At 41.6% G+C, this 1,147,673-nt stretch overlaps 3 protein-coding genes and 1 pseudogene across 3 annotated transcripts; 2 read left to right on the top strand and 2 right to left on the bottom strand.

Annotated features, from left to right (window-relative positions):
- The first annotated feature begins 185,336 nt into the window (after nucleotides 1-185,336).
- On the top strand, nucleotides 185,337-967,220 carry CACNA2D3 (calcium voltage-gated channel auxiliary subunit alpha2delta 3). Its single transcript, XM_057705866.1, has 38 exons — nucleotides 185,337-185,458; nucleotides 186,137-186,218; nucleotides 340,479-340,595; nucleotides 414,560-414,619; nucleotides 488,770-488,932; nucleotides 538,516-538,647; nucleotides 544,275-544,335; nucleotides 544,430-544,580; nucleotides 555,965-556,039; nucleotides 580,416-580,505; nucleotides 588,418-588,531; nucleotides 673,504-673,582; nucleotides 689,457-689,590; nucleotides 737,200-737,217; nucleotides 756,761-756,832; nucleotides 758,145-758,225; nucleotides 767,184-767,258; nucleotides 794,882-794,965; nucleotides 799,440-799,511; nucleotides 799,766-799,827; nucleotides 801,201-801,268; nucleotides 805,360-805,405; nucleotides 805,565-805,662; nucleotides 807,722-807,815; nucleotides 810,713-810,808; nucleotides 813,744-813,865; nucleotides 816,531-816,611; nucleotides 876,069-876,130; nucleotides 877,224-877,268; nucleotides 883,582-883,644; nucleotides 886,711-886,781; nucleotides 899,766-899,841; nucleotides 902,452-902,504; nucleotides 903,971-904,026; nucleotides 911,287-911,398; nucleotides 962,351-962,463; nucleotides 962,684-962,766; nucleotides 966,815-967,220. The coding sequence occupies exons 1-38, from the start codon at nucleotides 185,337-185,339 to the stop codon at nucleotides 966,905-966,907; spliced, it is 3,276 nt and encodes a 1,091-aa protein (XP_057561849.1). The 3' UTR covers nucleotides 966,908-967,220.
- LRTM1 (leucine rich repeats and transmembrane domains 1) lies at nucleotides 830,240-836,663 on the bottom strand (the record flags this gene model as incomplete). Its single annotated transcript, XM_057705867.1, has 2 exons — nucleotides 830,240-830,673; nucleotides 836,066-836,663. Coding segments are annotated over 2 exons (1,032 nt in total), but the record flags the coding sequence as incomplete, so codon positions are not given.
- A 123,390-nt stretch (nucleotides 967,221-1,090,610) lies between the features above and the next one.
- LOC130834415 (H/ACA ribonucleoprotein complex subunit 2-like) lies at nucleotides 1,090,611-1,137,605 on the top strand (annotated as a pseudogene).
- Nucleotides 1,137,606-1,139,246: 1,641 nt separating this feature from the next.
- On the bottom strand, nucleotides 1,139,247-1,141,133 carry LOC130834414 (E3 ubiquitin-protein transferase RMND5B-like). Its single transcript, XM_057704587.1, has 4 exons — nucleotides 1,141,105-1,141,133; nucleotides 1,139,654-1,139,744; nucleotides 1,139,397-1,139,551; nucleotides 1,139,247-1,139,310 (listed from the first exon to the last, which is right to left on the bottom strand). Exons 1-4 carry the CDS (start codon nucleotides 1,141,131-1,141,133, stop codon nucleotides 1,139,247-1,139,249), a joined length of 339 nt encoding a protein of 112 aa, XP_057560570.1.
- Between the last annotated feature and the right edge of the window lie 6,540 nt (nucleotides 1,141,134-1,147,673).

Genomic DNA, 1,147,673 nt, shown 5'->3' with positions numbered 1-1,147,673 from the left:
CTGGAGATCTTTCTCTGCTTTTTTTTTTTAAGAACTTTTATTGAGGTACAGTTAACATACAATAAACTGCACGTCTTTAGAGTGTACAATTTGGTGTTTTTTTTCTTATTAGTAATGTATATATGGCAAGCCCAATCTCCCAATTCATTCCCTGCCAATCCTCCCTGCTTTCCGCACTTGGTGTCCCATATGCTTGTTCTCTACATTTGTGTCTCTATCTCTGCCTTGCTCTCTGCTTGTTTTTTATTCCTGGCTACTGCGTGATATGCCAGCACTGTGGAGGTGACAGATGAATGAGAAGCTGTCTCGTGGTCATTGATTAAATATGGCCCACATACCTTGTTCTGATGGGTACTTACTCTGCTCCAGCCGCTGGGCTACTTTCTGGTCCTTGACCATGCAATCTTATTCCTGCCCCTTTGCTTTTGTACTTAGCTGTCCTTTCTGCCTGGAGTCCTAATTTTTTCAATTCTCAAGTCATGTCTCCACAGAAAGATCCTAATTACCTTAAGTAAAATGAAATTGAAAATTCCATTTTGGGGCTTTCCTGGTGCTGCAGTGGTTAAGAATCCACCTGCCAATACAAGGAACACAGGTTTGAGCTCTGGTCTGGGAAGAGCCCACATGCTGCAGAGCTGCTAAGCCCCTGTGCTGCAATTACTGAGCCTGCGCTCTAGAGCCCGGGAGCCACAACTATTGAGCCCATGTGCCACAACTACTGAAGCCTTACGCGCCTAGAGCCTGTGCTCTGCAACAAGAGAAGCCACTGCAATGAGAAGCCCTTGCACTGCAGTGAAGAGTAGCCTCTGCTCTCTGCAACTAGATAAAGCCCACACACAGCAACCCAGAAATGAAGACCCAATGCAACCAATAATAACTTTAAATAAACTCAAATATAGAATTTTTTATTTATTTTAAATAAAAAATAAAATTTTTTAAAAATTTTAAATAAATAATTTTTTAAAAGAAAATTCTGTTTTGGAAATATTATTTTGTATTTAACAATGTGTGTTAAGACTGTATGTTCCAACACCTAGAATAAACCTTTATTTTCACGTTGACTTTTTCAGTAGCAGTTTTCCCCCAAAGTGCGTAATAGGACAAGACAACACCCTTCACTTGAAATTTTTGCAGTGCAATCATAGAGAGTTATTTCTGCACAAATATTGGAGTGGGGGCATTAATTTTCCCAATTAATTTTCCTTTTCTTAACATAAGCCATGCCACCATCATTTCTTACCTGCTTTTTCTAGTTTTCTACCTGAAATCCCAGCTACCACCCTTACCAGCCTCAAGCAGTTTCTCACAGTGTAGCAAGAGTGATCTTAAAATGGAAGTCATTGCCTGCAACATTTTAGATACTAAAATTTAGTGATTTCCTATTGTTCTTAAGATCCAGTTCCCTGTCATGGTCTGTAGGCCCTTCATGACCTGTCCATTTGCTTGCCCTCTTCGCTGCACGTCCTGCCACAATCTCCACCCAAATTTTGCTCTAGCAAAATTGGTCGATTAAGTCTTAAGCACCCATGTTCTTTCATGCCTGCAGGACCCTGCACATGCTTTTCCTTCTACCTGGGACAATCCCCTGACTTCTTGGACATCCAGTTCCTTTCATCTTTTAGATCTCAGCTTAAGTGTCACCACTTCTGAATTCCTTCTGGCCAATCATCTCCATGATTATTTTCTTCATAGTACTTACCACAATGTGAAAATATTTTACATCATGATTGGTTTGTTTCTTTCCAGAAAATTTAAGATGAAAGAGGTCAGGAATCTTACATGCTTTGTTCCCTCTTATATCTTAAAGGTCTATCATAGTCCTTGGCATGTAGTGGGTACTCAGATATTTGTTGGTAGAGAGGGAGGGAGAGAAACAGACTGAGAGAGAAAAAGAGAGAGAGATATCTATCTAAAAGGTCCCTAAAAAATATCCCCAATCACCAAAGGAGGAAGGGAACTAACGTTGGGATCTCCTGAGTACCAGACACTGCTAGGCCCTCTCTTCCTCTTCATCCCTGTATGTAGATTGTGTCTTTCTGAGATGTTAATGCAGTGATTACCTAATGAACTACCTCTAGTCTCTCCCACTTCATTTCATGCTACATTTAGCCACTTGTATAATCCAATTTTGCCTTTTTCCTGCTCATACCATTGGTTTCTCCCTACCCTGACAACACCCCAGCCTCCATTGTCTGGCATTGAGGGCTTCCTTAATATATTTTCTTAGGTTTATCTCCATGACCAATTTCCTAATAGACCCCTTGTTTTCCTTCCTTGTCATTTCTGCTCATTTGTTTGCTCTTGATGGGAATTTTCCCCTCCTCTTAAAATCTAATCCATCCTTCAAGGTGAGGCATGTTCTTATTAAGTGAAATAACAAATAGCAAATGTGAAAGGACTTTGCAAACTGAAAAAATATGTATATTATATATATAACTATATGTACATTATTATATATATATTTCAAATAGATATATGGGTACTTAGTAGCAAGATGGGCTGGAGGACAAGGAACATTTCCCCCCTTTCCCTAACCTTCTTTCATGTAAAGAACTGCATGTTAGTTACCAGCCACGTGTGGCTGTTGAGCAGTTGAAATATGGCTTTAGTCTGAAATGAGATGTGCTTGTATGTGCAAAATGCACCCTAGATGAGAGATCTAGAATGAAATAATGTCCAATATCTCAATTTTTAATATTGATTGCATGTTTAAAAAATATTTTGGATATTGGATTAAAATATTTTATTAAAATAATTTTGCCTGTTTCTTTCTACTCTTGTAATGTGAATGCTAGAAAATTTTAAATTACGTACTTGGCTAACATTTATGTTTCACATTATATTCCTTTTGGACACCACTGGTCTGGAGTGAAGACATTATTGGCCTGGCACAGAAAAGGTACTCAGTAAATTTTTGTTGAATTGCTGAGTGAATGATCTTAATAATAGATAATATTTATGCAAGGTTTACTATGTGTCAGTCACTGTTCTAAGCACGTTTTACTTAGTTCATTTAATCCTTACAGCAACAATAATAGCTAATATTTAATGCAATGTTCTAAGTGCTTTTGATGTATTAATTCGTTTAAACCTTAACCTTATTAAGTGGGCTCTACTATTATTCCCATTTTACAGATGAGTCATAAAGAGCTCAAATGACTTGCCCACGGTCACAAAGCTAGTAAAAAGCAGAGCTGAGATTAAGACCAAGAGTTTGGCTCTATAGTTTGTGCTCTTAATTCCTGTGCTCGGGAATTCCCTGGCAGACCAGTGGCTGGAACTCTGTGCTCTCACTGCCAAGGGCCCGGGTTCAATCCCTAGTTGTGGAACTAAGTAAGATCCCACAAGCCATGCGGCATGGCCAGAAAAGACCAAAAAACAAAAAACTCCTGTGGTATACTGTCTCTATACAAATAAGTAGAGGTATTGAAATAGGATATAATCCAATGTGGTATTCATAATACAGAATAGGAGGTGGTTTCTGGAGACAGTTTAAATGTTTCTCAGTTTTCTCAGACTTACAAAATAGCTTCTCACGGTTTTTCTTTTCTAGATACCCTAAGCGTAAAATTCCCCTAAGCATCCCTAAATTGATTATCTAGCCATCTCAGTTCCAATCCAAGCCCAGAGGGATGGGCTACTATGAATGACTGCTACCTCTGGAGCTGGGACTGGAGTCAATCCCACTTAAACCGCATGGGTGGAGGCAGGGGGTGTTTACCACAATATAGTGAAGGGATGCTGGGTTACATCAGAACAATAAGATGCCTTCAATACTGCCTTTAAGGAACATGGAAAACAGATGGCATAGTCTTCATTAATCTTTTATGTGTTTGTTCTTACAGTTACTGCCTCTGTTATTCTTTATTTCATCTAGGCTCAGATATCTTAGCTCTTTGTCTCATTTTTCTACCTTATATTCTTTGTTGATGTTTTTCACAGTAACTTTTTTTTTTATTATTATTCCTTTTAGAAAATTACGTAGTCTCAGGCTGGACATGCTGTGCAAAGCAGGGGCTTACTTTTTTGAACCGATAAGTACTTCATCCCTTCAGTTGAACTGATGGTTTTACTGCTCTACAAGTCACTTTCTTAAACTACTTGAACTTGTTTTCTTCATCAAAATGGAAAAATGTTACTAGAAATTCACAGTGCTATCTTCCTGGGAGAATCTGGTGGATTAAAAAGTTTGGGTTTTCATCTGTAGTCTCTAAAGTATATCACAAAGTTAATTATCTTATCAGTTTCATTACTGCACCTGTGAGGTTATATATAAACAGTCTATCTTGTATGGCATGCAGGAGCTTAGCTCCCTGACTAGGGATTGAACCCATGCCCCCTGCAGTGGAAGCACAGAGTCTTAACCACTGGACCATCAGGAAAGTCCCTAAACAGTCTATCTTTAAATGAATAAGGAATATCTAGATTCTACCTGTGATTCTGTTACAGGAAGACAAATACTATTCCAATTATAATGTCTAACCTTTTAAACTCATGATCTGATTTTAGTAACATGGTAACTGTAATGGAAATTGTTACAGTGCTAAATGGAAAGAAATAATTATACAGATTTGTAAAGTAAAACCATCAGAGAATTAGGTGTTGGTTGCCTTCCATCCTAGGGGCATTAACTGATTATTAAAAACAAGTTTTTATTACTTTTAAAATTACATTCCATAGAACGAAAGAAGTATTGCTTTCCAAGCCTTATGTCTAGATTCCTAAAAGTGGAGTAAAGAAATATAACAGGACTTCCTGGGTGGCGCAGTGGTTAAGAATCTACCTGCCAATGCAGGGGACACAGGTTCGATTCCTGCCCCACGAAGATACCACATGCCATGGAGCAACTAAGCCTGTGTGCCACAGCTATTGAGCCCATGTGCCACAACTACTGAAGCCCATGTGCCTAGAGCCCATACTCCGCAACAAGAGAAGCTACCACAATGAGGAGTCCGCGCACCACAACTAGGGAAAGCCCGTGGGCAGCAACAGAGACCCAACACAGCCAATAAATAAATAAATAAATAAATTTTTTAAGAAAGGAATATAACAGAATGTACATTCTATCACTATGTTCATAAGTCTCAAGATAACATTTTTATATTTTGAAAAGTTGGAATATAGATATATGCCTGTTGACTTTAAGAAACATGATTTATTATTCTTATTCTCTAAATAAGAGCATTTGATAGTCCTTAGATCTTTTTGTTTTGTTTTAATGTGATACCCGTATATAATATAAAAGTCAAAAGATACAAACGAATATTCCATGAAGAACAAGTCTCCTATCTTACCCTGTAAACCAGGATTCTAAATTTCCATCCCCTAGCTTAGTGAAGCTGTCAATAACACTGCTTGGCAAATTCCTCTTGGGCAATAGCAGTCTCAGTGACAGATTCATCTCTCTGAAGTTCCATCTTCTCTGGGATCTTGGCTAAGCAATTCTTCACTTACTGTCATCTTTAATGTTTTAAAAATGTTTTCCCCTCCTTTTTCAATACAGGTTTTTAAAGTGGTGCTGAGAGCAAGAGTTAATACAAATTACTTCACCCTTCTCAATGAAGTGGAAGTTGATGCACTTATCTAACCGAATCAACATGCCATTTACATTATGTCTTAGATTAAAGCATTATTTTGCCTTTGACTTCAAAAATCTGCTATTTGGGTATAAATAAAATTTCCAGAACAATTGCTATTTTTTGGAATATAGTCAAAACAATTTATTACTTATGAACAGAAAGAATTATTATAAATAGTAAATTAAAATGTGTGAGTGATTTAAAAATATATTTATTTTGCCAATAAACATTCCACTTTTAATCTTTCCACAACCAAATAGATGAATAATACCTTTCTTCGGTCTGCTGGTCTTGGTCCTTTTAATTAAAGGCTCATTGAAAATAGATTCATTTTGTGGTCTCCTAGGGAAAAGTTCTTTTTGGCCCAGTGATGACTGTTCCTTGGAAAGATTGTTAGTGAGGCTCCAAAGGATTCTGTTCGGGAGATTGCTGTTTCCTCAACGAGGTGAGTCGGGCTGTTGCTGATGCCTCAACATCACCTTATTTGCAGCTTGGTTAATATCACCTAAGGTCAAGTACGGTTCTTAACCTCAGAAAATCATCTTTCATAATTATCAGTAATCCGCCTCTTTTGCTCTGGAACTCTAACTTGGCTTTGATGAGAAGTACAAAGCAGAGAGTCTGAAAATGGAATCTGGCAACTGCCGAAGTGTTGCTTGATGTTATTTTCTCGTTTCATTTTGAATGTATTTAGCTACTCCTTAGTGGTACCCAGTCTTTCACATTCAGACAGAGACATTTCACAAGTGTGTTGGAGACCATATGTGCAGAAAAATGGAGAAGAGAGTGGAAATGGCTAGAGTCACCTTGGGTTGCTGACCTGTTTGGTCTCTCTAGTTCCTATGCCGTAGTCAGCTGGCTGGCAAGGGAGGGGAGCGGGTGTAAAGGCTGCCAAAAGGGCTGGCACATGAGACAGGTTTAGGCTTACTGCTTGCAGTGGTGGTGGCAGCATAAACAGTTCACACTGGCATTTAATAAGCTAACTGGGTACCAAGGAGCTCAGCTTTGGGACACTTCCTGCATGAGGAAGCCACCCAGAATATGACTGTAGCCATTTCAATTGAGTACTGTTTTTAGAAATGTAAAATTAAAAAAAAAAAAAACCCGCTAAAGTATATTTTCTATCATAAGCCTTGAAAATGTTCATATCCTTAATCCAACATTTCCATTTCTAGAATTCATTCTAAAGAAACAACAAGAGGTGTTCAAACAGATTTATGTATGAGGGTGAGTCAAAAATTATTCTCACTCCAGTTATATTAAAACTTGTCAGCCACACTGTCTTTTGAGTGCTTTCTGTTCAAGGCTACTGTCTCCCCAGTCACTGCTGTGCAGATGTGAACGTGTTACATCAGTTCTTTTGTAACTGGGGTGTGAACACAAATGGATGCCCCACTGTGATTTGCACAAAAGAAGAGCAGCAAGCAGTGATTCGTTTTTTGTGGTCTGAGGGTGTGCAAGTCCACACACCTCTGCCCACACTGTCAACACTCTTGCAAAAACTTCATTTTGAGGTGTTAAAGCATCCTCCCTATAGTCCTGATCTTGCTCCATCAGACTTTCACCTCTTTCATCCCCTGAAAGCAGCGCTACGAGGATAAAGATTCACTTCTGATGAAGAAGTTAAGACAGCAGTGCATTTGTGGCTTACAGCTCAGCCTAAAACATTTTTTAATGAGGGAATACGAAAGCTTGTTGACAGGTGGACAAAGTGTATTGAAAAGCAAGGAGGGACTTCCCTGGTGGTGCAGTGGTTAAGAATCCACCTGCCAGTGCAGGGGACATGGGTTCGATCCCTGATTGGGGAATATCCCACTTGCTGCAGAGCAACTAAGCCTAGGCGCCACAACTACTGAACCTGTGCTCTAGAGCTGGCATGCCACAAGTATTGAGCCCACTTGCCACAATTACTGAAGCCTGCGAGTCTAGAGCCTGTGCTTCACAACAAGAGATGCCGCCACAATGAGAAACCCTTGCACCGCAAAGAAGAGTAGGCCCCGCTCTCCACAACTAGCGAAAGCCTGCATGCATCAACGAAGACTCAACGCAGCCAATAAATAAATTTATTTTAAAAAAAGAAAAAGAAAAGCAAGGAGATTATGTCTAAAAATGATGTATTTGTCTTTTCTAAAAGTTAATTAATAAAATTCTACAGCCAGAGTGTGGATAATTTTTGACTTACCCTCGTATAAGATTGGCTAAATTTTGGAATACATAGCATAGTGTACATTAAAATAGTGGGAAATTATTTATGATATATCTAGTGAAAAGACCATATTATGAAAATAGTAGGTTAAGTATGATATCAATGCAAAAGAAAAAGAAAGATGTTGAATATGGAAATACACTAAAAATTATGGGAGCTGTAGTTTTCTTCTTTGTGTTTTTCTACAGTTTCCAAATTTTCCACAATAAACATGTATTCCTTTTTTAATTTGAAATAAACATCAATACTTTTTTAATTGAAGAATAGTTGATTTACAGTGTTATGTTAATTTCTGCCGTATAGCAAAGTGACTGAGTTACACATATATATACATTCTTTTTTATATTATTTTCCATATGGTTTATCCCCGGACATCAAATATAGTTCCCTGTGCTATACAGTAGGACCTTGTTGTCCATCCATCTATATGCAACAGTTTGCATTTACTAACCCCAAACTCCCAGTCCATCCTTCCCCCACCCTAAAGATGCATTTGTTAGAAACTGAGGGTTTATCTCATTTTAATGGCTTGGATAATTCTTTAAAAAAATTTTTTTTCTACCAGAAGTGATAGAAAATTAATAACCAAAGAGTTTACTCAGGTAGTTGTTAGCTTTCAGAGTACATTTTAAAGTCATTTTATCTAATAGGTTTTATTTAATAGATCTTTGCTTTGCTTCATTGCTCTAGTACACACAGCATACACGTGGGCACCCCACTCAAGTGAGTTAGTCAGTGCTTTTGGTTTTCCCTTAGGATGAATAGAGAGAGAGTCTTGTAAGAATCAAGTAAACATAGTTTCAAATTCCTTGCTATTAGCTCAAAATAATTCTCACTGCTTATCAAAATGAAGACGTCTGTATTCAGATTTTGTGAATGGTCTATTGGCAAGGTTACTGAATCAAAACGTTAATTTTATTTTTTTTAAATTTATTTTAATTAATATTTATTTATTTATTTATTTTTGGCTGCATTGGGTCTTTGTTGCTGTGCACCAGCTTCCTCTAGTTGCCGCTAGTGGGGGCTACTAGGGCTTCAGTAGTTGTGGTGCACAGGCTCTAGAGCACAGGCTCAGTAGTTGTGGCGCATGGGCTTAGTTGCTCCTTGGCATGTGGGATCTTCCCAGACCACGGCTCGAACCCATGACCCCTGCAATGGTAGGTGGATTCTTAACCACAGCACCACCAGGGAAGTGCCTAAATAAAATTCTTTTAAAAAGAGTTCAGATAGAGATATGGACCTTTATAGATTTTTTAGACCTTCTTTTGGGCAGTTGACAGACTGTCAATAGATAGTAGAATCATCTTACCAGTATTTTGCACATGCTGAAAAAAAAAGGCTCATGAATCAAGAAAATGTATGGTATTTGATATGATAGCAAAACACTTAAATTCTCAAAATATACAAACAAAAACAAATTCAAAATGTTCCCATATAAGTGTTTCATTTAATGCCTCTTCCTTTAAAGTAGAATTCAGAGGGTGTAAAAAAATACATTGTGGCAACTGAGCCTTATTTTCAGGGGATGAAATTAGAGTCCAACTCAATGACTTTTGCCTCCCTGCTGGAAGGCACTCTCTGGAAATAGCAAGCAGGCAATCAATGCTGAAAATAAGTTATTTCTTTTCAATATGGATACAGTGAAATGTAAACTTGAGCTGCCTTTTATAATAGAGTGAGAAAGGGCTACAGAGACCCTGGCTTATACCCAGGCTCTACAAGGGCCAGGGAGATTTGAGGGGGTCTGGGGTAGGGAGGGTAAGGAGGGGATCTGTCCATATAGTGCCCACCAGTATGTTCTAGACTATCCTCCACAGGCAAATTGTTTCCTTTAGCTCTCACTCCCAAATTAGCAGGATCTCAGCTTTAGGGATAAAGAAATTATTTTTGAAATCTACGACTGGTAAAGGAAATGGCTTCCTTTGATCCTTCAGGTGATATGACACCTGTTTAAGAGCTTGCCTTATTTTTATGGCCTAAGCCAGGAAAAAATAAAAGACCTCTGGATGCTTTCGGGTGTTCCATTTTCTTCTTAATGAGCTGTGGATTTCAGGAGAGAGCTTCAGAAAAGTTCTGGGCACTTTACTTTTTGCTATGGATCTTAAAGATCCATTAAGGTATTCAATCACCCCTTGAATACATGAATTGAATTCAGTTTAACTTGACAAACATTTATCAGGCTTTTCCTGTGTACAAGACATCATGGTAGGCAATGGCACAGATAGTATTAATAGCTAATATTCATTTAGCATTTTGTGTTCAGTACTGTTCTAAGCCTTTCCATATGTAAACATTGTATTGAATAAGCAAAACTTACGGGTTGTAAACATATGAACACGAAGTGGGGAAAGCAGGGCGGGGGGGGGATGCATTGGGAGATTATGATTGCCATATATACATTACTAATAAAAAATATCGAATTGTACGCTTTATATATATGCAGTTTATTGTACATCAATTGTATCTCAATAAAAGTTCTAAAACAAACAAACAAAAAAACTTACGGGTTGTGATCAATAATTTTTTTGTCTTCCATCACTCCTTTCATTTTGTTCGTTGGCAGTAGTTCTTCTATGTTCCAAAGTGAAAACTTGGGCAAGCCCCACGACTTCTCACACTTGGTCTTCAATTAGTAATAAGAATGTCCAGTGCTAAGTAAAAGTAAAACTGCTGATCTTGATTAAAAATTAAGATTTTTTTTCCTTTCCCATATGAATGAAAAATGTTGCCTACCATATCAGTAAACAAAGGATGTTGCAGCTGTCAAAGCCACTATGGCCACCCCTGACAGTGAGCCCTGAGAAGACTCAGGATGGGAAAGAATAGGATACTAGCCCTAGATAGTTAAGGTGCATATCAAAGGAATGATTTCAATGAGCCCAGACTCTTGCATCTTCCCATACAAAGAAAAGTGCTAAATTCATTAACTTGAGATATCTAGTTTTCTTTAATTTACAGTAATCATTTGATGTTCTGACTACTTGGTCTTTTTGCAAAACTCCTATATATCCTGGCTCCTCCCTTACCCCTTGGGAGCAGTCTTTTAGCACTATCTGAGAGGCTGCCTCCTAGGCTTGAAGTCCTCAGAAAGTTTGCCGAATAAAACATAATTCTCTACTTTTAGGTTGTGCATTTTTTTCAGTCGACAGTGCTTAGGGACAACATGCTTCCTCTGTCAGAGAGACACAGGGGTCTGGCCATTATCTATAGCTTTCCAATTAGCTTGTTGAGCAGCAATGGAGTTTATGTGCGTCTCTTGGGAAGAGCACAGTGCGTTCATAACAGGACCATAACGCACATCACAGGCGATGAACGATTCAGGGGTAACATACCTGTCACTCTGGAGGTGGCAGGACCCACTACCTTATGACCTGGTCTTTCCATCCTTTTCTACCCATAAAACATACTCTTGTTCCATTTTTTAAGAATCATATAATCCACTTATTATCTTTAACACGTCTTAGATGTTACTAATATGCTATCTTTTTAAACACCATCCTATTCATTTTTCTTGTCTTCTGTAACAGAATTGCACAGTCTTAAACAATGTAATAAGCACATTACAGTCCTTCCAAAATTTAGGGATGCATATTCACCTGTCCAGGTGGTTTCCTCATGACTTGAGATGAAAGTAGGGAGGGCATTTTCCTTAGAGTGGGTGACATTCACAGAATAGCTTTTTCCACAGAAGTCTTCTTTTAAAACTTCTCCTCAGTCCCTACTTTTGAACATTTTTGTATCCCCATATGAAGGGCTTAAGAGTTAAGAAACTGGTTTTCAGATGGCTACTTTGAGAGGATACGGCTATTTTTTAATTTAATTTATTTATTTTGGCTACATAGGGTCTTCATTGCTGCATGCTTGCTTTCTCTAGTTTCGGTGAGCAGGGGGCTACTCTTCATTGCGGTGCACAGGCTTCTCGTTGCTGTTGCTTCTCTTGTTGCAGTGCGTGGACTTCAGTAGTTGTGGCACACAGACTCAGTAGTTGTGGCTCGAGGGCTTAGTTGCTCCACGGCATGTGGGATCTTCCTGGACAAGGGATCGAACCTGTGTTGCCTGCATTGGCAGGTGGATTCTTAACTACTGTGCCATAAAGTCTCTCCTCTTTTAAAATATCAGATCTGGGGATTCCCTGGCAGTCCAGTGGTTAAGACTCTGTGCTTCCACTGCAGCGGAAATCAGTAGGATCCTTGGTCAGGGAACTAAGATCCTGCATGCTGTGCGGGGTGGCCAAAATAAACAAACAAATTTCTTATTCTATATAAAATAAAACATCTGATCTGTTTTACACAGATACCTCAGTAAAGCCTTCCATTTTAGCATCCTGATACACATGTATATTTTCCATTGAACCCTCACAAGGACCCTAGGAAGTTGGTATATTCTTATCTCCATTTTACAGATGAGGAAATTGAGGCTTAGAGAGATTTAGTAACTCATTCACCCTTAATAAATGGTAGAACTGGGATCATAGCCCAGGCAGTCTGGGTGCAGAGTGCCTGCCATTAAAGAGTCCCTTTCATTCTCCACAAGAAGGAGGGGAATTGATGAAAGCACAAATAATTAATATAAGATTGAAGAAGGTCAATTACCCTAAGAGAATCGCACGCTAAGTGCCTATGGGGTGAGGAGGAGGGACAGCATGCACTACCTGGAGGGAATCAGCAAAGGATTCCTGAGACGTGATAGTTGAAGGGTACCCTGTGCGATAAGGAGTATGTTGACAGGAGCAGTAAGGAGCTAGAAATGAAATGAAGGATGCATGAAGGTAGCATCTGTCATCCAGAAATGCTTTCACTTCAGCTGAATCTCCAAATGATCACATACCTTAAACCTAGTAAGATTTTTGATGGAATTAACTTGAATTGGCTGATTTCTTTAAGCATGCTGTTTCATAGTTTATCTTATGAAAGACAATTGTTTTGTCACGGACTCAGATTTGTTGTCTCCCTGTAAAACCCAGCCAGTAGACTCACATTAGAAATGTTCTAACTGGCATCAAGTTGCATAGGATATTTTCCTGCCTCTTTTGAATGCTTTGTATATGGGCAACATGTTATATCTGAAGTCCTTTTTGTTCTCCAGAACCGAATGGATAGCTGCACTATACACTCACGGAAGTCAAGTACACTTTTGGATTACTCTTCATTGCTATCTCCTACCGACAAGCCCTTGAAGCCCAGTAAAGCACGAGTGGCACGCTTGGGTGGGACCTGTGGCAGATAGAGGGTCCCTTTCCTCTCGAAACGGGGCAGAAACTTTTCAGCTCCAGCCAGTTGTCACCATGCGGAAGGGGGGTCCAGTGTAGCCAGAGTTTCTGATGATTTCCAGAGAAGCTTGAAATCTGGATCATTATTCAAAATATCCCTGTTTTAAAATGTTAAAATATTAGTAGCTAATTCATACTTTTTAAAACACATGATACTGGGAGGTGTGGGGGCCCGGAGGGGGGCGGGGTTTGGTTCCTCGTGGCCCAGTGATTAGGATTCCTGGCTTTCATTACTATGGCCTGGGTTCAACTCCTGGTCAGGGAACTGAGATCTTGCAAGTTGTGTGGTGAAAACAGAAAAGAAAAAACCTCCACAAAATCAAACAAACAGAAACAAACAAACAAACAAAACCCCATGATACTGGCCAAACAAAACATGCCTATGGGCCAAATACAGCCCAAGAATCACCCCTTTGAAAGCTTTGCTTAAGACATATCCACTAGAAGTTGCTAAAATTCCTCACAGATCAAGGCTTGAAGAAGCATACATTAAAAACAAAAGAAAAAAAACACCAACCCTTTTATTATGGAAAATCTCAAACACTGAAAAGTAGAATAGTATAATGAACCCCTTTGTACCCATTATGCAGTTTAGACAGTTATCAGCTCATAACTAGTCTTGTATCATCCATACTCCCACCCACTTTCCCCCATTTTCACAGGCTATTTTGAAGCAAATCCTAGACATCATATAGTTTCACCTGTAAATATTTCAGTATGCATCTTTAAAAGACGAAAACTCTCTAAAAATATATAATCTTAACCCCATTTTCTCATCAATAAAAATTACCAATAATTCCTTAATATCATTGTGTCCAGTGTTCAAAGAAATCCCCTTCTAATTGTCACAAATATTTTTACAGCTTTTATTTTTCAAATCAGGATTGAAATACACTGCAGCTGGTTGATATGCCTTGATAAATCTCTTCTAATCTATAGAGGAACACAACATTTTAATAAAAATAAAACTTTTGAATAAAGAAGAGAAAACCAACAAAATTTGTGTCCATGGGATAAAAATTCACTGTTCTAGTGATGTGATGAATAATAATGTGATATATTTTCTGGTAACTAGGAAAGTACCAAATCATTTGTGTGAAGTGCCCCTGCCATCACCTTATTACCAGAGTACTTTTCAAAAAAATTAATTCTTTTAGGTTAAAAAAAAATCATAAAAATCATACATTAGGAAAACATCAGCAAAAATGGTGAAGTAAGGATCTCCAAAAATTCTTTCCTCCAGAAAAGCAATAAGAATACTGCCAAAAATTGTCAGAATCAACTTTCTCAAAACTGTGGAAATTAACCAAAACTTAACAGCAATCTAGATAGCCTTCATTCAAAAATGGCTGAATCTCAGTAAGAATAGCAATCCTTCTGGCATGGTAACTTGCCCTATTCTCAGTCCTACCTCTCCAGTTCTACAGTATCCTTGAGAACCAACAGCCTGGCAGAATGGTGTTGGAATACCCTTAAAGCCTCAGTCACAGACAACTGTCATTATTTGACCTGCCTGGAGGTTCCCTAGAAGACATCACTTGCAAGGCTGGCAGAACTCAAGAAGTGTCGAAACATTTTTCCCAGGGGCATTTGTTGAAAACAGTTGAAAGCAACTGATTAACTTTGTGACTGCCTAAGGCAGTGGCTACCAGTTGAGGCCAACAATAGGGTAACCAAAAAGCTTAAAAGGAAAAACTGAGCCATAAGCCTATAGGTACTTTGAAAAGCTCTAAGTTTCTGGGAATCTAGAAGACTCCCTGTAGGGGTAAGGGTTGTGCACATGCCTAGGGCTGTCTGCATGCTCAAGAAAGACCTTAGAAGGCCCTAAGTTCTCAACCTGGAGACCGTGCACAAGCGGTGAGAGAAGGGTGAGGGACAATTGCTAACTCATGACTGAATACCGAAGGTGTGCCCCGAGACACACAGAGGGCTGCAGCAAAGAGCGGGCAATTAATTGATTCCAGACATTTAAAGAAATCTCTGAGTTGACCACTAAGCTAACTGGGCAGACACTTCAGTGGCTACAGATGACAAAGGATACAGCCTCTACAGAATTAGTTTAAAAAAGTCACTAAACAAACAATAAACAGCAACAATAACAAATTGGAGGAGGAAGAATCTTTTTTTTTTTTTAAAGCAAGGAAGAGGGTCTTTTATTTCTATTTTTTATTTATTTGTTGGCTCCATTGGGTCTTCTTTGCTGTGTTCAGGCTTTCTCTAGTTGCAGAGAGTAGGGCCTACTCTTCTTTGCAGTATGCAGGCTTCTCATTGCAGTGGCTTCTCTTGTTGCAGAGCACAAGCTCTAGGCTTGCAGGCTTCAGTAGTTGTGGCACTTGGGCTCAGTAGTTGTGGTGCATGAGCTTAATTGCTCCACAGCATGTGGGATCTTCCCAGACCAGGGCTCGAACCTGTGTCCCTGCATTGGCAGGCAGATTCATAACCACTGCATCACCAGGGAAGTCCCTGGAGGAGGAAGAATCTTATTTGTGGAATTTCAACATTATATTCTTTACAATGTCCAATTTTCAACAAAAAATTATAAGACATACAAAGAAAAAAGAAAGTATGACCTACAGATGGGGAAAAAGAAAGAAAAGAAAAGAAAGAAAGAAAGAAAGAAAGAAAGAAAGAAAGAAAGAAAGAAAGAAAGAAAGAAAGAAACTGATCCTGACAAAACCCAAATGTTGCACTTACTAGACAAAGACTTTAATCAGCTATTTTAAATATGTTCAAAAAGCTAAAAGTAGCAATGTCAAAAGGGCTATATGAAAGTATAATATCTCAACAAATAGAAATATTAATAAAGAGATAGAAGTTATTTTTAAATGAGAACAGAGTAGAAATCTGGAGGTGAAAATTATGGTCACTGAAATAATTCACTAGAATGAGTGACTCAACAGCAGAACTGAGCACGTAGAAGAAAGAATCAATGATAGATCAATTGAGATTATCCCATCTGAGGAACATAAAGAAAAGAGAATGAAGAGCAGTGAACAGATTTTCAGAGACCTGTGGAACACCATCAATCATACTAACTTATGGATAACGAGAGTTCCAGAAGGAGAGGAGAGAAAGAAGCAGAAAGAGCATTCAAAAAAATAAAAATAAAAATAATGGCCCTTTAACACAGCATTGTAAATCAACTATACTTGAATAAAATAAATTAAAAAAATATATAGCTGTTCAAGGAAAAAAAATGGCCCCAAACTCCCTAAACTTGGTGAAAATATTAATCTATATATCCAAGAATTAAAATAACTCCAAGTAAGATAAAATCAAAGAGATCCCACACCTAGATATAGAATAATAAGTCCTGGTGTCAAAGGCCAAGGTCAAAGAGAGAATATTAAAACTAGCAAGAGATAAGTGACTTATGCATGAAGAATCCTCAATAAGATTAACACTTGGCTTCTTCTTAGAAACCATGGGAGAAGGTAATGGGATGACATGTTCAACATGCTGAAAGAAAAGGACTGTCAACCAAGAGTTGTATACACAGCAAAACTGATACCAAGCAGGGCCCTGTGGGGCTCCTGGGCACAAAGCCTTTCTGTGTCCCCTATTTCTTTGATTATAGGAAAACAGCCTTCATTCAGCCTCCATGACCTTCCCTGAGTCCCAGTGGGCAGATTCAAGCAGTTGTTAATTCATGAAGGGTGAGGTTGCGCTGGAGACCTGGGAGAAACAGTCAAGAGCAGCCTCGGGGCAGGTCCTGTTTCCCCAGCAACAATACACACAACAATATCTTTGAGCTATTTTGCAGAAGTTGAAACCCCCTCCGGGTGCGAGAAGCTAATGATTAACAATGGTATGCTGCCCACAAGCATGTGGACCCCATCGCCTACTCCTGACCATGAGCCCCGACTATAAGCCCTCTCCCTATTCCCCAGAGAGGGGGACACAGTTCTTGAGGCGCTAGCCCCTGAGTTCCCCCTTTGCCTGGCAAAGTAATAAAGCTATTCCTTTCTACTCCTTCAAAGCTCTGTCTCCGTATTTCTATTAGGCATCAGTGAACAGAGGCCAGGTTTTTCTCGGCAGCAAAACTATATTTAAAAAATAAAGGAGAAATTAAGATAACATTTTTAGATAAACAAAACTGAATTCACTGCTATAAAAGCTGCCTGACAAGAAATAATGAACATTGTCATTTAGACTGAAAAAAGAGAATACGAGAGAGTAACTCAAATCCATATAAAGAAATAAAGAGCTCCGGTATATTAGTTCCTAGGACTGCTGTAACAAATGACCACAAACTGGGTAGAATAAACAATAGAAATTTGTTCTCTCACATTTATGGAGTCTAGAAAGTCAGAATCTGGAAGGGCTACCTTCCCTCCAGAAGTCCTAGGGGAGAACCATTCCTTGCCTCTTCCTGTTTCTGACAGTGACAGGCAGCAAAACTTTCCACCCCAAAATGTCTCTTTGGCAGATTCTTTTGCACTGAAAAAAATCAAGACCCAAAGGGCTCAGTAAGAAACTCTGACCTTCCCCCTAACTGCACAAAGAAGGCAGACAGAGGGCCTGAGCCAGGAAGGGAACTATCACCATGGATAACTATAGAGTGAACTAGGTTTGTAAACAGGGAGGAACCCAGTAAAGTCTATCTGTTAAAATTCCTCTCTGTGTCCCATTGTCTCTGCCTGTCCCTGCAAACGTTTATTTATCAAACGTTACCAAATATCTCCATGTCGACTGCCTACCTCCCCTTTGAAATCCCAAACAGCAAACCCCAACATCCTCTTTTGTCTTGAACTGAGAATAGTAATTAAGGTGAGGGTTTCAGCCATTTGGGGAGTTACTCAGTTTTCCTGGGTCTCTCCCATGTACGTATGTTATCGAGCATTTGATTTTCTCCTGGTAATGTGTCTCGTGTCAATTTAATTCTTAGACCAGCCAGAGGAACCTGGAAGGGTAGGGGAAATTTTCTTCCTCCCCCATGTTAGAGATAACCCCTGGTGATTCATTTCCAAGGAAGGTAGTAGAAGTAGTAAAAGTTTGTGGATGTGACCAAAGGCTCGTACCAGAAAGTAACGGGCAAAGGTTCCCGCCAAAGGTAACAGAACAAAGGGAGGCATGGTAACAGTCATGTCATCTTGAGGGAAGTCTAAGCCCTTCAATCAAATAGCAACAAAGTACATTGTAACCTCATTGTAGGCGACATCTGGGAAAGCGTGTGACCCCTGTAGTACTCAGCCAATGAGGAACCAGGGGAGGGGATCTGCGAACTAGGGGATAAAATGCTTGCCATGGCCGTCCTGGGGTGCGCCTGTCCCAGACACGACACCCGCTCTTGCAAGACCATTATTAAAGTCTCACCTTGCTGTTCTCTGGGCTTCCATGTCCTTTCTTTGGTAATCAGACAAGTGAGCTTTTGTTCCTCACACCCGACAGCTCGGTGTCGTGATAATCTACCTGCCAGAGAGACATTTTCGGGTAGCAAATTTTGCTCCCCTGCAATGGCTGCCCAGTGTTCCTGGGCTTGTAGCCACATCACTTCAATCTCTGCCTCTGTCTTCACACTGCCTTCTCCTCTTTGTCCCCTCCTCTGTGTACATCATATAAGAACACTTGTCATTAGATTCAGGGCCCACCTGGACAATCAAAGATGATCTTGCAATGGGGGGGCGGGGCTCCTGGGCACAGAAGCCTTTTTTTGTCCCCCATTTCTTGTAGGCAAGACTCCAGCATCCATGACCTTCTCTGAGTTCCAAAAGACAGATTCAAACAATTGCTGATCAAGGGAGGAGCAGCCAGGAAACCACCTGAGGCAAGATTTAAAACACTCTTGCCCAGACCAGGTGGCTTTTCGGGTGAACTCTGCCAAACATTTAAAGAATTAATACCAATTCTTCACAAACTCTTCCGTAAAACAGAAGAGTGAGAAACACTTCCCAGCTCATTCTATGAGATCAGTACTACCCTTGTACCAAAATCAGATCAAGGCATCAGAAGAAAAGTACAGACCAATATCCTTGATGTACAGAGATTAAAAAATCCTCAGCAAATATATTAACAAACTGAACCAGCCACATGTTAAAGGACTATACCCTATGACCAATTGGAATTTATCCCAGGAATTCAAGTTTGGTTTAACATCTAAAAGTAATCAATGTAATACACCATATTAATGGAATAAAGGCAGAAACCACATATCTTAATAATTGCAGAACATGCATTTCACAAAATCTAAAACCTTCCATGATAAAAAGTCAATAAACGAGGAATAGATGTGAACTCCCTCAATCTGATAAAGGGCTCTACAAAGCAAAACAGCAGAGCCAAGATAATATTTAATGGGTAAAAGAATAAATGCTTTCCTCATAAGATCAAGAACAAGACAAAAATGTTTACTCTCACCATTTCTATTAACATTATACTGGAAGATCTAGCCAGGGCAATTAGGCAAGAAAAAGAAAATAAAAGGCGTTCTGATTGAAAAATAAAAAAATAAAACTCTTAATTTGCAAATGACCTGTTCCTGTATGTAGAAAATCCTAAGGAATACACACATGCACATACATGTGTACACACACACACACATACACACACACTTAGAGATAAGTTCATAGATTGCAAGATTCAAGATTAATATACAAAAATCCACTGTATTTCTATACACTAGCAATGAATGATCCAAAAATGAAGTTATGAAAACAATTTCATTTATCATAGCATCAAAACTAATAAAATAGGAATAAACTTAACAAAAGAAGGGCAAGACGTGTACACTGACGACTCTAAGACATTGTCAGAAGAAACTAAAGGAAACCAAAATTAGTGTAAAGATATCTCGTTCATGGATAGTAAGAGTAAATATTAAGATGACAGTACTTCCCAAATTGATCTATACATTCAACAAAACCTCTATCACAATTCCAAATGAGTTTTTATAGAAATTGGTAACTTAATCCCAAAATTCGTATGGAAATTCAAGGGACCCAAAATAGACTTTATTCTAGAAAAAGAACAAGGTTGGAGGATGCATACTTCCTGATTTCAAAACTTATTATAAAACAACAGCAATCAAGACAACGCAGCACTGGCACAAAGATAAGCATAGAGGTCAGTGGAACAGAGCTCAGAGTCCAAAAATAAGCCCATTTATTTCTGGTCAATTGATTTGGACAAGAGTGTCAAAACAATTAAATGCGGAGCAAGAATAGTCTTTCCAATAACGGTGCTAGATATTCACATGTAAAAGAATGATGCTGGACCTATAACTTACACCACATATAGAAATTACCTCAAAATGAATTAAAGGTCTACTACATGTAAGGCCAGACACCTATAAAACTCCTAGAGGAAAACATAGGAAGAACACTCTCCGACATAAATCACAGCAAGATCTTTTTTGATCCACCCCCTAGAGTAATGGAAATAAAAACAAAAATAAATAAGTGGGACCTAATGAAACTTCAAAGCTTCTACACAGCAAAGGTAACTATAAGAAAGATGAAAAGACAACCCTCAGAATGGGAGAAAATATTTGCAAACGAATCAACAAAGGATTAATCTCCAAAATATATAAACAGTTCATCCAGCTCAACATCAAAAAAACAAACAACCCAATCAAAAAATAGGCAGAAGACCTAAATAGGCATTTCTCCAAAGAAGACATACGGATGGCCAAGAGGCACATGAAAAGCTGCTCAACATCACTAATACTAGAGAAATGCAAATCAAAACTACAATGAGGTATCACCTCACACTGGTTAGAATGGGCATCATCAGAAAATCTACAAACAGTAAATGCTGGAGAGGGTGTGGAGAAAAGGGAATCCTGCTGCACTGTTGGTGAGAATGTAAATTGATACAACCACTATGGAGAATAGTATGGAGGTTCCTTGCAAAACTAAAAATAGAGTTACCACATGACCCAGCAATCCCACTACTGGGCATATACCCAGAGAACACCATCATTCAAAAAGACACGTGCACTCCAATGTTCATTGCAGCACTATTTACAATAGCCAGGACATAGAAGCAACCTAAATGTCCATCAACAGATGAATGGGTGAAGAAGATGTGGTACATATATACAATGGAATATTACTCATCTGTAAAAAGGAATGAAACTGGGACATTTGTAGAGACATGGATGGACCTAGAGACTGTTATACAGAGTGAAGTGAGTCAGAAAGAGAAAAACAAATATCGTAGATTAACACATGTATGCGGAATATAGAAAAATGGTAAAAACCAACCGGTTTGCAAGGCAGAAATAGAGACACAGATGTAGAGAACAAACATATGAACACCAAGTGGGGAAAGCGGGGAGGGTTGGGGGGGAATGAATTGGGGGAGATTGGGATTGCCATATATACATTACTAATAAGAAAAAAAAACCAAATTGTACACTCTAAATATAGGCAGTTTATTGTCTGTTAACTGTATCTCAAAATTCTTTAAAAAATGAGTTAAAGGTCTAAATATCTAAGAGATAAAACTATAAAATTATCAGAAAAAAACAGAGGTGTAAATCTTTGTGATTTTGGTTTTGGCAATGATGTCTTTAGATATGACATCTGAGGCACAGGCAACCAAACAAAAAACAAGTAAATGGATTTCATTAAAATTAAACGCTTTTGTGCATCAAAGGACACTATCAAGAAAATGAAAAGACACAGAATGGGGAAATTTTTTATAACTCATATATCTGATAAGAGTATTCAGAATATATAAAGAACTCAACAATAAAAATGACAAATAACCTAATTTTAAAATGGGCAAATTATCTGAACAGGCATTTCTTCAAAGAAAATATAAAAATGGCCAATAATCATATGAAAAGATGCTCGACATCATCTAATAATCAGGGAAATGCAAACCAAAGCCACGTGAAATATCTCACATATTAGGTGAGATATCACACACTAGGATGGCTGTAATAAAAAAAAAAAAGATGGACAATAACAAGTGTTTATGAGGATGTGGAGAAATTGGAACACATCATTGCTGATGAGAATGTAGAATGGTGTAGCCACTCTGTAAAACACTTTTCAGTTTCCCAAAGAGTTAAACACAGATTTACCATATGACCCAGCAATTTCACTCTTAGGTATATACCCAAGAGAACTGAAAATGTATGTCCATACAAAACTTGCACACAAATGTGTACAGCAGCATTACTCCTAATAATCAAAAAGGTAAAACAACTCAAATGTTCATCAACTAATGAACGGATACACAAAATGTGGTATATACATACAATGGAGTGGACACCCTCAGATTTTATCTAAAAATGTCTTAGTTTCTCCCTCACTCTTGAAGGGCAGATTATACAGGTAATTCTGTATCTGAAGAATCCTGTCTTGGTTAACAGTTTATTCTTCTAATGTGTTAGTCCACTGCCTATGGACTCCAAATTTTCCTATGAGAAATCTGCTGATAATCTTTTTTGAGGATTCTTTGTGTATGACAAGTCACTTCTCTTTTGCTGTTTTCAAAATTCTTTGTCTTTGCCTTTCAACAATTAGAATTATAATTTTCTTGGTGTGGTTCTCCAAGTAGGGTCCTACTTTGAGCTTCTTAGATTCTTCTAGACTTCTTTTATCAAGTTTGGGAGGCTGTTGGCCACTACGAAAACGTTCATGGCTCAACTAATTAGTACCCTCCCCTTCTTCTCCCCTTCCCCGCCCCCTTTCCTTTCTGATGATCAGAAACTCCTTTGTGACCAATTGCAGATGCACTGCAATTTTACTGCAGGCTGTTTCTTTTGGTAGACTCAACTTAAGTTTCATGGTTTAAGTGGCACCATGCATCTTCAATGGCAATTAAAAGAACAAAATTTCTCTCTCATCTGGTCTCATTCAGTTATCTTGGCAGAAAAAGAATTGGTGATTTATGGCCATATTTAACCTTCAAGCTCTACAGATTAAAGGCTCACAGGCCAATGCATTCAGATAATTCATGTTGTGTCCAAACAGCTGGAGATATACAGTGTTTTGTAGTCACTGGAACCTGCTTGATTCCATGGGATACAATCACTATTTGGCAGATTCATTATTATTATTTTTTGCATTATTTTATTGAAGTAGAGTTGCTTTATAATGTATTTCTGCTGTACAGCAAACTGATTCAGTTATACATATTAATGTATTCTTTTGGTATTCTGTTCCATTATGGTTTATTACAAGATATTGAATATAGTTCCTTTACAATGTATTTCTTGATCACATATTTGGTACCTGGTGTTTTGCAATTATTTTGTGTCACTTAATCTTATACTAGCTCTAGAGGATTGATACTGTTCTGGCAGATTCATTATTAAGGTTCTGATAGAATCATATTCAAATCAGGGCATTTATTATACATCTGCTCTATGTGGGGCACTACTATCTAGCTTGAAACTGTGATTTTGCTGAATCTAATTATGTTTATAAATAGATACCAAAGGAAAATTTAGACTGTCTTATCATATTCTATAACTAAAGATGAAATGCATTATATCACTAAATGATATGTGTGTTATATCACAAAAGACAGTTTCAGAATTTTAAGTTACTTGTTATGGGTTTAACTGTGTAGCCCCCTCAAATTCACATGTTTAAGTCCTAACCCCTAGTATCTCAGAATGTGACCTTATTTGGAGATAGGGTCTTTACAGAGGTAATCAAGTTAAAGTGAGTCATTAGGGTGCCTTAATCAAATATGACAGGTATCTAAATAAAAAGGGAAAATTTGGGCACAGAGATACACACAGAAGGAAGATGACATGAAGAGATGTAGAAAGAAGACTGCCATCTACAAGCCCAGGAGGAAGGCATGGGGCACATCCTTCTCTCACAGCCCTCGGAAGGAACCAACCCTGCTGACACCTTGATTTTGGGCTTTTAGCTTCCAGAATTGTGAGACAATAAATTTTTATTGCTTAAGCCCCCCAGTTTGTGTTACTTTGTTTTGGTGGCCCCAGCAAATGAATACATTACTTGCATGATTTTTTTTAAGATAACCAACTCTTTAAAGAAGCTATAGAAGGCTATAGAAATGGGACTATTTTGTGACTTTTATTTTGCAATTTTTAAAGTTTGCAAGAATTTACAGATCATTTCTATGTCATGCATCTTTTCTTAGTGGAGATCTAATTTCATGCAATGAGGAAATAAATATCGCCCTGGCCTCATTTCTTCTTATTATTTAAAAAGAATCCTGTGACGTGATGCTGTCAGCTAAGTTTTTGCTTTCATGTATCTTGCTCACAGGGCAGCTCACTTTTGATGTTGTTCTCATCAAAGGTTTCAGAGCATCTGTACTTCATGGTTCTTGGCAGAATCACCTACAAGATAGCTGAGGTCTGAAAGCTGTCTTCCTTACAGTGCCTTGCAGACTGATTTCTAGGTTGCTGAACGTAGCGAAATTGAAAACTGCCCTATTTGAAAGGAAACGGATGTCGTCAATCCTTCCAGAATATCAAAAGCTACAGGACAGATAGCCCACAAAATATAATGACTGCCTAGAAAACCACCTGGAGAATGGCAGCAAGTGTAACCTGCTGCATTTTAATCATCTACGTGGCATATTGGCTATGGAATCATTTAATTTTGAAAGCTTCATTCTGCATTTCAGTGGCCTGTGTAATAACTTGCATTGACAAAGAAAGAGAGGCCTCCCAGCCTTGAGGAATCCCTCTAGGATACTTTTATTATGAAGAAGAAAGTTAGAACTTACACTCAGCTAAAAATAACTCCATGCTTGTTTTGCTTTTGTGAAATATGCTTGCTACACCAAGAAAAACAGAAAAACAGGATGACCTAACAATCCAATGTAACTCTAAGATGTTTTGCTAAAATATGGAATGTTCTGCACCTGCTCTTGTAAGTTTCTGTTTGGAAACTTCCATGCTCTGTAAACATGTGCACTATAAAAGTAAAGCTCACCCTGAGTTCGGATCCCAAAACTTTGGAGTGTTAGTTAATCTGGGGCCATTGGCTTAATAAACCTGAGTTCTCCAATCCTCCAAGTGTAGTGCTTGGTTTCTCGACGGACCGATTTCTGCAACAATTAAACTGTGGTCCTCCTTTTACTGGATCCCGCAGAGCAGAACACACAGAGGGACAGCAGGTCTCAAGAAATTAACTGGTTCCAACTGATTACATGACTCACCTGGTTGGCTATGGCAGTGAGCTCTCAAGTCTCCTGTATCCAGGCTCTTTGATGGAATTGGGCCTCCAGAATCTTTTGGTATATCTGAGCCTGCTGAATCCCTAAATTAATCCAGAGATATGAGTATTTATGAGGATGAAGGTTGGTGGGCTTGTCAAATCCTTTCAAATGCATTGAGATGATTACCAAAGCTCCAGAGGGAACTTTACTTGTGGGAGGACTTGAAGTTGTTATGCAATGACTAAGACAACTAAACCTTACGTTGAAATGCCCACGATGGGGTGGTGGATGTGAATACCGTTTCATAGTTAGCCAAATGACTGGAGGGATACAGATATAGGTTGACATCTTTGGGGGGGACATGGAGCAGGAGTAGGAGGCAATTAGGGGAACTTTCACATGGTATCTTACATGCTTCAATTTAGTTTGTGTTTTTTGAAAATGAGAATATTTGTATTATGTATTCATTTTATCAATGAAGATAAAAATAAAAATCTTGAACTAAACTGAAAGCAAAACCTAAAATACTTGGGTAATTAACACCAAATGTTTTGGATGCTTTTTTGAGAAGATGGTAAGTGGGAGTGGACTGATTAACAGAAACATAATTTTCTTGTTTTCTTCTTCCTGCCTCTCATGTAGCACTTTTTAAAATGCTGTCCCCACAATCCATAAAAACATAACAGTAGCCTGCACTTCCCGAGCATTTTCCTAATGTGTTGGGCCCTGTGTTAAGTGTATCACAAATGTCTTCACCTTCAACCCTTACCAGAATCCTAGGGATGAAAAAGAATGTTAGTTAATCACGTAGGTATCATCTACAGCTACTGCATCAAGTGCATTATTCTGAGGAATACATTGCAAATACCAAACCCCACAGAACATCATTTGGAAATACTGTCTTTTCATTGGATTTACTATCAATTTGATGAGTTGTTCAAGCAGAAATAAATAGAACTGTTTTTTTCTCTGTGAGTCATCCTGTTGCCGCTGGAAAATAAATCTCTGATGATCACATTGTGATGCCTCTGAATACATCTGTAGAGATAGCTGATGTTCTGGAGTTTTGGCTTGAAGATCATATCCCAAGCTAGAAGAAACAAACTGTCAAGATGTATCCAGAAATGAATTTAGTAATATATGATATTCTGAGATAGACTGAGTTATCCCACAGTAGTAAATTCTTCAGAGAACTGATATACAAGCCTCAGAGCTTTTAACAACTTATTCATTCATTCATTCTTTTTCTTTCTTTTTGTTTCATAGCTGGTGTATTTTTTAAAAATTTTTATTTGAGTATAGTTGATTTAGCTCGTGTTAGCTTCTACTGCACAGCAAAGTGAACCAGTTACACATATACTTATACCCACTCCTTTCTATTGAATAGATTATTTTCCCATACAGAGTATTGAGTAGACTTGCCAGTGCTATACAGTAGGTCTTTACTAGTTTATTTTATATATAGTCGTGGGTATATGTCAATCCCAATCTCCCAATTTTTCCCCCATTTTCACCCCTGATAACCATAAATTTGTTTTTTACATCTGTGACTCTATTTCTGTTTTGTAAATAAGTTCATTTTTGCCTTTTTTTTTAGATTCCACATATAAGCTATATATGACATTCTGTCTATTGGAAATCTTTCAAAATTGTGTTTGATAGAATTCGCCTGTGAATCCATCTGGCCCTGGGCTTTTGTTTGTTGGGAGATTTTTAATCACTGCCTCAATTTCCGTACTTGTGATTGGTCTGTTCATCGCTTCTATTTCTTCCTGGTTCAGTCTTGGAAAATTGTATTTTTCTAAGAATTTATCCATTTCTTCCAGGTTATCCAATTTATTGGCATATAGTTGCTTGTAGTAGTCTCTCACAATCTTTTGTATTTCTGTGGTGTCTGTTACTTCTTTTTCATTTCTAATTCTGTTGATTTGCATCTTCTCCCTTATTTTCTTGATGAGTCTGGCTAATGGTTTATCAATTTTGTTAAACTTCTCAAAGAACCAGCTTTTAGTTTTATTAATTTATTATGTATCATGCCTGTGGTAAACAGTATATTACTTGTAATTTAATCTTAATAACATAAGCTTATTATATCCTTTATTGTTCTGTGCTAGAATATAAAATAATGCAATTCATTTAGAAGGCTATTTTTTAAATATTAATTAATTAATTAATTAATTAATTTGGCTGCATTGGGTCTTCGTTGCTATGCGCAGGCTTTTTCTAGTTGTGGTGAGCCGGGCCTACTCTTTGTTGTGGTGCGCAGACTTCTCAGTGCGGTGGTTTCTCTTGTTGCAGAGCACGGACTCTAGGCACGCAGGCTTCAGTAGTTGCAGCATGCAGCCTCAGTAGTTGTGGCATTTGGGCCCTAGAGTGTGCAGGCTTTAGTAGTTGTGACTTGTTTGCTCTGTAGTTGTAGCATGCGGGCTTTAGAGTGCAGGCTCAGTAGTTGTGGAGTGCAGGCTTAGTTGCTCCACAACATGTAAGTCTTCCCAGACCAGGGCTTAAACCCGTGTCCCCTACATTGGCAGGCTGATTCTTAACCCCTGCACCACCAGGGAAGTCCTTAGAAGGCTCTTTTGATGTATACCTCCAATTGGATACAGTCCTTTCCAAATAGTTATCTCACGAGGTTATTATACTATTGTAACAATGCTGTTACTGTATACAACATGCTTGAAATGTTTCCTTATGAATGAATGTTGTACTTAGCCTTAGTTATATTAGTTGAGATATCCTTAGTGGTGAAATGATCCCACCTTTTGAAGGTAAATTTGATTATTGGAAATACCTTGTAGTCACTTGGAACCAAGTTTAAATTACTGTCTGGGGTCAGAAACAACCTGTTATTATCAAGTAAGGAATATAATTTGTCATTTGCCTTGAGTATTTTCACTTGCCTCTACCTTTGATCTCTGCATTTGAGATCTGAGATCTCCTTTTTATTGAAAAAAGTAGACACATTTCCTTACATCCTAGAATAGATGTATAATGTATATTTATAATGATAAGCTAGATATGAGACTTTGAGGAAATGAGTAGATAATTTTTAGGTTTTGCTATGTGCTGTGTGACATAAGCTGTCCTTTTCAAAAGACCTTCAAAAGAAAGACTTATACAAGTTTTCCCCAACATTTTATGATGGAATTTTAAAAATGTGCAGAAAAGTTGGAGAATTTTATAGTGAACACTCATATATCTACTTCCTAGTTTCACCTGTTAACATTTTATTATATTTGCTTTATCCTCCCATCCATCAGTATTTCTTTTTTTTTTTGGATTAATTTCAAACTTCTAAGTTCGTTCTTTTTAAATATATTTTTTGGATATTCTGGGTCCTTTCCATTTCTACATACATTTTAGAACCAGCTTGTCAATCTCTACAAAAAAGCTGCTGGAATTATGACAGGAATTGTGTTGAATCTACAGATCAACGTAGGGGAGAGAATTCACATGCTAATACTGAGTCATCCATTCCATGAATATGGTATATGTCTCCATTTAATTAGGTTTTCTTTAAATTCTCTCAGAATGTTTCATGGTTTCACAGAGGCCTTACATATCTTTTGTTAAATTTATCCTAAGTATCTTTTTTTTTAACCCATAGTATTGCTAATGGAATTGATTTAAACATTTATTTTCCAATTATTTGCACTTACATATAAAAATATAATTAACTTTTATATCTTAACCTTGTATCCTGCCATCTTGCTAAATTCACTTATTCATTCTAGTGGTTGTTTTGTAGATTCCGTTGGATTTCCTATGTAAATGTGGGGGGAAAATAACATTTCTTCCACTGTCTTAGGTTCTGTGCTGGACTTAAGAATTAAACTGACATAAGACAAATTAACACAAGAAAAACATATACATTTTACTTACTGTTCTTCATGTACATAGGAGTCTTCAGGAGGAAAATTAAGACCTGAAGAAACCATTAGGTCACAAAGCTTATATATATATTTAAACAAAAACAATATATTGTGGGGATGTAACAAGACAAAGAGGCTTAATCAAGAGGTGGTAAACTGTGGGAAGTGACTAGGGAATATTTTCAGAAAACTAACAGAAGATAAGGATTATTTTAGTAGTTTTTTGGTACAGGTCCTCTCTGCCATCAACTCCTAGTGTCTGGGGATGAGAACATTCTCTTCCTGGTGCAGGGAGGGCACCTTTCTCATGGGAAATTTTATGACTTGCTTTGAGGTAGAAAAGGGGGAGGCCAGAGAGCCCTTTCTGTATCTGCAATTTCTCAAGTGCTTTTAGCCCCAAATAGTCAAGCAGAATATTTTGGGGTGGCATGTTCTGAACTCCTTCATAAACAAACATGTCATCTGTAAATAGAGATAATTTTACTTTTTCCTTCTCAATCTATGCCTTTTAATTTCTTTTTCCTTGCCACTGCACTGGCTAGGACACGAATAGTTGTGGTGAGAGGGGATTTTGTTCACAATTTTAGCATTCAGTATTTCACTGTTAAGATGAAGATGTGGTGTATATATACAACAGACTACTACTCAGCCATATAAAATGAAATATTGTCATTTGCAAGCAACATGGATGGACCTAGAGAATATCATACTAAGTGAAATGAGTCAGAGAAGACAAATATCATATGACATCACTTATATGTGGAACCTTAAAAAAAAGGCTACAAACAACTTATTTACAAAACAGAAATGGAGTCACAGATGTAGAAAACAAACTTATGGTTACCAGGGGCTAAGGGTGCGGGGGAGGGATAAATTGGGACGTTGGGATTGATGTATACATACTATTATATATAAAATGGAGGGCTTCTCTGGTGATGCAGTGGTTAAGAATCTGCCTGCCAATGCAGGGGACACAGGTTTGATCCCTGGTCCTGTAAGAGTCCACATGCCTCGGAGCAACTAAGCCCATGCGCCACAACTACTGAGTCTGCACTCTAGAGCCTGAGAGCCACAACTACTGAGTCCACATGCCACAACTACTGAAGCCCATGCACCTAGAGCCCGTGCTCCGCAACAAGAGAAGTCACAGCAATTAGAAGCCCGAGCACGGCAACGAAGAGTAGACCCTGCTCCCAGCAACTAGAGAAAGCCTGCGCACAGCAACGAAGACCGAACACAGCCAATAAATCAATAAATAAATACACAAAATTTAAAAAAAATAAAATAAAATAGATAACTAACAAGGACCTACTGTATAGCACAGGGAACTCTACTCAATACTCTATAATGTCCTATACGGGAAAAGAATCTGAAAAAAGAGTGGATATATGTATACGTATAACTGATTCATTTTCTGTACACCTGAGACTAACACAACATTGTAAATCAACTCTACTCCAATAAAAATTAAAAAAAGAAAAGGAAGAAAAAAAATGAAACAAAGCAACTTATTTACAAAACAGACAGACATGGAAAACAAACTTATGGTTACCAAAGGGGAAAGGGAGGGTGAGGAGAGATAAATTAGGAGTATGGGATTAACAGATATACTACTATATATAAAATAGATAAGCAACAAGGATTTACTATATAACAAAGAGAACTATATTCAGTATCTTGTAATAACCTATAATGGAAAATAATCTGAAAAAAATGTATAACTGAATCACTTTGCTCTACACCTGAAACTTATCATACAATATTGTAAATCAACTCTACTTCAATAAAAAAAAGAAAGAAAAGATGAAAAAATATTTTTAAGAATAATGTTAGCTGTAGGTTTTTCATACTCTTATTAGATTGAGAAAGTTTCCTTCTATTCCCAATTTTCTGAAAGTTTAAAAAAAAATCATGAATTGGATTTTGCCAAGTGCTTTTTTCTATGTATATTCAAATGATTGTATGGATTTTATTCTTTATTACCTTGATATTGTGAATTACATTGATTAATTTTTGTATGGTAAGACAACCTTGCATCTTAAGAGAAGCCACCCTTGATCATGGTGTCTTATTCTTTTATGTATTTTTTTATTCAAACGTGTCATACAATTCACAAGTCTATTCAGATTCAGAGGGCAGATTTTTCTATTTTTATAAAAAATGAAAAGGCTCAGTTGAGTAGTTCGGTCCTGACAAAATTTATTGAGGAAGCTTTTTGTTTTGTTTTGTTTTTGTTTTTTTTAAATAACACAAACAAAAAACTACCCTGGAGTGCTTAAAGTCAGAACCTTAGCAAGATGTAAGGGTATCTGATATGATAAAAAATAACTATTTGATCTTAGTCCCCAATTCCTGGCACACAGATCCTAAAGCCCTGCAAATCTCAGGAGTGATGTGAGTCTTTTGTATGCTAATGAGATGGTTGGTGGCTGGGGGCCCCTAGATAGTTTCAGAATGGGGGCAGAACCACAGCTGAGGGACCAGGGCATGATTAGAGGGTTGGAGCTTTCAATTTTACCCCCTGACCTCTGGGCAGGCAAGAGGGGCTGGAGATAGAGTTCAGTAAATAATGGCCGATGATTTAATCAATCACGCCTCTGTAATGCAACCTTCATAAAACTCCCTAAACGGTACAGTTCAGTGAGCCTCTGGATTGGTGAATACATCCATATGACAGGAGGGTGACCCACCCCAATTCCATGAGACAGAAGCTCCTGTGCTCCAGACCAGTCTTGTAGATGGAGCCCTTAATTTGTGGAATCTGATGCTAACTCCAGGTAGAAGGTGTTAGGATTAAACTGAATTATAGAAAAATAAATGAAGTGAATTATAGGACACAGCTGGTTTTGAAGAGTTGGAGAAGTGTTGGAAAAGACACCATGCATTTGATGTGTTAAAAAAAAAAAAAAACCCAAAACAAAAACAAAATTCAACCAAGTAAATTTGAAGAGCTAATTGGCTTGATTCACAAATCCCTTAATCAAGCAGCATCCTTTCCAGTGACTAGAAGGGTGGTCTGTGGGGGTTGTACAAAATGGACTGCTTGTATAGGCAGAAGGAGGGTGGGGCAAGGAAGGTATTAGCAAAAGAAAAGACAGGATTGTTTCGGGCCAGGTCACCTTATTTGGGGGGATGGCCTAGGGTCTTATCATGCTGGTTACCTCACTGATGCCAACCAGAAAATCCCAGGCTAGCTGATTAAGATTACATTCCTGGGCAAGGTTAAAACTGCAATTAGGGGACTTCCCAGGTGGTGCAGTGCTTAAGAATCCACCTACCAGTGCAGGGGACATAGGTTCAATCCCTGGTCCGGGAAGATCCCACATGCCACGGAACAACTAAGCCTGTGCACCACAACTACTGAGCTTGCACTCTAGAGCCCAGGAACCACAACTGTTGAGCCCATGTGTCACAACTACTGAAGCCTGAGAGCCTAGAGCCTGTGCTCTGCAACAAGAGAAGCCACCACAATGAGAAGCCCGTGCACCATAATGAAGAGTAGTCTCCGCTCTCCACAACTAGAGAAAGCCCGCTCGCAGCAATGAAGGCCCAGCACAGCCAAAAATAAAAATGAATTAATAAAACAAAACAAAAAAACAAAATGGCAATTAGGTCAAGTATTAAACCTAAGTTCAGAATCGTGTGCTTTAGCACAAGTGACCCCACTTGGGGCCTGTGGCTTTCATCTTTATCAGAAGTATTATGTGTAAAAATGGTTTGGAGGTGACAAAACCATCACAAGTTTCTCCTTCCTTTCCTCTCCTTCCCATCTCTTCCTTCCCAGGCTCTATCCTCTTCCCACAACAGTGTCTGCTCCATTTTCCTCAAGGTCTAGATCCCAGCTAGTTGCCGTAACCTACAAGAAACTCTCAGGGTCATCTTGTTTGATCCAATATATAACGATCAATGCTTGGGTTTCCATCACTTTGGGTTTGATCCTTCTCATACCTGTTACCGAACCCGGTCCCTTTGCCCAACGAGCAGCCCACCAAAATGCTGAGATGCTGAGGCTTGCAGCCAAGTGAAGAAATGGGAAAACAAGCCTTGGATCCACATCCCTGAAGACAAGACGGCTTGGGTACTTATGGATAAAGAGGCGGGGTGGTCTGAGGCATGGGGCCGTGTGGGGAGAGGTGATTGGAGATGAGAAAAATGTCAGGTGATCATTGTTCTATGCAGGCGTAACTAAGCTATAGGCTTCTTCATGGGACACATGTTCAGAAAATGTGGGTTCACATGTTCTGAGGGTAGAGTGTTTGGTCCTGTGATGTCAAAACATCACCAAGTGGACACTTGCACACGCCCAGCCGGAGGGTCAGCGGTCTTAACCAGTCTTAACCAACTCACGCTCGAACTAGACACAGCTGACTCCAAATTCCTGGAAAACAACTTGGGCAAACATCTGGTTGTTTAAGCGTCCGTGCTGCTTGGAGGACATGCAAGTTTTTTGGTAGCAACAATGAAAGCCAGCTGGATCAGCGAAGGAAGGTTGCAGGTGTAATGGATCTAGTTGGTGATTACCCACGGTTTCACCCCTTTAATAGATAGTCAGTTGATCCCACCTTTAATTTACCTTCCTTCCTCAGAATGTTAGCAAAGCTTGAACGATGACCCACGTCAGGATTATTAGCTCTTAGTATGTGTAACTAAGCGCTGCAGAAGGTTTTCCAGCATCAGAGGAATGAGCTGCGAAGTGATGGAAACGCAGGAGTTGCTACAGGTGAGGAAGGAAGCATTTGGGAGGCAGAGAAGTCTTTTCAGCTTCCCTAGTATCAGGCTAACTAGGCTGTTTCCTAGTCTGTCCATCCTTAAAAGCACTCTGGCCAGCCGTGGGGCTACTTGCTTTAAGTGACAGTTATTTCCGGGCTTTGAACTGCTATCTTCAGGCTTTTCTCAGGGCTAAAGTAAGAGTCATTTCTGTAGGAGGAGTGTTTTGGACAGCAGTGTTTATTAACTTCTCACCTCTCTGCCTTATCAGGTCACAAAGGTTTTAAAAGGATATAAAGCTACACTTGTTATTAGCAATGGAGGGAACACACAAGAACCTCTAAATTACAACTGGTGGCCCTGCCCATCTCAAGGTGCACTTCTATAACTTCACAGAAATAGAGTCATCAAAAATACAGTTTTTTTCAGGCTCCTTCTTGGATGTGCCCCTTCTTTCTCCCACTAGATGTCACCACACTACACAGTAATGAAGAGAAATAGTGGTAGGCTTCTAGACTTTAGAGAAATGGTTAGCAGCGAACTGGGCCTAATGAGTTTACTTAATAAACTGTATATGTAAGATATGAAAATCACATATAATCAAGCCAGAAAGTAAGTTACTTCGTTCATTCACTCTTTTTTGTTTTTAAATTTATTTATTTATTTTATTTTATTGGCTGCATTGGGTCTTTGTTGCTGCACACGGGTTTTCCCTAGTTGCTGCGAGCAGGGGCTACTCTTCATTGCGGTGCGCGGGCTCCTCATTGTAGTGGCATCTCTTGTTGTGGAGCACGGGCCCTAGGTGCGTGGGCTTCAATAGTTGTGGCACACGGGCTCTAGAGCCCAGGCTCAATAGTTGTGGTGCGTAGGCTTAGTTGCTCCGTGGCATGTGGAATCTTCCCAGAGCAGGGCTTGAACCCGTGTCCCCTGCATTGGAAGGTGGATTCTTAACCATTGTGCCACCTAGGAAGTCCCCACTCTTAAAATGCTATCAGTCCTGGAAACCCAAGCAGAGAGGCGCTTACAGTCACTCTATCTGTAAAAACCTGGGTGGATTAAATCAGCTGATGACCCTGCAAAGGCTGAGTGGATCTCACCCCACAGGACATTAAATCCCTTTGTTGAGAGGCTGGATTACTGCTAGATCCCTTTATCACCCGAGCTGAGCTCCTGCGGCTGCTGGGGATTAGACATGATCCTTCTCTATCCACAGCACTTTCACATCCTTCCTCCCCCCTGTGCCTCCTTTGTGGTCACTCTTCTGTGAAGGCAAAGATAAGATGCCACAGATAAAGGGGGAGTGAACGTGGCAGCCTCTGCAACATTTCATTCCCGACACCCCAGTTGCCAAGCTGTCCTCCTGGTAGTATAAAGATTCTTCCTGGTTCTGAACATCCAACAGCCTCTGCAGGCCAGGCCCGTGATTATCAGCTTGATCTCATATCTAATTTAGGCTATCAGGATGCTCGGTGGAAAGCAAAGCCCAGCTAGTTCTACGTATCTCACAGGATGAGTGATAAACACTAGTGAATGTATCTGAATCTAATGAAGCTTAGCTCCATGACGCTGACCGCTTCCATCTCCCAGACAGGCTCCCTGTGCACCACCATCTAACTTCCTATGGATAGTAATTTAACATCCAGGGGTCAGGAAGCTGGGGGGTCAGTGATTACTCTGTGTTCTGGTCTTTGACCAAGACAAGATGCCACTGACATCTGGCCTTCCTTTTGATGCAAGGTTTAAAGTTTCATTTCAGCTTGGTCATCTGAGATGGCTGTTAAATTGTCCTGGGAGTGTGCAAGCTCTCAGAAGGAAAACTGAGATGCGGCTGCCATCATTAACTTCAAGAAGCATTTATAAACTATCTTTGTCAAATTTCGCATGGGGAGAGGGGCCTCAAATGTGTTTGCTTGAAGTAGAACACCTTCCCCTCCCCACTTCTCCTAAATGAAATAGGCAAAGCCAGGGCCGCCACATACAGTTGTGTACAGCTCTACAGGCTGCCATTTGCGATGTCTTCTCTGTAACCACAGGTGGGGCCTGGGCAGCACCCCAAAATATAAAGCAAATAAAATCAGTGTTTGATGGATATAAAAGTTGTATATTATAATTTTGGATTTTTATTTAAAAGCCAATCAGTGGGAAATACCCTTTCAATGAAAATTAAAATTCGCAGTTGTGAGTTGTGATTGAAAGTTGCCCTCAGTGGCAGACAAGCAGTTGAAATCTTAGAAACATTTTAAATCACACCGATCCAGACACGCATAAATAAGAGTGGCAGGAATCACAGAGTTTGAAATTTGGGTAATCTCTGTGGAAGAGGAGAAGGGACTATCTATCAAATGGAGGTAACTGCTTAACCCAGCAATTCCACTTCTAGGATGTTATCAGATGTACTTTCAAATATGAAAAATGATCTGTAGACAAGAGTTATTCATTGCTGCATTGTTGGTAACAGCAAAAAAAAAAAAAAAAAAAAAAAACTGGAAACAACCTAAATGTCCAATAGAGGACAAATCACACAATGGAACACTTGGCAGCTCTCACACGCTACGAGGAAGCTCTCTGTGCACAGATGGAATGGTCTGCAGATATAGGGTCGCAGGAAAAGAGCAAGGTGCAGAAAAGCATGAATAATATGTTTACCTTGAGTGTGTGTGTGTGTGTGTTTATCTGCTTGTGTGTGCATAAGAAATTTCTGGAGGGATACCCAAGAAACTAATAACACTGTTTGCCTCCAGGACAAGGTACTGACCACATGGGCAGGGATAGAGGGCACTTGCTGGATACCCTTTGTACCTTCTGAATTGTGAACTACATGAATGTATTACCTAACCTAATAACAACAAAAATAGTAATATTAATAATAGCCAGATTCCCACTCCCCACCCCACCCCCAAAAAACCCCACCCCAAACATATGCTAATCACTGTAGCAGTCTAAAATACAATATTCTCACAGCGTAGCCTAACCCATTGCTAATTCACTTTGGTGGTGCAGCTTCACCCCAGGATCAGCTCTGCTACTGACAAGACAGGGTAATTTAGCGCTGAGGTTTATATCCTGCTTCTATTATTTACCAGTTGTGTGACCTATGGCAGATCTACTTAGCTTCTCTGTGCCTCAGTTCCCTTTTAAATAAGTGATGGTAAATCCTACCTTGAAGGGTTATTGAGAGGACTGGACGAGTTGGTATCTGCTAAGCTTTCAACGAAATGTTTAAAAAGAACACAGCAGAACAAAGAACCCCACTGTGCCTGGCATCCATTCTGGTGGTGTGCAGAGGCTGCAGTGGTGTAACTGATAAGAGGGAGCCTATGAGTGTAGCCCTTGACACATAGTAGATACTTAATAAACATTAATTCCTTCCTCATTCATACTTAATTGGGCTGCCAGGGGCTTTACAGACTCTCTTTCTGAGCAGGCTGAGCAGTAATTTTCTACTGGACATATTTGCGATCTCTTGATTTTAGTCTGCAGATGGACCCTTTGAGCTGTCTTAGACTGGGTTAAGGTGCTTTTAAAATGAAAACAACTATTTGGATGTATTATTTCCATGTCAATTTCTTAGGTTTATCTAAGTAAACACTTCCCTTTTTTTTTGTCTAAGTTTTATGTGGATTAAATTGTTGCAGTGGAAATGTGCCTTGCTGTAAAATGCAAAATCTGTGGCTCAGACTTCAAGCGTAAATTGACGAAAGGTATGAGGCAATTATGTGAATAATTCTTAGAGAAGGAGAAATAAAAACAAAAATAAGTAGCCAAGATTTTTAGACTATTAGGGGCTGTGCCCAGCACTTTACAAACTTTATCCTTGACCCCTTTGAGTTAGTTTTATGATCGGTCCCTTTTTAGACTTGAAGAAACGGAGGCAGCTTATTCAAGCTTACAAGGTAGTAAATGGCAGAGACAGAATTTAAGCTCGAGTCTGGATAATTTCCATAGGACTCAGACTTACAGCTCTGAAGAACTTCTAGTCATCTTCAGCCTTGTCTTGTGTCCCCTCAAATCCCCTGCTGGCGCACAGGGTGAAAGGAAGTTCTATGCAAGGTCCTTGAAATCTGTCTCATAGAGTTGGTCAAATACCTATGCAACTGAAAGTAAAAAACAAACTTTCACATTAAGATAAGTCTCTGTCTCACTGTATCTGGATTCCATCTACCCTCTACCTAATATAATATTTCTCATTAGAACATACATTTGTGACGTGATTCTTATAACAATGCAATAGTTTCTGCAATTCTTTATAGTCTGAATTGTCAGTGCCTTAAATTAGGTGGAACAGAATTTCTTTCAGACGATGGGACTCTGACAGGGTTTGTTTGGATTCCCTTGACACAACCGTTTACAGCCAAAGTTTCCCTGAGAGCCCAGAACCTGAGGGGATGGACAAGTGATAACGGGGAGACCTCATGCAGCAAATGCTCTGGGGAGAAGTCCCTGAAGGGAGGGAGAGAGGCTGGAATGGTGGCTGGAGCCCTGGGTTCCAGACGGAGCTTTGCCATTGCCACCTTTGGGATTCCATATCTGTAGAAAGAGGTCGGCTCAGGTGGTCTCAGAAGTGGGTGTGAAACCAGGAGCTGGATGAAGACCTCTGGCAGAAGGTGGACTTACTTTCCACATACGAGAACTAGTGCTTACCATGTGCCAAACAATATGCTGAGCACAGTTGAGGGGATGATTTAATATAATCCTCACAACAGCCCTGTGAGGGAGGTTCTGCTAGTGCCCTTATTGCACAGATGAAAAGTCTGACTCTGAGAGTTTCACTCATTTTACCCAAGGTCCCATAGGCAGTAAGTGTCAGAGCAGGGATTTGAACCCAGGTCACTAGGCTCAGGAACTTGCCCCTTAACCACTTAGCTCTCCAGCCCTGAAGCTAATAGAATTACCCCTCATTCTGCTGCCCAGAAAGAGCTCATTCTCTGTGCAAATGTATGCACGTGCATACTGTAGTCAAAACGGGATCCTACTGTGTGTACTGTCTGGGCATTTCTTGTTCTCTTAGCAACACACTTGGAAGTTTATCTTCCTTCTTAAAATAATCCCTCACTTCCCTCTTGCAGGGGTTTCCCTGTAGAGCCAGGCAGGTTGAGGGGTGTGGGGCTAAGAAGAGCACATGAGCGGTGTGGAAGGAACTCACAGTTAAAGGAACAGGCCAGGGCCTTTAAATGACCCCCAAACAGCCAGATCCTATTCAGCAAAAGGAGAAAAAAAAGAATTTTCTTGGCTGTGTTTTGTAGCTTCCATTAGCTCAACTGTCGTCAAGAACAATGCTGAGTCAGGGCCTGAATGATCTTTTTCTCTGCTTGGGTTCTTGTCGTTGGCTTGCTGCCATTCTCTGCGTGCTGCAAGACATGAGGACAGGTCTCCACCTCATCCATCTCTCAAGAAAGGTGGTAGATGTTATGCATATTTTAACAGGCAGCAATATAGCGTGCGGGTTAGGAGGCTGCATTCAAGGCCTGGCTCCAACCCTGCTGAGCCGTGTGTCCTTGAGCATGTGATGTAATTCAGAGCCTTGGTTTCTCCATTTGTAAAGCACAGATTCTGAGACTGCCTTCCTCTTAGGGCTGTTGTCAGCTGGAATCCGATAGGCACGAGGGTACTCAACACAGAGCCGACACTACGGGGGCAATTCCACTCTGTGCCCTTCACGGCTGCCTGGCATCATGCGGCTGTTCCCAAGGTGTTTGGTGAGGCTCCCTGGGACCTCTTTGACTAGACAGACCTCACCACCCTGGGTCTGGGGAACTCTGGGTCTTGCTACCTACCAGGCGCACGGGGGACAAGGGCAGAGCTCTCCTTTTCTCAAATGTCTAGATGTATCCTTTTCACCAGGTATTTGTCCCAGAGAGAAAGGGTACAGGGTACGTTCTCAGGGATGCGTTAACATTAAGGTTTTCTTTCTTTCTCCCCCCCACCCCCCCGGCCCCGCCCCAGCTTCTTTCCCACTTGCTCCTTCCTACCAAGCTGAGGGATGTTGATCTAGCCTGGGGCAGGGGAGGGGGAGCTTTGGACGGAAACCTGTCTTCTGCCACACTTTCTTGCAAATCTTTTCGCTAATTTAAAGAGAGACTTTTAAAACTCAAAAGCCGAGCAATGACCCCTATATTTGTTATGTTCTGCTATTTCCAAAGGGTATCTTGCCATGAGAGCATGGCTTTATTTTATGAAGAATGCTAAGCAGCTCAATCCTTTTGGTTGCCTGGCTAATACCTGGAAAGGTTGCTGTTTCAGGATGCTCTGAGCACCACCACAAAGAGCCTATGAGCTCCTCAGTCTTTGGCACCCAGCATGGTGTCTGTCTGGTACAGCAGGCGTTTCATACATGCCTGTCTGATGACATCCAGCCTTCCCCAAGAGATATTCTGCTCTTAAATGTGATTTTTAAGGTCCTCAGTGGTAGTTTTTGTCCACAACAGTTTATTCATAAGTATGAATTTTTATGATTTTTAAATGAGTCCTTGATTTACCAAAATTAAAAATTTTAAAAAGCCTTGCATTTCTTAAAGCTTTTAAGTTTAAATTACAAATCTCATTATTTTGTTTATAAGCCCAGAAACTTCTAACAGTCACTTTTCCTTTGATTAATGTTTGATCCCATTTACAAACTTGATTGAACTCCTTTTAAACTTCTTTTATAAATTTAATATATTCAATTTCCATTTAAGTACTATAATAGTCTGATTTAACAAAACCTTCCTGAATATTTAAGCAACTCTTGTAAATCTAATACATTAAACTTACAAATATGGTAAAACTTTAGTTCTATTAAATTATTCAGTTCTGTAATATACTTATTAAGATTGGAACTTAAACATCACAAGTCTAAATCAAGTACATATTTAAAATTAGAATCACAAAGATGTCTTCTTTCTTCATAAGGCCAATTCTCTTAAATGTGAGTAGAACATCAAGTACATAAAAGCCAAAAACGCACCAACTCCTTAACCTGAAAATATTAATACTACACATTTGAGATTCTTAAATAATTCCATGATTATTTTTAAATCATTCCAGAGGTGAAAGATACTGAAGCACCAAGAAAATAACTATGTCATCCCAAACAAGCTTCCTTTTCTTTTATTTTTCTCCTCTATACATTTGTTCCCCAATGAACCTGGCTACATGTCAATGAAGGCCTTGCCATCAACTGCCTTCGTGATCTTGGCAAAAGCTATTGCCCTCACGGGGTTTCTGTTTCTCTACCTGTAAGAAAATGGATGGGGTTAGCTTAGATGATCTCTAAGGTCTTAACCATATAATTCTGGAATTCATATTCACAAGTATGTTTTTCCACATAGGCTAATAGGAAAGGACAAAATTACTAAATCAGAGCACCTACTGCTCATGGAAAGCTACCATCACAGAGAATACCCACCACTGCACATATTATGTTTGCAGTCTCTTCCTACGCATGGTCACCCATTTGGTTGTATGGACCCTAATGATTTTAGGCTTTTGACCTCAGAGCACAGCAGTCAAGAAGTCACATCTGGGAACATCTAGGAAGAGTTTTAAAACTAGAAGCATTCATTTGCAAAGTATATGTTCCAGTTTATTTTGAAAATCATGCCCCTCATTGATGGCTCAGGTCATTGTTACTGCTTCTGAGTACAGTTCAGGGGCTTGAATGAGACATCCTTTTGTTTAAATCCCAGACCCATTCTTTAAAATCGTGTGACTTTGGTGACCAATGTTACGCAAAGAAATTTGCTAATTTAAGATGAAATGAAAAATACAAATCACTGAAAGATACAAATCACTAAAGTGGTAGAAGAAGTAAAATATCTAGATAGACCTTTAAGAAGTAAAGAAATAATACCAGGACTGCACGAACCCTTGCAAAAAATAGAGAATAAAGCATTCCCAACTCATTCTATGAGGCCAGTATGACTCAGACATTAAAGCCGGAAAAAGACATCATAAGAAAGGAGAACTAAAGACCATTACCCCACATGAACACCGATGTGAAAATCCTCAACTAAATATTAGCAAACCTATCCAAATTCAACAATATATCAAAAAGATTATACACCATGATCAAATAAGATTTATCCCAGGAATGCAAAGTTGGTTTAACACCCAGAGTCAACTAATATGAAACACCAAAAACAACATGATCGTCTCAATAGATACAGCTATTTGCCAATATCTAACAACTCTTCACAAACTTTGAATGAAAAGGAACTTCCTCAATCTGGTAAAGGGCGATATATAAAAAACCTACATTGAACATCATACCTAATGGTGAAAGACTAAATGCTTTTCTCCTAACATTAGGACCAAGGCAAGGATATCTGCTGTCACCTCTTTTATTCAACATTGTATGGTAGGTTCTAGACTGTGAAATCAGGCAAGAAAAAGAAATAAAAGGCATAAAGGCTAGAAAGGAAAGAGTAAAACTGTTTTTATTCACAGATGATATGATCCCTTATATAGAATATTCTAAGGCATACAAAACACACACACATATGCACAAAACTGTTAGAACTAACATATAAGAGAATCTTCAGGACCATGAGTTAGGCAAAGATTTCATAGGTATAATACAAAAAAATCAAAATTCAAAACTTTGAATTTCAAAAGATACCATTAAAAAAATGAAAAGACAAGGGACAGATCTGGGGAAAATATTTGTAAAACACATATCCAATTAAGGACTCATATTAAGAACTTACAAACATGTAAGTATAGTTGAATTATAAGATAAATAACCAAAAAATGGGGAAAAGACACAAACAGACATTACATACAAACAAAAAAAGAGGCTAAGAGGTACATGAAAAAATGCTCAACATTATTAATCATTAGGGAAATGCAAATTAAAACCATAATAAGTTACCATTTCATACTCACTAGAATGGCTATAAGAAGTAACACAGATAATAAGTGTTGGTGAGAGCTTGGAGAAACGGGAACTCTCATACACTGCTGAGGGGAAAGTAAAACAGTACAGTTATTTGGGAAACATTTTGGCAGTTTCTCAAAAAGATAAGCATAAATACTATATAATATGAAATTACATTCTTAGAGAGACATGAAAGAAAAATGAAAACACGAGTCCACCAAAAGATCTGTACACAAATGTTCATAACAGTGTAATCATAACAGACCCAAACTGGAATAGCCTAAATGTCTATCAGCTGGTGAATGGATAGACAAAATATGGTATATTTATACAATGGAATACTATTCAACAGTAAAAAAGAATGAACTACTGATTCATGTTAATCATGAGTGAACATCAAAAACATTATGCTAAGTGAAAGAAGCCAGACACAAGAGACCACATATAGTATGATTTCATTTACATGAAATGCCCCGGATATAGAGACAGAAAGTAGATTAGTATTTGACTGAAACTCATAATATGAACAGGGATTAACCTTAAATGGGCATAAGGAAACTTATTGGAGGGATGAAAATGTTCTGGAACTGATTTATGTTGATGGATGTACCATTTGGAAAAGTTATTTAAAACTATTGAATTGTATACTTGAGTTAATTTTATGATATGTGAACTATACCTCAATAAAGTTGTTGAAGAAAAAAGGCGTGGGACTAGGCAGGTGACTAACTTCTCTATGCTTTAGCTTTCCAACTGTAATATGGGGATAATGAAGGTATTTACTTCATAGGGTCATTGGACAAATCAAGGGAGAAAATAAATATATAAAGTTTAAAGTTAGAGTGCCTATCACATGATAAATACTCAATGAAATATTAGTTTCTATGATTATTTGAAATATCAGAAAAGAAGTCTGAAGGAATAAGAGAAGCTTGTTTCATTTATAAAAGATACTGATATATTAAAAACCACTTGAAAAGACGTGAATATTTGTTAAATATATGGTACTAAGTGAAAGAAGCCAATCTGAAAAGGCTACATACTATATGATTCCAAGTATACAACATTCTGGAAAAGGCAAAACTTTGGAGACAGTAAAAAGATCAGTGGTTGTCAGGGCCCAGGTGTGGGGGGTGGGGTAGGACGAATAGGTGGGGCACAGAGGATTTTTAGGGGAGGAAAAATACTCTGAATGATACCATAATGATGCACACGTCATTATACATTTGTCCAAATCCATAAAAACATTAAACATCAAGGGTGAACTGTAATGTGAAGTGTGGATTTTGTTTTTTGTGTGTGTTTTTTTTAAATTTATTTATTTATGTATTTATTTACTGGCTGTGTTGGGTCTTCATTGCTGTACACGGGCTTTCTCTAGTTGCAGCGAGAGGGGACTTCTCTTCGTTGTGGTGTGCAGGCTACTCATTGCCGTGGCTTCTTTTGTTGCGGAGCATGGCCTCTAGGCACGTGGGCTTTAGTAGTTGCAGCCCACGGGCTCTAGAGCTCAGGCTTAATAGTTGTGGTGCATGGACTTAGTTGCTCCACAGCATGCGGGATCTTCCTGGAGCAGGGTTCGAACCCATGTCTCCTGCATTAGCAGGCGGATTCTTAACAACTGCGCCACCTGGGAAGTCCCTAAACTATAGATTTTGGTTGATGATGTGTCAATGTAAGTTCATCATTTGTAACAAATGTACCACTTTGATGGGGATGTTGATAATGGAGGAGGCTAAGTATCAGTGAGGGCAAGGTGTGTATATGGGAACTCTCTACACCTTCCTTTCAATTTTGCTGTGAACCTAAATTATTCTAAAAAAGCAAAGTTTTAACAATAATTTAAAAAATCCACTTATCTCTTTTCCAACCCTACATTCTCTATCTGTAGCATGGAAAAACTGATAGGAAAGGGGAAAAAAACTTGTGGAAAACAGAAAATTTGGCTTAACAGGTCAAATAGGCAAAAAATTCATTTTAAGGGATAATAAAACTAGAAATATTTGTCATTTCTTTTTATGAAATTCCAGCTTGGTAGAAGTGTAAGATTTTGTTAGCCAAAGTAAACTCCAATCAAAACCCAGTAAATGTTTTTCTTTTTTATTTAAGATATTTAAGTATGTGAAACATTTTTATGGTTCCAAAGTCAAAATTACACCATAAAGTACATCAGGAAGTCTAGCATCTATACTCATTCCCTCTACCCTGTTCCTTCTTCCCTCTATAGGTAATCTTTTTTTTTTTTTTGGTTTTGCAACTAACCTTCAATTTTTTTCTTTTTTTAAAATATAAGGAAATCCCCTTTCTTACCAAAAGATATCACAATATAAACCTTGTCCTCCTGCTTCTTGTTTTCACTTAACAATACGTCCCTGTGATTATGCCATGTGGTAGATATCCCTCGGTTTCAGTGGCATCGTTCTCCACTGTGCGATGCACCATGGTTTACTCAGCCACTTTCTCCGTGATGATCATTTAGATTGTTTTCAGATTTTTACTATTACACATAATGCTGCAGTGCATAGCCTTGAAGGTGCAGTGAATTTAAGGTGCAAACTATAAACATTTGGCATCTGAATGAGTTGGTCCTTTGGCAAACCAAGCTAGCTATGGCTTATATAACTGATCCAATACTGTTTGTGATGAAATTCCATTTGGACTACCTGTTGCTTTGAATCACTTTGAAATTATTTATTTTTCTAAGCTAAAATGTTTTGGAAACAAATCCTTGATGCAGATGCCATTTCTTATTGACCATCTTATGCAAATATTGGATTACTTAATGCCTACAACCAAATTGTTTGACTATCTTTAATTAGTATTTCTGGGACTTTCCATTTCATTGTATTAACATTTTCATTATTAAAGTGAGCAAAGTTGGGGTCTAAAAAATTTATTGAGTCAAATGTCAGATATTTGGAATTTGATAGAGCCCTAGATATATTTTGCAAAGACTTTTAAATGTCTTGAGTCTTTAGAAACATTTCTATTTTAAACTTTTATTGATTTTTTTATACAAGTCATCTGTATTCACTGGAGAAAAATTAGAAAATTCAGACAAGCAGAATGAACAAAAAGACAACCTATAAACCCAACCCCAGAGATAACCAATATTAGCATTTGTCTTTCTAGACTTTTTCAATGAATATAAACAACCTCTAACCCCAACACATATGCTTATGTAACTTTCCATCCCTTGCCCTATATGTAGTTTAAAGGAAATTTCATCTTTTCTATTTATTAGGTTTTTTCCTTTAACTTTGCTGTTTACTTTGCATATGATATAGATTTTTTTTTGTTTCCCCGTCATAGTTAGCTCTTTGTATTTCTCTCTTTAGTGTTTACCTTAGAGATAGAAAATCAGGTTTTCTTTTTTTCTGGATAAATAAATGGAAAGCCCCTAATATTTGTTTCCCATGGTCTTCTAAGTCCTTGAATTGCCCTCTGTATTTGCACAAGGGCCATTTACTGATTCCTAAAAGGGAATAAGTATATGAGACCCAGCAGAGACCTGTTCTTGGAGAGATCCGTTACGCAGAAATGCAAGTCAAGCAGATTCTCCATGACCATTATTCTTCTATTCAAAAGAATCATTGGAAAAGAATAATTCATGCAAGTGCTTTCTGTGGTCACGATCGCCTATATCTTGTTCTAACCACTAATACTGAATATCTAATTAAAACCTGAGAATTTTTTTTTACCAAAAATAATCCCTGATAATGAACTGAAGCTTAACATTTTCTATTTGGATGGATTTTCACATTTTGCACACTAGAGTTGTGTACCTAGGGCAGAGGTGGGGCACTTTTCCCTGCTGTGGGTCACTGGAATCAGGGGTCACATGAAAGTACTTTAATTATTGTGTTTTATTACCTTCTTTTTTAAGGAAGAGATATATATGAAAGATAAAACTACCTGATAGTTTATTTAACAAGTGTGAAGTGAAAACATCATTCATCATAAGTTAAAATTTTAAATATGCTTTTATGTCATTTTATAGTCAGTTAAACGGGGTGGTAAAAACAATGGTGGGGTACAAGTAGACAGAAGCAGAGAGTAGACCAGCAAAAGTGAAAAAGACAGGCAAGAGGGGTAAAGGGTGGGGAGATGACTATATACCATTTCCCAAAGCAAGAGAGGAACACATGCAGAGAGAAAGAAGTTGGTTAAGAAAGTCACTGAGAGAAATTTGACAGTATCTATCAAATAGTTACGTTCCTCACTGTTTAACCCAGCAGTAGTACTTCTGAAAAGCACTACTACAGAAATACTCATGTAGGTATGTGGGGATGTTTAGTGGAACATGTTAGTAACAGCAAAAAACTATGCACAATTTAAAAGTTGAACAGTAAGAAAATGGTTAAATAGATGAAAGTACATTCATTCAATGGAATTCTAGGCAGTCATTGAAAAGAATAAGGTAGAGTTATGTATACTGATGTGAAAAGATATGCACATATGTGATAAAGTAAAAAAAGTACATTGCCACAGATTATGTGTAGTACGATTCCAGTTTTGTAAAAGCATAGTGTGTATATATATATATATTTATTTATTTAAAAGTGTATATATATCATATGTGCATACCTCAAAAAATAGTCTAGGTGGATAAACTTAACTGTTGATAGTTTTGGATGGGAAAGTTTAAATTGTTACAATGGTATTTATTAGTCTTTGAGAAGATGAACATAAGAGAATAACTCACGTATCCAAATGCATTGAGAAGAAATTTGACAACTGGAATTGAGTTGCTCTCTGAGTCCAAGCAGAAGCTCAAACAAATTCACTTTAGGGCTGAGCCAGACCTGCAGCTCTTTCTCATTTCTAGTGTACATCATTGAGCCCATACCGATGTAATTCTGTTCTTGGATATTAATACACAATTTTTATTACAATTGTGGGATTTGGGGGAAAAGCCACTGAAGGGAAGGGGATTTTCTCATCTATAATTTGGGGATAATGATAATCCTTGCTTTAAGAGATTATTTTGAGTGTTAAATGTAGTAATATATATAAAATGCCTAGCTCAGTGCCTGGCACATGGTCAGAATTCATAAATGCAAGCCACTATTGTTAATATTTTGGAGAGGTTCAGGATCAAATTCCCATTTTTCTAGGTCCTCATTTTCTTTATGATTACTTGTAGCATTGAAAGCAATTTGAAATATGGAATTAGAAGTAGACAAAATTACCTAAGATTTTCTTCTAGGCCATCACAGCTTATGTTCTATGCCTGTATGAGGAAGAATCTTTTGTTCATTTTGACTCCTATCTCATCACAACTCAATTATCTGATAATTTGTATTAGTCATTAAAGCAGTCTCCAAAACGTATCTGTTCATTTCCTAAGTATAGACTTTTTAACTTTAATAATTTATATAATCACATATAATTTTGGACATTTTTATTATTTTTAAATGAAGCAGCTTTCAACATATTAAATTTATTCCAAGAGATGACATTAGGCTGTGTTCTTGTCTGTTTTCTTGAGTAGATTTAATGTATTTCCACAGTCTTAAAATGTTTTTATAATAGCTTCATAATTACAAGTGATGCTTTTTAAATGTGTTGTCTTCTCAAAAAAGAGTGACTCTGACTTGTAGTTTTTATGAATTTTGCTGTTTCCTTAATGCTTCAACTTCACTAGCTTGTAGGAAGAAAAGGTCAAGTTAGACAAATAGCCAGTTCAGCTGTAGATGCTAGGAAAGCCAGGCAGGACTCATGGTCATCACGCATGGTGGGAACGAGCCTGTTGTGTTCCTGGTCATATTTATTTAATAATTTAATTAAATAGTTGAGAAAGCTGTGTGCTTAGGAAAAAAATCTGCCCTTCAGTGGAAACATGTAAATAAGACATTTGTATTTTTTATTTTTATTTATTTTTAAAATTTTTATTTTTTTTAATTTTTTGGGCCATGCCATGGGGCATGTGGGATCTTAGTTCCCCAACCAGAGATCTTAACTGTAATAATAATTCGGCACCTTCTCTCCAATACACAATATCATGGTTCGATGCCCGTAACAGGGCAATATGACACCATATATGGCGCAAGTGCTGCTCCTCACCCCCTCCAATCCTACTCCCACCCACTCTCTATCCCGCATCACCCCCACCCCTGTGCCACACATCCCTTATGGGCGTTACTAATCATTTAGCACATGTTTTTCCACTGAGTCTGCGTGTGATCTCAGAATCCCCTGAAATACTGAGCCCCAGGGAACTGCCTCCAGTCAACTGCCACAAAGGAGGAAACCTATCAAAATTCCAAGATGTATCAAATACTGACAACATATCTAGCCAGTTTCGGCAGTTCAGCTCCCAAAGCTGTTAGTTCAATTTTTTAAAAGCTAGCCACATTATTTTTGGACATAATGTAAATAAAAATAGTTCATTTCTGGCAGAGACTCTTATTTTTCAAACCACTGTTTCAACACAACACTAGTAAAGTTTGAACAACTAACTCTGTAATTAACTACAATGTATAAATAGCATACATTATACAATGCACAATGTATAAGGTGATTGTGAAACAGCTGACACTTGGGCAGGATCTTATCAACTAAGTGTGAATGTGCCCCAAGCTTCTCCTGCTTTGAAACAGATTTCTCACTGACCTTCCTTCTTTGCTGTCCTCCCAGCATATAGTATAGATGCTGTTTTCCGCTCCATGAAAATTCATCACCATGTCCCTACGTTGTGGCAGATGGAGAGATGTGTGGCCCAGCATCTTTTTTGGAGATCTTCCCTGCCTATTCACTACTGCTGAGTAGTTTTATGACTAGGGTTCATTTAGTACAGAAGAGGAAATAAATCTGACCCTCATGCCATATACCAAATCAGAGGCATAAAAAGACCTTAGATCCCTCTCTAAATGGCACTTGGGCACTGTGGAGTGTGTTTTCTCCTTTCCCCCTATACTCTGCTGACATTAGATGGGATTTGCAACAACTGGCAACCCCCTAGACTGAACACCCAGGGATATAGGACTGCCTCTGTCTTCCCTTTGCTGTGCCCTTCTCAGTCTCCTTTGATACCTACAGAAACTGAGCTGAGAAAAAGCAGAGGTGAGACTCTGTCCCCCCAAGCACAGTCTCTGAGCCGTTAGACTATGGGGAAAAGGCATGAGAAAAAAGTGTGAAATTAACGCATGAAATGGAAAGAAGATGTTCAAAAAGTGGTTCCACTTTTAGATGCTTGCTGCCTTACCAACCACCAGGGCCCTGTCCCCGTCCCTGAGGGACCCCACCCTGGGCTTAGTCACCTTAGTCTTAGTCCCTGGCTATAGGCCTCAGGTTGGCCTCTCTGTGTGAATGTTCCTGCTCTGTCCACTCGTGAACTTGGGACAAGCTGCAGGTGTGGCCCAGAAGTGTGCACGGGTGCACTCAGTATGCTGTCTGTGTTCTGCAAGAGCTACCAGCTCCTTCTCTCTTGTTCCTTGCCCTCTAAGGTGACCTGGCAGCCTGAGGCACTCCAGCTTTCAGTTTTCAGGACAGCTCAATTCTTTGGGCCATAAAGGTAATGTAATGACTGACAAATTCATTCTCTTTTATTTTGAAAATTAGAGAAGTTTTCATTAAAGTGAATTCCTTACAACAGGACTTTTGATCTGAACTGTCTCAATATTGTGTTTGGTAAATAATTAACGGCTCACTGCTCACACTAGTCAATAATTACTAATGCCTCATTTGCATGGGAAACTCATATTCCATATGGTTGGTCAGATCATTTAAGCCTAAGCCAATAGAAGGAGGCATGTTGATTTGAGCAAAAGTTTGGATTGTGATGGAATGATTGGGTTGGTATCCGTACTCTGATGCTCTCATGGCCAGTGCTGGAGGCAGTTAACAAGGGCACAGTTTTCATTTTTTGGTGACACTTTTGTAATGACAGACTTGTTCTGAATCCCAGGTGCCATGAAGATCATTCTATCATGCCACAAATATTTGTTAGATTCCTACAGGGCACTTACCGCCGTGCCCAGAGCACCTGTGTTAGATGCTTCTAATGGTTGTTAGGAAGGTAGAAAGAAAACAAAAAATTTGAACTCTGCTTTAATATGGAATTGGTTTCCAGACCCCAAGCACAGACTACTGTCAATGCTTTGAAACCCCTAGTTGCTTGACATTTGTCAGAATTTGATAATGAGACATCTAACCAAGAGGTCTTTCCCCTGAACCTTTGGTTCATCATGAATTATGGTTATCAATTATGATTAGTTCATCCTCAATATTCTATTAATAAGCAAAGAATATTTTCTTATATAATGGGAGTACCAAAGCTCGTTTCTATCAAGGCAAGAATATAAAGATTAATATTTGTTCCTTACCATATTGTAGTAGACTTTCATAAGTATATGAAGAATAGAATCTGGTGACTTAGGAAGTGCATCAGATAAACTCCTACTTGGGTGTTATGCCAGGGATGTCCTTAAATGACATTCCCTTCTTTCGGCGATGGTATTTAAGGAGGATACTTCTATTTCATAGATGGGCCATGTACCAACCTAGGTAGGCAATATTATGTTATCGTAAGGGAGGAGAAATAATTTTCCCTCCACTCTTGTGAGTTCTTGGCTGAGACCCCTGTAATAAAAGACAAATAAACAAAAGAAAAACAAACAGAAGTTAATAAATATGTACACTTCATATATACATGGGAGATACCAAGAGAAAATGAGGAACTCAGAGGTGGCTTAGAATTCAGGATAAAATGCACGACTCTACAGGCTCTCTCTCTGTATATGTGAATGTATACATATATATGAATATATATAGCGTGTATTTCACTCCCTTGAAGAGATTCCCAAAGAATGTAAAATACAACATAGTTGTTATTTAGAATAACTGGCAGCTGGAACACATACAGAGAGACAAGCATCTGGCTCAGAATAAAAAACTGTTGAAGACTGTTCAATGATGGCCCCAAAGATTACCCATGGTAGACACCCAACTCAACAGGTTTTTAGCAATCATTATCGTTTACCAAAGCCCAATAGACAAGCATCCTTTTCTAATCTGTTTCCTAAAATTCTGCACTGATCAGAATTAGAAGTACTCCTAAGCTCCTTTCTGTCTCTACTAAGCTATGCCACTTACCATTATTCGCCTCCCCGCTTCCTCTCCTAACTACCAGGAGCTGTGTTCTACTCGAGAGTGTTACACTTCGATCATTAGTAGCTGCTTTACAGTAACGATGGCAAGAGATCGCTAATAGTTCTATTACTTATTTATTTCACTCCCACCTTGTTCCAAAATGAATTTAAGGTGGACTGCAAAAGTGCATGCAATACAGCAAGATGAAACAAAGATTAGTATGGTGAGGAAATTAAGGCAAAAGGAAGCTAAAGGTGGGAAGAATAAGAAACTGGAAGTACATAATGTGCTCTGTGAGGCTCTGAGCCCTTGCCAGGGGTGGACCCCAATTTCGGCCCTGGCTTTGCAGCAGTCAGCTCAAGAAGGGGAAGGTGATCAGTGACGTGAGTCGCACGTCAGTTGGTCAGAAGCAGCACAGTAATTCCTGGAATTTAGACAGGAGAGAAATTTCTCTCTTAGTGCTCTGAAAAGAGGACCTTTGTGGAATTCCCCGCCTGGAAGAAATGACAAATTCCTCAGGGCTATGTCATGTCACATCCTTCGGTATTGGCCTGTGATGTCATCCCCCAGCAGAATTCATCAAAAACTCTCTCCAGGGGATCAAAGGGAGGTATTTCAGGTACTCTATGCATCACTGGTTTAACCAAGGCATAGATTAAAAATGTCTAGAGGAACAGGGTGAGCATTCTCCGTAAACACTGTCTCTTCTCAGCTGGACCCTGAAGGAGGTAAAAGTGTGTGCTGTTCTTCCCTGTGCTTCAGTGAAAGGGGGAACAGTCAAAGCATTTGCAGAGAACTTCGAGGTTTGGGAAAGAGCTTCGATCTCCCTTTCTTGTATTTGGGAGATCTAAGAGGGAAACCCCTTAGGACCAGCAGAGACACCAGGAGGAAGAAAGGGTGTGTGGGTATGTGTGATGTGTGACAAAATGTTGGAGGCCGAGTGGTGTGGTGTTGGGTCTCAGGCTTCTCTGGGGTGGAGACAGTCCCCTCCCAGAAGCAGAAGCAGTTCAGCTCTGGGACGTCCCTGGTGATCCGGTGGTTAAGACGCTGCACTTCCACTGCAGGGGACATGGCTTTGATCCCTGGTCAGGGAACTAAGATCCCACGTGCCTCTTTATGCGGTTGCCTTCAAGGGTGCCTGCGTCCAGGAGTCACTGGGCAGAGGGACCTACCCTCCACGTGCTGGGGACCCTGACGGTGCCCCACGAGCTCAAGCTCGGTGGCTGGGGCCCCTCAGCCATCAGTGAGGATCCGTCTTCAGCGCAGGCTCCCTCCCACATGCAGGCCTCCTCCGGGGCTCTGGGTGTTCATCTGGCGCCCTGACACGTTGTAAACAAAGATCGCTGATGCCGTCCCCCGGCAGCCCAGCACCTGCCTCTCAAAAACTCCTGAGGCCTCAGTGGGGTTTGGGAACCCCTCCAGGCTCCAGCAGTGGGCCACTCACATTCCTCTAGCGGCATTGTCCTTGTACATTTTTGGCAGGAAGAAGAAATAATGAACATGTGTTCTTCCAAAAATACTCCAATTCATTCTCCACTCTACAGTCACCGTGATCTTTCTAAAACATAAATCTCATCATGTCACTTCCCTGATGAAAACCTGCCCATTCTTTCCACACCCCTCAGGATAAAGCTGCAGGTTAACCAGACCCTCAGCTATCTCTGCAGCCTCGACCCTCCCCATTTCTCCTTTCCACTCGTCACCACTGGTTCTCTACAGCTGTCCACACTTCCATCCTTTCAGCTGACTTACTCCTACTTCTGTTTCAGGTGACAGCCCAGAAATTAATTCCTGCAGGGAGTGGTCCTGGAGGTGCCTCTGCTGGGTGCTCCAGGGGCATCCTTTGCTTTCTCCAACATAGCATTGTGTTAGGAAAATACCAGCTGCAGAGACAAACCCCAACATTTCAGTGGCTTGAGGCAATAGAATTTTATTTCTCCCTCATCTAACCATCCAGTGTAGGTGCTCCTGGCCGTTGGGTGGTTCTCTTCAGGGTTTTTCAAGGCTCTAAGCTCTTTCTATATTGTTGCTTTGCCATCTTCTAGGGCATTCGAGTCCTCAACATGCATCTGGGGCTGGAGAGACAGGGCCTGGAAGGCACACGTGCCTTTAACTGCTTCAGTGTGAGAGTGTTCCTTCTCCCTCCCGCTGACAGGAACATGGTGTCATGTCGTTGCTAGGGTGAGCTGCTGTCCACAGACAGAGTTATAATATGGAAGGAAGAGTACGAAGTTTGGTGGGCACACTGGTTCCTCAAGAGCCTTATTTTAATTGCCCGTGGTTTGACTAGATTCTGAACTCAGGGAGGGGAAAGAAGGTGACACTCACTGTTAGATCCCTTTGCCAGCACTGTCCCTGGCAGTTTGGGGCAGAGAGTGGCTGATGAGGGCTTGGCTGGAGGAGGGAGTGGGTCGCTAGACAAGTCCTCCTCTTGAATACCCTCCCCCATTCTGTGAGCCCTGGGGAGAGAGAGCCAGCACGCAGACAGGTGTTCTTTGCTGTGGCTGCCAGGCAAGCCCCTCTAAAAAGAGCCAGTTCCCTTCACAGAAAGGCATCCATTGTGAGCAGAGAGGTTCTATAATCACAGGTGCCCGTCAAGGCACGAGCCTCCTCTTGGATGATGGGGCCTTCTGATTAAAGACTTGTTATTGGTACTTTACGGGGCAGAGAAAAGATGCACTGCTGTTGGTGCTGGCATTGCAGCTCCACAGCACATCTGGCACCTGCCTCTGAGTCCAAGGAGATGGGTGGTGAATGCTCCTCCCCGCCTGCTTTATAAGCCGGCTACATCTTTAAAGTGTCTCTTCACAAGCCATTTTTTGTGTGTATGTTGTTACAAGCATATAATAGGAAGAAGGCAATCACCTATCATATTGTCTGGTAGAAAAGAAAGAATCAATAGACGTGATGTCTAATTGATGTATGAAATGGGAAAAGTAGAATTCACTATCTTGAGCAGTGGCATTTTTCTATTTCTGAAAATCCTCAGGTAGGACAGTAGTGCCTCAACTTGTGAAATTGGGACCTTCTGCTTTAAAATTTGAGGCCCAAATAGTGACCTGAGGTTATGTCACAGATGAAAACCCTGCAGGGCCCTATCCCCACAGTCCCGTATGGGGAGGAAGTCTGGTACTCCACTCTGCAATGTTCCCTTCTTCTAAGTCAAGAACCCCAGGGCTGACTTAGTCCAAAGTGCTCAGTATTCATTGCCTTTGGTGTTGCTGCAGAAAGTCCAGCGGTCTTGGTGATATAGTTCAAGACGTGCTACCCCAAATCTGACGTGTTGGTATACTGAATATTTCAAGCATGAAGGTCACTCCAACCTTCTCCCCTCATTTCCCTTCTTCCCTGAAATAGATCATAAAAGCTTCCTGTGAGAGGTGCCCTCCCTATACCTGGAGGAAAGGAGCATCCTCATCTCCGAAGACAAAGGGATGCCAAGAAGAACCTGAACAAACAAGCCTTGCTAAGTTCCCCCCAGTTTACTGTACTTACACTCCTTAAGCTATTCTATTTCTCCACGACTGTACACTTGTTATCAAACTTGGCATAAAAATACGCAGGTCGAGCTGTATTGGGGTGTTTTTATTTCACTGTGAAGGCTCCTGTGTCATGTAAAATTTATATTTGATAAATCTGTTTGCTTTTCTCCTGTTAACCTGCCTTTGTCAGTTGGTTTTTCAGGCCCAGTCAGGCACCCTAAAAGGGCGGAGGGAAACTTTGTCCTCCCCAACACCAGGCAGTCCCCATTCAGTGCAGGGAGCATGGTGGAGGTCCAGCAGCACGTTGCTGTCTCTGCGCTCTTTCCAGTTTTCTCAGGGTTTGGGGGAGGGAGGAAGCCTCCCTCCTCCTTTGCCAGTGGTCCCTTCAGCCGTGGGCACTTCAGGCCAAGGGGGCAGTAGGGAGCCAGGTTACAGCTCTCCGGGGAGATTGTCCTATTTGGGGCAGTGATGTCTTCATCTCCAGGAGAGCCAGGGCAGAGCAGCAGGGCCTCGTCTGATACCTCTCTGCTAATGGCTGAAGAGCCAGCCCCCAGACCTGGTTCTGTGGACCCCAAGGGTCAAACTGACATTAATCTTGCTGTCCTCCCTAGTGGTCAGTTTTGGCTACAGCCATTCCAGGCCTTAACAGGTGCCTGTTACGCTGAACCTCAGAGACGCTCTTGGTTCTTTTCCTCCAGGAAGGCCCAGGATATCTGACTCATTCCAGGGACCATTCTTCTTCAAACAGTGAATTCCTACATCCCTACCGCTAATAAAAATCACTAATATTTATGAGCACTACTACATGCAGGCATTGTCTTTTACATGAACTAGTTTCACACACACACACACATACCAAGTAGGCCTTAAGTTCATCCTCATATTAAGTAGGAGGAAATTAAGGCACAAAGGAAGTAACTGCCCTAAATTAGGCAGTGTCTGGTTTCAACCCACACTCCACAGGCTGGTTTCTTCGCCTGCTCCCTGCTCCCTCATTCACATAACAAAAGTCAATTCTTCTCAGAACAGAGATGGGCCCAAGGCCACTGGACCTTCCTGCTATTGTCACCCGCAAAGGCCACTGGGGTCCCCAGGAAAAGTCAGATGGAAGCTAGGTGATGAGGTCTAACCTTTTGGGCTTAGTCTAGTTTCACTTGCCTATAGGGGGTTGTGTGCAGAGGTCTTGCACCTAGTACATTGGATTAGCATTCCCAGCACAGAAACCCTGCTCCTGACACCCCACGTTGGTCTACCACGTGCATAAGAACTGCGCGGGGATACCTCCATTCAAGGTGGTGTCAACGTCAGCAGAGACGCTGCCCGCACGCTGAGATCTGGAGCCGTGAGCAATGCGCCTGCGCCTCCCCACCACCAGACGCCATGAAGCAGCCCCACCCATGGCCTGTTGGGCAGAGTGTGTGCTCTATACTGGGAGCTCACACCTCTTCAGTCTTTGGTCAAAGAATAAAACTTGCCTTTGTTCCTGAACTGAACTCAGTCTCATTCTATTGGCACAAGCGATGCCTTCTTGTGACCCAAACTCAAAAGGGTCAGTAACATTATCATTATTAAAAATGCACACAACGAAGAAGTTTAAAAAACACAGAGTAAATCCCTCAGTGCCCACTTAACCATCCCTCACCAGAGGTGAGCACTGAGAACAGCTGGGTATGTGTCCTTCCAAAACTCCCAGCCTTTGAGAACATGCCCATGTGTTTCTACAAAGCCAGAATCATTTCTACAAAACAAAGAGTGGACTAGCTGGTGGTGTCCTTTGCAGAAAACTCTTTTGCAAGAAAGTTCAATCTCTGGGCACTTTGCTGTGTTTATAATTCAGAGAGGTCTTCCTGACCACCTTTGCGAAAGTAGCACCCGTGATACAGACCAAATGCTTGTGTCCTTCCCAAATTCATATGTAGAAATCTAATCCCCGAGGTGATAGTATTAGGAGTTGAGGCCTTTTGGAGGCTATTAGGTCACTAGGTATTAGGGTGGAGCCCTCATGAATGGGATTAGTACCCTTTTATTTATTTTTTATTTTTTTATAAATTTATTTATTGGCTGTGTTAGGTCTTCATTGCTGCACACGGGCTTTCTCTAGTTGCGGTGAGCGGGGGCTACTCTTCATTGTGGTGCGTGGGCTCCTCATTGCCGTGGCTTCTCTTGTTGCAGAGCTTGGGCTCTAGGCGTGTGGGCTTCGGTAGTTGCAGCACATGGGCTCTATAGTTGTGGCTCACGGGCTCTAAAGCGCAGGCTCAATAGTTGTGGCACATGGGCTTAGTTGCTCCGCGGCCTATGGGATCTTCCTGGAGCAGGGATCAAACCCATGTCCCCTGCGTTGGCAGGTGGATTCTTAATGACTGTGCCATCTAGGAAGCCCTGGATTAGTATGCTTTTAAAAGAGACCCCAGAGAGCTTCTTACCCCTTCCACCGTGGGAGGTTACAGTCAGAAGATGTATGAAGCAGGAAGCAAGTTCTCATCAGACAGCAAATCCACTAGTGCTTTGATCTTAGACTTCCCAGCCTCCAGAACTCTGAGGAATAAATGTCTGTTGTATAAACCACCCAGTCTCTAGAGTGCTGTGATAGCAGCCCGAACAAGACAGAACCAGGCACAGTACACACACACAACGAGATTCCGCATGAGCCCCTGAGTTTATTGCATACTAGAGAAAGGATGTGCTTTGCTTCACATCTTGTGCTCTGTGTGCCAGTGGAATGAAGCACGTGTTCTCTAAGGCGCTGCATCAAACCGAGATACCTGAGCCATTCTCTTCCCTTTGTCCAGTCATTCCATCTGAAGCAGGGCAGCACCTCCTTGCTTGCGTCTGGCCAGTCATGCTCTTTCTCCTGGAAGATGCTCCAGCCAGACCTAAAATGCTTGAAGGCTGGAGACTGACCATCTGCTTCCCAATTACTGGACTTTAAGACCCTAGGAAGGGTTCCTTCAGCCTTGGTAGACAGATTTTTGGATTTCAGTTTTCCCAGGGAGGTGTACTGTGGGAGCTGCCTTGTGCTTTTTGGAGCGGTTTTGAGCGCTTTTTGAGCTTTTGACAGCGTTCTTTCGCAGGCCTCCAGGTGTTCACTGCAGCCCCTGGAGAGAGGGAGGGCGGGAGGGAGTCAGTATCAGGGGTGCACACGCTTTGCTGAAGGTGACTGAACAAGTCAGGGGACAGAGCTGGCACTGAGAGCCTTCAGACCCTGAACTGTCTCTCCCTCCTCACGTCCATTCAACAGCCTCTTTTAAGTGGTTCTTTTAAGTATAGATAAGGAAGCCCCCGAGGGAAAATTCCTCCCGTAAAGCTTGTTGTACACCGCCCCTCCCCAATTAGTGGTCATTCTGGCTCCTTAGACTGTAATGTAATTGTGATCTGCTTTGTGGAAAAAAGATTATTCTATTTACATGTCAAACTTACAAAAGAATTAAATTAGGAATTGATTTTAAAAAGACTCACCAAAAGCTTTCTTTAAACAGAGAGGTACCTTGGAGGCATTTCAAATTACTTGATTTACAAACACTGAATCTGCACACAACCTTTCAAGGAAAATACAATGTGTATAGAGGAAAGTACATAAGTGTGATTTGCATGGGCACAACGGGTGTGCTGCTTCCAAACTTTGTACATATCCTATGATGTGATCTATTGTACTTTATATGTTGTGATCACCTGTTTTCCTGTCCGTTATTGCCATTATAGTGTGAGTCCTTTGCTGGCAGGGAGCACGTCTTAATCATCTGTGTATCTCCGATATCCAGCAGGTTGTTCACAGCTGGGTTCCTGTCTTATTTTCTTTCTATCCTTGGCACTTGATTTTGGGACTGGCATTCAGGGGCACTCAGAAAATGTTTATTGAATTGAGATACAATTCAAGTTTCCCTCTTTGGAAGTAGTATGGATTTTGTACTTGTAAAATTCCTCTTATCATTATAGCCCATTAAAACAATTATTTAATGTTCCTGGCCACAGGCTATCTGTAGGAACTCTGGTTTCCCACTGATGAATTCATTTATGGAATGTCTATCATGTACCAGGCACTGAGCTAGTAGGTGGGGTGCAGTGAGCAAGGCAGATGGGGTTTCCGCCCCTGTGGAGCTTATGATCAAGGGGACAAGGCAGAGGAGGCAGAAATAACAACAGTGTGGTAAGTTCTGGTAAGAGCACAGGGCAGGAGCAGAAGTGATGTTTGCGCTAAGACCAGAGGACGGGGAGGAGTTAGGCAGGCAGTGCAGGTGGGGAAGCGGTTCTAGGTAAAAGGAACTGACACTTGGCAGGGCCGGAGAGGGAAAAGACGGTGGGGAGTTTGGCCAGGGTGGGTTGGCAGAGACCCGAAGGTGAGAAGAGGAGTGAGAAGGCTTTATAGCTCAACAAAGGAGAAACCTTGAGTCTCTTATTATCAATAGGAAGAACTACAGTATTTACAGTTGCAGGTATTTAAATTAGAGTTGCAAATAAGAGCAGTCACTTTCATTAATGTGTATTAAACTCCCCTAAATATTTATCCCTAATCATATAATTAGTCAATTAATTGTAATGGTCTAAAACACATTATACTACACTTTTAGAGGTTTATTTAATTTATCTGACCTCTTTAAAGTACTCCACATACCTGATTAGGAGGACTTACACCTTTAAAAACTAAAAAAAAAAAAAAAAATCCCAAATCTGAAATAAATTACATAGATTCACCAACATGCCATATTAACCATTCCATCTTTCTAATTTTTATTTATTTATGTATTTATTTATTTATTTATTTATTTATTTATTTATTATTTTTTGGCCTCACAATGTGGCTTGGGGGATCTCAGTTCCCTGACCAAGGACTGAACCCGTGCCCTTGACTGTGAAAGCTGAGAGTCCAAACCACTGGACCACCAGGGAATTCCCTAACCACTCCATTTAAAAATAACAAATGTACACAGATTGTCCTAAAGTTTACAAAATTTAGTTCTCTAATGAACAGGATTGAATTTAGGCTAAACTTTGGAGAAGAGTATGGAGGTTCCTTAAAAAATTAAAAATAGAACTACCAGATGACCCAGCAATCCCGCTACTGAGCAAATACCCTGAGAAAAACATAATTCGAAAAGATACATGCACCCCAATGTTCATTGCAGCACTATTTACAACAGCCAGAACATGGAAGCAATGTAAATGTCCATCGACAGATGAATGGATAAAGAAGATGTGGTACATATATACAATGGAATATTACTCAGCCATAAAAAGGAACGAATTTGTAATGAGGTGGATGAACCTAGAGTCTGTCATACAGAGTGAAGTAAGTCAGAAAGAGAAAAACAAATATCATATATTAACACATGTATGTGGAATCTGGAAAAATGGTACTGATGAACCTATTTGCAAGGCGGGAAAAGAGACACAGACATAGAGAACGGACTTGTGGACACAGAGGGGGAAGGGGAGGCTGGGATGAATCGAGAGAATAGTATTGACATATATACACTACTATGTGTAAAACAGATAGCTAGTGGGAAGCTGCTCTATAGCACAGGGCACTCAGTTCTTGGTGCTCTGTGATGACCTAGAGGGGTGGGATAGGGAGTGTGGGAGGGAGGCTCAAGACAGAGGGGATATGGGGATATATGTATACATACAGCTGATTCCCTTTGTTGTACAGCAGAAACTAATGCAGCATTGTAAAGCAGTTATACTCCAATAAAAAAAGGTAAATTTAGGCTGAGGTACTTATCTGTAAACTATCTCAGTTTGTAAAGTCACTTGGCCAAGTAAGAAGAGCAGTTTACCACCTCAGGCTAGGCCAAGGGTACTAGGTCCAAAAAAATGTGGACTGCAATATTGTTACTTACCAATTATATGAGACTGTGACCTGGGACCTGATACTCCATCCTCCTGGATAATTCCACCCGTGCCACCGGAAAACATGCCAGGCCCTTGGTTAGCATCAGTTTCTGTCTTCTGTTGTTGGCAGATGCCTCCTGGCCATTCCTTCCACTGGGATTTATTGCAACTCAGTGCATTCTATTTCTCTTGGGAATCTTTCAGCATTGCTGACGATTTCCCTTAACTTCCTTCAACTCTTGTCACCACTTGATTGCATTAATCTCTTTACCATCCCAGCGGATTCCTTATGTATTTTGCTTGACAACCTCTCCAGGGACTCAGGTTAAGAGGCTGTCCTGGCCAGAGGCAGAGGGGGTGGTGGCCTGAATGTAGGGATGGAGTTTTCAGAGCTACTTAGAGCAGAAGACAGGTAAGATTTAATGACTGATTAGATGTTGGGCAGAGGGTGTTGAGGGGAGAGAAGGGAGTCAGAAAGACTGCCCAGGTTTTTGGTTTGGACAACATATTTCTATATGGTTTATGAAAAATCATTGACTGATATTGAAAATTAACTCCTTATGTGTGACTGATTTAATCAGCTAAACACGTGGTAATCTGTAAACAGGCAGATACAGCATGCTAGGGGCAGTGAGACGGGGCAAAGAGACCCAGGACTAGGAATCAGGTTCTTTCCCCAGCTCTGCCACTGACTTTCTAGTTGCCAGCTGGACAGAGCCTGTCTCTTCCCCAGGCCTCCTTTCTCTCGTAAATAAAAACATACACTAAAAGTCTGAGTCCTATTAGCTCTAAAATGCATAAATCTGTCAAATAAGAGGGTTGGTTTAGACAAAGGTTCATAAGCTTCTTTGATAATTTGATGAACACCAAGGACCCTCTCCCCAGGAAAATGCACGGAACATTTACATATCCTTTCACGGGGCTCCTCCTTCCTCCCACCTTCCAAACTCACAGATTAGATGGTCTCTGAAGCTCTTTCATGCTCTTAAGTTCTCCGATTTCATAATTCTTTGAACAAAGACATGCCCTCTTCAGCATTTTAAATCATCTTATCTCTTCCAGAGAAACAGGGATAAAAACGGTGCTGGCTTTCTTAGCTGCCATGTTCTTTCTTTTCCCTTGGAATTACCTGGCCGTTTATTTAGAGTGGACTCCCTGGGGCAAAGGCTGTCTCAGTCTTTGCATTTGTTCTATTGGTTAGACTGCAGTTGGATGCTTAAAAATGCCTAATTATTATAAAATGGGTTATGCTATAATGTCATCTGTAAACCTTGAGAAGTCTAGGACACATTCATAAAATTTTAAAAATCTGTACAAAATAGATGGACAACATTTAAGGGAACATAAAACAGAAATTGTACTTTCATGTTACAATAGTGGGTTAATTAAATACCCCCAGGAATTTATCTCTAAGAAACCATGTCTCACAGATTATCGGAATATATATATATATATATATATATATATATATATATAAAATACATATATTATGTATGACATATGTAGTCTTGAATATATAACTATATATAGTATGTAATATATATTTAATATATGTTATGTACATTCAAGAATTATTTGAACCCTTAATGATAATAATAATCTTTAGGCCTAGGTAATCTTATTGCCTATTGAAGTATATGCAGAATTCTTTGCCCCTGGACTACAGATTTTTGGTTTTATTAGAGTTATACAGGCACGTAGTTCAAAGAGCCAAGTTCTTCAAGTCTGATTAAGAAAAAGAGTAGCCCACAGTCTGCCTTGCACCTTTTTTCCCTTCTCCAGAGGGAATTTCTTTTACATTTTCTAAGTGACTTAAAAAAATTTCCTTCCATATCTATGAGTAACATCATCATGTTACTCTTTGTTTATTTTTCTCCTTTTTGGCTTTATCTATGACTTCCCACTATGCCAGATGAGGATTCCACGCCTGCCTTTTCCTGTCCCTGTCACACATTCTCACTTTCCATAGTCCCAAGATGATTTATCATAATTTCAGTTAAATCACCATTCAGTGTTTATATATTACGACCTGATATGCTATTTGGAGCTTACCATGTAGAAAACAAGAATTTTCTTTTCCTGCATAATTTCATTTTCTCTTAAGTTAATAATTGTCTTTTTCTTTAAAAAAAAAAGTTTCAGTCTTCTATGTATTTATTTCTGCTTCAACCCATTAGTGTTTCTCAAGCTTTCTGTGATGAAGGACCAGCTTTTACAAAAAAAATTTCTAATCTGTTACAGATAGATGCTTTTATAAAATATTTTATAAAATGTGATAAAAAATATATTTCTCAAATGGTTCATGGATAGCCCCAGGCAACCAATCATACTCCGTGTGGCTTTGTCAGATTGCCTGTTGAACATCTAAAGTGTTGAGTATTCTGTCAGTTTTGTCCTCTTGAAGAAGCCTCTTTAGCACTTGCTGGCGTGCCACTATGAATTGGTCACCTTCTGTATACTGGGTATACAGTGGTTTATTGGGTCTGGATTCTCCCCTTTAAACCTCAGGCTTCTCTTTGCCCTCCTTTTTCTCTGGTTCCTATGCCCCGCCTCATTCTTTTTTTTTTTTTAAGTGTACAGTTTGGTATTTATTTTCTTATTAGTAATGTAAACATGGCAAATCCAATCTCCCAATTCATCCCACCCCAACCCCCCCGCCTCATTCTTGATTTACTCCCATATCCTGCAATAGCTTCCTGGAAAAGGGTGTGTGGAAAAGAAATTTTTTGAGACCCCAATGTCAAAAAATGAAAACGTTTTCATGTCACTCTTGACTGCTTGTTTGGCTGAGTGTAGGATTCTTGGTTGGAACTCATTTTTCTTCAGAAAGCCTTCTTGTCTTCCAGCTTCCAGTGTTGTTAATAAGAAGTCGAAGATCATTCTGGTTCCAGACCCTTTATATGGGAGCTGTTTTTATTTCTGGAAGCTTGTAAGGTATTTTACACATTATGGATTGACTTGCATCCATTAGACTGGGCACTCGTAAGCCATTTCAGTTCTAGGAAATGTTGAATGATTTCTTTTAGTCTCCATCCTTTTTATCTCTGCTTTTTCTTTTTGGAAACATTATTTGGACATTGGACCCACTAGATGGGTCTCTCAGGTGAGGATTTTTCATGTAAATGGACTTGGTTCTCTGCTTTCCCCTCTACTGACTTAGGAATCAGCATTCTCTAGGTTGCTAAGTTACCTGCCTCCTCTCTCCTTCTCCAGACCCCAGTCGTTTTTCTTTTCTTTTCTTTCCTTTTCTTTTATGTATTTATTTTTTTAAGGGTTTTTTTTTTTTTTTTTGGCTACATTGGGTCTTTGTTGCTGCGCATGGGCTTTCTCTAGTTGTGGGGAGCAGGGGCTACTCTTCACTGTGGTGCGCGGGCTTCCCAGTGCAGTGGCTTCTCTTGTTGTGGAGCACAGGCTCTAGGCTTGAGGGCTTCAGTAGTTGCAGCATGTGGGCTCAGAAGTTGTGGCACGTGGGCTCTAGGGCTCACAGGCCTCAGTAGTTGTGGTGCTCAGGCTCAGTAGTTGTGACTTGCAGGCTCTAGACCACAGGCTCAGTAGTTGCGGCGCAAGGGCCTAGTTGCTCCACGGCATGTGGGATCTTCCTGCACCAGGGCTCGAACCCGTGTTGCCTGAATTGGCAGGCAAATTCTTAAGCACTGCGACACCAGGGAAGTCCCTAATTTAATTTAATTTAATTTAATTTTATTTTATTTTATTTTATTTTATTTTATTTTTTGGCCACACAGCACAGCATGTGGGAATCTTAGTTCCCCCACCAGGGGTGGAACCTGTGCCCCCTGCAGTGGAAGCGCAGAGTCTCAACCACAGGACCACCAGGGACACCCAGGTAGTAATTTTTTAATAGTAATTTTAATAGGGTCTCAGGAGAGAGCAAAACTGGTGGTGTTCATTCTGCCGTCTTCACCCAGTGTCTGGTGTGTGCTTTCTAAATACTGCTCTCTGCCTTCCATTGTGTTCTGGCTTCCAGCTCTCTCTTCCCTTCCATTGAGTAACAACATATTTGGTGAGGATGTAGCTGCTGGTTTCCAAAGGCCTTGGTGCCAACCCCATGGACATCATTTACCAGCCGCATGACTTTGGATAAATGACTTCACCTCTCAGAAATTTAGTTTCTTCATGTGTCTGATGGAAGGAATAACAATATCTATCCTAAGTGATTGTGGAGAGGTGGCACTCAGCACACAAGTCGCTGTTCCATAAAAGGCACCTGGTGTCGCTGCTACTGCTCAGGCTTGACCCTGCCGACCCTGCCCCCTTCCTCCCCTCTCTCTCACCGTCTGTGAACTAGAAAGTTGAATTACCATGCATGCTAGGCTGAAGTAAGACTCCCAAGGGGGCTGTCCTAAGGTGTAGGGGGAAACGTTATTTCAGGGATTTGGTGGCATCTAATTTGGCTTCCCGGAGACTCATCTATTGGTTTTAGCTATTCTCCCAGCTAAAAGGATCTCTCAGGATTCTCTCTCCCAAATGCAGATCTTATCCCTGAATCTCCTGAGCCTTCATGATGCAGACGTAGTCTTTGCATGATGTCCAGGTGTCCTCCTGCATGTCCAGCCACAGTGCCACCTCCCCCCACCCCATACTTGTGGCTCCCAGACCCCACGCACTTGCTTCCATCCTTGTCCCTCAAGTTCTGGTCTCCCTGCCGGGCAGACCCCAGAGCCAAGTCTACTTTTCCTGCGGGAATTAGGTCAGTTTTCACCCTTCTCTGGAAGCTTTTCCTGACCTCCCACTCCCTGACCCCTGTCTCAGGTGCCTAATCACATCCTGTGTGTGCACACCTCTGTCCCAGCACTTGTGCCTCTACTGTAGCGGGTTACTTATCTCTCTCATCCGCAGAACTGTAAGTGCTCTGGGGATAGAGGATGTGACCTTCTTATTATCTTATTCTTAGCATCCAATATGGTGCCTGGCACATCTTAAGTGTGTGCAATTTTTGAAGTAAAACAAAATTTTTGAGTGAACGAAGGAAAAGATCTCAAACCATAGTTTGGTTTGTACATACTTAAAGAATGAAACCCCCCTTTTACCTCTGTTCTCTAAAGTCTTGGATTTCTTATTTTGATCAAGTGGTTTGTATTAAGTTTGGACCTGTCATATACTGACCATGTTTGCAAAGAAGAAGTGACAGTCTTTAAAATCTGAACTTGTTCCTGCTCTCCTTTTGGGAAAAGAAACATGTTGCCGTTCATCACGTCCATGTGATGATTTGTAAATACGCTTCCAGTTCTTCCTCACCCCGCCCCCCCAAAAAGAATGACATCCTTAAATCAAGGAACTGAAAAATGTAATTCTCTTTGCAAAGCTTCAGAGTTCAAAACCTTCCCCCAAATAACAATATTTACCTGGCATTGCCCTACCAGTTTGGGTAGGGAAACTATGATGGAGGTGTTGTAAATGCTCTGTTCCTCTTCTTCATGCTGGCCAGCTGCTCGGCGCATGAGGGCAAGAGCAATCGCTGTATTACAATTGTCCAAAGCACACCCAGGCAGCTTTGTAACTTCTCTAATCAGCCCAGCAATAATATTTCAGTCACATTTCTGGGTGCTCATTGCCCCTCTTAAAATACAAGCTAATTGTCCAAAGCACACCCAGGCAGCTTTGTAACTTCTCTAATCAGCCCAGCAATAATATTTCAGTCACATTTCTGGGTGCTCATTGCCCCTCTTAAAATACAAGCTATCTGCGTGCTGTTTCCAGCTAAATGAAGACAGGGTAAGCTTTATACATCTAATGAATGAACTCACAAGCTTAGGAAAAAAGGATTTCGGTCACACCAACAGGCACTGCAGACGTCTGAGGGCAGGGACTGCTCACCCACCAACAGGTTCTGTGGGCCCCAGCCTTTCTCCAGGTCACTCCTGAGGGAATCTAACCTAACGAGGGTGCTCGGAACCAGCTCGTCATCATTTTACAGAACTTCAGGGCCGAATAAAACACCAGACTTTATGTTCAAGCTGTACTACCGACAGACATTTATTTAATGAACTATTTTCTGCTTACAGATGGAGGTTGAAGTTGTAGGCACATGCTCTAAATGTCAGCCTGCATCTTTAGACTTAGAGAGGGGAAGAAAAGACAAAACATGAGGCGCTGAACCTTGTTATCCCAAGCTTGGGCGTCTAGCTTCTGGGGGATACTTTCATTCCTCTCTTGGCCTCATTGATGGTGGAGTAGCCAAGTTGGGGATCCTGTATACGGAAGAAGTTACTGAAGCAATTCACCAAGCAGTGTCTGATTAGTGCTATAATTTCAAATGTAAATAAACAGCCGTCTAGATTTCAGGTGAGAACTGGACTCCTCAAAGATGGTTTCTCTCTGTGGCTGTAATGAGTGAATTGGACACTCTTTGAGTTGCAGTCAGTTTTATATACTGAGTATATTTTTCATCTCTCAATATGCATTCATGTTTTACCAAAAGCAAGTGAAGACCCATCCATAGCAATCTTTTAGGGAAGTCAGAGGAAATTGACAAGGCAAGATCAAATTTGCAAAATTGACATTGAGGAACGGTGACAGCATTAACAGCCTTATTATTATTAAACAGGATAAAAAGTCATTAAATGAATGTGAACTCAAAGCAAAATTGATCACAAGAGTTAATCACCCTCATCAAGTCACATTTCTGTACCTCTGGGTACAAGTTATCTCTGCTCTTGGACGCAGGCTGTTCATCCCTTCAAGGGCAACAGACTCGGAGCTGGAAGCAGCCCTGGTTTTTGGTTGGGGCTGAGAGAGAGGAGAGAGAGGAGAGTCCTTGATCACATGGATTCCATTTATGTTGCTCAAGACATCAGTGGTTCTACTGACTCCAACCAATTTGGATTCATCGATATATTAAAAAATAATCTCTGGACGTAAAGGGCTTTCATCTCATCTGGGGAGATGTAACATGTCTTGTATTCCAGGTAAATTGGATTTAGTTGTTTAGTGCTTTGAGCCATGTGTAGTCATGGAGCTTTATTGAATAACTACATTGATTGATTCACAATCCCTTGGCTACGAGAAAGGCACAAGGGAGAGCTAATAAAGGCCAGCCAAGTGTGTCCATCCCACTCATGGCCTCCCCGGGCAGGAACTGTGGACTATGGGTCTCCTTGAGGCGTCTAATGTCCCCAGACTTGTCCTGATGTGGCTTTACTTTTGCTTATCACCTGTAAATTGGACCTAAAGAGGAATTACATTTTACACATAAGAAATACGGGCTGCTTCTGCTGGTTCATAAAACTAAGGAAAACAGTAACCATCCACTGTCTATTCTGTCCAGGCACATGCTAGTCATTTTGTCCATTTGAAATCAAATCTTCATTTCCTCAAGACACATTTTATCATTCTCATTTTACAGATGAGGAACCTGAAGCTCAGAGAGGTGAAGTGACTTGCCCAAGATCTAATAAGTGGTGCAGCCATGGTTTAAACCTAGGTCTATCTGACTCAAAGGGCATCTTCTTTCTACTCTGAATCAACAAAAGATTGTGTGTCAGTGGTATATCTGTATTTATCAATATATCTATATAAAATTGGTACAATAATCTATAAATGGAGAAAGTCTTAATTTCTAAAAAAAGTTAAATTTGAAATTATCATAAACCCAGCAATTCCAGTCCTATGTATGTACTCAAATGATTGAAAATAAGAACTCAGATATTGGTATACCAGTGTTCATTGTAGCAGTATCCACAGTGGCCAAAAGGTGAAAACAACACAAGTGTACATTAGCAGATGAACAGGTAAACAAAATGTGAGATTTATATATCAATATCTCTAACTCTATCGGATATCATTCAGCCATAAAAAGGAATGAAGTTCTGACACACGGTACTACATGGATGAACCTTGAAGACATGCTAAGTGAAAGAAGCCAGTCATAAAAGGACAAATATTGTATGATTCCACTTATATGAGGTACCCAGACAGACAAATTTACACAGACACAAAGCTTACCAGGGCCTGGGGAAGGGGGAATGTAGAGTTACTGGGTTACAGAATTTCTGTTTTGAAAAATGAAAAAATTTTAGAAATAGTTGTGGTGGTTATACAACATTGTGAATACACTCCACACCCACCCTTTAAAAAAATTTTTTTGGCTGCACTCTGTAGCATGTGGGATCTTAGTTTCATGACCAGGGATCAAACCCATGCCCCCTGCATTGGAAGGCAGAGTCTTAACCACTGGACCACCAGGGAAGTCTCTGTGAATATACCTAATGACACAAAATTGTACACTTATAAGTGCTGAAAATGGAAAACTTCATGTTATGTATATTTTACCATAATTTTAAAAAAAAGTTTGGCATGATGAGAAGAGTCAAGCAGATGTAGGTGTGAATCCCAGACCTGCCTCCTCCCTGTGTGAAATGGGCAAATGACTTAAAGTCTCTGAATCTCCATTTTCTCACTGTAAAAGTGAAGGCGATAATGCCTAACTCACTTGGTAGGTAGGATGTAAATCATCAAGGCTGTACTTAGCACCGAGTGTAAGCACTCAATAGATGTGGAGGTGACAGCGTGGTAGGAAGTCATTCCTCTCGTTGGCTCTCAAGTTCCACACCAGAAACATAAACACATGAAGAGTATTTCTCACCACACACAGTGAGGGACGGTTAAACGATAACTGAGATTTTGTTCTTGTTTTGGAGGAATTTTTTTCAACAGAATGCCAATGAAGAACCAGGTGTTTGAAAAATGTGTCTGTGTGAAGTTAAATGAGCCTTTTTTGGATGCCAGATGGGAACATAAAGCTGTGTGAAACCCCAACGGTCTTTTCTGGTTGATTTTCATGTGACTGGAAAATGATTTGACCACAGGACAAAGGAGCTGCCCAAGTGTTCTTGCTGCCAGTTCTTTGGCTGCCGCTTAAGGAAAAGAGGAGGTGTTTTAGAGCAAAAACGTGTAACCCTTGAAAATAGGAGGCATTGGGACTTCTCTGGTGGTGCAGTGGTTAAGAATCCACCTGCCAATGCAGGGGACACGGGTTTGATCCCTGGTCCGGGATGATCCCACATGCTGCAGAGCAACTAAGCCCATGTGCCACAACTACTGAGCCCGCATGCCACAACTTCTGAAGCCAATGTGCCTAGAGCCTGTGCTCTGCAACAAAAGAAGCCACTGCAATGAGAAGCTAGTTCACTGCAACAACGAATAGCTCCCGCTCACCACAACTAGAAAAAGCCCACATGCAGCAGTGAAGATCCAACATAGCCAAAAAAAAAAGAAAAGAAGAAACTAAGAGGCTTGCGTTGGCAGCTTCTGAGGAGGCCTTTAATTGTGACACTGCAGAGGTCACGTGCTTGTTACAGGTTTCCCAGACAATTCCCTTCAGCCGGGTGTCCTTGTCTGTTGTGTCACGTATGGAAAAATTGAGTTCCATGGTGAGAGCAGTGGAAGAAACCTACCAAGTTGAAAAAGACCTACAGAAAGCATTTAAACACATCTACACTGTTTGATTTGTGCCTCTCATGAAGTGGATGACCAGTTCCTGTTCCCCATATACATGAAATCTGCTTTCAATGCACATTAACATTTTCTAGAATAAGTTTATGCCAAATTCTTATGAATATTGACGGTAGCTCCCTAATAAAACACAGCTATAGACCTGGAAACGTGTCCTTTGAACATTTGGAAGCAACTCTGCAGGCCCCTTTCTTTGCTTGAGACACATATGGCCACTGAAAAACAATGTGTCTTTGTATTTAACCCTTTGTCTTTCAAGGAACTTTCTTGTGGAGTTGAATTTAATGTAATTAGTGGTTCCCTAATGATCTGCAAGACTGAACATGCCTCCTAACAGTCAACCTTAGCTCCTTCCATGTCCCCTGTGCATGGTTTCTGGTCGCCTGGAAGTAAACAGATTTTCATGTGATAGTTGGTGTCTCCTCCAGGGCTTATGCCTAATACCTGTCCCTTTTATGAAATTAATTACTTTGTATAGGAAACACAGACTAATCACCACAGTCCAACTACTCATAAATAACTATTGTTACATTTAGGCATATAACTCCCCAGACTTTTCAATACTTGAACATCAATTTTTATCTTTTGCAAAAATAAGATTATACAGCACAGTTTTAAAAACTCTGCCTTTGTCAGATATCAATATATTGTGAATATCTGTTCACATAGTATATTTTAAATGGCTGCTTAACTTTCGTCATGTGGATTCCACATATTTTATGTAACTAGCCTTCAACTGTTGGGTTTTTAGGTTACTAATTCTATGTATTACCTAAAATTAGGTTCAGTTTTATTTAGAGAAAACTCCAAAGAACAGTGGCTTAAATAAGATGGATGTTTATTTCTTCTTAACATAAAACAACCCAGAGGTGGGCAGTTCAGGGTTGGTATAGCAGTCATCAAGGACTTAGGCGTCTTCTACCTTTTAGCTCCAGCATTTTCCTGGATATCTTTCATCCTTAGGGTCATTTGTTGGCTCAAAATGGCTATAGGACCTCTGGACATCACATTGAAATTCTAGGTGATGTACAAGGGCTTAATTTCCAAAATATGCAAATAGCTCATACAACTCAACAACAAAAAAAACAACTTAATCGAAAAATGGGCAGAAGACCTAAATGGGCATTTCTCCAAAGACATACAGATAGCCAATAGGCACATGAAAAGATGTTCAACATTGCTAATTATTAGAGAAATTCAAAACAAAACCACAATGAGGTATCACCTCACACCAGTCAGAATAGCCATTATTAAAAAGTCTACAAATAACAAATGCTGGAGAGGGTGTGGAGAAAAGGAAACCCTCTTACACCGTTGGTGGGAATGTAAATTGGTATAGCCACTATGGAAAACAGTATGCAGGTTCCTTAAAAACCTAAAAGTAGAGTTACCATGTGATCCAGCAATCCCACTCCTGGGCATATACTCTGACAAAACTCTTATTTGAAAAGACACGTGCACCCCTGTGTTGATAGCAGCACTATTTTCAATAGCTAAGATATGTCAACAACCTAAATGTCCATCGACAGAGGATGGGTGAAGAAGATGTGGTATACATGAGGCTGAGTGAAAAATTATCCACACTCTAGCTATAGAATTTATTTAAATTATCTTTTAGAAAAAACAAATACATCATTTTTCGACATAATCTCCTTGCTTTGTCAATACACTTTGTCCATCTGTCAACAAGCTTTCATATTCCCTCATGAAAAAATGTTTTAGGCTGAGCTGCAAGCCACAAATGCACCCCATCTTCACATCTTCACGTGGACCGGCATCCTGCTCCTTCTTGATGGCTAACACTTGTGCGACATTCTCTGAAATTCTCTATCCATTCATACACACTTCTTCACCACAAAATACTTTTCCCATACTACACACAAAGTCTTTAATAAATAACGGCACCAGGTACACCCTCAGACCACAAAAAACGAATCACTGCACGCTGCTCTTCTTTCGTGCAAATCACAAGTGGGGCATCCATTTTTGCTTGCACCGCAGTTACAAATGAACTGATGTAACATGTTCACACCTGCACAGCAGTGACTGGGGAGACAGTAGCCTTGAACAAAAAGCGCTGATAAAACAGTGCGTCCAACAAAAATTTTAATACAACTGGAGTGCAGATAATTTTTGACTCACCCTCATATATGTATTCCTCAGGCATCAAACAGAAGGAGATAATGCCATTTGCAGCGTTATCATACTAAGTAAGTCAGAAAGAGAAAGACAAATACCATATGATATGACTTATATGTGGAATCTAAAATACAATACAAATCAACATATCTATGAAACAGAAACAGACTCACAGACATAGAGAACAAACTTGTGGTTGTCAAGGTGGGGATGGGAGGGAAGGAGTGGGAGTTTGGGATTAGCACAGGCAAACTATTATACATAGGATGGATAAACAACAAGGTCCTACTGTATATCACAGGGAACTATATTCAATATCCTGTGACAAGACAAACCATAATGGAAAAGAATATGAAAAAGAATGTATGTATATATATATAGTGACTCAGTTTTATATATATATAAATATATATATAAATATATATATAAATGAGTCACTATATATATATATGAGTCACTTTGCTGTACAGAAGAAATTAACACAACACTGTAAACCAAATATACTTCAATAAAATAAAACAACCCCACCCACCCCCCAAAACCCCAAAGTTCTAGGTAATGCAGAAGAGAAAGGAAGGAAGAGTTCAGAAGGCTCCTTCCCAGCCAAACTGGCTGCCTTTAAACAGCCTCCCTGGAAGTCCTATACAACACTTGTGTTTTCTTGTAGCTGGACATACTCAGCTGCAAGGGATGCTTTAGCGGGAACTCAAAAGAGTTCTATTGCTAAGAAAAAGGGGAAGAATGGCTATTGTGTACCTACTAGTGGTATCTGCCACACCGATTTTTGCACTTATAATCAATGCTGGCATGCACCTCTTCTAGCTAAATCCTTTTACACATCCATGATTGTTTTCTTAGAATTTATGTTGTGGAAATAATTGTGCCAGGTGAACACATTTAAAAATATTATTACTATTTTTTGTTATTGCAAAGCAATGTGTGTTGAAAAAAATTCAAAATAGTAGAAATATAAACTGTTTGAATACATATTGCCACTCTGTAATGTTGTGCCAATCCACATTAATCAGCAGTGAACAAAGGGGTCAATTTGCCTATATTCTACCAGTTCCCTCTGGCCCTGTTGTCTTATCAACTAATCTAATAAGTAAGAAATATATTAATTTGTACTTTGATTACTTACCAATTGCCTTTTGAGATCCTTTGCTTATTTTTCTAAAAGGGTGCTCATTAAAAATAACTTAAAAGGGCTCATCTATTTAATAGTTACTTGATAATTATTACATGTTCTAATACTTTTTCAAGTCTCACTTTCTTTTAAGTTGATTTAGTGTTTTTGTCATGTAAAACTTTTAAACTTTACACACTCAAGTCTGCTTATCTTTTCCCTTAAGGCTTCCCCTTTGGAGTAAGTGCTAACACTTAACAGAAATGAACTGTTTTTTATTTTCTCGAATTAAAAAGTTACATGTTGGATTTGGAGTTAAAATCTAAGTGCCAAGAGGTGGCCATTAAAATATGCAGTCAGTGAAGAAGTAGCCTTCTTTCTTTCTCTTTCTCTCTTTTTTTTTTTGTAACTTCCTTTCTTTTCTTCTGGCACAGAGTCTTATGCCAATTATCCAGGGGAAAAATCTGAGTATGTTTCAACAATAAAGCAGTATAGGTGAATCTCACCTGCAGTGGTTAGGTTTCCGATGACTGAAATGTAAAGGACATATTTGTTTCACTAGAATTCTTTTTTTCCTTTTACTTACATTATGCCTAATCTTAGGGAAATATTTCACAAACTAGACACCTAATTAATTAATTAATTCAAATGGAGACTCCCTGTGCCTGAGAAAAAGTATAGACTTGTGGGAAAAACATGAGCCTTGAAGTCAAACGACCTGAGTTGAAATCCTACTGACATTTACCACTTCTGGAATTTTAGGCAGGTTACGTCACCTGGATGGGTCTCAGTGTATCGGGGCATTGAAAGGATTCGAGGAGATAATGATTGAGAAAGCACCTAGCACCATAACTAGTTCATGGTGACAGAGACCATCAACAGATGTTTCCCCAATCTGCTGAAAATCTGAAGACTTTAAGTGCATCCATGCTTGATAGACTCCTTGGTACTAAGAATTCCTTTACAAGGCAAATAATAACCTCTCACTTTTTCTGTTTGGTGGTTCCTATTTTCAAGTATTAGGGTAGACAAAATATAACAGGACCTCTGTGGCCTTCCCTACTCCTATCTTTCTACGGTGAAGCTAGTCTCAGAATACCCTTCCCTTCTCTTTTTGCCCCCAAATCAACTCCAGTTAATGGGAAGTTAGGGAGGGGCAGGGGAAATTGGTGAATAGCTGTCACCCAAGGCCACAGAGCCAGCAGGTCAGTGAGCGAGCAATCAGCCCCACCTCTGATTCCTTCTCTTGACTTTTAAGAATTCAAATTGTTCAGATCCTTTTTTTTGTTGTTGTTGTTATATTTTCTTCAGCAGGAATTTTTAGGACATCAAGCCCAGGAGGTAGCATCTCAAGTAACCCTGAGACAACTGCTCCGAGGAGGTGAGGGGAGAGCTAAGATATATAGAAGTTTTGCCACAAAGGGCAGGTAGTCGGAACATCAGATTGTTCAGATGTCTTAGACCGAGTGGGATCTTAATATCCTTGAGGAGAGGAGGGCCAAGGGTTTTTGTTTATGCTCTGGCTGGACCTGGAGAAACTAAGGCCCAGAGAAAGAACAGACTTGTGTAAAATGCACAGTCAGTGGTGGAGCTGAAACCAGGGCTGCAGTTCCAGGTCCCCTGCCCTCCTTCCGAGCCCTTCGCCATCCGAGCCCTTCGGTGCTGATGACTGGACACAATGAGTCACTCACAAATTTGAGCGGCAGAGGTCAAGACATCATTAGTTGCAGGCTGGAGAAGAGCCATTTTGTATCCAAGGGGAATAATATGCCAGATGAATAGGAACATTAGTGATTTTCATTTGCTATGCACTAATTTCTCTTGAGAAAGGTGAGCGGACTTTTTAAAGCCATATGCTGGCAGATTTCATTCTGTGCTATTTCTGAGGTCTTGGCAGCAGAGCTGACTCTCCATCCCAGATCTCCGAGAACTCCAAAGAATCCGGTGCAGGGTGTTCCTGTGAATTCAGATTTTGAAGCATCAACAGAATCTGGGTGCTGCGGAGTGGAGCAGGGATGCATGGTGAGCTGCTCAGGCCCCAAAGTCCACAGCGGCTTTCAGGAAAAGGGCTGATCACCAGTCTGAGGACTCAGGAAAACCATTCACAGGGCTCTTACTGCCGAGATGGGTGTGGAGGGAGCGTGGAAGTGAGGTTTGCTGGGGGCGAGTGGGCAGCCAGCCAGGTTCCCCCAGCTATGGGCAATATTGTTCGTAAACATCAATTATCAATTATCCATCTGGGCCTGCCAGGGTCCATGAGTTTACAAGCCAAATACCCTTAATAATTTCATCGCTGGAATTCACTGATCTGGAGCTTTTGTTTACTCTCCAGGAAGTTCATATAATGCACATTTGTGTGATAAGTGGGTGGGCTGTGGTGCATGCTGGGAAAATAGTTTGACTCACATTTATTAATAAATTTAGAATTGAAAAAAACTATGCTAGCACTAGCAAAATATGCTCTGGCTCCTTTATCCTTTTGGAACACTTAAGCAGTTTAATTCGTTCAATTCATCCTGACTCTAACACCACCCGCTCACCTCCACCAGCCCTAGCCCCTACTTGGGGACGTATATGGTAAAAAGCTCTTGGTAACAGTCTGGAGTCCATGTTCACTCTCTGTGTTGCAGAAAGGGACCTTCAGAACCACTCTCCCCTCGCATCCCTGTCTTCTACATTTTATCGAAGTGCCTGGCTTCACAGTGATGGTTGTTAAAAGAGGAGCAGGAGTCCCAGGCGGGGCCTGGGGTTGGAATTTTGACAGTTCAGGATGTGTCCGCTGAGTTAGCCGGGGCAGGTGGCCAGCCTGCGTCTCTCTGCAGGAATGAATTTATATGGACAAGAAAGACTTGCTCAGAGAGGAAGTTGTGTACCCGGGAAGAGATGGGAATGCAGCAGACAGGAAGAGCATGTTGTATGTTTCAGGCATGAGTTCTTCTACCAGGACCCTGACTTCACCTGAGCCCTTTGCAGGCATAAGCTGAGCAGTAGTTTTCACTGGGATGGTGGCTTGTGGCAGCCCAGCAGTGCAGTGGCACTTCAGGGCCTAGGAGACTCAGAACTGCACAGAGAGGGACAGAGGAGAACCTCAGAGAGTTGTTTCGTTGTAGTGAAAACTCCAGTGAATCTGGCTCAGCCTTGGTACCCAGAGTGGTATCCCTCTGGGGCTGTCTTCAGACACGAGTGTTACCAGGGAGAGTGGCCAGCAGCAATGGCAGGGGTGAGTCTAGCCCTCACTTGGCCTTGTAGGGAGTTGGCATCAACTTGGGGCTCAAGTAGAACACCAAAGGGATGTCTGTGACTGAAACAAGATTCCTCAGTTTCTCTCAGAAGTAACTAGATAGGACTTTGCGTGGGACAATACCCAATGAACTTGGGCTCTTCATGACTGGCGCCATGCCTGGGGAGGCTCAGACTGTTCTCAATTCTCTTCCTTCATCAAGAAGAAGAGTGACCATTACATTTAGAAGAGATAAACAACAAGGTCCTAATATACAGCACAGGGAACTATGCTGAATATCTTGTGATAAACTGTAATGGAAAAAGTATATAAAAAGAGAATGTATATATGTGTATAACTGAGTCACTTTGCTGTACAGCAGAAATTAACATAGCATTGTAAATCAACTATACTTCAATAAAAAAATATATAAAAAAAGAAGAGTAACCAAGGAGGATGGGGTATGTGGCAAAGACAACAGTCTTTGGTTTTGAGTCCCTATCCACTGTCCTTTTTGGAATCCAATACCCACTCTGGAATTCTCTTCCAGTTTTCATTAAAGTGTCCCACCTGCCTCTTTAGGGCTGCTCCCTCTTTCTCACTGTTCTTCCTTTTTCCTATACACTGGCTGTTTCACCTAACTGTTCTTTCCCTTTGCACCAACTCCAGTTTCTCACATCTGTATTGGTGCTTCTACCATTGTAGACCCTGATGACAAACCCTTCCCTGCCAAGGTAGGGAGCCATCTCTCCATCAGAGTTGAACTTTTGTTTGGCTGTTCAAAATAGTATCTTTTACTCCCTAATGTTCTCATAGCCTCCCCATTCAATGAACTTAAGAACAAGTTACTGCCAAGCATGGTTGCAGGACACGTGAACAATTTTGCAAAGTGTCTCATGGAAAAGTTCTCTGTCCACCCATAGTCAAAGAGGGTCAAAGAGGGTCATCTCACATGACACCACAAAACTCCTAGAAGAGAACATAGGCAAAATTCTCTGACATAAATTGTAGCAATATTTTCTTAGGTCAGTCTCCCAAGGCAATAGAAATAAAAGCAGAAATAAACAAATGGGACCTAATCAAACTTATAAGCCCATGCACAGCAAAGGAAACCATAAAATGAAAAGGAAACCATAAAATGAAAAGGCAACCTACAGACTGGAAGAAAATACCGGCAAATGATCCAACCGACAAGGGCTTAATTTCCAAAATATACAAACAACTCACACAATTCAAAAACAAAAACAAAAAACAACCCAATCAAAAAATGGCCAGAAGACCTACATAGAGTTTTCTCTAAAGAAGAATATAAATGGCCAATAGGCACATGAAGAGATGCTCAACATCGCTATTAGAGAAATTCAAATCAAAACTACAATGAGGTACTACCTCACACCAGTTAGAATGGCCATCATCAAAAAATCTGTAAATAATAAATGCTAGAGAGAGTGTGGAGAAAAGCGAACCATCCTACACTGTTGGTGGGAATGTAAATTGGTCCAGCCACTATGGAGAACAGTATAGAAGTTCCTTAAAAAACTAAAAATAGAGTTTGCCATATGATCCTGCAATCTCACTCTTGGGCATATATCCAGAGAAAACTCTAATTCGAAAAGCTCCATGCACCCCTATGTTCCTAGCAGCACTATTTATAATAGCCAAGACATGGAAACAACCTAAATGTCCATCAATAGATGAATGGATAAAGAAGATGTGATATATACATATATATATAAAATTGAATATTAGACATAAAAAAGAATGAAATAATACCATTTGCAGCAACATGGATTGAACTTAGACTATCATACTAAGTAAAGTAAGTCAGACAGAGACAAAAGCCATGTGATATCACTTATATGTAAAATCTCAAAAATGATACAAATGAACTTATATACAAAATGGAAACAGACTTCACACACACAGAAACAAATTTATGGTTACATAAGGAGAAAGAGGGTGGGGAACAGATAAATTAAGAGTTTGGGATTATCAGATGCAAACTATCATATATAAAATAAACAACAAGGTCCCACTACTGTAAAGCACAGGGAACTATATTCAATATCTTATAATAAACCACAATAGAAAACAATATGAAAAAGAATCTGTATAAGATACAGATATATAGATAACTGAATCACTTTGCTGTACACCAGAAAATAACACAACATTGTAAATCTACACTTCAATTAAAAAAAAAACCCAAAGAGGGTCACTTCAAATTTCCTCTGTTATAGGAGAATTCTTTTCTCCATATCCCTCTGTTCATTGATCATTTTTCACACATTTAAAAATTTTACATTCCTCACTCTTTAGCATTTGTCCTTCTAGAATGGAATGCCATGAAACACTAATACTCTTTCAGAAGACTTTCTGTAAGAAATATCTGGCAGTTGCCTCTGTTTGTTTAAACTTGGAAAAATCAATAATTTCAAATCACAAATTCAGTTAAAATTTACTTTGCGATAATGTTGTAGGATAATATTGCCAGAGTTTGGAAGCAGAAAGCAAATGAGGCAGGAAAACAAGATAATCGAGAGGATGATAGAACAGGATCTCTGATTAGTGAAGCGCAATTACACGGAATAAATACAATATCAACTTTTCTGTAAAAATCACCCACAGGAGGGTAAAAAAAGGAGGGTGCTTTGTCATCTTTCCTTTTCGTTTCTATTTTTCAAGGTATTTTGAAGTTCTGTGAACCGTATTAGTTGTTGTTGTTTTGTTTTGTTTTTAAATACAATTCTGGCTTAGATGATTGATACAGCTTTAAATGCCCCTGGTATTCCCTCTTTGGAAATGTTTCTTCTGAACCTCCGTAGCTCTGTGTCACGTCCACTCTTTGGTCATTCCTCATTTTCTACATGGTGTTATCAGTATTTGTGTCCACGTCCTCACTCCCTTGTTTCATTGTAAATATATTGAGAGTAGACCCATACTTGTATATGCGTTATTAACAGTGAATTCCCTAGTGTCATGAGTAGGTGGAGTTCTTATTTCAAGGATATGTTTTAAAAATTTGAGTTATCAAATATATTATAATGAGAATTTTTCACATGGAATGTATGTTTTGGTGACCCCAAGATGGAGAATACATTTACATCTCTAATAATATGTAGGCGGCAAAGGGTATTTCAGCTGTAAAACAGTTTTTTTTTTAAGTTATTTGTATTTGTTTATGTTTCCCAGGGCACATGTAAAATTGAAAGATACACACATACATGCACAAACCCTTGAAAGAAGTGGGGATCCCACGGAGCCCTTGTGGGTGGGGAACAGATGTGTTCCCAGTACCAGCACCGAGTAGAAACTTTGATATTCCCAGAAGGTTGGGGATTGAGCTCTCAAGGGATGAATTTGGTGACAGGGCCCTGCTGGTACTTAGAGGCAGGAACCACCCGGGAGAAGGGAGTCCGGCTGTGGCCCTGTTGACCAGCAAACCCTCCCAACTGTACTTCTCCAAAGGAGAGCACAAGGGAACACAGAGATGGTTCCTATTTCCTTTCTGAATTTATTTTTTGGTGTTTAATAAACTTGAATTTGTCTGAGGACTCTTTATCTGGTTTTTAGCGTAACCCTTTGGAACTCAAGGATTCTCTGGAAATTTTATTGTGTATGTGAGCCTAGTGAAAGAATCTTAGATATTCCTTTGGCACTTCATGGAAGACCACTGCTAGACAAGGAATGCTGAATCGGACTTGCATACTCTGTTTTGTGAACTTCTTAGATAGCATGTAGAGCAGAGGTCAGGTGCTGACGGCCTGGAGCCAGAACAACTTTGGATCTGGGTTCCATCACGTAACCGTGCAGAGGCCAGTTTACCATGAAGCTGGTGACAATTAAATTTCAGATTTGCTTCCTTCCTAGAGGGACCCTAGCCACGTGACCAACATAGTCAATCAGTTAAGACCACTGTCTCTTTCCACTCTGATTTCCTCTTGGTCTCTGTTCACCTTGTGTAGAGTGGCACAGGAATGGACAAGAGCATCTTGGGGACCTGAGCAAGGGGAAGCTGAGTGGAGAATATGCCATTCCAACTACAGTTTGGACAGTCATTTTGGAATGTGTCAATAAAATATGTGAGAAATTACGGACTCCTGATTTGAATACAGGTGAATGGTACTTTTTTTGTGGCTATCTTTAAACTCACTAAAGAACTGAAAGAAGGACTTTCCAGGTGGCACAGTGGTTAATATCCCCTGGCCAGTGCAGGGGACATGGGTTCAATCCCTGGGAAGATTACACATAGGTTCAATCCTGGGAAGATTACACAAGCTGCAGAGCAACTAAGCCTGTGTGCCACAACTACTGAGCCCTAGAGCCCACGAGCCACAGTTACTGAGCCTGTGTACCACAACTACTGAAGCCTGCGTGCCTAGAGCCCCTGCTCTGCAACAAGAGAAGCCACCACCCTGAGAAGCCCATGCACCACAATGAAGAGCAGCCCCCGCTCTCTGCAACTAGAGAAAGTCCACAAGCAGCAATGAAGACCCAATGCAGCTAAAAATAAAAATAAATGTATTTTAAAAAAAAGAACTGAAAGAAAATTCATTTAAAGATAAAAACATGAAATAGAACTGACAAAGATGAGCCATAAAATCAGTAGACGCTGAGAAGCAAATTATAACAAAAATTTTCAGATCATATCAAACTCACTCAATTAACAGAAAGAAAAAAGTTTTTCATTCATTTAGCAGGAAGGAAATATGGACGAGAAATAACGAAGAAGCACTTGGAGCTTTGATAATTCAGTTTACAAAGGGGAGTGAATCACATGAGCACACTGGGAAAAGATTTAAATTACGTGCTAATTTGACTCAGAACAAAGATAACATGAAATTCATAAGTTACTGTAGTGAAGATGTCTGTTGACAGCAAACAGGTTAATGAGTGTTGTCTAATGTGATGTTAATTCAAGACTAATCATTGACAAGAAAACATGAAATGCCCTGAAGTCTTAAGTCTCAGATATGAAAGAAACTTCATAGAGCTTTCCCCCACATTTGACAACAACTCTGACTTATCTGCTACGATCTGTATTGAGTCGTGAAGCTGAAAGATATTTCCTTAACTAACAATTTTGATCAACCACAATAAGGAAAGATAAATTATTTTTCTGTTCTCTTTATTGAAAAATAATGCAGCCAACAAAGATAAGAAAAAATATAATAGAAGTATGTCAGACAGATGATAAAAATTACTATTTTTCCAGATTTTATGATATTTGTAACACTTTTGCATTTGAATTTGTTGCATTTTCTTTTCTTATTCTAAATAAATATTTACTTACCTACATAAATTTATATTTGGAGTTATGTATTCTTTTCCTTAAAGCAAGAATCCTCAAGTTGTATACGTTTCAAGCTCCACAAAACTGGATTTGCCCCAGAGCTAGGATGACCCTGAAGAGGTGAAGTGCATGTTCTAAATCTCAGCTTTCTCACAACAGACTGGGGATCCTACAGGTTCCTGGTGATTAGGTCAAGAGGTTTAAATGAGATCATGAGGCTGAAATATTTGGCACAGAATCTGGGACATGGTAAACACTCCTATGAGTATCATCCATCCATTCATTCAGTAGATGTGTATGAAGTAGATCTGTATGACCAGGCACTGTAGATTCAGCAGGGAAGAGGATGGAAAAAAGTCTCTGTTCTGAAGAAGCTTATATTCTAGGTTATTCTAATTATTATCATTATTTATTACTCTCATTATCAGGTCTCTTTATACTCATAGTCCTCCTAAAAGGTTGCTGGCTCCTTACCTTTTCAAAGGAAATGAATGAAAGGTCATTTGTTTTAAAAATTATGTGCCATCCTTTTGATACGTGGTTCCCCCCGTGGTGGTGCAAAACCAGAGCTGGAAACTGATGACTTGACATCCATTCGAATCCTGCAGTGGGATGAGGTTGGCTTTCACAGCCTGCGACTTGGCATTTTGCGTGGTGAGTGATGGAGATGGGGCAGGTCAGCAGGGAGCTCATCATAGTGTCTTGAAAAAGCCCTGTCTAGAGGCTTTCACTCCTAACTGTCCTTGGAACATCAGGGTAGAAGAGACCTCCTGGAACTAGGACACAGAGCTCACTCACTTCTTTTTGGAGCTACCTATTTTTGTAGGGTTTTCTGGGGTAACTCTTCATTTTGGAAATACTGTTTTCTGCACTAATAGCTTCCCAAAACACAGCTTTCTAAAGCTGGAGAGGGGTCAGGAAAGGAGGCAGCTTGCATGTTTCTGAGGACCCGAGGGTTGGCTCTCCACTTGGACTCTTTGAGTCCAAGCATCTGCTGAAATGTATTTATAGGTTTACAGACAGGGTCTTGGTTATTCTACAGCAGAAGCCCAGGGTACTGGCTTTGGCCCAGTTTTGAAAAGCTGAAATGTTTGACTCTTTTTGTTTTATTTTAGGAGTGTGCTGTACTGGTGGAATCAAATGAGGAAGCAGTGATTTGTGAGCACAATACTTTTTTTTTTTTTTTTTTAATATGAATGACTTGGTTAGAGATCTGATAATATTTGGTCACTTAGTGGCAGCTACATTCGGTTATTAAGATCCCAGATCTAGAGAATCAACTTATTTTCTTCTTGCACTGTGAATCTGTTCTTGACACCTAAAATCCTACTAATAGTCCATGAGTTCTGGATGCCTCATTTAGAACAATCCCAGGTACAGACTGTGAGCTCCTTCAGGGCAGTAACCTCACCAGCTAAGTTCTAGGAATCAGCAGAGTATCTGGTACTTAGTAGGTGCTTAATAAATGTTTCTTGAATGAATGAATGATGAATGAAGGATAATATAAGTTAACAGCATTTCCAAAATGGAGAAGGCGGCTTCCTCTATTAAAATAAGTTCAGCCGGTATTCATCTAGGACATGCTAAGGAAGACTCTGTTAAATACAATCTACTTGAAAAACGCATATTGTGTTTTGAGAATAAACTAGTTCCTGTGTTGATACAGAATAAAGTGCTTTACAGCTGTAAATGCATTTCTCTAAACAGGAAACATTTAAATAGTGTTAAGGTAATTGAGCTATTTTGTTAAGAGTCAGATTAGGCCCATGACTTAGCCAATGGAATTTAAATCAAAAAGCCTGGGCTCTAAACCCAGCTGGGACACATACTGGTGCAGTGGTCTTGGCTAAGTTACCTAAGCTCTCTGAATGTTCTCATCTATATGATGGGAATAACAATAATAATGGATTTTGTCGGCCTGTGAGGAAGATGGAATGAGATAATGCTTGACACACACTTAAGTGCTCAATAAAAGTTTCTCCTCCTCCTCCTTCCCCTCTTTACCCTCCTTTGCCCCCTGCGAACCAACCTGGGCATTGCTGATGTCTCCTGCTCACTTTCTCAGTTGATCTCCCCTGGAAGCAAGTTAGAATCCAGGGAAACTTTCCGGAGGCCACTGTTCAGCCCCACTTGGCAGTAACAATTTTGCACCACCTTTGAATATTCAGAGAGGAAACAAATCTATCCCTCGATTTCACAAGAGTCCAGCACTCACATTTTTTGCTCATTTGATTGGTAACTATTCCCGGTCTACACCTCCCCTCTCCCCAGGTTGGGTATCAGAAGCATTCCAAATCCTCTGCGCCGCGCCCCACCCCCCCTTTTTTGGTTGTGCCTTTCCCCGCCCCCAGGCAGCAGTAGAAGCGCGGAGCCCTAACCACTGGACAGCCAGGGAATTCCCTCTGAGCTCCTTTTCCTTCTTGGAATGCACACCTACTTTTATTTTCCCTTTCAGAGATTTTACTGGGTGAGAAACTGGCATTGAAGACAGTTTCCTAAGGGCTTGGGCCTTGAAGGTGACTGACTTTTTAAAAAGCTATTAGTGACATAGAGAAGCCAAGCAAAACTCGTCCTTCTGGAGGGAGCCCACACACAACTCTCTAAAGCAGCCCTTTCTCCTAACTCCTCCATGGCGACCCAAGTTCAAGCTCGTCCGTGCCGGTGGCTGGATGTTGCTCATTTTGTATATTATTTATGTAACATGCGGGTTGTGAGGGAGTGTGGATGTAGATGATTCATAGGCACAAGCAGTTGGAAACAGATTGCAGAAGCCCGGCTCCGTTACTTGGGTGTCCCCCACGCCCCGCCCCCCAAGCTGCTTCATATGCTCCTTCCTGCCTGCCCTGCAGCGCTGCTCCAGCTCAATGCAGCCCTAGGTCCCCCACATCCCTGTAGAGCAGGGGGCCCGCGGGCGCTTCAGAGGCTCTAAACCTGTAACAGATTCTGGAGACACACCCGCCTCCCAAGATGTAATTCTCATTAAAAAAAAAAACCGGAACCATAAAATAACATAAGGAATTCTGAAAAAGTTATGATGATGACTTCAATGCTTATTTTTTGAAATATCAAGGTCTTAAAAAAAAAGTTTCTCGTTTTTGTGTTGCTGCCCTGCTTTTCTAGGCTCTGCCTGGCACCTGTGCTTAGCTTGCCTAGTGGGCAGCCCGGTGTCTGGTGGACATGCCAACCTCGCATGGCTAAGTTGCAAAGGAACCTCTTTTCCACTTTTTAAAAGTTGTGTCCCACCCGGGAGACCTGCATTCAGGTGACATCCACCACTGTGGGATGCACTGGGCAGAGTACAGACTGTGGAGGGAGACAGGCTTGGGCAGGTGACTCATCAGTCATCTACTGTGAAAATAATTCAGTGGAACCAAACCCCCCGAAATCTCTGTGGCCTGCAAAGCATTTATGCTCATGATTCAGGGTGACCAGCTAGGCAACTTTGTTGCTCTTAATGAGCTTATTTACATATCTGGGAGTGAGCTGACTCCTGACCTAGGATGACCTAGGCTGTGGTAATGGTGTCTCGAATCTGAGCCCCATGTCTCCCATCCTCCAGCACGCTAGCCTGCACATGGTCTCTTGGCAATGGCAGACCAAGAGTGAGAATATCCCCAGTTTGTGTTAATCTCATCCAAAAAAACACCCTCACAGAAACATCCAGAATAATGTTTGACAATATATCTGGGCACCATGGCCCAGCCATGTTGGCACATTAAATTAACCATTAGAGGATGGGTCTATAATGAATTATGAATTCAACAAATTCAACAAATATTTAATGAACATTAAATAGAGGCCTACTGCATGCCTGGAACTATATCCACTGGAAAACAGCAGTCAATAAGTCATTAACCCTGCCTTCAAAGAACTGACCATCTAGTAAGTGTAATTACTGTGGTGACCTAAATGGGAGGGAAGTCCAGAAGGGAGGGCATAGCTGTATGTGTACGGCTGATTCATTTTGTTATGCAGTGGAAGCGAACACAACATTGTAAAGCAACTGTACTCTGATAAAAATTAATAAAAAATAAAAGTAAAATAGTAAGTGTAATTAAACAGGTAAGAAAACCAAGCACAGCAAATGCTGCGAGTTAGCATTTGTGCAGTGTGCTTACATACTGAAAAGAGGGTTTTGCATGTGCATTATCTTTCAATCCCTGCAACAAACCTGGTAGGCAGGCATTGCTGTCTCTGTTGTACAGATGAGGGAAAATGAGGTTTGGAGAGATAACATGAGCTGTGTGGAGGTCACAAAGCTAGTAAGTACAGAGCTCAAACTGAGTTCATCTCTGTCTGATACCCAAGCCCAGGCCATTGGTGGCTTCACTGTCTAACTTATGTCCTCATCCTGTGACTTCTCACAGAAGAGAATGCAGAGGAGGAGACAGAGCAGAGGAGGAGCAGGACAGTGTGAGCCTGAGGTCAGCCTGGAAGGTTGGTGGAGGGGGAGCTCTGCTGCCCTCTGAGACACATGTGTCCTCTCATCCCTGTGGTCTGGTTGGCGTTGCCACTTCCAGAGCCTCTGGGATGTAGGTGGCAAACAGGCCACCAGTGTTATCGTTATCCTGGAGTTTGCAAGTCCATCTGTATCCTCATCCTTTAAAGGCACAAATGAGTGTGTCTGTGTGTAGGTAGAGGGATGGAAGATTTGAGCCCTTTCCAGGGAAGCCACCTCTCATCCATTCTGCTCAGGGACGTGCTCTGGGTGAGTGTGTGTACAGACATACATATGTAATATTTTCAGACTTTATCTACTTCCAAACTGCTCGCAGCAGGGGTGCAGATGGACCTATATGCTAACGGACATCAGGCCGGGGGGCATGCTCCCCACATAAGGATTGCTTATGTGTGCGTTTAGAGCAAGCTATCCGCTAAGGGGCTTGTCGCTCTAGCAGTTAGCTCTGGGCCGTGCATGGCTGTGCACATGTTAGCCATTGGCCTGGTGTAGCTGGCCAAAAGCCTGACCTGGCCCACAGATGAAGAACCGGCGGAGGCGAGGGAGAAGGGGGTGCTTTATGTAAGTGGTTTTTAGACAGATGGAGGGTTTATTTTAATTGCATAAGAAGCAGTCTTTCTTGAGTAGAGATGTAGGTCCTTTTGCAAACCTGTGTTAGACAAAATTTGCTGCTGCCCCTGATGCTTTCCTAAATGGCCCTCTCCTTCCATGATAACTGCTCATTGGAGCGTCAAGTTGCATCTGGGCCATTTGCTGCTTATACAGACGCTCAACAATTCTCAGTATACCCCCAACTCAGTGCAAGTTTACCCAGCCCTACTACTGCCGCCTGTAGCGCCTTGAGCCAGTGTTGTAACTGATCCAATGGCTTTGAAAATGGACAAGTGGACAGTGACAACATGGGGCAGTGAGGAGACTGAACAAAACAAGTTCAAGTCCTGCCCCCAAGGATGGTCCAGCTTCAGGGAAAACACATTGACCGCTATATCTTTGCCCAGTTAGAGTTCACCCTTGAGAGAACCTCCAAGTTCTCCCAGAATAAGCACCCTCGCGACTTAGAGGAAACTTGGGTTCCAGCACCTCCATCTTCAGAGCTCATGCTGGGAACCATCTTTAGTGGCCTTTCCCTCGGGGCCCTGGAGGAAGGAGAGGCTGGCTTCCTGGATATGCTTTGGGCGAAAGAATTCTAACAAGGAAAACATCAGCTTGGATCATCTGGCTCTTACGCAGCTATAATCAGGATGAAATCACTTCTGCCAGCTGTTTATTTTATCAGTGACAAGCGAGTAAAACCTGATCTCTCCAGCAGGAAGCAGCTATTTTTCCAGCTCACAGCTCTGTAGGATGAGATTTTCACAAGAAAGAACAAAGAGGTTTGAGGTATTACATGGCGAGATCCTTTGTCCTAACTAGTCACGTGCTGGGCGGAAGGAAGTTCACCTCGGGTATGGGTTTGGGTAGGCACTGTGCCAATTTTGCTAATCTTTGTAAAGCCAGCACCCTTCATTGAGAGGCACACAATACATGTTTGTAGATAGATGAATACTGAGACCAGCTAGAATGGAGGCAGCCTCAACCGAAATAATCCTAACCAATGTGTAAACAATACAATGTGTGAAACCAAGTTCTCGTGCAAGTTGCTGGGAACAACATGGCAGGGGACAAGGAGGGGCACAGAGCTTCTCAGCCTCTGTCACTGGCCCTTCCACACTGCCAGTCACAGAAATTCCAAGAATTTCTTCTCTGGTCTGTCCACCATCTGTATCTTGGAATTTTTGCCTTCCTCCACAAGTAGCACATTGTTTTTCATCTCTGTGGCTTTGTGTGTGTTGTCTACCTGGAGTGCTTTCCCCACTCTCCTGGTGGCCTCTCTCCAGCACCAGCCTGCTTGGATTTCTGTGCTGGGGCTGCCATTACTACTTGCTACCTTGGCAGCTTGCCCAAATCACCTAGCAATTTTCATATGGAGAACAGGAATTACAATACTAGTGCCCATATCAGAGGGTTGCTGTAAGGATTGAATTGGTGAGTACGCGCAAAGCACCCAGAACAGAGCCTGGAACACGGCACTTAGGGCCCATCAGCTGTCATCTCTCTTGTGAGTCCTTCCTCCTCTGCACCCCTGTCAGAGTGGTTTTCTGTTTTGTCTACTCACACGACTTTATTCTCTTCTCTCTCCCACTCAGCACCTTGGCTGGCCCACTTCCTTATTCAGTGACTCTCAGGGGTGCACCAATACCCACCCAAATACATGCAAAGCTCCTTAGCAGAATGCAAGGGTTTCCATTTTCTAGGTCAGCCATGTAGACAACACATTTCCCCACTGTTTCCTGATCCACACCTGATCGTCCTGCCTAAATATCTTTGTCCCTAAGCAAGTTCTGTACCCTCTCACCTCCTTGCTCTGGCTGGCCCTGTCCTTCCCCACCTCCTCCTGCCCAGACTTCAGCCCGTGGGGGAGGAAAAGCAGCAGCCTGCTTGCCAGGGCTTCCCTTCCTTGATCTTCAGGCTTCAAGTACTCTGGGCTTGGTTCCGGAGGTCAGATCCTGCACTCACATTCAGAAAGGCAGTGCATCCTCAGATCCTATTTGGAGGTACATTTGTACATTGTAGCCAACTGAAACTCATCAGCTTTCAAGCTTCTAAAAGGTTAATGCTGCCTCCTCACCCCAAGCTCCCTGATGTGCTTGCCTGCTTGTGACATTGGCTTTATTACACCGAATTCGGTTACTTCAAGGGCCAGCATCGGTCATCTTGAGGGATTTTAACTTAGAAAATATGAAGGAGACTGCTTGTACTATAGAGGGTCACTGCATCTTATTGTCCCTGAATACGTATGGTTTTTAAAATCACCATTTAATGATTCATGTGTGGCAGAAAGGGCTTATCGTATAATGTTAGCTGAAAGAAATCAGAATACAAAATTGCACTTACGATATGATTATAACTATGTATGAATCACGTGGGTCAGGACTAGAAGAGGCCGGGGACAAATGATAACAGCTTGATTTGTTGGGGTGATGGAATTAGAGACAACTTTTTTCTTCTTTTTTTTTTTTTTTTTACTATTGTGTAAATGTTTTGCTATTATGCAAAATAAAAACATCAATTAGTAATGTTAATAGCCACCATTTTTAATATTATATTCACAACGTGCTAATAAACACATGCTCAGTCTGAAACACTGAGCTCTGCATTATCTCATTTAATCCTCACTGCATGTCTGTGAGGTGGGGATATTTACCCCTGATATATGCATGAGAGAGGGAAGGATTCTGCCCAACTGACACAGCCACTGAGGAAGACAGATGAGTGGCCTTCTTCACCATGGCTCCTGTCACTTTAAACCTGTTCTCTTATCCACTGCTTCTTTCTTATCAAAAGCAAATAACCCAATCCACAAATGGGCGGAAGACCTAAATAGACATTTCTCCAAAGGAGACATACAGATGGCCAACAAACACATGAAAAGATGCTCAACATCACTAATCATCAGAGAAATGCAAGTCAAAGCCACAATGAGATATTGCCTCACACCGGTCAGAATGGCCATCATCAAAACATCTAGAAACAATAAATGCTGGAGAGGATGTGGAGAAAAGGGAACCCTCCTGCACTGTTGGTGCGAATATAAGTTGGTACAGCCACTATGGAAAACAGTTTGGAGGGTCCTTAAAAAACTAAATATAGAACTACCATATGATCCAGTAATCCCAGTACTGGCATATACCCAGAGAAAACCGTAATCCAAAAAGACAAATGTACCATAATGTTCAGTGCAGCACTATTTACAGTAGCCAGGACGTGGAAGCCACCTAAATGCCCATCAACAGATGAATGGATAAAGAAGATGTGGCACATATATACAATGGAATATTACTCAGCCATAAAAAGGAATGAAATGGAGCTATATGTAATGAGGTGGATAGACCTAGAGACTGTTATACAGAGTAAAGTAAGCCAGAAAGAGAAAAACAAATACTGTATGCTAACTTATATGTACGGAATCTAAAAAAAAGAAATGGTACTGATGAACGCAGTGACAGGGCAAGAATAAGGATGCAGATGCAGAGAATGGACTGGAGGACACAGGGTTGGGGGGAGGGGGCGAAGGCGAAGCTGCGATGAAGTGAGAGAGTAGCATAGACATATATACACTACCAACTGTAAAATAGCCAGTGGGAAGTTGCTATATAACAAAGGGAGATCAACTTGATGATGGGTGATGTCTTAGAGGGCCAGGACAGGGAGAGCGGGAGGGAGTCGCGGGAGGGAGGAGATATGGGGATATATGTATAAATACAGCTGATTCACTTTGGTGTACCTCAAAAGCTGGTACAAGAGTGTAAAGCAATTATATTCCAATAAAGAGCTTAAACAAAAAACAAAAAAAACACCAAACCAGGGGCTTCCTAGGTGCCACAGTGGTTAAGAATACGCCTGCCAATCCAGGGGACACAGGTTCGATCCCTGCTCCAGGAAGATCCCACATGCCATGGAGCAACTAAGCCCGTGTGCCACAACTATTGAGGCTGTGCTTTAGAGCCTGTGAGCCACAACTGCTGAGCCCAGGTGCCACAACTACCGAAGCCCACGCACCTAAAGCCCGTGCTCTGCAACAAGAGAAGCCGCAGCAATGAAAAGCCTGTGCACCACAACAAAGAGTAGCCCCCACTTGCCACAGCTAGAGAAAACCCGTGTACAGCAAAGACCCAACGCAGCCAATAAATAAATTAAAAAAAAAAAAAAAAAAACCAAACCAAATTTTCATGAATCAATCATATATCTAATTATTGTAGAACAATAAGAAAATACTGGAAAGAAAAAAAAAACTTTTAGAACAAAACTTAGTCTGAATGTCAAAGCCTGGGAAATTCATTGTTGATCTCTGAACGTACCTTCCAGGTCATTTCCTTTCATGGCCGCCACTGTGATTCTCCTGAGAATGGCTCACTAGGACCTTTGGTATGTTTTCCCCATCTGGGAGGTAGAGAAGGAAGAGAAATATTAGCTCTTAAACCACAGTCTTTTTTTTTTGTTTTTGATGGCTTTTTAAAAATTGAAGTGTAGTTGTGTACAATATTATTTAAGTTACAGGTGTACAATATAGTGATTCACAATTTTTAAAGGTTATACTCCATGTATAGTTATAAAATGTTTGCTATATTCTCCATGTTGTGCAATATATCCTTGTAGCTTATTTTATACCTAAATAGTTTGTACCTCTTAATCCCTTGTCCCTATGTTGCCCTTCCCCCCACAACTAGTAACCACTAGTTTGTTCTTTATGTCTATGAGTCTGCTTCTTTTTTGTTATATTCACTATTTTGTTGTATGTTTTAGGTTCCACATATGAGTGACATCATACAGTATTTGTCTTTCTCTGAGTAATTTCACTTAGCATAATGCCCTCTAAGTCCATCCATATTGTTGCAAATGACAAAGTTTCATTCTTTTTTATGGCTGAGTAGTATATGTATACACACACACACACACACACACACACACACACACACACACCCCACGTCTTCTTTACCCATTCATCCATCAGTGGACATTTAGGTTGTTTCTATATCTTGGCAATTGCAAATATGCTGCTGTGAACATAGGGTGTACGTCTTAAGCCTTAGCCTTGATGCTAGAGCCTAGAAAACTCATGAAACTACTACTGGGTGGCAGAATTTCCTCTCCTGAAATCTAAGATAGGAATGACAGAGGAATTGGAGTTTATTTATTTATTGGCTGTGTTGGCTCTTCATTGCTGCATGTGGGCTTTCTCCAATTGCAGAGAGGGGAGGCTACTCTTCACTGTGGTGCATGGGCTTCTCATTGCAGTGGCCTCTCTTGTTGCGGAGCATGGGCTCTAGGTGCATAGGTTTCAGCAGTTGTGGCACACAGGCTCTATTGTTGTGGCTTGCAGGCTCTAGAGCACAGGCTCAGTAGTTGCGGCACACAAGTTTAGTTGCTCTGTGGCGTGTGGGATCTTTGCAGACCAGGGATCGAACCTGTGTCCTCTAGGTTGGCAGGCAGATTCTTAACCACTGTACCACCAGGGAAGTCCCAGAATTGAAGTTTAGATGGAGTGAGTCTAGCCCATTGGCAGAATTAGGCAGGTGAAGGGCAATACTGTGCTCACGTGACTGTTCTCTCATACTTTCATAATCTGGGAAGTAGATAGATTCCAGGAACTCTTGAAAATCTTTAAATTTTGATCTTTAAACATCTTATGCATATCTGTAATGAAGAATGGAGACCACTTTATCCTAAAAATCTCTGTAAAATTATAAAGCAATTAGATAGTGCCTAAAGCCTTATGGTTTTCCGTTATTAGTGATGTCAGAAGATAATCCAGAGTTTCCTAATATTTTCATTTGATTAAAATAGTTAATAGCTTCCATACAGTTTAGGGTTTTTTTTGAAAAAATAATTTCTTTATTAATTTAGCAATGATTTCAATCTTTGGCATTTAGTTCTATCGTACTGACAAGTTTATGAAGGATTTGTGGGTTAATGCAACTGAACTGATTTATCTTTTATTCAATTATTTATTTACTTATTAATAACCTAGCAAATATTTATTGAAAAACAACTATAGAAAAATTCTTCCTTGTGCATTTGCTATAAAATTATAGTCAAAGACATTGCCTATTATATGTAATAATGTTCTATATATGAAATCCACATGAAGTTTCTTTTAGAATTATGTTCCAGAAAAACATTTCAGTTCATTTGAGTCATACCAAGCTTTCTCTTTTCTGATAACAGCCATTTATCGTTGTGTTTCCCATTTTGCCCTGGCAGCCAGGAAGGTCAGAGATACTTTTGATACCTAATCACAAGCATCCTATTAACCTCATGGGTGGTTTATCCCTTTCTCCTTTTTAAGGCCCTGATTTTCTGCTTTATTAATGATACTATGTATCTATTCCTTTGACAGCCCACCTCAGTTCTTGTAGACATCCTCATCAGATGCCTATCAGCTGGAACTGGATAGAGGTGATGGTTGCACAACCTTGTGAAGGAACTAAATGCCACTTTAAAATGATATATTTTGTTAGGTGAATTTTACCTCAATAAAAAATTTTTTTTAAAAGACAAGCATATCTGTGACCAAATGACTTTGATGATGATAATGGTGAAGGTGATGACTAGGCTCTGTGTGAAAACAGAGCATTTTCCATGAAAGCCAATGGGAACGGTGGGAAAGTCATCCAGGGAACCTGCCTCATTGCTCTAGAAGAGCAATAATTAACACTGGCCTGTGTACAAGGCAGTCACACAGCTGGCTTTGAGAATGAGAACTCTCTCCCCCATCTCCATCCCTTCTCAGCCATCTTTTAAAAATGAAGCAATTACAAAACAACTTTGTCATTTAAATATTACAAAACAGAAATGTTTATTGTGGGAAAAATCACCAAATAAAAGCCACCCATATCTGGCTATTATCTATAGCCAGATAGAATCACTGTTAACGTTTCATGTGTACCTTCTAGACTTCTATATTGATTCATTAATTCACACTTTCAATGATCCATCTGCCCATCTTTCCAAAGTGTGGCCCTCAGGACACCAGTGATTAAGTTATAGGAAATGTCTCCCAATAGCACCTCCTCACGGAGATTCACGATGTGTACTGGCATATTCAAAGACTGGAGAAATTTAGTAGCAAAGTTCATTTTACTGTGATTAATCTGGAGTTTTTCCAACCTACTTGGGCATGGAATCCTTAATTTCTATAATTCAAGGAATTAATACAGGTTTTCGTGGAAGACAAGGAAGATGAGGAATGCTCGATCTTAAGTCCTAGAGAATATTCGGTCTATGCAGTTGTACTAGAGAGACTGCCTAAATTGATTCTATGGTGTGAATATCTCTCCATGTCAATGACATACTCCTAAAACATAATTTTTAATGACTGCTTAGAATTCTATTGTATGAGTGTCCCATGACTTTCAGAACCAATACCTTATTGCTGAGGGTTTGGCTTTTTCCCATTTTCGTCTCTCATAACGAAGCAACATTGCTAACCTGTGGTCCACCCCCTAAAACATCCCATCACATGAAGGTCAGTTTTCCTAAAGAGTAGTATTTGCACAGATTCTCCTTGAGTGGTTTTTGTTTTTTCACCTCCAGCGAAAGAGACCTGTTACTCAGGAATACTCTAGAAAGAGAGAAAGGATAAGCAGTAAGAGTAGAAGGGTAGAAAGAAGGGATGGTTTTGCAGCTGAATTGGATTTTTTTTTTTAATTGGATTTTTAAAAATAAAAAAAAAATTTTTTTTTAAATCTTGTGTGTCTATGGCCAGAATTCTGGCCAAGCTCCTGAGCACTCCAAGAGGAACCTGATGTTCCAGGACTGCTGAGCTTAGATTTTCTGGCGTTTGTGGGTCTGGAGCCTCAGGCAAGGGTTAGGAAACCCATGGAATGTGGGAGCAAGTTGTGAGTAGTGTGGAATCAACCTCTCTATGAGCATGTAACCTCATCCTTAAACTGTGGGATAAGCCCCTCTGGTGGGTGGAGGGATTTGAGATAGTGCAGGAGATGATTTTTAGGTGGGGTTCTACGAGCACAGATCAGGTGAAGAGAAAGTCATTACCTTTTCAATCCTTATTCAGTCCTCCTGATGTTTTTTAAGGAGCTATTCTCAGCCTGGTGCTAGGATACCTTCTAATTTCCCCTGTTGACAGGAGAGAGCTGACCTCAGGGTCAGAGCCTTGGCAGGGCCATTGTTCCCTTTTCACTGTATTCATTAAAAAAAGATCTAGTTATCTCCTGGTTATGCCAAGAGATCTTGATAAGATTTCCCTTAAAATAAATGTCAGTAAAGACAGCAGGAAAAACAAGTGGATATCATGGGAAATTATAAGTAAATAGTGATACTCAGGTATGGCCAAAAAAATCATCACCTGATATACAAGGAACTGAAATTTGGGGGAAAAGTGAGTTAACTGAGGTCTCCTGGTCCCTGGCCAGTGTGAGCTATTTACAACTACATCTTTGTATGATTACCATTCATGGATCCATTTTGGGTCCTCAGTCTGGCTTGCTTTCTTCCTTCTCATCTGCTTGCAACTGCCTGGAGAAGCCAAGAAAAACTTCACATGGTAGGGCCATTCAGCTGGGTCTTGAAAGGTGTAAGCATTTGCCACATAATAGAGAGTGAGTACAGAGACCCCTTAAAGGGGCTGACCTTCCTCATAGGTCACAGTCAGCTCTTCCTTTATCATAAGGGAAATTGCTTATAATGGGAATAAATAACACTTGGGGCAGTAAATATAAAAGAATTCACTGAAAAACAGTTTGGACAATAACACTATCTGGGAATTGGAGAAATATTTCTCCTTTCCCCTTTGGTACCTGGGAGAGCAAACAGCCCTAACAGAGACCAGCAAATAACAGCAATAAAAACTAAAGCCCAGGCACAAGACTGAGGGCAGATGTGGGTTGTGAGCAGGGCAAGGACTAGAAGTGGAGCAAAGAAAGGCAAGTAGAAGCCTATGAGGCACAGGTGGGATTTTTTAGATTAAGTAAACAGGGGGGAATGTAGGCCGCCTTTATTTTTTATGACAGAATCAATAGAATCTAATCAAGTTTTGAATGCAATCAGAGTAAGATGAGAAATACCAAGGAGGTCCTAGTAGGCAGTAACGAGAACATACTTGTGTCCAGAAGGGATTGCCAGAGTGATGGTCCACATTTCTCTCCAAGCCCCTCAGGGAGGGGGACTCTGAAATTTAGAAAGGGTGACACGGTCTGGGTCCACATCCCGAGTTTTGATGCCCTGTTTTGTGTTGATTTTTTTCTTCTCTGTAGGAGCTCCTGTGAGACCAGGTTTTCAGCTAAGAAGGAAATGAAAGAAAGTTGTTCTTCTGGAGGGAGGGAGGGAGGGAGGGAGGGGTGTCACAGGTCACTTTCTGGGGTGCATCGACTCAGAAAAGAGACGCTCGGCTGGAAAGTGTTGGGGACCGGGGGCCCCAAAGGTGGTGGGTGAGGGTCAAGCGCCTTCATAACCTTCATGCACACTCTGCCCAAGTCACCTTGTATACAAAAAAATCCAAGCAAAACCAGAGTGTTTACCGTGCTGATGCAACTTCAAGCTCCCTGGGCGGCCATGCTGGTGAAATCCACTTAAAACAAGATGGCAGCTCTTCACCTGTTGCTCGAGCCCTCAGCCAGGTGCCTCTCGTAAGCACCTCCCCAGAGCGTGCTCCTGGAGCCCCGACTGAAAGATGATTGTGGTTTGAATTCATTGATTCTACAAGAAACACGAGAAAAAGCAAAACCACTTACCGACACAGGCTCTAACATCTTTAATTATACAGGTCCTGGGGAGACAGGGCTGGGTTGGAAGCCGGTCCTCACCCTTGAGGAGCCCTCTCCACCCAAGTGGGTGACACAGACACATAGTCAATAACGTAACCCCATCAAACTGGGCTGTGATGGGGGACCCAGCCTGGAGCTGTGGAAGTCAGAGGAAGCTGTTACTAACTTTGGTTGGGGCACGGGGCAGGGAAGAGAACCAAAGGTAACCAGTGATTATGATTTTGACATTGATTTTAACCCTTCAGAGTGGTCTAAAGCCACACAATCCCCTGGGGTGGGGGTGGGGGCAGTATTATTCCTTCAGGCACATAATCCGTGTTGAAGAAACGTTTGTGAACATTTGCATGAAGGAATAAATGAATGTCTCCAGTGGAGAAACTGGGCCTCAGAAAAGAAATAAGGTGCCTGAGGTCACACAGCTCATACACAGCAAAGCTGGAAATCAGACCTAGGAAACTCATCCTCTTTCTTACACACACACACAGCATTTGCTGGATGGAGGAGTGGAAAGAGCTAGAAATCCTAGACAGTCAATAGGAGAAAACGATAGGAACCAACCAAGGGTGAGATTTTTAGAAGAGAGAGAATCAGCCCTTGCTTGTAGATGTCTGTTTCCTTCTCATTCCAGCAAGATCACAGCAGTCAGAAAGCACGTTGCTAATCTGTAATCATATTTGTGTTTAAAAACATAAAATTAAAAGAAGCTGTGGTGCTCACTCTTCACTCTCTGATATCTCAACGGATAGCTCTGGGGCTACGATCTGAATGAGCCCTCTAAGAACAATCTCTTTTCAGCCCACCTGGTTTGGACATTTGATTTAGAAACAACTGATGCGGTCCATTTGCCATATGGGTAAGGGAACTTTTTAAAGTAGGTGTTCTGCATCCCTGCAGCTCCAGGAGCTGTTGTCATAGTAACATTTCCCCCTTCGACTTGCAGACTGCACAGTCCATAGAACCAATGGCAATGTAGGTCACGAGTGAAAGGGGGTTTGGTGGCATCGCATCGGTGCCCAGTTTGGCATAGCTGGGGGCTCAGAGTGTTCTCTACTAGGACTGACTGCAGAGGAGGGGGTGGGTGGAACAGGAGGTACGGAAACTGTGAGGGGAGGCTGGCAGGAGCTGGACCCCTGCATGGAGATTCAGAACATCCCGGAACCCAGGGTGACCTGTCCCTGGTCACAGCTGATGGAGAAGGAAGTGGAGTGTTGGGGGCCCATTGTCTCAGCTGCCTGGTGGGAATCGGTGCCCCCTGCAATTCAGAATCCCTTCCGAGTTGGTTCATGAAGGCCCACGCCAATTATCTATAAAAATTTGCCTGCTGGAGACTTCAGTTTCATATACATACAAAATGTATACATTTTATACACATCCTGACCCATCTCTCTCTCTCTCTCTCTCATTCTATCCATCCATCCACCCACCCTTTTTCAAAAGGAAATTCAAAGAGCATTACTAGATATGCATATTTTGTTGAGTGAGAAACAAAATGTTCACAAACAAGGAGATGTTAAACCCAAAGACTGTAAGAAGTCAGAGGCTCGTTACAAGATGGTTTACAAAATGAAAATGAGGTCATTGCTTAACCTTAGAATGATTGGTTGTTTCAGTGGGGTTTTCCAGATGGCAGGGGATTGGTTAAAAGTGATCATCTTATATCATTTTGGAAGATGACGAGTTTTGTTTATGATTATCAGAAGCATTTACGGGAAATAAGTGAAGCTTTTATTTATGCTCATGAAATAAGCTAGAATAAGTTTTGCTTAACTGGTTTCATCTACTTGAGGGATACTCAAGCCTGGTCTCCATCTTGTTTTCTTTTAATGCCATCCATCCATCCATCCATCCATCCATCCATCCATCCATCCATCTATCTATCCATCTGTCCGTCCAGTCTTTCTATCTATTGTTTGATCTTAAGTTGTACACATGACATAATGCCCTTTTGCTGCTAAATACTAAAGAGTCTATTTCTTAAAAACAAGATAATTCTCTTATATCACCACAGTATAGTTATCAAAATCAGGAAATTAACATTTACACACTATTATTGTCTATGTACAAATCTTATTCAGATATTTCCCATTATCCCAATAATGTTCTTGATAACAAAAGGAAATTCTATATTACATGTTGCATTCACTTGTTTTGTCTATTGTCTCCTATAATCTGGACTAGTTCCTAGTCTTTTTTCCCTGACATTGATAGTTTTAAAGAGTGCAGGTCAGTTATATTTTAAAAATCAAGTATATTGAAGTATAATCTTCATAAAGTAAAATTTGCCCTTTTTCAACGTACAATTCTCAGGCCAGTGATCTTATGAAATGGCCCTTACTTTGGATGTACCTGATGTTTCCCCATGATTAGATCCAGACTCTGATTCTTTAGCAGAAATACCACAGAAGGAATGCTGCATTTTCCTCAATGCATCATATCAGAAAAGCACATGGTATTGATTTCCCACATTATTTGATGCTTTTGGAGACTGTGGAAATATTCTGTTACTCCCCAAACTTCTGCCCACTAGCATTTTCATGGCTGATGAGTCTTTCCTGAAAGGTCTTAATATGGTAGTTGCCAAGTGGTGACCTTCTAATTCCATCATTCCTTTTGTATTTGTTTGTATTTATTCTGTCAGGAGGACAACTTCTCCTCCAACTAATTAATCAATAATTGGTTTATTATCAGCCCTTCCAGCTGGGCCATATTTTGACGTGTCCCCCACCACTCTGGGCACTTCCTTACTTTCTGTCACAACAAGATATTCCAAGTTCCTATTGCACTTTCTGTGCCCCAGCTCTGGAGTCCACTGTTTCTTCAAAGAAGGGTGCAGTTTTCTGAAGGTGCACATGTTTCTTAAAGTCATTTGTCTTGAGTCTTCCCAAATTCATGTGGTAGAACCAGTAAGTGGAGATTTTCTAGGTAAAATTTTATTCAGGATATGTATCTTGCTCTTTTCCCTCCTTAATTGAATTTGAAGCAACTTACCAAAAAATTTCATACAACAAAATGTATGAACTAACAATTTGCAAAGGGAAAAAATGGTGACAAAGAGGAGGAAAACAGATGGGCTAGCCACAAAAGTTGCTGGGCTTGCCCAGAAGAACTTGACGGTCAACATTCTGGAAGCCAAATTGAAGACAGAACTGCATGGGAAGAAGATGCCCAGAGCTCACCGACACCTTCTGGGACTCTGTCCTGCTGACAAGGGCAGGTGTGGCAGCAAAGGGACAGGCTCACACTGCACTGTGGGGATGAAGAGACTTTCTGGACAGTGTTCCAACCATGCAGACGTGGAATAAGCCACAGTGAGAAAGCAGAAGGGCCAGGATTTTCTTTTTCTTAAAAGCACTTGGGGTGTGTTCTAGCTTTTGGACCAGCACTCAGGGCAACCCCACCGTTAGAAGAGAATTGGTACTTAGGGTCCCATAATCACTCCATTTCTCACTCAGTGATGTTCTTTTGAATATTTACTAGGAGATGTGCAGCTATTATGATAGCTCCTCCCCAGGGGAGATAGAGACTACGAAGATTCTGACCCTCACCACTGGCTCCAATAGCAAAGGAGGTATGGCCATGAATGGTCGTACACCAGATTCAATGCTAACTGTGCTCTGAGAGGTGCTGTAGAAATTGAGAGGAAACTGCAAGGCATCTCTTCCAGCCAGAGGAGTGTTTCACAAAGGAGCCGTTGTTAAAACATGGAACTTCAGATCTGCAAAGTGGCCTTGAAGGGAATCCTGGCCAGTGGTCCCATTAGATGCTTGAATCTCTTCTACCATTGGACCTTATGGATGAACTGTCATTTGACAGAAGTAGGGGTCCGGGGTCAAGTGAAAAAAATGAAGGGAATTGTTTATGTGTGACCAGGCATCCTATAGTCCCTTCACTTATTTTTTTTTTAAGAACTTTTATTGAGATACAGTTAACATACGATAAACTGCATATATTTAGAGTGTACAATTTGGTATCCCAATCTCCCCATTCATTCCCCCCCAACCCTCCCCACTTTCCCCACTTGGTGTCTATATGCTTGTTCTCTACCTCTGTGTCTCTATTTCTGCCTTGCAAACCGGTAGATTTGCACCATTTTTCTATATTCTGCATATATGTGTTAATATACAATATTTGTTTTTCTCTTTCTGACTCACTTCACTCCGTATGAGTCTCTAGGTCCATCCATGTCTCTACAAATGTCCCAGTTTCATTGCTTTTTACAGCTGAGTAATCCCTTCACTTATTAATTCATTTACTCGACAACTATTTATTGAAGCCCTATTACATTCTTGGCACTGGGGCAGATGCTAGGTGTGCAGTGGTAAGCAAAAATGCACTCAATTTCTGCCCTCACAGTTCTTGAGATCTAATAGGAAAGACGGACATTAATCAGATTAAAAAATACATGTATTATTAAAAATTGCTCCAAGTGCTATACTGAAAGGTTATCCAGCACTTCTAGAGCAGAAGATGGCTTTCTTGAGAAAATGACCATTAGATCTCATCACTATGGGGCAGGACAGGGGCATCCCAGGCAGAAGAAAGGGTGTGTATAAACCTCGAAGGGCTCAGAGAACATTTAAAGAGGGACAGACCCATGTGGCTGGAGGGTAGAGAGCAGGGGAGATGTGGGCAACACACGGTGAGGGGCAGAGGGTGCAGGTCCATGGCAAGGGGTCTTCCAGAGGAAGGGAGGAGAGGCGTGGGGGTGGGAGAGAGCCAGGCTGATTGGATTGCAAAGCGAGGAGTAGAGTGTGAGCCTAGAGCAATAATTCTAAGAGACAAAAGAGGTAGGAGGTGAGCTGAGGACAAAATTATAAAATAATAGGTAAACTGGTAATAACCAAAAAATAGCATCTCCTATTAGTGACTGCCCCATTTGACTAAGGAGGAAACAAGGCTCTGAGACTTTAGTGATAGAAAACAGGGTACGGGGAAGGCAGGGTCTGTATCTATTAACACAGAGCTGAAAACAACTTAGGACTTAATTCCATTTCTCACTATCTACCCTATGGGAACAGTCTCTCATGCATGAGGAGATACATCTAAGGATGTTCACTGCAGCGATGATTGCAATCACAAAAGTACTGGAAACATAAATTCCCATCATCGTGGGAACGGGTAAATGATCTCCGGTACACCCTTACCATTCTATGCTGTGCAGCAGTGGAAGGACAGAACAAATCTCTGTGTGCTTCGCGGAAACTCTCCAAGACATACGGCAGGGAGAAAGCACGAGGCAGGATGTTAAGTCATTGGTGTAAATGGAAAAAAAATACTATCCCTCCACCCCTTGTGTGTATATACACAGTTCTAAATGCCCAGAAAAATGTATGGAAGGGTCCAGAGCACACTAAAAACTGTGGTTACATGAGGAGCGTCCTAGGATTAAGATTAGGACCCCAGGTGGGCTCAAGGGGGATTTCAGCTTTATCTGTAATGTCATAATTTTATTGTGGAAATTTTCAAACATATACAAAAATAGGAAACTATAATAAGCTCCCAAGTATCTGTCAACTCCACATCCCTTCCTCCAGAATTACTTTAAAGCACACTCCAGACATTGTATTCCATTCATAAGTATTTCTAACAGATATGGACCCTTTAAGAAAAACATAACCATGATATGATGATCACACCTAAAAGTACTAGTAATAATTCCTTAGAATTTATCAAATACCCAACCAGTGTTCACATTTCCTTTTCTTGTTATTACAATTTGTTGTTTAAATCTGGACCCAAAGGATCCCCATACATTACAGCTGGTGGATATGTCTCATGACTTTTTGTGTGCTTTTGACAGCCTATCTCCAGGATAGACTGCTAGAAGTGACTTTGTTGGGTCAAAGGTCAAGGACGTGTGCAATTTTGCTAGAGTTGTAGTCATTTACATTCCCACTGGCGGTGGCTGAGGGTGGCCACTTCCCCTGGAGCCTCACCAACAGACTATTCTGTCATACTTTTGGATTTTCGCCAATCTGATAGATGAGAAGTCGTATCTCATTGTAGTTTTCATTTCTGTAAAGTAGGTTTCAAAAGAAAATGAGCTCAGGGAGAATTCTGAGTCTGTAGAGGAAAAGAAGCAATTTGCATAGAAATAATGCTATTGCTAACGACCATTCAGCACATATATGATTTTACTGTACTTAATCCTCCCAACCGTACAAGGAAGGTAGAGCCCAGAAACAAGAACCTGGCAAATTCAGACTTCCAAGTGAGCATCCTTCTGTCAAATACCTTCTGATTACTGAAATATTGCTTTGCACAATTCACTATGAGCAGAGGCTATCTGGTTTCAGCCTTTCAATATTACTCCAATGAGTTAGGATGGTTGCTTACATTCTAGCCACTCCCTGGAAGAGGAGACCGAGTGACAGGTCATCTCAGGGACCCTCCAAGGCTGTGGAAGAAGCCAGGATCAAGACTGCCGTTCCTGCAGGGAATGTTAGCCAGGATCCTCTACAAAACGGATTTTGGTCCGAGTCTGAACTTTAGGAAGAAAGGTCCTCGCTTGCTTCGCTTAGCACCCTGAGGGCTGAGACCCCAATGTCTCCATCTCCTGTCCTCTTCACTCCTCAGCATCAGGCTGGATTTGGGGGACGCGGTGGGGATCGATGTGCAGGGCCCTCAGGAGCTGAGAGAGGAGGAAAGGGAGGCATACAACTAGGTGACTGGAAAAGAAAGGCGCAAACCAACCTCTCTCCCCTTAACACACACGCGTGCACACACGCATGTTTGCCCAGCACAGTTCACAAATCCGGGACGGAGCCTCGGAAGAGACGGATTTCAGCTCTGGTGCTGTCATCTCATGGCTGGGTGGTTTGGGGCAAGTCATTTTCCCTCCTTAAGTCTCAGTCTCCCCCTCTGAAAAATGGGGCCAATGATCCTTCTGTCATGGAGATGCTATAAAGATAAAATGAAATGCATAGAGCAGGGCCAGATGGCATGGTTAGGGCAGTGCCTGGCACAGAGTAGGTATTCAGGGAACCCTGACAGAATCTGATCCAGTAAGCCTCAGGACTGCAAGAAGTGAGAGGATCTTGGAGGGACAGCAGTCGTTCTTCTCATTATCCCAGGGAGCTGTGGGTGGTAAGGAGCCCTGTGCCTTGCCTTGCTCTGATTAGGGGCCAGCCTTGCCCTGGGACCCAGCCTTCTGACACCTGGCTCAGCCTCGTTGCCACCCTGGACCAGGCCAGCCCTGGACCCTTCCAACACATGTGTATGTTCACGGTTCACTCCCATTTCCTTTCCACTAGTGCTTACGCCCCCAGCCCCACCACACGCACCTTTTAGAAAACAGAACAAAGAGCTGCATCTGTGCCTTTGTCTTCGAAATGTGTTTTGAATCATTTGCTTTTCTTTACTAGGTGGATTTTTGGTGTTTTGTCCACCTCCCACTTCCTATCAATCATGAGTGCCTGCAACGATGCATTTCAGGGAAGTAAAGAGGGGAGTCGGTTTAGTAGAAGATCCTCACCTCCTCCACGCACCACCTTCCCCACAAAAACTCAACAACAACAACAACAATGACCCTCCCTCCTTCCCCCAAATCCAAAGACCTGGCCTCTTCCCTTTCTGAGGGCTCTGGGAGAAAGAGCTGGAGAATTACTCTGGGCTCTGGCAGGACTTCAAATTCTTTTTTTTCTCCAGTAGAAGCTCAATAATTCTCAAGATCCAAATTTAGAAGCTTGTATGGAGAGCCCCGAGAAATCAGTAGTAAGACAGCCAGGCTTTCTAACTTTTTTTTCCCCCCAAGAAATCTAATAAAGCTATTGCACAGTCATTTCCCAAGGTCAATTTTCAGCTTTTAATAGTTTTAATGAGCTGTTTAAAAGGCTCCTCAACTTGTGCTCATCCAAGCTTGCGCATGTTTGGGAGTAGAGAGGAAAGAAAAGGAAGGAGGAAGGGGGATGAGCAGTAGATGGGACAGGGGGTTTAGTCCTGCTAACCTGGGGACAGGAAGGGGACCAGCTCAAGCGTTCGTGGGTTAGCGCCTCTACAGGACATCCCAGGGATGCTAATGGGACCACTGTTGCACCCTCATGATCAGATCTAAATAATTCAGGGACCTGAAAGGCAGCCACTTCTATCTCCAAGCAGGACCCATGAGTGCCCCCCTAGCCCTTGGCTATCTGCAGGGAGGTGGAAGAGGAAGCAGAGTTAGAGAGTGATCATGAAGGCAGTGGCAGAGATGGGAGAGAGGAGCCTCAAGTGTTGAATGGACAGGTGAAGGGGCTGAGGAGGAGGAGGGAGAAGAAAAAAGAGGGCAGGAGCTCATGGGGAGTGGTGCTCCAAACATAATCAGGGCCTGTGTATTAGATGGTCTGATGCTAATCATCGCCGTCATGATTACGGTCAGGTAGTGATGCTCAGTACTACTCACGCGCAGTTACCGTGCTCCAGGCTGGAGGCAAAGCACGCGGCAGGCCTTCACTCCTTCAACACTCACAGCTACTCAGGAAGCAGGTTCTACTCCTGTTCCCTTGATACAGAGGAGAAGTCATTGGTCAGAGATTATCCAGTTAGTAAGGCTGATTTGCATCCAGTGTGACGCCAGAACCCAACATTGTAACCATGACTGTTTGTCCTGCGAGCCATATGAAAATTTCAGACAAATCCAGATACCTACACAAAAAAGGAAAATAAAAGTACGCCTAAGCCCACTTCATAGTCACCAAAGCCATTCTTTCTTTTCCCACGGGGATGGAGTTATAGCCAGGCCTTGGCTGCCCAGCCGGATGGCCTTTCCCGGCCTGCCTGGCAGTGAGATGTGAACAGGCGATGGGGCTGTCATTGGGGAACGTGGGCAGAGCCGCTAGGGACCATCCACAGGCCTGTGGTGACGGTGGGGCCGAGGCCTCCGTCCTCTTTCCCCTTCCTGATGGCTGCAACTTGCATATGCAGACACCCGGTGTCAACCAGTGTTCGTGGTGACAGTGCCAGGAGGTGGCAGGCACATAATGCCAGGAGAGGGAATCCCCTTTTGCACCACCCAGCTTGACACTGTTGCATGAGAGAGAAATACAACTCTTTGTTTTTCGGGTCATTGTGTTGTTGCATCTCTCTGCTACAGCAGCTTTCCCTGACTATTGCAGTATGCTTCTTTCTAATTTTCCTCCCTATGAATATGTGTGCAGTCATTTTTCACACCCTGGCCCTCTGAGGTGTTTGTTCTTTCCCTCATGTTTCATGGTCCTCTCTCAGGATCAGTGAGGCCAGACTCGCCATCTAATTCCACAACAATATTTGCTAAAAAGGATGATCCAAATACAAACCACCCATTCCCTACCTCTCCTGTGATTTGAGAAGAACTTCTGTGTCAGGTACTCAGTAGGGCAAAATCCAGTTCCCACAATATCATCAAATATGTCCAAGGTTTTTAAGACTGCAGGGCAGACATCTCTCTACTTTGTGCCAGCATGAAACCTTATCCTTGTATCTTGTGCTATGACATGCAAAGACCAAGCATCCTAGTTTCCTCATTTTGAGACTTCCATCAGCACTATGTCCTAATTAGGGCCCAGTAAGTCTGTTTTATAGATTGAGATACTGCAGTTCAGAGAGGATCTGGTTTTCTGGACAGCAGCCCTGGTCAAGGATGGACTTTGAGGGCCAGAACATGTACTCAACTCTTTTGATTTCAAAACTAGAAACTTAAAAAAAAATTTTTTTGGAATTTTTTTACATTTTCAAAAGTAATTTGTGTTCTTTGTACACACTATCTCAACAGTGGTCAGAATAAGCCTTTCATAAGTCATAAAAAGACAACCACATTTTTTAAACGGGCAGGGATTTGAGTAAACATTTCTTCAAAGATATACAAATGGCTAGCAAGCACTTGAAAAGATGCTTAGCAGTGTTAGTATGTAGAGAAATGCAAATCAAAACCACAATGAGATGTCACTTTACACCCACTGGGATGGCTAAAATAAAAAAAAACAAACAGGAAATAGCAAGCATTGGTGAGGATATGAAGAAATCGGAACGCTCATACACTGTTGATGGGAATGTAAAATGGTGCAGCCACCTTGGAAAAGAGTCTGGCAGTTCCTCAGAATGAATTGAAAACATATGTCTACATAAAATCTTACAAATGTTCACCGTAGCATTATTCATAATAGCCCCAAAGTGGAAACAACCCAAATATCTATCAACTAGTGAACAGATAAACAAAATGTGGCATATCCATACAATGGAATATGATTTGACAACAAAAAGGAATGAAGTACTCATATTTGCTACAACATGTATGAAGCTTGAAAACAGTATGCTAAATGAAAGAGGGTAGTCACACAAAAGAGGCTAGCCCCGTATGAGTCCACCTGTATGAAATGTCCAAAATAGGCAAATCCATGGAGACAGAAGAGAGTGTGATTGCCTAGGGTTGGAGGAAGGGGGACTAGAGAGTGACTGCTAATGGGTATGTGATTTTTTGGGAAGAGGGGGCATGAAAATGTTCAGAAATTGGATAATGGTGATGGTTGCACAATCCTGTTAATATACTAAAAATCACTGAATTACATGATTTAAATGGGCGAATTATACTCTTTGTAAATTATATCTCAATAAGGCCATACAAAAAAATGTAAATTAAATTCTGTCACTTCTTTGTTCTGACCCTCCAGAAGGCTCTCCAATTTCCTTAAGACCCACATACATCCTCATGACCCACGTTGCGCTGCAAAGCCCCTGGTAATCTGGTCTTCAGTTTCTTCTCTGGCTGTACCTGCACTGTGCTCAAGATGTGCTAGGAACACACCTGCCACAAGGCCTTTGCCCAGGCTGTTCCCTCACCTGGAGAAGCCCCTTCCCCATGTGGCCTCCTAAAGAGCTCCCATTTGTCTGTCAAATCACCTGTCCTGGAGGCTCTCCCTGGTCAGTCTGTTTAGAATTACAATCCCACCCCACCTGGCATTCTTTATGTTTCTGCTTTATTGCTTTATCTAACATACTATATAATTTATTATTTTATCAATATTGTATTTATTGCCTGGCTCTCTCCACTAGAATGTAAGCTCTGTGAGATCCAGGATTTTATCTGTCTTAGTCACTGCTGTAGCTCATCACCCAGAACAATGCCTGGCACATAACAGGTACTCAATGGATATTTGTTGAATAAATGACTGGGAATACATGGGGCAAACATTGCTGATTGTTCCTAGCTCCCTTCTTCCGCACCCACCTCCTGTGATGGAGGCTAAAGGACCTAGGTCTTCACTTTGCCAGTTTACCTTCAGCTGTGGATGCCCAGAGGACCAGGCTGCCAGGGAGTTTCTAGGTAAAATGTTTGTTCCTCAATAAAAGGAAACAGGCGTCTTAGGAGAGGAAACCCGTGTCTTGTCTGCATCTACTCTCAGCTTCTCACCTTTAAATGTTGACATAAAGGCATCTTTTCAGAATTTTTTTCTTTTCACTTACACACTTTATATAAAATTAAAAATAGGATCATCCTCTCTACACACCGTTTGAAAATCTGCTTTTTCCCACATACTGTGTCATGGACATCTTGACTTGTGTGTCATCCTGCGCCCCAGAGGGGAGCTCACTTTGTCCGTGTTTATTCATCCACTCATCCAGCACTTACTTAGGGAGCACCTACTGTAATGAGAGTTGGGCAGCACAGATCAAAAACAATGGTGTGTCCGGGTCCAGAGGGGCTGGGGTGGAATGACGAAAGGCAGGATCTGGCATTGAGAAAAGCCAGGATCTGACTGGGGAAGGCAGCAGGAAGGGATTCAGGGCCCAGCCCCAGGAAGGAAGCACAGCTCATCAGTAAAGGTTGGTCATGAGTCTGCAGAGGCTACAGGGGCTTTCTGATCAGACTCTCACTGCTCTCATTGCAGACACGCTCTAGGTGCGCCTCCACAGGGAGCTGTCTTGCTGGAAACAATACATATACCTCCATCTCTGGGAGGAGCAAGCCGTGGGGTGGTCTCATTCCTGTGCTTTTTGCATAAAACAAGTGTAATTAATCATGTCTACAATGGTTTATAGTTCAGCATTTTTTTTTTCACTTTGAACAGTCTAATTAAATTCGTTTAAACTTCATAAGTAGTTATTTTAGAATTTTTCTTTGTACCTCTACTGGTGCAGTGCTGAAAACTCACAATGAATATGTCTCAAGGTAGCTACTGCTGTTTTCAAAATGAATCTTAAAGGCTATTCAAGTGAAAAGTATTATTGTGTTACTACAACTTAAATTAGCCATAGAAAAAACTGGAGAACTGTCTCTTGTTTCTTTATCTTAAAAACGACTGGGCTTTAAACAATTAGGATGGGAACTGCCATAAGATGGGGAAGAGCCACTTGGCAAGGTCCTTACCCTGGATGGGTGGGGACATGGAGGTGGTGTGTGCCTCTAGGACACAGCTCTGCAGGCAAAGCTCTCAGCTGTCTGATTTGGAAAAGAAACCACATACATCTTCTCTGTTCCTCAGACAAAAGCCCACTTGCAGATATGCTGCGCAGAGCTCATTTTAATGGTGTGGTAATGAAGTTAGAAATATGTGGTTCTTATCCCTTTTATGAATGTTCAACTCACCGAGTTTACAAATTCTCTGTGAATGTCAGAGAAAAATTATTTAAAATAAGGATTAAGAAAACACTGTATTAATAATGAAAGAAATACAAAGGAAGGCAACAACAAGATGCCTTTTTCTCCCACCAAATTGTCAAAGATTTGTATCAATGATTAATATTCTGGAGCTGGCAGTGGTGCTGGCAGAAGTTTGCATAGGTACAATCTTTGTGGGAATAATTTGAACAGTTAGCAATAAGAATCTGTATTTTGGATAACTTTTTGTTTTTGAGGGCAATTTTCATGTGAGTTTGAACGAAAAATCCCACCCCTCAGATCGCACCTTAAGGCAGTACAGAGTTTAAGCAGACATGCAGATAAGAGGATTTATATTCATCCAGTCATTATTGTGTACAGTCGGCTGTCCATATCTATGGATTCTGCATCTGCAGATTCAACCAAACCCAGATGGAAAATATTTTTTAAAAATTCCAAAAAGCAAAAATCAGAGTTCAGGAAATGCAAAACCAGTTATTCTGGTTATTTACCCAGAATTTATTTTTTCTTTTCCTTGTTTTTTTTTCTTTTTCTTTTTTTTCTTCTCCTATCCCCCACCTTCTTGGTATTACAGATACCTGCTTACATCTGGGAGTTTGCTTTACTTCAGATCTGCTTATTATGTCTAGAATAAAAAAATATATTATTTGGCTGGCAGACCATATATCTTTGCTTTGCTTTGTAAATCACGACTGTGTTCTATTGTTATGGAACAAATGCCTGCGTTCTATAAAATGCAGTTTTTTTAGAGCAAGGCTCTTACATCTCTGGGACTTTTTTCAACGTGTGTTTTGCTGCACATGACCTAACAAGCTGCCATTGTGGGACACCCAGAATAGCGAGGCTGTAACTGCCATGATAATGACCATGGAATATGTTGACCTCCCATCACCATTCCTTCCTCAGCACTTTTAGCTCCTGTGGGATGAATCAAGCCTTCTCCTCCTTCTGCTGTATTAATATACCAGAAAAGGTTCAATCTAAATGGGTATCAAGTTGGTATATTTTTGGAGACGCTGGTATGTCTGTTATTGTCAGACCAACTGCTAGTATTGTGTCGCATTTAGTCTCTGGTTGCTGTCTTATTCAGTGGATGTTTTTAGAGCTTTGTGGGTGAGCACACGGATGGCATGCTGGTCAGATTTCCGGGCTGCCATGGCTCTGTGAGCAGAGCTAATAAACTGGATGAAAGAATAACGAGCCAAAGCAGTGTTGACCATGTGGGAAACAACCTGGACCATCACAGAGACCAGTGCAACGTCCAGCCCTCGGGTATGAATGACAATTTGCAGGAGGACAGCAGGTGAGGGACTCAGCCTCAGCATGTGGAAACGCGTCATGCACTGTAGGAAACAGCAGCCTCAAGGTGTGAGATGGCTGCCAAGAAAGGGTAACTGGGGATGTTGGGAAGGAAAGGGAGCATCTCTGTCCTGGGCCGCTGTCACCGGGGGCTCATGTTAAGTTTTCTTCCCCACACCAGGGGTCGTATTGAGGAGACAGGTGAGGATGGTAGGGCTGAGGCTGGGGCTTGAAATATCATATGACTCTCCGCAGAGGGAGCCTACAGACCTGAGGCTCTGGCAAGCGGTTATGGTTGGAAACACGTTCCCTTACAACTTAGGGAAAGCTCAGCTAGCAGTGGTTAGGTGATGAAGTGTGACTATCTCCCAGAATGAGACGTCTGGAGGAAGGCCACTCCAGGGTGAGCAGCCGTGGCTTAATGACACCACCCGAGGCCCAGGCTCCTTCTAGGTGTATGTTTTGCATCCCTGGCATGGTGGCTTCTTAGGCTTGTTGCCTCATGGTACCAAGATGATCATGACTCCAAGCATCAGGCTTTACACAACCACATTGAAGGCAAGGAGAAGTGGGGAGAGGCAGAGCCAGGGAGCTCTTCTCAAACATCTTACACCTCTATCAGAAAGCAAAAACTTTTCCAGAAGTTCCTTAGCAGGCTTCCCTTATATCTCATTGGCCAGATTGTGTCATGTTGCCGTCCCTTTGGCTTTGTAGTTTCAAAAACTAACTAGACCAACTAGTTAGTTAGAGCTGGGGAAGAGAGATCTTTCTTCGACCATATTTCTGCCTATCTCACAACCAAACAAAATTGGTATTCTTTTAGCTCAGAAGAAGGAGGCATTGGAATGGTTATTGGGTAGGCAAGTATATTTGCCACTTAGCGTAGCTTCCTTTTCAAATCGCAGAAGATATTTCTTCTTGGTATGCAGAAAAAGGTTTATGAGGCTCCAGACACAAAATCTGGGCAAATGTTGTGCTAATTGGTAGAAGTTATAAGAAAGCCAATTTTCAGTCCTACCAGTGTCAAGATTTTCCGATAACAATATTTAACCAGAAGTAGAAGGTTCTGCTTCTATGACGATAGGAAGCAGAATTAGCAAATACCTGGTAGGGACGTGGTAAGGGGGATTCTCGTACCAGTTGAGGGCTGTGGGAGGTGGGGAGAGAGGGCAGGCGTTTACACTGACCTGTGAGATTCCTTCCAACTCAGAGAGTCTATGATTCTAGTAATCAGCTTTTCCCCTTTGAATGTTCATTAGATAGTTATGCTCATTGGAGATAACGTTTCTACTAAATGAGACACGATTTCAAGTTGAATGATATTTTTTCTCTTTAGCATCATTTTTTGAGACACAGAGTTTACCTTGGACTTACAACTGTACTTTGTAACTGTTACTTTTACAAGGACAGAGCAAGGAAGGACACATTCCCTTTGAGTTAAATTATGAATAACTTGTACCCTGGCCTACTAACTGGCATTGTAAGTACCAACTCCTGTGGTCCACAAATATTGTTGGAGTTGCCACACTGAGGCACAGTATCAACCAGGCAGAGCCACCCTCTTACACCTTTGATATTTTATGCCAGAGAGAGAAGCAGCAACCTCATATGGATCAGGGTATCAAGGAGAAAAGGTGGATCCAACCAACCAAAAGAACTTGCTAAGTTTCTCTCCAAATGAGAGATTTCTAGTGACTTCTAGTATCTGAGGCAAACACTATCTCTTGTCTAAAGAGATGACTGGTCATATAAACAGTGTGGGTCACTACCTCCTACCATGAAGAGAGACCACATGGAGAATGAGAGAGGCTGAGGCCTTGTCTGCTGTGGCTGGTCATGCCATCTGGCTCTGGCTGTGCTTTCTCCAAGGCCCCTGGACATTTCTTAACCTCCTATTCTGTGCCACAATCCGAGTCCATCCTGTAATTCCTTCTTCATTTAAGCTGGTTTGCATGGATTTTTGTTATTTATAGGAACCCCAGGGAAATCTGATCCTTAGAAAGTCCTAACAGAAAACTAATTTGAATTTTAAAAAGAATTTCTTCTTGAAATACAAAATTATAAATGTTCATTGTGAAAAATAATATATATGTATAGAGAGAGAAAAATGTATATCTCCAAATGTGAAAATTCTAATACTCCTCCTTAGAGATAACTGCTCTCCATAGTTTAGAGGCTAGGGTATGAGCAGGTACAAGCCACCAAGTACTAACTTTTATTGACTCTTTTCAAACACATATAGCTTTAACTCACTGACTCCTTTTCACAAGGCCATGGGGTAGGATTACCTCCACCCTCATTCTAAAGATGGTGGAACTTAGACACAGAGAGGTTAAATGGGGAGGCAGGATTTGAAGCTACGTAGTCAAGCTCCATACCCTGGGCCCTTAATGAAGTTGTTGGGCAGGGACTATTCGGAGCCTTGATTGGGATGGGATCCACTTCCAAACTCACGTGGTGGTTTGGCAGGTCCTTGTGGGCTCTTAGACTGAGGGCCTCAGATCCTTCCTGGCTGTTGGCCAGAGGCCACCCTTCAGCTCCTCACCGTGTGTGTCCCACCATAGGACAGTGCTCAGCAGGGTAGCTGGCTTCATCAAAGTCAGCACAGGAGGGAGTCTGCCAGAATGACGGAGGTTAATATCTGATGTAACCTCAACCTCTCACCACGCTTGCTATATTCTGTTGGTTGGAAAAGTCTCCGGACTAGCCTACGTCAAGGAGAGGGGTTACCCAAGTGTGTGGATTCCAGGAGCCGGAGATCATTGAGGGTCAGTCTTAGAATCTGCCACATTACTCTTATTTTGAACTTTCACATTTTTGACACATCTCTGGTAACGGCTGGATGGGAGCAGTTGGCTTCGGGTGAGGCCAAGACAGCATCTGGAATTGGAGACAGCCAGGCTCACAGCTCAGGACAGGGATGGTCTGATCTCCATTCCCTGATGCAGGAGGAGGACCCGGACCAGAGAGGGCAGCCTGGGTCTGGTCACCTCTCTTTGCCCCTCTGCCGTTTATTTCCCATCTTGGCACAGGAAGCCCAGGGAAGGGCCTGAGACACAGCACGAGCATCTGCCACACCCGGAAGCAGGCAATTCAAGGTCTAGGAGGCCTTGGGTTCTTCCTTGCTTGCCTGCCTTCTAGAAAACGTGGCACAAGGCATGGCCCTCCTGGGGAGGTGTGAGTCAGGGACAGAGAGAGAGATGGGAGGGGTTGGCTGCGGGTCTCCTCCACTCATGTGCATAGCGGAGGGAAGGGGAAGAGGTAAGGTTCTCCCTGATCCATGTCCAGAGACAGTTTTCCAGCTTGCTTTTGTTGCTAGACGTGTATTTGGACGTCTTTCTGTGTCAGAACACAGGGATCCAATTCATCCTTTTATTCTGGCTGATTAGGATTCTACTGCATGGATGGCCTGAGAGAACTTGAGCTCTAGGTCTTTGGAGGCCATCCCACCTTTCTCTGAAGTGCCTCATTTGTGGAGTACCCTCAGGGTGGGCCCCTTGGGCTGTGCTGTCTTGGAAGTGTGTGCTCTAAATATAAGCCTCTTCAAAAATAGTCTTTCTGAGTTTGGTGTATGTGTATCCCCCACGGAATCCCAATGGGGCCTCTGAGGCCTTCCATTAGCAAGGATGGCTCCCAGCTGTCTTTGTGGAGGTCCTGGGGCCACTGAAGAAAACACAGCCAAGCCCCTGCCACTCCTCAGGGGAAGGAGGACCTCTCTGCATTAGAAGAGGCAGGTGTGTGAAACCCTGGCTGACATCCCTGTATTAGCTCAACTCCTACCAAATGAAAGGAGGTGTTATTTCCTTTCAAGCAGCCTCACCTTTTGCCCCCACACTTGCTTCTGTTTCATGTTCAGCTGGCTCTTTCACTGTGCACACTGCAATTAGTGATGTCTGTTTCATGCGTGCCACACCAACGACAGGCTGCAGATATTCGTTGTTTCCCCTGCGCTTTATTCAGAGTTTTAATAAATAACATTTTTGCCCATCTTTTTCCCCCCTACAAAATCCAGATTCATATGATGTGATTTCTGCATACAGTTCAGTTCCCTTTCATGGCTCTCCTGTTTATTTCAACAGGTTATAGCTTTAGCTTAATAATTAATAATAATAGTCATTATTTACTGAGGTTTATAGTGTGCACCAGGCCCTGTGCTCGATGCTTTGTAGGATAAAGTGCCTGGAAGCTTCATCACAGACAGCCCTATAAGATATATTTGTCATCCCTGTTTTACAGAGGAGGAAACCCAGGCTGAGAGAGGCCTCACTCAAGGTCATCTAAAAAGTGCGTGGATCTGAAGTCACCCCGGCTTAGAAATCCCAAACTCATGCAGAATTATTGCCCTAAGTCCTCTGAAGGTTCACAATGGGTCCCGCTAAGAATAAGGTTATTCAGCTTCTCAGGAGGACAAGGAGAAATTGGAGAGCCTCCAGGGAAGATCCTGGAAAGTGATTCAGAGGATGAGAGTAAGACTGGTGAGACAGCTCAGAGGAATAAAAGTAATTTAATCTGGAGAAATAAATTCTAGGGGCTAAATTAATGGCATACCACTGGTGTCTTCATAAGAATCAATTAAAATATGTTAAAAACAGGGACCAGTCTGCTAGTTGTATTACACAATGTCAAAGGAAGGATTTAACTATTATTTTATTTAATGAACTCGACAAATATACAGTAACCAGCCGCAATGGCCCAGATACAGAGTGAACAGGACCAGCAAGGATCCTCTTCTGGTAGGACTCACATTTTGGTGGCAGGGATGGGGAGGGAGGGAGGAGGGACGAGCTGGGAACAAGGAAGCTGCACACAAACAGAATCATTCTAGTCAATGATAAACACCGTGAAGACACCAGGGCAGGAGGATGGGGAAGCCAGTGTCTGCAAAGGGGCTCCTCTGAGGAGGGGACATTTGAGCTGAGACCTTAAAGCCATGTGAAGCTCAGGCAACAGCGTGGAGGAGGATGAGGTTGGTGGTAGAGAATGGTGGGTCATCCCCTGGGAGGTCATGTAAGAGCCTCATCACGCGGGGCCACGGGAAGCAGGTGAGCAGAGAAGTCACGTGTGTGAAGGAGGCTTCCCTGACAGACAGTATGGAATTGTAGGAGGTCAGTAAGAGATGCTGTGTCAGCTCGAGCCAGGGTGAAGTTCGGGGAGGTGGAGAGAAATGGAACTTTTGGATCCATCTTGCATTGTTAGCACTGAAAGGAAATCATGGTGTATGAGATGTGGGGAGAGGACAGAGGTAAGAGGGAGAAAAGACTCAGGCATGACCATCAGATTTGGGGAAAGAGGAACCAACTATTTATTTTGTTGTCAGTTTACTAGGAGGAGGACGTTTTGAGGGTAGCTTCCTTGGGAGCTGATACTCCTGGGCCATCATTCTAGGTACCATTTTGGATCTCTGTATATTTTCTAGGGAGAAGATCCACACCTCTCATCTCTTTCTTGGCAGGGAAAACCTCGCCCTCCCCACCTCCCAGCAATAAAATGGTTGCATCTGACCCAGGCCAAGCTCTCCCCACCCCATTTCACTTCACAAGCAGGGAATCTGAAGCTCGGAGCCATTTGTACAAAGTCACACCCCATCAGGTCCTTGGTGGAGTCCGAGGTCTCCTGACGCCTCAGACAGGGTTTTCTCTGCTGCATGAGTTGTCTCAAGGCACAGGGGGGCAGAGGTTTGCACAAGCAATGATTCTATCCCTCCTATCCTGGACTAACACAAGGTCCTTGCTATTTAGAGGTCAGTTCTCAGAACTGGCTGCCTCAGCTCCAGCCACATCAGTGCCGTCCTTCCGGCCAGCCTAACAGAAATTTAAGCAGGTCTGTTTCCAAGAAACGTCCCCAGTATTCAAACAAGCGTGTATGAAATGCAAGATCCAGGTGTGACTGGAACATAAGTCAGGCAGCAGTGAGGTATGTGTGTCGATCTATTTTGAGGTGCAAATCACTAAGCTTTTGGGCCCGTGGGAGGGTGGTAAGCTCCTGCAGGAAGTGTTCCCTAAATATTTTTTCAGTGAAGTCCTGAATTACAGTCTATCCGACAGGATCTCGAACAGAAATCTCAGTCATAGTAATACTGCTATATATTTTTTAAAAGAGGGAGTTAGAGTAACCCAAGCTGAAATGAATTCATGTTTCTTTTCAGTTTTGGCTTTCTGAAATTCAGGCACCCTTTACAGGTCAGTCTCTGAAGGTCAGCTAAAAGAAACAAAAGAGAAAAAAGATGTTCCTAAAAAAAAAAAAAAAAAAAAAGCCTGTACTAGGAAGACAAAACTATGATGTTTCTAAAAGTGTGAATTGATAAAATGGAGATTTCCTCTGGGAAATTTTCAAGTGAAATTTTCAAAATCTTTATAATGACCTTTTCTGTAGCCTGGAGAGCAAATGCACAAAGTAATGAAAGTATTACAATTATAATGCTACTTACCCAGAAGCTTAATGCAATGTGGTGAGAACTTAGACAGAATCTGCAGCCACATTTCTTATGGCATCATAACTGTCTCAAGACCTTTGGCTGAGTTTTATGGCATGATCCACTTTTAGGCAAACCGAAACTGATAAGAATTTTTCTAGGACAGAGAAATGTCTTCCCAACGAAACTTACTTCCCTAGAATTTCTAGATGTACTTTTTGTGTTGAGGCAGGTAGTCTGTCTCAAAGGGGCCTCTCCTTAAAGGAACACATGTTATTTGGGAAATGCTATCACGGTTAACCATGAACTATATGATCAAGTTTGGTTGATGAGTGGCTTTGGCAGAGATCTGGGGGAATGAGACTTACAACAAGTTAAGGAAGGGAACAAAAATCCTGGGTTGAGGGGCTGCCTGGGGTGAGGAAGCTCTGCAGTGAGGAATATGGAAGGGGCTATTTGGGGTACAGAAAACCAAGCGAGTCTCCTGGTTTGGCCCTACTGGGACTCATAAAAGCTCTCTTTGCAAACAGCTTAGTTTCCTTCGAAAGTACACAGGAGGGACTTCCCTGGTGGCGCAGTGGTTAAGAATCTGCCTGCCATTGCAGGGGACACGGGTTCAATCCCTGGTCCAGGAAGATCCCACATGCCGCAGAGCAACTAAGCCCGTGCGCCACAACTATTGAGCCTGCGCTTTATAGCCTGTGAGCCACAACTACTGAGCCTGCGTGCCCCAGCTAGTGAAGCCTAGAGCCCGTGCTCGCAGCAAGAGAAGCCACCACAATGAGAAGCCCTCGCACTGCAATGAGGAGTAGCCCTGACTCACTGCAACTAGAGAGAAAGCCCTCACACAGCAACAAAGATCCCAATGCAGCTGAAACATAATAAAGTTCTCTTAAAAAAAACAAAAGTACACAGAAGCTTGAAGTTATGTAGTCTGCTTAAGCTTCAGGCATGATGTTTATGACCCAAGGACTGTGAGTTAGGCTCTTACTGTCCAAATGGCGAAGTTTGGATCTCCAGGTAGGTGGCATTCTACCAGGCAGGGGCTTGCAAAGCACCTAGAATTCAGTCACCTCCAAAAATGGAGCCACATCCTCCCAGGAAGCTGTGTTATCCTCATTCAAGTGCTGGAGAGGAGCTAGTCTATCTCCACTTCTCCATTTTTAGCTTAGCTAGCCAAGCTGTAGAACTGTGATGATTGAATCAGCAAAGCACATTCTGGGAGTAAAATGTTTACTATATGAAAGTGAATTCACCTCTAAAAAGGGATAGTTTCTCTCACTCTCAGAGCTTGTACAGTTTCCCTGGAGGTATATTTAGTTTTAGTGCCCTAGCCATAAAACATTGGGAAAAATATACTCTTAAAATCCTCAGATAATGCTTGTTGCATATTAGTTTAGGCTGAACAGATGAGTAACCTGCTGCTCAGGGAGCTTAAGTGTTTGCCCAAACTATAAACAAGTGAAACTAGGGTTTGAACTCAGGTCCGTCTGGCTATAAAACCAACCACATTTCTACTATCCCATGCTTGATAAGAACAAATTTCGGCAAGTTGGTAGCTATGGTGGGGGCAGGACAGGAAGATGTTTCTGGCATCTGGGGAGGGAGGAATTCCTTTTCATTCTTATTCTTTCAAAAATCCATGGTTCACTACATCAGTTTTAAGTGGTCTGGGGAAAGCACTTTCTTTCTTACTGACCCCATCTGTCCAAGTAGGTGGCAGAACCAGATCACCTCTCAGGTCCCTGGTGGCCCTGACTTAATATTTATCTGACCAGAGAAGAGCCAGTGGGCCGTTCTGGCTGTGTGTCAGATACAGGTTGGGTTTGCCTTTGTATCACAGATTGGCCAGGTGGCCACCAAATCTGTTTCCTCTTCTTAGGCACTTAGCTGAATTGTATTTCCCAGCCCCCTTGCATCTGTGTGGGGTCATGTGACTAAGTTCTCACCAATGAATGCAAGGACAGATTGATGTGTCGTTCTGAGGCCAAGGCAGCTGAGAGCACTTGTGCCTTGTCCAGCTCGCCTTTCCCCTTCCACAACAACTTTGGAGACAATGTGATGTGGATAGCAACATTCCCAAGATGGAAGAAGTCTGAAAACCTTAGTCAGTGCTTGGTGGAGAGCGGCCAAGGGAGCTGTCCAACCAGAACATCTCTGCATCAGGCTTTGTATGAGTGAAAAATACAACTTAATGTTAAGTCACATACAACTGTAGATATCTTAATATTAAGATATTTGGGATTGCTTGTCATAGCAGCTATTGTTAATCACTTTGACTAATGTAGCCATCCAGTGTCCAATTCCCTTTCTGAGGGACATAGTATCACTGTCTGTCCATATGCTCCAGAGGATATATAAGTAATGCAGTCCTGGCCAATCAGAGCATTGCATCCCCCTAGCCATAGTGATCGGTTTTAAAATGGGCATTTGAGCCAAGCAGAGCCTTTCTGCTAGATCTGAAGCTGTGATTAGAATGCAAGCTGCCAAGGCCTCCACATGAGGAGAGAGTGGCCTCAGAAGAGAGCAGAGCCAAGAGACAAGGAGAGTGAGAGTGGGATGACCTGCTGGCACTGCCTAAGTCCCTGGGTTCAGTTTCTTAAGCCGATAAATTCTCTCCCTCTTTTGATTAAGTTATCTTGTTTTTTTGTTGGTCTGTTTATTTTTTGTTTTTGTCACCTGTGACCAAAGGAATATTGACTTATGCAGGCAATAAAGACGAGGAATGTCATTTTCTAAGTCATCCATCTTTATCCACCCAATTTCAGAAAGAGTGAATGAATGAATGGCCAAAGAGCCTGGAGTCATGGGGAGAGTAAAGTACGATTCAGCCAAAACACTAGCTAGGGCAGTTGGTGAAAGGTCTTAAAGTTATATTACCTGAGTTGTTTGTGATATAACGTTTGAGAATGTGATGTGTTAGAGCAAATGATTATAACTTTAAGTTACATAATGAGTATGTATTACAATACAGGATGTACAAATAAAGGCAAAACCTGTAAATTATTGGATGGGTTTCTTTGACAATTAGCGGTGGTCTAGCTTGAAATCTTTCTGAATGCTGAGGCTCAATTATCATTGCAGGAGTAATTGTACCATTATAGTTAGGCTTGGCTTGGAAGCTTTAGTAATTGTGAGAGAAGGAAAAATGGTCTTTATAAGACAGCAAATAATATACACATTTCAGTAAGTATTTTCAGTATTAAGTTTTTCTTGGTTCATTTTCAAATTCGTATGAATTGTGATACTTCCTTACTCAGCCAAATTCAGAATGAATGAATGAATGAATGAATGAATAGCAAAGTTGCATAACTTAGGACTGAAAACTCAAACTGGTTACTAGGAGAGAGTAATAGCCCTACGAAACTGAGAAGTCCAGAAGACCAGAGGTGAGGTGAGTATTGATCCGGATAGTAAGATGCAATTCTCCAAGACCCATTTCTCCCAATTCCTCCAATTTTCCTCATAGAGCAGCTTCTGCATCTGCAGGCTTCACACAGCAGTCCTGGAAGGCCAGCTTTCTCTTGGGCAGCAGCAAGATGGCTAGAAGAACACCTCACCAAAAAAGACAGATGGCCACTAAGCAAAAAAAAAGATGTTCCACATCATATATCATCAGGGATATGCAAATTAAAATAATGATATACAAATACACACCTATTAGAATGGCCAGAAGCTGGAACACTGACAACACCAAATGCTGGCCAGGATGCAGTAAAACTACTCTGTGTGACACTATAATAGTAGATACACGTCATTGTACACTTGGCCAAACCTATAGAATGTACAACACCAAGAGTGAACCCTCATGTAAACTATGGACCTTGTGTGACGATGATGTGTCAGTGTGGGTTCACTGATTGTGTGGGATGTTGACAGTGGGGGCAGCTGTGCATGTACGGAGCAAGGGGTATATGAGAAATGTCCATTTCTTCGTTTCAGGTTTGCTGTGAACTGAAAACTGCTCTGAAAAAAATAGTCTTAGAAAAAAGATAGCTACAGAGTTCCAGACTTTAATTTCATTGCAATGTACTCTCAAGCCTGAAAGAGAGGGTCTCTTGGACCAGCCTTTGCAGAGGAAGAAATCTTTTCTTTGGTGGAAAGACTCAGAGATTCCTGCCTATGCGTTTGTGTTTCACTGGCTAAGCGCTGTAGCCAGAGGGTCAGGAGTACTGGTTGGCCTAAGCCAGTCTGGGGTTTCAGCATCACCTAAATCACATGGCTGGGCAGGAAGGAAGATGGTTTCCCGGGAAGAGGGTGAATGAGTGCTAGGTAGTAGATGACCAATGTTCTCTATAAACAGGAAGTTTATTTTCTTCCCTGAACCTGAATATCCCCATTTTTCAAAGTTCTGCAGCATTTCTCTGAAGAGCCATTTAATTTTGGTCCATTGAACTGGTCCCTAAGGGACACAGAGAATCCACAATAGATATTAATGAAAGAAAGACTACTGGTAAAAGTAACACTAGTTGTAATGTTAAGTCCCCATATTTCAGTGGCTGAACACAAGAGAAGTTAGTTCTTGCTCTTCTGAAGGTGCTGGATTGGCAGGTGGTTTATCACACTCTGATTCAGAGTCCCAGGTTTCTTCTGTCTTGCGCCTCAGCCAGAGACCTCAGAATTCTTCACTTCCAGATAATAGATGGGAAAAAGAGTGGAGCATTGCCTGTAGGAGGTTTTTATATAGCAATACATCACTTCTGCTCACATTCTGTTGGGCAGAACTCAGTTCAGGGCTATGCCTTAACTGCAAAGGAGGCTGGGAAATGTAGTCCAGCTGAGTGTCCAGGAAAAAAAAAAAGCCATAAAAAAGTACAGGAAGAGAATGAAAGAAATTCCAGTCACCTAGTGCATTTGCTGATAAGGAAAATCTTTATCTAAATTAAAATATATTACTAAAACAATAGGTGAGAACAGTTGCAGGTTACATGCTAACATTATTTAAAATCTGTTAAAAGTTGATCCAGGGACTTCCCTGATAGTCCAGTGGTAAAGAATCCGCCTTCCAATGCAGGGGTCGCGAGTTCAATCCCTGATCAGGGAACTAAGATCCCACATGCCGTGGCGCAACTATGTCTGCATGCCACAACTACTGAACTCATGCACCTCAACTAGAGAGCCCGTGTGCCACAAACTACAGAGCCCATGTGCTACAGACCCACACACCCTGGAGACTGCGCACCACAACTACAAAAGAGAAATCCCATGCACCACAACTGGAGAGAAGCCTGCACGCCGCAACAAAAGATCCCACATGCTTCCATGGAGATTCCGCGTGCCGCAACTAAGACACAATGCAGCCAAAAATAAAAAAATAAAAAATAAATAATTTTTAAAAATTAAAAACCAAGTTGATCCAAAAATAGATAACTAGTAAGGACCTACTGTATATCACAGGGAACTCTACTCAATACTCTGTAATGGCCTGTATGGGAATAGAATCTAATAAGAGTGGATATATGTATATATATAACCGATTCACTTTGCTGTATGCCTGAAACTAACACAGCATTGTAAATCAACTATATTCCAATAAAAATTTTAAAAATAAAAAAATTTAAAGAAAGAGTTGATCCATATGGAGCTGACATGCGTAAATTGCAATTTCACATAGTTCGACTTAATGACAATTCAACATGAAATCTAAGAAATGGTGAAGCTGAAAACACGTTGGGAGTACCTCCCACTGAGCATTCAGGGATCCTTATTTTTGAAACAACTTTTCTGAGATATGATTTACATGTGATAAAATGATGGTATTTCAGGTGTATAGTTTGATGGGTTTTAGCAAACTTATCACATTTTTGTTGAGGAATATGTCCAGGGAAGTAGGTCTATACTACCATTATACAAAGGAGCATATTGAGGGAATGTCTGGAAACTTCTGTAAAGCAACTTCTTTGTCTTTGAGTTAATGAAGTATGAAGAAGGAATTTTGTCCAAAACTGTTAGATCAGTGCTTCAGTTTGCTTAACCAGAACAGGGGTGACTTTGGGCTTAGAGTAGCAAGAGTACCTCTAGGCTCCAGGATGGACATAAGTACCACATTCTTGAGAAACCACATACACCATTGTTAAGAGCTTGGGCTTTGGTGCCAAATAGATCTAGAGTTGAATTCTGGCTCTGCCACTTTCATTCAATCCATGTTGACCTTGGGTATTCTGAGCCTCAGTTTACTTTTCTGCAAAATGGGACTAATAACAGCACCTACTTGATAGGACTAGTATGAAAATTAAAAGATATAATGCATGAAAGCACTTATTACAATGACCAGCACCTAGTAAGTGCTTAATTCCCATTAGCTGCTATTATTAGTTATTTATCACCCATTAAAAAAATACCCATTTTTGGAGAACCATTAGTTTTATACACTATATGCCACCGAAAGGCTGCTGAAGAAATCATGCTCAGCTTGACTTCTGCAGCCTTTTTTATTCACCATCCCATTATTTTTTATATTTTGAATTCCCAGTGGAAGCAAGAACCATAGTAACAAGCTTTCAGCTTCGTTTTCTTTCTGAGATGATCATTAATGGAGTTATTTTGATACTTATTTTTTTTTTTTTACAAGACAGCCTTAAGCTGTAACTACAAATGCTTTTTCAAAATTCCCTGATTTATTTTTCTGTTCGGCTGAACTCTTGTGTCTTTGTCTTCATATGTTTTTGATGAATGGATGATGTTGTCTTTAGATGTTCTCCACCATCCTGGGCACATTAAAGTCCACCTGATGGCTTTCATCAAATGGAACGCAAGAAGGGGGAATCCAAGAAAGGCTGTGCTTCCTGAGACACACATGCACCTGCTAAGGGATTAGTGTTGGGGAAATTTACACAGTCAGCCTCTGATTATAAAAATTCTTCCTTAAGGAGAAAAGAAAAAAAGAGCAAAAGAGAAATACACATTTACTTCAAAGAACTCCTGTCTGATTGAGTGAAGAAAAAGTAGCCTCATTGCTTTGATCCTTTCACTGAGAGAAACAACATGAAAAGAGAAAACAAGACTCAAAATATGGGCTTTTGTTGAGAGCATCATTAGGAGTGTTTATTGGCTGCAGCAAACACACATCACAGCTCTGGAGCGTTCAGTGAGGCCTTGCCAGCTTCCACCTGGAAGGCCAGGCTGTTGATTCCGGACCACAGTCTTTTTCCAAATGAGGAAGCAGGTCTCAAACCTCCTTGACCTCTGGTGAGTTCAGGCTTTAGAAAGAAACTTGGGTTTTTTTTTCAAGGCTTTGGTTTGTTTACCTTTGGTAAACACTGTCTGATCCTTTTTTCCCCTTGAAGAGAAAAGCTCTTCAGAAAGCTGATGAAAAGCCTTTTTGCACATCAGCTTCTTCAAAACAACATTGTGATGAATTAAGTGCAAACAAATCAGGATCAGATGAATTACATTTTCCCTTTAAAATACAGAGTTGAACAGATTTAAGGTGGTGGGGGAACTGTTTTGTAAAAGTGCTCTTCAAATCCAAAATACTGAGTGGCAGTCAGTATGGAGAGAATTTGCCTCTCTATATTTCTAGGACAGTATGTCTCAACTCGTGTACACGGCCTCAGTTCCTTCCAGGTAAGCTCTCAAATTTTGATGACTGTGTGCCGTTCATTTGTCCTGCAAGGAGGAAATTCCCAACACAGTGACACTAAATAGAAAAGGAAGCCGAGTGCACAGCTACTGCTTGCTGCAAGGAGGTGAAAGTTACCATTTAACAGGAAACTGGCACCAAAGAAAGATGGAGTAATTTGAGGACTGTGTGAGATTTTTGCTTGGTGAGCATATAAAAGAGCGTGGTCAGGGCAAGACACAGCTCTCCTCAAACAGCACTGCTGTAATTTCCATGAAGGCTGAAACTCAAGGGCTCCTCTAGAACTGGGTGCACATTGCCAGCACAGAGTTAGCCCAACAACAAATCATTAACTGTCACAGGAAAGAAAGAAAGATCGAATAAACCGGTCATATGGCAGCAAAGGGTGATTATATTAGTCAGGGTCCTCCAAAATATATATTCTATTATATATAATATTATTACAAAAGCAGATTTATTATGATGAGTTGGCTCATGCAATTATGAAGGCAGAGAAGTCCTACCATCTGCCTCCTGCAAGCTGAAGACCCAGGAAAGCTGCTGGCATAATTCAGTCTGAAACTGAAGGCTTGAGAACCAGGGGAGCTGCGGGCGTAAATTTCAGCTCAAGGGCAGGAGGTTAGATGAGCTGTCCCAGCTCAAGCAGTGAGGCAGAATAAAAGCAGGGGAGAGGAATTCCTCTTTCCTCTGTCTTTTTTCTATTCAGGTCCTCAACAGATTAGATGATGCCCACCCACACTAGGGAGGGACATCTAGTTACTGAGTCCACCAATTCAAATGCTCATCTCATCCAGAAACACCCTCACAGACACACTCAGGTATAATGTTTAATCCGGACACCCCATGGCCACTCAAGGTGAAATATAAAATTAACCATCACAGTGACCAAGAGACCAAGCTCTGTCAAGAAGCCTACTTTCAAATAGGACAGAAAACCAAGAGGCTAAGAAGCTTTGTTCTGAGCAAGAGCCATCCCTGTCTTTTCTACAGTCTTCTCCTGTGATGTATGTATCTTCTTGCTTTACTTCCTCTCCTGGCCTAGAAGTGTGTTGAGGACAAAGTACACACCTAACTTGGGTTTTTCCTCCCCTAGAGTGACTGGTGTGTGGCAGGTGACACTGAATGATTCTGAAACCATGAAGGAATCTAGGCCATCATCATCTTCATCACGTTCATCTCCTTTATTGCTCTCATTTTATGTCAGGGTAGCATTGTGGCGATTTCTACGTCCTGTCATGGGCATGATCCCATCGGAGGTACATGTTTGTGCCGTCTGTCTGCTCTGGTCAGGATTTCCAGAGTGGTCTGCATTGGCCCTCCTTTTCTTGCCGCTCTTCAGTTCTTGCCAATGGCTCTGTCACTGCTCCAGGCACGTCTTCAGGCATGGGCAGTTTTAGATGTAGCGAGGAGACAAGTCTCAGGAAACGAGCTCTTATTTATTAGTTAAGTCACTTAGTAAAAATAAATAATTCAAACAAAAGCCAATTTTTTGACTAAAGTAACATTGTACTTGGTTGGAATACTGTGTGTCGACCCTATTGTAGTCAGTGTTTTCAGTGGAGATATGCCCCAAATGTTAAATATCACGTTCATCGCTTATCGCTCTTAACATGGTAACACAGAACGGAGGGTGAGAGCAACATTCCCATCCCACTGAGGTCACTGCAAAGAAAGACATATTTTGCTGCAACAGGTCTTGCCTTTGAAAAGAGCCACGCATGCATTTATTTCATCATTTCTGATTCTTTCCTCGTTTTCAGAGCTCCTATCTCTCTTCTTTCTCTTTGGCTTCTTCTATCAAAAGCGTAAAGCAGAGATTCATGGAGTCCTGAAGCTAGCTCTTTTCAGCTAACTCTTTTGGATAAACTTGAGTGAGGAAATTCAAATAACTCAATAGCTTATTCCAAGGGAGAGAGCTGCTTTGAGCTTCTTCTGAAATGAACAATGTTCGTGGCCTTTTCCTTTTAAATACTGAAAAATTATTATTAAATTTAATTCTTATATCTCTGTTGTTTTTATTTATGGGGACTTTTAAAGGAAAAGTGATCCAAGAACCACACTCTTACCACTACCAAAGTGTGGAGTTTTACTATTTGTATTACAATATTACTTAAATGTATATTGCAGAAAAATAGATATAAATTTTTGTTGGTAGTTCTTATAAACTATAAAAGAAAAAACAAATTTATAGGCTAAAGCTAATCAATCAAGCCAATAAAACTCAAATTAACAACATTAACGTGAAAGACAATATAGTTTTTCTGGAACTAAATCACTGCTCAAAACAAGATGCTGACCAGCTTGGCTTTTTGGGAGCCTTTTTGACACCAATGCGGCCCTTCAGTGTTATGTCCAACTTAGTTCTTTACTGCCTAGCCCTTGACAAAGTAGTGCTATCGGGTGCCAAGATAAAGGTAACTACACATGCAAATTTGGGCTTTGGCATTTCCTTGTATAGGCTGGCCGTCCAGGTGGTACAGAATATGCTCATATTAATATTTTTTATCGTCAACCTGAAAACCACAAATTAAAAACTCCCCTTTACAAAGGGAGTCCAACTCGAAGATGGAAGATGCCTTAGAGGACTGGGGCAGGGAGGGTAGGGGGGACTCGAGGTGGGGGAGTCAAGGAAGGGAGGGAATACGGGGATATGTGTATAAAAACAGATGATTGAACCTGGTGTACCCCCAAAAAAATAAAAAATAAAAATTAAAAAAAAAAATGAAGGAAATAAATTAAGATATTCTAAGAAAAAAAAAAACAAAAAACTCCCCTTTAGAAAGTTCACGGGTACCCATAAATTCATTCCAGTAATCCAGTAAATATGGGTTGAGAGTTAAACTATTTAACTCACACTTAGAATGAAAAGGTTTTGACTATAACACAACAAACACTTTTAGGATGATTTTGTATATTTTTAAGGACTTCATTGAGCTTACTTACAATTTACCAAATGGGGAATAAGTGTTTCAACAGGAGCTTACAGCTCGGTGCCCTGTGAAGACCTAGGTGGGCAGGATGGGGGTGGGAGGGAGGTCCAAGAAGGAGGAGATATATGTATACATATAGTCAACTCACTTCACTGTAGAGCAGAAACTAACACAACATTGTGAAGCAATTACACGCCAATAGAAAAAAAGAAAATAATAATAAAAACAAATGGAAGCATCAAGAGGGAACGTGCTATAGACACAGAGAACAGACGTGTGGTTGCCAAGGGGGTGGGAGTGGGGGAGTGTGGGATTAGCAGATGAAAACTATTATATATAGGATGGATAGACAACAAGGTCCTACTGTATAGCACAGGGAACTGTATTCAATACCCTGTGGTAAACGTAATGGAAAAGAATATTGAAAAAAGAATATATGTATATAACTGAGTCACTTTGCTGTACAGCAGAGATTGGAACAACATTGTAAATCAACTACACTTCAATTAAAAACAAACAAACAACAGCAAGCAAAAAACAGGAGCATAAAAGGCCTTTGAAGGAATTCAAGCTCTGTTTTTTTTTTCCTTTTCCTTTTTTTTTCTTCTATACAATCAGTATAATCTTGGTTATGCTGCACTAACAAATAACTCCCAAAGTGCAGTGGCTTAACTTAACAAAATGTATTTCTCTAGTGCAGGTTAGCAGTACACCTCTGCTCATTGTTGGTTTAGGGGCTCAGGCTGATGGAGGTTTGACCTTGACATGTGCTTCCGCCATCTCCCTGGCTCTCTAAACTTCAACCTAGAAGTGACACAATTACTTGTATCCGTACACCGTTGGCCACAGAAAGTTACATGGTCATCCTAATTTTAAAGAAGAAGTGTAGTCCTATCATGAGCTCACAGAGGGGAGAACCAGAATGTTTGTGGCCAACCAACCCCAGTGCCCACTACCTCTTCCTTTATCATCTCTCACTCATTACAGAGGCAGGACCTGCAGGAGGAGGTATTGCCTCTGATGTATCTGTTAGCTTGTCTGGCTTTGTTGTCCAAAAATGCCTCTGCCCTCTTAGAAAGCAATGTGGTTACTGTGAAATAATAAGGTCTATTTATTACTTTGGGGGGGTTGGTGGGTGGGAAAGAAGTACACAGTTGAGGAAAGATTGAACAAAAATGCAAATTTTACATTTGTAGGGAATTAATAAAAATTATACTCCCTTTCTGGAATAAAGCTTATCTCAAATGACTCTGATAGCAGGAAGGTAAGCTTTGGAATTTGAATCCTGTAGTAGATACTGGTCAAGAAACAGGGCTCCCAAATCCTTTGAGGTACATGGATCATTTAGGGGTGCTTGGTAATGATGAACTTTTTGATAACTATAGTTATGGAGGAAAAAAATCTCCACGAGTATTTAGTATTTTCACTTTTGTATTTTATTTTTAAGTGGCAGTGGGGATCAAGGATAATTATGCATGTAGTTTGTATTTAAATAAGGCATGTGAGTGGAAATATCATTTAATTTTCCTCTCAGAAATCAGTTTCAATCGCAATGTTGAAATGTGCCATTAAGAGTACCTCATGCTATGATAATTAAATATTATGTTTTCCAAAGATGCTAAATGATATCTCCTGAGGGTCTCAAAATTTGCAAGTGTCTCTATTTTATATAATGGGACTTTGAAATGAGCAAGAGTAACTATTTTATAAATTGAGGATTTAAAATGAAAATTGGACATACTCATGCTCTCAAGATATTTTATTCTATTATAAGACCAATGATAAATCCACAACTGTCTGGATATAGTACATAAAGACTAGAAATGTTTCTCTTTTCCAATAGACTATGTTAGATGTGCTACTTTTTAGTTTTATTTTGGCCATTACATTTTAAACAATGAAAGTAGCCTCTTTTGTGATAGGTGATATGAATTTAGGTGGAAAACATTGTTCTATTACCTTTGATGTCTAATTATAAAGTATATTCATTGCAGAAAAATCAGGAAGTACTGAAGAACATAAAGAGCCCAGCCGAACAGAATTAAAAACCTAGTAGTAATTTCCCTACCTAGGAGCAAGCATTTAACATAGTATTTTTCTTACCAATCTTTCCTTTAGTGTGTGTGTGTGGGTGTCTGTGTGTGTGTGTGTGTGTTTGTGGGCTTATATGCGCTTAACTTCTTTGGGAAGATGTGTGAGGTATTCTATTTTCTACGTTTTTCATTTAACATTAGAATATTTTAGGTGTTGTTGGTAATGAGGAATGTATCAGATTCTGTTTCCAAAACTTTTTCTGAGTTATGAACTCTGCACCCAAATTGCAGAACTCTGTTCTTCTTGGGGTAAAGGCGACAATATATCCAGCAAGATGCTTTTGGGAGCAAGTGTTAGAAAACGTGGCTCGGGCATCCTCGGTGGTGCAGTGGTTGAGAATCTGCCTAAAAATGCAGGGGACACGGGTTCGATCCCTGCTCCAGGAAGATCCCACATGCCGTGGAGCAACTAAGCCCACAAGCCACAACTATTGAGCCTGTGCTTTAGAGCCCATGAGCCACAACTATTGAGCCCATGAGCTGCAACCACTGAAGCCCACGTGCCTAGAGCCCGTGCTCTGCAACAAAAGAAGCCACGGCAATAAGGTGCCCATGCACCCCAATGAAGAGTAGCCCCCACTCACCGCAACTAAAAAGAAAGCCCGCGCACAGCAAAAGACCCAACACAGCCAATAAAATAAATAAATTTTAAAAAAGAAAAAAAAAAGAAAACATGGCTCAAGTTGGCTTGAAAAACAAGAACATTTATTATCTCACATTATAAGAAGTCTAGAGGTAATTCATGCTTCAGGGTTGCTTGATTTAGTGACACAACAATATGGTCAAAGACCAAGGTTCTCCCCATCTCTCCTCTTCACTCTCCACCCAATTGGCTTTATCCCATGGCTGACAACAGCAATTAGGTCAACAGGCTTCCTGCTTTATGCCTAGAGGGAGAGAGAAAGGCCTCTTCCCCATCAAGGAATAAAATCCCTCCCATCATTTTGGGGTCCAGTTGGTCCAGCTTAAGTTACTTGGCACCATTAGCAGTTGTCTCATGCAGGGATTAAACCTGGCATTGGGAAGGAATGACTTAGAGCTGTTGGAATCCATCCTTGGAGCGGAGGGTGCATCATTTAATCTATATGGAGGAGGTTGAATACCTAAAGAAATTTGAATTCTACTGGGAAAGGTAGGATAGATGCTGGATAGGCATCTGATATTATCCAGCAAAAAGGCCCCTTACAATGTCTGCCTACCCTAGTCATGTTCTAGTCTTACTTTGCACCATGTTTTCCCACCTCTTTCTTGATTCAAGTTTCTAATGAAGTGGTCATCGTCTCTACCTCAGGGCCTTTGCATATGCTATTTCCTCTTCCTGGGCCACTCTTCACTTCTATTCTTTTTTTTCTTACTCCTCTTTTCCTCCTACTCATTCTTCAAGGGTCAGCTCAGCACTCACCCTGATCAGGTCAAACCCTTTATTCTTCTCCATTCTAGCACTTGTGTTTGGTCTCTAGTGAATAGTCTCTCTCTCTCTCTCTCTCTTTTTTTGGCTAGCAATTGTTTTTTTCCCCACTAACTCTAGGTTCCCTCAGGGCAGAGATTAACTCACCACTTTATTTCCTGGGCCTAACACAGTTCCTGAAATGTGTAAGGTGCTCAATAAATAATTTCTAGATTAAAAATGAGCAACTGAAGCTAATTTTAAACAGAGCTTAGATGCCAGAATATCAAGATGAAATTTAATGTTCAGAATATAAAGTAAGCGCTCATTCACCTTTATTTCAAGTATTTTCTTAGAGAGTAATAGAGATGGTACTACAGGAAGTATTCAGGATGTGGAGGCTGGGGGTTGGAGAGGATGTACCAACTGTTCGCAATAGCAGGTGGTTAAATGAAAACATTACTGTGGCAGATCTCATGGGATTGTTTAGGACAAAAGATAGTCCCATATCCCCTTTTCCCTTGGTTGCTTTGTCACCTGAGGAATCTCCTTTTTTCTGTGAGAAAAGAGATAATCCTGGATATAGATTATGATGAGAAATAATACAGTCACCACATGGAGTTTCTTATGGGTACTATTCTTCTGTTTCATCTAACGAAAAAATATAGGTATTGTGTTAAGAAATTAAAGAGTTTGTTTCAAATGTTTAATATACATAAAGAATATTGTTTACTAGAATGCTAATAACACACTAGGTTTCAAAGAATATCAAATGTCTATCAATAAAAATACTAACACAAATGGTCACAGAGAGAATATATAGAAGAAACCCATTTTGTACCAAAAAACCATTGGTTAATATTTTCCTATATATTGAAACACTATTCGTTTACATTATTTCAATGTCTGCCTACTCTCTCAGGTCTGAACATATATCTAACCTTTAATTAAGACATTTCATTTTTTCCCCGTCTCTTGCTTTGTAAGTAATGCTCAGATGATCATTTCAGCATAAATCCACATTCCAGGTTACATCCTCCAGACAGATCCTCAGAAATAGCATTACTGGGATCTCCACTTTTAATGTCCAGCTTTGAAAGCCTTCTGTGAATTCAGTGTTCTAAAAGTGAGTTGGCTTACCGTGGGTCTGAAATTGGAGAAGATTAAGCAGGGGAGGTGAGGTGTCTAGCTCAGGACATTGTACTGATTCACGGGCAACATTCAATAAAGGAGGACTCTGCAAATGTGCCTGGGGCAGGGACACCGGGATCTGCCCAGATGTGCCGATTGACAGAGACATGGCTGTGTCCAAAAAGGTAGAAGGAAATTTCTCACCCAGGCCCCAGTGTGTGAGAACCCTGAGGGAAACTCAGGTGAAGCCCATGTCAGCATCTCACCTTTAAATATTGGACTTGGAATGTGATCACTCAGCAAGCCACAAGGGAGGAAGTATAAATAAAACATGTCCCTTGCAAAGAGGGCAAAGCTGCAGTTTGCCAAGTGCACTGTAATTGCTTCTGGTTAATTATCTCAGTGGTGAGCTGGGAGCACCAAAGGCACACATTTACATTCATATTGTGGATAAAAATAATGCTACTCTTTGGATGATCCTGATTTTGTTGTTGGGATGTGGACAATGTATTCCCATTTCCCTTGGAGGGTAAGTGATGGATGGGGACCTCACACAGCTCCACTTTTGGGGGCAGCAATTTTTATCATCATTGTAAGCATTTATGATAATTATGTTACTACAATTATTATATACTTAATATGTAATATAATTATATTGCTATAATTAATAATAAGTACTAATAATTATAAAACTACTAGATGCAGTCACTAGACTAAGTCCTTTGGCACATGCATTAGCTTACTGAATGCTCAAAACAATCCTAAGAGAGAAGATTTTTTTCCCTAATTTTCAGATTTAGCACCTGAAGCTTAGAGAGGTTCAGTGACTTGCTCAAGGTCACACAGCTCACACTGAATCGTATTTGTTATGCTGGGATCCAGAGAATTTTCTCTTAAAATTCTGTAGCAGACACCTTGGTGTCTCACCTAGGTCTCCTGGGACACTTTTTACCATTCACATTCCCCAGCTGCTGGAGGTGCTTTTGTTAATAGTGCTCACCTGATGCCTTTTTGGGAGCATTGCCCTTCAGAGACAAGAGCCAATTTTCCTGGAAGTACCTGAGAATAACAGCCCCTACGTTGGACCAGTCCATAGCTAATAACTAGCTGGTGCAGAAGCATAAAAGCCCAGCAACCTTGTTTTAAGGTGGTTCAAGTTCTGTAATGCAGTTTGTGGTCTAGAGCTCTCTGCAGGATCAAGCTATGATTAGACATCATCTGAAACTACAGTCTTGCTTAATTTCTTCTCCTTACCTATCCTACTTCCTTCCCTCCCATACAGGTTCTTTGGAGATCACTCTCTTAATAAATGCCTTTTACACAAATCCATTCTCAGGCTCTGCTTTTTGGAAGCCTGACCAAAGATAGCCACTACACAAAGTTGCCTCCTGATAAGTCTGCTGATTTGCTGATGGCATCCTTCCTACTGAAGCAGTATCAGCTTGTCTGTATGACCTTGGATAAGTCCCTTACATTTCAGGTCCTCATGTCCCTTCTCTGAAAGATGAGAGGAATAAATTGGATGGTCCCCAGAGCCTCTTCTAGCCCTGAGAGCCACTGATGTTTCCACTTTCTAAAAATCCATTTGTCTGTAGATAGCTTTATGGCTGTGCCTGAAGAGGGACTTTGGTTTGGAAGCTTGTGCCTGGTGGGAAGGCTCCCAGAGAGTGTGAACTTCTTTCCCCACTGTCTCCACTCCTGAAGAGACTGGCACCCACTAGGTGCTTCTGCATGTGATCCTATGGGCAGAAGTATCCAGTTAAATCGGGAATGTCTTTAGGAAGAAGTGGTATTCCTAAGGTTAGGCAAGAAGGGTGGCATCCCCCAGGGCAGGCAAGTTCCTATTTGGGGTAGGGGCAGGGTGAGGGGAATATCCCACACCTGGAATTGTAAGATGAGCGTAGGGAACAGATCATGGGATTTGCCAAGATGGAGGTCACCAGCGACTTTGACAAGAGTAGATTCGATGTGATTCACCCTGACTGAAGTGATTTAGACAATAATAGGGGGTGAGGAAGGGGGATGAGGGGGACAGGCCATCCCCTGGCAGGAGGAATGCAGTGCACATGGTCCAGCTAGGTTTGGTGGACTAGATGGAGGAATGACAGGGTCCCACTCTTCTAAGTGTTCTTCCAAACAGTCACAAGTTGAGAGGGAGAAAGGGTAGAAAACGCGATGATTTAAAGGAGGAGAAGTTCTGAAAATATTGTCTAGGGCTAGGAAGCAGATTTCCTAGGGAAATTGCCAGGCAGTGTGAAGATAGAGTTATGTAGTTGAACTGAGACTTGTTAGCATGATATATTTCCCTGCAGCCAAATTCAGCTGCTCATGTGTGGGGTTGGGATGGTTTGGGTTTAACTAGAATTGGGATTTCACTAAAGTGATTTGATAAAAGGGATGGAGAGGTGGGAATCTGAGGATACAGTGAAGAAATTAGTGTGGTGATGGGCTGTGGTATCTAAGCAGAGTAGTAAATATAGAAAGGATATGATGAGTAATAAAAACAGCAAAAAGGTAAATGGACTTCAGTGTCAGGTGGGTTCAAATAATGTGGGTATCATTCAGTAAGTGATGTAGAAACACAGGGAGTGACGTTTAGCAGGGCGGATGTTAGGATGTTCAGCAGCTGAGGTGTTGAGGTGGTCCAGATATTGGAAATGACAAGGTCTAGGGTGCACTGAGAGATGGTGCCTGAGGAGGGGTGGAGGAAGAGATCATTGTAAGGAAAGATCAAGGAACAGTGCTAGGGTGCTACAGGATCATCTGTGTAGGCGTTGAAGTCAAAAAGAATGATAGAAAGAATAGAGGTAGAGAGGAGGACAATGAACAAGGTGCTAAAATCTTTAATGAAGAGTCATAATGGTCTAAAATGTCAAACAATTATTTAAAAAGTGCCTAAAAGTGGAAGGAGAGGGTGGTCTGGGCACCACAGGAGTTGGGGTTTTTGAGAGAGAAAGGAGAAGTGGTCTGGATGTGGCAATGAGGAGCAAAGAGGACACCTACCCCACCTTTGGGACATAAAGCAGTTTCCACCTGAGAGACCTGCAGGAAACCTGCCCTCTCAGTGACAGCCAGCTTTCAGCAGTACTCAGAGATTCCTAAAGATCCCAGACCAGGCAGTGTAGTCACTGGGGAACAAGCAAGTGAACAGTGAGCCATACCACAGGATTTCTACCTGGAGATCATTTGTCAGGCTTTTGTGAAAATGGAAGACTGGTGCTTGGCATTAGTTCTGGTCTCCTTCTAAAATGCCTTCCTGTCCTGCAAAGGCTGAAAAGAGGAAGATGGAATTTCTCAGACTCCTTTGCAGCTAGATTTCCAGATGTGCTCCAACTTCAGCCAAGCACATGTGCTCAGGTAGGATTCAGGAGATAGAAAATGAGGCAGAGGCCATGTTGCCACAGCTTCTGCTGACACTAACAGTAATGGGGCTGAGGGTGGGGTGGGGTAAGCAGTGTATAAGGCACCCATTTTGGTGCTGCAGATTGCAGCAGGTAGTGAGGTTGTGGAGTTGGCAGCAATACTGGAGATTTCCTGACTTTGGTGGCTCTCTGACCATGGTAGTAACTGCACGGGTGTGGGGCCAAAAGTTGTAATAGAAGTTTCTGGATCAGACAGTGCTTCCTTGTTATAGAAGGGGCAGGAGTCTTTTGGAAGGTCCAATTCTGCCATTCTAGAAAACTTAAGCTAGAGTCCTTTTCTTCAAGTCTCTAATGATTCTGTAAGGCACAGGATACTTTGAAACAAGTTCCTTCTGCTTATAATTGCTAGAGTATATTCTATGCTGTACAACCAAACCTTGATGGGTATATGGGCCTAAGTCAGATAGTAGAAGTGAAGATGCCCAAAAAAAAATAAAGTACATAGTGCCCTCAACATAAACCACTGGTTCACTAGGGAATAAGAATGTAGCCAGAGCAGCTCTTCTTAAGAACCCACTCTGTGGGCTTCCTAGGTGGCACAGTGGTTAAGAATCCGCCTGCCAATGCAGGGGACACGAGTTCCATCCCTGCTCCGGGAAGATCCCACATGTCGCGGAGCAACTAAACCTGTGTGCCACAACTATTGAGCCTGCGTTTTAGAGCCCGTGAGCCACAACTGTTGAGCCCATGCACTGCAACTACTGAAGCCCACGCACCTAGAGCCCGTGCTCTGCAACAAGAGAAGCCACAGCAATGAGGAAACTGCGCACCAAAATGAAGAGTAGCCCCCACTCACAGCAACTAAAAGAAAGCCCGTGCACAACAAAAAAGACCCAACACAGCCAATAAAATAAAGTTAATTAATTAATTAATTAATTTTAAAAAAAAAGAACCCACTCTATGTGGCCATCACCCCTGCAAAGCAGATATGATCATCCCATTGTGTAAATGAGAGAATTACAGCACAGAGAAGCTGTTTCTTTTCTAAGGTTACACAGCCAGGAGGTGGCAGGACCAGGTTTGCTAAACTGTCAGCAAACCATACTGCCTCATTGGGTAGGAGCTGGACAGCTCTATCTCAGACACAAGGACCTGGCAAAGCTCTTAAGTACAGAAAAGTGATTTTTGCGCTAAGAAATATCTCTGGGAGTATTTTCCCTCTTAAAAACTTTAATAAAGTTTGAGTAACTTTATTTTATGCAAGGCTGGACATGCTTCTGTTTTGGTCATCATACTAACAGACAAAAATTCCTAAATGGTAAGGATTTGAAGATGAGATAAGAGAGGAGTTGGAATCCTGTGCTCCCAATGATAGGGCTGAAAAGAGAGGGTCATTTCAGCAAAAGAAAGAAGGGCCTGGGAATTGCCATCAAAGGTGCTGAGCCAGGCTACATGGAGGGGCAACGTGATGGATGCTCAAATTAGGATTTAAGTTCGAAACAGAACAAAGGAGTCACAGGCTGAGCAAAGAAGTGAGGGATGGAAAGGGAAAAGAGCCAACCTCCCTAGAAGGTGCTCTGCACAAGAGGCCACCATCCCAGCTCAGAAATGAGGAGAGTCCTGCAGTGTTGGGGGAAGGGCAGGAGAGAAGCCAACAGAAGGTAGGAAAGTGAAATAATCAAGAAGAAAGGCAGGCAAGATGTGGCCGAGCTTTAATGGGCTCGTCTCAGCTTTTTTTCTGTCAGAGAGCAATGTGATTCTGACCCGTCTGGCTTGGCAGCACAGCCTCCTGTTCCCCAGCCATCCCTGGATCTGACTCATTAACCTAATCTGAACACAGCCGGGGTTGCCCTGTGCCTGCCTTGAAGGTAGCGCTTCCATGTTATCCAGCTCTTGCTTTTCCGTTTCTGGAGCTGTTAATAGTGTAGGGGCTTGGACCCAGGCTAGGTTAGGCTGGACCAGCCATGCAACCTTAGTAAAGTTACCCAATCTCTCTGGACCTCGGTCTTCCCATCAGCAAAATGAGAATGATAATCATGCTTGTTGTAGAGCTTAAATGAGATCATTCATGAGAAAGGTCCAACCAAGGGCTTGGCACGCAGGAAGTTCCCAATAAATGCAAATTTTTGTTATCTTTATCTATAGCCTCCTGTTCTTTCTCTCTATACTCCTAGCTGGTGCTGGGCTGCACCCTGCAGGCCTGGAAGCCCTGTACTTGCCCAGCTTCAAGACCAAAGAGAGCCCAGCGTCAGAGACAGAGACATCAATGGCTTAACGGACAGGGAGAGTTTACATGTCTGAAGCAAAGATCTGGAGCGACATCCCACCATGTGTGGCAGATGGTAGGCAGCACATGGTGGCAGTCTTTACTCCTGGGGGGAGGGGGAGGTTACCAGTTATATGGGGACCTGATGTCACACTGGCTTATCAGTTATCAGGGAAACCAGGAGAGGGCATGCCCCTCACCATCCCTTTGACAAGCTGTCTCAGTGGAGATGTTCTGATCTAAAGCTAGAACAACCACTAGCTGGGGCAGAGCAAGTGTGTAGGAAGGTCCGTCCTGTGAGTAGGGGGTAGGTGAAGCAGGCACTGGTGGAGCAGGGGATGCACAGAGAGCAAGAGAACAGCCATCGTGAGTGGCCTGACCGTACCCTCCACCCCTACATACCATGCACGACCCTTACAATCTTTGTTCGCTACTCTTCTGCCATGTCCCTGGGGGCAGGTATGTGGAGGGGCACCGCAACCAGACACCACAAACACAATCCAGACACCAGCAGCTAGAGAGTATCAAGAGTAAGACACCTGGCGTGCTAAGAACAGTCATTTGCCAAGATGTGGGCAAATTTTGGAACGAAGCACTTACCAGGTCAATGGAGAGGGCGTCAGTAGCAGCAGTATCCTGTCCAGTTATAAGGACGGGAAGGCCACCCCTGGCTTTCACAGACCCGGAGCCACCCCACGAGGAGGGGGAAGGCCCCAGCTCCAAAAGAAACATTCTGATGGCCTAGCCGGGAGTCAGAAGTCAATACAGGCCTGCCACCCCACATTCTGTTGAGTGCCATTAGGGGTGAACCCATTAGGTCTCTCCTAACAATTAATCCCAGTAGTTGGACTTGTGCGTCCAGAAGTCAGCTCTTCCGGTCCACACAGCACAGCGCAGGGGTGCTCATGGGCAGTCAGCTGTACAGCAGCATTTACTACCGGGGCTCCTTCTGATGTACTGGCATGTGGGGCAGGAGGATGGTGAGCGCCTTTTTCTCCCATTGTCAGTTGTCCCCCATTGTTAGTTGCGTCTATTTCTCATGGAAATCTAGAGGAGGATGACAACGGCATCTCACTGTAGGTCCAACAATTAGACTCATTTCACAGTGAGGCCATTGTTGCTTCCCACTCCTCGGATAGATTTCCTTCACTCGGGCTAGAGGTGAGATGTAAGACATCTCACAGGTACAACACAGAGAAGATCACGGCCAGTAAGCAAAATACAAGCAGTGCCTGCGCTCTGAGAGAACACCACCCCTACCTGTGGTTTTCGTCCTGTCTGCAATACAGTTCCCTTAAGTTTTCAGTAATACAGGAATGTGTCTAAAATCACATTTACAATGATCACCTAGTTTTGCCTTAGATTCTGAACCACAGCTACTCCATTTTGACTTTCAAATGCATTCCCCTCCTCAACAGCCAAAGCAGATGTACAATGCATGTCCAATAGGCCACAAAACAGGCCACTCTGTCATATGGTTTAAATTAAACCATGTATAGGCCACAAACCTCCACATGTGAAGACTTTTCCATCATTTGCCCTTCTGATTGCAAATCTTTCAAAAGACCAAAGTATTTGTCCCTCAAAGTCAGGGCCCTGCCCAGGGTCTGGACCATGTCCCTCTGTGCTGGGCCTTCTTTGTATTTGCCTAGTTATCCACATTGGGGGAAAACTGATCAGATAAGCTCAGAAGTATGTCAGTGTGGAAATAGTTTCGAGGCTATACCTTTTACCAGTTATACTGGATTTTTACAAATATGTTGTGTCAATACATGTGCTTTCAGTAATAGACTTAAAACAAGTAGGGTTACATATCATGAGTAGTTATACTCTATGACAACTTCACTAGAGAACTTTCTGTTCCTCCTGAATGTCAGGGCAAAATTGTGACCTACCTAATAACTTTCATAAGTCTAGACTTCAGTTAACAGGACCAGAATTTAATATCCACTGAAACATAACCTTTTTCTCTCTAAAGTTACCCTCACCTCTACCAAACATAGTCAAATCAAGACTAATTTGTTTGCAAAATAAGTCTGGTCAATTGGCCACATTAGCTTCTCCAAACTGGCTGTGGTGGAACTCCTAAGAAGAAATCTCAGACTGAATTATCAAAAAGCCTCTCAAGGCCAGGCAAGCCATGCCATCAAGCTCTACCTCGATGGATTTCTCTCTTCCAGACGTCACCAAAATATTGAGAGCCCTGCACATGCCAGGAGAAGGTCTTTCCCATTCACCTCATAAGGATACTCGGAACCCAAGAGTCTCCAATTTCTGGAGGCACCAGGGAGCAAGAAAAGAAAAACATTTCAATTCTACCCACAGGTAAAGTTTACCAAATTGCTATACGTCATAACTAACTTGAGGGGAAGAGCTTCCCTATATCTGGAAAACACAAATCAAATCCAGTAAAAATCCATAAAAATTATAACCATATTCACCAGTTCACTCCGTAACCAATCCTTTTGTTAACTTTTTATGAAGTCATCAGATTTTCCATTATGATTCTTTAATTTCTTACCCAGTTCAGCAGTATGATCTGAAATTTACCAGAGACCCATATTTGTCACAAGTCTTTCCTATGAATCTTCTTGAAAATGAAGAACTTTTGCAAAAGTATCAGAGTACAACAATAACTGTCTATAAATGACAAGACTTAAACTGATGCATTAAACACCTGATTACAATGCAATCAATAAACTTGGTTACAATAACTAGAATTATGACTGATTGTAATCTTAACCCTTGAAAACCTTAATCTCTGGCAAAAACCAAGAAGCAAGTAATTGTACACTGTTTGTCATACCAGCATCTCCTGATTGGAAAACTTGTGCTTTAGTCTTCCTCTCCTAAGAAGGAAAAGGTAGGTAAACATAGATCTGTCCAGCAATTAATGTTCCAATATTTTACCCTATTTGAAATGACCCAAATAGTCAATGAATTTTCTTCATTTAACATAGTTTAGTTTCAAGTTATCAAAATCTGGAGAGACTCTTCTAGATACACATTCCCAAAATGTAATTATCCCTATGGAGTTTACCTAAAAGCTCTTATCTCATTTACATTTACTTAAAGTTCCATCCTATCAAGTTATTTTCCTTGCTGACAAATTTGCAACAGATGTAATGAGGTCTTATTTGATCTCTAGTAAACCTAGATACAACAGCAATATTACACTTAATACTGATGACTCTAAAGACATGTATACGTTAATCAAACCAACAAGCTTAAGCAAGCTTCAATACCAGATATCAATTCAGTACTAAATATTTTCCAGAGCAAGTGAATCTGAAATTCATTCTGACCAGTTTCTTTTATATTTCTGAGAATTCACACAAGTAGGTAATTTCTTTTATGCCAATTAAACCAAGCTCATTCACAAACCAATCTTGGCAATGCCATTTGGAAGCAGAGTACCCTCATATTTATAAGGTACACATAGACATACATATATCTCTATACACACAGAGATCTCACAGTTTTCCTGCTAGAGTTTAAAAGCCCTCTTTTTTCTTCACTCTCAGGGATTAAAGTTCCTGAGATGCCAGGTAGATCATTTATATCATATCTCAAAGGCACAGAAAGAGAAATACCAATTACATCCAGGAGGCTAACTTCCTCTAGTGGTACATGCAAAAACCAGTTTTAGAATGTCAAAAGATTCCCATCTTGGCCATTTTCAGCAATTTTTTTCAGTTTCTACATAGCAATTCAGTTTAAACAAATAATAGTAATAGACAATAATACATACCATTCACTCATATGCACATGCCTCCCTTTCAGAGGAACATGAATCAACATTCAACTGAACCTTCACCTCAGCTGTTAGCTCAGCCTCTGTGGCCTTTCTCAACATAAAAAGCAATGTTTCAATGTCAAAAAAAATCAAACAACCCAATCAAAAAATCATGGCCAGCAGGCACATGAGAAGATGCTCAACATTGCTAATTATTAGAGAAATGCAAATCAAAACCACAGTGAGGTACCACCTCACGCTGCTCAGAATGACCATCATCAAAAACTCTGCAAATAAATGCTGGAGAGGGTCTGGAGAGAAAGGAACCCTCCTATACTGTTGGTGGAAATGTAAATTGGTGCAGCCACTATGGAAAACAGTATGCAGTTTTCTTAAAAACCTAAAAATACAGTTACCATATGATCCAGCAATCCCACTCCAGGGCATATATCCAGAGAAAATTCTAATTCAGAAAGATACATGTACCTCAATGTTCATAGTACCATTATTTACAATAGCCAAGACATGGAAACAACCTAAATGTCCATTGACAGATAAATGGATAAAGATTGGTATAATATACAACTCAGCCATTAAAAAAATGAAATAATGCCATTTGCAGCAACATGGATGGACCTAGAAATGATCATACTAAGTGAAGTCAAACAGAGAAAGACAAATATATAATATCACTTATATGTGGAATCTAAAATATGATACAAATGAACAGAAATTTCATTTATATAAAATTTACAAAACAAACAAATTTACAAAACAGACACAGACTTACATAGAAAACAAACTTGGGACTTCCCTAATGGCCGTGGTTAAGAATCCGCCTGCCAATGCAGGGGACATGGGTTCAATCATTGGCCCTGGAAGATCCCACATGCTGCAGAGCAACAACCCCTTGTGCCACAATTACTGAGCCTGTGCTCTAGAGTCCACAAGCCTCAACTACTGAGCCTGCGCACCGCAGCTACTGAAGCCCTGAAGCCTGTGCTCCACGACAAAAGAAGCCACCGCAACAAGAAGCTGGCGCACTGCAGCAAAGAGAAGCCCCCACTCCCCACAACTGGAGAAAGCCCATGTGCAGCAACGAAGACCCATTGCAGCCAAGAAGGAAAAGAAGGAAAGAAGGAAAAAGAGAGAGAGAAAGAGGGAGAGAGAAAAAGAGAGAAAACTTAAGCTTAACAAAGGGGAAAGAGGGTTGGGGAGGGATAAATTAGGAGTTTGGGACTAGCAGATACAAACTACTATATATAAAATTGATAAACAACAAGGTCCTACTATATAGCACAGGGAACTATTTTCAATATCTTATGATAACCGATAATGGAAAAGAATATGAAAAAGAATACATATGTATATATATATATAAAACTGAATTGCTTTACTGTATGTCTGAAACATTTACAAATCAATAATTTAAAAAAATGTTTAAAAATTCTGAAAAAAAAGATGTTTAAAAGTACTCTCAAATTTAAGAAAAAGGGAAAAATAAAGATACTAAAATTGTTGCATTTTTATTTTCTACCTCAAAAAGAAAAAAAAAAAAAAAAGCGATGGCCAGCCCACAGCTGTGGCTGCTGCCTTATTGTCTAACTTCTTTTTTCCATTGTAATTGCGGCCAATATCTCCACAACAGCCTTGGGGTGTCTATGAGCTCCCCGTACTCTCTTGGCAGCCCCTATTCATCAAGGGCAGCCACCACAGGGGCCCCAATACTACTGGACAGCCACCCCAGGATTTCCCCCACAACTTTAGGGCTCAACCCGGTAACTTTCGGGCCCCACATGCTAGTGTATGGCCCCCATAACTTCCCCATCCTTATTTCCCAACATCTCGACACTCTTGAAAGTCTCCTTGGTCTCCTGGCTGGCTCTGCCAATTGTTTGGCTACACCCTGCAAGCCTACAAGCCCCGTAGGTGCCCAGCTTCAAGGCCAAAGAAACAGCCCGGAGTCGGTGACAGAGACATCAGTGGTTTAACGGATGGGAGAGCTTACTTGTGTGAAGCAAGGGCCTGGAGCGACACCTCACTGCGTGCAGTGGACAGCAGGCAGGAGACGGAGGACGTCTTCGCCCTGGGGGTAGGGGGCAGGTTACTAGTTAAAGGCAAAATTGAAGTCTTGACTTCGGGCTGGCTCATTGGTTGCCAGGGAAACCCGCAGAGGTGCATGCCCCACTACAGGCCCCTTTGATAAGCCATCAAGGTACAGGTGTTTTGACTTAAAGTTTAGAACAATCACCAGCTGGGGCAGAGCAAGTGTGTAGGAAGGTCCGTCCTGTGAGTCGGGTGTAGGTGAAGCAGGCACTGGTGGAGCAGGGGATGCACAGAGAGCAAGAGAACAGCCATCGTGAGTGGCCTGACTGTACAGCTGGTGAGATAGAAAATAGTAAGACTTAATCTGGATTCTTACTAGGCTCTCCCACTTACGATGTGATTTGGGGAAGTCTCTAGACCCTCTGGGCCTCAGTTTTTCCATCTCTGAAATGATGGCATAGATGAAAAATTTCAGACGAGTGAGATCTGTCTTTGACATGATCATATAATTTCTATTCTGGCAGAGACACTCTTGGAAAGTCAGAGCTGATTCATCCCGTCTTTGTGGCGTGAAGCAGTCTTTGTCTTGGACTGTGCACTGCTCCAGTGCTGTTCCACAACCATTCACTGAGGACTTTTTTTTTATGCTAATCCCCCATCTCTAGGATAATCCACTTCTGACTCGTCCCTGAAATCTCTACAACTCAAATACAACTGCCTTTCCTGACCTGTTAGTGGGGTGCTGGGCTGCCTCACACGGCCTTGCCAGAACTGATTTGTTAGATTTTCAGGAATTCTGTGAGACAGTTATTAAGCACAGCCATTATTAAACATTAAATTATAGGTACTTGCAATTAAATGTTGTTAAAAACAAAGATGATAAATACAACTCATCGCTTCCTAGTTTTCGTATACATTTTACCCACAGCCATGCTCTCGAGGTTACTTGTGTCTATTTTAGTTATATACTGGTGTGCACAGCTCTTCCCAACTCTATGTTCAGTGACTTTATGTTGGCAGCTTGAAATTAAGCATGACGAGAGTATTTACACCTCGGAGATCAGCAGATGTTACAAATCAAGGCTTTCCGCCCGAGAGCTGGTTGTTAAACATTTGCCAGCACCCCACTGCCCTTGGGCACTGGGAGAAGGGAGGCTTCCCCAAGGTGCATTATCAGCGAACATGTAAGCCATCCTCAGTTCCACCAGCAAGTCAGCATGGCCTGCAGGCTGGAAGTTGTTCTGTATTTGTCACCCATTTATTAATATTATTTCCTCCCAGCAAAGTTTTCCCAGCCTGTTCCTAAGAGGCAGATACACTTGATTCACCCACAGGCCTATTATCATTACTGCATTCCTGTTTGACTCTTTACAATGTAATTAATATGGAGCAGCCAAGATACTCCTTTTCTCTCTCTCTTCTCATTCGTCTGAGGCACGGTCTAAGCAAAAACTAGAGAAGTCCTCGGTGCTTGGGCCACTCGCTGCTAAGTGCAGATGGCATGAAAACGATCTGGGCTTCTTGGGAAACAATTCCACACTTCCTCTCACCCCTACCAAGAAGACTTCGCTGAGACCCCATCTCTGCCCCAACAACCGTGAACTGGAGGGATGCCAGGCCTTCCACCTGCCGGCCCCTCTACCCAGAGGGATAGGATAGAATTAGTCGTGATATCTTGGAGAATATTAATCAACTGGCCTAGTCCGATCTCCCACATCCACACCCAGGCTGCCGGAGTGGGTGAAGATAGCAAAGTGGAAGGCAGCTTTAAAATAAGACCCCGGTTATCACTGCAGACCAATATCTTCCCCGGAGCAGTGGACAGGAAAGCCTCCGAATGCCGCTGTGTGTCCCCTGCGCTGGCTGCCATGGGCTGAGGGAGGGCACGGACCTGGCTTGTACTAAGGAGCTGGGAGTGGCAAGGGATACTTCTCTGGTGCACTGGGAAGCAATCTGCTTTTATACCTGAAATAAACCCATGGAAGCCAAGTGACTTTGAGGCTTGGGGGTACCTTTGCAAACAGAATCTGCAGTGGAAGAATCCTGGCCAAAGTGGAAGGGACCTCAGTGTGCAGATGAGGTCGAAGGGATGGGCTTTGGAGGCCAACAGGTAGCCATCTAAGCCTCCATTTCATCATCTTAAATGGAAATAAGAATAATACCCTTACCACTTAGAGTTCTTTTGAGGATTAAATGGAGAATGTAAAAAACATAGCAGAGGGCCTGACACCTTGAAAGGACTCAATAAATATTGAGGCTGGGGCCAGGGATGGAAGAGGGATGTTTCACACTAAGGTCTTTTGCATTGGTTCCATTTTTTTAGATTATGTGTTTATAATACCTAGTTGCTGTTTTTTTTTTATTTTGTCTGTTTTTGGTTTTTTTGGCTGTGCTGCATGTCTTGTGGGGTCTTAGTTCCCTGACCAGGGATTGAACCTAGGCTCTCAGCAGTGAAAGCACCGAGTCCTAACCACTGGACTGCCTGGGAATTCCCCTATAGCACCTATTTTTTTAAGGTGAAAAAAATAATGTTACATAATCAGAGTTTTAAGGGATTGGGAAAAGGGTGAGAAAGGTCCACAAACCTCCCTCCTCTCTAAGTATCATTTTACCTCATCTGTAAAATGGGGTAGTAATAGCACTGACATCACAAGGTGATGTGAGGGGATGAGGGCTCAGCCCCATGCCTGGCAGGTGGTTGTTGCTCTATAAATGTGCACCACTCCCCCCTCCCCACCCCATTAGTGAAAAACCTACGGCCTGAGACCATTCATACAGCCTACTCTTCCAGCCCCACGTCTGCCATCCTCATGGCCAGCACTGAGGGCAGTCTCTAAGGAAGGAAGAGGACCCCTGCAGCTAGTCCCAGCAGGAACCTCAGGGCTCAGTGCTGAGTCAGAGCCCCTTCCACAGGATGGCTAAATTCTAGTGTTATCAGTTCCTGGAAGGTGGTTGGCAGGCAGGTTCCAGAGGTGCTCCTGGCTTGTCCTGATGCTGATTACTTGCAGGCTAGGATGCAGGATTTAGGAAGACAAATGGAGCTCTGGCACCTTTTTGTTTGGCAGGGATGAGAGGTTTGGTGGGAAAATTAGGAGACACAGAATAAATGTAGGAGGAAAGGCTGAACAGGTGAAAACTTTCCACTGCAAGTTATAGAAAACCCACCACAACGTGCCTGAGGTAACTGAAAATCCAGGGGCACATCAGTTTCAGGCTCCGTTGGATCCAGTGGTTCAAAAAAAGTTACTGTTTCTTAGTTCTGTTTTCTTTACTGGCTTGCCCCTCAGACAAGCCCATTGCCCATGGCTCCAGGTCTGCACCCTGGTGGGTTCCAGCCCAGTGGGAAAGGAGAGCCCACTTCTCTCTCAGTCCCTGCAGAAGTCCCCCCACATCCCTCCAACTTGATTAGGTCCCAAGCCCGTTCCTGAGCCTATGATTCCTGCCAGCAGAATTTGATCAGAGACTGATTGAACTCCATGCAAAACACATGGGCTGCAGCTGGAGCGAGGCGAGTTCACCAGAAGGATCTCGAGGCACCATTAGCAGAGGAAGGATAAAGTGGTGGGAACACAGCAGCGTCCGCTACACTTGCCAGCTCAGAGAGTCCGGAGGTAAAGGTGGGGTGTCCTGAATCAAGTCCCAGTGCCTCCTGGACTTTCCCTCTGTGGGACTCTTTGATCAGTGGTTTTGGCCTGGCTTCTAGCTTCAGGATCAGCTCCAGGCCATAGCACCACCCTTCTCCACCAGGTCAAGGCAGCTGGGAAGCTCATCTGCCTTCCAGCCACTGAGGAGTAGTGTCCTCGCTATCCTCCTAATGTGTCAGTGGGAAGCTTGTGCCCGACACCAGTGGAGATGACAGAACTGCAGAGGGGAATGATTGCGCGGTGGTCCTGGAAGACTGAACACCGCCCCCCCTCGGAACCAGGCACTGTGACTGATTCCCCAGGCTGGACAGAGGAGCAGAAGAGCCTCTGCCCCCACGGACCACGCTGGCCTGGCCCTCAGTAGCAGCCGTGACCATGGTGATCGAAGGCCAGAGGCCTCCCCGAATGTTCCAGACCTCCGATATGACCTGATCCTTCAAACAGCACTGGCTGGGGGAGAGGAGCGCTGGGAGGAAGACTCATCCTGGTGAGTGGGAACTTGGAGTAAGATTTAATTTGACTGAGAAAGATAAAGTAGAATGAAATTTACTTCAGACTCAGCCCTCTCTGACCAGTATTGATTCAGCACCTCCGTTACACCCAGCACTGGGTCGGATACTTTTGCATAAAGGATCCCACGTAAGGGTCTTGCATCCTTTACACTCCCTGTAGCTGGGGGTCTGTGAGGCTCATGTAAGTTGAGGGCCTTGGGCGCCTCTAGGTCTTGAGCTCCTTGAGGGCCCTGCCTCATGACCTGCTGTGATTCCAGGGCCCAGGCCAAGCACCTGTCCGTGTTTGTGCAATGAGCAAATAGGTGCAGCCTGTAACGCTGAGGGGTGTCCAAGAGCGTGTTTAAGCTGGTTTCCTTGCAGGGGAGAGTGCTCTAAAGTATTCTTCTTAATCTCCTGCTGTACAGAAATTAACAGAATGACTATGCGTGCGCTCAGCTGGCTGGTCGGCACTTCCTCTTTGAGCAGAAACTTCTTTTATGTATAATCTGCGGCAAATGTCTTCCCAGCTTTGTCCCCCGCCACCATCCGAGACACGTTCCCACACCGCGGCTCTCTTGCCAATAACACCGCCAAAGCTACCACTGAAAATCAAAGAACATTTTTAATGAAAAAGGCCCTTTACATCCCTTTTGCTGCAAATCCACTGCAACAATTTTGAGACTGTGAGTGACATTTAAACCCTTCTAGATATTCCTGTGCTAGAGAGAGGCTGTTCTTGAAACACAGTCTCAAATAGTAAAAAAGTCTCTTTACATTTCACCTGTGACCTTTCCTTTCATACAATGTCAACAATATACAAAATAAATGTTTGAAGTTTTCAAGACAGATTTTGGTACTTGGGTAAGCCAACATTCTCGCCATTATTCACATTCATTATTCAGAAAGTGTCTTTGGAGTACCTCTTTTATAAGGTTAATTTACATATGCATGTCTCTTTTGTACTTCACGCTGTGTGGCACACTCTCACTTTTTTTTAAAAAAATCCCTTCACATTATGATACTACTAAGAGGGATTTCTTAAATGAAGCATCCTGACAGACCGATCTTCCTTGATGAGGCAAAGAATGAGTGGCTGGCATTTGAAAAACAAGTTAGTTGGGAGCAGAGCAAGATTTGCTTCTGCACACATGAGTAATAGATGCCCCTTGGCAATCTTGTTTGGAACCTACATCTAAGAAATTTTAAGCACGTATTAGTGCCAGAATTTTGTCTGCCTTATCTTATTTAATCCTCACAGCATCCCTGTAAACTAGGGGTTATCATTCTGTTAAAAAAAAAAGTCAGGCCCAAAATGGAGTCACTTGTACTAAGTGCCACAACAGCAAACCAAGACGTAACCCCCCACCTAATTGTAGTTACATCCTCCTCCAGGAATGTAGTCTTAACCCTTCAGTCTGGAACATTCTTGTCGGCATCAAGAAGGTAATCTGCCACATACCACCCTTCTGTCCCCCATAGGTAGGGTCCCTAAGCCTGAAACAATCCACTCTTTTCCTCCTTCTGCCTTTAAAAGCTTTTCATTTTGTATCGCTCCTCTGAGTGTGTCTTTACTTGCTAGATGGGATGCTGCCTGATTCATGAATCATTCAATAAAGGCAATTAGATCTTTAAAATGTACTTGATTGAAAAATATTTTAACAGTTTTCACAGATAAGGAAAATGAGGCTCAGAGAGATGGGTTAACTTGTCCACATATGACTTGGGTCACACGTGGCAGAGCAGTGTCCTGTTCTCAGAGCTGTCTGAATGCAAAACCGAGGCTGTCTCTCCTTGGTTGTTCTACAGTTCACAGTAGAGGTGGTGACTGGATGACATTAAGAGCTCCACCCAGTCCACCTGAATCAGAATTGGGGCGGGGGGCACCTGCTTTTTTTTTTAATTTTAGAGCTTTTATTGAGATGTAATTGACATACAATGAGCTGCATATATTTAAAGTATACAATTTGATATTTTTTCTCTTATTAGTAATGTATATATGGGAATCCCAATTTCCCAATTCATCCCACTCCATCCCCCCCACCCCGGCCCAGCTTTCCCCTCTTGAAGGGGGCACCTGCTTTCAAAAGCCCTCCTCACCCTGGGTGATCCCATGTGCTGCTGGGGTTGGTGGATCACGACCACCCTGGGAGATGCAAACTCAAATCCATGCACAGCACCTGCCTAAAGCAAGGAGGTTTATCTAACCCACATAGTCTTGGGTGTAGTTCTGCTGCTTAGGCAGGGAGAGAAAACAAAGATGCTCATGCTGAAAATGGAGTGGGTTGATTTGGGCTCAAGAAACAGGCAAGATGTGCTTTCTTCTGGGAAGGGAAGCTTAATAGACATTTTTTTTTTAATTCCCCGAATTCACCCTCCCTTCTTCTGGTAACAGCACACTGTTTGGGGGAGACAGACAACCCCCTCCCCCCCCCGCCCCCCCGCTGCCATCACTATGGTACATGAGCTGCTGCAGACACAGACACGTGACCCAGGCCCAGCAATCAGAACATGGTATCCTCCCACTCAGGGATTGGTCCAGGATGGAGACATGACCCAAGCCAACCAGTCAAGTCCCATCATCCAATCTGGAGATTTTTGCCTGGGTTTCAAAAGAGATGCACTCTTTCTTTTTTCCTCTTAGACTTGAATCTGTGAGAGCCTGAAGCTTCTAGGAGCCATCTTGGTTTCACAAGAGAAGGGTTTATCTGAGAATGGAGCCAAGGATAAGACAGGGCCGAGAAGTAGAGGGAGACCAAGTCTTTGAGCTTCGGGCCCAGCAGAAGCTATGCTTAGAAACTTCATAGTTACAGGAGACAATAAACCCCTCTTTTTGCTTAAGATGATTTGGATTGCATTTTTTGGTCACTAACATCTGAGAAGAGTTCTAACTGACCCAGGATATCAGACACCAGACTCACATAAATCTAAATAAAGGAAATATGCTTTTCTGGTAGTAATTACATCGAGTCTTTCGTTCCATAAATATTTATTGAGCTTCTGCTATGTGCCATTCACTCTCCTACGTGCTGCAGGAGATTCAGAAGCAGCCCTCGAGGGACAGATGGCCTGATTGAAAGAGGATTTGAAGCAGAAGACAAGGGTAAAACAAGGTGGGAAGGGAAGATGCCCCAAGAGATGTAGATCATATGGTAGAGGGAGCCGGGGGGAACGCTCACACCGAGGGAAGCCTTCTCTTCTGATCACGGGACTATATCTTCCTGTCCTCTGAATCCCAGATGCTCAGCTCAGCTCCTGGCACAGAATGAGTGCTCAGTAAATCCTTAAAGGATGGATGGCTTTGTGGAGGGTGTAACACCAAGAAATAGGGTAGCTGAACCCTTGAGCCAGGCCTCAAGGCAGAAAGGTGGGAAATCACAGACCCCTGCCCATAATTCATGCTGGCTGGCTGGTCTGGTGGAAAGGGGGATGCTTCACTGTTTAAGAGCAGTGGTGTGAACTCAGTTCAAACTGCATGTTCAGCAGCCAACTGATTTCTATCCTTTAGGTCATATGGGGACTTCCTAGATTGGTTTTTGTCCTTAGGTTTCTCGGTAAATTGTCCTTTTTAAAGAAATAAAAAAAAATCATTATTGAGTCTTTTCCTGATTATAATTTTTCTGTGCTTACAAAATTTATATGGGATACGTAAGCATATAAAGAAGCTAACTCTCATAATCCTACTAAGAAATAATCACTGCTGACACACACACAGAACCATACTTAGTCCACTTTAAAAATTGTGTCATATCTTTCCTTGTCAACAGAGCTGTACATTATTGTTTTAATGGCTGCTGAGTATTCCATTGCAGTGATGAACAAAAATTAATTGAACTAATTTTCTGTTGGATATTTCAGTTGATTTGAGTTTTATGCTATTACAGAATCACTGAGTGAATGAATCTCCTTATAGTTAAAATATTGCACATTCAAAATTATTTCTTTTGGATAAATTCCTAGAAGTGGAACTGCTGGGTCCAATGAAATGCATGCTTTTGCTTTTAAAGCTCTGTGACACACATTGCCAGTCTGACTTCTGGCATTTGCCCCCCAAAGGGCCCAGTCCTCTACTCTATCTTCAGTACTGGGTGTTATTTTTCCCTCTCTTTTGCCCATCTGAAGGGCAGGGAGGTGTAGCCTTGGCAACAGTGTGGGGCAAGGGGTCATGTTGGTCTCTCCCATCCCTTTGCATAAAGCTCCCTGACAAGTACACCTTTCTCCTGGACATGGGTCTGACCAGAACAGCAAGTTCCCTCTAGGAACCTGGCTCCTAGGATTAGAGAGGCCAGCAACCTCTTTTTCCGGCCTCAGATTCCAGGAGAATTACCTCCTTCTTCCTTAGTCCCAGGCCAGTACTCCTCTGACCACTTCGGATGCTATGTTCCTGGCACAGCGTGGAGACAGAGGACGAGTGAAAGGGCAGGTCCTGTTCGCAGACTGGAGGGAACTGGGCGATCCCATGTCTCTCAGTGGCAGCTCAGGCTTTCATCATGCCACCTCCAACCTGCCTTCAAAAGATCCAAGGAAATCAGGGATGATTACAGCATGAGTTTTGTTGGAAAAAAGCCTAGTTTATTCTTGCCGCAATTACTATTTTTCCCTCTTCCTCCTCATGAAAATTTAATGCTGCACTCTCAGCATGAAGGCTTCTTCTTAATTGACGGGCACTCCCTCCGCTGAACCATCTCAGGGGAAACCAAATGATAACCAGGAAAAGACCCAGCCCCCTTAACCAGGAGCCGTGCTCAGTCTCTACAGCCTGAATCCAGAACAAATCTCCCTCCTTCATTGGACAACTAATTACTGAAGACCTGCTCTGAGACACACCCTGGACTCAGGAAGATCATTGCTCATGGTCTTCAAAGGGATTTTCCTCTTAACTCCTGGAGCTCAGTCAGACTGAAGCCCTAGGGTGTAGTAAAAAAGTCACAGGCCTTGGGGTCATGGGGACCTGGGTTGCAGTCTTGTTTGGATGCTGCTGACACCCATCATTTCTCCTCCCTGAGCCTCAGTTTCCCCATCTGTGAAATGGGGATGGTAATGATCCTAACTTGGTAGAGTTGTGAGGATTCAGCAAGGTGATCCATGCAAAGTGCTTAGCACAGAGCTGGAGGCATAGCAGGCACTCAGTAAATCTTACCTCCGTTATGATTATCATCTGTAAAATGGAAAGAATGAGCCAATCATATAAAGATGAAATTAAATAAGGCTTGTTAAGCACTTGGTACCTAGAAGGTTTTCATAAAATAGTTTTAGGGCCATTTCTCTGTATTAGAAATATCATTCTCGAGGGGTAAGAGATGTGGAGGGGCAGGAAGACTCAGGTCTAAGGGAGACATTGAATTTTGAAACAGAAGTTGTAGGTTTTGGCTTTTAAAGGCAGACTCCTCTTTTTGAAGGGTCTCCAGTAAACATACAACAGGGAGGAAATAATTGTTATTTGAGAAGATAAAACGTCTATAGCTGTTTTTTGAATGATAGGGTAATAATGGAATTCATCTGGAGCAAAAGAGAGGGAGAAAAGTTCTTGGGAGATGAGAGGAAAGGGGCCAGTGACCCAAGGGCCCAAAGAGACTACAACAAGTAATAGACCGTCTTGGCCAGGGGACAGTCGGTGGGTTTTTGGGGACTGTCCATGCCCAGTGTTCAGCCCCTGTCCTGTGCTGTAATTACTTTCTGTTGACTCCAGATTTTATACCGGTCAGTCACACACAGAGCCTTGACTGGTGGCACTTGGGGAATGAAAAGGAGGTGGCTTTGCTCATGCTTGAGCAGAAAGGGCTGGAGGTGAGCTCTGAGCAGGAACTCAAGAGCAAGAGGGGACAGAAACATGTATCCTTGAGCTGTTGAGGAAGGCTTTGGACCTGTCACCAACAGTGGGATGACAATGTAAGTCATCTTAGTCAGGTATTAAAGCCAAGGGCGACTGTCCCAGAAGGCTGAGGAACTCAAATAAACAAATTCAAATAAAACTTCAGGATGGATTGCTTATTAAGTAGATTTCTAGGAAGGTCTCCTGGAGTCCAAAGTACTTGAAAACAAAACAAAACAAAATGCAACATATGTGTGAGTGTCTGGAGAGTACATTGTGCCAACTTTTTTGAGAAGCCAAGGTTATTGGCGATTTCTGCCACAGTAGAGAGATGAGCTTTGACAGCTCAAAACTGTGTGTTACAGCAGCCTTGAACATGGTTTCCAAAATGCTGTCCCAGTCCCAGAGGGACCAATTTGGCACATGGGGCACACAACATTCTCCATGTGCCACCTCAAAGCCTTGGCATGGAAATCAAGGAAGAGGAGCTTAATGATGAATTAGAATATTCCCTTCGGTTATAAATTACCTGTCACTTAAAGCCCAAGCCAGAAAGTCCTCCTTATTTTGCCAGTTCATTGTATAAATATCCACTAGCCCTGCCCAGTCGCCCTTGGCTTTAACACCTGACTAAGACGACTTACATTGTCATCCCACTGTTGGTGGCAGGTCCAAAGTCTTCCCCAATAGCTCAAGGACACACGTTTCTGTCCCCTCTTGCTCTTGAGTTCCTGCTCACAGCTCACGCCTCCAGCCCCTTCTGCTCAAGGGGATATTTACAGTGAAAGGATATTTGTTTAAGAGGCAAGCGTGTCCTGGATTTTTTCCCCTTTGTAATCTAGCTGGATGATTTCCCTCTTCCGTTTGGCACTGCAAGGAATTGTTAAATACCATACATTATACGACAAAATGAGAAGAAAGAAGAGGGAAGAATATGGAAGCTAGCATCCATGACCTTCAAATCAGGAAGAGGAAAATGGGAGAAAGAGGAGCAACATTTAGTTTGAAGGGGGGGAAAGAAATAGAAAGGGGATGGCTATGCATGAAGATTTGTGACAATCATGTAGAAATAGATGCTGTTTCATGAGAACCTATTATGTGCTAATCCTGGGCTAGCAGGTATGGCAAGCTAAAGCAGGTTTGGTCCCTGTTCTCATGGCTTTTACCCTCTGTGCTCTACAGCACTGGGGTAGATTCCCTGGTAAAGGTCATGTCCAGTAATAGGCTAGGACTTCTCCTATGCCGCCTGGCACCACTCTCTTCCTTATCGTTCCCCCACATTCATTCTGGAATCGTCTCAGTTTTTCCATCCCACCATGCTCTCCTGTTTTCTGATCCTCACACATGCTCTGCAGGACTTGGAGTGCTCTTTGCCCGGTTCTCTCCTTTTCAACTCAGCGGAGATTATTCCTTCCTGGAGAAACTTTCTTGACCCCAAATTAGATTTGATTCTCCTGCTATATGTTCCCATGTTCCCCTGGATGATTTAATTAGTAACTATTGGCCTCAGGTCTGTCTGCCTCACTAGTCTGCGAGTCCAGCAAGGCTAGGACTGCATCTGTTTTGTCTGCAGTGCCTAGCCCTGGGCCTGGCACATGATAGATACTCCATAAACAGGGGGAGGTGAGAGCTTTATTTTTCACAGCCTAGAAGGTGTGGCTCTTAATTTAACTTTTAAACCTTAGATTGTTGGTCCTTTTTTGTCCTGCTTCTATGCGATCTAGGTATTTCTTCATTAGTATGTTTAGTTTTTGCCCACATCGTTAATGAAAAAAAAAAAAAGGAGAAATGCAGCTGAAGAAATAGGCAAATTTTCTTCTGACATAACAAACAAGTCTTAAGAGAATGGAAATTTTTCTTCAAGGAGAAAACTGGAGAATTGGTAAAGATGTTGCTCTAAATCTCAGACTTGGACGGATACTCCATTTTAAACTTTATAGTATTAATCTATGATTATGGCTTTTCTTATTTCTCACATTTGAAAAGGAAATACACATTGTCGTTGTGAATTAAGATTACAGTGCTTTATGAAGGCTTTAAGCCCAAGGACACTGAAAAAGAGAAAAATCTGCACCAGAAAATGTAAGCAAGAAAATATGCTTTCTTGGTGCTAAATCTTCTGTGATTCTGACATCAGTGTGGGCAGACACACTTCTATGTAACGTGTACACACGTGAGTGCCAGATTGCACCTAGATTTACTAGTCTGCAGGAAAACTGACAAGTGTGGTAGCCTCTACTGCCTAGTCAACTAAATGAAATACAGTCTTCTTTAGCGTGGACTTCCAGAAGCTGCAACTGTCTACAAAGGGTTAACACAGCCACAACTGAAAACCACAGTCTCTCTGTTTACAGCTGATTTTATTCAGTGGTGGCTAAAATCGCTGATAACAAGTGAGAATCCTATGGGGCGTGAGAAGAGGTTTGAGAGCATTTAAAGAATCACAGACCAGGGTTCTTGACTGAAATCTACAGCTTACAAAGGAGGGCACCTCGGGCAAGTCACTCATGCCCAAGCCTCACCTTCCTCTCTGTAAAATGGGTTTAATAACAGCTCCTAGGCTTTAGGATGCCCAGTCAGACCTGGGCCTAGTAGGTACTCAACAGGCAGAAGCTGGTTTGCCTCTTCCTTCCCTCATTGCCAGGTTTTGAGGGTCCCAGATCCCAGGCCTGCAGGCACAGTTTGGAGCCAGTCAGTCCAAGCCCGGCCCTCTAGTTGAGTCTCAGTTTTAAAGACGATTGACAGGGTTGGAAAACTGTTTTCTTCCACTTCAGAGGTTTGGTTTATTAGAAGCAGGGCCCTGAGGGGATTCCAGTACTGTCTTGCATACAATGCAAAGAGACTTCTAGGGGTCAATTTTTCCTTCAACTAAATGTACTTAAGGGAGCGTTGGGGCAGGGGTAAAGGAGACTACGACGAGAAAAACAATGAAAACAAAGGGGGAGAAAAGCAGTATGCCAAGCTGACTGGCTCTTCCAAAAAAAAAAAAAGCCGGACCCCCAACGGCTTTCCTCGTTAATGCCAGGGGTTCAGCAAGGAAGCGCGTCCACACCCGCGGCTCCGAGTCCATCACGGCGCACGGGGGTTCCGGGATGGCCAGGTGCGCGTCGAGGGGGTGCCCGGCACAGCCTCTAGATGTCCCCTCGGGGCTCCTCGAGCGGCGCTAATTGACCTGCTGTTTCCTTTATTTCCTTGTTAATAGCTTCTTTTCCCTATGCCATCTGGGACCCCAGGAGAAGCTTCGCGTCTCCTCCCTGCAGGGCACGTTCCGACTCTCTCCGCTTCTCCCGCATGCGGTCCGGGACCTGGCTTCCGAGACCCGTGCCTAGCGTCGCAACACGTGGAGCGGTGGCTACCCTGCAGGCCTGCCTGCCGTGGGAGCCCGGAGACGGGGTGCATGGGGCGCCTCCCGATGGCAGCAGCGAGCCTTCCTGGGAGCGCCCCTAGGCCCATCCCTCGCCCCCGGGTCTGGCGCTCCCGCAGTGGGTGTGTGTGAAGTCTCCTCGCAGTTCCAGAGATTTGGAAGCGCCATCCCTGGTCTGAGCAGAAGAAGGAAGCAGAGCTGTCAACACCCCATAAAACGCAAAGACCGGCTGCAGGACGACTTCCGCCAGCCCTGAACTATTCCTGCTTTCTCTGATGGATGGAACGCGTTCTTCCTGAGCACTTAATGGGTGACAGGCTCTGACCAGCTCCGAATTGCTGAGCTATCACTCTGTCTTGGCCATGGGAGTGTGACTTGCCTGTGTCCGCCCCACCCCCCGCCCCGCCACTCCTATACGGTGGGTGCATCACACCCTGGGGTCAGAGCGAAATGGCTCAGGAAAGTCAGGAGTCGCTCCAGGCTTCCCCGGAGACCATTCCTCGAATTTTTCGCTTCCCTTACTCCCAGTAGGTTTGCATGGGGGTGAACACGTCCTGAAGAGGGGGTGGAGGTGGGGGCTCAGTTGATCTAAATCCATCAATACATCCTGCCCCTGGCCAGAAGGATTGGGTCAAGGAAGGAGTGTGACCAGCATAGGCCAATCAGGGCCAGGTCCAGGGCAATGGCCCCACTGTTGGAGGAGAAAAGATTCCTTTGACTCAACTGCCAGAAGTGATTAGGAAATATTGAGAGTGGAGGCTGAGGGAGGTGGGGAGAAAGCCAGCCCTGGGTGACAGACTCAAGGCTTAATCATTTTATTTAAAGCTACCCACTTTTTTAAATGGCGGGAAACTTAATATCCTTATCATAAATGACAAAACAGTATTGTTTGCCATAAATGAGTATATTGAAAGTAAAGCCATATTATTAAATTCTGGTTTGATCCTGTTGCTTGCTACAGCTGTTGAGGAGCTGAGCCTAAGGCTCCTTCTCTCTTCCTTAAAATCAGATTCTAGCAAGTTATTAGAGAGATGTCAAATGAGCCTTTCTCCTGGAGTAATATGAAGAACTGAAAGACAATAACATGTCCACCTTCCACTAAAATCACCTCACAGGCTGCCCTTAGTGTTTCCCGCATGTTAAGCAGTGTTATTGGTACTCAGTAGAGGTGATAGAAACACATTAAACCTGGGAGATTCTAGAAAGATTGCTTTATGAAGGATCCATTGGAGATAAGGATTTTCCTACCTAAGGCTCAGAGAGGTTAAGTGACTTGTTCAAGGCCACAGAGCTAGTGCAGAAGCAGGAACAGAATCATGATCCTTAATGCTCTTTTCATTAAATTCTCTCCTCCAGGGAAAGAGAGACTCATTGGAATAACAATTGAGTGCCTGGCAGTGTGCCTGATATTTAGGGGCATTCAATAAATATTTGAATATACAGTTATTGAGTTTTTTTTTAATGTGCCTGGCACTAAGTCCTAGTGCACAAAACAGATAGGCCCTGCCCTGCTGGAACTTAAGAGTTTATTGGGAAAGTGATATTAATCAAATATTACATAAATACTGAAAGTAATAAAAATATACATATTTAACTATATTGTATACAATCTAGATAGATCTTTGTATATAATCTAAACTTATTTTTTTCATTTATTAAAACTTAACTAACATCTGCCAGGTGCTAGACAGAAATACAGCCCTATCGTTAAGTTTTTTAGGAAAGTGATTTAGCCTCTTTGTCATAGATCCCTCTTCTGTATATTATAAGTTATGGACTAGCAGCCTCTGCTACACATGGGCTTTATGGGGAAACTTTTTTTTTTTGGCTGCACGTGGGCTTTGTCTAGTTGCCGTGAGCGGGGGCTACTCTTTGTCATGGTGCATGGGCTTCTCATTGCAGTGGCTTCTCCGTGGGCTTTAGTAGTTGCAGAACACGGGGTCAGTAGTTGTGGCCTGTGGGCTCTAGAGCGCGTGGGCTTCAGTAGTTGTGGCTTGCAGGCTTAGTTGCTTTGTAGCATGTGGGATCCTCCCAGACCAGGGATTGAACCTGTGTCCCCTGCATTGGCAGGTGGATTCTCAACCACCGAGCCACCAAGGAAGTCCCTGCAGGGAAATTTTGTCCAAACCTGTATCTTACACATTTTTGGTGCTCAGAAGTTAAATAAGTAATTCTTTAAAATGGGAATGTACATTTGCACAAAGGCCAATTACACTTACATTTTAGATGAATGAACCCGTAATCCAGCCATGCCCATATGGTGGATGTGGAAAGAGAGACAACAAAGGGACAACTAACCTTCCTAGGATCTCTCAGCTTGTTGGCTGTGCAGGGGGCTTGGGTGGTCTCCCTATCAAGGGCTCTGCTCTGTCCCCTGGCTGGGACAGGGATAGGTGGAGAGAATGAAGGGTGACAAGTAGGGAGATGTGTGGCCTAGGACAAGGACTTCACTTTGGGTTTAGATACTTTCATTCAAGGATAAGACACTGAAGGACAGTTCATTCTTCTGAAATGCAATTGGCTAAAGGGGTCTGTATGCAGGCTAAGAGCATACAATTCTCGAATGATGCTTAATTCCCTGCTGTGCCTGCTTGCTGGGCAAGGAATTAACCCCTCAGGACCTCTGCTTCTTCTAACACTACTTGTCTCTACCCAACAGAGTTGTCCCTAGGACTTGGTGAAGTCACCCAGAAGAAGCAGGCAGCACAGTGGCCAGTACGAAGCAGTAAGAGCTCAGTGAACATTAGCTATTACTATTGTTTTTCTAAAACTCATTTGCTCTTGAATACAAGTAGACTTTTGTGCATGGTACTTTGGAGGCTGGAAGCATGGGTCCTTCAGAACTCCTACCTGACAGGTGCAGAAGGACACAGTGGAGTGGACACTGCTGTTCTGTACTCTGTGTAATTAAGTACCTGGTTGTTGTGTGGTGAAATCCTCCCAGGCTTTCCTTAGTTTTGGCCTTTTAATTGTGGATGATGATTGCATGGTAATTGTTGGGATGAACTGAGCTTGCATAAATCTCTCCAGGAGCTGGTAGGGGTTCAGGCCCCAGTTGGTTGCTCTGTCTTTCAGTGTAAGAATTGTCATTGGCTGCGGCTGCCAGACCCAGCTCCCTGGGGAGCTGTACTGATTGTTCCCCATCCTTAGTTGGGCCAGTCTAGACACAGCTCAAGATTCCAGCCTGGCTTCAACTGCCCCAGCCTATCAGTGTTCCCACTCAGGTGCACAGGGTAAAGGGCTGGCCCTGGAATACAGAGCAAACTCCCTCAGTCTCCTGGGAAGAGGACTATGTGGATGGGGAATGGGGGAGCTCTCAGTGAGAACATGCACCTTGCTGTGCGTGTAGCTTGGTTATAACTTTCAAATATGTAAACATTTAGTATATGGGCTTCCATTTGTACTCTTGGTTCACACCCATACATTTAGAGCCAGGCTGCCGACCACTGCCCCCTTATCCCCTGCCCTCAATAAATCTAGCAGGCCTTTTGAACTGCCAGGGGAATATGATCTGAAGGTAGAGGAGACAAAGAGGTGGCATTTGCATCGTATATCTAATGTGATCTGGACCATGGCCTCCTTCCCTACCAGCTCCTGGATTTATCACCATGGTACCAACTGCCTAGACAGTTGACTGGATTAGCACATGTATTTTAGCAATGAGATCGTATCATCTGAAACAGTTCGGAGCCATCTGCTAGGCTGAGCCCTGCATTACAGTATGAATGTATCCATGAAGAGATGCTCTGCCAAGCATGACTTTATTAGTGTATGTTATCAATTACTGTGTAATAAATTACCCCACAATTAGTGACAAAAAGACATTTATCGTCTCATCTCATTGTTTCTGTAGGTCACGAATCTGGACACAGCTTAGGTCTCTCACGAGTTGCAATCAAGGTATTGGCTGGGGCCATGGTCATCTTAAGGCTTGACTTCGGAAGGACCCTCTTTCCAAGCTCAGTTGCGTGGTGGTTGGGAGGATTCAGTTTCTTGTGGGCTAATGGATGGAGTCTCAGTTCCTCGCTGGCCATTGACTGGAGGACATCCTTATTTTCTTGTTGTGTGGGCCTCTCCATAGGACAGCTCAAAACAACTTGTTTTATCAGAGTATCAACTGAAAAAAATATACAACCGAAAAGTTGAGAATTATGTTTTACTTGGTGGATAAAACTGAGAACTTAAGCCCAGAAGACAGCCTCTCAGATTGCTCTGAGGAACTGCCCTGAAGAAGTAAGGGAGGAGCCAGGGTATATAGGAGTTTTGCAACAAAAACCAGGTAGTTAAAACATCAAAAGATGACTGTTAATTAAAGAAAACCAGACTTCTCAAGTGAATGAATTGAGGTTTTCTTTGTATGGGAAGATGCAAGAGTCTGGGTTCATTGAATTCCTTTGATATGCACCTTAACTGTGTAGGGCCAGTATCCTGCTTTTTCCATCCTGAATCTCCTCAGGGGGCACTGTTGGAGGCAGCTGCAGGGGCTGCTGTTTGATGGCTGCAACATCCTTTGTTCACTGATGCCGTAGGCGACATTCTTATCCCACAGGAGGGAGAGAAGAGGAGTATGAGGGAAATATAAGTTGTAGTCTTTTGTAGGCTGGTCTTGGCAGTAACGTGCCATCACTTTTACCATATTCTATGCCTTAGAAGTAAGTCACTAGGTCCAGCTCATGTCCTAGGGAAGGAGATTACGTAAGAGTATGAATTCCAGAAAGCAGAGATCCCTGGAAACAATGTGAGGAGGCTGCCTGTCACAGTTAGTTAGTTCTTGTGTCCATTCATTCATTCAACCTAGAGCTTTCTAGGCACTGGACATTGGCCTTCTTCAACTCAAAACAGTAAACTAGTTCATCTCAGTTACTCAGAAAAAAATTTTATCTTACATGAGAAATTTTTAAGGATTAGAAATTCAGATTAGTATTATTTCCACTTTCACAACTTATAAATTCCCACTCTCTCTGAGGGAAGTCACAATAATTGATTTTCCTTTTCATGTATATAGAAAATTCTCTAACTGAATGAAAACAAAAAATGTTTCTGATTCATTCTGTGAAGCTAAGACATTTACTAAAGGAATAAAAAACACAACTGTATACACAACAGGTGAAGAAGGAGAGAAATCTTTAAATAAATAAGATGATGTAGGTTGATTCCCCTAATCAAATTATGGTTATTTCATTAACTCTTCAATTGAATTCTAAATCCTCATTCTATTTGCTGAGGTAAATTTGTTTAATGTGAAGCCTTGACATCCTTTAAAATAATTATGCTTCCAAATGAGAGTTTAATTTTTAATCATTTGCTTAGCTAAAATAGAAGCAAATGAGAGGATAATATGACAATTTAAAGGATTCGCAGTTGATCCCTTGGAGCTGGAAGAGACCTGAATTTTTCCTGAGTGCTGCTGACCGGCAGAGGAATTTTAAATATGGTAATAGAACTATTTCCTCACAATGTTTGCTTCTTTGATGGAAGTAAAACCAGAGGGAATTAGAAGCCCACAGAGGTGAGGGAGGTCCATGCTTCCTGATCAGTCTCTGACCTTAATGGGCACTGCCTTCTTCTCCACTATCACAGGTCCTCCCCTCCAGTGGACCTCCACATTCGAGATTCAGGGCTCCGCAGTGCAAGTCCCAATATGAAAAAGAGCCAATCCCCAGCAAAACAGAATGAAAACCAATTTCATCTTAGAAGGGAAGAGGTAGGCGAGACTGTGTATTTGCAAATAATGAAGTCTATACCATAGGTGCAGCAGGTTAGTTTGTTTTAACTTTTGGCTAAATACCATGATTTGGGGTTGATTTGCTTTTTAAGTCACTAGCCAGCAGTTGAATAGAAAGGCCTGCCCAGTTCAGGTTAGGGATGCAAATTCATTTAAGAGATGTTTTTAACCAGAATTCCCAAAGGATAAATGAAAAACAAAGCATCTCAATTAATAACTCTCTAGACGATGGGTCTTCTGTAAAACAGCTTTGCAAAGAACCAAGTTTTTTCCCTCTCTCCAGGAATTGTGAAATGTACTGATTCTCTTTACCTCCTCACATTCTTCATTGCTTCCCATGGCAGAGGACACAATTTTCAATACCACAGGTGCTATTTTTTTTTCCTTGAAATAAAATCAAAAAGGGGTAGAAGGGAAACGTACCTGTGTTTCCGTGTTGTCGGGCTGCTTCAAAACATTGAGCTCAGAGGTGAGGGCTCATTTTGCAATGGCCCTGACTTGTAATCTATATTTTGTGTGTTTGATTAACTGTCTCTGGTCCTTTTAAAACCAGTGAGAGTGCAGTGACATTCACGGTAGTCAGAGTCGTTAGGAGTTCATATATGATTTTTTTCTAAAAGCTTACTATCGTTATTTATTGCACAAACAACCTTATAGCACTGTTAATATAAATCAAAATGGAAAAAATAGCAAACTTACTCAAATTTTTCTCATTTTCCAGGTTCCCTCCCAAATCCTGTTTATGCCCAGAAGTATTTTTCACAGAGTTATAAATAGTAGGATAGATAAGGCTTTGCATTTTACTTTTAAACAAAAGGTGTCATACACATTTTATTTTACTCTTCACAGTTAAAAATACTAATATCTGCATAATATTCCTTTGAATGTTGTGAGACCAAAATTCACCTAATCATTTTTCAATTCTGAACATTTAGATAAAATTATTATAGTATATAGATATTGCTACAAAAAATACTTTGCTACAACATATTTTTATTGCATAATTTAAAAAATTCTTTTAGGAAATTTCCCTGAAGGCACAGTGGTTATGACTCCACACTCCCAATGCAGGGGGCCAGGGTTCGAGCCCTGGTCAGGGAACAAGATCCCACATGCATGCTGCAGCTAAGAGTTTGCATGCCACAACTAAGGAGCCCACATGCAGCAGCTAAGACCCGGTACAACCAAATAAATAAATAAATAATTTTTTTAAAATTCTTTGAGATCATTTTCTTGGTATAAAGTCCCCAAAGTGAGGTCAAAGGGTATGAATATTTCTATCTTTTTTAGTATAGTCCCAGTTTATATCCTTAATGAGTTGTACTTGGAATTCCCTGGTGGTTCAGTGGTTAGGACTCTGAGCTTTCACAGCTGGGGACACAGGTTTGATCCCTGGTCAGGGAATTAAGATTCCGCAAGCCGCGAGGTGCAGCCAAAAAGAAAAAAGAAAAAAAAATTAAAATACTTAATGAGTCGTACTCATTTACACTGCAATTTTTGACCATATATCAGTTTTGCCAGTTAGCACTGGGAATTCTCATTCAAATCTTTTCCTTCTTGAATGGCTGGAAAGTGCATTTTGATGTCATTATATCATTCTTTGTCAATAGATAAACGGAAGTCTTTGCTCTCTGGGGAAAGAACAACCCAAGGAAATATTATTTAGACATCTCAGCCTAATTTAATTTTTCATGTTCCCTCACTTTCTTTTGTCCAGTTTTAGCTGGGGTGTTAGAAGTGGAGGAGGCCGCAGCTGGGGCTGAAGTGGGTTTCAGAGTGGCTGTTCCCCCACCACTTGGTGCCCTGTAACTCCTGTGTCTCTGCTTATGCTCTTCATGCAGCCTGGAATGTTCTTTACTTCTGTCCCCACTTTAATGACTGCGGTAAGAAGAATTCTAAAAATGGCTCCCAAGATTCCACTGCTCTAATCCCTGGAATCCACTGGTATGATGAGATTTCACTCCTATGACTGTGCTTTGTTACCTGGCACTGTTGACTTTGGTAGGTTAATAGAATGGGTCTGACCTAATCACATGAGCTCTTTGAAAAGCAGAGCATTTTCTGCTTTTCAAAACAGAAGGCAAAGTCATAGATTTGCAGCATGAAGGGAATTTTTTTTTTCTTTAAGAACTTTTATTGGGATACAATTGACATACAATAAACTGCATATATTTAAAGTGTACAATTCGATATTTTTTCTCATTAGTAATGTATATATGGCAATCCCAGTCTCCCAATTCTTTTCCCCTCAACTCCCCGACCCCCGCTTCCCCCACTTGGTGTCCATATGTTTGTTCTCTACATCTGTGTCTATTTCTGCCTCTATTTCTGGTTGATTTGTACCATTTTTCTGTATTCCTCATATATGTGTTAATATACGATATTTGTTTTTCTCTTTCTGACTCACTTCACTCTGTATGACAGTCTCTAGGTCCATCCATGTCGCTACAAATGTCCCAATTTTGTTCTTTTTTACAGCTGAGTAATATTTCATTGTATATATGTACCACATCTTCTTTATCCATTCATCTGTTGATGGACATTTAGGTTGCTTCTTTGTTCTGGCTATTGTAAATAGTGCTGCAATGAACATTGGAGTCCATGTGTCTTTTTGAATTATGGTGTTCTCTGGGTTATATGCCCAATATTGGGACTGCTGGGTCATATGGTAACTCTATTTTTAGTTTTGCAAGGAACCTAGATACTGCTCTCCATAGTGGCTGTATCAATTTACATCCCCACCAACAGTGTAAGAGGGTTCCCTTTACTCCACACCCTCTCCAAAATTTACTGTTTGTATATTTTCTGACGTTGCCCATTCTAACTGGTGTGAGGTGATACCTCATTGTAGTTTTGATTTGCCTTTCTCTAATAATTAGTGGTGTTGAGCAGCTTTTCATGTGCCTCTGGGCCATCGATATGTTTTCTTTGGAGAAATGCCTATTCAGGTCTTCCGCCCATTTTTTGATTGGGTTGTTTGCTTTTTTGATATTGAGCTGAATGAACTGTTTATATATTTTGGAGATCAATCCTTTGTCTGTTGATTTGTTTGCAAATATTTTCTCCCATTCTGAGGGTTGTCTTTTTGTCCTGCTTATAGTTTCCTTTGCTGTGCAGAAGCTTTGAAGTTTCATTAGGTCCCGCTTATTTATTTTCATTTTTATTTCCATTCCTCTAGGAGGCAGCATGAGGGGAATTTGACACACTATTGCTGGCCTGAAGCTGGAGGAGGCCACATGTCAAAGAATGTGGACAGCCTGTAATTGCTAAACGTAGTCCCCAGCTGAGAGCCAGCAAGGAAATGGGGACCTCAGACCTTCAACGGCCAGGAACTGCATCTAGTCAAAAACTGGAATGAGTGTGGAAGTGGATTCTTCCCTAGAGCTTCCAGATCATAGCCTAGCTGGCCAATACTTGGATTTTGGCCTTGGGAGATCCCAAGCGGAGAACCCAGTTGAGCCCAGCTGGCTTTCTGACCTATAGAACTGTGGGATAAATGAGGGTGTTGTTTTAAGCTAATAAATTAGTGGTGATTTGTTATAGCAACAATAGAAAACTAGTGCAGGGACATAGAAAGAGGGTTGTTAGACAGAGTAGAAATTACTTTTAACCAACTTGCTGGACTTGTTGATTAAAAGATTCCATTTGTAAGAATTGCTGAATAAGAACCTACGATAGCCTGAACTGGAAAGTACTCCTGTCTTCTGCTGGTTGAGTCATTTGCTCACAAACCTGCTGATGGCTAGTTGTGCTGTTTACTATAATTACATATTTATATGTGTTTAAAAGCATTATGTCAACTGGGAACGTAAGAGAGTGAACACGAAGAGGGTCCACCTTTCTATGAAGATAGCATTGAACACTTTGGAATGATAAATAGTAGTTGCTAAGTCCTTCCCTGGTGGTCCAGTGGTTAAGACGCTGTGCTTCCACTGCAGGGGGTGCAAGCTTGGTCGGGGAACTAGGATGCCGCATGGTATGACCAAAAAAAAATAAAGTTAGATAAACAGTAGTCGATAACAAATGCTATGGAATTAGGTGGATGAAGCAACTAGAAGCCCAGAAAAGAATAATAAAGGTCTAGAAGGTTTTTGCAGTGAGCTTGCTCTGCAAGTATCTCTAAATTATTCCTCCATGGTAAAGAGTTTGGAATTAGAAATTGTATGTAATGCATTAGGAGGATAGCTTACATAAGAGTGGTGACACGGCCCTGCCCTCAGCGGGGTCACACCCAAAGAAAAGGCCTTGGCCCTGCATCAGGGAGTGGCACATGAAGGCACAGGACTGTTTTAAGTTAAAATAAGACATTTCAGGCATTGGTCTTTATTTATATTTGATGATTCTTCTCATTAATTGATTTTTTTAAACTGACCACCTATCTAGTACTTCTAATTATGTCAGAGAAGAGAAACTGTTCTAATATTACAACACATAACACATGCACGCACATATGGCAGGTTCATCGAGTTACAAGTCAAATCATGAGGTATGATCACATTTTTGTGAAAAAAACATATTCCTGGGGGAAAAATGGGAATACCAATGATAGTTATATTTGAGTGGTAGAATTATGGGGCTTCTGCTTATACATATTTTCTACAGTACAAACATATTACTTACGAAATAAGACAATAAAATAAAACTAATAAATAATAACTCATAGCTGACCTTCAAAGTCAAGGTCCAAGGTCCCTGAAGTTTTTCTGGATTCATATGAAGCTTCATAAATCACTTATTTCTATATGCTCCCATAGATCCTTTTTTTTAAATATATAAATTTATTTATTTATTTTATTTATTGGCTGCATTGGGTCTTCATTGCTGCACACAGGCTTTCTCTAGTTGCTGAGAGCAGGGGCTACTCTTCGTCGTGGTGTGCAGGCTCCTCATTGCAGTGGCTTCTCTTGTTGTGGAGCGCGGGCTCTAAGTGCATAGGCTTCATTAGTGGTGCCACACAGGCTCCATAGTTGTGGCTCATGGGCTTTGTTGCTCCGTGGCACGTGGGATCTTCCCCGAGCAGGGCTTGAACCTGTGTCCCCTGCATTGGCTGGCAGATTCTCAAATACTGTGCTACCTGGGAAGTCCATTCCCATAGATCCTTGCTTGTACATCTGGTTTCCCACTTGGTTCTGATATTTAGCATGGTCAATTGTGCCTTTCCCTCTCACCTGAGAGCAGGGACCATGACTTATGAATATCCATATTCCATAACTCCCACCACTGAGAAGCTACTCATCAAATGAGTGAATGATTGAATTGTGTGCTGGTGTAGTCACAAATATATCAGAAACAAACATACAAAAAGGCTCTCTTTCTTAGTGTCCACTGGTAAGCAGTTTTAAAATCATACTCTGGCCTACATGATCCAGATCATCTTATATAATCTGAAAGCTAAGGCCGTCTACTCAGGCCTCGAGCAGAACATTTCTGGGCAAAATGAGAACAGTTTGATGAAAAACCTGGCACTGGGTGTTCAGGCAGCACACAGATGCTAGCCAGGCTCTGGAAGAATCCACCAACATTGGATGTTCCCTTGACGTTCCCCTCCTGTCCGACATCTAGACTACCCATGAGAAAGCCCTCTGTGTGTGTACACAGAGGGACATCTGTCAAGCGTTCTTGAGTTTGCATCTCCTGCGAGCAGACCGGCCTGTGTCCTGATATTGTTAGTGTGATGGGTGGAAATGGAGTGGTCTATTAAAAAGTAATGGTCGCCACTGCCTGACAGTTCTGCAACTTGCAACATTAGTGTCATGGTGATGTATTAGCAGAATCTCCAAAGTGGAAACGCATGTTTCCACAGATATTTTGTGTAAACATACATTCACTTGCAAACGTTACTCATTTTCCTTTTGTTTTTTATTTACTATCCTTTAATATTTGCCATTCATCTTTCAGCACACGTGTGGTCCTCACTGGAAGGCCCTGATAAGAGACTCTGGGAGAGAGCCAGAGGAACCTTGGTGCTGTCTTATGCCCATGTTTAGAGTTTTCCCTCTGCTTCTGAGCTGCTTGCAGGAGGGGAAGAGAAAAAAGAAAAAGGCAGGATCAAGCATCCTCATTGGGCTAGGAAAGCTCTGAGGGGAATCTCTTTTTACTAGAAAGGTAAGTCTGTGTAGTGATTTGAAAACGTCCTGTCATTGGGGAGTTGGAGTAGGGGAGGTAGGAGAGATGAATAAGCAGAGCACAGAGAAATTTTAGAGCAGTTAAAGTACTCTTATGACGTTATAATGTTGGATATACATCACCATGCTTTTGTTCAAACGCATAGAATATAAACACCAAGAGTGAATCCTAAGGTAAACTATGGACTTTGGGTTATAAACATTGTTCTTGGTAAAAAATGTACCATTCTGGCGAGTGATGTTGGTAACGGAGGAGGCTATGCCTGTGTGGGTACAGGGTTTATAGGGGAAATCTCTGTATCTTCCTTTCAATTTTGTCGTAAAACTAAAACTGCTCTTAAAAACAAAGTCTTTACAAACAAAACAAAACAAAACAAAACAAAAAAACCAACAACAAAAAACAAGCCCGCTGCCTTCATTTCATCTTCCACTGAAAAACTGAATGACTGTTTCTTTTGTTGCCTCCATCTAGAAGAACCAAATCAAGAAATGGATGATTTCTCCCACTGAGGCTGGATTCAGAAGCCTAGATAGCTGGACTCTGATGTGTTTCCAGGGATTGGGACCAAAATACTCTTTCCCTTAAGGCCATTCCATTAAGGACTTTACAAAATGCATTTAGCTGGAGATAAGGTTTGTATGCTTGGGAGAGAAGATTAGGAAGCTTGTTCAATAGGCCAACAAGCCTGGTGGATCCAGAGTCCTAAAAGAATGGGATGCCATTGGCAGAAGGGCCAAGGCTGGTTAGTTCAGAAGTATCAGGGACCTGGACATTTGAATGAAAGAAGGAACATACACCAGTGAGGATCCATTCTCTATGTTTGTGGAGCCCTGTTTTCATTTAGTCCTGAGTCTACGGATGCCCATCTGCTGGTTTTGCCTGCCTGGGATCCATTCCATCTTCTGCTGGTAGCTGCTCTCTGATTTTCCTTGTGGGAAGCTCTGTTCACCACTCTCCGATTTAGGTTTGGATGAAGCTGACTTCACCTGTGACCTCAAGTCTGGACATGTGACCCAGATGTGTCAGGAAAGCAGAGCACTCTTCCAGGCAAGCATAGAGGCGGGTACATGACCCAGTCAGCAGATGTTCAATTATTATATTTTGGATGAATTAAGAATTCTTGGACTTCCCTGATGACACAGTGGTTAAGAATCCACCTGCCAATGCAGGGGACACAGGCTCGATCCTTGATCCAGGAAGATTCCACATGCCATGGAGCAACTAAGCCTGTGTGCCACAACTACTGAGCCTGCGTGCTACAACTACTGAAGCCCACACACCTAGAGCCTGTGCTCTGCAACAAGAGAAGCCACCACAATGAGAAGCCTGTGCACCACAACAAAGAGTAGCCCCAACTCGCCACAGCTAGAGAAAGCCCTGTGTGCAGCAATGAAGACCCAACAAAGCCAATAAATAAATAAATAAATAAATAAAATAAATTTGATAAAGTGCCTAAAAAAAAATTCTTCCATCTACACATGGAGGACAAAAATCTGCCTAACAACATTTCTTTCATTATGCTTAATATTTGTCTCTTTCGTTGTTGTTTTCAATATTAGAGAATTTGTAACACACACAATACTGTAGCAGCCTGGGGGGTTAAAGATAGTTAACCAGCTGGGAGAAGAATTTGTTGTCTAGCTTAATATTCAGAGAAATGTGAAGGCAGGGTACTTTTGGTGGCTGAGCATTCGAAGATAAATGAACCTTATAAGAAATGAGACTTGCAGACTGGTGTCCATTGGGTTGCTTCAACCAAATCTGGTTAGCTGTAAACATCATTAGCTTAAAATGTTTTCTCTTACCCCTGTTGTCTGTGATAAGATGGGCCTCCTAAAAGGGAAAGTGCTGTTCTTTCACATTTTAACTCCTTCTGGGGGTGTTAAAGCTAGCTGAAATCAGGCTTCCTGCAAGCTACATTAAGCTTGCGTTCCTCCAGGCCAGAAGGGAAATTGTAATGTCTCTTCCGGCTTTAGAGGTTCCAATGGCAAGGCAGCTTTCTTTCTAAAATCAGGGCTTTAATAACAAAGAATAAGATCTACATCAATTGACTTGTATGCTAGTTTTAAAGCATTTTTCCTATATTCCCTCTCCCCACTTCCCTCCTCAATGAACGCATTACGTTCTTGATGTCCAAGATCAAGATTTGCAAAATTTAGATGTTAAAATATGAATCTGATGTGTTTAGAGACAATAATTTTTGCAACGAGTTCTTTGGTGATTTTCTCAAATCATTCTTTAAGTTGTCAGAAAACACTTTATGGAACAGCTGACCAAGTTTCTTTAAGCAATAACATTATTTTAACAATTAAAAAGAAAAAAGTGCTGGTGATGATGGAAACTGCTCTGGATTTAAAAAAGACTAGATTTTAGAAAAGAAATGGTCAGTTGGACCTTATGTGGATCCTAGTTCAAACAAATAACTGCAAAAATACATTTGGGGGATCAATAGGGGAAATTTGAATATGGTCTAAATATTACATGATATTAAGAAATTATAGTTAATCTTGTTAGATGTGAAAATGGTTTTGTGGTTATGTAGGATGTCTTTATATTTTAGAAATGCTTGCTGAAGTATTTAGGGATGAAATGTCACACTGTCTAAATTTATTTTTAAAAAGATGAAGTGAATATGACAAAGATATTTGTTCAATCTAGGTTATGGTTATACAAGGTTTACTAAATAATTCTCTATTTTATGCATATCTGAAATATAATACAAAGGCTTTTTTAAAGGACAAATAACTTGTCAGCAGATTCCTTTTCTACATCTATTTTAAGGCACCATCTCTGATGGAAACTATAGAAAACTCCAAATATGTTAGGTAGATTTAAATGAGCTTTAAAAAATATTCTCTGCTGTTGGAATATAAAATTATGCAGCATTTATAAGTAAAAGTTCATGAAGCTTTCTTAATTCATCTATATTCTGTGGGTGGGTGGGGATAAATGAATAATAAAAGCATTGCCTGTTGAAGGAAAAAAATTTCAACTCATAAATTGAGCTCCATGAAAATTATTTAAAGTACTTCTAAGTATAATAGGTTTACCAGAAATAGTTCTCATTTGCATGATAACATTTCCTATAAATGAACAGAAAGTAATGTATGGTCATTGTAAAAAACGTAAATAATCCATAACAAGAAAAAATCTCCCATAGTTTCATAGCTTGTTATTAATACATCGATCTATTTCTATCTAGTATATTTTCTGAGCATATGTGTGTACCTATCCTCTTCTTTCTTTCCATCCTTCCCTCCTACCTTTCCTCCTCTCTTGCTGATCTCTTTCTCACTCCTTCCCTCCCTTTTTCCAAACCACCCATTAGACATGGAAATAAAACCAGAAACAAGAAAAGTGGCTACCCCCAAGTGTGGAAACTTTTTGTGATGAAAGTACTTCACTCCTAGAATAAAGCCATCTTTACTTTGGTAACTTGCAGTGTTTTTCAAAAAAGTTTTTAAGAATTCTTATATATATGGGTGATTAGCCCTTTATCTGAGAGATGAGTTGCAAATATTTCCCTCTGCCTGTTGTCATTTTAAAGTGTTTCATAACTTTATTATTGCAATTGATCATATTTATGAAGATTTCATAAAGTTACAAATAGTTGTAATACAGAAAGGCAGTTATTACAATGCAAGGTAGTCCATCAATATCTCTTGATAACAACAGTGTAATTGCTGGGCAACAATATTGCACAGAGAAATCTAATAACCATACGTTTTTCTAAAAATTGAGGCATAATTTACGCGCAATAAGAGGTACAGATCTTAAGTGCTCAGTTTTATGAGTTTTGGCAATAGTATTCACCTGTGCAAACACCACCCAAAACAAAATGTGAACCATTTACCTTACCCCAGAAAGTGTCTTTGTACCCTTTCTAGACAGTTACCCAATGCCTCCCAGCTGGGCAAGCATTTTCTGATTTGTCCCCATAGATTAGTTTTGTTTTTTTTTCATAGATTAGTTTTGTTTGTTTGTCTTTTCCATGTTTTATTTTGGGATTATTATCATATACACTTTTTTGTATACTGTACAAGCATAATGCTTTTGAGGTTCATTCGTGTTGTTTGTTGCATGCATTAGTAATTCATTTTCAGTGCTGAGTAGCATTCCATTATACGAATAATCTATCTGCTTACTCACTGACCTGTTGACGGACACTTGGCTTGTTTTCAGTTTGGGGCTAGAAGCACTTGTGTATAACTCGTAACCATGTTTTTTCATTTTTCTTGAGTAAATACCTAGAAATTTCTGGGTAACAGGGAGGTCTATGTGTATAAAATATTGCCCAAGTTTTCCAAAATGAGTGTATTTTTTTATTCTCCCTCCTATCAGTAATATATGAGAGTTCCAGTTGTTCCACAGCCTCATCAACACTTAGTCTTGTCTTGCCTTTAAATTTTAATCGTTCTAGTGGGTGTGTAGTGGTATCTCATTGTGGATTTAAATTTGCATTACCCTTTTGATGATGAGCATCCTTTCATGTGTTTTTTTTGCCATCCACAAATCTTCATTTGTGAAGTGTCTATTCAAATATTTTGTCCAGTTATAAACTGCGTATCTTCTTTTTATTTTTGTTTTTGTTTTATATCGGCTGTGTTGGGTCCCCATTGCTGCATGCAGGCTTTCTCTAGTTGTGGCCAGCAGGGGCTACTCTTTGTTGCATTGAGTGGGCTTTTCAGTGTGGTGGCTTCTCATGTTGTGGAGCATGGGCTCTAGGCATGTGGGCTTCAGTAGTTGCAGCACATGAGCTCAGAAGTTGTGGTTCGTGGGCTTTAGGGTGCACCAGCTTCAGTAGTTCTGGTGCATGGGCTCAGTAGTTGTGGCACAGCATGTGGGGTCTTCCTGGACCAGGGATTGAACCTTTGTCCCCTGCATTGGCAGGCAGATTCTTAACCACTGCACCACCAGGGAAGTCCAAAGTTGTGTATCTTCTTAATATTGAGTTGTAGAAATTCCTTATATATTCTAGATATGTCTTTTGTCCCATATAGTCTTTTTATTTTTTTAAGGTTTTTTTCAAAGAGCAGGTTTTTGATTTTGATAAAGTCCAAGCTATCATTTTCTTCTTTTTCAGTTTACTGTTTATTGTGAGCATAAAGTAATCTTTGCTTACACCAGGATAATCAATGTTTTTCTCTTATATTTTCTTCTAGAAGTTTTATTGTTTTAGCTTTTAGGCTCATATCTATAATCCATTTGAGTTAATTTTTGTGTACAGTGGATGCAAGGGCTGTGGGTCATCTTTTTCCACATGGATTTCAATTGTACAAAACACTATTCTTTCCCCCATTGAATTAACTTGGAATCTTTGTTGAAAATCAAATGACCTTATAAGTATGGGTCTGTGTCTGGGCACACTATCCATTCTATTTATCTTTTTGTCTATACCTACACTGATAGAACATTGTCTAATACTGTACCTTTATAATAAGTTTTAAAGTTGGATTGTGTAAGTCTTCCAACTTTGTTTTTCTTTTTCAAGATCATTTTGTCTATTCTAGGTAATTTTTATTTGCATTTTTAGAATCAGTTTTTCAACTTTTATAAAAATGTCTTCTGGGATTATTTGGCCTATGTTAAGAGATCAGTTTTGGGAAAATGGACATCTTAATAATATTAGTGGTTTAATTCTATTTATTAAAACTTCTTTAATTTCTCACAAAAATGTTTTGTTGTTTTTGGTATAGAAGTTTTACATATCTTTTCTTAGACTTATTCCTATGTGTCTGTGTCATTTTTTAACTTTCATTTTGTTTGTTACTAATATATATAAATGCAGTTGCTTTTTATATATTGACTTTGTATCTATGACCTTGCTAAGTTTATTTATTAGTTTTAGTAGTTTTTATTTTTTAAGATGTTTTTAAAAATAGATTCTATGGGGTCTTTTACATGTACAACTATGTCATATGAAAATCATGAAAATTTTACTTTTTCCTTTCTAATATTTCTCTTTCCTTATTGCACTGGTTAAAAATTACAGTACAGGGACTTCCCTGGTGGCACAGTGGTTAAGAATCTGCCTGCCAACGCAGGGGACATGGGTTTGATCCCTGGTCTGGGAAGAGCCCACATGCCGCAGAGCAACCCAAGTGCCTAGAGCCCGTGCTCCGCAACAAGAGAAGCCATTGCAGTGAGAAGCCTGTGCACTGCAGTGAAGAGTAGCCCCCACTCGCCACAACTAGAGAAAGCCCACGCACAGCAACAAAGACCCAACACACCAAAAATAAATAAATAAAACAAATAAATTTTAAAAAATTATGGCACAATGTTAAATAGAAGTAAAAGTGGACAACTTGCCTTATTTCAATTATAGGGGGAAAATGTTCAATGTTGTCAAACTAATTTTAATTATTCAAGTTTGCCTGAGATTAGGTCTCATGCTTCTTAACTTCAAATATTTCTCCTTAAGTATGTGATTTCTAAAAATCTACTACAGAAAAAATGACCATGTTTATTTGAACACTAGAATATTTGACTAATTAGGCTACTATATGATGAGGATCCACTCCTCACCTGTCCATGTCATTGGAAATGTGCAGATGCAAAATCATGATTGAATGAAATGGTCATCCAACGAAGGGACCTCTACACTTTCTAAATGAGTTGAGGATCTAGGGTCCTCTTTTCCCAGCAGGAAGTTATGCTCAGTGTTTACTGCCAACTCTAGTCCATGGTGAGAGAGAGACAGACAGAGAACTGTTGACAGCGAACACAAAACAGTGGCTAGTCTCATCCACACTTACATGTGCCTTTGGAATGTATGTGTGTTTAAATATATCATGTACCAACCTAAATGATTTTTATGTATCTTATTTAAAAGTTAGTTTATTTTCCAAAGTGTAGCCTTATTGAATAGTGTGACGAGTTACTGACTGGCACTGGGGAAGCTGACCTGGGATGAGAAGTTGAGGGTGGATTGTCCAAAAATTGGCATCAAACAGAGGGTTTACCATTTATATTTGAAACAATTATTCATGGAAAATTATAAATATTATGTTTATCTTTATTATAAAAGTAATAGTATACATGTGGCTGGTTCACTTTGTTGTATAGCAGAAACTGACACAATACTGTAAAGCAATTATACTCCAATAAAGATAAAAAAAAGTAATATACCAAAAAACAGTTTCCTTTTTGATTATTGATATTCCTGGAGTTTACATACCTTTTGTCCCCAAAACACAGTCATGAAAACAAGTGTTTTGGGCTTCCCTGGTAGCACAGTGGTTAAGAATCCGCCTGCCAATGCAGGGGACGTGGGTTCGAGCCCTGGTCTGAGAAGATTCCACATGCTGGGGAGCAACTCAGGGAGCAACTAAGCCCACGAGCCACAACTACTGAGCCTATGTGCTGCAACTACTGAAGCCCACGTGCCTAGAGCCCGTGCTCAGCAACAAGGGAAGCCACCGCAACGAGAAACCCTGGCACCACAAGGAAGAGTAGCCCCTGCTTGCTGCAACTGCAGAAAGCCCTCGCATAGCAACAAAGACCCAATGCAGCCAAAATAAAAAAAATAAAATAAATAAATAAAAATTAAAAAAAAAAGAAAAAAAAAAGAAAAGAAATGTTTTAATGTGTGATAGATATTTGCACAACTGCAATTCAATGTTTCAAAAACAGTTGTCATCAGTGAAAACAACCCAGTGAGGGGAAAGCCACAAATGCATGCACTGTAAGGATGTCAGGGGCCACTATCCAGGCCACACTGCCATCTGGTCCTGCTGACGTGGTCATTTTCTCAACTCAGAAAACATGTATCAGTTCCTCCTGATTTGACATCCTTTCCAGCTCTGAGGAGTGACCTCCCTACGCCACCTGCCCCCACCAGCCGCTCATTCATCACCACTGATGGATCTTCCTTTCCTCCTGTGTCATGATTTTGAAAAGAGATGATGACACACATCATCTTTTTGGAAGATCTGTGTTGTTCGGATGCTGCCTGTGCTAACATCCATACTCCATTTACTCTTTATACACTCCATACTCATACTTCTACTCTCCATGCTTTTCATAGGGATTCAAACAATGCCAAAATGCTGAAAGTAAACAGTGAAATGTTTCACTTCAACTTTCCAATCCTGTCTTCTAGAGGTGACCAGCATTGACAGTTTAGCATGTGACTCTCCGGTTTGTTCCATGCTTACACACTCAGAAGATATACAGTATGATAGAGCCATACCTATACTTACACCTATACCTATACCTGTAGCTACATTAAAAAAAATACAGGGCTTCTAGGTGGTGCAGTGGTTGAGAATCCGCCTGCCAATGCAGGGGACACAGGTTCAATCCCTGCTCCAGGAAGATCCCACATGCGGCAGAGCAACTAAGCCCGTGAGCCACAACTATTGAGCCCATGTGCTGCAACTACTGAAGCCCATGCATCTAGAGCCCATGCTGCGCAACAAGAGAAGCCATGGCAATGAGGAGCCTGCGCACCACAACGAAGAGTAGCCCCCACTTACCACAACTAAAAAGAAAGCTCGCACACAGCAAAAATAAAGACCCAACACAGCCAATAAAATAAATAAATAAACTTACTAAAAAAATACAGAAATGGGTTTATACTGCAGCTATTATTCTACAACCTCTTGGGTTTTTCCACTTAACACTTTCACTTGTTATGGACCACTTGGCATGTGGGCATGTCAGTACACAGAAGTCACCTTATCCTTTTTAATGGCTTAATGAAATTCCATTATGAGATAAAATGTGGATTAATTTAACCACCTCTCTTTGATGGTCACTTAGTAACCTTGTTTTTAAGATATTTCCAAAGAAATGGATTGAATCCTGGAAAGACGTTTTCTTATGTCTCTAACATCCAGAAGGCAGTTTGCCCTCTATGAAAACAGGCAAGTTTAGATTCAGATAATTAGAAGGTGTGCTATGTGTGAGCACTTGCTTCTCTTTCTCCACTTGGCTTAATGTTTTGAATGTGAAACAAAACCAGAATAGTAGGCTTAGCATATGTTGCAACTGTTCATTTAAGGGCTCCTCATTTCACACAAGCACTCTTCTCTTGCCCGGAGAGTGGTTGCTGAGAAGCTGTGTCACCATGTGTGTGAGTGTGGGTGTGAGGCTACTGTTCTCCAAGGACCAAGGTGGAGCTGATTTAAAGGAATCCCCTCAGTTGAGCACCAGACCTGCCTTGCCCTAGGACGGATTGCCTTTTGCAGACAAGATAACTGTGATGTTATGATTGTTGCACTCACATGTACAATATGCAGTCACAGACATGCACAGAACATCACATCTGTATACTCAGGCATACAATCACATACCCATGCAGACACTCATGTAGTCACATACACAGACTCGCACACCCATCCGCTCATAAACACTCATCCACTCATATCAAGATAGTCTGTACACATATACATATACATGTGTGTATGTGTATAATATACATATGTGTATATATATGGTCATAATGTATCATGTATATATGTATACATGTGCAGACTGTCTCAATATGAGTATATAATTATATATATATTCCCAACATATATAATGTATACACACATACACGGAGAATCACTTAGGCAATGAAAAGTTGTGGGGTAACACAACATTGAAAATCAACTATACTTCAATTAAAAAAATCACTGAATCATTTAAATAAACGTTTACCCTGCTTTCCATGAAAAAAAATTGTGGGGGTTCACAGCATGCTAGAGCGTGGGACTGGGGCTGGGCGGGGAGGGGCTGGGGAAGCACGCTCAGTTCCTTCCCCTAACATATGTGGGCCAGCACACTGCTAGGCTTAGGTGAGCTGCTCCACGGCCGGCTGGTCATTCCAGGTCTTTCCCCTGGGATAGGCCTGTGCCACTGACCAAGAACAACCTTCTCAGAGTTGGGGGACAGCTCTTAGATAGAAGGGGCACATCTAGCACAAAGTACCCACATGCCCACCCATTGCCTTTTCCTGCATTGGGAGTTCAAGAGCTCTTTTCCGTTCAGTGGAAGATTTAGAAATGTTTGAAAGAGTCATCTAGTTTGGTGGAATTCAGCGGAAGCTGCCTTAATCCCTGCTCCATGCAAGGTTTGGCACAGTGAACCTGACCCTGTCTTCAGGGCTATCTTTTCCAAGGGCTGCATTTTAGACATCTTCAAAGGGCAGAATATATCTTCTAAGAGCAGAACACGTCCGGCTCACAGGGGTCTCCTTGACACGTCTGCACCCTGAACACCATCGTGGGGCTGGAAATAATGTCACCATGGTATAGTTAATAGAATTTTGAGAATGACAAGTAAATTTCTTTCCTCTGATAGCTTAAAAAACAGCATCTAGTAAGGCATTCCTCATAGTGTTTTTAAACTTTTGAGTAGCCTTCCTTGTCTCTCTTTTCTTCCTCCAACCAGCATCCTCCCACAGAGATGTGACTGAACACTTCTCCCCAGAGAAACAGTTTCCCTGATTCTTTCCTTCGTGGCAAATCTAGTGCTTTTTTTTTTTTTTTTATTTAGTGGGATCTTCCTGGAGCAGGGATCGAACCCATGTCCCCTGCATTGGCAGTGGATTCTCAACCACTGCGCCACCTAGGAAGCCCAAATCTAGTGCTTTTTAAAAGGCACTGTCTTGGGTAAGGAGGATGCTAGAGCTTGAGGAAGAAGGAAGCAGGCAGGAACTTGGGAGAAAGGAATTCCAAGCTGACACCTATTCTAGCCATTCGGTTGATGGTTATTGAGCCCCCATAATACCAAAGGCCTTGCTGAAGTCATTATAGTCCCAGTGATGAAGATGGGCACATCCCATGCAATGGGGGAGACACGGTGTAAACAAATAAATCACTCTATCAGTAGTGGTAACTGCTAGGAAGAAAACTGAAGCAAGGTAAGAGCACAGAGCTGTATGAGTGTGTGTGTATGGGGGTATGTGTGTGGATGGGTGTGTGTATGTGTGTTTCTGCTTTACTGGAGTGATTAGGTGAGGGAAGTTCTCCCCATGAAGGAGACATTTGAGCAGAGACCTGAATACAGTGAGAAACAGTCATCCAGGCAGCGGGCACAGCATATGCAAAGGCCCGAGGTGAGAAGGAGTTCAGTGTACGCATTTGCTAGGAACTCTAAGGAGACATGCTGGAGCGCAGTGAGCAATGGGGAGAGAGGTGGAAGTGAGGCTGGGGGGAGGGGCTGGGAGTCAAAGGCCTTGGGTGCCTTGGTAAGAAGCCTGTATTTTAATTGAAAACAGAAACCACTGGAGGATTTTGAGCAGGGGAATGACTATGGTCTGATTTTTGTTTCTGAAAAGATGGCTCTGGCTACCGTAGGAAGAAGGAACGTATTTGAGAGGGGCGAGGGGAAAGGATGTCTTTATAGAGGATGGGGTAGAGCAGTGTGGGCTGGGCAGTGTGGTGGGGTTGGAGAGGTGGGTTCTTTGTGTGCGTGTGTGTGTGAGTGTGTAATGATGGGCTCAGAAAGGCTGGGTAACTTGCCCAATTCTCCCGGCTGATGTGAGGGTGAGCCATGACTTGAACGTAGGTTTGCTTAAACCCAAGGTCCATGGTGCCACCGGGCTCTACACTACATTTCATGTAAAAGAAACCGCATGCTTGTCAACAGTGGTCCATGGCCACCAGCATCAGGATCCTTTGAGGGGCTTATTAGAAACACAAATCCCCCTCCATCTCCCAACCCAATTTGAACCTATGGAAGCAGAACCTCTGAGGGCTTGAGAATCACCTCTGCAGGATATCAAGGACTCACACGTTTCATCCCAAGGACCACTCCCTCCACTCCAGCCCTGGCCGCAGTGTCTGAACTGTTCCAAGAATTATGAACATTTGTCTTCTTATTGTTTTGAATAAGTAATACATTCATGAGGCTCAAAAATCAAAATGATTTAAAGTGATAAACATTGTGAAGTATCACTCTCAGTCCTGTCCCCATCTACTCTGTTCCTCCTAATCTCCCAACAGGGAGTAACTATTAGTAGTTTCCTGTGTATCTTCCATTCTTTACTTAAGAAAATAAAAATATGTATTCTTATTTTCCCCCTTTCTTATAGAAAGACAACGTGCCATTTACCCTACTATATACCTTGCTTTTTGAAAAACTTCTTTAAATATACACTAGAGATCTTTTCACATCCATATATAGAAGGCGTCCTCATTTTTTAAATAGCTGCATAATATTCCATTGTGGGGATGCACCAGTTTCTTTAACCAATTATGTACTGATAGCCAGTTGGGTCGTTCCCAGTTTTCTGCTCTTAGAGATAATATGGTAATGAATAACTGCATATGTATGTCGTTTAGCAACTGTAACATAAATTCCCAGAAGGGGGATTGCTGGGTCAAAGGTTAAAGCATTTGTTATTTTGCTCCTTCAGGGTGAACCATTTTGTATCCCCACCAACAACATCACAGCCTTTCACTGGTGTTTCTAATAAGAGCAGTAGATCTTCACCAGCACCGTGCCCACCCCCCCCCCGCCCCCCCCCCCGCCTTTACATTCTGGTTTGAAATTCTGAGACAATATAAGTTACTCAAAGTCAGAATTAAAACCGAAAAATCAATATGATGCTTCATCTGGTAATATCAAAATAAATAAAATGAAAGTAATTTAAAATTAAATAAGAAGCATTTCACTATGTGAAGAGCTTGTGTACTTGCACCTTTAAGCAGACTAACTAGGAATGCCACACCCCAAATGCAGATTGATACAAGGTGCTCTATTGGTGACTCAGGATCTGTGAGCACAGCTGCAGTTGGAGAAGCGATTTTCCAAAAATGGTAAAACACCAAACAAGCTAACTAAACCTTCTTGGTAAGGTTCTGAACAAAACAGAAGACAACGTTCTCTTTATTACACTGCAGTTGCATTCCTGGAAAATTCACTGTTTATTAAAACCATGCAAAAACTCCTTTGTATTTGCACATAAAATGGGTTTAAGTTCTAGATTCAGATTATTATAAGCAGATTTTTCTCCTATCTGAATGTCCAGTGGGTCCTTTAAAAGTCCAGTGTGACACAGGACAATTCTTCCTTGTGTGGGACTGTCCTGCTCCCATCCTTGAAATACCAGTAGAATTCCAAGTCATTGTGACAAATAGAGAAGTCCCCACTATTCATTATGCCCTCAGGGGCAATGAATGTCCTCTCCTGCTCTTAGAATGGCTGCTTTGGGGTCTCCTCTAGAATCCATGCCTTAGACCAGGACCAGGTGAGCATTTCTAAAACATTCACCTCTGTTTCATCGTTTCACTTCTGCACAAATCCCTCCAGCAGCTCTTCACTGTGGTAGAACAAGTGCAACATCCTCAGCTGATGGGACAGAGTCTCACACAGGTCTGCCAATGAAAAGTTCATTGGCTGGATTCAATGCTTCATTGTGAGTTGGGTGTTGAAACACAGGCTTTTGGGTGATAAGGGCAAGTAGGACCCAACGTCTGGGGCTGCACTTGGCTAATCAAAGGCTTTCTTGGTCCCTGTCTTAATGTGGCCATACCAACCCCTGCTTTGGTTTAGAGATCCTCCTTTAAGTGGTTGGGTGTCTTGGGACAACCAGCTAAACCTTTCTGGCCCTCCTCTGTTAAGGAAGAGTACGGGACTAGACAGCTGAGAGATCCCTTTCAGCACTGATTTTTGTGATTCTGGAAAGGATGATAGTATTAGTAACTGATAGGACTTCAAATCTGTGACACCGTGAGCTCTGATTTCATTAATATCAGAGAGTTTAAATATTTTTTTATTTTTGAGAGAGTAGGCAGTGTTTAGTGAGATCTATCTTAAATGTATTGTGCATAATGCTGTGTTTAAGATGGTCCATGTGTGAGTTATAAATGCTCAAGATGCTGTGATTCTCTGGGGAGGTGATTCCCTGTGCCAGGGCTCCTCTCCTGGTTCCCCTCCAGTTGCCCCAAAATGCCTGCAGTATTCACCTGCATAAGTCTGGCAGAGAATAACGATTTCATCATAAAATGTCATCATGACCTTGGTGCCCAAGTGGCCCTCAGTATAGTCCAGCAGTCAAGTGGTTGTTTATATATGACTAAGCTGTATCATTTTGCTGTGCCTCAATTTTCTCATCCGTTGTAGCAATAAAAATAACATGGACAAGTATGTTTTCTTCATACATACTACAGTTGACCTCTTGTCGAAGTTTATAATTATGTATTTATCATTTTGGATATAAAGCCTATCTCCCTTGATAGTGTATAAACTCCTTGAGGGCGGATGTCTGATTTGTTCAGCTGTGGGTCTCCCGCACATCCTATGGTCCCATCACAGAGATGCTTGACAGTTATTCACTGGATGAATGAGGGAATGCGTGCAGGCCATTCATGTGGATATTACATTGGTAGTGGATTTTAGGCTTACAAATAAGGGCTAGTATGCTTTCACCCACTCACACTTATTCATTCATTTAGAAAGAAGACTCCTGGGGTCTGACAGGAAAATTCATTTTTCTCCCAGCCCCCAATTTGAGCGGCAAAGCCATCGGGACCCTTTGCCCTGGGGTCAGGACGCTCAAGTCTCGGTTTGGAACTGCTAGCACACTTACGTAGACGGGAGGTGTGCACACAAGCGGAGAATTCATTATAACCAGTTAGTCATCCGTGGAGATTGTAGACACTGCCCGTGGGCGGGAAGCACCTGGCGCTTCCCGGGTGGGGCCTGTTTCCCTGAGCTGGGCCCCGAGGTGGGAGCACGGCCCGCCCACGGGAGCCCAGGCTCTCCCCGCACTCAACACAAACACCAAGGGCCCCTGGGCGGTCCTTCTCCCCGCGCAGCCAACCCTGAGATCCAGCGCCACATCTGCTAGGGTAACTTTCTTGCAGGGATGCTGGGCAGGAGAGCTGGCCTGGATTCTAGCCCGACACCACCAGGCGGAAGCTGGAGCCCACCCTCGCTCTCTCCCCTGAAAGCTGAGGGCGCTGAGGCTGAAGGCGGGTGACAGGGAAGAGCCCAAAGCCCTTGTAGGGGGAGTCATGCAAACCAGACAAACCCAGGCGGCAGACGCCCCGGGAGACCCCCGGCATCAGGAGCGCGCGGCTTGCCGGGGGTCAGTCGAGTTGCGCTCGGCAGGTCAAGGATGACTCAGCCTTGCTCGGGTCGGTCTTTACTGCCGGTCGGCGCGAGGGCCCCACAAAGTTCCTAGTCACACCCAGACCTCTCGCGGGGGCCGGGGCTCCGAAAGCCGGGTCCCCGGCTGCGTACGGCTGCGAGAGACGCCGCGGGGAAGCCTGGTTCCCCTGGTACCCAGGGCTTCCCCGACTTCCTTCCTCCTCGCCCCCGCCTAGGCTGGCCGCCCAACCGCGCCTCATGTCCAACGGGTGGGGGTCCGAATGGGGAGCGGGTGAACCCCCGAGCCTCAAAAGACTCTCTTATTCCCGAAATCCAGGGAGTCCTCCAGTCAGGATGGACTTGGAGCCGCAGTGCTTTCCCTCCCGGCCCCGCCACTCGCCGCAGTCGCGCGGACCCCGGGCCTCAGCGGGCAAGAGCGCGAGCTGCTCGGCAGCCCGGCCCCGGTTCGGGCGCGCCAGGGCAGCCCCGCTGCGGCCCGAAACCGGGAGCCCCGCGCCGGCAGTGCCGCCCTCCGCGCCTTCCCCGGTCGGCGCCGCGGCCGGAGGAGCAGCGGCGGGCGGCCACGCAGCAGTGCCCGCGCCAGACCGCCGAGCCCCGCTCCCATCCCCACCGCACTCCTCCCCGCGCGACCCAGTCCGCCGCCGCGAGCGCGGCGCCTTCCTCAGACTTTGGCCTCTACCCCGCACCCCTTGCCCTCCGGAAAACTGCGCGGCGGGCCCGGGGGTCGCGCCACCTCTGCGCCCCGCGGCACCCAACCCGCCGCCGCCTGTGACCCGGCCGGGCCCCGGCCTCCCGCCTGCGCCCCCAACCCCAACCAGCTCGGGGCTCGGGGTGGCGGGGTCCGGCCCGGGGCCAGCCCGAGAGTGGCGCCCGCGGCGGCGAACTGCGGAGTTGTAAAGAACTCGGCGGCCGCAGTGGGCCGGGCGGGGCAGGGCGCGCTCCGCCGCGGCCAAGGACACTGGAGTTTGCAAGTCCCCGCCCGCGCGGCGCCTCCCGTCCTCCCGCCGCTGCCCGCCGGACTCCCGGGGCCGCCGAGGCGGGGCCGGGCGGCCTCCGCTGCGAGAGGCGCGTCTCCCTGCCTCCTCCCCCGCCTGCCTCCCTCTCCACCTCTCTCCCCTCCCTCCTCCTCCCCGCCCTCCCCGCCCCGCTCCTTTTTCTGCTCCCCAAGTGCGCCCGGCGCGCGAGAGGCAGGCGGGGCGGCGCGGAGCAGGCAGCCCAGCGCGCTCGCCCACCGCCCGCTCCGCGCAGCTCCCCGCGGCCGCTCTCGTCGCCGCCGCCGGCGCGTCGGAGGGAGCCCAGCATGGCCGGGCCGGGCTGGCCGTGCCGCGCGTCCCGCGGGGCCTCGGCGCTCCTGACCGCCGCGCTTCTCTACGCCGCGCTGGGGGACGTGGTACGCTCGCAGCAGCAGATCCCGCTCTCCGTGTAAGTGCCGGGTCCTGCGCCGCCCGGGGAGGGGACCCGGCCGCCCGCGACCCGCTGTGCCCAAGTTTGGGCTCCTGCAGGTGCGGCCGGGCAGGACCTGCCGCGGGCGCCGGCCTCGCCTCTCACACCTGCCGGCGGGGACCCTCGTGGTGCGGCGAGGCTGGGGTGGGATCCCCTCGCCCCCTCCCCGGGCTGGCGAGTGAGACCTGGAGAGGCTCACTGCCTGTGACAGCACCAACTTTGAAGCCTGTTTACTGCATCCAACTTCCATGGGCCGTTTATTTACCCCCCTGTTTGCTATCTTGCTATCTCACTTCTTTTTTTTGGGTGGGGAGGGGGGGATGTCGATTTCCTCTGATTAGTCTTTGCCAGGTGATGCCCAATTTGGGTGGTCAAGTTCTCAGGCAATTATTCAAATAAAATTCAGTGATCTTTCTGGAGAGCCTGGGACACTTTGCGCATTTTGAACTATGTGACCCCCTCGGGCCCCCTCCCGCGCTGCGCTCTGCAGTTTAGTGCTGGCAGTTTCTACCAAGGCGCTTTTACTATCTTTTTTTTTTTTTTTTCCTTCAGTGTTATACCGCCCGGCTACTTCAGCCACAGCCCCGTGTGTGCGTGTGCGTGCGTGTTGACTGTGACACGGTGTTACATTTGTTCCTGTGCCCTTTCTCCCTGTAGGGTGAAGCTCTGGGCCTCTGCTTTTGGTGGAGAGATAAAATCTATTGCCGCTAAGTACTCCGGCTCCCAGCTTCTGCAAAAGGTAAGGTTTCTGTGGTGGCAGGAAGCGATGATTTTTCCAGCACAGAAAATGGAGGCAGATTTAGTTTTCCAAACAAACGTGAACCCCGAGCAGCATCAGTTATCAGAGGTGTCTCTGATCCCCTGGTTTCTTGGCAATGTACTGTGCAGTGACTTCTCCCTACCAACCGGTTATTTTTAGATGACACTTGATTCTAAACACAAAGAAAAGCAGGATACTCACTGGTACTGTCCTGGCTGGGGCTCGGAAACTGAGTGTTTTTGCATGGCTCTCCTCTCAGTGTCGGTATTGCAGTTTCAGTGTGAGAACAGATGCTCCTCTGGCCAAAAAATGCTAACTTCATCCAAGAAGCAGAATCAGTGCCTATATTATGATGTCTTTCACCTTGCCTGCGGTGGAGGCTGAGGTTCAGTATATCAGAGAAAGACGCTGCACTATTGTTTGTCATCCCCGCAGTTGTACAATCCCATTATTCCCCAATCATCTAGACCCAGGGCTGGGATGCATTACATCATTACAGATAAGCAGAATGAATGTGGTTATCTTTCCACTCAGCTGCACTGCTGGATAATAACCTATGAGAGTAGTCCACAAACTTAAGAAATTGGTCTGCGTCCATATATTCTGGAGAGTAATGAGAATGGAGAATTGATTATTAGGCATTTATCACAAGCTGCATCAATTTTAATTCAAACAGGCAGCATTATGCTTAAAATTACATTGTGAGATATATGGTCCTTTGCCCTCCCCCCCAAGAAAAAAGGAAAAAATGGGCTGGGGAGGAGAGATTAGAGGGGTTAAAAGAATTTCAAGCTAACAAATCAACAGGATTAATCCAAGAATTCTCTCAAAGATAGAAAATAAAATTGGCCTTTAGGGGATAATTCTCTGAAAATGGGTACAAACAGCTTAAATTGTTAAGTTAACTTTTAAGCATTTTAAAATGTGCTTTTTGGGCCAATGTAACATATGTGTCATGCATGCTGCCTGGTAACCAAGTACGTATTTTATTTATGGCATTCTGCTGTAGAGAGTAGCGTTTTTGGGGACATTATATGAAACAGTTTGTCACATGAATTCCAAATATCGTAATGAGGCATCAGCCCACAAGAGAATGACAGAGGTTAGCCTGGCTTAAAAATTGCCAATAACCATATTCTCTGAAACCATGGAAAGATGGTTTTCTCAACTCTGTTGCTTGGGGACAGAGTTCATTGAATTGTAGGCAGTTGATAAAAACTTGAGGTTACAATGTGCCTTTAAGGATGATGATAATTTATATACCTGTGACCTGCCTCTCAGTTTATAGGAGTTGCCTCTTTTGCTAGTGTTCTTTTAATCTAAACCAGTCTGTACCCTGCTTTGGCATTTTGCCTGCATGTCAGATGTTTTATGTGAAGAGTTCTGGCCTATTGCATTGCCTGTGTATTTTGCTTATGCTTTTAAAGAAGAAAACATTTTGTATAACTTTAAAGAAATATTTCTTATCTGCACCGTTGTAGTTTAGTTGTAGCAGCTCTGAAAGTATCCCCTCAGAGCCTGTGAATGTTTTTTTTTTTTTTGGTTATGCTTACATATCTTATATCTCACATTTTGTAGGAGCACATGAAATATATTTTTTCCTTCTCTCCGAAATTGACACACACACACACACACACACACTGCACAAAACCCCATCAACCATAATATTGGCTACTTTATAATAGCAAATTGGAAAAAGCTAAAATGCTTCTCTTACCTTCTCATCAGCATCCTTTCTGATACTGAATTCACAAGCCTTGCTTTGCTTTTGTCATGTTTGAAGCTTGACAATTGGGTAATTATTTTCAGCTGTTTGTGGCTTTGTTGTCATTTCTTCCTGTTGCTTGGCATTTCCTAGTCTGATTCGAGGGGAAGGTGAGGTGTTGCTGGGCATTAGGTTCTGGGGTAGGCATTTGCTATTGCATTTGGATCCAGTCACTGGCCATGGAGTCCTGCGATACCCATGGCGTTGGCTTGCTAGGCAAGGACTTCCATGAATGATGGGGCAGGGCATGTTAGGCAACTTGGGGAGGTATCTTTTGGCTGTCTTGGCCCATTGCCACCAAATATGATTGTATTTTTATGATCAGCAAAGAAAATTGATTTAGAGAGCTTAGAGTATGAATGAGAAAAGATGTGAGGTGCTCAGAGTGTGGGGAGGCACAATGTCGTTTGGGAAAGCAAGGAGACAGTTGCCTTTCTCTTGCTTATTTACAAGTTTCTGGCCATTTGTATGAGGAATTACTCCTCTGAGTCAAAACTCTATGCACCCTTCCATCACATCACCACATCCTTGACATTTAAGATACTCTCAAGATGAGTCAGAAAACTTGGTTGAAAAATGGATTAACACTGTAGTAAGGGGACTCAAAGGTGTTGCATAGTAGACTGTAATTATACTTTTAAGGCATGGACATTTAAACTTGATTTTCAGTTAAGTAAGATATATTGTATATCACTGTACAATTTTATGTACTCTGGTTTTTCTAATTGACACTTTATGTTGTGAAACGATGTAGGATGTTCATTTTTAGAATGGGAGTTTAGTAATTTTTGCACTAAGGCAAAAACTTTAGAATAGTTATGTGAATATAAGTTAAATAATAGTTGGCCACCTGTTTTAAGGTGTTTGGAGACTGGGAAAACTGCTATTTTGGTAACAGGTTTTTATTAGGTAATATAATTTGAGGTAGCAGTATTATCACTGATTTCATCAACATAAATAATAGCTATTCAACAATGTACCTCACTGCCATGGCTTTAGAAAGGAGAAGATTTCATCAGTTGTTTCTTTGTTTAATACCATGGCTTTCATTGCTTTAGCTTATGATAATATATTTGGTATCCACTGCCAGACTTTTCCTATTTTTTCTTTTTTTTTCCTTTGTTGAGCACAGGAATAGCAATCTACTGGTTCCTTATAAAGAGGATATATTTGATTGTGTAAAATGCCGTAGTCCATGTTTTAGCAAGTTTTATGTTTCCGGTACAGAGTGGAAGAATGTGGGACTTGTGTGTTGGAGTTGGAGTTGAAAGTGAGAGGTTTTAGTTGTTATAGGACAGCGGGCCCCTGAAAGCAAAGCGCTGGTGTGCGGCTGTCTGCCTGCGTCCTGCCTTCCTTAGCTGGCAGATACTGCAGCGGTTTCCATTCACTTCAACTTTTAATTAACTTTCCTATTTGACTTATTCATGCTAGTATTCAGCTGCCTCTATCTTGCTTCATTTTCCCCAAAGAAAGCGCTTTGTGTGGGTTCTTTGGGGAGGCACAGTTTCATTACCTCTCTATTTTGGGATTCAGTGAGAAGCATTCTCGTAGGTCCCGTAACCTAGGCTGTTAAACTAATGGGCTCACACCCCTAACATTCACAATAAAAGGTATTAAACTGGCATGATTCTCATTTCATCCTTCTTAGGGAGAATATGGTAGGAGCTGGGTTTGTCATTCTGTTTTGTTCTACATTCAGGGAATGCATGTTCATGGGAATGAAGGGTTCCAATTACATTTTCCAGAATCGTGATGATAAATCCACAGCGGAAATACAGGTACTGTGTATCTCTGTCATTAATGCTAGAAAAGAATTGACATTTACCTTGGGTGCCTCATGCAGCACTTATCAAATGTGCTCTCCTTGGAATGCATAACCAGGTTTTTGCGTTATCAACTATTTATTGAGAGGGCGGCTTTAACACATGAATGTGATGTCTCTTTCCACAGGACAGAGTCAGCATAGTAAAAGGTTGGTTCTTTAAGCCATTTTGATAATTATGACTTTTCATCAATGTGGAAATCGATGGTCTTTTAAATAATTAAATAGGAGTATTCACTTATTAGGAATTGGGTAGCAGTGCTGTGCTGCCTGTTGGAAGCCTGACACTCTACGGATTGCTTTTATTGGGGAGGCGCTACTTGGCTGAACATTTTTGTTGAATAAACATGGTTATTTGTCATCCTGCGAGATTAATGCATTGAACCCATGCTGCCCATGTTTTAATTCATGGCATCACTTCAATTACTGGACTTTCCCCTGGCAGATTATTTTTCAAAGTCTTGAAATCTCAGAAATGACAGTTTTCAATCTTTCAGGGCAGTTTATTGGTCTCATTATCATTAGCCCAATCACCAGGACATCATCAGAATAGGCTAAACCAGTTAGAATTCATTTCGCGCATCTTACCCACACATGTGTCTTACTGCACGTGCACACTCGCACTTGGTCACTTGCTGACCAGATGAAGTTCTTCTTGTATGTCTTTGCTAAGTTTTTGTCTGAGCCTCTTTTATTCATTTCTTTTTCTTTCCTTCTTTTTCTCAAAGTTTCTTCTCTGCTAGAAATATTTCTGCTTTGCTTTTTCTCTCATTAGGAACTGCTTCAGCCTGTGTTGCTTCAATTTACAAATGCTAGTCAAAATTAAGGGAGATGAAAACATAGACATGGTTTTTCTTGATGGAGGCTAACTTCAGATTTTTAATTCCAGTGTGGTTATTAATTTTCATCAATTACTCTGGTGATCTCAGGCTGGTTTCATTTTATTTTGTCTTATTTATTCTAATACCAGTGTGCTTTTAGGCAAACACATGAGTACCAAACCATCTAATAATTATAAAGTCTGTCGGGTGGGGCAAGCACAAATAACGTTTGCAGTTGTGATGAAGACATAGCCGTGTATCAGGATGAACAAAAGTAAAAGCAATGTGAAACCATTACCCCGAGCACCTGTGGCCCTGCCAGACGTCTCATTGTCCTACAGTTTGGAGCACATGTTCGTAGAAGTCAAGTTTGGGGTTTCAGGCTTTTCAGTCTTTGATCGATCCTTGCTAGGTGTTTAGTGGTCCCACGTATGTGGAGCAATAAATGACTTGGTGTGTTGGGCTTACTGAAAGAGGTGTACATTCTCACAAGGATCCTTTGTTTCCGGTCTGTCATTAATCCAGACCTATCATTATAGATACCGACAAAGGGGCTTTTTCTTTATTCAAGTACACATCCTCTGTCAGAAGTGAGTGGCATTTATTTCGGGAGTCCCCCATCTTTTGCAGTCACAGAGCTTGTTGAAACAGCCTCCCGAGTTGAGACCCACAGCGTCTTCTAGATAGAGACTTTTTGCAGATTGCGTGTTCCTGGGACACTCTGATTGGACTTAGAGCTTTGCTGTGGCTGAGACTGAGAAAAAAGGAAATAGGTGTAGTAAATGCCAGCCTATGAATTAGCATATGAGATTCCCCCTCCCCGCCGACTCCTCCTTTATTGTAATTTTTATGCAAGAGACATAATGGCCTATGCTTCATCTCCAGTGACTGCAGTGATGCTTTTGTGTATCATGGAACGAGAGGAAAAGTTCCTTATGTCAGGCTCCTGGCAACATCAATAGAATCTTCATCACCCTCTTTGGTCCATTAAACAAAAGGGAGCTTCTCCCTTCAAGAGAAGAAAATGGTGTAGAGGAAGAGGAAGATGCTTGATTTCCCTGACTGTTTACTGACCAGCAAACTGAGGTGATTGTTCCTGAAATGCAAAGTCAGCCTCAGAGACCCCTCTCTGACGCAGTCCAGCCTGGACCACAACTCACCCTCGGCTGATGAGACATCTGCATAGCTGATGTGTTTTAGGGGATTTCTCTTTGTGTAGCCAGCATATCTGCTTTTCAGAAGAAAGTTATTTTACAGGCACAACTTTGAAAAGGGTCCAGGATGTCTTCAATAAATGGTAAACATTTTAATTTCCATTTGCTTTGAACAACACTCATTGGGTGCTTGTTCCAAGGCTGTTTAAATAAGGCATTACATTTATAAGGTGTATTACGGTTATATGTTGCTGAGCTTCTTGGTTACCCCAAATCAAGATTATGGAAATAAACAACTCAGTAGTCAAACTATGAATGGGCATTTCAAGACCATATTGGGAAGGAGAGCATTATCTCTTGACAAGAAATAGATGGCTCTTTCTTCACTTTATGCACTTCCAAGTATTTATCTTGGTACCCGATATTGGACAACAGTACCCTCCCAAGGTTGAAAGAGCTGTTATTCATGTAAACGATCTGGACAGGCAAGTTGGGCAGGGCCGCAGATGGCTGTGGGTTCACAGACCGGACCTCTGGTTATCCATTTTAGGTGAAGCAACTGCCAGTCGATACTTGGGGCTTGCACATGTCGTTACCATTATCCTTATGAAGTTTGTGCGTGTGTGTGTGTGTGTATGCAACAGAAGTGAGTGTTGCTCATCACACAGTGTACCAGATGCTGTCTGCTGATGGGGGAGATTGTTCTGGTCCTCTTGGGCTGTGAGCGAGAGTGACTTGAGGGAGTGAACCAGGGTGCTAGGGCAGAACCGAATGACCCAGTCCACCAGGCTCGGATTTGTCCAGCATCTGAGATTTTATAGGCAGCTGCAGCGGATGATCTGCTGAGACCGGGACCAGCTACATAATTTGTTGGGCCCAGTGCGAAAGCAAAATGGGGTACCCTTTTAAAAAAAATTATGATGAATTTCAAGATGATGATAGCAGAGCGTCACAGGGAGCATGGGGCCCATTGGGCCTGGGTGAAGTGCCCTGAAGGATGGGCCGTGCTTATTTTGGCTTTCACTTTTCTGTGCTGGGTAGCTCATCCCCTCATTCTATTTTAATATTCTGGCCACCGTCAGTTGGGGAGGCGTTCTTTGCCCATTGTTCTTCATCATCATAATAGGTGCAGAGCTTGGAGCATTTTCAGAGACACACATCTTGGAAGATGCAGTGTTGTTAAAGTAAAGAAAAAGGTCACTGGTCTAGGAGCCTAGGAGCCCTGGTGTTTGTCTTCTTGTCTTTTCTGTTGGCGTTTCCTGAGTGGCCTTGGGCAAACAGTCTGATCTAATAGTAGAAACAGGTAGCACTCCTGTGGAGTTTCCACGTTCCAGGTACCATGGTAAGTACTTTACATGTCATCCCACTGAATTCTCTCAACTACCTAATGAGTCAGGAATTACCATTCATCCCATTTATCAGATTTAGAAGCTGAGGATCACAGAAGTTAAGCAGCTTTCCTCAGGTGACCAAGCCTGGCTTTTGGATTCTGCTTGCCTGGCCATGATGCTGCTATATTCCCTTGTCTTTGTGTGACCTTTTTCCATCTCAGTTCCAGTTTGAAAACAATGTGAATAATACCTGCGTTTCCCTACCTCACGGGTGTTTGGGAGGATTAAATGATATAACATCTGGGAAATTACTTTCAAAACAATTAAAGCCTGGGAAAACAGCTGAGAGGACAGGGTCTGAAGTCAGATGGACTTGGCGTTGTGTTCCAGATCTGTTGTTTCCTAGCTGGGTCACCTTGCAGTGTGACACTTCTGAACCTGCACCCACCAATGTGAGACGAGACCAGTGCCTTCTCCCTTACAGGCTGTGGTGAAGATTAAATGAAATAAAGTATGCAAAGCATGTAGCACAGTGCCTGGCATGTAGAAGCTTCCCACCATCGAGCTGTGGAGGTCATTATTGGTGGTGTGAGACGAAGACAAGCTCTTCAGATAAGCTTCATTGAGCATCTGTGGGGCTGGCTCTACAGACATGAGTGAGCGAGTGTGTGAATGGGGAAGTGGGCTCCAGGTGCTGGCAGATACGAAGATAGTCCCACCTGGCCCCTGAGGGGGAGCAGCCTGGGGAACCAGGTACTTTGGAGCAGGAGGAGGCCACAGTGGACCCAGCCTCTGCCCAGACCTTCAGTCTTCTCCTTGAGGTTAGCTCCCTTCCTCCAAGAGTCTGGGTGATGCCTGCACAAGGAATCAGGGTTGAAGAACCACCTTGGGGTCTTCCTGTTACCCGTCCCTGGCTCACCCTGCTGTGCAGGTGGTGGGTCAGTTGAGGAAGGGCCGAGGGTCCCCACTGCTTGGAGTGAGGCCCAAAGCTACAGGAGAGACAGCGGACCGAGTGATTCCCCCACTGTGGGAGTGCATCCAGAAGCCAGCCGCGGACACCAGGTGCTCTTCAGGCCTTTCCTCCATAAGAATTCTTCCCTCTCGGCCTTGGAGGACTCTAGACTTCTAACAGCTTCCTGGGGGAGTGGTGCTAGAGACCAACCAGGGGGTGAGGCACCTTACTTGGCTGGGTGGTCTTTCCTCCAGTCAGGTGGCCGGGAGATACAGCAGCACATGGGGACCGCCATCGGCCACCAAGTCATGGGAGGCACTGAAGGGCATCCTGGGTTCTTTGGCCCTTCCCACGGGCCCCGCCTGCCTCTGCTGCAGAGCTTCCTTGGCACGGTCTGTTGTGTTTTGGCCTTTGAGCATCTGCAGTCCTCTATGATCTCCTTAAAGATGTTGAATAAGTGATATGTGCCGCCCCTCTTTGTGTAAACATAGGTACTGACACTTGGGGGGATGATGCTATTGTAGTTGCATAACTTTTAACCGTTGTGCACAAACCATATAGTCAGCAGTGAAAGTCAGTGCGCAAAAGCTTTGGTCATTCCCCTTGGGCCAAATGGTTCAGAAAATCACTCAGGACTGTTTGTACCGAGGACTGTTACGGAACTACAGAGTCTGACTGTACTGGGGGCTTCTCAGATTCCACAAAGATCATAACCAGCTCGGGTGAACAGACTGCTCACTGGGACTGGACAGGAAGGAAATGGTCTTTTTTTTGGGGGGGGTGCGAGTTAATGAGCTGAGCAGTCTTCATATTAAAGTAGATAATGCAAGGCATCTGCTGTGGTTCTTGGTTGCACTAGGAGGTGGTCCATGTTATCCACCTCTCACAGGTAGGGCCTGCAGCTCAGGGAGGTGGAGCACTTGTCACGTGGCGGGGCTGGACTCAGACTGGAGTGTCTTGACCCCCAAGCCTTCGACTTCTCTCTGCAGCGTGTCACCTGTGTGGGCTGCTCCCACCTGAGCACCAGCTTCTGTCAATCTCAGCAGAATTAGAAGGGCCAGGTGGGTGGGATGCCGGCACCCTCTCTGGTTTCTTTCCCTCAGATGTGCTGTCCTCAGGTGGGGTTTCAAGAGGTGATCTCTTGGCAGGGAAGACAGACTTTTGTGAGTGTTGGGCCCTCATGAGGTGGGGGCCTGCTTCATGGGCGCTTGTGCCATGATGGGACAGAAATGCTTCCTAAGGGAGAGTGGGCAGGTGGACTGGAGGGGCCCTGGCTGGCCAGGGAGAGGTGGGAGTGTTGGGTACCTTATACTTCTGCTCAGCCTGGAAGGCAGGGCTGCCAAGGAAGAGAACAACCTTGCGAAACTCTCAAGCAGGATCCAAACTCGGCTAAGACGTGAGGATTCAGCTGTTCTGCAAAAAGTAGGGAGCATTTCCCCTCACGTTTTCCTGCAAAAGTCAAACCTGCTCTTCATCTGTTTGCTTGGGTCCCTAAGTTTGGCTCGTGAGGGTGTGCCTCTTACACTTGAAGGTTTGATGCATTTTCCTGAGACTTTAGTGTTTTGTATTAAAATGGAATCAAAGGTATAACTGGCCATTGCAATGCCCCCAAGTCTAGACCCTCCCTTGCTAAAAGCTTGACCCTGCATTTTCTCTGTAACTTGGCTCCCAAGAAAGAACCTGTCTGGTTTCAGAAGGATCTAGACTTCTATTACATGGAGCCATGCACAGCTGAAAAGAGATTTTTAAAAAGAGCATGAGCTTTGGAGTTGAATTCCACTCTGCCCATCACAAATTTTACCTCCCTAGGTCTTGGTTTACCTATTGATAGAACAGACCTAATAATGAAATCTTCTGTGTCATAGGGCTTTGGGGAGGGCTAGATGATAGAACACAGATGAAGCAATTTAGAATAATATGTGGCACATGGGAAGACTTAGTTCTCTGGTTACTCTCTCGTTTATAGTGTCCACTTCATTATTAATGAAGAGCAAGACAGACTCCTGGAATTTTAGTCACTTTGATCCTACAATGAGTTCATAAGATTAAGGCAGTATATGTCACACACATTTAATGTGACATGGGCACAATGGCAAACAGAAGCATTTATTATGTCCCCATGGAGGTGGATACTTTTTTTTTTTTGCTTTCTTTCCCTAATTCTTTCCATCCTGTCCCTTGTACAGTATAGGTGGGCAGTTGTGGGATTCGCTTTTGTTCTTTCTATCACGTTGTACTGTAATTTGCAAAGCAAGGTGAGAGAAACACCGGGCAGGCATTTGGCTTTTTGTACCTGCACCATCCGAAATGCCTGTTCTATTGTGCTTTGTTGAGGCAGAGGCGGAAAGATAGTGTAAAAAGAACAATAGGTGTGGGAGGCAGTAAATCCATTGGAGGTAGGTAGTCTTTGGCCACGCGTCGTAACATATGGCTTTACTCCTAGCCTCCTACTAGTTTCCATTATCAGTGAAATTTCTATTAACACAATATGCCGCATCACGTACAAACAGCTCAACGTGCATAGGTTTTTGCCCCACTGACATAAATGATGATCGTTTGGCTTCCGGGATGGTAAAGCTCAAGTTTGAATGTTCTTTCTTCTTGGTTTTGGCCTGGGCCCCTGTCGGAAAGCTATGCTTTTGAGGGCACACCTTGAGGGAATCATTGTCAGGCAACCAATAAAAGGGGTGTGTGTGTGGGCGTGCACGCGTACCTTTTGATATACACAGGCTATTTCCCTTTGTTAAAAACTAGTAACTACCTTAAAATCCCAGGGTCTCTAGCCAAGTTCCAGTATTTCAGAACATCAGGAGTCATCTGGTCACCCTGAAGTAAGATGTAATCCTCTCAGGAGAAGTCTCACAGCTCACTAATCTTTTGAAAAAAGGCAACAATACACATTTCCCAGAATAGGAATTTGAGAATTATGGAACCATGGTGGGATTTCCTACTTAAACAGCAAGATTTTCAGTTTTTTTGCATGAAACAAATGCACAAATGCTCTATGAGTGATATGAAAAATATATAAACTGAGAAAGAAACTAGAGGATCATCGATTTTTAAAATTTTACTTTAAAGAGAGGCTGCTGGTCTTGGGAAGGTAGAACCATGTAGAGGTAAGAGTCTGGATCTGAGACAGGCCTCTCCAGGGTCGAATCCAGTGCTACTGCTGACTGGTCTCAAGACCCTGACAAGTCAGTTGCTGAACCTCAGTGTAGTGTTCTTATCTGTCAAATGGGCACAATGGTACTAACTTCTAGGGTGTAGCTTTTTTTTTTTTAAAACTAATTAATTAATTAAATTGGCTGTGCCAGGTCTTAGTTGTGGCATGTGGAATCTTTGTTGCCGCACGAGGGATCTTTAGCATGGCATGAGGAATCTTTTAGTTGTGGCATGCAGGCTCTTAGTGAGGCATGAGGGATCTAGTTCCCTGACCAGAGATGGAACCCGGCCCCCCTGCATTGGGGGTCTTAACCACTGGACCACCAAAGAAGTCCCTGTGGTGTAGTTTAGAGATGCAAATGAGAAGATGCACACAGGATGCTTGGTAATAAGTGGCTCAGAGGAAGTGTTTAGAAAAGGTGGGCTGCTGGGCCTGTTGCTGTTATTACTGTTATTACCCAGGAGCTGCTCCCACATATCAGGGAAGGTTGGCTGCTGAAGATGATAAGCGTGTCCACTGGGGGGAGAGTTAATATCAGGCCACCCGGAGGCTTTGTTTGCAGCCCTCCACTAGAGCTGCCTATCGCACAAGGTCTTCTTAGGAAGTACTCATAGCAGTGACGCAGGTACTGTATTTGCATGTTGTGCCACGTGCTTTACTTGCATTGTTTCATTTAATGCCTCACAGCCACTCCTGAGTTTGGTTCTGTCTTCATCTCTGTTTTAGAGATGCAGAATCCAAGACAGAATATCCCTTGGCCCAAGGCTACCCAGCTCCAAGTGACAAAGGCAGGCTTGGAACCTGGATCTTGTGAATCCTGTGCAGCTGCCTGGGCTGGGGTGGGGTCTGAGGAGGGACACGTGGGTATTCCCTGGGCCAGCATGTTCGCCTTGCTTTGGTCTTAGCCTGCTATTGGCTCATCAGGAGGGTTGGTGGAAACTTCCTCCTTGCCCTTAATCCTTTCCCCAACAGAATTCTTAGCTTTTGGTGCATTGTCTTTTGCTTTCGTAATACAGAAATAAAAAGGAGCAAGAGCTGGAATGAGGAGAGGGCCCCGTATACCTCTAGATTTCTATAATTTTCCCTTTTATTATAATAAAACGATGCTGCTTGTCTTTTGATTTCCTTTGAGGGTCAGCCAGCCCTCCCCTCATTAGGTCTGACTCTTAAGAAGCCTTTGTGAGAATCTCATTGAATTTGGGTAAATTTCCCTTTGTGTATTTCCCATGATGGTCATGGGTGATTGTGTGAAAGATCCAGCTTGGCTCTACTTAGTTTCACTTCTAGGCCTCAGGTTCCTTATCTGTAAAATGGGGTCATGGTGAGGATTAGCTTTTTCAATATGTGGTAACAGTCTCAGCACAGAACTGGACGTCTGGACGTCTAGAAAGTGCCCAGTAAATTTTAGCTCTTCGTTTTTTGTTATCCCCACGCTTTGTCTGTCTTTCCTGGATATTTGTTGATGCTTCCTTTTCTTTTGTTTTCCCTCAGGGAAGCCGCAGTTTGTTTTTCTGCATGATTGACAGCTAGCTTGAAGGCTACAGCCCTTGGACCCACAGGGTCAGTTTTATTTTGCATGGAATGAGTCTGGCACATCTGTCAGTGCCCAGGCAGTTCTGCGGAAGTGTGATATCCTGAGGACCCTTATCTCTTTCACTGGGGGTGCGGGGTGTGGAGAAGGAGGCAGGTGAGCTAGACCTGAAATTCCCTGAGGGCAGGCCTGCTCTTTCTGATGGGAGAGGGTCCTCCCAGCTTTGGCACTTAGTGCAGAGCTACCTTAGGGATGGGCTTCAAGGGCTGTTTGTGGAATGCATGACTGTATAGATAAACAAAGGAGCCTTTTCCTGGTGCTCACGCGCTGGCCATGGGAATAACGCTCTTGAGCACAGGCCATAACTAGGTCCTTCACATTCCTTTCCCCATCTACCCTCTTGCTGGGTTTTATGAGCCCTTATCATCAGGTGTAGATGCTGCAAAAAGTCAGGGCTGCCTCCCAGCTCTGAAGCCCTGCGGGCGAGTCCCTTGCCCACAGCCTGCTTGGTGCCAGGAGGGACTGCCAGACATCCAAGCCAGCTGGTCCTCGCTTCTCCCAGCCCACGACCCCTCTCCTTGCCCTTGGGGGGCGTCCCAGCCGATCTCATCAGCACCCTGAAAACATGGCCAAGTCTCCTCACTCTGAAGCCTCCCAGCCTGGCAGAGGGGTCCCGGCACCCCCGCAGCGCCAAGCTGAGCAGCTGCGGCGGGAGCACCGCAGTGCTGGGCGGGTGCTCGAGGAGCACCAGGCGAGACTGATGGGGCCGCCGCAGCCGCCACCATCAACCTGGGGGCGGCAACTCGGCAAAGGCAATTAGGAAGCTGCTGCAGCTAATTCCGTGAAGCGCTCGAACACCACATTCCCAGTGACATTAGGGAGAAATGTGAATTTTAATTTCTATCCCTTTCACCTTCACGTGGGGTCATTACCTGGCCTTCTGGGAGGCCCTGCTGCTGTCAAGATGCTGCAAGGTGTTTGCTGAACATGATGTCACCTTCTCCGTGTGGCTTCCTCTGATTTTATAATTGTTTGTTTATTTGGTTAGTTATTTTGTACATCCCTGGGAGTGGGTTTCTACGTCTGTGCATTGCAGGCGTTCGGGAGCTGCGTCTTCGTCTGCTGCAGCATCCACGGAGCAGCGATCCCCACTCCTGGGCGGCATCCCAGCTGCACCCTGCGTTGGCTGTTTGCAGCACCTCCACGCAGGAGGAAACCCTGTGAGAGGCCATAAAGCAAGTTTGGGTGATTTGCATTTGTATCCCCGCGAGTGCAATTGTCCACTCCCCGCCCCCGGCCTCCGCCCTGCCGTGGCCCCTCCCATGGATACGCTGAACGCCTGCACCAAGCACAGCCCCTCTGAGATGCGGGGGAGCAGCTGGCTGGGAAGTGGGAACTCAATTATATGGATTTAATGGGGGGCAGTTTTGCCAAAAGATGTTTAGCTCCAGCCCCTCCCCTCCCCCCAGAATCGGGCCCAACAGAGTGTGGCGGTTTGAGGTTTCGGGAGAATCTCGAGTCTGGCTCCTCTCTGGCACGTTTTTCTGTGGAGGCTGTGAAGAGTCCTGCGTGAGTATTGCTCTGTGGGGCACTCTGTGTCTTCTCATACCCGGAATTTGCTGTGTGGTTCCACAGTCCCCAGAATCTGGCGCCCACCTTTTACCTTCCTCCTGAGCCTGATGACACCTAGAAGGGAATGAGAAGATTTCCCAGTTGGGGCAGATCTTGGGGAACCAGCCCTTCCAGCCTGGGGGTGGGTGCTCAGGGGCCTGGTGGCATGCCCCAGGGGTCACAGTGAATGAGGAATGGGCCATGTATGGCGCACTGGCAGTCACCCTCCCAGCCCCCGGCGTGTGCATTGATCAGGGCATTGAGGCTGCAGAGGGGAGGAAGGCTCCTCGTCCCCCAGGAGGCTTTTCCCAGGACAGAGGGAGGAACCTCTAGCCCCATGTTCCTCTCCTCCCTGCCCCATGCCTTTCAAAGCTCCCTTGCCGCACTCCACGGGAAATCTTCTCTACTCTCCAGGCAAAAGGGCCTTTGCAACATTTCCTTGATTAAATCGCATTGAAGCCTGACTTTCACCTAGGGAAAATGTTCCCCCAATGTCTCTCTTTTTTAGCAGTCAAAATATTTTGTCCCAGTGCATCGTCGGGGAGCATCCTGCTTAGTAACATGGTCTACATTAGTGAAGTGAGTAGGAGACAGAACAATTAGTCAAGTGTTTATTCATTGCTAATAAACCCATCTGAAAACCTGAGGCCTCAAATTCTCCTTTTCCACAATAGACGTTCAAAGGACCAAATGCTTCTTTTTGGGGAGAACATCATGGTTTGGCGGAAATCTTTAGCTGTCTTAACAGACTTATAAGAACATGTTGGCTTTTGACTAAATGTTGGAGGTGTTTTTTTCCTTCCTTCCTTCCCTCACTCCCTTCCTTCCTGCTTCAACAAACACTCGTTGAATACTCAATGAGGCGTGCAGAGCTGTGTTGGGTGCCAAAATCCCTTTGCTGCTGTGGCCACCTTTTGCATCCTCACCCTGAATCCTTCAGTGACAGCACACTGCTCAGTCCCAAACATCAGGCTGTGTCACGCCTCTGTGCTCAGCCCAGGCCATGCCGGCTGTCTACACTGCTAACCCTGCTGCCCTCGTCTGCCTGCTGAGCCCTGACTCTAGAGGATGGCAGACTTCAGCGTGCAGAAATATCACCTGGCGAGCTGGCTAAAATTCGTAATTCCAGGGACCCATCCCAAGAGATTTGGACTCAGTAAGCTTGACGCAGGGCCTAGGAATCTGCATTCTAACAAACATCTTAGGTAATTCTGATGTGGTCCAAGGACCATGCTTTGAGAAATGCTATTATATGCCACCTCCGGGAAGGCTGCTAGCTTCCCCTAAAGAGACCCAGTCATTCCCTCTCTTTCCTGCTTGGAGGAAATGTGCACATCCTCCTGCCGTGGTTTGCTTCCCTATCTTTGTGCATGAAGTCTGTTCCATCCTGGGCCGGGGGCAGTGGCTACTCAGCCTCTGAACCCAGCCTGAAGGTGGCACTGGGTACAGCCTTCCTCAGCATGCATGGCGTGACTGGAGATTTTCTCTGCAGTAGAAATGGGGGCTTTGGAGCAAGTCAGGCATTTTATCTTTTAAGTCAGAAGGTACCCAGGAGCATGCCTGATTGTTGAAGCAGTTTATTTATAAATCACTGAGCAGAGTTGAAATGGCCATTCTCCAATTTATAAGATGGAGAGAAATTTGTTGACCTGTCACCAATGGTTTTTCGTCTTACCAAATAGATTACCAGGACCTGTGGTTACCAGCCCTTTAACAGAAAATTGTTCGGTGAACATCAATATGAAAGACGCCATCTGCTTCCCATAAAGGCTGCTCCTAATCTTGCTGGTACAAGAATTGTTCCCCCAGGGGCCTGTTGGGCATAAAACTGCATTTTTTCTAAGTCAGTGGCTTTCAAACTTTTTTTGACTGTGGTCCACAGTGAGGAAGGCTTGGTTCAATGAACCCATTCCACACAACTTCACATGGGAAACACAAGTTTTATGAAACCACTTAACTTTATTCCCTGCAGTGCGATCTAGTCTATTTGATTCAACAGGACTCTGTCCTACTGTATATTCTATCTTATTCTATTCTATTCTATTCTATTCTATTCTATTCTATTCTATTCTATTCTATTCTATTCTATTCTATTATTTTAGAAGGCTGGCTGTGAGCAATAACTTGATTTCACAACCTAATACATGTGTTAAGAAAAAAAAACCGTGCTCTAAATTATCAGAGCTCTAAATAACAGGGTAAATTGTTGGCTAGATTAATTTTATTCTGGAAGGTGTAGCATTGATCTTTGAGACTAAAGTTGTGTTTTTCCCAATGAAAATGATAGATGGTGATAGCTGATGTCTTTCAGCCAGTTGCAGCGCTAAGCTCTCTGTGTAAATTTCATTTCACCTCAACAACCCCATGCAACAGATGCTCTGATAGCCCCATTTTCTCCGTGGGGACACTTAGGCTCAGGGAGGTGAAGTGACTTACCCAAGGTCACAAAGCTAATACAAGTGGTGGCATTGGTTCTTGAACTCAGGACTGTCTGACTTGACACCTGTACTCTTACCTATGTTTACATTTGCCTCTTCCTATTGCCAGCAGCCACCTTAATTGGTCCCAAGTGTTACCAATGGGTTGCTGTGTGGGAAACCCAGTTAGAGGCAATATGGGGGTGGCATGATGGGGGCGATGGGGAGAAAATGTGAGGGAAAGGGAGGAGAGTGGGAGAGGGAAGTTTGGGAAGCACAGGTGAGCAATGGTCTTCAAAACACCTGATATCTTGCTTAGCACTTAGAGAATTTACGAAGAGTTTTTGTATCCGTGTTATATTGGCTTCCTCCTCTTTGAGCATCCACTGCATCTTGTGTTTGTTATTGTACCTGATGGTCAGATATTTGTTTTCTCATCTCGTCTCTGACCAGGCGTCATCTTTCAGAGGCCAGGAGTGATGCCTTGTCCTTCTTGGCATGCCTAGCACCTGGTCCGAGGAAATGCTGCTTGAGCGTTTGGTGAAGGAGCAAGTGTATGAAGAGATCCTTTAATTTCATCCTCACAACTAGCCCTGAGTAATTTTCCATCCTCGTATTGCCTCTGAGGAAACTGGGCCCAAGATCACAAAGCTAGTGCTGGAAGAGCCAGGTGGAGGACCACCTTCCCCCCACCCCCTAAGGTGCAGAAGTGACTATTGTTCGTATTTATTTTTTTGAAGATTAATTTGGTTATCCCACTTCCTCCCAAGAGTTCATCTTCCTACCATCTGGATCTGGGTCTGCTGAATTTGTTTTCTATCTTTTTCTGGTTGTTTGGGTATGATGTGCTGGACCAGAGGGTCACAGGCTAGAGAGGGCGGGGCCCTGGCTGGGAGTCTGAGGTCTAAGTTTCAGCTCTGGCTCTGACACTGCTGAGCTCTCGGACCTGGGTCAGCTCACTACTTCTCCCTGAGCCTGCACTCTATAGAGCTCCAAGGATCCTCGGTGCTGAGACTCAGCTTGGTTCCAAAGGATGGCAGATTCTACATTATTTCCCATCAGCTCCACCATGAGATGGGTGGTACCCCTACCATTTTGCCAATGTCCATCCATCCTACCAATATCTGTTGCCCTGCTTCTGTCTGAACCAGGCACCTGCTGGAGTAGAGGGAGGTAGGGAGATGCTGCTGCCTCTACCTCCAGGTGCTTAGAATCTCTTAGGGGCAGTGGCTCACACCAATGTAAACTCTTTAGAAGATGAAGCAGACTTAGCCAAATGGCCAGGAGAAGACAGAGTAGCATCCTTGTTGGAGGAGGCAGGAAAGACATCCCATCTTGTTAAATTCTCCTCTACATTTTTGCTAATGTTATTTCCCAGGAGTCTTTGTACCACAAACTTGTTCTCAGAATTGTGTCAGGGAATGGAGTCATCTTTTGAATGTAAAAGGCAAAAATAAAAGGGACTAAAATATTTGACATATGATGAAGTTCTGTGATATTTTAGACAGTGAGTAAATTGATATTTATATAACCTGGTATATTCATTTCCCCTGATCCACCCTCCCTTGAATGTTGACTTAATAACACGCCTGCCTAAATGACGTTAATTACTTTAAACTGCCAAATTAAAAAAAAAAGCCAGCATTCATTCAACAAGTGTGCTGTGATCATTTCTAGCTGGAGCCAGGAAAGAACAGCTGAAGTCTTTTGGAGGAGAGAAGGTTGAGATGTAACGTGAGCAGCTCAGGAAAGGGACTTGTACGTCCTGGGAGCACCAGCTACTTGGGCCAGACATAAGCAGTGGAACTTAGGGTTGAATTCATGGCACTGGAAGCTGGCTGTGGGTTCGAATCCTGGCTCCACCTGTGACTAGTATATGGCCTTGAGAGCTGCTTAGCTTCTTATTTTACATTTTCCTCTTCTTTAAGTAATCTCTATCTCACTGGACTGTTGTGAAGATTACATTAGATCATGAATCTAAAATTTAGCTCAGGGTCTGGCAGTTGTAGGAACCCAATGAATGGCAGCTACCATTATTTTAATTCTTACTGTCTTGGAGTCTTGCACCCACCCTCTGAGGTCATTGGCATTGACTGATTCAGAGGCTGTCAGCTCCTCAGAGCAAGACCTTTGGCTTGTTCATGGCTCTACTTTTGGTTTCCACAACAGTCTCCATCAGTAAATATTTGTGGAATAAATTAGTGAGTGCGGGGAATGAATGAACTTTGCAGGCTGAAAAAAACTGAGGCTCAGAGAGGTTGGCCAGATCATAAAGGACAGAACAGCGATTCCCACCAGGTCTGCTCTGTCCTCGGCCACGACCACCAGCTACTGGGGGCTTGATGGCGCCTCTCTTTCGTGCTACCTGAATGGGAGCAATACCATTTGTCCCTTGTGATCTGAAGGTGATGTGTGTGTGCGTGTGTGTGCGTGTGTGTGTGTGTGTGTGTATATGTTTGTACTTTCCAGGATGGCATCCAAGAAGATAGGTCATATTAGATGTAGCCTTCTGGTTGTTTAGAAACTACTTGTTTGGTCAGTTTTCATTCTGGGACAAAGTAACAGACTGGTAACCCTTCTCTCTTTTGGGAGAAACTCCTTAAAAGCTCTTATGTTCTGAAATACTGCAGTCCCACTAGGATGTTGAAATAGTTCATACCCATCAAGGCCACATTTGAGGTGCTTTTTCTGGGTCTTGGTAAGGAGAAGCTTGTCCCTTTGCGCTCCATGGGTAGGTGTCATCTTTCTCTTATATGTTGCAATGGTGATTTTAAAACTCCCAGCTCACCCCCAAGCCTCTAAGATTCCCATTGCAATGGGCTATGAAGCTTCACTGTTTATCTTCTTTCTCTAATCCATTTTGTGGGCAAGATTTCTAGGTTAAGAGAAGAAGAGAAGGAGAGGCAGAGGGGCTGAAGTATGAAGAGGAGTATTTGCTGTTCTTTTTAAAAAGTCCTTGAATTTAGCCCTTGAGTGGTGCAGTATAAATTTGAGAGATGATGGCTATTAATACTTTGCTTCTTGTGTAGCAGCTTTTAGTCCCGGATGTCAGAAGACATCAATAACACAATAAGACATCTTTCTCCATTTCTCCATTTCAAGTGTAGGGAGGAGTTAGAGAGCATCTCCAGAGAGAACATCACTGCCTCGGACCATGGCTGGTCCCTAGCAGAAGCACGAGAAAATCTGAATTTGATGGTTTCTTTTGTTTATTCATTCATTCATTTATTCACCAAATGTTTTTACCTCTTGCTGCTCTGTCCCAGGTATTGTGTTGGGCTTGGGGTAGAGGACAAGGGAAATAAGACACAGTCTGCACCCTCATGGAGATTACAGACATTACTCAAAGAATTAGACTAATGTGTGCAAGTGTCCCTGGAGTGCTCTGAAAGCACACTGACAGCACGTGACCAGAGGACCCGCTTTGGTCCAGAGTCAGAGGAGGCTTTGCTAAAGGGATGAGCTTCAGCAGAAAGCTGAGGGATGGCAGGAATTAATGTGACAGAGAGATAGAAGAAGTGACCCTGGATCCTGGCCCAGCCTCACCACCTGGCCTGGGCCCATGCTTCAGGTCCTTGCATGGGTTCTGGGTCCCAAAAGTCGTTCCCTACTTTCTTCTCAACCTTTGCCTCTTCTTGCTCCCACTGCCCTTAACTCCTGCCCTTGTCCCTAGAGCTGCCTGTTGAGTTTTCAATCTTCACGGCCTCCTTTTAAATTCAGCCAGCAGCTGTTGAGCTCTTGCTATGCCAGGGGTTCAGTCCTGGGCCCTCAGTTGCTACTGCCTTTGGGAAACCTTTTCCCATCTCTACCTCTTTCCCCTTTAATACCTCCCTGTGGTTATCATAGTTGACCTTGGTTTCTAATTCCTGTTGTACCATCAGTAGGCTCTTCCCCTCAGCTCCACAAGCTGTTGGAAGCCCTCTGTCTTTATCGTCTTTGTTTTCTTTGTGGCTCCCTTGGGCAAAGCCTTGTGATGATGATGGTGATGATGGTGATGACATACAGATACTTGTTGAACATTTACCAAGAGATGGACAGATTGAAAACCCCTAATACATATTAACTCATTTAATCCTCACCACGACCCTGAGAGCAAGTTATTCTTTTATTATCCATATTTAATCAATGATGAAACCGAGGCACAGAGGCTATTCATGACTTTCACAGAGTCACTTGGCTAGGAAGTGACATAGCCAGGATTCCAGCTCAGGCATTTTGACTCCTGTGTCTGTGCCTATAACCATTGCACTACACTTCCTTCCTAGCACAGCCCGCATTAGTCAAGTTGTACATGGGAAATGGTGACAGGTACAACACGTCGCTCTCCCAGAGTGTGCATGAGTACAGCAGCCCTGAGTGATGGAGTAAGTAGCTAATGCTGGTCCTTCATGTGCCAGGAGAGGCGAGGTCATGACTAGATTTCTGTGCCTTAGAATTTGTTCCCATCACAGGACGTAGGGAGCAAGGTTTATGTGCACATTGGTCATGCCAGTAGCCCTACTGGGCTCTGAGCAGATTCTTGTTCCCTAGTTGCTTTTCTTCCCAGGATTGAAGCAGTCCCTAGACCAGTCCAAATTGTGTGAATGACTTCCCCTCAACAGAAATGCCAATTCATTATTACAGGCACGGGTTTGCTTTGCGACCACATGGGCTTCAAAAGGTGCCAGAGACAAGAATGTCCATGCACTGCAGTGTTTAAATATAGATGTTTGGATGACCACCTGGGAAGAAATAATAGCTGTGAGGAAACTATAGCTTTTTAAATTACAGTGTTGTCTATACCATTTTAGAAAAATTTGGAAATGGAGAGAAATAAAAAGCAAATGAAGACAAACTGCTATCCCATTATCTTGGCCTGATTACTGTTAATATTTTGGCGTATTTCTTCCTTTGAATATGTGTATGTTTATAAGCACATCTGTATATTTATCTTACATAAATGGGATCATATTGTACAAACTATTTTATAATAGCCAGACATCTCAGAATGGATCCCAGCAGGGTAGGGATAATCCTTTTTCCTATGAAAAATAAAATTTATCCTCTTCTTTGAAAAACTGAAAAGTGTTGAATGATATGATAAGAAGAAAATTATTCCTGGTCTTATGATGCAGGAATAACCACATCAAACTTTTGTAGCGTTTCCTTTGGGCTGCTTGAAATTGGAATCAAACTGTCAATATAAAGTTATTTTTTTCCCCCTAACTTTATCTCATGAATGTGTCCCTTTTCATTTCGTATTCTTCAAAATGATTTGTTTTCTGGCTGCAAAACGTTTCACCACGTGGGTGTGGTGTGATTTCTGTCACCTCTCTCCTACTGATGGACACGAAGGTTGAAGCCCAGGTTTTCCCACGGGGTAAACAATGCTTTGATGAACATTCCTGTCTGTCTCTGTTCCATTCCTGATCATGCCCCTCAGAGCCAGTCTTCTGGGCCAGTCTCAGTGCCAGAGGATGGGAGCTTTGTAAGCACTCTTCCTTCTTGCTGCTGCTGCTACGTGTGTGTACGTGTGTGTGCACACCTGCATGTTCACTTCCCCTCCTTGTTTCTCCCGTAGCTTCCAGCTCTGTTCCATGGCTCAGGCTTGCCTGGGAGACCAGACAGCATTGGTTGGACTAAACAGCCTTGACTTTTCCTTACATGTGCAAGACAATTGACATGGAGCTCAAAGCAAGGCTCTGGGGTCAAGAGCACGTGGGTTCAATCCAGGCTCTGCTGCTTACTAGAGGTGTGCACTGAGTTTCAGTTGGCTAAGGGGAAAATAATATCCACTTATTGGGGTTATTAGGAGTATTAAATCAAATAGTATATGTCCAAGTGCTTAGTACAGAATTGAACATGTAGTAAGGGCTCAGTAATGGCAAATGCTTTTGTTATTATTGTTACTGTTTGTTCCAGCTTTCATTCCTTAGGACTATAGGAATTTGATTCATTTTTAAAACACTGCTGTCCACACCAATAGAGCTTTAAAATATTCTAGAGATCAGCTGTGTGTGTGTGTTAACTACTCTCTGTGTAGTGTAGAGCGAGGTCTCAGGGTGTCAGATGTCACTTTAAAAGACTTTGAGATTTTGGATTGGCTCCTGCTCTAGGAGACTGGCTTTAAAAAGACAGGCCAGGATCTGAGTGTTCGCTGGGGAACACAAGCTGCCTCCTTAGTCTCCCCAGTGCAGTTGTTTTTGCAGTCAAATAAATTAAGGGTAACGGTAATAATAGCAATTACCTACGACTAATTATAAAATGGGGTATGTTGCCAATTATGTAGCGGTATCTCAACCCCAGAGTAAATGGAGATATTTGCAGATACGACTTGTGCTGCACACAATGCCAGGAGGCCAGGGGCTTGCATTTTGAAAATGACGGAGCCTGGGGTGCGTATATGTGGCCTTTCACAGCCTGGGCGCCAACCTAGATGCTGTTTACTGCTAGCTTGGGAAACTGGTGGGATTCTAGATACTGTTAAGAATTGTGTTTTTTCTTTTGGGGAAGTGTCCCCCTGTCCATTTAATATTGCTAAAACGTATAAGAAAGAAGAGGAACAATTCCAGGTGCTTTCTGAGTGCAGGTGGTCCTAAACAACAGACCTCGTCCTGCCACTGAATGTCCCTGTGTCTCAGGGGACTCTCCAGGGACGAGATTGATGTAACAGAGCAAGACAATGTCAGTAGGAAGAGAGACTAGACTTCTTTGTGAGGAGGAGGGGATGAGGCTCCTGGGAGAGGGAGAGTGGCCGGGTGTGGCCAGGTGATGATGGTGTCTGTTCAAATGGTCCCTTTTCATGGTGAGCTCCATGCACCACAGGCCCTCTGTGCATCCGCAGGACCCAGGAACAATCCACGATCCTGGAGGATGGGGTCTGTCTTTAGACCAGTTGTCGAATCTCTCAGACTTGTTACCCTGATCTCAGGGAATAAGATACTGGTTGCACCTGCCTGGAAGGGGGTTGCTACAAGGATGAAGCGACTCACAGTGGTGCTTTGTAAGCTGCCCTGGGGGCTGGGACCTTAGTGGTGGTGGTGAAGATCTGCAGCCACACTGTCTCTTAGGGACATGAGTGGCCATACTGTCCTGGGGAGAGGCTCGGATGTGGCCCCAGGTTCCCCAGAACGTGCTCAGAGCCCTTGCCTTTTCTGTAAGCTGGACCTGGCAACGCCCACTGTTCAGAGCGCGTGGCTCTGCCGTGGATGAAGCAGCAGAGCCCAGGAGAGCAGGAGACCAACTATGCAAAGCCAAACTGGGCCCTTTCTCTTTGGATTCCTGCCCCCTGGTCCCTCCAGGTGACTGATGCCCTTTGCTGCCTGGATCAGCGCGCGACTTGTCTCTCTTCCCACTGATGTTCAGCTGCTCTGTTATGTAAATCTCTCCTCTGGAAGGAAATCTGACTGAGACAGTTTCTAGCCTGGCAGGGAGACTGTTCTCCTTTTTCCTGCTGAGGACAAGTTGAGGACCCCATTGTCAGCTTGGTGGGAGCCCCTTTGGAGCCAACATGAAGCTGGAGCCCCACTTTCTCTGCAGAGGAATTCTGGCCTGAGGCCCTCCTCCACCACTGGCAGGGGCTGCACCCCCCTCCCTGGCCCCCTCTCCAGCACCCTGCATGTCAGAGTGGGCAGCATTCTGCATCAGAGGAAGCATTTGTTGATCTTTTTCTCTGGGCAGGGCAGCGTGCTCTGCTCTGAACTTGCATTGTTTAAGGTCATCCTCACCACTTTCCTCTGTGGGAGCTGTGCGCCTGTGTTGCCGCTCTTACAGATGGGGAAACTGAGGCACACGCAGCCAGGTAACTTGCTCGAGGTGCTACAGTCGGTAAGTGAGTGACTCTGGTCAGGTGGAGGCAGGAAGGTAACATAATCAGCTCGAACCTGGAGCTTGAAGATTTGAGGGAGACACAGTAAACATGGTAACAGCAAATGGTTTGGAGCCCATAACTGCGCACCACTGTGTAGAAGGACCCATACTCTTCTCACGGAATCCTCTTGAGGACCCCAGGAAGCAGGTGTGATAATCCCCACTGTACAGACCAGGAGCTGTGCTTAGGGAGGGCCGGCTCGGGTCACACAGGGCACGATCCATCTTGGGACATGACCCCTCGGAGGGCACTTCAGCCTGGGCGCCCCAGCAGGGGAGGCGAGGGCTTCCTGGGGCCTGTCATCCTCTCATCTTCCTGGGTCACCACACTAGCCACGTGGCTTGTTTACCCACAGCTGGGATCTGCTTCCCTGTGGGCTGGGGACACGTCCCGCCCCCCAGTCTTTTTGAGCAGCCTGAGCCTCTGAATCTCTCAGGGGGCAAGGCCAGGGGATTCTCCCAGGGAATCAGTGTTGGGGGCCCCCTCTGCCCTCAAGCCGGCTGATGGGCCCCATGTTCCCTGCTTGTGATTGCAGCAATTCGTCACAGGGTGGCAGCAAGAGTCAGACGCGCGGCTGCAGCCGGGCTCCGTCGTTGCCGGCGACAGAGCCGCTGGCCATCGGCTCCTCCTCACTGTGGGGACCGACCATCCTAGCCACGGCCATGGACGAATCTCCGCACCACTCATGGCCTTTTCTTGCCTGTGTTGCAAGTTCAGCGAGGAATGAAAATTTCCCCTCTTTAGTGAATAATGCTAATAAAATACTTTGATTTCTAATAGTTCTTTCTGCATTCAAAACCCACACTTTTCCAGGAGAACCAGTACACAGCTACCCAAAAAGATGAAAAATAAATGTCAGGGGATGAGGGCGCAGCTGTGAATCCCCTCTGCATTATTTACTGGCACTGTCGCTTGAGCATTGTGGCTTTACTCTTCAGGGGCACAGTGTCTCCATCTGTAAAATGGGGAAATGATAGCGTCAACGTCCTGAGGCTGTTGTGAGGGACAAGGTATGCATGCATTTAAGGCAATCACCATGGTGTGTGGCACAGAGGAACCATGAGCTCCTCTAATTCTTTAAAAACCAGTGTTTGGTGTACAGAGCATTAGCAGGTGAAGGGAAGTCCTTACTTGGAGAATTTCCCACTAGGTTCTGGTAAAAGAGAGACCAAAACAGATCCTTCCTTTTTATCCTTTTCTGCTACTGTCAGTGGTGTTATATAGAAGAAAAGACAACAGACTTTGGAGCCAAACTGGGGCAGATCCTGACTCTTCCATACTCTGTGTGATCTTGGGCAAGTTACATAACCTCTCTGTGCCTCTGTTTCCTTATCTGTGAAGTGGAGGTAATTGTAAGATTTTGGTGAGGATTACAGTGTTAAGACAGGTACCTTCTGGCACATGGTGAGCACTGTATTAATGTTTGCTTTTTTGGGGAGAGGGATCTAGTTGATGACTTAGTATTGTTTTAATTTTTTTTTTTAACTGGAGTATAGTTGTTTTACAATGTTGTGTTAGTTTCTGCTGTACAACAAAGTGAGTCAGCTAAATGTATACATATATCCCCTCCCTCTTGGACCTCCCTCCACCCCCACCCCCACCCCACCCATTTAGGCCATCATAGAGCCCCGAGCTGGGCTCCCTGTGCTATACAGCAGGTTCCCACTATCTGTTTTACACTTGAGTGTCTATATGTCTATCCTAATCTCCCAATTCATCCCACCCTCCCCTCCTCCCACAATGTCCACACATCCGTTCTCTAGGTCTGCTTCTCTATTCCTGCCCTGCAAAAAATGTTTGTTTTTGTTGTCTTGCTTGACTGTCTGCTTGACTGAGGGCCAAGGTGAGCTTTTCCAAAGGTTTCGCAGGAAGAGTTATGATTAGGTGGTTCTTATCGGACTGACTCCCATGATGCTTCGGATATGCTCCTTGAGGTGTCCGGGGCTCTCAGCCTCAGGTGTCTCCTCCATTCTCTCTGCCTCTCCACGTGCCATGCACAGTGCTGGTATGCAGAGACCACACTGCGGTGGGACAGGTAGACACAGGACGAGACTGCAGAGCGAGGAGGGAGCCGACGTCCCTCCTAGTACAGACTGCAGCCCAAGAGAGAGAACAGCCACCTGGTTCAAGCTCTTGGGCTGCAGAGGACCTCAAAAAAGGAGGGAACTGTCGGGCTTCCTAGGTGGCGCAGTGGTTAAGAATCCGCCTGCCAATGTAGAGGTCACAGGTTCGATCCCAGCTCCAGGAAGATCCCACATGCTGCGGAGCAACTAAGCCCGTGTGCCAAAAAGAAAAAAAAAAAAGGAGGGAACTGTCGAATCAACCAAGACTTGGCAGCTGGAATAGGCTTGTCAAGTAGAGGTTGTATCCCAGGCTGAGGGGCAGCCTGGGTACCATCATGTTCAGCGGGGAGGGCAAGGAGTCTGCTGTGGTCTGAGCCCTGCATATAGGTGCCCAGGAAGAGGCAATGGAGCTGCTGAGGTGGGCAGGAACCTGAGGACCGGTAGCCTTGTTTCCAAGTGAAGTAGGAGGCTTTAATCATGGGGGGAGTGGAGGGTGAGGGCAGGGTCTGACCAGTTTTGTGTTTTAGGATGACTCAAACACCAATCAGTATAGGTCACAGGAAGGAATGGGGATCCTGGGTGGAGGCAGGACGTCTAGTGATGAAGGTTTTATACCAGGGCAGTGACAACCGGGAGAATGCACACCCAGGAGATGTTTCAGAGGCAGGATCCAGGCCTGTTGCTAACATTTGTGGGCTCAAGGAAGGAGTGAAATTGAGACTCCTGGCCTGTGGTCCAGCTTCTTTCTCTCCCCACCCACCTGGCTCTAACTGGGACTGTGAGGGGGTCCCACACACGTGTGGACAGTCCAGCTTGCACATCTGTGCCACCTGCACCGCTCCCTTTCTGCACCCAGCCACCTGCACACGCTGGCGGTGCTGTCTGCCCTCAGGGGGAGCCCCTGGGGAAGGGGCCCACACAGGTCCTGGAAGCAGGCTTGGGACAGGCATTGAGCAGGCAACTTCAAGATTCCAGGTGCTGGAGCAACGTGTGGATGGGGAAGAGTGTTGTTCCCTTGTGCCTGCAGACCCTCTTCCCCTTTGGGAGGAAGGCTAGGGGGGCCTTCTGATGCTTGGGGCCCAGGGCAGGGCCTTCAGTGATTGGATGGTCTCCAGAGCCAAACAAGGAAAATGGGAAGCGGAGTTTGTAGAGCGAGGGTGACCATTTTGGTTCCAGATATGCCCAGCTTTGGGTGCCCACAGGACATCCTAGGGTACCTGCGCATGCTCTGGGGTTTACCACAAGTCCAGATAAGGGGAAGATTGATTTGGTGTCTGGCTCTTGAATGGGTAATGCACTACATATTATTTTAGTAACAGAGGGGCTCTCCTGAAGAAACTTCTGTCTGTCTGTTTGTCCGTATGTCTTATATGGAGACACATACAAACACACAAAGAATAGAAGCAGATTTGACTTTCTCTGAGAAAGTTCAGTTTTGAAGTCCTGCTTTTGTATGTGGAAAAAATAAGATTTGTGCTTGTTCCTGGGGAGAAAAAACAAAAACACAAACACAAAAAGCCCTTAAAACTCCAGTGAGTTAAGATGCAGCTTGCCTACCAGGAACTGAATTTGTCATTTTGTAGTTTCCTCCTTTCAGTTTTTACTTTAGGTGTTAAAGGTCTCAGCTTTGAGAAATGCTCTGAGGATTTTAAAGGAAAAATATAATGAAAATGAAAGACAGATGGGATAGTCTTATTCCAGGGGCAGATGGAGAATGGGAATGAATGAAACCCAGACATCACTTCCCGGCCTCCTTCCCTCTCCTGAGAACATGGACAGGGTCTGCACAGGCCTGGGCGTCCCATTCTGGTCTTGCATCTGTAACACAATGTGCCCATGGCGTCTAAGCTGGGGATGATTCTGGTGTCTCTGGGAGCCATTATGAGGGTTCATTGAATAATCTGGACGTAGTAAATTCTCAATAAATGGTAACATCGTTATTATTTCTATTATTATAATTACTGTAACTAAATTCTCTTATATGGTAGAGCTATGGTCACATTTCACAGGGAGAGGCATGAGTCATCTATTAAAATAAAACTATTATGGAGGAATAAACAAAGTGATAATTATAATTCAGCCAGGATTGGGGAGTATTCTGAGAGGAGATAGCTCTTGAAGTAGCTGAAGAATTGGTGCTTAATACATGATGGGTTGATAGATAAATGGATGGCAAGAGGAAGAGAGAGAGTGATGGGTGAATGAATGGATTGGATGAGTGGATGGATGGATGGGTGAATGGATGGATGGAAGGATGGGTGAATGGACTGGATCAGTGGTTGGATGAATGGAGGGAGTATGGAAGGAAGGGAGGGCTGGATAAAGGGGTGGATGGTTAGTTGGTTGAAGGACTAGATAGATGGATGGGTAGATGGATGATTGGGTAGGTAGACTGATGGATGGAGAAATGGGTGAATGGATGGGTGATTGGGTGGATGAATGGATGGATTGTTGAATAAATGATGAATGGATGAAGGAATGGGTAGAGGGAAGGATGGCAGTGGTTCATATTCCATACTTGAAGCAAATGATGTTAAATGAAGCATTCTCATCTCAGAAGAGGGGACATTGTTCTGAAGCTGACTTTGTACTAAATGCCATTCCTGGGCTGTTTTGGCCACTGAGCTTGTGCCTGCCTGTTTCTTTAGAAGCTGCATTTCTATTGATAGATCCTCTTATCCTTCCGTCCACCCATCCATCCAGTTGTTCCTTTGATTAAAAAAAGAATTCCTGAGAGAGTTTGGCTTCTTTTCAAAACCTTCTCTGATTAAATGCACGTGACTCTAAGTCTCACACAGTCTAGCGCATAGTAGGTGCCTCAAATATCTTTTAAGGAATAAATACCTGTTTCTCAGAAGTCGGTCACCTGTCCACACCATGGCCCAAGGAACTGTGGGATGGGAGATGGACAAAATGAGAAGCAAGTGAATCACTCAAGGCCCCAGAAAGGGGAGAGGCAAAGGCAAAATGAAACCTCAGAATGCAATTGTCCCATTTTTCCTTCCTAATTTTATTTATTTATTTATTTTTTGGCTCATGGGCTTAGTTGCTCCGCGGCATGAGGGATCTTCCTGGAGCAGGGATCAAACCCGTGTCCTCTGCATTGGCAGGCAGATTCTTAACCGCTGAACCACCTAGGAAGTCCTCCTTCTTAATTTTTAATAGTGTTTATAGAACAAAAACACATGGGTAAAATACTTTAAAGAGACATTTATAGATATTTTTAAGTGCAACCTATGATTGATCTTTTTGATACTGAAAGAATTTTTATCTCAGTGTGAGAAAAAATGTGGGACTCCATGCTTATTTATTGTGATCTGATTGCTGAGACAGCCCCTCCTGTTTTACAGACTTGCTAGAGAAGCAAAGAGGTCCCCTCGAAAGGAGCTTTATCTAAATTGGACCTGTATAGGTGACACTGGTGATGAGGCCAGGAATTGAGGGTTGTGGGAGAGCTTCACCACACTCAGTTTCCTAATGAGCTCATTGTATTGTGTAAATGGGCCACAGGTCCACTGTGACCGCAGTCTCCATATGGAGGAGAATGCAGGCAAGTTCCTCTGTACTGAGTACCCATAGACTGTGCAGGGCAGGGGGTATCAGGCTACAGTGAGACATGGTAGCTCTGTGACCTTGGGCAGGTTAAGTCACTACTGTGTGCTTCAGTGTCCATATTTGTAAAAAGAGGACGGTATTCTTCTGGGGAAGGTTAGGATCACATATGTAAGCACTGTCCACTGACCACACTTGATAGAGTCAATGCCAGCAGTCAATGCCAGCAGTGTACCCGCATCCCTTAGTTCAAGACAGTGAAAGGAAATGGGAAAGGAGAATAAATAAAAGGAAAATTTATTTTGGAGTCAAAATCAATATACTTAACTGAGAAATGAGTGGACTCGAGGTTTGTGGGGCTTGTGGAAAAACTTAAATCTCATTTATTCAATCAGCATTATTGAATATGTGCTGTGTGTCAGGCACTGTGCTCGTGTTAACGTTCATGAACAATGAGGAAGACAAACGTGGTCTCAAAGAATATGCCTGGGGGGTGCTGGTTGGGTAGATGCTAAAGAAAGGAATGTATATAATGACTAATGAAGAGAAACCTTAAAGGGGCTATAGTCCATCTTTTGAACTTTTTAACATGACTCACAGTAAGAAATATATTTACATGGAAAAGTGGTGTGTCTGTGTGTGTGTGTATGTCAGTTGTTTTTTCTTATGTGTGCATTGTACTGACCTTTTTATTCTATTTATTTAAAAAATGGTAGTTCCAACCCACTAAATTAATTACATTACCTTTTACTATTGGATTGCTACTTGCAGCCTGAGAAAATTCTGTAGAACGACATTTAACTTTTTCTGCTGGGATTTGGTTGGTGCACGTCCTCACGGTAAAGCGAAATGTGATCTAACACCCTTTCAGAACCTCTATTTGGGGCAGCACAGGCACTCAGCCAACGAAGAACTAGAGGCGGAGTCATGTGGTGGAAGACGGTCAAATACTGAATTCTAAACCTAGTCATAGCCTTTTAGCTGCAAACTATGGGGATTTGTATCAGAATATGATTGGAAGGGCATATGTATATATTTTTTAAATCTCCAGAATAGATGAACGAAATGTCTCTTTCAGTCCAACTAGCTAATTTGAATGCTATTCTCCACATAAATCATTATTTTCTTTCATTCAAATTCAAACAATTTTACTAAGGTTCTACTATGTACCACGTTTAAAAAAGAGACAGCTAATACTTCTGTAACATTTGTCATATACATGGCACTAATCTAAGCACTTACGTGTAATAACTCACTTAATATTCTTTTTTTTTTAAATTTTATTTATTATTTTTTTGGGGGTACACCAAGTTCAATCATCTGTTTTTATACACATATCCCCGTATTCCCTCCCTCTCTTGACTCCCCCCCACCCTCCCTCGAGTCCCCCCCACATAACTCACTTAATATTCTTGATAACCTGATTAGGGATATACTCTTATTATCTCCATTTTACAAATGAGCTGCAAGACCAGGGAGGTAAAGTAACTTGACCAAGATCAAGGACTGGAGTCGGATTCAAATCCAGAGCTCTTGGGCTTAGGAACCTGTATCCTTTAAGCACTGTGTTATTTTGCTAACACATTGCAAGTCATATAGTCTATGCCTCGAATGGCTCTTACTATTTCTCCCCCCAAATTATTATTGTTCCCCCAACTGCAGCCAATATGCCTGTTTAATTGTTCCCTCCTAGGAACCTGTCCCAAAGACAGCCATCAATCTCCAAGCACCTCTGCTTTGATCCTTCCTCTGGCCTTGTTTACCCAGCATCTTCTGTAATGTCCAGACAAATGAGGTTTTGTCCAACCCGATTTTGAGGTAATGTGGCGTTATATTGTACAGCCACTTTAAAAAAAGCCATGATCTTGTTGCAGATGGACAGTCCAGTGCCGTCAACAAAAACACACACCACTGTGATTTCCTCTTCCTCTATGAGGTCGATGCCATGTTTCCTACATTTCAGGCATTTGGTTTTACCTTCATGGCTTTACTGTTTTTCTATAAACAGACTTTTTTTTTTTTTTAAAGCTTCACTAAAATTATTTAAATGGAATCTTGTATCAGTGCTATAAATAAATCATAAACCATTATCACCTGCTACAGTGGAAGTAACTGCTATGAAAACAAAACAATTGTATTAAATTCTAGCTAGATAGTTTTGCCTTCTGAAGGCTCTTTGCTTGAAACCTTAGAAAAAGACTTTGGGGAGGTGGTTTTATTGGCCAGGGCTGTGCTAGGCTGTGTTGCAATAATAAATACACCTTGGCATCTCTTGGCTTCCCTCAACAAAGGAACTTGCACAGAGCCTGCTGAGGGAGGACAACATTCTGGGGCCGTGTGTGTCCTGAATCGCCATTCAGGGCTGCAGGCCACGTCCGTCCTGGCTCCACCATCACATCACATGCCCACTGGTTGCTGTGGAAATGGAAGAGAGGGTGAGGAGGCACCCTGGCTCTACCTGCCTCAAGTTAGAAGGGAGACATCACTTCTTCTCAGTTCCATCGGCCAGAACCAGTTCATGGCCTCAGTCTAAGGGCAAGGGATGCTGGGAGATAGAGAGGATCACTTTGGTATTTTTGTTGGCCGCACTGCTTGGCTTGTGGGATCTTAGTTCCCTGACCAGGAATTGAACCCAGGCCCTCAGTGGTGAAAGCGAGGAGTCCTAACCCCTGGACCACCAAGGAATTCCTGTGGGTATTTTGTTAAAGATAACCTTGAACACGGCATTGAGGTTTCTTTTTTTCTTTCTTAACATGATCAAAAGAATGAAAAGCAAGTTGTAGAGAGGAAAACTCCCCCATGGCGTGGATGAATGATATGGCATGTGGGACTGTCTCTCGCACGCAGTCTGCAGAAAAACCTGTATTAGCAGGTCCCAGCACCACAGCCATGACTATGGGGCAAATGAGGAAGGTCACTCAGGAGCAGGGCTGCTTCCTGGAGCAAATCTTCAACCTGAATACATTTTGTTTGTTTTGGAAATCGATACCTTCCAGAACTTCTACTTACTGTAGTTTAAAAATACATAGAATGTCACTTTTATTGTTACCCCACTAATCCTCTGTTTTTCGTGTGATCTTGCCAACTGAGGTTTTGCCAAACATAGTATTTTCTTTAGGAACATAATTGCTGATATTAGCTTATAGCTTGTTTTTTGAGGCTGTGAAGCCTGATTATAGGCATTTGTTATGCCTCCCAACTCAAAGAAAGCTCCATGAATACAGGAAACTTTCCAGTGCCCTCTGTGCCTTGGGTTGGGTCCCAGAGACAGAAGCTGAGTTAGTGCTCTAAGTGCATATAGTTTATTTGTAAGAGGAACCTAGGACACACCAGCTGGGGTGTGGGGAAGAGGGAAAGGGTACTTTGTTAAGGCAGTCACCACTGTGCAACTGGAGTGTAATTTACTGGGGGTTCCCACTCAGGCTGAGGGAGCTGGTGCATGTATACGCGGACACCCGTCTGCCACTGACTGAGGGCTGCTCCTGGGAGGTGGTCAATCCTCAGAACTTTCTGCCCCGTTGGAAGTTGGGTGGTTGTGGGTAGGGCATCAATTGCATCTGCTACACCCATAGTACCTAATGATCAGTCTCTTTGACTCCCTGGGAGTCAGACTCCAAGATGGTTCCTGGTCTTCATGTTCTTGTACGGTCTTCTCCTTCACTGAATCAGGGCTGGTCCTTCCTGGCAGAACTGACGATTTGTGACTTCCGAGGCTTGGTCTCTGCCCTGGTCTCCAGGACCCCTTGCTCTGCAGGAGCTAGCCACCATGCCATGAGGGGCCCACGTGGACAGGAGCTAGGGCCCTTGGCCAACAGCCAACACTGACTTGCTGCTAGGTGAATGAGCCACTTTGAAAATGGATCCTCTAACCTGGTCTCATCTTCAAGTGACACCATCCCCAGCTGAGATCTGACAGCAGTCACTTGTGAGACCCCATATAGGAACTGCTCAGCTGAGCCTTTCCCCAATTCCTGCCCCACAGAAACCATAAGAAATAAGAAATGACCATTATTGTTTTAAGCCACTAGGTTTTGGGGGTGACTTGTTATGCAGCAGTGGATAACTAACACACTCATCAAAGTCTTTGAGTGCTTCGCAAGTCAGCAGAGGCCCCCAGCCCCTTTGCTGGAGTGATTTCCTTTTCAAGTGAGGAATGATGGGTGTGTTGAACAAAGATGGTGACTCGAGTGGGAACAGTCAGAAGAAAGAGGAGAGATTCTCTGTGCAAAGGCTCTTTTCAGTTAGCGACTTCCTTGTAATCATTACATTCAGAAGTTCTTTGAGGTGGGGAGAAGCAACATATAATTTTAAAAGGAGCTGCACAATTTCAGAACGAAATTGCTAGTCAGGGTGGGAGGCATAGCAGCTCCGTGGTGCTGCACCAAGGTTGTCCCCTCTGCTGTGTTGTCTGTAATCTCTGCTTCCTGCAGTCTGGCTTCTTGGAGCTTTGTGATTCTTTGGCAGGGGCTGGGATGTTGTTAGGAGCCCCCTGGCGCGCTATTTCTGTGGGCTTTTATTTGGCTCTCTAGGGGGTGTATCTTCCAGTGGCAGCTATGAGGTTGCGCTGGGTGCAGCTACAAAAATCCCCCTACCTGTTAATTTAGCTCCTTTTGTGAGCTGTTTTATTTCAGATGCCTTCTGTGGAAATTTTATTCCAGACCAACTTGAAAGTGTTTTCAGTATCGATTCTGTCTTTGAACAATATACTGGAGTTCACTGCTTGCCAGGAAAAAAGGAGCCCATCTCGGGCTTCCAGAGCAGCGTGTGGTGGGCCTCCTGCATCCGACCCCTCCCAGGCAGATCATATGGTACCTCTTCTCTCCAGGATAAACTGACTTTTCCTTTTGACATCAAATCTTCTTAAAAAATATTTTTATACAATTTTAAAAGGTTACTTTCCATTTATAGTTATTACAAAATATTGGCGACATGCCCTGTGTTGTACAATACATCCCTGAGCCTATCTTACATTCAATAGTTTGTACCTCCACTTCCCCACCTCTACCTTGCCCCTCCCCACCTTCCCTCTCCCCACTGGTAACCAGTTAGTTCTATATCTGTGAATCTGCTGCTTTTTTGTTATATTCACTAGTTTGTTGTATTTTTAGATTTCACGTATAAGTGATATCATGTATTTTTGTCTTTCTCTGTCTGACTTATTTCACTTAGCATAATGCCCCCCCTCCGTCCATCCATGCTGCTGCAAATGGCAAAATTTTGTTCTTTTTTATGACTGAGTAGTATTCCATTATATATATGTACCACATCTTTTTTATCCATTCATCTTACATCATCTTGAATAACAAGAGTGTAGATGCAGAACTAGCTTCTTGGAATCAGATGGCCATGCTCAGTTTTCAAGGGCTGGTAGTGTTTTTTTCTGTCTTTCCTTTCAAGGATTTGATCAAGACCCCACAAGATATCACCCACTGTGCTATTCCTGTGTTGAGGCAATGGAGATAGGGCACTTCCTCTTGGGGCAATGATTTTCATTTGTTCACACAGCAAGCACTTCTGGAACTTGTGCTGCTTGGAGCTTTGGGTCAGACACACTCATTTGCAGAAATGCAAAGGAAATAGGCTTTCTGGATCTTTCCCCTGTGATGGTCACTAGTGACGTTCACAGATATTTCTTTGTCCTCCCTCTGGGTGTGTGTTAAATCACACTTCCCATCCTGTTGAAGTGTGGTCATATAGCTTGCTTTTGGCTGGTGGAATACGAATGGAGGTGATGTATGTCACTTCTGGGAAGAAGCTTCTAAGGGTCAAGTGTCTGATCACCCTGCATAGCAGCTGCGGTGTTTCCGATGGTAAGAGCTCAATCTCTCTGTTTTAAATCATCCCTCTTAACCAAACACTCTTCAGATGATCGCAGTTTGCCTTTGTCATTTATTCCCTACTGGGGCCCTGGTTGATTCAGTCCTCATTAAACTAGTACATGATCATTCATGAAATTTGGAAAATGGGGACCTATAGAAAGAAGGAAAAAAAAATCCATAATTTTATATGCAAGTGTTACTGCTATTAACATGTTGTCATTTTTTTCTTCCAGACTTTTTTTCTCTCTCAGTGCGGATTTTTTAAACTTGATTTCGGTGATTTGGGATGTACAGTTTTATGTCTTTTATCATTCTTGGTGTTAATACACACTCTTCATAAGAGTCCCTTTTAATTACTGTGTAAGAGGGAATGCAGTTTAAATAAAAATCTTTTAGACTTCAAAATCATAAAAAATTGTATTCTGCATAGCTGCAATATATCCAGTAGACAAGGAGGGAATAAGTGAAAAGAAAAAAATCTAACAAATTCTCACTAGTACCTCCCATGTACCAGGCTTATGCTGACTACGGAGGCAAATACGACAGAATTTTCAAATTCTAATGGGCCTGGTGCTGATGAACATTGACTCTGTATTTAATCTTCTTGGATTTGTTACCCACCGAGTTCTTTGCCTTTCTTGGTGAATGGAATCTACCTATTTTGAAAAACAATACAGAAAATTTGCTGTCTTCCCAGGGGAGAACTCAAGCTTATACAATTTGGGGAGTACAGTTTATGAAACAGAACATAAGTTATGAATAGAAAAGAAATCACAGCACATTATTTTTTTTTAAGATTTATTTATTTATTTATTGGCTGTGTTGGGCCTTTGTTGATGCACATGGGCTTTCTCTACTTGCGGCAAACGGGGGGCTACTCTTCATTGTGGTGCATGGACTTTTTATTGCGGTGGCTTCTCTTGTTGCCGAGCACAGGCTCTAGATGAGTGGGCGTCAGTAGTTGTGGCATGTGGGCTCAGTAGTTGTGGCTCACAGGCTCTAGAGCACAGGCTCAGTTGTTGTGGTGCACAGGCTTAGTTGCTCTGTGGCATGTGGGATCTTCCCAGACCAGGGTTCAAACCTGTGTCCCCTGCTTTGGCAGGCTGGTTTTTAACCACTGTGCCACCAGGGAAGTCCCACAGCACATTATTTAATTTAAAAGTTGTGTCATTTATGTAACAAACATACCACAAATATTGCAACATCCACAAAATAGCATAAAGTTATTATTACTATTATTATTATTATTTTAATTAATTGCCTGACATGTTCCAAAATCTCTTGTTTTTTCCCTACAGTTTTTGGCTGAGTGGTCATTGATCTGCTCTCCATATGATGATGATTTTGTAATATCGTTTTCTATGGAGAAAATAGAAAGATGATTCATTCTTTTTTGGCAGTGGTTCTGTGCATGGGATGACCAATAGAATAATCTGGGGGCTATTAAGAATCCTGAAGCCCAGGATGCTCCTGAGACCAATTAAATCAGAATCCCTGGGACCCAGGCATTAGTCTTCTGTAAAAGCACTGGGTGAGAACCATAGCTCTGGAATGGATGATGGACATTTGACTTTTATTATTGATGATTTAGAAAACTTCCAGCTTCGCTACTTGTTACTGGTATTGTCATATATATTTTTAGGTGTGTCAAATTTGGGAAAACTCCTATCAAACTTCTTTCATACATGAGCTGTGAGACTTTAGGGCATTTCAGTTTTTCCGTGCAGTGACTAATCTTAAATGTCCTTTGAATTGAAGACACTCATTAACCCGTCTGTCATGGGTGTCCTCATTTTCTAGGCATTTTAATGAGATTTATGCTGGTTTTCATTGAGATCAATATTTTGTGTCAAAGGAGTAAGAAATTAAATGGCCTCAAGAAATGTGATTGGATGAGACCAGTTTAGCTGAAGGAAGTATGTGAGCAAAGGCGAGGTCCAGCAGGCCAGGCCAGTGCAGACAGAAGGCAGTGGCAGGTGGGGCAGCTGTGGGCCAGGAGGCTGGAGAGGGAACCTGGTGCAGGCGGGAGACTGCCACCTACCGGCAAGTGCTGGAGGGTGGACACCTGCTATTAAGGTAAGGGATTAGTGAGCATATGAGACACAATATCACGCAGTGCTGGGATTATTCCCTTCAGGGGCACCCAAAGCTTTGTGTGAATCCCAAATACTTCTAATTACTAACTAGCATCGACGATACAGGGAAATAAGACATCCATAGAGCCCTCTATACCCCAACTGAATGGACCCCCCAATTCCTCTTCACTACATCCATACAAACCCCCAGCCACACTAGTGTCCCCCAACGGGGAGAGAAGTGTCACAGAGGGCAAGTTGGAGCAAAAGAGACAGTGGTCTTTTCCAATTGAGATTAAAATAGTTCACTTTTGTTAATCTGACAAAAACATATGCATGTGAACACAATGCTGGGTCCCCTGGGAGGGGCCCCTAGGAGATGCCCTGAAGCTTGGGTCTCTTTTGCATCACAGCTCATCAACCTCTGCTTTAGCACAGGAATTAGTAACTGAATGTCTTGTGTACTGGGCAAATGGAAGCTTAAAAGGGAATAAAAGAGCTCCCGATGACAAAGTTTTAGCCCCAGGACCTTAACAGTTCAAATTTTGTGCCTTTCCTTCTGTTCGCATTATGTGAGAAATGACTGTTTGAGGCAGCAGCCTCACAGCCTGTAGGATGTCATGATATGAAAATCATCATTCTTAGGCTGCCGTCCCATTTCCATTGTGTACCTTGACAAGAGGCTCCTTTAGGAAATAAGCAAAGGCTGAACCAAAGCCAGCCCAGTGAGGGTTTCTAAGTCTCATCATTCCTGACATTAAGACAGTGACGATCGCTCCTTGGGGAGTAGCCACTCTGTGTTTTTATACCTTCCCAGCCATGGGCACAGAGGTTCATTGGCTCGTAATCTGGGTTCACCTTCACGGTCATGGCCATTTCTGAGGTGTATGGAACCCCAGGAATCCTGGAGAGGCTCAGGTCACAGACAGTGCCCTTCCCCAAGACTTCTTGGAGACAAGACAAAAGATGGAATTTGGTCTCAAAGACAAGGACACTGGGCCAGACCCAGTCTTTCACTCAGGATAGTTACTGAGTGCCTGCTTTGTGCTGGGTGTGGGTCATGTGCTGGGTGGGTATAGAGATGTTTCAGGCACTGTTGCTGAGTAACAAGATGCCCAATGCTTCATGGTGAAGAACAACCATTTTGTCCTGTTCATGGATTCTGGGATCTGGGATCTGAACACAGCAGGGCTTGTTTCTGCTGGGACCTCACCTAAGAAGACTTGGAACCTGGAGAAGACCTGGCAGCTGGGGGTTGAAATTGTCTGGAGGCAGCTTCACTCATGTGTATATACCTGGATCTCAGCTGGACTGTGGTCTCTGTGGTCATCCTCATAATGTGAGAGTTGAGTTCCAAGATTGTGATAAGTACTGTGAAGGAAAATCTCAGGAAAGCACTAACCAAGTAACAAAGACCCACATAGTTACTTGACCTTCATGGGTCGACTATGTCTCTGTTCCACATCCTCTGCATCCCAGGATCCAAGCTGAAGCTTTTTAAATCAGTCTTTTTAAACAGAAACTTTAATGGCGTTTGGGGAGGAGGGATGGTTCCTTATTGTGTGGGACAGTTTCTGGTGTGTGTCCACAGTCAATGCCAGGTGCTTCCCCTGTATTCTTACAACACAAAACAGCACCCACCACCAAATATTCCTAAATGTCCTTGGGAGTTGGTGATGGTACTGCCCCTGCTTGAGTACCACTGAACCAGCTCATCCTGAACTTCGAGCAGAGTGAGGATCCAGCAGGCTGGTTAGACAAGGAACAGTTCACTGGGTCCCTCTGCCCTTGTGATTCTAAGACGGCTTCATTTCCTCTGATGCAGAAGCTTCTTGGCTCCCATATGTATGGAAGAAGGAAAGGGTTTCCAACAAATAAAAACCCAAACCTGATTTTGTTCTAAGGATCCCTCTTTGTCTCCTAGTCACATTCTTGCAGTTGATCTATGATGCTCTCCTGGGATGGTGGAGAGGTGACCATGTGATCACTAAAAATACATTCAACTTCCGGTGGTTTAACTTGAAGTCTGCGACCCAGAAAAAGGAACCACAAAGAGAGGTGCCTTGAGTGCCCCAAGAGAGGATTTGGGGCATGCAGTGACTGCAGCCGAGCTCCTGAAATTCTTGTCTCTCTGTTTGCCAAGAACTATCCAGAGGGGCAGGGGCTTTGTTTAAACCCTTGAAATTTGCAGTGTGGATCCCTGTGGAAAGGGCTACATTTCCTTTCAGTCTGTCTCCACATTTCAGAGAGGAAGTCCGAGGCTGGATATTTGACCCTGGTGGACTTTTCTTTCCAGCTGGTGCTTTGTGGTCCTGAGGACAATTGGCAGCTCGAGTCCAACATGTCCCTTTGCCCATTTATTCTCTGGAGGCTGACAGCCCTAAATTGTAATGCTCCGTGCTGAATACCATTAATCTTAAGCAAGCAACTTACTGCAAGTTATTAGCTGCTCACCTTGAAATCCCGTGAATAGAGAAGAAAATTACCCTCCTGTCTGAGAGCCCCTTATTAATTGAATATGTGGTAGAAGAATACAGAGAGTACCATTAATTTAGAGATATGGGAGTTTGTTGACCCCCTTTTATTTTTATTTTATCCCTGGATGTTCATTTAATTAAATTATTTAAATCTGGTAATTTGGGGGAAGGCTTTCCTTTCTTCTCCTGTACCTTTAATTATAAGCATCTTAGTTAAAAAGCTGTTAGTGATGCTTCTGAGGCTGTGGCGCTCAGTTTATAGAAGATGAATTTTGAAGAGTTCGTTGCCTTTATCAGATAATTTTATGAACCTTTTGGAACATTTTTAATGATTTTTTATGAGACTTTCTGTGACAATATTCTGTGCATCTCTTTAGTGCAGAGAGATGAAGATTGCTGACTTAATGGTCTGAAAAGTTCTGACATCTTTATTTACATTTGACTGATGATAGATTTTAGGTCATTTCTCCTATGAAAGATATCCTGATGAAAATGAACACTTTGGGGAAGATTTTAGGAGTTGTAATATTACTTGGATTACAGTTTTCTCAAAGTAAAAAAAAAAAAAAATAGTCTGGTGAGATTGTTTTGGGGAAAGGAATTGTGATTCAGCCTTTGGGTCTTGGAAAGTTTCTCTCATTCCCTATGTATAGAATGAGAATTTCTACTGACACAGTGTGTGCCAGTTCCTCTTTTGCACTTAATTCCCTCTGCCTTGTGTTCTTATTGAGTTATTCCATTGTCTCTTTGAGTTATTGAGACAGCTGTGTTCCCCATTAGGTTGTAAGCTCTCCATTGGGTATTTAGATGTCTCCAAATGGGACACATAGTTGGCCCACAGTAGAATGTTTTTAGTAAAGATTTGTCAAATGGAAAAATGTATGATTTCCTCAGCCCTGCAAAGGCACTGCTGTGCACCAGCCATCAGAGTGGACCTGATACCCTCCAACTCTGATTATTCACCCCCAGATTTCTGCCTTTCTCTCTTTAAGACATAGCATCTTCCAGTGGGTTCCTTACACCACTGTGCCATTTGTTGTTGGAATACACAGCAGCATCTGTAGAGATGTGCAATGACAGCTCAAGCTTGGGAGAGAGTAAGTTCAAGATGGTGGGCTCCAGTAGTCTTGGTGAGGTTAAGGAGGACCATGTTCAAATCTGGGGGTTTTCAATTGAGTGCGGACCCGACTTTTAGAACTAGAGAGTGTGGGAGGCAGGGGATGGGGCCTCCAGCTCATTCTGTCCACCACCTTCATTTGGTGTTGGGGAATGGATGCCCAGTGTGGTTAAGGTGGACAGGGCTGCCTTGTGGGAGACTTCCTTCGCTTGAGTGGCTCAGGCAGAGAAGCCCATTTGGTTGGGACTGTTGTGGGAGGCTTCACATCCTGGGGAGAGAGAGTCTGGGGGAGCGGGGTTGGAGCAGAGGACCTTAAAGGGCTCCTTTTAGATTCTGAGTGATTTGCTCAAGTCTTGCCTACTTGAGTGCGGGGTTTATACATTCTCCATTGCTTTCACTTTTTCCCTCCCTAAATGGCAGTCTCTTTTTTGTCTTCCTTTTTTCCTAGGTCCATCTTCTTCAGTCCTTTCTTTCTCCTCATTTTTGCCCTAAGCCCTTTCTTTCATTACTTTATTCTTCTTTTTTTAATTTTATTTATTAATTTATTATTTTTTGGGGGGTACACCAAGTTCAATCATCTGTTTTTTTTTTTTTTTTTGGCACACGGGCTTAGTTGCTCCACGGTATTTGGGATCTTCCTGGAGCTGGGATCGAACCCATGACCTCTGCATTGAGCAGGCGGATTCTTAACCACTGCGCCACCTAGGAAGCCCAATCATCTGTTTTTATACACGTATCCCTGTATTCCCTCCCTCCCTCGACTCCCCCCTCCCCCCCCCCTCGTCCCACTCATCTAAGGCATCTTCCATCCTCGCATTCCTTTCTTCTTTATTTATCTATGTTTCTCTTCCTTTCTCTCTTTTCTTATATTTTGCTTGTTAGTGAGCCCTACAATAGAGTAAATGCAGGACTGCTATATTTGACTCTTTGTGATTGAAGGAATAGATCTTGAGAAGAGGAAGAGTTAAAGCGAGTGGTGAAAATGAGGCCAGTGGGAGCCTCCTGCACATAATCTGGGACACTGGAGGCTCTCCATAAATGCATGTGGAATGAATGAGTTTGTAACTTTCATTCACTGGTGCTAGCCTTATTTCACATTTGCATAATGGTGAGTAGGTTTTGTTTTGTTAATTCATGCAAAAATCTTTTGAATTTTATCCCTGATTGAGGTGCTTATCTTTTAAAATGTAAAGATGAATGAACAACCTAAGGGTAATGTTGAATAAGTCAGGATGATTTTGGGGTGGGAGTTGTTTGCAATTTTAAGTGGAGAGCCCAGGTTTGGAATACAAGGATGCTCACCTCCCACGTTGCTGTGGGTGCTGAGGAGCTGCTTTAGGAAGCCTGGTTTAATTCTATGTACAATCCAGATGAGATTCTGTTAGCGCAAGTTTGTGTGCCTGATGCACAGTGAGGCCAAACTAACCAAAACGTCGGAGTTTGGAGCAGAGAAAGGTTTATTGCAGGGCCGTGCACGGAGACAGGTGGCTCCTGCCCTAAAAAGACCCGAGCTCCTCGAAGGGTTTCAGCAAAGCATTTTTAAAAGCCAGCTGGGGGAGGGAGGGTCACGGGGTAAGTGATCCAATTTTCTGATTGGCTGATGGTGAGGTAACAGGACATTGTTACAGGGATTAACCTCATCAGTCCTTTGGCTCCAGGAGGCTTGAGGGCTGTGTGTTCATGGTCATCAAGTAGTTAACATCTTCCATTTGGTGGGGGGTTTTCACATCTGTAAAACAACTCAGGAAATGTGCATCGAGTACTGCTATTTAGGTACTTCAGAGAGGAGCTAAAGCAGAGGATACGGGGAAGGCCCCGTAGGGTCCTGCTTGGTTACAATTCCAGGCGTATTTGCAGAGATCTGCAGCCTTCTCAGCACTCTTGTCCATGTTACTGTGGCTGGCCTGGGAGCATTTGGCCCAGGCCTTACTTTAGAGTGTTATTGTTGACTCTCTGGAGTTCATGTATGCAAATGAATACATGAATTGATGCAAATCAGAGGCAAAAGGAAGGCCCCTTCAGGTGGCCTAGGCCAGAGCCCCATGAAGTCCTAAGGCTCAGGAGAGCACCCTCTGGGGCCTTACCTACTTTACTCAGTGCCAGGAAATCTGATGTAAATACTGCAGCCCAAGGCCTCGATTCTGAACACTCACTGTCCTGCCAGGAGGTTCTTCTGTTCACTGGCCTGAAATTCCCTGCCAGTTTGGGTTTGCACTGCATCATGCCCAAGACCGTGAGATTGAAATGGATGTTTCAGGGTGGCCAGGAATATGATCAGGAATAGACTTCCAAACCGGCAGAGGGGGTGTTGCTTACTATAGGAGACTGGCAGTGAGCTGTTGGTGAGTTGTGGAAAGAGACACCCCGAGGCAGGGTCTCAAAAACATAAAACTGAAAAGCTGCAAAATAAAACAAACCAAAACACAGTTCTTCAAATTTCAGCCTATATATCCAGGCTGAAAAATAATCGGTGTCTGAACCTGAACCTGTAAAGAAAATAACAGTGCCCTCTGGGTAGCAAGGCCAGACATATCCTGCTCAAGGATAGGGTGTTTATTTTTAGCACATAGAACTTTTTCTAGACTCCAAATGTTACTAAACCAGGTCCATTTGTGAGGCTGAGAATAATGCCTCATGGTCCCTGGAAAGGGATGGGGAACTGAGTTACACTGTGTTGAGTGGGCCATAGCCTCTCATCTCTGATTCCCTTTCCTGCACTTATTTTACAGTTTATTATTGCAGATTTACCTTTGTGTGCCAGACACTTGCCCTCAAGGAGCTTCCAGTCTACTGGGAGAAGCCAAAAAGAAAGAATAATTAAACAAATAAATTTAAAAAGTGAAATTGTGAGAAATGCAATAAAGAAAACAGGGAGCAGTGATAGAGAATAGTGTGTCTGTCTGTGTGTTGTGTGTGTGTGGTGGGTGGGGGAAATATTTCTTAAATTTTTTTTAAATTAAAAATTTTTTATTGACGTATAGCTGATTTACAATGTTGTGTTGGTTTTAGGTATACAGCAATGTGACTCAGTTATATATATATATGTATATATATTCTTTTTCAGATTCTTTCCATTATAGATTATTACAAGATGTTGAATATAGTTCCCTGTGCTATACAGTTTGTTCCTTTTGTTAATCTATTTTATATATAGTAGTATATATCTATTAATCCCAAACTCCTAATTTATCCTTCTGCCCCTTTCCCCTTTGCTAACCATAAGTTTGCTTTCTATGTCTGTGAGTCTTTTTCAGTTTTGTAAATAAATTCACTTGTATCATTTTTTTTTTAGATTCCACATATGTGATATCATATATTTGTCTTTCTCTGACTTACTTCACTTAACATGATAGTCTCCTAGGTTCATTCATGTTGCTGCAAATGGCATTATTTCATTCTTTTTTATGGCTGAGTAGTATTCTATATATTCTATAGATATATAGAATACACCCCATATCTTCTTTATCTGTTCTTCTGTTGAGGGACATTTAGGTTATTTCCATGTCTTGGCTATTGTAAATAATGCCGCTATGAACATTGGGCTGCATGTATCTTTTCAAATTAGGGTTTCCTCCAGATATATGCCCAGGAGTGGGACTACTGGATTATATGGCAATTCTGTTTTTAGTTTCTTAAGGAATATCTATACTGTTTTCCATAGTGGCTGCACCAATTTACAATTTACACCAGCAGTGTAGGAAGGTTCCCTTTTCTCCACACCCTCCCCAGCATTTATTATTTGTAGACTTTTTGATGATGGCCGTTAGGACAAGTGTGAGGTGGTACCTCATTGTGGTTTTGATTTGCATTGCTCTAATAATTAGTGATGTTAGCCTGGAAATATTTCTTATATAAGGCAATGAAGGAAGACCTTTGTCTGAGGAAGTGACATTTCAGCCAAGAAGTGAATGTTGAGAATGAGCTATTCAGATAAAGAGTCCCAGGAGAAGGTGGCCTGGGAATAAATCCGCTCAGCAACAGGCTTTGCCATGAGACCCAGTGAGAAGGGGACCAGGACAATTCACCCTTTAGATAGAGCTTTCCACATTAGGCCCATTAGAAGCAGAAGTTTGCTGGTTCCTAGTACAAAATAGATTGAGTAAAATTCAAAGCACAATTAAAAATTAAACAATGTATATGATAAACATTCCTTATTCAGGTAAGTCTTAATGGCCAGATTTTTCTGTTGTGTGTTTTCTGTTGAGTCTTTGACATGTAGTCTTTGGCAAGCCCTGGTCCTACATGCAGCATTGCTCTGCATGGCTTGGATGTAGCAGAATGGTGGGGCTTTCCCCTTTGGACTCTTGAGTGTAGAGCTCCTGGCCATACTCTGTACATGAAAGTGTTGTAGGAAAATGGAGTACAGGAGGATGGTCATGCCCTAGGTCTCAGGCCAGTCCCTTGGGATGGGCATCCAAATGAGGGTCCTTGACTTGGAGCAGGAAAATTCAAGAGTGAGCCACAGTAAAGTGAAAGCTGGTTTGTTTAGAGAGATACACGTCCATAGACAGAATAAGGGTCACCTCAGAAGGCTAGAGCGGCCCTGAGAGAAACACATTCCATAGAGTGTGGACCGTCTCAGAGGGCAAGAGCGGCTGAGTGAAACCTGCTCCATAGAGTGTGGACGTCTCTGAAGGCTAGAGGGGCCCCGTGAGAAAGACGTTCCTTAGAGGGTGGACCGTCTCCGAGGGCGAGGGCGAGAGCGAGAGAAACGTGTTCCACAGAGTGTGGACCGTCTCAGAGGGCGACAGCGGCCCTGAGAGAAACACTCTCCGCGGACTGTGGACTGTCTCCGAAGGTGAGAGAGGCCCCTAGGTGTGGGGGTGGTTAGTTTTTATGGGCTGGGTACTTTCATAGACTAATAAGGGGGAAGATTTTTGCAACCATTTTGGGGAAGGGGAAGGAATTTCCTGAAATTGGGTCACTGCCCTCTTTTCGGCCTTTTATGTTTGGCTGCAGAACTGGCCTGGCGCCCATGGGTGTGTCATGGAGCTAATGTATTATTACCCTGAGCATATAATGAGGCTTGAGGTACTGGAAGTGACTCTCCTGCCATCTTGGGCCTAGTTGGTTCTAACCAGTTTATGATATCCTCAAGGGCTATGTCGTTCTTTTAAAGGTTGTGCCTTGCCCCGCTCCCTCCTGTCTCAAAAGATTGGTCTCACTGTCTGAATGACCCTTTACATGTTGGTTAAGGTGATGTAAACACAGTTGGGCAAGGCTTTGGGTATCTAATGCTGACCAAGTGGAGAAGGTAGCTACCAACTCTGTATTTTACATGTGAAAACCTCACTTGTAGAATAAAAGTCTGTAAATTAGGTTGAAACATGAAATTCCCCATAGTTGACCATTTTTGACCTAAAAAATGGCAATTTCATAGTAGTATTGAATGAATAAGAGAAGTGGACCTTGTTTAAAAGGACTCTCCACTTTCTATTTCATTAATTCGTTTATTCAGGACACACCTATGGAGCATTTTGGTGGGTGCTAGGGTTACAAAGAGAAATCGAGTCTGTTCTCTGCCCTCTAGCCAGGAAGACAACAATCAACCAACTCTAATATAAGTGGCAGGTGATCTAAGGAAAATTAGCATGCAGAGAGCTCCGTGGGGTGACCGACTGATTGTCTTGGTTTGTCCCAGTTTTAACACTGAAAGTCCTGAGCAAACCGGGACCAGATTACTGTAAGGCACAGGGGTGGGGGTGGGGAGTGGCAGTTCTGCCTCCGTGGGGAAAAAAGAAAAAAGAAGGAAACTCTGTTACTAAAGAAGTTTAGGACTGGAAGTGAAGCCCATCCCTTCATCCTGGGAGAGGCAAGAAGCACATTAGAAAAATAAAGGCTCTGGGAAGTCTTAGCAGAGAAAGCTGTTTAATTTGTGCAACCAGGATTTTTCTAATTTATTTGATCTGGGAACTCTTTGCACGTAACATCCTGTGAACATCTTTGGGTTCTCTCCTCTTTGTCCTTTGGGGGAAAATTGCATCATTCTCTATCCTAAAATGCACATTATTCCCTTATATTATTAGTCTTACCCATAATTTGAGCAATAATTAGTATCAAAATAGCCCATCACAAGAAAATTTAATAATAATGCAACCCTGGGATTAAAAGGTTTTTCAGAAGGGTTGCTAATGTGCTGTGGAGGGTTGCGAGTACCACAGGGCTATTTTTTCTGGCTAATGCATGCAGAACTAGGCTGGGCACTCACCTCTTTCTGCAAATGCTTTTTTTTTTTTTTTTGCACTGAAGGCTTAACTAAGTTGTTATGGAAACGGAAATGGTCTCCCCTGCCTGAGAACAGTGCCTTGCTAATAATTAGAGAGCATGGCTGAGTAAACTTCACTGGTAATGATTAATCTTTGCAAAGCACAGGTAAGCCGAAAAGATTGAACAGGTGTTTTTTGGCCTTTGCACTTTCCAGCCCAAGAAAATTTTAATTTGGTTAGAGCTGAGCAGGCTCACACTTGGAGTCTTTCCTTACTTCAAAAAGGAAAGTCATCCTTTAATATTACTGTAATTGGCATTTTACATTTAAATGTTTAAAGATGTCTCTTAAGCCTGTAGAATTTCTGAGTGTGGTTTGCGACCCTCTTTGAGCTTGTTAAAATGCAGATTTCACCCTCTCTACAGATCCAGTGAGACAGACTACCTTGGGCTGGTCTTGAAATTTGATTCTGTAATAAGCACTCCAGCTGAGTTTGGTTTTTGCTCACTGGAATTAGCTTTGCGCTAGGACAGGGCAAACTTTTTAAAAGGCCAAGTAATACATAGTTTAGACTTTTCAACTCTGTCATAGTGTGAAAGCTGTCATAAGCAATATGTAAAAAAAACGACCATGGCTTTGTTCCAGTAGACTCTCTTTAGGGTCAGATTAGTCCCTTGGGTTGTAATTTGCTGAACCTTGCCCTAGGATCTGCAAAGTGGTGCCCATTTAATGGAATTCCAGCTTTCAAAGATGTTTGTGCTAAAAGTCACCCATGCTTCCAGATACCTCCTTCAGTCTGGCTTAAATATAGGCAAAAGGAGATTATGCCTTTGCTGGGGGGCAGGAAGGGAGTGAGTTTTGAGTGATTTAATGGTAAATGGTTCTCCTGACAACCATACTTGCTGAGATGGGTTTTAAAGTGGGTTGGAATCTCCTTCTTTGATTGTGGCTAAGGTGCTTTCCTAGTTTGGGAGCTAGAACAGAAGTGAATTGATGGACTTGAATCCGTTTTGAGGAAAAGCCTCAGGTTTTTCTTGAAGGAGGAGATGGAAGTTTGGTGGTGGGGGGGGGTTTGGTTTGAGAGGTGCCATTTCCCATCTTTTTTTCTGCCCCACTTGTTGTTTAGGCCCTTTCTGAAGAGTTCCTGCTGTGTCTCTTTGGGCTGGCCTTTGGAGTCAGGCAAACCTGCTCCCATCCTCAGAGCTGGATTTGCCTCTATGCCCTGACTTCATAGAACATTGAACTCTTCTTTGGGAGTCCAAATAAGTTCAGCAACTTGAGTTTATCTTGCCGTTTTCAAATGCCACATTCCGTGTTGCATTCTTTGTAGCTAATTTTTCATCGCTTTTAAAAGGCTTTTGAAGTGAAAAGGAGCCCAGTTCTTTCTCTAAGTATTGGTGCTAAGCATTAGAGAATGTATGCTTCCCTGCTTTGTTGTGTTCCACTGGGTGCAGGGTTTCCTAACTGCATACATCCAACCAGATTATGAGTGTTTCTGCTTCCCTTGTTCCAATATTCTGTTTTTCCAAATGGTTTGCTCAGTTTGAAATTTTCTTTTTATGTGTTTAAGGAAGACATAGTTCCTCTGGACCACAGCCATGAATGCACTGACTAATGCTGCTTTCAGAGTGCATTTCTGTTCACAGTCTTGAAGCTTTTCTTCTTTGTGTCACAGCAGTTCCTTGCTATTATCTTATTTTCTGATTTCTTTTGAAGGGATAATGATGGTGGCCAATTTGTGCATTTTATAATGTTTTAATTCAGTTACGCTCATACTGCAGCTTATGTTGCAAACATAATGGCACACACACCTGAGCTGTTCTCTTTGATTCAGCCTTAAAATCTGTTTCCCACATGGTTCATGTCTCTATATTGTGGTATCATTAGCTCCTGTAGCTTTGCAATGTCATTGTCATCTCACTGTTATCAAATACAAGAACATTTTCTTTTGACATATTTATATCCACTTCCCAAACTACTTTGCTGTCATTTATCACAAGGCAATTTAAAGCCATCTCTTGTTCATTGTTGTTTATTTTTTTAAAAATCTTGGCTTTTATGTATTTTTAAAATATGAAAATTTATGCTTTTCTTGTCTTGTATGCCATTTTCACTCTTGATTTTTCTTTTTTAATTTCTTCTTTCCAATGTATTTTTACTTTCATCCAGAAAACATTTACCTAGTGCTTTCTAGGGGCAACAAATGTCCTTCCACATATTTACATGGACTTTGCTTATTAACCTGCTCCATAGAGGTTGTGCTTTCTCCTCTGGTCTGAGGTGTTTTCGGGGATCATTTCGGGCAGCCTAGTGAGGGCTTAGGAAGCTTGGAGGTGGGAGTCAGAAGGGCCTGGATATCCAGAGCAGCCCAGACTTTGGGCTGGGTGACCTGGAGCCTCAGGCCCCTTCTCTGCAACATGGGGATGATAGTACCTCCCTGGCACAGGGTTGTATCCCATGCATGTAAAATGTCTTGCAAATGCCTGCAGGAGAGCCAGTCCCCTGTTAACCATGATAAGGAGGAGAAGGTGGATGAATCTGTTCTCTCTACTCCACAGCATTAATCCCTTCCCATCTACTTAAGAAGACATACCATCTATCTGAATACCATTTATTTCCAACCTGAAATGCTGTGATTCGTTATATTTTCATCCTGTAAATTCAGGTTCTTTATTGTGGCTGGTTATTTTGGGTATTGAACCCACTGTTATTTCACAAGAAGGATTTGATAGCATGTCTTCAGTTTCCTCAGTTTTACTTCTTGTAACAGAAATGGCAGTTGGAACAGTCACATTTCACAATGAGGTTGCTGCCCTGGTCACCTCGGAGGTGTTGTTTCAATTCTGTTGGACAGTGGAGGCTCTTTTTGCTTTTTATGTGATAGTTAGCTTTGGAGAATTCTTGGTTTCGGAAAATAATCCTGTTCCTACACTTAATTCTTCTTGTTTTAAAGCTTCCATGAGAGTTTAGTTTTCAGGAAACATCTTCACTTAGTGAAAACCATCATCACATGGTGGTAATGCTATTACAGAAGTTGATGAAGGGCCTGAGACAAAGCTTGTACGCCGGGTATGGAATCTTCTACTTTGGGTTTTTATGATTGCTGCCGAGATGATGTCATCTTTTTAATTTTTTTTCTATTTTTATATTTTATTTTATTTTATTTTATTTTATTTTATTATTTTATTTTATGCCCTTTATTGGAATATAATTGCTTTACACCCTTGTATCAGTTTTTGAGGTACACCAAAGTGAATCAGCTGTATTTATACATATACCCCCATAGCCCCTTCCTCCCACGCCTCTCTCCCACCCTCCCTGTCCTGGCCCTCTAAAGCATCACCCATCATCGAGTTGATCTCCCTTTGTTATACAGCAACTTCCCACAAGCTATCTATTTTACATTTAGTAGTGTATCTAACTCTGTGCTACTCTCTCACTTCATCCCAGCTTCCCCTTTGTCCCCACCCCCCACCCCAGCCCTGTGTTCTCAAGTCCATTCTCTACATCTGCATCTCCACTCTTGCACTATCACTGGGTTCAACAGTACCATTTCTTCAGATTCCATATATATGAGTTAGCATACAGTATTAGTTTTTCTCTTTATGGCTTATGTCGCTCTGTATGACAGTCTCTAGGTCTATCCACCTCATTACATATAGTTCCATTTCATTCCTTTTTATGGCTGAGTAATATTCCATTATATATATGTGCCACATCTTCTTTATCCATTCATCCATTGATGGGCATTTAGATTGCTTCCATGTCCTGCCTATTGTAAATAGTGCTGCAGTGAACATTATGGTACACGTTTCTTTTTGGATTATGGTTTTCTCTGGGTATATGCCCAGTAGTGGGATTGCTGGGTCATATGGTAGTTCCATTTTTAGTTTTTTAAGGAACCTCAAACTGTTTTCCATAGGGCTGTACCAGCTTACATGCCCACCAACAGTGCAGGAGAGTTCCCTTTTCTCCACACCCTCTCCAACATTTGTTGTTTCTAGATTTTTCGATGATGGCCATTCTGACCAGAGTGAGGTGATACCTCATTGTGGCTTTGACTTGCATTTCTCTAATGATTAGTGATGTTGAGCATCCTTTCATGTGTTTGTTAGCCATATGCATGTCTTCTTTGGAGAAATGTCTATTTAGGTCTTCCGCCCATTTGTGGATTGGGTTATTTGCTTTCTGGTATTAAGCTGCATGAGCTGCTTATATATTTTGGAGATTAATCCTTTGTCAGTTGCTTTGTCGGCAAGTATTTTCTTCCATTTTGAGGGTTGCCTTCTTGTCTTGTTTATGGTTTCTTTCACTGCGCAAAAGCTTTTAAATTTCATGAGGTCCCATTTGTTTATTCTTGATTTTCTTTCCATGATTCTAGGAGGTGGGTCCAAAAGGATCTTGCTTTGATGGATGTCATAGTGTTCTGCCTGTGTTTTCCTGGAGGAGTTTTATAGTGTCTGGCCTTACATTTAGGTCTTTAATCGATTTTGAGTTTATTTTTGTGTATGGTGTTAGGAAGTGTTCTAATTTCATTCTTTTACATGTTGCTGTCCAATTTTCCCAGCACCACTTATTGAAGAGGCTATCTTTTTTCCATTGTATATTCTTGCCTGCTTTGCGAAAGATAAGGTGCCCATATGTGCTTGGGTTTACCTCTGAGTTCTCTATCCTATTCCATTGATCTTCCTTTCTATCTTTGTGCCAGTACCATACTGTCTTGATCACTATGGCCTTGTAGTATAGTTTGAAGTCAGGAAGCCTAATTCCACCAACTGCCATCTTTCCTTCTCAAGATTGCTTTGGCTATTCGGGGTCTTTTGCATTTCCATACAAATCGTAAGATTTCTTGTTCTAGTTCTGTGAAAAGTGCCATTGGTAATTTGATAGGGATTGCGTTGAATCTAAATTGCTTTGGGGTAAGATAGTCGTTTTCACAATATTGATTCTTCCAATCCAAGAACATGGTATGTCCCTCCCTCTGTGTGTATCGTCTTTGATTTCTGTCATCAGTGTCTTATAGTTTTCTGCATACAGGTCTTTTGCCTCCTTAGGCAGGTTTATTCCTAGGTCTTTTGTCCTTTTTGTTGCAATGGTAAATGGGAGAGTTTCCTTAATTTCTCTTTCTGCTCTTTTGTTGTTAGTGTATAGGAATGCAAGAGGTTTCTGTGCATTAATTTTATATCCTGCTACTTTACTAAATTCATCAGTTAGTGCTAGCAGTTTTCTGGTGGAATCTTTAGGGTTTTCTATGTATAATATCATGTCATCTGCAAAGAGTGACAATTTTAGTTCTTTTCCAGTTTGGATTCCTTTTATTTCATTTTCTTCTCTGATTGCTGTGGCTAAAACTTCCAAAACTATGTTGAATAATAATGATGAGAGTGGACATCCTTGTCTTGTTCCTGTTCTTAGAGGGAATTCTTTCAGTTTTTCACCATTGAGAACAATGTTGGCTGTGGGTTTGTCATATATGGCTTTTATTATGTTGAGGTAATTTCCTTCTGTGCCCATTTTCTGGAGAGTTTTTATCATAAATGAATGTTGAATTTTGTCAAAAGCTTTTTCTGCATCTATTGAGATGATCCTATGGTTTTTATCCTTCAATTTGTTACTATGGTGTATCACATTGATTGATTTGCATATATTGAAGAATCCTTGCATTCCAGGGATAAACCCCACTTGATCATGGTGTATGATCTTTTTAATGTGCTGTTGGATTTTGTTAGCTAGTATTTTTTTTTTCTTTCTTTATTTGGTGGGATCTTCCTGGAGCAGGGATCGAACCCGTGTCCCCTGCATTGGCAGGCGGATTCTCAACTGCTGCGCCACCTAGGAAGCCCCTTGTTAGCTAGTATTTTGTTGAGGATTTTTGCATCTATATTCACCAGTGATATTGGTCTGTAATTTTCCTTTTTTGTGACATCTTTGCCTGGTTTTGGTATCAGGGTGATGGTGGCCTTTTAGAATGAGTTTGGGAGTGTTCCTCCTTCTGCTATAATTTGGAAGAGTTTGAGAAGGATAGATGTTAGCTCTTCTCCAAATGTTTGATAGAATTCGCCTGTGAATCCATCTGTCCCTGGGCTTTTGTTTGTTGGGAGATTTTAAATCACAGTCTCAATTTTCATACTTGTGAATGGTCTGTTCATATTTTCTGTTTCTTCCTGGTTCAGTCTTTGAGGATTGTACTTTTCTAAGAATTTATCCATTTCTTCTAGGTTATCCAATTTATTGGCATATAGTTGCTTGTAGTATTCTCTCATGATCTTTTGTATTTCTCTGGTGTCCATTGTTGCTTCTCCTTTTTCATTTCTAATTCTGTTGATTTGCATCTTCTCCCTTTTTTTCCTGATAAGTTTGGCTAATGGTTTATCAATTTGCTTTATCTTCTCAAAGAACCAGCTTTTATTTTTATTGATCTTTGCTATTGTTTCCTTCTTTTCTTTTTCATTTATTTCTGCTCTGATCTTTATGATTTCTTTCTTTCTGCTCACTTTGGGGTTTCTTTGTTCTTCTTTCTCTAATTGTTTTAGGTGTAAGGTTAGGTTGTTTATTTGATATTTTTCTTGTTTCTTAAGGTAGGACTGTATAGCTATAAACTTCCCTCTTAGAACTGCTTTTGCTGCATCCCATAGGTTTTGGGTTGTTGTGTTTTCATTGTCATTTGTTTCTAAGTATTTTTTGATTTCCTCTTTGATTTCTTCAGTGACTTCTTGGTTGGTTAATAGCATATTGTTTAGTCTCCATGTGGTTGTATTTTTTACATTTTTTTTCCTGTAATTGATATCTAGTTTCATGGCATTGTGGTCAGAGAAAATGCTTGATACGATTTCAATTTTTTTGAATTTACCGAGGCTTGATTTATGACCCAAGATGTGATCTATCCTGGAAAATGTCCCATGTGCACTTGAGAAGAAAGTGTATTCTGTAGTTTTGGGTGGAATGTCCTATAAATATCAATTAAATTGAGATGGTCTAGTGTGTCATTTAAAGCTTGTGTGTCCTTATTTATTTTCTGTTTGGATGATCTGTCCGTTGATGTAAGTGGGGTGTTCAAGTCTCCTACTATTATTGTGTTACTGTCGATGTCCCCTTTTATGGCTGTTAGCATTTGCCTTATGTATTGAGGTGCTCCTGTGTTGGGGGCATAGATATTTACAATTGTTATATCTTCTTCTTGGACTGATCTCTTGATCATTATGTAGTGTCCTTCCTTGTCTCTTGTAATAGTCTTTGCTTTAAAGTCTAATTTGTCTGATATGAGTATTGCTATGCCAGCTTTCTTTTGACTTCCATTTGCATGGAATATCTTTTTCCATCCCTTTACTTTCAGTCTATGTGTGTCCCTTGGTCTGAAGTGGGTTTCTTGTAGGCAGCATATAGAAGGGTCTTGTTTTTGTATCCATTCAGCCAGTCTGTGTCTTTTGTTTGGAGCATTTAATCCATTTACATTTAAGGTGATTATTGACATGTATGTTCCTATTACCATTTTCTTAATTGTTTTGGGTTTGTTTTTGTAGGTCTTTTCCTTCTCTTGTGTTTCCTGCTTAGAAAAGTTCCTTTAGCAATTTTTGTGAGGCTGGTTTGGTGGTGCTGAATTCTCTTAACTTTTGCTTGTCTGTAAAGTTTTTGATTTCTCCATCAAATCTGAATGAGATTTTTGCTGGGTAGAGTATTCTTGGCTGTAGGTTTTTCTCTTTCAGGACTTTCAGTATATCCTGCCACTCCCTTCTGGCCTGCAGAGTTTCTGCAGAAAGATCAGCTGTTATCCTTATGGGTTTTCCCTTATATGTTATTTGTTACTTTTTTCTTGCTGCTTTTAATATTTTTTCTTTGTGTTTAATTGTCATTAGTTTGATTAATACGTGCCTTGGTGTATTTCTCCTTGGGTTTATTCTGTACAGGACTCTCTGTGCTTCTTGGACCTGATGAATTATTTCCTTTTCCATATTGGGGAAGTTTTCCACTATAACCTCTTGAAATATTTTCTCAGACCCTTTTTTTTTTCTTCTTCTTCTGGGATGCCTATGATTCAAATGTTGGTGGGCTTGATGTTGTCACCAAGGTCTCTGAGACTGTCTTCCATTCTTTTTATTCTTTTTTCTTTTTCCTGCTCTGTGGCAGTTATTTCTCCCATTCTATCTTCCAACTCACTTATTCGTTCTTCTGCCTCAGTTATTCTGCTGTTTATAGCATCTAGAGTAATTTTAACTTCGGTTATTTTGTTATCTATTACTGTTTGTTTGCTCTTTAGTTCTTCTGAGTCCTTATTAACTATTTCTTGTCTTTTCTCTATTTTGTTACTGAGATTTTGGATCATTTTTACTATCATTACTCTGAACTCTTTTTCAGGCACTTTTCCCATTTCCTCTTCATTTATTTGGTCTTGTGTATTTTTACCTTGTTCCTTCCTCTGTGACATATATTTTTGTCATCTCATTTCCCCCCCCTTTGGATGGGTGGGATTGTGTTCCTGTCCCACTGGGTGTTTGGGCTGAGGTTTCAAGCACTGGAGTTTGTAGTTTGTTGAGCATAGCTGGGTCTTGGTGTTGAGGTGAGAACCTCTGGGAGACCTCACTCTGAAGAATATTCCATGGGAACTGGGTTTCCCTGTTAGTCCAATGTTTTGCACTTAGAGCTCCCACCTCAGGAGCTCAGTCCTGACCCTCGGCTTGTGAATCAAGATCCCACAAGCTGTGTGGAGCAGGAAAACAAAAACAAAAAAAAAAAAAAAAAAAGTAGGAGAACAGCAGAACAATAGCAAGATAAAAAAATATGATAATAGGAAATGAACACATGTGTTAGAAAAAATTTTAAAAAATAGATGGAGCAACAACTGGAAGGTAAAACAACTGCAATAGCCTACATGAGGAGGTGGGAAGAAAAGAAAAGAAAAAGAAAAAAACGAAAGCCAGAAAAGGCCTTGGCTGTGGGGGCTGGGCTTAGGCAAAGGTGGGCTGGGGGTGAGGGTAGGGGGTTAGGCAATGGGCAGGGCCTACGCTTAGAAAAGGCCCTGGGGGTGGTGGGGAATGGGGCTTAGGCCCAATGAGGCAGAGGGGCCCAGCAATGCCTTTGGTCCTCGATGTCATCTTAATTTCACTGGTTTCTTGTGTGGTTGGATTCTTGCTTCTTTGTCTCCAACATTTATCTGTAACCTTAAGAGAATGTTGCTGCTTTTGTAGCTTGTGAGCAGTGTACGCTCAAATTTCAGCTCTGTGAAATTGGTGGAAAATTAGGTAAGGAGAATTTTTTAAAAGGATTACCTTATTTAAAAATATTACCTTATTTCCACTGATCTGTCATCTGTTTCCATGGAAATAGGATTAGGAGATAGTTTCTGATGAGCATTTTCAGGGCTGGCTCCTGATTGCCACTCCAGTTTCCATAGAGATGGACGCACACTGGTTAAGACAAGGTAAAAAGGATTCCTTAAAGTAGTGAGCTGCCATGTGGACTGTGGTCCAGACTCTGCTCTGGTGGTTACCATATTGTCAGATTGGTCATGAACCCTCTGTGATGCTAGTACTTACTGGAAGCTCAGAGGTTAATACTCAGAAAATGACCTTGGACCTAAGATGGGAGGCGCTCTTGTTTTCCACACTTAATTTTGTCTTCTAGAATTGGCTTCAGAGGCAGCTTCAGCCCTCCTGGATACTTACCCCTGCTGCCTTCTTAGCATCACTTCTAAAGCAGTTGAGACAATTAGGTATTGATTGCCTGGCGATTTTGGTAGCTTTAGTCTCCCAAGGTGGGCAGGAAGAGAGAAGCTGGCTTTTGTCTGCCAGGAGTTCAGTCTCCCTGAGTCCATACGCTGGCAGAAGCTTTCAGATTTTATATTTGCTTTTAGTAAGCAGACACAGGAACAAAAAGGCAAGGTTGAGTGGCATTGTCACGAACCACGCTTTGCTATTTCTGAGAGCTGTCTTGGTTATTTGCCAGGAAATTATGAAATTGGCTTTCTGCTTTTACTTAAATCCAGTTTGCAGTTTTACCAGAAAAGTTGGTCCGGAGCCGACTGATACCATTAACAGAAATAACCTGTCCAAAAAAAAAAGAAAAAAAGGTGTCTTTTGAAGAAAGCAGTTTTAAAGTAAATGAGAACGAAATGGGATGTTTGAATGGGTTTCTACTCTTTTGTATCCAGAGCTTTTGGTGCTAGGCTCTGGAAGGGCAGTGTGGGACCATAAGGGTTGAGGCCACCTGGTGAGGGGTTGGTTTACAGAATCTTCAGATTCCTCTGTTTGGAAGGTACTTTAGGTGCCAGTCTTGAAGCTCCATTGGCATAACAAACATGTCTCTTAAAGTTTAGCACCAGATTGCTTTGAGTTGGTGATACCTCGGAGAACCTGAAGCTCTCCCCTGAGAGGCTGTATGTAGCTCATCCTGGGAAGGTCACTTGATGCTCCTCAGAGGTCCAGCACTTTTTTGATTTCAAAAGAATAAAAAAGGGAATGAGAAATAGCCAGGGATTTACTAAGTATTCCACTGTTTGGCCCAAAGTGGGAATGTGACCTCTTGCATCTCTGCCAGCATCTCAGTAATTGGGTGTGCATTACTGATGTGTAGAAAGATCTGAAAGCCAGGTCTTCAGGCAGCCTTGCTCCCTGGGGAAACCCCTTGTAGGGGCATCCTGCTGCTGCTCTTGGGATTCCTGCCCCCTGTTTTTCACTTCTGACCTAGGTTGATCTTGACTCTTCAGGATGCTTGGCTGAGCTGTCTGTACCTCCACCCCTCCTGCCTGATGGTGGAGGCACCTCACCTTGGTGGAGTTTTGCTGCGATCTTCCAAAATTCTTCAGCAGGGTGTGCAGGCTGGCCTTCTTTATGTCTGGGCCTATGTCTCTCTGTGCCTTGGATGTTACTACCTTTAGTTTCTGCAAGATATTTTTTCTTCTTTTTTCCTGACTCTATGTTTTTACTAATGTTCTTTTTTTTTCTCTTTTGCTTTTTTTTTTTTTTTTTTTTTTTTTTTTTTTTTTTTTGGTTAAGCCATATTTGGGAAAGGAAAAGAAAGATCTTCCAGAAATGAATGTAACATGAAGAATAGCCTTAGCTTGATATAGTGATTGCTTTTCTGAGACCCTCACGCAACCATGCGGGGAGGTGGATGGAGTGCATGAGGCTCTCAGTTGATCAGGTGGGATCATGCACAGCCCATTTGCCACACACTGGCTTTGTGCCTGGTGGGACACCAAGTGACCTTGCTCAGTGGCCATGACCCTGAGTGAGCTTGAGGCAAAGATCTGTCCTGTGAGTGAATAATGTAGTTACAATCTGCATTTCATAGACAGGGAAACTGAGGCTCATGACTGGTGTCAGCCAGCGATATAAACCTCACAGCTCCACAGCCACTGAAATACTTCAACTCATCGCTGGACTGAAACCTCACCCCACTCTTACGTCAGTTCAAGGAGGTCTGAGCCACAGATCTGGGGTTAGGAGCCAGGCCTTCTGACCACCAGCTGCTGCTCCCTTTGTTCGTAGCTCTCTATGTAGTTCCTGTCTTGTCCTTGGAGGCCTAGTTTATGTGTTGCTACCTCTGCGTGTGCTTTCTCCACAGAGGAATCATGTCTGCCTTGTTGCCTCAGCAGCCCTGGCTGTTCCCCTGCTGATGTTCTGGGAGGTACTCAGTCAGTGACCCAGAGCTGGGTGTATCGCAGGCACTAAGCCTGTACTGTGTGTTCGACCTGCCAGCCTGGGAGGTCCTCAAGGGCAAGGGCTGCATCTTCCACCCTAATATCCAGCAGGGTCTCATTAGATGTTTGTGGAAGAAGGATACCCTCTAAACTCTGGGTAGATTCTGTGACCTAGCAGACCATCTGGTTTACCCTGTAGTGATGAATAACAAAGGCTTCCTAGGATCCCCAGGATCCTAGAGGGTGTATAGCTGGAATCTGCTCTCTTCTCTGTGACCAGAGGATGGTTCTAACCTGAGTGGAAATAGTAGAACAGCTGACACTTACAGTATTCACTCTTCACTTACTGTGTAACAGGGTTTTATTGTAGGGTTGTTAATCAAGCTGTCAGGTAAAACATGAAGGTCTTATTTATTATATAAGGAAGTACTTTATAAAGAAATTGAGCTGTGGTGATGAATAGATATTGGACACCAATTACATTGCTGCTATCAATCAAGAAATTCATATTTAGCAATACACGAGGGATTGTAAAAATAAATAAACTCTCCCAAGGATGAATTATACCACTTGATGATTAACTTCCCATTAAGAGCACTGGCTATTTACAATTAGATTTTTAAAAAAGTTAGTGATAACCCTGCTTTTAAACAATAGTTATGGTTAGGCATACCAAAAGAAGGAGACAATGCAAATTACTGTCAATTAATTCTAAATAAATTATTGGGTTTAAAATGTATACTCCTATTAAAATCTGTCCCAATCTAGACTTCTGTTAAATAAAGAATGCTTTATTTAATGAGATCAGAGAGTCTTGTAACTTGCTCCAGGGTCATAGCTGTTGCGGCAGGATTAGGATTTGAACTTATCACCTATACTTCAAAATGCTTTTCAGGTGTTTTGCCATGAACTGTCATTTACTTTTTAGACAGTTCTTGTGAGCTGGGCCAAGTCCCACATATGTTTTATAGAAGAGGAAAGGGGTTGTCTGTGGACACAAGTTTTGGAGTGAATTCTCTCTTCTGTCCCAGTCTTCTTGTGATGGGGGCCCCTCTTGACATAATTGTGGGGGGAAATGAAACTGTGGATGTCCTGGGTGCAGAGGCTGGCACATACTATGCTAACCTATGGGCTATTTTTAAAATGATATTTTTAGTGGTTTGAAGCAAATATCTAAATTTGGAAGCTGGTTTTGATATCTTAAATAATCTGGTGGGCTTGAAAGGTCAGTAAATATACCCTTTTGGAAATGTGTTTACAGGCAATAATATTTATCAAAGTTAAGCTTTATTTTGCCCCAAAGTTGAAGTTATAAAGTAATTTTAATGCAAATACTTGTGTTTTCTATGCCAGGACTTGTGACAAATGAGGGTGGTTTGGGTAAGCCACCTTTGGATAAGCAGTGCTACCTTTTCCAGCACTCACCAGGAACTCATCAGCATTCAACAACCTTGTCAGAGTAGAAAAGTCTATTTGCTTTAAATGAGGTTTTGCTTGTTTGCTATTTTTATTTTGAAAATCCAATTTTAGCCTTTTGTCTCACATAATAATGAGATTTCTGATAAATATTGTCACCCTTTATTAAAAGTGTAAAGGAGAGGTAAGAAACAGCTTTCTGCAATGAAATGGTGTAATAAATAAAATCAGATGCTAGAAGTCTGCTTGTCATTGGCATAAATAAGTGCATCCCTTCTTATTAGAGAGGAGGAGGTTGTTGATGATAACTTTGGAGAAATTTGATGCTGCCTTTGAAAATCCAGAGACTAAATTTTGAAATGAATGTTACTACCTGATTTGATTTAGAGTGGCTACGATTAGATGACTTTGACAATTAATTCTAGTTGGGTTTTACTGTGCTACAGCTGAGTGCTTTAATCGTGCAGTGATGATCACTGGGAGAGTGGATCCTTGGTGATCACTTCCTCACTGTGGGTTTCCTTTGGGATGGCAAAATCTGCTTATCGTGGCACAGGACAGAAAATAAATCCTGGAAGTACCATATAGCTTGAATGACAATTTGAAAATAACAATCAGAGCAGTGACTAGAAGCTGAGGCATAAATTCGGTTAACCAGCAGAAGAGCTCATCTGTCAGGCATTGGATGGGAAGGCTATTTCTGAGTTTATTTCACAGCATATTATGACAACATTTCTTTAAATTACAATTCATCTCCATTTAAAAGATATATAATCTGCATGTTCTCCTGGGAAATAATCAGACACAAAGCTTGACTATCTTTCTCCACCCTGAAGTTGACCTTGTCTCCTCAAAGAACATTTTTCACACTGTGAAATGTAATTTACTTGACCCCAACAAAATTGGAGTAAAACCTGCTACAGTTGCTAGTGAGCAAGGAAGTGAATTTGGGTTTGGGAGAATCAGGGATAAAAAATGAAATTTATTTATTTATTTTTTGCTATTCAAAAAATAAATATACTGAAGGAGATGCCCGGGTACCCCACAATTTCATAGTAGTTTGCACCCATTTCTATTTCATAGCTCACTGTGTGTTTGAGAGTGGTGCATGGTTGTGGGGTTTACGGTGGGCCCACCCCCTGGTTTGGCTGAGAGGAGCCTGGAGCCTGGGAAGGAGAGGCAAGCTGTTGAGAGTCACAGGGCTGGTTGAGGGCAGGGTGGGACCTGCATCCTGGTCCATGTACTCCAGGGGGCTATTTGCCAAGGTGCCCTTTGCCTCTCTTAAACTTTTCTTTCATGAAACCTGTAGATTTTTTTTTTTATACTTCAGTATATTGTGTTTTCTCAGTTTCAGGATTCATATTTGCTTGAGTTTAAGAGGAGTCACAAAATAAATAACTCTCCAACAGAGACTTGAGCAGTGACTGATGGAACACTTTTCTCATCTTGGACTCACTTCCTTTCAATTTAGGGAATGTGGAATTGCCTTGACGGTCACCTGCTTTTTCCAGGGCATCTGTCCCCATGCCCTGTGCGTTTGTGACGGTCTTTTTAGATGAGACTCAGCCATCAGAGGTCATTTCAAAGGCAGTGTTGTTGCCATGAGAACAAAAACATGTAGTTGTTGGTCTCTTTGAGTGCAGGAAACAAGTGCTCTTATGGAGCTGGGGAAATAAAATGATCAGAGATTCAGGCTGGTAGGGGAAAGCCAGGGCCCTAAAAGTTTCTGTCTGAACGTTTGCTGCACACTTGACCAATCCTTGACCTGTCAAATCCATGGCACCGCCCTGGTCTTCGCTGCATCCCCAGGATATGATTGACTTTCGTGACCTATTTGAGTGAATACCATCTACTTCTGTGATTGCTGACTGTGCTAAGGCCTCATGACCTCCCTTCTGCCATATAGAGGCATAGAAATGAGGTCTAAGAGCGTGTGTCACTTGCCCAATCTACATGCAAATCACCCTAAGTCTGGTTTCCATCCCAGGCTGTGTCCCACACCAGCAATAGGAGCCTAGGATGTTTGAGCCCTGGTTGCAGTATCCTTATCCCCCCTCCCCCCCTCCCCCCGCCTCACCTTTCCTTTGCCCTCATGGCTGTTGAGCCATCACATGTGGAAGCCCTTTATGGTTTACAGAGGTTATTATTATACCTAATCAACTTGAACTCATTTTGGGAGATGGCTTCCTTTCTTAACCATGCTGCATGTTCTCATCTCTTCTTGGCTCACATTTCTGTTTTTTCTTTGATTCAGAGTAGTGAATGTGGACAAAATGAAGGTTTTCTCTGGAACTGGGATTCTGGAGTTTTCCAGAGCTAATAGCGGAAGGCTGCAGAGTTTGTCTCTGTCTGCAACATTCTGAGGTGAGAATCCCAACCATAACTGATTCCAGTGAGGAGAATGACTTCTTTTTTTCTTTTTCTTTGAAAATAATTTTTTTATTAGTTATCTGTTTTATACATATTAGCGTATATATGTCAACCCCAATCTCCCAATTCACCCCCCCCCCCCCCCCCCCCCCCAGAGAATGACTTCTAAGTTACTGGTGACTGAGGCAGAGAATCCCTAACACAACTCAGTGGCATTGTGTTACTACCCAAAGGGCCTGAGCAGAGGCCTTTGGAAGCAGGAGCGGTTTGTCTGCACTTCCCATAGATTCTATTCATAAGTGTTGGACTTCTGATGACAGAGCAGTGATGAACCCATTGGTTTGGAAGGTAAAATCATGGAAAAACCTATTTCAGTACCACAAAGTTGGGATTCTTGTACTTTTCAGATTATAGTTCTTCTAAACAGCTCACAGAGTCCAGAGGTTTCCAAGCTCTGCTTTGTCCTGACCTTTTTAGGATACAAAAAGAAATACTTACCTTAGCATTAAATGACTTTCTTGCAGAAGAGAGATTCCTCACAAAAACAGTCTTTTGAACAAATAACCTTGAGAAATTCTACTTTCTCCATCCCCCACCAGGCTTTGGCAGCTGCTCATTTGCATATTAAAGGCTCTGAGAAGTCCTGAGAAAGAAGCCTGTTTAATTTTACCAACCTTATTGGCATTTCTCAACCTTATTTAGCACCCCAAATTTTAATTTGCCTGAAGCAAACTTCTAAAAATGGAGTTTTAGATACTTAGAGATCAGTCACACAACATCTAAAGGTTAAATTATATTTATTCATGAACAGTCTACAGATTCAAGGCCAAATCTTTTACACCAGGAATCAGTAAACTTTTTCTTTAAAGGGCCAGATAGTAGATATTTTGGGCTTTGTAGGCTATGAGGTCTCTGTTGCAACTACTGTACTTTGCCAATGTAGCGTGAAAGCAGAGACAATACATAAGTGAATGGACACAGTTGTGTTCCAATAAAACTTTATTTATTGAAACAGATGGAAGACTGGATTTGGGCTGTGAGTCATAGTTTGCCCATCCTGTGTTAGATCCCTGGTCCCCAGATCACTCTGCTGCACATTCTGTGCTGTTGCCTTTGGCTGCAATACATGTCTTGATTCAACAACTCCTACTCATGCCTCCCCTAGAGACCTTGGACTCCTGGGACAGCTTGAGTACCTGCTTCTCTGTCCTCCCATAGCTCTTCTCCTCTGTCGTATCCCTAAGCAATGTGCTGTCATCACTCACTTCCTTTCCAACCCCTACCCCCACTGCAAGCTCTGCGGTCAGAGACCTTATTACTAGTGTATATCTCCAGCTCCTACAGTGAGGATGGACAGTGTACCAGACACACTGCAGGCACTCCCTGGGAGCTTGTTGGATGAATATGACTTGATACAGTGTTTTATCTTGTTTTGTTTGGATGAACTCTTAGAGTCAGTACTAAATACAGCAGGAGGAAATGCTCTTTCTGAATAAAAATTTCAAACATCCCCAAAGACATGGATAATTTGGATGAATCTGGGGATGAATTCTATATCCTCCTAGAATATATGCTTCCCGGGTAGAGGAAGAAATGAGGCTACTGTGAACTGTGGTAAATTATGCATGTGGAACAGAAAAGCTGAGTGAAAATGATAATTTAGGGGGCAATGGGGAAGTATTTGAAAGGTCTGAAGGCGTATTTTTCTCCGTCTTTCTCCATGTATTAGAGATTAAATGATACAGACCTTTTTCTCTTTTCACCCAGGCCTTTAAAATATTTTTTCTGGTAATTTCTCTTCATATTACATGACTGCTCTAATTACATCTCTAGTTTTAAGATAATAGAACTGCATTTTTAATGTGCTCTCTGCTCTATCTGGATTTATGACATCTCTCCTTCCTTACTCCTGAAAAAAAATATAACTGAGTTAATATTAAAATAAAGTAAGTGAATTAAAAGGTAGTGAGCCTTTGAAATCTCAGATCCAACCCAAATGCACTTTCAGTGGCTGGGCTGCTCATCTCTGAAGCAAAGAGAGCCCTGCTCTCACCTACCTTTCCTCATGGGAAGCCTTACTGACCTCCAGGGGTGGCCATGATCCTGAGATGGCCTGATGAGGATGAAAAGAAAGGCTGGCCTGATGTTTCCTAGGGACTGAAAAAGACCCTAGAAGAGGGCCTTTTCATCTGGAAGAGATGTTATGACTGTCCCAGAGTCCACTGTTGGGCATCCAAGAATCTCTCAGCAATTTGTCCTCCTCTGCTGCTGTCCTGGAGACCATGGCAGGGTTTAGTGACTTTCAGTCTTGGCAGGCAGAGTAGTCCTATCTCAGTGCTATTGCTGATGAATGGGGTAATCTTGGGAGAGTCACTTGACATCTTGACCTTCAGTCTTCGGATGACTCCATATGTGTCGGGAGTGATCGGCTGGCTTCCTGGGTTGTCTTCGACGTTAGCAAATAAAACTCCATATACTCAGTTGAATATTAAATACCACCATGCCTGTTTCTCATTTTAATCTTATAGGGATTGGGTAGAAGGAAATGACAGAGATGTCAAAGCCTTGACAATTGAGATAATTGGATACCATATTAGTGTTCCTGATTTTATTAAAACACAGGTCCTTTCTTCTAGGAACTCATATTTAAATAAAGAAAGTGGACACACAAACCCAGAACCGCAGGGTTAGAGGATAATGGCATGAATAAGGCACTGTGGCGGTGTGGAAGACGGCATCACTAGTTGTCTGGAATGGGCACTAGGCAGTCAGGAAGGGTTTCCCAAGTAGGGTCATGGTGGATTTAGGTGTTTAAGGATGACCCGGTGTTCACCATATAGAGAGGCAGGGTGCTGGGCATTCCTCATAAAGAGAGAAGAACTCCCCAATAATTCTCAGGTCCACAGATACAGCATCAGGGGAATAACAGGGAGTTGTGTTTCTGCAGCCAGCTGCTCAGAACATTTATAGCTGTGGGATATATGTACATGGAACTCGCGATATATATTGCTAAACATAGATCTTGGTTGTGCTTGTTCCATCTTTTCCATTGTCACACTTGCTTTAGCAAGTATGAAAGATGAATCAGGAAAAACTGAGTAGCAGGAGAAGCTGTGCAGGAATCACCCTAACGGATGACGCTGCTGAGGAGAGCAGTGATGATTCAGCACCAAGGACAGTGACATGCAGCCTGCCTAGCTCTGGGATCTGCTAACTCCTCTGTTGATCATTCGCTGGTGTTGGATGTGGTAAGGAATGGCGTTGTTCGCAGAGAGTTTGTGTTCACTGTGCCCTCAGGACTGCACCCAAGCTGAGCTTGACTGGCTATCATAGGTCGGACTATGATACCCCTCTGTTAGAGGCCAAGTGCCTAGCCCACATTCCCTTGGTGTAGACCCCTTGGAGTTGGGATCAGATCTTGAGGGTTCTGCTCCTGAAACAAGTGGAAGGCCATGGTTGCTGTATTTTCTGCCGATTTGCCCAAGGTTACAGTTTTGCTCTCAATTCCTTTATGCTTGAGGAATTTCCGTGCCTTTTCCAGGTCATAGGTTATGAACACAAGGCCACTTCTCTAACAGACCCACAGATCCCACATTTCCAAAATGGCTTATTTCTCTGTTTATTAGTAGAGTGACATTAGTGGTGATATAAGCTGCCAAGTTATGTAGCATAGAAAGCATCACTGATTTAGAACTTGGCAGGCCACTCCAGTATCATTTATGGTGTTTGTCCCACAGTAACTCAGGATAATGAATTTGGCCTTTGACTGACTTTAACAACTTGATAGAATTTTCTCCACCCCTCCTCCAATACTCCAGCCTCAGCCAGAAGTGAAGGTGAGGTGTCTGAGCCTCCAGCATGACTCTGTATATTTAATTGGAAACATTAGCTAAAATAACCCCTTTATATTTACTTTGGAAATGATGGCTCAACTTTGTTGAAGGAACTCTTGGGTTTTGTGATCCTAAGTCCTGATTTTTCCACTCCCTCTTAGTCAGGTTGTTGACTGGGAAGCCTTTGTGTGTGGACTTGGCTCCCTGAAGACATCCAGTGGAGAGTCATATTTGTTTGTATAGTCATAGCTAGAAGGATTAAGAAGAGACTTTCCATGGAACTGGCCTAGTGATTGTGTGTGTGGTATCTCTAGTCTGAAAGGGCTGGTGTCTTTTAAAAAAATTTTCATATGACTATTTCCAAACAAACTCCCTGTAGTTAACTGTGCTCATGGACCTTTGTGGTTTGGCATAATCAAGGCTGGCGTCATGAGTGTGTATCCGGTTCAGTCACACAGGGCTCTGTGCTTAGAAGGCTCCACATTTGGTTTAATGACCTGTTGCCACCCTCTTGAAATTCTTTATAATTTTTGAACAAACGGTCCCACATTTTCATTTTGGACTCAATTCCATAAATTACATAGCTGGTCCTGGGTATAATCTGGTATGGAAAGAGAATAACAGCTAGAGTACAAGGACCTTGTAGAGACTGGAGGAGTTTTGAGTCCATAGAGGATAGAAGGGATTTTAATAAATGTTCTATTCATTAATAAAGATTGCATAACTGTCCTCTGCTGTAGATAGTTTTAGCATAAGGCCAGTGAGGGACAGAACCAAAGTCAAGGGCAGTAAGTGGCCTTGTGTCTCTCCAAGCAGTCTTACCCCTTACTCCCCCAGCCCTCAACCTATCCTTTAAGATCGAGGCCAGGAGGCAATGGGGAGGGGTCCTAGCCCTGCTGTGGGTGGCGCCAGATTAATGTCCTGGTGAAATGGAGCAGCTGGCAGGCTGGGCACCTCTGGGCGCAGGGTTGGTGAGTCACTGAGATGTGGGTTGCTTCTTGCCCAGCTTCAGGAGGAAGTTGCCTGGAGCTGTGAGAGTTTTAAGAGATCTGATGGAAGGCCTTTCTCACCCCCTCAGGCATGGAGGAGAGGCAGGATCACCTAGAGGACCCCACTGGCAGGCCTGTCTGCCCTATCAGCTGATTCTAGGCCCTCTGTGCTTTCACCTTAGATGGTTTAAAAGGGAACTTTTAATTCTTATGTCATTAAGGTTAATGAATACACATAATTTTCTCCTTTTTCGTCTTCACGTGTAACAACCCATTCTCATAAATGCTTTCCCCATTATTCCTCATTGGAGGCAGGGTTATGACAGAGTGTTAGCAGCAGGGACAGGGAGGTACCCAGAAAGGGCAAATGTTTCTTAAAACCTCTTTCCTGAATAGAAGGCAAAGAGATAATGGGAGAATACAGGGTTTAGGGCCTGCTGCTGATGGTTGAAAGGTTATGTTATAGGCGAGTGACACTTCTCCCTGCCCTGCCATCAGTGCATACACCACTTTCCCCCTTCATGAAATCTAGAGATTTAAAACCTCACATCCCTGTAACCTTTGATTTTTAGCTCCGGCTTAAATCTGTAAGCATGTCACTATCAGAGTTTCTGTCTGTAGAAACCTTTGAATGTGAACCTCAAAGCAGTCCCCCTGGTGTGCTTTCTCATCTTCTCTTTCACAATGACGACATTGGCAATAAGCCATTTTTCTTCCAGGGAAAGCACATCTCTTCTGATTCTCCTTGTAAGACTATATAGGATTGTAAGTTCAATATTCTAGACACATTTTCTAACCATCCTGTTGCAACTGCAGAGCTGTTAAGGTGTCATGGACAGAACACAGGTTTGGGACCAGTAGAGCTGGATTTCAATCCTAACCCTGCCACTTAGTGGTCATGTAATCTTGGGCAAAACACTTAACCTCCTGGCACCTCAGTTTTCTCATCTGTAAAATGAGAATCTCTGTCTAAAAAGCCAAGAAGAAAAAACCCTCCAAGGACTGTCACTGGGACCCCGAGGGGGTAAATATCAGAGCCTGGCATGGTGTCTGGTGTGGTTGCTGCTTGATCAACGTTGGTGGAAGCTGAAAAAAACCTTCCCTTTGTTGAGTTGGGTTTGTTTTAATTAGTCTGGGTGAATTCACTTAAAGACAGTTGTGAAGAACTCATATGGAGCCAAAACACATCCTGCTCTGGGGAAATGGAGGATAACCCTGAGGCTTAGATGCAGCAGCCTTTTACATCCACTAAAACAGAAGCAGAACTCAGGCAGTCTCAAGGAGCAAGGGCAGTGTTTGAGGACAAATATGTAATCTTCAGTGTCTTTTTGTAATGGGAGATCACATTGGATTGATGATTTTAAAATGAGCATTTTCCTGCCTTCTGGCTGTATTTAATGTTCTAACGCCTTAAAAAAATCATCAGTAGCATCGTCATCATAATACTACTCAGTTTAATATTTTTGGTTTTATAACCATGCCGAGCAGTCTAAAGTGTTAAATGGACTTCGTTATCTGGTATCCAGGGAGCTCCTTAGAAGGAGAAAGGCAGTTTTTTTGTCTGTGTTTCCACACTGAGCTGATCGAGCACATGGAACTTGGTGATACGGTCTGCTCCTGGGGTGGGTGGGAAGTTGGCGTGTTCAGCCACTCTGTGGACAGTTTGCCTTGGAAGAGCTCAGCTTCGGTGTCAGGCAGAGCTGAATTTGAGTGTCAGGGCCGTGTAGTTGGGGTAAGTTGTGTAACTTCTCTGGGCTTCTGTTTTCTGATACTTGAGGATGATAGCTAATGATATATCCCTCCATAGGGCTGAAGATTGAGAGTGTATGAAGAGCAGAGCTGGCAGGCGAGGAAAGGCTCCACAAATGTTAGCTGCTGCTGTTGCTGATGCTATTACACAGAAATATCTAATCCTCCATTGCTGTCCTGAACTTGGAAGTGGAGGGTCCTAGGATGCATTGACATTAAAGGGTTTGTCTGGAGGAGGTTTGGATGTTTGGGATCTGCCAGCTGCCTTCTAGAGCATTCATGCACTCCCTGCGAGTTTTCTTTAGAATGTCTCTCGTGCCATCTACAATGACAGAACCTGGGATGCAGTGTTTTTTATATTCCCTGTCAGTCAGCAGTGCCAAGTGACTCGAGAGTGGGTGGCCCTTCATCCTCCCACTTCCAGAAAGTTCTTTTAAAGACTGCTTGGGGGTGGAGGGGAAGACTTTTCTTTTTAACACAAATGATGTGTTTTGACAAAAATATATAACCGTGGTGAGTTTATGCTGAAGGGGAAATGCTTGCTCTCACAAACAGTGCTTATTTTTCCTTCTGCGAACAGGGCGTTGACACTTGAGTCCCCCATGCAACCTGTGGAGACAACTCCCGACTGAGGCAGGGCTGGTGTGATATGTCCATTAATCATTGGTAAAAACATCGGAACCACAGCAATGCCCCAGAAGACTCCTGGGGGCATTTAAAAACCAGAGACCTAAAGGAGGGTGCAGCAGCCCACAGAGAGCACATGCTTTTGATTGTCCGAACATCAGGTTCAAGTGCTGTCACTGCTGTGGGGTCTGGGGTGAATGGTTCTTTTCTGAGTGTGTTTCTAACCTAGTAAAGTCACACAAGAGACATGAGGCCACCTCACCTCCCCACATGCTTGTCCCCACACTCGAGGGCTGTGTGTGCATGTGCGCGCACACACTATGCTTGCTACAGTTTGTTCTGTGGGGACCATCAGTGCTGCCCTCCAGGTAACTTAATGGGAGTAAAGGTGTGACAACAAATGCACACTAATGGCTCTGCCGCTGATGCCGGGGAAAGCAACTTTTAATTGAGGGAGTATTATGGACCCTCAGAAAGACTCAGAGACTCAGAGAGTCCGTCATTGTAGGAGAAGCACAATGGGGAGGAGGAATCTAAGAATTATCGGTGTGAATTAGTATTGGTTGTAGCCCTGGTGGATTGGGTAGACTGTCCTTCAAATGTCCTTTCTCCTGTTACTGCGCTGAGGAGGCTATTTGTGATTCTAGTTAACATTTATTCCACACATGACCTTGGCAGGCACGGTGCTAAATGATTCACATTGAATCCTCACAACAACCTTCTGAGGAAGGGGCTGTTATTATGGAATCTGTTTTTCAGGTGAGGGCATGAGGCTTGGAGGGGTGAAGTGCCACTCCCTGTCATGAGGTAAGCTGGGGAGGCTGGTTCCAGCCTAGGTGGTAGGACTTTGTGATCCTTGTCTTTGGCCTCGTGACTGGTACTGTGGCTGTGGCACCAGTGAGGCTGCTCTGAATGAGTGTTGCGCTGTCCACAATCACACATCCGAAAGAGCAGCCAGGAGGGCTTTTGCACACCTTCTTACAAATTGCCTGTTGTAGCCCATGCCTTTTCCAAGGTCCAGGTTTTCTGGGATTAACTAGGGCTTCTCCTCTGTCCCTGAAGGTGGTGTCAGATGGCCTAATGATAATAAACATCTGAACCCTAGTTTCCAACATTATCTCATTTGATCTATTAGATGGATACTATGATTAGTCCCATTTTCCAGATGGGGAAACCGAGTCACTTGCCTTGGGACCAGTGGGTGACCATCTAACCTGCACAGTCTGTCTCTAGAGCTCCCATCCATAACCACTGGGCTGTGTGCTCTCAAGAGGGACCCCCAACCTGAAAGATTTTGTTGCAGGAAGAATGTTCATCAGGGCTGATTTAGGGTGTGTTGTTGGGAGCATCAGCTCCATGGCCTGAGAGACCTGGGTTCAAATTTGGGCTCCCCTACTTACAGACCATGTGGCCAGGGGCAAGTCATTGTTTTCCTGTGCCTTATTCCTTTTATTTAAGACAGGAGAAGAGTATCTACCTCACTGGAATGTCGAGAGCCCAGGGTCTGCCCCATAGTCAGCTCACAGTATTTAGGAGCTAGCATTAAATTCACAATTGAGAAGCAAGGATGTGACGTGGGAACATCCCCCATTTGCTGAACGCAGAAACCCACACCAGTTCTCACTCCTGCCTCTCTTCTACTTCCCCATCTTTCTAACAGTTTGTCTGCAGTATTCCTCCTGGCTGTCCTTCCTCTCTACTTGATTACCCCATGATCTCCTTTGAGACGGCTGCCTCCTGGCTGGCCTCCTTGTCTCTGTCTGTGCCTCTTCGAATCCATTTGCCACACAGCCACCAGGTTGCTCTGCACACCTGACCTGGTCACTTCCGTGCTAAAAAGTCCTGAGTGGTACCTGGTCACTTACAGTCAGCTGTTGAATCTCACAGGGCATTAGAATCACTTGGGGAAGGTGCTTAATATGCACATTCTGGGGTCCCATGCCCCAGAAGTCTAGTTCATTGGGTCTAGGAATCTGCTTTCTGGCTGTTATCCCAGGCAATTCTGGCACATGAGATCTGCACTGAAACACTGATCTGTGAGAATCAGTCCAAGTTCCTCTACCTGCCTCCTCAGCCTGGCTTATTTCTGCCTCTGTGTCTCTGCCAGGCTGCCCACTCTGCCTGCTGCCTCTGCTTCCCTTTTGACCTGGCTTTTCTGTGTTTTAAGATTTAGCTTTGGGACTTCCCTTGTGGTGCAGTGGTTAAGAATCCGCCTGCCAATGTAGGGGACACAGGTTTGAGCCCTGGTCTGGGAAGATTCCACATGCTGCGGAGCAACTAAGCTTGTGCACCACAACTATTGAGCCTGTGCACTAGAGCCCGCGAGCCACAGCTGTTGAGCCTGTGCCACAACTGCTGAAGCCTGTGCACCTAGAGCCCATGCTCCGCAATAAGAGAAGCCACCGCAATGAGGAGCCTGCCTACTGCAAGGAAGAGTAGCCCCCACTCGCTGCAACTAGGGAAAGCTCACGCGCAGCAACGAAGACCCAACACAGCCAATAAATAAATAAATAAGTAAATAAATAAAATAAAATAAAAAATAAAGACCATCAAGGAAAACACTTAGCTTTGAGAGGGACTGACATGAAGAAGCAATGGCAGAGATAATCATCATAATATCTAGTATTCACTGAAGGCTTCTCATATGCTGGGGGAAGCTGTTACAAGTATTAAACCATTTACTCCTCAGAGCCCTGTGAGGTCAGTACTGATGTTGTCCCCACTTTTGTCACTGTGGACAGTGAGGTATGGGAAGGTTGAGTAATTTGCTGTGGGGTCGGTGGCCAGTGAGCAGGAGAGGAGCCCAGGTCTTGGCGGGGTGTGTGGGTGGGGGCACCTTCCCTAGGACTTCTGTGGCACCGGTTTGGGCTGTCCCAACATCACAGTGATTGGAGGAAGCTGCTGGTGTTTGGTGTGTAGGGCTCAAGGGCGCCAGACGTGCTTTACTGTGTAGGTCGGCAGCAGATACTTTGCTGGGCTTTCCTGCAGGTAAAAAAACCTGACAGTAATGATTTGAGCCTAGAATGTAATCTAAACACATGGTTTTTAAAATTTCATGATTTTAATAAACACTGAATTTTCCTGGAGCATGACCACGGTAAATCATCAAGAGTTATTCAGTATTTTGGAGGAGTCACATTACCAAGGGCAATGTTAATAGGCATTAAGACATACCTGTGTGTATTTGTATTTGTAGTTGTTGAATTTTCGGTGATTCTATATCAGGGTACAAACGTCTGGCTCTTTATGTTTTTAGTGTATATAGTTGTGCCTAAGTGTTTACCTACTGAAATACATATTACTTTATTATAAACCATTTGCCTTTTTATAAAAAAATATTTATTTATTTATTGGCTGTGTTGGGTCTTCGTTGCTGTACCTGGGCTTTCTCTAGTTGCAGCAAGCAGGGGCTACTCTTCATTGTGATGCGCGGACTCCTCACTGTGGTGGCTTCTTTTATTGAGGAGCATGGGCTGTAGGTGAGCAGGCTTCAGTAGTTGCGGCACATGGGCTCAATAGTTGTGGCTCACAGGCTCTAGTGAACAGGTTCAATAGTTGTGGCTCATGGGCTTAGTTTTTCCGCGGCATGTGGGATCTTCCTGGAGCAGGGATCAAACCTGTGTCCCCAGCATTGGCAGGTGGATTCTTAACCACTGCGCCACCTAGGAAGTCCACACTTGCCTTTGATTCTCTTTTATATTATAGGTCAGGCGTACTGATTTTTTTTTAATGTTATATGTTGATATTACCTGAGTTTCATTTCAGGGTAATAAAGGAGACTTTGCAAAATGATTGCTTAAAAAGGAGTCTTTGGTCTCATCAGATGAAGAACCACTGCTCTACAAAATCAAGCCTCTTAAGGGGTGGGAGGGCAGTGAGTTCTCAGGAGGGAAATCAAATGGATGGATCCTCACAGGAAGGTTTTTAAAAGGAAACTTGAGTCTGGAAAGCCTTTGCTAGACCTCAGCTTGCCTCCTGCCCACACATCACAGCCCTCCCCGTTCTCTTTGAGATGTTAATTTGTTGCTAGGAAAATTATCTTGTCACTGACAAACGAAATCTGGAAGAATCAGCTCTTCTTATAGAGTGGTTCCTATGGTATCTGCAAGGCTTTGTCGGTTGGCAAGTTATGAATATTTATGTCTCAGGGAAAAAAATTCCTCATTTAAATTGCATTTTCAGTAATTTCCCTCTTACTTTCCCACAGAAAATAATGACATTTCCAGCCTTTGCCTAGGTGAGTATCTTCAGAGATGGCAGTTTTCACATGTGGACTCAAGGGGCATTTGGAATTTATCCGATTCCAAACACAGAGGCAGGCTTAGTGCCCCACGATTGCTTCCTTATAAAATAACGACTGTGTCCGATACGTTATTGACTGAAGATAAAATGCCAGACGTGCTTATGGTAAATTAGACCTTTTGCATTATTTATGGGATCCAGTGTAAACTGTGTTTCACTTTTCCCCACTTATGTTTACATAAAAGCCATTGTAGGACTTGTTAGTAAACAATTTTAAAATTTATTATACAAAAAGCCAAGTTTGAAAGGCAGTTCTAGCCCAGGTTTCCTCATCTTTATCCATGAGCTTTTCAGGCAGCAAAGCAGATCTGTTCAAAATGTTATTGCACATGTGTCGCGTGGGCCTGAGCAAAGTCCAGGAGAAGCTGAGCTTGGGGATGGCAGGAAGTGTCTTCTCTTTGGCCTCACTTCTGCTAGTCCTCGCCATGGTTATTTGAGCATCTATAGGAAGGAGCTGCCATCTACAGCATGTCCTCATCCCTTCTCATTTCTCAGGACAGTATGTAATGCCTACTCCCGTGTGGATCCACCTCCAGCATTTTCTCCTGATCAAAACTTATAAGAAGTGGGTTTGGTTTTTTTTTGGTACCATTTTTTTCCTCCCTCTGGTCTTACACTGATCTCTTGAGGGTGAGCCCACAGGTAAAATTCCTTCCTTGAGCTGTATGTATTGCTTTTTCGAGGCAGGTAGGTCATCATGATTACATCTTTTTTTTTTTAATTAATTAATTAATTTATTGGCTGAGTTGGGTCTCCATTACTGCGCATGGGCTTTTTCTAGTTGCGGTGCACAGAGGCTACTCTTCGTTGCGGTGCTTGGGCTTCTCATTGCAGTGGCTTTTCTTGTTGTGGAGCACAGGCTCTAGGTGAGTTGGCTTCAGTAGTTGCAGCACGTGGGCTCAGTAGTTGTGGCTCGCGGGCTCTAGAGCACAGGCTCAGTAGTTGTGGTGCATGGGCTTAGTTGCTCCACGGCATGTGGGATCTTCCAGGACCAGGGCTCGAACCCGTGTTCCCTGCATTGGCAGGAAGATTCTTACCCACTGTGCCACCAAAGAAGTCCCACGATTACATCTTAAACTTGTTTGGAATCTTACAGTTTCTGAACTGCTTCTCTGTGTGAGTGTCTTTGATCTGCAGGCTGCTGTGAGGAGCTGTCCTTTGGGTGGGTACGGGCCCTGGAGGGAACAGAGCTGAACAGAAGCAGGCTACTGAGCCATCCTTTCCGCATTCATTTCTCCATTTCTTGGCATATTCTTTGATGAGCCCCATCTGCAATCCCTCCTTCTCCATTTCCTCATTATTTCCAACCTGAAGTTAAAAGTTTCTGGCCTTTGGGTGATGGAGGTGCGCTTGGGAACTGCTTTTTCTATGAGGAGAGAAATCTTGGGCTTGGGCTTTGATTGGTGAAGTGATGCTGTATGTATCTTTGGACATAGGATAAAAGTCAGAACAGCATGTGTGAAGTTCCAAGGAAAGAAAGATGTCAGAAGCTAAACCAATGCCTCTTTCTTATCAGACTTTTCTTTTTTTAACCTAAAAGAGCTAAAAGGCTGGTTCTGTTCTTTACCTGTGCATAACAAAGAAGAGGGCAAACTGCTCTCTTTGTATTTCTTTGTGTGTCTTTGTCTTTGTAATGTCTAAAAGAGCCTCCATTGTAATAGGCTCCTTGTGGCTCTGCCAGTCTGACCAGGAGAGGTCTGCGGCAGTGAACCCACCATTGCCGGAAAGGCCTGACTTCTGTGTGCCAGCTCAGCCTCTCCAAGGGCATTTTAATGTGTCTTGAACTCTCTTCATGTGAACCATCTAGGGCTAGCAGCCAGGTGTGAGGCCAGAGCCTCTGGCTTCCGTGGCCCAGGGCATTTCTGTAAACCAGCTGGAAGTTGCTGGCCAGGCTCCCTCTGTAGAGTACTGATGGGCCAGACACTCTGTGGGGCTTTGCTGATGTATACCATTTGCCCACTTTTTTATGCTTTAGTTCCAGTACATTTGGACAATGAAATTAAACTAGCCCATTTCTAGCACATTAAATGGCTTTGTTCTTCTGCTTTGTCCCTGAGCCTCATGTGGAATTGTGTAAGGGGAAGACTTTCAGCTTGGGAGCCCAGTGGAATTCAGGGTTTCATAGCTAGCTGTTAGTAAAAGGCCATGGATTTGCCCGTCAGGCCCCGGGTGGTGATGGGCTCTGTGGGTTTACCTCGTGGTATCATCTGCAGCCACAAGCTTGGTGAGGCCTCCCTGCAGCTGGACCCTGAGTCCATTGGTCTGGTTGGCACAGGTAATTCACCAAAGCTTTTGTTCTTCAGCTGGTTTTCCTGTGCTGAGTGATGGCTACTTGTTATAAGCTTCTTCGTGCCTGGCTCTTTACATTTGCTATGGAATAGAAAGCTGTTGGCTTCAAGAAATTTAGTCCATTTCTTTTATTCATGGCATCCTACTTTTTTGTTTTCCCCTCTCTTCTTCCCTGTTAAGCCCTTATTTCTGATCTCCTTATTTTCCTTCCTCACCCTGTCCTTGACCCCCTCCCTCTTAGGCTAAGGATTATATTCCCTCTTTTGATACATTTTTTTTAAACTGTAAAAAATGGACATTTTAAAATATTTGAGTATGTTTTAAACATAGAATATTAAGATCATCCAGGTTCTGCAGTTACCAGCTCTTGGCCCAATCTGATTTCATCTGTACTTCCACTGTTCTGCTCTGCTACTCCCTGGGTTGTCTTGAAGCAGTTCTCATATGTCATATCATCTTATCTCTCAGTATTTCAGTGTGTGTCTCTAAGAGAAGGACTCTTTCTTGTTTCTGCTTTTCTTTAGAGGAAAGAAACTTAAAGGAGAACATCATAGAAACTTGGTTACTCAGAGGCTGTTAATGGTCATTAAAAGCAGCATTTCTCAAAGTGCAGTATACAATGGTGATAGAGGTAGCATGCAATAGTAAAAATATTACTACATTTTTGTTTTCCTGAATACACTCTGTTTTATGGCAAGTGATACTGTTATTTCGTTTATTACACTACCATTCATACAGTGAATCAATTTTAAAATAAAAATATTAGTATAGGACGGTGGTCAGAAAACTAAGACTTGAGGGCAAAATCTGGCCTACTGCCTGTTTTTGTAAATAAAGTCTTGTTGGACCACAGTCTTTTTCACTTGTTTACATATTATTTATGGCTGCTTTCATGTTACAATAGCTGGGTTGAATAGTTGTGACAGAGATTTTCTGGCCTACAAAGTTGAAGACATTTACTATCTGGCCCTTCACGGGAACATGTTTGCTGACCTATGGAATACGTAGTGTGTGGATGGAGCATATATCTTGGCACATGAATGGCCAAGCTTGGGAAATACCAGTCAGACCCAGCCTCTTGCTTAGTAGCTGACGGAGCTGAGATCCAGGGAGGGGAGGTTTGTCCTGGGCCACACAGCTGGAAGGTGGGAAATCCTTCCTACAGCCAATTCTGCCAGCTTCCTTCCCTGGGCTTTTCCTACCATAACACACTGCCCTCGGCCTTGTTCTAATGTCTCTAAGCATTTCACGTTGGTTTCAGGCCTCACATTGGGCACTTGTTCATTCTAGAGCAGAAATAATTTCTAGTTTTTAGTAATTTAGCACAAAATGCTTCATATTAAGTTCCTTTTGCTGTGTGCCCCTCAAAATATTACTCACTAGGAGACAAACAATTTCAAAGCCGCAAGTAGGGTATTTTTGAAATTGAGTAATTTACCACCAAATAAAATAGACTGAAGGTCTCCTAACATAGAATTGTGGGCTGACTTTACTCAGGGATGTCAGTTTCATCTCTAGCTTTAGTGGCAAATATCTAGCTGGGAGAAAAACATCAAGGTGAAATAAAAGGTAGAGATCTCAAGCAGATACTTGTGATTTTCTCATTTCAGGATCCATTCCTGCCAGAGTTGGGACAGTGCTTCAGGCACAAATGTTATTTATTATTATTATAGCCTGTGGTACAGGCAACTTTCTAAAATGATTCTGTGGTTTACTTAGAACTTCATTGTCTAATTTGATAGCCGTTGGGCCACATCTGGTTGTTGAGTACTTGAAATATGGCTGCTATCCATGGAGATGCTGTGTTACTGTGAGATAAACATTGGATTTTGAAAATATAGTACAAGAAAGAGAATGTAAAACATCTCATCATTTAAAAGTATTTAAAACATGTTGAAATGATAATATTTTAGATATATTGGATTAAGCCAACTATATTATTGAAGTTAATTTAACTTGTTTCTTTTTCTTTTTTAATATGGATACCAGAAAATTTAAAATTACATGTGTACTTGCATATTTATTTTGGAAAGTGCTGCATATTAGGATGAGAATAATTAAGGAAATTTTGAGCAATTAGAGCAATGGTGCAGAAGCTTGATTTATTTGATACTGGAGACTTGCTGTAATGTTTGAAGCTACAGTAACAGAAGGAGTGAGCATTGGCTTAAGAATCATAGACTGAGGGAACAAAACATCTAGCTTAGAAACCAGCTCTAGGGTTTGTATTGAGTAAATGTAAAGGTGGCCTCAGATCTCTAGGGACATGTAAGATTACTTCATAAACAGTCTACAACTCGTTCACTATTTGGTAAAATATTTGAGTTTGAGCCTTATGTTATATTATACCCCTCAAATAAATTCCAGACAGATTAAGAAAATAAATGTAGGAAATGAAAGTATTGAAAAGAATTAGAGCATCATCTAGTCAAATGTGAATTTGATCTCAGAATAAAAGTAGTAGAAGAAATTGTAAAGGAAGAGATTGACAACAGAGAAATAAGGTTATATTCCTTGAAAGAAATCTGATAAAATTAAAAAGTTGAACAAACCAGGTGTAAAAAAGGGAACTCTTCTTAACTTCTGATTCCTTGAAGATACAGTGTTCAGAAGACCACATTTAATGGACACTAGAGCTCTGTGAATTTAACTGGCCTTATCCCTGCCAGCTTTCTGTTCATTAATAGGATTGTCAGGTTTAACAAATACAAATATGGAACATCCAGTTAAATTTGAATTTCAGATAAACAACAGATAATTTTTTAGTGTAATCATGTCCCAAACACTATTTGGAACATACTTTTACTAAAATAAATTTGTTGTTTATCTGAAATTCTAATTTAATTGGGCATCCTGTGTTTTACTTGGCAAACCTAGGCTTGGGAATCCTAACCCCCAGTATGCAGAAGGAGAAGGAAGGGGTAGGAGTTAAGTAGTCACATGGCTGGGCTTGGTGGAGAAGGAACCTGGGGTCCAATTGCCCTACAAAAAGGATTTCAAGCAGTTGTTCCCTTTGAACCCTGCACCTCCTCTCTGCCTCCTAGAATATGGGGCACCTTTGTGTTCCTAAGGCTCTGTTGTGCTGCAGGCAGTTAACAGAGTGGAGGGATCCAGCCCTAAGTCCCAATTATGATACTGTCTTCATACCATCTTCTAAAATGCATGAATCTTGTTTCTATCATTAATAGAAAGGCAGCCTTAATCAGAACACATATTTTAATTATCCAGTTAATGCACAGATTCATTTTTGTTGAGAGAAAAATGATATGTACACAGTGAGAGTTCTCATTCCTCAGTTCCTGGCAGGCAACCAGGAAAGTTGGGGAAAATAGATGTAGGTAAGAAGAATGTATATCCCAGGACAGTCCCAACTTATGCCTGATGTCTCAATAGTTATTAATTGTAGTTATTAATAATGTCTCTCTTCTCCCACCAAACTTTACTCTCCAAAGTGTTTTGGTTCTGATAAGAGATTACTTGGTCAAGCTCGGCCTAGGGGAGGGTGCGTATTAAGTGCAGAGAGTGAGCACATAGATAGGAGGTGGGAGAATTGTTCTTTGGAGAAAATGACTGGCTCTGGGAAAACCTGGCAGTGACACACACATAGAGGTTCTAGTCAGCTTTAGGGGCCCAGTCCTATGGAACAGATATCCAAGAACAACCAGACATAAAGCAAGTTGCTAACATGAAAGAGAGAGGCCAACTAATCAGAAAAAAGGAATCCCAGGGAAATACAGAAATGGAAGACCAGAAAACACTTAAGAAACTTACAGTATCTTCAAAGATAAAAGAATATATTGCAGATAAAAAAACAAGAGTAGGAAGCTATAAAAGAATATGGAAAATAAGGGAAAAGTACCTGGAAATGAAAAGTCATAGTGGAAATAAAAAATTCAATAGATGGTTTGGAAGATAAAGTTAAAGACATTCCCCGTAAGTAGACTAAAATACCAAAGACAGAAGATCAGGTAAGAGAAGAAGAGAAAGCCAAGAGATTGATCTAGGTGGTCAGACATCTGACTAATCACAGCCCCAAAATGAAATGTATAGAAGGGAGGAAATTGCCACAGACCTAAAAGACAGTTTTCCTGAACTGCACACTGGAGTCGTAAGATGGAAAAGTCTCACCTAGCATCGTGGGGGATAGCAATAGATGGGGAGAACCCACACCTAGGCATGTAGGAGTGAGGTTTGGAATACCAGGCACAAGACATTCCTAAAGCATTCAGAGAAAGAATGAGGAATCCAATTGGTATCAAAGTTCTCAACAGTGATGGTGACAGCTAGGAGACAATCTAGATGGAAATATAACTTCTGGTGTAGACTTTGGTACCCTGACAAACTGTTAGTCAAGAGCAAGGGTAGAGTAATGATGTTCCGAACTAACTGGAGCATGGGCTCCTCCTTTTTCTTCTTCAGCAAGTGGAGGATACCCTATGTAGGACACAGATAATCCAGTGTGGACCCCAGGAAGGTCCCAGCATGATAACTGGTCAGGATGCTCGATTTTAACTGGAGCAGGAGAAAGGAGGGAACCAGAGTGAGGTCTCCAATGAAAAAGGAAACAGGGCTAGTATATCATCAGGGATGATAGGAGTATAAACAGTCAGCTAATGAAAATATAAGGCAGCTCTTAACACTAGGAAAAACAATCTTCCACAAGAGAGGAAATGCGATAATGGCATCCTTGGCTTGGCAATGAACAGTATCCTCTTGGTCAGTGTTTACATTGTTGACTGTTTTAAAAATTATGATGACTCTATTAGGAAGATGGAGGGAGGGAGGGAAAGCAGGAGATTGTGATGAGAGCCAAATCTTTGTTTGCCACAACAGGACATCAACTGATAATGTCTATAATTCATCATATGCCTATATTGCTACGTCTTGATATTTAGCAACATGGAGGAAGATACCAGAGTAAAAAGCTAAAAGAGTTGAAAGTAGTTGCTTCTGGGGCTGGAATGGGGCTGGAGTGGGGCAGAGAATGGGGCAGGAGACAGAAAGGGAGGTAAGGAGAATTGGGGTGGAGGATATCTTTTTTATTAAACAGGCAACATCGTTATGTTAGGGTTCTCAGATAAAATACAGGATGTTCAATTGAATTTGAATTTCAAATAAACAGTGAATATTTTTAAAGTATAAGTATGCCCATGTAATATTTGGGATGGGCTTATTCTAAAAATGTGTTCATTGTTTATCTGAAATTCAAATGTATCTAGACAGCCTGTATTCTTTGTTGCTTAATCAGGCAACCCTAGGTTATGTGTATGTATTACCTTGATAAAAATAAATAGAATCTATAATTATATATAGATTATGAAAAGTTCGAAGATGATGCAACTAACTTTGTTGTAGGTATCTCTAGGGTTTGTCTTTGGGAAAGGGGAATGATGTCAATGTCTTCTTTTGATTTTCCATATTTGAATTACTGCAAGCATATATTAATTTTGGGAGTAAAGACGGAGTCATAGAAACTAAAAACAATGACAGTGCTAACTGGCGTGTACATGCCTTGAGGCATGCTCTGAGAGCTACAGGGCATGAGAAGGGGCGGCTCTCTGTGTGCTGGGAGGTGAGGTCAAGGAGGCTTAACTGTGGGGAAGGTTTCAGCTCAGCTCAAGGTTCTTATGAGGTCACCACAAGGAAGATGAAACTGTATCTGTATTAAGACTGTGTTTGGAAGAGCGTTAGAGACTTTATGTCCTGTGAGGAAGGTCTTGTGCCTACTGGCATTTCCAAATTGTGATGGCTCTCCTCTCCCTCATTCTCATTCTCCTGAGTTTTATTGATTGGCCTTGAAAGCAAAACAGTGAAACCCTGCCATTACCCAGCACAGAGAGAGTATAGAACTAATGCTGAACTTTGCAGCAACCATGTTGGATGGCGCTATACCAGTTAGGTATGGGGGCTTGATTGATTCTGAAAAGAGGAGATCCATATAACAGCTGAATTAGTCAGGGCTACTGAAGCAGGTAACCGGGAAATTTCAGGACCTTCACTTAAAACAAATTTGTTTCTTATTCTTAACAATCTGGTGCCATTCTCTTCCATGGAGTGACTGGGAGACACAGGCCCCTCTAATGTGGAGGCTCCCCTGCTCCCTCAGGACTCATAGAGCCCTTGGCAGGACTCACTTTGCCTGCCAGCCATGAGCAAACAGTGACTTGACACAGAGTAGGAGAGCGTGTTTTAGGGGCCAGACCAGATGTGATATGCATGACTTCTGCTCCCATTCACTGGCCAGAATCCCATCATGTGATCCCAATGTCACTGCAAAGGAGGCTGGGAAATGTAGTCTCCTTGAAGTCCCAGGAATAAGAATGGGCTTAGGTGAGCCTGAAGGCAGTGTCTGCCACAAGAGCTATTGTGTGCTGAGCTCACTGTAAGTGTGTCAACATATTAAGCCATTCACACACATACACTGTCTCACAAATCCTGGGAAGTGTGTTCTGAGGTCCCCATCTTCTTCACCAGGAGAGTGACATTCAGAGACATTGCCATTTGCCAAGGTCACACAGCTGGCAAGTGGGAGAGTTGGGCTTGCCAACTCTATCCTGAATGGTCCTCTATTTGCATTTAAATCATTTACTTAAAAAGGAGCATCAGGAGCAAATTTAAGATCACATTTACAATCTCTCTTGAATCTTTTCTTTAGTTCTTTTCCATATTGTGTCTGAGGCTTAGAGCTATGCATTTCTCTCCCTTGCACAAACCCGCCACTAACCTTCCTGGATAAATGGAAATTGGTGTAAGATTCCTGGTGTCAGTCTTCCAGGCCAGCAGAGAAGGGAGACTTGCATTTGTCTGCCTTACCTCTAGAATATCAGGGACCACGCTCTGTGCACATTGCGCTGTATGGGGAGTGGGCCATGGACCGTGGTTACTAGACAGTGAGGACAGTGCTGATGGCATGAGGGAAAGTGACAAATCTCTTCTGTCTGTAACTTCATCACAGGAGTCTTGAGACGGAGCCACTTGACAGAAAGCATTTCCACAAGATTACTTTGGATTAGCTTCCCTGGGAGCATCTGTTCTCACAACGCTTATCCATTATCCAGGAAAGTGATCTATAGCCCAGCTGGCCAAATGACTGCCTAGGTGTGAATGCTGATTCTCACATCACCTGTCAGTCCAGTCCAGTGATTCACAGCCCCTTTTGAAGTTGGAGTAACTTAGTGTTAATGACTTGATTTGGTGATGCATTTCCTCTACTTTTTTCTAAAAAGTCTGAGAATTTAGTGTGTTCTGGATCTTTTTGATTGGTTGATCTTGTTTGTCAACTGCCCTTCAACATGTTGGTCTGCCCCAGGGGCCTCCTGGGGAAAGCTGGGTCCCCAGCAAGCCCAGTTACTATCTTGGGAAGGCTCTCATTGTGTGGGGGGTGTTGGGCTCTGAGTGCCCTCTGCCTAGGTGCTGGGTAGCTTGCAGTTCTACCCAGGGACTGGGTGCCACCTCCACCTCCTCTCACCCCCACTCTTTCCATGTTGGGACTATCTGGTCCTAGTCCCAGTGTGGCCTTGTGGGTGCCAGGCCCCTGTCACTCACCAGTGTCTCCTCTCTTGGCAATTTTGGCCCTTCTTATCAGCTTGCTGCTTCTTACATTTTGGACAGGGGTATCCAGTTCTGGCCTCTACAGGTTTCCTTTCCTTGATTTAGAGCATCAGTGCATGGGTAGTAACAAAAAAAAACAAACAAACTTTCTTTTTAATTATCCCAAGATATTTGAACCAAGGGTTCACACAAATTTTAGAGGATTTCAAGATATGCAATGAAATAATTGGAGACCCCGGTGGAAGTAACAAAATAAGATTGGGACATAATTTTGGCCCTTGGAAAAACCCTTTAACAAGGCCAATTGTCCATTACACCTCACCCTCCCGTCCCTTTGTTTGCACCTGGTGATCTTGCTGCAGACTACAGCTGTAACTGGGGTTGTGACTCAAGGGATATGAGAGAACTTTATACAGAGCTTTAGCTAATGAAAATAGAGGTCAAAAATAATTATTCTTGTATCCATTCTGTACTGAGTGATGCTGAAAAGAGTTCACCCATTAAATTACATTTTCAGTGTTCTGTTCCAATGTATGCTCCTTTACAATTTTATTTAAAGAAAGCATAATGTGAAAGGCTTTTAACTCTGATGGAAGAAAGACAGGAGCCTTAGTCAGTAATGGTAAAATCTCTCATCTCATCGTCTGCTCCAAGAACAAAGATTTTTTTTAAATTGGGACTCAAGCAGTCTCTTGGATTATATTGATGGGACATAACCTTAATAGACCTCTCCAGAGGATAGTCTAAAGTGTATCTTAATTCTAAGTATCTTTGATCTGAAACTTTTTATTATTTTACTGTGTTTTCTGCGCTCTTGTCTCCATCACTTTACTGAATATCTAAGCAGTTTGATTAAAAAAATCAAACTTTAGAGATGAATGTTGCATGTATATCACTTTTACTCTATGGGGGTTTTTAATTACTGAATTAGAGATGTATTTAGCAAGTATTTATTGAGCATCTACTATGCAGCATGTACTTTCTAGGTCTTTAGGATCCATCAGTCAACAGAAGAGGATCCATGCCGTGTTGCGGCTTATACTCTAGTGAGGGGAAGACAGACATTAAAGATAAACATAATAAGTAAGAAAAACACAAAGTTTGTTAGCAGACGATATGGGAAAAAAAAAAAGGCAGAGAGGTAAGGAAGACTAGGAGCACCTGGGGATGCAGGGGTGGTGGAGATAGAAGTGTACTATCCAGAGGTGGCACCTGTAGCCTAGCTTGTCAACCCATGATTTTCTGCCATGTAAAATTAGGATGTTGAGAAATAACTTCTAAGGTTTTTGAATAATGAGGTTGAATTTTTTTTTTAATTGTCCTGTAAGCTTAACTAAACAGCTGTTGTTTCTTAGGTAATAAGACTGTCTAGTGTATTTATTTGTAGGAAAATGAACAAATATAGTTTAAAAAGCTACAAACTATGCAAAACTATATATCTCACAGCGTAAGGAAGCTCATATTAGCTTAAAAAAAGATCTGTGTTTTTTATATAACATTATATGTCAACTTGGTAAGGGCATTGTATGCTCATAGACTTTGTTTCCTCCTCTGTCAGACATGGATTGGGTGTTGGAGGAGTAAATGGACTTGAAAAGACTTTGTGAAATGTGGTTCATCCCATCCTGAAGTGAGTCCATGTGGGATTCACAGTAATTCACATTAGGACTTAGTAAACTCATCAGGCTCCTGTCTCCAGGGCCTCCTGCTGTCCATAGTTTCCTTCATGTGCCTTCCTCCCAGGTCTGCTTGCCCCCTGAAGCATCTCCCATCCATATTTGCTCTCTTGTCTCCATTCTGTGCCGAGGCTATGAGTCAGGCAGAGGAGGGAGGTAGTGAATTCCACTAGTTCTTGATAGCGTGTAAATGACTGATAGACTGCATCCTGAGAAAGGGGGCTGCGTACTAATGATATAGTGGAGGGTTATGTTAATAGAACTAGATAGATGTTTATGTTATATGTCACTCCAAATATATATTCTTGTTTCCCTCTTTTTTATATGTGATAGCATGTTATATATATATATATTATTGGAGTATAGTTGATTTACAATGTTGTGTTAGTTTCTGCTGTACAGCAAAGTGAGTCAGTCATATATATACATATATCCGCTCTTTTTTAGATTCTGTTCCCATGTAGGTCATTACAGAGTATTGAATAGCATTTCCTCTGCTATACAGTAGGTTCTTATTAGTTATCCGTTTTATATATAGTAGTGTATATATGTCAGTTCCAGTCTCATAGTTTATCCCTCCTCCCACCCTTTCCCCCATGGTAACCACAGGTTTGTTTTCTATATCTGTGATTCAACTTATATTTTGTAAGTAGGTTTATTTGTCCCAGCATATTTATATATATATATTTTATATATATATATATGTTGCTACAAGCCCTGCTTTTTTCCATTTAAGAATACATTTCAGAAGTCTTCCCGTATTAGAGCACAAACACTTCCTTGATTCCTTTTACAGCTGCACAGTAGGGAATTTTATGACTGGATCATTATAATTTTAACCAAGTCCCTTTCATAGACGATTCTTTTTGCTGTTCTTCCCACATGCCATCATAAAAACCTTGCACAGACATCATTTCACGTGTGGGCACCTTTCTTTCAGGATAAATCACTAGAAGTGGAAATGTAGGGATAAAAGCTGTATGTATAGGTAATGTTGACAGATGTTGCTAAATTAACCCTCAGAATGGTTGTACCAATTTATACCCCCACCAGCCATGAATGATAATCCTATGTTTCCCCACAGTTTTGCCAGGATGGTGTGCTGGTGAACTTTTGGAGTTTTGCTCACCTGATAGATAAAAGGGATGCAGTTTTGAGAAGAAGGGATTTCTTGAGTCCCCTTGCACTCCCTGGCTGCCAGCTCTTCTCTGTTCTGCATCCTCCCAGGACAGCAGGTTACTAGTACCTGCGAACCTCACCCCTGGACAGCACCATAATCTTGTGGAGCCTCCAGATCTCTTGCTTCGGTGGCCGGGATGAGGGCCCAGAGATAACAAATGCTTCCATAAACTGCTTGTGGTCACTGAAACTGGATCACATTTCCTTCCTATAGGAAAGTGTTCTGGTCATTTGCTTCCTGAAAACCTGATCTTTCACCCTTCTGAAAGGTTGTTCATGGGATAGTTTAAATAGAAATAATAAAACCTCTTTTCTTCTGTTCCTCTCTGGCTGTATTAATTAGTATATTGCTATTATGTTAATGCAGTTATTTACCAGTGTGGGTTTGAATCATTAAAGGCCCCCCTCCTGTCCCAAACCCCTGGGCACATGGATAATACAGGAACAATTGCTGCCTCAGTCTTTTTCCTGCGTCGTAGTTCATTCTTCTTTACTGGATGCCTCCGTCAGAGTCTGCTTGTGGAAGATCACAGCACTCTCTCTTCTGTGGTCCTCACCCCAAGGATGGTTCGTTTCCTTGCACTGCTCAGAGGATGGAGGCTGGATTAAGGAATTCCGTGTGACCTGCTGCTAACTCTAACGCGTGACCTGCTGCCTTTAGGCTGCTGAATACAGGGACTGGATGTGGAACCCCCAGACTTGTTTTACACTGCCAACAGAGTCAGTAGCAGGTAGAGTCGAATAGCATGTTCTCCTCTAATAATGGGGACATGTAATAATGGCAGGAAGACATTAGGATAGAAGTAAAAAATGGTATCAGATGGGGAGATTTACTCATTTTGCTATTGACTGGATTGGTGGGTTTGAATAGGGATAGAGGGCAAAAGAAAGCTTAAAGCTTTGATGCCTCTGGCCTTGAGTCCCCCTCCAGCACCTGCTGTTGATAGAACTCTTTTAGTACAAGATTCTGATAAGCAGCTGGTCCACCACTGGGGCAACCCTGCCACACTGGGGATGCTCAGAGCCTTGGCATTTCAGTGGAAATACTGAGGTGAAGGCATTTTCTGAGATCCCTTGGACACTGGAGTTCAAGCCTTGTTGGAACGGGGCCTTCATGATGACTCATAAAGACTCGAGATGCCTCTGGCAGGGATGAAACTGGCATTCAATAAGTCTCATGGGGCAACTCTCATATTCCAGAAGATGCTGGCTGAGTTAATCAATTTGTTAGACCCGTCACTCACCATGCTTCAAGCATCCAGTATTAACATCTTGTCTAGCAAGTATTTCCAAGTGCCACTACATTAATATCTTCCAGGGCTTTCTTTTGATGACTAAACACATAGAGGAGATCTAAAATTCACCTTTATATCACAGCAACTGAGAGAGACAAGTGGGAAGCCTGTCTTCCCTGGTCTCTAAGGAACCAGATCTGGAGCTGAGGGGCAGGACTGGTCAGTGCCCAGCATGCTGCCACTAAAGGTGGGCTGGAGATGTGAATGGATTTTGTGATATGGCTGTCATCGTGGAAGAGGCAGTGCTTGCACTGCAGGTCTTGTGTGGAACCATGCAAGCCTGCATTAGAGTCAGAAGTTAGGGTTGGTGTTCTCGTTCTCAATGGTTCATGGTTCTGTGGTCATGAAGCATCCTAGGGTGAGGGAAGCCTAACCTAGCATCATCAGGAAGAAGCAGCTCTGACAGATTTATGTCCCATTCCAGAGGTGACAAGACCAGACCAAAATGGCAGCACTGGTGTTTTTGTGTCTCATAATACCTAAATATCAGTGTCAGTGACTGTGTGAGAAGTGGTCATCGTGCTTCTCATCACGTAATACTCAGATGCTGACACCAATGAGGACTGGGCTATAGGACCCAGAACCTCTGTCCTTTGGCTGGAGTCTTTCCAAGTCTGGTGGGAGCATATCATCCTGCGTTAAACACAGTGCCCTGGAGGAGGGATCCTCAGATGTGGCCTCTTGCCAAGCATCCATCAGCTGACACGGATGTTACCTCATCCCATCCCTTCAGGTCCCCTCCCAAGCATGCTGTATCCTCTCTCTTAGCTGAGGTCAGCTCCTCAGAGCAGCCATGGAGTGCAGAGGCCTTGGGTTGATGGGATAGCAAAAGGTTCTGCCCCACCTCATCTCCCTTCAAATTTTCTTCTCTCCACGTGAACTTGAACTTTTGATTTTAGAAGGTAAGGTTCATCTTGTCTTTGTTTGCTGGGTATGCCATGCTGTGCCTGGGGGACTTCCTCTTTTCCAAGTGAATAAAGCTGGTGAGAGTGAGAGTTGGGCCAACACATGCTTTTACTTTTCATCTGTCACTTGACCTTTCCCGTGTAATTTCCAAACTTGAGGCCACAGCTGAGTGCCTGTGGGTATTAAATTTATTGCCTCTGATCTCAGTTGACCAAAGAGAAAGAAGAATAATGCAGGGAGGTGTTCATACGTGTAAACGTATTCTGTTCAAGGGCTATGCTTTTTTATTCTGAGCTTGCTCTTCTTTTTGATTTAAAATATCCTTTATGAAATGACCATGGTAATAGATGGTGGGGGCGGGGGTGTGTGTGTGGATGGGGGTGTGTGTGTGGATGGGTGTGTGTGTGTGCGCACAGTTGCACATGTGTGGTTTATTCCCTCTTTAATTTCCTTACTTTGTTAAACAAAAACCCGACAGTATTGTGCTGGTCCCTCAAATTAGGTGGTCCTCCCCTTTTTCGGGTTATGGAGCACTTTGGGAGCTGTGTCCTCTGTTCTTAAGCTCCTACTTTGAGTTTCAGGGAGATGGGGGGTGGCACAATTTAAGAAGCCAACACCCACCCTTTGAAGAAGATATTTTAAAACTGATGAAGCAGAGGCTTTGAAAGATGGAATCTTTCTATTCTGAACTAATAGTCTTTTTAATATCAATCTTCTTGTAATATGTTTCTTCACAATTCAGTGATTTTGAAACATTTATGTTTTGGAAATGTTTAAATATTCCAAATATATATACTTTATATAGTAAAAAACAAAAGCTAATATTTGTATAATTATTGAAATATCCTTTAAAGTTTTCATGAACAGGTTGCTATCCAGGTTTTCCCTCAAGTGTGTGGGGGGTGTGCTTGGAGCATCAAAGTGCTGGGTCTACAATTAAACTTCTGGATTACTATCAACATTTTAAACTAATTAGGTGAGGAAAAAGCATTTCAAAGAAAATGTAATGGCTTCTTGCACTCCAGCTGGAAGGCAGCACAATATAATTGGTTAGAAATTGTTTTTAACATCAGTGATTTAACAGAACACATTTGAAGGCAGGAAAAATGCCTTAACTATTTTTTGTTTGTCAAAAATAAGCCCAGGTGGAAGACACCAGTGCCCAGCCAGAACTTAAAATCATCCTTGGCACAAAATGGGGCAAGTGTTCATTTAGCTTCGGTTTTTCTGAGCACCTGCCCTGTGGGCTTTTGAGGATGTTCTGGGCTTTGAGGATGCTCTGGGGGAAAAGTTCAGCAAAGCTCCCTGGTTTCCTGGTGCTTCTGTTTGGTGGAATGAGATGAAGGAGAATGAAGTGGAATGAGATGAGTAATTCAGGAAGTAACAAGGCCAGGATAAAGGGAAGGTGAGCCAGTGATTGTGTTGGGTCGGGCAGTAGAGAAGGCCTTTTCAAGGAGGTCCCATCTGAGCTGGGAGTGGGAGGAGCCTGCCCTGCTAGGGAGTCAGAGGGGGCTGACTGGCTGCAGGGAGTGGGGCACGGGGGGAGGGTGGCCCTGGAGTGAGAGGGAGGTGGGGGTTTTATTTCTGGAGTGATGGGGAAGCAACCAGATGATTGTTCAGTGGGTCAGTGGCTAAGAGGGCAGGTGGGGTCTCAGGGCACAGAAAGTGTGGATACTCTGAGTGTCCCCCACCCCTTGTTCCCATAGCCCCAGTCAGTGGCAGGGTCCCTTCTCCTGGCTCTGCCTTGGCCGCCCCAAACAGTGCCCTGGGCTAGAGAGGTTGGTGATGGACATCTAAGTCGATTGAATATTGGCTAACCCAAGAGACCAAGTGCTAATCCGTGGAATTTGTAAATGTCACCTTGTTGAGAAAAATGGTCTTTGTAAGCATAGGGAAGGATTTTAAGATGAAGAGATTACTCTGGATTATTCGGGTGGGACCTAAGTGCCATCACAGTTGTCCTTATCAAAGAGAGGTCAAGGGAGGTACAGATACTCAGAGGAGAAGAGGAGGTGAAGACAGAGCCAAGGAACACAAAGGAATACCCAGGGCCACCAGAAGCTGGAAGAGGCAAGGAACGGATTCTTCTCAAGAGCCATCTTAATTTCAGACTTCTGGCCTCTTGAACTGTGACAGAATGAATTTCTGTTGTTTAAAGCCACCAGTTTGTGGTAATTTGCTGTGGCAGCCACAGGAGACTAGTACAGGCCCTCAGGAGAAAGGGAGGGTTGGAGGGGCGTCAGGGCCTCCCTTCTTTGGACCTCCCAAAGCCCTGGCGTGATGGGGGGTGATGGACGGGGAAGAAGGGTGAGGGGGATGAGAGCCCACCCTCCCTCCTACCTTGCGAGATTCTCCGCTCACATCCCCCTTCTTTACACTATGACCAAGCTCAGTCTAGAGCAGGGCTTGTCCACTCTCATACGTCCAGCAGCCAGACTGGCCATACGTTGTGGATGAGGATGGTGGTGGGGAGCGTGGCAGCCTAGACTGGCATATGCCCGGGGTAGCTGCACCACTCCTCAGCTGATGTTGCCCCATGTGATGTGGGGCAGTCGAGTCAAATGTCCTAGTTTCCCAGACAAACCTGAAATAAATCTGAATATTTTAAAAAATACATGGACTTTCCTAGTGTTGAAATCTGGCTCAAGCATTTTATCCTGCAGGTCTGGTTTGACTCTAGGGTGAGGTGACGGGCTCTGTTTTGTAACTTCTGTCTTACAGTTTTTATTTGTCCCAGAGGTTAGCATTTTAACCTCCACCCTTATTTTTAAGGGTCTGATTTGGGTTTTAGTCAGTGTATTAGTTTTTTATTGCTGCTATGATAAATGACCACAAACCTATTGCTTAAAACAATACATATTATTTTATAGTTCTAGAGATCAGAGGTCCAAAATAGACCTTATAGGGCTAAAATCAAGGTATTTGCAGAGCTGTGTTCCTGCTGGAGGCTCTAGGGGAGAATCTGTTCCTTGCCCTTTCCAGCTTTCAGAGGCCGTCCTCCGCTCACAGCTCCTCTCCATGGTGTGTTCCTACCTCTGCTTCTATCATTGTATCTCTTTCTCTGACTGTCATCTCTTCTCTCCCTTATAAGGACCCTTGCGACTACCAGATAATCCAGGATAATCTCTCCATCTTAAGGTCCTTAACTTAATCACATCTGCAAAGTCTCTTTTTCCATGTAAGCAAAGGCATTCACATGTCCTTGGGATTAGGATGTGGACATCTTTGAGGGGCCATTACAGTGCCTTCCGTATGTAGTCATTAACAGTGTTTACCTGTAGATCTCTATGCCCTGCATATAAGAACCACCGCACCTCCCCCCCCACCGCATCTGCCTTGTCTCTCTCGCCCATTCTAGTTTGTGTTGGAGCTGGCTGAAACCAGCTCTCAAGAGCCAATATCTCTTCCTAGTTTCATGTTCAGTGACTTTACTTGGTAGCTTGAAATTGGCCAGGGTAGAGTTTATGTGATTATACCATGGAAATCAGCAACTGCTACAATTCAGGGCTTCCTACCCTTCCCCCTGCCCCGTTCTTTTTCCCTCTTTCATTTGGGCTGAGATTCCTGCTTCCTGGGATACCCTCTCCATTGTTCTGTAGATTGTCATTGTACATTTGGGGAGATGGATGTGGATGAATAGGAAGAATTACGGAGATCTTGGTATGGAGACCATTATTAACACCTGTTTGAACTTTATAGGTTTGATTAATAAACATGTGCCCTTTGTTTTTTCCTTCTTTCAAAGAAATCTGGGTTTTTTTGTTTGTTTGCTCGTTTGTTTTTCCTCATTTCCAGCTGGCATTACAGTTCTTCTTTTCTTGAACACGGGAAATAATAAGTAATTGCTAGCTTTAAATAGATGACCCCCTCCTTCCATAAGCACTTAGGGCTTATTTCCTGTGAATTCCACTGTTGGGGGACCATATGTATCCCTCCCAGTGTTTTGACTTTTGGTGGATGTGTGCGGTCCCACTAAAAGCTTGGTGATTATGCTTCTTGGTAATCCCCAGACCCGGGTAGAATACGGCACATCTTGAAGCATGCTGACAAGGTGGTGGCAATTAATTAAGGAATTTGCTTAATAAAGATGTTTCCTTACTAACTGAAAGGTTCTCACAGAGTAAATATTCTAACAAATCCTCAAGCCTGTTTTTGCACTTGGCATTTTATCATGCTAACTGTGTCTTTTGAATCTCTGAAATTGTTTGCTATTCTCTTTTCTAATGGAATTTCAAACAGCTTTTTGACCAAGAACTTTCATACAATGAGCTATCTAAAATATTAAAAAATTACAATGTTCCCCTTTGATGTCCACATTTAGTTAATTGTTTCCTGGTGATGCTATGAATGTTTCCTGCAACTTTGTTTTCAGTCCATCTACTCTGATAGGAATAGTATTTTCATTGCACAGATTGCAAGTGTGTTTGAGACATAATTGCTCTTATCAGTTAGGTTTTCAGTAAAGCCTCATTAATTAGGCATGTGATTATTGTCTAATATGCCTTTTATAGAGGAGGTTTTTAAATATACTTTTTAAAAATGAAGATTGACCAAAATATTGCTAAATGTACAAAAGCTCTGATACTCTTATAGCCTAAAAAGAATGGCTGATGATTAGCTTAGAAAATCAAGCCTTCTCAGATGTGACGACTGGTTCCAAAAGGGCTCTTTCACTGGTTTGAGTCAATCCCATACACGCATTATTCAGGCTGGAGTTTTGCATGGGGGCAAGGCAAAGCCAAACAATTCAGCTATTGCCCAGGACTCTTTTGGTCATCTCCTGTAGTCCTTTTCACCAATCTTGAGAGAAGTTATTTTTCTGAACCAGTGAAGCTTAGATGAAGTGGAACTGACTTGCGAGTTCTTGGTCCTTGTTCTAGGAACTCTTTGTGGCTGCTTTTTTATTTCAATTTAAAATTTCTGTGATCAGAGGATGTCATGTGGACAAGACCCAATTTCTACCTTGTAGCTTAGACACTAGGGACAAATGGTGGACTTTCAGAATTTCCATGGTGCAAAGAGACTTGGTTCATTCTCCTAACTTTATAAGTTAGAAAACTGAGACCTGTTCAAAAGTCAACATCTTTTTTTATTTATTTTCACTTTTTTTCGATCTTTATTGGAGTATAATAGCTTTACACTGTTGTGCCAGTTTCTGCTGTACAACAAAGCGAATCAGCTGTATTTATACATATATCCCCATATCCCCTCCCTCTTGAGCCTCCCTCCTACCCTCCCTATCCCTCCCCTCTAGGTCATCAGCAATCATCGGGTTGATCTCCCTGTGTTAGGCATTTGCTTCTCACTAGCTATCTATTTTACATTTGGTAGTGCATAAATGTCAATGCTACTGTTTCACTTTGTCCCAGCTTCTCCTTCTCCCCCTCCCCTTGTCCTCATGTCTCTTCTCTACATGTGTGTCTTTAGCCTTAATTGATTCCCAGTTTGGTTTCCTTAGCAGGATGGGATGGTAGAAACTTGGGTTCAAAACCTAGCTCTGGTCCTTAACTTGACGTTATCTTACGGAGAGATCTGACCTCTTTGAGTTTTGATTTCATCACCTGTGCAATGGGAATAACACTTGCCTTGCACTGAAAATTAGACTTATTGTATATAAGTGTTAAAACAATTGAACTAATATTTGTTGACTCTGTCCAGACCCCTTGATGGAGTGTGGACCCTGTCTTTGAGGAGGTGTCTACAATCCAGCAGTGATCTCTTTAGCAAGTTCATAGGGATCCTAGTCTTTCATTTCAAATCCATTTATTTTACACATGGAGTTCAGACTTTGAAGTCAGAATCCTGAGAAAAAGGACCTGTGACCTATTTTACCTGCAACTTTATTCTGCCCTCATTATTGCTCTCAGTAGGTCCCTACCAATCTTTAAGATGTTCATTGTGGTGACCATATATTACCCTCACAGTCTGACTTGAGAGATGGCAGAATCACTGTGTCACAGATAAGGGATGGAGGTGCTGGATTATTGCCTATATTTTCATGAGTGGTGTTTGGGTTTTCAGTTTGAATTTTCGTGTATGGGTTTCAGACATACCAGGAGTGTGTTGATTTAGTTACACGTGCTCTGATTCTGTTCTCTGCGCTGGGAGCTCATGTTCGTTTTCATGGAGGACCCTGAGATCTTTCTGGAGGCCAGGTGCACCTGCAGACTTGTGTGTCTGGGACACGTCCAAGGTGTTGCTCCCGCTGTGTTAAAGCTTCCTTTGTGTTGTGTTGAAGCATTAGGAACGAATCAGACATTTCTTAAACTAGCAACACTGCTGGCATCCAGTCTGGGGAGACTTGCTAATGTCTTGTTTGGGGTTTTTGTTCCGTGACAGATGATTCTGTTTTATCTGATCTTTGTAAGACCTGAAGGGCTAGTGATATCTGTTCAAGATTTGAAAGTTAGTGATAAGTTAAGGAAGTTTGAAGCCTTCATGGAGTTTGCCACATCCCTTTCTGCTTTTTTCCTTCTTATGCTCTGTTTTGTTCATGTGGCATTTACCCAGTTATAAAAACTCCTATTTTTCCCCTGAGTATCAGTTGCCTTGGCAAGCTTTTCATATAGTGCACCAACTTTACTGTTCTGGGATCCATATTATTATATCTTATTCAGAGCAGTCATTTCAAGAGAGAGGGAAATTTTAATCTTTTGGATGGCTACAGATTACAGAGCCCTTGCTTCCCTTGTCATCTTGATGTAACTTCTTGTCATCTATTCTTTGCCACTTCAACTTGTGATGCTTCTGAATAACCTGGGATAGAAGAAGCCTCAATCATGGCAAAGTATTATGTAAGTTGGAAACTTTGCCAAAGGTAGGTTTAATTTTAAGCAAAAGAGGTAAAAATAAATAAGTAAAGTCAGGCCCATTCACAGTGTTGACTATAAGAATTTCTAATTGTTTTGCCTTGTGGTTTAAAGCATTTTCAACTTATTAATGATTGTAGTTTCTGGTCCTAAAAACAGACATGAATTTAAAAAGTAGTATAGTTTTATTGTAGGGAAACATGCCAGATTTCTTTTTTTTTTCCTCCATTCTTCTCAGTGGAGTATTTTCTGGCCTCTCTGGGCACCACAAAAGATGAAGATCCAAGAGTTTATAAAATTCTCCTTTCTGACTGCTATGGCCTGAACTGTGTGTTCCCTGGAAATTCATATGTCAAAGTTCTAACCCCCAGTGTGATAGATCTTTGGGAGATAAATAGGTTTAGATGAGGTGAAGAGGGTGGAGTTCTCATGATGGGATTTACGCCCTTATAAAAAGAGACCAGAGACCTAGTCAGTCTCTCCCCCACTCTGTCTCTCTGCTGTGTGAGGATACGGTAAGAAGGTGCTGCCTGCAGACTAGGAAGAGGGCCTTTACTACACACTGACTGTGCTGGCACTTTGATCTTGGACTCGCCAATACCTAGAACTGTCAGAAATAAATATCTGTTTAAGCCACCCAGTTTATGCTGGATTTTGTTATAGCAGCCTAAACTGACTGAGACTTACTGTACTCATATTCAAGAAAATGTTTCTCAAACCCTCATAAGAATTATCTAAGCCAACATATGTTTAAATTAGTAAATTGTGAGGGTTATTAATTTCTGAAAAGGCATAATAGTTTTTGTAGGTAATTCCAAAGAGTATGTCCAACCATCTATGAATGAACTCATCTTAGCTTGTAAATGGTCTCTGAGCCACAGTTAGACACAGGAGATTCTAAAGGAAAACTCTGCTGGTCTCTGTGGGAGACAGGTTGCAAACGTTGAGCTTCATTAAACATATTATACTTACAGCTTAAGAAATTCAGTAAATTTGTATGAGAGATTATTCAGGCCACATGTCACCCCCACAGTCTTATAAAATTCCTTCTATCTTGCCAAAGAATCTAGATTTGACATTTTTATTTCAACAATATTTTATATAGATAGATATAGATAAATAAATCTCTCTGCAAAAAGAAGAATTATAAACACTAATTGATTCAATTGAGCTGTAAACATTTTCTCTGCTGCTTAATAGGACAAAATACATAAAGATTAATTAAATGATCTAAAATTTTCAAGCGTCTTTTTAATTGTGTAAATTGAATCTGTTGCCAAAAGATATCCAGCTCTGGTAAACATGATAGATGGTGATGGGGACACATGGTGGCTTGGATAGGCTCCATCTCTGGGTTCTGCCTGAGTGTGTTGGCCACAGACTGTGGCTTACAGAAAATATCCACTCTGCCAACATTATAAGCCTGGGCTCAGTGGTCAGTGGTTTTGCGTGATATCTTTAGGGTGCCACCACATTGAGATGACAAAGGGGAATGCTTAGTGGTTGGGGTTTTGGCTTTTTAGGAAATGGGTGGCTCAAATGTCATAGCTGCCAAATATCTGGGTTTCTGTTTGTTGAAATCCAGCGTTGTACCTTGGTTGAGTAGACGAAGTTCTTAAGCAGGAATTAGAAAGCCTACCTTCTGACAGCTAACCACCTGGAATTATAGATCCACCGTCTGTAAGATAGGGGCAATATTTCTTGTTTCTACCTTATAGGATAAATATAGGGAGCCCTTATAAGTGATGATTGTCAAGGTTTCTTGAAAAATCGAAAGCAGTATATTAGTTAATAAGTTAGTTGATTCATCAAATACTCTGTGAGCATCTGCTAGAGAAGCAGGCCCTGTCCTGTCCTTGGCCAGTCTTGTGAGCAGGAGGCTCACACATTCATGCAACTAGCATGTAGTTGTGTTGTAAGAATGCTTTTAGATGCTGCTAGAAAGCCATCTTGGAGCTGAAAGGGATTTTTGTCCAGTTTAGTCACCCTGTATATTTCCAATGTGTAAGAAAGTACCTGGCATGTGCTCGTGGTTCCATAAAATTGGTTGAATAAATGAATGAATGGATAGTTTGCACAGGCATTATAGTTAGTAGTATATGGTTTTGTCAAGGTCAAGGTTATAGGTTTCACAGTTGTAGAGGCATATTTGTTGTATTCTATTCCACAGAGACAGGCAGCTGCCTAAAGTGAAGCAGCTACATGACGAATGAAAGCGGTGGTCCTGGGGCAGGGTGGGAGGGGAGTTTACAAGAACTCAGGTAGTAGTGCCAAGGCTGTGCGCTGGATGTGACCCCTTGCCCTTGGTATACCTGGCGTTGCTTGTTCCCATGTGGCATGATTTGGTGCAGCCTCCAGCTTTTGGGTACACTGCTTCATTATCTAAGCACAGGCTTGTTTCACTGAAATGATCTCCTCTGTACCAGGGTGGAGGTGGCCTCCACTGTGTAGACACATGTATGTGTATATATACCAGATATACTAGGTGTGCTGTGTGTGTCTGTCTGACATGAAGAGCTTAGCTGCAGAGTCAAAGAGTTCAAAGTTTCCAATCCTGGGTCAGCCATGGGGTTTTCAGCTACAGGGAGGGGGTGATAGCTTCTGGTTCATAGGGTTCCTATGAGCAGTAAATGAGTTAGTGCCCGCAAGCTTTTAGCGAATTGAGTGGTTGAATGTGTTAAGAGAGTGACTGTTGCTTGTTGCTGCTCTCGTATCAATATCATTGACTATGGGATTACTGGGAGCTAGGTCCTGGGCTAAGACGCTCATGCACATAATCTTTCTTAATTTTCATAACAATGTTATGAGGTGGGTTTTTCAGTCCAAAAGGAGATGTGTCACAAGTGGTGATTTGTATGAGGATTTGTGTTTCTTTGTTTTGATCAAAAGAGCTGCCTTTTAAGAAATCTTATCTTTAGTCTCTGATCCGCGCCTCCATATTGTACATATTCCATCTCCCCACCATGCTTTCCTGTTACATCTGTTCTTTGGATTTTCCCCTGCTTAACTCTTCATAAGTCTTTTCCTAATACTGAATAGTTTATTCCTTGAAATGCAGATGTAGAACACATGGGCACTTTTATTTATTTTATTTATTTATTTTTAATACATTTATTTATTTTTTGTCTGCATTGGGTCTTCATTGCTGCTTTCTCTAGCTGCTGTGAGTGGGGGCTACTCTTTCATTATGGTGCTTGGGCTCCTCATTGTAGTGGCTTCTCTTGTTGCGGAGCACCAGCTCCAGGTGCGTGGGGTTCAATAGTTGTGGAACACAGGCTCAATAGTTGTGGCTCACGGGCTCTAGAGCCCAGGCTCAATAGTTGTGGTGCACGGGCTTTGGTGCTCTGTGGCATGTGGAATCTTCCCAGAGCAGGGCCCGAACCCATGTCCCCTGCATTGGCAGGTGGATTCTCAACCACTGCGCCACCTAGGAAGTCCCCACTTTGATTTATGATAGCACAAGAGGCGGACTTAAAATTTTTTAATTACGGTACAAAGCCATGTTGCAATCCATGCCTCTGTTGTTTGCAGGGTCTCAGGGTAATCAGTTGCCTTGGAGTTTGATCGATCCTCTCTGGGTGCTGGCTCTCTGTAAAATGCTGTACTGATGAGATAAACCTAACCTATCCCTGCTCCCAAGGAGTTGTCAGTCTACTGAGGGAGACAGACAGACAGACAAACAGTTATATTGAATGTAGTGAATGATCTGATAGTTCTAGGAAGATGTATATCGTGGCTCAGGTAGGGGAGAGTGGTGCTGGTGTGCTCAGGAAGATCCCTCTGATAAGGAGACATTTACATAGAGACTAGACCCCCTCCTTATTTATTCCACTTTTCTTCTCAGCACTTGCCACCATCTGACATTTTTCCGTCCCCCTTGCACTCCCCTGGAATATTCACTCTGTGAGAACAGAGCCTTAGGCTTTTAGTGTTCACTCCTGTATCCCGGGTCCTGGGGCCTGGACTAGCCTGGCGCGTCGTGGTGTGGATGGATGAGAGATGGAGGCACAGGGCAGTCATCCACAGGCTGTGCACAGTACATGAGGTCACTGGTTAGACAGGGGCGAGCCCCACACAGCAGTGGGGAGAGGCATTGTCAGGCCACAGGAGCGGCACAGTGTCTCAGGATAACACAGGTGGGTGTATTCTGAGTGTGTATATTTAAAGAGACTACTCTGCCTTCTTGGCCTCTGTGGCCTTCTGTACCTTTGGAAACACATCCAGGAACACAGCACTGGTAAAGCGGGTCAGTGGCTCTTTGTGCTCCATTTTCTGAAAGAGTGTAGGAACATTCAGTTTGGGGACAAAATTCTTGTAACATTGGGAAAATGAGCAACTGGACATGGTGAACTACTTGACAGTCTAATCTGAGGAGGGTTCGTCTGCCAGCAGGAGATCTGGATTCCTTCTCAGGTCAAAGGGAAGTTGGGAATCATTAGGCACGGAAGACTTAAATTCTGTTTGATCATCATAAAGTTTGTTTTCAGTTGTCTTGTATGGCCACATTGGATGGGAATTGATTCTATTTAAAAGACTAAGGATGGGTTGACTGTTGGTAAAAATAGAACCAAACAGGTTTCTATGAACATTAAAAAAAGAAAAAAACCTACTCTCCTGGATCTTGGTTTCTAATACCATTTTCCAATGAAAGGAACCAAGGCTCCTTGGAGAAATGGCAGATTTTAGGACTGGGGCAGGGAATTTATAAGATGAGCCTAGAGCATTTGTAGTGTCAGGTCATTCGGGTTTCTCTAACTTTTTGGCTAACCCAATAATAAACAAGTGCTCCAAAAAACAAACAATAAAAACACAGTGGTGAGTATATGCCAGAGAGACACAGGAATCAACTGGCTATTGGCTCCCAGTGGTCAAACAGGAATAATTTCAGTAATGAAATAAAGTAGTATTGGATTGCAACACAAAGTATAAAGTAAATATCATGATATATGTAAATGGCGTAGGGGGGCGGGGGAGTAGAAAAATCTCCCTGGAGAAGAATTCCAAATAATCTACGTAGCTACTGTGCCCTAAAGGAGGTGGAGCAAAACTCCCACTGCTTAGCTGTGGGCTGTGGGCTGTGTGACTTCCTTTCGAAGAATACAGTGTGGAAAGGAAGGAAAAAAAAAGAGTAACTTTACAGTGGGGAAATTTGACAATTGTCACCTCAGCCAGCTGATCAAGGTTAACATCAACAGTGATTAAGTCATGTGATGTGATGAGAATGCCACTTCCTCCTCAAAACCCATAAACCCCACTCTAATCATGAGAAAATATCTGTTGTCAACACCTCTGTTTCCCCTCGGGAGAATTAATTGTGTTAAATAATTTATGGTAAACATTACCACATCTCTTTCAAGCTGCTCATGTCCCTAGGAGGAATAACACATCTGGTGTGAAAGGGCTTACCAGGTTTGCTGTGCAGCAGAAACAGAGCACCCCAGAGCCTTGGAACCTTGGCGGCAGAGGTTTGGAGAGGGAGAAAAAGTGTTCATAGAGGGGAGCGAAGCCCTACAGCTTACTTCCCAAATCCAACTATATCTACCAAGGGATGAACCCTGTTGCCGTTTATCGAAGGAGTTAGTATTTTATATCCCCTGCTAGTCTAAGTATCCATGCAGTTTGGATTTATTTAAGTTGTACAAATGAAATGTAGGTCAAAAGCATTTTTACAGATTTTCATGGTACTGATTAATCTTTACCCCAACAGCTAGATCTCTGGAACTTGACTTTTATGAGGAGGAACGCTAGCGGACCTACCAAGACTTCATTTAATGTATTTAACTTTTTCATTCCTTTTTTTTTTTCTGCCTTTCAGGAATTATTACCTCAACATCTTTTACACCGACTGAAAACAGCTGGCATGTGCTGCAGCAAAGTAGGAGGGCTTTGGCTCAATTCCCCCTCCTCTGCATTTCCGTTTTTACCCCTTTCCAGTTCAGGATTTCCCCAAAGCTCCATGAATTCATCTAATTCTCATAGATGTTAAGTGGGAAAAAAATGGCTTCATTCACAGATGGGTTTAGGAAATAAACCTTCAGTATCTGCGGGTTCCACATCTGTGGATTCAACCAACTTCGGATCAGAAATATTCAAAAAAAATTCCAGAAAGTTTAGAAAAGCAAAACTTGAATTTGATGCGCACTGACAACTATTTATATAGCATTTACATTGTTTTAGGTATTGTAAGTAATCTAGAGATGACTTGAAGTATATAGGAAATGTAGTGTAGGTTATATGCAAATACTATGCTGTTTTGTGTGAGGGACTTGAGCATCTATGGATTTTGGTATCCACACGAGTCCTGGAACCAATCCTTTCTGGATACTAAGGGACAACTGTACAGAGTTAAGCCAAGTTAAGCAAGTTTCTTTACTGAGCCTTGATTTCCCTGTTGTGCACTGTGAATCTCTGAGACTGTGTGGTATGGCTCATCTCCAAACCCCCATGAAACCTGCCTCCTTGTAGTGTTTCTGGAGCCTGATGCTGAGGGATCAGTGCTTGGAGGTTGCATAATTGAAAAACACTGTTTTATACTGGTTTTTTTTTTGCAATTGCTTTGCCTTCATCAGACTTGTCTTTCTTATGTCTATAAGTCATCTGTAGCATAATTTACACACTATTAAATTTTTCTTCCATATCATTCCCGCCTCCCAATGTATATGTTTGTAATTCTTAAATAGCATAGTTGAACCTCTGTAGAACTCTGGGTTTTATTTTAGTCACATAATCTCCTGTATTGGCATTAGTAAGTTGTCACTCACCTATGCATATTAAGGAGGCATAAGCAAATTGCTGCTGAACCCAGAGGTAGAGCAAATCACCTCAAATGATTATGCAAAAAATACAATTTGGGTCTTATAATTGCTTTTTTGTGGCAGTCCCACTATGTGGACTTACATTAATAGGAAAAAAAAACACCTCCGAACGATTAATACACTCGCTAAGATATTTTCTTTCTATCATCATAGAGCTTCTTACAGTTGAGTAAAATTTCAAGTCACCTAGTTTTTATGGTGTCAGGTTTTATATGTGACAGTACCTGGTAGAGAAATAGATACAATTAAACAAATATATCCTGCTTTTCCTAAGAAGGAAAAACACTAAAGATCATTTCTGATTTAAGTCTAAATAATGTAAAAAGAGGTTTTGCAAGAGCTGCTGAGAAAAGGACCCTGAAACACATGGCAGTTACCTCCCTACTGCGCTCTAAACTGCCCGTGATAGGGTCAACTGGGACGTGGTACAAGTCAGCGCTCCTTCTTCCTGTGGTTCAGGGATATTAATTTTCTTATGCCTTCAAAATGTTGTTTACCAGAAATGTAAGCCACAGAACTAATAAACTCATTTGAGGTCTTTAGATTGTTTTGAATATTTTATTTATTAGCCACATATAAACCAACAGATGTGTTTACTGTTGTAAAGTGTAAACATGTTGGGGATGTGATGCTCATAAATGCATTGTCAGTCATTCTTTCTAATGTTCATCAGAATGTTATTGTTTGTTATGCAAAAAGGCGTGGGCGTCTGGCCCTGCGGCTGATGTACAGGACACAAGGCAGTTTTGGACAATAACTATTAAGTCCGTTAAGTAAATAATGTGTAAAATTGCCTTACACTTTGGCTCTAGGGGAGGCGCCTGGCTTGGAGTGAGATCAAGATCTTTCAAAGACTCTTAAAGAACAGGAAAATGTAGGGATTGAATTTTTGAGATGCTTTGCTTTCAACCCTGTAAGCCAGAATGCAGTTATTGTATTAGTTAAATGTGGAAATAAATCAGTAGGCATTTATAGGGTAACTACTATGCCAAAGGAAAGATGCAGAGCAATAAACCCAACTCTTCTAGTCTTCAGTGATTTTACAATTTATTTAGAGAGACGAGATGTAAACGCAGTGACAAAGTTCATTGTCAATGCTAGAAGCAAAGGTTTTCAAGGTTTTCTTTCAGTAACTGCATTTGAAAAGCATTATTGTGTCCTTTTGTGATCCCAGTTGTCAAATGAGTAGTCCAAGCCAAAGGGCTGGGTCAGAGGAAGAAAGATCATCTTGTGTGAAAGAGTTTTGGGGAGGACAAATGTGATTCTACTAGCTGCCGTGGTTTAGAATCATAATGTAACTTCCTGCAAAAGCAGAAAATTTGAGTCTTCCTCAAAATATCAGCATAGGAGGTAATAAAGTATAGTGGGTGAATATCAGGGCTTCAGGTCTAACTGAGGCGGCATTTGGGGCAGATTATTTGAGTCTCTGATCCTCACTTTATTCATCATTAAAATAGAGATAGTGAAAATGTAACACAACTATAATAACTACCAACAGAGTTTCCATAAAAATAAAATCAGATAAGACTTTAAAATAAAACCACTTTACACTACGCTAGGCACTTGGTAAAGTCTCACTAAACATCACTTGCTATAAGAATTACTGTAACACCACCTGTGGAATCTTATTTGGGGCCAGGAATAGCGGATAGAAATACAGAATAGGGAATAGAAACATATTGTTAAAGAACTTAATTTCTAATTTTTAAATATGAAATATTCTTTTGGCATCTATGCTAAACTATCCACAACTACCTGGAGTGTTCCAAGATGTTAGAGGAGCTCTCTAAGTAAGAGGGAATTTAGAATATTCAGCACGTCAAGATGTGAGAGGAATTAACTGGTGATGGTCTTATTAGGTAGCCCCACACAGGGGCCACAGAGGGGACCGGCAGATCCTGTTGGTTGGTTGGTTGTTGCAGGTCAAAAGCCCAGCAGCTTGGGTTGAAAGATCAGCGATGATAAGCAAGTCTGTTTTGTTCCAACCTACGCACGAGAACAGTCATTACCAGATATAATCATGCTTGTCAAAAGCAGTTACTGAAAACCCTCTGCTGCTTCAGCATAATCAGAACGACAGAAGTTGCAGGATGGTTTTCCTTGTGAGAGGCGTCCATGCAGAATGCTAATTAGGTGAAGTAAAAGGAACAGGGATCAGTAGCTGAGAGATGCGTTTCTCTCTAGTGAGTGAACGTGAGAAAGGAAGTAGGAGGAGGAAGAATGTGACTTACCTGTGTTATGGTTCATGATGCGATTCTCTACATTGATTTCAGGCTTTTAATTCTTCTCTTCTGCTGGTTTTGTAAAGAGATGCTGGGAAGAACCATAGCAGAGAGAAAGCTGGGTTTTCCCTCTGAGACTTTGAAAGTGCTGTCATTTGGAAATATTTTCGTACAAAGAAAAAATGACCTGAGAACCCAGTGCCACTTGTTATCATCCAACTCCCTTGAAAGAAAGCTATCTAAAGATAAAATTTGGACTTTTCATTTTTTTGCCCATTTCCACTTTCTTTTGGGTGACCTCACATGGAACTTGAATCCAGTGGCGAATGGGCCCAACAACTAAGATCCATCCCCCTTGGAGTCACTCTGTATCTTTGCTTTTATTTCCTTCCAAACATTCAGTTTGTAAGAGAAATCTAAATGTTTATCCAGAAAATCTCAGCCTGCCTATTGTCTAGGTGACCATGACAGAGGGCTTCCTGCCTGTAAGGCACTCATATACACTCTTCACAAGCAGAACTTCATATAATTCTCATAGCATACTGGGAGGTTGGTCTTACTACTCTCATGAGCGCCTACGTGAGAGATGAGAAAAAGTAGCACGGTGAGGCTGTGTGTGTGGCCTGAGACCACACAGCTCCTAAGTGGTGGAGCCAGGTTTCAACCCCCAGCCATGAGGCTCCAGAGTCTACAGTCTAAGAAAGCATATGAACCACAGGGGGCGCTTTGGGTCAACTTTGAGATGAAGACATGATCTGCAGGACAAGGTCTGAGCCAACTGGCCATTATGGAGACCCAACTGGGCATGCCCAGCTCTTAATTACTTGTGAGGTACTGTAGGCTGGTGTACCACCTGTGCGCTGCTCAAATGGCTGTTTTGGAGGTGGGAGGTGAATGGAGTGGTTGGCAGGTGGCAATATCTAGGAAGCTCCTGTGTGGGCCAGTGATTAAGAGGTTGGCCTTCTGGGGATCACGCAGCCAACTTCTAATGTTGAGTGTTGATAGTGGTAGCTGGTCAATAATTCTAACACTTGCTTCCAGTGTGACCTTGGGAAGTTACATCAACTTCTTAAGCCTCAGTTTCTCCATCTAAAATATGATGATGATAAGACTACATGATACCTATAAATGGGAATTCCCTGACAGTGCAGTGGTTAGGACTCTGTGCTCTCACTGCTAAGGGCCAGGTTCAGTCCATGGTGGAGGAACTAAAATTCCACAAGCTGCACAGCACAGGAAGAAAACAAGCAAACAAACAAAACCCCCCAAAACTATGAAATAGGGCTGCTGTGAAGATTAGTGAGAGAAAAATAAGTAAAAGCTTTAGCATAGGGCCCAAAATACGGAAATGCTCTGTGGAGAACATTTTTCCTAATATCAGAGATACTGGAGGAGATTGGGGTCCAGGAATTGCAGTCAAAAGTTAGCCAGAACCCAATTTCAGATTGTAAACCAGGTGCCCTCTGGTTTAAAATCTCCAAGACTGTGTCTTCTGCCTCCAGTTCCTCTGCTCTGTAGTTCAGCAGTGCTTTTCCCTTCATCCCGTGTCCTTCTGGACACCTGGAAATCCAAGGCTGCTGAGAGCGTGGGTTCACTACCTGGGAAGACAGGGGGTGGTGTGGGAAGACTTGAGACCTATGGGCCATCAGGTGCTTGGCAAATGCCAGGTGATGCCAGAAGAATCTGTCCAAAAATTGAATGGGTTCTCTTGATTATATTCAGTGTTTAGTCTTTTATTGTAAGTTCACATGGTTCCCCATTATTTTTAAGCACTCTTTTTTGTTTTTTATCCTTGATTTTTCGTTGCTTTCCTGTTCCTAAAGCCAAGGTGTTGACCCATCTGCACAGCCTGGAAACCATGTTGGGTTAGGACAAAAACAAGGCTTGGGGATTGTTTGTATTGCACGAGGAACTGTGTACCTTTTTTTAAAAAAAAATTTTTAATATTGAAGTGTAATTTTACAATGTTGTGTTAGTTTCTGCTGTACAGTGAAGTGAATTAGCTGTATGTATACATATATCCCCTCCCTCTTGGACCTCCCTCCCATCCCCTCAATCCCACCAATCTAGGTCATCACAGGGCACCAAGCTGAGCTCCCTGTGCTATACCGCAGGTTCCCCACTAGCTATCTATTTTACACATGGTAGTGTATTTATGTCAAACCAGGTCTCCCAATTCATCCCATCCTCTCCTTCCCTCCCTGTGTCCACACGTCCACACTCTGCGTCTGCATCTCTGTTTCTGTCCTGGAAAGAGATTCATCTGTACTAGTTTTGGTGTATATATACAATAATATTACTCAGCCATAAAAAGGAACAAAATTGGGACATTTGTAGAGATGTGGATGGACTTAGAGTCTGTCATACAGAGTGAAGTAAGTCAGAAAGAGAAAAGCAAGTATCATATATTAATGCATGTATGTGGAATCTGGAACTGTGTATCTTTTATGTTGCAGTGCAGATGACTGTTTTCTTCACCACATTCATGCTTCAGGTCAGGCAAGCAATTGATAGTTCTGCCTAAAAATGATTAATTAATTAGAATCAAAAAGGGAAAAACAAGCAAAACCAAAGCAAAACATCCCCTCCCACACACACATAAAGCACCCCTCAGGAAGGTGGGGCCTCTGAAATTGTAGATTACCTGGGTCCAGACCCTAGACTTCTAACAGCTTACCAGAAAGTTCGTGAGCTCTGACTTGGCTTTGCCACTTTTTAGCAGTTGTGACTATGGATGTCACTGATTCCTCTGAGCCTCATTTTCCTCAGCTCTAAGGATGGATAATGCCTGCCCAGCCTTCCTCACTGCATTCATAAAGAGACTGAAATAGACATGTGTCTGGAGGCCCACTTATGCATGTAACATACATGTATATAAATATGGTATCTTATGATTTCATATTGATACTTTTAATTCACATATGGGACCATAGAGTTTTTAGCCTTTTATGCATTGTATCTGTATCTCTATCTTTCATATCAAGATACTTATTTCTAAAGACTCAGGGATGATAGAATATTTCATAACTCAAAATAAGTTATTTGCTTGGTCTCACATTATATATAAACCATCTCAGGCTAATATTATCACCATGCATATGATTATTCAAAATACTTAAAACACATTTTGCATTTGTTTTTCCCATTCTCCCTATTAAAAAATGATTGTATCGTATCTACATTTTAAAGCATATAGTCATTACATACTATATTCTTACTTTTAACCTTCATTTAGTCTTAATTTTCAAAAATTCTATATATTTAATCTTCACCACCAGTCTTAATCTCTGCTCAATAGCCATTTTGATTGTTGGAAGCTTGTCCTGTAGTATATGCCTCAGAAATGCCTCAAGGGAACCATATTCCCTGAGTTCCTATGTATTGCCTATGTCCTTTATACTTGAAAATAATTTTGCTGAGTATAAAATCCTTAGCTCATATTTTATTTCTTTGAGTAGTTTAAATATGTTACTCTGTTTTCTTTTGCAAAAATTGTCACTTTCAAAGTCTGGTTATAATATATATTTTTTTCCCTTATAAGTTGCTGTTTTTTCATCAGCTGCTCAGAGAATTTTTTTTTCTCCTTAAGGTTTAGTAATAAAAGTGGATGCTGGGTAGAAATAGAGCCCGAATATCTCAGAAAGCAACCAATATATTATATTTTTTAACAGTACATGAGAGCAACAGAAGAGGGAGCTCTGAAGTTAGAAAAACTATTGTGAACCATACTTTTCTCTAAAAGTTTAGGAAAATTAATTTCATATAAATATAAGCCATAGAAAAGGATGGAGGTAAAATCCTGTACAGAGATAAAATAAAATAAAAAGCATAAGCATAATAACGCTTCTACACACAACACACCAAATAGATATGCTCACAAAACAGATTAGAACTCTATCCTATTATTGTTAAAATGGACCAAAATTCATTAAGAAAGAGGTAAAAGATATGAAAGAACAACATAAACCAAAATAGAAAAATCTAAGAAATGAGGTGCCAGAGTGAGGAAAGCATTAGAAATAAAAAAAGAAATATATTAGAAATAAAGATTAAACTAGAAGGAACACAAGAGCAAACACTCACAACTGATAATGCCTTAAAATAAATAGAAGGTGAAAATTAGGAACATTTAAAACAGAAAAAATAGAAAAAAGAATTCAAGAGAAAGGGACAAATATTGAAGAGAAGCAAAGGAGATCTAACATATAACTAATAGGAGCCCCTGAAAAAGAAAACTAGTTCAAGGAACAGAACTAACACTGAATCTATAATTCAAGAAAATTTACCTGAAATGAAAAGGATTTGAAATTCCACACCAGGACCTCATATCTTGGAAGAGTGGCCTGCAGTGACCGACACCCAAGACATACTGTGTGGTGTCTTGTTTGATCATTGCTTATATCTGCAATGCCCAGAACAGTGCCTGGTGCATAGTTGGTGCTCAGACTGTTGTTCAAATGCATTCATGTTTGATGAATAAATAAAAGATTCTCTAAAATGCCTAGAAAATGTAATAATCTTATTTTCCTTAACTATTGCTTGCTGTATATTACCCTGGATGAGGCTGAGAATATTATCACAAGCTGTTATGCACTGAATTGTGTCCCCCCCCTCCTGCCTCCCCCCCACAATTCATAGATTGAACCCCTAACTCCCAATGTGACTGTATTTGGAGATAGGGCCTTTAAGGAAGTAATTAAGATTAAATGTGGGCAGCAGTCCTAATCCAATAGGATATCCTTATAAGGAGAGGAAAAGATACCAGGGATGTACAGGCACAGAGAAAAGGCCATGTGAGGACACAGTGAGAAGTGGCCATAGGTAAGCCAAAGAGAGAGCCTCACTGGAAACCCACTCTGCTGGCACCTTGATCTTGGACTTCCAGCCTCCAGAACTGTTGGAAAATAAATTCCTATTGTTTAAGCCACCCAGTCTGTGGTATTTTTTTTTTTTTAGGACAACCCTTAGCTGAGTAATACAGATGTTAAGGTTTGTATCACCCTGTCAAAGAAAGAACCACCACCAGCTAAGGTGTTTGCTGAAGGTGAAAGGGCTATAGAATAGGTAGTGGAGGAAGGTAGTTAGAAATACCAACTATGACAGTGTGACTGGTTACAGAAACGAGGACCATAGTTGTTCTGAGGATTTCCTCCTTATTTTGTTATGAATGTGTATGTACAGCAACTATCTTTGTTTTCTTCCCTCTGTTATCCCCTTGTCATGTTGCGTAAGATGTGTTGGCATTTATAGCATAGTATTTTAGTCTTGTTAACTACACATCATGGTACAACTCTTCAGCGCAAGTTAGTATTCTTGTATTTTGGAGGTAAGTGATAACAAGGATATCTGCATAACCAACTTGATTTGAAATCATAGATTATTTGGGATGGAATAAGGTGACCAAAGCAGGATTTTTTGTGGAAGCGTCGTTACTGCCATCTGCCACAGTTTATTTAGAATCTGTAGACCGTGGCGTTGTAGTGAGTGAGAATGAGTGTAAATCTGAAGTGTTATCCTGTTTTGTTCCCTTCTATACCGGTGCCATCTCATCCAGCTCTTATGCCAGTTTCAGAAATGGAGTAGCATTATTGGCTCCCTGAACAGTGCTTGCCTTGCGTCTGCTCTGGCCCTTGAAATCTCTCTCTCTCTTAAATCCAAGTGAATACTGTTTCTTTGGGACATAGTATAGCACTGATATGGAGCAGAATTAGTATTAAGTGACCTGGCTCCAAGGAGCTAAATATCAAATATCAGATTTGATAAATAGATAAATATCTATTTAGATAAATATCAAAATAATATTGTTATAATTTCATTTATAAGGCAGAACAATAGTGTGAAATTTGAGGACCCACTGAGTTATAGTGAGGCCCTGGTGTTTTACTGTTTGAACTCTCCTGTTGAACTGTGCTTGGTTCCAGTATTTATGTACTTTCTGTTAGCAGCTTTTGAAATTTTTATTCATGCAGTAATCACTCCAGAAGTTCTCCTTAATTGGGATCCCAAGATACATCTATGTAAAGTGCCTGGATCCCAATATTTCGATTTCTGTTTTTGCAAAGCTGCCTTTGGAGCATGGACATTTCATTTCTTAAAAAGAATTCCCTTTTGCTGAAGGACAAACAGATCCTTGCAGGAAAATTCTCTGCTTTTTTGCTGGATGATCTGGTGATGAGATTGTCAGAAAACTAGCCTTGGGTTTAGGTTAAGCCTCTGGTATTGGATGTCACACTAAAAATTATTTAAGAGTAACTTAATCATAATATGGCTATATGTAGACTTACTAGTAGATAATGTCAGCCCTGCCTATTACAGAAATGTGATGGGAGCATGGGACCATCACATTTCTTGACCTTGTGTGGTCAAGGATGGTGGGCTGACATCTTGGCTGTCTCACGTGCGTTAGGTTTTATTTTTACTCTTTCTTTCGTCTTAGAAGTGTTTCAGGGTCTTCTGTAAAGATTTAACTGGCTAGAGACTGTATCATTAGGACTTGGCTGTAATTCCTGAAAGTTAAACATTTTTCTCTCTGGGAGTCCTACACACTCTGCACCATGAGTTTTATTGTCTCTCCACTCTTTCTGGCATTTTCTGTGCAGTCTGCCCAGCCTGGGTTCTCTGCTCTCTGCTCTGTTCTCATGGGACCAGGTGTTTGCTGCCTGTCGCCTGCTGGATGTCAATGGCACCTTAGCTCATTTATGGCAGGGATGTGAGTGACACTTCTTCTGTCTACCATCCCAGAGCCTGCAGTTGACCAAGGGCTCCTTGAGAGGGTTGTTGAGTTGGAGCAATCCAGGGGTATCCGGGAGAGCAGAGCCAACAAGAGGACCAGGACCCAAGAAAACGCAGCGGATTAACTTCCAGGCATCCGGGTTCTTATGTTAAATCCTTTCTGGGCCTTAGCAACCTGTCCACACTTCCTGAGACTTGGGTGGCCGTCCTAGAGTCACATAACTTTTGCCTTTTCTATGATCCTGTGGTTTAGGCTGGTTTTTTAAGGTCAGGATTTGATTCTTACTGAATCATTTTGTGCCCCTCTTGTCTACACGTGGCTCTGATATTGGACCTTTAATATGAAAGATTCAGACTGCCCTGAGTTTGACCAGCTCTCTCAGGCACTCTTGCACAGAGCATTTTCATGTTGGTGTGACTTTTTTTTTTCTTCAAATGTTTATTGGAGTATAGTTGCTTTACAATGTTGTGCCAGTTTCTGCTATGCAGCAAAGTGAATCAGCTGTATTTATTTTGAAATACAATAACAATGCTGTGTTCTTAAGATGTTTCTTTGCTCAGTTCAATAAGCCTTGTGAGTTAATTCTTTTGAGAGTGAGAGGTTATGACTGGGTATCTTTATTCCTGTTATCCCATGTTTTGATTTGGAGGAAATATTAGTGAGTTTGTGTATGTGTGTGTGGCCTTTGGGAGGATTCCATGGGTAAGAAGATGGGGATAACTTTAGTCTCTAATCCAGGGATTCTACATAAAATCACACAGGGATCTTGTTTAAATGCACTTTCTCGTGTTTCCTCACAGTGAGTCACTGGGCTAGGTCTGGGATGGGCTCAGAAATACGAATTTTTCCATTTTCCTAGACAATGCTGGTGGAGTCACTTGAGAAGTATTTCCCCGAGGATGGGTGCTCACCCATTAACTGACAGACTTGGGTTTCCCAGGGTTGTGTCCAATCTCTTGAGGGTCATTTTCCACTTCCAGAGAGGAAGCTGGGGTTAATGGCATCTTTATCTCACAGTTCACTGCTTCTTGCCATCTATCCATTTGCCCTTCTAGGGGTTGACTTAAGGACCACTGAGAACGGTCAGTCAGCTTCTAATAAACTAGTGTTGCTTTTTGGAACAATACAGTGTATTTATAGGAGTGCAGTGATATATCCACCAAATACAATCTTCTGGTAGCTTCTTGGTAGTGATGTGTGTGTGTGCCTGTGTGTTAAAGGCAGAAGATAAGACTCGGGCAAATTACTTGACCTCTCTGACCCTTAGTTCCCCTCTGTGAAAATGGAGATGATAATGGTATCTAATGCACAAGTTGAATAGAGCCTAGTATATGTAATAAGTGCTACATAAGAGTTAGTTGCTGTTAGTATTATTGTTTTTGTTACTATCTTATTTGAAGTAAAGTGAAAAGTCTTCTTTGTCAGAAATTCATAGGTGTTAACAAGAAAGATTTTGGAGAACTGTAAACATGCGGCTTGCATGCTCTAAGGGAGTCAGTGCCATATCTGGGATGATAGTGGTCCTTATCTGTAATGTGGAGGCTTTATCAGTGCATCTACTGTGTAGAGCATTACTGGGACATTTTCCTGTGCTCCAGACCTAGCTCAAAGGTGCTGCCAATTGCAGATAAAAGCACCAGAGTGATCTCAGCTGGCCACGGTCTGCCTCCTTAATCTCATCATCAGTGAAATTAGTATTTGGTTGCTGAAGGAAGACAAACATCTGTACCTTTTTCCTTCTGGAATAGCTCTTTGGTTTCTATTGCCATTTTTCTCTCAGGTTAAAAATGGTCTAAACCCAATTTTCCCCTTTAAAAATGGAATCATGTTTGATTTAATGGTAGTGTTTATAGCGCTAAGGAGAGTTAAGAGTCATTCTGGCGTTAAAACCTTCTAAGCCTTTAAATAAATGTGTTTTTATCTTGAAACTTTCCAAACTGAACTCGGAATTCACTCAGGCGTCTTACAGAGCTTTGATATATAAAAGAAGGACAACCAGTGACCCTGTAAGTTCCTAGTAACGTTGTGGCCACTGTTGCAGCCTGCAAGTAACAAAACGAAATGCGGTATAAGGACGCACATCAACAAATGCCCACGCGGGTATTAATTGACCTGCTATTTGAAATAATGTTCCAATTACAGAAGACTTATTTGGGAAGAATTTGGTGTTTTATCATCATCTTTCCTCTGAATGATTATGGCAACCTCCTAAATGGGCTCCATGCTGCTTTTCCCTTTTTACTTCAGTTCATCTTGTATGATTCCTGGGATACCTTTTCTAAAACCGTGTTTCCATCAGCTCACTCCCTTGCTTAGGAGTCCAGGGTAGCTCCCACTGCCTCTAGCTGAAGTATAGTCCTTGGAGCTCTGTGTTCCATGCCCTTCCCTATCCGCTTTCCACCTTACTTGGTCATCTCTCCCAACACTCCTGTGCTGTAGATAACACTGTATACCCCCTGTTCATCCCTCAGAGCCTTTGCTGAGGTTGTTTATTCTGCCCAAGGACCCCTTTCCCACCTCCACTGCCAAGCACTCTGGCACTTGAGGAATCCCTCAGGTGCCCTCAAATGTCTTTCCGTAAAGCCTTTACCAGACACTCTACCCTCAGAATTAATCATTTCCTCTTCCTTTACTGGGGTGGAAAGGGATGTGTGGAGGCACAAAGAGGTTAAGTAACTTACCCAGGGTTACACATCTCTTAAGTGTCAGAGCAAGGGTGGGAAATGAACTACTTCCTAAAAAAAATTAAAATGCAAAAGCAGAGTTGGGAAGAGAAGCTCAGTGTCAAATATAGGGATAAAAAATAGGACTTGTGAGGCCTCATCAGTGGACTATACCCTGAAAGAAGGTTGTATTGCTGATTCCTAGAAAGGGAAGTCTCTAAGCCTGAGGTTTGGTGTCACTGGGAGGTGTGCATTCCCTGCTGTGTGTGGTAGGGAGAGCTCTGCTAAGTCCTTGGGATTGAACAGCCACCCTTTCTCTAATCAAAGGACCATCTGATGAGGTGTGTGGCAGCTTCTGAAGTTTTCCTAAGTCCATGTAGGGGCTGCCCTAAATATAGAGCCTGATTGTGAATCAATAGGCATTTGAATGAGGGAAAAGAGAGTAGGTTTATTAGGCTTATGTGCTATTATGTGGGTCTTCTCAAGTTTCTGCTTCCCAGAGAGTCCACGTTTCCCCATATAAGCTAGAATATGGTGAATGACACATACATGAGAATTTCAAATTAATGACAGTGTACTCTGTTACTGATGCCATCAACATTGAAATGCCGAATTTTCTTCTCTTGTCAGGCATCCCTGTAAGAGTAGCATCTATTGAAAAAGCTGTTTTCTTCTCAGTGCACTTTCTCACCTGGAAACTCTGTTAAAAAAAAAAAAAGAAAGAGCTTCTCTGATTAACAGGACAAAATAAAATTATCAAAGATAGTTGGGGACTTGCCTGGTGGTTCAGGGGTTAAGATTATACAATCCCAATGCAGGAGGCACAGGTTGGATCCCTGGTCGGGCAAGGAACTAAGATCCTGCTTGCTGCTAGGTGAGGACAAAAAAAAAAAAAAGGTAGCTTTCCACATTATTTACTCTACCCTTTTTGGCCTATGCTGGCACTTTATAAATCTGTGTTTGGCCCTTCCTTCATCCACTTGGACCGACTTTCAGGCTACAGTAAGCAGGGACTAGTTTTGACCACTGAAGCAGAAATGCAGATTCAATGAGTAATTATTAAGAACTTTCCAGAATATTAGCTGTTTCAGTTGCACAGTGACTAGTGATGGAATAGTCCATTAGACATTTCTGTTCCCAGCAACTCCTGAGAATTGATTCCAATCTGAAGCAGCCAACCGCTTTGATCAATACCATAATTACTCTTATTGATGGATTGTTTTACAATGGTAGGCATCAAGGCAGTCCGTCAGCTCAGGAGGCACCAGAACTGTCCCCTGCAAGCTGTAATGTACCGCAAATATCTGATTCAAATCAACTTACTATTGAGGCCAGGATGACAAGCGTGAAATTAATTGTTCCACTTCATGTAAGACCTGCATTCTTCTTTTGAGAGAGTAATTGGTTGCCGCATGTAGCATGAGAGCTGGGGGAGCCTTGCCTCTCTGCAATGTTTATGGACTTAGTTTTTTCCCCCACCAGCTATCTTTTTCCCCTGCTCTTTTAGATGTCAGCAACGTTCTATAGCTGCTGTTCCTGCTGTTGTTGTTTTTTAGTGGGTCTTGTCATGTCATAGAGAATGGTTTCCTTCTAGAAAGGTTGATTGCATCTAGAGTAAATGTCTTATATGAAAAACTTGTTTACAGAAAGAGGGGGTTTCTTGACCAACATAAAAGCAAGGAGACCTCAAAAACATTTCAATGACTCTATAAAAATAATTAGGCAAATGACAGAGGGTCCCTTGTTCTTCCATTGTTTGCAATAGGCTAATTAAAACAGCAGGACCATTTTGCTGAGATTCTTCTGAATACAGTTGATTTCAAAAGCTTGTAACTGGAGAAATGACTAGAGCACTTTAGATAGGAAGCCAAGGACAACTGAGCAAATGAGAAGAGGGTAGTCCCAACAGTGACTGGTCGTTCAGTCCTTATCAACCAGCTGACCAGTAGTTGGATAAAAGCAAGATCTCAGTAGAACTTGAGAGAAATGTTATAAAATATTTTTATGAGAAGATCAAGTGCATAAGTTTGTAACGGGTGCAGGAAGATAAAAGGGCTGTAGAAACATGAGCATCAAAGTACAGTAACCTTCATGGCCTCAAGGGCTTTCTGAAACCCTGGTTAGTTGGATATCCTACTAGAAGTGGGAATCTCTTAGATTCTAGAGATAAATCAGAAGCTAGCACTTCTAGGCAAGGCAATGATTTTTAATTTAATAGTTTTTTTAATTAATTAATTAATTGGCTGCATTGGGTCTTCATTGCTGTGTGCAGGTTTTCTCTAATTGAGGTGAGCAGGGACTACTCTTCATTGTAGTGCACGGGCTTCTCATTGTGGTGGCTTCTCTTGTTGCAGAGCACAGGCTCTAGGAATGTGAGCTTCAGTAGTTGTGGCATGCAGGCTCAATAGTTGTGGCTCGAGGGCTCTAGAGCACAGGCTCAGTGGTTGTGGTGCACGGGCTTATGCTCTGTGGCATGTGGGATCTTTCCGGGCCAGGGCTTGAACCTGTGTCCCCTGCATTGGCAGGCGGATTCTCAACCACTGCACCACCAGGGAAGTCCCTTTAATAGTTGTTTATTATAACATTCCAATATGGACCCTATGGGAATTGATTATAGAAAAAGGAAGGCTATAGGCAACTAATCCTGTAGCCAAACCATATGTATTGAGTGCTTGCCATGTGGAAGGGTTACCCATGTACCTGAGACCCTGGACCCCTGAAGCTTATACTCTCTTGGGAAGCTTGGGAAAACAGACAGTAATGTACACTCAAACATGTCGGGTGATGTCAGACAGTGTTTGGGGTGGCGAATGACAGAGGCAGCAGCTCTGGTGTTGGGTAACAGAGGTCAAGAAAGAGTGAGTATGGTAGGTTTGCCTCTAGCCCAGGTCATGACTTGAATCCACTTTCACCATTAAACATGGTTTGCCTTTGAGATAGTCTAGTAGCAGAGCTTTCCTTTTGCACTTCAGAAGGAGGAGGTTATATGCTATCAGCATTCAGTGCAGGGGAAAGAGCCAATATAAAATACCTGATTGAGAATGTTGGAGATGGCTTTAGAGGTAAGTGATTCTATTTCTGCTCAGTCATGTAAGGGTTTGAAAGTATTGATTGAACACTTTCCTAACACCTGAAGGGACCAGGAGTGATTAATAATAAATAACCTATGAAAGCAAAACTCAGAGAGTTGCAGAGCTCCAGGCAAGGCTGGCTAGGGAGGAGGATTCCACAGTGCTCAGAAGCATATGGTTAGATACAGCGTGTAACCTTGTTAACTCACATCTCCACCATACTGGACTGAAGTGGCTAAAGTGTTAAGCTGATTATTATGTTTTACTGCCTCCTAGTTTTGTGTTTCTTTGAGAATCTTCTCCTTCCTTTTGAAGCTGGAGCCCTGTAAGCTCCAGCCATAAGGTGGGAAGAATGCCCAGGCTCAATCTACCAAGGTCCTGGATCTCCTCGCACACAGGAATTGCCTCAAAAAAGAGCTTGTGACTCAGACTAGGCCAATCAGAGCCTTCCCTGGGCTTCTGTCCAGGAAACAGTGAGAAAGACGTCCTTTCTCCCATGTGGCTAAGCTAATGGAATAGAATCTGGCATGGTAACATGGACCTAACAGGCCACTGGAATGGCCTGCTTACATGGAAGGAGGTCAGGCAGAGCTGAAAGCTCTAATGGAGAGGGAAACACAGCAGATGTAGACACAATCCATAGTTGTAAGTTCTTGATTCCTTAGGTTATCTGGTTTAAACCAGTGTTCATATTTAACGGGGGAAAAAGTCACCCAAAAACAAAAAAATTGAAATGTGCTTCCACTTAATTAAGCCACATCATTAATTAGTTAATTCATCTCTGCTGTATGGAGAGCTGGCTGTAGAAGTGCTTTTACTGTGTAGTGGGATTGCAAGACCTCTTCCAGGAGGGAACAGCTGAACTGAAACCTGTGTTGTTGCCTCTGGAAGCAGTTACGGTAACTGCAAGAGTCCTCTCAACTAACTTTTATATAATGCCAGCATCATGAATATATATCATAAAGCCTTTCTGTGGAGGAAACATACAAAATTATAAGTCCATTTAGTAAAACAGAAGCCTGCCAATACACTGATGTAGTGGCAAAATAGGGTCTTCTGAGAAGAGACAAAATTTGCAGCTGCTTAAGCAAAGCACTACTTTCTAGCCACTCAGCTTTTGCAATGCTCAGGAATTTTCAGTTGTGTTTATGGACCAGCTGCTCTGCTAAGATTCAGTAATATATGGGCAGAGGGATCTCAAATAAGTATGTTTCCTCCTTCTCCTCCTTGGGGGAATCCTGGGTCTTTAGCCCTAACTTCTTCCGAGAATTGAATCCAGTAGTGTTTGATGTTTGTAAACGATGCGTTAGCTTTTAGTTACTTGAGCCATTTCTTACATGGAACCAGCAGGTGACAACCTTGTGTGTCTTCTAACAGAAACTGTTATCGTATCTGTGCTGAGATGTCACTCCTTGGAACCTCTCATACTGATCTCTTTTTCCTCTGGGGATCAGACCCCTGGAATTGAGTGCCTTAAATTCCTCCCTTGGCTTACAAAGCCCGCTGGATGTGTCTCCTTCCCCAGTACGTCTCTTGCATACTCTCCCCCCTGCTCGACAAGGCTTCAGCCATACTAGCCTTTTTCTTCCTTAAACACATCAACCTCTTTCTACTCAGGACCTTGACTCTCACATTCCCTCCGTCTTGAACACTCTTCTCCCCAACCTGGCTCATACTCAGGTCTTAGCTCATACGTCATTGCTGTAAAGGAGCTCACACTGACCAGGCAATCTACTGTCCTTTGCCTAGCGACTAACGCTGTATCATGCAGCCTTGCCTCCTTTTCTTCATAGTAGCTTTGTCTGAAATCTGAACTCATTTCCTGTGTGTTCTTTCTCCCCACTAGAACATAAGCATCATGAGAGTGAGTGTGTAGTCTTTTTTATTCCCTGTGGTATTTTTGGCACCTGTGTCCTGGCACATAGTGGATGCTTAGTTCTATTTCTAGAAAGAATAAATGACTGAGTAGTTTACCCATTCCCCTGAGCAGTGAGCTCATTCAAGTAAGTTAGGCAGTTTATTTCAGCATCTCTCTCCAGCTCGCTGATATAGAGTGGGAGGTGGAAGGAGATATTCAAGTTTGAGACTCCACATTAAGCTGGATGCTTTAATGATTTCATTTGATTTTTAAAAAGGTCTTAGGAACCAAGAAGACTCAAGATTATCTTCTTACCATTTCTGGAGTCTGGTTTCATTTTTTGGCACCTAGATTTCTTCCAGGCACTTGCTACCATGGGGATTAGCTGAACTTTAAATTTTATGTATACTATCTTCTTCCCCTGCTGGACCCTTAAGCCCATCCTAGGATGGCTGTATTCGCTGCTGAACCCTCTGAGTCTTGCAGAGGTCTTGGCACAAAGTGGGTGCTCAAGGCACATGGTGGGGTTAATGATAGGAGTGGAGGAAATTTCCTGGCTGAACCCTTCTCTCTGCCTGGTCTGAACACAGGTTTTTTCAACCACAGAACTCCTTCTGAACAACTTCTGTTTCCTTATGGCTGGAAGAACATTTAAAAACTCCTTGTTCACCTGTTTTTCTGCAGGAGTTGAAAGAAATGTAAAGTCTTTCTCACCAGCACGGGCAGCCTGTGTTCAGAAGGCTTCGCGACCTTGTGTGTTTAATGGTGCTGGGTCTTAGATTCTGCCCAGCACTACCCTGGGTTGAAGGAGGGAGAAAGTTGGGTACATGGTCCAGAATGTGCACATGTGCTTTAAGGGGCAACATGCTGGCATGTTTGCTATGTCCTCTTCTTCCCCCATAGGAATTGCACAAATCCCTTATGGTGCTTGAATATGACTCTCCCCGATAAGCCAGTTAAGGTGGGTGGCTCTTTGCAGCCCCAGAAGGGTCTCCTTGGGGGCTGTGACCTTAGTCCAGGAGAGGGGGTTGGGGTAAGCGAGAAGGAGTTTTGATTTTTTGCTGCTACTCTCTAAGGAATTCTTCTGTATTTCACTTTAGCGTGTTCCCAGAACCCGTGACAGTCTGTATAATTGCTGGACCGACATAAATCTATAGCAACGATGGGTAGATTTTGCTGACGTGTTTGCTTCAGCCTGCAAGACTCGGTAGACCATGTCTGCATATCATATCACAATCTCAGGCCTCGGCGGGAAGGGGGAGGGAAGGCTATTTATTGTGCCTCCAAGGTCACGATATGAGATGGGGTGGGGAGGGGAGTGCATAATAAAAGGAGCCCTGTTGTGGCAGGGAGAGGTCCCAAATATCTGTGATTTAAGTGCGCTTGTTAAACCCCCCACTAATCAGAAGTCCTTCCTCATAGTTTGAAAGTTAAATAATTAAGTGTGCGTAGGCTTTCAAAAAAGATACTGAAAAGTGAAAGACCTTATCTAATTGCTGGAAGGATTTTGGAATCTTGTTCTTAAACGCATTCATTCAGTCTACAGACACATGCCGAGCACCTACTGTATACCTTGCTCTGTGATCAGTGCTGGGGACACAGAGTAATGACAAGGCAGGCGGATTCTTTGCCAGACTGAGCCTGTGCTCCAGCCAAGAAGAAGCCATTATCCAAGTAATTACAGCTCCCTCCTCCAGCAACCACATGGAGAGCTCCCTCATAGTGGTGTTGCCAGAGGAAACAATTTTTCTTATTTTGTTTCATTTTTATTTTTGGTATACATTTTAAAAGTTTGTTTTAACTTTTTAATGGTAATTTAAGAAAATAATTCAGGAATTCGCTTGCTTTATACTTAGAATATCACAGTTCCTTTAAACCTCCCCTGCCCCAGTAACCACTGTGATTGATTTGACTTTGCAGGGGCTTTTTCTCATACTTCCACGTGTGTGCACTCATGTGTATGTGCTGCTACATTGTTCTGACATGAATGCAGCACATGCTGTGCGTGTATCTTTGTGCAACTTGCTTATTTTATCCCATAGACTATTTCTGCATTTGTTCATGTTAATACCTGGAGTGTGGTTGGTTAATTTTAATTACTGAGAGTTGTGCTTCTTCTTGGAAGCTTGTACATTGGTGACTGTCTACTGACCCAGAGTAGTAAAAGAAATAGAAATAGTTTGCTTGTATTGAGAGCTTAATGTTTGCCAGACTGTTCTAAGTCTCTCTCATGGATTATCTCATTTATTCATGAGAGCATCTCAGTGGGCTAAGTGCTGTTTTTATCATCATTTCACAGGAGAGGGAAGTTGAGACATGGAGAGAGAAGGTAATTTGTCTAAGGTCATACAGCTAGGAAGTGATGCCGAAATTTGAAGCCAGATAGTGCAGTGCCAAAGCCTGGGATTTCTTGGTTCTCTTGAGCACCTATGGTTTCTGGGACTTTAGATGTTGCTTCACCCAGTGAAGCAGGGTGTGACAGGACTCACTCAGGAGCTGAGTGGCTTCACCTTTATCAGTTCATAGATTGAGCAAACACCTGTTGAGTATTTCTATGTGAGTCCCCAGCAACACAGTGCAAAGAGGACACAGTCCTGTGCCGTGAAGCTCACAGAGATCTAGGATGATGCTGCATGACCTCCTGTGTAAGGCATGTAGGATGTCTGTACCTGGTAGAGCAGGAATCTTCTCTCCTCTGGGATTACGTGCTCTGTGCCCTGTGTTTTGTTTTGTTTAATTTTCTTGTATTTTAGATGGCGTTTGTTAAACAGTGGTATTAACGTGGATCCATCGGCGTATTTGGAGACTAGCCTTTCTGTAGTGACATCACTGCCTTCCTTCTCTGTTACATCTGTACAGGCAGAAGGAAAGGACCCAGCAGTGTATCTTGCATGCTGGTGTTTCTTCCCCATTTGTTGCCCAGCCACAATATGACAGATTTGCTATTCATCCAGCTCAATCATAATTAGCATAATCGGCTCTGGTGCCTACCCAGATGTGGTGAGTGGTGTCCTCAGCTGATTACAAAGATTGCAGCCCAGGCTTTTCGGGAAACTGATCTTAGTTCCTGTCCTCCTATCCCTTCTGGGGGTAGCTTTTTTTGCTCTTGTGTTGCAAAACAAAGTAAGGGAAAGGTTCTCTTATTTAATATGTCATGTAATGATGAAAGATAATCACAGTGCCCATGATTTTTTTCTTTGATAATTAGAAGAACAGTTAAGGACAGAAGGAAGAGCAAGCCACTTGGCTTTGAACTCTAAGATGCATTAATTTTTCTGAAGGCTCAGATGAAGGGGGCATGCTCATCTTTTTCTCTTTATTTGGACCTAGAACTAATCTTTCAGTTTAGGAGTGGAAAAGGTTTACTGTCTAATCCTTTTCTTTTTCTTAATTTTTTTTTTTCCTGTCAACAGTGAAATGGAAGAAGAGCCTGTAGGTGATGCTGACCAGAGTTTTTATCCAGTATTTTAGTTTGTAATGGGCTCAACGTGCTGGTGGATTTATACCAGCTGCTGAGAGAGATACATGACTCTTATTTATATCTTTATTTATTTATTTGGGAACACTTGGGCAAATTAAATTACCACCTTCTACTTTTTAGTCTGTTGAAGCTATCATTGCTTAAAAGCACATTTTTTTAAGAGCTGCATCATCTTTCTCAATAACATCTTTCTCATTTTTACATGCATATGAGGGACAAATGGAAAAAATATAGAGAATATAGAGAAGAAAGCATAGTTTTTCTCTTGGGTTAGAACCCACTTGTACTCTGAGGAGGTTTAAATTTCAGACTGACCTAAAGCCTTTTGAGGTTCAAGTTTGGTTTGCTCTTAGCAAAAAAGTCAGCTTTCTAGTTCAAAGAGAGGGGAAATTTTAAAGACTCATAAAATACTCAAAAGCCTTCTTGGATATCAGATAGCTCTCAGAGAAAGCATTTGATGAATGAAGGACACAGGAATGAGAAAAATATGTCATTTTTTTCTTATATATAATCATGTTTAAAAACAGTGGAAAAAGTTCTTAGGTCTAGAGAATTGGGGCTTGAGTCAGTGACTCTTGGAAAATTTTGGTTGTTGCCAAACCCAGAAAATGGTTCGGTTTGGCCTGAGCCTTGTAGAAGTGGAAAGTTCTTCAGCCATCCCTATGATATATGAAATGAATATGAGAGATGTTGGAACATGAGATCTCAGTAATACTTCTTATAATTGGAATTGGATAACCTGCTAGCTGCTGTCAATAATGTATTTAATGTTATTTTTCTGGCTGTTATTTCAGATAACTGAAATGGAAAATAAGATTAAGAGAGAGGAGATGGGACATCAAGGAGGCCTCTAACCTTCCCCAAGAGCACCAGTTTCCTGTATTCACATGTTTTGGATTTTGGGGTTTAATGTTGCCTGGCGTTACTCTGCCTTCTGGCTGAAGGTGTTGGATTATAGTTGTGGGGAACACAGGGCTCTGTTGTTGCGTTGCTGGCTCTACGTGGGCTATCTCTTCAGGAACCCAGACACGAGGGCCCAATGAAGTGTCTCACTCGTGCACCTCACAGGGCATTATGGCCAGTTCGTTTGTCATCAGAGTCTCCTTTCTCACACAACGGCCTTTTATGTAATAATGATATTTGCTGAATAACTGAGTGGGTGACTGACTGAGTGATTGCAGTAGCTCCTAGTCCATGCGTAAGGAACAGAATTCAAGATTGGAGGGAGTGACATTGGCAGAGTCAGTGCATGCCCTTCTTACCTTAGATTCCAATTTGGGAAGGGCCACCGCTGGCAAAAGGGCAAGTTGGTGACACAGATGACATGCAGCCTGACCAGGCCTCCTGCTAGCTCTCAGTTACCATGGGTCTGTGCCTGGCTTGTTCCACTGTCATGTCAGTGGCCGTTGGCACCAAGTGACCGAATCAGCAGACACTTGGGCACATTTCAGTGGTTTACAAGAGCAGGCAGAACAGCCCTTGTAAGAGAAGCATGGAGGGGGTCCACAGCTTCATTTTCGGCAGCTCTGCCTGGTCCTTTAAACCCTTCATCTCAGCCTTGCCCTGGGCATGGACCACAGACGGCTTACATTTCAGTTGTTTGTATTTATCTTAATGTGAAATGGGGGAAACTTAACTAGCACAACCACCATGTCGTTGTCATTTGGGCTTAAGGGTGTGGCTAAAGTAGCCAGTAAGAAGAAAATATGAATTTATTAAGAGACAAATATTGCAGGTGGTGTTCAGACATTCCAGTTGTGACAGTGCAACTCAAATAGTGGAAGGTGGGAAGCACTGTCTTTGCATACTCACTCATAATCAGTTGTGTATTTTTACCTCTCACAGCTTGGGTCTTGCAAAGCGATATTTTTGGTGTGAAATGTGTACTCAGCCTCCTTAAATAACCCTCCCTGAATACTATTTAATGACTGTGGTTTATTGGAGTTACAATGGAGGCAATGACAAGCCAGGACCTCCTGTTCTGGGTTACTCAGGGCAATTTAAATATGTGGTTTTAAGGCATTCATAAGGTTTAGGGTCCATTGGAGGTGCAGGGTGGACCCTCTCCCGTAGTCACTGAGTTGAGAGCTTGTCAAGTTTCAGAAACAAGGTTAGCATATAGCAGATACTCAGTACTGTATCTTTTAGAAGAGAATTGAAATAATCCCTTCTGAACCAGACAGAATTTAGTCAGTTTTCAGGAGCTCATAGTTGGATGTGAGTCTAAAATTATTTGATGCTTTTTACACTGAAGGCTGACGTTCAGGGAAAAGAACACCCAATTCCTGACTGTTTCACGCTTTTCTTAAACCTGAGAAAGTATATCCTAAATGAAATATAGAAGATGAGGTAACATGTAATGTTTTGGTGTCAGTGGGACAAGGTATTCTCAGTGATCATTGCAGAGCCCAGGGCTCTGAGTTATTTTTTCCATCCCAAACAGGTATGCTTTTCAGGGGTTTGCAAATGATTCATATAATGATTTTTCTGGGCTTAAGCTAATGGCACAAAGAGGTTTCAGCCTGGGAGAAGGATGTTTTGGGGATGTTTTTATAATGTTTAAAATATAAATCTCTTTGATTGCTCCAAGTTAGAAATGATAGCATTAAAAAGAAGGAAAAGGAAGGAAGCTAACGGTCTGAAACCTGGGGTTGGTATTTGTTTATGTTTAGAATCGGAACAGGGTGCTGGCTTTGGCAGTTGGGAGATATTCATATTCTGATGTTCTGAGTTGTGGCATGGGGATTTGGAAAAGAATTTTAAAGAAAGAGCTCATAGGGCAGATTTTTAGTAGGAAAGAAGCTGCTGCCCGTGGATAAGAAAAATTGCTCATCTGTTCTGAGTGGCACAGCCTTCATACAGTGGCCACTCAAGGGGTCTTGCCACCTTGGACGATGTCGCGGCCAACAGCTGCCGTTACTGCCCTGTGGCTACCTGCTGGTCACTGCGCTGTGGCTACCTGCTGGTCGCTGCACTGAGACGTGTGCCTGATCTCACTTTGCACTCAGAACAGCCCCATGAATGAGTGACAATTACTGTCAGCATTTTAGAGATGAGAAAACTGAGGTTTGAAGAAGGGAAAAAGAACTTGTCTAAGGTCACTCCGCTGGTGAGCATCAAACCTGGGACTTGAACCCAGGCCTCTCTTTGTGTTCTAACCATTACATGAATAGGATAAAAGACACAAAGCACGTGGGAACGGTAATCTTGGAGGCACCGGTTCTGAAATCATTTTAGGTTTCATGAGTTTGATTGATGAAAGACACTTAAAACTACGTCAGATATTTAGGAAAGTACCTGGCACATGAGGAAAGACCTCAATACACGGTATCTGTTGTGTTGTCTTTGTTTGGTAATAATAATATAAGTATTGGTTAGATTTTGGCCCCAGGGAACAGACAAGTAAAAGCTTTCCTCTGCTTGTTATACCAGAACTGGAAGCAGCTTTTCTGAGTTGGAGGGTGGATAAAGTCATAGGTGGACACCGTTTAATTCAGACTGTGTGATCATGAGCTTGGAAGCACCTTATCTCCCTGTATCTAGCATTCTCCTCAAGCATACTGCAGATTTAGTTTTTAAAGCAGCCTTTAACAAACTTTCCTATGCTGAACTTGCAAATATGTATGAGAAGAATTTCTTTTCTCTGCCTTGTTTAGCCTCCACTTTGGAGATGATTTTGTTTTCACTGTTGTTGTTACCGTACAAACCTTGTTTTATTTAAATATAAAACATAGAAATATTGTATAGTGAGTGTTACAGGAATTCACTGACCTGGTCCAGCCATTATTACCTTGATGCTTTTCTTGAGTTTATTATGTAAGTCTCTTTCCACCATTGCCACGACTCCACACGATGTTGACAGTCCTCATTCTTCAGACGTGCCTTTGCCAGTCATCCATAGGAGATGTGTTTCAGCTGCCAGCTCTACTGGCTTTCCATTCCTGATGACAATTTACCCCGAACCTGGCAACTTAAACCACTCCCATTGACGATCTGACGGTTCCTAGGTCAGCAGTCCAGATGTGCCTCTGAGTTCTGCTCTCAGTGTTTCACTGACCAAAATCAAGGTGCCTTCTTGGTTAGGCTGCGATCTGGAGGCTCGGGGGAGAATACTCTTCCGTGCTCAATCAGGTTGTTCACTTGACTCCGTACCTCACAGTGGTAGGACTGAGGTCCCTATTTCTTGGCCGGCTCTGAGTCGCGGCTTTTTTTCAGCAAGCTAAGGCTGCTCATCTTCAAAGATAGCAACAGTCCCTCGAGGCCCTCTCAGGCTTCCAGTCTCTGACTTTCCCTTTTGTTTCCAGTTGGAGAAAGTTCTCTGCCTTTAAGAAGTTACTTAGTTTTGTGTATCATTTTTATGTAAGATCAGGAACAGTAAGCTCCCAGGAGACACTGGAAAAAGGCAGGAGGGCTGCATCTCATTTGCATTTTTAGAAGCAATTCTTTCTAAGCCCCAGCTGCTGGTAATAGAATGACAATAGATAGGAACTGAGAGATGAGAATTCAAGTCTTGGTTCTGGGATCATGTGTCCAGAGAGTTTCAGGCCTTGATTTCCTATCTGTAAAATGAGATAGCTGGGTTCTTAGGGTCAGCTCAGTTTTCTTTTTCCTTTTTTTTTTTTTCCCCTGCTCACATGTTCTCATTCTGCCTTCCCCTGGCAGCCCTCACTAATCATCCATCCTTACTCTTTCCCACTGAGCCTGGATGCAGTCCTAGAATCCTTTTGACATGGCCCTCCAGGAAGTAACCAGCAATCCACTGGAGCTGGCACTAGAGGTGAAACATGTGTGTCATCCCAGCACATGGAGGTCCCATTTCATCCTGAAATGCTGCGATTCTCTGAAATGAGAAATTATCAACTCCCTTGGCCAAACTGCAGACAGCCAGAGAAGAGCCAGTTGGCCTTGGCTTTGCTTGTCCATACAGACATCTGGGGAGCGGGTTCAGTTTTCAAACCACAAATTGAGGTGTGCAGGAAAAGGCACTTTCTTTCCCTCTAATTGAACTTCATTGCTGGTTTGAGCCCCTGTTCTGCAAAGTTGTTGAAATAAAATCTTAGTCAACTCATGGCACTCCCTCTGGTTCTCCTTGGCGTTGTGTCCAGGTTCCGTGGACCCATGTAGAGCCCAGGCATGGAGGTGGAGGGCTGCTGGTACTTTGCTGTCACCTGTTTGTGGTGGCATCTGTGGAGACATCCTTGCTAATGGTTGTCTTTAATTTTGTTCAAGAGAGGTTGGGTTAAGAAATAAACCTCCAAGGCTCAGGCCTGCATAAGTTATTTTCTTGGTCAGACAAAGTCCTCCATGACTTGGGCAATTATCCAGGGCATCTTTCATCCATACAGTGGTCGAGGAACTAGCTGTTTCTGTTTTGTTTCAGTGAGAAGCTTCTAGTCACCCAGGCAGGGAGGAGAGAGCTGGAAGGTCATTGGGTGGTTCTTAAATGCATTGGTCAGGAGGTGACGCATGCTTTCCCATATCCATTGGCCAGGGCTGGACACGTGAACCCATCCAACCGTAGGGAGGCTGGATAATGTGCATGTGTGTGGGCTGACATGTGGATGTCAGGCAAGCATTACCAGTAGCTACCACAGTTGCTGATTCCTTTCGAGTCGCTTCTACATTTTCTCGTCCTACTTGCAAGTCCTGACCAGGTTGCCAGCTCTCTGTGCTCCGCTCAAGGTGCTCTCAGCCAGTGAGGAAAGCTTTCTGTTCTCCCCATCCCTCCCTGGGGTTGGGGCTGTCTTTGTTCTTCTACCCACCTGTGCCACACACCTATGCCTTTTGCCCACTTTCTTGACAATAGGGGTGTCCAGTACTTTAGGCCAAGCTGTTTTTGAGGCCTATAACATTCTCAGGGAGCCCAGGCATGCTGGGAAAATAAGCCAGATGCCGGTGATTTTAAAATCATTACATTTTGTTGGAGACCCACTGCAAAAGCAGCCTTCATGCCAGAGATCTTGGGTATTTGAACTTTTCCTACTAATGATGTCATGACTGTTCTACCTGCAGCACCTGTCAATGAGATCCCTGTAGAGGTGGTGTCAAAGATGGCCACTGAGATTAGGAGGATTCCTGCTATTTCATGAGTTACTTATGACTTAACATCAAAGCCCCCAAGGACTCCTGAGTGGGGCTAATAAACTTCTTGTTCTACTAAAAAAAGTGCTGGTTGTAGGAGCACCAGGGAACCCTGCTGGCTTCCTACACTGCTGTGAGAGCAGAAGGTACAAGGGCCCTCTTTTCAGGTTCCCTAAACCTACATGGGGGCCTCTTTTGTTCCCATCCTACATCCCTGATTTGACCAAGGTGGGGTGGGGTGGAAGACACTCAGGCCTCCTTCCCACACACCCTTCTTCAGGGCACTCCCTGGTTTCTCCTGCGGACTCGCCAGCATTTCCAGTCTAGGTGGACTGGCCCTTGCCATGGTGAGCATGGGTGAGCAGGATGATGGGGAAGAATTGGCTCCAGCTGCCTGTGACCCTGTTGTTCCCAGGCTTTGTTTTTCCCAGGCTTTGTTTTTCCCAAGCTCTGTGCTTGAGAAGTTAAAGCCAGGCCTTGGACTCCCTTGTTCTGAGTCCTGCTGTGGCTGTGAGCAGAGCCAGCCTCTCCTCCTGGTTAATACATTAGCATATGACTCTCTTCATCATGTGTTTGGTTCTTATCCTGTCTTGTTCATTGTAAACATGTCACCAGAGAAGGGAGAGCAGATTTTCGTGGTTGCACATGCTCAACACAAGGATATCTTTTGCTGAGGAAACTTGTGGAGTTTGTGAAGGTCTCAGGTTTGTTCTTTGCTCTCATCCAGCTGTGCTTGTTGGCTGGAAAGAAGAGTTTGGATCCGTCTCATTACTCTTGGCTGCTGGGCCCTTCTTCCTCCTTTCTCAACTGTTCATAAGTTGAAAAAGATTTCTCTCTCTCTCACACACCCCCCCCACACATATACACACACACGCCCCTCTCTCCTCTGATCCCATTCTGGCCTCCTTGATTTATTTCCCACTGCTTTCTTTAACCTACCTATCATCCACATAAATTATTTCACTTTCTGTGCCTTCTGTGTTCCTCTCTTTGTGGTATTTAGTCTACTGGAAAAGATCTTCTTTTACAACATCTGAGTCTAAAATCTTGCCCATTCTTTAAAAAACATCTTGTATAAAGCAGTATGTATAAATTCTAGAAAGTCTGGAAAATATACAAAGATATATTTCTATATTTACAGAATTATTTCTATCTCTATAGAAACATCTAGGAAATATAGAAAAGTATAAGGTAGAAAGCAAAAACCCATAAGTTTATCTCCTGCCTATAACTATTTTGATTCATTTTCTTTTGACCTTTTTTTTTTTTAAACTCTGATGAATTTGAGTGTCTGTGTGATATCCTCATTTTTGAGGCCACTTCAAGTGCAAGTATCCTTAGGTACTGTTTTGTACAGTCTCTATCAGCTGAAAGAGATGATGTTTTCCTCAGCATCCCTAGCATGGTAGTGTTCCTGCTCATCACTGGGCGTGGCCTGGGTCACCATATAATAGATTACCCCAAAACATGGTGGCTTAAAACAGCAAACATTGGCTATCTCCCTGTGGGTCAGGAATCGGAGCACAGCTTAACTGATTCCTCTGTCTCAGGATCTTGTACAAGCTTCAGTCAAATATCAGCCTGGCCGTAGTCTCATGTGAAGGCTCGACTGGGGGAGGACCCACTTCCAAGTTCACTTCCATGGTTGTTGGACTGAGGGCTTTAGTTCCTTGCTGGCTGTTGGCCAAAGGCTTCCCTTGGGCCTCTGCCAGGTGGTGAGCCTCTCTGTAGAGCAGCTCACCACATGGCAAATAAGAGAGGAGCCAGAGCCTTTTTATGATCTAATTTTGGAAGTGGCATCACATCACTTTTGTCATATTCTATTAATAGAAAGACGTCACCTGGTCCAGCTGCACTCATGGAAAGGGGATTACACAAAGACATACATACCAGGAAGCAGGATGGGACCCCTGGAGGGCCATCCCGGAAGACACCTACCAGAGACGGGTTTATTTATGAGCCTGCTGTCTCCTGCACACTAGACTCAGTAGCATCCTGCACGCTGGCAGAGTCCCACCCAATCGCCTTCATATCTCTGATCGCCACAGTTTAGTCAGATAATGCATCTTGCACTTGAGGCAGGCACGCATAAACCTGCTTTGCTGTGCAATAAAATAAGATCTGTACTGTGGTTATGTATGTGGGCCAGTGCTGATGTACAATGGCCAGCGGGCCAAAGCTGGTCTGCCACCTGTTTCTGTACAGCTCCAGTGTTCAGAGTTGGGGCACAGTTCTTTTCTACATGCTCTGTTGCTCCAGCTCTGCTGCATGGCTTGGAGGCGGTGCTTAAAGACAAAGACCAAAGTGGGTGTCCCCAGGGAACTTCCTGCACCCGCTGTCTTCCAGGTCCTCATGCCCTGGCACAAATCCACCCTGCAGGGCTGTGTCACTGCCATTTTAACAAACGTTGGCACTTTCCTTACCTCTTTCAAATGTGCTGTTATCGGTAGCGCAGCTACAGAGCTGACAGAATCAAATTAGCATTCTTTAATGTACACGGATCCTGCAAAGATATCTAATTTACTACCATAAATGAACTTGTTTCCTCATTCCCCAAAGCTTTGTCCCCTCCCTGGAGAGGCTCCAGCGATGAAGAGATTGGCTGTGTCACCTTGATAACTCAATTTCCAGGGACATGAGCGGAATGCAAAAGTCCAAGGCAAGGGCGAGGTGTTGATTCTGACTAAAGGATTGAAACATCACAGTCCGTTTCAGCAGCTCCTCTCAGCCAAGGCTGCAGGCAGGTAGCAATGACCTTCCCTGTGCGTGCACAAGGGTGGACCAAATGGGACAGCTGATTATTATGGGTATCCCAGGGACACTGGATTTCTTAAATAATGGAATCCCGACAAGCTATGTCCCCACCTCTCACTGGTAGTGTGCCCTGCCCAGAGATTACCTGGGCTGTGCAGAGGGACCATGTCTGCATGTGGCATAAGGATGTTTGATTTTCTAGAACTTTCCTTGTCCGTCCCACTGCCCTAGCTACTGGAGAGCACTATGTATTGCAAACAACACTACACCTACAGGCACGAAACTCTGGGTTAGTTCTAATAATTGAAACTCTTCTGAGCTCTAGCATCTTGTGCATACAACTGTCTCTGCCTTCAAATCGAGGACTGAGGACCCTGGCTGGTGCTCACACTGCCTTGACTACTCACAGTGGTCAGGAGGCTGTGATCAGCATATGACTGAGTTATTTGTTTAGTTTTTGTATTTGGTACAGCCTGCACTGTTAGTTTTACAAGAAGCAAAGGTCCCCCACATTCCATTTTATATCCTGAGTTTTCAGTAGTAGATGCAATGAAAGATTGCCTGGGCCTGCAGAGGATTTCAACAATGATTTTCTTAATAGAACAACTAGGCATAAATAAAACCAACAAAGCTGACTTGCGTGTTCATTTAACACGTTTGTTGAGCACCTAGACCTCTTGGGGCCCAGGCTTGGTGCTGATGTATAGTGTGGAGAAACACAAACATGAAAGTTCTAATCTAGTGGGGGGGGGGGGCACCAGGAAATAGGTAAATACCAAGTGTGGGGTGCTCTGAAGTCCACAGACATTGCACTAAGAGAGCGAAGAAGGGGGGTAGTCAGGGTGGGCCTCAGAGAGGAGGCGACAAAGAATAACTGTTTATGAGTTTATGTTTATGAGTCCCCTTCTGGGCTGTGCCTGCCTTGCAACTTCACACTGCCTGTTTCCCCCTTGAGCTCAGAGATAACTGTCCTCCCAGACTTTCTCTTCCGTGCCCTTCAATCTCTGGCCTCATAGCCTTTGCACTGCTGTTCCCTGTGCATCTTTCTTTCATTGCCTCTCACCCTCATCTTTCTTAACCAACTGCTGCTCAGTCTCTGGGCCTCAGCCTTAGGGCCCCTTCCTCCGGACTGCCCTTTGTGACCCTGTAGTGTGCAGTGGGTGCCGCTGCCAGAGATTGTACGTCGCATACTTCCCTTATCATGGTGCCGAGCTCACTGCTTTCTTGTTTTCCTCCTTGATGAGGCTGTGAGCTCCCAGAGGGTGAGGATCATGGGTATCTCATTCATTCCTGTATCTCCAACAGCCACCCTGAGTGTCTGGCGCGCTCAGACTGTGGCTCTTGAAATATGTGGAGTTGAAAGGAGAAAGGTAGCTTCCCCGGGGGTGGCAGGAAGTCTGACAGGGACGGCACATAGCTCCCCAATCTCAATTAGGATGGGAAAGGCACTGTAGAATGAAACAGCATCAAAACAGTGCCCTTCTTGCTGGCTTGGAGCTTGTAGGAATGTTTCATGATTTCTGAAACAGGAAGTCATCACCCTTTTTGTGTAGATTCTCATGCATTTTGTGTCTCCTCATCTTTTCCATTGTGCATGCAGGTAGCCAAAAAGCACTCAGCACCCTAAGTGTGTGTGTCTAGGCAGGGACGCGTAGGGAGACCTGGCCAACCTGCCCCTCTCCCCACCCCTAGTTGTGATGGACCCCGAGGGGAGGGGACGGCCAAGCTCTGAGACAGGAAGGCAGACCCCGACCCGGAGCTCACTCAAACATGGCAGCTGTGTAATGAGGTGATTCTTCATTCCTAAAACTGCTGAGTGAGAACAACACAGATGTGTGCCCATGGCGGTCACGTGGCGTCTCACACACTCCGAGAGCCCACAGAATGTCCAGTTGGTGAGGTTGTGTTTTATTGATGTCTTCCTTCCTCTGCAGATTCTTGCTGGGAATACATGAATTCTCTTTTGTTGTGTAGAATAAAGCTCCAAGTGAAGAGTTTAAACTCTGTGTTAGCTCAGGTATTAGGAGGTGAAGCAGCTCTGAATCAACCTCCTAGCACTTAGGAATGGATATTTGCCTCTGGAGGGCATTCAGTCCCAGTGGGTCTGATATGACCACTTGAGAGGAGGTTTTCACCACGTCATCCTGACCGGAGTTAACCCTGCTCACCAAATAGTACCAGGTGGAGTCTCGCTTACATTTGTTAACGTAAACTGATTACTCTCTCTTTCTACATTTATACTATTAAACAGAAGGGGTTGATTCCTTAGGTGGTCTCAGCAAATCAGAGTATGGTTAACAATAACAATGGTGACAACAAAAGTGCTTATTGACATAGAAAGCTTTTCATCACATAATACCTAAAGAAACTTCCATAAAATGGCATTTATGGTACAATTCCAATTTGTTAAAATGTATATTCAGCATAGAGAAATATTAAGGCCACACATCAAAATATTAATATTAAGGTTTTTTAGTTTTTGGTGGGGTGGGTAGCAAGTTGATGGAATTATCACTGGATTTTCTATTTTGATTAACTGTAATTTTTTTCAATAAACATTTATTAGTTTAGTAGTAAACTAACAAAGCTATAGAGAAGTCGATTTTGGAATTAAGTATGAGCCCTTTAGGTCACCTTCTAAAACTAGGTTCACATGCTAATCGCCCTTCTGGAGAGCAGCCGTTAGCTAAGTAACAAACCTTTAGGTGTGAAGAACAGAAATAGCTAAGGGACATAGAGGTACTGCATGGGGCATTCTGGGGCTCCAGTACCCTCACGGAAAGTGGCCATACCTGCTTGTGGAGCTGAGGAATAGAAGCTTCACCATCTTCATGTTAACATCATGTGCATTTCTAGATGTCTGCACTGATCTAGGAAAAGAGTGACTGTGTGGAGGATGTACTGCCCTTATGACTCTGAAGTCACCAACCTATGCCCTGGGCTCTGAGGATGCAGTGGTCATTTATACCTTCATGAGCATACAGTGTTATGATTTAAAAGACATGAAACATAAATACAGAAACATTACAAATTGTGGAAAAAGAAAACAGGTTGCAGGGTGATAGAATAAGAGTTATCACTTCCTCTAGGAATTAGCCCTCTAAGATGAGTGCAGATTTTCAGTTTTGGCTTTCTGCAATCAAACACAGTTATTATTAGCTGGATCACAAACCGGATCATGATAGTTAGCGTTGTTTGTGCTTGTAGATTAAAGTCTGTTATCAGACAGGGAGCAGTGTACATGAGAAATGGGTCCTTATTTCTGAAGGCAAATTTACCTTGTGATGAAGTAGTTTTGTGCTGAAGGATGTGGCTTTATGTGACACTAAGGTGGTCTCAGCAAATCAAAGTATTTTTACCCTAAAAAATAGAGAGTGATTTGGACTTAGAAATGTGATTATAATTATAGGATACAAGTTGAACAGTTTTAGTGAGAAGAAATCTTGTCCAAAGAGAATTAATAGGGAAGGCAGAATTGTGTAGTTGAAAAGGTAATAGTCCAACTGTTCCCCGTTCTGTGTTCTAGTTCTAGCAGGAAAGCAGCTATTGACCTCCCTGGAGCAAATCCTTCCTTTTCTGGGGTTAGAATTCTTCTTTTGAATAGGAAGAGATAGACCCTAAAGTTCATTGTACCAATGTTAATTTTTTAGTTTTGGTAAATGTGCCACAGTTTGATATTATGTTCTGTTAGGGGAAGTTGGGCGAAGGGTATATGGGAACTCTACTTCCTTTGCAACTTTTCTGTAAATCTAGAACTATTTCAAAATAAACCTACTTCAGTAAAAATTTTTATTAAAATGTTTTGATTGTAGTGATGATATCTAATATATTCTGAGCACTAAACATGTCAGTCTTGATAAGTTCAGTGTAACAATAAAGTGTAAAATATCAATTTGGTTGGAAGAAAGCTCCTTCAATACCAGAACTTATTAGTAAAAACAATCATCAGATTGCCTGCCTCAGCAGTTTTCCTAAATTCAGGATCAGAGGAGGATGTTCGTTGCAGCATTATTTATACAAGTAAAAGATGTTCCCAAATAAGGGATTGGTTAAATAAATAAAGGCCCTACAATATCCTGGAATGCTTTACAGCAATAACAATGATAGTGTTAAATGTATTTGACATTCCTAATGTTCTTGATATGTGGAAAAAAGGAGGTCATAAAGGAGTATGTGAATAAAACATGTACCTACATACACAGGAGATAGAAAATATTCTGGCAAGCTGTGTGCCAAATACAAACTGTTGTTTATAATTAGCTTGTTGGGAAGGTAGCTGGGGCATCAAGGTAGTGAGATGGGTGTGAATTGGACTTGGTTGTTGGGATGATTAGAAGTGAACAGCAAAATCTAGGGGGAAGATGCAGCCAGATCTTTTTCAGGGGATTTCTTTTGCTTTCTTTTGTCCCCTCTTCTTCCTTTTTCCTCATTCCCCACCACAGCAGTTTCACAGGAACGTCTGATCTGGCTTGCTGCTTTCTCATTTCTTGCCCTTGGCTCCCATCGCCGGGACCCAGGTCTGCTGGAGAGGGAATCTTACTAACATAAGATGGATGGGTTTGGCCACAGGGAGGTCTGCATTTCCCAGGATAACATTTGTCTTTATTTTAAATCATCAAAACAGCATTTAAGCGAGAACAGGGATCCGTGCGTGCTTTTATTTGGCATGTTTTCCAATCACTGGCATTACCCTCTAATAACGGGATGTGTACACGATATGATATAGAGGCCACTGGGCTGCAGAGCAGTCATTAGCTTTCCCTCAAAAACAAAAAGAGAGGCTGCCGTTTGAATAATGATCCCTGCCTGTTTTCTTTGTACATGGGCCATTTCCTTAATTAGGTTTCAAGCTTCATCTCTCTTGTTTTTAACTAAAAAGCCGAGTGAGAGAGAGACAAATTGTATTGTGGGGAAAAGGGAGAGGAATGTGTTCCATGCAGAATAAAGGGCAAATGAGTAAAATGGGAGATCAGCGGGTGCCTGATGATCAGGCCAACATCGGCAGAGCCGAGCTTGTATCTGGGCTGAGTTCATCATCTTTCGAGGTCATGGCGACCTTTCTGCACACCCCAAGCAATCTCTCTCTTGATTCCTCCCTAGCGTTTGTGATCCAGGTCTCAGAATTTGCCTTTAGGGTCACCTTTTCCTTCACTGTACCTGGAAATGACTTTGGCAGCATATCTCTCAGACACCAGGCTTAGGAGTCAGCCCAGGTTCGAATCCTACCCTGCTGTGAACTGGCTCTGTGACCCTAAGGAAACCATGTCATTCCTTATAACCCAAGGTTGTTCTTTGGTAGAATGGAGGGGATAATAGTAGCTACCTGTCGTGGGGTTAAACTGCTTACTTTGTATATGAAGCACTTAGTGCATGGGACAGGGTGAGTGCTCAGTTAAGCCTGGGGCTGCTGCAGCTGCTGTGGTTATTATTGTCATTATTATTAGTCTCTGAGGAAGAGTCCTAGCAGAGGGTTTAGGACAGATATAGTTTTGTTATTTCATAACCCAGTCCGTAGTGAGGGAAAGGGAGCCGGCATGTTGGAGTTGTAAATTACAAGGAACATTGACAACCTCATTTATTTTCCCTCAGAATGTTGTGTTTTCTCACCTGTTGTTTTTAACTTCTGAACTCCCTGAGATGCTGAAGATGATGTCATATTTTGAATCTACTGAATATGGTAGAAAATAACTTTGAAGTTCAACTGAAGCCTTGGTTTATAAGTTCCATCTTCTCAAATCAGGGTACTTTGTGTATTAATGCTGAATGTTTCAAAAAGAAAAAAAAAAAAGAAAAAGCTGGGCCAGTGGAGCAACACAGCTTTTCTGACCTACCCATGTAGGAATTCTCCTTTATTCCCTCAGTAAGCCTCCTTCCTCATCTCCTCTCCTTCAGCTCTATGCACAGAGAATGTGGAGATGAAATCCAGAGTCTCTTTCTTTTAGACCTCAGTTTGTGGTCCAGGGACTAATAGCATCAGCATCATCTGGAGACTTGTTAGAAATGCACACTCTCAGAATCTGCATTTTAATAACCCCCCTTGGGAGATTCCTATGTATATTTAACTATGTCAAGTGCTGTGGTATCTTACTCTCATTTGGAGGAGGGATGAATAAGCCAGTTGGACCAAAGTCTTACCCTGGTCACTTCTTACAGGTGGTGATGCTTGATCAGGGTATTGACTGTGGAGCAGGAGTTGGCCGGGGAGAGGGAAGGGTGGGAGCAAATAGAGGGAGGAGTTTCTAAAAAAAAAAATTGGATGTACAGAGCCCATGATGGAAATATCATTTGACCTGTCGTCGTTACTTTTCATTTCCTGGATCCTTTTTAGCACTCACGCAGGGCATGTGCTTGGGTCATGTGAAATAATTTTTGAACAACGCAGAAGCGCTTTGCTTCCCAAATTCTGATATATGAAATGGGAATTCATAAAACAGACAGATGGAGAGGTATTACCACTTTGCAAGGAGGTGACTCAACTTTCAGATTGATTCTTTGGGAATAAAAAGTGTATGGATAGGCTTTGAAGTCTTCCATCTGGGACTGGATCCAGACTCTGCCACTTGTGGGAAGAAACTTGGGCCAGTTGGTAGCCTCTGTGAGTCTTGGAGTCTTCATTTGTGACATGTACATTGTGATACTTCACTGGGAAGTTCATGCTTCTTGACCTTCAGATATGTGGTTCCATATTTTTTTTTAAGTCCGTGCTTTATAGCCTAACTGAAACATCATAACACTGAGGACAAGGCTAAAGGGACATGTACCCCACTCCTGGTCCAGGGCAGTGGGATAACTGCCTCCCATTCTGTTTGCAAGGAGAATGTTGGCCCAAGTAAGTGCCTTCATTGGGTGCTTCTTCAACTGTGTACATCGTGTTTTTAAAGTTAATTCTTACTTTCGGTTTTTGGTTGATGTTCCAATTTTTTCCTTTTCCTTTCCTTATTCTGGTTAACTTTTTGTAGCCTACCACTGTATTTAATGAAAGATGAATGAATTAAAGGAAACACAGTGATAACAAGGAAATGGAACAGGTGAAAAAGCATTTCGATCAATGAGAGACTGTGGAACACAAAATGAAGGCAAGAAAAGGCACGTAAATTCAGGGCTTGTTTATTAAGTACAATTCACTTTGAATTCAGAAAAGGAAAATTTTTCAGTAAATGATAAGTGACAAGATTTGAAAAGAGCTCCCCCCCGGGGAAAGAGGATTAACAAAAGGAGACATTATAGGATGAAATAGAAGTGAATTAACAAATTGATTTTCTGGAAGGGTTAGAAGACACAAGATTTATTTGGAAGATAAATATTTGGTGATCGAAACCTGTAAGTGTTTTGTTGCTGGTTTTTACCCAGTGAAGCTATGCCCACAGTGAAACTCTTATGGTTGATGAACGTGGAATGGTACAGGTCCTATAAAAAGACTGCCGGACCTCTTTCTTCTCTCAGCATTTATTTTGGCGGTCTCAGGATGAACTGTTCTGTACTTAACGCTTCCTGGGGACATAATTTGAAAATATATCCCATTGACATGTATAGGATTATCTCACTTTGATTGTAAAGAAACAATTACACTTATGATCTTACATTTCAAAAATGGAAAATATCTGTACGGATCTTAATCACAGGGTAGCCCCTCGTATTTTGGGGAAGTAGCACTGGGGTTTTTTTTTTTTTCTTCTATTTGCTTATATCTACCTTCTGGTTGCTCTTTCTACAGTGAGAACATTTTGCTTTTAGAATAAGAAAAAAATCTCATTTTACCTTCAACTATTTTAGGAGAGTTTTTGGGGGAAGTCAGAGCATGGGCTCTGGAGCCAGCCTGCCTGGACTTGACTTTCACGCTTACTGTTCTATTTTTCTCCATCTTAGACGTTTTACTTTTCCCACTTGAAAAGCAATATTGCAGAACACCTTTAGAAAACTGAAAAAAATTCACCCAAAATTCTGCCACCCTAACCCATCCATGGTTAGAATTTTGTTGTGGTCCCTCCTAGTGTCTTTTGCTTTGTGTTTTTACATGGCTTTAATTATAGATGTAATGTACTTCACTTAGCAGTGTTTCCCGAGCAGAGTTCTATGATGGTACGCAGTTGCACATGCCTTGGGGGAAATATTTTTTGACACAGTCATCTAGTAGCTGTGGACAAAGGTCAGGCTTGCTCAATGGGTTGTTTCATTCATATCTCAAGTGTAAGCCTTCTGAGTCAGTCACATTCCTCTTTTCAGGTTATGAGGCATTTATTATATTTTTATACCAGTGATTACTAGATTTCTCTAACCTTGACACTTTATATACTTTTAATCACACAAATAGTACATGAATGTATGCTCTTTGCAAAGAAGTCTAATAACCCACTTGTTACATAAGGAAAAAATTATAGTTCTTTTCAGCTCTGCTTGAAGACCCTGGCCTGAGATAAATACTGTTTCCAGTTTGGTGTTTACCCTTCCCTGATCCATTTGAGAAATCATTTATTGACAGAGCGCCCAGGGAAACTCGTAGCTGTAATCTACACTTACATCGACAGCAAAGCCATCTGCCAGAATTAATTGTTACAGGAAATGTCCATAGTTTGGTGTGTATGTTTAATACACATAAATCTTAAACTGTATTGTAAATATATGCCGTGTGTGTGACATATATCAGTGGTCAAAAACAGACATTGTACATCCTGATGCAGCATGTGAATCAGGGGCAGATGCTCTGTCACTATTCACACATTGGGTGACCTTTTCTGGGACTTCTTGCTGTTCTCGGGGAGTGCATAGGGGTGCTTAACCTGTGTCCTCGCCATGGAGAGAATTCACGGGGCTATGAACTTAGGTGGGAAAAAACGACACCTTTTATTTTCACTAAACTCTACCTGAAATTTATTACTTTAGCTTACAAATGGAGGTAACAAGCCACAGCAGTTCCTATGACTTTGTCACCAACAGAAATCACAGATCTTCTCATGTCATACCGTAGCTGATGCAGATATCTCTCTGCTGTTGATGCTTAACTTCGACACTGATGGCTGTGGTAGCTGTAGTCTTACCATTAGTTCTTGTTATTTAATGCACTGATGAAGAAACATCTACATTACTGCATCACAAATTGATGCTTTAAACATTTTGAAAACTGAATTTTGATATAATTGGTTTTCTTCCTATGTGTTTCCTTTTTTGCCTTTGAAAATATTCTTAGAAGGCATTCATGAGCTTCATCAGTTGCCAGAGCAGCCACTCCTCCAACTCCCCCAGCCACAGATTCCCATCTGAAAGGCATACCATAGTGTGATAATAAGAATAAGGTAGATATATTGATTAATTTCCCTCTATTTTCCTAAATACATTCTAGGAGAAAAAATATTGGTAGCATAATGATTGTGTGTGTGTGTGTGTGAGAGAGAGAGACACATTAGTTAACATTTCCTGGGATTCTAGAATTCTTCAAAGTGCTGTAGAAAAGTCCCTATTTCAAGAGTAATGTGTGGGCTTCTCTCAACATGCCTATAGATTCCTCAACTTCAGGGTCTCATGCCCATGCCTAGCAACCCCAAAAGCATGAGGAATCACAGTGCTTTTGGTCATACGTGGGGGTCTCTAGGGGAGGGCAGCCTCAGGTCCTGAGCCCCTACATGGCCAGGGAACCCCAAATGGTGAAAAAGACCCGGGCTGTTTCCCCACTGATGAGCTGGGGGATGGGGGGATCTGTCCCTTATTGGCCTGGGCTGGCTGCTGCCCTCTCGATGCCTTAGACTTATATGACGGTGGTGCTCATAGCAGTGCCTGCTTCAAGGATTAGCGGTTGATGCCAGAAGCTGTCCGCACACTGTCCAGCACATCACTGCCCTGTGGGAGATGTGAGCCCGTGTTATTCTGTCTCGGCCTCCTCATGTGAAGATGAATAAGGAGGAAGATGTTTAGAGCCATTTTGTATCTGGGCCCCAGAGTGTTCAAAGAAATGGACTCAGTGGGAGATTTCACAGAAAAACATAGGTTTCTGGCTTCTCTTAACTAATGGAAGATTGGGTAACCACAGTGTGCCCCTCCCCCTGCAGAGATCAGCAGAAGCTAAAAAGTGGCCACCATTTAGGATGAGACAGAAGCTCTGCTGTTGGCTGCAGGCTCCAGACTGGCCTGAGTCCTTCGCCTGATATGACCTGTCTGGCCTCTGGAGGTGTTTGAATTATGGCTTCTGAAATGGTTTATTCTTAAGTTCCTTTTGGATTATAACTTTAAAATTCCTTTTGACTTTAAAGATATTGGGGGAAAGTCCTGTGTGCTGGGCTTGGTGAAGGATGTCAGAAAAACATTTGATTCTAAAGTTGTTGACATCTCAATTTTTAGAGGGCTCTGATTGTGTTTTTGCATCTCAGCATAGGGGAGGCCCTGAATAATGTCTTCACTTATGTTGATGATGGGTGAAATGAGAGGGCGTCACCTGCTGCAAACTCCTCAAGCACCTGTGGACAGTGTTTCCCTGAGGAATGCTGATGCTACGGATCGTTTTTCTTAGTCTCTGATATCAGCAGCAGGGAATTCTATGCCAGAATCTTTTTACAAAAGAAGCTTTAAACACGAGAAGGGAGACCTAGTTCCTCTCTTCCTTTCAGCAGGAGGGAAGGGGAGTTGATAACTATTAAGTACCATCTCACCATGGTTCTCTACACTCACCAAAGAAAAGCTAGGGTTCAGCTGTGCCATAAATTGGCATCTACGCATTGTTTATAGTTGATGGAGTTAAAGATTCATTCAGATGCAGGGTCCTAACTCTCATTTCCAGCTTTTGGCTCTGTAAGTACAGAAACCACTTGAGCAGCTGCAAATAGTATTAGCTCTAAGCTTGTTACGGGTCTTGCAGACTTATTCATTGATTGCTTTCGATTTCCAGGACATCTCTGATATAGAATTAAAAAGACTTTAGTTAAGCCAATTAACTGTCGTGAGGCCCGGGCAGCGAATACCCTATGCTAGAGAAGGTCATTGATGTTATTCAAATAGCAGTTTTATTTGAACTGGGATTAAGGAAATCAGACAAAAGGTCTAAGAATTGTTTATCACGTGTTCCTTTCTGTGTTGCAAGATCTTGGCCTTTACTGTCGGCGCCTGACCATTATTACACATACAAGTGGTTGGGTCATATTATCCTTTCCGTAGATTGTGACTTGACTGCACCAGCTCTAAAGTATCCATCTTGCAGATGGTTCCCAGCCAAGTTTTAATCTGAGATTCCATCTGGTGACAGTTTATATCAAGTGTTCAAAGTGTGGTGTGGGACTTCCCAGATAGCGCAGTGGTTAAGAATCTGCCTGTCAATGCAGGGGACACGGGTTCAATCCCTGGTTTGGGAAGATCCCACATGCAGTGGAGTAACTAAGCCTGTGTGCCACAACTACTGAGCCTGCATGCTGCAACTACTGAAGCCCATGTGCCTAGAGCCAGTTCTCCGGGACAAGAGAAGCCACCACATTGAGAAGCCTGAGCACCGCAATGAAGCGTAGCCCCCGCTCATCACAACTAGAGAAAGCCCCCACACAGGAACAAAGACCCAACACAGCCAAAAAAAAAAAAAAAAGGTGTGGTGGTTACATGGACTCCGGGGGCCATGCTGCCTGGGTTCAAATCCAGACAGCTAACACACCACTGCTGATTTGAGTTCCCGTTTCCACGGTGCTGACTTAGAACCTGGATGTGGCTCCCTAGCCACCCGTTCTATTTCCAGGGATGGTACCACCAGTGGAATGTGAGTGGAGCTGATGCATGTCACTTTCAGGCTAAGGGGTTCAAGAAGCAGGTGCATCTTCTCCATCCCTTGCCCCTGCATCTCTGGGCTGAATGCAAAAGACTCCAAAGCCTGAGGGAAGAGACACCTGATGGAAGGATCCTGGGTCCCTGAATCACTTTGTGAAACGCTGTCTGGTGACAGGAACCCCCTCATGGAAGGGTTCCATGAACAAGAAATAAACCTCTATTGTGTTAAGCCACTGAGGTTTTGGAATATTTTTATTATAGTAGCTAGTGTCTCCTGAATTAATACCACAACTTACTAGTGGTCCAACCTTAGCTAAGTTACCTTATTTCTCTGTGCCTCAGTTCCCTAACTTGTAAAATGGGGGGAAATAATATCTTTCTGACCCAAAGTAAGTACTCAATAAATGCTGGTTGCTATTATTAATAGTAAATTATTATTGTTGTTGTTATTGTTCCCGCTGTTCCTTGGGGAGTAGGAAGGATGAAAATTGGAACATCAGAAAAATGTGTTTAAAAATGTAAGGTGCAGGAAATAATCTATACAAGTAGTCCAGGCTTTGTAAAGTAATGACTTATTATTTGCAATTTGGCTGTAGTTAAATTTGTTGGCATACATAAAACACACTCATAAATGCATACAATGAGATTTTTCTTTTCTAACACACGTGAACCTGTAATCATTATTTTGGCTTTTCGTGTTGTGAGGATGTATGTACAGCATAAATAATCATATTTCAGAGCCTCAGATCCCCATGCAGTAATCCAGAAGATACACAGGAATTGGAGTTTTTTTTTTTTTTTAATAAGCATTGAGACCATTTGATTTTGTTCAGTAGACAGATGAATTTCCCAATTTTGAAGCAGTATATTACACTGCCATGCTAGGGCAAAGATGGTTGTATCAACAGCAGGTTTAGTAGTTTGCCGCTGACTTAATTTCCCTTGTATAAAACAGGAATCTAATGCCGCATTCACACTCAGTTTTATCACCACAGAGCTAAAATTTATCAGTGGCATTTGTCCCATTGACTGTGTGTAACAATAAAAGCTTATGAGACTTATCAGGATTTAAAAAAAAAGAGTATAGACAGTAAAACAGAGAGAGGAGAGATATCCATCTTTTAATTCAGGACCTGACAATCTGAAAGTAGTAGAAATCTGTCAGAGACCACCCACGGCAGAGCCAGCTGCTCTGAAGAGCAGTCTCTCTGGAACTCTTGATTTAGTAGGGCATTCCAAACAGCTAGCTGGGAACAAGGGCTCCAGGGGCACTGGGGCTGGGACCCCAGTAATTCTTGTGACAGTGCTTTCTTGAGGTGAGTATTAGAAAGCACCTTGAGAAGTAATTTAGACCACACCATTCCTTCCCCCAGTAGTCCCCTCACCCCCCCACAAGCTGGAAGTTCTTAAAATCGTGCTGAGGAAAACTACTGCCTTCAGTGGTGGTTCATTTCCATGCTTCTCACCCCATAAACCAAGAACTGCCTGTAGGTGATATTCCAGATTCCTCAAGTCCTCATTTGCCATAGCCCTGCAGAAGTCAGAGTCCAGCTGCTCTCTGCCTCCTCTCTGCTTATTCTTGGTTGTAATTTAGTGCCCTGTCCTCCTCTCTCTTCTGTCATTTCTAAACAGAGTCTCTAATTCTTATGCAAATTATCTCTTGTTCTGATGACTTTGACAGAGAAAAACTGCATTTGTCAAGGATGTTCCTCAAAACTTAACTAGATCTGGAAGAGTACTGCATTAATAATGGTTTTTTTGTGGTTTTTTTTTGACCTTGGAGACACTTGGTAGGAATACCTGTGTGAAACAGAATGATTTGTACAAAATGGCATTTTCCATTTTCAAATAGAAAAATATTCTCCTGTGACCTAGAGTTCCATGAATTCAGCTAGCTTTGTTGTTGTTATGGTTAAGAAGAAGTGTTTCTAATATCAGCTTAAAGGATTTAGAAATATATTTGCTGGGAAACATAATTGCTTTGGAGTGTTGTATTTTGAAGTGACACTTCCACATGCAATAATTGATTCGAGAGGAATACTAAGTACATTTATGTCATAATAAGAAAATGACACTGCCTATAAGCAAAGAATACAGAAATTGTAGATGATTAGTTTTTACTGCAACATTTTTAGTAACATATCTAAAAACTGTCATTCCCCCCTTACACAAATATAGACTTCTAGCTCTAATTTCTGCCAGAAGGGAGCCATCCCTGAAGAGTTACTGTTGAAGACCCCCTCAGTGCCTTGGGAATGTATTTGAAAAATACGATTGCCCACAGCAACATTCAGAGGTAGTTCATCTGTTAGGTTATGACCTTGGTTGAGAGTTGCTTCTTGTTGAGGCAAGACGATTTCCTTTTTCAGAACTTATGGAACAAATGCTGGCATTTATTACCACTTCTGCCATCATCATCAACATTATTTGAGTGCTTTACTCTGTGCCCAGCATTCTGCTAGGGACTTTACCCACTCGACTTCATTTGATCATCCTGAGAACAGTAGGAGATCTGGTATAACCAGCTTTACTATTGAAGGAAAGGAGGCTGAGCAACTTGTCACATTGCTGAGACTTGAATTTAGTACATTTGAATGGAGAGTCCTTGGTCTTAGCACCACGCCAAATGGCCTAGCAAGTGGGTTGCACGTTGTTGATTTTCCTCTGACTTGAATTCTGGCCAGTGATTCTAAGCCAAGCAGGATGCTGCTACCAGGCTCCCAATCAATAGCGTGCCGGCAGAATTCATGCAGATTCTTCCCACTCATCCGATCATTGTTCCTTTGCTACAAATAAGACAGAGGAGACAGAACAGGAACTGCTTCGTTTTCTCCCCACTGGAGGGACATATGATGAGCTTACATGCAGTCTAAAGAGACTACCTCTCTCAGTCTCCCCCTGCCCCACCTCCCCTGTTCCCACTGTCCATCAAGCACTGGCCATAGATATCCTGCCCCTGTTGACCAACTCCCTTGTGATGGCTCATGACTGTCTCATTACACTAATCGGGTACTTTTCAGTTTCATCTCCCAGGAGGCAGGGAATTATATATGCTGCACAGTCCTCTCCTTTTCTACAGCCTTGGCCAATTCATTGTTTTACATTTCTCCCTGGGACCCTCTGCCTACCTGCTGACCATCCTGTCATTCTCGTTCCTGGTCAGTTTTTCATTGTTTACAAATCAGTTTTGGGTTGCCCACATTTCCTGCTACTCACCCCTCCCTACGCAGGGAGAAAAACATGTCTGTGCTTTATGACTGTTCTGCACTTTGGAGAAGACACACAGCACTCTCCCACATCTGGCAGAAGGGGCATACCTGCACTGCAGACAGGTGTGACCCTGGGAGGAGATGCACACAGAGTGGCTGTGTGGGATATCAGGGCTCAGGTTTCAACTGAAATAACCCACGTGGCTCTGCTCCAACGTATTTATTATTTATTTTTTAATAAGAAGAACCAAAAAATTAGCCTCCTTATATCCCAAGGGAACATGTGTATTTGCCAGTGTTTCTGCTCCCGCCCCGGCCTGCGCATGGTAGGCAATTTGTAAATATTTGTTAAATGAATGAAAATAGTAGTGATTTCAGTTTAGGTTCCTTTTTTGTATTGGTGTGATCCTTACTTCGATAGCTGGTTTAATGATTTTTATCTCCTCTACTGTGGCTATTTTCAGAGCTTGAAGGAATGAGAATAAGACCAAAAATTGAATCTTAAGGTAGGACATGAGGCATCTTCTGCTTTTATGTAACAAGCCACCCTCAAGGGTTCTGGGCTTAGCCTGTGTAGGTTGCTTTCCCAGTAACAGTGTTTACTGGGAAACTGGGTCATGGGCTTTTAAGGGAAGTGCTGGAGGCTTAGGGTGGGATGGAGAAGCAGGCCAGTTTCTCTCAAGTCGTGGGCTTTGAGGCAAGCTCTCCAGATTCTCACTTGGGGACAAGCAGGTCTTTGCTTTATCATCTCCTCCCCTGGACCTTCTGTCAATCCTCATCTAGTGACTTAATTATACTGACTCTAGAGATGTAATTTCAGTTTGTGATGAGAAAATTTGCCAAGAGAACCATGTTCAGATGTTCCAGCTTTTTGGCTAATGGTACTCCTGCATCCATCCTCTGCAAGAGGGTATTTTTTGCTGGTGCCGAGCACACTCAGAGCATCTCTTCTGTGTTTGGCTTCTATACTAATTAATTGCGATTGGTCAGAAGCCTCCTGACTGGAGCCCCCTCTCTGGGGACTGTTCCAGGTGACTCACTCCTAGATATGCAGTTATCACGTAAAAAAAAATGACCCAAAGGTATGAACAACATTAAGTGTTCTGACAGTGAAGTAGTGCTTTTCTCTTCCTGGTGTTTGTGTGAAATGATCTGGCAAAATAGATGCTACAGAAATAATGCATTTCTCTGTCTCCCTTCTCAAATGATAAATGTTCCTGGCTCATCACAAGATTTCTTGCCAAATGCTGATTCTGCTAACAGAAGGAATGGAAGCTTCAGAAGTTCTCCTGTGACAGAGGGAATAAAAAGTTTCTAAGGCTGCCTTCCTTCTGTGTTATGAATGCAGAGAGGTGCTCTTGAGAAGGGCTGTGTTCTGCCTTGACGCTGGTCTTGGCCAGAGCCACAGGCTGTGGTACGCAGGTGTCTCCAGCTACTGCCCCCATCCTGGGGGAGGCCCAGAGGATGGACGGGGGTGGCAGAGTGAAGAGAATCAGCACCATCAACCACCTTGTTAGAATCTGTCTCCTACATTAAAAGCTTCAGTTCAGGAAGGCATTGGTATGGAAATACAATATGTACTAGAATCCTCTGTAGCAGAAATTCCAAGAGGGAAAAACAGGGGAGCATGAAGATTTAAAGTGGCCCATTGTGTGCAGGTACTGTGCTGGGAACTTTCACAGACTTCCTCCCAGTAACCCTCCAGAGCAGCCCTGGAAGATGGACATCATTATCTCTGATGTTCTGATCGAGGACACTGAGCAATTTCCTTAAGTGGCATGGCCAACCAGCCCAAACAGCTGCTGTGTCTGACCATCAGACCTGTTGATGTCTCCCAGGGAGCCCACCTCTCATTCTCTGACTCTTCTGACGTCTTTTTCTGATTCTGTCTCCCGAGTCCTGGCTACCCCAGCCTCCCAATTCCTTGTCTCCATCCAGTTTCATGTCCCTCCTTCCCATTCTGCACACCGAGATTTTTCAAAACCATGAATCTGATCATTGGGTCCCTCCTACCCTTAATTCCTTCAGTGACTCTGGTTGTTGTCTGTCTCCATGCCCTAAGCCTCCTACCCAACTCAGGATACGGTCCAAACTCTTCATCCTAGCACACTACCCTTGATGGCTTGGCCTTGCTCACTTCTTTGGCCTCGTGTCTTCCCAGAGTTCCCTGTCCTGGCCATCTGTGCCCCAGTGAAGTGCACAGCCTCTTGTTCTGAACCTGCATGCCTCCTGCTCCCTCTGCTCATCCCCTGCTGCATCTCCCCTCTTCCCAGCCTAGTCATTCTTGAGGGGTCCCACAAGATGGAGTGACTGCGTGGACCACACATCAGGGTACTTACCTCGATGTGAAATCTTCTTTGCTGGTTTACTCATCAGATCATTAGACCACGAGCTTTCTTCAGCTCTGCTTTACTTCACCATGTTGTGCTCAGTGCCTTGTCCCCTGCCTGGCATACCAGAGACACAAAAGAGACATTTGTGGAACAAATAAATGGAGGGCTGGAGACAGAGGTCTATCCAGACTGGCCTGAATCTTTAATCAGGTGGCACAGTGTCTCTTCCATGCTGGTCTTCCCCTCCACCTTCATTTTGTGTGTTAACAGAGACCTGCTGGTACTTTCCGAATTCCTTTTCCCAGTTGAAGGATGCCTGTTTTTACTGTTTTTACACAAAGCAAAGTAATTGCCAGAGCAGCACTTGAGGCTGTAGAAAATAGAGTGTTACTGCCGTCATAGCTGTATGGGGAGGCAAACCCCAGAGGAGGAGGAGTTTGGGGTATTTTGCCTCCAGTTTGTTCTTGGTACCTTGGAGAACATGACGATTTGCAGCCCAAACACAGCCATGGGTAATGTATTAATATAATTAAGGCTCCTGGACCGCTTTCAAAGGTCAAGAGCTGCACCTGCTCCTCTGGGATCAGGCTCCAAGCTCAGCCCCTCAGAGGCCCAGTGGAGGGATAGCGTCCCCTCCTGTGACATCCAGCGTACCCTGCCAAGTGACTTTTGCTCACTTGGAGCAACATTGTAAGCAGCTGCCGCCCTTGTTAACTGACAATGTCTCTGGTTTTAGGTATTTGATTCTCTTGCTGAGTCCAAGCCACTATTGGCTACAAGATCAATGAAATAGGCATTGTGAGGGCAGTGAAATGGGCCCTCTGAAACAAGTTCACAAATATATAATCTATATTTTAGTCTATAGTCTATATATATAGACTATATTCCCTACACTCTAAGTTCAAAAGACCAAACAATTTGAAGTCAGACCTTGATAGGTTTAAAACTCACTCTCTAACCATTTGACTCTCAGCAATTGACTAAACCTCTCTGTGCCTCAGTTCCCCATCTGCAACAGGGGGATGACAACTGCCCCTCCCAGGGTAGCTGTGAGGATTAAAGTTAACATGTGAAAGGCTTCCAGCACTGTGCTGGGCCTGTGACACAGAAAGGCGAATTTTGCTGACTTCCTAAGCTCTGCTAATGAAGACATGCTGCCTAACTACACAGATCCTAAATGGGGCCACATCCCCCAACTGAACGTTGTTATTAAGTGCCCATATTCTATTCTACATACAACTGCAACTCTCATATTTTCTAATTTCCAAAAAAGTATGTTTATTATAAAAATTAGAAAATACAGGTAAGCAAAAAGAGGAAAGTAAAAAAATCATTTGCAGTAGCACAGCCAGCTGTGAGCATTTGGCATCTGTCCTCACAGTGTGTTTGTATGTTTGTGTGTGTGTGTGTGTGTATGTATGTGTAGGCAGATTAGTAATTTAAAACAAAGTTACCGATTACTGTCTGAAACCTATTGTAACACTCTGTATGCTAGTTTCCTACATTCTTTTGCACAATTTGGGATGGCTGTGTGGAATTTGTTGTACTGTTGTAGCTTATTCTATCCAGTTGCTGGAGGTCACATTGCTTGGTTTTGTACTGTAGGTACATCTTTGATGCTTTTGATGTATATCACCATTCTAAGCTGCTAAGGGTTTGCAATTGATTAATGACTATTACTTGGTTACTCTCTCTGTTCTTCAAAATCCTTTAATTCCAGCAAAGAGTAATGTTTCCTGGTAAGAGTAAGACATTACGTTGTTCTGACCTGATTCCAACAGCCATTAACACATCTTGAAAAGCAGAGTGTTTTTTGCGTATGGGATAATTTCCCCAGGGTGGTGGGAAAGCAGTATGAAGCTTGGCTTACTGTCAAAGAGGACCCATTGTCCTAAAGGCAGAGGGCTGAGGCTGGAAGAGGAGTAGAACCAGTGAACTGCTAAGTTTGTCCCAGGTCTGGAATCCTTGGCTTGGCACAGAGCTTCGTGTTGAGCTTATTTAGTTAACTAGGTCACCAGGCACAAGGCATCCTGGGAGATGCACAGCCCTCCATAAAGTCAGCAGCTTCTTTTCACAGAGCAGACTCAGAAGAGAGGATGCAGGAAGGTCTCATTGAGAACTTGGTGGATACTCAGAGTAAAATAAATTGATTCCCTTCTAGAAGTCTGTTGCGAGAAAAAAGCTTGTAAATAACAGATATGGCTAGAATAATGGGGCCCAATATAAAACCCAAAAGATTTAGGTAAAGGATAATTGTAAAATCCATTTTCTTTTTCTTTACCTTAAGCCTCTATATCACCTTTAGTTTCAGAATTACCTAAGACAGAGATTTATTTTGCTCGCTGTAAATATTAGACTATTAGCTTTGTTTTGTTTTGTTTTACTCACTTCTTGAACTTTGTATTTTTGGTAGTGAATCAACCTTGCCTGTAAGCTGGCCTTGGCTCTTGGCTTTTGGAGCACATCTGGCAGGCAGCAAAGAACCCCCCAAATTTTTGGCTCCAAAGATATCATTGGCTTGCATTTGAACTTAGGGAAAGTTTCCAGTGATTGCTGTTGAAGTTTTATTCATACACCAGAGGACACTGTTAGCCTGAGCCAGGCTTGGGCTGGCTGGAGTCCCCACATCCTGGGCCAAGCCAGTCAACCTCCCAAGGAGTGGGGCAGGACCATCAGACAGTGCAGCTGCATCCTTACTTGCATCTTCCTTGTATTATAGCATTGCAGTTGTTCCGCAGCAGGCTTCATCCAGAGAAGTTCTGTGAATGTCTGCTGTGGGCTGGGGGATGAACATGAGGACCTGTCCTCACCTCCTGGTCCATGCAAGCTATGATGCCAGCAGAGGCGAGCACAGAATGCTTTTGGAGGAAGGGTGCAGCCTCCTCATCTTGGGGAACCAGGACAGCCTTGTTAAAGAGGAGGGGAAGGCTAGAAGAAGGAAAAGAAGGAGTTGCAACACAAACACATAAGGTTTTTATGGACATTTTCATGGAGCAGAGAGAAGCATGTCACTTACAACTCATGGTCCATTATAAGACCATGTAGAGCCTCTCAGAACATCTTTTAAATCATGTAGCAGTTGTCTGTCTTGGTCCAGACTCAGGTACTCCAGGATAGCACTTTTTAAAATTTCTTCAGGATCACCTTAATTCTGAGAAACTCCAAGTCCTGGGCCTGCCATCTAGGTTTGAGGCCCCAATGCCCAGTCCAAGGGTCTCTTCCTCCCTTTCTGACCTCCTGCTCTGTCAGTGCCCAATGGGCACTGGGAGCTCCCTATGGCCAGATGCTCTAGGGATTTCATTTTAGTCTTAGGGATTGAAAGAATCCTCTCTCTACATTTGTTTCCTTAGAGTCACTCTTTCTGTCCTTAAACGCTAATCTTGTCCTTTTAGGACACCCAGTATTATTGCCTCAGAGGACTTGGGAATCTAAACTAGGAAGGGAAGTGTTTTATGTCACACACACGCGTGCGTGCGCACACATACACACTCACACACTCCCTTCCTTGGAGCAAGGAAAGACTGAGCCTCCTCCCAGTTTATATTTTTGAAGGAGAAGTAGAGGAAATGGGGAGGAAATATCAATTTATATCTTAAAAATTATCCTGCCATTAAAAAGTTGTTATATCTTCCATGTTAGAAATTGCTCTCAAGGCCTCTAGAGCCCAGATAACATGTGGAGCCTTTTGTTTTTAAGTAGGAGCTTGGGGTAAGGAGTTAGTAATGGATTCAGGTTTTCCCTCCAAATGAGGGTAAATAGAAGGCCCTCAATATTTTTAGTTCTCCAGACTTTTGATAGCTATATAAACATTTCAATGTCAATGTTCCTCTTGACATTGAAAGTATTTTGAGCTCCATTTGGAAAGGTTTTTTTAAAATTAATAAGCAATATTTCTTTCTGGTGGGAGCAAAATTAAATGTTTAGTTATATCAAACTTTTTGGCCACAGGACCCATGTACACAGAAAATATTGAGGACTCCTAAAAGCTTCTACTTATGTGAGTTGTATGTATAAATATTTGCCACATTAGAAATTAAAACCAAGAATTCATTAATTTAAAAATTAATAAAAAATTAATAAATTCAAAATATAAAAACTCATTGCATGTTAACATATTATACATAACATTTTATTAAAAATTACTGTATTTAAAAAAATTAAAGGAGTTTTTTTCTGTTTTTGCAAATCTTTTTCAAGGTTTGGTTTAAGAGAAGATAGGTAATTCTTATATCTGCTTTTGTGTTCAATCTGTTGTGATTTGCTAAAATCAAGTAAGAAGATATGACTTCATATAAATAAGCTGTTGGAAAAAAGGAGGACTTCATGGGCCCTTGAAAGGGTCTCAGGGACCCTGAAGGATTCTTGGGCCACTCTGAGAACTGCTGGTTTAGACAGATATATTACCAGGGCATATGATGGGTTTTGAATGAAAAGCTGTCTTTGAGAATTTGAGTATACTGTGGGTCAAATTAGTCGCTTATGAACAGACTAACAAATTATGCAATCTTATATAAAGATTATCTTTATATGTGATGTGTTGCTGTTTTAATGTTGTTTGTACTTAGTGTACATGCTTCTTTTTGCAAGGTCCTTGAGGATATATAGGATGTCCTCAATAATTGAATTGAATTGAAATACTAAAATTGATAGCAAGGACTCTAACATTATAAAATGTCTATAAGATACTCTGTTTTGATTGCTTTAGGGTTTATTTTTTTCCTGTGTGCTAGCTTAAAGAGAGCCAGAGCCAGTTTTCACATTTCTCTCTAGTTGGCTTAATAATTTTGAAATACATTCCAATCTCCCCAAATTCAACAGAAGCAGCCATATTATAACTTTATTTTTACTTATTCCTTTTCGGTAAATGTGCTCTGACATTGTAGGCATGATGTTTTATGGTATCATGTGCCTTTAATGTTGTCCTCTCTCCTTACAGAAATATAAAGAGTATGAGAAAGATGTTGCCATAGAAGAAATCGATGGTCTCCAACTGGTGAAAAAGCTGGCAAAGAACATGGAAGAGATGTTTCACAAGAAGTCTGAAGCAGTGCGGGTAAGTGCCTCTGGTTTCTGCTCTGTAATCCTGGAAGACAGAAAGGAAGCTGCAGGCAACTGGCATTGATGGACCCAACTCTCAGGGATCAGAGTTGACTCAGCCGTTATGTACACACTTTCTTAAGTCTGGCTAACTAGGATAAGCAGTTACCAGGGGCACAATTACCCTTTCTCCATATAGGGTTTAGGTTCCAGTTTTTGTCTTATGATTGTATGCCTTCAGTGGAGGTGTCCCTAATTGTACAGTCATAGAGGATGGCCTATGGCTCTGTAATGTATTTATTAATTGCTAAAGTACATTCAAGGGTACGTTGTGGTTGAACTAAGCAATTGTAAAACAATTTAAGCAATGTTTGCCAAAATATGGAATTGAAAATCTCCATGGGGTAAATGAGTCTAGATGAAGTTGGAACCTCGTTTTACCTCTATTGGAATATTACTGTAATTATAATGTTTATCTTGACTGGCAGGAGCTCCCTGATAATTTTTTAAAAATTTTTATTGGAGTATAGTTGATTTACAGTGTGGTGTTAGTGTCAGGTGTGCAGCAAAGTGAACCAGTTATATGCATACATGTATCTGCTCTTTTTTAGATTCTTTTCCCATATAGGTCATTATTCCTGAAATTTTATAGTAGCAGGAAGAATGGAGCTTCAGTGCACATGTGTACCATTTTGGATTCCCGAGGTGGCCTCTGACATTATTACTTGTTGTCAACAAAGCAAAGGCATCTGAATTCTTGATTTAGGGCATGTGAATGTTGCAATATCCTATGGTAATACCATACTGGCACAGGGTTATGGGAAAGAACTGCAATAGGAAGAGTTCTTTATTTCTAAAGTACAGTTTACTTACCTTTCAGTTTTATTATCTCCAGAATGACTTTGTTATAAAAGTCCATTTCCTGTTTCAGTTTTTCTCATCCTTAATTGGCCAAACCAAATTTCCACAAGCTATTTCTGCTGTAGACCTTATAATCCTACATGTTTTCTTGTTTCTAAAACATTTTTGTACTATTTTGATTTAGGGAAGGAGGGACTGTAGTTTAGGTAAGAGCATGAGCTTGACCTGGGTTCAGTGTCTGCCTTTGTCACTTACTAAACTTCAACATTCTATAAAATAGCCTTCATGAGGAAAACTCTCACAGGGACTGTGAAGATCAAACGCAACTGTGGTTTTGAGCCGTTTAGTACAGAACCTGGCACATGAACAGTGCTCAGTGAATAGTAACTTCTGCTGCTACTGTGATTATTAATTTAAATAAGATGAGACTTGGGACTTCTCTGGTGGCACAGCGGTTAAGAATCCGAAGTGGTTAAGTATCTGACTGCCAATGCAGGGGATACAGGTTCAAGCCCTGGTCCGGAAAGATCCCACATGCCAGGGAGCAACTAAGCCCAAGAGCCACAACCACTGAGCCTGCGCTCTAGAGCCCGCGAGCCACAACTATTGAGCCTGCGTGCCACAACTACTGAAGCCTGTGAGCCTAGGGCCCATGCTCTGCAACAAGAGAAGCCACCACAATGAGGAGCCCATGCACCACAATGAAGAGTAGCCCCTGCTCACCGAACTAGAGAAAACCTGTGTGCAGCAACAAAGACCCAACGCAGCCAATAAATAAACACACAAATAAATAAATAAATTTATATAAAAAAAGATTAGTGGTAGTTCTTTGTACCAGTTTTGCACCTTTTCTGTAAATTCAATATATTACTAGAAGAAAAAGTAACAAAAAAACTAAAAACTAAAAAAAGAGAAACTGCCTGCCGATGCAGGGGACACAGGTTTGATCGTTGGGCTCGGAAGATCCCACATGCTGTGGAGCAACTAGCCCGTGTGCCATAACTACTGAGCCTGTGTGCCACAGCTACTGAAGCCCATGTACCTAGAGCCTGTGCTCCACAACAAGAGAAACCACTGCAATGAGAAGCCCGTCCACTGCAACGAAGAGTAGCCCCTGCTTGTCATAAGTAGAGAAAGCCTGCTTGCAGCAACAAAGACCCAGTGCAGCCAATAAATAAATAAATAAATAAATAAATAAATAAAGGCGAGACTTCTTGGTCAAATCTCTGAAATGCCTTAGAAGAAAAAAAGTGCTTTTATCTGCCACAGAAATATTGTAGTGACAGCCATTCCTGGGAGCTGCATGGTGGCCTCTGGTGTGTCTCTATATCACTAACTTGAAGCAAGTGGTATTCTTCACAGACATGGCAGCATGGTAGGCATTTGAATCTAACAGTCAGAGAACCCTGAGATAAAAATTTTAAAAATACCCACAATTACTATTTTCTATTTATAAAATGAACACTCCCTTTGTTGGAACTTTTAGAATATATTGAAAAGTGTCAAACAGAGAAAAAAATCACCTAAAAATCCTGCCACCCAGCAGGAAACCAGCGCTTATTTTGTTGGGTTTTCTTCCTTCTAGTCTTTTTTCTTTACACATCTATGCATGTCCTTGTGAGTGTTTTTCTTTGATCAAATTAGCAATTGTATTGCCTATTTGCATTTGTTGTATCCAGCTTTTTTTCACTTCTTTATCCCATTATAGTGTGAGCATTTTCTTGTGTCACTGTTTTGAGATTTTCTTAAATGGCTACATAACATTCCAATCTATGGGTGTGTGTGTCATAATTGATTTGACTGTTCCTCTGTATATTGATATTTAAGTTGTTTGTAAGCTTTGATATAAATAATGCTGCAGTAAATTTTCTTGTATGTTAACAGTAGATCAACGGACACAGCACCCACTAAGTGTTGGGTGCTTCTCTAAGGACTTTACATATGCTCACTTATCCTGATAACAGCCTTGTGACGGAAGTTACTATTATTAACCTCATTTTACAAAAGAGGAGACTCAGAGCAGAAGTTAAGTCACTTCCCCGAGGTCACACGGGGAGTGGGGGATGGGCCCCAGGCACAGGGACCCCAGAGTCCATTTCCTTCATCGCTTCCATGCCCTTAGCCTCCTTCAGTGTATGCTGATTTCCTTAAGATGAATTCCCAAACACAGAGACAGTTCTGAGGCTTTGAACCGATCTTTAAGGCTCTTTATGCACGTGAAAAGATTTCTGTCCAGATAAGGTCATGCCAATCCACAGTCCTTCCAGGAGTGGTGTGTGAATGCACATTTTCCTGAATCCTCAAAAAATGAATACAAATGTTTTATTTTTATTTTTTAAAATTATTTTTCTCTGCATTGGGTCTTTGTTGTTACATGTGGGGTTTCTCTAGTTGTGGTGAGCAGGGGCTATTCTTCATTGTGGTGCTCGAGCTTTTCATTGTGGTGGCTTCTCTTGTTGCAGAGCACAGGCTCTAGGCTCTTGGGCTTCAGTAGTTGTGGCACATGGGCACAGTAGTTGTGGCACGTGGGCTCTAGGGCTTCAGTAGTTGTGGTTCTTGGGCTCCAGAGCACAGGCTCAGTAGTTGTGGTGCACAGGCTTAGATGCTCCTCGGCATGTGGGATCTTCCTGGATCAGGGATTGAACCCGTGTCCCCTGCATTGTCAGGTGGATTCTTAACCACTGCGCTGCCAGGGAAGTCCCTGTTTTATTTTTTTTTTAAAGCTCTTTATTGAAATATAATTGCTTTACACTGTTGTGCCAGTTTTTTTCTGTACGCCAAAGTGAATCAGCTGTATTTATACATATATCCCCATATGCCCTCCCTCCCTGGTTTGTTTTAAATACTAGTAACATCATCATCAATTGAGAGAGGGAAATGCTATTATTGTCCCAAATTGAATTTCTTCGTGAATCACAGAATTTTGGAGTAGAAAGGGGCATAAATATCCTTAGGTTCTGTCTCTGCAATTGACAGACCAGGAAGGTCTGGTGTCTGGAATTCGGGGGGGCTTGTGCATCATGCTACCGTGATACAGAGTTCCAGTCAGTACCAGACCCTGGCCCTGGGTGCTCAGAGGCCGAGGCCCAAGTGGTGGGTGAGACATGGGCTCTGGAATAGAGAGAACTGTTCCGAATCTCAGTTCTGCCCACAAGGGTGTGAGGCTGGTGAGAAAAGCTGAATTTGCCCAGTGGACCTCTTCTCCTCACTCACCTCCCTGGACATGTTAGGACTTGATGACTTACTAATCCTTGCTTACTTTTATTGAGTTCACTATGCACCAGGTCCTGTGCTAAGTACTTTGCACATGCCATCTTGTTTCATTCTTGCATCATGCCTGGGAATGAGACACGTTACTATCATTGGTTTAGAGATGCGCAGTCTCAGCCCCAGTAACTTGGGCAGACTCAGTGGAGTTCCGTTGGCAGCCAGGCAGTAGGATTGCCGTGCCTCTGTGTGTATCTGTGTCAAGTGTTTAGCACGGATCTGGCAAACAGTAAAGGTTCAGTAAATGTTTGCTGTTATTGCTGGTTATGGGACCTCCCAGTTTGTGAACATTTAGTAGTGAGAGAGTCTTGAAGCCTCAGGAAGTCCCTGGGTGATGACAGGAGGGAACCTAATTTTGAAACCTTTTTTGTTTTAAATTAGTGAGGTGAAAATAAAAAAGACTGATATGGTTGATGTGGTTCCTTGGAGAAGGAAAACAATTTTTTTGCTCTATTTGAATTGAAATGTTCCAAGAGTAAAGCTATCCAGGATTCTCAGAACTATGTATTTTATGTATCTTAAAAGAGAGTACAAGGCCCTTTGTAAGCACATTTGATGCCATAAAATTTAGGGTAACTCGTCCAACAATATGTGTGGTTCGCCCCTGCTTCCAGTCTTTAAACAGGAAAGCGGGCTTGTATGTCAAGTTGGGGTTTTGTTTCCTCATTGAGATCCGCCTGGTCCCTGTTATGAACTGTGTGTCTCTATTGGCAACAGTCACGGACCGTGTGGCATTTGGAGTGAGACGAGGTGGCCACTGACTGGCCTCCCGGATGTTGGTTTATGTTAAAGCCAGAGGAGCAATTGGTGTCACTGTTTTTCATACTACAATCATACCTCACTGCTCCAATAGAAAAGGTGCTGTTGCCCAAAGGACTTGTGATCTTTTGAAGTGCAAGGACCTCAAATTCCAATTTGCGTTTACAGTGGAGTCTTTCACTTTCCACGTTGTAGCAGAACACACCGTTGTGCACCAGGGCCCTGCAGCGACCCCCTTCTCAAATGTCCCAGAAAGACACTGGATCTTAGAATTTGTTCCATCCCTGTGATGCACTACGCCTAGTAACCTTTCCTTTCCGAGCCCTCATCCCCATCCCCAGCAATCCCAGTCAGGTCAGAGGCCCTAGTGCCTCCTCTAATGCCTGCCTGCCAATAACTGACTTAGCACCGAGTACTCATTGATGGTGGATGGCTGGGAGGACTCAAGAACACAGAAGAAAAAACTAGCTCACAAACAATGCTGATTATTAAAATTTCCATTGATGTATATAAAATATTTATGAGACTGGCAGTAGCAATTTAGAAAACTGCAGTAACACCTTTAATCTGGCGGAGGGAGGTTCAGTTAGTGCTAGGGATAAAAAAAAAAGGAGTATCAGAATAACCTAGTCCTTTAACATGTCTGTCACCTCTTGGCTGTTAAACAGTGTTGATCTTTTTCTCTGTCTCTTCAGGCTTGATTTCATCATTTCCCCCCAACACTTTTCTCAGTGATTAGTTGAATCAGGGTGATTTTATCATACTCATCCCGTATTAGAATTACTCTCCACTATGCAATTATCCTATCACAGAAAATCCTGTTTTTGTCCCCTTCAGATGTCTGAAGTAAATGTGAAACCCAGAATGGCCTGCCCATTACATAACCTCTGTCATCTGGTGGGTAATGGACTATATGCAACTTTTATTTTTCAGGCTAGCAAATTACAAATAACCTTAGCTTCAGTAATTGCCATTAACATAATGGTGCTATCATTATGGTAGCATTTCTTAACTAATATTTTCTAACACTTTTTAATGCCATTGGTTTAAATAATTTTTTCAGTTCCACTTGGAGACTTGATGTGGGTTGTTTTAACATAAAGCCACATCAGATTAGATGCAGCAATGCTGCTCTTTGTTTTTGTGTATAAAGATTGCACCCAAAGCATCATCTCCCAACTTCTTTGTTCAAATATATTCATGCTACCAAGCCCTCGATTAATGTTGCTGAGCAGTTTATCAAGTACTAAGTCCCTATGAATGGACAGGAAATGGAATCAATTTGTTTTCAGTTCATTAACATTTCAAGGGAGATATTTCATGTGCTGGACATGGAGGAAATGATATGTCTTCTGCCCACTGTGCACTCCCTTTGGGCCATGCCATAGTGACACCTGGAAATGCTCGGCTGTGTTACAAGTCAGAGCTCATCTGAAATATTGATGGGAGGCAAATTTGACATAGTTCCCCTTTTTCCTGCTGATGGTGACAAACTTTTCCCTGATTGAGGGAAGGGAGAAGGAAAAGGATGTGCATTCCGTGGTGTTGGTGATACGGCAGGCTGCCCCCGCCTTTCCTTTGTCTTTAAAATCTGAGCCTCCAGTAGGAGTAGCGCAAACCATCACACAGCTGGAAGGATCATCTGAGGCTCCAGGGAATTCTGAGCGGGCACAGCTAAACATGCAGTTGGAGGAGAATCTGTAGGAAGTAGATCTGAGTAACTGTGGGCATCTCTGATTATAGAGACAGACTTTTAGGATAGATTCCAGCATAGCCAGGGGGAAATAATGATCCCCTGATTTCTGTATGGCTCATAAACCCAGATGAGCAGCACACCCTGAAAAAAGCAGATAAATCAAGGAAATGAAAAAAGAATGACTTCTTGGAGAATTTATGAATTTATACTAGTGTTCTCCAGAATGGTTTTCTAAGGGTGAATTCCTCAGCGTGGTTTTTTGCCTTTTGATTGTGTGGAGCAACTCTGAGGTTATCACACTGATTTGCACCAGAATTGTAACATCCTTCTGGCTTCCCTGGTGTTCCTTGGGTTTGGGCCAGGTGCCAATGCACTTGGCTTTCTCTGCTGGGCTATATTGAGTTCAGCTCTCCACAAACTTAAACACTTTTCAAAGAGACAGAAAGAATTCTAGGATGGTATCTATTTTGGTAGCATGTTAGTCAAAACATTAAGTATTTTATTTGCTGTTCAAATTTATTTTCTCCCCCAAACAATTAATTAGAAGTGTCTAAATGACGAAACTTCACTGGGATCTGTGTAAAGACATAGCAAGCAAGTTGTGGCTAAACTCACTACGTGAAGAGTCTGTTGTGTCCAAACTTTGGGTAAGATATTTCATAAATTTTAAAAGCACTGTGAAGCTCATACATGCAAAAAAACTTAATCCTGTTTCACTTATTTTCTGATTTATATTGATAAAACGATAAATTGAGCCCTTGAAAAAGACTGTTTTGCTTAAAAATAAACACCTGTGCTTCTTGGGAAACGCTAAAAGAGACTAGATTATATATTAAGGTTTTTCCCCTTCCTATAGCTACGTGCTGTTCATTGCGGAACTGATTCCCATTATAGCTGTACTGTGGAAAGTAATTGCTGTTGTACAGTAATTCAATTTCAGTGCATTCACGCATCAGTTCACCGATAGGGGCTTATCTGGGGAAACCTGGGACTTGAAAGCTTTTTATCGAGAAATTCCACATGCAGCAAGACATTTTTCCTAGGTAACGAATATCAGTATTTGCATTTAATAAACATTTACCTTCTCAGAAAAATGGATTTTTTTTCCCCTGCAGAAGAGATTTACGCCAATCTTCCAAAAAGCCAGAGGGTACTATTAAAGTGACTTCCTCTAGCTGTTTTTTTGACTGGTACGTGTCTACATATGTATGACTATAAAACACATCTATGTTTTTATGTAAATATATACACTGGGGCATGAAAAGCAGGATGCACCCAAGGAAGGCCTGCTCTGTTCCAAAAATATATACTGCAGAAGCGTTTCATATCTGTAGGGACTGTGCAAACACTTGTGGTATAAAAACTCATCTACATCAGTAGGCTTTGTGAAACTTGTTGGTGAGGATGCTTTCAAAGGCGTACCCATTAAGTTGGAAATGAAATCAACCATTTTGTTTACAGATTTCTAAATTAAGGAAAGATTCTTAAGACAGAACTGATTCTCCCTGTATAAAGTGACTCTTAGATCATAAGGACTCTTTAGATACTAAGTCCAAAATTAGCTGAGGTCTTAGGGGTTGAATATACTGAATATTGCTAGGATGGACTTCTGTTGTCAACCAATGGAGGTAGCTGTACTTATCTAAAAAGATTTTTCTGCCTTGTGTTCATTTCTGATTTCATCTCAAAATTTCAAAACTTGTTCCTTAAAAAAGGAGTGAATTTATTTCAGAAAAAAAATGTTTTGAGTCACAAATGGAGAAGGAAAAGACTATTATTTTTTTGTTTCTGTATTTTGTGACCTATTTCCCCACCCTCTCTCCCTCCCTTCTTTCATTCTTTCATTCTTTCTTTTGTTTGGCAAACTGGGTTGCAAAATTCCATACATATGTGTAAGGAAATTTAGAGCAGAAACCTCAAACCAGAATAAACTTAAAAAATAGCTACAATCTGGATTCACCAGTTTTGATGAGGTCAGTGAACCATCCTTGGTTAATGGTTGAGGGCAAAACCACATGGATCCTCGTGGTCTTGGTGGGTTTCACCCCAAATGAGGTTGGGGTTTCCTCTAACATACTTCAGAATGTATCAACCTGAGTCTCACAGAGAGGCACAGAAGGCTGCTTTCCTGCCCACATTGAGAGTAAGCAACCAGCCTGATCCTGAGGGAGATGCGCTTCATGTAAAGAGATGGAAGGAGAACAGCTGGGCATTTTGTATCCACTCCATCTCCAGTCTCCTCAAGCCCTTCATTTTCCATCAGGCCTGTAGAGGGAGTTGGGTTGGCTTGGTGAACTGCATCCTAGCTTTCCTGCCTATCCTGGAGCTGTTGGTCTGTAGAAAGAGTTCTTTGTGGGTAGAACCACTGTGCCAAACCCTTCCCAACTTCATGGTTATTTGTTCCATTCCCAAATATTTGACTTAAAACCTCCTTTTTTACAGCTTTATGGAAGACTTTGTTTTGGGTTTTCTATGTAGCTCACCTCACCCATGTTGGTTTTCTAATGTTTTTTGCTTTGTTTTTCCTAATTATATTATACATGCTCACTGTAAAAGTAGAAAGAATGTGCAGAAAAATATAAAGGAGAAATTAGATACCACAGCCCCAGGAGGTATTGAAAGGCACTTGACATCTTTCAATGCCTTTTGTTTTTAAATATCTTAATTTTTATGGTTCCAGATGTTTTCTTTCTATTTGTGTATGTGTATATGTATATATGTGTATATATATATAAACTTCCAAAACATTGGCTTATTCTTTCTTGTAACCAGGTTTTAAAAAATTTTTACATGTTGTGGACATCTTTCCACATTAATGAATATATATTTCTATTCCTTTTCATTACTGTATAATAATCTGCTTTCTAGATGTTTCAGTCAAGGAGTTCTCTCTTGGTGAACATTGATGTCATTTAGTGTTTCAGTATTATAAGCAATAATGTGATAAACTCTCTTGCAGGGAAACTTTTTTCCATTTATTTGATGCATGTATTAGGATGTATGCCTAGAAATAAAATCAAGGCTTTTGGTATTCCTTGCCAGCTTGTCCTCCAGATACCACCCACCTGCTTGTGCTCCCACCTATGCGGTTGGAGAGGTACTATTTCTCCACTTTCTCTTCTAACATTTCACTATTATTAGTCTTTTGGTCTTGGTCAATCTTAGAAGCAAAAAGCAGCATCTCATTTTATTTATTTTCTTTAACTACTCACTGTTTGGCACGGTGGTCCTTTCTGGCTCCCTACCTGCTCTGCACCAGGGTTTGAGGCAAATCACACAATGTCACAGAGCATGGATGCAGTGTCACAACATAGAGAAGGCCTAGGTGCTGGTCGCCCATCATCTTACAGAGAGGTGTGTCCAGGCACTCGCTTGGTATATCTTCCTATTTGTCTATGTTGTCTTCAATTTCTTCCATCAATGTCTTATGGTTTTCAGAGTATAGAGGAAATACTTTTCACCATTGGATATGATGTTGCCTGCATGTTTGTTATATATAGCCTTTGTTATGCTGAGATATGTCTCCTCTATACCCACTTTGTTTTTATCATAAATGAACATTGAGTTTTGTAAGATGCTTTTTCTGCATCTGTTGAGATGATCACATGATTTTTATTCTTCAGTTTGCTAATATGGTATATCACATTGATTGATTTGTAGATATTGAATCAAGTGGTTCTGACCCAGGCTTCTTTCAAACTACTGCCTCTGTGTTGAGACTCAGAGCATGTGAGATTTTGCATGTGTCCCTTCAGAGCAGCGTCTCTGTTTCCTAAAGCCCTCCGACTCTCCTGTACAGAAGTCCCACTGGGCTTCAAAGCCAGTTGTTCTGAGGGGTCATCTTCCTGGTGCGGGACTCCCTGCTTGGGGAGTCCAACATGGGGTTCAGACATCACTGCTTTGGAAGAACCTCTGCAGTTATGCTTATCCTCCTGTCCGTGGGTATCCTATCTGGGAGTGTGAGTCTGAACTATACTGTGTCTCTACCTCTCCTACCCATCTCTTCGTGTTTCCTTCTTTGTATCTTTAGTTGTGGAAAATCTTTTCTGCTAGTCTTCAGGTCATTGTAGATAGTTGCTCTGTAGACAGTTGGAATTTTGGTGTGCCCATAGGAGGAGGTGAGCTCAGGGCCTTCCTACTCTGCCATCTTGGCCACACACCTCTCCCTTCCTCCCTCCCTCCCTTCCTTCCTATTTGGTTGGATCTGAAGAAGGCAGACTTGATTTCTGGACAGAGCAAGGAGGAAATGAGAGTTGTGAGACCATAACTTAGCAGAAAAACTGTGACTTTCCCTGGTGTTCTCTGTGCCTAGCTGAAGGAGCTTTTGGTTGTAATACACAGGCTCAATGCTAGAACTGGGGGGTGTGCCTCCAGGCCTGGCACATGTTTCTCTTCATGTGGCAGATGGTAAACATGGGCAGCTCACTACCCTCAAGAAATGGAACAAACTGATATTACGAGCAAGTTCAAGAGGCTTTTCATAAATCAGAGAGTGTTGTCGTAAAGGAGAATTTGGAGTGATGCTGAGAGCAGTTGCCAAACTCTTTCCCCCAGTTTGGGTTTGGTGTTGTGCCAGCTGCAGTCTGTCTGGGTCAAGGCACCCATCTAGAGCCCTGCCCCGCCCCTGCCAGCATTAGCTGTCACAGCATCCTGCTTACTCCTTTATACATGTTTTGAAAGTTGTGCTTTATCTCAGTTTTGACTTGCATGTTGTCAGTCTCCACCCTAGAATTCCGCTGTCATAAGGGCAGGGGCCTTGATGTTCATGCTTCTTTTTATATCTTCAGGAGCCAGACAGGGCACTTGGGTGTCTGAATGAATGAACTGGCCACACTGGTAATGATGCTGTCATCGGGGTCATCTCCTCCTGCTTGGGATGAGTGTCTGGTCACCAGCACACGTGGCTGTTTAAGGTCTTGAGCATTTCCTGTGTGTTTGTGCCCGCCCTGCTCGCTGCTCCCCACCAAATGATCCATTTCTCCTCTGCCTCACATGTGAAGTTTGGATTTGGTTTATGTTGTGCATGGTTTATGTTTCTTTACAACAACCAAAAAAAAAAAAAAAAAAAAAAGAAAGAAAAAAAAATTTCCTTTCGCGTCCAAAGTGACATGTCATTTAAAATCATAGTTCCTGTTTTCATTGCCTATTTTTATTCTCCATTTATCAGTTTGGAAAGATTTCCTGTCACTTAGGTCAAGACCCAGTGGACCAAGTAGCCTAGAGAAGAGGGGCTCGTGGCCATGGAGACCCTGTGTGAAATTACAGTGCTGGCCCCTTCTGTTAGCCAAGTAGCAATTACACCCCATCATGGATCCCATGTGGAGATGCTGGGCTCACCCTGTGATGCTCTGACTGCCTTGCTCACTACAACTAGAAGAACAAGTTGTTGTGTGCAGGTGGATGACATGCATGATGCTTTGAAGCTAAGTGGATGGGTGAGGGAGAGCTGAACACAGCAGAATTGCATCGAAAATATTCTGATTTTCCAGATTATTACATGGTTGTTCCAACAAAACAGGCCAGGTAGAAAATAATGCCACTTAATTTATACCCAGACAAGGTGAAAGAAACCTTAAAAGGTTTGTGGGTGGGAGGAAATTATGGCAAATCACTGAAGTGTCACCATCAGTATATCCTAATGACAGACTAAAGCAATGATGATAATAATATTAATAATAATAATAGCAGACCACTAGCTATAATTGTATAAATTATTGGCAATGAATGAAAGGTTTTCAGAAATGTTTTGAATGTGTATTTAGGATGTTTAACTGAGGATGTGTTGCCAGCATCCGTTGTCTTTTTTTGGTCTTTGCTCTTTTTCCCATACGGAGGTAAGGAGCAGCTGGTCCTGCAAACACAGCAAGGTTATTTACGTTTTCTAAATTAGGTTATGAGGGGAAAATGAAAAGGTAGTTAGGAATTCAATGGCATTTCATTTATACTGCATTCAGGGATGGGTTGACAGCCATTTCGAATAATCAGAGTCTTTGTTAAAAATCAGCTGGGATATCCTTGATTGCCCATCCCAAACTGTATAGGCTGTTTGAACAGACAAACAGTGCTTTGTACAATTGAGGGCAAATGGGGATTTTTTTTGTGTGTGGTTTTTAATTGATATTTTTGCATGTCTGTTGGGGAGGAAAATCACATCCTTGGGAATATACTTAGAAGGCCTCCCTCACTGTGCACCTGGTGATTCCCGAGTATCATCTCCTAAGGGTGTTTGATGGTTTTGTAGAGAGGAACTTCTTCAGGGGCCCTAGAAGTCTGTGGTGGCATCAGCAAGCAGACCGTCATCTAGGTCATGGTGCGAAGTTATTTATCAGCATGCCAACACCAGCCGTCTCCTTCCCTCAAGTGAGTATCTCTGGGCTGGGCAAAGGTACTGGCAGTGCTTTTACCAAGAAGGGAGCAGACAGGTGCCAGCTGCAGAGGGGTGATGGAAGCAGCCCCAGGTAGGTGCACAGACAGACTTGCAGGGGGCAAAGCCTGTAGGCAGCTGTTTGGCCGGCTACATGGTGGCCTCTGTTACGGGGCTTCTGCAGCCAAGCAGCCTATCTTCTTGAAAACTTTCCCCAAAGGGCTCAGTGAACCTTTTTCTTTGCTGTGCTGGGAGTCTGTCACTGTGGTCTCAGTGGCCATGGTCTGTGGTCCACATGGGGAAATCAAACATGGTAAAGATGAACTGACCCTAGGGAAGTGTGTTTAGCCTTCTTCTTTTGGCAAAATGAGCATAGAGTGGAGTGGGTAGCTGTTAACACTCACAGGAATTGCTTCAATGGTGATGGGGAAGGTCACAGACAGGTTTTACTTGATCTTCGTGGGCTTTGAGGAAAGAAATGAAATCATGTATACAAATATGAAGTGATATTGAAATGTTCAGATTTATATAAAGCTTGAAAAATTGAGAGGTGTAGGCACCCGAGGCCCCCATTACCACATAGCGACAGTCCAAGTGAACTGCCCAGTTGGTTAATTTCCATGCTGCTTCCCTGTCATTTATGTTGCCACTCTGTCTCCCCAAAGCGTTGAGTTTGTGATCCCTGGGTTAGTCAGATCAGAGCCACAGCCTCTTTTAGGGAACATAGCAGAGTGTTTGAGTGTATGAGGTCTGGAAGCTCATAGGCAGGGTATTTGCAGCATTTACAATTTACTCTGCAGAAAAGAAGCAGGAATCATCGTTATTGTCAGAGTATGGAGGGCTTCTCTTTTGCTAAGCCACTCTGCTATGCTCTACATCTGTTACCTCATTTAAATGTTACAATCCTGTTTTGGATTAAAAAACTTCTCGGCTGGAGGTGAGGATTGTTCACAGGACACAGGATAAGAAAGCATTATAAGGAGACAGGGATTTCTTTTTCTTTCAAGTTTGTGATCCATTGGATGGGACTGTTTCTGAGATTTTCTTCATCTGTAGCATTTTAGAATTTTAGCCTTTGTTTTGGTCTCTTACCCATAAGTCCTATTTGTTTCATTGTGCCTTTTCTCCCATCTCAAAGAAGACCTGAGCTACGTAAATAATTCCAGATCTGGTATCATTCACAGAATCAGGAAACAAAAATCAGAGTGATATGCTCTTTCCCTAAATCCACCATCCCCCAGCACACACTTTACTACTAGAATGATGACTAGGACAATACCTCACATGAAGAACGGGGTGAAAAATGTTCTAAGTGTTTACATTTGAATATGGGGCACTTATCTCCCTGTGCAGGCACCTTATAGAAAAAAATAATTCATCAAACTTTGGTCAAGAAAAAAGAGCATTAAGCCTTCGTCAACAACAACATCAAGAGCTCACCATGGCAGGAATGGGACAATAAAGGAGTTATTTTAGCAGAGTTAACAGGAAGAAATTAGCCCCATGTATCCTTCCTTTTTATCACGGTGTGGTGCATTTGCATATTTTGAAATTTCACATTTGCATATTCAATGATTTTAAATTAGATTCTCACATTTCCTCTCTGATGTTTGTCATGTGTATAACTTGTCTTAATAACTGAGTTGTTAGCATTTCAAAAACAGTTATCTAATCATTGGCTTAACCCTGAAAACAGAGCTCCCAGTTACCTTTGCAATTTTTTAACAGCTTTACTGAGATATAACTCACATATGATACAATTCACTCAAAGTGTGCAATTCAATGTTTTTTAGTGTATCCACTGAATTTGTACACCCACCACCCCAAGATTTTCATCAACCCAAAGAGAAAACCCTGTACCTGTTATCAGTCCTCTTTCTTCCTCCAAAACACTATTCTCCTTTCTGTTTCTATAGATTTGCCTTTTCTGGACATTTCATATAAATGGGATCATACAGTGTGTGGTCTTTTGTGACTGGTTTCTTTTCACTGAGCATGATGTTTTCAAGGTTTACCCACATTGTAACAAGTAGCAGTACTTCATTCTTTGTTATGGTCAAATATTATCCCACCATATGGATATACCACATCCATTCCTCAATTGATAGTCATTTGAGTTAATTCTGCTTTTTTAGCCATAATGACTAGTACTGCTATGAACATTTGTGTCCACATTTTTACATGGACATATGTTTTCATTTCTTTTGGGTATAGATAGGAATGGGATTGCTGGGTGACATGGTAATTCTGTGTTTTACCTTTTGAGGAACTGTCAGACTTTTTCTAAAGTGGCCATATAATTTTACATTGATACCAGCAGTGTGTGAGAGTTCTGACTTCCCCATATCCTTGCCAACACTTGTTATTTGTCATTTTGATTATAGTCATCCTGGAGAGTGTAAAGTGGTATCTCATTGTGTTTTTGACTTGCAGTTCCCTAATGACTAATAATGTTGAGCATCTTTTCATGTGCTTATTGTACATCTTATTTGTGTTTTTTCCATGGAGAAATTTCTATTCAGATCCTTTTCCCATTTAAAAATTGTGTTATTTGCCTTTTTATGAGTTATTTATGTATTTTTGATACGAGTCCCTTATAAGATATACGATTTGAACATATTTTTTTCCCCATTTTGTGGGTTGTCTTTTTCACTTTCATGATGATAGTCCTTTGTAGCACAAAAGTTTTTAACTTTGCCAAAGTCTATTATTTGTCAGTTTATTTATTTTTCCTTTTTTGTTGCTTGTGCTGTTGATATCATATTTAAGAAACCAATGCCGAGTTCAAGGTCTGTCTCTGTTATTTTCTAAGAGTTTTATAGTTTAAGCTCTTACATTTAGGTCTTTGATCCATTCTGAGTTAACTTTTGGACTTGGTGTTAGGTGATGGTACAGCTTCATTTCTTCCATGTGAATATCAGTTATCCCAGCATCATTTGTTGAAAAGTACCCTTGCAATTTTTAAAATTAAAAAAAATTTTTTTAAGAACTTTTATTGAGATACAGTTAACAGACAATAAACAGCATATATTTAGAGTGTACAGTTTGGTACCCCAATATCCCAATTCATTCCCCCTCAACGCTCCCTGCTTTCCCCACTTGGTGTCCATATGTTTGTTCTCTACATCTTTGTCTCTATTTCTGCCTTGCATTTCCTCTTTCATGGTTGTTAGCATTTGCCTTATGTATTGAGGTGCTCCTATATTGGGTGCATATATATTTATAATTGTTATCGCCTCTTCTTGGATGGATCCCTTGATCTTTATGTAATGTCCTTTCTTGTCGCTTGTAACACTTTTTATTTTAAAGTCTGTTTTATCTGATATGAGTATTGCTACTCCAGTTTTCTTTTGATTTCCATTTGCATGGAATATCTTTTTCCATCCCCTCACTTTCAGTCTGTATGTGTCCCTAGGTCTGAAGTGGGTCTCTTGGAGACAGCATATATATGGGCCTTATTTTTCTATCCATTCAGCCAGTCTGTGTCTTTTGGTTGGTGCATCTAGTCCACTTACATTCAAGGTAATTATCAATATGTATGTTCCTATTACCATTTTCTTAATTGTTTTGTTGTTGTTTTTGTAGGTCTTTTTCTTCTCTTATGTTTCCCGCTTAGAGAAGTTCCTTTAGCATTTGTTGTAGGGCTGGTTTGGTGGTGCTGAATTCTCTTAGCTCTTGCTTGTCTGTAAAGCTTTTGATTTCTCCATCAAATCTGAATGAGATCCTTGCTGGGTAGAGTATTCTTGGTTGTAGGTTCTTCCCTTTCATCACTTGAAATATATCATGCCACTCCCTTCTGACTTGCAGAGTTTCTGCTGAGAGATCAGCTGTTACCCTGATGGGAGTTCCCTTGTATGTTATTTGTCATTTTTCCTTTGTTGCTTTTAATAACATTTCTCTGTCTTTAATTTTTGTCAATTTGACTACTACATGTCTTGGCATGTTTCGCCTTCGGTATATCCTGCCTGGGACTCCGTGCGCTTCCTGGACTTGAGTAGCTATTTCCTTTCCCATGTTAGGGAAGTTTTCAACTATAATCTCTTCCAGTATTTTCTCGGGTCCTTTCTCTCTCTCGTCTCCTTCTGGGACCCCTATAATGTGAATGTTGGTGCGTTTAACATTGTCCCAGAGGTCTCTTAGGCTGCCTTCAGTTCTTTTCATTCTTTTTTCTTTATTCTTTTCTGCATCAGTGATGATCACCATTCTGTCATCCAGGTCACTTATTCGCCCTTCTGTCTCAGTTAATCTGCTATTGGTTCCTTCTAGTGTATTTTTCATTTCAGTTATTGTGTTGCATATCTCTGTTTGTATGCTCTTTAATTCTTCTAGGTCTTTGGTAAACTTTTCGATCTTTGCATCCAGTCTTTTTTCAAAGTCCTGGGTCATGCTCACTGTCATTATTCTGATTTCTTTTTCTGGAAGAGTCCCTATCTCATCTTCATTTAGTTGTTTTTTTGGTGTTTTATCTTGTCCCTTCATCTGGTACAAAATCCTCTGCTTTTTCATTTTCTCTATCTTTCTGTGGCTGTGGTTTTCAGTTCCACAAGACGAAATACTGCTGATACTGCTTGATACTGCTGTCTGCCCTCTTGTGGAGGAAGCTATCTAGGAGGCTCGTGCATGCTTCCTGATGGGAGGGACTGATGGTGGGTAGGGCTGGGTGGGCAGAGCTCAGTAAAACTTTAATCCGATTTGGTGGGCAGAGCTCAGTAAAACTTTAATCTGCTTGTCTGCCAATGGGCGGGGCTGTGTTCCCACCTTGTTGGATGTTTGGCCTGAGGCTACCTAGCACTGGAGATTACAGGCTCTTTGGTGGGGCTAATGGCGGACTCTGGGATGGCTCACGCCAATGAGCACTTCCCAGAACCCCTGCCACCACTGCCCGTCTCCTCGGTGAGCCACAGCTGGCCCCACCTCTGCAGGCAACCCTCCAACACCAGCAGGTAGATCTGGTTCAGTCTCCTATGGGGTCACTGCTCCCTCCCCCTGGGTCCTGGTGAGTACACTTTTTTGTGTGCCCTCCAAGAGTGGAGTCTCTGTTTCCCCCAGTCCTGTGGAGGTCCTGCAATCAAATCCCACTGGCTTTCAAATTGTGATTCTCTGGGGATTCCTCCTCCTGTTGCTGGACCCCCAGGTTAGGAAGCCTGACGTGGGACTCAGAACCCTCACTTTAGTGGGTGGACTTCTGCAGTGTAACTGTTCTCCAGTTTGTGAGTCACCCACCCAGCATTTATGGGATTTGATTTTAACGCGATTGCACCCCTCCTACTGCCTCACTGCGGCTTCTCCCTTGTCTCTGGATATGGGGTGTCTGTTTTGGTGAGCTCCAGTGTCCCTCTGTCCATGATTGTTCAGCAGTCATTTGTTACTCCAGTGCTCCTGCAAGAGGGAGTGAGTGCACGTCCTCCTACTCCGCCATCTCGATCCTATCTCCTACCCTTGCAATTTAAGGTGAGTTCCTTTCAGCTCTGACATTTAATCGACGCGGTACTATCACCTAAAGAGCTGGATCCCTATAGCTGTAATCACAACAGCGCTGTTGTGCTGATTCTGACAAGCAGGTATTAAGCTCTTTACTCACAGACCCCTCTGACTTAGGTAGAGTTATTACCAGTTATTACCCCACGTGTCAGGTGAAGCAGTTGAGGCCCAGTTTCTTAGTAGTATAAGAAAACTATTATCCTATAGGTTGTAGGTAGTTGAGATTTCAACCCAGGCAGCCTTCTTTCAACCTCTGTGCAGTACTGCCTGTCCTTAGGTTCTTAATAAGATCCCATAAACAGTGGCTGCCAGGGGCCAGCAGGTACACTAAGTACTTAAGGTAAATGATCTCAGCGCTTTTCAGAGGATGAAGTTCATCAGAATAGCCCAGGAATGTTGTTATAAAGAAGATGCTATCTCAGCCATCGAAGAGTTTGCAGTTCCTGTGAACTTGTAGTTGATGCTGCTGCTGTTGCTGCTGGACAGGGGACTGCATTCTAGGCAGAAAGGCATTTGCCCATTGGTTCTCAGACTTGGCTGCACATTGGAATCACTTGCAGGCTTAAAAAATACTTATACCTGACCCCTCTGTCAGGGATTCTGATTGACTTGGTCTGGGGTGTAGCCTTGGCAGGGAGAATTTTCAAAAACTCCCCAGGAGGTTCCAATGTGTAGCCAGGCCTGAGCAGTGCCATCTCATCCTGCAGTGAGTTCCAGGGGTAGCCACTTGAGTCTACTTTTAAAGGTGATTTCAGGAGGCTAACTGACTTGTGCAAGGTCACACGGATGCTAAATGAAAGAGCGGGGATTCCAGTCTAGGCCTGTCTGATTCCAAGTCCAGCTCCTACCCCTTGTATCACACCCTACAGTGGCTTTCTTTCTGAAGGCAATTTGAAAGGGAGCCTGAATGAAGTGGGTGATATCCCTTGGCCTGAGTGAGCTCTTGGAGAGGGTCATCTGACACCTGTGCCCTTGGACTGCTGAGCCCCTCCCACACTCTCCCTGTGCAGGGGCTCTCTTCTCATGTGTGGTGCCTGTGGGACCTGGGTACAGGTATTCACTTCGTGCCACTTTAACAGGATTTGGATGTGGGGTCCCAGTCTCTCGAAATCAAGTTCATGTTCTCTCATTTATCAAATTACTTCGTGAGAGAACTGGGCAGGGTGAGCAGTGCCTGTTGGGAGTACAATGAAATGCTCATTTCTTTGAGAATCCTTATGATTTCAAGGAGGAGAAAATAAAGGTTTGAGAGTAGGCGTGCAATTTGTCTTCTCTTCCTGCCCTAAGCTACCTCCATCCCTATAATGCCTGTGTGTGGGTGAGAGTACTCACCTCGTCTGCCCTGTCTGTCCTTGGCCCTGGATGCTTTACCATCCTACTCCTTTTGTGGACTGTGAGCTGAGAAGTGGACAGCCTGAGACCTCGGGTTGGCTACTGGGAACTAGATTTATAGCCTAAGGAAGAAATGACAGCTCCCTTCCTACAAGGAGTCGACGCTTATTGGGGGAGACAGATACTGAGTCAGAAGTTGGAGGAGTGAAGAAGGCTTGGCGGTGAGAGGTCCAGGCTGCTCAGGTGGTGCCTGCCCAGGGAGCTGAGGAGTGATGAGCAAGATACCCCAGGACCTAAGAGATGGCAAAGGGAAGGGGCTCCGGGCAGGAGGAACAGCACGTGTGAAGCTAGAGAAGGAGCAGAGCACAGGACAAGTTGAAGAAGTTGAAAGGAGGATGGAATGGGGAGAGCAAGACAAGGGAGCACTGGGAAGTCTGTGAGGTGATGGGAGCTGCAGGGGGCCTGTTGCAGTAGGATAAATGTGATCTTTTTGTGTGGTTCTTTGAATGCTGCTCTTGACACCCCCCCCCCCCCCCCCAGGCAGTGGCTGTGTCCATCTTGCTCCCTGTATCACCCCAGCACCTTACCACCTGGCTTGGGGAGCCAGTAGGTGTTCACTGAAGAGATGGGGTGTCCTGCTGAGAACGTGGGGAACTGCGGGAGGGTTTGCGCTCCTGTCTCTGCATCACTCAATGGCTGTGTACCTTTCTCTTTGTGGGAAGGGCAGCACTGCTATCTTCCCCACTTTTCTCTCTGTTTTTGATTTATGTTCACCCACCCCTTCTCTCAAAAAAGTATTCTGCCCTTTCAGTAATTGGAAGCAGTGCTGTGAGGAGGTCCTCCGAATCTCCCAAATGGGAGGCTTGGCTTCCTTGTCCTCTGTCCCACTCCTCTGGCTGAGTGAGCTTTGGTGGCTGGAAAGAACGAAGCCAAGAGCCCAGCTTTATTTTCAGTTACACTCAGAAGATGGATCAGTTCAGGACTGTCTGACTTTGGGGAGTCTGACCTGCCCCGCTGACAGCGCCTTGCAGTAGAAAGGTAGTGTGGATCTACCTGGCATTGCAGTGTTTTCCCAGGGGCCAGGGGGTGATGCTCCAAAGCTTTGCTTGGTCCTCCTGCAGCCCTGGCTTGTCTGAGGGAAGGCAAAGATGTAGATTAGAGAGAACATTCAGGGAAGAAAACTCTGTTGGTAACCTGAGCTCATCAGCCCTAGACTTTCAGCAGAGTGTAGGCTGGTCTCCAGTGTGGGCAGTCTTAGGCCAGCCTCTAATGAAGTGATGTGGGTGGGGAGCCCAGGGGTCACACAGACATAGCTGTCCGAGAATTTTCATCTTTATATTTTAATCCTTCATAGAACAGATATAACTGCCCTTTAAAACAAATTTTTCTAAGCTATGTGAGTTGATTTAAAGAAATGTAGTCAGGAAAGGAGAGATGAGACAGGTTTTGGGGGTGGTTGTAGACTCCCTAGGACCCTGTCATTAGGGAAGGGGACAGGTCAGATGTACTGGATGTAAACAAAGCAACCCATGCTGATCTGGAGTGAAACAACGAGTAAGAAATAGAACAAGACTTATAACTTAATAGTATATATAAATTAAAAGCATGTAAAACAACATGCGTATTGCATAAACACACACAGGTAAGGATGTCTATCATATGCATTAGAGTAGGTGTCTATGGAGCCAGGGGATAAGAGTGTGGATCAGGGCTGGAGGGAGAAGTATAAATCAGGAGGGGGCCTTGTATGATGATAACATGCTAGGAATATGAGTAACTCAACCTTCAGTATGAGTTGTAGGTACACACACACACACACACACACACACACACACACACACACACACTGTGTGAACTATAGATATACATCTGTCCGCAGGGTGGTAGACTGAGAAGGTGAATAGTATGGTGGTATGCTAACCTATGAAGTTTGAGTGATAGTGCAAAGGTAGAATGATAACCTTTATAGTGAACGTTTCTCTTTTTGTATCTGGCCCCCACCTTGTGCTTTACACATTATTGCATTCCATTTTCTCAATAACCTTATGAAGTAGGTGCTTTTACCGTTTTTACAGATGAGTAAACTGAGGGGGATCCAGGGTCATGGAGGGAAGGCATGGCAGAGCAGACACAGACCTAGTCCATCTGACTCCAAAGCCCCTGTCCGTCATCTTTGTTAAGAATTCCTTTTAAATGGGCGCACCTTTAACAGCCTGGCTACTTAATGCCTGCGTTGCTCGACTTCTGCTATCTCTACATTAGCTAAAAACGGAGTCATCCCACAGTAGTTGAAGGCCCTGTGGGGAATACTAGGTTGGCTCTTTTGAGTGGAGGAAGATTTGTTGCTGCAGCCCTTTTGCTACTCCTGATTTCGTGCCTCTGAAGTCCGAAGTCTTATTGTTTTATCTTTTTTCCTTTTTTTGTCATTCGCAGTATAGCCCCGATGTCATTCCCTGCATCACCAGCCCCTCCCTCTGCCCCATGAGTCAGCCAGGCAAATAATTATATAACATTGAGCATCTGTATGTGTGTCTTCAAAGTGATTTCCCAGGAAGATGCATGACTCTACAGTGGATAGCTGAATCACCCAGAATGCTTTATAGTTATCTCACTGCCCATATGAGTAGATCAAGCCATGAAGCCCTTCCTGGTCATTAAGATGTAGTCTGGCTGTTGCATCCAAAGTGTTTGGGTGCCTTAAGTGAGAGCCTTGTCTGACCTGGTGGCTGTTGGCAGGGCTCTGGGAGTGCACCCTGAGGGCAGACAACGCCAGTAAATCGTAATCACAATGGAGCACGATTGAAGAAGTAAACAGTTCTGAAACTGTGCTATAAATTGTCATCCAGTGATGATTCTGTTTTATTATGGAGGTTAAATTACAGCAATCACCAGCGCACAAAGAGGCTGCAGTAAGAAAGCATTTGGGAACAATGTTTTTCTTCCAAGGCTCTGGTGATGGGTGTGCAGGAATAAAACATCATAACCTGTTTACCGTGGGCCAGAAAGGAAAATATGAACTGTAGCCCACAGTGAGGGAGCACTCTCTTTTTCTTTTATGTACTAAGTAAGCTATGAGTATGTTGTTATTGCCACAGGGAAAGATGATAAACTTGACTGGAAGACAACTTCCAGCTATGTTTTTCTTCTTTCTATATCGTCTGTCTCCCTTCCTCTCACCACGTGTGTGTGTGTGTGTGTGTGTGTGTGTGTGTGTGTGTGTGTGTTTGTGTGTGTGTTTATATCTACTTGGGCTAGGATGGGCTAGGATAAAATGAACTGGAGAGCAGTGCCATCTGAGTGATGACCAGCTTACAGATGCTGTCTTTCTCAAGTTCCCCAGAAAGCCATCAAAAGGGCTTGTATATGATGGGTCACTTGATTCAGGGGTGAAGAAGAGGGACTTTGGAGCCCCCTGAATATAGGTTGAAATGCTGACTGTCTCTTGACAGCTGTGTGATCTAGGGAAGACCATTTCTGTCTCTGAGCCTCAGGATGGTCAACTGCAAAATGAGAGCATGTGTTCCAATTTTGGAGACACAGGAAGTGCCTAGTAATTGTTTCTTCTCATTATTGTCTAGTAGCAGCAGCGATTAGCAGCATCACCACAGATCTTTGGGCATCCCTTTGTAGCAGCTGTGCAGTTTTCCCTAACCTTGGCATTATGTTCTAGTCTTTAGAATTTATACATAAAAGCAACTGTGTTAACTCTGGAAGTTCATTTTGTTGTTGCAGAGAGCTTATTGCCCTCCAATATTTCTCATTTCATTTACAATGAAATCAAAACCCATTCATTGGCAAGGCTATTGCAAGATTCTGGCCCTGCCCCCCATCGCAGTCCCTCTCCTGCCGAGTTCACACATGGACCTTCTGCTTGTTCCTTGAACTCGATGAACCCGGTACTCTCTGCAGTGCCTTTGCACGTGGGGTTCTCTGTGAGTGAAATCTTCCTTGCCAGATCTGATTCCTTGTTATTCAGTGTTCAGCTCAGATTCACCATCTTAAGGCAGCCTTCCTTGGAGAGTGTGCCTTAGAACCTCCTCCTATTCTACCCAAAACATCACCCTCACTCTCCTTCTCCCTTACCCATTGTCCTCTCATTTTCCTCTCATTGCTTGTTTATGCCTCTTCTTATGAAACTCATCAGTATCTGAAGTTATCTTTTAATGTATCTGGCTTTTATTTCCTTCCCCACTAGAATTTAAGCTCCAAGAGGAAGACTGTGTCACCTGTTCACATAGGACAGTGCAGATACCCCAAAAGTATTCCTTGAATGAGGAATGAGTATTTTGCTGATGTGCAGAAGATCAGATGAGAATATTTTACCTATGAAAATATTGGAAACTCAGTTTAAATAAGTCTTCACTAATAGCCTTTTAAAGCAGTAGAAACAACACTGGTTTTTGTTTTGTTTTGTTTTGGGGTTTGTTTTTTTTTTGGCAAGTGAGTTGTAAGATGCACTCTAGTGGGTAGAATTAAAACTGCTAATGACACCACTGGTTCCTGGTAATTACAGGGTGGAAAGTCATATGCGATTTAATCATCAAACCCTAATTTTCTCACAGCTTTAAAGAGTATAATTTGTGATGACCTGTAAATATTTATTGAGTAATTAATTATGAATTTTACATGCATGTATCTAATGATATTGTAGGGTTATTTTACGGAGGAAAGATTTCCCCAAGGGTGATGAGTAACAGTGCTTAACTCGCTTTTGAGTGTGACAGAGGACAAAGAAAAGGGACAGTGTTGCAAGGGAAATGATGTTAGAAAAGTTAGGTTATAGGCAAGTAAAATCCAATTGACTTTTAAAAAAAATTTATTTATTTAGGCTGCACCAGGTCTTAGTTGCAGCACTCGAGATCTTTTAGTTGAAGCATGAGCACTCTTAGTTGCGGCACAAACATGGGATCTAGTTCCCCAACCAGGGATCGAACCTAGGCCCCCTGCATTGGGAGCACAGAGTCTTACCCACTGGACCACCAAGGAAGTCCCTTCAATTGACTTTTAAAAAACACTTAGAAATATTAATTCCACCAATGTTATTCTCTAGATGTGAGCTGACAGTGTACCCCCCCCCCCCCCGAACCTTTTACTAGGAAAAGTTTAAACATACAGCAAAATTGAAATAGTTTTACCACGAACATCTGTATACTCATTACCCATATCTGTCCATCTATCCATCCCTTTGACCATCTATTAACATGTCTTATTTTTGGTGCATTTCAAAGCAAATTGCAGATTCCTTGGTAGTATTTTTAACAATCCATTTTTCATTGGAAAAGAAACATGTTTGTGGAAGTTGGGTTGATAAATAAGTGTAACATATTGCATGCAAAAGTTTGAAGTGGAGTTAGTGAAATTTTCAGCCTAATTGTACAGGACCCAAAGTCTTCCCAGGCTCTCTTCTTAGGTTTGAGATGATATGTTATTATTGTGAGCACTATCTTAGGCAGATTCACTGCTGACAGTTTTTAAACTTTTGAAAGTGTAAGGAAAGACATAGAAATCCCTCCAGGTAATTCAGACAGGAATAGCCTGAACACAGAGAATTCAAGGCTGAGGGAACAAACATCAGAGAAAGCCAACTCTGATTTTTAGGAAACCAGGAAGTGTGGGGATCCCAGGGGATGTGCTACCTATGATTGCAGCTGCCTGCAGTACCGAGGTGGATGATTTGCTGGAACATGCTGGAAGCTACTGGTAAAGCCTTCTGCTGCCCTCACCTGAAGCCCAGATACCTGTGGCTCATTGCTTTAGGGGTAGTATGCATGCTGTGATTCTCCTGCTCTCACATGTCTCCCAGGAGGCCTCTCACTGGCTGAATCTAACCTGGACCCTGCCTGGAGGATTCTGGGAAATGTCCTTCCTGGGCTACAAGCCCCTGCTGTACAGGGGCAAGGGTGTTACCGACAATAGGTGCACGTGTATTTACCAGTAGGAAATTTTATACATATAATTCTATACCTAGCATGTTGAGAAAGGTAGTTAGCCACTTCAGTAGTTTTTCATGGAATATGTACAGTATTATAGTGTCATTTGATGATACAAATGATAGTATTTTGCTGTTGCAAATGTTCAGAATTAAAATCTGTGACTTGTATCCTGTCATATTGAACTTCAATAAATTCACACTGACTGAACAAATGTGTTTGGGTGATGGACAAATGGCTGGCGAAAAAAGAGCTTATATAATGGATGCATCCCCAAAGTATATGTTTTCAAATGGTCTCTTAAGGGGCCAGGGATGGGAATCTTTCCAAAGTGCAAAGGAGAAGGGGGAAATGACGGACTGACACAACATGGAGTCGTGTTTACTGGGAAGGACTATCTGGCCTGGAGCCCTGTGGAATCATTTATGGCCCTGTTGCTGCCCCCTTGGGCTCTCTAGGATTCCATGTTAGAACTGCATAATCAGGTTAATGCACGTTTTGGACAGATTTGAGTTCAAAGAACACCTGCCCCTTCTGGCTTGGATGTCTGCTGTGTTCTGCCTTCTAAGTATCTGCCCCCCTGGCTCAGGCAGCTACACCCTGACTTTCTTTCCTCATTCTAGACCATGGTGGGGGTGGGGTGATGGGTGACACATGGCCCAGGCCTGGACAGTCTGTGTATTTCTCTCTCCGACAGTCATTTATGTTAGGATGGGTGCTTGAAGGGTCAGCCGAAAGAAACCCTACTGGGGACGTTTTTCAGAAAGTTGAGGACAGAGACACTGTGTTTTCACTAGTGTGGCTCAGCTGCCGGGATATACTGTGGAGGTGCCACAGCAATGTTCTCTTAGTCCCATAAGGGGAGTGTTTGCTGAGAACAAAGCCCGGCAGTGATACAGGCCCTGTGTGCAGGCTCACACACGCAGACGTGGAGGTATATGCTAACAGAGTTGGTCCTGTGAATCCAGCTGTGGCTACAGCTGGCATTAGGCTGGGCATTTTACTTTTATGAGCCAATTAGTACCCCCCCCAACCTTTTTTTTTTTTCAGTTGAGTCAGTTTGCTATATCTGTCACTTGCAACTAAATGTGTCTTAGACACGACTCATTAAAAAAACCAAAAACCTTAGCCCATTCTATAATTTTCCCATCGGGCACCATTTTTGGACTTAGATGTTTCTGCATCGAGACACCTCACCTCCCTTTTTGGTGTCCACCTGGGCTGTAACCTCCTGAAAGCAGACTTAGCATCCTTTTCTTCAGAACCGTAAGCTCTCCATAGCAGGAACTGAGTCTACTTTGAATGAATAAATAGCTCCTCCCTCTGCTTTCCGGATTTGCATCTGGGCTGTGACCGATTGAAGCTCTGTAACAGTCAGGGGTCCCCTGACCCTCACCTGCGCGATGTCCTTGGCACAGGCCACCTTGGCCTCAGAGCTTGCTTAAGGTTCCTGTATCTCCTGACTACATTGTGAACACCAAGCTAATGTGACTCTTGACCAACCTACTTCTGTTTGATGCCTCTGGCTCAGATCGCGCACAAACAAAATCACTTTTTAATTTCCACCCTCTAGTGTGAAGCCTGGCCATGATCAGATCATGTAATAACAGAGCCCAAATTGAAACAGACATAAATATGTGTTGCTTCCAGTCCTTTATGAGGGGGTTGCAAAGTAATTACAAGCATGCAAGAACGAAGCTGTGAGAGAATCGCTTTGTGGTCTTATTAATGTCTCTTTCATCAAGTCATTTTTGTCAGACTTAGTGTGTTTGTGTGTGTGTGTGTGTTTTCCATTTTGGGCACTGGATTTGGTTCATTCAGATTCGCATTACATAGAGGGAGAGCTGTGTTAGCGTTATGATTCCAAGATCCTCAAATCATCACCATGCTGTGCAATTGTAAAATGTGATGTGATTGGGAAAGTGAGGCTTGTCCCAGCTGAAGTTGGCTTTGGATTTCTGTGATTTTCTGGTAATAGATGCTGTGCTTCCCCCTATCTTTCTTTTCTATGCAACATCCATTACTCTACTTCCTGGTACTCTACTTTCTGATTTTCTGTGGAATCTGCCCCTTCCTAACTCCCAGCCCACAAGATTTGGATGGAGCAGATACCAGGCATGAGCATGAGGACACGGTTTGTCTATTCAGTAGGTGGCACAGTCCTTACCACGGGGTACGAAGTCCGAGCTGCTCTGGCCTCATCACCTCTCCAGCCTTACTTCTTGCCATTTTCTCCTTCACTCACTGAACTCCGCTTCTCACCTCTGAGGCTTTGTGTCTGTTGTCCCCTTTACCTGGTCTGCTCTTTCCTCAGACAGCCACATGGTTTGTCCTGTGCTTCATTCTGGTCTCTGTTCAGATGTCAGTTCTCAAAGAGATATTCCCTGTCACCCTCACTAAGATAGCATCTCTGGCCCTTTTAGTCACATGAGCTAATACATCTTACCTTGTGCAGGCACCTTTGAGTTAGGTTTCTGTTCCTCACTGGTAAAGAAGTCCAGGTGGGGAATGCTGCTTTTGTTCAAGCTCGTTCAGTGTTTGTTCTCGCTCAGCTCAAAGGTCCTAGTACTCCAGACTCACCAGGGGCTGGTCCAGCACCCCCACAGTAGAACCCTGGGGTAGATCCCTGACCTAGGCCTGAGTCGGAGCTACAGTGCCTGTCTGTCCCCAGCCAGGTAACTCAATGGAGATTTAGTGGCAGGCTATGCAGAGAGATAATGTGCCTAGAAGTGTAATGTAGAGACAAATTCAGAGTAGGGGTACTCAACTTTCCCTGTGACCTGAAGGGGCCAGGAAGATTGGTTCACCCTGTCATTTGGTATATACACATGGGACGATGTGTCAGGGATATAAAGTCTGGGAAAGGGGGCCTGGTGTTATTGCCCCTAGCATCCCCTTCTCCAGGAGCTCAAAGCCCCTGAGAGGCTGGAAGTGTTAGGAGCCTCTCCAGCAATTGATAGCTGATAGGTACTGAGAACTTTCTCCATCCAGCTGCCAATCCTTCTGATAGATGCAGATCTTTACATTGTCTTAGCTCTTGAAATGGCACTTGGGTAGTATATTTAATTATCTGTATTACCTCTGTTTTCCAAGCCACCAGTGAGGCCTTTTTTGTTTTGTTTTTTATTTTTCTGTTTTTTATAGTCTAAGTATGTGGCATAGGGCCTCAATCAATAATAATAGTTGATAATTGTCAAGTTAATAGAATAATAAGTAACAATTATTGACTGTTTACAATGCCCAGTCATGGTTCTAATCCCATTACATATATAAATTTATTTAATCTTCATAACAATATTTAGGGGGTAGTTAGTACTATTTCTTTGTCTTGTAGATGAAGAAACTGGCTCACAGAACTAAGTGACTTGCCAGAACTCATACAGCTGGCAAGTGGAAGAGTTTGGACTTGGGCATATCCATGTCCATGTAATATTCACTTTAATGTGCAAAAATAATACAGTAGTAGTATATTGTTACTATGTCACTTAAACATATATTAGAATGTTTGTAACAGAGTGTCATAGGCTGCTTATCCACTGCATGTTTACTGAACCATGCTTATGTGTAAATGATAGTTATTAGAGAGATTTAAAGATGGGTAAGGTAGTTTCAGGATCTGAGAAGCTTACAGTCTAGAGTTATCAATAGAAATCTATTCACAAAGAGGTCCTATGAGGCGATGGGACTGAGTATTATAATAGAGACATACAATCCTGTTGAAATGTATAGGAGGTGGTGGTTGATGCTGGTCTCTGCCAGGAGAGGCCCCTGGGAAGGGTGGAAAAGACAGGAGAGTGAGAGGAAGAACCATGTGATCAGTGACCTAGGAGTAGGGCATCTTCCTGTGTGAAGCTGAGGCTTCACAACCTGAAGCCTTGTGTTCCCTCCAAACTAGTAGATTAGATGACAGATCATTGATAAGAACAGCACTGAACAAATTACTGACCAGTTTAAACTTTGAAAACAAAGTTTACCCAGGTACCCAGGAGGTAAAACTGACATCAATAAAGAGAGTGTCTAAGGTGGATGGCCAGGACTGGTTTGAGGTTGACCAGGTGAATATCTGGCTCCCGGCAAAAATGGAGAGGTGCTTCCGAAGCCTATTCTGGGCTGGAGCTGCCTGGAAGGGGAGCCACCAGGCCTTGCCTCTCTGGTTGTCTGGGGTTCTGAGCAGGAAGCCATGGGGCCCAGAGGGGAGTGGGTCTGGGGATGCTACCCACCACGTAGCTGTGTGTGCAAAGACACCCCTGCACATCAAAGCAATTTGCTGTCCATGCTGTTTGGAGTGAACATTCTTGAATAGTGAGCACTTGAAACAGATTTATTGCATTAAAGAAGTTCTTAAACTGTTTTTATTCTCTTGGGAAAGTGCGTTTAATCCAGAGAAGTACTTCTGTATCTTCAGTGAATTTAAGGCTCCCCTGAGAAGCTTTTTAAATGCGGATTCTTGGGCCCCACTCAGAGGGTTGATTCAGTAAATTTGGAGGAGCACTGGGGTGCTGGAATTTTAAAACTATCCCCAGCTCTCCTCCCCATCTCCACCTGCCAGACAGATTCCAGCTAGAGAGGTTGTGGAATCTCACTTTGAGAAGCCTTGAGCCAGAGCAGAAACTTCTGAAGGAAGGTATATAAGATACACCTCTGTGGTACAGGAAGAAAATATTAGAATGTGTCTTTTAAAATATCTATTTTTGTGTATGTTTTATAATATATCAATACATAGTAGAGGAATAGAACATCAAGATAATGTACACAATAATGATATTTATGTAATTCATATATAAATGTACCTATTTGCAGGCATAATGCTAACTTTTTTTGCTGATAAGAATGTGCATTTAAAAGAATTCAGGCAGTTTAAAGGAAATTTGGGGGATTTATCTTGCTGAAATAGGCCAAGCATACCGTGTCACAGATAATTAGAGGAAGTAGTAGCAGAGTATTACACTTCACTTATAATTAGAGAATAATAAGCATTATTATTAAGGTGCACTGCTGAGTTATGCTCCCACTACCCTTCTCTCCCACCTCTCTGTTTCCAGGAGCTCATCTCCCTGTGGTTACAGCAGGGAGTGCTTCATTACCTGGTAGCTGGACCACTGATTAGACTGTGAGTTCCTCCAAGGCAGAGACAGTGTGTCCTTATTCAGTTTTGTGTCTCTGTCCCCACCACAGTGTCTGGGTCCTCCAGTGTTGGATAACTGAGGGAGAGAGGAAGGGAAGAAGGGAAGGACTCTATCCTTTGCTTTCTGTCATTGTCCTTGACATAACGGGAGCTGTAAACAGGAGCAAATTGTGTTTTGGCAAAGATGCGTGATTTTTCCCTATACAGTTCTTTTCACTCTAATGTGCCATCTGACCAGGACGTCTCTATTCCCTAGGGAACTTCTCTTTGGATGGAGACATAGACTCACAGGACCTGGTTTGGGTTCCAGCTTGGCTGTGACCTTCATATAAAATGCTCCTCCTCTGGGGTGGGGGTGGGGTCTCAGTTTCCCCATCAGTGAAATAAGGGAGCTGGAGTGACCCAAACTCCAGGGTTGCTGTTTTGCCTTCATAATTTTGCCTAATCTGAGTATCACCTATAGCAATGTTGAACAGGATTTTTTCTTTAATACACTAAATTCCTTAAATTTATTTTAAAAGCAGCCTTTAAATCACTAATGTTGGAGGAAAACCAGCTCTCCATAAAAGAAAGCAGTAGAATGAAACTGGAACAGCCTTGCTCAGTTCTAGCTTACTACCATGGCCCGCAGGGCTTGGAGCCAGGAGCCTGTGGGGAGAAGAGGATAAATCCAGATTGGAAAGGCCTTAGAAGTTCAGAACACTGGACTGAGACTTGGCTTCTCCTTGTCTCAATCGTGAGACTGGAAGGAGAGCTAGAAAAGAAATGCTTTTCTCTCTCTGAGGTTCAGTGTTATTTAATACCATGTCTAGTGACTACCTACTGTCACTTCCCAAAGTACCTGAATCCCTGCATGGTCCCCACTGGCCTTAGCCTCTGATCCTGGAGGATTCCAGGATTCCAGGCCTTTCTTATCTTAGCTAGGACATGATTAATTACTGGGTCTCTCATGTTGCTTCCCCCCCCCCCCCCCCCCCCAAATTGCATGCTTAGTGTTTGAATCACAGCTTCCCAGGAAATCAGGTGTCTCTTACAGCTGTTTTCAGTTTAAATATAGGGGTTTGGAAAGATCCCACTTGTATCATGACATCTGTCCTCCCATGCCAGGATTTATAGGATGCTGCCCTGTATCTATGGACTGAGCATACCTCCTTCCTTAGACCCTTGCTGGGGGCTAAGGAGGGTTAAAATAAATGGTCCCATCCTGGAGGAGGGGGAAGCCATATCCTGGCTCAAGAGGTTTGATGGCCCTGCCTTGAAGATGGGCTGTTGTTAGTTTAGCCCTGGTTTATAGTGATCCCTTTGTGTCACTTCTTGAGATGATAATAAAATGCATGGCAGTGGGGATAGATGACATGACACAGGGGCTCCTGAGTAACAGGTATCACATCTCATCCAGTGTTTGGTCCAGCCTAACACCAGGGAGGACAGCAGTCTGAAAAGATCCTTTGAGGCTGTCAGAATAGCCTGCATCAAGGAGCCTTACATGGAATTGATTTCTCCTTTAGAATACTAAATGGCCTTTGCCATAGTTTTGTTCATAGTATTTAGTGGTGGATTGTACTTGGGATCTCTGTGAACTGGTTTGCCATCACATAATTGTTACCTGCTGTTCTTCTCATGCATCTTTTTAAATTAAGAAGCTTTATTTTTTAGAACAGTTTTATATTTACAGAAAAATTGAGCAGAAAATACTGATCATTCTCATATGCCTCTTCCCTACCCCCACTCTATCCAGTATCTCCTTTTATTAACATTTTGCATTACTGTGGTACATTTGTTAAAATCAATGAATGAATATTGATACGTTATTATTAACTAAAGTCCATAGTTTACATTGGGGTGCACTATTTGTGTTGTACAGAGTCTTAGTCAGTTTGGACTGCTCTAACAAGGTACTATAGACTAGCAGGCGTAAACAACGGAAGTTTATTTCTCCCAGTTCTGGAGGCTGGACATCCACGATCAGGGTGCCAGCATGGTCAGGTTCTGGTGAGTGCCCTCTTCCTGGCTGCAGGCGGCTGATGTCTCACTGCATCCTCACACGACTGAAAGGGAGAAAGCTAGCCCTTGGTCCTCTTCTTGTAAAGGCACTGATCCCATTCATGAGGGCTCCACCCTCATGACCTAATCACTCCCCAAAGCTCTACCTCTAAATGCCATCATAATGGGGATTAGATTTCAACATATAAATTTTGTAGATACAGATATTCGGTTCATAACATGCAGTTCTTTGGGCTTTAACAAATGTAGAATGTCATGTATCTGCCATTTCAGTATCATACGGAGTAGTTTCACTGCTCTCAAAATCTGCTATGCTCCTGGCAACCAGGGATCTTTTACTGTGTCTAGTTTTGCCTTTTCGTGTGTGTGTGTGTGTGTGTGTGTGTGTGTGTGTGTGTATTTATTGCTTTGGAACTGTGGTTAAATCAATTTAATTTTGTGTTTCTGAAGTCCTGTGCCTTCTTGTCTTATGTGGAGTGTTGGTGGAGCCTTGATCACACATGGAGAGCCCTGCTGTGTATTTTCCATGCGGGGTCACTTTGGAACCATCCCCACCCCCACCCCTACCCCAGCACACACATAAGGAAGGAGAGGCAAGGAGGCCAGTAGCTGAGCGTGAAAATGGCAAAGATCAGATTAAATCCCCATGTGCTCAACCCCAAAGCTCCCTCTCTTCATCAATGCACTTTCCTGCTGGCATGGGCTCTTGATGAAGAAGTGATTTAAATGCTTTTTTTGAGGGTTGTAATACTTACTCCCTTTCATTTTGGAGATCAGCTGAAATAGAGATCTTTATGCTGCGTTATTAATAAGTCCTTTAGATGATAACTTACGATGCTGCTTCAGTTTTTCTGCTGCTCATGTTTCTATCAGATTTGATAGATGCCTTGTAATAAACACCCTTTAACACAGAACCTGCTTATTTCTATGTTAAACATCAGAAGTTTGGGGGCCACAGATAAAGAATCAGAAATAGCTTGTTTTGGCTGAGTTTTAAAAATCATCAACTCCTTCTCATAGAAGGGTCTTTTGGGGTCTGTTTACCAGGTGACCCATAGATCTGGTAAGATGACTCAAGGCTTCCCTCTGCCCTATCCATCCAAGACGGAACCTCTGCGTCCTTGCCTGGGGACCACTGTGCAGACACAGACGGCCTCCAAGCTCTTTGGTGCACTGAGCAGTCTGTGGGCCCACCTTACTCTCCCAGGTTTTTGGCCCCTAGAAAGCAGGAACCTCTCTCAGGGACTGGTACACTGTGGGCACTTAGTAAATGTATACTTGATAAATAATTACATAGGGCTGTATGCTTTTCAAAGCAGGCCTGTATATAGAAAGTCACATCTTACATTTATTCAACTCTCATATGTCAATACAAAGCAGTTAATGTTTCTTGAAAGAAAATTCCCAGACTGTTCTGCTCTTGGGTTCATTGGAGTGATAAGTTGACTGCAGCACAAGGCTTGATTGATCGAGAGCACCCAACGTGCCAGCCAGGGTCTGCATCTTGACTGTAGCTCAGTTTTCTAACCATAGACGCCTTTGCTGCCTGTGAATGGGTTCCACATAGCCAATTATTGTTCTTTTTGGAATTTGGCCTTCCCTGTTCTCAGCCTGAGTAAGTATTGACACACCTTGGTGCAGTTCTTTTTTATTTGACTGGCTGGCATTGTGTCTGAAAGAACTGTGATCGTAATTCATTGAAACATTTTAACTGCAGGATAAAATATTTTTTAATTGACAGAATCTCCATATTCAAGCCCAAATGGGTAATTTTCTGGTCATTTTATTGCCAGTGTTCTGATATCTACAATATTATGTTTAGTTAGAAAATGCTTGATCCTCTAAACTCACAGACATTTATTTCCTTTTAAATGGAAATTCAAGGCACATTATCAGGAGTCTCTTGTTCACAGAAGAAACACTGCTATTTCTTTAACCATAACTTAAGTTTTTCTCATTCTGTGGATATTGCAAACAGCATGAAAATTACTTGCTCATTCTTTTTTTTCTGTCAAGAAGAGAGATTTTTGTGTTAGAAACACACCTAATTGTCACTATGGCTTTTTCGATTAGCATCCCGCAGTAGGAAGTAAGAGGCTCTTGGCTCTGTCCCAGGGCGGGAGAGAGAAAATGGATCTGGGGTGGTGTTGAGGATGGTGGTGATGGAGTGGGGAGGGCAAAAGAAAGGCATTTCAGGGAGCAGGGGGAGTTTCTGAGCTGTTTCGCAGTTGGCACTCTCATTTCCACAATCACACTGCAGGACTAAAGAAGAGGGACTTAGGAGGATGGTATGAAGCAGCGCAAGAAGTGCTCACACCCTGGGCCCACTGAGCCTGTGGACTGAATCTGTCCAGGACTGGCCTCCTGCAACCATTTGTTCTGAACGTTGAGCTTTCTCATTAGGAATCTCTCATTAAGAAACATTCCTAAGAAGCAGCTCCTTTTAGGAATTCTGAAGCAAAGACTTCCTGGAGCCCATCAGCAGCACCAGCCCATCTGTCACTCCTCCTCCCCACTACCCCTAATGGCTCCCCTGACTCTGCACCAAGCTGTTTGCTCCTTATCTTTCCAGAGCATTGCTGTGTTTATCTTTATTTCACTATGCTCCTTTAATTTTCGTCTGTCTAACTTCTCATTATTCGCTTCCTTATCTTTAAAATCACCAATGAGCTTCTTTTTTCTTTTTAATTAGGTTTAAGCCTCTTTTGTCCACAAAGCTGCCTGGAAAATCATACCACCTAAGCGTCCATCATGGCAGCCTTTAGCCTGGCTTTGTTAGGGACGTTCTGTTCTGTCCCAGAGTCTCTTCTTTGTTAGGATGGATGTCCCTCTCTGTTTAACCATGGCTTCCTTAAATTCTTACCTCCGTTTCCAACTTCAGTACTCCTTCCTGCATCTGAGCATCAGGAACCTCTATTCTTTACCCTGCTGTTCAAGTATTTGCTTTCCGAGACGTGTCTGTGAGTGCTGGCCACCGTGATGTACTGTATAAAGAGCTCTTGGGTTTGGAAATTGCCTGTGCAGTTGTCTTGTGTTTTGACTTTTGATGCAGTTTTTGATGTCTTATGACCAAAGTAGCTGAATTCAGTTGTATCTTCAGCTCTGACTGCTCATCGGTTCTGCCCAGTGAGCAGGGTTCCTCCCCCATGCCTGTTCAATCTTCACAACTTTATAGTGAGAGAGTAAAGAGTAAAGCCTTTGAAAGGGAAGTGGACTGCCCTTCTTGCCCCCTTTAAAAAATGGTGTTCAAATAACTGTACTCTTGCTAGAAACTCCAACTGGGTTTCCAGGTGCACAATTTAACTTTACTTCTTATTTTATTTGTTTAAATGGATAGTTTCAATGAGTGTAGTGTTTTCCTGATTGAGGTTAATCACTTTTCTGTTCATTTTTTTACTAATCCAACCTTTATTAAGCATCTATTATACTTCAGGTCCTGTGCCAGACCCTGAGATAGAGAACTGAACATGCTAGACAAGTTCTTTCCCTCACTGAGCTTAAGCTCTGGGTATCTGGGGACTCAATGAATGTAATTTATGACATTTGGATAAGTGCACAGAGGCTCTACCACAGATGGGTAGAGCATTTTATTGTTTTTTTTTTAATTATTAATTTTTACTGGAGTATAGTTGCTTTAAAACATTGTGTTGATTTCTGCTGTACAGCAGAGTGAATCAGTTATATGTATACATATATCCCTTCTTTTTTAGATTTCCTTTCCCTTTAGGTCACCACAGAGCATTGAGTAGAGTTCCCTGTGCTATATAGTAGGTTCTCATTAATTATCTTTTTTTATTTTTTTATTTTCTGGCTATGTCAGGTCTTAGTTGCGGCATGTGGAATCTTTCACTGTGGCACCCGGGCTTCTCATCTTTCATTGTGGTGCGCAGGCTTCTCTCTAGTTGTGGCACAGGCTCCAGAGTGCATGGACTCTGTAGTTGCAGCACATGGGCTCTCTGGTTGTGGTGTGTGGCTTAGTTGTCCCGCAGCATGTGGGGTCTTAGTTCCCTGACCAGGGATCAGACCAGCGTCCCCGGCATTGCAAGATGGATTCTTAACCACTGGACCACCATTTAAGCCCCTCATTAGTTATCTATTTTATACATAGTAGTGTATATACGAGGGTGAGTCAAAAATCATCTGTACTCTGGCCTTAGAATTTATTTTAATTAACTTTTAGAAAAGACAAATACATCATTTTTCAACATAATCTCCTTGCTTTTCAATACACTTTGTCTATCTGTCAACAAGTTTTCGTATTCCCTCGTTAAAAAATGTTTTAGGCTGAGCTGTGAGCCACGAATGCCCCACTGTCTCCACTTCTTCATCAGAAGTGAATCTTCGTCCTCATAGGGCTGCTTTCAGGGGACCAAACAGGTGAAAGTCTGATGGAACAAGATCAGGACTATAGGGAGGATGCTTTAGCACCTCAAAACGAAATAGTCCATGACAGACTTAGGTTTTGAAAAATTTGTGCGAGGTGGGTACTGAAACAACTCACGAAAGAGTGTAAACAGAAGCATTTGGGTATCTGCAAACAAAATTTGGACCGATACTCTACGGAAGGTGAAAGTTTCTTAAAGAGAATCATTGCTGGTGACGAGACATGGATTCATCACTACGAGCCTGAGAGTAAACAGCAGAGTATGGAATGGAAACATCCTCAATCACCGACCACGAAGAAGTTCAGAAGTCAACCATAAGCTGGAAAATTGATGCTTACAGTTTTCTGAGATTCTCAAGGGCCAGTATTGTAACATTATCGGGAAAAAGGTTCAACAATAAACAGTGCTCATTGCAGTGAGATGCTTATTGAAGAGCTGAAACCTAAGCTTTGGACTAAACGCAGAGGACTGCTATCCAAGGGTGTTGTGATCTTTCATGACAATATACATCTACATACTTCTGTCCATACTATCGACACTCTGCAAAAACTTCATTTTGAGGTATTAAAGCATCCTCCCTATAGTCCTGATCTTGCTCCATCGGATTTTCATCAGTTTGGTCCCCTGAAAGCAGCCCTATGAGGACGAAGATTCACTTCTGATGAAGAGGTGAAGACAGCGGTGCATTCGTTCTAAAAGTTAGTTAAAGTAAATTCTACAGCCAGAGTGCGGATAATTTTTGACTCACTCTCATATGTTAATCCCAATCTCCCAATTCATTCCATTCTTCCTTACCCCCTTGGTATCCATAAGTTTGTTCTCTGCATCTGTGTCTCTATTTCTGCTTTGCAAATAACTTCATCTGTACCATTTTTCTAGATTCTGCATATAAGCATTAATATATGATATTTGTTTTTCTCTTTTCTGACTTACTTTGCTCTGTATGACAATCTCTAGGTGTATCCAAGTCTCTGCAAATGGCACTATTTCGTTCCTCTCTATGGCTGAGTAATATTCCATTGTATATATGTATGACATCTTCTTCATCCAGTCTTCTGTTGATGGACATTTAGGTTGCTTCCATGTCCTGGCTATTGTAAATAGTGCTGCAATGAACATTGGGATGCACCTATCTTTTTGAATTATGGTTTTCTCCGGGTATATGCTCAAGAATGGGATTGCTGGGTCATGTGGTAGTTCTATTTTTAGTTTTTTGAGGAACCTCCATACTGTTCTCCATAGTGGCTGTACCAGTTTACATTCCCACCAACAGTGTAGGAAGGTTTCTTTTTCTCCACACCCTCTCCAGCATTTATTGATTGTAGATTTTTTGATGATGGCCATTCTGACCGGTGTGAGGTGATACCTCATTGTAGTTTTGATCTGCATTTCTCTAATAATTAGTGATGTTGAGCATCTTTTCATGTGTTTGTTGGCCATCTGTATGTCTTCTTTGGAGAAATGTCTGTTTAGATTTTCCCAAGGGGTAGAGCATTTTAGGTTCTTGGAATCTAAGCTGCAAAATAATTCACACTTTCACAATTTGTGCATGCTTTCCTGGAGCACAGTCAGAAACATCTAGAAGTTTCAGAATGACTGACTCAACACTTCTGTTTTTAGCCTAGCCTGTTGTATCCTTTTGCTGAGGTGTATGATCCGCAAGAGAGAGCTTTACAGTTACTTGAAGCATCAAGCTTTGTAGAATGTTGTGAATTTTGTGGGACCTCTGTCTCAAATGTATTCTCTACCTGTCTCCCCACCTGCATGGTATTGTAATTTAACATTTCTTTTGTGGTCTCATCAGTGACTTTTAATATCCATTGATTGTGACACAATCATTTAGTGGTGGTTTGCTTCTGGGTCAAAGGTTTCCAGACTGGTGTGGATTTTGAGTTCTTGAGTTTGATTTTTAAACATGTTCTGTCTCCTTTTTCTTGTCATAGAGTCATTGGTGGCTTCTTGCTGCTGCTTGCAGCCATTTTCTATTTTGTTAGAATGATGTTCAAACCAAAAGTCAAAAGACCTTGACACATTTGTGTTCCCTGCTGTGTACAACCCTTTGGTTCTCAGCTTTGTCTCCATGTTTGAATATTCTAGGTAACAACCAAGGGTTGTTGGGATGTAATAACTTTGAAGAGTGAGAAATCTCAATAGTTTGTGTGGTTCTACCTTGTGTTATAAGGTAAGAAACTCTTTCAGCAAGCCACTTTGTAGCCTCTTTTTAGTCTCACTCTCACCACCAAGCACATTATTTTTTGTGGAGACAGTTCTTGGAAACTGAGCACTGGCCCCCCTGCCTGCCACCCCATAATCAAAGCCATGCCTGTTGCCAGGTGACTTTCCTAAAGCACATCACAGTTACATCATCCTGTGCTCAACCCGCTCTGGGCTTCCCATCCTATTCACCTTAACTCATGCTGAGTAGTTGTCTTCACCTACTTATCCTACTCTCATTAACTCATGCTGGATCTCTCCTCTTCAAAGTCTGATTTTCCCTTTGTTGCACTTCTCTTGGAGCCTGGAACCAAGTCTCCTTCCTCCTGGTCCTCATGGCTCTTGTCACTTTGCTGTTGATGACCTTTACTGCATCAATACGTAGATACATATGCTGTTCTTGTTTCCCTAGTTGAGGACAGGCCCTTTATGAACCCAGGGCAGTCTCCTTTATTCTTGTAATGCCCTTGCACTTGGTGTAATGAAGGTCATGCAACACAGGGTTTAAAGCCTATCAGGGGCACCTGATTTCTAGTTCTGCCTCTGCCTCTTTGTCCCTCACTGTGATTATTCATTTCATAGCTATTTCATTTCCATGAGCTGCTATTGAGCCATTTGCAAGATAGAGGTGATGGTATCACCCACCTGATAGGATGGTTGTGAGGGTAGAGTCCAGGGTCCAGTACAATTAAAGACAGTGTTGTGGTGTTGGTGTTGTATGATTATTACTACTCCTAGTATTAGTATTACTATTACTTATACAAGATATTCAGTCAGTACTTGTTAAAGTGATTAGAACCTGAACAAATTGGTCTGTGCCAATCATAGACATAAACCTGGGGAATGTTGATTTTAACTCATGGGGTCACCAACACATAAGCCAACATGCAGAAATGTCACAAACAAAAAATTGGTAAGTGCTGAGGTTTTTAAAGGTTCCTCCCAACCAGATCAGGCATCTCCTTGTCCCTGGGGCAACAGTGGAGCCCACCTTGTATGGGATGACACACAGGTCCAGAAATTTGGTTATTATTTTAGAAATTACCATATATCTCCTGAATATGTCCTTTCAAATATGAATGGGTAGAAAGGCAGTAGCACCTTACTCACATGTGTCCATAAATATTAGAAATAGCCAGTTCCAGAAGCTTTGGAATACAGCTGTGGTAGTAAATCCTAATAAGTTCTGGCCAATAAATCTGGTGGTTTTCTAGTCACCTCATTTAAGTCATGTGGTTAACTTATTGATATAGCTGCTTCCTCAAACTCTGAAACAGCAGGACAATGAGGGCAGCAGAATTTCTGTGTAGCTCTGAAAAAAATCCAAAGATGGAAATTTGAAATTGTTGGACAAGGTAGCTGTCCCCTCCTGGCCGGTGACTAGCAGCTGAGTGCAGAGTCTTGGGCCAGTCTGACATAGGTTTGATTCCCACCTCTGCCCCTACCAGTGGTGGGGCCCTGGTTCAGCAGGTGTGGGTATGGGGAGGTCCAGGAATGGTGTTTTTATAAAGCCACCACCCTGCCCCCACTTTCCAGGTGGTTTTCATTATCAGCTAAGTTTAGGAAACACAGCTCTAAACAAAGGTGATCTAAGTGGCAGGGCATTTTGCTGAGTAACCTAGCACACTCTCTCCCCCAGCAACGCAGTAGACCAAAGTGATGTCTGAAGATGCCAGCCTAAGCTCCGGAACCTGAAATGACCCCTTGGAAACATTCCCCTCTCCATGGTAGGCTTCAGGGAGGGCAGTGGAGTGGGGTGATGAGATGCTGAAGCCATTGGCTAAGCCACCTCCCCACAGACTTGGGCTTTTTGCCATCTGGTTCTGGTAGAAAAGTCAGGCCAACTAGCCCTGCTCCAGGCAAGGTGGGGGAAGCCCCAGATAAGGCCCCTCCAAGTAGTGCTCCATCCTGGAATAAGAAGAACTATTCTTCCATCTAGAAGTCTTCCTGCCAGGATGCTTTTTATCATGTTGGCCCAAGGTTCCCATTACCCCTAATTGCTTCCTTTGTCTAGCTTGGGCCATTATTTTCTTTCCCCTTTGGTGTTTACTATGTCAGATATTTAAGGGCAGTTATCATGTCTCTCTAGCCAAGCTATCCAGGGTCTTTTCACCTAGCCAGGGTCTTTTCATCTTTGCACATAAATCTCACCCTTCCAGCCCCTCAGCACCTACCCATACGTGCTGTGCAGTGTTTGCTTTGGATTGGATCGTAGAAATAGAGGAATTTTTCTCTTCAGAATTATTTGCATTGTGTGCACTTTATAAGTCTGCCACAGACACACTCACACAGGGAATTAAGGAGACATGATCCAGTTTACTATTGTTTTAAGTACAACACAGGGCCTTTTAGCCCCCTGATGATATCTCTTTAAATTGAATTTGAGACATGGGCAAAAGTCAACAATGACTAGTGTTTCCATTATTTTAAAGCTTATAAGCTATGAAGCATATTTTTTAAGGCCTAAAACTGAAAAAAGAAAAAAATGCAGGTATAATAAAACATAATAAACAGTGCTGTGGTGAGCTGCAAGTTTAATGGGATTCCAGTGGTTTCCCTCCATTGGCCCCTCCTGAGTGTCTTAGAGTCTCTTTATTGTGCATTTGGGGTTTCCATCAATGCTTTTACTTCTCAACAAAGCCAATTTAACTCATGCAAAATCAGCCATAAGGAAAAAACAGGGCAAAAGTATTTAAATATTACATTTAATTCTACTCCTCATTCTCCTCAGCGGCTAGAATGTGAGATTCAAGACCTGTGTCCTCAGGCTACTTGGTTCTCACATGCCTCTCCCTAAACTTGAGTGGGATTCCAGTGTTTAATGATATGTACCTTTGGTACAACATGGTCCACAAATGTAAGCCAATTACTTCATCTTTTACTCAACAATAATAACACAAACAAAAACCTTTTGCAAAAGCAGAGAGGAGAATGACTCTGTTGGACTTACTGAGTGATGCCTTATCAGCTTCCATTTCTTCAACAGAAGAACATTTGAGGACATTGAGGATGTTGAGGACATTATCTGTCCTGGGTATACTTCTGTGCAGTGGAGATACAGTTGTAAACAAAGGTTATACATGTGTGCTCGTGCATGCATGCGTACAAAAATAATGACAAGGACGCTTCGGAGAATGAAAATAACAGGATATGAGAGAGTAATTGGGTGGGGGGGTCTCTTTAGAGTGGAGATCAGGACCAGTCTCTCTGCAGATGTTACACTGTGACACTGAGATCTATATGAAGGATGAGGTTGAGGAGATGGATATGGGTTGGGTTATAAACAGTTTTGCAGGCCAGGGCTAGAAGGATGGATTTTACTTGAAGTACATATGGAGCCCATCGAAAGGTGTGAAGCAGTAATAGATGTGATCTGATTTACATTTCAGTTACTCCAGCTGCTGTGGGGAGACTAGTCTGCAGGGGGTGAGAGTGGAAACTAGACTAGCTGGGGGCTCCTGTGTTCATCAGTTTTCAGTGGGTTGAAAACCTATGTGTACTTCTATCAGTGAAGAGATCTGAGAATGGGGTTGTATCAGTAGAGATAGAGAGAGGTACAGTCAGGGTACATTTGAAATTGGGAGTCATTGGAAATTGCTGACAGATTGGCCCTGGGGGAGTATGCGTAGGAAGGTTGAGGGAAGGAGGGAAACAAATGATAATTCTTAGGCTTTGCTTTACATCCTCTGTTCTGCTCTGGCCACCCAAGTTTGAGATATATTAGACATGTAAGTAGAGATGTGAAAGAAACCATTGGCTCTACGAGACTTAAGCCTAGGACAGGAATCTGGACTGGTGATGGAGGCTTGGTAAAACTGACATATAGGTGGTGTATTAGGTCATGTTACTGGGAAGAGTCTACAGATGGAGGAAAGAAGAAAAGAGCCCAATTGGCCTACATATCCTTTTTACCTGATTCACTCTGGTTAGACTACAAGCTCCATTTTACAAGTATACATATAGCCAAGCTCTTCACTGCTCTGCTCCCACTGAGTGCTCTGAAGGCTGGGGCCAGTGACTGTGGAATTGCTTAGCTCTTGGTCAGTAGGCTAGTTGGAGGTCTACAAGGGCTGGCTGGATCATCCTGGTATGATTTTCTTACAGATTGCAGAGGTCCCTTATGTTGTGCTCTGTGATCATGATCCCCCAGTGTCCAGATCTGGAGGGCAGGTCCCAGAATGAAATTTGGACATCTTGTTCCAAGGTTAGGATCAATACGATGTAGGTTAGTTGTCCCCAGAGAGAGAGCTCATAGAAGGAAGCTGAACTGAGCTGATAGTATTTCCTAAAATGACTTTCATTTTCTTTTCTGGTCATCTGTGTTTAGGCTGCTGTTCCCTACCTTTGTTGCATTGTGTGAGAATGAAAAACTGTCCTTTAGTTTCACTTTTTCTCTTTGCTGAGAACTTCCAGAACTCTGTGCCAACGTGAATGCTCAGGTCACTGCAAAGACACTGCTGATTCAGTTTTTTGAGCCTAATAAATCTTTATTGGCACTGAGGTCTAACCTTGACACAGTGTGGTGAGTTATGCCTTGGCAGCCACTCAGGCACTGTGTTCCTGCCCCTGTGAAAGCCTTTGTAAATAATGTGGGCTGGCTCAGAGATGCTACCAGCACAGCAGACTCTGTGAGTAGTATTAAAGAATCGGGGCTGGATGGGACGGTAGCCTTAAAATATAAGGAGTATTCAGTGTTAAATGTCAGTGAATATCCTCCCAAAAATATTGAACACTTTTTGTTGGTGCAGTTTATTGAAAGTGGACCATATGAATCTAGGAAGTCTGTAACAGTGGTATTAATTTTTTAAAAGTGCATTCCTGCAGCACATGTTAGTCAAAACACTTTCAGGGATGATACACACTCTTGATTCAGAAACCTGCCTGAGTACTTCCTTGTTTTAGCTTTTGCGTCACTTTTCTTCTTGGGTTTTCTGGCAGAGCAAATGCTTCCTGTCAACTTTTCAAAAACATGGTTGCAGGAAGTTTAGGCCCTTTGTTTTGTCATGCTGGAGATGTAGGTAGGACCCTCTCCTGTGGGCCGCCATGACTGAGGGCTCACCATGAAAGTTGAGCACAGTTGCCTCCTCCTTTACTTAAGCTTACTCTCACTATACAATCCAGAAATTATGCTCCTTGGTATTTAGTCAAATGATTTAAAACTTATGTCTACACAAAAACCTGCACATAATTATTTACAGCATCTTTAGTCATAACTGCCAAAACTTGGAATCAATGAAGATTCTTCAATAGCAGAATGGATAAACTGTGGTACATCCATACAATGGAATATTATTTAGTGATGAAAAATGAGATGTCTAGCTGTATAAAGGCATGGAGGAACTTTAAATGTATAATGCTATGTGAAAGAAGCCAGTGTGAAAAGGGTACATATTGCATGATTCCAGTTATATGACACTCTGGAAAAATCCAAACTATAGAGACAATAAAATAGTCATTGGTTACTAGGGCTTTGGAGAGAGGGAGGGATGAGTAGATGGAGTACAGGGAATTTTTGGCATGGTGAAACAGTTCTGTGTGATTCTGTACTGTAGCTGCATGTCTTTACATATTTGTCCAAACCTATAAAATGTACAACACAAAGAATGAATCCTAATGTAAACTATGAACCTTAGCTAATAATAATGAATTGGCCTATTAGCTGTAACATATGTACCACACTAAAGCAAGCTGTTAATAATAGGGGAAAGTGGGGGTGGGGTGTGTGTGTGTGTGAGGTGGTATCTGGGAGTTCCCTGTACTTTTCCCTCAATTTTTCTATAAACCTAAAACTTCTCTAAAAAATAAAATCTATTTTTAAAAAAGTAAAATTCTGTAGAAACGTAAGAGGTTGCAAGGAGAGGAGTGATCATGTCTTTTTGTCATTGGATATTTTTAAAGTATTATTTATGTCTGAGCCAGAATTCATTAAATTATTTCTTTGTGAAGACGAATATGTGGTTTCCTTTAAGTTATGAAAACGTCCTCCCTCTGAGGCCACAGCTGAAAGAAGGACAGATTGTGACACTTTGGCATTAACATTCAGTGTTCAAGTGAGTCGCTTGGGCAGGCCACTTAATTTCTCCTTGCCCTGGTTTTATCATCTGTAAAATTAGGACAATAATGCCTGAGGAAACTTAAAATCAGAGGCCTGTGGAAGCATAAGAGGGGCACCCCAAGGCCCTGGAACAATCTCCTGAAATGTGAGGCATCCGTGGGAGAGCTGCTGGGGCGAGGCGCCTCCCTGCTGGCCCTTGGTTTCCTTATCTGAAAAATGATCGCACCGTTCCCTCCAGCCCTGGTGTTCAGTGATTCCTATGCTGATACTTAGTGTGTGAAATTGCCTAGGAATCAACAATATAGCAAATTGGGTATCAACCAGAAGCAAGTAAGAGGACCAGTGTTTGGTTATTAAAAGTCAAAAGGTAGAGGGAAAAATCTGGGAAGCAAATAAGATAATTAATTTTAATGGTTTATACTTGGTATTTGTGGGATATGTTTTAGGAAACTTTCCTTCCCTCCTGCCCTCTTTTGTGTCCCATAAACATTCCCCATATCCTTCCACTCAGTCATCTCTTTATGTTGTCGGAAGAGTTCCCAGTTAATAATATGGGGTGGAGAAAGAGATAGGGGAGCATATTTACTATATTCATGATTATGCATTATGGGAGTAATAACCTCCTATTAAACTAAATGTATTGCACCAGATTTGAGCAACTAATAGAAAGGAATTCAGGGTCTATCCTCAAATTGTCATCCAAGGTCATGAATTCAAATGTGAAGTCTAGCTTCCTCCAGGATTATGTTGCTTAGCACCAGGTATAGAATAAATCAAACTGTATGGGATGAGTGAGTTATTATTCCAAATATTCTCTTGGCACAAAGCCTGGGGGATAAATTTTATGGGACCAGCTGCTTGAACACTGAGCTGGTCCTGGCAGTATAGAATTTGTCAGGCATGTGTGTGTTTCAGCATGTGATGTGATGTAGAGATATAAAAATCCCTGATGTGCAGCTCAAGGGAGCGGGGTGGAGGATACACTGAAAGGGTCCTGGCAAGTGTGAAATGGGAACTCTGTATAGCTTTGGGCTAGATAACTTATATCGCACTAATGACTGTTCCACATGGGAGTATTGCCCAAGGTAAATCCCCTGGGATCCAAGTTCCAAGTGATACTCTGTAGGAATGAAGTGTTCTGTGGTCAAACATGTTTGGGAAATGATTCTTGCTCCTTGATAGCTGCCTGGTGCCATTAGTGTACAGTCCTCAAAAGTCCTGCAGTAAACGATTCCTTAACTTTGTCAAAGCTAAAGTGGGCATTTCTCCAACAAATAGTATTGAAGATAGTAGTATCCTTTTGTGAGTAACTCACCATGAGTATCTGGGCTAATTCCAGAGTATCCTGGGTGTAGATTTGGGGTGCTGCTCTAGCCAGTGGAGGGCACAGAAGGTTTGACAGGAGGGCACATGCTCCGACCTCTGTGGTAGGGCTATGGAGGCAGGCGGAGGATGGAGTGGGAGGAGGGACATGTGTTGGAATGCTATCCTGAGAACCAAAGGCTGTACCAGTGCAAAAATTATGAGGGCCTGGTTATGTTTTCTGAGACCTAAGTCAGGAATCTGCAAATGACAGCCCATGGGCCCAATCTGGTTGGTCCACCACCTGTTTTTGGAAGTAAGGCTGTGTTGGAACACAGCCACACCCTGCTCCCTCACGTGTTGTCTTTGCATTATAACGACAGAGTTGAGGAGTTGAGCAGAGGCCATGTGGCCTACAAAGCCAAAGATATTTACCATCTGGCCTTTTCTAGAAACATTTGTTGACTCCTAATCTGGGTAGTTGGTAGAACTGGTTTCAGTTTTGCCAGCGTAAGTGAACTATCTGGGCTTTTTCAGTTTCAGTTTCTTCCGACAGATGAGTGAAAAAAACAAAGCAAAACAAGACTCAAAATCCCAAATCCCAAATTCTGGAAATTAGTCCTAACTTGAATGTTGAGTACAAGTGGCAGAGACTAGGATTGTCCTCTGCCTTTTCAGCTCTGAAGGTCCACGAGAACTGAAGATCTGTTTTCATGTCTGATGTGTTCTGTTACCACTCCCATGGTGGGACCCAGGCTGCAGGGGCATCAAGAGGCCACTTGTGTCCTCGAATTTTGAGCCCTGTAAGCTATCACTCATTACCTTTGGCAATGCCTCAGATCATATCACACCTCCCTAGGAATCCAGCTGCAGTTTCTGGTTCCTCTGAGCCCAGTTTCCTCCACACACTGTTGATACTGGCAGACATTGTCTCCTCTGTCCCTTGGAGAGCAACTTTCTACACATATTTCTTGGGGCATATATATTTATACACCATTTATAATGTAAAGTCTCGTGATGATAAAGTATGTGGTTGCTCCAAAAGGTAGAGTGCAGCCATTTAACTCCATTACTCCCGCAGGACAGACTTATGTGGTCCATGCAAGGCCTGGGCTGACCAGCACCCAGTTTATTTTTTATTTTACTTTTGTCTCATCCATACAGCTGTCCAAAAATCTGAAAATGTATTATTTTTAGTGGTGTTGATGCCTTTGAGAGTCTACTAAAGTTACGGGGAGAAAAAAAGCAAGATGTATAAGCATTGCTAATGTGTGTCGCTTTATTTGTGGTAGCAAGTTTTTAACAGAATCCCATATTTTCAGAGAGCTGCACACACAAAAAAAATGTAATATTTCTTAGCTGTGAAATATGCTGGTGAAAATGTTCTCCCCAATCATGATTTGAATATTTGCTTTTATGGAAAGTTAAGTACCAGAAAAGAATTCCACAGCTTGTAAAATAAAATGAAGTGCAGAGGTTGATGTGGACCCTGTGAAGTGGATTGAAAACACTGCATACCTGGCTAGGAGCTCTGAAGTCATGTGCAGGTCAAACAGAATAGGTCTGGCCAGTGTACTGTGTGTCTTCATATCCCTAACACAGTTGGTCTGGTTTTTAGTTCTTATTGCAAAAGGCAATATCTAAAAATTATGAATTTTAGGCCCAATTCAATTTCCAAGATTTTGCTTATGGGAATATCTACTTTTTTTTTTTTTGAGAACCAGAAAATACAGTTTTACTGTGTGATTTTAGGATGGACAGAGACCTCTATTATAATCAGTAACATGATGTTTGCAAAAATTGTTTTGAAACCCTAGGAGGCAGCTTATTGCAGTGAAAGAAATCTTTACATTTAAAAACGGGACTGGTGTAGACTGTTTTGAGAAGATAGGCTTATAGTCTGGTTCTGCTATGAGCCAACTGTCTCTGTGACCTTGGGTGGAGTCTGAACATCAGGTTTTTCTTTGGTGTCATGAAAATGGTAGTGTTGCCTTGCTGACCTGCCAGGCTTATGACAGTTATCAAAAGAGACAGACATGAGAGGCATTCAAGAGATATAAGCCAGCTTTTTAAAATGATAGGCAGATTGTTCTCTGTAGGGAGACTCACGCAGTCTGTTAGAATTTTGTGTGTGTGAGTGTGTGTGTTTGTACATGCATATACTTTCTTCACCATGTAAATAGGCCTATATGGGTTATGAAAACTAATCATCAACGTGGGCATAACAGCTGCTGTGAGCAAAGTGATTTTGGCATATTCAGCACTTCCCGTAAATGATTTGTCTTTGCAGCAATGCCAGCATTAGTAGGTATGGCACTCTGTGTTAGTTTTCTATGGCTGTGTAACAAAGCAACAAGCATTTAGTAGTATTATCTATAGGTCGGAGGTCTGGGCACAGCAGAGCTGAGTTTTCTGCTCAGGATCTACCAGGCTGAAACCAAAGTGCTAGCAGGGGCCACATGCTTATCTGAGGCTCGGGGCTCTATTCCAGGCTCTTCAGGTTGTTGATAGAACTCAGTCCCTTGAGGAGATAGGACTGAGGTCCCTGTTTCTTTCTGGCTGTTGGCCAGGGGCTGTTTTCAGCTTATACAGGCCACCTGCAGGTCCTAGGCACATGGCCTTCTCACAGTGTGACAGCTTACTTCTTCAAAACCAACAGTGAGTCATGTACCCAGAGAAAACTATATTTCAAAAAGACACCTGCATCCCAGTGTTCATTACAGCACTACTTACAATAGCCAGGTCATGGAAGCAACCTAAATGTCCATCAACAGACAAATGGATAAAGATGTGGTACATATATACAATGGAATATTACTCAGCCATAAAAAGGAACAAATTTGTAATGAGGTGGATTAACCTAGAGACTGTCATACAGAGTGAAGTAAGTCAGAAAAAAAAAACCAAATATCATATATTAACGCATATATGTGGAATCTAGAAAAATGGTACAGATTAACTGGTTTGCAAGGCAGAAATAGAGACACAGATGTAGAGAACAAACATATGGACACCAAGGGGGGGAAAGCAGGGGCAGGGTTGGGGTGGGATGAGTTGGGAGATTGGGATTGACATATATATACTAACATGTATAAAATAGATAACTAATAAAAAATATCAAATTGTACACTTTAAATATATGTAGTTCATTGTATGTCAATTATATCTCAATAAAACTCTTTTTAAAAGGAAAAAAAAAACAAAACAGTAGCTGACACATATACACACACACCACACAAACCAACAGTGAATCAGTCTCTCCCATTTCTACTTATAAACCATCTTACGTAATGTAATTTCATCGAGGGAGTGGCTATTCCATCATATTAACAAGTCCTACCCCCACTCAAGGGAAGCAGATTTTGCAGAGTGTATTGCCCAAGAATGGAGACACTTGAGGAACAATCTTAGAATTCTGCCCCCTCTGCCTCCAATTTGCAGTTGGGGAGGAATTCTCAGAGAGATTACATTCCTAGCCCAGAATCGCAAAGCCAGTAATTACAAAGCAGAGAGTTGATTACTATTAGCCTTTGAGGCAGGATGCACCTCCGTTTTGTACCAGGTGGGCTGTCACAATGTCTTCAAGAAGGCCCTGGGTGGGAACAACCGAACAACCATGTATTCTGAGCACTGAGACAGCTGCAGTGTACACCAGAGCTCCTTGAAGTGTGGACCACAGGCTGCTGTGGTTTAGGAACTGTTTATTATTGCAGTGAGATAAGGACAGAAATTGAGAGCAAGTGTTGAGAAATATTTATAACAATATGACATTGGTGTGACATCAAACACGATACTTTTGTGTTTTATAAAAGTATTACACTCCAATGAATTGGAAAACACACACACAACAAAATGAAAACAAAACCAATAAACCAAAAGCTGGCCTTTCACCGTTTGTAGTGTGAGGAGCCCTGGTGTAGAACACAGTTTGTCAATCTTACTGTCCTCGAATGGGGCACAGTGCCTCTTGCTCTAGAGCTAAGAATAGAGTCCACCTGAGGAGTATGACCACATTAGCCTCCTGGGCTAAAATAGTTGCTGAGATCTTTGACAACCATTTCTGGTCAGCTGCTCTTACACATTGTTTCTTGTAAAGCCAAGCCTAAAAATACTACAACTGAATTTCCAAGGATTTTGCAGTGCCTTCTGAATCAGAAAGTTCAGACGCCCCCAGTGGTCATTACTGTGTCATTGTTTTTAGAGTTTATAGAGAAGTTGTCTTGCTGGCCTGCCTAGCAGTCAAGGTTAGTTGACAAGGTTGTCTCAAGGTTCTTTTGGTGGCAAGTCACCAAAACCCACAGAAAACGGAGCTGGTGAAAACAAGGATTTGGTGGTGAGGCAGCAGAGGTGTGTGTTGGAGCCTGACAGAGAGGCTGGGGCCTGGCAGTGAGCAGGAGCTGAGGCAGCGGCCCTGGTCTCTCATCTCTGCTGCTCCACCTCCTGTCCCATTCTCCTTGTCAGCACCTGGCTTTCTCTGGGTCTCTGCGCACTGTGGTTGATGGTGGCTACCACCTCTTTCCCAAGCTCACGTGCCTTACTTCTAATGTCGCATAGACGCTGATGAACGTCTTCAACCTCCAATTCCAAAATCTCAGGGAAGGGTATCCGAGGAGCCCAGTTTGTTCCGATGTCCACTCTTGAGACAGGCTTGATTCGTATGAAGTGGCATCTGGGCCCCCTCTGCTGGGTTTTTGGCAGTTCTCAAAGAGGGGGATTGTGGACTGGGTAGATACTGCAGAATGTCTTTTAAATGGACCCATGTGTAGACCTCAAGTGGATACATTAACATTCTTTACATGTACCCTATGTTGATTAGCTTCCTAAAAAAAAAATAATTAGTGAAGCCCTTTTTGACATTTTGTAGCTCAGTCATTGTCTGAAACATGGCCCTGTGTTCATTAAGACCAAATATCAAAACAATAGGGAAACAAAATTTTATCTTCCTGAACAATCTCTCCCTTCAGAATAGAAAGACCTTGGGCAATGTCTAATTATTCCTGTGCCTCTTAATTTTATAGCTTGAAAAATGTTTGTAGTGTTTAAGAATGTCTATGGAAATTTCCTGTCCCTGCCACAGATCAAATTGTTTAAATGATAGATGGCAATTTTATATTGAACGGTGATAATAGTATCTCATTTGCTGCTACTTAAGTGATTTCTTTTCCTCTTAACACATGTAGGTCAAGTTACTCCTTCAGTTGGAAAAAATTGTGAATAAAAAGTATAGCAAATGGAAGAAAGTCAATTATACAACAATTTCAGACTTCAGACTTTTGAAGTAAGACCATTGCATTTCCCAATATTGATTATTTTTCGCTTGATTACAGTGACTCTCTTCAGCCATTTATTACAATATAGGTCATAATTTGCAGACTGCATTTATTCTAAGCTAAAAGTAAGTATGAGGGAGCGGAATGAGGAAGGAGGTGAATGAAGAGTAGCATTTTTGACATCAGTGAATAAGTATTGAGTAAATAATCATATTTAGCTTTTGTAAGCATTGTATTTGACTAATAACCTATTGAACTCCTCTTGTCAGAGAAACTGAGATTTCTTCATATGCACCATCTCGTGCATCTTCTCTTTATTTTCTATAGGAGGTTGAAGACAAATTTTATGTCATTTCTGCCTGATAGGGGAGAAATGGGGCAATGAAATGGCTGACAGCAATTGCTGAGTTTTGTGGTCTGGAATTAGATAGTAAAACTTGTATTTCTGAAACCTGAACTCAACTCACCAACTTATATTGTTGAAACTTTGATATGGCTCAGAGGAAAGACCTTCTTCTTTGAGTGAAGTAGAGCCACCTCAGATGTCCTGTAATCCCGTGTAATCTTTGCTGACTATTTAGGCAACAGACATTTGAGTGAGTTCTGGGCTCAGTAGGCTCCACTATGTGCACTGAGCAGTTGAGCAAGTTCTGGACCTCAGGGGGATTCCATTCCAGGAGATAAGGTGTGTCTATAAACCTGTAAAATACAAGGTAGAAAGTGTGGAGTGACAGTAGGCATACACAGATAAAGAAGCTCTAAGGAGGGAGCCATTAATTCAACAACTGTGTTGAATGCTTGAAGGGGACTGGGCACTGTTTTATTTTCTTTTGTTCATTCATTCATTCATTCATTCATTTATTCACTCATACATTCAGCCCATATTTACTGAGCAATGACCGTGCTATAGGTTGGAAAAAGCCAGGTAGATAGGACAGTCTACCATCCTCAAGTTCAGCCTAATGGGAGAGGGATGGGCCAGAAAAATATGGGAAGTATCCATACTTGTTCAACAGATGCTGATGGAGCACCACCATGGGAGGGTACTCACCTAAACCCTAAGCATACAGCTTTGGACAAGACTAAGGTATCTAGGAATAGAAAGAGGGAAGGGTCAGTTCTGTGGATGATGTTTACAATAAAGCGAAGCATCCCTCTCTACTTAATACAGGTTTGTCAAATTTTGCAGTGAAAGGGGTCTGGGACCCCTAGAGTAAGGAGTCATTTATTCTGCTTTGGGATGTTCAACAGAGGGAATATTTGATTAGGGTGCTGAAGGAGGAATAGGAGCTTGCTGGGCAGGGATGAGATGAGTCTAGCCAGAGATACCACATATAGAAAAGACACCTACCTGTTGTTAGTTTAAATAATGTGTAATGTTTAATGATTATGGCATGGGAATTATTTTTCCCCCTACTCTGCACTTTATCTAGAAGACTTCTGGAAATAAAAGAGGAGTGAGTCTTTACTTTTGAGAAGAACCCTAGGGCTAGAAAATAGTTTGCTCTAAAACTTGGAAAGCAAATGTTAAATACATTTTTCCCCAGGTCAGAAAATGTTTAAACCCATTGGGATGCAAAGATTAGGGATTTAAATTGGGTTCACAGGAGATATGCCAGCTCCACATATGTACTAGATTATTTTTCTGGAAATGATGTAGACACTTTGCCCGTAAAGTAAGGCTTTTCAATACAGCTAAAAAACTGAGAGACAGATCTGAGAAGGGCCTATGCATTTCACCTTGGAAACCACTAACTTAACTATTCAATAGACATGGTTCCTGCATTTTGGACTCAGCTTTTCTTAACTTTCCTTCTTTTTCCTTCTTTTCCCAGGTGTCTCTTGATGCGAAAAAGGCAGCTGTTTGTTTAACTCCATACATATTAGCATTATTCCATGTAATCTTACAATTATGGTTAAGATTCTTAGAAGAGGCTACAATGCTTAAAAAGAGAAAAGCAACCTCAAAACAGAAGGGTACTACAGATTCAAAGCAGAGAGCAAATAAAACAAGGGCAACAAAGCAAACATATTTTGCAAGTAAATGTTGTGGCAGGAATCCAGGCACCTGCCAGGTGGAAGTTGTTAGGAGTGATAAAATGGTTATTGACTTATAATTCATCCATTCTCTCCTGTTCACATTTGATAAACTGCCAAGTTTAATTCTCTCAGTACCAACTTACCTTTTCTAATAAGTTTCCACTCTAACAGCTGTCCAGTCGTATTGCTTAGAGTTTTTTAAACTATAGGACTAACCAATGTTTCTGTGCACTAAATTTCATTCGGTGGACTCACTTGGTCCTCACTAGGGAAAATGTTTCTTTATAATCAATTATGTTAGAAAAGGCAGACCACTCCTGTGAATGTCAGCTCTGCTCCCAACCCACTGTGGGTCCTGGGATTCTCTGGCCATCAGTACTCAAATGCCCCTATCTTCTTTGAGGTGCTCCTACATTACTATCTCCAAGGATGTTGTTCCCAGCCCTGAGTGGCTTCCCTGAGAGCCAGCATTCAGAGAAAGGGAAGTTGAATAGTTGATTTCTGACCGCTCATAACTTAATTACAAGAAGCAGCTGTCAAATGCTGCTAGTTCAAGAGAAGCAGGGATCATGGGGGATGGTGATAAACAACATCCCAGGGGATTAAGGCAAGCAAGAAGCACAATTTTAGAGGGTTTTTTTTTTTTTATTTTTTTTATTTTTTTGGGGGTACACCAGGTTCAATCAACTGTTTTTATACACATATCCCCATATTCCCTCCCTTCCTTGACGCCCCTCCTCGAGTCCCCCCCACCCTCCCTGCCCCAGTCCTCCAAGGCATCTTCCATCCTCGAGTTGGACTCCCTTTGTTATACAACAACTTCCCACTGACTATTTTACAGTTGGTAGTATATATATGTCTGTGCTACTCTCTCGCTTCGTCTCAGTTTCCCCTTCACCCCCCGCCCCCTCCCATACCTCGAGTTCTCCAGTCCATTCTCTGTATCTGCATCCTTGTTCTTGTCACTGAGTTCATCAGTACCATTTTTAGATTCCGTATATGTGAGTTAGCATACAATATTTGTCCTTCTCTTTCTGACTTACTTCACTCTGTATGACAGATTGTAGTTCTATCCACCTCATTACATATAGCTCCATCTCATCCCTTTTTATAGCTGAGTAATATTCCATTGTCTATATATGCCACATCTTCTGTATCCATTCATTTGTTGATGGGCATTTAGGTTGCTTCCATGTCCTGGCTATTGTTTTGAAAGAGCCCAGACCGCACAATCTGCCCCCTAACTTGGTACCTGGAAGAGCTCATCCCAGTTTTTTAGTAATCTCTTTTTAAGCCTTGCCAACTTGCCTTCCCAATAAACTTCTCTTAATTGAGGCAGGATCTTCATCATGTTTTCCCAGAGTGTCCAGGATCATGTGCCCACTGGCCTGTTTCGTCTTTGTAACACTCTTTTGCTCCTTCCTTGTCCCTGACCCTGTGAAACATTGCCTACCATCTGTGTGGTTTAGATGCCTGCCCACCTTGACCTCTGGTAGTGGTCTGTCCTATGATTCACCACCCATTGTCTGACTGTTGATTATAATATTAATTATCAGCAAAGTGAAAAGTATGGTTGATGGTTTTCATTGAGAACCTGCATGTTAAAAACTATAATGTGTTAACCAGCGTAAACTAAGTGGTTTGTCTTAATGGAATATTGGTAAATGAGGGAAATTATATAAGGAGCAAGATATTAGAATATATGGGCACAAGTTGGTATTCTTGTTTTATTTTATTAACAGTTATTATTTTAGTGCTTATTTTAAAGGTATCACATCTGAGTTACCTACAACGTTCATCATATCAAATAGTAATTATTTGATTACATACTTGTTTCCTTTACTATTTTGTATAGTCTTTAAGAGGAGGACCATGTCTTATTAATTTTTGCTTACTAAATGATAGTTGAACTTCTGAGAGAGACAGACAGAGAGAGAGAGAAAACCCAGGTGAGCCACTGATCTCTTCTGATTCATATAAGCTTTAATTTTTAGCATATAACCAGCATATCTGCTGTAATCAGTTTAATAATCAGCATATGTGTTCTGAAGCTAATATTTGGGGGGTGTGTTCCCCTTTTAACCTGCTTTACTTGCTATGCTAATCACTCTGCTTACTTCACCCTCCACCCCCCAGTGAAAGCTTAATTAACAAAATAGAAATAATCACAGATTCGTGTACATATGATATACCACTACTCAAGGGCTATGGCATATCACTGAAAGGGTTGCCTTTTTTTTTCCCCCAGACGTATGACTTTACAAAGGAATATTTGTCTTTTAAAAAATGTATAAAATAATTTAATGACACAAACCATTTTTTAAAACAGTGGTATAGAATAAGACTAAGTTCTATTGTTAGGTGTGATTAGACGTGACAGTGACTGAGCCATGGCTGTACTGGGGACCATCTGTGTGATGTTCATTGCTATACACACTGCTCCAGGTGTCTGGTGTGGATGAGCCAAGGCCTTGTGCTTTCTCATAATCTCTTTCCCTTTGTCCTGTCACCATCCCCAGTGGACCCCGGCCCCTCATCATTTTGGATCACTTTTCCTCTGGGATCTCTTTGAACTCATTTAGGATGAAGTTCAGTGCTTACACAGAGTAGTCCAGGCTCCTACCCCACACTGGCCCCAGTTCTGGTCAGTGGCTTTGCCTAACTGCCCAGACTGGTGTGCCTTCCATTCCCAAAACTGCACCTTGGCCTTTCGTAGCTTTTCCCACTTGGGATGTCTGCCTTCTTTCCTTGGAACCTGCGTAAATCCTAGGCACCTCTTAAAGTTAGTTCAGAATTCATCTCCATTCTCTTCCTGGCCTCAGTAGTGGGGAGTCATCACTCCATTCATCTCTTATACCTCATATGAACTGGACCCCTTATTTGAAATCCAGCAAATAGCATCAGGGATAGTTATTTATCATTGCAAGATGTGACTACAAATTCCTAGAGGGCAGAGAGTGCCGTAAGTACTTTGTAGCTCCTTTCCATGTCTGGCCATGTTCTTTGTATGTTGTAGATGCTTAATAAAGATTTATTGATGAATTGGTTTCATGTTCCTTAAGGTCAGATGTTCTTAATTAAATAATAGAGGTTTTATTTTATTTTTTCTTCTTGATGTATCGTACAGATGATGGGAAAATCTATCTGAAATGCACTGAGATATAAACAGTAATAAATTAGTATAAGCCTTCCAAAATGTTATTGCTAATCTGTGATCTTTTCCTCCATTTGGTGTTTACTTTCTCAAGAAGCAAGGAAATTTTTAATTAGCACTATTTGTATGTTAGCTCTGGACTGACCTAGAATTCTGCTAGGTACCATCAGTTATAATTCTTACACTCCTGTGGTTGAATGTTCACATTACAACACACTTCCAAGGATCATTTTAATATGCTTAACTTACTTTTATCTTAATAATATTTAGTGTTTCTTGTCACAGTTATTGCAAATGACAGTAATTTAGCTAGTTAGTCTGAAATGTGTTGTTGTGCATCAGAGATCCTAGTTAAGAATTAAGTAAATAAGTAAGTCTTTAAAGGAGACTTAAATCTCTTCACAGACTTGCCCAGTGTCATAGCTGGTGGACAAGAACTTTCCCTCTGTTGGTGGTGATTGGCGTCACAAGATTACTTTCTATGAAGACAGGTTGTACTTGCTAAGCTGGCAGATGTCAAGGAGTCATTTGTGCTTTGAGGAACATCAGACAACAATACATATTTAATTCCTTCCTAACATACCAAAGACACTCTTTATTGGTGACGGTTTTATTGAAATATAATTTACATACCATACAAGTTACCCGTATAAAATGTAAATTTACTCTAAATTTTAGTGTATATATATTTAGTATATATTATGTATATTTAGTATAGGTATTAAATCTTAGTATCTTTTCAGTTGTACAACCATCACCACAATTCAATTTAGCACATTATCATTACCCCAGAAAGAAACCCAATAACTTTAGCTGTCCTTCAATCTTACCATTCTTCCCAGCCCTCCATCTGCTAATCTGCTTTCTGTTTCTGTGACTTTCCCTTTTTATGGACATTTCATATACATGAAATCATATAATACGTGATATTTTGTGACTGACTCTTTTCAGTTAGCATACTGTTTTCAAATTCTATCCATGTTGTAGTGTACTGACGTACTTATTCTTTTTTATTGCCAGCTAATATTCCGTTGTATAGATATACCACATTTGTTTATCCATTCATCAGCTGTTGTTTCCACTTTGGGGCCATTATGAAAAGCATAGTTATGAATCATTTGTGTATAGATTTTTGTGTCAACTTAGTTTTTCATTTTTCTTGAGTGTTTACCTAGGAGTGGAATTCTGGGTCATATGGTAAGTTTGTGTTTAACCCTTTGAGGAACTGCCAGATTGTTTTCCAAAGTGGCTGAATCATTTTACATTACTGGGAACACTTTTACTGTGAGAAAATGGATCACATTTTAGATAAAAGGGTTTTTACATTTGCAGACTTGTGAGTACATTAATTTACATTTCTGAGTTTCTCCCACTGACATTTTTTTCTAACAACTTTATTGAGGTATAATTTACATCCAATACAATTCACCTTTTTTAAGTGTAGACTTCAGTGATTTTCATGGGTTTACCGGGTTGTGAGTGCCTCACAATGATGTGGCAGTTGATGCACATTACATTGTGTGTGCATTTTCATCATTTCAATCAGATCCTGCCTCCCATTCCCAGTTATTTGATCTGTCATGACTCATTTAATTTTGTGATTTGTTGGTCCATGTGGTAGCTGAGCCAAAGGGCTGAGAAAACTTTGTGGCTAATAAACATAAAGTTGAGCAATGTCTATCAACTTAATTTTTTTTCAAGTTTGGGTAGGTTCGCAAACTCATACTACAATTTTGTAATCCAGATAGCCCTGAAAATTGAAACTTTTTTCATAACTCATTTGGTGGAAACTTGATGTGAATTGACAGGTGGATATGAATCATATTTATTTGCTCTACTTAATGTGAATAATCATGTCTTACTACAGAAATATTAATATTTGATTATGGGGTGCTGCTTCAGCCCTCACTGGGGGTGATTTGTAACAAATATGTGATACATGTATCATTTTACCTTTCTAAAATCCAAGTAATCCTGAACTGGCGTAGCACACCTGGCACCAAGGGTTTCAGATATGATTTTATGGACCTGTGTTTGGTTTTTGCATGTGGTGTTCTTCTTTGTGGAAAGTTCTTCCTCCAGATATCCTCTGGGCTCCTTCTTGTTATTCAGATACATGTTGATTTTGCAGGAATTCCTTTCCTGACCACCACAAAGGTTTGTGCCCCTGTCACTTTCTACCATGTACCTTGTTTTATAATCTCCACGGCATTCATTCTTAGTTGATGTGATCTAAAGTATTTGTCCCCTGGCTTGCTGTCTTTGTCTCTTCCAGCATAAGCCTGTGAAGGCTAAGATCCTGGCTGTTGGTTCACCATGGAGATGCTCAGGAGGTGTGAGGGCCATGCCTGCTGGCTGTGGCAGCCTGTCCCTGCTCAGGGTCCTGCTGCGACTGAGCTGATTCTGCTCTTGGGGATTGAGTGGAACTTGACCTAAACGACACTTCTGAGTAGCTGCTATCAGACTACATAAGGCTGCTGCCTCTCCCAGCACATCAAAAACTGGATATTTGGTCTTGACTCTTGTGCTAACCCCTTGTCACCATGGAGACAAGTTCTCTAAAAGATCTCCAGGCTTGAAAGGGAGAATTGCTCAGCTGTGAGAGATATTAGGTAATCGTCAGCCTTCAGATTGTTCTTTTCTTTCTTTAGTGATAGATTTGCATCCATGTTTTTGGGACATGAAGAAAGTTGGGACCAGAACATCAGTCTGCTTTTTTCTTGTCGGATAAATAGATGGCAGGCACGATTTCTGATATAATGCAAAAGATATGAGGGTGTATCATTTCCACCAATCTAGCTCTTATGCCCTTCTCTTTATACCTGGTTTTGAAGCTTAATACTCATGACAGCCAGGATCCAATAAAGACGTCATGTCATCGGTTTATTTGCTTGTGAGATTTAAGTCTTTGCTTGAGGACCAGTTGAGGCAGCTGCTGGTGGCCACTGTTCCAAGGGCCTGTGTCACACCAGAGGGCATCCACGTTGGCATCAATGGTCTGAGTATTTATAGCAGCTTAGCCAAGTGGGAGTGTTGTGAGTTTCATTCTTAACCCCGTAATTCACTCTCTGGGTCACTTTGGGGTGGTCCCTTCACCCCTCCAAGACTGTTTCTCATCTGTGTGATGAGGATGTGATAGCTTCCCAAGGGCTTATTGTAACGCTTAAATGGACACACATTTGTAACGTGCAAGCACAAAGAAGGGCCTTGATCACGTTCATTCCCATCTTCTGTGTCTTCCTTGGGCTCTTCATTTGCTCAAAATAATTTAACTCCTTTAGAATATTAAAGGGGATTTAAAACCCACTAAAGTCCAAATGTATTTTATTTTTAAGTATTTTTATATGTATGTATGTATGTGTGTATGTGTGTATTTCGGCTGCGCCAGGTCTCATTTGCGGCATGTGGGATCCTCGTTGTGGTGTGATTTTAGTTGCAGCATGCGGGATCTTTTTTTCTTCAGTTGTGGCTTGTGGGCTCCCAATTACAGCACATGGGCCTCTTAGTTGCGGCATGTGGACTCTTAGTTGCGGCATGCATGTGGGACCCAGCACCCCCGGACCAGGGATCGGACCCAGGCCCCCTGCATTGGGAGCACGATGTCTTACCCACTGGACCACCATGGAAGTCCACCAAACGTATTTTGTGAATTTGCTGAAACTGCATAGACTTGCCGAGATTCAACTGCCTTTAATTCACAAAGTGGACATTATATGGTTGAACTTACTACTTCTCTGTGTGTCTATTTTACAGTACAAGAAGGGGCTGCATGTTTGGGGAAAAGAAAACAGAGTTATCCATTTCATTTGGTCCTGTAGGAGCATCGGAAAGTTACAAGAGTCCAAACTGCAGGGCACCGCCAATAAGTAGGGAGCATGTGTGAGCAAAGCATGAAGAGTGGCAAAAGCAGGCCTGGTGTACAAATGAATTGCAGAGACATTTGAGAGAATTTGAGTTTTTGGTCTCAGTTTACTTTTATGTAAAATGGATTTAGTCCTTCATTAGCTCTGTCTTTTCTTCATTAAAAAAAATCCTCTTATCTTTTACCACTAGCATGTGTTCATATGTCTGCTTACTTGATTGTCATTTTGAAATAAAGTTATCATTAAAGGTTGACAGGGGAGAAAGAGAGTTGAAATGGAGAGAATAAAGTATATGAATAACTTTCCATAAAATTCAAACCGTCTATGTAATTTCAGTTCATTACCTGGGCATTAAAAAGGGGAGAGCCAGCTTATCCTTTAAGCTGGTTTCTCATCCTTGGAAATTTTAAAATGGTAAGTCTGGTTCCAAAAGGTGAAAATGTCATTCCTTGAATGCAAAAGGAACACATAAGAATTAGAAGGGAAAAATAACAAAAAATGACTTGAAAGCACACATACTTCATTTAGAACCAGCCCCATGATTTACTCAGTTCCCCATGGACTTAAAAGTTCAATATACACAAGATCCTGACCCCAGAGTTTGTACCCAGTGTCTTAAGTTGAAACAGTCATTTTCTTGAAAGTATCGGGCAGGATTTAAAGTGCTGGCTTCAGGATCTTAATTCTACTGCTGGAGGAGGGCCTTTTCTGAGCATATTGAAACAAGGGACTTGCATAAAATGTTTGGGGACCAGGATCATGGGAAGAGTCTTACTTTTCATCATTCATTCTTGATTTCATTTGAAATCAGCTTCAAACATACGTACATGTGGTTGGCTTTACCTTAGAGGAGTAAAAGCCAGCGTGGCCTGAATCCCAAGTTTCTTCAAAAGTCAAGAGGCACCCAGGCCATTTTCATTTTTCAAAGCTCCCAGTCTGTTATGAAATGAAAAAATGACAAAATATAGTTGAAAATGGCAGTATATTTTAAATATTTACATTTAACACATTACTTTTTTTTTAAGCTCTGTATTGGAATATAATTGCTTTACACTCTTGTACCAGCTTATGAGGTACACCAAAGTGAATCAGCTGTATTTATACACATATCCCCATATCCCCTCCCTCCTGCGACTCCCCCCAACCCTCCCCGTCCCCGCCCTCGAAGGCATCACCCATCATCAAGCTGATCTCCCTTTGTTATACAGCAACTTCCCACTAGCTATCTGTTTTACAGTTGGTAGTATATATGTGTCTATGCTACTCTCTCACTTCGTCCCAAATTCCCCTTTGCCCCCCCACCCCCCAACCCCGTGTCCTCCAGTCCATTATCTGCATCCTTATTCTTGACTTGTCACTGGGTTCATCAGTACCATTTTTTTTATAATTCCACATATATGAGTTAGCATACAATATTTATTTTTCTCTTTCTGGCTTTCTTCACTCTGTATGACAGACTCTAGGCCTATCCACCTCATTACATATAGCTCCATTTCATTCCTTTTTATAGCTGAGTAATATTCCATTGTATATATATATATATATATGCCACATCTTTATCCATTCATTTGTTGATGGGCATTTAGGTTGCTTCCATGTCCTGGCTATTGTAAATAGTGCTGCAGTGAACATTATGGTACATGTTTCTTTCTGGATTATGGTTTTCTCTGGGTATGTGCCCAGTAGTGGGATTACTGGATCATATGGTAGCTCTATTTTTAGTTTTTTAAGGAACCTCCAAATTGTTTTCCATAGTGGCTGTACCAGCTTACATTCCCACCAACAGTGCAGGAGAGTTCCCTTTTCTCCACACCCTCTCCAACATTTGTTGTTTCTAGATGTTTTAATGATGGCCATTCTGACCGGTGTGAGGTGATACCTCATTGTGGCTTTGACTTGCATTTCTCTGATGATTAGTGATGTTGAGCATCTTTTCATGTGTTTGTTGGCCATCTGTATGTCTTCTTTGGAGAAATGTCTATTTAGGTCTTCTGCCCATTTGTGGATTGGGTTATTTGCTTTCTGGTATTAAGCTGCATGAGCTGCTTGTATATTTTGGAGATTAATCCTTTGTCTGTTGCTTTGTTGGCAAGTATTTTCTCCCGTTCTCAGGGCTGCCTTCTTGTCTTGTTTATGGTTTCTTTCACTGTGCAAAAGCTTTTAAGTTTCATGAGGTCCCATTTGTTTATTCTTGATTTTCTTTCCATGATTCTAGGAGGTGGGTCCAAAAGGATCTTGCTTTGATGTATGACATAGAGTATTCTGCCTATGTTTTCCTCTAGGAGTTTTATCGTGTCTGGCCTTACATGTAGGTCTTTAATCCATTTGGAGTTTATTTTTGTGTATGGTGTTAGGAAGTGTTCTAATTTCATTCTTTTGCATGTTGCTGTCCAGTTTTCCCAGCACCACTTATTGAAGAGACTGTCTTTTTTCCATTGTATATTCGTGCCTCCTTTGTCAAAGATAAGGTGCCCATATGTGTGTGGGTTTACCTCTGAGTTCTCTATCCTATTCCATTGATCTTCCTTTCTATCTTTGTGCCAGTACCATACTGTCTTGATCGCTGTGGCCTTGTAGTATAGTTTGAAGTCAGGAAGCCTAATTCCACCAACTCCGTCTTTCCTTCTCAAGATTGCTTTGGCTATTCAGGGTCTTTTGCGTTTCTTAAGATTTCTTGTTCTAGTTCTGTGAAAAGTGCCGTTGGTAATTTGATAGGGATTGCGTTGAATCTGTAAATTGTTTTGGGTAGTGCAGTCATTTTCACAATGTTGATTCTTCCAATCCAAGAACATGGTATGTCTCTCCATCTGTTTGTATCATCTTTGATTTCTTTCATTAGTGTCTTATAGTTTTCTGCATGCAGGTCTTTTGCCTCCTTAGGCAGGTTTATTCCTAGTTATTTTATTCTTTTTGTTGCCATGGTAAATGGGAGAGTTTCCTTAATTTCTGTTTCTGCTTTTTTGTTGTTAGTGTATAGGAACGCAAGAGATTTCTGCTCATTGATTTTGTATCCTGCTACTTTACTAAATTCATCGATTAGTGCTAGCAGTTTTCTGGTGGCATCTTTAGGGTTTTCTATGTATAATATCATGTCATCTGCAAAGAGTGACAATTTTACTTCTTTTCCACTTTGGATTCCTTTTATTTCATTTTCTTCTCTGATTGCTGTGGCTAAAACTTCCAAAACTATGTTGAATAATAATGATGAGAGTGGACATCCTTGTCTTGTTCCTGTTCTTAGAGGGAATGCTTTCAGTTTTTCACCATTTAGAATGATGTTGGCTGTGGGTTTGTCATATATGGCTTTTATTATGTTGAGGTAATTTCCTTCTATGCCCATTTTCTGGAGAGTTTTTATCATAAATGGATGTTGAATTTTGTCAAAAGCTTTTTCTGCATCTATTGAGATTATCATATGGTTTTTATCCTTTAATTTGTTGATATGATGTAACACGTTGATTGATTTTTTTTTTTAAACAAAGAGTACTTATACAATGTAATTCAGCTCTTCCCAAGAAGTAAAGGATACAGTAAAGAAAAACTGAAATGCTCCATAGGCTGTGTGGTCCAGTAAAGAGATGCAACTTAAAACAGCTTCTCCTTCCAGTGCTATTGTTTCTCTGTGACTGTACATGCAATCTCTTTAGGATTTTAGTGTAGAAAGTCTAAGTTTAAGGCTTTTTGAATTGGAGGCCTGGGCCCAATGGCTTTCTGGCCCCTGGGAAGTATCCCAAAGCTGTGCTGAGCTGGGTCTGCAGGGAGCTTCCCATGGTGGTTCTTATTACTTATTACTGCTCACATACTGTGAGCATGTTTTCATCTTAAAACCTTCCTTCACCCTGCATTCCCTTCCTGCTATGCCCCAAATCCCTCCCTCCCTTCCTTCCTTCCTCCCTTCTTTCCTTCCAGTCTAGGTATAGGAGTCTAATCTGTTTTTTCAATACTACTACCAGGTTAATTTAAAGGTGACTTAAATTTCAGAACTGATCATATTGCTTTTATGCCCAATCAGACCTCTTCAGCTCCTCACCCCCACTGCAGTGCGCAGAATGTAGTGTTCCTCGGCCTTGCTCATTTGAACCCCACTTGCCTGCCTCTTTGCACCCTTTTCCCCCCACCACTGCCCTTCCCCATCCCAAACCACCTACAGCTCTGTAGACACATGAGGCTTCTTCCTTGGAGCCTTTGCTGCGCCTCCTCCCGTCGTTTCTCTTGGCCACTTGGCTGACTTCCACTCATCCTTTAACTCAGACTTACTGTCACATCATTTATGAAACCTTCCCCACACTGGTACCCCATTCCCTAGCAGAGTTCTCTCTCCCTGCTTTGAGTTGTCATAACACTTTAAACCTCTCTGCTCTTTGGTTTCGCCATGTGTAAAGTTGGGATACTATATGTGCTTTCCTTTATAGGATGGTTGTGAGGATTAACTGATTAAAGCACTTAGAACAGTTTGGCACTGGGATAGGAAGTGTGAAACTAAATAATTTGCTGTTATCACCTTGTGGGGACTCCTATAATAGCCCACATCACACTGTCCAGTTACTTGCTTCTCCTCCCCGCTGAACTATGGACATGTTGGTCATCTTCATGGCCCAAGCCTCTAGCATAATTCTCCTCATGTATGTAATTACCATCAGCATTGTCTTGTCATCATCATCAACAATAATAAGAGCTAACATTAATGGACATTCAGTATGTACCAAGAACTTGTGCCAAGAGTACTCTCATGAAGTAGCTGGAGCCAGGATTCTAAGTCAGGTTGTCTGACCCCAGACCTGCTCATTGACCAGCATGATATATTCCCTTCTAAACTGAAGTTGCCTGGTAAAATCTGGATGGATGGATACAAGGAGAGAATAGAAATGGAATTGAAATAGCTTTTCCCCTATTGAAATAGCATCACATTTACATAAAAATCTGTCTTGAGTAGGTAAAATCTGACTAGACATGGAAATTGTTCCATATTTCTCTGCTTTCAAGGAGAAAGAGAGTTTTCCTTCCCTGGCTACGGTTGGGGCCCAGGGGCTGGGAGCTGCCTGCACACTCACTGTCCTGTTCCATGTCTCACAGGTACCATTCATCAAAGGAGCTTGCTTTGGCAAACAGCTTAATTTCTGTGTTTGTGCCACTTTGAGGACATCAGTCAAACCTTTGATAAAGGCCCTTGCCTCATTCCATTTTCAGCCTCACTGATCACAGATTTTGCTGCTGAAACTAAAAAAGAGAGTGGTAGATTCTGAAAGCCAGTCCTTAAGGAGCAGGTGCACAGCCTTGTGTTTGAGAACATAAGGTTTGGAGTCCTTTCCTTGGCAGCAGAATTAAGTTTCACATAACCTCCATGTAACTGTGAACTTGAGGAGTTGTTCCAAGTTCCCCCATTTGGGAGCCAACTGTGGGAGGAACAGACTCTGTGGTCTTTTCTTCTTCCAGTCAAGCTGTGTTATGCCTCAAAATCTTGTCTCCTCCCCTGCCCCATCATCGTGATATCTTACATTTGTGGGGAATCCTTCAGGAATGTTTTGGGTATACATGCTCATCAAATTCACACATGGAGATATAGACTAAAGATGGTATTACTTCAGTTCATCGGATAAGAAAACCAAGACTCAGAGAAGTTAAGATTTTCCCAGAGCCAGGTAGCTACCGAGTAGGAAGATCTGGACTCAAACCCTTGTTCTTGGACTCTGAGACTGTTCTGATTCTACTGGGCCATAATGTTTAAAAGACCAAAAGCTTCCTGAGAGCCAAGACTAAGTCATCTCCTTCGTAGTATCCCACTCAGTTCTTGTTGCTTAATAGGTTCTCAACAAATACTAGTTAAACTAAACTGAGCAGAAGTGATGGAAACTTGTTGCTACAACTAGGATTGGAAGCTCTCTGTAGGGTAGTCATTCTCTCCAGGATTATCACCTTCTTAACTTGGCTGCAGCTTATCTTTCTTATTTTAGGCAGATGTTCCCATCTTCCTTGGCTAGTTGGACAATACTTTCAGTGCTCTGCCATTGTGCGTTCCAGTCAAAACCTTTGCGTCAGCGCTGGAAAGATGTCATTAAGGGCTAGAACAGAGTTTAACTCACCACTGTCAGAGCCCTCAGTGATAGGTGACTTCCACTGTGTGAAACAAATGTTCCTCCTCAAACTGACAGTTCTTTCCATCCTGGACTTTTCCTCTAAGGAAGTTAATAACAGTTCCACTGCATGCAGAGGGAAGAGTTCAGTTATCTTGGAACTGAAGGGTTCAGAGGGGACTTTACATGGTTTATGGTTAAATAGCCTTGATTTTGATAATTCAACTCTAAACTACTCTCAGGAGGACTACATAAGCTGAAGACCATGTTTTATAATGTTGACTCACTTGGAATACTTTACTTGGGCTGAACTATAGGGTTGTCTTTTCTTCCTGTCTCCTCCCCAGCTGTCTTGGCTGTTGGGTAGCCTTTTGAGCAAAGTTTGGCTGTTTCCACCTTCAGTATCTTTGCAAATGTTACATTTTGGCCAGTGTAGCCTTAGAGGTAGAACTAAATGGCTTTGGTTTGGAAATTGGCCACTCATGTTGATAACAGTTATTAATTTAATCAGCCTCAAATTGATAACAGGTACCTCCTGTGGAAACAAAGATAATTTGTTATTGATTGTGATCAAGTCTTCTGATGTAAATTCTAGGCTTATTTGGTCTGTAGAAGTCTGATGTAGTCTTATGCAATCTGAAGGAGACAGAAAGGGGGGTGGAGGAAGGGAAGAGAACTCTCCCCACATACACAAGATGTGTTTACTCTATTGTTCTGTTACCTGCTTTCTCTGGAATCTTTATAGATTAGCTTTTATAATCCACTTTGAAATGTTTGCTGTTTTTAAAGCAGAAGCAATCTTTGCAGCTTTCAAGCAGAAGGTCATTTTATACAAAATGTTCATTCGTGTGCAACAAAGCTTAGTTCTTCTACAGGAACAAAGAAATAATGAAGGCTCCTTAAAAGTTGTTTTTCTCTAAAGAAATGATCGTCTTGATAGTTGGTGATTTTTACGCGCCTTTTCTATTGGAATTGAAAAGTGAAAACATTTGTATCAATAAGGATTACTGCATATTATTAAGCTCTCAGATATGACTCTAACTGCAGTTTCAGTGTTTCAGAGTGGAGGGAAAGATGTCTTGAATTTCTTCTTGTCTAGTTGATGTCCATCTCTCCAGGTTATTCCTTTTGCCTGGTATATCACCTGATGGTCCTCCAGCCATTGATGTGGTCTCTGTGTAGGTCTCTGAGATCCAGCTGTTTCTAGAACAAAATCCTGGAAGTTTTCTTGTTTCCAAAACTTTGTTTGCAATGTTTCTTTGGGCTGGAACACTCTTTTAGCAATGTCTCCTTTTCCTTTAGGGCTCAGCATAAATGCCCCCTTTTTGGGGAAGGTTCATGGCCTATTGTTACCATGATTTGTCACCTAGCCCTTTATATTGAAATAGCTATTTTCCTTGTGCATGTCCTCCACCCTTCTGTTAAGCCACCTCATGATGTTCTGTGGCTCACTGGTGATACAAGTCCTTCAGTTACTCTATAAAAGCATCAAAGATTAATCTACACTGTTAGGAATAATAAAAACTCTATCCGGATTACAGAAGGGAAGGGATTAAAACACCAGACAGAATGGAAATGTAAATTTAAATCTTACTTTTTTCCCCCTAATGTAATGATTCTTAAACTGTTGGTTTCTGACTCTTCATACAAGAAAGGAGCGTTTGAAATTAGTCTTGGGAACAAATCAATCTCATTTTCTCCAGATTTCTGGACACATCTTTTGATGCACTTTACTGAGAACAGATTTTTCATTTTATTTCTAGGATCAATTGAGTTTGAAATCTGTGACTATAGAGAGGACCTGGGTTTCTTCTGTCCTTATCTCTTCAGATGGTCAGCATGTCAAGTTCAAGTCCTGCCCTGTAACGTGGTGCTAAGATAGTCTTCATTCAGTGTGCACACTGATTGGCAAAAGGTCTAACTCTTACTCCATCAAACTCTAGTCTGTAAAATAAAAGCCACTAACCCTTGTGTAAGGAAAAGATGAACAATGCCACACTGGGTGTGGTTGTGACAGTAATTGTTACTTGTACTTGATCACTCCATTTGGCTGCTTTTCTACATGTTTAGCTCTTGTTGATTTAAAGGAAGACTCATGTGATCTGTTATTCTGGTACTAATGACAATTTGATAACTAGCTCTAAGTTAATCATTGATGCAGCCCAAATCCATGTAATGATTACAGATTTTCCTTAGAATCCCTTCAGTTGAATTTAAGCATTATTTGAGAAAGAATTTTATACTTATTTCAGAAAAAAATGGCAATAAAAGCCCAGTATGAGTATTAAATATGTTCTTGCGAAACACGAAATGAAAATCGCTAAACATATTAAGTGCTTTGAAATCATTATCACATGATCACAGGATTTACAAGCCAAAGCTTCTTAGGTTTACCATAAGAAATAAAAATAACCTTTTTCTTTGCTTTTCATATGGTTTTTATATTTCTGTTTTAAGGATTTTTGGCCGTAATTGCTCCTGCTCCAGTTTTAGGGATTTTTATTAAAATTTTTTTTTCACTTGTACACAGTTTGTTCACTTGATAGAATCAGTAGGAGTCCAGTAGTAAGTTACTTTGGTTGTGGAATTGTATTTTCTATTACCCTTCCCACTTTTCATGGCACATTTCTTTCTATCTTTTCTCCTGTTAAGCGAAAATGATCAGGAACCAAAAATGAAATACAAGTAGAACAAAAAATCATTTTCTTTTTCTAATCCAATTTTTACTTTAACTTGGTGTCCTATTTTCCCCCTCTGGACCATGACAGAAAATGTGACTTCTCCAGTGTCTTTAACCCAGCCTTGATTTAAATGTTTCGGGGGAGGAAATGGGAGACTGTGCATTCTGTACTGTTGCATGGATATACGTGCGGTCATTGTAACAAGAAATAAAATGTGATTTTAAATGAAATGCTTTTATATTCCCACTATTCCCCTTGGCAGTTTTGCCTTCACCACAGCTATAAATACTATCCATGGTCCATGGCTTCTAGCATTTCTTATATATAAAGATAGCTTTTGTTTGTATTTATTCCACATAAAAGCAAGAGTTATTTAGAAATCTTAAACGTCAGTGTAATGTATATCAACTGATGAATTACAACTTTTTGGCTTGTAGGTGCTTTGTTCCAAGGCCAGGATGTATATTCCACTATATTGTTATCATTTTTATTAAATAAAGAATTGTTTGGTCATTAAGGGGGAATGGATATCTGTGGACAAAACTGCAGCTTTCCCTTACCTCAAAGCTCAGTTGTGAATACTAGTCTTCAAAGCCTTTTTTACTTCCAGTGTTCAGTTTTAATTAAAAACCACATTCGCAATTCTATAATACCATCTGCAGATCCAAAAGGGGAATTCATACAAGAGAAAATTAACTTATTATTATTAAAAGAACACTGCCTTTCTAATAGATGTAATAGAGTAACAGTTCTCCTCAGGCTCACTGGCAGTTCCTTATATAATAACTAAAATATTAGCACATTTAAATTGATTTTTCTAATAAAATAAAATAAAATAATAATTAAAAAAAAATTGATTTTTCTTACCTGCAAGTAACAATCAAACTTATTTTAAAAACATACTTAATTTGACTTAGATGATAAGGATATTTGCTCAGAAAGAGTCATTCTGGGCTGTTATTTTCTACTGGAAGCATCAGAGTTGGAAGTTGAGTGGTTTTGATTTTGTTAATGATGATTCAATTTATTTTTATTTTGTTAACAATAGGAACTCTGTCCCCAGGACTACTCTGTTTTAAGTAAATTTATGGCGCATGATTTCCTTCTTAAATAACATTTCTTTTAATTCATTTATCTTTATAAGAGTGTTTCAAAAGAAAGATCAAGTATGCTTTGTTCTTTCCAAAAGATGCATAGTTCTTGATTAGCTGTTGTGCATAGCAGCTGAGCCTGTTCTTGGGCGGCGGGGTTCCCTTGAATTCTCCAATAAAATGTAGGCCTGTCTCCTGTTGGTATCAGGGAGCAGGTTGGGAGCACCCCATGGCAAGAAGCGTATGTCCTTTCAAAGAGCCCTGTTCCAAAGTACTTCCTTGCTTCACATGAGACGGTATTATGTGTGGCTGCCAGCTGACTATCTTTTTCTGAATCATATCCTAAAGCTCTGTGGTGAGCATGATTGGAAAATATCTTTATGGAAACAAGAAATGTGTGAGATAAATTAAGTTAAAAAAAAAAGGCATGCAGCAAATTTAACTTGAAAACAAATGTAAAAAGTGGCCAGCAGGATTCAAATTCTCATGGACTCACTGCTCCACACAAAGAACAGTGTTCTGGCTGATGTCGGTGGTTTATACAATATTATAGAATTGCTTCCAACGTGTTATCTTCTTGTGCCCCATGATTTGTATTGCAATATTTGTAGTTGAGATACATTTCATGTTATACACAAATTTGTTATTGGCATGTATGTGTGATATACATATACATACATATAAATGTAAATAAAATGTTATATATGAAATGCATTTCATGCTGTGTTCTTTCATGATAATTTCTATTTGCCTATTATTTCCATCTTGTTCTCTTTTTTGTTGGTGCTCAACTGCTTTATTATTTTTTTGTATTTCCAGTTCTTTACTTTTTTCAGTTTTGTCTGTCTTCATGATTGAGAAATTTTATTTTGTTCTTATCTTTCAATCATTTGTCCATTTCATTGACATTTCTTTTCTGGGTTCTCAGGGTACTTAAGACACCATGAAAAAACTTCTATGAGTTTAAGTAAATATGCAGTCAAAATGAATGGGGTTTTTTTTTTTTTTTGATATGTAAGTGTTCAGACATGCATAATATTTATTATATATACTCTATAAAGCTCGATGTGTAAATGATTTCATGATACATGCATATAAATTCCAAATCTGTTACATGATTAAGAAAATAAGCTCTCACAAACACATAGATTTGTTAAATCACTGTTAGTCATTTATCTTTCAGGATCCACATTGATACATTTGCAAATTGTGTCAAGTGATCACAGGACGCTAACAACCTTCATTGACTAGGATGGTTCCAAGAAGACAACGACCTATTGAAAGTTTGGGACAAATATGTCCGATCTACATGGATAGTGTCTCTTCTTTTTTTATGTTTTTCATCCTGTTTTATGCCTTTCTTCTATAAAGTATTTTATGTCTTATAGTGAAAATACATACATATATATGTATATTTATATATACACACATACAGATTTTAAAAAGATAAATGAGATTTAAGAAACCTTGGAGGGTTGGTGGTACCCATTAATCAAGGGATGAGTGCTATTTGTAGTCAGTGGCTCTCAAACTTTAGAAGCTTCTGCATCACCCAGAGAGCTCGTTAAAACAGATTGCTGGGCTCAGCCCCAGAGCTTTTGATTTGGTAGAACTGGAACGGAGCTTGAAAATGTCAGTTTCTAACAGGTTCTCAGGTGAAACTGGTGCTGCTGGTGGGGGACTCCACTTTGAGAACCACTGATCTGGGATTGCCTTTTCATGTGGTTGGGATGAGAAAACTGAGAATCAGGGGAAGGGCTTGCCCAAGTTTCACAACCTCAGGGGGTTGCATCTTCACTAGAATTAGAACTGGGTCTTCTGGTTCTGGCCCTTGGGTCTGTTCTTTGACCAGAGAAGGAGAAGCCTCTTTCTGATGATCTGAAGAGAGTGTGGGAAACTAGATTGGCCACCCCTCCCAGATTCCAGTCTGTGGGCAGCACTGTCTCTGGCTGGCCTGTCACTTTCTTTGTATGACCTGTGGAGAGAGAGGGCTTTAGTACTCGTGCTGGTGCCTAACTTACCCAGATATATTTCAGTCTCTTTATTTCCATGTCCAGTTTAATAATTATTCATGGGACATTTATCTGTCGGTTTGTGATCATTTAGGGATTAATACTAATGTCATCATTTTCAAAACATGTCCTGTTAGACTCAGTTCTATAATATGTCAAGAAAAAGCAAGCTAAAGGCAGCATAGGCTACAAGAATAACTGGGGGAAAAATAGAAATGGTTGAATTTTTTACTTGGATCTAAGTTTTTGCTTTTAGTTCAATAAAATTTCAGTGAAATATTATTTCACTAAATGAGTTTTCTGCAATATCCTGTAGCCTACATTTTCATGGTGGGAAATAACTTATTGTGGGAAAGTTCAAATTAAAGAATAAATGATTTACTCCTTGATGTTAAACGGAATTTTATGAAATTATTTTCATAATAATATGAATTGGTTGAATTTAGTTGGCTAAGAAGGATAACAAGTTACGTATTTATAGATGTTGCTTATTGATTTAATTTTAGTGATGTTCTTATTGGGATGCAGATTGTCAAAATGGCATTGATGTACCATTAAATTCAATAACTGTCACCTGATAATTATGTACCAGAGCTGGGTGCAGAAAGAATTGACCTTAAATGATTGAGGGAATTAAAATAAGTACTATTTCCAAACCAATAGGGAAGAAAGTTAGCCCACTTAGAGTTGGACTCAATTCAGTTCAGTAAATCTTGGCTAAGTGCCTTCTATGCTTAAGAAATGTACTTTTCTAGGTAGGTTTTGGAGTCCTCAAGGGCCAGTGTCTGAATTTTTCAAAAGTGGATGCAGAAATATGTGCATTTATATACATATATGATTGGATGATGAGAGCAAAAACTAGATTTTGATACTGATGTTATTTTCAGTTTTGTGGGAGCAAAGGCACCAGGTCACAGTTCACATGCCATTTTTGGGCAGCAGAGAAACTGGAGTCTTTTTATGTTGTTGAGATGGGGTCCAGGCCACACTTCTGATCCTTCACGTTGCTTTCTGTTTTTCCAGCGTCTTGTGGAGGCTGCAGAAGAAGCACACCTGAAACATGAATTTGATGCAGACTTGCAGGTAAGTGATTATAGTTTGAGTGAAATTGTTTTGTGTGTTTACTGTCAAAGGAGAAAACACTAGGTATACTGGGAGCATCAGGGCTCAGAGGTTCGGAGAGAAGGCTTTTGAGAGAATGGCATAGGGTTGAAATAAATGTGCCTATTTCTTGACAAGACAAGACAGGATAGCGATTCTCAACCATTTTCCACTATGCAAGTTATAACAGGTGATAACACACACTTACATGCACGTAACCAGGTTTCCTCTCTAATTCTGGGGGAGTTAATCAGTCAACTGACAATAATCACCAGAGCTTTTAATGGTAAATTGATAAGGTAGATGGCAGAATATATCCAAATCCCTCTTCCATGGCTACATTTTGAGTGACTGAAAGCAATGTTGTTATGTATGGATCTAACCTTGAATTGACTGTTAATAGTATTTAAAAATTAAATCATTCACAGACCTGGGATTTGAACATCTGCATAATAACTTTCTTGTGGCTCTCATATCTAATCATGGCACAGCTGTATCTTGTTGAGAAGGATTTTGATGCTGTCATGTATATAGAAAACAGTAAAAGGCAAGAAGTGAATTGAATAATACTTGGAGGTTCCTTTGGGTCCCTCCAGAAGGAAATTTTATCTGTATTGTCCTTTTGAGTTTGTGACTTTTCCTCACTGCTAGCAAAACAGGGATGAATCTTAATTCCTTACGTCTGTGCCTTGCTAGAACATATCTCTTCTAGTGCCATGTGGTCACAATTAGGAAATAGTGTTTATATTTTGCTATGTTTTCATTTATGTGGAAAAGATAAATCTTCAAGCACAGAAAAAGATGGTGATACCAAAGATAGTTTTTGGCTGTGTCTCTGTCCCATAGATGTACCTCTTGCAAAAGAATGCACACGCAAATGGGATAATGGAGGAAAGTTTAAGAAAGAATATTTACAAATGCATGGTAAGAGAAAGCAACAAGCAATGGTATTGTACCCCTGGGCAAGCCACACTCCTAGCCTGAAGGAGCAAGGGGAAGGAGTGGTTTCTGGAACCCAGGGAGAGTGGCTATATGGAAAGGGTTCTTGATAGAGAGATGGTGAGCTGGTACGAGTGGAATCTGGGAAAAAAGATACACCAATAACTGTCTCTAGCCTTCTGATCTCTTGCTGGTACCCACCATTGGCTGAATCCAACTGTTGGTGTTGTTGATTTCATTCAGATTTCTGAGGCTTTGGGTAGAAAAGGGTAAAGAATGGGTCTGGAGGGGAGACAGAAAATATCAAGCCCACCATTGGGGGGCCATTTTCAGTCAAAGCACCCAATGTATGAAGCAAATAGAACCAAGAATGTAGCCAAGCATGAGAGGCTCCAGGGGGAGGTGGAGAAGCCCTGGGGACTGTCGGTAACACCTGGAGAGGATTGGGGAGCCAACCTTGCTCTTTGAGCAAAGCTACAGAGAAAGGGCAGAGACAGCTGTAAATAGCAAGAAGCACCATGCCTTCTTACAGCCACACCTGCCTGGCAGCTCCAGGACGACCCAAGGACCATTTGTTGGCCACGTTTGTCTTAAGTGTGCCTCTTCATCAGAGGGTTTGGACTTCTTAGAGTGGACCAGAAGGGATTTGATGAAAGCATCAGGAAGTACCTTTGTAAGTGTGAAGATTGTAAGGATCTCTTGAATGCGTTGCCAAGGGAAACTCTCTCTCTCTCTCCTTGGGAGTTCCAAAAGCCTTTTCAGGAATGTTCTGGTTGTAAGTGATAGAAATTCAACTCAGATCACTTTAAATTTGATAAGAATCTGTGGGTCCAATCTGATAATAGACAGACCGATAAATAAATAAAGAGAAGGGAAGGCTCTAAAAGTAGAATGCCAACTACTAAATGTAGAAGAAATGATGGAGTTATAAAATTATGGTAATAATTGATTCAGGCAAGAATCTTCAGTAGATGTTAAAACTAGCAGGTGAAAGTTTGATGAAGAACAGGGCATTGACAATCTCAAAGTATCTGCCCACAAATTGCTTATTAATTACAAAGGGAATAATAGCAGTTTTATTATGGATAAACCTGGCAGACATCATCTTAAACAGGTAATCAAAGTTAGTATCACCAATAATGACACAGAAACAAAGTGCCTTTAGATGTGATGACCAGGAAAAATACAACAAAGATTATTAGAAGTCAGGACTCGTGGAAAATCTGGTGTTTATGGCTCATACAGTCAATTTTATTTTGAGATCAGTTGTCTACGAAAAGCAACTGGGTGAGGGAGGGAATGATTTACTTATTTATAGGATTATTTATCCTTCAGGAGAGAAAAAGTGGTTTAGCTTAACTAACTTAGAGTGCTCTCTTTTTTTGACCATCTAAAGCAACTGTTATTTTGCTCTGACTTCCTTCCTATGATTGAATCTTTACAGTAAAATTCTGGTACAGATTCCTTTGTCATATGTGGTGATGGAAACATGAATGCAACATGAGTATCTCTCTTGGAAAAAGTAGAGACTGAGAGAACATGTCTCTGAAGTCTTATAGTTTTTGTTTTCTTGGGAACAAAGAAGATAGGCCCAGTTTTTCCTCCACCATTATCATCTGTTCTGTATAAGTACAAGATGAATATCAGAGGCTACAGCTGTGGTCTGAGCACAGAGTGGATGTTAAAATAATCTGTCAGTATTACAAAGTGTCATTCACTATCTGGGCCATGATGGAATTTTCTCTGGGTCAGAATAAACCACGTGCATTTTTGTGGAAACCTGAAAAAGAGAAGACTTGGAGAAAATGGATGTGCACTGAAGAATGTGTACCTGCTTAAATGAAGGTTTTGAAGCTGCGAAACACTGATGCTGTGACACGCAAGTCTGTTAACAGCTTGGGTGTCAGCCCCATTGCTCTTCCTGGGGTAGCAGGTCTGTGTACAGGCTCTGAGTTTATTGCTACAACGGTCCATTAGAGCTGATCAATTGTTAATCTGGATTCCGCTGACCTCTCTCCAACCCCTGCCAGTGGATTGTTTTTATCAAAAAAATTTCAGAGTACCATCTGCTCACCATGAAATAATGCTGAGGAGGTTCCTGTGCTATTAGCTCAGGAAGAGCAGAGGGAGCTGGGAGTCTGTTTTCCTACAGAAGAAGAAAAAAAGTGTTTTTGTGAAATTTCCTAAATGGTGCAGCTTCAAGTTATATAGTCTTAGCCCCCACTCCCCCACCCCATTTCCAAAATAAAAAAGAAATGCTGGATCTGCCTCTTCTTTTACCTTAGATTGGAGTCTTTGTGTCTTTGCATCATCATGTGCTTTAAAAGTGAAGAATTTGTTTTTCATTGGTAGAATCATCAAAAATTACCAAAAGAAAACCATGCCTCTTTATTGTTAGGATTTTATTTATCATTTAAATTTCCTCTTACAGTTTCTGCAGAGGTTTAGCCTTTTCCTTCTGGGCTTATAGGCTTGACATCAATAGTCCCTTCTGTAGATCCTTAAATGTGGCACTAGATTGTTAGTTCTTAACCAAAACTATGTTGGGGCAGCAGGCAAAATACAGCCTTTGAAGGGTAGCATATGTGAACAACCCACAATGCACTGTACTCCACACAAACCAGAGCTGCATGGATTCATTGGCTGGAAAACTTTCCTGTGGACATTAGTGTTAGTTTAGCCCTTGGGCTTGTCCCCCTGTATGGTGTCCTATGGGTTCCAGACTGGCCTCTTGGTTTTGTTCTTTGTTCCCTGATGTTTCCATTAGGGAACTTCTCAGTTAGAATTGATGCAAATAGAGGCCTTGATAAAGTGGCGTCTTCCCAAAGGGAAAGCTGGGACGAAGTGAGAGAGTAGCATTGACATATATACACTACCAAATGTAAAATAGATAGCTAGTGGGAAGCTGCTGCATAACACAGGGAGACCAACTCGATGATTGGTAATGACTTGGAGGGGAGGGATAGGGAGGGTGGGAAGGAGTCGTGGGTAGCCCTAATTATCCTAGCTATCTATGAATTTCCAGAAAACTAGGTCTGTGCATGTGGTATAATTCAGAGAGAAGCCTTCTCCTTTTACTTTTACTCTTTCTTTTTGGGTTTTTCCATCAGCAGTGAAGAAGAAGAAAAAAGTCCTTTTGACAGTTTACTAAAAACCTGCTTATCTTTGAACTGCAAACATATTTTCTTTGAAAGCTGTCTTAAATAAGTGCCAGTTGCACAGAACTGGTGCACAGTGGGAAAAAAAAAGAATTGTGGTTTAGAATTGTGTATCCTGCAGAAACCTTTTTGATTACAAAGTTTTCTGTAATAATTTTTCTTTGTTGTTTTGTAAGTAGTAGGGGGAAGAAGCCTGCTGATATTCAGAGGGAAAACAAAGTGTGAGTGGAAAGGAACTGGGGGGATGCAGTGTCCTGAACGTCCCCTCCTGGTCACTGCAAAGCTGCTGTCACTTATTTTGCACACACAATGTCCTGATTTCAGAGTTGGGGTGAGGGGTTTGGATTGGAAGTGATGTAGAGACCACTGATGGGAAATCTTGGGGGTGGGACAGCTTGTGATACTTCCTAAAACATCTTCCTCCACCTCGTTGCCACCGCCTGTTGCATTGGGAGGCTTGTGTTGAAGGAGACCCCAAGGAGGAGAGAGCTTCAGTCTAGAGGTCTGAAAATGTAGGTTCTAGTAGTTCTGGTCCCAGCTGGACCATTTACTTGCTCAAAGAACTGATTGGTCATCCATAAAAAAGACAATTTGTAATATCTAGATAATTTCTAAGATCTCATCCATCTCTCATGTGTCAGGATTCAGTCAACAAATAGTTATCAGTGATGTCCTGTGGACCAGGCACTGGGTTGTGGATTTGGCCAGGAGCTAGACGGATGCTGTCTTTGTTCTCATGGAGGTCACGATCTAATGGAATGACAGATGTTAAAAACATGAGGACAAAATTTTAAAATTTTGATCATGATGAATGACATGAAACATAAGCATAGAGCATTATCACAGTGCAGGACAAGGAGACCTCACCTAGTTTGGGAGTTCAAGAGACCTTGGTGAAAATCCCTGAAGGGTGAGTCTTGATTGAGTGGTGATTCTAGATTCACCTCCTCCACAGCTAGAAGAAATCTGCCCTCAGAGTTACAGTGTTCTAGCCAGGGGAACGAAAGCAATAGCATGTGTATCCCCTGTATATCTATGTGTATGTGTAACAACAGAGAACCCATAACACCTCTATTTTCCATAAGTGCATAATTAAAATTGTTTTATCTGCTTTCCATAGAATAGTCTTTGTCACCTCTGAACTCTCATGGTACTTTATTGTTGCCTCTGTAAGGATGCTTATCATTTCTTATCGTGTTAGTTTTATTCATATGTATCCATTTGTTGCTTACTTTAAATTTATTCAGAACTAAGCACCTGTTAGGCCCTGTTCTAGGTTGTGGGGTTTCCATAAACTGAGATGTGACCCTTATCCTCCAGCAGAGTTCTAATCTCCCTTTTTAAAAATATGTTTTGTTAGTTGTTACTTTAGGGATTATAATAGGTACCTTTACCTTAAGTGCACAGCGTATCTTGAGTTAATTTACTATGCGAAGTACCACTCAACCTGAAATAAGAACAATGTACTACCTACACTGTCTTTCGTGTAGTCACATATTTTACTATTATATGTGTTATAAACACTGTAAGATGTTATTTTTACTTTGTTTTAGTTTTGCTTTAAACAGCTGTCTTCTAGAAAATTAAATAAGAAATAAGGTTGTATAAGATATTTACCTACACATTTACTATTTCTGCCACTCTTCATTTAATTGAGTTTCCTTCTGTTATCGTTTCTCTTCAGCCTGAAGAACCCCTTTTAGCTTTTTTTTTTTTTTTTTTTTTTCCTCTTTGCATTGAAGGTCTGGTAGCAACAGCTTCCCTCAGCTTTTGTTTATCTAAAAACATATTTATTTTGCCCTCATGTTTGAAGGATAATTTTGCTGGATACAGAATTTTTACTTGACAGTTTTTTTTTTTTTTTCTTTTACCACTTTGAAGATATAATCCCATTCTCTTCTGATCTTTAATGTTTCTGATGAAATGTCAGCCATCATTTTTATCTTTGTTCCTCTGGATATAGTGTCATTTTTCTCCGCTGGTTTCAAGATTTTTTCTCCTTGTCTTTGATTTTCAGTATACTATACAGTGTGATTGGTTAAGGATGTTAGTAGATGTGATTTTCTTTATATTAATTCTGCTTGGAGCTTGCTGAGAGTCTTGTATATTCTCACCATATTTGGAAAACTTCTAACAATTACTTCTTCAAAATTTTACCTGCCCCATTCTCTTTACATTTTCTTCTGGAACTTAAGTCACATCTATGTTTGAATCCTTAATATCATCCTACAGGTCACTGTGGCTCTTTTTATTTTTACTTTTTTGGTTTGTTTCCAATCTATGTTTTATTAATTGGTCTCCAAGTTTACTAGCCCCTTTTTTTCCTGTAATCTCCAATCTGCTGTTAAACTCATCCAGGGAATATTTTATTTCATATATTATACTTTAAGTTCTAGAATTTTTAATAAAATTTTCTTAATTTACATATAATTGATTTACAATGTTGTTAGTTTCTAGTGTACTAATTCAGATATATATATATATTCTTTTGTATATTCTTTTCCATGATAGGTTATTACAAGATAATGAATCTAGTTCCTTGTTCTTGACAGTAGAACCTTGTTGTTTATCAAATCTTTTTCAATAGTTTTCATTTCCTGTTGAAATTCCCCATCTATGCACCAATTATGTTCATGATTTAAGTCCTCAAACATATCTACAATAGCTATTTTAAAATCCTTCTCTGCTAATTCCAGCATCTGGGTCATTTCTGTTTCTGTTGAGTGCTGTTTTCTTTTGAAATCTTTTTTTTTTTTTGCTTCATGTCTAGTAATTTTTGTTGTAGGTTGGGCATTGTGATTATGTCTTAAAATGATTTTCATAAATTTCCTCATTGTAGCTTAGTATATAGTTCCATAGGTGTAGTAGATGTCCTAAAAATACCAAATTTATTGAATCCAGTTATGTTGAATTTAGGAAACAGTTATTAAAGTGATGAAGAGATGAGAATGATAAACTATACATATTAGGGAAGACTCTAGTGGTTTAATCTTCTACATTTTAACAATGTAAGTAGTGAGTACAACATAGACTGCTTTGTTAGAAAAATGCCACAAGGCCATCTTCCAGCTGAAAGAGAGAGAAAAATGCATTTTTGTTATAGAATCTTGGACTGCAAACATTGTTTCTCAAAAGTTTATAATCTCTACAGCTTAATTATATTGCTACCATCCCCTGTTCTAAATCCAGATAAAGATATTAATATTAACAAATTTAAAGACAAGAAGTGCAACTTTATGTCAATGGTAATTGATTTGGTTTTATGTGAAGTCACCTTACTTTATGATTCAGAGGGGAAAAATATTATTTGCTCCTCCCAAAGTTATCATTTATTTGTCTGTGCAACATTTTCACATTAGTGACCCTCTGTTTCCTTTGCTCCTTATGTGTTTAGAAACCCTAGGTCTTTTATCTTCAATTTTATAATAATGAATGATCTAATAAAACCCATATGTGTTTTCCCCATTGTCCCAGTCTTTCTTGCTACAACATTCTTTTTTTCTATCATGACCATGTATACCTTAATTTGTAGGTAATAGTGTTTAGAGAAATCTGAAATGTTGCTTTAGAAAGCCCTTTCTTTTCCTATCAAGTCATTGATTCTTTTGTGATTCCTTTTAATCTTGAGTTTTCTCAATTGGGCTTTCTCAAAACTGGGAATATTTATTTAAAATAAATATTTGTTTAAAACACATTCATTTTAAATATATGTTAAACATAGTAAGACACCACCAATTCCGACTGTATTAAACGTTCCAATTAAATAAATACTTTTAAAGTGCAGTTTTATTGTTTCCACATACACAGTATGATTGTGATGTTTCAGATAGCCAGTTTGGAAAGGAGACATTTTGGGACATCAGGGCCCCCTTGGCATATCTATAGTTAACTTAGATAAACACTTAGTGGTTCTGTTAATCATAATATCAGAGTCCCACAGTACATTTCCAGAAACGTTAGTGTCTTTCATTAAGGTGGCTGACTGCAGAGGTCATTGGCAGATCCCAGAAGTTACCTTGGGGTCTTACTCCAGCAAATTCTTTGGCAGCCCTTAGGAATGCCCTTAGGTTGCTGATTTCACCAAGGGTCTTGTGGTCTAGGAATTTGCCAACTGCTATTGAATTTTTAAAGTAAAACTTAAATCTGGTGGCAATGCTGAAAGTAGAAAACTCAACAGAAATTTTCTAATCTCATTTAAGCCTGTTAATAAAGCATCTGATATGTACACAGATGAATTAATTCTCACGTTTCCTACTTTTCAGTTTAGTTTGTGATGTAGGTCTTCATAATGTAGATAACTCCAAGTACATGCCTTTGGTATAGTAATCCTAATTCTTCAAATTAAAAAAATTTCATGACTAACATTTTTAGGATTGTTCTCTTTGCTGGTTAATTAATACTAATAGAATATAGGAACAATGGTAAGAGTAATAGGTGCCATTATTAAAAATGTATAGGTTCAGGCAGTGGCTTAAATGCTTCCCAGGCATTATCTCATTTAATTCTTCTCCCCACAATCATGTGAGAGAGATACTGTTATTATCTCCATTTTACATAAGGAGAAACTAAGATTGAGAGGCCACATGTTGGGCCCAAGGTTATACGACAGCGGGTGGATGAGCCAGAATTCACACCCAAGACTGTCTGGCTTCAAAGACCAATCAGTTATGTTGCCTCATGGAATCACAAATTTTAACACTGACCTTAAATTCCACTGGAGAAAATCTCATAAATACATTTAAGATGAAAGTTAGTGGGTTACTTAAAGGGTCTATCAAAAAAAAAAAAAAGGTCTGTCAAATACATCAAAAAGAAACATTCTGGAATGATGAATTCTGACCCACAAACCTATTTAATAAAAAATCTCTTACGCTATAATGATTTAGTAAAAATGATTAAGCATTGCTTTACTGATGTTATTAGCGATGGACATAAGGGTATCCCTCATTTGGTAATTGGATCTATTCTCTACCCAGTTACCAGTGTGACTTTTTAAAATATAAATTACTTATTGCTTTTACTTACACTCTGCTTATACTACGAACAAAGTCTGGATGACCCACTTACCTCACAGAGCACCACACAATTTTATCAAGGTTACAGGTGGGTTAGTAGCTACTTCCCTTTCCTTCATGTCTGCTGCATTCCTGTCTTACTCCTTTTGCTCTTTGAGCTCTCCAGCAGAATTTGTTTGTGTATTTTCTGTCTCCTCCAGCAAAACATAAGCTCCATGAGAGCAGGCACCTGACATCTAGTCACATGTCCACAAATACTTGCTAGAATTAATTGAAATTCATAATGGTGATACAATCACTAAAATCCACAGCTAATCACCAGAGTTGTTAGTAATTCATGAAGTTGTCATCTGTTTATTTCAATTAGAAAAAGCTGATTCTTTTTTAAAATAAATACTTATGGCTTGACCAGAAATGATTCAATTATTGCTATAATATTCAAAGACATTTTCATATATTAATGGCAGCTTTTATTGAAACAGTTGGCTTTTGTTGTTTCTTATAACAAATTCATGAATTGGCTAATTTTCTTCATCCAAATGAGATTTTTCTGCCATTTAATATGCAGTTACAAATATATGAGTATACTAATTATGAACAAGAGAATTGATTAATTATATTTAATGAATATTATATTAAATGAGTATCAAGTTATTTTATTAAACAGATATGTTCTTATAGAGAAAACATGTTTAAAATTGGAAAGGAGAAAAATTAGAAGGGAAACATGCTCTTACAACTCAGGTTTCCTCTCTTGGGCAGGTCCCCACCCACCTTTCCAGTTCCCGTAATCAGAGCTATAGACACCATATGTCTATGACAGGCATAGCCTCTTACAATGCAAGCAGGAATTCAGAGGAGACATAATCAGTCTCAAAGAATGAGTATTTGACAGAAAAAAATGGGTGTGACTTGAGGTTATTTCTGAATCTTTGTGTTTACCAGAAATTGAACATCTAATATTATCATCTCCTTACAATACCTTTAAAAGCCATAAAAGTTGGCCCCTTACAGAAAATCCTCAATCTGACATTTCAGCTTGTCCATAGCAAAATAAAACAACAACAAAATAAATAAACAGTCTTCAAAACAAAACCGCTTTCTCATGCTGGTAGTCATTAATAGAGTATTGCATTAGTAGCTAGGGGCCTTGAAGTTTTGCTAATCAGTTATGTGACCTTGGGAAAGTCACATTTCCTTGCAGACTTCATGTTACCTCGGGTAAATGTGGGCGTGAGACTGGTTTGATTTTCCTGCTTGGTGTAGAACTGCCTGTGTCTGTGAGGTTGTGATTTTTTACAGGGAGAGGATAGCAATTATTTTTCCGTAGAGTATTCTTTTAGGAAATCCAGCAGCTTCTATAGACAAAGCATTGTCCTAAGGGAAACATCTTTGCGAAGAAAATCTTCTCTCTATTCTTTCCTCCCCGCAAATAGATATAAACTTCCTACTTTAAAGCTGAAACAGGGAAATTTCAAGGAAAAATTGCTTGATTGGATCATTCACAGACATCCCCCACCCCCTGTAAATAATTTTATCATTTTAGATTTAAAGGCATTCTTTTGAATAATATAAAGGACTTTTTTTTTGGTTTCTGTGTGATTTTAAGAACTTAACTCTTGAATGGAAATGGCTTGACTCCAAGCTGTAGTTTCTGTGTAGTTAAAGAAATTCAGAACCAAATTAAACCTTTGCTTTTGCCTTACTTGGTGGTGATTATGTGGTGCATGTGAATGTATTCATAATTGATCCTTCTTCCTAAAAGGTTTCAGGTGGCTGCGAACATGTAAACACCATGAAAAAAAAATTTTTTTTTCCAGGTTTTAAAGTCTTTTGTCCTCTCATTCTGCATGAGATTGGATGAAATGTAGAAGTTGTTCTGATTAAAAGAAGTAAGATTGGAGAGGAGGAGGAGGAATTACAGCTTCTTAGTAACATTTTCTGAAACCCAGGTTAGAAGAACAATGGGCCACAAACAGCTTTTGTCTGGTCAAAATGCCCTTTGATTACAAGGAAATACAAAAGGATTCATTATGTCTGCTTCTATTTGCTGATTAATATTCTGGGTGAGGTCGATATTGGCTATCTTCTGAAGAGAGAAAAACACAGGTTTGAATCCTGGCTTGCTTTTTCTTACTGGTGGTAAGACCCACAGCAAATTTCCTAGCCTGCTGGAGTCTCAGTTTCTTCTTCTGTGTATTTAGGATGATGATACTCTCCCTATCAGGGTGTCAGGTTTCCATGGGCTTATTGATCTACGTGAAGTATTGAGTACACTGTCCAGTATAGAACATGATCCCAGTTCAGGGTAACCATTATCATTATTGTGATCAGTATTTTGACCAATACTCTTGAAATACAAAGGCGTTGATTACATTTGTAGTTGCATATTTAGTCTCTGCCTCCTTTGAGGACTGTGAGTTCTGTGGGCAGGGACCACATCTGTTTCTCAGCATTGTGATCGGAGCTTAGGCACGCAGCTGGCACTCAATAAATATTTGAAGAAGGGCTGAATGGCTGAAGGAAAAAAATGAAGGATCATCTCAAGAGTTAGATCCCCACTAGGATGAAGGTTAAAGGCATCATTTGCTCTAGAGAAAAAAGTGCAGTGCTGCTGGCAGAATTGGTAGTAATTTTGCAGCAGGAAGGCCATGCACTCTCAGAGCCCGAGCCACTTCTAGCCTTTTTGGGACCTTGGTGGGTGACAGGATTGGGTGTTTTGTGTCCACGGAGGGGCTGAACTCAAACTCTCTTTGGCCACACCTGTGCCTTCCTGGGTGTGTGTGGCAGATGGTGGGAGGCACCTACCTGAGTAGTCAGAGAGAGCAAAAGGCCTGTGACAATTTCCCTTCATAATCATCAGCCAGTTTTGGAGAACTGGGCTAGCTAATTGTTCAGTTTTGTTTTCATTGTTGTTTTAAAAAGATTCCTTTATCTGTCAGAAGAGAACGATAAACAAGAGACTGGTGTTAGGACATATTTTATATTCCTCTTCCAATTTCATTAATGGTTTTAAAGGAAATCTGTCTCGTAATTGCCTTAAGCATTCTGTCATTATTAAATACCACCCATTTTTTATATTCCACAGTTCTTTTTGGCTCTGTGTGCCTTTTTTTCTGGGACCTTCTGAATTTAAAATGAACTGTAGGGCCGGTTGTTCTGAGAACACGGCCCTCTCATTTAAATTTCCAGGAGCACTACCATGCTCTTAGAATGTCTTAGCAGAGACAGATGTCTGGAGTCTGGGCCTTTATTTATTTCACTTTCAAAGATAGCATAGCTATCAGACAAAAAAATCAGCAAAATTCTCTTTGGATTGGAGCCACCTATATTCAACTTTGTGGGTCTCATATGCCCCAGCCCCAGCTCTGGGTTCTGATCTTAAATCTCAGTCACATCTCAGCTGAGTCCACATCCAGTCTCAGGTTGTTATTTGAGAGGAGTTAAAAGACCTTGACTCAGAATCACAAGGTGAGCCTTAAACTTTAGACTGTCAGGTGAAGTAGCATTTGGGGGGCTATGACTATTGCATTTAATCCTTACACCATCATGAATGACAAAACTGGCTTTCAGAGAAGTTAAATAGTTATCCAAAGTCACATGGGAGGGCATGGTGAACCCTAGGATCAGAAACTAACTGGTTTTGATTCCATGAACAGTGCTTAAATATTATGCTTTTCAGAAAGTATTTGTTTATGAATATCTGTTTTCCAGGTCTTTCTTTGATCTGGTGCGGATGCGTGATTGGAAGTTGTAAGGAATTTTGAAAGCAGACTACCAAAGGTACAGGTTGAATTTAGTTGAGTCAGGTAGCTGTTGTTTTTATTTTCTTGCCTCATTGTTTTTATTTTCTACAGCCATGTCTTCTTCAGTATTTGATGCTATTGTTCCTATGTTTTCTGAAGTCACCATTTATAAGCCACATAATGCTCTTTCTAGGGTGGGGGCTCTGCTCCCAGATGAAGAAAAAGGCACCTCTGGCAAGATGATCCTGCAGTGAGCTTGGTGGTGATATAGAAACATCCGTCATCCACAGTATTTCTGTAACAGGGGCCCCGAGTGTTCATTTATTCATTCATCCATTCGTTCATTCTTTCATTATTTTCTTGGATCTACCTGCAAAAGAAAAGATTCTAGAATATTTTCCCTGGGACTTGGGGTAGCGGCCGGGGAGCCAGCAACAATTGGAGGTGCCTGATACAGTGAATCAGACATGCTATGCTCTCTTTGCTTCCTCTGCCTTTTTCCTATTCTCTTTAAGTTTAATAGACAAAAGATGGGGAGAAGGCAGAGCAGGTGATACCCCCACTTGAGCAAGGAGGGCCTTAGGGATCCCTTGGGAGTGTCTGCAGATGGGATTTAAGTTATTGATGTATATTCTTCCAACGAGGCAAAAACCACCTCTGGATTTGAAAAGTTCATCTGTACGCCACGGGCAAGAGCTGCTGTTGGGGGTTTGCTTTTCTGAGAGAGGCAACCATTTCCTGCTGCACGGTTATCATGTCGTGGGTTGGGAACCAGGGCACACTGGCGATAAGGGTTTAATGAATACATATGAGAAGTGGAGATTCAAGCCACTGAGCAGTGTATCGCCCTAGGCCACTTCCCATTTCAGGATGGTGAAATATCTAGGGGAGTAAATTTCAGGCGATCATGAAGAAAAAATGAGGGGCTTTGGGATGAGATATGTCCTGACCGTGTTTCCCACAGCAGGTGGGTGGTCCACCTCACCGGGAGCCTTATAATCACCTCTTGCGTTTGTCCATTGTCTTTGTTTTTAAAATTCACTTATAGCTTTAAAAAATACGATTAGGTCTGCCCTTGTGTGCGTTATCCCACGTGGCAGAAAGGACGTGTTTTTAATTTATTCTTTGCTTCTAATTGTGGTGTCAGCATGTCAGGGTTCACTGGTTAGAGAGAGAACGAGCCTGCTTTTGTAAAGCAGTTAATTGGACCTGGTAACGATTACTGTCAGAAATCCCTGGGGGTGCTGGTCCCCGGGTATCGTCCTTCATGGCGGTTTCCAGCATCTAGTGTGCTGGGACACGGAGGATTTTCCAGAAGGAAACAGCAGATTGCAGTTCGTGTTGTGCAGACCCCAGTTGCAGTCCTGTTAGTGACCTTTTCTGAGTCTGTACTGGTTTCTGGTGCTAGGAACTTCTGAAAAGAACGTTTTCAGTTTTGAAGTGTTTAAGAAAATGTTTGCAATACAGGCAACAGACAAAGGACTAAGTATCTAGGCTAGAGACAGAACTCCTCCATAGCCGTCACCAAAATATCACAATAAAAACTCCTCCATATCAATCTACTACAGAGAAGCAGTAGGAAAATGGGCAATGGGTATGAGCAGTTAGTTGACAGGAGTAGAATTATGTGGATGAAGAAAAGATACTCAATCTCACTTATATCAAGGAAAAGTAAATTAAAGCAGTGAAATACCATTTTTACCAAGCAGGTGGCAAGATCATAATAATGATGATGTTGATAATAAATGTTGGTAAGGCCTGGGGAAATGGGACTCCGCTGGTCCAGCCACATTTCAGGTCAGCTTTGCAGAAGCTTGTGAAACTGAAAATGCACAGACCCTGGAAACTATCAACACCACATCTTCCGTCTACTTACAGAAACACTGGCACCTGTGCGCCAGGATACAGCACTGTGTGATTTAGCAAAAATCCACAAACTGTCTAAATGTCTTCCTATGTAGGAAAGGCTCATGAAACTGTGGCGTGCCCATGGAGTGGGATTCTAGGTGGTAGCCAAAAGGAATGAAGCGGATTGACAGGTAATGGCAAGGACAATGCCAAGAGAATATTGTTAACTTTAGATAGCAAAGGCAGGATTTAGATTTAATTGTGCAATGTGAAATTACTTAGGTTAAAAAGAAAGTCCTAAGATATTGAGTGAATTTCTATATATGTCTGTTATTACAGAGGAAAAATCTGTTGGTAGCACCTGGGGAGGGCCCTGGCATTAGCAGAGGTGTCAAAGTAGACGTGAATCTTATCGGAGATGCTTACCTGATTTTTACGTGGAAATTATTTGGGATGATCAAAATTGAATTTCTAAGTTTTTTTTAAGAGAAGAAGAAGAGATGAATTAGTGGGTAAATACCCATTAGGCCTGCTGCCTGCCTTCAGTAGCCTCAGAGGGAAGCAGATATGAGAGCCACCCATAGCAGGGTGCTTGCAACCACTCACTTCCATTCTTTTATCGGGCCCGGAGGGGTTCTGGTGAAGAGTAAGTGAGACCGTGTGGTTTGCTCTCCCTTCCATCCTTCGTCCCAAGCATATTGCCTGGCATGCAGCTGGCAATGAATAAACATTCTTTGAATTGGTATTGAACTTGGAGATCTGGTATGGAGTGCTTTGTTGACTGCCTGCAAGCATATAACTGATGATAGATTATCATTACTTGCCTTATAGTCAGAGATGTCCTGGCTTCTGATTCTAGTGAGTGGATCCTGTACATATGCTCTGGTTTTACTTAAGCTTCTACTTGTCTCCTTGAGCAGAAAGGCCCTCAGCCTGTGTAAGAGAGTGGCATCCAGCCCTCCCCACCTGAGGTTTTAGTCTGACCTGCCTGGAGCATTAGATCCAGGGCCAGCTTCACAGGCCTGTGACCTGGGTGGACACACAAGGTGCTATGCTCAGAAGGGCCTCAAGTTTCATTTAATGCTCTACTGTTGCCTTCTTGCTATTCTTAGTGATTTTTGAACAAGGGGCCCTCCATCTTTCTTTGCACTGGGCCTTGCAAATTATGTAGCCAGCCATGGTTCCAGTGACTTATGGGGCCTGCCCTGGGCCAGGCTGTGAGGAGAGCTAGTGAGAACCCTAGAGGCTGGTTGGAGGAGAAGATTCTGTCCTGTGGTTCCGTAAAAAGTGGATGCCTCTGATGTTGAAGCTACAAAAACAGCCCTTTATAACAGTGTGGACTTTCAAGTTTCTCAGAGGAGGCCACGGAATCTGTTTCTGTTTTTGCCCTGAGGGCAACAACCACTTCCTCCTTTTGTACCTGAATGCACATCAGACCACAGTTCCTGATGGGCCTGCACTCTGTGAAGGAAGCATTACCACTGACTGCTGAAGATGATGAGGCTTTCATCCTACCAGTAGATGACTGTTTTGCATTTCAGTCAGTTAGATCCTGAGCTGCAGATGGAGCCAGGATGGGCTCTGCTTTCTGGGTGATGGAGCAAGTAGCCAGGAGGCAGTCTTCACTCAAATCTCCAGCAGCTTCTGGTCTGCTGTGGTCCACAGCACTTGGATTTCTCCACACTGCTCTCCTCATCATTTTGATCCTCTCCCCACATCCCCGAATCCTCCATACCTTACACATCCCTGCATCTCCACATCTCTGTATCCCTACATCTCTTCATCCCTCACGTCCCTGCATCTCTGCATCCCCACATCCCTACATACCCATATCCCTGCATCCTCCATACCTCACGCATACTTGAATCTCTACATCTCTGTATCCCTGCATCCCTTCATCCCTGCGTCTCTGCAACCCACATCCCTGTATCTGAATCCTCACATGCCTGTATTTCCCACATCCCTGTATTTCTGCATCCCCATACCCTGTATATTTCACATCATCACATCCCTGCATCCCCACATGCCCCACACCCCTGCACTTATGTATCCCATTTGTCATGTTCACAGAGCTGGCCCTGGGGATACAGGAGGAGAAGATGAGAAGTATCCACAGCTGTTTCTTCTCCTCCTTAAAGCAGTTTAGCTAATAAAGGAATATGGATTTAGGAGTAAGATCTAATTTCAAAGCCCAGTGTGGCCATTTAATAGCTGGGTAAGTTCTTGGGCAAGTTACTTAGCTCTTCTGAGCCACAATTTGAGGATTATATCAGAAACAGATCTAAGGCACTAGACTCCGGGTCGTTTAAGCACCTTCACACTCTGCTGCTTGTCTCCTTTTCTGGAACTTTCCACTAGTATCCCTGTTGTCCTCTCTCCTACCCTCAGCTCTACCCCATCTGAACAGCTCTGGGGATACCAGAAATGGCTAAAGAAGAGTGGGCTTGGACTTTCCTCTGAAATGCAGATAAGTAAATGTACTTACATATCTTCCATTATCACTCATGAGGAGGCTCAGTATTCCCTGTGGTTTCAGTGAATGAGCGCTGAGCTGTAAGCACCTCTGAGGTGCCAACCCCATGTCAGGCACTGAGGATGTAGGGAAGGGCTAGTTACCAGTCCTTCAGCATCTCACAGCTCTGCCTTAACTAGCAGAGAGTAAAGCCTTTGGGAGACCTGGTCCATTGAGTGATCTTGATGCCCTTCCACAGATGTAGATTGGAGATGGACACATGGGATCTTTGGGAGCCCAGCTTTCATCCAAGCAGTTCAAACCAGCATATTCCTAGCCTTGGAGACTTCAGCCACCTTAGAGCATATGAAAGTTGGTTGGTTTGAATAAAAGCTGAGTTTCTTTTCCTACTCAGACAATTCAGTTTAATGATTATTAAATTTAATGATTTAAATTTAATGATTATTAGATGTGTATACTGGATAACTTTTCAGACAGATGTTGGTCTCTGGCTTATAGTGAGCAAGAGAAGAGACCAGGAACATGTCTGTATCATAGATTTGATAGTTGGATAGCTGGTAGACACATTTTTATTTGTATTCTAAAGACATAGGATGTGTGCAAATTTTAGTTTGGGCACAAACTCATATAAAATATATTTATGTTTCAAGTATGCCATAAAAGAGCAATACTTTTTATAGCTCCAAATTATTTTGATCTTTTCCAGCCTTCCATCTTTGTTATCAACTGTACTTTACATGTCTGTCATAATATTTGCTTTGCCATTCCTTTTAATGGGTCAGGATATTTTGGAATCAATTACACAGTGCTTTTGTTTCTCACATTAAATGTACTATCAATTCTTTTCTTAAATATTTTGAATATTGAAAATAATTTCTAAGGTGACATTAATTATGATGTACATCTCTGCTGAGCTGTTCTTCCTTAGTGATATTAATGATAGTGTTTCAGCTTCCCTGACTGTCTCTGTTATTAACCCATCATAAATAGCAGCCCCAATTAGTGTGCAGAAGTGAAATCAGTTGAGGAGTGGAATGTATGTGCAGCAAATAGTTGATATTGTGTCTTTCCCTGAAGAACAACTGAATTCTTTCAACTGTCAAATCTGAATTCTTCATAGTTCTTTTTGTGTAAAAATGCATTCTTTGATTTTCCCCCATTTTACAAAATAATTTGTAACCACGGTTGGTGGTAATGTCTGTTTGCAAAATCTTATCCTTTGATTTCTTTCCATTCCGTTAAATCAGAAAATCCTTTTTTGGATTCAAAGATATTATGCTGTGTAGCTCCTTATTAATGTCTGCTTGTACTGTCTCTATTTTTGTGTCTTTCTTTACTCTCGATTTTTTTCCTTTTCTTCTCTCTCTCTCTCTCCGCCCTCCCCCGCCCAGGCTTTATCTTTCCCTCCCTCCCTCCTCCCCTCTCTAACTCCCTTTTTCCTTTCCTCCCTCCCTCCCTCTCTGCTTCCCTATCTCCTTCCTTTCTGTTCTCTTGTCCCTTTCTTTGTTTTGGAATGTGTTACCTAAAGTCAGAACTGAGACTGTTGACTTGTGTATATGCTGTACTCAGCCCAGGATGAACTGGAAGTGCTCTCTGCCTGGTCATTTGTCCTTGTAGAGTGTCAGAAAGTCCTGACACTTTTGGATTATCAATACATATTATAGACTGATAAAATTTTTCATAAAACAGATTGTTCAAAGTGTGTAACAGAGAGCTTTTAAATTAGCAAACATTTTGGATACATGTGCTTCCCTTCTGGGTCTCCTTTCCAGAAAATAGCTGTTCATTTGCTTGTGCATCAGAGGGCGTCTTACATCCATGGCATTGTGCTTAGCATGGGCTTGGAATTAGGGATCCAAATGTAGTTTTCTTCAAATCAGGATACTTTTAAAAGTGAAAGAGGAACTATTGATAATTACTCTTGGACAATAGTTATAAACCAGGATTACCCTAGGCAAAAGGTAGGATTGCCAGATAAAATACAGGACACCCTGTTGAATTTAAAATTTAAATGTAACTGGGAGTCTTGTGTTTTTGTTATCCTGGCAACGCTATTTGTAGTCATAAACACGTGGGATGTGCTCCCTGCCTGCACGGTGCTTCTAGTCCAGTAATCATAACCAGGTTATTAACCTTGGGCATCAGGCTGTTTACTTAACACATCACAAGCCTGCGAGGTGGGTGGTGCTTTCCCACTTCACAGGAGATGATTAAGAGGTTAATAACATCCCCAAGGTCAGACAGCTAGGACCTGCAGCCTTGGGCAGGGACCCGGGACCTCAGATCCTTTTACCTGCAAAGGCTGTGCCCCCTCTGCCCCATGCCCTCCTCCCTTCCAACCAGCATGTGACAGCAATGAGCTCCTTTTGCAGGGTTTGAAAGAGATCCTGCAGGAAAGTGAAGAGCCTTCAAGGCTACTTCTCCACTGCTAGATCTTCCAGGCAGCAGGAGGCAACCAGCTGTTTTCGCTGTATCAAACCCAAAACATGTCACGCAGAAAAACTGTCAAGTCATTTTGAAAAATGTCTGAAGCATAATGTGCTTGACAGGGGTGAAATAGCATTGGCCATAGTCACGTAATTACTACCTCAGTGTTTGTTTACCGTGCAGTCCTCTTTTCTTCTACTCGAATTGAATCAATCTGAGCAACAACGCAGCCTTGTAAAACCCAGGTCTCATCCTGTACAGCAGTCAGATTTTCTCAGGTTCTTTCTAAGTATGATTCTTGCCAGGTTGACGAAGCAACTTAACAGTTTCTTCCATGTTCCTATCTTCAGACTAAACTCAGACAGACTTATTGAATTAGAGCAAATGGAGGTCACCTACATATATATATGTGTGTGTGTGTATATATATATATATTTTTTCCCCCCGCCAATGAAAAATGTTAAGATAGGGTGAGGTACTGAGGTCCGAGATCTGATTTGAATTTAAGCTGCAGCCAGACACTGTAATATTGCCATCCACTAGATGTCGCTGATGATTCACACCAGTGCAACTGTGAGCCCATTTCTGGATGTTAAAAAAAGTCCTTAAAAATGTCAAGCCAGAGCTAAAAATTTGGAACTTCCAAGTATTTGTTTTTTTACCTTTTACTTTTTAATATTTTCTGTGTGTTCATCCAAATGGACCTTCTTTCTCCTTTCAATGATCTCTCTCTACCTTTCTAAATTTAGTAAAAGATGTGTTGAAGAGGTTAAGATAGGCTTTTATTTAAACCATCTCACTCTTTGTGTATGTTGCTTTTTTTGAATTTTTGTGAAATTCCTCAGACTTCATTTCCTTGATGAATTTAGTTAGTGTGTGTTAACACACACACTAGTTACTGTCAATTTCCTACACCCAGTGAAGTTGGTTTGCCTTTTATAGATCTATGCTTGGTTTACTTCGAGAAAGGAGAAACATTTCTTTACCATTGGGGGTTTGCCCCTGACAGTAAGAGGGACCAGATGCTTGTTGTAGTCCAAGGAGGCTGAGTCTTTGGTCAGCCATTCTGGCTTAAAGACTCAGGCTGGAGGGATGCTCCTGGAGGAAGAAGGAGTGCTTGGATGTGGAGGTAATGAAACCAGTCCCTCTGGTTTACAGAGTAAGTTCTAGGCTGGACAGTAACAACAAAGCAGAAAGACTGGCAGCTGCTGTAGATTTCCACTCCTAATGAACTACATTTTCCTCCCAGAGCATGGCTAATAGGGGATGAGATCGTCAAATTTAAAAAAGGAATGTTAAAAGGGAGTAAGGATAGCTTTAATCAAACAACAACAACAAAAAATCGTAAAACTAATTTTCAGAAAAGCTTGGGACTCATGGAAAATTATTTTGTAAGTATTATAATGGCAAGCTGTTCTTTCTTTCTTCTTTCTTTCTTCCTCTCTCTCTCTTTCTTTCTTTCTTTTTTTCTTATTGTTAAAGAGAAAAGAAAATCTTGTATATTTTTTAAACAACAAACCACCTGGTGTGGGTGTGTGTGTTGGGGGTTTGTTAGAGCCCTGTATTAGACTGGGAATTTGGTCTAGACCCTGTCTTCAACACAGAGGAGCCCTGGTGGTGTAGTACATTCTGCAGGATGGTCTTGTGCTTCTCAGTTGAAGTTGAGATTTCTGTAAGACTTGAAAGGGACTAGTAGATTTCTGGGGGCTTATACTATGGTGGTGCTTTATGGGTAACTGTAGAGTGAATGGCCTCTTGCCAAGCTCTCCTGCTCATCTCCTGTGCCTACCATGGTACCTAGCAAGATGAAGCTCAGTAAAATAGGAACTGGTTGGGTTTTTTTGCCATGGACTTTTCTTGGAATGAAGCACTTGCTTGAGTTAGTTTTTTAAATAATCTTCTATGAATTTCATTATGTTGCAGAAAATGTAACATCCATGAAGTAAGAATAATGTAATCATAAGAGGGTTAGATTTCTCAGCCTCTGGAAGAAAAAGGCTAAAGTTCCCTGATTATAATCTGACATTCAGTTTAGAATTTCAAGGAACGAATGCCCTGTAAATGTCTACTTGACTGTATTGTGGATGGAGATGGGGGAAAAAGAAGCCACAATGCAGTATCAAAACACAAAACACTTCCTGAGTTTCCCCACAGTATGAATTAATCATATTTGATACTAATTGTGTCCTTGCTACACAACAACTTCCTGTGTAAATTGTGGGAAAATGTGAAAACATTTCTAAGCCCCAAGCAAGTTTTACAATGAGCTTGTATATATGATTTCTTGTTTGCTACGTATCCCTTTTGATACAGATTATTCTCTGCAGATTTACCGAGAGGCGGTATTGCTATTTTTCACTTTTGGAAAAATTACTGATATTTCCCTTCCCCTTCAATCAAAGTGTTAAAGGTATTGGGGGTTGGGTCAGTAATATAACTCTGATTGAGATGTTGGGCTCATTTAGAATTATTTGTGGGGATATTATTAAGATCCCCAGTGAATTGTTTGACTTTGTAATTTATAACTCTTTGTCCCAGAGCCAACTCCTTTAGAATTTAAACTACCAAGGAACCATTTTTTATATCTTTGATTAAAGCTCCTCTTCCAACTCAGTATACTCGGAAGTTGGCCTAGTCCTGAACATGGTTTGGTTTCCTGATGGGTCTTGGGTATTCTGGGTCCCTCAGATATGTTCAGGGTCTACCCTACAATAAAGTCCAAAACAAGCTAGACTCTTGAGTTTCCTCCAAACCTATAATGACTTCAGCAATCAGCACTTTCAGGCTAGAGTGAATACCTTAAATCTGTGAAGACACTGTCAGTGGAGGGTTTCTCTACATTTATTTGATTATTGTGGAAATTTTCTTGAGAACTAATTCTTTCACACAATAACTTATATATGTATGTATATATATAAATATTGTACTATATGTAATACTATATGTAGTACAATATTTATATATATTTAAATTTATGTCCTTCAAATAAACCTAACCTTGTAGCTTTATCAAAATATGTACTTATAAACTGTATTGATAAAGTTGGTTCTTCAGACCTAATGTCCATCTGTAGGGAGCTGAGATAAATTATATTCATAAAAATTATGATGAAGGTCTATGTTCAATAATGTGAAAAGATGGCCATGCTACATTCTCAGGCAAAACAAAATAAAAAGAGAAACTGCAAAATGCTCTTGGACTGTTGTGGTCCCATTTTTTACAAATGTAGGTGTTCATAGACATACACCTAAAAGATTATTACTAAAATAGTAGAATTATAGCTATTTAAAAATATTCGGTCCTTCTGTGCCTTCTAATTTTTATGATGAAATTATATTACTTTTATTATCAGGAAATAAATAAGGAAGCTCTTTCTTGTTGGGGATAAATAAAGGTTGCGTTCGTTTTGGATCTCTCAATTCATTGTGTGTTTTCAGATGCTGATATCAAAATGTATCTAGAGCAAAAAATGCAGATGCTTTTCTGTAACGGAGTGGATTCTAGAATACAATGACGTTCTTCAAAATATTGGAATTCATTTTAAAGGAGGAAGTAAAAACATGCTCTTTATCTGTGAGTTTGCCCCTGAAAAGCACTGAAATTATTTTTCTCTATGTGTTCAGTGCCAGTAGACCCATTTCATGTCTGTCATCCCACGAGGCTTGGTTAGGATTCTGTTAAGGTTTTATCAAATTTTACAAATATATTAAGATAGTGAGGCTTTCAGCATATGCATATTGCTGTTGCTGTTTATGATGTTTGTTTGTTTTTTTTTTCTAAATCCCTCCAGGTATTAATTTTAAGGAAGCTTGCCTGGATTTAATTTATTTTAATTAAAATATAAAATGAGAATAAATAAATGTTGACACTTTGAAAGTTCCCCATTCATGCTGTCTGCATTATATCTTCTAAGTTCCAATTGCAAATAATGACCAAGAATTACTGGGACTTGCTTGATGCCATGGCCTTTTGTTTATTTTGTTTTTTTTTCTTTACCATGCCTTTTGCTGGGCCTGAATTAATTAAGTGGTTGGAATTCTTAAAAAAAAATCAAGATGTTTTAATTTAGATAGGCTAACACATTTTAATCAGAATATTATAGAGCTGTTTTAATTCAAAGCAAAAAATGAACATGAATCTGCTTGTGAAATGAATAATAAAGTGAGTTGGTGTTGAGTGTGATTTACTTTGGAGGTTGGGAAGAGGAAGAGCGAGTACAGCTCAGTGGGCCAGTTATCGCAGTGTGAGTAGCTGGGTATTTATTTACTTGTTCAATGTCTATCTGTCTTTCAAATTGTAAACTCTGTGGGAATGGAGACAGTGTCTCTTATCTTCTTGGTTGTTGTAACTCCAGGAACTAGCCAGTGCCTGCAGTGTAGTAGATGCTCAGTAGATAAATATCAAATGAATGAATGTGTTCTGGAAATGGTAGAGTTGTCACCTTCAGATATTTCTTCCTGGAGTTAGTTTTCCTTTGGCCAAATATTCTTTAGGCTTCTATAAAATTAAAATTTGAAGTGTACAAAGTAATACCTGAATCATTCCTCTTTAAGAAACATTAGAACATTACTGTTCTATCCAGTTCTAGGAAAGATGGAGTAGCATCATTATACCCAAATCCTCCCACTGACAACTAAAAACCTCTAGACACCACATAAAGAATGAGCATAGGAAGACTTTGAAAAGTAAAAGGAAGAAGACAGATGGCCTAAGGACCTTCAGGCATGAGGAACCACATGGCTGTGGGTCCCCTGGGTTTCCTCATTGCTTCTCATACATCGTGAACAGAGCATGCCAGTAGCCTCCCGCTTGGACTGCCAATAAGCACAGGTTACAAGAAAATCCTGTTCCCCTAGACAGAGGACTGGAAAAAGAATGGCCGAAGAGCAGAAAATCTTTTATATTCACCCCACACTATCCAAATACCAGTGAAAAAAATACTCCCTCACCCCGCTATGGTTTCAGCAGAGCCAGGCAGAGAGCCGATCTTGTAGCCCATGCTCCCAACCTGTACAATCAAGCAGCAGTGCTTCAGTTGCCCCACCTGGTGGTGTGAGCAGGCCTGAGCAAGAGGCTGGTCTCCCATTCCCCGCCGACTGAAGCAGGCAGTGGCAGCTGCTCCCACTGTGTCATATTTGTGTGGCTTGGTGGGAACCTGAGCTTCCAGCCCCTGCTTGGGGGACACAGGCAGCTGCTCCTGTTCCAGGGTGAGCTGAGCCTCCACCACTGCCCTGCGTCAACAAGACTAAATGAGACAGTGCAAGTTGGGGCTCATCAGCGTTCTCCTTTCTCCCACCCCAGTGGGAAGCTGACCCCCTACTTCCCCCTCATGCAGCAGCAGTGAGACTGAATGAGATGGTGTAAAGCAGAGCTAGTTGGCCCTCAGGTTTTGGCCCACCCCGGTACTCCCCCCAGTGTTGGTGGGGTCCCATATGGCATCCGTGAGAATGATGAGGATGGTGTGAGGTGGAGGTATCAGTACTCCAGTCTCCCCAGCCCATCCTGTGAGAGTGTACCAGGTGGGCAGCTGCACCTCCACCTCCACTGATAGCAGCGAAGTGGAAGGAGGGTGTGGGAGGTGGGCTAGTTAGCACTCTGCTGTCCTCTCCCTGGGGGTTAGCAGGACCCAGTGGGGAGCTGGGCTTCCTTGTCCATTCTGCAGCAATGAGATAGTATGTCATATCTCCCATCCCCTGCTCCTCCAGTGGCAGTGGAGTTCAACAGGAAGCTAAGCTTACACATCTACACAGAGCTAAAAAGGGGCTGTGAGTGGGAGCCCCACTTTCACTGGGAGGATATCAGCAGGGCCGAGGGGAGAGTTGAACTGCCGCCCCACCTGAATGCAATAAGATGGTGTGACTCAGTGCGCCACTTTTGCTGAGACAGTGTTGCCCAGTGAGAAGCCACATACACAATCACCCAGCCCTCCAGCTAAAACTCATCAGGGAGAGAGACTGCTAAAGGAGAAGAATGAATAGGGTTTGGAGTCTCATAATATCCAAAATGTCCAGTGATACAATTGAAAATCACTCATCGTACCAAGAACCAAGCAAAATCACAAGTCGAATGAGAAAACAACCAACATGAATCACGAATGAATCAGATGTTGGATTTTATCTAAAATACTAAAAGAGGATTTTAAAGAAGCTATCGTAAAAATACTCCAACAAACAATTATTTATTTTCTGGAAACAAATGAAAATTGGAAAATCTCAACTAAGAAATAGAAGTTATAAAAAAATCAAATGGAAATTATGGGACAGAAAAATACAATCACCAAAATTAAAGAAAAACTCACTGGATGGGCTTAATAGTAGAGTGGAGATGACAGAGGATAGAATCAGTGAACTTGAGGACAGATCAATAGAAATTATCCTAGAATTTACCCAGCCTGAAAAACAGAGAGAAATATATTGGGAAAAAAAGAACAGAGCCAAGGCAGCATCATGGTCTGTGAGGTAATAAAAAAAGAAACTAACATTCGTATCGTCAGAAACCAACAAGGAGAGGAGAAAGTGAGACTGAGAAAGTATTCAAAGAAATAATGGCTGAAAAATTCCTAAATTGGTGAAAGATATAAACCTGCAGATCAAAGAAGCTGAAGCTGAGTAAACTCCAAATAGGATTAAACCCAGAGAAACTTAAATGAAGATACATCAGAATTAAACTTCTGAAAACTAAAAGCAAAAGAAAAAATGGACTTATTACTTATAAGGGAACACCTACTTGAAATACAACAGATTTCTCATCTAAATCCATGGAGGCCAGAGGAAATAGTATAATATTTTTTCAGTACTGAAATTGTAGCAAAATATCCCTCAGGAATAAAGGGAAATAAAGACATTCTCCGGTTAAGGGATGCTAAGAGAATTTTTTGCTACCTTTAAAGAATGGCTAAAGGAAATTCTCTAAGCAGAAGGGAAATGATAGCAGAAGGCTTAGAGCTTCAAAAAGGAAAGAAGAACATTGGAATGGGTGAAAATAGAAGTGAATATAACAGACTATCCTTCTCATAAGTTTCTTAAATCATGTTTTATCATTGAAGCAAAAATTATAAAACCCAATGTGGTGCTCAGTGTATATAGAGAAAACAGTTATAGTTACAAAGTGGGGCTTGTAAAGGGAACTAAATGCATGTACACTTTCTACATGTCACTGGAAACATCTCTATCAGTGGACTGCGATAAATTATGCATCTATATTGTGATACCTAGAACAACCTGTATTTCAAATTGTTGATTCTCCTTCCTGACATTTTTGAAAACATGATTACAAACCTGTACACATACCTTACAAAGTGCAGTGTTGACTTATGAAGATTTTACATAAATGCTTTTTTATTTCACATGATATTCTGTAATTTGCTTTTTATTCAATATGTTTTGTTTTTTTTACAATGATTCCTCATAACCAGTGTGTTAGATATGAATGCGCCACTTTAATTTTCTGTTCCTTTATTGAGATACGTTTTTTTCCTGGCTTTCCCACTAGAAGCAATAATGGGCATGCTTGTTGGAGGCTCCTTGAGTATGTGTGTTTTTGAATTTTTCTAATTGAAATAAACCCCCTTGGGTATTTTCCCCTGTATTGTTTCCTTGACTCCTTCTGGCCCATATGCTAAATTTTGGAGATCCCACTTAGCAGGGGATAGTTTTCTTGGAAATGCAAGCTCTAAGAGAATCAAAAGATGTGCTCCTGTACATCATGGTAGACTTTCAGCCAAGGGGTTCGGGCATTGCTGGTCACTCCTCCCAGACCACAAGGATGTTCAAGAATCTTTCATTATATTCAAGGATCCCTGATTTGCCTACAGATCGATTTCCTCGAGGATTCCTGGGACCACTAGAAAACTTGCTCCATTCTTTGCTCCCTTGATTTTTTACAGTGTGGATGGACATGAATCCTTGAATCTCTCTGATCAGTTAAGATGGTTAAACACAGCTAGTCAGGAAGCAACAGAGGTGCCAACACTGCTGAGGGTGTCTGCACATTGGTATACTGTCACTCATGGGCCAGAAGTGGACAGACAGTATGGGTGCTCGGCAGCACACTGATGGGGTGGGGGGAAGAGACACAGAGATAGATGTACACACACTGTGTATATGAGTTCTGTAGGGGTTGCACTGAGGAACATATTAGAGACAAAATGAATTATGATAAACTAATGATGATCAAAGGGCTAACTAAAATTTCTCTGTGGGCAAGAAAGGCTTTGTTAACTCCATGGGAAGGGTAGTAGGAATAGGGGCAGAGTCACTCCTTTATTGCTCCTAATGCTCTTTGAATATGGAAAATTTGTTGGTTTCTAAGTAAATCTTCTTTTCACCTTAATTTTCTTGTGGGTTACTTCCAAAATATAGTGGAAAAAATAGTTTGGACTCTGACATTTATGTTTTATGATATTCCTTAGGACGGGTGTTTTGTCTTTGTCTCCAAATAAGGGATATGAAGACTTACAAACAATTTTCAGCTGTGAAAATCTTCCTAAATAAATGTTGCTTTAGGAAATCAGGTTGACCTTTTGTTGCTGATTTTCAGAGCAACTCCCTGGGAGATGGAAAAAGTCTTCGAGAAATCAATGTATAATTAATGCATATTTCTTTGCTTAAAAGAAAGATTGAATTGAATTATTACTAAAAGCATTTAAGGTGACCTGTCTTTTGTAGCAAGGACATTTAGATGGCTAAATTATGATAAAGGGAGTATTGTGTTTGTCAGCTATTATCATTCTAAATTTGCATAAAAGTAATCATAATAGTGAGAGACATTAAATGCATTAATTATCCATTAAAGGGGTAATTTAACAATCATTAAGAGAGGCACTAGTAGATTGGTGATCATCTTTACAAATGTGGTACTTGATCTAAGCTTTATATAACATCAAAAAGATTAATCTGCCATTTTTACTTTGGTAAAATATACATTTTGTTTTAGTTTTCTGGTGTTCTCACTAGAGGAGGTGAGCTTAAGGTCTTTTTTTCTCTGCCATCTTGTCTCCAGTCTGTCTGTCGGGAAGCTGTCCTGTCTGGGGCTCCTTGGGGTCGTGGAGTCGCCTGAGGGGCTGCTGTTCTGTCGGGGCTCCTCAGGGTCATGGAGTTGCCTGGGGGGCAGATCTCGAGTCTGAGGCACCCTGGGCGCTTGGGCCCTGGTGACACCATCCCTGCTCCGGAGTGTCGGTGGACTTGACCTGTGTCTAGGGCCGGGGTTACGTCTCTGACATGGGTTTAGGTCTGATTTACTAAATCTTTTGTGCAAGGTGAGGCCCGCTCCTACTAAGAGTTGCTTCCTTCCATTCTCATATCTTGAGCTTTTTAGTGAGGAATTTTGAAGCTGGTCAAATGAGGAGATGTAAGTGGATTGCTGGTTTATTATGAAAGGATATGTTACTCAGGAGCAGTCAGAGGGAACACATGTATAGGCGAGGATGTGGGGAAAGGGCTTGGAGCTTCCATGCTCTCCAGTTTAATTTTCTGGTAGCTTCTGTTAAGAATTGAATACTGGAATGAAGGAGCAAGCATACATCTTGTGCCTGTCCTATACCTTTGCACAGGATACATGGCGATGCCAGTACCCAATCTCTGAGCAGGTATGAGTTGGTCACATTGGCTGGCTGGGTCCATATTTCCATCTGGCATGGGTGAGAAACCTTGCCATTGTTGTATAACTCTCCCCAGTGCCTCCCATCATATTGGTCCTATGGCAGTTGGAGGTGCCCATCTCCCACTTTCTGGACATCACAGCCAGCAGCCTGGAGTCACCTTTGTCCAGCCCATCTTGTGTTTTATTTTGAAATGTCTTTGTCTCATTGGGGTTACTATGCGTATAAGTGAAGGAAACCCACTCAACGTAGCCTGCATAAATGAGCTTGTGTGTGTGTGTGTGTGTGTGTGTGTGTGTGTGTGTGTGTGTGTGTAAATCAGTGTAGCGAGTTAGCTTCTGGAACTCAAGGGCAACAGAATAACCAGGCCTCCTGAAGGCCTGCGGCCAGGAAGGGGAGAGTTCTCAGCAAATAAGGCATTCTCTCTCCCACCCACTGGCATCTGCTGCTCTCTTTTCAGCCTTGTTTGCAGACCTGGTTTCTCTGCTTTGCCAGGGACATGGGCCCCAGCCCTGAATTGATGTGCCTTTCTGAGGCCAGTGCTGGCCGTTAATGGACTAGAGGGTTTCAGTCCTGATCCCAGATTCCTAGAAGGGAAGAACCAAGGCTGTGTTTTCATCATGCGCCCACCCCTGGTTCAACAAGCTGTGATCCGGGAACAGGTTTGTGTCATAAAACATGCCCCAGGGGAGGCAGTTAAAGAAGATTGGTGACTGACAAACTCCCTAAGTCAGTGAGCCTTTACCCCTGGGACATATGCTCTCCTCACTAGGGGAGAGCAAGTCCTCCTCTGGCATCAGGAAGGGTGGAACCAGCTCTCTGGAAATGTTTTCTTCCCTTCCCACCTGCCCCTTTCCCTCTTCCCTGTCACAAAACTGTCCAGTGTGCTTCTCCAATGTAACATTTACATTTCATCACTGCTGCACTTAATAACTAGGGTCTTTCTGCTGCTCTGCTACTGGCAACTCCAGACCTCCTCTTGCACTCAGAGGGCCCTCGGATCTTCCCTGGCCATCCTTTTTTCACTCCCCTGTGAACTTTTCCAGCACTCAGCAGGGCTGGCTTGTGACCCCCCCCTTTTCTTACGCATACCCTGGACACGTGCTCCTGCTGTGCTGCTTGTCTGGGGTGCCCCCCACCTCTCTCCTCTCTAGTTCCAGAGATTCAGCTCAGCTCAGGTGGACCTGGGTTTAAGCGTCTAGGCTGGGAAGGGTCATAGCTGCCTTGAGGGATTGGTGTGAAGGGCAGCCAGCTCTGAGCCCTGTTCCTGGGGCTGACGGTGGTGTTAGGAGTGATGGCAGCAGCAGGAGATGTTTTTCTTTAAGGTCCAGATCAATCCCCATCTTCCCCAGGAAGTTCACCCTAACTGTGCTCCTCCTTCCTGTCTTCAAGCTGCCTCCGTTTCATTGCAACAGTCTGGCAAGTTACTGTTCTGTAGTATGCACTGGTCCCCCTTGCTGGCTTGCAAAGTCCTTAAGGGAATGATGTCTTCTATTTCTTTTGAATCCATGGCACTTAGCACTTAGTACATGCTTTTCTTCTTCCTTAATAGATAAAGGAGATCTAGTTCAGTTCAGTAAACATTTCTAAGTGCCTTTTATGTGCCAGATATCATTTGCTGAAAAAAATTATCCTTGACCCAACAAGAGCCCATGGGGTGAATAAATTATGAAGGATGATATATTTGATTGGCATGGTAGGACACAAACACTTTTATACTTTCAAGTCTCTAATTATACATGATTTTATACTGGCTCTTGAACAAAGAAAGTCACAAAGAACCATTCTTTTTGCTTGAATCTGCTTAAATTATTGATAATGGCTTATGTAATGAACCCATTATGGTAGGCTCTAGAGAATAAGTCACAGAGCCTATTTCAACCCATTTCTCCCTTGCCTTTCTCTCCTTGATCTCCCAGATTCCATTCATCTATGAATGCCCATGTGACGGAGTTCTGGCCAATAGGATATTGGAAGACATTCCTCGAGAAGGTTTCTCCCATCACTTAAAAACATAAAGATAGTAACGAGAAACCTTTTCCCCTTTTGCCTTCTTCCTACTTGGAACACAGATGCTATGCCTGAAGTTGCAGCAGCCATTCTGCTATCATGAAGATGAGATCCATAGGCCAAGGATGGTAGACTAGCAAGATGGGAGACGTTGATACCTCAGAGAACGTTCTTGAACAGCTGCACCTGCCCTTAACTGCCCACTTTTGGACATAAACCTCTTACTTGTTTAAGCTGTCGTTGGGTGGTGTTTTTGTTCTTTGAGTTGAATGCACTATCGTGGACTGACATTCACACGGCAGCGCCAAATCTTTAGCTGAAGAGTGTTAAGAATCATGTCCCTTGGTTGAAATAGCTTAATTCAGTTGCTCCCTAAGTCAACAATTATTCACCCGTGAATCCCTCCTTCATTAATCCAATCAACCATCTCTATGTCCATTTGACGTATATGAACAGGGCAAGGGCCTACTGTATGTGCAGCAATGGACCAGGTCCTCTGAGAAACAGGGTTCCCATCTTACCTGTGGTCAGCCACTTCATGCGTTGCTGAGATGAAGGTCAGAGACAGAACAGGGAAAGAGCTTAGGCTTTTGGTGAATGTGAAACCAGCCCTCTATTTGCTGACTACTTGGGAACATGATCCATTTTTCTCTGACCCTGCCTTGTCTCTAGAAATGGCTATTAATACGTATCTGTAGAGAAGGGCTGCTTAGAACATTTAAAGATGGAATATTTGTCCTGGCACACAGAAGTGCTGAACAAAAGTCCATGGGGAAGGAAGCAAAGGGGAACTGTTGATGAAGAAAAGCGATGAATAAATTCCTCTTATTTTATTGGTGGAAGAGACTACATGCAGTGAGGAGGATAAGGGGCATCTTTACGTGCCAGAACCAGTCTCTGGGGAGTTCAGGCTAGACCAGGAATTCTTCTCTACCACCGCCTGGATTGTTTAGCTTCGTCATCTAAGTGTGTGTGTGTCTGTGTGGTGGGGAGGCGGGGAGGGGCCATGATAATGAGGCACAGCTCCCCTTAGGCAGTGTCTTAGGTTGTGGGTAATTTGTTGCAAAACTCATGACTGGCAGGCTCCAGTTTCCATATACTGGATCCCCATCTACAGCTTTTAATTCTTTGAGGCTTCTTTGCTAGGAAGAATTAGGAAGGTGGGCGGGGAAAGGACCAGCATGGGGGATACTTTCTTCCCCTCACCTGGCATGTCCACCCAGTGTTTACTAGAAGGAGCAAACACATCTTGCACAGACGTCCTGGTACTAGGCTCTGCTCTCCATATACAGCATCCTTTCCTTATAGGCTAGCTAGCATTGTGTTCAGCCTTCATGTTTGTCTCTTGCCACATCCTGTCTTTAACACAGGCAGATAGAAGAGACTGGGAAGGAAGAGGACTTTCACAGGTTTCTACCTTTGATTTAAGTCGTGGGTCAGAGATCAGAGTGGCTACGAAGTCATCTTTGCATTACAGAGTTCTGTTGCAAAACATGCTGCTGTTTTGTTTTGTTGGGGGAAAGCAGGCTGAAGATTTGGTTTTTATGTACTCCGATTCTCTTTGTTTCTGGATGTCCTCGTGTTGTTCCACACTGGCAGTGACGTTGAAACTACCAATTTATCCCAGCAAGGTAAGGAAAGAGTGGAGGCCTGGCCACGTAGAGTGTCACAGAGATGATGAATGTGACACACTGTTTCCCCTCATCATCGGTTCCCATCTTCATTTGGATGCTTCCTTGATGATTGTCCTTGTTTGAGTATATTAATGAAGGTGCCCAGCTTTCCCCCCAGCCAGAGGGAAGCCCCTGTCCCAAACCTGTCCTGTTAGGCTTTCCCAGGATTTCATATTAAGCAGAGTGTCCCAGATGCTCTGTCTTGCATTTTCCTGACCATGATATTGAATAATTCTTGCCACTTGGAACTCCATGGTAGTCTTCATTCCTTCTTTTCCAAGTCTTGCTCTCTAGTCTTGTTGATTCTGTGAGGTCTCCAAGTGCTCTCCAAACATTCCCTCTTGGTGTAAATCCCTCTTGGTGGTGAATGTCTTTTGCTTACAACCAAAGAACCCTGGCTAATGCAGCAGACCTCTTCATAATCCAGCCTGTTCCTTTTCTTGTACGATTCTACCTGACTTTGTCCATGCGCAGCTATCCTGAGATGATAGACAAATCAAAGAGCCCAATTAACATGAGTTAGGGCCTGATGGAGCTGAAGCTCTCTTCCCTGGGGGACACTCAGAGCTGCTGGGACACATAGTTCTCACTTTTGCTGGTTTTTAGCTAATGGTTGAGCTGAATGTTGAGGCTCTCAGAGCTGTGTATTTCTGAATAATGTGACCGTAGAGTCCTTACTCAGAGCCTGGCTTATTACTCAGTACTACTTTTAGGATTTCCTTATTAGAAATAACTGAACTCCTTTTACTAATGCTTTAGAAATAGATATTCTCTTTCTTGGGGAAAAGTCTACCTAAGCCCATTCCTCCATGAAATCATCCTCTCCTCATCCCTCCCCTCCCCCTTGAACAAAGTGAGCCTCTGCTGACCATGAATGGGTTAGAACTAAATGTGCCAAAGGCTGCAACTCCGGAACCCATCTGAGTCAGGCAGGTAGCACGTAGGAGTCTAGTCAGCCAGGTGTCAGATGATAAACAGTAGTGATTCTGGCCTCGGGTCAGGGATATGATGACAGGGGAAGAGAGTGGGACAGGTACAACACACGGCCCCTCCAAGTTAGGTCGCCACTGCTCATCTCTATCTGCTGCTGCCATGTGCAGTGGTAGGTCCACTGTTGTCAGAGCTGGAAATCTGTATTTTGAAGTGAACCATCCCATTTTTAAAAAAATGTGGGCAGAAAATTGAAATTTAAAACATTGTGCAGACCTCACTGCTTGGGCCAAAACAAACATGCCTGCAGACTGATCTTAGCCTGGGGTCTCAAGACTTCTTGACCTCTATACTCTTAAGGAGCCAGACCTGAGCTGTTGTAATTCATGGAGAAAAGCAGCTTGCAGAGGATCATGCACAGAATGTATCTATGTCTGTCTGTACATAGGTACAGACACAGCTACAGCTATAGCTATCTATGTGTGTGTGTGTGGACACATACAGTATATACATGCACACACACACACAGTCACATGTGAATGGGGAGAAAGTGGAGGATCCACATCATTATTACCAGTAATTACCTCTTAGAAGAAGGTGGGGAGTGTTTGGGGCACTTACAACTTTCATGTCCCATTTCTGTAACGTATATGTTTTTAGTGACAAACATCTTACTTTGGTAGTCAGAAAAAAAGGGAACTTTGGTAGTCAGAAAAAAAAGGGAGGGGATTCAACTAAAACGAGAGGAGAGGAATTGGGGCCTGATAGTGCTGTGTTTGTACGGTTACCCCAGCAACTCCCTTGTTTTATAGGGGTGGGTGTTTACAAGTCCTCTTGTCCCTTACCGCAGAGCTCCCTGAGGCAGGAACCACCTTATTTTTGTTGCATCTCCAACGCCTGTCCCGGAAGCTGCCCCAGCATGTAGGTGACCGTTGGTGTGCTTGCCCTGAGTGGACTGAATGAGTGGTGAAGTAGGTTGATAGAAGAAGCTCTGCTAATAAGGAAACTCCAGGGCAGGACTGGACCTCCTGTGTTAACCGTGTAATTGCTTCAGTGCTGGGTTTCATGTACCTATGTTCATGGAAGGGGGACATTTTTATGTCTTGCTTTGCCAATATACAATTTTACAAGCTGCTTCAAGTTTGACATCCTCCATGTCTCCTGGTTAATCTGCTGTCCATCTTCTGACATCCACACATGCTCAGAATCAATGCCCTTACCTGTTCAGCTTCTCAGTTTCTAGACTTTGACCAGTTTGGTCAAAAAGTTTCATGGGGGATAAATCCATAGAGCATAGAGAAGAAAGACCTCTCTGCACAGATGGAACAGTGAGGCCTCAAAAGGGAGCTGCTTTAGGTGAGGCCCCACAGGTGGTGGGGGAGGGGGAAGAGGCGAGAGGCCAGATGTCTGGGCCCACAAGTCAGGCCTCTTCAACACTGTGCTATTGCTTTGACTTTAAAAACTTTCAGAAGAAGACAATGAGTAATACAATAAATGGCAAGATTATCGCTCAGAATTAACAGAGGTTCACCTGTTGTCATTTTTCACATTTTGGGGTGTCCTTTTGTTTCCTGTCCTTAAAAGAGTACTGCTTCTTTTTGATCAAATCAGATTTCCATTTCATTCTAGTGAAGGGATTCCTAAATGATGATATTTTTAGGAAGCATCATGGCAGCGATGTCCAAGCCATCTCAAAATTCAGACTGCAGATAACTTTTCCACCTCTCCTGCAGAGCTGGGTGCCTGCAGTGTGTGGGGTCTGACACGCCTGCTCTGGCATTCCATCCCCAGCCCCCCACGAGGGTTCTCTGCACCTTCCACTCCCCTGAAATGGAGTGTCTCTGAACTGTCTGCTCCACAGATGAGGCTTCTTCCACATTCCAGATTCTTCAAGGTGGAATCTGGGAGGAGGGTACCCCAGGAGGAACGTTTTTCAAGCCCAGTGCTGACATCTCGCTTAATTACACAATAGACACTTTTTTCAGCCAACAAGACTGTCCTTGTTTTCCAATGTTGTGAACCAGACGTTCTGAGCTCATTTTCCTTTGATCAGTGTTACACAACTTTTCTGAGTGCTAATCTGTTCCAATTCAAAATAGATTAAAACCGCCACATGAATGGCAGCTGTAGGTTTTTGTTTTTCTTAAAAATTATCTATCTGAGCGGGGAAGAATCTGAGAAATTGTATTATGCTGGGTGAGAGTATTAACAATGCATTCTTTGCCAAGATGATGAAAATTGGGAAAGTATGAAAAGAAAATAAAAGAGAAATCCTGGAAAAGCAACTTGTCTGAGGAGCACAGCAGTAGCTTCAAAGGCTATTTCAGGAGGGGTCCTGACTGGTTCAAATCTAAGAACCTCAAATGGTTGTAAGAAAAAGTTTCCAGAAAATGAGCTATTTCCAGTGTTTTGTTTTCATGTCAGTCAAATGTAGAATACACAGGGCTCGTAAGCCAGACCACAGAAGTGAAGGCTCTCCATCTCATGTGGTGTGCTGGGGCCTTTGTGGCCGGCGAGCAGTATAGAGCTTTTGTTTGTTTAGATTCTTCTTGGCCTTGAACAGTGACAGGAGGGCACCCATCTGTTGCTTCTGCTGACACCCGGGCAAGAAACTGCTTGATTTTTACTAAGTCACAGTTAGATACCAGGGCCAGTATGGGCCAGAGAGCCCAACTTCCCTATTCTTTTACAAATGGTGCTTTGGCAATGGTGGAAGAAAACTATGAGGATTAGTCTTTCTTATAATGACACATATTTCTGTGAACCAGTCTTTGAGCTATTTTAGATGACATTTCTGGTCATGCCAGGAAGGATCATTCTAACCTTGGAGTCCTTGGTAAATGGATTCAAGTCCTTCAATAATACCTCTGGGAGAGAGTTCTAGAAAGAACCAGCTCACGCTGATTTAGCAATAGAAAAGACTTTATTATATCTATTTTAGTTATGACAGAAAACTCAACCCAAACTAGTATAGCAACAAGGACGTTTACAGAAGGTTCAAGGAGAGATCTGCCTTCAATCAAGGATGAATACAGAGGCTATGATGTTACAAGGACAGCTGAATCCTACTTCCCTGTGTTCATGACTCAGTCCTGTATTCCTAGGCCCTCTGTTCTCAAGTGGGCTGAGGCACCACAGCACCAACTCCGCTCACCAGGCCCAAAGCCAAATGAAAAAGAAATATCTGCTTCCCTGGAAGCTCAACACAAGGATCTCAGAACTGACCCTGACAAGTTTAGCCCAAGTCACATGCCCAGTCTGAGCTGATCACTGAGCACTGGTTGCTGAGACCTGGATTGGGAACCCCTCACCGGAAACAGGAGGAACCATCTCTTCTAGACCCGTAGTCTAGAGCTTGTTCCATCCAGGGATTCAAACAATGTCATCAAGACCTGGGCACTTTTCCTATGTTTCAGTTTCTTCTTCCTGTGTGTTGTCTTCACTCTTAGATAAGTTATGACCCCACCAGGTCCCCAACAGAAAGTAGGAGAGGTCTGGTTTCACCACAAAACTGGAGGGTGAAGCAAGAGGTAGGACCAGGGCTACTGAAAGGCCCACACCTCCCAACGTCTCTTACAGAGAAGTGCCAATGAACTAACAAGTCCTCAAGCTTTTCCCTTCTGTGGTCACTACTGAACCATGTATCAAACCACCCCAGACTTCTAGTATGTCTGTGAACCAGATGGGCTCAGCTGTTTCTCTTGCCCAGAACTCAGGTCTTCACTTCTGCATTATTTCATCAGTACAGTGCCTTTTAGTTTTCCAACTGCAAGGTGACCTATGTCCTTCTATTTGTCAGAGGAGCCATACATCATATCTGCAGAGATTGATTTCAGTTATTTTGTGTCTGTTAATGTCTCAGTTCGACTTGAATTTAATAATGGGTTCTTTGGAACCATATGAGACTATCTTGTATTTATTTTAGAGTGGTCAACATCACTCAATCAACCCTTCAGTGAAAAACAAGAAAAAGAAAACTACTTTTTAATGTCATAGTTGAATTGTATTTTTGAGTCCTTAAGTTCCGTGTGCTACGTTGGAATAATGTGAGCAGAGGAGCTGGATCCAAGAATCAGTACATGTTCTGTTATTAATCATACTCAGTGAATATTTCTTATAAAGTGGATTGTGCAAAACAGAAGAGAGAACTCTGGCTTCATTTGATATAAACAGTATGAAAGGAAAGAATTGCTCTTAGTTGGCTAATATTGAAGAGTTGGCTAAATATAGGAATTTGTCTCTCTGTGTAGTTGAATATATAGGGCAAGTCAGATTCACTCCATTTAATGAATATAGCATGTTCATGTTTTCAATGAAAAAGATTTGCTAATTTTGCATTTAAAGTTTTGTTTCAAATTTGCTTTTCTTTGTATTAAGGAAAAGCAATAACCTCAGTGCCAATTTTATGTCACTCTGTATCTAAATAAATATACCCCCACAAGCTCTACCATTTGTCCTCTCTCTTGGGCATTTTATCTATAAATGAGATAATTGGAACTATCACTTGTTTGTGGAAGAAATAGTTATTAAATTATTTACTTATATAATTTCTGTTTTTTTTTTCCTTTGTTAGCTAAATCAATCTATAAATCAGGTTCGCAGTTCACAGTTTTGCCATTGCTTGGCTCTGCGGAGCTGGATGAGTCTTTACCTGTAGTAATTTTTGAGGACTGCTATAACCAAGTACCACCAACTGACTTAAAATAACAGGGATTTATTATCTCATGGTACAGGAGGATGGAAGTCACATTCACAGGTGCCTGGCATTAGGACTTCAACATACCTTTCGAGGGGACACAATTCAACCCACAAAAGTCTGCATTCCCTTACCCCACCAAATTCATATCCTCCTCATATACAAAATGTATTCAACTCCATGTCAACATCTCCCAAATCTTAACCCATTCCAGCATCAACTCAAGTCAGAAATCTCACCTAAATATAATCAGCTCAAAAGGCCCCAAATCTCATCCTCTAAACCATCTAAATCAGGTATGCGTGAGAGTCTAGGTATGTTTCACCCTGGGGCAAAATTCCTCTCCACCTGTGGACCTATAAAACAAGGTCCCGGCTTCCAACAATACAATGTTGGGGCATAGGATAATATATTCTCATTCCATATGGGAGAGCAAGTTTGCAACCCAGCAGGGCAAGTTCCATAGATTTCAAGGACTAAGAACAATGAATTCGAGAGGGTGGCTTGAGGCACCACTCTCTGGGCCCCATGTAGCAACCCCACCTGATTGGTCATACCTTTGGCCTCTGAAGCTGTGGCTCAGGCTCATTTTTCTTCATTTCATTCCATCTGTCTCTTTTCATCTGAAAACAGCTGACAGTGTGTCTACTGATAAAGCAGTCTTCAAAACCTTGTCAGTCTTATGTGAATGTCAGGAGGATCCACAGCAATAGACAGGATGGTTCTCCACAGATTCCTCCCGCGTAATCTCATCTTTATGCCTGCTTCTGTTTAGATGGTTGATTGGATCCATGAGTCACACACCTAATCTCTCCAGCGACAGTATGTCCAGCCCACACTCTTGGTGTTCCCTCTAGAGCCTGCTTTCTCAGATTTTGTTATCTGGATAGCTTAAAATTTTCCCAGATCACCAAGTGCTAGTTCCTTTTTGTTTAACTATTCTGCTCCCATTGTATCTCTTTCCTCTTGAATTTTACTATTAGCGAGGAGAAACCAGGTCACACCCTCCACACTTTGCTTTGAAGTCTCCTCAGATAAATATCCAAGCTCATCATTTACAAATTCTGCTTTCCACCCCATGGTAGAACATAGCTCAGCCAAGTTTTTTGCTGCTTTATAACAAGGATCACCTTTACTCCAGTATCCGTAGTACGTTCGTAATTTCCTTTTAAGCCCTCACCAAGAGTCCCTTTAATGTTTCTATTTCTAGCCACATTCTGCTGATGATATATGTAGTCTCTAAGATGATGGGAGCTTTTTCTATAATTCTTTCTTCTTTCTGAGCCCACTCACTGGGATTCCTTTTCATGTTTCCACTCTCAGTCACCTCAAGGCAATCTAGGCTTTTTCTGTCATGGAACCTGAATTCTTCCACCCTCAACACATTACCCAATAACAAAGCCACTTCCACCGTTCTGGGTATTTGTTACAGCTGTACTGCTCTTCCTGGTACCGGAATCTGTGTTAGTTTCCCAGGGCTGCCACAACAAAGTGCCACCAAATGGTTGCTTAAAACAATAGGAACTTATCTCACGGTCGGGGGCTAGGTGTCTGAAATCAAGATGTTGGCACAGCTTTACTCCCTCTGAAGACAGGGGTTTTTCCTTGCCTCCTCTGGCTCTGGTGGTTGCCAGCAATCCTTGGCATTCCTTGGCTTGCAGCTACATTATTCCAGTTTTGGCCTCTAATTTCACACGGCCCCTTTTCCTCTGTGTTGATCCGCATCTCTGTGTCTTCTCTTCTACTTGTAAGGATACAAATCACGTTGGATTTAGGGCTCACCCTAATCCATCATAACCTCATCTTATTACATCTGCAAAGACCCTATTTTCAAATAAGGCATGTTCACAGGTACATGAGGTTAGAACTTCAACATGTCTTTTGAGGGGACACGGTACAACTCACAAAGCTGTCCTTCAGAGACTTTTCAGTTTCCATATTTATACAAACAGGACCTTTTTAATTGCAAATGACAAAAAACACAAATCAAACTGGCTTAGGCAAAATGAGCCCGTTTGGCTCTCATAACTGACGTATAGTTACGGCTACTTCAGATTTCAGGCATGGCCTCATCCAGGGATTCAAACAGCATCATCAGAACCTGCGCCCTCTTCCTCTCTCTCAATTCCTTATTCCTCTGTGTTGTCTTCACTCTCAGGTAGATGTTGCTGGATTTGTGTCCACTGGGTTCCCAACTGCTTGTATCTCAGAGAAAAGGACATCTCTTATCATAACACTAGGGCTGAAATCACTGAAATCCATCTGTTGTTACCAAAAGGTAGTAGGGAGGGGGTGGGGAGTGCCTGCCCGGCTAATGCAAATAGATGTCCATCTCAGTCAGTACACGAAGGGGCTTAACTAACGTGTCTCTTAAGTGCCCTTCAGCTCTAACTTTGCTATGAATCTCATTACACACCCTCCACTGATTCTTGGCCAAATAGTTATACAGGATGGCTTTAGTTTCTTTATCAGTAAAACATGACTTCATAAGGTGTTTTTTTTTTTTAATGTAATTTTTTGGACCATCAGCTTTGGTGAAGTATAAATTATATACAATAAAGACCACCGATTTTGAGTGCACAATTTGATGAATTTTGACAAATGCAGTCGGTTGTGTAATGACCACCATAATCACTGTAAAGGACATTTCTTTCATCCCCAGAGTTCACTTGTACCCCTTGATACTTTCCTCACCCTAGTCCCTCACCTTGTTAATCACTGATATGTTTTCCAATATTATATTATAGCTCTGCATAGGAATTTAAAAAAAAATAATTCATTAAAGTATTTATAGGGCTAGAGTTAAAGGCACAATTCTAGGTAAACATTAGCTTTTGTTAATATGGATGGGCTTGGTGAAATTAGGCATAAGCCGTTCTTCGTTTTAGGATGAACCATTTCATAGGTTAAAATGTTCAATAGTTTTTAATGTATGAAAAATGGCAACTTTTCAAGGTTCAGTCTGCTAAGACTAGGATAAACAAACAAACAAAAAACCCTCAAACTACTCCTAATGATTGATGCGTAGGGAATTTGGTGTGGAACCTTTTTGTCCCTGTCTTTTACTCATTTGATACATGTCGCCTCGTGCTTGGTGATGGCACTTTGGGTTGCCATCCAGGCTGCCATCAACCCACTGTGATGAGGGGTGTGTTGTCACTATAGGAAGCAAACTCTCATATTGTGGGTGGTTTACTTGCCCAGCCTGCATTCCTTTAGTAATACCCTCCTGATCTTCCTTGGGGACCCACTGGTCCCCAGCTCAGCCCACAGGGTTTACATGCTTTGCTCTGTTTGGTCAAAGTGTGATACGTGCAACCCTGTTAGAACCAATCAGTGCCTAACTGACTGGGCTGGGACTTTGTTGGAGCTATCGGGGAGGACATGCTGTCTTCTATAGCAAAGGTGTCAGCCCAGGGCTGTGAGAGACATCTTCTGCTCCGTGGAGAAAGCCTGACAAAGCCTCACATAGAAGGAAGTAGAGCTGAAAGATAGAGTGAGGCAGAATCCAGATGACATTGTATGAGTCTCTGTCCTGTCCGGTGGTGCCTCGGGTTAGACCTATATCTGGACTCCTCAGTTACATGAGCCAGTGCATTCTTGTTCTTTGCTTAAACCATTGGACATTTTTTTTTTCTTCTGTCACTTAAAACTGCAGCATTCCTGTCTGTTACAGCATGCCATCCCAAGGAGACGTGTATGATCCTGTCTCCGGAAGTTAGTTATTTAAAATATGTACCCAACAGACATCAAAACCAAAAATGTAAGAATGCGTTCCTTTTAATCCAAACAAAAAGAAAATCTTCTATCTTGGTTGAACCTGATAATGAAGAGAAAATCTAGCACTTTCTTTTTCTCTTTCTAAGATAAGACACAAGCATTTTAAAGAAAAAAAATCCTTTTGCTTCAGTCTGTAGTTTAAGTTATAATAATGCTTTGAAGAAACACTGAAACATTGGTGGTGGAAGAAAAACATCTGGTACTATGGACTTTGCATCTCCTATTTTACAAGGGCAAGATGGGGTCAAGGAAGTAGTCTAAGGAAGCCCTTGGGTTCCACCTGGGAGTGATTTGTGCCCACAAAGGTTGACTTTTCCCCTTTCAGTCTGTTTGAGTACTCTCTTCTCCTGATGAAGCTGGGTATATGTTATGGGTTCCCAGGAGTGTCCTGTCGCCACTTGGTAGTCCTAATTCTCATTCGGATTTATGTCACAGTCACCCAACCTCGTTGAAAGAGACTAGACAAATTTACACTAGACTCTTGGAAGTATAGTTTTTCATCAGAGCAAACACTTAGTGTCCGTTGGACCTGGATCTGAATCCTGGTTCTGCTACGTATTTGGAGTGTTTTCTTAAATGAGTAACTTCATCTCTTTGAACCTTGGTTTATTTATCGTTAATATTTTCAATAATAATAAATAACAATATAACAGCAACTCTCTTTTAAAATCATTGTGAGGATTAAGTGAGATAAGGCATAAATAGTAAACATTATAGCCAACATCTGAGTGCGTATTTTGTGCTGGACCCGGAGCTTCTACATAAGATACTCGCTTGCCCAGCCACAATTCTTACCACTCTTTTCCATCCTGAAGGAACTGTGATTTGTCTCAGGAATCTATTCCTTCTCCAGGAAGCCCTGCCTGCATTCCCAGGTGTCTCTTCCTTTCGGTAGAAGCTTATCTTTCCTTTCCCTCCTTCTCACTTGTGGTCCTGGCTTGAGCATGAGATCAGACCTAGCCAATGAAATTTGAGAGGAAGTCAACTAGGAGGTATCTGGGAAAATATCCCCTTGATTTTAATCTTCTTCCTCTGGACAGCATCATTTCTGAATGCAAAGACCAAAATAGCTGTAGCTATCCTACTACCAACTAGAGAACAAAATCAACACAAATTGGCAGAGCAGAGAGATGGAGAGAATCTGGGTCTTCAAGGTCATTATTGACTGAACCAGCTTGGCCTGCCCTAACTTGGGACATCCTGTTATGTCACATAATACATTTTTCTGTTGTTTAAGCCAATTAGACCCAGGAGTTCTGACTCTAATTACTTATACAGCTTTATTTATTTTCATTTAATCCTTAAAATGTATCTGTAAGGTTAATTCTTAGCCCAGTGCCTGACTACTTCTGGTTGTTCAATCAGCATTCACTCTTCCACCATACTCTGTCATCCTCCAATCTGCAGAGTCCTAGAGGGATTTCAATATGCTTCTTGTGATTTAAATGAACCCTTTCATGTTGTCCATTTGCTTTTGGCCTCTCTTATAACATTTCACTAAAGGAATTTATGCCACACGTCTCTTTGGATTTGTAGAAAGAAGGGATGCTCTTTACTTATGTTCTGGGAGGAAAACTGCTTAGCTACTAACCATGTCAAAGTGTGTACATTTCATCTTGGAACCCTCTAGCACAGAGCCATGCACGTGGTAGGTGCGTTACTCTTCTATTGCTGCATAATAAATTGTCACAAATCTAACAGCTTAGAATAATTTCAATTTATTATCTCACAGTTCTGTAGGTCAGAAGTCTGGGTAGGCTTGGCTGGTTTTCTAGGTCTCACAAGGCTGAAATCAAGGTGCTAGCTGAGTTGAGTTCTCATCTAGAGCCTCTGGGAAATCCACTTACCAATTCATTCAAGTTGTTGGCAGAATTCAGTTCCATATGGTTATAGGACTGCAGTCCCCACTGCCTAGCTGGCTGTCCCTGGGGGATCTCAGCTTCTAGAGGCCGCTCTCTGGCCCTTACACGTGGCCCCTCGTTTTTCAGAGCCATCAAGGGCCTGCCTCCGTTTTGTGCTTTGAATGTGTCTGACTTCCCCTCCTGCCAAGAGCTGGAAAAAACTCTGCTTTTAAAGAGCTTGTGTGTCTGGGTCAGGCTCCCATCTCATATTTTAAGGTCATCTGACTTGAGACTTCAATTCAACCTGCAAAATAGCCCCAGATTAATGTTTGATTGAATAATGAGGGGACAGGAATTTTGGTTGGGGCTATCTTTAGAATTCTGATTACCATAGTAGGTGTTGTGTACATATAATAATTATTATTATTATTGTTATTTTGGTATTGATCAAGGAAAGAATAGTAAGAAGTTTTTAAATAAAGTATTAAATTAGTTGAGTTTTACTCTGCTAATTGCAGGATTCCTTCAATATTCTACCAGTGTTACTCTGGTTAAACTGCCCATTGTTGTAAATAAGAAAATCAGAATCTAACAGAGAAAAAAAACAACTAGTAATTATGCTGATGTTGTTGCCTTTTTTATTTTTGGAAGGAAGAGAAATTTGCTGATCTGGGCCAACTCTTTCCCCTCAATGGCTGGCACTGCTCAGTAACATTACAAGTGTTATTCATATATAGTGTTTATTTCTTTTGGGGTCCTGGGCAACAAAGTTACTTTTAAAAAAATGGATTTAAACATGTGGAAAAGTTTAAAAGAAGAAGGGAAGTACAATCTATATAAAATAGTTGTAAAAAGTGACCCACTTCATTATAATGTTGTGATTCTGAACCGTGTTGAATTTCATTACTTGCCCAACACTATAATTATAACTAGAAAAGTGGGTGCTCTTGAAAAGTTTGGGAGAGCTGCTTGAGATTTTGTAGGCAATCCAGTGTTGAAAGGTTTGCTTCATCATTTTGTGGTGTTATCTTTGGGTTAAGAAGCAGGATTATCTAAAAAGAAAAGTTCGGAGAGTCCTGGTGGATTTTGCCACACTGTGGCTTGTAACCTGTTTGCTGGAAGCACCATAAAGTTCTCAGTAGTAAAAATCAACCTTAATTAGCTTTTACATTGAAAAGCAAATATTTTTTTGTGTATGTTGTCTTAGAATGAGAGGTCTAGGGCACAGTTTTCCCCATATCAAATAAATAACAATAGGATTCCTGGCTGACTAAAGGACATAGACCACTGCCTCAGTTGATCTGTCTCCAGGAAAATAACTTCGAAACAAAGCACCAAATGGCATCCGAATGGGGATCTAACCAATTGGAACTGGCAAGAGGCACCAACTCTGTGGGCTGACAACCCGTGTGGGCTCCCTTCTGTGCTGTTAACTGTAAACCTGGGAGGAGGCTTGGAAATACATCATTGCTGCCTGAACCCACTTAGGCTTGTGAAAGGGAAGAAGGAGGAGGTAAAGAAGAGAGAGGTCAGTGGTTGAGAATAATAGTTATCCAGTCAGCTACACTAGGCTTTAAGTCTCAGCTTGAAAAAGACTTCGGCAAGTTGTTGTGAGACTTTGGGCAAGTTGCCTTATCTCTTAAACTCTAGTGTCCTCATCTGCAAAATAGAGATAATAACAATAACAACAACAACAACAATAATAATAATCTCTGATATGGACGGAATATTTGTGACCAATGCAGATTCATTTGTTGGAACCTAATTCCCACTGTGATGGTATTTGGAGGTGGGGCCTTTGGGAGGTGATTAGATCATGAGGGTGGTGCTCTCATGAATTGGATTAATGCCCTTATAAAAGAGACTGCAGAGAGCTCCCTTGCCCCTTCCACCACATGAGGGTACAGCAGAAAGAGAGTAACCTAGCAAGTGGGTTCTCACCAGACATTGAATCTTCTGCCACCTTGACCTTGCACTTCCTAGCCTTCAGAAGAGTGAGAAATAAATTTCTATTGTTTGTAAGCAACTCAGTCTTATAACAGGTATTTTGTTACAGCAGCCCAAATGGACCAAGACAATACCTCTTATCTTTGGATGATTATATCAAGTGATGCAAAAAAGGCATTTAGCAGAGTACCCTGCATGCAAGTACTTAGCAAATGTTGGCTATAATTGAAAAAAGCAGGAAAGAGAGAAAGGGAGAGAGAGAGACAGAAATAAGAGAAGGATGAAAGAGAAGAGGGGAAGAGGAGACTACTAGAGGCAGACAGAAGCAGGAGGGTGGTCTAGGTCACCAGGATTCAGTGCACTTAGAAGAATAATTTGAATAATTTGAATTATTTCATTGTCTGAGTGAAACTGAATTCTGGATGAACACTGCCTATTGCTTACATCCGTTTGATATGCTAGGTTTCTCCATCCTTTGATTGAAGGTTTAAGGGACTGGTTAATGTAGCCCACAGGATGTCTCTGTAATCCAGTGTTAATACTAGTAGAGCCTAGGAAATACTTTGTAACCACCAGTCTTTTTGTTTGCAAAGTTACTTGACACTGAAGATGTTGGCATGAAACTTTTCACTCCCACTCTGAGCACAGGCTTTTGGGAGAGCTGCATGGCAAGTTGGGAATGAATGAAGCAACTCACAGGATAGAGAGTGTCCCACTGGTGCCTGAGACCCAAGGGTTGGTGTGTGCTGCTCTCCCAGTGGCTGAGCTTTGCTCCTGGATTCAGGAGCAACTATCCCCTTTGTCATTTACAAAGAAAAGAACACATTTTCATGATCAACAGAATCCTGAGTTAATCTGGGGCAGAATATCTCAATGTTTGCCAGTGATTCTGCTTTTTGGAAAATAAAATAACTGAATTACTTTCCTCTGTGAAATTACAAATGGTGTGGAAAATCTCAGTTGCAGCAAGGTAAAAAAAACAGGAATAAAGGACTTTTTGCTTTGTTTTGTTTTGAGATTTTAGTACTAAAATCATTTTAGAACAAAGAAGAAATCTCCTTTCAAGAAAGTTGGGGGCTTCCTAGGTGGCGCAGTGGTTAAGAATCTGCCTGCCAATGCAGGGGACACGGGTTTGATCCCTGGTCCAGGAAGATCCCACATGCCACAGAGCAACTAAGTCTGTGTGCCACAACTATTGAGCCTGCGCTTTAGAGCCCGTGAGCCACAACTATTGAGCCCATGTGCTGCAACTACTGAAGCCCACATGCCTAGAGCCCGAGCTCCACAACAAGAGAAGCCACAGCAATGAGGAGCCCATGCACCACAATGAAGAGTAGTCCCCACTCACCGGAACTAAAGAAAGCCCGTGCAGAGCAAAAAAGACCCAACACAGGCAATAAAATAAATAAATAAATAAATATAATTAATTAAAAAAAAGAAGAAATACATTAAAAAAAAAGAAAGAAAGTTGGTCAACATGTGGGGGTGGTCTCATCAGTTTCCTTGGGCTCTTCTTGGGATCATGGGGGAGGTGCAGAGGCCCCAGCCCCACCAAGATCAACTATTATTCTCTACCTCTAGCTTGTCTCCAGTTCAACCCTGTTTTGAGAATCAAACCAAAAAAACACAACACAACAAAACAAAACAAAACAAAAAAACCCCGAGAGTTTTCTAGTTTATAACTGTGCCTTGATGTGAAGCAGTTTCATAATTGTTTAAGGCTTCAACAACTTCTTTCCCTTTCACTCTTCCAGATGTGAGTGGGTAGTAAATGGGAACATGACCACCTCTCAAGTCTGCTGTAAAGAAGCAGTAGGTAGGAAGGCGATTTAGTGCCTGGATATGCTCATCTGAGAGTATGAGCATATCCGAGCGTACAGAGGGCAGGATGGGCCTGTTGGGTGAGATTGGCAGAGACCAGCCCAGGGCCTGGCTCATGTTGATCACTCTAGGGATGGTTGTTGACCAGCAAGTATTATCAGGGTAAATTTGGCTTCTCAGAATGAGACTGACAGCTAATACTCATAGGGTATTATTGGTTCATGTGTAAGGTGATTTGATAGGTACCTGACATGCAGTACCAATTATCCTCCATTTTTTGAGTTGGGGAAACTGAGGCACAAATTGATTAGTAGCTTGACAAAAGCCATCACAAAACTACGTACAAAGTGGCAAAGCAAGAATTTGAGGCCATGCACCCAGACTCTTGGGCCTAAATGGTTATCCACCATGCCAGACTGTCTCTCATTATACTGTATTTAATACTGAACATCGGTCCTTTCCTCTACCCCAACCTGCTTCTCTTCTTGTGTTTCATCTCTAAGAACAGCTCCTCCATCCATTCATTTACATAAACCAGAAATCTGAGGCTCATCCTTGACTTGCCTCCTCCCATGATCCCCACATCAGCCAGTCATAAAATCTCGTCAGACTTCACACCCCTACTGTCTCCCTCACCGGTCTCCTTTCCTCCATCCCCTTTCTTGGTCTCAGTCATCATTGTCTCTTGCCTGGATTTCTGACTCAGTCTTCTAGCTGGTCTTGTAGTTGTGTCTCTTCCAATCTGATCTCCACGTAGTCCCCTGCGATTTTTTTGACTTCAGATCCGACCCTTTCTGAGGTTAAAATTTCTCAGTGGATTCTCCATCCCATGACACAGAATGGTCTTCCCCATAGTGTCCCCTCTTATGTGTGATCACTTAATGGGTGGGACCCGAGAGGAGTTTGGGTAGACTTTCACAGGGAGGGACATTGGCCCAACAGTCATAGAGTTATTGATTTTCAGTTAATCCCCCGACAACCTCAGGAAGGAAGTCTCAATTTAGTATTAATATATGTTCAACATCTTTCTAATTCTTGATTATCTCAATTTTTAACCGAGAGGGAGCAAGCAGTTATCGTTAGGTAGAATTTAATACCCCTGCTTGTTTTTATTGTATTTTTATGGTTTATTTCTACCCTATGGCTTGTGATATGTTTTCCCAGTTATAGTAGTGTTACACAGAGTTACCTTTTAAAAGGAGTGTATTTAAATTTTAAAATAACAACATAATACAAATTATTAATTAGTGAACATAAGGTGATATAGTATAGCAAAAATTGATCATGGCACAAAAAAGACTGGAATTTGGGAAACCTTAATTATAGAATTTTCCAGAACCTACTCCCTACCTGTGTTGCCAGCCTCAGTTCTCCCGTGTTTCCCCCATTTTGGATTTTGTTTCTTGAAGTTGGCAGAGTCCTGAGCTGTGCAGTGGCTCCCACCTCTCTCTCCCTCCATTCTTAGAGATGTTATAATTCAACAGCAGAAAAGGCTTCCTATTACTTCATGAGTCCTGCAGCCACAGAACTATCATTAACAGACATTATTTTACTAAAGAATTTCTTTAAAAGAAGAAATTGTTTGAGCAGTGTTATGAAACATGTGGCCAGACACTTAAAAGCAAATAATTAGATGATGTTTTTAAAAAAATATTTATTTTATTATTTATTTTGGCTGCACCAGGTCTTAGTAGCGGCATGTGGGCTCTGTAGTTGCAGTGTGCTGGCTTTTAGTTGCGGCATGCACGCAGGATCCAGTTCGCCGACCAGGGATCGAACCTGAGCCCCCTGCATTGGGAGTGCAGAGTCTTAGCCACTGGACCACCAGGGAAGTCCCTAGATGACGTATATTAAGATCTTAATACATGCTTAGTGGGCAAACTGTTAAGGTTTTTATAGTTATTTATTCATTGGAACATCATACCATCTTTAGAAGCTGGAAAATCCACCACTGCTTAGCAGGCTCTCTTATCCTTTTGGGGTTAATTCTGTAAAAATCCAGGAGAATTTTTTTCTCCTCTCAATTGTTTGTCAGAATCTGAGAATCACAGGAAACTGTCTTTCCCAAACTTTGTGTACCTGCACAGATTCACACAGTAGAGTCTATAATAGGGCTTAGAGCTTCCTGCTGAATCCTGAAGTTATAATACTGGTGCTCCTCCTGAAACAGTTGCACTGAGAATTTCTGAATCTGAACATGCATTTTTTAAAAATTTCTCATCCTTCCTCTTCTTGGAGTTTTGAAGATAAAATGCTTTTTCTGAGATTGTTGCTCAATACAGAGCCATGTGGATTTGCAGTCATGGAGCCTGCATCTCATAATCAAAAACGTTTTTCTATTCCTTGGGCCACTGCAATGCTCTCTCCTCCTGTTTTACTGCCTTGGCCCACTACTAACGTTGTTTTCAGTTCCTAGGTGGTAGTAAATCCATGTTCCTGTTGCTGAAATGGGGGTCTTATAGTGTGAAAAAATCATAAAAGAGGGTCACAAATAAATAAGTTATATAAAATGTGCCTGAAAAATAAGCCTAAACATGGAACTTTCAGTAATTTTATGATTATGGCTGGTCAACTTGGGCTGCCTCCTGATTTCCAGGGATATTTTAATTTCTTCTCTATTTGGGACCCTTTAGTGCAAAACATGGACTTGTGCTCCCATATCCAGTGTGTTGGCTGGTATTGGATGCCTGAAAAGCCTGGGAACAACCTCCAGAATCTGAAGCTCATGGAAGCTTGTTGGGAACCCCTTAGGTCATCTGGTGGAAATGCCTTGACCGATGGCGAGACAGAGGCTCCGAAAGTAGGAGACTTGTCCAGGTGAAAAAACAATCCAGAGAAGAGAATCCAAGCTTTGTGACTCATAGGCCTGAGGTCATTCCTCTCTGTGATGACCACAGGAGTCCCCGGGTCCTGGGACACTGTCGGATCCTGTGTGTTGCTTTGTTGTGGAGAACCAGCAAGGTCTGGGGATGCTTGTTTCCTGATGGCCTCCTGGAATCCAGGTTCCCTGGAGATGGACAGCACTTCTGCCATTGCTTCTAAGAAAAGAAAGTAGAGGTCAAACATGAAAGGGTGGTCTCTGGCTAGGCTGCCCTTAAGTAAGGAAACAGGAAAGACGTTTGATGAGAAGTCACATGTATTTTTTCTTCCAAAGCTTTGGGATAATCCTCAACTTCCCCCAAACTTTCACTCCCTTCTGGTGTTTTAGATGCACAGCCAAAGTGGAGTTGTGTTTTCATTGTGTTCCTAGGATGCCTGCAGGATTTCTCAGAAACCTCAAGCAGATGGATAAGTGGTGTGATCTCCATTACTACCCTCTGGAAAACCTGGGGCTGATATTTCATGATGACCCTGGAATTTGGGGTGGCTTCTTGGTGACCTGGCTTCTGTGGCTTCTCTGGGGGAGATCAAAGACTTCAAAACAGCCTGAGCATGTTAAATGATTGGTAATTGTGCTTGGTTCTTCCACAGTGATTTGTTCTTGCAAGCCCAGCCTTACATCTTTTTCCAAAAATCGTACACAGCATTCATTCTCTGGAGCGGTTGAAAAGCTAATAGACATTCTCATTTTATTCCACCCCCGACTACAGGCAACTCTATCACTAGATGAGTTTATCTGAATTCCATTTGCCTAGACCTTATGAAGTGAATAAATTTGAATTAATGTGTAGCTTTCTGAGGAGAGAGAAGTTACGCTTTGAGGGGTTAAGCAATGTCTGTGTTAGTTTATATAAGTGAATCTTTATGGGTGCAAACATACTCACAGCACGTTACCATATAGCCTCTATCAGTTGATACAAAATTTTCATTAAGTGATGCTAAAATATACACATGGGGATTTCTCAAACGAGTTTTCCCTTTGAACAGTCAGATATTTATGTTTCTTTGGGTTGTGTTGGCAGATAAATATATTTTCCCTTTTAAGGGTAACACTTGGGAGAAATTTATATCAATAGCATGTAGTTACAATTCCAGTTCCCAACAAATTGCTTTTGCTGTGTTTGGTAACCCTCTAATAGTATTTCTTCCCATAATAATTAGAGCAGAATAGAGATGTCATAAAAGAAACTGATATTCCAGACTTAGTTGTCCTTTGGGGGCCGGGTGGCGAGGGGAAGGGGGGGAAGCACTTGGCTTCTTTGTAAGTTAAAATTTTTATTATTGTATTTGTATTTCTAAGTTGACTGAATGGAACTGTGGTGGGTAAACTCATGAATGTTAATATGGCTATAGCTTCCGCTTACATAACACTTAGTTATTCTGTCCTTTATTACACTCTTATAGACGTTGATGGTTCAACAATTGGAGCTTTTAAACTAATGGAAGGCTTTCAACCAAATAGAATGCCTTCATTACTAGTGAGCAGGGAGATCTGAATGTGAATTGAGGTGGTTTAAACTAATCTAAGAAAACATTTTTTAAAAGACTAATACCCATAATTTATATGTTTATTTTCAGTTTTCTTTGATTTCAATAAATTAGGGTAGGGATTTATGTTAATTCTCTTCTTTTCACATGCCTAGCCTAGTGCCCAACTGCATTAGTCAGTATAACAAACAAACCTTGAAACTTCAGGGAATTACCACATAGTTTATTTCTTGCTTATATAAATGCCATTGTAGGACCAGGAGCTTTCTTGGTGTTTCTCTTTCAATGGGTGACTCTGGGACCCAGGCATCTTCCGTTCTGTCATCTGGAATATGACAAAGGGGAAATTGGAATTGTTTCTGGAATTGCCACAAGGGGGAAAGACAGTGCAAGGTATTCATAACCACCTCTCAAAGACTTTAGATAGAAAGTGACACATATCACATCTGCTCACATCCCATTGACCAAACCATTTACTCGCCCCACACCAGCTATAAGGGATGCTAAAAAATGTAGAAGGTTACGTGGACACTTGGTGAGCACGACTGCTTCGACCAGCCAACACATGACAGGAGCCTAGCAAATACTGAGAGAGTGAATGAATGAATGAATGAATGATGAATCCTGTTAAACAGCCTGGCACTCAGAGACTGCTATTACTATTTAAAATTGATAGAAGAGGGATTGAAAATGGTTCTAAAATATTAACCTTAGAGGGTTTTGTGTGTATATTTATGGCATTGACAGTTATAAGAGCTTGTTGCTGGTTTAAGTCTAAATATCTCTGCAGTGCCACGCAATGGTTTTTTTTCAAGGTCCTGACACATGGAGCCTAAAAAATTCCATTTTCTGATCTGAAAGGCCTCTAAAGCAAATAGCATCTTGCAGTTGATTAGGTGAAGTGTTGCAGAGCCTTCACGATGTGCATGGTGGGAATGGACCTTGTTAAGGTTACAGAGAAGGTTAACCTCCGTTGACAAGACAAAATTGAAGTCATTTCCTCTTGCCACAGAGTAGTTCCCAGTCTGTATTGTCAGCACAGAGGAGTTTATCCATTTTCTCCAGAGCATTATCTCAAATAAGGTGTCAGGGCACTAAATGGATTTACCATCTTGTGCTGTTTTTTATTTTGATGTTTAATTTTTTATACCACTTCCTTATTGTCATATGAAGTCAAAACAATAACACAAAAATAAACAGGGAAAGCTGAATGAGAAAAAGATCACAGTCTCATAATCTTCCATCTTTATTCCTGAGTAGTTGGTGCAGAATCCTTACAGAATATCATTGCATTTAATCTCTAGTTTTTGTTTTCTTGACTCATGACATCTCATTTCTGTACCTTTTATAATTCAGATAATAGGTCAATTCACTCTAACATATTCAGAACACTCACTAAATACAAGAGAATGTATTATATAGGTATGCTGTAATAGATGACTGCTTTTCCATGATATCTTGTAAAGCTTCAGTTCTGGAAAGCAGCCCAGAACAGCCAAAAATGGAGTAGGTGTCGGAGTTGGTCACATCAGGTTTCCCATGTAGATTCTGCCACCTCCTAGCCGTAGGACCTTTAGACAATTCCTTAATCATGCTGAGCTGCAGTGTCCTCATGGAGTAAGATAAGAAGGAGTGTTGGAATAAGACCTTAAGAGATCCTAAGCAAGGAAACAGTATGGTATCTGGGCACATCACCGTCAATGTGCCTTCAAATAACATTTTATGAAATGGCATTTTATGAAATGATACAGAACTTAATGTGTGTTGAAAATTAAATACCATTCTTCTAGATTTTGCAAAATTCTAGATATTCTTGCTATAACTTGAAAAGCTTATGTTTCTTCTCTGTTCCATTCTCTACCCTATCCCTGTCCCATCACCCCTGCATGTAATCCCCACCTCAAGCATATACTAATTTAGCCTTTGGGAAACCCAGCACTGCACAGAAGGCACAATACTGGTAACAACACTTGTTCAGTTATCACTTTTTTTTTTTTCTTTATCAGTGAAGCAGTTCTGTGTTTAAGATGCTAGGTAGTGATGGAAAAGACATTAGTGTAATTTGTTACCTTGGTAACTGGAAATGGATGTCACCTCCTTTTGTGTGGTGAATGCTGTGGCCTTTATGTCTCTTCCCCTAATTAATATCCTGTGAGAAATGCAGAAGTAAATCATCAGAGCAACTGGACCAGTGCAGTATTAAGTGCTAGAACATTCTAAATTGCAGTAATAATCATGATAATGAGTCTGAGTAGCCTGTGTCTATCTTTTAATTGCTTCTTAACTCTTCTAAGTGGGAATAGCAAAGTTATTATGATGTGGAAAGTAGGGGGTGATTTATTTCTTGCTTAAATTGGGCTTTGTGAAGAAACCTTTTTTATTTATTTTTATTTATTTTTTAGTCTGTTGGGAACTGTGAGAGTTCCTTTGGAGAACAACTGGGATAGATTATTTTAAATATGGTTTAATACTACTACTGTGTGGCACCCAGAATCTGGATTTGCCTTAGGGTCAGGGGTATTGTCATGCATAAAGCATTATGCTCTAAAACCCAAGTGCCCAGGTTGAGTCTTGTTCTCTCACATTTTGCTGCTTATTTATGGATTCAGATTCATAGGTGAATTTGCTTACTTGAACCAACAAAGTCTCATTATTAGACACTAAAGGAGCTCATTATATGATGGTTAGTCTAATAAGCTGGCTTTCTGGTTTGAACCTAGAGGGCACATGTTCAGATTCAACTTATAGTTCTTGAGTGTGAACCATGTAACTATTCACTATTTCATTTTGTTGAAAGAACTTTTATTGAGATATAATTGACATACAATAAACTACATATATTTAAAGAGTACAATTTGATATTTTTTTCTTATTAGTAATGTATATATGGCAATCCCAGTCTCTCAATTCACCCCCCACCCTACCATTGGCTTTCCCCCCTTGGTGTCCGTATGTTTGTTCTCTACATCTGTGTCTATTTCTGCCCTGCAAACTGTACCATTTTTCTATATTCCGCATATATGCGTTTATATACAATATTTGTTTTTCTCTTTCTGACTCACTTCACTCTGTATGACAGTCTCTAGGTCATTCCATGTCTCTACAAATGTCCCAATTTCGTTCCTTTTTACAGCTGAGTAATATTCCATTGTATATATGTACCACATCTTCTTTATCCATTCATCTGTTGATGGACATTTAGGTTGCTTCCATGTCCTGGCTATTGTAAATAGTGCTGCAATGAACATTGGGGTGCATGTGTCTTTTTGAATTATGGTATTCTCTGGGTATATGCCCAGTAGTGGGATTGCTGGGCCATATGGTAATTCTATTTTTAGTTTTTCAAGGAACCTCCATACTATTCTCCATAGTGGCTGTATCAATTTACATTCCCACCAACAGTGCAAGAGGGTTCGCTTTTCTCCACACCCTCTCCAGCATTTACTGTTTGTATATTTTCTGATGATGCCCATTCTAACTGGTGTGAGGTGATACCTCATTGTAGTTTTGATTTGCATTTCTCTAATAATTAGTGATGTTGAGCAGCTTTTCATGTGCCTCTTGGCCATCTGTATGCCTTCTGTGGAGAAATGCCTATTTAAGTCTTCTGCCCATTTTTTGATTTTTTTTTTTTTTTTTATAATATTGAGCTGCATGAACTGTCTATATATTTTGGAGATTAATCCTTTGTCTGTTGATTAGTTTGCAAATATTTTCTCCCATTCTGAGGGTTCTCTTTTCGTCTTGCTTATAGTTTCCTTTGCTGTGCAAAAGGTTTTAAGTTTCATTAGGTCCCACTTATTTATTTTTGTTTTTATTTCCATTACTCTAGGAGGTGGGTCAAAAAAGATCTTGCTATGATTTATGTCAAAGAGTGTTCTTCCTATGTTTTCCTCTAATAGTTTTACAGTGTCTGGCCTTACATTTAGGTCTTTAATCCATTTTGAGTTTTTTTTTGTGAATGGTGTTAGAGGGTGTTCTAATTTCATTCTTTTACATGTAGCTGTCCAGTTTTCCCAGCACCACTTATTGAAGAGGCTGTCTTTTCTCCATTGTATATCCTTGCCTCCTTTATCATAGATTAGTTGGCCATAGTTTATCTCTGGCCTTCATGTCCTGTTCATTGATCTATATTTCTGTTTTTGTGCCAGTACCATATTGTCTTGATTACTGCAGCTTTGTAGTATAGTCTGAAGTCAGGCAGTCTGATTCCTCCAGCTCCATTTTTTTCCTGCAATATTGCTTTGGCTATTCAGGGTCTTTTGTGTCTCCATACAAATTTTAGGATTTTTTTGTTCTAGTTCTGTAAAAAAATGCCATTGGTAATTTGATAGGGATTGCACTGAATCTGTAGATTGCTTTGGGTAGTATAGTCATTTTCACAATGTTGATTCTTTCAATCCAAGAACATGGTATATCTCTCCATCTGCTTGTGTCGTCTTTGATTTCTTTCATTACTGTCTTATAGTTTTCTGAGTACAGGTCTTTTACCTCCTTAGTTAGATTTGTTCCTAGGTATTTTATTGTTTTTGTTGCAATGGTGAATGGGATTGTTTCCTTAATTTCTCTTTCTGATGTTTCATTGTTAGTGTATAGAAATGCAAGAGATTTCTGTGTGTTAATTTTATATCCTGCAACTTTACCAAATTCATTGATTAGCTCAAGTAGTTTTCTCGTGGCATCTTTAGGATTTTCTATTCACTATTTCTTACTGATGATTTCATATACAATATGTTAGCCCAGTAGGCCCATATAAAAATGCTCCAAAGCACCTTCATTCACAGGGGTGAGCCCAAGAACAATATCTGTACAACTTGACCCCATCACCCTTCCACCTGCCCCATTACTGTTGTTTGGGTCATCAGTGGTCTTCTCACAAAGGGTGGACCAATTAGATTCCCTCTCCCAAGATTTGGGAATTGGATCAAAAATTTCAATGTATTTTGGCCTAGTCTCTGAATGGAAAGGTATAAACATGGAGAAGCTATGGATATTTCTCTTTGTTTTGTGGGCTAAGAAAGCCAGTCTGTAGAGAGGAGACTGGTGCAAACACCTAGAAAGGAGCAGAAAGAAGTGAGAGAACTTGGCACAGGAGCCTGATGGTTTCTTGATTGTGCTATCAGGCCTTTTGTGAGGCCTGGTTTCCTTTGGTCCTTTGAATTCCATCAGTTCTTCCGTATCTTAGGATAAATTTCATCACTTCTAAAAGAATAACTAACAGCAGTAGAAGTTTTTGTCCTTCTTTCACATGTGAAGAAAACTGAGGTTCAGGGAAGCCAGTCTTATTGCAAATGTTGATTGCAGTGTCTTATCTCTTGGTCAGGGCTTCAGCAACCCAAGACAAATTAGAATAAAAAACAAAGGGAGTGTTTTGACTTACTACCTGGGCATTCCAAGGTGTGACTGTGCCTTTAAACATGACTAGAGTCAAGGATTTGACCAGAATCATTTGATCAAACTTCATTCTTTCTTATCAGCTCTTGGCTCTGTTTATTTCTATGAGGTTTTGTTCTCAGAAGAGTTATCTCTGTGTTGGGAGCAAGATGGCCATTGGCAGCCTAAAGCAGGAACATTGTAACTTGTGATCCTTGACCAAAAGCACAGGAACCTATGTCTCCCAGCATTCACAGCATTCCCTGAAAAAGGACTCTGATTGGCCAGCCTGGGTCACATGCTGGAGTGTGGCTGACAGGGCCACCTTCATGGACAGCCCCCCTTGATTGACAACTTCCCCTGTATGTGAGAGTTGGGGTTCCATTACCAAACGGGGAGAAGAGATGCTGAGCAGACCAAAGCAATCTTTTTCACCAGTATTTGCTGTTTTTTCTCTTGAGTGGAAATGACAGATGATGCTTATATGTGTGACAGACTCCCATATGCAATTTTTCTCTTCCAGCTGTTAGTCACCTCCTCTCCCTCCCACTCAAGAAAATCAGTCTGGTTACAGATGATTGGGTATGAGCTTATTAAGATTATTCAGGTAACCTTAAATCTACTCTAATTAGAAAAGATAGTCCTTTGCAAATGTGAGTACTTCCACTATTAGCTATGACAAGTATGACACATCTCACAACTGCTTCGGGCACAAATGCGAGGTGAAAACCCCTGCTCTTGGATGGATGTTATGAGGATAACTGTATCAACACCTTTTTGGGTACAAGCATACTTATTCAAAGTACATTCGTATGCTTCTCAACAGCCAGCTGCTGTTGTAGGCACTGGGGTTTCAGCTACGAAGACAGAAAAAGTCTGTGTCTTATATGAAGCTCAAATTTCTAATGGAAGAAGATTGGCATAAATTTATGAACAAAAAAAAAAGAATTCAGATATTGAGTACAATAAAGAAAATACAACAGGGTATTGAGCCTGGTGTCCAGTATGGTAGCCACTAGCCATGTGTGGTTATTTAAATTCAAATTTATTAAAATGGAATCAAATTAAAAAGTCAGCTCTTCAGTCACACTTGTGATATTTTTTGTGCTCAGTAATTACAAGTGACTGGTGGCTACTGCATTAGACAGTACAGACATGGAAGATGACTATTATTGCACAAAGTTCTGTTATACTGGGCTTGACAGTAACTGGGAAAGATGGGGGGATGTTTAGGGCAGGCCTTGTGGCAAAGCTGACATTTATGCTCAGACCTAAAGCCACCCATGCAAAGTTCTTGAGCAATAACATCCCAGACAAAGTGAACAGTAAATACAAAGACCCTGAGATGGAAATGAGCTTGGCCTGTTTGACAATCCAGAGATGGCCCATGTGTCTTGATTGAATTGGAGAGGCAAGAAAGAACTAGATCAAGTATGGCCTTGGGGTTTATTCTATGCCAATGGGAAGCCATTGCCTATGCAGGGTAATGACAGCTTTATTTAATTTCCAAACAATCATTTTGGCTGCAGGTGGGGAGGTTGGGTGGCAAGGTTAGAAGTAGCACTTATAAGGCCTTCAGAAATCATTTGATTAATGAAAAGACTGATGGAAGGCCCAGCCAGTCTGTTGTGTCCATATGTCTGGGGATCGCAGAGGGGTTCTCAGCTGCCTTGAGAGGTCCCCTGTCCTATTGGTAGACTGAGCAGTCAACCAGATAAGCCACAGAGGAACTCAGACCACTCTCTCTCTAGGCCACAGCTTGGCTCACTGTTGGCTGCTCTCGGCCCCTCTGAGTTCCCACCATGTCTTGCGAAGCAGTGCCAGGCAGTGCTGCAGTGAGATATTCATCTCTTCATATTCCTTCATTTATCTCTATTGACTACCTGTTGTGTGCTAGGTATTGTATTAGGGATTACAGTGGCACAAGAAGAAACAGCTATGATCCCTGCAAACATGAATGTCACACTGTAGAGTGGAGGCTGCGTCAATCAAATAATCAGATAAGTGTGTGATGACCCCTGCAATAAGTGTTCTACACCAGTGCCCCTTCAGGAGCACCTGATAGGGATGTCCCCAGTCCAGAAGGTCAAAGGTGGCTGCCCCGAGGATGTGATAATCGGGCTGGATTTAAGGAGGGATGAGGATTCTGTAAGTGGCAGGTGGAGAAAGTGTTCTGGTTAGTGGGAGCAACGTGGGTGGAGGCCACATGCACCGAGGATCAGGGAGCAGTGGAGGGACTAACAGAGACCCCTGAAGCTGGGGGGAGGGAACAGAGGTGATGTGGTGCTAGGTGGGGGGGTGGGAAAAATGGGTGCTGAGGAAGCCCCCACTGGTGAGTGGGAGGTGATGGTATTCTTGCCTTTTCTTTTGAAATATTTCCCTCTGCCATCTGTATGCCAGTCAGCTCCACCTCAGTAGGGACCACTACCATTTGTCAAAACCCTGTTAAGTAGAACCATATGAAATTACCAATATATAACCATTTTTGACCTATAAAATGGGCAGCTTTATATAGTTCAACCTAATACTGTGAGTCAGGTACTGAACTGAGTGCTTTTTTCTTACTTTCTTACCGTTCTCTATTTATTCCTCACAATGACTCTGCTGTTACGGGGGTGGTTGTGATCCCATTTTGTAGATTTGAACCCAGCATACTGGAGTTAAACACTGCACTACACGGCTCTTAAAATGAGATGCCAGTGGCCAGCTAGCCCTGCAGGGAGCTGCAGTTCAAAGCCTGCATTAGTAGCTTGTTAAGTAGGCCTTTAATACTCATACTTGAGTATTCTCAAAGGCCAGAGATTCCAGATGACTGGGAGAGGGATATTCATTATCTGTTTTTTTAAAGGAACTGTGACACTTGGGGAATTATAAGTGAGTTAATGTAACATTAATACCTAGAAATATTCTGACATAGATCATTAAAAAATCAATTTTCACGTATGAGGGGAAAATGAGAGTACTAAGTAGTAACCAGACAGCGCTAGACCTTTGGAGAGGGGCATGGATGAGTAGCAATCTATGTCACTTCCCCACAGGATACACATGTATGGGGAGTTTGATATTTGCTTAGCTCATTTGGAACTAATATTCCTATTAATTTTATTTTTTAATCTTAGTTGTAAGAAGCTGGCCATCTTCCCAGAGCAGGGAAGGAGAAAAAATAAGGTTGAGAGGAAAGAACCTGAACATATTAACAGACTGCTCTGGGCACTGTGCCCATTGCTTTTGTATGTTTATCCCATTCAGTTCTCCGAAAGACCTAGAAAGGTAGACATCTCCATCCCCTTTTCACAGAGGAAGAAACTGAGTCACAGAGACATGAGGGTGCCATTAGGAAGCAAGCATAGTTTCCACCCTGGGCATCGGGCTCCAAAGCCCCTCCTCTTGTTGCTATACTGCCTGGTTTCTTGCTTTATGAATGGAACTCTGTACCAGGTGAAATCCAGGCAAAGGGAGGCACTGTGATGGAAATCATGAGGCCCACCCAGATTCCTCCCCTGGCTTGGAACTAACTTCTGGGCAAGGGGTGGGAAGACTCTTCCCAGCTGGTGGTGAAACATGAAAATGTCTCCCTAAATGGTACAGACAAGGAGTGATGTATCCATTCATTCATTCCATCCCCTGACTGAAGACCTCCAGGCACTATGCTTGGTGCCAGGGATGTGGAGATGAGAAAGGCATGATATCTTTGGGATGGACTGATGCTCCCGAAATCCAGGGTGGATGCCTGCTTGTCTTCTTAGAGGGCTCACCATCCAAAACAAACCCTCTAAGGGTTTCCAGGGGAGCGAATATCATGATGGATTGATTTCCTGAGGGGAGAGGTGATCAGAGGAGGTAGAGTAACAGGGAAGGAGAAAGGTTTCTGGGAGATGGGCGAGCCCTGGGCGTTGCAGCTAGGATTGAGCCCTTAACTACGGAGTCCTTACCTGTGCTGGACACAGTGAGGGGAGCTTAACATGCAGCTGTGAAGAGTTCATAGTTGCTTCACTTTATAGGTGAGGAAATTGAGGCACACAAAGGTCGGGGGAAAAATATGGGTTATAATTGGGCCAAAGGACTAGGTTGGTAGAGATTGAAGCCAGTAATAGGGCCAGGTGGGGGTATTCATAAGGACAAGGATCCACCTAGGCTGGAGGCATGCACCCACATGGGACCTGGGATGCTGAAGGCAAGTCTTCCTGAGAGATTCCTGGAGGTCCTTCACCATCAGGATGTGATGAGTGGACTGGTTAGGCCTCAATGCTCCCAAGTGATAGAAACCTACGTAGGCCAATAGCAGAGTTTGTTATAAAGACTGAGGGAGTGACTGCCTCAGGCAATCCCAGGGCACTGGTCCGGCCTCCCTGGAAGGGTTGGAGGCTGGGGCAAAGTAGAAACAAGCTTGTTGTTCAAATAGTAGCAAGAGGGCAGTGAGGCTGGAGTGGGATGCGAGGCTGGTCAGTGGAGGAGACCAGCTGGGCAAAGTGGGCCACTGCTGGACCACAGAGTCTTTCAAATCCTGGGGAAGGGTTTTTTTTTCTGAGGATAGTAGGAAACCACTGGGGAATGACATGGTCTGTTTCATGCTTCTAAACCATCACTCTGGCTGTTGCCTGGATAAATGGCAGGGGATTAAGGAAATGGCCTGAGCCCAACTGACAGGTCATAGTCCACGGAGAGGGGACAGTCACTGTGATGGTCAATTTTATGCGTCAACTTGATGACGCTATGGTGCCCGGTTCTTTGTTTGGTCATACATCAGTTTTGATGTTGCCGTGTGAAGATATTTTTTAGATATGATTAACATTTGCGGGTAGTAGACTTTGAGTAAAGTAGATCATTCTCCGTAATGAGAGGGTGCCTCGTCTGATCAGCTGAAAGCCTTAAGAGCAAAGACAGATTCCCTGAGGAAGAAGCAGTTCTGTCTTGAGATTACAGCATGAAAACTCTGCCTGTGTTTCTAGCCTACCTGGTCTGCCTGTGGAATTGGACTCAAGACTGCCATGTTATCTCTTAGCTGAATTTTCAGTCTCCCAGCTTACCCTACAGATTTGGAATTGGTAGTCCCTGCAATCAAATGAGCTAGTTCCTCTAATCAATAATCAATTGATTATTACTTGATTAATGATCAATACCTCTCTCTTTCCCTTCCTCCCCACTTTGCTTCTCTGGAGAACCCTGACCAATCCAGTTACTTACTGAGTGTGTGTTTGTTTTCTGGGTACAACCCTTGGGCTCTATTTTCCAAGTCAGAGTTGTTTTTGGGTTTTGTGGGTAGTAGATGAGCAGAGAAGCACAGGCCCACCTCCTGTGTATGGTTGGCTACACGCACACACACACACACACACACACACACGGCAAACAATTAGATAATTTTACAGGCAGGATTTCATTAAAGCCAAAATGTGTGGAGCAGATACTTCCCACCCATGAAGCAGGCCTTCTGTGGGGGGGCCTTGGAATTCCGTTATGCAGCTTACCCGGCAGGAAGGGGAAGCAGAAGTCGCCCTTGGAAATCGTGCCTCTGGGCTGGGCTGCATATTGGAGTCACTGCGGGGAGTCTGAAAAATATCACCTTGGGATTCGGATTTAATTGTTCTGAGGTTTGGCTTGGGCACCTGGATGTTGGAAAGCTCCGCAGCCTGAATTGAGAAGTACTGTCTGAAGACATTGTGATTTATGAGATTAGGTGCCTCTCACCTGGAAAGAGTTAAAGAGGGAACAAGGGCAGGGTTCAGGAAACAAAGGTCTACAGGCATTTCCTGCCAGCTGCCTCTTTTTGTAAATAAAGTTTTATTAGAACACAGCCAGAAGACCTGAGCTGTTTGATTCTACCGTTGGTGGAGGGGTGGAGCAATGAATTCTTTTCCTTGATGGCACCCCTATCAGAACTGAAGACCAACATGTTCTGTGACAGTGGCGTCAAAGGAGAGGGAATCCATGGCCAGGGGATGCCCAGGTGGCTCTTGGGGGAGCTGCAGGGTAATGGAGGCATCACAGAGCTCCTGTCTTGTATTCTTCATCTTAAGATAATTAGCACAGACCAGCAATTCCAGCAAATTCTGGAGTCACCTTTACCGCATTACTCTGGATACAGTATTCTGTATGGATTCGTGACAGAGGCCATGCAGCAACATGCCCTTGGTCTCCTACACCTTCCCTTCCCCAGGCCATAGGAGACACTGCTTACAGCATGATCTTCCTGACCTGCTGAGAACTTTCCCTGCTGCCACAGGACCTTGAAGAGTTGACTCTGAATACAGGTCTGTGGAATGTAGCTCAGGTGAGAGACCTGGTAACCACAAGATTCAGACATTGGGCTGGGAATACCACATTGAGTAAAGAGAGACACAGTTCTTGTAGTTGTAGAACTAATCTCATGGGAGCGTTGCATTGATAAAACAATCACATGAGTACTTGTCAAGTGGCCCCCATGGTAGATGCTGAGAAGGACGACTACATGATCAGCTATATTTGAGGAAGGCCACATAAAACACCCCTCCCCTGAGATATTCAAAGTGCACATAGGATACTCTCTAAATGAACTAAAGGCCCTGAGAATTCCTGAAATGAAAAATCTCCTTGCCTTTTTTTTAAACCCCAGCTTTCTTCCCCCCCCCCCCCCAAACTTTGTTCACCATGGCACGCATTCAGAAAAATTATTCCTTGTAAGTATTCCATGGAATGGCTTTCTCTTGCACACATCATACTGTGGAAATGCTGCTTTGGGACACTGCAGAGAAGTGCTGTACCGAGGGGTATACAAGATGAACCACTGGGATGCCCCAGAACACATTGCTTTTATTTCTATTCACTTTTATTTCTATTATAATTTTTATAGTTTGTTTTGTAATATGCACATGTTAGTATAATAGTTGGTAGGTAGTACACATGAGTTATAAATAAATATGTGGGGAGATGCTACTCAAAAACTTTTTTAAAAAAATACTTTATTTGGGACTTTGGTGTACCTCAAAAAAAAAAACTTTATTTGGGGGATGGTTTTAGGTTTACAGCAAAATTCAGAGGAAGATACAGAGATTTCCCATATGCTTCTATACATGCATAGCCTCCCACATTATCCACATCACTCACCAGAATGGTACTTTTCTTCTTTTTAAACCAAGGATGAACCTACATTGACACATAATCACCCAAAGTGCATAATTTACCTTAGGGTTCACTCTTTTTTTTTTTTTTTTTTTTTTGCTGTGCATGGGCTTTCTTTAGTTGTGACGAATGGGGGCTGCTCTTCGTTGTGGTGCATGGGCTCCTCATTGCTGTGGCTTCTCTTGTTGTGGAGCATGGGCTCTAGGTGCGTGGGCTTCAGTAGTTGCAGCACATGGGCTCAATAGTTGTGGCTCACAGGCTCTAAAACACAGGATCAATAGTTGTGGCGCATGGGCTTAGTTGCTCCGCGACATGTGGGATCTTCCTGGAGCAGGGATTGAACCCGTGTTCCCTGCATTGACAGGCGGATTCTTAAACACTGCTCCACCTAGGAAACCCAGGGTTTACTCTTGGTGTTTTATATTCTGTAGGTTTGGACAAATGTATAATGATGTGTATTCATCATTATAATATCATATAGACTATTTTCATGGTTCTAAAAAAAATAATTCCTCTCTGCTCTGCCAATTTATTCCTCTCCCTCCCATCCCTGGAAAATACTGATCTATTTATTGTCTCTGAAGTTTTGCCTTTTCCAGAGTGTCATATAGTTGGAATCATATAATATCCTTCTCAGATTGGCTTCTTTCACTTAGTAAAATGCCTTTAGGTTCTTCTATGTCTTTTCACGGCTTGACAGCTCATTTTTTTTAGCACTGAATAATATTCCATTGTCTGTTTGTACCACAGTTCACCCATTCACCTACTGAAGGACATCTTGGTTGCTTTCAAGTTTTGGTGATTGTGAGTAAAGCTGCTATAAACATCTGTGTGCAGGTTTTTGTGTGGAGACAAGTTTTCAACTCTAAATGCCAAGGAATATGATTGCTGGATCGTATGGTAAAAGTATGTTTAGTTTTATAGAAAACCACCAAACTGTCTTCCAAAGTGACTGTACCGTTTTGTGTACCCAGCAGCAATGAATGAGAATTCCTATTGCTCCAAGTCCTTGTCAGCATTTGGTGTTGTCAGTGTTCCAGATTTTAGCCATTCTAATAGTTGGGTAATGGTATCTCATTGTTGTTTTAATTTACATTTCCCTAATGACATATGATCTGTAGCATCTTTTCATATGCTTGCTTGTCATCTGCATAACTTCTTTGGTGAGATGTCTGTTCAGGTCTTTTTAGCCCTGTTTTTTTTTTTTTTTTTTTTTTTTGTGCATGGGCTTAGTTGCTCTACAGCATGTGGGATCTTCCTGGAGCAGGGATTGAACCTGTGTCCCCTGCATTGGCAGGCAGATTCTTAACCACTGCGCCACCTAGGAAGCCCTAGCCCATTTTTTAATCAAGTTGTTAGTTTTCTTGTTGAGTTTTAAGAGTTCCTTGTATATTCTGGATCAGTCCTTTATCAAATGTGTCTTTTACAAATGGTTCCTCCCAGTCTGTGACTTCTCTTCTAATTCTCTTGATATTATCTTTCACAGAGCAGAAGTTTTTAATTTTAATGAAGTCCAGTTTATCAGTTATTTCTTTCATGAATCATGTCTTTGGTATTGAATCTAAAAAGGCATCACCATACCCGAGGTCATCTAAGTTTTCTCTTATGATATCTTCTAGGAGTTTTATAGTTTCACATTTTATATTTAGGCCTATGATCCATTTTGAGTTAAATTTGAAGGGGTGTAAGGTTTGTGTTTAGATTCTTTTTTTTTTTTTTGCATTTGGATGTCCAGTTGTTCCAGCACCATTTGTTAGAGACTGTCTGCTCCTTTGTCCGAGATAAATTGACCCTATTTATGGGGGTGTGTGTGGTCTATTTCTGGGCTCTCTATTCTGTTCCACTGAATATTTGTTTATTCTTTCACCAGTACAGCACTGTCTTGATTTCTGTAGCTTTACAGGAAGTCTTTTTGAGGTCAGGTAGCATCAGTCCTCCAACTTTGTTCTTGTTTTAATATTGTGTTCAAATACTTTTTAGTGGAAGTAAAGCTAGATTCCTTCCAGCCAGGTTTTTTTTTTTTTCTGTCTCTTGAAAATATCATAGCACCCACCTGAAGGGGTTGCCAAACTACAGCCCACAGGCCAAATCCTTTTTGTAATTTTGTAAACTTTCAGTAAATAAAGTTTGACTGGAGCACAGCCTGCCCATTATTTTCTGTATTGTCTGGCCACTGTCATGCTACAACAGAAGTGTAGAGGAGTTGTGACGAAGACTCTACAGCATGCAAAGCCTAAAGTATGTGCTGTCTGACCCTTTATAGAAAAAAGTGTGCCTGTCCCTGCCCCACTGAATCACTTTTATTAGACACTTGCTCACTGGACCACTGTATCCTGAGTTGGTGCCAAGCCAGGTTTGGGGAAATGACACACCTACCATTTTGTCCCTGGTGGGTTTTTGTTGTTGTTGTTGTTTTTTGTCACATTTCGTCCCCTGGATTAGCTTCTTTTGTGCCCCATCACACTTGGTAGGTGATCAGATATACTCACCAAAGAACTAATTTACTATGACTTCATGGGTGACAGGGACTCAGAAATACTGAGGTGACTTAGACTAAACACATCTTTTTCTCGACGCTATGGACAAAGCCACTGAACCTCATAATTACAGCAATAAATTCCAAGGATGGAGAAGTGATTCTTCTTGTTTGCACTGAGTCAGCCTTTTCAAAATCAATACAGAATGGACAAATGGATTTAGGGAGGAGGAGCAGAATACACAGTTGTCTGCGGTAAAGGATGGGTACAACTGAGCAAAATTCTGCTTATGTTTTCATCCTTCCTTCAGTTGCATTCTGGGTTGTGCAGGTTATTCAATTAATTGGCAGTTTTGAAGCTGTCTTTGAAGAGACAGCTGTGAGTGAACCATGATGGCACTGGCCTTAATCAAGCAGGTCAGGCTTTGTTTGTTAATTTATATGTTTTCATTTCTCTTAAATAAATACCTAGGAGTGGAATTTGCTGGATGATAGGCTAGATCAGCGTTTAACTGTACAAGAAGCTGCAAATGGTTTTCCAAAGTGTTTGAAACATTCTATATTTCCACGAGCAATGTATGGGTTTTCTAATTACTCCACATCTTTGCCAACATTTAGTATTTTCAGAATATTTAACATTAGCTCTTCTAATGGGTGGAAAATTGCATTTTGGAGCAACGACAGAGTTTTATTTTGCACTTCCCTGATGACTAATGATGTTGAACACTTTTTGGTTTACATATTGGCCATTTGTGTACTTTCCTTTTGTAAGGTGTCTGCTCAAATCTTTTGCCTATATTTTAATTGGTGTTTTAAGTTGTGTTACAGGAGTTCTTTACATATTTTGGGTACAAGTAATTTGTCAGATGTCTGTATTATGAATACTTTTCCCTCAGTAATGGCTTTACTGTTTGTTTTATTAATAGTGAATTTGTTGATCAGAAGTTTTCAGTTTTAATAAAGTCCAAATTATCAATTTTGAAAATTGTAAGAGCTTTCTATATCCTAAGAAATCATTGCCTACCTGAAGTCAACAAAAGGTATTCATTATTTTTTTAAGTATTATAGATTTAGCTTTTTCATTTAAGTCTTTCATCCATCTTGAATGAATATGTGTATGTTGTGAATTAGGGACTGAGGATGTTGTTTTCATATGGTTAGTCATATGTTCTGCCACAATTTGTTGAAAATACTTTCCCCATTGAATTACCTAAGCACTTTTATTGAAACTCGCTTGACTGTATATGTGCAGCTTTATTTCCGGACTCTCTTCAGTTCCATTGATATGTTTGTCTGCTCTAATGCCAATACCACACCATTTTGATTAATTAAGTTTAGAGTAAGACTTAAAATCATTAAATGTGAGTCATTGGACCTTTTTCTTCTTTTTAAAAGTTGTTTTTGATATTCTAGATATTTTCCGTTTGTCTAAAATTTAAAATTAACTCAGCAATTCCTACAAACATCCTGTTGAGATTTTGATTGAGATTTCTTTGGAGTTTTAGATCAATTTGGAAAGAATTAACGTTAATACTGAGTTTTCCCATCCTTAAGCACAAGATATCTTTTTATTTATGGCTTAATTTCTCCCAGCAATATTTTGTAGTTCTCAGCATACAGATATTGCACGTTTTAAAAAATTTATTCCTAAGCATATTAAGCATTTTATGCAATTACAAATGCTATTGTTCTTCCAGTTGTTTTTTTGTTAGTACAGCGAAATATAATTGAGTTTGGTATATTGATCTTATATCCTGTGACCTTGCTAAACTCAGTAGTTATAGTAGATTATGTGCATTCCTTAGGGTTTTCTACATAGAAAGCCATGTTGTCTGCAAAAAAAGATAGTTTTTTCCTTTCCAATATGTATGGCATTCATTCACTCATTCATTCATTCATTTTACTGCATTTGCCAGAAGCACCTGTACAATGTTAAATTGAAGTGATAAGGCATCCTTGCCTGGTTGCTGATCTTAGGAGAAAAATATTCAGTGTTTTGTCATGAATATAATGTTAGCAGTAGGTTTTACATAGATGCTTTTTATCAGGTTGAAGACTTTTTATCTTATTTTAAATTTCCTGATAGTTTTTATGATGAACAAAAGTTGGATTCTTTAAAATATTTTTTCTGTATTTATTTGGTCATATAATAAAAAAAAATTCTGTTAATATGATGCACTGTGTTGATTGATTTTTGAAATGTTAAACCAACCTTGAATTCCTGGGTTAAATACAACTTGGTCATGATGGATTGTCCTTTTAACGATAGAGGGATTTGATGTAATATTTTGTTAAGATTTTTCATCTAGGTTAATGAGTGACATTAGCATGTAATTTTTCAAAAAATTTTTCTTGTTTGGTTTTGGTGTCAGTGTTATGCTGTCCTCATAAAATAAGTTGGGACATATGCCTTCCTCTAATTTTTTGTAAGAGTTTATGTAAGATAGTTTGTAGTTTTTCCTTACGTATTTGATAGAATTCATTATTTAAGACCTCTGAACCTGGAGTTGTATGTTTTATGATTGCTGTTAATTGTGAGTTTAATTTCTCTTATATATGTATAGGGCCAGTCATACTTTATATTTCTTTTTGTGTCAATTTTGGTAATTTCAGTTATTCAAGGAATTTGATGTTTAACTCAAATTGTCAAATATTGATATAAAGTTGTTTATAATATTCTCTTATCTTTTCATTATCTGTCAGCTATTTACTAATATTTTCTCTCTCATTCCTGATTCTAGTATTTTGTGCTTTCTTACTTTTTTTATTCATCAGTCTAGCTAGGATTTTATAATTTCATTAATCATTTTAAGGAGCCAACTTTTGATGTCATTGATTTTTTTTCCCTGTTTTTGTTTTGTTTTCTTGGTTTCTGCTTTTATGTTATTTTGTTCCTTCTAACATTGTTTTATTTGTTCTTCTTTTCTGACTTCTTAAGGTAGTATCTTAGACTATTCTTCTTAAAATTTTCTCCTTTTCTATGATAAGCTTTAAAATCTATAAAATTTCCTTCAATTTCTGTTTTAGTTACATATTAAAAATATTAATTTTTTTCATTATCACTTATTTCAAAATATTTTACAATTTTTTTCTGTCATTTTCTTCCATGACACATGTATTGTTAAAGAGTATGTTGTTTAATTTCAAAATCTTTAAGATTCTTCTAGCCATCATCTTGTCTTAGATGTTATTTATATTTTTTTGTATCATTACCATCTATTGAATTCCCATTGTTATGATCTGGAAAAGAATGTTTAGTTTATAGTTGTTAGGTGTGGAATTCCTTAAAATCAATTAGCTTAAGTTGGTAAATAGTGTTGTTGTGTGACCAACACCCAGTAAAAATCCTTCACACTGAGTCTTTATTGAGCCTCTCTGGTAGGCAAAATTTGAAATGTGTTGTCACAGTTCATTGCAGGAAGAATCTGTACATCTTATGTAATTGTGCTGGGAGAGAAATCTTGGAAGCTGCATCTGGATGCCTCTGGACTTTGACACGTGTTTCTTTTCTTTAGATGATTTTGCTTTATATCTTTTCACTGTAATGAATCTTTTCAAAGAAGCAACTTTTAGTGTCATTGATTTTTCTTAATTGGGTTCCTGTTTTCGATTTCATTGATTTTTTTTTATTTCATTGATTTAGATTCAGCAAAATTTAAAAAAAAAAATCTTTTTTTTCCCTTCTGCTTACTTTGGATTTAATTTTCTTTTCTTTTTCTAGTTTCCTAAAGTAGAAGCTTAGATGATTAACTTTAGATTTTTTTTTTTTCTAATACATCCATTGAATGCTGCATCTTGCAAATTTTGATAAGTTGTATTTTGATTTTAATTTAGTTTAAAATTTCTCTTGAGACTTATTCTTTGACCCATGTGTTATTTAGAAATATGTTGTTTAATCTCCAAATATTTGGGATTTGTCCAGCTATCTTTCTGTTACTGATTTCTATTTTAATTTCAATGTGGTCTGAGAGCATATTTTGTGTGATTTCTATTCTTTTAAATTTGTTAAGGTGTTTTTTATGGCCCAGAATGTGGTCTGTCATGGTGATTGTTCCACGTGAGCTTGAGAAAAATGTATACTCTGCTGTTGTTGGATGAATTAGTCTATAGTCCATTAGATTCAACTGCTGTGCTGTTCAGCTCAAACTATATCCTTACCAATATTCTGCCTGATGGATTTATCAGTTACTGATAGAGGGATACTAAAGTCTTCAACTTTAGTGTTGTGTAATCTGTTTCTCCTTATAGTTCTATCATTTTTTTCCCCTCACATACTTTAATATTCTGTTGTTAGGTGCATACACATTAAAGATTATTATGTCTTCTATGTAATGCCAGTCTTTTTTTGCTGATAATTTTCCTTGCTTTGAAGTCTGCTTTGTCTGAAATTAATATGGTCGTTCTGGCTTTCTTTTGATTAATGTTAGCATGGTATATCTTTTTCTATCCTTTTACTTTTAACAGACCTGTTTGTTTTCTTTTTTTTTTTATAAATTTATTTATTATTTAGTTTATTTATGTTTGGTCTTTTTTTTGCTGTGCACAGGCTTTCTTTAGTTGCGGTGAGTGGGGGCTACCCTTTGTTGTAGTGCGTGGGCTCCTCATTGCTGTGGCTTCTCATGTTGTGGAGCACAGGCTCTAGGTGTGTGGGCTTCAGTAGTTGCAGCACATGGGCTCAATAGTTGTGGCTCAAGGACTCTAAAGCGCAGGCTCAATAGTTGTGGCGCACGGGCTTAGTTGCTCTGCGGCATGTGGGATCTTCCTGGAGCAGGGATCAAACCCGTCTCCCCTGGATTGGCTGGTGGATTCTTAACCACTGCGCCACCTAGGAAACCCTAACCGACCTGTTTTGTATATTTAAGGTGAATTTCTTGTAGACAGCATATAGTTGATTCTTCTTCTTTTATCCACTGTGACAGTCTGTATCTTTTAATCTACTTAGACCATTCACATTTAAAGTGATTATTGATATAGTTGGATTAATATGTACCATATTTGTAACTGTTTTCTATTCATTGCCCTTGTTTTCTTGCTTTTTGTTTTTTTTTCTTCTACTCTTTTTATGCCTTCTCTGGTTTTAACTAAGCATATTATATGACAATATTTTCTCCTTCTTTAAAAAATTGTTTTAGTGGTTTTATAGTTTGCAATATACATTTACAACTAATTCAAGTCCACTGTCAAATAACCTTGTACCACTTCATGGGTAGTATAGGTACTTATAACAGAGTATTCCCAATTTCTCCCTCCTGTTTCTTATATCACTGTGGTATGCATTTCATGTATCCATAAACTATAATAACCCAATAATTTGTTGCTGTTATTGTTTTGATCAAACTATTATCTGTCAAGTCAGTTAAGAATAAGAAAAAATATTTTACTTTCATTTATTCCTGCTCTAACACTCTTTTCTTTATGTAGATCAGGGTTTCTGACCTATATAGTTTTCCCTCCCTTTAAAGAACATTTAAGATTTTTTTGCAAGGCAGGGCTATTTGCAACAGATTTCTTTAATTTTTGTTTGTCTGAAGAGGTCTTTACTTTTTTTTCACTTTAGAAGGATAATTTTTCTGGTTCTAGAATTCTAGGTTGGTAGGCCTTTTCTTTGAACACTAAGTATTTCATGCCACTCTTTTCTTGCTTGTATGTTTCCTGAACAGAAGTCTGATGTAATCCTTGTTCTTGTTCTCTATAGGTAAGGTTTTTTCCTCTTTTTGGCTTCAAGATTTTCTCTTTGTCTTTGATTTTTGCAGCTTGGATATGACATGCCTAGGTGTAGTGTTTTTATTTTTTTGTTTTATTTTGCTTTGTTTTGAAATATTCATGTGCTTGATGTTCCCTGGACTTCTTGGATTTGTGGTTTCATGTTTGTCATTAATTTTAGAAATATTTCTTCAAATATTTCTCATGTTCCTTTTTCTCATTCTTCTCTGGTATTCCCATTACACTACACGTTACACTTTTTGTAATTGTCCCATAGTTTTTGAATATTCTTTTCCTTTTTTCCCTTTTTTATTTTTTGCTCTTCAGTTTGGGAAGTTTCTGCTGACATAGTTTCAGGCTCACTGATTATTTCCTCAGCTGTGTCTAGGCGGAGGATGAGCCCTGGTCATTCTTCATTTCTGTTACATTGTTTTTGGTTTCTAGCATTTCCTTTTCATTGTTTCTTAGAATATTTCTCTCTCTACTTATCTATCTGTTCTTACTTGTTTTCTGCTTTTTCCGTTAGTGCCGTTAGCATATTAATTGCAGTTGTTTTAAATTCCTGATCTGATAATTGCAACTATACCTGCCATCTGCCATCCTGCAATACTGCACAGCAGTTAAGTGCACAGGCTCTGGAAATGTCTGTGTTTTAATTCTGGTGCTGCTTATCAGTGGTGTAATCTTTGACAGCATACATAAATTCTCTCTACCTCAATTTCCTCATTTGTGAAGTTAGAATTCTCATAGAACCTACTTCTTAGAGCTGTTAGGAGAACTGAACAAGTTAACATACGGAAAGCACTTGGAACAAGTATGACTATCTAACATATTATATATTTACTTAATTTTTGTTGTTTCTCAATGTCCTTCTAGTTAAAGGTAGGCTGCACAAGGGCAGGGTCTGTCTTCAAACGTTAAAGAATTAAAATGTTTTTGGGCAATTTTCTCTATATTCACATAAGGAAGTACTAAGCAGCTTCTTAAGTTTATGTTTTCCAAGAGTACTTAATGACCTTGGGAAATATTTATATAGTGCTATCACACCTGTGCAAAAGCAGCCGTAGATGGTGTGAAAGACTTAAAGAGATTACATGATTAGAACAGGATCCACAAGTGTAGGGGACAGCCTGCCTGCAGCCATACCCAGGTCTGTCTGAGTTCACACCCTTCTTCCGTAAGCCACATGTCATGTTTTTTGACTTTCTCTTTCAGTATGAATACTTCAATGCCGTGCTGATAAATGAAAGGGATAAAGATGGGAATTTTTTGGAGCTGGGGAAGGAATTCATCTTAGCTCCAAATGACCATTTTAATAATTTGCCTGTGAACATCAGTCTGAGTGATGTCCAAGTGCCAACAAACATGTACAACAAAGGTAAGGCTCACTGCTGCTGCTCTTTTTAGAGGGTGGAGAGGGCAGGATGTAAGGGGCAGGGCTGGCTGATTTGGGATATTGTGCTTTTCTGAAAAACAATTATAAGCTGGGCGTGTGAAGCACCAGCTGGATAGGTGAAGTGTGTGTTTGTTCTGTCTGGAGACTCTGGGCTTGCTGTTTTCCTGGCTCCTGTTTGCATCAGGCCCTCTAACTTATAGTCCAGGGATTGGCAAACTTTTTCTTTAAAGGACTAGATAGTGAATATCTTACTTAGGTTTTGCAGGCCACAAAGTCTCTGTTGCAACTACTCAGCTCTGTTGTTCTGGCACAAAAGCAACCGAGGTAATATGTAAATCAGCAGATAATATGGAAATTGGCTGTGTTCCAAGAAAACATTTAAACTACAAAAACAGATAGCTGCATTGGACCTGTAGGCTCTAGTTTACAGAGGCTTCTCTTTTCTTCCTCCATTCCTTGTGATGGTATTTGAGGGTTCCAGAGCTACCAGGGTTACCATGGAATCAGTTGTGGTCTTAGAGTACAAAGCAGCATGAATCTTAATGAGGCTCCCTGTTTTCAGGTTTGTGTTCCTCAAGTCCAGTCTTCTCATAGATTCTAGAGTTCTTTTCTCCAAGTTCCCATCTACTCCTTTGAGTTGGGATGATAGTAGCCAAGGACTGGGCTCTGGGAGCAGACGACCTTTGGTTAGACCCTGAGTTCCATTTCTTACTAGTTGTGACCTGAAAGGTTGAGACCACCTTGTCTCTTTAGACCTTGGTTTCCTTAGGTCTAGGATGTGGATAATAATTGTGTCTACCTCACAGGGTGGTCGTGAGGATGAAACAGATGACATGTGCAAAGGGTTTAATTGAGGATGTTACCCTCCTTATCCTCACCATTATTGAGTAGGATTTTGCTCTGCTTTGTCATACCTGGGAGGATCCTAAGTGAAAAGCTGTCCCCCCCCCCAAGGAATAAATCAGAAAGCCATGGCATCTGCAAAGTAAAAATCTACCCCATTATATGCTACTGATGTTTCAGAAATATCGGGGGCCAGTTTCAGTATCACAGGCAGGAATGCAGTGGTCACGAGAAGGGCTCTGGGCTTGAAGCCTGCTCTTCCTCTTGCTGGTTCTGTGATCCTAAGCAAGCAACTTTGCCTCTCCTAGCCTCAGTTTCCCTCTTTGTAAAATAGGGATAAGGATACCATCTCCCTCTGGGGGTTATTGTGAGGATATGAAATGATGCCTAAGCAGCCTCAGCACAACTGTCGCTCGTGGTAGCCACCTGGTGCCTCTTAGCTATCATCATCATTATTATCAGGAAATAACGGGAATGTAAATTGCATTTCTAAATTGTTCTAGGTTACTGTTTAAAGAGCTTGGTTAATGATTTAAGAGCTTCCAACTCACCATCTCTGAAGCGTTCTTCTCGTTCCTGTCCTTTGGGACTGGATATCTAACGTCTCCCTTTTCCTGATTGACCTGTTACCCATCCTTAATGTTCTGTGAGGCAGTACCCCGTCCATTAATTATTCTGATGGTTGTTGGGGTCCCTGTGGTGAACCAGATGCAGTCCGTTCTTGGAAAGGTTCATAGTGAACTTAGGGACCAAACAGATCAAGAGAGCGTATACTGTGTGTCACCTGCTGGCCACAGTTACTGAAAGCCCAGGGCAGTGCGAGCTCCAGGGAGGGGACTGGACCGCTTGCTCCTGTGAACATCCACACATTTGTCTTTTCTCTCTCTCAGAGAAAGTGATGTCAGTCCGAGTTGTCCCTAGTGGGCTCTGGATTGGACTGTATCCTGTGACCTGATCTTCACTTTGGAATCTTTCTCAGAGAGCAAATTCCTAAGAACTCAAACCTTAGAGGGCTGTCCAGTGGACTTTAGTCCTCCAGGGGGATCCTGCCAGCTGAGAAGGAAACTCTCTTTTGTGCAGTGTGGCTGCAAGAAGACCATCCTCTTAGCATTAAATACATTCTCAATGGAAGATGAAAAGTTCAGATTTTACAGAGTGATTCCAGACGTAAAACAACTCAGAATGATCTTTTAAAATATGGCAGCTGCTTCAAGGTTGCTTCAACCATTAGCACCATTATAGAGATTTAATTGCACCTTGAGCTTTAAAGGCATAATTGTACCTTTCCATGGTGGCAGCACATAGGGGACCAGCACCACCATTGATCACTCAGACTGCAGGCCTCACTAGGCAGAATCCTAATAGGCAGTCAGATCTCTTGAGCCGTGGAGGTAGATAATTTTATTTAAAGTCATCCTCAGCAGCCCTCATGGGGTCTGCCTACCACCCCTACTCAGACTCAGTGGTCCCCCAGCCAGGCTGTGGGTCATGGACTAAAGTCCCCCAGGCACTGTGTCTTGTTTCTGCCAGGCAGTGAGTAGCTGCCCAAGGAAGAGAGGAGCGGACTTCAGGAAAATTCCTGTCTCATTCTTCGTAATTCAAACCAGCCCCAAATAGTCTTTTTTCTTTTCATGTTGCAGAAATGTATTTCATGTTTAGAGTGCCCTCCAGCTCAGATCTAGTTATTGATGACATGGACTCAAAACACATGCTCAGAGCTTGGTCACTAGCTGAGATGTTCCTGGGTTAGAAGTCTTGTCCCCAACAAAGGAAACCAGTACAAGGGGCCATGCTCTCCTGGCAGCTTGAACCCCCGTGGGCACATCGCAGAGTGGTTGGATACTTGCTTAGGAGCTGCTGTGTGCTGTGCTCTTGGGCATAACTTCTAGGCACAGATAAAACTTGCTGATAAAATCTACCACCTTTATGCAATCTGCTTTCCTTTTACCTCCTTGGCTGGGCCTTGCAACCAGGCTGTTCATCCAGGTCGGCGCTCACCTCTGTGCTTGAAGTGCCTTTCTCAAAGGCACTGACAGAAGCTGCAGGTTCAGAGTTGGTGACATGAGGGCAAACTGACCTACTGGTCACGAGAATTCAAAGAGCCATTTTCCTAGAGTCTTTAGAAATGTGTCTTAGGGTCCTCATGGTGCCTCAGGCAGCAGCTTCTTCCTGAACCTTCTTCAGCAGATGTTTGTTGAGCAGCTGCTCTGGTATCCCCAGCCTGCGAGTCTTACTATCTGTCGAGACCTCTTTGGAGGCTAGCTGCCCATGCCTTTGAAGCTGTGAATAACAACATTTTTTTCTAGGAGTAAAGTGTGGGGCAGGATGCTTTTGTGAGACCTGACAAAAGGATGGTCTGACAGTGGATTCAGATAAAGCTGAGCTCTTTTAAGTAATTTCTAGGCTGAAAGGGTGTAAAGTTTGCACACACACATACATATACACACCTACACACAATATGTGTGTGTGTGTGTGTGCGTTTATCTGGGTATGTGTATGTTTATACATGTGTGTACAAAAGAAATATGCTCTGCTTTCAGCCTAGCCCTTCATCCCCACCTCTCACCTCTGTCTACCCAGGTGAGACCCCCTTCTGTTCACTGAATACGCCTCTTGCCTCTCTCTTTCCTCCATTATATCCTGTTATTCACTCCATTTCTATTATCCCTGCCTCCTTTATTGCTTATCCAAATGCTCATTCCTAAAAACCAGCTCAGTACAACCTCTTTAATTGCTTCACTCTTTTATTTTGTAAGTGTATTTATTTTGTTCCTTTGTTATAGTATTGCTTCATTCCAGAAGTATATTGTGTGCATTCTTTTCCTTCTCCACTTGGAGTTCTCTGAGGGCCGGGGCCCTGGTGATTCAGCCTGCTTGGTGCCCTCCTTTGCCCCAAGTGTCATGCTCTTTACATAATAGGTTTTCCATAGTGGGTGAGATAGGGGACACCACCTGGACTGTCATGTTCCCATGGTGTCTGCAAGCAACAGAAACATACCCTGGCTGATTTAAATGGAGAAGATACTTTTTGAAAGGGCATTTAGTGGCTCAAAGACTCTCCCACAAAGCTAAAGAGTAAGGCTTAGAAAATGGTGGTGAGAGAGTGCAACCAGGGGCCAGAGCCAGCCCGGAGAGGACCACCTGCCACTGTGCCTGGCCCCAGCCATGCATCTGTGACTGCCTAAAATAGCTGTGCCTCATTTTCCTCATTGAGAAACTGGAGATGATAATCCCAGTGACCTTCTCAGGGGGTTGTGGTGAGGATTAAACATTTAGAAGGCCTCCCAGTACACGAGTTTAGGTAAGTTTTTCTTTCCCTCCAATCCTCAGCATCCTTAGCTGTCAAATGGGTATATAAATAGTACTGACCTTATAAGATTATCATGAGCACAGCAAAAATAATGCTTGTGTGGGTTGGGGTGCAGTAGCTAGCCCACTGACCTTGTCTCTTGTCACCTGCTGGAGGGAAAATAAGACCCATGGTCACGGGATTGCAGTTAGATAGCACAGGTAGCCTGTCAGAGAATCTGGTACTTGATGAAGGCCAATACATTCTGCTGTGATTATCACTGTAATATCTTGTTTGGTTCTTATAGGCAATTATGGTTAAGACAGGAAGAACTTGAACTCAGAGGGAGTAACAATAGGTCGCGGGTTCCCCAGCTGGTAGAGGCAAGATTAGAACCTAGCATTTTCATTAATTGTGTCCTCTCTGGACCACATGCCACCTCAGTGCCTGGCTGCTGGTGTGTGAGCCATTTTTCTCAAGGGTGTCTATAAGGGAAAAGGCAATACTTTGGTTCCCAAATATTTTTGTTTTAAAGTGATCGAAATCCAAGAACTGGAAGTAGGCCAGAGTTTGACCCTAAACTTCTGCTGCTGTCTTCTCATGTGGTTGCTGAAGAACACAAATGGGCAATTTCTGTGATTCTGTGTTGTTTTGGGTTTTTCCCCTTTTTCCTTATCCCAATTTGCTTCCCTGCCCTTCTCTTCCCCATCACTTGCGCTATAACCATGATACAGTCAAGACAGAGGAAAGACAGATGGTAAAAGTGGAAGAAAAAAGATGATGGCTTAAAAATGTGCCCATAGATAACATTAAACACAAATGATTTTACAATTTGGCTGTGGGTGAGAAGGGAGGGAAAGAATCCTGTAGCATGTAAGTGTTTTAGATCCAAGCAGCAAAGAGGCAAAGGTGGTAACTTTTCCCAGCAATTTTAGGCCGGATAAAGGAAAATGTGAGTTTTAGAAGTTAATAATTTTAAACTTTGGCATCATTTTACCACCGTGGCCTGATTTTTTTCCTTCTGCAGCCACATGAGGGAGATTATGCAATGTTCTCATCTCTTTTTTTCAGATGAAGAAACTAAAGGTCAGGGAGGCCAAGTCACACAGGTAGGAAGGTCTGTGCCAAGGTGGTGCATTTTCTGATGCGGAATCCAGATTACTTGGCTGCCTCTCTGAGCATAAGCTCTGAGAGGATGGGGACCTATTCCCGCAGGTGTCTGGGGCTCAGTTACTTCTGGGTCACTTTGGGATCTGGAAACTTTTGCCTAGCCTGAGAACCCCTGCCCTGGGCCTATCACCAGCCTTGCTTCTGAAGCTCCAACTCTTCCTGGGCCCTGCTCCCTGTAGTGAGACCCCAAACTCTTCTCTGGCTGTACCTCCTCTTCCCTCCATGATACCCAGTGTCATAACTCCAATAGTTAAGGGTCCCATGTGAGCTGGGGAGAGGTGCTGACTCACGTAACATCTGCACATCACCCTGAAAACATCCTTGAAGTGAGAAATACAAAGGTTCCAACTGCTTGGGACAGAAAGTGGGACATAGCAGGGAGGACAAGCAGAATATTGCCTCTATAAAGTATTCCCTCATCTACTCCTTCCTTCTTTCCTCCCTCCTTTCCTTCCTTCATCAAATGTTGACTGTCCATAGCTCTAGATATGCCCATAACTAAGACAGATGTGGGCCCTGCTCCTTGAGCAGAGGAGGGGCATGTAGCAGGGGGCCGGGTCTGGTCCTGGGGCTTCAAGAAAGGCCTCCCTGAGAGGAGGAGGAGAGGAAGGGGTTAGGCAAGAAGGGAGTGGTTGGGAGGGAAGCGTGTCCAGCAGGAGGACTAAACAATGAGCAGGTGTCAGGGGATGGGCGTTGGGGTGGGACGCTAACAATGAGGGAGTGTGGTGTCCCAGGGGGCTTAGAGTGAGGAGGAGTCAGAGAGGTTAGGCTATGGGGCCTCCGAGGGCTGGCCAGATGGTGAGAGGCTGTGAAGGCCATTAGAAACTCATGGAAACTGTGCAGACGGGTAAAATATGGTTGGGAGCTTTTCTGGGAAGAGGTCTGCAGAGGAACACGGGGCCAGACAGAGGAAAAGGGAAAAAGGGAGAGAAGGAGGAGTCCAGGGCCTGGTGTGGAGAAGGTCCAGGGGAGAGGAATGGTTTGCGGCCTGGGTCCCTGGAGAGTGAGCTTGAGCAAGAACGTCAGCTCCACCAGGGCGGGAACCTTCTCTCTGTTCTTCTCTGATGACTTTCCAACCGCAGTATGGTACCTTGCACCTAGTAGGTGCTCAGTAAATACTTGTTGCCAGGTGAGCAAATGAATGAAGGGAGTGATTTACAAAAACCTCTACCTTGGTTCTCGACTTCCTTTCCTCCACCGGTGATGGAGGGCCTGGGAGATGTTCACTGCCTCGCAGAGGTGGGGTGAGGTGTGAACTGCAGGACATGACCGAGGCCACCCTTTCATCTTCTAGACATCCCAGGAGCGTGCCCAGTCAGACCAGCCTGGGCTGCAAGCTCTCCTGTGTGTGGGGCCCAGCGCCTGAAAATGAACACAGGTCCAGGGAAAGGGAGACCCATAACAAGCACTGCAGAGCCCATGGAACCAACCTGTCCGTTACAGTCCAGTAGGTTCTTCTGAAAAGCCCAGGGAAGGGGACGATCTAGCCTGGCGGACTTGGGTCCTAGGCTGCTGTAGGGATGGGCAGGATTGCTGGGTTTGGATTTGTCAGATGTCTCAAGCTATTTTTCAATTGTTGGGTTTGATAAAATGCAAAATGCATTTTGCCAAGCACTTTTCCCCTTAAGTACATGTGTATATTTTAAGGGAAATGGAATCCATATGTTTCTGATTCATTTACATGGAAATCATTAAGATGTTGTTTTCTAGGAGCCATTTGATGTGCAGGAAGGCTCATGAACCTTTTTAAAAGCTGTGTTTAAAATTTGTTTCTTTTTTGTTTCTCTTTGCTTTGCTTAGGTGTGTGTGTGTGTGTGTGTGTGAGAGAGAGAGAGAGAGAGAGAGAGAGAGTGAGAGCAAGAGCAGGAGAGGTGGAGGGGAGGGAGAGAGAGAGAGAAAGAAAGGAGGGAAGGAGGGAGGCAGGAAGGAAGGAGAGGGAGGGAGGGGCAGAGAAGAAGGAAGGAGGGACAGAAGGGTTGGCTGGGGGCTTGTTCAGGGGCGGGGGCTCTGAGTGTGCGCGTGATGTGCGCGTACCGCCTTGATGCTGACCCTTGCCGCCACCAGGGCTCAGGCTGTGCTGCTCGCGCACCTGTGAAGTACTCATTATGATAGCACCTATCTCATAGAGTTTGTGAGGATTAAAGGAAACAAGGTACATTAAATCTTTAGCCCTGTGGCTAGTGTATGGTAAGAGCTAACTAAGACTCACTTTTGTTAGTACTCTTGTAAGAATGATGACGGTGTAAAGCCCACAGTGGCATGGCCTGCGCCTGGGAGTATCTATGACACCGAACAAGGTAACATTCTTTTTCTTCCTGCACCTTGGAAACCCTTTTATCACTGGAATCGTACATCAAGAAATTCATTGAACAGAAAACAGTGTGGAGCTGGAGTTGCTTGGGGGTGGGAAGCCCATGAGACTCTTCCACATGTGGCCAGTCCCTGATACTTGTGCCCGTCTCCCCTCTGTTCGTCGTGCTTGGATTGAGGTCGGGGCCTGGGGCTCTTTATGTTCATGTCCTGCTGCTCCGCTGCCAGGAACTTTGGTGTCATTTTCAGTTAAATGCCATAAGGTTTGAAATAACACTCTCTGATTTCCTTTTGTAGGGGACCCAGGGCTCTCAGAAGCATCTGGGGGTCTTGGCTATTTGGTGAGCCTCCTCTCGTAGGGGCGAGAGGGAGTAAAGGAAATTGTCCTTTTCACTTCTCACATTCTTTCTCCTCTTCCCAACTCCAAACTTATGGACTCTTCTGTCCAAAACACATTAGCCATTGTCCTTGGAGATGCTCACCTGTGCATTAGTCTGCCTGTGTCCCCCTCTCTGTTTCCTTCCTCTAGGTAACATTTATGTAGTGTTTACAAAGTGCAGGCACAAGCATGATCTAATATAATACAATTCTGCACACAACTCAGTGAAGCAGAAACAATTATTATTCCCATTTTACAGATGAGAATACTGAGGCTTAGAGACTTGCTCAGCATGACTCCGCTAGTAAAATGGACAAATCAGCATGGCATCCCCAACACTGACTTCAGCACTGCCTAGATACCCTGCCTCATTAGACTCTGTCTTGCATGCCACTACATCCACTGCCCTGTGACTGCCTGTATGTTCAATTAGCTGTGTCATACCTATTTATGTGAAAACTTTGCATGTGAGGCAAATGGAAGGCCCTGTTTTTGTCAAATTGTGCTATTTTCTGCCCACCATGTGGAAATCTATCATAAATGAAAACTCATCTTATTTTGCATAAACATTCACAGTCTCTTCCCCTGATCAAAATAAATGTTGCAGCAGAAAGTCTTTTTAAAAATGTAAAGCAAATTCTGCATCAGAATGTCAGTGCCACCCAATGGCTCACGTGTTGAGGATATTTCTGTCAGAGATGAGGCAGTTCCACATTTAATCCTGCAAACCTGCCGTACCAAAATGCATGCAAGACCAGTGAGTAAGGAAGCAGTGATTCAACATGTAAAAAGGCTCTTTGCCTCACCAGAAAGGTCACTGCTGTAGGTTTAAGAGAAGTGAATTCTTCCCCTGTAGGGACTAGAGTGGGATTTGCATGGTTGGGTTCTGGATACACCACTATAATGTATTTTTTTAATAGGTGTTCACAGAGCACCTCTGATGTGGCAGGCATTAGGCATTAGGGGTAGTGATGAATGTGCAGGCACTACCCGTGCTCTCGTGACATTTATAGGCCAGCAGGGAGGCAGATGGGGAGGAATCACACTGCTGAGCATTTAATGCGACCAGAAGGAATGCCATGGAGAGGTCTGTGGTCCAGCGAGAGTGCATCCTAGAGCATCTCAGCCTGGGCCAGGGGTGAACCGGGGTGAGGGATGGCCATGGTCAGAGGACATTTTCCTGAAGAAGATGAACTTGCCTGACATCTGAAGGAAGGGTAGGAAATAATTTAGCCAAGGGCTGGGGCAGAGCTGGGAGTATCCACAAAGCGAGATCACATTGTACAAGATGTCAGAAAGCAGTCCTTGAAAAAATGTTTTGGGATGAAATAAGGGAAGGAGGTGCCATGTAAAGTCTGTCACTCTTGGCAGTCCACTGTGTCCATGAGATATTCAAGGGGCTGGAGTTTCTGTCAGAGAGAAAGCCGTTTAATTGCATGAGGCAGCTTTCCCAAAACGTATTTGATGAGAGCATCCTTTTATCCTGCAACAGCCACTAACATCTCAGAAGGAGTTGGTGTTCCTGGGACTCGAAGACTCAGAACTGTAGCTCCGTGTGTTCAGGTGATAGGGCTCAAGGGTACACCAATAAGTGACCAAGATGTGGAGGAAAAGATAGGGAAGTAGGAGGAAATGCATAGTACAATGCTTGAGTGTGTGTGTGTGTGTGTGTGTTTGAAGGATATACATACATGGTTGAATATACTGACCACTTCTAGAGAGACGTACAGGAAATTAAGGTACCTACTTTCCACTTTCTACCCTTCTGTTTGATTTGAATGTGTTACCAGGGACATGTGTTGTTCTTTTAGGAATTAAAAACAAAAGAACAAAAGAACTTGATTTACAAAAGCTACTCACCTATAATTAACTTTCAGGTACACATCTGTTTGATGAAAGGAAACACATCTGTGTGTACACTGCTAATGGCCTTCCACTTGCTAGTCCTTTCAGCTTGTGGTGGACATGGCTGACAGTGGTTTTGTTGGAGGTAGGAGGACCATGGAGTAAGTTGTTCATGTGCAGATTCCGCCTTTGCTGGAGATGGTATTTAGTGTCATCTTGTATCCTTATGGTGGCAGCAGTTATTTTCATACAAATGACGTTGGCCTGGGAAAAGAGAATTGTTTTCCTTCTAAAGTGATTCCATGATGCTTCAGTCAGCCACTGATGGGTATCACAGACATGGGGAGGCCCTGCCTCAAATATGAACATTCTGCACTTGGGAAGGAATATGTCAGTGCTTCCAAAAGTTATGCTGAAAACCATGATTAGAAGTGAGGTTTTCAAGTCTCCAGCCAAAGGCAGGCGGCCGAGAAGCTTTGCTGTGCTCTCGTCGGCACTGTCTCAGGTACCTTGCAAGAGAGCTTTTTATGAAGCAGCTGTTCCTGAGCCTCATTGAATCCTCTGGAGGTGAGGGGTTGGAGGCCCAGGGCTAAGGTGTCTGGTCTCTTCTGCTCTACGCCCTGTCTCAGGCCTCCTCCTCATGCCTGGCCTGAATCTTCACTACCTGAAGAGTGCCTGGCAGTGCAGGTGGGCTGTGAGGATAGGACGCCAGCTCTCAGGTTTATCTCTGTTCAGGACTTAGCAGTTCCTCCAAATGTCAGCTTGTGAATCCTATGACACCCAAAAGTTCATGCCTCAGATATTTCGAGTAGATTTCTAATAAGAACAGCGTGATTACCTTATTTTCCAAGATGTCATTCTCTGCACAATGTAGGCAGCTCCATTTTGTTATCTCCAAAGGGCCACCATCATGCACTCTCCCTCCATTCTGAAGTGGGAGAGTCACTTTTGAGCATTGCTGATCTTCTCTCTTTTTCCCCCTCTTACTCCATGGCAGTAGGACAGCCCCTGAGCGGTCTCTGCCTCAACAGCTGCTCCTGCACGGTTTCATGCCTATATTGTTGGATGTTCTCCTAGCACCATATGTAGGTAAATGTAGCACACTGTGACTTTATCTTTTGGCAGGTGGATTAATCCACATCTTAGAGAGACTGAAGGCATAGAACTCTACATGGTGGAACTCAGACTGGACTTAAAAGTCTTCTGGATCCAGATCTGTGGTTTTCCCACTAGAGCTTTGAAGCAGAGCCTCTGCAGTTGAGCCCATGTGGCCTCGTCTTCCCTTATGTCTACTTTATTCAAAGCCCAGTGATGGGTGCTGGGAAGTTGGACCATTCTTGTCCTTCAGAGGCTTTTCTGGGCTGGGTTTTCAAGTATTCACTGCCATCAAAGTCAGAGTGAAAGAGGGGAAATAGCAGGACCAGGTGCCTTGCAAGCCCAGATGAAGAGGAACCTGCAATGAGCCAGCAATGGGAAGATAATGGGGTGGTTTCTTCAGCTGGTATGGGAGCCCTGAGAAAAGGCAGGCCTGGCCAAGCCTTCCCTCTTAAGGTGCGCACAGAATTGCGTGGTGGCAGTTTGCTTTTTCCTAAACCAAACTGACTAGAGGGTCTTTGCTCAGTGAGGTTTTAGTGTTCTGAAATATTCTCTTGGATTTCAAGAATCGGTTGTCATACTCTCTACTCTTATCTCTGTAGTTTTCTGTAGTTCGTTGGTCGCACCGGTCTCAGGATCCTTCCCCACCCATCACTCATCAGTGGAACATCTCCCTTTAGAGACAGAATATCCCAATGTCTTAAATGGACCCATTTATGAGGATTTTATTCTCTTCCAATTTGCCATTTTACTCTCCTTCTTTCAAAGAAGATTTGAAGCAGGTGTACTGAAAGTGGCCAGATCAGCTTTGTTCCCATCCCCACACCAGGCCGAATGGTCTTTTCTTCTTTTGTCCTTCTTGCTGTAGCCTCTTGTGAATGGAGCCCAGCAACAGCTGAGTGGTATTCATATTCATTCATCCCAAAGGCACTGTTTCTTAAGTACAGTTTGGGGCTACTATGTTGAATGAAAAGAAGGATGCTAAAGAACAGAACTGTCAGTTTTATGAATAAGAAACACCGAACTCACAGAGAAGCTTCATTCTGTTCATTCTCTTTGAGGGAAAAACCCAGCAGGTATCCACATAAAATCCACCGAGATGCTCCTGTCTCTCAAGGGATAACAATAGATAATTAGGACAGCAGCTTCTGCATGTGCGCTGTGGGGAGGTGCCGTGGTGAATGCTTCATCTACACTGTCTCCCTGGACGCCCCTAGCACCCCCACGAGCAGGAGATAATCAGATATGGTGGGTCAGTGGATCGGCTCTGAGGCCAGACAGCCTGAGTAAATTAAGGCACCACCACTCAGCTGTGTGTGATTTCAGGCAAACTATTTAGCCACTCTGTGTCTCAGGGGAGAATAACTGTACCCAACGTGGAGCGTTTCTGGAGACGAGAGAGAGAGACAGATGGAAAGACAGACACTCTGGCATATCAGAAGGCTCATGAAGTCTTAGCCACCATTATTGCCATTGCTCACCTATTTTATGGATGAGAAGACTGAAACTCAGGGAGGTTAAGGTACTTGTCCAGGTCTGAATTCAGACCCAGGTCTGCCTGACTCCCACATCAGTTGCCTTATCTGCCATGCTTTAATGAGCAACGAGAACCTCCCAGGAGAGAGGGCCTGGGAGAAGCCTGGCATGCAGGCTGTTCCTCACGCATGATGAGGGTCAGCTGGTTATAACCTGTTCAGAGTGTTGCCGTGGCTAGTTCTAAATGACAGTTCCTGCTTCCAGGACCACCCTCCAGCCAGGAAGCATTGTGTAGCTGAGTCAGTGCCTCAGATATTGAAACAATGTGTGTGCTCGGTGAATAGCCACTGCTCCAAGGCCCCCTCCCCAGTGCCCCTTGTCCACCCCAGTAAGTCCTTACAACTAAGTGCTTGGCATCATAGGTGGGCCCTGCTGCAGGGCTGAGGCTGAGACATATTATAGTTGCTCAGCACCTGCCATACAGGTTGCAGACACTGAGTACTGCCCAGATGTAGAGATGCTGCATTCTGTTGGTTACAATTTAACAAGACACATTGGCAGTGAGAGGGCTCTCTGCCCCTGGGGCTCTGACTCTTCTCTGAGCGGAATCCTGAGAACCTCACAGTGGGCCTAGGCCTTCTGCTTCCTCTCCCCTGATGCACTCCATGGCTTCCTGCCCTTGGTCCTGTGTTCCTGCAGCTGTGCCACTCTTCCCGGTCCACATACCTTCCCAGCTGGCTGAGGAGCCCTCTGGGGCTTTCTCATGGCCAGTGGACCAGGACCCCACTCGGCCCAGGAATGCGCCTAGGTTTGCCCGGGGCATCCTAGCAGAGAGCTTGAGGATGGCTGCATACACCCCAGCTTTATGCACACACCTTGCATATACCTGTACACCCTCACAATCCCTGGGGTTCTCGTATGGGGGTTAGAAATTCCTGGCATCCTTCTAACAAAACATAGTAGGCTTCCATAATTGTCCTGGGTGTAATATTTTCAGGAAATGACCGGGTCTGTGGCGACTTCTTTGTTTTAAACCAAGGTGTGTGGGGTGGAGGGTAGACTCTCTCACTGCCCAGTGTAGAGCCAGCACTAAGGCTGCTGTGTATCCCAGGAAGGTTTGAATGAAGGCTTGGGATCCAGTCCCCACTCCTCCACCTGCTGGCTGTCAGGCTGATCAAGTTTGTAACCTCTGTGAGAGTTAGTCATCTGTCAAGCCTGGGATCTCAGTGGCAGGATAGGGGAAGCTATCTGTAAGAATGGGGAGGAACGGAAAATAGTAGGGTGGAGCAAGGAAAAGAGTGATGGAGGGAGAGAGAGGAAGAGAGAGAGAGAGAGTGAATGGGGAAAGAGGAGGGAGGGCAGAGAGGGGAAAAGGGGAGGAGTAGAGGGAGGGGCTCCTCTGGGCCTCAGCCACTGGCTACTTCCTTCTGTGACTGGTACTATTAATAATCTGACCCCAGAAACACTCTCCGCTTATTCTGACACATTTCATTCTAGAGTTTTGGATTTCTTTCCTCCTGTAGCTCATTCTAAGGAGTTCACTGAAGAAGATTTGGCTAGAAGTTGTTTCAAATGTCAAGCTAGGAAATATCTTTTGACACTTTTTCACCTTTTTTTTCCCTCCCAAGTCTCACTTGAGTTAATAAAAAAGGAAGCAGGACGGGGGGTTTGGTGGTTATTTTTTACTTATACAGGAAAAGCCATCTTCATCCTTCAATTTCAGAGTCACATAAAATATTTGAAAATGACATTTATTAGCTGATGTTAGGAGTTAACAAGTACGTTGTCACTTGAGCAAAGAAAAGGATGGGGGGGATGAGGGTGGAAAACTAGTGAAGCTTCCTGGGTGCGGACCTCTAGTGCTGCCTGCACAGAAGACAGGGTGAGAGTGGCTCCCTGCGTGTCTGCGGGCAGGGACCTCTGCATGCTAGCTTGCATGGCGGGACGGGTGGTGAGAAAGGAGACACCAGTACACATCTGCAGTGTCTGTTGTGACAGTGAGTTGTTCCACACTCGCCAGTTTCATCACTAAAGAAAGGTGCTCCTCAGGGACGGGCTAATGAATTAGAGCTCCATCTCCAGGTGCTAACAGCAGTGACTCTTGCCGAGGAGGGAGCACTCTTCACAGAGATGGGACTGGACCTGGACTCCCTGCAGCCCAGACACAGTCGGGTGCACGCTCTCCTCCACCGGCCAGGATCTCACTGCACTTTTGATCATGCATACCAGCATTTGAAAGGCAGGCATGGCCATGGAATCAAAGTCTTCATGGAATCAAAATCGAAAGACCTGCAGACCCACACCAGAGCGAATTCCAGTTGAAGAAGTCAGACCTTTGAACAGTGGGAGTCTGCTCTGAGCTTTGGCCCCTTTTCAGACAACTCGGCAGCAGGGATAATACGCTTTTCCCATTTTAAGCAGCCCCCTTTTCTTAATAAATAGCTTAGTCATAGGAGGCACGCAATACACTTTCAGGTTGTGCCAGAAAGAGCTTTATCTTCCATTTCCAGGCCTGTGGCATATATTTCTGTATAATGGATGGCCAAGCTTGGAGGAATTGTTTCAGAGATTCTCTATCTCTATAGGGATGTGGTTTATATTAGCTCAGCTGACAGAAATCAAAGTCAAATGTTCTATTGACAATGGATGGAGACCAAGATCCGATTTTAAATGGGGAGTGATTATTTACTTGGTTGGTGAGAAGTACAGCCGTGTGCTGGCACCGAAATGGCTTAAGTGAAGGCCACTGGGGGCTTGTCCAGCCTCAGATGGAGGTGGGGAGATACCTGGGGCCAGGGCAATGCCAGCCAAAAAGCAAAGCAAGGAGTTTGAACACATCTGTAATACTTTGGTGTGTCTGAGTTGAAAATAGAAACACTAAGATGGGGGACTACAGTATTGTGGAAGTTGAAATGGTGAAGTGGTGAGGAGGCTGGGTTCTTAAAGTGTAGGTGAAATTCTTAATGGTTCCAGTAACTCTCCATATAGATACTTAGGAGGCCTGAGATTGCTTGTATGTGCAACAGCTGATATTTTACAAGTGCCTTAGTGCAGTCTGCCCACCTTTTCTCACATGGTAACACACTAGGCTACCAAGAACAGGCGTTTCTCCATCCTAAGGGCTGAAAGGTCTAACCCAGCAGTGGAGGGCTGGCCTCAGTGTTTGGTCTTGGAGGCAGATGAGGCAGAGGCTTCACACAGCTAACTTGTCAGTGTATTTGGCCCAAATACAGCAGTTCACAAAATCCAGAACTGATTCAGTTCATAGCCAGCATCATGAAGGTATAGAGGAACCAGAGTAACTTTTTGTGCGTGTAGAGAGAGAACCTGCAGAGAGTCCAGGCAGCAGAGGGTGGGGCAATGGTTTTCATCTCCGTCTACTTACTGATCAAAATCACTCAGAGCTTCTTTTTTTTTTAAACAGCAATGTTAAGATGTAATTCACATACCATACAATTTGCCTAAAGTATATAATTCAGTGGTTTTTAGCATATTCACAGATATGTGCAACCATCCCCACAGTCAATTTTAGGACATTTCATTACCTCAGAAAGAAATCCTGTACCCTTTAGTGATCACCCACCTATCCGCCCTTTCCTTCCAGCCCTAAGCAACCATGAGTCTCTTTCTGGCTCTATAGATTCGCCTTTTTTTAGACATTTCATATAAATGTAATATGTGGTCTTTTGTGACTGGCTTATTTCACTTCGCATAATGTTTTCAAGATTTAACCACCTTTAGCGTAAATCAGTTTCATTCCTTTTATGGCTGAATAATATTCCATTGTAGGCATATACTGCATTTTATTTATCCATTTGTGAGTTGATGGACATTTAGGTTGTTTTCACCTTTTGACTATTATGAACAATACTGATGTAAATATTCATGTACAAGTTTTTTGTGGACATATATTTTGATTTCTCTTGGGTATATACCTAGGAGTGGAATTGCTGGATAATTTGAGAAAGTGCCAGATTATTTTACAAAGTGGTTGCACCATTTTTAATTCCCACAGCAATGTATGAGGGTTCTGATTTGTCCATATTCTTGCTAACATTTGTTATTATTTGTTTGTTTGGTTATAGCCATCCTAGTGTGTGAGAAATGATATCTTATTGTGGTTTTGATGTAAAATTCCCTAATGACTAAGAATTTCAAGCATTTTTTCATCTGCTTATGGGCCATTTGTATATCTCCTTAAGAGAAATGTATACTTAGATACTTTGTCCAGTTTTATTGAGTTATTTGTCTTTTTATTATTTTTTATTGGGGTATAGTTGTTTTGCAATGTTGTATTAATTTCTACTGTACAGTGGAGTTTCCTGTGCTATATAGCAGGTTCTCAGTTATCTATTGTATACATATTAGTGTATATATGTCAATCCCAGTCTCCCAGTTCATCCCATCCCCCTTGGTGTCCATACATTTGTTCTCTAATCTGTGTCTCTATTTCTGCCTTGCAAACTGGTTCATCTGTACCATTTTTCTAGATTACACATATATGTGTTAATATATGATATTTGTTTTTCTCTTTCTGACTTAATTCTCTCTGTATGACAGTCTCTAGGTTCATCTACATCTCTAGAAATGACCCATGTCTTTTTATTATTGAGTTGTAAGAGTTCTTCATATGTTCTAGGTACAGGATACATGATTTGTTTATCATGTATCGGATATATGATTTACAAATATCTTTTTTTCTGTGGGTTGTCTTTTCACTTTTTGGATGGTGTTTTTTGGAGCACATGAGGATTTTTATTTTGTTGAAGTCTAATTTGTCCATTTTAAAAACTTTGTTTATGACAACTTTGTTGTCATAGGTAAGAATTCATTGCTTAACCTAAGTTCATGACGATTTAGCCTTCTGTTTTCTTCTAAGAGTTTTATAGTTTTAGCTCTTAAATTGAGGTCTTTGATCCAGTTTTAGTTCATTTCTTAACATGGTGTGTGGTAAGGGTCCAACTTCATTCTTTTGCATGTGTCTATCCAGTTGTCTCAGCACAATTTGTTTGAAAAGACTATTCTTTCGGCTATTGAATGGTCATGGTATCCTTGTGAAAAACCAGTTCATCATAGACCCACAGGTTTATTTCTTGACTCTCAGTTCTATTCCATTGATCTATGTCTATCCTTATACTAGTCTTGATTACTGTTGCTTTGTATTAAGTTTTGAAGTCGGCAAATGTGAGTCCTCCAACTTTGTCCTTTTTCAAGATTGTTTTGGCTAATCTGGGTTTCTTGAAATTCTAAATGAATTTCAGAATCAGCATATCAGTGTCTACAAAGAAAGCTGAGATTTTTATAGAAATTTTATTGAATCTGTTGATTGCTGTGGAGCATATTACAATTTTGACAACATTAAGTCTTCAATTCTTGAGCATATTTTCCCATTTATTTGGATCTTTAATTTCTTTCAACAAAGTTTTGTAATTTTCACAGTATGTTTTGCATTTCTTTGTTAAATTTATTCTGAAGTATTTATTCTTTTTGATGCTACTGTAAATGAAATTATTTTCCTAATTCATTTTTGGAATGCTTATTGCAAGTATATAGAAATACAATTGATTTTTATATACTGATCTCATATTCTGCAGTATTGCTGAACTTGTTTATTAGTTCTAATAGGTTTTTTTTTTAGTGGATTTTTTAGGATCTGCTGTGTACAAGCTCACGTCATCAACAAAGAGATAATTTTACTTTGACCTTTCCAATCTGGATTCTCTCTCTCTCTCTCTCATCACCCTGGCTAGAAACTTTGGTACAATGTTGAATAAAAGTGGTGAAAGCAGACATTCTTGTCTTGTTCCTGATATTAGGGGAAAGCATCCAGTATTTCACCATTAGGTATGATGTTAGCTACAGGTTTTTGTAGCCGGCCTTCATTAAGTTGTGGTAGTTTTCTTCTGTTCTTATTTATTTAGTGTGATTTTTTTTTTTTTTTTAATCACGGTCAGTCCTTCCTTCCCTTCCTCACCTCCTCACAAGAAGAGTCCAGACCAGGCCTCCTGTGTCTTCAAGGTAAAATAGGAAAGTTGTACACAACTAGTATAATATTAACATTTTAGAAGCACTTATTTCTACAGGCAAAGTGTTTTAAATAAACATCTCCTTTAGTTTTCACAGCAACCCTATGAAGATCAGCTCTGTTTTTATCCCCATTTTATAGATGAAGGATCTGGAGAGGGTGTGGAGAAAAGGGAACCCTTGTACACTGCTGGTGGGACTGTAAATTGGTGCAGCCATTATGGAAAACAGTATGGAGTTTCCTTAAAAGACTAAAAATAGAGTTACCATATGATCCAGCAATCCTACTTCTGGAAAAAATGAAAACTCTAATTGGAAAAGATGCATGCACCCCAATGTTCATAGCAACGCTCTTCACAATAGCCAAGACATGGAAACAACCCAAGTACTCATCAACAGATGACTGGCTTAAGAAGATATATATGTATATACACAATGGGATATTACTCAGCCATAGAAAGAATGATGCAGCAACATGGATGGCCCTAGAAAATATTACGTTTAGTGAACTAAGAGAAAGACAAATATTATATGGTATCACTTTTATGTGGAATCTAAAAATAATACAAATGAATCTATATAGAAAACAGAAACAGACTCACAGACATAGAAGGCAAACTTATGGTTACCAAAGAGGAGAAGGTGGGAGGGAGGGACAAATTAGAAGTATAGGATTGAGAGATACAAACTACTATACATAAAATTTATAAGCAACAAGGATTTACTATATAACACAGGGAATTATATTCAATATCTTGTAATAACCTATAATGGAATATAATTTGAAAAAAACTAAAAACAAAACCCCAAATCACAAAATAAAAAAGAATGAAGCTCAGCAACATTGAACGACTTGCCCAGGGTCATACAACCCCGTTGATATACTCAACCTATGCAATATTGTCTGAATGTGAAATTCTTTGTGGGAAATGGACACCTGGAAGATTGTGCTGTGTTGGCTGGCCTGAGAAAAGAACAGATGTGTCCTTTTGTGGTCCATCCACCAGACGCATACTCTAGCATTGCCTAGATGGGCCCAGGTGGGCTCCACCAGCCAAAGAATACTTTCCTCCTGTGTGTAACCCTGAGGGGATAGATCCCCTTTTGCTTTATATAACACAGAATTGAGGATACCAGAATTAAAGCTCTTTAAAAGCCTATAGAACAGAGGCTGGCAGCTGCAGTGGTTTTCAAGATGTTGTTTGCTCTGCCTTGTGTTCTGGTCGAGGATGGATTATCAAAAGCTGTGGGAACAGGTGACATGCTCTAGTAGTTGGTCTGATTCTGATTTCTGCATTCTGTACCTTCCAGAAGAGGATTTTTACATACCTGCTTATAGTAGATTATCACCTCTGCATGCCCATTGGAGATAAACTTGGACTGGGAGTTCCAGTGCTTCAGAATTACAGGTATACTTGGCTCAGCTGCCTCTTGGATGAAGTTGATAGGGGTGTATGATAGAAGGATGTTCATAGCTCCCTTTAAGTGGCAAATTGAAAAACCCTACTTAATCATAAAAATGGAGGTGGTTCATCAGATTTCAGTCTCATTTTGAGCTACTTCTGTACCCTCAGAAGATTTTTTTCCCCTATGCAAGCAAAACTTTTGATTACTGCCTGCATTTATCAACTTTGAGTGAATAAGCTTGTCTCTGAGCATGGAAGTGAGAGCCAGCCTCTGTAAATATCATTCAGGGGAGGACAGCATTGCTTGCTATGCTGCAGAGTTCAAGAGAAGCAAAGTTAAGTGCATTTCTATGAAGTCAAAGGTGGGAATGTCATATGTCATCATTTAAACGTAGGCAGAAGGGTTGGCTAGTCACTGAGAAACTTGAATTGCTGGGATGGGACCCTGTCCAAGAGGACTTTGAAGCAGGGGAGATAATATTAGAAATTTGCAGCATTGCCAAATGTAGGAAAAGGAATTTTGGTCCACTTGTTTGATGTATTGTCTCCATCAATTTTCCTGTTCAAAACTTAAAATCCTTCCACAGGTAATCAGAATACATGGAACTAGCAGACCCCGGGCTGCCTCCTTTGTCAGTCCGTCCTCAGGCTGTCAGTGCTTCTGCTCTCTGATGTGCCCACCCTGCATCTCTGACCTCATTTTCTACCCCTGCCTTTATGTTCCCCCTAGTACAGGGTGGCCTTGTTCTGTCACTTGTGTGAAGATACCCATTTTCTCCTCACAGTCTGTGCAGATTGCCTTCCCCCACAGCTCCTCCGTGCTTTCTCCTGTCTGTCTACATCCCATCTACTTTCAAAGCCACCTAGCCTCCTGTCAGGCTCTACCATATTCCTGAAAGCCTCTAGCGTCCTGAAGACCTCCTCAGAGCACTTGCACGGCTTGATGGTAGAATCGTGCAATCCAGGGCTTACTGACTTTTTAAAAATTTTTTTTAAAATTGTGGTAAATATAAACATAACATGAAGTATATTATCTGAACTGTTTTAAGTGTACAGTTAAGTGGTTAAGTACATTCATATTTTTGTGCAGCCCTGTCACCACTATCTACCTTCAGAACATTTTTCATCTTGCAAAACTGAAACTCTTTACCCATGAAACAATAACTCCCCAATCTCCTCTTCCAAGACTGGCAACCACATTTTTTTTTAAATTTCTAAAGTTTTGATTACACTAATTACCTCATGTAGGTAGAATTGTACAGTGTTTTTCTTTTAGTAATGGAATATTTCACTTAACGTAACTTCCTCAAGGTTCATCCATGTTGTAGCATAATTCATAATTTCCTCCCTTTTTTAAGGCTGAATAATATTCCCTTGTATGTATAGACCACATTTGCATCATTCTGATGGTGCTGGTTCCTAGCCAGGTTGTGTCATGGGCTGATGCTGTGTTTTCTGTTGAGCTCAGCGTCATGACCACGCAAAGGAGATGCTGCATAAGAACGAGTGGATATATCAGGCTCAGAGCATTATAGTTCTAAGGTATTTAGGGAAGAAGGACCATGGTGTGTGTTGCTTGTCCTCAAGTGGTTTGGAAAGGAAAATTGTATGTGTGTACGTGTGTTGTGGTGTGTGTGTATCTCTCTAGGGACAGTTTGCAAATGTTAAAGCAAATGGAATAAAATGTTAGCAGGAGGAGAATCTAGAAGGGAATCAAGTATTCTTCATGCTGTTTTTATTCCTGCAACTTTTCTGTAGGTTTGACAATGTTTCCAAGCAAATGTTCTACTTGCCACCCCTCTCCCCCTTAAAATAAGACAAAACACTGTGGTCATCCTTGAGCCTTTTTTCCCTGTCACACCATACCCCATCCCACAGGAAGTCTGTGTGCTCCCCTGGAAGGACTTCTTCCATTCCCACCTTCCTTGCAGATCTGCTACCACCACCCTGGTCCAAGCCACCATAGTCTCAAATTGCCTCCTAACTGGTCTTCCTGCTTCCATCTTTGTCATTGGGTACTCTTTTCTCCACCTCTCCAAATTTCCAAGGGGTTCTTTTAAAAACATAAATCAGATCACATCACTTCTCCATTCATCACCTTCCAAAAAAAAAAAAAAATCTCATCAATCTAATCTGCCCTTCTGCCTACTGGGAATTCATCTCCTCCCATGTTTTCTCTGCTCTGTTTAGACTGGTCTGCTGTTCCGGAGCACTGGAAGCTCATTATCACCTGGGGTTCTTCCATGAGATGCTCCCTTTGTCTGGATCCCTTTCTCCTCTGGTTGTGCGTGAATTATTCTCTCTTGATCCACTTCATTTGTTTGAATGTTACCTCCTCTGAGATACCTTCTCTGACCATATTCTTTTAGAAAATGATCCCTACTTCCTCCATCATCCTCACTTCTCTTCTGACTTTATTTTTCATGGGAGAATGATAATTTTGGCACAAATGAAATTATTTTACACTGAATTGTCATCACTGCAATGGAATGTAAGCTCCAGGAGAGAAGGGCATTGATTTATTCTCTGCTGTATTTTCATAGCCTGAACAATGTTTCTCATATTGTGGTCCCAGAACAGTAGCATCAGTATCATTTGGGAACTTGTTAGAAATGCAAATTCTTGGGTCCTTCCCCAGATCTATTGAATCAGTTACTTAGGGTTTGGGGGGAGGGAGGGGAAATTTGTATTTTACAAGTCCTCCAATTGATTCTGATGCATTTTAAAATTTGAGTATCACTGCTTTCAAATAGTGCCTCACATAAGGTAAGTGCTAAGAAATAGTTAAATAAATTAACAAATATCAGTGCCTGTCTGTGTTACAATGTCAATTTTCTGTTTAGTAGACATTCTTGGTTCAGAACCTTAAAATTCTATTCTATAAAAATGTTTTCATTATAACAATGTTAATGTTTTAATTTTGGACTTTATGAGGATTCAGGGTTAAACTATATGACATCTGTTTTTATTCTGTCACAACTGCCTCCTTTGTTTTATGCAGAAGCTAAAAGGCATGTCCCACCTTGATTTACCTTTGTGGTAATGGTTGTTATTGGCGAAACAAAATATTGATAACTCCAAATTATGAATAATTACAGAGGTATCACTTTGTGCTGCTAAAAGTTTGTCGAAAGAATATATGATGGCAGACTGTGTTCTGAGCTGATAAACTGGCCCGAGTCAACATTTATATCAGGCCTCACTGCCCAGCTAATAGTAGACGCTTCCAGGTGGACAGGTCACCTGCCAGGATGTTGAGTGATGTCTGGCGTGACCAGAACCTCTGCTGATCAATTTGTCATTGTCAGCTCTGAACTAATTCTTGTCTGGAGAGCAGATGAAGGGGCCACCAGGCAGAATGGCCACAGCAGAGGAGACTAAAAGGTTATTTGTTGGAAAATTAGAAGTTTCAACTTACAGAGACTCTCTTGGAGATTTCATTGCTAATAGCTTTGTACGCATGAGTATTTATGGTTGTGCTTTATGTATTCCATCTAAAAATGTGGGCTTTCTACTGAAATACCCTAGAGCAGAAAAAAAGTTATTTAAAACATCCATTTTTCAACATCTACTCTAATCATATAGTATAAAGCTAATAAAAACTTGCCAGTCTGAGGCTGGCATGTTGCGTGCGCTGACGGCAGTGCTGAATGTGGTGGGATTGGGGAGGCGATGGGAGAGATGGGCAGCTCCCAGTGTTAGAGATGATCACCGTGGGCCATCGGACTGTGTATGAGTGGCTTTATTTTCTTCTCTGCTCTTTTCTGTACTTTCTGTATTTTCTATAGTGAACACTTTTTAAAGATCATGTGGCTGTGTTTGGGAAGATTATCTGGTTAGGCTGGGCCACTTTCCATTTGTGTGTGAACTGAGATATACAGAGAGTGAGCAGGACAATCTCAAGGACAGTTTGGACTCACCCACCATGGATCATTCAGACTCCCCTGATTGAAACTCCTCCAGAAACCAGCCATGCCAGCAGACTAGCAATGAATGTGTTCTCCACAGGTAGCCCAATGTCCTCATGTCACTTTCGTTTCTATGACTCACTTTGCTACTGCTTCGTGAGCCAGCTTAGGGTGAGTGGTCAGTGTATAGGCTGACCTTGGGCCAGCACAGAATGCCATGTGCATGGGGGTGGGGGTGGGGGCAGAGGAGACCATGGCGGGGGGGGGGGGGGGGGAAACTGAAGGAGATGAGGATCCTGGGCATTTCTGTAAAGGACCTTTGCCTGTCTCTTTTTCTGATTTGCTTTTTTCTTACTCTGATAGAATAACTGAATCCTTTTCTGTTATTGTTACTATTAAGATTACAAGAGCAGTTGCCACGCATTGAGTGTTCACAGATGCCCTGTACCGTGTTAACTCTGGGGAAATACGTAAGCTCTCTCACCTGTGAAATGGGGCTGTCACTGCCACACCGCAGTGAGACCATTTTTAGTTGTTCATCACTGTTCCCCCTAGAGAAGACTGGTTTTATTCTAACACACTTAGCCAGTGTTCTGAGGAATTGGCTGTCATCCTGCACTGCTTTGTGTTCCTTCCCGTTGGCCATCATACAAAGATGCACAGGATTCTCAGGGTCCTCAATCTGGTTCTGTTCAAGGCACACCCACATGTGTACGAGATTTCCAGACCCATCTCTCTTAACGCTGACCCTTTATTTGTGCCATGGGCCCATGTTGTACTTGTATGACTTTTTAAGTTCTGAACTTTTGTAAGTATGACCCCAGTAATTTACATATTCTGTTTTTGAATTGGTTTGTGTCAATAAAATGTGGTCAAGAAGACATACCTAGTGGCTCCACTATTAACAGTGTGAACTTGGGCTCATTAATCGGTAACTTAAGCTCAGTTTCCCCATCTGTAAAATGGAAATTACACTAGCACCCACCCTTAGAGTTGTTTTGAGAATCTAATGTGTTACTATATGTAGATGTCTTAAGAGGAATTCCTGCTGCAACCTGAGTGCTCATTACTTACTGACTGTATTCATGGCCCACTATCTTTTAAAGGTGTTGCTTTAGGCATATTACTTAAGGTCTCTATTGCCCCAGCCTCCTCATTCATAAATGTGCACAGAGGACCTAAGTTATGGAGGATTAAGTGAGCCAAAGCATGAAAAGGTCTTAGTTGGCAAGTGGAAAGAGCAAATATATGGCCAGTGTCATTATTTTTAGGGAAATGTGGTTTTTTTTTTTTTTTTTTTTTAATTTTATGTAGTTATTTATTATTTTTTGGGGGGGTACACCAAGTTCAGTCATCTGTTTTTATACACATATCCCCGTATTCCCTCCCTCCCTTGACTCCCCCCCCCACCCTCCCTCGAGTCCCCCCCACCCTCCCCGCCCCAGTCCTCTAAGGCATCTTCCATCCTTGAGTTGAACTCCCTTTGTTATACAACATCTTCCCACTGGCTATCTACTTTACAGTTGGTAGTATATATATATGTCTGTGCTACTCTCTCGCTTCGTCTCAGCTTCCCCTTCACCCCCCTCCCCCTCCCAAACCTCGAGTTCTCCAGTCCATTCTCTGCACCTGCATCCTTGTTCTTGTCACTGAGTTCATCAGTACCATTTTTAGATTCCGTATATGTGAGTTAGCATACAATATTTGTCCTTCTCTTTCTGACTTACTTCACTCTGTATGACAGATTGTAGTTCTATCCACCTCATGACGTATAGCTCCATCTCATCCCTTTTTATAGCTGAGTAATATTCCATTGTATATATATGCCACATCTTCTTTATCCATTTGTTTGTTGATGGGCATTTAGGTTGCTTCCATGTCCTGGCTATTGTAAATAGTGCTGCAATAAACATTATGGTACAAGTTTCTTTTGGGATTATGGTTTTCTTTGGGTATATGCCCAGGAGTGGGATGACTGGATCATATGGTAGTTCTATTTGTAGTTTTTGAAGGAACCTCCAAATTGTTTTCCATAGTGGCTGTACCAACTTACATTCCCACCTACAGTGCAGGAGAATCCCCTTTTCTCCACACCCTCTCCAACATTTGTTGTTTCCAGAATTTGTGATGATGGCCATTCTGATCTGTGTGAGGTGATACCTCACTGTGGCTTTGACTTGCATTTCTCTGATGATTAGTGATGTTGAGCATCTTTTCATGAGTTTGTTGGCCACCTGTATGTCTTCTTTGGAGAAATGTCTATTTAGGTCTTCTGCCCATTTGTGGATTGGGTTATTTGCTTTTTTGGTATTAAGCTGCATGAGCTGCTTGTATATTTTGGAGGTTAATCCTTTGTCCGTTGTTTCATAGGCAACTATTTTTTCCCATTCTGAGGGTTGCCTTTTAGTCTTGTTTATGGTTTCTTTCACTGTGCAAAAGCTTTTAAGTTTCATGAGGTCCCATTTGTTTATTCTTGATTTTCTTTCCATGATTCTAGGAGGTGGGTCAAAAAGGATCTTACTTTGATGTATGTCATAGAGTGTTCTGCCTGTGTTTTCCTCTAGGAGTTTGATAGTGTCTGGCCTTACATGTAGGTCTTTAATCCATTTGGAGTTTATTTTTGTGTATGGTGTTAGGAAGTGTTCTAATTTCATTCTTTTACAGGTTGCTGTCCAATTTTCCCAGCACCACTTATTGAAGAGGTTGTCTTTTTTCCATTGTATATTCGTGCCTCCTTTGTCAAAGATAAGGTGCCCGTATGCGTTTGGGCTTACTTCTGAGTTCTCTATTCTATTCCATTGATCTTCCTTTCTATTTTTGTTCCAGTACCATACTGTCTTGATCACTATGGCCTTGTAGTATAGTTTGAAGTCAGGAAGCCTGATTCCACCAACTCCATTTTTCCTTCTGAAGATTGCTTTGGCTATTCGGGGTCTTTTGTGTTTCCATACAAATCGTAAGATTTCTTGCTCTAGTTCTGTGAAAAATGCCATTGGTAATTTGATCGGGATTGCATTGAATCTGTAAATTGCTTTGGGTAGTACAGACGTTTTCACGATGTTGATTCTTCCAATCCAGGAACATGGTATGTCCCTCCATCTGTTTGTGTCGTCTTTGATTTCTTTCATCAATGTCTTAAAGTTTTCTGCATACAGATCTTTTGCCTCCTTAGGCAGGTTTATTCCTAGGTATTTTATTCTTTTTGTTGCCATGGTGAATGGGAGAGTTTCCTTAATTTCTCTTTCTGCTCTTCTGTTGTTAGTGTATAGGAATGCAAGAGATTTCTGCTCATTAATTTTGTATCCTGCTACTTTACTAAACTCATCAATTAGTGCTAGCAGTTTTCTGGTAGAGTCTTTAGGGTTTTCTATATATAATATCATGTCATCTGCAAAGAGTGACCATTTTACTTCTTCTTTTCCAATTTGGATTCCTTTTATTTCTTTTTCTTCTCTGATTGCTGTGGCTAAAACTTCCAAAACTATGTTGAATAATAGTGGTGAGAGTGGACACCCTTGTCTTGTTCCTGTTCTTAGAGGGAATTCTTGCAGTTTTTCCCCATTTAGAACAATGTTGGCTTTTGGTTTCTCATATATGGCTTTTATTATGTTGAGGTAATTTCCTTCTATGCCCATTTTCTGAAGAGCTTTTATCATAAATGGATGTTGAATTTTGTCAAAAGCTTTTTCTGCATCTATTGAGATGATCCTATGGTTTTTATCCTTCAATTTGTTGATATGATGTATCACGTTGATTGTTTTACATATATTGAAGAATCCTTGCATCCCAGGGATAAACCCCACTTGATCATGGTGTATGATTTTTCTAATGTGCTGTTGCAGTCTGTTAGCTAGTATTTTGTTGAGGAGTTTTGCATCTATATTCATCAGTGATATTGGTCTGTAATTTTCTTTTTTTGTGACATCTTTGCCTGGTTTTGGTATCAGGGTGATGGTGGCCTCATAGAATGAGTTTGGGAGTGTTCCGCCTTCTGCTATATTTTGGAAGAGTTAGAGAAGGAAAGGTGTTAGTTCTTCTCTAAATGTTTGATAGAATTCACCTGTGAACCCATCTGGTCCTGGGCTTTTGTGTGTTGGGAGATTTTTAATTACTGCCTCAATTTCCATACTTGTGATTGGTCTGTTCATGGTTTCTATTTCTTCCTGGTTCAGTCTTGGAAGATTGTACTTTTCTAAGAACGTATCCATTTCTTCCAGGTTATCCAATTGATTGGCATATAGTTGCTTGTAGTAGTCTCTCATGATGTTTTGTATTTCTGAGGTGTCCGTTGTGACTTCTCCTTTTTCATTTCTAATTCTGTTGATTTGCATCTTCTCCCTTTTTTTCTTGATGAATCTGGCTAATGGTTTATCAATTTTGTTAATCTTCTCAAAGAACCAGCTTTTAGTTTTATTAATTTTTTGCTATGGCTTCCTTCCTTTCTTTTTCATTTATTTCTGCTCTGATCTTTATGATTTCTTTCCTTCTGTTCACTTTGGGGTTTCTTTGTTCTTCTTTTCCTTATTGTTTTAGGTGTAAGGTTAGGTTGTTTATTCAATCATTTTCTTGTTTCTTAAGGTAGGACTGTATTGCTATAAACTTCCCTCTTAGAACTGCTTTTGCTGCGTCCCATAGGTTTTGGGTTGTTGTGTTTTCATTGTCGTTTGTTTCTAGATATTTTTTGATTTCCTCTTTGATTTCTGTAGTGATTCCTTGGTTGTTTAATAGTGAATTGTTTAGCCTCCATGTGTTTGTCTTTTTTGCAGTTTTTTTCCTGTAATTGATATCTAGTCTCATGGCGTTGTGGTCTGAGAAGATGCTTGATATGATTTCAATTTTCTTGAATTTGCTGAGGTTTGATTTGTGACCCAAGATGTGATCTATCCTGGAAAATGTTCCGTGTGCACTTGAGAAGAAAGTGTAGTCTGTCGTTTTTGGATGGAATGTCCTATAAATATCAATGAAGTCGAGATGGTCTAATGTGTCATTTAAAGCTTGTGTGTCTTTATTTATTTTCTGTTTGGATGATCTGTCCATTGATGTAAGTGGGGTGTTCAAGTCTCCCACTATTATTGTGTTGCTGTCGATGTCCCCTTTTATAGCTGTTAGCATTTGCCTTATGTATTGAGGTGCTCCTATGTTGGGGGCATAGATATTTACCATTGTGATATGTTCTTCTTGAATGGATCCCTTGATCATTATGTAGTGTCCTTCCTTGTCTCTTGTAATAGTCTTTACTTTCAAGTCTAATATGTCTGATATGAGTATTGCTACTCCAGCTTTCTTTTGACTTCCATTTGCATGGAATATCTTTTTCCATCCCTTTACTTTCAGTCTATATGTATCCCTTGGTCTGAAGTGGGTTTCTTGTAGGCAGCATATAGAAGGGTCTTGTTTTTGTATCCATTCAGCCAGTCTGTGTCTTTTGATTGGAGCATTTAATCCATTTACATTTAAGGTGATTATTGACATGTGTGTTCCAATTACCATTTGCTTAGTTGTTGTGGGTTTGTATTTGTAGGTGTTTTCCTTTTCTTGTGTTTCCTACTTAGAGAAGTTCCTTTAGCACTTGTTGTAAGGCTGGTTTGGTGGTGCTAAATTCTCTTAACTTTTGCTTGTCTGTAAAGCTTTTGATTTCTCCCTCAAATCTGAATGAGATTCTTGCTGGGTAGAGTATTCTTGGCTGCAGGTTTTTCTCTTTCAGGACTTTCAGTATATCCTGCCATGCCCTTCTGGCCTGCAGAGTTTCTGTAGAGAGGTCAGCTGTTATCCTTATGGTTTTTCCCTTATATGTTGTTTGTTGCTTTTCTCTTGCTTCTTTTAATATTTTTTCTTTGTGTTTAATTGTCGTTAGTTTGATTAATATGTGCCTTGTTGTATTTCTCCTTGGGTTTATTCTGTATGGGACTCTGTGTGCTTCTTGGACTTGGTGAATTATTTCCTTTCCCATGTTGGGGAAGTTTTCCACTATAACCTCTTCAAATATTTTCTCAGACCCTTTCTTGTTTTCTTCTTCTGCGATGCCTATAATTCGAATATTGGTATGCTTAATGTTATCACTGAGGTCTCTGAGACTGTCTTCTATTCTTTTTATTCTTTTTTCTTTTTCCTGCTCTGTGGCGTTTATTTCCCCCATTCTATCTTACAACTCACTTATTCGTTCTTCTGCCTCAGTCATTCTGCTGGTTATAGCATCTAGAGTATTTTTAATTTCAGTTATTTTGTTATCCATTGCTGTTTGTTTTTCTGAGTTCTTATGAACTGTTTCTTGTACTTTCTCTATTTTGTTATTGAGATTTTGTATCATTTTTGCAATCATTACTCTGAATTCTTTTTCAGGCATTTTTCCTATTTCCTCCTCATTTATTTGGTCTTGTGGTTTTTTTTCCTGCTCCTTTGCCTGCATGGTGTTTCTTTGTTTCCTCATGGTTGTCCAGACTTTTGGGGTTGCTTGTCCTGGCGATAGAGGTGTTTATAGAAGACTGTCCAAGCCTCAGACTAATGTCCAAGTATTGGATTAAGCAAATACTAAGTCTAGGAAACACATACATATATAAGACACACAATTACTGAATCCATTAGGACATAAGGCTCTGGACAGACCTGACAGAACCCCAGTATGCTACCAGATATTCAAAGATAAACCCAACAGAAATTGACAGCTGAAACAGAACAAATCAGAGACAAAAGCAAAAGCAAACAAACAAACAAATAACATCTTACACATACAAACACTAATCCAGGGAGATTTTGTAAGCTAGGATCAAATATAGAAAAGAGCTAGAGTACCACCAGACAGAATGGAGAGTCTCAGAATGAAATTAGACAATTGTACTAAGAACTATGATAAAGACAAAAGCCTAATATTAAATACCAAGGTGGTGCGTCATCTGGAGAATAGAGCAAGGAGTCTGAGCAGATCGATAGTGTTGCTTATAAGTATGTTAAGATAAAATAAACTTAAAATGGCTGGAAGAAAGGGGAACAGAAGAGCATAGTGTGGTTGGAAATATGGAAATAAAAAGAAAGGAATAGAAATGTATAAAAGATAGGGATGAAAGGAAAGTATGAGAGATATATTGTCCGTACTACCAAAAAGTTAGCTAGATATAGAAGTATATAAAAAGGCAAAAAAATGAAAATAGAATAAAAAATATCATTAAAAAATTATGTTATAAAACTTGTAGATCCCTTAGGACTAAGATCGTAATTAATAAAGAAAAAAAAGAGAGAGAGAGAGAAAAAAAAATCCAGAACTGATCCCAGAGATGGACCAGTTCAATGGGATCGATACTAATATTTCTGTTTCCTTAGAGTCTCAGCTGTAAGTGTCTTTCTACTCGCCTTGGGTTTTTTTTGCATTATTCTGTTACCAGCAGAGCTTCCTTTATTGTTTGTGTGTAAGCATTGGTGTGTGGGGAGGGAGAGGGTACAATAGTGGCTCCTTCCCCTGCGAGTGAGTGAGCAGTGGCGCACTGTTGTTTCAGTCGGGCTTGGAGGTGCCTGTTGCAGAGGGACGCAGGTGGCTCAGGTGTAAACAGAAAGTCTTAGAGTTGGGCCTTTCTCGGGTTTTTGTTTGTTTGTTTGTTTTCTCGGCAGCCTCCCTGCTGCCGGTGTTCCAAGGGGTTTTAATCCAGCCCCGCCCGAGTGCCTGAGGGTGCTTGTTATCCCTGAGTGCCTTAGGTGGCCCGCAGGGCATCTCTCCACTGCCTGCTGCAGAGGCGCTGAAAGAGAGAGAGAGGCTATGGCCGCGGCTCCTCCCCCTGGCCCGTGAGCCATCATGGCCGGGCAGCTCTCAGGGACGGGCACTCCTCGCCGCGGACCTCTTCCCTCCTGTCCTCTTGGTCCGTCACCTTACTGGCAACAATGTTTCTCACCCTGAACCAGCTCTCCGGTTCCCACGCTCCCGCTCCCGGACCCTCTGTTCAGCTGTGAATCGACGTCTCGGTCCGGGAACGCTGAGCTGTGGTGTGGACCCTCCGTATGTTTCTCACTCCCTCCCGTCTGCCACAGCTCCACCGCTTCACCCTCTTTGAGCTATTGTAGATGCCTCCCTACCGGTTATGTCAGGCTCCTTGCGGTCCTTTCTGGTGTCCAAGGCCGTCTGCTGCTGTTCAGCTGGTTCTCTGTGGGAATTGTTGTGTCCTTCGGTGCATTCCCAATGCTTCTGTGGAGAGGGATGCAGTCCACGTCCCTCTACTTCGCTGCCATCTTTTTCCTCTTCGGGAGATGTGTTTTTGAAGTCAAATTCATTTTTCTCTTTTCCTATATTCTTTTTCAAATAAAGCCTAGTGAACAGTTTATTGTGTCTTTTCCAGGACCATCAGTATTGTTTATATTCTGCTGTATTTGTGTGTGTGTATGTATGATGTGAGCGCGTGCGAAACGGGTTCTTTTGCTACTTGGGTATTTGTGCGATTTGCACCCTGTTTCCATCTGAAGACTGGCATCTGTTTGCCTTCCTCTTCTTTGCCTTCCCTGACCAAAGACATCTCAATCCAAGTTAACTTCCAAGCAGACGTACATGTAGCATGGTGCTTACATGGGTTATGTGTGTTTGCATGGTTTGGATATGTGGCTCTCTTTCCAAAGCTTTGTCTTTTCGAAATTGGTAAACTCGAGGCTGGGGCAGGCAGCTCAATGCTTGTGAGCACGAGGGGTGTCTCCTGTTTTTGATTAAGTACATTGTGAAGAAAGAAATACGGTAAACTGTGAGACCGGTGAGATGAGATGTGTTAGGGAGCGTTCTCAGAGCCCACCTGTGTGTGGCTGGGCTTCTCAGGATCGGGCATGACCACCTAATGGGAGCAGGCTCTGCTGCTGGACTGGAAGAGATGAACCCGCAGCAGTTTTACTCAGAAGAGGAAACAGAGGTGAGCCTGGAAACCCTGTGGGTAGCAGTGAAATTACCCCTGATTCAATTTGCAGTCATCTGGAAGACGACAAGCTACGGCTGCCCCCCTAAGTCAGTTTCTTCAGTGCACAGATCCTGCAGGTGAACCTCATCTCTGTCGCTAATCAAGTGGCGGCCGGGCTGTTGAACATGGTGATTGTCCCAATTGTCCTTTTCGCTTGGCTTGTGAGGCAGAGCTGGAGTCTTGGCAGTTCTTGGAAATAATGACCTCATACAAGAATATCCAATTTAGTAGCAGCTTCAAGCTCCTGGTGCCTTCATGGACAGAAGTGTTTGCCTCTCTCCCCTAGTCAACAGATTGTTTACAGGTACATTTTCACCTAGAGTAACAAACAATAGTGAACTGTGACGCTGCTGCTTAATTTTATCTATAATTGAAATACCAAAGGTAAGATTAAATACAATATGCTGTTATCTCCCCCAAGATACCAAGGGGGTTTTGAGTTTGATGCTATTTTAAGATATTAAATGATCCTAGGCATTCCGTGGTTGCCTAGTGGTTAGGATTCTGGGCATTCACTGCTGTGACCTGGGTTCAATCCCTGGTTGAGGAACTGAGATCCTGCAAGCTGCGTGGTGTGTACCGCCCCCCCCGCCCCCCGCAAAAAAAGAAAAAGAAATTAAATGATCCTTTTCACCCACTCATGGTATCTCAGAAAAAGATGATGTGAAAAATTATCTAACAGGACTCCTAACCTAGTCATTGTCCAAAAAGATACATTTTAGAACAACTGAATTGAAGAACATTTTAGTGGGTTGAATAATGTTCCCCTCAACAATTCATGTCCATTCAAAACCTCAGACCATGACTTCATTTCGAGATAGCGTCTTTGCAGGTGTCAACAGTTAAGGATCTGGAGATGAAATTGTACTGGATTTTAGGGTGGGCCCTACATCCAGTGACCGGTATCCTTAAGAAGTGAAGAAGGCACGCAGAGACAAACATAGAGAAGGGCCATGTAAATGTTGAAGTAGAGATTGGAGTTGTACATAGACAAGCCAAGGAATGCCAGGGATTGCCAACAACCACCAGAAGGTAGAAGAGAGGGCTGGGGCAGTTTCTCCCTCGGAGCCTCCAGAAGAAACCAGCCCTACTGACATCTTGATTTCAGATTTCTGGCCCCCAGAAGTGTGAGAGAAGAGATCTCTGTTGTGTTAAGTCACCCAGTTGGAGGAGTTTGTTATGGCAGCCCTAGGAAGCAACACACTAGCCAGGGCTCCTCTGAGTCCCGATAGATAGTTTCATATAGGACTGCAAGGGGAGGTGGAAGGCATTAAAGTCATGAAAGACAGAGAAGGGCTGAGAAAATGTCCTGATTTAGAGGAGACTCGAGAGACAGGACACTGTTGTAATGTGTGACCCTGGATTGGATCCGGGGCTGTAGATGAAATTTAAATGAGATTTGTAGATTAAGTCCTGGTATTGTATGAGGTGTGGTTTTGATTACTGGACTGTGGTTAACTAAGAGGGTAACGTTTGAAAGTAGAGAAAGTGGGGAGGGTTGGGGGGAAATGAATTGGGAGATTGGGATTGCCATATATACATAACTAATAAGAAAAAAATACCAAATTGCGCACTCTTAATATATGCTGTTTATTGTATGTTAACTGTATCTCAATAAAAGTTCTTAAAAAAAAAGAGGAAAACAAACATTTGGAGAAGCTGGGTGAAGGGTATATGGAATTCTTTTTTTTTTTTTTTACATATTTTGCAAATGTTTTAAAGTCTGAAAGTATTTCATAATTAAAATTTGAAACAGCAGTACTGTTTGTTTATAGGAGAAAGATGAGAGAGGTTTGTGAGGATCATTTTGGACGTATCAAGGACCGCGAGCTAGCGGACTGGCTAACGTGTGTACATTTCTATAGTGAAAACACAGGCTTTGTTTCTCTGTTCACCAACACTTTTCTCCTTACACTTGTGAGGAAGTTATATTCGTTTATTTTAAAGCAGATCCTTCCAAATACTCTGGGTACTGAAAATGTCACTCATGGAAGCAGACTCCTTTACTTCTCCCCATTTTAAAATGGAATGCTATACTGCTATTACAGATGCTGGCGATATATGTCTTGGGAAATTGGTAAATGGAACAAAAAGGAAGGGTTTAAGTTGTAAAGGAATGCATACAGCACAATTCCATTTTATACAAGCAAAACGTATGGAGAAGGGAAGAGCTGGCTTCAACATCAGGGTGTTAACCCTGGCCATCAACAGGATGAGGGTGGTTGTAATTTTCTCCCTGGTCATTTAATGTTTTCAAATATTGAGGCTATTTTTGTTAATGATGAGAAGTTATTTTTTAAGGAAAGAATAAAACTAGTTTTAGAGGTTGATTTCCACTCTCTCCCCCTAGAAAAGAGCTCTCTAGGTTTGGTCTAAAATAAAAAACCCCAGGTGGAATGTTCCTGTAAAATTCGTTCATCATTCCACCCTCCCACCGTGTGCGACCAAGGCTGGGGCTATGTCACTGTTTTCGAAGGTGGCCAGCGTGACAGCAGAGCCTGTTTTGGTGGTCTAGTCAGAGTCTTAAATATCCAACTGAGGAATAGTCCTTGGCTCAAGACTGCAAGATTTTTTTTTTTTTTTGAAACATTGTCTGCATTTTGTTTATCAAAAGGTCTTTCATATGTTTCTCTTTGGCACAATTAAGTAGATTTTAGAATTTGCAGTTGTGGGTCCATAATATATTCATCCCAAGACGCCTTTGTGCATCTGTTATGTATTTTCATATTGTTTTTGCTAATGGTTTTGGAGAGATTTTAAGCACTTGAACCCTTTTTCCCCCTTGCTTTAAAGACAATGTCTGGTTAAAGTTAAGGACTCAGAAAGTTATTAATTTTTTTGTACCCCTAACTGCATTGTAGTCCATGACTTTCAAGACGAAAGGGCCCATTTTTTTCTTGTCTTTCTTCTCTTTCCTTTTCTTCTTATATAGACTGTGTTATTCAAAAGCATTGGATTGACCCTCTGGTATGAATTTGTACTGATCCCATATGCTAATTAACTGTCTTATTCCTAATTCAATTGTAAGAGATAAGATCTCCATATATACATGGTAAATACATAATATGTTTTAGAGAACAAATATTGAACAGCTTAAATATTTGTTTTAAGTAACATGTTTTCTCTTAAATAATTCTACCTTTGATGATGAACAATTGTTTTGAAACAAACTGTATTATCCACTCTTCACATCTTTTCTTATTCTTGTTATAGAGTCCACCAATCTCCTGACCTCACAGTGAGCAAGCTAGCCTTTTTTATTTTGAGCTTGTAAACTTTGACCTGGCTTCATGGATGGTCCTTGCTTTGGGACATTCCATGAGTAACTTAACTTTCAGTTCTTACACACACACTGTTATATTCTAATCATGTAAATGCTGTTCAAAATAGCAGCAACTTTAAATTTATATGCCCTTTAATTCACATACAAAATAGAACCAAGCTATTTAAAAATAATCAAACAGACCAAAGGGTGAAATCATGGCAGATTAAGTAAGAAAGCTGAATTCCATAGTATCTGCATAGATGGCTTGTTTTCTTTCTAGTTAACTGCTGTAATAAAATTAGTCATCAAATGTGTTAGGACTCCAAAATGTTACTGGAGTTTTGATTTACTCTACTCTGGCAGTTTAAAATATGTTTGAAACTATTTAATCAAACTGATTACATAAGCCACCATCACTATATAAAAGTTTTAGCATCTTTATTGCTAGAAGACCTTTCTGAATAAATGTTTCCACAAATAAGAAAATAATAAAGTTTGGAGTATTAAAATTTTTAAGAAAAGACTTGTCAAGCCTTGACTTAAAAGCATGCCCTTATTAAAATGATTCCAGCTAAAATCTGTAAGTAGCTCTGTCCTTGAAAGTTTTGGAGACCAGCTTCCATTTCTGAAGTCCTGTCCTTGTCATACATCATTTTCGTAGCAGCTGGCTCCTTGGTGAAGTTCCTGTTAAATATGTATGGCCTAGTTGGTTTTATTTTAGTAGCAATAACATTTTTTTCTTTTTCATTGTTATTTGTAGCATGTAGTCTTCTGAACTTGCAGCATTATTGTCCACAAAGCACTTCTTTCTCTCTTCTTTGATTTTTTTTCTTTGCATCCCAAGATCTATCTTTTGCATTAAACTTTCCTTGATAAACTTTCATCTATCTGCCATGCACTTTTAGAACACTGAACAAACTTCTTGTACACCGGTGTGGTATGGAAATGCTTCACTTGGGGAATGATCCTTCCAGATTTAAATTATTCAACGGAATTACTGCCTGGTGAAATTCCGAGTTCCATGGGTTTTGTGGCCTCTGAGATCACTCTTTGGGTGTTTGTGACCATATTGGAAACTTGGAGGAGATGTTTCTGGTTTGGCATCCTCTCTTTCCTCTTCCCGCCAGTGCCACCCTGAATTTCTTTCGGAAACCCATCTTTCACGGCTGCTGGGCTTGTAATCAGACCCAAGACTTAGTATGTTTAAGCCGATTGATTAGCACGCCTCATTCCTCTCTTGTTTTGATTAGCTCGGGGATGGGTATACAATGGTCAAAATCAATGAAAGTGAGGAGACATTTGAAGATCTCACATTCTACCCATGAGTAGGGTAAGGAAAAGTTTGATGACTGTAAGTGCTGTAGGGATTCTTTGGCCTCATAAGGGGAAGGGTTGGAGATGGTGGGGCAAGGGTTGTAAGGTGAAAAGCCAGGATGTGTGAGAGGACGGGTCTGAGGATAGAGCTAGCTCAGTCGGATACAGAATAGAAAGACAGAGACCAGAGCTTTGGTGAAACCATTGGCAATCTCTGCACCAATGCACCCTTGAAGCAGTTTCTACCCCTAATCTTTTTAGTTCTATGGGCCAATATTTTTAAAGGTATTTTAATTTAGCTGTTTGGTTCCTTAATTGGAAAGATACCAGCCTGAAGAAGTAGAGGATGTATTGACATAATTACAGTAGAAACAGTCTTAAGTAGCATCCAGTTAAGCAATTTAGTGGATTAATTAATGTTCTCCATTTCTTCTCCCATCAATGAAACACTTTGGCTGATGTCTAGAGCATGCTGAATGTCCACAGCTAGCAAACTGCCCCCAATACTCAAGGCCGTGGGCTTACATACAATGATTGGCTGTTAAAGGAAGGTGCTATGTATGTATAAAAATGATTCCTTTCTTAAATCTTTTTGGTTATAAACATCATCACATCAGAGATCACACACACAAACACACGCACGCGTACACAGAGTCATTCAGGTCCATTCCTTGTGGAATGGGCTGAGTTATAAATGGAATGCCTGTCCATTCTGTTCTGTGGACAATATACCTACTTACACTAGTTATCTCTATATATTAATAAAAATACCCCCCCAAAGTAATCCAGTTTGGATAACAAATTGTATGTGCATCCTACTTACAAATCATGGAATAGAATTAAACCTACACCTTTTGATTTTTCACGAGCTTATGTGACAAAAGGAGGGGACCATCAAGCACTCATCCCTGCCTCCCAGGATCTAGTGTGATTTAGTCTCTGAAGGTCCATAAACTCAATCATTTGGTCTCAATTAATTGGGCCCAAACTGCTATTGTTCAACAAGCCACAAACAACAGTGGATACGAGCATTTGTGGGGTGAGTGGGGTCCGGTGGAAAGATGGCTAAAACATCCTTGTTAATAATTCTTGGCCAACATTATTGGAAGCTGTTATTATTCCTAGTGGATATCATGCTCTTTGTGAACAGTCTGAACTTCCAGTGGTTCGGTGAGGGTGGAGGTGGGGGGAGCTTATGACCTGAGGATTTTCACATGAAATTGAGCATCAAAAGCAAATTCCTGTAATGTTCTAGCCATGTGAACCCAGTCTCCTGGTGCCGTATCCATCAAAACTGCCTTGGCATGAAATTGGCTTCCTCCATGGAGCTCTGTGAGGGGGTGGATCTTCCCTGCAGCATATTTGCAGGGAACATTGTCTGCTTCTTAGAGCATCTTTCTGCCCTTTCTCAGGCCTACTTCTGACTTCTGTTTACATGCTTCTAGCGGTCACATGCCCTTTGTTATGTGACCACAACTACATTTTCTTATTCTTGTGGCTGAATGCCTTCTGGAGTTGGTCAGTTTCAGAGCTGGAAGACATAGAGGATATATCATTTATATTTTATTAAAGAAAAAGCACAGTTTTCTTTATACAAGGAATGTGTTCCCATGTAACCTGCCATCCTGCACACCGGTGTAGATGCTGTTGAGGTGTGAGTTACCTAGGCAGGAAACTACGAGGAAGTGATAAACATGGCAGCTTTGAGCCACTGGAGCTACATTTCCCCGGCTCCAGTCATTCATGGGCCACACTCATGTCTTCCTCTGTTTCTGCTCGATGTCTGTTTGATTATTTAATGCTTTTCTTTAAACTGACTCACTCTTTATTTTTACCTAAGTAAATCTAGCCTGGTTCTGAGCAGTAATCTACGTATCCATGGGTTTGATGTGTTGCTTAAAATTACTCTACCATAATGAAGTACACAAAGGCTAAAGTCATTAAAAGTTCCTTTCTGTTCTACCTGAAAGCATTTACTTAGGATGGCGTGTGTGTGTGTGTGTTTTGAGAAGGGGGTGAGAACAGGGCATAAGCCACTTTCTATCCATGGTTCAAGAAAGAGGAGATTAAAATTTCTTTATTTTGCTATTTCTGTGGCTGTTTGTAGCTCAGATATCTGGTAGTCGCATTCAAAGTTTGGAAAAGTGTGCTTCTCTCCTGGGAATTTAAAAGTAAATTAAGGCACAAAAGACCGTATTACTAGACCTGGTCATTCTGACCCCCAAACCCAGGCCATTCACTAGACATCCCCCTTTCCTCACCCCATCTCACCCAATTACAAAGGCTAAGGCTTCCAGCATCTCAAAGGATGATGAGATCCTGGTACAAAGAGGAGGGTGTGTCTGTACCTCCATCACCATGACCATGCCCATCCCACCACCACTGAGTGGCCTGTTAAATCGATGACAGTGTAGATGTGGGCAGGACTTGCACTGAAACGCAGCTCAGGGGAGTTCTGTGGTCCTCCTCAAGGCTCAACTCAAATCTTCCTTCTGCTGTACCTCTCCTTCCAGCTGCCTCATATTTCCTTCTTCCTCACTCAGAGCTCATCTTTCATCCATATCCACCCCATCTTTCCTACCCACAAACCAGTTTTTCAGGCTGGTACCCTGTGACATCTCTTAAAAGTAGTACAGAATACTAATTCCTTTCCATGCCTCAACCTGGGCCTCTCTCAGAAGCCAGACTCAAGGCTGCATGTCGTCTCTCCATATAAATCTCTGAGCAAATTCAGGAGAGTCAGCTCTCTGCCTCTGGGTGTTAAAAAACAAACAGTGATAATTGCCTATGAAACAACGGACAAAGGATTAACCTCCAAAATATACAAGCAGCTCATGCAGCTTAATACCAAAAAAGCAAATAACCCAATCCACAAATGGGCAGAAGACCTAAATAGACATTTCTCCAAAGAAGACATACAGATGGCCAACAAACACATGAAAAGATGCTCAACATCACTAATCATCAGAGAAATGCAAGTCAAAGCCACAGTGAGGTATCACCTCACACAGATCAGAATGGCCATCATCACAAAATCTGGAAACAACAAATGTTGGAGAGGGTGTGGAGAAAAGGGAACTCTCCTACACTGTTGGTGAGAATGTAAGTTGGTACAGCCACTATGGAAAACAATTTGGAGGTTCCTTCAAAAACTACAAATAGAACTACCATATAATCCAGTCATCCCACTCCTGGGCATATACCCAAAGAAAACCATAATCCCAAAAGAAACGTGTACCATAATGTTTATTGCAGCACTATTTACAGTAGCCAGGACATGGAAGCAACCTAAATGCCCATCAACAAACAAATGGATAAAGAAGATGTGGCATATATACACAATGGAATATTACTCAGCTATAAAAAGGGATGAGATGGAGCTATATGTCATGAGGTGGATAGAACTACAATCTGTCATACAGAGTGAAGTAAGTCAGAAAGAGAAGGACAAATATTGTATGCTAACTCACATATACGGAATCTAAAAATGGTACTGATGAACTCAGTGACAAGAACAAGGAAGCAGATACAGAGAATGGACTGGAGAACTCGAGGTTTGGGAGGGTGCGGGGGGTGAAGGGGAAGCTGAGACGAAGCGAGAGAGTAGCACAGACATATATATACTACCAACTGTAAAATAGATAGTCAGTGGGAAGTTGTTGTATAACAAAGGGAGTCCAACTCGAGGATGGAAGATGCCTTAGAGGACTGGGGCGGGGAGGGTGGGGGTGACTCGAGGAGGGGGGGAGTCAAGGAAGGGAGGGAATACGGGGATATGTGTATAAAAACAGATGATTGAACTTGGTATACCCCCAAAAAATAATAAATAAATTAAAAAAAAACAAAGAAACAAACAGTGAAGTTACACTTGGCTGTGTTTTCTCCTTTTTGAATGTCCACAATCCACTTATCTCCTTGCCTGTGGTTTCTGGGCCCGCTGCATGGTGATATGCTGCCCTCTTTCCTCTGCGGCCCTCTGCTCCCTCAGCCTCCTATTCAGAGCCTTTCTTTGTCCAGCTCGCAGCTCTATGTCTTCACACCAGCAGTATCCCTGACAGCTCCTTAATTGCTACACACATTTGTACAGTTCCCTGGCAATTATATTTCAGACCCTGTCAGGGTACCTGCTAGCCTCAGGGCTGTGTTTATATTAAATATCAATAAAAAGCTGATAGCATCAGTGCAGATGGCAGGCTCACAGAAATCATATTTTACTGGGAGCCACAAGATGGAAGGGAGGAATGTTTAAATTCCTTTCTCTCTTCCAAAAGGTTGGAATGAGAGGAGACTTTCTGAGTGAATATCGGGAATGGGTTCTTACTAAATGATGACAGCTATATATTCTGTTCTGTAGCTGGGATTTGTCTTTTTTTGTGTGTGACTTGTCATAACATCATTTTCTGCAGAATTGTTTCTTCGTGTCACTGTCTCCCCCCCCCACCCCCAACCATGGAACATAGGACAAGCCTTCAGATACCCTAGGTGTTTTTAAATGCTTGATGTCTGAATGCGTAAGTTTATTTGGCTTTACTTTGGTGGGGGGCGGGGGGGCTGTATTTGAGACAGAGGCTCAGGTCTAAGTGTCTCTGAGTGCCACCCACCCTCTACCCATATCTCCCGTACTGCCTCTACCGAGGGAAACTTCAGGTGAAAAGACAGCCTAGCCCATCTCAGGCTGTGGAGCTTTCCCCTGACAGGACCTCAGTTCTCCCGTCCTTCATAAATAGTATGTGCCTTCCCAGGAGCTGTGAGCGTGGTGGAGAATGAGGCATGCAGGGGAGAATGAGGCATGCAGGGCAGCTGGCAGCACGTGAGCCCGTAGCAACACCCAGAAGGAGTCGCGCTGGAGGTTGCCAACACCCCAATGTGTGGTTGAAGATTTCTTTTTCTTATGGTTTCCACTCTTTCATGCTGCTTATGAATAACTTCTGTCAATTAGAAACACACTGCAAGAATGGCTGTCAGGGATGTACATTTTGAGGACTGTTGCAACAGAGAAATTGGTATTAGCAAATCTATGGCAATCCAGCTTTTGGAGGACAGACTCTTCCCTGTTTCCATCAGTAGATTTTTCCATTTTTGTGCCATCTAAGGAGCATGCCGGCTCCCCTTGGGTGAGTTTCCCTGGGATGCAGTTCTCTGGAGCACTGTCCTCCAGGTTTCCTGCTGTAGAGGACTCTGTGCTTGGCTGCTGGGACAGTGCAGAAGAGAGCTTCTACCTCTGGAATAAATTCTTGCCTTCAGAGTGCAAAACTTGTTTGGTGACCTTGTCCTCTCTACACCACTGGTTTCTCTAACTCTGCCACCCTGCCACTCTAGTGCAGGCTCCATCCTGTCCCCCTGAAAGGACAGCAGAAGCCTCTAAACAGTCCCTTCACCCCCACCCTCCTGCTCCTGCTTGGTTGCTCTCCAAATGGCAGGAGTGTGTTCCTGATCTCTCTTCAAACCCTCCAGGGGCCTCCATTGCTCCTGAGATTGCCAACAGCCTGCAGCCCAGGGTCTTCTATGTCCTGCTAGGTTCTCATCCCAGATCCCTCCCACCCCAGCTCTTTGTCCTCTGAATTCCAGCAATTAAAATTACAGTTGGCAATGCCAGGACCACTCTGTCCCCTCCCCCTCAAGCCCATTGGAGAATGAGCCCTAAAGTCTAGCACATCAAGGCAACAGGCTGATAGTCTAGAGTACCCTCTAGGTTTTGCCAGACTGGTTGGTGTGTTCCCCACTCATTTTGCTTCTCAGCTCCATCTAGAGTGGTTCAGCACTGGGCCATGAGTCTTCTTCATTCCTCTCATCCCAGGACTGCCAGAAAATGCCTCCAGATTTGTGAAAAGCCAAGCTGCATTTAATATCTAGCACATCACTAAGTTTAGAGAAAGGGTAAATATCTGGCTAATAAATCTATTTTATAATTCAACACACATTAAGGGCTCTTTTCAAATACATACTAAGTGCTTGATAATTAGCATCAAAGGTGTTCATTATTTAATCTATGATCTATTTAGAATGAATGAGAGAGACGTCATTTGCTTACTGAAATGGGGGACATGAAAACTTTCCAGCCATTCTCCTCTGGTATCTGGTCCAGCATGCGGTGCTGAGGAAAACTGCGTGGACTTAGTGCCCCCAGCAATCCCTGTGCTGGTGTAATTTTATATCGAGGAGACACATACCTTCAAAGATCTTTAGGAAAGCCCAAGATCCTTCCTCCAGCTTGTTCAAGGCAGGAAATATATACCTTCTTTACAAGGGCCAGTTGAACATGAATTCAGTCCTTTCCCTTCAAGCAATAGCTTTTGAGTAACGGTAGTTTGTAATTCTATATTAGTCTATAATTGTTCACGTATGCTCAGATTCTCTAGAAATGGACCCATGTTTTGTGGTAGAAAATGGCAAGTTTAATACAGTGCTGCTAATTCACTGGAGAATAAATGATATTGAGAAAAAAAGATGGAGGGAATATCAGGTAGCTTTGAGGTCTGGAGAGGAAACTCAAATACTAAGGCATCCATAAAGATCCTGATTGTTTGAAGGGTGTGTCCTGGAAAAAGAAGGTAGGCTATGCTGGCTATAGATTTCAGAAAAAAAGAAATTTGATTTTGGAACCATGAATAAAAGTATGATGGGCCTTGGTACTGGTGGAGCACAGATTATGTCTGTTAGAAAATGTATACCTGGTAGGAGACTTTGCCAATCTGCTAAAATCCTCACTGTGGCCTGCCGACCTCTCTAGCCCCATCTTGTAACTCTTTCTTTTGCTCACAGGGCTCCAGCAACACCCGTGGCTTTGTTGTTTTGTTCCCCAAGTCCCGGGCTTCTTCCCAGCTCCGTTCTTTAGAACTTGCTGTTCCCTTTGCCTAGAAAGCTTTTGCTGGCTAAGGGGGTTTTGAGTTGGTGCCTTCTTAGCACCAGCATTCAGGTTGCTCATCAAAGAGGTCATCTTTGACCACCCAATTTGAGTAACTCCCTTCCCCTGACTAATCACACAGGGTAACTCTCAAGCCTACCGTCCCTTTTAATTTTCTTCATCATACCTGTTTCTATTTGGAATTCTCATTTCTTTTCCGTTTCCCCTCCTTAGACTGAAATGCCAGCTTCATGATCTGTCTGGTTCAATGCTGAATGCCTGAGATAGTAGGTACTCGATAAATATTCATTGAATGAACAAATGAAAGAGTCATTGAGAGTGCCTGGCCCTGATAATTTGAGAAAGGGAGGAAGACACATGGTGGAGCCTTACCTGGATGTCCTAGGACAGTTGGGCCATCCTGGGTGGGGAGGCGGGGAGCTCACCACAGAGCTGCAGCTGGTGATATACCCGCTGACAGTTATGGAGACCTCCTGCTGCTGGGCACCTGTGTGCCTTATATCACCAGCTTTCGAGGGAGGGCTGCTCTCATTTGCCTTCTACAGATGGAGACGCTGGGACTCAGGGAAGTTAAGCCACAAGCCCAAGGCCATTAGCTGACAAGAGTCGAGTGAGGTCTCAAACCAGGGATTCCAGCTCTAGAGCCCAAGTTTTAGACTGGTGACTGCACTGTCGGGGTGCTGCCCAGAGGCACACTGCAGAGAACGGGGAGGAAAGTTGGGAATCTTCTTGGAACCTTACGTTTATTTGCTAAGACACGGAGAAAATAATGACCAATATTTATGGAGTGTTTTGTATGTGCTGGTTGCTGTGCGAAGTGCTCTGCATATATTAATTTGCTTGAGGCTGATCATCTCAGGACACAGGAGGATGGACCTTGGGACTAAAATGTGATGGCTACTCATTCACGGAAGTAGAACTAAAAGGAAATGTGTGTGTGCGTGTGTGTAAGGGGGAGTGTGTAGAGAGAATGTCAGCCATCTGCAACATCAGGTGACCTCTATGTAGCAAAGTGCCAACTTGAGAGGAAAGCACAGATGAGAGCAGTTATTTGGGTGGAAATAAAAAAGGAAGCTACAAATGTGATTTTTTGATGGGTTGTATGATATAAAGACAGAGCAGGGATGTGTGAGTGCTTTTCAGATACAACGTGCAAATTGATCAGAAAGGTGGTGTGGGACTCTTACTCTCTAAACATCTGCTAGTAGTCTGTTTTACTAAAAGCTGAACATATGATAAGTTTTTGACTGGCATCGGAGGTAATTTAATCTTTCAGAAGGTAGAGGAAATAGGAGGGAGAACTGCTATTCCTGGACTTGATATTGACCGATATGAATCATAAGTTGATGCAGAATGGACAGGAAAATTGGGGAAAATGACCATGTTATGTGGTTAACTTTATTGAGCAGAGAGATTGGACATTGACACAACAGTAAACATTAAGGGAAATGATTTTAATTTGGTGCACTACAGGTAGGACCTATTGAAAGAGGTCAGGAAGAATTTTAAGCTCGTAAAATTATAATGCTGACATGAAAATCTGAATTGTTCCCATAAAGAAGAAAAGAGAGAAGGCCTTTAAACATCCTTCACTAGGAAAAAGGCCTGCACCTATTAAACTAAGATTTTAAAAATAGTACATTAACAACCATGGAATATGGGTATATTGTATACGATAATTAAGGGAGTATGAGTACCTGTAGTGGGTTGAATAGTGGCCTCTAAAGGATATGTCCAAGTCCTAATCACCAGTACATCCTGCAAATGTGACCTTATTTGGAATAGGTTCTTTGCAGGTGTAATTAAGCTAAAGATTTTGAGATGAGATCATCTTGAATTCAGGGTGGATCCCAAATCCAGTGACTGGTTTTCTTAAAGGAAAAAGAGAAGGAGATTTGACACAGAGACCCACAGAGGCCAAGCGAAGATGGAGGGCAGAAATTGGAGTGATGTGTTTATAAGGCAAAAAACGTCAAGGTTTGCTGTCGACCACCAGAAGCTAGGAGAGAGGCATGGAACAGATTCTTCCTCAGAGGCTCCAGAAGGGATCAGTCCTGCTAACACCTTAATTTTGGACTTTTGGCCTCCAGAAGAAATTTCTGTTATTTTAAGTCCCCCTCCCAACCCAATTTGTGATAATTTCTTATAGCAGCCACAGGAAGCTGATACAGTCCATTATACCCCTCAGATTAGGGGTGGAGGTAAAAGCCAAAACTCGGATTAATCTAACACTCCTAAAGAACCCCAATTGAAGCAAGGGGGGCTTTTAAATAAAATTTGAAACAAAACACAAACAAGGAAAGAGGTAAACCTGCTTACTTAGGAGAATGCTGTCACTTTTACAAGTGGCCATAAGAAAGCAAATCAGCTCGGCAACCATAGCGGGAACATCAGGATATGGTGCTGGCCCATCCCCAGTGTAGTGTTCCCCTCCTCCTCAGCAGACAGTGGAAGGAGCTGGGGACCTGGGTACACGGGGTGCAATGCGCTGCTTCACCTTCGCTTTCTGTCAGTCGGTGCGGTTGGGAAAACCAACTTTACTTGTCTTTTTTTTGTTCTTAACCTAAATATTTAGATGAAGGCCCCATTTAATAGTGTCACCTTTTTCTTCCCCACCCCCCAATCTCTTAGATAACTGTAACAATGGGTAGCAATTCAGGATATTCCCTTCTACTAGAATTACTTGCTAAGCAGTCCTGTGAAATCAATACACTGTGATTATTTCACAAGCCCAAGGAAGTATTATTTAAAATATTTAATCAAACAGGCATGTGTAACACAGCCCCTATTTTAACTAGACTGTATTTTTTAGTAATTCTGCTTCCCTTGTTCACCATAGCCTGGGAAAAATGAAGCCTTCTTTTCTTAAAGAGGCATAATTTCAGAGCAAGATGTGGTGTCCAAATGAATTGGGTGAAATGATCCTTAGGCAGGACAATTCTTTTTGCATTTCTGAAGGTGCTTGCAGTTCCCAGAGAGGGGAGCAATCTTAGGTTACTAGGGCCACCTGGAGAAATGGGCAACCTTTTACTACCCCCAAAGAAACCATGCTCAAGAAGAAAGAATTGTCTAACTGGGAACTGGTGAACTCTTTAATATGTTGAGACAGAGAGCTAGTGAAATGGAATTTTTGCTTCTAATTGTGAAAGGTTTTTATGATTAGGTCATTGATGGAAGAGGCAAGAACTGTGGATTTTTTCACTGTCATTATTGTATTTGCACCTTTGTGGATTAATTAACATGGCTTTCGTAGCAGGGAGTGAGTCACAGTAATTATTGTCAAGCTTGGGCAGGAACAGTAAAGCACTCCATTTTCCAGGATGAAGTCTTACTCAGAATTACTTTGCAGGAAAATGTTAACTTGATCATTTTCACTCTCCCAGTCTAGGATGTGGTTTATTATATTTTACAAGAGTTAGAGCATTTATCTTTAAGATGAGAGTTAGGATCCCAGTGGCCTGTTGAATCTGGGTAAATGGTCTGAAAGATGAGACAGGCTGGAGGTAAGACAGTGAGACAAGGCGCCATGTCTCTGCTGGGTCAGGCGACATATCGCAGGCTCTGTCTCATCCTCCACATCTTGGGGGAAACCAGCTGACAAAGGGCAGGTGACTGGGGAGGAGGAGTGGTGAGCGCCAGTGCCAACAGTGAATTTCCTTGCAGTGTACCTAATTTACATAAGCATCTCTAATTACATAAGCATTTCTTTGCTCCTTGGCTTGCTGTGCAATTTGAAGACTGGTCTGTTAGAATGTGTCCCCATCGTCCCTGTCTGCATAGTATGGAGGGGTCTTTGGAATGAGGACGTCACAGTGGGGTTGCTGTGATTCAGAGTCCCACAGGGAATTCTGGTGAGGATGCTGGACTCCAGGGGAATGAACTAGCTCTCCTGAAGGCTTTGTGAATGCCTATGGCCATCAGTCCCTTTCTGTCAATGTGTTTTAGCTTCCAAACAGCCGAAATAGGTGGATGTTATTATCCCCATTTTACAAATAAGGAAACCACAGATCAGAGGCTTTGCCATGTGTGATTTGGGTGTTTTAGGAAAGAACCTGACCTCCTGGTGCTTCATTTCCACTTGTATAGATAGCATGGAGGACAACAGTGGACCTGCTTTGGAGGGCTGTGGTGGGTGTGATTGGAGCGAAGATGAGTGTAGTGCCTGCCCCACAGGAAGGACTCAGCAAAGCTTTCTCCTCCTCTTCCTCTTCCTAATTATTAAAATGCTCATCCTGTCTTCATCCTTACCCTCATCATACTGGGACTGAACAATCATCTATGCTCTTACAACAAAATTTTGCTGAGTGTTGCATTATTTTGAAACAGGATCTTCTGAAGTTAAAAAAGAAAGTGGACAGTTAAAGAGCATCCTCAGTGATCCACCTTGCTTTGACCAGTATGCAGGAAATATTTATTTCCTGTCTTTGTCTTCACTCTTAATTCTCATCTGTGGACAGAAGGCAAGGGGTTATCTTTGGGCTGTCAAGGGTGAGGAAAAGAGATGTGCTCATGGGATCACAGGGAAAAAGAGTAGATAGTTGTCTGGAATTGGAGAACAACCTTTGTTTTATTCATCCATCCATCCATTTCTTTATCCATCCATACATTTTTGGAGTTTCTGCCATGTGCTGGTCAAAGGTGTGCAGCAGGAGACCAAAGCAAGATCGTTCCTGCCCTTATGGAGCTCATAATCTGCTGAACAAAAGTAGAGAGATTTAGTTATGTAATTCCAATTTACTTATTTATTTGTTTTTAAAGCAAACTTTTACATTAGAGGTGGAGAGAATTGGAATGGTGCTGTGTTGGCTGAGGTGATTGCAGTGACAAAAAACACATTCTTCCTGTGTTTTTTTTTTTCAATTATCCATTGATTGATTGATTGATTGATTGATTGGCTGCATTGGGTCTTAGTTGCGGCACATGGACTCCTTTGTTGCAGTGCACAGGCTTCTCTCTAGTTGTGGTGTGCAGGCTTAATTGCCCTGTGGCATGTAGGATCCTAGCTCCCTGACCAGGGGTTGAACTGGCATCCCTTGCACTGCAAGACAGATTCTCAACCACTGGACCACCAGGGAAGTCCCACATTTTTCCTGTTTTTAATGCTGAGTTCTGACTCAGGAGCGGAAAAGTGGAACAGAATGCTAAGATCTCTCTTCGCTTTCTCAGGAACTGTTTGCTCAGCCAGATTGAAAGTTACCCAAAAAGGGATGTGCCTTTCAAGTAAGGAGTCATCAGTAGAGTTTCCTGGGTGACTTGGAGGGCTCCTGCAATATGGGGAAGTCCTAATGTATGGAATTCCCAGGAGCTAAACATTTCAGGAACTATTAACTTTCTTCACAGCTTTCTGCAGCATGGGCTCCATGTGGATATCTGCCAGCTAGGTGGAATGCCAGTTGGGGTTCTGTTTCACTTCGGTTTGTAACATTCTTCTTCTCCCCCCTCTCCCTTTTCTCCCCAGATCCAGCAATTGTCAATGGGGTTTATTGGTCCGAATCCCTAAACAAAGTTTTTGTAGATAACTTTGATCGTGACCCGAGTCTCATATGGCAGTACTTTGGAAGTGCAAAGGGCTTTTTTAGGCAGTATCCAGGTGAGTATTCCTACATTGGGAATTATAATTCAAGTTACTGATCCTGTGATATTTTCCTTTAGGGTAAAATTTTTTTTCCTTTCCCTTAGGGGAAAATGAAAGATTAAGTTCAAGTCTATTAAAACTACCCTGTTGTCAGGGTACAGGATAGGAATGCAATGTGGCATCTGCATGCCTGTGCACACCCACATAAGGCATCTGGACCTACACGTGGTTTCAGCATCTTTCTCAATAGAGTAGTTCACAGAGCCGCCACCAAAAGTGAGGAATTGGGGTGTGGAATGTACCATATTTAATCTTTCTAGACAAGAGATTGCTTTTATTACTCTTGCTACTATTACTACTATTGTCGTTATCATTACCAGAGAAAGGAGCAAGCCATAATCGGCTGAGTTGAATTCTGACTGAAAAATGTAAGAAATGGAAAAAATTTGAGCTTAGGTGTCCCTGCTTCAAAGCTGACTGCCCCTGGAGAAAGAGGTTGAAATGGCCAAAGCACTACTGATGTCAGTGTCACCAAGGGCACCCTCAAATGAGTGTGTTTGTCAGAGTTTGTCCATCATGACTTTGGAACAAGTGCTTCTTCTAGGGCTTTCTCAGTCCTCTGCTTTGCAGTAGGAATTTAATTCTGGCTTGGTTTGAATTGTAATTAAAAAAGGAAGTTTTAATTTTGCTTACAAGTTGTGAAAACAGGACTCGAGGCTGCAATTGTGCCAACATCACAGCTGTAGAAATTAACAAGCTCAACCTAAAAGAAGGAAAAAACGCCATGCATAATCTTGGAGCAATTAAGCGGAGTCTTTTATGTTTTCATTAAGTAAGACTAGGCACCTGATGTCTTCCCACTTTGAGCACAGAGACTGCCAGCCTCACCTTCAGGAGCTGTTTGCCCTGCACATAGCATCTGTCCCCTGAGACTTGCCTGCCGAGTGCCTGCTTTGCCAAATTATTCAACATTTCCCGAGAGCTGTGTTCAGCAGGGCATGCATGGAGCTCACAGAAATTTAAACAATAAACATCCTATTAAAGATAACATTATAATAAACAGCGGTCTATTAAAGTTCCAGTGTCACCAAATTGCAGTCTGCTTTGATATACTCAACAGAGAGTAAATTTAATGCAGATGTTGTGAAAATAAAGCACGATGGGGGGCTGATCAATCAGGGAAGCCACAAGGACATCTTACCACGTGGCATTTGGATGAAGGTGGAGCAAATAAGAAGAAACCACAGATCATCTGTTGTCTCTACCAGCAGGAAGTCTTCAAACTAAATTGAAAGTTTCAAATTTGAAATTTGATGATAGAGATAATATTAGTCATCTCGAGCAGCCATAACAATCGCCACAGACTAGATGGTTTAAACAACAAACATTTATTTCTCATTGTTCTGGATGCTGGGAAGACCAAGATCCAGGTGCTGGCTTGGTCCTTGGTGAGACCCCTCTTTCTGGCTTGCAGATAGCTGCTTTCTCCCTGTGTCCTCACATGGGAGAGAGAGGAAGCTCTGGCATTTCTTACTCTTCCTGGAAGGACACTAATCCCATCATGGGGGTTCCACTCTCGTGACCTCATTTAAACCTAATTACCTCCAAAGGATAATTACCTCTCAGTACCAGAACATAGGAGTTCTTCAACCTATGGATGTTGGCAGGACACAAACATGCAGTTCATAACAAAAGAAAATCCTCATAAAGGATTTATCTAATAGGAGAGATTAACTTTTGTACAAGGTTTTTGTCAGTCACAATCAGAATAGTTGACTCAGAAATGCTTACACTTCTTTCATGACATTTGTGGCAGAATTTTGACTTTGTAAAATTTCTGCATATTTTCTGTGTGAATAAAGACATGAGTCACAGTCCTCCCAAGGGCTTCACTGCTCTGATACATGTCAGTGCTCACTCACTGCTTGGTTCTGAACAGAGAGTACACCTCTTACTCCTGGACATAAAATTTATGATTGTTAGATGAGGGATCCATGGGCTTCTTTTGCTAGGATGTTTTTTTCTTTTTAGGATGCTTCTTTTCATGTTTAGAGTGGTACAATATTATGAATCAGTGGTAAGTGTAGTTGTCCTTAAGCAGAAGGGATGTTCGTTCTTACATAAGTGTGTGCTGAGTTCTTACTTTGTTCCAAGCCCTGTGTGAGGCCTTGAGGATAAAATGGTGAGCAGAAAGGGTCACTGCCCCCATTGAAGCTCCCTCTCATGGGGAAATGCATTTCTCAGAGATTTTGGTTGCCAGTGACAGAAACTCAGTTTCAGCCTGCTCCAGCAGGGAACACATTTATTGAATCATCTGACCTTCAGATGATACTGAGTTAGGCTCTGCTGTTGGCCCTGTTCTTCATTTTAATGTGCCAAGAAGACTATGCAGACATGTGTTGTCTTAGATGAAATTAATTTCCCTCCAGTATTAGTTTATAATACCTTTGGGAGAGAAACAACAGGATATAGGAATATTGCACAATATTTTACATTTAATCCAATTTGAGCATTTGAATCTGCAGTAGAGATTTCGACGTTATTTTCAGTTTCACCTCTGGATATACTGAATGTTCTGGGGATCTTATCCTATGAAAGCTGAGGAAGGCAGGCTGGGCATCACTGATGCTGATCATGAAGTCTGGAGTAATGCAGAGAGAAGGCTCAATGGCAGTGAAACCTGCTGCTGAACTGCACCGTTCCTTTTATCTCGAGATTCATGCCCCAGCCAGCCTGGGTGGGATCCCATGAGGCCTATTGACACTTCCAGAAATTATATGGCTCCTGGCGGTACTTCTTGGTAAAGTAACAATTCTCTGGATGTCAAAGATTTAAGATGAACCAAGTATTATTTCTCTGGGATTTGATTACTTGAACACTTTCAAAATATCTTTTTGTACAAAATATTATACACTAAAATGTTAAAATATCCTAGGAGAGACAGTACCATCTGGGCCAGGGTTTTCTAAAGTTTGTCTCCTAAATCATTTTGTTGTGTTCTTGGGAACACAACAAATGTTCAGATTAGTTTGGGAAATGCTGCCTTTTTCTGTCCCAGCGGCAGAGGTTCAAGATGAACTTAAGCAGAATAAAGGCCCTCAGATGTCCTCCCATGGCATAGAACCCAGTTGTACTTTTATTCACTTAACTCATGCTAACATCCGGTAAATTCTCATGGAACCTCCTTACATTGCCTGTATAAGGAAGAGAATAGTGGCATGGGATTTGGGAGATCAAGTCCTAGTCCTAACTAGAAATCTCAGGAACATCTGTTGAACTTTGAGTGTCTTGGAGTCCCTGCTATGAAATGAAGATTTGGTCACAAAGATCAGGTGTGGGTAAGATGATCCTCCAGGGCCCATCCAGCCCTGACTTTGAGTCAAGGTGTGATCTTTATTGTTAGATCCAGGGCAGCTGTGCCTAGAACTGTGTTGAGGTACTGTCTTCATCCCCTCAGTGTGTACCTTCTATCCTGACCGGGAAGGGCCTGGGGCTCCTGGTTCCCGCTGTCACCTAGGCTCTTTCCTTTGTGTAGACATCCTCCCTGCACAGCCACACCAGCCTTCCTTCAGCTCCTTGAATTTGTTGTGCTCTTCTCAGACCTTGGCAGACGTGGTTCTCTCTGTCTGGGGTAATCTTCTTCACCCTGTGGCCACCTCTCACTTTTGTTTTATAAGTCCTACATGTTTTACATGTAGTGGGTTGAATAATTGACCTCCAAATTCATGTCCACCTGGAGCCTCAGATGTGACCTTTCATGGAAATAGGATCTTTGCCTATCTAATATAGTTGGGATGTGATCATACTGGATTAGGATTAAATCTCTTATGACTGCTGTCCTTATGAGGACACAGACAACAGAGGGAAGACAGCCATGTGAAGATGGAGGAAGAAATCGGAATGGCACAGCTACAAGTCAGGGAACACCAAGCATTGCTGGGAGCCACCAGAAGCTAAGAAGAGGCAAGGAAGGATTCTTCCCTAGAGGCTTTCTGAAAAGCACCAAGTTTCATCAGTACCTGGGTGGAGTTATAAGCCCAATTGCAAGGAATGGATCTCAGTCCAAAAGGAGAGCATTGAATGTCATTAATTCCTTCCCCCTAGGCCCTGGCCTAAATGCTGGGACAGTAAAACAGAATTTCGTGTTTTCTCCCCCAGTGGAGCACACAGTGATGAGGCTGTGATGGAGGAAGGGTGGCAGAGTAGGGGTGAGGTGGAGGATGATCAGATATGGTTGTGGTCTAAGAACACTGGCCACAATTCAATTCAAGGAATGTCCACTGAATGTCTACCATGGGTCAACACATTAAAAAAAAATTCTCTTTATTTGGGCTCAAACCATTTCTTTGTGGAATTACATATTGGAACATTACCTAGCCTCACTATGGATATAATTTCATTATATGTCAAGACTGTCATCCTAGTTGTTCTTGGCTTTATACAAATGCAGTATGTCAGTTTTTTTTTTAATAAATTGCATTCTTCTCCTTTAGTGTACAATATCATGTCACTTTTATTTTATCTTCATTATCTAATAACTTTCAATTGGCAGTGGCTTCTCATACTTCTGTTTTCTGACTTGTTACAGAGAACCTTTAAATTAGGTCCATTTGCAGGTGGGAAATGTAGGTACAAGGAGGACAGAACAAAATGACTCTTTGGTTTACAAACTGCCATCTCATGGTTACCTCTGGAATAATTTAGTGATGTCATCCTAAGCACATGCCTATTATTAGCCCAGTGTGGTCCGGAGAACCAGCCCTTATTAATTGGAAAGCAGAATCTCAATACTACAATCTCAGTCAAATAATTTTTCTGTTTTTATTTTTTTAATTCCAAAATCTGTGTTTCGAATCCTCCATCCCTGAGCAGCATTGATGGTTGGAAATCAATGATTTTCTATCTTATTTTTAGGCAGCAAACAGTTTTCTTTTTAAATGAAAGTTTATTCTTAAAAACTAAGTTGTAAATAGAGAATGTGAACTTTGGATATATCCTGACCAGTCTGCAAGCCAGGAGATTAAGGATGTTGGATCCCATTTTACGTAAGGGGAAAACCCCGCAGGCTTCAAAGACAAATTCAAACTTTATTATGCAGCATAGTTGGGGCCATTTTATTTCATTTCGGTGTAGAAGGCCAAGCCAAACCAGGACTGAAGAGAGAACAGACTTGTGTATATTCCGACAGGGAAATATATTGAGTACTTTTTACCCCCCATGCTCTAGACGTTACCTGTCAGGTCCAGGGATGGAGCCTGACTCTGCCCAGAGATCCATGAATGATGCAGCCAGGTCCAGCAGCGTGCAGGACGATGAGAAATGACCTTGGCTAACTTTATCATTAACCATGGGAAGCGGCTGGAGTCATGTCCTTTCTTGATGGACAGCAGGTTACTAAAGATGTCACCACTCTCTAGCAGATCTCTGAGCAACTGAGCTAAATAAGGCCGTGTCTGCTATAGCGTTCCAGCCCTAAAGCACCTTCCCAGAGTTGGTGACTGAGCATGTGATGAGCCCCAGGGTTGGTCTTTGCATGTAATTTTTCACCCTGTTCGTTCAATCAGCAAAGCAGAGCAGCCTTGAAATGCTATGAATAAATATTTGAAGTTTCTGGGTTTCTTATAACTCCATTTTTCTTCTAGGGATTAAATGGGAACCAGATGAGAATGGAGTCATTGCTTTTGACTGCAGGAACCGAAAATGGTAGGAAATGGTCAAGGCTCTTAGTTATTTTTTAAAAGAGAAAACTTGCAGAGAGATTCAGGATTCACTTTTATTTAATTTTCCTCTGATCTAGGTACATCCAGGCAGCGACTTCTCCAAAAGACGTGGTCATTTTAGTGGATGTCAGTGGTAGCATGAAAGGGCTCCGTCTGACGATCGCAAAACAAACGGTCTCATCTATTTTGGATACGCTGGGGGATGACGACTTCTTCAACATAATTGCTGTGAGTGCAGCTGTTTCGTGCTTTCTTTGCACTGTGAATTCATCTGATCTTTCAGCAGTAAGCAGTTAACATTCTTATTGCTTTTGTATACATAGCATTAGATGCCCTAGTACGAGAGCCCATTAGTCCCACGTGAGTTCACTGAATCATGGTATTGGAGGCGTTTCGGGGCCTGGGAAAGCAGTTGAGCACATTTCTTCTCACCAGCACTCAGGTACTGTCATCTGGAAGAATAGCAACAGATTTAGTTTTCCTGCAGAACCAACCTTTTCAGAACCTTCGGTAATTAGACCTAGCAAGATTTTCCTTAAACTACTAGATTTTCTCACGTGGAAATTAATTTTAAGCTAGATTAGTCTGATGACAAATATAGTAATAGTAGTCATGATGATAAGACAAAGAAAATGTAGAGAGCAGTTTAAGGCTCAAAGAGTATCTCAGCTTTAGAAACAAAATGGCATTTATTAAGTGCCTGCTGGGTGCCATTTGCTTACTCTTCATATTTATATTATTTTCATTCCTCACAGTAGCTCTTGGGGGTAGGGGGTGATTTGGGCATTTTCTCAAGTGGAGTTGCAGGGATTGAGAGTGTCAGTACCTTGGCGGAGGTCACAGAGCTGGAAAGCGGGAGATCCGGGAACCAAGCCCAGCAGGAACATGTTGCCTGGGCAGGAGCACTGATTCAGGAGTCCACCTCCAGTTCTTTTTCCTCTTCTCCCCAGTTCGCTGGTATGAGTCTCATCATGTCCCTTATTTTCCTCCCACTTTTTTCCAAAAATGATAGCCACAGGGAGCATGGTTCTTTCCCTTGAATACTTAACCGGGTGCTCCTGCATGGTGGTCACCTGCGCTTTGCCACATCACCTCCATTGGGTACCCGGAGGGGCTGTAGCAGGCAGGGGAGGCAGTGTGGTGAAGGGGACAGAGCTTGGCTTCAGGGTTGGGACTTAGTTTTGAATCCTTAGCCACGTACGATAGCGTGTCTTGGGGCGAACCACTTGAGTCTGCGCCTCAGCCTGCAGTTGTGATCCAGGTGCAATCACATCGCGCACAGGGTCCCTGCCAGGATAACCTGAGCTGGTACACAGGAGGCCAGTGGTGGGATATGAAAGAAGGGCTGCTATTTGAAGAGTGAGTGGCATGGACGTGCTCCAAGAATGCTGTTGCTGTATGTACATGGCTTCTCTGGGCCCCTGAGCAGAGTGTGTCATCATGGAACTCTATTTCTGGGCAGCCTTCTGCATGGTCATGACATCTACTTTTATTCGCTGGGCAGAGGGCATGGGTGTTGAAGTGACACTGAGCTTGCAGAGGGGATTGCTTGATTAGTGTCCTGCCTGTTTCTGATGAGACTTGGAGCAAAAAGGCACAACAGTGGAGTACTGTGATTTAATAATTTCAGATTTTAAAAAGCCCTAAGGAAGAAAAGGAAAAGAAAGAGAATAATACTTTCCATGGGATTAGAGGTTAGTCTTATTTATTCATTGAACTATCCCTAGTGCCTAGTCCCCAGGGCAGGCATGTAGTAATTTAAGTCCTTGTTGAATGAGTTGTATCAGTATCTGCCTTCCATGGAGCACAACTACCAAGTGTCCCAATGTAGATGACCTCACTGGATCTTCACCCAGCTCTGTACCACATTGCATGGAGACAGAAGCACCAGGAGGTAGCAGTTACTGACTTTAGGTCACATGCTCAGAGAAAGTGGCACAGTGAGGACTCAGAGACTGTCCAGGTTCCCCTTGTCCTGTTTCCTGAGCAAAAGTGAAGAAAATGTAGTTGAACCACTCAACCATCTTACCCTGAAACTGTATGGCCTCAGGCATAGCTCTTTGAAGGGGATTTTTCAGAGAGAACTTTGGGTTTCCAAATCAAGAAAAGTTACTTTAGTCACCAGTCTCATTGTGAATATGCAAACGTGGCCTGATCCCCATACATCCTGAAGCATTTAGATAAGAAGCAGCTAATTTGGGACTATCTTTCTTATTAATCTTTAATTACTCATTACAGAAGTATCAGAAATTTGCATAATAAGAAGAACTAACTAATTACATTGTGAATCCTTTATCAGTCAGGATTTATTGTTCTGTTAACAAAACCAATCGATTGAAATAATCTCTGTAAGTTCATTAAGATATATAAACAGTGTCAACTCAACAATGAAGAGGGGGTGATTAAGATAATTAGAAGTAGACATGCCAGTTATTATAGAACAGTTAAGGAAAAAATAATTTTTTTACCTCAAATTGGCCCCGTATATAAAGAAACCCATTAGAGGGCCCATTAACCCTCACTGTACATCTGTTTGTTAGTTTTCAACATAAATGATCAGCTTCAAGACTATTTACATAATTATTTTGACAACTAGAAAGATACTCTGAACTTTTTTATTTGAAGCTTCTATAGTAAAATCATGAACTCTGTTCCCTTAATGGGTAAGGGGATGGATCAAATATGTTTGAATTTATATTAAAAGCTTTAGGTCATAAAAGGAACCACTAATTAGCAGTAACTCTAACATACTGATTGCTTTTAATATAAGCAACATATGTAAAAGTTTGAAACAACTCAGAAATGTTCCCATTCCCTTTCCATTTGACACATATTCCAAATTTTTCTATATATATATATGATCACATATTTTTCCCACAAAAATGGAATCCTATTTTACAGAATATTCAGCAACTTGCTTCTATACTTGTATCAAGTGTATCTGAAGAACAGAGCATTCCATCCTCTATAGCTGGCGTTAATTTTTTAACCAGTTCCCCTTTGCTGGACACTATGCTGTTACTAATCTCTTTTCTACTCAAGAGTGCTACAATGAATGGACTCGTGCATATATTTTTGCAGGATTGGGTATGCTTCTGTTGAATAAACTCTAGAATTGAAATTGCTATCTGAAGGAGGGTCTGCACAGAGTTAGGTATTACCAGAATGTCCACCAAGTAGGGTATAATGTTTACATACCTAGAAACTGTATTAATCAGCTCCATCTGCCATAACTAAATACCACAGACTGGGTGGCTTAAGCAACAGAAATTTATTTTCTCCCAGTTCTAGAGAAGGGAAAGTCCAAAATCAAGGTCTGACAGGAGCTGGTTTCTGGTGAGAATTCCCTTCTTTGCTTGTACATAGCCACTTTCTCACTGTCTGCTCACATGGCCTTTTTTCCCTGTGCTTATGCAGAAAGAAAGAGAAAGAGGGCAAGCTCTCTCACATCTCCTCTTATCAGGGCACAATCCCATCACAAGAGCCCTACCTTCATGACCTCATCTAACTGTAATTACCTCCCAAAGGCCCCATCTCCAAATACTACTATACTGGGGGTTAAGGGCTTCAACATATGAATTAAGGGGAGGGCACAAACATTCAGTCCATAACAACACTATTTTGAGGGTCCTAGATAGTAGATTTGTAATTGACAAGTCTTCATTTGCATTCCCTTGAATTGTCTCTTCCAACACTTAGTGTGTTTCACCAGTTTTGCCTTGCCAAATTGTAGTGGTGGTTTTTCTCTCCATCTTCTTTTCCTGTTTCTGCAGTGGCAAAATTGCTCTAGCAATACGGTGTATGTTTTTCTTCCATCTGTCTAAAATGGTCACTTGCCTCTGTCTAGAGGGAGACCCCACTACAGGCTTTTATAAGTGCAGGGGGCTGGGATATTTGAAACTCCATCCAGAATGCCCTGCAAATCTGTTTGAGTGCATTGTTCTTGTTGGCTGGATTCCATTTATGGGAGAGGACATTATCATTTCACCCATCATTACACGTCCGTTTTCTCTGTTTGCTGGGTAGATGTTTGAGGAGACATTTCAGTGTTTTAGAGAGAAAGTAAAAAATACAATCTTTATTTTCAATGTTGTAAGCTCTTGTACATGGTAGGTTTTCTGTTTGTACAAATCTGTTTCATCATTGACATTTGATTTTCAGTGTCCTAATAGGGAAGGGAGGGAAAGAATTTAAATAGAGGAAAAGACTTTCCTTGCCCATTCCAGCTATTTTGGCATGTTTGCATGTTTGTATTAACTTCATTGCTAAGTGTATCTTATATATTATACTGAAAAGCATCCATTCTAGATCCTTCTAGAGAATAAACATGAAAAGATAATGTTAAAACTTGTTTTAGTTTTCCTAAGCAGGATATTGCAAAATCTATCTAAGACCAATGAACTAAATGATTGAATTATGAAAGAATAGTTGAAATATGAGAGTGATTTTGTGCAGCTGAAGTTAAAATTTAAGGTCAAACCACTGGTGCATGAAGAGAGATGTCTCTGACAAGAGAAAAGCCATATATTTCTGATTCACTTTGAAGTCTAACTCCAAGCCATGCATTAAATTAACAATATTATCATAAAAATGAGGGTGCTAATTCAGTTCCATGCTGAAATTTGAAAAATGATTTTTACAGAAGCTTAAGCCATGCATTAAATGAACACAGTATTAACTGGGCTGATATTGTTAAATCAATTTAAATGCCTCCTGTAGCCTGTGTTTGTGCAGAGTTGAATAGAGAAGAGCATCATTTGTTAGTTCATCCCAGAAATTTCTGGTGCCCTGGTTTTAATTTGCAGAATTTTCTTTAGAACCATTTCTCCAGTGCTTTGCCTGCTGTGGATTTGCTTTTTAAAGTAATCGATTCCGTATTAAAAGTATGAGGATGGTATTTTCTTTCGGCATTCATTTGTTCTGTACTGTTAATTACGTACAGTCATGTTTCAAATTACACAAGAAGCTTTTGTAATGCAAAGATCCCTGGGATGCCTTGTGTTGGTGAAAATATTGTGGGTTCATCTGCTTCATTACATAATCTCTACACATTTTCATTCTAAAGGTTATTTAATCAAAAGTGCACCAATAAAACCATAAAAATATTTAATGGAGTTCCAGGAATTCTACATCAGTTTCTTGCATTGTATAAGCATGCTAGTATTTTAATCCTATGTTTTTTGTTTGTTTGTTTTTGTGGAACTTAATTCCCTAAAATGTATACATTTACTTCCTTTAGTTTTTATCTGGTTTTTGAAGAGGCTAGAGATTCTTATATTAGTTTATATTTTTGTCTTTGTGTCAACTTTTTTTTCTTCTTTCGGCTTTGTTTCTAATTTTTTCCATTAATGATCTTTATTTTGCCTTTCATTTCTTTGTTCTGGTTATGTGTTTATTCATCAAATACTATTGAGTGCTAAGAGTTAAGTAATGGGGCTGCTTTTGTAGATAAGGAAGATAGGCTGTCTTCCCACATGGACTTTGAGGTTGTGTGTGTGTTTGTGTGTGTGTGTGTGTGTGTGTGTGTGTTGGATGTGGATGCAACTAGTAAGCAGGTGCTCACAGTTGATTCTCTAAAACATATGCATTTTAGAGCTGGAACATGCAGCCAGCTGAGGGCTCAGTGATGACTTCTTGGAAGAAGTGATGACAAAGTGAACACTTTAAGATAGGTAGGCATTAGCCAAGCATATGCAATGAGGTAGGGCAGGAACAAGGAGAATAAACAATTGAGGAGGAAAGTGCTATTTTCAGGTTGTAGTAAGTCCTCTCCTACCCCCAGGAACTACAGGCCTGGCTGGCTTGACTGAAAGGAGTTCAGTGACTGGACACAGAGGAGTCGGGGTGAATGTGGGAGGCAGAGAGAGTGGGAGGCTGGGGTTACGGGGAAAAGAATGGTGCTGGGTTGAGAGGGTCAGTCCAGATCAAGGACGTCTGGTCAGCCATGTAGAGGAACTGGTACATCTCCTGAAGGCAGTGGAAGATATGGAAAGAGTCTCAGCTGCAGGGTGACGTGTCCACGTGTTCCCTAAAGTTTGTCCCTTCTTCATGAGGTCTTCCCACATTCTCTTTTATAGGCAGCTGATGGTCTTCTTCTGTTAGGCCTGAAAGCTGCATCGCTTTCATTGATCATGTCCATCTTCCAGCGTTAAGCAGGGTTGAGAATCCCCAGGATCACCCAGAGCCCACAGTCAGCTGTCCGTTGCTTTCCAGTCTCTGGACTGAGATTTACAGGACCCAACATGGGAAACAATCCTACAGCAATGCTGAAGCTTGCATCAGTCTTGGTGGGTGAGCCCAGCCCATTTGTTCTTTGTTTTTAGATTCTTTTCCCAAAAGATCTGGCCATTCATTGAATGAAACTTGGCTTTCCTCTTTTAGATCATCATTAAAATTCCCATTGAGGATTTTGCTGTGTCTTTAAAATGCGAGATGTTGGGAGTACTTCCAGAGATTGGGCAAAAGGAAAGAAAAGGCAGATGGTGATGTATTCCTTGCTGTTGGAGTGTAGTTTGGTGGTTGGCCTGAAGCAAGTAGTGAGATATAGCCTAGCATGTGAAGAATGTTAATTTCTTTTGAGCCTTTTTTTTTTTTTTTTTTTTTGAATGGACCATGGCAACATCACAGATAAGCACTTTTTATCATGAAAAGGAAAAGCAGACATTATCGAGCATATTCTTTTACTAATAAAAGTAAGAAAAAGTGGTCCATGATCATGCCACAGTGATGATCATGTGCAAATTTAGCCAGTGTTTGATATCCCTGACACCTGGCAGGTGCTTAGTTACTATTCAGGGAGCAAACGAACAAAGGGTTTCATGGCAGATACCTTCCCAGGAGGGGATTTGGCAGTAGGCCGGCAGCACTATCTTGGCTCCCTGTCTGCCAAAGACCCAGGTTATTGGGAGGGTTCATAGTGGGGCCTGGGGTGGGGCAGTGTACAGCCACGCATTGTGGTGGTTTCTATCTTGGGTACAGTAAGCCCCCCACATACGAACGAGTTCTGTTCTAAGAACACGTTCATAAGTCCAATTTGTTCATAAATCCAACATAGTTAGACTAGGTACCCAACTAACAGAATTGGCTATATAGTAGTGTACTGTAATAGGTTTATAATACTTTTCACACAGATAATACATAAAAACAAACACACAAAAGAAAGCATTTTTAATCTTACAGTATGGTACCTTGAAAAGTACAGTAGTGCAGTACAATAACTGGCGTATAGGGGCTGGCATCGAGTGGACAGTCAAGAAGAGTTACTGACTGGAACTTCCCTGGCGGCTCAGTGGTTAAGATTCCACCTGCCAATTCCGGGGGCACAGGTTCATCCCTGGTCCGGTAAGATCCCACATGCCTCGGAACAACTAAGCCCATGCGCCACAACAACTGAGCCTGCGCTCTAGAGCCCGTGAGCCACAAATACCGAGCCCACATGCTACAACTACTGAAGCCTGTGTGCCTAGATCCCGTGCTCTGCAACAAGAAAAGCCACTGCAGTGAGAAGCCGATGCACCACAATGAAGAGTAGCCCCCGCTTGCCGCAACTAGAGAAATCCCATGCCCAGTGCAGTAAATAAATAAATAAATAAATAAATAAATAGGAAAAAAAGCGTTACTGACTGGAGGAGGGACAGGAGGTGGGAGATGGTGGAGCTGAAGGATTGTCAGCAACAGGAGATAGAGGGCAAGCTGCAGTTTCACTTACGCCTTACGTGATTAGACATGCACACGCATATGTGCATGCTCACATCTTTGAAAGTTCTCAACTTGAAGGTTCGTATGTAGGGGACTTACTGTATTTAGAGAGTCACGTGTACCTGTTGGAGCAGTGCTTCTCTCTAACGAATGCAGGATCTGTGCTTTCTGTGGAGGGCAGGGGCATGTGAGCCCTGTTCCCAAGAGTAGGTCCTGGCCATCGCCCCACCACCCCCTTCCTGCTTATCAAGTACCAGCTCCTGTGCAGTCCGTCTGTCAGTCTTTTATGCAGCACACAGCACACTCACATATATATTTTCTTTCTTTCTTGTGCTCATGCACCCAGGCACTTTCTTTCTTTCTCTTTCTTACATGCTGGTTCTGTGTTGACTCTTTACTGAACCATCTCATTTCATCCTCTCAGTGAGTTCATGAGAGATGCAGTTACAACCCCCAGTCCCCTAATACGAACACTGACACTCAAAGAGTGGAGATACTTGGGCCAAGGTCACCCAGCTAGTGTGTGTCCGAGCCTGGATTTGAACACACCCTGTTTGTCCTGGTTGCTTTAGCTCTACTGCTCCACCCTTGTGTGAATCACCCCTGCTCTCCAGGAGCCAACCAGGCAGGAGAAAGGGAGAAGGAAACTGATAATGACTGCAGCCCTGATTCTATGTGGCAGATTCTGAGCTCTTTAAAGGGTGAAAATTCTTTGTCCATCTCCTTGCCACATGGTTAGTGGGCTGGCTGGATCATCTCTAGGGCTGCCTGGGCTCTCTCCTATCCTCCCATTTTCCAGAAACCTGCAGGAAGGACTAAAACGTTTGAGGAGAGTGGGAGGTGGTTGAGTGCCTCCTGGGGTTCAGTCCTGGTAGTGGGAGGGAGCACAAGCAAATGGCAGAAGAACATTGCATCTGGCTAATGATGATGTGCATTGCATCCTTTTTCAATAAGACCATTCACATCTTGTTTTTTAAGTAGGAATGAAGGAGAGCTGAAGGAGGCCATTGTATCTTAGGACTGGAGGTGACCCGATCTTCAGTTGTAAATTGACTTGGTCATCTCACATCGTTTCACACAGTAGAAATCTAGGAGACATCCATTAAAATGCAGAAATGGAAAGGTTTCCAAAAGAAGAGCTACTGGGAGCCTGGCAGCAGTTTTACATGTAGGGCACCCTTGGTGTCCCCCTCTGGAGCAGCGCTGGGTAGCGTGGTGAGCATGCACAGCCCATAGGCCTCTTTGGGGCAGCTGCCTGGTGTGCACCGTTCCCTCACACAGACGGCTGAGTCCCGCTCCCTTTGGTGATACAGTCCAGATTGCTCAGCATAGTTTTGTCCTGATGCAGTCAAGGGAAATTAGTTAACTGCAAGCTTGGATGATGCCACTAACAAGCTGGCGGGGGTTCAGAAGAGCAGATTCCTCCACTGTGGCCACGGCTTGCACAGTGACGGTGAGCATGGTTTTGATTACTGCACATGTTTCTCCCTGATGAGGGCAAGAACTTCTTGGTCTTATTTACTTGTAAGCCCCCTCTATGGCCCCCTACATATATAGGCCTTTACATACCAAAGCAGTTTCAGGTATTTTACCTCCTTGGATCCTCACAGGGGCCCATGGAGGGTAAACAAAAGATGAATTAGCACCTTATGCATAAGAACTGGTATCAGAGAGGTTTAGTGACTTCCCTAAGGCCACACAGTGAGCGTATGGCAGAGGCAGGACTTGAACCCAAGTGTCCTGACTCCTACCTCAGAGGTAGGAGTCAGAGGAGTGTCTGCTCTAGTCTAGCCACGTTGCATGGCTTGCAGGATCTTAGTTTCCTGACCAGGGTTTGAACCCGGGCCCTCAGTAATGAAATCACGGAGTCCTAACCACTGGACTTCCAGGGAATTCCCTGGACTGAGAATTTTGGAGAAGCTCTTCTTCAGGTTAGACTGTGCAGTTGCTTCCTGGATCCTGAGATGACATTCCAGTGTTGACGGCTGACTTCAGAATTGCATAAATCTGTTTTTTCTCCATGGCTTGTCTTAGCTCTAAACCCACTGAACTATTTATCAGATGCTTTTATATGACTAAAAACAAAGATTAAAGAGGAAACAAAAGTCAGAGTGATAGGCAACATAGGCTGAGGGGTCAGAGAGGAGAAATTGATCCTGGAGTCAGTGGTTGGGAAGTCAAACAGCTTGGGTTTGATTCTGGACTTCACCCCACGTACTCCTCAGTGACTTTGGGCAAGTCTATCATCCTTACTCTGCCTCCGTTTCCCCATCTGTAAAGGGGGAGTGATTGGAAGTACTTACCACATGAGTTTGAGGTATTCTCTGAATGAAATCTAGCCTGTGTCTAGATAAAGGAAATATTCACTAACAGTTGCAAATATTAGTGTCATCACTACTCCTACTTGCTAGTAAGCATCTCGGTGGGTGAAACCTGATACATCTTAGTCACTGTTACAGCAGCTGCCAGTCTGGTCCTCTGCAGTCTGTCCCTGCAGTGTGTCCAGAGTAGTTGTCCCAAGCTAATCTCTTTATTTCACCCACTCCCCTGCTGACAGTCCATGGTTCTCACTGCCCAAAGACTTAAAGCCCAAACTCCTTAGCCAGACTTTGCTCATGGGCTGGGCTTGTGAGAGATGGTTTTGGTCCCTTCCCTCTGGAGCTCTGGGCTGGGCCTTTGGTCCCTAAAGTAGAAATACCATGACGCTCTCACTGAACAAATACAGTAGGTTCTCAGGTACTGTAGGTTCAACTCTGTGCTTGTCACAGGGAATACATTGAGGAACCAGACATGGACCCTACTGGTGTGCTCCACGTTGTGATGAAGTATCCAGGTACCAGGCAATTTAAATTTGGGAGTAGATAGGAGAGGAGCCTCTCTTGTAACAGAGGCTGCTTCCCAGAGGAGGCAGGAGTGAGGTGGCCCAGAGGATGGACACGTGTCAGCTGGGAGATGCCAAAGGAGGGCTTCAGACAGAAGGCCTGAAGGAAAAGATGGGGTATCTTAGAGGACAGGAAGGGAATTAGGGCTGGTCGGTGCCGAGTTTATGGGGAGGGCTAATGAGTGAAGATGCTAGAAAGTCAACAGGGGCGAGTGTCCAGGGCCCTGCCAAGCCATGGAAAGGTTCCTCTGCAGAGCAATGGGGATCTCTGAATGGTATTGACAAGAGGGGTCATGATTAGATTTGTGTTTTGGAAGGTCTCAGTCTAACTACAGTGCAGAGAACCGTGTTTGATGAGAGAAATTAAAATAAGAACGCTCAAGTTTTCTCTTCCTAATTGTGAGCTTTGGACAAAAACAAAGTTTCATAATCTGGGTATTCTGGAGTCAAAAGTGATGGGAAGGCTGGCATTGGCCTGTGTGGATGGTGGTGTTACTGGGCGTGTGCGGTGTTACTGGGCGTGTGCAGTGCTCCGACCAGTACCCGCAAAGCCTTCTATAGGGGAACATCAAAGCCTCTCCTTTCCAACATCTGTCCTCATTCATATGTGACCCACACATGGGTTCCTTGGCTCCATGAAACCAAATGCAGGAGCAGGAGCCATATCCGCCCAAGTTTGATATGCTCTTTCTGTCCCAGCTGGACCATGTGCTGCCAGACATGCTCAGGGAACCCCTGTGTTTGGAGTCACCCCTAAAGGATTATCAGTTAACTGTGTACACACTGAACACTGCCATCCACCAACATGTGCTCTACAAGTTTCCTTCTCAAACAAGAAATGAATGAAGTCTGTGTTTGCACTTAAACACAATTTTTTTCTAGGGGCACTGGTTGAGAAAGTCCCTTTATGTATGAAGATGAATTAAGCCTGTGACTGTGCTGCTTTTTTGTTTGTGTGTGTATATATCCTTAAGTGATTGTGTACCTTTCAAATGCTTAATTGTTTCCTCTTGGCTGTTTCTTCCCTTTACAGTATAACGAGGAGCTTCACTATGTGGAACCTTGCCTGAATGGAACATTGGTGCAAGCAGACAGGACAAACAAGGAGGTAGGGCCTGCTGCTGGGCAGGTGCATCAGGCGTCATGGCACACCCATCTCCCTCACGGTGCTCACTTACAATAATTCTGTCCTAGTTTTTAGAAACTCATCAAATATACTGCCTTTTCCTTGAGGGCCTTGGAACCCCAATGTGTAGAACATTTATGAAGAGGCCCTAATAAAATCATGGCAGTAAAATAATTTTATTGAGTTTAAATGCTCACTAGTTCTGAAACAATTGCATTGATTTTCTTTTTCTTTTCCTCTAAGCACATCCCGTATTGTGCTTTTCACCCATATTGACACCATTGAAAGAAAATTGCTCTTGCTGAATTTTCGAAGAAAATTGAACCCACTTGTTATATCTCTTTTGCACTTAATAAAATTGATTAGGTAACTTTTGCGGTAGATATTGGGATAACTTGACTCCTCAATTAGAAGGTAAGCTTTACAAAGCTAGGGATGATATCACTCTCTGTTGGATCCTTAATGCTCTGAGCATTGCCTGCTCCATAAATATGTTGCCTGGAACAAAAGGAAGATATGTGAATGGAGAACTTAGGAAATGGGATACATTTCCTTTCCAGTTGGAGCATTCTTGGAAAATTCCCAGAATAGATTCCTATAAAATTCTGTTTTTGTTTGGCCATCTTCAAATCTGTCAGTACAACCATCACAGCCACCACCAATCACCCCTACAGGGCCAGGTGACAATTTAGGTTGAAAGTGTATCTGTGACTACAACAATGTCGCACCTCCTGGGACTCATAGCTGTCATTACTTATCTTGTTTTGTTGTATCTGCCATGTGGGTACAATAAAATGATGCTCCTCCCCTGGAGAGCAGATTCCCATGAGCTGCCTGAGGACGATGGCCAAGGTAGCTCTCTATGATGGACTGAACCCCTAGTCCAAATGGCAGAGAGTGCCAGGGGTGCTATCCTAGATGGAGGTGGTAGAAGTTTGGGCATCTCTGAGGGAGTGAACAAGAGAGGATTGGGAGAAGTTCATTACAAGTGGAACACAGAGTGAGAAGGACATATTATACCAGAGTTAATATTCAAGCTTCAGTCTGACGGGGAAGCAGCACTATAACAAGCTTTGCTTTTAGGAGAGAGAAACAAGTGTATTGTAGTTCAGAGAACAAGTGTATCCAGGGAATGTTTATTCATGGTCATTTTTTAGGCTAAGGTGGGAAAAAAAAAACAAAAACTTACAGCCAAGTTTCTCTAGGGACTTTCTCTTTGTTTGGCCATTGCCTGGGTATAGAGTTCATCCCTGTCCCAATTTTGTAGCATTGAAATATCTCCCAGAGCCTTAAATAGGTGTCCAGTGATGGTGCTTACAACATTAAATAGAAAAGATACTTAAAATGCTTCCTTTAGGTGGCTTCCCAGATGAACAAGGGCAGTATGATTTTTGGAGATATGACGTATTATGAGTGAAAAAATTGTTAGAGCAAATGAGCTAAGAATTTATTTAAAATTGCCTTTGAACTTATGGATGTTGAAAATTGAAGTTGCTTTTGTTAAAATTAATACAGAATTTTGATTCTGCCAGTATGGAGTAGCCACATTTTAATCAGATCACTCCCCTTACAACTGAAAAACCCTGGACGTGTAACTCCACAAATGAGAATAGGAAGACCTGCAAGGTAGAAAGAAGGTGAAGTGCTTAGGCTTAAAGACATGGAGGTGAGTTCCCTGGGTTTCTTATTGATTCCCATATATTCCAAACAGAGCACTCCAGAAGCTTCCCATCTGGGCCACAACAGGCACAGACAAAAACAAACAGAAAAACAAACTTCCAAGAAAAGCCTGTTTCCTCTTGCCAACGGACCAGGAAAAGGATGGCTTAATAATAAAAAACCTTTGTGACAGTACCTTTCCTACTCCAGCCAAACACCAGTGGAGCAAACATTAGACCAGGCCTCCACAGTTTCAGCAGGCTTAGACAGGAATTTGATCTTCCACCCCACCCACAACCACTTGGCCCTGGTGCCACACCTCAACAGAGAGATTCACTACTGAGAAAACAGAAAAAATAGGATCCAGAGTCTCATTGTATACAATCCCAAATGCCCCAAATGCAATTAAAAATTCCTTGTCATCCCAAGAACCAGAAAAATTACAACATAAATGAAAAAAGGCAATCAACAGAAGCCAATATTGACATGAATCAGATGTTGAAATCAAAATTAAATTTTGAAAATAATTTTTAAAAATTAAATTGTTTCAAAAGCAATTAGGAATTCTTTTGAAATAAATAAAAAAATATAAAAGCTCAGCAAAGAAATAGAAGTTATAAAAAAGAGCCAAGTGGAAATTATAGAACTGAAAAATACAGTCACCAAAATAAAAAGCTCACAGGATCAGCTCAGTTGTAGAGTGGAGATGATAGCAGATAGAATCAGTAAACTTCAGGACAGATCAATAGAAATTATCCAGCCTGAGCAACAGAGAGAAAATAGGTTGGAACAAAATGAATAGAGTCTCAGGGACACGTGGGAAAGCAAAAGGGCTAGCATTCATGTCATAAAAGTCTCAGGAGTTGAGAGAGTGGGACTGGATAGATATATGAAGATATGTTGACTGAAAACCCGCCAAATTAGCGAAAGGCATAAACATGCATGTTCAAGAGGCTGAGAAAATTCCAAGTAGGATAAATCCAAGTAAATCCGTGGGAAGATAGTATAATTAAATATAATTACATAAGGAAAAAAAAGTAATATCTGCTGGAGAGAAAGGACACATTATTTAAATTACCAATTTGAATAACAGCAGATTTCTCATATGACATCATGGAGACCAGAAGGAAGTGGCATAGCATTTTTCAAGCACTGAAGGAAATGAACTGTCAACCCAGAATTCTATATTCAGTGAAAATATTCTTCATGAATGAAGGAGAAATGAAGACATGCTCAGATGAAGGAAAACTGTGAGAATTTGTTGCCAGCAAACTTGCCTTTAAAGAATGGTTAGAGAATTTCTCCAAACAAAAGGAAATAACAGAAAAAGGCTCGAAACTTCAGAAAGGAAAAATATATAAATAGTTAAATATAGGAGTAAGTATGATATAGTATCTTAATTCTCAGAAGTTTTTAAAAAATTTTATTGAAGTATAGTTGATTTACAATCTTGTGTTAATTTCTGCTGTATAGCAAAGTGACTCAGTTATACATATATTCTTTTTCATATTCTCTTCCATTATGGTTTATCACAGGATATTGAATTATAGTTCCCTGTGCTATACAGTAGGATCTTGCTGATTATCCATCCTATATATAATAGTTTGCATCTATTAATCTTGAACTTCTAATCTTTCCCTCCCTCGTACTCCCTCCCTTTTGGTAACCACAAGTCTGTTCTCTATGTTTGTGAGCCTGTTACTGTTTCATAGATAAGTTCATTTGTGTCGTATTTTAGATTTCCTATATAAGTGATATGATATGGTATTTGTCTTTCTCTTTCTGCCTTACTTGGCTTAGTATCATAATCTCTAGGTCCATTCATGTTGCCGCAAATGCCATTATTTCATTATTTTTAATGGCTGAGTAATATTCCATTGTGTGTGTATGTGCGTGCGTGTGTGTGTGTGTGTGTGTGTGTGTGTGTGTGTGTATCCATTCATCTGGCAGTGGACATGTTGTTTCCATGTCTTGCCTATTGTAAATAGTGCTGCTGTGAACATACAGGTGCATGTATCTTTTCAAATTATAGTTTTGTCTGCGTATATGTCCAGGAGTGGGATTGCTGTATCATACGGCAACTCTATTTTTAGTTTTTTTGAGGAAGCTCCACACTGTTTTCCATAATGGCTGCACAATTTATATTCCCACCAACAGTGTAAGAGGGTTCCCTTTTCTCCACACCTCAGGAGATTCATAAATCATATTTGATAGTTGAAACAAAACTTATAGCATCATCAGATGTGGTGTCCAATGTTTGTTGAGGAAATTCTTAAGATAATTATATTTGAAAGTGTGGAAGGTAAAGGGACCTAATTAGAAGTAAGATTTCTACATTTCCCTGGAAGTGGTAAATGCTAATACCAATAGATTGTTGTAAATTATATATTCATATTATAGTATCTAGAGCAACCATTAGGAAAGCAATAAAAAGAGGAATACTTAAAAAGTAACTCACAGAAATATAAGAAAAGAGAAATAGAAATGAGAAACAGAGGAAATGAACAGGAGAAAGAGGTAAAGTGGCAGACTTAATCCCTAACATATCACTAATTATCTTAAACATAAATGGTTTAGGCACACCAATTAAAAGATAGATATTGGCCAAGTAGCTTTTGAAGAAATGACCCAACCATATGATTACTACAAGAAATTTGCTTCTATTACAGTGACATAGGTATGTTGAAAGTAAAAGGATGGGAAAAGATATACTAAGCAAACATGGAAAGAAAATAAAAGTGGCTATGTTAACATCAGGTAAAGTTTTCTGCAGAGCAAAGAAAAATACTAGAGACAAAGAGGGACAGTATGTAGTGATAAAAGGGTCAGTCTACCAGGAAGAAGTAACAATTCTAAATATGTTTGGACCCAGCTAGAGAGCTTCAAAGCACTTGAAGCAAAAATTAAGAGTTGAGAGTAGAAATAGAAAAACTTACAGTTATAGTTGGAGACTTGTACACCTCATAGTCAGGAATTGCTAGACTGTTAAACTGAAAATCAGCAGGGATATGGAGGAACTGAACAACACCATCAACCAGTTAGATCTAGATACCATTCATAGATTACTACTAAGTAATTCATGGGTCAAAGAGGAAGTCTTGAAGGAAATTTTAAAAATATAAAACCGAATGAAAATGAAAAGACAGTGTATCAAAATATGTGGGACAAAGCTATAACAGTGTCCAGAGGGAAATTTGTAGCACTCAATTCTTATGTTAAAGAGGAAAGCCTCAGACTAATAATCTAACTTCCTACCAAAAGAAACTAGAAAAAGGAGAGCAAAATAAACCAAAAGCAAATAGAAGGAAGAAAATCATAAAGCACAGAAACCAATTATAGGCATACCTCATTTTATTTTGCTTCAGTTCATCATACTTTGCAATAATATTGTGTTTCACAAACTGAAGGTTTGTAGCAACCCTGTGTCAAGAAAGTCTATTGGCACTATTTTCCCAACAGCATGTGCTCACTTCATGTCTCTGTGTCACATTTTGAAAATTTTCACAATATTTCAAACTTTTCATTTTTACTGTATTTGTTATGGTGATCTGTGATCAGTGATCTTTGATGTTTCTATTGTAATTGCTTTGGGGTGCTACAAGCTGGGCCCATGTAAGATGGTGAACTTAATCAATAAATGTTGTGTAATTTAATGCTATTCCTACCAATTCTAGCAAGGTTTTTTTAGACATAGACAAGGGTATTCTAAAGTTTACATAGAAAGGCACAGGACCTAGAATAGTAAACAATCTTGAAAAAGAAGCAAGTAGAAGGAATCAATTTACCCAATGTTAAGGCCTATTACATAGTTACAGTAATTAGGACAATGTGGTATTGAGGGAGGAGTAGACATATAGATCAATGGAGTAGAAGAAAGAACACGGAAATATACCCACACAAATATGCTCAACTGATTTTTTTACAAGAGTGCAAAGACAAATTCAATGGAGAAAAGTATCCTTTTCAACAAATAATGCTAAAGCAATTGAACATCCATAAGGAAAAGCAAACAAACAAACAAAAATTTAACCTTGGCTGAAACACTACAACTTAAACGAACTTAAATTTAACCTTGGCTGAAACACTACAACTTAAATTTAACTCAAATGGATCAAAAACTTAAATGTAAAATGTACAGCTATGACACCCTCTGGAAAAAAACAAGAGAAAATCTTCAGAAAATCTAGGGTTAGACAAAGAGTTCCTTAGACTTGACGCCAAAAGCTCAATCCATAAAAGGAAAATTTGATTAAATGGATCTCATTGAAATTAGAAAATAATCTTTTCTATGTGAAGGACCCTGCTGAAAGGATGAAAAAATATGTGGTTTGCAAATATCTTCTCCCAAGCTATAGTTTGGAACTAGCTATCTATACGAATATACTATCTGTAAGCCACATATAAAGTACAAATATATAAAAAATATATAAATAATGCCAACTCAAGAGTCCAAACAATCTAATTATCAATATAAAATGGGCAAAAGACATAAAGAGACATTTTGTTAAAGAGAATATACAGGTGGTAAGTGCATGAAAAGATACTCAGTATCAGTAGCTCTGAAACACAAATTGAAACCCCAGTGAGATATCACTACACACCTATTGGAATGGCTGGAATAAAATAAATGAATAAATAAAATAATAAAAACATTAAATGCCAGCTAGGATATGGAGGAACTGGATCACTCATACCATAAACTGCTGGAGGGAATCTGAAATGATACAGCCACGTTAGAAAACATTTGGCTGTTTCTTATAAAACTAAACATGCAATTATGACATGACCCAGCCATTGCACTCTTGGGCATTTATCTCAGATAGATGAAAACTTGTGTTCAAACAAAAACCTGCACACAAATGTTCATAGCAGCTTAATTTGTAAAAGCTAAAAACTGGAAAGAACCCAGATATCCTTCAGTAGTTAATAAACTATGATATATCCATACCGTGAAATACTACTTAGCAATTAAAGAAAATAACTTGGACAAATCTTCGAATATTTGGGGAGTTATCCTTAGTGGAAAAAGCCAATCCCAAAATAATATATACTGCACAATTCCATTCATATAACATTCCTTTTTTTTTTTTAGGTTATTTTTAAAGGTTTTTTTTTTTTTTTTTTTTTTTTGATGTGGACCATTTTTAAAGTCTTTTATTGAATTTGTTACAATATTGCTTCAGTCTTGTGTTTTGGTTTTTGGGCCAGGAGGCATGTGGGATCTTAGCTCCCTAACCAGGTGTCGAACATGCACCCCCTGCCTTGAAAAGTGAGTCTTAACCAGTAGACCTCCAGGGATGTCCCATATAACATTCTTGTAATGACAGAATTATGGAAGCGGAGAACAAATTAGTGGTTGCCAGGGGTTCAGGGTGAGAGTGGGGAGAGGTGAGTGGTTATAAAAGGGCAGCCTTGAGGGAGCCTTGCTGTGATGGGATTGTTATGTATCCTGACTATATCAATGTCAATACCCTGGTTGTGATATTATATCACTATAAACTATATATTATATTGATAGTATATATATATATCACTGTATACTATAGTTTTGCATCATGTCATTGGAGAATACTAGGTAAAAGGTATAAGGCATTTCTCTGTGTGATTTCTGACAATTGTATAACTAAAGAGTTTAGTTAAAAATAATTTGAAGTGTACGAGGAAATCTTAAAAAGGGGCTTTATCAAATTAGTGTGAACAGTTAAACAATGTGTGTTAGGTTGCTTTAGTTGCCTTAAAAAAGTGCTAATTTTAGTTCAATTTCTAATGGCAAGGGATTTTGGTGTTCTTACCTTGTTTTTTGGAGAAAATATCAGAAGACAAAGCATTTATTTTTCACTGGAATCTTGGGATATTTTAAGGCAAAGATGAGCTCTTTTGGCTAATTTCAATCAGTTTCCATTTTTATCATCAAATAGATGTTCGGCCATGTACATTCATCATTCACATAGTGGACATGACAGAAACTAGCAAATTCGTAGAAAGCAAGATGATAATTTACATCAGCTCACCTAACTGCAGAATCCTAGGATGGAAAAGTCTGAACCTAAGGCCTTGAACATGGTGTCAGGAGTCATCCCCACTCTCCCCAGTGCCTCGCCTATGTGTCTTCTGTGGACTCTGATTCTGCAAGTTCAGGTGCCCATTCTGGATCCATAATTGCGTCTCCAGTGGGTGGAGCAACCCAGCCAGCAGCCTGGTCCCGGTATCTACAGCTGTGGCAATGAGGCAGGCCTGTGTTGGATAGACCTGCTTACTTTCCCAGAAGGAAGAGACTGGGCAGCTAGGCCAGTACCTATGAGGTTGATGCTCAGTAGAAGCATGAATGAATGAATGGGTGGATGGATGAATGGATGAATAGATAAGCCACCTGGGAGAGGATTCTGGTTGAAAAATTTTTTTTTATTTCAATAGAAGATCCACAAAACATTGAAAACAAAAGCATGAAATGCATTACATTTAAATATAATCAGGATAATCTGAACTCGATTGTGAGTGAAATTATCTGATTCCATGGTTGGCATTCCTCACTGATCTGTCTAGTTCAGTCCAAATCCCCTGAATGGCAGCTTTGAAGGCATTTTCTCATGTTCTTTGTGAAATAGGGATGGGGATTGTGACCTTTTGTGTAAACCTTTGTACAACTGGCAGTGTGCAGGCATGTTGATGCCAGCCTTCCATCCTGTGAGTTCAGTAATTCTGACTGAAATATGCCAAATCCTCTGGGATGTTTCATTCTTCACTCAGAATATCCGTATATATCCTGACAAGGTTCTCATGACAGCCAAATGACTGAGATTCTTTCTTACCTTTTCATCTTATGACGATTTCCCTGGTGGCCACTGAAATGCTACTTGCAGTTAATGAAAGGGTATGAGAGGGCTTCTAGAAGGTGACATCTGGGATTATTATGTCATGTACCTTTATTCCAAGGACAGCTAACTCTGGTTTCCCAATATTTAGGTGACTGGATAATTTTAATTAAAGCAGTATTTGATAAAATTCATTTTAAACATTTGAAAGAGGAGTGAGAAAATCTTGCTGTCTTGAAATAAAAGAAAATGTTAGGGCAAAAACACTGGCCTTGGACAGACTAAATAGTCCTGTTTCACAGATTTCCTGTGATTTTGCTTGACATGGCCCCATGATACATCATCCCTGAACAAGTGATCTTGAGGTTCTGTTAAGTTTTTGTTTTTCTCTTTTAAAGGTATTGTTTATTGTCTAGAGAGAATTTTGCTTTGCTGCTTTATGTAACAAATAACTGAAATATTTTTCTTTAAGGAAAGAGGAACCATGACAAATTGGGTGAGCCTGGAGTTTAAATATAGAATTCAAATGAGTAAACTCTCATCCTAATCTATTTCAGACCTTCTGAACCATTCACCAGACCTTAAAATGAACCTCCTGTGGTCTCTCTCGGGGGAGGGAGGAAGATTAGTGATATGGTTTTTCTCTGGTTTTATAATGAAGATATTCTGAAATCCACAGAATTTCATGGCTCTGTTTAAGATTCATTTGTATTTGTTGCAAAATCAACCGACCTTAGAAACCCATGTCACTCTCATCTTCCTCTGCAGTTTTGATCTTTTTCCATGGGAACAGGAGACACTGAACTTCTGTGAATTAACAGAAATACACATCACAGTTGCTGGGTTTTCCCCAGTGTTGTCTCTTCCAGCCTGAACTTTGTCAAAAGAGGCATCCTGGATTCTAAAACTTCCCACTTCCTACAGCTTTATGGGCATCTTGTGTATAGATGGGTGTACTTGTACAGATTTGCCAATGTTATGGGAGTGAGGGTATATTATTAACTGTAAGCAGAAAGTAGCGCTTCTGCACATTGGTGAATGTTGCCTGCCCAAACACCAAGGGAGGCAAAATTGCAGAAGAACAAACACTAACCCATTTTTATTCAATTCAAAATTAATAAAAGGTAGTAAGAATTGCATTGCTTTAAAAAAGTCACAGTACATTAAAAATAGAGAAAAATTAAAAATAACAAATGTAAATAAATTTTTCTAGATCCAATATAACTTAACACAATGAAGCTCTAAACAAGAATAAGGTTGATTTATGTATATTACCATAAAAGAGTAATGATGGTCTATAGTTAGGTGAACTACAAGCATGAAGTTGTACAGCAGATCTCTACAACTTATCTTGGAATATTGAATTATTGGGCTGCTCCTTATTAAGTCTTCCATCATATGCCTCCTGTTTATCTATCCATTCTCCTTTCTTTCTATTATGACATTTCCCCACCCCTTCTCTCCATCATCTTTTTCTCTCTCCCTCCTTCCTTCCCTCTTTCTTTCTTTTTCCAGCCATATTAAAATTCCTATAGTCTAGAAGTCATTGTGCACCCTCTTGAAACCTTACCTGTGTTCTGTTTTCCCTGCCTGGAACATACAAATTTTTCCTTCCTATTCTCCCACATCTCCTTTGCCCGATTAACTTTTGCATCTTCTGATCTCACATAAAATAACAGTGCCTTCTGTGGTTTCCCCTTGAGGCTGCATGGTGATCTGGTTTCTCTCTGCCCTTCGCACTGGCCAGGGTCTCTTGGATGATGTTGTATTTACCACTGTTTATACTACATGCAGTAGGACCAGGCTGTCCATAAAGAGCACTGAACGGAGGAAGGAAGGGGCACATCAGAGTAAGTCAGTCTCCTAATCAAAGCCTTCCCAAAGTTTCCTGTTCCACCTAGAATGAAACCTAACCTCTTTTTCCGTGAGTGCAATGTCTGCCGACCATTCTATCCTCTTTCTTCATCCACTCTGGGCATGGAGTCTGTTTCTTTGTCATCCTGTTCTGCGCCATGCCCATTCCCACCTCTTCAGGGCCTCAGCACCAACTCCTTCTCTTGAAAGAAGTAGAAGCGTTCCTTTTTGGTTAGATCTCAGCCCAGAGGTCACCTTCCCTTACCCCTCCTCCATGTCACCCTGCTCTTACTCATGTGAGCCCTTATGACAGATGTTCCTTTCTTTTTATTTACTTGTTCATTTGTCTGTCACCTACAACCTGAAATATTCTGCATTTTATCATTGCTGCATCTCTTAGAAGGAGGCCTTGCCTATCAAAAGTGCTCAGATATTACTGACTAAATAGGTGAATGAATGGAGAAAGGAATAATCATTTTCTCATTCTGCTATAGTTTAACATGAAGTCATAGGTCTTGAGAATCAAAGAAAAAGACAGAGGTAGGCAAAATGATAGCTGAAAAATGGGAGCTGATAACCTGACTTCGGGGGGGGAGGAAGATCAAAACCGGTATAGGTAAAATAGCTAGGAATACATAAGCAACAGCTTGGGGGTGTCTAGGATTTTGATAAAAATTACAGCAATATACCTATATCCGCCAGAGTTACTGTTCAGCATGGCAATTTTGAGTTATTGGGGTGAATTTAAGTTCAGATCAATAGTCTTTATTTTGGAGAAAGAAGAGTAATATTAGAGGTGGAAATGCCTAAGGGTTCAGAACCAAGTTAACGTGGCTGTCAGTCACCACAGTGACCAGCTGTGTGGCAGTGTGTATGTTACCTCACCGCTGTAAGCTGCCTTTTCCTTCCCATCCACAGGTAAGCAGTCACTGTCCCCTTCCTTCCTGTACTACCACATAGGACTCTGGGAAGGTTTAAAGGGAGAATGGCATTAAGGGGTTTTTCAGGGCCAGCTTCTTAACAAATTTGAGTAATTGATTATTTACTTAAGTAATAATGATTAGTAGTGATTACTTAAGAAGTTTTTTCTGCCCCAAATGTTAACATATGGAAAGATAGAGTATATAAAGCATAAACTGCGTTTCTCAGTACCAGCCACTTCCCAGAGCATCTCTCCCGGAGAGACCAGGCCTTCTGCATGAAGTTCTCATGTGCATACTTACCACCAAGCTACCCACCTTGTGACATTTTTAATGGAAACATTAAAACCATTACTCTAGAGTGTGCTGTCCATGGTTTCACAAATATTCATGGGAATTATACAGTGTGGCACAGAAACAGGTCAGCACTTGGGAGGCATACACATGTCATGGGCCATCAGTAAATATAACAATCTGTGAGTAAAATGTGATTAACCCAGAGCATCTGGGCCACCCTAGAGATCACTCCAGACACTTGTAAAAAATAACCTGTCTGTGTCTATAGTCTAGGTTTTGGGCCAGCATCTAAAGTGCAAGAAACCCCTGTCTTACACTAAAACCCAAGTTATTTTTGTGGCAAGTGTCACTGATGGGAAGATAGAAAAGAAAGTACAGATGGGAAGAGGTCCTGCAGCACACTGTAAAATCCTGCCTTGTTGAGTGGCAGGTGCAGCCACCTTAGCTATTCTGCTGCAACCTACTAGAACATTGTGGATGTCAGGGTAATGGGAACCCAGTCATGCCTCCTTCACAACTTCCTTGGAAAGTACGGTGAGACTCCTTACTTTCCAAAGCCGTATATTCTTTCTCCTTTCACTGGATCATCACTGACTCTGGGAGAGGAAGTCAGGCTGTGCCATCTCACGTTTTATGTTGGATGAAGTGAATCCCGGGTGACTTGATCACAATAAAAAGCTATTAGGAACAACCTTATTAAATCGCTATTTTTATAGATTAAAAAATTTATTTCTGTAGATTAAAAAAATTCAGCATTTCTCTATTTTTATAGATTAAAAAGTTTATTTCTGTAGATTAAAAAAATTCAGCCTTTCTCTTATGGCCAGTCCCTGTTCATCGGGAGGCAACCTCAGATGTAACCCATTAGCCTGTATGCTTCCAAAAGGTTGTATGGCTGATTCAATTAATCACTATTAATTTTATAAATTAACTGTACAGGAGCTTAGAACCAAATAAAGTAACTAATTAATAAGAAAAAAACAAAAACAATGTGGCCTTCAGAACAATGGACTTTCATATGCAGATTACCCCAGCAGTGTGGGAAAGCAGCCCTTAGGTCTGCCCTCTAACTTCAATTATTTCTGAGGGATTAAACCTGTTACTATTGCCAAACATGGTTAAAAAGAGCTATGAGAAACCCCTGAAGGTTTTAATGCCGCGTGACTTCGCTCTGTGCTTGTTCCTTAGGTCTGAGTCTGGATGCCAGGCCATTCGAGCATTAACTAGCACACTGGCCACAGGGGCAGAGCCTGGGGACAGTAGGGAGCTGCCAGGGTCTCTGCCTCAGCTGCCATCACCGAGCCTGGGGAGGACCATCCAGATGCCAGGCCCAGACCCTCTGCTCTGCCTGCCAAGGCCCTGGCGGTATAAGCCAGCTGGCACAGGCTGCACACGACCCTCGAGTTTGCGGCAGTTAGTTGCCCGAATCAGGGGTTGGCGCTGAAGGCATTCCTCAGGAAGAAGCTGTTGTCTGACCTGAACCTTGCCAGTTCTGCATCCTCAAGCAGTGTCTGATGCAGCATGTCCCCTCCCTGGGGGAGTGAGGTACAATGGCACACTTGAGTAGAAGACCCAAAAACTAAAGGAAGGAAGCTCCTGCATCCTTGCTCCCTCCAGCCTAAGCCCCCTGAGCTCCCTTCACACATTGTTTGTGTCCTGTTGCTAATTCAAGAGCAGTCTCCTCTCCATTAAATGCGTTCAGTGCACAAAGCAGAAGGTATTTTCACTTCTGTAGCTGCCTCTTATCTTTGGAGAGAGAAGATGTTCTTCTATCTGTAATATTAGAAGATTTGCTTTAAGTCTAGCAGCTTTCTAGGGTATTTGCCGCAAACTCTTGCTGGGTTGAGCGGGATTGACCTCATTTAGCAGCGAGCTGGATCTTAGAGGGAAGCATCTAGCACAAATCAGTGTGCCTTGGTTGAAAGTGATATCTCATGATCATTCCACTAAGGGAGTCAGAAAGCTGAACGCGTGTCTTTTCCCCAAGGACTGGTTTGGTTTTGAGAACTACAGACTGCCGAGTACTGAGGATAATGGGGTATGCTGTGGGGCACTGAGGGAGCTGCCTCAGAAATGGAGCCTCCTTCTGTACGTGCTTTTGGCTTTCCTTCCTTGACAGCTGTACGAGCCTCCTATGCCATGGCTTCATTGTGTGTACGTCTAATGAGCCGTGCATGGACGCTGCAGGTCTTAGAAGGGGCAGTTCACTGAGTGCAGCTCTGACTCAATGTCTGGAGCCCTCCCCGTCATTCTGCTCCCTGGATGCTCACTGGACCTCCTTGTCCAGAGGTTTCTGTGCTCATTTTTGTTGATAATCAAGTGTTTATCTATCCATCTATTATTTTTTGATGATGCCCAGATTGTGTGCCCAAGGCCTTGCACTTGGATTTGTGTGACCTAGAGGAGCCGACCAAGACCACTCACTCATGTTTTTATTGTGGGCACATCAAGTTGGATGAGACTGGTCACATTTGGCTAAAAGCATTTTGACTTAATAATTTCTAAATTCTCATTCTTTCTGGTCATCAAGGCAATGGATGATTAAAACTTGGCAGCTGCGCCTAAGAATCTCAAGAACAATATTAAACAATGTGTAGATTCCTGAGCCCACTGGAGATCTACTGGATTAGAATCTGTCGGTCTGGAGTCCCAGGAAGTTTTTTAAGTTTATGGGTACTTTTGTTGAGGTCTGTCCATGAACCTACTATTAGATATCATTGGGATCTAGTATAACCCCTAAACTTTTGCTCCAGTCACCCTACAGAAATGAGTGATTCTGCTTGGATTTGTTTGGATGTGGAAGCTTCGTTAGCATGGATCTTCTGATCTCTCATTACTGTTTCCATTCCAAGCCTTGGGAGCCTGATTTAAATGTATGAGTTATTTTTGGAGTAAAAGTATTAAATATTTTCATGGTTGTGAGATGCCTTCTAAAACTTCATTTTTCCTGATGTTCGACACCAGCTAATTTTAGTAGCTAGCTTATCAAACTCTGTGTACAGTTCCCAGTTAAGGATAAAATGTTGTGTTCTTGTTTTAGCCTTTAGGACACTGGGAAATAAAACCAGGCATTGATGAAAATGAGGAGACATTTATGTAGAGACAAAATCCATGAATGGAGACAGTCTTCTAAGACAATGCCAAGTTCCTGTCCCTATGTCTGCACCAAACCACAGCTGCCGTCAGGACTGGCTAAATTGCAGGGCCTAGTGCGAAAAGAAAATGAGGAACCACTTGTCCAAAAATTAAGAATTTCAGGGTGGTGAGAGCAGATCATTAAACCTGGGCCCTTCTAAACATGGGGTCCTGAGTGAAGCCAGGCCAGGAACTGGTCTCATTTATTAGCTCTGAGAATAAATATTTCCTCTTTTTTACCTCTTTGTAAGATGGCTTCAAAAGAGCATTTACATAATAATAAGAAGGAAACAGTTCTGAGTTATTGCAGAAAATTTTGAGGTAGGTAGACTGAGTTTTAGGGTTCTGTATTTTTTTTAAACCAGTGTTACATTTGTTTCTACTTCACTTGTGATGATGTGAAAGTTTATCTGACCACTAGAGGAGGTATCTCTTCTTTACTATCACCCCAGAAGGAGCTTCCATTGGGACCTTTTAAAAAACACCAGCCCCATAATCTGAGATTTCAAACTGGAGTTGAAGCAGTGCAGTGTCTGCTGTTGTTTAGACATTTCCATTGTCTGAAGTTGAAGGCTTTTGTGGGTGGTCCCCCTCTGTTCGGTGTCACTATCAACAAACGTGTGGAAAGACGAAATAACCACAGATGCGGCCAAGTTTCAATCAGCTCTGCCTTCGCTGGTGAGTCGGTTGCATTTGTAGCACAGGCAGAATCCACTAGGAAGCTGGGCTGGGAGACAGCACTGGCCCTGCCATCCACCCAGCCTGGAGAGTGTAGGTAGGTGATTCCACCGAAGGGGAAGAGGTGCTGTCCCTGGCCTCCTCCTAAACAAGGCTCCAGGACTGCTGAGTTCATCCAACTGTTTTCAGCTCTTTTATTTTCCAAGAATTCCTCCTGCCCACCAGGTTTTCTCTGCCTCATCTATCCACTCTCTTCCTTTCTTTCAACGGCCTGCCCCTCTGAGGTGTCATCGTGTGGGTCTTTCTGGTTCCCTTGACGGCAGGGGCCAGCTCTTCCTCCACTGTCCCCACTGCTCCATGCCCAGAGTCAAGCACCCAACGGGCACTTGATAGCATGTCTGTCTGTTGTGTGGAGCAACTTTGCATTTCTGCAAGTTGAAACGTGGCTTTGAGGCTAAGATTCCAAAATTCGGAATTCTTTCACAAATATGGACATGCTAGGAAGAGGGGGGCTCATCTATAGCAGTGAGGTTTTGTCTGTGTAATGATACTTTCACACTGAAAAAAAGCATTTTTAACATTTATTATTATACAAAATAGTAAAGAATATGGATAGGCAAAAGGAAGAAAATTTTAGAAGTCACATATAATCTTACCAAAATAATAGAGTTGTGTTTATCTTGAAGGCCATTATATCAAATATATGTGCTTTAAAAAAAGGGTAGATTGTAACTTCTTTAAATGTCTTTTAAAGTTAATAGCAACTTGTGATAGGCCTTCTAGTTCCTGAAATATTCTTCCACAATATTTTAGGTGGCTACAGAGCATTTCAACCTCCTTATTGCTGAAAATATAATTGGCTTTCCTTTTTTTTGCTTTTATAAACAATGCTGTGATGAGCATCTGTGTATAAATATTTGAGTATTTGCTTGATTAATTCCCTGTAATAAATTCATAGAATTGAAACTGGGTCAAATCATATTTAACTTTTGCACGCATGTAAGGCTTTTTGTATATTTTAGTTTGTCCATTAATTCAACAAGTATTTGAGTGTCTGCTTTGGGCAAGCTAGACACCATAAGGGTGTTGGGTCATAATGTGAGCAAGACAGATGAAGTCCTTTCTCTCATGGAGATGCTGACTATAAACATACATCTCTTCTTAGCTAAAGTTTCTAGAGCTTGGCACTGTGTTTGGAGTGAACTAAAGCTGTGACTTCTGTCTGCTCTCATATACTGCAGCTGATGAAAGCCTCCCTCCTCCAAGAAACAAACTTGAGTCAAATGAAGGTTTTTATAAAGTTTATGAAGGATGAACTTGGACCTTCACAAATGTCAAAAAGATGTGAAGGGTGAGGCCTGCCTGTTTACACACATGGCATCTCGCCAGGCGAGACACAAAACAGGCACTTCTGTCCAGGTAGCATTTGGACTGTGGACCTCCTCAGTCTCTGGAAGGTTCTCAGAGCTGGCTCCCTCAGAGGCCTCACAAGGAGGGTGATGAACTGCTGAGATAAGGCAGGGAGTCCTCCTGGACCCTGCCTTGCCCTGCTGTGCCCAGCTTCCGTGGAGGCACTGGTTCCACATGAGATATTGACAGATCACAGAGAATCACCAGTTCTGGGCTCACCATCATCATCTTACATGGGATAGTTAGTGCTTCTGCCATTGAAATGAGGTTGTAGCTCAACTGATTACCTGGTATGAATTAATACTCATTGTTCACAACCAGGAGATCTATCTTGTCTCTAATTTGGCACTAGCATTAAACAGCTGCTACCTTCAGACACTTCAATTTGTAACATACAGCATTAAGGAGAAAGGAGGACTGACTCAGACACAGTTCTATCAGGTCTGTACTTTCTCCCCCAAATTGCAAACATCTGGACCAGCCTCTTTAATACCAGCTTTCTTGGACCATTGTGTTTTCACGTTTGAGAAACACCATCTCATGGCCTGCCTTCCCCACTGGAATCTAATGACAGTCTGATTCACTTTGAGGTAGTGGTGTCGTGTCACAAGACGTGTGCAAGTGCTTTTCTGTACAGCACATAGAGGGGGAGCACACATAATAAGGAGATAAGAAACAAATGGTAGCTTTACCCCAGGGGAAAAAAATCACAGTGTGCCCCTAAAGAGTTAGAGAAAAGGATTTCTAGAAAATAGGTGGTCCAGGGTATGGTTTGAGGCCTAGTGGAAAGAGCATGCCCAAGACAGAGGAGAAGGTAATAGTGATGACCACAATATTTATTGGGTGTTTTCTCTACACAAGCCTTGACCTGAGCACTCATGCCCTAGGTCTGTGACATACGTGCCCAAAAGATGGTGTAAAATTCAGCCAGGGGATTTCTCAGACTCTACTGGAGCATGGGAGAATTACCCCAGGGCTGGAGGTGAAGGAGGGTTTGTTACCAGGAGGAATTATATCATGTTGAAGAGTTCATATTTATATGAAATCATCTTGTGGCCTAGTATCGGGTTGGAAGACAGGTATGGAGGCCTTCTGGGTCTCTGACAAACGTGCTCCTGCAGTTTGGGTTTGGAGCTCATTGGTGATAGGACCATTGAGATGTATGAAGGTGAATTTGGAAATTTCCATGAGGAGTTTGACATCAGGATGAGACAGGCATGATCACTGAGACACTGCTCCTCTATTCAGGCTGATTTTATATTGATGTGAGCAGTATCCCTATTTTAGGAGAAGGCAAGTGGTACCATGTCTGTTACCAATAGAGCTGAAGATTGGAGAGCTTCCACAGGGCACTTTTACCTTTAGCTCCTTAACTTTAGTTTGTCACCTGGTGACCACAATACAGAGTAACCTCACAAAGCCAAGCACGTTTGATGAACACCTGCTCTGTAGCTGTCCATCAGAATTCTGCACTCCCTGGGCACTGCCAGATGCTAGGTGTGACCCAGGCCGCAAGGAACAGGGATCTGCACCCTTCCCATATCTCCTTTGCTCACATGCACAATCTTGTTCCATTGGATCTCATCAAAAAACATAGATTCAGCAGTAAAATTAAGAATTTCAAGGCAGTGACGGTGTAGCATTAAATCAAGCACAGGCCCTTTGAGCGTGGGGCCCTGTGTGGCTGTGCATGTCATGTGCCCATGAAAGCAGCCCTGCGTGAGGTCCCTAGGGCTCTGGGTGCTGCCTCTTGTCGGGAATGCCGAGAGCTGCACCCTCTGTGTTGGGAGGGGCCGATTGCATATGGGTTTAGATATGGGACTCTATACTTTGAAACCCACCTTCCTCATACTTGCTCTGCCATCCTGGGCTAGTCTTTCTCCATTCTAAGTCTCCATTTGCCTATGTGTAAAATAGGAACCTAGTAGTACCTTTTAGGGGTGTTTAGGAGGATCAAGTGAGGTGATGGATGAAAAGTACCCAGTGCCCAGCACGCAGTTGTCATCTGACCAGTGCTGGCCGCCATTGGAGGAATTGGGTGAGGCAATTTCTGAAAGCCTTCCCATGGCTGCAGCAACCCTTGTCCAGATGCAATGGGCACAAAATTTGGGTCTGCTAGGCTCAAGTGACCTGAACAGGCATCATTGATAGGTGGCTGTTAGCCTTTCCCGCAAGTAACCCCAGCCAGGACCACCGGCTCTGAACGACTGTGTGGCTGAGGGATTGTTTTGTCTCCTGATGTCCACTTTTTATATTAATCGCCTGCTTTTAATTGGGAGGACTCAAACATTCATTATAATTACATAGGAAGAAACATGATTGCTATTACCACAGAGAGAGTTATCAGTATTGATTCAACTAAATCAAACGCTGGTGGAGGGAGAGGGTTGTTTCACCAGGACCCTCCGCTGGCCTGGATGTTGTGACTGTTTCACAGAGATAAGCGGCCTCGCTGTGCCTGCTGGCATCTGGGCAGAGGCAGCCATGGCACTCGTGCTGGTTCATCTCCCCAGGCGTTAAGCTGCACTAATTGCTTTGGAAGCGAGGCCTTCTCCCAGGCAGCAGCATATGCTGCATGAGTGCCTGAAGCAAAGATAAAAAGCCACCCTCCTCCTCCATTATTGAAGTTTAATAATAAAATAGAACTGTCACCATTCCCAACAAATTGTTTACTTTAGAAAAATAATGGAAACTGGCCACCTTCAGGCACATAGTTGTTGAGGACTGTTTTCCTGGCTCGGCTAATTTTGAACCTATCCTTCGGTAGCTTGCTCTGGAAGACACTCAGGCCTTGGTGTCAGTAAAATCAACCATGCATCTGTCCACTGAATAAAACCTGGCCCTTAAAGGGTGATATCAGTCATTTTTCAAGGTGGGTTAGATTGTAAAGTTGCAAACCAGGAAGTTGGCATAGATGCTTAAGGTGTAAAGTTTTGTAGGATTTTTTTTCAAATATTTCTTTTAGCAAATATGAAATTAAAATAGTGTCACATGTTTCTGTCATCACAGTTATTTCAGATGGCTTCTTTTTTCCTGTAATAGTAGTGAGAGATCAGCTTGATACCTCTTGCATTAGGAGGGAAAAGAAGGCATAGATTAAGGAAGTATCTTACTAAGGCTTATAGAGAGGGCGAGTGGCAGATTGGGAATTGGAATTCAAGCCACCTGGCTCCTGCATGCTGCTCTAAGGCACTGATGTTCTCACTTTTCTACCCAATACACAGAAACTTACCCATCTCCATTTCATAGGGAGCAGAACTGAGGCCTGAGAGCCAAAGCTGCTTGCTTCGGTGTGTCATAGGTGGTAAGTGCTCTAACCAGAACTAGGACTCAGTCTCCTGAATCCTAGTTCAGTTTTATTTTTGCAAAGTCCATGGGGTCTATATACCAGTTGCTAACATACAAGTATAATATGATTGCATTAAATATAAAGTTTTGATCTTTGGTAAGCAGCCACACCTGAGAATAGAAAAAAAAAAATCTGTATTGATAAGGAGTCTGCAGGTTAGTTAGCCAGGCCCCTTCTTTCCCTTTCAAACACTACTTTTGGAGTACACACAATTAGAGTTCATTTTCAGCAGATTATTCCAGGCCATGGGGAGCAAAAGCTATGGCCGTTCTATCTATGTGCACCACGAGTGTGCTGCGTGTGAAGTGCCTGTCTCTGTCTGAGCCTGGACACTCAATGTGCAAACCAGGCAATGCACTAACAGTGATTAAGAAGGGGAGGTGGAGGCATAGATGAGATGAGAAGGAGCATTGTAATGCAGGGGGGTCTCTGGGGAGGTATTGTCTTAGCATGGGTTATTGTGATGGGCGTGGCCATCAAGGTCCTTTGGACTGAGTGGCCCAAATACAGCTAAATCTATTCAGGCAAAAGAAGCAAATTTATTGGCTCACTTACCTGAGAAAACTAAGCATGGCTGGATCTAGGGGCTCAAACCATGCTGTCGTGGCTCTATCTTGCCCCCCTCCATTGTGGGCTCTGTTCTCCTTGGCCGTTACCTTTATTCAGATGAGCTCCTCCTGTACAGTGGCTTCAGGGTTGCTGGCAGCACCAGCTTGCCTCCCTGACCTCTCAGTAATCTCAATGGAGAGAGAGTCTTCTTCCTCCTATTTTAGTAGAAGCCCAACTGTGACCAATGGGATGGAATTTACAGATTAGACAGGGCTGATTGAAGGGCCCACCCCTTGATCTGGGAAGGAAAGAGAGAGGTGTTAGCCTCATTCAATTCATAAAAATTATGGGGTAGTGGGGAAGAAGGAAAGTCAGAAGAAGGGGAAATAATGCTAGACAGGCAAAATCACACATAGCCACTGGCCTTAGAGTTTTCTTTGACTCACCATTAATCGATGGCTTGGTAAGGAGGAAGGGCCAGTCTAGCCCTTGTATCTCCAGGTCAGTATTATCCAGTATAACTTTGTGTGGTGATGGAGATATTCTTTAATATTCATAGTCCAGTGCAGTCACCACTGGTCACATGGGGCTGTTGAGCACTTGAAATGTGGCTTGTGTGATCAGGGAACAGAGTTTTTAATTTTAGGTAATTTTAATTAAATTTAATGTAAATAACTACATGTAGCTCATAGCTACCATAATGGACAGAGCAGCTTTTAGTGGAGGTCATATTGCGGGAGATTGTGCTCTGGAAGGCAAGAGCCCCAGTCCTCAGTTTGGAGGAGAGCTGGGCTGAGGGTTAAATGCAAAGCCTGGAAGACTGGGATGGTGAAATTGAGTTGGTTTAGGTTGTGGGGTAGGAGGAAAGGGAGTTTGGACCTGAGGGAGAGGACAGGGAGGAAGAAATAAAGAAAGAATCCTTCATCTGTGACATCTTTGGAAACCTTTAACTTGAGGAAATGTTTTTTCTATCTCATATATGAACCCAGTTTCTACCAGGAAGAAACAGAATCACAATTGACCTTGTTATAATAGCAAATTGAGGGGAATTCCATGACATGTTATTGCATTTTATTCTAAGTGTCCAACAATAAAAGCAACCATTGCCTGAAGCATTGTTCTGCACATGACATGCAGCTACACATGGATTAAAAGAAAAATTGCTGTGTTATTAAAAAAAATACTGTGTAAACTTGTGTGACTGAGCACAATTAAATGCAGTTGACAGAAATGACATCAGATGAATAGAATGAACTTGTCAAGGCAGAGCCTGGCCACTGCAGTGTGAACCTGGGGTCAGTTAAAGACCAGACTCTCTGCAGGCTGCGTGATGGGCTTGTCATCCTGCTCTGTGTCCTGTAGGATGTGCTGGGGCCACTGTGGGGTGATGCTCACCAAGCCTAAGTCCTCTTGGTAGTCACCACTCACCCACAAGTCAGGTTTCCAAGGGTGGAGGTTCTTGGAGAAGGCATACTGATTAGCTATGATACCCCTTGCCACCTGCAGTGGGACACATGGGCTTCCTCAGATTCAGTCAACTTCTTGGGTTTGCCACTGAGTGCTCATGGAGGGAGGACATGCCGAGTGCTCAGATCGGCATCCTGCGGGGCCTCAGACATCAAGTAGGAAGAACAGAGAAGTAGGAAACTTGGTTCCTGGCTGTGTGGTTTGCCTGGTTCCCTGGCCCTCAGCATGCTACTTGGTAATCACCTGTAGACTCAGCTGTAGCCCAAGTGCAGAGATTAAGAGCAAGCATACTGGAGACAAACTGGCCAGGTCTATGTCAAGTTCATAGCCAGTGCCTGGCATTCAGGTTATCCCCCCACCCCCTGCTTCTGCCCAAAAAAAAAAAGGAGGTGGGGAGCAGTGGAAAGAAGGAGGGCATTAGAGCATCTGAAGCTGACTTGGGTAGAACCTGGGCCAGGCAGCTTGGAGGTATGTGAATTTAGTTATAGTACTGGACCTCAGTCTTACCATCTGCAGAGTGGGATGATGGAAGCTCACAGGGCTGTTGTGAGGACCCAGTTAAATGGTGTTTGTTAAGGACCTAACACAGAGTAGGCTTCCGGAACCAGGGCTGCTCTAGTAAGTGTGAGAGCATGGTTGCTGGGAGGGGCAGACCAGGGAAGATGTCTTGTGGGTGGTATGGGTATCTCCAGGGTGATTTACCAACTTCACATCCAGCCTTGATTCATGTTAGGCTTGGATGTCGTTAAAGCTGATCACCCTAAGGAGCCCACTCAAGCTTTCCAGTCCAGTTTGCCAGTGAACCTGCAGCCCATCCTAATGACCAGAAGCCCCAGGCAAAACAGCATCTTAGAACCATCAGTCATGTCCTAGGATCAGTCTCTATGCTGCTTTGATCACTTTCGGAGTCCTAAGGCAGACACATTATGAGTGGGTGTCACCATATGAATGCTGATGGTGTACTTGGAGTACTGTTGGGTCTCAGGCACCACAGGAGAAAGGAAGCCACTCCTAGACCAGGAAGTCACTGCAAACCTTTACCACTAACCCACCCCTCTTGCCCCTCTCCCTCCTAGTGACTTCTCCAGCCATTTTCCCAGCAGACAAAGGTGTGGATGCCTTTGGGAAGAGAATAATTCATTTCAATAGAAAAGAAATAGTTTTGGAATGGGTCAGTTGGAAAGTGATACCAGGTGCTGTGCTGCTGTGGACATGGGCTTTGGGCCAGTGGTCATCATGTACATTCCCATGTATCTGGATGTGTGCCTGGATCTGCTCTTGCCTCTTTGTTGGGAAGCAGAAATGTTTAGGTTTCACAGTCATTTTCTTTGTCCCCTTTACTTTCCAGCTAATGCTGGGCTTCTGTGGAACTGACACAGCAGGAGGGCCTGGGGCTGCTCCTGAAGAGGCTCCTTCCATCTGCCTGTTCCTCAAAGCCTCTGTATTTGTAGCCTGGATCTCCCTTCCATAGTTACAGTTCTTATGTGATCCAGTCTGTAGCCTCGCTCTTTGGCTCTTTGGAGGTGGCTTTTGAGCACCTTCTGTGTATCGGAAACGAGGTAGTTGTGGGGGACAGTAGACAACCAGACGTGCCCTGTCTTAGGAACATTGGTCTTGAGTGGGGACAGAATCTAATCAGGTAATTACATACCTGGAGTGCTAAGTGCACAGTGGATCTGAGCCTGGTGTGGCAGCCTGGCCTTACAAGGAAGCATTTCAAGCTCTCAGAAGTGGGTGTTCTGGGAAGCCTTCCTGGGGCAGGATATGGTAATATCCAAACCGAGACCCCCAAAGTAGGTAAGAGATACCATCACGATGAGGAAGGGAGGGCAGAAAGTGGATGGAGACTGTGTTCCCAGTGGAGAGAGAGCATGCATGGAGTCTTAAAAATGATCAAGAGTAGGAAAATAGAGAGTGGAAGAGTGGCAGGTCACGGGAGATGAAACAAGAGGAAAGCAGGAACTTTCAACAAATTACATACTTTTCACCAAAATCTGAACTTCTTTTCCCCCAAAATTTAATCAAAGCTAAAAAAAAAAAAAAACATATGGAAGGTAAATTTTATATTGAATAAGTTCTTATGTTTTCAATTTGGAAGGCAAAACCCAAATTGTGACCATTTGGGTCTGAGAATCATTGGTTTTGCCTTGGCATGTACTTGTTCATTCAAGGTTGGTGTTTCATATAACAGGACAGATGCTAATGGATTCTTTGCTTTGTTGTTTCAGCACTTCAGGGAGCATCTGGACAAACTTTTTGCCAAAGGAATAGGAATGCTGGATATAGCTCTGAATGAGGCCTTCAACATTCTCAGTGATGTAAGCTCCTCTTTGATTTGCCTTCCTCTTCTCCAGGAGAATAGATGGGATTTTTTAAAAGTTGTGGGCCAGCATGATTGTTAGACCTGGCTGTCACCCAGCAGTATCCACAGGCATGGAATGGGAGGGTGAGACTGGCCATTTGAGTCATCCGTGAAGGCCAGGTCCAGCCCCCTGCTGGGCAGAACTGGTGGTGCAGTCTGGTCAGGGAACTCCCCTGCCACACTCATTGACTCTGGGGCCATCAGCATCTCAACACTAGAGCACCATCTAATGCAGATTTCTCTTCACCTGGAAAACTCTCAATTTCTTCATGGAGTAGACTCACTTTTTATTGTATGTCACACTGAATCCTTGCCTGTGGTGGTGTTCAAAGGGAGAAGGGCTTCTCTGTGTGGTGTGTTTAGGGAGTGCTACAAGCTCTACCTATCCCTCCCTCTAGCCCCCAGGAGATTCACAAATGCAGTGCACACTCAAGGCTCCAATAGTACTGCAAAAAGGAATCCTGCTTCACCTGCTGCTTCTCCCACTTCTTGGAACAAAGAATCCTTTTTTCACGTAGCACCTGTTAACATCCTGCGAAATATGTTGGGAAAGCTTGAGATGGTGATTCTGGCCCTTTACTGCAATTGTGTTAAGCTAGAACAACATGTGACTTTTGTGTTCTTTTTACTCTGGGAGGGCAGTAGGAAAAGAAATGACCATCTTTACTAATGCAGGTTCTCTGTCATTTATTTAACTACTATGTGTTGCATGCATTTTAGTGTCAAACACTGGGACTAATACACCAGTGAACAGAACAAAGTGGTTGCCTTAATGGACCTAACATCCTAGTGACAAGGTCAGCAAACTATGGCCCATGAGACAAATCAGCCTGCGTCTTGTTTTTGTAAATAATGTCTTATTGGAGCACAGCCATACCCACCTGATTACGTAGTCTATGGCTATTCTTGTACGACAATGGCAGAGTTGATTAGTTTCAATAGATACCGTATGGCCTGTAAAACCTAAAACATTTACTATGTGGCCCTTTACAAAAGAAGTTTGCTGACCCCAGTTCTAATGGGAAGAAACATATGAAGAAACATACTCAGTCTTATGGAGAACAATAGCACCACTGTTTCAGCATGATAAGGACTTGCTCCTTTACATAGTGAGGTCAGGGAAGAGCTCTCTTATTAGGTGCTGTTGGAGTACAGACCTGAAGGAAATGAAGGAGCAGCCATGTGGATATCTTGAGGAAGAAGTTTCCAACAAGAGGAACAGCAAATGCAAAGGCCCTGAGGCAGGGATGTTTGGCATACTTATAATACAGAAAAGAGATCGGTGTGACAAGAGCAAAGTGGGGAAGAAAGAGTGCACTAGGAAATGAGACCATGGAGGTAGCAGGATCATGTGGAGCCTAATAGACACTGGTGAGGACTTTGGCTCTTGCTCTGCGCGGGATGGAAAGTCATTGGAGTCTGGGCAGAGAATAGCACAATCCAACTTGGATTTTAACAGCATCAGCAGGCTGCTGTATTGATAAACAAGGACACTAGCAGGAAGGCCATTATCTGAGTGACATATAATGGTGGCTTTGGACAAGGGAGGTAGCAGTCAAGGTGTTAAAAAGCAGAAAAATGGAAAGCACCCTAGGTATTTCAAACAGCAGGAGTCGAACTCAGCAAATTGGTTTTCCGGGGGATGGAAAAGCTGAGAAATCAGACGGAGAATGCAAAAATCCATGGGTTAACATCAGCAGGAGGCAGCGCCCCTCTAGGGCAGTAAGGACAAGAGGGAGGGATGCCACCAGAGCCTCCTCACTGTGGCTGTCCCGCTGGGAATAAAGCCATGGAGGGGGCTTCCTAACACAAGCTGGAATCCTGGGGGGAAGCGCCTGTCCTGTGGAAGCTAGTGCCTTGGAGGAGAGGCTACCATTGCTGGAAAATGCCCTGGCCCCCAAAGCAGAGAGAAAGGGACAAATGGCTTAGAAATACCTTGGCTTCTCCCTTGAGTCTTTCAGTATTCTCCTTAAGGTGAAACTTATCAAAACTGTTGGAGAGCCTGGGAAATGTGGTTTTCAGTAAAAACACAGGGCGTGGAGCTGAGAGCAAACAAGTACTAAAAAACGGGGTGACAGATATGTTGAGGTGTTGCAAGAGCTGGGAGACCAGCTGGAGTCTCAGAGACCTCTCCTCCAGGTAGCTCTGTGACTGCCTGCCCTCAGTTTCCAGATGGGCATTCACCCAGCACTGTACTTGTTTGGCGGTCAGTTATGCCTGACTCCATAACTTGAGTTTTTCCCATTCAGCTACAGTGGCCTCTCAAGCCAAGGGTAGGTCCTAATTCTAGACTTTTTTTTGCAATAATATCTGCTGGCACACAGAAGGCCATTTACATCTCAGTCCTGAGCCAGTATTGCACACAACTGCAGAGGAGAGAAAAATAAGGAGGGAGGGTATCATTTCAGCTTCCTTCATATAAATCAGAGGCCCTTCCCTCTCACCTCACTCCAAGGGGCTGTTGGTACAGATAATTAGCATTTATGTACAACTTGGTGTTTGGGACAGCATATACCTATTAACACCATATTAATAGTCAATAAACATAACTGACCAGAGCCAAGGACCAAGCTACATCTTTAAATTCTGCTTTGAACCCTGGCTAGGCACGTTCTCAGGCCTGAGAGATGCCGAGCTCTGTATCTCAGCAGGCTTTTTCTAGGGGGTGATATTGAAAAGACCTACCACATTTGGGAGACTGGTTCTCTTTATTTCAAAAACCTGGTGTCTAGTGCAGGGGGAGCCTACTCTTAGCTGGGGAGTCCCTTGCTTGGAAATATGCCCTGCAGATTTCTGTTGTCCTGCTCTTTGGCAGAAGTGGTGAAGGAGTAAAGTGTTAGGAGATGTTTCTTCTGTTTAAGTTTGTGGCTTCTGGAGTCAGGGAGGCTGAGCTGAGAAGCCTGACTCAGTCAGAGCTTGCTGTATGACCTTGAGAAAACTCTGCTCAGTTTTACCTTTATTTTCCTCATCTGTAAAATGGGGATAGGAATAGACCCAGCACTGGCCACTTAATTTGTGAAGCCCAGTGCAAAATGAAAATGCCTGCCCCTTGTTAAAAAGTTAATAAGAATTTTAGGAGAGTGACAGCAGAGTGTTCAACCAAGTGTGGGGCCCTGTACAGCTGTGCACATCACATGTCATGAAGCTGGCCCTGCTGGATGGGGATTGAGGATTCAGCATAAGGAAGTGGCGTCCGGCTCCCTTTCAGCAGTACTGGGTTGGATGGGAAGTGCCATCTCCGTGACCACAGAGACATTAGGCAGCCTCAACTTTTGCCAGGCTGCCTGTGGTTTCTAGAAGCAGCTCACACTCTTGATGCTTTGGTCCTACTCCCTGCTCAAATCCTGAGGAACATCTGCTTCCCTTCATCTTCCTTTCTCTTCTTTTCCTTGCCCTGGTACCTTTTCTCTCTCCATCTCTTTGACTTATCCATTTTGTTTTAAGACACTCCTAAGCCAGCCTGCACAGTGGAGTGCTGGTCTGCCACAAAGCTCTGACATAGGTGTTCTGGTCAAGGTACATGATGCATCCTTCTTTTGGAGACTCATAATACACTTGTGCTACTAGAGGCCTTAGAAGTCCCACAGTGAACCGACCTTTTAAAGTGTATCTATACCAGTACTCAAACTTATTAACCCAGGAAATCTTTACATCATATAACAACCTCAGGTTAGAATCTTATAGAAGTCACAGCTCACCAAGCACACCTTCAGGCATAATATCTTTTTATCCTTTAAGAGGGTGTATTGCACTCCCAACATCTCTAAGAGCCAGAGAAATGACCAACACGTGGTGGTTTTTTTTCCTTGAATCCTACTGAGAGAAGTATTTTTGAACCAGGGAAACCTTCCACACACCTGCTTGCTCTACCTTCACCTGTAAAACGCCATGGGGTCTGGACAGTTAGAAAGTCTGAGGGGTCGAGTGTAAATTCCAGAAAGCAAGAAATGGAAGGAACAAAAATGTTGCAAAATGTCCCTGCTTGAGATTTGTTGACAGTTGGCACCATATTCTTTTGAGTGCACATTTATCCCAGAGAGAGAAACATTTCCATCTCATCTCTTGCCATTGGGCTTTTAAATAGCCAAACACTTTGAAAAACACAGAGATGGTTAATCTCCCATGAAAGTGAAGCTTTAGCTATTTTCCACTTCATCAATATGACCTTTAGTGATATAATTCTCTTCCTGTGTATTATGCCTGCCTTTGCAAGTCAGTATGAAATAAAAAGCTACTTCTTGAATACACAAACACACATTCTCTCTCTCTGTCTCTTTCTCTTACACACACACACACACACACACACACACAATTGAAATGATAATTGTGGTTAGAGCTTAGAATGGTTCAGAGGTTACTATAACTAAATGAAGTTAATTCTGTTTTGCAATTATCTGCATTTCAGTTTCACTTATTTGCTCAGATGACTTAAAGGCTTGCAGTTGTTGTACAAATGGCTTTGAAAGGAGCATTCAAATAAACTTCTAAGACCCTTCTTGCTATTGATCTCTGCTGCATTCATCAGATTCCTTAAGAACACAGAGCTGGTTTGCTACAGTAGTTAGCATCTACCTTGTCATGTGACAACTGCAATTATCTTTTTTGGCGATGAATACGATCTTTGCAGTGATTACCTTTAAAAAATTTTTCTTAGCCAATTAAATAAAATTCGGTGACATTTCAAAGACTGTTAATCACAACCAAATGCTCTAAATGTCAGGATGCATTGAAATTTTCGCTGCTAACTGATGAATCACTGAGCTAATTGTAGTTCATCATCAGGCCCTTGTCATTGTTATTATTATGGAAAACACTTTCATCACTCTCGCTATTCAATAAAAAAAGTTCTAGACAAATATGAAGAGAAGAGATATTACTCATCAAAGCATTTGAATTTAATTGCATTCTTCAAAATTCTCCAACTGCAGATTGCTGTAGAGAAAACCAGGGACTCAGCCACAGAGGAAAGTAATGATTTTAAACCAACAGCACTGGGTAGCCCCTTCTTCCAGTCTGCAGTATTCATATATCTTTATTTCCCTCTCTTTCTTGCCTTTTGTCTGGGAGAGTTTTTCCAGGATGTTTTCAAATGAGTTACATGAACAACAGTCTCAAGTTGTCCTGAATTTTTTCCCTTCTGCAGCCTCTGTGACAAAATGCATACATCACTTGTATTCAGTGGCATGTCACTGGGTTTATCCAATGACATGAAGGCAGTGTTGAATTTCAGGCTCTCCAAAACATCTCCAGAATAACCTGTTGATAAGACAAGGCTGCAAAACTGTTTTTTTCTTATTGCACTATGATGGTAGAATCTTAGTAGCATCTCAGAGTAGAAAGGACAAAGTCATTTATTGAGACTATGCAAGTCTAGTTGAAGGTGGGTCTTCAGGGTAGAGGAGAGGGAAGCAGCTTTATTAAGTCTGGGTATGAATCCTAAATTATAGTTTAGGATTGGTAGATGCAGCAAGGGGAAGATTTTGAGGTCAGGGGTTCAAAGAGTTTTAGGGTATAAATTGTCCTTTGATGTTTTCTGTTGAAGAGTTGGTGGGTCTTTCAGGAAGTTCTTAGAATAAGCAATAAAGTTATTTGCAATTTTCATCTTCCTGAGCAAGAGTTTTCTAGAATAGTAAGTTATATCAATAAAGACAGCAGAATAGGAGTTATGTGGAAAGCTTTGTGGTCCGATGGCCTTAGTTCTCAGGTAGTTCTCAGTTATTTGTACCTAATGATACTGTATCATGGGCCTTGTCTGCTCATTAATTTAAGGGCAACCTGTCCAGTCTGAGTTGCAGGAATGGTTGCCAGGGCCAGGGCTAAAGTGAGGCACATTCCAAGGGCACAGAATTTAAGGGGCACTTACTCTCAGGGTAGTGGCCTTGGTGACTGCCATGTGACCCTGGAACACTGGGAAAGATAGAGGGAGGAAGAGCAGGGGAAGGAAATGAACATTTGTGGAGTCATTTGATTGAGGAATGTTATCTCATTATTGGGAGGCCATAGGTAGAATGTACCGAATCTGGGAGTAGATTCTGGAACTGGACTGCCTAGGTTCAAATCTCAGCTATGATAGATAGTAGCTGTGCGATCTTGAGCAAGTTAGCTAATCTCTCTGTGCCTCTGTTCCTCACTTGTCAAACGGGTTAATGATAGTACTTACCTCAGAGGCTAGTAAAGATTAAGTAGGTTCATACTTGTAGCCCAGCATATAATGGACATATAACCTGTGTTGTAAAAACCATATAAACATGTTATTCCCAGCTTAGAAATAAAGAAAAGGATATTCTGAAAAGAGAACTTATCCTAGGCACCGGTTGTGGGGCTGAGATAGGATTGAGTATTTTCCACTCTACTATGGTATGGCATGCATGTTTTGAGTTGGTTTTGCTTTGTCCTAATATGGCCATGAGGCAATTCATTGTATCCACCCATCCATCCATACATACATCCATTCATCTACCCATCCATCCATCCAGTCTTCTCTCAAGTTACCACAACTTCAGACTCCACATTAGAATTCTAAGTTCCTGGAGACTGGGCGTTACACGTCAGTGTGAGTGCTTTATTAGTTCTGGTTCACCAGGAGCCAGCAGCACATCCACGTGCAGCCTGCATCCTCCCCCCATGTGATGGTCGCTGGATCGAACGTGCCTGTGCATTGTCACTCCATGCCTTTGCACCTGCTCTTTGCCCTCTCTGAAAGGCCCTTGCCCCAGATGCTCACCTCCTTCAGATATTACTCACATGTCACCCTCTCACTGAGGTCTCCCTGGACTATTTTTTCTAAAGTTCCCCTCTGCATTTTCTATCCCCCTTCTTGCTATTTTTTTTAAACTTAGCATCACCATTATCAAACATACAACATAATTTACTTATTTACTTTGGTATCTCATGAAATAGAACATAAAGTACACAAGGGAAGAGATTTTTGTATGTTTCATCCGTAGCGCTGTGTGGGCACTTAGAAAATAATTTTAGAATAAATGAATAGATTTCACAGATTGTAATGGTGGGAGTTTTCACAACTGAAGGCTAAAGTCTTTTTGTGTGTTCCCCATTGTCATGTAATCATAGGGTTTTTAAAGGACATTGCTTTGAATTGTAGCATTACTAGCATTCATTATTCTTCACCCCTGTTTCAAGGGAAGGACAGGAATCTCTGACAACCATAGTCTGGTCACCCAAGCTACCACTCACAAAGGCTGGGTGCTTTTGAAATGCTGTGTAAAACGGAAAGTTGAAATTTAGAGTATTGTACCCCAGTGGGTACAATCTTGGAATTTAAGCATGTTATACATGCTAACATACATAAACAAATATATAATGTTACATGCTAAAAACGAACCCTAAAAAAGGGGTACTTACAGTGTAGTCTGAATTGCCGTGTTCTTGACTTTATTCTCTATGTGTATAAAACCTCCTTGCTTTTATTACATAGCAGAGTCTGTATCCATCAGATTCATTCAAGCTAGATTCATTTAGATTCTTAAAGAGATGTTACCTGTCACATGTTCTGCTGCCCATAGATGTGTTTCTAAAAGGTTGTTGTGCCAATTCCTGTGGGCTTGTATTCTGAAGCAATATCCATGCTTGAAGATGAGAGGTTAACTGTCCTAGAATCTCACTTCCTACCTTGTGTGTGTTTTTAGGAAATCTCTTCTGTGGTTTGTATTTAGTTCCAATTTTTCAGAGCAAATATGGAAATCTGTAAGTGGGGACAGGCTTACCCCATAGGTTCTTTTTGGTGATGCAGAATGAGCTCTCAATTTAAGCGGCTTTCTATGCCCAAGATCTCATACTTCTGAACTCTCGTGGTTATACAGAGCCCTCTGATGTGTTTCTCAGTTTGAACTTATTTCTTTCCACAGTTCAACCACACCGGACAAGGAAGCATCTGCAGCCAGGCCATTATGCTTATCACCGATGGGGCAGTGGACACCTATGATGCTATCTTTGCAAAATACAATTGGCCAGATCGAAAGGTAAGTTGAAGTTGATGGCATTCACAACAGTGCCATCTGTGAAGAATCTATACTGTATTGTAACTTCCAGATTGTCCATGGATAAGTGCCCCATGTAGACCTAATCTCATAATGACTATGGTTTCTTCGCCTTGTGTTTTCTGGTTGACCAAAACCGAATACTATGGCTTTCCTTATTTTCAAAATGAAACGTCTTTGGAAGGGAGAAGAAACCCATGAAGATATGTTCAGTGTGTTCGGTGAAAAGATTCACTGTGATGTGTGCTTTGTCCTTAATGGACAGTGCTTCTCTTTGTTTTTATTTTTCACGGAGCCACAGCTGCTGATGGACCCAGCATGTATAGAATGGTGAAGGCAGCCCTGGTGGCCTTGTAGCCATCTCCTTTATGTTTCCATGTTCCTGTAGTTCCTTCCTGTGCCCCCATTACCATCGAGAATCTGCTGTCCATTCCCTGGGGCTGTTCCTCACTCTTGTCAAAGCTTGTCCGTTCTCTATTTGAATTCTTTCTTTGGTTTCCAGGTTGACATTTATTTATCTGATAAACCCATATGTTAGGGTATCAGTGACAGATATCAATGTTTTTGGTGTCTTTTGAGTGCCTTAACCCAGAGGTCTCTCAAGTTATCAGCCAGTTTGAATTCCCTATGGAGATCTTTTAAATTGTGGATCCCATTGCACACTTACAGAATCAAAATCTCTGAGGACGTGGCCCAGGAGTCCATGTTTTTAATAAGTTCCTTAGGTGGACACCAATCAGCAGATTGGCAGTTGGGTGATCACTATCTCAACTAAATGGTGAAATTTGAGCAAGAAAAAGAGGTGCGTCAGAGAGGGTGATATTCTGGGGGTATCACAGAGGTGCATTCCTATCCTGCGTGCCAGTGGAATTACTCTGACTGTCTCTGTAGGGGCCTGAGACTGTCTAGACCGAGTCAGCTCTGATTCTTCAACTTTGTACTATAAATTTAATTTCTGAAAATTGAACTAACCGCACCCATGGCAAAAAGAAATAGAAGACAAATTACAACTGTGCATTCAGCTGTATCCAAAAAACCATGTACCCTGGAGGCAGTATGAGCTGTCTTTCTACATTCTTTCAGTCATTCTTGGTCCCCACATGTCTCTGATAACACAGGCATCTCACCTCATCAAGCATGATTCTGGTGCTTAAAGATACATATATTTTGTACAACATGGTCCCTAATGGATGCCTCCCCTATTGCTCAACCTTAGAGACAGCCATCATTTCTGAAGCTGGAGGGAGAACTAGCTGTGCTGGGCTTGCTGAGACTAGGTGGGACTTTGGCATGGCCCCTGCCTAAGGGATATCCAGGAATAAGTTTGGCTAAATGAAGCTCCCACAATAGCACTGACTTTAGAATCCAACCCTTGAATAAGGTGGAAGTTCACTGTTGGACAAGGTGATTTTAAATGAGATATTTCAGGTGATGATTTCCAGGGACAGGTAGAGGCCAGAGTTAATTCCTGGTAAATGTACGTGATGCAGAGGGAGGAGCATGCTGGCTACACTTGCAGCCCCCAGAACACAGCGCAGTGCTGGGCACGTGGCTACCTGATGTACAACCCTGAGGGGTGGCTGAGTGACTGCGGGGCCTGTGGGGAGGCCGCAGCACTAGTAAACATGGGTAGGGCCGTGGATGTTTTACGGTCAAATAAGATGTTCACAGAGACCATGACATCTCACAGCGTGTTGAAAGATATTTTACCCTCTTATTTAGGACCATCTTAAATAAAAGAAGGAAGTAAAGGGGACTTTTACTAAGCAGTTCCATTAGCACCAAATGTATTATCATGGAGACTGATGTGCTGAATCACATGAATCCCTCTTGCTCGGTGATACTTGATGGATAGCTGTAGCCCAGGAATATTGGAATTTAAACATCCTGTCCTTACTTGCTGGGAGAGGCATAGGATGAAGGCTGCAAATTCAACACTTCACACGAAACACAAATTTCAACATATCTTTCCAAAGGAACAACATTGACTTCAGGCCAGTGCTTTCTTGGATTAATTGGAACCAGGGTGCTGGAGATTTCAACATTACATGAAGCAGTTTGATCTACTTATAAAATATTATCAAGCAGAAGCAGACTTTCTTTCTGTAGCAAGAGGGCCTTTATCTATGATTAGAAATTAATAGCAGGATCCCTCCCCTCCTGCTCCATTCTGGAGAGTTCCATGACATTCATATGCATATACATTCTCTTCTCCATGACTTCTCTGTGAAGGTGCAGGTCATAAATGTGCATGAAACCCCAATGTGATTTGGCGCTGTGTTAAAGTGAGATACTGTGTCATGTCTAAGCTGTCACCCTTCTGTATTATTTTGAACATTAGATATTTAGCAGAGAGTTGTGTTATACTGTCATTGGCTATCTTCAAGATTATAGAAACAGGAGATGGTTCAGGAGAGAGTAAAATGACCTTAAGGCTAGAACCTGATTCCTGTAAGACAGTGATTCTCAAACTTGAGCAAGGATGAGAATCATCTGGAGGGCTTGTTCCAGCACAGGTTGCTCACCCCACCTCCAGAGATTCTGATTCAGTAGGGCTGGTGGGGCCTGAGAATGCCCATTTCTGACAAGTTCCCAGAGGTTGTGGCTGCTGCTGGTGGGGGAACTGCACTTGGGAACTACTGCCGTAGAAATAGCCCAAGGAATGTGGTTTGGTTACTCAGTAGGCTTTGCCGCTTTTGCTTCCCTCTGTTTATAAGGGCCTGTTCCTTCAGTCAAATTCAGTGCACAGGTATGTGTTTCTTGGCTCATACTTTGTTTAAAAAATTGTCAATTACTGATCATCATTTTAAAATCTGGAGACAGAATATAAAATTTTTAAGTTTTAGTTTTATGAAGGAGTACACATGGCACTTTGGAGTCAACATTCTCATGTGGCAAAAAACAGCTGGAGGTGAGGAATGGCTGCCCCCTTAGATGGCAAATGCCTGCTCCTTTGGGCCATGGCCTCCATCATGCTCCATTATTTCCTCTCAGCCTGCTTCACTTAAACGCTTTACACACCCATAGGTGTAGAGTTCTGGACCACTGCTCTAGATTCACACAGGCATGGTCTAGATTACCCAGCCTCTAGGAATTTGTTCCTTTCTCTTAGGTCTGCTGTAAGCTTTCCCTCTTCTTCTCCAGCCAGATGCCACCTTGTTTTTACCTGAGCCCTACATTTCATGCTTACTCAGAACAATATGAAGGAAGCATACAGCTTCATGTCCAGGACTGTAATCACTTCTAAGCCTATTCTTCCTCTTTTTTGGTTTGGTGAGTCCTGAATCTCTGACCAGTCCCACCACCATGCACTCTGTCCTGTCCCTGCGGAGAGGTGTGGCGTTGAGTCCCTAGAGTAGTCCCGTGATTCCTGCCCACTGGTGTTTACACCCTGTTTAAGCTCCTCACCTTGAGTGTGGGTGGGACCTTGATTTGTTTCTAACCAATAGAATATGGTAAAGGTTAGAGAATCTTGCAGATGTAATCAAGGCTCAAGTCAGTTGATTTTTAGCTAATTAAAGGGATATTATCAGGAGTGGGCTTTACTTAATTGAAAACCCTTAAAAGAGGAATTGGACACTCCTTGAGGGCAGGAGACTCTCCTTGCTGGTTTGATGAAGTAAGCAGCTGCTTGGAGAATGTGGCGAGGAACTGGGGGCAGCCTGCCTCCAGCCAACAACCAGCGAAAAGCTGGGCCCTCAGTCTTATAGCCACAAGGTCAACAGTCTGAATGAGCTTGAAGGCAGATTCTTCCCCAGTTGAGCCTCCAGATGAAAACACAACCCGGTCAACACCTTGATTTTATGAGATGATGAACAGAAGATTCAGCTAAGTCATACCCAGACTTCTGACCTACAGAAACTGTAAGATAACAAATGTGTGCTGTTTTAAGCCACTGCATTTGTGGTCACTTGTTATGCAGCAATAGAAAACTATCAATATCAGAAGAAGCAAGGTGAAGGGAGAAAGGAAAAAGAATCATTTAATGGTAGCAATGCTATGAAATATCCCCAAACTTAGTGATTTAAAATAACAATCTATTATTTCTTACAATTCTGTGAGTTAGCTAGGTGATTGGTTCTGCTCCCCGTGGTGTCAGGTGAGGTCACTGAGGAAGCTGTGTTTATCTGTGAGCTTGGTGGAGCTGCCTTGGTTCTCCTCCACAAGGGCTGTCTCTCCATGCAGTGTCTAATCCTCCACGTGACCCTGTGAGTCCTCTCTCTTCAGTGCTGTAGCCTGGACTTCCTTATAGTATGGCAGTTGGTTTCCAAGAAAGGAAAGCAGAAGGAAATGGGGAGCAGGCCAGGGGAACACTTATGGGTGTCATGTTTTAATGCTACCTAACCAGAGCCTGTGCAAGGCAACTGCTTAATAAAACATTATAGAATGAGTTGGAAGAAGGAAGGCATTACTGGTGATTTAACTATGAGTCTATGAAGGGGACATCATGATGCAATTTGTCCTTGCCAGCATGTTATTTCTGGGAACAGAAATGAAGAGCTATTTATTCATTTATTGGATGCCATTTACTTTTGCCTAATATCCATTGGTTAGTGGCTTAATGGCAGCTTTACACACTTGGGATAAAATATGAACTCCTCAGTGTGAAAGGGACTCATTCCAAGATCTGCTCAAGAAATAAAGCTGCCTATGTTTCTACAGTTAAATTAGAAAAATGGCTATACCTGCCATCTATGTAGTTGCTCTTCCAAGTGAACTACAAAAAAAAAAAAAAAAAGGAAGAAAAAGGTCACGGAATTATTAATCATTACCTCCCCTGATGTGTAAGACCAAGTGGATAGGTAAGAAAGTGATGTTAGTGATTTAAAAAAGAGGTTTGCAAACTATGGCCCACTGCCTGCTTTGGATGGTCCTTGAGCTAGGAATTTTTACATTTTTAATTGGGGAAAAAAAAAACTAAAGGAGAACACTATTTTATGACTTGTGAATATTATATGACATTAAAATTTTACTGTCTGTAAACAAAGTATTATTGTAACACAGTTATACCTATTTGATTACACGTTGTCTGTTGCTGAATAGTTGAATACCTGTGACAGAGACCATCTGGCTCGCAAAGCCTGAAATATTCATTCTCTGACCCTTTAAGAATATGGTTGCCAACCCATAATCTAAAAGAATCTTTGGAGAAATTTAGACCAACCAGTGTATAGTTGAGAGTCATTGCGATGCCCTTAGAAATTTATGCATTGGCTGAATTCAGCAGAAGATGATAGTGGTGATTTCTCCCTGCCTTTCCATCTCTTTTTTTCTACTCAAATAAATGGACAAACCACATAATGGGAGACTTGATGGCAAATACTTATCTTCATGCTATAGGTATCTCTCTCCCAAATGTGGCACGACCTTTTCTTTTCTGTCATGAGTGGTTTCTGTCCTTCCCTGCTCCTGCTTTCTCCTTCATTGCTGCCCAGAGCTGGGGCACAGTGCATGGTGATCTGGTGGTTCAGAAGGAAAGCCAGTGGCAGGTACCTAGCCTGGGGCTGCACCCAGTGCTGGGAATGTCGGATCTTCATAAATGTGAGATGTAACTGCCCCTGGAATCCCGTTTTGGTGGTGACATGGCATGTGGCATAGTGTCACAGCTTTCGGTTCCCTGGAGCAACAGAGGGAGTACCCTGGAGAGAACCAGATTCTCTTTTTGCCAGGACCCAGGAAACCAGAGACTCCCTGAGTCCAAATAAAATGGAATTCCTGGAATCCTTGTCACTGTGGGGTCACAATCCACTCACTCATGGCTTCCTACCTCTTATTTTGATCTGTGTTCTTCTTCAGGGAGAGAGATTTGGCTGCAGCTGTCACAAGACAGACCACATCTTAACTCACTTCTACTGTAGATAAACTGTGAAACCCTGCCTGGGTGTGCAGTGTGGGTAATGACCCTTCTGTACCTGTGAGGTGTCACCGTGCCATCTGTCCTTCATGTGGGTCTGTAATGAGAGACACAGGTTGGATTAGAATGCCCAGTTTACTCCCCCTCCCCAAATCTCCATCAGTAAGAGAATGTTTTAAACTGATTTCCTGCACTTAAATATATAAAGCAAAACTAATGCTTATTGAATGCTGACCGTCAGGCGCCATTCTGAATGCTTCTTGTGTATTTAATTCTCACAGAAACCCCGTAAAGCAGGTACTGTTATTACCTCCTTTTCGCAATTGAGGGAAACTGAGGCAGCAAGAGGCTACATAATGGACTGAGGGTTCCGTAACCAGTGTTTGGTGGAATCGGAATGACAGCCCAGCAGATGGATGCCCAGACTGTGCCCCTAATCAGGATGCACACATCTTTAGGGCAGAAGCAAAACAAAATGGACTTAGGTCAGAGTAAGAGCTGTCCATACTGAGGGCACTGTCATCAGGACAATGAGTTTGTTTCCTTGGGCTTCCCACCCCCAAGTGTGGGAGAACGTGCAGAGCGTCAGAGGTTTGGGGATCTCAGAACTCGTGGGGGCCACAGGCAGGGGTAGGAGGAGGGCCAGTTGTGCAGCCCCAGGATGAGGCTGTCCGGGTGTACCCGCATGATCCTCCTCTTCTAAAAGCACGGGGCAACCTCACAGGTGAGTGCTGCTTCAGCTGAGTGTCATGTGTTTCATTATTCCATCACCTGCAGAACAGAAGTGGAGGTGGTAGCTGTGAGGCCCCTTGAGAGACAGCCAGGACTCAGGATCCTTGGAAGATGCCTGATGGGGCTGCAAGGAGGGGTGGACACAAGAAGCTCTTGGTTTGGGGTAAAGGGAAGTCCTTGATCATAGAATGGTTTGGGGACCTGGCTTTGGAGCACTTTTGGCAACTGTTGGAAATCCGTGTGAGTTGGTGTCCCATTGATCTCTAAGAAGGGCCTCTCTTGGGAGTTTTGCCCCAGACCTCCCTCCCTTGGCATAATTTGGGAGCTAAAGCCTCAGTCCTGCCATGTCCTAATGGCTTTGGAGGGGCCAAAAGACTTAGCTCTGCCTTGGTAGCTCTGGGGTGGTTTTGGAAAGCTCAGGAATCCCTCTCACCTCATCTTTCTGGGGGCAGGGGCCACTCTGGAGAGCAGAATTCCTGAGCTGAGTGAGGAGTGAGGGCTTATGCTTTTAAGAACGCAACCCTTAAGTAATCTGAAGTGATTTGGCAGGAATTTTTTGTTCTTTATTTTTTCCTCAACTGCATTGTTCCCTTTGACTTTCAAATGATTTTACACAGCTTTTTTTTGGCTTTCCTTTTGAGCCAGTTGAGAGGAGAAGGGATTTTCCCAAGACCACAGGCCACTTGGGAAAGGAGTTAAGTCCCACTGCTCATAGAGGAGGGACCTCGACATTCTCTTCCCACCCCACCTGCACTCTGGCTCTGTCATTCCTCATCCCATAGAACCACATCAAGGTGGGGGCTGAGGGTGTCAGGGGCTCTTGAAAGGGGAAATAACAGGGAGTAGACATATGGGGGGGGGGCAGTAATTCATTCATTGTATAGATTTTTAATGAAGGCCCTCTGTGTCCCAGGCTGCTGTACCAGAGCCCAGGAATATGCGGCAGAGGTGGCAGCTCCAAAGAGATCTTAGAGAGCAGATAACAGATCACAGATAACAAGTGAGAAGACCAATAATTAGAAACTATGATAAATCTTCTGAAGGAGACTAACAAGGGCCAGAGACAGAGTAATAGGGTGGCCAAGGGAGCCCTCTCCAAGCAGAGTACATGTAGGGAAAGGAGCTGGGTGGGGAAGGGTGGAGAGAACAGTGTTTTCAAAGGCCCTGATGGGGAGAAGTTGGGTGTGTGTGAGGTGCTGGGTAAAGAGCCGCTGGCTGAGCCTGGTGGGCTGGGGCAGTGTCATGGGTGGCAGGGTAATGGTAGGACAGGCAGGGCCAGCTCCTCCGGCCTTTGATGGACACAGTAGGAGCTGGGATTGTGCTGCCAGGCTAGTGGGGAGCCGTGGCAGGCTCTCGAGCAGAGGAGAGACATGAGCGGTCGTTGTCAGAAGCTTTCTCTGGCTACTGTCTGGGAGTTAGTCTGCGAGGCCTGGGCCTGGGCTGGGCGTGCAGTTTGGGTACTGGCTCTCCTCATCATAAGTAATTTCAGTGGAGGTGTAAATGGCGGTCTAGGTAGTTGACTTTTTAAACTTCCTATGAAAGTTCCCCGATGCTTCTGTCTCTTACTGCTGTTTTTCTTCCGGGCTCAGTCTAGTGGTAACATTTTTCCGTCCCCTTCCTTCCTCCCTCTCTCTCCCTCCCTGACTGAAGTCACCTTCGGTCTGAAAGTTTTGGGTGAGTTTGTGTCCTTGCTGTATTTTCTCAAAGGTGATCAATCCTACAGCCATCTTAGGAAAATAGCAGGAACATTCAATGCTCGTGGTCAGTCAGTGGTGTGACAGGAAAAGACATCTCCAGTCACCGTGTGAGAGCTCATGCAGGCCCTCCTCGCCGGTGGAGGGAGAGTCGAAACGGTTCGCTGTCTCCCAGTTTATTTTTAATTACTTCTGCTGGTATTAGACATCTTGTGACTCCAGCAAGAAGAACGTGGCGAGACAAGTTGGGAACAAAGCCTAGTGATGCATGCCTGCTGCCAGCCATTGAAAAAGCACTTCTTGTCAGGGGCTCAGAACAGCTGTGTGGGCACCTGCCGCGCTGCCACCAGTGCTGTTTTTCTTTGTGGGCTCGGCGTGGGGGCCTCCGCCTCCACCCAGACCCTGCTGTCTTCGGAAAACAGGTGGGGGGACAGTGCACATTCCCAAGTAACCCCCACATCCTCCTGGAAATGACTGTCCAGTAGCTACTCTTCAGGGAGGCCCTTGCTGCTCCCTGTGCTGGTTGCAGAGTCAACACCTTATTTGCTTTCCTTATTTAATTCTCAGCTCTGCCCTATGGGTAGCCACTCTTTATTACCACTCTCATGTCACAGGTGAGGGAACTCAGGCTCAGAGGAATTAAGCCACTGGCCCCCAAGCCCACCAGTCTGAAGCTGGGGATCTTGGACCATCCTCCTCCTCAGACTGTGCTCACCTGTGCTCGAAAAGTGAGGGGTGGGCGGTTGTGGGGACTTGCTAAAAATGTTTCCTGGGTTCCATTCTCTGCAGGCCCAGGCCTAGAATTGGCATTTTGATAGGTGGCTCATAGACCCGCCTCTGCTCAGGGAAGCTGGGGCCACTGAGAAATGCCAGTCGCTTGGGTTATGTTCCCAGTGGGTCAGGCAGGGTCCAATCAGGAACAGAAATCCACCAGTTATTTTAGCAAAAAGAATTTAGTATCAAGAATTATTAAGCATAAAGGGCAAACAGGCTAGAGTATCAAGGCAGTAGCAACTGCAGGAGAAAGCTGCCACCCCTGTGGCTGGTGGGGGAGGGCAGGGGAGGGGAGGGGCAGAGAAAGTCATTATTAAAAGTTAGAAGCTGGGAGGAGAGGACTCAGAGAGCTGGAACACAGACCTCTGAGGAGGACATACTGGCTCAAAGGTGCTGGGGTCTCTGAACCCAGAGAAGGGTCCTGTGGGGCCAGGATTCAGACTTTTGAGGAGGTCGCTGAGGAGGATGCAATGAAATGGATTCTCTGAGTGTTGGGAAAACTGCAAACTGGATTCATTCACTGCTGCTGGAATGAACTGCCCCTGCCGGGGTGAAGAGGCCTGGCTGGAATGATGGCACTGGGGCCAGGAGGCCAACAGGGAGTACTCAGAGGGAGCAAGTCCCTTCTCCTTCCTTCATCCTTGAGCCACATCCGCCGCCATCCCCCTACACACACACTGACTCTTTTGGCAGAGCCTCACCAGAAACAGCGGGCAACGTGGACATGTGACCTGCAGAGCTCCAGCCCCAGTCTCACAGAACCCAGTGAATTTGGTGTGGAGACCCATTAGCCTATTAACTGGCATACAGCAATAACTGCAAGCTTGATGAATAAGTTCAACAGCATTTACAGGCTATTGACGTGTCAAGGTCTTATTGTGTGCATTTTTGTGTCTCTTGGACTATTGAATAGGGCTCTTGGGGAGTAGGCAGGGGTAGGGAAGCAGTGCTGCCTAATGCAAAGAGGGTGGTATCTGGATGCTGACACATCTGTTTCCCCCATCTGTAACATGGAGGTAATGTCATGTATCAATACCTTGTAGTGTTGTTCAGAATTAAAGATGACGTGCTCCCAAGCTCAGTGCTGGGCACACAATGGGAGGACTACCCTATGGGACATCATCATTGTCGCCATGATTGACAACCACTCACATTGTTAAAATCCCTCAAGATGGTGTAGCAATAATTTTTCAAATGTGGAAAATAGAAAGTACTCTTTTATCCTTGAATATGGATTACTCCTATGTGGTGTCTTGGTTGACTTAGAAGAAGATTAACATATTCAGCTGCATTTTGAAAAGCGTTTCCAGGCCTTTCCTTTTACCTGTTTCCTGAATAAATATACATGCAGTATCCTTTTTACCTAAACTTCTGGCACCTATGAGGACATACTGAGATATACGTGAGTGTTTGGTATCATTAATTAATGATATACAATAGCTAATGTTCTTCAGTACAAATGACCAGCCTGTCTTGGTGAAACGTAAAAAGGAGATTTGAAACGTTGTGTTGTTTTATATCATTTGTCCATTTTGTAGAGTGGCAGTCAAGGCCTAGACAGCCTGGGTGAGTGTCCAGGATATACTGTTTCTGAGCTGGGTGACTTTGGGCAAGTGATTGACTCTCCTTGTGCTTAGTTTCCTCATGGAGGAAGTGGGGGCGGGGGGGCGGGAGCAAGAACCATGCCATCCTCACCGGGTTGTTATGGGGGGACAGATGAGTAGTGCCCAGAGGCTAGCAAGTCCTTGGCAGGGAGCAAGTGCTGGGCCAGTGACGGAGAAGAGACTGTGGTCTGCAGGACCCTGGACCTGGCTCAGCAGGTGCATCAGAGTAACCTCCTCCAGCCCACGCTGCTGTGAAGGCAGAAGAGGATGTGGACTTGGCGCGGCAGGTCTGGGAACACACGTGGCTGGTTGAGTGGGTTTGGAAGTACCTAATTTTCTTAAGCAGACTCTTATTATTTTCTTACCTCATTTGCCCTCTTCATAAAACTCTCCCTAGATGGCTTGTTGGTAAGGCTCCTGACAACTAGCCTATGAGGCATTGAGGACTGTGCGCTGATTGGCCAGGTAAACAGAAGTCTCTTCCAACAGAGTCTCCCCGCCTTGGGCAGCCAGAAACTGTCCAGCCTTCTGGGGGAGATGTACTCAGGCTGAGCCCATCTTGCATGTTCAACACCTCTCCAGTGAGCTGTTGCCCCCTATCCTGCATTTCTTTGTAGGATGGGCCAGGGAGGGGGCTTAGCAGGGTCAAGAAGAGGGAAAGATGCCCTGGTGTGCTGGGAATTAGGGTCCCCCAGGCATGGGGGCCAGCATGCTTCTCCACCCTGCTGTTCTCATACATGCGTGTAAATTGCAGTCAAACCACATTTCTTTTTAATTCTCAATGAGATTGGTCACTGGAAGTAGGCCTTGCAGAGCCTGTTATCCACATAGCCGCCAGACACTTCGTAAACTGGAGGCACATTGCGCCAGTGAACCTCCAAACCTCCAGTAGCTCCCCACTCTGTGTTAAGTTTCAGCCAAAGTCCCAAGAGAGTCCCTTAAGGCCTGGTTTGATGGGTGCTCATTCATTCTGACCTCTGCTCCACTCCCTCCTCACACAGCCCTCTGCTCTCAGGCCTTTGGATGTCTGCAGTTCCTGTGCCTTCCTCCTGGGGCGCTCTGCCCCCAGATTTCCACATTGGCTTACTCATCACTTTCATCATGTCCTTACCCAGACACACCTTTTCAATGAAATCCACCCTGACTGCTTGATTTAAAGTTATCCCTGGCCCTGACCTCCAGCAATCTTAGTTACTGCTTTCCTTTCGGCAATAGCTCTTTCATCTTACAACATATTAGATAAACTTCACAAGGAATCACTGTGTTCGCCACTGTCCCATCCATCAGAAGCAGAACATGATCCCAGTGGCCCAGCAGGAGGAAGCCACAATCCCAAATCTGTCCCCGAGCCTTGCACCTCCTGGTCCTTTTTGCTTGTTTCATGTTGATAGGTCTTCATCCCAGAGGAGCCCTTTGCAGTTTTAGCTAACTTTATTGGTAGAGAAATCACCTTTATGCCTCATAAATGAAGCTCCTTCTTCCAGTAGATTTCAGGAAATTCAGTATTCTCCATAGGCTGACCCTTGCATTACCCCTTCAAACACCAGGGGATAAAACCTGAGGCTCCCAATGCCAGATGATTTTGGCCATCGACCTGTTATTCGTCCGACTACCCTTACCTTAATAGTTTCCATAAAAAGTACAATGGGAGGAGTTTTATAGGACTTAGGGAATATGTTCCGTCACTGCAGTCCTGCACTTTAGGGCCTTCTCTCAGCTCAGAGCCTCCCATAGGAGCCTTTCTGCTCCCTCCAAAGTCTTCACATTGAAGTTGCCTTTGGTTCGTTGTTCAGCGTCCCATATGTAATAACAGATTTAGTCCTATCCTCTTCACTCCTTGGAGACTCCCGTCTATAACACAAGACGAAACAGCTGATGGTGATGACCGATGAGGGAGACTTGTATGAACTGCATCTTAACTGTCCAGCAGGAAGCCTCCTGCTGCCTGACGTGCCTTATTAGAAAGCAAAGAGGCCTAAGTGGAAATCGCACTGGAATGCCAACTGAACTGTATATGTACAGGGAAGATTAGTTACATGGCCCCGTAGTCTCCTGGGGCTACATCAGGCCCTGGAACAAATTTCCAAGGTGCCCTCTGATTTGGAGAGGGTTAACCTGACTAGGGGCAGGAGCCTTTTGAGTTGGAGCCTGAAATTTTGGCACTCTGCATCCTCGGTTCTATGAATCTGATCCTCAGAACTCATGGAAATGTTAGAGCTTTTAAGATTTGGATCATTTTAATTTTGCCTTCACATGATTTGTTTCTGTGCCTCAGTGGGACACAGACAAGAAGTGATGGTTTTAGAATTTCGAAGAAGACTTTTCTGGTTTATACTACAAATGGAAGGATGTCTGTGTGAGCCAAAGAGATGCTTACTGAAATGTGTTTTTTCCCCCACAGAATAATTTTCTCAACCTTCCTAAAAATACTGATCCTTTCTCTTCCTCTGGACTTAGGAAATGGCCTGTTATGTGCTTTTATCATTAAAAAAAAAATGGACTGAAAAGGGGAACTAACCCTTCAAAAAAAAAATCCAGCGAGAGTAATTTTAAAGCCAGAGATGGACAGTCGGCCCCCTGACGTCAGGAGAGAGAGGTGGAGCTCTCTGAGCTTCTGATTTCTAGAACAGCCTTGTAGCTGTTGTAGCTTGTAGCTCCTTCTCAGTTTTCTTGCAAGAACCGTTAGGAAATGCATGTGGCAGTACCTTGTGGTCCACAGAGGAAAACGGGACAGACTTCTCCAGGAAGGCAACAGTGTGAATGAAACAGGATCCCTGAAAAGACCTAGATGGGGCCTGAGATGTGAGAATGCAGAAGTGTTTGAGAGGAGTCCTCCACACCTTTCTAGAAGAATCCCTCTCTGCCCTTGCTGTGGCCATTTTCCTCACCGACTTAATTTATAAGCTTGTAGCTGCAACCAACCAATTTCTGTTCTCCCATTGCCTCTGCGACCTGCCAGTTCATGATGGGGAGCTCTGTGAGCCTTGAGATCATGAGCCCGAGAGAGGGGGTTGGCTTGTTTTTAGGGACAGTGCAGGGCCTTCTGTTGTCCTCAGCCCAGCTGTACCTGAGGGGCGAGGGTGAATCATGCACCCCACCTGTCACCCAGCTTCTCTGCATTCCCTGTTTGGTGACTTGGCCGTCGAGGTGCCGGGACTTTGATCAACCTGTGGCAGAAGGTTTGTGTGAAACCCTTCCTGGTTTCCTTTTCTTACAAACACAAACGGGATCTGGAATTGATCCCAGATCATACATCTGCCTCTTCATTTCACTTCAGAGGGGCAGGATGACAAGAAAGGCGATGAAGACAACTAAATGCATTTATGATTTATGCCCCCTGTGATAAATCAATGGGTGATTTCTCCCCAAGATGTGGTCACTGCCCAGCTAACTCATACCAGCTGACACATCTGTGAGATGCATAAGGCAGTGGCGGCTGAGCCCCCTCCTTGCCATGTGCACGCCAGGCCTCGAACTCCGAACCCCGAGGATGGGGATGTGGACGTGTGAGGAAGAGTGTCGTCTATACGCAGTTAGGAAGATGCTGCTTCACTGCCACCTTTTTTCCTCCCTGGGTCTATTTTTCCTTTTCTTGTGGCACTAGTGGTGCAGCTCTGTTCAGTCTGTCCTTGGTTCATCTCCAGCAATCCTTTCTGTGCTTGCCTTTCTCTGTGGTGAGTTAGATTTTTCCACTTCATAAAGGTGATTTGATCAGGCCAGTTCTCACTAGAGTCCCTCAAAATGAGTGGGGAGAGTGGAAAATCGCATTAACTCTTTCACAAACTCCAGCTGCCGGTGCTGAATCCCAGATGGCAAAGAGGTTCTGTGTCAAGGGCTAGCTCCCGGCCTCTGGAGGCGGCTCTCTGGAGTGCTAGCTTGGGGAGGGTTGCAAGCGCCCATCTTGCCGAAAAAGGGGCAGGGCCGTGACCAGTGGGCAGTCTGCTGTGCACAAGCCACCAGTGGTGGCTCCCATGTCCCATGTGTGCCATGCCTTTCCTCTGTAGTTTCTTTGTGTCCCAAATGCCCCACCTTGCCTTTCTGGACTTGGAAAGCCATATCTCCGTGTTCCAAAATAGACTGTCATGAGAAATTTTCAAAAGTCTATTTGAACCATTTTTGGCTGCTTGGCAGTCACATAGCAGCTGGATGACTTACTTCCCCACCTTTTTTTTTTTTTAAAGCATCATCTGAAGCTAATTTATCCAGGAGTAACTTGGGCTTTGGGGGGAAAAGTCACATTCGTTTTATAAGTTACCTGCAAATGAAATGAGAAGTTGTGCCTCTCATTTTCCTCTTGTTGAAAAATGTCTTTGTTACTCCATGTTTGCCTTTCTTGAGAAACACTCAGGATTGCCATTTAAAGAGTTACGCAACATTATTTTCCTTACCTCGCTTTCTGGGGGTAAAAAAAGGGTGCCAAAGCCATTTCCTGGGCCTAAGCTGGGAGATGAGAGCCCTGTAGATGGGAAAAGGCAGAGCAAGAGGGTCCAGAGACTGGCACTTTCTCCCAGAGGCCAGCAAGGTTGCCGATGTTCCTTGCTGGAGTGAAAGTTCAGCATGAAGAGGTGGCTGGAGATGGAGGCGCTGGTTGTGGGCTGGGAATTGTGAGGCTTCAGCTGGAGTCTCTGATGCTGGGACCAGATCTTCCTGCTTCATACAGACTATGTATAGAAAAGGGAAAAAATGAGCCAGCTAGTATAGGTTGTTCATTTGATGTCTCTGCTGATACCTCACATTACCAGTGCCCCAGCCAGAAATAATATACCTGCAGCTGTGTTTCTGTAGGACAACGGGGACATCTAATAATATATCGGGCTAATCTAAGCTGCCTTTTCTCCAGCAGTTCCCCAAGGGGAAGATATATACTCCACCTTTATGTTATCCAGTGGTACTAGTGAGAAACCATTGCTGTGGAAACGGCTTGTCCTGTTTGGTCCCCTTTTAATAGGAAATCATAAATTAAAACAGAGCTTGATAGATTCTGCTTAATGCCAAAATGAAATCCGCACATATTTTGTTGGCTATTGCATAATTAGTTGACTTCTCAAAGGAGTTCTAATTATGCCTATGGAATAAGCTCAAGATAATGAAATGCATTCATCTCTCTGGCAAGCCGTCTGTCGCTTAGTACTGAGCTCTGAGTCCGTCCTCTGGGGTTCTCCTAGCTCAACCAACGAAGCTTTATTTACAGCCACAGAACTTGGAAGTGAAATACAAACTTATTTTATGATGTACTTCTTTTTTATTCCCTCTAAGAAAATCAGCTTTCTTTAGCTTCACATGCTGCGTAAAGAGCCATGTATAAAGTAGCTGTACTAATCCCAAAACATTAAGATTCTCCCCACCTCCCACCCCAGTGCCTTACTAAGGCTCATAATCTCACAAAAACTGCCCGGAGATAGGAAGAAAATAACGACAAGGCCAAAGGGAATGAATTCTTTGGCTCTAAATTTCATTATCTGTAACATTAATACTTAGTAAAAGAGTTGGAGAGATGGATGGATAGGTGGGTGTGTGGGTGAGTGAATGGTTGGATGAGAGGGCAGATGTGTATTTGAATAGATGGATGAATTTTTTAAATTTAATTAATTAATTAATTGGCTGCATTGGGTCTTCGTTGCTGTGCGCGGGCTTTCTCTAGTTGTGGCAAACGGGGGCTACTCTTTGTTGTGGTGTGCAGGTTTCTCATTGCGGTGGCTTCTCTTGCTGTGGAGCATGGGCTCCAGGTGTGTGGGCTTCAGTAGTTGTGGCACATGGGCTTAGTTCCTCTGCAGCATGTGGGATCTTCCTGGACCAGGGCTTGAACCTGTGTCCCCTGTATTGGCAGGTAGATTCTTAACCACTATGCCACCAGGGAAGTCCTAGATGGATGCATTTATAATCAGGAAGGGATGTAGTTGGAAAAGAACTAACTCAAAAAAGTCTACCTTTGTACATATTATTTTTGATTTGATTATTAGAGAAAATTATGAGGAAAAAGAGGGAATTCACTATTAATAATAAATTAGGTCTAATTAAAAAATAAAGTGGGTCAATCAAACATAGAGTATCTTGAATTCCTATGCTTTTTTCATGCTGTCACTAGCATATGATTGAGAGGGAAAAGACCCTAGACTTTATTCTTCCTTCACAGAAAAATATTAATAATAATATTTAATCAAGTGTGAACAGCCTGCAGAGTCGCGGAGGCCAGGATCTACCAGCAGGAATGCTTTTAGGGTGATCAGTCCAGCACTCTGGGGATGGAGAACCATGAAGTCAGGGTGTGGGTGTGGCTCCGCCGTTGTTCAAGGAGGCATCCTTGGCCTTTGGCTGTGTTTGATTACAGTGACAGAATCTCAGTCACTGTTTACACAGGCTTATTCCTCAGGTGTAGACATGTACTCTGAGCTCACTCTTGGCATTTGCTTTGCAGCAAGGGGAATTCTTTGTCTTTTAGATTAAAAACAAAATTATTCTGTTTCTTCTGATGTTACAAAAGTAAATATCTTTCCCAAACCTGCGCAGGTTGCTGTGATGGTAAATCAGTTTGTCACTTAAGCTACTCAACACCGGTGACAAGGACCCTGAATGGGAACCTATACAGTCGATGAGGAACCACTCAACTGTGTGCTTGTTGTTAGTGTTCCTTCAAGACTGCCATCCTCACATGGCCTGCAAGACATCCAGTCTCTCCCAGGCCTCACGGCAAACCTGGTCTTTTTCTGTGCCGAGACGCCTCTCTCCCTACCCCAGAGGGCATTTGCAGGTGCTGCTCCACCCCTGGAGATCCTCCTGTGCATGACTCAATAAAACACACACCTTTCAGAGTGTAACTCCTGCCCTCTGTGCCCCAGCCTAGGTCATATTCTTTTGTCCTGCTTTCACATGGGGCAGTATTCCTTTCCTTCTGAGCATTAATGTCTATTTCTTACATTCTCATCAGTGGAATTGTCTTACTGTTTGACTCCATTAAACCATACGCTCCACGCGGTAGAGCAGGACCATCTTCATGGACATGCTGCTGGCAGTTGCTCCGGGCTCCTTGTTCAGAAGGGCTCTGTGCTTGGCTTTAAGGCTATGCTATTGCCATCTTGAAATCCTTTATACTTTTCTGAACAAGGGCCCTCACAATTTAATTTTGCAAATCATATGGTAGGTTCTGGGTTGGAGCCATGTGTTTCTATGAGATTTCCAGCATGTGGTATACGCTCAAGACATATTTTGTAAAGGAATGTTTGTGGCAAAAGATGGTCTCCTCTCATTAGTGCCTGCAGTATAAAACGCTAATACCTAATATCAAGTCAGGGTGCTGTATATTTCCTTGGCAGCTCACTCCTTAATCTTATTCTTTTCATAAAGTTTGGCAAATGCAACCAAAACTGAATTAAAAAGACATGCATATTATGATCTAAGAAAAGAACTGATTGTATAAAAGGAAGTATAAAAATGGGCTGGTCTGTTGTTAATTTTTTATTCTATATTTAGAACCGAAAGGGTGACGTTTAGAGAGCCAAAATGCTAACGGTGTTGCAAAGAGTGCTGTAATAACCTGGGGCAAACACTGCACTGGAGCAAATATCCTTCAAATGGCAGAGGATGTTGGAACAGTGACTGGGGCTTCTCTGAAGTAAATATAACACTTTCCCCTGGCAAAGCCAAGGAAATCCTGAAATAACAAAATATCCAGTTTTGATCTTCGCATCACGTAGCTGGGGAAACCTTGCTGTCCCATATAGCAAGCTTGGCCAACTATCTGCTGAGGAGTTCATGGAGAAATGTCAGGCGTCACCATTTTATACAGCGTGCCCATAAGTTTTCTGTCACTTGTCTGAGTTGGACACATTTTTCCCATTCTCCCTTGCCCACCCCAAAGGTGACTGCCACGGATTACGGAGTTGGCAGGATCTTTCAGGCTGTGCGGCACAAGCTCTTAATAAATTAGGTGCACAGAAGTGTGGTGGCAAGGCGTTTCCTTCTGGAGTTCATAGGCCTTCCAGAACATTTATGTCTCATTACAGCCCGTACAGCAGTTTATGCCCTAATAAATCAGAGAAGCTTTGCAGAGATGGGCTGGACCATAATGAATCTTTCTGTTGGCATTTTCCCTTTACAGAAGCAAATAATGGCGCAAAACTGCCCCATCTGGCCCCTCTGTAAGAGAGAACTCGCAGCGGGAGCTGTGTGCTCAGGCGTGACGAAGGTCACTGCGGGTAGCAGGAGCGAGGGGTGGCAGCTAGGGCTGTGAGTGACAAGGTGGAATGAAGCCATTTATGAACCTGTATCACTGCGAGCACAGGCATTAGCAGGACTGTCAGGGTCCTGTTCTCCCTTCTTGTGATGGGTCTCAGGTCTTCACTGATGTTTCACATTTAATTTCCAGACCTGTTGGATGTTTTGCAAGCAGTGTAAGTAGACTCACACCCCCAGCATAGCATGTGGGCCCATTCACTTTGATTTGCATTCAGTTATCTTAATAAGGTGTGCTTTCGGCTAACTGGAAATAGTTGCCAAGCAGAGTAAGGGGAGATCCCCTTCTCTCTCTGCCTTCCCTCACCAGTGCAAAGAGATGTGTGATGAAAGCCAAGTAAATATGGAAATTATTATTAATTATGTGGTGATGGACAGAAATGTATTATTCTTGCTAGGAAATCAACTTGTCTCTAGTGGAGGTTTACCAGATGTATTAAAAAACAAAAAGGGTATGAGTCACATTAAAAACAGGGCCTAAAAATAAGTGATGAATTTGTTTGTGATGTTTGTGCACTTTTATAAGGGAACCCATCCTTCCTTTTGGAAATAAACAAAGATTGATCATTTCCTTTGTTATTAGTAACTGGAATCTCTTGTCATTGGAGGAAAATTTATATCTAGTTAAGTCAAAGACTTAACTTGTTTTTCCCTGCTTTTTTCCACCCTAGCCCCTCTGAGCTCCTGCCCTTTGCAGGGCTGTGGAGGAGCTTTAGGTGTGCCTGGGCTGCTTGTTTGTGTTTACAGGGAGGTTTCTGAGGGCCCTTGGAGAGAAGAGTATATCCGGCTGTTTCTGTTCCATAAAGACTTGCCTGGTGCCTCTTCAGTAATCACTTTGCTGCTGGAAAGGCAGAGGAGAAGCAAGTGAGGGAGCACCCGATTTATCAAAAGTGACAAGGAGAACAGAGCTCCTCCATCAGCCTCAGCTCCCCTCATATTTACATAACACCTTCCTTCCAGTGTTTTCCCCAGCAGATGGCCAGGTGAGGTTCTGAGGTTCACAGACTCTGCACCGAAATACAGCTGCAAGGGGCAGGCACAGGGAATATTTTGGGCTCTCTCCCAGCAGAATTATGCAACAGTCCATGGAGGGAGGGAGGAGTAGACAAGCAGGCAAAGTCACTCCCCAGCTAAAGAAGCCCTGGAAATGTAGACTCAATGCCAAGTGCAGCTTGCAAATTGGGAGGTTGCTGAGGCCCAGCACCCCAAGAGTCAGGGAGAGATTCAAATCCTGGAGGAGTCAGTAATTGACCACAAGTGGGTCTGCCCGTCTGCTCCGCTGTATTGGGAAAGTTAGTGAGATGTGATGGGGTCACAGAAGGACGTTAATGCATTGACTGAGATGATTGGATTCTGCCAAGGGCAAAAAGAGCCTACCCTTCAAAGGGAGCCTCCAGGTAAGCTGAAAGTTCTCTCATCGTCCTGCTTTATCAAGATCCCAGAAGCAAATGAGGCACCTGCTCTGTCTGCACCTTGGCTCTGGGGCTGCTGAGCCTGTATCAGGAGACCCCATTTGGTACACGATGTTGAACACACACAGCTGCCTTTTTTTTTTTTTTTTTTGAAGTTTTCATTTGAAACCTGCTGAGCCATAGAAGATAATTAGCACCTTTGCTGTTGGAACAGGTGCCACTTTTATTGGTTAGTTTCTTAATCAGGTTAACCATTTGGTAGTTCTTGGTAGGAGAGTCTGCAGAGAGAGAAGGGGATGCTGTGTATCCCTGGGGATGAGGCCAAGCTGAGAAAACATCCTCAGGGTCTCAGTTCAGTGCCCCATCCCCACTGCCTTATTCTAACCATAACATGCAAGTTCTAACCCCACAAAGGGCTTTTTCTTCCCCAGAGATCTTGGGCACATCCCAAAACTTGTTCATATATCACATTTCTAATTTCTAAAGTGTACTGATGTGGACTCTGGCCTCATTTTAGAATAAAAACAAAAGATAAAAAGGATTTGTGGGAATAGCCTACGCTGTATCAGACCTGAACATGTTGGTTTTGTAACTCAGCATCACATTTACGGCTCGAACGGGACTGCGGAGGTATCCTGGATGTGGCAATTGGCATAGCCAAGATGCCAGCTAAGCCACTTTCAAACTGGGTGACCTTGTGCAAATGCATAAAGCATTTGTGCCTCGGTCTCCTGTGTGTGAATAAGGATGGCTGTGTTAAATCTTGCGGGGTTATTGTGAGGGTTAAAGCAGATGATGCATGTAAAGCCATAGCATGGTGGCCTGCAGGAAGTAACTACTCAATAGATGATAACTGTGATGATGAGGACAGTGATGACATTGTTACTTTGGAAACCTGGAGTCCAAAGACCTGGAAGGTAGTTTAGAGGTGACAAATAGATTTAATTTCAGATGCTGTCTTCTATGGTTTTGAGCAAGATTCCGAGACTTCCTACGGACTCAGTGAGAGAACACTGAAATAAGTTAGGGATATCTGCTAATGAGAGGTAGAATCAAGGGTGATGGTGTTCTCTCTGATGTTTCACTGCTGCTTTAAATAGCTGTTTAATTTGGTAGTAAATTCACCTCTTTTGAATCTACTTTTTTAACCTATAACTTGGGAAGGTTAGGCCAGATCAATTTTCTTGAAAGTGTTCAGCTGAATGTTAGAAGATGTTGGGGAAAGAGGTAGAAAATGTTCTTAGGGTAGATTTTGGAAATGCTGTGTATAATTTAACAGATTGAGGCAGGTTTCTTTATTGCAGGACTTCTCAGAACCCTTAATATGCTTGAAAACTCCAAGGGACGTTCTTCCAAAGCTTACCTGATCATGAATACATTTATTTTCATAGCATCAGTAACTTGTGAGACTAGTGTTACAGAGAATGGACTTTGAGAAATTAGATCATTCCCAAGGTCCAGTCTTTCTCTCCAGAGTCTTGAAATCTGTGTCTCAAAAGCTCAGGTAATTTAATGACTGCCTTTCCCCACCATGAACTTTTCACCTCTCATCGAAATGCAACTCTTTCTGAAGAGCCACATTTAAGTGATGATTCTTCATTGCTTGAAACAACTTTGAAAAATACTGAAGGTAATATTTGGTAAAACATTAATTCTTAACATTTATAAACTCTTCATTCAGAATCTCAGCTTTAGCTGCAAATCATTCTGATAGATTTGGCCTACTCTTTGGCTAAAACACTTCTTTCTCAATATTTGACCTTCCTGTCTGGACTGGTATGCTCTGAGGACCTGTCCACTGAGAGACATTGCACTCTATCCTCTCCACTTTATACTCCATTTGCCTCCTCAACCTGTCTAGTCTGCCTGCGAGGAAAAGGAAAGCCCCAGTCTGTCTTTACACTTGCCAGTCCAGCATCTGTGTCTTCCTTGGTAGGTGAGGAATAGCAAGGGAAGTGGCCAGGATAACACTGGAAATCTAAAGGTTTGTGTTGATTTCTCATTAATAAATAGCTTTCACTTTTGTGTCATCCCCAAAGTTTGTTGAAACAACTTTTTGGTAGCAATAATCCTGTGCAGTGACTTTGGGAAATTGGTCTCTTTTAGCAAGCAAAAGCTTAGAATGTGCTTGGGACATAGATATGGCCCCCAGTGTTCCTTTATTCTGCTGCATTATTTCCCCAAAAAGGTCTCACAGAGCACAGGGCCCTTTATTTATTCATTCCTTTGTTCATGAGTGAGTAAGTAAAAGAGGAGAAAGGAATGTTGGAGGTTAAGTGTGAGAAGGTTAGGGGGGTGGAGGTTTGAGGATAGAAATGCGAGTAACTCTTGTCTCTGGAAAGTTGGGCAAAGAATTGACCAGGGGAAAAGTAGAAGGATGCCCAGCAATGGGGAGGACCCATTTGAGATTTTTAATGATCAACTTAAAGTGGGACTGGTCAACACATTTGTGTGTTTTTCTCCAGATGTATTTAGCTGCTTGCTTAGCAACATAGAGGAGGTAGAAATTTGAATTCAGTCAGGGTTGGGGTGCAAGTTGGATGGAAGGAGAGTTAATGGAATTGAGAGTGGATTCAAAGGGAATGAGCCTTGGAATCTCAGGTGGATAAGGAGGTGAGGGTAAGAGGCAGGTGATAGACAACAGAGGGTCAGCTATTTTGAGATCCCAATGGAGGGAGGTGAGCTGGTGAGCTCGTTTGGCCTTGAGGTGAGCTCATTTGGCCTTGAGCACAGCCCCCTGGTTAAATAGATGTTGTCTCAAGAACAAAACTTACCCAATTTACTTTAGAAGCTTGTGGGTTTTTTTGTACCCCAGAATGTGTAAGTTTACATGTTAAAAACTGTTGAAATATTTAATGCTCTTGAATGGAAAATAGTAACAGTAATTATTATCATGAACCTTATAGCCATTTATTAGAAGATAAACTCAGCTGGCTTATTTTATACAAGGAAGCCTAGTTTTGGTAGTTCTACAAGAGGGGAAAAATAAAAAGGAAAGGCAGACCTGAGCATATGTGATATCTTCCAAGTTTTCTTTTTTTCATGGCCAAGAGCTCTAAATGGCAAGATTGATTTGACATTTGAACTAAGAAAAAAATTAGCTCTCATCACCTGAGCTTACAAATGGTAATCTTCAATAAAAAGAATTGGCCTCTATTTCAAGACAAATGGATGTAAATTCTCTTCAACTAAGCATCAGGATGTAACATAACTTCGAAAGGGATGTGTTAATTATGGATTGTGTATAGTGTGACTAGATGAAAAGTCAATTAATGGTTGAAACAATTATAGTAATGGTATTTGAAGAATTGTCTTTTGTAGCCAAAGTATTTTCTTTTATACTTTTCTGTCCCAGGAATATGTTATAAATGATGTTTTATTATTATGAAATACTGTAGTTTTTATCCCAGTCAGTTCATTATTGGGGTGGGAAAAAAGTCAATCCTCTGAACCAAAGAAAATATTGGAATTGTGTTGTAGTGTCCATAGGGATAGAATTTGATTGATTAAGCCTTGGAAGAGGGGAAGAAGAAAGAGGAATTTTAGTCTTTTTTGTTTTAAAGCTCTTTATTGGAATATAATTGCTTTACACTCTTGTACCAGTTTTTGAGGTACACCAAAGTGAATCAGCTGTATTTATACATAAATCCCCATATCCCCTCCCTCCCGTGACTCCCTCCCACCCTTCCTCCTGCAACTCCCTCCCACTCTCCTTCCTGCGACTCCTTCCCACCCTCCCTGTCCTGGCCCTCTAAGGCATCACCCATCATCAAGTTGATCCCCCTTTGTTATACAGCAACTTCCCCACTAGCTATCTATTTTGCAGTTGGTAGTGTACATATGTCTATGCTACTCTCTCACTTGGTCCCAGCTTCCCCTTCGCCCCCTCCCCCCAACCCCGTGTCCTCCAGTCCATTCTCTGTGTCTGCGTCTTTATTCTTGCCCTGTCACTGGGTTCATCGGTACCATTTTTTTAGATTCCATATATGTGAGTTAGCATACAATATTTGTTTTTCTCTTTCTGGCTTACTTTGCTCTGTATGACAGTCTCTAGGTCTATTCACCTCATTACATATAGCTCAATTTCATTCCTTTTTATGGCTGAGTAATATTCCATTGTATATACGTGCCACATCTTCTTTATCCATTCATCTGTTGATGGGCATTTAGGTTGCTTCCATGTCCTGGCTATTGTAAATAGTGCTGCAGTGAACATTATGGTACATGTTTCTTTTTGGATTATGGTTTTCTCTGGGTATATGCCCAGGGGTGGGATTACCAGATCATATGGTAGTTCCATTTTTAGTTTTTTAAGGAACCTCCAAACTGTTTTCCATAGTGGCTGTACCAACTTACATTCCCACCAAAGGTGCAGGAGAGTTCCGTTTTCTCCACACCCTCTCCAATATTTATTGTTTCTAGATTTTTTGATGATGGGCATTCTCACTGGTGTGAGGTGATACCTCATTGTGGATTTGACTTGCATTTCGCTGATGATTAGTGATGTTGAGCATCTTTTCATGTGTTTTTTAGCTATCTGCATGTCTTCTTTGGAGAAATGTCTATTTAGGTCTTCTGCCCATTTGTGGATTGGGTTATTTGCTTTTTTGGTATTAAGCTGCATGAGCTGCTTGTATATTTTGGAGATTAATCCTTTGTCTGTTGCTTCGTTGGCAAGTATCTTCTCCCATTCTGAGGGTTGTCTTCTTGTCTTGTTTATGGTTTCTTTTGCTGTGCAAAAGCTTTTAAGTTTCATGAGGTCCCATTTGCTTATTCTTGATTTTCTTTCCATTATTCTAGGAGGTGGGTTCAAAAGGATCTTGCTTTGTTGTATGTCATAGAGTGTTCTGCCTATGTTACCCTTTAGGAGTTTTATAGTGTCTGGCCTTACATTTAGGTCTTTAATCGATTTTGAGTTTATTTTTGTATATGGTGTTAGGAAGTGTTCTAATTTCGTTCTTTTACAGCTTGCTGTCCAATTTTCCCAGAACCACTTATTGAAGAGGCTATCTTTTTTCCATTGTATATTCTTGCCTCCTTTTCAAAAATAAGGTGCCCATATGTGCGTGGGTTTACCTCTGGGTTCTTTATTCTGTTCCATTGATCTACCCTTCTGTTTTTGTGCCAGTACCATACTGTCTTGATCACTATGGCCTTGTAGTATAGTTTGAAGTCAGGAAGCCTAATTCCACCAACTCCATCTTTCCTTCTCAAGATTGCTTTGGCTATTCGGGGTCTTTTGTGTTTCCATACAAATCTTAAGATTTCTTGTTCTAGTTCTGTGAAAAATGCTGTTGGTAGTTTGATAGGGATTGTATTGAATCTGTAAATTGCTTTAGGTAGGATACTCATTTTCACAATGTTGATTCTTCCAATCCAAGAACATGGTATGTCTCTCTATCCGATTGTATCGTCTTTGATTTCTTTCATCAGTGTCTAATAGTTTTCTGTGCACAGGTCTTTTGCCTCCTTAGGCAGGTTTATTCCTAGGTATTTCATTCTTTTTGTTGCCATGGTGAATGGGAGAGTTTCCTTAATTTCTCTTTCTGCTCTTTCATTGTTAGTGTATAGGAATACAGGAGATTTCTGTGCATTAATTTTGTATCCTGCTACATTACTAAATTCATCGATTAGTGCTAGCAGTTTTCTGGTAGAATCTTTAGGGTTTTCTGTGTATAATATCATGTCATCTGCAAAGAGGGACAATTTACTTCTTTTCCAATTTGGATTCATTTTTTTTTTTTCTTTTTCTTCTCTGATTGCTGTGGCTAAAACTTCCAAAACTATGTTGAATAATAATGATGAGAGTGGACATCCTTGTCTTGTTCCTGTTCTTAGAGGGAATGCTTTCAGTTTTTCACCATTTAAAATGATGTTGGCTGTTGGTTTCTCATATATGGCTTTTATTATGTTGAGGTAATTTCCTTCTATGCCCATTTCTGGATTGTTTTTATCATAAAAGGATGTTGAATTTTGTCAAAAGCTTTTTCTGCATCCATTGAGATTATCATATGGTTTTTATCCTTCAATTTGTTAATATGATGTATCACAGTGATTAATTTGCATACATTGAAGAATCCTTGCATTCCGGGAATAAAGCCCACTTGGTCATGATGTTTGATCTTTTTTTTTTTTTTTTTTTTTTTTATTATTTTTTTGGGGGTACAGCAAGTTCAATCATCTGTTTTTATACACATATCCCCGTATTCCCTCCCTTCCTTGACTACCCCCCCCCCGAATCCCCCCCACCCTCCCCACCCCAGTCCTCTAAGGCATCTTCCATCCTCGAGTTGGACTCCCTTTGTTATACAACAACTTCCCACTGGCTATCTATTTTACAGTTGGTAGTATATATATGTCTGTGCTACTCTCTCGCTTCATCTCAGTTTCCCCTTCACCCCCCGCCCCCTCCCATACCTCGAGTTCTCCAGTCTATTCTCTGTATCTGCGTCCTTGTTCTTGTCACTGAGTTCATCAGTACCATTTTTAGATTCTGTATATGTGAGTTAGCATACAATATTTGTCCTTCTCTTTCTGACTTACTTCACTCTGTATGACAGATTGTAGTTCTATCCACCTCATGACATATAGCTCCATCTCATCCCTTTTTATAGCTGAGTAATATTCCATTGTGTATATATGCCACATCTTCTTTATCCATTTGTTTGTTGATGGGCATTTAGGTTGCTTCCCTTGATCTTTTTAATGTGCCATTGGATTCTATTAGCTAGTATTTTGTTGAGGATTTTTGCATCTATATTCATCAGTGATATTGGCCTGTAATTTTCCTTTTTTGTGACATCTTTGCCTGGTTTTGGTATCAGGGTGATGGTTAGACTCGTAGAATGAGTTTGGGAGTGTTCCTCCTTCTCCTATATTTTGGAAGAGTTTGAGAAGGATAGATGTTAGCTCTTCTCTAAAGGTTTGATAGAATTCGCCTGTGAAGCCATCTGGCCCTGGGCTTTTTTTTTGTTGGGAGATTTTTAATCACAGTCTCAATTTCTGTACTTGTGATTGGTCTGTTCATATTTTCTATTTCTTCCTGGTTCAGTCTTGGAAGATTGTACTTTTCTAAAAATGTATCCATTTCTTCCAGGTTATCCAATTTATTGGCATATAGTTGCTTGGAGTTTTAGTCTTAAAAATAGATGTTCATCAGAGACAGAGAAAGGGCAGTGGGCCACAGTATTTAGAAGTGAAAGTTGAGTTACCTTCAGAATCTCCAGTGATAAATTTATGATGGGAGAAAGAAATGAAGCATTAGGTGAAAATTTTACAGAATTTTTCAGAAAAATGATTTTTTTTAAAAAAGGAGTAGATTCAGGTAGCTATAGATGGGCCTTGTTTTTAAATATAATTCTATAGCTTATATTGAATTTGATCATCTGAATCTGAGGGATCTGAAAAATAAATTCTAGGGGCTTAGATCAGTGGGGAAAGAGGGGCCTAACGGAGCCCTAGGACAATAGGTTTGCCTCCCATTTTAGACAGGCTTTTCTAATTTGCCTAGAGATTTCCAAGTGTAAAGTGGTCTGGCCGTAGCAGAAGTTAAAGTGCCTTCTCCTCTAAGATTCAGTGACTGTGTGATTTCAAGTTTGCCGTTTGTGTAGAATAAGGAGGCAAGAAGGGAGGCTGCCAGTTGAAGAATTCAAGAGGGAGAGATTTTAATAAGAAAGGAGGGACATAGAGGAAATCCCAGAACTGCAGTCACACGTGGGGGAAAAGAACAAAATTAAAAGAGATGAACAAGTTAATTAACTGCATAGATGCTTCTGCGTGTGGGAAATTTTGCTTTTTCTTCACATTTAAAAATATAAATGCTGTTTTCTGCAGTCTAGAGAAAATTGAAGGCAAAGATGCTGACATTACGATCAGATGGGGAAAACTTATAGTGGCAGCTCAAGTAAGGGGCTGGATTGGAATCCTGAGGAAACTGGTTCTTAAATGTCAGTATTCAAAATTCAAGAATAAGTCTCTTCTTAGTGGACAGTGGCATAAGTCAGGATGAAAGATGCTTACATCTGGCCAGCCAGTAACGCTGTGAGTTGAGAAGATGGGTAAAAAGGCTCAAGACTTACTTGCCAGTCATGCTATGTAGAGAACATCCTCAAGCTATGTAGGGACCAAATCTCGCTGTCTGTGGGGTCCCCTCCCCTTGAGTCCCATAAGTCCTTTTCTTAGCCTCCCTAATGCTTCCTTAAACTCCACATTGGAAGCAGAGGGGCTTTGGGACCCTTAGAATCCTGTGGGTATGAAAACTGCAAAATAAGCAGACCTGCAAGGCTGCCAGGACTGGCCTGCTCTCAGCATATTCCTGGGTATTGTTACATTCAAAGAGGCTTGTCTCTGCCTAGATCTTCTTAAACTGCACTCTTCTTATCCTGCCTTAGATAGATGCCAGGGAGAGAGGCTGAGGGAATAGGAAGTTCAGGGACTACTGAGGCAGAGACTGAGGGCTCCAAATCTGGAATGAGGAGCCTCTTTACGTGCATCAATCCCAAGAGAGTTGGGGCAGCAAAGAGTCCAAGCCATGGTCAAGTCCCGTGTGGTTTCTCAAAACATGGTGTACCTCCAAATATTTGTTCAATGACATACCCTCTGCCTAGGATGACCTCTAATCTCTCTCTCAAACTCCTACTCATCCTACAAGTCCCCTGTTAGAAAACTCTTGTTCCTGGGAATTGCTGAGTTGAGAAACGGATTCAGCAGACCATTTCATTGAAAGTGTGCTTCATGGTGGGTTCAAGGTCAACAAAATGGGAGATCTGCTCAGCATTGAGAATGTAAATTGGGCTCAAAGAAGAAACCATTTCTCATTTTTAAATAAAATGGCAAATCTAATCTAAATACTTCCTGTAGTGAATAAAATAACCTTTTTTGGCAGTTGCCAAATTTGCAAATTATTAGTTTATAGAATAATTGCTTGTCAGTCTGACCCAATTAAATCCTGGCCCGTTTATAGGGATAGTCTTAATTTAAATTTTGAAACTTTAAAAAAGCAGGATCAAATCTTTTATTGCCTGTCTTACCCTGAATCAGTGTGATAGATGTGAGTGAAATTTTTTGTTGCTGTTAATTTAAATTCTAAAATCTGTACTTTATGAATGCTGATAACAGTAGGAAGAGATATTTTAGTTCTTCATCTTTCATGTAGCAACAAAAGATAATTTTATCATGCAAATCACTTTTGTAAAGGTGGATTGTAAGGCGTGATTGGGGGAGGCTGGAATTGTAAAATTCACTTAGAGGCTAAAAAAATTGTTTACCAGGAAAAAAATATCACCAGCTATATCCATGGATCAAATGTGTAGGTATCTTTCACAAAGATATGCCTTCATATAATTGTGGAAAAGGAGAAGCTGATAATCTTGCCCAGCTCAACAATGTTTCTTTTCATTTTTAAGGCTTTGTTCGGTTGGCTGCACAGATGTTTTTAATTTTTCGAGTGTGTTTATATGTTTGCAAGTTTCTGAGGCTGTACTGATGCATGGAATTTTTATTGAATTTATATATAGCTTTCAGATAGTAAATATGTGCTTAAGCTTCTTCAGCTTGCCTGCTAACCCCCAATCTGGGTCTTATCTGAGGAAACTTATTCTACTGTTTTAGTATCCTTAGCATTTCCCTGAACTGTGCCTCTGTATGCTACTATAATTAAAATATCTGAAAAGGAAAAAAATGACGTTGGTGAGTTTAGTGGCAGGACCATGAGATGCTGGATTCACTCTTGGTGGTTTTCTTCTTGGTTGGCAAAAATTGACCCAACAGAAGTGGTCCTCAATGTGCATCTCATTATGCCATTTTCTATAGAAAAGAACATTTACTTCCAAATTGCAGTCAGGACGTTTGACTACTTGAGACATCTGGGGGAGTTACAGCCATTTTGTTAAATCTTAAAAATGGAATTATGACCAACAGGAGGTAGAGATGAGAGAGCCCTTCCTCTGGGTCAATGACTCCCTCAGTGTGTGGTGAGCATTCCCTCCCTGTGTGCCAAAAGCTGTGCTGGCCACGAGGGGCATAGGGCAACAGCCCAGGGGAGGTGTAGGTGCCTCCGAGTGGAGAGCTCTGCTGTCAAGAGAGAGAACATATGTATTTTGTTTGCTTGTTTGATTATTACCTAATGGCTTCCCCCACCCCCCAAACCTTATAGCTATGTGAAGTTCTTATTTTTGAAATTTACCCTTTGTATTCTAGTTTACAAGACTATAGGGTCCTAGAAAATAAGTTACTTGTCCAAGGTTACAGTACTAATACATGGGGACTCAGAATTTGAATCCACGTTGGCATCATTGCAAAGCGTTATGTTTCTACTGTGCTGTGCTGCCTCCTTTTTGTGTCTTTTTTATACAAAACAAACCAAAAAAACAGTGCACATGCACACACCCCCCCCAAACCCTAATCATATAATAATGACAAAGAAGCATATTTCAATATAAGATGAGAAGAAAATTGAGAAGCATAATTATGTGTGTGGACCAAAAGTTCTTCTGTTTTATATTGTTAGAACATTGAGAATGAAATCAATAAGGAATAGAATGAAAGAATTTTAAGTTCAAAAATCAAATGTTATTAATGCACTCAGAATGGGCTTTAAATATGCCCTTTTTCATAAACATGTCTGAAAATATGAAAAGATAAATTTGTTCTCACAAGCCTGTCAGTAGCAATTCCAAAGTAGCAGGATTAGGGAGGAGCCAGAGGTGACCAGCTGAGTTGTGCACTGCTTGGGTAGACCAAGTTGAGACTAAATGTGTACTTACCACCCCAGGACCCACTGCCTTCTGCACAGCTGGGTTAGCCCTGGTGACATCTTTGAAGCTAAGCTATTAATTTTAGCTTCCAAGTTGATTAAATTTATGACAAAAGTGCAGTGAAAACATGAAAAGCGAAAATTGAATCCTGGTTACCTTGCAAAGGCAACTAGATAAAGATTCTTACAAACAAACCAATATAGATTGTATCCTCTTCATTTGCACTCTTTCTAGAAGTTTCTCTTTGACACGAATAGAAATGAAAAAGAGAGAATTGGCAGTTCATTTCTGAAATGGAACACTCAGCTCTAGATTTCTCCATGAGATTGCTAGATGCCACCCTCCTACTCCTGCCTAAAGTTGCTGAACAATAACTTTTATGAGATGGGAGCTCCCTATAGAAGGAGTTCTGAGCCGTTTGTTCCCCTGAGTAAGGGCTCTTAGAAAGAGCTTCTCTGTGTCAACCAGCTTGCTAGGTCCCAAAATAAATAAATAAAAAAAAAAAACCAGAAACAGACACAGAAACCAAAACCCTCCAGGTAGACGTGGACAGCAGTGTGAAGTACTGGTTACGAGCTTGGATTCAGAGTCCAGTGACGAGCATTTGGATCCAGACCTTGCTACTCATTAGCCCTGAGACTGTAGACAAGCTCTCCAGGAGAAATTTCTTCAACTGGAATGTGGAAATAGCCAATACTTATCTCAAAAGTGGTGAGGGTTAAAATAATGCACACAGTGCACCTAGCATGATGTTTGGGACAAGGAAAGCTCTCCCTCAATGATTACTGACATTCTTCCTCTTCTCCCAATTTTATAATTACCACTACCATCAACATTTATTAGTTTCCTAGGCTGCTGTAACAAAATACCACAAACTAGGTGGCCTTAGACAACAGGAATTTATTCTCTCAGTTCTGGAGGCTAGAAGCCCCAAATCAAGGTGTCGGCAAGACCATGCTTTCTCTGAAGGCTCATGAGAAGACTCTGTTCCATACCTCCCTGCTAGCTTCTGGAAATGGCCAGCAATGCTTAGTGTTCTTTGGCTTCTGACAGCCTAACTCCAATCTCCACCTCTCTTTACATGGCTATGTTTCCTGAGTACATGTGTGCCCAAATTTCCCTCTTTGTCCACCAGTCATTGGATTAGGGGCCACCTTACTCCAGTGTGAACTTAACTTGATTACATCTGCAAAGACCCTGTTTCCAGCAAAGGCCAGGATGATAGGTACTGGTGTTTAAGACTTTAACATACCTTTTTGGTTACATAATTCAACATAAATAATTCAATACATAATTCATAATTTCAATTCAGTTCATGAATGGAAATACATAATTCAACATAAAGCAAACAGCATCTTTATTTTAGGCCCAAGGGAGTCTTGACTTCACCCTGGATCTGGCACATCCTCAGAAGTCACCTGCTTTGCCAACTGCTGTACCTTCTTCTCTTTGCCCATGAGTGGACCTTGCTGACGGTGTTAACATTTGCTTAGCAAATCATGAGACTTGTTCTGTCTTGTTTTCCCTTGATACATTTTGTGGTTTGAGGAGATATTGTAGGTATCTGATAAAACAGCAGGAGATACTCTTACCTTCCTCATTTCCTGTGAGGCCCAGGAGACATCATGCAAAATTAAAAACTGCTATTAAATGTTTGACATGTTCAAAAAAAAATTTCCTCTGTGTTGGGAAGCTCTCAGCTGATCACAGAAATGGTGAGAGCAGTCCAGTGAGCCCAGTCTGATAAGGGTGAGCATTAGCTGGATGGCATGAATCTCAGCCAGATAAGAGGGTCTGCAGAGTCACTTCATCCTTCAGTCCCTTGTGTTTGCTGGATGTGATGCATGCTTCTCACCTGCTTGGGGCACAGGGATCTGCAGAAATATCTATTCGCCTTCAAATTCAGCAAGGTGGGAAAACCCTGATTTTGATTAAATGCCACCTTACGATTTATCAGCTCCTGCATGTGTATCTTGGCAGCTGGGCCAAATGTGGAAAATGACAATCTGGAGCACAAAAGCCTGTGGGCCTCTCAGCAGCTGGAAGTGCAGAGGGGTGGACTCCGGGAAGCTGAGAGGTCATGGACTGGCGCCAAAAAATGAGAAAGAACTAAAACAGTGAAAGTGAACAAGCAAGCAAGCAAACAAAATCCTTGAACTGAATGAATGAATGAGAAATCCTCAAAGTTTTTCTGCAAAATGCCAGACGGTAAATGTTTTTTGCTTTCCTGGCCATTACAGTCTCTGCTGCAGCTACTCAACTTTGCTATTGGACCATGAAAGCAGCCATAGATGATAGGTAAAGAAATGGGTATGGCAGTGTTCCAAGGAAACTTTATTTGCAAAAATAGGTAGAGGGCCAGATTTGGCTTATGGGCCATAGTTTGCCAACCCCTGGAATGAGTCAGTCGATCTGATTATTTTCCTTCTGATTTTTAGAAGCTATTTCCTGTATTTTCTTCTTTCACCTAGAAACTTATTTCCATCCTTTTAAGCTTTACAGTATAATGATTAAGAGTTGAATTCTAGAGAAAGAACACCAGGGTTCAAATCCCGCTGTTGCTATTGATTAGAAAAGTAATTGTAAGCTCTGTTTTCTCCTCTGGTAAAATAATATAATACATGTAAAATGCTTAGCATGGTGGCTGACTCATAGTAGCTACCTAATAATTGTCGGCAGTTAACTATGACTACAGTCAATTGCAGAATTGTTTGTCAAGTCCACCTCTTTGGGTCATTTTCTGTTTTGTGGGTTTGTTTCCGTTGCTGTCACCTGATTGTTTCCTCCACCTCCTCAGGTGAAAATCGCCACACTCTTCTGTGCTGTCATGCTATATAATGATCAACTTACCTGGGCGTCCTTGTAGTTTGTGTGATGCTAGAGGACAAGGTGAGCCCTCCTGTCTCTGTGTCCCACTGCAGCACATGCCCCAAGTAGTGGTCAGCAGGTGCTTGCTGAATCACCTGTCTGTTACAGAAGCACTTCTTACACTGTTGTGAGTTGTCCTATTTCTTATATCAGGGCTGTGTTAATTCAAATCAGGAAACAGAGCAATCTCCCTATCTAGCTAGACCAGGGTTTGCCAAAATACAACCTATGGCCCAAATCTGGCCTGCCACCTCTTCTTGTAAATAAAATTTTATTGGAATACAACCATGCTCCTTCATTCACACATTGTCTATGGTTGCTCTTTCACAAAGCAGCTTAGGTAAGTAGTTGGGACAGAGACTATATGCCCCACAGACCTAAAATATTTACAGAGGAAGTTTGTTGACTTCAGGCTAACTCTTCCTTAGTACCCTAACACTTGCCATTAAACTGCAGGTGGTTCAGACCTAGTACTTGAGACTCTGTGCACAGAGATATAAAGCTGTCTGCCTATCTCAAGATTCATGGTCAAGTGTTAAAGTAATAGTCAGATTAAATCTACAGACCAACAGGGAATAAAGGAAAGTTTCAGTTAATGGGTTTAGGTTTAAATGTCTTCCCAATTTGCATTGTATTGAGTTTCAGACACACTAAAATTTAAGCTTAGTACTTGGCTGCAGTTTCCAAACTGTGTGCCAGGGCACCCCAGGGCATGGCAGCAAAGTCCCAGGAGCTCTGCAGGATATTTTAAATTTCCAGGGGAAGCACAGTAACATTCAACACTGACATTGCATGAATTACTAGCTTCAGTGGATCATGCTACTTTCCTTTCAGTGATGTCACATCTTTGTGAGGATGGGTTTTTGGCAGTTACTGTGACTAAAAAAGCAAGTACCATGTGAAAATCAATGTGGAACAAGAAACAAGTGTGTTAATACCAGTCTGATTTCAACACTTGCAAACTTGTGCCTGGCCCATCAGGTGTAAATATATAGTTGTTAAAGAATGATATAAAATATTATTATTTTTTCAAGAGTCTATTGATAGGACATAAAAAATATTAGAAATTGTTTTTGGCCTAGGTTTATTGTGAATAGAGAAGGTTTTGGCACCTCTTATCTATGGTCTTTATAAGTGCCAGGAAGAAACACTCAATATATTCTGATATTCAAGTGGGACTTTTTCTTGGGAAAACAACTTCTAAGTTTTTTCATTTAAGGAAATAAAAACTCTGGTAGATAGAAGGGAAAACAGGAAATGGATCATCTTAAAACTAGCTGGTTAATATATCCAAATTTTTGGAAAGAATTATCTAAGCCAGAAGGAATCACTTGGATTCAGCTTCTTCAATAAATAATAATTTAATGCTTATTATATATCAGAGACATGACACTGAGCAGAAAGGCATGTGTTTACAGGAGTCATTGCAGGAATCATTTTCACAAAGCAACTTGGCTTTCTAAACTCTGTGAGTCTCTCCCATATCATACCCGGCTGAATTTGATTTTCAAGGAGGTATTTAGAGCAGTTCTTTGCAAGCTCCTCCTCCATAGAAATCCATACTGGTGTTAGATACACACAATCACTAGAAAAACTTCATTACTGAGAACGAGTCTTCTGTCTGCAGGCACCCTTTGTCTCTACACTTTGTCCAACAGCTATTTTTTTAACCCATGAGAAAAACTCTGAATTTTTTGTCTTTGCTTTGCCATTAACTAGAATGTTCTCACTTAATGATATGCATTGATTTTCCTCCTAGTTTTATTATCTTTCAAGTTGTATAAGCAACTTCTAATGTTTCATATTTTCTTATTGTTTATAAGAATCACCGTGGCCTTTAAAAACAGAAGACAAGGGCTAGTGGATAAATCCTTAATTAATGGCAGACATGGTTCTTTGTCCCTAAGAGCACAGAGTTCTTATTCCTTACTTTCTATTAATTGGTCAGATATTCATTATAAATATCCTGTGTCTTCCAAATTACCTGCTTAGGTTAGCCCAAATAGAAGCCATTTGTATCCATAAAGAGGCCTTAATTTATTTCCTTCTTTCCTCCCTCTTTTCCATACTCATTTTTTATTTGTTACCTTTTCCACTTTCTCCTTTCCTTCTTCGCTTTTGTCTTCTTTCCTGTGGATGTTGAGGAAGGACAGAAAGGATGGAGGGAGAAGGGAAGGAAAGAAGGATAAAGGAAGGAGGATGGCAGTTTGCATAGCTGTTAAGAGCACCAAGGTTGGATTCAGTGAGGTTTGTATTTGTATCTACTTTCTCCTACTTGGCTGCATACACTGTACTTCTCCAGACCTCAGTTTTCAGCCTGTGGTGACAGTAGAATGGGCTCTAAGGATTGTTGTGAAGACTGGATGAGACAACAGACACAACGCACGTGACATAGCTCCTGACACAGAGAAGGAGCTCAGAAGTCATAGCTGCTCTTAAGCTAATAATTGTACCGATAGTTGCTAAACCGTGCAGTCACTTTGCTGTCATTCTCTTGCTTCTCTTAGCAGCAGCGTTTGACACAGTTGCTCTTTCCCCCTCCTTGAGGTATTTTCTTTACTTGGCTGCCAGGACACTCAGGTCTCTTGGTTTTCCTCCTCTCCTCAGCCTCTCCTTCGCAGCCCCTTTTCTGGTGATTTTTGTATCAGGGCATGATGGAACAATCTTGTGTTGTTTGTTTCACTGTTCTGTTTTGCTTTCTCACTTACACTGTGTCTGGAATAGAAGCCCTGAAAGGATTTGGCTAGTCTTCTGGAGAAAGCTACCTTTTAGGAGTAATACAGCAAATCCCAACTGATTTGAGGACCTATCCTTCTTTCTCATCCTGTGATTGATTCTGTTTCATGGTATTGTATGGCCTACAAATGACAAGAAAGTATAAAGTTTGTCAATTAAGCTTTTCTCTATTTTTTTTTTGATGTGTTTAAAGATAACTTTACAAGTATTGTAACCCTCTACCCTAATGGGTTGGGCTCTGCCAGTTCTTAGGAAGAGAGACTGGGTTGAAACCATGCAAAGCCTTCTGCAGCCCTTTGACAGCTTCCCCCAAAAGAAAGAAAATGAAGCCTCATCACAGAACATTATGAGGCTTTGAAATCATGAATAAACATCAGGCCACAGACATAGCCTCCCTCTCAGGTAAAAGTGTGGTTCCACCTTGAGCTGACTTTTCTGCCCACCTCCCCGGGATATCCTGTCCAGATTTCAGCAGCAGCTGGGCACTATACTGCTAGGTGACTTCCCGAGGGCTTTAAGATGCACACAAGTAGTGCGACTGTATGATCAGCAAAAGAGCATATTTTGGGGGTTCAGTGATTAGCTTCCAGTCACACATGGCAGGATTGTTCAGTTCAGTGAGAAAGGGAAGAAAGAGGGACATGTAGTGGAGGTCTGGCTGTGTTCAGCCTGCCTGGCCAGGAAGAGGTTATCAGAACGCCAAAGGAAGGTGCATTCCCAGCAGAAGGCTTAAAAAGAAAAGTAATTATACTAATCTCTAGCTCAAAGTCCTTACTTTATTAACATGAAAATGAGTGAATGCTGAATTCCTTCAGACCCCTGTGGCATGGAGAGGGGACAGCTCTAAGGGTGTTTTTGAGTGGGGGAAGGGGGTGTTGCTGCCTTGTGTGTAGGACAGTTTTTAATTTATTTACTGTGTGCTTAGTAAGATGTTTATGTGAGCAGGAGCTTTTTTTTTAAGCCTCAAGAGCTGCTTCTTGGGTGAGACTGCAGTAGAGGTCTCCATCAATCTTTATCTTTTCATTTTGACTCTAGCTAGCGCACAAGTTGTCACCATGCCGTTCATCACAAGCAGCTGATAACTAGTTAAATTAGTAATATTAATTTCTATTGATTTTGTGGTCAGATTTGTTTGCCTTCTCCCCCTCTAAGAATTCCTTTTAAACCAGGCCCATCTGGTGAGGAGAGCGTTTCCGGAGAGGACCGCCTCATTGTCTATTCTTCCTTGTCCTGCTGCACCTGCACTGCCAGCACCACCTGCAGAGGGTGGAGGAGGCATGAACAGTTGTGCCAGAGGCAGGCCTGGGTGCGGGGCTGTGAGCTCATAAGCTACCTGCTTTCTTTCTGCCTTGGTCAGCGTCAGGTGACTCTCTAGATCGCAGTTAGAACTGCACTTCCATTTCAGCTGTGCATGATCCCACCGAAATTTCTTATTGACTCCCAGGTCTCAGCTCTCTGAATACAACCCATTAACAAGCAAGATGGGCTTCAGTTGTTACCTGTTTCAAATCACCAACAAGCAGAATAGGCAACAGCCCAGTTACCAGGTTCTTTCATTCTGTAGGCGAAATTTGCCTGTCTTTGGCAGCCTTTCAGGAAGAGTTACTCTTATTCCACAGATGTCTCTGCTTGGCCAAACCTATTCATCGCTAAGGCAGTTATCTGTCATCCTCTGCTGAGAATTTACCCAGCAAGGGCCTGAAGGAAAAAGCCATTGAGGTTTTTCTCTCATAAATGAGATTGCCAACTCTTTTTAATTAGGGCTTATAAGTTGGACAGTTGACTACTAGCTATCTGGATTTCACAGACCAGTAAAATGTCAAAAGAAAAACTGGCAGTGTTTTATTTCGCTTGTTCAGAATGTTAACAAAAACAAAACAGAACAACCATTGTCTATTATCTGTCATCTCACAGAAGATGGATATTTGAGCACTAAAATGTAGGCAGGACGTTATCTCAGGATAGAAGACAGTTCTTTGAATGAAATATATTCAACTTCATGGAAAACTCTGTATGTTCTTGCTGTTTTCCTTACTTCCCTTGGACTGATGAAGATGTCTTGTAGACTGGCTGCCCTGCCTGTTGGCATTTGGTGACTGCAGGACCAGGTAGGAAAGGATTCTGTCAGCCCACTGCTCAGATCCTATGACAAGGCTGCTGAGGGATGCTTTACACTCAAAAATGCCAAAATTCACAGACTCAAGGGGCTACTTTAAGAAAGAATCCAAGGTTCTGCTGGCTGGGTTTGGGGACCTTCCCTCTGAGAGGATCCATTCTGCCCACCTCCTCTTCTGCCTGCTCCCTTATTAACTAGCCAAAATCCTGATGTAGTTTTCCTAGCCTTTTTTCTATGAGTGTCTTCTCATTACCCACTAGCTGTTCCTAGAGATGAAAACTCAGCTTTGAAAAAACCTTAACTGTTGGATTTGTCTATTACCTTGATTGTGGAGATAGTATCATGGGTGTTTGCATATGTCCAGACTTATCAAATGTTACATATTAAATATGTGCAGTTCTTTGTATATCAGTATCTCAATAAAGCTGTTAAAATAAACTGAATAAAATCCCCTAGCCAATCCAACTGCAGAATAAGTGGAACCTCTTGATTTGTAATTCTTTTTATTACTAATACATTTTTATATAGTCACATGTGTTCCCTTCTGTGTGAAAGAGTTATCAAGCCCTTTGCCTCTTTTTGTTTTAAATCAAGGAATTAAATCAGGAAATTCATCTTTTTCCTTATCCGTCTATAAGAGGTCTTTTTATATAATAATATTAACCTTTGTCATCATCCGCAAGTGTTTTTCTCACTTTTTTGTTTGCCTTCTGATTTTTATGGGGGCTGTTGCCATGTCAAAATTTATCTGACTTCATTTTGTGAAGTCAGATAATCAATTATTTCCTTTATGGCTTCTGCTTTGGCTAAAGTTCCCGAAAAGCACTTTGCTTTCTTGTTTCCTTTTCTTTCTGCCTCTCGTTCTGTTTTCTCTCCTCACTTCTGAGGAGAGAGGTGGAAGGCATGGCCAAGTCAAGGAGCAGGTGTGTTTCCTGTTTGTCATTTTTCTCTCAAGTTTGACTCCTCTACTGCTTTGAGATTTGCTCCTTTTCAAATCTCTGTGCTTCTGGCGCAACTAGTGACTCCATCATTAAAACAGATAAAAATCTTCTTAAAAGCTTCAATTATAGCTGCTGACAGCTGTAACTTTACAAATAATTACTAGTGTTGTCTGTGCTTTGGGCCAGTGCCTCCCCAAGTCAGCAGACTGGGGACTCCTTCAGCCTTCACATTTCATCTTGAGTAAAGATCCCCATTCTGAGAGCAGTGGAGTTCTGCATGGTAGGGGAGGAGGCTACTTCCTGCTACACTGACATGCAGAAACAACTTCCAAATTGCCTGTGAGGCTCAATGCTACCTGCAAAGCATAGAAATGCATTTGCATTCCTTCATCAGCTGATTTTATAATTCACATTGTTTGCTTTTCCTTGTCATAGGATGTTTCCTTCAGAGATGGTTTTGTTTCTCTGGTCAAATTTATCCAGCCTGTACCTATCATCACCACGTCACTTGCACACCCAGTCTCTCTGTGGTTCCACTTCATGAAAGACCCTGGTTTTCTGCCCCAGGACTAAACTCTCCAGACAACATTTTAAAGGATGTTAAAATGAGTATGGTCTCTTAAATTAGCCAGCAAGATTATGCTAAAAATCATCCTTTTTTACCTTCCATTGTCTCTTGGGCTAGTTCCCACATGTTCAAGGGTGTCCACAGAGTTCTTCTGCTTGGGAAACCCGCTGGTGAGAAGCAGTATTTCTGAACCTGTGATTTGAAGCCTCCTGGCTTTGGAGTCTTCTGGAGCTCTCTTAAAAAATCAGATTCCCAGCCTCAAAGCTTCTAACTCTGTGCCTGGGGTCAGTCCCAGGTATCTGCATTTTAACGGGCACCCAAGGTGATAATTATCCACAATAAAAGGCCCACTGCTTTAGAGACGCCCCTTCATTTGCATACAGAGCCAGCCAGCCCCTGTCTCCGCAGCCTACCAACTCCAGGGAATGGTTTTCCTCACCATCATTTCCTTCTGAGAATTATGTGGGTAAGAACAGGACCACACCCCCCTCAGAGATCGCCCCACCAGCCCCTTCAGACTCAGGTCCATCCTACCCTGAAGCTGATGTGCGGCTCTACTGCTTTTCCTTTAACAAAGCCCTCTTGGGGAAGATGTATGGGTGATGAGGGTTTGGGCACTTTTGAGGTCATGTGGCTCTTCTCTCATGCCTCCTTTTCAGCATTTATAGGTATGTGGACCCATAAAAGAAGTCGAGGATCCAATTCTTGGGCATGGTGCCTGAGTGGATAAGCTTAATTGGTCAGTGCAGTTCCTTTCTCACACACTCCACCTGGACTGGGTTTGGGACATTGGACTTGGGGCCTCACAGGAGAGAGAAGCTCCAGTTTTAACAAGTGATGGAGGCACCTCCTGTGAGAGCCCGACCCCTGGCATCTTCAGTGAATCCCACCACGAGACTCAAAGAGTCTTCATGCTTCCAGGGAGGCTCCTAACAACCTCAGTTAAATTTCCTCCAAGCAGGATTGGGAAGAACAGCCTTCTCTTCCAAGGTGGACTCTTGGTAGCAGTAGCATCAGCTCTTCCTAATCCCACCAGTTTCAAGGGAGATGTAAAAATTCTGAGTTTTGGGGGGAAAGTCCCTCTCTGACCATTTGTATAGAGACCTTGCTCTCAGTTATTCATGTCCATTACCCTTTCTTAGACTCTTCTCCTCTTTCCTGTTCCTTCCCTCCCCCTGGCTAGAAGGTGCCCCACTCTCCCATGCCCTGGAAGGGAATGGAGCAGTTCGCACACTTAACTTATTTTTCATGCATTCCAGAGAGAGGGAGTTGCAGGAAGAGTGCTGTAGGCAAGATACTTCTAGGTCTTTCCTAACTACCTTCCATGAATTCAAATCACTCATTTCAGTGGATGCCAACACTGCTGCTGAGAGGGACTGAGGGAGGGACAAAGGAAGGATATTGCTAGATATCTTTAAGCTGGAGCAGTTAATTCATTTAGCCTTTTTTCCTTGGCCAGATTTATTTATTTTTTTTCCAGAGTCTCATTTTGCTGGTAGGCATGGTGATCTGCATTGTTGGCTTGTCATTCATTCTTATTTTTTAAATTATGCACAGTCAATATGTTATCTTAGCAACACTTTCCACAAACAGAAAATCATGTTGTTTGCCCCTTTTGACTCTCTACTGTCATGGCCGCTGCTCTCTCCTTACCTTCATTGAAAACAATCAACTGCAAACAATCCAAATAACAATATTTTCAAGCTGTTGTCAGATCATAGTGACAATTGATTACTCATGGTGCTTCCCAGGAAACTGCCTTGTGGACGTAGAATTAAATAGCAACAATAGGAGGTTTGTAACCAAGGAGCAGTCTCAAGAATGCGAATAGCAGATTGGGGGCTAAGTTTAGATATCAGGAGTTGGGGGAAACTTAACTTATTGACATACTGGGATGGTGGTGTTTGTTTAGAAGATGAGTCACAATTCTGTTTTCCTTTGAACTCTTTCAAAAGAACTGGCTTCCAGACAAAGGGAAATAGAATACAGCGAGGGTTGTCCATTTTCATAAACTTTCAACTTGCTTTGTTGCTGGTCCTGTTTTTAAAAGTTGTCTTAGAAAAACATAAGACATGTTTAATATTCTATTCTGAACTATCTGATATTCATTTTGATATGTTTTTGGTCCCTATTGATTTTTAAAATGCTGAGCACAAATACTTGACATTCGGGAGGGCAAGCAAAAGATTAAAACAGAACCTCTGCCTCCTGCTTCCCATCGTCTTCCAAGAGAGGAAAATGTTCAAGTAAGCAGAATTCTTACAGTCAGAATAAAACATGGTTAGAACATTTGGGGAGGGAGATGCGATATGACTGGGAAAAAATGTTAACAGCATAGAAATAATGAAAACATTTGCCTAACACTTTTCATCTCTTATGATGCATTTTATAAATTGATACATGGGCAATGGCCCGCATATATTTTTCTCCCACTCTGCATGTTTTCCACAAAATATAACCATTTATACAGGTACGAGGATGTGTGGGAGAGTGAACAAATCACCAAAAACCACATAAATGCAGGCAGTTCAGCAAGACTGGGATGGAAGATTATTGAGACCATAGAAAGGCATTTAGGGTTAATTACTGTTATCATTTAATGATTACTGAATGTAATGAGAAACATAAAAGATGCTGAACTTGCCCAAAAGACTTAAGATCAGTGTAAGACAGAGGCATCAGGAAATGACAAGATCAAAGGATGTGAAAAAGTAACTCAAGTCATAGGTAGCTGGTGGTATCTAGTTACCAGTTTTACAGTTTTGCTTTTTCCTTTTGACCCCATGACAGCTGGTCTCTGATAGAGCAAGATAGTGATAGGATGCTTGGGAGAAGCAGCAGGCAGGAGAGGACCAGAAGGAGAGGGAAGATTGGGCAGGATGCAAGAGGAGGAGGGAGAAGGGAGCTGACACGGGTTTAATAGGGCAGAAAGCATCTCACTCTTGTCATTATGAACCAGTCATTCCCTCCTTTGGAAAACAACCTGCTTGCTCACTTGGCCCCTTGTTCCACATCCAGATTGCCCAGAAGCCAGCATTTCCTTATGACCTCTTTTTCTCTCCCCTGTGTCTTGTGTTTATCTTACCCTTATTAGACTAGCAGCATTTTATTATATGGGCATACTCCATTTATTATTGTAGTTCTCAGCAGTGGTTCTTTTGAACTGAGACTTTATCAAACTGGACTTTAGTCCCTGCTCTACCGTGTGCATTTGGATAAGCTATTTAACTGCTTCATGCCTCAGTTTATTGTCCACATAAAGTAAAGGTAACAACACTGACTTCATCCTGGGCATGTACTTAGTATGTGCTGAGTAATGTTAGTTGAACTTTTCCTCTATCCCTGAAGGTCCCACCACCGAGCAAGGTGCTTATTAGACAGTTTAGACCAAAAATATGCAAACCATCTTATTAACCATGATGTTACATTGTGTGTTTGCATGGGTGCTTGTGTGTTTGTAACCTGTGTATAACAGGCACACACAAGGTTGCCACTGATGGGTTTCCTGATGTAGCAGAACCCATTTCTAGCCTTTATTTTCTACCCCCAACACCTAATCACAGCCAGGGGCAACCAAAACTCAGGGAAGCTGACAAATCTGACCAGCTCACACAACTTGTAAGTGGTGGGTCCAGAATTTGAACTCCCAGTTCACCCTCACCTGCCCAAACCCATGTGATCCCTCAAATGTTTGCTGGGTGAGTGCTAAGTAATCATTTGCATCTAAATGTGGCTTTTCCCACTGATAGATATTTCTATGTCTATTTATATCCTCAGCCTATTTTCTCTCACTCCAGGAATGAGTGCACTGTCCAATGTGGTGGCCACAAACCATATATGACTACTTAAATTCACATTTAAGTTAATTAAAATTTAAAACATTCAAACTATAGTTTATGAATCTCACTAGCCACATTTCAGGGTTTCAGTAGTTACATTTAATTCGTGGCAACAATATTGGCACAGGTGCATAATATTTTCATCGTGGTAGAAAATTATATCAGACAATGCTGCTCCATGGTCTACCTTCAATAAATAACAGTCAAGATCCTGAGTCTTTTTTTCCTGACATACATGGTTATAGCCTTCGTTTTTATATTTATGAGACATTGGATAAGCTGTTGGTAGAATAATAGTAGTTACACTATAAAAAGATGAAATTTTGATTTAACTTACTTTATACTATGTGTTGGGCTCTAATAAAGGTGTTTTCTAGGAGTGGTCTCACATAATTCTCATAGCATCCCATTGAGATAGAAGCTATCACTGGTCCCTTTTTATAGGGTTGGACCATTACCTGCTCTTAGTCCAGTGGAGAAACACGGACCTACCTAATACCAGTCCATTGTACTGCCTCCCCCAAAAGTCATAGCAAGTTTTCAGAAAGTATGAATTGTCAGTAATTATTCTAAAGTCAGAGGCTGCAGAATTCTCTGTTCTAAATTTAAATGGAACTGGGCCATAGTGGATGAAAGAAGTCAGGTTCTTTTGATAGTGCCTAAGTGCCTCTTAGAGAAGAAACCAACATGGCAACTGAACTGAAATTTTCTTCTAGGCTTTAAAAATCATCTCTGGTCCTTATCGCTACCAATGAAAATGTGGACAGCCCACCAAAAAAGATCATCTGATGTTCAAAAGTGGGTCAGAAACAAATGATAAGAAAAACTGTTTGTATCATCAAGGTTTTTAAAACTACTGATGTTAAAGAAAATAAAATGAGCCCTACTTTGTGCAAGAAGCCTAACAACTGTTTGCAAAGACATTGCAGGAATTCTGCTGGGTTTCCCTCCCCATTCTGTCCACACCCAGTGTACCTAGCTTAAGGATGGGCTTAAAGGATGGGATTATGCATTGTAAACCTTTATTCTCTATAAAAGTCATTTAAAAATTTTAGGTTGGACAAGGTGCCACGAAGTTTGCATTACGCTTGCTAACCTGCATGAGATTCTTGTTAGTCACTTGGGGCTAGAATTTACCTTTAAGAATTTCATAGGCTTAATCCTACTCCAACAAACTAAATGTAAAAATAGTTCCTAGATTCTTGGGTGGCATTAAATTTTCTTCAGAATAACTAGTGTCCCCACGATTGGAATGGTGACCTCTTACTCAGGTGTTTGGTTTTAGACAAAATTATTCCTGAAAGTGTGCAGCTCAGTGCTGGGCACATAGCAGGGATTCAATAAACATTTGTTATCCTCTGACCAGGTTTTGATTGGAATTATCTAGAACTCCTATATAAATTTCCTATCACTGCAAAGGTCTCTTTTTCCTGTCAGTGTTTAGGAAGAGGTGCCACATGAAAAGCACTAGAATTTACACATTGTTCACATCTCTGTAGTTTTGTCCTGAGTGTCACTCACACTCCAAGTCAGAAAATGTTCAATTCAGAGAGCTCAGGGTAGACCCCAAAGGAAAGTGATGTATTGATAAGGAAACACGGGCTTTGGGACGAAGATAGAGATATTAACCAAGAGTCACATTTGTTTGCAGCACTTTTAACTACTCAAGGAATCTTGAAGTGACTTAGTTCCTGGTTCAAACCCCTGCCTCAACCCCCAGGTAATCACAAGAGTGATGAAAAATACGACATGCTGCCTTTCTTTTCCTGAGCTCACTTTAATCTTGATCTTTGAAAAGCAAGTGGTTTTCTTGTGCAAACAGCTTCATAGCAGTGTCAAATCTGGCACCCACCGTCTCTGCTGAAGGGGGAGACTTGGTACAAAAGGCTCAGTGCTCAGGGCCTGGGCTTTGAAACGACTCCAGCTGTATTGCCAATGCAAATGCAGGAGGGGAAAAAATTGCTGGAACAAATTGAAAGGTTATTCAGACTGGAATTCCGAATCTCAGTAAAAAAGGCTTTTATAAGCCAAAGCCCTCAGAGTAACCGGATCATTTAAAAATACATCTTTTCTGCATTAAATGTAGTGTGACAGCCGCATTAGAAATGCTGCAGTCCAAGTATGTTCCTTAAACATTTTTAACTGACTTGTAAGGACATCTAAAATCTTCTATTGGGGGGATGCTGGATCCCCAGTCAATAAATAGTTTCCATTTCTTTTTTTTTTCCCCTACTTTTTGATACCTACAAAACTCACGCAGTGTAAGGCGGTGACCCAGCCGTGGGTCTCCCTTCCCATTGTTTAAAATCTCTTACTTCATTATCTTTAGAAAGAAATGATCCAAGTCTGGTTGTTGTTGATGTGAATGTCAGCCCCCTCCATACCTCACCCCGGAAACTTCTATCTTCTTAAGCCAAGTAGAAGCTTTTTTTTGAGGGAAAACATCTCTGAGAGAGTGGAAAGTGAATTGATGTCAAGGCAACATACATTTCCTGTGGGCTTCTAGTGTTCTTCGTGTTCTGCTGGGCATAGGGCCCTGGCATAGCCCCTGTACCGTCACCTGTACAGCGTACAGGTCTTCCTACCTGTTTCTTTCTAAATATGGATCAGTCTCCAAAAGATGGAGTCAATGTTTTTAATTTGTGAAATATTTCAAAGGTACTGAATACCCATTACCAGGAATTATCAAATATTCACATTTTGTCATATTTATTTTAACTCTTTGACCTTATTTAAGTCCCCACTTTGTTTCTTTTTCTCCAGGGGTCATGTTATTTCCTTTCCCAGGCAAAGTTAGCTCTTAGTGCTGACAAATTTTATTGTTTGTATCAGTGTCTTAGGACTTATATTATTGAACTAGAGTTATAAGGTAACTTCTCTGTAACCCTCTCCAGATTCCACACTCCTTGAGAACAAAAATTTGACATTTTTCAGCTAGTTGTCTCCCCACCCCTTAGTGACATGGCTAGCACTGCAGTTGGTTGTTGTGAGTTTTTTGTTGCTGTTATTGGTTGTTTTGAGTGGATGACTCCACCGTTGAAAAACTCAGTGAATTTATGTTTCAGAGAACACAGTCTCCTCACTGATGACCAATACTTTTAATGAGTGTCTTAGCACAGATCATAGATTTATTTAATTCAACAGTCTGAGCCTCCCAAATAATGTTTCTATAACTAAAACCTTTGAATTAACCCTGTTTGGATTATCTAATATAATTATAAAATAATCAGACATCTCCCTGAGTACAAGTATGTAAGTTGCTTCAAGTAATCTGCTGATCCTAACTTAATGAGCTTGCTATTTTGGTATGAGGATTTGTGTCTGAAGACTGTTGTCTTGCTCAAACCTGAAAATGACGTTGTCCTAAACAAGCACTTCATGATGATGGCGCTCACCCTTAGTAAAGTGATGATGAGAAGATGACCACAGCCCCTTTTCTCATCATCTAGTTCTCATGAAAGAACACGCTGACCTATTCTGGTTTCTCTGCCTCTTTCAAGACAGCATCGCTAGCTCATTCGTATGTTTTAAGCACAATCCTGTTCACACACTATAAAGCCAAATCAACTAGAGCCTCCTTTGCACATTTAAGTCCATTTCTTCCAGGGATCCAGTGTTTCTTTGACTAGTAGCATGCCCTTCAAGACCCAGGACTGCATTGTTTCATTGTATCCAAATTAAGCTGTCTTTTAACACTGGGAGGTCACTCGCCACTCCCCACCCCTCACCCCTGCCTGTTTTCTGCAGCTAACATGGAGGTTGAGTAAAACCATGCACTTGTTCTGTTTCTGGGACTGACATTTCAGCAGAAGGTTGGCATAGAATGCTGCACCCCTGAAGATGGTATTTCTCCTTGAAGGAGTGGCAGTTCTTAACATCTTCAACCATGAAATGAGTAATGCATGATGTTGCCATATTTGACACATGCCAATTCTTGCCTAAAGTTATAAATTGGTCACCTTTTTTCTTCCATTCAGGAACACCCTTTGGAATGCAGGTGGGTGGGCTGACATTATTAGTAGTATGATTAAAACCTGCCGATATTTAAAATGTTATCTGTTCATAAACTTTGGTGCTTAGACTTTTGTTAGTTCCTAATCACCCATGACCCTTGGCAGGTTGCCACTGAGTCCAGCTGCCCTTGAGTGACAATGCCTTTGAAGACTGAACCTTTTCCTGAAATGCTGTGTGTTTGGTTCCCTTAGAAAATATTTTTGTAACTGATTTTCAGAGGCACTTGTGGGAACTGATGCTCTCCAGTTTTAGACCCTTACTCTCAGGATGAGGAGCAGTGGGAGGCTTTGATAAATTTTAAAGCTCACAGGGGGAAACATTTTTGCACTGACTATGCCAGAAACCCATGCTCTGTGGGCAACATAATGGATTTCATTCAGAGCCCTGCATAGGCCAACTGTCATGATATGGTTGGGAAGCTTTCCATCAGCTACTGTGAGCTTCATCACTCTGTTCTCTACCTCTGTTTTTGGCTTCTCCATTCTTGGTCACATTTTATGAAGCAACCAACCATCCAGATTGGGATTTCATGCTCTGCTGCACTATTGCCCGAGTTACTTCTCTCACGAACGCCTCCTTTACAAAGTTCTTAATCTAAGTAATGCATAGAAGTTGTATTATTGGGTAACAAGTGAAAGGAGGCAAAAGCCAGCAACTTCCTGAAAATTGATGTCATTAGAGCATTTCCATGAAGGCCCAATGATTCATTAGGGTGAGTCCAGGCAAAAGCCCCATTCCCAAAACATATAATGAATTCAGACCTAATTGGTCATGGTCCAGTCCAGTTCTACGGGCGACATCCTTGGCACTTTGGAGGTCAGAGGAGAGATTTTGTTTGAAGCTTGTCATGTGTATTTCCCACATATTCTATTTAAATTTGTTTATTATATTCATTGGATATGCCCATTGCCTCTTAACTTCTGGACAAAGGTCAGATAAATTGGTCAACTCAGGCTCACTATACCATCAATCCAATGCCTCCGTGCAAAAGACATCTACACCTTTGTCCCAGTGTATGAAAAGGATTCACAGAGCAGCCTAGGGTTTGAATGGGAAAGAGATCCTGGTTAAGATTGACATTGATTTTTTGGCCAGAAAAGAATCCTGACTCTGTCTTTCAATTGGAGAATTTTCTTTGTAGTCCTAGTATCAGGGTGTGGCTAATGTCTTCAAAGCTTACATGGAAGCTGTATTATAAAAAAGCCTTTGAGTAAAGGCACCTCTCCGTAGGATTCTTGCTGACCTATTGAATTTCCATGGTCCGCTCATCTCAGAATTTCACTGTGTGGTAGCTGGAGTGAGGGGGAAATTCTGGGGCACACTGCTGCCTGAATTTTAACTTGCTTGTCTGACTTCAGCGAGGAAATGAGAAACAGTGAGTAGCATGTTCTATTTGTCTATCAGAGGAACCATTCATCTGATGGAAAGGCTCTTCCAAATCCTGTTTGCATTTCTTTTTTTCTGGTGGAGTCAGATCCTAGTTATAATAATCAAGGCTTGGGTGTGTGACTTAAAGTCCACCTATATACACAGAGGAGACCATAGATATACATTGTTTAAAGCTTTGAAGTATGGTTCATGTTGAACAATGAACAAGGGTTATGGCCTGAAAAGGTAATTGCTTATTTAAAGCCAAAAGTCAGAGATGTGGGAGACATAATTTAAGGAGCTCAGGGGCCTTATATTCCTTGCCTCGATTCAATTGAAGAACACATAAAACCATCAAGTGAAACTTTTCTGGGTTTGCAACTGGATAATCCATTCCAATTCACTGAGCTATTCTCTCTGAGAGCAAGAAGTAATTGTATGATATCTCGTTATATATGCAAAGGTGCAATCTAATTTGATGGCAGGCCACCACTGTTTTGCCAATGTGTTCTAATAAAAAATGGAAATTTCAATTCAGTGAGATAAGTTTTAACGTTTAGATTACTAACAGTCTATAGAGCTACCAAAGACAAAGTGACAGAAAAAAACCAAATAAACACTTCTTCGAGATGGTGGAATTGAATAAGATTCTTTTGCTTGGAAGTGTTGGGAGTACTGCCAAAGTGAACGTGTTGTTTGAGCAGAGACCCATCAAAGCTGAATACCCCCAGTCTTGGCCCAAGCATGTGGGAGGTAGAAGGCTGGGGCAAAAAAGACAGATAACTAAGTTGTTGTTTTAAGAAAAATGCTTTCAAATGAACATTTATAAGTTAGGCCATAATTTAAATGCTCAAATCCCAGGAGACCCTAGAATTTCCTCCAACACCTGAGTTTATGGTGGAAGAATGAGGTCCTAACAAGCTTACATAGGTTTTTCGTTACTCATTTACTTTCCACCAGCCCAGTTTGGTTTTGACTTAAATCTTGGGTCTTAAGTTTCCCTCTTTTTTTTGGTAACTTCATCAATTGAAATGACATGTTGTTTTCCTTTAGTTTTCCACCAATCCTGCTATAATAAGATAAGACTAATTTTAAATAACTATTGTTTACATCTATTTATCAATCTTAAAATCTGACTCTACACGTTTCCTCATTTTTTAAACTCCAGTTGCAGACTGCTTTTTGGATCTCATCTTAAAAATAAAAGTCCAATACCTAGCACCTGGGAGAGGTGCTGTCTTCTGAAAAGAAAATATGCCATGGGTTTTCACTCACAGAAACAATGAGCAGAGGTGTGGGAGCAGAACTCATAGAGTAGATTCATTCATTTACTAAACATCCATTTACTCATGCATTGAACTAGTATTTGTTGAGTATCTGTTGTGTACCAAACACTGAACTAGCACCCAGCCAGTGGATAACACAGGTGAACAGTGGTTACTGAGGAGACAGGAGATAAACAAGCAAACTCCAAAGGGTACATTTCATTGCAAATTGTGGTAAGTAGATGCAGGAAAAGTAAAAGTCTTCATGATAGATTTGTATTAATAAGGTTAGGCTGGACTATGTTGCAATAAAAATAAATAGTAAATTTAAATGGCTTAACAAAAAGATTTATTTCTTTTCACATCCCTATGTGACTATTTCTCTTGGAAAGTGACTGTCAAACTTCCTTCTATCGTTGGTACCACCAATTTCAAAACTTTGTCTCCATTTTCCTGGCAGGAGGGAGAGATATATTGAGGAATATTACATGGTCATGTTTTTGACTAGCTAGGAAGTGGGTATATCATTTCTGCTCGTAGTCCATTTGCCAGAACCTAGCCACATGGACCCAACCTAACTAAAAGTGAAACTGGGAAACAGAGACCTTCTTTTTTTTTATTTTTATATATTTTTTTAGTTAAAAAAATTTTTTTTACATGTTCATGTATTTATTCTTTTTCAAATTCTTTTTCCATAGGTTGTTACATAATATTGAGCAGAGTTCCCTGTGCTATACAGTAGGTCCTTGTTGGTTATCCATTTTAAATATAGCAGTGTGTACATGTCCCTAAGTATCCCTTCCCTCCCAGTAACTGCAAGTTCATTCTCTAAGTTTGTAAGTGTGTTTCTGTTTTGTAAATAAGTTCATTTGTATCTTTTTTTAAAGATTCTGCATGTGAGTGATATCATACGATATTTCACTTTCTCTGTCTGACTGACTTCACCCAGTATGTGACACTCTCTACGTCCATCCATGTTGCTGCAAATGGCATTATTTCATTCTTTTTAATGGCTAATATTCCATTATATATATGTACCACATCTTTATCCATGCCTCTGTTGATGGGCATTTGGGTTGCTTCCATGTCTTGGCTATTGTAAACAGTGCTGCAATGAGCATTGGGGTGCATGTATCCTTTTGGACCATGTTTTCATCCAGATATATGCCCAAGAGTGGGATTGCAGGGTCATCTGGTAGCTCTAGTTTTAGTTTTTTAAGGAATCTCCATACTATTCTGCATAGTGGTTTTACCAATTTACATTCCCACCAACCATGTATGGGAGGGTTCCCTTCTCTCCACACCCTCTCCAGCATTTATTGTTTGTGGATTTTTGTATGACAGCCATTCTGACTGGTGTGAGATGATTTCACAGTCTATTTCTGATTTGCATTTCTCTAATAATTAGTGACGTTGAACATCTTCTCATGTGCTTCTTGGCCATCTGTATGTCTTCTTTGGAGCAACGTCTATTTAGATCTTCTACCCATTTTTTGATTGGGTTGTTTGTTTTGATGATATTAAGCCACATGAGCTGTTTGTAAATTTTGGAGACTAATCCCTTGTTGGTCACATCATTTGCCAATATTGTCTTCCATTCTGTGGGTTGTCTTTGTTTTAATTATGGTTTCCTTTGCTGTGTAAAAGCTTTTGAGTTTAACTAGGTCCCACTTGTTTGTTTTTGTTTTTATTTTTATTACTCTGGGAGACAGATCAAAAAAGATATTGCTGCAATTTATGTTAGAAAATGTTCTGCCTATGTTTTCCTCTAAGAGTTTTAGAGTGTCCAGTCTCACAGTTAGGTCTTTCATCCATTTTGAGCTTATTTTTGTGTATGGTGTTAAAGAATGTTCTAATTTCACTTTTTTACATGTAGCTGTCTGGTTTTCCCATCACCATTTATTGAAGAGACTGTCTTTCCACCATTGTATAGTCTTGCCTCCTTTGTCATAGATTAATTGACCATAGGTGCATAGGTTTATTTCTGGGCTTTCTATCCTGCTCCATTGATCTATATTTCTGTTTTTGTGCCAGTACCATACTGTTTTGATGACTGTAGCTTTGTAGTATAGTCTGAATTCAGGGAGCCTGATTCCTTCAGCTCCATTTTTTTTTTTTTTTTTCTCAAGATAGCTTTGGCTATTCAGGGTCTTTTGTGTCTCCATACACATTTTAAGATTTTTTGTTTTAGTTCTGTGAAAAATGCCATTGGTAATTTGATAGGGATTACATTGAATATGTAGATTGCTTTGGGTAGTATAGTCATTTTGACAATATTGATTCTTCCAATCCAAGAATATGGTGTATCTTTCCATCTGTTTGTGTTGTCTTTGATTTCTTTCATCAGCATCTTATAGTTTTCAGAGTACAGACTTTTTTCTCCTTAGGTAGGTTTATTCCTAGGTATTTTATTCTTTTTGATGCAATGATAAATGGGGTTGTTTCTTGAATTTCTCTTTCTGATATTTCATTGATAGTGTATAAGCAATGCAATCGATTTCTGTGTGTTAATTTTGTAAGCTGCAACTTTATCAAATTTATTGATGAGCTCTAGTAGTTTTCTGGTAGCATCTTTAGGATTTCCTATGTATAGTATCATATCATCTGCAAGCAGTGACAGTTTAGCTTTTTCTTTTCCAATTTGGATTCCTTTTATTTCTTTTTCTTTTCTGATTGCCATAGCTAGTAATTCCAAAACTATGTTGAATAAAAGTGGCGAGAGTGGACATTCCTGTCTTGCTCCTGATCTTAGAGGAAACGCTTTCAAGCTTTTCACTGTTGAGTATTATGTTAGCTGTAGGTTTGTCATATATGGCCTTTATTATGTTGAGGTATGTTTTCTCTGTGCCCACTTTCTGTAGAGTTTTTTTTTTTTTTTATCATAAATGGGTGTTGACTGTTGGTGGGAATGTAAATTGATAAAGCCACTGTGGAGAACAGTATGGAGGTTCCTTGCAAAACTAAAAATAGAGTTACCGTATGACCCAGCAATCCCACTACTGGGCATATACCCAGAGAACACCATCATTCAAAAAGACACATGCACTCCAGTGTTCATTGCAGCACAGTTTACAATAGCCAGGACATGGAAGCAACCTAAATGTCCAAACAATAGCCAGGACATGGAAGCAACCTAAATGTCCACCAGATGTGGTACTTATATACAATGGAATATTACTCAGCTGTAAAAAGCAATGAAACTGGGATATTAGTAGAGACATGGATGGACCCAGAGACTGTCATACAGAGTGAAGTGAGTCAGAAAGAGAAAAACAAATATTGTATATTAACACATATATGTGGACTATAGAAAAATGGTACAAATCAACCAGTTTGCAAGGCAGAAATAGAGACACAGATGTAGAGAACAAACCTATGGACACCAAGTGGGGAAAGCAGGGAGTGTTGGTGGGGAATTGGGAGATTGGGATACCAAATTGTACACTCTAAATATATGCAGTTTATTGTATGTTAACTGTATCTCAATAAAAGTTCTTAAAAAAATGCATAAAAACCAAAACCAAAAAAATTGGTGTTGAATTTTGTCAAAAGCTTTTTCTTCATCTGTTGAGATAATCATATGATTTATATTCTTCAATTTGTTCATGTGGTATCACACTGACTGGTTTGCGAATATTGAAAAATCCTTGCATCCCTGGGATAAATTTGACTTGATCATGGTGTATGATCCTTTTAATGTATTGTTGTATTTGGATTGCTAGCATATTGTTGAGGATTTTTGAGTCTATGTTCATCAGTGATATTGGCCCGTAATTTTCTTTTTTTGTGGTATCTTTGTCTGGTTTTGGTGTCAGGCTGATGGTGGCCTCATAGAATGAGTTTGGGAGTTTTCCTTCCTCTGCAATTTTTTGAAACAGTTTCAGAAGGATAGCTGTTAGGTATTCGCTAATTGTTTAATAGAATTCACCTGGGAAGCCATCTGGTCCTAGAGTTTTGTTCCTTGGGAGTTTTCAAATCACAGTTTCATTTCAGTGCTTGTGAATGGATTGTTTATATTTCCTATTTCTTCCTGGTTCAGTCTTGGGACATTGTACCTTTCTAGGAATTTGTCCATTTCTTTCAGGTTGTCCATTTTTTTGGCATACAATTGCTTGTAGAAATCTCTTATGATCCTTTGTATTTCTGTGGTGTCAGTTATAACTTCTTTTTTATTTCTAATTTTATTGATTTGAGTCCTCTCCCATTTTTTCTTGATGAGACTGGCAAAATGTTCCTCAATTTTGTTTATCTTTTCAAAGAGCCACTTTTTAGTTTCATTGATCTTTGCTATTGTTTTCTTTGTTTCTATTTCATTTATTTCTACTCTGGTCTTTATGATTTTTTCTCTTCTGCTAACTTTAGGTTTTGTTTGTTCTTCTTTCTCTAGTTGCTTTAGCTGTGAGGTTAGGTTTTTTATTTGTGATGTTTCCTGTTTCCTGAGGTCAGATTGTATTGCTATAAACTTCCTACTTAAAACTGCTTTTGCTGCATCCCATAGGTTTTGGATCATTGTGTTTTCATTTTCATTTGTCTCTAGGTATTTTTTTATTTCTTCTTTGATTTCTTCAGTGATCCATTGGTTATTTAGTAGCATATTGTTTAGCTTCCATGTGTTTGTGTTTTTTAAAGTTTTTTTCTTGTAGTTTATTTCTAATTTCATAACATTATGGTCAGAATAGATACTTGATATGATTTCAATTTTCTTTTTTTTTTTAAGCTCTTTATTGGAATATATTTGCTTTACACTCTTGTACCAGTTTTTGAGGTACAACAAAGTGAATCAGCTGTATTTATACATATATCCCCATATCCCCTCCCTCCTGTGATTCCCTCCCCCCCTCCCTCTCCTGGCCCTCTAAGGCATCACCCATCATCAAGTTGATCTCCTTTTGTTATACAGCAACTTCCCACTAGCTATCTGTTTTACCATTGGTAGTGTACATATGTCTATGCTACTCTCTCACTTCATCCCAGCTTCCCCTTCGCCCCCCATCCCAGCCCCGTGTCCTCAAGTCCATTCTCTGGTACTGATTTCAATTTTCTTAAATTTATCGACGCTCACTTTGTGACCCAGCATATGGTCAATCCTGGTTTTCTGTCTCGATGATCTGTCCATTGATGAGAGTAGGGTGTTAAAATCCCCCACTATTATTGTGTTACTCTCTGATTTCTCCCTTTATGGCTGTTAGTATTTGCCTTATATATTGAGGTGCTCTAATGTTGGGTGCATATGTATTTACAATTGTTGTATCTTCTTCTTGGGTTGATCCCTTGATCATTATGTAATGTCCCTCTTTGTCTCTTTATTTTAAAGAGACAGTTTTTATTTTAAAGTCTATTTTGTCTGAAATGAGTAATGCTACTCCAGCTTTCTTTCAGTTTCCATTTGAATGAAATACCTTCTTCCATCCCCTCACTTTCAGTCTGTATGTGTTCCTAGGTCTGAAGGGGGTCTCTTATAGACAGCATATATACAGGTCTTGTTTTTGTATCTATTCAGCCAGTATATGTCTTTTGGTTGGAGCATTTAATCCATTTACATTTAAGGTAATTATCAATATATATTCCTATTGCCATTCTCTTACTTCTTTTGGGTTTCTTTTTGTGGGTCTTTTTTCTTCCCTTCCTCTTGTGTTTTCTTCTCTTGTGGTTTGATGGCCCTCTTTAGTGTTGTGTTTGAGTTGCTTTTTCTTGTGTGTGTGTATGTATTCATTGTAGTTTTGGGGTTTGCTGTTCCCATGAGGTTTTGATATAGCAGTCTGTATATGTAAAAGGTTGTGTTATGTTGCTGGTCTCTTTTCTGCCTAGAGAAATTCCTTTAGCATTTGTTGCAATGCTGATCTGGTGATGCTAAATTCTCTTAGCTTTGGCTTGTCTGTAAAGCTTTTGATTCTTGATCAAATCCGAGCGAGAGCCTTGCTGGGTAGAGTATTCTTGGTTGTAGGTTCTTCCCTTTCATCCCTTTAAATATATCATGCCACTCCCTTCTGGCCTGCAGAGTTTCTGCTGAGAAATCAGCCGACAACCTTATGGGACTTCCCATGTATGTAATTTGTCTTTTTTCCCTTGTTAGTTTTAATATTTTTTCTTTGCCTTTGATTTTTGTCAATTTGATTACTATGTATCTTGGCATGTTCCTCCTTGGGTTTATCCTGCCCTGGACTCTCTGTGCTTCTTGGAATGGGGTGACTGTTTCCTTTCCTACGTTAGGAAAGTTTTCAGCTATTATCTCTTCAAATATTTTCTTAGATCCTTTCTCTCTTTCTTCTCCTTCTGGGATTCTTATAATGCAAATGTTGGTGTATTTAATGTTGTCCCAGAGGTCTCTTAGACAACACAGTCCTTCTGAATGCCCAGAGAAAGGAAATGAGATTGGTGAGCATCTTGATTTAAGTGGGATACCTCATTTAAACTAGATGTTCCAGGGAAATCTCTCTATAGGAGTAATTTTAAACTAGTAATTAGAATATTCAATATAGCCACAATAGCAGAACATACATTCTTCTCAAATATACATGGAATATTCTCCAGGACAGATCACACACTCTGTCTCAAAACAAGTCTTAACAAATTTAAGGAGATTGAAATCATACCAAGTATCTTTTCCAACCACAGTGCAGTGGAACCAGAAATAAACAGCAGAAGGAAAACTGAAAAATTTACAAATATGTGAAAACTAAACAACAAACTTTTGAACAACCAGTGTGTTCAAAGAAAAAAATCAAAAGAAAAATTAGAAAATATCTAGAATCAAACAAAAATGAAAATACAACATGCCAAAACTTATGGAATGCAGTGAAAGCAATACTAAGAGGGAAGTTGATAGTGCTAAATACCTATATTAAAAAAGGAGAAAGATCTCAAATAATTAATTTTACAGCTCAGGAACTAGAGAAATAAAAAAGAAGAAGCTAAGCTCAAAGTTAGCAGAAGAAAGAGCAAAAATAAAAGAACTATAGAATAGAAAAAAAGTCAGTAAAACTGCTTTTTTGGAAACTGGTTTTAAGAGCTGTTTTTTGGAAAAGATAAATGAAATTAACTTTTAGCTAGACTAGGAAGAGAAGAGAGAAGACTTAAATAAGTAAAAGCAGAAATGAAAGTGGAGACCTTACAGCTAATGCCTCACAAATAAAAAGGATTGTAAGAGATTACTATTAACAATGCCATCAAACTGAACAACCTAGAAGAAAATAAATAAAGTCCTGGAAACATACAACCTGCTGGGACTGACTCATGAATAAGAAGTCTAAACAGACTAATAACTAGCAAGGAGATTGAATCAGTAATCAAAAATTTCCCAATAAAAAAGACCAGGATCAGATAGGTTCACTAGTGAATTCTTCCAAATATCTAAAGAGAAATTAATGTCAATCCTTTTCAAACTCTTCCCCCAAAATGAAGAGGAATGTACACTGCCAAACTAATTTTATGAGGCCAGCATTACCCTGATTCCAAAACCAGACAAAGATTCCACAAGGAAATAAAACAGCAGGCCAATATTCTTAAAGAACATTGATGAAAAATCCTTAACAAATTCAACAGCACAGTAAAAGCTAATTATATACCATGATCAAGTAAAATTTATCCCTGGAATGCAAAGATGAGTCAACATATGCAGATCAATTAATGTGATATGCCACATTAACAGGATGAGGATAAAAATCATATGATCATCTCAATAGGTATAGAAAAGGCATTTGTCAAAAGTAATACCCTGTCATGTTAAAAAGCTGTCAACAAATTGGGTATAGAACATACGTCACAATAATAAAATTCTTATATGACAAACCCAAAGCTAACATCCTACTCAGTAGTGAATAAATGAAAGCTTCTCCTGAAAGATCAGGAAACAGGTTAGGATGCACCTTCTCACCAATTCTATTCAAATGAAACTAGATGTCCTAGCCAGCATAATTAAGCAAGGAAAAGAAAAAAAGAATCGTTCAAGTCAGAAAGGAAGAAGTATTATTATCTCTGTTTGCAGATGACATGACCTTATATATAGAAAGCCCTAAAGACTTTGAAAATAAAACTATTAGAAGTAATAAATTCAATAAAGTTGCAGGATATAGAATCAATAAACAAAAATCAATTGCATTTCTACACACTAACAAAGCACTAACAATCTGAAAAGAAAATTGGGAAAATGATCCCATTTATAATAGCATGAAAAAGAATAATATACTTAGAAATATATTTAACTAAAGAGGTGAAAGGCTTTGATTACTTCTCTCTCCTCCTTTCCCTTTCGAATGGTACTCAAGGAATAGTAAACTTGTTAAACAAGAGCCTCTGTTTTAATGAAAGGAGTAATAGGGAAAATTTTGATAGTAAGAGGAGCTGCCTTGGAGGGAAGACATAGTTAATGAGTTAGGGCTCTGGACAGTTTGACTCAAATCCTGACTCTATAACCACAGACAAGATTCTAGAACTCTCAGTGCCTGTTCCTTCATCTGTAAAATAGAGATCATCATCATAATAAAACCTACCTTTATTAGGTTTTTTTTTTCCTATTGTAACACATTACCATTACTGCATATGTAGTGACTTAAAACATCTCAAATTTATTAATATACAGTTCAAGGTCAAAAATCTGACATGGGTCTCACTGGGCTAAATTCAGCGTCAGCAGGGCTATATTCCTTTCTGGAGTCTTTAAGAGATAATTTTCTTGCCTTTTCCAGTTTCTAGAGACTGCGCCATTTCTTGGCTCATGGCCCGTTTTCATCTGCAAAGCCAGCAATGGCCAAATGAGTCTTTTTCAGATCACAGCACTCTGACTCTGACACCCTCTTCCACTTTAAAGTGACTACATTGGCCCAGGGTAATAATACAGGATAGTCTCTCTATTTTGAAATCAGCAGATTAGCAATCTTAATTCTCTCTGCAACTTTAATTCCCCTTTGTCATGTAACAACATAATCACAAATTCCAGGGATTAAAATGTAGACATAATGGGGGAGTGGGCTGGCAGCATTATTCTGCCTCCTACACTATCCCATAGGAATGTTGTGATAATTAAATGAGATGACTATTATAGTGGCTCAAAACAGTGCCAGTGACATAAGCAAATGCTCAATAAATGTCAGACCTGACCCCATTATTTCAGACTGTTTAACGAATTTGTTTTGCAGAGGGGCAGACTGATGGAGCTTTTGTCTTGACGAAGAATCTGATGCTACCTTGTTCACTGCTGGAAGGGATGATAAAAGGATGTAGATAAGAATAAGAGCCAATTCCTCCTTGAGTCCTACACTTTGTTTTCCAAAGCCAAAACTCAAGATCTGAAATCCCTTTGGGATTATGTGACTCTCCACAAGAAAACATGTGGTTCGTACAAAGCCAATTTTATGAGTCACAGGACTGAAACAAACTGGGCAAGATCCAAATAGATAGTGTTATTCTCACAGCAAAGTGGCCAATAGAAAGGTGAAGAGCTGCCCTGCCTGGAATCACATTTTATTAGCCTGTGAAGGACCTGGAGTCCAGAGTGTAGTTAAGATAATGGACACTGGAGATGGAATTTTTTTCTCTTCTATTCTCACTAGTTGGGAGACCTCAAGTCTTTGTTTCCTCATTTGGCAAAATGTGGAGAAAAGTAGTGCCTACCTTAACATGAGATGAGCTAACACAGCTGAAATGCTTGGCACGGGGAAGGCCTGACAGTAAATGCTAGATATGAATAGCTCTGGGATATTTTATATGCACTAAGGACCTCGTTGAAAATAATTAGAGTTGAGACAGCCATTCTCTTCCTTACCTGGGGCCAAACTAGTGGGATTTTGAGTGTTATCTTAAAAATCCTGTTCTCATGTAGTTAAACCTTAGAGTGAATGTTTATTCCATTAAACGTCCCTCCCCAGATTGCATGATATGTAATTAGGGGATGAAAACATTGTCTGGAGAATGAACATAGCCATTGTTCAAGTTTTACACATGCATTGATGGTTTTTGAATCTTCCTTATGGGACGGAGGCTGGATTTGTTGGTTGAGGTGATGACAATTGGGCTAAGGGACAGAAAGCAGAAAACCGTGTTTCTTGGTTGGAAAGAGATATGTTTCAGGACCTGGATGTAGCAAAAGTAATCCCTTGTTTTGGGCTGTTTTCATCCCACAGTGGGAATAACTGAAGATAAAGACAAAGATGCTGAAAGACAAGATGATATTTTAATGTCTCCAGGCCTAGATACAAGAGTGCTATTATTTGCAGACAGCCTTTGTTCATCCATGTGAGATTAGCAGTGGCATTAATTTATTCAAGATTACAGTTCAGAAGGAAAGTCTTCAAAGCTAAAGCTCTTTCATTTATGAAGCACGTTGTACTAACTCTGGGATGGAGGGGGAGTGGTGCTGTGCTCTGTGGCCAAAGCATCTCTCCAAGCGAGCTGTCCGAACAGGATGGCTTAGAAGAGAACAAGCCTTAGAATCCACCCTTTTTCTGCTTCTTAGCCACACTCAGGATTGCTTTCATAGACTTGGTGCACCCCAAGATTTTTTACATTTCTAATGGTGAGAGGCCTTCCCTGGTGGTGCAGTGGTTAAGAATCCGCCTGCCAAAGCAGGGGACATGGGTTTGATCCCTGATCCAGGAAGATCCCACATGTCATGGAGCAACTAAACCCATATGCCGCAACTACTGAGCCTGCACTCTAGAGCCTCACAAGCCACAACTACTGAGCCCGCGTGCTGCAACTGTGGAAGCCCACATGCCTTAGAGCCCTTGTGCTGCAGCTACTGAAGCCCACATACCTAGAGCCCGTGCTCTGCAACGAGAGAAGCCACCGCAGTGAGAAGCCTGCACACTGCAACGTAAACCCAACGCAGCCAAAAAAAAAAAACAACAAAATCTAATGGTGAGAGCAGTGACCATGCTCAGGAGGTGGAAATTGGACAGGTTGGGAGGTTTCACCTAGAGCTACTGTGATTCAGTCCCATTCTTCCAGATACCCAGATATGTTCACACTTTTGGCAAATATTGCAACCATAGCTTCTTTCCTCACTAGGCCAGCTTCCTGCCTGTGGATCATTTATACTTATTGTCATGAGGATGATGGTAGCACTGGGTTATCACAAAGGCTAATTAAAAAAACAAAAAAACCTTCATTTTGAAATAATTTTGGACTCACAAATAATGCAAAAAACAATGTTGAGTGTTCACATGTACCTTTTCCCAACTTCTGCGAGTGATACAATCTTACACAGGCATAGTCAGATAACTTTTTAAAGACCTATTGAAGATTTCAAAATATAAGGTACAAAAACTTTGTGTTCAGTTCTATGATTTTTTACCAAGTGACCACTCCCTTGTGAGCACATAGAGATCAAGTAGAGCCTACCAGCACCTTGAGAGCCTCCCTTGTCATGCCTCTCTCCAGTCACTATTTCCCCCAAACATAATTGCCTTTCAGATTTTCAGCACCATAGATTAGTTTTACCTAGTATTGAACTTTATATTAATGGAACCATCTGGTACATACTCTTTCATGTTTGGCTTCTTTTGCTCTAGGTTATGTCTATGAGATTCATCCAGGCTGTTGTGTGTGCCAATAAGTAGTTTGTTCTTATTGCAATGCTGTATTCTGTGTATGGCTGTATAATAGATTATTTCCAATTTAGGCTGTTACAAGTTATGTTGCTGTAAAAATTATTCCACATGTCTTTTACGGCACACCTGTGTATGCATTTCTGTTGTAGATATACCTAGGAGTTGAGTTACTGCCTTATATGGTATTGATATATGTATGTTAGGCATTAGTAGGTACTGCCAAAGAGTCTTCTAAAGTGATTGCAACAGTGGGAGTTCTAGTTCCTATCAACACTTGATATTCTCAATGTTTTTAATTTTAGCCATTCTAATGTACGTGTGCATGTGTGTGCATGTGTCATTTTTATTTGCATTTATGTGATGACTAATATTGATCAGCTCTTCATATGTTTATTGTCTGTTTGGATATCTTTTTTTGTGAAGTGTCTAAGATTTTTTGCCTATTTAAAAATTAGTCATTTTTTAGTGGTTTATAATAGTTCTTTATATATTCTAGATACTAGTCTTTTATTGGATATATATACTGCAGATATCTTCTCCCACTCTGTGGCTTCCTTTATCTCTTTTTTGATGCTGTCTTTTGATAAAGTTTAATGTATCAATCTTTTCCTCTATGGATAGTACTTTTTAATGTACAATTTAAGATGTATTTTCCTATGAGAAAGGTGGATGATATTCTCCATGTTATCATCTAGAAGCTTTATTATTAAGCTTCATTATTAAACTTTGTTAAGGTTCATCTAGAATTTAATTAAGGTTTATTTTTCCCCACACGGATAGTCAGTTGATCTAGCAACATTTATAAAATAACCCTTTCCTCATTGTATTGTAATGGCACTTTTATTAAAGTTAGGGTCTTTTCTAGATAGTCTAATTTTATGCTCTTGGTCTGTTTGTCTAAGTTTGCACCAGTTCCACTCTGTTTTAATTACTTGTGCTGTATAAGCCTTGATATTTGGTAGTTAAGTCCTCTAATATTATTTTGTTTCTTTAAAATTGTCTTTTCTCTTGTTGGTTGTTTAGATTTCCATAAGGGTTTTGGAATCAGTCTGTTTATGTCTACAAAATAACTTGCTGGGACTTTGATTGGGCTTGAGTTGGGTGTAAAAATCAACCAAAGGAGAACTGACATGTCGTTACAATATTGAGTCTTCCAATCTATGAGCTGGGTCCTTCCCTTCACTTGTTTTCTTTCCTTAATAGTTTTCAGTTTTTTGTGTTGGAAGTCCTACACATATCTTTTTAGATTAACAGGTATTTGAGGGGTTTGCTGCAATTATAAATGATATGATTTATGATATAGTTTTTAATTTTTGTTTGCTAATATATGAAAACAAAATAGTTTCTATATTGCCCTTGTGTTCCAGTGACCTCACTAAGTTCACTTTGGCATTCCAGTTGTATGTCAGACCTTTTGACCAGATTGCTTATTTACTTTTTACTTTTTCTTTATTTTCCATTTTCTTCTTTTCTGTAGTTCAATCTGGACATTTCCTGCTGATTTATTTTCCAGTTCATTAATCTTCTCTTATACAGTGTCTAATCTTCTATTAAACCCATATGTTGAATTCTTAATTTCAGTCACTGTTTTCAGTTTTAGGAACTCCTTTTGATTCTTTTTTTTATGCTTCATCTTTTCAATTCTTGATTGCTTTCATGATGGTGCATATGAAAAATTGTTGAGGCTTTGGGCACTCTTCCTCTTGAGAGGACTAAATTCTTTGGCAGGCAGATAAAATGCAGGCAGAGTACCTGGAAACAATTACAACTTGTTTATTTATGATTTTTCCTTACATTGGGGTCATAGCCCTTTCAGAGGTTTCAGCTGAAAGCTTGTGCTTTCTACCTGTACCCCCTTCTCCTTGGTGAACTCTTAACTTCAATTTTTGATTTCCTAGCATTTTGCAACTGCAAAATTCTCTACTTAATGTTTCAGTCTTTTAGCAGCTGCTCTTTCTTTAGTTTCATGGAGTCTTATCTAACACATTCACAACTTAGGGATTAGCAAATGCCTTAATTAAGGAGAAATGTCCTGCTGAATATGGGATTACTTATGTAAGGTCTCCTTTTCTTTGGGTTGTTTTTTTTTTTTTTTTTTCCATTGTGTTATGGCTTTCTCTGTAGACCTGAATCCATTTTTGCTTCCTTATCTTAGTGAGCCTGCCCCTAACTCTAGGTTTCTATTTTCTGTTTGGTTTGCATGCCCTGCTCCATGAATTAGCAAATGCCACAATGAGGGAAGTGGCAGTGAATATAGAGTTTTGCTCCATGAAATTCTCTTCACTTTTGGATCCAATATATTCAAGTCCTGGTTTCCACAGTTGTTCTCTGATGCCTCCAAATAGCTGTTTGTTTGTAATATATCCTATCTTAATAGATGTTCTTAGGGTTAGGATTCATCTGACAGTAGCTAGTTTATCATAGCTAGAAGTAGAATTTCAATTTAGCTGTAAAAGTTCTTTTCTTCAGGAAGCTGGACTCAATCTGCTGTTGCTCTGTGATTGTATACAGAGTCACCAGGTAGTGGTGGGCATCCAGATGCAGCCTTTTTGATGAAATGCTTAGCACAGAAATGCCAGCTCCTTCAATTTATATGTTATAGTTAGGAGTATTGCCTTTTTCTCAATATAGTCGTGAAGTACTTTTTCCTAAAATATGAAGTTCTATGAATGCTAATTTTAAAGGCGCTCTAAGTTTTCAAAATTAGTGTTCACAGAGCCTTTTTTTTTTACTGACTATGTGTGGGCAGCTTATAAAAGCTTTAAAAGCCCCAGTTTTCATATAAAAAAAGAACAATGCATAGTATTAGCATATTAAAAGTGTAGATCAGCATCTTCTGCACTTATGTGTTCAACTTTGCTGTTCTTGATGTTGAGAGTATAGTAATGAATAAGACAAAAAACATCCTTTTGGGGATATTGAAATTTCCTGTGCAATCCACGCTAGGAGCACCATCACCGTCAAGGAACACATGTTTGTGAAACACTGTGTAAAACAGACTAATCTCTGTGAACATCTGATGGGCCTTATTTTTGCTTTCAGTGGTTACTGACTATTTTCAAAGGCTAGCTGGAGCGTGTAGATATGAAAGAGTATCTCATGAACATGGTCATTTTGGAGTGCTTTTCTTCCTCTAGGTTATATATCAGATTGAAACAGAATATTTAACTTACTACAGTGAGTCTGACTCTTAGCTATGCATTGTCACACTTTCAACAAGCATTGCTGCATTACTGAAATAAAATTAATTTAAATTCTCTTTACACACATCTTTTGGTTTGATTTTCTAAGTTGAAACTCAAGAGGTCAAGTAACAGTGTCATTACATCGAAAGATATGCTTTAAACACTATCAGCCCATTTGATCTACCATATAGAACTAGGTTGGCAATTATCCTAAAAGAGTAAACTCAGCAAAAATTAAAAGAATGTGAAGAGTCAGTTAGTGATTACATGTAAATCTGTCTTGTGGTTTTATGTAGTTATACATCTAAATGACTGCATATATAGACATACATACACCTGTGTATACATACTTTTTTCAGATTCCTAGACTGACTTAGATAATTAGGAAAGGTGTACCTTTGTGCAGTCATACTGCTTTTTGAAATAGACACTTTTGATCTTCTGACACTTAATGCTATCCATGACTCTCTTCCTGTTACCAGCCTGGATAATTGACACTTGATTCTATGTTTCTAATTTAACAGGTTTACCTGGCCCCATATATCAGAGCTATTTATTAAGACTCTGTAATGCCCAAAGTTGTTGAGGACCACTTTTGTGTTCTCAACACTTACACTTTTGTACTGTAAGGTGTCAAAGGCAAGATGAAATGTAAACATGCTTTTCCAAGTCACAGTCATTTACACCTTCTGCTCTTCCTTCAAGGTCACACTGTGTGTGCTGACTTTGCATTTCATCCAGAACTTGTCCAGGGCTCATAGTGGCCCTAGAAGAGTCAAAAATGTCATGATGAGAATTACAGTGAAGGATTTGGGAGAATTCTGTCTTTGGGGAGAGAGTGTGACTCCAATCCTAGGGAAATAACTGCAAAACCCAGATCTCCAAAATTTTTGGTTTTCAGCAGGATCCAGGACCCTGTGACTGTGTAAAAGTGTCTGAGCCCTCAGATGCTAGATGAGGCAGAACTATTCAAAGGCAGATAATGTCTTCTGTGGAGACACTCAGGTATATAGGCAAGCACTTTGGTATAAGCTAAAGTATGTATGGCAATGGCATGGATCAAAACATTGCTGTGTAATTGCAGTTGACTTTGTATTGGGTTCTTTCAGTGTCAAGACTTTTTCTTTTTCTCTCTGAGAGCAACTTTTTCCCTCTTATCTTCACTTAGGTCTATGTAATCATCTTCAAATGTTTTTTGGTTGATGTTAAAATGTCCCCATTCTGTTTTTTAAATCTCACTTGTTGCCATTTTTCTCTTACAGAGAGAGGAAGTACTCTGTTTAGGCTATGTGTTTAAGGGTGAAAAGTGTTTATAGAATCTTCATCTGTTTCCTCTGAGCCTGATCTATTTGATTACATCATTCTATAATTTTACGTGATTTGGACAATGCAAAGTGCATGGGGCAGAATGTTCAAGATGGTAAACAGAACATGTTTTTGTCATTAGCCAGAGAATCCAGGCTATAAATTGTAATTCTTTTCTAAAAAATCCACTTAGAAACCCAACCAGAGAAGGTGGTCCTAGCTGATACGTGTTTTGAGTGGTGTTTGGTTGCTTGAATGCTGTGTGTGGTTGAAACATGGGTCTGGATAGGGGTTCAGCCTTTGAACTCTGTGTTAACAGTTTTGATCTGGACTAGGTCATTGATAATATCAATGATCAGGGATTATGGAGACATTTTAATAAAATCCCTTAGTGTCTGGAATTTTGAGACAGTAATAGATGGTCATATTAATTTCGTATTAATAAGTGATGAATATATACTTGGATCATTTCCCCTCATGCTTTGTTCTTGTTTTTTATTGTTCTCCTATGGTATCACATTCTGTCTAAATTGGTTATTCAGAGGCATCCTTAAGAACCCCTCCAAATGGCTGAGTAGTTCAATTTGAGATACCATTCATTGCTGCAGCTGGGGCATCATTTCCTAAGACTTCCATTGTCTTGGTCATCTAAGCTTTATTGGACCTTTTAAACACTAAAGAGGTCAGAGCAGAGAGAGAATTTTACTGAAGATTTATGAAATGTCAAAATTTAACAAAGGTATAATCTGTTTAATTTTAGTAAGAATAAATGTTTGGATTGGCTTATATGTAGACATCAAAGGAAGTAAAACTGATTAGAAATTCCAAAAGTGGTGACTCACTGGTTCTCCCACTGTAATGCTTAGGGATCCATCCTGGTGGAAAAATGTTATCTGGTAAAAACTTCCTGTTTCTGCCCTATTATGTGGCACACTTGCACCTTAAGGGTCCTGGACCAATAAAAGAGTTAACCCAAGTGCTAAACATTGTTTGGCTGTCTTGGGACATTCGTTCGCAGTTCATAGATTTAGTAATTTTAATGTAAATAGGCATCCCAGCATCTGTGTCCCCTTAAGCATATTTTATTTAGCAGCTGAGTTATCCACGTCACTTGGCAGCTATAGATTTTCAATTTTTCTTTGTGCCAAGAGGGCAGCTAGAATAATTTTGAGTATTCATTAATTTGGGAGAAATATGAGCTGTGTACGGTAGACAACATGAGTCTTCTGTATGGTGTTGTACCAGGATAAGCAGATCAGAGTAGAAGCAATTTGCCCTATCCCAAAGGGGCCCTAGGATTTTAATAAGCTGGTTATGAAAATTCTATTTCTTTGCAATTTGAAGCATCTAATTAGAGCCTGTAATTTCTCTTCTATAACAAGAGTGGATGAAGGTTAACGTTAGGCCTCCCGAGTCCTTTCACTTTCATTTACAGAGAGAAATCAGGTAACAGTTGTAGCTAATTAGAACAGGGTATTAAATATTTAGTCCATCTTGATTTAACTTGGAGAACACATGCGTGTTGTTGGGGTATGGAAAATGATAAAGGGAAGTTAAATTTAATTTTTAATCAAAGATAAACTTAAAGACAGTATAATAATTTTAACACTGATAATCCTAACCCGACAGCCAGAGCGGCACTTGCCTCTAGCCATCTGAACTGTCAAGATAAAGAAAGATGATGTCAATTTAATTTCATCACTGAATATGTTTCCCAAGTTCAAACAGGTGGGATTTATGCAATCTGCGTAAAGTACAAAGAATTCGATGATTTTTATCATAGCAGTGACATAACAAAACCACCTTTTGGATGTTGCAGCATTTGGATTTCAAATTTGGATAACATGAGTGTGTTTTGGGGAACTATCCTAAGGAGATATGTCATTCATGGGAATTTCTTTCAAGAAAAGATTCCTGTCTAATGAAACCACTCCCTGAAAGGAAATCTTCTTCCATGAGGCAGAGTCCCTATGGTAATGGGGTAGCATTGTGTGGAATCAAGTCTGACTTTGCCATAAACTGATACTCAGACTCCTACATGCCGAGGACAATAAGTCATTCTTCTCTTGTCATAACCCAATCCAAATTATCTTCCTAAAGTGAGATTCAATTAAGTCAGGACATGTGTATCAGAAAGAAATCCCTCAGATCCAATCCCATGACTGATCTTTTCTCCAGGGCCTGACACAAGCGCAGAGCATCTTCAGAGTGCAGTCAGTTCATAGGAAAGCTCCCAGGACTCCTGTAATTTACCCAGAAGCAGGCTGTTAGGATGCCAGAATATTGTAAAAGTACAGAGATGAGGGGAAATATGAAAAGTCTTAGAAAAATAGAAAGATTCCAAAGAGTAACTCTAAGGCATGCATTTCTCTAACTTTTCTAGGCAGGTGATTTATCGTGGCCGGTGAATCCCATCACAACTGCAGTTATTTCATTTGGGGGATGCTTGAAACATCTTTGCAGATCTGTACAAAATAAATGGCAACTCTCAAAGACTGTCTTACTTTGCTACATTGGCTTCCAGTTGCTAGTTATTACAGAATGGTTTCTGACGGCAATAATCCTTTGAAAATCGCCTGTTATTGGGGATAATAGCTGATTGTCAGAGCATTAACCACTCTAGACTTCACTTTGGGCTATTACATAACAAAAGAATGAACTGGCGGTGAGTCTGCCAGGTGTATTAAATTATATCATGCATCATAGAAGTTCTGTAATGGGGATTAGCATCCAGAAAAGACCATCAGAGATTGCCAAACTCATTATCTGCTGAGGCAGGAGGCTGGCCTCAGGCCTGGGGATGCAAGGCTTGGGTTGTAACTATTAAGCCACTAAGTCCAATCCTTCTCTGCCCTAGTATGGAGATGGACAGGCAGCCTACCAGTATTTCTTCTCTGTTTTCCACCTCTAAAGAAAATCCAAGTATACTGAATTAACCGATGGTCAGCTACAAAGCTGTATTGACTTATTCATTTGTCTGGTTCCTTAATGCCAGGCCTACCTCTTGGTCAGTCTTCAATAGTCGTAGAATTTGGTGGACCCTCCCAACACCTCTTGGGAGACTAGATTCTTTTTGAAACTTTTTATTTTATATTGGAGTATACTTGATTTAACAATGTTGTGACAGTTTCAGGTATACAGCAAAGTGATTCTGTTATACATTTTCCCATTTAGGTTGTTACATAATATTGATCATAGTTCCCTGTGCTATACAGTAGGTCATTGTTGGTTATCCATGTTAAATATAGTAGTGTGTACATGTCAATCCCAAACTCCCTAAATATCCCTTCCCCCCATATCCACTCCCACCCCCATAACCATAAGTTTGTTCTGTGAGTCTGTTTCTGTTTTGTAAATAAGTATCATTTGTATCATTTGTAAATAAGTATTCATTTGTATCATTTCTTTTTAGATTCCACATATAAGTGATATTTCTCTTTCTCTGTCTGACTTGCATCACTCAGAATGACAATCTCTATGTCCATCCACTCAGAATGACAATCTCTATGGCATTAGGGAGACTAGATTTTGTTCTCTGGTTCACTTAGGACAAGAAATGTATATGGTGAGCCTTCAGAGGGCATGATCTCTGGGAGGCTCTGCTATAGTGTCTCACGCAGTTTCCAAAGAGGAGAAACATAAAATAAAATGATGGTTGAATACCCATGGAAATAAGCTTTCAGCTGCAAATGTAAGATGAATCAGGGCTTGCTTTTTCTCAACAACTCTGGTTAATCTTTCATGTAGCTATCGGCCCAGACTGTTGCGGGATTTCACAGAGTGAAGCAAGACACCAAGGCTGTAAGCAGGAAGCAGCGTTTATTGGTGCTAGCACTGGCTCAGTGGATTCACATCCAAAGGCTGAGCCCCGAACACAGAGGGGCATTGTCTTATATAGTCTTTGTTAAGCTCCTATACATTGGACTTTCTTTGTCCCCCAAATAAGGTAACCAGCAAGGTAACATGTAATTTGATTGGATACTTTTCTTTTTTTGGCCTCTGGGCCGTTACAGAGTTATAGAGTTAGGCAGGGGTTACATGGTAACAGAGTTATGCAGGAAACATGCAAGAGGAGTTACAGAGTAAATAGGCACATATAGATAACAACTGGACCTGACTACATTCCTTTCCAGTTGAGTTATGGCCTCTGGGCCCTAGTATTACTTTGTCCTGGGATAGCTCCCACCACGAGACCATTTCTGATGACCTGTGGAATGGTGCTGCTTCCAGTTTTCAGTGGAACATACTTTTGGGACCTATTTAATAGCATATCATGTCTAATGCGTAAGCCCTAAACTGTGCATTTTCCTACCTGAGTGTCATCGCTATGGTGTCAGGTCTTGTGTCAACATTGAACCCCTAGTGCCTTGCACAAAGCCCGACACATAGTAGATGCTCTTCAAATATCTGCTGAATGGAAATGAATGGAAATTTCTGACTGCCATTTTCTGAAAAACATTTTCCTTATAGCAAAAGTATTATATGTTCAGTGCAGAAAATTTGTAAAAAAGCAGTTAACAGGAAAGAAGTATCACTTGTTACCCACCTGCCAGAGATTATGGCATTAGATACTTTTTGCATATATCTTTCCATTCTTTTTCTATGTATGTGTATTTTTAATTTTTTATAGATTGAAGAAGACTGTCCATTGCATTTTGGAACCTATTTTGTTCGTTTAGTGATGTCTTTCCAAGTCTTTAAGCGATCAACTTTACCATTATTTGTAATGGCCTCATTAAAGTCCATTGAATGAATGCACTAGAATCCTCTTCTGTGGGCACACAGAAAATTACTATTTAGATTGTAATTTTTCTCTAATATGGACAGTGTTGCAACATACATACTTTATGTTAAATCTTTGCTTCCCTCTCAGATGGTGTCCTTGGGCAGCATGGAGAGACAAACAAAGAAAATATCTAGCAAGACTTCTGAAAAGACAAATTAATTTGGTGGATAGAAAGGAAGGCAAATCGGGCTTTCACAGAATATAAGCCATCTGAACTTTTTCTAAAATAGGAAGGACAACATCATCTTACAGAAATCATCAATGGTTAAATTTTTAGAAGCCGTAGAATGTGGACTGTTACATTAATTCTGTTTACACATTTTAGCAAAATAAAAAATTTCAACTTGGTGGTAAAAAAAGAAATTCCAGAAGTGATTTCTAAGAAATAGAATTGCCACGTCAAAGGTTATATGCATTTTACATATTTGAAACATATGGCTGATTTATTTTCAGAAATCCACAATTTATATTCCCATCACTAGAAAGACTACTTCCTAATATTTTTATTGCGATTAACAAATCATTTTCAATTTATTAGCAAAAACAAACCAAAATAATACCTCAAAACTCTTATTTTTATTTTGATTTATTTTTGTATTTATGTTTAAAAGTGAGGTTGAACATTTTGTTCTATGTTTTTTGTTTGTTTTGTTGCCATGAGTGTTTCTTCTTCTGTGATCTGGCAGTTCATGTCCTTTGCTCTTATTGTGTTGCAATTAAGAAAATGAGCTTTGGAGTCCCATATGCCTTAAGAGGGTCCAATAGCTGTCACTTATCTGCTGTGTGACCTCGGACAGGTTCCTACCCTTTCTAGGCCTCAGTTTGCTCATCTGTGAAATGAGAATAATGATAGTGCCCTCTCACTGCACTCCTACTATGTATGGTATCTGGCAAAGGGCCAGTGCTCAACAGCCTCAGTTTTAATGCATCAATACTCATTTAATCCCTTTATTTCTCTTGGCACGTTCCTACTCCGTATGTCATGATGGATTATCCCATTCAACCTGTGTTTATACCTTTTAATTGCCTGCAGTAACCACATTAATTCATTTATCTCACAAATATTTGTGGATATCTGCTATGGGTCAGGTGCTGGATTAGGAGTTCAACAATAGTGAACAAAACATATTATATTTCCATCATGAAGCTTATACTCTTCTATGTGTGGGGGTGGGATGGGCAGAACATAGCTAAGTGACAGACAAATAAAATAACTGTAATTGTACCAAATGCTATGCAGAAAACCAATAGGGGCCAAGACGGAATAAAAGGGGGACTTATTTTAGATAACATTAAGAGAGAAAGACTTTCAGGGGTAGAAAGTTTTATGGTAAGACATCTGTTAGAATGGTTGTTATTAAAAAGACAAGAGATAACAAGTGTTGGCAGGGGTATGGATAAAAGGAACCGTTGTGCACTGTTGGTGGAAATGTAAATTAATGCAGCCACAATGGAAAACAGTATGAAGATTCCTCAAAAAATTAAAAGTACACTACCATGTGATCCAGGATTCTGGCAATATGTACCCACTTCTGAAGGAAGGAGTTTTTCTGAAGGAAATGAAATAACTATCTCAAAGAGATGTCTGCATCACCATGTTCATTTCAACATCATTCACAATAGCCAAGACATAGTAACAACCTAAGTGTCCATCTATAGATGAATGGATAAATGTTTTGGTTAAGATGTTGGGATAGAAATAGTACCAAAAAATTGAGGAGAGTCTTCAACCAGCAACTTTTGAGAAGTCGGCAGTAGTAAATAACAGAACATCAGGCCCATCTCCTCTCTCTCTCTCTCTTTTTTCTTTATATCTCTTTGCCTTCCTCTTTCTATAAAGGGTTTTCAAAACTTACAACTTCAGTGAGGGTGGAGACCGTATGGTTTTTTCCTCCCAATAGTGTCTGCAGCATTGAGCAGGGGGTTAGTACTATCTAATGGGTACCCATCAATACTTGATGGATGGAAGAGTAGTTAGGAGGGTGGGTAGATGGAAACATAAAATAGAAAAGGTAATACAAATTAGAGGTCAGTAGGAAGGAAAAAGGGACACCAAAGTCAGGGCTATAAAAGTAGAGCCCAAAGCACCTAATCTCTGGGGGGTTGGAGCCCTCTTCTTGAGGCAGCCATCGCAGAGCGGGAACCCAGGACAGCTGTAAGACTCACAGTCTGTAAGATTAAAACATAGCAATTGCTTAGGGTAAAATACAACTTTTACTGATTGAAGACAATTAATTTTCCCCTGGAGTTTCTCAAAAAGAAGACAATGGCCCCCCACTCCCTCTGGAACTTTCGTTTACTTTCCTGTCCTGTCCACCTGAGGCCTCTAGTCATATATGTCAATTTAGTGGCTCTCTAGAGTAGGATCTTCAAAGAATCTGGGGGGCTTGCTCTCACAGTGGAAGTTCTAGGTTTGGGGCACAATGGAGCCCCTGGAGGGGGCAGAGGTTGCTCTATCTATAATGAATATGTATAGATTGCCGAAGCCCCACAGGTGATTCTGATATACGCACATACCCTAGCTGTCTGCCTCTTGGAGAATCACAGGTAAAATGGTATGAACACTGTCCTCACCAACGTCCGTGCACTTGTCTGACAAGCCCTTGACTTTTCTTACTGACAGTAAGCCCCAGAAGGCAGTAGGTGAGATGACAGCGGAAGCTGCTATTTTGGACTAATTTTTAGTGACAGGAAGGATTGGTTGGAGAAAAAGAAGTGACAAGAACGTTGGAGCAAGCAACTGTGCTAGCTTAGAATTCACAACAGCTGTTGGTTTTAATGAGTTTGAGAATGATTTGGGAAGAATTCCAAACTCCTAAATCCTGACCTATAACCTGCCACTGTACTGAGTCACCAGGATGGTTTGTGGAGGGGTGCTCTATCCAAATCACGCTACTGCCTCTGTGGGCTTTGGCCACAAATCCCGATGAGAACACACGAGGACCACACTTGTGCCCAAGGCCCCTGATCCGGACCCTCAGAATCTCCCCAGTCCAGAGGTAGAAGGAGGCAAAGAGAGACAAAGCTGTGGGGAGGAACGTTAAGGAAAAAGGAGCTTTTCTCTAAGGTCCAGAGAGGCAGGCCTACGTCATGTCTTCAAGCTTTGCACTCCTAGGCTTCTTCCCAATTGATATTCTCTTTAGAGTCCAGGCAAGAAGCACCACTGGAGGTCTCTTCTTGGAAAGACTCCTCCGCCATGTGCACTCTTGTGCAGTATTCCCTCCCCACCTCAACCCCTACCATTTTACTTTGTTTCATTTAACAGCAGTCCTGCCATGTGGGTCCTGTTATGTCAACCATAGTATCTTACAAATAAGGAAAAGGAGGCTTAGAAGGTCTTCAGTTCCTTCAGAGAAGATCCAGATTCTAAAACTAGGTGTGCCCAATTCCCAATTTTTAACCCTGTCTTGTATCCACTGCATTCTGCTAACCTTCCTACACAGTCATCTCTGTTTTCAATGAAATGATGCCATCTGTCCAAACTGTCACAAAGTATGGGGGAAAAGGAGAGAATTCCACTAAAAGTTGCTTGGAATAGCAAGTGTCACATCACTATTTTAAGATGAAGTCTTTTCCTTGCTAGCAGGCAATTATTTAAAATGCAGTTGGCTTCAGTCCTTGCATGGTTTTCATCTAGAATGAAGGGGCAGAACCTAGGAAGAAACATATTATAAACCTGATCATCCATCCATGGAAGGCCTTAAATAAGATACCATTTTATGGCCCCTGAAGTTGAGACTGTAATAACAAAGACCAGAACTTTTCATTTCTCCATTTCTTCCTGTTTTATCACTGAGTTTCAGTGTAAAAAGAAACCAAGGGAACTGAGCAGAGGAAAAGTAAAACTTCAGCTGATTGATAGCAGACCAGTCTGGAAAAGTAGGCAAGTATTTAAAATGCAGTTAGTAATGAAGGAAAGGGCTCTAACTCTGATAAATTCTAGTATATTCCATGCTGACTTCTTTTGACCTCCAAAATGTGTGAAAAGAAATAGAGAAAAAGTGGATGACTGATATTAATTGAGAATCTATTGTATGCTGGATGCTGAGTTGGACACAGTTGCCTCATTCTACCATCACAACATCTACATTTCTATTTGGAGGGAGAAATAGATGTACACGTAAATAAAGTAAACAAACAAATCGTAAAGGTAACTGCAAAATGTACCAAGCACCATGGAGGAGACAAGTGGAGTGATCCAAAGGAGGGGAACTGGGGTCAGAGAGAGTTAGCCATGCAAAGTGGGAGAAGAGTATCCCAGGCCTTGGGAAAGTTGGAGGCAAAGACTCTAAAAGATCTGTGCTGACAAATCTTCCAGGGCATCTAGCTGTGATAAGGAGTTTGCAGTATCCTAAGTGCAATGGGAAGACATTGGAGGGTTCTAATGCAGGGAGTCACACAATCCCACGATGTTTCATGAGAATAAATACTGCCATCCCAATTTGTGGAACAATTAACTTCTCTTTTCCATAAGCGGATTTCCTGATGTTTTGCTTAATTTAACAGCTTTACACATGTGAGTTTCTGTTTGTTTATGGTACTAAATCTGTAAGCCTTCTTGGAAGAAGAGGCATACTTGTGAACAAGTAACTGGACTACTTGGTCTCTCCAGGTCTGAGAGGTCAAGAGAGGCAGAGAGGGACCTCCCAGCTACACAAATCCATAGGAGATGAGTTTGTTTCAAGAGTCTACCTGTCAGCAGAAGGGGACTTTTATGGCATTGTCAATCAACAGGTGTTTGAGGGCTGGCTTTTGCCAAGCATTGTGCTGGATTCTATGGATTCAAAAATGAATGAGACAGGAGTCATGTCTGTCTGTCCATTCCATCCCTGCTCTTTTAAATGTGCTCCTGCAAAGGCTCCATAACTTGATGTTGTCATACTAACTCAGGGTTTACAGTGATTCCCATTCTGTCTCAGGGCTCCCGATATCTTGCTCCTCCGTGTTGAGGACTTACTCCCCATATGACTCTCCTGGATCCGATCATGGATATCCAGTATCTAGTACACACTAAATCATCATTTGGCAAGCACTTAAGATGAAAGTACCCATCGTGGTTGTCCATTGAACACAATCTGTTTTTGAAAAACTTATAGTAGTGCAGAATACAAGAAGTATATAAGACAGCAATTTTTAACCTGAAATCCAGATGTTCCTAGAGAATCCAAGTTTGGACTTTGGTGGAGGAGATGCCCCAAACCTCATGAATCTTATCTGAAATTGTGAATGTACATCCTTGGGCATTTTTTTTGTGGGGAGAAAGTCCATAGCCCTTGTCAAATTCTTGGTGGATATTATGACTTTGCAAAGGTTAATAGAAGGTTTCATTGTTACATCTCTATTGTTATTCCTATTGTGTTAGGAACTGTCAATCTCATTACGCTTAGCTTGTCAAAACCCTTCCCCAGGAAAAATCCTCTTCTTCACTCATAAAAGTCAGTTTCCTCTTCAACCAGACCTGTGGGTATGGCTAGGAAGGCATCCATGAATAAGAGATTTGGCTTTCCTAGGCTCACCTTGTTTGGTTTTACTGTAACAAATTGTCTGAAACACAAGTGGAATGCAACTCTAGCTGATTGGAACTCATTGCTTCCAACCTGTCTTTTCATTTATTGTCACGTTTACCATTGATCACAGTAAGTGGATGAGTGGATGATCCACATGTAGGTGGAGAAAGCACAGTTCAAACTTAGTCAAGATTGCCAAGACAGTGAGTATGGATTTGGACTCACTTGGAACCCAAGTCTCCTGATTTCCAACTGTTTTAAGGGTACTCAGTATTTGTTTTAATGAAATATAGTAAGACACATAGATATGGAAATGACTGTCATGAAGGGAGAGGTTTATTATATTCATAGGCTCCTGGAAGCAAGAGGCATGTCATACTATGCAGGGCCACATGGGGAAGCACCAATACAAGATGAGTGACCCGAGAGAGAGGGGCAACTGGTGGGCTGAAGACTTGATTGTGATTTTCATGGGAAAAAAGAGGCAAAGCAGGATAAGCAATCTTAGAATTGAATAATTTCAGTGGGCTCTGGAATATAGCTGCTGTCCCTAGTTGTCTGGTACCTACCTAGCCCTGGAGTGAGTAGGGCAGTTGAATAACAGCCCAGGGTGTGCACACCTGATAAAAGGAGTTAGCTGGGGACATGGGGTCTGGATGAGTTGGTTTGCATATCAAAGGTGCACTTGAAGGCAAATTGTTTACTATCTCCAAGCTTGGCTAACCGTGGAATGGGCAGTTTCTCCAGGACAGCAAGGGCCCAGATATCAGAGCATCAAAAATACCCCCGAATGAAGTTAATGGAGCTGGATAGTCTAATAGTCTAATGAACTGTATCACCCACCTTTGAGGATGTTTGTAGCATGACTTCTTACTGCTCCATGAAGTGGTGTGTAATCTCTATTCCTCTGTGCTAACCTAGGTTACAGTCTCTGGGTGACCCAGAGACAGCCGTCTCCTTCATTTGGCAAAATACATGGCCATAAAACTGGACTTCTATCCCTGGCCAGAAGATTACAAATGGCATTTTTTGTTTTGGAATTAGGATATTTTCAATACCACACATGAGATATCAGGCATTATGCTTGAGAGGAGGGAGATTATACAGACTCTTAGAGCATCCCCAAAATGACAGTCCATTTTTCATAATGATCTATGATATTCATTTGTTGAAATTTTATTACTTTTGTAATTTAATTCAATTTATCCCATTTTATTGCTGCTCAGGGCACTGTTACCTTATTTGCCTCTCTTGTCCTTCTGGATAAGGATGTTTCTTCTTTTTATTATGAGCACGATGGCTTCTAGATTAAAGCAGCCTGCTCAATAAAACCGTTTTCATTGGCATCAACCTTCTCTGAGCCCACCTCTACTCTTGCAGAATTTTCATGACGACAAATATTGGCAGTGATTTATGAAGCATTTTTGTGGTTAATCAAGTTCCAGTTCTCATTTTCTGCTTAGAGATTTAAGATTTCATTCAGAAATGCTTCCCTGCATCAGAAATCATAGAAATGAGCAAATAACAATAGAAGCTGGTTATGAATATTTTTTGTGATGATACAGATTAAGAACATAGCAACATCAAATTGACTTTTAAACACAAAGACATCAGAAGACTTCTTTCTAAAGCTGAAGAGAAGTTTCTGAGAAATTCTAGGGATATTTTAGCAAATAATTGAGTTGGGCAGTGAGTCAAAAGGGACAGGAGTAGGTGATGTGAAGGTGAGTCCACATGCTTGTTTACAGAGGCTGCTACTTAGCTGAATTGAAATACGGAACCCATGGGTATTGGCAACCATATGTACTGGATGATTCCTTCAGCAAATTTTATTTATAGTTATAATTCATATAAATTGCATGTTTTTAAAGGTAGAGATACTGAATTTGTAGTTAAATGTTATTTTAAAATAAAAGATTGCCTTCGTTTTTAAAAAGTAAAGACTATATATTTGGAGGCTCCTCAGTGCCCTGTCCCCAGCCCTTTCCTCTGTATCTGAATGCAATAGTGGGGTTATTGTAATTTTGAGAAGCAATGCTTTGGGTGTGAACACCCAGCTCAGCAGCTACAGACATCTGGGTACAGATCTGCCATTTCTCAGGGAAAGAAGACAGTGCAGTTGGCTGAACCTGCTCGCCCAGTCTGGTTGGTGCCTGATATTCCTGCCTTGTTGGATTGACACAGGCTTCTTTAAAAATGTCATCTTGATCCAGCTCCTCTGTTTCTTTTTTTAAGCACTCAGTGGACTATAAACTCCTCGAAGTTTGGCCTCAATCTTTTGCAATCTGTAGAAACATCTTTATTGGAAATGGCTTCAAAGATTTCTTAATTACCTGTCCCACTTCTTTTTGTTCAGGCCTTATCTTCTTGGTGGTATGTTTTTAAAGTATTGGACTCCAGCTACCTGTTTCAGACCCACCATGGGTGCTTCTAAAAACTGTAGATCCCTGGGCCTACTTAATCTGAATCTATGGAGGATTGGTGCTCGGGACTGGTGATTCTGATGCCCAGTGAAGTCTGAGACCTCTCGCCCACTGGGGGACAGAGCCACTGTCATCTCTCACCTGCAGTGTTTCAGTGGCCTCCTACTTAGTGTCTCTGCTTCTATTCTTATCTCCCTATGGCTGTGGTCCTCAAACTTGGATGCACATTGAACTCTCCATGGAGAGATTAAAAGTTGAGCCCTGCCTGCAGAGGTTCTGATTTGATTGTCTTGGGCGAGTCCTGGGCATTCAGAATTGTAAGAACATCACAGGAAAGTTGAATGAGCAACCAGGATGAACACAGCTCTCCGAGGCCTGTTCTCCACACTGCAGACAGAATGATCCTTTCACAGGATTATGTGTCAGTCCACATCAGGCTTCTACTCAGTTCCTCCTGTGGCTTCTGTTCTTGCTACAGAAAAAGCCCAGGCTCTAACAGAGGCTGCAAGGCCCACATGATTAGGCACCTGTTGTCTGTCCAAATTCATCCCCTACAGTCTCTCCTACTTCATCCATACTGGTCTTGTCAATATCCCTTGAGTATCCCTATCTCAAGGCTTTGTACCTTCTGCTCCCTTCACCTGGAACATTCTTCCCCAATAGCCATATGTCTTGCTCCCCTACCTCTATCCATGTTTTGTCCAGATCCGTGCTCAAACATCACCTTATCAGGGAGGCCTTCCCTTCCTCCCTTTCTAAAATAGCAGCCCCCATCACTCTTCATTGACCAAGCCTGCTTTATTTTCTTCATAAGCTTTTAATCCAACCAACACATAAATGTTATATATGAATCTGCCTTTTATCATCTGTTTTACTCTCATGAAAATATAGGCTCCCTGAGGACAAACAGTTTGTTCTCTTTATCCATCATATCACCAACTCCAAGAATGGTCCCTGGCACATGCTTGGCGCTCAGAAGTTGCCTGTGGTGGGTGATGAACACTACTCTTGGACTGTGTCAGAAGCACAGGCATTGGTGATCTCCCCTTCAACACTAAAGGGAGTTGTGAAAGCAGTGACAGCCTGTTTCCTGGCTGTGCCGTTGCCCCATGACAGCTCTACTGGCAGCCACTCTCCTTCCCTGTTTTAATGGCTGTAGAAAGGAAAGAGTTTGATTTATTATCTTTGCAAACTCAAAATACCCCATGTTCACTACAGATTGAGAAGAATAGTGCCCCTCTAAGTTTCTGGAGGGAATTGCATCTATATGGGTGAGAAGCATCATTTGTGTTTTGGAAAAACTGTATTGAGTTCTTTGTGTCATCTGGGAAGTTCTATACTAAGTAGATCAAATTAAGTGGCTTTGAAGTGTCCACATCCTAACATTTTATTAAGCTTAATTGGGCTTGTAGACTATTTAAAGACCATCCACACTCAAATGGGAGATCGAAACGAAGAGGTTGATGCAGACCTCCCCCCCGCCCCGTCCCCGCTGCCTTTGTGCTGCATGAATGAAAGTGATGCCTTCATGCCTGTGGATGATAAGCAGAAAGGCCTGGCTTTCTGGGGAGTTTCAGTGTGTCCTGATGACTGCCATGGTCTGAACTGTGCCATGGCCCCTTCCCATGATTATCTGTGCCGTGCACCTGGATTTCAGAACCACCCCCATCTGCCTCTGCTGAGGAGCCTAGCCGTGTAGTAGAAGTATTGGGGCTCAAGGCAGACTTGTCAACGTTTGTTTGATGGAGCATCTTAGGGAAGAAATCTCCAATTATTGGAAATAAAATCTATCAGTTTACAGAATCTATTAGAGATGGAGATGAGGAACAATTTGACTCTGTTACTCATAGAGGTTCTGCATTCACTTCACTGAGCTGTGGAGTAAGGCAGCCCACCCCGCTAGATGCAAGGCCAGAACTTAATTTCCACATACCATTTCTTCTCCTGTTTGATTTTCACTGATACATTTACTCTTCCTATGTCCTTGGAGAATGGTTCAGGAAGTAGCAGTGTCATTACTTTCTTTTCATTTAAAATGGTCTTTAATTATTAAGCAATATTTGTTCATTTGTAAAAGCATTCAAAGGATGTAGAAGTTTTTTTTTCAAAGGATATAGAAGTTTATGGAGTAAAAAGTATAAGTCGCCTTTTAGAAAAAAATATGATTGTATACTACACAATATCATACAACTTGCTTTCCCCCTTGCTAAGATATAATTGATGTCTTTCTCATGAGTACGTAGCTGCATGGTATTCCACTACATGAATTTCCCTTGATTTTTTTAGCCAATCAGCTATCAAGAGAAACTTGGCATTTAACAGGTTTTAACCATTACAAATAATAAAGGTGAAGATCCTTGTCTTTTACATTTTTGTATATTTGTGAAAATGTCTAAAACCGAATTATAGGGCTTTAAGAAGACAGGCACACTACAATTCTCCATGCATCTTTGACTTCATGTCATCTCTGTTACTTTTATTTGTTATCCTGGCTATAAGATAAATGCCTAGAGGTAGAATTACTGAGCCTGAAAAAATTGCAAGTATAAAATGCTATTGTGAAATTGCTCTCCAAAATATTTATTTTAAAGTCTCTTTATTTTGTTGCCAGTTGAAAGGCATTATTGTGAGAAATCCAGGGCATGAACCCAGTATTGTTTGATTATGTTTATTTTATACGCAGAGAGGCAACGAGTCATTTCCACGCCATTTCTACTCAAATAAGGGGGCCAGTTCACTGGGAGCCAAGGACTGCACATAAATGGAAATATTTAACATGATTCTGATTTTCTTTCATAAGCAATAAAATAAAGTACAAACCAACAAAGCAAGTATAATGCTATAAATCTCTTTGCACATACCTGACCTGGGGGACGATGCTGACAGGAGAAGCCACAGTAGTGTCGGCTGTAGGGGTAGCAGTGCTGGTGGAGGCGGTCGTGGTGCTGGTTTTCATGACTGTGGTTATTGTTAGCACATTAATCTTGAGTAATCATGTCTGGTCTGAAGTTTGGTGCAATCCTACTGGTTTTCCAAATGGGTTGCCATCTTTTAAAATCACAAACTGTGTAAGTTTTCCTGATGGTTCACAGTATTGTTTTGCGGTTTTAACTATGCCTCCAAGAGAGAACTCATTTTATCCTCAGGTTCTTCACCTGGACGGCAGAGGAGGTTTGGCACCTGCAGGTACCTTTGCTCAAAACAAATAGGCAGCTTTGTGTCAGGTCTTTTCCTCTTTGCCTGCAAAGATAGACTCATAGCTTTATTTCCTAAGAGCTATCTCTTACACTTTCTGCTTCGTTAAGAACTTGCTTTCTGCAGGTTTTTATCAGTCTGATGTTTTCCTTTTAAATAACTTGAATTTGAAATGAAAGGTGAAGATTTATGAAAAAAAAACCTGAGGCTGGTCTGGCTCCTGTGGGTGCTAGCTCAGGGCCTTGTAGCTGGTTGGGTTGACAGAATCAGCATCTCCAGGAAATGAGAGGAGACCCCAGTGTTATGCTGAGGTCTTGGAAGACCTCTCTCATTAGATCAGGACTTGATGAAACTAAGCAAATCACTTTACTTAACAGAGCCTTAGTTTCCCAGTAAATCACAAGTCTTCAGCTAAAAGCCCATAGTGGCCAGGCAAGAAAAGGGAACAGGGGACAGCACTGTGTAGGAAGTTAAGTAGTAACTACTTTGGGCCTATGAGGTTATGTCTATTTTTTTTCCCAAGGGAGTCAAAATCTCCCAATTAAAAAAAAAGTATCCTTCCTCCCAATGTGATTCCAGTGGGAATAGTGTGGAAAAGAGCTAGGGGAATGAGAGAAACAAAGGCCTCTGTGTCTGCTCATCTGCCCTGGAAGCCCCCTTGCAGGAGCTGTGATGGATGAAAAGACTGCCTTACTGAAGGCTACACAGTGATAATGTATATTTAAACATTTCTTTAAGTTGGAAATAAACCATCACGTAAGAGCTAGTCTTCGAGTCACATGTCTCAGATAAAAGGATGCTCGTAACTAAGACAAAATCTTCATTTTCAGTCAGCTGTGAGCATTTACATTTTTATCCATTCATTAATTGAGTTGTAATGTTCCAAGCACTGTGCCCCATCACAACACAGCCATCCTTTCCCTTGTCGAGTGAATGGTCTAGTGGAGATTAACCTCACAGATGTAACCACACAAGATACTAATTAACTATTGTCACAATAAAGGCTCTGAAGGAGCCGTAGGGGTGCCTGACCCAGTCTGGCTGAGCGGAGGCAACATTAGCTGGAAAGACTGGGGCCACATGCTGAACATAATTCATCTGATATCATGTCTGCATTTAACTCAGTCACAATCTGGTGGCCAACGGACTGACTTGACCTGCCAGAAGAATTTTGTTTGGACTGTGTGGTGTTGACCCACATACCATTTAAAATATGAACTAAAGGATTTTTTTTTTAAACTTTTTATTTTATATTGGAGTATAGCCAATTAGCAATGTTGTGATAGTTTCAGGTGCACAGCAAAGCGACTCAGCCATACATATACATGTATCCATTCTCCCCCAGACTCCCCTCCCATCCAGGCTGCCACATAACATTGAGCAGAGTTCCCTGTGCTATACAGTAGGTCCTTGTTAGTTATCCTTTTTAAATATCGCAGTGTGTACATGTCAGTCCCAAACTCCCTAACTGTCCCTTCCTTCCACCCTTCCCCCCAGTAACCATAATGAACTAAAGGATTTTAACCCTTTTAATTTCTTGTTTTTCTTCCAAATAACCCTCAAGTACAACTTTGGGAGGTGGGTTGTGCTTTATTTCAAAGAATTCTGGCCTCATGAGAGAGATTTGGGAAGGCAATAGAAAGTGAGAGACTCAGGGTTTTACATATATTCTCTGCTGTTTAGGAGCCAAAGTTTAGGAAGGCTAGCGAGGGTTCCCTTCGGTCTCCTGGCCACAGGCTGTACCTCTCATCCCAATTAATTATCACCACAGACAGTAAAAGAGTGTCTGCAGCCTGTCCTCATTATTGTAGGGGGTGGGGGGGCATGATGAGGGTCTTTCTGTGGCATTTTTATTCCCAAGAAGAGCACACTCTGTACATCCTATGCAATGAGGAAAATAGTTGCCGATTTGGTCCAGACCTGGATGATCTTTGTCCATATGTGTGTAGCAAACCCAGGCCCATGATGCTGCCAGTCTCCCATTTCAAGTTATTCTCCTCTGTCGCAAGCTGCACACCGAAAAACAACCACCACCAGCGCCATATGGTTTAAAAGATCAAAGGCCCCAGCTTTAAATATATTTCTAGCTGACTGTACTTCAAATGTCTTAAATATGTTTCTACAGATGGGAAGCATGGAGCATTAAAGAGGTAAACCGCATGTGTGTGAACCATGCTTGTGGCCTGGACAGGAGGATGAAAAGTGAAAACCACTGATCTCTGTGTTCCTTTTCCCTCAGGTCCGCATCTTCACGTACCTCATTGGACGAGAGGCTGCTTTTGCAGACAATCTCAAGTGGATGGCCTGTGCCAACAAAGGTAGGTACCTCTGAGAGGTTCAGTTCTGAATAACTTCTCCATGAATGTGCAGAAATAGAGATAGTCATGAGAAAGTGGAGAGTTCTACCAGCAGGTTATGAATTCTCAGATGAGGTCTGGATGTTCTGAAATGATTATAATCGACTTGTAACCACCTCTCCCAAAATGTTTTATAAACTCTGAGGACACAGTTAAGTGGGGTGGTTAAGCCTCTCCATTCTATTGCTTGGTAGCTGAATGACCTTGGGAGAATTACTATGGCAGAACCATTTACTCTGAGCCAAATATCCATGTGCTCACTCACCCTTCCCAGACCCCTTGCAGGGGTTCTGGCCAATAGGCTTTAAGCAAAACCAACCTGGGTCATTTATGGGCTAAAGCATTCAAGAGCTGATGTGGTGGTATCTGTAGTCTCTTCTGGTCTTGTGAACTCTGAAGCTACGTGATGGAATAAATGAAGTAGCCTGGGTTCCTGAGTGGCTACATCAAGCAGATGCATTTCCACTAACCCTGCCTTCTGCTATCTGCCAGCGCATGATTGATATATAGTCTGTGTGATAAACCTTTGTGTTAAGCCACTGAGATTTCCAGTTTGATGTGTTCCCATAGCATAACTAATTAAGTTAGTTAACTCTAACCTGCTTCAGTGTTCTAATCTTCAAAATGGAGAGGGTGGTAATAGCTTTTCTTTTTGATTTTTATTGAATATAAGGGTTAAAAATGAAATGGTATAGAGTAAGTGGCTAGTTCAGTGCTGGGACATAGTAAGTGCTCAGTAATTATTGGCTTTTCTACATTCACAGGTTAATTGATGAATGATTCCCTGATGTGTGTTGGAAACAATGTTTTGGGGAAGATGCAGGGAGGGAAGTAGCAGGGCCTCCAGTCTATGAAGGGCTTCTTTTCATTCTACACACAACCAAGAAGGCAAAGCACAGGAGCCACATAGGTGGTAGAATCTAGATTCCTTGAGTCTTTTTTTTTTTTAAGATTCCTTGAGTCTTAACCCAGACTCCTTGAGTTCAAATTCAGCCTCTACCAAATACCAGTCATGGTGGTTGATGTTACCAAACCTGCCTGGGTCTGAGTTATATGACCTACAGCACAGGGATAGTGATGATACCTGTCCCAGACAGGTGATGTGAGCATGAAATGAGGCTGTGCAGGTGGAGCCGGTAGCTCAGTGCCTGGCACAAAAATGCCGCATATGATTTCCTGGTGTTGTATTGATCTGTGGTTATGTCTTGTCTCTGCTCTGAGGCTACACAGTCCCTGAGAGCAGACTGTCATTCTGATTTCCTCTTGAGCACTCTGTCAGAGCCTAGCCTCCTGTTCTACATGGAGTGGCTGCTTCTTTAAGGTTTGAAAAATGAGTAAATTGACTCTAAATACTAATAAAGGAAGATATATACTGTTGCACAGTAAATTGGTCTTGGTGGATTTAGGTAGTCTATTTCTACATTGCCCAATAAGACATTCTTTATAAAAATTCCAATGTTTGTACATTATTGGAGAAAAGAGGACTCAAGGAAGGGTTGGCAGGTCTCAGCTTTAGTTTTGGTGACTTAAGGCAAAGTTATTTTAGTTGTAAGCAACCAAAGTTGCTCCCTGAAATTAAAAAGAAGAGTGTTTTGGAGAGACAGGAGAGTGAGTCAAAACCCAGAGTGGGAAGGGAAGCTTGCGTCTCATGAGGGACCAGGGGGCTGTATTTTTGTTTTTCTTTTCCTTCTTGGTTTCTTTCTACATTCCGTGGCATTCTTCTTCTCTATAGCTAGACCTTCTCTGCTAGGGCATGTGCATGTCAAAAGTGGCTACCCCATCCCGTGCAAACCCATCTATCCACACAACGCCTATTGTGGAGAAAGGAAAGTTTATATCTTCTCCATTTGAGACTGATCAGCAACTCTAAATTCTGATTTCAAGCCCCCTCCTTCCTCCCAAAAAAGATTATGACACCCAGCTTGGGCCAGGTCTTCACCCTGCTGAATTACTTGTAGACAGAGGTAAGCCCACAAAGAAGAATATATGTGCTCTGCAGAGGCTCAGCTTTACGGGTGGATAGATGAAGGAAGTTCTCAGGAAATAGGTGCATAGCCAGGCAAGTAAACCTCTGTCTCACTTTCCCTTTGCTTGGCATTGCCTTTAATTATCTGCTTCTACTTGGAGCAATCTTTGAAACAAGTCTCAATTTCCTCATCTAAAAATTGGAGAACTGCACGAAAGATTTGAACATTTCCTTGAAGCTCTGAAGTAACACGTTCTGCATTTATTTAGTTTATTGGCTGGCTCACCTCACTCAAAGGTATCGGTAATTCCGATTGCCTCAGAGTAATGCATTTGGCTTTATTTGAGGGGGAAATATAGGAGGGAAGTAGGCACATGGAGATGGAGGCTGAATGGATCCTAGATTGCCTCTGAGTAAAGAGACCACTGAAATAATTTTTGGAACTTCGTTGACATTTGAGTGAGCTACACTTTCCCCACTCTTTCCTTGATTCTGTGGTCTTGAAAAAAAGAGTTCCTTTCCATTTTTTAATTTTTCAAGGTTTTCCCGTTATTCCTGCCACATCAAGACTGCAATTCTTCCCATCAGCGAGTATGCATTTAGTCATGGGTTATTCTTTTTACCACTGTCTGTGTCCATCTGATGAAAATTACTCAAATTGAAATCTTGTCTTAATCAACTAATATTACACCATAATTTAGTTTTAGTCATTGTTTATAAGAATCTTTGAAGCATCCTTTTGAAGACAATTTAGTCAACTCAGTATTTCAGGGCCTGGCCATAGAATATATAGCCCTTTAGATTTATAAGTTCTGAGCACAGCAACTTGGAAGATCCAAGGAGGTAATAGTAGCTGCTTAGCTGGCCTGGCCTCTGGATTCCACAGTGATTCTCCTTCTCTTCCTGTCCAAATCCAGTTATTTCCTTCCCAGCCAGAATCTGTCCCTCATAATAGTTTCACCTTCCTCCTCTGCTTCTCTTCTTTTTTTCTTTTTTAAATAAATTTATTTATTTATTTTATTGGCTGTGTTGGGTCTTTTTTGCTGTGCGTGGGCTTTCTTTTTAGTTGTGGTGAGTGGGGGCTACTCTTTGTCGTCGTGCACGGGCTCCTTATTGCCGTGGCTTCTCTTGTTGTGGAGCACGGCTCTAGGCATGTGGGCTTCAGTAGTTACAGCACATGGGCTCAATAGTTGTGGTGCATGGGCTTAGTTGCTCCACAGCATGTGGAATCTTCCTGGAGCAGGGATCGAACCCCTGTCCCCTGCACTGGCAGGCAGATTCTTAACCACTGCGCCACCTAGGAAGCCCTCTGCTTCTCTTCTTCTTTTTTTTTTTTAATGAATTTATTTTATTTGTTTATTGGCTGCGTTGGGTCTTCGTTGCTGCACACAGGCTTTTCTCTAGGTCTCTAGAGCGCAGGCTTAGTAGCTGTGGTGCACGGGCTTTAGTTGCTCCGCAGCATGTGGGAATCTTCCCAGAGCAGGGCTCGAACCCGTGTCCCCTGCACTGGCAGGCGGCCTCCTAACCACTGTGCCACCCAGGAAGTCCCCCTCTGCTTCTCTTCTAAAGGGCCTTGGGAATAAAATGCCATTGTTTGCCACTCTTCAAAGTAGCAGTTGCCATCAAAATGTCAGGTTCCAGTCATCTGTGCCCATATAAACATCGGCTTCATGTTGCGTCAGTTATGGGGTTTAGACCACGTAACGTCGGTGAGCAAGTATTCTTCTATGGTCATTAATTAAATCATTGTTTATACTCTCAGATTGTTATAGTATGGAGACAGCATAACATTTTTCATCTCAAGTGTCATGAGGTCCAGGGAGGGCCCCCCCGACATAGTTTTACCCTGACTCAGCCAAGTTCTTCAGTGAAATGAAGCATTAGCATTTGGGGACCAGAGCAGACCCAGGGAAGCCCAGGGAGAAGGCTGTTCACTGACTGACCAGAGTGACTCTAGGGAGGAGCAGCAGTTGTCAGGGCCAGCACATTGTCCCCGGGTCAGTGGTCAAGGACCTGCTACAGGGGCAAAACTTCTCACTTGGAAGTCTGGTAGCCATGGAGACAGTTCTCAGTCATTGAATGTCTGGCGCTGCCCCCGTGGAAATGGATGTCTGAACATATTCATAGTCCTCGCAGGAGTTCTCTGCCTTCTCCAATCCACTAGCAAAATCCAAAGAGGCCTGGAGCTCATTGGTTTTTCTCATTTTATGCATAACGAGGCCCTATCTTGAGGGAACCAGCCCTAATGAGGCAAAGCGGCAAACCATTTTAAATACATTAAAACAATCATTGCCACTGTAGAATGGCTTATGGAATTTAAAATTCTGCATTCACACTATTGGATAAACAAATGAACTGGGAAAACAGGGGCCAACTAGCCCAGATACTCCATAAAGCCTTGATGACCTTCTGTAATGTTCAGTGTGCCAAGATTTTACATAAGCACTGCCTGATTCTCCTTCAGAAATCACAGTGAATGGAGTGTTTTCCAGCTGTGCAAATAAAGAAGGGTCTCTGTGTTTGGTTCTCAACCTATCCGTCATCGTTAGGTCAAATAGAAACGCCACATGAGTCTCTCTTGGTTGTCTGCTCATCCTGTCCGTTTTTGATAGGCTAATGGTCATTCTCTCCTTGTTTGAAAGAGAACTGGTGGCCTGAGCCCTCCTTGGAAGTTCAGAGCCATAGCCTTTTTCCACTAGAAATCTCTTAACCTTACTATACCTTTCCAAGTGTCACATTTATGAGGACAGAATGGTTGTTTGGAGTAAGGAAAAAGTGGAAATTAAATTTTTTTGCTATTTCAGAAAAGGTGGAAGAAGGCAAAAATGACAATTATTGAGATATCTTTGTATAATTTTTTTTTGTACTTTTTGACCAATAGCTCTCTAGTTCCCTAACCTCAGCCCCTGGTAACCCCCTTTCAACACTGTTGCTATGATTTTCACTTTTTTAGATTCCACATGTAAGTGATACCGTACAGTATTTGTCTTTCTCTATCTGACTTATCTCACTTAGCAAGATATACTCAAGTTCCATTCATGTTGTTGCAAATGGCAAGATTTCCTTGTTTCTCATGCTGAATAAAATTCCTGTGTGTGTGTACAGTGTATCTTTTTAATCCATTTATCCATTAATGGAGACTTAAGTGTACATTCTGTAGAACTTGAGAATTTGAGTGGAAAGGGTAATAGTTGTGAAGATGAAGATGGTGCTACTATTGTTAATAGCAACTAAGGATGACAGACTGCTTACTAAGTGCCAGGTAAGGTGCAGAATACTCTTGTGTATTATCTCTTTTGACCCTCATTAAAGCTGTGTAAGGTGCATGAGAAGGAGACTGAGACTCAGAGAGACTAGCAGCTTCCCTCAGGTTACCAGCTAGCAGGTGGTAGAGCCAGGATTGAGGCCCAGGTAATCTGAAGTCTGAGCCTAACTCTTCACCAGGGTGTGAGGTTGCTTCTCTTTGGGCAGAAGAAAGTTGTGGTTCATAGAGGAATGTTTCCCGTGATTTGAGAGAATCTAGGTAAAAGAATCTAGGTGTTGAGAAAGGACTTTAGTGGTCTGTAGCTAATAAAGACTGGAGCTGGAATTTATACCCAGCCTACATGTCCTGCTTCAGCTTGTGTAGGCACGTGGTCCAGTTTCTGACATTTTACAAGTGGAGACATTAAGGCTAACTGAGGAGACGAGGCAGGGTGGGATGGGGCACAGCGATAGAGCTGCAGGCAAGCCAGCCTCCTAGCTCCACAGTGGGATCCTTTAAATTATTTTTTTCTAATATGAAATTTGAAATTAAAAATGTAGTATTATTCACACACAAAAAGACTTGCTCCTACATCAGAGGTTCTGGCTGATTCTGATAGTTTCACACTTGGGAGCCCCCTTCTCCAGATGGCACATGTCCACTGAGGCCCCAGGGCTCCCTGCCCTAGTGGTCATCCTCTCCTTCGTCTGTTCTTGCCAATTCATTGGACATGTGCCCTTCAGCTCTCAGGGCCCACAGGCCTCTTACTGGTTATTTGTAACAGTCCAAGGAGATGTAGAGGTAGAAAGTTGTTTATAAATTGTGCATTTTCCTACAGGAAAAAAAAGCGCTTTTTCAGCAGTGTGTGATGTTGATGGGGAGGACGAAGATGGGACAGAATATTGTGAGGGTCTTCCAAGAACTCTGTTGTTCTCTAAGGGGGTGCACACCAGGTCACACCAGCAACATCACTGCCCATCTTATTGCCCTGAGAAGACTGGAACCTGATCACTGGCTTTATTGTTTTCAGCTTGCCTTATGCCAGAGGGGAAAAGAGTTTTTGAAAAGACTCAAAGCGAGCAGTGCCCATTTACTTTTACCAAAAGTAAAACGAGGACCTTACCTGGTGAGGCAGACAGCCATGGTCTCCCACCAAGGAGCAGGTTCTGGGGTCCCTCAGATCTGGTGTCATTTGCAAAGCAGAGTGTTGAATGATGTGCAGGTGGAGCATCTCATGCAGACGCACCTCTTAGACAAGGGACTCTTAAGAAATTTCTAATTAAGGGTAGTAAAATATCAGAAATACGAAGCACCAGGCTGCATGTGGTTTATCATACTGAGTAGCTGTAACCCAGAGTTCACAGGAGGCTCTGTAAGGGAATAAGGTAAATAAATTGATGTTGTGGAGAAAAATGAGCAGATCATTTGTAATAGGTAGCTAATTTCAGCATTAATTACTCCTTGGTAATTACCAAAAGATTGCTGATTCTGTTTTCTTACATGATATATGAAGTCCAAAAAGGCACATTAAAGAAGAGAATAAACATTCAAGAGCTAGAATTTAAGAGAAATAAAAAGAGGTGGGGAAGGGGGAAAGTGGCCAGTTCAGAGAATGCAGAGGGGGAATGAGGGAAGCATCTATGGTTACAGCCAAAGAGTCCAGCCCTCAGCGACTTCCTGTTATCCATCAAAAGGTACATTTGTTAACTAAAACTTATATGAAAAACATTTAAAAACGAAAGAGATTCAGAAAAGTTTTACAGTTTAATGGATTGGGTTAGATGATCGGATTTGCATGAAGCTTTGCCGTGTACATTATTAATATTATTTTTGTAATTCTAGCTTTTCTTACCTTTTATACATCTGCATTTCTGGTCTATACATTGAAATATAAGTTAGAACAGTGGCATAGGTTTTGAGTAGACCTTTGGTGCTCGCTACTCTGCATCTGCCAGGAACCACAGAGGGCAGCCATATAGTTCCTCACCCCATCCTCAACCTTTCCCAGCCACAGAGATACAAACAGCCCATTAAGGGTGTCCTTCCAGAGGAGGACCTCTTAGCAGCCATGCTGTTCTTTCCCATGACAGGAAGAGGCAGTGTCTTCAGTGGTTAAGAGCAAAGGTTTTGGAATCAAATGAATCTGGATATGAATTGATCCAGGACAAATTGCTGAACTCTGTTGTTTCTGTTTCCTCCCTATACAGTGAACACACACACATGTTGAAGTGTTGTGTTACCCAAGTGTAGAGAGGCAAGGTGAATCTCAGTAAGGCCTTGGTGAATGTCCTGGCTTCAGTAATGGCTATCACAGACCCGTGTTCTGGTTCTGGGAATATCACTCTGGACAAGGCAGGCACCAGCTTTATGTAACATTTCATGGAGCCAATATTCCACTGAAAGAGAACAAAGTAAACAAGTAAGTCAGAATTCAGCATTGGTGAACCTTCAGAAGAAAGTGAAGGCAAGGTGAAGCGAGAGGAAATACGTTCAGACAGCTAACCCCTGAATGATCAACAGGAACCCTCCGTAGAAAACTGGATAAATGGTGTGCCAGGCAGAGGGCAGAGAAAATACTAGCGCCTGGGGAGGGTCAGGTGTGTGGATGAGGACGGAAGGGAGTGAGGTGATCCAGGTAGGCAGGGGCCTAGAGAAGGAGAGTCTTAGAGGTCAGGTAAGAAATTTGGATTTTATTCTAGCTCTGAAGAGAAGCTGTTTTAGGATTTTAGGCAGGGAGATGATGATTTGCTTTATGCTTTAGATGATTCCTATGATTGCTGTCAGGAGTCTAGATAACAAGGAGAGGGATTTGTGGGGGCTGGGGGGCTGTTGCTGTACCCTGGGGGAGAGAGAATGGAGTCTGGAATAGGGCGGGAGCAGTGCAGATGGGGACCTGGACTTTAGCCATATTTTAGAGATAGGGCCAGAAGAACATGTTGGTGGATTAGCTATGGGGTGGGGTGAGGAAATGTTGGCTGTCAAGGATAATTCTTCGTTTTGGGCCCTGTTGGGCAGTGGCGTCATTTGTTGAGATGGGAAAGACCCAATGGGGGAGGAATGGGTTTGGCCAGGGAAATCAGGAGTTGGCTTTGGATGAGTTCACTCTGAGAATCCTGTTAGTCATCCCTGTGGAGGTGTCAGGTATACAGTTGGCTATGGGTCTGTAGCTCTGGGGAGAAGCCAGCGTTTTGTAACTTTTCAGAACTTTGATTATGATAAGCAAGGCCAAGTGAGGATGATCCCTCAGCTCCATCCCCTTCCAAATGTATGATTGTTTTTCCTTCCCATTCCCCCTCTATGCGGAGACTCTCTCTCTCCCATCCCCCTCCTTCTATTTATTCCCTCTCTTCTCTTAGCCCTATTTTGGAAAACCCAAATCAGGGATTTTTACTCTTGGCTTTCAGGATTAGAATGAAAACACAGACAACCAAGAAGAACTCCTCCCAAGAGAGGCTGTCTTTACTGCACATTTGGTACAGGAACCAAAATAGAAACAGTGCTATACTGTGAATTGAAGACCCTTCATGTAGAGCTGAAGGTTTGCCCACTAAAGAGGAGATGGAATGTTTTCTTTCTTATTCAAACACTGATTGCAGTCGTGGTTTATGGAGGGCTGGTAACTGTGGATGCTTGCTGTCATCCAGTAATCTTCTTTAAAACCTGTCTTTCCCACTGTGCCTCCAAGAGGGGCCACCTGGAAGCCTCACATGAATATTAACGCAGATGGACCTCCCTAACTGTAGTGCCTGACCTCTGAGGGAGTGCCAAGGTGCACATGGGCCCTGTCCCAAAGCCCTGAACTAGAGCAGGGTCTCACAGGACTTTGGGGCTCAGTTTCCACGGGGATGGGTGAGACTGACCCTGGCCAGGAGGGTGGAGTGGACAGGACTGACAATGCATGTTAATTAGCACTGTGCAGAGCTGTCACCAGGAAGCCAGAAGCCACATGGTCCCAACCTGGTTTGGGGTGGGTACACCAAATTCAAACCAGCTGGCCTTTGTTTGGAAATGCCCTGGGAGGGTCCTGGTCCTTTTTGGACAACAAAAGGGCTGGTGTTTCCTTACCCTGAGCCATGTATTAAACACTAAGAAGTTCTATAAACACTATAGCAAGTGGTATGACAGATCTGGCTTCAGAGGCACACATACACTCTCTGATTTGTTGGCAAGTAGGAGCGGGCATAAACTTAGTTATAAGAGTCCTTATTTAGAGGCATGAGGAGGAAACATGAATCTGTCCATCCAGTGTCTCCTTGCTTAAAATGCATCTGTGACTACTTGCCTGTAGGGTAAAACCTAAACTCCTTCCCAAGATCTTATGTGACAGTCCCTCTGCTCATTCCTCTGATCTTATAACACTACTCTCTCTCCCTTAGCTTTCTACTCCAGCCATTCTGAGCCATTTTCAGTTCCTAGAATGGGTCTGACTCTGACCTTGGGCCTTTACTTACATTCCTTGCTTTGCTGGACACAGTCTTTAACCCCTCTTCCTCTAGCTGATTGGTCTCATCTGTCAGATTTCAGCTGTACTGACCCTTCTTCAGTGTAGCCAAGAGATTGGATGTCCCTGCTGTGTGCTTTTCTATAATGTTGATTGTGCTATTTTGTATTTGTCAGCTTACTCAGACCTCCTCTGCCTCCAGGAAGCAGGGGTCATGCTCATCTAGTTAACCCCTGCTCCTCCACAGCTAGGCACCAAGAAAGCCTTCCATAAATGTTTAAATGAAGGGCCCCTTCCTGGGGATCCAGACCTATGCTCAGTTCAGCCCTTCTTTTCTTTCTTTCTTTTTTTTTTTAAGAACTTTTATTGAGATACAGTTAACATACAATAAACTGCATATATTTAGAGTGTACTATTTGGCATACCAATCTCCCAATTCATTCCCCACCAACACTCCCCACTTTCCCCACTTGGTGTCCATAGGTTTGTTCTCTACATCTGTGTCTCTGTTTCTGCATTGCAGACTGGTTGATTTGTACCATTTTTCTAGATTCCACATATATGTGTTAATATACGATATTTGTTTTTCTCTTTCTGACTCACTTCACTCTGTATGACAGTCTCTGGGTCCATCCACGTCTCTACAAATGTCCCAATTTCATTGCTTTTTACAGCCGAGTAATATTCCATTGTATGTATGTACCACATCTTCTTTATCCATTCATCTGTTGTTTGGACATTTAGGTTGCTACCATGTCCTGGCTGTTGTAAATAGTGCTGCAATGAACATTGGGGTGCGTGTGTCTTTTTGAATGATGACATTCTCTGGGTGTATGCCCAGCAGTGGGATTGCTGGGTCATGTAGTAGTTCTGTTTTTAGTTTTGCAAGGAACCTCCATACTGTTCTCCTTAGTGGCTGTATCAGCTTACATTCCCACCAACAGTGCAAAAGGGTTCCCTTTTCTCCACACCCTCTCCAGCATTTACTGTTTGTTGATTTTCTGATGATGCCCATTCTAACTGGTGTGAGGTGATACCTTATTGTCATTTTAATTTGCATTTCTCTAATAATTAGTGATGTTGAGCAGCTTTTCATGTGCCTCTTGGCGATCCATATGTCTTCTTTGGAGAAATGCCTGTTTAGGTCTTCTGCCCATTTTTGGATTGGATTGTTTGTTTTTTTGATATTGAGCTGAATGAACTATTTATATATTTTGGAGATTAATCCTTTGTCTGTTGATTTGTTTGCAAATATTTTCTCCCACCTTCTGGAGAGTTTTTATCATAAATGGGTGTTGAATTTTGTGAAAAGCTTTTTCTGTATCTATGGAGATGCAGAAGGTTGTTATCCTTCACTTTGTTAATATGGTGTATCACATTGATTGATTTGTGTATATTGAAGAATCCTTGCATTCCAGGGATAAACCCCACTTGATCATGGTGTATGATCCTTTTAATGTGTTGTTGGATTCTGTTGGCTAGTGTTTTGTTGAGGATTTTTGCATCTAAATTCATCAGTGATATTGGTCTGTAATTTTATTTTTTTGTAGTATCTTTATCTGATTTTGGTATCAGGGTGATGGTGGCCTCATAAAATGAGTTTGGGAGTGTTCCTTCCTTTGCAATGTTTTGGAAGAGTTTGAGAAGGATGGGTGTTAGCTCTTCTCTAAATGTTTGATAAAATTCACCTGTGAATCCATCTGGTCCTGGACTTTTGTTTGTTGGGAGATTTTTAATCACAGTTTCAATTTCATTACTTGTGATTGGTCTCTTCATATTTTCTATTTCTTTCTGATTCAGTCTTGAAAGGTTATACCTTTCTAAGAATCTGTCCATTTTATCCAGGTTGTCCATTTTATTGGCATGTAGTTGCTTGTAGTAGTCTCTTATGGTGCTTTTTATTTCTGTGGTGTCCATTGTAACTTCTCCTGTTTCTTTTCTAATTTTATTGATTTGAGTCCTCTCTCTCTTTTTCTTAATGAGTCTTGCTAGAGGTTTATCAATTTTATGTATCTTCTCAAAGAGCCAGCTTTTAGTTTTATTGATTTTTGCTATTGTTTTCTTTGTTTCTATTTCATTTATTTCTGCTCTGATCTTTATGATTTCTCTCCATCTACTAACTTTGGGTTTTGTTTGCTCTTCTTTCTCTAGTTTCTTTAGGTGTAAGGTTAGATTGTTTATTTGGGATTTTTCTTGTTTCTTGAGGTAGGATTGTATTGCTATAAAGTTCCCTCTTAGAACTGCCTTTGCTGCATCCCATAGGTTTTGGATCATTGTGTTTTCATTGTCATTTGTCTCTAGGTATTTTTGGATTTCCTCTTTGATTTCTTCAGTGATCTCTTGGTTATTTAGTAGCGTATTGTTTAGCCTCCATGTGTTTGTGTTCTTTACAGTTTTTTTCCTGTAATTGATTTCTAATCTCATAGTGTTGTGGTTGGAAAAGATGCTTGATACAATTTTAATTTTCTTGAAATTACCGAGGCTTGATTTATGACCCAAAATGTGATCTATCCTGGAGAATGTTCCATGTGCACTTGAGAAGAACGTGTAATCTGCTGTTTTTGGATGTAATGTCCTATAGATATCTATTGAATCAAGCTGATTTATTGTGTCATTTAAAGCTTGTGTTTCCTTATTAATTTTCTGTGTGGATGATTTGTCCACTGGTGTAAGTGGGGTATTAAAATCCCCCACTATGATTGTGTTACTGTCAATTTCCTCTTTCATAGTTGTTAGCATTTGCCTTATGTATTGCGGTGCTCCTATGTTGGGTGCATATATATTTATAATTGTTATCTCTTCTTCTTGGATTGATCCCTCGATCTTTATGTAGTGTCCTTTCTTGTCTCTTGTAACATTTTTTATTTTAAAGTCTATTTTATCTGATATGAGTATTGCTACTCCAGCTTTGTTTTGATTTCCATTTACTTGGAATATCTTTTTCCATCCCCTCACTTTCAGTCTGTTTGTGTGCCTAGGTCTGAAGTGGGTCTCTTCGAGACAGCATATGTATGGGTCTTGTTTTTGTATCCCTTCAGCCAGTCTGTGTCTTCTGGTTGGTGCATTTAGTCCATTCACATTCAAGGTAATTATCAATATGTATGTTCCTATTACCATTTTCTTAATTGTTTTGTTGTTGTTTTTGTAGGTCCTTCTCTTCTCTTCTGTTTCCCGCTTAGAGAAGTTTCTTTAGCATTTGTTGTAGGGCTGGTTTGGTGGTGCTGAATTCTCTTAGCTGTTGCTTGTCTGTAAAGCTTTTGATTTCTCCATTGAATCTGAATGAGATCCCTGCTGGGTAGAGTATTCTTGGTTGTAGGTTCTTCCCTTCCATCACTTGAAATATATCATGCCACTCCCTTCTGGCTTGCAGAGTTTCTGCTGAGAAATCAGCTGTCACTCTTATGGGAGTTCCCTTGTATGATATTTGTCATTTTTCCCTTGTTGCTTTTAATAACTTTTCTCTGTCTTTAATTTTTGTCAATTTGACTACTATATGTCTTGGCGTGTTTCTCCTTGGGTTTATCCTGCCTGGGACTCTCTGTGCTTCCTGGACTTGGGTAGCTATTTCCTTTCCCATGTTAGGGAAGTTCTCAACTATAATCTCTTCCAATATTTTCTCAGGTCCTTTCTCTCTCTCTTCTCCTTCTGGGACCCCTATAATGCGAATGTTGGTGTGTTTAACATTGTCCCAGAGGTCTCTTAGGCTGTCTTCAGTTCTTTTCATTCTTTTTTCTTTATTCTTTTCCACATCAGTAATTATCACCATTCTGTCTTCCAGGTCACTTATTCGCCCTTCTGCCTCCATTAATCTGCTATTAGTTCCTTCTAGTGTATTTTTCATTTCAGTTATTGTGTTGCATATCTCTGTTTGTTTGTTCTTTATTTCTTCTAGATCTTTGGTAAGCTTTTCTTGCAACTTTTTGATCTTTGCATCTAGTCTTTTTTCAAAGTCCTGGATCATCTTCAGCATCATTATTCTGAATTCTTTTTCTGGAAGGCTGCCTGTCTCCTCTTCATTTAGTTGTTTTTCTGGTGTTTTATCTTGTCCCTTCATCTGGTACAAAGTCCTCTGCTTTTTCATTTTCTCTATCTTTCTGTGGCTGTGATTTTCAGTTCCACAAGACGAAATACTGCTGATACTGCTGTCTGCCCTCTTGTAGAGGAAGCTATCTAGGAGGCTCGTGGGTGCTTCCTGATGGGAGGGACTGATGGTGGGTAGGGCTGGGTGGGCGGAGCTCAGTAAAACTTTAATCTGATTTGGTGGGTGGAACTCAGTAAAACTTTAATCTGCTTGTCTGCCAGTGGGTGGGGCTGTGTTCCCACCTTGTTGGATGTTTGGCCTGAGGCTACCTAGCACTGGAGCCCACAGGCTCTTTGGTGGGGCTAATGGCGGACTCCGGGAGGGCTCACGCCAATGAGCACTCCCCAGAACCCCTTCCGCCAGTGTCCCTGTCTCCTCGGTGAGCCACAGCTGCCCCCCACCTCTGCAGGCAACCCTCCAACCCCAGCAGGTAGATCTGGTTCAGTCTCCTATGGGGTCACTGCTCCTTCCCCCTGGGTCCTGGTAAGCACACTTTTTTGTGTGCCCTCCAAGAGTGGAGTCTCCGTTTCCCCCAGTCCTGTGGAGGTCCTGCAATCAAATCCTGCTGGGTTTGAAAGTCTGATTCTCTGGAAATTCCTCTTCCCATTGCTGGACCCCCAGGTTAGGAAGCCTGACGTGGGACTCAGAACCCTCACTTTAGTGGGTGGACTTCTGTGGTATAACTGTTCTCCAGATTGTGGGTCACCCACCCAGCATTTATAGGATTTGATTTTAACACGATTGCACCCCTCCTACCATCTCATTGTGGCTTCTCCTTTGTCTCTGGATGCGGGGTGGGGTTTTTTTGGTGAGTTCCAGTGTCTTTCTGTCGATGATTGTTCAGCAGTTAGTTGTAATTCCAGTGCTCTTGCAAGAGGGAGTGAGCGCATGTCCTTCTACTCCACCATCTTGATTCCTCCCTTCAGCCTTCTCTCCTAACAGCTCCTAACCCACAGCAAAGCCAACAGGACCCCATGCTGAAGAGGAGCATAGCAATGCCTGAACTCGAGTTCAAAATGGCATCTCCGTCCACAAGATGATAGCATGTTTAGAACTTTTTATGTTTCTGAGAAACCATGTCTACCCAGCATATTCTAAAGGCAGGTCTGGTAACCACATGAGGGCTTGAGCTGGAGTTTTAGCCTCAAACACACAAAGGCAAAATTCTGTAGAAGCAAAAGGCATAGATTAAGAGACTCAAGCCTGGATTCACCTTCTGTATTTGCCACTTGATACCAGTGAGAACATGGGTGAAACATGTTTGTTTTGCGTCAGTCATCTTGTCTTTAAATTGGGCTCGGTTATCCCCACTTCATCATGTTGTCAAGAATAAATGAGGCAAAGCTTATCGAGTATTTAGCAAATTTTGTGCCTGTTAATACGCACTCAAAAATTAACTATCTGGGAGCGGTATAAATTGGGAGATTGGGATTGACATATACACACTACTATATGTAAAATTGGTAACTAATAAGGACCCACTTTATAGCATGGGGAACTCTACTCAGTTGTTGTAATGACCTATATGGGAAAAGAATCTAAAAAGGAGGGGATACATGTATGTGTATAACTCATTCACTTTGCTGTACACCTGAAACTAGCACAACATTGTAAGTCAACTATACTCCAATAAATATTTTTTAAAAAGAAGAAATTAATTAATTGTAACTGTTTTTGTTATACTTATAAAAATAGGATAGCCTTTAAATCTTGTGCTTTTTCCCACTGGAAATAAATACACTAAAGTGAAAAAAGGGGGGAAGGGCTTACAAAATGGCATGTAGAGAGGACTCCCCTTTTATCAGAGAAGGTGTATGTATATGTATATGTATAGAAAACACCTGGGAAGAAATTCTCCAGAGGATTAACAGGGACTTCTTCTAGGAGGTGAGTGGTTTAATCTTCATTTTATTCTTTTTGCTTGATTCTGTTTTCTAACATGAACACATTGCTCATGAAACGGGTGATGGTAGAGAGGAGACATAATGTTTAAAAAGGAAAAGAGAAGAAAGAAAATAGCTCAAGGCTAAGAATGCATGGTGTAGGCATGCCCCCCAATTGTAGATCTTCCTGTCTTTACTAAACATGGTTCTCCCTTGACAGGATTTTTCACCCAGATCTCCACCTTGGCTGATGTGCAAGAAAATGTCATGGAATACCTCCATGTACTCAGCAGACCCAAAGTCATCGACCAAGAGCACGACGTGGTGTGGACTGAAGCGTACATTGACAGCACTGTGAGTCCCCGGGGCCCCGGGGGTTGTATCATTCCTCCTCGATAATGGCGTTCAGTGACATCTTTCTTTTTTGTACAGTTTGCCTTGGTCTCTTGGCAGGCAAGGTTGGTGACAACTCCTAATATCAGAAAATGTAACAGACTTTTCTGGAAGGTGTCTGGTCAGCACAGAAAACTCACTTTTGGCTTCTGTCCTCTCTACTTTTTTTTCCTTCTCACAAGTGTACAAATTCTGTCCGTGTGGCAATGATGACAGGCGTGTTAGGTTCGGTTCTCATCATCATTGGAGAGGCCCAGTCCTGGGGATGAATCTTGGGTCTCAACTTGGGAAGGTGGGATCAAAGCTCAGTTCTGACAGTGAATCGAAGCTGCGGTAGAGGCCACAGCTGCCTTTTCTTCCCGTGGACAAGTGAGAAAATACTTCAGGGGTGGTTATGTAGGCACTGATTGTTATTGCAGCTCTGGCCATGGGCTCATTCTAAAGCCAAATTCCAAGCAAAAATTAGCTTGGGGCCGAATTAGCTCAAAAGGAGGAGTGTTGCCAATCATCAAGTAATGGCTCAATGGCCGGGTGTCTGGTGTAATTGCTGGGTGATTTTTCATAGTGATAATGAGTCTGCTGGGAGTGGCGTTTTTCATTTATTGATTGTAAGTGTCCTCAGAGGGCCCCTCTCCCATCGTTTGTGTTGGGATTAACATCACATGAATCACTGTAACCCAGACACAGCCATCCTCCAGAGTGATCTCAATGGCTGCCCTGGGCTGGCTTTTCTCTCCACGAGCTCTCTCATTCCTGCTGCTCTCTGGCAGCTGCAGGCAAATGCAGGGCAGAAGCAGCATATGGGAGCCCATCTTGGGGAATAGCATAGCCGCCTGCACCCCCTCCCCCACAGTCTTAAGTACACAGTGGGACCGTGGAAATATGAACTAGTCAGGAAGGGGTACCCTTCCCCAGGGGAAATTACCCTGAGTAGAGATGAGTGTTAAGCTGAAGAACCCTCTCTGGTTGCCAGGGAGACCTTGGGCTTTTATCATATTCAGAGTCTAACCCCAGTTTGGTTGAGAATCATGGAAGTGAAATAACTAAGCCACCCTATTTGTGTCACCACCATACTAACAGTAATAACAGAATTACAATGGTGATGGTTTCATCTCTTCTTCATATGTATGGTTGAGTAAGGTCAGGGAGGAGAAGAAGAGGAGGGCGGCCAGCAGAATCAGAGTGATTCAGACACCCAGTAGTTATATGTGAAAACCCTGAACAGCAGGTTGTAATCTTATTTGTTTCATCAATGTAAAAAATATAAAACAGAGTCTCCAATGGGACCAGCACCTAGATAGACAGACAGATCGGTAAAATAGAAGACCCAAAAAACAGACCCACTGACATATGGAAATTTAATACGTGATAAAGGTGGCATCTCAAATCAGTGGGGCTAGGATGGGCTTTGTAATAAATGCTTTTGGGAAAACTAGGTAGCTATTTAGAAAAAGATAAAATTAATTATTTTCTTCACATCATATCCAAGAAAGAAATCAAGGGGATCAGAGACCTAAACTGTAAAAAGTGAAACCATATAAGCACTAGAACAAAATCTAGTGAATTCCTCTATAACCTGGGTCCAGAGAAAGGCTTTCTAACAAGGACTCCAAAACCCAGATGCAATATAAATAAAAATAGATTTGACTACTTAAAATATAAACAAAACCAAACCCAACTTTTGTAAGTAAAAAAAATCAAGCACAGTCGAAAAGAAGAGAAGTCAAAAAGCAAATGGTAAAATAGGAGGAAATATGCAACATATAGCATGCATAAAGAACTAATAATCCTAATATATAAAGAACTTTCAAAAATTAAGGGGGAGACCCCAAAATTCCTATAGAAAAAAATAAGAAAAAGACATGAGCTAATTCACACAAAAATAATAAAAGTGGTTTTTAAACATATGAAATATGTACAACTTCACACATAGTAAGAAAAATGCAAATTAAAGTATGGTGAGTACCATTTCTCTCACCTATCAGAATAGCAAAAATGAAAAGCTTAACTTTGTTGGTGAGGTTGTGGGGAAGGGACATCCATACTTTGCTTGTGGGAAGACAGAATGGGGTGTCTCTCAGAAGGGGAATGTGCATTTACCCTTTGACCCAGAAATCCTACTTCTAGGAATTAACCCTGGAGATAAACCTCCAACAATCCAAAAATACATATGCACAGGTTTGTTCACTGCAGAATTGCATGTAATTTCAAAATATTGAAAGTTACCTAAATCCCCAACCATAAGAAATCAATTGGGTAAACTATAGTACATGGAGTCTTAATGTTAAAAGCAAAACAAGCCTGAAATATTTTGTGCCAGACACTAAGGAAGCACTCAAAACAATGAGGTCATGTCCAAAGGCCCAAGACTCAGCGTGAAGGGGCTCTCACTGGTCGATTCACAATAAAAAAGAGAATAATGGACTATAGCTTAATAAAACAGAAATCCATGTATTCCAGAGAAATCAACAAATCTCAAACAGATGGACTAAATAGATGATGAGGTTGATGGGAAGGAGTGGGGTGTGTAGTGGGCAATGGGATGCTGCCTGGTGGGTATGGAGGGAAGGAATCATGAGATAGAAAATCACCAGTGGGCAACCATTTTAGTAAAGACTGATTCGGACAAAGGTCGTGCATGGATGCTAAATCTAGGGGGGAATTTTGATGATGAGCGGGATGTTTTCATGGTCTCAAAGTGCTACCCTAGAGATTTGTGACTCGTTGGGATGCGGGGGAAAAACAGTATCTATCCAGTGGGAGAATTCAACAAAATCTTTAGCAGGTCATCAAAATTAGTGTCACCAGTGCAAAGCAGATGGACATTATGTACTTTTGGTAAAGGACACATCACACATATAGAGTATCCTGGCTGGGGTTGCGTAACCTGAAGATCATGGGGAGGAAGAGGATAAGGCTTTGTATTAATGTAATGTCTTACTTTAGATAAGTTAATCACTTAAATAAATTGTTCTAGATTTACTAATCACATACATACATACATACATATTTACACACGCACATATATGTTTATAAATGGGGGGCGGTTATGAGACAGGGAAAACCCATTGCTACCGCAGCTTTTCCACTAAAGAACTGACAGCAGAGGTAAAGAAAATGGTCTGGAAGCAGCTCTGGGCAAACGGTACAGAGGAATTGTCTTTGAAGTCTTGTGCTTCATCTTAAACATTTACATGAAATTTGCATTCTGTGCCATAATCATCTTTACTTACTTTAAAATAAAACGATGCTTTAAGTGGCTCATTATTAATTAAAATGGTAGGTCAAGGTGACAGAGCTCATTTATTCTACCTCTTCAAGAGCCTTTTGATGTACATAAAACTAAACCCCCAGAATATGCTTGTCCCTGAAATGATAGCTCAGCACTGCGTCTGTGTTGTATCTTTGCAAATAGCCCTGATAAATAAATTCCCTAGTAGAATGTTTCCTTCTCATCTTGATGGTGTTGAGAAACCTGTTGGGCTAGGATGGACATTGGGGATTCCATCTTCCTCTTTCATAGGCCTGTTGGGTGAGGAGCAGGCAGTTACTGCTCCAACAGGTGCCTTTCTGGCCAGGAAGCAACACCACTTCAAACCCATCATCTGGGCCTGTATCTACCAGGGCAAGGGCAAAACCCACCCTATTACTTATATATATGGAGTCAAAATTGGAATCATTTGCTAAACTCATCTGCAGAGTCTAAATTCGAAGATGAGGCCGCCAACTTTGGAACCACCCAGAAGATGAAGAGAGTGTGGGAAGCAGCAGTTGTAAGTTCATGGCCATCCTGACACAGCCAGGACAGTCCCAACTCAGGATTGCCCTAATGTGTCCCAGCTTGCAAATGGTGAAAGAAACCAAACTCAGGAGCACTTGGCACTGGGAATGGTGACCCCATTTTAATAATAGCCTGGAAGGGTTGGCAGCTCTGGAATTTGTTTGATATTTGAACATATTTATAATCCACCTTAGTAACTTTCTTTAGAGTCTTTCCAAGGCATTCATTTACATAGTTGCAGAAGTAACAATTTTCTTTTTATATTCATAATTTACAGATATAAATAATGTTTAATTAATTTTCACAATTATGGTAAAATTACAACTGCTCTTCACATAACGTTTCTGCTGACCAATGATGTGTCCAGGAGCCTGGTCCTCCTTGTGACATTGTAGTTTGAAGGTGGCTTTGATTCCTTTAGGACTTGTGACCCTGCTGATTTATATCATTTCTACCAAATGCTAAGGAACTAGGTACTAGTTGATTATCTAGTAAATTTGGACACTTGATCCCACAAGTTTGCTTAATAAGGTCCTAAAAGTCTTTTTTCTCCTTAGTTATCTGATGGTGAAGGCAAAAGAAACTCCTGTTTGCTTGACTCTTCAGTTATTCCAGCAGCAACAAATATAGTAATTGATTTAATACTTTAGTGCATAGCTTGAAATGACCTGAGAGTATAGTACTTTCCCTCTTTATTAGTTATACATTAATTCATACAGTTCTGAGTCTGGACAAAATCAAGATAAAAGTTTGTGAAGTGAAGCTGAGTTTGAATTTTTGCACATGAGAGTCCAGGGTTGTATTTAATCCAGCCTGATCTAGAATGAAAATGTACAAAATTTTCCTTTCAGGGTCCATCCTGCCTGACTGTACTACCAGTCTGATTAAATATTCTGTTTCCTGCCTGGCTGTTCTATTCAATTTACTTTCCTGGTAAAGCCCAAATAAATGAATTAATGTTAACAGCATTAATTATGTTTAATCTAATAAGATCTCATGTATTAATTGACAAAACAGCAAACACCAGATTTATGAAATTCATGGGCTTCTCATCTGAACACAAGTTTTGCTGCACAGTCATTATTTCTTAGGTGCAGAGCAAAAAATCATTAACGATGGAATTTGTTCCATTTTGTAAGCAAATGACTTGTGTTTTCCAGTTGGGTCCTAATCATCTTGGGAATGCTACCCAACGTGCTGTGCAGAGTAGAACCTGCATCTGACTGAGGAAGCGTCAGCATCCCTGATCCCAACCCCTCCAGGGTAGTTTGCACAGACCACAGTGACACACAGAAGGGAAGCAAAGAAACCTTTTAGAAACAGTGGGAATGTGACCATTTAAAATAATGAGAATTCATTACCAAGGTCCCTTGTCCCTGCCCTCTGCTGGTAATACAATTCAGTAGGAACTTTCAAACCAACTTAGTTGCATTTGCAAATTGGACGTGTATCCCTCCTCCTCACCCCCCACTAAGTCCAACTTGAAGAAAATGCTTTGCATTTGATAAATTGCACGTTTGTTTTGGTTTCCCATCTCAGAATGCCACCTAGGCAATTTAGGAGTCATTTGGGTGATTGCTTTAGGCTACAATATCTTACTGCCTAGAAGCAGTTACTCAGGGGGTTGAAGCCATCATAAGGAAGTTGTTGGGGCTTGGAAGCTGAATTTACAGTATTTTCCCCAAGACACCATTGAATATCAAAGAAGTTCAAATCGTCAAAACAAAAAGACACACGTAAAGAGAAACATAAACCATCCTGCTGGGTTGTGGAACAGAGAATGCCATCTGCATTACATGGCGTGGAGGAAACTGATTATGTTGGGCCTCTATTTCATAGCAGATGGGTTCATTAAATTTAATAGCCTCCAGAGCCTTTAGAAACCATGTTAAAAACATGCGGAGCAGGCTGTGACACTTCACTTCTGGCCCTGCAGTCATTATAACTCTGGCATAGACTATAAATATTACAGTACTTTATTTCCATTGAAACAGATTACTATTATAATTATTTCTTTGCCAGGAGATGGTGATGTTAAAAATGAGTGCATTCTTGATTTCTGGTACTATTTATATTCATCCAAATATTTTCCTCTTCCATTTGACTCTAGATTTCTATACTAAATAGGATTTTTTTTTTTAGCTCAGCCATTTTTTTTTTTTTTCTGCTTTGATTTGGTGTTACAAAACTATGAATCAAAGGTATAAAATTACTTTCTTTAGGAAAGATGTTCTAATACCCTGTATGGATGACTGTCAACTGGTAGAAAAGTTTAGGGCTGAAAATGAAAATTTTTTTTTTAGATAGCAAGTGGGGTTTTTTTTTTCGATTTTTAGATTTATTGTTGTTTCTGCTATTATGATGTGATAATTTTCAACTATATATGAAAGGACAGCTTCTAGAAATAGATAAGCCCTTAAAAAATAAATAAAATCACTAAGCCTGAATAATAATTTAGCATGATAGATTATTCAGCAATCTTTGTTTACAAGTGACAGTAACCAATTCAAAGTAGCAAAGGTCAAAAAGGGAATTTGTTGACCTGGAACCAAGATATCTATGTAGTTCTCTCTTGAGGCATAACTAGATTTAGGGATCAATCCCATTTATTTTGACTTTTTCCTTGACTCTCACTTGCTTATTCCCAGCAGCCTGTCTCTACTGGGTGACAAAGTTGGTCTCTACCATCCACTAACTTACATTATCTTTATAATAGCCCTTTCCCTCCCAGCATCTGTGTCAAGCCTATGATAGGCTGTTTGGGTCACAACCCCATACTGAGAGGTGAGATGGAGCTACTAACAGATGGTCTGAATCTCACAGAGTGGGGAAGAAACCAGTCCCAAAGGGAATTGAAACTGGAAGTACTGAGAAGTAACAGAGTCCTGCATACAACCTGTTTGTAGAACCCAAAACTAATCCACGCCCAAGATCATGTTTCCCATTGGTATGGTATTCATTATGATACCGTGCTTTTAGGCACTGGAGCCCTTTATCTAGTGAGATATTTCCACGGATGCTTGATGAATCAAACATGTAGAAGCAGAGTACTCCGGTAGGCATTGGGGAATGAAGGCATGGAATCCTGATTGCTTGACCACATCCTAAATGCCTAGGGAAGCTCGGAAGCACTTTTTTGTTCCTCCCTGTACCGAGTAATTGTTGATTCAATGTCAGAGAATGGTAAAATGGGATTCTCTGCTATGGATTATGTACTATGCCTTTGTAATAAGGTACTGGGTTGGATCCAGTTAGGAAAGATCGAGAGGTTGCCTATGGTTGTATTAGAAAACCAAATTGTCTATGCCTTTTTGCCTCAAATGCCTCTGTATTTTTCATATTTCCTAGAGACCAGTTCTCCTGTCAACCCTCATTCATGGGGTTAACATGGTCTCCTCCAAGTCCTACTTTACATGATGTCCCAGTTCAAACCCAACAGAAAAGAACTCAGTGTTTGTGTATCTGAGTTCATTTCTTAGCAAAGCACATAACTTACTCTAGCCCATGGTTCCACTGAGGTTAGATGTCTACCCATTATCCAGTCAGCCAGGACTGGGGAAAGGGCATGTGATAGAAACAGGTCAGCCAAGGGTGTGAATAGCAGATTCTGTAAGAAAGAGATGTGGGTAGGAGGAAATGACTGGAGTCTCAAGGAGTTGGCGTTTCTAGACTTCTGCCTTTCTAGCTAAGGCTTCTTTAAGTTGCATCCTCAGCTGGGCTTTAATAGTAACTCTTCTTTCCTCTTTTATTCCTAGCCTCATGGCTTCCTTTTAGCCCAGGTTGCCCAAACAAGTGTCCCCCAGTCCTCTCCTTGCCTCCTACATCTTTGGCCCTGCCCTTCCTCCACCCACCATGTTGCTATGTGGGTGGTAGGAACCCCTCTCCCTATGCTTTCTGAAAGCTGAGGGAGGTATTTTCGCCACCACAGCCAAATCTGTACTGCTTCTTTTCCCCTTCACGGTCCAGATATTTGGGCAGCTTAGATTCTCAGAGCAGATTCTCGTGCTTTGACATGGTTTAAACTAAAATGAACACATTCCTCTTATTACCAGCATGAAGAACAATTAAAATAATCCTAGAGAATCAGCCTGTGGTTTGATATCAGCTGCCAGTTTCTCTTCTCTTGCTGTACACAGAATTTTCCCCATGTATAAGATTTAATTCTTCTACTCTTAAAACAGAAGATTTATTGTGCCAAATATAAATGTATTGTCTATAAGGCTATGCCTCAAAGATACCATAGATAAGAATATTTCAACTGACTTGGGCTCTGAAACTGCTTCTGTTGAACAGTGGCAGAGGACCCCTCTTTTGCTTCTTCTTGCCATTAAAAATTATTCCTTTGTAGCCTTTCACACCTGCTTGTGAGCGATATGGCAACTGGCGGCTCCTTCAGTCTTATTCTGCTGATGATACACACTCCTGTTAGATGTCCAGACTAAGCCTGAGGCTCTGTGACAGTTCCTCAGGGGAAATTCTCTCTTGTTCCGAACAAAGAAAGGAAAAGCAAAGATAATAGTTTATTCAGGCAAAAGGAACATGTTTTCAAATCAATTTCCATTATGTTTAATCAGAAAATCTGGAATATCATCATCTTTGCTGGTGGATGGAAACAACTATTAAGCACTCTTATAATTGATTTCTCTTCTGAAGTGATCAAATTAGAGGTGGCCTGAGGTGAAGCAAAGCTGAGTACTCATCCCACAGTCTATTTCTTTCCCATTGTTAAGGAGCACATGTTTTCATGGGAAGGATCCTTCCCCGGAGAAGAACAGGGTTCAAATGCCCTGCTTGTTCATCAGTTGACCTCTTGTGGTGTTCCAATGAAGGAGATCAGTGGGCAGGACTGTCCTCACACCTTACCCACTACAGAAATACAAAGGAATTTTTAAAAAAGATTTTGGCACTGTCAGAATCATATTTGGTTGTCGAGTATATAATGAGTATTCAGGAAGTCCTTAAAAATAATTCCTTACGCTTGTTTTGCATTTCCTGGCTTTCAATGTGCTTTTCTGTATATTGCCTCCAGGTATCTTATGATAAACAGAGCCCCACCATCGCGGACCTCTCTTCCTCCCTCTCAAAACATCAGCCATGCTGGTCTCCTTTTTGTTGCTTAAACACCCCCAAACTTTCTCATTCCTCTGGGATTTTGAACAATCTTCTTCTGAACTGGAAAGACTACCCTCCCATTCGGCTCCTTTACTGGGGGGAAAATTATTCCCGTTTTCTATATCTCAGCTAAAATGTCAGCCCTCACATACCTATTGAATTTCTATCTCAGATCCCTATTTCCTTCACAGAAAGTATGATCATTTATAATTATAATTATTTCAGTTAGGTACCTAGATATTTTTTCTCTCTTTAAAAACTTTTTTTTTGGTTTGTCTTCCCAATGATAATGTAAGGACCAGGGCAAAGTCTGTTTTGCATCCCTACAACCTAGCACTCTGCCTGGCACACAGTACCACACACTCAATATTAACTCAGGGAAGCTAAGTGGTTTATTTTTAGTCATATCACCAGTCTCTTTTTACTACTCACTAGAATTTATTTCTCCCACTCTATGTTACTTGTCTCCTTAAGAAGTACAATGAGGCACCAAGAATTGGGGAAGAAATAAGAATATTGACTAAAGTAGATGGTGGTCCCAAGATAGAGTTTAAAATATTGTTCCCAAAAGGCAACTGTCATATTTGTCTTTCCTTTTGAATACCTAGCTGAATGATCAAGTTTAGGTCTGAAGCAACTGGTTTCTCTGAATGCCAACTTCAGCTGCTCAGTGGCAGTCACTGCTTTTAGATGGAAGAACAGGGAACTTCCGGGAGTGAACCGGATTTCTGCAGTGCTCCCTTTCTATGCCTGTTGTTAAAAGCAATATGTTGGGGAAAGGGTTGATTGCTTGAGGCATATTGTTTATACTACATTACTTAGGTCTGATGGAAAAGTTCCTAACGGTGGTTTTCTTGCTAAAGATATGGTTTATGGATGAAGAGTAGAATGTGATTTTTTTGGTAGGGCATCATCATAATTTAGGTGGACTCCAAAGAAACTTGATATTGGGAGAGGTCAGGAAAACTATTCAGGTCCATGGAACTTCTTTAGCATTAGCACTCAATTCTCCATCAAAATATAAATGCTGTCTGCTTTAAATTACTGTCCTGATTCAGGCCAAGTTAATTACTGTGGGCCAGACTGGAAAGGAAAGTTCCCAGAAAGTCTGATATGATAGAATGGAAGTGTGTTTTCTGAAGATGCTGAGAAATGCTTAATGAATTAGTGTTTCAATATAACTTTTGCAACAGAATACTAAGGGAATGAGATGGGGAAAAAATCATAGCTTTTTGGCAGCTGTTCGCCATCATAGCACTTGACAATCTGCTTCTTATTTAGTTTCCTGTTGTGTGAAAGCATGGAATTCTCAAGTTAAGAAATATTGATCACTGCATGACAATACATATGTCACAAAACTGTATTGTGTTAAAAAAGCTCTCCTTTTAAAGTGAGATTACTGACTCTCTTAATTTTGTTATTAAAATGTGTGGGTCATTTTACTTCAAAAAGAATGTGGTTTTGTTAAACATAAGTTATTTAAAGGTTAAAATAATCTTAATTTTAACTATTAATATTATTAAGAACAGATTTTTCAATCAAGGACAACTGAATGCAAACAAGAACAAACTTGGAAAAGAAAATTTGTGGCTGGGAATGCAGAAATGTGTTGAGGGCTGTATCTTGGCCACAATACATAGATTCACAGCGGCCCTTTGCTATATTGGCAGAACCACACATTTTTGAAGGTCTGTTGATTTCCCCAGATTTCATGGAATCTTGACCAAGTTTGTCAATTTCCCATTTTTCTTGCAATGATAAGCCAACCCAGGGCTGAATTAGGAGCACTCAGAGTGTGTGGACTTTATGGCCCATGTTGGGGAGGAAGAAATTGTCCTTATTTAGGTTCTTCTGGCTGGTCTAAGAACTAAATTGACATGAGACAGATTAACAGAAGAAAATCAAACAAAAGTTTAATAACGGTTGTACGGAAGAGGAAAGCTGAGTCACTTGCCAAAATGGCTGAAATCCTTGCCTTAAATATCATCTTTAGCTAAAGACAAAAGAAGGTGTTGGGGGTAGTAGTTTGGGATTTCAAGGGGAGGAAAGCAACTAACATGGAGATGGAAAAGCAAACGTTTGGTAAATAAATGTTAACTTGGCCATGCAGAGACAATGGGACACAGAGTAGACTCCGATCTCATAAGAGGTTCCCTCACATTCTTTGCAAGTATCTCCAATGATAGCTCTCTTCTGGGAATAGGCCCTCTATCTAGATTCTTTTACGCAGTTAGGGGGAAAGTCAAAGTTTGTTTCTGAGTCATCTGGGGCTTGAATTTTTTTTCAGCTCCAAATAATCCACATGCCAAAGAGACATTTTAGCGTGGCAAGTTTTGCTCCCCGTCCCCTTTTATCCAGCTGTATTACTCCTTCTCTGTAGTTTTCAGCAAATAGGAGCATCTACTCTGACCATATTTGTTCTAGGGACACTTGTAGAACCAGATGTTCAGTTACCTTGTTCGTTGACTGGACACCTACTAAGCTGAGGATAAGTCCCTATACTGGGCAGGGTGTCATAGCTTTCATTTGGAGTCAAGTGACCTAGAAAAAAAGAGTCAACAACTGGAGGCAAGACTTAAACAACTAGGCCTGGGGCACTGTTCCTAAAGATAGAGGCCACTGAGCTCTCAAAGACTTTATGTAGGTTCATGCAGAGAAAGGCAGGGACTCGGAAGTCTGTGGTACCAATCCACAAAGAATGGGAACCTCCATTTTACCAATGAAAATCATTTCTAATGCCCATTATGGCAATTGACAAAACCTCTGGTATTAGTCAGAGATAAATAACTGTAGCATATGTTGCCTTTTGCTTAAATACTAGCTGGAATATGTATTCTGATTAGGGCAGTTGACTACCTCTGAGATATAGCTTGCAATGAGCACACACGTTTATATCACAGCATCTATGCTGAAGAATTCTACAGTAAATTATACACCACTCAACAGTGGTATATTGTGTACAATCAGGAATAATACTGGTGCTGATCTTATAGAGTAAAGATTAAAAGTGCTAAGACTGCTTAGTACCATGTCAGGCACACAGAAAGTGTTCTGTAAATGCTGATCATTATTATCTAGAAATTCCAAATAACATTATTTATTGTTCCATATAGAGAGAGTCTTATAGAATGAACTCTGCCTTTGTTTTATTATTTATTTATTTTTTGAATGTAATTGCTTTACACTCTTGTACCAGTTTTTGAGGTACACCAAAGTCAATGAGCTGTATTTATACACATATCACCATATTCCCTCCCTCCCTCCCTTGACTCCCCCGCACCCTCCCCATCCTGGCCCTCTAAGGCATCATCCATCATAGAGTTGATCTCCCTTTGTTATACAGCAACTTCCCACTGGTTATCTGTTTTACGGTTGGTAGTATATATATGTCTATGCTACTCTCTCACTTTTTCCCAGCTTCCCCTTCACCCCCGCCCCCCCCCAACCTCGTGTCCTCCAGTCCATTCTCTGCATCTGCATCCTTATTCTTGTCTTGTCACTGAGTTCATCAGTACCATTTTTAGATTCCGTATATATGAGTTAGCATACAATATTTGTTTTTCTCTTTCTCGCTTACTTCACTCTGTATGGCAGACTCTAGGCCTATCCAACTCATGACATATAGCTCCATCTCATTCCTTTTTATAGCTGAGTAATATTCCATTGTATATATATGCTACATCTTCTTTATCCATTCATTTGTTGATGAGCATTTAGGTTGCTTCCATGTCCTGGCTATTGTAAATAGTGCTGCAGTGAATATTATGGTACATGTTTCTTTTGGGATTATGGTTTTCTTTGGGTATATGCCCAGGAGTGGGATTACTGGATCATATGGTAGTTCTATTTGTAGTTTTTTAAGGAACATCCAAACTGTTTTCCATAGTGGCTGTACCACCTTACATTCCCACCAACAGTGCAGGAGAGTTTCCTTTTCCCCACACCCTCTCCAACATTTGTTGTTTCTAGATTTTTTGATGATGAGCATTCTGACTGGTGTGAGGTGATACCTCATTGTGGCTTTGACTTGCACTTCTCTGATGATAAGTGATGTTGAGTATCTTTTCATGTGTTTGTTGGCCATCTGTATGTCTTCTTTGGAGAAATGTCTATTTAGGTCTTCTGCCCATTTGTGGATTGGGTTATTTGCTTTTTTGGTATTAAGCTGCATGAGCTGCCTGTATATTTTGGAGATTAATCCTTTGTCCGTTGTTTCATTGGCAACTATATGAAGGTTGCCCTCTTGTCTTGTTTATGGTTTCTTTCGCTGTGCAAAAGCTTTTAAGTTTCATGAGGTCCCATTTGTTGATTCTTGATTTTCTTTCCATGATTCTAGGAGGTGGGTCCAAAAGGATCTTGCTTTGATGGATGTCACAGAGTGTTCTGCCTATGTTTTCCTCTAGGAGTTTGATAGTGTCTGACCTTACATGTAGGTCTTTAATCCATTTGGAGTTTATTTTTGTGTATGGTGTTAGGAAGTGTTCTAATTTCATTCTTTTACATGTTGCTGTCCAATTTTCCCAGCACCACTTATTGAAGAGGCTGTCTTTTTTCCATTGTATATTCGTGCCTCCTTTGTCAAAGATAAGGTGCCCATATGTGCTTGGGCTTACTTCTGAGTTCTCTATTCTGTTCCATTGATCTTCCCTTCTAGTTTTGTGCCAGTACCATGCTGTCTTGATCACTATGGCCTTGTAGTATAGTTTGAAGTCAGGAAGCCTAATTCCAACAACACCATCTTTCCTTCTCAAGATTGATTTGGCTATTCGGGGTCTTTTGCATTTCCATACAAATCATAAGATTTCTTGTTCTAGTTCTGTGAAAAATGCCATTGGTAATTTGATCGGGATTGCATTGAATCTGTAAATTGCTTTGGGTAGTACAGTCATTTTCATGATCTTGATTCTTCCAATCCAAGAACATGGTATGTCCCTCCATCTGTTTGCATCGTCTTTGATTTCTTTCATCACTGTCTTAAAGTTTTCTGCATACAGATCTTTTGCCTCCTTAGACAGGTTTATTCCTAGTTATTTCATTCTTTTTGTTGCCATGGTAAATGGGAGAGTTTCCTTAATTTCTCTTTCTGCTCTTTTGTTGTTAGTGTATAGAAATGCAAGAGTTTTCTGCACATTAATTGTGTATCCTGCTACTTTACTAAACTCATCAATTAGTGCTAGCAGTTTTCTGGTAGAGTCTTTAGGGTTTTCTATGTATAATATCATGTCATCTGCAAAGAGTGACAATTTTACTTCTTCTTTTCCACTTTGGATTCCTTTTATTTCTTTTTCTTCTCTGATTGCTGTGGCTAAAACTTCCAAAACTATGTTGAATAATAGTGGTGAGAGTGGACACCCTTGTCTTGTTCCTGTTCTAAGAGGGAATTCTTTCAGTTTATCACCATTTAGAACGATGCTGGCTTTTGGTTTCTCATATATGGCTTTTATTATGTTGAGGTAATTTCCTTCTATGCCCATTTTCTGGAGAGTTTTTATCATAAATGGATGTTGAATTTTGTCAAAAGCTTTTTCTGCATCTATTGAGATGATCCTATGGTTTTTATCCTTCAATTTGTTTATATGATGTATCACATTGATTGATTTGCGTATATTGAAGAATCCTTGCATCCCAGGGATAAACCCCACTTGATCATGGTGTATGATCTTTTTAATGTGCTGTTGGAGTCTGTTAGCTAGTATTTTGTTGAGGAGTTTTGCATCTATATTCATCAGTGATAATGGCCTGTAATTGTCCTTTTTTGTGACATCTTTGCCTGGTTTTGGTATCAGGGTGATGGTGGCCTCATAGAATGAGTTTGAGAGTGTTCCTCCTTCTGCTATATTTTGGAAGAGTTAGAGAAGGAAAGGTATTAGCTCTTCTCTAAATGTTTGATAGAATTCACCTGTGAATGCATCTGGCCTTGGGCTTTTGTGTGTTGGGAGATTTTTAATCACAGCCTCAATTTCCATACTTGTGATTGGTCTGTTCATAGTCTCTGTTTCTTCCTGGTTCAGTCTTGGAAGATTGTATTTTTCTAAGAATTTATCCATTTCTTCTAGATTATCCAATTTATTGGCATATAGTTGCTTGTAGTTGTCTCTCATGACCTTTTGTATTTCTGTGGTGTCCGTTGTGACTTCTCCTTTTTCATTTCTAATTCTGTTGATTTGCATCTTCTCCCTTTTTTTCCTGAGGAGTCTGGCTAATGGTTTATCAGTTTTGTTGATCTTCTCAAAGAACCAGCTTTTATTTTTATTGATCTTTGCTATGGTTTCCTTGCTTTCTTTTTCATTTATTTCTGCTCTGATCTTTATGATTTCTTTCCTTCTGCTCACTTTGGGGTTTCTTTGTTCTTCTTTCTCTAATTGTTTTAGGTGTAAGGTTAGGTCTTTATTTGATATTTTTCTTGTTTCTTGAGGTAAGACTGTATTGCTATAAACTTCCCTCTTAGAACTGCTTTTGCTGCATCCCATAGGTTTTGGATTGTTGTGTTTTCATTGTCATTTGTTTCTAGATAGTTTTTGATTTCCTCTTTGATTTCTTTAATGATTTCTTGATTGTTTAACAGTGTATTGTTTAGCTTCCATGTGTTTGTATTTTTTGCAGTTTTTTTCCTGTAATTGATATCTAGTCTCATGGCGTTGTGGTCAGAAAATATGCTTGATACGATTTCAATTTTCTTGAATTTACCGAGGTTTGATTTGTGACCCAAGGTGTGATCTGTCCTGGAAAATGTTCCGTGTGCACTTGAGTAGAAAGTGTTACTTTAAAGTCTAATATGTCTGATATGAGTATTGCTACTCCAGCTTTCTTTTGACTTCCATTTGCATGGAATATCTTTTTCCATCCCTTTAATTTCAGTCTATATGTATCCCTTGGTCTGAAGTGGGTTTCTTGTAGGAAGCATATAGAAGGGTCTTGTTTTTGTATCCATTCAGCCAGTCTGTGTCTTTTGGTTGGAGCATTTAATCCATTTACATTTAAGGTGATTATTGACATGTGTTCCTATTAACATTTTTTAATTGTTTTGGGTTTGTTTTTGTAGGTGTTTTCCTTTTTCTTGTGTTTCCTACTTAGAGAAGTTCCTTTAGCAATTTTTGTGAGGCTGGTTTGGTGGTGCTGAATTCTCTTAACTTTTGCTTGTCTGTAAAGCTTTTGATTTCTCCATCGAATCTGAATGAGATTCTTGCTGGGTAGAGTATTCTTGGCTATAGGTTTCTCTCTTTCAGGACTTTCAGTATATCCTGCCATTCTCTTCTGGCCTGCAGAATTTCTGTAGAAATGTCAGCTGTTATCCTTATGGGTTTTCCCTTATATGTCATTTGTTGCTTTTTTCTTGCTTCTTTTAATATTTTTTTTTGTGTTTAATTGTCATTAGTTTGATTAATATGTGCCTTGGTGTATTTCTCCTTAGGTTAGTTCTCTATGGGACTCTCTGTGCTTCTTGGACTTGATTAATTATTTCCTTTCCCATGTTGGGGAAGTTTTCCACTATAACCTCTTCAAATATTTTCTCAGACCCTTTCTTTTTTTCTTTTTCTTCTGGGATGCCTATAATTCAAATGTTTGGTGCGCTTAATGTTATCACTGAGGTCTCTGAGACTGTCTTCTATTCTTTTTTCTTTTTCCTGCTCTGTGGCAGTTATTTCCCCATTCTATCTTCCAACTCACTTATTCATCCTTCTGCCTCCGTCATTCTGCTGTTTATACCATCTAGAGTATTTTTAATTTCAGTTATTTTGTTGTCCATTGCTGTTTGTTTATTCTTTAGTTCTTTTGAGTCCTTATTAACTGTTTCTTGTATTTTTTGTATTTGGTTATCAAGATTTTGTATCATTTTTACTATCATTACTCTGAATTCTTTTTTCAGACATTTTTCCTATTTCCTCTTCATTTATTTGGTCTTGTGGGTTTTTTTTCCTGCTTCTTTGCCCACATGGTGTTTCTTTGTTTTCTCATGGTAGTCCAAACTTCAGGGGTTGCTTGTCCTGGTGATAGAGGTGTTTATAGAAGACTGTCCAAGCCCCAGGCTAATGGCAGAGTGTTGAGTCAAACAAATACTAAATCTAGGAAACACATACATGTATATGACACACAATTACTGAATCCAATAGAATATAAGGCACTAGAAAAACCTGACAGAGGAACCCCAGTATGCTATCAGACATTCAAAGAAGAAACCAACAGAAATTCAAAACCAAAACAGAACAAAACAGAAACAAAAGCAAAAACAAACAAATAACACCACACACACACAGACACAAATCCAGGGAGATATTGAAAGCTAGGATCAAATATAAAAAAGAGCTACAGTACCACCAGACAGACTGGAGATTCTCAGAATGAAATTGGACAATTATACTAAGAACTAAGATAAAAACAAAAACCTAATAATAAATACCAAGGCAGTGTGTCATCTGGAGAGTAAAGCAAGGAGACTGAGCAGATCAATAATGTTGCTTATAAGTATGTTAAGATAAAATAAACTAAAAACGGATAGAAGACAGGGCAACAGAAGAGTGTAATGTGACTGGAAATAATGAAAATAGAAAGAAAGAAATAGAAATGTATAAAAGGTAGATATGAAAAGAAGGCAGGAGAGATATATAGTACGCACTACAAAAAACTTAGCTAGAAATAGAAGTATATAAAAAGGCTAAAAAAAAAAATAGTATAAAAAATCTTATACAACTTGTAGATCCCTTAGGACTAAGATCGTAATTAATAAAGAAAAAGAGAAGGAAAAAAAAAAACTAGAACTGACCCCAGAATGGCCCAGTTCAATAGAATTAATACTAGCATTTCTGTTTCCTTGGGGTCTCAGCTGTAAGTGTCCTTCTACCTGCCTTGGATTTTTTGTATTATTCTGTGACCAGCAGAGCTTCCTTTATTGTTCATCGGTAAGCGCTGGTGTGTGAGGAGGGAGAGGGTACAATAGTGGCTCCTTCCCCTGGGCGTGAGTGAGCAGTGGCACTCTGTCTGGGTCACGTCGTTTCAGTCGGGCGTGGAGGTGCCTGTTGCAGAGGGACGCTGGTATCTCAGGTGTAAACAGAATGTCTCAGAGTTGGGCCTCTCTTTGGGCTTTTTTGCTCTTGGCTGCAAGCACTCCCGCCCGCGGGCCTGAGGGCCTTTGTTATCCCTGAGTGCCTTAGCTTGGCCCACAGGGGTCCTTCCTCTGCCCGTTGCAGGCACTGAGAGAAAGAGGCTATGGCCGCAGCTCCTCCCCTCCACCTGTGAGCCAGGAGCATCCAGCTGCCACCATGGCCCAGCAGCTCTCAGGGGCAGGCACTCCTCTCTGCGGACCTCTTCCCTCCTGTCCTCTCGGTCCCTCTCCCCACTGGCAACAATGTGTCTCACCCTGAACCAGTTCTACGGTTCCCACGCTCCTGCTCCCAGACCCCCTGTTCAGCTGTGAATCGACATCTCAGTCCGGGAACACTGAGCCGTGGTGCGGACCCTTCATGTGTTTCTCATTCCCTCCCGTCTGCCACAGCTCAGCCCCTTCACCCTCTTTGAGCTGACATAGATGCCTCCCTACCAGTTATCTTGGGATCCTTGCAGTCCTTTCTGGTGTCCGAGGTCGTCTGCTGGTGTTCCGTTGGTTCTCTGTGGGAATTATTGCGTCTTTTGGTGCATTCCCAATGCATCTGTGGAGAGGGATGCATTCCATGTCCCTCTACTTCGTCACCATCTTTTCTCTCCTCTTTGTTTTATTTTAGGCTTGTCAAATTCTGACATTCTCCAAAAGAAAGGAGGAGAGAGTTAGCCATGCATTTATTTCCCTTCCCAGCAGATGAGCAGTCCCCAAGTCACCTTCACTCTGCAGCCACACCCTATTCTAAGTGGTGTGTCCAGCTTGTCCTGCCTGGAAATTCCATTCCATGCTTGGGAATGAGCTCCTCATTGTCTCAGAAATCTTTATATGACTGTGTCATTTAGAAACAACTAGAGTAAGAAGTAGTTACAGTGCCAGAATCTCATGCTATGGCCAGCAGGTATGAATCAAGAAGCTTAGGAAGAAAAGCTGAGCTGTGAAAACTAATGGGGATCTTCAGAAGCATCCTTCCCAACAGTGCAGTTAGCTAAGCCTCATTTGAGCAGCACAGTAAGAATAACTGGAATGCTAGTGCCATTGGTTTGGGGCAGTTAAAATGCACCCCAGACCCTGTGTTAAGTGCTTTTGCATCCCTGTCAGGTGAGCCTTATTATCTCTATTCTTCAGATGAAGAAGGCCAGGTTTAGGTAGATTGAGGAATGTTCCCAAGGAGATGGGATAATTAGTGTTACAAGTAGGATTCAACCCAAGATTTCCTGCTTAGGTGTGATGCCTGTTCTCTCCAATGGGACGCAGGAGAGTGTCTCACATTTATGTATGTGCTCTCATGAGGAGCTAGCCCAACTGACTACATTACAGATGACAAAGTCTTTAAAATGCCTGATGTGAGATTAGAAATATCCTTCCCATTCCCATAAGCCCGAGTTACATTGCTTTTAGTCAATTTTGAAAAACTCACGGAACTGCTTTGGGATATGAAGACAGGGAGCCTGACTTATCCTGAATTAGGTTTCCCATAGCATTGGCAACCCAAGATAGGAAACTAGGTTTTGTAACATGCATCTCTCACATGGAGAGTTCTCTATGCTGTATTAAATGACAGAAGGAAAACTCAGCTCATCCCATTTGTAAAAGAAACCACAGCATTCCTGGGTTTAAATCTAGAGTCATACATAACAATTCTATTTGATGGGCTTTTAAATATCCTGGAATTTGCATTTTGAATGTGTCATACATCACAAAAGGATTTTGATGGTGTTATCACAGCAAATGCTGTAATCACATCCTATAATTTATATAATGCCAACTGCTGTCACTATGTCAAAAATCATTATATGCCATTCCTGATCTATACAGCTTCTCTCCTGAAGGAAACTGAGGGTCCTGAATCAAACTCCTCAGAGGATTTATTAATGACTTTGAATGGAAAATCTGGCCACCTTGATGGGTAGTCAGGCAAGCCAAGCAGTGAGTTAATAAGTAGATCAAAAACTTCAAATATAAAATTGAACTAGACAAGGTGTCCTGAAGGCAGGCCATAACAGGGTGTTTGAACCTTGGGATTTAGGAAGCTGAACAACCTAGGAAACCCTACATTGCAGAGAGCAACAGGATCTGTGGTTCATGCTGGAGGCCTTCCAAGAGGCTGTCCAATTAACCTGGGGGCTAAGAGTTTGTCTCTCTCAAAAACCTTGCCTCTGGTATGAACCTTTGCTCACAGACTGCTTTGGATGGGACCAGGAGGGGAAACAGTGACATCATCAGGCATTTCTTTACTGAACTCTGATTTTTCTAACCCCCCCACCCCTCGCCAAAATCAACTTTAAGCTGTTTTTCTTTTTTAAGACAAGACGAGCACATTTAAGCTCTTCCCTCCATGCCCAATCGCTGCCAAATGTTCCCCTCCAAATCAAAATTCCTCAGGAAAGATTTGGGACCATTAGGAAATGAAAGAGAGGCCCCAGGGCAGAGCCTGGGATGAAAAAGGGGCAGAACAAAATTGCTCTGTATAAGAAAATATGACAAATGGAAAAGCAGACTTGCTTCCTGAGAGAAGAGAGGGGACAGCAACGTTAGCGAGAGGGCTAGGAGCCTGACCCCAGAGCTGCAAAGGGATTTAAGGTCTTTTCCAGGGCAGGGATAACCCATCTAACTTTATGTTATTTTCTCTGCAGCAGTGCAGCCTCCTGTGTCTTAACCAAAAGTCCATGACATTTTCCCAGGCCTCAGGGAAATTGTGAAGAGAAACTGTGGAAATTTTTCAGTTTCATACATCTCTATACTCCCGGGAAAGGAATGAGTGGTTGTGCACATAGGATGGTGAGGTAGTCCACAAATAGGATGAATCCAGCAGGAGCTCAGAACAAGGGTGGCTGGAATCCAGAAGCACTATCTTTCCCTAGGACTCCAGCAGCCCCCAGCAGCACCAAGAAGCTTCCCTCAGTATGAGATGAGTCTGGGTCAGGTGTTTCTAAGTCCCATTGTTAGAATATCTTGGCCAAAATGTGTGTTTCTGCCAGAAGTTCAGTAGGTTACAAAATGCAGAGACAGAGTCAGGAGATATTACTTTTGGTTTTCTATCTCCTACCATGTTATATAACATCTGCTCCTCAGTTTCTCCAACTGAGAAATGAGGACATCTCAGAATCTGACATCCAGCCATGTGTGAATTTCAAGCAGTCTGAGATCCATCCCATCAAAACCTATCCACAAACACATACGATTGTCCGTTGTCTCCCCACACTGTTAAGAATCACTGGAATAGATCTCTAAGGCTTAGTCTAGCTGTTTTTGTCTTGTTTTGTTGTAAATTGTTTCACTTTATCTACTTAAACAGCAAGCAAAACACATTAATCATTTGCTATAGGGATGTGCAGAAGCCATCAAGCCCAAATGCAGATCCTGCATTGCATGTCTTATTTACAGCGGTGTCATTGACAGGAGAGAGACAGGCCCACTGAAGACAGCCCTGGTTGATATAAAGAACAGTGGCCCAGAATATCCAGTGAAGCCCATGATTCCTTATTCTTGGCAAGTGAGGCAAACACCTATGTCATTGAGTTTGAGATACAAGTCCTGTTGATTCCACTCCCAAAATACATCTCAAATCTTCTCCCTTCTCACCATTTGTAATGTGCCATCCACCCTCTACCCTGACTAGACCAGGCCTGTAGACTCCTAATTGGCCTTCTGGTTTCACTCTTATACCTCTGGGCTTTCTCTCTGTCTTTCTTTCAGTTCCTTGGAGGTGAGCACCCAGCCACATCTGCCATAAGGGCCCTCACTTGTTTCCTGGCTGACTCTTATTTAATTTTTGGGTCTTAAATTACACACCCCTTCTGTGACTTCCCAAATAGAAAGAGACCACCTACTACTCTTTCATAGAATCAGGTCTTGTTCTAGATAGCACTTAGCACAGCTTATTGTTGCATATTGCTTGGGCTAATTTTAAGATTATGTCTCTCTGGCTTACTGTCATTTATACATGATAGTGACTTTCTGTTTTTTGTTTTTCTGTTGTATTCCCCGTATCCAACACAGTACCACACAAATAATAGGCTGGATAAATTAATGGTATATAGGAAAGGAAACTTTTTCCTCTACCCTCTTAAGATGAATGATATAGGCCCTGCAAATTAAACTGACAAAAAATGAACTAATAAGAAAAAGGTTTATTATACATGCATAGGGAGGCCTTCATAGAAAAGAAGTAAAGAATCAAAGAGGCAGTTAGACCTGGGGGTGGGAGAATGGGGATGGGATTTGTATATACCATTTTAACAAAGAGGGATAATTTTATGGAGAAGTGACAAGACAAAGGAAAATGAGTTTGGGCTTGTAGGGGTGGTAAAAGATGTAAGGGTAGATATGTGGGGGAAAACTAATGGAAGACAAGGGTTGCTTTAGTAAGGCTTGCTTTGCAGGCTCCATCTCATGCAGTTTCTGCAGTGATAAGAGCACTCCCATGAAAAAGAGTTGTTCTCCTATTCCTGGTATGGGAGAGGGAAGGGGGGGCACCTTCACGAAAAGAAATTTGTACCCTGCCTTTAGGCAGAAAGAGGGAGGGTACAGAGCTTTTCCTGCATCTCACCTGCTATTTCTCAATTGTCTTCAGCTCAGTATAATCCATATGCCAGAGTATCATATTCTGGGGTCATATACTCTGATCCCCTTGATAAAATAGGTAAAATAGTCTCCACTTGAAGGAACGTGATTTGATTCTTGTTATAGTTTAATCTGTTTGCCTAACACTTATTTATTCTTAAAGTCTCTTTTTAAGTACTACCTCCTCTGGGGACTTGTTCCTGCTCTGAGTGCATGGCCCAGTTGTACAGTATGGTTATCTTTAGTTTATTCCTGTGTCTCCCCAATTTGTAGCATCTCAACACAGAGTGATAATTACATCTCCTATGTATGCCACTCTTCCCTGGCTGAGGGGCTGATGTTTAATAGAAATTTAGTAGGTAAATTAAAAAGCAAAGAACTGCACTATCTGTTCTGTTATGTTTAAAAGTAAAAAAAAATGTAAATGTAGTGAGTTTATCAGTTAATTACAACCCAGTGGAAAAACAGTTTGCAACTTCACGTCCATCTGAACCATGAATGGTTAAAAAAAAAAGCACAGCTGATTGATTTGACATATGGGCTATTGAAAGTGGGCACATTGTGGTTGTGGTTATACCTCAGAGGGCCTGTATATCTTTATCTTTGCATGCAGCCTGCACATGCAGTACTCACGAATGCTGATGGTGTGAGGAAGTAAATGAGTTCATAAGTATATGACTTAAACTTGCTTTTATGATATTGGATTTCCAGATTTTCTAATATGCAGCTGTGGAAGCCATTGCTATTTGAAAGAACTCTATGGGTTTTATTCCTTGCCTGCTTATTCGGAAAGGCTCCACCTCCACTCAAGGCCTCAGTAGCTAAGTGTGGGGGAGCATCTGTCAGGGTCCCCAGATACCTTACTGCCCTCAAAACTCCTGACGTCTCTGTAGTGACTGCCCTACTCTTAGTATCCATTGGGGAATCAGTCAGGCGTGTCTCAAAAAAAATCACTTGAAATTCTCCAAATGAGAAGGAATGGGCACCCTGGGGTTACTGAGGAACTGACCTTTGTCTTTCTCAACGCTGTGCTGTCAGGGACCACTCCGAGGAATTTCTGACAACTGAATGGACATTGGGAAAAGAATCACTGAACTTTGAGTTTGAAGACTGGGGTTAAGTCTTTCCTGTGCTCCTCATTGGCCATGTGCCCTTATATAAATCACTTCCCTTTCCTGAGCCTCAGTTTCCTGTAACCATGTATGGTGACTGATGTTAACAGGTCTTATTGTGTTGACCATTTCACAATGTATACAAATATTGAATCATTAAGTTGTACACCTGGAACTCATATAACATTATAATGTCAGATATTCCTCAGTAAAAACGACAGCAAAGCACAGATTGCTGGGACCTATCACCAGAGTTTCAGATTCAGTAGATGTGAGGAGGGACTCAGAATTTGCCTTTCTAACACATCTAACCTTACTCACAGCTGATGCTGGTAGTGCTGGTCTGGGGACCACGTTTTGAAAACCACTGTTAGATGAGAAAGGCCTATCAAGTGCCAAGAAAAATGACCCATATTGATATACTGTGATGCTTTAATGTATCAGGGATAACAGAGAAAGTCCTAAAAGTAGGGGTGGAGGAAATGAATTCAAAGCCTCAGGAATCAACATAACATGAGATGTCTAAACTTCAGAATCAGGCATTCTTTCTCAAGAAGCTACTGGAAAATGTTCTTCATCCAAACAAAGAAGTAAACCAAGGAAGGGTCAGACACTGGGTCCTTCCCTGTCCATCTTACAGAGATTCTAGCCCTTCGGGCTGGCATGCCTTGGTGATTCTCGGCCACTGTCTTCCAATGGGAAAAGTGTGAGTTCCCTGCCTGGGTAAGTAAGTAGCGTAAGTGCTCAGTATGGGCTAGGCACACAGTAGGCACTGAGGGTAAAAAACCCTCCTGCATCACTCCCAAAACAAAGCTGGCCTCCACGAGGCCTGGGGAGAAGGCAACAAAATCCGTTTCACTGGAAAGCTTCTAGGTCCCAGCCTGGGTCAGGGGTGTCCTGCTGCCCCACCCTCATTATGCCACATGAGATATTTATTTTAAAAACAGCACCTGTCTTCTCTTCAGTAGAATATAATATTTTAAAATAAAACCAATGATTTATTTGACAGTTAAGACACTTGCCTTGTGCCTGAATCGCCCTGGGTTGCTCTCTATGTTAACGTTGAGTGGTGTGATGGAATTCTTTCATGATAACCAAGTGGAGATTTCTGACACTGTAAAGTTATCATCACATGCTTGCTTCTGAATAAAGTTTGTGAGTATCCTGCGGCCTGAGTTTCCCTGGGTCTGTGTGCATTGCCGTATTCAGGAAGTAGGCTGGGAAAATCCATGTGGCTATGGCCAAAATCAAACTGTTTGGCCAAGCGTGCTTTCTCCCCTCTTAACTGAGAAACCTGTGGTTATTTGGATGGAAATTTAATCTGTACCTCTGATTCATTTACTTATTGCTCATTAAATTGCTATTTAGTTCTAGCTATATGAGCTGTTAGAGCTTTCTCTAAAGCTCCTCTAAACCAAAAGTGGATTATGGCCACATTCAGTGAGGCCAGTTTGAGCCCGAGCTGGAGCTTGAGGGTTCCCGTAGACTGAGCAAGTGAAGGCACAAAGACTGTGTCAGGCACCTCGGCCTATTACTCTGCATTTTGAAATCCACCCCCTTGTTCTCCCAAAGAATTGCAAAATGGAGTTTTTGGAGAAAGAATCAAATTTCTTGTATACAGTCGGCCCTCCTTATCTTGTGGGCTCTGCATCCATGGATTCAACAAACCTCAAATTGAAAATATTGGAAAAAAAAATTTTCCAGAGTTTCAAAAAGCAAAACTTGAATTTGCCGTGCCAGCAACTCTTTTCATAGCATTTACATTTGTATGAAGTATATCAGCAATCTAGAGATGTTTCAAAGCCTAGGGAAGGATACACGTAGGTTATACGCAAACACTATGCCATTTTACATAAGGGACTTGAGCATCCTCGGAGTTTGGTACTGGGGAGGATGCAGGAGCTCTAACCAATTCCCCACAGATACTGAGGGATGACTGTAATGAGGAATATCTTCTTTTTCCTAATAAAGTGCATGTGTCACTTATAGAGGTGGCAGGGGTGTCCCATGCTGCTTGAAGACACAGTGGTGGAGTAAGGGGCTGCTTCAAATCCTCTCTGCCACTTAGCAGATGTGTCATCTGGGACCATTTACTTAACCCTTTTGTGCCTCTAGTTTTACCATATATAACAGGAGTATAATGATAGACTCTACCCCATTAGGATGTTGTAGGAGTAACTGATATAGTGTCCTCTCCAGGGGCCTGCCTGTTCCCCTCTCACGGGTGGTTTTGTGGCAGCTGAGGCAGGATTGTCCACTGCTACTGCAAGCCAACACTTTTCACATCCTTGTGCTGTTGATCATCCAGGCCAGGAGGTGCAGCCATAAATGTTCTCAGGAGCCAGGCTGGCCAAGTAAGTGCATAGAGAACTGTGGGTAGAAGAAAATGGTGGCTGGAGTGGGTGAGTGTGGTACTTACAGCATGTACACACCACCTAAAGGTATTCATTTCAGAACTTTAAAAACAACCAATGGCCAAATGAAACTCTACGGGCATAATCTGCTAGGCGCTGGAAATTCTTTATGCCTGACTACGTCATTCACAACATTTGTTTTACCCCCCTTCGCCTTCTACCTTCCAGAATCAGCTTCTGACTTCCTCAGATTATTGAAGATAATTACTGAAGGCATCTCCCTTCCTGTACACAAGACCACTGGCAGCGTGGATGGTCGCAGAACACACCTCACTCTTTGCGCATAGAGCTCACCCTTCATGTCCCTCCGTGCTCACCCCTCTGGAGCCTGTTCTTGCCTGCCACTGTGCTCCCATTGCCGTGTTGAGCAGGCACTGCTCTGTGTGTCCTGCCGTCCTGTGGCAGCAGCCTGTTGTCTGGAAAGACCTTCTCTTACTTGGCTTGCCGCAGGGGTGTCTCTGTTGCTAGGCAGTAGTAGACAAGGTGAAAGAGACTGGAATCTCAGGTTATCTGACCTGAAAACCCCCACTAGGTGTTCAGAATCCTGGCTTCTAAGATGTCTCCCACTGTGCACTGTTACCCAGCCACTGCTTCTGGGCGCTTGAAGATTTTACTGTCTCGTGTTTATTCGCGTATTTTTATTTAACTTGCTCTTATGGATAGTCTATGAAGTTAATTTCTCTGAGCTCTGCTCACTCAGCAGAATGCCTGCACAGGATAGATGCTTAGGAAGCATATTCTGATCAACTGATTCTGTCTTCCCTCCATTATCAAGAATTTGCTATGGTTCACATGCACGTGGCATTATTTGGGGCATGACCCAAAGCTGTTCATACCCGTTTCTTGGTCTCACTCAGTGTTCAGTAGGAATATAGGGAATTAGCAGAGGGTGTAGGAACCATCCTAGACCATGGGCAGGGCAGTGTGAGGGAAAGCATTGTTTATGTTCAGAGCAGGTGCAAAGACAGAAACATGGAGGCGAAGTAGCAAGGAAGAGAAATGCAAGCTCAGTTCACATGTGATTAGACACTTTCCATTTTTAGCCTTCTGGCTTAAATTTGCATAATTCTTTAAAAAGAAAAATTAATTATTTATGACTGTAGCTTTTAACCAAACTGTGCATTTAAAGTAATCACTCTGGGTAATTTAAATAAAATCTTTTCTGTAAACAGTTTATGCTCATTAGAATGAAGAAACTGTTGGTTTATTCAATTAAAAGGACATTATTGCCAGTTTGGATTCTCTCTCTCTCTCTCTTTTTTTTTCTACTTCAAAATAGAGGGCAGCTACATTGAGACAGATGGGAGTTAATTGACTTGTCTCAAAAGTGACCAGATTTTTCTTTTCCTTTTTATTTTTTTTAATTTTAAAGATGATAGATTACAAAAGCCTTTTCAAAAACCAAACCACTATTTCAGAATACTGAAAAGAAATTCTACCCTTTACTCTGACAGACAGTGAGTACAAAAATAAATTTGTTCCCTGGCAAACATGTGGGACTTCCTCACCAGCTCAGCACAAGTCAAAGAAGATGGTTCTAAACAAAGCTCTCCAATACTGTGATCTTTAAAAGTACAAAAACATTGTGCATGCTTGGTGCTTTTCTAGGGGACACCATTCACTGTAGTTAAAGAGGCTCTTTCAGTGAAGCCTACCATGATTTCAGGAAGTTGTCTTTTACTCACTTAGTTCCGTGAATGTCTGTGGTCCCATTATACACTCTGGGAAGGGTGACACCTGGGCTGTTTGCTCAGAGCATGGCAGGTATTCAGCTCTGTTCTTAAGGTGTACAGGTACCCAGTGCCAGAAGTCCATGTTGGACCCTCCCATGTGTTGGGGTGAAGTGCCTAGAAGCCATAGACCTGCTTCCATCCCAGAAACAAGATTCCAAACTGATGTGAGCAGTACTGGCAGCATTTGGGGATAATGGGTTGTGTGCTGGATGGATTGGTAGAAACCAGACCTTGCTTGTCACAAGCTTGCTTTTTTGGACCTCTAAAATAAGGTGGTCAAACTGAATGGCTGTCTTTTTCCTTCCTAATTAGCAAAGCTGTTTTATTCAAATAAAGTCATAATAGCCATCATATGTAAAATAAGAGCAGCTTGGATTAAATTGGAGTCAGGGCCTCTGGGTCATAGAATTTGGGTGTTCCACAAAGCAGAGTTCATGAACCACTAGTATAGATAGTTGATAATATGTTGTCTTAGTGAATCAGGTGTCTTTGGCTACGACAGAAATCCAGCTCAGTCAGACTTGTGTGACTAAGGAGAATCTATTGAATTATAAAACTGAAATGTCAAAGTGTAGATCTCTTCAGGCATGGCTGGATCTACATGCCCACATGCAGTCAGGAATCTGTCTCTTGCCATCTCTTGGCTCTGCTTTCCTCCCTGTAGCTTTATTCTCAGGTGAGACTCTCCTCCCCTTGTGATGTCATGACTGCCAGGTTTATATCCTACTAGTGGAGTCCCTTGCCCCCAGAAGAAAGAAATCTTTCCCTGTGGTTCTAGCGAAGACCCTGGTGCTGACTCTCGTGGCTTCAGCCATGTGTTATCTGTTTCTGAACCAGTCGCAGTGGTCAACAGGGTGGCGTGTTCTGATTCACCAGGCATGAGTCCCATGTCTACCCTTGGGTTTGGAGGAAGGTGGAGTCAGCCCCAGTCTTTTGACGAGACCTGAGTGTAGGGGATGGGTTTTGTCTCACAGGCAAATAAAGTGCTGTTACCAAAAGAAGGGACACATTCTGTTCAGACAAAAAAATTGTTCTGTCCATCTCCCATCCAGATTTAACAGCCTGTGAATCTAAGCAAATCTTGCTACTTTTCTTCAGCGTCTGTGAAGATTGTGTTCATTTCTGGTGATATGACTTATACCTCTACAGAGAATAAACTGGTGTTGTATAAAGGGAAAAAGGACTGGTGAGAGTCTGGGGGGAACAGAGGACAAGACAGAAAATAGAAAATGCCAACCCATCCTAATCATGCTAAATTCGGTCTTCTTTCTAGGAGGGAAATTAATCGATTATTTTTGTCCTGTTATCAGAATGCTTGTTGGTTCACCCCCTGACGGCTCCTGTGCTACACCAGAGGGGGAGCCGATACTCTAGCAGGTTTTAGTCCTTTACTTCCTGGGTTCTTTGCAGCTCTTTGCCTAGAGTTTTTTTAAGCTTATGTTTCAACCAACTTTTGTATAAATGCCCAGAATTCATGGCTGATTGAGCTACTTGAGCTTTGCAAACGTAGACATTGGGTATATGCCTTTGCTAAAGGTTTGATAGTGAGATGGTTTTGGCTATGTAACCCATGCATACCAAAGCCTGACCTCAAGTGTCTTCCTGAGAGAAGCAGAGTTACCAGGACCAGATCATCATTTTGGTGATGAAGGGGCAAAAGCCTCTTACAGCCCGGAGCTAGAACCCTGGTGAATGAGGTGATATCACACTTGGGACTTCTGTCTAGATCAGGGTGTGCAGTGACTTTGCAGAGAAGGATAGGTTGATACCTCAGCTCTGCGACTGCCACCCACACTAATCTGTTCAAGTCACTCTCATGAGGTAGTTTTCTCCTTTGTAAAACAGGGATCATGATATTTACCATCTGTTACTATTGTTGCTTACTGAACACCCCCAAACATAGTGATGTGAAACAGTAATTTTCATATGCTCACAAATGCTGTGACAGGAATCTGGGCAGGGACTATCAAAGCTGGTTTACCTCTACTTGAGGACATCTGGTGTCCTAGCTGTAAAGGGTCATGTGCAAGTGACTCAGTGGCTGAGGAGTGAATCACCTGGAGGCATCTTTATTCACCTCTCAGGTCCTTAATACTGGCTGTTGACTAGGACCTCAGGTGAGCTGTCAGCAGGATACCTACAGCGGCAGCATCTACATAGTCTTTCCACATGGTCGCTATGCATAAGGTAGTTTGAGCTTCTTTACAGCATGGTGGCCAGGTTTCCAGAGCAAGACAGAAGTGTATGACATATTTATAATCTATCCCTGGAAGTCATATGGTGCCATTTCCCCCATACTCTCTAGATTGAGACAATCACAAAGGTTTTCCTAGTTTCAAGGTGAGGGGACGTAGACCCCAACTCTTCATAGGAAGAATGTCAACATTGCATTGTAAATAGAGCATGACGTGAAATATTGTTATGCCCACTTTGGAAAATCTTCCATATGTGGCAAACTGTACTGATTGATATCAATTATAAGAATATCATAATAACTTAGCATTCTTGTGATAAATATATTTTGGTCATAATTTATTATATATATATTGCTGGATTTAGCTTGCTAACATTTTATTAAAGATCTTTGTTTCTGCGTTCACCAGGGTTATCAGTTTGTAGTTTTTCTTCTTGTAGTTTGTTGTTATGATAATGTCCATCTAAAAAAAATAAGTTTAGAAGAATTTCCTTCTTTATCTTCTGAAGTTTGTGTAAGACTGCTGTATTTTCCTTGAATATTGTTAGAACTCACTAATGAAATCATTTGGGCCTGCAGCTTTTTTGGGGGCAAGGGGGAGTTTAATTCCAAAATTAATTTTCTTTATAAATATAGGGCTTTAAAGATGTTATATTTCTTGTATGAATTTTGCTCATTTGTCTTTTTTTAGCAATTTGTCCACTTAAATTGTTGAATTTATTGGCATAAATATGTTCAAAGTAGTCTTATCCTTTTAATGTATTTAGGATCTATAATGATAGTTCCTCTCTCATTCCCGATATTGGCAATTTGTTACCAATCTAGCTATATGTTTTCAATTTTTTTTGATATATTCAAAGAACTAGCCTTTGCTTTTGCCACTTTTACTCTTTTGTCTGTTTTCTGTTTCATCGCTTTTTGCTCTTATTTTTTAATTTTTAAATTTTTCTCTCATTATATTATGTTTAATTTGGTCTTTATTCTAGCTTCTTTCTAGGTGAAGCTATGACCATTGGACTTTTCTGCTTTTCTATTATAAGCATTTAAAGCTGTATGTTTCTTTCTAAGAACTACTTTAGCCACATGTCACAACTTTTAATATGTTGTGTTTTCATTTTTATTCAGTTCAGAATATTTTCTAATGCCACTTGTGATTTTGGGATCTAGTGACTTATGGGTTATAGAAGTGTTATTTTCAAATAACTCCAGATTTTACTAGATACATTATTGTTACAAATTCCAATCCTAATTTAATTATTGTTATGAATTCTCTTGTGTTCAGAGAATAGATCCTATGATTTCAATAATTTTGTTTCTTGACACTTGTTTTATAGCCCAGTCCAAGTCCAGGAAAGCCTATGGACTTTCTTGGAGAATATTTCATATGTACTTGAAAAGAATGTGTATTCTGCAGTTATTGTGCATATTGTTCAAGTACAATCAGTTGGATGAAATGGGTTGAAATAGTGTTGGTCAAGTGTTCTATATATTTACTTATTTTCTTTCCAACTAGAAAGCAACCACTTTATCAATTACTGAGAAAGGAGTGTTGAAATCACCAATGAAATTCTAAATTTATGTTTCATTTTTTGATTCTGTTAATTTTTGTGTCACATATTTTGAAGCTTTAATATTAGGAGTATACACAATGTCTTCTTGTGTTATTGTTATTGTGAAATTTTTTTTTATCTCTCATATTTCTTGTCCTGAAGTCTATTTTGTTTGATATTAATATAGCTACCCCAACTTTCTTATAATTATTGTTTTGTGGTATGTATTTTCTATTCTTTTACCTTTAACATGCATATCTTTTTTATTTAAAGTATACTTTTTGTACACAACACATAGTTGGATTTTTTTCCCTTTTTATCCAGCCCAACATTCTCTACTTTTTAACTGGTGCATTTAATCCATTTCATTTAGTGTAATTATCTATATTTTCTGATTTAAATATACCATATTGTTGTAAATATCTATCTACTCTGTTGTTTTTTTTCTCTTCTTATTTAACTCTACCAAATTGTTATAAACAAGTATACTATATATATTTTTTATTTATTTATTTTTGGCTGCATTGGTGCATGCAGGCTTTCTCTGGTTGTGGCGAGTGGGGGCTACTCTTCGTTGTGGTGCATGGGCTTCTCATTACAGTGGCTTCTCTTGTTGTGGAGCACGGGCTCTAGGCACACACAGGCTTAGTAGTTGTGGCATGCAGTTTCAGTAGTTGTGGTACGCGGGCTCTAGAGCACAGGCTCAGTCAAATATACTATATTTATGTAACAATCTCCATCTTCAGTTTCTCAGAGGCTACCTTCCCTATGATAGAAGCACTTACAGCAGTATACTGCCATGCTCCCCTTCAGTTCTGTGTGCTATTATTATCATACTTTCTTACTCCCACATATATTATAAACCCCACACAATACATTATTTTTCTTTTGCTTAAATTAAAAAGTTATAAAAAAATCTCATATTTACCCACATATTTTCCATTTCTGATGCTACTTACTTTTTGTATAGATTCAAACTTCCATCTGGAATCATTTACTTCTCCTAAAGAAGTTCCTTTAATCTTTTCTAAAGTGCAACTCTGTTGGCTATGAATTCTCTTAAAAATTCTTTTTTATTGTTGCTTGAAAACATTTTATTTCACTGTCTTTTGGAGAGGTATTTTCACTGGATAAAGAATTCTAAGTTGACATTTTTTTTCTCTTACAGTGCTTTGAAGCAGCTGTTCCATTACCATCTGGCTTGTGTTGTTTCTGATGAGGAGTCAGTGATAAGTCTTATCTTTGATGCCCTTTACCTATGTGTTTTTACTTTATTCGTTGCTTTTATGATTTTGCTGTTATAATTGTAATTTTATTATAATGTGCTCTGATTTTGTGTGTATGTGTGTGTTTATCTTGCTTCAGGTTCATTGAGCTTCTTGGACTGGTGTGTTTATAAATTTTATCAAATATGAGATATTTAGCCATTTTTAATGGTTTCTGGCATTGTTTTTAGTTTTGTTTCTCCCTTCATAATGTTTAAGTTTTCCTTTAAATTCTTGATTATATTTGTAGTAGCTAATTTAAAGTTTATATTTTCCAATTACATGATTTCTGAGTATATTTTCATTCTTTATAAATCATTTTTTCCTTCTGTTTTTCCTCTTATGTTACTGTTTTTTTGTTTTTTTGTTTTTGTTTTTTTTTGGTTTCTATATCTAGTAAATTTTTATTAGGCATTAAGCATAATGGCAACATGGTAGTGGGCATTATGTTGTTGAGTGTCTGGATGCTGTTGTCTTCATTTAAAGAGTGTTGAGTTATGTCCAGATAGTTAATTTACTTATGTATCAGCTTAGCCCTTTAAATACTTGTTTTTTTTTTTTAATTAATTTATTTATTTATTATTTTTTGGGGGGTACAGCAAGTTCAATCATCTGTTTTTATACACATATCCCCATATTCCCTCCCTTCCTTGACTCCCCCCCTCCTCGAGTCCCCCCCACCCTCCCCACCCCAGTCCTCTAAGGCATCTTTCATCCTCGAGTTGGATTCCCTTTGTTATACAACAACTTCCCACTGACTATCTATTTTACAGTTGGTAGTATATATATGTCTGTGCTACTCTCTCGCTTCGTCACAGCTTCCCCTTCACCCCTCGCCCCCTCCCAAACCTCGAGTTCTCCAGTCCATTCTCTGTATCTGCGTCCTTATTCTTGTCACTGAGTTCATCAGTACCATTTTTAGATTCCGTATATGTGAGTTAGCATACAATATTTGTCTTTCTCTTTCTGACTTACTTCACTCTGTATGACAGATTGTAGTTCTATCCACCTCATTACATATAGCTCCATCTCATCCCTTTTTATAGCTGAGTAATATTCCATTGTATATATATGCTGCATCTTCTTTATCCATTCATTTGTTGATGGGCATTTCGGTTTCTTCCACGTCCTGGCTATTGTAAATAGTGCTGCAGTAGACATTATGATACATGTTTCTTTTGGGATTATGGTTTTCTTTGGGTATATGCCCAGGAGTGGGATTACTGGATCATATGGTAGTTCTATTTGTAGTTTTTGAAGGAACCTCCAAATTGTTTTCCATAGTGGCTGTACCAACTCACATTCCCACCAATAGTGCAGGAGGGTTCAAAGCCACAATGAGGTATCACCTCACACCAATCAGAATGGCCATCATCACAAAATCTGGAAACAACAAATGTTGGAGAGGGTATGGAGTAAATACTTGTTTTTAAACTTTGGTTTGCAGATATTGTAATCGTTTCACTCTAGGTCTAGTTTAGTTCTAATGCTAGGCACCGTCTTTCTGGGATTCCTACTGAATGTCCCAGGTGCTTAACAAGGTATTCTATCATGGCTGGTTGGAACCTGTAAATTCCCAGCCTTGTTTGAGGCCCGATAGATTTTTTTAGCTTACAGCTTCATTGTAGTTCCCCTCTCCTACCCCCTGTAATTGTGCTTTTCTCAGCTTCGTGGAGTTTTCCCCTAGCTCATTTTAGTATTAAATCAAAGACCCAAAGGTCCTCTCTGAAGATTTCTGGAGCTCTTTCTTGGTATAACTTTCTCTCTCCAGTGCTCTACCTTGCAAATTCCAGCCACTTCAGCCTCTATAAACTTTGATTCATTCCTCCTCAATTCAGTGTAACTTCCAGGCTCTATTTGGCATTACCTTCCCTTCTCTGGGGTCTCATAGATGCCTCCAGGTAGAGTATTAGAGTGATCATGAGACTCACCTTATTGTTTTACCTTCTTTCAGGAAGCAAAGTCAGTGCTGATTATTGACCAATATCAAAGAACATTTGTTTCTTTTTTGTACTATATCCAGTTGTCTAGTTGTTTGTGTCAGGAGGGATAATGCAGTACTAGTTATTCCATTGTGACCACAGTAGAAATATAGAAATAAAATATGACATCTTCAACAATTTAATTAAATTGTTCTATTTGTTTATTCATATTCAAGATTTAAAACATATTGGGTTTAGATTAATTTTACCAAGGAGTAATGCTTGTCTTGTAATTGTTAAAAGACCATGACAATTTATCTCAATTTATGACACTGAGATAATTTTTATTTAAATATTATATTATACTAAGTCAATTTAATTGTGAAATAGCCCGTTTTTATGCTTCTCTTTTGATTTCTTGTTCATGTTACCTAACATGTATTCAATATGAATGGCAGAATTTTATAGTTCAGCTTTTGGCATTTGGATTCCTCTAGCTCCTAGGTGAACTTCAGAAGCACATTGGCCTCTGAGATTTGAACCAAAGTGGCACTGATAGGACCTGACTTTCTTAACTAAGACAAAAAAAGTTCTATAAAATGGCAAGAAAAAAAGGCCCTAGGAAATGAAGATATTTGATGTTACTCTGTTTTATGATTTAATTGTAAATTAATCAAGACCATAAGAAAAATTTCACTGGAGATACACATGAACTTCAATATTATAGGAGCATGTGTTTGGCGAAATGTGAAAAAAAAAAAAAAAACCCATGTATTTGGCAAAACAACAACAAAACCAAAAAAACATGTGTGTGGCAAAAAAAGATTGCCAACTCCCAGATTTGGGGGGTGAGGAGCAAATATATTTTGAGAGATTAGCAGTCGCAGCATATTAATAGATCTCCTCCTTTCTAGACATGAGGAAAATAAGCCTAAAGTAGTATGGTGGTCAGTGTGTCAGCAAGCTTGAGGGGAGGACAAAGCTCTCTTCTACCCTACTGGCAAGCATACCACTTCATTTTTATTTTTACTTCATATTCCCTTAATTGTGCACTAATATATTATTCTAAGTTCTTAGAAAAAGACTAATTGGATTATTTGATTTATTAATCCTGTTGTGTCAAAAAACAGGGTTTGGGATCAGTCTTAGTTTTCCCATCTTTAGAATGTAGATGATTATATTTGGATCCTACAGTTGTCTTGAGAATTCATGAGGACACATTCAGGGGCTTAGCTCTGGGCCAGTTTAGCATAAGCACTCAGCATGTGCAAGCTTTCATCGTTAGTAAATAGGATCCAGTCTTGACTTAAGAAGTGCTTAGATGCAAAACGAGAACCAGTATCATTCAACACATGGCTTTGGCCATTGTTTCTCTGTTCAGGTCAACGTAATATATATGCACTGATGGGCCAAGGTGAAAACAATATGTAAGAGAAGGAAATTTTCATAGAAATGAACTTCTCATAGACTAGAATCACAGAGCTGGGGGTTTCCTGAAGGATCCCCTAGTTGAGAACATTGTCAGAGATCATCTGTCACCCACAGCTTATACCTTTACCCTTGACTGTCTATTTAATGTGTCCCCTTCTGTGAGATGCAGGCTTGATGGATGAAAGAACTATATAGTCTCTTGCTTTTACTTAATGGCTTATTAAGTTTTTCATAGGTGACAGGAAATGGAAGGACCAAGTTGGACCTTTGAGATAGAGATGGAAATAAAGATAGAAATAAATCTATCAATGAAATGTATAACTTACCATATTGGCCACTAAAAATATAGCATTGATATGGCCCATCCTTTGTGAATGTGCAGAATACTTGTTTACCTTTATTTTTTTTTTTATTATTTTTTTATTTTTTTGGGGGGTACACCAGGTTCAATCAACTGTTTTTATACACATATCCCCATATTCCCTCCCTTCCTTGACGCCCCCCCCTCGAGTCCCCCCCACCCTCCCTGCCCCAGTCCTCTAAGGCATCTTCCATCCTCGAGTTGGACTCCCTACCTTTATTTTTGACTCCATTGATTTCTTTTGTCAAATACTGTCTACATACTCTTTCCACTGCAGATGTGGAGGGTGACTGGAGATCATTTTGCAATTAATAAAGGATGTGTGTTGAGGGGAGGTTGTCTTTCTTGGGGGCCCAATATTTCTAGTAAAGTTGCTATACACAGATTTCTTTGTGGTTCAACAGTTTGGCAGATCCCTGCAAATTCTCTTGAAGACATCTGTTTAGTGAAGTAATGGTTTCATTGCAGACTCTTGAATTTTCATTAATTTTCCTCTGAGGGTTTACTGTTTTGTTTTGTTTTGTTTTGTTTTCTCCTTCTGTGGGGAGAGTGGGAACCCATTCATCTATCTCAGAGAGTTTCAAGTTCTTTGGCTCACTGTCTCCCCTGGTAAGGTGTTCTTGGAGGGCCATTCTGGTCATTGCTGACCCTTCTGGTTCTCTGAGTCTATGACCTGCCAAATGGCTTTCTGCTTTTAGACATCACAGCCCATGTCTCTCCCAGGTGGCTGCAGATCCAGGTGGTGGGAGGCTGAAACAAAGTATCAGGACCTTCCTCTGTTGAGCCTGTTGGTACTTCTCTTCCTACCTCCCTTTCCTCCCCCATCCTTCTCAGTACAGTGTCTCCTTATATGGCCCTGAGTTGGCTCCAAGTTCATAGTCTCAGAGGAATTACATGACATGCATAAATTATGAAACATTTTTGCAAATTAAGTTTTAATTAAAACCAGCAGCTTAGAGTATCCAACTGGAAGCAGTCATAATGTTGAAAAGTGACACTGGTAGGGTGGGAGTTCAGGAGAAGGTCTGAGTGGGTTTGCATCCTGTTCAGATATTTCCAAAATGAATCCTGCAGAAAAGAGCTTCCTTCCCTATCAGATCCTCCTTAATCTACACTGATCCCTGGCCTGCCATGTGGAACAATGTGGTTTCCAGGCAGGAAATATACACACATCATGGTGGTGGTTTTATCTGGACCTTGCCAAATTTCCTTTTGATTCTACCAACCCTGTGTTCTCACAGGGAACGGGCACAACCTTGGGCTCCCCTATATTGCCAAAACTCCAGATAATTTTTCAGCAAGATGGCCACCCAAAATAAGGCTGAAGAATGACAATTTTAATTGGAAATGTATTTTTCTGATACAATGCAGAGTTCAAGCCTGATGAGAAATGACTTCTTATTGTGAGAATTTTCAGAACTTTATAACGAGCAAAAATGTCTGGGGCTTTCCCCCAGCCGATAGTCCTCAGCTATATGTAATGTGAGAATTGTTCTGGTCTGCCCATTAATAATCCACATTTTCCACATCCCAAAAAATGTCTGCCATCAAGTGAATAATTTATGTAGGCTTGCCTTTCATCTAGGCGGGGCTCTACTGCTGCAAAAAAAAAAAAAAAGACTGGATTTTTTCATTCAAAGTTCAGTTTGAAAAACCTGACCCTTAGTTATCAGTCTACATCTCTTCTACTAAATAACTTGAGGATGCTAGTCTGCAGTGGTCAGGACAGTGGTCTCTGGAGACCTGGAAGAGAGTGAGCCCTTGGCCCTTTAGGCATTTTGCTGTTTAATATTTTCTGTGCCTTAAACTCATTTGGAACATGGAAAAGACTCATCATATAATCTGTATTTTTAAATTACTGGAGATTTTTTAAGATGATAATACTTAGTGTTGGTTTGGAGTGGTGAAACTGACATTGGAAAGAGAGAATCTTGACCAGAGTATAACTCAGGACATTCCTTGAGAACACTTGGACAGAAATACACAATACCCTTTGATCAATAATTTAACTTCTTGAAAAGTTGAGAGTGTATACAAGAATTTCACTACAAGGATGTTTATTACAGTGTCATCCATTTAGTGACAAGGTGAGTACAGCCTAGATAGCTAGTAATAAGGAATTCAATAAGTAATATTTTTTCTTTTAAAAAGAGTTTGAGATATAATTGACGTACAATAAACTACATATATTTAAAGTGTACAATTTGATATTTTTTCCTATTTGTCATCTGTTTCATACATATTAATGTATATGTGGCAATCCCAATCTCCCAATTCATCACACCCCAACCCCCCTTGGTGTCCATATGTTTGTTCTCTACATTAGTGTCTCTCTTTCTGCCTTTCAAACCACTTGATCTGTACCATTTTTCTAGATTTCACATATATGCGTTAATATACGATATTTGTTTTTCTCTTTCTGACTTACTTCACTCTGTATGAAGTCTCTAGGTCCATCCATGTCTCTACAAATGACCCAATTTCATTCCTTTTTATGACTGAGTAATATACCATTGTATATATGTACCACATCTTCTTTATCCATCCGTCTGTCGATGGACATTGAGGTTGCTTTCATGACCTGGCTATTGTAAATAGTGCTGCAGTGAACATTGGGGTGCATGTGTCTCCTTGAATTATGGTGTTCTCTGGGTATAAGCCAAGTAGTGGGATTGCTGGGTCATAAGGTAATTCTATTTTAAGTTTTTTAAGGAACCTCCATACTGTTCTCCATAGTGGCTGTATCAATTTACATTCCCACCAACAGTGTAGGAGGACCCCCTTTTCTCCACACCCTCTCCAGCATTTATTGTTTGTAGATTTTCTGATGATGTAAGTAATATTTTTATATTCAAATAATTGAATAATTGACATTAACTGAAATCAACAATGGATGTTAACATCATCAGTGGCTTTAAATGTCTTCTGCTTATCTTTGATATCTAATTTACTTTAAGAAACATGTATTGCTTGTGTGATTAAAAAAAATTTTAAACAGCATGTGTATTGCAAAGAAGGGTCTTTCTGTCTATATTTTTCTTGATTTTAGATACGCTATTGGAAAAAGAAGTTAAAGTTCCATCTGCATCCCAAACTAGATGTTGAGAAATCACTATTAAATTATATATGGTCAGGCAAGATAATACCCAACCTAATAAAAGTAAGACAATTTGGAGTACATACGTACCATTCTTTTCATGATATTTCCAACAAGATTTGAAAAACTTATAGGATATGAAGGGAAAATTGGAATGGGTACTTAAATTATTTTAAAGTAGAAAAGTCAGTTATATTTATCTTCTTTTATTGACCCTGTTTTTGTTCTTGTCTTCCACGCTGCAGGGTTATCTATCTCTACCTCTGTTCCTACTCTTCACTCATCATCCTCTTTCACCGCTGCCGTGACAAGGGACCAGATAAAGCCATGGGACTAGGGATTGCAAAGGGAGCACCCGGGTGTCCACATTTAAAGAGTCAGAGAGAGAATGTGGAGCAGTGGGTGTAAATGGACACTCATGAGCAAGCCCGGGGAGGAGGAGATTTTAAGGAGGAGAATGACACAGAGAGACACCCTTTTATCTCCTGACTTAGCTGTTCAGTGACATTCTCAGAAAGGCCAAAACAGCTTCTGGTCTTTGGAGAAATACGATGCCCTTGTGTTTGTAAGGAAATTTCACACATACCCTTGGAAATCTTTTGAGGAAATTACTGCTGAGTATTTTTGAAGCTGAGCAAACAGTACAGAAATATTTTGTATGAGTAAAATCTAGTTGTTTGAGTAGCCATGGTCTGTCCCTAGAGATGGCCAGCTGCAAGTATTATGGCAATAATGACAAAAACTCTGTTCACTCAGGATGTCACCATGGCTTGTACTGAGCTGGAATCCTCTAGAAGCTAAGTCTCATGGATGGACATGGGCTCCAATGACACCACTGGTGCTGAGTTCTGTCAGTCTCACTGCCCTGCCTTACACGGTGCTGGCTTCACTCTTGGGCCCTATTTGATGATCTATCCGCAGCAGCACATCCTCTCAAACTCTAGTGGAGAGAGGAAAGGGAGGAGGAGAGAAAGGGGGAAGGAGAAGTGATATTTGGTTACTTCTGTAAGAGTCCTGGTTAGGCTAGGTGAGGTCACCTGTCCACCCTGAGTCAACTGTTGGGGCCAGTGATGAATTGATTGGCTGAGGTCTGAGTACTACCCACATCATGGGGCTTGGTGTAGAGCTTTATCCAACTACTAGGAGCACTGCTAGGAAAGAAGGGAGTTGATGGTGAGAGCAAAGATACACACGTCCACTGTAAGAGTTACACACTGCCTAATGCACCTTATCCAGGCCTTATCACTTCTTCACATAACCCCTGTGGACCATGAGGTCCTTGTTTATTAGTACACCTCTCACACACCATCAGGTTGGGGCACCCCTGTAAAACTCTGGAGGTTACAAGGTCATGGGGTAAAAACAGCAGTCACTACAGGCCAGTGGGTTTCATAGGGGCTCAATATGTATTTATCTCATTTACTCCTTACATTAATTCTGTGAAATAGTGTTATTACTATAATCTTACAGATGAGACCATCCAGAGCTCAGAGATGGTATATTGGTGCCTAAGTCCTTACAGCTCATAAGAGATAGAAGTGGGATTGGAAACCTGGTCTACTAAACTCCAAGGCCCTCCTTCCTTCCTCCCACCCTCCCTCCTTCCTTCCATTCCTTCCTTTTTCTTTCCTTGTTCCCTCCCTCTCTTCCTCCAACAAATACTCTTTCCTGAATTCTTGCCAAGGGCCAGGTACAGTACAGGTCTAGTTCCTGGTGATACAGCAATGAATAAATCATTCACTCATATGGCCCCTAGATGGATCTTGAGTTCTTATGTGGAGAAGTAAACAGGAATATTACAGAATGCAATAAATGTTAAGACAGGAATAAGCAAGATGATGTCATAGAAAGATACTTGGGGTTGAGATAGGAACTGCTGTCAGAAGAGGTGCCTTCAGAGCTGAAATCTGACAGATGGGTGAGAATCAGTGAGGCAGGGGTTATGCGGGGTGTCAGGGAGTTGACATGGTGGGAAAGCTTCTGCCAGTCAGAAGAAATAGCCACGTGAAGGCTTTGAGGCAAGCAAGGCTTGGACAACAGGGCCAACAAAGCACCAGGCTTATACTTTCAGATTGTTCTGGATGCAGTATAACTAGGCAGGACTGGCGGGAGGAGTGAAACTGAAGAGATGGATGAGCAGCGATGGTGGCTTGATGTGGCGTGGCAGAAGTGGATGGATGTGGACAGAACCTCCACCACTGGATCTTAGCTCATCAGGGGCCTTCTCCTCCTGGCGTAGGTTTAGGAGTTTGAACCCGTGAACAGAACTTCTCCTGATATATAGAGGAGTAGGGATCTCTATCCACATTGTTTAATGAAGAAGAATGGAAGATTATAAATGTAAACATGCACAGAGGGAAAAAAAAAATGAACACAAGGAACCTTTGCAGCAAACAGGGATGTATCACTCATTCATAAGGCCCAAGGCAAAGGGCCAGTTTTACAAATGGAATAAACATATGTAGACCGGGCTTTTTGTTTTGTTTTGTTTTATACAGTTGGCAGGAAAATACTTTATGTCCCATTTGGTCTTTACATATTTCATAGTGAATGTGTTGTTTTGATCAATAGATCTTTGAGTTTTATTTTTGAGAAAGAGTCCACTTATCTCCAGAAATCTGTTGAGCTGAAGTGATGGATGTCCCCTCACTTGCCTCTGTGGCTCTGTGTGGGATTCTGAGATAGAAATGAAGTCAACGAGGAAAGTTAAAGCAAAAACATTCCCTTCCCCTCAGTGCAGAAACTATCTTGCTTTTTGAAACACCTTTACTTACCATCAGGGACTTAAAGCACACTTGGATCTCTTCTGCCTCCCCTGGTGTTCCTCATAGCTCTTTTCCCTGGCCCACCTTAGCACACAGGCCTCTGACAGGTGCCCCACAATTGCCCCACGATTCCGTCCCTGCACTCACTCCTTGGATGACCTCGTCTGCATGCTAACAGTGACCAAGCTGCCTAACCTCTACCTCTGCCTCCAAGTCTAGGAGACATCCTCAAATTGTAAGTTTTAGACAAAATTGAACTCTTTCATTTTTTTTTTCCCCCTTGCATATGCTTCTCCCATAGTCTTCCTCTTCTCAGTAAATGGAGGCTCCATTTTTGCATTTACCTGGGCCAAAAGCCTTAGATGCAGCCTTGATGTCTGTCCTTCTCTCATATTATCATCCAGTCTGTCATCTCTTCTCAGAAATAGATTTAGAGTCAGACCACTGCCTGCCACCTCCACTACCAGCACTATGTCTTTCATCTCTCATTCAGATTATTCAATAGTCTTCTCACTGGTCTCCTCTCTCAAACACTATCTTTGGGGCTCTCTGGCTATGTGACCTTGCAGTTTCATGGAAAATTGGGAGTAATAAGTTTTCAATAAATTAACATAGATAAAGCACTTAGAATAGCGGATGGTATATCATAGATATTATAACTGCCTGTCATTACTGCTGTCATCAACGTCGCAACATGTGGTTTCCATCCAAGACAACCTCATAGTCCAAAATAACTGCTAGAGCACCAGCCACCACATCTACCTTCCTGGCAGCAGGATGGAAGGACTCCTTTTAAGGGTACTATCTGGAAAAGCCACATCCATGGATATCTCATTGACCACAACTGAATTACTTAGCCACACCAAGCTCTAATAGGGTCATTTAGCTAAGCCTGGCTAAAAGTTAGGTTTCTGTTACCAAAAAAGGGCAGAATGGCAGTTGCTGTAACTAGCAGTAACTATGCTATGAATAGGCAGTATGTGGTATTATGAGGGCATGTGATGAGGGCATTTGATATGAGAGGTCAGACAGGGCTTCGTTAAGACAATGACAGCCAACCAGTGAAGTAGATATTTGCTGTGCAAGGGGGGAGGGTAGCAGGGAGCGTTCCAAGATGAGGGAAGAGCAAGTGTGTCTGTGACAGGAGAAGACATGGTAAATATTTGTACGACACCATACATCACACACCACATGATGAGAAGCACGGTAGGCTAGATTCTCCATCCAGACTCTTCTGTAAGGGTTGGTGCCAGTATTTTTCATTGCCCCTTCCTCATATGGGGGACTTCTGGATGGAATGGCCTGAGAGGCCCCCAAAACCTTGGGTTGGTGCTAGCGCCCTTGGTCTGAATGAGAAGCAGCACCTTGAGCCTGACAAAGCAGAGGTGAGGGCTGCAGAGAGATGTGACTCTGACTTGATTTTCAGCTCCAGCATTTCCTGACTGGGAGACCTTGGCAAGGATCTTAGCCATTTTAAATATTCTCTACTTCCTTCTCTATAAATTGAGGATGATACTGATATAAAACCCAGAGGTCTGCTGTGAGGACCGAAATTGTTCAAAATGCTAAAGCGCTTAGTCGAGTATCCGGTCCATTGAGAGCGGTCACTCAGTGGATTATTACTGCTGTGCTCTTCATCTCGCCCCCTCTCTGGAAGGACACATTCCCAGTCTTTCTGAGTTTGAATGTGAAGTGTCCCATGAATGCATTCTACACCATAGGAATTTTCCCTAGGAATGTACAAGCCCACCACATACTACAACTTTTTCTTCCTTTACCTTTCCATATAAAAAGTGACTAGAGGATGTGAATAGTTGGATATAGAGCCATACAGTCATGGGGCATTTGGCCTGAAGGAGTCTGAAGCTGCCTGTGCAGACCCTGATGTCGTAAGTGAGGAAACCTCTAGAGAGATAGAGCCCAGTTGACGATGCTTGACAAGGTGGCTTTGAGGAACAAGAGGTCTTTGAGGAAGAGAAGTTGCTTTGCCTCAGGCTGAGTGATGAGGGAAAGTTCCCAGGCTGGTTTTAAGCACATCCATGGATCAGGGAGACAATCAGCACATCTGTAGAAGTCTATACCAAGCATATTGGAATCTGAGAGTTTCATATCTATCCTTCTGGCAGAGATATTTCTTTTTCTCTTGAAAGTCATTATCTTGGGTTATCAACATGGTATATGTGTTTGTGAGGGCGTAGTCAGTTACCCCAGTTGTCTTTCCCTGGCATCCACCCTAGGTGTACCCTAGTAATAAGATACCTTCTTTAACCAGATGAGCACCATATTACAGTCACAAATAGAGAACTTCATAGAGACTTCCATACAGAACAGGTACCCTCATGCTCTCATGGAGCTTGTGACCTAGCAGGGCAGAGACATTAAAGTAACTTACATAGAAATTATAGATATGCTCAGAACTACAAAGAAAAAGTACAATAAGACCTTTAGAGATCATTGTGTCCAGGAATAATTTTTGCCATTCCTTATTTTGAGCCCACAGCTGACATTGCTAATTGGATATAACATTCTTTCCAACAAAACTCAGATATAACTTCAGAATCCTTCTCAACATGGCCCTATAGAAATCCATTACCAATCAGTCAGACTTGGCTCTTAAGGCTGACCTTTCTTGCCATCCAAGAACTGGCCCATTCCCCAGCCCTCCCTCCATCATCTCTTTTTACAGACAAGCGGTCTGGCCAAAGGCTGGAAGACATGTGCCTCAAGACTCCAGCCAGCGGCCAGGGTGGAGCTAATGTCCAGCTGGTCTGGCTTCCAGTTTAGGGCTCTACACACCATTTGTGAATGTTGGGTGAACCGTGTGTCGTTAGGAGAACCTACTCCTGAGCAGTAGCATCTGTGGCTCTCAGAGAACCCATCTTAATTTGTTGTGTTCTATTCTGAGGCCCTTCTCTGAGGTCCAACCTGTGTAGGGCATCGCAAGCTGTAATTTCTGTTATTTAAAAGCTCTGGTAGGAAAGTTGCTCTTTGTTCTCATGAGTTATTTCTTGAGGAAAATACATGTTTTGTGGAGAACTTGAGGGGAGTCATAAACTGAGGACATTACCACAAAGACCTGGTCTCTCATTTTCCTTCCCAGGATTTCTTCTCATGTGCTTAAATGGCTGAGTCAAAAAGAGGTGATTCCTGCCCCACCAGGATGAAACTGACAGAGAGAGAGAGAAGTGCTCCTTTTTCAGAGGCCTGTCAAGTCCCGCAATTTGTGCAGGACTTAACTTTGGTATTTGTTTTAATTCATCAAACAGTTGTAATTCTTATGGTTCCTCAATGCATTCATATGACATTAGCTGTGATTCAACACAAATGCTTTCCTAAGGAAACATACATTTATCATTGTATTAATGTTCACATCTCCAAGGTTTCTTTTCCACTGTATAAAAAGATGTTTAATATTTAAGAGATTCTTCTTTAAGTGATTCTTCATTTTAGGCTCAATTTCTCACCTCTTGATACATTTCTGCACTCTTGAGAAGTGCTGCAGAAACATGTGAGCTTCCTTTTTAATAGTGGCAGCTATAAGTAGGAGGAAAAAATCAGAAAAACATGCTCGTATTCCTGTCTTCTTAAATTGGGAGACTTTTCAGCATCAAAGAGCTTGGAAATTGATTGTTGGGAGGTTGGGGTCTACCTTTCATGGACATTCTCTGGACCATTCTGAAGAAGTCTCTGAGATCCAAGACACCTGGTTGATTTGGGTTTATCCCTTCTATCCTTTGCTGGGCTCTGTCCACAGGGCAGGGCCTTATGATAGGTTTGAGAAAGCTCCGGTCTTAGTGTCTGTGAAGAGAGAGTGTTCTTCACAGGCAGAAAAGAATGGGAAAGGCAGGAGACTCAAGTGAGGACCATAGGATGCCTGATTTAGTTATCTTGCATCTTCTGGCACCTCCAGTGTTATAAACTCTAGAGAGACAGAGTTTGTTGTCACAATTCCCAGGTGTTTTTGGCCTTTATTAATGGGTAAGTTGAATTGCATTTTTACGTTCTAAAGTCAGGTAGCCCTGCTCTGTAATTTATTATCTATGGAACATTGTATAATTGTTTAACCTCTAAATGCTATTTTATTTCTCATCTGTAAAATGGAGATAAGAAGAGTACCTAGTATTGGGTTGTTGTGATTTAGTGGGGTGATGCAAATAAAGGACTTAACAAAGTGCCTAAAGACAAGTTCACACTCAATAAATGTTAGTCTCTATGAAAAGTAAGTCTTCAAAATGATGTAATTCTTAGATTTGGTATTTAATATATGGATAATGTTAATTCCATTCCAGATTAGAAAATGTTTTTCGAAACTGCATGCTGTAATGGCAATCACAAACACCGTGGCATTAAACCGCAGCCTAATAGTCTCAATGTAGAAAAATAGATAAATATATCTCATAAATATTCAATCTTTTCCCACATAGCTATAATTTCAATTCCTTGCCTGTGCCATTGGGAAAGCTATTATGTCTTATTTTATGGATTGACTGACTGCCTTTTTGTTGTTTTTAGAATACTTCAAATGCATAAATCTTTGTGCATGCTTCCTTAACCACCAATAAAGGGAACAGTTACTGTGCTGCAAAGCAAGAAAAATTGACTTTAAAAGCAACATTCTTCTGATGGTCTTACCTTTATGTACAGTAGAGTTTCTCAACTTTGGCACAATTGACATAAGGGCAAGATAATTCTTGGTCGTGGGGGCTGTTCTGAGCATTGTAGGATGTTTAGCAGCATCCCTGGTCTCTACCCACTGAGGCCAATAGTTCTTGCTCCCTCCCCTGCCCCCAGTTTTGACAGCCCCAAATGTCTCCAGACAGTCCTCAGCAGTGGGGAACTGCTGGCAAAGAGGGAGAAGGAACTGGTGCTTCATAGTCTGTGCTTTGGGCCACTGGATGGGAGAACCTCAGGTCTAGCTTTGCAGGTCCCGAACTACCCAAACATGCACAGTCGAACTCACAGATTATCTGTTCATGCTGCAGATTCAGATAGCAGGTGGAATAATCAGCGCCATGGCTTTATATGGGGAAATGACTTGGCTTTAGTTTTTATTTTCCTCTTTTTCTTCCCATTTTGGTCTTTTCATTTTCCAATGACAGTCAAATGAAGTTTTACAGTTAATCTTAACTTCCTATATAATGATTGTTATTTTCCTCTCTCCCCCCTTATTTTTCAGCTCCCTCAGGCACAAAAGGTAAACTCTTTTCCATCACATCCCAGTCATCCCCAGAACTCACGAATCGTGCATGCCTCCATGGTCTTGTGAATTTGGCACTGTTCATGACCAGTGAAATGGTATTCCTCTTAGGACTTCAGGAGCCTGAAGTTGGGCAGGAGCAGAAAGGCCAACAGACTTACCTGTCCACTAGCCCCTTGCCAACTTAGTCCCGCCAGAGAGCGCAGTGGTGGTCAGTGGTTTGGGGATGAATCTATGCCCAACCATTTTGCTAAGAATTCTCAAATAATAGGTCAAGATTAAGTTTGACACATTTCTTAAAACATAACATTCCAGATCTTCCCTGGGATACTTTCCTAGGGAGACAGATAATATGAATAATTGATAAGGCCCAGTAACCATGTTTAGATTCTGGGCTGTAAAGCCAGATCCCTGCAACTCCCCTTGGGTTTCATTAATTGCAAAATCAACAGGTGCTTTGCTTGTCTCAACACCCATACCACGAGGAGAGCATTAGAGCAGAGTTCTTTCCAATGGTCAGACCCTTTCACTGGTCCTTATTATCTGTCTTGAGATGATCTGGTGCCACCATCTAGAATGTTCTCTGTCCAGAAAGTTTCCTTGTGGTTGCAGTGCTGGCTTTGCTGTATCATCCCCATGGCATATCACTGCGTGCTAAGGACAGTTATGGAAGAAAACTTGTTACTTGATGCCTGCTGCATTGTTCTTGTATATTTCACAAACACAAGCAAGATTTTTAGAAGATAGAGCAATTTATGGGGTCCAGATGTGAGTTGGTTTTGTTTCAAGAGTTGAGGTAGGGCGCCACCCTGAAAATTAAGCAGTACCTCCTAAGCTTTCCAGTTTGGAGCAGAGATAATTTGGTTTTTTCTCACTAAGAGAGATAGCACAACTGCTCCACAAAAGACAGTCTGTTCAGACCATATGGACAACCAGAGGCCTAGAAATCATTACACAATTACTCAAGTATATTTGAGATATTTAAACAAGGCAAGACATGGCTTGTGGTAATGTTTGATTACACTTCAGTGCCATCATAAAAGGACTGAACACTTCATTAAAAGTTAAAGTATTTAAGTAAAACAACAGCTTCCAGGGTAAATATATGGTCAGAATTCCACATTCTCTGGAAGGCTTGGCATCTTTGATAGGTCATGCTTGCTTAATTGCCCACATTTAAATTTTCTTTGCATAGAGACTTAAACTCAGTGCCTAAAAATGGAGTGGCCTCAACTTACTAGTATTTGTTCATCAATTTTCCACTGATCCATAGACAAAAGCATTCTGTTGTACAAGATTCCTCATGAATTTGAGGTGCCACCAGCCATGGAATTTTAAAACACAGTTCAGAACAAACCAACACGGAGTATGGTAAGAACAAATGTTGCTGGGCCATGTGACTCTTCAGTAGCACTTAGCTCATCACACTCTTTTCTTCTGTCATCAAGTCTTGACTCACAATGCATGCCCTGCAAAGTGAAGCACATTATTATGATCACTGAAACTTCAGAAGTGAGGAAGATGCTCCAGTGGCTTTTCCTGTGTCCCAAAGATGTTGGACTGCCCAACAGACCTGTGCTGCAGCCCTAGATAACCAAGGATAGGGCTGCCTCCTGTTCCTCACGATTGCTACAAATTGTCTTATTTCTATTAAAATAGAGAAAGGTATTTAACTTAAAAAATTAAGAGCCCTGGGTGAAATGATCTCAGAACTCTTGGGACAGTTTCTGGGCAGTTCAGCTCTTTGGAGAAGGAGTTTGACTATAAAGCTCAGGTATCCAGGCTGGAAGATGAGGACGGTTGAGGAGAGACACATTGCAGATTGAAGGCATTCTCCCTCAGGACCACTAGTCTCAATCGGTGATATATGAGCATCCCTGCCCCTCATGTTCCTTCCCCTCCCCTCCCCAATGTTACCAAAGGTTTTTGCTAGAAGGGTAAGATTCTTACAAGCATCAATTCCCCTCAAATATATTGTCTTGCTGCTTGACCAGCAAAAGAAGGTGATGGGTTCCATTCTAGCCTTTATCTGTTTGAGATCATGAGCAAGTCACTTAACATCTCTTTATTCAACAAGAATGAGAGACTAACTTTGCAGCTTTGTCATGAGAGTTATTTCTCTTACTTGCACCTAGCACAGAGCCTGACATATGCTGGAACTCACGAAATTTAGAATTCCTATTATCATTTGCTCAGCTTGGCTCCTGATGCTCTAGAGCAGATGAGGAGTGTAGTCAGACATGATGTGGTAGTCTGGGACCTCCATGGTGTTTTGTGGTCCTGACTCAAGCCTAATGAATAATCAGGAGATGACAAAAGAGCACAGAAGAAATGCGATGCTTCTCTCGTTTCAGTAAAAAGTCTGTGTATCACCTGCCTGTACCTCCTACATGGAGTCAGAAAGGAATGGGGACTGGGCTTGAAACCCCAACAAAGCAAAGGCTTTCAGAAACAATTGTTTTGAGAGATTTCTTCACAAAGCCTTTGACATTACCCATAGATTTCACCCATCCATGGACATCACTATAATGAGTCCCTTCCAAACCCTAGAGTTTGTTGTTCTGGGGGGTAAAAGGGAGGTATCTCCAGCTGCTCTGTCTTTGGCCGGCTTTTCACATGAGGTCATGAGTGCATACATTGGACCATATGGTGTCTGCATTTGTGCTGTGTTTTTGTTGGAATCTCTCTTTGTATCATCTGCAACTGTTTTCTCTATAAATATTTTAAATAGTTATGTCTCTGTAAACATGCTTATTTTAATCTCTTGGCTGATCTACAACTAAAAATGTCCCATTTGAGTATCCCTCTTATGTGTAGCAGTCATTAATGATTGTTGTCTATAAATTATTTTTGTGATGCTAATAATTTGAGAGTTTTCCAAAACTTCTCTTCTAGCCTTTCTGGCTATTTTCTAGAACAATAGCTTGCAAAAACAAACAAAAAAAAACATTTTGTTGTGTTTTTCCTGTGATTCTTAAGCACCTATGAGATAATTTCTAGATTCTATAAATTTCAACCCTTGATTCAAAATAGGGGTAGTATTAACTGGTGGTACACTTGACCAATAAATATTTTCACCAAATACATAGACAGTATCCTGAAGTCTTGGTTAAAAAAACATGTAACAATACAGACCTGATGCCTTCAGGCCATCACAAATCTGTTCTTTTTAGTGAAAATTGAACCACTTTCTCCATTAGATTGATTATTCTTGAGTTCAACAATGAAGAGCTGTCCGTATGTAAGAAAGGTTTGCATTTTTTTCCTTTACGTGGTACTTGACTTCTACAAAAATGGCTGGGAGATTTCATTTTATAATAAGAGAATTACCCAAAGCCATTTGCAAATGTATATTCAGTAGTCACAAAATAGTCCAGTTTTCATACTGCGTATTCGTCCAAGTAGGTTCTGTCTATAGAAACTAAGCATCAGTTGTTCACTGTGTAATTAATCACTGTAGTGTGGAGCCTTGAATACTTAAAGGAAAAAATACTCTTTGGGGTATTCCAAACTTGACACTTTACATGGTTAACTTTTCCACACACAGATATTTCTCTCCCCTTCATTTTGTGCTGTCTTCACACAACTTTGGAGTTTGTCAAAGACAGCGTCTTGAAGATTTTAAGGTACTCTGTGTCTTGCCTGGCACTATATTAGTTAATATCAGCCTGAAAATTCTGAGCAGACATAAGCATTTTTCTCAAAACCATAGTTAAAGAAAACCACATCTCTAATCCTGTTTGGAACAGCAATTGATGGATTCAGGGCTGCACAGTATGGCAAAACGATCCCTGTTTAATAGCCAGACCAGACCGTGTGTTTTGTTTCCTGTTAGGAATAGCTTAACTTGCCTTCTTGAACAAACACAGCAGGGCTTGAGATCTGTTGTTCTATGCCTGCTGTGATATTCTGTGCTGCTTAACTTGTATGAGGACTCAGGAGTGCATAAATTAGCTTTTTAAATGAGGGTCGGTTTTTGGTTTTTCTTTCAGGATGGAACTGTTTTATTAATTTCTCCCCCTAAGTGTAAATGGGATCTTGAATCTGTTTGCATTTTCTTTGTTTTCTTGTTTATATTATATTTGGGAGGGATAAATAGAAGCAGTCATTTATCTAAAGACTTTCTTTTTTTCTTTCTTTTTTTCATTTGTCTTGTTCTTTAGGTATAAACTCATGCAAGTAGAATTTGGCCAGCTCTTATCTCAGTGTAATCAGATTTCAGCAATTGTGGGGCATCATTTATCATTCCTTGTCTCATTTAACTTCTGCAGTTTGAAATGTTGAATTGTCATTGAAAATAGAAAATTGAAAGTCTGCAAAGCTGCTGTTTTCAGAGAACTGTAGGTCTAGTGATTTTAGTGTTTCATTACAGTTATATAACCAGCTAAATCGATGCAAATGAAGTGCAAAATGGAGAGGTGATAACTATTTACGTTTGGGTCTGGTTTATGACTCGTTTGTTTTTACTTTGACTGGCCTTCTGTGTAGACTATTATATTTTGTTTTGATAATCCTGTTTTCTTCCTCACCATTTACTGTTTTATAGGAACACATACAGGCATCTTTTATATGTGTTCCCAAGCTGGGGCTGTTAAGATTGACTATCCCCAGAGTCAGAAAGATGGTAGCTACATCTTAAATTAGTAGATTTATTTTGTGAATAAGGCAAGGGAAATAGAAACCAGAGCAAGTTCAGACACTTTAGTTCCCCCCATGGTCAGTGTAATGGATTCTGTGGAAATCTGAGTTACGACATTTTGTTCCACTATAATGATGATCACAAAACCAAACATTTTGTTCTTTGCGGTAGTTCCCTATGAATGTATCTATGGCATTCCAGACAAGCTGCCCTGCTGTTGAGAAGGGAGGTGAACTTTGCAAGGTTCACAGCCATGTGAGTCTTCACCAATCCCTTTCCCATTGGCCCTGTTCAACTGTGTGTTTGAGACCATAAATAAATGAATGCAAGACCCTCAGATTCAAAGCGGGTGGCTTTCTGATGGCAGGATGACCAGCAGAACAGTGCACAGGGGCTCTGGCTGAAGCCCCATATGGGCTGATGGGGGACCAGGGAGCTCCGTTTTGGAAGCAAGATGCTATTTGCGTTTCTTATTTAAGAGAAAAGTTTTGTTAATTTTAAACAACCTCATAATGTGTGTCTACTTGTATATCTGGAAAAAAATGTTCAGTTTGTACCCATTGTCATATTTATTTGAACTTTTGTCACATTTATGTACTATTTTTATAGTAAGGAAAAGAGCAAGGTGACAACAGAGAAGTACACGAGCAGCACTTGCCAGGGCCCACCCATGATGAGTACTTAACTCAAGGAAATAGTACTGGTAATGCTAGTCCATTATACCTTAATAGAGACACATTTGATACAAATAAAGCAGAAATGGTTTTGAAACACTGGTATAATCTGTGTTCTTAAAAAAAAAAAAGGTTAGATATTGTAAAGTCAAAAACTAAGAATTGATTTAAAAATCCCTAATATATCAATGCTTTCTAGTCCCAGGCCTTTTTTTAGTGTCTTAACAATTTAAAGCCTTCTTTCAAAAAATTCTTATTTAGTTAAGATATGTGAATGTCTTCTACTGTTTATTTAAATCAAGCACAACTATAAAATATGACTCTCTTGAGGTGTTAAAACATTGCAAACTCTACTCATAACATTGCTAAAATGAAACTGCCATTTCTTTTGAAAGTCAGAAACTTTCTGAATAAAAACAGTGGAATTTTAAAACTTCTTTTAAATTGTTCTTACATCTCCCCACCCCCACCAAAGAAATTTATATACCCTTCTTCCTTCCATATAGAAGGGAAGGTAGAGGATTGAGGAAAGTTCTTTCAAAAAGCCCAATGAATGGGGATATTGTGGCATTAATGTGAGCATAACACGTATTAAGCCTGGGGCAGTCTTGAAGAGGGTATTACAGGACACCCGATGTTCTGATTTCCTTGCTTTTAGATGCAATTCTGTAGGTCATTCTCATTGATCCTCAGGCAATATTGAACTCAAAGAACTGGATTGCTATTTTGAGGTCTTCTCTGTTTATATTCATGGATTTAGAACACCTGTATCCATCACTTGACACCCTAGATATGTTTCCTGAAAAAGCAGTATATGAATCTACACTTTATTGGTCAAGACCCTGGAAAAGAGTATCATTAAAGGACAGCTGCATGGAATAGTTTAGTGAAGTAAAGAATTAAGCAACCTTGAATGTGTGAACTTGCACCAGAAATACATTTTTTTTCTGATTGTGTTACTACGCTTCCATTAGCTCAAAGAAAGAGGAAGGGAGAGAGAATACACAGTGAACACCATTTCAACACAGGACTAAGCAAAATCAATATAATTCAGTGACTAATTTGAAAACTATGTCAAAATATAAATCTAAGTCATATCTATATCAAATCAATGGCAAATCACCATCAGTGATTTTAATCTGACTCTGTAGGTCCTCACAGGAGAGGATTTCCTGAGTGGCAGGTATAGTAGGTAACTCTCACAAGTTATTCAAGAGAAAACACACACTTGCACGATGTACTCACAGGCATTGCCTTTGCTGTCTTCACTTTTTTTTTAGGCATAATTTTTTTATATAAACACATTTAATTTTCATCAACAGAATTGTCTACTTTTATTGTTTCTGCACGTTAAAATTGGAAAATTGGTCTGCCTTTTCAGTCTTTTTGTACAAAAGTCACACATTTGTTGATCTAGTCATAGCTCAGCTGCCTGATCGTTTTTCCAAACACATTATTCCCAGATCAGACCTCCAATTAATGGATATATATTTGTTACAAACCCAAATGTAGCCCAGATCCATGAGAACTGGAGGGATGGCTCTGTGCGAGCTTCCAGGCATCTCATGCGAAAGGATTCAACTGAAATGACCCTGTGGGGTAAACTGGAGCGGTTGTGCAATCGTGTACAGCAACAATACTGAGAAGTCCAAAAGCAGAAAGTTAGATGTTTATCCCTTCAAATTAACTGGAAGGATTTTGGAAAACCCAGCCTTGTTTCATGAGGTAGAAAAATGTCAGGCAAAGGACTAATGCCATGGTATGGACTTTCTTTTTCCAGAAATGACTCATGGAATTGAACCACTTGCTGAATCATGAGCCCTGTGTGCTTGGGTTGGACCCATCCATGTTTGCCCAGGCCTGGGACACATTAGATGATTTGGCCTGGTGCTTCTGAAACATCTGTCCTTTCTTTCTTGACCCCCTTCCTCTCCAACAATTTCCTTCCCGATGAGCATCCTTCCCAACCTTCTTTAATATTTGCAATTAACACCCCCCAAATGCTTCCTAAAGCATGTTGTCTATATCATGGGATAAAGGAGAAACATTTTTTATTTTGTATATGCAATTTGAATGCAGAGATGGATGAAGTTCAAATTTGGTTGAGCAGTGGATGGATTTCAGAGAAGCTTAAGGACCTCTCTCTCTAGCCTAGAATGGTCTTTATGAGAACATTTGCACTTATTGGATATGTCAGGCACTGTATTAGGTGCTTTGCATCTACAACTCTATTTAATCCTCCCCAAAACTCTTGGAGTTATTTTTATTTTAGGGATGCTTTACTTGGTTGCCGATTTTACCACATTCCAAGATCCTTAAGGCAAAACATGACATTTGTCTTTGTACCCTTCGAACAGGAGGCTGAGGGCAGAATGATTTGAAAAGGGCCTCTAGTGTCAAGTGGGCCAAGGCTCAAACCCCCACCCTGCTGCCTTCTGTGACCTAGAGCAAGATACTTTGCCCCTTTATCTTTAATTGATTCATACGTAGGATGGGTATAGACACTTTACAAGGTTATATTTAAGGCTATATAGATGTTAAATGTTTAAAGCAATATTTGGTAATAGCAAGACACGTTTGGAAATGGAATATGGCTGAGTGGATGGATAGATAGAAGGAAGAATGGATGAATGGAAGGATGGATAAACACAAATGACTCAACAAGTTTGAGTAACCTGTTCACGGATAATTCAGGTCTGTTTGCTTCTGTAGCTCATTTCTCCTCTGTGTGCTGCTTTCCAAGGAAATCATAATGTTCAAGCTAAGCTGGTTTTTTTTTTAAGTCCTTTTCCTGTATCTCTGTGACATCATAAGCCTTTTGCTCCTATCAGCAGCAGCAGCACATAGGTACCAGCCTCCCAGACCCTTGTTACAGTCTAAGTTTGACCTTACTGGCACAGGCAAGATGCACAAAGAAAGATCCTGAGAGAAAGAGCCAAGAGCAAGTAGAGAATGCACAACATAAAATGGACAGCGCTAGCTAGCCCTGGAGTCTTGTAGGATTCTGATACCAATTCTCTGTGACCCCTTTTCCTCTCTGAGCCTCATTTGTAAAGTAAATAAAAGGATAGGATTAGAATAAATTCATTCAAGTATTATTTGCTGAGCACTTCTTATTATGTACCAGGTTCTATGCTAAATGCTATGGATAAAAAGAGAAACCATTCCCAGCTTCTGCTCTTGGAGTTCACAGTCTCTACAGAATCCCCAGCTTTTCTTCTAGCCAGTGTTCAGTGACTTTGCTGTATTAACAGTTTGCACAGATTTGGTCCTAGATTGTATCTTAGGTTGTAGAGTAAATATGATTATCTTTGTAGTGAAGTTTGAGAACATCTGGTTCCCATTTCCACTTTGTTAGGGAAGGTTTTATGGAGGAAGCAGCATTTCAGGGGGTCTTTAACAAGGGAAAGGTTTTGTCCCAGGGTCCCGAAGCTCCGGCTGTTGGCTGTGTTTTCAGGCATCTATTTGGGAGGCATCTAAACCATAGTTTGTGAAAATGTAAATCTTTGGCCACAGTGGGGGGTTCATTATGTGTCATAGCTGATCATGAATATTGGCCAAAATCCAGTGCCGCATAATAATTCCTATTGTCCTTATTTTGGGGCATTCCTGAAATAAGCATGTTGTACATTAATAGAACAGTTCCCTAAAACAGCTTTCAGATATATGTTAATCTGTAATATTCTCTCATCCATGGGTTTGCTTATATATGTGTCCCTGCTCAAAGACACCATCCTCCCTCTATCTTTATCCATAAAATGTATTCCCTGCATAATGAGTTAGATCTTTGAAACACGAGGGAAAAAAAGAAACAACATAAAAATTTTCCTGAATAACAATTTTATTAGAAGAAAGTTATTTTGAGATTCTCATCCAGATGCTCTAACATTATCTAGCATTATCATTCACAAAGTTGTCTTCAGGTTGTTAAAAAGAGAAAGAGAGAACAAACAAATTCAACAATTTAGTTCATACAAGATGCAGTTAAAGTTCAAAGGGGGAAATCTGTTTAGTGTTATATTTAGACAACTTAAAATACAGTGACTCTCTTAAGAATTCAGGATTTCCAAATCTCAGACGCAACTAATAATGATTCAGTAAGAAGAGGAAAAGTCTTGGCTAAAAGCAAAGTGTCATTTATGTAGCATTCTCAAGGACTGAGCGATGACACTTTATCAAGACAATCAAATGCAAAGCAAGGGGGAAATGTTACTTGGAAGGTTTACTTCTTTATTATTCTTATTCTCCACTGCTACTTTCTTAAATGCCTTAAACTGTTCAGGGTTCAGGCATCTTGCAAAAATATTGAAAAATACCAGTACAAAATGGTAATCTAAACAATGGTTGGTGTTCTTAATTTGTCTAGATTTTAAAAGGAAAGCAATTCATCTGAGTAGTATCATAGAAGACAGGCAATTCATATTGCTTACATTGGAAGAATTAACTCCTCAATTAAAAATAATAATGCCTGCTTTTTCTAAATCTCTTGTTATGAAGAACATCCAAAATACTGATAATCAAATATAGTATATTTAACCTGGAATATAAAAACTTTATTCTGATAGCATTTCCATGCCAAAGGGTTACCATGGTTTGTTTAAAAGACTGTTTTGACCTTTATGCAAAAAAAGGATTTTAAAAATAGGATTACTGTTGTTTATTTTATTTATTTATTTTTAAGGCATTAATATTCATTGCAAGCATATGTTACTGGGTGGTTTTATTTATAAAATGTCTGTAAGTGAGAATTTATGGGATATTCTTATTAAAATTTTCAATCATATAGAAAAGAGACAAATTTTGAAAAAAGCACGTAATCAAAGGTATACACACACACACAGAGCCAGTAGTGATTTAGGCATCTTTCGGTTTTATTACCGAAGCAAGCTCTTCTTGCTTTCCCTTCTTATTTCAAAATGACTCCTTAGATTATTGAGTAAATGAATTTGTAAATGTGCCTATGTATGTAAATCCTCTCGTTTAAAACTAGCCACTATTGAAACAGCCAGCAAATTTCATGATCATCAATAATAACTGTGGCAGTCTAAGTAATGTGAGAGTAAAATTCACAGCCAGAGTCAGATAATGTTAACATTAGCCAAGCAGATAATGTTGATACTGTGCTCCCTTTTCAGGCATAAAATGCACCAATAGGATTTAGTTTTCATGTTTCAGTAGATTTCACCTGTGTTCTACCTCTGAAGAGTATCTGTATGTGTCTCCAAAGAAAAGGTCCTTCTGCGTATACCCAGTACAAAAAATTAAGACAGATCATTGAGTATGGTTCATACTGGATTCTTTCCCTTAAACTTCTGTTGAGTATTGAGGATAAGAGATGTTGTAATGGTAGAAGGAGAGGGAGATTTGGGAGAGGGGAAATAGGCAGGCATTGAAAAGGAGTAGGTATGGAGTACTTTTTTTGGTCTGCGAATAGGCGGGAAGGTCCAGGGATATTTTCTGTATGTGTGGCGGGGGTGGGGTGGGGTGATGGTGGTGATCTCTACATAGCCACATACTCTGCACGTCTTCTTTTCTAGATCTGTGTTTCCCTGCTATTCTGCTTAGTGTTGTCATACCAACTAATTTGTACAGGGTGTTATTCTGATGACTTTCTACTACCCAGCTCTCACCTCACCACGGAGTGTGAAAACAGGAGAACATGGGTGCCATCTGTTGCCCTTATCATGTGCTAGTCAGAGATTGGCCCCTGGGGAATTCTGAGGTCGCTGGTAAACTTGAGCTCCTGTAGAAAGGAGAGAAAGCGAGGGAGTTGGCTTCCTTTCTGTTAAATCCGTTTTTGAGGAAGTAGGTGTGAAAGAACCCCTCTTTTCCTGCACGCCCCCATTACATTCTCAGATCCTAAACACTAAAGAAACAATGGTTCTCCTTTCAAGATGTTTCATCAGATATTTAAAGATGTACACAGCTGCATCTTTCCACTAAAGGTTATTGACAGAAGGAATAGTTGATATCACCTATCTGTGTTTCACTTCAGTGGGGAAATTAAGTGGCAGTGGTTACAATTTAAATACATTTTTATGGGTATGGCCCATACTCTGGAAATGGCTTATCTCCCAGGACTTTGTGCCTGCAATTCACCCTGACCATCTCTAGATGGTGGTAGTGTCTTTTCCTGGAGTGTGATTTAGTGTTCTTACCAGGTGTTGGAAGGAAGACACAAAAGAAATGCAGCTGTGTACTCACAAATTATATACACATATATAAAATATTTATGTATTATGTTATACATTTATATGATGTACTCTATTAACATAGTCAATAATCTGATCAACTTTAATAAGAAAAGAAAAACATAAAGGCATAGGAGGAGCAAAGTATAGAAGAAATATGATATTTGCGGAGAGTTAGTGAGTTGGCCTTTGTTCTTAGCTTAGAGCCATTCTCTTCCCAAGCTAAGTTCCCCATTTGTGCACAACCTTCTCTTTGAGCCCAAGCCTCCAGGGCTGAGCAGATCTGGCAGGAGACTCTGCTGAAAACCACCTGGCAGTCCTCGTATGGACTGCCAAGCCTGCTGCCCTTAACTCGCTCAGATGTCTTCTCAGGGCCACGAGTCCTGCTTGCCTCCTTTCTCTGGGTCTTGGCACTCACCACCAGGGGCCTACAGCTGTAGGATAAACAGCATTCTGCCATTGGCCCTGGCAAGTTTCCTCTGAGTGGAGAGGCAACATAGCAGATGTCCTTCAGAAGTCACAAATCCAATCCATGTTCATTTGGGCAAAGAGAAAAAATATTGCCTCAACTAACCCAATAGAAGAAAGCATGGATGGAGTTGATCTTAAGGATGAAGGCATTCAGGACTAGTACCTTCTCCCTCTCTCCTGCTTTTCCCTCATCACACACACACACACGCACACACCCACACACGTGCGGGTACGTGTGCGCACACACACACATTCATCTCTCTGGGTTGACTTTATTTTCTCAATTGCTTCTCTTTGAGGAGGGGACATGCTGTCAGGCTTACATTCCTAAAACTACACACAAGGAAGTTTAGAGAGTTTTTCCTATTTGCTTCAGATGGAAAAAAGAAAAAATCCCCAAATAGCCTGTTTTGAATCATGTGTCTAACTAATAAACCAATCAGTGTGGCAGGGTGTGTGTGTATTTGTGTGTGTATGTATATTATGTGTGTGTGTGTGTGTATGTGTGTGTAGTGTTGTAGTTGGCACAGCCTGGGTTGGATGCCCCACCACACATGCAGGATGGAAGGGGTTAACTGTCAAGAAAACCTTGTGAATGGAAGGGGTGAAGGTTTTTGTAAAGGAAGGGGTTGATATTTACAAAAGAAGGAAAAGAGAAGCACTGGGCAATTTTTTTAAAAGGTCTCCCCTGCATTGTTCCATTTGTAAATATTGTTAAGTATAAAGTAAGTGATGAAATTGCTATGATGCAGGGAACTTGTTCCTAGTGCTGTTAAACTGGTTTTCAGAAAGCTTCTGAATTCGTCCTCTAAGCCTTGAAAGATATCGGTAAATGCTGGACATTTTTACTTTAGTTAAGGCTGGTCATAAAGAAGATAGCGTTCTGCTCACGTGATGAGAGCCAGTGTACCCACGCCAGCCGGCTCTTCCCCCTCTGCCTCATTAGCTTTCCTGTCCCCGCTGGTGGACTTGCGGTTCCTCGGGAGTAAGACCTATGTCTTATTCCTGGTTGTCCTCCCAGCACATGGCATGGAACGTGGCACTTAGCTGATGCTCAAGGAATGTTTATCAAGGGAATCGATGAATAATAATGACTAGACCTGCAGCAAAATTGATAGACCACAAAGTTGGTGCTGTTATCTTCTCTGGGGCCACAGTCTAGAGTTGCCCGCCTTGCTGACTAGTGCCATCAGTGGGAAACTACTCAGGCGTTAGAAGGAGCCGCCTGGCATCACTGCATGTACCTTGCACATGAGTCAAAAGCATATTCATGTGAGCCCACATGCGTGATTAACTTGGGAAGCTGACAGGAAGCAGTCAATCTGTTGAGCAAGTTTGTATTTTATAAACCAGATGTTCAGTATTATTATTCATCATTTCCTTTGATACCAGAATGGTCTCCATTATGTAGCATAGGAAATGAAGGATATGGAATAATATACACTTATTATACAAGAGAACACCACAACCAAGCATTTCAAAGGCCTGTTCAAAGCCTGGGCAAGTGTAATTGAATGGCAGTTCATTTTTAGGATTCCCATTTGGACTTAAGTTAATGGGATTTTGCCCAGATGAACCATCGTGACCGCCCTCTCCCGCTCCTACCCTTGGAAAGTGGATGTTGACTCTATGTCTGCTTTTTTCTTGGAAGCCATGTCTATGAATCATAAGCAATGCCCTTGCCTCAATGGCTACTACAGGCTTGGGAGCCACAGAAAAGCAGAGACCCCCTAGTGTGGTGTGGGGACAGAGGGTGTCTGGCTGTGGTTTGCTGCATAACTCCTGCTTGGTGGTCTTAAAAGGAAAACATTCTTTTGCCACCAGCTGCTATTTCCTATGGCAAGAGTACAGAATGCCTTTCAATCATAAAGTGCTTACCATGCGAATTAACTTTCAATTTGACGTTCCTTCTCCACAAAATCTTTAAGATTCATAGAACCCAGACCCAGTGGGAAGTGGGAAAGATGGAGCTGGGGGGTGCAGAAGAGCATCTTCATGCTGTGCAAGTGACATTTCCGGAGTGCTGCCCCTCCTTACGGCCATGCTGATGAGCTGGGTTAACATCAGAAAGGTTGCAGGTTAGGGTTCTGGCCAAACCAGTACAAATCTGGGCCAGAACTGTCCCTGAAAGAGGAACACTTGAGCTCACAGCAGTGGCTAGACTGAGTCCACTACATATCCTTTGTTTACCTGGGGCTGGTTAAAAATGAGTGGTTTCTGTACAAATGCAATATTATGGGTTTCTTAAAAATTGTGAGTAATGATGCAGTAATTATATTTGGAATTAACCCCTGAGTGAAGTTGATACTATATTCTGGCCTTAAGATCTGGAATTTACTTTCCCGTGATCTTGTGTGTATGCTAGGACAATTACCAGTGATTTATAACTGATTTTTACTGTTTGCAGGAAAAAAAGCTTCATTTCTCATTATTGTTAATGGTATGTTTTGATTTCATCCGTGATACATGTTGGCATTGCTTGAAATTTTGATTTGAGTTGCAAAGTGGAAGTTGCCCATGGTTATGGATTAGTTCCCATCAGTTATCTTTGTAGCATTAAGGATTAATCAAGGAGTCAGAATATGGGAAGATTTCTGATTCTGAGGGAGATGTTTATCGTGCGTTGGTTCTGCCTTTGAAAATGGCCTTGCATGCCCCATTGTTGGCCATAGTATACTTTAAGCATTTTTAGCAAGATGTTGAAACCGTAGTTCCACAAACTGTTCTATTACCAGATGGTTTGGTTCCTGGCAACAATAACTGTCAACATCATCTCATAGTTAATATTATTTGGTTATTAATATGATACATCGAGTTTGTTTACTCATACTAACACCAACATTAGGCTGTCCCAGGTAATAGATTACATGATTGCAATGTGTATTACTCAGGATTCTCCAGAGAAAGAGAACCATAAGAGATATATATGTATGTGCTTTTCTTAAATGTAAGATAAGTACACACACACACACACACACACACACACACACACACACACACACACACACAGAGGGAGGGAGAGGAATAGAGAGACAGAGACAGAGAGAGATTTATTTTAAGCAATTGCCTCACAGGAATGTGGGGGGCTGACACATCTGAAAACTGTAGGACAGGTTGCTGGAAATTCTAGCAGGATGGGATTTTACAGTCTTGAGTCTGAAGGCAGTCTGGAAGCAGAGTTCCTTCTTCCTTGGGGAACCTTTTTTTCTCTTGAGGCCTTGAACTGATTGGATAAAACACACCCAGGTTATGGAGGATAATCTACTTTATCAGAGTCTACTTATTTTTTATTGAAATATAGTTAACATATAATATTATCTTAGTTTCAGGTGTACTACATAGTGATTTGACATTTGCAAACATTGTGAAATAATCATCACTATGTCTAGTAACCACCTGTATTTGTAATAAATGCAAAATTATTATATTACTGACCATATTCCTTATGTTATGTATTATATCCACATGGCTTATTTATTGTATAACTGGAGGGTTGCATCTCTTAAGCCCCTTCACCTGTTTCTCTCCCACCTCCCACCCACTCCCCTCTGGAAACCATCTGTTTGTTCTGTGTCTGTGAGTATTTTATTTTGTTTGTTTGTTTTGTTTTTTAGATTCTACACATAAGTGAGATCATATAGTATTTGTCTTTCTCTGACTTATTTAACATAATACTCTCTAGATCCATCCATGTTGTCACAAATGGCAGGATTTTTTATGGCTGAGTAATATTCCACTGTGTATATATATCACATCTTCTTTATCCATTCATCTCTCAATGGACAATTAGCTTGCTTCCATATCTTGGCTATTGTAAATAATGTTGCAGTGAACATTGGTGTGCATATATCTTTTTCAATTAGTATTTTTATTTTCTTCCGGTAATTACCCAGAAGTGAAATTGCTGGATCGTATGGCAGTTTTATTTTTATTTACTTATTTATTTATTTATTGGCTATTCCACACGGCTTGTGGGATCTTAGTTCCCCTATCAGGGATCAAACTCGAACCCTCAGCAGTGAAAGCACAGAGTCCTAACCACTGGATTGCTATGAAATTACCAGCAGTTTTAGTTTTAACTTTTTGATGAGCCCCAATACTGTTTTTCACAGTGGCTGTACCAACTTACAATCCTGGCAACAGTGCACAAAAGTTCCCTTTTCTTCACATCCTCACCAACACTTGTTATTTGTTATCTTTTTGACAATAGCCATTCTAAGAGGGGTGTGGTGATATCTCATTGTGGGTTTGATTTGCATTTCTGTAATAATTAGCAATGTTGAGAATCTTTTCATGTGCCTGTTGGCCATCTGTATGTCACTTTGGAAAAATGTCTGTTCAGGTCCTCTGCCCATTCTTCAGTCAGCTTGTTTGTTTATTTAATGTTGATTATATGAGTTCTTTGTATATTTTGGATGTTAATGGCTTATCGGATATATAATTTGCAAATATCCCATCCCATTCAGTAGGCTTCCTTTTCTTTTTTGTCGATAGTTTCCTTTGCTCTGTAAAAACTTTTTAGTTTGATGTAGTCCCATTTGTTTATTTTTGCTTTTGTTTCCCTTGCCTGAGGAAATATATCCAAAAAAAAAAAAAAAAGAAATACTGCTGAGACCAATGTCAAAGACCATACTGCCTGTTTTTTTCTAGGAGTTTTATGATTTCAGGTCTTACATTTAAGTCTTTAACTCATTTTTAGTTTACTTTTGTATATGATTTGAGGATGTCCAATTTGATTCTTCTGCATGTAGCTGTCCAGTTTCCCCAAGACCATTTATTGAAAAGTCTGTCTTTTCCCCATTGTATATTCTTGGCTTCTTTGTCATAGATTAATTGCCCATATGATTATTTATATAATGAACCCATATAAGTGTGGGTTCATTTCTGGGCTCTCTATTCTGTTCCATTAATCTATGTGTCTTTTTTTGTGTGCCAGTGCCATGTTTTGATGACTGTAGCTTTGTAGTATAGTTTGAAATCAGGGTGCATGATCCCTCCGGGTCTATCCCTGTATGTTGCTCTCTGTACAGCCTCAAGGAGCTTAGTTCTGGTGCCAGGCCACTGGTGGGTGGGACTGGGTCCCTGTTGCTCTAGGCTAGAGGGAGGATTCGAAAATGGGGCTTGCCACTGTTGTTGTGGTAGAACAAACACCCCCAAATGGTTGCTGCCAGCATCTCTACCTGCCGGGGGAGTCCCAGTTGCCTCCTGTCTCTCCAGGAAGCTCTCCAAGGTCAGCAAGTAGGTCTGACCTAGGCTTCTTTTACACTGCTGCCTCTGTGCTGGGACTTGGAGATTGTGAGATTTTGCAAGCACTCTTCATGTGCTATAACTCTATGGCTCCCCTAACCATAAGCCCTGCTGGTTTTCAAAGCCAGATGTTCTGGGGTCTTCCCAGTGTGGGACCCCTCGGCTAAGGAACCTGATGTAGACCTTAGACCACTCACTCCTTGGGGAGAACCTCTATGATTATGATATTCCTCCCATTTGTAGGTTGCTGACCTGGAGGTATGGGTCTTTACTTTACCACGTCTCCACCTCTCCTATCCATCTCGTTGTGGTTCCTTCTTTATGTCTTCAGTTGTAGAAAATCTTTTCTGCTAGTCTTCAGGTTGTTCTCACAGATAGTTGCTCTATAAGTAGTTGTGATTTTGGTGTGTCCTTGGGAGGAGGTGAGTTCAGGGTCTTCCTACTCCATCATTTTGGCCATCTCCAAAGCCAATGGATTTAAACGTTAATCACATCTAAAAAATACATTCACAACAACATCTAGACTGGTATTGTTCAAACAACTGGCACTGTTGCTTAATCAAGTTGCCACATAAAATCAACCATCACATCATGAATTACCAGTCCTTCAGAGGTCATGAGATTCTTGACTTGTTTTGCTTGTCATGGAGGAATATAGGCCCATCTTGATACAGAGGTAAAGCTAATAAAAATATGGCCTCCTCTATCCCTATTAGGAGTTTTCCCAACTCATATAAGTTTCTCTTTTAACTATCATGGTTATTGATGATGGAAAGGATTGCCTTTTAACAGTGCTTCTTGCATTTTAATACACATACTAGTTATTAAAGATTCAGATTCAGAGAATCTGGGATTATGCATTTCTAGGGCACTCAGGTGCTGGAGTGTTCTCTGTACCGCATTACATATAATGAGGTCCTATTGCTCAAATAACCTATTGGAAGAACAAGACTGCTAGGAGACTGACTGACTTTAATGACCTTTTCTCAGGAGGCCAGCCAGCCCATGCGGACCTCTAGATTTTAGAATCTCCTCTTTATAATGCCTTTTCCCAAGAAGACTGAGGGAGAAACACCTGCTTTTTCCATGGAATTAAAGTGACAGAGAAGTACCCAAACATCAGAAAACACTCTCTACTGAAGATAGTGGATTCTCACTCACAAATTGCTTCATTTGAAGCTTGAATGAGCTTTGAAACCAGGAAGTAAACCTCTCCCACCAGAGTTGCCAATTTTGGTCCCTATTAGAGTGCCATATGCTTTGATCTTATTAGAGACTCTGCTAATTGCTAGCCATGTGACCTTGAAGGCAGGGAAAGGAAACTAGCATCCTTAGAACACCTGTAGATGCCAGATACCTTGCTGGGCAAGTTTCACATTTTATCTTCATGGCAACAGTGCTGGGGAATCATTGGCATTATTTCATATGAGGACCTGAAGGCTTAGAAAATGCAGTTAATGAAGATTCAAAGCTAAGAATTAGAACCAAGTTTGTCTTGGACAAAAGCCTACTGTGGTCCAAGACTCAGTTTCCCCATTTGTTAATGGGGCAGAATAGGGGTTCCTGCCTTTCTCTTAACACTGTTGTGAAAGACAGATGAGATGGTGGGTCTCAATGCATTTGTATGCAATTCAGTGAGTTAAAGAAATGTATTATGTGCCAAATTTCAATGATTTTTCTTCCAGGAGGAATATTCAGCTTCTTACCAGTGATTTAAAGATGAGACAATCAAATTATTTTTTTATTTTGTTTTTATTCTGTTTGTCTTCCATCTGAAACTGGCATACAGAGATATGTAGAGGTCCAAAAAGGCCATGACTCAGCTACCTTGGGGAGAATAAATGTTTCCAGATTCCATTGTTTCCAGCAGGGGCAACTCATAAAACCCTTTATGCTCATGCTTTCTGATCCTCAATTTCCAGATTAAGGAGAAGCATTAATATTGCACATATTGAACATAAAAGTCTGCAAAGTAAAACCTTAAAATCAATCTGTAGTAATAAAATAAAATGAATCACTAAGATCCAAACAGGGCTTTATTTGAACTCAAATGGCTGAATGCAGTAAACAGATTGGTTGGAGTGACTAATGGTAACTGACGTTGTTTCCCCTTCCGGGGAGGCAGGGCTGGGATCCTCATCTGCACACCTTGGTGGAGGAATATTGCCCTCCCGCCTATGCTGTGAAGACTTGAGTGGGCACTGGTCCATTCCCAACAGCTCCTCCTCAGGAAAGGATGAGATCATCAAAAGGTATGGCCTCCAGCACTGTTTATCTGAGAACATTCTCAGGTAACTGGCTTTTCTCTCTCCACCCAGCTTGCTGACGATCAGGGCCCTGTCCTGATGACCACGGTCGCCATGCCTGTGTTTAGTAAGCAGAACGAAACTGTGAGTACAGTAACTAGATTTCCTACTTGATGCTAGGAGGGCTGTTATCTCAGACCCCCTCTGACTCAAGCTCTGGTGACCTTTATTTACTCATTTAATTTAAGGATGGAGGACGTATAATTTTTCCTCACTTTTAATCCTGCTGTTAAAATCGTGAAATGAAGAATAGATGAGAGGAATTCAAGCTGGCATCATTTTACAGTATGTAGCAATTTCCAAAATTAAAGTGTTTAAATGACCAGAGGAAGGAAACCCCCAGAAAGAAACCTTGTAGGGGGATGACCTGTCTCTGATTTATAGGTACTATCCTTGAGTTAGATTTCCAGGACTATGGCAACAACGTGCCCCAAATGAGGTGGCTTACAATAATAGAAATGTACCCTCACAATTCCAGAGGCTGGAAGTTCTAGAAGTTCAAAATCGAGGAGTTGATTCTAGACAAGGCTCCTTCTTTGCCTCTTCCAGTGGCCCCAGATGTTCCTTGGTTTGTAGCAGCATAACTCCAATCTCTCCCTGTGTCTTCACATGGCCTTCTCTCCTTGTCTCTCTGTCCTCTCTTCTTATAAAGATGCAAGTCATTGGATATAAGCCCCATCCTACATCCAGGATGATTTTGCCTCAAGATCCTTCATTAATTACATCTATAAAGACACTATTTCCAAATAAGAACACAGCTTGAAGTTCTGGGGGCACTTGAACTGGGGGGAAACAACTGACAATAGCAATGTATATCTTCCTCTAGAAGGCCCTTTCTGACATCAGAAAGTTTAGCACAACACATTAACCTTGGGACCTGGGACCCTGAAGGCCTATTCCTTCACCTTAGTCCTTGATTCCAACTTGCTGCTAAAAATTTTAGGATTATTGCATCTTTCTCTGGCTATGTAGTCTCTCTCTCCTGGGCACCAGATGGCAGTGTAAATTGAGAAAGTAGTTAATATGCTAAGTGTTTCCTATAAAAAGTTTCCATAAGAGAAACTGATTAATGATTATAAGTCCCTAGCATCTTAAAATTCTTAATTTTCAGGAGAGAGAAGAAAATGGTTCTTAGGCTGTCTTGGTATGGGTGTACGTTGAGGGTTATAGTAGGTAATGTTTGGCCTGAGAAGCTACCATTCTTGCCTAGGAATATTTTGGGTAGCAGATGGGGAATGAAAGAGGTTCCCTCTTGAATATCTGGGTTAATTTTCAATCTCTCTCAGTTTGAAGAAGGCACCAGACAGTGATCTCTGGTGTGTAATTTCTCAGGAGATTCAATTTCTTCTACCAAATTAACATACTATTGTTATTGTTTAATGTTTCTTTTCAACAGAGATCGAAGGGCATTCTTCTGGGTGTGGTCGGCACAGATGTCCCAGTGAAAGAACTTCTGAAGACCATCCCCAAATACAAGGTAATGCATCACAAAAGTAATAGTTAAGGGCCAAGTGCACAAGATAATTTCACTGCCTGCCATAATGACAAGGAAAACATGAAGGAAAAAGGCCCTTCTACTCACTTTCTAGAGGGCTCTGTGTTGTTTTGTATGTTTTGGTGCAATAATAATAGTCCAGGCAGATCTGATTAAGTCTACATGTGCCTACCCAGGTTTGTGTGAGTCTGTGGAAGTCTACACAAGTCTATGCAGGTCTACACAAATCTTATATCTCTGATGTTTTTCTAAGCCAATCTTGACCCACCCCAATCTGAGGACCCTCTAAAATCTGTTACTTCTTAACTGGAACCTAATGAGACACAAAGAAAAGTTGTCTCCGACTCTATTGAATACGTATTCCCTTTATCCTGGAAGGTGATGGGGTACAAATTAATATTCCTTTCCTAATGCTACATTAAACCTATGGCACTAATAGAACTGTAACTTTGTTTTAAGTTCTGGAGATAGTTGAGAGGGTGGAGTAGGTACTTTTGCAGCAAAGAGATTAGGGCAGGCCTCGGAAGGCCACTGCCTTGAGAGTTCAGAACAACATGTAAAAGGAACACTAGGTGGAAAGGGTTCAGAAAAGGTCAGGGGTGGGTGGGGTGGGTGGGCAGTGGATATGCCAGAACCCAGCTTTGCTCGTGAGGCCAGCCCTGCCACAGGAGAAGGTCACGCTTTCCCCTTTACCTGGCTGTATTCCCAGAAATACTCTTTGGTTTATTTAGTTCTTCCACATTTGGGGACAGAGGGGCTCTCTAAAGTGTCATCCCAGTGCCACCTGCAGCCTAACCCTGTTTCCATGAGAACAAGCATCCCCAGCTCCACAGTTTCCCAGAAGTCTGCAGATTGGATCTGTCCTGTCTGGGGCAGGTGGGGCACCCACAGTGACAGACTGCGCTGCCACCTGGGCTGGGTGCAGGAGGTGGCAAGTCTCTATGAAGGGGACATGGTGGCAGTAACCATTTTGGGGTCCATGGGGATGATGTTAATTGGTATTTATGTTCTTGAGCAACGGACATGCCAGGAGCCTGGTTTCCACCCAAGTCAGGGTCACACTCTACTACCTTTAGAGCAGTGTTGTCCCAGCTTCAGCCTTTTTCTTCCCACCATTGTAACACATTGTCTTGTCTTTGTACCACCAGCACAGTTAGTGAAAAGATCTTCTAAAATTTCAATTATCTCTTCTAATCTCAGCCTGAACAATCACATGTGAAGTCATAAGTTGAGATGTGGTCGTTATATTTTTCTGATACATAGGTTAGCCAGGGGAGTTAGCATGACTGGGTTCTCCTTTTAAAAAGATGGCCCAGAGAGTCCTTGAACCCCATGCAGAAAACTCTAACCTGTTCCCTGGTGGGGGCTCCCCAGAAAAGCAAATCAAGAGGTGGGAAGAGAAGGGTCCCCTTAAACCTTATCCCATCCCTGTGGAACTGCCCAAGAGCCATCTCTGTGTGTGTGTGCGTGGGAGTGCAGCAGCGGCGCAGAAAGCAGCCCCTGCTCCTCATCCTCGGGGCAGTTCATGGACTGACATGGTTTCCCTGACCACACAAAGGTTGAAACCGTACCTGTCCCCTCTTCCCGCAGCACCAAGCAGACCAGCTCGCCCGTCTCCATCTCTGGCCCACTCAGAGACTGACGAGGGTTCCCTTTGTGCCCATCTGGAGGGAGGCAAGCTCCTTTGGGCTGGGAATCTGAGATTCTTGGCTAATTGGCAGGGCCCCCTCCCATACCACCTCATTCCCTGATGTGTTGAACCTGCCTCACCACAGTTGTGAGAGACCCCTGGGCCTTCCTGGGCCTCAGCAGGAGGAAGGCAGTAGATAGAGCTCTGGAAGCAGATACATTTGGAGTTCAGTTCCATCACTGAGGAGCTGGGTGTGGACAACTCTCTCAAATCCCTAGTTCCTCTTCTGTCCAAGGGTGATAACAATAGAACCTTCTCGTAGACTTGTGCGAAGCATTAACCACTGTCATCAGTCAGGAGCAATGGTAACACACTGCTCAAGAGGACAGGTGTGACCCCTGGCCCCTGGTACCTGCAGCCCTCTTCCACAGGGGGAGCTGCTTGCAGAGAGCTGTTGACAGCTTTCCCACCCCAGATTCCGGCACCCGTGGCTTCATATCCACTGATCCTTTGCTAACCCAGAATGCCCAACAGAACGATGGGTTAAATGAACAATGGACTAGGCGACCACACGCTGGGATCCTCTACCACCTTTGAAAATGGGGTTTTCAAAGAATTTTGAAAGACATGGGGAAAGGCTTATGATACAAGGTCATGTGTATTAAGTGAGATTCTTAAGTTTGATGACAAGGATAGGTCCACCTTTTGACAGAGGGCCAGGATAGGAGCAAGAGAACAGATCACCAGGCATCACAGCAAACCCTTATCCAAGCAAGTCAGCTAAACAGATGGCTGTAGCCAAAATGATAAGGTCACCCCTCAGAGGGTTGGATGCAAAGTGACAGGTGCAGAAATCACCTATTTATACAAAGCACCATTTTGTGGTACAAAACGGGATGTCTCATGGTATAACATTAGCAGATAATATTTGCCCAGCCTCAGCGCTGTGCAAAGAGCATTACCCCTCTCATGCTGTGAAACCCTCCTCAGGTAAGCACAGGGCTGTTATATCCATTCTGCTCATAAGGAAACTCAGGTTTGCAGGGCTTATGTTCACAGAGCTCAGGGCCACATAAATAGGAGGTGGTGAGTGTGATTTGAGCCTAGACCCATGTTCTTAGAGCAGATCTAAACCATTCACATACTATTTCATATACTTTCTGTATCATTATTTAGTTAATACTTCATTTGTGAAGCAGCCTGAAACTTTCTTCACTTAACTAAATTTTAATAGGAAACACCACATCATTTCTAAAAAGACAAGCCAGTGTCAATTTGCATTACAGAAGATAATTGTAAAAAAAATTATAAAAACAAAATAATAGTATTAAAGAATTGTTTGATTCCAAGATTCTAAATTTGAGGTCTGTTCTCTCTTTTACTTCTAAGGTAGTATTAAAGGCAAATGTTAGAGATACAGTAAATGGGAAGTTTCTTTTTGATATAATTGGAAGGATGGAATAACTTTTAAAAAGGCTGACTCTTACTAGTGCTTCTGGCTAGTAGGTTTAATACAGGGCCTATATGCTGCCTAAAATCATCTCCCTCTACACTGTTTTTCCTAAGAAAACAAAATAGGCCACGGAAGGAAGATGAAGGGCTGAGGAGTGAGAACTATAGGGGACTGTTCGGATGTGAGGCATGTACTCCTGCCTTCTAGGGCTCCCCTTAGCCCTGGACATCAACACCATCACCACCCTCCATGCAGCACCCCTACCTGCTGGCCCAGGCTTCTCAGAGAACCCAGAAGTTTAAGTTCTTCCCAGTGCTTCCTAACCAGTCCTTAGCACCTGCTCCACTCCTAGAAGAGGAAAATTCTTTGGACAAGCAAGCCATGTCTGTTCCCATATGCTGATTCACTTAGGTGATCAAATTAGAAAGCTACCTTCATAATAAGAGGAAATGGGCTCTAAGGTAAAACCAGGCGTCGAGGCTCACAAAAGGTGTCCTCCTTAACAAAAGAACTTTTTTGACTGTGTTTATTGAGATGACGAAGGTCTTTCTTCCTACTGTCACCGTGGAGCCTGAACAACCAGGTTCATTCACCAACAAGGCTTTTACAGTTGAAGTTAAGTTTCCAGAAGCACAATAGGACATCTGGTTGATCCAAACTCACATAATCACGTGTTGGACACTGTAAGCTACCCAGAGACGGAAACTCAGAGGATTAGGGAGGTATTTGAGGCCCCTAAAGATAGTGGACTTTACTTTTATTGAAATCCCCAGACTTAGATACCCACAATTGCTGGCTCGCTGTTTAAGGAAGGGCTTCCCACCTTCCTTAACACTCTTAAGCCTCTTGCATCATATAAGAAGATGTAGAAGTCCAAATACAGGGCCACTATTTAATATATGCCCAATAAATCAAGAAAGTATGAACATATAGGAACTGATAACAATTGCCCTGTGAGTCTGTTTCTCAAAGCTTCCTCTTCCAGGCAATGTGCTAAGCTCTTTATAGCATTATCTCACTTAATAATAGGTACACACTGCTATTACCCTTGGCTAAAGAAACAGAGGCTCAGAAAGTTTAAATATCTCTCCAAGTCTTACAACTAGCAATCCAAGCTTTTAGCCTTTATTACCCTAGAGCCATTAGGAACAATAAAGGACAGTAATAGTAATAGTTTACATAATAGTTAAAATATTTAAAATAATATTAGTAGCTAAAATAATACAATAAAACAGTCATTGAACTTTTTACTGTGTGCTTGGTATGGTAAAAGTGTTTTATATCCACTATTCCCACTGAATCCTTATTCCACTCCATTGAAGTAGGTACCACTCAGCCCCATTTTTAGATGAGGATATGTCAAATGACTTTCTCAGTATAACTCAGCTAGTAAAAGATAAATGAAACAAAGTGTAACAAGGGGATAGAGGAAGATCAGCTACAGAAAATTAACCAGCAGTGTCTGAAATACAGGCACTTCTGTTTTATGCTTTCCCCAGGGTCTGGGAAACACAGACCCAGGTATGACATACCTTAATCTAAGTTCTCCTTCCTCTGGTTCCCACAAGAGCCTTGGGAAAAGGTGTGCATGGCAGCCAGAGTGAGCCATGCTTGAACGGGGCTCTTTCATCTGAGAGAGGAGAGCTCCAGGGAGTAGAGTGCAAATCACACCTTTTTCTCTTGATTAACACCTTGTAAAGATGAGTCAGCTCTTGGCTCTTGGGGTTTTCCCAGAAGATACAATTCCTTCTTTTACCTTAGCTTCATAGATTTTCCCACAAGTAATCAGACTTCCTGTAATTTTTATTAAGAATTCCAGACACCCCAGCAATAATTTCCAGACACCACAGCCTCCATTAACGTAACGAGCCATTTTATAATTGGGCTCACTTCATTAGCCCCAAATCTCTGCACTTGGAAGGGAAGCACCTCCTTCCCTGGGCTGTTGGACCACAAGGCTCCTGGCCTCCAGAAGAGACTGCTTCAGGATGAGGGCCCCTTTGGCCTCCTCAAGTGCTGGAAGAACTTGTGTCCCATCTGTTCTCTTATTACTCCACGGGACTGCACATTAGAATGGACAGGAAGACTGGTTCTATTTCAGATGAAACAAAAGTTAGAGATTTCATCTGTATATTGATTTGGGGCCCAAAACAAATGTTGGACATTGGCACATACAAGCTTTAGGTTTTCTGAGATACTCATCCGCAGAATGTGTTTTCATATTTGCTCAGTTTCTCTTCTTACATCGACGTTAGGTTATATCCATATGCCATCAACCAACCAACAAAACATTCTGATGTTATTTTCTCAGACTGTTCTCCTGGGAAGGATTTTAACCAGAAAGTTTCTGAATGTCAGGAAGACTTTCTCAGGTACAGGCTCAAGGAGGACTGACTGTGTACCTCCCATAGCAAATCAGCTTCTCCTTTTCAGCTCATGTTCAATATTTACTTTAGCTCAAACTTTGAAGATGAGCTAGGTAATATTTGGGTAGAGTGATGAGTATCTTAAATACATGCAGACCTTAACTGGAGCACCTGTCATGTGCCAGATGTTATGCTAGAGACTGGAGAAGTAAAAAGTGAGTGAGGTGGGGGACTTCCCTGGTGGTGCAGTGGTTAAGACTCCGTGCTCCCAATGCAAGGGGCCCGGGTTCAATCCCTGGTCAGGGAGCTAGATCCCACAGGCATGCCTCAGCTAAGAGTTCATATACCACAACTAAGGAGCCCACATGTCACAACTAAGGAGCCGGTGAGCCTCAACTAAGGAATTCACCTGCCACAACCAAGACTGTGCACAACCAAATAAAAATAAATAAATAAATAAATATTTTAAAAAAATGAGTGAGGTGGTTCCTTCCCCACAAAGAGCCCGTTCTGATGGGGGAGGCACTGCCTTATCTAGAACAAGGCAGAGGAAAGAAAGACAACCAACTAGGCTTGAGAGGCAGGCAGAAAAGTAAGTGTAGCATTTTCATGCATTAGGGTGAAGGTAATAATGGAAAAATTCTCAGGGTTTTATGGAGACATGGTATGGAATGGAGGGCGCAACAGGAGAAATCTTTTATAGGAGATCTTCAGGCTGAGCTCATAGCATGGGTGGGAATTAGCTGGGGGAGATGGGAAGGAGCAGCGCTCCTGGCAGCTCGCATTGTGTGAGTAAAGGTCTAGGTGGAAATAAAAAACTGCAGGGGGGATATTGTCTCTGAGAGGCAATGAGTGGAAGAAGGCAGTGTTGGTTAACTAGGTAGGAACAGACCCCAGGGAGACTTAATGGATGGGCCCATGGATTTTATCTTACACATGAAAGAGGTCTTTAGTGGGTTTTACAAAGGGGAGCAGCAGGGTCAGAGTTACTTTTGACTTTGATTAATCTGAAGGATGACTTTGATGGGCCAAGCTTTGAGACAGGAAGAGCAAGTAGGACCATTGTGGAAATCTGTTATATTAAATCTACATGGATAGTAGGGTGGGGAAGCAGAGTTGAATCTGAGTAATTTCTGGAGGAAAAATTAGTAGTTACTGAGGTCAAGAAGTTGGGGATGAAAGAGAAAGGAGTCTCTGACTTGGGAGTCTGGGTGGTTGGTGGTGATGCCAATTGAGAGAGAAGAGCAGGAAGAGCAGTGCTAAGGGAAAGAGCCGCCATGTTGGACAGGGGGGTTCTGGGGCACCTGTGGGATGTCCAGGCTGAGATGGCCAACACACACTGGGAGGCAGAGCTTTCTATAGGGTTTGGCAATTAGGAGGCCACTGGCAGCTGTAGAGGAAGGAGTTCAGGTAGCATCTTGGTGGGCGAGGGGTCGCAGCAGAGGCAGACTCTAGCAGGCTGAGGCATGAGTGAGCAATAGGGAAGCAGAGAGGGCAGTTAAACAATAGGTGGAGGACATTGAGTGGGAGGGTCAGCTCAGTCTCGTCATCCCAGGGAGGAAGCAGAGTTTAGGATAGCTTTGTAGGGTCTGCACTCAATTTAGTTTCTTTTGTTTCCCTCCTTCCTCCTTTTCTACTTCCCAGTTTCTCTGCCCCTCTTCCCTCCATCCCAACCACCCCTCCATAATGACGTGGTCTGACTTTGGCTGTCACAGAACTTATATTCTGACCGGGAGACAGGCATTAAATAATCAAAGGCCTTGACCAATGCCTAGATTACTTATGGTCAACCTCACAAATAATGGATTATTATCATTTTGATAAGTGCTACACAAGAAAAGTAGAGGGCATTAGGAGGGCATATGCATGGAGTTTTACCTTCTTTTGAGTATTACTTCCTACAAGCAAACCAAGAAGTGAAGGAAAGTACATTAGAAGGCCCTGAATATATTAGCTGATGATAAAATATTATTTGTTTGGTCTCATTGTGAGTTTGAATTTCCAACCAAATACCACTTTTACCTTTAATGGAAAAAGTCAAACTCTCTGAGTCCTTTTTGACCCCTCCAGTCCATATTACACTGGGACATAATAAAGGTAATTAATGCAGTGTTGACTGTGTCTGACATTTTTCCAAGAGACAAGATGAAAGAGATGATATACATCTCAAAGGATAGGAAATCTCTGGTTTATCTTTCACAGCATAATGAAATATACTTTTATCATTAGAATCAAGTAGAATCTTATTAAGCCTTGGCGTGCAGGGTAACTCCAGAAGAAAATGTCTGTTGCCCTTGACTACCACGTGCGTATTTGCTTTATGTAATGCAAGGAAAACTTTTAATTGCTGGTGTTAAATTATCTGAAGTTAATTTCACATCACCTTGACGTTAAGCTAACAAGCAGACAGGGTCATTCTTGGTTTGTAAACTCTGTTGTCTGGATCATTTAATAGTATCATATTCAAGAATGTGAGCAGCAGAGAATTTTAAAGAGAAGTAAGACTGAGGGCTCAGAACTATGAAATAACTTGTTGGAAAAAACAGAGGATTTCTTTTTCTTCTCCCCTTTCACTGCTCTGGCAAAAGTGGGTTACATTTTCTTTCTTCAGAGAGAGAGATCAGTATGGGTTTTATGCCAGAGGCCATTTTAATACATGAATGATTTGTAGGTAAATTTATTGTAGCCAATGGGTGCAGTCAACTGTGTAATAGAAATATTGTCAAAAAGCTGGGATTATTATTTAAATAAGTGCAGTGTTAAATTTGATTACATACTTTTTAAAGCTAATAAAACATTTCATTGCTTTCAAACTATTTCCCATAGTCCCATTTAGTCAGAAAACATAAATTAAGTGAGGCTCTGCATAGAAAATTACCCAGGCTTTGTGTCAATGGAAGCATGCACGGAAAAGCTTGGCAGCCTCACAATTTAAAGACGAAAGGATATAAAAGGGTTTGGCAGGCTCCTCTATAGGCTGGTGGGGACACTTTTATCCTTGAAGAATTATGGAAAGTGACTGCCTAAGAGAGTGCGTGCTGGCAGTGGCCCCCAGGGGTGTGGGATTGTAGGGAGCCTAGATCTGCATCAGAGAGAGGCCCCTCTCGCCTTATCTCAGGTAGAGAGAAGACAGCCAGGTTGACAAAATTTTGTGCACTTGGACGTAGGGCCTCCAGAAACATCAGCCACTTGCTTTTCTTAAAAATATAATTGTTTTCATTTTAAATAAATCAAAGTAAGGGCTTGGATGCCAATGTGGGTCTGTGACATTTTAAATTGTGCTGTTTGCTGAGCTTATCCTGTGACAAGTCTTCATTTCCACCAAATGTCAAGGATCAGCGCCTTGCATTCATTTTAATGAAATATTGTGCTGATAAGGGTTATGAATGCCAAGTTTAAGCTGTAAATTACTAAACGTCGGGCTGCTTTCTGCTTTGTGAATTCACCAGGGAGCACGCTAATGAAGGTTTCTTTCTCGCTTCTTCTTACAGTTAGGGATTCACGGCTATGCCTTTGCAATCACAAATAATGGATATATCCTGACGCATCCAGAGCTCAGACCACTGGTAAGAGAAATACTTATTTCTGTGTTTCTCCCTTTATGATTTTAAAAAGATTTTCTTCAGTTCTACAGTGATGACACTTTGCAGTTTTCACTTGAAATGCTCAGTTCATAATGCTGTCTCCAAAAGTTGTTTTAATAGTTTTTAATGAACATTTTGACACACGTCAATAATGTAGTGTAAATATATTTGCGATCATGCTTTTATATATAAATTTGTATATGTTTATATGCACGTATGTATTTCACCTCTGCCAATATATGGAAGAATTTTAAACTCTGGATAGCTTGAAACCCATCATAATAGGTACCTTTACATAACAAATGGTCTCTCACACTCCAGCCTGAGACAAACTATTGAAAGTTACATTTGATACAACAAGTTAGATCCAAGATCCCTGGGAATTCATTATGATGGGGTTTGCCCCCAAAGTACATTACCCAAGTGCAGTGCCTGCTGCCTTGAAAGTATTCAACAATACCTTTTGTGTTTAATTGAAATAGTTGAGATTGTCTCCTTGTCCTGCCTAAGCGGTATCCAGTAGCATTGTTTGGTGAGCTGACGTGTAAGCTGTTTTCTTTCATCATCATTTTCACTCTCTCTGAAGTGAGTGGGGTTAGACCAAATCCAGGACAGCCCAGAATATCACGGTCCACTCTGATCCCTGGGGAGAGGCTGCCTGGAGCACTGTGTTGAGGAAGATTCTGAAGGGCAGCCAGGCTTGTTAGACAGGAGGCCCTGGTGCACTGTGGACTCTGGAGGGGCACTGGCAGTAAGTGCACCACACGTTGCCATCTCTGGACTAGCTGCAATGTGCTGAAAAAAGGACATCCCTTTCAGTCTGTAGTTAGCTAATTTTAAAGAAGATATAAAAGTATAAAGAGTAATAGTAAACACTGCTTTTGAATGTTAAGAAAGTGTAGTTCGTTTCCTATAGCTACACAAGAGACACACACAGACACACACACACCCACCCCACATGTCTTTTTCCCTTTCATCAAAATTAGAAAATAGCAGCAGTGCCTGCTATGCGAATGTTTATTGGTGAAACATCGTGGGGACCAGTTTGCTTCTCGCTTGAATCATTGTTTAGAAAAAGTTCATGTTTTTGCTCCACCACCATCCAACTTTGGTCTGATCACCCTGGTATTAATGGAGTCATGGCCACATCATGTGGATCCCATATGCATGCTTCAAGATGGGACTTAAGGTAATACTTGACTTCAACAATCTTTTTATCAAAAAAGGAGTTTACTGGTTAGCTAATTCTAAACGTAACTCAGAATCATTGAAAAGTCTGATTGAAAAAGCTACTAACTTTTTAAGGATATTTAAGTCTAAAAACATATTTAAGTTTAAAAAGCTTAGCACATTATCCACCTCTGAGCCTTCCAGTTGGGGTTGCCAGTTGGGGGGCGGTAGGAGTTCTGTGTTTGGTGTGGCTGAGGACGGGCTCCTTGTGCTTATTTATTCCAAGTTGGAGTGGATCAGAGTAAATGAAACAATCAAACCTGGGTCTTCTGCTTGTGAATGAATTAACTTTCTATTTATCAGCTTTTGAAGAGGTTACAAAATGGAACCAGGTATCAGAAGTCACGAAGGTACCTCCCCTTTCTCTGTAGCAATGGAAGTGAGCAGCTCCCATCTGCACAGACAGCTCACAAGGTCTTTCTGGTCTTTTGTATCTCCTGGTCATGCAGCAAATGGTCTGTTTGCAAATGATCCATCTCATGCACTTTCCAGAGCTGTAGCTACTGAGAAGGCGGCCTAAAGGCTCTTAGAAAAGCAGGCCAACCAGTCAACACCGATCATCTCCTGACAGTGCAAATATTCACAGATACAAGTCATTTCTATTCTTCTCACTGCTGAAATATTGCACTGAATGATTTCACCAGAAATGGTAGCTAAGGTCAGATTCGCATAAATGGGATAACCCAAGCAAGTGCTGTACAACTCACTTGTGAGAACCCAAACCCAAACCAGATGAAGCAATTGATCCATGATAAGAACACAGGGAGTGCCTGGGTCAATGGGCCATCTGTCCCATTTTTCGATCTGTGACCCTGAGGCCATGACATATTTAGAAGAGGTTTGGCGTGATGCCCACCATCGAGGATTGCATGACCTAACCTGTCTGAATGTGATCAGTAGTGGGTGTTGACCCTGCCTTGAGTTTTGCATTTTCCTAGTGGGAGAGAGACAGCAGTGAAGTGGAAGGAACTCAACTTCAGCAGTATATAGGTTGTCCTTGATTCCTGCCACAGCACAGCTGTGTGACTTTGGGCACGTTATACAGCCTCTCTGAGCATAATTTTCTCTTGTAATCTTGCCATAACCAAAGTATATAATATTATTGGTTGTCAGTATAAATGGGATAATGCAAGTAAAGAGCTTTGTGTGACAAAGCAGGCCCCAGGACACTGTGGGGACAGTGCTGGTTATACAGGCACCCTATTTGTGTTTTATTGATTTTATTGATCTGTGCTTAGCTGTTATAAAAGTTGGGAGGACATGGTGGTGGTGGATGCTTAGGGGGGTTAATTTAAAGAACACTTTTATTATTCAGTTGGTTCATATTATTATGATAAACATTGGTGAGGGATTGTGTACACACACACACACACACACACACACACACACACACACGCACATGAATAGGTACAGAGTCCTTGGAATTCTGCAGTCTGCATGCAATTCTGCTTTCAACCTGACATCAACTTAGTCTGTGCAACCTCAGCTAAGCCTGTCTGTGCTTGTCTGTCTCTCTCCCTCCCTCTATCTCTCTGTATCTGTCTGTCTCTGTCTCTTTATCTCTCTCTCTCATACACAGACACACACACACACACACACACACACCCTCAACTTTCTTGGCCAACTCTGAGCTAAAAGACAAGCAGACAATAGCTATGCTAGGAGATTCTGTGTGAGCCCTATCATGCGAGGAAACCAAAGTGTTTTGTTGCTGTTGCTGTTGCTGCTGTTGTCTGTTTTTTTTTTTTTTTAATTTTATTTATTTATTTATTATTTTTGGGGGGGGTACACCAAGTTCAATCATCTGTTTTTAAACACTTATCCCCGTATTCCCTCCCTTCCTTGACTCCCCACCGCGTCGAGTTCCCCCCACCCTCCCCACCGCAGTCCTCTAAGGCATCTTCCATCCTCAAGTTGGACTCCCTTTGTTATACTACAACTTCCCACTGACTATCTATTTTACAGTTGGTAGGATATATATGTCTGTGCTACTCTCTCGCTTCGTCTCAGCTTCCCCTTCACCCCCCGCCCCCTCCCAAACCTCGAGTTCTCCAGTCCATTCTCTGTATCTGCATCCTTGTTCTTGTCACTGAGTTCATCAGTACCATTTTTAGATTCCGTATATGTGAGTTAGCATACAATATTTGTCTTTCTCTTTCTGACTTACTTCACTCTGTATGACAGACTGTAGTTCTATCCACCTCATGACATATAGCTCCATCTCATCCCTTTTTATAGCTGAGTAATATTCCATTGTATATATATGCCACATCTTCTTTATCCATTCATCTGTTGATGGGCATTTCGGTTGCTTCCATGTCCTGGCTATTGTAAAGAGTGCTGCAATAAACATTATGGTACCAGTTTCTTCTGGGATTGTTGTCTGTTTTTAAAGTAGCACTGCAAATATACTAGCAGCTGCGGTGACTGAAGTATGACAGATAAGAGTCAATACACAAGGGGGGAGTAGCCCCAGCTCCCGCACACGCAAGTAGTTTGTTTCTCTCTGTCTTGTTCACCTGAGCAACAAAAGCAGAAAGCTTCGCCCCTCTGTCTCCCTCACCACCAGTCACTCAGCACAGAGGAGGAACTCAAGAGGGGAGTGAATGAAGGGATCCTCCAAAGCCACTGTTTGGTTTTCACTTACTTTGGGTCCTTCTGGATAATGTAATTAGTGCGCTTCCCCCAGAAACCTGGTGTCTGCACCAGACATAAATGCACCCCATCAGACTCTCATACAGCTGGAGACAGCCAGCTGCCAGCTGCCAGCCGCCTCCTTGGCCAGCTCGGGCGGGGAACTCTCACTCCAACCTGACTGGCCTTCTCCAAACCCAGCCATATAATTGAATCCTTGTTACAAATGGATGTTCCCCTCAGTTCTGGCCAAGGCTGCCAGATTAGCACAGTGGGTGTGATTGGGAGGTTGTGGCCAGCGCGGAGGACAGAGCAGACTCACTTAAAATAACTCCTATTCCCTCTCCATGTGCCACTGAGATCGTTTCTGCCCCTGCAGCCAGAGGAAAGAAGTGGGTTTCCTGAAGCACAATACCAATATTTTTGTAATTTGTCCAATAAAATTTTCCCCCAAGACTTAATATTTGGCTTGATTTTATCCAGTATTTTCTTTCATCTTGTATGATTTGGGTGTGAATCATGAAGTGTCTCCAAAACAGCTCAGATGTAGGAGCCTTACTCAGCAGACTGGCTTTGGTTTAATTGGCAAAGCTGCTCAAGTAAGACTATTCTGTTGATAACTGGACTCTCTGTAGTCTTTCTCCAAGTGTTTCTCAGCCACTCTGTTCTTGCCACCTGCTTGTGACTTCTGTAGGCTAACTGATGTTGATACAACAAACATTTACCTGGTTCCCAGTGTGCTGGGTCCCGTGTGTTAGACTGGGGGCTGTTGGAGCTACCTTCACCTGGGCTGGGGGCCATCACATGGGTGGGGAATAGGACAGCAGCACACCAAGAGGGATTCAAGTCAGACCTTGAGGAATGCTTTTTGAGTAGTTATTAAACATCTGGAAGGTTTTTCTTGGTTTCTGCTCCTCTTTCACTTTCAGGTTAAAACTATTTCAAAGCATAGTTCCTTAGAACTACTGTCAATTGATTTTTCTTGCACTTTATTTTTCCCATGTCTTTGAGAGCTTTATGAATTTTTCTTAAAATGGGGAGCCCCTGATATGTCTCTTTTTCTTTTGCCCGACAGAGCATTGAGGGAGATAAGACTAGGAAGGGACCACCTTTGGCATGACATGATTTTCTTTAAGATTTTGGTAATCTGTGTGCCCCTCCATTTCATAAGAAAGGGACATCTGAATTGATTGCCTTCCCCAAGGAGTCCTGGAATGTGGGCCTCGTCAAACCACCAAGAAAACACAAAGAAGGCTCCCTTCCAGCAGCCACAGCACGGGCAAGCCTCCACAGAGGAGCCTGGGGCAGGCAAAATCTAGATTCACTTGCACGAAACCCACGTTGACATTTGCCAAAAGCTGTCTGCTCTGTGTCTGCAAGCCCAGAAGATGGGGAAGGATGCTGAAGGGTTTCTATTCTGGATGAAAATTAGCCAGTCACATGGGCCACTGGGTGTAGGGATGGATGAGATGGAAGTTGGGAACAATGGAGAGAAATCTCCATTCATTCCCTCAGTGTTTGCTAGATGGCCATTATGTTCTAGGGCTCAGCAAGCTGCTTGGAGCAGTTACAGAGAAGTGCCCCGCCTCAGAGAACTCAAAATCAAATAGAATGGATAAGATTTTATATGTAGGGTGCATAAGTAACCATAGATACAACTAGGGAAGATGCATTTTTGTATTTGTTATTGTTGTTGTTGGTCTTAGTCATTTTTTTAACATTCGTTGATTCCTTTTTGTGTGACAGATACTGTTCAGAGTGTTTTAATTTGTTAAAGGCTTTAATCATTAACTAATTTACTAGCAAGCCTAGGATGCAGGAGCAGTGGAAAGGCCCAGAGGCTCAAGGGAAGGACATGCATGACGGCAGGCCTGGTGGAAGGTGGGTCTAGAAGACAGCCTGGAGTCAGATTGTAGATAACTGGGGGTGCCAGGCTGAGGAGCTGGGGTTCTCCGTGACACAGTGCATACCCCCACGTTACATACAGGGAGCTGAGGCACCAAGTGATAAGGTGGGAAAATGACTAGAAAGAGCCACAACCAGGAGCCCCCAGATCAGTTTGGATGCACTGAATTCACTCTGCTACATTGGTTGGTTCTTCAGGAAATGGGAGGCAGAATGGGTGGAGGACAAGAGTGACTGAGAGGCCCGGTCTTTGCAGCCACATGGATGAATGAGAGGTTCCTCACCAGGTGATTACAGCGAGCATTTGTCTAGACTAGCGCCGTCCAGGAAGAATGTAAGGTGAGCCACAGACATAAGCTGCCTGTGTAAGTTAACATTTTCTGGTAGCTGCATCTAAAAAGGAAAAAGGAAACAGGTGAAATTAAGTTTAAAAGTATATTTTATTTAACCCAGTATATCCCAAATCATATTGTTTCAACATACAATCAACATAAAAATTATTAATGAGCTATTTGACATTTTTCATACTAATCTTTGAAAGCTTGTGTATATTTTACACTCACAGCACATCTCAATTCCAGCATTTCAGAAGCTCAAGAGCTACATGTGGCTCGAGGCTACCCTATGGAACAAAACAAGTCTAGAGTGTAGCCAGACGTTTTGAACCAGACATTTTAAACCTAGTCTAGAGTATAAACAGATGGTAGCACCTCCTCTTTCTTTAAAGTGAATTAGAACAAGCTCCACCACTAGCACCAGTCTCTATTTTCATCCCGGGAGTCTGTGCAAACAGGGCTATGTAGTCTCCTCCATTGTGGCCTTGGCACTGCCCTCCCAGGCTGTCAGAAGTTGTCTGGAATTCAAGGGCATCAGTTGATGGCCAGGACAGATCGGCTCTGACTGTTCCAGCCCCGTGATTTCCCACCTAACCCATGTAGATGCTCTAAACCAAACTGTGTGGCCCAGGCCGGGGGTGGGAAGCCTGAGCTGTCAGGTTATCTACATCAGAATACTCAGACACCAAACTGTTTCTGCTGTCCTGTCAAACTCAGCTTAGCTCTTTAACGAGCCCAAGTTCTGCAGATAACAGTGCCATCTTCCCATTACAGCATCACCCCACTCCCTCTGGAAGTCAATGTTGTTGCTGTTTCCACAGTCTGAATTCTGCCTGATGTCACCAGCCAGGCCCTGTGTCACTCTTTGTCCCCACCCCACTCCAAGTGCTGATTCTGTTTCTTTGTTCTCGTGGACGCCCAGGCAGTTCATTTTTCCGTGCCCTTTTGCTGTCGCATATGGGTTATAGGTAGACCCTGGCAGAAAGTTATTGATAATACAGATTGACACATGGACATGCTAATAATTGTAAATATTCCTTGCCATTGTACTCTCATATGGAATGAAGTGGGCCTTCCTATGTACACATGTAAATATGTTAAATGCTAAGCAGACAGTGCATATCAAACACCAGTTTAAATGGGAGCTTAAAAGGTAGCAGCACTATTAAAATCCTTGTTGAAGTCCACTGACGTAGCTCAGGCAATGGGCCATGTGAGGAGACTCTGTATAATTTTCCCAAAAAGTTCAGTGTGAAGTTTGTGTCATTTTTATAACATGATGCAGATCCTCAATCATGCAAGGACTGACTTCCATCCCACACAGCTAATCGTTTTCATTTTTGTATAATTTTTGGACCAAGAATGCCTAATCTGATCTTCATTTCTTTTTCACATTCACACCTACTCAATGCAAATGCTAAGGGTTCTTTTTAGTTCAGCAGGTGTGGGTGTGGCCTTCACCATTGACTTTTTCTGGACCCCTCCCCACCCTTATGTCTTATTGGTTCCAAAATACCCCAAGACCACTCCCCTGTCACTCTTGACAGGGCCTCTGTCCTGTCTTTCCTGCATGACTTCCGTTCCCTTTCAGCTCTGCTCTGGGCACCTGTTTTTGCACACCTGCCCCCGCCCCAGCCCGTTCCCCCACTCCGCCCCAGCATTATTCACTTAGCAGTCAGCAGGGCCTTTCATAGACATGGCTCAGATGGTCTGGCTTCCCTTGGCATTTAGAGTAAAACCCAAACTGCAGGCCATGACCCCAGCATGCTGCTCAGTCTGGCTTCCCCGCTCTGACTTGCCAGAGCTCTGTGGCTGCCCACTGTGCTCACCTGGGCTCCAGGCATACTCCAGCCCTTTTGTCCGTTCCTCAGAAACACCAAGCTCTTTTCTATTCCAAATCCTTGTGCCTACTCTCGCCTCTACCTGGAATCCGTCCCCAGTGCGACCATGACTGCCTTGTTCTCATCGTCCATGTCTCATCTCAAATGTCACCCCCACAGAGAGGCATCCTTTCTCTCTGACCAAAGGAGCCACACACCTCCTTCATCACTCCCCATCACATCCCGTATTTTAGTTTCCTCAGATCACTTACCACTCTTGGGAAAGGTCTACGAGTTCAGCCTCTCCTGCATCCTCCCTTGTGAGTTCCTGTGACTTTGCTGCTGCACTGAGGGGGTGGTTGGTAAATAGTTTTTGAATGATTTTGATAATGTTTGAAGGATGCTGGTGACTAAATGTTTGGGTACCAATTTCCTACAGTAAATGAGAAGTGCAGGTGCCACATATTTACTCATCAAACATTTATTGAGTCCTTGCTACATCGGATGCAAAAGCTGAAGCCCATGTGATTGGTCAGGCCCTCCTTTCTTTCCATCCCTGCCTCTGCGCTCCTGCTGACCTGCAAACATTCATCAGATGTTCCACAGTCAGGCACTGTGCTAGCTGATGGAGACATAGAAGCAGGTAGAAGAATGTTTCTGCCCACAGGGAACTCACTGCACAAAGCAAGAGTTCCTGACAGTGAGAGGGGCCAAGAAGAGCTTTGTGCTTGCAGGGGAAGCATCTGCTTTTCTTGAGGAAGGGTGCCCTGAGATGCTGGAGGGCTTCCCAGAGGAGGTGGCGTGAACACCAACTGCATCCACAGTCCACTCTGACTTTTCTCTCTGGTCTCAGAACCATGCATTCTGCTGGCCCCAGCCTGTCTTGGTGTAGGAGGTGGGGACCTAGCCTCATTTATAATCCTTTCTATGGCCTTCTAAGGCTGGAATTCCATCTCAGCCTCCCAGCCCTCTCCCTGCTCAGACTGCTGTGAACTGAATGAGACTGGCCAGTAGGTGGCGCGCAGGCACCACTGTGTGCCCGGTTCCGAGTACATTCTCAAAACACGGTCTGGGAGACTCTTATGCCAGGTCTGAATCCATCCCGTTTAGTTTAAAAGAAAGAATTAACGGATGCTTAGTAAGCGTGTCTGCTCAGAGGAGTGTGTTCTCGGAGGAAAAATAAACAAGAGTGTGTGACCCCCACATAGCGAGCCTGTTCTTTTTGAAATACATCATTTGGCAAAAGAGAAAACAGAGCCTTGCATGCTTTCCTCTTGATGAAATTATTGAGGGCAACGGTTGGAGCTGCCCGGGTCTGGACACTTGAGTGGAAGCATTACAGCCCTGAGCAGGGAATGCTTACACCTTGTGAGCTTTGGAATTAAGCAGATTAGAGAGGTGCCTGGCTTTCTGTTCTGCAAACCTCAAGAACTCAATAACCTCTTGATCCCCAAGTTCTGTGGCTGGGTGTGTACATGGACAGATAGGGCATAGATGGGGTTTAGCAGAGAGAGGACTAGCAGTGACAATACAGCTGTTACTTAGAGTGTCAAGAACCAGGCTCTGTGCCTACTACCTTTGTGTGTTTTACCTCATTAAGTCCTCACAGCATCCTGTGCATTAAATGCTTATTTCAGAGAGATTAACTGATCCCTCATCCAAGGACTTTGTGAGTTAGAAAGCAAATTTGGCTCAATCTTCAGAGAAAAAAAAGACAACTATGAACAGTGTCACTTTTCATAAAGTCAAACCTATTCAATTGAACAAACTTCCTTAATTCTGAAGCAGTGTTATAAGGTTCTTTTATAAAATGACAGCTGGGCTAGAGGGCCTCCCTTGGCTGCTGCAGGCAGGTTTCCTCTTTGCCTCTGCTCTCTGCCCCTGCACACCACCTGCATGGTGCTCAGGGTGGCTCCTTTACTCTCCCCGGTGGTTGGAGTTTAGCGAGTTGGGATACACACCCAGAAGAAATGGAGAGAGAAGAGGGGTGGGATTGTGTATATTCAGTGTCCTCTGGGACTGGCTGCACCCAATCTACAGCCACATTAACCTCCTGTTCTCTGTGGGCTCCTGTGACTGCTCCTTCCTCCGTCCCTTCGTGCAGAGTGCAAGAGAAGGTCCCCACTGCTCCTGGCTTCAGGGTACTGCACCATTTCTTATAGTTTCCTACACCCTACCCCACTGTTATAATAGCCTCTTTATTAAACCTTCCTTAATTAGCCAGCTTGACTAGGCCGTGTGCTTCTTGCTGGGCCCCTGACTGATACAAAGGTAAGAATAGATGCAAGGTTTGTTTTTCTTAAGTCCTTATTATGCCAATAAAGAAAGGAAAAAGAAGAAAGAAGGAAGAATGGAAGCAAAGAAGAAGAATTAAAAGGGAAGGAAAGGAAGAAGGTAGGGAGGGAGGAAATCAGGAAGGAAAAGAAAAGGCAAGAGCAAAAGGCCCTCTGTCAGGTCCTTTATTTATTTATTCGTTCATAGTAATTAATTCATTAATCTCTCACTGTGGTGGGAGCAGAGAGCTTCCATATACACTTCTAGTAAATTCCTCTTTTACTCAAGTGATAAAGAATTGGTAACTATTGCTTATAAGCAAAGCAGCCTGGTTGATACCGTTGTGAAATCCCCAAGTCTGGGAACCATTGCTGGGTGTGGCTCTGACCCCTGCTCTCAGGTAGCTCACATTCTATACTCCCTCCCTCTCTCCCACTCCTACCCCCAAAACTATCCTCTCCGCACCACCCTACCCCTTCATCCCACCAGGCTTCTTGCACAGGTCTTTGAGTTGGGGTTCCATACTACATCATAGAAATCCCTTGACACATCTGTCCCCTCACTGCACTGCAAACAACCTGAAGATGCTAATCAGATAGCATTTTATTCACCCTTGCATATCCAAGCCTGGTAAGATATTTAGCAGAGGAAGTGGAATAATAAATAAATGGGAGAGGAGATCCACATATAGGAAATTGATTACACAATGACACAGTATATTATTAAGCACCAGGGTGAGAATACTGACAAAAGGAAAATTTATAAAAGGACTTGGTGTCTAGCTGTGGAAGGGGCGGCTGCAGAAGTCTGCAGGGAGCTAGTCTGCAGGCTATAAGCTTCAGTTCACAGTTTGTGATCCAGTCCAGCATGGTTGAGAGCAACAAAAGGCCCTTCAGACACCTAGATGTGTAACTTGTTCCTTCTTGTGTTTCTGGAGCCCACCTTCCCTCCCACCGTTCCTTCCCTAATCTGGCATGTATTTATCGAACACTTCTCCTGTACCAGGCCCTCTTCTAGATGTAGGGGATCAAGTGATAAAACAAGACAGGCATAATTCCCCCTTCATTTGGTCATGGAGAAGATATGTCTTTTTTAAGCTCATAAGTAAGTAAATAAATTAAAAGTATACACATTTTGCGTAACCTCTCCAAAGGAAACAAGGATCTGAGAAAACAAAAAAGTAGGGACAAGCCCTACTTTTAGTTGGATGGTCAAGGAGAACCCTTTTTAGGGATGACATTTTAAGCTAAGCCCTATAGTTCTGCGGGGGAAAAGAAATTGCTGTCCCAAGATAGTGGAGACTGGTTCAGGCTGAGGGAACTGAGTATGCAAAGATGCTGAGGCATGGAGAGATTTAAGATGTTGTGTCTGGAATCTGTGGATAGATTTAGGACAGACTCCCAAAGGACAAGGGAAAGTGCCTTGAGGTTTTATTGATAAATTCCTATTTGGGAACGTGCTTAGTGGAGTAGTTCTGTGGATGCCCCACCCATGTCCCCTCAGCCCTCACCTCCATAGGTGCCAGCCTGTCTTGCAGCTGCCAAAACCCTAGTGAAGACTTGCTCTAACATCTGGAGTTCACTCCTCTCAAGCATGCAGCAGGCGACATGTGCCAGGGAGTTAGCATCCTTCCACCAAAAACTGGTGAGCACTCCCACCTCCCAGATGGGATATCTGGAGGTACCTGCTCCACACTGGCTCCCAAAGCCCCGCATTGAGATTCAGCTTGGGGTGTCCACAGTGCTAACATGCTCGGTGATGCAACTTGTGTTGGCTGCCTGCCCATCGTCTCTGTCTCTGAGTCACTTTGCCATGTCCCTAGAGGCATTTCCTGGGAACCCATCCCAAGTAAAAACCTTGCCCTTGAATCCTGGTCTTAGGGTCTGCTTCGGAGGGGACTCAAGCAAAGACACCAGTGGACTGATATGTCTCTGCAAAAATTGATTTGCTCTAGACTAGAGCTTCAAATGCGGTTTTGTGTGCTTACAGACCTTTGCTTTAGAGTGATGATGTCCGGCACATTCCCCATTCTGTTTCAGGGTGCTGCACATGTATTCACCTCACATCAGCCTGCTTGCGCTGAGAAGTACCAGGGAGTGTTAGCTTTATGCTGTTAATGATGGAGAAGGCACTTTTAGGAAATCTGGTTTAGAGACAGGATTCTCTGCTGCTTTATTGTTTGGCAAAAGGATTTGAGGAGGACAAAGCTTTTCTTTTCACTGGACACATTCTGACCTTTGTTTTACTAGATTAATTTCATATCTAGAGTGCCCCATCTTGGATGATGAATTAGCAATAAAAGGCTCATCAAAATGTAATTACAGGCAATGTGTTGAATAATGATCTCTTAAAAATTCCTATAGATTTGTCTACACCTCCTTCCCCTCGTGGGGGAAATGAGCCTCAGCTGCTAGCTACTAGCCTGGGCTCAGGAATGCAAAGCCTAGCCACATTGTGAGGCTGAGATGGGAGAGCTGGCTTCTATCATTGTCCAATGTCATCTAATTGATCAATTGCTTTTCTCCATCTGATGCACATCTTTATATAATTTAAAGGACCATCTCACCAGGGGTAGGAATACACAGGAAGTGGAAGCTCAAGGCAGAGTGAAACCCTCACCACCTCCATCTGCAGCAGGCTGTTGTGGGGAGAGAGTTATTAATTAAAATGTTAACTGCCCAGACAATAACAGGCAGACCAGCATGAAGAACGCTGGGAAGAGAGCATTAAAGCTTTCATAACTGTAAATTCCAGGAAAGTTTGTTCCTCCTTAAAATAGGAAAACAGAGCCATCTGCATCTAAGAGGAGGCCAGACTGGGCTGTGAGTGTGAGGTTAGGCTCCTCAGAGGAGCCGGACTTGTTTCTCTCCAGAGAGCTGGACTTGGACTGGGAGAAATCTCCTCTTACCCTCAGTGTATTGAGGAGCCCTGTAAAACCCACAGCTGGAGCTGACAGCAGAATATTCAAATGATTCGACATTGTAAATGCCCACACTCATTTGAATAACTGAAGAATTCAGTTATTTGAATGCCAATGATGATTCCTCTGTGAGTTTACATTTTGGGAAGACAGTGCATCTGAATCCCCATGAGAGCATTAAATTGCTATCTAATTAACAGTCCCAAATTATATATATTTAAAAGATAATTAAAGGTTTGAAGGCTGTTGGAATAACTGGTTATACATTTAAATGAATCACTAGAAATTTGTTAGTAATGTGTGGAGTTTTCTTTTATTTTTTGCTTCCCTCTTTGAAGTTCAGTAGACCCAACCTCCAGGGGTTAAGTCTGGTAGCGGTAAGATAAAGCAGATGTTTTTAATTATTGCAACTCAAACCTCCAAATAATTATAAGCAGCTGTCATTTTTACATAATCCCAAATGATAAGATGCAAAGAATGCAAATAAAAAGGTTGAGACCATGGGCTTTGGGGCACAATCATTTAATCCCCACCACACCCCTGAACTGACCGTTGCCCTTCACTGAGGAGGAGCCCAAACCATAATGCGCCTCACTCAACTTTTGTAATCATGTGACAGGCCACATGTATTTCAGAACACCTCCCAGGTGCCATTTCCACATTCTCCGTGGATATTTTCAGGGTAAAAGGAAACATGAATGCATTTGGGATATTGAGGCCAGAAAGCAGTTTGGCTAAGCCAGGCAGGGCTTTTGCTGGAAGTTATTCTCTGTCTCACTTGCTTCTTTCTCTTTGGGACAGGACCAGGGTGACCCCTCAGAGGCTGGCATTTCTTTGTTTTGTGGCTGGGGATTTCATAGGACTGAGTGCTTTTGTGCCCCAGCTGGCCAGGGCCAGAAATCCCAAATGACAGGCTGGCTTGCCAGCCTTACCCCAGGGAGCTCTGGGTTCAAGTCTGAAACTCTGTGCTTTGTGTGCCTGTCTCTCCCTGGAAGGACAGCGACCACCTGAGGAGCAAGTCAAGGGACATTGATCATTGTCACAATGGCTTCTTTTTGGATCTGATGACTACAAAACCAAAGTCCCACAGATAAAGGCACATAATTCATCCAAGGCAGAGTGGTGGCCAGACTCTGCAGGAGACAAACCTAGAATATCGTCTAAGAGGAACACACACACACACACACACACACACACACACTTACTCCAAATTCAATCAAAAGCCCAAGAACCTCTCTGCTGAGGAATGCTCAAGGCAGATTTAAATAGACAAGGACCCTGCTTGGCAGAAATGTGTCCAAGCAGAAAGAAGTGCCCAGTGTGCTAAACTTAATTTCTTGGGATTAGGAAGGATAAACAGAGGAAAGAGGAGACAAAAATCTTATGGAGGGTTTATCTGGGACATTCCAAAGCGGGCAGACATCATAGAGTACTGTTACCTCTCCCCAGTGAAGAAACGTGAGGATTTCAGAAATGTATCCTGGGTGTGAGAATCAGTTAAAGTATTCGAATTCTCCCAGATGCCTGCTTCTCCCCCCACCCCCCAAAGAGCCTCCTCTGGGGTTTCTACGTTTCTGGCTACACTCCAGGAAGAGGGTGTGGGTGTGTCTGAGACAGGTAAAGGCATTTATCTGACTCCCAGTACTGTAGCAGGTTCGAGGATTCTATGGGTTGGATGCCCTTAATTGATGCCAGGTTCACTTTGCCATCCTCCCCTTGTTGTGCCTTCGAAGGACACGTCTCAGGCAGGCACCAGGCAGCAACCTCAGGTCCACGTACGGGAGGTTCACTGGTACACGTTTCTCCATGGAGCAGGACAGTCTCTGAGGCCACATGTCTAGGGTCAACCTCAGCCCCGCCACTATCAGCTGTGTGACCTTGGACAAGTTACTCAACCTCCTCCCAGTCAGTTTCCTCCACTGAAAAATGAGTGCCTGCTGTGTGGGGTTGTTATGAGGATTAAGTGGGTTCATCTTCATGAAATGCCTAGAATAGGCCAGGCGTGTGGTCCGTGTTATATGTGTGCTTATTAAGTAAAGACCCATCCTGATTTGTTCATTCACTCTGTTTACCCATTCATCAGATATTCATGAAGAACCTACTCCTTGCCAGCACTCTCTTAGGCACTGCAGGTTTGAAGCTGACCAAGAAATAGCCTCTTTCCCAAAGATGCCTGGGACATAGTGAAGGAGGCAGCGAATTCGCAGTACAGTGTGTTAGTCACGGAGATAGAGCTACCACAGGACTCTGAAGAGGATGTAAGAAGGACCTGAACTGACTGGGGACAGACCAGTGTGGACTTCCCAGAGAAGCTGATGTCTTGGATGAGTGCTGGGTGGGCACTTGACTCTGAGTTGGGTTGAAAGCTGTTGGGAGCCGATGGAGTGGCATGTGCAGAGGCCTGATGGCAAGAATGACAGGGACCCTTTTAGCAGTCAGCACAGTCTGGCTGGGGTGTATGGGGTGAGAAGCAGGAAGTGGTGAGGAAGAGGCCAGAGCGGCAAGCAGAGGCAGGGGGATGGGAACTTGTGGCATTCTGGAACATTGGACATCATCCTGCAGGGCATGAGAAGTGAAAAGGATTCCAGACTGAGTGGTGGTGTGATCTGAGGAGGGTTGCAGAAGAATCCCCCTGGCTGGACTTGGGAGAATGGATTGGAGGGTGGAGTCCAGGCAGCGTTGCTTAGGAGACATGAGCCCTCATTAAGGGAGGGGTATCATGGAGGCCAACACTAAGCCGATGGCAAGAGGGATGGAGAGATGCGATTCAATTCTAGGAGACACTTAGTAGAAGCAATGGATGTGGTAGTTTAATGAGCCTGGCTGCTTTGCCTGGCCCACTGGCCTCTTTCTCTGTTATACTTGCCTCTTCCAGCCTTTGCCTGCATCTCCATACAAGAGGACTCAGTCAGCCTTTGAGGGGACCTTTGGTTTTCCTATAACTTACGAACGCCTCAGAAGTCTAGTGAGCTTATTCAGACCACCATGCATTCAGAAACACTTTTTAAAAGATATATCTGTATAATTGAGAATCATATACAAAAAAATTAAACATTTTGCCCAGTCACCAATCCAGTGGGCTGGATGGACCAATGGTAGATGAGGCCACTGAGTTTGGTGGTCAGGACGTGGCTGGGGCAGAGAGCAGGTAAGTGGAAAAGATGGCCACATGCATGTTTATGCTGCAAAGCCCTGTGTCCTCAGGAAAGTGCAAAACAAGGGCTACCCTGAGTAAGATGGGGGAGAGTCTAGCTGGAAGGATCAAAGAAGCTTTCATGGAAGAAGTGGTCCCAAAGAGGAATCTCTATGTGACTTTTCCTCCTTCATAAGTATCTTTTAAAATTTTAGCAGAAAAAAGCAAAACAAAATAAAGCTGTCCTGCCAGATAGCTCCCTAAATAAAATTATGCACACACACTCACAGACGTACATGTGATGGTGGCTCAGCAATGTGACATAGGATGATACCATTACTGGCACAAGGTAGACACCTGAGTCAAGGGTTATGCCAGCTGACTTGGAAGTAATGATTCCTTTCCCTCTTTTCTGCATCCCTCTGTTTACTTCACTTGCAAAATCGTTGTCAGCTTCCTGCCCTTCCTGTCAATTAGCACCAAGACCTTGAAGTTGAGAGAGTTCTCTGTTCCAACTGCCATCCCTCCAACGAGGGATGAGAGTAGTCTTTTTCCCAGTGACTGAGCTGGGCAAAGGCACTGGGAATGTTACTGAGGGCAAAAGATAAACCAACACCACAGAGAACTCACCCTATAGTGAATAGTTAGCTGCAGCATCATCTGAAGGCTGATACTTTACAGTGTTACAGTGTTGGTTGATACTAATTTGTGATTTTACTTGAGCGAACAAGGAAATTCATTGTGCATGCTGTTTCAAAACTGGAATCCATTTGTGGTGCTTAATTGTACCCCATGTTCAGAATGGTCTGACAGATTCCACCTACCCAAGAGTCTTTTGATATATAATTAACTTCTCAAAGGAATAATACCAAATGAAGTTCTGTAAATGCAAAAAACAAAACAAACAAACAAAAACAACAAAAAAAGTTGCTTGTCAAAATCACAGACATATTCTCAAATTATAGCGGTCCTCTTTTTACCCTAGATAATTATCTCCTAGTGACTCAGCGGTCTCTGAAATCTTTATGTGAACTTGGCTCTGGAATATGGCACATTTCCATGATCAAGAATTTGATGCAACTCTTTTTGAAACTTTGAAATTTATTCTGAAGGCTGTCTTGCATCTAACTTTTGCCCAGGAAGCTTTAGAGAGCGTTCTATCTCAAAAGTGTTCTAACCTATCAGAGTAACTGTCTTCCAGGCGCCCACAGGCATCTTTATTTTGTATGTAGCCTTCACGTAGACTCTTCTTGCTTCTCCGTGGAGAGGCAGTCTTTTCTTAGCATCACCATTTCACCTGAGTCAGCAGGTCTGAAGATGCCTCTTTCCTCTCCCATCAGAGTCCCCTGTTCCCTGTCCCTTTGCTGGCACAAAAAGTTCTTCCTGTCACAACCACTCAGCATGATGTTCATTTTTATGACTAGCTTGCTATTACAAGACTGGCTTTTTGAGAAGAAGAATTTAAATCCAACTGCCATGTAGGAAGCCGCATTTGACCTGCAAAAACGATGGTGGTGGGGCCGGCGGCCTCCTCCCTTACACGCAGCATGTGTGACTCATTCCCAGCAACTCAGAGGACACTGATTAAGATAAAGGTCATTTGGGTTTTCAAAGCGGCTGGTTAATTGTTGTTTTTTTAAAAAATACCAGAGCTGTTATAGTTTTATAGCGATCAAAAGGATTTTGTAATCACGCTAGGAGAGCACATAGAACTTTTCATCTTCGAGACACTTAAAAACATTAATTAATAAGAGCAGAGTACCTTTTAGAAAAAGGGGGAAGTTTGTTGTCTCGACATGCCCTTGTTGCCTCTCTTCCACCTTCCAATTGCCTTTACGCACACCTCTGTGGCCCTGTTTCCCTCTGGTGTATCTGGGTGTCTCATCTTCCCGTGAACTTGAAGGATTTCAGCTCTGAATACAGACTCATCAGAATTTCTCTCCTGCCATAGTGCCAATGACATCCAGCCATGTGTCTTCTCTGAGCTGTTATGGGGTTACACAACCAAAGGGTCACACTTGTGATGGAAATCCTCTATCAGTGATACCATCAAGTACTACCAGGCTTCTCTGAGGCCTTGAGTTGGATACTGGTTATTGGGGCATTGTGTAAATACGATATTATATGTTGGACATGTGGCATGATTCTTAGCTTATTGCACTCAATATTGTGCTTGTTCTTAACCTAAAACTGATTCTCACACCTCTGGCCATCAAAGTTAGTTTCAAGGCAGCCCCAGTGAGTTGGCTGTTAACAGAGACATGAACGGCTGGTGGGATGAGACTCCAAGGCGGTTCTGCAACCATCAACATGCCGGCTACGTCAAGGCCTATCAGCAGTCGCCCTGAGATAGTGAGTCAGTGAGAAGGGACCACCTAAGAGAGGCAGTGCAGAGGGTGGTGAACACTGGAGGCTCAGAAACCAGGCAGAGTTGGGAAGGAATCCTGATTCTGCTGTCTGTTAGCCATGCCACAATGTGACCAACATCCAGGGGCCCTGCGATTTCCCAACTGTGAAGTGTTACTCCTCTCTTGGAGTTGTGAGAATTACAGGAGATAGGCACAGCGTTTAGCACCCTGCCTGACCCAAGAAACATACCCTCTTTACTGCTAAGAATGATTGGGAGTTGAGGGGAAGCTAGCCAGCAGAGAAGAAGCAAAGTGGTTTTTTTTTTTTTTTGAAAGCAGTCACTTGGAAAGCAGAACAGATTGGTTGCTACATTTTATAAATTCCTTGTTGGAGAAACAATGAACTTAGAAAACTGAAAACAGTAACTGCTTCAAAATACTTGGCCTTTGGGAAAGATAGCAGAATGTCAGGTGGTGATCCCTGGGTTGTGGTAGTGAGGACAATCTTTTTTCATTTCTTGCACTTTTAATTATTTTTCAAATTTTCCACAATGAGCAGTTGTTACATGTATAACCAAGGGGGAGAAAACTTTAAAAACTACAAACGCTTAAACCATTTAGACTGTAGCCAGTAGACAGGGGCTGATACAGACTACTGGGATTCCCTTTCCTTAGGGCCACCTCCTCTGGGCCAGGACATGCTGTGATAGTCAGAGACCTTGATTTGCAGATTTTCGGGGAAGAGACCATCAGTCTCTCACAGGCCTACCTGGCCATCTGGCCTTGGGACCACGTCCTTGTTTGAGACCCTTCCCATTGATCTTGAGAAGAACGGGCCTCTGAGCAGGTTTAACTGCCTCTTTAAAGGACTAGAAGTATGAATAAACAGCTGTACTGTTAAGAATCATTTTACCCCGTGAATGTGGTCTCTAGGGATGGCCATGGTAAGGTGCCCTGCCCTATCACATCAGTCAGGGCAACATCAGCACTTAACTAGTGCTGGCCGAGTAGTGTGTTGTCCCAGCCCTGTTTGTCAGGATGTACACTGCGCTCAACCATATCTATGCCCGTTTGCTCCTCACAGCAGCCCTGTGAGCTGAATGCTCTTACCTCCATCCTACAGAGGAGCAAGGCGGGCTCAGAGAAGTGCAGGCTAGCCTTGGGCACACAGCCTGTAGGTGCAGACCTGATTCAAACCAGAGTCTCCCTCTGGGATCTTGGCTTTTCCCTGCTCTCTTAACTGGCCTGGTGAATTGTGATCTACAATTGGAGGATGGGAGGTGATCCTTCTCAGACAGCTTCTCCATGCTTTCCCAAGGCTCATCTGAGCCTGGCTTGAGACCTGATAAATAATCGGTGTCCAGCAGTATTTTTGGATATGTGGGTGGACAAATGAATGAAGGAAGGAGTGAAGGAATGAAGTGCCCAGTGACCATTAGGTCCTCCTCTTTTGTGTGTGGAGGAGAGAGGATGTGTCTCCCTTTCTTCTTCTGCAACGGCCACTTCAGCCTCTGAGACAAGAGGAGACTCAGGGCCTTGGAGGAGGTAGTGAAAGTATTCACCAGCTGAGGACTGCGACTGCCTCTGGAGAGAAACATCTGCCCAGACAAAGGCTGGCTCCCAGCCCCTGGCCACACCTCTTCTCCAGATGGCATTGGCTTTGGGCAAGGCCTCTTCCTCTCCATTTGTGGGCCTCCCACCCCCATCTCCTTCCTTCCTGTTGGCAGCATGGAGCAGCACGTACTGTTTATCAATTATTAGCACACATACTGTTTGTTTCACAGAGGCTGCATGGATGTGTGTAGCTGACTTCCTTTATTCCTTCCCAAAAGAACACAGAAAAAGCAAAGGCATTTTTGTTTTGTTCAAATCCACATGAACATGGCCATCACCTTAGCCCATCCCATTCTGCTTTCACAGTCAATCTGCAGGTAGCACAAAGGGGTACTCGCATCCAGATAATTAAACACTGCCAGGAAGGTTCTGCACTTAAGGCAGACCCTGATGGTTCCGCTGGCTCCTCAAATGGGTGCCCTTCTCGCGCCGTCCTCCTAGGCCACAGGCTGGTTTGTGTGTTCACCACATCTGGCCTTTATTTGAAACTCCACCTCAAAGTATTTCATAGCACAGAATATCTTTCCTTATTAAATTCTCCCCCACATATTTTTTTCATAAAACAGGCACCAAAAACTACAAACCTACCCATGGCTCTCAAAGTATCTGTTTATAAACCTTTGGAAACCGTTTGCAATTCGTTAATCACATTTTCAAAGGAAGTTACAGTTTATAGATACACTAACAAATGCCATATCCGATGCCTCAGCCCCGGTAACGAGATCCTCACGAAGGGGAAGAAGGAGTGGGGCTAGGGGACCTGGGATTCGTCCCAGGCCAGATCCCATGGGAGAGGGGATATATGGCCTGGGAGTCAGAGGGTTTAGTTCTTTTTCTGTCACGCTGAGACACTGTGGCCACACCTATGTCCTCTCGGGGAAAGCAGGTACAGGGGATATGACATAGTCAAACACAGAGGACTGTCTTGACTAGCAGTGAGGTGTTCTGCAAATCACATGTTTCTAAATAAGCATTAACGTACCAGAGTTTGCGAACATTTCACTTAAAATGTACTTTTTAAAATTAATTTTTATTGGAGTATAGATGCTTTACAATGTCATGTTAGTTTCTACTGTATAGCAAAGTGAATCAGCTATACATATACATCTATCCTCTCTTTTTTGGATTTCCTTCCCATTTAGGTCACCACAGTGCATTGAGTAGAGTTCCCTGAGCTATACAGTAGGTTCTCATTAGTTTTCTACTTTATACAGAGTATCAATAGTGTATATATGTCAATCCTAGTCTTCCAGTTCATCCCACCCCCTCCTTTCTCCCCTTGGTATCCATATGTTTGTTTGCTACATCTGTGTCTCTATTTCTGCTTTGTAAATAAGATCATCTATACCACTTTTCTAGATTCATCATATATGTGTTAATATACAATATTTATTTTTCTCTTCTGACTTACTTCACTCTGTATGACAGTCTCTAGGTCCATCCACATCTCTACAATTAAAATGCACTTTAAAAATGTTTCATTTTAAAAAAAAAAAGTAAAGATATACAAGTTGGAACTCTGATGACTACTTATGCTTGAAACCCAAGCCAGCTTTACAAAAATCTTTAAAAAGAGAAGGAGGGTAATATGGAGAGAATGTTCTGGTACATGAAACACCCAAGGGTATAAGGATTTCAGGAACAGCTTGATCCTGGCACACACACCATGCTTTTGGGACTCTCTTCATGTCTTTTTTCTGCCTTCTCTGCACTGGCTTCATTCTCAGGAAGGTTCTCTCCAAGTAATGGCAGAAGTGGCTGTGAGGAGTTCAAGTTCACATCCTACTAGTAGATGGAGTAGACGGATGCTAGTAGATGGAGAGCTACTTTTTCTGGATAAATCCAGGAAAGCATCCCAGACTGAGTCTCATTTGGGTTGATATGAGTTATGTCCCCAATCCTGAACCAATCACTGTGTCCTGAATGGTTGTGGGTGTCCCTCACATGCTTAGGTCACTGGCTTCCCTCAGAACCAGGATGGTCTTACCTTCACTAGAACTATATTTACTGAATGTGGGGTTCAAGGGGATTCCCTGTAGGAAAACCAAGAGGATTACCCTGGAAAATGTGGGGGATGGGTGGTGATGGTCCACAGCCCAGTTGTCTTTCTAATGGAGATCTAATCTGTAACTGTCTAATAAGTTTTCTTAATGTGAGAAAAGATAATGTGGATTTAGGGTCAACATGGTGGAGTTTACTCATTGTTCTTGACCTGTTTTATCTATGCAACAACCCACTGACATTTTCTTTTCTTACTCAGAGTAGTCACTCTCCTATACTACTGTTTATATTTTAAGGAACTCACCCATTAATAAAGACCCAAATAGAAAGTATGTCATACCTATTTCACTGATTAAGCAGACATTGTAGAGGGGCATTCCTAAAATAGAGTTCCAAAGGGTGTATCCCCAGTCCCGTCTGTCTCTTTTGATGCAGTTAAATTTGAGACTTGCTGCAGTATGGTGACTTACAGACCAGTATACTGGGAAATCTTCCTTCCCCTCACTCTCTAATCTCTGCCAGTTTCTTGAATACCAACAGTGCAGTGCACTGAATTTCTTGAGCGGTTATTAAAAACAATGAAGGAAGATATCTAGGAATGGTCAAAAGTTAAGGGATCTATCTCTGTGGATTCCACTTTTGACAGGTCATCTAAGAGGACTTGAGTTCTTTAGCACAGCTATGAAGTTTTCTGCCAGGAGAGTCTTGGGTCCTAACCTGATGTTTAGTATACAAGCATCTTACAAACCAAGAGGAGGCATATGACTGTGACTATCTGACACCATCATCATCAACAAACATCTTCTGCCTGCCTATGGTTTGCACAACTGATCCAACAAGTTATTGAATGAGTCTCCTGCATGTCAAGGAAATGACATATTAGCAAATTGTATACAATGAGCCTGTGTCTTCACCAAGAAGGTTATGACTTTTTCAGGACTCACACGAGCTACATGCATATTAAGGGTTCATTCCATGCTGTGCCAGGAACGTTCTTGCCATTTTATATACAGTACCTCATTAATTGTCTCAACCTACCTTGGCTATGGAGGTACTATTGTTTTTCTCCATTTTGCAACTGAGAAAAAGGAAGCTTGGAGCAGCTGGGTACCTTGTTTAGCATCACATGCGCAGTAAGTGGCGGAGCCACTGTGCTCTCCTCTTCTAACAAGGACAGAGGGACACTTTCTCTGAGGATGAAGGACTTTGGGGGTATTTTTGAATTTCTTTAGCAGCGGTTGAAATAACATGAAGCTTAGCCATGAAAATGTAGTAAGGGTTTGGGGGTAGGTGGGAGTGTCCTCCCCTTTGCTGGCTATGTGACCTTATTTAACTTGCTGTTTAGTTTGATGCTACAGGCATCATGGACAATAAATTGACTGTAGATAGGCAGAATTAAGAGTGATAAATGACAAAAAAAAGTCCTTGGGAAAGAATGAAGCACCATTTAATTGCTTTACTTATATCCTTAGGACGTTGTGCATGCTAGGTATCCAATAAATGTATGTTGAAGCAGAAAGAGAAATTAAGGAAACTCTCCCATTTACCATGGCAACAAAAAGAATAAAAGACCTAGGAATAAACCTGCCTAAGGAGGCAAAAGACCTGTATGCAGAAAACTATAAGACACTGATGAAAGAAATCAAAGACGATACAAACAGATGGAGAGACATACCATGTTCTTGGATTGGAAGAATCAACATTGTGAAAATGACTGTACTACCCAAGACAATTTATAGATTCAATGCAATCCCTATCAAATTACCAACAGCATTTTTCACAGAACTAGAACAAGAAATCTTATGATTTGTGTGGAAACGCAAAAGACCCTGAATAGCCAAAGCAATCTTGAGAAGGGAAGATGGAGTTGGTGGAATTAGGCTTCCTGACTTCAAACTATACTACAAGGCCACAGTGATCAAGACAGTATGGTACTGGCACAAAGATAGAAAGGAAGATCAATGGAACAGAATAGAGAACTCAGAGGTAAGCCCAAGCACATATGGGCACCTTATCTTCCACAAAGCAGGCAAGAATATACAATGGAAAAAAGACAGCCTCTTCAATAAGTGGTGCTGGGAAAATTGGACAGCTACATGTAAAAGAACGAAATTAGAACACTTCCTAATACCATACACAAAAATAAATTCAGAATGGGTTAAAGACCTACATGTAAGGCCAGACACTATAAAACTCCTGGAGGAAAACATAGGCAGAACGCTCTATGACATCCATCAAAGCAAGATCCTTTTTGACCCACCTCCTAGAATAATGGAAAGAAAATCAAGAATAAACAAACGGGACCTAATGAAACTTAAAAGCTTTTGCACAGCGAAACAAACCGTAAACAAGACAAGAAGACAACCCTCAGAATGGGAGAAAATACTTGCCAACGAAGCAACGGACAAACGATTAATCTCCACAATATACAAGCAGCTTATGCAGCTTAATACCAAAAAAGCAAATAACCCAATCCACAAATGGGCGGAAGACCTAAATAGACATTTCTCCAAAGAAGACATGCAGATGGCCAACAAACACATGAAAAGATACTCAACATCACTAATCATTAGAGAAACGCAAGTCAAAGCCACAATGAGGTATCACCTCACACCAGTTAGAATGGCCATCATCAAAAAGTCTAGAAACAATAAATGTTGGAGAGGGTGTGGAGAAAAGGGAACTCTCCTGCACTGTTGGTGGGAATGTAAGTTGGTACAGCCACTATGGAAAACAGTTTGGAGGTTCCTTCAAAAACTACAAATAGAACTACCATATGATCCAGTAATCCCACTACTGAGCATATACCCAGAGAACACCATAATCCAAAAAGAAACATGTACCATAATGTTCATTGCAGCACTATTTACAATAGCCAGGACATGGAAGCAACCTAAATGCCCATCAACAGATGAATGGATAAAGAAGATGTAGCACATATATACAATGGAATATTAGCCATAAAAAGGAATAAAATTGAGCTATATGTAATGAGGTGAATAGACCTAGAGTCTGCCATACAGAGTGAAGTAATCCAGAAAGAGAAAAACAAATACTGTATGCTAACTCATATATATGGAATCTAAAAAGAAAAGAAAAAATGGTACTAATGAACCCAGTGACAGGGCAAGAATAAGGATGCAGATGCAGAGAATGGACTGGAGGACACGGGGTTGGGGGGTGCACCGGGGGGGCGAAGGGGAAGCCGGGACAAAGTGAGAGAGTAGCATAGACATATATACACTACCAACTGTAAAGTAGATAGCTAGTATAACAAAGGGAGATCAACTCGATGATGGGTGATGCCTTAGAGGGACAGGACAGGGAGGGTGGGAGGGAGTCGCGGGAGGGAGGGGATATGGGGATATATGTATAAATACAGCTGATTCACCTTGATGTACCTCAGAAGCTGGTACAAGAGTGTAAAACAATTATATTTCAATAAAGAGCTTAAAAAAATGTATGTTGAATAGGTGAATAAAGGAGGATTTTGAAGTGACCAATGGAAGAACTTCCTCCAAAAGACAGTATATTTAGCATTAGGCTATCCAAGAAACTGTGAAAGTTCTGCCTTTAATGGTCAGAAGCTGGGCTGCAGGAACTTCTGGGGTGTCTAGTGACTCCCAGGAAGGGTTCTGACCAATATGGGACTTGGGAGCCATCCGCACAGGTAACAGAGGTCTGAGACTGTCCAATTGTGGCTCCTAAAGGGGACAGTTGGACTTCTTAGCATCATGTGCCCCTCTCCCATCACACCTCCTCACCTTGAGAAGAGGGTGACAACCCTGCTGACCTCTTTCCTATTTCACTCACTCAGCCCCACCTAACTCTCTCCAGGGCCAAAACTTCTATGCACAGTAAACTTTCCATAACAGGATCCAACTGTGAATCTGCTATCGTTTACAGCGGCTTCTGAGGGAACCACTTCCCTTCCTCTTCATCTGGTGTGGATCTCATGTCATAAAACTGACCGTGACTGTCTGTTAACTGGAAACCTGCAAGAAAGGAATGGGAGGGCAGTGGTCCAGGGTGGTCAGAGCCTACTGCCCCTTAGAAGCGAGGCAGCCTTCCTAGGTAGTGAGGGTGGATACTCTCCAAGGACGTCTCAGGGTTCCTGAAATGCAGCCCACGGGGAAGACAAGATGCCAGAAAAACCACTGGGCTTTGTTTGGCCCCACAGTGATGGGAGATCTACCCCATCTAGCCCCTCTCCCTTAGATTCCACTGGGGGCCAGTTTGGACCTGTTTTGTTCAATACACCAGCAGCAGTTTTCTCCTTCACACCATGTGCCTTCAGCACCTGTCTCCAAAGTAGCCACACAGTGTCCAGAATGGTAACCTGTGGTTTGGGGATCTTAAAACATCTAGAGTAATGCTCCATGCCACTTAAAACCCTACCAATTAAATCAAAAGATGACTAATTGAGAAACAAAAGGAAAAAGGGAAAAGCTATACATACATACGTATTTTTTTCCAGTATGCCATCAACCATATCTTATGAACTGGCAAAAGGGTTGCTTATCCTGAGCCTGCAGCAGAGGGCAGACTTTCCTACATTATAAACACAGCATTAAAGACTCAAGACACAGGAACATCCAGATGCAGAACTGTCCAGTTGATAAAATGGTAGGCTTTCCAGGTGACTAACACCAGTGGTTTAGGGGGAAAAAAACTGAAACCACTTCCCCCGTTGTTAATGTACTCATCAGCTTTTCCAGAGAAATGCCTTAACAGCCATTTAATTTGGCGGTAATTCTCAATACCCACATGTGCTCCAGGTAAAGTAGCCATGCTTAGCTCAGCACTGCTGTGGCCAGTGTGATAGCAAGTAGAAGGTTCTGTGTGTCTGGGAAATGTTACCAGGATGTTTAGCCCAAATGTGGAGATCAGTGCTTTTGTTTCCTGGCCAAGGAGTATGGGGCAGGTTTGAGGCAGGAGGTAGGGATGGGAGAACAATAAAACACAGAGGCATGTAACTAGATTTTTTGTAAACTATGTAAGATGCCCTCTCCTGTGTCATGAAGGGGTGGGCTTTAAAAGCTTTGGAGTAGAGGAAGAAGGTTGCATTTCACACAGAGAATTTCCAAGGAAGGGGAAAACTTTGCTTTGTATCTGGCATGTTTAGAGGTAAGGAGTCCACTAGGTAAATTCATATGGAGCAAAGAATTGGCTTGCTTACTCCCCCTCGCTGGGAGCAGATATTTACAGGTGATTCGGTTTGGCTTTCCTGCCACTGAAACCCCAGGACCGCCCCGCTTCTGGGCTTCTCACCAGTACCCTCCCCTCACAGTCCTCAGGCATAAACCAAGGCTAGGGATGGTTGCCCTGGCTGGTGATCTCACAGAAATGTTGTCTTTATCATTCATTTTCTTTCTTTTCCTCTCCTGCTAGTATGAAGAAGGAAAAAAGCGGAGGAAACCTAACTACAGTAGCGTTGACCTCTCTGAGGTGGAATGGGAGGATCGCGATGACGTGGTAAGTGATTTGTTTTCAAGCCTGCTGTGGAGGGAGCTCCATTTTACCCTCCTCTGTATGTACCTGGAGGCCACCCGGGAGCTGGCCGAGAGGCCCACCAGAGGGACACCTGGCCACCAGAGGGACGCGGAGATCATGGGCCCTTGTACGTGTTTGGAGTTTTATAACTCTCCCACCTGTAGGTCCATTTGTAAACGAGCCAGCCACCCTGCCTGCCTTGTGCAGTCTGCTAAAGTTGTCCCCTCCAGGCTCTGGTCCCTTCTGCAGCCAATTAATCCAGACTCCTCCTCAGTGCCATTGATGGAACCTGCCACCCTCAGGGGAGCCTGGCTGGAGCCTAGCCGGGCAGCTGCACAGTCAGGGCCAGAGTTCACCTGTCAGGATGTCAGCAAGGGCTCGGCACACCCACTTGCCTCCTGTTTGGTTGGCCGCCCTGTTTCCAGGGGCTGTCCCTGCCGTTCCCCTTTCCAGGCCACACTGCAGTAACATATGCTTGTTTCCCACAAAGATTCAGCCTTTGGGACTATATCAAAGGCTTTCCTTATGCCCACTACTTAGCCCCGTTAGTCTTCTTGTTCCTTCCTTAATAAATCAGATTTGTTAGACACACTGCCTTTTGTGAATCCAGGCAGACTGTGCTTAATTAAATCCTAACTTCCCGAGTGTTCCTATCTGTACCCTTGCTCTTCCCTGTCTCTATGGAGTCTCCGTGCTCAGGCTGTGTTTCTCTGCCTGAACCTCCCTGATTTGTCTGGGATCCTTTCTTGAGCTTCTTCATTGCGTCAGCATTGTTTCTATTCCTTTCTCTGCCTTGCTTTCCAAAAGGATGTTGAGGGGAACCATTTGAAACCCACAGGCTGGGTTCTTGCGCTTTCAGAAATACGGCCAGCATCGTGGTCCTCTAAATGCTTGCTTTTCCTCTCTTCACATCCTCTACAACCTGGACCTCTCAGCTAGCATAAATCTCTGAGTTTTTCCCTTGCCTATAAAATGCAAGAGTCATATCTGTTTTAGAAATTTAACCTATTTCCTTCTTCATCTTGACTCAGTCTTTTTTAAACCCCAATTCAGACAAAATAACTTTGCTGTTTGATAAAAAGCTACTTCCTCATCCATTCTTTTTTCCCAGATGTTGGTAACCTGATGTCGTATCAGCTCAGTGACCTGGTAGAGTTTTATATCTTTTTGTTCATTAAACATTGTCATCAAGATTCATGTCTGGGTCTTTTGATTGTACTGTACCTAAGGTTCATGTCCTACCTCTTCAACCTGCACCTACCAAGAAGCAGACTAGCACAGTCCTGAGGAATGCAGTTCAGGCATTAGCCTGCCTGAGTTCAAACCTTAGCTCTGCTATTTGCTGGTTATCGGTCTCAGGCAAGCAGTTATCTTCTCTACATCTCAATTTTGCTTTATGTCCTTTTTTTCTTAGTAAAATGAGTATAATAGTTCCTACCTCAAAGAGCTGTTGTAAATACTAAATATGTTACTGTAGTGAAAGATATGCAAGTGTCAACATCATTGCATGGGCGCTGTGAGCATTCTGAGTGGTAGCTATTATTAGTATTATTCTCAACATCAATAACCTTCAGGCAGCCTTCTCATTAATGAATGTCAGTTGCTAAACTGTATAATAAAACTTTAAAGGGTGCCTCCCATTGTTTTCCTTCCTCTTCCCTCTTCACTTTATCAGCAGCTTTATTTTGACTTCTCTGGATCTTTTTGTTTTTTTTGCCAAAAGGTTTGAAACCTGTCATTAACGTGTTTCTCCATCCCTTCATCTTTTACATTTTCATTGATACAGGAGGCAAACTTGATGCTCACTCTTACTTGGGAGGCCCCGCATCCAGGAGGCAGGCCCTGTGCTAGTTAACACCAGGCTGACACTCGCACTTCTCCTTTGCAAGTTACCTGAAGAGGTTTATTACTTGACTCATCTGTACCCCAGTTGTCTAGGCATCATCACCTGTGCCCAAGTTAGTTTTCATGTGCTGATATCTCCTTTTACTAACAATGATTTGACAAATGCTCTCTGTTTCCTTGCCCTTTACTTCCTTTGTCATCGGATTCCCAGCCTGTGCCACGTTCTTCACCTTCATCTGAGTCCCAGGATAGGATTCTGAGTGTCCACCTTCAGAGTTCCTACACCTCCACCAAGTTCATTGTTCTTTTCTTCACCAGTTGGCCTCTGATTATCTCTTTGGTTTGGGTCTGTTGTCTCCTTGGAAATAAGGTACATTTGAGACATGAATTCCTTCACTACCAATGTGTTTGACTGGGAAAACACAAGTCACCATTTCTCTCCTAGGGGTTTGCACTCCCTTGATTAGAGAATTCTGGAACCTATAAAAAGCATCTTTTGAAGGCTACACAAGATCCCACATGCCCATGTGTCTACCAGTGGGGTTTGCATGTAAGTAACAGAGGGCAGACTCAAGATCTGGGAAAGACCAGACAAGCAGAGCCTGCTGAAGAAGAAGAAGCGTGAGTCTGCCCAGCTGCACAGAAATTCTTGGAAGGAGCATGCTACTTCTCTTGGCAGCTAGGCTCTTGTTGAATTTAATGACCACATTTATAGCATAGACCCTGTGTACTTCCAAAAAAGATGTGAGGTCATATCTGTGTCAAGCAAACTGGAGTTTGAATCCTAATATTTTAAGCTCTTGAAAGGGGTCTGACATAACGAAAAGCGAGGAGGTTGATAATGAAGGTGATGATGATGCTGGTGAGGATGATGATGGAGGACAGCTAACAGCTATTGAGTGCTTGGGGTATACCAGGCACTCTTCTACACATTAGTTCGTCTAATTCCCACTACAACTTTATGAGACATGTGCTGTCATTAGTTTCCTTTTGCAGAAAGAGAAGCTGAGGCATAGAGAGGGTAAGTGATTTGTTCAAGATCATAAACCTCTGGCCTCAGAGTCCATTCCTGAACCACAGTGCTATTTTGCCTCCGTGTTCAGTAAGTGTAATCTATTTCCACTATAACTGAAGAGAAGGGAAAGACTAGACTAATCATCTAAGCATCTGCCTCCAAAAAGCATTAGTGACCCTGGGCTTGGACCCTCGCAGGTCCCGACACTGATTGTTCTGTGCTACTGGGAGTTGGGGGTGGGGTGGCACTGAGGCATGGAGAAGCTTACCTAATCTCTGACTTGCCTGGGGAATGTGAGAGGGGAAGGTCCCAAATGGCTTTAGGCAGGCACTAGAAAGAGGAAAAATGAAAACCATGTCAAAGATAAATCGAGCCGGTCTTAAGAGTTAGAAAGTAGACTTAATTAGGACCAGCTCTCCCCATCTAAAACCACAAAAGTTAAAATGGGAAAATATTTCCAGAAATGCCCATTATGTGTTGTTAAAAAATATCTAGAGTAAAATATATGTTTTACTTTATACATGCCTCCAGCTAAAAATTATGCTTTTACTCTCTCTCGCAGAAGATGGGAATGTGAACCCAAATCTAGACAGCCCCGCATCAAATTTAGGTTGCTTGCAAGCACTGCAGTTCTCTATCGGCCAAATCTTATTCAAGCTCCTCAAAGGAGAAAAGAGGGGAAAGAATTAAAAAAAAAAAAAAGAAGCCAAGCCGTGGGGCTGGGAAACAGCCTTTCCTGACAGGCTGTGGCATGTCAGCATTTGCTCCTATTTCATTAAATGGCTTTCCCGTCGTCTCCTATTGGTGCCCACGACGGCACGTCTTTCATCACTGTGTCTGCTGTCCTTCTCTGAACTCACAGAAGGGCCACAAGTAATTAGCAGAGATCAGCCAGTGGTGGGGGAAGGGAAGGAGGCTCACCATTCCCAGATAGAACCTCCAAAAATCAGATACAGGATCGCCCTGTTCACTGCCCATCGGCCTCAGCCAGGCCTTTCACTGGCCCAGATTTCTCAGAGAATATTTGAAGATGATTTATGCTATGAAAAGCTAATCCCTATCTTCCAAATGGTTGCCTTTTAAAAACAAAACAAAACAAAACAAAACAAAAACAAAAAAACTACTGTGTAGGAAAATTGATTATGTTTTGAAAAATGATTTCTCCATGACAAACAAATACCCTTTTTGAAAATGTAACTAGTCCCCCGAGACATCCTTGCTTTCTGAGTGTTTTAGCTTTTGCTGGGGGTTCGTTCTCTCACTCTCAAGATTTGTAAACATTGCGCAGGCTTTTTTGGTCATTGTTGCCCAGAGGTTTACGCGAGCACCCAAACTGAAGTTGATGGCCACTTTACTTACTGTTGTTGGCCTCTCTTTTCCGGACAAGAGCAGGTAGGTGTTTATTCTTCAGAAGTCCCATTTCAGAGTTCTGAGTGTCGTGTGCAGACTTACTGCATAAGTACCCCAAGAGTCGTTGGGGAAACAGCCCAGCCCTGTCATACACAAGCCACCAAATGTGCTCCCAGGCTGGAAGGTGTCCAAGACAGTATGGTGACCCTGGGAAGATGTAACCCCAATTTTCTTTTATCATTTTAGTTAAGAAATGCCATGGTGAATAGAAAGACTGGGAAGTTTTCCATGGAGGTGAAGAAGACAGTGGACAAAGGGGTACATTTTTCTCAAACATTCTTGCCGCTTAATTTAAAACAAACCACTGTGAAAAATTAGCTTTGAACGCTCTATCTGGAGTAAATATCTTTCGCTGAGATCATTTTTCTCTTGTCTTTACTTATCTCAAACAAGATTCATGTAGTACTGTTAACCTGATCATAGTGTGTCCATTTATTTTTATTTATTTCTGAAAACTTCACCTAGCAGCTAACCATGTTTTCTTTTCTCTACGACTTTTTTTTCCAATCTAGAAACGGGTTTTGGTGATGACAAATGACTACTATTATACAGACATCAAGGGTACTCCTTTCAGGTAGAGCTGACCATAATACATGGACATTCCATCAGACCCATCAGTTGTGTTTGTACAAAACCTGCTGACGCTCTCAGAGCTCATCATCTGAAGATAACCAAACACCCTGCCGAAAGGCCGGAAAGAGTGAGGAAGGGGCTTTTCCCAGGCTGCTTTTGCTTTTGTTTTCTAGAAGGGGAGAGATGGTTCAGGCTCACCTAGGAGAACTCACTCAATTTGTCATGGCTTTGCATCTCATTATCAAGCAAATAAGCTTTGGGGGTTCCAACTAAGGATGGAGAGATAAAGTCAGAGGGTTACCAGGGTCCTTAACCATCTAACTTGCTGCCTTTTATTTCCATGATCAAAAAACAATCCTTCACACTTGGAGGTAGCATGTTCATCCCTACATGTCGTGCTTCTGTTTTAATTTCTCTGAACTGTTCTTCTGTGCTTGTCTGCCTTTGAATCCTGTTATTTCTCTTTATAACAATCCTGAAAAATGCATTTGCCCCCTTGCCTGCTTTCAGATGTGTATGTGGCATTCTAAAGTTTCCTGCTATTAACTTAGTGTGATAACACTTTTTGTAAAATGTTATTTTGGTGGGGCTTCTTTGTGTTCCTGAACTGGTGCCTCACAGAGCTAAGGAGAGAAAGAATTTACTAACTATAGATCAATCTTAAAAAACAATGTGGCTTTGCTGTCATATATGGCCAGAAATCATGGGTAGATCCATTTAGAACCAGAGCACGTGATGGAACACATGACTACCCAGTGGGTTTGCCAAATGAAGAGACTATGTTATCAAAACATACTCTCTGACTTTAGGCGACAAAGGAAGGAGCTTAAATCAAGACTTTTGAAAGGGTGAGAGTGTGAAAACTCTATCAGATGAGGGAGAGGTTTGGGCAAAGAAGCCCACCATGCAGTCATGTGGCTACATTCAAGTGGCAGTGGAAGTGTTCATTTTTGCCATGGAGAAGGGATTAATTTCCCCTCATTCCAAACTCTGTGGTCTGGAAAGACCCATCTGTGGCTAAATGTAGAGCAGGGGTGCATAAGGTGGTAGTGAAGAGCAGGGCATGTAGCTCTTACAAGAGCATCCAAGAGAAGGGTTTGCTAGAAGGGCTGGTAGGGGTTGCCACACCTCTTTAAACAGATGAGGAGCCTCCCTTTGCTGCTGTACTTCCGATCAGAAATTACACTGAAGCAGCTGATTGAATCTAAGAAAGACTAATACCAACTATCATCAACGGGGTTTTGAAAATAAATTGGAAAAAAATTGTTTACAGGACAGGAAATGGAAATGTGATAATGGAAAATGAAAGTTAGCCTGTAAGCCTATTCCAATCAATGTCTTGGATTTCAAGGTCTGCTTTGTTTCTCTGTACAGTTTAGGTGTGGCGCTCTCCAGAGGCCATGGGAAATATTTCTTCCGCGGGAACGTAACCATTGAAGAAGGTAAGATGCCGCCTTCATCCATCTCATCCTTTTGTGTGGTGAGAAGGCCCTGAAGCCAGCTATCAGGTTAGCTGAAGAATTTCCTCATCTATCCAACCCTCTTTCCAACCCCTGGACGTTTAACTCAACCATTTACCCACCTGATGTTACCTTGCTCTCCTAGACTTAGGATGGTGGGACTCCCAAGTAGTGGTGGCTTTCCTTATCATTTCATTTATTTATGTTCTGCTTTCATCCACAAAGTTGTTGAGGCAACTAATAGGAATCCACCATCCACCACATGTATTCTTCTCATACATAAAAATCTGTACCAAGAAAAATACAAATTAGTGTAAGAACTCAAGCCCAGAAAGAGAAAAATCAAACAAAGGTACATGAGCCTTAGTCTTCTACACAACTGAGCCACAAATTTCAGTTGTGTTTCAAGGCAGTGTGGGTCCATGGGAAATGTGATCATTCAAATGAGTTACGTAAGTCAGAAACCCACGCCCCTGCAGTGGAAATGTAGAGTCTTAACCACTGGACCTTCAGGGAATTCCCTTTTCTTGTCTTCATAAAGCACCAGTGTTCTAGAAACTTCCAATAAATGGTAGCAATTGTTACAGCCCTTTTAAACTTTAAAACTGCCGTCACCCCCATACTATCCTTTTCATCTCCCGACAACCTAGTAGCTCAGAGAAGTTATCTTTCTCAGCATCACCAGCTCACAGTGGGGAGTGGGGCTGGCCTCTGAAAGGCTTCCCTCCCAGAGTGGCCTTGAGTAAGTCCCTTGCCCAACCTAGATGTTCGATTTTGCATCTTGACAGAGAAGGAGTTGGACCAGACCAGTGCTCTTTGTGGGTATCCTCAGAGAGTGTGGCCAAGTATGGGAAGGTCAGTTACAAGCCAGGTTTTAATGAGTTAGAGCTAGTTACACATGAGGTGGTGAACTTCCAGAAGCTAGACCGCCTTGTGGCTCACTCCAATGAAGCAACAGAGAATGAAGAAGGAGATTGGAAGTGCCTATGCCAGGTTCCATAGACGGCCTTCTGGCCTAATGCTGAATGTCCCTGCAATGTTTCATGGGTTTTGGGTTTTGTCTCCCAACTGATTGTGAGATCTTAAGGAACAGGAAGGAGAGTGAAGGGGATCATCTTGACCTGGGCAGGACCCAGCATATGCCCACTGCAGAGCTAATCAATCATGTGCTCCCTCTTCCTAGAAATAGGCAAGAAAAAACAGGCAACTTTATGATTCGGGCAAGATACTCAACACGATGTATTCTCAGGGATCATTTTTTTTTTTTCAACATCTTTAATTTTCTGGCACCATGAGCCATGTGTGGCTCTGTGGATGTCACTGCTCATGAAGACAGAAAATTCACATCTAAGCCATCTGAGGTCACAGTGAGGAAATAGCTCATGGTCAGAACAATAGAAGGAGAGATTGTTAATGGATTATTTGCCTCTCTTGTGTTCATTCCCTTAGTCAATCCTGAATACATGGGCCTGACCCTTCGTCTTCTTTCTCTCCCTCTCTCTTTCTCTCTCCCTTCTTCTTTCTCCCTCCCTTCCTCTGTCTCTCGCTCTCTCACACACACACAGCTGTTTTGCATTGTCTTTCTGATCATTTCTTCATTTCTGTAGTCTCTGTCATCTTCTGTTAGGCCAGGAGCTCACATAGAGAGAATTTCAGAGCTAACTGCAACCACCATGCAAGAAATTAGTTTGAATCCTCAGCAAGGGGGAGAGTATCTGGTTATCCACACAAACGAGGTCAGATCTTCCTCTCTCTGTTGGTCCTCTGTAAATAAGAGGGCTTCCAATCCTGCCAGCTTTGCCGAGTGACAGAACGTGAGAAAGCTGCTTCCCCTGGGGTGGTCATCTGTTAAGGGCCATGGCATGATTACCGTTCTGCTCCGTTCTTGAAGAAGGTAGGAGTTTCTTGGGGGTGGCAACCACACTTTGAAGGAAGTCCCATAAGGAAAGCTGTCCCATAGAATGCAGTAATTTTCAACCTGCTTTGCCAATGGCAGGTATTACAAAGATGGGGAACAGGCCGATTTTGCTCAGAAGGTAAGGAGTTGCTACTGAGGTTGAAGGTATGAGCTGCAGTTCTGCCTGCTGAGATCATTTCTCTTCTGAATCTCCTTGACCCCTTATCTTCATATGCGTGTGTGTGTATGGTACACAGTACTTGTTCAGTAAATTAGAGCTTGTGTGATTATTGTCAGCATCCTCAGTCAACAGTAGATGTGATTTTGTCAGGAGGATCGAAATCAGAGGTGAGAGTTAGAGAACAATCATATTTCCGTGGTGGCCTAGGAGCTCAGAGAGGAAGTAATCAAAAAAGATCTTCCCTTCAGGGTCTCATTGACAGGTCCTGTGAAATACAGGCACAGAGGGCTTTGTAATGAAGGTTGATAAGAACAGAAACTAGAAATGTATTATATATAGAATTGATATCATTAACCCAATACTCCAGGAAGGTGAGATCCCAGCTCAGGGCCTCTGCACCTGTGACTCCTTCTGCCACGAGCACTTCAGTTACTACGTGGCACTCCCCTCACCTGCTCCAGGTCTTTGCTTAAAGTCGCTGTCTCTGTGAAGCATCCTGACTCACAGTTAACACTGACACTCTTTCCCTCATCCCTCTCCATCTCTTGGTAACACCTCTCTTTGCTTCATTCTCTCTCTTACTTCCTAGCCCTCACTACTGATAGGCTATGTATTGGGTTGGCCCAAAAGTTCGTTCAGATTTTTCCGTAAGATGTGATGGAAAAACCCGTATGAACTTTTTGGCCAGCCCAATATTTTAACTTTATTTACTTATCTCTCTTCTGTTGCTAGAAAGTAAATACCATGAGAGCAGCAGTGATTTTTGTCTTGGTCACTGTTATGCTCTCAGGGCCTGGAATAGTACCTGGCACATAGTTGAAGCTCAGTAAAAATATGGAAGGAAGAATGGGAGGGAGGAAGGGAGGGAGAAGTGCAGAGAGCGAGAAAGAGAAGAAAGGACGGATGGATGCATTGATTGTCCTAGGACTAATCACTATGCCATTCAACCCTCTCATGCCATCAGTGAGTTAGACACTATTACCTGCATCTTCTGACTGGTACAAGTCAAAAGTTGAAGTGACATTCCTAACATCCTTCAACCAGTAGGTGTTGGAGCCAGGATATGGCCACTTGGGTCATATAGGATGATATTCTATATAATTTATTGCCTACTTCCTGTAAAATCAAACTGGAGTGTGTGATGATAGTTCTAGTACTTTGGTATTTATTTTGTACACTTGTATTTGAGGAGGAAACTGGAATCCTGAGTGCAGGAAGATACTGTTGGTCACTTGGGAAACTGACATTCTCAAAAGTCAGAGTTCCTGAGGCTGTCACTCAGAAGTGTTTGTCTGCTGATGACCTATCAAAATGAAGTCACATGAAGTCACAAGGAAAAAGAGTGATTTCACAGATGTCTCAAACATTCTATAAAAACTCCCAAGTCCCTGCAAGCCTCAGTTCTCCTAGCTACCTCTCCAGACTGATGATTCATTTTAACTTAGGAACCTTTGTCAACTGGCAATTTTTGCTGGTCAGAAACAGTTGAGTATTGGCAATCGTATATCATTCAACCTATAATTTCACCCTCACAACCACCTGTGAGTTAGGGACTATTATTATTACTGTTTTGCACATGAAGGAACTGACATTTAGGAGAGTAGAGCAACCTGATACCATCACACAGGTGTTTAGTGGCCCGCCCAAGTTCCCAACTCAGGCTTCAAAGTTGATGTCTCCCCTGTCTTGCTAAGCTTCTCTCCAAGGATTCACTGGTGCATTATTTATCTTCAAGGAGTTAAGGCTTTCCTGGGAGACTCTGCAGTGGTGGCAGAGTGAGGTGGAAGTTGGGGGAAGGTTCTGCCTGGGAAGAGAACTTGATTCCTATGTGCAGAGACCCTCTTCCCAGGCAGATATCTTTGGGGTTGATGTCTACCCTTAACCCCAACTCCCCATGGCCTTTCTCTAGAACATTTGAAGCCCATGAGAGAATGAGGGGGGTCAATGCCCCACACAGATGGTACTTACTCATATGCCCTTCTCCTTGACCTCCAGGCCTGCATGACTTAGAACACCCTGATGTGTCCTTGGCAGACGAATGGTAAGAATGGACCAACCCTTTCTCAGTGCTGGTGTTTATTGCCCTCTTTGATTTCAAGTTGTCTGTACTCCCTTGCCCAGTTCTCCTGGTTCAAAGGCAAAGGAAAGTTATGTCATAAATATGTACATGTTCTTGTTTTGGACCATGTCACATTCCTAGGTCCTACTGCAACACTGACCTACACCCAGAGCACCGTCATCTGTCTCAACTAGAAGCCATTAAGCTCTACCTCAAAGGCAAAGAACCTCTGCTCCAATGTGAGTGTGCTTTCAAATGCACGTGTGTGTGCCTGTGGTGGTTGGGCGGGGGCGGGGGGGGGTGGTATGTGTGCATGAACTGAAAACCATACTTCCCCTCAGTTTTCAAGGGACGCTTTGCTTTGGCAGAGATGGTCATTAAATCCAGCCAAATGCCTGCTTCCTGTAGGAACAGGAGAAGGAATGTGGGTTACCAAGAGTCACTCAGAATCCCTGATCCCAGTTTCACCCTTCACATTGGATTTGTCCCCTTACCAAACCATTTAGTCAAGCGCCTGAGTAAGATGAAAATATTACAACTGGGAGGGAACTGTCAATATCTGCTCTTTTATTTTACAAAGAGAAACAAGGGCTGGAAATTGGACTTGTCTCATCCAAGGCCATCATCTAGGTCTCCTGGTTCTGTCCAGCGTGGGATTGCCACATGCTGCCTCTTGTGGTGTATAATCTGCTGCCCCTCCTCCTACCAAGTGCCCTCTGAGGGAGCTCAGTGAGTCAGAAATGGCCAGTAGCTGGTGAGGGAGGCAGGGAAAGGGAGGGCAGGGAGAGAGCAGCAGCAGGCCTGATGCTCACCAAGTGCAAGAACAGTCCCTGGACAAGCGTAAATTAGTTCCAATAGCTGAAGTCTGGGCATGAGGGGTTCACAAGAAATGAGTATAGCACCTGTCCCTACCCTAACAGATATCACTTATTCAGTGATATGAAAAGTTCTTTACATATGTTATCTTATAGAAAAACCAAACAGCCCTATGAGAGTTATAAGATTATCCATATCTAAACCACATCTTCATGGAATGGGTTTACTTTCTGAGAGATGCTCTAGTACAGAAAGGATCGGATGGACATCATATGAATTCAGTTTTTCATTTTCTTTGACTTTTTGAATGACATATTTAAGAAACAAAAGTAGAGAGATAATATTTTAAAAAAGCGCTTATATTTACCGTCCAGCTTTGTCAAATTTTAATAGTTTGCCATATTTGCTTCAGGTGCTTTTTAAGGAATGAAAAATTACAGATCAAGTTGAAGACCCTGAGTGTCCCTATGCAGTCCCATTGCCCTCCCGGAGAGAATTACCATCCTGTATTTGTTCATCATGCCCATGCACTTTGTACTATATATACTATATATACACATATGTATATCCATATATAGTGTGTGCCATTATTTGCATTACTTTGTGTATTAAGATTTATATATGGTATAATATATATTATTCTGCAACTTGTGTTTCAGTCATTATACATTATATTTTTGAGATTTATTTGTGTTGATCATTTAGCTCTGATGCATTTATTTGAATTACTACGTAGTATTCTACTATGTAACTATATCTCGAATTATCCATTGTCGTTTTGATGATGGGTTTTTTCCAGTTTTTGCTTTTACAACAAAGCGGCACTGTCTTCCTGGCTACCAGCTTAGGCGATGACTGGCCTGCTGTAGGTTATAAAGCTGTAGGGCTTTAGGATGCCTCTGCTAGACTCATGATATCCTCCTGATTCCTTGGCCTCTTCCACTGAGCTCTATCAAGAATTCATTTGAATAAGGACAGATGTCTCATTTTAAAGTGAAAAAAAAAAAATCTTAGATGGAAGGAATCACAAAGTAAGAGTTCCCAAAGTTATTAAGCTATCATATCCCTTTCCCTTACAACCAAGATCAGGTCCCTGAAGAATTGCAAATTTTGATAGAGGACAGAAATGGGGATGAAAAGAGCAAACTGAGGAATGCTACCTTCTGATCTCCAAATCCCAGAGCTGGCATGCTGGTCTATGGCATGAACTACTAGATGGGGAGGGAAAGTAGAAAACTGAAGTGTGAGACACCCAAGACTCTCAGTTTACTATCATCTCATCCAAATGCTTTGGGGCCCCTTGTATTGTGCTGTATCAGGTGTTAGAACTGTTTCATATTTTCAGCTGGTGGGAGGGTAATGCAGCCACACCATAGGAGAAAGTAGCCTGCAGATACTGTAAAATGAGCCCAGTGAGCACTTCTCATGCTACAATTTGGGGTCCAGCCAAAGCCATCTTCTCAAGTCTGTCCCTCCCAACAGGTGATAAAGAATTGATACAAGAAGTCCTCTTTGATGCTGTCGTGAGTGCTCCCATTGAAGCCTATTGGACCAGCCTTGCCCTCAACAAATCTGAGTAAGTAGTTGCATGTGTCCCCCTTTCATGGCCATTTCCCCGCAAGCCGTCCGAAATATGGTTATGGTTTAAAGAACTAAACTGTTTTAGGAGGGTGGTGTTAAAGTTCTTTAATTTTCCCCAAAGCTCCAAACCACAAGAGCTAGAGCAGATTAGCGGCTCTGGCTTGGATGGCAAGCTCCTGGGTTTGACATATAATTTGTTTGAGTTTTAACATTACATGAAATTTGGTATGCTGAGGTAGGGTGACACTTCCGAGAGAGAGGGAGGCAGAAGGAGCATTTTGCTTCCTGCCCTGCCATGGTTCCCTCTCCTTCATAGTCCAGAGGGAGCTTGAGATCTGGGCCAGGCTAAGCTGTGAGGAGGACAGGGAAGTGAGAGCTCTGTTTCATTAGGGTGTCAGATATTTCTGAAGTGGAGGATATAGCGGGAGGAGGGCAGGCAATGGTAATTGTTGTCAAAGACTAGGGTGAGAACTGCTTTAGCAGCTTATTATTATTATTATTAATATTATTTTACTATTTTAAGTAGACTATTAGTGATTAAAAATAAGGAAAAAAAATCATTCCTTTTTCCTTATACCTTCATGTCATACATTATTTAGTTCTCTCTCTCTTTTTCTCTTTTTATTCCTTATTAGCTCCTTTCCTTCTTTTATCTTCCCTTTTGTATACTCTCCTCTATCAGGTCTATTATTCATTCTGTTCTCATTTTCATTCATTCATTCATCAAATATTGGTTACATGTCTATTATGTGCCATGCCCTGGGCTAGGTATTGGTGAAGTGGGGGTAACTCAATCAAACATAATCCTCACCATCGGGGTGCCTGTGGTGTATAGTGTGCTATGTGATTGAGAACTGTGATAACTAGACGTGTAGGCTGTAATAAGACCTAGAGTGCAGACAGAAGACAGGAAAGGCTTTTCTGAACAGGAACTAGTTCAAGGGTTTCCTGGGAACATTCTAGGGAAATGGAACAGCAAAGGCCCTGAGGTGAGAGAGTATGTGACACAGTTGAGGAATTTTAAGAAGGCCAACAGAGCTGAAATGTAGAGAGTAGGCTGGAAGATGTCAGGAGACAAGGATGCAGCAGGCCCAGTGGTTCAGGACCTAAGGATTTTGGATTTTATACTCAGAATATTGGAAAATCATTGAAGAATTTTAAGAAGGACATTTTAAGATTTTAAGAAGGAGATGCTCGGATTTGCATTTTTAAAAAAGATTCTTCTACTGCTATGTAGATAATAGGATGCAGTGGGGGTAAGTAAAATAGTAAAGGCTCCTATAGCAGTTCAAGGGGTTTGCCACTTGGACCAAGGCAGTGGTGGTGGGCACAGAGAGAAGGGATGCACTTTTGGCATGCTTGGAAGTAAGACCCCCAGAACTTGGTGATGGGTTCACTGTGTGAGGGAGTGGAGGGGGGCTAAGCTGTCAAGGATCATTATCAGATTTATGACGTGAATACCTGGGTAGATAATGGTGCCATTTCCTAGGACAGGAGACAATGAAGGAAGAGCAGGTTTGGGACTGGACATGGCCAGAATTCTTTTCTAGACGTTTTAAGGTTAAAATGACTCCTAAGCATAGATGTAAGGTAGGTAATTTAATACATGAGTCTGGAGTCCCAAAGATATAACTACTCATTATTTTCGGGGGTATCCTTGGACTGCTTACCTGTATGGATCTTGTTTCCTGGGAGGTTTGGAAAGAGTCAAAGCCTTTCCTGTGATCGCATTCTCTAGTGGAAATGTTTCTTTTAGGTTCTCCTGAAACTCAAAATCCTGTGCAAAGATTGCCGACTCACCCCAACAGATGCTAAAGATTCCCAAAATGGTAGCTTGCTTTGTAGTCCACATCTGCAACTGATTGGAGAGCCTGGCTTTCCAATCTGGTGTAGGCTACATGCAGAAACAAATGCGTGACGTTGGTTTTTATTCATCCCTTAAATACTTAAAGGTAGTATTGACCACTTTGACAACCATCAGAGATTAAGTAACTAAATGATCTTATATTGAAGATGACGTGGGTAAAGCTTTGAATCAAATTGCTACTAGCATCTAGGGCAGGGAAGCAAACTCAAGAATCAGTATTCTCGTCATGCTTTTTTGGTAGAATAAAAGTATGCATTTGTGGAGAAAGACCTTTTTTTTTTTGAAAAAGTATGCACTGAAAATACCCTGAAGGACATGTTCAAACATATAAAATTTGCCTTGAATGTTGAAAAAAAAATCTTTAGTGAATTTTCAAATGAGTTTTCGTTGCTAAGGCTGTCCTTAGACTTCCTATGCATGGCATCTTGTAGGGCTATTTACAGAAGTCGTTTCTTTACTGATCCCGCTGGGGTTGGTGGTGAGGATAAGGCCTATTTTTTAGTAGAATTTATAAGTTGGTGGCCCCCAAATGGTGCAGAATTCAAGTCCTAAACATTTCCAGCCTGTGGGATGCTACAGACTTGTATCAGTGGCTCAGTTGCTTTTTTTCGCTAATGGCAGATTCCCCTAATGTTCTCAGGATCAAGAGTAGACTTGGTAGCATCAGTGCAAAAAGCTAGCTCTAAGGCTTTTCTTTCTCTTCTTAAAGCTGGCTTGCTCCTTCTGAACTTGCACCCGGAACTGTGTGTTTATTTAGCATTCAGGGTGCATTTTCTCATGCTGCTTTTTTGGTCATGAACTTCTTAGTTTTTCTGGCAAGAATTACCAGGAAAACTTTTGTAAGGAATAAGAATTTGCATCCTGTATGTGCGTGTGTGTGTGTGTGTGTGTGTTTCTATAATTTCTTCCGAAATTTCAGGCTTCAACTGTTATTTCATAAAACTTTCCATGAGTCTTAAAATGCAAAAGCCATAATCTGCTTACTGTCTGGCAGAATCCCCCTGACTTCTGCTGCTCTGTTTCAGGAATTCTGACAAGGGCGTGGAGGTGGCCTTCCTCGGCACTCGCACAGGCCTCTCGAGAATCAGCCTGTTTGTTGGGGCTGAGCAGCTCACCAATCAGTAAGTAGGGAGCTCCTGAAGTGGGACAGTGAAAGGGAAGCTTATATCATTTATTGATTCCACTAGCGGTAGAAACAAAATTCAGGCCACCTCAGGCCTGTTGACGTTCTCGCTCTGTTCTACCTTGGGGGTCACAGTGTGTGTGTTCACCTGCCACTGTTGACCCTTCCCCAACTCTGTGTTCTTCACACTGGTTGGCTTCTGTCCACTGTCCTGGAGTCCTCTCCTGCCCTGGTGAGTCATTCAGGACTTTGGAGGTGGTGTGGCTTCGGGTGGAACAGCCAGAGGGAAGACTCACTCATCTTCTGACAAATGACTGGAGGGCATTCAGCTCTCCTGCAGCTCTGCTGAGGACTTCCTGCCTGTCTGAGAAACAGTGTTTCAAGTGTGGTGTTTATTTGTTTGTGTACGTTTTAGTAAACCTCTGTGCCTCAGCTTGGAGCCTGAGGGCCCGTAGAGCCCCACACTCAGGACCAGGCATTCTGGTGGCCGTTGGGTTTGACAGTGTTTCCTTGTTCTTCTAAAGAGACCCAGATGGATACTGGCAGAGTGTCACTAAGTTCAGTACCCAGATGCCCTTTAAACCACTGCTCTGCCCCGTGTCTTCAGAGAGCCACAGGGTCTTAATTCTTCAAATTGGTGTTTGACCAGAGCTGCTGTGAGCCTGGGAAGTCTTTCCTGAACTGTTTAATATGTTTTCTCAATTTCTTTTCTTTGAAGTGAGAGACCAGAGATGAATGGAGCCTGAGATTCAGACGGTTTTCAAAGTGTGTTTGTGATTCCAGAGGTCCCCATGGAACCTCACAAATCCTGACCTTCAGGGTCCCTATGGTGGTGGGAATAACCAAGGCACAGGGTGGCCACCAATTTGAGAGGGGTTGGCCCATCAGGAGCCCAATGAGGAAGCACTCCTGTCCCAGTAAGCTCGGCTTAGCTGTGCTCTTGTGTCTCTCAGATGAGGCCTGGATGCCAACCATAGGATCTTATAAGACCAGGATTCGTAAGTGGCAGATCCATAGATTTTTTTGGATGTTTTGTGAACTGGCTTTTAATTCCCATCTGAGGACTCTTTCTTCCTCAGCTTGTCAAATTTGTCGTTTATGCAGTTGACTATAGTTGTGACTTGATTTGTGTCAAGTCCTCTTTACCCCTGAACTCCCAAACAATTACTTTAACAGAAGGCAAGTTCCTAGGAAGGACTAGAAGTGTCAGGATACAAATCGCCTCCCCTTTTTAGGATTCAGAGAGGCGACGAGAGACACAGGAATGGACTTTCTAAGGCTCAAAGAGAAAAACTGTTGTATGTTTTGAGATTAAAACGAACAAACAAGAAAAGTGCTAACAGCAACAAAACATAACACCTTGCTAGTCTGATATCCAGATGATTGTGATGGATTTGAAAGATGGCAGGACCACACTCAGGATGGCTGGGATGTGTACCTGGTTCACCTCACTTGTTGCATCGGAAAAATGGGTTAATTATCTCCCTGGGTTACTGTGAGGATCAGAAAACTTTTGATGTAAAACTGCTTTGGGAAGCTAAAAATATCTACAACTATTAATTCTATTCCTTGTGACATTAATGTGACTCAAAGTGAATACTCATTGGTTATCTGGATGAATGAAATAATTCTTCTGTCTTCAAGAAAATCCTATCATTGATTTATATAGAGGCACACTGACTTCCGTTGTCTTAGGGTCTTATACCTGCCTACCCCCTCCAGTCAAATGGTATTTGTTGATACTGAACTATTTGGATGCACTCTATTAGCCAGGGCTAGAAAGATTTTAGAATTTCTATGTTTTGTTTTTTTTAAAGAGAGCATACAAGGGAGAGTTCAAAATATTGGGAATAGGTCTGGATGATATAAAGTTCCCATCCTAGAGCTATACTATCATCAGGCTCCTATACTGAGGTTCTATCTCCTGTCCCCACAATCTGCTCTTGGAAGTAGATCCATTACAGTTTATGGCCTCTGTAACCTGCCACGATCCCCAATATTAACAATATATTCTGTGCTTTCCGTGTGGCCTTTTGGATCACATGTAGTAGCACACATGTAGCAACCTGTGATGTCAACCTCCGTGGTATGGTTACTGCTCTCCCCCTAAGTCAGGCCTAAGACAGTCCTGGGTCTAAGAAATGACGACTTCACAGCTTTCATTTAAATCACAAAGAATGAAAGAAACTCTTGGGCTTTAAGAATCCCATATATTTGTGTGAGCCACTTTAAGTTTACAGAGCCCTTTCACACATGGTGTTACGTAATTCCGATAGTATCGTGCTAAGTGTAATATTATTATTCCCACTTTGTGGATGAATAACTAGGCCTCCGAGACTTAGTAACTAACCCAAGTAACTCACTTAAGGTCATTTAGTGCTGCCTAAAACCTAGACCTGTCTCACCCAACACCACAATAGCCCCTAGTGTCCAGAAGTAGGAGCAGTCCTGTTTGGCTGGAAAGTAGGGAGGGAAGGAAAGAAGAAGCAAATTTCCCCACATGGACCCACTTACCTCCTTTACACTTTTTCTAAGAATAGTGAGATTTACCTAGGGTGTTGATCCTCTCAAGGATATGTATCTATGTATATGGATTTTAAGGCAAGACAAAGCTTTCCGACTACCTCTGGTCTTCTGATGTGATTTCTGGAGGCTTTGTTTGCTTGCTTCAGATGCTAAGATTATCAGTTCACTAGATACACTAGGAAAAATCATTTCGCATACTGGGAGTCTGACTACCAGGATGCTACAAGATATTTCTGAGTAATCTGGGGTGCACAGTGTTACACAGGTCCTGTCTGTCCTGAGAAAAGCAGGTCAGGGTTCTGAACGCCCACACTATTTTTACCCAACAGAATCTGCTGGGATGCATTCATGTCTGGCTTTTCCTTGCTCAGTGGTACCATGCTCTTCTTATTCCTTTCTGTTTCAAGGGACTTCCTAAAAGCTGGAGACAAGGAGAACATCTTTAATGCAGACCATTTCCCTCTCTGGTACCGAAGAGCCGCTGAGCAGATTCCAGGGAGCTTCGTCTATTCAATCCCATTCAGCACAGGTGGGTGCCCTTGTGGGAGGCCTGCTCTGTCCCTTTGGTCCTGCTGGCCTGGGCAATTCGTGCAGAGTGTGAGGGAGCAGCCTGCGTGCTAAAGGGAGCCAAATTCAGTCTTGAGAGCCAATGCTGAATATTGGCTGAGCCCTGAACCAGTGACCAGTTCCATAAGTGTTGCTGCCCCAAATAAAAGGAAGCTTTTACTTAACCAGACTGTGAAAAAAGCATGTCGGGAAGCAGGACTGTTATTTTGTACCATGTGGAATTTGAATACAAACTTCTCAATAGATTTTTGTTTTTTATCTAAAATGTGGTCATGGACCTACTTAGAGAAAATTCATGCCGCCATAACATCCTTTGCCATAACCTTCAGCAGGTCACATCAGGAGGCCCACAGGTCCCCATCAGAACTGATTGAAATCAACACGCAAGATTAACTGCAGTGACCTATGAGACACATGCAGCCAGTGATTCTTCCAGTCTTAGGGTTTTACAATATTATAAAAAAAACTAAGGTCACCTCCCTCCAAAAAAAGAACTGAACATTACCTTATTTCAACCAGTTTTAGAAGCAAGACAAACTGGAAAGGCCTTTCAATTGTTGTCGGCTTTTTCTTGTCTCATGCATCTGATATTTTGGGGGCTCGTTCTGTGTAAGGCTCTGTACCATGCATTGTAGAAACTTCAGAGATGAGTAAGACATAGTTCTATAAACTTGGATTGCTCTGGACAGTTCAGCATATACTTATGTTTTACATTAGGGCCTGTTGTATTAATCTCTCACAAGCATTCCCAAGTCCACCCTAATGGAGACTCTCTAATGCTTGGTGTCAAAGCCCCTCCCTGAGTTTTGGCACTTGCTCATTTCTGTGAATGAAAACATCTTTAGAAATAAGGCTTTCAAAATTTGTGGAAGACATGTTGACAAGAGTCGTCTAATAATTAGTTGAATGGACTCATTAGGAAGAGGGTCCCTCATTAATGAAGATATTCAAGGAAAGGCCAAGTGTTATTGTAGGAATTCCCTCCCTAGGTAAGATTTTAGAGGAGATTATCAGTTAGGTTCCTTTAAGGACCAAGATTCTTGGAGTCTGTCCTCCTTTGCTGACAGGCCTATGTTTACCCATGCACACACATATGTTCTCAAATATAAATTTCCAGGTACTAAGGCTCGCTCTTTATGTTTATCTGCATTACATTTCATTGCTGAAAATATCAACTAAGAGAGTGGACTTTCTAACTCTGATGCAAACCTATCGATAATAATGTCTTCTTTTATCATGCAGTCTCATGATACTTTCTTTTTCATAGTCTAGAAATTCTAAAGAAAAAAAAATAGGACTTAGCTTGCCAGATCTGGACTGGAGCCATCAAGTTACCCAGAAGGGCTTTTCCCCAAAACTAGACAGGGGACAGAGAAGAGAAGCTGTGGGAATGAGAGCATCTCCCAAAAGCGCTACGTGTGAGTGAGTGAGTGTGTGTGTGTGTGTGTGTGTGTGTGTGTGTGTGTGTGTGTGTGAGATGGCTCCTTGTGTCAGTTTGCTTTGTTACTGTTCACCATTTTTCCTATAAAGAATTATGTCTGGAAAAAAATTCTGATTAATAAAGGCTGTTGTCTAATTGGTTTTTGGCAAGTGACGTTTTCACTGAACTTTCAGTGAAATCGCGTAATATAAAGGAATTTACCTTGTTCATGATAAAGTTATGGATGACATAATATTTTAGGAGATTTCATGGCCCCTTTAGATTCAGAGAAAATGTTAACAACACATACACATGTTGAGGTGGAGCTGCCCCTCGTTTTTTCTTCTGTGTGTTGAATACCTGTACACACTGGAAAAGAAGCTGGTTTTTATTATGGTGCAGACTCAGGCCAGAAGATTCTTAATTGCTTTGGTCATAAGTGTATTCAAATTCAGATCTGCCTTCTCCCTGATTCTAAATTCAATTGGATTCCATTCAACTTACATTCATTGAACCTTTTATAAGGCAGGCACTGGACTAACAGTTATTAACTATGGGCATTAGGAATTTGTGCTCAGCATCTTTTAATTCATGACTATTGGAAGCATTGTTAGTAATTAAAAATCTCTGTATACTGATACCATATTGTTACCACATTAATAAGAGTTTGGGTTAAGGATTGCATTCCAGCTCTATCCCTGTTTAGAATGGTTTTGCTCAGAAAAGCCTGGCTTGAAATTAGAATTTTATAGATCGGTAAAGTTTTAAACAACAAATTAGAGCTGAGGTTCTCAACTAAAGTTCTCAACTCAGTGTAAAATAATTTCAAAAATTCATCTCAAGCAGCTTTCCATGGCTATATTTAGAAAGGCAATATAAATATGATAACTGACACAAGTAAACGCTGATATTAGTAACCACGAATTTTTTAAAATGTGGTCCCTCCATGATGGTTAATGATTTTGGTGTGAAGCGGCTGGACGTTCCCCCATGCGGGTGGTCATAACTGAGTGCATTGATTCCTTCAGCTGAGAGGACTGCCCACCAAGCACCTATGGCCTCACAGGGCTGATCAGCTCTCAATTCTGGGAAGCAAGCCCCCACGCAGTCTGCAGAACTGGTGACTGCAAACCAATACAATCACTCTCTTAACATAAGCTCTATGACTATCTTCATTTTTGTCATTGTGTTCTGTTTTTTCTTACAGGAACAGTCAACAAAAGCAATGTGGTGACAGCAAGTACCTCTATCCAGCTCCTGGATGAACGGAAATCTCCTGTGGTGGCAGGTAAATGATGGATTTCAATCAATGATTATAAATTAAGCATGGTGTCTATTCATCACTACTTCCACGTATCAGAGAGTTGGCTTTGAAAGGTAAAAAACATTAAAATCCACTTCCTCTTCAGCTTGGCATCATCTCCTCCAATCCAAGGCTCTGACAGCTGGTTGAATTTGATGTGAAAACAGAAATATTTCCCAAGACTTTTATCCTTAAACTCTGAGCCAGTAAGAAATTGTTGGTATGTGCAGAAGATCATTTCCTGACAGTAGGTGCCATGAGCATTTAAATAAGCTCCAGATCTCTCACTTTATGTCATTAGGATAACAGGGGCCACACAAGGAAATTGGGGGTTTGTTTTAAGCAAGTACAAGCTGAAATGTCCCCTTCTCTGGAGAGCCTGAGATATTTATCGCCCTAATCCCCCTGAGGGATTAGAGTTAGATGTACCTGCAGGTGCTGGGGTTGGGACCAGGAGAAAGCCAAAACATTTTATGATTGATTCTTGAATTGTCAAAGAAACCCGGTCTCTGGCTTTTCCCATCTCTCTCAATCTCAGGAGTGTTAGTAGATTTTTGTGTCTGGCTGGGGGCTTTTATTGGTGGTATTTGGCCTAAAGGACCAGAAACTGTCACAAGCCCTCCTTTGAGGACAGCTGCCGAGAAAATGGAGCCTAAGAGCATGTCTGGCACATTGTCTATTTCTGATAAATAATTATTGGAGCCTTTGGTTGACAGATGGATGAGACCTTCCAAGTATCATCCGATATTGGCTAGATTTAACAGAGTCATTTTGTTTTCGGTAGCCTCTCTCAATAAGTTGTACCATCGGGTGATTTTGAACATCAACTTCTGTGGCTCCACACACTGTGAATATTTGTGGGAAGGAATTCAAATGGACCAGACATGTTTAAAGTGGTTGTTCTTTGGCTAGAAAATATTGCTTTTTTCCCCCACTTTATTTCTGACATAGCCTGTGTGTCGTAATTGTATTATCAGGATTTGAAAGATTTGGGGACAGTTGTGCCCTGGTTATTCCTGGGTTATTGCGTATGGCAAGGAAGACAGTCTTATGTATCTGACCTGTAAGCTCATCTTAAGGCAGACCTATAACTAATCAGCCAGGAGATAAGGGCTGTGAAAATTCAGGGATCTTGTCTTCACATTTTGTTCTTACTGTCTCATGTTCCTTGAGGAACGTAGGAGACAGGATCATTTAACTCAGCAAGATTTTCTTTTGCTTAAAGGTCAGCCTTACTCACCTCCAGGCTGACCCAGCCAGCTAGTTATGGAGGCATGTTATCTCCCTGGAGTTGGGGCCACATGCAATAGCTGATAATGGCATGGTCTGAACCAAACTGTCTGTTTGCAATTTCTTTCTAAAACGTTTTCCTTGAATTTCTCATTGTCATCATGAAGGATGCTCTGTTTTGGCCCTAAGATCACTGTGCCCATCTCAGCCACATCTGTCCAAGTTTACAAACTATGCTTAAGTGTTTCGAAATGGCTTATATTTCATAAATGTCTATTTGGCTGAGTATGGGCAAAATGTGGACTCCGCCTGGGCACTGTGTATCCAGTCTGGAGAAGACCATGACTTTTCCAAATGGTGTGCTTGTCTACTGTTGAGTTATACAGTTGGCCAGAGACCACAGGCGCATCATGAAACATGGTTGGCCCACCCTGAGTGGGTAGAAGAGACATATTCCTGTTTACTACAACTCATTATGTGTCAACTGGTGCCCATATTCAGAAGATAATTACAAGAGCAAGACAAAGAAACAAGGTTACCCAAGGAACTGTATTTAGTCCTTACCTTTTAAATCTGGTGATTATTAATCTTCTTTTTTAAAGTGGGTTGGGTAGACATAAGATAAAATAGAATTGTTCGATTTTGATCTGGAAGGCTGACATGGATGTAGCACCATAAAGGCAATGACCTTAAAAGAACCTCATGTCTCCAAAAGTGAAGAGGCCTTTTCAGCACTTCCCCCACATTTCATTGACTCTGACTCACGCATCATGTCACTGGGTGATTAGGTTTGGTAACTTTCTTCTGTGTATTCTCTGCAAACTAAGTAGACATTGTTCACTACTCTAAAATTTAAAAGCCCACGTTAATTGGGGAAGAAACCTTGTTTTGGCAGGTGAAGATGAATATGTGAGCAGGCTTGTCCCCCACCAGTGTGCCTCTAACAGCAGATGGGATACAGCCAACTGGCAGTAATTTGGGGTTTCAGTGAAATCCTTCTGTTAAATTGAAACTTATCTGAAAGGAAAGGTGTACAACTTTGCAGTTTATTATCAAGGACCACTTTGAAAAGCCTGCACTGCTCACAGATCTGATCTGCTGTTCTCATGTTCATTGGCTGCATGTGTCTGTTTGGGATAGAAAGAGTTTCTTGTTTTGGTTTTGTGTGTGTGTGTTATTCTCTTCTTTCTCTCTTTTTTTCTTATTTTTCTTTTTCAAACAAAAACATGTAGATACTCATCTGTCAATGACATCTTTGAAGAAAGAGCAGTCAAACTGGGCCGGATTCCATTTATACATCAGCCTCAGTGCATAAATGGGCCCCATCCATCTTCTTGGCCTATGACATTGCTTACAGTCCTTCTCTTGAGGAACTTGCCAACTCTCCAGCTGCCACTAGCATGCTAAATTTTCTTAATTGTTTTCCCAGTGCAAAGGAAGAAGTGGTAGGACTTTCTCTTTGGCCCACCAAGTCTCTCCAGAGCCCTGGAACCTGCTGTGTGTGTCAGGCCCCTAATCCATTTTTCTGTTGTTATTGGAAATGCAAACCTGGGACTGCAAGGTCCATGTAGGTTTGTCACTCACTCTATAACTTGCTAAATGTGTGGTCTGGGGTCCCTGAAGTTCTATCTGAAATAGGGGTGGGATTATTATCTCCCTCACCTTACTCTTGGTTGATTTGGGGATAAAATGAGAAAACAAACAAGAAAATATCTGGATAAAAAAGTATAAAGTTGCTAGGATTTGAAGTGGCCCATTTTTATCTTCAAGTTGGCAGTATACTTATACATTCATTCACTCATTTATTCAATAAATATTTCCTGTCCTTCTGCTTTTGCCAGCACTTGAGATACAAATGAATAATAACCAGGCCCTGTAATTGACAGTCTTTCCCCCAACTCCCTGCCTCCCTCCACCAGAGACCTTTAAAATAGAAGCTATTTTTAAAGCCATGTCTACACAGGACTAGTGAACTGAAAAGCTGAACAGTCATCTAGAAGCTCCTAGAGGTCAAAGACTTTGTACTTTTCATCTTCTGTCCTTGGAGCATAGTGAACCCTCAATGAGGATTCCATAAATTGAATCGTACTTGTAGACACCTGTTTGCCCTTACTTAGTTGTTATTGACTTGAGTTCCATAAATTACCTAGATCGTGGTGTTAATTCTGCACTCTACTCTCAATGGAGAGACCAGGCCCAATAGACCAAGAGTCATAGGTACTGTTTCCATCATGCTAGGGTGGAAATGACCCGGAAAAGAAAAGAAATGCGTTGAGGGGAGGAATTGAGCCAAGTTAAAATATTTTTAACAGATTTATTGAGATATGATTTACATACCAAAAATTCACCTGTTTTAAATATAAAATTTAATTTCTAGTAAATGCTGGGGGCTCTGATCCGAAGGTCTATTCCTTTGCAAATAACACAGACCGCATTAGATCTAGTCACTGGGGGAAATTGGAAAATTTGGGTCTCATTTGCATGATTCTGGGCAATGTAATGAAGAGGGATGCTTGATGTTAGGACAAAGGATCTCGTTTTAACCAGATCGTTAAGAAAGAGATTGCCTAACGTCATTGACCATTAGCTATCATCAGGTACGTGCTATTTCAACTGAGTATACTATGTAATATACAGCTTTCCTTAGAACTGGGTAAATAATGCTGCCAAAATATTATGGGCAGATATTCAGCTTATCAACATTCCTTTGGTGGGATTTCATATATTTGGTATATATTAACTAGTGTTTAGGAATTGTGTGTCAAATATACATGGATAAACTTCTAGTTTGTAGATCTGAGCAAAGGGACTGTTTTATCATAGCAGAAATTAATACTTACTGATTAGCCTAGTTGTTCTCAACCAGAAGCAGTTTTGACCCCCAGGAGACTTTTGACAATATCTGGAAACATTTTTGATTGTCACGACTGGTTAGGAGAGGTGGCATCCAGTGGGTAGAGGCCAGGTATGCTGTTAAACATTCTACAAGGCACAGGACAGCCCCACAACCACAAAGGATTGTCTAGTCCAAAATGTCAGTAGAGGTGAGATTGAGAAATGCTGGATTAAACTGACAGGCAAACTTCAACTCTTGTTGCTTTCAAATTCAGTTTTCTCTTATAGGCTCATTTACAAAAAGATCTTGTTTCATTTCTTCATTCTTTAATTAAATGATTCAATGAATATATATATCTAGCACTGACTGTGTACCTAATGCTGGGGGTACAGCTGAGAACAAGCACCCCAGAGGGCACTGTGGAGCGAGTCAGGGGATGGTGATTGATACAGTGAGAGGGCACTGTTGGCATCTCTGCCCTGAGGCTGGGGTGGCAGCTGTCCAGTGAAAAATCATTCTGACCAAGTTGCTGCCAATGGAAGAGAGCATCCACTTGTGTGAGAGGTACAGACAACAGACAAGTGTTTCATGAATGGGAGGAAGAAAATAAGAAGGGAGGGAGAGAGGAAGAGGAGAGCAAATTTCCAGTAGTGGTTAATGCTCTGTAGAAAATGAAGTGTGGTTGGGAGTGGCAAAGGCAGGGAAGAACACTCGTGTTCATGCTTGTACATGGCAGATTGGGGGAGGACAGGGGCTCCGAGAAGGCCTCCTCGAGGAGGTGACATGAGCAGAGACTGGAATGATGAGCTATAGCCATTATGCAAAGCTCTGTGGGAAGAGCATTCCAGGCAGAGGGAACAAACTTCTCCAGGAATCTTGAATGAGATACCTCATACATGTTGTGTCTAGATGGGTTCTATGAGACACAAATGAGTTTCTCAGGTTTGGGTGGTATTAACTAGGATCTAAAAGCACGGCTGATGGGCAGATGGGTAGATGCCCCAAGGGGAGATAAGGAACCCAAGGCAAGTCTTTGCTCTAAATGTCAGCTATGAGGTACGGCTTTTTATATATTTGGCATCTTTTTTTAAGTTGACTAGTGGGTGCAATGCAGGGGCAAAAGGAGGACAAGGCCAGTAGGAATGGCAACAGCAAATGTCACAGAAGTGGATTATTGACGTAGCTACCAATTATGCTGTATTTCAAGTCTGCAGCAGAATCTGAGTTAGAGTTGGCCGTGTAGAACAGCTGCTCTGCATACCATGGTAGCCAGTGACAGGGCACACTGAGGACCATTGCTCCAGGAATAAAAATAGCCCAGAGTTGTGCGAAACTGGATCCTCTGTGCTAACTCTCCAGGACACTCACTCCCATGAGCCACTGTTCTTTTTTAAACATTATCAAAAGCCCCAACGCATTCTCTGTCCCAAAATCAGCAGCAGAATTTTGGAGTTACAGGTCCTTATACCCAGTTTTTGAGTTCTGTATCGACAGGACTCCTCTTTCTGAGATCCTGGTGGGATTTGGACATTAAGGCCAATGAAAGCCAAGAATTTAGGAGTGAGTACAGGGCCATTTCCCCCCCTCTTCCTCTGGGATTGAGTTTTCACATTTGTAAAGCAAGGTTGATTGGTGCTTTGGTTCAATTTCTAACAGCCTAGTTTTTAAAGATGGAGATTTATTTCATCGTCACAGAAAAGGAAAAGAATTAACCAATAATGGAGTATTTCTTGCACGCAGATTCAGTCTGGCTTTGGGGGGACACCTCGGGTTCCTTTTGAGAGAAATAAATGAATTTATATAAATAAAGTGCTTGGTGAATGCTAATAGTTGAGTGCCTAGTAATGGTTAGCTGCTAAATTATTTTTGCTGTTGTTACTGTTGTTAAGAATGTTGTGTGTTACACTCACCACCACTCATTAGCCAGTGCTTATTGCCATGTGCTATTCCCTGTGAAAAGTTGCATAGGGAATGTCATTATAGTATCTTGAAATGTTCCCTAGCAAAACTTTGAGACTCACACTTTCATGTACCTATTCCTTAGAACAGAGGTTGACAAACTATAGCCCATTGGACCAAATCTAAGATGCTACCTGTATCGTTTTTTTAGAGTTTATTGAGATATATTTCACATACTATAAAATTCACCATTTCAAGTGTACAGTTTATTGGGTTTTGGTATTTTGCAGCTTGTGCGGCCATCACCACGATCTAATTTTAGAACAATTCTCATCCCTCCCAAAACCCCCCACCCCCCCCACACAAACCCTCATTCTTGATATCCCACTCCCCACTCCAGCGCCAGGAAACCCACTACTTTCTGTTTCTATGGATTTGCCTCTTCTGGACATTGCAGATAAATGAAATCATACAACATTTGGCCTTTTGTGATTTGCTTCTTTCACTGAGCTTAATGTTTTCAAAGTTCATCCATGTTGTAGCAAGGATCAATACTCTGGCTTTGTTTTTTTTTATTCTATTTCGTTCCTTTGCCCACACCGTGCAGCATGTAGGATCTTAGTTCCCCGACCAGGGACCGAACCTGCACCCCCTGCATTGGAAGGGTGGAGTTTTAACCACTGGACTGCCAGGGAAGTCCCTACTCTCGCTTTTTAAACTGCCAAATGATATCCCATTGTATGTGTGTATAACATCTTATTTATCCATTTATCAGTTAATGGACATTTGAATTGTTACCACTTTTTCACTATTATTAACAATGCTGATATGAACATTCAGGTACAAGTTTTTGTGCAGATATATGTCTTAATTTCCCCTGTGTAGAAATTGGAATAGAATTGTTGGGTCATACAGTAACTCTAGGTTAGTTATTTTGAAGAACTGACAAGCTGTTTTTCAAAGTGGTGGCATCTTTTTACAGTCCCACCAGCAACATGAGGCTTCCAATTTTTCCACATCCTTACCAACGCTTACTATTGTCTGTCTTTTTTATTTTAGCCATCCTAATGGGCGTGAAGTGATTTGAATTTCCTAATAACTACGCTGAGCATCTTTTCATTTGCTTGTTGGCTACTTGCATATCTTCACTGGGGAAATGTCTGTTCTGATCTTTTGCCTATAATTAAATTATGTTGTCTTTTTTATTGTTGAGATATAAGTTCTTTATATATGCTGGATACAAGTACCTTGTCAGATATCTACCAGCTGTTTTTATAAATAATGTTTTATTGAAATACAGCCATGCCAGTATTGTCTGTGGACAACTTCCTGTGGAAATGGCAGAGCTGAGTAGTTGGACAGAGAGAGCAAATGGACTAAAAAGCCAAAAATATTTACTGCCTGACTCTTTACACAGAAAGTTCGCCAATTCCTGCTTTAGATACATATGTCACAGTCCATTTAAGAGAAAAAAAAAAACACCTAAAATGCTAACTTGTTCACTCACTTATTTCACCATCTTTTTATCTTATAAAAATGAAGGGAATATTTAAATCAGAGGCTAGGTACGTAGATGCTGAAGACGGAGCTTCCTGTATGAGAAAGTATCCATCGTTGTGCCTAATGTTTTTGTATATGTGGTTACAGAGAAATTCCAATCAAAGATCCTAAGCTTTCTAAAAATATATGCTCTCACTGCAGTCGAGACAGTGATTTACTCCATCTTCGCTCTAGTTTATAAACCTCTGAACAGTGTAATCAGCCTAATGCTTGGTAGAACATTGGAAATGCCCTCACATGCTTTGGTGGAAAAGAGTTTCTGGGATTTGTTTTTCCCCCAACATGGCTCATGAGAGATTTGGGGATTTATTTAGCCGCCTTTATCCAGGCAAATCTCCTGATGACCTTAGTGGGATTTTGATCTTGGTTAAGATTAAAATATGTACGACTCAGGCTAAGTGAAGGGCCGGAGAGGATAAAGGAGCTGACGTGCGTTTCCCCTCCCTAGGAAGAGAGGGCATGACCAGAGGCTGCAGCATAAATGCTTTGACAGTCAGTCTGTGGACTCCTGCTCATGGAAAATGCTTTTGTCAGTCTGTGGTGGGAAAGGAACAGTGCTGATCAAAGGCTCTTTATTCCCATGGCCTCCCACAGCTTGCACTCACCAAGAGCCCCCATGTTCTATTTTGGGTGAAAAGACCTGCGTGAGGTCCAGATCAGTATCTTAAGGCCAAATTATATGTGACCAGGCTCAGGCAGACTGGAGTGTACAATTGTCTTAAAACATAAAAAGAAAGTTCAGAATGAAAATATAGTGCATGGGCATTTTATATGCTTTTACTTCACTAGCCTTCTATCAACTTCTAGATTTTTGCTGATATAGTCAGATTTTTTAAGCCAAAATTATTTCTGTTATTAAATTATTTTATTTGTGTTATTTCTTGTTTTTTATGCTCTTCTCACTTCCTCTCTTTCATGCTTTCTGGGACTCACTTCAATCAGGTTTCATCCACAGTGAATCATTTCTCATCAAGGCTACCTGTATCTCCCACATTACTAAATCCAAAATTGAACTTCAGATGTTCATTTTTCTTGGTCTGTCAGCAGCACTTGACCATATTGATCATGTTCTCCTTGCAAACCTCTTTACTTCATTCTTTGCCTACCTCACTGCCCACCCTCCTAGGTTTCCTTTGCTGATTTCGTTCATTTTCTGATTGCACCTGTTGGAGGGCCCCAGAGCTCCTGTCTGCTCTCAAGGCTTTAAACACCATTCATGAGCTGGTGATTCCCAGCCAGACCTCTCTCCCTTGACTACTCAGTGTCTCTGCCTCTCAAATAGGCCCATCAAATGCAATCAATTCCAAGCTTTAAGTCATTCTAGTTATCTGGTTATTCAGTCCAAAAACTTTGGAGTCATTCTTTTTAAAAAAAAAAAAAAATTATTATGGATAATATTGAATATTACTGAAAAATAGATAGAAGCATAAGAAACCCACGTATCCTTCATTCAAACTCCTACTCCAATACTTATTACTGATGTGACCTTGAATAAGCACCTAAACCTGATGATAGTGTATCATCATTTATCATGTGGCAGTAAAATGCTCACATTTTTGGTTAATTTGAGACTTAGAGAAAAATGAAAATATTACACTGAAAACAACCGGCACAGAACTGGGTGCTCAATAATAAATGTTGATGGTGGTGCTGTAATTGTTCCTATCCAAGTAATTAATATAATAATGCCATAGTCTTCACATTGTGGTTCACCAGAATGAATGAAGAATGGCAGGAGCTGGGTTGTATTATACATGCTAATCCCATGCTCCTGCAAACTGCATTTATCAGGTGTGCAGTTAATTAGCTGTGTGACTTTGGGAAAATTCCTTTCCTTTACCATGCTTCTATTTCCTATTTGTAAAATAAGAATATGGAACTATATGAGGATAGCAAATAGGTTTAGTCTCATAAGTCAACTCCAGTTGATCAGGAGCGGTACCTAGAAAACAGATTTAAAAGCATTCTGAGGCCTGCTGGGCTCAGTAGATAAATTTGCCATGATCTATTAGCAATGTCTGATACAGGTAGGGAGGCTGGTGACAGCTATACAAACATTTGCCAGGGCTAAACTAAATGTTTTCCAAAGACCTTCCTAACTCCCAATCCTCTGGTTCTTCTCTTCTTGATGAGCCTTTGAAACTGGGTGACATCCTACCCATCCAAATGAATACTCAGTGTCATTGAAGTGAAAAGTAGGTGTGGATACTCCAGTCAAGAGTCTGAAAGGAAACTGAGGGATTACAAAGCTGCTTCTCTCAATGGGAGGCAGGTTTCTTTGAGACTTTATTGCAATTTGAGCATAAAATAAATAAATAAAGCATTTTCATCACAAGGGAAAATAAGATCGTTCCCTGAAGTTGTGAATATAAACTACACCCCAGGAATGCCATGGGGGGTTGAAATATCATTTGCTGGTAGGTTTCTAATAGCATTTAGCAATAGATATACTGGTGGGTTTTACAAAAGTGAAAACAGTTATTTCCTGATCTGTGATAGCAAGTTACAGGTTTCTAACAATTGTATAATTATGATAATGGGTGCTATGGATAGATTATTTTAGAAATTGAGCCACTTCCTTTGATATTTTGGATCTAAGACAAGAGTGTCATTTCTGGGGTAACTTGGTCAACTTGAGTAATGAGATTTGATTTTCATGGATCTTTAGGAAGAAATCCTATGATTCACTTTTCAGGCTTCCATTTTTGTAAGAAAAAAATAAAACACCCAGTTGTCCCTGGGCATTTTGTCATCTGAAGCACAAGATTGTTCCCACAGGGTCAGGGATTTTTGCCTAAATTTTAAAAGCTTTCCATGTATAGATTTGACACCAGTTCTTCTTTCTCCATAATCTCTGTGGCAGAGATTCCTCCTACACCCTCTTTATATGCCTAACGTCTGTTGGGTCCTGTTATTGTGAATTTGTGATCTCTGGCAAAGCAAAAATAGTGATACTGTTCCACTAAATATAATGAATAAACTGTATTTTACATGATTTTCTCAGAAACAATCAACACTAAACATGATATTTGTTCACAGTATTCCTTCAGTAAGTGTCTATGATTCTATGATGGAAGGGCATTTTTATAGGGGAATCTATAAATATGACAGCAGCAATAAACAGCTGAAAATAATCTAGGAGGCGTTTGCAAATTACCCCTCACGAGCTGTAGTGGTTGTGAAAGATAATTTGTGGTTCTTGCAGAATGCCCTGCAAATTGAGTCTTTCATCTGTGATGTTTTTTACAGAGAAAACATTTCATTTCTTGTATTAACAAATGATAACTCTGCATTTGTTAATCTAAACAATTTGATTTATATTTTTCTGTGCTGAGAGACTTGTTGACATTTTAGGGTAATTATTTTCATTGCTAACTGCTCTTTGTGGTGACTGTAGGCAAAAGATAGAAATCTTAATATATGAAGGCATCATTTTAATCATTCTCCCTAAAGACTTCTCGTAAAGCAGGAATTTGTTTGCCTGAGTTATCCTCTGTGCTTAGAAATCTAACAGGACATGGGTGTTGAGGAGTGAGGATTCTAGCCACATTCAGGGTTTTCTGTGGTGGACGGGCAACTCTGTCATGTAATCACTGCGGACAGGGGGATGGGGTTGACCTCCAGCGGAGCACAGTGCACTGCCTGTCTTAAATCACAGCAGTGAGAAGAGGCACGCATTGTTGTCCGCTGTAGTTCCCAGCTTATGTAATATCTGTTCAAATATCTCATGGGGTGGTTGCCAAAATTATGTGAATGTTCACGAGAACACCTCTCACCATGCCTGGTACGTAGCACAAACTCTAGAAACATTTGGTGAAATGAGGACGATGTATAAAAAGATCTTGACTTCCTTTCACATATTGCTTTCTTGGCCAAGGACTCACGGTCCAGGGCAAGGGAAAGAAAGCCTTTTTTTTCCACCTGGAAAGTAATCCCTACAACCTTAGACCAGATGCTCAGTCTCGCCCACTGAAGTGGTACACAAAGCAGAGCAGCAAGGAGGCACCGGGCTTGGGATGAAGCTGGTGCAGCCACTGGCTTTCTCTAGGATCTCTTTTTTGATCTTAAAATCCATGCTAATTTTTCAATCTACTCTTTAACATATCCAGGTTTATTTTAATACTCAGAAAAAAATTAACATCAAATTTATACTTTTTCCCGCATAAGAATCATTTAGCAAAACTGCTGCTCCAAAGAGATGGCCCATGTTTAACTTAAGGGTGTGGGTGTGGGGGGCCCATACTAGTTGTGAAGCACTATGGGCAGGTATAGATGGCCTCTGTCCTGCAGAGTAGGCTAGGGTAGGTTCATCCATCTTTCCCTTGGCCTCTTTATGATGTTGGGCAAGGCTTTGGCCGCATCAGACAGGGAAACAATATTCCAGCCTGTATGGCCCTCCCATTCACATGCCAGGTTAGGGAATGGATCAGCAGATTTAGGATCCAAAACAACTTTTACATGGCCAGAAAGAGTGAATATAGAGCCAGTACCCTGAATGGCAAATATGTTTTATCCTTTGAACCAACTCCAATTGATTAGTTCTGGTTGCCTACAGTGCTGTCTTAAGAAGGCATCTGTGGTGCATCAGCGTTTGGAGGAGGAGTGCTGGGATTGATTAGTGATGTCTGTCAAGGCCTCTGGAGGGATAGCTTGTATTTGCTATTCTCAGCTTTTGCCAAGTCCTTAACTCTTCTGTGTAAAAATGATTTTAATACTAACAGGTGACTTTAAGTATGAGATGGGGCATCATGAGAGAGAGCATGTAGATTCTACTTTAAGAAATCCTAGCATGAGAAAATGCAAATTTACAAAATACATATATCTGGAGCCAATTATTGCCATTACAGAAAGATTCCATGAAAGGTTCCTTTAAATAGCGAGCTCCCCTACTGCATTAAAATGATGATTCAATTTACAAAAATTTCCTTTGCATGCAGCTCTTCAGGACCATGTCTGTGGAGTCAAGCAAGCCACACCTGATTTTTTTAAACCCCGGCCTAAATAATGTTCAGGATGACTGCTGCCACTTATCTCGAGTCCCTTGACAATTTCTACTCTCTTCAGACTTCCTCTGACTTCCTATCCCAGAGTGTTGAGTAGACAATCTGGGTGGTGGTCAACAGCTGCTGGCTTCCACCCTGCCGCGGCTGCATTTCATTAGTGGGTAAACTGATTGCTCTGAGTATGTTTATGTGTGGGTGTGGTTGAACAAGCCTATGCACTCTGCACACTGTGTACGTAGACACAGATACACATAAGCCATTATCTCGCTCTTAGCCCACCCTAAATCCATTCCTGCTGTGAGAGTTATAAATGGATGGTTCTAATCGCCTGATGGATATGGCCTTTCGGTAATATGTGCCCCAAATTCTGCCACCCCATCCTCTTTGTGTTTGTTTATATGTTATTTACCCTTGCATCAGAAAACTTCCCCAAACCCTGGGCCTGAGTCCTATTATCCAGTCATGAAGCCCTCCTCTTCCTCTGTGGCCTAGAAAGCACCAAATGGTTTTCTGATTTAGAAAATTAGATATAATCTGACTCTTGTGGCAAGCTACAAAATTCCCAACCAACAGACACTCCCGCTAAATATATAACATACCTAACATCTAAAAGTATCACCGGTCTAGCATGAACTTGGATTATAGAAGCACTCGGTGCCCCTTGGGTAAGATTGCCAGCTTCTTCCCAGGCACTCAAAATTGGGCAGTTTTCCAGCGGACCATAAAGCTCCCAGGAATGCTGACTCGCACACGTGTTTGTATTTCTGCTGCTCTGTAAAAGCAACTTAATGCAGGGAAGAGTACCTCGAAAGAGATGTATCTTCCCTTTCTCTGTGGACACCCTTCCTCACGTGGAATAATTGTCATAACTTCTCAGGCACAGAGCACAAGTTATCATCTCTATTTCAACTATAGTATTTTTTTAAACTCTCAACATAAATTTCTTCCCAGGAATATTTTTTTTTACAGAAACATTTTTTCCCCCTTTTGGAAAAAGGAAATGAGGCAGACGCAGTGAACCATCAGCCACATTCAGAAACTTTCTTCTGGCCTGAAATGATTATTCCTATTTGAGATGAAAGTTCTCAGGCTGTTGAGCTGTCAAACAGCTCTTTTCTTTCTGTCTTCGCAGGCTCACTGGTTTGAGCCAAGCGTCCCGCGTGGTACTGGGCTGTCATAGCTGCGTAGGTGCAGCCGTAAACAGCAGCCGCCAGCATCATGAGACACACGATCCCACACACCACCCCCGTGACCACGACGGTGGCCACAGCGTGGCGCAGATTGGCTGGCCGCGGCTTGGGCTTGATCTCACACTCCCAGTGGTTTCGCTCCCCTGTGCTGTGGCCCTCAGGGGACCTGGGGACAGCTCGGTGGGCAGCACCTAGCTGCTGCACCTGTGAGGACTCCAGGTCTGGAGAAGGAAAAGGGCAGGGCTGGTATAGCTCGTGAGGGATTTTAAGGAGGTCCTTTCCCTTCCAGGTGTCCGGTGAGGCACAGACGACGCTGTCTGTCATTCCCCCTTTAAGAAACAAAAGCGAAGAGTGATAACAGAGCCTGATACAACAAAATTCCCAAATCCTCAGCCTGCAAAAACTTAGGCAGATGGAATTTATAAAACACCTTTTTTTTTCCCCCCGGAGTCAAAGAATTTAACAACCATATTTTATGATTTTAGGATTTCTAAATTGGCTAAATGCTAAAAATGCCACACACTAAATGGGCAATTATGAATGACCAAGAATTCATTAGAAGCCAAGTCACCTTTACCTTATAAATGCCAAGGGAAAAACAATGCAAAAGCTGAGAGGAAGGGGTGCTGGAGGCCAGCCTGAGGGCACTGTTGCACGCCCTAATGAGCCCTGCCACACAAGAAATCTACTGTGCCAAATTCCCACCGGAGATCTAAAAAATAAATAAATAAAACAAATGTCTTTTGTTGTGATGTTATGTGTTAATTACAAAGACCCTCTGTCTCTACCAACACTCTTCAGTGATGCCAAACGGGGAGGTCAGTGGTCCTGTGAGTGTTTTGTGTATCTGAAGGTTTGACAGGAATATGAGTTACGTTCATGGGATTGAGTACAATTAACGTGTCTCCTCAGACCTCGAAACAGTTACTCCTTCAAGTACCGAACTTTCTAACGGGTTCTTAGACTCCATTTCCATTCTCTGTAAGGGGATTGATTTCCTCAGGTGTGTGGACTACTGTTGTTTGAGGGCATTTGAGTGCCTAGAAGTTCTGTTCTAGAAAGAACACTGGGCTAACAGATTCCACCCTGGCCAAATTTTACCACCAATTTACTATTTGACCTCAGGCAGATAAACTTCACTAACTAAATTTTTTTGCTTTGAAAATATCCTATTTGTATCTGACTTGCTAGTTTACAAAGCACGGTTAGATAAGTCCCCACATCTCTGTTGCATGGGTAATTCTTGTCCAAGGTCATTCAGGTCATAAGTGGATGGATCAATACCCAAACCCAGCCCTCTCCTGTGATCCCCGTTTTTCCCACTACACTCACTGCCTCTCTCTACTTCCTCCTCTCTGGGACATCCTGAGCTCAGTGGAGTTAACACAGTGACCATCAGTAGAACCTCACCCCTATGAAGCCTGGCACCAATCTTAGCCAAGTTAGACTCGAGATTCTTTGTACACATCATAGATGAATTATGAAACTATACCAGAAATTCCCATGCGAGAGCTTGTCACTTCAATGTTGTTAGAAACTTCCTTTGTATAGCACTTCGGAGTTTTGGGAATGCCTTCACATCCATTCTATCTGAGCCTTATAAGCTGAGTCTTGCCACGGCCGTATTAGTAGATGGGGCGATTTTGCAGTTCAAGGGTTATTGTGGCCCAGGTCACACTGGGGTTAGTGGCCATGACAAAATTCAACCCATACCTTTTTTGCTTTTACTGCTTGAACTACTTCCAGAATCTCTTGGGCCCGTCCTGGCTTCGTCAGTGATCCCCTGAGGCGAGAGCCTCAACTCTAAAGCAAAAAGAGAAGAGGAATTTTCTCCTTTCCTGAGCTGAAGTGCTTTCTCTCAGTGAGCCCAAAGCGCCATCGGGCTGCACCATGGTTAAGGTTCCCTGTCTCAGGGACTGTTTTAATACTCTGCCTCAAAGCTCGTTGTATAGCAGAAAGCCAGAGAGCAGAAAAGAAGTGCGGGGCCTTGAAAAGAAGTAACAATATTTAAACCAGCCAAAGAGCACTGAGACTTTCATCAAGGGGAAAAAGGCCACTTGCCATGGACCAGAAATTCCACAAGCTGACTTAGACCTTGACTGGGGCGGTTCACGCTGTCTTTCTCCAGTTCCAGGCTTCCTGCAGTTCAGTATTAAGGTGGGAGGCATGGCCTCGGGGCCCAGAGCCAAGAGAATACACAAACTAGAGACTAGGATAATGCTGGAAGGCAGGGGTTGTGGCCACCAAGAGCTCCATGGCCTCCTGTGTCCTCAGCAAGGATTCACTTCCCAACCTTCTGCCACCATCTCCTCAGCCATGACCCCAGGAAGCAAATCTGCAGATGATAGCTTGAGGGTCTCAATCTCTTTTGGATTCATAGACGCTGACAATGCAAGAAGTTCCAGCTTTCCAAGCCCTCTCATTATCCATCATATCCATCATCTGGCCACTAGCAGCTCTTAACCCTTGTCTTGAGAAGAAATGGGATTCAAATCTTGAGTCTGACCGTTACTTTGCTGTGCAACCCTAAGCAAGTTACTTGACCATTCTGTGCCTCTGTTTTCTCATCTGGAAAGTGGGAGACTGGGGTAATAATGAAATTCACCTCACAAGATTTCTCTGAGGACTCAGTTGGATAAAGTATGTCAAGTACTTAGCACAATGCCTGGCCCAGAATAAGTGTTTAATGAAGTTAGCTATCAGCATAAAGATGATCTGTTTACTTATGAATGGAGAGAGAGGAATGCTAATTACAAAATCTATGTGCATGTTTTTGTGGAGGAGATATTATTAGATATTCATCAAAGCATGTTTTTGGCTGTTGGGTCCACAAGAAGATGAAATGTCCCCACCCTTTGTGGTCAGATTGGGGCCACGTGATTGAGTTCTGGCCACTGGAACAAATGAATGACACTTCTAGGTCACAAACCCCCCTGCTTCATCCTCCATGTACTTTGTTTCCCCTTGGTGGGAACTAAGGTCTTGACTAATATCTGTTTCCTTATTTTGCCTTCATTCATTGCACCAGTAGTCAGATTATCTCCTACATTAGCATTCATTTGGGGGGTTTATTTAGTTATTTTGGGACACCCAGGTCTTGTTATCCCAAATCAATTTTGCCTTCCTCCAGAGAAAGACTGTTGTCTGGAGGGGGCAGCTCTGCCATGAGGGAGTGTTGCACTGCCTTGTGGAATCTGAGGACCAGAACGGGCCTTAGGAGCTCCCTGACTTAACACTGTCAGTTTCCACCTGGTGGCGCTAAGGGGTACTGAGGGGCATTCATTTGCCTGAAGATCACCAGTGCATTTGTGGCAGAGTAGGGGGAGCTATATTGCATCCTATGTTGCTTCTGGTATCCTGAACCTGATAACTATTTTTTGTCAAGAAATGTTTTTAATTGATGAAAACCATCTTTCTGTGATGGTTTGGCTTATGCTTACCCATTTAGTCTAGAACACAATAGGGAAAGCCACTTCACTTCTAGATGTAAACAGTTTTATTTGCAACCTCCTATGAGAAAGATTTTTGTCACATTATATGGCCTCTGTTGTAGGTCAGTTTGAAGATCAGCTGGTTAGTGATAAGCTGTTGGATTATATTGTTGAAAGAGATTCTTAATTCAATGTTATATGAACTCATGTGCTCTGTCTCCCACTTCCTTCTGTGTAACTGCTGCAACCATCTAGACTCTACTGATTCCCTAATTCATGTTTGGAGCTCTGATATCTTCCCAAATTATAGTCTCAAATATATATCGACTAACTCAGCAGCACTCCTTGGCTCTATAATCTCCATCTCAAACTTGACATGCCCCACACTGAGTTGCTGATTTACCACCTCCCACACATACTTGCCCATTTCCCCCATTCCCCAGCCTGCCCCTTATCAGCTACTGGCATCACCTTTTCTCTGGTTACTGCTGAAGGGCAAAACAAAATTGAATTTCCTATAATATACTCTCTTTTCTTTATCTCCCACTCCAACTCATTAGTAATTTCTATCAGTTCAATATTCTAAATATCTCCCAAAGTTGATCATTTCTCATCATCCTGGTTTGAGCCACCATCATCTCTTCCCTGGATGACTGAAATCACTTTCTCCCTCATCCCCTTGCTTCTTCTTCTGTAGTCTTTGGTCTACTCTCCCTAGAGTCACCAGAGTGACCTTTTAAAATGTAATCAGATCATATTGTTCCCCTGACTAAAATTCTTTAAGAGATTTCCATCTTGTCTAAAATAAAATCCAAATGTATCAGCCTGCTCTGCACGTTCCAACATGACCTGGCTCCTGGGTACTTGTGCTGTCTTATCCTCTCACTCCCTTCCTCTGTTCTAGCCACTCATTTGTCCCTCTTTCTGTCTCTCAGTGAAGCCCAGCTTACTTTCCCATCAGGGCCTTTGCACTGCTGGTCTTTTCCCCCGTTATCTCCTGGCTCATTTCTCCTCATTGTTCCTGTTCTGTTCCAGTTCTGCCTTCCTTTCCTTCCCATCTGAAGTGGAACCCCCGTCCCATCACTCTCTCCCCTTACCCCACCTCTAGCACTAACTGCTATCTGAACATGGGTATATATTTGTCTTATTAATCATTTTTCTACTGTTAGAATGAAATGCCTGTGATGGTAGGGATTTTCTTATTCACTGACCTTTTCTCAGTGCCTAGAAAAGTCCCTGCACATTAGAGACACTCAAGTCTAGGATGAACAAATGAATGATACTTAAAAGTTCAAAAGGAAAGAAGCACTGTGATGTAGAGGAAAGAATGTAGGGCCAAGACCTAAAGCCACTCATTCTACTCTTGTCTGTGCTTCTAGTCTGTGATCTTGGTCAAGTCACTGAACATCTCTGGGCCTCCATTTCCTATTGATAATAGGCTAGCACTGAGTTAGAAGGGGTTTGCAAACTTTTCTATAAAGATCCAGAAATGGTTCATATTTTAAGCCTTGCCATAGTCTCTGTCCCAACTATGGCCTTATAATGCAAAACAGCCACAAACAGTAAATAATAAATGGGTGTGGATGTGTTCCAACAAAACTTTATTTATAAAATTAGTAGGTGGGCCAAATTTGGCTCTTGGGCTGTAATTTGCTAACCCCTGAGTGATTTCCAGATTCCCTCATCTTTAATATTCTGGGATCTCTTGCTTTGCTTTTAACATCTGGTTAAAGAAAGAATAGGGTTCCCTCCCCTTTGGAGAGGGAACCCTATTGTATCCAGTGTCAGTAACACTGGTGTTTGCTAAAGCAGAGTGGATAATCTTGGGGAAGATTTCATAGCTGTCAAATGGTGAGAAGCAGGGAGAGTCCTAAGGAGAGGTACCATGCCCCTAGTTGATCACACTTGAAAATCAGAATTTGGTGTCACTTCAGAGTTGAGTAGTCATTTAAGTGGTGATTGAATTTCCCTCTTTCTTAAGGGCCTACAGTTCCCTGATAGATAACTTAATAGTGTTGTTAATCAAAAAGTGGAAAGTTGGGGTGGGGAGAGAAAAAGTGGAAAGTTATCTCCCTGAATCATATCTGTAGATAGACTTAAATACCTGAATTCAAACACCCTGGAATGACCTACTTGCCTCTCTTGCCATACTGTGAAATGATATCAATGTGAAAAAGCTTACACGGACCCCTCAAACACTCCTCAGCATCCCTTCTGATGCCGAGAACAGATGAGGTTCATCCTATGCTGGTGATATACAGATGGAGGTTTCCATATAGGCATTACTGACCTTTGTAGATAAATGTCTCCAGCCAGAGTTTAAGACTGAGCAGGTGGCAGTTGCATTCCCAGAGGTTGTCCTTGAGAAATAAATGCCTCACTCTGGGCATGGATTCTAGGAGTGCTCTATCGAGTTGCTGAAGCCGGTTTTGTTGGATCGCAAGTACGGTTAGGTTCTCCCAAGGCTTACCCAGGGATGTGGGAAGGTGACTTATATTGTTTAATGACAAATCAAGCTCCCTCAGCTGTGGGAGGGAATGGAAAAGTCTGCTTTCCAGGGAATGCAGGGAGTTCTGGGTTAGGTTTAAGACACGCAAGTGCTGAAGTCCATGGAAAACTCCGGGGGTCAGGTTTGAAAGAGAATTGTTGTACAGGTTCAAAGTTGTCAGCTGTGGCACTGACTTGAATGCAGAAGCTGGAAGCTGGTTTATCTGGTTATCTTGTAAGTGCAGTGTTACAGTCTGAGGAGGCAAATCGGAAGGGATTTCAGCCAGACCCTGCTGGCTGCAGTCTACAGAATTTGAAGGTGAGTGACAGAGGCACCTCTCTGGGCAGCCACACACCACCCGCAGCAGGAAAATCATACTTGAAAGCAGGAGTAGTTCACCTACAACAAACAGAAAGAGATTGGGTTAGGAACCAGATTGTAAATGATGTCAGCATTTGTTCCCCTTTAAATTCACAGGAAGGTAGATGACATAGGATATCAAATAGAAATGTGAAAAAATATTTTGGGCGGTGCATGCCCTTTGTATGATGCAGCAGAATTATCTGGGATCAGAAGTTTAGAAGAATGACAGGGAGTTCAGATATTCACGTTTCTTAAAAGTATGCTCCAGATCAGTGCTATCCAATAGAACTTTCTATGATGATGGGAATGATCTATATCTACTGTCTAATATGGTAGCCATTAGCTACATATGGCTACTGAGCTCTTGAAATGTGACTACTGTAACCAAGGAACCGAATTTTTATTTGCATTTAATTTTAATCAGTTAAAATTTAAATAGCCATATGGTGCTAATGGTCCCTATTAGACAGGGCAGGTCTGAAGCATTCTTACAAATTGATGTCCATCTTTGCAGGTACAATAATTCCATGAATGATGATTGTCTCTACTCCTTTTTTATTCAAGAGATTTTTGAAAAAAAAAATTTTTATATTATTAAAAATGATATAATAAACTTCCGTGTTTCTATAACAAAGTTCTGTCAGTTATTCATAGGTTGGTATAGTTCTTTCATCTGTTTTGTCTTTAACTCAGAGAAACAGTGCATTACTGATGCAGTTGAATTCCCTTTGATTAGCACCTACATCATGTTTTTCAACAGGAAGCGCCCTCTTCCCTACCATTGCTAGTGTTTCCCTCCAGGCGTTTTAAAAACAATACTTAGTAACAATAACAACTGCAAATAGCCTTACAGCTCATATTTTGAGCCAGGCAGTATTGAAAGTGCTTTATATATATTAATTTAGTCCTTCTAACCTGTAATATAGGCATATTATGCCTATATTAAAGGTGATGAAACTGAGGCACAGAGTAGCTTAATCACTTGCCCAAGGTCACAAAGAAGTAGTAGAATCATGATTTGAACCCAGGCAGTCTGCTTCCAGAGTCTTTCAGGGTTCTTACCTGCTGTGCTTTACTGCCTGTAAATATTTTTACACACACACACACACACGCACACACCACACCACACTCACATACATATACATACTACATAATGTTTTGCATAGTAGTTTTTTAAAAACTACATAAATATAATCATTAGCATGTTTCATTTTGCAGTTTACTCTAGTCACTCAAAATTGATCCATCCATGTGGATATATAGAGAGCTCATTCATTCCTTCTAACTTCTGTGGAGTATTCCATGGTGAGACCATGCCAGATTTAATATTTAGCCACTCCCATACTGAGGAGCATTTGAGTTGTTGCAGTTTCTTTCATGACAAACGATGCTGCAGAAGCCATCCTTACACAGAGCTCCTTGGCCCTGTGGAAATGTGTACGGGGGTCTCTAGAATCAACAGGAGCCTCCTTGCCAGGTTCAGAGAGGATGCTGAGTTGACATTTTCTTAGGTACTGCTAAGTCAGTCTCCAACGTAGCTCTGTCACTCCTTTCTTTTTTTTTAAGACTTAAATTTCAAAATATGGCAAACATCCATCAAGGACATTTTGTTAAATTGGTAGAGGAAATCACAGGGCCAGGCAATAATATTTAAAACTCAAAATGGTTATCTCCTCATAAAGAAAGCTCTTAAGAGGGGGTTTTTGGTTTGCTTGTTTGTCTGTTTTTGGCCTTCACTGGGGAAAGGTACAATGTGGCTGTCAGATGCATGGAGCCTTTTCCCTTTGTCCTTTCCATTCTCTGCTGCTGCTGCTAATACTGCTTTAGAACAAGAGGGAAGATGTTTGGAGAGCCTTCCAAAGGAGATTTTGCTCAATTTAGTTTGTCTCAAGGGATGCAAAGCATCCCAGCCCCATTCCCTCTTCCAGTGTATAAAAGACCAAAACCCTTGTTTTCCTTTCTACAATTTTGCAAATAACATAAATCTCTTTGCCAAAGCATCTTCTGTTCAGAGGAGAGTTGCTGCCCCTCACTTTAGCTGTGGGTCTCAAGCATTAATTAGTTGCAGAAAATTGTCCCACTCCTCCTCCTCCCCGCCACCCCCCCCCCCCCACCCAAGGAGATGATATGTGAACTCCAACCTGAAGGACTGTGTTTTCTACGAAATGGCCCGTGACAGGCCAACCACATATCTGTTCATGACTGGGTTCGTTGGTTCCTCCACCCCCCTTGCTATGACCCGGCATGGCACAAACATAAATCCTTCTATCAGAGACTTTTTTTTAACATCTGTTTGGTCTTTTGAGAAAGACAGCTTGAAAACAGGCTTCCCACAGATACCTTCTTGAGGGGGGTCCCACTTTCTAAGGTGCGAAGGGATTAATCATGGCTCACCTTCCATGACTGAGTCTCCACCGGCTTTCCCCGTTGAACCCGAAGCCCACCTTTATTAATTTGCAGATCAACACACCGAGGGCATGGCAAACTCCAAGTCCAACTTTTCATTCACTTTTTTTCTGATTCCTAGTAGTGCTTATCTTCAATGCAAAGAACAGTTGTCGCTTTCAGGAGACCACTTTTTTAAGCAGCCCTTTCCTTGTCTCCATCTGGCTGGGATTGTTTTCCATGAGAAGATCTTTTGATTGTGCTCCCCCCTTCTTTCTTAAAGTGGCACCCTCCCTGGGATCATCACTGCCTCTCCCATCGAGATGACAAGCCACAGAAAGAATGTTTGCCGAACCTCGGTGAACAGCTGTAGCATTCAAACATGACCCCGGTGGCTCAGGCTTTTTGATTATTTAATCTGCTTGAAGTCCAGGGCACCAAAATAAAACTGCCTTCTTAATCCGGTCCTGGTTTCTGAATTCTGTTGACTCATTAACCATGCTGTGTCAATCCTTGTCGAGTTGGGGGACGCTCGCCGTGGATCCTCGGTCTGGGGGTCTAGCAACAGAGCCAGCAGAGTGTGTAATATGAGGACAAATTGGCCTGCTGGAGGCTGACACGGTCTCCGCAGTGCACTGTTTGGTCACCGAAGGCTTATTCAGCCAACATCTGTAGGGATTAGCTGTGTTGACAGGGTCTTGATGCCCTGAAATTCATAGCCATGGTTTCCTTTCGTGGACATCACAACCTCTTCTCCCTGGTGCCACAAATACTTCTCTGCTGCTTCTTTGCTTTCTCCCTCCACCCCCACTGCCGCCACCCCCTCCTTGAATTGACTTTTGATTTGCGTGCCTTTGGAAATACTTCTCAATCTCTCATCGTTTCACTGAAGCCGAGGTTCTGGCCCTTTCCTCATTTTTCACATATAAAACAATAAAGCCGCCCCTGTGAGCATCAGGCGTCAATGAACTGTGACTGTTCTCTAATTGAAGCCGTTGGAAACTTTCCCACCAGGGACTGGAACATTTCTTTGAATGTGCAAATGCCCTGCCATTTGCTGAGGTGGGATTTCAATGTCAAAGCTGCCCTTCAACATGCCAAAATGTTCCACATGCCTGCAGTGACTCATGTGAAGAAGGAAAAAACCATGCTTTTCTTGAGGCATCGTGAAGTGGGATCCCTGGCCCCAGGCAGTATAGGAGAGCAGTTGAGTCTGGGGTTTAGAATCAGCTGGTTCTGGATCAGAATTCAGCTTCACGTTCACCAGTTTGATGTCTCTGGGCAAATAACTTGCCCACTGAAAACCCCTTGTCCGCATCTCTAACATGGAGATAACAGTGGTTTTTGCTTTACAAGATTGTTCCCAGGATTACATGAAACAATACATCTCATGGCCCAGAGTGCCTTAATAAATGGTCACAACTACCCAGGAGAATGCTTTCCAAGGCTTCTCTGCCACTAGCATTCGATTCAACCTTGACTCAACAAGCAGGAGGAGGTCCTGACAAAACACCAGGAGGCCTGGCCCCTCGTGCCACTTGGGGGGTACCCTTGGGAATGAGGTTGAAAAATTGATTGTGACTATCCTTAATGGTCTGCTCTTTGGGATCCCTTTCCTCCTTTGGACAAGCCCCTTCCAGACTCACAGAACCCAGGACACTCATCCTGCCTCCTTCCTGAAAAATCTGCTTCACTCAGCCTGTCATCCTTCTCTCCAGCATTCTCTGAGCATCTGATGTACAATGGGGAAAAGTCAGGTGTAGGCAACAAAGAGCCATTTAAATCTTAATAAGGGCCAAATAGTTCCTTTCTTCCTTCCTTCCCTCTCTTTTGCCTATGTCTACTTTCAGGTGCACAGAATTTAATAATAATTATTCCTATATGATACATGACCATCAATGGCCCGTATGTAGCATTCAGTCATCAATGGGCCACAATATAACAAACACCTGTGAATCTAGAACACTCATTCTAAGAACTAGAAAGCTTCTAATAACATATCAACCTGCATGCCTCTGTCTTTCCCAGGGGCCAGCAACTCTTTTTGTAAAGAGCCAGATAGTAAGTATTTTAGACGTTGAGGGCCATGTGATATCTGTTGCAACTCCTCAACTCTGATGTTATAGCACGCAGCCAAACACAGACAATCTGTAAACAAATGGTGTGCCTGAGCCCCAGTAAAATGTTATTTACAAGAACAAAACAGATGGAGGACTAGATCGGCCCATAGGCCATAGTTTGCAAACCCTGCTCTATTCTGCTGTCTAGCCAGTACTGTCACTGCTCCACCACAGTCAGCTGTCAACCACACCAACTGCCACCGCCCCGCTGGACGTATCTACTATCCTGTCTCCTTATCTGTAAAATGAGAGGGCTTGAGAGGATGATCTTTAGGGCCCTCATATCTAAAACCTTGTCATTCTGGTCAGAACGCTTAAGTGGGCTTAAGGCTTTGTACTTAGAGACTTTAGGGGAGCCTGGACAAACAAAGTATTTGAGTGTCTCTTTGGGTTACAGCAGAGCAATTTAGCTGTGTCCTGCAGAGCCCAGCTAAGGTGCAAGTCTCATGGACTCAGAGGCCTGAAAAAGAGGCATAGCTGGGCATAGGAGACCAGGACACCTACAGAAAAACTGTGGGCAGTGGAGGATACCTGCAGTTAAAGCCAGGCTGTGTGGCTGAATGAGGAAGCACACGTTCATGGTGCTTGTACTTTAAGGTTGTGTGGTCTTGGGCAAACCGTTCACTTTCTCTGAGCCTCAGCTTCCTCATCTGTAGAATGCCTACCTCACAGCATGCAGGGGGGATCAAGGGATACATGTTAAGTGCACAGCACAGATCTGATAGAGTAAATAATCAGAAGTGGCATCTCCTATTAACAGTATGTCTTCTCAGACCTCAAAGACTGCTCCTAGCTAATATGTGAATACTCTTGGAACATGCAGAGAACTGATTGGCTCCTGGGAGCAGTGACCTACTGCCCAAAGGGGCTCTTTGGTTCAGTTTTACTCCTAATGACTCTAATGGTGATTCAGAATGGTCAGTGCACACTTGGAGTGAAAGGCTCCCGGACCTAGAAGGACTTTGGATGCAGAGGCTGATTGATTTATTCCATCTGACCTCAGCCCAGAGAACAAAGGCAGGCTGTGTGATCTGCATGCTAATACCTGCAGCACCTTCTGCTCCTCCCTCCCTTGGTGAGCCAGAGCAAAAAAGTGGCAAGACAACTGTGCGAGCGAAAGAATCACCCAAGAGCGATGCCACACGTCAGGTTAGGCCAAGCCAAGCCACTCCCATGAGGGGCTTCTGGTACCAAGATCTAGTCAAGAGCCCAGTTCCCCACACAGAACTTGCTTCAGACACATCCTCAAAGGAATATGGTGGCAACTGTCACACTGCAATTTCAAGAATTTCCTAGTTTTTATATATTTTTATATAAATATATTTCCTATATGCTTTTGCTCATTTTCGGTCAGAATGTTTCCCTGTATTCTTTTGCTCGCTCATTTTAAGTCAGAAAGTTTCCTCATATCAATTGGTCTATTTAACATTTCACCTCCCTCCAAAAAAATCAACAGTTGTTAACATTTAAAACGGATGATGTCTTAAAATCCAACATATATGTAATAGCTCTTTCTCCCAGGTGATATTATACAAGTATTTTAAAAGAATAAGTTAGAGCTAACTATATCCACCTGGGAGGATATTCATAATAAATTGTTAGGTTAAATAAAACAATTTGAATAGGAATGCACATTCTATCGTCCCATTTATGTTGAAACAAAAAAAAAGTCAAAGGTGGAGGGATTAACTAAAAATGTGCATTGGTTTGTCTAAAGATGGAGTAAGTGGGAAAAGATAGACACTAAATTGATAATACTGATTATCTAGGGGACAGGTAATTTAAGAAGAAAGAGAGGAAAATTAACTTTTTCTATTTATACCTCTGTATATTCAGCTTGCTACAACAAACACATATTACATCTGTAATTTTAACAGTACAAAGGAGAAGAGCTGACTTTTGTTAAATAGCAAGAAGAGGTTCATTTTGTTTACTGAAATATATGAGATGGTTTATCCTCTAGGGACTGACTAACTGTGTTGCATGTGTAAATATAGCATCCCTAGAGTTTACCTCTTCTTACTCCAGGAAGATTAGCCCCCAGAGTGACATCTGTCTTTTTCTGCCAAATGATCTCCACATGTGACCAGACCTTATAGGAGCATTTCTCCCAGTTTTAAGGTCTGCTTTGGTAAACTCTTGGCACAGTGGGCCCATCCCTGTCAGTGGGCCCCATCCAAAGCAGGTGCTTGGTGATCTGATGTGGGGGAGGCAGCCAGGCTGAGAGACAGCTGCAGCCCGGGATAGCCTGGAGGAGGCCCTTGGCACCACAGAGCCACACAGAAATTTCATGTAATTATGAAGAGAGATTTGGCACTTGGAAGAAATTTCCCTAGCGTTGTGGATGACCAAATGGTACCTAGGTATGAAATTTATACAAAGCTTTTTAAAAGACCTCAGTATTATTTTCCCCTCCTTCTGTCTGTCTGTCCGTCCTTCCTTCCTTCATTTCTTTCCTGTTTCTTTTTTTCTTTTTCTTTTTGTTCTTATGAAACATAACAGCAAGAGAACTAGGACTATATATGTTAAATGGCTATCATATCATTTGTTTAGTGCTTACAATGGACCAGATATTGCTAAGGATTTATATTAAGTAAATTATAAATCCTTAATGTAATGTAACTGCTGTAACTAATAAACCTCCAGATCTCAGTGGCTCAGCACAACAACTTATTGTTCTTACCACAATCTAGCTCAGGTTGACAGGAGCCAGGCTCCCATACAGTCATTCAGGGACTCAGGCTGCTTCCATCTTGTCACTGTGCCTTCCTCTTAGTTCTCAGTTCTCTCCATCAGCTGACTGATGCTGGAAGAAGATGAGAACCAGGCATTGGCCAGGCCTGGAAATGGTACATATCAGTGCACTTATATTCTGCTGGCCAGAATAAAATCACATGATCATATCTAACAGCAAGGGAGGCTGGAAAATGTAGTCTAGCTGTGTGTTTTGGAAGAAGAGAAGTCACAGGTGTTGGAGAGCATTAGCAGTCTCTGACTCTGCATTTTATGTGCATTATATCACTTAAAGGTGAAAATAACTCACTAGTCCACAAGCTTAAGATGGTTTCTTTTATTTCTTCCCCTAGTTTCTACAACACCATGTAGTATGCACATTAAATTAATGTTGAAGAATGAATGAATGACAAAACCAATGACAAAAGTAGGGCACAGAAAAGCTAAGCAACTCGCCGAACGTCTCCAGCATATTTATTGCAAACACGTGGATTGTGGGCCTCCATGTTAGGTAAAACATTCAGGGAACCTATAGTTTTATGTATTTTATGTCTTCAAATCTTTTTTAAAAAATGCAATCCATTCTTTTTTATGGTAAGCTACAAATTTTATTATCTAGAAGCTCTAACTAACTCAGAAGATAAAAACACGGTTTCCTTTTGAGCCATTCAGTGGAGAATCAAGGCTGCCATATGGTTTCTCTGGTAAGAGGGTGGGAAGGATATGTGTCCCTCCCTTGTTCTTTCTTGCCTTTTGGATAAGATAAAAACTAAGGTTCAATGACTGGCTAGGGTCATTCAGTTTACTTCATGTGACTACCTGTAGAGTTTAAATTCCTTTTATCTGGCCTTGAGATGTTTGATAAAATTAGTGGAGTAGTGGGTATGGAGTGTGTGCTTCCAGCCTCCCTAAAGCTAAGGAAAACAATGGCCAAAATGCACGAGACGACTTCCCAGCGTCCACTTGTCTAGCGAGCCCAGGTCTGAACGAGGAGCCATGAGAACTAGAAAAGACATAGCACACTGACTCTTGGCCTTCAAAGAACTTGCCAGTTTGAAGGGTGCTGTTTAGCAATTCTTACTTATTTTAGCAACGTCAGTGCTGGTCATCTCATCACCTTGCACCTGTTACCATGTGAAGACTGCACATGACCTGCTGGGACACTGACACTGTCCAACTCCCTGAGAACCAAGTCTCAGAAGTCCTTTGGCGGGTAGTAGAGGCATACCTAGGTGATTTTTTTTTTTTTTCTTTTTTTGTCCATCCATTCTGTCAAGGTTAGAGGAAGTATAGACTTACCATTCCAATATCTTCCCAACCTCAGCTTACCAGCATTTGGTTTGCCTGCATACAGGATGTATATGGAGATAAGGATGCATTTCAGATGAGTATGATTAAAGGTAATTAGTGAGCTCATGCAGCTGGTGGAATAAACATAGGCAGATGCTGGTTGATACAAAGCTAATGAAAGAAACAAAAGGATCAAAAAATATGGCAGCTTAGGAAGCCTGGCCAAGGCCTCACACAGACACATTGTTTTACTTAGCTCTTTTGATTGGCTACTTTTGTCCCTGCCCCAAGAATATAAATTGGAATCAAATTCATGTTCGTGTTTGATTGTTTACTTATGTTACACGTAAAATGAGTGTTTTGTGCAGCTCTTCTTGGTAAATTTTTATTTGCTTTTGTACTTTTATTATAACATGATAGTCCAGTTTCTGAAATAGATGACAATGTGTTTTTCATATTTTCAGGACTTAGTGTATGTATATTGTGATGAAATAATGAATCTGTGTTTTGCCGTTTTCTCTTTAAGCTTTGCTCTGTGTTGGCTGTTTGCTATACGTAGCTTGAAAATATTCTGGAAAATACAGTTGTCTCAAACAGAACTTATATTGTAACTCACCAATTACAGAGTCCAAACTTTAGGCATCCTTTTCATTATTCCAGCCTTCATCTGTCCCACCATTTCATTTTAGAACAGTATCCCTGTTAAAAGCATGGAATCTGAAGTGAAACCATCTAGATTCAAATGCTGCCTTCAACATTTACTGGCTCTGTGACCTTGAACGAGTTCTTTAATTGCTCTGATCTTCAATTTCATCATTTGTACAAAGGAACCCAACTGGCAGATTTGCAAGGAGGGTTAAATAATATTTTTATGTAAGAATCTTAACAAAAAAAGCCTTCGCACATAGCAATACATTCTCTATTAATGTGTCTGTATGACACGTACCAACTAGGTACTTTGGCTGTATCTACTTGCACTAATCTGTTTGGAACAGAAACAAGCACGTTAAGTGCAAAGGAGCATTTTGCTTGTGTGACAGAGTTCACCATCTTTTACGATTAGAAAGCATGCTTGTATGTGTATGTCTTTGCCTGGAATCATTTGCAATCTAAGTGAATTTGTGCTCTACTCTGCTTGTCATCAAAGTAGTTCCACAAACAGAAGAAAGTTGGTTGTTAGTGTCGTGTGACTGCAGCCTTCATTTGGGACTTTTGTTAATAAAATAAGGGCTCTGTGTTGACTTTGATGCAGCTTTCATCCAGGTTTATAACAGTCAATTTCCCATTCTGGTGCAACAATAATGGTCTCATCCTTTCGTTTCAACCAGGAAGCCCATATTGGGTCACCTACTACGTGCATGTGCTGTTATTTTTTTAAGGTTTACCTACCAATCTTTCCTCTAGTCATTCCGTCCTTGGTAGGAGGTCCTTCTCCCCATCCTTGCGTAATTAGAGAAAACATGTAGTCATCTCCCCAGGGCTGTTTAGCTTTCATCATGAAGCATGACTATCAGTTTTGAGGTTGATAGGAGTGGAAACGTTTGTGTTCAACAAGCAGGCTCCTTCATGTGCTGTCAACATTTCATTTGTGATTCTAATTAGGGCCTAGGAGAAAATAAACTGAGAGTACTGCTCTCCACTGCTATAGCTGATGTTTATAAGTTTCTATCCATGGCCCCAAGTTGCTCCTACCATGAAGGCATTTGGAAATACAGCTGCATGCTGCTGCTGTGTGTGATAAAGAGCTAAGATGGGTACATCTACGGGGACATTACTGAGAATGAGCAAGGTAGATATTTACTTCTCAGAAACCAGAGTTTCTTTACTTTTTGGCACCTTCAATTTTCCCGAAGGTGAAAGCACCCCTATATAAAAACAGGGTATGTTAGAGGGACTCTCATTGTGGCCCCATCTCATCTCATCTCATCATCTCTGAAAGTCTGCTATAAATTGCCTCGTGTATTATTTCCTTATTAAGGAGGCATCTATTGAGTGTTCCTTAAGTGTTAATCTCCATGTTTGAGGATATTATGGGCATGAAAATAAAACATTAAAATAGATGGGCCTACAATCCAAATGGCCCCTACAGTCCCACAAGGAGACATGCATATTTTCAAATATATGAAAAACTACAGCCCGGAAAAGTACTAGGAAGGGGAGGTACATGGTACTGTACGAGATTATAGTCAGGAAATCTGACTTGGGAGGTTGGGGCAGCCATCCCTGTGGATGCTTTAACCAGCTGAAATCTGAAGGATGGGCTAGACTTGACTGCAGAGAAGAGAAGGGATGATGAGGTAAAGTCATTCCAGGTGAAGACATGGCATATGTAAGGCTGACAGGCCAGAGAGATGGCACAGTGCCCTAGAGCCACTGGGAGGCCAGTGTGGCTGCAGCACAGAGGGTGAGGGGAGAGCTCAGGCGGGCAGATGCCGGAAAAGAGGTGAAGAAGCTAGTTGTCAGGCCTTATGCCCCCATCTCCTACTATAACCGTATTACTGATTATGAAAAGCTCTCTCTCCCTCCCCCCTCCACATACACAACCCTCTGCCAGAACGCTGCTTTCTGGTGTTGGGGTTGGGATTAGAGCTCCACAATGAGGCCTACAATGTACTTTGGGAGGTGCTGTCACTTCACAGGCGGTGTCTTCTGTCCACTCCACTATCTCACCGTAACTAGAGAGAAGCATCTTCATATGCTTCTTGGAGAAGGTAAAGAGGATTGCAGTTTTGCAGATGTTATGAAATCTCCGTACAGGTATGTCACATCCTGAGCTTTTGCTTATAGGTTGCTGTTGTGGGCACATCCATTCCACACATGCCTGAGGGACTGCAGAATGAGCCATCAGCCGCCCAGCCCTGCTGGGGTGCTGAGGCTATGTTGGTGGGACAGAACTTTCCCTCCGGAGTAATCCTGTGTATGTAAGTGTGGGTGTGATGCCCCGCAGTCCAGGGGTGGCAAATAGGTGCTTGAGAAAACATTTGTGGGCCCAGGTGGTCCCACCCAGCAACCCCATGGAGCACAGCATGGCCTTAGACTCCTTTCCAGCTCAGTGGTCAAGACAGACAACAAACAGCAGACAGCTGGTGGCATCCTGCTCACATAATCCTAGTTGCTGTTTCTGAAGCAGATCCTTGCCATTTGCAGAAGTGACTGATAAGCCTGGAATACAAAGCCAAAGGCCAATGTGCTGAGGGGAGAATTTGAATCACGCCCTAGAAAGCTACGGATGGAGCCCACCTCAATCTGCCAACATCTACATCTTGATGCAAACGTGGTATTTTCTCCTTGTCCTTGTGAACACGGTAATTTTTCTAGTGATGAAAGTAACTTCTTTATTTTTTAAAGTGGACTTCAAAACTGAGAGACAGAATATTAGGGCATACTCAAACAGAAGTTAGGTTTGTGGTCTGCGCATGTGCACAGAAAACCTCTGGCGTGCACTAGAGATATGACTAAGTCAGGGGGTGGCACAGGCATTTTGTGTCTCACAATTTGGGCACGTGAGTGACCCCCGGGGATGGCTGCCCTGCTTGCCCGGTGTCTGCTGGGAGTAGCAGGTCAGCAGGGAGCACATATGGATTATCTTGTTGAAACTTTCACAGTAGAGCAAGTTCCCTGGCTTCAGAAAATGAAGTACCTGGTCCGGAAGTCCATCTGAAAGGGTACAAAACCGGGACCAAGAGGAAACTGTAAATCTAAGTTCCCATTTTTTTCTCTAGTCTTCCATCACCTTTGAGGTGGCAGAACACTATTAATTAGCAGCTTATTCTTTATTTACTTCCTCCTCTGTCTAGATATTCAGTTGCTGTGACTGACACAGTAAGTCCATAAATTCTCAGGGCTAAATCGGAACTTTTTTTTTTTTTAAGAACTTTTATTGAGATACAGTTAACAGACAATAAACAGCATATATTTAGAGTGTACAATTTGGTGTCCCAAACTCCCAATTCATTCCGCCCCAGCCCTCCCAGCTTTCCCCACTTGATGTCCATGTGTTTGTTCTCTACACCTGTGTCTCTATTTCTGCCTTGTATTTCCTCTTTCATAGTTGTTAGCATTTGCCTTATGTATTGAGGTGCTCCTATATTGGGTGCATATATATTTATAATTGTTATCTCCTCTTCTTGGATGGATCCCTTGATCTTTATGTAATGTCCTTTCTTGTCTCTTGTAACATTTTTTATTTTAAAGTCTGTTTTATCTGATATGAGTATTGCTACTCCAGCTTTCTTTTGATTTTCATTTGCATGGAGTATCTTTTTCCATCCCCTCACTTTCAGTCTGTATGTGTCTAGGTCTGAAGTGGGTCTCTTGGAGACAGCATATATATGGGTCTTGTTTTTGTATCTATTCAGCCAGTCTGTGTCTTCTGGTTGGTGCATTTAGTCCATTTACATTCAAGGTAATTGTTGATATGTATGTTCCTATTACCATTTTCTTAATTGTTTTGTTGTTGTTTTTGTAGGTCTTTTTCTTCTCTTATGTTTCCCGCTTAGAGAAGTTCCTTTAGCATTTGTTGTAGGGCTGGTTTGGTGGTGCTGAATTCTCTTAGCTGTTGCTTGTTTGTAAAGCTTTGGATTTTTCCATCGAATCTGAATGAGATCCTTGCTGGGTAGAGTATTCTTGGTTGTAGGTTCTTCCCTTTCATCACTTGAAATATATCATGCCACTCCCTTCTGGCTTGCAGAGTTTCTGCTGAGAAATCAGCTGTTAACCTTATGAGAGTTCCCTTGTATGTTATTTGTTGTTTTTCCCTTGTTGCTTTTAATAATAACATTTCTCTGTCTTTAATTTTTCTCAACTTGACTAATATATGTCTTGGCGTGTTTCTCCTTGGATTTATCCTGCTTGGGACTCTCTGCGCTTTCTGGACTTGGGGAGCTATTTCCTTTCCCATGTTAGGGAAGTTTTCAACTATAATCTCTTCCAATATTTTCTCAGGTCCTTTCTCTCTCTCGTCTCCTTCTGGGACCCCTGTAATGCTAATGTTGGTGTGTTTAACATTGTCCCAGAGGTATCTTAGGCTGTCTTCAGTTCTTTTCATTCTTTTTTCTTTATTCTTTTCTGCATCAGTGATGATCACCATTCTGTCTTCCAGGTCACTTATTCGCCCTTCTGCCTCCGTTAATCTGCTATTGGTTCCTTCTAGTGTATTTTTCATTTCAGTTATTGTGTTGCATATCTCTGTTTGTTTGCTCTTTAATTCTTCTAGGTCTTTGGTAAACTTTTCGATCTTTGCATCCAGTCTTTTTTAAAGTCCTGGATCATTTTCACTATCATTATTCTGAATTCTTTTTCTGGAAGGGTGCCTAAAACCTCTTCATTTAGTTGTTTTTCTGGGGCTTTATCCTGTCCCTTCATCTGGTACAAAGTCCTCTGCTTTTTCATTTTCTCTGTCTTTCTGTGGCTGTGGTTTTCAGTTCTGCAAGACGAAATACTGCTGATACTGCTTGATACTGCTGTCTGCCCTCTTGTGGAGGAAGCTATCTAGGAGGCTCGTGCATGCTTCCTGATGGGAGGGACTGATGGTGGGTAGGGCTGGGTGGGTGGAGCTCAGTAAAGCTTTAATCCAATTTGGTGGGCAGATTTGGTGGGCAGAGCTCAGTAAAACTTTAATCTGCTTGTCTGCTAATGGGTGGGGCTGTGTTCATACCTTGTTGGTTGTTTGGCCTGAGGCCACCTAGTGCTGGAGCCCACAGGCTCTTTGGTGGGGCCAATGGCGGACTCTGGGAGGGCTCACACCAATAAGTACTTCCCAAAACCCCTGCTGCCAGTGCCCCTGCCTCCTCGGTGAGCCACCGGCAGCTGCCCCCCCACCTCTGCAGGCAACCCTCCAACACCAGCAGGTAGGTCTGGTTCAGCCTCCTATGGGGTCATGGCTCCTTCCCCCTGGGTCCTGGTGAGCACATTTTTTTCTGTGCCCTCCAAGAATAGAGTCTCTGTTTCTACAAGTCCTGTGGAGTTCCTGCAATCAAATCCCGCTGGCTTTCAGAGTCTGATTCTCTGGGGATTCCTTCTCCTGTTGGTGGACTCCCACGTTGGGAAGCCTGATGTGGGGCTCAGAACCCTCACTTTAGTGGGTGGACTTCTGCAGTGTAACTGTTCTCCAGTTTGTGAGTCACCCACCCAGCATTTATGGGATTTGATTTTAACACGATTGCGCCCCTCCTACCATCTCATTGCGGCTTCTCCTTTGTCTCTGGATGTGGGGTGTCTTTTTTTGGTGAGTTCCAGTGTCTTTCTGTCGATGATTGTTCAGTAGTTAGTTGCAATTCCGGTGCTCTTGCAAGAGGGAGTGAGTGCGTGTCCTCCTACTCCACCATCTTAATCCTATCTGAATCGGAACTTTTAAAACTCATAGAAGACTCAGAAAGTCTTAGGCACGTGGTGCTTTACTTGGAGACCATCATGAATTCCTCCTCCATTTCAGGAGTGGAACTATTATTTTCTGTGTCTTACTGAAGGAAAACCTGAATCTTAGCGAGGGTAAGTCACTTGCCAGAGATCAGTTTGTAAGTAGTAGAGGTGGGGCTTGAGCCTGCATTGCCTGATTTCAAAGCCTTTTAACTCCTATGTTCTTTTATTGCATCTTATTCTTCCCAGTCCCTTACCCTTCATCAGCAAAGGAAGGGCCCTAAAAGAGACTTAGCTCAGACACAACAGACTTGGTAGAAGTAATCTGCTCACCCCTACCCAGCAAGACCTCTGCCCTTGTAGGTCTCCATTGCCCATTGCTCCTCGGGGCCAAGGGCCACCAAGAGAAGAGGGCAGCCTGCCACCTATTGCTGTGGCTACGGACTAGGAAAGTGTCCTGGGGCCAGACGTACAGAAAGCAGGGTGCTTTGTGCATGGAGCTAGCGCTAATCTGGTCCATCCCCAGAACGGCGCTATCAGTGAGATCTTGGCTGTATTTGTCATGGCTGCTCCCCTGTTCAGAAGCCGCCCCCACAGGCCCTCCCTCTCTTCATCACTGGGCAGGAAGGGGAAAACTCCCTTTGATCTCTAGACCGGTAGCAGGAAAAGCATAGCATTTCATGGGCCTGCTCCTGCCCCTCTGCCAGGAGGTTGTTTGGACAGCCACATGAACAGAGTTCCTTGGACATGATGGCTTTAAAATATCCAGACTCAAGACAGAGGAGGACGGCCTGGGAGAAAGTAGAAGGGTCACGGCCACTGCCTTCACAGTGAGGGATTCTCGGTCATAATGCAGAGGAGAGGATACTGGGACTCAGATCTGAGCAGATAAGCAGCTCCAAAAGAGGGCAGAAGATGGAGAGGATGGAGGCAACCTGACCGCCCTCCCACTGCGCAGCTGGCCTTCCAGAGTCAAGAAAGAACCATACGCTTGCCACATTGGTTTACAGTCACCATCTGCAACTCCACACCCCTAATAAAAGGTGTCGGCCTGGAAACAGATCGGCTAACTTTTGAGATATGTCCATAGTTTAAAAAGTAAGACAGGTAGCTCTTGGGAGACTGTGGCTGTTTTCTACTTACCCTCCTTCAGAAAGGAAAGTTTTCAAGTCAAGTAATACTGAATTGGGAACATTTGTCTTTTAAAAATATATTCAACTTCCCTGTAGTATAGTATACTTTGATGTATTAAAACACAGCTCGCCCCACTCAAATTACTGCTTCGGTGCCTATTGCTATAAAATTAAACTATTCCTTGCTGATATTTTATTAAGCTCCACCAGCATTTCAAACGCAGACATCTCACAGAGCTTCGGGCCATATGTTTTATATGCTGTCAGGGTGAACTCTGACTTTAGTCCGTAAAGCCCCCTTCCCCCATATCTTTATACAGTGCAGCATTTTCAAAAACTTTGCTACAGGCTACACCCAAATTGTGGACTGTGGGAAGTAAATATCTCTGGTTGTGTGGGTGTGAATACCTTTAAAAAAAAAAGAAAAAGGTTGTTTTATGAAAAGATCTTGTTTCCTGGACATCACTTTTGCAGTTCTTCTGTTTGATGCTATTATTTTCTCACCATTTTGGGGGGTGCACATTTGGGGGGGGTGGAATTTTTCTGAAACCATATGCGGAAAAGCATATGTATTTATGCACAATGAGGTCAGCTCTCCAGCAGGGAGCTAAAGGTACCTGTATGTTTGCATTTTGAAAAATCGATGGCTGTAGCCGTAAATGCCCATCCTCTTCACAAGACTAACTTTGTCATTTAATAAGGGAGATTATTTCATAGATTTAAAACCATTTAACACATTTAAAACTTGATAAGACAAGGCAATCCTGGTATGTTTCCTGTTCTCCAGTGATTAAAGCAAATCGAACGCTGGGACTAGGGGAGGTTTTCCGTGGTACAAGTAATGCCGTGAATGTTTCTCCTGGTAATGCAATTAGGAAATATTGGCCCCAGTTAATGTAACTTAAACAAAACATGTTGTCCTCGTCAAACTTGTTCAAGTTGTTAAACAGGCAAAGCCTTGTCCAAAAAGTTAAAAAACAGGGGCATATAGTGTTTCCATGGAAACTCTGTTAAAATACTGATTTGTGGGTATGATCATAATCAGCCCCATAATCTAATATGACTGAATTAAATGAAAAAGAATCTCAGTTATGAAGTAAGCCCCCTGTGCAGAAGTGTTCTCACACATGCAGAAAACATATGGATCCTGACGGACATTATTTTCAAACTACTTATTGGCGCAGGGATAGAGCGTTAAGACTTTGGTTTTGTCTGTTGGGTTTTCTCCCCTTGATTCAGTGTTCATCACTTTTTTTTTTTCTTGTTTCTTTTTTCTTTTTCGTTCATCACTTTTTTTAGTGCTGGCATCATGCGGGGGAGCAGTAACTAAAGTCTTGATGACATTTGGATTTTTTTAATGTGTATCATTGCTCCCCACACAACACCCCATCATTGTTTTCATTGTCTTTTGTGACAAAAGAAGATAACCCACGATATTTAACCACTTGTGGTACGTTATGAGATTAGGTTTTATTAAGGTAATAAGTTCTTCCCACTAATGGGATCTTGGTGGCAGATCTATTCTAATCGAATTTTAACGATTCAGCTTCAAATAGATGGCTTTGACCTCTAGAGGAAAGGGCCCCATGCCAAGGGTTGGGGTGAGTGTCCCTGGGGCCCTGGGCAGAGACTTCAAGGATGTGTGCTGGCCTCCCCTCCACACAGTTCCTTGGCTCAGTGTGCACCTGTCTGGGCTGTAGTAAAAATGGAAACTGCTCACCATGAGATAAACTTCAGCCTGGTGCCATGGCAAAGACAGCTGTCTTTCAGCAAACCAGCTTGATTTATTTGGAAATCGTTCCACTCAGAGACAATCACAGGTGGTATTAGTGGGATCAGTTTCCTTCTCGAAAACCTATGTCTTCGGTCATGTATGTACGTCAAATGGGGTTTACCGTTTGATTATTAGCAAGAGCCCAGCAATCATTTGTACCTTATCTTGGCATCCTAAAGCATCTGTAGAAAGGCTCTGTGGCAGGGCAGTGACATGGGAATGCTTCCCTGAACAGGTGTGTCTGTACATCTCATACCAGTGTAGTGTGGATGTGTGGGGCATGGGTTCTAAGGTCACAGCATGCCTGAGACTTAGTTTCTGGATGGAGACATGCCAAGCAGAGTCAGACAAAGCTCAAAGGTTCAGACTCTGACCCACGAAGCAGAGACTGACTTCTCCCTATGTTCTCCCATACACCTCCCAGAGCAGTTTTGCCTTCCAGGTGTGCACACCTCTTCTTACTTGGACATAGAGAGGAATAAACAATGAGAAAAATAGGTTAGGCCTGAGAACTGTGCCAGGAGCTTGAGTCTACTGATTATTTACTCCCCTTAACATTCCACTTTTATTTCTAATTAGCTTAGTTTTATAGCAAAGCAATGCATGAACACAGTTTTTAAAAATTAAATAGTACTAAAAAGAAGCTTACAAAGAGAAAAAGCAGGCCCTTGACCCACCACTCCCCCTCCACTCCCAATCCCTAGCTAGTCCCTTCCTAGAGGCAACAGCTTCCCCCTCTCTCGGCAGCTCTATTTCTCATTAGCGAGTCAGGATTACTGGGTTTTATTTAATATCAGACATTACGCATTTACTTCCTTTAATACCCGGTACTTTGGATTTCTTACACCACCTCTTCTTGCCTTCTCACTATTCCAGCAACACAGCTGCACGCCTATCTCATAGTTTCTAAATAATTACATAGTGATTATATTATTAGGCCCATCTATGTATATTCCCTACTGTGTTAAATTGTATGCTGTTGTGTATTTTCTTTTTTATCATATTTTTCCCTGGACTGAAAGATCCCTGTGCCTGTTTATTTGCTTAGTTTTCCTTCAACCCATCCCTATTCCCCCCCTAGTGTTTCATCAGATACCTCAAATGCCTATTATGACTATTTCCTAGTTTTTCAGTTTTCTGCTTATTTCATTATTCTTTGGAGAGACCTTGCTCCCTGCACTGGCTGCCATCCTGTTCCAGTCTGAACAGTTGCTCTCCAGGCCTGCTGGGCAGCTGTCGTCCTACGTTTTCCCTTCACCATTTTCCTCTGTTGTAGCCCTCCTTCTCCTAGACCCACATCGTCTTTTTTTTTTTCTGACTTAATTCCTCATTTTTCTCACATTCACCAGTAGTTTTCTTAGAAAGGGTGATGAAGTGTTTTCAGCCCTTGTAGCATTAAAACACCCAAATTCTGCTCCTCTACATAATTATCATGTGGCTGGGTATAACATTCTGCACTGGAGATCATTCTCCCTCAGAATTGTGAAGGCATTGCTCCATTTTCTTTTGACTTCAGCGTTACTGTTAAAAAGTCTGATGCCACTCTCATCCCTTTGATATGACCAGATGTGCCCAGTCTCCTTCCCAGGAGCTTTTAGAATATGCTTTGGGTCTCTAGAGTCCTGAAATATGCTGATGTTGTGCGTCCCCTCACTCACCGTGCTGGGCATTTTGCAAGCTCTTCTGATTTAGATATGAAAATCTTCAGTTCTAGGAAATCTTCGTATGTTATTTTTCTAAGTCTGTTTGTTTTATTTATTTTTCTGAGAGACTTTCTTTTTCCAACTTTTTTCTGCTCTTAAATATGTTTATTTTGACACTTTTAAATTTCTAAGAGTTCTTTTTTACAGCAGCCTTTTTTTTGTTGCAAGGACACAATGCCATCTTTGATCTCTCAGAATATATTGTCTAAAGTTGTTGGGTTTTTTTTTCCTGCTGTTTGTGCTATTAACTAAAACTCATTTTTTTTCCCGTTAGTTTTTGTCCTTCTTTTTCATGTTTAAGGCTCCCCACAAACTGTGTAGCCTAACTTCTTATTTAGCAGTGAGGCACTAAAATGCTGATTGAAAATTTCCCACTAATGGGGTTTACTGTTGGGTGAATCAGTGGGAACCCAGCCAGTTTGGGGAATGGGAATACACTAGCAACTGTAAGGCTCACTATTGAATGAAGAGAGGTACAGAAGGGGAAGAAAGTGTGAGGAACCATTAACAGCGTGAAAGAAGATGCATGTAACTCTTCCAGTTGATGAGAAAAAACAAAAGGGTAATTTAACAAAGAAAAAAAGCAGGTTCATGTGCACTAATGCCTTGCTCCAGAATACCAAACAATAATGACAGTGGCTATGTGACTTCAGGAGAACTGGCTCCAAATCTAGGAGAAGCAAGGGTTCTGCCCAACAATTGGAAAAAACACCTTGCCTTGCTCTCTTCTCCAGTGAATGAAAAGAATCCAATCCTTTCTTAAACACTTGAAACAAAGGAACAGATAAAAGGTAAGAAATGCAGCTTTGGAAGCAGATGACGTTTATTAAAAAAAAATTCCTGGGACTGTTTAGTCCCCAGCTGAGATTACTCTTAAGGAACAGAGCTCTAGGGTGAATGATCTTCAGCTGTAATTGTAATACTCTGTGGATAAAAATAGTTAAGCATTGTGAAAAATTAATCCGCCTGTGACTGAAGTGCACAGAAGATGATTAGAGTTACCTGGAGAGCCTTAGGCATCTCTTTGCTGTTGCCTGCTCTAAGCTGTGACAATTCAAGGAGGATTTCAATGTTTTGTTGTAGGATCAGTCGGTAAGAGGGGAAGGGGAGGGATAGTGAGATAGTTCCAAGGGAACTTTGTGGATCTGAGAGCCTGTTGCTGGGGAGGGGACAGTAAATTGCTGACAGAAGGGTCATCATTAATCCTTTCTGGGGCCCCATGAGGAGTGTGATCTTCACTCCAGGGGTTATCATCACACCAAAGCTAACAATACTTGAGTTCTCACCATGCGCCAGACGCTGTGCTGGACCTGAGTTTATCATAACAGCTTTCACAACCAAGCGGAGGGAGGTTAAACGCTGGGTTCTGACGCTGAGCCCACCGTTACTCTGTGCTGCCTCTTGACGTTTTCAGTAGACTAAAGGCACAGGAAAAGGGTGCAGTGCTAAGGCAAACCTAAGAGACACAAAACAAGGAGCACAAAAGGCTGTAGCTGGGACTTGCTGGACAGGGAGAAAGGAAAGGAATTGCAGAGTCAGGCTGGGCTACCCATGCAGGGTAGGGCTTTACAGGAGTCGCTGGGGCATTTTTGCCAAAAAACCTGCAGGAGAATATTGTGTCTGTGGGATAGCACCATGGATCCACAGCATCCTGTGTGCTAGGTATCCCCCCAGATGGCCTGGTGCGCTGGGGAAGGACCTACTCACAGTGCGGAGATGGCGGAGACCTAGCAGTGTGCAAAGGGAGTCTTCGTTCTGACTGTACCCCATGAAAATAGGAGTTCCTCAGTCTATCAGTCAGGACTTTGTCCTAGGATCAGAAGCTACTCTAGGTATTCCAAGTACAAAGGACTTGAGTACAGGAAATCAGAAGCTTTTACAATCACTAAAGGGTGGAGAGATGTGGGTCAAGAAGCATCCATGCAGACGGCTCTTAAGAACTCACATGGGAGCTGCTTCAGACTTCACATCTGCGAGCACATCTGCCTTCAACTGCCTCCAAAGCCACATGGCCTCTGTCTCTTTGCTGCCTTCTAAATCTAGCTGCCAACTCACTCTCTAGTTGACAAACCCTAATCTAAAGCCACACATGGGGGAGATTCTGGGAAATGCAGTCTAGCTTTTCCTCTTCAATGCAGGATAGGCCTCCTAAGGAGGAGGTGATGATGTCAACTTGTTATCACCAAATACCCTGGAACTTCCTATAACTTCAAGTTACGATGACATTCTATTTGTACCACTGCCCCTCCCCACCATGCCCACCTTTTTTTTTTTTTTTTTTTTGGTTGTCTTGGTGATGGGGTAAGATAGGAAACTTTTTTTTTTTTAACCTGGGAAAGTTTAGGTATGTTGTGAGCCTAAGGTCCATTCCAGGTGACCTCCTGAGAGCCTGACAAGCTAAGTGGTTCTCTCACTGTATCAACTCATACCCTGCTTCAGTAAAAACTGCAGGATTCTTGATAATAGTCCATGAGAAGAAATGCGAATACTCCTGAAAGGTTAGCAACCAGGCCTTTCACGGGGATGCACGTGTTTGCCTTCTTCATTATCCAGTGCGGTTACTGAGAGCAATTAAAGGGCTTTGAGTGTTCAACTGACCTGGGAAAAGGTACCATGTTTCCTATTATAGGAAACATGGTACTGTGAGCCCCAGCGTGGTCATGCTGGCCTGGCGTCACTCAACGATGGCCATGGTTGCATGGGGAGCTCATTGGGTGGATGGTGAGGCTCCCTAGGGAGGAGTACCAGGATTCATTAGTTATGCTTGACGTGAATTCAGGAAGGGCAGCATGCATGCCAGAGATTGGCCCTGCATGTCAGTGACTGTATTTGACTGTCTGCATGGAGGTGTTTATGTGATGGCTCTCTGTACATGAAGGTAAGTTGCCCATCTCCCAACAGAGACACCAACCTAGACTACAGCTATATTTGTCAGGCTGCCATCCATTGCAAGCAACAGAAATCAAACTCAACATCACTTTGAGCAAAATCAGTAAATTAAAGGAAGCTAATTATTTGATTGATTGGGGTGGGTGGAAATTCATTGTTTTTTTAACTAAAAACTCCAAAGCTATATCTGGCTTCAGGTACAGTTGGATCCAGGGCTCAGTTGAAGTCACTGGGGCTCTTACTCTCTTGTTTCACTTGTCTTTGTGTTGGCCCCGCTCTCAAGCAGACCCTCTTCATGCTGTGCCTCGAGCACTCATCTGATCAGCTTGGCAAACTCAGTGGAGAAAAGCCTCTTTCCTCAAAGTTTCAGTTCAAAGTGTGGGTAGGTGCCCATCACTATGGCGGAGGAGGGGAGGATGCATTCCTGTGCCTGTGGGGTGGGGGGCAAACCCTACGCAAACCATACGGACTGAAATTGGAGGCAGGACATGTCCCTAAAAGAAACAGTGTGGTTGTGGGTAAGGGAAGTGGGGTTCCTCAACCACCCCCCCCCCCACAAAAAGGGGGGCATGCATGCCCAGCTGGCAAAAGCAACAGCTGTATGTTATTCCAGCCCTGCTGGAGGTAGAATGCGCCTGGGCCATCTCTGAATCATCTCAGTCAAGTTGCTAGCTTCTTTGGACTTCTAGTTACTCATTTGTGTAGTAAGTAGGTTGGGTTCACTTGTCCACTCCACCATTCCAGCTCTAAACGTGTGCAAATATACCCATCTGTGCCACCAATGGACTGCAGTGGGGTCAGAGTCCATGAGCAAAATTCTCAGCAAGTGGATGGGTTACTCATTTCAGCCCTCCTTGTACCGTATAGCAGGAAAAAGCAGCCTGAAAAATCTCCCAGTGTTTTCGGTCGGGCTCTCAGAAAAATTCAGAATGAGTTTTGAAGGGACACACTCCACAGAAGCAGCCACGGTCTCTGCCACAGACAAACCCATCCTGTTGGATCCTAGATAGAAGATTTCTTTTGCCTGCCATTCTCTTGGAAACAGGGCCCCCGCCAAACTCATCTGGTGTACTATGCGCTGGGTAGAAGTAGTGGTTTTTACGAGGCATTATTCATGTCTCGTCTACCTGAGGGCCACCCCAAATAATGTTTCTCTAGCTATTAAAGGCTTTATCATGCATGAAGCCTCTCTAGTATTTTCCTTTAGGGGAAAAGAAAAAGATTCCTCTTGAAGTTTACCACCTCCAGCGGCAATTTGCTGCCCATTTCAGGGCCATGTTAAGTGGTTGGCACCTGAAAAAAGGGCAGTCTTTTTCTTTTAAGTGCAGCCGGAAAATGGGAGTCATACGTGAAAGTAGGGGACCAGGAGAAGTATTTCCATGCGGCCGTGGTAGCTTTCTTGTTTTGTTGTGAGCTGGCAAACTTCATCATGCTCAAGCAGTGTTTTGTCAAATTTCTTAAATGCTGAATGTGGCACTGGCCCAAATGAATGTAGATGTTATTTTAGTGCTAGGAGAGATTTATTTTAATGTACAGATGCAGCCACTACAAAGGCCCCTTCTAATCTACTGGGAGCTCTGTTCCTTGCTCCTTTACTCTCTGTAGCCCTCCTCCCCATTCCAGGGAAAGCTGGTGTATGCTGTGAAATTGCCGTTTCTCTCCTTCCCTCTTCAGCTCCCAAGGCAGCAACATCAGTGCTGACGATAATTATAATTAAGATGCCTTGTGCAAGAAAAAGCAATTTGCAAGGCTTCATTCCCTTGCACAGCTTGGGATTCGGAGACAACTCTGCTTGATAAAAGAAAACGCATTAGCAACAGAGCGCACTTGCCCAGCTCCAGACTCAAGCAGAGCAGTCCCAAGAGAAGCATTTCCTTATCTAGGACCTCTGTTCTCTCAGCACAGAAGGAGCTGTTCCTTTACTGCTCGCCTCCAAGATGGGAAATCCATCCGTCGCGCTGAACCTCTGATACCAATATTTTGCACCTTGGTTGAGGCCAAAATAAACGGGAAGGGAAGCACAGAGGAAGCTATGGCAACATGTGGGGTTTGGCCCAGCCGAATCTATGCTTTCAAGGCAAGACAAAGAGGGGAGCCACAGCAAAAGCTAGGGGTGTGCAGGGATGGGGGGAGGGGTGGTGACGGTAGGGGGTGCCCACCAGACTCCGTGGCAGAGGAGAAACTGAAGTTAGGACAGTTTTCACTCCTATCTCACCTAAGGATCCCTCTTTATGATAATTTGGAATATTTCCTTTCCTACCCCAAAATGAGATGCATAGAAAATATAACCTGTTTCCCTACATACTGCCCCCCCCCAAAAAAAATCTATAGAGTGCTTCCACTATAATATCAAGAAATAAAGGGAGCGTAGTCTATAGGAGGGTGAAATATATTTTAGTGTGTAAATGTTTGCGCACAACTGTAAGAGGCAGAAGGAAGTGGCCAGACGCTTGCATGGGATCTCCGTAAATGCAGTGGATGCTGTATGGACCTCTCAACCACAAACCGTGCCTCCTTGGTGAAGGGATTCTCTGAAATAGTCAAATTTCGGGCAAAACAGAGTATATTCATCTCTTTCACAGGAGTGAGGTTACATTTCTAGAAATTTTCACGTGCAAGACACACTTTGTATTTGGATGTAAAGCTCAGTTCAAGGCCTTCCCATGGGTCATGCTTTCTAAGCACATCACTTCCAGGCAGAGCACTTGAAGCCCTGAGGGGCATGGAACCGTTCTCTGTTGGGGGCTGTCTCGTGAATTGTAGGCCTTCCAGTTATGGTGACAATCAAACTACAAACTTCCAGAACAGCCCCCTAGGGGGTGATGCAGCCCCATGGAGAACCACGGGGAACATGCGCAACAGGCTCCTGAGTCAGGCTTGTGGGCTCAAATCCCAGTTCCATCAAGTCCTAGCAGCTGTGTGGCCCTAGTGAAGTCACTCAACCACCTGCAGCTTAATCTTTAAAATGGAAAAAAAAAGTCTTCTCCCTGAGATTGCTGCAAAGTTAAGTGGGATAATGTTAGTTGGGTGTCTGGCCCATAGTGTGTGCCCTGTGTGTCCTCTGTTATTGAAGCCAGCTCCTGCAGCCCTGTGTCCTGGGCCATTTCTTTTCCCTGTTATCTGCCTCCGTAGAGACAAAGGCTGTTGTCTCCGCTCCAAGGTGGGTACGGGTTTCCTTTGGGCCACTGCCTTTTTTCCAAGGAGGCTTCTCTTCTATCTTCTTTCTTCAGTGAAAGGCAGCAAGCACGAAGGCCTGGAGGTGTTGAAAATTGCCAGGAGCATCCGAGGAACTCTTTTTAGGCTGCAAAAAACTGATCAGTTCACAGGAATTGGAAAGAAAAATTAAAATATAAAGCAAAATGTATGAGAAAATATGTAGATTTACCAGTCTCATATTAAGCAGATGTTAGTCTTTTCTACAGGGATAGGCTCATTAAATACCTATTCTTTTCGATTAATTTTAGGTGACTCCCTTTAGTTCATTCATTTAGGTATTTGTTTTTTAACTTCTCTGAAGTCATGAAGAACTGGGTTCAAATACTACTTGTGCTAGAATCCCTCCCAGCTTCTAAATCAGAAATGTTTATCATGTGTCCTCTGGGTTGATAACTTAGAAACCTCCGTGTCTTCAGAATTAAAACAGAGGTGACAGTGACAATATCTACCTCTGAGGATTTTATCAAAACTTCAGATTTCACAAACTCTCAGCAGAGGTGCGAACGTTCTGGGTAGTTGTGATTACACCAGGTCCAGCTTGTTTAAGTTTTAGCCAAAAAGATAAAACATTCCACAGTGGTTTGAAGCCCAAGGTCCTCGCAGGTAATATGGAATCTACAAGAAGTCCAGGCCAGGAAATGAAATGAATCTGGGGCCTCTGATAGAGGGATGGCAGCTCCTTAGCACACAGATTGGTGCACAGTGTATCAGTCTTGGAAAACCTATGTGGAGACTCAGCTACAGGTCAGTGCCATGCACAGCCTCCTTGTTTTAGCACAAAGTGGCCCTAGAGTCAGTCAGCAGCCCCCTGGGCCTTACTGACAAGCAGGCAGGGAGCCTCGGGCTGAGCCCTCTGTCTGTGGCCTGGGGCAGCAGTTGCAGGGCTGGCAGAGGCCAAGCTCCTGTGTCTCAGGGTAGGAGCGGGGAAAGCTGACACCTGCGAGGACATCCCAGTTCAGGTCTTTACCCTGGGCCACCAGCACTCTACCTTCCCTTGGATTCTCTTCCCTTTCTGTTCAGATCATCTTTCCCATGCCATCAGTTTAGGGGGCTGGAGGCAGGGTGAAGAGGGAAGAAACTGGCCCACAGTTGCCATATTGTCCTTCCAGCCCTGAGAATCCTCTGGGCCTCAGCTTTTGAGACTCAGAAATCCAGAATTGACTCCTTTGTTCTCCGAGTTCCTCTGTGCCTCCCTTCCCCGAGGCCCTAAGCATGGAATGCTGTAGCTGAGGGAGTGGAGAAGAGCCAGGAGGTGCCAGGAAACTCTGGGAAGAATGTTGGTTACAACTGTGTTTCAAACTGTCATCCCTCAAAGGAAGCACCAGAGGCAACTGATTAACCGCCTAGTGCCTGGAATACAGTGCATTTTCTTGTTCAGTCACTCAGTCAGTCAGTCAGTCAGCCTTTACTGAAGGCTGCTGGGCACCAGGGAGCCTTTGGAGAAGGGAAAAGTGCCTGAGTTGAGGGGCACAGACGTCAGGCAGCCTGGCTCTGTCTACAGTGGTATTTACTCTGCTGAGAAGAATTTGGACTTCCTGCCAAATCAGAGAAGGAAGCACCTACCCTATCCCCACCGCCCACCCTGACCCCACACAGGAACACGACCAGTGCAGTCTGTTCTGAAAGCCAGTTCAGGAACCCAAATAAGAGACTCAGGTATGGCCAAGTATGTGTTTGAGAGCAATTGTTTCATGACGAAAGATGGTTTTTCCATCCTCAACATCTGCCTGATTAAATTATGGGACAAAACTGGTATCCTTCTCCCCATGGCTAATTCCCAAATATCCCAAACTCTTGAGATTCCAGGAGGTAGGAGGAAACAAAAAACAGGCTTGATTACTCCAAAATGCTGTCCCCACCTCTCATTAATACTTCCCATTCGTTTCTCCCTCCCTGCCTATAACCACCTTGTGTGCAGCTATTGTGGGAGGACCTGGTCCCAGGTCTGCCACAGCCTGGCACATTGCCACCCAGGTATTTGACTTTGGAATGGGTGTCTAGATGGCGAGAGGGAACCAGGCCCAGTGGTGTGCTGGTCTTGCCTTTCCAGGCTGCCTTCGCACATGAGCACACTCATAAGCACATGGTCTTCCCTTGGCTGTTTCTGTTGTGGTTGTCCTTTCCATGCCAAATGAAATGGAGACATTGGATAGAGATTGGGATAATGCTCTTGTTGACCCAGCATTAAGGGGTCAATTCTGCTTCTGAGGAGCTAGCCCCAGAATGATCACCAGATTTTGTCTGAAGCTCCTTGTTAGGTCCTGCTTGTTGTCTAATAAAGACTAGGGAAGTGTACCTTCTTCACTTGAATTGGCCATGCAGATGGTCTTGGAGTTCTCAGACACTTCAAGCTGATTCCCAGCTTGGGATTTTGCAAGTGGCCCAAAATGCAGTCCCCACCCTCCCTCTTCACCAGGTCACTAGGTCCTTATGAATTCCTACTCATCCTATAGATTCTGCCTCTTTATTGAATACTTCCTTAATACTATCTTCAAAGAACTGTAATTCCAAGACATGCCTGGTAAGCAGAGAAACATGTTTCATGAAATAATTCATTTACAAGCAAAACAAAATATGCTGAAATTTACCAAGCTAAAATGATGGACCCTTGAGGTTGAAAAGGTGGACAGTATCTGACAAGACGCAGATGAGATTGATGTGCCAATGGGAAAACTCACTCAGTCAGGATTAAAAACCAGACTACATCTTACCATCCCATCCCAGGTGCCCCCTGCTGGGTGGAAGGCCATCATCTCTCCCCTGGTTGAATGAATGCTACCAACTCCTAACCAGCCCATCACAAAAACCATATAGCCCACCACCTTTACCTGCAGATATTTCCAAAGCACGGATCTGTTCACATCTCACATTTCACACCTGCTGAGAACCTTTTCATGACTCTTCATTTCCCTCAAGACAGAGACCAAGATACCTGGATGGCAAAGGTAGGTCTCCTGGGAGAGAAAACTGTCTGAGAATAGTTGACATCACCATCAGCACAGCATCAACCACCTGGTCATTCCTTTGACCTGAATCATAAGTACCTGCCTGGGCTGGACACTTCTCTAGGTAGAGAGAATATAGGTTTAAACAAACAGCCTCTGCCCTCCAGGAGCTTAACACTCAGTAAATAATACATAATAAAATACATAATAAAAACTCAGTAAATAATACATAATATAATTTAATGCCAAATATAGATCAATTCTTTCATAAAAATAAAGCCGGTTGGACTATTGACAAGCAGACCATCAGAAGAGCGCTTAGACCAAGGAAAACCAGGTTTATTCCCTATCTCAGCGAGGGAGAACACACCCCTGACAGGGTCTTACCGAGTGTCCCGGAAAGGGAAGTCGGGCAGATGTTGATAGGGTTCTGGGGTCTGGGTGGGTCTCTCAGTGTGGGGATCTGATTGAGATTGGGTTACTTTAAGACTGGTGTACCTCTTGAGTCCTGATAAATCAAAAGTTGTTTGATAAGTGAGCGGTTTCCCTAGTTGAGCCCTCTCTAACTCTTGATCAGTCTGCTGTTCAGAGAGTTGATTTAGGGGAAGTTTCTCAAGTAAATCATGAAGTATTTTTACTGGCTTATAGCCTTATCTTTCTGGGCAAGAATTTCTTGGAGTCAGTAGTAAAATTATGAAAGTCATGCTGATGGAGGCAACCTTGGTTTCCAGTCCTGATATTTCGCAGCAGAGCACGAGCTATCTCAGTGCTCTCAGGGCTAAGCATGCAACAAAGGTCACCCCAGGTTATTGCCTGGGATGTGCCAGGTGACCCTCAGTGTAGGGTTGCCAGTTTTAGCAAATCAGAAATATTTTATCTGGCTATCAGAGTGCTATGAATTTTTCAGTGAATGGTCTGTGTATTAATTCTAGATTTTCAGCTTCTCCTGCAGCATCAGAATAACTTGCAGGATCCAGAAGATATTCCCACAAGGCAACAGCTGAACTGAGCTGAGCTGCTCCCTTGACACCAGCACAGGGTAGTCTCTCATTCACCACAGTTCCCACCCAGTCCTGGAGAGATCTGAGCTGTGGGGGGTCTGGAATGGACTCAGGCTCCCTAGGGTGAGCTGGGTGTGCTTGGACAAGTCCCTTTCCTTCTCTGTGCCCTGGAACACGAGCTGGAGAATCAGTAACTGGACATCTTCCTCCAGCTCCATGAATTGTCCATATGGATTTTTTTTTTATTGATGTATAGTTGATTTACAATATTGTGTTAGTTTCAGGTGAATAGCAAAGTGGTTCAGTTATATATAAATATATTTTTTCAGATTATTTTCCATTGTAGGTTATTACAAGACATTGAATATAGTTCCCTGTGCTATACAGTAAATCCTTGTTGCTTATCTATTTTATGTATAGTAGTTTGTATCTATTAATCCCATATTCATATTTTATCCTTTCCCTTCCTCCCTTTCCCCTTTGGCAGCCATAGTTTATTTCCTATGTCTGTGAGTCTGTTTCTGTTTTGTATATAGATTCATTTGTATTATTTTTTAGATTCCACATATGTGATATCATATAATATTTCTCTTTCACTGTCTGACTTACTTCACTTAGGGTGATATTCTTTAGGTCCATCCATGTTGCTGCAAATGGCAATATTTCATTCTTTTTTTATGGCTGAGTAACAGTCCATTGTGTGTGTGTGTATGTGTGTGTATCACATCTTCTTACACCAATCGTCTGTGGATGGGCACTGATTTATTTCTATGTTTTGGCTATTCTGGATAGTGCTGTTATGAACCTGGGGGGTGCATGTATTTTTTGAATTAGTATTTTCTTTTTTTGTAAGTAATATACCCAGGAGTGGAATTGCTGGATCATATGGTAGCTCTATTTTTAGTTTTTTAAGGAATCTCCATACTGTTCTCCATAGTGGCTGCACCAACTTACATTCCCATGTGGATATTTTAGTGCTGCTTTGCATTAAATACAGTCATCAACATCCAGCTCAGAGGTGTTTGGCAAATATATGTGACCATTCTATTACAGGTTTTGAAATGTTTGGAAATCTGACCCCTGATTTTGTTATAATCTCTTTGGTAACTATTATTAGATGGTGACCTAATAATAGAAATTATTAACTGGGGAGCTATAATTTGGAAACTTATAATTTTCTTAATGGACATTGATTTGCATAACCCTGATTAAAATACGATGAAGCCTGAGGCTTAAATGTTTTATTCTGAAAGTTTGAAAGGATGGGAATTGACTCTAAAAATTCATTGGCTTGAAAACCTTATTGAAATAATATTATTTGAAGAGTTTTGTGAGCATAAAATGATCTGACAAAAACTATTCGATGCCAGCTCCAGTGGCCTCAGAAAGCTGAGGGAATATAGGTTTCTTCAGATGAAGTCTGGAAAAATGCTTCCAGATTACCTCAGGGGTGAAAAGAAAATTATTATTCCATTCCACGGCCCTGCTAATTCTTTTCAACATGGATTCTGTCAAGTAATTAGAATCTAAATGGAGGAAACATTCATAATTGTCATTTATTATACTTTACCAAAGGTGACTGCTCCCAAGAAGCTCTGACAGGACAAAAACAAAGTGATTATGAAAGAAATGTGTAGGTGAATGGATCAGGCCTTCCTACACACATTCCCAGAAGCCAGTCGCAGACAGTGGGTGGGGACGGTTCCAGATTAAAATAGGCCTCTGCAGCTATGAGTCTTCAAAGAAAATCTTCTGCTATCGCGTTGTCAATCGAGTGATAATGAGTCCCGCTTCCCTCCCTCTCTCTCACCACAGACATGTATCATGTAGCTCTTTGTTACTTAAAAGCATGTATAAGAAAGATTACCCCACCTCCACCCCAATACCACAGGGTGTACTTCAGAAGGAAAATATGCAATCATTTAGGGGGTTATATTTAAAATACCTCCTCCCCTTTTATCATTGTATTTCTTCATTTGGCATAGGCTAAAATATGAGGTGTTGCCTGCTGCTGTGAGAATGTTGGGGGGTTTTTTTTTGTTTGTTTGTTTTTCCCCTAATTTCTGAAATAATACCATACCTGGGAGATTAATGTTCAGGCTTTACCAAGATTATAATAAACAAATATGGCTTTGATCTAAATATTTTTCAAAAGGTTGTTGCTGATCATTCTCCTTCCCCGATAATCTTTTAAGAAAGCCTTTGGACTTGCCAGTCTGACACCCAGGGGGACATAAATGCAGCTGCCTTTCTTCCCCCTCATCTCCAGGAGGATACTCTGTTCTCAGTTTCACCCAAATTAGTCCCAGGATTTCAGTTGTCTTTTTTGTCCAACATTCCATCATGCAATTCATTAAAATCTTCACATGAAATATTTAACAGATGAGTTATGTCATAATTCACATTACGGTTTTAAATTGTTATTCATGTGGTAAGTCGTTTATCCCAGACTTTAGCAGACCCCTGGAATGGGCTCGTATTTGATGTAAGGAAGGTTAGAGTTCTTTTCCTCAACACTCCAGGACAGTGGCCTTTTTCCAAACCCTCAGTTAATCATGAACTATTACCCAAAAAATGACACTGAGATTCATTCTACTTGCAATTAACTGTTTTGAAAACAAACAGAAGAAAACATTTAAACAAATGTGGCTTGGCTAACAGCTATTACAGTTGACTGTTAATTAAGGCAAGTTGTAATGCAAACGTGCCCGGCCTTGTTACTGTCACTGCTAGCAGTTGTTGCTGTTGGGCAGAAAGGAGTGAAAATTCAGGGACTCTGTCAGAGGGGGGCTGAGGACAAGGTGGGAGACATTAATGCAGCTGTGTAAAAAGAACCACTACCCTGCTTGAGAAATATGACCCGTGAGGAGCTCATTTTCTGGTTGAGAGAATGTATGGCCAGCACTTACTTGTAGAATTCGGGTTTTAAGAAAACTTGTCCCACTCCTAAGTGATGAAATACAAAGGAAATCCTTAGCACGTACTTTATTTATTAACTTATTAGAGTTTTATTTTCTCTAATAAGGATACAGTTTTCTACCATATCCCTACCCATGGATTGGAATCTATTAGAAGAAAACACTGCTGTTTGTGGGCCAAGCCAGCCCAAGGGAGCTCTGGGATCTGATTTTCTGCCTGTGCACTGGAATGAAATAATTCTCCCCATGCTGCCAGCAGTGGCCAGTCAGTTGAGAAGCTTTGTGACCAGGTAGCCTGGCTGATGAGCATGTGGAGCTGACAACAACAGTATCGGAGACAATAACCCTCCTGGATTCTGTGCTGACCTGTCTAATCTTGTCTTGAGTGTGTGTGAATAATCACAATTCCAAAAGGGGAGAGTGATAGGATTTGAAGAGTGGAGCACACCTTTCATCAATCCTAAAGGGAAAAAAATCCATTTCAAGCTTGTTCAGCTGAAAAAAATCTTTTTCCTGCTTCTGTTTTCTGCTTCATTTTGCCAGTGCTCACACGGCGTTTTCCCCCCTTCTAAGGTATTATAATTTTGTAGAGTGTTTACCCACCAACATTACATCCTAAGGGACCTTGGTAGCAGTAGACAATATGGATTTATCATGGATGAATTTTCTGTTCAGTGTCAATATATTGGCATGAAAGGTGTACTTGGTGGTGAAATACAAGCATAAAGGATTAAAAACTAGGAACAAATTATCACATGAATATTGACAACACTGTCAAACCTTTAGAGTATCCTGATACACATCCTTTTATTTTGTATCATTTATCCCTATCCCACAAAGGTCCTATTCAGAAGCTAGAGCCAATGTGACCCTCTTTGTAGACACAGAGAAGTGAAACGATGTACCCAAGGGCACTCAGCTATCTTAGAAACAGTATTCACAACCAGAGCTCTTGGTAAACATTTTCCTGGTTATAATTTGTTGATGGCGGCAGGATTGTTTTTCTGTCTCCTGGATGAGCTCTCTATGTGCATGTGAATATATCGCATGGCTGGAGGACTGGGCAAATGGAGGTAGGGGTGTTTGTGTGAGCTTGCGTGCCACGCATGGTGAGCACTGTTTTACAAACCGGATTTGTGCTCCTAGGGGTATGTTGCAAGTTGAGGCCAAGCCCACAGAAAATTATTTCTAAATGAATACAATATGAAAAAGTTATTTTATTTCTAATTTTACATGTAACGTTCTTTGGTGAGTCTTGGATTACACTTGAATGCATGTCTATTAACCTGATATGAGATGCATGCATGATTTCATCTTGAATGTATTTGAATATAATAGCACTGGAAATGTAATTTGTATTCTCAAATTTTATAAAGCAAAATAAATAAATCTTGAGGGTGGTAGCCACATTGAGCATATTGCATTGATTTCTTTGGGTTTCTCTCAAACTAATTACCAACTTCCCCTTGCAAATCCAGGTCTTCTCACACAGGAAGGTCTATCTGCTCTAGATCCTGCCTACCTAAGTCATCCTCATTTCTTCCACCTCCAGGGAGTGGGTAGCATGGACAGGTCTGTGGGGAACATTACCTTTCATCCTCAAGGAACACCAGTCTCCAGTTCCTCTCCATGTTCCTTCCTGTCATCAGTGATGACTGTGCAGTTAAACTCTCTGTGATGATGAAAGTGTTCTGGATCTGTTGGGTCTGGCACAGTAGCCACTAGCCTCATGTGGCTATTGAGCACTTAAAATGTGACGAGTAGAGTTAGGAACTAAATTATTAATTTTATTTAATTTTGATTTAAATAGCCACGTGTAGCGAGTGACCACCAATTTGGACAACATAGGACTGGAGCATTTGAGATTAGCTGTCAGTCGCAATTCCAGTGCACTAATCACCGACATTCTGCCAATGAAGTGCCTGTACATCTTGGTGCTTGGATGATGCTCTGTGCTTGACTCTGTCGGCTCCAAGTATCCTGAAGTATGATCTTCTCTTCAGTGATTTGACTGCCCTCCTCAGGCCTCCATCCCTGGCTGTTGCATCCCTCATGTCTTCATCTCAATACATTCACCACCTAGCGTGTACCTGGCTTCTGATAAACATGAGAGGAAGAGAGGGAGGGGAAAAAGTAGGTAGGAAGGAGGTTAGAGAGTTGGGGAAAGAGGAAGACTGGAAGGAAGATATTTCATGGAAGCTCTGTGGTCTGTATTGCTGAGCTGAAAATCTGTAGTCAAGCCCTCTTTAGAGTATTGAGATATGTTACAGGAACAGTAACCTGACTAATTTAAACTAAGTTTTGAAGTGTCTATGCTCCAGATGCACGGATATTTCACGTGAAAGGCTCTGGGGCTCTTTGGGATAACAATTCTCATGACAATGATTTTGCTGTTTTATTGGTTTCCAAAAGCCATCCCAGTATCTTAGGGTCATTGTCCTTGGAGGCTCATGCAATATTGGCATGCTGGGAAGGATCCCAAGGGATACTTTTTTCTTCATCTGTTCTGCTCCTGGGAGGGGAGTAAGGAACCACCAGATGCAGTCATGGAAAAGGGACTCTGTCCCCATCCTTGTGTTGAAAGTTCCTAGCAGGGAGCCAGGGAGCCTTTGTAATCAAATGGAAGTGAAGAGCACTGTGAACTCCAGGAGAAATATGTTGATGATTTTCTGGACTGTCTAAAAAATTTCAAACCCCAGGAATGGTGTTTTAATTTTCTTCATTCTCTTTGGGACTTGGGTTTCGCTAAAGCATTTTCGGTCCTTGTTTTTCTCATTAAATTAGCAAGATTGACTTGAATCAGAGTATACCATTATGGCTTGAAATGTTGAAAGAACAAATTAGATGGGCATGACAAATATCTCAGGTTCATTTTGGATATGTGGGGGATGGGGGAAGAGAAGGGAACTTGCTGCAGTAATGATTTTTTTTTTTCTGATAAAAGATAAAAAAAGGGGAAAAAAAGGAAAAAGAAAAACCTGGAACAAAACAAAGGAAAATAGCGAGAGGAAGCTAAATTTCTGTTTGTGGAAGCTTGTATTTGTTTTTCTGAATAGAATTAGCCATAGGATGTTTGTGGAGGGGAATTTTTATTCTGGTTTTTTGAGGGTTTTTTAGTGTTTGTTTGCTTGTTTGTTTCTTTTTACTTTAAATCAATTTGTACTTAAGATGTAATTAGCCAAATACACCCAGTGGCTATGGCTGCCTAACTCACCTCACTCTCCCGTCTCCCACTGTCTGGGCCATTTCCCTAGTACTTCCTGTTCAAGGTTTTCATTGTGGACTTTCTAAAATACAGATCTGAAGTCCTTTCACTTTTCTACTTGAATATCTTAAATGGCTTCTCAGACCCTAAAGCAGGCGTCAGCAAACTCTTTCTGTAAATGGCCAGATAAGAAGTATTTTAGGCTACGTGGGCTATTCAACCTCTTTGCAGCTACTCAACACTGCCATTGTACAGACAATATGTAAATACATAGGGGTGTCTGTGTTCCAATAAAACTTTATTGACAAAAAGAGGCTGAATGAGGCCCTTGGCCCAACTTCTGGCCTACAGGATACTCTTCAGGTGTGTTGGCCTGACATTCAAGACCGCTTGCCATTTGACCTCAGCCTGTGCAACAATCTCCCCTACTCCCATTCTTTCAAGCCTCAGAAGACAGTATGGTCCTTTAAAAGGCCCCATCTTTTTGCCTGTGCTATTTCTGCACTTGATTCTCATCTTTCTTCTGTTCTCACTTTTTCTATGAATCGGATCTCCATGCTTTATCTTACACAAAGTTCTTGTCAACTCCCCCAGGCCAGTCTACCCCATCCTCTGTGCTCCACAGTTCTCTTTTTAAGACTTTGATGTTGCTTTTACCATGTGGCTACTCCCCAGATAGACTCTGAAGGAGTACGTGGTCTCACTCCCCTTAGTACCCAGCTTAGAGCTTGGCGTAGAAAATGCCACTGAACAAATGGTCATGAAGTTGACCCACTAATGGGCTTGTGAATCTCTTAATCATAGATAAGTATATTAACTTGTAGGTGAACACACTACAGACCTAGAAGGGGGAAACCATGGGCCAGAGTTGGTGGTGGGAGTGTGGGCAACAAAAACACAGCCAGGGCAAAAGTGAGCAGATCTGTTATAATCAAGACTGTCTGGGAGTCCTTTGGCATCGACCTCATAGCCGAGACAGGGAGTGAGTGAGGAGTGAGGGAAGCAGTGTCTAGTTTAGGGCATCAGGACCAAGGAGAGGATGCAGCCTGCTGGAGGGAGATCAGAGAGAAGCAGCCTGCATGATTAATGGGATGGAGGGACTGACTCATGAGGCAAGATTAAAGCACTCTGAGGAGCTGGGGTACAGACCGAAAGGGGCAGATGATAGCAGGCTGCAAGTATGTGAGATGAATAAACACCCAGGAGGGAGCAGCTAACTTCATTAGAGAGGTGAAAATGGGGCCTCCATCAGAGAATGGGAAGAGTGCTCAGAAAGGGCACGGGTGACTGCTGGGGGAACTCAGTAGACGATGGGTGGGCCAGGGGCAGCTCTGGGTTGCTGGGACTAGAAATACCATGAAGAGGTCACCGTGGGGTGACTCTTTCAGGGAACCCTCTGCTTTTATCCTGTTGAGTCTTGAAGCCTGCCATGGCTGTTGACCTTGGCCTGCAGAGATACACACTCGTTTTCCTCCCTCCTCTTAGATACCAGTGATTGAATGTCACAGAAATTTGGAGGCCTTCTGCTCTGAGGTCAGCTTTCTGCCATCCCTCCCTGCATTTGGTAGAACCAGAGATACTTGCTTCAAGCCCCTTCTTAAGTCCAGGGCAGGCTCTCATCTGTGCCTCCTGGTGGATCTGACCAAAAACCCAGCCAGCACCTTGGTTTACAGCTTTCTCATCTGGCTCATCTCTATTAGGGACATGGCTTGTCGTCAGGCATTCTGGAAGACAAGATTTATTTGAAACTGTAGTGAACAGCCTCAGGCTTCAATATCAGCTTCCCTCAGGTGTTCTCTGATATTTTCTCTAGGGCTAGGAAGAGAAGCTTATGCTGTAGTCTGACCAAATGGCCCATATCATGGTAGGTCCTCCATTCCCAACTTCCTATCTATAGTAAGGCCTGTGGAGTAGCCATGCTCAACCCCACCTGCACATTCAAATCACCTGGGGTGCTTTTTAAACATACCCATACCTAGACTCCACTCCCAGAAATTCTGATTTAAATGGTCTTAGTGTGTAGGGGGAAGGCACCCGGCATCAGAACTTTTTCTTGAAGTTCCCCAGACGGTTCTAGTGTTTTGAGAACTACTACTGAAACCCTTTATTTGTGTACGATTATAATTCACACTGATGTTACTCTTCTATCTATCTATCCATCTATCTACTGACTATACTGTCACCTAACAGTTTTTCTAAAAATGCAAGAATTTACTATTGATTCATCTATGTGCTTGGCACCCTGCTGGAGGCAGGGATCCAGTGGGGAGCAAGAACATGTCCCTGTCCCTAGGGAGCTTATGGTCCAGAAGATGGAGGACACTTAGGGCAAAGCAGGATGAACCCAGAGTGCTGAAATGGTGTGTTTCAGAGACTTCCATTCTGCATGTTGCAGTCATGCTTAGCTCTAATCTTATCTGAGAGTCTGACATTCTAAGTGCAAAGGGAGAGATGAGTCTAAGTGTACATACCCCAGTTAATTTTGACGCTCAGGTCTTCTTCCAACAATTTGTTTAGGAAGTAGAAATGCACTTGGTAGCATATTACCAGGGTATTATAAGAATAACAGCCCAAGACCTTCATGAATCTGCAAGTTCCTGACAAGAATGTTAATCCAAGGTGGGAGGTGGTGGGGGGCATCTAACATGGTGGCAAAAAAAAAGTATGTTAGTGAACTTGGTTTTTGTTTTTGTAATTGTGTATTTCTTTTGATAGGTTTTATTACAGAGATTGAAGTTGCTATAGGTATTGCAGCAAAAGAACAAAAGTGTGGAAAGATAGAAAACAGTACTGGTGGTATGCAGATATGGCAGAAATTTGCAGAAGTTGTGTGCAATGGACTGAAGTTCACAAAACTGTCCAGGGGTAAATGGTGTCCCTTGGGAAGTGCAGTGTTTCCAGCACAGAGTCTCATTCTTTTTTTCCACCTCCTTTAAAGTTTTCTCATCGTCTGATGAGCCTTTTTTCCCTGACTTGAGTACTTTCTAAAACAGTTTCAAGAGTTACTTTTTTTTTTTTGACTTCATAGAGAGAAATATTGTGAGCTTGATCATGGCATAGTTCTAAGGTTCCACCGAATTATTCTTCCCAAAGTTTCAAATCACTTTCTTAACCTCTTTCCATTTCTGTACATTTCTCTCGCTGGAAGTATTACTCACTGTTGCTTTAGGGAACTTTCCACAGACAAGCAAAGAACTATATGATTCCTCTAGAATTCCTGGGGAGAGAAGATCAGTGAGATGTGGATACTAGGGGCCAGTTAAACTAAGTCACATCATGGCCAAGTGACTCACTTCCAATCACCAGCCTCATGACAAGTACTTTTTGAATTTCGTATCTCAAAAACACATACAGAGTACACATTTTAAGCATGCAGGTTCATACAATAATGACAGAAACGGGAACTCTGAAGAAACCGTGGTCTTCTGAATGTCCTTTTTATTTCCATTCCTGCTTTCATCTGTGCTGGGGAGGGTGGTGACCACACGTGTATAAATTTTAGAAACAGTCAAGTAACATCTCTCCAAAGAGCCATCTGCACTGTGCTCAGTTTGTTCTGTCTAGAGTCCTGTGAGTACAGGTAACCTTGAGAATTCCTTACCTGAAAGATACAATGTCTTAGTTGTATGCTTCACTGTAAATTTAGTTTTTAAGTGTTCTTATCTGATATGCTTACATCAGCATCTTGCCTTGACAGATAATTTTCAATGATAATCTTAAATAACTGTGTAAAGAGATCTCTAATGCCTTGTTTTATTTATAATTTGTCCCAGCTGTAGGCATTCAGATGAAACTTGAATTTTTCCAAAGGAAGTTCTGGACTGCCAGCAGACAGGTAAGTTATAATCAGCATGTTGAAGCATTAGCAACACTGTTATTATACAGGTGTTCACATTAGAGTACCCGGAGCCTAAAAGTGCCAGATTTCCGATGAATGTTTGTAAAATGAACTGCTGGGCTGCTCAGATTACCTTTCATTTCACTGCAAAATAAAGGGCTGACAGCATGTTAGACACCACATGCTGGGAAAGCAGGGAATTTGCTCCTGCAAACAGTTGCAATTGTGAGATCAAAATAGTGACCTTTTAAAAGAGCAGTTTTTCTTCTAAGTATCAGGGACTTTTGTGAATTTTCATAGTGACTCTTTTCTAATCTTGTGACGCCCTGTTATTTATTTGTGAATCTCTTTATTGCAGTTTTGAAGGCTTTTGCATAACTAGGTTAGACAAAGCATGCATCTGCCTTCTTTGGCTGAGGGCTTCTCTGCCTTGGATAATCTGGGAACATTCTTTACTTGTGCTATGCATTCTGTACTAAGTAATCTCAGTGGTATTTGTTCAGTAATTCAGCAGAAATGGCAAAACATACGTTGCCTCCATCTGTCCAGTTCTAAGTGTTGAGATGGTATATCATTTCTTAAATGAAGATACTTTAGGAAACAGTGTACCAAGAACTGAGACAGGAGTTTTAAAAAAAGGTCACTGGGGATTAATTTAAAATTAAATAAATACATAATTATATTTCCTGTTACTCAAAGATTTGAGATCTTAAAAAGATATCAGTATTGCATGAAGCATAAATTAAAATGGACAACATAAATTACAATGAAAAAGAGCCAGGTTACTGCCAAATTGTTTTTTTTTTTTTTTTTAGAACTTTTATTGAGATATAATTGACATACAATAAACTGCATGTATTTAAAGTGTACAGTTTGATACAAATTGTCTTTTATATTACTATTTGGAGCTGGTACTCATCCTACAGAGCATGGGCAGATTCATCTGGAGCATTCCCTTTGGATGAACTTTGGTATTTATGTAACAGGCTAGGACTTTGATAAGCTGTCCTTGAGTAACTAAGTGGCAGCCATAGCAGACACTGGTGTGTCCAAATGACACGTTTGCTTTTGTTTCCCCCTCACCCCACAGTGCGCCTCTCTGGATGGCAAATGCTCTATCAGCTGTGATGATGAGGTATGATGGCCTCCTGGCCCTGTATCTGCCCTGATGGAGTTTGGGGCAGCACAGGTGGGGATGGGGGGGGGGGGTGGGGGGGGGTGGCTGGATGACTGTGGGTGTTTCTCACAGCAGGAATGTCTCACCGAGCCAGGTCTAACAGATTGCTCTGGACCAATCTCCAAAAACCCAAGGAAATTTGCTTCATTTCTTTCTTTTTCTTTCTTTTCCCAATCATTTAGTTTCTGAGAGCTGGAGAAATGTGATTTAAATGTCCCATGAACAGCACTGTTGGGACTTTGGCATTTTATAGAAAAGATACAGATTACTGCCATTTGAAACTCACAACTCTCAGTTTTCTCCCTGTGTGGTACCTCTTTTCATCTTCTTAACCACCCAGTGAAATGGACAGGAATATATGACCCATTTTGCAGAGGGGGAAACTGAGGATCAGAGAAATAAAATGACTTGCTTAATTTCATGTAATAAACAAGCCAAAAAACTAAGAGTTGAAAACTCAGAATGTTGCATTCTAGCATAATTCTTCCCTCCCACAGCTCTCTTTCCCTCCTTCCTTTCTTTCTCCTTATTTCTCTTGCTCTCCCTCAATCTTGGGAGGAGGAATTTGAGCAATAAAAGAAAAAGGATGTACCACTGTCCTAAGTCTGTCCATCAGATTTAGGTTTTTACAGCATCCAATCCCATGTATATTCTGCCCCACATTTTGAGTCAAGTAGATGTGAAGTGGGTTTTCACTTTGGCTCAGGCAGCCTTCCTCTCTCTGAGTCAGCCAAACCGTTAGTCAATACATAAACTAGAACTTATAAATGATCACACATTTATACTCCTTCTGGTTACCACAGGGATTAAAGAAATCCTAACCAAACATAATTCCAACACAGAAAACATAGATTAGAAGTATATTTCCAAACAGTAGGCAAAGGAAAGACAAGTAGAGAAATATAAAAGGGAGTCCAGGGTGAAGCTAAAGTACAAAATGCTCAGTCCCCAAAGATCTGGCTGCCAGTTAAAAAACAAAAACAAAAAACTATCATAATTGCTGTATAAGTTTCTATCCAAAGAGTAAAGGCCAATCAATCAGCTTTTCAGCAAAAGCCCAAATTTTCCTGACCATGAGATCAAAAATAATTTCCCGTAGGAAAGAGTACCCCATGGTGTTTTATGGTCAACACCCTTTCAGTAAGTTTGGGGATGCCATTCATAGGATAGTCAAGTGGCTTCAAACCTCTCCCCTGTCTTTAAGGCATTAATTGTCTTATTGGAGTGTTCAGCTCAAGACAACACAGCTCAACAAAAATATTGATTAATCAGTGTCACGAGGCCCTGTGTTAAGCCCTTTACTTGTACAATTACCAATCTCTATTTGTGGTAAAAGAACTGAGGACAGTTGATTGGTTAGTTGGGTGACTGGATGGATGTTTGGTTGGCTAGTAGGATTGATGGTGTTTTGGATAGTAGGTTGGTTGATTGATTGGTTTCTAGTTGATTGGTTGGATGGATGGACAAATAGTTGGTTGAACAATTTGATAAGTAAAGTCAGAGGCAGTGATCTTCCTACAACCCATACTGCATCTGTGCATTCTCATATGTAAAAATAAGTGGAAATGGATTCCCACCGAGACTTTGAAAGATACAATATTATATTAGTTGTTCAGTAACTGATTTCACAGGTGGTCTAGCATTGTGGTTAAAGGTATAGGCTGTGGAGTTAGAATAGCTTCAAACTGTGACTCTGACAGTAATAAGCCTTGCCTTAGTTTCCTCAACTATGCAATGGGGGTAGAGACACCTACCTCACAGATTAATGGTGAGGATGAATGAGATAATATATGAAAACTGAACAGCACAGCTCCTGGTGAATGGTGAGCACTCAAGAAAGATTAGCTATCAAATAAAAGTGTCTGCAGACTCATGCTTCCCTGAGAGCAGTGGCTCACCTGAACCTAAAACCGCATATACACTTTAGGCAATGACAGTTTCCCCTGGGCATAGTAAGCACAAGGTAGGATGCCTTTCTCACTACTAATGATCTCCCGTAGCAGCCACTGGGATGGACCCCCATTCAAATGTCATTTTAAAGATTCACACACTTTGAAAATTAAGCGTGGAATTTGCTGGATTGCTGAACTTGACCTGATGCTCAAATGTCCTCATTTTGCACTTTGAAACTATCATGCATTTCCCATTTTGACTCTAAATTTTGGCTTCAGGCAACCAGTTGACATAGTTTTAAATGGAAAAGCCAGGCCCCTTTCTATCCTTTCAGCAGACTCTTTCCATGTGTCATTCCCCTTTCATAGCTTTTAATTAAGTCTTTGAGGCCATGTCCCTCCACTCCCCCAACTGCCCTCAAGTGATCAGGTCCCCATTAAAAACAGCTGTGGGGCCTCATTAGGTTCACATGCTTCTGGCTTCTCCTCTATACTGAAGACCTGGCCCAACTCCCACAGAATTATCAGACACGCTTTGCCTTGGATCTACTCCAGCCCCTTTGTCTCCCCTGACAATGGCCTCCCTGGGCCTTGGCTAGAGTGCCCTGGGCCAGTGGATGGAGTCGGTATGACCAGATGTCTTCCTGGCTTCTAGATACATCTTCATGGAGGGCCTGGGCATGGGCCAGACTGAGGACTTGAAGGAGCGCCATTCCACCCAAGGCGAATGTTAACTTCAGAACCTGAGACACAACCTCTCACACACTCACTCTTTCCTTCAAGACACGTTTACTGAGCCCTCCTTACATGCCTGGTACCTCCAACACCTGGAGAGTCAATGGGAAGCAGAGTCAGAAATGGCCCGTCCTCCAGGAGCTAACTGGTCAGCAGGGTAGGTGAGCACACATGCTTACCAGCTGACTTGCCTCCCTAAGCACTTGCTGTAAACTCTGTACCAATTTCCCTGTCTGAGAAACTCAGTTTGCAGCAGCATGAGGATACTTATAAAGAGGGCACATAATAGATGACCGACAAATATCATTTGCTGTATGGACACAAGCACGGGTTGTTCAGTGACTCTCTATGCCTCCTGCACTGTGCTTAACACTTTGTACTCACTGGCCTACTTCATCTTCTCACCAACCCTCTGAAATACTTGTTGCTGTCTCCATCACTCAGATAAGGAAAATGAGACTGGGCGTGTTAAAAGGCTTTACTCAAGGTCGTACTGATAGCACGTGTCAAAGTCTCAAGCTAATATCTTAGCCTCAGGACCAGTACCATCTTCCAGGTTACACAGGCTTGGCGCTAGGCCTCTCACCCCCGAGGACCCTTTCTCCCCAGCTTTGCGTACTATCTGTGACTGTCCAATTCCCATGGCCTGTTTTGGGGCTCTAACCTCAGAGATCTACCTGACCTGCCTTTGTGACCTGGACTAGGACTTCTCTGAGCAATATTGTGTCATCAAGTCGTTGAAGAAAGATGCTTTTTTAAATAAAAAAACAACTTCTCTTACCTGTTCTGTCTTTCTCTCTGCATTTTTCAAACAACTTCATCTTTACGTGGTTTGTCACAAGTGGCTGTGGAATGGTTGCTTTACAATATCTGTCAAAACCTGGAGCTCCTGAGTTCCCCAAGCCCTTCAGTCGGTCAGTCTACGCTTGGGACAGGGTGCTGGGCAGACTCCTGAGATGTTTGGCTTAATTTGGGGCCGAAATAGCATAGTGAGGGAAAGCTGAGAAAATATATCCTCTGTTTCCTTTTACTGGAGGAGAGAGTACGGAGAAGGCAATTGACTATTGTAACAAGACATGGAGAAAACAATTTATCGGACTGGAATCTGGCTAATTCTGTCCTGATTGTTTCATAACCCAGTACTCTGCTCACCCAACTCCAGTGGCCTTACTCTATTCCACCGTACTTCCCCAAAATTTAATCCAGGAGGTCTCTTTATGAAGTCATCACAGTGACTAAATATACCTAACATAACAATATTGCCTGCAGTGAAAACTAAATGACATCTTTCAGATTAAGGGACCCAGTTCTATGTCAATGACACAGCATCCTTGTTTCTGACCTGTAATTTTTCTCAGTGATTTATCAGTTGCAATGTTGGCAGTATCTGTTTCTTACTCTCACCTCTGTTCCTTCCACACCAGAAGAGAGTGGGAACAAAGGTGGATGCCTGAGAAGTGAGCCTCCTAATGGCCAGTCCAACCTCAATGCCACCCAATGCTGACCATTATAAGGAACACAGAGGCCCTCATTTCCAAGACATGAGGGTGGGGAAAGAACCAAATATTTATGGCAAATAATGAAACATTTCATTGAAGCTTTGTCTCTAAAGTGGAAATGGTGAAAATACATTTATTTTATTTAACAAATTTAAATTATAATCACAGTCATACTCTAATTCTGTAAACAAGGAACACATTTGGTTTGGGAATAGAGAGTATAGTATTTCTAATAAAATTATAAAAATCACAGTATAGAATCCTTCACTTTATATTTGATTTTCCCAGAGTGATCACAAGGAAGGTCAAATGTAGTGGAGTTTGATCAGTTTCCACAGGAGCTTCTCTTAGTCCCTTGCTTTTGAACTCATTCTCTTTGGAAGCATCTTTCATGTTATCTGCGGTGATGTTTTCTTTCTTCATGTGTTACCTCCAGCAGACACTAATGTGCCAGTGGCTTCCTATGTGATTCGAGCTGATCTCCAATATCACTTTCATGGAATTCATGAAATATTGCCTCTTTCCAAAGATTTTTCAGTTGACTGTATAATCTCTTTGCCTTGTACTGACTAATATTTACATTAGATAAACAGAGATTGACCAAAGATATAGGTCTAATAGCAGCAATACCAGTTGGCTAGGGATGTTTGAGTAGGAACTCATTTTATAATTAGGGATGGAGGGTGAGTTATGACAACTTTGGATTCTCTATGCAAATGTAAGGATTTGGAGAGTCAGTATTTTAATATGGAGGCCACTCCTATACTCACCATGTATTTATTGATTGGACGTTAACCTTCCTTTGCATCAGAGTCTATATCTGCAAAATGACGATCGTGATCTTCCAATAAACAAGGGTATAAATTTGTCTAATATGACCCAATTAACTTCAGATTAAATTCAACTCTGCATGTAGCACGTGGCTGCCATATTGAACAGCAGAACTCTATGAGTGCTTTCATAGTGCTGTGTCCTAAAGAAGGAGAAAGTTTGTCAAGACTCCCACCAGGGCCAAGGTAGTCTCCATGCAGCTAAGAGCTTCTTTGAACAGCAAGAGTGTGACCAAGTCATTCCTCTGGCACCTTTGGATAACCAAGAGAAACTCTTGCTCACTAAAGTAGCTGACTCTTTTCTAACAGATGCTAGCAGGGCTTTTAATTTTCTTCTGATTCTTCACCATTCCCTACTAATAAAGGATATATCTTTCTGACCAATTTACTGCTATACTTTTGTGTCTCACTAAAATCGACTCCGTGGATAGGTAAATGTCCCAGAAAACACCAGCCCTGCAGTGGCCTCGAGCTAGGGGAATTTAGCTCAGGGTAAAGATATGTTACAAATTAAATGTTGCAGTGGGTATGTAAAGCTGCAATAAATAGAAACTGAGTTACATCAAGGACGGAATTAAACCTTAAATTTTAACTCCACAGCACTGTAATTAAAACTTAGCCTGTAGCAAATCATTCACTTGAGATTAAAGTAGTGTGGGGGAAGCAGCGATTTGGGCTTACCTTGCTACAATTTATAAGTCTGAGCTACCAAAAGCTAACAGCCCTGCCCCCAAATCCAGCTCCCAATTAAAAACACAGTTTGAAAACCTTTAGGAGGCCTGAGGGGCCCCTTTAACAGAAGTTCTGCCCCTTCCCCCCTGCCTAAGTCTATGAACAAATTAAAAAATATTACCTGGTCCCCTGATGGTCTTCTGAGCTGACACGGTGTTTTCATTAATACATCATTAGAGTAATGGCATTGTGCTGGCGTTTTGCTTTCAAAACAGCCTGCACTTCAACCACTATGAATACAGGCTTGGGGGCCTCTGGACACTTTGTTCCTGGGAAATATTATTCAGGTCATATAAATTTTTAAAAAGGAAGACAAACTGCAATGAATAACTTTAAAATGTATATTCTTTTTATCCTAATCTAGGATGTTCAAGGCTCGTTTGGTGTTTTATTTTTGTTTATTAGTTTTGCAACGTAAATGCTGGGGTTAGCTTAACCATGGCCTTAACTCTTAGAGCCAGCAGGCATTTCCAGTTCCCCCAAAACAGCCTGAAATGGGTGTCTCTCAGGTTGGAAGTACGTCATTTCATGTAAAAGCAGTCTGAGGACCCAAAGTTGAAACGGTGGCATTTTTATTTTCTAGACTGTGAACTGTTACCTCATAGACAATAATGGATTTATTCTGGTGTCTGAAGACTACACTCAGGTGAGTGAGAAACTTGTACCTATTCAAAGTAAGGATCCCAGACAGTGCTTGGGTCAGGGGGAACAAATTATAGTATTGAAACTTTGAGACGATGATCTGTATTCAAGAGGTAAGACCAGGAGATTATAAAACCTTATATCCATCCCTTTAAGAATGTCACAGCCTACTTCTCAGCAGGCCCCAAAGAGATTTTACCTCCAGGGAGGAGGAGTGGGGAGGGGTGCAGAGCCCGGGTTCTGCTCCCTCACTCATAAAATGTTCAATTTATAGAACTCTTTGCCTCAAGCGTAGAGGTGCCTGAAAGAGTTTGGGCAATTTTAAGGAGGTTTCCTCCTTTAACATGTTGATATTTTATCTTGATATATGTATATAATTTATATATACACACAGATATATGTAAGTATGTATGTATGTCAATATAATTGTTCTTTATGGCTTTCTTTCTGGTTTTTACTTTTTAAAAATTAATTATCTGAGTTCGAGGATTAACTTGGGTTCTCAACACAGAGGGACAAGGATCCACATATAGAGGAAGAATGTGTTTCATTTGACTGAGCTGTGTGCAGTGTGGGGGCAGGAGGGAGAGGTGGAAAGAAACCAAGCCAAGGTGCTTAGCAAAGAAAGCGCCACTAATATTTGGAACTCAAAATAAGAGTTAAGATCAATAGCATTGTAATAGAGAAACATGGGTTTCTCCTTTAAAACTTGATGGCTGAAAACTTTTTCTGCAATTAGAAATGAAATTTGCATGTTAATAGAAAGTCAGATCCAGACAAATTTAGCAGTATGATGTGATAAAGTAACACCAGAGGTGGAGGCAGATGTTTTCTGATGCGAGCTCTCTTCATTAACTAGTTTTGGGATCTTGGGTGCATCACTTAACCTGCCGGGGACTCCTGGCGGGCTCTATAAAAGGAGGATGGTTGGCTACTGAAGGCTTCTTCTAATAACTAATATTTGAGGATACTAACATTTTATAATGAAGTCTCATTTAAAGAATTTAAAATGTTTTAATAGTCAACAGTGCGGTAGACCCGTTAATGCCTAATAAATTAGTTAATTGTCCTTAAGTATGACTCCTTAGGGTCTAAGCTCAATGGCTTGTTAATTTGTGCACACTGGCTCCAGGTAACATGTGGAACTGTGCTTCAATTTCCTCTCTTATCTGTGAGAATGTTGTGGGATTTTAAATGCACCTTTGGTGGGGGACAGTTACACAATTGAGAGACTCAGGCCGCCCACACACGGTCTCCTCAGATGCTGGACATCACTGGATGTTAGACAGTTGAAGGACATCAGATAGGAAAGATGAGCCCATGAAACAAGGCCAGTCTCTTGGCAGCAGGAATGGCCATAGGCCCATGGTAATATGCCCATGTGTCTGGGAGGAGTGAGAACCCAAATCAATCCCCTGTGAGAAGGAGCTCTGTCATCCTGCCGTAATCATGGAGGGCAGAGATGGGAACCTGATCCTGGGGGAGGAAGGACATAGCAGATGTCTTCCAGTGGTGAGTCTTGGACCAGCCAACAAGGTGAACCACTGAAATAGTGACCCTTTCCCAAAGCCATGGCCACTACATGTGGGCTCTGTTCCCTGCTTTACTTCTGGATAAAATAGCCCAGGGAGCCTGTCGGCCTGCCTTGCCTCAGCTTGTTTGATGTCTGGTTTCCTGTACCCCATTTAGGCTAATTCTTCTTCATCTAACAACCAGTTCCATTGACACTGGCATATTTACACACAGGAAATGCAAATGTCCTTCTTGCTCCCAGCAGCAGCACATACCTACAGAGTTTGCCAAAAGTTCAAGTGTCCCTAGAGTGAAAACAGCAATGCTTGACCTTCAGTCAGTTAAATATCATTTCCTTCTTTCCTCCTCTCTCTTCTGACATCTTGGCAAAGTCTGTATGTGCCTTTCTGCGAGAAAACTCCTAGGAGCCTGGTTGAGGTCACTGCGTTGTAATGGAATCGGGATTTTATTCTTATCAATACAAGGTCTATGGAATTTATTTAATTTGGATTCTGAGTGTAATGCCCTCTACCCACCTCCACATAAACTATAAATCCTCAGAGCACCCACAGTAGCAATGGGGGTTCTCTACTGATCTACGCTGGCCCCTTCCAGGGTGTTGGCAGAGGAAGGTTGTTACTCCAAGCTCTGTTCTGCTGTGTTGGATACACCCTCCTTCTTGGGACACTGATGATAGTGGCTCTAGGAGTCTGGAGGGATGCCCGAGGATGTTAATCCTTCATTTCACCATTCAGAGTTTGCAAATCTCGGCACTAAGAATTGGACTTGCAGAAGCATCAGCCTGGCGATGAGGAAGGACTGGTAGGCCTCCAGTGCCCTGTTGACAGCCCCAGAGCTGGGGTCGGCCATTGGAAGTCTGATTGGCCGAGCCTTCTCTTCTTGGTGCAGGACAGCTTCATTCTTGGTCAACATATTAACTGCCTATGGACAAAGTGAGGGTGTTCCTCAGAAAGTGATTTAGAAAAAGGACGTAATCTCTGCTGTAGGAAATTTATAGAGCTGATGAAGAAGACTGCTATATATCCCTAAACAGGTCATTCAGGAATTGTAAACAATTCTTTTTATTACTGCTTAGGAAGCCCTTTCACAGCCTGTTTCTGTCTGTTTGAAGCAGTGTTTTAATCAGAAGGGATTGAGAGCAGATTAATGCCTACTGCCTCCATCCAAGAGTAACGGGGGGTGTGTGTGTGTGTGCATGCCTGCGTGCGTGTGTATGTGCTCATGTGCGTGCACACGTGTGCATGTGTGTTTTAATTCCAGCACTCAGCACGTGCAATGCAATGCCACCCTCACCCTGCCCCCCGCCCCTGCCATGTATTTGAAACGTTCACATCTGCTTACTAGTCCTCCCTGTAATCACATAACTTCTCGTGACTATTAAGACCTTTTCCACTTTTATGTAACAGTCGTTCTGAAAACCTGGTTTTTGCCCCTGTCAGCTCCAGGACACAGACTGTGTCTGTTTTTATTTCTTCTCTGGTGTTTGGGCACATTATTTATCTACACTTCCTCATGGGTCTTCTTTTCTTCTCTGCAGACTGGAGACTTTTTTGGTGAGGTGGAGGGAGCTGTGATGAACAAGTTGTTAACAATGGGCTCCTTTAAAAGGTAAGGAGTTTATGGTTCCTTGCACCCCCCGAGAAAGTTTGCCTAAATAAAATAAAACAAACCAAGGTCAAATAAAGCAAGCCCAGACTTGACCCCATGGCTGTGTTCATGCTCCAGAAGATCTCCTGAAATTCGATGCCTTTTGCATGAGTGTTAAGAGTCTCAGAAACCCAGCTCACAATGCGTTCCCTGTTCCCCTAGCATAGCATTTATTAGACGCTGGCACTAAAGTCAGAGCCTGCGCTGGGACGTGATTATATTGGTCTGAAGCGAGTGATTGCAGAGAAGTAGGAAACATTTTCACCTGGTCAAAAAGGAGGAGGGTGTCTTGTCTCACACTGACAAACTGGGGAAGCTTGCTGGAAATCTGGAACTCAGGAATGGGGAGTGACGTTTAGAGACTCAATATAATTTTAGGAAATCAAGTAAAAGTTCACAAAACCTGCTCCCAGATGGAGGTAAGTTTAAATCTGCTGCTAGAAGACAGCCCAGAGGGTGCAAAATTCGTTGTAGGGAGCACTCAGTTGAGTTGTGAGGGCTCTTGTTGACCCTAAGTGAAGCTCATATAGGATGATTTCCTCACAGCCCTGTGTCCCTCATGGGCAGGCCAGCCATGCTCTTGGGTAAAGCAAAAACCAATGAGAAAGGCCATCACCCTGTGAGATCAGGATGTCAGTAACGTCCCCCCAAGAATGTCTCCCTTCCCTTCACCTCCCAGGGAGAATGGTGGCCTTTGAAGTGGTGCTTTCATGGACATATATGATGTTATTCAATACATAATATCAGGAAGTACAGGATGGACCTCAGCTCTCCTGTAAGAACTGTTGCACATTGGTTGCCAGTGGGAAAGACAGTCCCCCAGTTTATTACTCCCCTGCTGCTGAACGGCCAGAAAGTGTTAGCTCAGGAAATCAGACTCTTAAGCTAGTCAGTAAGACCAGCTGAGCACTGTGCTGAAAGCAGGGAATTCAAAAATGATGACCCAATTTTTGAGATTCCATAGCTTGTTTGTGCCAGAAAGAAGGAAACAAGAAATGATATTTTAAAATGGCATGACTCCAGCACTTCTGCAATCTTTGACACACTTGCTCTCCAGCCTGCCTGAGTGTTCACCCCTGCTCAATTCCCTCTTTAAAATTCAAGTACATGTTTTTCCTTATTTTGCCAGGAGTCATTGTACATAAGCTTGAAACCTGGGCTTCGCGCTGGGCTCCAGTTGCTCTGCTGGATTGCCTGCCATCCAGGGCACCACGGGTTTCTTGTATCTTTACATGGATATGTACATTTGTATTGTGTTAGCTTGTTTTCTACTTGGTGGGGGTAGAGAGAGGCAAAAGAGGAAGAATAAGCACACACGTTTCTCATTTGAAAGCATATTTTTCAGCTTTTTTATTAACAAAATTACCTCCCCCCCCCCCGGATGTCCCTTTCAAACAGTTTGGTGGGAGAAAGAGAAAGGTTGTAGCAGAATTTTAAATTCCTAGACTTCTCCTTAATGTGGGTGAAGTACGGTTGACATGAATTCAGAACGTCCTTTCACAAGAGTAGCTAACGTATTTGAGAAAAGGGGAGGCCTGGGACCCTCTGCTCAATCTTAACAGCAACTGCTGTCATCCAGGAGTTACTCGACAAACCTCCTAGGCCTCTTTGAAAGGCCCCCTCATGAGGCCAGGACAGCAGTGAGACTTTGGGTGTTGGAGTCAGATGGATTGGGTTCAAATCCCGGTGCTGACGTTTATAAGCTGCATGACTTAGAATAAGTCATGTTACCTTCCCAAGCTTTGGTTTCCTTATGTGGAAAATGAAGGTGATAATAATAGTTACTTGCAAAGGTTGCTGTCAGAGTTAGTGAGACAATAAGCATAAAGTTCCGACACAGTGCCTGGCATGTAGTAAAGGCTCAATAATTGCTAGCTGCTGCGCTGATTTTTGTTGTTGTGGATCTTTGACTTTGCTTTCTACTTGGCACCAGGTGATGCTTTGGGTTTGTTTTTGTTTTTGTTTGTTTTTTTTTTTTACATTCACACACTTCACAATGGGCTTCCCACGACCCCTGATGATGGGGTCTCCATCCAGTGTTGAGGTACTGACATCCTCCTGGAACTCAGGCACTCATGCCCTTGCCCTTTCAGCATGTTTACTCAGGGAATACGGTCGGCAGTCCTTTTATTCAGAGAAGATCAGTATTTCAGAAGCACTGAAATGATGTAGCCAAAAGTAAAAGTGCCCTGGGACAGATGTCAGACACCATGTTAATCTGTACCCCACCCCCAAACACAGGATACATGGAGGTTGAGTTGCTTTGATGACATGGCTGAGCCTTGGTAAAGCTCAGGATCCAGTCACCTAGCAGACCTCTCACCTCAGTATCTTGGACAGTGTGCCCTGGCACAAAGTGTCTTAATTTGGTCTGCTTACACCCATTCCTAAAGAAACACATTTCATACACAAGAGCCCTACAAACCATCTTCTTCAGAAAGACAGAATTCAAAGTAAAGAACACCATCTCCCTTTATCAACCTCCCTTTTCTCTCTCTCCAGTGGTCCATAGTCACTGCCTCTCTCTCTAAAGCAAGACGATGCTTGCCTGCTTGGCATGGACTCTTTCCTTGATTGTTTGTCCACTTACCTGGGGACCTGATGGCCATTCTACTTAGCAGTGCCATCAAAGGGAAAGAGCATCCACTTCTCTGTCTGCAGTGCCATGTGGGAGGAAGGGAAGTCACTGATTTGTGTGAACAAACTACCAACTTGAGGGAGCTTTGAGAAGGTTCTTCAGCAGCAGCATCTGAGAGGTAAAGTGGTCACTCTCGGTCACTTAGGCTGAGGCTCTGACTTGACTGTGTCCACCCAGCTTACAGATAACATAGTGCCCAGGGCCAAATAACATACCAATAGCCTCAGCAATGTGAAAATAATGAAGGTAGCAGTGGCTACCTTCCTGGAGCACCCACCATGTACCAGGCCTAGGTTGCAATGGACAGATCTCACTTCTTGCGGTCCTTTCCAACAACTCGTGAGACAGATATGTTTATAGTTATACTTGTTTAAGACCAGTGCCTAATTTCAGGGCCCAGTGCAAAATGAAAATGTGAGAACCCTTACTCAAAAGTTACCGAGAATTTCAAGATGGCAACAGCAGACCATTAAATAAAGCACGCAGCCTTTCTAAGTGCAGGGTTCTGTCCAGTTACACAGGCCACATGCCCATGAAGCTGGATCTGGGTGTATATATACCCATTTGATAGATGGAAATAGTGGGGCTGGGAAAGGTTAAGAACTTGTTTCTGTGTAACAGAGCTGCTTTCAAACACCCTGCAGCCTAAGCACAGGGAGAATTTTCTAGCCTCTGCCCTTTACCTGGTTCTGTGTACAATAGCATTGTGTAGCACATGGAGCTTCCTTCAGTTTTGTTTAAGACAAAGTGAAGGACAGCCAAGGAGGATGTTGGCTCAGCAGTGACTTATCTGGGCAAGCAGAACTTTCAGGATAGGAAGCCAGCCAAGCGATAAGATCACCCAGATTTCTTTTAACTGAAGTTGATAAATTGTTAAACCAAGCCATGTTCCCAGGCTTCATCTATTTTCTCATAAGATGCCATATTCCTGGTCAGCTTTTTGTATTTCAAACGGAGAACTTGAAATACTTCTTTATTATCATGTAAAGTAAATGGACTCCTCAAGTAGCCCTGACTCATTTAGGGCTTTTCATTTTAGCTGCTTTTCTCTTTTAACTCAACTTCATGTCCAGTAAGAGCCTTGTATTCATATTTCCCAAAAGCTGCACTCTATGGCTTTCCTTGTTGGCCTTGGCAGTGACTTTGCCCTTCTCACAATACTAAGAGAAAAATCTAGTTTCAAAATATTTTTACTATACGGTAATTCATTTCTCCACCCCTTCTTGCCCCCAGTGATGCAAACTTAATGTCAATTATCCAGGGAAAAGTGAGAAAAAATATATATAGCTTGTCATTGGAAAGTCCAAGATTCCTGATAGGACTTCTTTGATATACTGGACTTGAAATATGAAGACTTCAGGTTGAGCCTCAGAATGGCCACTGTGTGGCCTTAGACAGATTCCTTAGTCTCTCTGAGCCTCAGTTTCTTTGTCATCAAAATAGGAATTTTGGCGACATGGGATTTTGTGAGAATCAACTAAAATAAGAGAAGTGAAAATGCTTTGCAAAGTGCAAAGATGCTACAAATAGGAGGTAAGTTTAGCTCTTGGATAAGAGTTCCAAATGTCTGAAAAAAATTTTTTTAATTTTTTCCTCTTCTTTTTTATATCACTAATAATCCACCAAAGGTAGTTATGACACAGCAGTTCCTTCACACACAGCGTTGGGGTTGGGCCTGTGGGCCTGGAGTCAGCTAGCTTCCCAGAAGAGCTTTTAAAACACACCTCTGCTCCAGCTGTACCCCAAGAGATTCATAGTAAATTCGTCTGGGGATGGAGCCCAGGCATTTATGCTTTTTGAAAGCATCCATGTGATTCTCAGGTGCAGTCAGGGTCAAGAAATACTAAGTTAAATGCACCAAGGTGCCAGTCTAGGTGCTGTGCAACTTCGAAGTTGCCTGACTTTTGGCAACTTTAATTCCATAATTTCAGTTTTCTCCTCAGTAAAATGAAATTGAAAGAATGATTTTTATACCTGCAGCGAGGGTTAAATGGAATAGTGCGTGCTTTTACCAAACATCCTTGTGGTTTCTGCCAAAGGGTCTTCCCTTGATCTTTGTGTGTTTAAGCAAGCTTGAGGAAGGAAAGACCAATGGGGCACACCTGGCCCTTGACTCAGAGAGAAATGAACTGCTTGCTAATACTTTGTTTTTGCTTTGGGAGCTACTGAGAGTTCCTATCTCTCTTGGGTGTGTCTTTTCTGTTTTGTTTGTTTTATATGCGAGGTGCAGCATGCCTGAGCTTTCACCCCTCCAAGACCATTCATATTTTCTCTGTGGGGCTTGGTGTATGTCCTCTTCACCTCCCCCCCCCCCACCCCGCCCACTCATATTCATTACCGTAGTTGACTTTTATAGAATTCCCTCTGGCGGCTCCTTCTAAATTGCCTTTCTAAAAAGGCGACTCATCAGGTAGGATTCAAGACTTGGACCATCTCTACCCCTGTCTCCATATGATGGAACTACGCTGGCTCCACGGCAGGTGACTGGAGCTTCCCCTGTCCTTGGTGATCGCATTACATTTCAGCAAATGCCCTGGCCTTGGAGTCCAGAGTGTCGGAGGAGAAATCTGTTATGTTTGGATGGTTGCTCTCTGATGCCGACTGCCCCACCCCTGTCTAATACTTAACAATTCATGTAAGGAATGTAATGGCTTCTTGGCTTCCTGTTGACCTGACCGTGTCCACTGAAGTATGCTTTGTCCAAGGTGGCATTGAAGGGAACAAGAAGACAGATTGGCTTGGACAAGTGTGTTTCTGGGCCAAACTTCCTGGAATGCAGAAACATGGAGATTCCAATGGACTGCTCTTTAAACCCCTAACGCTGCTGCTCGAGGATCCCCAGTTACAACAATAACAAGCCACCCTCATCTGCATCATAATAGCAGAACGTCTCATTTACTGAACACTAATTGCAGTTGGCCCTTGAACAACACAGGTTTGAACTGTGGGGTCCACTTACACATGGATTTTTTTTTAACAGTAAATACTGCATTACTGTGCAGAGTCTGTGGTTGCTTGAATCTGTGGATATGGAACCACAGATACGGAGAAACTGTGTATACAGAGGGCAAATTGTACTCAGATTTTCGACTGCACAGAGGGTCAGCTCCCAACCCCTACATTGTTCAAGGGTCAACTGTACAGGCAAGGCATTATTCCAAGCAGTTCTCATGCATTACCTTAATTAATCCTTATGACAAATCCATGAAGTAACTACTATCATTATTGCTATTTGACAAAAGGGGAGCTGGAAGTGGAGTCTTTAAGTGTTTTAGTAACTTTTTCAAATTCATCCACAGTAGTGTGTGGGGAGATGGAATTTAAACTTCTGTCTCTTGGATTCCAGGTTCTAGACCATGTTTTCCTAGTCATCTTTCCCTGTAGTTGAAGAAGACTAAAGTATTTTCTGCAGGGATACTTGTTCATGTGCATGCTTGTTTTGCTTTGAGAGAAAGTAAAAGAAAGTCTTTCAAATTTGGAGTCCAATGTGTTGGTTAGGAGTTGGTTCTACTAGAAATAATAGGAAATTCCAAAATAACAAAGGGCTAAACAACATAGGAGTCTTTTTCTCTTTTATATGAAGGAAGTCTGAAAATACTAATTTCGGAGCCTCATGTCATCATGGACACAGGACCACGTCTTTTTTTTTTTCTTTCCCTCCCTCTAAGTTGGCTTTTAAACTCAAGATTACTTCATGATCCAAGATAGCTGCTGAGCTCCAGCCATTAGATCTTCAGTCTAGGCTGGCAGAGGAAGATTCTATGACGTCCAAAAAGCCAAGTAAAATCTCTTTTTAAAATTTTTCTTTCTTTACGTACTTATTCCCATACAATACTTTTGCTTCCATACAATACTTCTGCTTAATCGCATGGCATCACCTACCTACAAAAGAACCTGGGAAATATGCATATCAAAAAGTCAGTGTTCTGCTCAGAGGAAGAGGAGAATGGCTGTTGGGAGACTATAATAGCCTCTCCCACCTCCCCCATGCCCCAGTTTGCTTCAGACCACCCAAGTCCTCTGAATATTGAATCATGCTTCCTGTGATATCCACTTTGAAACCCTTCCAGAGATGAGGGTGTATTCGTAACTCCTAGTTTTCTCCATACCCCACATGCCCAGTGCAGTCCTGAACAGAAATGGTCATAGCCACCATACAACGCATCTGTCCATGGTGTCTGACCCCAGGCAGTGAAAGCAGGAGCACTCAATAACACCTATTGGGTTCGACTAATGGTATTGACACTGGCAACACCAACATCCTGAGCCTCAGTTGCATGCCCTACACTGTACTAAGTGCATCTCAGGCATTACCATGGTGCAGTTGCTGTGAAATGGACACATGGCTCCAGGAACTTAGCAGAGCCCAAGGATGCTCCTCTAGCATCCAAGTTTCCTGCCTCAAATGGGTTTTGCATTCGCTCATTCCCCCAAGTAGAATTCAGCTGTTTCCTTCTATTTCTTACTCGGACAAAGAAGCAAAAGAGGGCTACCTAGGTGGCGCAGTGGTTAAGAATCCGCCTGCCAATGCAAGGGTCATGGGTTCGATCCCTGCTCTAGGAAGATCCCACATGCCGCAGAACAACTAAGCCCATGTGCCACAACTATTGAGCCTGTGCTTTAGAGCCCGTGAGCCATTACTGTTGAGCCCATGTGCTGCAACTACTGAAGCCCACGCACCTAGAGCCCGTGCTTCACAATAAGAGAAGCCACAGCAATGAGGAGCCCGTGCACCACAACGAAGAGTAGCCCCCACTCACCGCAACTAAAGAAAGCCCGCACAAAGCAAAAACAAAAGACCCAACACAGCCAATAAAATAAATTAATTAATTAATTTAAAAAAAGAAAAAGAAGTAAAAGAAATTTAGCCTTTTCTATGTGGGACTGATCATGATTGTATTTTCCCCTTCCGTTTAAAAAGGAAAGCTAATTTTCATGGAAGGGGCAGTTGAATGGGCAGACAAGCCACTGGCTAGGTGTACCTACTAGGCACCTGTGTATGTTATCCTGTGCCCCAGGACTGAAGCAGATGTGGCTGAGAGAGCCACAGTGACTTTACCTTCTGAGCCTTAGTTTCCTCTCCATGCCCTGACATCAGAGATAATACTTGGCTGGCAGAAAGTAATTGATTATTTCTTATTGTTACTGCTTTTATTACGTGGGTGAGATGCTAATGAGATCAGTACATGTAACTGTTTCTTTTTACAGTCTCAGCACCTGTTGATGAGAAGCATTTGGGGCTGATGGCGCCTCTGTTTAATCTATAGATAGAATGAGTGAGGCTCCCCTTTCAGGGCTCTGCACTGGACCCTGAGTGGCCCCAATACCCTGTGTGCTAGACTTCTGGCTGGTGCAGCCTTATGACACGTCTTCTCTTCTAATGATGGGTGCTCATTAACTTAGATTTGTTTCAGTGATTTTTCCATCAGAGGGTTCAAGGGCAGCTTCGACTCACCACCTCTCTCTGCTGTGTTAGATGTGCTGTGTTGATCATAAAGAACAGTACAGTCTCTGTAAGAAGATGCTATCGGATGAGATGGCCACCAAGGCAAAAAGGAGAGAAGAGAGAGCTCCTTTTGGATCTTCTATTAGCATTCAGATCAGCAGATTGAGCTTTCCACTCCCCAGGCTAAGATGTAAGAACGAGTAAGGCTTCCCATGGTGACAATCCCTTCGTTTAGAATTTCCTATGTTCCTGCTCCATGCCCTGACACTTGCAAGTTGAAAATTGCCCCAGAGAACACATTTTATAGCTCAACAAAGAATACATATTTTTATGTGCTACCATAGTGAGTCACTTTGCTTCTCATATTTTTTTGATACAAAATTGCTTAAATAGGTGCCTTGGTGGGTCTCTATGTCATATGCCTCCCTGTCCTGTTTTTAGGACCATATTTGCAAACCTAAAGCTATTTCAAGACTGGTTTTGAGGCACAATTTTTTTTTTAATTTTTTAAAATTAATTAACTTATTTTTATTTATTGGCTGCATTGGGTCTCCATTGCTGCGCACAGGCTTTCAGTAGTTGTGGTGAGCGGGAGCTACTCTTTGTTGCGGTGTGTGGGCTTCTTATTGTGGTGGCTTCTCTTGTTGTGGAGCATGGGCTCTAGGCATGCGGGCTTCAGTAGTTGTGGCACATGGGCTCTAGAGCACAGCCTCAGTAGTTGTGGTGCATGGGCTTAGTTGCCCCGTGGCATGTGGGATCTTCCTGGACCAGGGCTTGAACCCGTGTCCCCTGCATTGGCAGGCGGACTCTTAACCACAGTGCTATCAGGGAAGCCCTGGAGGCAGAGTTTTAGCCAAAGTGAGTTAGAGTCACTGCAGGTAAAGTACCTGGCCTCATGAGCACGTAGTAGGTGTTTAATAAATGCTGGTCCCCGCCGTTACTAACGAGCTTAAGTTAGCTGAACTCATGCCATTGAAATTCAACCCTCTGATTTTTAGAAGAAATCTTTCTCTTGGTCATGATTTTTGTCTAGTTGGAAAAGAGTAGAATCAGCAAAATGGCTTTAAGCCATTCCTAATGTCTTGGGCCTGACACCCAAGACTCTGCCCAGCATAGGACACATAGCGTCGCCCGTGCTTGATTTGCGTTGCTTTGAGTTTCTTCTTCAGAGACCGTATCTGCCTTCTGTCAAAGTTTCAAAGAGACCCATCTGGGGAGAGATGTTAATGATAAGGGACTCCCCAGCAGCCTGCGGTTGCCGTGGCCTGGTGGTGATGTCGTGGAGATTAAGGCATGTTATCTGTAATAAGAATAAACTGCTGCTGCTGAGTGCAGCAGTGCAGCACCAATCTTGGGCTGGGCACGACACTCGGGGCTTATTTTAGAGCCGAATGAAAGCAGGCAATTATCATGTTCTTTAACTATAATCAGCGGAACAGGATGCAGGTAGCCACAAAATGGAGTTATTTAGAACAGTAACAAAATCACTTCAAAAAGGGCAACAATCTGGAAGTCTCTCTTTCTGCAACATCTAGTTAAAGCTGTCTAAGTGTGGAGAAGACAGAGCAGGTTTGTGTTGTAACCTCCTCAATGGCAGTCGGATCAGGAAAGCTTCCTTGTGAAATGAAAGGCAGAAACCCTGGCCTAGAGGCTGCCCCAGAGCAATTGAGTTTGGCCCCAACATGTAAACTGGAGCCTTTGAAAATGATCCCAGGAGAATCCTGAGCTTCCAGCCATCTGTCTGTCAGGGTGGTTACCCAAGTAAGGGACTCTCACTAGCCCAGCCAGCTAGTCCAGCCTGGCCTGGTGACTCCATCACGCAGCCTCTCAGCTTGGGTTGAAAGTTGATTCTGGATATTGATTATGAGACTTTCTCTTGGGTAGCATTTCTTGTGACATTCCAGTAAAACTTGGATGGGGCACAGGGCTCAATTCTAAACATTTCCTAGGACCTGTCAGAACCTGCTACTGAGCAGAAGGCAGAGTGAGGTGGATTCAACGTGGCCCCCATCTCATTCTGGCTCTGCCACTTCTTAGGTGTATTAACTTGGGCACATTTTTAGGCTAGCTGAGACTTGGTTTGCCCCTCTGTGAAATGGGGATGATTAGAATCTCTCTTGTAATGACTTGCTCAAAAGAGTACCTTGCTCACAGTTGCTAAATAGACTTCAGTAGACATTAGCTATTGTTAACCTGGTCCTCAGCTATGAAGCTCATGGACAGAAGTTGCCATATCATCTCTTGATAACCCCAGCATGGCTTCTGAAAGTGTCTGCTACTGCAGTAACAAGTGTGAATTTTACATTGCATCATATATGCCAATGAGCTAAGAAAACCAGGAGGCCTATCCATCCTACAGCCAGCTGGGTAAAGCCTGAGTCAATTCCCAATGCATTTAACACCACCCCAATTAATTAATAAGGGCAGTGAAAACCAGACTAATAAATTATAACAGCGGCTGCAGCCCTGCCTTCTGTTGAATGCTTGCTCTGTTCTAGGCACTGTGCTAAAGGCAATACATGTGTATAATCTCATTTAATCCTCACGACCACCCTATAAGGTAGCTATTATTCTCACTATTTTACAGATGACAGAAGTGAGGCACAAAGAGGGTTAAAAAAATTGTAATAAGTGGGTGAGTTAGGATTTGAGCTCAGGTCACTGACTTCAAAGCTGGCTTGTTAATCAGTAAGTCACACTACCAGTCACTTGTGCCTTTGGGAATAGTGTAGCTTTAAGAGTCCAAAATCCAGCAAAGAACAAAATTAGGCCTTCTGTTGTAAGAGTCATAACAAGGCTAGCACATTGCATAGTATATTTCTGTGTACTTCCATATGTCTGATTAGTTAAATCTCAGAACATCTTTGAAAATCACTTTATAAGTGAAAAAAATAAAGCCTCAGAAGAAGGTAAGCAACCTGCTATGATAAATGGCAGAACCAACCTTTTAAGCCAAGGCCGCGCTACACCCATGTCTACAAGACCCCAAGCACACTCACGTTCCACTCAACCTATGCTGCCTGTCACCAGCTCTGGCCCAAAGTCCAGCCACAGAGACAGAGTTGGGCACTAGGAAAAGGATAAAGCTACTAATAAATCTTGCCAAATCCTAGGAAGCCCTTCCAGGGGCACCTGCAGAAATCCCCTGTTGAGGACGCAGACTGTGGTGCAGTGGGCCAGTCAGGGGCCAATCAGACTTGTCCATCGTGGCCTGAAGTTGATTTCATGGCTGAATTTGTGTCAGGGCTCCATCAATGATGAGCATTTCTGTGAGAAATTTGTTCAGTGAGTTCCCTGAGCCAGACGCTTGGCTGGTTCATAGGCTTCATTTCTATCTCAATACACGCTGGTTCTGCTTGCATTTGCTGGGAGGAAAAAAAGCCAGAGGGCAATCAGCAAGACTAGAAATGTCCTGAAGAGGAAGGGGCTGGGGGACTTGCCAGGAGATTTTGTGACATTGGCACCCTCTTGGGCTTTGCTGCCTGTGAATGCCTGTGTGGTGCTGGTCAGGAGCTGGTTTCCATTTCGATTTGGTCAAAGTAGCCAGTTTTCTACGTGGTGCCCATAGATGCTCTTTGGTTAATCCGTGTGTGATATCTCTAATTTATTTATTGTCTAGAGGAGGAAGCCTTCACGTCACATTTTGCTGTTGACCCCTTCGATCTCAGTTTTGTCATAGACTATTCATGATTCATGCAAACAGGCAATCACTCACGCATTCAGCCTTTTAAATCAGAATACCTTCTCCATGCTGGGTGCTGAGCTAGGTGTGAAACAGTCCCAGTTCTGCAGCATGGAACTTTTATTCTAGTGCATGTTCCCAGCACAGCATTAAGTATGCTCCACATTAAGCACTACATTATTTCAAAAAGGGATTCCTGTAGGGAGAATTTCTTCCAGTCATTTAGAAGTTCATGTATTACAATGTTAACATGTCATCTGGCAACTGTTACATAACTCAGGCTGGACTTTGTGTCTCTCCTTTGGGGTGCCAAGAATAGTGGGAAGAGGAGCTAGGGGAAGGACGAAATGCATGTCTCCTTTGCGATAAGGTATTCACTCCATCTAAAAGCTCTTAACTTGCTGCTGGAAATTGCCATTCTTTTTTACTTTGTAAAGATGTTAATAGGAAACTAAAATATCTGGAAAAATTATAAAGTAAAACATCTTTGCAACTGAGTAAAGGTCATAACTGGGATGAGAGCTATATTTTTATTACCAAGGGAGAAAAAAATGTCCATTTTCTTGTTTCATAAACTATACTGTTTTCAAAAGTAAGAATATACTCACTTCTATGGTGGTAGTAATGGAAGGGGGGATTACAACCAATGAGCCAGCTGGTTTCCAACAAACTGTCAAAGTACTGGCCTTATCTTGGTCCAAGCCTATTTCCTAGTGCTTAAAAGAGACAGAGGGTCCTGCCATTTCTTAGCCCAAAGTGGCTCTTCCCAGCTCTCCTCAATCTTGGAGACATGGTCCACATGGATTCCATCAGGGGCCCAGAATTCAGTTTAAAACAGCATATTCCTTTGGAGTATACTGGTCCATGCAAGTCATCCTTATTGAAACCAAAATGACTGCTTTGTCAAGTTGGGGGGTTTCTTCTCTCCCCTCTCCATCCCAATGATACCTTTATTTTCTTTGTTCTTTAAGTTCCAAGTGCGACATGACTGTGTCTCCAGACCCAGACTTGGCCGTGTCCCTTGCCTGTCACCCTTGTTAGGCCTGCCTTGATTTGTGTTTGTCACTGCTGCCCTGGCTGGTGGTGTTAGTGACTGTTCACCCTGCTTGTTCGTCCCCAGCATCATTTTGTTCTTGTGTTTTCCCATGTAGTAAAGCTCCTTTCCATTCTCTTCTATAGAATTACCCTTTATGACTATCAAGCCATGTGCAGGGCCAACAAGGAGAGCAGCGATGGCGCCCATGGTCTACTGGATGTAAGTACAGTGCAGTCACTCAGAAAACAGCTGCATGTTTTTGTCTGTCCCTGCATGTGAGCATATCTTTTTCTTTGGAGTCATAAAGTTTCAAAACCATAAATATTTAAAGGTGTTTCCTGATTTCATCGGTTAGGAAGACACACTTCTGTTTAAACCCAAATCCAGTGATTGTGTGGAGGACAAACAGCTCTGAAGTCTTTAACGGGTTAATGCAGCAACCCCCCCACCCCCGATTTTGGTGGATAGAAAAGGGGAGAAGTTTTGTCAATTCTCTCATTCTCAAATAAAAGAGGATTTGGTTTGGTTTACCAAAACTTTCCTTTGGGTTTGTAATAGAGCTGTTAGCCTGTGAACAGATTCACATTTTGGTCAGAGATTCTCTGTTCTAATCATGCTGCTGCTTTAACATCCTTTTCCCTGGAGCCGATTCTATCCGTGATGTCACAGCTGAGGATCAGTCAGCATAGCTTTGTATCATGAGAAACTGGCTTTCAGATCACCAGAAATTAACTGTTACAATTTACCCCCAGTTTAAAATATAATTTACAATGTGCAAGCAATGTAAGTTTGGCCATCAATAACTTGAAAACACAGAAAAAACAGATATAGATACTTCAACATAGTCTGGCATATGGGTATAAATATAACCCTTACATGTTATCATTTTGTAAATTCCAAAAATCAACCTAAAATTTGGTTTGAAACACAAAATTTAAGAGCCATTTTGGTTTTAAAATGTAAATATACACCTTCTCATTTACAGATGTAAGATCTTGCAAGGGGATTATTTAAAAACCAAATATTTAACACGGTTCTCCTACACTAAGTGAGCAAGAAATGATTCTGAGCTGGGACATTTCTGAGAGGCAACTGGGAACTAAAAACGGGATGATTTGAAAAATACTGCTTTTTAGTGAGAATCAACACATATTTCCAAACCCAGTTTCCCTAACCTTAGCATGAGTATTTCCAGACTTAAAATGTTCCCAAGATATGTTTTTATCATTAGACTTAAAAGCTCAGTGGCTTTACCCTTCTGAATGCTAATGTGCATTCAAATTTCTTAATCCTGTATTTACATAATCCTTTTGTTTACCCTGCATTGAGCTAGCATCTGGCAGGGAATGCTTGAGTATCCTCCCCCATCGGCCTCAGGGTGAGCTGCCCCTGTGCCTCCCTCTCCTCACCTCCAAAGCTTCCTTAATCCCTTTATTCATTCTCTCTTCCCACACTGTGGAGGACACTGAAATGTCACTACCCATCCTGGCAGGTACAGAGACACAGAAATGTCCTATGGTCTGACCACCCTGGTCTTTTTAAAGAAAGATGGTTATTTTTCAAGCCAAAGAAATGTGATGGCAGAACCACAGGACTGCATGGCTGCGTTTGGTTTTCGGAAATAGTTAAATAGTTCACATCCTCATCTGACCCTAATCCTGAAAGCCATGTGATTCAAGGGATGATGAGGACACACTCAATCGGAGCAAAAGATTTAGTCTGAAATCCCGGTGGGCTGGGAGTAACTCCAGTGGATTGTTGTTGTTGTTCTGTGCATTTGCTTACTGGCTTGAATAGGGAAGTTTTAAGAATGGTCAGGGGTATATAAATTTGTTCCTCTTTTATTTGAAACTGGATAATCCTCCCTTTCCTAGTTCTAGTCCTTATCATCAAGAGGCTTAGAAGGTAGGATAAGCTAGCCATCACATCAGAAACTGGGATCAGGCATTTCAATTCCTTGCCACCTAAAGGCAACCACAAAAGATTCTGAGATTTTTCTGGACCTGCAACTTGGGGCCTGGGCTTTGCCAGTGTCATTGCCTGTCTCTTAGGTCCACCCGCCACTCACATATCTGGCATACCTAGGTACAAAGAGCCGACTGAGGGGGAGACTTGGTATTTTCCAGAATTCAGGAAATTGAATTATCCACATAGGAAATATCACAGAGTAAACAATCCCACTGCTTTTTTTAATTAAAATATTCTGAAATAAAGATTAGCCTGTCAATGCCTTCTTTTATAGAGTGAAGGGGATTTTCTGCAAGGATAAAATCACATGTTTATATGGTTATCATTTTTTTTCATGTCCGAATATGTAAGTGTGAGAAAAGGCAGCTTAAGTCCTACATAATTCCTGGGTGGCATTAAAATCAAGTATGTGCAATTTTTGCATATTTCAATGAATGACGTACAGTGATGGAGAACAGGGAATCACCTTTCCGAGAGGCAGTCCTGTGAATTACCATTTGAAATTAGTTATATGATTCCAGCCGCTCAGCATTAGGCTGCGAAATATTAGCCCCCAGAGGGTAAAGGTTTAAGCATGGATTGCTGAACTTCCTTTTTCCTCCCAGAGATAACCCCTGTATTAGATCATGTTTATTTTACTTGTAAATCACTCTCACTACTGGAGAGTTCAAAGTTTTAAAATGTTAGTTTTAGGATACAGTATCCAACCATTTTCTTCCTTAAGCTAGAGCTTCACTGTTTTTTTTGACATGATATCAGTCTCTCTAGATGAATAATATTGTCTTTTTGTAAAGCCTTAGGTTAAACTACAAATTTTGTGTGTGATACGTTGTTTTTAATGAACTGAATTCTTCTCTTCAGCCTTACAATGCCTTCCTTGCTGCAGTAAAATGGATAATGACAGAACTTGTCTTGTAAGTACAATTTGCTGCATTTTTTAAAAAAGCACGATTGCTTTTCTGTGTTATAAAGTGAATTGGGAAACTGTACTTCATGCTTCCAATAACCGCTAGATGATTCATAATACTCTGTGATAACTTCATTGAACATCTTGCAATATTGAATGTTGAGTCCAAAAAGTTACCTTTTATCAAGTTGTTCATCATCACTGCTTATGCCCTTATGTCATTGTTTAGCAGGCTAACAGCTTGTAATACACAAACCAAATTTATTTATTGTGGTTACTGTTAAATTTAACATAGATGTCTGGCTGTTTTTAACGCAGCTTGGGTGGGCTGTGGTCAGAAGAACAAATTGGCAGGGCTGTCCACTGTGCTACTTTGGATGTCTTGGCATGTGCAGGCATAGGGGCCTGTGCAGTCATGGGTCAGGGGCTTTCTCAGGTGTGATTTAATTGTTTCCCCTGTCAAATTAGGTCAGACTTGAAATGGCACAAAGATGAAAGGCTTGACTTCCAGATGAGATATTGGACACATTACAGAAACACTGTGTCACACAGAAGGGAGGAATTCCATGGACCAGCATGGAAACCAGATCATTCAAGCTGTACCAAACTCTCTTATTCTTATTTTCCCCATTAAGTTTCCAGTTCTCTGGGTTTAAGGCAGGTTTCTTGCTATTTGATGAACAGACATTATCTTCCTTATTACTTTAATCTAACCTATATTAACAAAGTTATAACTGCAAGTGGGGAGTAAGTTCTAAATGTGCATAAGAGACAGAAAGTACAGGTAATAGTGGAATTTTGATTGTGAGCTGCTAGAGATAGCAGCCATGAGCCTGAGAAAGAAATGACTGGATTTTGATCTGTTTCCATTCATTTGGAGGATGATTTATATTACTTATGCATTCTTTACTAGCAATTGGGAATTTATGATTTTTGTGGAGTTGCATTGTGACATAATTTCACAAAAAAAGAGTTCGTCCCGTCTCTCACCACCACCCTGCCCTACACACACACACACACACACACACACACACCCCTGAATACATTTGCATTACAGTGTAAATTTTGAAAGCATCCTTCATACTGCAGATCACAGTCTAAACAGAGAATATTCTATTTGTATTTCTGAACCAAGGCAAGGGAAGCCCTTTGAATGTTGACTTTTTACTATGGACTCAGACTATAACAAGAAAACAATTTCTGCCTGTAAAGCAGATATTTCTCAAAAGAGTCCCTAAGTCTAGGTGAACCTGATTTCAGGGTTTGGCTGGCATTGGTGATAAAAGAGTCTTTCACAAGTAAGATAAAACCTAGCGAAAGTTCAGTGGTAACTGAAGCAACCATGTTGATGTCTCCAGAAAATAATGCTCTTCTTTCAAATGATGTGAGTGATGCTGAATAACACAGAAGGTCACTCTTCATTTCAGAGTGTGGGTGACCAAGTAACAGTGGGCTTTTCCATCCTCTGTTTAGGTTCCTGGTGGAATTTAACCTCTGCAGTTGGTGGCACTCAGATATGACAGCTAAAGGTAAGCAGCAACTGGCTTCTCTTTCCTTGCTCAGAGTGATGGATCCGGGGTTCACTGGCTGCTTTTCACCAGGGATGTGCTCACATAAAACTGCCCAGGACGAAGTGATGATTTCTCCTCTCTATCAGCAAAAGGCGTCCTTTGTGCTAAGGGCAGCACCGTCTCACAAAAATTCCACAGACTTCATTCAGCCCATGTTGAATATACACTTTGACCTATTTCCTTAACTAAGGCTTTGAGGTCATATACTGCCCAGGTGAATTCTTCAAAAGCCACTGGGCAGTGCTAAAATCTAAGGGTCACAGACACATAGCCTTTCTCAGGCTAAATGAATGGATAACCATTACCTTTTTACCATTACCTTCATAAAATATAAATCTAATCATATTACTTTCCCTGCTCAAAACCATCAACAATTTGAGCAGTAATTAGTAGAAACTGTTAGAGGCCTGAGTTGTGGAGTTATATTAGTATAGGTTTGAGTTCTGGCTATGAGGTTGGGCTTTGTCAAGTTAGCTGACCTCTTCAAGGCTCAGTTTGCCCACAGTAAGCAAAATAGAGAAAATAATAAAAAATATTTATCTCTTATCATTTGTGTGTATGTGTACATTTAGTGGTAAGATAAACCATGACATACGCTGAGCATAGGACTGGAATATAGGAAGCCCTCAAAAATGGTAGCTGTAATTAACTCATGGTGATGGGGATGATGATGTTGACTGTGAAAAGAATGAAACAGTGCCATTTGCAGCAGTATGGACGGACCTGGAGAATATTCTACTTAGTAAAGTAAGCCAGACAGAGAAAGACAAATACTATATGATATCACTTATATGTGGAGTCTAAAAATAATACAAATGAATCTATATACAAAACAGAAACAGACTCACAGACGTAGGAAACAAACTTATGGTTACCAAAAAAAAAAAAATGACAGCCCATTCACAGAAAGCCATAAAAAATACCTACGAAATTTAGTAATATAGCAAGAAAAACAATATGTAAAACTGTATATGCCCCTCAAACCCCACCAATGGTTGGGGAGAAGGAGGATGTAGAGTTAAATCGGATCAGCAGTCAGGCCAAGGGGAGTGCATAAGCAGGGACCAGAATACAAAATAGGAAGAGAAAACTCTCATGTACCCCAAAGACAATCTTACCAATCAAACATGAACCTGCTTCTGTTTAAAACTGTGCAAGATTTGAAAAAGATGAGAAGGAACTTACCTAATGGGTACTTGTTATCTTTTTCTAGTCACTTTTCTTATTTGGCTAGCATGTGCACAATTTTACTATTAGGAGTGGAAAAAGGGTACATGAGGTTAAATGAGAGAAAAGGAAGAAAGATGATCAACAGAGGCCAAGAGAATGGATGGCAAGTTGGTTAGATGACTGCTCTCTGCAGCATCATTTGTCTGCCTGGGGACAAATCGCCACTCCTTCCCAGTCAGGCTTTGAGCTCTGTTTCACCTAGAGATGAAGTGCCCTGACCTTGGAGTCAGACAGCCTTCCTCTGCCGTTTGCTAGCTGTGCTGTTCTGGACAAGTTGCTTGGTGTCTCTGGGCTTCGGTTTCCTTGTTTGTCAACAGAGATAACGATAGACGTGATGTGGTCGTGAGCAGTGGATTACACTGTGCATGCGGAGCCCACGTGCAGGATGGGGCACAGAGCAAGTCTCCATGCGTGGTGGGTGGGTCTCCCGTTTTGGGTGGTGGTGTCTCTTTTGGCTAAGACACCTGGCTCTCTCTGAGGAGTGTGCTTAGTGCTGGGGCAGCAGGCTGGTGGTCTTCAGCGGTTCACTTTCTGGCATTCCTCTCATTCCTTTTCATATCCAGGTGCCCGCCCCCCCACCGGCTGAGCGGCTTTGGTGGTGGGCATGAGAGCGCCCCCTCTGCACGCCACCTCCCTTGCTGCTTTCCCCATTCTCCCCTTGGCCTCTTCCTCCTCCCTGCTGCCACAGGCATCTGCCCTCACTCTTGTTCTGGTCTTTGACATGAACAATTCGTTGTTGAGTTTCTTTTGAATGCCAGTCTCTGTGATCTTCACTTAGACCAGTGGTTTTCAACCTGGGGTCATTGCAATGTCTGGAGACATTTTTTGGTTGTCACAACTGGAGGTGGGAGAGAACTGCTGGCATCCAGCGGGTAGAGGTCAGAGATGCTGCTAAACATCCTACAACACACAGGACGGCCCCTCACAGGAAAGAATTATCTGACTCAAAAGGTCAACAGTGCCACTATTGAGAAACCCTGGGGTAGGGCAGGAGAGATGGATTAGGAAGGGGGTTATGGTCTTGGCGCTCATGGCAGTTACAGAAACTTGTGAAGGTTTCTGAAATTTCACACCCCTTCTCCCTTCTTCCCCCTCCACCTTAGCTAAGAGGAATGATGTGATGCTTCAGGTCTGTTTTCTGTCTTAGGAAGCTTTTTAAACAACCCTTAATAAGTAATTCCAAATCCTCTCGCTCTATCGACAGACCAACAGACCGTACAAATGGTTACATCATCTACAAGTGGGGTGTGTGTGTGTCTGTGTGTATGTGTGTGTGTAGTGCTTTTCCCTTTCCAGAGTGCTGGCACTAGGTTCTCTTCAGATCCCTTCAACATACCTGAGAGGTGGGACTGCTAGAATGTGTCACAAAGCCTCTCTGAGGCACCTAAGTCAGACAGCTAGTAGGAAATGGACTCAACCCTAAACCAAGGCGGCCACCTCTGCTGGAGGACCGCGAGGGATGCAGCTGGCCTGCCGTGAGTCCCCGGTAGAGCGGGCTGCTGCACGTGGACTGTCCCAGTCAGACCTGCAGCCCTCTGCTGGGCATGGCTAAGACGTTTCCCATTTTATAGATGAAGAAACTGGTCCAGATGGTGAACACACTGGCCTGCAGAGCTGGTATCAGCTGAATCTTTGTTAGATGTAAATGTGAATCTCAGATCCAGTGTAAGCAGGGAAAAGTTCCAAGCACCATAACAATGTTGCCTTGCGAGGTTTCTTCATTCTAAATTTACCCTTCCCTCATTGGATAAAGACCCTGAGCTGAGACATACATCTTTAACTAAAAATGGAATCCATAATTACACTGTTTATCTGCTTCATTTCCTTAATGAAGGGGACTGTGGAAGGCCATTTCTGCCTGATTATCACAAAGGTATCATTTTGGCAGAGTTGCACAAAGAGAATGGAGCTTGCTGGCACCCGGTTATGAATGGGGGTGCATTCACAGAGACAAAAGAAGAGGAAAGCTTTTCAAATGGCAACTCTATTCATTCCTGATTGTCTGCACATAATTACTGTGAACCCAAGTCAGTTATTCTCATCAGGGACATTTGTTGCTAAGGGAAAATTAAAGAAATCCAATTGTGTGGATGCTCCATTGGGTGCTTCATTGTGAGTGAGTGATAGGTTCTGGCGGCTTCAGCCCGAGATGTCCAGTGTAACTGGGGTGGGAGGCAGACAGGATGATGGCCAAGAGCGGAGGCTCTGGGACATGACCACATGCATATGCATTTGGGCTCCATAACGTAGTGGTGTGTCTGTGGGCAAGCAGTTAACTTCATTTCTCTGAGTTTTAGTCTCTTCATCTATTAAACAGGATAGAAGCACGACCTTGCTCACCATGTGACGGTGGGGATTTCATCCGTCAGAGGGTCTAGCACGGTGTTTGGCATATAGTAAGCACTTAGTGAGTATTGGCTGCAAAAGTGGGGGTGGTTTTGCTGTTTAGGTAAATGATAATCGAGATGAGTAACTTTCTGTGGGACTCAGGGCAGGCTATTTCTGCTTTCTGAACTTTGGTTTTCCCTTCTGAAAAAATAAGGAATCAGTCTATCTGAGCTCCATGATCCTTGTGTACCTACACCTTTGTAAGATAATGAACTGTAAATGCCTGAGAGTTAAAACAGTACCCATCAGATGACTGGCAGCCTTAGTTATTGGTTTGACATTCCATAGGTAAACAGTAATGACTGGCAAATATATGTGGTGTTTTCCATAGCACTCCAGACAAAGAAAGGTCTTCATAATAAACCATGTTATTTAGATTAAATGTGGCCATGGTTTTATATGATAATTCATGTTTCCCAAAAGCACTAAGCAACTTCCAGTCAGTCTATAGTCATACTGCAGATAGACATAATGGCTTATCACCACATCAGCATTGGTACCCTTTAGTTGTCAAAGGAATAAGAATTTCATCTCCAGAAAGGATCAGAGCCAAATGAGTCTCTCCATTGAAAGTGTTGAACTCATTCCATTGTAACTGGGCCCAGACAATTAGAATTAGAGACGGTGCAATTATCAGAGTTATTTAAATCATGTGTGCTGCCTATCTTAGCCTGCTCCAAAAACCTTTCTTCCTTTCTCTCATTGGTCAAACTTCATGAAGCAGTTAAATAGATATGTGCTGGAGCCAGACAGCCCAAGTTCAAATTTTGGCTCTGCCACATATTCGCTGGATGAATTTGGGCAATTCACTTCATCCTCTCCTCCATTCACTAATTTACAAAACAGATAACACTTGTTCCTACCTCATAGTTTTTAAATTTTATCATGTTGTACTGTTAAATAAATAAATACTTGTAAAGCAGAACAACATCTGGCATATAGTAATTTCTTAATAAATTTAGCTGTTACCATCATTGGGTTATTATATGCCATCTGCCTGCTTGCACCGTATCCACTTATAATTTAAGCTTTTGTTTACTTAATCTTTTTCATTTCAACTGACTGACTTTTGGAAGTTAAATAAATTAAATATTAAAAAGACGCTTCCCAAATTAAAAGTCAGTGTTGTTTGCCATACAGAGAAATCAATTGTAAAAATAAGAACCCTGAAAATGAATCATGTTATTATATTGTAGTCAGGTCCTCTGAGCTTCATGTTTGGCCTCCCCAGGATAAAGGAGAAAAGAGCAAATGAAAGAAAGATGGAAAAAACTCCCTAGCATCAAAGACATCTTCCTAACAAAAATTGAGACAAAGAAATGGGAAGAGAACGATGTTCCCACCAAGCGCCTCTATGTTGTTACTGTTGGACCTCGGCCGCCTGAAATCCCCTTTCCTTCCACCCAAGGCAGGCGATTTGCCATTAGGGACCAAGAGTCTCCCATTTCCTTTGTTTTATTTGCCTAAAAAACACCATTCAAGAGAATTATTTATTTACTCAGCAAACATGTAATGACTGTCCCTATAAGCTGGCACCACAGGCTCAGGGGAGAGACAGTGTCCAGGACCTGGCCCTTTGCAGGCATGATGACTACCAGCAGGGGACCCTCAGTGGAGTCAGGATCAGGGAGGCAGCTGTCTGTCTGCCATTCTCACCAAACAACAGTGGCTCAAAAAGGCTGACAGTCTGAGGATTCAGTGAAATAACACAAGCAGTAGACGTGGTGGTGGCAGTAAGTGCAAACACTTAAGTAGCACTAGCAGTGTACCAGCCACTTTCAGTGGATGAATTCATTTGATCCTTAATCGACCATGTGAAGTTGATCCTGTTCTTCCCATTTTGCAGATGAGAAAACTGCAGTGTGGAGAAATTAAAAACCCACCTGATGTCATACAGCAGTGGCAGAATTCACAACACCCAGAACTTGTGCTCTTAGCTATCAGTACTATGCAGTTAGCCCAACTCCTGGCATGTAGGTGGTAACATGAGGGCTGGGGGGGGCACACATGTATGTGAAAATATGCATATGTGTCACTCTGTTAAAGAGTTGTACATGCATTAGTATATTTATTCCTCAGAACAACCCTGTGAGTTAGTATGGGAATCTTCCCTTAATGTCAGTGACCAGTTCCTGAAAATCACGTTATGCATAAAAAGCTGATTCAGTCTGCTTCCGTTTGTTTTAAATAAGAAAAATTACAATGTATTATTCTTCAACCCCAAACCCCCAACCGATTTCCTCAAAATAATTAAAGCTCAGTAAAAAGGCCTGTATGTAAAAGAATCGCATTAGGATATAAATGCTTAAAACATGGCTTCCCGATCACCCAGCAATCATCTGGTTGTTACCAAACGGTTGTTTTGCATTCAGTAACCCTGGGATGGCTCCCTTAGTGCCAGCAGCCCCCCAGATGGACATTCTATGAAACATCTTTTGGAGGTTCTGACATCCAAATCAGTTGCATTTGGAATATAACTGGAGACTTTGTTACAAATGTATATTTATATTTCTATATTAGTATCAGCCAAAAACTTTATACAGAGTTTGGATATTGGAAACCTATAAGCAAGCACTCTACTGGGGAAGTGTTCATAAGCAGACCTCCTGTAAAGAGTACCTGGACTACTAGCATCTCCATTTTACAGATGAGAATACTAAGAATTAGCTAAAGGCAGTGAAGCGGGAATTTGTACTGCTCTGACTTTACCCTTAGCCGCTGTGCTGCGGTATCTGTCATCGTCAGCATCACCAACGGCTTCCTTAGAATGCTAGCTCTGTTTTTGCTGTTGTTGTTGCTATTATTATTATTGTTATTATTAATTGACATTAGCACTCATTATGTTCCAGGTACTGCACTAAGTACTCAACATATATTATTTCATTGAATTCTCACATCAACCTCTAATAAAAGAACTATATTATCCCAATTTACAAATTAAAAAAATTGAGACTTAGGTTTTGGAATTTGCCTACTGGACATAACTTGTTTAAATTATTTAATCAATCACCAAGCCCTTACCAAGTACCTACTATGTACTCATCCATGTACCAGGCTTATTTAGTACTGTCTTTTTGGACAAGGAGCTTCATAATAGTAGGATTGGGTTCATGGCTGTGTTTCAAAGACATTACGTATTTTACTATTCCATATTTCAATTTTGTTTCTGTAATAAAACCATGCAATTGTATCATGACCTTTATCTCACCCTAAATAATATGGTGTAACTTGCATTTTATACATTTATTCAGATGTGCGTGTGTGTATGTGTGTATGTGTGTGTTGTTGCTAAGTTCAAGTAAGCCTGAGGTCTGCGACCCAGTGACTGATGTTGTCCCAGAAAGTAGAATTCTTGTGATGCATAAATGATAGTTGATCACGCCAAGAGAACTGCTTGAGGAATTATAGCTTATAGAGTTGCTTGGCAGATGAAATCACTTGACTAATTAGAAAATAATGCATTATGCTGTGCCTAGAAAAATCACAGAGCAGCAGGAGCGGAACTGCGTTCTGAGTTACTGTGGGCTGCCAGTCACAACAAAGCCTGTGCCTTGTATTCTTTATCTCTCTCTCTCTCTTTTTTTTTTCTTATTCCTATAGCCCAGAAATTGAAACAGACCCTGGAGCCTTGTGATACTGAATATCCAGCGTTCGTCTCTGAGCGCACCATCAAGGAAACCTCAGGGAACATTGCTTGTGAAGACTGCTCCAAGTAAGCTCCCCCTGCCCCTTTCTGCTCACTTGAGAACTTTCCCAGACGGGCCAGAGCGGCTGGCATGCACAGGCTCACGTTGAGAGCTGCAAACATGGCTGCCCTCTTGTGTGAGGAAGTATTTCCATCAGCTTGGAAGAAACACCACTTGGCTTTGGTAGGGAGATCATTTAGAGTTTGGGAAGCATTCAAGTGTATGAGAATACATCCTAGAATATATGAGATTTTTAGTCCAGTTGGTAGATGGTTGGAAAAAGTCCTAATTGATTTTTCTCCCAATTGACAGTTGGCAATTTCAACTATTTGGGGAAATTTCTCAGGTGTTTATATTGAAGGCACCAAGCCTTCAGGATTCACCAATATCTGACAGATGGGAAATGATTTCTTGGTGGCTTAATATGAGGGTCCCTGATTACTAATGAGGTTGGGCCTCTTTCACTGGTTTCATTGGTCATTTGGGGTCCCTGGCGTCTTCATTCCTGTTGGCAGTTCTCTGCTGGGTGGTGGATTTAGTCTTACTGACTTGGGCATTCTTTCTGTTTCAGATATGATTTCTTTGCAGTTCTATACTTTGTATATGTGTCTTCTTATTCTTTGGTCTGTGTCTTCACTTTTTATAAAAATCTTTAGGTGCATATAAGTTTTCTTTTGCTTTTGTTTTAATGTAGTCTGATTTATTCTTATTTTCTTCTTTAATTTGTGCACTTTGTTCCTTGTTTCAGAAACCAATCTCTGCCCTAATATAATAAATGTATTCTCATATATTTTTATTCTGAGCACTTTAAAGAGTTGCCTCTCACATTTAGAACTTTAATCCCTTTGGAATTTACTTGTGTGAACGTCATGAGGTAGGGTCTAGTTTGGTCCTTTTCCATATAGTTGGCCTGTTCACCAGCACTTTTTATTGAGTACTTTTTATTTTCCAGTAGATTTATTATGACACCTGTGTCGCAGGCTGAGTTCCCATCTATTTGCAGTTCTGTTTTCAGGTTTTATAGTTTGTCAAAACCTGTGTCAACACCATATCTCTTAAACTATTATAACTTTGTAATGTGTCTTGATAGCTAGGAGAACAAATCTCTTTTTCTTATTCTTCTAAATTAACTTGGCTACTCTTGCCTCTTTACTCTTTTATATTAATTTTAGAATCAGCTTATTAATTTTGATGAATTATGCTAGGGTTTTGATTAAAATTGCTATGTTGTAGATTAATATGAAGATAACTGCTATTTTTTATGATATTGGACCTTCCCACTTACAAGCTAAATATCTCTCTTTATTTACATGCCTCTCAATACAGTTTTATAATTTTATGTTTGAGTTATACCTGAACAGCTTATGGGTTTTTTGCTATCAGAAATGGCATATATTTAAAACTACATTATCTGGTTGGTAATTGCTAACATATGAGAGCCTCACTGATTTCTGTAAATCCTGCATCCAACTGTTAACTGCGCTTTTAGATCTAATAGTTTGTATATGGATTCTCTTGGACTTTTTTATACAGAGTAATATCATTTGTAAAATTTTCCTTTCTAATCTTCACACTTAAATTATTGTCTTATTGCACTGGACTTCTGATACATTTGTTGAATAGAAGCCGTGAGAGTAGACAACTGTGTCTTGTTCCTAATTAAAGGAATTGCTTGTAATAATTCTATGTTAAGTATGATGTTTGGTGTAGGGATTTTAAATTATAGGAAAATATAAATAATATAAAATTTACCATTATAACTGTTTTTAAGTGTACAAGTCAAGGGCCTCAAGCACATTCCCAATGTTGTGCAACCTTAATTATTATCCATTTCCTAAATTGCTATGAGTTTTTGGTAACCATTTATTAGGTTAAAGCAAACCTCTTGAAGTGTACCTGTTGCTCTGGTTGTTAACTGTTTAAAACTTGATGTTAAAATTTATCAAAAAGTTTTTCTACATCCATTACTAAAATAATTTTAATTTTTAATATGTTATTACACCATTATAATTTAAAAATGTTTAAATCATGAGCTATATCATATATATTATAAATGTCTTTAATAGTAGATAGGTTATCTGATATGAAAACCTACTTGCTTTCCCAGAATGGACTTTCATTGTCATGATTACAAAAAAAAAAAAGAAAACAAAAAACAGATTTCTAGATTCATTTGCTTATATTATATTGTGAACATCTGCGTCTATGCTCAAAAAGGAGAGTGGACTATACTTTTCCTTCCTTGTACTGTCATTTGGCTTTGCTATTAAGGTCATTTTATTGTCACAAAATTACCTGAAGAGTCTTCTCTCTTTCTCTAATATCTTTAACATTTTGCATAAGATTGAATTATCTTTCTTGTAGATTTAGTAAAACTTACCCATAAAACTATTAATGACTGATGGGTTTTTGCTTATTTGTTTGTTTTTGTGTGTCAGTAAATTTTCAGTTACTCAGTTTCTTTAGTGGTTAGATAATATCTCTTTGGAATTTCCATTCCTTTTTGAAATGATTTTGGTGACTATATTTCTCAGAAAATTACCTATTTCATCTCACTCTTCAACTTTATCGCATGTACTTGTAAATAGTATTCTCTTTTCATTAAAAATGTTATCATATTTGTGATTTTGCTCCTTTTAAATCACTCTCTCTCCTTCTTCCCCTCCTTCCTCCCTCGCACCCTCCTGTGTTTCCTCCTTTCCTCTCTCCCTCCCTCTCTGTACTGGCACAGATGCATTTGTTTTGTTTTTCTTTCCAAAGAACCATCATTTAGTTTGTTTCATTCTCTCTTTGATTTTCTATTTCGTTTATTTTTCTTCTAATGTGTATCTTTACCTTTCTTCTATGTTTTTGGGATTTACTCTGTTTTATTTTCTACCATTTTGTGTTTGATGCTTAACTTTTTCAGCTTCATTTGTATGTATAACATATTTTAGGTGTATATATATATATATATATATATATATATATATGAAATTTCCCTCTACATTCTAGTTTATCTTTGTAATTTTAATATAGAGAGTTTCATTGTTTTTCAGCCCTAGCAATTTTCTAACTTTCACCATCTTTTTGACCTGTAAATTTTTAAATAGAGTTTTAAGATTTACTAATATACGGTTTTAGAGGCTCTCTTTTTTTATTATTGTTATCTAATTAAATGACTGTGGTCTGTATAACACGTGTTTTAGTATGTGTGGAGACTTGCTTTGTATTCTAGTATTTGTCCCAGTGTTTTTGAAAGCAAGTTTTATTCTCTAAAAGCTGAGTACAGGGATTAATATATATCCATTGGATCAGGTTTGTTTGTGTTTCAATTTTCTTTTTTCTTGGTCTATTTTAGATGTCAAGCTCTCACCAGGCTTATGGATTTTTCCATTTCTTCATGCTTCTTCTTGCTGTTGCTTTGTTTTGCTTTCTATATTGTGAAGCTATATTACCATGGACACTTCTGTTCAAGACTGGTGTAGCTTCCTGATAAATCATTCCTTTTATCATTGTGTGATAACCCTCTTTATATGAAGGTGCTTTATGGTTTAAAGCCTATTTTGTTTGATAATAGCATAGGATTAGTAGTTCTTTTTTAGGTAATATTTCCTAGGCATATTTATCCCTTTCCCTCCATTTTCAAGTGTTTTCTTTGTTTTTGTCATTTTGCACTTGAATTTTGTATTATAAATAGAGTATAGCTGAGTTTGACATTTCATTATCTCTGTCTATTTAATCTTTTAAAATTTATTGTGCTTACCAATAAGTTTGGATTTATTTTTATTGTCATTTTATGTTTTCTCTTCCCCATGCTTTTTCTTGTCTTTCTTTCTCCTTTTCTTTCTCCCTCTCTCTCCTTTACTTTTCCTTTCCTTTCCTTTCTTTTCTTTCTTTCTTTTTTTGTTTTTGGCCTTCTGTTGTATTCATTCTGTTCTCTCGGTTCCCTTTTTTCTCTTACCAGTATACTGGTGTATACTAGCAAAGTGTACACTCTGTTCTTTTGCTAGTTACCCTTAACCTTTCAAACATGTTTCATGCTGAAGGATCTCTTCCTCCAGAACAAACAAAACCTTAGGACCTCTAACTTGGATTACGTCTCATCTCTTTCATGTAGTATTTTCTAACATTTTAGTTCTACTGTGTTTTCAACCTACTAAATATTTTATTACTTTTATTGCTGCCTAGCGTGAATGAGATGTTTACCAATTTGTTTACTTACCATTGCCCTTTTTTTTTAACCCATTAATTTTGGTTCTACAGTACATTAGAAGTTATTTTCAGGAATGATCTGAGAGTAATAAATTATCTCATTCTTTATTTGAAACGTCTTATTTAATATGTACTCTGCGGTGATAACTTCATACTATCTAAACTGATACTTTGAACATCCTATTCCATTGTCTTATGACTTTCAGGTTTGCAACTTTATAAGTAGTCTGACTTTTCATTCCTCTCTGATGGCTTTTAAAGTGTCTCTTTAATGTTCTGAAGTATCACTGAAGTGTATTTAGATTTAAATATATTTCTGTTTGTATACTTTATTCTAGATAATTTCCTTAAGCATAGTAGAGTTCACTAATCTTTTGATTGTGTCTCATCTGCTGCTTAAAGAGACTACACTATGAGATTTTTTAAAAATACTGCATTCTTTTTAAAATTGAAGTATAGTTGATTTACAGTTATATTAGTTTCAGGTGTGCAAAGAATCCATTGAGATTTTAATAAGGATGTCTTTTTTTATTTCTAGAAATTTTATTTGCTTATTTTAAAAATCTGTTTGTTTTTTTACATAGAGTCTTTTTCTTAAGTTTCTATACCCAATAATAAAGGCCTTTTAATTTTGTGGATAACAGTCCGGTTGTTTCTTGTGTCTGTTTTCTTTCCTGGCTGGTTGTTTTTTCATGTGTTTTGTCATTTTTTACTGTGAACTGGTCTTTGCTATTTATTATTTTTGTGGGAACAAAATAGAGACTGAGTTCTCTTCACAGTAGATTTACATTTGGACTTCAATCATGTATCGTATTGGTATTGACTGCGCGGAAATAATTGTTATGTAAGTTTTTGTAATTAGGAGCCTGTGTATCATATAATTACAATAAATATTTTTCCTAAACAACATGTAGTTTAGGCTTAAAGTTTGATTTCTCATGCTAATATTGTTTTTCCCATTTAGAGCCCCAGACAGCACCAGATTATCAGGTTTTTACATTTAGCTATAAATGTACAAGTGATTTTTAGTCTTTTCTTGTAAGTTCTTTTGTATTTAATCACACTTGTTTTGATTTACTATTCCATCCAGCATGTCTAGGTGTTTAGAGCAGAATAGCTTCTGTATTTGCCCAGTCCACCATGTTATAGTTTACTGTATCAGCTGAGGACTTTAGAGTCACCAAAGGAAGGCGCTGAAGTATAGCGGTTTAGTTCAGGGGCTATGGAATCAGAGGGTTCAGGATCTGAGTCCTAACTCTATTAATTGCTAATTGTGTGACCTTGAGTAAAAACCTAAACTGTCTGAAACTCAGCTTCTTCCTGGGTAATTTGGGGGCTAATAATGTTAAGCATATTATAGGCTTTTTGTAAGAATTAAGTGGGCAAATTTATGTTGTGAATTTGGCATAATGCTTGCAAGAACGTAAGTGCTTAATAAATGGCCACACTTAACACAAGCATAATACTTTACCAACTTAGTATAAAAAGTTTTTAACATCCATAAATCATTCTGTTGAAATGTGAATGTTCCTTTTCGTAGTCTTAACATCACTTCGCTGCTATAGAATTCCCTGGAAAAAGAGGTATCTCAGATGACCAAAGTTCATGTATGACTTAAGGATTGTTGACTATTCATGGCTCTGTGACGTAGACTCTACTGGTTTTGTAATGATCGTGAACTTTTTTTTAATATTTATTTATTTGGCTGCAGTGAGTCTTAGCTGCGGCATGCAGGATCTTTTGTTGCGGCATGCGGGATCTAGTTCCCTGACCAGGGATGGAACCCAGGCCCCCTGCATTGGGAGGGTGGAGTCTTAATTGCTGGACCACCAGGGAAGTCCCAATTATGAACCTTTTTTAGCAGAGGGATATTATTTCCCCAGTTATCATAACTACAAACTCCATGAGGTGGCCAATATCTCCTAGCAAATGACAGGCGATCATATATAGTGGAATAAGTTAGGTTTCTCATTTCCATTGTAAGTGAGAAAACAAATAGAATCAAGATGGACAACTTCTAGGGCAAGCAGTATTTTTCCTTATTGACTTGTAGTTAGAAACCAAAGATATGAATGCTGCTTGACGAAAATAAGTAACCTAAAGATTTCAGACTAAAGAGAAGACTACCTTTCACTCAGTGGGAGGTTAATGTGTTCTTGCTACAGCCCGGAAACTGTGTAAATGCTTTGGGGAAGCCAAGGATGGATAAGATAATGAAGTTGATGCTGAAGGTGTTTATACCGCCAATGACTAGTCTGTTTCAGAGTTTAAATTCCACACTGGGTTGAGGACTCACAGGAGTTTGGGAAGTTGAGTAAGGCCATTTACAATTTGCTGGCAGCAGTGAGAAGATACTGCAGCCTTGGGAAGATTTTGCTTTCGAAGCTTTATTTCAAGACCACCATGCAGCAGCTCTGTCAAAAACTATGGAGGCAAAACAGTAAAGGCTCTGGGGTCTGAGTGAGGAGAGGAACAGGGGCTTGTGCTTTTCCTTTCTTTTTTTAGTAAGCTCTTTATTGACATAGAGCATATGTAGAACAGTGTACAAACAGTAAGTTTGCTGCTTGATTAGTTTTCTCACAAAGAGGACACATCTATGTAACCAGCTCTCAGGCTAAGAAGTGAAAGAACATTCTTAGCCCCCCTCCAGAGCCACAAGAAGTCCCCCCACCTATCCCCTTCAGGGTGCAACCCCCACTTACCATAATATAACCACTCTCTTGATTTCTAACATCACAGATTGGTTTTGCCTGTTTCTAATGTCTAATTTGTGAGATGTCAATTTAGTTCTTAAGATATGAGGGCTGATACATAAATTTTCTTGAAGGAGGTACCTAAGGAATTTGCCTGGAAAATAAAATAGGTCTTTAGGAAAAAAATTAAAGATAGCTTAGGACTTCAGTAAACATTTCTTGATTGTGTGTTATATCCTAGACACTGGGCTACACTGTGGGGAGACAGCAGTGAATGAGGTACACACGACTCCTTCCTCATGGAGTTTACAAGGAAGTAACTAGGCAATGTCAACACTCCATACTTCATGCCAGGATTTGAGAGTAAATGTCACACGGGAGCACAGAAGGGAGGCTTGGAGTGGTCAAGAGAGGCTTCCTGGAAGAAGTAGCATCTAATGTAAGACCACCAAGTATGGAGGAGTTAGCAGGTAGGAGTATCCAGGCAGCAGGGAAGAGCCTTGTGGAGGCAAGAGAAGTTGTGGTTTGTTCAAAAAATTGTTAGAAGTTCAGGGAAGCTGGAACACAGAGGTGGGGTGAGGAGAGATGAAAGAGGAGGCAAGGAATGAGTAAGGCCCAAGTCATGGTGCCCCTTTGATCCTGTCACAGAGTACTAGTCCTTTGAAGGACTTCAGATGCTACCCTGACAGCAGTGTGGAACAAAAGAGACATTTTAAGGAAGGGAGAAAAAATGATCAGATTCCAGATGATGGGAGAAATGACAGCAGTAATGGTGACACTGGACTTTGAAGCAGAAACTCCCGATTAAGACAGGCCATTCGCTGCACCTCTGATGCAACCCTCCCAGCACACACACACCAGGGCCTAATACAGCAGACTCGTCTGTTTCTTCTTTTCCCTCCTCCTCCTCCTCCTCTTCTTCTCTTCCTCCTCCTCTTTTCAGGGATTAGAAAGTGACAGAGTGGCTAGGGTAACTAATTGAATGAGAAGTCAATTCATGACTACTTTTTTTTCCTAATCCAAAAATGTTTGTGGGGCTTTGTTATAAAATTATGATATGATATTCATATCACATCAAAATAGACTCATAAAGAATAGTCTCATTGAAGGTTTTTGAAGGATTGAACTTTTATAGTTGTTTTTTGCATATCCCATTCTCTCTCTTTCCTTGCTCCATTTTATGAAATAAAATTTATTAGAAGATATATGTGAATATTTATCAAAGAATGAAGGTAACGTTTTCCATTTTGTGTGAGATTTTTTCTTGGAATGCAATAAGTTAATGAGGAAAATAATGTGATTTGATTTTTGTCGGCTTTCCCTTCTTGATGGCAGGTAGATTTTTCAGTACAATGGCCAATAAGTTCGGTGGCAACCAGACAGCTGAATTTGCTCATCTGCTTTACATTCAATGCGTGTAGAAATTTGTCAACCTTTGCCTGGAAAGAATGAGATTTTGCAGGACTACTTCTCTTAAGACAACTACTAATTTTTGACCAGCTTTGTAGGTAACTTCAGGTCAGGGGCAGTGACATTCAAAAATAACACAATTCTACAGCATTTGGCGATGAGTGAGTTGGAAACTGAGTTTGGTGAAAATTATAGTATTTCAAAAATTACGCACTAAGATCTTTTTCAAAGAAAAACATCTCGCCTCCCGCAATGGAACATACAAAACTGTGTCCATTACAAGCCATTTTCAAGGCAGCGATTACTTTCCTCCACAAGCAATGGCAAACCATAGAGCAATAATACCAAAGGACTGTGCACTTCCCACGGGAACGTGCTTTGTGTGGCAGTTTGCTCCTGGACTGTTATTAACAATCTTCCCATCTCTCAAAGGACATCAGATAACCCTGGTGCCTAAACATTGTGCTAGAACTCAGGAAACTATGTCAGGTGGTTCTAGCCATATTGTAAAAGTCTTTTGGTCTCCAACAATCTTTGAAGACTGGCTGTTCCCAACTCCGTCTCTCTGTCCTTTTTCCAGAATCCCTTGTTGGTTTTATATGGAAAAAACATCAAGAGGTGACTCAGTTGCTCTAAATAGAAACCTTCACATTGGTGACTCCAAAAGTGGACATTTATCTGTCTATATCATAGACAGATATATTATAACAGAGGGACAGTATGCAATGTTTAAAAAAGGATTTTCAAAAATATAGGGTTTATTAAGAATGCAGGAGCCTAAAAGAAAATAAGAATTTACATAAGAATGTCATTAGGGTTGGTGGTTTGGCTGCTTTAACCAATAATTTTCGTCATTCAATATCCCACTGATTATTAAATTAATCTGTTATTCAAACAGCAATCTAAAACAACTCAGCCCATATTTTCTGGGCATTTGTGACTGTCAACAAGCTTAACAAAATTGGATATCTAAAAAGAATGTGATGTTTTAACTACTTTCCAGTACGTTGCTTTTTTTCTGATACCCCCTTGCCCTTTGCTGAGAAAGGGATCCACAAAGGTTCCCTTGGAGTGAGAATCAATTGCTGAGTTAAATACTTATAACCAATTTAAAAAATAATTAATCAAGAATGAAATTAAACATGTGTCACATTTTTAATGCCAGAGCTTTAAAATTCTTGTCACGTTTCAGTGCTGGCAAGATATTAATTTCTAAGGCAAATCAGATTTTTATGTTGGGGGGTGTGTGTGTGTATGTGTGTGTCTTTTTTTATTTTTTACTTTTTTGGTAGTATTACTTATCGCTTTTCATAAGACTTATGTTGCCATCAGTTTCACTTGGGATCTGCACACAAGTTTTGTTCATCTTCCTGGAAGCCCCAAAAGTTGTGGCTACACTTTTCTTCTCTCATCGCTTCTCCCCACGCGCCTTTCATTTATCCGCTAAACTGAAAGAAAGTAATTGGTCTCGAAGCTGTGTTGACATGTTTCGTGGGCTACAGTTCAGAGAACCATAGTTCAGAGATTCCATTTTCCTACAAACGACTCCAATTTCCTGTTGAGGTCTTTCGCTGGGTGGGCGATTTACCGCAAATTCTTCAGACTGTTCTCAGCGAGTGCCCTGCAGGTGTTCTCACCAAATGGGTCTTCTGCAGACAACCTGCACAATGGACCCACAGCACAAAGGGGAGGTGCTGTCTTCCTGGAGTAAAGACTGAGAGAATGGGCTCTGGGACTGGTCTGCAGTCTGGGCTACAGCACTTAATGATGCCAAGATTTTAACCAGTTATTTAAATATTGTAGATGTCAGTCTGCTCATCTCTGAAAGGGGTATAATACCTGCCTCACAGGATCTGTATGTGGGATAAAGAAACTATAGCCCTCATATTTATCACAGTGCCCAGCACAGAGTAAATGCTTCATAAAAGGGAGATATTTTTATAGAGCACAATCCACAAACCCATCTGTGTTGACAGCATTGTAGGAAAACCACAGAACTCCAGTCAGCCCCCTCTTCCAGATTTCTTAGCCGGGAAGGTAAAACTAATAGTTTCAATCAGGAAAAGTAGTTGGTGTGGTTTTTGCTCCAATGAGACTGTCCTAGATAAAGTAGATCTTGGAGTTTTGCCACTTCTTGGATCTACTTTAGCTCTCGGTTCATAAAAAATTTGGAATTCTGGATTAGGGACTACACATAGTCAATAGTGATCGGGTACTTCATTACACAAATTAGATACAGACTTTGCCAGTGGGAGTACATTAGTGTCATGAATAATATAATTTGTAGGCGTTAAAATGTAACAGTTTTTAACCACTTAATTTGCAATCATACACTAATTTGTTGAAATATTTTTGTATCTCCTGTTCTATAGATTCTTGCCAAACTACTGTACTCAGTCTTGTTTTAAATGTGTAAACAAATGTGATTCAATTTCTCATGAAATAATCATTGACCCTTTCAAATGGGCTTAGTTTAGTTCTAAACAAGACAGTCTTCCTACTCTACAGTGACATTAACACCAAGGGTCAAGCTCTTCTCTTTGGAGATTGAGGGTTGTGCACCTTATTTTTCTCCACATTTCCCTTTGGTGTCGTTTACTTACTTAGATCTCACCATATTGGTGGTGATGTGGAGAGCATAGATCACCAAAATCAAAACAGCTCCTTTCCCTTTGAATTTTACAGTGTCAAGCCCATGCATCTTAGACGGTGGTACAGAAATAACTCCTGGATTCTAAAAGCTATTTCTTTCCATTACAAAATATGTAAAGTATGATTCTATCAAATCTAAAAGTTTTTCAACAATTTATCATATAATGTTGATGATCCGCCACTCATCCCTTAATAAAGAGCTACCTTCTTTTTATATTATGTTATGGAGCTAAGCTTGAATAATTCAATATTAACTCTTACAATGAACGATCTAGTTAGGTGCTGTATGTTTGTGGTTGCTCAGAACATCTTGGCCTTAAACTTTAGAAAGGAGGAGAGGGAAGGAAGTGCTTATCTTGGATTTATTTTGAATTATTGAAATATTGCCAGAAGATGAAAATGTGGTCCAAAAATACTAGAATAATTAGGATTAAAGCTCTGATTGATTTTTGTACCAATTCTTGTGACTCTCAATTCAGTGAAGCACTTTACTAGAGACAGGACTTCACTGATTCTCTTTCTCAGATGCTTAAGGGAAAAAAGTGTCCTATTTCCAGAAGCAGCGATGAGTACAACTTTGAGGTTCCAGATAGAACCGCCATTGTTGTGTGGATGTTACTCTCTATACTTGCCCTTTGATAAGCCATGTTTGGAGAGGTTTTCGTACAGGAAATGTTGTAAATTACTGTTTTCCCTTAAGAGTCCATGATGCAAAATGAGAGGGGCACATGTCTGTAATGACTAGGCAGGTCTCTACCTGACATGAATTAGTCTCACAACAATTTCCCATTTGTACATTTCTTAATGTGTGGGAAAGCTGGGTGGGAGCACATGTAAGTTTGGCTGGGCTAACAACACAGTGAGGCTTTCCTCTTCCATGCCTGAGGGTAGGAGGCCAGCAGAACCAAGGAGTATTTTTAGAATGTTTATTTACATGCGGAATGGAGGAGTGCAGAGCTGTATCCACACGATTGATGTTTGCGAGCGGCCTTTCTGCGGTGCATTGTCTCCATCCTGATGGCTGTTGGTGCTGTGACGCCCACCACCCCACCTCAAAGAGCAGTCTGTGTTCCTCCCTTGGGCTTCCCAGTGCTGCACCTGAAGTGGCTTAGCAAGTTGCCAAAACCCTATAGATGTGTGTTTATTAACTCTCCAGCTTGCCCTACATTTGTTTAGCTTGGAAAGAGTTTATATATTCCTGTGGGTATTAAAAACCCATCTGATGTATTAAAGGAGCTCAAAGGATCGAAGAAGAAATGCTGCTTGAAATGCAGCGTATTGAATGTAGGCATAAAACTTCTAGACACAAATCACTTTTTCAAGAGACATTTTGTACACTCAAGAAGGAAATTCGTTTTTTAACCATCAGCTTTTCTTTCGGAGTTGGATTTTCCCTTTTTCTTCAGATGACCTTCACTTCCCTCCTTTTAGGATTCTTCATGATTTTGACAAGAAGACCCCTTGGCAATGTAAGGTGGAAAAAGGCACTCATCTCAATACAGTTTTCATGCCTAGCAAGATGTCACCCAAGAACCTTAGCAAACATAGCAGCCCCTGGAATCTTTGTGCATTTGGAAGAGAAATGGGTGAAGAGGGTACAAGATGAGGCTGAGAATCACTCATGATCCACAATAATTAGAGGTGTAGATGATCAAAGTCAGAAGGAAGTGGGAGAAATTCTCAGGCTAAAATCATTATATCGGATGCTTCTCAAACCAAACACTGCATACTGACTTTGGGAAAACAAATTATGTATTTTGCAAATGATTCCGTTTCTATTGAAGTACTTGCCCCTGCAATCTTGGATTATTTTGGTAGATCCAAGCCTATTTGAGAATTCATATATGATTACTGTTTATTGAATGCCCACTTTATGCCAAGAGATTCATGTTCATTTCCACATTTATTTTTCTTTCCATTTTTTCATTTCACTTGCGTTTCACCAAGTAGAAACCTGAGGCTCAGAGGAGTTAAGTCTCCTAACTGGTGTTACAAAGCTACTGAGTGCCAGATCTGAATTGAGTCAAGGTCTGCCTGACTCTGAAGCCTGAGAGAGAATTCCTGTGGCATCAGCTGAATTCCTCTCTGTCATGGTACCAAGTCACCTGTGTAGCCACACGTCAGACTGAGTTCATCTCATGGTCAAGGTTTGCTTTGAAAACTGACAATTTCACTATTCACTTGACCTATGGGAAGAAGTCTGCGTACGTCCAATGTGCTTCCTGAATGCCAGTTTCACGCAAATCGCCACTGGACCTACTTGGAGGTTCTCTCACAGCACCTACCCCATTGCTGATCAAGCATCTGTTTTTTTGTCTTCCTCCCCCACCAAATCAGGCGCCATGGGCTGTAATAATGGTAAAAAGTAGTTCAGGCTTTGGTGTCATGCAGACCTGGGTTTGAGTTCTTAATGCCATCACTTCCTAATGGGTGACATTTGCCAACAAGTAACTTACCCCTCTTAGTTGCCATCTGCTCTTTCATAAAATGAAGATACTGATAGTGCCTGCTGGGTACTGGGTTGATGTGAACATCACAAGGTGCAATTATAAAAAACACTTCATCCAGCACCTGGCATTTCGTTGGCACTCAATAGCTGGGAGGTCTTATACTCTTATATTCCTAGTACTTAAGGTAGGGCCTTATGTGTAAAATTGTGCTCAGAAAATTGTTACTTGAAAAAAAGTTTCCCAAGAGAATAACTTTGTAAAGTGTGAGCAACAGGGGAGGGGATGTGTGTAATTCTAGTAGCTGAGACACCTGTTATTTTGTGTGATATTTGAAAACAAGTATGTGTTTTGAAAACAACTATAAGCTCAGATTCCCAAGAGTGAAAACAGAACTTTATGATTTTCCTTAGGGAAAGAAAAGGTGGTCCAGAGTAAGGAGGGGGCTTTCCCGAGGTCCCACTGGGAAGGAGCAGCGGATGCCATACTCAAAGCCTCGTGCTTTTAGGAATCTTTCTCTGCCCCAGTGCTTCTTCTCCATATCTGATAATTTAAAAATAACTGTTAACTAACTAAATACATTACATAAATAAAATAAATAATGATACAAGGTATCATACACAAACCTGATAAATAATTCAAATAATACATACTGGACATGCAGTGAGAATTAAGTCTTCCCCTACCAGTGACCCTTTGCAACCTTTCTAGGGGACAGTCATTTCCAGGTACTAATATATCCCTCCAGGGATGTCTTATGCAAATACAAAAACACAGGTATATTAAACATTGCACCACTCATTTCATACAGGAATGACAGCATACTATACCTACAGTACTTCACCTTTTTTCACTTGATAGATCTGAAACTGTCTTCATGTCGTTATATAGGTTTGTCTTTGTTTTTGTTTTTGTTTTTATTTTAATGGTTACCTGAGATTCCATTTTGGAGGATGTTTTCATTTAACTCTAATTGGACTTTCAGGTTGTTCCAAAATGTTGGCTACTTGAAACAAAGTAGAAAGGAATATCCTTGGGTAATATGTAATTTATTTGTCTGTATGATAAATTACTGGCAGAATCAGTGGGTCAAAGTGTATGTAATTTTGATAGATCCAGAAAAAATGCACTCTGGAGATGTTAAACCAATTTGCGGCTCTGCCAATTTATGAGAATATATGTTAGTTATACTGTTACCAACACAGTGTCTTACCAAAATGTTTCTCCCTTTGCCCCTCTGATACATGAGAAATGGAATATCTTTGTGACTTTTCCTTTAATGACAGAGGTTGAATATATTTCATATGTTTTAAAGCCATTTATATTTCCCCTTCTGTATATTTGATTATATTCTTACCTCTATTGGGAAATCCCTGGCAGTCCAGTGGTTAGGACTCCACACTCTCACTGCCGAGGGCCCGGTTTCAATCCCTAGTTGGGGAACTAAGATCCCACAAGCCATGCAGTGCAGCCGAAAATATATATATATTCTTACCTCTATTTTTCTCTTAAGTTGTTAGTCCTATGTTGTTGGTCTCTTCTTTTAAGATCTTAGACTTTTAGATGGAGTTTATATAGTAAGAAAATTATTTATCCTGTATATTGCATTAAAAACATAGCTCTTCATAATTATTTTCTCATCACAAAAGTAATATGTGATTTTTATAGAAATGGTAGAAAATTATCTACAGCTTTATCATCCAAAAGTAAAACTACGGATAAAATTTTGGTATATTTGCTTCCATTCATTTCCATTCATGTTTTCTGTAGATTTGTTTTTTGTTGTTTTGTTTTCTTGGCTGCGCTGTGTGGCATGTGGGATCTTGGTTCCCTGACCAGGGATCAAACTCACATCCCCCTGCATTGGAAGCACAGCATCTTAACCAATGGACCATCAGGGAAGTCCTTGTAGGGTTTTTTTTTTTTTTTTTTTTTTTTTTTTTTTCCAAAACTGGGATATTATAAACACTGTTTGATAGCATGTTTTTTTTTAACTTGAAATGTCATAAACATACTTCCTTGCCCTTAAATATTTCTGCAACACAATATTTAAAAATAGCCACGCAGTATATAGGTTTACTAATTTTTTTAAACCAACCCCACTTAGGCTTTTTGTAATATTTGCTATGTAAGCAATGCCACCATACATGAATATCTTTACTCCTAAAACTCTGTGTATCTATGTAGTGATTTATTCTAGTATCAATTCCTACAAGTAAAATTGTTGGGAACCATTCTTTTTTAAGATAAATCTTGATAAGAATCAATTTCATAATATAGGTAAAAATGTTTATTTTTCTTTTGATTCTTTTTTCTCTTGCTTCTTTTTGGACATAAGCTATTACAACTTTTATAAAGAACAGATAATAGGTAGAAGATTTTTTTCCAAAAAACCTTCTTCAGAAGGATATGATGCCAACTGAGAGTAGAAACCTAAGTGGTATAAGTTTTTATTTCTCATATTTAGGTGATAGGATAAGCCTGTTTGTAATTTAGACTAAGATGTAAGAAAAACAGAAAATACAGTAGTGATAGACAGGTTTATATATTTGGTGCTTTTGTTAGTAGTTGTTTATAAACCTCCTTACATTATTTTTGAAAGTCCAGTTTTAACAAAAGGTAGTGACTTCTAGCAGGGTGCCAAGTTCAGTTAATTATTTCAACTCAGTAATAAGCAGCACTGAAATGATATTACACAGGCTTGTCAAGGGGTCACAGAAAAATGAGCTTCAGAAACATTTTTTGAATGTGTGAGCATGGCTATAACTATTCAGGAAAATTAAAACAACATGAAAAATTGTTGAGATTAATGACCACTGATTAAAACAGGATAAAGTGCTCAGAGTGTATAAAGTCACACAGTTCTCTGAACAGGCCTGTGTGTTCCAGAATGCTTATTTCAGCCTATAGTAAATCTCTCAAATGAATTATGCTAATGCTATTGATTCCAAACGTTTCCTGACTGGCTTATTCATCTATTCTTTTTTTGTTTGTTTGTTTCTGTTTTTTTGGCACACGGGCTTAGTTGCTCCGTGGCATGTGGGATCTTCCTGAAGCAGGGATCGAACCTGTGTCCCCTGCATTGGCAGGCGGATTCTTAACCACTGCGCCACCTAGGAAGCCCTATTCATCTATTCTTATATCACTTCTCCATTATAAAGGACTTGGGCTTCAGATGCATGCCTCTCAAGCTCTGAAAATTGAATTGTTTTTTAAGAAAGGAGGCAAAACAAATAATGTACAACCTTGTTTTCTGTGTTTGGAAACTGTGCAGGTTAGAAAAGGAGTTGTTGTACAGCTAGGGTACTTAGGCTAATTCTAACAATGCTTTCAACTAAATCTCTACATGTTATGTGAAGTGGTGAATTCAGATAACCATCTACTAAAGCATGCGCTAGGGTAGAGGTTAAAGTATGTTAGTGCTAGTGATGGAGCAGACTTAAGAGAAAGGTCTTGAATACACATCAGCTTGAATTCTCCACTTAACCCTGCTGTGTAGCTACAACATCAGTCTCACTGGGTGTTTCCTGAACAGTGGTCTAAAGTTGGTTTAAAAAGTAAATTAGATAGGGTCACGGTGATGGCTGTTCTTCTGGGGGCACCTGTGCTTGTGGCCAACTTTGTTAAACCATTTGACTTAGACTATTAACCATATAATAAGCCAGTTAGCCATACTGTGATATCTCTCATCTTACATTATTAGAACATCCCTTGTGATTTATTGTTAAGATAGTCACCATGAGCAAAGGAATTTTATTCTTTACGTTTAAAAATGATGTCATTTTTCTACTTTATTTTCTGTCAGAGTATTTAGCAGTTGTTTCTAAACACAGGACCGAGGCTCATCAGAATCATCTGGTGGTACTTGTAGAGATCCCAATCTCCAGGAGATGGGTCTGGGAATCTCTATTTTGGCCAGGTTCTCCAGGTGAGGGAGACGTTCCTGGACTTCATTGCCAAAAGTTTGATTCTTTCTCCTTTTTCCTTATTGGCACAAACTAGGGAAGAAAATCAGGAATAATTAAGAAAAAAAGAAAAGGAGAAGAAAACTGAGGGTAAGGGAATTTCAAAAGTTTCATGCACACCTCCTCCCCGCAGATTCAGAGGTTGTTGTTGGTGATGTATCACCACTGTGTGTTCAGGGCTATAACTGAGAGGTGTGGTTATAAAACAACCAGGCTCAGAGAAAAATGGCTAACCTAATATTACAAGTTGAGTTTATGGAAAATGAGTGACAGTTAAAAAGGGATGAATAATCATAAACGAGCTGTGAGTCAGGCCTTCAGGAAAACCTGAACAGAATCCGCCCAGGCGTCATTGGCACTTCGGGAGGAGGGATTTCAGGACTTGTGTCATAGAATTTTGGAGGAAGCAGGTAATACCTCCCTGTAGGAAGGTATGCCGAACTATGAACCAAAGCTAGGATGCATGAAGTAAGTCATCACCATCCGTTTAGAAAGGAAAGAAAGTAAACAGGAATGGAGTTCTCCGGATTACTACCACAGTGATTTTTAAAGGATGAGGCAAGTTAACTTTTTAGTGTATCATGACATACATTTTTCCTCTTATTTTAGTGTATGTTTTATTTATTATAAACCGTCTTCTGTGATGTGACTTTTTCCCCTCAAAAGCAGTCTTTTTTTTTCCTTCTAGCATTAAACGTATTTTAAAGCAAAAACTACAAAGTACAACCCTGCTGTTTTTAGGTGAAAGTAAATATAACTTATGAAATGCATTTGCTGATGAGATTATTTGTTCCCTGTGCACACATGTGGTGGCCGACATTGTGGTAAGCACCAGGGACTGGGGATGGAGCTTGTCTTCATTCTTTTTAACAGCTGCATAGTGTGCTGTTGCGTTGGATGCATGACAGTTTATCCACAGGGCTTTCTGCTGCTAGACATTTTAGTTGTTTTCAGTCTTTTCTTATTATACGTGATCTTGAAATGAATAGCTTCACACATACATAATTTAACATATTTGGCAAGATATTTGGGGATGGATTCATAGGAGTGGGATTTCTAGGTGAAAGGCTAAACACATATATCATTCTCCTAATTGATGCTTCTCCTTCGTGGAGGTACCATTTTGCATGTCTTCCAGAAAGTTATGAGAGTGCCTGTTACTCTTTAATCTTTCCAGTTAAAGCATTGTCAAACTCAGGGTTTTTTTTTCCTCAATTGAAAAATAGTTTTTATTGTAGTTTTAATTTTAATATATCTTACTAGAAGTGATAGTACAGATTTTTTTACTTGTATTAGAAATATTGTCTCTTTAAGTAAAATGTTGCAAGTAATTTTCCAAAGTTTGACTTTTAACCTTTTTCAAGGAACTATTTTTTGACTTTTTAGGAATTACCTTTATTGTTCATTTTCTGTTTCTTTGATTATTGTTTTAACTTTATATTTTCGTCTATTTTCTTTGGGTTTTGTTTTTTTGTTTTGTTTTGTTTTGTTTTTGCTATTTTTTTCTAATTTCTTAAGGTAAGAGCCTACATCATTATCTTTAGATAATTTTTCTGCTCTAAACATTTAAATCTATAAATTTCCCTTTGAGAATGATAATAGAATATCCCACAGACTTTAATAAGTTGCCTTTTATTGTCTTCTAGTTTAAAAATATTTTATAATCTACTTTGTGATTTCTTTTTTGACTTATGTATTGTGTAAAGTGTGGGGCTTAATCTTCCAAATATTTGTGAAGTTTCTAGATTACTTAATGTATTTTATTCCTACTTCAATCTATTGCAGTTTGAGATCATATTCTGTATGCTTAAAGTCCTTTTAAATTTAGAGACTTATTTTATGGCCCAGTATATTGCCATCTTGGTGAATATTCCACATGCACTATTTGGCAGTTGTTGGTTGAAGTATTCCATAAATGTCAATCAGGTCAAGATGTTGATAGCATTGTTGAAATCTTCTATGTCCTACCTGATTTATGGTCCAATTGTTTTATCAACCTCTGAGAAAGAGTTGCTAAAATCTCCAACTGCAATTGTGGATTTATGTATTTCTCTCTTTATTCTATAAATACGAGGGTGAGTCAAAAATTATCCGCACTCTAGTTATATTAAAACTTCTGTTGGCCACACTGCCTTATCGGCGCTTTCAGTTCAAGGCTGCTGTCTCCCCAGTCACTGCTGTGCAAGTGTGAACGTGTTACATCAATTCATTCATAACTGCAGTGCGAGCAAAAATTGACGCCCCACTTGTGATTTACATGAACAAAGAGCAGTGTGCAGCGATTCGTTTTTTGTGGTCTGAGGGTATGTCTGCAAGCTTCTGCCCACACTGTCAGCACTCTACAGAAACATCGTTTTGAGGTGTTAAAGCATCCTCCCTATAGACCTGATCTTGCTCTGTAGGACTTTCACCTGTTTGGTCCCCTGAAAGCAGCCCTAGGAGGATGAAGATTCACTTCTGATGAAGAAGTGAACCGTGGTGCAGCTCAGCCTAAAACATTTTTTAATGAAGGAAGACGAAAGCTCATTGACAGATGGAAAAAGTCTGTTGTAAAGCAAGGAGGTTGTGTCAAAAAATGATGTATTTGTCTTTTCTAAAAGTTAATTAAAATAAATTCTGCAGCCAGAGTGCGGGTAATTTTTGACTCACCCTCATATTTGTTTCATTATTTTGGGATTTTATTATTAGGTGCACACAGTTAGGATTTTTATGTACTCTTGATTAATTATCTTATTTGCAGTATTAGCAAATGACCATCTTAGTGTCTGGTGATATTCCCAGTCTTTGTCTGATACTAATATACCAAACCAGCTTTCTTCTGGTTACTAATTGCATGTTATATCTTGTACCATTCTTTTACTTTCAGCTTGTCTGTGTGTTTATTTTTAAGTGTACCTCTTGGAAGCAGCATAAATTTTGGTCTTGCTTTTTAGTTCCTTTTGTTCTTTTTTTTTTTTTTTAATTTATTATTTTTTTGGGGGTACACCAAGTTCAATCATCTGTTTTTATACACATATCCCCGTATTCCCTCCCTTCCTTGACTCCCCCCCCCCTCGAGTCCCCCCCACCCTCCCCGCCCCAGTCCTCTAAGGCATCTTCCATCCTCGAGTTGGACTCCCTTTGTTATACAACAACTTCCCACTGACTATTTTACAGTTGGTAGTATATATATGTCTGTGCTACTCTCTTGCTTCGTCTCAGCTTCCCCTTCACCCCCCGCCCCCTCCCAAACCTCGAGTTCTCCAGTCCATTCTCTGCACCTGTGTCCTTGTTCTTGTCACTGAGTTCATCAGTACATTTTTAGATTCCGTATATGTGAGTTAGCATACAATATTTGTCTTTCTCTTTCTGACTTACTTCACTCTGTATGACAGACTGTAGTTCTATCCACCTCATGACATATAGCTCCATCTCATCCTTTTTTACAGCTGAGTAATATTCCATTGTATATATATGCCACATCTTCTTTATCCATTCATTTGTTGATGGGCATTTCGGTTGCTTCCATGTCCTGGCTATTGCAAATAGTGCTGCAATAAACATTATGGTACAAGTATCTTTTGGGATTATGGTTTTTTTGGGTATATGCTGAGTAGTGGGATTACTGGATCATATGGTAGTTCTATTTGTAGTTTTTTAAGGAACCTCCAAATTGTTTTCCATAGTGGCTGTACCAACTTACAGTCCCACCAACAGTGCAGGAGAGTTCCCTTTTCTCCACACCCTCTCCAGCATTTGTTGTTTCCAGATTTTGTGATGATGGCGATTCTGATTGGTGTGAGGTGATACCTCGTGGCTTTGACTTGCATTTCTCTGATGATTAGTGATGTTGAGCATCTTTTCATGTGTTTGTTGGCCATCTGTATGTCTTCTTTGGAGAAATGTCTGTTTAGGTCTTCTGCCCATTTGTGGATTGGGTTGTTTGTTTTTTTGGTATTAAGCTGCATAAGCTGCTTGTATATTTTGGAGGTTAATCCTTTGTCCGTTGTTTCATAGGCAATTATTTTTTCCCATTCTGAGGGCTGCCTTTTAGTCTTGTTTATGGTTTCTTTCGCTGTGCAAAAGCTTTTAAGTTTCATGAGGTCCCATTTGTTTATTCTTGATTTTCTTTCCATGATTCTAGGAGGTGGGTCAAAAAGGATCTTGCTTTGATGGATGTCATAGATTGTTCTGCCTATGTTTTCCTCCAGGAGTTTGATAGTGTCTGGCCTTACATGTAGGTCTTTAATCCATTTGGAGTTTATTTTTGTGTATGGTGTTAGGAAGTGTTCTAATTTCATTCTTTTGCATGTTGCTGTCCAATTTTCCCAGCACCACTTATTGAAGAGGCTGTCTTTTTTCCATTGTATACTCGTGCCTCCTTTGTCAAAGATAAGGTGCCCATATGTGTTTGGGCTTACTTCTGAGTTCTCTATTCTATTCCATTGATCTTCCTTTCTATTTTTGTGCCAGTACCATACTGTCTTGATCACTATGGCCTTGTAGTATAGTTTGAAGTCAGGAAGCCTGATTCCACCAACTCCATTTTTCCTTCTCAAGATTGCTTTGGCTATTCGGGGTCTTTTGCGTTTCCATACAAATCGTAAGATTTCTTGCTCTAGTTCTGTGAAAAATGCCATTGGTAATTTGATCGGGATTGCATTGAATCTGTAAATTGCTTTGGATAGTACATTTTCACGATGTTGATTCTTCCAATCCAAGAACATGGTATGTCCCTCCATCTATTTGTGTCGTCTTTGATTTCTTTCATCAATGTCTTAAAGTTTTCTGCATACAGATCTTTTGCCTCCTTAGGCAGGTTTATTCCTAGGTATTTGATTCTTTTTGTTGCAGTGGTGAATGGGAGAGTTTCCTTAATTTCTCTTTCTGCTCTTTCGTTGTTAGTGTATAGGAATGCAAGAGATTTCTGTGCATTAATTTTGTATCCTGCTACTTTACTAAACTCATCAATGAGTGCTAGCAGTTTTCTGGTAGAGTCTTTAGGGTTTTCTATATATGGTTTTCTATATATAATATCATGTCATCTGCAAAGAGTGACGATTTTACTTCTTCTTTTCCAATTTGGATTCCTTTTATTTCTCTTTCTTCTCTGATTGCTGTGGCTAAAACTTCCAAAACTATGTTGAATAATAATGGTGAGAGTGGACACCCTTGTCTTGTTCCTGTTCTTAGAGGGAATTCTTCCAGTTTTTCCCCATTGAGAACGATGTTGGCTTTTGGTTTCTCATATATGGCTTTTATTATGTTGAGGTAATTTCCTTCTATGCCCATTTTCTGGAGAGCTTTTATCATAAATGGATGTTGAACTTTGTCAAAAGCTTTTTCTGCATCTATTGAGATGATCATGTGGTTTTTATCCTTCAATTTGTTGATATGATGTATCACATTGATTGATTTGCGTATATTGAAGAATCCTTGCATCCCAGGGATAAATCCCACTTGATCATGGTGTATGATTTTTCTAATGTGCTGTTGGAGTCTGTTAGCTAGTATTTTGTTGAGGATTTTTGCATCTATATTCATCAGTGCTATTGGTCTGTAGTTTTCTTTTTTTGTGATATCTTTGCCTGGTTTTGGTATCAGGGTGGTGGTAGCCTCGTAGAAAGAGTTTGGGAGTGTTCCGCCTTCTGCAATATTTTGGAAGAGTTTGAGAAGGATAGGTGTTAGCTCTTCTCGAAATGTTTGATAGAATTCGCCCGTGAACCCATTTGGTCCTGGGCTTTTGTGTGTTGGGAGATTTTTAATCACTGCCTCAATTTCTGTACTTGTGATTGGTCTGTTCATGCTTTCTATTTCTTCCTGGTTCAGCCTTGGAAGATTGTATTTTTCTAAGAATGTATCCATTTCTTCCAGGTTATCCAATTTATTGGCATATAGTTGCTTGTAGTAGTCTCTCATGATGTTTTGTGTTTCTGAGGTGTCCGTTGTGACTTCCCCTTTTTCATTTCTAATTCTGTTGATTTGCATCTTCTCCCTTTTTTTCTTGATGAGTCTGGCTAATGGTTTATCAATTTTGTTGATCTTCTCAAAGAACCAGCTTTTAGTTTTATTTATTTTTGCTATTGTTTCCTTCCTTTCTTTTTCATTTATTTCTGCTCTGATCTTTACGATTTCTTTCCTTCTGCTCACTTTGGGGTTTCTTTGTTCTTCTTTCTCTAATTGTTTTAGGTGTAAGGTTAGGTTGTTTATTCGATAATTTTCTTGTTTCTTAAGGTAGGACTGTATTGCTATAAACTTCCCTCTTAGAACTGCTTTTGCTGCGTCCCATAGGTTTTGGGTTGTTGTGTTTTCGTTGTCGTTTGTTTCTAGATATTTTTTGATTCCCTCTTTGATTTCTTTAGTGATTTCTTGGTTGTTTAAGAATGAATTGTTTAGCCACCATGTGTTTGTCTTTTTTGCAGTTTTTTTCCTGTAATTGATATCTAGTCTCATGGCGTTGTGGTCTGAGAAGATGCTTGATATGATTTCAATTTTCTTGAATTTGCTGAGGTTTGATTTGTGACCCAAGATGTGATCTATCCTGGAAAATGTTCTGTGTGCACTTGAGAAGAAAGTGTAGTCTGTCATTTTTGGATGGAATGTCCTATAAATATCAATGAAGTCGAGATGGTCTAATGTGTCATTTAAAGCTTGTGTGTCTTTATTTATTTTCTGTTTGGATGATCTGTCCATTGATGTAAGTGGGGTGTTCAAGTCTCCCACTATTATTGTGTTGCTGTCGATGTCCCCTTTTATAGCTGTTAGCATTTGCCTTATGTATTGAGGTGCTCCTATGTTGGGGGCATAGATATTTACCATTGTGATATGTTCTTCTTGAATGGATCCCTTGATCATTATGTAGTGTCCTTCCTTGTCTCTTGTAATAGTCTTTACTTTCAAGTCTAATATGTCTGATATGAGTATTGCTACTCCAGCTTTCTTTTGACTTCCATTTGCATGGAATATCTTTTTCCATCCCTTTACTTTCAGTCTATATGTATCCCTTGGTCTGAAGTGGGTTTCTTGTAGGCAGCATATAGAAGGGTCTTCTTTTTGTATCCATTCAGCCAGCCTGTGTCTTTTGGTTGGAGCATTTAATCCATTTACATTTAAGGTGATTATTGACATGTGTGTTCCAATTACCATTTTCTTAATTGTTTTGGGTTTGTATTTGTAGGTGTTTTCCTTTTCATGTGTTTCCTCCTTAGAGAAGTTCCTTTAGCACTTGTTGTAAGGCTGGTTTGGTGGTGCTGAATTCTCTTAACTTTTGCTTGTCTGTAAAGCTTTTGATTTCTCCCTCAAATCTGAATGAGGTAGAGTATTGCTGGGTAGAGTATTCTTGGCTGTAGGTTTCTCTCTTTCAGGACTTTCCTGCCATTCCCTTCTGGCCTGCAGAGTTTCTGTAGAAAGGTCAGCTGTTATCCTGATGGGTTTTCCCTTAGATGTTGTTTGTTGCTTTTCTCTTGCTGCTTTTAATATTTTTTCTTTGTGTTTAATTGTCATTAGTTTGATTAATATGTGTCTTGTTGTATTTCTCCTTGGGTTTATTCTGTATGGGACTCTCTGTGCTTCTTGGACTTGGTGAATTATTTCCTTTCCCATGTTGGAGAAGTTTTCCACTATAACCTCTTCAAATATTTTCTCAGACCCTTTCTTGTTTTCTTCTTCTTCTGGGATGCCTATAATTCGAATGTTGGTATGCTTAATGTTATCACTGAGGTCTCTGAGACTGTCTTCTATTCTTTTTATTCTTTTTTCTTTTTCCTGCTCTGTGGCATTTATTTCCCCCATTCTATCTTCCAACTCACTTATTCGTTCTTCTGCCTCAGTCATTCTGCTGGTTATAGCATCTAGAGTATTTTTAATTTCAGTTATTTTGTTATCCATTGCTGTTTGTTTTTCTGAGTTCTTATGAACTGTTTCTTGTACTTTCTCTATTTTGTTATTGAGATTTTGTATCATTTTTACTATCATTACTCTGAATTCTTTTTCAGGCATTTTTCCTATTTCCTCCTCATTTATTTGGTCTTGTGGGTTTTTTCCCTGCTCCTTTGCATGCATGGTGTTTCTTTGTTTCCTCATGGTTGTCCAAACTTTTGGGGTTGCTTGTCCTGGCGATAGAGGTGTTTATAGAAGACTGTCCAAGCCTCAGACTAATGTCCAAGTATTGGATTAAGCAAATACTAAGTCTAGGAAACACATACATGTATAAGACACACCATTACTGAATCCATTAGGACATAAGGCTCTAGAAAGACCTGACAGAACCCCAGTGTGCTATCAGATATTCAAAGAGAAACCCAACAGAAATTGACAACTGAAAGAGAACACATCAGAGACAAAAGCAAAAGCAAACAAACAAACAAATAACACCTTACACATACAAACATTAATCCAGGGAGATTTTGTAAGCTAGGATCAAATATAGAAAAGAGCCAGAGTACCACCAGAGAGAATGGAGATTCTCAGAATGTAATTAGACAACTGTACTAAGAACTAAGATAAAGACAAAAGCCTAATATTAAATACCAAGGCGGTGCGTCATCTGGAGAATAGAGCAAGGAGTCTGAGCAGATCGATAGTGTTGCTTATAAGTATGTTAAGGTAAAATAAACTTAAAATGGCTGAAAGAAAGGGGAACAGAAGAGCATAGTGTGGTTGGAAATATGGAAATAAAAAGAAAGGAATAGAAATGTATAAAAGATAGGGATGAAAGGAAAGTATGAGAGATATATTGTCCGTACTACCAAAAAGTTAGCTAGATATAGAAGTATATAAAAAGGCAAAAAAAAAAAAAAAAGAATAAAAAATTATGTTACAAAACTTGTAGATCCCTTAGGGCTAAGATCGTATTTAATAAAGGCAAAAAAAAAAAAAAAAAGAAAATGAAAAAAAAAAAAAAATCCAGAACTGATCCCAAAATGGACCAGTTCAGTAGGAATTGATACTAATATTTCTGTTTCCTTAGCGTCTCAGCTGTAAGTGTCCTTCTCCTCGCCTTGGGTTTTTTTGCATTATTCTGTGACCAGCAGAGGTTCCTTTATTTTTCGTCTGTAAGCGTTGGTGTGTGGGGAGGGAGAGGGTACAATAGTGGCTCCTTCTCCTGGGAGTGAGTGAGCAGTGGCACTCTGTTGTTTCAGTCGGGCTTGGAGGTGCCTGTTGTAGAGGGACGCTGGTGGCTCAGGCGTAAACAGAAAGTCTCAGAGTTGGGCCTCTCTCAGGTTTTTGTTGTTGTTGTTGTTGTTGTTGTTTTTTCTTGGCAGCCTCCCTGCTGCCGGCATTCCAAGGGGTTTTAATCTAGCCCCGCCCGAGTGCCTGAGGGTGCTTGTTATCTCTGAGCACCTTAGGTGGCCCACGGGCATCTCTCCACTGCCTGTTGCAGAGGCACCGAAAGAGAGAGAGAGGCTACGCGCACGCGAGGCTCCCCCCCCCCCGCCTGTGAGCCTGCAGCCTCCAGCCACCGTCATGGCCGGGCAGCTCTCAGGGGCAGGCACTCCTCACCGTGGACCTCTTTCCTCCTGTCCTCTCGGTCCGTCACCTTACTGGCAACAATATTTCTCACCCTGAACCAGATCTCCAGTTCCCACGCTCCTGCTCCCGGACCCTCTGTTTAGCTGTGGATCGACGTCTCGTTTCAGGAACGCTGAGCTGCGCTGCGGACCCTCTGTATGTTTCTCACTCCCTCCCGTCTGCCACAGCTCCACAGCTTCACCCTCTTTGAGCCCTCGTAGATGCCCCCCTACCGGTTATGTCAGGCTCCTTGCAGTCCTTTCTGGTGTCTGAGGCCATCTGCTGGTGTTCAGCTGGTTCTCTGTGGGAATTATCGCATCCTTCGGTGCATTCCCAATGCATCTGTGGAGAGGGATGCATTCCACCTCCCTCTACTTCGCCGCCATCTTTTTTTTCCCCTCCTTTTGTTCTTAATGTTGTTTATGATATATTTTATTGTATTTTTATTCGCATTTTAAATTTACGTATGATAAAATTTCTTCTTTGTGGCATAGATTTCTGTGAATTTTGGCTAATACTTATAGTTGTATATCTACCATCGCAATCAAATGAGGTGCCCTGCTCTTGTTAACACCATCCCCCAACCACTGCTGCTAGCAAAGAGTGATCTGTTTTCTGTCTCTATAATTTGGCCATTTCCAGAATATTGTATGAGTGGAATCATACAGAATGTAGCCTTTTGAACCGGGCTTCTTTTACTTAGTGCAATGAAGTTGAGATTTATCCAGATTGTATCTTATAACAGCAGTTAATTCCTTTTTACTGTTGAATAGTATTCCAGTATATGTACCACAGTTTGTTTATCCATTCTCCAGTTGAAGGGCATTTGGACAGTTGGGAATTTTTAATGATTATGAAAACAACCAGTGTAAACATTCACATACAGTTGTTTATATGAATGTTAAGTTGTCATTTCACTTGAATGAATACCTAGGAGTTGAATTTCAGGACTGTATGTTCAATTGTGTAAGAAATTGCCAAATTGAAATTTAAAATGGCTGTACCATTTTGCCTTTTTTCCAAAAATGTATGAGAGTTTCAGTTACCCCTCATCCTTGCCAGCTTTTGATATCATCATTTATATTGATTTATTTTTATTTTAGACATTCTAAGAACAGCAGAATGGCATGTCATTCTGCATGTCAGTAACATTTCTCTACTGAATAATGATTTTAGGCTTCTTTTCTTGTGCCTTTTTGCCTTCCATATATTTTATTCAATGAAATGTCCATTCAAATGTTTTGCCAATTTAAAAAAACTGAGATATAATTGACATATGACATTATATTAGTTTCAGGTGTATAGCATATTGATTTGATATTTATATATAGTGAAATGATCACAATAAGCCTTGTGATGAGAAAACTTTTAAGATCTATGCTCTTAGCTAGTGTCAAATATACAATACAGCATCATTAACTACCACTATATATAATTCTGGCCTTATAAAAAGATTGTGAAATGTTTTCTCCTCTTTTATATTCTAGAAGGCTTTATATAGAATCTATATTATTTCTTATGTAAATATGTAGTAGAACTCTCCCAGATTCAACACTCCTGGGCCTTGAGATTTCTTTGTGGGATTTTTTTTTTTTTTTTTTTTTTTTGACCACACCACATGGCTTGTGGGATCTTAGTTCCCCCACCAGGGACTGAACCCGGGCCCTCAGTATGAGAGTGTGGAGTCCTATCCACTGGATGACCAGGGAGTTCACTCTTTCTGGGAAATTTTTAACTGCAAATTTAATTTCTTTAATCAACAGAGGACTACTGAAGTTAATTTATTCCTTGTTGAGTGAGCTTTGGTAGTTTGTGTCTTTCAAGAAATTTGGTTCTTCTAAGTTTTCAGATTTATAGACATAGTGTTGTATTTTTGTATTCCCTTATTATCCTTTTCACATCTATAGGGTCTGTAGTGATGTTCCCTTTTTCATTACTGATAGTTTTAGTTTTAGTTTGTGTCTTCTCTCTTTTTCACTTGGTAATAGAAAAAAACAGAGTAGAGGTTTATTAGTTTTGTTGATCATGTTAAAGAACCAGTTTTTAGTTTCATTGATTTCTCTGTTGTTTTTTGTTTGTTTGTTTGTTTGTTTTCAAGTTTGTTATTCTTTTCTTAGCTTTATTACCTCCCTTGTCTTCCTTACTTTGAATTTTTCTCTTCTTTTTCTAGTTTCTTATGGTTAAAACTTATTAATTTGAGACCTTTCTTCTTTTACAATATAAGCATTTATTTTCCTTGAAGCAATTTTTTAACTGCATCTCACAAATTTTGATATGTGTTGTATATTTTGTTTTTCATTAAATATTTTCAGAATATTTGAAAGTATTTTCTCATTTTCCCAGAAGCTTCCTCTTTGACCTTAGGTTATTTAGAAATGTGCTGTTTAACTTCAAAACATTTGGGGGTCTTCCAGAAATCTTTCTGCCATTTATTTTGGGTTTAATTTCATTATGTTTTGGGAACATTCTTTATATAAGTTCAATTCTTTTAAATTTGCCAAGATTTGCTTTATGACCTATAATATGATTTAATTTTGTGAGTTTCAATTTTTTAAAAATGTATATTTTGCTGTTGTTAATTGGAATGTTCTGTACATGTCAATTAGTTAAAGTTGTTTCTATATCCTGAACAATTTTCTGTCTGCTTATTCTGCTAATTCTGTTGATTACCAAAAGAGGAGTGTTACAGTCTCCAACTATAATTGTGGATTTGTCTATTTTTCCTTTCAGGGTATATTAGTTTTTGCTTCATGTTTAATAATTCTAAATGTGTATATACCTAACAACATTTGGTATGCATGTTATTATGCATTTTGGTGAATTAACTCATTTATCACTCTGTGATATCCTTCTTTATATTAATATAGCCATTACAGCTTTTTTTAATTAGTATTTTCATGATATGTCTCAATATTTTTACTTTGAGCTTATCTATGTATTCATAATTAGAAGGTTTCTTGTAGACAAGATATAGTTGGATCCCACTTTTTTATCCAGTATGTCAATCTCTATCTTTTAATTTGTGTGTGTAGCCCATTAATTTTTAATTTAGCTTATTGCTATGTTTGGCTTAAAAGCTACCATCCTTCTTGTTGTATTCTGTTTGTTGTTGTTCTTCTTTGTTTCCTTCCTCCTCTTTTTCTCCTACCTTGTTTTATATTGGGTGTTTTATGATTCCATTTTTTACCTGCCACTGGTTTATCACTTATACGTTTTTTAAGTAGATCTTTTTTGAATGACTGTAGTAAGGTTTACAGCATACAGCTTTAATTTCTCATGGTTTATCTTCAAATACTATTACATTTCATGTGTAATGTACATATGAAACGTGATAATATATTCCCAATTCTTCTCTCTCATTTTAAGCAATCTGGTATTTTGTTCTATATTTTTTTGACCCAGCCTCTCTTTATTAAACTCTGAGAGTCCAAATTCTTGTTTGTTAGGCTGCTTGTTACTGTGTCATTGCTTATTGAAGGTCTGTTCATTTTGGCGTCAATCTTTTTTTCTCTCTTTATGTTTTCTAATTTGGTGGTTGCTATTAACTTGGCTTCAGGTTTACTGATCTTTTCTTGTCTTGTGCCCAATCGGCTTTTAATGTCTACTCAATGAATTTTATTTTATTTTATTATTTTTTATTCAAGTATAATTAATTTATAGTATTATATTAGTGTTAGGTGTACAACATAGTGATTCAGTATTTTTATAGATTATCTGTCATTTAAAGTTGTTATGAAATATTGACTATATTCCCTATGCTATACAATACATCCTGTTGCTTATTTATTTTATATATAGTAATTTGTACTTCTTCATCCCCTACCCCATCTTGCCCCTCCCTCTTCTCTCCCTGCAGTGAACAACTAGTTTGTTCTTTATATCTGTGTGTCTGTTTTTGTTTTGTTATATTCATTCAATTCATTTGTTTTATTTTTTAGATTCCACATGTAAGTGATGACATACAATATTTGCTTTTCTCTGACTTACTTCACTAAGCATAATACCCTCCAGGTCTATCATCTATCCATGTTGTTGCAAATGGCAAAATTTCATTCTTTTTTTATGGCTGATTAGTATTCTATTATATATGTGTATATATGTATATATATGTATATACACATATATAATATATACCAACCACATCTTCTTTAGCAACTAAAATTCATTGTATTTTAGATTCCAGGTATTTTATTCTTTCTGTTTTAGGATTTGCATTTGGTTATTTTATACAGTTTTCATATTTCTGCTGAAATTCCTTCAACGCTTTACCCAATATACATGGTTTTAGGTTAACATTTAAATATATTTTCTCATCTACCTATTTACTAATTCTAACATCTGAGTCATATGTTGGTTTCTTTTTAGTGACTGATTTTCCTCCTGAATGTTTTGTCACATTTTATTATTTCTTCACATGTATAGTAATTTTTGCACACTGAATATTGTGGATAGTACATTGTAGATGCCCTAGATTTTGATATCTTTCTTTGGGAATAAACCTCATTGTACATTGCATTTAAATTACCAGTGGATCACCTTGCTCTTTGGGTGGCTTGGTTTTAGGTTTTAGTTGGTTAGTCTATTTCATCTTTGCCCCTAGCTCTGGAATGTATTATTTATTCATTAAAAATTTTTACCTTTATCATGTATAGCATTTCTCTGCACTAGTTAGAATTATAGGTGTCACCTGAGGTTAATTTAATAACATTCAGAATTTTTGGATTTTAACTAAACACCTCTCTCTGTTTTTTTTTGTTTGTTTGTTTGTTTTTTTTAATAAGAAAAATTTGATTCTCTTTAGGGTTGGCAGTGGAGGGAGCTAAACAAAAGAGAAGAAGATAATGACAACTAATCAAAGTCTGTTACATCAGCCTAGAGCAATATAAGAGTTTTGTACAAGGAGAAAACAGTGATGTGAAAGCCAAGTACTTTAGGATGTTAGATTGGGAAGGTACCTAAGAAATCACTTTTGAGATAGGAAAACTAAGGCTGAGAGAGGGAATGGGGTAAATCCCAAGGTGGTTTGCCTATTAATATTACACTGGGAGCTTGATTCAACTCCACTGACTTTTGAACCAATCATCTTTCTAGTACCTTCTGCTATTCCCACCTCCTTCATTTTATTCCTCCTATCTACTCCACATTGATATTCTCTATGTGGATGTGGGAAAACAGTTCTCATTTTTGTGCTGGGATGCTTTTTTTTTCTTTTGTGTTAGAGTATATCACCAATAGTCACAAAAATCTGTGTGAACACTAATCTTTAAAACCTACAACATTGCCTTTAATACAATGTTTCTGGAATACATCTGTCTCTCTTGAAATTTCCCAATGTCTCTAGGTGTCTACCTCAGTACTTATAGCCTTCAAAATGAACAACTATGCTGTTTTGTGATAAGAAACTATTTAATAGTAGTGGGAACTATTAGCAACATTGGTTTCAGAAGTCAGATCTCAAAATATACCAAACTACTCTCTCAAAATATACCAAACTGACACTTTCGCTGGGAAACTGATTCAAAGCTATGAGATATTTTCTGTTTGGATGATCTGTCCATTGGTATAAGTGGGGTGTTAAAGTCTCCTACTATTATTGTGTTACTATTGATTTCCCCTTTTATGGCTGTTAACATTTGCCTTATGTATTGAGGTGCTCCTATGTTGGGTGCATAGATACTTACAATTGTTGTGTCTTCTTCTTGGATTGATCCTTTGATCATTATGTAGCGTCCTTCTTTGTCTTTTGTAATAGTCTTTAAAGTCTAACTTATCTGATATGAGTATTGCTACTTCGGCTTTCTTTTGATTTCCATTTGCATGGAATATCTTTTTCCATCCCCTTACTTTCAATCTGTATGTGTCCCTAGGTCTGAAATGGATTTCTTGTAGATAGCATATGTAAGGGTCTTGTTTTTGTATCTATTCATCCAGTCTGTCTCTTTTGGTTGGAGCATTTAATCCATATACATTTAAGGTAATTATTGACATGTATGTTCCTATTACCATTTTCTTAATTGTATTGGATTTGTTTTTGTAGGTCTATTCCTTCTCTTGTGTTTCCTGCTTAGAGAAGTTCCTTTGGCAATTGTTGCAAGGCTGGTTTGCTGGTGCTGAATTCTCTTAACTTTTGCTTGTCTGTAAAGCTTTTGATTTCTCCATCGAATCTGAATGAGATTTTTGCTGGGTATAGTATTGTTGGCTGTAAGTTTGAAGGAAACAGTAGCAAAGATTGATAAAACTAAAAGCCGGTTCTTTGAAAAGATCAACAAAATTGATAAACCATTAGCCAGTCTCATCAGGAAAAAAAGGAAGAAGACGCAAATCAACAGAATTAGAAATGAAAAAGGAGAAGTAACAACTGACACTGCAGAAATACAAAAGATCATGAGAGACTACTACAAGCAGCTATATGCCAATAAATTGGATAACCTGGAAGAAATGGATAAATTCTCAGAAAAGTACAATGTTCCAAGACTGAACCAGGAAGAAATAGAAACTGTGAACAGACCAGTCACAAGTACAGAAATTGAGACTGTGATTAAAAATCTCCCAACAAACAAAAGCCCAAGGCCAGATGGATTCACAGGTGAAGTCTTTCAAACATTTAGAGAAGAGCTAACACCTTTCCTTCTCAAACTTCTCCAAAATATAGCAGAAGGAGGAACACTCCCAAACTCATTCTACGAGGCCACCATCACCCTGATACCAAAACCAGGCAAAGATGTCACAAAAAAAGACAATTACAGACCAATATCACTGATGAATATAGATGCAAAAATCCTCAACAAAATACTAGCTAACAGACTCCAACAGCACATTAAAAAGATCATACTCCATGATCAAGTGGGGTTTATCCCTGGAATGCAAGGATTCTTCAATATATGCAAATCAATCAATGTGATACACCATAGTAACAAATTGAAGGATAAAAAATCATATGATCATCTCAATGGATGCAGAAAAAGCTCTTGACAAAATTCAACGTCCATTTATGATAAAAGCTCTCCAGAAAATGGGCATAGAAGGAAATTACCTCAACATAATAAAAGCCATATATGAAAAACCAACAGCCAATATCATTGTAAGTGGTGAAAAACTGAAAGAATTCCCTCTAAGAACAGGAAAAAGACAAGGGTGCCCACTCTCACCACTATTATTCAACATAGTTTTGGAAGTTTTAGCCACAGCAATCAGAGAAGAAAATGAAATAAAAGGAATCCAAATTGGAAAAGAAGAAGCAAAATTGTCACTCTTTGCAGATGACATGATATTATACATAGAAAACCCTAAAGACTCTACCAGAAAACTGCTAGCAGTAATTGATGAATTTAGTAAAGTAGCAGGACACAAAATTAATGCACAGAAATCTCTTGCATTCCTATACACTAACAACAAAAGAGCAGAAAGAAAAATTAAGGAAACTCTCCCATTTACCATTGCAACAAAAAGAATAAAAGACCTAGGAATAAACCTGCCTAAGGAGGCAAAAGACCTGTGCACAGAAAACTATAAGACATTGATGAAAGAAATCAAAGACGATACAAACAGATGGAGGGACATACCACGTTCTTGGATTGGAAGAATCAACATTGTGAAAATGGCTATACTACCCAAAGCAATTTATAGATTTGATGCAATCCCTATCAAAATTACCAATGGCATTTTTCACAGAACTAGAACAAGAAATTTTACAATTTGTATGGAAACACAAAAGACCCCGAATAGCCAAAGCAATCTTGAGAAGGAAAGAGGGAATTAGTGGAATCAGGCTTCCTGACTTCAAGCTGTACTACAAGGCTTCAGTGATCAAGACAGTATGGTACTGGCACAAAAACAGAAATATAGATCAATGGAACAGAATAGAGAGCCCAGAGATAAACCCACACACAAATGGGCACCTTATCTTTGACAAAGGGGGCAAGAATATACAATGGAAGAAAGATAGCCTCTTCAATAAGTGATGCTGGGAAAATTCGACAGCCACATGTAAAAGAATGAAATTAGAACACTTCCTAACACCATACATAAAAATAAACTCAAAATGGATTAAAGAGCTAAATATAAGGCTAGACACATAAAACTCTTGGAGGAAAGCATAGGCAGAACACTCTATGACATACATCAAAGCAAGATCCTTTTGGACCCACCTCCTAAAATAATGGAAATAAAAAAAAAATAACCAGATGGGATCTAATGAAATTTAAGAGCTTTTGCACAGCAAAAGAAACCATAAGCAAGACAAGAAGACAACCCTCAGAATGGGAGAAAATACTTGCCAATGAAGCAACAGACAACGGATTAATCTCCAAAATATACAAGCAGCTCATGCAGCTTAATACCAAAAAAGCAAATAAGCCAACCCACAAATGGGCAGAAGACCTAAATAGACATTTCTCCAAAGAAGACATACAGAAGGCTGACAAACACATGAAAAGATGCTCAGCGTCACTAATCGTTAGAGAAATGCAAGTCAAAGCCACAGTGAGGTATCACCTCACACCAGTCAGAATGGCCATCATCAAAAAGTCTAGAAACAATAAATGTTAGAGAGGGTGTGGAGAAAAGGGACCCCTCCTGCACTGTTGGTGGGAATGTAAGTTGGTACAGCCACTATGGAAAACAGTATGGATATTCCTTAAAAAACTACAAATAGAACTACCATATGACCCAGCAATCCCACTCCTGGGCATATACCCTGAGAAAACCATAATCCAAAAAGAAACGTATACCACAATGTTCATTGCAGCACTATTTACAATAGCCAGGACATGGAAGCAGCCTAAATGTCCATCAACAAATGAATGGATAAAGAAGATGTGGCACATATATACAATGGAATATTACTCAGCCATAAAAAGGAATGAAATTGAATTATTTGTAGTGAGGTGGATGGATCTAGAGTCTGTCATACAAAGCAAAATAAGCCAGAAAAAGAAAAACAAATATTGTATGCTAACTCATATATATGGAACCTAAAAAATGGTACTGTTGAACCCAGTGACAGGGCAAGAAAAAAGATGCAGATGTAGAGAACAGACTTGAGGACACGGGGGGCATTGCAAAGGGGAAGCTGGGACAAAGTGAGAGAGTAGCATTAATGTATATACACTACCAAATGTAAAATAGATAGCTAGTGGGAAGCTGGTGCGTAACACAGGGAGATAAACTTGATGATGGGTGATGACTTAGAGGGCTGCGATAGGGAAGGTAGGAAGGAGTCATGGGAGGAAGGGAATATGGGAATATATGTATAAATACAGCTGATTCACTTTGTTGTACAGCAAAAATTGGCACAACAGTTTAAAGCAAATATATTCCAATAAAGACCTTTAAAAAAAAGCTATGAGGTATATTATTCAGAAAGCATCAAAGTAGGAAAGCATGGGTTCAGCCTTTATTTCAGTCAGTAAAAATATATTGAGTATGTCAGACAGTGTTAAAGATGATATTATGGAGGAGCTCAAAGAGGGTTCCTTGATGGGGACTTACCCCGAGTATAACAGTCAAACTGGTCACATGGAAGAGGGCAGCAAGACCTTAAGGAGGTACTTCCTTAAGGTATGTTCTTTTAATTCATGATTTTGGAGGAATTTTGCCTGATTTTAGTTTTTGTGTTAGCAACTGAGATTGTAAAGCAAATCCTGATCACTGAGATTTAGTTTTCTAAATAGGTATGTCTATAGTCTAAAAAATAGAGAACTATTATTCCATGGTTCTGTTTCCTATTAAATGTAATTTCTATTCATTGTAGAAAACTGAACAGTGGAGAAGTATATAAAGAATAAAGTAAAAATCACATGCAGTCTCACCACTCAGAACTGAAGCAGAGACATGCTTACACTCTAAAGCCAAGTAGTCTGGATCTGAATCCCAGCTCCATGTCTTATTAGTTCAATAACTTAAGCAAATTACCTAGTTTCTTCATCTATAAATTGTGGATAAGTAAAAGTATTTAAATGGTGCTATATTTCCCTTCTACACCTTTGTTTTTCTATGCAAAACTTATACTTAGCCTAATTGGTTTTTTGCTCTTAACATAGTGTGGTAGACAAAATGCCTTTTTCATGTAATGCAAGATGTCCAACCTTTTAGAAAACAATTATTGATGGTTTTCCAATTAAAATTAGATGTTTAACTCCCCACTGAATTCTTTTTATTTTTGAGTCAATTTAGACCTCCTGATGGTTCATTATGATGTCCCGTTTTGCTGAATGAACCCAACAATTCACTTGGAGATGGTAGAAGACTGTAAGGCTAGAAAATGGGAGATTGTAACTGTGAATCCAAGGTAATGTCAATTTGAACCCTTCAATGGAGGGAGAGGTTCTCTGGTCTCAGTTTATCAGTGGAATTTGCCCCAAACACTTTTCCATGTGATATTTTGATTGTTATGTGGTAAGGTGGCAGGAGTAAAGTCTGACAGCTTAAATCCAGAATTTGGCTCTGATACCTATTACCTGTGCTATCTTAAACCAAGATGGGACCAAATTACTTTCTCTAAATCTTAGGTGCTTTTTCTATAACTTGGGAGTAATATGGCCTGCCTCCTAGAGTTGTTGTGCAATAAACCAGTTTCAGGTAAAAGACTTTCATGCAGTGACTGCTGTGGTAAGGGCTCAGTAAGTGGCAGATGTGGTGGCTGTGATGGTAGGGACAGTGGTGGTAGAGATTAGTTAAAGTGTGATCATTAAAATAAAGACTTATAGTCAATTAGGTCTGGTTTGATAGCGTTTTGATGCTTTGATATTTGATGGGTTTTAGGATTTGGAAAAGTTGTTTAACTTACTAAAACATATATATTTTCATCTTTAAAATGAAGATGATAATTCCTGAGGTGGGTGTGAAGATTAAAGGGGAACTGCTTAGAAAAGTGCTTGGCACTAGGTAAATACTCCATAAATGTTAGCTCTATTCTCATTATTTATAAGAAAAGTCACTAATAGTTCCAGTGAAAATATGTAACAAATTCCTTACTCTTCTTAAGGGATTAGAAGAAAATGGCTCATGTCATAATTAAGAGGATTTACTGAAGACTCTAGGACCTAAATAAATAAATAAATAAAAGACTGAAAAGCTAAAATAATAGCCAAGTTTTTAAAATATCTTTTGTTGTCTGCTCTTTTGAGATATTCTTCTTTTGAGATGAGAAAAGAAAATTGGGTCCCTTTTGCTTTTCATTTTATGGGGCTCTTTCCCCCATATTTCAAACACAAAATAGCTTTCCTTGCCAACTGCCTTGGGCTGATAATGCCAAAGAACTTCCTGCCCAAGTGGTTTTCAAGCTCTGGGTTGGCACCATAAATCTCAACAAATCCTAGGTGGGGCTCAGGATGAGTGGAAGTCATTATTATGGGTCTTTTGGACTCATTCTGTCTGCAATATAATAAATACCACCATGGGACAAAGCATCATTTGGGCTCTTTGTGTGCACTTCCCATCAACAAGTCACAAATGGAATGTCATAATGTGTCCATTATATATACATTTTTGGATAAATAAGTATAACAAAGACAATATGCTCGTCCCATTTAATCTCAGCTCTTCACTGTGAAAATGCAGCACATTTCTACTCCAGTGGAAAGTTTGGTTCCTGGCAGGCCATCCGAGGAACACCTCATCAGAGCCATGATGATGGTTTCTAGGGCTCAGCTCCCTGACACCTAAGTTTTCCAATTGTAATTTGATCAAGCAACATGATGACCAATATAAGGAATTTATGGATTTGAACTGTCTAGTATCCTTCCATTATAACAGAAGGCTTCAACAAAAAAGTGAGATGTAGGCTTACTGAAGTTTCTCACAGGTTAGGACCAAGACCCAGGTTTTCTCCTTGCATTTTTCCATTCATGAGTGTAAGAAGTCTGCCCATGGCTCCAAAAGCTGAAAGCTTCCTTGTTCTCATGTGTTGGGAGTAGAAATAAGTGTTTAGGGTTTCATTCTGATTGGAGTACCTTAGGTCCAGTGCCCATCTCTGAGCCAGTTAGTTTCTTCAGGGGAAGAAATTGTCCAAATCAGTTTAGGTGCAGGTAACGTGCCTGGGCAAGGATAGCTCCTCAGAAGCACCTGGGCTGCCTGGAGGAAGGGTGGATTCCTGAACAAAGAATAGGATATTGGTACCAAAGAAGGGAGATTGGATATCAAAGAAAACTGCTAGAGAGGGCTGGGCAGGGGCCTCTCTTTTCTGAAATCAGCTAGAAGTAAAGAGGTTTTGAATCTTGAAGAATTGTTAGAATAAACAATTCTGGTCTGCTTAAACCTTGTACTCTGTTCTTCACAACTCATTTGCCTGGGAGCTTATACTACTTTGAGTCATACTTTTGTCTTTCATTCTTTTTCCACAGTTTGTCAATAAACTTTAGTACTGAGCTAATGCACAGAAAACAGAAATAAAGGTCTGTGCCTCACTCTCAGAAATATAGAAGGAGACAAAATTATCTGAATTAGAAAACAAAATAACTCTCTGTCTGGTTATCTAGAGAGACAGAGGAAAGGAATGAGGGAGGGAGGAAGAGAGAAAGGAAAGAAGGGAGGGAGGCAAAGTAAACTATAAACAAGACGAAAAGACAACCCTCAGAATAGGAGAAAATATTTGCGAATGAATTAACGGACAAAAGATTAATCTCCAAAATATATATATAGTCCGTGCAGCTCAATATCAAAAAAACAACTCAGTCAAAAAATGGGCAGAAGACCTAAATAGACATTTCTCCAAAGAAGACATACAGATGGGCAAGAGGCACATGAAAAGCTGCTCAATCAACATCACTAATTATCAGAGAAATGCAAATCAAAACTACAATGAGGTATCACCCTCACACCAGTTAGAATGGGCATCATCAGAAAATCTACAAACAATAAATACTGGAGAGGGTGTGGAGAAAAGAGAACCCTCTTGCACTGTTGGTGGGAATATAAATTGATACAGCCACTATGGAGAACAGTATGGAGGTTCCTTGAAAAACTAAAAATAGAATTGCCATAAGACCCAGCAATCCCACTACTGGGCATGTACCCAGAGAAAACCATAATTCAAAAAGACACATGTACTCCAGTGTTCATTGCAGCACTATTTACAATAGTCAGGTCATGGAAGCAACCTAAATGCCCATCGACAGACACACGGATAAAGATGTGGTACATATATGCAATGGAATATTACTCAGCCATAAAAAGGAATGAAATTGGGTCATTTGTAGAGACATGGGTGGACCTAGAGGCTGTCATACAGAGTGAAGTAAGTCAGAAAGAGAAAAATGAATATCGTATATTAATGCATATATGTGAAATCTAGAAAAATGGTACAGATCAAGTGGTTTGCAAGGCAGAAATAGAGACAGAGATGTAGAGAACAAACACATGGACACCAAGGGGTGTTGGGGTGGGATGAATTGGGAGATTGGAATTGCCATATATACATTACTAGTAAGAAAAAAATATATCAAATTGTACACTTTAAATACATGCAGTTTATTGTATGTCAATTATATCTCAGTAAAACTCTTAAAAAAAAAAAAGAAGGGAGGGAGAGAAGACACTAGCTGGTTTGCTCACTATATTGTATTATTGACTACATCAGTCCCTACTGCCACCAACCTTAGAATAAGCTACATCAGGGGGCCCATGGGGGAGCAGCAGCTTGGTGGCCAAATAACTGCTGAAATTTGAAGCATCTGTCCTCATGACTTTTTTTTTTTAAGAAGTTTATTTATTTAATTGTTTATTTTTGGCTGCTTTGGGTCTCTTTGCTGCACATGGGCTTTCTCTAGTTGTGGTGAGGGGAGACTACTCCTCATTGCGGTGCACAGTCTTCTCATTGTGGTGGCTTCTTTTGTTGAGGAGCATGGGCTCTAGGCACTCGGGCTTCAGTAGTTGCAGCACACAGGCTCAGTAGTTGTGGTGCATGGGCTCTAGAGCGCAGGCTCAGTAGTTGTGGCATACAGGCGTAGTTGTCCCGAGGCATGTGGGATTTTCCTGGACCAGGGATAGAACCCATGTCCCCTGCATTGGCAGGCAGATTATTAACCACTGCACCACCAGGGAAGCCCCCCTCAGGACTTTTGATTTGAGCTTGTAATAGGGAACTGTTGTTTGTTTTCTTCTTTGTTTTGTTCGTGGCTTCTTTTTTTTTAACATTGCATTTTTTTCTTTCTGTTTTTATTGTAAGATAGTTTCAAAATACAGAAAGTGTTAAGGGAAGTTCAAAGAACTCCAATATACCCTTTACGTGAAAACTGCATTCAAGTTTCACTAATGGTCTTGGGAATGCCTTTCATAGCAGAGGATCCAGTTCAGGACCACATGTTGCATTGAGTTGTCATGCCTCTCCCATCTCCTTCAATCTGAAACAGGTGCCTCAATTTTCCTTGACATCTGCAGACCGGGCATTTTGCAGAATGCCTCTCAATTTGGGTTTGTCTGATGTCACTCATGATTAGATCCAGGTTATGCATTTTTGGCCAGAATGACCTGTGCCTCCTATCTAATACCCAGAGGGACTGCTTGTTGAACCTCATTTTTAGTTACTCTAGGGGGATAGCTCTTTCATGTGTGCACCAGGGTTACCAAAAGAGAATTTTTCCATAAGTTACAATGTTCATATGGTTCCAAATGTAGCCTACAGTGCTGATGTCTATGTTCCAGCCTTTTCAGGTGTGGTGGTACAAAAGCGGGAAGAGGCTATTCCACATCATGTGCATAAAGAAGTGTGTGTTTGTATATGAGTGCTCCAGGTGCCTACAACATGTCATAGGAGAATGAAGGAGGACGTGCTTCCTTGTGTGAGAGAAAGTAACATTAAGTCATTTAGAACTGAATTGGGGTTCTCCAAGGGTTTGGGAATAAGTGGCTGCAGCATTCAGACCTGGTTCCTGAGCCAGCAGCATCAGCATTGTCTGGCAACAGATGAGCAAGGCAGAATCATGGGCACCACCTTAGTCCCACTGAACAGAATCTGCACTTCAACCAGATCCTCAGGTCATTTGTAACACGTTAAGTTCGAGGAGCACTTATCTAGACCAGCAGGAATCACTTGAGTAGCTTATAAAAGTACAGAAGGCTTGGTACTACCTTCAAGGATGCTAATGTAATTTGGTTTAGGTGTGGTCCGGGCATGCTTAATGAACAAAGTAAAGCAAAAAAGCTCCCCAGAAAATTCCAACAAGCAACCCAGGCTAAGAAATAGAGCTTCGCCCGGTCTCAGCAAGCCTGGCTGTTGGGAAGGAGCGTGGGCACTTAGGGGTCAGGCCAGTTGAACACATCAGGATGGAGAGAGAAGGAGCACTGGATCATGCAGGACTGTGTTTCACTCCAGTGCAGACCATCGTGTAGGTGCTAGGGGGCCTTGGATCGGTGGGAAGAGGGGAATGGAGTGATCAGCCTTGCTCTTGGGGAGGATTCCTCCACCTCAAGAATGGTGAAGAGGTTATGGCACGGAAACCACTTGGAAGGTATGCTAGAAATCATGCAGGTTGGCAGGGCCAGCTATAGAATTTATGGGGCCCAGTACAAAATGAAAATATGGGCTGCTTGCTCAAAAAGCAGGAAAAGGATGTCATTAAAAGTACTGAAAGGTAAAAACATTTCCTTTTTTCTGTGGTCTCTCTTGACCTGTCATGACATTTTTAATCTGCTATTTAATATTATGCTCCTTCAGGCACAGGGACATTCACTGGGTAGGTGCAGACCCTCACATGCACCCCAGATTCTGTCTCTATTACTCAGTGGAGTGAGCAGCCCACTGGCGGTTGGGTTGTCCTTTCCACTAGCGCTGGACTGAGGCACCATGTCCTACTTAGAGAAGAGGACTCAATCTCCCCTCCACAGGCCCACCACCCCATCTCATGGTAGATGGCCAATCCCCAAGGGGTTTTCATTTTAGCATCAAGACATACTTGGTACCTGAAGGGAGTAGGTGAGAGGTTCATCCCTGCTAAATCACCGGCTGAACATGCTGTGGTGCTGCCAGGCCCACCAGGAGTTGGCCCTCCCCATGCCTGTACCCAGGACTTTGCCAGAGCTGGAGGGTGATGAGGTGGCTGGTCCAGGGCAGGAGCCAGGCAGCTAAGAACCTGCCATGCTCCTCATGATGCTCCATTGTCCCTTGGACTTCACTTATGAAACACAAATTCAAAGATAAAATTTCAAGATAGCCCTGCCTGCAGAGCAGTAAACCCCAAGTGACAAGGCCTTCTGAGTGTAGCTTCCTGTGTAATTGCACTGGCCGCTTGCCCATAAAGCTGACCCTGGGGATAGGAGATGAAAGAATGGATTTGAGAGGTATTGAGGAAATGGTCAAATCAGGGCATGGTGATGTTTAAAGAGGAAAGCCTTGAGAATTACTTCAAGATCTCTAGCCTGTGTGACTCAGTGGATGGTAGCACCATTAAGAGATAAAGGGAGCCAGGGGAAATAATTATTGGGATTGGGGACAAGGGCATGTTTCAGGTACCTATGAATACTTCCTTTGTTCCAACATTTAATCATCCCTCGTTTCTCTGGTTTAACTGCAGAGGCTGACATTTTCAGAACAATGAGGAATAATAGAGGGAGAATGAGCCTCCATGCCCTCTTCTGACTCTAATTAGACAGCTCTGCGTGTTTTATCCTGCAGCATGATGCTAAATTTGGCTCACAGTCATGGGCCTATTTCTCTCCTCTTGAGGATTGTTTTCAGGGATGGGATTTTTGTCAAATGTCTTGTAGGCACCTATTGGACAGATCCCACAGCACTGGCCCTTTTCCAGCTCTGGATAGGCTGTCTTACATGGATAGGTTTACAGAAAGAATGCAAGCAGGATGTCAAAGGGGGCTTTCCTCGTAGCCCCAGACTGAGGACAAAGTGATGCTGAGCATCACGGATTCTAAAGAGAACAGCCGTTTAGCTGGCACTAATTTAGGGCTGGAAACCCTCCCCCTGACCTCCACCTTCAGGTTTGTTTGAGGGTTGACATCTGGCCCGCCTTTAATCTACCACAAGAAGACTGGTGAGGGGTCTAACAAGGAAGAGATCAGGGTTCATGGAAAGAGGCATTTTCCTCCAGGGGGTACTTTTTCCTGCTGGGGTCCAGATGGGCAGTGGGGAATTCTCCAAGACTCTTCTGTATTTTGGGGTATCCGAAAGAAGGGAAGTCCAGCACTGGCCAAATGTCTGCCGGGTGGCAGGTGTGCTGACATGTCCTATCGGAGCAGGGAAAAGAGATCTGGAGGGAGAGAGCTAGGCTTTGAGAAGGAGCAGCACTGAAGCGGCCTGTGGCTGGGCCAGCGAAGATGCCTGTTTCCCCGGGGGCAGGTAGGCAGTATGGAAGATTGCTGTCATCTTGCTTAAACTCAACAAGAGCGTTGCTCTCCAGGCGAGGTCCACACTAAGGGCAGGAGGCTGTGGAGTGACTGCTGATGGCAAGAGCTGTGTGGGTGGTCATGCTGGGGCTGTGTTGAGGAGCTCTAGGTTCTTGGGAGAATCCATGATAACCTCACACAAAAAAACCAGTTTTTGCGTGCTAGATACACACAGAGGACGCCAAAGCCAAGCTGTTACAAGCTGTGGTGAGAGATTGCACCATGGCCTGGTGAGTAGGAAATGCTTGCCTCTTTGCTGCTCCATTTTCCCCACCCCAAATGACTGAAGAAGCTAGAAAATAGAAGCTTGAAGGAATGACAGTGTAGAGCTTCAAAGTAGATATGAAATTAAAGTATTAAACTAGATTGGACTAATTTTATTAACCTCAAGTGGTCAGAAAGTTAAGGAATCTATACAAGATATCATTTAGAGATGAGAAACCAGGAATTCAATATAGTAGGTTTGAAAACAGAGACTTAAAAAAAATCGTTTCGGGAATTTCCTGGTGGTCAGCTGGTTAGGACTCTGTGCTTTCCCTGCCAAGGGCTCGGGTTTGATCTCTGGTCCATGAACTAGGATCCCACAAGCTGCGCTTCACACCCCTCCCCCCCAAAAAAAATTGTTTCATGTTTCTATCTCTGTTAAGCTGAGACAGCTCAATAAGCTTTGTTCCTTTGCATTCCTAGGTTAATCCTCACTGCTGCGTGCTGTATTTCAATATCCTACCAAAGTCTGTTTGCTGCATTTCATTTAAGATCTTTGTATCAATATTCACAAAAAGAGATTATTCCGTAGCTCTTCTTTCCTTCCTCTCTCCCTCCCTCCTTCCCTTCCTTCCTTCTTTTCTTTCTTTCTCTCTCTCTCTTTTTGTATAATCTTGGTCAGGTTTTATATCAAGGTCCTTGATAAAAGGAATTTGAAGTATTTCCTTTTTTCCCTGTGCTGTGAAGCAGCTTAAATGTTTTAGAATGACATGTGCCTTGGCATGCTAATGTGATTCACCTGTGCCTGACACTTTTGGGAGTAAGCAGGGGAGGCCCTGCTGTTCATTCTTCCACCTTGTTTGAACTGAGCCATGAGTAGGTGCTGGTGTTCCCCTTTTACCTCCTCCATGCTACAGGGTACCACAGCTCTGGATTAGAACATGGTCTCGATATTTAATTTCTCTTTTAAATTTAAGCAGTCTGTCACCAAATGCTTGCTCTCCACAACTTAGGGGCCTGGGTTAGTGTAGGGCATTTTGGGGCACATTGGGGGAGGACAAGCATCTCCCCACCTCCAAAGAGAATAGGGTCCTTTGCAGACCCAGGTACCCAATCCACCTGGAGAATAGTACCACCTAGGACATGATCAATGCCAAATTCAAATCGGTTCCTTGTAACTTACTCATTGTCTTTTATTTTATCTTTGGATAAAATGTGGAAAATTTGTAAATGGTGAAAATCTATAAAAGGTGAAAGACTTTAAAATGTTTTAAGATTCTGTCCTGCCGGATTATTTTTTGAGCCACAGTTTTGTACCCTATGAATGGAAAGCAAGCCAACCAAATTCTCCAAATATACACCTTGGGGTCCTCTCGGAATCCTAGTCATGGGTTCCCCCCACCGCACACGCTTGTCCAGGCAGCATTAGGGGAACAGTGTGACCGCTTTCTTCATCTGGGTAGCAAAGTCCCCTCAGCAGATGGTCCCTCTTGTCAAGGGAGGCTGTCTTGAAATTGCATCATCTTTTTTCCTCTAGTTCTTTCTCAGTCTGTTGTGAATGGAAAAGGGAGGACTGGGTTATTTCAGTTCTGGCAATGGACAGATCAAAATTGCTTCCCTCTTCCCTTCTCTGTTTCCCTTGAGGACCTAATTTATTTCACGCATTTTGACCTATCCCTGCTTAGAAACGACCGACTGCTGTGATTCTCTGTTGAGGCATTTCCCTTCCGCCTTTTTTGGCCCCCAGGCCAACCCCCCAGGCCATGGTTCCTCTGCACAGTGATGTCCGTCTGGCGGCTGGGCCCAGCTGGATGGAGGTGTGTTTTATGAAGTTCAACCCTGCACCCTGGGCCATAAATACACGTTGTGCACATAAATGTACAGCTAACATTGGCCAGACCCCTCCGAAGAACCATGTTAATAAGCAGACAGTAAGTCTTTAAAATATGGAAAAGCAGTTAATCTTTCCGCTGGCAAATCCTTGGTAGGCGGTTGTTTTCCTCCACTGCAGTAATAGCTGCCTGCAGAGATTTTCATCTCCTAGGACTGGGGTTATGGAGTGGCAGCAGTTTGCTGTGGGGCTTCCTGAGAACACTTGGGGAGCCTTCACCTTGGAGGGTAAACGTGTTAAAAGGAATAATATCTTGTGCTGGGTGTCATTAAGCATCTGTATCAAGTGATCATTGGGTCTGCCCTCAATGAGCTTGAGCACTAATAATTCCAGTACAAGACAGAGAGCTGGCTGCTTATGGTAGCAGCCCCATAACAGGCCTGGGCTCCAGAGGCTTGTGGCTCTGCCCCTGTTACTTTAGGAAGTCAGTTCATCTGTTTCCCCATCTTTAAAATGGGCACAATTACGTTTTATTTGCGCAGCTTTTTAGAAGTTGATTTATGCTCTCTGAGTCCCAGTTTTCTTTTTTATGAGATGAGAAAATCAATACTCTTTGCCCCAGCATAATATTGCATTTTATGAATGTTTTAAGAATACATGTACACATTCTCCTTTTAAAGAATTCCAGTGTTACAGATTAAGTTTAAGTCTCCCTGAACAATTATTCCCAGTCTTCTCCTCTCCTCCACCACTGTCATCACGTTCCTTCCCCTCCATCCCCTCCTCCCTTGCCGTCTCTCCCACTGATGATGAGATAAGAGGACCAGGCTTGAGGGCATGGGAGCCAGTAGATAGAAGCTGCCTGGAACCAATACATGCTTGCTTTATTGGAGTGACAAAAGGTCAGGTTTGTAAATTGCCTCTAATCTGTGGAGCAGCCATGACTTTTATCTGCGTGTCTCAAGCAGAGAATGGGAGTTGCCATTGGGTTGACTTAAGAGGACATAGGTGACAGTGTCAATCAGGAGATGATGTGATCTGTGCCTTATAACTATTTAATTTCACTTGGCCCTTCCCTTCCTTTTTATCACTAGGAAGACACTTCATATGTTCTGTCCCTTTTTGTGTTCTACGCACACGTGCTCCACTTGTTTTGTCCATTTATTCCTTCTATATTAACATGGGTCATGGATTACTTACTGATACTATTTATTCCTAACACAACTGATAAGTCTTACCCATCTCATTTATTTTTCTTGTTCTCTGTAGCAGAATCAAATACTCTTAGATGAGTATTTCTAAATATTCTTAAATATCTATACTTTATGTATAGTTTTACAATGTTATTTTCCCACTTAGTATATTTTGGGTAATCTTCCATGACAGTAAATGGACATCTTTTACACTTTCATCTGGTGGCAAGTAGACCATAGAACAGACACACTGTTGCTTGTTTAATCATTCTTCTACTGATGGGCTTTCAGGTGGGTTTTGTTTTTTCCTCCTCTCAATGAACAATGTTACCAAGAGCATCTTTATATATGTATTCTTGGGTCCTTGGACAATAGTTTCTCTTATTAAGAAGTAAAATTACTGGAAAAATAAGATCTAAATGATTTTCACTCTAACAATAACAAATTGTTCTCATAGTGACTGTAAAATGTTACTTTCCCACCAGCAGTGTAGAATAATATTCACTTCTTCAGACTCTCCATCATTTGATATTACACAGACTTAAAATTTTGTCATTCTGCTAGTGAAAAATGCATTTCATCATTTTGATTTCATTTTAATTTATATTTATCTAATTTTTAGTGAGATTGGATCCCTTTCACATATCAGATGTCCATCTGTGTTTCCTCTTCTGTAAGTTATCTTATGGGTTTTGATACTGATTAGGGGCAAGCATCTTTCTCTCTCTTTTTTTTATAAAACTCAATTTTATACAATTTTCCAGACAGTTCTTTATATTTAATCTGTGAATGAATCTTAGGATCATCACCTCAAATTCCATCAAAATTCCTATTGGGATTTTTATTGAGATTACTTTGAATTAAAAGGTTAATTGAAGGAAAAATGACACCTTTAATATATAACCATTCCCTTCCACAACCACTGTGGAATTCTTAGAGTTTTTTTTGTTTTTTTTTTTATGTTTAGTACAGTTTGATCATGTTCTTCATAAAGAAATGTCTTTTACTAGATTTATCCTTGGGCATTTCATAGTAATTATTGATACTATCAATGGTTCTTTATTTCATAAATATTTTTTCATCAGTTATTGCCAGTGTCAGGGAAAGGCTGTGGTTTTATATGCTGATTATGTAACTGGTCAGCTTGCTTAGTTCTTAGTTCTAATAGTTGGTCAGTGGGTTCACACAGGTTTTCTGTGAACACAGTGATATCTGTTCTTTGGGTGACTTGGTAGTATTCACTTGGGGGTAGATTCTCAATGAGCATTTCAGGTTTTTTTCATGAAATTGGTTTGCGTGTGTTTTTTATAGCTTGGCCAAATGTTGATAATTTATACTTTATCCCCCAAAGTGTGTTTGCTCTAAATTTTCAAATTGTTTGTAATGATATACACAATACTCACTTAAAATGTTTAAAATGCCTCTGTATCTTTTGGGTTTTAATGCAACTTTGTGACTTCTTTTTCTTGAACAGGAGTGCCAGAAATGGACTTATGTCCTTGTTCTTTTAAGCCGGAGTTTGATTCTTTTAGTTATCTTCACGTTTTTATTTGCATCTTATTCTTCTGCTTTTATCTTTATAAATTCATTCTGTCATTGAGTCAGTGAATATTTACTGAGCGTCTGCTCTGGCCCAGACTGGGTATAAAAGATAACCATGGGCAGACACATGCAGTCTTCCTCCCATGGAAAGCACAGTTTGTTGTGAGCGTCAGACAGTGAGCAGGTAAGGAGGAACTGGAAGCAAAGGAGACTGAGAAGAAAAGCAGTGAGGTCATTGGTGTCCTTGACAAGAACTGATTCAGGGGTATGGTAAGGACTACAGCCTTATTGGAGTAGATTTGTGAAAGAAGAGAAGTGAGGAAGTAGAGAGAGAGAGAGAGACAGAGAGAGAGGGAGAGAAGAGAGAGAGAGACTGATTGTGTATAATTCTTTTTAGCAGTTGTACTATAAATGAGGATGAGGAAACAGTGGTAGCCAAAGGTAAGTTTAAGGGAGAGTTTTGTGTAAACTGAAGAAAATGGCAAGTAGACAAGAGAAACTGTTTATACAATGATCGCCTCTTTCTTCTTCCATCAGTCACATCCTTGCAGGAGCCTGAGAGCTGGGCTTTGGAGAGGAGAGTCAGCCCATTGTACCACAGGGGAGACTGAGCATAGGGTACGGGTGCAGGTTTATGTTCTTATTTTTCCAGCTTCTTGATTCAAAAACAGTTCATTTATTTGTAGAATTTTCCCCAATAAAAGTATTTAAGGTCATACTGCACAGATCTGAGTCTGGGCCACTCTCAAATTCTCAAGGATTAATTGGATGTGTTTTTAACCTTTAATTTCCACTGTTTATATCTTTTTGCTATTAATTTCTAGTTTTACCAGACTGTAAAAGAAGAACATGTAATTGAAGCTTTCTGCTCTTTGGAACGTGTTGCAATCCCTGCATTTGAAAATGACATATTCTGTATTGCTTAGATCTGAAGAGTTTTTGCTCTGTATTTTAAATGTCATGCATTCATCAAACCTTTTGGGTATTTCTATCAATTTGTACCCTATGATCATAAAAATTCATGTCATATCTTATACTAGATATACTCTAGAGAAAAGAACAAATTTTTTGAAAGATAAATGAAGATAATTTACAGAGAAATTGACCATTTTTTAAGGTTGTAGTCTAGTTCATCTGACTAAACTGAATTTGGTAAAATATCATGAAAAATTGATGTGACAGGGATTCTGGGCCTGGGTCTAAATATTTAGCTAATCTGTTGGCTCTAGAAGAATATGGGATTTGTTCTCTAATTTGTTCCTCCAAAGAGTCACTGGTATTTCTGGTTCAAGGAGTACTTTTATGGTAACATTACTTTGTCATTTCATTGTGTTGGGTAGGGTGAGAAGGAGGTGTCGTTAGGCTTGCTTATGTTGGACTAGCTGTACAGATGGACGCAGAATGTCAGAAGTGCTATATGGCTTTAGTACCAGCATCACTTGGTCTCTGAGAAGGATGGAGCTCCTTAAGCAGCTAGCATTAATTTCATCCGAAACAATGTACCTCTATTACGAGCAGACATTGTACAAAGTTGTTCAGGGAAAGATCTAGGAAGTCCACTTCATCTTTTATCATTAATATGACATAGCTTCAGTCTGTCCTTGAGGGAGAGAGAAGAGAAAAATACACCTCAAAGAACATCAAATGCAACTTGTTTAGGCGCTGGGAGAAGGAAATAAGTCTTCGAAAAGCCTAACCTCTTAGACTTTGGAAACTGAGGTAATTTAGCCAATTCTGACTCTCCTGTTTCATGCACATAAAAGTCCAGTCTTTCCAAGGTGAGTTTTATGAGCTATGTATGGACGTAGCTATAGGTTATAAGCTATTGTCTTCTTAGTGAAGCTTCATATTTGAAAGTGAAGAGCCTCATGGAAGGCGGCAACTTGAGAAGTAAAACAGTCTCTGAAACTTGTTTTCCAAAATACTGTAGTAGTTCCCCACCCCAGGGAAAGTTTTCCTCATGGCTATTAATTTGAGGGATGGTAAATGACCACTCACTCTCTCTCTGCCTCTTGTTCCAACAGGTCCTTTGTCATCCAGCAGATCCCAAGCAGCAATCTCTTCATGGTGGTGGTGGACAGTAGCTGCCTCTGTGAGTCTGTGGCCCCCATCACCATGGCACCCATTGAAATCAGGTATATCCTTTCGTGTGTAGGTCCAGCCACTGCTGATGAAGCTGGTAAGGGGGATCAACAGTAAGGAAACCTAGGGGCGAAATCTTAGCGAGGGGGAGATGATATCCTTTCCACTGTTGGAGACAGAGAAGTTGTTAAGGGAGTTTGGTGCCAAGTTGTGACCTCTGAAATACAGAGTAAGGAAAAGGAGCATCTCAGAAATATGCCTTAACTACAGTCAACATAACGAATCCCTTAAGTGTGAACGTTTAAAGGCCCAGAAGATCAGACGGCGTCCGGAATCTTGTCATGGCTTCCATCCTGAGGTAATCTGAGAACGCTTCCTACTCTTTTCCTATCAGATTTGCCATGACAATCTCACAGTCGTCAAAGAACTATAACTCAAAAGTTTACTCTTGAGGAAGCAATCCCTTTCAGGCAAACCAAAGAATAATATACAGGAAGGCTAATGGTACTCTACTTCCACTCTCTCAGTGCCTTCTTATTTAGTCTGTACTTAATAGTCTTTTCTTATTATATCCATGTATATTTTTCAAAAGCCTCTTTACTATCTTCCCTATTACAAATGTGCTATAATTTTACCACTTTCCACTATTACACATAAAGTGGCTCTGACCATCTTGTTTTACTTATTTCAAATTGTAGTTAAAATTATTTTCCCCTGCTTACTTTTAGACAGCCTTTTATTTATAAGAAATTCATGTAAAGCAAAAGTGGCAATATTAATGTCAGATCAAGAGTCACAGTATATTAAATGTGGAATGATAAGCCTTTAAAGTCCCTAACCATACAAAGTCACAACTATAAAGGCACTACATTTACACCAAAAATGATGATCAGAGAAAAATTAAGCCTAGTACTAAGAAAGGTGAACTTATCATAAATTTAGGTGAATTACATCTTTCAATGTTATAGGCCAAAAAATTAAATATAGCAAGAAAAATTACAATTTAAAAATTAACTCCACTCCCACCTTGGAAAATAGAAAACTTGCCTAGACCAATTACTGTAGGGAGACTGAGAAGATATTCATTTTTTTAAAATGCTACCAGAGCCTAGACCAATTACTGTAGGGAGACTGAGAAGATATTCATTTTTTTAAAATGCCACCATTTTTTAAAATGCCACCAGAGTTAATCTCACCTGTAAATAGCAAATAATCTTAATATTATTTAAACTATCCAAATACTAGAAAATATTTTATATTTTAGTATAGTACTAAAAAGAATTTGAAATTTGTTGAGAATGTTTGCTGCTATATTCAAGCGAGTGTTCATAACAACATATGCTGAAAAGGCCTTTGATAAAATTCAGTGATCACCTCTAATAAAAGCTCTACATAAAATAGGAATATGAACAGTAGTCCAAAAACAATAAAACCACTTCAATTAAAACCAGAACTGCATACTTAGCACTAAAGTCACGAGAGTAAAAATCTTCTAGAGTTAATAAGATAATTTGCTTTGGTAACTAGATATATGATAAACACTGAAAAAAAAAATCAGTATTTTTTCTTTAAGTTTCTTGATCTGGTGAGATGAGGTCAGTGGAACAGAACAGAAACTCTTAGGTGTGACAAAGGTTCAGTTCAAAGGGGAGAATATAGAATGGATGTGAATGGTAAATGATGATCTCATAAGAAATTCTAGGGATTGGACCCATGCTCTTGGATTGGAAGAATTAGTGTTGTTAAAATGGCCATACTACCCAAAGCAATCTATAGATTCAGTACAATCCTTATCAAATTACCCATGGCATTTTTCACAGAGCTAGAACAAATAATCATAAAACTTATATGGAAGCAGAAAAGACCCAGAATCACCAAAGCCATTCTGAGAAAAAAGAACAAAGCAGGAGGCATAACCCTCCCAGGCTTCAGACAATACTACAAAGCTACAGTAATCAAAACAGTGTGGTACTGGCAAAAAAACAGACATATGAATCAATGGAACAGAATAGCGAGCCCAAAAATAAACCCACACACCTATGGTCAATTAGTCCTCAACAAAGGAGGCAAGAATATACAATGGGGAAAAGATAGTCTCTTCAGCAGGTGGTGTTGGGAAAGCTGGACAGTCATGTGCAAAGTAATGATGCTAGAATACACCCTCACACAAAAATAAATTCAAAATGCCTTAAAGACTTAAGTATAAGACATGACACCATAAAACTCCTAGAAGAGAACATAGGCAAGACATTCTCTGACATAAATTGTACCAGTGTTTTCTTAGGTCAGTCTCCCAAGGCAATAGAAATAAGAGCAAAATAAAAAAATGGGACCTAATCAAACTTAAAAGCTTTTACACAGCAAAGGAAACCATAAACAAAACAAAAGGACAACCTACAGGCTGGGAGAAAATATTTGCAAATGATGCAACCTAAAGGGCCTAATTTCTAAAATATACAAGCAGCTCATACAACACAATAACAATAACAACAAAAAAACAAAGAGCCCAATTGAAAAATGGGCAGAAGACCTAAATAGACATTTCTCCAAAGAAGATGTATAGATGGCCAGTAGGCACATGAAAAGATGCTCAACATCACTAATTATTATATGTAATGCAAATCAAAACTACAGTGAGGTACCACCTCACACCAGTCAGAATGGCCATCATTAAAAAGTGTAACAAATAACAAATGCTGGAGGGGGGTGTGGAGAAAAGGGAACCCTCGTACACTGTTGGTGGAAATGTAAATTGGTGCAACCACAATGGAAAACAGTATGGAGGTTCCTCATAAAAGTAAAAATAGAGTTGCCAGATGATCCAGCAATCCCACTCCTGGACATATATCCAGACAAAAGCTATAATTCGAATAGATACATGCACCCCTCTGTTCATAGCAACACTATTTATAATATCCAAGACATAGAAACAACCTAAATATCCATCAACAGATGAATGGATAAAGACAATGTGGTGTATGTATATATAATGGAATATTACCTAGCTATGAAAAAGAATGAAGTAATGCCATTTGCAACAACATGGATGAACCTAGAGATCATCATACTAAGTGAAATAAATCAGGAAGAGAAAGACAAATACCATATGATATCACTTATACGTGGACTCTAAAATACAACACAAATGAACATATCTATGAAACAGAAACAGACTCACAGATATAGAGAACAGACTTGTGGTTGCTAAGGGTCGGGGGGAAGGATTGGGAGTTTGGGATTAGCAGATGTAAAATATTATATTACAGAACTGAATAAGCAGCAAGGTCCTACTGTATAACACAGGGAACTATATTCAATATCCTGTGATAAACCATAATGGAAAAGAATCACTTTGCTGTACAGCAGAAATTAACACAACATTGTAGATCAATTATATGTCAATAAAATTTTAAAAATAAATAAATAAAAAAGAAATTCTAGGGATTGGAGAGAGCCTTCTTATCCAAGACCAAAAAGTTATGGAAGAAAAACAGTTTTATTTAACTATATACAGATTATAATTTTTGATGGAAAAAGATAACTGAGAGTCAGTATCCAATTTATAGAACTTGAAAAAATATTTATAAATCAAAGCATAAAGAGCTCTTTAAATTGATAAGTCAAACAACTACATATAAAAATAAACCAAGCACATGAAAGATACAAGTCACTGGGAGATCAGAAAATACAGGTACCAGTGAAATATCTAGCAATAGCTATCAAAGGCAAAAACACCCTTTAGCTCTGCACTCTCACTCCTGGGCATCTTACCTTAGGCCAGGCAGGAAAAAATATCATTGTTTGGTAAGGACCCATGTTCAACACTCTTTGTAGCAGTAGAGAACAGATGAGAAGATGAATGACTATCAATAAGAAAAAAAATTGAATAAAATAGACCTAGAGTAATGGAGATGGAGAAATTTCCATCAATTAGTGGATAAATATCATGGTATGGAAAGAAGTAAATAATATGATTTGATTTTTGTGAAACAGAGACTCCCTTCCCCCAAATTAAAAAGAAAACACACACAAAACCTTCCGTAGCCAAGTCACTGAAATGATCAGCCCCCTGAGATGTGATCTTTTATTTAGAAGGTCAGTATTTTGCTTTTATAAAATAATCACAACAGACAACTCTACCAACAGCTCTTTACCTCTTGAATGTTCTACGTAGTAGTATGCAGAGTCATTTTGAATATTTTATGCATTGACAAGTGAAATCAGAGATTCTCATTACTAATGTGATGAAATGTAGACAAGACCATTTGCTGGCATTATCTAGGTTCCAAATGATTTTGTTCATACACTGGAGAGTAGGGAGAGATCTGGGCACTCCATATTTCTTGGGAAGTTTAAGGCATCTTGGAATCCATCTCTGCTCTAACCAACCCTGCCTTTCCCTGTAGGAGAATGCGAGGGAATGTGGGGGTGCACCGAATCTCCAGGCCAAGATGGTCCTTATCCTGTTCCCTCTGCTTTTGATGCTCTTCTCAAGGTGACACTGATGGAGATGTTCTCTTGGCATGCTAAATTATGGATAAACTGTGAACCAAAATATGGTGCGACATAGGAGACATGAAATATAGTCCAGCCATCAACATCTCATGATGTTAAACTGTGCGTGATATAAACTCTTAAAGATGCGTTGACAAAATGTTCTTTTTACTTTGCCAGTCATGCAAATGTGAGTTTGCTACATTATTATCACCCTTCATCAGAAACGGGACTGCAAGTGGGCAGTGTCCCTTCTGCTTGAAACCCATTGAAACCAATTAAAACTGTGTACTTTTTAAATAAAGTATATTAAAATCATAATCTCCTGGTTTGGGTTTTATTATCACTTTATTGCTGAGAATGCAGACTGGAAAGTGCATGAAAACATCACCCATTCCAGACAGCAAGAAGGGATGGTTGTTGGCAGAGACTTTACTCTAAAGCAGATTCTAGACAAATATTTTAACAATTGTTTAGATGCTCCACTCTCTGTTATAAAAATATTTACAGAAGTAAATCAAACTATCATCTACATCAGAAGAATTTATTACACAGAAACCTGAATTTTGTTGAACAAAACTTCAATAGAAATCATAATTTGGATGAGAACACAAGCTTCCATAATATTTAAGTGTTGAACTATTTGGGAATAGAAATAAAGAAGTCATAAATCCTAGGCATTCATTCTGAGAAGACTTGAAGAGGAAAAGAGCAATGACTACAAATGACTCTCAACCATATTGCTTGAGAATTTGGCTTCTGGCTTTCCCCATAAACAAGAGATGAAATTTGGTCTTACATATTACAGAATGTGAAACAACCCAGACCTGTAAACATTTCTAAAATGCTGGATCCTGAACCAAAGAAAACAGATTCCATTGGATCATGATTACCAAGTAACCGTTCCAAGTGGAATAATCTTTATGCCTAGGTAGAAATGAGAATGCCTTTCTTTAGAGGACAGACATCTAAAGGTCATGTGGAGAAATCAACTTAAACTCTTTTAAAAAGGCCACATTATCCTGTTGGTATTTTAGAAAAACTGATGTTATCATACTACTTTATACTAAAATGATTCCAGTATTTATAGGAATAACAATACTACATTATTATACTTCTTTAAATTACTATTCCTCCAACCCACAAGGTCTTTCTGCTCCTCAGGCATGCTAAGTGGGCACCTGCCTCAGGGCCTTTGCACTTGCTGCTCCCTCTTCATGGGATACTCTTTCCCCCAGATATCTGCATGCCTTCTTCCCTTACTTGCTTCAGGTCCTTCCTTCTTTGATAGTCCACCCTGACCTCCCTGTTTACAGTCATAACTTCCACATCCCTCCACCCTTCTCTCTTCCCTGCTTGATATTCTGCCATAGCAGTTATCACCATTTAATCTGTTTATTGTTTGTCTCTCCCCGGGTGAATATAAACACCAAGAAGGCAAGGATTTTTTTTTTGTTGTTTTTCTTATTTTCTCACTGCTATATTCTCATCTCCAAGGAGAGGATAGTGTCCATCTCAGAGCAGACCCTCAATGAACATTTAAGCAAGTAACAAGTGATAGTGGTATTGAGCTGTGCTACCAACATAGGGAGTGATTGTGTATACGTACCCCTATGTGTAGTGCCAAGTGGGAGTATCAGCATTACTGCAGAGAGCAAGAAGTAAATAGGATATTCTCTATTATCCTGGCATTGCTAATTTTAGAATACTTCTATTTACAGTTTTAATGACTGATGCCAGTCATGTCCAAGGGTATCCTATCACAGAACGTTTTATTAAAACGTTTGGTTTGCTACTTATAATTAAGAAGATAGACTATAAAGTATACCATTTAACATAGCATTATATGACACAATTAGTTACTAAAATTATAAGCTTTGACATTCAATATAGTCGGTAACACATTCAGAAGACACCGAGAGCTAATCATAGTGTAACAATGTAGCGACATTCTTCCTAAAATGTAGAAAGCTTTCATATATGTGAAAATTCATAAAAATATAGAATAATTGCAGTATTTATTGAAAGCAGATTAATAAAACACAGCATAGACAAGAATGATGGTATGATACCTTTATCTGTCCTAAAATTAACAACAGGGCAACTCCATATGCTATACATTCATTAGATTAAGACAACTTAGGACACTAAAATAAGGTAGTAGTGGCAGTGGTAAAAACTACTATTTAATGTGTGAAGTAGTTTTAAAATAAGGAAATGTAGCATTATTATTCAAATTATGAGTAGTATAGCACTAGAGAGGGTAATATTTCTCTTGTTATGAGACTGTATAGTTTAGTAACATATTAAAATCATAGGCAGAAGAGCACAGTTTTATTGCTATCCATATTAGGGGTCATAATAATTTAGCAGACCCTTCAGGGTCATTTGCAATGTCTGCAATTTGGGAGCTTTGTGAAGATGCCTCTAATTGGCACGTATACATCAGGGGCATTTCTACTCATGTGACTTTGTCTTATATATCCAGCTTGTAGCAGCTGCAATTCCTGCTGGGGACTTTGCAGGCATCATTTCCCCTAATCCAATTATTACAAATCCTGGGCAACTCTGCTAGGGAACATTTGGCAATATCTGGAGACATTTTTTGGTTGTCACATGTTGAGACAAGAGGAGGTGCTACTGTTATCCAGTAGGTAGAGGCCAGCGATGCTGTTAAACATCCTCCAAATCCCAGGACACCTCACACAATAAGGAATTATTTAGCTGAGCATTTCAGTAGTGCTAAAGTTGAGAAATCCTGCTCTAATCTTCCAATAATCAATAAGCTTTTATCTTTACAAATTAATAGATGCCACGGACCTCTGGATCCCCAGAAGTCATCTAAATTGTGTATGTTTGCTCCACCAATGCTAGGAATCCCTTACATAGCATAAGATACTAAAATACAGATTCAGTTCAGTAGCAATCCAGGCATATCATATCTTAAAATTATGGGGTCCTTCTTGTCCTCCAGGCCTCAGCAGTCTTCCACTGAACACCCGGGAATCCTCGCTCTCCGCCTGCTGTTTCCTTCAGAGCAAGGTACTCATGGGGCGCTGGCATTTTTCCATTCACTTTCAGTCTCCCCTCCCCACACCTTGTAGGAGGGGGCTCCACTGTCTTGTTCACTTCTGGATCCCCGATGCTTAGAACTGCTCCTCAACTTCAGTGACATCCAGGAAGTGTTTGCTGAATGAATAAATAAGCCACCCCCCACGATACCATATATCAAAACCTTCTATTTACAAGTTACTATGCAGAGAACTTTCCATTATCATTTCCTGTACCTGCTGTTATTCCCATTTCACTGTTGAGGAAACTGAGCCTCAACAAGCAAGTTACCCAAATTGCTAGAGCCAATAAGTGGCAGGGCCTTATGCCACACCTTTCACCCTTGACCTTTACAACACTAGGTACCATATGCACCTGTATCAGTACAATGTGCTGTGGTCCCGCATGGCAGCAGACCCCCTCAGAGAGGTAGTCAGGATGGCACTACTTTCCAGTTTAGGCTACTGTAATTCAGCAGCATAGTAGATGATAGTGATATTTTTGTAAACTATGTTTAGAAACAGCAGAATAATATGACACTGTGGCTACCTCTGTAGTATATTCAAAATACAGTACTTCCTACTCATATACACAGTATAGGTAATGCAGGATGGTTTAAACCAGGCGTCAGCAAGCTTTTTCTGTAGTTACCCTAGCTTTTAATGGCTAACAGTAAACCAGTGATGAGAGATAAACATTTGAGTGGCATCTTTTCAGTAAGATATTGTCGCAGCAGCATGATATGCAGTAATAACTGTAACATCAAGAAGAGCCCTAAATTAGTCATACTCTTCTTATATTTATCAATAATTTTATGTTGCCCTTGAATATGCTATTGTGTTATGCTACCACGTAATCTTCAAGCTATAGCAATAAGCTTGGGGTAGAGAGGGGAGCATTTATTGAGTGCTGACTGTGAAAAGCACTTCACAGTCATTATGTCACATAATCCTCACAGTAAGCGTGTGCACAAGCCGTGGGAAGGGGCGTGTTGCAAATGGCAGCTGTGAGGTTCAGAGATTCCAGGACTTGACCAAGTCGCACAGGCAGTGATGTACAAAGCCCTGTTTACTTTGCCACCTGTCAGTGTTCTCCTTGTCACTTTCTTTTCATGCCACATGCTATTCTTGAGGCCTGGTAAGAGCAATTCCATCAGCCATACTGCGTTACACTGTCAGCAAAGCCGGCACCAGCACTACGACTGTATTACCCCATATACTGTCTTAACAGAAAATTTGACGATGTTATTATTCTGTAATATGGTGCCCCAATGACACTCTACTATCATTTCAGTCACAATAGCACAATTATGCTCTACATATTGTACTTTCTCTAATGATAGCACTGCCCTCCCTTGTCCGTAGTCCTACCTTGCTTCTAGTTATGAGAACAGTGCAGCTACTGTGCTAGTGCAGCCTGTAGTTTTAGTTGAAATAACAGTAGTGCTAATAGGGATCTCAGTGGTCTATACAGTACTATATCCTACATCTAGAAAAACCAGCATTGTGACTGCAAGTTTTCAGTGAAATAGTTAAAGAAGCATCACTGCTCCTCAAAGGCAGGACTGTGGTCTGTGACTTCCTCATTTCACATCACTAAAAACTTGCAATTTGCCCAACACACTTCGGAACGACTAGGGTTCTGTGCCAGCTCTGATATGGAAAGTAATCCCTTTGCTTCACCACTCTACATGATAGTCCTATAATTTTAGCACTGTTATGATATTATTGCTAAGCCATGTCACACTTGCTTCCAACTTGGAAGCAGTTCTGCCACTACAATAACTAGTGTGTGATATCTATAATTTTAGCAAAAGTACACAACCAGTCTAACACTTAAATAGTAAGTATTCACTGAAGAGATATACTACTCAAATAATTACAGAATTTATACACCATAATGCATTTTGGTTTAGCACAGTAATAAAACGGTATTCTGAAAGACCACAGGTATTATGAGAGTCCTAATATCTGTAGTTTGTACTTTCATATAAGTAGCAAACACTCTGCTGCCGATATTTACCATCAGCCATGTTACTATTCTTTACTATTGTAGATGTGGTACATATAATATGGCACAATAAGGTATAGTGCAAGTAAACACAGCTCAATAATGCATGAATGCTGTGCTGTGCTAAGGGATCTACGTTTTTACATTATTATCAGGGATGTTATGATGTTCTATAATGTGCTTTAATACCAGGGTAAATAGCAATCTATACTAAGTTTCTTTTATTCCTATAAATCCAGAACCAACAATGGTACCATAATGAATTTCTACCTCCAAAATGGATAGCAACAATTATATTAGATAGGGCTATTTTGCAATTACTTAGCACCAATTTGCTACCAGACAATCTATACCGGTAAATATAGCATGCAACATTTCTTAACTTGTAGCAATAACACTAAAGTACCAACCTACTCATAAATTTAGTATTATTTTAGTTTTCATTAGTAATATTTTTAGTTTTAGTGTTGCTATAACTACAGTATGTCACATTTAACATACTACTCTGACACTACCAAAGGGAATACATGACTATTACATAAGGCACGATCTTTGAAGTCAGACAGAGGCAAACATAAGTTTGAGTTACAGCTTCACAACTTAATTCTTATGTGATTTTGGTCCAAGTACCTGGGAGTTGTAAGCCTCAGGTTTCTCATCTGTATCATGGAGCTAATCACAGAACCCAATTCACAGTATTGTCCTAAGATTTAAATGAGATGGTATCTAAATGAAGAATACCTCTAATTGCACAAGATGTGGTGATTTCAGTAATAATTAGTTGCTATTATTTTAATTATTTTTACTATTATGTTAATACTGCATACTCATTATGGTAATAATACTACTACTAGGCTACTTAGAAATAATATTACTACATAATATGCTGTCAACTATGTGAACCAATTTTGTAAAAGCAGAGCTACCATCTTATCCTATGCTGCATTGATCTCCTCTACTTTCTTCTGCTTTAATACTATTAATGGTGATTTTAACTTTTTTCTTTTGCCCACGACTTTCTATCATTCTATCCTAAACTATACCTTACCTCTAATAATGGTATTTCTCTGACGTTACTACTCATGACAGGCTATCTGTGATTGAGACATTTTGTGCTGGCTCTAAATGTGGCAAAAAAGGTATTTATATAGGTTAACCTACGGACTGTTCTATTTTAATTTTACATCCCATGTATTAGGGGCATCTCAATCTCGATATGCCTCAAACAGATCTCTGTATTTTCTCCTCCAATCCTGCTGCTCCCTCTTTTCTCATCATGATAAACAGCCTCACCAACCCCACCACCACGATCCAGTGGCATAACGCGAATGCTCATGAACCACATTTGACTCCTCTCTTCCCCGCTCCACAGCCAACCCCGCAGGAAGTCCTACTGATCATCCCTCGGAGGCAAATTCCAGATCTTCCTACAATATTTTATCTCTACCGCTAACCTTAGTACAAGCCATGAGACTCTCTTTACAGAACCAGTGAAGGAGCCTACTCAGAGGTCTCTGTGCTGCTCTTCACCACCCACCTCCTACCCCTGGATCCATTTTCCTCATAGAAGACAGGTCAAGTTGTGTCACTTTGCTTATTTTTTCACCAGATGTGCACTGATATCTCCAGCTTACTTCAAAATGCATAAAAATATAAGATGGCTTGGTGGGTGCATAGAAAGATAGTAAACTGAGTAGCTTTGCATCAGTTTCTTAACCATCTGAAATGTAATCTCACCTGTAAACAGGGATAATAAAAGGCCTCCTTACAAGACAATTATTGGGAGTAAACGTTTTCATGCAGGTCAAGTGTAAAGATGGTTCCTGGCACACGGGACGCACCCCCTAATATCACCCATCTTTCAAAGTCATGGTATAGATCTTATACAATCAAAAGGAATTTTACTAACAACCATCTTGGATTATTCCATTTTTCTGTTAAAAAACCTCAAGGGACTCCTTTGGATCCGTCGAATAAAGCTCAAAGATCTTAGCATGCAGTCATGTTCTAGTTCACCTTAACCTGCCAGGATTCATACCAGAACCAGCTCTTGTGCTTCCCATCCAGGCTACCCACAGACACAAGTATGAGCAGGGAGGGCCTTGTCTGAACCTCACATTGCTCCCTTTTCAAATCTCAAATAAAAATTCCCAACCATGTGGTAGGCATCTTAAGTGAATGCAGATCATTGCCCCATGGAAGCATATGAAACCCATTTGGGTGAAAGCAAGTGGCACAAGGCCTGACAAACACCACAGAACCTCCCCTAATGAATTGCAGCTTGGAACTAGAACTGCTTTTGGTTTTAGAAAGAATGAAATTATTCTAAGATCTGATGATAGAAAATCAGCTGGTATGGGGAAGGTGAAAGGTGCTGCTGTTCTTGAAAGGACAAGCCTTTGGAAGAAAATGTCTAAACCCGCCAGAATTAAAGTGCAACCTTTGTTTGTAAACTCATAAGATTATGGGTTTAGAATTAATTCGAGTTGAGTCCTTTCCAGTTACCAGTAACCTAACACTTGGATCCATTATGCAATCGTGACTCAGTAAGTCCTTCAGAACACCACTTTCAGACACGATGGGAATTAGACAGACTTTGTAAATATTTGAAGTTGCCAGTTTAAAATTAATTTGACTTATTTGCTTGCTGGTTGCCAGCAACTTATGAGAGTTGGAGCTTTTTCTGTAATCATACGTATCATTCATGAATCTTTTAAAGAATTTATTTAGAAAAACTATAGGGTGGAACTCAGCATCCCTGTTGTTGAAAATAAATCATTGGTGGTAGGTGAAGGGGGAAAAAGAAGATGAAGTAAAATTTGCCCTTGATGTGTCAATTAAACTGCTAAGTCTAAACTCCATAATTCAGTTAGAGATGTAGATGCTGTATTTAGTTCTGTTGTTGGACCCAGTTAATTTTTGTAAACAGCTTCACTGAAATATAATTCACATACTATACAATTCACCCATTTAAAGTGTACAATTCAATAGTATTTTGTATATTCACAGAGTTGTGCAATCATCACTACAGCCTAATCACCCCAAAGGAGATCCCATACTCATGAGCAGTCCCTTCCATTTTCTCCTCTTTCTGCCCCCATCCCTAGGCACCCACCAATCTACTTTGTGTCTCTATAGATTTGTCTCTTCTGATCATCTCACATAAATGGAATCATATGTGACGTTTTGTGTTTGGCTTCTTTCACTTAGCGTAATGTTTCTGCAGTTCATTAATGTCGTAGCATGTGTCAGTACTTCTTTCCTTTTTATTGGTGAATAATATTCATCTGTATGACCTGGCCACATGTATTTATTCATCTGTTCATGGACAGTTGGTTTTTTTCCGCTTTTTGGCTGTTATGAACAGTGCTCTATGAACATTTGTGTATAATTTTTGTGTGGACATATATTTTCACTTTTCTTGGGTGGATACTTAGAGTAGAATTGCTAGAGCATACAATAATACCATATTTAACACTTTGAGGGACTGTCAGCTGTTTTCCAAAGTGGCTGTACCATTTTACATTCCCACCAACACTGTATGAGTAATCCAATTTCTCCATAACCTTGCCGATACTTACTGTTATCTTTTTTTTATTATTATTGTAGCCGTTCTAGTAGATGTGAAGCAGTATCTCATGGTGGTTATGATTTTCAGTTGCCTGATGGCTGATGATGTTGAGCATCTTTTCCTGTGCTTATTGGCCATTTGTATATTTTCTTTGGAGAAATGTCTGTCCAGATCCTTTGCACATTTTTTAAATTCTACTATTTGTCTTGTCATTGTTGAATTGTAGCAGTACTTTACATATCCTGGATACAAATCTCTTCTCAGCTATATAATTTGCAAATATTTTCTCACACTCTGTAGGCTGTCTTGATTTTTTTTTAATGGTAAACTATGTTGCTTCCTTTCTTAAATTTCTGGCATCTATCTGGCTTACAAAATGCTTCCACATTTCTCTGTGGATGTTTCCAACAATTTCAGACCTCTTGTGTCCTGTCCATAACTGAACTTTGCATCCTCTTTTCCCTTATACCAGATCTACTTCTTTGTAAGTCTTTTCAGCCAAGGCAGAAACTAACTTCTTATATATTCTTTCTTATCGCTCACCTCAGGTCCTCTCATGCAACAAGTAATGTTTCATTTCTGCTTGCAGCCAGGTGTTTGAAATCCTGATCATCTACAGAGTCTAGATCATGTTTTCATCATGTCTCTTCTGGACTCTTTCAACAGCCAAATCCATATCCTTGGCCTTCCAGTTTGGCCCTTCTAAATGCAAAAACAATGATGACACTCCCATGGGATACTAATGGTTACAATTGCTGTCTCTGAAATCATACTTTCTTAGTTCAAATCCTGGCTCTTCCATTTAACCTCTGTTCCTCAATTTCTCATATGTAAAATAGGGGATGATAATAGTCCCTGCCTCATAGGGTTGTGTGAGAATTAAATGAATTATTGTCTGTGAAATACTATAAACAGTGGCTGGGATATACTAAGCATTCAGTAAATGTTAGCTAAGATTATTATTATAATTAATTCTTTTTTTTAACCATTAATTAAAACTTTTCCAAGACTTTTCTAACCTGTGGGATAAAATCAAAATACATTACTTTGGTACATAAGGCACTCCATGATCTGCAGTATAAGCTGAGAAGAAGCTACTGTGAGCACAGAATCCTTGCAGGGTTTTATACTTTCACTTTTCAAAATGTGATACTGAGTTTAGAATTGTCAGGTGTAACTTCTTTCCAGATATTGTTTGCTTTACTACCGCTAGAGAACATATATTGTGAGCTTACTCCTAACCAGGCAGGATGGTAAGCACTTTCTATGCACGATCCACCTTAATTCTTACATCTGCCTTATAAGGGGGTTCGTGTTGCTATGCCCAACCACGTAGCTGAGATAAATGAGATAAGTGTCTTTGTCCCAGATCACACGAGTAGGAAGGAGAGAAACCTGGATATGGTCCTAAGTCTCTTGGACATCATGTTCTGAGCTCTTGGCTCTGCCTGAGGATGTTTCTGAAGAGGTGTCCACAGACACATGTTCTCAAAGGCAGTGTGGGAAGGAATTTTGAGTACTTATATCATAGTTGTCTTTCCTGAATGGGGCACAGCTTCCATCTGGGAAGTCTTTACAATGTTATCCAAACATCTGAAAATTCCTAGGACAAGGACATTTTAAATGTAGTTTCTGAAAGCTCTTGCTAAGCGGAAATATCCCTCCCTTGGGGGTAAGTGCTTTCCTTTGCTGGTTGGACTATGGCCAATTAACTCACTTAGCTGAAGCCAGTGGATCTTAGACCCAGCTTTCTTCCTTTTCCAGACAGCTCCTCACACAAGGTGAAGGACCAGAGGAGAATATGAATACTCAGGAAAGTCATCTCCTTCTTCAAGAAGTAACTCAAGGTACTCAGGCATTGGTGAGTGACTCAGGGCTGTCATCTTAATACGCAGAGACAGCACATTCCTAACTGTGTGCACAGGAGGTCTTCATTACCCGAAGATAATTGGTGCTGGAAAAATACTACTTAATATAACTCCATCAAAAATAGGGACTAAATTTTCAAAATCAACTGTAAAAAAAACAGTTACTTGAGGTTTTGAAACAAGGATAGCAATTATGAAAACAAGCTTATTTTATTTAATATTTAACAAAATAGATCAAAATAGAGGGCTAGATTAAAAATCTACCCTCTTATGAAATATATAATATGAACTGAGTATTTTTTCAGTTGTTCTGACAAAATTGAATAATAGCAAAATTCAGCTTTCCTTGAACTTGCATAACATTGTCATAAAGTGTCTATCTCTCATTCAAAATTGTTCAAAGATTTTACAGATTTTCTGAAGGTTCTCTTACTCTTTGACATTCAGATAATTCTCATTTAAAGCTCCAATTACATCCTCAGTGTGGTTGATTTTCTCTTTTGGTTTAACTCTGACCAATCCTCCTTGGTCCATGGCTTTGGGTATAGCTAACTTGATTCTTCAGCTTTCCAGGACACCAAGAAATTTTGCATTCTTTGCAAAGTTTAGTTTTATTTTGCAGTCAATTTGCCTTGTATTTGCTTTATGTCGTCCAGTGTTTACATTGCACAATCAATATAAGACAGACCAACAAAGATGTTGACCGGTTGGGTTGGGGCAGGAGCTGATGTTAAGCACAGAGGGCTGTGTAAGAGGGGACAATTTTAAATGGTATTTTTGTGCTATTCCTTTGCTTCCTTATGCAAACTCATAATTTTGATACCTCTCATGCTGAAAATTTCCGTTATTGGCATCTGATTTTCCATGTCTCAGTCACAAAGGTTCATTCCGGGCTCAGGTTACCGTGAAGCTTTTAATATTATCTAGAGTTTGCTGGAGTCCAGATTTGTTTCCATGGCCAACAAGGTCCAGCAGGGTCTCACTGGTAGCCCCACGATTCTGCACCTTCATCCTCATCTCATGCTTTTCCTTCTTGCTCATTCTGCTCTAGCCACACTGGTATTTTTTAATACTTGCCAAGCCCTTCCTGAGCTTCTGTCCTTTTGTTCCTTCTATCTTGAATGTTCTTCCCATGGCTAACTCATCTTTCAGGTGTCAGTTCAGTATGAGCTTCTGGAAGAGACCTCCACTGACCACTCCACCTCACCCTTTAATCACCGTTTTGCACAACCTTCTGCTTATCTCCTTAATAGCATGTAATAAAGGAAGTAGAGATCTGATTTGTCTACTTTCTGATTTCTGTCTCTGAGTCCAGGATATAGTTTCAGGAGAACAAGGACTTTGTCAATTCTCCTTTACACACACAAAACCTGTCTTAGTCTTTGCTAGGTGGAAAGCTGCACCTTACAGTGTACAAAGAGGTATGTGGAGACAGCTTGCAGCCACTCCAAGTACTCAGTTTACCCAGTTTGAAGAACTTAAACCTCTTCCTTGGGGTCATGGAAGGAATCTTTGCTTCTTTTAAGATACAGAAGCCAACTGAGACATTTTAGATTGTGGAGAGGACTTCATGGGGAATTTTCCAGGATTAAGAATTAGATACAAAGGAAATTATTAATTTATGTACATTCCCCCTACCTAAGGATTTTTGCCTTATTATCAAATTAATCACTTTATTTCCCACTGAGAGAGAAGTGGGGGGGGGAGCCAGGTAAATGGTTCATTTGCTCATGCTTTTCATCAGTCTTTCTCCAGGGCTCTAAGATTTACTTAAAGGACAATTTTCGCTACATTTTAAAGGCTAACTAAAATTGGGAATATCATGAGAAAAATGCTTCCTTGTAACTCACGGGCCATTACTGGGTGATCCAGATCAGATTCTGCTTGGTGCCAAGGGGAGATAGTCCCCAAGTCCTTGAAACAAAGGAATGGTAAAACTAAACAAGATACAGAAAGATCAGGAATCCGTTTTCCATTGCTAAGACCTCAGAAACCTATAAAAGCTGTTGTTTTATGGGAACACTTAGCAAAGTACTGCCCAAGTCCATTTTAAAGGCTTGAAATCCTTTGACATATGGCAATCATTATGTGTGCTCAGCTGTCTATCTTGCACAACACTTTTTTCTTCCCTCCCCCAAGGAAAGCATTTCTGAGGCCCTACATTTACCATATTTTACAAGAAGCACTTAGTGGCAAGCAAGGCTCAGAAGTAGTCTCAAGAGGAACAGTCCCGGCTAAGAGCTCCAGGAGCACCAAAGCATTTTGTCTCAAAATGGAAGCCTTGAGGTGAAGCTGTTTAAGATTAGAAGGGGGCATACATTGCTAGTTGGGTTTTACTTTAGAAAAAGTTTAATAACTCAGATATCTTAGGCAGCAAAGTGGAACATATTGTCTTGCTTGGCCTTTTCTGAAAACAGGAGGATATGTGGGTGTCATTGGGCTGTTGGGGTGTGTTGGGGTTTCTCAAAGAGCAAGTGATGGAAATGACATAAAAACAAGTCAAGGCAAACTCCTTCAGGATACCTCTGTGGTCCCCTTTGTTTCAGACGATGTGCTGTATTCCTCAGCACCAGTATGCTCAGGATAAGATGTTCTTGAGCTCTTGGAAGAGCAGGTGGAGACTTTCCCCATAGCCCTCTTCCTCCATCCTCACTGTGGGAACAGTTGGTAGAATATATTCATATTCTATTCTTGGAAAAACCTCCCCAAAGCTGCTTTGATGTGGTTCTTCTTAGCAAAACCATCCAGAATGTCCCCAGGAAATAAAAATAGTTGAACCCAAGTGTGTAAGGCAGGGCAGTCCATGTTCAGATCAACTATGGAAGCCATAATATGTTCTCAACATTCCTTCTTGATCTTAGCCCAAACCAGGATGAGCGAGACCTACGAGAAGCAGATGATGCCCTACTTTAGAGTTTGCCACCCATCAATAAAACCATCCTCCACACCAGAATGCCTGGAAAGAAATTCACATGGATGTTTGCTTTCCCAAAATGTTGAGAGCTTTTATCAAAAGAGCACACAACACACTTTTATTTTCTGCTAGTAGTACACCCTTCTACACCCTTCCTGCAATACCAGACTGAAATCAAACTGAAAAAGGTGGACCCAGAGAGGGTGATTTCTCATCTTTTATTCATCCCCAGTCAAATTCAGGCTTCCAAAAGAAAAATAAGCTCAGCTCCAAAAACACTGAATTGTAGTGTGTTGCTTTTTTGAAGACTTTGGAGAGATGGAAAAGGGGAAATTATGCTATGCAATACACAACAAAACTATGAATCCTCTTTAGGCATCCATCTTCTAAAATCTTATGCATCATCTTAGCTGCTCACACCCAGATCATCTCTAAAAACCAGTGTCTCCATTCTTCAGCCAGTTCCTCCCAGCTTTCCTTCTTGAGTAGCCATTTGTCTTTTTTTTTAAGTTAATTTTTACAGAAGTTAAATTTTAAGAAATTAATATAGCTCTTTTCTCTTCTTCCAATTTTTTTCTCTATCCATTATCCTCATAAGCACAGTAAAAGTAGCAAAAAACTTAGAATGCAAGGTGAAGGCAAGGTTGTGAATGCTCACAAAAAAGTACACCTATCACCTATCATTTCTCAAACACACACACACACACACACACACACACACACACACACACACACACACAGATTTAGTAGGTATTTGTTCTTTGAAGCATAATTTATCATAGGGAAACTTTACAAACAAACTAAATACCTCTTAATCAAAGATTATTTAAATAAATTACACAAAATTCTTACGATTGAATGTTATACAGTTAAAAATTGTGTTTTCAAGTGATTTTCATGGCTTGAGATATGTATATGGTATAATATTAAGTGGAAAAATAAAAACCAGGTAAAAAAGCATGAGTAAACATTATATTGTCAAGTATAAATAACTACAAGCATCTTTACACAGGAAGGAAAAGGTATGATCCTAACATGTTAAGAGTAAGATTATCATTGCACTATGGGATTATAAACACTTTTTTTTTATAGCATTTTTTTCTTTAAGAATTTTTTTTCAGATACAATTGACATACAATAAACTGCATATATTTAAAGTGTATAATTTGATTAAACACTTTTTTGATTTTTTTTTTTTGTGCTTTCCTAGTCTTCTAATTCTTCCATCATTTTTATTGAAGACCTTCTAGGTGCTGGAGCTACAGCCCTTAACAAGCTAGACAGTCCGTGCTCTTTGGCCTTAAAGCTTTTTTCAATACCGTAAGCTCCTTGAGAGTAGTATCTCTATCTATTTTAATGTAACATACCCCTAGTTTATCTTTTTGTCCAATGCTCATTCACCTTTTTCTGTTAAAACAATATCCTGATTTCTCTTTGGGAAACCACTTTTTTCCCATTGTCAGCCTAGTAGCTCATGGGGAGTTGACGGAACTCTAAACTCCAGGAGCAAGCCTTGATTGGTTTAAACTGTCAACCTCTCTTACTCACATAGCCGTGGAAAAAGGAAAAGCATTTCACAATATGAAATTAATTAAATTCGGTAAAAATTAGGTATAAAATCTTCGGCCATCGTGTTTGGCAAATCCCTTACTGCTCTTCCTATTCCCCTCTTGCCTGCCTAGAGCCATAATACCTACAAAGGTCAGAGTGCTCTCTCTAGAACAAGAGATGAGTCCTCCACCCCAAACCCTGAGATGGTGTCCTATCCCATTCAGAAGAGGATGTAAGCACCTGATTGTAGATTGCAAGAGCATGGTGGGGCCCCTGCTCACCTTTCCAAATATAACTTCCCACTGGGCACTGCTTATCAAGGCTGGCCCACATACCTTCTTTCCGCTCCTGTCAATCCTCAGGTCCTGGATGGGCTTTTTCTGCAGATTGTGGCACGGCTGACTTCTTACCATTGGCCTCGGATCTCTGTTCCCTCTCAGGGATGACCACCTTGGCTGAAGGGGTTGCTCCACACCATCATTCTTTCCTATCAGATCACTTCACTGTAGAGGCTTTGAAGTCCCAACCAGCCCCTGGGATTGTCTGTGTGTGTCATTGCTTGTTCATTCCTTCAGGAACCTGGTCTCTTTTGTTTAGCGCTGTACATACCCCAAGAGGTGGAAGGTGTGCCAGCATAGAGTGCTCAGTGGGTGTGAATTAAGTGAATAAATGAACAGCCCAACAATATCTGGAGCCATGCAGGGTAAGGGCTGTGAGGCACTGCCCATCTGTTTTTGATTTCTTGGCTGTGTTCTTAAGTGAATTGCTTCACTTCTCTGGGTTTTAGGCTCCTTACTTCAACAGAGGGATGTAGGGTGCCCACTTAGTAAGGTCATTGTGAAGATGGTAAGCACGCATTAGCATAACTTTGCACCTAGTAGGGAGAAAATGAATCTCCGCTCCTGCATGGGACCTGGAATTGCGAGATCAGCCTGGAGCTTTTCAGGTTCTTGATGTCATGAACTTTATGGTCCTTGTTCAGGCACACTTGTGTTTCTGAATATGGCGCCAGCAGAGGTTTTGTAGCTGACCATCCCTTTTGTTCAAATCCTATGTTTTCATTTGAGAGTCATAGGCAGCCCTGTCGATGAAAAAAAGCTTTCTGTGAGCCACACCACATGCAAAACAAAGCTTCAAAATGAGCTATAAAGGAAAATGCGTTCCCTGGCCGAATGGGGAAGAAAATTTCAGGGCCCAGAGGTGCCTACATTTGAGGCTTAAGGGTCCAGCCTAAGTAGAGATCGTAGCCCAAGAGAACAGAACAGAGAAAGGGGAAGGAAGGCCCAAAGTTGACCTGTCACTGCTGGATGAAAGGCTATTTTCTCTGCTTCCATGTAGCCTGTGGTGAGAGCCCTGGTTAGCTAGCTGTCAAAGTTGCAGACAGGGTAGATGACCTCACTGGAGAAGAGAATGGCAGCCCTCCCTTGGGTTCCGGAATACGTGCATGAGAGAGATGATCTGGAGGCAGCTAAGCTAGCTTGTAGATGATACAAGCCCAATCAATTCCCCACTCCTCATGCTGATCGAGGCAGAGTCAGCCTGGGGAGTGGCGGCAGAGGAGGGTGGCTGCTGGCCAAGACCCCTTCAGAAGATCCCATTAGACAGCAAAATCTCTCTGCAGAGATTTCCCTGTCCTAGAGGAGCAGCTGGCTTTTGTGGACTTGACCAATTACTGCAATAAAATGCTAGGTCACACAGCAAGGCATGTTGTCCTAGGAGTTAGCTGCTTTGGAAAGCGAACGATGACTGCGAATAGCAGATGGGACTTAGGTTTACAATATGGTCCGAGACACTTCTTAAGGGCTCCCAGCCTTAGCACTTAGCATCCTTGTGACACATTCACGGCTACTGTCCAGTCTGAGACTTGAAGCTACCTGACTGCGTAAGAAGCTGGCGAAACAACATCACTGAGCACTATTGTCAGGATACGTAGCCTTCTACAGTTCACAAAATGTTTCCACATTCATGATCTCATTTGTTTCCATTCTGTGAGGCAGGCTGGGTGAATATTCCCATCTCCCTCCCCTCAGAGATTAGGAAATTGAGGCTCAGAGAGGCTAAGCAGCTTGTCCCAGACTAGGTAATGGGAGTGCTGGGATTTACACCCAGGCCCATGACCAGAGCCCACGTGATGTACTGTCCCACATGTGATATATCTGTTGGCGAGGTTTATGCCATCAAATTTTTATTTTAAAGAATTGAATCCTGACTGTCATCTGAGATCCCAGATATGGCTGAAAAACAAAATTATGAAAGCAAGCATCCTGGTTTAAGAATTAAATGTCAGGTCCCTGGAGCAAGCCAGTTGAGAATTTGGGGGCCATCAGTTGCCCTATACTCTTGGCTCACCGAAAGCAGCCCCAGCATGACCGTGGCCTCGAAACTTAAAAGGAGGAAGATGAACTCTTCTAGAAGAATGGAAATCCAGCGGGAGACAATCAGCTAGGTGCGTTCTTCCGCTTCACCCCTTTGTTGCTGGAACTACCCACCCTTCAGTATGTTGGCAAGACCCCCCAGGCAGTACATTCAACACATTCATTATCATATGGGTAAGATGCATGTTTGTTTAAAACAGCAGGTTCTTTAACTTCTAGGACTCTTACAACTTCCTAAAGACCCCCAGGCTCTTTGTTGAGCTGAAGAACCAAATTAGGCTTAATATGATCTAACGTAAAGGTCTGAGTTATGCCTTGAGTATACTTTCTGGGAGATGAAAGGACCGATATGCTTATAAAGTTCTATTACTCTTTAAAAAAAAGACTTTTAACATGTTGGAAGTACCTCCTGGCTAGGGAAAGGATTAGATGCCCTACTTTCAGTTCATTACTCCTAATATAAACACACGGTATCCCCAGTGCTCAGCATCACTTGACTGTCTTTATACAAACTAAACAGATGGAAGGCCTTGGGCCTTTGTCTCTGAAGTCAGTTTAATGACTAGGGCAAAGTGAGATGTTTTGTCTGATTAAAGGCTCCGCTCTTCAAAGCCATACCTTCTTCCATTTGGGAAATGACAATGTTTATGGTGCCTGTGCCCAGTTGGTGAATGGATAGAACAGGTAGTAAACAAATCTCTCTTTGTGCCGAAAAATACCAGTCCTGATAAAAAAGAGGAGGCTCAAGTGGTCCGTATGCTGGCACATGATGCAAACCCAGTGGCATATAAATCCTTTTAGGATGCTGTCTATCAGTTACAGGCATCAGATGCATTGGCGAAGATAAGTGCAAAGTCATGCTGCTTGCAGTTAAAAAATACTTCTAATTTTTAACAGTGATATATGTATTACAGAAATTTGGAAAATACAGAAGGGAAAAAAATCACCCCCATGATCTTGCAATCCAGAAATCAACACTATTATCATCTTGTTATCTATATTTCCATTATTCTCCAAATATTTAATACAAGGGTTTTTTTCCTTTAATTTGAGATCCTGTAGATTTGGAGGCTTTCTTTTTTTTCGCTCACCAATATACTATGAATATTTTTTCTAAATCAATGAATATAGAGCTCTTTCATCACCTTTGATAATTGTATCTATCATGTGGATGTACGATTTATCATGACTTAATTAACCAATGTGCAATTGATGGACATTTAACTTACTTTGAATTTTTAGGAGTTATGAAGAGCTGAGATAAGGAAAGTAAAATTTCCCTGTGGGAATCTTTTCTGATTATTTTCTCAGGATAAATTCCTGTAGGATTATAGGATCAAAGGGAATTGTACATTTTTTTTTATTTTGACATTTACTGTAAATCACCCTTCATAGTTTGTACCAGGATCATATTTGTGGGTTCATTCCTTTGAATTCATGCAAGATATCATTTTAGTATATTTTTCTCAATTTTAGAGGCGGAAAAAGAAATGACTATACATTGTGTTTCTGATTGGCTCACTGGCGTCCATGTGAAGAGGAACATGTGTTGACTGTGTGCGTTGGCCAGCAATAACCTCCCTTTATTGTAAATTTTGTTTTCAAGTTTTTTCTTTGCTTTCTATTGGTTAAAGAATTTATTGCTTAGAAAGTTATAATCTTCACCTTTCACATGTGTTTGTCATTGTCCTTTACTTCTGCTTATATATATATATTTTTTTTTACTGAGTTCACATGCATATCTCTTTATAACGCAACATCTCTCTGTGGTGTCTATACTTGTCTCTATGCTGAGGAAAGTCTCCTTTGTCCTGATGTGAGAGGGCCATCATTATCTCTTCCATCTTTGAAAATAGTTTCTTTTTATAGTTCAATTCACCTGGGTCTCTTTTTGCCATTAATATTTTTTAAAGGGCAAAAATGGCAAGACACTTTGAATTTCCATAGAATTTTGAAGTCCAAAAGGCAAGACAGAATCCAACTATTTCTTTGGCAGCAGAAAGAGAAAATAGCATGACCCATACATAACAGGAGAGAGGTCAGGCTGAATATGCCTCTCGTACTATACTAAGGTTTTGTGCTCTTCCTGAATTAACTTTTAGTCAACTCTTCATGCTAAGAATCACTTTGACATTGGTGACTGATTCGTTTCAATCCATCAACAAGAGACGGTGCCCAATGTGAACATGAGAAGCCAAGAATTATAGTGTTCAAATCTCCTTCACACTTCTGAGCCACTCAGGCCATCTTCTTGAGACACCAAGACTTCAAAAGAGGAACAGGTCAGGGAGAAAGCTGTGCATTTGAGGAAAAGGCTGATCTGCAGGAGACACATCTGTGGGCTAAGTCAGTGAGGACATCCTGAGAGAATGAGACGAGCTGTACTTAAACGATTGGGTGGATTTAATTAGGTGGAACAAAGGGAGAAGGAAAGCAGGATGGGGGGGAGGGGCAGAGTGAGCAGAGGTGCAGGGAAGAGAAGGGGGCCTGGCCATGAAGGCAGTTTTTATTATGCAGCCTGTTATTGTGCGGGCACTCTACATTTCACCAAGTGCTTAGAGACATGTCACTACTTCTCATCTCTGAACCTCATTTTATCATCTCTAAAATGGATGTTTTACATCCATCCAAACAAAACAACATTTCCTTTAAAAATTTCAACTAGCACTTCTTATTTGGAAAAGGGCATTTATTGGCTTAAATAATAGAAGGTCCAGGTACAGCCTTCAGGTGTTGCTTAAGCCAAGTATTTAAATAATGTCAACGGGACCTGGTGCCATCCATTTTCTAGTTCTCTGTCATCTCCACTGGTTTCATGACAAAGGTCCATAACATCACAAGATGGCAGATAGCAGCTCCCCACCTATATCCATTTCAGTTCAAGTCCAGGATTCACTCTGATTATACTTGGTCACAAGCCTGTTTATGAAGCAGTCACTTTAGAGCATGGTCAGGCTGATGGGATTTTCTGATTGGCCAGGCCTGAACCGTATATTCTATCCCTGGAGCCACGGATGGAGGCCAACCTGAAACCCACAGCCTGAGTCTCAGGGAATAGTGTTTCTCCCAAGGAAACGTGGGGCATTGTTCCCTGGAGAAGAGGGAATTGTTGCTGGTCAGGCTAAAACAACAATCCTTTAGACTGAGAACTTTAACATTTTATGATTCTGTAAATTAACCCTCGGAAGTTGATGGATTAGGTATCATCCATCCCCATGTTAACAGTTGACAACGTGGAGGTTCGGAGAGATTAAGTAACTTACCCAAGGTCTCCCAGCTGGTAAAAGGTGTGGCCACAACTCACACTTGGTCTTTTGACTCCAAAGCCAAACCTGAGTGAAAGAATATTTTAGTCAAAGCGGCTTTAGGATCAAGGCTGGCCAGGCAGCTGCTCTGTCAACTTTTGACTGGCCATGCGGGCCACACTATGGCCATCCTCGCCTTGTCCCCCACTGACTTCGTCCTACAAACAGACTGAGTGAGCAGCCAGCTCTGTGCCTGCCATGGGTTGGTGGGGAATAATGACCCCAAGAAACTGACCTGACAGGTGTGAAAGGGAAATTTCTGAATGTAAACTGCCCCTGCCACATACAATCATTCGTGAGTCAAAAAGAAGAGAGATGACAAATTGGCCATTTTCTGCCCGCTGTGACACAAAGGTAATAAATCTGGTTTATCTCTTAGCTGATATTGCCCACTAAAAACAAAATGAAGCGTTTAAAGGGCTTGTGTAACAGTTGTTAGGCCAGCAGCAGTTCAAATGTCTTATCTCTCATAAAGATCCAATTGCAACAAGTGAGCCTAATATGAAAATGCCTGCCCCGTACAGTGGGCCTTTCTTCTTACCAAATACAGAACCCATGAAGTGCCGTCATGGCAACAGGGGGTAGTGGCCAAGAGCACCGATTTTCTGGGCCTCAGTTTTGTCATCTGAAATTGGGAATACATGATGGTACCTTCTTCACCTGGTTGGCCATATGTCCATTTTTATTTTTCATTCCTTTGATATTTATTATGCATTTAGCATGTCATGCACTGATTTAGAAGGGGATACAGTATGGGCTACAGTCCAGCTGCTGGCTTCTTAATCCTTGTAGCTTATTAAAAATGCTATTAATGCATAAAGGAGGTGCTGAAGATGCATATTAATCAATAAAACCTCCATATAAATCTAAAATTTATAATAGTGGTAAGTGCTACAAAGGACAGATAAGTGGTGATATGAGAGTAGATAATAGAGAACTGTGACCCAGTCCTGACATGAGTGGGAATTAGCCAGACAAGATTAATTCCCACTCATTTTAGGAATTGGGAACTAATCTGTCAAAAGGTAAATGGATTGTACCTTTCCTGTATCCTCGTCCTTTGCAGTGTCCTGGTCAGTGCAGAGGGGCAAGATAAATAACAAAAATATATAATGAGTGAAAGAAAAAAAACTAGTATTATTTCCCGATAAAATCTGTATACATATATAGAATCCAATAGAACCTATAAACTATTGGAATGAATTTATCAAGATTACTAGGTACAAGGATAATATGAAAGAAATACATTATTTTTCTATCTAAAATTATTGAAACAAAAAATAATTTAAAACTTTAAAAAAGTAATTTTAAAAATTACAAAAATATCATTTAAAACTTTACAAAAATTTTAATACTTTACATTTATAGTAACATTAAGAAATACCCAGTAGCCAGGGGAAATAAACAATGGGCAAGGCATCCACATGTAAAATTGTAAAATATTATGGAAGTTAAAGGAGATCTAAATAACTTGAGGAATACATGCTTTATAGATCAGAACGCCCAATATTTACAGATGTTAATATTAATGACGTATATAGTCAGTGCAACCCTGATCGAAATTCATTGCAACCCTGATCGAAATTCATTGCCATTGTTCTAAGGCGAATATTCTATTTTATAAATATAACACCATCTATTTATCCATCTTAGTGGTATAAACAGTTGGTTTATTTTCAGATAGCTTTGCCTCCATTCTCTTTCATAAGCCTGAATGAACATATGTTCAAAAGCTTCAGTGCAGACAGGTATGAGAGATCATTCTGGCTCAGAAGGTATAGTTTTCCGCCTCTTTAACCCTGACTTTAGTTCAGCGTGGGATGGTTCCTTATCCCACCCCCAGGATGGTACCGCCATTCTGTTTGAAGAAACCATTGCCAAGTCCCAGATATAAATCAAAACATACACTTTGAACTTTTTGGTAATGTCTTTCTGGGAATGGGCAATTGCTAACTCCATCCTAAGAACAGAAAGTGATACAGACCACACAGCATAACATAACAACATACAGTGTAACACCGGCATACAACAAAACCATTCTTTTTGTCTGCATGTGAGTAAAGCTCTAAATTAGCCCTCCGTAGATGTTTAAACTTCTCAGGTGGTTTCCAAGTCTTTGTACCACCAGCCCCTGCACAAAGATTGTCTCGTGGTATATGCTTCATAAATATTTGTTGAATTAAAGACCCCCAGAGTTTTCCCCCAGTTTTGATTGCAGCTGTCTCTTCATACGCCCCAGAATTTTCTTCAATTCTAAATAATGGAGTTTTTTTTACTTTGTCTTTTTTTTTAATTGAAGTATAGTTGATTTATAAGATTGTGCTAATTTCTGCTGTACAGCAAAGTGACTCAGTTATACACACATATACATTCTTTTTTTTATATTCTTTTCCATTATGGTTTATCTCAGGAGATGAGATTGGATATAGTTCCCTGTGCTATATAGTAGGACCTTGTAGTTTATCCATTCTAAATGTAACAGTTTGCATCTACTAACCCCAAACTCCCAGTCCATCCTTCTGCATCTCCCCTCCCCTATGGCAACCATAAGTCTGTTCTCTATGTCTGTGAGTCTGCTTCTGTTTTGTAGATAGGTTCATTTGTGCCGTATTTTAGATTCCACATATAAGTGATATCATATGGTATTTGCCTTTTTTCTGACTTACTTCATTTAGTATGATAATCTCTATTTACATCCATGTTGCTGCAAATGGCATTATTTCGTTCTTTCTATGGCTGAGTAGTAGTCCGTTGTATATATGTACCACATTTTCTTTATCTATTTATTCTGTCAGTGCACATTTGGGTTATTTCCATGTCTTGGCTATTGTGAATAGTACTGCTATGAACATAGAGGTGCATGTATCTTTTTGAATTATAGTTTTGTCCGGGTGGGGGATTTCTGGATTACATGGTAGTTCTATTTTTAGCTTTCTGAGGAACCTCCATACTGTTCTCTATGGTGGTTGCACCAACTTACATTTCCACCAAGAGTGTAGGAGGGTGCCCTTTTCTCCACACCCTCTCCAGCATTTCTAACTAATGGTTTTGATCTTCCTTAAACCAGGGATCTTACTGAGAGTCTGATGAAAGCTATGAACTGTCTCCCCAGAGAATGAACACATTTGTACAAGTGCGTATTCTTATCGTGTTCTCTAAACTTGAGCCCAGGAAGTCCTTGGACCTCAGATGAAGAACTTCTGTCCATCCTAGGATAACATAACTTCCAATTGGCAATGACTATCTGGAGGGAAGTTTTGAGAGAGGGTCTAGGGCTGTTGCATTTTTAGAAGGAAGAGCGCGATGTCCCCTGAAGGGGGCTGTGGCAGCCCAGTGCCAGGTGTTTGCCATCCTTTTCTAGATTTACAGGTCTGTTTTCCAAATGTACTTTGTATCCCCCATCTCTATACCTTCCTTCCAGGTGCTGACTGTATCCAGAATGCCGTGGGCTTTCAGGGGAGGCAGTAGAGATCTCAGAGTAGGAGATAAGAATGCAGGCTGCAGAGCCCAGTGCTGGCTTACCATTTAATTTATGCCTGCTCATGCCTTGACCCATCATTGGGGCAGAACTTCTTTCAACAGAGTCAGGGTAGAGGCAGCAACTGTGAGAGTAACACAAAAGGGTTTATTAGGTTCTCCCAGGACACAGGGTCTCTGGGAGCAGATGAAGGGGAAGGGACCTCACCGGGCTGTTTTCTTTCCTGGGTGCTTACAGCCTTCATAATATCGTTTAAAGTTAAAACAAAATACAGAAGCTTAGTTAATTTATGTCCACTTCCTACACTCTGTTTAATACATTAACTGTTTCCTTAACCTATTGGGTGATTTTGAAGACTGGTCAAAGAGTGTATTGTCCAGATGACATTTCAGCTTTTTATTACCAGTTTTGCTTTGAAAAAAGGAAGAAAAAAATTGCAATATTAAACTGATCACAGATGAAAACTTTTATTAGTGGAAAAGAGTTAAAGAAAGCCACATAAGCATCTTCTCAACTTTTTGGCACTCATGGACTGGTGCCCATTTCAAACGTTAATTGTATATGAACAGTTGGATCAAAGCTGCTCTAAACAAGCCTTGAAGTTCATTACATTCTATGAAATTTAAAGTCCTGAGAAACAGTTGTGCATAAGTTCTGTGCCCAATCTAATAGACAAAATTTCATGAGCAGATGGCTCAGAGTCAGCTGGTGTAGTATCTTTAGCTGAGAAGGGTGATGGGCATCAAGACTAAGGAGAGAGTAAAGAGCCATTTCTATGAGTTTCAGGAAGGAGGGAGGGCAGGGAAGTCAGGAATATATGAGAATAATATGACTACCTTAATCACATATGTTAATCCATGGAAGGTCCAGGTTCAGTTGGAATGCCTTGTGAATCACTGCTGATTCATTTCAGTAACTAAATACAACACTACTAATTCCGTGATCTTGAGAAAATCACTTTACCTCTTCATCACTTTCACTCCCACCTAGGCAAACCAGACACAACTGTGGTACACACACTTCATAGGACTGCCGCGAAAAACAAAAACATGAATGTAACATGTATGTATAGGAAGGGCAAGTCACAAGCTCTCCCTTAATAGGAGCTCTTTTTATTCTTAGTATTGAAAATAATACAATTGGTCTAAAAGTTAAGAAGACTTAAAGCCTAAGCATAGATGACACACACCCTAATTCAGATCCAAGTTAAACCAGCATGTGCCAGACACTACTGAAGGCGTCTCATTCATTCACTCCTACAGCATGCTCTTTCCCGATCAGGTAGCACGTAAAAGTTCACATGAAACAGATTGTTCAGATTAGAGTCAGGCCCGGAGCAGATGGCTACATGCGTGTCACGTCACTGGGGAAGAGCAAGCAAGCTCTCACTAAGCAGTAGTGATTGATCTGTCCCATGGAAATAGATAGGTTGGGTCCAGTGATGCTACACAATGCAGAAGCTCAGTTGATTAATGATCTACCAAAGACCATGAAGGGACCAGTGATTAACCTTCATTGTTTTCATTGACGATAAGAACATTGCCAATTCAGTTGGAAAAGATTACTGCAAAGGGGTGTGAAACCTTGAAACAGAGACAAATGCTACATGCACAGAGGCTAGTTTCCTTCAGCAAAAGGAAGAGATTCATCATAGGATTACCATCAACGAAAGAGAAAGACCCCAAAATAAAGGTAAAGAGAAAACTAGCTTTCTCACAAGTGTATAAAGCCATGCTTAAAGAGACAATGCAGGCAACACTGTTCACTGAAAAGAGAGGCCCCAGAATTAATGAGAGCCTCAGCGAGGGCCAATGGGTCAAAAATGACGCAGGGGACCATGGTAGTCAATCGCCGTTAACAATGCTTGAAGAAGCAGCCCTGGAATTATCAAGACGCAAGCCAAGAGGAAACCTGAAATAGCACTATTCGGATCCAGGTGTGGGGACATCACAAAAACTCAGGGGATGTGATAAAATAACCTTATTTACTGTGCTAAGGACAAGAGTCAGAGGCAGTCTAGATTTCAAGTCTGGAAAATAAATATTACATGAGAACTAACGGTTGAGCCAGCTGGCTCGGAGAAAAGACCAGATTTAGGAATGCTCACCTCTTCCCAGCTGGAGAAGACCAAAGCCTATTCGCCACTTGTTTAAGATGTGACTGTGAAACAGTGAACACCTAGTTTAAGGTCAGCATTATATTGGGGTCTAGGTACCAGCTCTGAGGAAGGGTAGTGCCAATCAGCGAACACATCTGAAATCCTCGACCAGTGTACGGATTACCTTTCCAATGGAGCCATGCCTTCTCAGGAAAAACAATTCTTATTCTTACTGGAATATTCAGGTAGACTCAGGACTGCACAGTTACCTGGGATGGGGGCAAACATTTCTTCAAAGCTATAGGGTTGTAGATTAAGTGTTTTATTTCATGAAACATATAGGCAAGTTAGATGCTCATTAACAAGCAATAACTTAAGCAAAAAAAATATGCCCTTATATATTTTTATATATCCCCTCTCCCTGATTTTTAATTTGGCTTTGGGACTTAAAAAATTTGCCGCTCACGTTGAAGATCTTGGAAGCGTCCTTTATTGCCAAATTGAACAAGTGCGAATAGGCAAAGTGCACCAGTCTTTGTTTGCAATTTCATTTGAAAATCTGGGTAATTAAAATTATACCCAGTATTTCCTCACAAATTCATATTGTTGCTGTATCTAAAAAGAATTGTAAAGAACAAACATCAAGGCAATGAAGAGTCTTGTCCGTTAAACTTGGCCGCATTACATTTACTGTACATAATACGGGCTGAAGATGAACTCAGAGTCCAAATATCTAGGGCAGCTTCCCCGGCAGGGCGGTTTGTTGGGTAAAGGGACAGGAATGGGTGGTTCTTCCCCAGCCTCATCTGCATCAACACCAGCTAACTCCTTTCTCAGCTAGTATCCATCAGAGTTGTCTGGTGAGTATTTCTAACATTTTCTTTATTAACTTCCAAGACATTTTCTTGGAAACATAGGGAAAGAAATTGCAGGGAGTATGATTCCCTTTAAGAAGTGTTTTATTTTTATCCTCGAGAAAAAGTTTCTGAATATCCTCTGTGTATGCAAAAATGTTTCAAGTTACCATTGACAAAATTAGGTACTTCTATTTTCTTTGCTTTTTCATTGCTTTACTACAAATATTTGTATATAGACGAGAATGCTGTGAGTTGGAGTAACAACAGGAATGGCACAGCCAGGGTCATGGGGTGTGTAGTAGAAGACAGGTCAAGGACTGGGTCATTCAGGGTCTCAAGGGCACGAGAAGCCATCAAGACTTAATGCAACTAATGTTTTAAAAAGATGGCTCAGGGGTCAAGACACATAAGAGGCTTCTAAGCCTGGAGAGATTTTTAAAACTACCGATGCATGGGCCCTACTAAATTAAAGCAGGCTCTCTGTGATGGGGTGAGTGTTTTAGGGGTGCTCTGCAGGTGATTCTCATGTGTAGACAGAGCTGGGATCCACTGAGAAAAATGGACCTCGCACATCATGGGGCTGGGGTAGGCTTTTTTCTCCTGCTGGTTGGGGGACATTTAATACGAAGGAAAACAATTAACTGAAACCTCTCATACCAGTGCAGGTGTTAGGTGTACTCTCAGAAACTCAAGCAAAATGCGTTCTACTCAAGAGCCTAAAATGCTATATCACGTGAGTTTGATAGAGGTCAAAGGCGAGAAGATGCCTAAGGAATAGGAGGAGCCTGTGATATTAATTATGTATCAGCCAAAAACAACACCATTCAGCATACCATGCCTCTGCTGTGTGCTCCTGCTTGGAAATACGTCATTTGCCACGCACACATCAAACTGTTCCCACTAAGGCCCTATTAGGGAACTATTTGGGGCCATGTGGAATCAGTTAAGTCCCACAATGCTGTGAACTACTGTGCTGTGAAGCTGCCTGAGCTGTTCTCCAGCTAATGAACCATATCATTAATTACAGTCACCTCAAATAAAAACGCCTGAAAGGCAAGCATGATATACACAATAAATAAAAAGGTCATGATTTGCAAAGGGGCCAGCTCATTCTGAAGCAATTGTCTCTTGTTTTCCTGGGCTGTAATTGGAGACATTAATTTGATTTATCACACTGGGCTGGGAAAGATCTTGCAGTTCCAGGAGGTTAGAGAGTTGTGAAATCTGTGGCCCCCCAAAGTGCTTTCACCAAGTGCAGACAACGCGTTTCAGATCGGGTTTATTATTGAAGTGACTCTTTCCAAAGAGAAAGATAAATTGCAGAGAATAATGCTCTCAAAAACCTTGTCCATCCATTTTTCAAAATGACACTTCTGGTTTTAAAAGGTAAGGGTAAATTAAGCAGCCTCAGTTACTACTAACAAAATCAGATGAGAATCCTTGAATTATTTTATTTTATGATAGTGATTGTCAAGTTCTTTAAGTAACTGACATTATTTAAGAGAAACAAGCCTCTGTTGTTATAATATTCCTTACAAAAACGTTGTGTGGGTGTCTTTCCTTCTTTTGTATTGGGGTGCGTGTGTGTGTAGTTTTTTATATATATTAAAGGAAATTCCTTAATGCCTAATTTATCTGTTTAAATATTCATAGGATGGAAATTAGCCTGTTAAATATATCATTATAGCAATAGCAAAAGCAATTCTTTGTAATTCTGTGATGATTCGTGTATAAAAGGTAGGACATCAGCAATTAAATATCAATTATTTATTGGTCATAGAAATAAAAGAAATAATATTAGCCTGTTTGTTCAAAGTAAAGAGCCAGACTATGCTAACCTCAGGAACACATACTATTAATAATGACCATTTATTGAATGCCTACAGTGTGCTGGGACCTTGGCATTGGGTGGCACTTCTAAAACTCCTCTTTACATTCTTCACAAGTACAAGCCATGAGTTCTGGGAGGGTGGGGACTCACATTTGTTTTGCTCACAATGTAGTCCCAGTGTCTGGCACATCATAGGTGCTTAATAATATTTGTTGAGTGACTAAGTGAAATATCTCAGGTCTTGGACTTTCCAGAGGTTGAGCATGACCTGGGATGTTTTCAATTGTTTCAGATTCCTTTTATATTGAAAATGTTTGGGACTTTCCTGGTGGTCTAGTGGTTAAGACTTTGCCTTCCAATGCAGAGGGTGTGGGTTCTGTCCCTGGTCTTGGGGGCTAAGATCCCACATGCTTTGGGGCCAAAACACCAAAACATAAAACAGAGGCAATATTGTAACAAATCCAATGAAGATTTTAAAAATGGTCCATATCAAAAAATCTTTAAAAAAATAAAAAAGTAAAGAAAATGTTGTAAAAAGGTGTCATGGTACCTGAGAACTTTTCAGTCTCTTTTTTTTTTTTCTCTTTTTAAATTAATTTTTATTGGAGTATAATTGATTTATAATGTGTTAGTTTCTGCTGTACAGCAAAGTGAATCAGTTATACATATACATATATCCACTCCTTTTTAGATTCTTTTGCCATATAGGTCATTATAGAGTATTGAGTAGAGTTCTCTGTGCTATACAGTAGGTCCTTATTGGTTATCTATTTTATATATTAGTAGTGTGTATATGTCAATCCCAGTTTCCCAGTTTACCCCTCCTCCCCCCCCAGTTGGTAACCATAAGTCTGTTTTCTAGATTTGTGAATCTTTCTATGTTGTCAATAAGTTCATTTGTACCATTTTTTTAGATTCCACATATACGTGATATCGTATGATATTTGTCTTTGTCTGACTTACTTTACTCAGTATGACAGTCTCTAGGTCCATCCATGTCACTGCAAATGGCATCATTTCATTCTTTTTTATGGCTGAGTGATATTCCATTGTATATGCGTACCATATCTTCTTTATCCATTCATCTGTTGATGGACATTTTGATTGCTTCCATGTCCTGGCTATTGTAAATTGTGCTGCAGTGAACATTGGAGTGCATGTGTGGTTCTGAATTATGGTTTTCTCTGGATATATGCCCACTAGTGGGATTGCTGGATCATATGGTACCTCTATTTTTAGTTTTTAAACGAACCTCCATAGTGTTCTCCATAGTGGCTGTACCAGTTTACATTCCCACCAAGAGTGTAGGAGGGTTCCCTTTTCTCCACACCCTCTTCAGCATTTGTTTGTAGACTTTTTGATGATGACTTTCTGAGCAGTTGAGGTGATACCTCATTGTAGTTTTGATTTGCATATCTCTAACAATTAGTGATGTTGAGCATATTTTCATGTGCTTTTTGGCCATCTGTATATCTTCTTTGGAGAGATGTCTATTTAGGTCTTCCACCCATTGGGTTCTTCATTGGGTTGTTTGTTTGTTTGTTTTTTATTGAGCTGCGTGAGCTGTTTGTATATTTTGGAGATTAATCCCTTGTTGGTCTCTTCATTTGCAAATAATTTTCTCCCATTCTGTGGGTTGTCTTTTCATTTAAAGAATGAAATTAGAAAATTCTCTAACACCATACACAAAAATAAACTCAAAATGCATTAAAGACCTAAATACAAGACTGGATACTCTAAAACTCTTAGAGGAAAACATAGAACACTCTGACATAAATCACAGCAATGTCTTTTCTTTCTTTCTTTCTTTCTTTCTTTCTTTCTTTCTTTCTTTCTTTTTTCTTTTTTTTTGGCTGCACTGCACAGCATCTGGAATTTTAGTTCCCTGACCAGGGATCGAATCTGGGCCCTCAGCATTGAGAGTATGGAGTCCTAATCACTGGACTGCCAGGGAATTCCCAGCAAGATACTTTTTGATCCACCTCTTAAAGTAATGAAAATAAAAACAGAAATAAACAAATGTGACCTAGTTAAACTTAAAAGCTTTTGCACAGCAAAGGAAATCATAGCGTCCCTTCTGGCCCCTAAGGTTGTCTCTGGGAATAGTGGCAAAGGTCTAAATGTACCATCTTTTGTGAATAGAAGACCTGTCCAAGGTCCTCATTTCCCTCTGTCCTCTCCCTGCCCCTCACCTGCCCTATGACAGGCCTGACCTGCACCTACAGAAGAGGGTTTCTGGGCAGGACAACATTATACAACAGTTTTCCTGTAGCCCTGTCTGTGTCCCAGGTCCTGAGCCCAACTCATCCTGCAGGATTTTATGATATGATAATCTGGAGCATTATTACTATTTCGAAGACAATTTTAGCCAAAAAGACATAATCTGGGTTTAGTTGAAAGTCCCATTAAGCAGATGTACTGGGAAAAGAATGATGTCAGTGATTTGCAGAGGGGTGGGAACCAGGGTTCTAGATAGGGAGACCATGCCAAGGAGGACTCTTTGGAAAGTGAAAGGAGGTGTTACTCGTGATGCTGGGGCAGCCGGCTAAACCTGGGCTGTGTCTGACAAGGTCACGTGGTGTGGCTTACTTTGTTCCTTAGTTCCTTCCCATTTCCTGAGTCTTTTTGAGCACTGAAAATCACATTAGTTTGTTGGATCTTGAACGCCTCCAAGGATCTGGTGAAAGTCATAACTGTTCTTCTCAGGAAAATGCACAAGTGCAAAGAGCCACAAAACGGTGCTTATGACGTCTAGGGGTTTGTGAGCCATCTGACCCCCGTTCATGGTTCTGAAATCAAAGACCTCCTGAACCTTGATGTATCTTTAATGATTTTCAAAACAAGTCCTTTACACCATAGTGTGGCATTCCACTTCCCCTGTATTTTTTTTCCTTGCCTTTGCTAAACCACAATGTTACCTTAGCAGACAGAATATTAGACCAACATGCTGAGCCAATGGATGCCAAGCCAGCGGTTTTCCAGAGAAAAGAGCCACATGAAAGCCCCCTGAGCTGCATCCCTGTATTTGTGACTGTTTAGTGGTTGGGGGACTAGAGAAAATAACAACCAGTAGGTATAACATCTAAATTTACAGAGAGGATAAAAGCAGCCCAAACTATAAAGTGTCTCTTTTGGAAATGAACAAATTCTTGAATCCACTGAGGAGCCCAATTATTTTCATTTCAGTTTTATTAGAGGATTGTATAATATCCAAATGTACAAGGAAGGTTAAAAAAATAGTCAAAGCAGAAAAAGATCGGGGGAAGGCTGGAATCTCAAGGAGGTCTCCCAGGAGTGTGGGGACATTTCCACCAGGTTGAATGGGGATCAATAATTGCCAGAAAATGTCTCCCAGAAGCACAGTGGTACTTAATTAACAGAGTCTCCATTCACAAGAAAAGTGCTGGGCAGCTCTGCCAAGCGCCTGTGTGATGGGGGAGAAGGCAGGGACACTGACTAGGTGAGGAGTCCATTAAGAGGAGCAACCATCTATCAGTTCGGTTTTCTTTGCCTTTCAATGGAAATATTTCTAGTTGTCATAAGAAATCTCTGGAGTCCCAAATTAGGACCTCCTTCCTTGCTTTAACCTTGGGGCTGAATGAATCTTCTACCACCATTCCTCCTCGGCTGGGTAATCCCCATAAAACAAACAAGAGATGGGTAATTGGCTGCCCTCGAGACAGGGCTATGCATGCAAGAGGAGGCCCTGTGGGGGCCCCATGCTTCCTGCCGCCTCGGACACCTTCTGCTCTTGGAAGTTGGCTGTCTGGCGGCAATTCTGTCAATAATTGAAAGACAGCCTTACTTGTTGGCTAGGTGTGTGTTGTGTGTGTGTGTGTGTGTGTGTGTGTGTGTGTGCGCGCATGGGCTGCAGAGAGGGACATGAGGCCTGACAACCTTGAACATGCCCCTTCCAGATGACACTCAAAGAAGCAGAACTGTAAGAGAGGAAAGCGGGGGACACTAGAGGTTTTCCACATTGGTTGATCCAAGCAAAAGAATTTGATCACTCTCATGGTTTAGCCCATCTCTGCATCAAAAAGGCATTTTGCAAATGCCTATGGAAATAACCCTATTTAAGTAAAAATCAAGAATAGATACAAAAGTCTTTAGGCAAAACACTGATGGAAAACCAGATATACATGTGATGTTAATGTATGATCCTACAGATGCTTATAGCTCATAAGAGGAAAACCTGTCACTGTCATGGCCTTAAGTAGAGATTGATCTTGACATGTGGGTGGGGGGGGCGGGCAGGCATGACATTCCCCTAATGGAAGGCAGTGGGACGTACCTAGCATGGCTTACCGAGTATTCATGCCGAGAACACTAACAGGATTCTAAAACCAGTTTATGGGAAACAGGAGAGGGGATAGAGGAACAAGTTTATCAACACCATGAGGAACCAATTAAACAAATCCAGAAGTGGGGCATTCTACAGGACAAGTGGTCCAATCTCTTTAACCAGTTTAAATGTCTTAGGAAAATAAAGTAAGGATGGTGAGGGCCTGTTCTGATGAAAAGAGACTCGAGAGAAATAATAATCTAATAAAATATATGACTTTTCATCTTGGACTGAACAAAAAAGTTTTAAAAGATACTTGGGGACAATGAGGGAAGAGGGAACATAGCCTGGGCTTAGATAGTATCAGGCAGTTATTAATCTTGTTAGGAGTGATGCTGACTTGCGGTTATGCAGAGTAATGGCCTTCTTCAGGATTCATACTGAACTATTTTAGGATGAAGCATCTTGATGTCTGTAATTTACTTTAACATCATAAAAAAAAAAACCCCAGATGACTCAAAATGGCAAAATGTTAACATTACTAAATATAGAAAATGGGTTTGTGGATGTTCATTATTTCATGCTCTACTTTTCTGTTTGTCTGAAAATTCTTAAAAATAAAAAGTCAAAAAAGTGGGAAAAAACATAAAAGCATTTCCCAGAAGAGGGTCAAGACGCAGAGAGGAAAGGGGCAGCTAATGGGAACATCCATGTTACAACTGGGGAGTAATGCCTGAGGGTGTGCAGCTAAGTGCCCGGCTCCCATTACATAAACCTCCCCTCACCTCACTGCTTGAACCTGTCACGGCTTCCCACTGCCCATAGGGTGAAGTCCAAACTCCCAGCACAGCCCCCAAGGGCTACACCTATAAGCCCTGCCTGCTTCCCCAGGTGCCTTGTGCCCCCCCTTGCCCCACCCCTGCCCCAGACACTATGGTCTCCACTCAGATCCTCTGTGCCCCTGACTTCTGTCTTCACCACTGACCTTGGCATGTGCCATTCCTTTCTCGTGCAACACCCCCATCAACATGCCTCAACGCAGCTCCGTTCAACCCTCCATCCTTTCCCATGCCTCAGTCTCATTCACTTCAGTGTTGGGAGGAGCCACATCTCCCTGATGGATGCCAAGAGATCAGGAGAGGGGCTCAGACCATGCTCTCTGAGATCTGCAATATATAAAAAAAAAAACAAAAAACAAAACACAGCAAAACAAAAAACCAAAAAACAAAGAATTGCTTCAAAAGGGTAATACAAGCATTTATTTAAATTGTTTAAATTTAACAAATTGGTTTATTCAATACACACAAATATACTCATAATACAGTGGCCGTAGATATCTGTATCATCGTTTGGGCAACAATCTAAAGCCAAATTTAGATTTGGGGTTCCTTTTGAGTGTGGAGCCAGGGCCAAAACATTCAGACCCCATAAGCTATGCCCTGCTGTATTGCCAGTGCCAATTTACGTTCTTCTGCCTTTAGATTGTAAGCTACATGAAGGCGGTGCATTAGTTTTCTAATGCTGTTGTAACAAATTACCACCAACTTAGGGGCTTAAGACAACCAAATCTTATTATCTTGCATGTCTGTAGGTCAGAAGTCTGGGATGAGTCTCACTGGGCTAATGTCAAGTTTAGGCAGGTCTGCCTTACTCTGGAGGCTCCAGGGAAGAATCTATTCCTTCCTTGTTTGGGTTGTTGGCAGAATTCAGTTCCTTGAGGTCATACGGCTAGTGGCTCTCTCTAAAGTGATGGCCTTCTCAGCTTCTAGAGCCTTCCAAATTCCTTCCTCTATCTCAGTGCCAGTCCTTCTCATGTCTCATTTCTCTGTCTGAAGCTGGAAAAGGCTCTCCACTTTTACGGACTCATGTGATTAGACTGAGCCCACCTGGAGAATCCAGGATAATTTCCCTATCTCAAAGTCCAAAACCTTAATCACATCCCCAAAGTCCTTTCTGCCATGTAAGCTAACATATTCACAAGTTCCAGGGATTGGGATCTGGACACCTTTGGGGGAGTATTATTCTGGCTATCACAGGCAGGGACCAAGATTTTCTTCTTCCTGATATTAAATAGTTTTGATGTTATTATTATCATTAATTATTATTCTATATTACTCTTATTATGATCCAGCAAATTGCAAATCAGCTGCTCATTTATGTAAACTGGACAAACAAAACCATGACAATGATGGTTCTGAATGGGGACGCCTCGCATCCTCTGTGCAATGGGGTATCTGGTGTATGCAGATACGTATCTGTGATGGTTCCAGAATTAACTCTGTGTTAACCACTGAGTATCTTTATTCCTGATGGTACCCAAGAGACTCTGAAAGCCAGAGTAGGGGTGTATAGAGTTAGGTGTTTGGGATACTTAAATAAAATAACCCAACCCTTTGATCTCATTTATCACAGCCTAGAAGCAGTCCAGGAACAAATTCCTTTCTTGTAGGTGCAGCTAAATTCTGTCTGATAGATCCAGATGAAAGCAGATTTTAGGCTTGAACTAATGGGACCATAGTTGTTCATTGCATGAGATTTGGTTTCCAAGGCCAGAACACTGATAGGAGGTTCTGTAATGAGTGTGCAGTCACAGAAATTGCAGTGTTCTCATCCCTGGATCTCTGGGAGCCAGAGGTATAAGGGATGCTGGCTTTTCATGTTCCACACAAAGAGGTCACATTCGTGTCTGCTCTCCCCAGACTGGAGTGGCAGGTACCAGCTTCCACAAGTCCTGCTGGACAGCCAAACACATTTCTCCCCCTCCCCCTTCAAAAACTTCTAAATACAAGTCCAGTTTTTACTGAACCTGTATCCATAATCAAATGATTAACACAAAATAGAGGAGACTTAGAAGGAAATACCTTTCATTTACAAAGTGTTTCTGAACATTCGATCTTACATACCCATGCAGTCAGGGTTTCTCTCCTAGATGGCGTGACTGATTATGGGTGTGCCTCCTTAGGAAATTAGATTCAGAGGGAGCTTTGGAGATCAATCTTTTGTGCCCTCAGCTAGATTCTGCCAAAAGGACAAGACTGGGTTAAAATACGTCTCAAAGTCTTCAAATTATGTGCTTTGCCCATGGACATCAAACTAAATAATGGAAGCAGTTATCCAGGTAATTTGATGTGAAAGTATTTTTACTCTTCCCTGATGTGTAGATGTGGGCATTACATTACCCCTTACCTTCTAACCTGATGACTTCAGCCTGTAAATCACAAGTTTCCCACTTCATCTGAAGGTGCTCTGAGGAAATTCAGGAGGGTGAGAATCAAAATACCACCTGGGTCAAGATCCACTCTCCATAACCAGAATAGATCCCCTCCTAGATTTAGTATCTCAGCATTTTCCATTGCTTTTGCAAGATGTGTACAGATCTTCCCCACCATGGTATTAGATCTTGGATGAAACAGTGTGGGTCAAATGACTCATCCAAGAGCCTTCTGAAGGCTAAATGTTTAAACAATGAGGAACAGTAGAGGAAACTGGGGTTGGTCTTCTTGGGCATGAGTCAACTTTGTGGTGTTGTAATTGGTGTTTCTAAGGGTATGAAGCAGTCTGACCAAATTGATCTAGACAGCCTTCTCCCACTGGCAACAGCACAAAAACTAGATGACATAATTCACAGTATAGGAAATTAGGAGCAGATAGGAAACGCACACAAGACTACTGTATTTCTTCCAAAGGGAATTCACATATTGAATAGATTACTAACGAGGATCCTCAAAGTTGGCAAAATCAATTCATTCAAGAGATAGTGGCAGAGTACTGGAGAAGATAAAGGCCAAACTATAAAGGCAAGGAACTTAAAGAGTGAAATATGACAAGGGCTTATTTGGTCATCCCATTCCTAGAGTTTCAGTCACTGCTTTAAGTTCAACAATACTGTAATTCCACATTGACGTGTAAGCTAATGGATCTTTGCTGTTGAGCATTCAACAGTGGGCTAATGTCTTAATTATTTTCCACTGCCTATACTAGACATTTTTTTCCTTAAATTTGAGTGAAAGAAATTAAGTTGAAGCAAATTACTTGTAACCACCCAGAAATTTGGGCTTATGGAAATACTTTAGAGCAGAGCTGAAGGATAGGTTTCTCCTTTGTTGAGTCCAACACATCTTTAGTAGAGTGGTAGAATTATTTCCTTCTCCCTTGAACCAGAAAAAAAAAATATTTTTGGAGCTTCATGACTATGCTAAACTGGCCAAAATTTACTCAGCAGTGTCCACAGGCAGCCATGTCTTTCAACACATCCCCTTTTGCCTTCCTTGAGAAAACATTGCAAAACTATAGATAGTCTTGTAATGGAGACATATTTTTTCCCTTGGAAGTGAGGATGACAAGTGTAGCATTTCCTCAGTTATCCCACGCCAGTGGAAGACAAAGTGAGAATGACATCCGTTGCACAGCTGGAATTGTAAGCACTTGAATTTCCCATAAGGACCAAACGTTGCTTGCCTCTAGGGGGACCAGGCAAGCATGAGCAACCCCCCACCCCTAGTTGTCCCCTTTGGGAATAACAGTAAAGATGCAATAGAACCTTGCTCTAATTTGTCTGGGTGAAAATGGTGCCAGGGACCACTTTTCCCTAATAGAGCTGTACCTGCTCTCTGGTGTTGTTCCTAAGTAGCAGATAACTTAGTAGAAGAGGGGAAGCAAATAAACGAATTTCCAAGTCTTTTAATTGTTCAATAAGCCATGCTGGGTTGATTGCAATTGCTCTGTGACTCCTCTCTTCCCAAAATACCTTCAGAGCATGACACAGAGGAGTGGATTATGGCTTAGATCTGGAATGCTAATAACCAATATTATTAGCAATAACCAATACTCAACCAGTACATTAATGCTGGTCCTATTGGAGAGAGTGACTTTTTTTTAAGTTGAGATATCATTGACATATAACATTGTATTAGTTTTAGGTGTAGAACGTAATGATTTTATATATATCTATATGGCTAAATTATTACCAAAATAGATTTAGTTGACATCCATCACCACACACACTTACATTTTTTTTCTTGTGATGAGAACTTTTAAGATCTACTCTCATAGCAACTTAATTAAATATACAATACAATATTGTTATACCATGCTCTACACATTGTATCCCCAAGATTTATTTATCTTATAACTGGAAGTTTGTACCTTTTGGCCACTTTCACACATTTTTCCCCACCCTCTGCCTCTGGGAACCACCAATCTGTTCTCTGTATCTATGATTTCTGTTTTTTGTTTTGTTTTGTTTTGGATTCCACATATGTCATATCATACAGTATTTGTCCTTCTCTGACTTATTTCACTTAGCATAATGCCTTCAGGTTTCATCCTTGTTGTTACAAATGACAAGACTTCCTTCTTTTTTGTGGCTGAATAATATGCCATTGTATATATGTATGTATGTGTATATAAATAATGTTTTCTTTATCCATCCATCCGTCAGTGGACACTCAGGTTATTCCCATGTCTTGGCTGCTGTAAATAATGCTACAATGACCATGGGGGTGCAGATATCTTTTCACGTTAGTAATTTCCTTTCCTTTGGATAAATACCCAGAAGTGGAATTGCTGGATTATGTGGTAGTTCTATTTTTAATTTTTTGATGAAACTTCATACTGTTATCCTTAGTGGCTGCACCAATTTGCATTCCCACCAACAGTGCACAAGTGTTCCCTTTTCTACACATCCTTGCCAACACTTGTTATTTCCTGTCTTTTTTATAATAGCCATTCTAACGTGTCTGAAGTAATATCCCAGTGTGATTTTAATTTGCATTTCCCTAATGATTATGATGTAGTGCACTGTTTCATCTGTCTGTTGGCCATTTTTATGTCATTTTTGGAGCAATGTCTATTCAGCTTCTCTGCCTACTTTTTAATCAGCCTTTTTTTTTTTCTATTGAGTTGTATAAGTTCTCTATGTATTTTGACCATAACATTATCACATGTATGATTTGCAAATACATTCTTCTATTAAGTAGATTGCCTTTTCATTTTGTTGATGGTTTACTTTGGTGTATAGAAGTTTTTAGTTTGATGTAGTCCCAATTGTATACTTTTGCTTTTGTTGCTTTTGCTTTTGTTGTCAAATCTGAAAAATCATTGCCAACATCAGTGTCAAGGAGCTTACCCCTTATGTTTTCTTCTAGGAGTCTTATGGTTTCAGGCCTTACATTTAAGTCTTTAATACATTTTGAGTTGACTTTTGTTTATGGGTTTAAGATAGGGATCCAGGTTCATTCTTTTACATGTGGCTGTCCAGTTTTCCTAACACCATTTATTGAAGAGACTATCCTTTACCCATTGTATGGTCTTGTCTCCTTTGTTGTAAATTAATTGGCCATATGTGTGGGTTTATATGGGGGCTTTCTGTTCTGTTCCTTTGATCTATGAGTCTGTTTTTATGTCAATGCCATGCTGTTTTGATTATTATAGCTTTGTAATATAGTTTTAAATCAGGATGTGAGATGCCTTCAACTTGCCTTTTATTCTCAAGATTGCTTGACTATTTGGGTTCTTTTGTAGTTCCGTATGAATTCCATTCCATAAGAATGTTTATTCTATTTCTGTAAAAAATACTATTGGAAAAGTGCTCTTTTTTGACTTACTGGAGTCAGAGAGCTCACTCGAGAGTGGAGCATGATAAAGGAGGGGCTCTACCATTAACTTCTCTCTGGGGCTGATGCCTAACCGGGGAGGTAGTATTATTTAGTAGTTGAAAATGTGCCTGAGTCAAGCCAACCAGGATTATTGTGTGCTTTGGAGAAATGAAACCCTGGACAAATACTTAATCACTCTGATTGTTTTCCGATTTACAAAATGAGGGTATTAACTACCTTGTAGGATTGGTCTGAGCATTATAAGAGATAATTGAAATACCTAATTCACTACCTGGCACACAGTAATCTCTCAAAAATTCTCTTGGTCACCACTAAACCAAAGCACTGGAGGAGCAATTGGGCTTTTGAATGAGCAACTCTTTGCATTGCTCCCACCTATGGGAATCAGATATTTTCAACACATGCCCATGTTCTGATACTGGGAAGATTTTTGGAAATCAGGATAAACTGCACATGATGGGTTTCACAAATACAGCCCAACATTTGGAGGCATGGTTTGTACAAGTAGCTGGTGATAATTCTCAAAGACAGCAGCAGTGCAATTCAGGGCACAGTTTGCAGCCTGTCAGTTATAAGAAGCTACAGGCCCTCCGGAGTGGAGTCTCTGATAAGAGAGAGTAGTTACAAGCTCATGAACATGATTAAGTACCTTCCACTTACTCTCAATAGAGACTTAATTAAATACAGTGTATATTTCCTTGACTGTCTTTGCCAAAGCCGCAGAGATTCTGAATGGTTATAGCTGCAATTATTAACATAAATAAATGATTCTAGGGGTGATATTAGGAATTATAATGCCACTTGAAGTGGCTAAGAGAAAATAATTACAATGCAGACAATATTAGGTTTTTTCCCTTCTTCCTAAACTGGTAGTGGCATCTAGCTCTTAAGAGCTATATCCTCAACTTTTTAAAACGTTCCCTCTTTTTTCTGGTGACTCTGTAACTAAAAGGGGTCATCTTACAATGCCAGAGCAGTGTCCAAGAATGAACAGCATTATATTAATGGAGAGGTGACAGAGTAAGGGTGATTGCTATTTCCTTCTTTATCTCTTCTCAAATTGTCTGCAATGAACAGATCAAGAGCTTATTTGTTTGGACCCAGAAGCTCTGAAACACAAAGATATGGATTTAAACCCTAGTTGTGCTGTGTTTGTTTGTTTGTTTCCTTAACCTTTGGTTCTCAGTTTTGCATCTGTACAATGGAGGATATGACACTCCCACTTGTGAGGATTATATGAGACCATAAAGATATAGGAAGTGCTTGGCACACTGCCTGACACACAGGAAAGTGGTCAGTTGATGGTAATCATTATTATGTTTTGGTTTTATTGCTATTATCATAATAATTATTATTTTTACTTGAAGAAACAAACATAAATGAAGACAAATGTGAAAATGAATATACTTTAAAATGTCAAGTAACAATACATTGGCAAGTAAAAAGGGAAAACATTTTATTCCCTGAAATGTAAATGGGACACCACTTATTTAATAAGGAGAGTTTTATTCCTGCATGATGACTGGCAACTAAGCCAGCCTTTCCCCACAAGTGAGCTCATTTGATCCCTGCATGGTAGGTCTGAGTGGGCAGTGCCTTCTCACTTTGTAGAAGAAACTGAGCTCAGAGAGGTAAAGTTTAGCCCAGAAACTAGAACGGACTACCACCCAGTGTCTTTTCCCCAGGCATTTTATGCAGAATGCTGCTGGGCAGGTAGGATCAGCTGTCGATGTGTGCACTACGACAAGGGAGCTGGGGGTTGAAATTCAGTCCCTGGGAGAGACTGCATTGCTTGGGAGGCCAGGCACCTTTTCATAGCACAAAGGCTCTTCACATGCCAGGTCATGTGTTCAAAATGCTGTATCCACCCAGAGGGGGCGCCTTTGGCTTATTCAAACAAAGGAACACTACTGGCTAGCTTGGCGCTCAGCCATTCTGTAGCTTCATTTCTTTAGTTCTTCTTTGTGGTTGGGGCTGGGGGGGTGTTACTTCTTTTTATTGTAGTAATGCAACTGTCTTTCCTATTTGCTTTTTCTCTTCTTTTTTTTCCTCAGGATACAGAATGGTGGTGGACGTTTTGTGATTGTGTGTGTGTGTGCGTAATTTTTACATCCTGTCTTTAAATCTTTTTATTGGGTTTTATCTAATATGAATGCTTTTCCTATCAATTAGACAGGGTATTTAAAAGATTTATTTTTCATCCACATGGTTCTTCAGTATTTACAATTCTCTGTGACTTGAGTTTATTTGAAAACTTGGATATCTCACTTCTCAGACCAACATCCAAGTTGTTTCTATAAATAAAAAGCCTGGAGTCACTTAACCTAATTTCAAAGACTCCCCTACATGAAGTTAAATGGAATAGTCTGGAGTTTTCTGGTATTAATCTATGATTTTATTTTAAATAGTAGTATTATGTTGCCATCTTATTTTATCATAATTTTTTTATGTTCTGGAATCACTCTTGAAATGAGCAAGGTTATAATAATAAATGATACTTCTTAAGAATACTAAGGCTTCTCTAATTTCTGCTTATTTTTATGAACACTCAGGACAATATTCTTTGGTTTTATAACCTTATCATTTTGGACCAGCCGAAGCTACAAAAGGCTATTTGCAATCCTGGGCTTTGAGGCCATCCATCACGGAGCCTGGTGGGTCTTAACTTGGCCAGGAATGGGGTCATTCTGCACTGGGCTTTGCTCTTGATCAAGTATGTTGATGTGAGTCAGACTTCTCTTAGAAAAGGCATGAAGTCATATCCTCCACTCTGAAAATGTACTTCCTCCTTCAAAGAGCTGACCCTGGCAGGGAACTTACGTGTATCTGAGTTCATTTCTTTTTTTAGAGACTTTTTTAAAAGGTATTTAATTAATATATTTATTTGGCTGTGTTGGGTCTTCTTTGCTGCGTGCAGGCTTTCTCTAGTTGCAGTGAGTGGGGGCTGCTCTTTGTTGCAGCACGTGGACTTCTCATTGCTGTGGCCTCTCTTGTTGCGGAGCACAGGCTCTAGGCGCACAGGCTTCAGTAATTGCAGCATGTGGGCTTAGTAGTTATGGTATACAGGCTTAGATGCTTTGTGGCATGTGGGATCTTCCCAGACCAGGGATCGAACTCATGTCCCCTGCACTGGCAGGTGGATTCTTAACTACTGTGCCACCAGGGAAGTCCCCTGAGTTCATTCCACATGAGTTCATTCCACATAGTTTCTGTTATTTGTGTGATTGTGAACACCTAGAGGCTGGACCTGGGCTGGGTCTTACTCAGCTGTTGTATTCCCCACTCTACTTGGCGCTGAGCTTTGTGATAGGAAGAACTCAGTGTTTTCTGAATGGAAATGAAATAGCTACCAACCTCCAGTAGAATATAACAACCACAATAAGTGCAATGGAAAGCAAGAAGGAATGGAACATTACTTTTACGGGAGGGTATCATATGTTCATTTATTCATGTATGCATTCATTCATTCCTTTTTTGCTTCGTATCTGAAACATTTGAAGGTGATGATGTAGGAAGACTTGAAAGATGCAACATATGAGCTAGGACCTGCAGAATAGGTGAATTCGGGGTACAGAGGTCAGGAAGAAAAGGCAGGAGGAATAGCTTTTGCAAAGGCACAGAGGTTGGGTGTTGAAGCTTGGGCTTGGGGAGGTGTGAGAAGGGTCCTCTGGCTGGAGCTTAGGGGCCATAGAAGGAAGCAGTTGAACAGAGTCTGGAAAAGGAGCTGGAGTCCAGTCATGGGATTGTTGTTCACTGTCCTGCCCCAAGGAAACCATTGATGCATGAGGGATACAGCACAGTTAACCAGAGAGAGCCCCACTCTGCAGTCAGGCCGTGCTAGGCACATGATTTCACATCTCTAACTCTTTATACATTTCTAAAATAGGATGCTAATAATGGCACAAGAGTGCAAGAGCATCCTGCAGGTTAAAGGTGACTGGCACAGACAGGGACTGGCATATAATAGATGCTCGGTAAGGGAGGTTACCCCTTGTCCCCATTTCTAAGCAACTCTAATATAATTGTCTTCTGACAAAGAACAAGTTAAAGACTATATCTTAGACATATATTTCAAATAGCAAAATATCTGATTTAATTTTTAAGAATCACAGCATTTGGTTGGTCCTTCCTGGAGTAATCTGGTTATTTATTGATTCATTGTATCCTGTTTCTTTTCTTAGCAAATTCCTGGCCTTTCTGGTATTTTGCCCACACTTCTGTCCTTCGAAATCTATCAGTCTGATCCACCTGTGCCCGCCCTTCCCAATGCCCTCTACATGGTCTCCCTTAACATGCAGAAATTTTCACACACACCTGAGTTACCACTTCTTTTTTGGGGTCTTCATTGCTGCACTCAGGCTTTCTGCAGTTGTAGATAGCGGGGCTACTCCTCATTGCAGTGCGCAGGCTTCTTATTGTGGTGGCTTCTCTTGCTGCGGAACATGGGCTCTGGGCGTGCAGGCTTCAGTAGTCAGGGTGCGTGGGCTCAGTAGCTGTGGCGCACGGACTTAGTTGCTCTGCAGCATGCGGGATCTTCCCGGCCCAGGGATGGAACCCGTGTCCCCTGCATTGGCAGGCGGATTCTTAACCAGTGTGCAACCAGAGAAGCCCCTGAGTAAGTTACATTTTAAATTAGCCATTTATATCTTCAGATTGAAAAGTTAAAGGTCATTTGCAAGCACTGCTCCATGAAAATTTGATAGGCAGTTATTTTTCACATATACTTGGAAGTAAAAACAAAAGCCAAAGAGAAATGGTTTTTGTTAAATGAGTGCATTTAAAATTATATTTTAGCATTTTAATTATCCTTTTCAGAAAGCTCTCACTTTTTCTAAAAAGTGAAACTCAGGCCAATACAAAGTTTTATCCACAATGAACAGTATCATGTTCATACTTGCACTTCCTATATTTGATTTATGATAGAGTGGGGGAGCCTGTTTCCTTGGTCACTTGATGATGACATAAATGTAAAATGCTTTGTGAAGATTTTAACCACTTAGATAATCTTAAACAACAGCTGTGATCATTAGTGCTGTCACTAATATTTTGACTCCCCCTTTTCCAGACATACAGCAAAACTGAATTTCCCTACTTCCTGGAAGCTAGGAGAGGCAAAGGACTTGCTTTGGCCAAGGAAGCATGAGTGGAAACGATGTGTTGCTTCCAGGTGGAAACCTTTAAGAGCCTGGGAGTAACTTGCTGTGTTCCCTTCCCTTGACGAGGTGACTGGTGATATTCCAGATGGTGGAGGCTCTAACAGCCTGTGCCACCCACATGGACTAGAACCCCCAGCTGTACCAAGTAAGACATGTGGCACAAGTGAGAAATAATCCTTTGTTGTTGTTGCGTAACTTTTTATTATGAGATAATTGTATATTCACATGCAGTTGGAAGAAACAGTACAAAGAGATCCCACATACCTCCCATCCCATTTCCCCCAGTGGTAACATCTTGCATAACTACAGACCAATACCACAACCAGGATGTAGACGTTGATAAAATCCACTGATTTGATTCAGATTTCACCCCTTTTTACGTGCATTTATGTGTGCATGCTTGTGCATGTGTTATTTAGTTCTATGAAATTTTACCACTTGTGAGATTTGTATGGCCACCACCAGAGTCGAGATACAGAACAGTTCCATCACAGGAATCCCTAGTGCTACCCTTTCATAGCCACAGCCACCTCCCTCCTTTCTTCCTTTTCCCTGATTCCTGGCAACCGCTAATCTTTTCTCCATATCTACAAATTTGCCTTTTTAAGAATTTGTAAACAGAGTCATACAATATATAACCTTTAATTATTTTTATTGTGGTAAAGTATAGAAAACATAAAATGTGCCACCTTAACCATTTTTTTAGTAAGTGTATAATTCAGTGGCATTAGTTATATTCACAATGTTGTGCAACCAAATTTGTAACCTTTTAAGGTTGCCTTTTTTTTTTTTTTTCACTCAGCTTAATTCCCTTGCAATCCACCCAGATTATTCAGGAAAGATACTGGGTTGATAACACCCAATGCTCAGGTGTATTAAGAGGAAGAAGAAGAGGAAGAAGAGGAGGAAGGGGGGGAAGGTGGAGAAAAAAAGGAAAGAAGCAGCAGCAGCCACCATGGACGTTTTCCACCTGAGGTTTGGCACTTCCTCATCTTGAAATTTGACTGCTGAGTGTCTCTGATGCTAATGGGAAGCTTATGAGATGACGCTCGTCCTGAATGAATTTCAAGTTCTTTGGGTTCAGTTGGTATTACTTAATCAAGATCCCTGTAAAAGACTATAGCCAATTAATGGAACTGTAGTTACTAAAACAGGAGATAGTCCCGCTTTTCAAAAATGGAAAACACTCCTTTATGCACCCCCCCACAAGGAAGCATCCTTTTCCCATCCTGTCCCTTGTAGATTTGGAAGCCCATCCCAGCTCCCAACATGCTCTTCATCGGGCATCAGGCGCAGGAGAGGATAACCACTTGTCAGGAGCCGTGCCAGGCTGTCATTCTCTCTTCGAGGAACTGCTTGCCAGGAGGGCTGCCCATGCTGGTCTTATTTTATTAGCTTCCACTCACCAAGCAGCTATTTGTGACAAAAAGAGTCTCCCCATTCTTAATTGGATTTGGTTTCAAGCAAATGAAATGGTGCCTTGCCTCTCTCTGGCAGACAGAAGTGGTTTCTCAAGGCGGAGTTTTGGGCTATAGGAAGGGAATTTAGAGGACTGGAGGGTGGAAAGCTTTGAGTCTCAGATGGAGCGTGATGGGTGTAAGGATGTGCTCCACTTGGGCTGTTAAAGCCGCTTGGAGCTCTGAGGCTGGGAGCCTGAGTATCTTGATTCCAAGAGCATCTATTTTTTCTCACCCACTCATTCAACACTGAGTGCCTACTCTGTGAGCCAGTCCTCTCCAAACTAAAGAGGCAAACGTAGTACCCTCATGTGGCTTACATTATACAAGGGAGAGAAAGATAACCAAGTCATATGTAAGCAACTTTATATAGTATGTTAGAAGGTGAGAAGCACTGTGGACCAAAACATAGGTAGAGCAGAGTGAGGAGAATTGGGAGTGTTGGGGCTGAGCAAGTGGTGGCATTAAGAAGGTGGCTTGGCAATGAGGTATCACCTCACACCAATCAGAATGGTCATCATCACAAAGTCTGGAAACCACAAATGTTGGAGAGGGTGTGGAGAAAAGGGAACTCTCCTGTACTGTTGGTGGGAATGTAAGTTGGTACAGCCACTATGGAAAACAATTTGGAGGTTCCTTAAAAAACTACAAATAGAACTACCATATGATCCAGTCATCCCACTCCTGGGCATATACCCAAAGAAAACCATAATCCCAAAAGAAACTTGTACCATAATGTTTATTGCAGCACTATTTGCAATAGCCAGGACGTGGAAGCAACCGAAATGCCCATCAACAAATGAATGGATACAGAAGATGTGGCATATATATACAATGGAATATTACTCAGCTATAAAAAGGGATGAGATGGAGCTATATGTCATGAGGTGGATAGAACTACAATCTGTCATACAGAGTGAAGTAAGTCAGAAAGAGAAGGACAAATATTGTATGCTAACTCACATATATGGAATCTAAAAATGGTACTGATGAACTCAGTGACAAGAACAAGGATGCAGATGCAGAGAATGGACTGGAGAACTCGAGGTATGGGAGGGGGCGGGGGGTGAAGGGGAAACTGAGATGAAGCGAGAGAGTAGCACAGACATATATATCCTACCAACTGTAAAATAGTCAGTGGGAAGTTGTTGTATAACAAAGGGAGTCCAACTCGAGGATGGAAGATGCCTTAGAGGACTGGGGCAGGGAGGGTGGGGGGGACTCGAAGGGGGGGGAGTCAAGGAAGGGAGGGAATATGGGGATATGTGTATAAAAACAGATGATTGAACCTGGTGTACCCCCAAAAAAATAAAAAATAAAAAATAAAAAAATAAAAAAAAAGAAGGTGGCTTGGGCCAACCTCAGTGAGACTTGAAAGGGGCGAGGGGTTAGCCAAGAGTACCTGCAGGAAGAACACTTCAGGCAGAGGGAATTGCTGGAGCAAAGGCCCGGAGGTGGGAGCTGCCTGGCACATTTATGAAAGAGCGAGGAGCACAACGTGGCAGGAGTCCAGAGAGCAACGAGAAAGTGTTTGGGACGTGGGGTCAGAGGACAGATGGACCTTAAATCACGCCACACATTGGGAAGACTCTGGCCTTTCCTCTGAGTGAAAGGGAGAGTCACGGAAATCTGACGAAATGTGTACTTGGGTTGCTTTGTTGGGTCCATGACACAGGGCACAAGGGTAAAGAAGGGAGCCACGTTTGGAGGTAGGAGCTCCAGCCTCAGAAAGAGGCATCATGGCTTGGACGGGAACACAGGGGAAGTGTTAGAAATGGTAGGATTCTGGATCTGTCTTGAAGAGAGAATCAGCGGAATTTACTTTCCTGTGCCCTGGATGTGATACAAGAGAAGGAGTAGAATTTAGGTGACCCCAAGGATTTTGACCTGAGCAACTGGAAGGCTGAGCTGGGGAAGGTGGAAGGTAGAGCGGCTTTTGCAGGGGCAGCAGGAGTGGGTTTTGGACGTGCTGAATTTGTGACATCAGTGGATGTCACAGGATATATGAGTGGATATATGAGTGGATATATGAGTTTGAGGTTTGGAAGAGAAGTCTGGTCTGGAGAATTTGGGAGTTAGTGGCACATAGTTGACGCGTGGGATCACCAAGGTGAATGTAGGTGGAGAAGAGGTGATGATCAAGGGCTGAGCCCAGGATGGTCCAGTGTGAGAAGCCAAATGAGGTGACATATGGCAGAGCACACATTGCACGTGTGACACATAGTGAATGTTCGATGAATGGTACTTGTGATGGCTGTATTTATGATTTTAGCTATTGTATCCATAGTGCCTGCTTGTTTTTTGTATCGATCTAAGTTAAGAAGTGATGACCTTGAATACACGTTTTTTTTCTGGCCCTTCAAGAGTGACCGTTCGGTTCCCAAAAAGTCCTTGCTGTGTTATAAGCAGATACTTGTTAAAATTAGGAGGATGTTCGAGACTACCCATAGTGATCACTACCCATTTCCCAACATTTGAAGTGCAGCGGGCCCTGCGTTAGGCCTGAGGAAGAGCTCAGGGATGACTCGGAGGACACGGCTGCTGTCCTCAGCATGTGTACAGTCTGGTGGGGAGCCACGGAACTAGTTATTGTTATGGGGCTATAGCTGAGTACAGAATAAAAAGAACAAGCGTTTAATTGTGAGTTCAGGGTTTGAGATAAGATGGTTAGTAACTGTGGGTGAACATGGGCATTTATTCACACCTATAGAGCAGTACCTATGTATTTTTATTGGCTTTTGGAGCTTGTAAACACCTAAGGAATGTGAGCAGCAGGTGATTGAACTAATGGGCAGTTGTAGAAACTAGGGGTGGGGGCAGAGAGGCAAGTTCAACAACGTGTCAACGGAAGAATCTGGGAAACAATGGAAAAGAGTTTTCAAGGAAAGGACTCAGGGCCCGCCCAACCTTCTTTGATGTTCTGCCAGCTTCCTTCAGAATCTCACACTCATTCACCTCGACCTGGACCTCTGGCTTTCACCAGTCTGAGGGAAGTACTTTGATCTGCTTAAAAACAGAGTCTTGGAAAGGTGATGAGGTTCCAAGGGGGTTCTTGGCAGACAGTCCTTGCAGGCTGCCAACCTCAAAGGCAGTTTGGGGTCCTGCTGCTATTGGCTTCAGCAGTGGCACCTTGGTGAGGTCTGGAGAAGACTGCACATTATTCTTAAATCCTGAATCAAGGAGGGAATTGGATCTCAGGATGGAAAGTCGGGTTCCCATTGGAAACTCTGATGTCACAGTCAAATTCGCTACTGTTCACAGTTGGGTTCCCCATTTGACAGCTGAGGCTTGAAACTGAATCCTTTTTGAAATCAGAAAAAAGAAACACATTGGGCTGAATTTCAGGAAATGCCCTAATGATGAAATCTGGGAAATGGCAAACGTGCAGAGCAAGGGAAGTGGTAGGAGTCCCAAAGCTTGAGTCATTCAAAACCATGTTGGAGGCATCACTGCAAGAAAAGTGGGGGAGAAGGGGCCTTTCTTAGTGGGACGTCCATGAAGCCTTCCCAATGTTATGGTGGCACATTTCTGAGAGCACTTGACGGAGACCGACTTCCAGATATGTGCTGCTTTCTTCTGCATCACACACTATCTACTTACAGCACAAATAAAGCACAGCACAGACGTCCCGTTTTCTCATGTCCTAGACGTCATTATCTCTTCAAGCCAAAGTTCCAAAACTTTGGAACTCAAGACAAAGTTCCAGATACAGCTTTAGGAAAATTATGGTAAAGAAAAATAACAAACTCTAGTTAATTACGGATCAGGCCCACAGATGATCTCATTGGAACCCCCGTCTGTCCTCTGGGTGGGCATTCTCTTTCTGTAGGTTAGGTTATTGAGATTTATTGAGGTTATGATTCGCCTGGACTTCTGACTTCAAATCAACTCTTGTGGTTATTCCTGTTCCCTTTCTCTGCCTCTCAAAAGAATTAAGGGGACAAATCCCACCCCACGTTGTTGTTGTATGTGTGTTTTTAACTTATGAAAATTCATTAAATTATTAAAGGAAAACATATAGTTTATTAGAATATAAAAGTACTCCAAACCAACTACCCAAATAAAATTTTCCTTTGCCTTCAAACATGGCCTTTCTTCCGTGCTCTGGCATTTACATAAGATGCGGTCCTGGTTTGCTCCAAAAAACATCCCTCCTGAGTCAGTAATTCACACATTTTTCTGTCTCTCCTTAGATCATCAATAACCTCTTTCCTCTTGTGCATCTTCAGTTCTTCTCCAGTGGATATTTCCTCTACTCTACAAACCTGTGCAAATAGTTTCCACCCCACACTCACTCCTGCCTTGTGCTAGATTGGTTTTAACTTCCTTCCCACTCTCTCACATTCCTTTAACTCCTGAACTTCTTTATAAATGAAACCTACACCACGTCCCCCCTTTATTTTCTCCTTAATGCCTTACAGACTAGCTTCTTCCCTATAGTCTTGAGATGCTCATGGAAGTCATCATTAAACTAGTGACCTCATCTCTATCTGCAGAGCTGACTACCACAATCTTTTTGAAACCCCCATCAAATGACGTTTCTGGAACACAGTAACTGCTTAGTAGTTCTTCTATTTCCCTTCTTCTTTCCTCTTTTATAAATACACATTTCAAAGTGTCTATTTCCCAGCAACTTTATTGCTTGTAAATACCCTTAGAGGACCATCCTATCATTCCAAAGTCTTGACTTTTACTTCTGTATACATAATCTCCTATTCTGAGTCTTTTATCCTAAAAATTCTACTGGAATTTAGATCTTTGCATATGAAATTCCTGTGAAAAAGAACAACCTAAAGAATTTACCAGCCACTTGCAATGCAGTACACCCAAAACCCAGATCATTTTCCATGACCCCACCTTGTCAACACCATTCCAAACTCATCTCCTGGGCTTGAATTCTTGAGGCATCACTGACTCCCCCTCTCTTGCTTCTTATACCCAATAGCCTGTTAACTTGTCTATTCTGCCCCTGAAATGTACACACATCCCTTCCTTTTGTTTTCCACTGTGCTAGTTCACATGCTCATCATTTCTCACTAAGCTATTGTCACAGCTTCTTGATTGCTGACAATGATAACAATAGCTAATTTTTTATGAGAGCCTACTGTGTTGTGGCACCGTACTGAGCAGCCTGTGAATGTCCCCAACACTGTGAATTAGCCACTGCCATGATCCTCACTGTACAGTGAGGAGACAGAAGTTCAGAGGCAAAGTATTTTTCCAAGGTCACATCACGTACATGAGGAAGAGCCATAACTCAAATTCATTTGAGTGTCATTGCCTGAGCTTATATTCCCCGTGCACATTGCTTCTCAACATAAATTTCAGCCTGATAGTCAAAACTCTACAAGAGGCGGTCTTTTCCCACTTTCCAACCTTAGTTTCCAGTTTATCCATTCCTTCCACTCTAGGCTACTGCTTTTGCAAAAGATGGTCCCTTTCTCTATACTGCTTTCCTTCCTGTCACATCAACCTTTGAGACTTACCTAAAGACACACGCCTCACCAAGAAGACTTCACAGGTATCCCCGCTTGGCATCAATCTCTCCCCCATGTGCCCTCTATTTAGTTTGCCTCAGCACCAGAGCAATGATTTGCCTGACCTAGTATTAGTTGCGTGTACATGTGTCTGTCTCTCACTCATGTCTCAAAAACAAGGGGCTGCTGTGGAACGCTTCTCTGCTTTACTCCCCACCCCCCACCTCAGTGCCTAGTGCAGTGTCTGGCATGTGACAAGCCTTCAATATGTTTTGGCAGAAGTGAACAGCAGGCTTGTGTGTGCTTGGGGTTTGGATTATCAATCATGGTGCCAGGTGGGGAGTGACATGGTTCCTCTGGTCAGTCTGCTTCTTCTGAGGTACATACAGATCCCAAAAGGGCCTTCAGGCTCCATTGTCTACAGAATGCACCCTGTACTGCCAACTTATGACTGGAGCCCAGTGTTCAACTTCCACAAAGCTTTCTACTCAGTAACGGGTATTAATTTCCTCTGAAATGATTCTGTTCTTCAGCTCTACCAGCAATAGTGGCAGTAATAATAACATTGATAAAAGCTAACATCTACCAAACTTTGCATTTCTAATTTCCATTTGGTCTTCAGAACCATTGGATGAGGTGGATACTAGGATTTTCCCTCTTTTTTTGGATGAGAATATTGAGGATCAGAGGACAGAGCCACTTCCCAGGATCACTCAGCTAGTACGTGGTGAAGCCAGATGCAATCTGACGCCCACACTCTTAACCACCCAACCGCACCATTTCTCTAGAGGCCTGATGTTAATAAATGTTAGTTTCTCTTCCTCCCCCAGCCCCGTCCCCCCCGCCGCCCACACTCAACCAGCAGAGTTGAGACACAGCAGCCTTAGCTCTGCACAGCTGGTGGTTCCTGGCCCTCTGCTTTGTCCTCGTGTGCCTGGGCAGGGCGCTTTTACAGCCGGCTGCTCCTGTGAAGCCGTCTGCTCACATCCTGGTCATTGTTAATCCCCTCATGAAGCTCCTAGGGAGGAAGAAACAGTGGGAGCGGCCATGGCTCTGTGCAGGTGGGGCTCCCTCGGAGATGGGATGTGAAGTCTTGGCACACCATTGGCCATGAGTCACTGGGAGCCCGAGCTGTGTACCAGGGAGGACACAGGAAACCACAGGCCCTGGTTGCACTTTTGCGACCGCAGTCTTTCGAGAGGCTGCATGACTGTGGTGGTTCAGCTGCTCCGACATGCACCCCTCCCCCCTGCCCCCGGCAGCATTGGGCCGTGTTTGTCTTGGCCGGTCGGCTCATGGAACCCTTCCTGGCTCCCTTGGTGTGACTGAGAGGGACGCATCCGCTTCCTGAGGCTCTGCTCCCTGCTCTGGCAACCACAGCCATTTTGTGCAGCTCCTTCCTGCTGTTCGAAGACATGTTTATGGGCAGCTGGGACACAGGGACTCTTCACCTTGGCAACAGTTTCTCACCAAGCCAGCAAATGGTCTTTGAAGTGGTCTTCGTTCCTGAGTGAACAGAACATTTATCCTCCAGCAGCAAATACCCTTTGTTTGGCTCCCAGGTTCACCCTATCTTGATATGAGAAGGTGCCTCCAACCACAGCCCTACCCAGGAGTCTTCTACTTTCCTATTGACATGCCTCCTCTCTAAATTCATTCCTGTTGGACTCAGTACATGAAAAATTCAGTATCTGTCTTTTTCATTAAAAAATTTCCTCAACTTATTTAGCTGTTCATATGTACTCTGCACTTTGTGCTGCCCACAAGAGGGTGAAACACAGTTCTAGTCATCAAGAACCTAGAGGAGACTTGAATAACTCTGAAACGTTGGGTAGTGTTGCACTCTGATCAGAGCAAGAGTAGAATTGGGCGTGAAAGGAAGCCCACAAGTAAGTCTCGTCTCTACAGTGAAATGACTGGACAAGTTTCATTATCCTCAACCACAGAGCAGTTGAACGTGTACCTCTCTCTCAGGGCTGCTTGTGAGGATTAAATGAGACTATCTCATATCAATAACTTGGCAATCTCTTACACTTAATTAACACCCCATAACTAGAAGCAATTGTTGTTTCTCACATTTAGGATGTGGAAACATGTACAGGGCCTTATCCTAATTTATAAAAGCCTCTTCTTTCAAAATGAAACTGGACAAAATCAAGGTAGAAAACAGCTTCAGGGGTCCACCCAAAGTATCTGCTTAGAACTAAAGCCGTCTTTGTTGACATATCTCTACAAAACTTAAATCATCGAGTTCTTTGTAGAAGCTCATCTGAAGTTATCCCTTTGGGATCAAAGACAGATGGTAGAAAGTTTCCACTTAATCCAGTTTCCAAACCTTCCTTCTACCTCCAATCATGCAACCAGTCATCTTCTCTACATTGAGAGCACCCCAAGAGAGGGCCCTGGGGTGCTCTCCCATCATAGCCTGACCTGAAATTACTTCATAGCTGGACACGGCTACCCCAAAGAGTTTCCAAACTTGAATGTGGCTTCAAAGCATTTAGACCTTGCAGACCATGAGATTATATTTTAACATATCACCCAGAATTCTGATTCTACTTCTATCCCTACCAGGAAATTCACTTTGCCTCTCAAGTTGCATCCTACAGGCTTTGAAAATACCCAGTGATAACCACTCTGGCTCATATGCTCTGAGAAAAGGCTTGCACTCTGGCCAGGCTAGTTTGAACGTGGAGCCACAAGTACTGACTTCTGAGCCTCCCCTAATGTGTCTGTTTGGCACCTTATATATTTTTGCCCAAGGCTAAGATCTGTTCTCATTTTCTCTAGATCTTTTTATGCATCCCTAATAAATGCAAGTTGATGTAGTCTAAACACTTGAATTTGTAGCAGCTGTAAGCTTACCTATTTGAAGTCTGTGGGTGAGACTTCTTCCTCGGAGGACATATCAGAAAGTACGGCACTAAAGTCATGAGAAGTACATATGGGTTTTGTTTTGTTTTTTTTTTTTTTTTCTTTTAAGTAAAAAACTCAGAGAGCATATATCTTCGTTCTTCAAGGTTATGACCTGGTCCAGATGTTTTCTACTTTGTCCAACATTCTCAGGCTTCTTTTCTGTGGCCATAGGTGTACAGAGTATAGATTTGACTTTCCTTTGAATTTTCTGCCATTAATAAGGCTCAGGGTCAAAATAAAATATGCATTGAATATCTAGGTCCATGTTTCAGAAAGCACTAACATTCTTCTTTATGGAACACAGTGTTTGGTGCACTTTGAAGAGGTTAGCTTGTTTAGAATATGCACCTTTGAGGAAGCTGAATATTTCTTCTTTGATTCCTTCCCCCCTTCTCTCTTTCCATCCATCCATCCGTCCATCCATTTCTCCATTCAACACATGTATACACATTTATGTTAAGCATCTGTTGTGAGCCAAGCAGTGAACTGTTTCAGAGATTTACAACAGAATAACATACAACCTGACTTTTAATCTAGTAGGGACAAAAAAAATACAAAGTTAAACTGGAAAAATGATGTAAACAAAGCATGAGTTCATTGGGAGAGTTGTACTGACAGATGGGGAAGAGCTTGCTTACAGAATTAGACAAATCTGGACTTGAAACTAGCACTACCACTAACTAGCTCTGTGTCCTTGGGCAAGTTATTTAACTCTAGTAAGACTTGCTTTCCGCGTCTTAAAATGGGGATCACAATAGTATCTACTTCATAGAATTGCAGTGAGCACTCCTGAATGAAATGAGGTCATCATGCAAAGCATTGAGTTCAGTTTTCAGTGCTTAGTAGGTACTCAACGTTTCTATCATTAGAATCAGTGATAATGTCTGAGAAAACCTTACAGGAGAGTTAACATTGGCCTTGACCTTGAATGAGTAGAGATTTGCCAAGTAGAAAAGGGGGAAGGACATTGCAAGCAGAAGGAATAGCATGAATGGCCTTGAGTCATGAATGTGTGTGTGACATGGTAGGCGACAGTCAGTGTGGTCAGACAGAGCGTGTGTGTAGGGGGAGAGTCAGACTGGATGAATAGGGCAGAAGAGTTGGAGGAGAACCTTGTGTTCCATGGTAAACTTCATGCGTTTTGCAGTGAACAATGCAATGTAGCAGGGCAGTGCTCACTCCAGAAATAAGGGGATGGAATGCTAGAGGGGGAGGAGAGGAATAAGCAGCAGTTTCTTCAGTTAGCCTCCTGAGTTCCTAAGCTTTACATTTTGTTGTCCACCCTCAAAACCTCAGAGACTATCAGGTATTTTCCAAAGTAGACCAAGGTATTTGGCAAAAGCTTCAGTAGACCTCCTGTCTTTCCTCTTCCTCTGCCACGGCAGACACCTTCATGGTCTTCTCTGATACAAGTAATTAAGGGCTGAGAATTGGGGATTCTGGAGTCTTTGGGTGAGACTCGTGGGATAACGGTTGAACAAGATGGTCTCCAGGGTTCATCCAGTTCTGAGTCACAATTCCAAGCCATAAGGCTTCACCAACCACCTCAGTTAAGGAATAGGTTCAAGGTCACACAGTGAGCAAATAGCAGAGCCAGCATTCGAACCCAAGCCATCTAGTCCTAGACTCTGCTCTTGTTTTTTTTCAAACCTTGTCATGTCTCTATGCTATCATGTCCAACAGTCCTATCCAGGATAAGGATGACGTCCCCCGCTTGTTGTCCTTTGTATTTTAAGAATTGCAGTTGTTCTCAAATTCAGACTTAGAATTCAATTTGAGAGCGAGTGGATTTTGTGGTCTGTTTAGTTAAAATTCTAGAACTCAGAGTCTTTAGCTTTTCTTCTTTCAGGATGAGGGTTTGCATCATGGGGCTGAACCCCATTCAAAATATGGGAGTATTTACAGTAAATTTTCCCCTGTACTGTAGGCGGCCCTCTAGGCAAGAGGCCCCTGGGGAGGAAATTCATTAGTCTCACTGATCCTCTTGCCACACTCAGGGTGGCCAGATTCCATTATTTTTCAGCACAGGTGAGGATGAGAGAGAGAGAGGGGGTGTGTGTGTGTGTGTGTGTGTGTGTGCATGTCTGCCTGTAATAAAGTGCATCAGCTTCAAACAAGGCTTCTTTTCCCCTTGGAGGTTCAAAGTGCAGAAGTGACATATCCTGTTTTAAATTAAGGATGGTATTTTCAAATATGTTAAAACAGCGCTTATTATCAAAGGGTAAAAAGGAATATGCTTAAAGGTAATAACACCTTATTGGCTTAGAGGCACCTCACTGGCTTTAAAATGCTTTCTTGGCATGAAGTGTAAATGTTATTGGCTTTGAACTCACCCCTGAATTATGCAAAGATTTTGTCCCTCTCTTGACTGCCAAATATTTGAGTCCCCCCTCGGCAGTCTCGCTGAGAGGCCACACTGCCGGAGACCATCGGGCGGCTGTAAAATCTGACAGCCTGAGTGAGGGAATCCAAATCTGTTTCTTACTGAGTACCCAGGATTGTTGGGTAACTCCACAGCCAGCCGTAGATCACTTTAATGGATGGCAAGGGACATGTCATCTCGGTAGCATTTGCACAGAGTATCTTCCTGGACCAGTCTAGGCTGAAGAAGGTCCAGGTGTGGCTGTGCACTTTTGTAACACCCCTCAGATGTGAGCAAAGCCCACCACCCCACACATCCTGGGCTTTTTCTAGGACCTCTTCTATCATGAACTTGGTATCTCGATCTTTGGAATTCAAGCACTGACTTAAAAGGTAACTTTCTGGTATAAAGTGCTCTGCTTTCCTAATGCTGAATTCACTTCATTATCCAAGCTCTTTAGTCTCTGACTTACAGTAAATAATTGTCCACAGCTGTTGTGAGTTGGTTTATCCTCCAATAAAGGTCAGGATGGCTGACTAGACATCAGAGGAAAAAACTTCTAAAATTTGGTGTTTAGACTAACTTACATCTATGTTTATCTCTTCTGTGTTTGTTGTAACTAAATAGGCAAGTGTGGGTTGTGGTTAAAGCATGACCAGGCAACCTGGATGTCATGGTTTTCTTTCTTGTTCTAGTTAATTCTGATGCATGTGAAATTCTCTCCATCCTCCTATGCCTTAGTTTCCCCAGCTGTCACACATAGATCAGTAGCACTGGTTTCTTTTGTAGACTTCCTCAGGGGGGTTAACAGGGATCCACTTGTCCATAAGCCATGAAACCAAATAGTGGAGACCAATTTTCCTTACAAGCCCGAGGGAGGGCCAATCTATCTCCATTGCTTTGCAGGCTTCACCTAAAGCCAACTCAGTCACAAACTTGGGACTGCTGGAGATCACCATGGAGACAGAACCGCTCCTCGTGAAAGTTTACCTTTAATACCAGGAGGCCGAAGAAGCAAAAAGATACCATATCCCAGCAGGAAGTGGGATCCTTTGGTGCATTTCCATTTACCTGGGAACTGGGAGAAGGGGGAAGGCCTCTGCCACGTACATTTCCAAATGGGATTTCTGGGCTTGGCTTGTGGTGTGGCCCACACAGGCTCTCCAGCTGTGTCCTGGGATCTCTAGGGGGAGGCCTAGCAGCAGGATGAAGCGGGAGATGTCCTCCCAGGGATGAAAAATTTATTAGGTTAAAACCTAATGCAAACACAGTTTTCTCTGGAAACACCAACACAAGGAGCAAAAGGATAAGCAAAGATGAATCCAAAGAAAATGTAGCCCATTGCGATGAATGGTTAGGGAGGAAGGGAGGGAAACTGTAGCCTGGGAACAAAGAGCAAGGGACATCTGAAGATTTCTACAAAGGGAGCACCTAACTCCCCAGTTGAAGTCATTATCCTCTTATGCCTAGAATATTTCTAAGGCTGCTGAACAGGCCTCCCTGACCACAGTCTCTGATTTGTTGAGTAATTCACTCCCATCATCAGGCTAATTTGGATATAGAGAAGGAGGAGCATGGTATAAAGTAGAACCTCTTGGAGTCAGACCTGGAACTATAAGAGTTATTTAAGGGGACTTCCCTGGCGGTCTGTGGTTAAGACTTCGCCTTCCAATGCAGGGGGTGTGGGTTCAATCCCTGGTCAGGAAGCTAAGATCCCACATGCCTTGCAGCCAAAAAGCCAAAACATAAAACAGAAGCAATATTGTAACAAATTCAATAAAGACTTTAAAAAGTGGTCCACATCAAAAAAAATCTTAAAAAAAGATGAGTTATTTAACCTCGCTGGATCTCAATTTTCTTACCTGTAAAATGGGGATAATAAGAATATTATCCACTTTTAGGGCTCTTATGAAGATTACATGAGCTATTGCCTGAAAAGTACTTAGTATACTACTGGGCACATCAGAATTTTTCAATAAATGGTAATTGTTACTCCTAACACCATAACTTCCCAGCTTACAACCCTTTCATGACATCCCATGGCTTAAAGGCTGAGCTCCTTTCTGACAAACTATGGCTCCAGCTTACTTTCTAGACCAGTGCTGTGCAATAATGGAAATGTTTTTTCTCTGTGCTGACCAGTGTGGTAGCCACTGGCTACATGTAACCATTGAGCACTTGAAAAGAGTATGATTGAGAAACAGGAGTTTAAATTTTATTTAATTTTAATTTATTTAGTTTTAAGTAGTCGCAGGCAGCTACTATATTAGACAGGGCAAGTCTTAGAATTTTGCATTTTCCTTGGAAAGCATCCATTCTAGCCAAATAGATTTTTTCACCTCTTGCTAAACCTTCAAGCCTACAGAGCACTGCATACAGCTGTGTGGTTTGTGCACTGCAAAAAAATGCCCAGCTGAGGGGGACGTAGGACCCGAAGTGGAGCCAGTGTTTGGTTTATCAACATGCTTATCCTGGTGTGGGGCTATGTCTGCAGGGAGGATGGGCCATTTTTTCTAATTCCCCTACCCAGAAAGGGAGCCTTACTCAAAGGTGCCTTTATGCCAGCAGTGTTCCTGTGTACCTATCCTCCTGCTTATTACCTCTCTGGCCAAAGCCATCTTGTCTTATGAGACTAGCCCAAACTCCTGCTCACTCACTAAGCTTGTTCCTCCTCTAAACTTCCAAAACTTTCTTCATCTGTGAGACATGGTGGAGGCCACTGGTTAAGAGTTCAGTTTCTGAAGTCATCTGCCTAGTTGGAATCCCTACTTTGTCATCTGTATGTGACCTTGGCCATATTATTTTCTCTCTCGAAATATGTATTCTAACTATACAATGGGACAACAATAGCACTTCTCTTGTAGGATGGTTTTCAGAAATAAATGACAATGTGGTTAGGTTCGTAACATGGTACCTAGCTCAAAGTGAGTGAGGATTCCATGTATATACTCATTCTTTCTTTCAATAAATATTTATTGAGCATTGATTGAGCAACATACCAGACACCTTGTCAGGCTCAAGAAATCCAATGGTAAGTAAACAGATAAAATCCTTGCCCACCTAGAGGTGTGTGGGGATACAGGTAATATTTCAAATGATGACACAGACCACTGTGGAACTTCAGTGGGGACAAGTCCAAAGAAAGATTATTGGTGCTGTGAGAGCCTTTGGTAGGTTTTCTCCTACTCAGGGAGGTCGGAAAAGAGTTTTCTGAGGACAGGATCCTTGAGCTGAAATTGGAAGGAGGGTGAGTAGGTGTTGGCTAGTTGAAGAGAATAGGGAAGTAGATAGATCTGGAAACTACTGCAGCCCTCCAGGCAAAAGATGGTGGTGGGGAAAGGGACCAAAAATGTTTGGATTTGGAAGCTACGCATACTATTGTTCCTCCCGTCCGAGAATTAATGGCATATTATTTTTTGATGGTTAACACAGTTTAGTACTTCTGTTTTTTTCAAGTTTCCTATCACTGTCTGAAATGCTCTGCTCTGTCATTCCAATGAGAGGATAAGATCTTTGTAGGCAAGAGTTATTTTATATTTTATTTGTATTGATATAAATTGCCTGGCACCCTGCTTACAGTAACTGTCAAATGAATATTTGTTGAGGCATTTTCTGAATTTCATGTACTCGTGAAAAGGGCAATAGTATGAATGGCTGAAAATATGGGAGGGTTGTGGAGTATGAGATGACAGAAATCTCTTTTTATCTTTGTTACCAGAGGAACCATGCAAAACCAGTAAGGAAAAAATGCATAGTTACCCCAGCTGGACAAGGAGGACTTCTTTTCCAGGTGGGCAGGTCTTACCTGAAGGAAGTTAGTAAAACCAGCACAGCAACAGCTACCCCCCAGGGTGCTGGCAACGAAAGACAAGATCTAAAATTGATCTTCACGTGTGCTCTACATGCAGAGGTTAGGGTTATTATTGAAGCAACACAAAATAGCCCATTCTTCTTTCTTATTCTCTTCTCAACTTCAAACTTTTACTTTAGTTTTCTCTTTTAAGGGGAAAGCAGTAGAAATCCCAACTCAAGGTGACTTAAGCCAGAAGGAAATTACTCTCTCAAATAACAGGTGGCCCAGAATCTAGGTGTTCTCCGGGAAGGTCCAAGAGCTCAACTATGTTGTCAAGGATGAGACAGTTGCCCATTCTGTGTTGTAGAGCATCAGCCTCAAACCAAAGCTGTGTCCCCTCAAAGTCATAAGGTAAGTAGGGCAGCCCAGGCAGGGTTTTGTTGGCATGGAAGGGATAACTCTAGGGCAGCAGAGACAGTAACATGCATCCTTGCCCATCTCGATCAAAAGAAATGGAAAGTTTCTCCCCATGCCATGAACTTAAACTCATCCCCTTCAGTCTGATTGGGTCAAAAGAAGGTCATGTGCCTGTTCCCAGACTAATCACAATCTCCATGAAAAGTCCCATTCTCTGATTGACTTAGAATAAGAATGATTTACCCCTGGGGCTGAGGTTAGAGAGGTTTCATGAGCACATTGGTTGTGCATTCACAAGTGGAAAAGAGAAAAAGGTGTTGGAAAGGCAACAGCTTCCTAGGATGAGCTGCTCTCTAGAAAAATGAGTTGACTTTATAACTCACAACAGTTCCACTTCATTCATCTAGCCATTCGTCCACTCACTCATGAATATTTATTGGGTGCTTACTCTGCACTGGCTCTAGGCGAGCTTACTGAGGCATCTCAAGAATTTTTCAACTACCTCTGCATATACTTTTTCATTCACTTGCCACATATGGAGGCAAGTAGCCATATAAGAGACCAACCTATTCACGTGGCACATTTTTAAAAACCCATACTCCTAACACTCAGTTTTCACATTCATATCTTCATAAATCTGGATTCCAGCAGGACCAGGTCACGATATCATTTGGGGCCATTGTCAAGGAGGATTTATGGTGTCTGTGTGCATGACCCAACCATATGCAGCGTCTGTGGAAACACTCGGTTAGCCTGCTTTGACATGTGTATTGATGACAAAGAAAGTTACACCATACCCCAGGAAAAACACAACATGAAAACATTCCCCAGTTTATCAGTGAACTGCCTATAGAAAGAATGGTCTTCTTGGTAAAATCAAGACATGATTAAAAATAATTAATGGATACTTCTTGAAAAAGACATAACAATCAGTGGATCTGGAAGCCAGCTGTCGTAACATTTCGTGAGAAGAAGGCGCATTTTATTGGCTCCGTGAAACCTGTGCCTTTAGCCCCTTAGCAAAAGGCCAGGAAAGGCAGATCTGACCCACAGATAATGCTGGTTTTTTTGTTCTTTTATCCTTTCAGCACAGAACTCAAGCCTTGGGAAACAAGGTATGATTTTCTGAACCAAACTGATCTTTTCCTGTGCCTGACCTGAGGAATCTGAGTGTCTGATGCAGTGATCTGAGAGAGTGGAATCCCTTATCTTCACACACGAGTCACTCAAATTCCTGAATGAAGTCGGGAAAGAAGGAAGAAACTATATATATATCGTGTAGGTAGGTATAAAGATTAATAAAAATACTGCATATGAGAATAACAGTAAGGGAAGGGGATGGGGAAAGGAATTGGCTACAAAATGGCAGCATGAGGATATGTTTTAGAAAGATGAATCTGTTCTGTATCTTGACAGTGGTGGTGGATACACAGCTCTGTGCACTGGTCAAAAGTCATAGCTCTGTACATCGTAAAGAGTTACTTTTAATATATATTAAAGAAAGTAAATGAAATGCCCACACACTTTTTAATTAATAAATCCCCAAGTGCCAAGCTAGATTTTCATAATAATAATTTAAAAACACAGCCCCCAGCTTCAAGGAGGTAATCATTTTGGGGGGCAAACAGGTGAAATGTTAGCTTCCTCACTGTCTCCTTAAAAGATCTCTTCACTTACCCTTGGCTCTCTGATTCTCAGATTTGTTGCTCTCCTGGCCCCTCTGCACAGGCTGTTCCCACTCTGGAATAATCTTCTCTCTTTGCCCCTAAAGTTGGTTAGTTCCTCTTTACCTCTTGGATCTCAGCTTAATCACCTCCTCCAGGAAGCATTCCTGGAAGACCTCTTCCCCAGGCTCAGATATGTGCATCTTTTGGGTGCTTCTTGGCACCTCCCACCTATAACTCTGCTTACATGCCTGGTGTTTCCATGGATTGTGAGTTGGTGAAGGTGGGAGCTCTGAGTCTTGTTTGCTTGTGTAGCCTAGCACCCAGGACAGTGCCTGGATGATTAATGCATGATAAAGTTGACAGTGCATGATGAGGAGTAGGAAATATTTTTTAGTGGATGGCAGGTTGATGGCAGGATGATACAAAGGTTCTAAGTGAAGAATAAATAAGGCCTATCCTGACATCTCTACTTAGCTGTGTTTTTTTTTTTTAATGATGTAATCAATTTTTAATTTTAATTTTAATTTTATTTTATTATTATTATTATTTGGCTGCATTGGGTCTTAGTTGCGGCATGTGGGATCTTTTGTTGTGGCACGCGAACTCTCCAGTTGAGGCGCGTGAGCTCAGTTGTTGTGGCACGGGGGCTTAGTTGCCCTGCATCCTGTGGGATCTTAGTTCCCTGACCAGGGATTGAACCCACATCCCCTGCACTGGAAGGCGGATATTCTTTACCAGTGGACAACAGGGAAATCCCTTAGTTATGGTTATTGACCTTGACAAGTAACAGGAGCCATCTTGAGCAAACTTACACAAAATAGAGAGTTTATGGACAGGATATCAGAAGAAATCTGAAACTCAAAAATCATTGGGTTACTCAAAAAAATAGAACCAGCAACTGAATAGCTTTTGGAATCCCAGATAACTTTGTTTTCGCTCCACCTCTAATCTCCATTTTTCACCCCTATGGCTCACCTTTATTCTTCTCTCTGCTTCAAATTCATTCTCCTCTGTCCCAGATGCATATCTTGGAAAAAGGCCACCCAAGAACTCTATGTCCCTTTTCCTTGAAAGGAACTAGTCCAGATTAATTGGCTATCTGTAAATCCCAATGTCAAAATCCTGGAAGGAAGAATCTGGTTGTCTCATTTGGGGCCAGACCTCCACCTACACATCAGACAGTGCTGTCAGGGGATGAGTTCCCACGGCACTCACATGGCTGCCAAGGTAGACTCTGTTCTTAGACTCTTAGGGTTAAGCAGACATGCCACTGGCCACCACTGTTATGGCAGACAGACTCCTTAGGTGACCCCGTGATCCTCATCTCCTGGTGTTTGTGACCTTGAGTGTGGGCAAGGCCTGTGATATGCTTTTATCCAATAGAATATGACAAAGGTGATATATGTGATTTCAGGTATATAATTATATAACATAAGATTGTAGCATCTATCTTGCTGCAGTCTTCCACTCCCTTAATTTGGGGTAGTAGGTGATGATGTTGGGAGACCCTACATGCTAGGAATGGAGGGTGGTCTCTGGTCAACAGCCATCAGGAAACTTAAGTCCTCAATGCTATAGCCACAAGAAGCTAAATTCTGTCAACAACCTGAATGAGCTGGGGAAACGATCCTTCCCTAATCAAGCCTCAGATGAGATCATAACCCAGCCAACACTTTGATCGCAGCCTCGTGAGTTCTTACTTAGGGGACCTGTCTAAGCCATGCCTGGTATTCTGACCCACAGAAACTGTGAGATAACTAAATGTATGCTGTGTGGAGCGGCTAAGTTTGGTGGTACTGTTACACAGCAGTAGAAAACTAATAAAAACACACAGAATATTTTTCAGTTAAAGGTACACAAGAAGGGTCCCAATTTCTCAGTAAAAACCTATAAGGTAACCTTCAAACTAAGGCCACACTGTTCCAGGTATTCAAAGAATGGCGCAAGAGCCACACCTGATGGTCAGTTTCAGGGATGCTCTGAGCCTTCAGCAGGGAGTCACACAGTAGAGAAGGATTAATATTGATCCTCCAGCCCCTGCCAGGGTGTGGATGTTGGGAAATTTGTTCTCAGGACATGGAGCTGTGAGCTCACCAGGGGGCTTCGAGGTGTCGTATTTAAGATGCCAGCCTCAGGATTCACCGTGTTAGGAAGCCCAGAGACAGCAGGTAGGTGGCCCAGGGAGGAATGTGAGATGGAGCAGCAGGAAGGGCAAGGCAGCCAGAAGCTTCTGTTCTGGAGCTGTGTCTGCAGTGAACTAATGGCGGGCTCAAAGGTCCTGATTTCTGGCGCTGCTAAGTTGGGAGTAGGGGGAGGGTTTCAGCGTTGCACGCGCCTGCTTCAGGGCACGGTTCTTCATCTCTCAGCTCCAACTTTAGTTACCATGGGAAAGACACCTGGTTTCTTCTCTTGCATGGAATAAGGAGTGATTGTAATGCTAGAAATATCCACAGGATTGTCCCAGACTCCACTGATACACATTGCCTGTGACGCTTGTTCAAACTCCAGATTTCCAGTACTCTCCCCTGGAATTCCTGCTTCCGTTAGTCTAGGCTGGGCACAGGAATCAGTTCTTTCATCAAGCCCTCACGTGACTTGTGTCATCAGGGCAGTGTGGGAAACCTCTGTACATGACTGTGGAATGTGTCCAGCCTGATGTCAGTGGTTCTTGCCCTATGTTGGAGAGGTAGCTGCATTTCAGGATTGGAAAATGGTGCCCATTGTAGACCCCCACCCCCTCCCCAATCCTGAGAACCACACAGAAAGTTCAGAGAAGCCCTACAGCAAAGGATCCGTTGATACACGTCCCAAAGGGACCGGGGTCAGGAGCCTGCCCGAACCATCCCCGCTGCCCACACACACACCCGATGAAGCTACCCTCCAGGAGCTGGTCTCCTGCTAAGACTGTTAGTGAAATAAAACACATGCACCAAAATCAATGCTCATGGACAGAATGCACCTGAATCTTCATGGTTTGGAGGAGGTCAGCCAAAGCCCCTCAACCTTCCTGCCCTGTTTGTCCTTGTTTCCTCTGGACCAGGTAGCCCAGTCAGACTGGCTCCTGTTCTTGGCTTTAGTCTCTTATTCCTCCTCATCAGTCCTCTACCCTCCCTTCTAAAATACCATCCTTCAGAAGCCCATCTGCTCACATGTTTCAGTTCTGAGTGACATCTCTGTTGGAAAGGGCTGGCAGAAGCAGCCTCACTTCCCCACGGTTCTCACGCCAGGAGAACTGTGAACAGGGGAGGGAGCCCGATGTGATCTTGTAAGGCAGCAAAGGCTAAAGCCCGACTTTCAAGGAAAGCTCTTTTGGCTTCTGAGCTCTCTTCTGTCTGGCTTTGCCCCTCCTTCTCTGGCCAGTCCTTCTGGCTGCTGGCTGTGGCCTCCCTGAGACCAGGCCAGCCAGCTCTGAAATATTTGCTATGAGGTCATGTCCAAGCACAGGCAGGAATTGACAGCCGCTATTGAACAAATGGACCCAGCACAGCTAATTGCAAATAGAGGTGCTCCAGACCCTATAAAACCACATGGCTGTTTGGTCTCCAAGAGGCATGTATTGCATAAACACAATTAATGAGTCAAAAGTAATAAAAAGGAACAGAGTTCCTTTACTCCTGTATTTTGAAAATAAAAACGAAGATGCGAGTCCTTGTAATACTTGCTACAATCCCATTTCTTGTCTTCTACCTTCCCCGGACCCTGCAGCCACACTAGAGCCACCCCAGCCCCCGACACACACAGAAACACACACAGCACACACACATGCGTGCGGACACAACACACACACCCAACGTACACACGTGCACACACCCCTGCCGTGCTCTGAGGATGGCACCTTCCTTCCCTCCTCCTCCCCCTGCACCGGGTGCTCTATTATGGAGACTAACTCAGCCTCTCTCGCCCTCTAAGTCAGATTCTGTTCTCTCACAGAGGGTGCCTGATTGGGAGAAATGGAGGGCCCGTCATAGGATGCTCTCCACCGGGCTGGGACAGAAGTCGGACACATGAACACTTCTCAGACCATGCGCCATTATTACAGGCAGGTGAGAAATCAGGTATAGCCAGCTGCTTAAAGACAGGATGTTCTGACACCTGGAGGTGAGAAAACGAAACTTTGCCTCCACTAGGCTGTGAGCTTTGTGGTGGGAGGCCCTGTGCCCTACGGTCAGTATCTCTCTCGAGTGCCTAAATCATGTGTCACACTTGGCACTAAATCTCCCAGAAGGAATCATGTATTCGGTGGTTATGATGTACAGGCAGGTAATTTACACGTATTATTTAATCCAATCCACATCATTGAAGAGTTTGAGTTCTAATATAATAATAGTATCACTTAAGTACCTATCTAGTCCTTACCAACCACTGTTCAGGGTTTTTGACAAACATTAACTCATTTAATCTTCACAGTAATGCCAAGAGGAAGATGCTGTTATTATCCCCTGTTTGCACGGAGGGGATGTAAGGCACAGAGAGGCTCTGCACCTTGGCAAGGTGATGGTGAGTGATGGAGGCCCGATGGGCACCCCATCCTGTCCTTAGTGGAAGCCTGCCTGCCTCTCACAGTGTTGTGGGTCAGAACACAGCTTCTGGATCTATAGGTTGCACTTTCTAGCTATATGAGCTGAAATCACTGACTTAACCCATTCAAGTCTGTTTCCTCAACTGGACAAAGAAGATAACAGAGATTTTAAACTCAAAAAATTTCTGTGAGGACCAAGTTAATATATCTTCCTGGAACACTGCTTGGCATGTGTCGATATTAAACCCTTCATGAAAAAAGCCATTATTATTAATATTAGCACCATGTTGTAGTTGAAAAAACAGAGGACCAGAGAAGTTAAATCACTTGCTCAAGATCACACAGCTGGTCAGTGGTAGATATAAGGTGGAAACCTAGGTTGACCTGCCTTTTAGCCTTATATTCTTTTATCTAGCAAACTTGCCACTACATTTTCATTGAGGTCCAGGGTATGCAAGTACAACAAATTGTTTTGGTCGCTCATCTCTTCTAAGCGAGTACAACTCTTGTGTAGAGCCAGCTCCCAGTGACACTGGGCACTCTAGGATACATGTTCCCAGTGCTGTAGATCATCAACAGAATTAAATCTAAATGTCAAATTACATCCTGTCTATTTGGCCTTTCCTAAGCACACATAAAACTAAAATCTTTGTAGACTGCTTTGCAATTTTCCAAAGCATTTTCCAGACGCTTTATTCTCCCCAGCCTTCAAAGTCCTGTACTAGCTCCTCTCCCTCAATGGCACCTTGGTCTGGACTGTGGTTCAACACATGTGGTCTCCATCCCACCTTTGCTGGACAAGGTCCCCTAGGCATTGTCTGCAACATATGAATCTCCAAAGAGGTGCAACTCAGGTTGGGAAAACTGAGGCTCTGAGGGTCATGTGCAGTTCCTAAAGGGGTGGCTGGTGTGAACAAAGGTGTGTTCTCCAAACTCAGGGTCACTCCTGGAGAGAGGTAAGCTGAGCCCAAATTAAAGGGAAGCCCTGTTTGCATTTTGGGGAGTAAATTCATTTAACACTTACCTCTCTACCCCTGAAAGTGATTCAGATTAAATGCTCAATTGCTTCAAATTAAACTCTAAATTGTTTCAAGAGTGTGTTTTATAACTAACAAATTCTTAGTGAGTTACATACAAAGCAAGAGGTGCTAAAAATCAACTGGCATATTTGTATATCTTTGACTTTTTTGGTTGATGTCAAAACAATAGCCATGTTTTCCAACAAATTTATCAGACATGATTTTGGTCAGAGCTTTCTGGTTTGAAGAATTATCTTCCCATTGAGTAAAATTTTAGTAATGTTTTGTTTGCATTTAACTGATTGATAAATACCATGTGCTCATAAATTAAATGAAAAATGCTATTGTTAGTAAATCAGAGTAGTTTATTTTGATAAAACCTATTATATATATGAATAGACTGGGGGCTGGAATAGATCTATATAACGTTTGCACTCAGGAATAACGGCCATAAGAGCAAGAGAGCTCCAGCAAGTGTAAAGCATTGTTTTTATTAGGACTTCCCATGTCTCTGGTGTAGGAGGAAAATATAACTACGCATACAAATCATATGGCATTGACTTAAAATGTTACTAACTTATGGAAAAGTCCAAATTAAAACAAAACAAAACAAAAAATGGATTAACAGATAATTTTCTCAACCAGAGATGGATTCTACTCTATTTTTATTAGTTGACAAGTGTTTTAACAAAGTATCTTAAATTACCAGGTCTATTAAGATGTCCTGTTACATCCCTGAAACATAACGTAATATTTTATGATTCAAAGATCCTAGGTACAAATTTTTTTTCCATAACACAACTGAAAAAAATGCAGACTTTAAAAAAGTTAAATAAAAATATAAGGGCATCAGTGGGATATTCTATTTTTAAATCATCCCTTGGGAGATCTTTTTGTGATGTCAATAATCAGTTCCTGATGTATCTGCTCTTTTAAAAAAAAACAAACTCATCTTCTTGTATCTAAGATAAATTTAATAAGAAAAAAATAGAAGTCCTTCTTAAGCTTGCATAATTCAGGCATTTTGGATCCATTGCACTAGGAAATGCTACTTTTTTTTCTTTTTTGACAGTACAGTGTATTAAAACATTGCTTTCGTTGTCTCGGGGAGAGAATTTCTCCTTTATTCCAATGATCATTCTGTTAAAGCGCAATGATTGTTGGAGAAATGATAAGGATTTTCAAAAACTCTGCCCAGCTTGTTCCAATGGTCTAGACACCGTCTGTCAGTCTGCTGGAATCTAGGGACATTAGAGACATAACTGAACACAGTAGAGCTGCCTACTTCTTGCAGGCTGATTACAGCTGCCTTGGGGAGTTTATTTCTACTCAATTTTCTGCCTCACCTGGAGCCCAAAATGCATCCTGTTTCCTATTCCTACCAAACCAGTTTAGAAGAACATTGAACACATCCACTAGGTTTGATCATTTTTGAGGATTCTTAGAAAACCAAACCCAATATTCTGAGAAATGTGAACACCTGGATGAATGGAAGACTCAGATGAAGACATGAGTGGAAGCTCCCCACAAGATCTCTGAAACTGTGGCAGCATTTAGCTGAGTCACTGGTGAGGCAGGTCTCAGAACCCTGCATGCATTTGCCCTGCCTGGCCTTTCAGCAAAGAAGCTTCTACTCTTTTTCTTTTTTATGATTTTTTTAAAAAAATAAATTTATTTATTTATTTATTGGCTGTGTTGGGTCTTCATTGCTGCTTGCGGGCTTTCTTTAGTTGTGGCGAGCGGGGCTACTCTTTGTTGTGGTGCGCAGGCTCCTCATTGCCGTGACTTCTCTTGTTGCAGAGCACGGGCTCTAGGTGCATGGGCTTCAGTAGTTGCAGCACATGGGCTCAATAGTTGTGGCTAACGGACTCTAAAGCGCAGCCTCAATAGTTGTGGCACACAGGCTTAGTTGCTCCGCAGCATGTGGGATCTTCCTGGACCGAGGATTGAACCCATGTCCCCTGCATTGACAGCTAGATTCTTCACCACTGCGGCACCTAGGAAGCCCGAAGCTTCTACTCTTTAACAAGTATTTCCACAAACTCCGTGTCCATCTCCCTGCTGCTGCTTGATACCGACCAAGCTTTTTCTTGGAAAACATAGGACTCTTCCTTACTTAAGCTATGGAGAAAACTCAAGATACCAAACACATGCAGAGGAAAGAAATGGTAGCAACAGAATAACAGATTTGGTGACAATGTATTGGATTCTTGTGAGCTGTGTACACAGATTCACCTGGGTATTCATTTTTCCTGAGACTTAATTTTCCATCCTGAGTGTCTAAAAGCAGAGGATAGATCCAGATGATCTCCTGCAGTTCCTTTCGGCTTCTGAGTCTTTGAGCATGGGGTTTAAATTAATTTTGTTCTTCAGTACAATTACTTATTTCTTTACTGTGAAGTGTATGATATGGCAGAAGAATGAATGGTCCTGGGGTTTATTATCTCTTTCCTGATTTTAAGAAATACTCTGGATCCCCCTTGAGGGCAGGGAATAGCACCTCATTCCTCTCAGGGTCTGCACGAAGCAGGGAGTCCAATATATTCTGACCTGATTTGAAACAGCATGTACTGATCACTGCGTTGTTAAGTTCTTTACAAACCTGAGCTACCCAAAGAGGGCTAAGGATTTAGTCTGTAAAAGAGAAGAATCTTTTATAAGTATGTAGATCTATATATCCTGGCACAAATCTCTAAGATATAATCTTGAGGAAGAGGAAGTGTGGAACAGTATTTACAATTTGATCCCACTTATGTTGTTTAAAAAAGAAAGCAACCTCCAAACTGCGTGTTTCCTTGGGTATATATCTCTGAATGTGAATACAAAGAAAAACAACAGCAACAGCATAAAGGCTATTCAACGCGCTGACAAAAGTGTGATCTGGGAAGAGGATAAAATGGAGGGAAGAAAACTGACATTATCTGACATATTTGTATTTTTAACAACTAAACAATTAATTCAGTACTTGTGTTCTTAAAAACAAGCAAAAGGTGAAAGGTCAAAGAAATTTCAAGTCATCCAGGGAATTGAATTCAAACAGAGAAAATAACTAGATCAAAGTTGCATGGCTTATGAAAGCAATGTGGAAACACACAAAATGCCTCTTAAAACAAGATCAGAGAGATGTGGAAAGGGTAATGTTGGGGGCACTTTTCAAATGTACTCTGGAATGTGATATAAATTAACAGAAGTCACCCTAACGTGCACCAAATGCAATGTGGAAGCAGAGTCATTTGGAAGAGCTACCTATTCTAAATACAAATCTTAAAGGAATATGCTTTAACATGGATGTCAACAAATAGATATATATTTAAATTGAAAATAACTCATTATTTTTAAAAATTTTCTTTTTGGGATGAATAGACAGGTGCAAGAAATATTTACATTATAAAAGGATAATTCCATATAAATCTTTGAAGTATTTTGATACTAATTTTCTGTGGGGACTTATAAATTATCTAAAAATTTTAATGAAAGTCTCTTTACATCAATATTTAACAAAATGTTTACAAGGAAAAATTTCATCATGGCTGGAAAATGGAATTTTTTCACCAACCTAGCAGTATCTTTTTTCTCTACTATTTTGTTTAATTAATACAATATTATTTTATTGTAAAATACTTCAGGATCACTGAAGTAAACCAGAAGTTACAGAAAGTAAAAAAGTAAGAAAGTTAGGGGAAAAAATAAAAGACTCATAATTTAAACAGTGATATCAACCTTGGATAATATCATTGCCAACCCTCTTATGCATATATGTCTCCATATAACAATAAAAGATACTGCTTTGCACAAATCTTTTTACTTAATGTATTGAAACATTTTTCAGACTAGTAAATCATTAGATATTTTAAAACCTGGGGACAAGAATGCCTCCTATCCATCAAAATACTCTAAGAATTCAGGCAATAGAAACCTTTGGCTGTTTTGAGCGATCAATCACAGAACTTTTGAACGTCCCTTTATAACGCATTCTCCAATAAATCAGTTCATTTGATCCTCCCAAAATCTGGTGAGGGAGGAGGAGCAGGCACTGTTAACATCCATGCATTACAGATGACACAGGAAAGTCTAAGCATGATAAAACAACCATTATTTGAACTGGGACAAACAAACAAAAGCAGCAGTTGATTAAAAAAGAAAAAGTTCTATTCAATGAAGGGGAAAATCAATCAATATTTTCATATTATGCGAATGGCTATATGATGGGACTTTTTTTGACTTCCCAACTAGCTATTTTCATGTGTACTATAGAGTATAAAAGCGGTACATCCTGCAGGGTTTTTTTTTTTTTTTTTTAATTTTAAAAAATTTTTATTAATTATTTTCCCTGTTTTAAGGAAGGACCAATAGGAAGGCCCCCTAGTGGCCAGTTACCGATTGGTCAGCACATCCAAAATGCTTAACTAGAAAGAGCCCTACACAGGGCTGCGTTTCTATCTAATCACTATTATTAGTCAGAAGAACTTTAAAAAAAACAGCTTTTCTCACAAATGGCTAAAACTTCTACCGTTGAAATATTTATTCTCTTTTAATAATTCTTTGTCTTGTCTATGTTTACAAACATAAGAACTCCTACGTAAAGCTAAGGGAGAACAGAATTGTATTTCTGTTTCTTTACTAGTCTATTTGAAGGTTTTGCTTTTTCCTAACCATTTTTTTTTCTTCCAAAGAACCTGTCATGATATACTGCTATATATTTTGCACTGGAATGTCTTCATTATTTATTTGCTGCATTGGGTCTTCATTGCTGCACACTGGCTTTCTCTAGCTGCGGCAAGCAGGGGCTGCTCTTCATTGTGATGAGCGGGCTTCTCCTTGTGGTGGCGTCTCTTGTTGCGGAGCGTGGGCACTAGGCGCATGGCTTCAGTAGTTGCAGCACACAGGCTCAATAGTTGTGGCTCACCGGTTCTAGAGCGCAGGCTCAGTAGTTGTGACACATGGGCTTAGTTGCTCCACGGCATGTGGGGATCTTCCTGGAGCAGGGATCGAACCCATGTTCCCTGCATTGGCAGGCGGATTCTTAACCACTACTCCACCTAGGAAGCCCCAGAAATAACCTATTTTTGAAACATAAGTTTATTTAAAACAATAACAGACTTCATTTTCAAAAATGCTAAATCATTATTTGAGGAGCATTGAGGTGAACGTGACAGCACCAGGAATTATAACACTGAAAAACATTACATCTCAAATCTTCATAACAAAGCAACAATAATTTATATTTTTTTGAAAGCGAGATTTTTCATTTGGGAGGAATGATGTAAAATTGTACATATTTTAAATATCTTTCATTAATATTTATTCTCCTAAAACCCATTTCCTTAAAAATAAAATTAAATATCTGAAGCCTTTCCTGTGATGACAGAATATTGCACTTTCTGCATTAAATGGAAACATCTTAATCATCCTTTAAAAGAAAGCAATAAAACCAAAAACATACAACCCTCAGTCGATTCTACCTTTGGATAAAGTAACTCTTCTTTCAAGATTCACATTTCCTCTATGTACTAATTCAGGTCCATGGCATTTCAGTGCATGTAAAGGCAAATAAAAGGTAGTGATGATGGACTAGTGATGGGTGAGTTTGATTTTGTGATTCTAGTACTCTCCCTTTGGTTTATACAATTTCTTTTCACTAATCTTTATTATCTCATTTCATTGTACTCCTTTCAATAGGTGAGTGACTTTGATCATTTTTCAAAGATGAAAGCACACATGAGCCATGTGCATTCGTGTTTTCTGAACGCCTTTGTACAGAATTATGCAAAACAAGACACGTCTTTCCCATTTCAAAACATAGCTCGTGTTTCATCGCTGTTTGTATACATCATTTCTAGAAGCTCCTTCTTGTGTTATCATAGGTGGAATAATGGGACAGAAAGGTAATTCTGGTCATGGAAATTATGGCTAGCATGATTATTCATGTACACAAAAAGTAGAGACTTCCTATTCAGGTATTTTGTTTATTTTCCAAGTGATAGCTGATAGTATACGCTTTTCAATGGGGACAATTTAGAGATCATTTAGAGATCAATTGTGATCATGTAGTGATCAATTTAGAGACCATTTGTGGCTCAATTAAGGAAAGAGCCAAAAATATCTCCTTAAATGTTCTTTGAACTCAGTTAGGAGTCCCCCACCTCCCTTTGTGCATTTGTAGGAGATACCATCTTAATATGAAATACTGCTACTTTATTTTGGGCTTTAGCTGTGGAGGAAGTGGAAAACTTTAGACATGTGAAGCCAACGGACTAAAGAGATGGTCTCTGTGCTTCCTTTGTGTGGGATGAACGATCAGCCCTTACGCACCTTCAGGCTCCTACCTTCTCCAACCAGCCAGCAGCCACTGCGCCGTGGTGCACATACAGACAACAGGCCTCGACGTCTTTGCCGTTGGAATATATAACCACTCAGAGTTAGAAGTGGAAAATGGGGGCCTCGTATCATAAGCTCATAAAAGGCAGTTTCGGTGTCAGCGTGGTGGACCGAGTAAATATAGGAAGGATTTAGTATGAAGTTCTGTAGTGATGTTGCCGCTGGCAGCACACTGCTGGGCAGCGTTCTAGCGCCAACATCCAGGAAGCAGCCCAAACACTGGACCACTGTGTTCTCGCTGACAGTAACAAGAGTGGCTTGGTGATTGGCTGGCATGGCCACGAAAGACACATGCTGGCATGTTTCGGGACATAAATGATAGCTCTGCTGCTGGGAGTTCATAATTATTTAATCAAACCCAGACTGTAGGACCTGGAGGGACGTCTTGTGTCCTCCCAAGAGCGGAAAAAGGACCGAACATACATGTTGACGGACTCCAGGAGGACCATGAGAGGCAAGGGGCCACGTGGGTGTGTGCTTTCCCTGGCCAGCCAGGGCCCATCCCAGGCCTAGTGAAGGGTCTCTTCCCCTGGGTCGCATCATCCCCCAGTCGGGGCCAGGCGGAAGGGAGTTACCAGCCATCCTCTGGATGTGCTGATGGAAGTGGAATCAATTATATTTCCTTTCATGGAATGAAACTTATGTCCTGCTCTGAACAGGAAATCACTCACATGATCCAACTCTTTCTCCTTAACACACACACGCACACAAAGACTTGTGCCAGCTGCTTGCTTTATATATACGTAGTTTTTAATCCTGGCAGAATAAAAATCCCCACCCCATTCAACCTCCACAACCCATGTTTGGAAAATAAAACGATGGGTACACCCCATGGTTATGAAATATCCCTTGACCCTGGATGTTCGGAGACCAGGGTCTGGGATGCCACTGGACTTTGCTCTTCAAATCAGCTTTCAATTTCATCACAGCCTGATGAATAAAGAAAGGGAAGGGGATGAGGCTTTCACAAGCAATGATTGTGTGTTTTGGTGGAAAGAGAACAAATGATTAAATTAAATTAGCATTACATTTCATTCCTAACTCCTAAGAGATTTGTGAATTTAAATAAGGTGCTCTCTCGAATTTGGTTGTGACATGTAAACTTTAAGTTTCTGTTTAAAAGCTCCAAGAAATTCACTGATGATGTCATAAAGTGATAGTTGTTGTTGTTGTTGTTGTTGTTAAGGATATTGAGTTAAAGCAAAGCAGCATTCGGGAAAATGAATTCAATGTGACCTTGATATAACTAATCAAAGTGTTAATTCTTAAAGCTTTTTCCAATAGAAACCTTCCGTTCCGGTTATCAGATTCTTCATTCTGCTTCTGCCCACTCCCCCTTCCCTATTTTTATTTACTGTTTCTATACAGAAATATTTTAGAGGGTGGATGCTACCAGCAGAGCAGATAGTAATTCCTCTCTACTCTTTCCATCATGGAACCCTACATGCAGTGTTCAAACCAGGGATACCATATCACTTTTTAAATTAGCCATATAGGTATTTTTTTCTCTAAATATAGTGCTTTCTCCTTTATTAAGAGCCATAAAGATTATACAAGTGGCACACGTGTACACTTTCACTGTAAATAAAATAAAGAGGTGAGAGCCCTCCTCTATTGCCCCTAAACCTAATGTTACCCCAACCCCAAGGGTAACCATCAGTAACAGATTGGGTGTGTAAATTTCCCCCCCATATGCTCTTTGTAAGGAATAAATTTCAGAAACAAAGTGTGGGAAATATTTAACCTTCCACAACTATTATTAAGTTTTGATGTTTAAGAGGGAAAAGTGCCCAAACACATAAAAGTGGAAAATCCCCAATTTGGTAAGATATACATTGTAGGTTTCTTCGTTCTGAAAAGTCTTCCAAAGGTTTGATAGACATACTTTCAAACACATGTAAAGACATCTCTACTTCTAGAAAATAAACTAAAAATGAGGTCAATCTCTTTAGAAAATATAAAATCTTTTATCAGTTTCCAAAGGGCGCTAGAAGGGAAAAAAATTAAACCATATTTCAACCACTCACATCTTATGTTCAACCAGTTCTGTCTTTTTCTTTCTGCAGTGTAGTGGCATCATTCTTAAATGTTTTGTGATTTTAACCCAGTCGCTTCCCATGATATAAATGTACATTTAAATAAATGTTTTTTTAATTGGCATTTTAATGAGATAGTAATCTTTTATCCCTTCTTTATATACCTTCAGTAATGCTAGAATAGTTTATATAGAATCTATAATTAAACAAAGATGTGGACTTAATTTAAAGGTTGAAGTCGACACTCCAATTTTTATAAATGAATTGAGGAATTCAAGCTAGCAGAAGAGATTGGACGATAGTGATGAACAGTCCGCATGTGTGTCAAAATGATTAAGCAAAAATGATGATGAAATTATCCAGAGAATCTTGCATTTTCCCTTTCCTGCCCTCTGAAGATGCATGGGAATTTCATGCTCATGTTGTAAGCATGTTCCCTGACTAATAACGTATTGTTTATAGTTGCTAGCCTGTGCTGAATTTCTTTAAGGGCATTAATTATCAAGGGTACCATTTTCTATTGCCTGTCTGAGTAAGCTCAGGAACAGGATGACATTTTAAGTACACCTTTAGGCTATGCTCTGTCTTCACATGATGCTAAATTCAGAGAACAAAAGACAAAACCAATCTGAAAAACCACCAAACCATTTGCCTGGCACCACATAGTCAACAGGTCCAGCCAAAGGATTGAATGCTCACATTTTATTTGCTTTTTAACTGAGATCCTTGTGCAGACAGGGAGAGAAAGACGGCACGAACTCTGTAGAAAAAGACATGTGATCATTCCACTTCAGAGGGTGCTGTGAGTGAAATGAAACATCCAGTCCCCGACTCTGAGGAACACACAACCTGGTACAGAAGACCAGACAAACTGTATAAGATTAAAGGATAATTCTGACCAAGGGCAATAAGACAAGATTCATGTTGTAACGTTCCAAAGGAACTTCACGTAAAGAAGTATTTCTATGTTACTGGGTTTTTTCTTTTTTCCTGCATTGTGTTCCTTTTCCTTTGCAGAGAGATGGAATTGAATGATAGTTCGATGATCTGCAGCTCAGCTAATATTTTTCCCCCAAAGTTCAAGTTTTCTCTAAGTAGCTTCATTCAAATCACTCACCCAGCAGCAAATTATTTATCGAGCAATTACAATGTTTCAGCAGCAACATATTTGTGATGGGATGACAACAGTCAGCAAGACAGGTGCTGGGACAGGTGCTGTTTCAAGGAGAGCAGAGGAGTTTGGAAATAAGGGGTGAGTATAGAGATGGAGAGAGCTCACCAGTTTTGGGAAGCAGGAGGTAACAGAGGAGGTGATGTGGAGATGGTGTGAAGGGCAGTGACTCTTAGCGATGAGCTAGAGGGAGCAAGGGGAAGGGAAGGGAGAAGCCAAGCAGGGTGTGTGCAGAGGAGGTCCCATATTCACCTCAATGGGAAGTAGTATTGCAGCAGTGTTAGAAGCCCTACGTCTTTGTCCTTTTCTGGAAACCTTGAATGTGAATGTTACTTGCTCATGCAGTGATTCCGTGAATGCGTGGTTCTTCATGGACAGGGATTTCCCTGGGGCAAATCGTTGCCATATTTCCAGCACATAAACCTCCTCTGGCTCTGAAAGGATCAACTGCTGTGAATTGACATAGTGTTTTTCAACAGAGTGCAGTCAGAATGTGATCCATGGTTGTCGAGTTTGCTAAAGCAGAGGGAAATCATTTTCTAGAATCTTCTATGCCTGGTACCACAGGACGTGGCTGAAAATCTCTATTTGAGGGAATATCTCTTTTTGGCCTTGCTCTTGCCATGTTACCTGAAAGCGCTTGGCTTCATGGAGACTTTCAGAGGCAACAGCCAGAGAGGTGCCCAGCCCCCCGGCGACTGACTTGTGGGGGTGAGCACACCGCGGAGACATCAGTGGCTCCTTCTTAGCGCTGGGCTCTTTCACACATGGAAGTAGGATTTTCAGAAAAGATAAGGAACGTTTTTGTAAAATTCTTCTAAACTGGCTCCTTTTTCTCTTAGAAACCTGGTAGTTTCATACCCAGGGAGAAAACTTCTCTGCTGCCTACTCTCTAGTTTTTTAAGAGTTAAGGTGACATTTATGGGCTCAAGCCAATTTCATAAAGTTGAAAATAAGCCCAGACCATCTCCTCTTAGCCTCGTTAATGAAGGAAATTGGGTGAACTAGCCTCTGAGCTGAGTTTTCTTTGAGTTAAAGGAGAATCAGTTGCACCATCTCAATAGAAGAAAGCCTTTTGTCGAAACTCCAATCTATTTAGTTACTGAAGCCTTCTAAAGAAGAAGGGAAAACTTCTACAGTTACAACGTGAACCTTTCCCATGGCCTCCAGTAGAAGTGCAATGCCAGCCATAAAGAAGAAGGGGATGGAAACTAGAACATGAGGGCTGAGGACTAGAGAGGGGATGGCAAACGGATGTCCGTTCTGATTGATGAGTGGCTGCTGCTTGAGCACTGGGTTGGAAGGATGGGAAAGTTGCGTCTGGGGTCATGGGAAAGGGCACCATGACTGATTATCAATGCCTGCCTTGGGTACAGAGAGGGATGCAGGTCCGGATGCCATCACCTACACTCGCTGAGTGTGGCTAACATCCCTTTTGCTTAAACTTGCTGTCAGTCTGTGGAGGCAGAAATGTTGTTTGGAAACAAATGATAACTTTTTCAAAGATATAAAGATATAAATGGCTGTAGACTATAGGTAATTAAGTGGTACAAGAGACTAGAAATAAAGTGGCATGATGTTTAGCAAATGGCCCATGTGGGGATGTTTCGGGGTCATTTATCTGCACAGTTTCTAGGTGAGTATTATACCTCTCCATGCTGAGATAGTCATATATGTATGGAGCATCAGATTAAAGTGAGCTGAAAAGATTAGTAATGATGATGGCCATAAGAAATAATAACAACAGCAACAATAGCTAGTGTTTACTGAGCATCAGTTAGGTGGCAAGCCCTCTTCTGTGTTTTATGTGTACATGATATCATTATTTCTCAGAAAAGCCCTTGAATAAGATACTATTATAGCCCCATTTTAAAAATGAGGATACAGGCTCGTAGAGGGCCTGGAAGGAGGAGACATGCAGGAGTCTCTGTGGGAGGTGAAGCCGACAGGAGGCAGGTGCTGCAGGAGCTGCCATCTCTTGTGGTCAAGGCCAGCATGGCCTCTCTCTGAGTCTCAGACACACACTGTGTTTAGGTAGGGGCAGGAGGGCAGGGGCCTTGCTCTGGGGGAACAGGTCCAGCATTCTTCTAGAGCCTTGACGTTGATTTGACCCCAACCAACATTTTCTTTTCAGGCATGCTGATACTTTCGCACTTAAATGAGACGCAAGCCTAGTTCCACCGGGACTCCAGGGAGCCCAGAAGGGTGAAATCATTTCCCATCTTGGAATATAGCGGGCCCGTTATAGCTCTGTTTTCAATCCTAGAATCTGGGAGTTGGGAAGGACCTTAACCATCCCATCTGACTCCCCTTGGGCAAGAGAGAAAGGTATGCAAACAGACCATCAACAATACCAGGGAGCTTGTGACAGTGATGCAAACACAGAATGTTTGCTCTGTGGGGGACCGAGACTTTATCCTCTGTCTGTCCAATGGCTACCCTGAATCCACAGCAGGAAAAAAAGAAGCCTGTGTTTTTTAGGGTATATTTTGGGAGGGAAGCACATTAGTACTGCCTTTGTTATTTCAGACCAATAAAATACTAAATTGCTATAGAAATGTACCTTGTCTTGAAAGGACTCCCCTGAGTTAATACTTCTATATTAAATTAGGGTAGTGCTATATTACACTCAGATGGCACTGAGCTAACGCAGATAGTGAAAGAATTTAGAAACGCGCGTTAGTACTTAGCTGGATTAAAACACCCCACAGCCAGGTGCTCTGCCACGAGCTGCACGTTGCTAACGTGGTTGTAATTTACTGCAATGTCTCTTCCTAGATGCCATCCTCCTCATTAATTTTTATTGTCATACTCTTTGGGTGGCAAGTCATTGTGTTGTTGACGTAAATGAAGGACATTTCACTTACATTCAGATTCAAAGGAAAACTCATTTTGCACCTTGCTCAGATTACTTGGATGCTCCAGAAGGAAATATCTTCATTCCTATGAGATGGCTGGAGTGGGCCACCAGTACCTGTGGTCATCCCTTCCTTGCCCCATCCAGGTGTTCTGCCTTTAAGAATGTTCTCGTGTCAGTAGCACAGCAGCCCGACTCAGGAGTCAGAATGTGGAAGGCGTCTAAATGGCTCTTTGCACGGATCCGCCGTTCAGGTCACCGCCCTTTCACCAGGAGCAGGCTAAGGGTTGTGAGCGGGTAGAATGACAGAGGCTCTCTCCCTTTCTTGCTCGCAGCTGTGACTAGCCATCAGGGCTTTCCTTTCTAAGCCCTCCACAATCCATGCTGGGGTGGGAGTATTTGTAGTACAAGGACATTATTCTGAAATCTGTCAGTCTTCATGTTAAGTGGAATTTTGCATGTTCGCGCCTGTGCTTATTTTTAAGTAAGTTTAGGTATGGTTGTAAGAGCATTCTGAGACAGGGAGATTACTCAAGGGGCCATTGCATTCACTCAGGATAAATGGAAAGGGAGAAGTTTGGGCTTGGCTATTTCTGGGATCAGGGAGTTCCTTCGGGGTGGGAGGGGATTAGCCAGCTGTCCAGGTAGATAGAGGGTCAAAGGCTGATTAGAACGGCCCTCGTAGCTGTGATCATCTGCAGGATTCACCCGGGACAGTCCTATCCAAGGTACGGCCTGTGGACCAACAGCATCATCAGCCACTAGGGCTGGGTTAGAACCTGACTTTCTCCAGCCTCGTCCCAGACCCGCTGACCTAGTTTCCAGGCATCGGGCCCAGGAATCTCTGTTTTAACAAGTTCTCCATGTGGCTTTCATGCGTGTTGAAGTGTGAGAAGCATCGATCTAAGACGGGGGGTGTGCCATTCCCTCAAAATATAGTTAAAGGCAGCTTGCCCATTGACCTGGTGTACAGTCCATTCCCATGATAACTTCTTTCCCCTTCAACCTTTGTGTTCTGGAAACTTAACCATAAATGGAGCCCAAGTTTACACCCTTTCTCAGTTCCTGATAGTCTTTAACAAGTTGCCGGGATACTTTGAAATTATTTGTTTTAAATAGAGGGCTGGAAATGTGATATGGGATTAAACATAGATGAGTTCTGTGTTCAAAGACTGACACCTACAAATGTGCTGGAAAAGACCAGTATTCAGCCAATAATCTTTTCTGTTTTGAAAAGCTGTTTGGAAAATGTTTCGAAAGCCCATTTTAAGACACCATTTTGTTTTAGAGGAGTAAAGGGTAGAGTTGACTTTATTATTCCCATTTGATAAGTAAGGGGTCTGAGGCCCAGTAGAACATGTTCTGAGAGTACCTTTAATCTGAAAACCTAGCTGTGCTTTATCATGTTTCAAAACATTTCTGATGGAGCATGTTGCAAAGGTCCACAGTCGGAAGGAAGGTTGGGCTATTGAATCAGATTAGTCTGTCCTCTGGCATTCCTTCTATGGGAATCTTCAACCGCCAAATGAAGGGGGAGGCCCAGATCCCACCCAGGCAACAGCGACAGAAGGGATGCATTTCTTGTCTGCTGAAGCTTTGCTGCCCCAGGCTCCAGGGCCATCATTCAGTGGGCAGATCACCCAGTCCCCAGCGGAGGGCCAAGAGCGTTTTTGATTTTAATAACTCCTAAGCTGAAGATGTCCTAGTTAAACTGAGCCTGGGCAACCACTTAGCAGTTGGTTAATACTTAGACTATTTAGTCATTCGAAACAATGCAATTAAGGATGAATCATGGCTCAGTAACCTAAACAAAATCAAATTAACAAATGCACGGCTCTCCCTTTGGTCTGGGAGGCTAATTCATAACCTCCCACCTCGAAATTCCCTGAAACCTTGTTGTGCAGATTTCAGGGCATCCAGACTCTAAATTCCTTCCCATGTTGGTACAGACCCAGTTGTGGTCCTTGGGTGTACTGCTGAGTAAGAAAAGGAAAGGGCATTTTGAAGAGGTTTGCCATGTAGGACCTCTGGGCTCTGACATGATGGGATAGTTGGTACGAGAGCAGACTTTAGGCTCAAACAGACCACAATCTGAGTCCCAGCTCTACTCCTTACTAGCTGAGTGACCATGGGCAAGTTATTTAATCAGTTTTCCTATCTAAAATATAGAAATAAGAATAGAAGCCTATATATGCATATATAATATGTATGTATCCAATAAAGATAATTCTTAATGAATTTAGCTTTTGAATCAAGTCTGTAATACTAGCATAACTCATTACCAGGCAGTTTTCTATATTATGTCTTTTTTTTCCACCATTAATTAACTGCTTTATTTTAAAAAATTTTTATTGGAGTATAGTTGCTTTACAATATTGTGTTAGTTTCTATTGTACAGCAAAGTGAATCAGCTATACATATACGTATATCCCCTCTTTTTTGGATTTCCTTCCCATTTAGGTCATCACAGTGCATTAAGTAGAGTTTCCTGTACTATGCAGTGTGTTCTCATTAGTTATCTATTTTATACATAGTATCAGTAGTGTATATATGTCAATCCCCATCTCCCAATTCATCCCCCCCACACCCCCCCACCCCCTGTATCCATACGTTTGTTCTCTATGTCTGTGTCTCTATTTCTGCTTTGCAAATAATATCATCTATACCATTTTTTGAGTCCACATATATGCGTTAATATACGATATGTGATTTTCTCTTTCTGAGTGAATTGTCATCACACCTAAATTTACATCTTAAATTCTGATTTTCTTTATGTAGGCCTATGATGATTAATATCTTGGGAACTCTGAAGGTTTCCATGGGATCATAGACACGTGGAGTGTGAAGGAATTCTACCAGTTTTTGAGAAGTGGGTCCATGGAAGCATGGTGCATTTCTGAAGGTCATACCATTTGAGACAAGGGTATGAGTAGACTCTGTCCCTTTCCAGGGGTCAACTTCCCTTTGAGACAGAGAGAAGCCAGCTTCCCTCACCAGAAAAATGAGATGTGTTCTCTACAACAGTTCTGCTCCATAAAATTATAATAGGAGTCACGTAAGTAATTTCAAATTTTTTAGTAGTCATATTTTTAAAAGTATTTAAAAAGAAACATTAAGTATAATACTATATTCCACTTAACCCAATATATCCAAAACAGTATCATCTCAACATGGGATCAATATGAAAATTTACTAATGACATATTATACATTTTGCACCACATCTTTGAAATCCAGGGTTTATCTTATTCTTATGGCACATCTCAGCTCAGAGGCTAAATTTTCATCAGTCATATTTATATGTATTTAATTTCATAATGTTTATGGGTGAAAAAGTAGCCATACCCAAGTGATTCCAAACATACTTAAAAGTTTTCCAATATCTGAATTGAGTATCAGTTTTTAACTGAAACTTACTAAAATGAAATAAAATTCAAAATCCAGCTCATCAGTTGCACCAGCCACATGGCCACAGTTAAGCGCTCCGTAGTCACATGTGTCTAGGTAGCCATCCTGTTGAATAGTGCAGTCCCGGCTCTTCCAGCCCTAAAATTCTAAGTGTGGAGAGACCTTGCTACCATCTCCTGCACAAAGATGATATAAAAATGATGAGAGAGTGGGTAGGTGGCTTGCCTGGAGAGGTGACAGATTTGTGGTGGAGAGAACAGGCATAGGTTCAAATGCTCTTGCTTTTGAATTGGGCAATGGTGTAACCTCCCTGAGCTCCAGTTTGCTCACACATGAAATGGAGATTATAACCCTTCCTTCAGAAAGTTATCAGAAAGGTGAAACGTGAAGGTGATTGTAGAGTGCTGACTCCAGGAAAGGAATAGCAAGTGATGGATAAAACATGGTCTCAAAGCTTCTGAACAGGTGGCCCCTAGTTTCTGCTTATCTCCGTTTGACAAACATAAGCCTTGCACAAACAGCGCGTCTTTGATCATGGCGACACTGTAATTGCCTTGTCATGCCTTTGGGATGGTTGGAAAAAGTCCACTGATACTCTGCAGTTAGACGTGGTTGCCACTTGGTGATATAACGAGGCAGGATGCTCTTTTTTGACACCAGGCTTTTGCACATGACGTTCCCTTTTTCTGAAATGCTCTCTCTGGTTCCCTCCTTTCTGCCTGGCAAATTCTTACTCATTTTTCAGAACCTAGTTCAGGTATTTCCTGGGGTCTCTTGCAAACAGAATTACTCAGTGCTTCCATGCATTCTCTGTTGTTTTATATTGAAAGTCATGACAGCTGAGAGGTTATGTGGTGACAGTACTGTTTCCTTCTTAGGTCTAAGTTCACAGGTGGGCTATTGTAGAATCAGACAATTTATTTCACAGAAAAATGCAATTTTTGAGGACAGGGGATAGTAGCAATACAGCTAATAATGACAATAATGTTTGGTACTTTACATGCATTGTTTTAGCTAAGCCTAAGAACAACCCTGTAAGAGAGATACTATGATTCCCCTTCAGAAACAAGGAAACCTGGCTGAGAAAACCTGATTTTAGAGCCCTGCTCTTAGCCACCGTGTAGCCCAGACTTGCCATTTTGGAGAACATGACAGACACTGCTGTTGTCTCCCCCAAATTCACCCTTCTGTTCCCCTCACTAGGAGAACCCCAGATTTGTTTGAGGCTACCAGTGTAGCCAGTTAAAAACACTCACTTCTTCAGACTCCCCTGCCACATACATAAGGCTCCTGGCAAAGACGACTCTGACAGGCCTTTGCTCCTTGCCTCCTCTTCCTTTCTCCAGCCTGAAATTTGCAGTTGATGCCTGGAGGCACAGCAGCCTTTTTGTGACTATGAAGTCAAGAGCCATTATTCTAAGGATCACAGGACAGGAAGCTAGGAGGAGCCAAGATATTTGAAATTTTGACCAGTTATACCTCCCTGGGCTTCTAGATACAGACTTCCCATCAATATTAATATTAAATCCTATCAGTGTTAAATATCTATTCGATTCAGTCAGATTTCAGCTACAAGCAGCCAAATGCAACCCTCATTAATGCAGAGAATTTAGAGCCAGCCAAGAAACCCAGCAAGCTATGTCAGATTTCTTCCTCTTCACAAACTGCTACTTGTTAGAATCTTTTCTAATTTGGCATTTGCTATAGGACCTTATCCTTATTGTTTCAACTGATTGGACAAATTTCCTGTTCTCCTTCCACAAACTGATTTTGTTGCCTCCGTGATATTTCCCAAGAAGGGTATTTTCTTGGCTGACTGGAGACATTCTTCCTGGACCATCTGCAAGGTTTCTCACAAATAGCACAGAGATTCATCTGGTGAAACTGAAAATTGCATGATCATGGTGACAAGGATTCCTGCCTCCCCTCAGGCCAAAATCAAGTGGTGCAAAGGCCTGGAGTCCAATTTCCAAAGCAATCAAATAGGCAACTAAAAGTGCTGTTCTAGGACAGAGATTGGCAAACTACAGCCTGCAGACCAAATTCCACCTGCAACCTGCTTTTGTAAATAAAGTTTTACTGAAACACAGACATGCCCATTTGTTTATGTGTTGTCTTTGGAAGCCTTTGCCCTTTAATGGTTGAATTGAGTAGTTTCAACAGGGATGGTATAGCCTGTAAAGCCTAAAATGTTTACTATCCTAGACCTCCACAGAAAGTTTGTTGACGCCTCTCAGAGAGCAACTAGCAACAGAAGAAAGACATATCAGAAATCAAACAGTAATAGTAATAAGAAACAACAACAGCTCCAGCCCCCTTTTGTCCTGCCAGGCACACTGGCAATTAGATCTTTGCCCCAGTTCTGAAAGTTGCATTTGAACAGTTCATTTTGTGTGTAAGGATTCTGAGGCTTGTAGGAGGCTGAATACCTCCCCTGGGGTTACATCTTATGATTAATGAAGCCAGAATTCTAACCCACTTCCGTCTGGATCTAAAGATCACAGTTTTCATCATGAATCATTAACTATCACGCTACATTCCTCCTCTTTGGTTTAATCCAATTCCTATGGTCAATACTAGAGATAATGAAGAGAGTATTTTAAGTTAAATAAATGACTATGTGGAAGAAGAAAATCTACTTAGTTCAGAAAGGTCTAGAATAAGTAGATCAGGATATATGCCCCAAGACAGGCAGCAGAAAAGGAGATCTATGGCCCAAAATGGGTGGAATGAAAGTGCCAGTGAGAATGGAGGGATGTTGTTTCTCTGCTCAAACTGGGCCCCGTCAATGTCCATCTATGCAGAGGGTCTGTCCGAGTAGCTCTCCTTTCATCGTACGACACAACACCTGAAATGCCACCATTAGCCCTCATGTGAAAGAGGAACTATCGCCAAAGGATGGTGCTAATCTCGTGGGAGGCCTCTGAGGACCTAGGTCACAGGGCCCAGTGCTCACTCCTCAATCTACTTCTGTGCAAATTATCAGTGACTCCAATAGGTATGAGCTATGACTTCACGCTTGAAAGAAAGAAGTGGGTGACAGATGTTGAGATGGAGGACATGTGCTGAGGCCTGCAGATTTGCAGCATATGTTTAGCCTGGGAACATCATACCACAGGAGAACATATGTGGAAAGAGCAGGCTGTGTCTGAAGACTTAATGTAAGTCTGATGTGAGCCCAAGTTTGGAGGCGGCCACTGGAAAAACTGAAAAAAAAAAAAAGTCTTTGGCTTTACATTAGTTGAAGTATGATATCCAGGGCATGGGAGGTGACAGTTCCATTTAACCCACCCCAGACAGAACACACCAGGATCTGAGAAGATGGATGTGAAGGATGTGAAAGGTTTGGAGATCAACAGCTGTACATCTATCCAAAAATTTTGAGAGCCTACCACATGCAAGGCACAGTGGTCTTTGTTGGATATGTGGATGATTTTATTTTTGAGTAGGGTGTATAGACAGTACATCAGTGATTATACAAACATGGAATTAGGAAGCATGTGCTGTGCCATTAGGGGAGAGGACACAGTGGTGATGGAGATTATAACAGGATCCTTAGTTTAGATGGGGTCTCTGGGAAGGCCGATAAGAAAGTGACCTGTAAACTGGACCTAAGAGGTCAGTGGGTGGCCACCTCTCAACCAGGGAGGAAGAGCAGTGTGGGCAGAGGGAACAGCAAGGGCAAAGGCCTGGAGGTAAGGAGGAGGAAGATGCTTCAGGGCACTGAAGCCATTTCAGGAGCTGGCTTTCAATCCAAGTTCAATGAAGAGCCGTCAAAGACAGAGACAAGATAAGATCATTCTGTATGTTTGCTTTGGCTGCTGTGAGATTAGACAGGGCACAAGATCCGAAGGGGAAAGGCCAACTCTAAGGCTACTGCAACAGTGCAGCCTAAGGGAATGGGTAATAGAGCCATGGAAGAATGTCTGGAAGCCCTGGGAATTGAACCCTGGAGAAACAGGTCTTTGTAGGGAATGTAGTACTTGTCTTCCTATCTCCGAATAATGAGGATGTGGAAGAGGGACTGGGGTCCCTCAGTCCTGCCTAAGAAAGAATAAGTGGCAATGGCAGAAAGCTATTGAGGAGGAGCTTTCCAATCAGCATAGAGAACCTCCAAGCAAGCAGTCAACGGGGTGCTTCTTTCCAAAGCATACTGCATAGCGGGGCTTCTGAAGTCTTGTTCTTTGGCCTTTTAGGCCCAAGAAATGCTCCGTGAGAAAATAATTCCGTAGTTGAACGAGACATGCCATGCACACGATCCTTGGAGAATCACCTTGTACTTGACAGGATTCTTTAGCAGTACTAAGTCCTGTTGCTAAGAAACTGATTTGGCAAAATTTAAACCACCATTTCCCAAACTTATCTGCCCCAGAACTCTATAATAAAACTGCCTATTAATATTCTGTGAAACCAGTGGTCCATGGGATACACTTTAGAGAACACCACTGTAAAGAACTTATACACAAGCTCAAGGGTGAGTTCTAAAGTTTCTTCCAAGTCTATAATCTGCTGGTCTGTGTTAGGCTTCACTTTATTCTTGCAGTTCCGACAAGCGGATATTTCTAATAGGATAGGAGTTCCCATGTTGAGAGGGCCATAACGCACGCAGAGAGTGGTATGAGATAGATGTGGGTTTAAACCTTGACCCTCCCCCCTTACTAGCTGAGTGATCTTGAGTCATCTCTTTAACCTCTGTGATGTCAGTATCCTCATTTGTAAAATGGGAAAAATGTGAGTGCCAACCACAAAAGTTGCAGGAAGAACTAAATGAAATGCGTAAAGGGTAGTGAGCACTCCGTAAATGGAAGCACAGGATCTGTCACGGAGGGCCCTGGCGGTTAGCATTACCCAATGAGCCAGGCCAGTGGTTCTCAGCCTTCGGCGGCAGCAGCGTCATCTGCCTAATCGGGAGGGCTTGTTGCAACACTGGTGTGGGCACCCACCCCACCCCCGCCCTCCGCAAGAATATCTGATTCAGTAAGTCTGAGACCCACCTGTTTTGTATTTCTAACAAACTCCCAGATTATGTCAATGCTGCTGGTCCGGGGACCACACTTTGAGAACCACTCAACTAGGTTGGTGTTCAAAGACTCCCCCCAGATTGCTCTCCACACTGGCAGACAGGATCAGGCTTCATTTGCAGGTTATTAATGTGACAAGCCCAGAATGACCTTCTTCTTATGCAGTTTCCTTCTTGGGGCCAAAACTTGGCTCTGAAAGGGAACCCCCTACCCCACCTCCCAGGTATATTAGAGTGGGGGTGAGAGGGACAGGAGACACAGGAAGGGAAAACACATTCTGAGAGGGGAGAGGATCACACTAGCTTACACATCTTGAAGGGCCTTTGGTATAGATGCTCGGGCTCAAAGACTGTCTCCGGTTATCCTCCAGGCCTGGCGTGGCTCCTGGAGAAGCAATTAATCTTTGGTTCCATTTCCAACCATTTTTCTCCCATTTTGGAGCCCCTCTGGAGGATTCTCCTTCTCACTGGAAGCTCTTTAAAAAAGTCCAGTTTTTTGGCTTGTCTCCTTTGTTCCCAGGAGTTTTTATGTCGGTTAAAAAAAAATACCCAGGGACTTCCTTGGTGGTGCAGTGGTTAAGAATCCACCTGCCAATGCAGGGGACACGAGTTCGATCCCTGCTCCAGGAAGATCCCACATGCCTTGGAGCAACTAAGCCCGTGCACCACAACTATTGAGCCCATGTGCTGCAACTACTGAAGCCCATGTGCCTAGAGCTGGTGCTCCACAACAAGAGAAGCCACAGCAATGAGGAGCCTGCACACCACAACGAAGAGTAGCCCCCGCTCACCGCAACTAAAGAAAGCCCACGCACAGCAACAAAGACCCAACACAGCCAATAAAATAAATAAATCTAAAACAAAACAACAACAACAACAACAAATACCCATACTTTATTCTTGATTCAAAGTGCTTTTACAAGTTCTGACACTTTTCCTGGTACCACGTTAAAGACATGGGCTGAGTAGGAGATGATCTCAGTAGAAACAATATTTATGAACTATTACATTTATAAACACCTGGCATTTATATAAATGAGGGAAATGGAATTTTTAACCAAAGCAACCTCTCCAGTTTGGCATTCAAGTAGAAAACATGCTTATTGTGCTTTTCCTGTGCGTAGGGAACTCCTTGAAAGTACTTGGCACCCAGACAGTATTTTTGTAAACAGTAGTTTTAGTCTCTGGTGAGTTCTATGTTAGACATAGAGTATGTGATATTGCAATGGTTAATAATTCTCCTGGTTTATTTTCATTTAAGGAGTGATGAATATCATCTTTATGATAAGTCCCCTTAAAGGCTTTGCTGGGACGATTGTAATGCTGAGCCCAGAAAGGTGGAGGGACAACATGCCCAGAGCAGACGCTCCCTGCCATGGCGTGCCCCTCCCCCGCCCTCCACCTGCCCCAGTGGCACCAGCCCGTCCTTTCGTGTATGAGGAGGCTGAGCTTCGTGAGGGTCAGCTGTCTTACCCAAGGTCACAGAACTCCTAAGTAGCCCAAACAGAACTGAACCAAAGTCTGCCTTAGTCTATAGCATCTTCCACCCAGCTTACAGTCATAATACTTTGTAGAATTGTAAGTTCCCATTTCTCCTGTTTTTATTTCTTGGCCTTAAAAAAACTCCAATAATTAAAAAAATTTTTTTTCCTGCAATATGTATAGCACTAGATGGTGGAAAGACACATATATTAAGCTTCAGACCCTGATCTCAAATCTAGCCATCACCACCTACCAACTGTAAATATAACTTGGGCAAGTTGTTTAGACTCCCCATCTCAGTTTCCTCATCTGTGAAATGGGTGGTGGTATTCTCTCTTCCTGTGGGACCTCTTGAGATGATGAAGTGAGATGCTGTTTGTAATGTGCCCAGCACACAGTGGAAGCTCAGAAAATGTTAATTTCTTTCCTTTGCTATCCATTTGGTTTCTCACTATTCGTCACCATCTTCTCCTATGCTCCTTAACGAAGGCTGGAGTTTTCATAAATGTTTTTGCCCCATTCTTCAGGAAAGGCTTCTTTTCCAAGCTCTGAGGCTCCCAGGAGATACACAGTCCTGTAGCCAAGCACGCTTGCTAAGACTCATCCATGTGAGTCATGGATTTTCTCTCTAGGACCCACGCATGGTGAGTTTATTTCAACATCTTTTTAATCCCATGTCACTAACAACAGTAGATTCAATAAAACCCACGTGTGACAGGAGACCACAAATCTATTTACCTGTTTGAATCAGGCAAGCACCTACCCTGTTGGCTCTGTCATTAAACTTCTGGGAAAATACTTTCCACACCTGGAAATATGAACTGGAAATCTCATCATAAGAGACTTTCCCGATAATTCCCAGGTTTCACTACGTTGTGATGCTCAGGAAATTTTGACCTTGCTTTGTTTTGTTCTGGACTAGAGTCAAAAGCATCTCTTAAATGAAAAATCATTTTCGAAAGGGCTGAAAACCTGGGGCCATTCACTCTGATTGCCACTGAATGCTTTTCATTCTGCTCAGCCTCTTTACCCCTAGCATTAAAAAAAAAAAAAAAAATCAACATCGAATTGACTAGAGGCCAAGTTGGGTGACTATGGGGGAAGAAAAGTGTATGAAATAAGAGGTTATAGACAGGGAAAGCCTGAAAGGAATGTAGGAGGTGAAAAAGAAAAAAAATGGCCTGGAAATTACACTTTATTTATTTATTTTTTGTTACAGAGCTGAATACATTCTCCAGGCTCTTGAGTTTAATTAAAGTCAAAGGAACATCTCAAAGGCAAGTGAAAAAAACAGAGCAGGCAAGACATTGAGGTGGCTGGGATAAGAAACTGTGTAGAATGTTATGGAAAGATGAAACCAAAAGCAAGGAAAGGAAAGATGGGAGAGGAGAGGTGGGGGTAGGGAGGCAGGAGGGGCAGTGGGGAGGGGAGAGGTGAGGGAGGGAAGGGCAGAGAGGGAGGGAAATAGGAATTTGCCAAACCCAACCAACAAGTGAACTTGTTTTCTGTCAGCAGTATTCACAGCTTAGGCACTGGTACTTAATTTCTAGATGGGTCACAGAAACTAGATTATCTGTCTCATCTAAGGACACACGCTAGCAAATGGCAGAGTCAAAACCAAACCATTTCTGATTCCAAAACCTGTGTTCTTTCTAACCTACCCCACTGCCTTAGCTTACGATTTATGCGTTTCATTTTTAAGTGGTGGAGAAAGGGGTGAAAAATAGCTTTATTTCTCTTTCTCCCTCTAAGCTTCACTAGAGCAAAGTCAGTACATACGTTGGTGTAATAATAATAACAGAGCTCACATGGGTTGTGCTCCTGCTTTGTGCCAGGTCTGGGCCACACGCCTTGGAGGAGTTCTCTTATTTTGTCTTTACAGCTCCATGGAGTAGGTACCATCATGTGGGATCTCCTTTTACACACGAGGACACTTAGGCTCTCCCCGGTTACGTGTGCATGCTCGAGGCCACTCAGTTAGAGAGGGGAGCTGGGCTTGGAAGCCAGCAGTATGACCCCCCAGCCCGCCTCAGTCATTGTCCCATCCAGGCAGTTCTTAGTGGGAAGTCATCAGAACAACACTCTGAGAGTTTCTGACAGCAACTTTCCTAAGAGATATTGATTTGTTAATTATTTTAACTTGCTCTTCCTTTTTAGTTACTCATGTCCTCAACATGTTCTCATGTCTGAGAAACCATGGTTTTAATGTGCTAGTTTCAGAATTTCTAACGTACCTGAAACTAAACACACATTTAAATAAATGAAAAAATGATAAAATACTATTTTAAAAAATTCATCTGTATACCACCTACCAGTAACTTTTTTGCTCTGCCAATGGTAAGAATATCTTCCGCTATCACTGCTCAGAAGTATCACTTGTTAATGAGGTAGAAAAAGTGTCATACCCAACACTTCTGAATGGGGAAGAAAGAGGCAGCACCAGACTCAAGGATTCCACTCCAGACCTTTCCCTCTGCACCACCAGCCTCCCTGCCAGGCCTCATCTGTGTTCCCTGGAATCCTGAGGATGCAGCTGGGGGCTTCGGAAAGCTTTAAGGTACAGCGGATCCTGTCTTTATTTTAAATGTTGGTAGTTTGTTCATCACGGATGTTTTTGCATTAATCGTGATTCTTTAACAAGTATTGCATTAAAATATTATGTGTTTTGATTACTGAGTTTATTTAAGTGTTTTAATATGTAATATATTTAATATGTTGTCTTTATACCAACATAGTCAGAAACATGTTTTAAAATATTTTTTAACAGAGAAAGGAGCCCACAAATATCTTAACATGGCCCTTATGAAGCTGATTAATTCCTACCTCCAACACGTCCCCACTTCTCCCTCAGGACCTGGGACCCCATGAGAGAGTAAAACTGTACCAAAGTGTGCCCCACAGCAGTTCACAGCCACTTGGCCCTTCAACTGCAAAACATGAATGTGTTTTAAAAGCTTTACCTTGGTGCATACTGTTTCTGAGAAACTCCATTACATATAATTTTAAATTTCCATTTACTTACGGACACTTACAACCCCTCTTGCATTCTCCTTAGCTTCGTTCTCTGGGGCACTTTAGTCTCCAACCTTTTATCCATGATAAATTATCCGTTATAGTCAAACTATCTAGCCGAAGCATTTTTGGTTACTGCTTTATTTTTTTAAAAGGGGAGGGGGGCATCCAACAAACCAGATGTGACTGTCTCCAGTTTCATTTCTTAATATACAAGTTGCAGGTTCTTTATAGATCCTCGGGGGTAAATTACAAACAAGAATTAGCACATCACCAGTCCAACTTCCTCTTCTCAGCATGTCTGTTTCAAGTTAAAGTGAACGACAGACTCATATATCAAAGACATATTGCCCCTAAATTAGCCAATCAGCTCCAAATACAGCTGGAAACTAGAGCAAGGGATAATGTTTTTCAATCAGTGGACAACCCTTTGAAAGTTTAATTATAAATGGTAACCGTTTATTTCAAGCTAAATGAAATTTGCCACTTCTATTTAGGCAAGGCACACTGTGTGTCACCCCAGCCCAATCTCTATCTCTTACTGCCTGCAACAAGGGGAGTAAAAATTATGTAGATCCCCATTCTCTGACTTCAAATGCTTGCTATACAGTTGTTGGAAGAAATCAATTTTCTGAGGAGCTTTTTTACAAAGAAATAGCTCTGGGTTAAACTGACAAGGCAGATTAGAATCAGTGTCCTTGGAATTGGCAATCCCATTATCCATCAATGAGGACTGTTTTCCAAGTCAGGGGAGAGAAGGGATGGTCAGTTTGAGATTGGTCTCAGGTGTCAGATCTGTAGAGAAACAAGGTTGTTATCTGTTCCGTCAAGGAGACGATGACCTCCACCTCAGGGGTTCATGCTCTGGAGATAATTGCAATACATCATTTGCAAGGTAAGCCTTCAGAACCTTCTGCATGGGCACAGTGAATCTTCCTCACCCATGTGACCCCCACAGCCCCAACTTATATGTCACTTCTCCTCAGGTAGGAAGATACAGTGGACGGGTATGGATTTGTCTGCCCAGAGCATCCCCACCCGTAGGAAGCTCCTCCTCCCCCACTTCATACAAGTGCTCCTCCCCCTAGCCCTGCAGGGTGAGGTGTGATGACCAGGCAGCCTGAGTCCAGAGTCATCACTCAGGGGAATGTCTAAGTGAGATTCAAAGTGTGACGTTCCCATTGATTTGCAGGATTCCCTTGTTCCTTGGAATCAAGCCCAGAAATGGAAGTCTGGTGTAGAGCTAGTGAGGCAATGAAGCCCAGCCTTTGAAAACAGACGGACCTGCCATGTAAGTAGCCGAGTGACTTCGTGCAAACGGCTTGAACACTCTGAGCCTCCCTAGTCCCGTATGTAAAATGGGGACAATGTCTGTCCCGCAAGGTTTTTGTAGGGATTATAGTTATTTCTTGCAAAGTTCTGGAAATACTGCAGCTACTAAAAAAATAATAAACATATGTAGTCGTATACCAAATTATCAAATCTCACCAGCCAGCAGTGATAAAATGGGGTCATATGTGTGTTTAACTCCCAATGACCATGATCGTGACTCCAAGTGGTGCAGCCCCTGGGTACCAGTTCCGCCCCTCCAAGTCACCCTGAAGAATCTTTCAAGGACTTCATCCTGAAGTACTTCCCAATTGCTGTCTCCCCTGTGTTCACAAAATGGTGTGACTGAGACCCTCTCCGGGAAGGACCCTCTGTCCGATAGTGTCCCCCATGTTCTCCTGTCCTTCATTGTCACTGCAGAGTGTGCTCCTTATTATTAAGTAACCAGAGTTCAAGCCAGAGATGCTGTCGCCTTGTCATTGCTCCCTGGGGTGACCCAGTGGCGCTGGGTTCTGGAGGCAGTGAGGAGAAAGGACTCTCCTCAGCTACCTGGGCCTCCAATGCATTCCATATTTCCCAGAACAACTCAGCAAACTTCAAAGAATCAGCAGCATTCAGAAATGATCCCATCTCCATTAATCCACACCCTCCAGAACACACAGTCTTGCCAAATGTGAATTAACAGTTCCAACAATAGAGACAGAAACCTTTTTTGGAACAGACGGCCGCTTCTCTCCACACCCAACAACACCCCCACTCTATCCCAACAATTTCAGAGACCCGAGGGAGGGCTCAGTCTCAGCCAGGTCACACGTGGAATCTGAGTCAACTCTTCATTAATCAAAACAAACCCGGAGTGTAGACCTCGCCCACAGACAGTGACCACATGCTTGGAGGACAGAGGACAGTTAACATATGGATTTGCAGAGGTCAAGGGGCTCCAAGAAAGGATGTGAATATGATTTATTGGAGAGTATGTAAATCAGTTTCTTTTCTCTTTCACTTTCTTATATACGCCCTGTGATATATAAGGTTTTCTAACAATAAAGACAAATTATGATGATAACAAGGTCAGGGTACAGCATTATTATAAATTATGTTAGTTTGGCTTTACAGGAATATATAGATATGGGGTCAATAAATAATTTGTGTTTATTGAATCATTATCTGTATATTAGTATGATGTACACTAATATATATAAATAGGTTACATATATATTAGTATGTTATATATATATAAATTCCTTTTGGTAATGAAATATAAAACTAGGCAAATTTAAATAATTAAGCCTTTATTGATGGAGTGGGGGACCTATTTAATTTTTATAAACAAAACACTGATTGTAAATAGTAACATACGAATATATCAAGACTCTGGTATTGACCTTCCTAGGCCTTCAGAGCTAACGTTTACTTGCATGTACCCAGAATGTCATGCTGTGGTTGAGTAAATCTGCCCACCAGATCTCGCAGCCAATTGTTTTCATGTCAGAGGAGGTACGTGATCATATATGTAAAGGCAGGAAACCCAGGGATTCCGGTGACCCATAAATGGCCCATTGCCTAGAAGCAAGATTTCAATAAAAACCCTGCATGAAACGAGTCTCACGCTTGTAACAAAGTGCATTTGAAACAATAAAAAAGTGGCATGAGATCCATGACTCTGTGACAAGGCTAACTTGAGGAGACAGGCTGACTAGGAACATAAGGAAGATTCAACACGGCTTTTGCAGCCCACTTTTTCTAGTCACAAATGGCTGTTCCTTACAGTTCTCCTTTCGAATGGTGGGTCTTAGATAGCAATATTTCACCCAGCTACAATTTTTAATGGATCATTACTGTTTTTGCATTTTGTCTTAATGTTACTTGCCTTTCACTTCCTTACTTCGTTAAACTAGTATTTCTTCTCTGTTTCTTGTGTTTCATCTCTACTGAGGATGGTATAACTCCTTCACCCTTTCAAATTGATGAAATTAGATTGTGTCTGTTTCCTTAATTCCCTTAATTTAAGTGGGTGAGGCTGAGTGATTATGGACAGGTGATCTCATACAGACTGCCCTCCAGTGTAAATACTAAGGAAATAAGCCTCTGAGAACTGAGTCATGAGGTCTAACCAGGCCTGCTGGGCAGGGGAGGGTGAAAGTGCCTGAATAACTCTTTCCTGAAAAGTATAGTGGGGGAAATAACAGCAAGTCTGGGTGAAAACAGATGTCTTAACCAAACAATTCAGTTCAGGTGAATCATTTACTAAAACAAAGCAAAATACAATTTTGGTTAAATTCTATTTGATGAGAAATGGCTATTGTTGTGTCAGTTGTTGTTTTAAAATTTTTATTTTGAAATAATTATAGATTCATATATAGTTGCAAGCAGTAATACAAAGGGATTCTTTTTACCCTTTTCCCAGTCTCCCGCAGTGGTAACATCTTGTAGAACTAGAGTGCAAGATCACAACTAGGGTACTGACAATGGTACAGCTGAGAGGTAGAACATCTACATCACTGCAGGCATCACTCCTGTCACCCTTCTCTAGTCACACCCATGTTTCTGCTGCCCCCATGCCTTCCTTAACCTTTGGCAACTGCTAATCTTTTCTCCATCTCTATAATTCTGTCATTTTAAGAACTTTATATAAATGAAGTCACGCAGTGTATAACCCTTTGAGACTGACCTTTTCCATTCAGCATAATTCTCTGGAGAGTCATTCAAGGCATAGCATGTGTCAGTACTTCAATCAGTATCCCTAAATATGGAGATCCCACCATTTGTTTAGTCCATTGGGACATCTGGGTCATGATATGCTTTTAATTATTGTACAAATTGCTTGATACTAATAAGCAATTGTGAGAACATTTACTGGAATCCAATTGTCTTAAATAATTTATACTAATTTTCTTACTTTATTCTCATAACAAATGATTAACCAGATGTAATGCATGATTAAACTGTAAGGGAAGATTAAAAGAAGATATCTTCTCCTATGGACTTAGATGAATCTAAAGGGAAATATTGTATAATTCAAAATTAATAAAATTCTTCAGTTGCAGTTCCCTATAGGGGTGATATAAAATGAGAATTGAGAGAGAATAAAGTAGGTGACAGGAGACTAGCCACTTGTAAAAGGAAAATATATTAATATCTATCACTTCAAGCATTGTTTTAAAAATAAATAAATAAAAGTATGAGGCTTTAAAAGTTTGGAGGAAAATAAAATTGAATAAGTAAAAAAACTGCCCAATGAAAACTGGGAAAAATCTTGAAGGTAAAAATAAAGAATGTTAAATAAAAAATTATAATGTTAAATAGCAAAAATATCAATGTATTCAACATTACAATGAATACAAATAGAATAAAGTAAACATACTGATTGAAAGACAGAAACTCTCAAATTGAATTAAAATGAAAACAAGCTATACAATGTTTAAAAAAGATATACTTCAGATAACAGGGTGGAGAATCAAAGAGAATAAAGGATAGAAAAATATGTACCACACAAATAGCAGTCAAAAGGAAATTTAGTACTCATATATGTAAGGTTTTTTAAATTGTAATTTTCTTTAATTTAAAAAAATTTTTATTGAAATATAGTTGATTTACAATGTTGTGTTAGTTTCAGCTGTTCAGCAAAGTGATTCAGTCATACACACACACACTCACAAACACACACACACAGACATACTCTTTTTTCCATTCTCTTCCATTACAGGTTATTACAAGATACTGAGTATAGTTCCCTGTGCTATATAGTAGGTCCTTGTTGGTTATCTATTTTATAAATAGTAGTGTATATATTTTAATCCCAAACTCCTAATTTACCCCCACCCCTTCCCCTTTGGTAACCATAAGTTTGTTTTCTATGTCTGTGAGTCTATTTCTGTTTTGTAAATAAGTTCATTTGTATCATTTTTTTAGATTCCACATATAAGCAATATCATATGATATTTGTCTTTCTCTGTCTGGCTTACTTCACTTAGTATGATAAAATCTAGACCTGTCCCCATTGCTGCAAATGGCATTATTTCATTCTTTTTTATGGCTAAGTAATATTCCACTACATATACATATATATCACATCTTCATCCATTGATCTGTGGTTGGACACTTAGGTTGCTTTCAGGTCTTGGCTATTGTGAATAGTGCTACTATGAACATTGGGGTGCATGTATCTTTTTGAATTATATTTTTCTCCAGATATATGCCCAGGACTGGGATTGCTATATCACATGATAGCTCTATTTTTAGTTTTTTAAGGAACCTCCACACTGTTGTCCATAGTGGCTGCACCAACTTAGATTCCCACCAACAGTTTAGAAGGATTCCTTTTTCTCCACACCCTCTCCAGCATTTATTATTTGTAGACTTTTTGATGTTAGCCATCCTGACCAGTGTGAGGTGATACCTCATTGTAGTTTTGATTTGCATGTCTCTAATAATTAATGATGTTGAAAATCTTTTCACGTGCCTTTTGGCCATCTGCATGTCTTCTTTGGAGAAATGTCTACTTAGGTCTTCTGCCCATTTTTTTTTTTCTTGATATTAAGCTGTATGAGCTGTTTATATATTTTGGAGATTTATCTGTTGTCAGTCACATCATTTGCAAATATTTTCTCCCATTTTGTAGGTTGTCTTTTTGTTTTGTTTATGATTTCCTTTGCTGAGCAAAAGCTTTTAAGTTTAATTAGGTCCTGTTATGATAAAAAAAAAAACTCTCTAGAAAGTGGGCATATGAGGAACCTACCTCAACACAATAAAGGCCATATATGACAAACCCACAGCTAACATCATACTCAACAGTGAAAAGCTGAAAGCATTGTCTCTAAGATTAGGGACAAGACAAGGATGTTCACTCTCACCACTTTAATTCAACATAGTTTTGGAAGTCTTAGCCACAGCAATCAGAGAAGAAAAAGAAATCAAAGGAATCCAAATTGGAAAAGAAGTAAAACTGTCACTGTTTGCAGATGACATGTTACTGTGCGTAGAAAATTCTAAAGATGCCACCAGAAAACAACTAGCACTCATTAATGAATTCAGTGAAGTTGCAGGTTACAAAATTAATACACAGAAATCTCTTGCATTCCTATACACTAACAACGAAAGTCCAGAAAGAGAAATGAAGGAAACAACCCCATTAACCATTGCATCAAAAAGAAGAAAATACCCAGGAATAAACCTACCTAGGGAGGCAAAAGACCTATACTCTGAAAACTATAAGACACTGTTGAAAGAAATAGAAGGTGACACAAACAAATGGAAAGATATACTGTGTTCTTAGATTGGAAGAATCAATATTGTCAAAATTACTATAATACCCAAGGCAATCTACAGATTCAGTGCAATTCCTATCAAATTTCCAGTGGCATTTTTCACAGAACTAGAACAAAAAAATGTTAAATTTTGTGGAAACAGAAAAGACCCCAAATAGCTAAAGCAACCTTGAGAAAGAAAAACAGAGCTGGAGGAATTAGGATCCCTGACTTCAGACTAAACTACAAAGCTACAGTAATCCAAACAGTATGGTAGTGGCACAAAAACAGACACATAGATCAATGGAACAGGATAGAAAGCCCAGAAATAAACCCATGCACCTATGGTCAATTAATCTACAACAAAGGAGGCAAGAACATACCTTAGTCTCCTCAATAAGTGGTGCTGGGAAAACTGGACAGCTACATGTAAAAGAATGAAATTAGAACATTCTCTAACACCATACACAAAAATAAACTCAAAATGGATTAAAGACCTAAATGTAAGACCAGGTACTATAAAACTCCTAGAGGAAAATGTAGGCAGAACACTCTTTGACATAAATTGCAGCAATATCTCTTTGGATTCATCTCCTAGAGTAACAGAAATAAGATATGTAAGATTTTTTAAATCATAAAGAATAGAGAGGGATGTTGCATTTTTATATAGATCTAGATATATATCCAGAAACAAGCATAATCATAAGAGCAAAATACATAAAGCAACACATGACAGAAATGAGAGAAAGAGAAAGGTAAAAAGCTATATGAGATTTAAAATCACTGCTCTCAGAAACTGATGTACTGAATCCAGTAAAAATAGACTAGAATATAGAAGACATTAATAAAATAATTAAGAAGTTATGCTTATAAATTCATATTAAAATTTGCACCCTGACATAGACTATACTTTCTTTCTAGAATAGACTTGTCATTAAAAGAAATCATATACTAGAGACAAAAAGAAAATACCAATATATTCCCAAGTCTCAATAACAGACAATGTTCTCTAACTTCAATGTATTAAAATTTAAAATTAATAAAACTGAGTTAGCTAAAAATAAAAATCAATGCATTTATAAGAAAAAAAAATGAAACAAAAAAACTTACTATCAGGTAGAACTTGGGGAAACTAGAAAACAAAAGGGGGAATTCTACAGCTTAAAGGCAATGAAAGTAGAACGTGTCAACATTTGCTGGATATTGCTAACACAGCTCCTAGAGTGCAGTTTATAGCTATGAATACATTCTAAAGATAAAGAAGATTGAAAAATAAATAAGCTAAATGATCATCTAAAGGTGAGTGGAAAAGGACAACAGAGCAAATCCAAAGAAACAAGAAAGATGGCAGCATAAAGATAAATGACAGCTGCACAAGGTTTTACAGGTGAGGTAAGGAATACACAATTCATCACTTATACACATTGCCTTAGAAAGTTGAAAATGGGGGCAGTCTGGGCAGCTCATTTCATGAGGCAAGTATAATTTTAATAGCTAAACCAGATGAAAAGAATTCAAGACAAAAAAAGCCCTATCATTCAATTTAACTTCTGAACTGAGTTTTAAAAATCTTAAATAAAATATTACCTATTTATTTCCAAAAGGATATTAAAATGATTCAAAGATGGCCCAACATAAGAAAAACTAGCAATATAATTCACCTTAAAAAATAGAATATAGCACAGATATATATATACTACCAACTGCAAAATAGATAGCCCGGGGGGAATTTGCTGTATAACAAAGGGAGTTCAACTCAAGGATGGAAGATGCCTTAGAGGACTGGGACGGGGAGGGTGGGGGGGACTCGAGGGAGGGTGGGGGGGGGGGAGTCGAGTGAGGGAGGGAATACGGGGATATGTGTGTAAAAACAGATGATTGAACTTGGTGTACCCCCCAAAAAATAATAAATAAATAAAATTTAAAAACAAAATAGAATAAAAGACTGCAGGGTCACAATAGAAATAGAGAAAGCAGACGATAAAGATCAATATCCACTTCTGAAAGAAAAGAACCTTGGAAAACTGGAAGTAATCTGTTAAAGTTTATCATCCAAAATCCATTAAAACATCATTTTTATAAAGAAATTTTATAAGCATTTTTTTTAAGGTCAGGAACAAGACAAAACTTAACCACTGTGACAATTGCTATTCCAAATATTTGAAAAAGCAATAAGATAATAAAAATAAATAACAAAAATATTGAATTGGAAAGGACAAGACAAAATATTCATTACATAGAAATCCACAAGAATCAGGAGGAAACCATTAGAATTTGTAAGGGACTTCAGCAAGTTTTCTAGAAACAAGATTAAGTTATAAAAACCAGTAGTGGGCACCTACTAAAGCAAATTCCTATTAGAAAGTATGATAAGAAAATTTACAATGGCAACTAAAACTATGAATTATCTATTAGCTAATTTAATGAAGATTGCACAGGATCTTTGTGGAAAATTTTTAAATTTTATTCTAGGATATGAAAAATGCCCTGCTATACATAAATATTCTGCTTAAGGTTTGGGTCAATTAAACATTGAAATGATATCAATCAATATACCCTGAATTAGTTGAAAATATATGTAATTCTAATAAAAAATTCAAGCATGATTTTTTTGGGGAAAATGTTTTCTAAGATGTATATGGATGAATAAAGGTTCATGAATGACAAGGACTATTTTGAAATAGAAGGGTAGCAGATTCTCTTTGCCAGGTATTAAGACATATTAAAAAGCAGTAGTAATTAAGACAGTATGGCAGTATAAAATAGGAGCAGGATAGTAGACCAAGGGAACAGATTAAAGCACTCCCATTGACTCCTGGTACCTCTGGGACCTGTCTTGTTACAGAGACGGCATCACAAAACAATGGAAGAAAAGACTGATTGTTTGGTAAATAGCATGGGAAAAATAGCCTCACTTTATGGAAATTTTTAATTAGTCATTACCGCATACCAAATAAACTGCATGGAGTAAGAATTAAACTGAAAGTTAAAAGTATAGAATAATGAAGGAAATGTAGACAAAATCTTTTCAACCTTGGGACAAGAGAAGCTTCTTAATCCAGACTCCAACATGTAAACCCTAAAGAGATCAATTGATGGCTGTGCTATCAAAAGGAAAGATTTCCCCTCAAAATTACACCATAGACAAAGTTATCAGGCAGGGGTCAGACTTACTCCTGACCCTGTGATGTCAATTAAACAATGAGACTGTTAATTGAGCAGTTACTATGTATCAGGCACTGCTCTAAGTACTTTATGTACATTGAATCATTCACTCTTCTTGAGTACTATTCTTACTCCCATTTTATAGATGAGGATGCTGAGTTAATAAACTTGTCTAAAGTCACATAGCTGGTGAAGGGTAGAGCTGGGATTTGAACCCTGATAACCTGGCCAGATCCAGAATCTGTTCCCTTAATTGTGCTTACACAGCTTTTCAGGATTTTCCTTGCTGATGCCAAGGGAAGCAAGTCAGGGAAGAAGAGAGCCAGGGATGTCAAGTACTGAAAGGACAGGGATGGTGAGGAGAGGCCATTGAATGTGACACTCCAGTGACTTCTGCAAGTACTATTTCAGGTGGAGGTGTGCTGACTTATGGAGAAGTGCCCAGCCAGCAAGACAACTCAGTCTTTTTTTTTTTTTTTTTTGGGGGGGGGTACACCAAGTTCAATCATCTGTTTTTATACACATATCCCCGTATTCCCTCCCTTCCTTGACTCCCCCCGCCTCGAGTCCCCCCCACCCTCCCCGCCCCAGTCCTCTAAGGCATCTTCCATCGACAACTCAGTCTTTTAAACTACAACTCTAGAAAGTTTGAGAAGGACTCATCCTTTCTCTTAATCCCAGCTGCTTTAGTGTTTTGTGGTTTGCATTTTAAGAATATATTTTTTAAAATTCTTTAGATAATACTGCCGATTATGAAAAACATGACAGCTATAAAATTCATGATCCTTATTCTCCAGAACAGACTCCACAAATTCAGGGTGTCTGGCAAGTTACAGCCAAAGCCTCTAAACAAATTGGTTTTCAAACCAGCATCTCCAACTAATATTTTCCACAACACGCAACCCCATTCTTGTTTGCAGTAAAACATTGGAATGAAACCATACTCTGTTTGTTCTCCGGCTCACGTTATGACCTGCTATAAAATGAATTAATATTCATAAATCTTTTTTACTGCACTAATCTCAATGTTTTAAAGTGGTGATTACCACCTGACATGGGGCAGGCCAGTGACTACAGGACTCTTCAGACAGCATAAGATCCTATTCCCACACGGGTATTTGAAGAGCAAAGCAAAGGAAAAGGTTCACATGTTGGATTTGGGCATAAATACGAACATCTTGAGAATATTTTCCATAAGGACTCCAGATACTTTGGGATAAAAATGTCCTGAACATTTCTTTCTGTAGAGTGTCTGGGAACACGAGAAAGGGCGTTGTGCATGGGTTATGTAACGTAGAATACACCACGTGGACAACCTTTTTTGAACTTTTCCAGATGAGACCTATAGTTTGGAAAGCTTAGAAACATCCTCTGTGATATTCGTGTTTTCTGTAATTAAAGTTTCTTCAGGCTGTGACAACTGAGCGGTGGATTAGCATTGACTATCCACATCTGAAGCTGCTGAGAAAGCCCACAGGGTTCATGAGGCTACCTGAGGAGAGGCAGACCTCAGAACTGCCCAACAGGAAACTTGGAACACATTGGAAACGAAGAACGCGGCACATACAACCAAGGAAACTGGGAAGAAAAGTAGTAGATGCTTTTGGTATAATTGTAATTAGAAGAATAAGGAAACAGGATGGTTTACACTGTTGAGAATCCTTATTCTTAGTTTGGGACCTAAGTTTTCAAGAATAGAGAAGGAATGAAGAGAAGCTCATTCATTCCATAAATAATTATTGAATTTCCACCATGCCAGAAAACACCATGCAAGGCCCTGGGGATTTGATGGTGAGCAGAAGCAGAGTTAAAAATTTAGTAGGCAAGATGGCCAAGTAATGAGAGGCAGGAAAGTATAATTATGCACTGAGATCAATGATTTTAGGAAAAGTAATAGAGCTCCAAGACAGTAACGAAAGAAGTTAACCAGGTCTCGAAAGTCACGGAAATACTAAAGAATTTGAAAGTGTTCGCTACATGAAAGGAAGCAGTACCTGAGCTCTCTGCCAAAGAGACCCAAGAAGGGCCATTCTCCCCAGCAGCGTCAGGGGAAACGTTGGGGTGGGAGAAGTTGAGGAGCAGAGAGAGCAGTAGCCACCCCCACTTCCCTGGGCACATTCTCCCAAAGGGATGCCTTGTCACCAATATTTTTTAAATACCCCATTGCCACAAGCATTAAGACTGTGGAAGAACTTTGGAGGGAGCTATGTAGAGCAAATCCAGGCTCTCTGCTACAGAGATGCTAGTCAAAGGTGTCTTGCAGACGTGCTCATCCTTCAGGTCCCACAGCGGGCCGGGCCACACCACGGGCTTGCTCCTCCATGGTAGTAGGTCCTAGCTCAGACTCTTCAGAACTCCAATGTGTAGCTTTACCAAGTTGCCCTTCCTAAGCTGCAGACCCACAGAGCCATCTGCCTAACGGCAGTGTTACTTGCCTGTCTCTCACACATTGCAAGTGAAAAGGGCCCCAAACTTGTCTTCTCTTTCAACACTAAACCTGCTCCTCCTCTGGTTTCCCATCCTAGTGAATGTCACCACTGTCTACTCATTTGCTCAGGTGGAAAACATGGCAGCTGGGGCATCCTCCTCAATGCTTCCTGTCTGCTTCATCTCTTCCTATCCAACCAATCAGTGAATAACTTTCAAGTCTACCCAGTTGACTCTTTTCCTCACACCTCTACCTGTGTTGCGACCACATCACCTCTTCCTTGAAAGATTCCAACCATCTCCAACTACCACCTGGTCTCCCTACTGCACTTCTTGTCCCTGCCGACCCCTGCACCCTTGCACCTCCAGCTCAGTTTTCACCAGAGACCTAGAGAGAATCTTGAGTGTGTGAAGCTTTAGAGAGAGAGAGAGAGAAAGCATGACTGCTTCCATCCTCAGAGCATCTCAAGGCAGTCCTCCTGATGCCCTGGGGGACAAGGAAATCCTTGAGCTTCTGTTGGCAGATGGCAGGAGGCCCATGTCAGAAGGTTGGTACTTCAGAGGAGAGGTCATTACCGTGTGAAGTTTAGGGAAGGTGAGTTCCAGGAAAGAAAGGCCTGAAGGAAACTGGTGTTTCACATGCTCTAAAGACTAGCTTTTCTGTTATTCCAGAAGGTTTTTCTTTAAAAAAAACAAAAATGTAATAACCCTAACACCACCACCACTAGTATGCTATGGCTGACATGATCAGGTCCACCATATTTCCTTGAATGCCATTATCATTTCCTCCTTTTATTACTTTTTTGCACACACTAGCCAGCGTGCCCCCCAAAGCCTGTCCCAAGTGTCTTTGCTGGCACTGCCCTTAGCCTACTGGAGTCCAGGTGCTTGACCGCATGCACTAAGATGCTGCCTCCCTCTGAGGTGTGTCCACATTGTCTCCAAAGCTCCTTGAGGGATTTGGTCAATATCACCCTTGATATAACTTTGCTTGATATCCTTGCTTAGCTTCCTCCCTCCCCCTCTCCCACTTTCCTCTGGTTTTTCCTGGGATGGCCTCCCAATAATCACTTTCCCATGAATCCCGGTTTCAGGTTCTGCTTCTGGAGAATCCAGCTCTCTGCACCAGTCACAGGCTAAGCGCTTCCTATGTATTCTTTCCTCCAATCTTCAAAACAACTGCATGAGGTCAGGACCATCCATAGCCCCATTTTACTCATGGCAAAAGACAGGATTAGGGACATTTTGTTTCCATCACACAGTCAGTGCCGGGGAGAGCCAGGTCTGACCCAACCCAGGTCTGACCCAACCCAGGTCTGACCCAACTCTTGACCATTTTGCTACGCCATGAAGGCACACCCACTCCCCTCCACCTTCCCCTACAGAAAGCAGAGTCTGAGGAAGGGGGCTCATTCTGGAGAGTGGTCCCAGGAAGGGGGCAGTGGAAAAGCAAATATGAGGCTGTGTTCCACCTGCCTCCCTGGCAGGGCTTGATCCCATCCAGCCAGACCCTTGGAGTTGCCGCGTGGAACACACCTCAAAATTGTCTGCCTGAAGAATGGAAGGGGGAGTGTTTCTCCACCAGCTCTGTCCCCCGCTGGTCAAGGGTCCCCAGAGGTTTTAAGTCTGTCCCACTACCACCTCTACCTTGTCAGGGAAGCCCCCAGGCAGAATGTGAGAAAAGCACTGTCAGGTACACCTGGGTTGAGCGGCTGCCGCAGCAGTGACTGGAGGTGTGAGGCAGAGCACAAAGGGCTTCCAGAACACACCTCCTTTTACTGTCTCGTGCAATCCTTGCCTCTTAGAAGGAGTCCACATGCGTTGAGCATACTGTGTACCCGGCCCTGGGCTAAACACTTTCCATGCATCAGTTTATTCATATCTGGCCACACCTGATTGGGCAAGTGCTGGTATTATTCCCATTTTACACTTGTAGACACGGAGGTCCAGGGTGGTGAGATGACTCGCTCCTGGCATGTGCCACTGCGAGGACAGGGACTCCTAGGCCCGCTGTTCCCAGCTCCTGCTCTTACCCGCCACTGGGGGCTGCTCCGCAAGGCAGCCTGCCTCACACGCCCTGGCAGCCTTCCACAGGCTGGGCAGGCCCCAGCTCCAGGCCTGGTTCTTATTCGGGGAGCCCGGCCAGAAATCCAGCCAGGGACCGGATGGCGTCTTATAATTTCTCTGTATCCCCCAAGCTGCCTAGCACTAAATAAATACTTGCTGACTGATTGACTCATACTGGCCTTGCTTCCAAGTTTCCCTGGGCCCCTCCTCTAGGCAGCCAGCCCCCTCCCTGGCCTTTCAGACTCCCCCATTTCTACCGGCTCCTGAAGCCTGAATTTGGAAGTGTAGGGAGTGTTGTGTTTCCAGAGATATGAGCTGGTGACAGAAGGGGCTTAGCAGTGAGGGTGGGTGGCAGTGGAGCCATGAGAGGAAAAGGTCGGGATGGGGTGGGAGGGGTCTTCACACTCCTTGTGCCATAGGGGCCCCAAAGCAACCTGAAATCAAAAAACCTGTGGTCGGACCACTCTGAGGAGATGTTCCTGAGAGACCACGTAGTTGGGTGGATAAGAACACAGGCTCCAGCCCAGACCTCCTGAGTTCAGATCCTGGCTGCAGCTGTCACCTTCCCTCTCTGTGCCTGAGGAATTTCATCCGTAAACTGTGATGGTGATGATGTTTAATAATAATAATAACAACACCTTAGGGTTGTTGCTTGGGCTAAAATGAATTAACACAGTGCCTAGCTAGTGGTAAGTGCTCCATGAATAGTAACTGTCACGACCGCTGTGCTTATGCAGCCAGGGGTTATATCCTGCAAGCTCAGTGCACCACTGCCCTTCTATAGATGTGCAAGCGAGGCTCAGGGAAGGCGAATGGTGTGCAAAAGTACTAGAGTTCTGGTTTTTTGTCTTTTTGTTTGTTCTGGCTATGCTGCATGGTATACGGGATCTTGGTTCTTCCCCAACCAGGGATCAAACCCTTGCCCTCTGCAGTGGACGCGTGGAGCACTAACCACTGGACTGCCAGGGAATTCCCAAAAGTACTAGAGTTTAAATCCCAGTGCAGGTCAGATTAACTCTGAAGACCACGTGCTTCTGCTGCATCAGTGTTTACACGTTTCAGTCACTTGCCTGTTGGTTATTATTCCCGTATGTATGGGAACTATTTATCATTATTGCCCAGCGTACTTTGAAAACATCTATCAGGAGAAAGTTTCCTGAGGGGGAAAATGAATTGAGCAGTGGGCAAGGGAGAAGAAGCTCAGCTTTCATAATCAAATGGAAGGACAGTCTGGCTCAAAGGGGCCTCAGTTAAACTCAGTTCAAATATCAGGTTTTTAAAAAACCATGTTCAGATGTTCCAGTGTAGTCACTTCATAAACCTGCAGGACTTGGTACTGGTTTTTAAAATCTCATTCATAACAGTAAATTTGTTTAGGCTTGAAATTCTATCAACATAAAATCTTTGAGTTCTAGATTTAGCTAAGAGGTGTGTCATGTCTATGTCAAAAGTGGTCTGGTTAAACCAGCTGCCCCATTCCCTATAAGGCAGTTGACCCAAGAACTTGGCATCTTGGCAACAATAGGAGCCTATTATGATGGCATCTCAAGATTTACAGTCATGAGTTGTCTGCTAGTACTTCTACCCGTCGTACTGCTACTACCCCATACCTGCTCTTATTCCTGCTTACTCTTAATTTACAGAACACCCACTACTTTCTAAGTGTGTTACTCACTTTATCTTTAAAACAATCTTATGAAGTAGGGAACTTTATCTTCATTTTACAGATCAGGAAACCAAGACCCAGAGAAGCATAGTAACTTTTCGATGACCACCAGTCAGTGAGCTGTGCAGTCACCCCAAGAAATCTGACTGGACTTTCTGTGCTCTCAGCCACTACCCTCAAATCTACTACTCATCCAGAGCATGAAAATGGGCTTCCCTGTGGTCCCCATCAGCAAAATGCATAGGGAGAATGTCCTGGGCGGGGTGATGTTTATAAAACTTGAGCAAGAAAGGACAAGATACTTAAGGGAATAATAATAGATTCAGCTCTGTTCCTGTCACATGCTTGGGTCTTTCATGTATGCAAACCTGTGTGACCTTCCCAGCAAAATGGGAATCGTCCACGTTGATGAAAGTGGAAACTGAACCTTAGCAAGATCGAATGGCTTGGCCCAAGCCACTCAGTTATGCATATGATGTAGCCTGGACTAGGTTTCTTGACCTCTGATTTCAGGGCTAGTTCCATTCTACCAGAACTTCTTTGAGGCTCCAAAGGAAGCTATATGTGTTTATCCCACCTCTTTGGACATGTAGGTTTCATTATTATTCAGGTATGATGAAGCAAACAGATCAGGAGACAACTGCCATTGAAAAGATAATTTGTTACTTATAGTTCCTAAGAGGAGGGGATATGCCACACCATGCAGTGCCACATAGGGAAGCACCAGGGTCAGTCAGGAGGCAGAGGGAGTGAGGGGGGAAAGTGGACAAGAAACTTCATTGGTGTTTCCATGGGAAGGAATGGATGAAGCAGGGTAAGGAAGCTAAGTGGGTTTTGGATTGGCTAGTGTGAATAATCTTGGTGAGCTCTGGGGCACTGAATCTGTCCTTAGTTGTCTGCTGCTTGGCCGTGGGGTGATTAGGGCAGGAGGATAGTGGTCCCAGTGTGAGAAGTGGTTGAGGTATGGGCTTCACATTGGTTGGTTTGCATATACAGGTGAGCTCTCTGATGAGTTGTTTGACATATCTAGGAATTAGCTAACCCGTGGAGGAGCAGTCCCTTCCAGTGTCAACAAGGCCCCAAGATGTCAAAGAATCAAAATAAAAAGACATGCGTAACACACTACCCTAGAAGAGAGTAGGCTTAAGGCTGTCCTTATAAGAAGAAACTGAGCAAACAGGACATGTTAGTTTGGATGGATGGATGGATGGATGGATGGATGGATGGATGGATGGATGGATGGTCAGATGGACCAATAGATATGTAAGGTCTTAGTTGATGTCCTTAGCTCTGGTCTAACACTTATGGTTGTTTCAGTGGAAACTTCCCTGTTTAAAGATCAGGGATAAAACACAGTCCCAAAACAGCATTCACGCAACCCCTGGATAGATATTTCTTCCATTTCTTCAAAGTGAAGACCCTGCTAAATGATGTGAAGGGAGATTGTAGGAGCACAGCTGGCCATCTGGGATTTCACATTAGCTGTTATTCTTCATAACTCTGCCGCTGAGACATCAGAGCATGGCTAGTTACAAACATGAAGTCAGCTGCCTTCCAAAATCAATAAGAAACTTTTGACTATGCTATCTACATTGACTCAGAAAGAAGAATAAGGATGCAATGTTAGAAAACCAAAGCTAGAGAATAAAAATTTCTGAATGGGCGCTTTCTTTGGTTTGTTGGCAAGAAACACATTCAAGGAAACCAGGTTGATTCTCAATTCCCTTTTTCATAAAGTAAAAAATAGCTTCTTCTTGATACTTAGACACGTAGGTCCCAAATGGCCCAGATAATTCATTAGCTCAGATGGAGAAAGCATATTTCTCCATCAGTGAGTTGTACTCATCTTACTATGACCCCCCAAGCTCATAATGACACTGGAAAGAGAGCTGTATTTCAGCCCAGTCTGGCTGAATTCAGAATTTGACTCTCTGCAACTGATGCTTTTCCTTGCAGGACATTTCTCCAGAAACTCATCCCCAAGACTAGCTATTAATTGCAGAAGGTTTATTTATCCTATAGGTTTGATAATCAATCATCGGATTTCAGCACTTGTTTTGTGGGATTCCATTTCATCACTTGCTACAGTATATATTATTATTCATTATAGAAGTTTGTTAACGGTGTATTTATTTGAGTGACTCTCCCTCTAAATAAAGGGGCTTTATAAAGTTTTTTTTTTTTTAATAAAGGTTTATTTTTACATCAGCCATTTGCTTTCCTATGCTAAACCTCAGTCGAAGGCTCTGAGCAGCGTGCAAACCGAATTCCTGCATTTCAGGCGGGGATGGAGCTGTTGGAAGGGTGATAAAAGCAGCTGCAAGGGCCCTTCAGCAGATTTGGTTTTTTCAGCCCTGTCAGTCACTTTCCCTCTGAGAAGGGAACAAGAGGGCTGGTAGAGATTAGGAATGGTAACGTAAAAGTTTCTACCTACTGCATAAAATTCTTTCAAATTAATGCAAGCATGAAATTGTCAATGATTTTTCACATAAAGTAGATATTAAACTGTGCATGCCCGCTGGTGTTGGTATAAATTTTTGTCAACACTTTTGGCACACGGGGTCTGAGCCTGGGGGTCAAGAAATGTTTTTTTACCAAATTTTGTTGTTTCAGTTGCCTTTTTTACACTCATGTGTTGTAACTCAAACATAGAATCTTTTCCCAAAAATGAAATTTGGCAGGCCATTAGTCCGTAATGTGGTCTAATGCCTGTGGGTATTTTTTTAAACATGTAAATGGCCAAGATATTTAGGTTTTCGCGGTTAAAAAACTGTGCACGCACTCTTAACAGCTTCTTTTTCAGCTGTATTTAGTATGCATATTTATTGCGCGTGTGTATTATGTAGTACGCCGATCAGACTGCAGATTAGTTGGGAAAATACACAAACGCCTCTTCACGGGGGGATGTCTTACAGAGCGTGAGTTGATATGTCTCCTCTTTTTACTAGGGAGTAAGAGGTAGCCCTGGGGCAAACCCCGGTCCCCAGAACTCATGGCTGGAGCGAGGAGACCTCAGGCCATTCCCACTCCTCCGTGAGGCTAGAAGATGGAACATGGGAGCCATCCCCAAGCCTGCTGACCGGCTCCAGAGCAGGGTAATATCCAAAGCAAGAGGGTGAACATCTGCATCTCATGGTTCTAAATCCTGTCTCCAGTCTCATCGCCCTAACCTGTACCAATGCCCCATGGACACGCATCCTGGGCTCTTCCCAGCACCGAAGGGTCCGCACACGGGATCCAAAGCAAATACTCTGAGCATAAAGAAAACACATTATAGCCTAACCCACTGTCCAGATCATTGAAAACGAAGTTATTACCTCATTTGAAAGTAATTTTTAACAATTAGCTTAGGAAAGTATTTCATAATTTTTTGCTAGCCTTACACAAACTAAAAATTTTTCATGTAATCAATTAAATCAGGCAGCACGGCATCAGGCACTCATTAGGCTGGCTGCTTGAAATTCATGTACAATTTCTTCCTTATGCTGATCTGCAGGAGCTTTTAAACTTGCACTGGGATGCTGGCAACATCCCCCAAACATCTCAGACACATTGTCTCTCTGAACCTGAACGTTTTTAATGGTGGTTAAACATGTTGTCTGCTTTAGTTTCCTGTCTATCTTCATCATGCGCTAACACCTGTTTCCAATAAATTATATGCAGCGCTGTATCAGCAACACCTTGGCAACAGCTGCCACCCTTAAAAGCAGAGTGCCCTTGAGGACAATACACCTGTGAACACACAGAGTGTTTATTTAGCTGAAAGCCAAAACTCTAAGTTACATAAAGCAATTATCTAAAGCCTAATGTATGCCCATTATTAACACAAAATAACCCTGTTCTTAAAAACCAATAAAAATCCATTTAAAGGATTTTTCCAAATCCCGCTGAAATTTGTACCCAACTAGAGACCTAGTCTTTGCCTAGGACTTAAAATTCTAATGGTGGGCAAAATAGAGGTTTGTATGAGTTATAATATTCTTAGCTCATGCCTGGAATTTGGGGCATGAGCTTGCATGGGTGGTACAGCCAAAGCTTGCAACTGTTGAGTAAGGACATGCTTATTTAAAATAATCTTTGTTACAAGTAACTTAAAAAAAAAATTTTGACTATGGTCTAGAGGTTGGAAAAAGGAGGGGATTGTTTCAGTCTAGATTTAAATGTAGGAATAGTTCATCTCGGGATACCTTTCTTTATTTGTACAACCCACCTTAGCATTACCCTTAGGTAATGGGGTTAGCAATATACTAATAATGAAAATGGAACCAGCATCAGGTAAAGCGCTTCAAACTTCCATCCTGCCACATGAAATATATTAATAATGAAAATTCCAGCCAATTGCAGTGTCTACTGCACAGAGTTCAGTTTCTAGAGCTTTTGACCTGAGGCCCTTTCAAGAAATGGCATCACATATTACATATTCTTGACCCATAAGTAAAAATAGAGAATAGCTCTTGACTCTCCCACCTTGAAGTCTCATGAAATCTGAGTGATTTTTTGCTTAGAGTTTGTAATATGTTAATCCCTGTCTGATACTTCCTGTTGACATATAACTGATGGACCTATGGTCACTTAGGTGCACCTGTGTTTTAGCACTTCTGTTTGGCTGAATGCAAATACTGTTGGAAGTAACTGCTGATGAGTATTACAGCTCCCAGCTTGGTCCATGTCAATGTCACTGATGGTTCATGTGCAGTACACATGAGTGAGCGCCTGAAGCCTGAAATTGGACTTTGGAAGAAAGTTTAGAAACAGCAGGACTGTGTCTTATGACAAAGTCCACAATACACCAGGCCAGTCATACTTTCCTTAAACTGGCCACGTGAGTGATGATGAGATCGACTGCAGTAGATGGAGGAGAGACTTAGGAGCATGGCACACTATGGCCGTGACGGCTTTATTCTCCTCTTTGCAAATGGCTGCTGCTTTCATTCATTTAGCAACTGTTTTCTGAGCACTTATTCCAGACTCCAAGCTGGGAATATTAAGATGCATTAGACAGATGGTTGTTCCTTCTTGCTGGATTGCAGAGACCTCCTCTGTGTGTTTGGAACATCTGTGATGAGAGACCAAGGTTCTAACTGTGATTCTGTCACCACTGGTAGAATTGGTCTAGAGCAAGCCACTCTCCCTCTTTCAGCTAGTTTCCTCCCTTATAAAACATGAAAAACAGTTCCTGTGGCATCTACATCAGAGAAGTGACATAAAACTCAAACAGGTAATGCAAATGGATCCTGCAAATTCAAGCTCCGAGTCCTTTTGCGGGCCCTTTGGTTCTTGAGCTTTACCAGCCCTGAAGTTCTTTCCTTAGGTGACTTATTGTTGTGAGTTTGAAGACCCAACATGAAACTCACAAAATGCAGCCACAGCAGCGGTTTCATTATCAAAACTCCAGCAAGCATTCCAGCCAGGCTAATTCCCCACTGGCTGCACTTAATGTGTAAGGAGAGCTTTCAGCCAGACTTCACTGGGGAAAACAACAAAACAAAAAACATATATATATATATTTATATATATATATATATTTCTTTCTCCATATATATATATATGGAGAAAATTAGGAAAAAATATGTTTTCCTTTTCTAATCAGTATAGCATTATGCTAATTCAAGGCTCTCTCTATAAAGATACAGGACTTCCTCCTTTGATTTATTTTCATGATTAGGGGCCCTCACAAACAATTGCATGTAAATGTGAGAGGCACCCAGTTTTCATTCCAGGCCAGAAGAAACCCAGGAATGGATTTTTAAAGGAGAGCTCATTCCTATCCCCCTGGAGAATTTATCTTTGTTGAAGGTCAGCAAATGTAGAGCATGTTTTGCTAACTTACCACGTGCATGGGAAATAAGTCATGAGTACAAGTTTGCACAGAAGATAAGATTTGCTATGTTTTAGATAAACTGGTTTTTGAATATTGAAAGGGTAATTCAAAAAATATTTTAAAATCCTATTGGTTTCTCTGCCTGCTTGTCAGATTTCCCATTGGTGATGAAACCCTGCCAAGTATAGATTTAGTACTGGTTGTGAAACCAGACCTGGGCTTGTGGTTACTTGATAATAACTGTGATAATAAATTCATCCATTAATTTCTTTCCTGTTTCTCTACATGGGTAACATTAAACCAAGATGTTATGCTGTTGGATGGAGAAAATTATTTTCATTCACACACACACACACACACACACACACACACACACTTTGGAATTCTATTAGGCTGCTAATTCCCAAAGACTACAGATGTCCTTTCTATGCCATGTTGGAAGAATAATGTAAAAAGTTGGAAATGAGATGCCCTGTGACTTGGGACTGTCAAAGGCTATTAGACACAGTGACCGGCTCCATGGAGATGGACAAGTGCATTAAAACTTGATTCATAAAGAAAATTATAAATATAGTAGCCTGTATATGATTAACGAGGCAAAACTTGCCCTTGCTTCAAACTCTCCCATAGATAAATGGAGCTGGGACTAGCAAGTGAACTATTGCACGGTTTTGTTTTGATTTGTTTTGTTTTGTTTTGTTTTGGTGGGAGGTGGGGGTAGATTATGCTAGACCCATATGCAAGGAAAATTATGGGATCATAATAACATACTCTCTCTTACTTTTGGCCTCAGAGAATTTGTGCATCTTCTTGGGGCATCTCGATGGATTGTGTTTTCCTCACAAACTGTTGGACTCATAAATGCCATTTTATCAGATTTAAGATTAGGCTTCAGATTTAATCCTGTCTCACACTTGGCAATGGGAAGAGTATGACTTTTCTGCTTACATGCCTTGAAACAAATCAATGAATCAAAGATGATTTGTTTCTCCTCCTTTTCTCCCCCTCTTTACCTTGAAAGCCGGGTAAAGGATGAGGAGGAGGCAGAGTTATTTTTCAGGTGTCATCTTTTTGTGTAAGGGTCAGTTATGGAAACCCCTCAGAGCTGAGGTTCTGAATGCCTCTACACAAAGCAGAGAGGACAAACAACAATGATGTCAGGGTGTAAAACTATGCTTGTGGGATTTGATTTAAGCGCGTTTGAATTGCCAGTTCATTGTTTAAAAATGCATACCTGCACAGAGCCAGTTGTGGTCAAGAAGCTGATTAGCAAAAGAATGTTCTCCAGTTCCTGGAAATCTTGTACAAAGAACTGTCATGGTTTTTGTTAAGAATAAGATTACTCATGAGTTACCAAAATCCATCCTGCTTTAGTGAAGAGAAGGTTTGGAGGAGAAATAACTCAAGGATGGGAAAAGGATCTAGGAAGAAACCTAGAAAAATAGGGATTCTGAGAGAAATGTGTCTCTCAAGCAGAACTTAGAAAGAGATGAGAATTCCTAGGATTAAGAGAATCCTTATAATTTCAATATTGAAGAGAAGTGGGATCCCTGATACAGGAGAATCGGGTGGTTGTTACAGGCATAAACTGAAAGCACATTTCCTGGCATCTCCACTTGCTACCTGTGTGTCTGTGGGCAAGTTACTGAACCTACCTCTCTATACTTCATTTTCTGCATCTATGAAGATAAAGTGCCTATCTCAAGGGGCTTAAATGTGGATTCAATGAAATAATGTGTAAGTAGACAAAGTACTTGGCATAGTGTCTGGAATATTATAAATGCTCAATAAATGATAACTTTTATTAGTTTATAAACTAGAATTTCAGTCTTTATCACTGGTGTAGAAATAGGCATAACTGCGGGATTGGAGAAAGAGTCAGGGAGGGGAATGTACCGTGGACAGGGGTCTCTCCACCCCGCATGCAACACTTGACACATAAGAGGTACTCAATAAATTTCTCTCAAGGGATGAGTCAGGTAGATCAGGTCTTCCAGTACATTGAGTTGGAACTGAGCTTCACTTGCCGAGTGTTTTATGACTGCTTTCTGAAATACCCAGTAGCTAGTTAGGTTATCCCATGGATCTTATTGCAAGAAACACAGATGAACAGAGACATTCTGGAACACAGGAAATGATCAAGTCAGTTCTAGGTTGTCAGTATGCACCCATCCGCACCATGTATCCTGACCTATGATCTTGCCTAAAGCTCCTGCAGAAATTGCTCTCATTTGGCCTGTTTATGTCAGACTTCCTCAGCATGAGGATAAGTCACTGAGGAAGGTTGTAACGCAGGACTGGGCAGCTGGCTTCTTTGCCAGACTCCATATGGACATTCTGGGGTGGCAAGGTCAAGGGAAAGATATAGAGACATAAGCAGTAGACAGGCAAGATGCTACCATACTCTCTACTTTGTCCCCTGCCACTGGCATGGATAGAGAGCTAGAGGCAAAGCAAGGCATGCGTGTCATTCAATAGCATAAGGAGGGAAGGAAGGAAGAAGGGGTCAGGAAGTAGAAGGAAGGGAAACCCACTTTACCAAGTCAGGCTCAGATCCCGTGTGCTCAAGAAATAATTGTTACCTGAGTTGTGATATAATCAAATAAGCAATAATCACTTAGTTTATTGTCACTTTATGCCATGAAGCTTCATAAAGGTGGACTGGATAATGAGACAGAAAAAGGGATTATGGAATAGAAGCTGTTCTCCCTGACTATGAGCCCCGTTCTGGATCTAAAATATATGAAGGTCCATCGGGGTAGAAGAGGAACAATCCCAAACCCCTCCAAGGGGTAGGAGGGTGCTAAGACATACAAAGTGAGATGTCTACTCTAAAGGGACTTGTCCAGGCTCTTTGGATGGGATTTGGAGGAGGCCCTGGATGACCTTCAAGGAATATCTGGATTTTGACATGTAGACTTGGGTCTGGTAAGAATCATTGTAAATTCTAGTGATAGTTATGGTGTGGACTTAAGTTGCATCTCTAAACACACACGCTAATTCCATTGTCTCTAAATGCATAGAATTGATAGCTAGGGGGAGGGAGTTAATGTTTTTTAGTACCTTTTGTATGCTTGGCATGGTGCTAGATACATCTCATTTAATCCTTCATTAGCACTGGGAAGTAGATATCATTCCCTTTTTACACATGAAGAAACTGAGGCTCTGAGAGGGCCTTGCTGAGAGTCGTGCAGCTAGGGAGTGGTAGAGCTAGGATTATGAACTGGTTCTACCTGATCTTTCCTCCATAAAAGATTCAGAAACTGGCTGGGGGAGGGTGTCAAAAATGAAGTTGTGAGCATTATAAAAAGCAAAATATGATAGTCATGTGGACGTATTAAGCACTGAAAAAATTATCCAGTTATGTTAAGGATTTTTTTCCATATCGGAAGTGTGCATTTCCTGCATGAACTTTGAAAATATGTATATGCTATAATGTAGAAATTCTACTTTGCATCTCAGTATTTACTGTATAGAAAAATTTACAAATAAGCACGAGGAAGTATGCCCATGGTTGTTCACTGTAGCATTTCTGTAAGAATGAAAACAAAATTAAACCAAACCAACCAACCAAACAAAACCCTAAAGGCCTGTTGATGAGAGAAGTAAGAGAAGAAATTTTTCAAAACAATATGAAAAATTTCTTAGATCCGTATGATGAGTTTTCAGATTGAAAGGGACATCTAGTGTTCAACAAAACGAATACAAAACGATCCACAACAAGGAAGATTATCATGAAGTGTCAAACATCACACTAAAGAAAACATCGTAGAAGCTCTGGACAAAATAATGATTCTTGTTTAAAGAATCGGGGGTCAGAATGGCATTAGTCTTCTAAAAGCAGCACTGGAGGATTAGGTCTCAATTTAGCTGATGTGCATGGCCATGTTGAGAGAAGGTAAAAGTTCTTTTACAGAGTTTGAGGATGAATTATTGCTAGGTAGGTATAAAAGACAGGGAAAAGTGAGGCAATTATTAATTCCAAGAAAAGCAGAGAGTTCTATAGGAAAAAATCACATGATCATAGTACCATACATGCTATCAGTGAAGAGCATTTATAACCACCATCATCAGCATCATATTTAATCATGTGTAAATATATTACTTATTGAGGATTTGGAGAGAAGAGAAATATGTGCATATAATGGGGTGAATGGGGAAGAAGAACTAAATCTGCATCTTTCTAAGATGTCAATGGATAATATCTAAGACTGAAAAAAAAGTAAAGAAATGGCATCATATTTATCTTATTTAGAACAGCGGAAGAAATTATTTTTCTGGGAAGTGAGATTCAAGGATGAGATGGGGAGCTGCAGAAGACTGCTGCTGCTTTTATCTTAAAGCCTTGGGGTGCTATTTTACTTTTTAAAATATATGCTTCTGTTAGTTTGAATGTTAAACTAAAATCAATGCTCTTGCATACTTATTGGAAACACTTGGAATGTAAAAATGTGTAAAACTGTAGACAAGATTACTCATAACTTATCACCCAGATACACCCACTGTTAGCACTCAGAAGTATGATCTTCTAGTCTTATTTTCTTTCTGCTGAAACACTTTGATGGGATCATAAAGCATTTGCGTTTTATAGGCTTCTGTTACCATACAGCTCATTTCTCCTCTCTCTCTGTCTCTCTCTCTCTTTTTCTCTCACTCTTTGCTTCACTAGCTTTGAGGAGTTCAGAGACCATGCCGGGGAACCGCATGTGGCAAGGAACTGTGGGCAGCCTCTTGGAGCTGATGACATCCTTGACTGACAGCCAGCAAGACGCCCTCAGTCCTACTGGAGGAAGGAATTGAATTCTGCCAACAACTTAAGTGAGCTTAGAAGTGAGTCCTTACCCAGGCAAGTCCCAGGTGAGACATAGCCCCAGCCAAAACGCTGAAATCTTTTGAGACTAATCAGAAGATCCAGCTAAAGCCATGCCAGAAGTCCTGGCTACAGAAACTGTGAGATAATAAATGTTTATTGTTTTGAGCCATTAAGCTTGTGGTAGTATAGTTAGATAACCATAGAAAACTAACACTTGTTCCATTGGAAGAATTCAAATTTGAGGCACATCTTTGGGAGCAGACTTATGTAAAAGAACGTATAGAATTGGAATACCCAGCATTGCATTGCTCGTGCTGGGGATGAAGTTCAAGGTACGCCATGCACCGGCCCCAGTAGAACAGCCCTGACCTTTCTGAACCAGGATCCTTTTGTTTTCACTCTATGGAAGTGCTGACATGTCAGCTGTTTTTGCATGTGTGAAAGGATCTTACACAGAGGGCTCATGTCTTAGAACATGCACGTGGTGTTTGTACAGCAAAAATAATGTTGGTTTGCAGGACCTACGTACATAGGATTTTACTAGAGCAGAGAGGCCTTGCATAAACCTCCCAACCCCGCAAGCTTGTGTTTTCTTTTCAAAGAAGTACCAACCAAGCTTAATTTAAATCAATAGAGAAGGTAACGGTGAAAAAAGGGGAAAAAATTACATAAGCACAAGATAACAGAAAAGAAAGTGGCAGGCAACATATATGAACCTGGAGGAGTGAAAATGCAACGAAAATGTAAGCGTAGCTAATTGTTTCTCAGAAATGTGGCTGATTTACCTCCCTGTTAGAAAGAGGCCCGAGCTGAGTGCCTTTTAATTGAAAGGAAAGAATGTACCTTGTACACGTCACAGTCACTTGCTTACTGAAGGTTCCTGTTCTCTCTCTAGCACCTGTGGCAAGAATTGGGATATGCTGAATTGGAAGAAGGGGGAAAAAAAGAAAAAAGATTAGCAAAATAGTTTAAAGGAAAAGCTATAAGAGAAGATGGAAACAACTTACAGTGATCCAAAAGGGAGACATTAAGGCAAGAGGAAATGTTAATGGAGGCTAAAAACACTTCTGTCTGGGAAGAAAAGGAAAAATTCCCCTAAAGGGCGATTCAAAAGCAATAATAAGCATAGTAAGAGTCGAATGCACACCTATTAGATTAAACAGCAAGAATATTGAAAATGATTAGTTAGCATGTGGAGTCTTCGTTGTGCCAGACTTTTATTCATTCAGTAAATATTAGCATGCAGTAATTCTTGGATAGTTTGCCGCAAATCTATGAGGTAAATAATGTTGTTACTCTCCATCTTACAGACAAGGAGCCTGGAAAAGTTTGTGGAACTTGCCCAGATCGCATGGCTAGAAATGAAAAGAGTTGGGTTTTGAATTCAGGACTCTCTGATCCTAAATTTCATGCATTTAATAGAATATAAGAAATCTCAAGTGCTGGGGTGGTAACAGAAAGGAAGCGCAGGGCAGAGCCTCTGTTAAGAAATGCCCATGTGCAGATGGGAGGAAGGACAGTGAGCTACTCCTGGGGGCTGAGGAGCACAGCAATTGAAGAAAATGTCCCAGAGCAATGAGGCACCAAGACAGCGTGTGAGAAATGCTCCCGGAATGAAACTGTGAGAACTGCGGAAGGTGGAGCGCCTGTTCTTTGATTTTAAAACCACTACGCCAGTATTGGAGTGGATTAAAGAGATTACTTGCAACAGAATCACCTGGGAATCCTGCTAAAGTCCAGATCCCTGCGCCCAACGTCAGACGGTTTTTAACAAGCCACCATGGCCTGGGTGTACACCAAAGCTAGGGAAAGATTCTGCACTGAGATATGAGCAGAGAATGGTAGTGATGGCCACAGTGAGGGACTATGTTTGAGTAACACTGATGAGAAGGTGCGCTCCCTGGGGAGCCCAAATCACATATTTATCTGGCCCAAATCCATGGCATGGGTAAAAAAATTTTTTATACGATCCATGAATAGGGTGATCCCCTCACTCCACCCTAAACAGCCAAGCGAATGAATGAATGAATAGGACATGATATAATGAAGCTGCAGTGAGTGGAGGGGAACACAGCACTGACTCTGGTGAGCATCCACAGCTGCAGCACAGAACTAGAGGGCGTTGCATGTCCCGTCAGCCGTAGCCACGCCAAGGGGGAGGCCAGGTGGACTGCCAATGTCAGAAACACCTGAAAGATGCCTGAAATTTGGGAATTTCTAGAACAAAAAGGATTCTATGCTTTTTTTATCTCCCCATGTTGGGTGTGTTTTTTATTCACATTATTCTACAAACAGCATGACTTTTGGTGTAGGGTATCAAAGCAGTGGCAAGGTGCTCATGAGACTGTGGCCTGCCCTCTTGCCTCTTCTAGCTAGACGAAAGCTGTAGAGCCTTGGATGTCACCATCTCCACTTACATTTTCTTCCAGCTTTATTGAGCTACCATTGACATACAGCATTGTATACAATGTTTAAGGTTACAAGATGTTGATTTGATGTAATTAATCCATTGCAAAATGATTACCACTGTAGTGTTAGCTGACACTTCCATCACGTCATATAATTACCATTTATTTTTTGTGTAAAGGCATTTCAGGTCTACTCAAGTTAACAACTTTCAGGTATATAATATGTTATCGTTAAATAACTGTAATCACCATGTTGTATGTTAGATTCCCAGAACTTCATCTTCTAAATAGAAGCTTGTATCCTTGCCTTCTTTGATTTTATACTTCCTGGTAAAAGAGTGAAGTGCAGACTGTAGATGAACCAGAGAGATGACTTGTTAAGAAATCTAATAGACCCTTTCCCCTCTGCCATTTCTGTAGAAAGGTTTTATTCCAGCATCTGTATTTTATCCCAGCTTCCTACAAATCTCTCTTAATACAGACCATTGCCTGAATCCCTGGAGCCCTTGTACTTCTAAGGCATCCCTGCAGTGTGTTTACTGTTATTACTCTCTCCAACAGACATGAAACTGAGATGATATTTCTAGAAATAAAATAGCTCCTTGTTTCGCTACCTGTCTCAGAATCGCACTGGATCCTGAAACAAAGCCCGGAACACCACTCACAGCAACTCCCTAGCTGCAAGGAGATTTGTTTTCAAAGCGCCTGACAAGCCACATCCGATTCATCCTCAAAACCGACTTATCATGGGAATAAACACCAAGTGTCAGAACTTCCCAAGAAATCTAGTGATGAAAAGCCCTTTAACGATGAACAAATTAAATTCAGTTCTAATGCCAGGAACAGAAAGAAAGCGAAATGAAGAGGTGCAGAAGAGCGAGCCCAGGTATGATTTTAGATAAGGCTGGAGATGAGTTACACTGTTAATGAGAAACAGATACTCAAAGGCTTTTGCAGACAGCAGATGCCTGGGAGAAGGAGGCTGATCTGGGAATGTGTTGCAGCCAGGAGAGGTACTTCGGTGCTGGCAATTAGTTAATTTTTTGTGAAAATATCCCATCTGTGGACATCCACTGGAGAATCATCTTTGCACCTGCTTTTGCCGCTCATGTCATTGCATCTTTCTGCAGACCTTCTATCCCAAGGCAGATACATGTACATCGTGATTTCTTTGTCTTGTTTTCCACCTCTGCATTCCTCTCTAGTGCTGTCAGATCAAATAAACATGCTCTAAGTGACCACTCAATACTTCAGGCTTGAGGCTTCTCGAAGCCAAAATGTTAGATGAGCTCTAGCAGTCTAATGGTGTGATGGTTTCCATTAAGTACTGAATCTTGCCCTGTAGGGATGGAGCTAAAAAATGCATAAATTATTTAATGTAAGGGCTTTGCTGATGACTGATAAAATCAAATTAGCTGCTTTGGGCTAAGGATGAATTTGAAACAGAATTTCCTCCTTTGAAGAGACAGTGACAAATCTGTTTGATAGGTCTGCATGTCAAATTTCTTTGGTAGAAGATTTAGAAGAATCCTTTTCTAGGCAAAGTGAATGAGACTGCCTTAGATTATAAACTAGTTTTTTTTTTCCCTAAAATGTTTATTTTTGTCACATTATTAAACCCATAGGCACCCATACAAATTTTATTTTAAAAAGCAGAAGAAAAAAAACCTCATTCCTAATTCTAACAGTCCAATAAAGCTTGACATTTGGAGCATTTCCTTCCAGCCTTTTGTCTATGTAGGTGTATAGTGTACATAGTTTTACAAAATCGAAGTCATTTTATATACATGGATATTTACTTTTTTACTTATTTATTGAAACTGGATTTTAACAGGTATATAATATGCCATATCCTGACTCCATTTTTGATTATTGCTTTAAGGTAATTATTCCACCAAAGGGTACAAATAGTTTTAAGGCTCTTGATATTTGTTGCTGTATTATCTTCCAGAAACTCTGACCCAACTTATAATCCCACCGAGTAATGTATGGCTTTTTCAGTTTTGGAGGGTTGAGTATTAAAAACTTAGATTTCACTTCCTGTGTTTAGATACGTTCCAAAATATTTGCTACTTTACTAGATGAAAATACTATCTCATCGCTTTTTGAATTGACTAATGAAATGTATTACTTTTTAGGCTTTAAAGTTACTTTTCTAAAAAAATTAATGTGTGAAGAGTTTTGCTTTATCCTACTCCTTCCTGGCTACATGATTTCCTAAATCCCTTAAGTGTGTAATTGTGACTGGTGTAACCAAGAGTGTTTGTTTTTAAGTAAACATACATCACTTTTTGTAACAGGAATAGTTCCTTGGTCACATGTGATCTAGTCCTAGTGTGATTTCTTGTTCAAACAAACGTGATACAGGAGCCAAAATTAATAACAATTTTTAAAACACTTTATTTGTCGCAAGAATATTTTTACGATCTAATTTGTAATGCATGCTGTTACTTTTATTTTTTTATTTTATTCTATTTTATTTTTTTATTTTTTAAGCTCTTCATTGGAATATAATTGCTTTAACACTGTTGTGCCAGTTTTTGCTGTACAACAAAGTGAATCAGCTGTATTTATACATATATATCCCCTCCCTCCTGTGACTCCCACCCTCCCTACCCCAGCCCTCTAATCACCCATCATGGAGTTGGTCTCCCTGTGCTATGCGGCAGCTCCCCACTAGCTACCTGTTTTACATTTGGTAGTATAAAATATATATGTCCATGCTACTCTCTAACTTGTCCCAGCTTGCCCTTTGACCCCTGCCCCCCATGTCCTCAAGTCCATTTTCTACATCTGCATCTTTATTCTTGCCCTGTCACTGGGTTCATCAGTACCATTTTTTAGATTCCATATATATGAGTTACATACTGTTACTTTTAAAATTATCCTGCTTATTCCTTTCTTTTTTACCCCATGGTTGCTTGAAAGCTTGTGCTCTCTCGCTCTCTCTCTCCATCCATAGTCTTCATCAAAAACTGCATCCAACATCCCCTTACTCTTTGACTTTTATATCACGTCCCCTTTCCTCCTGACACTCTGGTCTTAATTTGCTCTACCCAGACTACAAATTTGGTGTTGCAAAAGTCTGGAATCATGCTGCCAAAGAACTCTGCTTAATGGAATGATAAGGCACACACGTACGTTGACTTTTCTTTTTCTTTTTCTTTTTATAAATTTATTTATTTATTTATCAGCTGCGTTGGGTCTATGTTGCTGCACGAGGGCTTTCTCAGTTGTGGCGAGGGGGGGCTTCTCTTGTTGTGGAGCACAGGCTCCAGGTGTGCGGGCTTCAGTACTTCCAGCACATGGGCTCAGTAGTTGTGGCACATGGGCTTAGCTGCTCTACAGCATGTGGGATCTTCCCAGACCAGGGATTGAACCTGTGTCCCCTGTGGCAGGTGGATTCTTAACCACTGCGTCACCAGGGAAGTCCCAGATTTATCTTTTCTTTATGTTGGCTTTCTGAACCCTACTAGCTGTCAATATGGCTTTGCAGAAAATCATCAGTGTTTGCACAACAGAGCCCCATCTCAAACTGAGTTAGCACTTGTTGGTGTCCAATAAAATTAAAAAAATTTAAAGTCTTTATTAGGTGGCTACTACATTCAAGGTATTGTGCTATATGCTCCAGAAATGGGGAAATTTGCAAAGATGAAGACTGTTTCCTGTTCTCTAGGTGTCTTCAGTTGGGAAGATGAGAGCCATAAACATGGGGAGAAAACTCTAGCTATCAAAATAAAATGCAATAATTATGAATTTCAAGAGAAATGCTTTAGAAAGGTCATAGCCACTAGATTAGTGCCACAAGACTGTAAAATATATTCCTGCAGCCCCTTTCTTCATTCATCCCAGATTGAAAGATATGGCAGCAGGCTCTCCAGCTTGAAACTTTTCAATGTCATCTGGTCCAGAGAAGGTGGTCTCAAATTTTGAATTCTTCAAATGTGGTTTTGATGTAGTCAATAAAGGTGCTACCAAAAAAAAAGCTAAAAATGGAACACATGCCCATTGTATCCTTTGTTTGTTGAATATCTGCTACCTGGCAGGTACAGTGCCGTTTACTGGGAATATCTTTGTGCATACAACAGAGATGGCTATCACTTTTCTGCAGTTTCCAGGGGATAAATTTGTGAACTGGCCTCCATTTTGGCACTAATTAAGCTTGTTTTCCATTTCCCTAAACTTTCATACTCATGTTTTCTTTTTTTTCCCTATTATATGTTTCTTTGTAAGATGCCATAGATTCCTAACACAAAGCTGGTTATAAACAACAGAAGAATGCTTCTAGTTAGTTGTGTGCCAGCCTTTTTTGCCTTGTACTTGATTAGCTCCTTGAGGACAGGGTTTCTGTCTCCCTAATTAGAACATGGTATTTGTTTTTGTATTTGCCTTAATACTCAGTGTTGTATGCAATATACTTCCCAATAAATGTTTGTAGATATAATTTATTCCACTAAAATAGTTTCTATGAGCACTGCCCCTGATTAAAACAACAGTTCTGCGTCAGTTCTGCAATCATTCAGGCAAGAGGCGTTGAAATATCCAAAACAAAGTGTTTGCACAGGAAATCTTGGGTTTAAAAAAATCTGCTGGATTGTGAATAGATAAGAGTCACCCAAACCAGCCAGCTTGATTTTCAAGGAACAAACAGATGGTCAGTAGTTTATTACAATCACTGAGAACCAAGAAGAAAACGATCTCTCAAGGAAGAAATTTTACAGACTCCAGCTGAAGTTCAGGATCAAGAGGAAAAGTAGGGCTGTTGAAGGGGTGAACTGGATGATATATCTTGCCCAGTTTCCATCTGACACCCAAAGGGAAGGAAATTAGAAATGAAATGGTTTGGCTTTTCTTTGGAAATGATCCTTCCCTGGTTGGACTTCGCAGGGAGTGTTAATGAAGTGATTCCAAGTGGAAAACACAGGCGGCTGACCCAAGACCTGATCAACACAGCATTCATTCCGTTTGATGCCGTGAACATTTCCCCTGTCTGTTCTGTGTAAGACACTGCCCCCAGGCAAGATGAGAATGTGAGGGAGATAGAAGAATGTGGGGGAGGCAAAAACGAACAAATGCGCAAAAGAGATGAATTCTGGCCCCAGGAATTGGGGAGGAGCTCGTGAAGAAGGCTTTGGAGGAGGGGTGAGCGAGAGAGCCAGGCAGAAATGGAAGGATGGGCATTATTCCAGAAGGAGGAAACCTTGAGTACAAAGGCATGGTGATGGAAAATGTGCTCTGTGTTTGGTAAGGGGGGTTGTATGGCTGGACCATTGGGGTGATGTCAAATTACCAAAGTATCAAAATATTTGGAGAGATATGGGTGACTGAATTACATGCTCTGGTTCCACATAGATGTTTGGAGTCCTGTACAGCCTGATCCAGGCCAAGGAACGTTATCTCATGCATTACATGTGGGTACTGCGGGGACCACATGGAAGTTCATCCTTCTCCACTTCCTCTACCCGCAGCTAAGCCAGGACTCTGTCTACAAACCTCCTGGGAAGGGGAGAACTAATACTGTGATGTCAGCGATACGGATGAGTGTTTCTTAAGATACATTCAGTGAAATCCTAAGGTTCCTTTGGAAATATCTCAGGGTTGCCCTGGAATGTAGAGGGACAAATATCAAAATGAGGGTGACGTACGAGCAGACACTCACCCTATTTCAAAGAGAGCAGATCTGCGTTGCTCTATTTTATATATTAGCCCTCCGCATGACTTTATTTAAAAAAAAAAAAAGAATTCTATGCCAACAAAAACAAACAACAACAATAAAATACTTTTATATCTAAATAATCAGAAAACCACAGCAAACCTATGGAAGTGGGAGGAGGCATGATAGGTGAGTGCAAGGAGGACAGGCACAGAAAGGCAGGCAGTGATATTAACTGTCGGAATAATTGCTCTTTTAAAATATTAGGAATTGATTTGAATTTGCTTGGAGGGGGGAAATTTCAAATTTATAGCTAAGAATAACTTGGAATTGTGTGACTTTTACCTTTCTGAAAGAAATGAAAGAATCCACTGCATGGAGAGAGAAGATATATTTCTCTTGGTGTGGGCAAGCTATTAATAGGCAAACTTCAGAAATAATATCTACATATATTGAGAGCCACTATGCTAAGCATTTTTATATCCACTCTTATCTAGTCTTTATGTCAAACCTATAAAGTCATTATTCTTTTAATCTATATTTGTTCATAATAAGGAAACAAGGCTCAAAAGTTTAGTAACATCCCCCAAATCGCACAGTTAATAATAACTAATAATAGGGGTAATTAATAACAATAGGAATAGCTGATGGAGACCATGTAAGAAGTTTCCAACACATCCAAGTCCAATTTCAAGGGCAAACACTGACTATAGGTCCCAACATCACTTGGTTATGTTGGAAAATTCCACAGGAAGAAATTCATCTGTCTGCCACAGCTACTGCAATCTTTGGATCTTTTGTTTTATGACTCTTTCTTATCTCTTGTCTCCTTTGCACTCACAGATTATAATACAATTTTTTAAGCAATGAGATGGATGAGATATACCAAGCTTTTACATGCAAAATATGTGATTTATGGATTGTAATTCTATCCTAATTATTATCGAAATTTTCTCTCTCTTTATGACAATCACCTTCAAAGCTTCAAATAAATATATTAAAATTTTTTATCCTAATTCTATTACAAATCAAATATTCCATTCTAGGTATCTCAGGGCCAGTGTCTCTTTCATTCTTTCTTGTGCCTAATCTCTCAGCTTCAGTAACTCGTTAAATGGAAATAATCAGGCCCGTCTTAAAAAGAGTGCGTGACAATGAAAGATAATGTCTATAAAATGTCTCCTTTAGGGCCTGCTCCATGATAGGCACTTTGTGTTGCAATAATTGTGTTGATGGTAATATTAACGCACATGTCTTTCCTTTACTTGGAGAAGCTGTCCTATTTAGTCGATAATTCTTTCACTGGATTGTGTCTGTTACTTTACAGGTACTGTACGTTTGATGAGCTAGGATTTAAGTCCACAGCACTTCCATTACCGAGAATTGGAACGGAGGAGGTATGGGGCTTGCTCGCGTGGACATCTCATAGTTTCAAGCAGTGGTAGCCAACAAGAAGAAAGGAGATGAGAAGGTAAAGCAAAAAGGAGGGAGGAAGGCAAAGAGGAAAGGTACAAACGTACAAGAAGCTAAAGGGAAGAACAGAGCCACTGAGGGCTTTTCACTCTTCACTGTCAAGGGCAAAACGCCTTCTCATTTGAATGGTTCCTGTACTTTATTCCATTGGAGACCTTCCCTCCTCTCACCCCTTCAGTCTACACTCTGGCTCTTTGCAGGCAACTCTTCTCCCACCTCCTCCGTCCGCCACGAGCTGAGCAGAGTGCCCCTCCCGTGCGTTGTGCATCCTGCATCCTGCCCGGCTTTGTTCTTCCCGCTAGGCTGGATCTGTGAATTCCTGCCACAGGGCAGAAGCCCCATCAGTGTCTGCTGAACTGGACTGCTAAAAGGTTCTGCACCTCTCACAGATCCAGGGTGTAAACTGAAGAGTATGTACTTCCTGGGGATGAGCTCACATGCAACTGACACACGCACACTGGCTGAAGTACGTCTTGGGGACGTCTTTGTCATTGCTCAGATCAGCTACAGTGATTGTTAAAAGCTGTCTTTTGCTTGCTGTGTTGTGAACTGGTTTGGTCAGAGCAGAACTGAAACACATCCCAGAGATGGTTGTGGAAAGCACCAAATCTCCTTATGAAAGTCTCCTTCTAGCTCCCAGGACCCTTGTCCAACTGATCTGCCAGGTCAGGAACTCAGCAAGTTGGCAAAAGTGAAACCTCAGTGGCCTGGAGCTGCAGTGCAATAGAATCCCTGGGTAGTAATCCCTTGTCAAAAGGCAGGGAGGGGAGCCAAGCACTGTTGGTGAAGAAGACAGGCTCCGCATACAACGTATGTGCTGCCCTCTCACTGTCTGCCTTGCTTCCACATGTCCCAGAGTAGGGACAGATCAGATCACAGCTCTCATTGCCACCCCGGTCTCAAGTGCTTTGCACTGTGACAGTGTCCCAGGCTTGGCAACATCTAAACAGTTAGCAGCATTAGGGCAGGGGACATAAAGAACTTGGCCTGAGTGTGCTTTGTTTATGGAGGAGGGGTTTATCATCTGGGTCCTGCAAGTACGGCAACAAAGATGTATTTCGAAGGTCCAGGGGTCATCTGACCGTATAGGTGACTGAGTCCAAAGGGTCTTTGAGCGGATAGCTGTCAAAGGAAAGCCTCTAGGAATAAATTCCCTAGAGCTGCCCTTTAAATTAGGAAATCTGTCTACAGCAGGTGTCCTCAAACTCTCAGATAACGCTTTGTCACGGGGGCTGTCCCGTGCATCGTAGGGTGTTTGGCAGCTTCCCTGGCTTTTACCCACTAGATGCCAGTAACATCACCCTCCTCCTTCCAGTGGTGGCTACCAAAAATGTCTCCAGACACTGCCAGATGTTCCGTGGGGAGCAAGATTGCCCCCAGTGAAGAACCACTGGTGGTCACTCATATGTCTAGCTATGAAATGAAACCTCACTCAAATACGGTCTGAACTACCTGGATGATCCCAAATCTAGTTCTGCTTTCAAACAACTTCAGGTTGGTTACACCTTTCCCCAAGCCTGGTGCCAGCTCAGCAACTCATTCTAAACTATCCAAGGTCTCCCTAGGGGCAATGTTGACATACATGAGAACCGCTTCTCCGGGTTCATTCATTAAATCAACAAATATTTACCAAACAGTGTGCCAGATTCTAGAGTTTTGGAAAGATCCACTTCAAGTTTCTCATGAGGTGAAGTCCCTTTCCTGTCTCAAAGGAAAGAAAAAACCATAACAATCTTTTTAAACTGCCAAATTCCGTGCTTCTATACTATTTCTGGACCATGTGATCACTCTTTATCCTTAGGTCCAGTATCCCTCTGCCTATTGAGGGCTTTGCCTCCTCATCTCTTTATTAACAGGAGCTGACCGTGATGCTTTGCAGTTATCAACACTGACAGCCTTTCCCCAGATAGTGCCTCGGAAAACCAGAAACAAGGGCAAACCAGCGACGGGAGGCCTACGGTTTGCCAGATACCACTCTTCTTCATGAGCAACACACCAGCAATGACTTTGATTCAAAGGTAGCATTAGACCTAGACAAATAAACTGTAAATGTAATCATGTGGAATACAAGAAAAATACACGCAGAACGAGATGGCCACCTGGGAAAGCAAAGGACAGCTGTTAAATAGTCAAGGGAGGTCAACAGATAAAATATTTAGAGGACACACCTACTATTTAGTGTGACAGTGACCCTAAATTGATAATCTGGGAAATGACCCTTTGCCCTTAAAAATTACTCTTTTCTTCTTCTGCATCATCTTAGCACCTTGTGGACGTCTGCTATGACCTGTACGCATGCTGCCTTGCCTTACCAAGAGCTTTCTTTGTGTTTTTCTTCCCCACCAGTCAACAGTGGGCCCTTGCTTATCCGTCTCTGCTTGTCCCCAGGGGCAGTTCTGCTCTCTGCACAGCCCTGACACTCGGGACTAAAGCTGGGCTCCATTTGACCAGTAGGTAAGTTACCTTTCAGTCATCCTATTTACTGTGATTTCCCCACTGATGGTGTTTGACGCTCAGCTTCCATCCTAACTGGGGCTAGTTCCTCAGCCATTCTCTCCAAATTGGTAAATCAGTGCCCTGGAGAGGAATACATTAGAATACATAAGCTTGATCATTATTTCTTAGTTCAGGGCCAGTATTAATCCTAATAAGCATTTCCTCATAACACGCTCCTCAAGCAGAGAGTCTGTTGGTGTGACTGTGAACCAGAAGGTCCTCACAAAGTCCTCAAGAGAAGGATGATAAATAAAGTGACGGACAGAAGACAGAATGCTCACACCTGGTCCAGGCCCCAGTCCGGTTAATATCCTGCCTCGTCTTTCACACCATGCTTTGCACTCCCTATAGAGACATGAAACAGCATATGAGGGAAAATACCTTGGGTCAAATAAAACAGCATGGATAAAAAGTCCTCCTGTGTGTAGACCCATTCTTCTCTGAACCTTGGCTATAAATCCAAATAACAGCACCTGCATCTTTCCAATGTGAAAGGAAGTTGTGATGGTCAGGAATAAGAGAGTTTTGACCTCAAGAGGTACTCGCTACTTGGATTATTATTGTCTTACTCATATAGTCAACAGTTATTTCTCAGTAGAGGCTATTTTGCGGGCATAGTGCTAGGTGGGCATTAAGGAGGGCTCACGGGTTAGCAAGACTCGGCCCCTGCCCCCAAAGGGCTTACTGTGAAGCTACTCAGAGGGGGCTTCATCGACTGTGCCTGGCCCAGGGGTTGTTTGTGACCTTCCATAATGGATAAGAAGAGGAACAGAGAGTAGGCATTTAGAAACTTGTACAGCAAATAATGTTACATCTGCTGAATCCGATAGCAAAAATTCAGATTTGCATCTTATGTCTCATTTTTAATTCATTTCAGTACTGATTATGTTTTATAAAGGTAAGGGTCTATGACAGATTAGAAACTAAAAAACAGCTTGTCCTTAACTATTTACAGTTTGAGCAGCACTGGTCAAATATACACATGACTAAGCTATAAAGCGGACAAGCATAAATGTATTAAAAAGCTGAAATAGTTTAATATTATAGCAGGGGAGGAAGATTCTGAAAGAGATGGGTGCAAAGGTACAGGAAGCCTAGGAAGTCACAAACTTCCCCTTTCCAAGCTGAAAAAAGGTTAATCAAAATAGAAAAAATAAGGAAGAAATTATTATTGACACTAATAGGAAAAATAATCTCCTTATGATGAATGATACTATGAACTAAACTTTATGACACTTTAAATATACAGAAATATCATTTCGGTATGACGCTATTGGGACCAAATGTAAAGAGGATTCTGGATATCTAAACAGAGTTTCTTTCTGGAAGAAATGAACAGGATGGTTGAAAACAAGCAAGGGGATTCTCAAAAATACCAATGTCTCAGACTAGAGAAGGATTGGATCTGGGGACACGGGAAGACCCCAGAGTAAGTTCCTCAGTGTGCCTTCTAGAGCCACCTTTCTTCACCCCATAAACAGTATTCTGAGGCCACAGGGGTGGACCTGAGGTAGATAAACTTAGTAATAGTTTTCTATAGTCTAGAGGGTGGCAGAAGGCAAGGAAGTAATTATATCCTAGCAGCAAGTGTTTCAACCAAGGCCTGGCAGCAAAAGAGGTGGATTCAAAGGAGGAACATGCCTGTAGCCACACCAAATCAAGTGCTTGCTAGCTGCAGCGTTTCTCTGAAACTATAACTCTGTAAGGGAGTGTGCTCACACCACAGACGGGAAAAATTGAAATCTGAAGGTTATCCACCCTTTGGGATGGAATCCACTCCCTCTTCAGTGAGGTGTTTTCTGGTGTAGAAATTCCAACAAAACTGGAGATTAATCAAACAGCAACAAAATGACCAACAGCCTTGGCTGCCTTTCCTGGGAAGCTGAGAGATTATCAGTATCTTACTCTGAATCTCATGTTGTAAGAGTTCACACACCTGAGGTAAACATTATTTTTCTGGCAAACAGGAAGACAGACTACCTGCCTTTTAAAAAGTGAACAGAAAAAAAAAAAAAGGAAGAAAAATTGGCATGTTTCCAACATGAAAATTCTGTTCCCAGTCCTCTCTTCCCCCACCACAAGAAGGAAAAAGTGAGAGGGAGGGTGGACAGGTAGGAAGAAGAGGGAGAGGGGAAGACTTCATTTTAGAAGAATTTCAATTGAAAATAAACAAACTTGACAACTGTACTGAATTCTCAAATAAATGTTAAAGTACAAGGATGAAAAAAAAGTGCCTAAAATATGGTTAGAAAACGTGATAAAAGGAATCAGGATTTAGCAGAACTTAGGAAAGAAATTGAGGAGAAAAGCAGTGCTTTTAAGACGTAAAACTGCATTGATCAAAGCAAGGAACAGAACCTTTGCCACAGGAAATAGGATTTGGAAAATATATGAAATGTAGCATATCATGACAAATTAAAAATGTTAAAAGCAAGAATGGTAGGTGTGGGGACTTCCTAGGTGGCGCAGTGGTTAAGAATCCTCCTGCCATTGCAGGGGACATGGGTTCGATCCCTGTTCCAGAAAGATCCCACATGCCACGGAGCAACTAAGCCCGTGCGCCACAACTATTGAACCTGTGCTCTAGAGCCCGTGAGCCACAAGTATTGAGCCCATGTGCCACAACTACTGAAGCCCGCATGCCTAGAGCCTGTGCTCTGCAACAAGAGAAGCCACCACAATGAGGAGCCCGCGAACCACAACAAAGAGTAGCCCCCACTCGCTGCAACTAGAGAAAGCTCCTAAGCCCGTGTGTAGCAACAAAGATCCAATGCAGCCAATAAATAAATAAATAAATAAATTTTAAAAAAAGAATGATAGGTGTGGAGGGAAAGACAATATGTACAGATATGTGTATTAAGTATGTATTACAATAATTTAATATGTTATGTATACTTATAATCTGACAAATGGGTAATTGGTGATCATAAAGAAAAGTAAGATTTTTAGTAGCATAAAACAAATATTTGAATGAGGAAGACCTGAATCTATACACTGAAAGGGCTCACAGAGCCTGGAAAAATCAATAATCAACCAATGCTGAGAAAGAACTGAGCAAAACTATTGTACCACAATGATGAAGAGACCATTCTGCCAGCACCTATGTAGAATAATCAAGTTACTTAAGAAAATAAAAGAGACCAGGCAGATTTCTCATATTATGAGACACCAGAACATAATGATAGCAGCAGGTTAAGGTCATGGGCTTTGGGGACAGACACAGCTCACTTGTCCATTCACCTGCTGTGTGACCTTGCACTTGTACCAGTTACTTTAACTTTCTGGTTCTGTTTCCTCATTTGTATGGAAAGATGACCCTATCATGAAATTAGCCACTGCATGCTTTTCTAACTCCAGAGAGGTCATGAAGAGGAACAAGATGGACCATCTTTCAAAATATAAAAGTCAAAGAAATCACCTCCAAGGCACCACAACCTACAGAGTAAGAATTACTGGAGCTCCAAGAAGAAATTCTGAGAAACGTAATAGGGAGGGTGACTTTATAAATGTTTCTAGTCCCCGTTAGGTCAAATAGAAAACAAATCGATAAGGCAAAAGTGGCTTTAAATTGTATAACCAGTTAAATAAATATCTGTTTTATGTCTCACATCCAAGAATATGTATTAGTGAATTCAAGAAGCAATTACAAAAATGTTCCAGACTACTTCAAAAATGATTCCAAAAAGTAAAAATAGTACAGGCTGTACCCTTTAATCACATGCAACAAAACACAAAATATATAAAAGGACAAACATTACCAACAAACTCCCTTCCCAACAAATGAAAAAAAATTTTTTAAATCTCTACATCTCTGATGTTAAAGAGAACATCAAAACTGCAAATGCAAAACATATGGAAAACTAAATGAGACTATTTCACCAAAAAATCTCTAGGATATAGCAAAAACTAACAAGGTAAAGATTCACTCTCACACACATTTGTTATTAATATGAAATTGTAGAAATAGTAAGATGAGCATTTCCTCAAAAAATATAACAAAAAACACTACAAAAAATAAATAAGGAAGCAGAAGGAAGTCGTAAAGGTAAAATAGAGATTGATATAGTAGAAAACAGAAAAAAATGAGGGGCTTGCTAAATTCAAGAACTGGTTCTTTGAAAACCCAGTAAAGCAGATAAATCAGTAGCTAGTCTAATCTATGACCAAAAGCGAGACCGATCAATACTCAAAATTAGTAATGAAAAATAGAATTTGAATACAAATTTAGACTATTAAGAACCAATAAGTACATGAAAAGATGTTAATGCTCACAAGTAATTACATTAATACAAATCAAAGCAATGTCAAGATAACGTTTTTAGCCATGAAATTTGGCAAAGATATGTCACCATCCAGCTTAGGGGAAGATGGGGGTAAGGAGCCTTTTTCTGGACTTGATGAGTGAAAAATCATACATGCTTCCTGGAGAGCACTTTGGTAATCTTTGTCAAACTTTTGAACGTGCATAGCCTTTGACCAAATAACTTCACTCACAGAGATATGTTCTAGGAAGATAATCAGACACATGCACGTGTGGCACAAACAGCAAAACAATATTTTATGTCCAATAAAATGCATGCCTTTAAAAATTGTTGTAGATTTATGTTGATTGACTTGAAAAGATGTCTCCAATATGTTAAGCAAAAAAGAAGAAGCATGTTAATGGGAAATTCTAAATTCAAAATCAAATATTTTGAATACCTACTCTGTGCCAGACACTCATCCAGGCAATGTGGTAAGCAGCAGTAGAGAAGATAGAAAAAGTTCCTGCCCTCGTAGGGATGAGAACAAAAGATAAACAACACTATCAGGTAATACACATCTGAGGAAAAGGGTCGCCACTATGAACAGTAGTTATCTATATTTAATGGGATTTAGGGTAATTTCTACTTTCTTCTTCATTTCTCTGTACTGTTTGAAAAATTTTAAATGGACATATCTGATTATTTTAATCAGGAAAAATTACTTTCTGAGAGGTGTAGAAATTATTTGTGGCTGAGGGCATGGTATACTTGGCACTTAGGGGAAGCTAGAAAATAAGGGTAGAATTTGCATTATTCAGGTTGCAGTGGTATTTCCCATTATGATCAATATATCATTATTGTTTATCATATTTAAAATAAGAACAATATGCCTGTCTGTATAAATCCACAAAGACTCTCACACAAAATGACATGTATAGATTTAACAAATCCCGAAGTCTGAGCCCGCATCATCCAAAGATGAATACAAAAATCAATTAACTACAGCTCTCGTGAGGCATTAAAAGGTCAAAATTCCTCTGAGATGAAAGAGCCAATGGCAAACTCCTGTGTGGCTCCAGGTGGTGGTAACTCTACCACAATATTGGCAATTTCTTAGATTTTCCTAACCTCTTCCCATTTGAAAAAGCAGTAAAATATTTGAACAAGAAAAGAATGCATGTTTTAGTTCAACTTATTTTTCCTGTTTGACTTTAATTTGGGGACTACACACTCAGTATTTTGATATTGACATCTGTTTTATGTTTTGATTATTCTTAAATGCGCACTTCAGTTGATGTGAACTCCTCAACTTTTGGGTGAAGTCTGTCATTTGAACCGCAAAACTGTCTGTGGCTTCCCCAGGAGCCCATCACGGGAATAACGGGGTTCATTGCCTTCCTCAGTACCACATTCATTTTTCTTCTTTGTAAGGTTGACATTAGTGTTGGAATGCCCTGCCTGCTACTGTCTTCTGGAAACCATCTGAATCTATTTGGCCTGGGTCAGCAGTTTAGCTCAGGGCAGACGAGTCTCAACTGCACCCATGTTCCTGTGCCCCATCAGAGCACCTCTGTTCTACCATTTGAAAGCAACCCATCTGTCTGTTATGATAGAGCTTCCCTGATTCAGCCTTAGAAATAAAAAAGAATGCGTGTAGGAGGGATGCATCTCAGAGATGCTTTGGAGTAAAATTTGAGAGGGGCATGAGGACACAAGCTTTAAAAACAACGAATTGTGTTCTCATATAACGTGAAGTTTGAACAAAAGAAGCTTAAAAAGAAGAAAGTTTTATTTTCAAATGGATAAGAAATTGGAAGCTAGAGAGTCTAGACACCTTGTCAGACTCATCAGGCACTATTCCATCATTGCTAGGGTGGGCCCTTGTCCTCATGGTACAAGAGGGCTGCTGGAGTTCTAGCCATCTCACTAGCATTCCAAATAGCATTAAAAGAAGGAGTAGAAAGAGACCTTTGCTCCCTTTTTTGGAGAATTCTTACAAATCCCACGCAATACTGCTGTCTAAATCCCAGTTTAGTTACTTGGCTGCCAATAGCTACAAGGTAAGCTAGAGGAAGTAGGCTTGTTTTTTTTGTTTGTTTGTTTTTTTACCAGGTGGTAATGAGCCAGCTAAAACTCATGGTCCTTATTAATAGGAAGAATGGGAGAATGTATAGGCTATTAGGAGGCAACATGTAAGTGCACACCAGCACATGTATACATAATTTTAATAACTGTTACCAAAATTCTTCTTAGAGAAGGGGCTGTTACTACTAAGTACCATGAGGTATTACTTGGGTATGAGAAGACAGAGGTTAAGTCAGGATCTGGAGAAAGAGGGCAGGTCTGAAGTGGGACTGAATTTCAAATGGGAAGATTCTGACTTTTCTTGTTGTGCCCAAGAAAGAAGTGAGACAATAAGTGGAGAGAAGATAAGGCACAAAGGGGCCAGAGAACTTAGAGAGGTGGTGCAGTGAGCAGTGAGTTTTTGAAAAAGAAAAGAAGGATAGAGGAAAAGGAGGGGAGGGGACGGGAGGATAGAAAAAATACATACATGGTAAAGTAGCCAAATGGATCTATAGAATACAAATGGCCAATATCCAAACCCACCTCCATCTGCCCAAACTTACTACATTCACAAAGGCCATGTGCTGTGGGAGGAGAGTGTAAATCTAGAAAAAAAGCTAGGAGGCATCCTTAGCCAGGTCGGTGTACCCCACAGCAGGCAATGGACATGAGATAACATTAAGTAGAAACAGCAGTTTTGAGACAAATGCGACTGAGAACAAGAGACGCGCCCTGGAAGTCACAAACATTCTGGGGGCTCTGAGGAACAGACATGCAAGTCATGAGATGGATATTGAGCCAATTCTCTCTAGAACTTAAAGGACACTTCCATGTGAGTTAAGTTGCTATAAAACTTTGTTCCCTCATGTCACTCTCCCAATGTGAGGAGGATGGAAAAATATTGATTTGAGCTTTAATAAAACATAAGCTTTATAATATAGAAAAATGAAGTTAAATATAGTATAGCTGGTAAATGGTTCCCCCAGAACCAGAGCCCGTGCTTCTCATGGCCTCCTACCTTAGGAAGGAAACGTGTCATTACTCAGTCAGCTGAGAGAAAGTCTGGGGGGATTGTGCTCCAGTGTGTGACTGATCCAGACTTGGCAGAATGAGTGCCCTGATCGATTAGTAATGTCTGCTCTGTGCTTTGCACATGGGGCACCAGCTGCCACACACTAGATCTGTTGTCCTCCTTAGACCATGGTGACCCTCTAAATTGCTGAGATTTACAGTAAGGCCATTAGGTGTAATAGATATAATAAGTCATGTCTGTTCAGACTCGCCAGGAAAAGGAACTTTTAAGTCGCATAACTTTTAGTAAAATCCTGTCTAAAATGGGACAGAAAAACCAAAGAGACATAGACTCTATGGATTGAAGACACTCCAGTTTATCTAGTTCATCCTATGATGTGGTACTTCAACTTCTAAAACAGTCTGTGAAACATCCAGCCTCCTTGGTATTCTTCAGGGAGCTGGAGTAATCCTAAATACGGCAACAGTAAATAACGTGGGAAAGTCTCCTACTATGTGCTGCGTGTTATGCTAAGCCCTTCACGGAGGGCTTACGCAGTCTTACCCAATTCTCTCAGCAACCTATGAGGTTCAATGCTACCACTATCCTCATTTTCTAGATGAGAAAATCAGCATCATAGGTTAAGAATTCTGCCTGAGGTCCTACAGCTGGTATGTGTTGAAATTCCTCCAACCAGGAGGCCTCCTGCCATGGATTGAGCTGGTAACCCACATCTAGGAATGAGCACGGGAGGCCAAGCAGAGCCTCACCAACTCCCAGAAACAAGAAAAGATTTTCATTTCCAGTCCCAGAAACCAGATCAGTGCCGGGATGAATTAATATTCTTAGAAGCAGCTGGGAGAGTCGTGAAATGTTTGTTCTCAGGCATCTTATTGATTTGGTTCCTATTAAGAAGGAAATCTCATAAGTGAAATCTGGAAGAACGAATATTTTTCTAAAAATATTTCCTTCCCCACAGCACTCCAAGAAAGAGACCCAATGTCCTCAGACTAGAATTGGATTATAGTAACGAAGGCCTCTAAACAAACAACCAATGTACTTTCTCTCCGAGAGACAAATTAGGGATTGATTGATGCTTCCCCTCGCCAGTGTTTCAGTCAGTGGAACACCATTTTGTCACGGGTGGAAATTTTCCAGAGCGATTAGTGAAGACAAATCCACGGACCCCAATCAATGGGAGGTGGCTGCTCTTGTCCAAGGAGAGGCACAAAGTCTTGGGGTGTATCTCTCTTCGACTCTGGACACAGTGGTGTAGGTAGATGAGAAGTGCCTGTCATCTCTCCCCTACCAGTGTGCACTCACTCACTCATTCATTCCTTCTCCCTCTCCCCTAACATGATGAGGGCATATGATGTGCAAACCCTGTTTTAGGCACTGGGGAGGCATCAGTGGATGAATCAAGCTATCAAAGGCTCGGAGTTCACCGGGTCATTGAAGGAGATGCAGACAATACACACTGACTGACATCACTAACAACAACTTCAGATGGTGAAAGAGCCACAGCATGGTACAGTGATTCTCCGAGGAGCTCGGAGTACCTCTACGACAATTTATCCTCCCAAGTGGAGCATTCCTCAGAATAAACTCCAACAAGGTCATGCAAAGCCCGTGAATTGTGACACAACCCTCTTCCTCTCAAAAGTGGGTCGCATGCTATAGGATTCATCATCCACAGTTTCACACAGTCTCTTCCCCACCCCTGACCCAAAAGGAAGAAAGCTTCCATCTGGCCTGGCATTTTTAAAAAATGATGCAGTCATTAAGAATGAGAAGACAAAAAATAATAAACTCCAGAGCCTGCCTTGAGGATAACGTTTTACCAACAGGATGTGTCATAAATATGAAATGGCAAAGAAAGATGTTCCCGGATTTGTCCTTTGTCCTTTGTTAGCCAGACAGATAATGAGTTACCATCAGGGAATTTTTTTTTTCCTCATTTGAACATGAGCTACATATAACTTCCATACTTATGTGAAAAGGGGCCCATAAATCACAAGTTATTGTTTCCTAGAAACTGGGATTATACAAGGGAGAGCCAAACAAAACCCTTTGTTTCATGAGCTTGCAACTTTTTAATTAAATACCACTTTAAACTCACACATGCATAAGCCAAATGTTCCCAATCCATTCTGCTTTCGAGCCTGGTGTCCAAGCTCCCCCTTCCATCACTGTTGCTGTGGATTCCTCCATTTGTTGGTTTCTCATTTTTTTTTCCTTTATCAATTTAGGTGGAATGAGAAACACAGATCCCAGGACAACGACTAGTTCTCAACATTTCTTTTGTAGACATCATGACCATGGACTGTGCTATACATGTAAGACTATAAACAAATAATAAAGGGAGACAAGTGGGAAGGGAAGGAGGAAAAGCAAGAAGGGACGAAAGGAGAAAAGACAGAGACTCTGTAGCCCAGGGGCTTGTAAACTTAAAACACTTTATCTGATCCCCATAGATCATTAGGCAGAATCTGGTTAGTTCTTCACAATATCCCTCTTTCCTTCACCTTTGGTATGCTTCTAAAGTGCATTTCCCAATTTCACGTAAGGACATGTGACTAATTCCCCACAGAATGTGGGCAGAAGGGATGTGTGTCACTTCCAAAAATGGCCCCTAACATCTCCTGCTCTCTTCCCCACGTTTGCTCCTCTCCTTCCTGCTGGCTGCCTGCGTAGGACCCAGTGGAGGTCTCTGAGGCCCTGGAGGATGGTAGAGCCACACGACGAAGGCAGCTGGGTCCCTGCATGACTCTGTGGAGCTTAGTGCTCCCCCCATACTGGCCTATGACAGGAGAAAGAAAGGTAAGAACCAACATATATGGGTGGTTTCTATACAGTTAACCAGCCTTGAACAACACACTCGTGTCTTGGTCTCTTAGGGCTGCTATAACAAGATACCACAGGTTGCATGGATTAAACAACAAACATTTATTTCTCAAAGTTCTGGAGGCTGGGAAGTCCAAGGTCAAGGTGTGGCAGATTTAGTGTCTGGTGAGAGCCCACTTACTGGTTCATTGGCGGCTGTCTTCTGAGTCCTCAAGTGGCAGAGGGTGCGAGGGAGCTCTCTTGGGTCTCTTTTATAAGGGCACTGATCCCATTCATGCAGGCTCTTCTTGTGACTCAATTACCTCCCAAAGGCCCCACCTCCAAACACCATCCCATGGGAGGGATTAGGATTTCAACCTATGGATTTTACCGGGGACGCAAACACTCAGTCTGTAACAACGCCTTTGCTCCATTGTTCCATCCATGGCAGGTGACACTAGTAGAAACCTTGTGGATAAATTCTCTCTTATGCTGTCCTTAAACATGTATGCTGTGTCCAAGATATCCCTCACTTCACGTTCAGAGGACATCCAGAGATCTTAACCAAGTACTTTAAATACTAAATTTATACTTTTAGCCAGTTTGTAATCTACCCCTCACTATAATTCCTATTTTAAAAGGCTTTTAAAGAATGAGTCCATGATTCAAGTCAAGATGAGAAAAGTTTTCTAAATCAGGTGTCAGCAGTTTTTTTTTTTGTTTTTTTTTTTTCTGAAAAGGGCCAAATAGTAAACATTTTAGGCTGCTTGGGTCTCTGTTGCAACTATTCAATCCTGACATTGAAGCACAAAAGCAACTGTAGACACTACAAATGAATGGGCGTGGCTGTGTTCCAATAAGCTGTGATTTATAAAAATAGGCAGGAGGCCAGATTTGGCCCGTGGGCTGTAGTTTGCTGACCCTTGTTCTAAATCATTCTCACATTTTCACTAAATATGAAAAAAGGCCACATGTAAATTCCAGTATCCAATTTTCATCCCTGTGACACTGACTGGTATTTGTTTGTTTGTTTGTTTTAAACTTCATACCTTAAGTAGCATCAGCTATGACAAATGAGTTGTAAGCAGTATTTAATTCTTCTCTAAACCCCAGGACTGCACTGTGCCTGGCACAAGGTAAAATGCAATACATTTTAGTTCCTTTCTACTTTCCTTAAAGCTTGCCCTTGAAAATTAGACTTGAAGTCAGACCCGAATTTAAGTCCCATTTCTTAGTCTGTGGCTTTGGTCAAGTCACTTTCTTTTTTGTAAGCCTAGGTCTCCAAATCTGTAAAATGAGGATAACAGTATATAACTCACAGTCTTTCTTGGAGGAGGAACAAAATAGAATAATGTATATATTTTGTGAACTGTAGAGCTCAGTACAGAGATAAGAGACTATTATTATAAACTTCCTCTCCCTTCCTTGATTCTGGATTTATTTCTTCCCACTCCAAACGTGATTTTTTTCCTTGACAAATCCCAAGGAGGTCCACTAAATCCCCATTTAGCCCAGGCCAGGAGGCTGTTGGGTCCACAGGCCAGCTCCACCTGTGTTCTGATTGACTGCCAGAAACCTGAGCCTCCTTTCTAGCCACTAGCTGGATCCAGCAGAAGGCTCCAGCTGCCAAAAAGGGTTGCTGCTTTAAAGAGATAAAATGCAATAAAGATCTTTTTTGTAGTGGCCATCCTCAGTTTGGTTTGACCAACCAGTGACACAAGGCAGTTTTGGCCTTGGACCCAGTATTATTTGAAATGAACTCTGCAATTGATTGAGGTGCTGTTCTCATCAAAAGAGTGGTACCCTTAGTAGTGCACAGTAAGACCTTCAAAATGTAAAAATCAAGACTTTTTTTAATCATGTATTAAAATGGTGAAAAAACATTTGCAGCTGGAATATTTATCCTGTTGTTGCAAATTTTCATGGCTGTCCCATTCAGCTAGAAGTTGCCATGTGTATAAAACTTCAGACTCTAGAGTAAACCCTAGTCTTCCCACCTGAGGACATCTGTGTACCATCTACAAATAGCAGACATTCACTCTCTAAAGGAAACAAAATGTTTTTTTTTTGCTCCATTGATGTTGCTCGCATGAAAACTTGAAGGAAAATATTGTAATTGGTTCTCGTCAACTGATTATTCAACATGCTGTGACAGTGTCTAGAACAGTGCCTGGCAAGGGCTTCAACACAGATCTGCCAAGAGGCTGGGCCCTGTGAGCTGGATTGTCCTATATCTGGTAAGGCAGGAATGGCAAATATCCGACACGTGTACCATAACTCCTCCACCTGTGGTCATGGCAGGCATCAGTCGTCACTCCGGGTGGAATTTTCCTGATGACCCAAAACAGAGCAACAGTAACATTCTTGGCGAGGGCAGCTTTTCTGCATTTCTGCATAGTCATGCTTTCAGGATGCTGATTCTTCAGTTGTTATTTTGCCTCTCCACCCAAACAAGGTCCTCCTGCAATCTTAGCTAGCCTTAGTAAACTGGCCCACATATCCACCCAAGACCTCAAACTAAAAACCTGGTAACATCCTTGAAAAATCCACTATATCTAATCATTCAACAAACCCTATGAACTCTAATGCCCAGAATTGCTTCTCTTCAGCTCCATCATTATGGATCTGGGCTATCTTTGGTCTCAACTGGACTATCTTTGGTCTCAACTATTTCAACAGTTTTTGAAGCGCTCCCTAAGTTCTCACAGCCGCCAAAGGGCTGCTGTGAAAACTTAAATCAAGTCAATGGCTCACTGGTGGGCCACAAAACCTGCATGATCTAGCCCTTCCCTTCCTTTCCAGCAGCAGCTCAACTCATTCTTCTCTCTGTCCCTGCACTGCATTGCAGCCTCACTGACCTTCTTTCAGTTCTTGGACAATATCCAGGTCTTGGCCCCACTTAAGGCCTTCACACATATTTTGTTGTCGACCTGTGAGTCTGCTGCCTGGGACCCTCATGACTAAGACTGATTCTTCAGCTCACAACCAAACTGCTGCCTCCTCAGAGAGGTCTTCCTGGATCACTCACTCAACTACCTTCTTCTCTGTCAAACTGATGCCCCTATTTTTCTGAGCTTATTCTTTCTCTGAAGACTTGGACTTGTTGGGAATTTTACCTACATGAAAGTTGCAACTTTCAGTAAAAAAGGAAATATCCATGAAAACAGTATCATGGTCATTTCCTAGAAATTATCATATTTCACAATGTTATATTATTTTTTTTGTTTTTATGTCACTTCTCTTACCTAATGAGGTATAAGAGCTGATGGGAGTAGGGACAATGTCTTTTCACTGCTAGAGAAAAAAAAGACACACACAAAAAGAAATATCCCTTCTTCCTTTGTGGTGAGAAATTCTAAACCATATTCACAGACACCTTTTGTGGTGTCTACCTTGTCCCTATAGCTCCCTTTGCCAGGAAATCCATGTATGTGCAGAATGAGCCCCATACACAAGGGTAGAGCAGATATCCATGTTTGAATCATGGGGCCACTGTCCATCCTCACTGTCTGAGCTTGGTATTTGCCATCAGCTGTTTTATCCAAGATACCTTGAGGGCAGGGATCCCATTGGACTTGCCCATTTTTGAATCCAGCAACTGTGACTAGTGGCTGTTTTAAATCTGTGGAAGGACAGAGCTGGGAAGTGACCTAGGCCTCCAAGTTTTGTTCTTTGGGTGGCCTGAGTTTGGTTGAGGCTCCTGGAATCTAATAAGGGGACACCCAGAAAGATGAAACTGTATCCCTAAATGCCTATTCATTCAATCATCCTAAGATAATTTCTAATAAAATTAGAAACAAAGGGCAATTGTGAAGGGTCTTTGTCTGTCTGCCTCCCTCCTCAGACAACCTCCAGGGGTAGTTTTCAGAGCTTTGGTTGAGGTTTGGCCCATGTAAATCCCATTGTTTGCGGTTCCATTGGAAGAGTGAGTTTCTTCCTCCAGCCCCCATGCAACTCTTTGAAAATGGCACTCAATGAAGGGCGTTCCTTGCTGAGGAACTTTGCCCTTAGGGGAAAGTTCCAGATGACAGGTCATAAATTTGGAAGGCCCTGGTCTCAGAAGGTACTCTGAATGATTTCAGTAAAGTACAGAAGGAGAGGGTTATTTTTAAAATGTTCTGCCAGAGATTTCAGGAAGGAGAGGTCTGTGCAGGAACACAGGCCAATTTACTTCCTAAACACCCATATATTTTCTGGTCACCAAAGTCGTATGTATACCTTTTTGCATCAATAAAGAGGATAGTTGCCTACCTACTTGACAGGTAGGCAAACTGAGTCTGGGGGTTGCTGAATACAATGTGAGAGGAGTCTCTTGTAGGGGAGATGCCCAATAGGCCAGGCTCCATGTACCCCAATATCCGTTCTTTCTCTTCATGCTCAGAATCTGAGCCTGACCAACATCAGAGGTGCTCAGCCCAACCAATGGAGACCTCTTGTCTTGGATAAAGTAGATGCATTCAGGGTGATAGCAGATTAAGTTATGGCCACCATAATAAAAGGAAATAGGGAGACAGTGCCAGTACATTGGGTAATTTGCATGAATCCTGATCTAATTGACATTTGCATCCTTCAGCTCAAAATTTAAGGCAGAGAAGTTATACGCCTGCCTACCTTTTGGATCCAGGGATGGCGGAAATCATCTTACTTGTTAAACTTTTTCCTCTTTGTGCCTCACTCTATTCATAGCATAAGGATAGTTTCTGACACATAGTAAACACTCATTAAATACAGTCATCCCTTGTATCCATGGGGGATTGCTTCCAGGACCTGCCATAGATACCAAAGTCCACAAATGCTGAAGTCCCATAGTCTTCCCTGGGTCCCACATCTGTGGGTATGGAGAGCTGTCTATATTTGTTAGATTGCTATTAATGAATATACCACTCCACTTTGGTCTCAGACATTCTCTGACTTTCTGGGATTCAAATCACGGTTCTAAAATAGGTTATTTTTCTTAAGCAATAAGTCAACCATCATTTCTGCCATTGAAAGAAAATGTTATGAGAGACCACCCTTGGTCCCAACCTCGAGATATCTCTTGGTCTCTCTGAGGTGCATCGTGCAGAGACTGGACATCACAAGCTTCCCCCACACCAGATCTAAAGGATAAAGGTACAAACAGCTGAGAATACAACCCATGGACCAGAGCCCAGTGAAGTCACTACTCTGGGGGCCCAGAACTGTCATCACTGTCCTCACAAGTCCACGCTTCTGGACGCGTGTGTGGATGCTGCACACCTGCAGCATCTGGCTCATGGCTGAGCTTGGACTACAACGGCCCAGATTCAGATCCAGCTTGACCTCAGGACTGTGGCCAGTATACTTCTCTGAAGCTCAGTTTCTTTGACTGTGAAATGGGGGAGGCTATAACCATCTCAGGAGTTAGCAGCCAGCAGACTTAGATGTGCACACAGATTGCCTGGGATGTTGTTCTGATGGGAGTTCAGACTCAGTAAGTCTGGGATGAGGCGTGAGATGCTGCTTTCTGGCAAGCTATCCGGTGACACGACGCTGCTGTCTGGGGACACCCTCAGAGCAGCAAGGTCGTGGGGCATTATATGAGTTAACAGTAGAAATAAAAGATGATTATTAACATTAGAAGCACTACAAAGAAATTATTAATAATTACCATCAGTAGGAGCATTTTGATTAAAACTTGTGAAATTACCACCAACCAGGTTTGAATTAGACTGTTTCTGGCCCTGAATTCTTTTAGGCAAGTTTTGTGATTACATCTGAAACCTCCTTCAGACCCTCCTCATAAGCCCTAAAATGTAACTACAGAAGTCAAGGGCACAGTGAGAAGATATTTTATTACCGATGTATTTATGTATGGGTTTTTGGGGTTTTAAAACTGGCAATTAAAACCTTGTAAATTTGTATTATCAACAAAATAAATGTAGACGGGTTAGTTACTCATTGCTAATAAATTTGATCATTCATTTATAAAACGAATGTTCGCCCAAGAATCACAGAGCACTCTATAAATATCGCTTCACTAAGCCACAAACCACCTCGACAAGGAAGGCACACAGCACCCCTGAGGGGTTAAACAAACCCTCCCGGGCCTGGGGGATGGGAGGACAGCCTGAGTTCCAACCTTCTGGTCCCCTTCCCACACTCAGGTTCAGCTCCTGCCCCACAGGGGCTGACTCTTTGAAGCATGATATCCGTTTGGAAGCATTTCAAATCAGTCTGCCTGGAGGCTCCATCTCCAGATAGCCCCAGGAACCTGTCTGTGTGAGTCAGGAAAAACCATCTTTCTCTCATTGGTGAGGCTGAGGAGGACGTGCCTCCCTCCCTTCCTCTTTCCCTATCATGTACTCTGGGCAGTTCAGCTACTGTGAAAGCAGGAACGCTCAAACCCTCTGGCCCAGCTATGAAACTCAAGCATGGAATAAATAAAACAAAAGTGCTTTAGTACAGATTTCCCATCCCAATCTTTCCTCTTCAAGCCTTTCCCAGCTGAGGGTCCTCTTCACATCTCCACTATCGAAGAACTCAGTAAACCCTCCTGTCACCATGTCCCAGTGCCCTGGATGGAGTGGGGTTTTGGTGTCTGGCATCATTGGGTGTGAATTCCAACCCACTCCATGGGGGACCAGGGATCTCATGTTCCTTAGCTGTGAATTGAGTTTTTATAGCCAACACCTGGTGGCTGTGAGGATGTTCAGAGAGGATGTGTGGGAAGCACCGGGCTTGGGTAGGTCTGCATTAGCGGAAGTTATCACTGTGAGTGGTGGTAGAGGCAGTTGTGATGTTGGTCACAGATGCAGCACTAGCAACAGAATCTCCAACCACATTGTGAACCTTAGAAACTCTAAGCAATAAAAAGGATATCGTGGTGTTCTGTTGATCCCCTACACACACACACACACACACACACACACACAGAGGCACACCTCCCACACCTACACACAGACCAGCACATGGGCTCACATACACCTCTGCTCCCACAAAAACAGATTGTGAGAGGCCGTATTTTTTGTTCTCAGCCTCCGCCTACGTGTCCCACTGCTCTCGCTCCACCTCGGCCTGCGCTCTGGGAACACCCATGTGCCTCTCTGCCTGGAGGACCCACGGGACCTCAAGGATTGCGGGTTGGAGGCTTATTCTCATTCACTATCTCTTCAGTTACCGTCCGATTTCTTTCTCATTGGTGGCTGTATCTGTGTTCTCTCTTTGGATTCAGTCTCTGAAAGAGCAGGACTCATCCTTACTTAATTCCTACTTTAATTAATTCCTTCCTTTATTCTTGTCTTATGTAGAGGTAGAAATTTAATGAGAATTTCAGGTATGTTTCCCATCGGTGCCTCTAGTGAATCAACGTAGAGAACCATACAATTTTTGAGCAGAGAACCAAAAGCAGAACACGTATAGGACATTAGGCTTGCTGATACATGTCTGTAAAGAGCGGATCTGGGAAGCTGTTTGATGTATCTCTCTATAAAAGGATGTCTGGTTTGCCCTGGGCTTGAAATGAATCATCTCCACCGAAGCCTCTAAGACAGTCATCGCTCCGGCTACCTGCCGTGTGGAGGTTCTCCTCTGAGAGGGCAAACGTCTGCTATTAGAAACACTACCTGCCATTTAATCAGTCTGAGTCTGGCTGGCTTGTGACCACCCTGCACCAGGCGTCCGACCAGAGAGAGAGACCAGATGATGACTGAAAATGGGTGTGCTAGGATGACATTTTCAGTTAATGATTAAAAAAGTGTTACTAGCAACTCCACATCCCTGTTTAATTTCTTAATGGAAGCCATGATCGATACATTTTGCTTGCAAGAATAAAGGTTGCCAACCAACATATAAAGTGAACATCAATGAACTGCTTTGTATTTTTTCTTTTCACGTCCACTATAACAGTTATCCAAAAGCTATTTACATCTGTGAGTATTTGTTAGTATGGTTAAAAAATACAGTATGTTTTCTTTGTTTAATTCAAACAATGTTGGTCAATGTTTTCCGTTCCTGCCTTTTCAACGCTGGAGCTGGGCTCTCGCTGCTCCTTTCATCTAGAGTAATAACCTTCCTGCATATGCCGCGTCCGTTTCATTCCTTAAGGCACAGTTGAAGGCTCTCAACCTTTAAGCCTCAAATGCCTCATTCTCTAGCCTTTACTGATTTCTCCACTGGAGGTCATCTCCCCCAGTTCTGCACACTTTCACATGAGAAACAGCAAATTTCAGGTGTTGGTTCATTTAGTTTTTAAAATCAGGGTGTCTTGGCAAGTCAGGCTTGTATTCTTTTTTTTAACAGTTTTGCTAAGATGTAGTTCACATACCATAAGATGTAGCCTTTTTAAGTGAATAATTCAGTACTTTTTTAGTGCATTCATAATTGTCCAGCCATCATCATAATCAAATTTTAGAAGATTTGCATTACGCCGCAAAGAAACCCCATACACAGTGCACATAAGCAGTCATGCCCATCCCACCCATCCCCAAACCCTAGATAACCACTAATCTACTTTCAGTCTCTATGGATTTGCCTACTCTGAACATTTCACATCAATATTATTGTACGGTATGTGACCTTTTATGACTAGCTTCTTTTACGTAGCATGATATTTTCAAATTCATCTATTTTGTAGCAGGTATCAGTACTTCATTCCTTTGTATCCATTGTATGGATATACCTCCTTTTGTTTATCCGTTTATCAGTTGCCAGACATTTGGGTTGTTTCTTTTTTTGGCTATTATGAATAATGCTACTGCGAACATTCACATACAAGTGTTTGCACAGTTGTGTGTTTTCGTTTCTCTTGGGTACCTAGGAGTGGAATTCCTGGGTCATATGGTAACTTTAACATTTTGGGGAACTGCCAAACTGTTTTCCAAAATGGCTGTACCATTACCACCAACAATGTAAAAAGGTTTCAATTTCTGCATATCCCTGCCAACACTTGTCATTGTCTGTCTTTTTGATTTTCATGCTTGCATCCTTAGTCTGAAGCTTTATTTCAGAAAACAAGTTGGGAGAAAAGAAGCGTATCATCTGGAAAACTTACCTGAAGAAACGTTTTTTTTTTTTCCATAAAACTCTCATTGAACCTGGGGTCCTGAACAGGTATCGCACCTCGGAGGGAAAAAGCTGCTGTGCCTGAGAATGAGGGAGCCCTGTGGTTTCCTTCTCAGCTCCATGCTTTACACATTGTGCATCTTTGGTAGGTTATTGTCTCACCGTTGGTTGCCTCACAGGTGAGGATGGTATTTTCTTTATTCATTCAAATGAAATGAGGCATGTGTATGTGAACATGTCTGGAGGCTCACATGGAATCAAGGCAGCAGGCTTTCTAGAAAGTTCATTTTAAATGGTTCTCCTAGAAGTCTTGTACTTTTGTGGCAGTGCCTTTAGGTCTGCTGACAGATGAAAGGGAAATCGTGGTTAATTTTTGTGAATATTCCATGCTTGTGAGAAGAATGGGGGTACTCTGGAGTATGAAGATTTTATATACACGCACATCAACCATATTAAATATATGTCAAATCCAATTTATCTTCACCAATTTTTTTTTATCTCCTTGGCTGATTGGTTGCTGAGGAAGTTGTAGACACTTTCCCACACTAACTGTTTATTCATCCATTTTTGTAGTGTCTTTACAGCAGAGACTACAGTCTTGTCCTCTCCTGGGTACCCTGGTCCATTGCCAAGTCCTCTAAAGCCTGATGGCGCTTTCCTCAGAGCCTGAGAGCAAAATAACATGGTGTTAAGACCCAGGAAGCAAGTGAGTATTGTTGTTAAGAGTGGCAGCTTCAGAGACACACAAACCTGAGTTCAAATCACCATCCCTTCCCAGTTTATGAACCCGGAGAGCTAACTTAATCTCTCTGAGCCTCAGAGTTCCCGTCCATGAAACGGGAAGATTACGAGTAGCTTCCACTCTGGAAGTCTGAGCAAATTCAATGAGACAATGTATATACAGCACTTATCACAGAGCCAGGATCAGGAAACTCGTAAGGGTTTAGTAAACGCCAACTTTTGTGCATAACAATAAACAACGTCAACAACAGCAGTGGCTGTTAACCTCCTGGAGCGCCTAATATGTTCTGGGCACTGAGCCAAGTGCCTTGGGTCTATCAGCTCGTTTAATCCCCACAGGAAGCCTGCGATAGCCGTGCGATCACCTTCGCCACTTTACAGATGAGGCCACTGGGGTACGGAGCGATGAGGCAGCTGGCCCAAGGTCACCAGCAAGCGGTGCATCTTGAACTGCACCTCCAGCCACGGGAGCCTGGGCTCATCTTTTGATTATAAAGTGGGTCACGCAACTGACAAAAAGACACACTGCAAAAGGGCCTATTTGTTCCACATCCCTTCCTGTGGTGCCCCCAGAAGTGCCCTGCAGCACCAGGCTCCGCTCTGGGTGTCTACTGTGGTTCTTCTTTTGTGTCTGAGAAAGACGAGTGTTCGATAGGATCCAGCTGCCAGCTCCCTGCAGCCCTACGCGTGCGTTTCCAGAGCAGCTCCTGGGTCTGGGACAACAGAGCCCGTTCAGCCTCCTTGTTCCAAGCATAGTCACAAACATCTGAGAAAACGCTGGGATGGAAAACCAGGCAAACCTTTAAAATGTGGACAATGAAAAGGCACTGTTGGGACATATTTGTGGATAACATGCTACACTTTCAAAGCTAACACTCTTGGACACAGCCCAGGTTTCCCAGTTCAAGTCCTATTTTAAAAGCAAACGTACAATACACAAATACATTCCCACTGTAAAAAAAAAAAAAAAAGTATAATGAGTAAAATGAGAAGGTCGCTCATTGTTCCACACCTCCACCCTGAACCCACATTGCTTTCCAGTGGTAACCGCCATCAGTGGGTTGGATGTGTCTCTTCCCAAGCCTTTTCCTTTGTATTTGAATGCATACACACACACACACACACACACACACACGCACATGAACATGTTTTATTTTGGAAAAATATTCTGTTTCTGTACAAATGGTGTCACATTTGTTTGCAGAATAGCCTTGTTTGCTTTATTCACTTAACAATAGGTTTGAGAAATGGCTTCAAGTCCGTGCACACACGGTTAATCTTTATTAACTGCTGAGGTGTTTCCCATGTGTGGTGATACCATAAATTATTCAACCTTGTCCTTCTTAGTGGACATTTGGGTCACCATGGCTGGCTGACTCTAAGATGGTCCCCAGGGATCCCTGCCTCCTGGTATTCGTGCCCCTGTGTAATTGCCTCCCCTTGATTGTGGGTTGGCTTAGTGATTCAATTCTAATCAAAAGAATAAAGCAAAGGTGATGAGCTGTAACTTCTGTGACCAGCTTCAAGAGAGTGCACCTTGCCTCTTGTAGCAGATTCTAACTGGCTGGCTAATAGAAAGGCCCATGTGGCAAGGAACTAAGGGTAGCCTCTGATCAACAGCCCACAAGTATTGGAATCCTGACAACAACTATGTGAGTTTGGAAGTGGATCCTTCCCCACTGGAGTCTCAGATGGGCCTCCAGTCTTGGCCAACACCCTAACTGCAACTCATGAGAAACCCTGAAACAGAGGGCCAAGCTAAGTTGTGCCTCGATTCCAGATCTGCAGAAATGAACTGCTACATTTGCAATAATTTGATATGCAGCAAGAGATAACTGATACAGTTGTTAATTGCTTTCTGTCCTAAGCATCACTGGAACAGACATTCTTCTGCCTATGATTAGTGGAGTATTCTACACTCAAGTCCTAGGTCTGGGATTGCTCCGTCTAAAGGTAAGGATATTTACCATAGATAAATAACACTAAATTAACCTCTAAAAATGTGTAGCAAGTTACATGCATGCAAACAGTATGAAAGTTTCTGTTTCTCTCATTGCCCTTGCCAGATCATTGATCATGTAAATAATACCAGTCCGATAAAATCAATATACTGCTTCGCTTTGATTGCATTTTCCTGATTATTAGGGTGAGGTTTTTTGTTTGTTTTTCATTTTTTATTGGTTTGTTTGGATTTTTTAATAAATCCATTGGCCATTTTTTTCCTCTTCATCTGAGACTTACCACTTGATATCCCTTACTTTAATCCCATTTCAATTCAGCAACTGTAAGTATGTACATGAATATTACATCTGGAGACACACAATGGCCATCCTCCCCACTGGTGATGCTAATGTTAATCACCCAAAGTGTTACGTAGTTTCTCCGCTGTTTACTTACTACCTTGTCCCTTGCAACTAATAAGCAATTTATGGGATGATTCTCTGAGAGCATTCAAATATCCTGCTGCTCATTAAACTACCCCCATGGATTTAGCTGGGATTTAGAATATATTAGAATGTTTTATTAAATTATATCATATTTTATAATATTAATATTTATGATATTATTAGCCACCATTTATTATGGTGGAAGCAAAATGATAATTTTCCAACTGTAGCACTCCCTCCACATTTATCAGTCCACATTCAGCCTTCTTTTATAGAAGAAGGAAGATCTCTTCTCCTCCCACATTTATGTATTTGTTAGTAGTATAGACTCATAATGTCTTATTTTTCCTCAGTGTTTTATGATTTATTACTGTCTTTTTGGTACTCATATTTTCCTAGATTTGGCCAGCTCCTTCAAGTTGGCTATTATTTCCTTGCAATATGCTTGTCTTTTTGTAAAATTATTATTCTTTTCTTTATTCATATTTATATTTCTTATTAATATTTTCTTCTTTATTTTCTGCCACAACAAAATATTCCAGGCTCAACTTGTACAAACCTGCTCCAGCCCCAGAAGCTACCATTTCTCTGGGGAGCCCTAGTTCCTTTTGGTGGGCAAAGGTACTTGAGATCAGGATCTGGGCACCGGCTATGCTCATTAGAATGCAACCATTTTTAAATGCAATTTGGTGAGTTTTGATGAATGTATGAACTCTTTTAACTACCACCACAATCAAGATATAGATTTTCCTTCACCCGGCAAGTCCTCATATCTTGCTCGCCTTTATACAAATTTCTCTGTCCAAAATGTCACTATTTCCTGTCCCCTACCCATTTTGCAAAACGCAGATCAAATTTTCTTCTTAGAATTATGTTCAGTTTCCTCAGCCGCGGTTCCTGGTTCCTTCTTTGTTCTCCTAGGACAGAGGGTAAAATTGCCTGCTTGACACTCAGAGCTCTAAGGAAGACGGGTTACTCAGCCTCCCTCTGACCATTGTTTTGGGGCACCCGTACAATGGGGCACCCTCGAACCAGTCCAATATCCACCACACGCAGTCCTGTCAGCTTAACCCCTGAAGTAGCTCTTCATCTTTGCCTTTCTGTATAGCTCCACAGCCAGTCCTCTCGTATCTCTCTTCTGGAAATCCAATCTCTCAGCTTCCACCTTTGGGCCCTACAAAGCAGCCAAAGTCATCTTAAGAAATGCCAATCAGCACCATGACCCACCAGGTGCTACACACTCCGGTGGCTTCTCAGTGCCATGGAAAGGATGGCCTTCCTCCCCGCGTGGTATCTAAGGACCTTCTGGATCTGACCGCTCCTTGCTCATATCATGCTGTGTTCTGACTTCCTTTCAATGAGTCCATCCAATGCTCCACACACCATCCTGCTCCCTTTTGCTGGAGCACTTTCCCTATCTCACCTGCTTAATCCCTCTTCATCCTCGTGTGGCTACATCCTCAGGAAGCCTCTCTGACTTCCTCGATGAGGTCACATCCCCACACTGTTCACTCCTCTAGCTCTGTGTCACTTTTTAATACCACTTACCCTAATTGTACCATCTCACCTATATTTTGTGATATTTTTAATGAATGTCAGTCTCATTGAATCTAATCTCATACCAGTGGGCACTGTACCTCTCCTAGGATTGACACTCAGTAAGTATTAGTTGAAGAAATGAATATACCATAGGATTGGTGTCAGAGTGAAATGAGATAATGCTATGTGAAGGAGAACTTTTTATATGCAGTTTTATCACTCTACTTACCATTTTCTTTCTTTTTTATAGTTTTCCTTTTTTTGAATTAATTGATTTATTTATTTGCTGCATTGAGTCTTTGTTGGTGCACACAGGCTTTCTGTAGTTGCAGCAAGCGGGGACTACTCTTTGTTGTGGTGCGCAGGCTCCTCATTGCCGCGGCTTCTCTTGTTGTAGAGCACAGGCTCTAGGCGCATGGGCTTCAGTAGTTGTGGCACATGGGCCGAATAGTTGTGGCTCACAGGCCCTAGGGCGCAGGCTCAATAGTTGTGGTGCACGGGCTTAGTTGCTCCACAGCATGTGGGATCCTCTTGGAGCAGAGATCAAACCCGTGTCCCCTGCATTGGCAGGCGGATTCTTAACCACGGCACCACTAGGAAGTCCCATACTTACCATTTGCTATTGTAGGTTCTTATTTAGTTTTCTTTCTTCTCTACCATTTCAAAAATGCCTTGAAGGTGGGGAGTAGGCACAGTCATCTTGTGCCTCCCGCTTCTGAGACAGGGTCTGTGGTTAGTAAGGGCTCGATAAGTGTGTGATGAGTCAATGGAAAGTTAAGTGGATGAATGAAGTTATCTCACCTGCAGATGCTTCTATTTCCCCATGTGAAAAGGAAAAAATATGAGTGTCTAACTCATGGGCTAGTCATGAGGGTTTAGCTGGATTGATATTTGCAAAGTGCTTAGAACAGTATCTGGCAAATCGTTTAAGTTCTCTGACTGTTGAATGGATATATACAAATATGCAATGCACTAGGCAAATGTAAAGAATCTGAGTTATCAGGTTCATCACTGAAAGTTTGCATGTAGGGCACAGGGGACTTGTCGAGGGGTCATTTCTCGCTACACACACATGCACAAGACACCATCCGTCTCTGCTTTAGAGAACTCTACAGCGCTCACCATCAACCTCTTTTTTTAAGCTCACATCACACTTTCCTAATCGCCCTTTATGCATTTTTTTAAAGGCCAATTGTTAGCTGTGGGATAAAATGGATTTTTCCTTAAATTGCTCTCTACTGTTCTTTAAAGCCATTGCTATGCACTCTTGTTCATCTAACCAAACCTAAACTGGATTATGCATTATTCAAAGCAAACCAGATCAGAAAATGATCAATTTGGACCTTTTTTCCCCCCAGTTATTCATGATTATTGGTTCTAACCACATATGTAGATTTTAAAAATTCCTCGCCAAAGAACTCCACAGCCCTGATACATCCTCTTCTTAAAACCTCAACTTACGTGACAACAAAACCCTCTTGATTTTTTGACTTCAAATTTGACAGATGCCACATTTTCCCAAAAAACCCAGGGAACAACTTAGTTGCACTGGTCATTTTGCACCGTGACAGCCAGAGTGCCCGAGTCCCTTGTGTCCAAGAGGCTTGCCTGTGAATATACAGTACTTCTTGAACCAGTCACGTACAGGACAATAAGACCGTCTCAGTGACTATCTGCTTGAGGTGAACTTTCCAGTTCTGAATGAGAAACTGAAAGATGGCAGCTGTCTCTTTAATATTCAGTTCTTAGTTATGAAGTTCTTGACATTTTCCATTTAAACATTGTTGGTACCCATCTCCTTTAGGAAACTGAATTATGCTTTCTATCCCTTACATCCCAGAACATAATCCTTTTTTCTTCAGAAGTAAATAGGGCAGTATCTTGGGCTTTTTCTGAACATCTTGTCAAAGCAAAAAACCTTTTCTTTAAGGCCAGCATTCATCAGCTGTGCCTGTCTTTTACTCTGACTGAGAAAGAAAATGGTCCAGTCTTCCAACTGGCTATTCTCTGGTTGCCTTAATTCATGGGAAGCCAAGAAGGGAAAAATTGGTAGGTTCAACAGTGTTGGACAAGGATAAACAGAATCATATCACATTAACTGTAATTTACAACATTTCAACACGTCCCTGCTTCTGCCAAAGCCAGCAAGATCAGCCCCCACTGGAAAAAAAAGGAGAAAGGGGTGGGATTGGGAGGTGGAATAGCAAATTCGAATTTCTATTTTCTAAGCTGGAGTTTGAGAATTAGAGACCCATCAGCACTTTCTTGGATGTTTTGCTCATTCATGCTATAAAAATAAATATCACAAAATATTTTCTGGACTCAGCTTCGTCTGTTGCTAAAACTAAAGCCAGCGTGCTTCCAAACACACTCATGAGGCTAGTTTCACAAGGACAGACATTGTCAGGCTGGCAGGCGGCCACTGGAGGAGTTATTGAAATTCAGTTCAAAATGATGTACTCTGCATGAAAATGCCCATTTATGAGCATTCAAAAGGATGAAGAATTTCATAGGAAGATGACAGCAATGACAACTTCTATGACCGACCAGAGTTGCCTGGAGATGATTACCCTGAAACATACACGCACTCCCAGAGCTTTGCTGGAGAGCCTTCTGAAGGCTGGGACTGTTTGTGTTCAGATGGAATCTCTGTATATGAAGCTATTTATTACAGGCTGAGTAAACAAATATATGCAACAGGGGGTTGTTGGAATTTGTAGCTAAAATATCCACAGCGGGTTAGACGTCATGGATCCCAACCACCAGGCTCAGACTGGTGCCCAGGGCTGAGGGGACCCCCTTTTCTAACATGAGTTCTCCCCAACACGTTCAGCAAAAAAACATCTGGAAGTTATGTTCTCTCTAGAGAACCCCAGGAAACACTGATATCGTGTTTTCCAGCACATGACCTAGGAACAATTTTTCTAGCTGAAACTATGGCTGTATGAGGACATGTGATTTAACAACTCGACCCTAAATATTATACTCTTCTTTTTCAAACTGTCTTTTTCTCAAACAAGATTGAAGCCATCTTTACAAGGGCAGGGACTTGATCTTATTCACGGCTGCGTTCCCAGGTTCTGAAGGAGCATCCTCAGAAATGTCAGGTAGTCAAAATGCATGCGCCTGGTCGCCTCAGTGTTCTTCCAGCAAATGCCTTTGCTCCCATTGAATATGTTAGTGAGATAGGCAGCACCACAGATTTTAAAAGGAAAATGTGGGAGAGGAGAATGCACGGCACAGCAGGTATGAAAAGTCTATTTAGCAATATCATTTCAGCCTCTGTGTTGGAAGAAGACCACCCATATAGCATTGTAAAGATAGGCATTCCTTAGGTCTGCCTACAAACACCAGCGACTGGTAGAAGCAAAGTTTGAGACTCATCAGCAAAATCTATCCTGACTTGCTGAGAACAGATGTTTAGAATGTAAGTCAGAGTAGGGACCTGATCCTCAGCTTGACTAGCAAATTTCAATGAATGACCACAGAGTAAAGGTGCTGTGTGAAGTGATTCTATATGGTTGTGCAGTGCCCTGTGTCTGTGCATGGAGTTTTTGCATTCTCAAAGAAAACCAACTCCAACTAACTGATGACAATGCCAAGCCAAATTAGTGACATTAGAATCCACAGATTATTCTGAGAAGCTTAACCTTTCATAATGTGTAAACCAACCTTCCAATTAAAATGAAAACAATGTAGTACTGCTTAGAAAGGATGAACTTATTTGGTTCATATAAATGGATGTAAAACAATTATTTTTGTTCAGTTTAACATTCAACCACTCTGCATCCATCTATACATCCCTTCAACCTGAGTGTTTTCTATGTTCCAGGCACTGGTTTACCTGGTTGGGATTCAGCAGTAAACCAGATCAAGTGGGTGCTGACTTCGTGGAACCTGTATTCCAGTGCAGAAGACAGATTAACACAATTAATGAATGAATTTATGAGTAATTTGAGGTATTGGCAAGTGCTGTGAAAACATTTTATTCAGAAGTGGAGAATGAATGATAGCACAGTAGAAGTAGGATGAGGTATTAAATAGGATGGTCACGACTACCTCTGTGGGGAAGTGACACGTGAATCAAGATGAAATGATAGAGTGAGTTCTGTAAAGATCTGGAAGAAGAGCCTTCTAGGCAGAGGGATCCACATGTCCCAGGGCCCTGAGGCAAGAATGAACTAGAGACTTTCCAATCATAGTGAGAGGGTAGTTGTGGCTGGAGCAGTGGGCAAGGGGGAGAGTGGTAGGGAATGAGATTCAAGAGAGGGCAGGCTAGATCACCAGGGCCCTATAGACCGTAGTAAGGATTTTATGATATATTCTGAGTGTGAGAGAAAGCCTTTGAATTTTGTTTGTTTGTTTCTTAATAAGAAAATGATTTAATCTGATTTTTTTTAATGACTCGTTATGAGAGAAACAAAATTTGTGTGTCCTGTTGCAGGAGATGGCAGGGTCTAGACATGGAGAAGGGAGAAGAGGAAAAAAAGGAAAACCAGACAGATCCATTAGAAAGTTACTACAGTAGTACCCTTGAAGGAAATGGCAGAGTCTTAGACCAGAGAAGTAGTAGGGGGATGTGAAAAGCAGTCAGATTAGGATGTATTTTAAAATAAAAGGAACAGAACCTCCAGGTGGAAAAGATATGAATATGAGGAAAAGAGAAATTGGGGACAACTTCTAACATTTTCAGCATGAACACAGGGGTGCACTTACCGAGATGAAGGGATGGGAAAAGGAGCAGATTTGCAGGGGAAATCAGGAGTTGCTTTCGGGTCATATTAATTTGAAATACTGCTTACACATCCAGATGGAGATGCTGAGTAGTCAGATGGAAGTGAGACAAATACTCATAATATGTTGCTGAGGGGTTAAAGGTCAGAATTCCAGGATAAGCACTTAGTAAATGTAGTTCTCTTACCCCTTAAACTTTGGAAAGTTCTTCATTTTTTTTTCTCTGAAGAAGTAATTTCTTACTAGTATGACTAATTGAACATATCTAGAATTCTACACTCCATAATTACTGAAAACAGATTTTTAAAAAGTACATGTGGAACATTTACCAAGATAGACCATGTGCTGGACCAATAAGAAAATCTCAACAAATTTTAAAGGGCTATGTTTTTCAACTCAGTGGAATCAAAGTAGAAATCAGTAATAGAAAACTAACTAGAAAAAAACTTGAAATGCTTGGAAATTAAACAACCCACTTCTACATAACCTATGAGTTGAAGAAGTAATTAAATGCATAATATAAAATATTTTGAACTGAACAAGAAATGAAATATAACATATCAAAATGTGTGGGATTCAGCTCAAGCAGTGTTTAGAGGCAAATTGGTAGCTTTAAATACATATGTGAGAAAAGAAAGAGTAGAAAAAATATTTAAACTTTCACTCAATAAATTATAGATTAGCAAATTAAACTTAAAAAAAGTAAAAGAAAGGATACAGATTAGCGTAGAAAGCAAAGAAATAGCAGATATACAATGGGGAAAGGTAACAAAGCCAAAAGCTGATTCTTTGAAATGATGACTAAATTGACAAACCCTAAGCAAAACTGATCAAGAAAAAAAGGAGAGAGAACACAAATTACCAATATCATGATTTTAACAGGCCATTCACTGTAGATTATATAGACTTTAAAAGAATCACAATGGAGGAAATAAAATAAATTTTTAAAGAATTAAAAATTAAAAATTTTTTTAAACAATCACAATGGGTTATGTTGAATATCTTTATGCAATAAATTAAACTTAGATGAAATGGATAAATCCTTTGTAAAAGACAACTTATTAAAACTAACACAAGAAGAAATAAGAAATCTGTTTAAAAAATGAAATCATGGGCTTCCTAGGTGGCACAGTGGTTAAGAATCCGCCTGCCAATGCAGGGGACCTGGGTTCGATCCCTGCTCCAGGAAGATCCCACATGCCGCAGAACAACTAAATCCATAAGCCACAGCTATTGAGCCCATGTGCTGCAACTACTGAAGCCCACGTGCCTAGAGCCTGTGCTCTGCAACAAGAGAAGCCACGGCAATGAGGAGCCCACACACCGCAACAAAGAGTAGCCTCCACTCGCCACAACCACAACCAGAGAAAGCCTGTGTGCAGCACGAAGAGCCAATACAGCCAATAAATAAATAAATTTATTCAAAAAAAATTTTTTTTAAAAAGATGAAATCTTTAACTAAAAGCCTTCCCGCAAAGAAAACTCCAGTCTCAAATTGTTTCATAGGTGAAGTCTTCTAAACATTTAAGAAGAAATAATAGCAATTTTACATAAATTCTTTCAGAGTTTAAAGAAATGGAAAAATTTTAAACTCATTTTATGAAGTTAGCATAACCTTGACACCAAAACACAACAAAGACATTATGAAAAGAAAACTACAGGCCAAACTCCCTCATAAACAAAAAATAATAATTATTATTTCTTTAAAAAAGCAAAATTTTCCTAAGAGATTTCTTGGCTTCCCACCTATTTTGTTCAGTTAGACTAACTTGTAAGTACATTTTATGACTCTAAGAAATATTTCAGTTTTTAAACTGAAATCTTACATATGAAAATAGGTGTCTACAGTTGACCAGATACCACTAAAGAATATATATGTGACCCTAGAACAAAATTAATCATAATTCTTCTTTGTGGAGCAAACCCATCTTTTGATCCATTTAAAGACAATAATTAAAATTAAGAGAGTAAAATGATATCAGCTCAGCTCACCAAAACTTATTTGCATGACACACATCTGCTCACATAAATGATGATGACAGTGAGATCATCCCCCTTTGTATTCTTGTGATGAGTTGCAGGTGAAGGCAAGCACACGCTCACTTATTGGGGCATACTCGTACCACCTGGCAGCAAATCATAGCGAGCTGTGATGCTTTTAGACAACAAATAATAACACACCATCTCGAGTTATTTTTATATAATAAGCTATTAAATAAAAAGGTTATAGTTTAATATTTTCTTGCTTGTAAAAGTTTTGGACTATTTTTGTGTGCCATTTTATTAATCTCAGTGCCCCTGAAATAAGCTCACCTTGATGTGGCCATTTTGGAACACAGACCAGTCAGGCTCATCTATCAGCAATGTAACTAAGTCATCAAATTGGGCTGATTTAGTTTCTTGAATGCACTGGATGCTTCACAGGTGCTTACAAACCAGTTGGCTGCAATGGTTCAAAGAAAGCCATCGAGACCAGAACATGAGCATGACCTCTGAACTTGTTAGAAATGCACGTTCTCTCGTTCAGAGCCATCAAATCAGAAACCAAATCAGAAGCACCAATCTGGGCTTTACCAAGCTCTACAGGTGGGCTGATGCCTCCTGCAGTCTGAGGACCACTGAGAGAACCCCTTAGGATCCCAAGGTTATCAATTTCATTCATTTATTTTTGCTCTTCTTGCAATATATATGCCATATGGTGCTCACTTGTACAACACATTCCCCTAAGACCCAAGATTCAAGGAAACAAAGGAAAAATTATTGGGAAATAAAAGGCTACAATAATTTAAAATGTAACTATTATAGGAGATCAACAGTTGTCACTCTGTTTTGGCTGTGGCGTGAATAAAATTGTTTATAGACTTAGGCGTAAACTCTAAACATGTTGGCTTTAACTCTACTTTCTCATTCAAGAACAGTTATAAGCCTCGCAGCTTGGTGGAAGTGATGGTGCTGCCACCATCATGATTTGCATACGGGAAGAATAAGCGGTCATTAAAAGACTGAGCTCTGCGGCCTGGTTTAGCTGTGAGATTTTGGACAAGTCTCTTTACCTTTCTATGCCTCAGTTATCTTGTCTGTAAAACGGGAACAATAATTACTCCTATCTCATGGGGTTGTGAGGATTAAATGAAAGAAAATATATACAGAACAGTCTTAGGTTAGGGGGCGTGGCACATAGTAAGTCCTAAATAAATGTTATCAATTTCTATTAGCATTGATACCATTAGATCAAACAAAAGTAAACTTTTTATAAATTTCATTTTATGATTGATGTAGCAGACTGAGCCCTTTTGATAGCAAGTGACAGAAACTCAGGGATAGATTAGACAAAAGGAGAGAAATTACTGGCCTGTCAAACCAAATTGTGGAAAAGGTAGCATGAATTGGCCTTGAGAATGACAGCAACCAGGGACTCAAATGCACTCAGGACCCTCTCTCTCTCTCGCTCTCTCCTCTGCATCACCTGCAATCTCTTAACCAACAGGATGAGCTTCTTTCATTGGTCAGGGAACACAGTCACCAAGTGTTTCTAGTTTTACAGCCTCACCACTTTGTAACCAGAGAGATGATTCGCTTAAAACTCCACTCCACGGATGGCTGAGGCCCAGTCTGTGTCGTTGCCTTTCTTGGTACCAATTTCTCTGGCCAGAGAAGGACTCTTTCCCCCTCCAGCTACTACACTGGTGGCAGCACCAAGCCACCACAAGTCGTGCTGAGGACTGTATCCCTTTAAGGTAAGCCCTGAGCAGCCTTCTTGAGCCATCTGACTTGAGAGAAGTAACCAACCATTTTATTCCTGTTGTTGCTGTCATCCTGACCATCTCACAGCCTGACTCTTGATGAGTGTCCCATCTTTCATGGCTTTTGTTGAGTTTGACCCCAGGCTGAAAACGGGACATGTGTTTGTTTTACCTGACAAAGTACCCATGGTTGAAAGGTTTGGAGCTCTCGCAAACTGTACTTTCTCCCCCTCCAGATGGGGCTGTAATTATAATTTAACAGTCTGGGTCCAACTTAAGGTGAGGAAAAGATATATTAAGTTTGCACACATGTTGTTCTCCTACCCCCACCCATATCCCTTCGGCTCTCCACATTTCATATGCAACCACCTTTGGGGGCTGGCGCATGCGCGCGCGCATGCGTGTGTGTGTGTGTGTGTGTGGTGTGTGTGTGTGTGTGTGTACACACAGTCGCGTTAACAATTCTCATTTTGCAAAGTTTATGCAAAAACCAAACACCTGGGTTCAGAGTTTCCTAAAGGAGTCATCTGAAGTAGGTGCTTTATGCCAAAATGTCACAAAGATTTATGTGCTTTCATTTGTGCATTAAATTGAGGACAGGTGGGAGAATGCTCAAGCCTGAGAAAAACTGATAGCTCATTTCTCCCTTAGAAGAGAGATGGCTGTTATGACTACTGCTGGTTCAGATACAATAGATACAGACTTTGTTAAAAAGGGGGGGGGGGAGGGGCTTATGTTTGAAAAGCAATATTTCAGCAGTCAAATCATTACCACTGCGATCATGTTTCTCACAAATGGGAGCCCTGGACTTGGATCCTAAGGTGAGTCCTGTCCCCAGTTCAGACAGAGCGGGCAATACCTACCCGAACAGCCAGGAAAATGGCCCCGGCCTCCATTCAAGCTCGCAGAGAAAGGGTCTCTGGAATTGAGGGAAATGGCGTCCTCGACACATTCCATTTTAATGGCTTGCCACAGAGTCGGTTACACATATGTAACCACTCATTTTTTAATTTGATTCTTGTTTCAAACACCTTTTCAGTACCCAATACATCTAAAAAATGTCATCACTTGATAGGTCGCTACTCTATGCCTGGCCTTGAAACCAGTGATTCGATGTGCTGAGTATTCACCTGAATTTGAAATAGTGTGAATTTGCATTTCAGAATGGGAATACTATGTGGCAAACACAGACAAGCCAGATTTTTGACAAAGAGAAGTGAGAGCTGCACTTGGAAAGCTTGGTGGTCAGCCTCCCCTGTGAGGGACACTGCTTGTCCCTGGGGTGACCTGGAGGCATATTGGATAAATCAAAATTGTTCAGTACACTCAATCCCTTTGAGGTTCAAGCTGAGCTTCTGAATCAAATATTTATCAAACCATTGACTTGTTTCTGAAGCAAGAATTTTCTATTTGGAAACCAGAGCTGTGTTCACACTGAGGGGCAAAGGACATACAATTAGTCTCTGTTTTTGTATGACTTCACTCAATTCCATGGATACAAATGAAATCTGAAACCTCCTAATGATTTCTGATTTTTTCTCGTATAGGCAATTACTACAATTCTAGTGATCTGTCATTTTAGACAACCACTAAATATAATAACCAGATAGTAAGAAATGCTCAACAAGCAATGGGGAAAACATTCAGATAAAATACCCTATCCCAGACATTTTTGTATCACTGAATTTAGCAGCTCAGCCTGTGATGTGTGTGTTTGTGGGGTGATGACTATTACTGTTGAAGGGAGGTAGATAAAGGAAGACATTTTATAAACCGGAGATAAATGGTGTTAATAGTTCAATAAGATAAATGCTTGTCTTTTAAAGTTGAATTCCAGAAGAAATTGCAACATAGGAACTGACACAACATATTTTTCTATTCTATGCCAGAAAAATATACCATCTTGCACCTAGACTGAAGACTGGTATATGATAGGCTGAACAATATTGGGATGACTATTTAATTTCTAAAATATGTACATTTTTTCTTGTATTACTTTTTAGCAAAAAATTGGGAGTTTGGGGATTTGGGTTTTTTTTTTAATTTTTATTGAAATATAGGTGATTTACAATGTTGTTAGTTTCAGATATACAGCAGAGTGATTAGGCTATACATATATAAGATTGTGTGTGTGTGTATATATATATTCTTTTTTACATTTTCTTCCCTTATAGGTTATTATAAGATATTGAGTATAGTTCCCTGTGCTACATAGCAGGTCCTTGTTGGTTATCTATTTTATATATATATATATAGGTGTGTATATTTTAATCCCAAACTCCTAATTTATCCCTCTCCCCCCCACCCCACCTTTAGTAATCATAAGTTTGTGTTCTATGTCTGTGAGTCTATTTCTGTTTTGTAAATAAGTTTGTATCCTTTTTTTGGTTCCAAATATAAGTGATATCATATGATATTTGTCTTTCTCTGTCTGGCTTCCTTTACTGGGTATGATAATCTCTAGGTCCATCCTTGTTGCTGCAAATAACATTGTTTCATTCTTTTTTTATGGCTGAGTAGTATTCCACCATAAACATGTACCACATCTTCTTTATCCATTCATCTGTCAATGGACATTTAGGTTGTTTCCATGTCTTGGCTATTGTACATAGTGCTGCTATGAACATTGGGATGAGTGTATCTTTTCAAGTTATTGTTTTCTCTAGCTATATGCCCAGAAATGGAATTGCTGGGTCATATAGTAGCTCTATTTTTAGTTTTTTAAGTAATCTCCATGCTGTTCTCCATAGTGGCTGCACCAATTTACATTCCCACCAGCAGTGTAGGTGGGGTGCTTTCTCTCCACACCCTCTGCAGCATTTATTGTCTACAGACTTTTTGATGTTGGCCATTCTGACTGGTGTGAGGTGATACTTCTTTGTAGTGTTGATTTGCGTTTCTCTAATATTTAGTGATGTTTAGCGTCTTTTCATGTGCCTTTTGGCCATCTGTATGTCTTCTTTGGAGAAATTTCTTTTTAGATCTCCCAATTTTTTTGATTGGGTTATTTGGTTTTTTGATATTGAGCTGTATGAGCTGATGGTATATTCTGGAGTTTAATCCCTTGTCAGTTGCATTATTTGCAAATATTTTCTCCTGCTCTGTAGGTTGTCTTTTTGTTTATGGTTTCCTTTGCTGTGCAAAAACTTTTAAGTATAATTAGGTCCCATTTGTTTATTTTTGCTTTCATTTCCATTACTCTAGAAGATGGATCCAAAAAGATATTGCTGTGATTTATGTCAGAGAGTGTTCTGCCTATGTTTTCCTCTTAGAGTTTTATAGTATCCGGCCTTACACTTAGGTCTTTAATCCATTTTGAGTTTATTTTTGTGTATGGTGTTAGGGAGTGTTCTAATTTCATTCTTTTACATGTAGCTGTCCAGTTTTCCCAGCACCACTTATTGAAGAGGCTGTCTTTTCTCCATTGTATATCCTTGCCTCCTTTATCATAGATTAGTTGACCGTATGTGTGTGAGTTTATTTATGGGCTTCCTATCCTGTTCCATTGATCTATATTTCTGTTTTTGTGCCAGTACCTTACTGTTTTGATTATTGTAACTTTGTAGTATAGTCTCAAATCAGGGAGCCTGATCCTTCCAGCTCTATTTTTCTTTCTCAGGATTTCTTTGGCTAGTCAAGGTCTTTTGTGTTTCCATGCAAAATTTAAAATTTCACTGCTTGTTGAAAATATTCCAAGGTTTATAACTTAAAAATAAACAAATTCTAGTCTCTGGTTTAAAAAGCATGCCTTGAAAGATAGCCCTACCTTAAATTTGCAGTTTTTCATAACAATGGATCTTAACCATTTTTGAGATATACAACCCAAGCATACAAATAAGTTGCTTACAATGTCAGTGAATCCACAGACTGTCTAATGCCCATTCCCAGGTACAGGGTTATGGAGTCAGGTTACCATCCCCAGCTCTGTGCTTGCCACTTTCATCTACCGTCTCTCACTTGATTCAAATAACAGTCCTCAGAGTGTCCTATCCTTCTGTCCAGGGCATGCTCACCTCAAGCCATGGTCTCTGGCTGGGCCTGAGAACCCAAATCTCACTACTGCCAATTCATTCAGAAGGTCTTACTTTCTTTACTTCCTCCACCCTGATTCTGAGTCCCTAGAAACACCTTCCCAGGTAGGATCATAGTTAAATTTACACTGTGCCTTCCTTGGTAGGCTGATTGGGCAGAGTGTTAGATACATTTTTCCAGGAAAAAGGGCCAGAGTTGTTTGGGTTCCCAGTCTATATCTTCACAAAGTCTGGTGGGTGGAGAGTGCTAGCACTTAAATTCCATGCATCACAAGGTCTCCATGAGAAAATTCACTGTGGCTTCTTTGGGGTGAGTTTCTCCTTGTCACAACAATACCAGAAACATGCTGTCCCAAACCTCTGGCATGAATGATTCGCCTATATCCTTATTATTGGCAATGAACCCCACCATGATTTAAAATAATAAAAACAAGAGCTAATAGTCAGCACTGGCTTTGTACCAGGCACTTCACACACAGTGAGTTATTTAACCCACACAACAGTCCTATTAGGTAGGTGCTATAATTCTATACTTTTCATCATTAAGGAACCTGGGACACAGAGAGGTTTTGTTAGTTTGCTTGTGATCATAGCCAGCAAAGGTTGGACTCAGAACTCAAATCCCAGCTCTGAGTCCAAGCTCTTACCACTTGACCCCACTTAGCAATGATAGAAGAAATGCACACACTTATAAACAAACAAGCATACATATTTTAGAGGTCTTAACCAACGTTTTAAATTTCTTCTACTAATGTAAATATGCAATCAAGACAATTGGGAATACCCCATTTGGTTGATGGGATGAGGAGTTTGAGACGGCAGCTGTAAAGTGTAGAAGTGAGGTGATCCAAAGGCTGCTGTGAACTCAGCCCTGAAGGAAAACCATAGAAGGTCAACTTCTCCTCTTTGTCCACCACCAACGTGGCAAGGTGTGGGGTCACAGAAGAAGGAAGGTCTAGGTAGAAGTGAAGGGGTGGCCCCGGAGGGTAAGGAATGAGAAGACAAAAGGGAAATGCCACGTGATTCCTCTCAGCTGCAGCCAGAGTGTCCAGGAGGGCTCATAACCAATAGGGGACATAAGTTGGAGACTGTTCCTTGTACATACTCATCCCCTATTGTTATTCCACTCGCATGCCTGTATCTGACCATGTACAGTAAAGCTTATATCAGGGGAATTTAGTTCTAAAGTCAGCAAGGCAAAACTTGACAAGACTTGACCTTTCCCTGTACATTCCTGAAACTGTGCAGTATACATAGGCATACCTCTGTCAGTGAGGGAAATGCAGCCCATCTGTCCACCAGTAAGGAAAGAAAGGTCCATTCCTTCAGTGGATCACCCCAGCAAGTAGTTGGCTTGAATTTAAAGGCCATGTTGGCCATGACTAAATAAAGGCAGATCCCGACGGGCGGGAGGCTCAGGCGGACGTGTGATGCGGGGAGCGCACTTACCATGAGCTGCTGGTGAAGCTGAACCCCATGGCGCAGCCTCTGGCTTCCTGCCGCCTCACGTGGAAGCTCTACAAATGCATCAAGAAAGCCGTGAAGCAGAAGCAGATTCCGTGCGGCGTCAAGGAGGTTCAGAAATTTATTGACAAAGGAGAGAAAGGGATCATGGTTTTGGCAGGAGACACACTACCCGTTGAGGTATACTGCCATCTCCCAGTTATGTGTGAAGACGGGAATTTGCCCTCCGTCTACATCCCCTCTAAGATGGGCCTGGGTGCAGCTGCCGGCTCCAAGCGCCCCACCTGCGTGATAATGGTCAAGCCCCACGAGGACTATCAGGAGGCCTGTGATGAGTGCCTGGAGGAGCTGCAGGCCCTGCCCCCGCCCATGTGAAGGACTTAGGCAGCAACCTGGGCACCTGCTTGGGAAACTGTTGGATTGGCAGCAAGCCAGCTGGCTGCCCTCCTGCGGCCCACATTCACGGCCTCTCCATGGTCCCCTGAGGCACGTATTCTTCCCGGGCAGCTCCGACAGCTCCTTCACGACGGCAAAGCCAGCATCTGCTCCATCAGTGCTATTTCCTGTTGAGCTTCAGTGAAGACAGTTCCAACAATGATGTGGGAGAAGTAAATGCGAAAACTAAAATGTGGTGAGTCTGTGGGTGTTTTATAAGCAGCAGCTACTGGTGGGGCGGAGGAGTTGGTGGGGCGGAGGGAGCAGGAGCAGCCCTTCTCATCAGAGGACCCGAGGACTTCACGAATATTCACTGCTAATGCTTGGCTGCCAGGGCTGGCGCTAGCCTCAAACTGAGAATGGACCCTGCTGCCCATCCCAAGCTTTCCACTTCTGTTTCCAGAGTACCTGGGAGCTGCAGGGTGAGCCTGCTGAGTCCAGACCCCGCTTCATGGAAGCCTGTAGCTCCTATATCAGGGACACTCCCATTCCTTTTCTCTTTTTCCCCAAGAGCCTTAAATGCCACTGGGAAGCTGACGGAAGCAATTTACCCACCCGCAGAGTAAATTTTAAATCGGTATATGAAGCTAAATGCAGAACCCCAGGCCACCTCTCCTGCTTGGCATAATGGCCCCAGTAACCTAATCCCTTCAAACATTTTAGACTTACGGTGCCGTCCTGCTCTCGAAGGCCTAGCACAGGACTTGGTACACACAGCAGCCAAGCTTCAGGCACCCTGGAATAAACTGGAAAGACCTTGGGCTTGAGGGTCAGGTTGGGTTTAAACTCCAAGCTCTCTTCTTGATAAGCTGTGAGCCCTTCTGGGCAAGTCATTCCATCTTCCTACATCCCTTCACATTCATTTCTATTAAGGATGTAATACAGTTTTATATATGTATACGTAAAAGCACCTTGCCCAGGGTCTGCCACCTCCTAGCTTTTTCTCTTGATGAGATGCAGGTTGGTTCTTTCTGACTGGTCTCTGTGGCTGCCATGCTCCCAGCCAGTAGCCCTGGTCAGGCCATGCCCATTACCTGTGCGCAGTGGGCAAACGTAATTCTTTGCCAGTGAAGCTAAAGGTGGGCAAAGTAAGGAGAAGGCCTGTGAATTTATTTGCTCAAAGTTATAAAACAATGGCATTCAGTTCTGCTCTGGATTATTTACAGTGGGAAACTGATGCATACAGTTGTGAGGCTGTACAGTGGGAGGAGTGGCCTTTACAAGCCTCAGTGTGGCAGGAAGAGACCTGGCTGAGGGCAGGGAGGGAAGACATCTGCTGTGCCCACCAAGTCCTTTGCTTCTGTCAGTTGCTACTAAGTCAACAGCAGATATAAAGAGGGGGGGACAGAGCAGGAGTACAGCGACCAGAGTCTCCCTGCCCTTAGAGCCAAGGAGGCAGCTGCCGAGTGTAGGCTGTTTCATCTCCCTCGTTGGCCTCTGCCAGAGGGCTGCTCCAACTCCTGCCTGTGGTGGCACTCCTCAGCTAGTTATGAACACAGTCCACAGAAGCCAGCCACCCACGCTGAGACAGGCCTAGGATCACGGGTGAAAAACCCCTTTCAGCAAAGTTCCTCCCAGGCAGGAATCAGAATACGATGCGTTTCCCATCTGCTGGGTTCTGCTCCATGAGACAGTAGGGACACTTCAGCCTACAAAGGGAGGAGAACCAAGAACGTCTCGGGGGCCAGCCAGCAGAAGAATCAAGCCACGGTGGAGCAGAGCACAGGGAACTTACTTTCCTCCGTTGATGAGCTTGTTGAACGCATCTCGGGAGATGACGTGGCCACGAATAAGCTTGATGGGAGGGTTGGAATGGGAAGTCTGCTGGCGGAGGATGGGGCACGCGAACACTGAGTGGTACCAGCACTTCATGCCTAGCTCGATCTCAGTCTGGGGAGGCCAGCCGGGGGGTGAGTCCCATTTCCCGCGGTGGCTGTCCTCCCCAGCGCCTCCTGCTGCACCTGCCCCTGCCAGGCCTCAGCGGTAACTCGCCTTGCGACTCCAGCCCCCGGTGCACTGCCTCTGCTCTATTGCAGCTTTGATGCTCATCAGCATGGGCAGTGCCGCACAGCCAGAGGCGAAGCTGCAGATCGAAGAGCGTGGGCTGGAGCGACCCTGACCAGGACCCCAGCCGACAGACAGAAGGACTAGTACACTGTCAGTACGGGAACTGGGGACAGGGTTTCAAAGCGGCACTTGATCAAACCGGTTCTTAAGAATTTTTCAGGTCACATATAAAGCCACATATGTAGTTATGTGTCCAACTCTAGAGAGTCATTCTAATGCACCCTGACGTTTGAGAACCTATAATAAAGATAAAAGGAACATCCCCCCCCAAAAATAAAGGCCATGTTGTTCAAACAATATAGATTTTTAAATAGGAGGATTGCCCTATTTTTAAATAGGCAGATGCTTGTGCTCAGAGATACACTAGGGAACCAGGACAGAAAAAGGAAACACCAGATTCCTGTTTCCCAACTCATGCCCATCCAAGGCATACTCCAGTTGAAGGAAATGATACCCAGAATTGATCTGGGTGGGCATGGTTCCATCCAACTAAGTTGAGCATGTACAGGGGGAGTCCACTGATCTCTCATAGGCAAGGCTGGTGAAAGCTCGAATTAGTCAGTGCCCAAAGTGCCTTGCTGTACCAGTTTAAAGTTTTGACCGTCACTCTGTCTGAATGCACGTGTGGGCCTGTGCATGCACACATGCCTATCTGTACCAGCCTCTCCATCACAGTAGCATCAGTATTATGTCTGGACTCCTTAGCATTAAGGGTGTGTTTTATTTATCCTCCAAAGCCTAGCTCAGATGCTACCTTCTCTGGGCAGCCTTCCTTGCTTCTCTACAACTGGGCAGGATCTCTCCTTCCTTTTACTTCTTTTGCTGTTTCTTTCACTCTGTCTTTTATTGCAGTGATTGGAGAGCTGATGTCCTGTTTAGTCATGGATCCTTAGTGACCCCCTTTTCAAGAACATTAGAAGATTGCCTTTTACAAAGTCAGTGTTCAGTAAATCTTTCATAGAAAATAAAATCACAAGTGAATGAATGAGTGATTTCATTTATGTATATGAGCCAGAGAGCCATGAGAAAAAATAAATGTGTGGAAACACTAGTTATATCAGCATGAAATGCATTACCTTTTGAGGGTTTAATGTGGCCAAACCATTCTTGACTGTGTCCCCCAGTCTCTCCTTTCAATCCCCTAATTCCAACTGCTACTGTCACAGAGGTAGACTAGAAAACCACTGAATGACAAGAGAATTATGAAACTTGGAATTTGAAATCTATCCTGGTAGAGATGGAAGGGGTTGAGTGAAGACAGCATCTACCTATTAGTTTTTCTCTTAACAGAAAAGACTGTACAAAAGGCCGCTCTCTCTCTCTCCTTACTCACCATCTATTTTCTCCCTAATTTACAAATTACCCTAATATCCTACCAGTAAGTAACTTCTTCCCATGGCCCCATTGTGGCGCCTAAAAGTGAGTGAAATTCCAGTACCACCTTCGTTCGTGGACGTCAAAGTGCCAGAGCCAGACCCCCCTTTCACAGATCCAGCACAGACAGGGCAGGGCTCTCTCCTGGGACCCTGAACCTTAATCTCAGAACTCAAGGGCAAGAGGAAGTCCCAGACTAGCAACCCTGTTTGACTAGGCCAACCTGGCAGTGGCTTTGCCTCCCTTCCTGCTTCCATCTTCCTGGCTCTCCCATCAGCCCTTGGTGCCTGCCCAGCTTTACAGCTTCTCAGTCTTCTCTTTGTGAGTCCCCAGTAGCCTCCAAATAAATTTCCCAAGGTTTCAAGTAGCCAAAACCGTTTACATTGCTAGCAACTAATTCTTCTAACCAAGAGGCTTCAAGAAGAAATGTTCTACACACGCTCTGATTCCACATGCACTGAGATAGTTTCAACCATTGGAGACAAGAGCGTGGAGCTGATAACTAGTCTTGTCAGTGGCAAAAAAACAGGTGATGAGTTGTGCCTTTTGGGAAAATTTGCTCTCCTGCCAGCCTGAATCTAATTGCCCCTCAGCATCGCCTGCCTGTTTTGTGGGATATCTCCTTGCAGACAGTTTAAAAGATGACTCAGATGAAAATGTCTTCCCTCCCTGCCACACACGCATACACAGCAGCTACTTCTGCTGTTTTATCAAAAAGGAGAGTTTTTTGCATCATGCTGTCATGGACCAATCCATTCACTAAAGATAATGAGTTTGTTTTCTTAATGAACCGGGTCTCTCACTAGATCCCCTTGGGAAAGCCCTATTACTATTACTTAACTACCTTTAGGGGGATATTGAAAATGACTCCATTCAATTGGTCCTAACTGGTTAAAGTAGCCAAATCAAAGCTTCAGAGTTCCAACTCAAATATTTCTTTTTCGGTTCTTATACACATAATTACATATGATTTACAATGACGCACAGAATTTCCGGAAATAAAAGCAGGAATCTTTGTTCAAAATTTTATCCAATCCAGGAAAAATACACCCAGGCAACAGAAGACATATGTCACGATCATGGGACACGTGAGGCTGGAAAATGTTCACTGAGTGCATCTTCACTACCCCCTGAAATCCACAAAGGCAGGAAAGCAAGATCTTGGTGGTATCCAGGGGGAGAAATGAAGTTCTCAGAGGCTCAGAAACCTTTTGTGTTGCTCTGAAAACTTCCCTCCCAGTGATTCAATGATTAGAAACATTTCCGCACGGCACGAAGCTGTCTGCAGAAGAGCAAGCTCAGAGGGAGGGGTGTGTGTGAGGGTGGCAGGGGGAGGACCAAACCATGCGGGGTCTTAGAGAAGCACTCACAGTAAGCAATGCAGTGGAAAACATACTACAGCTCCGCAATGAAACTCCAATGGCCACCTCAGTGTCCAGAGGCCAGGGGATTTGCAGCTCAGGACCTGGCCCCCTGGGGAAGATGGGAACGTATCATGTTGACTTCTGAGGGAAGGTTAAGCAACCAACTATTAAACTGCTTATCTGAGCTGAACTTGTGAACTGCTAAGGTTTCCCCATCCTGGGGAACGAAAGCTGTGCACAATTATCAGCTCTAAATAATAGCCGTTGTTGAAAGAAAACTGGGCCAAAACACTGATTGGGGTTTTGTAAGGACTTATGGGTGAAATCAGCTTCACATAGTTGACCCTGGGCGTTCTCTTCCCCATCGTCACCCTCTCAAAAAGTAAAGGAGATGCCCACCCAAATACAGACAGACAGATTGGCTTCTTTGGGTCAAGTGGGACCCCGGCTCTAGAAGATGTCCATATCCCATCTCGCACTCTACGTAGACAGATGAGAGGGCCTTTGATGTAGGGCCTGTTCTTGGACCCTTGTATGTCTCTTCAGTCACTTCACACCTCTCTTCCTCTCATACCTGTGGTACACCTGTTGCTCAGCCCTATACCTTTTTCCCTTTCCCACCTCCGTATCTTTGTGTTTGCTATTCCTCTGCCTGGAATGTTCTCTCTCATGACCAGCTTCTCTCTTTAAATGGCAACCTCCACAAAGGACCTCTCCTTGGAGACTGTCTTAAGTAGTCTTGCTATCTTCTAGGGTAGGGTCAGCAAATCGTGGCCTGAGGGTCAAATCTGGTAGGCCACCTGCTTTGGCAAACAAAGTTTTATTGGAACACAGCCATGCCTATTATACATAGTCTGTGCTTGCTTTTGCCCTACAATGGCAGCGCTGAGTGGTTGTGACAGCGACCATAGGGGCTCCAAAGTCAAAAATATTTACTACTTGGCCCTTTACAAGAGGAGTTTGCTGATTCCCTCTTCCACAGGTTGAAAACATTCTGTAATTCTTTTCTCTACTACTCATTTATTATTATTTTCACTCAAAGCTGTATGTCCAGGTGCGCAGGATCTTGTCTATTTCATCCCCAACACCCAGCACATTGCGTGGCTGTATGCAACACTCAAATGAAGCAGAGATCACCATTCCTGTTTTCAAGATGGAAACGTTGAGGGTGAAAGAGCGGCAATGTATCTGTGCCGGAGTGGTTTCACTGGAGGTGGCTAGTATCCTTCTGCTTTAGTTTTCTCTATGGCCCTTTTCTGTATTGGTTGGTTTAGAGGCTGTCCCCACAACTAGACCATGAGCCCTCAGAGGCCAGTTGCCATTCTTCCCATCTTGACCACCATGGTGTCAACACCATCCTGAGCAGTGCCTGGCAGTTAGAGCTCAAGAAAATGTGCTGGGTGACTGAGCGAATGAATGAATGGGTATTGTTAGCCTTAGAAGGGGGTGTTTCTCACTCTGCTCCAGAGCTGGAAGAACAGAGATGTGCGTATTGAACGTGACTGCCATCATAAGGAACCAGCATGTATATTGTTTCTCAAAACCATATGGTCATGTTCCAATTATTCTTGTCGATGGAGGGCTGCCCTAGCTCTGGAAATCCTGAATGCAAGTGGTTCAGACACCCATCCTGTTTGGATGAAAAACACCTCCTCTTATGTAGTTAGGACCAATGAACTTTCCCAGTGTGGGTGGGTTTCATTTTTACTAAATCAGTCAATTCTCCATTTTAAAGTAGAGGAAGTAGGCATGGTAGGGGGAAAATTACACACATTGTGAATCTCAGACCTAGGTTTGAACCTACCACTTACTGGTTTTATGACCCGGGAATAAATCCAGTAATTTCCCCAAGCCTAAGTGTGCCCATTCATTAAAAAGCGAGACAAATATCAACTTTCCTGAGCCGTTTTGAGACCACCATGAGATGATGTGTGCCACAACATGGAGAGTATGATATACTGTAGGTCCACAAGAAGCTGTTCATTTCATCATAAGCATCATCAATAATAATAACTCCAGAACAGAGTTGGTGTTCAAATAGCTAGCATGATATAGAACTAATATAGAATAGTAGGTAAGATTGCCTACTTTGGAGCTAACCTACCAAAGCACAAATCGCAGTTCTGCCATTTACTGGCTCTCTGACCTTAGATAAGTTATTATTATTGTTGTTGTTGCCAGTAGTTTTACTCCTCAAAACTCCCTCAAGCCCCTGAGAGCTTTCTCTGCAAATTCCACGCATAACCTCGTAGCTGAAATGGGGATGCTACTGGGAATAAAATATGAGTCAGATTCTGATCAAATATCTCAGGACCTTCTCTCTAAACCATCCTCAACCTGGAGCTGGTTCTCTATCACTTTCTGCAAAACTGTTTCTTTCAACAATTGTTAGGAATATGACCAAAACATATGAAAAGAACTTAAGTACAAAATGAGCTTGAAGCAACAGTAGTTGGCCTGTGAGAAGCACAGAGAAGCAGTCAAAGCAGAGAAATCTTTTTTTAAAGTGGTAATGCCCCCACCAATCAATGACACAGACCCCACCCCCTCCGCAAGATTAAGCCAGAAGTTAGCACCTGGCTGACTCTTACTTGAAAAGGGAGCATGAGGGGGCATGCTTCCATGGCTCTTCTTTGAATGGCCTCTTTTTTCCATCTGTAAAGTCAAGGCCAGTCACTAGATTCTCCTAAGGAACAGAAACCAACCCTGAGACTCTTACCCAAGTTTTGACTCAGCCAGAGATATACGTTCCATGTTGAGTACCTGTCTTTAATCAACCTCGCCACTATAACCTTGGCCATAGTGCGCTGAGCTGACCTTATGAAAGTTTTTCTCCATTCTTCTGGGATCCACTTAAATCTTTTCAGCTTGAGTGACACTCTGGGCAAGTTTTCATGAATGGGACAGATGGGAAATGTGCCCGAATCACATGCCTAATCAGAGTATATATATATATATTTTCATTTATGCTGCCATAAGCCTATTTTATTAATGTATTTCATCAGTATGAGGATTATTATTAGATATTACTGTTTCTAAACTTTATCCTAAGGATAAGGCAAGCAGGAATTTGCTTCCAAAGCAACTTACTGTTTCTACCTTTTAATAATTGAAGGTTTTAGTACAGTGATTTATTCTTAAGCCTCTTGATAATTCCGGCAACTCTAGGTGTCAGAAAGTGGAAGGCAACCCTCCTGCATGTTGCTATGTATCCAAGACATAGCATTAGTGGAGTCTAGCTAAAGTAAAGATCATTTCAAAACAGGAGAATAAGACGTGGGCAAACCAAGGATCCCACATAAATCCTTCTGTGGAACCAGGAAATGAGCATCTAGTTGAAAAATGTGCCTGTTTTTCTCTCTCCACACCCCTTCCTACCATCTCAATGTAACTTTAAGATTTAGCCCTAAATAACTGAAGCATGGGATAGAGCCACAAAATATAGGCAGCGAAAAATCTTTACCGGAGTGCCCGAATCAAGCTAATCCCTTTACTGCTGACGATGGCACCGTTTTTGTCATTAGCCCCTCACAGCCTGATAGAGATGGGGAGAGAGTGGGAATTTCAAAAGCAAATAAAGACCCCTATTGGGTGTAAAAAAATCAGCAGCACCAGGCACTTCTGAAGCCCCGACCCCAGGCAAGCTAGGAGAGACAGTGTGCATTTTTTAGATGGGGCACTGCTCTCATAGGCAGTCAGGAACATAGCTGTCCGTTGCCAGAAACCATTCATCAGACTCTGCAGAAAAGGCTGTCAGCTCAGCCTACAGGCCTCACGCCAGCCTGTCAGGATCCAGGCTAACAGCCAGAGTGTCAGGGGCTGCGGCTGGTAGCCAACCAGAACTTTGATGTCAAACGGTTGTCCAGCTCGTATGTGAGGGTGGCCGATAGACTCTGAAACCATGTACTCTGCTCAGAGGTCACGAGTTCTGAAAGCGAGCTGGCCGTTAGAGTATCTCTAATAAAGATGGAGGTAGACATTTTATATTGTTAAAAAAAAATTGTTCAAGTTATTTCAGTATTTGTTTTGATTTAAATTTCCATTACACATGCTTTTCATTATGCAACTCAATTAGTATATAAAAGATTTTTCTGTTTAAAATGTTTAAATGAACATAATTGTTCAATTTGGAAAGATTACAATGCTTTTATTTAATTAACACTGCAATAAATACATCGCTCTGTAATGAACCCCATACTTTTAGGCCATTAACCATTCAATAAATTTGCAATATGGAAGGTTCTTTATGGAGAAGAAGATAAAGCTATTTAAATGAATGTACAACAGCTACGATGCTAAGCAGCAAATTATAGGTTTTTACTTCTCATCCACTAGAGTTGTACCTTGATTATAAACACATGCGAGTGTAATAAACAGCATACATTTCAATTACTATTTTGAACATGAGGTACACTGGATGTTAAAGAAAAATTCTGTGTCGCTGGTGCTGGCCGTACTCCACGGCATCTTCTCCATGAGAAGCTCTTTCAGAATTTGTCCAAAGGCTCATCTGTCATTTACCTTATCAATCCAGGCCCGGGATTGCCAGAACAAGTCCCTGACCTACATCCAGCAGGCAGCCTTTCAGAACTGGCTGGTTCTAACCGTGATCATGAAATTAGAGTCACTCCCCTCACTCGATGCTCCCTGACACACAGGACCATTTACATGTACCCTTCCCACAGCAACAGATCCAGACAGGTCTCAAAGCAGCCAAGGGCAAGTCTGCCAAGGCAAAGAGCTTCCGGGCCCTGCCCTCCCTTGCCTTCTTCCTGAGTTACGCACCAACTACAGTTAAAAGAACAAACTTTCCATGTGTATCACCCCTTGCCCTCGTCTAAATACCTTCAGCTCCTTCTAAGGCTAAGTCCTGCCAGCTTGGCCTACACAGCAGGTGCTGATTAGCCCAGATTTCAGACAAAGCCTCTTAGGCTTCAAGAGGTTAAGTGTTGGCATAAAGTCCCAGGGCTCTCCCAAGATGAGAATTTAATTTGTCTCTTATCCAATGCTCTTTATTAGTATTGGTAGGTATATTATTGATAGTATCAATAGCAAAAATAATGTATTAACATTGAAAATATGGACTGCTATTGAGTGATTATTGTGTAGCAGAGATTATTATGCTGCATTGTATAAATGAGAAACTGTGGGGATCCTAGCCCAGGTTCATAGGGAGAAAATGGTGAAGTCCAGCCCAAGCTATCTAG

Source organism: Hippopotamus amphibius, chromosome 13 (genome assembly GCF_030028045.1).
Source record: "Hippopotamus amphibius kiboko isolate mHipAmp2 chromosome 13, mHipAmp2.hap2, whole genome shotgun sequence".
NCBI classification, from domain to species: domain Eukaryota; kingdom Metazoa; phylum Chordata; class Mammalia; order Artiodactyla; family Hippopotamidae; genus Hippopotamus; species Hippopotamus amphibius.
Note: the sequence above shows the minus strand (reverse complement) of the source record. Positions and strands in the feature narration are given on the sequence as shown.

What these genes read in the sequence shown, in the direction of transcription:
- LOC130834414 (XM_057704587.1), bottom strand. Translation starts at nt 1,141,133, where the DNA reads ATGGGGCCATGGGAAGAAGTTACTTACTG. An exon ending in CCGGGGGCTGGAGTCGCAAG is followed by an intron (nt 1,139,552 to 1,139,653) that starts GCGAGTTACCGC and finishes TGGCCTCCCCAG; the next exon opens with ACTGAGATCGAGCTAGGCAT. An exon ending in AAGCTCATCAACGGAGGAAA is followed by an intron (nt 1,139,311 to 1,139,396) that starts GTAAGTTCCCTG and finishes CTCCCTTTGTAG; the next exon opens with GCTGAAGTGTCCCTACTGTC.
- CACNA2D3 (XM_057705866.1), top strand. Translation starts at nt 185,337, where the DNA reads ATGGCCGGGCCGGGCTGGCCGTGCCGCGCGTCCCGCGGGGCCTCGGCG. An exon ending in ACTTCTTCAACATAATTGCT is followed by an intron (nt 544,581 to 555,964) that starts GTGAGTGCAGCT and finishes TTCCCTTTACAG; the next exon opens with TATAACGAGGAGCTTCACTA. An exon ending in ATCCAGAGCTCAGACCACTG is followed by an intron (nt 767,259 to 794,881) that starts GTAAGAGAAATA and finishes CTCTCCTGCTAG; the next exon opens with TATGAAGAAGGAAAAAAGCG.